The 1,126,415-nt window shown below is 38.1% G+C and overlaps 3 protein-coding genes and 1 long non-coding RNA gene across 17 annotated transcripts in view; 2 read left to right on the top strand and 2 right to left on the bottom strand.

Annotated features, from left to right (window-relative positions):
* Positions 1-90,190: 90,190 nt before the first annotated feature.
* On the top strand, positions 90,191-207,829 carry CDK13 (cyclin dependent kinase 13). Of its 2 annotated transcripts, XM_087435353.1 has the most exons (15): positions 90,191-91,401; positions 115,714-116,355; positions 122,323-122,493; positions 123,907-124,046; positions 125,851-126,021; positions 168,184-168,373; positions 169,396-169,452; positions 183,182-183,283; positions 183,380-183,457; positions 193,779-193,895; positions 194,465-194,596; positions 198,903-198,950; positions 200,445-200,650; positions 204,003-204,275; positions 204,810-207,829. In XM_087435353.1, exons 1-15 carry the CDS (start codon positions 90,191-90,193, stop codon positions 205,658-205,660), a joined length of 4,389 nt encoding a protein of 1,462 aa, XP_087291479.1. In that variant the 3' UTR covers positions 205,661-207,829. The 2 variants fall into 2 exon arrangements, with proteins under 2 accessions (XP_087291479.1, XP_004441526.2); XM_004441469.3 differs by lacking the exon at positions 198,903-198,950.
* A 33,612-nt stretch (positions 207,830-241,441) lies between these two features.
* MPLKIP (M-phase specific PLK1 interacting protein) lies at positions 241,442-243,604 on the bottom strand. Its single transcript, XM_004441467.3, has 2 exons — positions 243,027-243,604; positions 241,442-241,963 (listed from the first exon to the last, which is right to left on the bottom strand). Exons 1-2 carry the CDS (start codon positions 243,480-243,482, stop codon positions 241,763-241,765), a joined length of 657 nt encoding a protein of 218 aa, XP_004441524.2. The 5' UTR covers positions 243,483-243,604; the 3' UTR covers positions 241,442-241,762.
* Positions 243,605-243,811: 207 nt separating this feature from the next.
* Positions 243,812-994,661, top strand: SUGCT (succinyl-CoA:glutarate-CoA transferase). 10 transcript variants are annotated; one of them, XR_015553052.1, is made up of 16 exons: positions 243,812-243,943; positions 265,791-265,842; positions 266,497-266,570; positions 271,408-271,493; positions 272,116-272,166; positions 278,896-279,016; positions 330,945-331,036; positions 368,252-368,395; positions 414,043-414,138; positions 581,571-581,642; positions 588,320-588,417; positions 626,514-626,616; positions 889,005-889,068; positions 983,100-983,424; positions 989,223-989,297; positions 992,241-994,661. XR_015553052.1 is itself a non-coding variant. In XM_004441466.3 (14 exons), exons 1-14 carry the CDS (start codon positions 243,844-243,846, stop codon positions 983,261-983,263), a joined length of 1,317 nt encoding a protein of 438 aa, XP_004441523.2. In that variant the 5' UTR covers positions 243,812-243,843; the 3' UTR covers positions 983,264-984,644. The 10 variants fall into 10 exon arrangements, 7 of the variants coding, with proteins under 7 accessions (XP_004441523.2, XP_087291066.1, XP_087291003.1 ...); XR_015553125.1 differs by lacking the exons at positions 989,223-989,297; positions 992,241-994,661 and adding an exon at positions 933,319-933,417 and having other exon boundaries at positions 983,100-983,130; XR_015553150.1 differs by lacking the exons at positions 889,005-889,068; positions 983,100-983,424; positions 989,223-989,297; positions 992,241-994,661 and adding exons at positions 651,229-651,414; positions 663,140-665,382.
* A 127,456-nt stretch (positions 994,662-1,122,117) lies between these two features.
* LOC147918138 (uncharacterized) overlaps positions 1,122,118-1,126,415 on the bottom strand; it is a 6,928-nt gene continuing 2,630 nt past the window's right edge. For 2 of the 4 annotated variants that reach the window (XR_015552990.1, XR_015552999.1), the window contains exon 4: positions 1,122,118-1,126,415. This exon is cut by the window's right edge and continues 396 nt beyond it. This is a non-coding gene — a long non-coding RNA (uncharacterized LOC147918138). The other 2 variants (XR_015553007.1, XR_015553015.1) reach the window with 2 other exon arrangements.

Here is a 1,126,415-nt window from a genome sequence, read left to right as displayed (position 1 = left end):
GTTCACTCGCTCCGCTTCGGCGGCCCGGGGTTCGCAGGTTCAGATCCCAGGCGTGGACCGACCGACGCACAGCTTGTCAAGCCATGCTGTGGCAGCATCCCATATAAAGTAGAGGAAGATGGTCAGGGATGTTAGCCCAGGGCCAATCTTCCTCAGCAAAAAGAGGAGGATTGGCAACAGATGTTAGCTCAGGGCTAATCTTCCTCACACACAAAAAAAGTTTCTGTGTGACATTCTGTTTGGCATTGAATAAACCATGCAAATACCTCCTGAGTCCATATATTTTATGTTGGCATGTGAGGAAAAAAGGAACTAGGAGACTCTGCTTGAAGGAGCTCAAGATTCAAGTTGCCCCACCTCTGTACTCACTGAATCTTAGCACTGAAAGGATCTTCAGATGACAAGTCACAGGGACACGAAATGAAGTCTGCAGAGACCAGGTGGCCGGTGCAAGGTCACAACTGGAGAGGCAGGATCAGGGAATTTGGGAATTTCATTCCCAAAGAATACTTTTAGAGCAACCCGTGGTACCAGCTCCAAGAGCCTGTGGAGTTTGACTAGCAAGCCCCATCACATAGGATGTGAGTGAGGTTGCATTTTGGGAAGAATGGGGTGGTTCACTGACTCAAACCACAAAAGTAGACTAGCCTGCCTTCACCTTCATTTTGGGAGTCGACTTGCATCAAAAAGGCAACCTTCTTGAGTGGCCAATCGCACGAGTGAGGTGTGGGGGTGGAACGGCTCCTACGCCTACATATACACATCATGTCTTGCCTCTCCCTCATCCTGCCTCCAGCAAATGACACACCTGAAATCGCAGAAGGAAAATACTGTAGATCTCAGGAAAGGGATAGTAAATGAAAATAATACATGATGAAATCAGCTAAATTGTGAAACCTAAATCGCAGTTGTATTTATTCTGAGACCGAGTAACATTCATGAGCTTGTATCAACACAGGATTAAAAAAAAAAATAGAAAAAGAAAAACAAGAAAACAAGGAGCCGTCCTTTGTGGAAAGGCCAGCCCCAGCTGTACCATATCCAAGTTACCTCCCTGTTTCCTCTGCCTCACCATGTATCTGCCAAGTAGAGATGGAAACCTTCAATTCAGGACAATCAGCAACTGCTTTGTGAGTTTGCTCCTCTGCTGGGAAAGGCTTCAGCTCTGTCATTGTCCTGATGCCCCAGACAACCATTTCCCAGGAGAGAAGGCACGAACCTTCTAAGAGGTCACCACACCAAGTGGACCTTGGAAGGCCAGCCTGTGATTGTCAGGGCCTGCCCGTCTCAGCAGGGCAGCAGCGCGGCACGCTTCTACAGTGGAAATCTCTAAGCTGGGGAGCAAGTACTTTTGGTTCCCTGACAGACTGTTTATTCACTTATTCATTCATTCATCAAACTTAATTCTTAATTTTTCTCCATCTTTACTGCCTCTGTTCTGATCCAAGCAAAAAAGATGTGGTAGGCTGGAAAATGCCCCCTCAAAGATGTCTATGTCCTAACCCCCAGAACCTGTGATTATGTTATTACTTTACATGCAAAGGGGACTTTGCAAATGCGATTAAGTTAAGGATCTTGAGATGGGGGATCATCCCAAATTATCTTAGTGAACCCAGCGTAATCACAAAGATCCTCAAAAAGGGAGGCAGAAAGGTTAGATTAGAGCCAGAGAAGGAAATAGGACAACAGAAACAGAGAGCCAAGCAACGCAGGGCCACGACCCAAAGAATGCAGGCAGCCTCCTGAAGCAGGAAAAGGCAAAGAGCGGATTCTCTCCTAGAGCCTCAGAAGGAACACAGCTCTGCTGACACTTCGATTTTAGCCCCATAAAACCCACTTGGACTTCTGACCTCCAGAACTGTAATATAATACATTTGTATTGTTTTAAGTCACTGGGCACGTGGTAATTTATTACAACAGCAATGGGAAACTAGCTCACCAAGCTCACTGGGTCCCGCATGGTCTAGTCCTGACGAGTCCCCCCATCCTACACTACGCTCCTTCCCCCTTGCACTCCATGTTTCAGCACCACACTGGTGTCTTTCAGCCTTTCCTACTTCAAGGCTTAGCACATGCTCACCCCACTGCCAGGAAAGCTCCTCCTCTTTGCTCTGTGGCCAATATAGCAGACACCATTGGTTTCCTTCCCCAATCCATTCCTCCACCACCCCTCTTCCTTTCTGGCAGAGCCCAATTTTGTGCAGGAATCTACTCTCTTCTCTATGAAGACAAGCCTGAGGCCCAATCCTACCTCCAGGGAGTGAGTCACTTATGACTGGTCTAAGCAAACAGGGTGGTTCCATTCCCCTTGTCATGGATTGGATTAGGCACCATGTGATTCTAGCCACCAAGGCTTGAAGAGATGCCGGCTTCAAGGCTTCAGGGAAAGGTTTTCTGCTAAAAATAGATGCACAGGGAGTAATGGCTCCTTTTCTGTTGGTCATGCTTGTATCTGCACATAACATGTGGAGCTGTGACAGCCATCTCAGAATGAGGAGAGATGAGCTGACATGCCGATGACAGCGAGGAGGAAAATGAAGGGAACCTGGGTTCTCGATGACATTGCTGAGTTGACTAACATGGAAGTTTCCTTATTTCTGGGCATCTTACAAGGGATGATACATTTTCCTTATTATTTGAGCCAGTTGAGCTGGGGTTTCTGTTACTTGCAGCCAAAAGCATCCTAACTGATATAAATGGTTAATTCCTTCTCATCCTTCAGATTGAAGCTTAATTGTTACTTTCTCAGGGAGGACTCCCTGAGCTTCCCCATAGATCAAATCCCTGTCTATTAATTGTATATATCTCTCCTACATAACACTTAGTAGTAATTGTACTCTTATTGGCAGAAGTAATTAATATTTGTGGGCCCCCCCAGACTATAAGTTCAATGAGTTAGCAACCATGTCTGCTTTTACTCACCATCATCTCCCCCTGGCAGCACAGGGCCTAGTACAAATTAATGCCCAACAAGTATTTGTTGGAGTGAATGAGGCTAGCGCAGAGATAAAACAGCCATAGGAGGGGCCGGCCCAGTGGCATAGTGGTTAAGTGTGTGCGTTCCGCTGTTGGCGGCCTGGGTTCGGATCCTGGGCGTGCACTGATGCACCACTTGTCAGGCCATGCTGTGGCTGCATCCCATATAAAGTGGAGGAAGAGGGGCCTGGATGTTAGCCCAGGGCCAGTCTTCTTCAGCAGAAAGAGGGGGATTTGCATGAATGTTAGCTCAGGGCTGATCTGCCTCACAAAAAAAAAAAAAAAAAAGCCACAGGAGCCTTCAGACCAGAAAGAAGAGAGACAAGTTCTGTGAACAGTGTAAAACAACACAGGAAGCGCTATCAAGGTGTGAAAAAGTCCTGTGAGAAGAAAGAAGTGGGGAGTCGCCAAGTCACTAACATCCATGGAGCAGTGTTATCTATTTAACTTTTTACTAGGGAAAATTTAATCATTCATAAGAGTAGAGAGAACAGTATATTAACACACCCTCCCCCATGTACATTTCCTCCAGTTTCAATAAGTATTAACATTTTGCCACTTGTTTTCATCTCTTTCCCCAACTACATTTTTTCTCTGGAGTATTTTAAAGTAACCTCAAGAAATTATACTATTTTACCCATTAATATTTCTGTTTTGTTTTGTTTCTTTCTGAATATTTTAAGACAAATCCCAGAGAGCATGTCATTTTATCTATAAATACTTCAGCACATACTTTCAACAACTCAAGATGATTTTTGTATATAAACATAATATTTTGAGTGCCCAGCTAGCTCAGTCAGTAAAGCATGAGACTCGTATAAACATATCATCATCACACCTAACAAAATTAATAACAAGTCCTTAATATCATCTAATACCAGTCTATTCTGTTTTCTCCAAAAAAGTCTTTTTATAGTTTTTTTGTTTTCTTTTTTATAGTTGGAGTCAGGATCCAAATATGGTACCCACATTGTATTTTATTACATGTTCAAGTCTTTTCTTTTATAAATTTTTATGTTGGAATAATTTTAGATTTACAAAAAAGTTGCAAAGATTGTACAGAGAGTTCCTGTATACCCTTCTCCCACTACCCCTAATGTTAACATAACTAAGGTACACTTGTCATAACCGATAAATTAACATTGGTACAACACAATTAGTTAAACCACAGACTTTATTATATTTCACCAGTTTTCCCACTTTTTCTATTTCACAGTCCAATTCAGAATCCCATATTGAACTTAGTCTTCATGTCTCCTTAGTCTCTTCCAGTCAACGACAATTCCTAATGAAGATGAGCTGAAAGCATGTGGGCACAGGCCCTGGGACACAGCAGACACTCAATAAGTGTGACCTCTCCCCACCTTACCCTCACCAGCCACATGTCTCAATCCCACTCCTGTTCAAGGCCCACCTCATACATCCTTCCTCTTTGCAGTGGTGAGCACTGGGGATACAGAATAGTGGGTCTCGTCTTCAAAAGATATGTGGTTTATGGCCAAGGTGTGGGAAAATACACATCTTGGAGGGCAATTTGGCAGGATCTATTAAAATATAAAAGGCACCTACCTTGGGCCAGCCCCGTGGCCTAGTGGTTAACTTGGGCATGCTCCGCTTCAGTGGCCCACGTTCAGGTCCTGGGCACGGACCTACACTACTCATCAGTGGCCATGCCATGGCAGCGACCCACATACAAAGTAGAGGAATATTGGCAACAGATGTTAGCTCAGGGCAAATCTTCCTCAAGCAAAAAGAAGAAGATTGGCGACAGATATTAGTTCAGGGTCAATCTTCCTCAGCAAAAAAAAAGAAAAAAGCACATACCTTAATATTCATAAAATTCCCTTTTTCTGTATCTCCACTAGAGAACCAATAACATATGTGCCCCAAGTCATGTACAAAGGGGTTCGCTGTAGCACTGTTTAAGGTGGAACACTGAGAACCACCTAGATGTCTAGGAACAGAGGAATGGCTAAACAGAACATAACATAGTCATACAATGAAATACTCTACAGCAGTTTAAAGGAACAGACTAGAGATGTTTATCAACAGGGAGATCTCTAAAATAATCTTGAGTCAAAAGTGCATCTTGCACCATGACACAAACGTTATAACTTTTATGTAAAACTCATATGTAAAACAACACCATATACATTCCATGAGCTTGTCTATCTTGGGGAAAGTATTTTTTAAAAGATCTAGATGGATATACCTCAAATACATAATAATGGTTACCTCCGAAAGGATGGTGGAAAAGGAAAGGATTTAATCTATCTTATTTTACCATTTTAAAATGAAGACTAGGGGCTGGCCCGGTGGTGTAGTGGTTAAGGTCATGTGCTCTGCTTCGGCGGCCTGGGGTCCGCAGGTTCGGATCCCGGGTGCACACCTACGTACCACTTATCAAGCCATGCTGTGGCAGCATCCCACATAAAGTAGAGGAAGATGGGGACGGATATTAGCCCAGGGCCAGTCTTTCTCAGTAAAAAGAGGAGGATTGGCAACAGATGTTAGCTCAGGGCTAATCTTCTTCACACACAAAAAAAATGAAGAATGCATTCATGTACTACTTATATAATTGAAATAATTTTTTAAGTACGTGATTACACATATGCAAAAAAGGCCTTACATCTAGAATATATAAAGAACTTCCAAAACTCAACAGTAAAAAAAAAAATCCAATTAGAAAATGGACAAAAGACATAAACAGATGTTTCATAGACAGCAAATAAACACATGAAAAGATATTCATCATAATTAACCATTAGGGAAATGCAAATTAAAGCCACAAGATATTACTACGCACCTATTACAACTAAAAATAAAAAATTGTGATAATACCAAATGCTGGCAAGGATGTAGAGAAACTGGATCTCTTCTGCATTGCTGGTGGGAATGTAAAATGGTATAGCCACTCTGGAAAATATTTTGGCAATTTCTTACAAAATTCAGCAGTTGCACTCTTAGCCATTTATCCTAGAAAAATGAAAACTTACGTTCACACAAAAGCCTGCACACAAACATTCAAAGCATTTTTATCCATAATAACAAAATACTAGAAACAACCCAAATGTCCCTCAATGGGTGAAAAGTTGGACAAACTCTGGGACATCGTAAAATAGAATACTACTCAGCAATAAAAAGGAACAACCTGGATAGACCTGGTATTAGCTTTCTATGGCTATTGTAATAAATTGCCACAGATTTAATGGTCTAAAACAGCACAAATTTATCATCTTACAATTCTGGTATGAAGAATCCAGTATGAGGTATAAAGTCCAAAATGGGTCTCAGTGGGTTAAAATCAAGGTGTCAGTGTTTGTTCTGGAAGCTCTAAGGGGGAACCCACTTCCTTGCCCTTTCCAGATTCCTGAGGCTGCCTGCATTCCTCAGCTCACAGTCACCTTCTTCCATCTTCAAAGCCAGCAACGCTGGGCAGAGATCTTCTCACAAAGCCGTCTCTCTGTTTTTCTCTTCCCACTACCCCTTCCACTTTTAAAGACCCTTGCAGTCACACTGGCCTCACCAGGATAATCTCCCTATTTTAAAGTGAGCTTATTAGCACCTCAATTCCCATTGCTTATAACCTAATGTATTTCAGTTGTTCCAGAGTAGGACATAAACATCTTTGGGAATCCGTTATTCTGTCTACCACAGACCTCAAGTCACTCTAAAAAGGCTACATACTCACAAGAAAGTGGTGTCACTCTCACCACTTCTATTCAACATTGTATCGGAAGGTCCATCAGGGTAATTAGGCAAGAAAGTGAAATAAAAGGCATCTAGATTGGAAAGGGAGAAATAAAATTCTCTATTGATAACATGATCATCTATGTAGAAAATCCAAAAGAATCAACAAAAAAAACTCCTGAAACTGATAAGTAATTATAGCAAGGTCGCAGGATACAAGGATAATATACAAAAGTCAATCACTTTCTTATACACTGGCCATGAACAACTGGAATTCGAAATAAAAATACATTACCGGGCCAGCCTTGTGGCTTAGCGGTTAAGTGCGCATAGTCGGCTACTGGCGACCCGGGTTCGGATCCCAGGCGAGCACCGACGCACTGCTTCTCCGGCCATGCTGAGGCCGCGTCCCGCATACAGCAACTAGAAGGATGTGCATCTATGACATACAACTATCTACTGGGGCTTTGGGGGGAAAAAGGAGGAGGATTGGCAATAGATGTTAGCTCAGAGCCGGTCTTCCTCAGCAAAAAGAGGAGGATTAGCATGGATGTTAGCTCAGGGCTGATCTTCCTCACACACACACACAAAAAAACACATTACCATTTACATTAGCTCCTCCAAAAATGAAATACTTAGGTATAAATCTAACAAAATATGTACAAAATCTATATGAGGAAAACTACAAAACTCTAATGAAAGATATTGAAGAAGAACTAAATAAATGGAGAAAGATTCCATGTTCATGAATAGGAAGACTCAATATTGTCAAGAGGTCAGTTCTTCCCAACTTGATCTATAGATTCAATGCAATCCCATTCAAAGTCCCGGGAAGTTATTTTGTGGATGTCAAAAAACTGATTTGAAGGTTTATATGGAGAGGCAAAAGACTCAGAATAGCCAGCACAATATTGAAGAAGAACAAAGATGGAGGACTGACACTATCAGACCCCAAGACTTTTATAAAGCTACAGTAATCAGGATAGTGTGGTACTGGCAAGAGAATAGACAAAGAGATCAACGGAACAGAATACAAAGCCCAGAAATAGACCTACATAAATATAGTCAATTAATCTTTGACAAAGGAGTAAAGGCAATATGATGGAGGAAAGACAGTCTTTTCAACAAATGGTGCTGGAACAACTGGACATTCACATGCAAAAAAAGTGAATCTAGACACAGACCTTACACTCTTCACAATAATTAACTCAAAATGGATCATAGACCTAAATGTAAAACGCGAAACTATAAAACTCCTAGATGATAACATAGGAGAACATCTAGATGACCTTGGTTTGGTGATGACTTTTTAGATATGACACCAAACTCATGATCCATGAAAGAAAGAATTGATAAGCTGGACTTCATTAAAATTAAAAATTTCTGCTCTGTGAAAGACACCGACTGGGAGAAAATGTTTTCAAAAGATATACCTGATAAAAGACTGTTACACAAAATATGCAAAGAACTCTTAAAACTCAACAGTAAGGGGCCGGCCCAGTGGCGCAAGCAGTTAAGTGCGCGCACTCCACTGCGGCGGCCCGGGGTTCCCAGGTTTGGATCCTGGGCGCGCACCGACGCACTGCTTGGCAAGCCATGCTGTGGCAACGTCCCATATAAAGTGGAGGAAGATGGGCACGGATGTTAGCCCAGGGCCAGTCTTCCTCAGCAAAAAAAAAAAAAAAAAGAGGAAGATTGGCAGATGTTAGCACAGGGCTGATCTCCTCACAAAAAAAAAAACCTCAACAATAAGAAAATAAACAACTCAATTAAAAAATGGTCCAAAGACTTTAACAAACACCTCACCAAAGAAGATATACAGATGGCAAATAAGCAATGAAAAGACACTCCACATCATATGTCATCAAGGAAACGCAAATTCAAACAACAAGCAAATACTACTACACACCTATTAGCATGGTCAAAATCCAGAATGCTGACACCACCAAATGCTGGTGAGGATGTGGAGCAACAAGAATTCTCAAATATTGCTGGTGGGAATGTAAAGTTGTACAGCCACTTTGAAGACAGTTTGGCAGTTTCTTACAAAACTAAATATACTTTCATCATAGGATCCAGCAATCTCACCCCTTGTATTTACCCAAAGGAGTTTAAAATTTATGTTCAGAAAAAATCTGCACAAGGATGTTTATAGAAGCTTTATTCATAATTGTCAAAACTTGTAAGCAACCAAGTCATCCTTCAGTAAGTGAATGGATAAATGAACCGCAGTTCATTTATTCCACACAATGGAATATTATACAGCACTAAAAAGAAATGAGCTATCGAGCCATGAAAGGACATGGAGGAACCTTAAATACACATTACTAAGTGAAAGAACCAATCTGAAAAGGCTACATGACTATATAATTCCAACTATTTGACATTCTGGAAAAGGCAAAACCATGGAGACAGTAAAAAAAATCAGTGGTTGCTAGACGCTTGTGGGGAGGAGATGAACAGGCAGAGCACAGAGGATTTTTAGGGCAGTGAAACTACTCTGTATGTTATTATAATGGTGGATACACGTCATTATAAATTTGTCTAAACCCATAGAACGTACAACACCAAGAGTGAACCCTAGGGTAAACTATGGACTCTGGGTGGTAATAATGTGTCAACGTAAGTTTATCAGATGTAACAAACGTACTGCTCTGGTGGGGAACGTTGATAATGGAGGAGGCTATGCATGTGTGGGGACAGGAGGTATATAGGAAATCTCTGCACTTTCCTCTCAATTTTGCTGTGAATTTAAAACTGCTCTAAAAAAATAAAGTCTATTTTAAAAATGTGGGAAAAAACTCTATTTGCAGATGACATGATCTTGTATACAGAAAATCCTAAGGAATCCATTGAAAACTATTAGAACTAATAAAAAAAAATTCAGCAAGGTTGCAGAGTATAAAATCAATATACAAAAATCAGTTGTATTTCTGTACACTAGCAATGAACAATCTGAAAATGAAATTAAGAAAAATAATTTCATTTATAATGTCAAGAGAATAAAATAGTTATGAATAAATTTAACAAAAGAAGTGCAAAATGTATAATCTGAAAGCTAAAAAAATTTGTTGAAAGAAATTAAAGATGACCTAAATAAATGAAAAGACACCCTGTGTTCATGGATTGGAAGATTTAATATTGCTAGGATGGCAATACTCCCCAAAATGATCTATATATTCAAAGGAATCCTCATCAAAATCCCTGCTGATTTTTTTGCAGAAATTAACTAACTGAGTCTAAAATTCAAATGGAAATTCAAGGGATTCAGAATAGCCAACACAATCTTGGAAAGAACAAGGTCCTGATTTCAAAACTTACTACAAATCTAGAGTAGTCAAGACTGTGTGGTACTGGCATAAGAAAGACAAATAGATCAGTGACATAGAATTGAAAGCCCACAAACAAACCCTTACACTTACTCCAAATTGATTTTGGACAAGGGTGCCAAGACAATTCAATGGGAAAGAATAGTTTTTCAACAAAATGGTGATGGAACAAGTGGATATCCAAATAGGAATTAAATTGGACTCTTTCTTCATACCATACACAAAAATTAACTCAAAATGGACCACTGACCTAAACGTAAGAGCTACAACTACAAAACTCTTAGAAGAAAATACAGAAGTAAATCTTTATAACCTTAGATTAGGCAAATCCTTCTAAGCCATAACACCAAAAACACAAACAACAAAAGAAAAAAAAAAAACAGATAAATTGGACTTCATCAAAATTGAAAACTTTTGTGCTGCAAAGAATACCATCAAGAAAGCATTAAAAACAACCCCAGAATGGAAGAAAATATTTGCAATCTGATAAGGGACTTGTATCTAGATTATATGAAAGAACTCTTACAACTCAACAATAAAAAGACAAATAACCCAATTTAAAAATGGGCAAAGGGGGGCCAGCCCGGTGGTGCGAGCCGTTAAGAGCGCGCACTCCGCTGCTGCGGCCCGGGGTTTGCCGGTTCAGATCCCGGGCGTGCACCAACGCACCGCTTGGCAAGCCATGCTGTGGCGGCATCCCATATAAAGTAGAGGAAGATGGGCATAGATGTTAGCCCGGGGCCAGTTTTCCTCAGCAAAAAGAGGAGGATTGGCAGATGTTGCCTCAGGGCTGATCCTCCTCACAAAAAAAAAAAAAAAAAAAGGGCAAAGGATCCTAATAGACATTTTTCTAAAGAAGATACACCAACATTCAAAAAGCACATGAAAAGATGCTCAACATCTTTAGTCATCAGGGAAATGCAAATCAAAACCACAATGAGATCCTACCTCACACCCACTAGGATGGCTATAATCAAAAAGATATATGATAAGTATTGGTGAGGATATGGAGAAATTAGAATCCTCATATACTGCTGGTGAGTATGTAAAATAGTACAGCTATTTTGGAAAACAATTTGGCAGTTCCTGAAAAGGTTAAACATAAGAGTCATCATATGATCCAGCAATTCCACTCCTGGGTATATAGCTATTTGGGTTCTGCACCCCAGTTCCACCATGTGTGTGTGTCGGAGGGGGGGGTTCCACCCACACCATCAAGCACTGCTCCTCAACACAAGCTGGGTGTCCTACAATTCAACTCAATTCTGACACTATCTACCCGGAGATGGCATCAGATTCCGGCTTAGGCCCACAAGACTGCTCTCCACTTTAGAGGCCAAAGGCAAGCCCAGGTTGTTACCTGTGCTTCTGACCGACAGGCTACAGACTGGGGGTTCCAAAGACCCCCTCCAACTCAGGATGCCAATCACAGTGCCAGGTTATAAATCTGAGGTTCTCACATCTCCCTCCTTGGGTATGATTAATTTGCTGGAGTGGCTCACAGAACTCAGGAAACCCATTTACTCACTAGATTATGGGTTTACTACAAAACATATGAAAGGATAGGAAACAACAGCCAGATGAAGAGATACATGGGGCAAGGTCTCAAACAAAGGAGCTTCTGTCCTTGTGGAGTTTGGGGCCTAGCACAGTGGTACATGGAACTGTTCTGCTTCCCCAACCTGGAAGTTCTCCCAACTCCCTCCTTTTGGGTTTTTCTGGAGGCTTCATTACATAGGCCTGGTTGATTAAATCATTGGCCATTGGTGATTGGTTCAACCTCCAGCCCCTCTCCCCTCCCTGGAAATCAGGGGGTAGAACTGAAAGTTCCAACCCTCTATTCATGGTTGGTTCCCCTGGAAACCAGCCCCCATCCTTAGTTGCTTTCCAAAAGTTACCTCATTAACATAAACCCAGTTGTGATGGAAAGGGGCTTGTTATGAACAATAAGACACCCATTTCACCTTTATGATTCTGAAGTGATTTCAGGAACTGACAATAAGAGATCAAATATTATGACAAAAGATGCTCCCATTGCCCTTATCAATCAGGAAATTCCAAGGGTTTTGGGAGCTGTGAGCCAGGAACCACGGACAAAGACCAAATATATATGAGAAATATATTTTGGTCATCCGAATGATCAAATATATATGTCCTATAAATATAATATTGCAATAGCCAAGAGAAATGAAAATATGTGTCCACACAAATACTCACGCAAACGTTCATAGCAACATTATTCATAATAGCCAAAAAATGGAAACAATCCAAATGTCCATCAACCGAGGAATGAATAAACAAAATGTAGCATGTCTATACAACGGAATATTATTCAACAATAAAAAGGAATGAAGTACATACTGCAACACGGATGAACCTTGAAAGCATTATGCTAAGTGAAAGAAGCCAGTCACAAAAGACCACATATTGTATGATTCCATTTATATGAAATGTCCAGAATAGGCAAATTTATAGAGACACAATGTAGATTAGTGGTTGCCGAGGGCTGGTGGCTTGGGAGAAACAGGGAGCGACTGACTGCTAACAGGTATAAAGTTTCTTTGTGGGTGATGAAATGATTCTAAAATTGACTGCGGTAACAGTTGCACAACTCTTTTAATATATTAAAAACCACTGAACTGCACACTTTAAACGGATGAATTGTATGGCATATCAGTTATATATGAATAAAGCTGTTATTTAAAATAAAGATTGCATACTGTATGATTCCATTTATATATCATTCTCTACGTAGAGATGGAGAACAGATTAGTGGTTTCCAGAGAAGGGAGAGGGACGAAGACATGGGTGTGAATACAAAGAGGTAGCAGAAGGGAGTTCTTTTTCAGTGACAGCACAATTCTGTATCTTAATTGCGGTGGTGGTTACAGGAATTTCTACACGGGATCAAGCTGCGTAGAATATACACACACACAAATGAATGAAGGTTTTTAAAAAAGTGGTGAAAACTGAATAAGCCCTGTATGTCTAGAACACTGATGTGCCAGTGCCAGTTTCCTGGTTTTGATATTGTACTATACCCATATAAGATGTCACTATCGGGGGAAGGTAAGTGAAGGTTATATGAGACTCCTTGCACTAATTTTGCAGTTTCCTGTGAGCTTGTGATTATTTCAAAATAAAAATTTTAAGGTAAAATAGTATTAGAATTGTCCAAAATTAGAACACTCTCTCCCATGAAATGATGATTTCTCCATTGTTGGAGTTTAAAATAAAGGCTGGGTGACTCTGTACCTGGGATGCTAAAAAAATACGTGGTTACAGGGCTGGCAATTGGAAAGGTTTTTCTAGAGCAAAATCCAGATTTGCTGCTATACAGGCCAGAGGACCCCTTCTATATCTCCTAGGCCTGAGAGTGTGATCTGGAATTCGGAGTCTCCCAGAATTGCCTGGAAGCGCCAGGCTGCCCTCAGGGCTCCAGATGACTCAAAGCCCCTTATCTTCTAAGGCTGACTTGATAAGCTCTGTTCAGCTCTCTCTGAGCAAACCTAGCCCCAGTCACAGCCCTAGAACGCACACAATAAAGCTGGGGTGGGAGTTGGAGGAAGAGGCTCTTTCCGGACACCTCTTTGATAAGAAACAGAGCCACTTCCAGCTGCGGGAGCCATCTGAAGATAGAGACTGAGTCATATTCACTTTTGAATTACCCCTGCCTAGTGTCTTGCCCAACACAAGGGAAACGCTATTGAATGAGGATCTCTTAGAGATCCTTCTCAATCCCAGTGGGTTTCAACTCTGGCTGCACATTAGAGCTTTAAAAAATTTGGTCGATACAGTTCCACACCAGAGCAGTTAAATCGGTGTTGTTTTTGTTTTTGCTGCTTTCCTATTCATGGCATCCTCAATGTCTTCCTTACATCAGGTGCAATGATGAGTTTCTGAGCAATATTTCTTATGATAACCCCCAGTAGAGGGCAGCAGCTAGCATTCCTAAATAGGAGTCAGTTAAATGTGATGTCAACTGGATATCCAGCTTTGGGCTCATCCAAGCTTCCACCAATTTATTGCATCTCTTTTAATACATGCGCATAGCAAACAAAAGCCAAAAATACCAAAAGGTCTACAGTGAAAAGGAAGTCTACTTTCCACCCCAGCTCCCCAGAGGCCACCATTTGTACCAGTTTATGCTTCCTCCTGGACGGCGTCTCTGCAACAACGCACATGTGTATACTTATGTAGAGATGCATTTTAGAACACAGACCCATCATGAGCTTTGGTTGGTAAATGGTTCTGGGGAGAAAGATAAATTTAGGATATACTGCACTCTATCTACTCACAGTGCATATCAGCAGAGTAAAAGCTCTGAGTGCTTCTCAAACTTATTTGAACACAGAACACTTCTTTGGAGGGAGATTCTTAAAGACTTTTTCTAATACTGGCATTTTCTGACACTACATCTAGGTGAGTGCTCATGTGGCAGGGTCACGCCTGATAAATTAGCCAACATGTCTTCATTCCTGATCATTCCTGGTCCCTTGTGACCTTTCCTCTATTCAGGCATCAGCTACAGCATTCTGGGCTCACAGACCCAGAGAACGGGGGGTACAGCAATACAAAAGTGTCTGTTCTGGATTTCTGACTCTCAAACTACACCTTTGAGACAACAGAATGAGAGACAAACGTTTTGAGTCTCAAAAGTCAAAGCCCCAGCGAACTCAGGGCAGGCAGTTTATGGCAGAAATCACAGATTTGGATGAATGTAAGTGAATAATTTTTTCCTGCCTGAGGAGAGATTAAGACCTTCTGAAATGAGAAGGGAGAAAAGTGAGAAGAGAAGAGAGAGATTAGGCACTGGTGAGTGTCTCTGAGAAGGGGACTGCATCACAGAATCCCCAAGTTAGTCTGAAGATCTAAAAGCAAAAGGACCTGTGCTCACTTCCCCTTGATAACTCCACGGAGAAACTAAACCTCATGGAGAAGCCCCAAGTCCAGGACAGCACAAAGTGCACTGGTTAGAACTGGAAGTGATAGAAACTCCACAATAAGGGATTTATACCCTTAGAAATGTATTTCTCTTTAAAGTAAAAGTCCAGGTTGGCTGTCCAGGGCTGGAAATGTTCTCCATACTGCGAAAAACCCAGGCTCCTCTATGTTGTTGCTTCACCTCGTGTGGCCTGGACATCAGAGTCTCAGTTCTGGGCAGGATGGAGGAAGGGACAGAGAAAGAGCAAAGGAAACCCACATACTGTTTCCTTAGAGAGGTCAAGGAAGCTCCTGCATATTTCCATCACATTCGTTTAACCAGAAGTTAGTCATTTGATATCACGGGTTGAATTGTGTCCCTCAAAAAGACATGTTGAAGTCCTAACCCCCTGTACCTTGAATGTGACCTCATTTGGAAATAAGATCTTTGCAGATGTAATCAGGTTAAGATGAGGTCATTAAGGGTAAGCCCTAATCCAATACGACAGGTGCCCTCGTAAGAAGAGAAGAAACACAGGCACTGAGAAACACAGGGAGAAGACAGCCATGTGGCAAGGGAGGCAGAGATTGGAGCGATGCCTCTACAAGCCAAGGACCTCAAGGATTGTCAGCAAACATCAGAAACTAGAAGATGCACGAAAGGATTCCTCCCCTAGAGCCTTCAGAGAGAGAACAGTCCTGAGACTTCTTGATTTCAGACTTCTAGCCTCCAAAACTGTAAGGCAATCAATTTCTGCTGTTTTAAGCCACACAGCTTGTGGGACAATAGGGAGCCATTAAGGTTTACAAGTGGGATAATGACATAAGGAAAGTTGTATTCTAAGGAGACTGTCTAGTCATTATGCCATTACAACACTTAGCATGGGTACAGGAGCCAGCAGGGGCCAGATCACGAAGGACTTGCATGGCAGGCTTAGGAATCCTCTGAGGGTGGAAATTACCCATAATGAGATGCCCTCATTTACTATCTGAGAGGACCCTGAGTTGAGGTCATGCCTAGAGGGAAGGCCAACAGCAGACCTTTCTATCCTCCTTCAGTTCACGTGTTACATAAGCGAGCCAAAAATGGCCTCTGTGTATTGGTCCCTAGGTTATTATTTCTTCACTGTGGGCTGAGACCCATTAGCTCAAAAGCCCACCACCACAAAACTCAAATTTTAACGCATCCAGTTATTTAAAAAATAGCCCAAACAAGCAGATTTTTAGCCATTTAGAGCCTCCTTGCTTTACATACCCTGTGAGAAGTGGCTCACATCACATCCGCTCGCCACAGATAAGATAGAGCCTGGTAGTTACAAGACCCCAAGCTGCCCTTTAACCCAGCCAGTCTGCATCGTGCTGCTGAGCACCACCACCTAGATGTGTGGGAGTCCCCTCTCAGAGTCCCACAGCCCCTGGGAGTTCCCTTGCCCTCTTCCTCTTCTGGATGGTGGCCAGCTCTCTGACGGTCTTATGCTGTGAGGGACTTCCCCTCCCATGCAATCTTGTTCAAGCCCAACCTTGTTAGAGTTTGTGTGTTACCGCCTCTCGTGGTCATATCTTTTTCCTTGACCAGCCCACAAATCCCTGGAATCTCAACACCATGTCCTGTCCCATGCCCCACTTACTCTTTTCTGGGACCCAAGCCCAGGAGGGGCTGAGGAACCTCCTTGAACCCAGCCCTGTTCTTCCTGGGTGAATCCTTTGATTGAGAGTGAAGGAGAGAGAACATACTGAGAGGAGAGGTGGGATGGATACCACCAGGGGCCTGGAGGGGCAGCCTAAGGCTTCAGCCTCTAATACGGGGGAGGGGCAGTTTTCAGGATATGGTCAGGATGCCATCAAAAAAGGATACCCTCTTAGTGAAATAAGGCAGACAGAGAAAGCCAAATACTGCATGGTATCACTTACATGTCGAGTCTTAAAAAAAAAAGTCAAACTCATAGAAACAGAGAATAGAAAAGTAGTTGGCAGGAATTAGAGGGTGGAGGAATAGGGAGAGATTGGTAAAAGCGTACAAACTTTCAGCTGTAAGATAAACAAGGTCTAAGGATCTAATGTAAAACATGGTGACTATAGTTGAAAACACTGTATTGTATAATTGAAATTTGCTGAGAGAGTAGAACTTAAAAGTTCTCACCAAAAAAGACAAATCTGTGAGGTGATGGGTGTGTTAACTCGATGGGGGGAATCCTTTCATATCTATACCATATCAAATCACCACGATGTACACTTTAAATATAATACAATTTTATATGTCAATTATACCACAATAAAGCCGAAATTCAAGTGACAAAAAAGGATACATTTTTCTAGGGCTTTGTCTGGTGATGATCTCTTCACTGTGATCAGCACAACTAATCACTTTCAGAGCAGAAGCTGGGGTATAGAGTCTAGAATTCAGGTTCTAATGCAACCTAGAACACAATCTACTTGAGGACTGGAACCTTGGTGTCTTATTCATTACTGTATCCCCAGTCCATAGAACAGGCCTGGCTCATAGTTGACCCTTAACACATACTGAGAAAGGAAAGGAGGGAGGAGTCACTTCCAGGGACCCTCCCCAAGCGGGGCAGAGAGGCTGAGCCAGGTTCTATCGCCATCCGAGGAATAGCACCTCGGCCACCTGGTGCCACCCAAAAAATCCTTGACAAAGACACTCCCCACCCCCCATCCTCACCCCGACAAATGCCAGGGAGTACATGCCTGCCATGTCGGAATGTGCAGCCCGGCCTCTGTGGCTACAGACCCACATTTTTCACTGTCTGCTGGCCATCTCCAGCAGGAAGAAGTGGAGACAGCTGGCATTCAGGCTCCCTACGACTAGGCTCTAACCAACCCTCCCCTCCCCCCACGCACACCTCAGTTGAGCAGGCTTCTCTGTTTTCCAGGGTGGCATTTCCCGCCCCCACTCTCCCCAATCAGGAAAAGCCCTCCCTGCCCTCACCTCCCATTGCTGCCTGAACCCCTCAGCCCTTCCAAGCAGAATCAAAAGTCAGCGCCGGGATTCTTCAGCAAGGCTTTCCTGGCAACGCCCGCTCCTCTTCCACCCTCCCCCACCCAATAGCCACCACTCCTAGAGCAGATGGTGGTGCCAGCATTGAAACTGAATTCAGGAAGTAGGTGGGGGTGGGAAGAGAGGTGAATTTTGGGAGAACATGAGGGGAGGTGTCTGTGGGACACCCAGAGGAGAGGAAGCTGTATCTTCGCACTCCATTTTACTGCTTATCCAGCACCACTCTTCCCAACCCCTGCCCAGTGGCTCCAGCCGTTGCTCTCAGCTCTCGGCCAACTCCTCGACCCCCGCCCGGATACTGTCGACGTCACAGGATTCCCGCTAGCTTATTGGTGGATATTTACTCTCCCCTTGAGTAGGAAGAAGGGGGAGCTGTGGTCCCTGGAGACCGGGGAGGCGGTTTCCTTGGCGACTGTAAGCTAGCTGACGCCAGGGGCCCACGTGGGCCTCCTCCAGCCTGCTCTAGCAGACGGGATTCCCCAGGGCACAGGCTGCTACATCCGTTGTGCCTGGAAACCGGAAACCGGATCCTCCCTGCTCCAGCCCCGGCGCAGAAGAGAGGCGTGGCGAGGGAGGCGGGCGCCCAGCCTCCATCAGAACTGCGGGTCTGGAGGTCTCGAGCTTTGTTTTTCGCATCATGGCCTTGGATTAGTCTCTTCTTCTCTGGAATGTTTTTTTTGTTTTGTTTTTTGTTTTTATGTGGAACCGGAGAGAAGGGGCTGTCCACAGTGATCGGCAAGCAGCTTCCGCTTCTAAATGAGAGATTCTTAACCACGAGCCTGGATTCTAGACCTGGCCTTGCCTCTGGCCTCAGTTTCCTCATCTGTAAAATAAGGATGTTGAGACTTGGAATGCGGGAGTAGGAGTCCGGGGGCGTTGGAGCCCCTTTAGGCCTGTGGTTCCAAGCCTGGCATCTCTCAACTGCCAGGTGTCTTTGAGGGCTTCAAGATGAAAGGACCTGCCCCAGCTTGCACAGTTAAGAAGTGGCTGAGTCAAAACATAGGTCATTTCCAGCACTTCTAATCAGCAAGACACTGAGTGATCTTTCAGAGCCTCAGTTTCCTCATTTGTAAACTGAAGACACTGAACCCTCTTCAGTGGAGTGTCCCTAGGTGAAAAAACATAGAACAGGTGCCAAGTACATGGCACTTAATGAAAAGTCATTATAATGTCTTTAATTAATTTTTAATAAAGAAAGTGAATTATTATTAAATGTGTGTTCTGTGTCTAGTCCCCACGCTTAGCCTGTTAACCATTTCCCCCTTTGGCTAGTCTGGCTTCCTCTGCACTTCCCCTCCCTTCCCCCATTTCTGTAATTCATTTGTGGGACTCACCTTGCTTCTGTCTCATCCTGGTCACCTCACTGTCCCCTCCTTGAGGTCTATACCCCAACCTGCTGTAGAATGGAACTCTTATCTTCTAGGTTTCTCCTGTCCTCACTTTCCCCAAAGATAAGGCCACAAAACTTTGCCAGAATTAAGGGTTTTGTAGTTTTTACTATAGGAACACAATTTAGTGCAGAAAAAATAAATAATAAGGAACTAGGGGCAATTATGAAGCATAGGGAAATAGTACCAAGATGTAACATGACCCCTCTGCCGGACACTTCAATATTGGCATCCCTTTGGGTACTGGCCTAAGCTCGCTTCTCACCTCAAGTGCCATCTCTGCAGATAGTTCCCAAATCTCTGTTGCCAGCTCAGATCTCTCCTGACCTATGGACTCAACTGTGTATTGTGTAATGTCTTCATTCTTTCATTCAAGAACATGAATCTCTCCACTTCCCTGGGTAGGTCTCAGGAGGAATAAACCAGTGAAAGACAAGCCTCCACTTCTGATCTAACAGCCTGGAGGTGGGTGTGCCAGGCAGGAATCAGCCTACTCCACCAGCAGGAATGGAGGATGCTCTGAGAGAAATGAGCCCCTGAAATACACATTTTACCTGTTCTGAAGATACCGTGAGACCCACTAGACTCTATATTCCCCACCTCAGGGAAGAACTGAAATGAACCCCAGAGCAGTGAAGCCTTGGTCCAAGAGGAGTCCACATGGGAGGGCTAGAGAAAGTTTTTGATATGCTGTTTTCTCCTTTCTCACTTCTCTAGTTAATTTAGGTCTTCTGGCACCCCAGGCTCACAAAACCTTTATGAAAGAGCCAAAGGTAATGTCTTCACACTCATCTCTCATGGATCCCTTTCTCCTCAAAATGCACCTTGAAGCCTTTGCATGTGCTCTTCCCTTTGTCTAGAACACACACTGCTTCTTGTTCCAACCCTGCTGCCTACATTTTCACCAGGCTATTGCTATTTGCTACCCATCCTTCTGATCTCAGCTTAGATGTCACTTCCTCTAGGAAACCTTCCTGAACCTCAAGAATTGGCTAAGTATTATTCACAGATGTATGTCAAAGAATGTAGGAGTGAAGTGATAAAATGTCTAAGATTTGTTTTAAAATACTTGAAAGAAAGGAAGAAAAAAGAAAACAAGAATAAATTATCGAAAGTGGCCAAATTTTGATACTTATTGAAATTGGAGGATTGTTATATAAGGATTCATTGTACTATTCTAACTTTGCATATATTTGAAATTTTACCAGTTTGAAAAAAAAAGAGGAAAAGCACTTATACACATACACAAAAATCTTGGTGAAGAGGGACAAGCCAGACACAGACTCTTCCACTTTTGCCTCGGGCTAAAGCCCTGTTCTCTGTCTCATAAGTGATTAGCTAAGATTAGAACTGTTCATGCCCCTGAAATTAGCTAGACACAGAGATAAACATTTCCTGTTCAGCTGACTGACTGAGACTTCCCCGGTTGCAAAACAATCCCAACTGTAAATCCGCCACACGTATTACCTACCTACTCCCCACTACAAATGTCTAAGGCAAAACCACCCTGCCTAGACAATCTGATCTTCATATCTGAGAGGCTTTCCCTAATGCAACGGAATGAATAAAATCAATCTCCTTACTTGTCCAGATTTTGTCTTGAAAAGAATCCCTTCTACGGTTTCCACAGAATTCCTCTCCATCATCACGTCATGCTGAACTGTAATTGCCTGCCTGTCTGCCTTCCCCAGTATCAAGCATAATACCTGGCATAGAATAGATTCTCGGGCCGGCCCCGTGGCTTAGTGGTTAAGTGCACGTGCTCTGCTGCTGGCGGCCCGGGGTTCGGATCCCGGGTGCACATCGGCGCACCAATTCTCCGGCCATGCTGAGGCCACGTCCCACATACAGCAACTAGAAGGATGTGCAACTATGACATACAGCTATCTACTGGGGCTTTGGGGGAAAAATAAATAAATAATTATTTTTTTTTTAAATGAGGGGTTTAAAAAAAAAGAATAGATTCTCAATAAATATTTGTTAAATAAAAAAATGGTCAATCTGTGACTGTTCTTTCTGGTAATGACTATCTAGCAGACAGTGTTATCTTTTATTCAGGCCCTTCTAGTTTGAAGGAATGATGCATACCATATGTTTATTACAGAATGCTGATCTTTCTGTTCGCTGTAACAGGAAAATAGAATCCAACCCATTTAGAAGTTTTAGACTTTTAGTAAATGAACTGAAAAGTGAGGCCAGATCATAGCCCTGTGTTGGGTTTGCTAAAAGTTCAGTTTGAAAATGCAGTTGGTCCAGGGTGTGGCCTGGACAACGGATTCTTTTTCTTTCTCTTTCTTTCTTTCTTTCTTTCTTTCTTTCTTTCTTTCTTTCTTTCTTTCTTTCTTTCTTTCTTTCTTTCTTTCTTTCTTTCTTTCTTTCTTTCTTTCTTTCTTTCTTTCTTTCTTTCTTTCTTTCTTTCTTTCTTTCTTTCTTTCTTTCTTTCTTTCTTTCTTTCTTTCTTTCTTTCTTTCTTTCTTTCTTTCTTTCTTTCTTTCTTTCTTTCTTTCTTTCTTTCTTTCTTTCTTTCTTTCTTTCTTTCTTTCTTTCTTTCTCCCTTTCTCCCTTTCTCCCTTTCTCTCTTTCTCTCTCTCTCTCTTTCTTTCTTTCTTTCTCTCTCTGTCTCTCTCTTTCTCTCTCTCTCTCCCTCCCTCCCTCCCTCCCTCTCTCTCTCCTTCCTTCCTTCCGTCTTTCTTTCTTTTCTTTCTTTCTTTTTCTTTCTTCCTTCCTTCCTTCCTTCCTTCTTTCCTTCCTTCCTTCCTTCCTTCCTTCCTTCCTTCCTTCCTTCCTTCCTTTCTCTCTCTCTCTCTCTCTCCCCTCCCTCCCTCTCTCCCTTCCTCTCCCTCTCTCTTTCTTTCTTTCTTTCTTTCTCTCTCTTTCTTTCTTTCTCTCTTTTTTAAGGAAGATTGGTCCTGCACTAACATCTGTTGCCAATCTTCCTCTTTTTATTTTTTTTCCTCCCCAAAGCCCCAGTACATTGTTGTGTATCATAGTTGTAGAGTTGTAGCTCTTCTATATGGGACGCCGCCTCAGCATGGTTTGATGAGCAATGAATGGGTCCGCGCCCAGGATCCGAACCGGCAAACCCTGGGCTGCCAAAGCAGAACGTGTGAACTTAACCACTGTGCCACCAGGCGGGCACCTGGACAAGGGATTCTTAAAAGTTCCCCCAGTGATTCCAATGCGCAGCCAAAGTTGAGAATCGCTGTTAGATCTGAAGTGAAGCATCACTGGTGTCCCCTTCTGGCAGGCTGGTGGGAGCAGCCTCGGGAACCATGCAGTGAGTCTCTGCTTGGGTGGCATATCACTGGGATTGGCAGTCTGCCTGTCAGTGATGCCAGCAATCTCAGCGATAGCAGCCCTAGACAACCACGAACAACCCAGCATCACCAATCTTAACCGGTGGCGGGAAGCCATCTCTGGGGTGGATCAAGGTCTGACAGCTCTGATGTCATCACCAAGAAGCCTGCATGGGGGAGATTGGTCTTTAGGCAGACCACAAAAGCCGCTGAGAGAGCTGGATGATGACAAATGGGAGTAACAAGGCTTGTGCTGCCCAGTCTGATTGGTTGACAACCTCAGTTTCCTCATCTGAAAATTGGTGATAAAAATACTGCCGGCCTCATAAGTAGTGATGGGGAGTTACTGTAAATGAAGGGTTACTAAGTGGTATGTCTTAGCTACTATTATTGTTATTGTTTGGAGAGGTGAGGAAATGGGGTGTCTGTTTCAGTGGATAAAATCGGAAGATTTTTCACACACATCTCCTCCCGTACCAATGTAATCTCTTCATATGAAGGTGTTCACAGTTTACTTTGTTTTTAGTTCCTATCTCAATGAGAAAAATTGCAGTGTTTACCCTGTCACAGTACACATGAACTTCTGTTTCATAAGTTATGTAGTTTTCATGTACTAACATGCTCATATTCTGGCAAACTTCTGACCATTGCATTTTCCTCCTTTGGAACATCAGCAAGACACGGGGTTTTAAACTAGGACTTGTCATGTTGGGGAAGGCACTCTTAATACATTGGGGCATGGAGTGACGTTTGGGAGGGACCCCAGGTCTCTCTGTACCAACCAAATGCTGTGCTTATACTTGTGGCCTGACCTCCTGGTTTAGCTTATTGGAAAAAAGACACTTAGGAGACTGAAACTTTAGGGCCAGGGACAGCTGGGTGTGGCATGCCCTGTCTGAGTGAAGTCATTGGCTTATCTGTCCTGAGTAGAGAGAGACAGCGAAGGAGCCCACCTTCGCTGTTCTCCAGGGATCCTGACCTGTGCTGGGTCACGTCTGCTGTAGCACCAGAGCGCCCCCTAAGCCCCTTGGAGTGTGGACCTTCAGATCTCAAACTTGGAGCACAAATGCACCTGCTTCGTCTGCTGACACGGTTAAATGAGAATCTTCCGGCCTCACCCAGCAATCCCATTTCTTTTGCCCTCCTGAAGAAAGAAGGCCCAGGAACTGGCAACAATTTTGATCAAAAGCAACTGACACAAGGAAAAAAAATACTTCATCAGAACAAGAGAGACTGTAGACTATTTTCTAATCCTCTGGAAAATTGGACATCTTTTGAAAGGATTTGTTGTATCTGAAATCCAAATTCTGAAATTAAGTTCCTTGAACACATCAAAAGCCAGGCAGCGACATTTATTGGTGTCTTTTGTGTATTAGTCAATGATAAATGCTTTACATATGTTGAATCATTTAAATCCTCTAGACACAATTATCTTCATTTTTATTGGTCTGGAAAAGGAAACTCTTCAATTGAGGTAACATCTCCAAAGTGACATCGCTAATAAGTGGTGGTGGCTGGAACACCATTCTGGATCTGTCCACCTGGTTTGTGTTCTCAGGGGAGGCAATTCATCTGTTTATCAAAAGCTGGGCTGTCTTAATGTGAATAAAATGACTAAATGTCTTTAAAGACATGGGTTTTATTAAAAAGTTAGAAAATATATAGAAGCAAATAGAAGAACAATCATATATTGCTCTTTCCATCCAAAGTTACTACAGAAAACATGTTGGTGTTATATTTGAAAACGTCAATATATTTACCTGCTTTTGTCCTCTGAGCCTTTATGGTGAGGCTTTTTTTAGGTCTATAAATGTAGACCTAGATCATCTACAGTTGCCTGGATAGTGTCTCAGCATAGGTATGTCTCCTAAATTATTCATCTGTTCCCCTATCACCAGGTATTTAGGTTGTTTATAATTTTTGTTTATTATAAACAGTACTTCAGTGTGTCTTTGGGTGCTTTTATTATTGTTTCCTTAGGAAAAAAAAATCCTAAAAGTGAAACTGCAAGGTCAAAGGGAATGCACATGTTTTTTAAGAAACAAACTTTAGATTAAAGTATATCTTGTAAACAGAAAGTGCACAAATTATAAGTGGACAGTTTGATAAAATATCACAAAGGGAACATACTAGTGTAAATACCACCTAGATCAAGAAACAGAAAAATATGAACACCCAGAACCCCTCTCATGCCTCTTCCCAACTTTTACTGCTGTCACCTTTCCAGATGTAACCCCTCTTCTGACATTTGACATCACAGATTGATTTTGACCATCTCCTAGCTTTACAGAAATGGAGTCAGTCACACAGTGTGCACTCATTTGTGTCTGATTTCTTTCACTCAGTATTATCTTTGTGAACTTATTCATGCTGTTGAGTATAGCGGTAGCTCATTCATTTTCATTGACGCATTTTCTGGTAAATTCTTTTTTTTAAGACAGTTTTCATAATGTGCATGTGTCTTTTTTTTTTTTTGAGGAAGATTTGCCCTGTGCTAACATCTGCTGCCAATCTTCCTCTTTTTCTTTTTTCTCCCCAAAGCCCCAGTACATAGTTGTGTATCATAGTTGTAGAGTTGTAGCTCTTCAATGTGGGACCTCGCCTCAGCATGGCTTGGTGAGCGGCGAGTAGGTCCGCACCCAGGATCCAAATCCGCGAACCCCAGGCCGCCGAAGAGGAGCGTGCAAACTTAACTGCTACACCACCAGGCCTGCCCCTGGTAAATTCTAATAGGTATTGAATTTTAAAAAATGAGTACTCACATGTAACCAACACACCAGAAGCCTCTCGTTTGCCCCCACCAGTCATTACTTCCCCCAAATGTAACCTCTCTTCCAGTTTCCATCATCCTTGATTTGTTTTGCCTATTTTTGAACTTTATACATAAATAGGTCAAATGGTATGTACTCTTTGATGACTGGCTTATTTCACTTATTGTTTTGTCTATTGGATTTACCCACATTGTTGGGTGTAACAGGAGTTCATTCTTTACTGCCGTATAGTCGATCATTTTATGACTATAAAACACTTTATTTATCCATTCTACTGTTGATGGGCATTTAGATTTTATCTAATTTTTGGCTATAAGCAACAATCCTACTATGAACATTCTTGTGCGTGTCTTTTAACGTCTGGAGGGGGGCATGTCCCAGCTTCATTATTTTCCCTTTTCAGAATTTTTGGGCTATCTTTGCATGTTATTCTTACATATAGATGTACTTCCGTATCATTTGGTAAAAATCTCAGAAAAGTTAATGTTAGTATTTTGATTTGGATAGTGCAAAACATATAGGTTAATTTAATATCTTAATTTTGAGAATTCTCATTCAGTGTTCATTTATTAAAATCTTTATATCTCTTGGCAAGTTTTATAGTTTTCTTCATATCGGTTTTTACACATTTATTTTTAAGTTTATTCCTCTGTAGTTTGTATCTTTCGCTGCTTTTGTGAGTAGGATCTTCTTCCAGAGAGGTCTTTGAATGACATTGTGCAAAAGAAATAAATGAGTACTGTTTAGAAATTCAGTATCTTACAGAAATTTTACTTGTCTCTTTTGTTTGTAAACAATTATTTAGAATGTTCATAGTTGCTTAGTAACATGTCCCCTTGGCTTTTAATTTCATGGTTGTACAAAGATAACAGAATTCTGGAGAAATCCAAAACTGTGTGGTGGCATTGGAAGCTTTCCCAGTTCAGGAGTCACTGTAGAAGTTTCTCTGCAGCATGACAGGGAAGAACACCTAAAGGCTGGATCATTTCACAGGTACTTATTATGTGCAAGTACTAAGTGCTGAGGATAGAGTTGTAAACCAGACAGACGATCTTAAAAAGCATGTATATACAGAGAGGCAGTCAGCAGACAATCCAGTAAGGGCAAGAACTTTCCAGGCAGGGGAATCACATGAGGAAAAGCCCTGAGGTGGGAAGGAGCTTAGCACATTCAGAGGAAAAGATGTGTGTGGTACAGATATGGTGAGTGAGGGGTGTGTCCTGGGCTGAGTCTCCAGTCATGCGTGGGGAAGCACATACAGGATTATCTGCTGAGACGGCGTTCTTCCCACTCTGGCTGACCAGAAGAGACTCAAGGAAGTGGCCGTGGGTGTGATAGGCTGGAGGCTGGAGGTGGGTGGTCAGGTGGCCCTGGGTGAGAGGCCATGTGGTCCTGGGGAGACTGAGTTGGAGTCCCAGGTCTGCCTCCTTCTAGCTGTGTGAATGAGGGCCAGCCACCTGACTCTCCCTGGGCCCAACATTAAGCAGGACATCTCGCATTTTAGCTTCCTACCTAGTAAAGTAAAAAATATTACTGGTGAAATGACCATTTACACTTGATCTTAGCCAAAAGGCCGAGAAGCAATGAAATGACCATTTAAAGATAAATGTATGAAAATACTTTTTTAGCATCATAAATGCAGATTAACTTTCTTTTGATTTTTAGTTATATTTAATAAGCAGCAAGTTGGAACACTTCAGTTTTCGGTTTCTGCCTCGCTTAAGCGTTTAACCGTCTGTAAGTACACACATGAGAAGCTGCCTCTTAAAGGAACCCTTTTGAAATATGGGGAATCCTTTTGTCATGGGAATAACTTCCCCGTCTAATTTGATGCAGTTAGATAGTAAATGGCGAGCATTCTGTTTAATCATGTGCAAGACGGCCCAGTGGGGGAGAGGGTATGTTTATACACACAGACTTCCTTTTGTTTGCCCCTGCTGTGTCCTCTGTCCCTGTGACAGACATCCCGTCATTCCGAGCACCCCTCCTCCCAGAAAGCTGCTGTGTGGCCCAAAGGAGATAAGCGTGTGAAAATTCTTTTTAACTGAAGACTAGTCAGGGTGGGGGTACAGTTAGGTCAGGTGGCTTCCTGGTCCCTGAGCATCTGGGGAAACAGGAGATAAGGGGCACTGAGGGCTGGCCCATTGAGAAAGTAGAGGAAGTGCCAAAAATGGGGAGATAACGGAGGTAGCTGGAGGTCAAATAAGACCTTTGAAATTTAATTTTTTTCTAAGCAGAGCTGCCCACAGTTCAAAATTTGGCACTAGTTTCCATGGGAAAGTGCTGTCTGCCTCTGCCATGAGACCCCTGTCACTGTTCCCAGGCCAGCTTCTCCCTGGGCCCAGCCTAGCCAACCCAGGGCCTGAACGAGAGTGGGCCCAGGCAACCGTGTGGTTCAGAAACGGGGTGAACACGTCTCTCGGTTTGCCTGTGACACTCCCCACTTACTCCTGTTATCAAGGTGTCATTGCTAATACTGCCCCTTTCACTCTCCAAAGTGCCCCAATATGGGTGATAAATTATTTATTCTCCTTATCGAGACCCCACCTGGGGTCTGTTACCTCAAGAGTTCACAGGAGTTGCAAGCCTAGGTTTGGAGAGAAGGGTCCAAGGACACTGCTCTGGTCCCCAAAGGTAAAAGGAGTGGAGAGTGCAGGCGAGGGTCAGCCTAATATAGGAGAGACCCAGGAGGCAATGATCTGTGCTCTGGCTCACCTCCATTCCTCAGCCACCCTCGTTTGTTGAGCACCCACATTGCTGTTCCACTTACGACGAACCCAGACGCATAAAGCACGGTACACCGATGGCTACCTGTGGTGAGGAGGAAATCAAACTTTTACTCCATCTACAGAACATTTACCGACGCCCTCCTCTGGGCCAGAAACAGACATAGATACTGGGGATCCAGAAAGAATTTCAGGAGAGCGATAGATCTATAACACAGTGAGGTAAAAGCTGTGAAGTGAGTTTGAGGTGCCACAAGAGCCCAGAGCAAGAACTGGTTCACTTTTCCTGGAAAGGGGGTGGGGTGGGTACCAGGAAGGCTGTCACAAAGGAGCTATTTGAGCCTGGCTAGCAGGCAAGACAAGGTGTCAGATATCTCCATGTGGGAAGCAGGGAATTCTCAGCTTTCAAGAGCTAAACAGCCAAGATTAGAAGTGTGTGAGAGCCAGCAGCAGCAACCCGGGCAGGCGGATGAAGACGAGGAGGATGTAGTCCGTGGAGGGTGGGGCTGGCACTCTTTCCAGCCGGCCGCTTGTGCCAGGACCTGAGCTGCGGCTGGGGCTGAAGGTCAGCGGCGCCCGCCCAGATGGCCGGAGGGAGGGAAGGGGTGGGGCTGAGAACCAAGCAGGCTCTGATAAAGTTTATCTAATATCAGATAAACTTCCTGGGAAGAAGGGTGGAAATACGGACAGCCTGTGGCCATGCTGAGAAGCAGAAAAAAATAGGCAGGCCCCAAGGCGCTGTTTGTTTCTTTCTTTTAATTATTTATTTATTTTAAACTCGCTATCGTTTTTTTCGCAGGGGAAGCCTTGTCCTAAGCTAACATCTGTTGCCAATCTTCCTCCCCCCCTGCCCCCCCCCCGCAAAACCCCAGTACATAGTTGTATATAGTTAAATTCTACTTCCCCTATGTGAGCCACTACTACAGCATGGCTACAGACCGGTGGTTTGGTTCTGCACCCGTGAATGAACACGGCCAGGGGTGCTGAAGTGGAGCGTGCCAAACTTTAACCCCTAGGCCATTAGGGCTGGCTCACACTGGCTTATGTTTGAATAGAGGAAAAGGTTTAGAAACAGGCCTGCCCCAGCCCACCTCTCCAACCCCCTCCAGCCTCCAGGATTTCTCCAACTGCTGCCTACGCTCAGCAGCGTGGTGGACATCTGGACACTGGGGATGCCATTAGGTTTTAGGGTCTGGTTGAGGTAACCCGGTGGTTCTCAAGCTTCAGCATCACCTGGGAATCCTGTTAAACACAGATTCTTGGGCCCCACTCCAGAATCTCTGAGTCCATAGGCCTGGGGTGGGGCCTCCAAAGTTGCACCTGTAACACATTCCCAGTGATCTGATTGTCACGTTTTGAGAACCACTAAGGAACCCATGCCTCATCTCGATTTGGCCTGAGGCCCTGGAAAGGATGCCCAGGGCTGAGGAAAGGGCATGGGATTTGGAAGCAGGAGGCTTTGGTTGCAGTCTGGCTTGACTCCTCGGAAGTTTCCACCTCTATAGAAGGGTAATTCTGAGTCTCAGATAAGACCTTAGATATGAAAGCCCTTTGTAAACTGAGAGGTGAGATTCAATGTCAGTTATTATTGTGCTCAAACGTAGAGTTGCAAAATGTGTTTGCTTCTCCTAAAATAATTATGGCTGTGACGTAGGAACCACACCACATCAGGACCCCCTGGGATGCTTCTTATAATGCAGACTTTGTAGATCTGAATTTTGGGTTGGGGTCCATCATCACATTTACATTTCCAACACATCTGGGGTGCCTCTGGTACACTCTGAGGAGTTTGAGAACCACTCACTTACGTTGAGGAGTGAGTGGGAGATGGAAAAAGTCGTTCTTCAGTTTTCTGGTTTGCTGTTGGGCCTCTAAGATCTTCCGCCCCCCACCCCACTCCACTCTCAGTCTCCTTGCTGCCAGCCTCACTAGGAAAACCTCACTTCTCCGGAAGGCCAGGTCTCACCAGCCTCACTTTTCCAGAAGGGAACTTCTGGGTTGCCAGGCTCCCAGCTGCACGCCAGGCGCCACCTCCTGGCAACACAGTTTTGTCACTCTTTTTCCCCAGTTGTGCTAATCAGATCCTCCCACGTAAGAGTTCAGAATCTTTGTAATGTCAGAAGGAAGTGTGATTCTCTTGCATTTGAAAAGTTTTAATGTCTTTTTAAATGTCTCAACTATTTGTGATTTTGCTGTTGCAGTGTTTTGGAACTAGCTACCCCCCAAAAAAGAGGCTCAGGCATTTAGTTTGCAAAAGAAAATGCAGATCTCTTCTTCCCAGAGTGGAATCATTTCATTAAAAGTGCCACATCTCCTGCCAGGGTGTGGCTCATAACACAGCAGTCAACTGTGGTCCCTGGAGGATGTTTGAGGTGTGCACCTGTGTGAGGCTTGTGGATTCCTTCCGTGGCTCAGTTCAGCAGGGTGCAGTTTTCTGTGTTCACTTAGCATTTCCTGTAGAAGAAATCACTCATGAGCAAATGTGAAACTACCATTCTGCTCAGACAGTTCTTTAACGTATCAATTGCACTGGAACGTATTCATGTTTTCTTTTTTTTTTTTAAATAATTTTATTTATTTATTTTTCCCCCAAAGCCCCAGTAGATAGTTATATGTCACAGTTGCACATCCTTCTAGTTGCTGTATGTGGGACGCCGCCTCAGCACGGCCGGAGAAGCGGTGCGTCGGTGCGGGCCCGGGACGGAACCCGGGCCGCCAGTAGCGGAGCGCGCGCACTTAACCGCTAAGCCACGGGGCCGGCCCCTCTTTTTTCTTTCTTTTTTTTTTTTTTGTGAGGAAGATCAGCCCTGAGCTAACATCCATGCTAATCCTCCTCTTTTTGCTGAGGAAGACTGGCTCTGAGCTAACGTGGCCTCAGCATGGCGGGAGAAACAGTGCGTCGGTGCGCACCCGGGATCTGAACCCGGGCCGCCAGCAGCGGAGCGCGCGCACTTAACCGCTAAGCCACAGGGCCGGCCCCGTATTCGTGTTTTCTTATAGCAAAACTAACTGTACTGCTATAAGACTGTAAAGCAGTCATTATGAATGTGCTGATATGGAAATACCTCTAAAATAAATTGTAAAGTGAAAAAAACAAGGTGCAAAAAAGAAAAAATAAGTGCCATCTCTCAGTAGGCTGGCAGAGAAAGTGTCTGTGGATTCAGGATACCTAGTTAACAACCCGAGACTTCCTCTGAGCCTTCTGTTGAATTGTCTTCACTTTCGTCCCAGCATCCTGGAGCTGGAGGATGTATTAGAGCTGTACTTCCCAACTGTGATGTGCACACCCAGCACACAGTGATTGTTAAAAGACAAACTAAAGCATATTAACATTTTGAAGAGTTTATTTGAGCAAATATCAATTTGCATTGGGCAGTACTGAACCAAAAGTAGTTAGGAGCCCTCCACCGACAGGAACCAGGAGAAAGGTTTTTATAGAGAAGACTCAGAAGCAAAGCAAAGCAATTATTTGATTGGCTTCGGCTTGAGCGGTTGCCTTATTTGGGATAGCCCAGTTGGCTGTTTGGTCTTGAATTTCATTTTCTGGGATTCAAGTGCATTGATTCTGGCTTAGGTTTCAGTTTGTTTAATAGGCTCCCAAGGCATTAGAGCCACCTGGTCCATATTTACATTAGGGTTCACTCTTGGTGTCACACATTCTATGGGTTTTGACAAATTTATAGTGACACATATCCACCATTATAGTATCATACAGAGCAGTTCCAGTGCCCTAAAAATCCTTTGTGCTTCACCTATTTATCTCTCCCTCCTCCCTAACCCCTGGCAACCACTGATTTTTTTTTACTGTCTCCATGGTTTTGCCTGTTCCAGAATGTCATATAGTTGGAATCATACATGTAGCCTTTTCAGATTGGCTTCTTTCACTTAGCAATGTGCATTTAAGGTTCCTTCATGTCCTTTCATGGCTTGATAGCTCTTTTTAGTGCTGAAAAATATTCCATTCTCCGTATGTGCCACAGTTTATCCATTCACCTACTGAAGATTCCAGAACTTTATCATCTCCTCAAAAGGAAACCCTGTACCCATTAAGCACTCACTCCCCATTCCCTTCTCTCCCCAACCCTTGGCAAATACTAATCTACTTTTGGTCTCTATGGATTTGCCTACTGTGGACATTTAATATAAATGGAATCTCATTAATTCTTTTACCTTCCATACCCTTTAATCTTTAATTCATTTGTTTCTCATTTTCAACTTCTCCTCTTTGCTAGATCCTCAATGTTCTCCTGCTACAAATTATGATACTGTGTAAACTTTCCTTGGAGTATTTGCTTTTTAAACTCATTTTAATGTAGCAGGTGTAAGGCAAAAAGAAATATTTTGGATCATATTTCTGGGCCTGGCTGTAACAAACTCCCTGCCCCCTGTCACCTGGTTCATCCTCAGAGGCACCTGGAGTTTCAAGCATGCAGATTCCATCTGCCCACCAGGGTGTCTTTGGCATGGCTTCAAAATGTCTTTTTGTTCATGCACACTTGTGAGCACTCTGGGGCAGGCTGGTGTACAGTCAGGCCAAGCGCTGGGCACAGCATTTAGGCAAGCACTCACACTGCCCCCCTTGCCTCACCCCAGTCAAGGCCCTGCTCTGGGGTCTCCTAAAATTATGTGAGAAAATGGCTCTCTCCAGGGAGCTGGAGCCCACAGCCTGGGTCTGAAAAACACAGGTTATACCTATAAGGCCTCCCTGACTTAAATGACATGGGTTTTCACTGTTATCTTTTTAAAACTGATATCTTCAATTAATGGTCATAGCCACCAGGCAATGGTTCCAGCAAACACACACCCTCAGGCCTAGAGATGTCTAAGAACTATTCATAATTAGTGACACTGACTTTTCTCAAATGGAAGCTTTTTTAAGATGCTGTATTAGTATTCTAGGTCTATTGAAACAAACTACCATAAACTGGGTGGCTTAGAACAACAATTTATTCTCTCCCAGTTCTGGAGGCCAGAAGTCTGAAATCGAGATGTCAGTAGGGACACGCTCCCTCTGAAACCTGTAGGGGAGAACCCTTCCTTGCTTCTTCTAGCTTCTGGTGGTTGCTGGCAATCCTTGGCCTTCCTCAGCTCGCAGCTGCATCACCCCAACCTCCCCTCCGTGGTCACATGACCTTCTTCTCTCTGTGTCTGTGTCTCTGTTTCTCTGTCTCCAAATCTCCCTCTACTTATGAGGACACCAGTCATTGAATTTAGGGCCCACCCTAATCCAGTATGACATCCTCTTAACTTGATTACATCTGCAAAGACCCTATTTTCAAATAAGGTCACATTCACAGGTTACAGATGGAGATGAATTGGGGGCGGGAAGGGGCCACTAGTCAACCCAGTACAGATGTTTTCTCTACTTAATTGTATACCTCTTGGTTTTTCATTTGATTTGGACTCATTCTCTTCACCTAGCTCCAAACAAACTGGGGTCTTTCATAAGGATTTTAATGGATGATGCCAACCATTGAGCACCAATTTAAAAAGAAGAGAAAATGATATTCTTTTCCACAGGTGAATTGGCACGTCAAATTATCCATGTGCTCTGCTCCTCTACAGAAATGCACATTTGTAGGGAGCATCCTCTAGGGCTTCACCACCAATATCTACTTGTACATTTCCAAATGTAGGAGGCAGTGGTTGCCAGGGGTTAGGGAGGAGGGAGAGATAAATAGGTGAAGCACAAAGGATTTTTAGGGCACTGGAACTGCTCTGTATGATACTATAATGGTGGATATGTGTCACTATAAATTTGTCAAAACCCATAGAATGTGTGACACCAAGAGTGAACCCTAATGTAAATATGGACCAGGTGGCTCTAATGCCTTGGGAGCCTATTAAACAAACTGAAACCTAAGCCAGAATCAATGCATTTGAATCCCAGAAAATGAAATTCAAGACCAAACAGCCAACTGGGCTATCCCAAATAAGGCAACTGCTCAAGCCGAAGCCAATCAAATAATTGCTTTGCTTTGCTTCTGAGTCTTCTCTATAAAAACCTTTCTCCTGGTTCCTGTCGGTGGAGGGCTCCTAACTACTTTTGGTTCAGTACTGCCCAATGCAAATGAACTAGCTGCATTTTTCATGGAACACCATTTTTACTCTCTGAAAGAACACCTAAGAGACAAACTAGATTTATTCACACCTGAGTATTTGGCAGGCATTTCCTTGAAAATGAATGAAGTGAGCCTGCTGCTTTAAGGAAAATAACTGACAGCATTTGTTGCCAATGATAAAATTTCAGCTTTCAAGTAAAAATTATAATTTTGGAAAACTTGTACCCACCACCATGAGCTTGACAGTTTCCCAATACTTAAAGACTTTTCTGATAAGATCTATAGTCATTTTTTTTGTGTGTGTGAGGAAGATCAGCCCTGAGCTAACATCCATGCCAATCCTCCTCTTTTTTGCTGAGGAAGACTTGCCTTGGGCTAACATCCGTGCCCATCTTCCTCCACTTTATATGGGATGCTGCCACAGCATGGCCCGACAAGCAGTGCATCTGTGCACGCCCAGGATCCGAACCCGGGCCTCCAGCAGTGGAGTGCGTGCACTTAACCACTACACCACTGGGCCAGCCCCTATAGTCATATTAACAAAGGTGATTTTTTTAATATTACATAATGAAATATGTCAACTTTTCTAAGATTTGCATAACTCAGTTAATCAATATTTTCCAAATATTGGAATCAATATTTGGATCAATCCGAATATTGGATCAATGGATGATGTTAAAAACCCATGCATGGGTAAAAGTTTCATTCAAAGGGATTTTAATGTAGCAGAGTATGAAAAGTTCATTGGTATGGTTTCAAATTCCACATTGCAACTTAGGAAACTACCACTTGTCAAGTTTTGGGGTAGTATCAAAAACAGCCACAATTATCTGAAGATGCTATTAAAATATTCTTCCTCTTTCCAGCTACATAATAGTAAGGATGAACTTTCTTCAAACAGTTTAACCAGAATAACATATTGCAACAGACTGAAAGAAGCAGTAAATATGAGAATCAAAGTGTCTTCTCCTCAGCTAGGCATTAAAGAGATTTTCAAAAAATGTTAAAAATGCCATTCTTGTCACTAAATGTTTTCCTGTTTTTAAAAATAGTTATTTTTTATTAAAAAATTTTCTTTGCTTAACATGCAATGGGTTTATTATTATTGTTGTTGAGATTACTCCATGGAACTATACGGACCCCACATCCAAAATTTGGCTCAGCTGTTGAGACTGTTACACCACACATGCATCAAGAGGGCATGAAAAAATTTCTTACTTACATAATGAGACTTTCTGGGAAGAGCAAGGCAGGCTCCCAAGAAGGTCCATAAATGGCTTGAGAAAGCAGGGAGAGATGACTGGCTTGGAGTTTTATGGCAGTTAGGGGGTGGGACTGGTTGGAGTGAGGTTCCCTCAGTTGGACCAAATCTTATGTGGTTTGAACTTTCTATTGGCACCAAGGGAGGGAGCTCGTGAGCTTTCTTTTTTTTTTTTTTTTTTTTAAAGATTTTATTTATTTATTTATTTTTCCCCCCAAAGCCCCAGCAGATTGTTGTATGTCATAGCTGCACATCCTTCTAGTTGCTGTATGTGGGACGTGGCCTCAGCATGGCCGGAGAAGCGGTGCATCCGTGTGCGCCTGGGATCCGAACCCAGGCTGCCAGCAGCGGAGCACGCGCACTTAACCGCTGAGCCACGGGGCCGGCCCTCGTGAGCTTTCTTATTGCCTTCTCAGTTGTGGGGCAAGAGGGAAAGGTAAGGAGTAAAGGTTGAAAGATGTTAGCACTCAAAACAAAATATGCAGTCAGACTCATTATTAAAATTCACCCCTGATATTTGACTGATGATTGAAATATGCCCTGATTCATTTAATTGAAATTGAACTTAAAACAAAAAAGCCATTACAGTGCTCTAGGAAACCTGTATCCTGAGGGTGGTGAGGGAATTCTGTTTAATGCCTGTTCAAGAGCCCAGCATTGCCTATTTTGCAAAATGAAATGCGTGCCTTGGTTACTATCAATAATGTTTGGAACTGCAAAGATAAGAAGAGTCTTGGTGAGCCCTCATATTGTAGTTTTAGTATGTGCAGAGATGTGTGTGACTTTGGTTTATATTTTGGGTGTCTGTGAGGCAGCAGATTCCCAGAGTTCTTTATCCATAAGGATGCGACCTTGGATAGGGAATTGTTGTTGCCATTGGCTGGACCAGATGGCCGACCACTGGCAACAAATGGCCCGAGTATCTGTAAAAATGTGCAGGTGGGGCCAATTGTTGGCCAGGGGCCAGTGCTAAGGTGACTACCTGAAGTCCAGCTAATTGTGCTGACCCTTGTGTCCCATCCTTAATTAGGGATGCCTCAGTAAAGGGATGAAAAGCAGCGGCTTTCCAGTGAGCTCCATCACGTATAAGGATGGCAGTGCTGTCTGCAAAGTGTTCAAACTCCCATTGCTATTCACTCTATCCATCCCTAGGAGCTCCCCAGGTAACCAAGGGGCCTGGAGAGAGGTGACCTCCTGCAGCATGGTAGCATCTGGCAAATGCTGAGACACATGGCCCAGGGCTACTTTAAAAGGGCCTCAATCCCAGTCTCCAGGTGTTAAGCACCAATTATGGAAACTTTCAAGTTAGGTTGGTTATATCTATAACAGAGAACACAGCAAACGCAGCCCCAAGCAGCACAGTTCAAAGCGCAGGCTCCCCAGCAGGCAGCAGCACAGCTCAGAGAGCATGCTGGCCAGCAGGCAGAGGCTCAAAACACAGGCTTGGCAGCAGGCAAGAGAGCCATTTAGCAAGCCAAAGCAAGAGAAGAGAGACCCTCGGCGGTGGTTACCACCTAGACATACCGCTCATCGTGCCAATTGCTGGGTTCCTCCTGCCACCTTGGGGAGACCACAACAGCTATTAATACCAAAAATAATAAATAACTATATTTTAAAATTCTCAGTTTTAATTTCTAATGCGGTAAATATCAATAGATATATCCCACATAAACAAGAACTTTTGGGGGTCCTCTATATTTTAAGGGTATACAGAGATCCTGAGATGAAAGAGTTTGAGAATCACTGGCATATCTATTTATAAAACTGAAACAAAAGTCTCATAGAACAGTAGTTATCCTTACATCATAACTATTATACCCTGATGTTTTCTTCTCTATCCTATTCTGTTCAATCCTTTAAAAAGTGCTAGTTGTGCTCAGGAATGGTTCATCAGCCACAGCTTAAAAACCCTGAAGTACAGCATGAGGGTAGTATAATAAAATTTTCTGGGGGCCACTATTTATTTCAATTAAACATGGTTATTGTTGGAGAAAGAAGTGTCGAAGGTCACATTGCCCCTTAGGATCGTGTTCTCACTTCTAAGTAGGGCTGAGTTTACCATGAAGTTAATAAAGCTCAGGGTTTAAGGCCCCTCACTTGCACGGGGCCTCTTCTAGGGTTCTACATCTACTTTTCACGGGTAATTCGGCATTCTTTTTCTTAAAGTTGGCCACTCAATCTGCATAAGCTTCAGGCCTCACAAAACCTAGATACATGCCTGCTTCAAAACCTTTTTTTTTTTTCCCCCAGTATATAAGCTGGAATGTTTTAAAATAACACAAGTCTTGCTTTCCTAATTAGAAACAATGGTAGTAACTAGAAACAGCAGCTGTTTGCATTAGGTTCCTTTAAAGAAACCCACGAGTCAGTCATTTCGAGGAAAAGGGAGTTGACTCTAAGGATACATGTGTACTGGGACTAGAGAACCATCCGGACAAGCCTGTCCCTTTCTCCCTTAGCAGCCACACAATCTCTCACTCATGGCCTCTCTGCTTCTTTCTTGTGAGTCTGTCCACTCTGTCCTCCTCTCTTTGCAACTTGGCTTCTTCATACCCTCACCTTGCCTATGGTCCACAGTGAGCCCTTACTTAGCTCTCACAGCTAGCTGACCCGGTCTCGCCAGGCCACATCATAGGTTGCTGACCAGCCTGAGATGGGTCGCCCCTGAATGAAGTGCCCAGTAAACCACAGCTGGGGGTGTGGGAACAGGGTTGTGAGACACAAACCTTAGCCAGTCAGGCCGTAGAATCTGTGGACGTGGCCTTAGCCCTTAGCAGGGACTGCTCAGCAGGAAGCTCAGCACACATAAATTATTCTGATCGTTCAAACTTTGAGTTTTTGTTCCATATTCTTAATTAGATTTTAGTTCAATATTAACTTGGATATTTTTGAAGTGCCACTTTCAAATATGCGTGTGTGTGTGTTCCACCTCACTTTTCACTGTTTAATTTTGGAACATAAAGGAGACATTATTTTTGGTATTTTCCATTTTAAAAAACATATTTCTTTGGAGCATATTGATCTTCCAATCGCCTGCCTTTCAGATTTTTTGCTAATCCTTGGAAATTTGGTGCAAGTAAATGATTTCAAAGAAATATATGCTGCTCAGTTTTGTCTAGCTGTCACTCTAAGAGAATGGTCAAGACAAAGAATCAATAGTATCTGTAAATAGGAAGTTTAATTGTGAAATTCTTAGTTGCTGGAGAATTTGTTTAATCCTGGCCTTTAATTTGTGAAAAAGATACACAGACTCACTGTGTGAGTCAATTCCAACATGTCTCCAATTTCCTTTGTCTCTCTTTGGTGACACCCTAGGATGTGCTGTATGCCACTCCATACGATTGCTTTGTTTGTCATTGATGGCAAAATATGTCTCTCTGACTTTTTCAATCTGGAAGCAGAAGCACCACATGAAACATGTTTACAAATTGTAAGCCCTTTTGGGTAGTTGCAGGAAAGGAGGCAGGAGAAGAAGGGAAGTCATGCATAAGAAAGTCCACAACCGGCCTGGCACGATTTTATTTTATAGCTGGTCTCAGGTACAACCCCATTTTGAAGGTCAGGTAACAGAAGATGCTAAATACCACCCTTGCTCTGTAGCAGACAACACTGGAGGGCGGTGATTTTCCAAGTGGGGTCCCAGGACCAGCCTTTTCAGCATCACCTGGGAACATATGAGGAATGAACATTCTCAGGCTCCTCCCCAGACCTACTCAATTAAAAACCGTAGGGGTGGGGTCTAGCAATTGGTTTTAAAAAGCCCTCCAGGTGATTCTGATGCAGGCTAGAATTTGAGAACCACTGTTTAGAGGCTTGTGTTTCAAGGTATAAGGATATGCAACATACACACACACACAGAGTACTTGGAGCAGCATTGCCAGGATGTGTAATCCACAACATGTTACTCTCCCACTTTCAGGCCTTTATTCAGGTTATACCTCTAACTAGAATATTCTTTCTTCCTCCTGTCCAGGCCCATCTGTTGGACCTTGTCCATTTTTCAAAGCCAAACCAGTTCAAAACCTATTTTCTCTAAGAAGTTTCTCCAGATCCACCACCTCTCTGAAACGTGGTGTCTATCTTCTAAAGGGAGTCCAATGTACAACAAATTTTGGCCCTGAAGATGCTTAAAGTTAGAAGCTTGAAATATCCAGATGAAAATAATTTGGAATGAATGTAGAGGCTCTCTCCCATGATGACTACTAATTGATGCCTCTGGGTGGACCTTTCCGTTGCTTTCTATCATCAAGTCAGCCACACGCGCTCCTGCTTCGGGGTCTAATTGTTCCCTCTCCTGGAATGTGTTTACTTGAGATCGAGGTCAGAGATCAGGGGTCAGCAAACATAACCCACAGCCTATTTTTGTATGGCCTCTGAGCTAAGAATGTTTTTTACATTTTAAAATGGTTAGAAAAAAAATCAGAAGAAAAATAATATTTTGTGATACATGAAAAGTACATGGAATTCAAATTCCACTGTCCATAAATAAGGGGTTGGTGGAACACAGCCTCACCCGTTCATTTTTGTTGTCTATGGTTGCTTTCTTGCCCCAAGGGCAAAGTTGAGTAGTTGCAACACAGAGAGTATGGCCTGCAAAGCCAAAAATATTTACTGTCTGGCCCCTTACAGGAAAAGTTTGCAAACTCCTGTTCTAGATAACCTCATGTGTCACTCCCTCACTTCATTCAGGTCTCAGCTCAAATGTCACCTCATCAGAGAGGTCTTCCAGGATCACCCTACCTAAATGGAACACATGCCCGCCACCTGCCCTTTGCATGCTTATGATGCTTTATTTTTCCTCATAGCACTTATCTTCAGCAGATGTTATGTATTTATTTGTTTATTACAGGCCTCTTCTTATTAGAATCCAGCTTCATGAGATCAGAGCCTTTGTTTTGGTTCATTACTACAGCCCAGATGCTCTTAATAAACATTTAAATGAATGCATAAATAATCTCTAATAAGAATCCCTCTTAAGACATTTCCTTGTGGTTAAATTACTTTACTTCTATTTTTGGAGGGGGAAGGGGTCAATTAAGTATAGCCTCTAGACTAAATGACAGTAACAGAGAAAATTGGAGATATTGTTTGCCTTATAATATAATGAAGATACATTGTGGAATATTTCTCAATTAAAAGACCTGGAGGCAAAGCCTTCAGACATGGAGGCTATTTATCAAAGCAGTTCCTCTGGTTTGTAATGAAAACATCCAGAGTTGCCAACGGGAATCCTAGAAATTGATTCTGACCACTTGTTTTTTTTAAGAGGTTTTAGGGATTATTTTGTCCCATTCTGTTTCTGTTTTATTTCAAAATTCTTCCACATTTTAATCCAATTTTACAGACAGAATATAGGCAAAAATGGGTTCCAAGATAATTGCCGTTTACTTTGGGGTAAGGAATTTTCTGGAAAAGTAGCCAGCATCACTCAAGAGCCTCAAATGATCTTCCCATGCCTTCCCAATTCAAAGTCAGATCAGTTGCTTTTAAAGAAATAATTGATCTGCCTTTGCCTCCTTTTCCTGAGGCATGTCTTCCGTAGTTTGTCTGCACCAGACTTGTAAAGAAATGGCTTCAGGTTTACCTTTTGCTGGGTGAAGAGAGCATGTTCACTAGGAACATGCCCTCTTCCCTTCCCCACTCAAATAAAATAGAAGCATCCATCTGAAAGGACAGATTTTATCATTATATTAGGGATATTTATACGAGTGACTTCTATCTGGAAAATCTGAATTATGAGATTACACAGTTATAGTGGTTCTCTCAGGAAGATTCTATTGTCACTTTTAGGAGAACTATGACTTTCGTATTAAATTCTGAAGAATTTTTCTTGGATATCGTGGTCTAACCCCCAGAAAGTATAAGTGACTTGGCTGTGATCAACAGCTAGATTAGGACCCAGGTGTCCTGCCTCCATCTCCGAGGGCTCATTCTTTTTCCCTGCATCCTTCAACACCTCCCTAAAACACTTTCCTGCATTTTCCCCCTTTAAATCCACATGAAGGGAAAGATGCAGGCAGGCCATCACTGGATTTTCTGTGTTTAATGTTTGTCTAACTGTCGATTAAGAATGGAGAGAGAGGGGCCGGCCCGGTGGCGCAAGCGGTTAAGTGTGCGCGCTCCGCTGTGGTGGCCCGGGGTTCGCTGGTTCGGATCCCGGGTGCGCACCAACGCACTGCTTGGCAAGCCATGCTGTGGCGGCCTCCCATATAAAGTGGAGGAAGATGGGCACAGATGTTAGCCCAGGGCCGTCTTCCTCAGCAAAAAAAGAGGAGGATTGGCAGATGTTAGCACAGGGCTGACCTCCTCACAAAAAAAAAAAAAAAAAAAGAATGGAGAGAGACATTTAAATTGGATTCTTTTTTTTAGGCATTCTGGTCTCTGCTAAGTGGAAAATAAAAAGTTACTTAAGGAAAATAAAAGAGTACATTCCTACATCAAGGAATGGTAGGACTTTCTAAGGTTAACGACTAGGGGAATAAAATGTGTGTGCTTCAAAGTACACTAAGCACTTAGGTTCAGAAAATACTTTCCCAAATACTCTTTGGATCTAAAACAAGAAATCAGTTTGTCCCAATACAGATACATTTAGGAGGGTTAATGCTCCTGGCTTAAAGAAATTGCCCTGGAGACAGTGCTGAGAGCAAAACAGGACCAGCCTAAGATCTGTTATGATGGCAATTGATCATTTAGAAGTTTCACAATCAAAAGAAAAACGAACTTGAGAAGAAATGTGGAACAGTGACAAATCATCACCCTACACCGAGAGCCCTCCGGTTTTTGTGAAAGGTGAAAACTCTCTGCCATTTGAAAAGGCAGAAAAATAAACATTCTAATAATGAAAGTTCTTAAAAAAATTTTTTTTTTGAGAAACAGAGGAAAATAGCACCTAAGTTCTTTAGAAAGATCATAATTTCAGAAGACCTATGGTTTGGAACAAAAAAAACCCCCTGGGATTAAGTTTATTTACTTGTAGGGGCCGCCCCGTGGCTTAGCAGTTAAGTGCACGTGCTCCGCTACTGGTGGCCCGGGTTCGGATCCCAGGCGTGCACCGACACACCGCTTCTCTGGCCATGCTGAGGCCGCATCCCACATACAGCAACTAGAAGGATGTGCAACTATGACATATAACTATCTACTGGGGCTTCAGGGGGGAAAAACAAAAAAAGGAGGAGGATTGGCAATAGATATTAGCTCAGAGCCAGTCTTCCTCAGCAAAAAGAGGAAGATTAGCATGGACGTTAGCTCAGGGCTGATCTTCCTCACAAAAAAAAAAAAAGTTTATTTACTTGACTAACATTTAGTGAAATTATTTCAAGTATGTACATACTTTTATTTTTGAGTACATACTTTTCAAAAATAGTATAAGTATGCAATTTCCTGCTGCTACCTAGAGTTGTTGTGAGAATTGATTAAACTGAAAAACAAAACAAAATAAAACAGAGGCGGTAGATGGACCAAAATCTCTCCCTTAGAGTGGTGCTATGAATAAAAGAACAGAGATTAAAATATTTATTGCGTGAAGATGAAAAATTAGGTTGGAGTCTACCTGTGCTCTAGTTTTGATATATCTGTCTTTCTTTTGCCAACCACAGTAGGCATTTGTTGTTTTGGTTTATATGTGTATGTTGGGCATCCATTAAGGGGCGAATGTATTGGATATTGTTGTTGCTATTGCTTTCAGTCCGCTCTGTTCTGAAGAAACAGTACCCCAATTTTCTTTTGAGGAATCACCCCTCCCCTACTCTGAGCCCAGCACTTCAGGTGAACCTGAATCTACCCACGGGCTCCTAGGGAGTAGTATGTGACCTTGGCTAAGCTGGTCAGCACAGCCTGTTTCCCCTGACAACAGTATTTGGTTCAGGGAAGAACACGAAGCCCAAATCAGACCGATCAGGGCATAAAAGACTCAATTCCCAGAAATTGAGTTTATTAGTGAGTCACCTGGACCCATTCTTTCTCATCAGATGTGAATAAGAATAGAGATACTGCTACAATACATTGCTGTGGGAATGCACAATGTTACAACCTTATGGAGTGGAATTTAGCCATATCTAAAGAGGCTGACAACAGAATACAATTCATAATTCTTTTCCTATAAGAGATGTTATCAGGACAATTAGTGAAATTTGAATAAGGTCTGTAGATTAGCTGTATTATATCAAGTTTAATATCTTGATTTTGATCATTGTATTTTTTTTTTTGTGAGGAAGATCAGCCCTGAGCTAACATCCATGCTAATCCTCCTCTTTTTTTTTTTTTTTTTTGCTGAGGAAGACCGGCTCTGAGCTAACATCTATTGCCAATCCTCCTCCTTCCCCCCCACCCAAAGCCCCAGTAGATAGTTGTATGTCATAGTTGCACGTCCTTCTAGTGGTGTATACGGGACATGGCCTCAGCATGGCCAGAGAAGCGGTGCCTCGGTGCGCGCCCGGGATCCGAACCCGGGCCACCAGTAGCGGAGCGCGCGCACTTAACCGCTAAGCCACTGGGCCGGCCCTGATCATTGTATTTTGATAATTGCACTGTGGCTGATATTCTTATTTTTAGGTAATACACACTAAAGTATTTAGACATAAAGGGTCATCACATCTGAACCATCTCCCATGGTTCAGAAAAAATTATATTATACACACACACACTCACGCACACAGATAATATAAGTATAAAGTTGGGGACAAGAAAAAGAATAATAAAGCAAATGGGATAAAAAGTTAACAACCGGGGAACGTGGTTAAAGAAATATATTTGGTCTTTGTCCATGGTTCCTGGCACAGAGCTCCTAAAACCCTTGGCATTCCCTGAGTGCTAGGAGTGTCTTTTTTCATTCATAAGGAGCCCCTCTAGAGCATACCTGAGCTTATGTAATAAGGTGACTAAGGGGGGACCCCGAGACAGCCTCAGGATAAAGCTGGTCACCAGGAAGACCAAGTGATTAGAAGGTTGGAAATTTCAGCCACACCCACCAACCTCTGGGAAGTTAGAGGGGATGGATATTAAGATCTATAACAAGTCTTCAACAACAAGATTTGATGAGCTTCCAGGTTGGTGAAATCGTCCACACACTGGGAGGGTGGTGAACCCCTGTTCTGTGGGGACAGAAGCTCCTGTCCTCAGGACCCTTCCAGACTTCTTCATCTGGCCGTTCATCTGTATCCTTTATAATATCCTTTATAATAAACTGGTAAATGGAAGTAAATGTTTCTCTGAGTTCTGTGAGCCACTCTAGCAAGGTAGTTAAACTTGAGGAGGGGGTTGTGGGAATCTCCAATTTATAGCCAGTTGGTCAGAAGCACAAGTGATAACCTGGAATTGAGATTGGAGTCTGAAAAGCATGGAGCAGACTTGTAGGACTGAGCCCTTAACCTGTGGGATCTGACACTATCTCTTACGTAGATAGTGTCAGAATTGAGTGAAATTGTAGGACATCCAGCCAGTATCGCAGAATTGCTTAATGTGTGGAAAAACTACCGCACACGTGGTGTCAGAAGTGAAGTATGGTGGTAGTGTGAGAGTAAGGAGACACACAGGAAGTGAGTTTTCCTTTACAGGGGATATACAGGAATTCTTTATACTATTTTTATAACTCTTCTGTAAATCTGTAATTATGTTAAAATAAAATTTACTGAAGAAGAGAAACAAGAGGGGGAGAAGGAAGCGGCAGAGGAGGAGGAGGAAAAAGAAGAAAGTTGCTGTTGGCAGTCATCTTAAAACCAAACTGGGAACAGCTGTCTCAGAATGGAATAGACTCAGAGGAAGCAGAGCCAAGAGGTGGATCCTGGTGACTTTGTTGGAGCCCTATGTTAAGCTTTAAGTTAGCTAATCAGGGGCCAGCCCCATGGCATAGTGGTTAAGTTCAGCATGCTCTGCTTCAGCAGCCTGGGTTCATGGGTTTGGATCCAGAAGTGGGCCTACACCACTTGTCAGCCGCTGTGGCAGCGACCCACATATAAAGTAGAGGAAGATTGGCAACAGATGTTAGCTCAGAGCTAATCTTCCTCAGCAAAATAAATAAATTAGCTAATCAGCTCTACCTCTATACTTTTCAGCTTACCTGAGTCAAATAATTCCTTTTCACAAGATTTGCTTGTGAAATATGTAATAATTCACCAGATTCCAGGTGGAAGCTACTATATTTCTTTCATTCTTTTTGTTTTTGGCTGTTTGTTTTCAAACCCAAATGAATACTGAAACTACACAACAGAGTTCTAAGAAGCTACATACTTTGCTGACAAAATATAAAAAATTAGAAGGAGGAAGAAGACAGAAAGTACTTAGAGAAACACAACAATCAAGGGTTACATGGATAACTCAACAACAAAAAAAGAAATCACCTGATTCAAAAACAGGGAAAGGACCTGAATAGACATTTCTCCAAAGAAGCCATATAAATGGCCAACAGATACAAGAAAAGATGCTCAATACCACTAATCCTGAGGGAAATGCCCATCAAAACCGTAATCAGATACTACCTCATACCTATTAGGATGGCTACTGTCAAAAAAAACAAAAACAGAAAACAAAAAGTGTTGGTGAGGATGTGAAGAAATTAGAACTCTTGTGGACTGTTGGTGGGAATATAAAATGGTGCATCCACTGAAAAAAAGTATGGAAGTTCCTCAAAAAATTAAACATAGAATGACCATATAATCTACTATATACCCAAAAGAATTGAAGCAGCATCTCAAAGAGTTATCTATACACCCAAGTTCATAGTAGTATTATTTGCAATAGCCAAAAGGTGGAAGCAACCCAAGTGTCCATCGACAGATGACTATATAAACAAAATGTAGTATATATATGCAATGGAATATTGCTCAGCCTTAAAAAAAAAGGAAATTCTGACACATGCTACAACATGGATGAACCTTGAGGACATTATGCTAAGTGAAATAAGCCAGTCAAAAAAGGACAAATACTGTGTGATGCCATTTATATGAGGTACTTAGAGTAGTCAAATTCATAGTGACAGAAAGTAGAATGGTGGTTGCCAGGGACTAATGGGAGGGAAGAATGGGGAGTTATTGTTTAATAGGTATATTAAAGTTTTGCAAGATAAAAAGACTTCTGAGGATGGATGGTAGTAATGGTAGGACAACAATGGGAATAAACAATGCCATAGAACTGTACATTTAAAGAGTTGTTAAGGTGGTAAATTTTATGTAATGTGTATTTTACCACAATTAAAAAATAAAAGAGTTATGAGGACAAAGAACTTGCTGTAGGACAGACTGAAACACTTACATAGTTTGGCCAGAGGACAGCTAGAGTAAAAAAATAGATCACCTAAAGTAAGTGAAAATTTATAAACTGTGAGGAAAAATAAAATTTATTGCAAAACCCTAAGACAAATCTGTGTAGAAAATGTAGCAGAAAATCAGGAAAACTTTAACTAGAAGGGTCTTTTGACCCTGAGACTTTGGTGTTGTAAAATTATAAAGAAAGTATTACCGAATATGGATCACTAGACATGAGCCCTTTGTTATTCTAGAAGTTCTAAGAAAGATTACCTCCCCCTGACATATTCCTCCAACCTTCGCATTGATGCTTTAAATTTCAGTCTCTGAGGTTTATTATTTTGGCTTAAGGCTTTTTCCTCTATCCTAACTTTGATCCTAAGTTCCAGCACTACATTACAAAAGCCTATTAAACATTCTCCACCAGTTCTTCAAACCAGTATGTCCAAATGTATTATCTTATCTCGCTCTTGTCGATCTTACCATTTCTGTCGTCAGTCACTCTCCACTTTCTCCCAAATCTTGGAGTTAATTTTCCTTCTTCCGGCTCCCTTCCTCTCATATCCACTTGGTGATTCCGTCCTGGCATGTTTCCTTCCTGACTATCATTTTCGTCTCTTCTTTCCATCGCCACTGCCAGTACTCTTTGTCTATTTTTTCCTAGATTGCTGTAACAGAATCCAAACTGGCTCTCCTCCTCCAGCCTCTTCCTTGCCCCATAGTAGGAAGACTACACACACATCTATGGCACAAGGAAAGCAGGAAAGAAGGAAGAAAGGAAGAGAGGGAGGGAAACAATATTGGAAAAATTTCAATAACTTGAAAATAAAATCAAAAGATTCATCATGAGAAAAACATAAAAGCTAACTTCCTTAACAAATTCCATTTCTCAAACACAATCCTTGTACATGTATTTTTGCACATTTTTTTTCCAAAATTTCCTAAAGACAGTAATGGATACTTTCTAGTAGTCCAGCCAGACCATAGTCTATGAATCATTATAATTAAATAAAGCCTATAAGAATCAGTTGCAATATACAAGCACATAGTGTATTGAGTCTGAGATTTTTGGTCAAAAAAATCTCTCCAAAAATTACCAGCCTTTAGAAGACTTGTAGAGTGTCTTAAGAGGGTTATTATACAAAGATTATTGTTTAATAATAATTTTACAACTTCTGATTTAAATTTGTTCTCTGTATCACTGGACCCTTAGGTAAAACTTGAGGGAAAGGGAGTTTCAGCTCAATAGAAGAAAGAAATCAACAATAGTGTCTACAACAGAATGGGCAGCCTCAGAAGAAAGTAAGCTGCCCCTCACTGGGGGAGTCAAGCTAATACTGGATGAGTATTTGTCAGGAAATTGTAGAATAGATTTAAACATTCATTGATGGAGAGAAGTGAAGGAACTCCTTGATCAACGGTTTCTCAAACTAGCCATCAATCATCAGAATCACTTGAAGAGCGTTTTAAAATTCAGATTCCTTGGCTTCACTTGTGGAAATTCTAATTTAGTAGGTCTGTTATGGAGCTCTGGCACGTGTATCTTTACAGAAATCCTCAGAAGACTCTAATGTAAAGCCAAATTTGGCATCCACTACCCTATGTTGGTTTCTCAAACTGGAGAATACATGGTGTCCCCCTAGTATGTCCAGAGAATGCCCCCCATCCCCGGGATCTGCAGACCTCATTTTAAGACATATTGCACCTAATGTCAAAATGAAACAATCACTGCAGATTTCTGATTTTATTTTGGTAGAATTATTTTATCAGTTATAAAGATAAAACTTTTATATTTTAGTAATAATATACAACTGAAAGTTTTGTAGATTAAGTCTTTAATTTCTTGAGGTAGTGTTTGCCTAGCCTGAACACTCTTAGCTTTATTCTATATAGCTATATTCTTAATAGTGAATGTGTTCGTTGTATTTACAACTCAAGAATATAGTTGGATAAACTACTTGGAGAAACATTGTACTAGAAGTTGTCTAAAGACTCTGAGATTTAACAATCTGTTTCTGGTTTCTGGTTTGGGCTCAACTAACTCCTAAAGAAAGTTCTTAGGAAAAACATGAAGACTGGGGGTATGCGTGCAGGTGGGGGCAGAGAAGGGAGCAGGTGACGTATCAGTCCTTGAGGACAGGACCTGAGGCTTTTCAATAGCCCCTTCGCCAGGGCCTTGAGCAGGGCCTGGCATATAGCAGGCAGTCAATAGGTATTTGTTGAATGAATGAAGGAAGGAGGGGAGGACAGGCATTATGTGTGTCATAACTAGATTCTTTGTCTGTATTTGTGGCTAAGACAGCCACATAAAACGCCTATAAAAAGCCATTTTTGAGACAATCAAGGAAATTTGAATATGGTTTGAGTATCGCATGTTGTTAATTTATTGAAAATTCTATTAATATTAATTTTTTAGATGTTACTAATTTATTATTATTTTTGTTAGGTGCAATAATGGAATAATGATTATGTTTTAAAAGGTCCTTTCCAGTGAGAGACATACACTGAAGTATTTATGGGTGAAATTCATGATGTCTCATGGAATAGATGAAACAAAATTGACAAATTGTTGCTAATCATTGAAGATAAGTAGTGTGTTTACAGGAGTTTATTATAGTATAGGTGGGTGTTATTCTTTCTATTTCTGTGTATGTAACAAAAAGTAAATAGATTCTTTGCTGAGAGAATCCAGTCTTGTTGTCCTAAGGCATATGTATGTAATGAGTTAACTTCACTCCTGTGTATCCAGCATGTGACTAGTTACGTAGCATTCTGGGAAAATTGAGAAAATAGTCATTCAAAATACTCCAAGTCTTTTCTACATGGTTTCTGTGGTTCCTCGTCATTGGTTGAGAAAGTTGTAGAGAGGTCTAAAGCCTGTAATCCATAGGAGACGCCCAGCCAGGAAATGGGGAGGCACAGTCAGGGCTTAGTTGACCTCTTTGCCTCAGTTCACCCACATCTGAAATGGAGATAATAGCAGTACCCGCCTTCTAGGTGGTTGGGGTGAACCACCTCCCCTTTTTGTTGACCTGGACAATTGTTTCTGCACTGTCTGAATTTGGTGGCTTTTGACTAAGGCCAAAACAGGGGATGAGGGAAGAGAAAGCAATGGAAGAGAGACAGTTACAGGCATACTCCTCTGGATGCTTCTCACACTTCTCTGCTTCTCTCCTCCTTAGCCCCCACAGAACTAAGCCTCACCTCGTCTCCCCTTCTCTCCTGTCCCTAAAGTGCTGCACATACCTTTCAAGATTTTCTAACAATGGATAGGGAGTTGAAGGGCAGGGTTTGTAGTGGAAACTGCCGGCTAGGGCTATACAGCCCACATGGACCTGGTTTCCTATCCTGATCCCACGACTGTTTGGCTGTGTGATCTTGGGCAATTACCTAACCTCCTTAGCTTCAACTACTTCTCCTGTGAAACAAAGATGGCGTCATCCAACATGTTGTTGGGAAGACTGAATGAAGCGTTATATGTAACGTGCCTGGTGGACTGCACAGTATACAGCAGATGCTTAACAACTCAGTGGTAAGAGCAGGAAAAGGCTCCCATCGTTGCCTCCCCCACATCCCCCACCGTGGCCAGTCAGACCTCACAGGAGGATCATTTGCACCTTGGATTTTAGATGCCGATATTGGTTTCTATAAGGCGAGGTCAGGGCAGAGAAGACCCAGGGAAGGGTTGGTGTGCTACTCAAAAGAGTCCCTCCAGAAGGGCTGATGGTGGGGTTTTAAGTGAGGGAGATGAGAAGGGGAATGCTTGCAAGACAGGCAAGGGGAATTCCTAGGGCAAATGATGGGGGGGAGGTAGGGGAGAGGTACGCTCCAAGGGACATAGGTAAAACCTGAGTTACCTGTAAATATGAATATATCCTACAAATAAATAGAAGAAATTTAGATAGTGCTCACTATGTGCCGAGGATAGACCTTTACATATGTTAACTCATGTAAACCTCCCAGCAACCTACGAGGTAGGTATGATTATTATCTCCATTTTACATGCGAGTGAACTGAGGCAAACATCGATTAAGTAGGGCCGGCCCCGTGGCTTAGTGGTTAAGTGCGCACGCTCCGCTGCTGGCGGCCAGGGTTCGGATCCCAGGCGCGCACCGACGCACCGCTTCTCCGGCCATGGTGAGGCCGCGTCCCACATACAGCAACTAGCAGGATGTGCAACTGTGACATACAACTATCTGCTGAGGCTTTGGGGGAAAAAAGGAGGAGGATTGGCAGTGGATGTTAGCTCAGAGCCGGTCTTCCTCAGCAAAAAGAGGAGGATTAGCGCAGATGTTAGCTCAGGGCTGATCGTTCTCACAAAAAAAAAAAAAAAAAAGATCGATTAAGTAAGTTGCTCAAGGTGCCCCAGCTGGTAAGTGGTGGGGCTGGGCTCAGACCAGTTTGTTCTAACATCCATCCACCAAGCCGTGAAATTGATGGTGCTTCGGTGACCCTGTGTTGAGGATGGCACAAAAAGTCACATTTTGGTTGATCTTTCTTCCCCTGAAAAGTGGGTCATCCCAACATTCCCTGGTTTTCTCAGCCAGGACATCTTGAGTCTCCAGCATTTTTTTTTCTCTCAGGCTCAGTTCCTGGATCCCTCTTGGCTTGTCCATTGTCTGTTCTCAGATGGGGTCTCCTCTCTCTGTTCCAGTGTATCAGTTAGGGTTCAATCAGAGAATAAACACCACCACTAGGAGTGATATAAAATAGGGGACTTATTATAGGCACTAAATAATTTGGGGAGCTGGTTAAATGGTCTATGTACTGCTGGTCCTACAGCCTGAAGTCTGCAGGGTAGGTACTCTGGAAGTGAAGATGAAGATGGATATGAAGTGGGGGAGAGCAAGGACAAACTGGAACCCACAAGCACAAAGCTGGAACCAAAAGACACATTGGAACCAAAAGCCTCCAAATTCAAGGAAGTCGGTGTCCTATAGGAAAAGCCAGAGCCCTCCACTATGGAACTAAACTCGCACCTGGCCCAGGAGTCAGAAGCTGAAGGAGGCTCCAGCCGGGGCTGGAAGGGCAGTGAGCCCAGTGGCCGCCCACAACAACAAGATGAACCAGCAGACAAGGGCACCAGGAGCATAAGCTGCGACAGAGCCTCATGCCTGCACCAGTCTACATAGAAGGAACATGGCTGCTGTTTCACTTCTGCCTTTTAAATTCCACATCAGAGGTCTCCTCTAGCCCATGCCAACCTGGAACTATGCAGGAAAGGGAATTCTGGGAAACGTAGTTCCAGTTTAACTAAATTGCTACAATTTCAAGCCACACACCTAGGATGGGATGCCCTACTTTTGCTGGGGAAGCCCCAACATTCTTCTCTGGCTATCAAAAAGCTGAGGGGCGGGGAGTGGAAACCAACTCCTGCCCAGGGAATTTCTTGTCTTTAACATTTATTTTGTGTTTTGTTTCAAAGGTGGAATTATTCCTTGCTGCCAGTCTCTGGTCTGGACACCTGGGTGGGTCCTCTGTTTCTCTTCAGAACCATCTATACCCTCTGTCCTCAGGCCTCTTCTCCCCAGCGCTGGATTTTTATCCCAATCACAACTCAGTTATGATGGACAGAGAATCCCTGACAGTCACCAGGTATTTTGATGAGTTTGGGAAGTGACGTGAAATTTTTTTTAGAGTCTTAATTATATAAGCATCATGTTCCAAAATATATTTTTCCTTAAGTGTTGGACAGTGTCTTTTGCATATGCCATAATTACATGAAGTAACATAAATGACAGTCTACCATTCTGATCTCCAGGGTAGGTGTAGGCCCAGAGTTGCTTTTATTTAAATATTCTAACAGTTGGAAGTTGTCAAACTTGGGCCTGCAGCTGAACCACCTGTAGGGCTGATCAAGACTCTGCTGGTTCCCATCCCCAGAGTTTCTGATTCCAAAGGCCTGGGGTGGGGCCCGGGAACTTGCAGCTCTCAAGTTTCCAGGTAATGATGGTGCTGCTGGTCTGGGGGCCACATTTTGAGAACACTGGCCTTGTGGTTAAGATCACAGGCTTCTAGGCCAGACTCCATGGTTTGGGCTCCCAATTCACCATCTGTTTGCTGTGTGACCTTGGGCAAATTACTCAATATCCCCATCCCTCAGTTTCTTTATATGTAAAAAGTGGATAATAATGGCACCTACTTTGGGGGGTTATGGTAAGGATTAAATAATTAATCCACATAAAGTACAGATAGTTTATTATCCATAAAGTACTTTACCCATTAAATACTTTATCCACATAAAATACAGATCCAGCATACAGTAAATACTCAAATGTTTGCTATTATTTTAATTCAGAGTATGTTTTGTGAGTCTGATTACATAGCAAATGCATATTATAAAATATTGCAGATCCACAGCTCTTTCACACTAATAAAGCCTGAGTATAGAAGAAATCGAAGTTTTTAATTTAATCTCTCAGTAATTAGTTGTGAAATTTTCATGTCTCTTCATATTTGTCCCTTCGAATTTCTCTAATGATGATCACGGAGCTTGGAAATACCAAGCAGATGCATTAGGAAAAAAGTATTATGGTAGAAATATAGCAGATGCTAGCTCTTTTACAAAATATCATTCTAATGATATCATTCTTATGGCAAAATTTGAGTTTAACTTCCTACTTGAACAGAGGGTGGCAGCACCACACGGGAATTTTGCAGGAGTATTGCTCTGAGCCGCCTCCCCGCCCCCCTCCCGCGCGAGGCTGGCTGTTTTGCACTTTGAACTCAATTTTCTGGGTTTCAGACTCTTTCTTATCCTTGTTTAGGCTTTACACCATCAGTGGACCGTGCCCCCTTCCTGTTGGGGACTCCAGTGTCAGGTCACGGGTTAGAAAAAACTGTTTCACGTCGACTTCAAGACTAACCTGATGTGTGACTCTAAACAGGTCCCTGTGCTCCTCTGAGCCTCAGTTTCCCCTGTGTACAACGTGGTCAGTGGAATAAAGGCTCTCCAAGGTCATCAGCCCTGACAGCCCGGGGTTCCAAGTCCAGAGTCGGGCTTCTAGATGACCACAGCAGGTGGGTAGTGACTGGAGACGGGGCGAAACCAGCCGGTGCGCGGTCCCCAGCGAGTTCCCCCAGCAGGAACTCATGACTCGCCGGGCAGAGCCAGTGTGTGCCAGAGACGAACACGGCGCCTTCGGGAGCATCCTGTTTACCCGGGCCTAAGAAAGGTAAAACATTGTGTGCTAGAGTCAAACAAACCAGAGTGTATTAGGAGATCCAGTGGAAAAATCACATCAATTTTTAACATAAAACTGACGACGTCAGCGAAAACTGCATGCCTCCGAAGACTTTTTCAGGGGCCACCTGTCCACTCTCTTCTGACTTTGGAGTTACTTCACCGGAGACTGTTGCTTGGGGCAAATGGTTTCGGTGTGTGTGTGTGTGTGTGTGTGTGTGTGTGTGTGTGTGTGTGTGTGTGTGTGTGTGTGTGTGTGTGTGTGTGTGTGTGTGTGTGTGTGTGTGTGTGTGTGTGTGTGTGTGTGTGTGTGTGTGTGTGTGTGTGTCTGTGGAAGATTGGCCCTGAGCTAACATCTGTTGCCAATCCTCCTCTTTTTGCTGAGGAAGATTGGCCCTGGGCTAACATCCGCGCCCATCTTCCTCTAATTTTTTATATGTGGGATGCCTGCTACCGCATGGCTTGATAAGCGGTGCATAGGACCGCGCCAGGGATCCGGGCCTGCAAACCCTGGGCCCCCTGGGCCCCTGAAGCAGAGCGCGTGAACTTAACCACTATGCCACAGAGCCGGCCCCTGAAATGTGTTGTTTAATTGAAGCCTAACCGGTTTTGTTCAGCAGAAACTTCTGGAGAAGGATGCTCTGGCGCCCTCTGGTGCCTTATCCCTAGTAAGGCATCACCCGCCTTACAAAGGCTTGGTTTTAACCTCACACCAAATGATCCAGGTTTTGCCTTTTGAGTCCTGTTACCCTGCTTCTGGATGATTACTTTGACAGCTAACTCTGTGATCTCCCAAGTAGCAGTTATGAGATTCCGCGTTGGTTATGTGGACTTCAGGCAAGCTTAGAGCGGAAGCACTAATAAACTAACTTGATGGAACTGCCAAGTCTTTCATGTTGGCTCATTTCATAGGAAAACAACATGCCTTTGGAGAGATGGTTGTCAGCCCTAGTGGGGAGAGAGCCCGTCTGTGAGGGGCTTCACATTTCCTGCTTTTTTGGTCCTGGTAGCTGGCCCTCTGGACTCCTCCTGCCCTTTCCTCTACTCGCCCTCTCCAGCTCACACAGCATGGCTTGGGGTCCACCTCAGTTCGTGTTTAAGATCCCAATTCCTCACAGCCTGGCTCCTCTTGGGGCCCTGACATCTATCCTAGAGTCTCTGACAGTAGTGATGAGAATTAATGCATTTTACACAAGATCCCCAGGCGACTGTTAGGCAAGCCGAGATTTAGGAATTGCTTCATAGATTAGTGAGTCATCGTCATGATTCCCTCTGTCCACATAACAAGGGTCTACATTTTTGTTGCTACTTCCCCACACCACCGCCAACAGGATTGCACCTTCTTAGATCTGAGCACCAGCCAAGGTGCACAAGCGTGAACCTCCTGGCTTCTGTCCCAGGAAACATGTCACAGGGAAAATTTCCCAGCTCTTTCCTGGACCCCTTTTTTCTTCCTGATATCAGGCTAGTGTTTTTGAGGTTGCAGCAAGACTCTGCTGAACAACTTCAACTTATATCCTTAACATTAAAACAAAAATGTCAAGAATTAAGAAATTGAACTTCTAAGGTCATAAAAGCATATGTATTCTGATATATACATAGTCCCAGAATCATTTATATTTAGGCAAAATAAAAGCTACCTACCAAAACAATTATGTGGTGTTTTGGTAGCTTTGCTCAGCTGAGGCAACTTTTGTCTCTATTTGTGTCTGTCTGTCTGTCTATCTGTCTGTCTGTAGTAGGCATGGCAAGCCGTCGTGCACTTGACATCAACTGGAATAACTTGAAATTGCGTTTCTGCCATTTCTGTTAGACAGAAATAGTGAGGTCAGGGACCTGAAACCCACTCTAGGGTTCGGGGACTCAGTGTTGGAAAGGACGGTAAAGTTCAACTTCTTCCCCAGGGCAGGAACCTTTCCCCGCAGGCTCACTCAGGGGACATTATCTCAGATGCCGACTTCTGCGGTTGTCTGCTCTTGGACCTATTTCCAGGTGTACTTTTCATCTGAGAACCCAAGTGCTTCCTCGCCCAGCAACGCTCACAAAAGAGGCCGAGAACAAAATAGCCTACGAGTTCACTAACACTGGTCACTAGTGTTACGAGTGCCGGTGCTCACATCTTAGACTCTGGTGCATTGCTGTCCAACACGGTAGCCATAAGCCACATGTGGCCAAGGAGCACTTGAAATGTGGCTCATGTGGGAATGTGCTGTAAGTGTGAAACACATACCAGATTCTGGAGACATGCTAAGAATGTAAAATATCTCATTAGTAATTATATATATATTGATTGCATGTTGAAATGATAATATCATGGATATATTGGGTTAAATAAAATACATTATTAAAATTAGTTTCTCTTTATTTGAAATTTTCAAATTTGGCTACTAGGCAATTTTAAATTACATAACAAGGCTCATACCCTACTGGTCTGAACCTGTGGTATTTATCTGATGATCTCTACTGTAACTAACCTTTTGGGGTTTAACCACTTCCCTAAGCTACATGATCTGTCTGGTTCCTCCTAGTTCTTCCCCTCGTGGCCAGCCGTATCTTATTGCCTGTGGAGTTGTGTGACCCAGGACAGCTCTTGCTAGAATGCTTGAAGCTGCTCATTCCATTGCTGCATAACTCTGGCTGTTGGAAGATTCTTTCTTATCTATAAGCCAAAATATGCTTTGCTGAGGCAGCTTTCTTTGAGAATAAATGAGTCATGGTTAATGACTAGATAGTAACAAATTTATGCCATTTGTTTAACCAATTCCCTATTGCTGGTTATTTAGTCTGTTTTCAAGTTTCTAAAAATTATACTATGATAATCATCCTTACAGTTAAATCTTTATACACATATTAAATTATTTTCTTTGGATAAATTCTTACTAATATAATCTTTAAAGCTTTTGAGGGCCGGCCCTGTGGCTTGGTGGTTAAGTGCGCGCACTGCAATGCTGGTGGCCCGGGTTCGGATCCCGGGTGTGCATCGAGGCACCACTTCTCCGTCCATCCTGAGGCCGAGTCCCACATACAGCAACTAGAAGGATGTGCAGCTATGACATACAACTATCTACTGGGGCTTTGGGGGGAAAAAATAAAATAAATAAAATCTTTAAAATAAAAAAAATAAAGCTTTTGACATCAGTCTGTATTACATGAACAACATTGAATATTATAATTTTTTAAATCTTTATAATTCTTATAAAATGGTAATTTTTGTTAAAAATTTTACATTAAAATGGTTTAAAATGGTAATTTATTGTTTTCCTTTGCTTTAGTGGAATGATATTTTAACTTTCTTGGTTTATTTAGAACTTAATTTCTTCTCAAGCTTTCTCTCTTTTGATGGTAGAAATTAAACAGAATTCAAATGCTAGTTTCTATGTGTGTGTTTCCTTCTAGAGGTGTTTTATGCATTTTCCACACAAAGGTACCATACAGTACACATTTTCCCATGCCTTTCATTTTCATATTTATTCTTTTTTAAAAAAGAAAATCCTAGATGGGCTTTTTTTTTTTAACTCTCCTTAACAAATGTCACCTGTTGCCTTAGTCTTGTAATGACCACAGAACTCACACACATATAGTCAATTGATTTTCACCAAGGCAATTCAGTGGAGAAAGGATAGTCTTTTCAACAAATGGTGCTGGGACTATTGGACAAAAAGGTGAATTTAGACCCTTACATCTCGTACCACACGCACAAAATAACTCAAAATGGATATGGGTCTAAATGTAAAATAGAAACATAAAACTTGTAGAAGAAAATATAGGAGAAAATCTTTCTGGTTAGTCAAAATAAGACCAAAAATGGTCCTAGATATGACACCAAAAGCATGATCCATAAAAGAAAAAAATTGATAAATTAGACTTCATCAAAATTAAGAACTTCTCTTCAAAAGACACTGTTAAGAGAAATCAAAGATGAGACACAGACTGGAAAAAAAAATATTTGCAAATCACATTATCTGATAAAATTCTCATATCCAAATTATAAAAAGAAGTTTCAAAACTCAATAATAAAACAACCCAATAAAAAATGGGCAAAAGATTTGAAAAAACATTTCACCAAAAAAGACATTCAATGTCAAATAAACACCTGAAAAGGTGATCAACATCTTAGTCATCAGGGAAATGCAAATTATTACCACAACAAGATAGCTCTACACTTCTACCAGAATGACTAAATTTACATAGACTGACCATAGCAAGAGTTGGTGAGGATGTAGAACAACTGAAACTTTCATATGCTGCTGGTAGGTGTGTCAAATGGTACGACCACTTTGGGAAATAGTTTGGCAGTTTCTTAAAAAGTTAAACATACACCTACTATATGATCCATTCCACTCCTAGATATGTGCCTAAGAGAAATAAAAGCACATGTCCATTCAAAGACTTGTATATGAATGTGCACAGCAGCTTTATTTCTAATAACCCCAAACTGGAAACAACCCAAATGTTCATCAAGAAATGAATGGATAAACAAACTATGGTATATCTGTACAATGTAATACTACTCAGCAATAAAAAGGAATGAATTACTGATACATGCAATAACAGATGAATTTCAAAATAATTATACTGAGTAAAAGAAGCCAGATAAAAAACAATACATCCCGAATGATTCCATCCATAAAGAATTCTAGAAAATATAATCTAATCTATAGTGACAGAAAGCAGATTAGTGGTCACCTGGGGACAGGGTAAGGGAGGGGAAAGGCCAGGAAACTTTTAGGGGTGATGGATGGGTTCATTATCCTGATTGGGGTGGTGGTTTCATGGCTATACAGCTTTGTCTAAACTTACCTAGTTATACATTTCTAATTTGGACAGTATATTGTATGTCAATTATGCCTCAGTAAAACTAAAAAAAATCATATTACTTACTAAAGCACAACCAAAATCTAACGTCTCCAACACTGGAAGAACTCTTATCTCTTCTCTGTTCCCTCCTTCACTACTTCTTATAAGAGGAGCAATGACCAATCTTTTTGGGGAGATTGGAAAAATGAACATGTGTAACTGCTCCCCTTGCTTTTGGAGCAGCTTGTCTCCAGTGCTCACAATCTAACTACACTTGTGGTAAAATTCCTGGAATGAGAATTATCCCTGAAAGGAAGGGGATTTAAGTTTAATTCTGGAAGGCGATTTAAAGAGCTCAATTGTGGCTATTGATCAAGTTACATTTTTCAGTTCAACCTCATCACCAATGAAGCTGACATTCTGATCTCTATTGGTCTCATTCTTGTATCTTTCAGTTGGTTCTTAAGTGGGGAACCTTAACTTCTTAAACATCACCTTATCCTTCATCATAGACTATTGGGAAAACAGTGGCACAAAGGTGTGAATCAGTGATTTGCTCATAAATATTTAACAATCTGGTATCTGGGAGGAAAAATACCCCAAGATTTGCAGTGTTTTCCCATTTGCATGGTGTAAATATTCCCACCATGATGGATTTCAAGTTACCACTACGAAGTTTGCTAAACGCATAGTTGGGAAGAGATGCACATGATTGGCTCTTGTCAGCTGATACAAACCAGCTCCTGCACAACAGTGAGGGAACTCAATGCAGAACTTTGACTACAATCCAGTGTATGAGCTGCCGCCTAGCTAGCAGCAACGAATAATAATAATAATACCCTATGATGAAATAATGTTATGCCATTTTTTAACCATTTTCTCTAGTTAGAATACAGAATTTGGAATCAGGTTCAAATTCCTGCCAAATTAGTTAATCATTCATTCAACAAACAGGTAACACCTAAGTGCAGGGTCCTATTCTAGGTGCCAAGGATAGAGTGGTAAAGAAGATAGACAAACTCCCTGCTTCGTGAAGCTTATTAAATTCCAGTGGTGACAACAGATAATAGATAAAGACAGTAGTGACTAGTGCTATAAAGAAGAATAAAGAATGACGCAGGGTAAGAGGAAAAAGTATGATGGGTGAGTAGGGGTGGGGGATTATTGTAGATAGGGTGACTGGAAAGCCTGTCAGGGCAGTGAAATTTGAGCAGAATCAAGAGCGATAGGAGGGACTATCTATGGAGAAGAGTCGGGAAGAGAATTCTAGGTAGAGGGGATGGCAAGAGTAAAGACCCTTAGGAGAGAAGCTTCGTACAAGGCCAGAAGGCTGGTAAGTTTGTTGGTGGGAAATTGTGGAAATTCACATCTATTCTCCGTGAATTGAGTCAAGCACACAGTAAGAGTGCAGCAGAGGAGGGAGGTCTGAAATAGTTGTGTGAGAGAGTGGGAGAGTGAATCGACCAGGGAAAGGTAGGATTGCAGGGCAATGCCAAGGATCAACTTGAAGTTTGTGACCATACATTTAAATGAGAATAGTTTCCCTGGTTGTTTATTCTTTTCCAGCCACAGTGCTACTGGGTGCAGGCATAGAGAAAGTAGAGAGTTGAGTAGAGTAGGAAACTTTCCAGGGTCCCAATAGGAAACAGATGGCACATTCAAATTGTGATCATTTTAGACTGGTTCAATACAGGGACTATTTAAAAGATGATGGAAATGACCCTGTGTCAATTACAGGCCTCGAACCTTAAGAAGGTCTGTCAGCTTCTCCTTTTGCAACTTTGAGAGCCCTTGAGTCACCAGGTCCAGCTACTCTGCTGGAGAGACCACATGGAAAGATGTTGTAGAGGGGCCACAGACAGGGCGAGGCTCTGGGACCGCTTAGGGAGAGAGAGAAGTCTCACCTTCCCAGAACTCCAGCTGAGCCCAGCCTTCCTGCTGTTCCTGGCACCTAGGTGCCAGACATGAGAGTGAAGGCATCTTGGGCATTCCAGCCCCAGTCATCATGTGACTGCAGCTTTATGAGAGACTACTTGTGACACCAGCAGAAGAACCATTCAGCTGATCTTTAGTCAACTCACAGAACCACGGGAAATAATGAAATGGTGGTTGTACTAAGTCAGTAAGTTTTGTGATAGATAACTAAAACAGCCACCAGGCAGCAACCCCCCAGAGAGGGAGCCTGGGAATAAACATTTCAACCTCACTCTTCTCCCTCCCTCTGATCTCCTTGTAGGTGCTCACCATAAGTTGAATCTTGTCAGAAGCAGAAGGCAAAGGAGCCTTTGATGTTGTCTGTAAAGGTCAGACTCTCAGGGCACAGAGCAGGGGAGAGAAGAATGGAGATTGGATCTGGAGAGGCAAACAGAAGATATTCAGCAGAGACCACTCCCCTTCCCCTTTAGCGTCAACTCTAGCTCTTTGTGCAGGTGAAAATTGATTTCCCTATCACAGAAGACATTCAAAGTCCTTCCGCTTCCATATTCTCATGGGAAAATGTCCATTCAGTCATAGTCCCACCTGGAACCTAAAATATTAGCCAACACTAGCATTCTTCATATCAGATGGCTAGGATAAGCGGAAAAGGATGTGGAAAGATAATTAATTAATATAGAACATAGCTATTACCATGCCTGCTTCTTGACTGGTCATGAGGTCTAGGCAAGTGGTAATCATATCCGTTTTTTTCCATATTCACTTCATGTTTCTCTTACCCTCTGATAGCACCTCAGCTGCATGGGGTTCTTTACCTGGTAGGGTGACTCAAACCTTCCTTTCTATGGAATTTGAGTCCTTAGTGGTCTTGTATTATTCCATTGGTACAGTTTCCCACTGACTAGGACAATTGCCAAGCGAGTACTAGGAGGCACCCGTGAATCCTCTGGGCTTCAAATATAGTTCTCTGCCTTCCTTGTGTAGCAGCAACCCAATTTCTCCCTGGTAATTAGGATCAATGACCCCAGTCAGCACAGTAGCCCCAATCTCCACATTGCTCCCTTGGGCACTAGGATCTTTAAATCCAAAGAGGCCAAGGTCATAGGGATTTACATTCTTCAAGTGTAATAGTGAGGGGGATCACTCACAGCTCCAACTCTTGGTTCCCAGGCCCATGCATTCTGGCTAAGAAAAAGAAGACACTATTTATTGGTCACTGGTTAAAAGCATACCTCAATTTATAGATCATCAGCCCAACCTCACAGGGCGATGTCTCCCAGCTGGTATCAGGCCTATGCCTTCAGCAGGCCACTCAACTGTTCTATTAAACCACTACTTCTGTGCAATGGAGCATGTGGTAAGATCAGTGAAGTTCCCAAATGCTGAGTGCATTGCTCCACTTCTTTTGCCATAAAATGCAGCCCCTAGTCTTAGGCAATGTTGTGTAGGATGTGATGGTGGGGGATAAGGTGTTCCAAGAGTCCAAAAACTGGTAGAACTGGCAGAAGCACTGAGATCTTGCCACTGATTTTCCAAAAATAATCTTTCCAAGTCCCTGACAACTGAGTCAATGTCCATGTGTCGCTATCGTTCTGTACCTCAGGCTATCTCTTCTTCCACATGAAGTGGACAACTAGATACAGCAACCAGAGTTCTGCCCATAGGGAGTTCCCTTCACCATTGTCTTTCTGGGCCACACTTTGGAGGAGTGCTAGGGTAGCAGCCACCCACTTCCAGCTGGTGCTGGCATAACAGACAGAACAAATCTAGCCTGTTTTTTCCTCTATTTACTGGAGCTAGGGAACTCCTCACAGGGCACTGGTGTAGACTGAGAAAGAGACAACAAGGCAATAGGAGCGGTAGCATAGGGGTCTGTGCCACCTGCTTATGCAGTTTACTTGTGTCTTCCAGATCTGCTTATGAGGCTGGACACACCATTTCTACTTTATAAGAAATCTGCTGTGCATGTCCAATTTTGATGTTTTGGTAGAATATATAACACCCAGTTCATGATGGGCAGTTTGGGTCACAGGTGTCTGTTAGGGCTCACTAGTAACCCAGAAGCTCTTTTTTGTTTTGTTTTTAAATAGAGGATAGTTGAAGGCCTTCCAGCAGCTGAGTCCTTCCAATGAGGGACGCAGCCCATGGTGACTTCTTAGAGAGAGAGCTGGAGGAATAAATATCCTAACCTCACTCTCTTCCCTTTCTCTGATCTCCTTCTGGGTTTGCCATGGGCTGAATCCAAACAGAACCTAGAGAACAAGGAGTTCACTGATGGCTGTAGACCATATATGTCACCCTCCCAGGGCACAAAGCAGCATGGAGAAGGGTGGAGGGTGGGTCTGGAGGGGCAAATAGAAGATAATCTGCACATCAGATGAACGTAGTAGAGAGGAGGAAGGGAATTAAGAATAAAGTGAAAGATTATAACATTAAGCTGGCTAATGGGAGTGATGAGGACACGGGAAGAGGGGGAAGGCAGTGAGAAAGGTGCAGGATCCTATAACTATAGGTCCAAATGGAGGTTACAGAGCATTTAAGTGTGGATACTATAGCAAGTTGGAAAGACAGAGGGTGACGGTCAGAGAAAAGAATTGCTTAAAATAGAAATTCTGTGTGAAATATTGGTTACGGTAAGGTTTAGATAGTACTGTCCACTGAAAATTTCTGTAATGATGGAAATGTTCTATATCTGTGCTGTCCAAAACTGTAGCTATTAGCCACATGTGGCTATTGAGCACTTGAAAGGTGGCTAGTGTGACTGAGAAACTGAATTTTAATTTTACTTAATTTTAATTGATTTAAATTTAAATAGCCATGTGAGGCTAGTGGCTACTGAATTAGACAGTACAGGTCTAGAGTATGATCATATCAGCTGCTTTATGGGGGGGAGGAGTGCAATCTTGGTGCAGCAAAGAGTGATGGAAGAAAGGAAGGAGGAGAAGCAAATACATTGTGGTGAGTTACTGAGCTGGTCACAGCTTCACAAGAAAACACACCAGTTGCATGGCCACACAGGTTGTCTCTGGAGGTGCCATGTGGCACTGTTGTTTGTGGGAACAGTCCATCACTGAGAAGAAGCAAGATGCACTCATCAACTGGCTCCTTCCCATCTCCTCCCTCCCATTGTCCAAGCTTGCCCCACAGGGCATTAATTACCCCATACTTTTGGGTTGTGCAGGAAAAGCAGCACAGTGCTTCATCTAGTCTGGAAGTGGTGGGAGGAGCCAGTTGGTGGTCAGTTTCCACCTGGGTGCTGAAGCTGCTGCTTTATGAGTGGGCATGAGAGAGGTCAGGCCAAAGCCAGGCCCTCACCCTAAGGGAGTCTGAGTCAGCTGAGACGTTAGGAGATTAGAGGCCAAGGTTGGAGGAGCCCGACCTAGGAGTCTGGGGCGGTGCATCAACTCAGTATGGTGTATTGTGAGTGACCTTGGGCAAGTCACCTAAGCACTTCAAGCCTTGGTTCCCTCTTCTATACAACAGGTAACAGTACCTACCTCATACGCTGGCTCATATTATTCATATATCCTACCCAGTTATTATTATAAGAACTTTGTAACAATGTGAGGCAGCTATCATTGTTGCCATGTCACGGATATGGAAATTGAAGCTAAGAGAGATGAAACCAAAATACTTAATAAATGGCAGAGCCAGAGTTCATCTGACTCAGCCTCTTACTCTTCTTACCATATCATACTTCTCAGAGGACTGAATTTCAAAACTCTAAGAGAGAGAAAGATTCAAGCATGAAAGTGAGTTAGAAGTTATACATAGGTGCAGATATTATAAAGGGTAAAATGTGTGTCCAACAACGGGCAATTCTAAAATTTCTTAATTGATTTTATAAAGTAAAATGTGCTTTGAAACCAGTTTACAAGTATAGTTTTAGAAGTACTCCAAAAAGTGTTTGTTTTGAATTAATTTATTTCTGTTGAATCGCAGTGATCTGTTGAAGCATAAAATATAAGACCCATTCTTCTGAACAATTTTCAGGGGAATTGGTCTCATTTGCCAGGCGAGCGCAGCAGGAGGGCTGCTCTCATTGAGATCACACATGCTCGGACTTGTCAAGACCTACCTTTGTGTTTCCTCCTGCCAAGGCACAGGCTCAGCTACCAATATCTCTAATCCCTTGGATCCAGCTGCCTCTCGGACTATTAGAGCCTAAGTCACACAGCTCCCACTGACAGCAAACCTCTTTCAGACGTCAGTACCAAGGAAAAGAAAACGAGATGGAGGGATTAATTTAGCAAAGACCCTCCAGACTGCTATGAGTAAAACTCAATAATCAAAATGAACTGTGAAATGTTAATATTTTGCACTTTATGCAAATACAGAGAGAAATCAAGACTTTCTTAAAATACGGTTATTACTTTCTAAGTCTGCAAACTCTCCAAGCAAAGTGATATGAGAGTGACGTTAATGTGATGGAGGCAGACAGAGCTCTTAAAGAAGCCTGTCAGCTCCCAGAAGCACACAGCAGAAATGAGCCATTTCATAACTGAATACTTTTCCTGTTAATTGGATGGACTTCATAAGGCTATGGAAACAGAAACTGGCACCTGTTAACTGATGTTATTGCCCTGAGAAGCTAATGTTGGAAGGGATAAGAAGGTCATCCAAACGTTAGACTGAGTCAGGTGTCCTGGACACCCAGGACCTCCTCATCATGAGAGAGACAAACCGGGTTTTGTGTCTCCAAACTTACTCCCCTAGCCCTAAACAAGAAGGTGATGGCAGGGCCAAAATGTACAATGATAATCAGTATGGGCTCCTTTCATGGGGAGCTGAATGGTGGGCTACTATTGATGTAAACCCTTACATGAACTATCTCCAAGGCCATTTTTAGTGATAAGGAAGGAGAGTCTCATCTATGTTATACTCTGGGATGGTGGAATGCTATATAAACAAATTTCAAAAAAACCTTCCACCAAAAGAGATAGAAACTGCTGTCAGAGAAGAAACAAGTCTGCTTTATGTGTTTATGTTCTTGTGCCTAGAATGGTGTCTTCCATGGATACAGTAAGACTCAACAAATCTTTGTCATCGATGCTGATAGTAAAAACGGCTTGATTTAAAAAAAAAAAAAATTTGTCCTGGGCTTTCCAAAGTAATTACTGGTTTGCCTTTCACTTTCAGTGGTCAGGGGATGAAAACATGTATACTTTGACTTCACATTATCTTGTGAGGCATTAACCAGCTGTCTTTTCACAAACAGCTGTGAAAAAATGTTTCAAAACTATTGTGTCTTCTTTAGACTAATTCTCATTTCATCCCCTCTCCTTTTTCCAACATTTACAAAGATCACTTAAGGTTCTGCTCCTTGCTAGCTGTGTGACGTTGAGAAAATTATATAATTTCTTCGATCATATATTTCTATGTTTTTGAAATAGGGATGACAATAATACCTACCTCACAGGGGTGCTCCAAAAAGTAAATGAGTTATTGTCTGTGAATATCCTTGAAGGATGCTTAGCTATTCATAGGATTATTGGATTTAAAAACATGTAAAAATGATAGTTAAGTTTTACTGATGATATTTAAAATTTCTCTTTTGACTCTGATGTGAATATCAGAAGAACAAGGGAAAGAAGCTGGAAATAGTCCATATTTTGGAAAGTACTTTAGAAGAAATCAATGACATACGACCTAAAACTTTTTCTCAGATTTAGTCCAATTATATCTTTTCTAAAACATGGACAGTTTGAATTTTCTTTTGTTTTTGAGGAATTTTGTTTAAATTGAAGACTTTTATACACCTAGATTTTTCAGAGCAAATATAAAACATTATCAGGAAAAAAATCCTTCAGCACTTCTGGTTTCATCTGGATCTGAACTTATAGATTCTTATCATCTGTTTTATAATTTTTTGGAAAATGGGGCAAACGGTTTAACTTTCATGAATCTTGTCATTCTCAATTAAAATTTTGTGCAAAAACCCTCATGCAGTAAATTTCTTCTAATAATCCAGAGATGAACGGAAATCAAGTCTTTTAAAAAAATTGTCAGGCCCCGTGGCTTAGAGGTTAAGTACGTGCGCTCCAGTGCTGGCGGCCCGGGTTCGGATCCCGGTCGCGCACTGACGCACCGCTTCTCCGGCCATGCTGAGGCCACATCCCACATACAGCAACTAGAAAGATGTGCAGCTATGACATACAACTGTCTACTGGGCTTTGGGGGAAAAAATAAATAAATAAAATAAAATAAATTGTCATCAGCAATAAATATTTAGTGATTGACTATTATTTTATGCAATATACTAAGCAATGGGAATATAACTCAAGCTTCCAGGAAACTTACATTCAAGTCATTCAAATGGAAAGTTAGGAGAGTTATTATGAGTGCATTCTTCTATGAGAAAAAAATCCTCCTTCTTTGCTAGAAATTTTGTCTGTTATTTTTTTCTATTTGATTTTATATAATTCTGGTGTTAAAGTGGGACACCCCTGTGGGCAGTGGGAAGAGGGCAATTGAATGTAAAGAGATCTGGGGGTGGGGTTAAGCAGAACAGGCAGAGGTTTAATTATTCATCTGGCTTGGGATTTGTCTGTTTTATAAATGTGCTGAGAACTAAAATCATTATTTAGAAACAAAAGAAGAAACTTTCTCATTAAAACCAACTTTTATGGTTATAAGCTTACAAGTCTGCTGGTGAAATTAGAGTAGAAGAGAATGAGTGAAGAGCCAAGCTATGATGAACTATCCAATAAAATGCTGTGGAAATACCCAAAATAGTATATGTACAACCAAGCTTTAGAGGGATAGAGAAGGTCACTCCTTGAGGGAGGGCAAACCTAAATTGAACTTTCATGCATGAGTAGGAGTTAGCCATGGGAAAGAGGATTGAGAAAGGAAGGAACCATGCCCAGGAGTTCAGGTTCAAGGACCAACAAGCACCACATTTGGATTGATTGGAGAGCTGAAAGATGAGGCCAGAAAGGTGAGCAGAGATCAGATCAAGAAAGACCTTAGCTCTGTGATAAAGGCAACGGAGATCTATTAAGGGATTTTGGTTAGGGTAAGGCCTTAAAAAGATTTCCCTTTGAGTAAGGTCCCTCAGGACTAGTGTGGAGAACAGATTGAGGGATAGACTGGATATTGGTCTAGTTTTCCCTCAGTGGCTTAGATGGAAGAAAGTGACATATAAACCTGTTTCTCAAGTTTAATCCAATTTTAATTTTTTAATGTTGCTCTTAAAAGCAACTCAGAGATCTTGAGTAACTACCTAAATATATAAATTCAACTTGCAAACATCATGTAAATATATACTGCTAATGTGTTGGTAAGTTTTTATAGAAACAAGAATTGCAAGATAAGCTGGGTGTAGTTCTAGAGATGACTTTCTCCTTGTGCCGTCTCTATGGTTTGACTCCTTTGATTTATCATTTAAAATCATTAGTCATGTCAGATGTCATGAACAGTTGTATAATTTAGGATCTATACACCCTCTTGGAAGGGCACAAATACATCCATGAAACATAGACGGCACTTTCAAGGTTTTTCATAAACGATTTAAAAATGAAAAATCACCAGAATATATTCTTTTTTGTTGTTGTTGTTGAGGAAGATTCACCCTGAGCTAACATCTGTTGCCAATCTTCCTCTTTTTGCTGGAGGAAGATTGTCCCTGAGCTAACATCTGTGCCAGTCTTCCTCTGTTTCGTATGTGGGTTGCTGCCACAGCATGGCTGACAAGTGGTGTAGGTCTGTGCCTGGGATCTGAACCCGCGAACCCGGGCTGCCGAAGCAGAGTGCTCCGAACTTAACCACTATGCCATGGGGCTGGCCCCCCAGAATATATTCCTAATTTTTTAGTTTTATTGTAAAACATAACAGATTACATTACTCAGTGGTTTCTTTTTTTTTTAAGATTTTATTTATTTATTTATTTTTTCCCCCCAAAGCCCCAGTAGACAGTTGTGTGTCACAGCTGCACATCCTTCTAGTTGCTGTATGTGGGACGCAGCCTCAGCGTGGCCGGAGAAGCAGCGCGTCGGTGCGAGCCCGGGATCCGAACCCGGGTCGCCAGCAGTGGAGCGCGCTCACTCAACCACCAAGCCACGGGGCCGGCCCTACTCAGTGGTTTCATTTCCATAGTTCAAAGCATATTCAGGATTAAGGACTCTCATGATCTTCATAAAGATAAATTTCTGGAAAACATAAAAGTGTGGAAACATATACATTCTGTCTGTTCTTTCAAAGGTGCTAAGATCTATATTTCTCCAGAGAGAGGCAGTGCCTTTTGCTACTCCTTCAAACTTTTCTCAGCTCTTCTATTATTATTATTATTATTATTATATTATTATTAGTCCATTATCTATTATTTCTGCCACTTCTATTATTAGTGGCAGAAAAATTTAGTTTCTCACTTCCAGAGCAACTTCTTGGCAAGACTAATAGTAAAATGCCTACCTACCTTTCAAAATCAAATATAAAAGAACTTATAACAAAAAGCAGCAGTCATCTGCTCCACCCCCTGTACCATTATCCAGAGACAAATACTTTGAGTCATTTTCTTGCTATTTCTTAATTAATCAACTTTAGACATTTTCTTTTTACTTCCGGCTATGACAGATGAGGATTTAGCACATTTATACCACATCTCAGTTAATTCACCTCTCTTCTCATTTTTGTTAGTCATATCCTATATTTAGTTTCTCTGTTGCAGAGGTTGCAAATGGATAGCCTGGAGGCTACATCTGACTATAGATGTGTTTTGTTTGGATTGCAGTGAGTTTAAAAACAACAACAACAAACAAACCAACATTGAAAAATTTAAGATATAACATTTTAAAAAATCCGAATGTTTGGCCTCTCACAAAAAGTCAGATGGGGCATGTTTTAGTTTCCTATGGCTGCTGTAACAAACTACCACAAACTAGGTAGCAGAAAACAACAGAAATTTATTCTCTCACTGTTCTGAAGGTTAGAAGTCTGGAATCAAGGTGTTGGCAGGGCCATGCTCCCTCTGAAAGATCTAGGAAAGGATCCTTCCTTGCCTCTTCCAAGCTTCTGGTGGTTGCCAGCAATCCTTGGCGTTTCTCGGCTTGTAGCTGTATCTCTCAAATTTCTGCCTCTGTCTTCATGTGGCCTTCTTCCCTCTGTGTGTCTGTGTCTCCTTATCCAAATCTCCCCTTCTTGGAAGGACACCAGCCATTGGAAGTGCCCACCCTAATCCAGTATAACGTCCTCTTATCTAATTCTATCTGCAGAGACCCTATTTCTAAGTAAGATCACATTCTGAGGTTCCATGTAGACATAAATTTTGGGGGGACACTAACCGAGTACATAGCACACATGGCCCCTATCCCAAGAACTGACCAAAGCTGGTCAGGTGGCTGTACTCTCCAGATGGGGCAAGTACCTACTAGTATGCCAAAGTTCCCATCACATCTATGAGGTAAACACCTGCACCAATACCTGAGCCCTGTTTCTCATTTATGTTACCTGTTTGCTCTTGTAAACATCTCAGTTTGCTAAATGTGGTATTGGTTACCTTTATAACTTTTAAATAATATACCAAAAACTCCTATTTCATGTTTCATAAACTTTTGTCAATATCTCACAGCTCCCCTCCTGTTTTATAAGACCAGGATATAAGACCAGGATATTCCACTTTTTCCTTTATGTCTTCTGTTCCCTTTCCATCTCACAGATTTTATCCGCAGCACCTTAATTGTTGTTATGGGTTGAACTGTGTCCCCCCAAATTCATATGTTGAAGTCCTAATACCTAGTACTTCAGAATGTGACCTTATTTGGAGATAGGATGATTGCTGATACAATTAGTTAAGATGAGATCATACTGAAGTAGGTTGGATCCCTAATCCAATATGACTGATGTCCTTAAAAAAGGCGAAATTTGGAGACAGATATACACACAGGGAGAATGCCATCTCAAGGTGAAGGCAGAGATTAGGGTATGCAGCAGAAGCCAAGGAATGCCCAAGATTGCCAGCAAATCATGGAAGCTGGGAGAGAGGCATGGAAAAGAGTCCCTTTCATAGCTCTCAGAAGGAACCAAGCTTGCCGACACCTTGATCTTGGATTTCTAGCTTACGGAACTACAAAGACAATAAACTGAGACAATAAATTACTATTGTTTAGTACCACATTTTGTGGTACTTTGTTATAGTAGCCCTAACAAGTCAATACAATTATATATAATCAATGTTGTAGCATTCATATTCTATTCTGAAATTTTAAGTGTATCTTATGCTCAGTGGTCCTCAAATGTCTGTTGATCTTGGGTTATCCATTAATATTTAAGAGTGAGGCAATAGGCCTCTGCTTCCACTCATGAAGGGGTTACCAGTATGGGGCTTGCCATCCTGCTGTAAACAACTGGAAAACTGGACAAGATGTAAGAAATAAATGTTTGAATCCATTTCTTTTAAGCCATTGAAAGAAAGGAAGCAACAAGGTATACTTTTTGATTGTTGCAGCTTTCTCCCTGGAGCCAATTTCTGGACTATGGCATAAGGAGGAGAAATCTAAACATCACTGGGAGGGCCAGCCCCGTGGCTTGGCGGTTGGGTGCGCGCGCTCCGCTGCTGGCGACCCGGGTTCGGGTCCCGGGCGTGCACCGACGCACCGCTTCTCTGGCCGTGCTGGGGCTGTGTCCCACATGCAGCAACTGGAGGGATGTGCAGCTATGGCGTACAACTATCTACTGGGGCTTTGGGGGGAAAAAATAAATAAATAAAATCTTTAAACATCACTGGGAGATCTCACTGAGTTGATAAGAGAAAAATAAGGACTTGAGGAAGCTGAGGTGCCTGCAATTTGTAGGGCAGAATACTAAAGAGGAGGGAGGTATGCAGAGATAGAGATCCAAAAATCTGCATAGGGATTCCCTTGATTATCTGGCATAGTACTAATCTGAATCCATGTAAGGTGAAACTACACAAGGCTGGGCAAGGAATAAAAACTGGAAGCTATGAGCTAAACAAATCCTAGAGTTCACACAGGGCTAAGAGACATTTGATCTCCTACTAACCAGAGTAAAGGGAACATATGAAAAAACTGGGGCATTCTGTAGAGAACCAAGAAGTGTTATATCTTAGTAGTGGGCTAAATAAGCATTAGAATAAAAGCTACTTTAGATTTGCCCTAACAAAGCTTAAAAGTAGGCCTTGAAGTAACCAAGCTGATCTTCAAGTAACTAAATTGCTTGCCAAGCAAATTTAACATCCATTAAGAGAAGACAATAAAATTCAAATATTCAAAAATTACTAGACAAGTGAAGAAGGTGAAAATATGACCCCTAACCAGGAGAAAAATTAGCCAATATTTCTAAGGGCTGTTGTCTGTTCCAGACTCAGAAATGACAGATGTAATGGAATTAGCAGGCAAGGAATTTAAAGTAGCTATTTTAAATATGTTCAAATGTTTAAAGGAAAACAAAAATAATAAAGAAAAAAATGGAAGGTAGAAAAAAGAACCAAATGGGACTTGCGGAGGTAAAAAATAAAATATGTGAAATGAAAATTTCACTGGAAGAACTTACTAGCAGTTTAGATACTACAGATGAAAAGATCAGTGAACCTGAAGACATGGCAGTAGAAATCATCCATATTGGAAATAAAAAAGAGGAAAACACTGAAAAATAATTAATGGAGTCTCAATGACCTATAAGACAATTTCAAGGGGTCAAACATTGAGGTCCCAAAGGAGAGAAGAAAGAGGAAGAAGTGGAAAAAATATCTGAAGAAGTAATAGCCAAAAAGTTTCCAAACATAATTAAAATGTTAAAAACCACAGATCCAAGAAGATAAATGAAAGTCAAGCAAGAAAACCATTGTAAGGCACACAATAATTAAATTGCTAAGACCAGTGATAAAGAGAACACTTATAAAGTAGCCAGAAAAAAAAATTATCACAGACTTCTCACCAGAAACTAAGTCAGAAGACAAGGGAACAATGTTTTTAAAACAATAAAAGAAAAAGATTGTCAATCTAGAATTCTATACCTTAAAAAAGTATCTTGCAAAATAAAGGCAAAATAAAAACTTTCAGACAAACCAAAGCTGAGTGAATTTGTCATCAGCAGACCTGCACTACAAAAAATGTTAAACAATATTCTTCAGGCTGGAGGATGATATCAGAAAATCTTGGATCTACAGAAAGGAGTGACAGGCTTCAGAAATGATAAATGTATCAATAATTATAACAGACTTTTTACTTAATTTTAATTTCTTTTAAGGATAATTGATTGTTTAAAGCATAAGAAATAACAATGTATATTTGGGTTCTGTAATATATGTAGAATTAAAACTTGTGACAAAAACAGTATGAAGGATGGGAGGAGGAAATGGAAGTATATTGTGGTAAGGTTCTTACACTATACTTGAAGTAATATAATTTTATTTGAAGGTACATTCTGGTAGGTTAAAGGTGCAGATTGCAAGCCCTAGAGCAAACACACACATACACAAGGAATAGCTAATAAGTAAATAGTGAAGATAAAATGGAGTACATTAAATATAAATAGACTAAAGTTCAATTAAAAGGTAGGGATTGTCAAACTGGATTTTAAAAAAACCCAAATAGATGCTATATACAAGAAACTTGCTTTAAATATAAAGACACATATAGGTTAAAAGTATAGAAAAAGATATAACATGCAAACAATAACCATGAGAAAGCTGGAATGGCTTTGGTAAGAACAGACAAAGTAAACATCAGAACAAAGAATATATCAGATATAAAGAGGGACATTTCAGCATGAGAAAAAATTAGGGGGTTAAATTCATCAGGAAGACATAATTTCTAAATGTGTATGCACCTAATAACGGTATTTCAAAATACATGAAGCAAAAATTGATAGAATTAAAGGAGAAATAGAAAAATCCACAATTGCAGTTAGAGATTTCACTCAGCTCAGTAATTGATAGATTAAGTAGCAAATCTGTAAGAATATACAAGACAAAAAGCCAGATTAACCTATTGAACATTTTTTTAAATTCATGGAACCCTGGACCCAACAGTAGAAGAATACACGTTCTTTTTAACTGTAGAATAATCACTAAAATAGGCCATATATTGGACCATAAAACAAATTTCAATGAATTTAGATGTCTTGAAATCATAGTAAGAATGTTCTCTGACCATAGTGGAATTAAATTAGAAACGAGTAGCCAAAAGATATATGAGAAGAGTCTAATTATCTGGACAATCAGCACATTTGTAATTACCTTATGGGCTGAAAAAGAAATCACAAAAGAAATTAGAAAATGTATCAAACCAATTGATAATAAAACACAATATATCAAAATTTGTGGGATGTGGCTAAAGCAGGGCTTAGAGGGAAATGTGTAGCTTTAAATGCTTATATTTTTTTAAAGTTAGGTCTAAAATCAATAATCTACACTTTCTTCTTAAGAAGTTAGTAAAAGAAGAGTAAATTAAACCCAAAGTAAGTAGAAGGAAAGAAATAGTAAAGATAACAGTAGAAATCAATGAAATAGAAAATGGACAAAAATGAATAACCAAAGCTGGCTCTTTGTAAAAGACTGCTAAAAATAATAAGCAGATAAAAAAATAAAGAGAGACAGCATAAATTAAAAATTACAAGGTTGAAAGAGGGGAGATAACAACACACACTGAAGGATGATAAAGTAATACTATGAAGAACTTTATGCCAATAAATTCCACAACTCAGATGAAATGGACAAATTTCTTGAAGGACGCAAATAACCAAAATTGACATAAGGCATAATAACTATTAAAGAAATTGAATTTATAATTAAAAACCTTCCTACAAAAAAAGCTCTGGGCCTAGATGGCTTTGCTAGTCAATTCTATCAAACATTTAAGGAAAAAATAGTACAAGTTTTATAAAAACTCCTTCCAAAATTAGAGACTGAGGGGATAATTCCCCTCATTTTAAGAAACCAATGTATCCATGATACCAAAACCTGAAAAGACATCTTTAAAGAAAAGTAGTTTATAGACCAATATCCTTCATTTACTTAGATACAAAAATCCTTAACAAAATATCAGCAAGTCAAATCTAACAATATATAAAAATGATAATACATGTTGACCAAGCAGGGCTTATTCAAGGAACGCAAGGCTGGTTTACCATTTGAAGAGCAATTGATGCAATTTGCCATATTACCGACTAAAAAAGAAAAACTGTATGATAATCTCAATCAATGTATTTCACCATGTTAGTCAAATAAATGATAAAAAACACATCGTCATGTCAATAGATGCAGAAAAAGCATCGATAAAATTTGCACTCACTAATGATAAAAACACTCAGCAACCGAGGAATAAAATGGAGCTTCATCCAACTTATAAAGGATATTTGTGAAAAATATGCAAATAACATCACACCTAATAGTAAAAGACTGAATGTTTTCTGCTTAAGATTAGAAACAAGGTAAAGATCTTTGCTCTTACCGCTTCTATTCAACACTGTACTAGAGGTCCAAGCCTATTCAAAAAGACAAGAAAAGGCAACAAAAAGCAATGCAGATGGAACAGGAAGAAGTAAAACACTTTATTAGAGACAGCATGATCATATTTGTGGAAAATCCTAAAGAATCTATCAAGAACTTAATGAAACTAATATGTGAATTTAGCAAGCTAAAAAAATAGCAGGTCAATATACAAAAGTCAATTGTATTTCTAAATACTAGCAATGAACCAAAAGAAAATGATATATTAAAAAAACTTTTACACACTTTTCATGAAAATTAACTAAAAATGGATCACAGACCTAATTTTAAAATGCAAAGCTATAGAGGCCGGCCCAGTGGTATAGTGATTAAGTTCATGCACTCTGCTTTGGCGGCCCAGGGTTCATGGGTTTGGATCCTGGGCACCGACCTATGCACTGCTCATCAAGCCATGCCATGGTAGCAACCCACATACAAAATAGAGGAAGATGGGCACAGATGTTAGCTCAGGGACAATCTCTTCCTCAGCAAAAAGAGGAAGATTGGCAACAGTTGTTAGCTCAGGGCCAATTTTCCTCACCAAAAAAAAAAAAATGCAAAGCTATAAAACTTTTAGTGGAAACATAGGAAAAAATATAGATGACCATGAGTTTGATGATAAGTTTTTAAATACACCAAAAGCATGATCCATGAAAGAAAAACAATAAGTTGTACTTTATAAAAATTAAATGCATCTGTTCTGTGAAAGAGAATCAAAAGATCAGCCTCAGACAGGGAGAAAATATTTGCAAAATACATATCTGATAAAGGACTTGCATCAAAATGTATAATGAACTCTTAAAGCTCAACAATAAGAAAACAACCCAACTTTTTAAAATGGGCAACAGATATGAAGAAAACACCACATCAAAGAAGATGGCAAATAAGCATATGAAAAAATGCTCAATAGCATTTGTCATTAGGTAACTTCAAATTAAAACAATGATGAGATACCACTACATAGCTATTAGAATTGCTGAAATCCAAAAAAGCTGACAATACGTGTTGCTGATGAGGATGTGGAGAACAGGAACTTGTTCATTGCTGGTGGGAATGAAAAATGGTACAGATACTTTGGTAGTTTCTTACAAAGCTAAAAATAGTCTAAACCTAATCTTACCATATGATCCTGCAATTGCACTCCACTTACCCAACTGATCTGAAAAATTATGTCTACACAGAAACCTGCACACAAATGATTATATCAGCGTTATTCATAACCACCCCAAACTGGAAGTAACCAAGATGAAGGTAAATGGATAAGCTAACTGTGGTATATCCATACAATGGAATATTTTTCAGTGATAAAAAGAAATGAGCTATCAAGCCACAAAAAGATGTGGATGAATCTTAAATACTAAGTGAAAGACACCTGTCTGAAAAGACTAAATACTGTATAATTACAGTTACAATTACATTCTGGAGAAGGTAAAACTACAAGAATGTTAAAAAGATTAGCAATTGCCAGAGGTTTGAGGGGAGTGGGAGAGGGTTGAGTAGGGAAAGCACAGGGGACTTTTTAGGGCAGTGAAACTATTCTATATGATACTCTAATGGTGGGTACACGAATTTCATAGCAGTTTTATTCACAATAGCCCCAAACTGGAAACGATCCGAATGTCCAACCACAGGTAAATGGATAAACAATGTGGTATAGCCTTACAATGAAGAACTACTCAGCTATAAAAAGAAATAAATTACTGATACAAGCTACAACATGATGAATCTCGAAAACAGTATGCTGAGTAAAGGAAGCCAGAACCACATCCTCTATGATTCAATTCATCAGAAATTCTGGAACACGAAAACTAATCTCTAGTTAGTTGCCTGGGGCAGGATGGTGGTGGTGGTGGGCATTGATTGCAAGAGGTAGGAAGAAACTTTTTGTTTTTGTTAATGAAATATTCTTTACTTCCCTTGTGTAGTGATTATGTGCCTTATACAGGTCACTATATTATATACAAATTATACATCATAAAATTGATTTTTTAAAAAAAGGAAGCAAGAATAAGACTGACAGGATAATTCCTGTGCAAAGGAGGAGGTTTGCAATTGATAGGACTTTTTCGAGAGTATAGGTCAAGAGCTGGCTTTTATGCTGGAAGCTTCTTTCATGCCAGAATGGAGAGCTTTTCTCTGCTGTACCAACTCCTTCCTAGCACCCCTAGTTATTTCTAGGCAGTTCTTTAGAAGGGAATTCTCTCTCCCTCCCTAACCTCCACTATGACCTACCCTGGTGTAATCACCTGGCTGCCAACTACTCTGTTTCATGGTACAGATGGCAGTTGATCTGTTCCCATACACCTTCAAATCATTCTGATTCTGCCCCACTTCTCTTTCTTTCCCTCTGTAGTACTTCCTATACCCAAGCCCATAACCTCTCCCAAGTTCTGCAAATCCAAAGTTGTTAATTTCTTGCTAGAATTTTTACTTCTTGACGTGAATCCACTGATTTCATCCTAGTTGAAGGGCAATGTATTAGTTATCCATTGCTGCATAACAAATACCACAAACTTTATGGGCTCAAAACAACAAAAATGAGATGAGGACCATTGGGGATCATCTTGGAGGCTGGCTAACACAGTAAGCAAATACTTTCTTGGGTGTTTATGTCCATCTACTTCATTCTTATTCCTCAGCAATTGTTTTACCAGCCACTTGTGAAGAAAATACTAATCAATTTTTATTAGTATGATACTATGATAAACATAAATAAGAAATTTATAGTATTTTAAAATTACAATTGTGTATGCTTCTTTTTAAAAAATTAATAGAATTTATATTTTTGAGCAGTTTTAGGTTTACAGAAAAATTGAGCTGGATGTATAGAGTCCCCATAGACCTGCCACCCCCAGTTTCTTCTATTAACATCTTGCATCAGTGTGGTACATTTGGTACAATTAATGAGCCAATATGATACATTATTATTGACCAAAGTCCATAGTTTACGTTAGGGTTCACTCTTTGTGTTGTACATTCTATGGATTTTGACAAATGTATAATGACATGTGTCCACTTTTACAGTATCATACAGAACATTTTCACTGCCTTAAAAATATCCCTTGCTCCACCTATTCATCCCTCCCTTGCCCTTGAACCCCTGATCTTTTTAGTCTCCAGTTTCCCCTTTTCCAGAAAGTCATATAATTGGAACCATACAGCATGTAGTCTTTTCAAATTGGCTTCTTTCACTTAGCAATATGCACCTAAGTTTCCTCCATGTCTTTTCGTGGCTTGATAACTCAATTCTTTTTATTGCTGAGTAATATTCCATTGTTTGGATGTACCACAGTTTGTTTATCCATTCACTTATTGAAAGGCATCTTAGTTGCTTCCAAATCTTGGCAATTATTAATAAACCTGCTATAAACATTGGTGTGCAGGTTTTTGTGTGGATGCATACTTCTTTTTTATCCTTGGTTCTTCAGGTTTACACTGAACTTTTTTTTCTTAGATGGTTCATTTCTTCCATATCTGAGAAAAACCCTTCATCTTGTTTATATAAGCCTAAATTCTTTTTTTTTTTTTTTTTTAATTTTTTATTTATTTATTTTTCCCCTAAAGCCCCAGGCGATAGTTGTGTGTCATAGTTGCACATCCTTCTAGTTGCTGTACGTGGGACGCGGCCTCAGCATGGCCGGAGAAGCAGCGCGTCGGTGTGCGCCCGGGATCCGAACCCGGGCCGCCTGCATCGGAGCACACGCACTTAACCGCTAAGCCACGGGGCCGAAGCCTAAATTCTTATTAGGTTCTTAGTAAATATTAATTACCACAAAGTTTCCTCAAAACTCATATAGACATTTTAAAATTTGTTGAGTGATTTTCAGTCTTTTGGGTTTCTAGCTTCAGGACTATTTCCACAGAAAGGTAGAATTGTGTGCTATAATTGAGATTGGAGCACTACATAACTTTTGTACAATGCAACCAAAAGTATTTTAAGTTCTTTTCAGCTGATGTTTTAAATGTCTATTTTGTAATTTCTCTTTCTATCCTTAACTGAGCACTTCATTAAGTAAAAACTTCTAGCATAACTGTATCTGAATTACTGAATATTCCATTTGACTGCAAAATGAAGATAATGTTTCTTTAAAAACATCACACTCAATTCATGTGTTTTTTATTACTTTTTAAGCCATTCTAGAGGCCCTAAATACACACATGGCACCAGAGCAAGCTGCTCTGTGTGGGAACACATATTTTGCTTTCGTTCTAGACAGCTGTAGTGGACAGCTGTACTTTCTTAGCTGCTCTGTATCCAACCCTGCTTCCTGTTTGAGGGAATTCCCCCACAGTCTTGGTGAGGGGCATGCCCTCCTTTCCACTCTGGAAGTGTGAGAGGCCACACCCTGATGTTCCCTACCTCTAGCAACCTGGGCATGGGCACATGATCTGTAGCCAATGATCATTTTTCCAGAAATTTGCACCTTGACCAAATGACACAAAGACAAAGGGGTGATGAGATTTAATTCACAGCAGTGCAGAGATTATCTGGAATCCCAAAGAGCAGGGCCCTGCAACAAAGGTGATTGTGTCCTTCCCAGGCTAGTCCTGCTAACATTTTCCAGCTTCTCAGCTGTTTAGAGCTACCTGGGTCTTTACCTCTTTTTCAAGCCTGGTCTTAACAGCTTCCTGTGAATTCATGAGCACCTTACCTCCTTCCAATAAATTCCTTTTTCACTTAAGATTGTTAGAGTAGCTGTAACTTTCAGTATAAATATTTTAATTGATGAATCAGCAAAATCAATCAATCCATTCATTAATTCTTCCAGTATTCATTAAGCACCTACTATGTACTATACATTGTGCGAGACTTACGAATATGATGGTGAGTAAAGTAGACGCTGTCCCTACTATCTGGAACCTACAATCTATTGGAGGATACAGACTAGGAAAGAGATGAATGCAGTACATGCTTGACGGGGAAGGACACTATTCATTGGAAACACAAAGTAGGAGCATTTAATCCAGTCTTAATGATGGTAGGGGTGGGGGATGTCAGAGAAAGCGTTGAGTGATATCTAAATTGAGGCTTGAATATGGAAAAATTAGACCTAGCTGGGAGGTAGGAGGTGGGACGAATATTCCAAATAAAGGGAACCGTCATGCGAAAGCCCCGAGTTGAGAGAAGAACAGGACCTTCAAAGGACTGAAAAGAAGTTCCAACTGACTGAAGTGCCGAGTTTGAGCAGAGATAGAAAGATGAGTTTGGAGCGATGAGTGGGACTTGGATCACACAGAGTAATGTGTGTCCCATGAAGGTGTTAGCACTTTCTCCTATAAGCAGTTGGGAGCAACTGAAGGGTTTTAAGGCGGAGGTTTTAAGTACACAGCAGCCTGGTGCCTGGGTGCCTGGGGAAGTTGCGTAAGAAAAGAAGAGTTTGCAAATTTAGGGGTGGGAACAAAAATCTCTATTTCATGACTTCAAAATCTTTTTTTTTTAAAGTACAATGATGATGTGCTTTCCCTTGTATGTGTGGAAATGATAATACTGAGTTAAAAATTAGCAGATAGGTTTGTTGAGAATTTTTTTCTATAATGGTAATGGATATACTGAGTCATCAATATTCTACAGAGGATTCCCTATAACAGTGGTCTCCAGGCTTTTTTTCTTGTACGTCCCAAAATAATTTTGAAAGCCTATATATATCTTTGCACCTTTTTATGTTGACATTTAAGATTCTTTTCACTATAAATAGTTGCAAAGGATGCAATTTTCTGTCATATTATAGATATTAACATTTAAAAATAAAACTACTACATCACTCTTGTGTGTATCCAAGACTCTCAAATCATAGCTATTTGATACCCACTTTCTTTTAGAAAAACTACATCAACCTTCAATAGGCAGAATTTTACATTGTTCCTTTTTCTCTTCGAATTTGTATTTCCATTTTACTTCTCTCACATAATTTTATCCTAATGTAATATACTAACATTTTTGCTTTAAAGTCTTTTATTGATCACCCTATTATACATCCTGCCATAAAAATATGTATATACGTGGAAATTTATGTTAAAATTTTTCTTCTAGATCCTCATAATTTCAACTATCAGTAATACACAATTGATTAAAACAGCAAGTATATTTCATGTTTTGATTAATAATTTTTAAACATTAGTTAATGTGCCCACCATTAGTTCATGTGTCCATAGAAGAATATTACTGCTACAATGAGACTGGCTGTCTTGATTAAAAATGTCTTCCCCACACCAATGTTTTGAATTGTGGCTTGGTTTGTCTTTGTTCTTACACTTTGGCGCAATGATTTGCCATTAAGATTAGAGAACGAGTGAGAGTTGTGTCTTTGTTTTGTCAAGTGGGAGAAAGAGAACTAGCATGACACTTTGACCACAAGAACGTTCTCAGGCAGATGGATTATAGAAGTATGGAAGTTGAGGATCTGAAAACTGACTTCCTCAAAACTTTCCCAGCCTATGTAAGCCTTGGAATGTCTGAAGAGCACCAGTGAGTTTGAAAACTGTGAGTCTAATGTAAAGAGTACTGGATGGGAGACAAAATAAACCAGGCTTTTTTTTTTACAAAGTAGCAGTAGGACCTGAGACAAGACATTCGATTTGTGTAAATCTCAATTTCCATCAATAAAGTGAGTGTGGGGGGATTGACCTAATTTAAAAAAATTATTTCCAGCTCTAAAATCCCTTGATTTCCACTGGAAATTTTTAATGATGCCCCGGACACTGGGAAGAAGGCTGGGCACCAATACAGAAAGGGAAAAGGAAAGATGGATAGCATTTATGTGGTCACTGAGGACATGATAAAGGAAAAGGAAGGGATTGTGCAGATATAGATCAAGAAACACTTTTTTAAAAAAGTATTTTTATTTGTGTTTAGGATACATTTCTGGGTTAAAATCCAGTTTCATATTACCGTTTATGTGGCTGTAAATAACTCAATCTCTTTGAGCTTTACTTTTCTGGACTGTTAAGTGGGAATAATACTGTCTTCTTTGTACTTTAGGTGACGATTAAAAGACAGAAACTAAGGCTTATTTCATGTAGCATAATGTTTTCCAAGTTTGTCCATGTTGTAGCATGTATCAGAAATTTATTCCTTTTTATGGCTGAACAAATACTACATTATAGGGTTACGTCCCATTTTGTTTATCCATTCATCTGTTGATGGACATTTGGGTTGTTTCCATTTTTTGGTTATTGTGAATTATGCTGCTATAAACATTTGTGTACAAGTTTTTGCATGGAGATATGTTTTCCTATCTCGTGGGTATATGCCTAGGAGTAGAATTGCTAGGTCATATTGTAATTCTATGTTTAACATTTTGAGGAACTGCCAAACTACTTTCCAAAGTGGCTGTACCATTTTTACATTCCCACTAGCAACATCTGAGGGTTCCACTTTCTCCACATCTTTGACAAAACTTGTCTATTGATTATAGCCATCCTGGTGTTTGAAGTTGTATCTCATTGTGATTTTTACCTGAATTTCCCTAATGGCTAATGATGTTGAGTATCTTTTCATGTCCTTTTGACCATTTGTATATCTTCTGTGGAGAAATGTCTATTCAGATCCTTTAACCATTTTCAAATTGGTTTTTTAATCTTTCCACTATTGAATTGTGGATGTTCTTTATATATTCTACATACAAGTCCCTTACCTAACAAAATTTGTAAATATGTATGAGCCGTCTTTTTCACTTTCTTGATGGTGTCATTTGAAGCACAAAGCTTTTTAATTTTGATAAGTACAACTTATCTATTTTTCCTTTTGTCACTTGTGCTTTTGGTGTCTCATCTGAGGTTTTGTGTTACCTCAAAGTTGCAAATATTTATTCCTATGTTTTGCTTCTCAGAGTTTTACAGTTTTAGCTCTTGTATTAGGTCTCTGATCTGTTTTGAGTTAATTTTTGGATATAGTATGAGGTTGAGTCCAACCTCATTCTTTTGTGGCTATCCAGTTGTCCCAGTACTGTTTGTTGAAAAGACTTTTCTTCTCCATTTAATTGTCTTGGTACTCTTGTTAAAAATCATCTGACCATAATCAATTCTTAATTGCTGATTCTAATACTTTTATTGTAATGCTCTGAACACAAAATAAGATTCACATTCTGAGTTAAAAAGTTCTGGCAGAAATTATTGCCTTTGACTTATATCACCAATAGTGTATTTTAAGATTATAATGACCTTATTTATGAGAACTTTTAACACAACAAAGATGAATTGTTCATATTTGTTTATGCTTTCTCCGTCAAGTCTGTTAGTTGATGTAATTAGAAATTTAAAGTATTCTTGTTCTGTAGTTGAACTTCCAAATATTCCTGTATATCTATCTTCTAAGAGTACATAAGTATTCCTGTAAAATTAAACATTAACAAAATATTTATTCCAATAAATTATATTCTCTTTAAATTCTGACATAATTCAATGTAGTGCCTAGATTTATCTCTGTAACTAAGGAATAACTAGTACAATGTAACTGTAATGTATGTAGTTTTGTGCCAGGGTCTGAATCCTAAGTTTTTGGACCAAGCATTTCCCCAAATAATCACAAAAATTGCTCCAGGACGGGCATCAAAAATAATTTCATTGCTGGTGACAGGCCTCTGAACTGTGTCAAAGATGAGCGTGGGAGTGGCACGTCTATCACTTCAGAGTTTTACTAGTGAAGTTGATCTTAAGATTTTATTACAAATTTTGTGTTATACTTTCTTTTATTCTAGAATATGTTACTTTGTATGCATGTGTGTGTGTCCCAGGCTTCTTTAAGAACAAGGTGATGAGGGCTGGCCCAGTGGTGTAGTCGTTAAGTTCACACGCTCCACTTCAGAGGCCCTGGGGTTCGATGGTTTGGATCCTGGGTATGGACCTATGCACCGCTGATCAAGCCATGCTGTGGTAGCATCCCATATACAAAATAGAGGAAGATGGGCATGGATGTTAGCCCAGGGCCCATTTTCCTCAGCAAAAAGAGGAGGATTGGCAACGGATGTTAGCTCAAGGCCTATCTTCCTCACCAAAAAAATAAAATAAAATAAATAAAAAAGAAAAAGGTGATGAGTGTTGTGGGGATTAAAATCAAGAGCATTATTGAACTTCAACTTCCCTCCAACCAGTCTCCCTGCCCCCACACCCTTTGTATTTCGAATTCCTTTGTTAGTGAATGAAGAACTTAATCTCCAAACCCCTGGTACAAACCCCAGGGTTCTCTTTCCCTAGCTCTCCTCTTTCCTCTGCCCCCCATCCTGGGAAGGGCAGGCACCATATGGGAGAGCCCAGAATGGTGACAGATACAGAGGGAAAGGCTTCACCCTCAGGGAAAGGGATCAAGAAGTACACTGTAGTGAAGTGAGGGCCCCCATATCCTGGGGTACTAAAATGGAGTCCTGGTGCCAGAAGAAAGGATACTGGTCCCCCTGAGAAGGGAGACCCAGTAGCCTCAAAATCCTCTCATTGTGAATAGTTATGGCTTGATCATTTGCCCTTCTGATGATGATTGCAGAACCACACTTGGACCGTGTCCTTCTCAAGCCCAAGCTGCTATGCGATGTGGCTGATCTGCTGCAGTGTGGGTTTCACGCACTTATGTTGAGATGGATTCTGAGGCTATATTTAGGATGAGCAGGAAAGAGCACTGTCATTAATTAATGATATCCATCATGGAAGTGGGATGGGAGCATGAGGTCACACTGTAATATTTAGGAATTTAGTTTAGCTGTAATAAAATTGGAAAAAGCAGTGGCTTAAACATATTACCAGTTTTATATATCTTTTTTAGTCCAGGGTTGGTTTGGCAAATCCACAACATCCTCAGGTAGCCAGGCCCTTCTATCTCCCCTTCATCTAGCTATCTTTAGCATGTGCTTGCTTCTTTGTAGGCACAAGATGGCTGCTCAAACTCCAGTACTGCATTTGAGTTCCAGAAGTAAAGTAAGGGTGAAGGGCAAAAGGCACAGGTCAGCTAAATTGGCCTTCCATTTTAAGCAGCATTCTCAGAAGCTCCATCCAACAACTTCCACTTACATTTCATCGGCCAGAACTGCATAATATGGTCACATCCTTCATCTACACAGAGTGTTGAGAGATGTAGTTTTTAGCTAGGCATATTTATATTCCCAACAAAACCAGTGTTCTCTTACTTATGACCAGGGAGAATCCACATTAGGACGGCCTCTAGCAGTTTAGTCTACCATTCATGTCCTATAAATAGGTATCCTTCAGCTTTACCGAACCAGCAAGAACTCCACTGCCCCCCCGCCTCCCCCCACTCCCATGCGTGCACACACACATACACACACACACAGAAGCAGCATTGCTCTTGTGCAAAAGGTTGATAGCAAGTGTGGGCCTCTAAACCATGTAAAAGATGAACGTGATGGGCCGGCCTGGTGGTGCAACTGGTTAAGTGCGCGCTCTCCGCTGCAGTGGCCCGGGGTTCACCAGTTCGGATCCCGGGCGCGCACTGACGCACTGCTTGGCAAGCCATGCTGTGGCGGTGTCCCATATAAAGTAGAGAAAGATAGGCATGGATGTTAGCCAAGGGCCAGTCTTCCTCAGCAAAAAAAGAGGAGGATTGGCAGATATTAGCTCAGGGCCAATCTTCCTCACAAAATAAATAAATAAAAGATGAACGTGGGAGAGGCAAATCTATCACTCCAGAGTTTTGCTAGTGAAATTGGTCTTAACATTTTATCATAAATTTTGCATTATACTCTCTTTTATTCTGGAACATTACAATACTTGGCTTCAATGTAAATCTCAGGAGTGCTGATATCACTGTGAAACATCTTGTAATTCTTAAAAGACTGGACTACAAAGCTAGACAGACCTGGGTTGGGATCACAGATCCACATTTACTAGCAGTATACTTTGAGCAAGACATTCAACCTCTCTATGCCTCAGTTTCTTCATTTGTAAACTGTGGATAATAATTTTTACAGGTAGGGTGATCACATAATTTATGTCCAAACTGGGAAACTTATGTGCTGGAAAGGGGATACTACTACTAATTATGCTTGAACAAGTGGCATAAGCCAGGACCATCCCAGGCAAACCCAGGACTATGGGCACTCTACTTACAGGCTTTGTTTAGAGGATTAAGTGAGAAAATAGTATACAGCACTTAGCACAGAGCCTGACATTCAGTAAGTGCTCAGAAAATACTAGCCACTACTTGTTTTTATTACTGAATTGAAAAGTTACATTGTTTGAGCTTTGCTTTTCTCTCTTTTAACAATAACATGCTTGATATTCTTCCTTATGATGGAGAATAGTGAGCTAAAATTAAAAGAGCTTAAATTTTTCCAAGACTGAGAAAAACCCAATTGAAAGTCAACCAACCAACCTCCCTAAACGAAGAACAATGTTGAAAGACCACTGCAGAAATTCCTAGTTATGAGGACGATTCTGGAATGACAGTGCATGACCTATCTGTGAACTGTTTGTATCCGTAGAAGCATGAAGGGGAGAACCGGAATTTCAACCATTTTGTATAGCATTTCTCAAAGGTTTTGGTCTGAGAATCCCTTTACACGCTTAAAAATTTCTGAGGACCACAAAGAGCTTTCATTTATATGAGTTATATCTATTACTATTGGTTTAACATAATTGAAAGTGATTCTCATATCTGCCTTTTTATGCAATCTGTTGCAATATGTTGTTTTGGTGAAAATATATGAACAAGATATGTTGTTGGAAAAGGGAGGGAGTATTTTAATAGCCTTTTCATATAATTCTGGTTATTCTTTGATACGACACCAAAACTGCACAGCAGTTTCTTAAAGGTTAGTTGTAAAATGGCATCTGAAATCATATCTATGAACTTTTTGGACTGTTACATTAAAATCCACCAGTCTGTTTTGCACTTTAAATGAATCTTTTACTCATGATTTTGTAACGTCATCCACTAGTCATTTGGAAAATATTGGTTCACTGAATTATGCAGCTATTCCAAATGTTTACACATTTCAGAAACCTAATAGCTTAGAACATTCTAGAAAACATATGAACACACAAGAGCACATTCCATTAGCCATCAAAACGATGATATCATCACATGTCACGTTGCCTCTGGAAAACTCCACTGTACATTCATGAAAGGATGAGAGTGATAAAGACAAATCATGTCATTATCATTATGAAAATAGTTTGACTGCATTACACGATCCATTGAAAAGGTTTTAGTCTCAGGCCACAGTATAAGAACAGTTGATATGGAATGATACAACCTATTAGATAAAGAAAGCAAAAAACTTATCACCTCCTTTTTTTTTTCCAACCGGGAGACAATAAATTATAACACACAAACATGGAAATACTAAAATATAGTCCCAAGAGGCAATTTCACCTCTTGATATGAAGGCAAGCACACAAGTTTATATAAACAGATGGCTTCTAATATAAAGGTCTTTCTCATTTTTTGGAGTTTGAACCCTATTAATTATTCGTATTTCAATGCATGTGGCAAGGTATCTTTGGGGAGCTCAAAATCCTTCATTTCTTCCTCTGCCCCTCATTCTCCCTAAGATAGACTCTTTGCGGAAAGACATGGGTGGCAGAATCCCACTAATAATATTTTAGTACACCTTTTCTATGTCCAACCTGTCCTGGAAGCTATCCATTTACTATGAATCAAGTTGTCTGTGCAAGTATAGGATAGAAGGTGACATTCTCAAGTAAATTGGGTATAGATGTGAGGAACTGCTAGATAAACCTCTTATTTTGCTCTCCTTGTTCTGTTACTCCAGGTTTTGCAAAGTAGGATGATGGGGCAGCTTGATCCTATTTTTTGGAAAAAGCCATTCGCTAACAGGTCTTCAGCAGGCGGCTCGCTATAGGATCTTCCCTGAGCAATGCTGCCAAAGAGAAATTCGTTTCAGGCACCCTGCCCGTTACTTTTCTTTTCAGTTTCCCAATGCCCTTACCACTTCCTTCTGGCTGCATGGTAGGCCCCACCGCGTGGCCCACCCAGGCCTATCCTCCTGGGCCTTCCTCTGACTTCAAGATTACCTATTCCTTTGCTTCCTCCTTTATCCTTCAGCAAACACACACGCTTTGTATTCATTCTTTCAGTGAAATCTGATTTTAGCTTAGATCAGTCCAGTCTGAAAAACAGTGTTAGTGGATGTCAAGCCAATTAAAATTATTTACACTAAAGCATGAATGATGGATGGATACCAAGTGTTTAAGAACTAAGAACCAACTGATGGTCTGAACAAATAAACTTGAAAAGGGGTGACTACTTGTAGCCATTGACTGGACTGCTTAGCTTTTCTTTTCAACCATATTAAAACCCAATAAGCAATTTAGATTTTAATCTAATTATCCTAAGTGCCCAGTCTATAACTGAAAGGCAAGCCTGATAAGGCAAGCCTGATAAGGCAAGAAATGAGACGTGAGGTCGCTGAATGGTTACGTTTCACAGCCCTACAGGTTTAGATATTAAGGTGAAAGTGGGTGAAATGCCAAAAGGGCAGCCCTCATTTGAGCAAGATGTTTTGACTTCAAGGCTGCTAGTAATAATTCTGGGATTTTCAGTAGTCCCTTTGACGTTTCATGTATTCCCCAGATTAATTTAAGGCTGCTTTTTTTTAAAGTAAACTTCAGTGTTATCGAAGCTCCAGACTGTGATTCCCGTGTATTTTTAGGTTAAGATGGGGCCTCGAACTTGGGTGTACGTGAGACAGTCTAAGCTAATACCACCTCCGCCCTCTTTTGCACGGTGCCCTCTCTTCTCTCGCAGCTGTTCCAAATCCGGAGTTCGGCGGCGAGTACATGAGGGGTGACGACTCGGCCCAGAAGGCCACTAACGGCATTATTCCTGAGTCTCCTTGCTCTTGCCGTGACCTTTCAACAGGCAGGCGGTGTGACGCCTGCGAAGAGCCGGAGCCGGCATCGCACTCTGGCCGCAAGCAACAGGCACCACCGCCGTGCCATCACTACAAGAGTCTCAAGCGACGACAGTAGGCGGTGCACGAATCTCTTTTTCTTTAACCCTTCTTCACACACAGTCCCACCCTCACCGGAAGTGGAGCGGTCTCTACCTTACGCCACTTCCGGTCCGAACGCCCGTCGCTTGGCGGGAGCGAGCACGCCGGTGCGCGGCAACTTTGTTCCCGCCTCCTTTGCCCCTGACACCACTCACCTTCGGCTTTCTCGGAGCGTGACGTGCGTGCGCGTCCCCGGCCTTGCGTCAGGGCCGAGGGGAAAGGCCGAAGGAGCGAGGCGAGAAGGAGGGGTTGTGTAGGTTAGGGCCCAACCAGCAAGTCCCGTTGCCCTCCCTCCTCCTGACGAGGAGCGAGAGGGAAGGGGAGGAGCGAGCCGGGGCCGGCCGCGCACACTAGGAGCCTCCTCGTGGAGGGGGGGGGGGGAGAGCGGAGGAATAGGGCAGCTCCGCCACCTCCGCTCGCGGCGGCGAAGGAAGAAGAAAGTCAGGGCCCCTACTCACCGCCACAGACTCAGAAACGCCCCCCCCCGCCCCCATCTCCCCGGAAACAGACCCCCGCCCAGCCCCGCACACTCGCTGCCCCGACCGTGAGCCGCAGGCCGGTCGCCCCCGCCTTGCCCCGCCCCGCCGCCCGTCCCTGCGGGCCGCAGAGTGCGCGAGGCCCTAGGCCGGGAGTTGTCAGGCCCAGGCCATTTCCGAGGCGCCCGCTTGTGTCGCCGCCACCACAGAGGACGACGTCGACGCGGAGGAGGCGGCGGCGGAGGCGTGTTGTTGTTTCGCCCACTCTCCTTCCCTGAACTCGCACCCAGCGTCGGGGCGCGATGGAGTGAAGCGGCGACGAAGGTGGTACTTCCGCGTTGCGCTGCCCGAGCCGAGAGCGCGGCCGAGGCCGCTCCCCCACCCCGGGGGCACTTGGAGGACTCCGGACTCCCCCGCGGGTCAGCGCCCGGCGCATCTGGTGTTTTTGCTGCTGAGGCTAGAACGACGAGCACGACTCGGAGCTCTGCCGCCCGAATTGCTGCCTCCGTCAGGCCCGGAAGCCGCTGCGGACCCCACTGCGATCTGGAACCCAGGGACCCGAGTCCCGACCCGGATTATCGTGGCGCGGCTCCAGGCCGGCCCTTGTGCTCGGTGTCCCTCCGCCGCCGCCGTTCCCGTTTCCGGCGGGGGAGATGGCCAGGATCTGAGCCGGGAGGAGGCCGCACCCGCGCCGCGCTCTGCGGCGGGCTCTAGGCGATGCCGAGCAGCTCGGACACGGCGCTGGGGGGAGGCGGGGGCCTGAGCTGGGCGGAGAAGAAGTTGGAGGAACGCCGCAAGCGGAGGCGATTCCTGTCCCCTCAGCAGCCGCCGCTGCTGTTGCCGCTCCTGCAGCCGCAGCTCCTGCAACCGCCGCCGCCCCCGCCGCCTCTGCTCTTCCTGGCTGCTCCCGGCACGGCCGCCGCCGCAGCCGCCGCCGCCGCGGCCTCCTCCTCTTGCTTCAGCCGGGCCCCCCCTCTGGAGGTCAAGCGGCTGCCGAGAGGCAAGAGGCGCCCAGGAGGGCGGCAGAAGCGGCGCCGCGGGCCCCGCGCCGGGCAGGAGGCGGAGAAGCGTCGGGTCTTCTCGCTGCCCCAGCCGCAGCAGGACGGCGGTGGCGGTGCCAGTAGCGGCGGGGGTGTGACCCCGCTGGTGGAATACGAGGATGTGAGCTCCCAGTCCGAGCAGGGGCTGCTGCTGGGGGTGGCCAGCGCGGCAACGGCGGCGACGGCTGCCGGGGGAACGGGGGGCAGCGGCGGGAGTCCGGCCTCCTCCTCTGGCACCCAGCGGCGCGGGGAGGGGTCGGAGCGCAGGCCCCGGCGGGACCGCCGCCGCAGCAGCGGCCGCAGCAAGGAGCGGCACCGCGAGCACCGGCGGCGGGACGGGCAGCGCGGCGGCGAGGCCTCCAAGTCCCGCAGCCGCCACAGCCACAGCGGCGAGGAGCGGGCCGAGGCGGCCAAGAGCGGCAGCAGCAGCAGCAGCGGCGGCCGCCGGAAGAGCGCCTCGGCCACGTCCAGCAGCAGCAGCAGCCGCAAAGACCGAGACCCGAAGGCCCACCGGAGCCGGACTAAGTCGTCCAAGGAGCCGCCTTCGGCCTACAAGGAGCCGCCCAAGGCCTACCGGGAGGACAAGAGCGAGCCCAAGGCCTACAGGCGGCGGCAGCGGTCCCTGAGCCCGCTGGGAGGCCGGGACGACAGCCCGGTGTCCCACAGGGCCTCGCAGAGCCTGAGGAGCCGCAAATCCCCCAGCCCGGCAGGAGGTGGCAGCAGCCCCTACTCTCGGCGGCTGCCCCGCTCCCCGAGCCCCTACAGCCGCCGCCGCTCCCCCAGCTACAGCCGCCACAGTTCCTACGAGCGGGGCGGCGACGTGTCCCCCAGCCCCTACAGCAGCAGCAGTTGGCGCCGCTCCCGGAGCCCCTACAGCCCGGTGATCAGGTGAGTCCGCCGGCCTGTGCGTGCGTCTGTGGCTGTGCCGGCCAGATCCCCGGGAGGCAGGGAAAGTGGGGATTGGGTTCTCCCAAACCACCCAAGTCTACTACGGAGGTGAGAAAACCCTGCCTCAGACGGGATGCAAGGAGGGAGGGGCGTTTTTGCGTGCCTGTGGCACCTTTCAGGGGGTCGGAAGGGCAAAGCAACAGGTTCCCTAGAGCTTTGCTCCTCGCTCTGGCAGGGAAGATTCTAAGGAAGAGTTCAGAGTTTCAAACTTGTTGCATTAATATATTAACAAGTTTCTCTCGATTGCTTTTTGCTTTTCCAGCACTCTTACTTTGGGCAAACCTAGAAGTTGTTTAATTTGTCATAATTTTGGAAGCTCTCTGAAGAGGTTTCGTTGTTGGAGACTTAGGAATGGACTGCAGTTTAGGGACTGAATATTGTAAAGGAAAATCAGAATCACGTGCTGATGTCAGAGTTAGATATGGATTGTAAATGCTTCGTGTGATTAATACAGCGATGGGAAAAGCAGCCTGTCTGTAAAGTTTATTCTCTTAGTATGTGACAACAGCTTATGTGGAAGCTTATAGTTCTAAATTCTGAAGATAAGAAAGATGTCCATTTTGTGATGTTCTTGTGTGGAACAGTTTTTTACATGTCTTTCAAAGTCATAATTTTGAAAAGTAGCAAAAAATGACAAGATTGTGGTTTCTGTGTTGCTTTGTGATGACACCCAGTTGCTAATAACATAAATATAATCTAGTTGTAATCCAGTGTCACCAAGTGAGTGGTTTGGTATGTTCTTACACTATTACGCTATTTACTATTACTTTAAGTTACTATTTACGCTTACTTTAAAGTTAACTAGACCTTAACGTATCAGAATGTTTGTTCAGAAATCTTTAGAAGGTGTAACTTACTGTAGTATTGGAGTAAATCTGTTATGTAGCTGTTATGCCTTGCTTATTATATAATACTCGTAAAAAAAGTATGTGCATTGATATATACTTATCTGTTAAGCCAAGTGAATTAAAAGTACCTTTTGAGTATTTTGCAGGTTTTTATATTCCTTGAGATGTTTGGAAACTCTAGTCCTTATAGTTGAGGGTATTGCAAAGTTTGCATTGGTTGTTTTTCCTGTTGGTCTTAGTTTTCGGTAATGCCTAGCTGATGCTGAGTACCTCTAACTGTGAGTTATGTTGAATCTCAATGCAATATATGTACCTGTAAAATCAGTAGATTTCTTTGAAGTGTCGGCCTAGTAAATGTAAAGATGTGATGCAAGTAGAGATCTAGGTGTGCGTTTGCCTTTAAACCAAAACAGCTGTATAAATCTCTTCGTTCTTAAATGCTGGTTGATGCCTTGTGTAAAGACGATCAACAATGAAAACTCATTTCACTAAATTTAGCCTTTATGTCTTATAAGACCATATATTTTACTTTTAGTTAAAGTATTTTAGGTTTGCCGAGAGGTTTGCATTTTTTGCCATTGAATTTGTTTTTGATAACTGGTGGGGTTGTTTCAGGACTTTAGATAGCAATTTTAATTATAGTGCTATGTGTTTTATATATATTATGTAGTAGTGGCATGTATAATTAGGATTATTCAAATTTAGCAAATATTTATTGAGCACATATTATATGCTGGATACTGTTTTAGAGACTGGAATATAGCAGTGAAGAAAGACAAGGCCCTTGCCCTCAGGAAGCTTGCATTCTAGAGGACCATTCCTTACTGAATCTTTTCATGGTGATATATTGACCACCAGTATTTCTAAAGGGTTGGATTTGGAAGAAGCTTTAGAATATCTTGGTATTCTTGACAGCTGGCCATTTGGTGTGTGCCTGAATACACCTAGAGGTGGGAAGACATTACTTTGAGACAGCCTGTTCCATTAGATTTGGGCCTTGAGTTCTGGTCCTTGTTTACTCAGTGTTTTTAAGCAAGACCCTTGGAGACTCAGTTTCCTAAACTTCAAATACTTGCTTTTTTTTTATTATTATTATTTCAAGGATTAAATGAAAATTTGTATTTTGTAAAGTATACAAACGTTATAGAGTATAGAGAAATGTAACGTGGTTGAATTATCATTGACTTGTTAGAATTCTTCATGTTGAAACAGAAAACTGCCTCCGTGTAACTTCTACCCATTGCTTTAAGTTTAATCCTTTGGCATGATACAGAGCAAACCTGTATGCTACCTCTTTAAAATGTAAAGATAGTTGCTGTGTCTTCTGAGTCTTCTCTGGGCCAAAAAACTCATTTTTCAAAAGGTATGGTTTTTAGATTTTTTACATTACGTCTGGTTTGGCAAATGTCCTGCTTAAAATGTGGGGCCCGGAATTTACAGCTAAAATAGTTGATTGAAAGACGTAAGATTTTTAAATATAGCAAATGTATTATTACTGTTTAGGAACAATTAATTGAACTCACTTGTCTAAATTAATGCAAAAAGTTTTATTACTTTTAGACTTTACTAATTGTGGTAGGTGGCCCATGCTGTTTAGTGAATAGACTACTGTAGTGTGAGCTCCATGAAGGCAACTAGCTTGTCTTGCCCACTGTTGTATTCCTTGTGCTCAGTATCTGGCACAAGTAGACTGTTAATAACCGTTGAATGGGTAAGTGAAGGGATGATGGAGTTTAGTTTACTGACCATATGAAATATTATTGTGGGCTTGGATTACATAAGTATTTAATATAGACTCTGTGTTATGCTGTAGGAAATAACAGTGTGATCTTTTTCCAGCCCACGTAGAGCTTATAAATTAATGAATTGTCAGTGTAGATATTTTTAAGGAAATGCATACACATTCAAAATAGTATTGAAACCATGGTATGAAGATTTTTCTCAGTGTTAAAAGATCCTAGACTAAATCCTCTCCATTCTTTTAACTTCTACCTTACCTGCTCTTTGCCTTCATCTGAATCTTCAGTCCTCTATTCATGCTTTTCTTTTCATCAGTCCCTTCTTAGCTTTACTTTTTCTCCTATATAACCGGTTTACCATATTTTCTTTACTACCTGGCTATTGGAGTGTGGGAAGTCACATAGTTTTGCTGATTGGCCCTATGATAAATGTGAGGGTGTATTGCAGAGAGAGGCTGTTTAGGAAAGGGAGAGAATGGTACTGACATTTGGGTTCTACTATGTGCCAAGCATTGATAAATACTTAGTATACATTCATTGGCAAAACCCATGTGGTAGTTGGAAACTTTTCTGTTGATAGATTGGGAAATGGAAACTCTAGAAAGTTAGTGATTTGTTCCAAGGTCAGTTTGGACGCAAACTCTGGGCTGATTCTGAAGTAGATGCTCTTGATACTATGCTGTATTGAACCTCACCTGGCGTTCAAGGGAGCTGACCACCTCATGTAATGATGTTTTGCTCCAATTCAACTTCTGTTTGGGTATTTATTTACTAATTTCTGTTTCCTGGCCATCTTTGCAGCATTTTGAAAGGAGTCTTAAAAATGAATTCTTTTAGATTCTTTCAGCTCATTTTGTCTTTATTAATTTGTAGGTTTTATGAATATGAGGCAAAAAACATTTCTTGAAGACGTTAATTACCCTTAGTTATTGATGATTATTTTGCAGTGGGCTGTCTTAATCTAAAGTCACTCAAGTCAGGACAGTTACACTCAGTACAATAAATTGTTATACGTAATTGGTTCTCTCTCTGAACCTATAGAAGTTCTATTCCACCAAGAAACAGCAGAAGCCTCCATTATGGAATAATATCAAGACCCAGAGAATCTGAAGATGGATGGACACTAGGTGTAAATAAGTAAATTAATTAGTATTCACTTGCATACGATATGAGGTACCTCTGTCATGGATTACTTAGTGTTTTGTCCTAAAAACTAGTATTCAAAAATCTATAAAATGAAGACATTCCATAATAAAAAAAAAAGCTCTTATCACTCATAAAATGCTACTGATTTGATATGTACTTAATATATATAAGTTATGAGTATCCTTAGATGAATGGAATTCTTAAAATGCTTTTAAAGAGTGTCAAAAATATAGGGTTATAGAATAAATGCAGAAACACTCAGAAGGGATGGGATTTAGGTGAACTATCTTAAGTCTCCAAACCTGTAATCACTCTCTTCATTCTCAGGATGTCTTTGTGTTTTGCTCCTTCTCTGACCATACCTTACCTGACATTTACGTCTACTCAGTCTTGACCACATTTTTGTTCTAACACTAATATTTATCCCATTTCCAATTCTAGCACCTTAGTTCTGGCCCTCATTTTTAATCAGACTTCCTGTTATCATTCTTTTCTTCCCTGTTCATCCGTTCTTTTCTTCTCAATTCATTCTTTATTAGGAGAGTTTTCTTAACATCTTTGTTTGGTTGTATCACTTTCATTATATAGAGTTAAGTCCAAACTTTCTAATGCATCGTCAGGTAGTGCCTTTTATGATCTGGCCCCATTCTATCAGAATTCTATTTTTAGAAGCACTCTTATTTCTCTATATTTTTACTATTGCTGTTCTTTTAGCTTGAAATGCCTTTTTTTCTCTTCTCTGCCTCCATCTTTGCATTCAAAACCCAGCTCAAGTTCCACAGTCTTGAGACCTTTCTCCATTCATCTAGAAAAAGTTAATTCCTACAGCACTTTGCTTTATCTTTGTTACAGAACTTTAAAAATTTTTTAATATTCTAATTATTTGTCTGGCTACATTTGTGCTTTCCCTACTAGATTGTAAGTTCCTAGAGGACAGATTCCAAAGTGTATTTATTAGTGGTTGAACTAATTTAAATAGCATTTTTCTCCACAGATTAATGCACACCAACTTTTGCACAGATACCTGTTGTATCTCTAAACTTACTTCCTATTTCGGTTCACATATACTCTAGGATGGGGGAAGTGATTGTTCTAATTTATAAGGAGAAAATTTAAGAACCTCCCTCTTCTAGCTTCTACTTTACTGGGTGAGTCAAGGATGCTGGGAGTCATTTTTAGTGGGAATAGAATAAATTCAGTTCTAGTGTTTATATTTGCACTCTGTTGTACTGTTCAAGATGAGTGAGCTGTTTTTCTTGGTGAAAATTTTCCCAGCAGACTGTATGTCAAGATTTTATTTACTAACTCTGAAAAATTATAGCTATTTCTGAAAAACCAGTTAAGAATATTGCTTATATCCATATTTAAGATCCAAATTTAAGATTTTCTCTTTTTCTGTACTTTTTCTATGAATGTCACTTAAGTTTGTGTTGTTATTTTTGTTGGCTTTGTTTCGTATGTAGATATTTCTAGACTTTAAAGTGGATGTTTAAGCAAAAGTATCACCTAGAATCAGAAGTATTACTTGTTTGTGGTGATTTTTGTTCCTTGAATTTCTGCACATCTGAATTGTGGGAGAATCTTGTCTTCTTAATATATTTGGAAAATAAAATGAATGTAGATGAGAGGATAAAATCTAGGTTAAAAACTGGAATTTACATAAAATGGAAATGAAAAGGTAGTGAGAGGAACTGAAAACTAAAAGTACTTAATAGGATGCATGCCTCCCCACTTTTCTGTTACTGCATTTTTGGTTGCATAGGGGCACTTTCACTGAGATATTTTATTGACACTCCAAACTTAGTTTACCTAATATTAGTTATTTCACCTCTCTTGGAGTCATTTCTTTTTCTGATATTGCTCTTCATTATTTTTCACCTGTTTGCAAAGATGATACAGGCTCATGGTAGAAATTTCAGTTAGTACAGAAAAGTGTAAGAGGTTAAAAGTCCCCCTGAATCCAGCCACCTGAGATGATCACCCTTGACGTTTTGATGAACATTCTTCTAGACTTCTCTATGCATATATGCATAAGGACATGAGATTTTACATACATAAGAACATATTATAATGCTATTTTGTACCCTGTACTCCATAGTATATATTTTTTTATTGGCTCCTACTATTCTGTTGTATGAATATACCATAACTTGTTTGCCCAAGTCCATTTTGCTAGACTTAGTTCTTTAATTTTGTTTTTGCCATGTGTATGTATCTATTGCTAATTTTTTTCTTGTTTGCATTTGTCCCATTATCTCCTCTAGATTGGATTTACCAAGGGTAAAATTGTTGGGTCAGAAATGGTATACACATTTGTAATTTTGATACACTGTCATATTGCCCGTCAGAAGGCTTTTACCAATTTGTATTTCCCAACAGTCTGAGAGTGCCTGTTTCCTCAGTCCCATTATCACTTGGAGTTGTCAAATATCTCATTATTTTTTCATTTGCATTTCTCTACTATCTAATAAGGTTGAATTTATTTTCATCTGTTTATTGGATTTTCTAATTTCTTGATTCATCTTTCTGTTTGTTGTTTTTCTTATTAGTTTAAGAGCTCTTTGTGTATTAGAGATTTTTTTTTTTTTTGTAGCATTAGCAAGTATTTTTCATGAGTTTGTCTTTTAACCTGGTTTATGTAATGTTTTGTTTTAAGCAGGTTGTGATTTGTGCGTGTGTGCACGGTCTAAGTAGCAGTAGTTTCTCCCAGACACCGAGTGCCAAAACTTCAGTAATTCTTATCTCTTCTCCCTCCCCACTTCTAATGAATTGCTTGTTTTGTCTGTCCTTTTGCAGTGGTCTTTAGTCCACTGTCATTTAGTTAAAATTCCTTAGCTTATGTCCTTATCGTTGGGTCACCTTGCTTTTGGACTTTTTCTCTTCGAGCCCCGTCTGTTTTCTGCATTCAAATTCATCTTGAAATACCACTCTGATTCTGTCATTTTTCTATAAAACATATTTACAGAATCAAATTCTTTCTTTTTTTTTTGTGAGGAGATCAGCCTTGTGCTAACATCCGCCAGTCCTCTTCTCTTTTTGCTGAGGAAGACAGACCCTGGGCTAACATCCGTGCCCATCTTCCTCTACTTTATATGGGACGCTGCCACAGCGTGGCTTGCCAAGCAGTGCGTCGGTGTGCGCCGGGGATCGGAACCGGTGAACCCCGGGCCGCCGCAGAGGAGTGCACACACTTAACTGCTTGCGCCACCGGGCCGGCCCCCAGAATCAAATTCTTGAACTGGGCGCTTAAGATTCCCCACCCCAGGCTGACCAACACTACCCTTATTTCTTACTGTATGTGCTGATCACGATACAAACTGGACTCCTTACTATTTAAAAAACATGGAATTGTAAGCCCCTATACCCTGAGTTATGCCCTTCTCTCAACTGGCCAATCCTACTTGCCCATTCTTCTAATCACAGTTCAGGGGTCATTTTATCTATGAAACCTTCATTAATCTCATACAGAAGTGATTTCTCTTAATGCCTTTAGCATTGAGATCACTTTTATGAATATCTGTTATGTCCAGGCTTACATTAATTCGAGTTGTCTTTTTTCCCCGCCTCTTCTAGGTGTATTGGACATATTTCATTCATTCATTTTTTAAAAAATCAGTTTTATTGAGGTATAATTTACGTACAGTGTAATTCACCAGTTTTAAGTATACAATTAATGGGTTTTGACAGATAGATATACTTGTGTAACCACCACCACAATCGTGATAAAGAACATTTCCATTGTCCCAAAAGGTTCCGTGTGCCCCTTTGCAGTTCATCCCCTCCTCCTACCTGTGGTTTTTGGCACCCACTAATTCGCTTTTTGTCACATTAGTTTTACCTTTGTTGAACTTCATATAAGTAGAATTATATGGTATGTAATATTTGGTGTCTGCTGTTCAGTTAGCATGCTTTTGAGATTTGTCGATGTTGCATGCTTGAGTGGTTTGTTCCTTTTTATTGCTGAATAATATTCCATGTATGGATTATACCATAATTTGCTTATCCATTCACCTAGTTAATGAGCATTTGAGTTGTTTCCAGTTTTTGGCTTTTGGCTATTGGCTATTATGAACAAAGCTGCTGTGAACATATGAATACAGATCTTTTTTTTTATTTCTTGTGAGTAAACTAGGAGTGGGATTGCTGTGTTGTATGGTAAGTGAATGTTTGACTTTATAAGAAAATGCCAGCCTGTTTTCCAAAATGGCTGTACCATTTTGCATTCTGATCAGCAGTGTATGAGTATTCCAGTTGTTTCACATCCTCACTAAGACTTCTGTTTTTGGCAGTCTTTGATTTTAGCTGTTCTAGTGGATGTGTAGTGGTATATCATTGTGGTTTTATTTGCAATTCCCTAATGACTGATAATGGTGAACACCTTTCCATATGCTTATTTGCTCTTCTTATCTTTTGTTAAGTATCTTAAAATGTTTTGTCCCTATTCTTTATGAATTGGGTTGTTTGTCTTATGAGTTACAAGAGTTCTCTACATATTCTGGATACAAGCTCTTTATCAGATACATGTTTTGCAAATGTTTTTTCTCACCTTAACGGGAATTTCGAAGAGCACAAGTTTTAAATTTTGATGAAATCCAGTTTAGCAATTTTTTCTTTTATGATTTGTGTTTTTTGTGCCCCCCAAAAACTTTGCCTAACTCACAGTCACAAAGATTTTCTCCTTGGTTTTGTAACATACATCTTTAATTGCTCACAGTCTACCTTCATGTATAATATAACATTACAAGAGCATACTTCCATTTTCTTCTTCTCTTCTGTTGTACTATTCTTGTCATATGTTTCATTTTTACATATGTATGACTTATGTATATTATATATAGATGTGAGATTAAGAAATGAGAAAAGTCACTTATGTCTACTTTAATATATACGTTTTCAAACACTTGTCATTTCTTTCTGTAGATCCAAGTTTCAGTGTAGTATTTTCCTCTGGCCGGAGGAATGGCTTTTAATGTTTCTTATAATATAGGTCTGCTGTTCTGTCTGTCTGGAAAAGTCTCCGTTTTGAAAGATATTTTTGCTGGGTATGGAATTCTGCATGGACTTTTTTTCCCCCCTCATTTCTTGGACTCATTCCACTTCTGGCTTGCATAGTTTGGTGAGAATTTTCCTAATATATTTTTTTTTTGCTTCGGCCACTGGATTTCAAGTCCCATGAGGTTCTTTTTCAATGTTAGTGTCTTTTAAGCACCTACCACAGCATATGATAGCTAATAGACACGTAACAAATGATAGTTAAATTAATTTGTATAAGAAAATATCCAGCACCACAGAACTTAAAAAACATCTTCTTGATATTAACAGGGTCTAATATTGGCCTATGTATAAACTCATAATGACTAGAGCTAGACTAATCAAAAGTATGTGCCTTTGTGCCAATCAAGTATCAAGCCATCCCTCTACTCTCCTCACCATCTTTCCTTTTCTCTCTTCAAAAACACATCTCAGGGCATGGTTCAGTGAAACATGAAGACAGATACAGAGTTTATGCTCAGTGGACTAGAACTTGTTTGCCTGAGCAAATCTGCAAAAAGTCAGCCATGTGTCTTTTATTTTTTTAACTTTTAGTGTTGCATAAGGAACATAAAGGAAAGGAAGTATACTTTTAGAACAAACAAGGCATTTCCGATTTTTATGTTATTTTTTCTAGTTTTTAAAATAACATCTTTTTTGAGATATAATTCATGTAACATACAACTTTAAATGGTACAGTAGGTGATCTTCAGTATATTCACAGAGTAGTATACCCATCACCACTAATTTTAGAACATTTTATCACCCCAAAAAGAAACTCAGAGCCTGTTAATAGTCCCTCCCCAAGTCTCTGGCAACCACCAGTCTACTTTTTGTCTCTCTGGATTTGCCTATTCTGGACATTTCATATAAATGGAATCATGCAGTTCATGGTCTTTTGTGACGGGCTTCTTTTACTTAAGCATAATGTTTTTAAGGTTCATTCATGTTGTAGCATGTATCAGTACTTCATTCCTTTTTATGATGAAATAGTATTCCATTGTATGGATATACCACGTTTTTTTGGTCAGTTGATGGACATTTGGGTTGTTTTCACTTTTAGGGTGTTATGAATTATGCTCCTATGAACATTTGTGTATGACTTCTGCATGGAGATATGTTTTTATTTCTCTTGTGTATATGCTTAGGAATGGAATTTCTGGGTCACATGGTAATTGTATGTTTAACATTTTAAGGAACTACCAAACTGTTTTCCAAAATGGCTGCATCATTTTTATATTCTGACCAGCAATATATGAGAGCTCCAGTTTCTCCACATCCTTGACAATAGTTGTCTTTTTTATTCTAGCCATCCTACTGTTTAAAGTGGTGTCTCATTGTGCTTTTGATTTACATTTCCTTAATGACTAATGATGTTGACCTTCTTTTCATGTGTTTATTAGCCGTTTGGATATTTTTGGGAGGAAATTTATTCAAATCCTTCACCCATTTTAAAATCAAGTTGTTTTATTATTGTTGAATCTTAAGAGTTCTTTATATTCTGCGTACAAGTCACTTAATATGACTTGTGACATTTCTCCTTCTCCTAGAGAGAGGAACCCTTCAGGAGAGTCCATTTTAATTTAGGTCAGAGAAATGGAGTCTTCCCTAAGTAACTTGTTTGTAACCGCTTAGGCCATTCTAACAGTGTAACTTTGGACAAGTCATGTAATTTCTGAGTCATTGTCTGTGGACTCAAAAGAAGGAAAAAGCAGAATTCCTAGGGCCAGGTGTCAACAGGACAACCAAAAGAGTACCATCCGGTTGGCAGATCTTGTGCCTTGGGTTGGCTGGATAAATATCTAGTATAAAGGAAAAAGCAAGGACTTAGAAATTATACAGATGTGGATTTAGGTGCTAACTCGGGTGCTTTTGTAGCAGAGCAATATCAAGCAATTCATTTGCTTACCCTTTTTGAGCCCTAGTCTTTCTACTTGTAAAATGGGATGAATAATGCCTACTTAATAAAAAAACTGGAAAGAACTTAAGTATTGTGAATAGGGGAGCAGTTAAATAAATTGTGGTACAGATAGATGATTTGCAAATATTTTCTCCCATTGTATCACTTTGTTGATGTTCATTAAAGCCCAAAAGTTTTTTTTTTTTTTTTAAAGATTTTATTTATTTATTTTTCCCCCAAAGCCCCAGTAGATAGTTGTCTGTCATAGCTGCACATCCCTCCAGTTGCTGTATGTGGGACGCGGCCTCAGCATGGCCGGAGAAGCGGCGCGTCGGTGCAATCCCGGGATCCGAACCCGGGCCGCCAGCAGCGGAGCGCGCACACCCAACCGCCAAGCCACGGGGCCGGCCCAAAGCCCAAAAGTTTTTAATTTTGATGAAGTTCAGTTTTTTTCTTGTGTTGCTTGTGCTTTGGTGTCATATCTAAGAAGGCTGTGCCTAATCGAAGATCACAAAGATTGATTCCTATTTTTTCTTCTAAGAGTTTTACAGTTTTAACACTTAAATCTTGGTCTTTGATCTGTTTTGAGTTAATTTTTGTGTGTGGTGAGAGAAAGACGTCCAACTTCATTCTTTTGTGTGGATTTTCGGTAGTCCCAGCACCATTTGTTAAAAGGGCTGTTCTTTCTCCATTGAATTCTGTTGGCACCCTTGTTGAAAATCCACTGACCATAAATGTAAGGGTTTATTTCTGGACTCTCAGTTTTATTCCATTGATTTACATATCCATCCTTATGCCAGTACCATACAGTCTTGATTATTCTAACTTTGCAGTAATTTTTGAAATCAGGAAGTGTGAGTACTCCAACTTCATTCTTTTAGATCATTTTGACTTTGTTTTTTTGGGGGGGGGTCCTTTGCATTTCCACATGAATTTTAGGGTCAGCTTGCCAATTTGTGCAAAAAAGGCAGCTGGGATTTTTGTAGGGATTGCATTGAATCTGGAGATCAGTTTGGCATACAGGCATACCTCGTTTTATTGCATTTGCTCTTTTGTGCTTCCCGGATACTGCATTTTTCACAAGACTAGCAAAAAGATTATGACTTGCTGAAGGCTCAGATAATGGTTAGCATTTTTTAGCAAAAAAAATTTTTATTTAAGGTATGTACATTGTTTTTTTTAGACATAATGCTGTTGTACACTTAATAGGCTACAGTGTAGTGTAGTGTAAATATGCTACAGTATAGTGTAAATATAACATATATTTTTGGGAAACCAAAAAATTCATGTGTCTCTCTTTATTGAAATATTCACTTTATTGAGGTGGTCTAGAACCGAACCTGCAGTATCTTTGAGGTGTGCCTGTATTACCATCTTAATAATGTTAAGTTATGTAATAGACAAACATGGAATATTTTTCCATTTATTTAGGTTTTCTTTAACGTTTTCAATGGTGTTTTGAAGTTTTAAGGGTACAATCCTTGTACCACTTCTGTTTAATTTATTCCTAGGTATTCTTTTTAAGAGTGTTATAATGGAAATTGTTTTCGTAATTTCATTTTGATTGTTCATTGCTAGTGTATAGAACTACAATAGATTTTTCTGCATTGATTGTGTATCCTGCCATCTTGCTGACTTCTTTATTTGTTCTAATAGTTTTTTAATGGATTCCTTAGGATTTTCTATGTACAAGCTTATGTCATCTGCAAATAGAGGTAGTTTTACTTCTTTCTTTCCCAGTCTGGATACCTTTTATTTCTTTTTCTTGCCTATTGCAAAGGCTAGAATCTCAAGTACAGTGTTGATGAGAAATGGTGACATTGGACTTCCTTGTCTTGTTCCTCATCAGGTAGGGAAAGCATTTAGTCTTTCTCCACAAAATGATGTTAGCTGTGAATTTTTCATAAATGCCTAGTTTTATTTTTTATTAAAATTATTTCCCTCAGGGGCCGGCCCCATGGCTTAGCGGTTAAGTGCACGCGCTCTGCTACTGGCGGCCTGGGTTCGGATCCCAGGCGAACACCAACGCACCACTTCTCCGGCCATGCTGAGGCTGCGTCCCACATACCACAACTAGAAGGATGTGCAACTATGACATACAACTATCTACTGGGGCTTTGGGGAGAAAGAGGAGGAGGATTGGCAATAGATGTTAGCCCAGAGCCGGTCTTCCTCAGCAAAAAGAGGAGGATTAGCATGGATGTTAGCTCAGGACTGATCTTCCTCACACAAAAAAAAAATGTTTAGAAAAAAAAAATTATTTCCCTCAGAGTCTAATTTTTGGTGTCAAAAAAAATTCTGGGTGGCTTTGGTTGACTCTTATACACCAGCCTGTGTAATTATTCATTATTGTGCTAAGGGTGAGAAAAAGGAAATCTCCTATTTTGTAGTATGTGTGTAATGACTGGCCACACTGATTTCCTCATATGCTGTGCCTGAAGAAACATTTGAAAAATGTTTTGTTACGAAAAATGTATGCATTAATGTTGATAGCATTTTCTTTATCTGTAGTGTTACTTAAATGCTCATGATTTTCTGATTTAGGTCTTTGAAGTTAAGCAGTTGGTGTACTGGAGTAAGAATAAGTCTGTACAACCTTTTTCATTTTTATTAAGAAATTGACAGTGTTTTTTCATACTGTACAGTTTGGTTTGTAGTAATTTCGGTGGCGTTCATCCTTAAATTTTTCTGTATTTTTTTAGTTTTCTACAGTGAAATTGCTTACTTTTTAAAACCTACGCTGTCTTTGTATTTAAAACTTATATATGAAATACTTGAAACAGTACAGAGGTGTACAGAGCAAGATGTGAAAGCGATCCCTTCTGTCCTTTTCATTCCCGTTTCCTTCCAAATGTATAACCATGTAAGTAGATTGGTGTATGTCCTTTTTCTGTGTATATACTTACATACAAGCATATGTATACATAAACATAAGAATGTTATTATGCCATAAGTATTGTTTTTTACATGCTTTTTCTGTTTAGCAGCATGATTTGAAGACCTTTCCAATGGCTATGTAGAATTCCATAATGAAATTTATCAAACCATTTTAACCATCAATTGTTGGGCACTAAGCTATTGTTTCATTTTTTTTATAAATATTATAAGCACTCCTTTAAAGGATATATGTGTAATAACTTTTGACACAGAGAAATGTTTTTGTAGGATATGATCTTATAAGTGAAATTTTAGATCAAAAGCATTTGATAGATTACTATCAAATTGCTTTTTAAAAAGGCTTAGCAATTTTATATTCTTTCTGATAATTTATGTGAGTGACCATTTCTCTGAATTCTGGTGTATACTTGATATTTTCAAAATTTCTGTTTTTGCCATTCTGAGGGATGCAAATTTATTACCATCATTTTATTTTGCCTTTCTGGGAACCAGAGAGAAGGGAGCATTTAAATTCCTTTACTTGCCATTTGTATTTGTTCTGTGGCTGTATTATTTTTTTAATCAAGAAGACCCTCTAGTTATTAAAAATAAGGAATGAATATAGGTTTACGTAAGAAAAATTAGTTTGCTCGTTAAATCCCTATGGGATAATGGTTGTAGAATATTTGGTTGTTAATAAAAATAATAAGTTCGTTTCAGTGTTTATATGAAGAAGCTAATTAACTAAATATAATTCTGTCTCCTAAATTTTTTTAGTTTTAAGTAGAATTTTATCAGTGGACCCATGCCCATTAGTTAACTAGCTGGATATCTGTTACAAAAGCATTCTGCTAGTATTTGCAGGCATTCAGGGAAGTGGATAACCTGTTTTATTCATTGATTCAGTAAATATCTTTTGATCCCTTATTACACACCAGACACAGTTTTAGGTACGGGGGATATGGTGATAAGTAGGATCAGTGGTGGAGGAGAGGGGTATATATGTGCTAATTTATCTTTCTGGTGAGAGAAAGCCTTACTATGGAGTTGATAATTAAGTGGAGACCTGAATGACAAGAAAGAGCCAGCCAGGTGATGGTCTAAGCATCCCAGGAAGAGAAAACAGTATGTGCTAAGGTGTCAAGTCAGGAAGAAGCATGACCTTTTGAAGAATCAGAAAAAAAGGCTGGTGTGGCTGGAGTCTAGAGAGTGAAGGAGGGTGTAATAAAGATGAGAGGCTGTTTGGGTCTTGTGGATCACAATAAAGATTTTTATTTTGATCCTAAATGCAATGCGAAGCCATTGGAGAGTTTTAGGCAAAGACATGACATAATCCAATTTATGTCTTTTTGTTTTTGTTTTTTGGTGAGGTAGATTTACCCTGAGCTAACATCTGTTACCAATCTTCCACTTTATTTTGCTTGAGGAGGATTAGCCCTGAGCTAACATCTGTGCCAGTCTTCCTCTATTTTGTATGTGGGTCACCGCCTCAGCATGGCTGATGACTAGTGTAGGTCTGTGCCTTGGATCCAAACCCACAAACCCAGGCCACCGAAGCAGAGCGTGCTGAACTTTAACCACTATGCCATGGGGTCGCCCGCCCCCCCCCCACCCCCGCACACAATTTATGTTTTTAAAAGACAAGGCAGTGTGCAACAAATGTTATGTGATTTCAGCAAATGGGGAGGCTGCAGAGGAGATGGGACTTTAGCTTGACCCATAAAGACAGGTAAGAATTAAATAAATGGAGGGGAAGGATGTAGTATAGTGTGGTAGCAATAAATAGTGCCTGGCTTTGGATTGAAAAATGTGGTCTTGAGTATTGACTTTAACTCTTCGTGCTCCTGGCCTCTAAATAAATTTTCTTAATCTTAGTTGCCCCATCTGCTTTCTCTATACCTTGGTTGCTATGAAGAGCAAGTCAAATGAAAAAAACATTTATAAAAATACTTTGTAAACTGAGGTTCAAAGTGGTATGTTTGTGTATTCAATAAAAGACTTCCATTTGAGTGGTATAATGCTAAGGACTGTGGAGTGATGCAAAAATGAATTAGACCTGGTTTATGCTCTTCAAATAGGATATGTCTAGTAGACAATGTGGTAAATATCTAAAATACAAAGTTAAGAATGATAAAGGTCATAAGAAGGATGCACATAAGGCACTATGGGGGTTCAAAGAAAGGAGAGCTTGCTTCTTTCTTGGAGTTGGTGGTAAGGTTTTATGAAGAAGGAAGGACACTTGTATTAGGCCTTGAAAGATGGGTAGGACTTAATAAATAGGAGATGGAGGGGAAGAGGATATTCGCAGTAGGTGAATCTGTGGGAGTGAAGGCATGAAAGCATTAGGCAAATTCAGAACTTGATAAGGGTAGGTTAGGACCAGACAGATCATGTAGCACCTTAGTACTAGGCTAAGGAAAGTGAATTCTGGTCAGTAGGAATACTATCAGCAGTGTGCTTAATTCTGCAAATATTTTTTGAGCGTCTACCATTGCCAGATTTGTACTAGTTAGGGCTATGAAGATACAGTGATCTAAGTTTTGTTGGGGAAGACAGGTTATCTAATTATTATTCTAATGAGGTATGAACAAAGCATGGTAGGATCATGGGACAAGGAACATCTCCAGCTGCCTGGCATAATAAGTAAAGGCTTTGTAGAGGCATTGTAGACATTTTGCTTTAATATGAAGTATCTCTGTGCTTAGCAGATAAAAAAGGTGAAGAGAACAATGTGAGAGAAACGTTCTAAGCTTGGCACGTTATGTGTTTTGGGATGTCTGGACAAGGTCTTTGTATGTAGTGCAAGGCTATGAAGAGTTTTGGTAGAGAGATAACTGAAAGATTCAGGTGGCAGTATGAAGAGCAAATTGGAAAGGGTAGAGACTTGAGGTGGGGAACCTGGTAAGGAGACTATTGCACTGGGCCAAGTGAGAAATGATGTAAGACCTAATGTGGAGTAGTAGCTATGGGGATAAAGAGTCTGGAAAATTGGAGAGATGCTTAAGATGTAGAATTGGCAAGACTTGGAGGTCAGTTGGATATGGGAAAAGGGAGGAAAAAGGACCATGTGGAATATAGAATGACTTCTGGATTTCTGCTATTTCAGTGGATGCCATTGCCTGAGAATAGGATATGTTTAAGGAGAAAAGGAGTGGATTTGGAGAGGAAACTTAATAGTTTTAGCTGTATTGTGTTGAAGGTGCATGTTGGATAATTGGCAGGGGGAGAGTGATTTGGGGGGTAATCAATATTTAGATAATAATTTTAAGCCATACATAAGCATACATTAAGTTATTGTGGGAGAATGAGTATAGCGAAGAAGAGGAACTAAGGAGCACTGAGAAGCAGCCAGAGAAGTAAGAAAATAATCAGGAAAAAGAAGGTAGTGGAAGTGGTTAGGAAATGTTTTTAAGGGTGTTACTGTCAACATTGTCATCACAGAAACTGATATTTTTCTTTCTTTTTTTCTTCCCTTTTTTTCCCCCCAAGGGTGGGTCGTGGGTTACCTCAGTAATTTCATTGAGGATATAGGCCAGATTATAGTTTGAGGTGTATATGGGGGGGATGAGAATTTGCCTGTAATTGGAAGGAGAGTTAAAGATACAATATCAAGGTATCATCATTTGCTTGTTTTTTCTTGTTTGTTTTTAAAGATCTTAGAGACTTGAGTTATTTATTCCTTGAGAGGAAATAGCAAATGGATATCAGAGTTAAGTCACAAGTAATAGAGTAACCATAGAGGAGCTTAGCATTGTGCATCTCAAACTTTAATGGGGATCTTACTAAAATGCAGATTCTGAATCAGAAGGTCTGGGTCTGGGTCTGAGATACAGCAGTTCTGATAAGCTCCCAGGTGAGGCTGATTTGTGGGCCACACTCTTTGAAGTAAGGATCTAGAGATTATGGGATTGATAGCACTATAGAGGAGTTAGCCTTGGATTGGAAGAGGAACACTTCTACTCTGAGATCAGGGGGAATGTGAGGTGGATGGAGGTACAGATTGTTTGCAGGCAGGAGACATGCCTGATAGTCTTTGTTTTTTTTCTGCAAAATAGAAATAAAGTGGTGTTAAAAAAAGACTTTGAGAATGGTGTTGTGAGCTTGAAGAAAGTTGTGAAGGTTTGGAATAACTACTAAAAAGAGAAGGAAAGTGAGTGAATTTGGAACATGTAATCATCACTGAACGGTGACAGTTTGGTTATGGTGTCTGTAGAAATAATTGGAGCAGAGAGAAACTAGATATGAAGAGATCAGTTGTTTTTAAGATGATAAGGTAGCCTAGAGGAGAGGTAATGAGGTCTGAAATAGAATAGTGGCCTTGAGAATAGAAGAAGTGGGTGTGGTAGGCTGAATAATGGCCCCAGCAAAGATGTCCATGTGAATGTTACCTTACATGGCAAAAGGGACTTTATAGATGTGATTAAAATAGGGATCTTGAGATGGAGATATTACCCTGGATTATACAGGTTGGTCCTATGTAATCATGAGTCATTATAAAAGGAAGCAGAAGGGTCAGAGTCAGAAAAGGCCATGTGATGACAGAAGCAGAGGGAGAGAGGATATGTGGTGATAGAAGCAGAGGTTGGATTGATGCAGGACCATGAACTAAGGAATGGACAGCCTTTTGAAGCTGGAAAAGGTGAGGAAACAGATATTCCCAAGAGACTGCAGAAGGAACAAAGCTCTGTTGACATGTTGATTTTAGCCCAATGAGACTGATTTTGGACTTCTGACCTCCAGAACTGTAAGATAATAAATTTGTGTCATTTAAGCCACTAAATTTGTGGTAATTTGTTAGAGCAGCAATAGGAAACATGCAAAGAAGTATGGATGTAAGGGAATGTAGAGTTACAATCAGTTAAATGAGACAGTTGGTGGGCTGTGGTATGGGCACGAGGAAACTGGAAAGATTTCTAGCCTGGGTAACTGGGTGGAGGAGAGTGGTGAAATTAAAAATAGAGAATGGCAAGGAGCAGATGTTAGAGGAAGATATTTGCTTTGCATCTAAGTATGGATTAGATAGGGTGAATATTTGAAACAAGATGAATTTAAGAGACTGCTATAGTACTTATATAGTTAATAGAGCTGTTATGATACCAATACACGGCAAATTACATAGGAATATTTAGAGTTTTGACTGAGAAGGTAACAAAAGGGATGACTGAGAGACAGATTTTTGAAAAAGTAATACCACTTTTTATTTATATAGTGCTTTTCAGTTTGGGAAGCATTTTTTCCCCAGTTTTATTGAGATATAATTGATGAATAAAATTGTAATATATTTAAAGTGTCAATGTGATGATTTGATTTATGTATACGTTGTGAGTAGGTTCCCACAATTGAGTTAATTAACACATCCATCACCTCACATATTTACCTTTTTTTTTTTTTGGTGAGAACACTTAAGTTCTACTCTCTTAGCAAATTAATTTCACTTATACAATACAGTATTATCAACTGTAGTCACCATGCTGTACATTAAATCTTCAGACCTTGTTCATCTTATAACTGAAAGTTTGTACCCTTTTACCAACCCCTCCCCATTTCCCATACACTCTAACTGCTGGCAACTATTCTATTTTATGAGTTTGACTTTTTCTTTTTCAGATTCCACATGTAAGTGATACCATGCAGTATTTGTCTTTCTCTGGCTTATTTCACGTAGCATAATGCCTTCCACGTTCATCTGTCTAGTTGCAAATGGCAGGATTTCCTTCTTTTTTTAAGGTTGCATAATATTCCACCATTTTTATAAGCATGCGCAGGCATGTACATACATACCCTTCCCCCCACCCCACCTCCCCAGTTTTCTTTATCCTCTCATCCTGTTGATGGACACTTGGTTGTTTCCTTACCTTGGCTATTGTGAGTAGTGCTGCAGTGAACATGGAAGTACAGATATCTCTTTGAGATAGTGATTTTGTTTCCTTTGGATATATACCCGGAAGTGGAATTGCTGGATCATATGGTAGTTCTATTTTTGACTTCTAGGGGTACCTCCATACTGTTTTCCATAGTGGCTGTATCACTTTACATTCCCACCAACAGTTTACAAAGGTTCTCTTTTCTCTACATCCTTGCTAGCATTTATCATCTCCTCTTTTTTGTAATAGACATTCTAGCAGATGTGTGGTGGTATTTCATTGTGGTTTTGAATTTCATTTCCCTGGTGAGTAGTGATGATGTTGAACACCTTTTCAGATACCTATTAGCCATTTGGATGTCTTCTTTGCAAAAATGTCTATTCACATCCTCTGTCCATTTTTTAATTGGGTTTTTTTTTTTTCTATTTGAGTTGTATGAGTTCTTTGTATATTTTGGATATTAACCCCTTATCAGATATGTGGTTTGCAAATACTTTCTCCCATTCTATAGGTTGCCTTTTCATTCTGTTGATGATTTCCTTTGCTGTGCATAAGTTTTTTAGTTTGATGTAGTCCCACTTGTTTAATTTTGCTTTTGTTTCCTTTATTTTTGGTGTTAAATCCAAAAGATCATTGCCTAGACCAATGTCAAGGAGCTTACCCCGTGTTTCTGGCTATGAGTTTTACGGTTTCAGGTCTTTTGTTCAAGTCTTTAACCCATTTCGAGTTGATTTTTGTATATTATATTAGATAAGGGTCCAGTTTCATTTTTTTGCATGTGGCTATCCACTTTTCCCAGCACCATTTATTAGCGAGATTATCCTTTCCCCATTGCATATTCTTGGCTCCTTTGTTGAAAATTAATTCACCATGTACGATCGGCCCTCTGTATCCGTGAGTTTTGCATGTGGTTGGTTGAATCCGCGGATGTGAAACCCGCGGATAGGAGGGCCAACTGTATTCACTGTACTAGGCCATTTTATATAAGAGACTTGAGCATCCATGGATTTTGGTATCCGTGGGGGTTCCTGGAACCAATCCCCCACAGATACTGAGGTATGACTGGATGCATGGGTTTATTTCTGGGCTCTCCATTCTGTTCTCTTGATCTATGTCTTTGTTTTTATGCCAATACCATACTGTTCTGATTACTGTAGCTTTGTAATATAGTTTGAAATCAGGGTGTGTGATACTTCCAGCTTTGTTCTTCTTTCTCAAGATTGTTTTTGGGGTCGTTTGTGGTTGCATTTGAATTTTAGGATTGTTTTTTCTGTTTCTGTGAAAAATGTCATTGGAATTTTGATAGGGATCGCATTGAGTCTGCAAATTCCTTGGGTAGTCTGGGCATTTTGACAATATTAATTATTCTAATTCCTGAAAATGGAATATCTTTCCATTTATTATTTATCTTAAATTTTTTTCACCTCCTTGGGTAAATTTATTCCCAAGTATTTTGCTCTTTTTGATGCTGTTGTAAATGGGATTGTTTTCTTGCTTTTTCTTTCCAATAGTTTGTTGCTAATTTATAGAAACACAACTGATTGTTGTATATTGATTTTGTATTCTTCAACTTTACTGAATTTGTTTATTAGTTCTAACAGCTTTGAGTGGAGTCTTGAAGCATTTTCTATCTTTATGATCATGTCATCTGCAAGCAGAAAATTTTACTTCTTCCTTTCCAATTTTGATACCTTTTGTTTCTGTTTCTTGCTTAATTGTTCTGGCTAGGACTTGAGATACTGTGTTAAATAAGAGTGGCAAGAGTGAGCATCATTGTCTTGTTCCTGATCTTAGAGGAAAAGCTTTCAACTTTTCACTGTTGAGTATGATGTTAGCTGTAGGCTTGTCATATATGGCCTTTAGTATGTTGAGGTATGTTCTTTCTATACCCAATTTGTTTCGTTTTTATCATGAAAGGATGTTGAATTTTGTCAAATGCTTTCTCTGCATCTATGGGGATTATCATATGATTTTTATTCTTTATTTTTTTAATATGGTGTATCACTTTTATTGATTTGCATATGTTGAACCGTCTTTGCATGGGAAGCATTTTTGTACCTTTTTAGAAGGGTTATCAACAAGTTTTTGAAATGGACATAGCTTCTTTTAGCATGTGAAATAAGCAAGGTACAAGAATTAGGCTAAAAAATGTTGTGAGTAGTGGCTGCTGTATTGGACATCACATGTGTAGAACATTTCTGTCATCCCAGAAAGTTCTATTGGATAGTGCTGTTCTATATTATTTTACGTAATGAGGGATTAGATATTATTATAGTAAAATTTTTAAGAATGAGTGTTTGTTAATTAGGCAAAATTTCAGAAGATCTGGGCTCTTGGAGAGACTGTGATATAGTCGAGTGAACAATAACTATGTTCTTTCCCTAAGGAACACTAACCTAATTAACAGCACTAACCAGTTGGGTTTCAGGAAACTGGATATTTTATCCTGGTTCTGCTTTGTGTTGTATGAATTTGGGAAACCTTCTTAGAAACATAAAAAGTTCTCTTAACTTTTGAAAGAGATCCTATAACTTCTTAAAAACATTAAAAACAAACAAGAAACAGGTATTATGTGTTCGCTGCAGATTCTACAGTACAGAAATATTAGAAAAAACATTTTTAAAAAGAAGAAAAATCTTATCTATAAAACAAGGGCTTGCTATCTACTATCCATTTCAGTTCTTTTAGTAAGACATCATGAGCTTACAAGGTGGGTGATTTTAATGATTGGTGTATATGAATATTTAATGATAAGCAAGCCTTATATTAGAATGTGTTCTAAACCAGTGGTCCCATTAATCTAAAATAATGTTACATAAATACTTTGTGTAAAGTATGGGGTTTGTATGAAACACTAGCTCAATGCTGAACGCTAGTAGGCCCTGTGTACATTTTGAAATGTTTTCGAGAGAACAAGGGAGAAGTTGAATTGTATTTGCGTTTATTCTAAACCTAATCATCATTTGTTTTCATACTACAATTGTAGAATGTTTAACTTTTGCCCCATATTATATTAATGTCAGATATATACAAGTATTTCCAGTTTTTCCTTTTCTCTGCCCATTTAATTACGGGATCCTAGGAATCTCTTCGCTTCATTTACCCTCTCCCCATAACTTCCAGCAAAGCTATCTCCTTGGCAGTGTGTTAATGTATTAATTGTGTTAACTTACCTACTTTAGAGTCAAAAGATCTGAGTGTAAGACCTGGCATACAACTAGATAAGACAAGGTTCTAGAGGGAAACTGAATTCAACTCAGATGGTTTAAGAGACTTTAATGAAGGACCACAGAGATAGGGGTGGATTAAGGGAACCCACAAGGGATGCTTTCACTAGTTATAGAGGGAAGCTCAAAGGGGCAAGGGAAATATAGTGTTATTAGAGCCTGGTGAGAGCTGTGGAGAAGGGGGTGCCTGACACGGGCTGTGGTAGTAGAGGGACACAGCTTCTGTCAGAAAATGTGGCCAAGAGGAGGGAGGGAGCTAGGAAGAAATAATCCAGCCTTTTCTGCCTTTTGATCTTCTGCTAGTGACAGATATCACTGGAACCCATAAGATGCATCTGTTGAGGTCAGCCTCCTTGGGCACAGCATAGGGCTGAAGAATATTGGAGAGACAGGGTAGTGGCAGTAAGATAATAATCAGTGCAGCTATTAATGAGTATGGGATTGACTTCAGATAACATTTTAGATTCAATTTCTTGTCTGTAAACTGCAGATACTTGACTGGGGTTGATGTGGTTTTAAATGAGATATGTCAAACATGTCAAAGTACTGTCACAGTGCCTTTGTCTTGTGAGTATTTTTTTTTTAAGTTTTGCTAAGGTGTGGATTTGAAAAGCTCAGCTTTATTTCTCTTGGTGCTGTGCTGCATTTGTTTTATAGGAACTTTGATTGCCACCATACTTTTAAATATATATTAGTTTTTGTGTTTTCCGGTAATTTTTGAGAAGTGAATTGCACAGTCATTATTAAGTAATTTCCAAGATGTAGAGACTGTTTTTACTTACTGCCTAATGACAGGTTTCATCTTTTTCACTCTTGCAGTAGACAGAGCACTACTTAATTCTGAACTTACAGGTGAGGGTGCTTTTGAGATGTAGAGATTCTCTCGCTGGTTGAAGATTGGTCAGACTTCACCCTCTACTGCTGCAATTGGTGCATCCTTGTTGCCTACTTCTATTTTCTGAGATAACAGTAATGCCTTGTCACACTTTTTCCCCCTAATTCTTACAGTCCTCCCTCGGTATTCACAGGGGGTTGGTTCCAGGATCCCTGTAGATACCAAAATCTGAGTCCCTTATATGAAATGGTGTACTATTTACATACAACCGACGCATATCCTCCTGTATACTTCAAATCATCTCTAGATTACTTATAATACCTAGTACAATGTAAATGCTATGTAAACAGTTGTTATGCTGTATTGTTTAGGGAATAGTGACAAGAAAAGAAGTCTGTATGTGTATATCAGTAGAGAGAGAACCGTCGTATGTCTTCTGATCCGTGGTTGGTTGAATCTGCGGACGTGGAACCCGTGAATAGGGAGGGTCGACTGTATTTCTTCTCACAGAAATCTACTTTCATCCACCCTCACATTTGAGCCTTAGTAGGCCAGACCAAGATCAAGACAGTCAGTCTATTTTCAGAATAACTGTAGCCACCAGATAATATTCCACTTGAAAGCACTTTTTGTTTTTTAAAAATCCTCCCATAAAAACTATAGTATTATGCTTTTGAAATTAAATAAATTTCTGTTCTATTTCACAGGCTCAAGTTAGCAGTTTTGGTAAATTTCAAACTGAACTTCTCTGAATTACTGACTAAATCTTAATTATTTTCCACCAGACGGTCTGCCAAATCCCGAAGCAGAAGCCCATATTCATCTAGGCATTCAAGATCTCGTAGCAGGCACAGATTGTCTAGATCCAGAAGTCGTCATTCTAGCATTTCTCCTAGCACACTAACTCTGAAGAGTAGCTTGGCAGCTGAATTGAACAAGAATAAAAAAGCAAGAGCTGCAGAGGCAGCAAGAGCTGCAGAGGCAGCGAAAGCTGCTGAGGCCGCTGCCAAAGCTACCAAAGCCTCAAACACTTCTACACCTACCAAGGGGAACACAGAGACTGGTGCCAGCGCATCACAAACTAACCATGTGAAGGATGTGAAGAAACTTAAAACTGAGCATGCACCTTCTCCCTCAAGTGGTGGAACTTTAAAGAATGACAAGGCAAAAACAAAGCCACCTCTTCAGGTAACAAAGGTGGACAATAATTTGATTGTAGATAAAGCCACCAAGAAAGCAGTTGTAGTTGGGAAGGAGAGTAAATCTGCTGCTACAAAGGAGGAACCAGTATCTCTTAAAGAGAAAACCAAACCACTTACACCAAGCATAGGAGCCAAGGAGAAGGAGCAACATGTGGCTTTAGTGACTTCTACATTACCACCATTACCTTTGCCTCCCATGCTGCCTGAAGATAAAGATGCTGATAGGTAAGAACAAAAAATTTTGTCAATACTATTTAAAGAAAAAAAATGCAAGTTTGAAGTGAGAAATTATTTGACCCCCTCAAAAAAAAACTTTATTAAACAAAGACTGTAAGTAAATTAATTAATTCTCTTTATTATGTACGTCTTAAAATGAAGCACATTGCTTGTAAATTATAGTTGTAAAGTGACAAAATCATAGTTTATGCTAAGAATTCCAGGAAAAATTTGCAGTTGCCTTGAGGTACAATGTATATTTCAGTTTGAATTCGGGAGTTAGAAATGCCAGTATTTTCTTTAGCTTAGTATTCCTTGATGATATTGTCAGAGACAGGACATTTTATGAGCGAGTCTGCCCTAGATGGTATAAAGCATGTATGTTGGTTATTTCCAAGTTTCTACAGTGGCCTTATAAATTTATCACTTTAGATGGCTTTATGAATTTATCACTTTTTAGTCTTTTCTTGACTCTTTTAACTTTTTGCTATTAGAGATTAATTACATATTACAGAAAACCTATAATGTGGTTATGCTTTCCTTTAACATGTTTACAAATTTCTGTTGTGAATATTGGGAGTATGACTCGTTTTTTATTTGGTAAGAGTGACCGTAAAGTAAATGTAGTTCTAAGAATGTTTCTAAAATGTATGCTAGCATAGAAGCATTATGCTATCGTGTGATATCTCCATATTATAGCACTTAACCTTTTTCATTTTTATTTTTATGAAGAAATCAGAACTGTTTTCTCCCCCTACTTTCTGTCAGAAAGCAACCATATGGACAATTTTTCTATCTGACATCTTTATAGAATTTGGAAACAAGTGGATAAAAATGCCATGTGGGCAAGTCTTTCAAGTGCTCACTTTGGCTAGCATTATGGAAATTTTATAATTTGAAACAAACAAAAATTCCTGTTTTCATGCCCTCTGAGGCATCTTGTTTCTCCGGTCAAAAATGTTGCCGAGAGACCCCATCCAATTTAATTAGGTGTGTTATCCAATTATACTACTCTGTGGTATTTGCAGGTTTGACTCTTCTCTAGGGACACTAAAGGTTCAAAACAGTAGTGATTTGTGATTTTGATGAGTCCTGGAATAGGCTCTCCAGCACACAGAGAGAGAGGCATGAGTGCAGAATTGAGTCACTTCATTAGTGAGAGAATAACCGAGTTGTCAAGAATCCGGTGATTCTGGACCAGTGAGACTGGTTGTTCTCTACTTTATTCTTCATATATACTTTAGGGGTGAATTTTTACTGGTGATATTTTCAAAAACTCAGGACGTACCCATGTGAATGCTTAAAGAGGATATTCTTTGTGCATCTGTTTTTAATGAGATGGTGATGGTGGCACATTTCATACTTGGTCATTAGAAAAATTTTTTTGACCCACCTTCTTTTCTGTGTCTTCTCTCTTTTGTTTGTTGTTCTCTGCTTTTCTTTCTTTAAATGTGTTTGTATGTTTCATGGATATAGAAGTTTCTTAAGACTCTTGAGTACTGCTACTGACATATGTGGCCAAAGATTGATTCAACACCAGTTACAGTCACTCTTTTTGATGCTCCAGTTGTCTGAATTTGGCCAGTGGGAAGTCTTTGAAGCTGACTCTTTTGTCCTTTTGACATGACTCCATTTGTTTTTGAGTGCTTCCTTGCTTCCTAGCCAAATAGTATCTTTTAGGCTCACTTTGAACTTTGCTTCTCTCCCAGACCTGGAATCCATTACTCGCTGAAAATCATAAGATAGACTGTTAACTGTATGTTTTCATATAATAAATTGTTTTCTTTTTAAAAAAAATTAAGATCATACTATGCATAATATTTCTTGAGTTGTTTTTTTCATTTAATATGTTGGAGATCTTTCCATGTTGGTATCGATAGGTTCAGTATTCCTATCTAGAGGAATGGATGCATCATGCTCTTATTAACTATTCTGCTGTTGATTAATGGATACTCAGATTTATAATTGTTTGCAATTAAACTCTTCTTATATATTAATATTTTATGTGCATGTGAGCAATTTTTGTAGGATAGTTGCAAGGCCAAAGTCTGCACATTTAAAATTGATAGAAACTTCCCAGTTGTATGTTAATGAGACTGTGTACCAATTTATGCACCCAAATGTATGAAATTGTTTCAGCAACACTGAATGTTTTTAATTTTGAGTTTTTGACAAACTTTAAAATGTATAATTATTTAATTTTGCATTTTTCTGATTATTGAGATACAGCATCTTTCTGAACATTTGTTGGCTATTTTTTCCTTGTTGCTTGTTCATGTCTTATGCTGTCTTTTCCTTAAGATTATTTTCCTTTTTCTAATTGATTTGTATGTGCTCCCTGTGTTAGAGATCCTGACCTTTGCCTCTCAGAGTCTGTTGCTTTTCTTTAACATTTATTGTTTTGTTTTTGGCTGTATGGATGTTTCCCCTTTTTTTTTTTTTTTTTTGGTGAGTAAGATTGGCCCTGAGCTAACTACTCACATCTGTTGCCAATCTTCCTCTTTTTTGCTTGAGGAAAATTGTCTCTGAGCTACCATCTGTGCCAGTCTTCCTCTATTTTGTATGTGGGATGCTGCCACAGCATGGCTTGATGAGTGGTGTGTAGGTCCACGCCTAGGATGCAAACCTGCGAACCCTGGGCCACTGAAGCGAAGCGTGTGAACTTAACCACTATGCCAGGGCCGGCCCTGTGGCCTGGTGGTTAAGTGCGCGCGCTGCGATGCTGGTGGCCCGGGTTCGGATCCCGGGTGCGCATCGAGGCATCACTTCTCCGTCCATCCTGAGGCCGAGTCCCACATACAGCAACTAGAAGGATGTGCAGCTATGACGTACCACTGTCTACTGGGGCTTTGGGGGGAAAATAATAAAATCAATAAAATCTTTAAAAAATAAATAAATAAATAAAAAAAATAAAAAATAAAACCACTATGCCAGCAGGCCAGCCCCTGGATGTTTCCCATTTTATAATGTAGTTAGATATATCATTTTTCCTTTAACACTTATGAGATTATAAAGTTAAAAAAGGATTAACTCAAATTTCACAGAAATTTGTTTTTGGTTATTGTAAGAAGAAAGGCATGGTCTGATTATCTGCTCTTCCCCATCACCCTGTGGACTAATAGGTCTAGTTGTTACTAACATCGTTTATTGAATAATCCACCTCACTGATTTGTGGTGCCATATATAAAAATTCTTATAAATATTTATGTGTTTCTGGAGTCTCTTTTTTATTAACATGTCTTATTATTTCTTTGCCAGTACTTTTCTGTTTTAACTTCTTTAGATGCCTGGTATATTGGCTCTCAGACTCAAATTTATATTACAGCGGTAGGCAGGTAATGTAAAAGTGAAAGGATGGAGTAAATTACTGATTAGTAAATAGCCCTGCTTTTCAACCACAACTTCAGTGCTGCTGTACATGAATTTGGGCTCAGTGTTGCTAGAGCTTTTGATTTTTTAAAGAAGCCTGGAATCTGAATGGTTATGTAAATCTTCTGATTTAAAAATATTGACAATTCCCAGTTTTTACAAAACATTGGGTAGACAGTAATACATATTCTTTAACTTTAAGCAGCCATTGGTGTCTAGTTTGGGATCTTTTAAACAGGTAAACCATATGACATGGCAAATCCCACTTCTTTATTCTTTTTTAGAAATTTCTTGGCAGTTTTTTGCCTTTATTTTTAGACAAATTTTATAGTCAGTCAGCTTGTCAAATTGTTTTTAAAAAACTTGTTCCGGTTTTGCTTGGGACTCTGTTAAATGTAATAGGTTAAGTTGGAGACTGACAGCTTTACTGTATTACAGTTTCCCATACAGAAACATGGTTTCTTTCTGTTCATTCAGATCTAGTTTTGTGTTCATCAGTCATATCTTTTAATGTTCTTCTGTTGGTCTTGTACCCTTCTCGTTAAGGCATTTTGTTGTTTTTACTGCTGTAGTATATAGAAACATTTTTAAATCACATTTCTTGTTTGGTTGTTGCAAGTATTCAGTGAAAATATGGTGTTTTTAATTATATAATGTTATTCTTGGAAAGTGATATTTTATTTCTCTTAAGTCTGAGAGTCTTGCTGAATTTGATAGTTCATACAATGATATATTTGAATACAGTCTTTTAAATTTTAAGTTGTAAGTAAAAGTAACACTGTTAGTTTTTTTCCCCCAAAATGTTGATTTGAATCTTTAGAAAAATAAGAATTTTTGAAGCCTAATTACAAATTAGAGACTACAGTTTTCTTTTTTTTTTTTTTAAATGAGACTACAGTTTTCTAAATAAATTATTTTAAATTGGCTTATTTTCAGACAGAGTTCAAGTGGTACCTTTTCTAGAAAGAAGCTTTTACTGTCTTTCAATCTTGATTTAGCTACCACATTGCTCTGGGAATTGGTTTGTATAGTACTTTATCCTGCTGCTTACCTGACTGCCTTCCAAAAGACTGTAAGCTCCTTTCTGAGAGGAACTGTATCTTAATGTATTTGTTATTGTTTTTCTTGTTAAACTCCAATGCCTTACATAATATCTAGCACATAGAAGTGTACAATCAGTATTTGTTGAATGGAGGGACATTAAAATTGAAAAGTGGGCTGTAACTGTAACTGTAAACCAGTTTCCTTCATGTTTTCCCCGTTAAAGAACCTGCTAGTGAGTACCATGAGGTTATAAAGATAAGGCACAATTTTATTAGGATTACTGATAAATAGTTTTTATCAGATGGTATTAAAGGATCCATTTGTTGTACAATAATATTAATATTCAACATGAATAGAAGTAATAATTAAAATAAAATGATTTACATTGATAACATCATTAGCAGTTTCTGACTACAGCAGTGTAGTCTCACTAAACTTTTTCATAACTGCAACGAAAGTATGTGAAGTCCAAATTATATTATCATTATAAGATTCTCTTTCAACATGTCATATTATTAAACAGATTTTGTAATATCTGGGAGGTTTAAAGTAAGTACCAAGTTAAGATATACTTTAAAAATCAGAGCTCTTTATGTATTTATTTTTTTTATGTAGTCATAAAAAGTACAAAACTAGCTGAGCTTAAACTTTCACCTGTAATGCTAGTAAGCTAGAGCCTTAAAAAATTTTTAAAGAATCACTGTCCAATTTAGAAGAATTAACCCTGCAAAAGGGTGAAGCTAAATTAGGTGTTTGTGGTTATTTAAACAGGCAAGATAAATAGTAGGATGTAGTTTTATTTATTTCTTACAACAAACCAGTTTTTGTCTCTCCACCAGAATTAAATCAAATGCTATTACAAAACTAATGAATTTTCCTGTAAAGCGTGACTAGTTGACTTTGTTTTGTTTTTTTTGAGGAAGATTGGCCCTGAGCTAACATCTGTTGCCAGTCTTCCTCTTTCCTTTTGTCTCCCCAAAGCCCCAGTACATAGTTGTGTGTCATAGTTGAGGAGTTGTAGCTCTTCTATGTGGGATGCTGCCTCAGCATGGCGAACCCTGGGCTGCCAAAGCGGAACACACGAACTTAACCGTTATGCCACCGGACCAGCCCCTAACTTTCACTTTTAATTTATAGTTTTATAGTAATTGTATATCATTTTTTAAAATATACTATTTTTTTAGAACAGTTTTAGAATTACAGAAAAATTGCAGTAATACTACAGAGAGTCCTCATATACCCTGTACTCAGTTTCTTCATTATTAACATCTTAGTTAACTAGTATGGTACATTTGTTACAATTAATGAACCAATATTGATACATTATTAGTAACTAAAGTCCATACTTTGTTCAGATTTTCTTTTTTTATCTAATTATCATTTTTACCCCCAAATTTTGTATTTTGCAGTTGGATATAGTATATTATTTTAGCTGGAAAGTAAAGAAACTCAGTTTATTTTGCCATTGCATTCTACTTAAATGTAAGACATGGTTGCATTTTTACTTCTCCGTGAAATACATTTTTGTGTTTTGTTTATTTGTCTGACTCCTTTCTTTTTTAGCTTACGAGGAAATATTTCAGTAAAAGCAGTTAAAAAAGAAGTAGAAAAGAAACTACGATGTCTACTTGCTGATTTACCACTGCCCCCTGAGCTACCAGGCGGAGATGATCTCTCAAAGAGTCCAGAGGAAAAGAAAACAGCAACACAGTTACATAGTAAAAGGAGGCCTAAGTATGTGCTTGCTTTCTACCTGCTCTTAAATTGACCAGAGGTGATTCTGGATCATCGTAAAATCATAAAACACAAAATTAAGATATAAAATAATAAAAGTGTATTTATTCTTTCATCTTAAGTATATGAATAAATTCTATTAGAGTTTTGAAAAAAATTTTCATAATTGCCTGCATACCTATTCAAAATGACTAATAAAACCAAATTTAATTTTCCCTCACAATTTGTAATGTATTAATTTCTTGGGGTATTGTATGTGTTAAAGATAATTTTTATAATTAAGATATTTAAATAACACAGAAACACTGAAATTGGACAAGATGGAAGTCAGCATTCAGTGAGCCCAAACAAAATTAGTAATGGGCAAGCTGCTATGTTTTCCTTTGCTTTTAGCTTCCTTTGCTCCCATAACTAAAGGCATTCTTCATTTCTCAAGAGGTGGTGGAGTGGAAGAAGGTTTGAAATCTGTATCCTAAATTAGCTTCAAGTAAGTGCCTAGAGATAACTCTTTCCCTCGAAACCTGTTCATCAGTTAAGGGAGGAGAACATTGATTTCTTTTTTTACTTGTACTTAACCAAGGGGAAGTGTGAGTAAGACTGAGTTAGATCTGATTTTAGAATTGCTGTTCAGGTAGTGCCTAGTGTAAGGGTGATTTTCTAGTATGGAGTAGAAAGCTAGAAAACTTTTAAAATAGACTCTCCTTGAGTGTTGTAGCTTTATTCTTTTACTTAAGTTTCTATTACCTACCAGAATATTAAAATACTACAAAATTGCAAATCTTTTTGAAGAATGTCAAATATTTGTCATATATATATAATACACACATGTACTTAAAGTGTGGATTCCTGACAGTTGATTATATTAATACTTTTATACTCTCAGACTAAAAGTCTCAGACTAAAACACTAAAAGTGTTTCCATTTTTAAGATAATTTCATCTAGCCATAAGTCTAAATTTGTCAGTAAGCTGTATAGTTAGATTTTTGGTAATGTTCGTTATCAAATTTTTGTTTTTTGAAAGCAGATACATATATTGTAAATGAATGAAAAAGAAAACATTCTGGAGGTTGGTTAGAGAACTTTGACTCTTTGTATTAGTGTTGGTTTTATCCACTCACTGAAAAATTACATTTTATTTCTGAAGTGCTTCATACAAGCTTTAATTCTTCTCTTTCCCGGTTTAATTGTTAGTCTTCAGAAGAAGAGTCAATATGGAGAAATGATACCTTGACTTTCATGATAACTTATAATACCAAATCACAGTGTTACTTGTTCTAGATAGATGTTCACAAATATGCAAGGGTGGGGGGAAATAAAGGATATAAGATTGGGTGGAGGGTGGATATTGAGTATTAAACAGTTTATTCAATTTGCTTGATTGTATATAAAAACTTCAGAACTATATTTGATAGAATATGTGGGCCTCGCTATGGTGAAATCAAAGAAAAAGATATTGACTGGGGAAAACGCTGCGTGGATAAATTTGATATCATCGGAATTATTGGAGAAGGTACCTATGGACAAGTTTACAAGGCCAGGGATAAAGACACTGGTAAGAATGCCAAATGCTGCGGCTCTTTGGACCTGTGGAATGTGCTTAATTTGTGTTTAAACAAATTAAACACAAATTAAAAAAAAAGTTAAACTCTAAATTTCTTTTTTTTGAGGAAGCTTTGCCTTGAGCTAACATCTGTTGCCAGTCTTCCTCTTTTTTTTCTTTTTCTCCCAAAGCCCCCAGTACATAGTTGTATATCCTAGTTGTAGGTCCTTCCAGTTCCTCTGTGTGGGACACCGCCTCAGCATGGCTTGATGAGCGGTGAGGAGGTCCGCGCCCAGGATCTGAACCCCAGGCTGCCAAAGCAGAGTGCGCGAACTTAACTGCTGCGCCACCAGGCTGGCCCCTAAACTCGAATTTATCTTGCCTTTGTTTCATCTTGTTTTTTATTTTATTTTATATGTGTACTTATGTAAGATATGGGTACCTATAAGTGGGTGCATATACCTATATATTTTTTAAAGTGTTTCTTTAGTATTGTGACGTGGGATTTAGGTTTCTTTTCTTTTATGGTGAAGAAATTCTTATGTCATTAATAATCAAGGGTAAAAAGTATCTTGACCTTAATTATTAATCAGTCTTAGTGGTAACTTTTGTTGTATTAAGCCTTGTGCAAAACTTATTTTTGTCCAAAATATGTTTTTTTCTGTAGAAATTACCCTTTATTTGTAGGCCAGATTTAGCAGGTTAATCTTTCAGAACATAGGAACCTGAAAGAAAGTTTTAAAAGGCCTTGCAGCTGAGGAAAAAGTAACTCAGAGGCTCTGTATTTTACTAAATAATGCATAGAGCCAGTGTTTAATCTTTACTTATAATCCCTTGCTGAAATAAATCAATAGATTAAAATAGCATAGCTATTTGAGGCCATTTAGTATAGGGGAAACTACCTTATTAGAAACTCCTGAAGGCAATTAAAGCATATATTTATAATGATGATTCTACATTATCAAAAAGAGATTAAATTATAATTTTTTTAAAGCTGTTTAATAAAACAAGGAATCATACTACATTTTAGACTTCCATAAAAAAGAATCAAATAAGTTTTAATGATTAAAAGGATAAACATCCTTCTTTTGGAAAATTTTAAGTTCAGGATTCCTTTTTTCTCCAAAGAAGTAGAATGAACAAACCTTTATTATAGTGAATTTTTTCTTATAATAGGATTTGTGTGTGTGTGCTTTATTTAGTGTTTAGATGTTATCTGATACAAAACTCACTCCTATCTAAATTATGAGACCATTTAATGTATTGGGAAGAGCACATACTTTTGAGACAGCTAAACCAGATTTTGGATCTCAGTTTTACTACTGGGTAACTTGGCAAATTTGGGCAAGTTAATATGTCTGAGCATATTTTCTCACCTGTAAAATGTACAGAATTTTCTCATTTGTTCAGAGAGATTTTATGCATATATAAGCATATTGGGTATATTTATCCTCCCCTCTTTCACTTTTTAAACAATGGCAGTGTAATGTGTCAACTCTTCATCATCTTGCTTTTTTCATTTAGTATATCTTGGAGAGCATGAAATAACAATACATATGGACCTACCCCTTCTTTTTTAGCAGTTGCATAATATTCTACATTTTGGATAAATATTCCATAATTTATTTAACCAGAGACTTAATTTCTTGAACTATAAACAGTATAATTTGGTATGTTGGAAACTAAGATATATTTTGTGGGTTGTGATTTCAAGAGGTAGGAACATAAATTATGAATTAAAATAAATTTAAAATTAAGAAAAATGTCATTTGGTTTTGTCAGCTGGTTAACCTCATTTTATTTAATTTTCTAATAGGAGAGATGGTAGCCTTAAAAAAAGTACGTCTAGATAATGAAAAGGAAGGCTTTCCGATTACAGCAATTCGAGAAATTAAAATTCTCCGGCAGCTTACCCATCAGAGTATTATCAATATGAAGGAAATAGTGACCGACAAAGAAGATGCTTTGGATTTTAAGAAGGATAAAGGTATGTGTGCATATTTACATAACCAATTCTGTGTACTCATGATGTTGCTAACTTGCAGATTTTGTAATAGATATTGACCATTTGAGTAATTATTAGGTACATAAAAATATTGCCTTAATGTCAAACTCTATGTTTTTAGTAATTGAGAAACAGTTTATAGTAGTATTAGAATATATTTACCTTACATTTTTAATGTTATAATGCCTTAACATACAAAGAGACTTTATGGTAGGTGTATATATTATTTCTAAAAGTGTGGAGGCAAATATCTTACCTGAAGTTGCCTTTAATAAACTGTAGGAGTTTATGGTTGGCTTTTAGCAGAAAAGCTGAAAAGAAATTAGCATGCTTATTAAAATAGTTATCATAGGCCATATGATGGGTGAAAGAAAGGTTCTGCTTCCAGTAGGTTTTAGATCTTCACAGTAAGATTTTGCAACCAAGGTTGATTCCTGTATAATCTGTGGTTTTCAAAGAACAGAATTCTTTTTCAAACAGATTAAAGTAGGTATGTTCTGATAAACATGGTACTTAGCGTCCTCCTGTCCCCAGCTACACAGGTACACATACAGTCTTATTCTTCTGGAGAACACAGTGTAAAAATGATTGATATAACATATGGTAATTATATTGCCAGAGGCTGAGGGAAGAGGGAATAGGGAGTTGTATAGAGCTTCAGTTTTATAAGATGAAAAAGTTCTGGAGATTGGTCGCACAACAGTGCAATACACAACAGTTAATACTACTGAACTGTAAACTTAAAAACCGTTAAGATGGTAAATTTTATGTTATGTATATTTAACCACAATTTTTAAAAATTAAACTACATATTGAAGGGGTATATCGTATAGCTAAAAAAGGAAAAACAAACCCAGAACGGCCACACTAAGACAAATTCTAGCAAAATTATCAAAGAAGAAAGGATAATGGTACTACAGAAGCATAAGAAGCTACTTCCTATGCTGTTTGTTATGCTTTAATTCTTTGGGAAAAAGACTGTACTTTGATGCAAGTAAGAAAAGTTATATTTTTCATTATAGGAGGTGCGTAAATGGGGATTTGTTATATTACCCTCTATACTCATTTGTATGCTTGAAATATTTGATCACACATTCACAGCTATTGGCTCCCATAACTGCAAAGTTCAGAGATTAGCGCTGTCTTCAGGGCAAGCTTGAACCAGGAGCTCAGTGTTACCAGAGTCCCAATTCGTCTCTACCTTCTGCTCTGCCTCTGTGGCATCAGCTTCATCCTTGGGCTCCATACAGAAACCAGGCTTTCCCCTTATCATGACTAAATGTCTGTGGTGGTTCCCAGTTTCAAATCTTCATAACAGAGGAAGCAAGAGCATTTCTTCTAGAAGCTTCCATTCAGGTCCTGGAATTCACTCTCTCACATTGACTGAAGGTGGGTTGTCATTCCTGAAACAATTGCTATGACAAAACAGTGGGAAACAATGATTAGCTTAAACTTACCAGGACCCACCCATGGAGTTAGGAGTGGGGTCAGTCCTAATAATGGAAAAAAGAAATGGAGGTGAACAAAGGGGAAATGGATTCTCTAAGACGCCTATAGCATCTACACAGAGACCATAGTCCTGGGGGTTATTTCTCAGCTTCCCAGGCACTATCCCTCTGCTTACCTCCTTGGAACACTCAAGACATGATCAGACACATCTGGATTTGCTGTGAAAGTATATCTAGGCTCTTGATCTGCTGTATACTAACTTTCATGTGAAAAGAACAAGGTCCTTCAGAGATAGGACAACTTTCACCAAAAAATATGTAGATATAGATATGGTAGTTATTTTTTTTGGTTTTTTTTTGTTGTTGTTTTATGAGGAGGACTAGCCCTGAGCTAACATCTGATGCCAATCTTCCCCTTTTTTCTTGAGGAAGATTGGCCCTGGGCTAACATCTATGCCCATCTTCCTCTAATATGGGACACCACCACAGCATGGCTTAACAAACGGTGCGTCGGTGTGCACCCAGGATCCAAACCTGTGAACCCCAGGCCGCCACAACGGCGTGGGCGTTCTTTACCGCTGCGCCACGGGGCCGGCCCCGATATGGTAATTATTTTGCATAAAGGATGTTCTCTGGGAAGTATTCTGTATTCACTATCGAGATAATCAGAATCATCTTTTTAGTTGATGTCACTTCCATTTTCCATTATAAAGCCCATATTCCTTAGCCTGACTTTTTTTGTGTGTGTGTGAGGAAGATTGGCTCTGAGCTAACATCTGTTACCAATCCTCCTTGTTTCCCCCCACCCACCCAAAGCCCCAGTAGATAGCTGTATGTCATAGTTGCACATCCTTCTAGTTGCTGTATGTGGGAGGCGGCCTCAGCATGGCCGGAGAAGTGGTGCGTTGGTGCGTGTCCGGGATCCGAACCCGGGCTGCCAGTAGCAGAGTGCGTGCACTTAACCGCTAAGCCACAGGGCCGGCCCCTTAGCCTGACTTTTAATCTGGTTTGTTTCTTTCACCTTATTTTTCTCGTTACCACTTATTGTGTAGTAGAAAGGATACTGGTTTGACTTGGGTTAGAATGTCTGGGATTTGTGACTTAGCTTATTAGCAATGTGACCTTATTAGCAAGGCCTTTAGTCCTTCTGAGCCTGTTATTCCTTCATCCATTAAAGGGAAACATTACTTCTCTTACTGTGTAGTAAGAATTAAATTAAGATTTTCTACATGAGGGTGATGTGCAGATGTTGTTTTTCATTAACCTTGTACTTTAGTCAAATTAATATATTTGCTTTTCCTCCAACATATCCTGAACATCCTGCTTCGTAGATCTGTGGGATCACATCGCTGCCTATTTCTCCAACCCCATCTATGCTGTTTTTCTGATTGCTCACCAAGTTTCAGTCAACTTGGTCTTTTGAGTTGTCAGATGTGCCATTGTACTTTTCTGCCATAGTCTTTACACATGCTGCCTCCCTGGGCTTAAACTGCTTCACGCCACCATACACACACACACACACATACATACACACACAATTTGAAAGGCTGATTTCTCATCCTCTAGATCTTAGCCTGAATGTTGCTTTATTCATTAGTGTGGCCTTACCTGGCCAATCTTCCCACTTTCCACTGCATATAGATACACAATTTAAAAGGCCTTTTCTTCATAACTTTTTCCAGAATAATTATATTGATTTGTTATTTATTTGTTTCTCCACATGAGGATGGGAACCATACCTGTTGTATTCACTGTTATACCCCCTACCTAGATCAATGGCTAGACCACAGAAAGTACTGAATGACTAATTGCTGAATGAATAAATGAGCTCTACTTATTATATCATGTCCATTCTTGAACACTTTTTAAAAGATTACTGCCTCTGAATATATAAAGTATTCATAGTTTTTCTTTATATTTGTGGTCATAATTTATTTTCCTTACCAGATTATAAATTCCCTGAAGCCTTTGTTTTTTACTGTGTTTTATTTTGATTTCTCCACAGTGCCTCACACTGTGCTTCACAAATCATGGATTTTCGTGTATTTGCACCCTCACCATCTTCTTCCCCACCATAATCCCGTTTGTAATTGTATGAGTCATGATAAATAAGAAAGTGTTTTAGTATGTGGGAAGTTACATTTAGGTGCCAAGTATTAGTTAAATATATTACAGTATGTGAGGAAGTATAAAATTTGAAACATAATCCTTTTTCAAAATTATTGAGATATGATTCACATATATTAGTTTTACTAACATAATGATTAGATATTTGTGTTATGAAATGATCACCACAATAAATCCAGTTAACATCCATCACTGCACAGTTATAAAATTTTTTTTCCTATGATGAGAACTTGTAAGATCTCTTAGCAACTTTAAAATATACAATGCAATATTTTTAACTATAGTCACCATGCTGTATATTACGTCCCCATGACTGACTTATTTTATAACTAGAAGTTTGTACCTTTTGACCACCTTCGCCCGTTTCTACCCCCTCAACCCCCTGCCTCTGGCAACCACCAGTCTGTTCCTTATATATGAGTTTGGTTTGTTTTTGTTTTTAGATTCCACATATAAGTGAGATCATATGATACTTGTCTTTCTCTGTCTTATTTCACTTAGCATAATGCCCTCAGGGTCCGTCAATGTTGTCACAGGTGGCAAGATTTTCTCTTTCTTAAGGCTGAATAATATTCCATTGTGTATATATATACACCACATTTTCTTTATTCATTCATCCTTTGATGGACATTTAGGTTGCTTCCCTGTCTTTGCTATTGTAAATAATGCTGCAGTGAACGTGGGGGTGCATATATCTTTTTGAATTAGTATTTTTGTTTCCTTTGGATAAATACCCAGAAGTGGAATTGCTGCATCATATGGTAGTTCTATTTTTAATTTTTTGAACAACTTCCATACTGTTTTCCAGAGTGGCTGCACCAATGTGCATTTCCACCAACAAGGGTTCCCTTTTCTCCACATCCTCACCAACACTTGTTACTTTTTGTCTTTTTGATAATAGCCATTCTAACAGATGTGAGGTGACACATAATCCTTTTACAATGAAGCTGTTAATTTTGCTGGGAACCATGATAAGGCAGCATGATTTAGTGAAAAGGGAACTAGATTTAGAGTCCTTGGGTTCTAATCTTGACCATGCTAGCTGTGTGACATACTAATTGTGATTACCATGCTGGAGCAGAAAGACAGTATGGTAACTTTGATTTAATATTGTATATTAGAATTCATAAAATTTTAAAAAGTGAAATTAAATACTTAAAACAATTTAAATATGAAAATTATAAACAACACAAAAATCAAGTAAAATTACAAACTTATAAAAATATAAACACTTGCATTATTATAACATGAGCCATTGACTATTTAAGAATAGCACCATAAAAGAATATTTAAAAACTTGGCTCTACTTAAAAATGAAGAAACATTAATCACGAAAAATTGAAAATAAAATATTATTTGGTCTTTAAAAGGAAATTATTGTCCCTAAGAAAACAGGTTAAGTGGTATCATCAAGTCACAGGTGTATATTTGTGCAAAAACTTAGAGGTGCTGAAGGAGCTTTTTCTGAAATAACTGGGGAAACGGAGGGGAGATACACTAATTGCAAAATTTTTTCTTAATTCTTTCTTCATCTTCAGGCAGTCCCATCTCTTTTTACTAACTTTGAGGGGGATCTTTGAACCTTTTTTTCTGTTTTTCAATCTTTTTATTGTTAGCAAGGGGGAGTTTTTGTTTCAAAAGAAGCATTTGCTGTACCTCTAGGTCTTTAGTTTCTTCAAGTATGGAGAGAGAGTGGGATGCAGTTACTCGTATTAATTTCAGTACTCTTGTGTTCATATTTCACTGTTTATAAAGTCTTTGAACTAGAGTATGAGTTATTTTGCAAGAGAAGCTTTGTTTTATTATTTTCTTCCTCTCACTGAGGATTATGAACTTATAGAAAAATACTTTCTGAATGAGTGTAATAATATTCAATTAAAAATTTTAAGGCAGGGGGCCGGCCCGGTGGCGCAAGTGGTTAAGTGCACACGCTCCGCTGCGGTGGCCCCGGGGTTCGCCAGTTCGGATCCCGGGCGCGCACCAACGCACTGCTTGTCAAGCCATGCTGTGGCGGCATCCCATATAAAGTAGAGGAAGATGGGCACGGATGTTAGCCCAGGGCCAGTCTTCCTCAGCAAAAAAGAGGAGGATTGGCATTGGATGTTAGCTCAGGGCTGGTCCTCCTCACAAAAAAAAAAAAAAAAAAAAAATTTTAAGGCAGTTTATAATTCTCTGGGTAGAGAAGACATTTCGTTTTGCAGTTATATGCAGTACAAAATAAAAACTTCAGTCATTGATCTCCATCTCAAGATGTAAATATTTAGTATTTAGAGTTAAAAAAATCACTGAGGGGGCCGGCCCCGTGGCATAGCGGTTAAGTGCGCACACTCTGCTGCTGGTGGCCTGGGTTTGGATCCCGGGCGCGCACGGATGCACTGCTTGTCAGGCCATGCTGTGGCAGCGTCCCATATAAAGTGGAGGGAGATGGGCACAGATGTTAGCCCAGGGCCAGTCTTCCTCAGCAAAACGAGGAAGACTGGCATGGACGTTAGCTCAGGGCTGATCTTCCTCACAAAAAAAAAAAAAAAAAAAAGAAATCACTGTAATAATGGTATCATCCAACAAAAGAATATTTTGGTATTTAAAATTAACATAATATCCTGGACAACAAAAAACCAGTGTTATAATTACTATGCACAAATTAAGTTAGCTATAATACTTTCAATATTAGTATTTGCTTAATGAGGGAATTTGAGTAATCTTTTAATTTGGAATTTTCCTAAAAATCAAGAAAACAATATTCTATAGTAAATGCTGTGGCAAAGTGTCACTTATGGTCGAGGGAGGAAGCCTCAAATGTCACTTGCTCTCTAGTCTCTGATTCCCACGTGGTGCTCACTTGCCCTTGCATTGCATGTTATACACAGTTCTGTAATAGTATTTTCTATTTCAGCTTGTCATCATGTTTTCATATCTTATTCCTAATTTTATTCTTTGTATCGTAGTGTGCAGCACACAGTAGATTATCATTAAATTTTGAGTAATTGAATGAATGAAATACAGAGGTGGGAAGGTTCTGTGGAATATGTAGAATGCTCAAGGTGGATGCAATTTGGATGGGCAGAGAGGAGGGCATTTTAATTCATAACCTTCATAACTTGTTTTATGAGACAGTGAAAGATTGGCATATTCCCTGAAAAATACCCTTCTTGAAAATTACCTTCCTTATCTCATTTTATTAAAAATCTGAACTCATTCCCATAATATAGAACTGCTAGTAGCTCATAAGTTTTGTGAAGAGAGCATTATTGATTGATTCGTTCATTGTTTCATTCCACAAATGTTTATTGTGCTGGTTCTAGACCTTGGCTGGCCAATACAGTAGCCAATAGGCAAATGTGGTTATTTAAATTAATTAAAATTAGAGGCCGGCCCCATGGTTTAGTGGTTAAGTTCAGTGCACTCTGCTTCGGCTGCCAGGTTCATGGGTTCGGATCCTGGGTGTGGACCTACACCACTTGTCAGCCTTGCTGTGGTGGCGACCCACGTACAAAATAGAGGAAGATTGGCACAAATGTTAGCTCAGGGGTAATCTTCCTCAAGCAAAAAGGAAAAAAAAAAAAAAAAGGGAAGATTGGCAACAGATGTTAACTCAGGGCAAATCTTCCTTAGAAAAAAAAATTAAATAAAATTCAAAGTTCAGTTCTTTAGTTGCCTTAGCCACATTTGAAGTGCTCTGTAGTTAATGTGGCTACTGGCTACATTTTGGGTAGTGTAGTTATAGAATATTTCCATCAAATCAGCAAGTTTTATTGACTAGTGCTAGGGATATACAAAGAAAGAACATCTGGTCCCTCACTCACTCTGGTTTCTGGGAACCAGAAGGATTGGTACTTGCTAGACCTAAATCAGAGTAATATATGAATGATAAACTTATTTCTGCTCAGAAGTTTTTCCTTGTTGTTAACTCATTTAATCTATAATTATTGGAATTCCAGTTATAGGTGTTGAGTTTCAAAACAAGTGAAAGAATTTAAATAATACAGCCTGTGGAACCTACCAAATAAGCAAGAGAACTTTGCTAAGGAGTCTGTTCCTACCAACTGTAAACTGTGTCCTCTTTTTTTTCAACTTAAAAAAAAAAAAAAAGAACTTGCAGGTTATTTTATTAAAAATAAAATTTTCCAGGCTGGTCCCCGTGGCCTAGTGGTTAAGTTCGGCATGCTCTGCTTTGGTGGCGCAGAGCTACACCGCTCATTGGTGGCCATGTTGTGGTGGTGACCCACATACAAAGTAGAGGAAGATTGGGACAGATGTTAGCTCAGGGTGAATCTTCCTCAAGTGAAAAAGAGGAAGATTGGCAACAGTTAGCTCAGGGTGAATCTTCCTCAGAAGAAAATTTAAAAAAATAAAAAATAGGGGCCGGCCCTGTGGCGTAGCGGTTAAGTGCGTGCGCTCCGCTGCTGGCAGCCCGGGTTCGGATCCCAGGTGCGCACTAAGGCACCGCTTGTCAGGCCATGCTGTGGCGGTGTCCTATATAAAGGGGAAGAGGATAGGCACAGATGTTAGCCGAGGGCCAGTCTTCCTCAGCAAAAAGAGCAGGATTGGCATGGATGTTAGCTCAGTGCTGATCTTCCTCACCAAAAAAAATAAATAAATAAAAAATTAAAAAAATAAAATTTTCCTATGACAGTGGGGCCTCCAGCAGCATGTTAAGGCAGGATTAAAAGTCACTTGTAAGTTTAAGTTTTTTATATACTGGCGGCGGCCTATATTGTGTTATTCATTATCTTGTGTAAAAGATAAAACTTATAGTCTCTGTTGTGCATTTTATTTGTATCTGGAATTTTAAGTGAAATTTCCAATTAAGGTACCAGGCCAAGGATTCATAATTTTAAGATCCTATACCCTTTTTGTATAGCATTATTACTATGTAGAGTTAGTTACTTTTTTTGAGTGGGGCAGAGGAGGAGAAAGGAAAATGTTAATGTAATGCTTTCTTTACTTGATTATAAAAGTGATATTTATTGTTGTAAATTTGGAAAGTAAAAGAAAATAAAATGACCCAGATATTATCACTATCATCATTTTCTTTGCTTTTTCCCTAGTATCTCTTTTCTCACATATATCTGATTATTTATTCCTAAACTGAGGTTATGCTTCTTTCATTAATAACATGCTTTTTTGTGTGTGTGTGTGAGGAAGATTAGCCCTGAGCTAACATCTGTTGCCAATCCTCCTCTTTTTGCTGAGGAAGATTGGCCCTGGGCTAACATTCCATGCCTGTCTTCCTCTCCTTATATGGGACGCCGCCACAGCATAATAACATGCTTTTTTATTGGCATAATATGTCACTTGGATGAACCATATTTCGTTCCTCCGTTGTTGCATATTTAGGTTCTTTCAGGCATTTCACTACTATTTCCTATATTGAAATTTTACACTGGGAAATTCTAGCAACAGTTTGCACCTATTTATATACCTTTAACCAAAGCAGGGACTTTATCTGCTAGGAAAAGTCCTAACTAATTCTGAATTAGAGGTTTGGTTAGAAATGAAGTAGCGAGGGCCGGCCCGGTGGCTTAGCGGTTAAGTGAGTGCGCTCTGCTGCTGGCGGCCCGGGTTCGGATCCCGGGCGCGCACCAACACACTGCTTCTCCGGCCATGCTGAGGTCGCGTCCCACATACAGCAACTAGAAGGATGTGCAACTATGACATACAACTATCTACTGGGGCTTTGGGGGAAAAATAAATAAATAAAATTAAAAAATTAAAAAAAAAAAAAAAAAAAAAAAAAAAAGAAATGAAGTAGCGAGCAACAAAGGTCCTGTATACTGAGCAGATAATGCCATCAATCCTAGTAGTCAGTAAGTCCGTAGACAGGGGAACCAGATTTCCTTCCATTCTGAAGTCTTGATGCATAAAACTTTTTTTCACATCTGGTTATTCCCTTAAATATATTAATAGAATTAGGATTACTAGGTCAAAGGATTTGAACTTTGCAGTTTCTTGACATATATTATCAAGTTGTTTTCCAGAGAGGTTGTGCCAATTTACACTCTCAAATTTAGGACGGGAATAGAACAAACTAGGAATAGAAGGGAACTTCCTCAACCTGATAAAGGGCATCTATGAAAAACAAGGATGTCTGCTCTTGCCATTTCTATTCAGCATTGCCAGGGCAATTAGATAAGAAACTGAAATAGGTAACCAGATTGGAAAGGAAGAAGTAAAACTATCTCTAATTAGTTTGTGTGTGTGTGTGTGTATACACACACAATATAGAAAACATAGAAAATCCTATGGAATCCCCCCAAAAAACTCTTAGAACTAATAAATGAGTTCAGCAAGGTGGCAGGATGCAAGATCAATATACAAAAATCCATTGTAGTTCTGTACACTAGCAATGAACAATCCAAAGTCAAATTAAGAAAACAGTTTAATTTATAATAGCTTTAAGAAGAATAAACTATCTAGGAATACAAAGACACAAGAAGTGAAAGGTCTTGTACCTTGAAAACTACAAAACATTATTGAAAGAAATTAAAGAAGACCTAAATAAATGGAAAGACCTTCCATGTTTATTAATCAGATGACTTAATATTATTAAGATGGCCCTACTCCCCAAATTGATTTACATATTCAGTGCAGTCTCTATCAGAATCCCAGCTGGCTTCTTTTCAGAAACTGACAAGCTGATACTAAAATTCATGTGGAAATTCAGGAGAAGTAAAATAGCAAAAAAAAAAAAAAAATTAAAACAGAAGAACAAAGTTGGAAGACTCATACTTGCTGATTTCAAATCTTACTACAAAACTGGAGTGATCAAGCCTGTGTGATACTGGCTTTGGGATAAACATATAGATTAGTGGAATAGAATTGAGAGTCTAGAAACGAACTCTCACATTTATGGTCAATTGATTTTCGATGAAGATAGCAGGACAATTCAATGGAAAAGAATAGACTTTTCAACAATCAGTGCTGGGTCGAGTGAATATCCACATGCAAAAAGGAATGGAAGTGGATCCCTTCCTCACACTGTACATGATAGTTAACTCAAAATGGATCAATGACCTAAATATAAGAGCTTTAAGTAAATCTTCGTGATTTAGGATTGACCAAAGCCGCCTTCTTTTTTTTTTTTTTTTTTTTTTTTGTTAGGAGGATCAGCCCTGAGCTAACATTCGTGCTAATCCTCCTCTTTTTGCTGAGGAAGACCAGCTCTGAGCTAACATCTATTGCCAATCCTTCTCCTTTTTTTTCCCAAAGCCCCAGTAGATAGTTGTATGTCATAGTTGCATATCCTTCTAGTTGCTGTATGTGGGACGCGGCCTCGGCATGGCCGGAGAAGCGGTGCGCCAGTGTGCGCGCGGGATCTGAACCCGGGCCGCCAGTAGCGGAGAGCGTGCACTTAACCGCTAAGCCACGGAGCCGGCCCCAAAGCCTTCTTAGTTATGACACCAAAAGCAGAAATAATAAAGGAAAAGTTAGATATACTGACCATCAAAATTAAAACCTTATTATGTGCTTTAGTAGACACTACTGGGAAAGTGAAAAGACAAATCATAGAATGGGAGGAAATATTTGTAAATCATATATCTGTTAAGGGACTTGTATTTAGAATATATAAATACAATTCTTACACATAAGTAATAAAAAACCACCTACTTAAAAAGTGAGCAAAGGATCTGAATAGACATTTCTCCAAAGAAGTTACACAGATGGCCAATAAGCACATGAAAAGATGTTCAACATCTAGCATTTAGGGAAATGCAAATCAAAACCATAATGAGATACCACTTCATATACACTTTAGGATGACCACAATAAAAAAGGTTGATAATACAAGTGTTGGAGAAGATGTAGAGAGATTGGAAGACTCGTACATTGCTGGTGGAAGACTTATGCGTTACTGGTGGGATTGTAAAATGGTATAGCCACTTCGGAAAACAGTCTGGCATTTCCTTGTGTGTTACTGGTGGGATTGTAAAATGGTATAGCCACTTTGGAAAACAGTCTGGCATTTCCTCAAAATATTTAACAGAGTAACTGTGTGACCTAGAACTTCTACTTCTAGGCATATATTCAAGAGAAATAAAAACATATGTCCACACAAAAACTTCTGTGCGGAAGTTCATAGCAGGATAATTCATAATAGCCAAAAAGTGCAAACAACCCAAATGTCTATTGATTGATGAATAGATAAAATCTCGTTTATTCATACAGTGGAATGTTATTCTGCCATAAAAAGTAGTGAAGTACTTACACCAACAATTTGGATAACCTAGGTGAAATGGACAAATTCATAGAAACACACCTACCAAGAATCATGAAGAAATAGAAAATATGAACAGATCTATAACTAGTGAAGAGATGAATCTGTAGTCAGAAACTTTAACAAATAAAAGCCCAGGACCAAATGGCTTCACTGGTGAATTCTACTAGACTTTTAAAGAATTAACACCAGTCTCTCTAGACTTCCAAAAAATTGAACAGGAAGAAACACTTCCAAACTCATTCTATAAGACCAGCATTACTGTGATACCAAACCCATGCAAAGATACTACAAGAAAAAAAACTATGGACAACTATTTCTGATGAATATTTATGCAAAAATCCTTAGAAAATACTAGCAAACTGAATTCAGCAGTGTATTAAAAGGATTTACACTATGACCAAGTGAGATTTATTCTTGGCATGCAAAGATGGTTCAACATATGAAAATCAATCAATGTAATACACTGCATTAACAGAATGAAGAAAATCACACGATCATCTCAATAGATGTAGAAAAAGTATTTGACAAAGTTCAACACCCTTTCGTGATAAAAACACTTAGCAAACTAGGAATAGAAGGACATTACGTCAGTACATTAAAGGACATATATGAAAAATCCACAGCTAACATCATATTCAGTGGTGAAAGACTGAAAGCTTTCCTTCTAAAATCAGGTAGAAGACAAGGATACCTGCTTTTGTCACTTCTGTTCAGCATAGTGCTGCAAGTCCTAGTCAGAGCAGTTAAGCAAGAAAAAGAAATGAAGACATCCAAATTGGAAAGGAAGAAATAAAATTATCTCTGTTCATAGACAACATGATCATACATGTAGAAGACTCTAGAGATTCCACACAAAAAAATGTTAGACTTAATAAATGAATTCAGTAAAGTAGCAGGATACAAAACCAACATGTAAAAATCAGTTATGTTTCTATACTCTAACAGTGAAAAATCTGAAAAGGAATTGAAGTAAACAGTTCCGTTTACAATAACATCAAAGAGAATAAAATAGGAATGAATTAACCAAGGAGATGAAAGACTTCTACGCAGAAAATTACAGAACATTGCTGAAAGAAGTTAAGGAAGACACCAATAAATTAAAGACATCTGTGTTCATGGATAGACGATTCAATATTGTTAAGATGTCAGCATTATCCAAGGCTGTCTACAGATTCAGTGCAATTCCTATGAAAATCCCAACAATGATTTTTGCAGAAATAGAAAAATCCATCCTAAAATTCAAATGGAATCTCAAGGGACCCCCAAATAGCTAAAGCAATCTTGAAAGAGAAGAACACAGTTGGCGGTCTCACACTTCTTGATTTCAAAACTTACTACAAACCTGCAGTAATCGAACAGTGTATTACTGGCATAAAGACAGACATACAGAGCAATGGAACAGAATAGAGAACCCAAAATTAAACCCTCACATATATGGTCAAATGATTTTTGACAGGAGTGCTAAGACATTCATTGGGGAAAGGCAGTCTTTTCAACAACTGATGCTCAGAAAGTTGGATATCCACATGCAAAACAATGAAGTTGGACCCTTACCTAATAGCATGTACAAAAGTTAACTCAAAATGGATCAAAGACCTAAACGTAAGAGCTAAAACTATAAAACTCTTACAAGAAAACAGGGAGAAAACTTCATGGCATTGGGTTTGGCAATGGTTTCTTGGGTATGACACCAAAAGCACAGGCAACAACAACACAATAAATTGGATTACATCAAAATTAAAAATTTTTATGTATCAGACTTACACAACTGAGCAACAAAAAAACAACCCAATCAAAAAATGGGCAGAGGATATGAACAGACACCTTTCCACGGAAGATATACAGATGGCCAATAGGTACATGAAAAGATGTTCAATATCACTAATCAGGGAAATGCAAATCAAAACTACACTAAGATATGACCTTGTACTCGTTAGAATGGCTGTAATTGCCAAGACAGAAAACAGCAACTGTTGGAGAGGTTGCGGAGAAATGGGAACCCTATTTCACTGCTGGTGGGAATGCAAACTAGTGCAACCTCTATGGAGAACAGTGTGGAGATTCCTCAAAAAATTAAAAATAGAAATACCTTATGATCCAGCTATCCCACTTCTGGGTATCTGTCCAACGAACCTGAAATCAACAATCCAAAGAGGCTTATGCACCCTTATGTTTATTGCAGCATTATTCACTATAGCCAAGAAGTGGAAGCAACCCAAGTGTCCCTCGACTGATGACTGGATAAAGATGTGGTATATATATATACAATGGAATACTACTCAGTCATAAAAAAAAAGATAAAATCGTCCCATTTGCAACAACATGGATGGACCTGGAGGGTATTATGTTAAGTGAAATAAGCCAGAGAGAGAAAGACAAACACCACATGATTTCACTCATAAGTGGAAGATAAACTAACACATGGACAGAGAACTGTTTGGCATTTACCAGGGCCAAGGGGGTTAGGGGAGGGCATAAAGGGGGAAGGGATGCATTTATACAGTGACTCACAAACAATAATGTACAACTAAAATTTAAGAATATTATAAACTACTATGACATCAATAAAAAATTTTTAAAAATTTTAATGTATCAAAGGACGCGATCAACAGAGTGAAAAAGCAACCCATGATATGGGAGAAAATATTTGCTAATCGTGTCTAATAAAGGTCCATATCCAGTATATGTAAAGAACTCCTACAACTCAACAATAAAAGGGCGAAGGACTTGAATGGACGTAAGTGCGTGAAAAGATAATAAACATCACTAACCATTAGAGAAATGCAAATCAAAACCACAATGAGTTACCACTTCATACCCATTAAAATGGCTGTTATCAAAACATATAAAAACAACAGAAAATAACAAGTGATTGCAAAGATGTGGAGAAATTGGAACCCTTGCTCACTGGGAATGTACAGTGGCAAAGCTGCTGTGCGAAATTTGTTGATTCCTCAAAAAATTAAAAACAGAATTACCATGTGATCCATTTCCACTCCTGGGTATATACTCAAAAGAATTGAAAGTGGCATCTTGAAGAGATATTTGTACCCCACGTTCATTGCAGCATTATGCACAGCAGCCAAAAGGTGGAAGCAACCCAGGTGCCCTTGGATGGATGAATTGATAAGCAAAATGTGGTATATACATACAATGAAATATTCAGTCTTAAAAAGGAAGAGAAGTGTGACACATGCTACAACATGGATGAACTTTGAGGACATGAGGCTAAGTGAAATAAGCCATTTACAAAAGGACAAATATTGTCTGATTTCACTTATGTGAGGTACCTGAGGTAGTCAAATTTTTAGAGACAGAAAGTAGAATGGTGGTTATCAGGGAGTGGAGGGAGGGGAGAATGGAGAGTTATTATTTAATAGGTACAGAATTTCATTTTTGCAAGATGAAGAGAGTTCTGGAGGTGGTGACGGTTGCACAACAAAGTGCGTGAACTTAATACCACTGAACTGTACACTTAAAAATAGTTAAGATGGTAAATTTTATGTTTTATATGTTTCACCACAATTTTTAAAAGTTAAAAAAAAAGGAATGAAGTACTCATATGTGCTACAACCTGAATGATCCTTAAAAACATTATGCTAAGTAAAAGAAGCCAGTTACAAAAGACTGTATATTGTATGATTCCATTTGTGTAAGATGTCCAAAATAGGCAAATCCATAGAGATAGAAAGTAGATTGGTGGTTGCCAGAGACTTGAGGAGGGGATTGGAGATGGGGAATGACTGCTAATGGGTTCTTTTTGAGGCGATGAAAATGTTCTAAAATTCATTGTGGTGATGGTTGCACAACTCTGTGCATACATTAAAACCAATTGAATTATACACTTTAAATGGGTGAATGTATGGTATGTGAGTTAGATCTCAGTAGAGCTGTTATTGTTATTTAAGACAAAAAAATCCCCCAGCTAGCTCCCAAGAATTCTGTGTTCTGATGAAAATACTGTGTAAATTGAAAAGGATAAGAATTGGGGGGAGGGGGGAGGTCTTTTACAGAAGATGAGCCTGGACAGGTAGGTTAGGACCAAAATTGGTGCTTGACCTTAAGTATTATGCCAAGGAACCAAAATATTAACTTTTACTTTTTTCAAAACAATAGAGCAGTGCTTATTCTGTATTTCAACTGGCATTTATAGTGATTTTATTTGATTTTTGGCAATTTGATAGGTAAAAAATAATATCCTATCTTTGTAATAATTATTTTTTATTACTATAGAAATTAGTTTGCTATTAGCTGTTTATGTCCTTTGTGCATTTTTTTATTAGAATATTAGTGTTTTTCTTAACTAATTTTAAATATATTTTTTACATGGTAAGAATGTTCATCTTTTGAGCTGTTTATATAGCTGGATAGTGATTATCCAGCTATCTGGTTTCCTTGCTCTCCGTGTGTTTCTTATCTTAGTGCTCAGAAATGTTTGTTGAATTTAATTGAGGAGAAAAGTGTTTATAAAACAGACTGTAGTCTGTTCCAGAGTAACCAAATGAACCTTTCATGGTTATGAATTTTGCATAATCAGTAAAAGATATAGGAAGATGCTTTAGTAATATTCAATAAAATATAGAAAATAATGCTTTTAAAGGAAAATTAAAATCTTAATTAGGAATGACTTCCTTCTCTGGTCACAAGGAAATATAGAGTTAGCATCATGTGTTGAAATTTAGAATTTAAAGAACAGATCAGAATGTGTAGGTGCCCATCAGGAGATGATCTCCAGCAAAAGGATTGTCAGGAGTTTAAAGGAAAAGGAATCTATGGGAAAGTAGGGAAGGGGTAGTGGGAAATGGAAAAGGGGGAGTGCTTTCCCCTGTCATTATTTTCTGAGTAGCTGATCAAGAAATTTGTTCTTTTGGAGCAGATGTTATAAGGTAATAGTAATGGGAAATATGTGTAATGCTTAAGAGTTTAGTTGGAATCCTTGTGTCTTCCATCATTATACACTGTCTGCTTTCCTTATCTGGAAAGTTGGGTAATAATACCTAACTCATAGGTTTGTTGTATTAAATGAAATAATGCATGTGAAACACTTAGCCTAGAATACTGCACATAGTAAGCACACAGTAAAGTTTGCTGTTATTATAGCTTGGTGGTGGATTGATTGTGAGGGCAGAAATAGATCAATAATGTAATAATTGTTTTTAATTAAGCAGAGAGGACGGAGGTTTGGGAGAAATGAATATTTTAGTTTTAGTCCTCTAGTGAAATTTCATCATGTGGTGATCAGATGTCAGGAATGGTACTGACCCAGAAGTTAAAAAAAAGAAACTTTTTCTGAAAGCTTAGAAGTAGTCTCTAATTATTAATAGTAAAAGTTGTCAATAAGAGTGAAAAACTTGTCACTTCTGGCTAGCTGTGATTAATTGGTTAACCCAGCAGAAGTTAAGAAGTGGGCTCATTGGTTGGATCAAACCAGGCAGGGAAAAGGAAATCAGAAGAGTGAAACTCAGTAGCAGGTAATAAGACAGATGCCAGTTGCAGAAGCCATGGGTTTGAAATGGAGAGTAGAAGGGAGGAGTTAAGGAGCAGGTGATCTGACATTCAGAATACTGTGGCCATCAATAAAGAGAACGAATTCTGCAAGTTAAAATCTGCAGGGAGGAAAGGCGGGTAGTGAGAGCTGGAAGTGGCAGAGCACCGTTTAGGGCATCATCACCATTTAGGGCAGTAAACTAAAAGATAGCTGTTATGTTGCTCTTTAGGTTTTTGAGCCCTCTCTGAGGAAGCTTATAACCCATGTTTATTCGTGGTGAAAAGAGGAATGGGACAATCAGGCTAGGGGATTGTTTTACTTTTGCCGTTTAGTAGTTGTGTGATAATGGGCAAATTATTAGTGTCTCTGAGCTGAATGTGTTACAAGGAGATAATACTTTTTGGGTTATTGTGAAGCTTAAATGAGATAATATGTGAAGTATTTTCGCCTCTTCAATAGTTATCATTCTTTATGCTTACTGTAGAGTCAACCTGTATACTAGGATGTCACTCTTAATATATGTTACAGGAGAAACTTAATATAATAGTGATCTGTCATAGAATTACCACGTAAGACTTTCAGATTTCTTATTGTCGTTTGTGTGTAGAATTTTATTGAAAGTCAGATGTTAGAGTTTGGAGGGTATTATGCCAGGTGTTTTATCTTTAGAGGTGTATTATCTGATGTTTAAAAGAAAAATGAACTGTCATAAATGTTCTTTTAAACATGTAGGCACAGTTCTTCTTTATAGCTCATAAAAGATTTATTAGAAAAGGACATAAAAGATTTACTAGAAAAGGACATAAACAGGCAAGGAGAAAACAATAATTTCCTAAGTAAAAATATTCAGTTTCACTATAATAAAGGAAATATAATTTATATACGATATATTTTTTACCTATCAAAAACTGGTAGTATTTTTAAAAGAACTTTTCTCACCTGATTCATTTTAGAGTTATAAAAATAACATATCTGTTGAATTAAAACACTGGAAATGTAGAAATAAAAAGCATAAATGAGTAGAAGGGAGACGTATGCATAGATGCTCTGACATTTGGCTGACAATGAAGAGACACCAGAGGCTCCCACTTTTTCAGTTTCTTTCTAGACATTTTTTTGTGCAAAACAAGTATACACGTTATTTATTCATTTTTACAAAGTTGACATAATATGCAGTATTCTATAAAATAGACATCTTTGTGTATCATGCAGTCATTAAAAAAAACAAGTTCTGTAGTTTTGTGATTTGGATGTATTTTATTTTACTAGGCTTTCTGCTGTAGATAGATATTTAGGTTATTGGATTTTAGCTTCTATCAACAGTGCTTTACCAAACATCATCAGATGTAAATCTATGTATATTTGTTTGGGTCTTTTTGTAGGATGCATTCCTAAAAGTGGAATTGGTAGGTTAAATGATCCAGCTCTTTTTTTATGTTAATAGTTATAGCCAAATTAACTTATAAGAAAGCTTATACCAATTTACATTCTCATTAAAATTGTGTGAATGTCTATTTTACTAAAACAGTACATTATTGATTTTATATTTTGTCCATCTGATAAGAGAAATACTTTTTTTTTTCCTTTTACTTGTGAGGTTAAAGATTTTTTTCATGTTTTTGCCATTTCTTCTGTGAATTGCCTGTTCCTTTGACATTTTTTTACTAACTGGAGAGATTTATTAAAAGATAGATATTAATGCTTCATGTGTTTCACGTATCATAGATAATTTTCCCCATTTCCATTTCTTACCCTTAACTTTGTTTTTCTATGTTCTTTGTTATTCTAAATCTTGTGTGTGGTCATGTCTGTCAGTTTGGGTTGTTTGTTTGTGTTTTTTTTTGAGAGAAGATGGTTTGTCTCATACTTAGGAAAGCTCAACCCTCTGGAAAATTATAACAATGTTTTTCTGTATTTTTTTCAACTTCTATTTTAGTTTTTAAAAATATTTAGATGTCTAAATCTTTTTTTATCTTATTCTGTTCTGCCATTTTTATCCTATGTAAAGTTCTCACATGTTCTGGACTCTCCTGTTTTATTGATTCTTTTGCATATCCACATTGTTTTAATTATTGCAGCCTTATATTTCATGTTAATATCCAGTGGATAAAGGTCTCCTCCTCTCTCCCCTTTAAAAGAAAGATGTTGCTTATTTTCATGCATTTAGATGGATATGATATGTGAAAACTTATCAGTGGATATTCGACTGGAATTACCTTGAGGTTCATTTGTGGTAGGGCAAGGATTTTTTAAAAACTTGGTCAGTGTATGGGATCATAGATATATTCATGTTATGCTTGCTGGTGACAATTGGTATAACTTTCAGAGAGTATTTAAGGGTATGGTATGGTGCCTGGCACATACTAAATGCTGTTTAGTAAAAACACATAAATATTTGATGTTGATTTTCTAACAATTATTTCTTAAAATGTAATATGTCATTTAACTCAGCAGTTCTGTTTTTAGAAACATGTAAGGCAGTAATCATAACTTTACATAGATGTAGCTACGAGAATGTTATTCATAGTGTTGCTTATAATAGCAAAATGTTAGAAACAACTTAAATATCTAACAGTGGAGGATTATTGAGCAGAACTATGGCATATTATTACTGTGAAATACTGTATAGCCATTAAATTTATGTAAAAGTTCAATGATAAGGAAAATTGTTCACTGTATATATTATGAACTAGAAAAAGTTCACAAAGGAATATGAAGTTTAATCTAATTTTTGTATTAAAAATATGTTCCCAGAAGCAGAAGGAAACTTTTGGGGGTTATGGATATGTTCATTATCTCAATTGTAGCCAGTCTCACAGGCGTATACCTATGTGAAAACTACTTAAATTTGTACCTTCTAAATATGTGCAGTTTAGTAGTGTCAGTTACACATCGAAGCTGTAAAAAATTTTTGTTCTGTTAAAATGTAATGAACTTAAGGAAAACTATTGAGTTTATTGCTTTACGAGATAAAACCAATAGGATATACACATATAGAGATTTATTTTAAGGATTAGGTCTCACAATTGCGGAGGCTGGCAAGCTAGAACTTCTGGCTGGAGTTGATGTTGCTGTCTTGACTTCAGTGGTAGTCTGGAGGCAGAATTCCTTCTTCTTTAAAGGACCTCAGTCTTTTCTCTTAAGGCCTTCAACTGATTGGATAAAGCCCATCCACATTATTCAAGATAATCTGCTCTCCTCAAAGTCTACTCATTTAAATGTTAATCACATCTAAAAATACCTTGACCCAACACCTGGACTGGTTTTAACCAAGCAGCTGGGCTCTATAGCCTAGCCAAGTTGACACATAAAATTAACCATCATGCTGTATCAGAGTGATTTCAGCAGAGTAACAGAAAATCCAATTGAAATGGTTTACACCTTATGGGAATCTATTCACTTACATAAGAAGAGGTCCAGAGATAGGGCAGGCTTTAGGGTTAGTTAATTCAGTGGCTTAAGGATGTCATCAGAAACGCAAGTTAAGCCATACATAGTGTCTGTTTCATTCTTACTGTAGTATGGCTTAGAGAGGCAGTTGTTCATATCTGATAAGAGACAGCCTGGCTACTCATGGCTCTCTGAAGTCCAAGAAGGTTTCTCTCTCCGACCTCCTTAGTACCTCATAGGCCCAAATCTGCTTATGCCTGCACATTTATGAACTAGTCACCAGCAGGAGGGTTACCAAGAATCTACTTAACATAAAATGTACCCAAATTAGAATATGATAAAAAGAAAAGAAACTATGAAAAGTACCACTTCTAGAACTCAGAAGTTTGTTAGGGGGGAGGGAGATAGCTGTGTTGTACAGAGGCTGATTCCTTGGCTTTACATGAAATCTGAAGACACTAAAGTATTATGGAAGAAGATTGAGAAATACCTACTCTGCTATGCAGAGTAAAGGTTATGCATACTTTTTTCCGTTGAAGTTAGTCTCTGTCTCTAGGACAGGTGGGAATTGGCAGCCAAACCTGCTGAGTCATGAAGTTAATGGAATTATTGAACATTTTTAATTTAGATGTAGAAAGTTGCATTGATACTCTCTTTTTTAATGTTCTGATTTTAGTGTTTCATTTTAGTGAATGTAGTAATTGTTTCCTGACTGGTCCTCTATCACTGGGCTTGTTCATTAGGGTTTAAGTTCATTTCACTCTTGGGTTTTCAGGTACCAGACTTTCAATTTGGGGATTTTTGATCATTTTGGTGTATGATGGGATTTTCTAGCAAATGTTATACATTTATAAGATTTGTTCATTTTTACAGATATTTGGAGTAACAGGAATTGAATGATTTTTGTACTTCAGGAAGCTTTTTTATCGCTTGTCTCTGGCTTTAAAGGAGTTTTCTGAAAGTGAATTGGAATTTTACATTAGGTTCTAGATTTAATATAACCAATAGGCTTTCAGTTTCCATGACTTCAGATTCTTTTATCACCTCATGTTATTTCTGCAGCAGCCACTTTGCCAACCTGGATTCCCTTCATTGATACTTGTACACACCTTTACTTTTCATTTTTAAAGCCCTCCCCTCTCCCGATATATTTCAGTGCATAAGAATGGCTGTACTTGCATGCTACCCCTAAAATGTTAAGTGATTACATTTGTCCCAGGATATAATTGAGATTGACATACTTCTCACTGTATATCCACTCTTACAGCAGAAGCTCCATTAAACGATGGCAATTTAATGGAGCACTCATGATTAAACTAAATATAAGTTGCTTAAACATAACAAATATGCTTTTAAGGTGGTGACAGTATGGCTATGGGTAAAATAGGTTGTAGGTAAAGTTTTTTAAAAGCAAGGTAATTTTGAAAGATAAGATTGCTTTAAGCATATTGAAAAGTTATAAATTATAGTTTTAAATTAATTTGAAATTCCCGAAGATCAGTTCATGTGCTAGTTTTTAGAAATAATAATTTTGACTATTTTAACTTAGTTCTCTTTGAGGTAGATGAAAAATTAATTATGAAAACACCACCAAAAAGAAGAGACCCAAACATACTTTTTGAAAAATTAATTAGAAAAACTTTTAACATAGCTGAAAAATGAATTAGTATTTTATTTAATGAAAAAAAAAAACTTAGAGCAGGCCAGGCAATATCCTAAGCTCTTTACAAATATTAACTCATTTTTATTTATTTATTTATTTGTTTGTTTATTTATTTATTTGTGAGGAAGATTAGCCCTGAGCTGACATTAATTCATTTAATCCTTTTAAAAAAAATCCATGAGGAACAGAGAAGGAAATGAGATAACAGGAATAGTCAGAACCAGTCTTTGATACATATAATACCTGATATGAAAAATAGTGACTAGAAATATTCTTTTTCAAGCAAATAGTCATTTCAATTTGATTTTAATACGATGTGCAAAATCTAACTTTGATATATCACGGTATATTTGTGGGAAAATGCGTTGGAAATTCAGATATTGAGGCCAGGTACACGCATATTCCCTCCCACTCCCAGTTGTGGTAGCATTGAATGAATTTCTACTCTTTCTACTCCTATCACCTTTCCTATAGTGGATGCACATTTACTTTCCTAGCTCAGTATCACTGGTGGTGGCCTTGGAGGCCTGAAATGAGGACTGGAGACCCTGAGGTGAAGAGCCAGGAGCTCTCAAGTTTTCAGAGTTTGAAGCTTCGAGGGCCAGGGTTTTCTTTATGCCTCTTGTTGGTATAAGCACCTCTGGATATGAGGTATTTGGTTTCAGGCAGGCACGATTGTCAAACCTTTCTCTTCTGCCATTTCAGGAATTGATCTATTTCTCTCTTTATTGCTGCCACCACTCTCAGCCACAGCTTCTTGTAACATGTAATGTGCATGTATCCCTTTTTAGGTTTTCTACCACTAATACCAATGAGAAAGAGAGGAGGATAGGTTCCTTCCTTCTCTGCCAACACTCACACCCCAACCCCTACCCCCAGATATTTTTTTCTGTCTCTTCGACCTGTGGGAAATGCAGAATTATGAATGTGACCTTTGGGTAAGTAAAAATAAGCCGAAATAAGATTCCTAAATACTTTTAGAAGAAATTACTTAGCAAATATTTATTGAGTACCTATTATATTGTTCTAGGTAATGGGAATAGGCAGTAAATTATAGACAAGGTCCCTACCCTATGGTGCTTACATTATAGTGAGTAAGACTCTGGCTGTCTTGGATATTCTATCATAAGAGCTGAGGATTGGGGCTGGGCTGGGATGGGGTTAATGGAATAGGGAAAAGAAGATGTTCCTTTCTCTCTGCTCCAACTTGAACAGAATACAGGGTCAAAGGAAAGTGGAAGAATGTCCTCATCCGCCCTCAGTGATGCTATCTGGCTTGTGACTCTAATGTTATGTTAATTCACTTCCTCCTGTTAAAGCTAGAAATGTTTTCTAGCAATTACAGATGAAAGGCAAAGATGGCCACAGGAAGAAACATTTTTGCTTTCTTTGCAGCTTTCAGGCAGAAATGTTTTTTGAATTTTATATAAATGTCTTGAAAAGTTATACATTGCAAGTATTTAGTCTTTGGTTCTTTTACTTGTTTTCTCAAGTAAGGAACAATTCAATTTTTGCAGCCCTTAGTTTTACAGTCAGAACTTTTAAATCATGTCCATTAACTTCTCTTCCTTGATTATTTCTGATGTTGAATTTGAGAAAGCAGAGTTCTAATACAACTTATACTTTACTTTTGATTATACATTTTCATAAAGATATTTGGAGTTATAATTAATGATTTTTTAAGACTCTTGCCAAGAAACTCTTACCTCTTGATATTTGTCCTTCTGTCACGCCTGCCTTTAACCTTCAACCTTGGATTGATTACTTTTTTTGTGTGTCTGTGAGTAAGATCAGCCCTGAGCTAACATCCATGCCAATCCTCCTCTTTTTGCTGAGGAAGACTGGCCCTGGGCTAACATCTATGCCTATCTTCCTCCACTTTATATGGGACACCACCACAGCATGGCCTGACAAGCAGTGCATCGTTGCGCACTCGGAATCCCAACCCCGGGCCGCCAGCAGCAGAGCGTGTGCACTTAACCGCTACGCTGCGGGGCCTGATCACTTTTTTTTTTTTTCACTAAATCTGCTGGGGGAAAAATCACACAACTGTGCGAGTTATTTTCTCCTCAGATTTGTGGTCTACAGAGCTGGAACTTCAGGGCTGCTAGACAGTCTTTAGTCAGCTCCTTCCATTCTATAAAGCAGATTCCTGTTCTCTTAAGAGAAGATATTGCTTCATTCTCGACAGAGAAATTCGCACTTAGGGGATGAGAATTCACTCTCTCAACTTCTACCTTTCCATGCACTTACCTCACTGTGTAGCCATCTCACTCTTGCCTCAGAGGAAGTAGTATTTCTTCTTCCTGCTTGAAGCTGATTCTTTCAGATTCCTAGGAACTTTGTTATGTGTTATCTCTTCTATATTTTCAACTTCCTCCTTCTCCACTGGTCCTTACTTGCAGCACTGAACCTATTCAGATCTCTCCTGTCTTAAAAAAAACCAAAACATCTTTCTCTGATTTGAGTGGCTCCATTACACTGTCTTGTTCCTCTCTGTTGCCAGACCTTTTGAAAGAGTAATCAGCACTTGCTCTCTGTACTTCCTCACTTTTTCATTCAGTAATTGGTCTGCATTTTCTTACCATTTTATAAAGATAAAGTCCCAATGATCTCTTGCCAAACCCCTAGAAATTTTGTTTTTTCTTACTTTATGTGGGCAACATTTATTATGTTGACTTGCTTCTTGAATGTCTTCTTGGATTTTCTGAAAAACTCGAGTCAGATTTGCTTTCTCCCTTTCTGACTGTTGCTTCATAGCCTTAATCATTGGCCCTTTCTTTGCCTTATCCTTAAATGTTGGTGTTCCTCAGGATTATGTCCTTGGTGGTGTTTTCTTTTATTCCCAGATACTCTCATAGCTCTAAGGTTATCATCCTCATTGGCTCTATGCCATTACCTCATAAAATTATTTCTAGACCTGAGCTCCACATAGCTAACAGTATTTGCTAAATATCTCCATGTTCACATTTCACAAAGGTATCTCATACAGAGCATGCCTCTCTCCACCATCAGCTTGCTTGCTCCTAGCCCTGCTTTAAATCTCAGCTTAAATATCTTTTCCTGAATCCCCAGTTAGGTTTTGTCTTTCAGGATACCACTGCATTTTTAAGCCTATCAATTAAAGCATTATAGAACGATGATTTTATTTACTTATCTGTCTGCATGCCACCTTATTAGACTCCTGATGTCAGCAGCTCTTATTCATCTTTGTACTTATAAACAATAAACTTCTGTTGACTGTTCTGTTGAATAAAGTCTCACAAAGGTAAAATTCTAAAATAATTGATATAGTATAAGGAGTTCATATAAAATATGTAATCTAAAAAATAATTTAAATTAGGATTTGCAAATGAAAATTTGTAGTGTTTTGGTCCACATTTACCATCCCTATTCCTTGTATCTGCTTCCAGTCGTTACTCATTTATTAGCTTTGAACAAGTAGGACCTAGGTTAATACAGATCATTTCTAGAATGGATAATTGAAAGTAGATTGGTCTTTCACCTTTTTTTCCTGAAATGGTTTTTACCATTAGGAATAATCTTACTACAAGAGTTTTAAAACACATTTTTATAAATTTGTGCTAGCTATGATTTCACCTTACTTTCTTTTTTTTTTTTTTTTTTTTTAAAGATTTTATTTATTTTTCCCCCAAAGCCCCAGTACATAGTTGTCTGTCATAGCTGCACATCCTTCTAGTTGCTGTATGTGGGACGCGGCCTCAGCATGGCTGGAGGAGTGGTGCCTCGGTGCGCACCCGGGATCCGAACCCGGGCCGCCGGCAGCGGAGCGCACGCACTTAACCGCTAAGCCACGGGGCCGGCCCTCACCTTACTTTCCATAATATTTTGGTCATGTATGAAATACTATTTTGGAATTAGTAGTAAGTGGGGAATTTAGTTTCATCTCATTTAAATTGGTATGATTTTATTTTCTTGGTGTGTTCCCCTCCTTTGTACTGTATATTTTAAATAGTATAATAATATATTTTCTTCTTGCCAATTGTTTTCAATAATATCCTTTATTTTACCCAAAATATCCAAAAATATTATCATGTGAACATATAATGAAAATTATAAAATTATTGAAGTATTTTACATTTTTTTATACTAAGTCTTCAAAATTCACAGCACATGTCATCTCAGTGAGTCTAGTTGCATTTCAAGTGCTCCACAGACACTTGTGACTAATGCCTTCTGAATGGACAACATAGTCCTAGAATATAGCTTGATATTGGCCCTACTTTGGGGTAAATACTGTTTGCCATGTTTCAGTGTCTCCTACCACCAATTACCCTGCTTCGTATTTGCCTTACTTCCTATAACAGCCTTGGGCTTTTTGTTTTTGTTTTTGGGAATTCACCTTTTCTCTATTCTCAGTCTGTGTGGCTGGGGAGCTGACTCTACTTTCAGCTCCCTAGGGTCACATCACTCAGATCTGGCCAGTTAGAGCCTCAGGTTTCCTTTCCACAAGGTTGAGACTTTTCCTAAGATTTCATGTGTACATAAGGTCCTCTTACCTGTGAGATGTGAGCCTGAGAGCAAGAAAGGGGCTATTGCTGCAGCAAGCACCTTGAGACATATGGGTTCTGAGGATAGAGCCAGCACTGAGAAATGGAGAGAGGGAACCTAGACTCTTCCCATAGGATTTTGAAAGCCCTGTTTCACTCCATATCCAAAACAAAGTACTAGAATGTTTAGAAGATTGATAAATTACATTTTTTGTTCAAGTCAGTGTGCATTGGGTTGTAGAAGCAGTCCAAGTGGACTGAAACTTGGACAACAGATTTGGATTAAGGAGGTCCATCTTAAAATAGCCTGTGGTCTTAGAATACCCCAATAGCACACGATTGTTCTTGGATTGATGGGAAGTTTTCCACCAATTATAAGTCAGGTCTGATTGAGATTCCCAGGTCTCAATTGCTTGAGCTGACTTTTTGTCAAGGGTTGTTCCAGGCCTTTTGGTGGGGCAGACATTTAAGGATTCATCCTAATTTATAGTGAGCAGTAATGAATCTACTCTCTCCTCAATGAAGGGGATCAGAAATGCAAATAACACAATACTTTATTTCCCCTGGGATGTTCTCCTCATTGTGTTGTATTGCTTTGCCTATAAGTATAGAGCTTATTGTGATCAGCTTTTACTGAATTTGAAATCTCTTGTATTTTAAGGACTTTTAACTATCAATTCTTTAATACTTTTCTTTTGAAAATAAAGTTCCTCTGTAAGAAGTATAAGAGTAAAATGAGTTTACCATAATCATTGAAATAATGCAAATATATAAAAAGAGAAAAAATTAATTCCCCATTTTCTCTTGCTACTTTCTGCCCAACCCAGGGTTAACAGGCTGTTGTTACATATCTTTCAAGACTTTGTCTGTGCTCAAAAATGGAAATAGGAATAATATAAATATATATTTAAATATATATATTGAGAGAGAGAGAGAGTTAGGAAGTCAGTCAAGCAGAGACACAGACATTCCAACAGAAACACATAATTCGATAGCTCCTGAGAGAGACCAGTAGACAGGGACACGGAAAGAGAGACAAAGACAGGCACAGGAATTCTCATAGACACAGAATACTTTCACCGTCTTAAAAATCTATGTTCCAAAACTAACACACGGACAGAGAGAGTAGTTTGGTGGTTACGAGAGGGAAGGGAGTTGAGGGGTGTGCACAAGGGGTGAAGGGGTGCATTTATATGGTGACTGACAAATAATTATGTACAACTGGAATCTCACAATGTTATAAACTATTATGACATCAATAAAAAAATTAATAAATAAAAAAAAAATCCGTGTTCCGCCTATTCATTCTCACCCCTTGAAATCCTAGCAAACATTGATTCTTTTTTTACTGTCTCCATAGTTTTGCCTTTTCCATAATGGCATTATTTGGAAACATACAGCAGGTAGCCTTATCCATATTGGCTTCTTTCACTTAGTAGTATGCATTGTTTGCTCCATGGATTTTCATGGCTTCACATCTCATTTCTTTTTACTGCTGATTAATATTCCATTGTCAGAACGTACCACAGTTTGTTTATCCATTCACCTACTGAAGGACATCTGGGTTGCTTCCAAGTTTTGAGAATTATAAATAAAGCTGCTATAAACATTCATGTGCAGGTTTCTCTGTATGGATATGTTTTCAGCTCCTTTGGGTAAATACCAAGGAGCATCATTGCTGGATCATATAGTAAGAGGATGTTTGGTTTTATAAGAAACTTCCAAACTGTCTTCAGAAGTAGCTGTATCATTTTGCGTTCCCAAAAGCAACGAACAAGAGTTTCTGTTGCTCCATATCCTTACCAGCGTTTGGCATTGTCAGTGTTTTGGATTTTTGCCATTCTGATAGGTATGTGTGATATCCCATTGTTGTTTTAATTTGCCATTCCCTAATGAAATAGGATGTTGAGAATCTTTTCATGTGCTTATGTGCCATCTGTGTATTTCCTTTGGTGAGATGTCTATTCAGATCTTTTGCCCATTTTTTAATGGGGCTGTTTGTTTTTTTATTGTTGTGTTTTAAGACTTCTTTGTATATGTTGTATACTAGTCCTTTATCAGATATGTGTTTTATAAAGAGTTTCTCTCAGTCTGTGGCTTGTCTTTTCGTTCTCCTAATGATGTCTTTTGCAGAGCTGAAGTTTTTAATTTTAATGAAGTCCAACTTCTTTCACAAGAACACCATTTCTTCTTTCACACATTGTGACTTTGTTCTTGTATCTAAAAAGTCATTGTCAAACTCAAGGTCACCATTATTTTCTCCTATGTTATCTTCTAGGAGTTTTGTAGTTTTGCCTTTTAGCCTTAGGTCTATGATCCATTTTGGGTTATTTTTTGTGAAGCCTGTAAAGTCTGTATCTAGATCCTTTTTTTTTTTTTTTTTTTAAGTATGTCTGTTGATATCTACTTGTTCCAGCAGCATTTGTTTAAGACTGTCCTTTTTCCGTTGAAGTGCCTTTGCTCTGTCGTTGATCAGTTGACTGTTTTTTAAGGGTCTGTATCTGGGCTTTCTGTTCTGTTCCATTGATCTACTTGCCTATTCTTTTGCTAATACTACATTATATTGATTATTGTAGCTTTATAGTAAGTCTCTAAGTCAGATAGTGTCAGTCCTCTAACTTGATTCTCCTTCAGTATGTGTTGGCTATTCTAGGTCTTTTTCCTCTCCATATGAACTTTTGAATCAGTTTGTTGATATCTACAAAATAACTTGCTTGGATTTTGATTGGGATTGCATTAAATCTATAGATCTGGATGGGAAGAACTGACATCTTGACACTATTGAGCCTTCCTGTCCATGTATATGGAATATCTCCATTGATTTAGACCTTTGGTTTCTTTCAAAGGAGCTTTTTAATTTTTCTCATATAAATCTTGTACATATTTTGTTAGGTTTGTACCTAATAATTAAAATTTTTTTATTTTGCTACTGAAGTAAATGGTATAACATTTGTAATTTCAAATTCCAATTGTTCATTGCTGGTGTATAAGAAAGCAATTAACTTTTGTATGTTAACTTTGTATCTTGCAGCCTGTTATAATTGCTTATTAGTTCCAGGGCTTTTCTGGTTGACTTTTTGGGTTTTTCTACAAAGACATTTTATTTGTCTTTGTAGAAAAGACAAATATTTGTCTTTATTTGTATTTGCTTCCTAATCCATATACCTTTTATTTCCTTTTCTTGTCTTGCTGCATTAGCTAGCAAGTACAAGTACATCTTACACTACAATGATGAAAAGAAGTGGTGAGAGGGGATATCCTTGGCTTGTTCTTGATATTAGTGGAAGATCTCTGGCCATTAAGTATGATGTTAGCTGCAAGTTTTCGTAGATATTCTTTATCAAGCTGAGGAAGTTCTCCTCTATGCCTAATTTGCTGAGTTTTGTTTTTTTTAAATCATGAATGGGTGCTGGATTTTGTCAAATGCTTTTTTCTGCATCTATTGTTATGATCATATGGTTTTTCTTTGTTTGCCTGTTGATATCATGGGTTACATTAAGTTATTTTTGAATGGTGAACCAGCCTTGCATAGCTGGAATAAATCTCACTTGGTCATGGTATATAATTATTTTTATACATTGTTTGAATCAATTTGCTTATATTTTATTTAGGATTTTTACATCTTACGCTCATGAAAGATACTAGTGTGTAGTTCTCCTTTCTTTTAACCTCTTTGGTCTTGGTATTAGAGTAATGCTGGCCTCATAGAATGAGTGAGGAAGTAGTCTGTCGTCTTGTATTTTCTTGAAGAGATTGTAGAAAATTGGTATAATTTCTTCTTTAAATTTTTGGTAGAATTCACTAATAAACCCATCTGGGCCTAGTGCTTTCTGTTTTAGAAGGTTATTAATTATTGATTCATTTTCTTTAATAGATATAGGCCTATTCAACTGATCTATTTCTCCTTGTGTGAGTTTTGGTAGATTGTGTCTTTCAAGGTATTGGTCCATTGCATCTAGATTATCAAATTTGTAGGCATAGAGTTGTTCATATATTCCTTTACTATCCTTTTAATGTTTTGGAGAGCAAGAGTGAAGTCCCCTCTTTCATTTCTCATATTAATAATTTGCACCTTTTCTCTTTTTTTCCTTAGTTAACCTGACTAGAAGTTTACCAATTTTATTGATCTTTTCAAAGAATCGGCTTTTAGTTTTTTTGATTTTTCTTTTTGTTTTCAATTTCCTTGATTTCTGTTCTAATCTTTATTATTCTTCTTCTTCAGCTTACTTTGACTTTAATTTGCTCCTTTTCTAGTTTCCTAAGGTGGGTGCCTATGTTATTGATTTTAGATGTTTTTTTCTAATACATGCATTCAGTGCTCTACACTTTCTCTCTAAGCAATAACTTTGCTGTATCCCACGTATTTTGAAGTTGTGTTTTCATTTTAATTTACTTCAGAAATTTAAAAATTTATTTTTAGATTTCTTCTTTAATCCATGCGTTATTTAGAAATTTTGTTTTTTTTAAATTCTAAGTATTTTGAGGTTTTCCAGCTATCATTCTGTTATTGATTTTTAGTTTAATTACATTGTGGTCTGATAGCATCCTTAGTATGATTTCTATTCTTTTAAATTTGTTTAAGTGTGTTTTATGGCCCTGAACATTGTCTATGTTGGTGAACATTTCATGTGAGGTTGAGAAGACAACGTATTCTGCTATTGTTGGATGAAGTCTTCTATAGACATCGATTAGATGAGTTGATTGATGGTGCTGTTCAATTCAAATATGTCCTTACTGATTTTCTTCCTGTTGTATCTCTCAGTTAATGTTAGAGGGGTCTGAAGTCTCCACCTATAATAGTGAATTTATTTATTTGTCTGTGCAGTTCTATCAGTTTTTTCTTGAGATATTTTGACGCTCTATGTTAAGAGGGTACACATTAAAGATTATTATGTCTTTTTGGAGAATTAACCCCCTTATCATTATGTAATGCCCCTCGTTATGCCTGATAACTTTCCTTACTTTTAAGTCTGCTCCAACTGAAATTAATATAGTTACTCCTGCTTTCTTTTGATTACTGTTAACATGGTATATCTGTCTCAATTCTTTTAATCTGTCTGTCTTTATATTTAAAGTGGATTTCTTGTAGACAACATATAGTTAGGTCTTGTTTTTTAATCCACTCTGTGTGCTTTAATTGATATATTTAGACCATTGGTATTTAAGGTGATTATTGGTATAGTTGGGTTAATAATATCTACTGTATTTCTTATGTTTTCTGTTCATTGCCCTTGTCTCTTTTTTTTTGTCCACTCTTTTTTCTGCCTTCTCTCGTCTTAATTAAGCTTTTTGTGTGATTCCGTTTTTTCTGCTTTCTTAGCATATCGACTATGCTTCTTTTTAAAATTTTCTTTAGTGGTTGCCCTTGTGATTGCAGTATACATTTATAATTTATCCAAGTCCTCTTTAAAATTATATTACTTTATAGGTAGTATAGGTACCTCAAAACAGAGTATTCCCATTTCCTTCGTCCCATCCCATATAAGATTGTTATTCATTTCACTTATCCACAAGCTGTAGTCACTGAATACATTATTGCTTTTATTATTTTGAACTGACTGTTAACTGTTAGATCAATTAATAGTAAGAAAAATAAAGATTTTATTTTATCTTCATTTATTCTTTTCTGATGTTCTTCCTTTATGTCAATCTGAGTTTCTTTCCTGTATCACTTTCCTTCTTTCTGAATAATTTCTTTGACCTTTGGCAAGACAGATCTACTGGTAACAAATTTCTTCAATTTTTGTTTGTTTGAGGCTGTTTTTATTTTTCCTTCACTTTTGAAGGATAATTTTGCTGTGGGTATGGAATTTGGGGTTGCTGGGTTTTTTCTTTCAACATTTTAAATACTTCATTCTGCTCTTTTCTTGCTTGTATGGTTTCTGAGGAGAAATATGATATAATTTTTCATTTTGCTGTTGTATAGGTAAGGTATTATTTCCTGTGGCTTCTATCAAGATTTTCTTTTCATCTTTGATTTTCAGCAGTTTGAATGTGACATACCTAGGTGTAGATGTTTTGATATTTATCCTCAGTGTTCTTAGAGTTTCCTGGATTTGTGGTTTGGTATTTATCATTAATTTGGGGGTAATTTCAGTCATTATTACTTGAAATATTTTTTCTGTTCCTTTCTCTCGCTTTTCTGTTTCTAGTATTCCTGTTACAACACCTTTTGTAATTGTCCCACATTTTTTGAGTATTCTGTCTTTTTCGTTTTTCTTTTCTTTGCGTTTCAGTTTTGGAAGTTCCTATTGACATACCTTCAGGTTCACTGATTCTTTGCTCAGCCATGTCCGGTGTATAGAGGAACCCATCAAAGGCATTCTTTATTTCTGTTACAGTGTTTTTGATTTCTAGCTTTTTTCTTTTGATTCTTTCTTAGAATTTTCATTTCTCAGCTTACAGCAACCATTTGTTCTTATGTGTGGTCTACTTTTTTCATTAGAGCCCTTAGAATATTAATCATAGTTATTTAAAATTCCTGGTATGATCATTCCAATTTCTCTGCTATATCTGACTCTGATGCTTGCTTTTTCTCTTCAGGCTATGTTTTAGCGTACCTTGTAATTTTTTGTTGAAAGCTGGACATGATGTATTGGATAAAGGGAACTGAGGTAAATAGGCCTTTAGTGTATGGTTTTATGTTTATCTGGCTAGCACTTATGCTGTGCTTACTGTTTGCTGAAACTATGTCAGAGGGTAAGATTTCCTTCCCTGTTGTCCTTTAGTTTCCCTGGAGACTTTTTCTTAAATAAGGTCTGAGATGTGCAGTTCTTTCAGTTGTATGCCCCTGTTAGTGTACAGGAGCCCTATTTATATGATGGTAAGTTATGGTGGGAAGAGAAATGTTCTGTAGTTCTATAATTTGGTCTCAGTTTTTTAGTGAGCCTGTATCACTTGGGCTGTGTCCTTCAGACATATTTCTCAATTTTCTTACTTTTTCCTCTTAAATGAGACAGGTATGCTAAAGGATGCTGGAGTTGAGTGTTTCCTTGCCCTAAGGCAAAGACTAGAGTGTTCTGGAGTTGGATATTCCTTTCTGCCAGGTTAGTAAGGCTCCTGTAGAACCCCAGTCCGTTAGCCTCTGGTAAAATAGTTTCTCTTGAGGGCAGGCCTTGTTGAGAACAAAATGCTCTGGGTCTGTTTCATCACCACTACTTTTCCCCTCCACTTACTGGAAACACAGTATGATTTTTCTCTGATCCTCAGCGTGCTAACCTGATAGGGTTCCTGATGGTAAAACTTGCAAAAGTGTGGGGGCCTCTCTAAGACTGGGTCCCCTGGAGTTTTTAACTCGCAGACTCCTTCACACTGAGCCTCCAGCAATTTGTCAATTACAGTTTAGGCTTTCCTACCCTGGTAATGGTTCCTGTGGAGATTTCTGCTTCTGGGCTTCTGCTCTGGTGAGTTCTGATCTGTATCTGCCTTTCTCTCACCAATTTTTGGGTGCATGGTTTGCTATGACCTCAATTCTCTGATAGATCTCTGTTGATTTTCAGTTTGATTTTCAGTTTGTTTTGCTGTTTTCCTGTTGTGAGAATGGGTGTGCCAACTTCCAAACTCCTTACTTGTCAGACTGGAAACTGGAAGTCCTTGGTGCTAATTGTTTTTTTACTTTGTATTTTACTTTTCTTATTAAAGAATAGAACAAATGTCTAGATGATAAAGCTTTCTTTTACATAATTGTATAAAATGCCACAGTGTAGATATACCAGATTTATTCAACCATTTCTCTCGATGGGCACTCAGTTTTTCCCACCTTTTTTCCATTAAAAACAATACTGCTAGAAATGTCGTTATATGTGTATACTTGCACACTGGTGCTATTATTTCCTTTGGTTTACTTCCAAACATCAAAAGATAGTTGTATTTTTAATTAATAGATAGTCAAATTACTTCGGCAAAACACTGTAGCAATGTGAGTTTCCTTTCATTTGGACATCACTGGATATTGTCAGTCTGATAGGTAAAAATGGTATCTCATTGTTTCTTTGATTAGTACTTTCCTGATTACTAGTGAAGTTTGGAGCATCTTAGATGTGTTTACCATTTTGATTTCTTGTGTGCATTCTTTATTTGTGACATTACCATTTCTTTCAGTTGAGTTATTTATTTTTTCCTTATCAATTTGTATATTAGACACAGTTGTTAATATATTTAAAAGTTATTATTTCTGTTGTAGAAAAGTCAGAAAATGGCAGCATAAGAAGAAAGTAAAACTCACCCATCTGCTCACACAGAGATAAAACTGCTCTTAGAATTTGATTTTGGACATTTTTCTAAGCATATGTATTTATATAAGTTCCTACCAAAATGAAATTTCACTTGGCGTGCTATATTATAAAAAATATTATTTCATATGATTTTATTAATGTTTACATACAATGTAGGAAAAAATATCAAGCAGTATAAGACGCTTTTTTAAAATGCAGGTCATGACCTACTAAATTGATTTCATGACCCACGGTTTGAAAACATTGCCTTAAATATATAACTTTGATAAAAATAAAAACCAAATTTAAAATATGGGAACAATAAATAGATCCCTTAATTCAAGATAATGCAAAAGCTTCCTAAAATTTTTATTTATTTAGTTTTGTTTCAGACATTTAAAAAATCGTTATTACTGAAATACTCAGACATACTTAAAAGTAGAGAAGATAGTATGATGAACCCCAGTGTCTTTCCTCATCCTTCACATTTAGCAATTATCACATTTTGCTAATCTTGTTTCATTTATCGTTCCCTACTTGTTTTTATTTTGCTGGATTATTTTTAACTGAATCCCAGGCATCATATTGTAAACATAAACACTTGATTATCTGTCTATAATTGGTAATGAAATTGTGGTTATGTAAAAAGAAAAATGACAAGAAAGAGGCCTTAAACCTAACAAAATTGGCAATAACTATATCATCTAACAGTCCATATTTATATTTATCCCGTTGTCTCCAAAATATTTTTTATGGTTGCTTTCTTTTAATCTGGATGCGAATAGGATCTGCACGTTGTATGTGGTTAATTATTATCTTAAGTCTCTTATAATCTATAGTATCTCCTCTTGCCTTTTAAAAATTTCATTCCATTTATTTATTGAAGAATAGGCAGCATTTTGGATTTGGCCAAATGCTTCCTTTTGGTGTTAACTTGTTCTTCTATCCTTCGTATTTCCTATAAATGGTAAATTAGATCTAGATGCTTATTTAGGTGTGAGTTCAGTTGTTTGGCAGTTGCACTTCAGAGGTAATGCTGGGAACTGTTATATCTTGAGGTTTCTGTGGGCAGAGATTTGGGAGCCTCTTGGCTGAGCAGTTTTGGCTCTGGCTCTCTCTTGAGATTACAGTGAGGTGTTACTGAGATTGTAGTTACTAGAAGACTTGACCAGGGTTGGAGAATCTACTTCCAAGGTGGCTTTCTCACATGGCTGGCAAGTTGTAGTTTCACGATTGGTGGGAGGTCTCAGTTCTTCTTCACATGGGCTTTTCCACAGAGTTTCTTGACTATCCTGACAGCTTGGTGGCTGGCTACTCCGAGGGCAAATGATCGAAGAAAGTAAGATGGAAGCTGCAGTGTCTTTATGACCTAGCCTTGGTAGTCAGTGACATCATCACTTCTGCAGTATTCTTTTGGTCACACAGACCATCCTTGAATCATTGTGGGAGGACATGGATACCAGGAGATGAGAATCACTGGGGGACATCTTGGAGGCTGGTTACCAGCCTTTATGTCTTTTTGATCTTATACTTGTCTTTTTTTTATGCTAAAAGTCTTGGTTCCTAAGGTATTAACATAGTTTATCCTACAATATACATACATATGTAATAATTTCAAGATAATAATGCTAATACTAGTTACTAAGAAGACTGCTGAATCCAGTTTAAGATTTCTTAGTGGTTCTTTTTGTCCTTAGAATATACCCCATTAGGGATATATACTCAAAATACTGTAGCATAGACAGTTTATGCAGCCAGTTTGATACACATTTAGATTCATCTGTTTCCAATTTTTTAGGCATTGCTTGTTTACCCTTTTTGGTTTAATGATGTATTTTAATCATGTAAAACATTTACATGGTTCCAGACTCAAAGCTACCAGACTCAAAGCTATAAAACCGGGCACATTCAGAATAATCTCATTTCCATTCCTCCTTTTCCTGTTCTCTCCCCTTACTCATGGGCAACTGTTTTTTTTTTTTTTTTTTAAGTATTTAGTTCATTCTTTCAGCTTTTTTTCTTACATATTCGCCCTAAAAGGTAGCATATTAATAAGTGCTCTCCTGTGCCTGGTTCTTTTCATTTAATCATATATCTTGAAGATTACTCCACAGCCAGTAGAGATTGTCCTCATCCCTTTTTGTGGCTACCTAGTACTCCGTTGTGTGGATGTACCACAGTTTATTCAGTCAGTCTCCTACTGATAGACGTTTGCCTTGTTTTCTGTCTTTTGCTATTAGAAACAATGTTGCATTGAATAGCCCTGTGCCTACATCATCTTGTATTTTTGTCAGTGAATTTTTGGGGTAGGTTTCTAGAATTGGGATTCTTAGGTCCAAGGGAAATGCTAAATGTGATTAAGCTAGATATTGCCAAATTCCTAGCATTGTTTGAGAGTGTTCCTCACAGCTTTGCCAATAGAGTCTGGTTGTGATACTTTTTGTATTGTTGTCAGTTTGTTGTGGTGGTGAAGTTTTAGTTTGAGAAATAAATTTTTATTATTAAGCAGCTTTCCATTGGTTTAAGGGCAATTTGCTGCTGCCTTTTCTTTTCTTTTCAAGTTATCTTCTTTTGTCCACTTTTCTGTAGGTGGTTAAATCTTTTTCTTTTCAGTTTAGAGAGACCTTTTATAATGGATACTAATCATTTATCTGGAATATAAGTTGCAGATGAAAGTTTTCCAGATTGCTATATTCTTCTAAATTTGCTTGCAGTGTTTTTAGCCATGCAGTAGATTTTTATTTTTACATAGTCACGTGATCAGTCTTTCCCCCTTATTGCTTCTTGGTTTGATGCTTAGGAAAGTTTTCCCTACTCTGATGTTATTAAGGAATTCACATTTTTTTTAAAAAATACTTTCATGGTTTTATTTTTTATAGTTTTCATGGATTTTATTTTATTTTTAGAACTGGTTCTTTTGCTTTTTATGCTGTTATTTATTGTGAGGAACAGATCAGTTTTATCTGTTTCTATCTGGCTATTCAGTTGTCCCAATATTGCTAATTAATAAGTCCGTCTTCCCCTACTGAATTGATATGCCATCGTTATCAGTTACTAAAGTTCTATATATACTTGGGTATATTTCTGGATTTCTGTTTTATTTCATGTTCACTTACCAGTTATCACACTTTTTAATTATAGAAATTTATACTGTCTTAGATATATCTGGAAGAGCCTAGTGCCCATCTCCCTTTTCTCTTTTAGGTGTGTTCATTGCTATTCTTACTTAGTTGTTTTTCTATGTGAATATAACATAAACTTGTCTGTAGGAAAAAAATAAGATATTTTAAAAAATTGAGCGTGTTTACTTTGTAAATTAAAAAAAAATTTTTTTTTATTTATTTTTTCCCCCAAAGCCGCAGTAGATAGTTGTCTGTCATAGCTGCACATCCTTCTAGTTGCTGTATGTGGGACGGGGCCTCAGCATGGCCGGAGAAGTGGTGCGTCGGTATGCGCCTGGGATCCGAACCCCGGCCGCCAGGAGTGGAGTGCGAGCACTTAACCACTAAGCCACGGGGCTGGCCCTAATTTGTAAATTAACTTAGGGAAAATTGACATCTTTGTCATGTTGAGCCTTCCTATCTAAGAATGTATCCATTTGTTCGTATAGTTTTCTGCCTTGTAAGGAGGTTTTATAGTTTATCTCTGAAGGATTTTGCACATTTCTTAAATTTTTAAAAAATTTAATTAATTAATTTCTTAATATAAATGGAGTCTTCCATTTTATCTTTTAACTGGTTATCATTTAACTTTTAACTTTAACTTTTGATGATTACTATACGTTTTATTTCTGTTTTTCTGAATTGTTACTGTTTTTAATAATTTTTCATTGAATGTTTATCTTTTCAGAGACCAAAAAAATCATGTCATCTGCATATAGAGATAGTTTTAGCTCTCCTATTTCAATTCTTATACCTCTAATTCGGTAATGTCTTATAGACATAGGATGCAAGCCATTATATATTAATTTAAAATCATCTGTTAGCCTCATTAAAAAAAAACCAGTCTCTTAATTTTAGTATGATTTATTTAACCCAATATATCGAATAGGTCATTTCAGTGTATAATCAATATAACAAATTGTTGAGATAGTCTGTATTCTTTTTGTAGTTGTTGTTCTAAGTCTTTGAAATCTAGTGTATGTTTTACACTTCCAGCGCATTTAGACTAGCCACATTTCACGTGTTCAATAGCTGCATGGGGCTAGTAGCAACTGTTTTGGATTGTGTAACTCTGAATGCTTTCTCTCATCTTACTGTGTTGCTTAGTACCATCTAAGATAGTGAGATAGATGTACCAGACACACAGTATCTGATAATCTACTTACTTTTAACTCAACATCAGCAATACATTTCCACATCAATATTATACCTCTATGATATTTTTCAAAGTGCATGGTATGGTTTAGACGTACCATAATAAAATAGATGTTTTTTTGTTTTTTTGCTTAATGTCTTTTAAATATTTTTATTATTACCTTGCTTTTAGTGAACATACTTATATCTAAATCTTTGCAGTCTTTTATTTCCTTATGCTAAATATTTATAAACGCAATTGCTATGTAAAAGGGTACGTAAAAGATGCATATTGCCAAATTATATTTTGTAAGTGTACCAGTTTATTACTGGCACTTTATAACTGTCTGTTTACTTCACACCTTTGTTAATACTATGTACTGTCTTTCTTTTGATCTTTTCCTTTATTTAAAAGTGACATATTGTTGCTTTGATTTATATATTTTGATTAATAGTGAGACTAAATATTTTTTCATGTCTTTTTTTTTTGACATAAGCATTCTTTTGCATATTGACAGTTCATTTTATTTATCATTTTCTGTCATGGGATTGGTCTTTTTTTGTACTGATTTGTAAGACTTTGTTTTTTATTAAGGATGTTAGTCTATGTGTTACAAATATATTTCCCCAGGTTGTCATTTGCCTTTTACCTTTATTTCATATCATTTTCCTATGTGCATGATTCTAAATTTTTATTTAGTGTAATCTGTCAGTATTTTATGAATTTTGTCTTTGGCAAAACTCCCCATCTCCCAATGGGGTTACACATTTGTCCCAATACCATTTTGCCTCTTTTTTTCTTCGCTGACTTAAAATGGATGTTTTCATAATTATAAGATATGTATATTTGGGATTTGTTTTCTGGTGTCTGTTATTTTACACTGTTCTTTCTGTCTCTATAGAATGATAGGTCGTGTTAATTTCTGGTAGGGCAAATATTTATTTTCAGAAATGTTTTGGCTAGTTCTCTGATTTTTGTTTTTTTCAAGGTAAATTTTAGAATTATTTTGTTAAGTGTCCCCTCAGCAAAAGAGAACAAATCATTGGTCCTTTTATTAAAATTGCTTTAAAATACAGAATTTTACAATTTGATATTTCGTAGTGAATTTGTATAATTCTCCTTAAAGTTTACTCCTAGTCATTTGTAGTATTTTTTTTTTTTTTTTGAGGAAGATTAGCCCGGAGCTAACATCTGATGCCAATCCTCCTCTTTTTGCTGAGGAAGATTGCCCCTGGGCTAACATCTGTGCCCATCTTCCTCTACTTTATATGGGACGCTGCCACAGCATGGCTTGACAAGTGGTGCATCGGTGCACGCCCGGGACCTGAACCTGTGAACTCCGGGCCGCCAAAGCAGAGTGCGAGCACTTAACTGCTATGCCACCGGGCCGGCCCTTAGTATTTTTTTTTTTTTCTATTGTGGAATCATTGAAATTTTATTTTCTAATGAATTGTTTCTGGCATATATCAAGTTTTTTGCTTTTTTTATATGATTTCCTTTTGGATTTTCCAGGAGGATATTCATCTTATCTACCAATAATTGTGTTTTTTGTCTCTTTCAATATTTACATTTTGTCTTTAATTTTACTTACTGAGAAAAGTTAGTAATAATGAACGTTTTTGTCTAATGTACAACACCTTGCATTTTACTACTAAATATGACATTGGTTGTTGGTTTCAGAGAGGTACCATTATAAACTTTTAAAAAGAATTCTTCTATTGCAAATTTACTATGAGATCTTTGCTCTGTTTTTAATTAGGAACTGATTGTGAACTTTCTTCAGATACCTTTTTTGACATATTAATAGTTTTTTTGCTTGTTAGATAGATTTGTGTGTGTGTGTGTGTGTGAGGAAGATTAGCCCTGAGCTGACATCTGTTGCCAATCCTCCTCTTTTTTGCTGAGGAAGATTGGCCCTAGGCTAACATCCGTGCCCATCTTCCTCTACTTTATATGGGACACCGCCACAGCATGGCTTGACAAGTGGTGCAGCAGTCCGCGCCCGGGGTCCAAACCTGAGAAACCTAGGCCGCTGAAGCAGAGCGTGCAAACTTAACTGCTGCGCCACCAGGCCGGCCCCAGATGTGTTGAATTTTATTAGCTTTTCCATTCTTGAATTGCTGAGTTAAATTCTGCTTGATTGGGATATTTCTTGATGTGGCTGTGGATTCAATTTGTGTAAATTTTATTTAAGACTTTTGAATCTCTGGTAAGTATGATTGTGTATGTGCAATGTGCTATTTTGGTAGCAGGATTAAGCTGATTTTATAAAATAAAGTTGTAATTTGTATGGTTTCAAATGCTCTGGAGCTGTATAAACAGAATTAAATTATATGTTTATTGAAGGCTTAATAGAAGTCATCTAAAGTCCAACTGGGCTCAGACTCTTTTTTATTAAAAGCAATTCTTTTAACATCTTTAAATTTTCTTTGATGAACTATACTGATTTTATTCAGCTTCTGCTGAGAAACAGTGTGTTTGATATGTAAAACATTTAAGAATTTATTTTACATTAATCACACCCAGAAACTATGCAATGTGGAAATCAGCAAGGTTGATTTTATATCATAACAGTTTTCTTTAGGAGAAGAAAATTAGATTAGATGTTCCCTTGGGATGCATTTATTGGTATTAAATTTAGAGAGAAAGATGAATGTTATTATAGTGAAAAACTAGCATTTCTTTTCAAGGATTAATTTTCTTCCCAGCTTTTTATTTTTAAAACTTTTGAATTTATAGAAAAGTTGTAAGAATAAAAGACTTTAATGTATTAATTATTCTTGTTCTTAGGTGCATTTTATCTGGTATTTGAATATATGGACCATGATTTGATGGGACTACTGGAATCAGGCTTGGTTCATTTTAATGAAAATCACATAAAGTCATTTATGAGACAGCTCATGGAAGGTCTGGATTATTGTCACAAGAAGAACTTTTTGCATAGAGACATTAAATGTTCAAATATTCTTCTAAATAACAGGTATGATATGAGTTTGATATATATGTTTAAAATGAATGTTATATAATGTATACGTTGATTCTGTTAAAAGGATTTAAAATTTAGTTATTTCATTGCTCAGACTGTTTTAACGTAATCAACAATTTCACAGCTTGGGCTGTATCTGAAGTTGTGTTAAATATACTTGAGTTAATTAACTTCCAATAATAGTTCGTATTGTACATAAAATAATACTTAGTTGACTTGCTAAGTTTGGTATTCTTCCAAATAATGTGAACGCGTCTTCTTATAATAATGTGATTTCAGCTTTAGGTTAAGAGTAGATTTTAGAATTTTTTTTAAATTCAGAATTCTTTTAAAAGCAGTCATCACAGTTTTAAAGTGAACTTTTTTTGCAGTGTGTATATTCGCGCGCACACATACACATCTGCCACACACACATACATACATACATATTTAAAGTTAAATATTTTACTAACAGCATAACCTGAACTCTTATAATTTTATTGTAATTGGTACTATTTGTTAGTTTAAGTGTGATATACCTGGTCCTGATTTTAGTTAGTAGAAAGTATTCTATACACCTAGCCCCTCTGAGAACTGGAAAATTAAACATAAATTTAAAATGATGTAATTTAGTTCTTGAACATTATTGAATTGAACAAGTAGTTTATCTTATTACTAAGTAGTAGAAATTACCTCATTTTGTTTTATTTCCATTAAAGTGTACTTTTCTAAATAGGAACTGAATAGTACTGAAATATTGTAAACTAGTACTATAATAATAGTAGTAGTAAAAATAATAATAGTACTAGTATAATAATAATGATAGCTGAAATTATCCAAAACAAAATAATTGTTTATCTTATCTTGTGCGTTTTATCTACTTGCCTTTCCTTGTAGGACCTTGGGTACTGCAGTGTGATCAAAGTTAAAGTTTATATAAATGTATTTTTAATTGGTTCTAGGAATAGATTATGAATGTTTATGATCAGTTCAGAGTAGACTAATACCTTTTGTTCATTTCATCTTCCTTCCACCAGAGGGCAGATAAAACTTGCAGATTTTGGACTTGCTCGATTATATAGCTCAGAAGAAAGGTAAGAGGACTTTCAAATATTGTAGACAGTAGCTATACTAAGTTTTAGAAGCTATACTAAGAATACTTTATTGACAGTTTATTTTTTTTCACAAAAGAGAAGTTTACGTTTCATGGTTAAAAACATGAAATAATGAAATTTTATACCATATTGGGTTGACTAATGTAATTACAAAGTTTTATACATTTATCTCAATTTAAAAATAATTAATTTTTTAACACTTAAAGGTAAATAAAATTTCTTTAATAATGTGCCATTTAAAATGTGACTTAAGTGAACTTATGAATTTTTTAAAAATTCATACTTCAATTTCTAATGCAGATCTAGACATTAAGATGTTTATAATTTTTGTGTTTAGTGAAAGACCTTACTATATGCTTTTCATATTGCATGTTTAAATTTGTAAACTTTATCTTGATTATTATTTTGGACTTCTTTTTTTGTAACTATAGTTGTATCTACAGTTGTTTTTGTTTGTTTTTTAACTCCCTCAAACCTTTTATTTAAACAAGCTTGTGAGGAAGTTCAGTGTATAACTTCTCCATGTGGAGCTTCTTTGGCTAAGGTTGAGTTGTGTATCCTACTTAGCTCCTTTTGTGCCTGGTGGTAGTGAAATATGATTAGAACTAATATGGGATTTCAAAATAAAATATTTTTGTGAAGTTGATTTTCTATAAATAAACTATGGAATTAACTAAGTTGAGTAAAGCTCTAGTTTAGCCCATTCCTTTCCTGTTAGACAGCATTGATTCTTTATTTTCAGATGTAATAGATATATATTTAATTTTGAAATTCTTTATGTATAGCAATTCTGTAATTTCTTAGTGTAACCATAATTTAATATAATGAAATCTCTGTTAATTGGAATTCTTAGAAATAGGGCTTTACTTTCATTGAGCTTTTGCCAGTTTCTGGTTAGTTGAAAAAAATCTTCTTTTGTTAGAATTTTTGAGTGAAAAATCTGTTGATTTTTGAATCTTGCAGTGCCTGTTACATTCTGAAAATTATTTTCTTTGTTTAGTGTTTAGAAGTTTTTAAATGTATGTTTTGGATCCATTAGAGTTCCATGAAACACCTCAGAAACTGTGGTCAGGGGCTGGCCCTGTGGCCTAGCGGTTAGGTTTGCAGCACTCTGCTTTGGCAGCCCAGGTTTGGTTCCTGGGCACGAACCTACACCACTTGTTGGCGGCCATGCTGTGGCAGCAACCCACATACAAAATAGAGGAAGATTGGTGCAGATGTTAGCTCAGGGCAACTCTGAGCAAAAAAAAACAAACTGGTATGGATGGGTTATTATGGAGACGGCTCCAGTCCCCTGTACCTACTTCAGCCAGAGCTTTTCTGATTTTGTTTTACTTACTACAAACAATTCTAATTAATATTTTTATATTTTAATTAATATTTATTTTAATTAATATTTTCACAAATGCTTGTATGGTTTTTTTAAGTTTAAAACTCTTCTAGAGCTTAAAAGCTATAATTTTCATTTTACATTTGAGGAAACTGAGAAGTAGAAAGGGTTGAATGACTTTAGAGATCAAAAAATATTTGTTGGCAGAGTCAAGACTATATAGTTCAAGGTTTCCAACTTCCATTTTTTTATTCTTTTCACCATATATAATAGTGCCTCTTGGTAGAAATTGAAGGAAACATAAATTGGTCCAAATGTCTACTTAATCCAAAACTTTGCTTGAAATACATTTTTTGAATGATTAGATTTCAGTGACAGTTCTTTAGGCGGAAATTCTGCTTAATTAAGGATTCTGTTTAGCTGGTTAATTGAGATTTCACTGTAGTTAGATCATATTTTCTTTTTTTTTTTTTAGTAATTTTATTTATTTATTTTTTCCCCCAAAGCCCCAGCAGATAGTTGTAGGTCATTGCTGCACATCCTTCTAGTTGCTGTATGTGGGACGCGGCCTCAGCATGGCCGGAGACGTGGTGCGGCGGTGCGCGCCCAGGATCGAACCCGGGCCGCCAGCAGCGGAGCGCGCGCACTTAACCGCTAAGCCACGGGGCCGGTTTTCTTAATACAAGTTTGTGTCTGTCATAGTTGAATATAAATCCCTCTCCTTTTTTGTTTCTCATGGGCACTTCTCCCCACCGTGTGAAATACAGAGAATCTGAGGAGAGAGGAGAGGGAGAATTCAAAGGCCACCACTAGGAGAGCATGACCAAGTTTGTGTTATAAGGCTCTGGGCAAGAAAAGGCAGCAGAGAGAGGTTGTTGTTGTTGTCAATGTTGGGTGTTTTTACCTCGGGAAGAGGGAGAGGATAATAGGCTAGTGGCAAAAGGGAAGAAAGGAAAAGTGATGTTAACCAGAAATGGAAATGAGCCACAGGAAAACAAAAGGTCATTACGATGACCATATCCCAAATATTGGTTCTGAAATTAGAAAAGAAAAGCGTCCACTATGGTTTCTGACAACTAGGGAGAAACACTAAGGGAAACAAGACAATGAGTTTCCTGTAATTTATTTAGATGTAGTGATGATAATAGAACAACAGCAAGAACTAATTTTTATTGAGTATTTATTATGTGCCAAGCACTGTGCTGAGTGTTTTACAAGTATTACTATCTCATAGTTGTATAACAACTCTATGCATAAGTACTATTATTATACCCATTTTACAGATTTGAAAATGATGCCCATAGAGGTTAAATAACTTGCCCAAGCTAATAGGTGACAGAAGACTTCTAAGATCATGCTCTTAACCACCATGCTGTAATTGCTCTCTACATTGAGATTTGCCTAGAAGACATAATTTCCACATAGAAGTCAGATATTTACTAAATATATGGTATTTCCCATTTAATTATTTTCTATAGCCTCATTTTATATATATTTGCAAAGAAGAAAAGAATTGTCCAGTATAGTATTCCTAGTCTTAAGTGGCCTGAATGGAGGTATTTCCAGCAATGGGGACACTGCTTAAGCAAAATCCCCTTGACTCCTTGTGGCATCTTTTTATGTGCAATTTTACCTCATCTACTAGACAACCTGCTCCTTGTGGGCTGGATTTACAAACACATGGCCCAGGTTCAAGTCAATTTACAGTTTGCATGAACTTGGACAAGTTACTTAATCTCTCTACACCTTAGTTTCCTTATGTGTAAATGGGGATAATATCATAACTATTACAAAATTCCTTCACTGTACTTTGCTCACAGAAGACATTCAGTAAATAATATCCTGTGCTTGTTGCTGTTAATAAACTACTGATGGTTGGTTGAATATCCTTGTGATGAGAGGCTAGTTTCTCCCTGATGTGTTTGCTCTTAGTCCACAGTATTGTTGTACTTTTTGACATTTGATTTTAGCCATATATTGGGATTTAGAATAAAAATATTACTCTCGATAATCTACTGTAATATTGTATATAGGATGAGGTGCATCAGTTCTTATTTTAAAAGGATATTTTTGTTGAAATTTGTTGTTTGGGGTTTTTTTTAAGGCAACTTTATTTCTTTTTTTATTTTTTGATCCCCTTCACCCATTTCTCCCACCCCTGGCAACTACCATTCTGTTCTCTGTATCTTTGTGTTTGTTTGGTTTTTTTTTTAGATTCAACATATAAGAGAGATCATGCAGTATTTTTCTTTCTCTGTCTGACTTATTTCACTTATCATAATAAAAAAAAATCCTTTCTTGTTTTCATGTTAGATTTCAGTGGAGATGCAGAACAGCTGAATTACCATTTTCCATCTCATTCTTTTTATGCAGATATTTCCTCACATTGGAATAGATATGTTCCAGAAAAACTGACTGTAGAGCCAAATTTTATAGATCAAATTCCATTTTTCCATTGATTTCTCCTTTTAAAATGGAATGCTGGGTTTCATTGGAGTGCCAGGGGTGTGATACGTTTACTGAGCCATGGTCCCGATTGCCCTGCTGAACTGATAGAGAAATTTTGAGTTTAGAGAATTATTTATTTATTTATTTATTTTTCCCCCAAAGCCCCAGTAGATAGTTGTATGTCATAGTTGCACATCTTTCTAGTTGCTGTATGTGGGACGCGGCCTCAGCATGGCCGGAGAAGCGATGTGTCAGTGCACGCCCGGGATCCAAACCCGGGCCGCCAGCATCGGAGTGCGAGCACTTAACCGCTAGGCCACGGGGCCGGCCCTAGAGAATTAGAAAATTTAAAATCCCATAACTTTGCATCTTCAGTTAATATATACCGAATTTTTCTGCTTAATTAAATTTGTAAGATAAAACTTGGTGTATCATTTTGTTTCATAAGCAAATATCCTATCCTTCAGGAGTTTATGTACCTCTTTATTTATTTATTTTTTTGTGTGAGGACGATCAGCCGTGAGCTAACATCCGATGCCAATCCTCTTCTTTTTGCCAAGGAAAATTGGCCCTGGGCTAACATCTGTGCCCATCTTCCTCCACTTTATATGGGATGCTGCCACAGTATGTCTTGACAGGCGGTGTGTCAGTGCGTGCCCGGGATCCGAACCTGCGAACCCTCGGGCCGCCGAAGCGGAGCACACGCACTTAACCGCTTTGCCACCAGGCCGGCCCCTATGTACTCCTTTAAAACTTCTCTTTTTCAGATTCTAGTAATTCCAATTTTTTAAATTCAGAGATGTAGGCTTAATTTAGTGGAGTGATTTTAAGATACATATATTGTTCCAGCAAATTTTAATAACACACATCTAATAACACATTCCTAATATTCTAAATTCTGCCTTTAGCAGACTTACTGTATTGTCCCAAATTTTGGATATTTCTTGAAATAAACATATAGCAAATGATTTTTCATTCATATTTCTTTGTTGTTATAAGCAGAAAGAAAGGTAAGGCTTTTTACCATAATATACCTATCCAAATGTTAAGTCATTTTGAAGTATTTTATAAGTAATTAGCTATTATAGATAGCATAACTGAAGTGTTCAAGAAATTACTGCAAAATTTTTTGTTTCAAAATAGCGCAGATTTCAGCTTATCACTGTAATACCACATCTCTCTCACTCATTTGATTTTGGATATCTTTTTTGAATTTGAGGAAAACTAGATAGAGTTACAGCTTGTGCATAGGAATTGAACATTGAGGGTGTATGACCAATATGGATCTCCTCTGTCATGTGTGCTATCATAGAAAAAAGGAAAACCACTGGGTTAAAATTAGGGGGAATATGATTCCTTTAAACTTGAAGAATCATTTTCTTATTTTGAACATTAGTATTTATACTGTGTCCCATTTGGCATTGAGAAATATAGAACTTTAGAGCAAAAGTTTTTGCCACATTTCTACATCACCTCTTCATTTTTTCAGTAGCTATTTTAAGTCTAACTTTTCCTGAGACTTTAGCCACGAAGATATATCTTCTTCTGAGTTTTTATTTTACCAAGTCATTGCTCCAATGCTTTTCCAAATGACAGAGGATCTTTTTTTCTTTATGTGACTACCCCTTATGAAAAAATGTGTTTTCCGTATAAGTTGAAATTAATTGCATTTTCTAGAGAAGAAACTATAACTTAGCACGTGTACTTTTTTTTTTTTTTTTTTTTTTTTGGTTAGGAAGATTAGCCCTGAGCTAACATCCATCCCCATCTTCCTCTACTTTATATGTGGGATACCTGTCACAGCATGGCTCGATAGGCAGTATGTATGTCCGTGCCCGGGATCCGAACCTGCGAACCCTGGGTCGCTGAAGCGGAGTGGGAGAACTTAACCACTACACTACCAGGCTGGCCCCAACATGTTTACTTTTTTAATACAAGGAACGTAAAACCCATAGGCCTGAATCAGGAAACTTTGGCTCTAATCCTGACGTTGCCAGTTAACCAGTTGTGGAATCTTGGGCAAGTCACTTAATCTCCCTAATCTCATTATTCTTACCTTTAAGATGAAGGATTTAAAATCTCTAAAATCTTTACTTATTGCATATTGAAAAACATGTCTTTCATGGTTCTAAAAAAGTTGCTGTGATCAAAATATTTCTTAAACAACATTTTTGAAAGTAATATCTCCATCTAGTGGCTTTTCATAAAATTGCCATTAAAAACAAAACTAAATTTTCCCAAAGCTATATAGCTGTTAATGAGAGCGAAAGAGAGAATTACCTCTTGCTACTTGTTCAAGGACTAGATGAAATTATATTCAGGGTTAAAATTGCCTCCTTAACGCTGGTCTTATTACTTGTGTTCTTATCTTTTCAGTCAGGGTAGAATTGTAGTCATTTTAAAGACAGGGATCGTATTTAATTTTATTTATTTATTTATTTATTTTTTGTGAAGAAGATCAGCCCTGAGCTAACATCCATGCCAATCCTCCTCTTTTTGCTGAGGAAGACTGGCTCTGGGCTAACATCTGTGCCCATCTTCCTCCACTTAATGTGGGATGCCGCCACAGCATGGCCTGACAAGCGGTGTGTCCGGTGCGTGCCCGGGATCTGAACCCAGGCCGCCAGCAGCGGACCACGTGCACTTAACTGCTATGCCATGGGGCCAGCCCCAGGGATCGTATTTTAAATTTTGCCTTTTATATGCCTTAAAACAAAAAACACATTCACAGTAAATGCTTGATTAATTCTGATCCAGAAGAAGATCATCTTGATCTGGAGGACCCTCCTAAAATAAGATTAGTGCAGGGAGCTTTGGATTCTAGGCAATACAGAGGATCTTCTGGGAGACCCTGGACAATATTGGAACTGTGGTAATAAGAAGGTCACTAGTAACATATGAATAACAATAAGTAATGTGACTAAACAAGCTTCAGGAATAGAAATCTCATTTAGATCACTAACTTAACAAGATGAAGATTAAATTGTACTTCCTTTGGCCCCAATGGAGTAGCTTACACTTTTTGAGCATGTAAAATGGGAAAGGCAATTTAATTCTTTAGGGTACGGTGTTCCCCCTCCTTAGATAGGGGGAATGTCATCCATTCCCTTAATGATGAAGACTTACAAATCTAAATTTCAAGTCTTGATCTTTCTTCTCATCTCTAAACTTATGTGTTTAGTGGACATCTCCACCTAGATGATCTAGGTACCTTAAATTAAACATATTGTTACAAAACCTGTCTTCACATTCCCCAGAAAAGAGTCTTGTTCCTTTTCTTTTATACCCTGTTTTAGTTAAGGGTATCCAGTCACTCTGACATACAGATATGTCTCATATAGACCATAGAATTTTATTGGTTTTCCTGCCTCTGGTCTTTCTTACTATTTTTTTTTTCTGCCTTTCATATCATCTATCATCCCCTGCCCCCAGATGATAACAATGTTGAACTATTTGCAGTTCCCTAAACAAGTGAGCTCTTGAATCTACACAGGTTCTTTCGTTTCTTATGGAATTGTACTTCCCACTAGCTCAGTCTGACAGAGTTGGTTTTTTTCTCCAGTATGCAGTTTGGGCATTACCTCATTTGAAATCTGCCGCAAAACTCACAGGTAACGTTGAGCACATCTTCTTTTATGTGTCCAGAGTACATTATTCATTATTTTATGTAGTACTTAAGGTGTACTATTATAATTTATAGCTGTATTTACCACCAGACTTTAAGGCTCTAAACAACTACAACCATGGTTTGTTGGTTGGCTGTTTGATTTGGTCCAACCATCTGTTACTCCTTAGTTGGTACAGTGCCTAGCTCAGAGTTTTGATACATATTTGTTGTTGATAAAGAAAGGAACAAACTTAACGAGCATTTGTGCATGGTACTTTATTATATATAGTCCCCTTTCACAAGAATTATTTTAAGGGAAAGCAGTCCTCTGATACGGGTAGTGAAAGTGTCATTATTCTTATGCACATTTTAAAGATAAACTGAAGTTTGGAAAATTTAAGTGTATTTCCAAGATCACACAGTTAGTAAGTAGTAGAGCTAAGAATTAAACTTGGATCTTTTGACAGAAAGGCTGTTTATTTTCGTTATACTGGAGTGCTTCCCTGGTAAGACTGTGGGATCCAACCTTGATTTATCTGAAAGTATCTTCCAGGTGGAGAGCTCTAGGGGCCTTGAAAGTCTGATTTGGAGGTACCATTAGGCTGATGGCAGTTTTTTTAGTGTTCTTTTGTAGCAAATAGTCTGCTGAATGTCACTGTCTCTGCTCTCTTGCCCTTCAAATATTTTTTGTTTTTTTTGCCAAATGATGTATGCTCATTTAGTCTTCCAGCAGGTTAGCAAGTTGTGTGATATTTTCATTTCTGAATCTCCCTTAAAGCTCCTTAAATATCTAATGAGAAGTCTGTAAATGAGAAATATTTGGATAGCATCAAATATTTAAAATTATCTGATTTCACATGAAAGTTTTATTTACAAGTCTGATGACTTGACATTTTAATGTGTTTTTAACCACATTAAGATAGATGGTTTAAAAAAAAGGAAGTTTTTTTTTTTTTTTAGGTGTTTCTTCCCTAGCAGACGAAGAAATAGTATCTGCTTTCTTTTCAAAAACTGTTAATGAGGTTTACAGATGAAGATATCCAGTAGAAATTGAAATTCAGAATATTTAACATTAAGACCACTATTTCTAGATCTTTACAAAGTTTATTTTCTAGCCATCCAAGAGTAACACCTTATTGGAATTACTATCTTATTTTTCTAATTTAATGGCAGAAGGATTTTGTGTGTGTGTGTGTTTTGCTGGGTTATGGAATTTATTGCTTGGAGTTTTAACTTGAATTATGGGAGTGAATTGAGGTGGTTCATTTTCTAGTTTTAGAATTTTCCTTTTTAAAGTGTATTAATGTATTCTATAACACCTAAGAACCTGACTATATGTTTTTCAGCCCTGTTTATTTTTCAATAAGAGTGAATTTGTTTTTTTTGAAAAGATTGGGTAGACATCTCTCAAGAATATAATTTTTTTTCATCCGTGAAAGAAAAAATAAAGCATTATACGTGTGGTGTCACATCAGTCTACATTTTCTCTTTGTGATCTAAACAGGACTCTTTAGGATATTGACAGTGGGTAACCAAACCTAATAGACCAAGTTCGAAATGTTCATTTTTGGGGATTCTGGATTTTTATTTATTTGTCTAACTTTGAATGACCTATTTTCATATTACAACAGTACTTTAGTTTTCTTGGGATTTAAATGTCCTAGTTTCAAAACACAGTTTCAATGCCTTTTACTTTTGTTTTTACGTTTGCAAACACAGCATCCTAATCATAACATGGAATATTTTCTTGATAATACTATAAATGATTATTGAATTGGCTGATTCAAAATTGAGCTTATTCTCTGCTAACTCCACCTACCTTGGAATTTGCTTTTATGATTAAAGTCCTTCTGTCCGTGTACTTTCTCAATGTTTGCTTCTTTCTCATTAAACACTAAGATGGAAAGTGGGACATGGCCCCTATTTTGCAAAAATTTTGAATAAATCATCACAAGTTTTTCCTTGACTTTAATAAAACAATCATTTTCATTGTCTTTTGTCAAATTTAATTTGTAAAAGTGTATTAAAAACTAGTTTATGAAAAGCTTATTTAAAGTATTTATTGAAAACATAATTATAGCACCACTGTCTTCTTGAAGGTTTTCTAACCATCTCTGTTCTCTCCTTGGCTTATCTTCTTGCCCTAGAAAATGAGCACTTGCTCAGCTTTCTTAGGGAACTGATGGTTTGTTGTGATTGGAGCAAGAACCAAGTGATAAAGAATGTTATAGGCTTTGTGTGGATATTCTCTAAGAGGCAGCAAAAGACAGACCAAGACCAAGTCCCTGGTCTCATTTACATGGTGATGAGAGAAGGTAGACAATGAACCTGTGGGGTAGAGGAAAGAATTTAAAATACTAAATGCTACGAAGGAAATAAAATAGTGACTGTAGAGTCGCTATGGGCATGGGGGTGGCTGCTGGGGTAATTTTAGCTACGGCAGTTAGAATAGACCTCTTTGAGGAAGTAAAATTGAGCTAAGACCTGAGTGATGAGAAAAGGATAACTTAATGAAGACCTACGCAAAGAACATTCCAAGTAGAAGGAACTTAACAACTGCAAAGCCTGGGAACAGACTTGGAAAGTTTAAGGACCAAAAGGTTGCCCAGTGTAAAAACAGAGGGTGAGATACTCGGGATTACGTTCTTATCAGCTGAGGTACAATTTATTTTATTTACCTTATTTTTTTTAGTTGCAGTGGGAAATCGCTGAACAGTTTAAGCAAGTAGGTGATATGATCTGGTTTTATGCTTAAAAAAACTTTAAAAAGTGGAGGAGGGAGACTGGGGTGGAGGCAAGGAAACTAGTTGAGAGACTGTTGTAGTAGTACCAGTGGAAAGACAATAGGGGCTCAGATTTCCTTGAAATTGTGGGAAATGGTTACATGTAGGTTCTGTTTTGGATGTAGAGTTGACAGAATTTGTTGACAGATTAGATGTGAAATTTGAAGGAAGGGGAATCGAGAATAACTCCTGGATTTTTGACCTCAGAAGCTAGGTCGGTGTTAAAAATAGGTCCCAAATTTCTTTTGTAGGTTTGGTAGGTGTTTGTGCAGTAGATTCTGAAGGAGACATGGCATTTGTGCTTGTGATGAGTTTAGTTAGCTGAAGGCTCTCCATGTTTTTCTCAAAAATATAAGTTATAGTCTAAAAGAAATAAGGGCAGACTTTATTATATGTGTTGTTGGAAAAATGAAGCATTTTAGAGCTAGTTTAAGTATTTCCTTTTACGTATATGATTCTTTTTTCATTTCTTAGAAGAGTTTTTAACAAAGTTAGCAACTCTGGTTTGTATATTTTAACTGGGATTATCCAGAACCCTCAAATACTTCAAGGGCCTAGGATCTTGCTCTGAGCTCTACTTTGCCTTTTATCTATCTAGACCAGGTAGCTGGCTGAGCTGCCTGCCAATTTGGGGACACACTCATGGCAGTGCTTGGTTTGTTGGGGATACTGTGCTGCTTATCAGGCCCTAAGGTAGGGAAGACCATAACCATATCTTACCTCCCCTGATTGCCCCAGTCTTGTGAATTCCTGGGATTATCTAGGGGCAGAGTGTTGGAATCTTATCACTGAGCAGATAGAAAGTCTTTGATCTCTACTCTGTTGATATTTCAGTGACTGTAAAGAAAAATGTCGAGATGGTACTTTGTTTTATAAAAAGTATATATCAAACTGAATATTTATTCACTTCACAAATGAAAGAATTTCCACAATTTTGAGATTGTATTAGTGTTTTAAAATTGAACTTTCTGGGTCAAATTTTACAGTTGAATGTTTTTTCTCAGTCTTTACCTAGTTCTTTATTTTTCTTCTGACAGAAACTAAGCATTTGGAAATATTTGGAAAAGCTATTAATTAGCATACGTTATATATTTTTGCTATACATTTAGAAGTATGTTTCATCTAGTTTTGTTTAATCATTTTTGAAAATTTGCTAAATATTTTCACTTCTGAATTTGATAAGTTAATAAAAAATTAAACTAGTCTAATTTTAACTGCTGAAGGTGACTGTCTTCCAGATGTTGCCTAGAACTTGATATATAGTGTATAAAATAATAATCTTTTATTTAAATATTCCTTTTTCAATAAAATTTAGTAACTTTAATTTGTGTAATTTCTCCACATAATAAAAAACAAATAATGCTTTTATTTTTTTAAATATATTTAAAAATATTTCTAAACATAAAAAGATTAAAAATTATTTACAGCTAGATTTATATTAATTTAAACATTTTCTTGAGACTGTAGATATCTAGTTGTACTTTAGTAACAAGACCATAGGTCTCATATGCTTATAGAACCTTGGAATGTTTTAGAAAACTGGTCATCCTAATTTTCACAGACTTTTTTCTCCCACCCAGCTAATTCACGTATGTCACCTAAAGTTGTGGGGCCATATATGTTAAGGTGTCTGCCCTATGCCCAGCATTGTTCTGGGCTTTGTATGTGGGGTTCATAATAAAGAATGGTCTCTGGGGTCTTGTGACTTTCTGGGAAGATAGAAAACATAAAATAGAGAGTTCAATACAGTGGTAAGTATGATATAAATTTAAGACTGTGAAAATCTATTGTAAGTAGAGATCAGATTTTATGGAAATGAGTCTTTCACTGTCTTGAAGGAGGTATAGGATTTGAATGAGAGAAAGAAAAGGAACTTCAAGTTTAAAAGGAGTTAAGACATAAAGAGGTGAACATATTTTTAAAGAATAATTAAGTCCAGCTTAGTTAGAATATCTAAGAGTTTAAAAGATCTCACTAATGTGAAGATAAGTGATGTCAGTAAAGAAATAAAAATCATTAAGAAAAGTAATTATGGGGGCCGGCCCAGTGGCGTAGTGGTTAAGTGCGAGCGCTCCGCTGTTCGGATCCCCGGCGCACACCGACGCACTGCTTGTCAGGCCATGCTGTGGCGGTGTCCCATGTAAAGTGGAGGAAGATGGGCACAGATGTTAGCCCAGGGCCAGTCTTCCTCAGCAAAAAGAGGAGGATTGGCAGATGTTAGCTCAGGGCTGGGCTTCCTCACAAAAAAAAAAAAAGAAAGAAAAGGTAATTATGTCAGAAGAATTTAATCCTAATTTGTTATTGAAAATATACATCTTAGACTATGCTCCTTATTTTCACAATGTATACCAAGGGTCAATTAGCCTTTTTTCCTGGGTTTGGCACACTGTTAACTATAATCCTATCTGTGGTAATACTGTGATGCCCAGATCCATGGCTTATAGTACAAGTGTTTAAATTATTTGGAGAAGTTTGGCAGCAGAGCAGATCAGACTGTTGAGGTCTTACACTACCAGGAACTGCAGACCTCCAGTTGGCAAGAGGGAATTGCTTTATAAATTATATGCTCCTTTTCCTTCTTCCCAAAACTGGTCCAGGTCCACACCAACCTCAGGTAAATGGGTTTGGAATACAGCCTTCCTGGGAAATTTCCTGTAATATAGCCTTTGAGTCCTTGTGTTTTAGAGGATATCTGGAAAGAAAGAGAGGTTTAAAACTGTAGACCTACTTATCACCCTGAAGTACACCCTAACCACAAATCAGTCAAAGAGCCACCTCTAACTTCTTAGAATCCTTTTTATTCATGTGAATCAGCTAGAACATGATCATTCTCTGAGGACTGAAAACACTTTGCCAGAGAATTTGTACTGTGATGGTCAAACTTGTCCTTAATACAATTTACTAGATAATCTCTTCTATGGCAAATAAAGAGGTAGCAGTATGTATATGTCCTCTTTGTTAGAAGGTGACAAAGGAATCATCTGATAAAGTATACCTGTTGCTAGTGGTTTTTGCAGCTTAGACCTCAACTACTACAGTCTACATTTCTATACTTTATATTCACATACTAAAGTGGGTTGAAATCAATTAAATGTTGCCAAAGATATGCCCAGTTGAAAACTTTTGTTAGGGTGGTTGCAATTTGAACTACATCTTGCTACACATTAATAATTTGCCAGATTTGGTCAAAATCAACTCCCTTTAAATCAGTTAATCCCTTCAAAAGTTATTATGGAAAGGAAAACAGTACTGAACAGTATAGTTGATAAAGACCTTTCTTTGATTAAATTACGGTTAAAACCAGCCAACTCCTTTTTATTTTTATATGTTAAGGGCATTTTTCAGTTAATCACGCTCTCACATGTATTTTATGATCATATATTAGATGTCATAGCATGTCTGTGTTTAGTTAGGCAGATGAAAGTGGTTTTTTAGTTAGGATTGTAGGATCACTTTGATTAGCCAAAATAATATTTTCCAAGAAGATCTCTCTTATTCTAACAGGTACTAACTCTAAAGAGTATTTTCTGTGTTTTTTAGTCGGCCATATACTAACAAGGTCATCACTTTATGGTACCGTCCGCCTGAACTGCTGTTGGGAGAAGAACGATATACACCAGCTATTGATGTATGGAGCTGTGGGTAAGATAGGCTTATTGACTGGTTTAATTTACTTGAAACTTTTGTTAGTGAAGTAAAATCATATCATTTAGTAATGATGGGTATTTTTTCCGTTAGATGTATCCTTGGTGAACTCTTCACTAAAAAACCTATATTTCAAGCAAATCAGGAACTTGCACAACTAGAATTAATAAGGTAAGCTTATGATTGTAGTATTTGCTGGGCAAGGGGTAGTTGGTCTATGTCATACTCCACAGGAAATTTAAAATATTTTGAGCTTGTGTTTTCAGGAGAACAGCATGTTTCTCTTGAAGGCTAGTGATTGCTGAATGGAGGAGAAACTAGAATGCAGGCATTTTGGTACTTGATCTAGTAGAATTAAGGATCTTCAAGTCCCTAGATCTTTTGTGATTAAATCAAAGGGCTTGAGACCCAAAAGGTAAGACTGAGAAAGAAGAGTAAATACAGAGGAAGAGAGAATGAATGGTAGATAGTTTTTTTTTTAAGTGTGGAAGAATAGAAGAATTAATATCTTGGGATTTTGAAAAGAAATACTCTATTTTATTTACATATATGCATACACTTTTTAAAATTATTTTACTGGGGTCACATTGGCTCACAGCTATGCATACGTGTTTATATGTATCTAGATATGTATGTTTACACAACGAAATATATGCACATACCCACTAGCATGGGTCTTCATTATTTGGAGCCTATCATAGGACCTAGGTCATGAGGAGTTATTCATACATGTTAGTCACCTTTCTCTTCATCTAATGTTTTAAAATAAATTTGTTTTTTTTTTTTAAAAAGAGCTCTGGTTTTCATATAATAATGTTAATTTGCAACTTGTAAGATTTGCATGAGTGTTTCAAAATATGGATGAGAGCTTTTAGGAAAGATATTGGTATGAGGCACGGATACCAATGTAATATGAACCTTACTCGATTAATTGATGCTCTCCACTGCTTCGGTAAATAATACTAGCTTGATAACGTGGCAAGCTGAGTGTTGGTAGCCAGTAGACTGCTGCTCTCTAGTAAGACTATGTATTTATCCCCTCAGTTGAAGAGTAGGATGACCAAGAGGTAGTTGTTTACAATTTTTTATGCTAATTTTTTATTATTTCATATGTTGTTTAATTAAATATAGACATATGCATGCTTTGCAAAGACTTAACAAAGGTGCTTTCAAATTAGGGGTGGGAAAGTAACGATAAGAAAGAAAAGTCATAAAAATTTACAATTTAGCCCTCAAATTGCTTTAAATCCTTGATGATATGTTATGGATGTGGTTTGTGCAAGAAGTCATTCTCTGTTCAAAAAAAAGGCCTTGGCCCTGTGTCAGAAGATTGGAGAATAAATGTACATTTATAAATTTTCAGTAAAAATAAAATGTTTAAATTATGTATCTGTGTATCTTTTTTTTTTAATGATACCCTCTAAACCATTTTTTCAGTTAACCAACTGTTGGTCTTGACTAGATTGGATACTAGGGTTTCTATCAATGATAAGTTAGCATTTATTGAGTTTATACCTGATGTAAGCATTGTTCTAAGAATTTCACCTGAATTAACTTCATAATTAGGTTAAGCTTCATAAAACCCTGTGTCTTCTTTTTATAGTGAAGAAAACTGAAAGGTAAAGAATTTGTCCAGGATCATACAACTAGCAAGTGGCAAAATCAAGATTTAAATCTAGACAGTTTTACCTTAGTATCTAAACTTTAACCAATTCTCAGTACTGTGTAGGAAATAAAACTTCCTGGAACTTTTTACGAAGTCACTATGACACAAACACCAGTTATTGACAGAGATAGCATGAAAACTTTCCACAGAATATTAATCCAAAAATTCTAAAGGAGAGATTAGCCAACAATATCTAGCTTTGCGTTAAAAATTTAACTTGCAGAGTCAAGTAATGTTCATCCCAAAAATACAATTATGTTTCAGTTTTAGGAAATATATTATTATAATTTATCATTTTAATAGAAGTAAAATAATGTTTATCTTGATAGGTGTTAAATAGGCATTGCTAGAAATATAAACTCCTAGCTAAATAAGTGTAGAAGGATATTTCTTTAACTTCATAAAAACGTGTATCACGGGGCCGGACCAGTGGTGCAAGCGGTTAAGTGCGCGTGCTCCGCTGCGGTGGCCCGGGGTTCGCCAGTTCGGGGCTTGCGCGCGCACTGATGCTCCGATGCACCGCTTGTTAAGCCATGCTGTGGCGGCGTCCCATATAAAGTAGAGGAAGATGGGCACAGATCTTAGCCCAGGGCCAGTCTTCCTCAGCAAAAAAGAGAAGGATTGGCCTTGGATGTTAGCTCAGGGCTGGTCCTCCTCACCAAAAGGAAAAAAAAATATATGTATCACAATCTAACAGCCTGAATAATATTTAGTGGTGGAATACTAGAAGAAATAAAGACAAGAATGAGAAAAAATTGTCTTCTAGTATCATTATTTAAGAGTATTTTAGAAGTACCAACCAGTTAACTAGTAGTGTTAGAAGAGTGAACCAGTAAGAGGTATAAATAGTGGAAAGATGAAGGCAGTATTATCATAATTCGTATATGATAACATTGCATACATGCATGCAACATACAAGGGAATCACCTGAGACACCTTAAATAAAAAGTTTGGTGAAATGATAAGTATTAAGGAAATGTATTGTGTGTATATACTCACACACACATATGCATATGTATATACTCACACAATATACTAATATACATTATGTACTAATACATATATACTAAAAGCAATAGCTTTTTAAAATATGAACCATTAATAACTAGTTAGCAACATAGGAGGGAGAAAAGATGCCTTTACAAAAACCACCACTATTGACTGACAAATAATAATGTACAACTGGAATCTCACAATGTTATAAACTATTATGACATCAAAAAAAATTAAAACCCAAAAAACAACCACTATATATACCCCAGGAATATTGAAAACTGTAATGTCTCACTTAAAATTGTAAAGAAGATTTGAATAACTGTTGGAGAGGCATATCTCGTTTTTGGCTATTGGAAACCTTAATTTTTTTTAGATGGTAATTCATCCTTTATTAATCATTATAGTCCTAATGAGACTTTTCAAAAGACATTTTTTGAAATGGTGATTGATTTTAATGTTTATCTGGAGGGATAAACATGAAAATAACCAGGAAAATTCTTAAAAAGAGGGAAAATTTGGCATATGTTAAAACAAAATTATAGTAACTAAAACCATTTTGTACTGGCACAAGATACATAGATGAATCAGTGGAATTACATGGGAAGTCCAGAAATAAAGCAAGTTTATATGGACCCTAGAATATAATACAGAAGACACTTCAAATCAGGGGGATTAACTGAGCAGTATTTATTGACTGCTGGTTGTGTGCCAGTTACTAGGTAGTGAGGATACAATGGTGAGTAGGAGTTGTATCCCCAGTGCCTAGCAACTAGCACTCAACTTTTTCTACTTTCTAGTTGGGGTAGACAGACAAAACAAACAAATTAATAAACAAAATATATCAGGTGGTGATATGTGCATGGGGATAGAAAATGATAGGAGGTAGTATTGTTTATAGAGTCAGGGAAGGTCTCTCCCATAAGGTTATCATTTGAGCAAAGATCTGAATGAAGTGAGGAAACAAACAGCAAAGTAGAAAGATCCTGAGGCATGAGTGTCCTTGGGTTACTTATGAACATGTTAAGTCAGTTAATGAACCATATGGGAAAAGAGAGAAAGCTCAGGCCATCCACGTAGAGGCATAGTGTAAAGTTATTAAAAAGGAAATTGTCGATCTGGAGATATTGATGTGAAAAAGCAACATAGTTACATGAAAAAAGCAGTTTTTTCAAGAGAAGGCTATGTTTGGTTTGATCCGATTTAGGTAAAACAGACACATGAAAAGAGTCTGAAATTATTAATCTGAACGTGGACTTGTGAGAGGGCTAGGGAGGGGACTATTTTACTTTCTAGTTTATATATTTCAGAATGTTTTTTTTTGGTAGATAATACATCCATTATTTATAATAATTTAAAAATACGCTTCAACTTTGATTCTATAATGTTAATTATTTTTAAAACATGAAGAAAAAAAGGAAGTTTCTGATACAAGAAACAAATCTCCCTGATTTGAAGGGGGCAGCAGAGTATATGGAAAGGGGTGGGCTTTGGAATCTTACAGACCTGGGTTCTAATTCCAGCTCAGCTGCTTCCTGCTCTTGTGACTTAGGGTAAGTTCCGTAATATTCTGAGTTTGTTTCTTCACAAGTAAAACAGGACTGATAATATACTTAAGGTTGTAAGAATTAAATAAATGTACTTGTCCTAATGCATAGTTCTCCCCCACATCTTATTTGCAGTAATGCTGGGATGTTTCCCTAATCGAAAGCCTCAGCAATGATGAGATTTAGGGTCGCCATTGTACAAATACATGTAAACTGATCAAGGGTGAGAATACTAATCAGAATCTGTCTTAAAGAGCTTTACACCACAGAGGTCAAGTTATTTGTACTTTGCCTTGTTCCAGAAAGTATTTTAGGCAGATTTAAAAGAGTTTTGGAGGCCGGCTCCGTGGCTTAGCGGTTAAGTGCGCGTGCTCTGATGCTGGCGGCCCGGGTTCGGATCCCGGGCGCGCCCCGAGGCACCACTTCTCTGTCCAACGCGAGGCCGAGTCCCACGTACAGCAACTAGAAGGATGTGAACCTATGACATGCAGCTATCTACTGGGGCTTTGGGGGGAAAAAAATGAATAAATAAAATCTTTAAAAGAGTTTTGGGATAGAAGTATAGTGTAGGTTAAAAAGTGATGGCAAAAGAGAGTGAGAAAAATAGGTGGGGATAAAATGGGATGAATGAGGGCAAAAATGTTTTTACACGAGAGTGACACTTAAGCCTTCCAGCAGCCAGAAAAAGAACCTTTATATCACACAATGTGCATTGCTTATGAAATAAAAAACACTTATGATCATGGAAGAAATTAAAAGTAGATCAGAATGAAAAGAATCCTGCTGCTCTCTATCCAACACCCCCCCCCACACACACACACACACACAACGCCTCAGGCCTAGATGGTCACACAAGTGAAATTTTAAAAGCTTTAAAGGCACAGGCTTTGATTGTTTCAGAATATAGGAAAAGAAGGAAAGTTCCCATGTTTTTTAAAATGAAGCAAGTATACCTTCATAATAGCATAAAAAATTCTGTAGACTTGTTCTTCTTAATCTCTTTGGTCTCAGAACTTCTTTACACTGTGAAAAACTTTACACTGTGAAAAATTATGAAAGATCCCAGGAGCTTTTGTTTATTAGTTTTATCTTGATATTTACCATATTAGAAATTAAAACTGAGAAATTAAAAATATTTATTAATTCATTTTAAAACAATATGTTAACATTTTTAATTATACAATAAATGTTGGTGAAATGAGTAGCATTGTTTTACATTTTTATGTATCTTTTAATGTCTGGCTTAATAAAGTAACATCTGGATCTTATCTGTGATACGCTGTTTTCAATAGTCTTTTCAGATAATTGTGCTTATTCTTCTTTGAAACTGCAGTAAATAAGTGGTAATTTTTTATAGATTAGTTATAATGTGCAATCTGAAACCATATGAAGGAATATTTTGTACTATAATATATTGAAATCCATTGATCGGTTTTGCACTCTGGATGGATCTTTTACCTGTGATGATTTTGTAACATTTTATATTGGTCAATTAGAAAATATTGGATTGATGAACCGAGCAGAGCTTCCAAGTGTAACATTTCATTATATAATATTTATTATCACCACTAATCTCAACAGAAAAACCTTTAGGTATTTATTGTAAAGCTGTCAAGTTCATGGTGTAAATATAAGTTTTCTAGTATTCTGTTTTCTCCTGGAAGCTCAAATTTTATAATCGACAGTAAATACTGCAGTTGTCTTCTGTGAAGTAACAAGCTGACTTTGTTCATATTTGAGAAAATGTCTGGCAGATACGCAAGTCTGAAATGACCATAGTTGTTCTTGCAGGTAAAAATGGTGGTCCATGAATAAAGCAACTACTTCAGCTTGCAACTCAGATAAATAATTGCACGAGTGTTTCTCAAGATAACTATCAGACTTTGTTGTGCAGCAGAAGTATTTTATGAGTATTTGCTATTTCATCACTAAGAATATTAAAAAGATGTACCTTCATGTGTTAGGATTTAATAACAATAATTTTACTGCTTCAACAAGTACATTCTCTTTCTCTCTCTCTCTCTCTCTCTTTTTTTTTTTTTTTTTGGTGAGGAAGACTGGCCCTGGGCTAACGTCTTTTGCCAGTCTTCCTCTTTTTGTTGAGGAAGATTGGCCCTGAGCTAACAGCTGTGCCCATCTTCCTCTATTTTGTATATGGGACACTGTCACAGCATGGCTTGATGTGTGGTGCATCAGTCCGCACCCGAGATTCAGTCTCCGAACCCCGGGCCGCTGAATTGGAGCGTGCAAACTTAACCTCTACGCCACCGGGCCAGCCCGAACAATAAGAAGTACATTCTTAAATGAAATTGCCCCCCACCCCCTCTGATTGTGTGGTAGCAAAGAGTACTTACTGCTAATAGTTGGGTGCCACTGCATTGAATCATGCTAAAGTGTCAGTAGTTTTACCCACCATTGCCTTTGTACCATCAGTGCAAAGTCAACATATTGAAAAAGGCAAATAATGTCTTAGTAATACCTTTGATCTGCCAGACCCCCAAAGAGTCTAGGGGACACCAGGGTCTTTGGACCCCATTTTTGAGAACTGCTGCTATATAGCAATCTCACATATGAATATTGATGCAAAACATCTAAATTAACAAGTAGAATATAGCATTACACTAAAATAGTAGTACTTTTACTAGGAGGTATTCCTCTTTTGAATGTAAGGATGAATATATATTAGGAAATCTCTTAATATAATTCATGACATTAGTAGGCCAGGGAAGAAAATGCAGATGATGATTATAATAAAGTTTCTGCAATTCAAACTGATAAAACTATCCTTTTAAAATTTAGAAGCCAGAAAAATAAAACTCATAGTAAAAAGGAATAAAAATGAACGCTTTCTTAACAGAATTATATGTGTAAATTGGTGTGTCTGTGTCTGTGAATATCTTTATCTGTTGTGTTTCTCAAACCAGAAGTCATCATCCTTCCCAGTGGTAAAGAATGAAAGTACTTCCATTAAAATCAGAAACAAAACAAAATTACCCAGTATTGTGTAGCACCATTATCATTTTAACATTTTTGGAAATTGCCACATAATGTAACATACCAAAATGATAAAGAGATATGCAGGGCTGGCCCCATGGCTTAGCGGTTGAGTGCACGTGCTCCGCTACTGGCGGCCCGGGTTCGGATCCCACTTCTCTGGCCATGCTGAGGTCGCGTCCCACGTACAGCAACTAGAAGGATGTGCAATTATGACATACAACTATCTACTGGGGCTTTGGGGGAAAAAAAAAAGGAGGAGGATTGGCAATAGATGTTAGCTCAGAGCCGGTCTTCCTCAGCAAAAAGATTAGCACAGATGTTAGCTCAGGGCTGATCTTGCTCACAAAAAAAAAAGATATGCACATCAAAAAAACATATATATGAATCTGATTATAGGTGATATGGTTGTAAACCTGGAAAGCCTCAAAGAAACAACTACTAAAACTGTTATGAACCATAGAATCTCAGGTGGTTACCTAAAATTTTGTATGTCAAATTTTGAACCATTCCTATAACAAAACTTTCCTAGTTACTGCTTAGGAAATTTATAATAGGCATATGAACACATTGAAAAAAGCAAAAAATAAAACCCATAAAAAAATACAAGATCTAATTGAATAAATATATATAAAAAAGAAATATAAAATTGAGCATTTCTGGGATAGAAATATTAAATTTTGTAAAGATAGCAATCTTTTCTAAGTTAATTTATAAATTCAGAGCAGTAGTTGAATCCCAGTAGGGTTCTCGTACTTTTGGAGGACGACAGTATTGATTCTACGTTTCATCTGTAAGAAGATTCTGGGAAGTCAAAGAATGGGTAGATGGAGGAGTTTGTCCTGTCGGCCTTATAAAAAATATAAAGCTACCATATGGTATTGACACCAGAGTAGATATATCAGTAGATCAGAATAGATCCCAAAATAGACCTGAGATATTTGGGGATTTAGTATATGATGCATTTCAAGACATCTTTGGTACATGATTTTGGTATAGCTGGCTAGCCATCAGGCACAGATTTTGCTGATAACGCAGTTATCAACAATTGCTGTCATGTCTGTTTTCCTAGTTTCTAGTTAACTTTCCCTGCCTCAGAATGTCTATTCCATCCTGTATGCTGCTACCAATTAGATAACTTCACTACTCATGTCTTTTCACAACATGTATAATAAAATAATTGAAACTTTTAGCTAAGAGGTAATGAAATTCATTATAAGGCATTTAATGGGCCAGATGGAAGCTCATTCACTTTCACAGCTTCAAAGTAAAATTAATCTCCATTTTACAGAAGAAGAAACAGATTCTTACGCAGTGTGCAATTTGACGAATATCATATACAGGATTCAGTTCTGAAGTTTGTTTTCAAAGTCTTTTCATTGTAGTTAGGCAAACTGCCTCTTAAAACTGTATTGTGTGACCCCGGTCTGTGCCTCCTGCTAAACCTCCCTGAGCCCTAAATTCTATCTATATTGGTTTCCTCAGTCTTCCTCCCAAATGCCTACACTTTGCTACTTCCACACCTTTGCGTGTGCTCTTCTCTTTGCCAGTAACATATTTCTTTTATTCCCTTTCCCACCTGCCTGTTATTTACTTAATCTTAGAGTTATAGCCAAAATTCTGCACCCTTCCCTAACTTGAGTCCATTTTCTTGTATTTCTGCAGTTGAAAGTATCCTTCATTTCCTTCATTCCAATATACTTTATACTTCAGTTATAATACACATCAGTCTGCCTGGGATTAATTAATTATGTTTATGTAGTTACTTGGGAAAGTATACAAAAGTGAGGGACATGGTTCCTGAATGATAATTTAGTAAAAGAAACAGACATATAAACAACTAAAATACAAAGCAGGATGAAATAGTGTCAAAAGAAACAGCATGCAACAAGTGACCATTCTGAGTAACACTGGGGATACAGAAGAACTCGTTGAATAGATTACTTTTGATCTAAATCTTGAGTAATGAAAAGGATTCAGCTAGGTAGAATATGGGGAGAAGGAATATGAGGGTAGACATGGAGGAGTGGTTGTTCTGTGGGGAGAGATGAACTGGGAGATGAGACTAGGAAGGCAGTTTGGGAGCAGATCATAGAAAGCCATGCTCCCAAGTTTTGCCCTTTTTCCTATGAAAGCCACTATATTTTTGAGGAGGTTGTGAAAACCGGGTTGTAAGGAAGAAGAGACTGGAATGTACAAGGAATAAGGTCTTAATACCTTTTAAAAGGCTTGGGTTAAAAAATATCCTAAAATATATTGAAACAAACACAATTTCAGTGACATACAGCTTAAAAAACGTGAGAGGTTGTCTCATTAAATGTATGTTTCTGAGGTGGCATTCTAAAGCTCAGCTAAAGAGTGTCTGGCAACTGTAGTCCTCACGTGCTTAGACACACCAGTGCATGCATTTACATTTATGTGTGTATAGAATATTTTTACTTTTAGTCAGTGATGCATGGACCTTTTCTTTTTACATATGAAGAGCAGCTGATAATTTTATATACAGTGTACATTTATCCTTGAGATTTGATATACTCAAGTTAAGCATCTTTAACCAATTTTTCATCTGTATATTACCAAAATCAGTTAGTTTGCAAGTGTTTACCAGCTGGAGTTACCTATTTTGTTATAGCATTTCTTCTACAAATTGCCATAACAAGCACTTACTAATTAATACAAAAATACTGAGGGTTTTCAAGGTATAGATAAGCAGAGAGTAAAGCAGTTAAAATTTCTAAATACCTTGAAATCAGTGGCACTAAAATTGAAGAACTTGTATGTTTCAAGAATGTTACTTTTAGGGTCCTCCTGTTGATAAAATTCAGCAGCAGTCTTTACAAGTACAGTTACCTTCCTGAGTGTAGGAAAACCATTCCTGCTATTATTGCAAACTTCCTTATATTCATGAGAAGAGGTGTACAGATACAACCAGAGAAAGATGTATACTAAACTCTAGTTCCTTAATTTATTGGCATAAAATTTTTTCTGTTGGTTCAAAATATGGTCAACATATTTTGAGTGTTACTTGTGTTTTAAGATTTAATTTTGCAAATATGAAGACTCTCTTTGGGGGTGTTTGGAGAGTTAGAAGCATCCACCGAAAGTAAGTTGATTTCTTAAAACAAGTAATTAAGTTGGGATGACTAAAATATTTAATGAAACTTCTTATACATTGTATCAGAACTTCAACTTTTGTGTATTTAAAAATGAATTTATGTTTTGTATAGCAGTAGTATGTATTATTTTTTCTATGTAGTTTATAGTGATGTTCTTCTTTTTGTGTATTATTTAGCCGTATATGTGGGAGTCCATGTCCTGCAGTGTGGCCTGATGTAATCAAACTACCGTATTTCAACACCATGAAACCAAAGAAGCAATATCGTCGAAAGTTAAGAGAAGAATTTGTTTTGTAAGAAGGGGATGCTTAAATATCTATATTGCATTGAATTTTTTTTTTTTGCGCTATTTCTTGTGAATTCTAAATGTCACTCTATATTGACCCAAGGTAGACCTATCACAATTCTTCTATATCATTTAATTTTGAATTTCCCTTTGTTACATGCAAATTACCATTTCACCATTATTAGGGAATAAGTAATTTGGGGTTGGGTGTTTGATTTGGTGCTTACGTGAAAGAACTTTAATAATATCATTTTAAATTTTAATGAAACAGCTTTCAAATTCAGCTCAGATTTTTATTTTGTTGTAGGAGACTATTCTATTCAGTTCTTAATTTATGTTACAGCAGCAAATTGCCCATTGAGTAATAAAATACACTGTTGTTTGCCAAATTCCAAATTATTTAGAATAATAGTTACAAAATTATGTGAAAATATTTCTTCAAAGTAGAATTTGGAATTTATTGGAATAAAGTATTGCGAACGTGTTATAAAATGCTGATATTTAAAATAAGCTTCTAAAGAAACCTTAAACTTGTGTCAAAGAACATGTATGACTCTTGTAATCCTCTCATGCCAGTATTCCTGCAGCTGCACTAGACTTGTTTGATTACATGCTCGCCTTGGATCCTAGTAAGCGCTGCACTGCAGAACAGGCTCTTCAGTGCGAGTTCCTACGAGATGTGGAACCTTCAAAAATGCCTCCACCAGAGTAAGTGACTTTTTGTTATATTAGATCCCATGTAGGCAGAATCTGGACAGTTTTAATAACATCTCTATATAACAAAAAGAAGTTTTTCCATGATTAGTTAATTCAAAAGAAATAGAATAAATAAAAAGAAATAGAATAGCAGTAGTACACATAATTTTTACATCTAGAATGCAGAACCTTTTAATGTTCAGCTAACCATAGAATTAGCAAAAACAGCCTTCCTCTAGGTAATTTTATTAATGTATTTCAACTCTAAGAAAATATTACTGCTGCTGCTATTATTCTAGTACTACTTCTACCACTGCTACCTCTTATGCTACTGCTAGTTGCTATAGCTAAAATTTTGAGTGCTGTGCTAAGCATTTTTCACGTATTACATTAATCTTTGTAATTCTATCAGGTGGGTATTATTATTATCATCACCATTTTATAGAGGAGGAAGCAGGCTCAAAGAGGTTAAGAAACTTGCCCAAGAATACAAATGTAGTCAAGGGTGGAGCCAGCTCTCACATTCAAGTTAATCCAATATGAAAGAGAAGTTCTGAAATACTCCTTAGCATACTACACAATAGAAAATCCTTGTCATTGAATATAAAAGCTCGTATAGAATGAATTTATTGTCTGATGGGGGAAAATGCATAGAGCTTGGGAGTCAGAATAGCTAGGTTTTTGACCCTTCACTCCTTTGTGGCTCCTGTAATTTCTCTAGAATTGATTTGGGGAAAGGAGAGGGAATAAAGCAGTCTGTTTGGTTCTCCTTGATAGGATCTAAAAACCTTGTAGGAATTTTCTTAGTAATTTTAAAAATGATAATGAGCATCATAAAAGCAAGCCTATCCCTATAGTAATAAAATGTTTCCATATAATACAATTAGCCTATTGTGAATGAACAGACATGGGCTTTGGAGTTCACATCCTGGCTCTTCCGCTTATCGCTTAGATTGGGCATATTATATATCTATGAGGTAGGTCATCATATTCAGGCCAACTGATAAGTTCCTTTATAGCCTGTTGTTTTTTATTTCTTTTTTTGGATGAAGAATTCATTCAGAGCTCACACATTTCATTTAGTTGTCATGTCTCTTCAGTCTTTAATCACTAAGGGGGCTTTTATGACATTGACATTTTTGAAGAGTCCAAGCTAGCTGTTTTGTAAAACATTCTACAGTCTGGCTTTGTTTGCTTTCAGAATTAGAGTAACTTTTTTTTTTTGGTAAGAACACTGCCTAGGTAGTGATGTGTGCTTCCTGCTGTATTATATCAAGAGGAATATAGTGACATTTTTCTCCCATTATTTGTAATACTAAGTTGATCTCTTGGTTTAAGTGGTCCACATGAAAGAATTCTGGTAAAACTGTATCGAGCACATTTTCAATTGATACCTAAACTTTTTAAAACAAGAGTTCAACTAGTTGCAAAAGATGTAGTTTTCAGTGTATCATAAATGTTGACACTTTTAAATGGAGCAGTTACATTACTCTTGTAAATGTATCCAGTGGAATCAGAATATCTTAGCATTTTGATATTCACCAACATTCACTTTAGAAAATGTATGAACAAACTCTTCAACAATGGGACATTGTTCTTTTTTCATCTTGAACTTATTTTGCTTCTTCAGGTTTGTTTTTTTGTTTTTGTTTTTTTTTTTTTTAAGATTTATTTATTTATTTTCCCCCCAAAGCCCCAGTAGATAGTTGTATGTCATAGCTGCACATCCTTCTAGTTGCTGTATGTGGGACGTGGCCTCAGCATGGCCGGAGAAGCGGCGCTTGGGTGCACGCCCGGGAGCCGAACCCGGGCTGCCAGCATTGGAGAGCGCGCACTTAACCGCTAAGCCACGGGGCCGGCCCCGCTTCTTCAGGTTTTTAATGTAACATATTTATGTTTGAAAGTATTTTATTGATTACCCTGTTGTATTTCTTTAAAACAATTATTTGTATATAAATGGAAATTTAATTTAAAAAAATTTCCTCTGACAAGAAAGCTCTTTTTTCTTGATTAAATTATCATTGCGAATATTAGTCGTACATATTTCAGTTTAAAAAAGAAAGAAAAAAATTAGTAAATTTTGTTGGAAATGCAACCTAATGAGATAGATAGGGCTGAGATTTTTTTTCCCTAAGTAATTTGCACAGCTATTGATGAATATTACTTACTCTAGAATGAGACATAATTCCACATTAATCGTAATTTTATTTTTTATTTTTATAAGTACCTCTTATAAATAAGCTTTTGAGAATGCATGGAGTTTTGTCATAGTTATAGGACTTCTTTGAACTCCTTCCGCATCATGTCTTAAAAATCACATAGTGATCTGTCATCAAAATTATTTTAATGACCTTTCAGATGTCAACTTAAGATTCTTCCTCCTTTAATTTTTTTGACAGTGAAGAATTGGAAACCACATGACTTGCAGAAAGATTTTTTATCTAATCATTAATCATTTATTTTTTCAAATTTTGATAAAATAAACCAAAGAAACTTTACCAATACTTATTAAATGACTTCTTCTTATAGCTGTTACTTTTTCTTTTATTAACACTTGTTTGATTCAATATACTTAGAAAAAGTTAGGAAGTCAACTATTTCAGTGCTACTTTGCCAATCCATTTGTTAAATTGTGTTTCTTATTACATTTTTAAAATATATGTTTTTGTCAAAACCTTGGAACTATAGATGTGTCCCATTCTGTTTATGGAAAATGTCTACCACATAACCTAATGGGAACCACTGTCCATATTGTCAAACACATCATCTAAATTCACTTAATTTTTATCAGAACACACCTGATTGCATTTTTCCATTAAAAATAAACATGTTAATACACATTTTGGTGAACATTATGTAAACCAGTAATAAATTATGGGATATGTCTTGTTAGATACATTACTAAAGCAATCAGGTCAAAATTATAATGATATTGATGTAATATTTAAATAAAAAGTTATATAAACAACATAACATCTCTCATTTTGTAATATGTAATGGGTAGTTAAAATTATAAATTATTTATGAGGTAAGGAGTATGAAGAAAGGCTTGCTATTCCTTTGGGAAATAATGTGTATGTATTAAACTCATGATCAGTTTTTTAGGAATAATCAAATGAGAGTGAGGTATAAAAAAAATAAAAAGTAACAATTATATTAGATGCTCTGTCAAACTTTTCTGATGTATTTAATGAAAAGAAAAAAGTATACATTGCTAAAAAAGTGAATTAGACTGGCAGCCTTTAATTTTATTTTTTCCTAACAGCAAGTAAAAAGCATTAAACAATTCATAAAATACGATCAATTATAATTGGAATAAATATTTCATAATATGATTTGATAAAAATAGTTTTAAACTACTTTATCAAATTATGATAAATGGTATCAAACGTGCATATACTGCCTACTATGTGAAAGGCACTGTCCAAGCGCTTACATATGTTAACATACAGTATTACCTTTACCCCATAAGGTAGATTGTATATATATATTTTTTTTTGCTGAGGAAGATTCGCCCTGAGCTAACAGATGTTGCCAATCTTCCTCTTTTTGCTTGAGGAGGATTCGCCCTGAGCTAACATCTACGCAGTCTTCCTCTATTTTGTATGTGGGGCGCTGCCAGAGCATAGCCACCGACGAGTGGTATAGGTCTTGCCCAGGCTCTGACCCACAAACCCGGGCCGCCAAAGCAGAGCGTGCCAAACTTAAACACTAGGCCATGGGGCTGGCCCCAGTAGATTGTATTTTTAATCCCATTTTTAAAGATAAGGAAACAGAGGCACAGAGATCAAGTTGCTTGCCTGTTGAGACACAGTAAGTAAGTGGCTGAGCCAGTATTTGAACCTTCAGAAAAGCACATGAAAATTGGGTGATCCTGGAAAACATTCCTGGTGCATCTGAGAGTCAGCGTCACTAACCTATACCATTATACCTATTTGTTGGGTAATATTTGTCTTTCTTAGAGATGAGTGTTGAGATCATCCATAAAGAATCTCCTACCTTTAAATTGTGGCAGGGAACAAGAGCTCTTTTTAGTGGATTTCTTTGCTTTACTCTCATGGAACTCTCCCACAAGAGCAGTGCATTCCCTGAACATCAGGATGGAAGAGGTGAAATCACTTCAGTTACCCCACTCTGCAGTACTGCAGTATATCTGAATTCAGAATATCCCAACAGAGGCTAAGCCCACACATCTCACTCACACACACACACACACACACACTCTCACACAGAGAAAGGAAAGTCTTTGGTGGGTTTATGATGCCTTAAAGGTTCCCAGGATAAATATTTCAAACTGTCCCTTTGTTTGTTACTCCAGGAGGTTTTTACACGCTGAGGCAATGCACCATAGTAAGATGGCTGAGAGGTATGCCTTTGTTTTGTTTTTGGACCTCAGGTGCATAGACTTGGTTTAATCATAATCCTTGTGTCACTCATCATTGGTCCATGCATGGCTCTCTTTTTTTTCTTTTAGTTACTTAATTTAATTAGTTATTTTAAATGATGTTAATAAGCAGCCATGAACCTACCAAATAAAAGCTACAACCTTGAAAATAACCTACTTTAATCATATCATATCCTCTCCTCCACCACGACCTATCCCCTTGCCTTTCTCCACCTGAGGTAATCATCATCCCTGTTTTCTTTTGTATATACTTTTTGTTGCCATCTATATGTACTCATAAAAAGTTATATTTTAAAATTTTAGTTGTTTTTAAATATATAAAAGGGTGTCATGCTGTATGTAATCTTTTGGGAATGACCTTTTTAACTTTTATTATATTATATTGCTAAGATTCGACCATATTGTTGCATATGCCTTTATTTTATAACATTAGATCAGAGGAATTGTGAAAGAGGAGGTGTGAAAGAACTTGCTGAACGTGCAGGCCATTCTCAAAGACCAGTTTTAGAAAAGAGGACATATGGATATGGAAATTCTTTTAAAACAATTCCAAGTATACCCCCATAAAAGTCTTCATGTATTCCTAGAGGTAAACATAGCCAGTTTGACGACTACAGCTATCTGTCACCAGGTTGGGGCTGCTTAAGGGAATTTGTAGATATTCTGGGCAAGTTTATTAACCTTTCCAAGCCTCAATTTTCTCTTCTTTAAAATAGATATAATAGTACCTTCCCACTGGATTTTTCATTAGGGTAAGGAGAAAACATGTATAAATCAAATATTTATGTTTTTCTTTAAGCAAAAGTTATTCTGCAGTTTTATGAAATTACATTAAGGTAGAATTGTGGGTAATTTTGATAGTTGCTAGTTATTCAGAACTCTGTTGATGAGTAATGAGCCTGGATTACATATTTTTGAAACTCCTCTGTAGCATCAGTTTAATTTTAGAGCATTTGATTATAAAAGCAAATAAGAGGGTATTAAAAAGTAAAAAGCTTACTAGAAAGTTTTTCACAGATGTTATGTCCTAGCCTATACTACTTTTTAATCCTGTGTCTATAGTTTCTGCAAATGGCATATTTTTTGCCCTTTTTTTCATATCCTATTCAGTGTATGATATACTGTGATAGAATTGGCTTTAAAAGATTACACCAAGGATAATACTAACCTACTTTTATGAACGTATATTCTTCATTAATAGTTTTAACAAATGATTACTTGTTGCTTATTCAGAAGCTGCAGAAAAATAGTCTGTCTATAAAGGTGAAGCCCTGAAGGAGGTGGGGCATCAAGGATGATTTTTATTGAAGTTTACAAAGCTTATGTATGAAGTCTTCAAGAACAACTTGCAGGAGAGTGGGGTGGCAGCTTTGGTGCCATGTAGTAAATATTAACATTTTTTTGTTGCTGTCAAAAAATGTCATTGACAAACAATTTAATACTGTTTATTTTCAGCCTTCCTTTATGGCAAGATTGTCATGAGTTATGGAGTAAAAAACGAAGAAGGCAGAAGCAGATGGGCATGACTGATGATGTTTCCACAATTAAAGCCCCCAGAAAGGACTTGTCTCTGGGCTTGGATGACAGCAGAACCAACACACCACAGGGTGTGCTGCCGTCTTCACAACTGAAATCTCAGGGCAACTCGAATGTAGCACCTGGTCAGTAACGCTTCCGTGGCTTGGTTTTCCTCACGTTGTTTTGTGGCTAGCGTTGATTATATTGTTCTAGTGTTGAAGCATTTTGTGGCTAAAAGTCGAACATTAAGGTTTATTCACTGAACTTGATGTTTCCTTGTTATTTGTTTGTGTGCCAGTACAGGCGTTTTACTGCCACTGACACCACAATATTAAGCAATTTCAAGGTAAGATTAACTTATAAAGAAAGCATCAAATTACATATGATTAGTGATTGGTCAGATTTTTCTATTTCCTTTTCCCCCTAGAGCAGGAGTCAGTAGGTCTTTTACTAACACTGTTCTCAGAGAACCTCAGCATTCAGTGTCTGTGGATGCTTAAAGAATAGGAAGATATAGGAAAACAGCCAAAAAGTATAAGAGGAGCTCTTTCATACTGTTTATAATGTCCTCAGATCACTCTTAATATAATATAATTCCCATTATATTATAGAATCTCAAAGATTGGAATCTAATACTGTGCCAAAAATGACTTGAAGTATGATAAAGAAGGGTAGCTTTGGGAAACTTAAATTTCTTCCTCTGACTGTAAGAGTAAGCTTCTTCATAAGAACTCAGCTTCTTTAATGTTGTCAGAAGTGCTGTTAAACTCATTCTCTCATTTAGTTAACCACTTTTTAAAAAATGGGATCCACTCCCTCATTTTAATGGGATCCACTCCCTCATTTTACCTGAAGAATCCAGAAAGCATTCAAATTTAGCTTAATTTTTTTTATGAAGACAGAGACTGATATGAAAAAATATGTGTGTTTGTGGAGGTGTGATCTATTAAACATGAAAAAGTAGCCTAGCACTTATTAAGAGATGGGTAAATATTGATCAGTTGATTAAAACAGGTCTGTGAGTTAGATTGAACTTTTGGTGGTTGAGTATAAATATATGGTAGATAAGCTGAGAAAGCTTGAGAAAGATTACCATTAATGCTTTTCCATGTAGTCTACGAGTTTATACTTGGCCTTGGTCAGACTACATTAAAGTGCTGATACATGTTACTTTAAAAAACAAAAGCAGGGGCCGGCCCCCCTGGCTTAGCGGTCGAGTGCGCATGCTCCGCTACTGGCGGCCCAGGTTCGGATCCCGGGCGCGCACTGATGCACCACTTCTCCGGCCATGCTGAGGCCGCGTCCCACATACAGCAACTAGAAGGATGTGCAGCTATGAGATACAACTATCTACTGGGGCTTTGGGGGAAAAATAAATAAATAAAAATTAAAAAAAAAAAAAAGCAATTGTTATTTGTTGTTCAATATTATTCAGAGTTTCTTGGAATACTGAATTCCCTTTATACATGAAAATATTTGATTTACATAGCTTTGGAGAACACTTCTGCTGTATACAATGAGGGCTAGCTATATCAAGTTCAATGTTATTTCTCTTCATGTTAAAAACATGTAAAATTTGGAGAAAGGCAGAAGAGAAGCAACAGGAAGTTTTCGTAGTTTGTATTTATGTTACATGTTTTATGTACTATCTACTACTGAAAAAGGATTTGAGATTGCAGTAATAGAAAATTTGGATGGTGGTCAGGTGTCCCAGGCGCCCCTTGTCATATTCCTTAACAAGACTATCACGTCTTTATTTCTACTCCTCTTCATGGAACTGACATCCTTGTTCCACCAGCAAACCTAGTGGAATAGAGGGTAGCTATTTCACTCTGTTTTAGCTGGTAAAAAATGAATTGCCCTTTCTGAGCTCATTTTGTTATTATTTCTTAGCTCTAACCTATTTAACAACCCTATTGATGGTTGAGAGCTTCCTTTTATTTTTTGTTTTCCTTTTTTTTGGTAACTGTTACTATTAGGAAGTGAGAATTTTGGTTTTTTGAAATAGGAATGAATCCTCTTTGCTCTGTTTTCTTCATCATCAGTGTCTTGAAATAAGAAAATGCCCCTCGTGGAGAGGAGACACCATAGTTAAAGAATAACTTCTCTGAGCTCACTCAGAGACTGCCTCTGCTAATAGAGAAATGAAAGGGAAAATGAGAAAAACTGACTCTTGGGGTGTAGTAAACAAGCTTGGATCCTTATTAATGTCTGCAGGTTACAAGAAGAACTTGCAAAAGTTTGTTTTGAATTAATCTAAAAATAATATTAGGAAATAATAAAAAGTATCTCAAAATATATAAGGAGAAAAGATAAAAAGATAGCATTAATCATCAGCGTTTCATCTTCTTGGGGTTTCTCTTCTATTAGTCTGTCATATGCGGTTATGAAAATTGCTTTTCAGTGTCTATACTATCTCTTAACATATATAGTATTGTATGCATTTAAGCCTCGTTGTTATATATGACTCAGATAAGCTTGCACAAGAGCCTGTGTAATCTGTCACAAGTCTAAACTGAAAATTGGAAAAAGAAAAACAACTGACTCTGTTGTACTGGTGATGAGTTAATACCATCTTATATGCACATTGTAAGCATGCTTCTGTAGGAGTTCCTAACTTACCCAAAGTGACTTAACTTAAAAAAAAGTAACTAAAATACATTTTATCAAAGAGTCTACAACATCCTAGTTTGAATTTACTGCAAAGGTAAAGTTAGGTTCTTAGATAATAAGCATTATTTCAGATAAGCAATACAGTGAGTAGTTAAGAGCTGAGACTCTGGAATCAGAATACCTGGGTTCAGATCTCATCTCTGCCACTTACAGAGTTTGTGACCTTGGGCAAGTTATTTAGTCTCCCTGGATGTCAGTTTCTTCTTCAGCAAAAAAAAATGGGGCTAATAATAGAGCTATGCCTTATAAGGTTGTTGTGAGGAATAAAGGAAATAAAATATTTAGAAAGTACCTGACACTGTAGCTGTCATCATCATCTATTTCCCATTCATAGGTGATATTTCCTGATTATATCTATAGTATGGGGTTCTAGTGGTAGTCTTGATTTTCCTTTTAAAGTATTTACCCCTAAAAATAATTTATTCAAAATGGACTGCAAGTCTTTTTCTTTTTTGTTTAAATTTATGTGCAGTTACGTCTTAAATGTACATGAAATTGAACTAGACTGAGATTCCCTTTTCACAGTATTTCTTAAACACTGAGCCACAAATGTGCATTTTAATAGGGTAATACAGAGCCATTTTGGGGGGCAGAGGAGAGCTCTGAATTATGAATTCTGATTAATACAGATTTTGTCTTTAGTAACAACAGGCCCTGGACAACAATTAAACCACAGTGAATTGGCAATTCTACTAAACCTACTACAATCTAAAACAAGTGTTAATATGGCTGATTTTGTCCAAGTGTCGAACATTAAGGTAAACTCTGAGACTCAGCAGCAGCTAAATAAAATAAACCTTCCTGCTGGAATTTTGGTAACAGGTGAAAAACAGACGGATCCATCAACACCGCAACAGGAGTCTTCGAAACCATTGGGAGGAATTCAGCCTTCTTCTCAGAGCATCCAGCCTAAAGTGGAGACTGATGCTACCCAGGCGGCTGTGCAGAGTGCATTTGCAGTTCTGTTGACTCAGTTAATAAAGGCTCAGCAGTCAAAGCAGAAAGACGTGCTACTAGAAGAGAGGGAGAATGGATCGGGACACGAAGCATCATTACAACTCAGGCCACCTCCAGAACCTAGCACTCCGGTATCGGGTGAGTGTGCAGATAGCAGACCACTAACACGGCTGTGTTCACACTGTTTTCTTGCTATCCATGATTATCTATAATGTGTACTGTTCAGTGGCGTTGCTAGGTGTCCTGAAAATTTTCAGGTCACTAGTTATAGGTTGGTTTCTTTGTTTATCCACGTGTGATATAACTCATTATGGATGCCATAGATTTTTTCACGTAAACGTATCGCTAAGAAATAATCTTTTACTCCAACTAAAACAGGATGATTGACCAAGGCAGAAACTTTATGTATACAGTAGCTTTTGTTCTTCAAGCAATAAATAGGTATATGTGACATACCTTTGAAAAGTCAAATACAATAAAGTTTTTCAGTCACCATAGACTTAAATGGTAGCAGGTAATATTAGTACTTATATACCTCTTCCCTTTTTTTTTTTGGCCAGAGATGGAACTTCTAATGATCTTTAGGACCACCCATAGGAAACATCAACTATTTTGAACATTTAGTTTTCCATGGTAACTTTTGACTCTCTTTTTTTGCTTTGTTTCACTTAGGGCAAGATGACCTCATTCAGCACCAAGATATGAGGATATTGGAGCTCACACCAGAACCAGACCGGCCTCGTATTCTGCCTCCTGATCAACGACCTCCTGAACCACCTGAACCACCACCAGTCACCGAAGAAGATCTGGATTATCGGACAGAAAACCAGCATGTACCCACCACTAGTTCTTCGTTAACTGACCCTCATGCCGGAGTGAAAGCAGCGCTGTTACAGCTTCTTGCTCAGCATCAGCCCCAGGAGGATCCCAAAAGAGAAGGCGGTATTGATTACCAAGTAGGAGACACTTATGTACCCACTTCAGACTACAAGGACAATTTTGGATCTTCTTCTTTCTCTTCTGGTCCTTATGTTAGCAATGATGGTCTAGGAGGTAGCTCCGCTCCACCATTGGAACGACGTAGCTTCATTGGAAACTCAGATATTCAGTCTTTGGATAACTACAGTACTACTTCATCTCATTCTGGTGGTCCACCTCAGCCTTCTGCCTTTTCCGAGTCATTTCCTAGTTCAGTAGCTGGATATGGAGACATTTACCTCAATACTGGTCCCATGTTGTTTAGTGGAGACAAGGACCATAGATTTGAATATAGCCATGGCCCCATTGCAGTCCTGGCAAACAGCAGTGACCCTTCCACAGGGCCAGAGAGTACTCATCCTTTGCCAGCAAAGATGCACAACTATAACTATGGTGGTAACTTACAGGAAAACCCGGGTGGCCCCGGCCTCATGCATGGACAAACCTGGACTTCTCCTGCCCAAGGACCTGGATATTCACAAGGATACAGGGGACACATTAGCACATCAACTGGCAGAGGTCGAGGCAGAGGGTTACCATACTGAGTATCTGTTTTTCCTCAGGCACATCATTTTTATCTGGAAAGACTTTTCTAGCTGCAATTTAAGGCAGCAGTCCAAGAGACTTGAATAATATTAATTCAACAACAGCTTTATTTTTATGTGGAAAAGGGTCTTGCATACAATAGTTTAAAAAAAAGACAAAAAAACCTTTGCTTAAATTCATGCTGTTCTAAAAACTAGATCTATTAATTGTACATCTTCACAAATTCTAGTTAACAATTTTATTTTGTATTCTTGCAGTTTTAAGTGGATGCTAATCTTAGGGACATAAAAGTCTTTTATGGCCCTCTGCAGATCTTCTGAACTATGCACATTTGTGCTTTTTTTGTAAGTTTGGACCAACTTTTATGTAACAACCAACCAACTCCTCCCCCCTCCAGTTTTACAACAATCAGAAAGGGCACTGATTTATTTGGTATTTTTCTTTTTACAAAGCTACCTTTAGTCAAAGGTCACTGTCAGTCTTTGCACCTGCTTTCAGTGTTATTGTGAAAGGTGTACTTTGTGCTCATTTCAGAAAATAAAACACAACCTTTCTCTTGATGCAACAGTTTTATAAAAAAAAATGGTCAACGTTATTTTTGTTTTATTTTGCAGATTATCATAGCCTAGCAAAATGCATTCAAATGAAATAGTGGGTTTTATATGAAAATTATGGGTGGGCTGGGGAGGGGTAAGTAAGTGCCTTAACAGGTAAGCTTAAGGTCTGAAAAAGTAGTTAACCTTTACACCCATTTGTCTTCTAAAGGGAATCAATGCATTGTATTGAAGAGGCAGGGAGCTCTCACATGTTTAGGGGCTGCCTGTTCAGTTCCTATTAGATCCATTCCCTCTGCCATCACACTTTCTCCTTTTCTGCCTGTCTTTGGGCTCTGTTACCTTCCACTACCACCTTCTCTTGATAGAGGAGAACAAAGAAAGGGAGTAGAACTGCAATCAGTACCTTTTGTTACTTCCGAGAAGTTCTAAAAAGTTTTGTCATTTAAATGGTTGAAAGTAAGAGCTAAATGAGAATTTTAGAGTACCATTTTCTTTCAGGCTGCCATATTGTCCCTGTTTCCTTTTGCCATGCATAATTGGAGGGCAGTAGCATAGAAGCAAGGCATAATAACAGAATTTACATAAATCTATTGAAGTTCATGGGGAGAGAGGTGGCAAACACCATATTTCAAGTTATACAGTTGCCATTTTAAGAAAAAATTAACTCTGTTCACTTTACTTGTTAACCAGAAACATTGCCTAGATTGAATTTATTGAAGCAAAAAGAAAAAGTAGTGAGAAGAAACCCTCTTTTCCTTCCCTCACCTTCTGTGAGATTTGTTATGACTTCTGCCAGACTTAGAGCAACTTTAGTTCATTGTAACATTTTTTCTTTTATTAGAAGCAACAAAGAAGGATGGGCTAGCCCTTATTTAAACTGTCATGGTGTCAAGTCTAACTGTTCATGAGCGCACACACACAATTACAATAATTCTAGAAAGGAACCAAAGGTAAATAACCAGTGTTTCCATTATCACTAACTGCAAAAATAGACTCTGGAAATGAGAGTTGTGCCAATTAACCATTTGTTTTAATTGTTCTCCTGGTAACTTATTTTTTGATTGGAATCTCAAAATTGGAACAACTATTATAGAGTGGAAATTGCTCCAGTTCTAAAGTCAGTCTTTTAACCTTGTGCCCTCTTATCTGACTTGTGAACCTTCATTTCAAAACAGTATATGGGAAACATTCTAGTTTGGGGACAGTAAGGGTATTTTAAAGTGGATAATTTACCATTTTACTGCTATAAAATGAGTTGATGTCAGTTGACTGTTTTATTTTTTGATGGAATTTTTTTCTTGTTGGGGAGAAATGAATGAAAGAAAAAATTATTTTGCTTTTATTTGAATGTTGAGTACTAACAACTTATAATAAAAACTACATTGCAGGAAGTGAAGAAATATTTTGAAATTTAGCAAAATAGCTACAGTATTCAAGTATCTGAAATTTTAATATGGTGAGTCTTAGAGCTATAAGTGACAGTATCTAAGTTATTCTTAATAGTCACACTTGATAATTCTGCTGACTATAGCAGCTAACCTAAAATTGAAGATATTTATGTGACATGAATAGCCTGTGTTTTAAAAATTAAATATTTTATATAAAATTGAACTGTGTTTGGATAGTTTTTCCAATTAAACACTTCAGTTATATATTTATGTTGGGAGAGTGGCTGGGAGGACAGGGAAATTGTTGCTTGAAATTGAAAATTTGAACTACAGCTTCTAATATTACCCTAAGACAGCTTTGATGTGAGACACCAGTTTTTTATGTACCACTTAGCAAAAATGTTGCCAGTTAACCACAACACAATGCTAAGATGCATCCATTGTAAGATAATTCCAAAATTTAGAGATATTATTATATGAAAGAATTTGTCTTAAAATTGATGAATATGGTAGTAAAAATCTTAATGCATCCTTCCCTACCATTTAATACTTTAGTGGATTTGGATTAATAAAATGAGAAACGACTAATTCTGTAGGTTATAATAACTGCAGTAATCACTGAGTATTCTTAAGTGCAATCTAAGGAACATAAAATATTGCTAAAGTTTTTGGGGAATAAACAGGTAAGTCAGATTGCAAATAAGAAGATGAAAATAGAAAAGATTGACCTACCAAAAGAAGAAAATATTTATTATCTCCCTTGTGAAATTCCCTTTTGTATTTTCTGACACAGCAAGTTTTTCTGCATGCAACTTAGTGTATTTCCCAAGTCTTCAATCCGTTATTTGCTGGAGAGTTGCAATCACCCATGAAATTTTAAAAGACTCACTTGAAGGGGTTTATTGATTAAAATAGTTTGTGAAATGTGAATTAAGACAATGCTTTAGCTGGGATTCAGAGCTTCATTCTGTCAGTCAGTATATATTCAGTGCCTCGCAAGTGCCAGGTACTATTTTAGTACTTGAGACACATCAATAACATGAAAGGCATTAAATCATACTTGTAGTGGGCTGACAGTGAGCAAGAAGATTTAAAAAGTGTCTGGAAGAGCTAGTGGTGTTGGCTACTCTCAGCTGTATCCAAATTACATTTAAGTGAATGTGAGAAATGAAAAATGTGAGTGTCTGTAAAATTTTACTGTCAAATTTGAATAGAGAAAGTTCTGGAAAGAACTAGAACAACTGGAAACGGGATGAAAACAAATTTTAAGTTGCATGTCGCCGGTTTGCAATAGGCTGATTTGTAGGAAATAGAAAGATTTCTTGAGAAAAATGGAAGGTAAATGGGTTAAATGCTTCTAATACAAAGATTTCTTGAGAAAAATGGAAGGTAAATGGGTTAAATGCTTCTAAACTAACACTGGTACTTCTGAGGTCAAGTTTTGCTATATTTGCTGTGATCTTAACCCAATTTTAGGTGATTTTTCACTTTTTTTAAAAGTGAAGTTGAAATAAAAGTTTTGAATAAGAACTACTGATTTCCTGGGATGCTGGTTTTGATATTTTTAAAGTCTGAACAGGATGTTCCAATAATCTAAAATCATCTAGTCCATCGCCTCACTTTAACAGCTAAGAAAAATGAGACTTTAGAGATGGATTGCCAGTGCTTGTTTCTCTAAGCCATATCTAAATTCTGAAGTAAATACGTAACTTTTTATAAGAAAATTGACTGTTAAAATACTTATCAGTGTGATAGTAAAATAAAATAACTTTAGAACACTGAACAACTAGTTTAACACAGATGGCTTAAAAAAGTCAATGATTCAGAAAAAATAGGGAAATAAACTAAAAATTTTAGAAAACGTATTTAATTAGGAGCCTTTAGAGACTGTTTGTTTCATATATGGATAGTCTTTAAAAAGGAGTTTCCTCGTTTTTTTAAGGACAACAGTGTAAATATCTAACAATTAGGTAATAAGACTGGATCTTTCATTAAAATATTTTCTGTTTGTAGGAGGAAGATTGATAGCAGGCCTGCAAACATTGCTTTTAAATTCTTTCAAGGTTTTATAATGTCAAGTGGTTTTATAAGGGGAGCAATAGTCTGTCATTTACCAAAGGCCTCTCTAGATAATCCCGTAAACTGTTTTTAGTTTAATTAGAAATAAAAGCTATTAAGAACTAACAAGCTATCAAGAGATCCAATTGAAGATGGGGAAAACAAAATTTTTATCATAATGGAAAGAACTTGCCCTTTGAATTATGAAGACTAACAAATTTTGTGGATCTTACTCCTTTTACCATATCAAATGTCCCATTAAAAAAGAATTTTCTAGTTCTGATTGCATTCAAAATTTAAGTCTCTGTAGTGAATCGCCCTTTAAATTTTTTTCACAAGTTAATTCGTTGTAAAGGTGTACTTTTTTGCAAGAACTTTTAGTAAAGTCTTGTAACTGTTGAATGTATTTAATATAAGCCATTTGTTTAACAACAACAACAAAAGGCTGTATTTGATAGTCTGTAAATAAACTGTCATAAGAATTCCAGGCCATTTTTAGCCTTGTTTTCTTCTTTCTTATATCCAGAACAGACTCTTAGAGATAAAGACGACCTCTTGTTATCCACTGTGCCATGTTTTACTGACAAAGCTTAACACCTGGAACCCTTATTTTTTCCTTTTTATATTTGTACATATTTGAAAATGTAGGAACACATCCAGAGGTAACCACCATTAATACTTTGCCTTTGATGATGTATATGAATGCATTCATATTTTTTTCTTAAAATATTTTTCTTAAAATTTTTTTCTTAAAATAATGGGATTATACTGCCCATAGCTTTTGAATTAGATTTTTTTATGTAATAATATATTATGAACATCCTTCTGTCAGTAATTAAATTCTACCTTTTTTTTAATTGTTGTAAATAGTTCCTTGATAGAAGAACCATAATTTAACAATTCCTTATTACTAGACACAAAATATTTCTAACTTTTCTATTATAAATAACGAGATGGAACACTACATAAATATATGTATACATACATACAGACATACATAATTTCTTTGGAATTGCTGGTCTAAAGAGTGCACTTCTGGGGCCGGCCCCCCATGGCGTAGCGGTTAAGTGCGCGCACTCTGCTGCTGGCTGCCTGGGTCTGGATCCTGGGCGCGCACCGACGCACCACTTGTCAGGCCATGCTGTGGCAGTGTCTCATATAAAGTGGAGGAAGATGGGCACAGGTGTTAGCCCAGGGCCGGTCTTCCTCAGCAAAAAGAGGAGGATTGGCAGATGTTAGCTCAGGGCTGATCTTCCCCACACACACACACAAAAGTGCACTTCTAAGCTTTTGCTATAACCAAATTGCCCTCAGGAAAGTTTTGCAAGTTGTACATTCCTATTGCTTTCCCTTTTCATTTAACTATGTTGGGTATTTACAATTTTTAAATCTTTGCCAGTTTGACAGGTGATAAATCATCTTGTTTTAATTCATATTTCTTTGATTACTAGTGAAATTCAGTATTATGTCATGTTAGCCAGGTGTCTTGTTATTGACTTCGTATGATGAATTATTAGGTATTTATCTCTGTTGCTTTGAAGAGCTCTTTATATAAGGAAAGATAGCACTTGTAAACTATAATCTTAAAAGTACTGTATGTTGTGTACTGACGTAGAAAAATTTAATAATTGTGTGTAGTCAAGTCTCTTCATCTTTTCCTTATGGTTTCTCCTTAGAAAAGCTTTCTCTACTCCAAGATTATTTTAATTTTCACATAAATTTTATTTTACTTCTCTGGCTTTTCTTTTCATTCTAAACCATTCTAGAATTTATCTTGTTAGATATTGTGAGGTAAAGATCCAACTTTACTCCTTTTCTGAATGTCTATACTCATTATGCCAACAGCATTTGTTAAACAGTCCATCCTATCCCTAGTTTTAAAATACCAACTACGTCTTATTTGGGTCTGTTTCTGGGCTTTGAGTTATGTTCCACCCCTGATCTTTCTCTTCTGGTTACAAGTACTACACTTGTATTATATCTTTATAAACTAGGCATCTCTCATTGTAGTCTTTTTTTAATCACTGTATTTTCAATTCCTAGAACAATGTGTAGCACATAGCAGACAATGATATTTGTTGTAGGATAGAACTTAATTTAATTGTCCCTTTTTCCAAGTTTTCTATTCCTGCCTGTTTATTTTTCCATGTGACTTTCAGAATCATTTTGATCACTTCCCCCAAGTATCCTGTTAGGATTTTAACTGGAAACATGCTAAGGGTTTAAATTCACTTAGGGGAGCCGGCCTGGTGGCTTAGCAGTTGGGTGCACGCGCTCTGCTACTGGCGGCCCGGGTTCAGATCCCAGGCGCACACTGACGCACGGCTTCTCTGGCCATGTTGAGGCAGCATCCCACATACAGCAACTAGAAGGTTGTGCAACTATGACATAGAGCTATCTACTGGGGCTTTGGGGGAAAAAAAAAAAAAAGGAGGAGGATTGGCAATAGATCTTAGCTCAGAGCCGGTCTTCCTCAGCAAAAAGAGGAGGATTGGCATGGATGTTAGCTCAGGGCTGATCTTCCTCACAAAAAATTTTTAAAAATTCACTTAGGGGGTCTTTCCATTGAGAGCATAGTAGAATTTTTTTTTTTTTTTTTTGCATGTCCTCAGTAAAAGTTCCAAAGTTTTTTTACTATAATTCTGATATGTTGGTTTTTAGAAATGAACTCTTGTTGCTTTTAGAAATGGACTCTTCATATTAATATAAGTATTGTAATATTTTAAACTAGTCATTATAGGAAAGCTGTCATTTTTTTTTTTAACTGGCCACATTACTTGTCTATTGTCATTTCTAATAGTTTTCAGTTGATTGAATAAGATAATGGGCATTCTTGTTTCTGATTTTATGGATCTCTAATTTTTAATTTCACTCAAGTATAATTTAAACTATAGATTAGAAATAGAATATTATGTTAAGAAGAATTTTTATTCATCAAGCCGTTAGGATCACATGTTAAATTTTCTTTCAAATGCTTTTCCAGTATCTACCAATATGTTTATATGGATTTTCTCCTTTGATCTATTGATGATGGACACTAATTGTATTACTAGAATCTAATATTGAGCCATTCATTATAAATGCTGCTGTATTCTATTGACTAACCTTTTATTTAGGATTTTGTGTTTGTTCATAAGAGATAAGTCTCATTTTGATAGCTTTGCAGAATAAACTGGAAAACTATCTCATGTTTTATTTGATTTAGAATAGTTTATATGCCCTGAGAATTACCTGTTTATTGAAGTTGATGCTGTTTTATATATATCCAGATAAACCTGACTCTTTTCTTGAAGTGAATTCTTCCACAAGTTTCCTATTTCCTCATGTGTTCTTGCTCTGTCAGGATTCTGTTTCTTGAAGAAATCTTGGTGATTTTCCTTTTTCTCAAAATTCATCATATAGTCCACCTTATATTTAAAATGTTCATATAGTTACACTTAATTATCTCAGTGTTTTCAGTATATATATCATCTATTATTACATATCCTTTTTGTGTCTTTTCTTTTTTCCTTGATTAGACAAGCTTGCATTTGCCCCATTCTACCTCCATCCTCTCTCACCACCAGAGAATAGTAATCTTTCTTTTCTAATTTATTTTGGCATTTTGACTTTGATTACTTTCTTCTACTTCCCTTATTTATTCCTATCTCTTGAGTTGAATAATTGATCCATTTATTTTTCTTTGTGCCAATTCTAAAAGAAACCACTTGAATGTTAAGAATTTTCCTCTGATTATTTCTTTGATTCCAACCCATATGTTAAGAATGTTGTATTTTCATGATGGCTGCAAATTTGATTGCTTGTTTGATTAGGGATTATTTAGGATAGCGTGTTTCAATTTCCAAGTGATTGGATATATTTTATTTTTTAGTTTAGTTTTTTTGTTAATAACTTATAGTTTCTATTACATAGAGTCAGTGTATGTAGTCTGCTTTTGGAAATTTATTAAGGATTTCTTTTTAGCCTGCTAAGCGAACAAATTTTGTAAATATTTCCTGGTTGCTAGGATGGGTATGTCCTTTGGTACAATTTGTCATATAACCATTAAATCAATATTATTAAACACTGGTGAGATTCTTTACATCTTTACTTATCTCTCAAGTAGTGAGAAATGTAAGATAAATTCTTATACTGCTATTAAGTATTTTTCCTTATGTATCCACTCTTTTTTGCTTTATGTATTCAGTGCTATATTCAGCACACACAGGTTCATAACTACTTAATCTTTGTCCCATTTATTCAAGTTTTTTTAACATTTTGAATTCTGCTAGGTCAAATTTTAATATTACCACAATTATTTGGTACTCTGTCAGTTTATTTTAGACTCTCTGCTTGCCCTCGCCCCACCCCCCTTTTTTCTTTAATGCTGCCTTGCTGGCTTTGCTTTTAATCTTTTACTAAACTGATTTTCTTTTTCTCTTTTAAAAAAATTTGTATTTTGGGACCTTTTGTTGATTTGTAATGTATACAGACTGTTTTCTATTTGGCTTTAAATATTTCAAAGACATATTAAGCCTATTTCTTGAACAATAACTTCAGGAATAAAAGAGTTGCTATAGACTGTCTCGTATATAAAATAAAATTTGCACACGTTCCCTTTATTCTAACGCTCTACTTCTTCCCCCCTCCCTTCCTCCCCCTTCTAAAATTCAGGATTTTAGACCCATTTAAAAAAAAATGATGGTTCAGTTCTGTTATATAACTATTATAATCATTTTCAAAACTTAATGCCACAAATATACTTGGAGTAATGTTAGACGCCTTCATTTTAAGATCAAGAATGGACATGAATGCTCAGTATTAGTTTAATATTTGATATTCAGCATTTTGTGGCAGGTCTTTGTTAGGCAGTTAAGAAAGAGGTGAAGAGGGAGGGAGAAAAGAAGAGAAATAGAAAAAATAGAAGGTTTGGAAAGGAAGAAAAAAATGTTAATGTCAGATTATATATGACTGTCTACATAGAATACACAAAAGAATCTACAAAAACTTATTAGCATTAATAGATTTGAGCAAGTTGCTAGAAACTTTTATATAGAAGAACAAAGGGCCAAAAATAGCTAAGATAATTTTGAAAAAAAAAATTTGGACTTGCTCTACCAGATATTAAGATTTCTGGGACAATTGGTTATGCACAGGTAAAAAAGTCAAGAAGAGGCAAATGTTGAAAATACACATTTTCATGGGTCTGAATGACAAAAATTAAAAATACTGTGGAAGGGAAAATGTACTTTGACCTATCAATTCCATTTCTGGGAGTCTGTTATTCAGAAATAATGCATGTAGGTTATACATCAGTATTTATAGAATAAGTGTAAATATCTTAAATATCTGTAGGAGAATACTTAAATACTATTATGGATAGAAGTATAGTATGACTCCATTTGATTAAAGAAGTGCATAGAAAAAGAATTTGAAAACTCCAACTTGTTGTGGGTTATCATAGAGCATAGTGGTTTTAAAAAGCAGGCTTATAAGCCAGGACCAAATCCTGGCTTTACTGTTATTAATCTTTATAACCTTAGACAAGTTATTGAAACCGATTCTCAGTTTTTATGTTTGTGAAATGGGTGCAATACCTAAAGTTTTAAGGATTAAGTAACTTAATAGTGCCTGGTAGTATAATAAGTGCTTCATGAATATTTGCTCTTGTTATTGAGAGAGAGATTGGGTGGCAGTAGTGAAGGGGAAATTTTGCTTCTTCGTTGATGCTTTTTAAAAATTTTTAATTAAAAATATATTTTTGTAATAAATTTTAGGTTGGAAGGTATTGGTTTCAGTCAACAAATGACAATATTCACCCTTGAGACTTTCCACAGAATATAAAAATTTGAACTTTCTTCTGTCTAGTTCCATCTTAAACATCTGAAAGAAGTGATTAATGGAGAATGGTCTAAAGTATATGTAATCCATCAATTCTTTTTCTTCTAAACACTAGAGTTTATTATCTTCAATTCAGAGAAACGATTTATTTCTTTGTCTCCATCGAAAGAGATAAGAATAAGCTAATTCTACATTTGTTATAAGGAAATGGTATAAGTCTTCTAGCATTGGAATCATTCACTTTGAAAATTTAAGACTCCATCAAGTGCTCAGATTGGCTCTCTCAGGGCATACTTGAACACAAAAGTTTCAGCCTTGGGTGGGCAACAGAATCACATGTTAAGCTTTATTTTTAATTTCATTTTTAAAATTTTACGTAAGTATAACATGTATACGTTAAAGTAATATTAACTGCACTTAATGAATTTTTATATATGTTTACACCCACGTAACCACTACCCAGATCAAGATAGAGCACATTTCTATCACTCTGTAAGATGATGCACTTTCCCAATCAGTAGCCCTAGAAGGAACTAATATTCTAACTTCTAACACCTTTAATTAGTTTTGCCCTTTCTTAAGCTTCATATTAAGGGAACTAGATAGTATATGCTCTTATTGACAGTTTTGTTTCAATAAATTCGATGTTAGATGAAATAGACAACTTACGACTGACAGAAGAAATCTAGTCTTACATCTATGAAAGGAATTAAATCTATAATTAAATTTTTTTTCCACAAAAAACAAAACAACTTCAGGCTCAGAATATTTCACTAATGAAATCTTCCAAACACTTATGGAAAAAGTAATAATTTTACACAAACTCTTAGATTAGAGAAAGAAGGAATATGTTCCAACTCATTGTATGAGTTCAGCATTACCCTGATATCAAAACCTGACATGGACTTTACAAAAAAATTACAAGCCAATATCTCTTATTAATATTCTTAACACATTAGAAAATTCAGAGATTTAAAAAAAAAAAAAAAAGATGATATATCATGACAAAGTGGGTTTTACTCCAGGAATGCAAGGTTGGGTTAACATTTAGAAATCAATGTAATTTACCACATTCACCTAATAGAGGAGAAAAACCATAACATCATCTCAATAAATGCAGAAAGTATAAGATGAAATATCCATTTATGATCAAAGTTCTCAGCGGACTAGAAATAGAAGAGAACTTCCTTAATTTGATTAAGGTATCTATATAAAACCTACAGCTAACATAAAACCTACAGCTAACATTCCCCACATAGTGGGGAAAGATTGAACACTTTCTCCTTGAGGTCCAGACAAGACATGGGGGTTTACTATCATTGCTTCTTGTCAATATTTTACTAAATAGGTAAAGATTGGAAAGGAAGAAATAAATCTGTCTTTATTCGCAGATGACATGATTGTGTACCTAAGAAATACAAAAGGATCTACAAACAATAAGTTAATTTAGCAGGGAAACTGAACAAAAGATCACGTTACAAAAATCAATTGTATTTATATATACCAGCACAGTTGGAAAATGAAATGCACTAAATGTCATTTACATTATCCTTAAAAAATCAAATACTTAGGGATAAATCCTACAAAAGATGTACTTCTATAATAAAAACTACAAAACATTGCTGAGAGAAGTTAAAGAAGACCTGAAATGAGAGAGAGAGAGAGAGAGAGAGAGAGTGAGAAAGCTAGCTCATGGATAAATATACTAAGGTTATAGATTGGAAGCCTCGTTATTATGAAAAGTCTACTCATGTTGGGCTACCTATAGATTCAATACAATCTCAATCAGAAACCCAGCAGGTTTGTGTGTGTGTGTGTGTATGCATGTGTGCATGTAAATTGACATTAAAATTTATGTGCAAATGCAAAGGAACTAGTATAGCCAAGGCAACCTTGAAGAACAAAGTTGAAGAACTTATTCTACTACATTTCAATGCTTAACGTAAAGTAACAGTTATTAAGATAGTGTGGTATTGGCACAAAGATAAACACAGACCAACTGAATAGAATACAAGCTGTTGGAAGAAGTCATCAAGAGGATGTAACTGCTGGTTGACCCTTGAGATGGACCTGGTCAACTGGGGGCTCCTCACCTCCTCCCCTGTCCTTGGAATTACGTTCTGCCAACTCTTCCCACAGTGGGAGCCATTTCAAGGACACAGCCTTGAGAGAAGAATGTGTTGTTGAGGTCATCTGGTCAGTATACATGACTGAACCCAGTTAAGGCTTCTATATACACTTTTTTTTTTTTTTGGTGAGGAAGATCAGCCCTGAGCTAACATCCATGCCAATCCTCCTCTTTTTGCTGAGGAAGACCAGCCCTGGGCTAACATCTGTGCCCATCTTCCTCCACTTTATATGGGACACCGCCACACAGCATGGCCTGACAAGCGGTGCGTCAGGGCATGCCCGGGATGAGAACCTGGGCCGCCAGCAGCGGAGCGTGAGCACTTAACCACTACGCCACGGGGCTGGCCCCTATATAAACTTTTAAGATCCTAGCAAGCAGGTATGGAAATCTACTCATCTTGTGGCTGTTCAAGACAAGCCTTGTTATGTAAATTCTCTTGCTTATTAAAACTGCCGCCTACCAATCTAGAGTGGTCTGCCTCTTTCTTCGGTTTCTCCTTGCCCTCCATGTATGGTGGTCAGTTTCAGATTTCACCTGGGAAGCTCCTGAGGTTTCAAACCAACACAAGTCTAGAAATAGACTCCCACATACACTTTCACCTTCATGTAATTCAGTGGAGATAAAGTAACCTTTTCAATAAATGTTGCTGGAGTAATTGGTATCTACGTGGGGAGAAAAATGAAGCTTAAGCTAGATATTGGGATAATTTGTGGTAGACCATAGGCCTAAATGCGAAAGGTAAAAAAGCAAAGCTTGTAGAAAAAAATAGATTTTTTTATGACTTTGAACAAAACACAAAAGCACTAACACTGCTTTATTAAATTTAGGAATAAGTTTATGTATCCTTGTTGTTATTCTAAGTAGTATCCTCAGCTTAAACTAGACCTTCAGAATATTTGAATACTTCCACCAATATCTTGATTGTAGAATTGCTTTAACTAACATTTTACTGTTAAGCTCTCAGCATTTTTATCAAAGGACACTATAGGAAACACTCATAAAATTATTACTGCATTTGCTGTAGATGATTCTGTTTTTTTTGTTTTTGTTTTTGAGGAAAATTAGCCCTAAGCTAACATCCATCGCCAATCCTCCTCTTTTTGCTGAGGAAAATTGGCCCTGGGCTAACATCTGTGCCCATCTTCCTCCACTTTATATGTGGGATGCTACCACAGCATGGCTTGATAAGTGGCGTGTAGGTCTGCGCCCAGGATCTGAACCCGCAGACCCTGGGCAGCTGAAGCGGATTGCACCAATTTAGCCGCTACGCCAATGGGCTGGCCCCCTATAGATGATTCTTTAACCAAAACTTTGGTGTTTGCTGTGGGTTAGGCATTGTTCTAAGCTCTTTATAAACACTGACATATTTAATCCTAATAACTCTTGTGAGGTAGATACCATTCATAACTATATTTTGCAGAAGAGGATACTGGTAAATAGACATTAAACAAATTGCTCACAGCCACATAGTCAGTTATACGCAGGGTTGGGATTTAAACACAGCCATAACAAAATACCACAGGCTGGGTGGCTTAAACCTAAACAGAAATTTATTTCTCACAGTTCTGGAGGCTGGAATTCTCCAATAACAGTCCAGCAGGGTTTGGTTTCTGGTGAGAGCTCTTGTCTGGCTTGCAGTTGACCACGTTCCTGCTGCGTCCTCACATGGCCTTTCCTCTGAGTGCATGCAGAGAGAGAGCTCTCTGGTGTCTCTTCCTACAAGGACACTATTTCTGTTGGATCAGGGCCCCACTCTAATGACCTCACTTAACCTTAATTCCTTCCTTACTCCATACATAGCTACACTGGGGGTTAGGTCTTCAGTACATGAATTTGAGGTGGGACACAATCATTCAGTCCATAACAATCGGTCTGGCTCCAGAGTCCACACAGAGCTGCTTATTTTAAGGCTCACGTGGAAATTTTCGTTAAGAAATTGGTGCAAGGAGAGATAAGCAGACTGAGCACACTCTCCCCAAAAATGTGTGTATGTATTTATGACAATTCAATAATAATATTGGAACACAGGCTTCTGGGTCTAGAAGTTTTTAGAAATTCTTGGAAGATAGAAAGCAAATAAAGTTGGAGAAACTAGAATAGGAAACAACTAAAAACATAGGATGAAACTACCACACAGTGAAAAACTCTAGAGAAATTCCAAGCTCAGAGCTACTAAATACAGATGATCCTTCTTATGCCAGTATAATTAGTGCAGCAAAAAACTACTTAAGAGAATCCACTTACAATGGGGTGGGGAGGGAATTCCATAACAGAGCAAAAGGTTTGGTGGATACTTGATCTTTAATGATTATGAAAGCTACGAAAACAAATTTATTAAATTTATAGTTAACAAAATTCTGGTTATAATTGCAACTGTGCTAATTGTTATTTTTTTTAATTTTTTGGTGAGGAAGATCAGCCCTGAGCTAACATCCCTTGCCAATCCTCCTCTTTTTGCTGAGGAAGATAGGCCCTGGGCTAACATCCGTGCCCATCTTCCTCTACTTTATATGGGACGCTGCCACAGCATGGCTTGACAAGTGGTGCATCGGTTCGCGCCCAGGACCCAGATCTGTGAACCCTGGGCCCACGAAGCAGAGCACACAAACTTAACCGCTACAACGCCGGTGTGCTAATTGTTAAAAGGATACCAATTAAATCAACCTTTTGTCTTTTTTGGTATATTTCTGATGAAACTGTGATAACACAATAAGACACCTTTCATTCTATATTTTATTTTTGTAAACTAGTCATCCTTCTGACCTTCTTTTTAACGATATCTAGCCTTGAGGCAATTTGAAACAACAGCCTTGGTTAGGAAGGAATGATTCATAATCCTATAGTTCTGAGAAAGGTGTAACAAAGTTTATCTTTTTTTTCCTCAGTCTTATCTCTTACTATGTTTCCCACTTCCTGGGGCAGAAAATTCAGCTTTTCAACCCTCAAGGCCTTGACTTGGATTGCAGGTCATAGCTAGAAAGGAATTCTGCTTTCAGATAGGCCACCTTAAACCAGATGCATCTCTTTCTTGTAGGTCACAAGAAATAGCCAACATATTCCAACGTCCTGATTTTTTTTTCCTACCATTTTCCTTAATACCACATTTCTGTAGGTACACCATTAGTGTCCCAAGGTATAAGGTAAAAATTTAGCCAAATACAAGGGTCATCTGAACCTGGAATAGTGGAAATCATTTTGCCCAATTCTCTACTCCTTCACCTTGACTATTCCACATTTTAGGATTTGCTGTTTGAAGCACCCCAACTTCCTTTAACCACACTGTGTATCAGTTCAGCGTGTTTTGGCTACGAGTAACAGAAAATCCAGCTCAAAGTCTCATAAGCAATAACGACATTTATTTTCTCACATAAATCCAGAAAAAGTTAGGCTTCAGACATGGTACATCAGCACTCTAGATTTACTTCTTTGTAGTTCTCGTCTGTCTTTCTCTGTGCGTTGGTTTCATCTTCAGCATAGTAGCAAGACTGTTGTGGCTCTTCCAGGTATCACAGTCAAACAAAACTCTCTAGAGCAAGAAGGATCATCTCTAAGAAGTACATCTCATTAGGCAGAATTTAGCTATATACATGTTGCCAAATCAATCACCAAAAAGAGGAATGGAATTACCAGGACTGACTTGGACCTGGGTCAAAGGAATGTTGGAGAGTCACCTACAATTATTATCAAGCATTCATTTAAAAAAAAAAAGGCTGATGAAAGTAAGAATCAGAGTTCTTGGATGTTCAAAACATAATTATAAACAAACAAAAAAGTAGATGGACTGTAAAATAGAATATCCACGGCTGAAGATCAAATTAGTGAGCCTGAATATCAAGCTGAGAGAGGATGGAGATGATCCTCCCTAAAATTTACCACTAAAAATTTATTTATTTATTTATTCATTCATTTATTTATTTATTTTATTTTATTTTTTTGTGAGGAAGATTAGCCCTGAGCTAACATCTGATGCCAATCCTCTTCTGTTTTGCTGAGGAACATTGGCCTTGGGCTAACATCCATGCCCATCTTCCTCTACTTTTTATGGGATACCACCATAGCATGGCTTGACAAGTGGTGCAACAGTGCGCACTGGGGATCGGAACCTGTGAACCGCAGGCTGCCACAGCAGAGCACACACACTTAACCGCTATGCCACCAGGCTGGCCCCATCACTAAAAATTTAAATGAAGAAAAGTATAAAAGGAAAATTGAGAAATGGAGGATAGATCTAGATATCCCACTATTCATATGATAGGAGTTCCAAAAGGAGAGAACAGAGAGAATGTAGAGGAAGAAAAAAACAAAGAAATATTAGAAGAAAATTTCCCAGAGTTGAAAGAGACATAAGTCTTCTAATTGAAGAGGTCTATGGAACACAAGCAAGATATATGATAAAAGATTCACACTTGAAATATGTCAAAGTAGTATCTCAGAATTTTACATTTTGTTAAAACTTGAGATTTATTTATATTGGGGAAATAACAAAACAGATTGTCTACAGAAGAAAGAGAGTCAGGCTGGCATCAGACCCCCACCATTAACACTGGATGCTAAAAGTTTCTGCAAAGTCTAAGGGAAATAATTTTGACCTTAGAAAACCATACTCAGTGTGTTAAGGTATCGTTGTCTTCCCTTGGGCTTCTTGCTTTGACTGAAACCTGGCTCTTCCCTGAGGACACTGATTGCCCTGCAGCCTTCTCAAGCGATGGCTACTTTCTCTCCCTTGTACCACCGTACTTCCTGTATTAATTGCTAGAGCTGCCAAAGCTGCCTTCTTGCTGTGTCCTCACGTGGTCTTTCCTCTGTGTGCATGCATGTGTTATGTTTGTGTGTCCAAATTTCCTCTTATAAGCACATTGGTCATATTGGATTAGGGCCCACGCTAATGGCCTCGTTTTAACTTAATTACCTCTTTAAAAATCTTATCTCCAAATATAGTTACATTCTGAGGCACTGAGGGTTAGGACTTCGACATATGAATTTTGATGGGACACAATTCAGCCCATAACATCCCCATCCTCACTTTCAGTTGATGACTTTGTTACCTATGTCATAGATAAACAAATAAAAGAAATTCGAAAGTTCCTATCACATCACCTCCACCTTTCACTAACCACCTCCATTTCATTAACTTCTTTCCTGTTACTGTGGATATACTATCTGTATTCCTAGAAAATCCCTTCTTGCCAAAGAACTTCCCTCCAGCTCTCCTCCCTCTCCTGCATTACCATTGTTTTCCCATATAAGCTCAAAGGGGGCCAGAGTTGTTTTGTTTTGTTCTTCTCTACCCCCAGCATCTAGAACTGTCTCTGGCACATCATACAAGCTCAATATTTAATGAAAAAATACTGATTTTATATATAATATAAAAATATATAACATAAAATAAATTTATATTAGATATATTATAAATATATCCTTTTAGTATATATAATATAAAGGGATGCACTAGAAGGGAAACCCTTTACTGGAAGTAGAATTATAACAGTCTATCAAGTAAGGGAGTAAAATGGAACAAAGTTAAGTCAATCAGTCCAAGGAAGGCAGAACACTTCATAAGAACAAGTAAGTTGCTAAGGAGAGGCAGTCATCTGAAGGAAAAAGCCTCCTGAAAGCTCATCTCAGATATGGTCATATTATAATGACAAGAGATTCAGAGGAGAACCATGCTTATCAAAAACCCACTTTACTGCTAAGATAGGGGGGTTTTGCTATTCTTTACAATTAGGGTATGTTGTAAGAATATGGTGACCACTGTATGTTTTCATTTCTCTCCCATCCTAATGGAAGTTTCTTTTTTTTCCTCTTTCTCTCTCTTCCTTCTTTCCTCCCTCCCTCCCTCTCTCTTTCCTTTCTTCCTTCCTCCCTCCCTCCTTCCTCCCTCCCTCCCTCCTTCCTTCCTCCCTCCCTTCCATCCTTCCTTCTACTCTTCCTCTATCTCCTCCTTGTTGTTGTCTTCCTCCTTTCAATTGTAATTACTGTTTTCTTTCTACCATTGCATATTGAGTATGGTGCAATTGGTTGTGTGTGTAATTTAGCCATAGTTTACTATAAGGAGCTGTAATATATCTAGACCTGCAAAGAGAAACACAAATCATTCAGAGCTTTTTTTTTTGTGAGGAAGATCAGCCCTGAGCTAACATCCGCTGCCAATCCCCTTCTTTTTGCTGAGGAAGATCTGCCCTGTGCTAACATCTGTGTCCATCTTCCTCTACTTTATGTGGGACGCCTGCCACAGCATGGCTTGATAAGTGATGTGTAGGTCCACGCCAGGATCTGAACCTTCGAACCCTGGGCCGCTGAAGCGGAGCACATGAACTTAACCGCTACGCCCCCAGGCCAGCCCCCAGAGCTTTTTTTGAACTTCAGTATGAATGAATAATGAGACCTTGAGTTATCTCTATAAGGAGGTGTGTTTTATCATATATGTTAGTTACATTTTATCAGGTGTGACTAGTTTAAAAAGTGTATGTATGCCACATGCAATGTGAAATCCTGGATTGGATCCTGGAACAGAAAAAATTCATTAATGGAAAGACTGATGAAATCCAAATAAAGTTTGTAGTTTAGTTTTAGTTTAGTATTCTTAGTTTTGACAAATGAACTGTGGTTATGTAAGATGTTAATACCAGGGAAAGTTGTGCGAAGGCTATACAGGAACTCTATCTTTGCAACTTTTCTGTAAAACTAACATTCAAAATATAAAGTGAAAACAAAACAAACCTACGAAAAACAGCGTATGTAAATAAGAAGGCTGTATTTGGAGACTGGGCTGCCAGGAGGTGGAATGTCTTTCCTTACTTAGCACTCATTTCCCCTCTGTCAATAACATTTTGCTTTCTATTGGGAAAATATGTATCCCTCTACTCTCAGTCTTTGTGGTTCAGTGGCAGGGCCACTACTGATTCTTCCTCTGCCTCTATGGATGGAAAGTGGCCCAGGCTTGACCGACTGATCAACACCACGTTATCTTGGTCATAGTCACAGATTCAGGGATGAACATGTGACTCAATCAGTACCAGTGAGACTCAATTCCAAGACTCTTATGAAACTATCAAGAAGCTAGAATCTCTCCTTTCCACTAAGGTTTCTAAGAGAAGTTGTATCAGCCTTATCGTCATCACGAAGTAAGAGTCTCCTGGAAAATGGGAGCAAGACAGGAAAGAGCAGAACAAACAACAAGAGCAAACCCAAGAACTGATAGCTCATTATCTAAGCTTATCTAAGCTCCTCTATCCAGCCAGGCCCTGGACTTGGTCAATAAAGTACATTTGCTGTATAAGTCAACTTAAGTTGGGTTTTCTGAACCTTGCAACTTGAAGGAATTCAGACTAGTACAAAAATTTCTAACTGTAGTGGGGTAAGGCAAAACTCTTCATCTAGTATGATACCATTTTTTAAAAAAGTATTTGTTTATGCATATAAAATGTTTGGAAAGATTTAATTTGTTAACTGGATTGGGGTTACAAGAGATTTTCACATTCTGCTTTACGCAATTCTGAATTGTTTCACTTTCTCATTAGGAACATACATTATTTCTGTCAGCGTAAGTAGCAAACATTAAACAGAACTGCCGTCTTAGGAAGTATCTATGATAAAGAAAACAAAAACAGTTGAAACCTTATTTATTTTAATTTGCTTTGTTCAATTAGTCAGATGATTTAGTCATTTCAAGTCATAGACTGAGACCCTAAGTTGTTTTTTTTTTTTTTTTTTGGTGAGGAAGATTGGTCCTGAGCTAACATCTGTTGCCAATCTTCCTCTTTTTGCTTGAGGAAGATTGTCCCTGAGATAACATCTGTGCCAATCTTCCTCTGTTTTATATGTGGGATGCTGCCACAGAATGGCTTGATGAGTGGTGTGTAGGTCTGTGCCCGGGATCCAAACCAGCGAACCCTGGGCTGCTGAAGCAGAGCATGTGAACTTAACCACTATGTCACCGGGCCAGCCCCTCCTAAAGTTTTTTGTAATTAATGAATAATGCCATATAGCTGAAAGTGATAAACATTTTGCTCATGACAGTATACAGAATTTTTCACAAAAGATAGGCATGAAAATGTGTGGCTTTTGAGAGAAAACTCTGGCAATGTACAAACCTATTTTATTTTGTAATATCTTTTTCCTAGAGCTTTGAATTTTGTCCAATTCACTTTCTAGGGTTGTGAATTTAAAATGATTACAGCGGGCCGGCCCCATGGCTTAGCGGTTGAGTGCGTGCACTCCGCTGCTGGCGGCCCGGGTTCGGATCCCGGGTGCGCACCGATGCACCGCTTCTCCAGCCCTGCTGAGGCCGTGTCCCGCATACAGCAGCTAGAAGGATGTGCAGCTATGACATGCAACTGTCTACTGGGGCTTTGGGGGGGAAAAATAAATAAATAAAATCTTTTAAAAAAAAAAAATAAAAAAAATAAAATGATTACAGCATAGTGCCATAGTTTGAGATGAAATCTTTCATTGTTTTAAATTCAGGATTCACGATATAATATTATCCTTAACAGGAATCTCATCACATATTCTATAGGCTCATGTAGTGATGTTAATTACACTGAAGAAAAAATCATCACAATCATCCATTCCCAATAAATTTTGTTGAACTACAAAATTGGTCCTAACGTAGAATATGAGCCTACAATGATAATTCCTTTATATCTACATAGTATGGGAATGTTTAGGAAAATTACTCAATAGATTCCAATCCTAACTTAAAAAGGGACATTTCCACCAAGAGAGATTCCTGACTTCGCATTTACTAAGGGTCACTGTGTGCACATTTCTCTGCTAATCACTCAGAACAAAGGTAAAAAACTGGTGACCCAGGGTTGAAATTCAGCTTATAGGTGGTTTTGTTTGACTCACAGTGTTCAAACAATTAAAAAATTAGTTTAAAACTGGGAGACTTTGTGTAAAAAAAGTCTAGATTTCTGGGAGTCATTTGAAAAATGGGAAAATCCGGCAACACTACACTTCTGCATTGGGCATTAAGTTAGTACAAATTTACAAAGTGACTAATCTCTTAGCCTCTGTCACATGTGAAAACAACACATGTCACACATGAAGTGGTTCCTCCTCTTGCCCCTGCAGTCCTCTCTAGTAGCTGAATGTTGAAGATGCTTCAATAACTTATAACTCACTGCTTTACAGGAAGCATTAGAGATTCTGACTGTCAAAGGATTAATAACAATTTAAAAGACCAAAGGGACAGGTAATATGCAGTATTTATTTAAACATTGCTTTTGCATCATCAAATTACAGATCTAATATGTTTAAGGCCACTTGATAAACTCAAAACGAAACAAATGAAAAGCATGCTGATACTTTCTTGTGGTGAAAGCTTACCCTAATTATAAAGTAAATAAGAGGAAATGAAATTTGAGTGCCAGAGTCATAAAACCCAACCAAAAATATTTATCCCAGGTGATATGCTCATCTAAAGAAAAATAAAACTCTGACAGTTTCCTTTGACTCCTGTTATTCTAGCCTCATAAGCATTGGGTTTTGATGTTATTATGAGTCTTAACTATCAAAAAAGTAGTGACCTGTCAGGATTTGGATTATCTGTGTGGTCCAGACATTCATTGATACCTTATGCTGAAGTAATGCAAGTTGGTCTGTATGTAACACTTTCAGTCTCACAGGACAGCCCTCTGTTCTCTTACCATTCCTCATTCCCCATTACAAAAACTAAGAGGGATTTCCAGATAAGAGCTAAACTTTTACTTTTAACATCTCTATGGATTGTATGATACATTTAACCAATCAGGGTTCAAGATATGAGACAAAACTCACTATTAATATTAAGTGGGAAGAGTTTAATATAGACATTTAGGTTCTTATAAAACCATTGGGAAGCCTGAAGGAACAGGATCTAGGTTGGGCCTCCTGGAATGCTCTCCAAACAACTTAGAAGTGGTCTGCTACTATAGGGGGATTACTGCATTGAGGCCAGGCTAGAACTGGAGACACTACCACCAGCAACATTGTCTAGACAACAGGAAGACAACAGCATCCAGGGACTAGGGAATTATATCAAGAAGCTGGAGACACCTAGGAAGCTGACAGATGAACACTGGATCTTCTCAGGAAAACTACAATCTTCCTAACCAGTGGTGACAGCCAGAATCCACAGTGAAGATGGCCTCTGACTCACTTTTTTGTCCCTGAGCTAACATCTGTGCCGATCTTCCTCTATTTTGTATGAGGGACGCTGCCATAGCATGGCTTGATGAGTGGTGTGCAGGTCTGCGCCCAGAATCCAAACCCATGAACTCTGGGCTGCCGAAGCGGAGGGCATGAACTTAAATCACTACACCACCGGGCTGGCCCCCTCTGACTCAACTTTGCTTCTCAAATCTTGGGCAAATGCATCTAATTGGCAAAACTGAATTTATACTCAGAACCCTGGGTGCAAAGGAGTCAGGGCATTTAAAAAAAAAAATCTTGCGGCTGGCTGGGTGGCCGTAGTGGTTAAGTTCGCACACTCTGCTTCGGCGGCCCAGGGTTCACAGGTTCGGATGCCGGGTGTGGACCTAAGCACCACTTATCAAGCCATGCTGTGGCAGGCGTCCCACATATAAAGTAGAGAAAGATGGGGCACAGATGTTAGCCCAGGGCCAATCTTCCTCAGCAAAAGGAGGAAGATTGGCAACAGATGTCAGCTCAGGGCTAATCTTCCTCGCCAAAACAAACAAACAAACAAACAAACAAAAAAACCCTTCTAGTCTTTCCAAATAGAAGGAAAGTGAAATGAAAGTTAAGGGACAATTAAAGTATTTACTATATACATAGTTTTTAATTTAATTTGTGTTGAATGATTTTTATAAATGTATATTTAAAAGTATACAGAATTAAAGTGTGACAGTGACAATTCAATTCTAGGCATTGGCATACAGAAACATTTAACACAGATTATACATAAGGTAATAGGACTGAGAGAAAAACAAAGAAGGAATGATACTTTCCCTCACACAGAGATCAGCTGTAGGACTAATATCTTCAACCTTCTTATGCCTGGAACCCATCCATTTCCAACTCCACTGTTACTATCTTAATGCAATGCATAACCATCTCTGACCCTATTTCAGTGGTTTACTAAATGGTGTTTGGGAATCTACCCTATCAGAACTCTCTATTTTGTTTTCCACATGAAGCCATAGTAAAGTTTTTTTTTTTTCCTTTTTTTAATTAATAGACTTTATTTTTCTGAGCAGTTTAGGTTTACATAAAAATGAGCAGAAAATACAGTGTGTTCCCATATACCCTCTCATCCTCCTCCTACTCCCAGTTTCCCCTACTAGTAACATCTTGCATTAGTGTGGTACATTTGTTATAACTGATGAGCAATTATTGATACATTATTAACTAAAGTGATAGATTAGAGTTCACTCTTTGTGTTGTACAGTCTATGAGTTTGGGCAAATGTATAATGACATGTATCCACCATTAGAGTGTCATACAGAATAGTTTTACTGCCCTAAAAGTCCCCTGTGCTCCACCTAGTCATCACTTCTTCCCCCCATCAACCCCTCCCAACTCCTAGCAATCGCTTGTCTTTTTACTGTCTCCATAGTTTTGCCTTTTCCAGAATGTCACATCCTTGGAATGATACAGTGTGTAGCCTTTTCAGATTGGCTTCTTTCACTTAGCAATATGCTTTTAAGTTTCTTCATGACTTAATAACACATTTCTTTTTATTGCTGAATAACATTCCATTGTATGGATGTACCAGTTTGTTTATCCATTTACCTATTGAAGGACACGTGGTTGCTTCCAAGTTTTGGCAATTATGAATAAAGCTGTTATAAACATTTGTGTGCAGGTTTTCGTGTGGATGTAAATTTTCACCTCATTTGGGGAAAAACAAAGGAGTGTGATTGCTGGATCACTTGGTACGAGTCTGTTTAGTTTTGTAAGAAACTGCCAAACTGTCTTCCAAAGTGGATGTACCATTTTGCACTCCTGCAGCATTGAGTCAGAGTTCATGTTGCTCCACATCCCTGACAGCATTTGGTGTTGTCAGTGTTTTGGATTTTAGCCATTGTCAGTGTTTTGAATTTTAGCCGTTGGATTTAACCATTTTAAAAATGGCATCTCATTGTTTTGCAAATATTTTCTCCCATCGGTGGCTTGTGTTTTCATTCTCCTAACAGTGTCTTTTTCAGAGCAGAAGTTTCAGTTTTCATGAAGTTCAACCTATTAATTTTTTCTTTTATGGATCATGCTTTTAGTGTTGTATCTAAAAAAGTCATCTCCAAATCCAAAGTCACCTAGATTTTCTCCTATATTATCTCCTTTTATAGGTTTTTGTGTTTTACATTTAGGTCTATGATTGATTTTGAGCTAATTTTTGTGAAAAGTATAAGGTTTGTTCACTTTTTTTGCATGTGGATGTCCAGTTGTTCCAGCACCATTTGTTGAAAGACTATCCTTTCTCCATTGAATTGCCTTTGCTCCTTTGTCAAAGATCAGTTGACTATATTTGTGCAGGTCTATTTCTGGTGTCTGTATTCTGTTCCAATGACCTCGTTGGCTATTCTTTCACCAATACCATACTATCTTGATTACTGTAGCTTTATAGTAAGTCTTGAAGTCCAGTGGTGTCAGTCCTCCAACTATGCTCTTCTCCTTCAATATGGTGTTGGCTATTTTGGGTCTTTTGCCTTTACAATTAAAGTTAAGAATCAATTTGTCAATATTCACAAAATAACTTCCTGGGATTTTGAATGGGATTGCATTGAATCTATAAATCAAGTTGGTAGGAACTGATATCTTGAAAGTATTGAGTCTTTCTATCCATTACGTGGAATATCTCCATTTATTTAAAATATTTTGATTTCTTCTCCCAGTTTTGTAGCTTTCCTCGTAGAGATTTTGTACATATTTTGTTAGCTTTATACGTTTTTTTCTTCTTGTGGTGCTAATGTAAGTGTTATTGGGTTTTTAAGTTAAAATTCCAATTGTTCATTGCTGCTATTATATAGAAAAGCAATAGACTTTCGTAATTAGTTTTGTATACTTGAAACTTTCTGTAATTATTTATTAGTTCCAGGATTTTTTTGGGGGTTCTTTGTGATTCTCTACATAGACAATCATGTCATGTGCAAATAGAGTTTAATTTCTTTCTTCCCAAACTACCTTTTATTTCCTTTTCTTGGGACTTCCAGTACAATGTTGAAAAGCAGTGGTGAGAGGGGACATCCGTGCCTTGTCCCTGATCTTGGAGGGAAAGCATTTAGTTTCTCACTATTTAGTATGATACAACTGTAGGGTTTTTTGTAGATGTTCTTTCTCAAGTGAGAAAGTTCCTTTCTATTCCTAGTTTCCTGAGAGTTTTGATCATGAATGACTGCTGGATTTTGTCAAATACTTTTTCTACATGTCCTAATAAGATCATATGATTTTTCTTCTTTAGCCTGTTAACGTGATGGATTACGTTAACTGATTCTTTTTTTTTTTTTTTAAGATTTTATTTATTTATTTTCTTTCCCCCAAAGCCCCAGTAGATAGTTGTATGTCATAGCTGCACATCCTTCTAGTTGCTGTATGTGGGACATGGCCTCAGCATGGCCGGAGAAGTGGTGCATCGGTGCGCGCCCGGGATCCGAACCCAGGCCGCCAGCAGCGGACCGCACGCACTTAACCGTTAAGCCACGGGGCCGGCCCAACATTAACTGATTCTTGAATGTTGAACCAGCCTTGCATATTTGGAATCCCACTTGTTCATAGTATATAACTCTTTTAATACATTGTTGGATTCAACTTTTTAATATTTTGCTTGGGATTTTTGCATGTATGTTCACGAGAGATATCGGTGTGCAGTATTCCTATCTTGTAATATCTTTGTCTGGTTTTGGTATTAGGGTGATTCTGGCATTATAGGTGAGTTAGGTCAGAGCAAAATTTTTTTTGTGTGTGAGGAAGATTAGCCCTGAACTAACACCCGTTGCCAATCCTCCTCTTTTTGCTGAGGAAGATTGGCCCTGGGCTAACATACGTGCCCATCTTCCTCTACTTTTTATATATGGGATGCCTGCCACAGCATGGCCTAATAAGCGGTGCGTAGGTCCGTGCCTGGGATCCGAATCTGCAAACCCCAGGCCGCCGAAGCGGAGTGCATGAACTTAACCACTACGCCACTGAGCAAGCCCCCAGAGTAAATTTTTGATTACAAAATATTTCAAAGAAATGAGAAAAATTTAAAAAAGTATGTTTACCTCATAGCCAGCCTTAATAAATCTTAATATTTTCCAAATTTAGATAGCTTGTAACACACACTCACCCATCCATCCACCCAAATTCATTTGAAGCGTATTTCTCTCCCCACCCTCCATCCCAAAATAATTACTATTATGGGTAGCATTTGTTACTTTCATTCATATTTCTTTTTACTACTTCTTTACATTTATACATCTATAAATAATACAAAGCATTGTTTTGCAGGCTTTTAACTTTTATGTAAAGAATATCACATAAGGTTTTTTTAGCTTTTCTTTGCACAAAATTATTTTGGATTTATTAATATTGTGTCATGTAGCTCTAATTAATTTGACTGTTGAATTCTATTAAATTGTGCAAATATAAAACTTATTTATCCTTTCTCCTGTGGATGGTCATCTAGATTATTGCCAATCTTTTGATCTTGCGAACATTATTGCAAAGAACATTCCTGAATATATCTCTGCACAAGTACAAGTGCAAGTATTCTCTAGGTTATATATTGTAGAATAAAATAATTCATGTTGTGTCTTAATTCTCTAATTTATTTTATTTGCAAAAATAATTTCTGCAAGGAGGCTTTCAGGTCTTTTATTCAGTAAGAGGATTAACCAAATTTTTTTAATGCTGAGTTAGTTATAAAAACAATGAGGTCATGGGAGCAGGTTATAAAAAGTTCGTGAGCAAATTCAATCTACTATCATAACTCTAACAAACCTAAATTTTATGCAGAAATATTTTTAATAGTTTACTTTTCTATAACCTCACATCGACAGGTAACAATCCTTGGAGGACAATATTAAATACAAATCTAATATTATAGGAATGTCTTTGTCCTTCTGAGTAAACAAACACTTAAGTACATTTAACCTACATTTTATGGTAACTGCTATGTTAATATATGCTAACCTTTAAAAAATCTTTCTAAACATATTTGCATTCCCCAAAGTATTTTTGACAGTCTTAGAAAGCTTTCCTGTTATATCCTGTTCTGACTTGTGGCTAATGTTTTCAGCTACAATTTTAGTCAAGTTTGAATTACACTAATTGGGGTTTATAATAATTTTATTTCACAATACCTAGACGAGGATTTCCTGGGTTTCAGGGTATTCAACGTCTTCAGCTTGCTGTATTGCCAAATGCTCTCCAAAGTGGTTCTACTCTACTCCCATGAGCACTTGTGTAGGATGCTTGGTAACTTCACCAACACTTTGTGTTGCCAGACTTTTTATCATTTTGATGAGTGTGATGTGCTAGCTCATTGTGACTTCAAATTATATTTTTATGATTACTAGGGAGCCATATGCTTATTGTCCATTTGGGTTTTCTCTTCTATAATTGTCTGTCTTGACTCATTGGGCTGCTTGCTTTTCTCATTGATTTGTAGGAATTCTTTACATATTCTAGATATAATTTCCTAGTTATGTGTGCTGTAAATATCCTATGTTTTAACTTTATGATGCCATTTGTTGTTTTTAATTTTAATACAAATTCGTCAAACTTTTATGTGCCTCTGGTATCTTCTCTAAGAAATTCTTACCTATTAGAAGTTCATAAAAAGCGTTGCCTACATTTCCTTTAAAAATTTTTTTTAGTTGTTTTCACATTTGGATCTTTATTCTGATCAGAATTTGGCTTTTGAATGGTGTGAGGTAGGGATCTACTTTTATTTTTTTCATAAGCATAAACAATTGAGTTATTACCACTTATCTGTCCTTTCCCACTGATTTTTAGTGCTATCTATCTTAAACATATATCAAGTTTTTATATATGCGTGTTTCTGAGGTCTCTATTTTTGTTTCATTAGTCTTTTCTGCACCAATCACAGTCATTAGTTTTACAACTAATGACTAATTTTACAAGTTTTTTTAATCTGGTAGAGCAAGTCTGCTTATATTTTTTTTCATCACCATTTTTATGACTAATCTTGACTCTTTCCTCTTCCATATAAATATTGAACTTATTTTGCAAGATTCACAAAAATTGTTTTGAGATTTTTATTGGCATGGATTGCATTTATAGGTTACTTTAGGGAGAATGGGCATATTTACAATATTGTATCTTTTCACCCATGAATAATATCTTTCTCTCCATTTAGTCATGCTTTTTAAAAAACCCTTCAAAAATGCTTTGTAATTTTTTATTTATTGCACAAGATTTATTGCAGCTTGCTATGGAGGGGAGGGCAGTTCCATCTATTGCCTTTTTTGACTGGTGTGTAGGAATGCTACAACTGTATACTGTTCTTGGATCCAGAACACTAGTTCAAAAAAGTTTGCCTCTTTTGGAGTTGCATACAGACAATAATATTATCTGCAAATATGATCAATTTCTTTTCACTCTTTACAACTGTCATACCTCAGACCTCTTCCTTTCTCACTTCTCAAGGATTTTTGTGTATTCAGTTTAAAGCAATGCTTTGTTTTTATTTACTGAATTATTAGTAGAGATCCTCTTCTTTAACCAATTAATAAGGTGTATTATAGAAATAAACTTCCAGATGCTGAACCATCATTGCAATCCTGAGATAAACCCTGTTAGTTTTTTTTCTTTTTTTTTTTTTTGATAATTGCTGAATTGTGGTATCTTATTTAGGGCTTCTGGCAACTATGGTCATAAGTAAAATGATCTACAATTTCCATTTATAGGGTCCTTGGCCAAGTTTGAGATAAAGTTAATATCAAGGGTGTAAGATGTGTTGGATACTTTTTTTAGTAGACGTTTTTATAATACAGGAATTATGTATTCCATAAGGCTTGATAAGTCTGGTGTTATTTGTGGGGAGAATGATTATCAACTCAATATTTAACAGTTATTGGTTTATTGTGCCTTTCTACTGAGTCAATATTGATAATGTATATTTCTAAAAAAACTACTTACTTCATCTGTTTTCAAATACTTTGGCATAGAGTTGGTCATATTGGGTCTGTGTGACTTTCAAAGGCTTTATCAGTAGTAATATAATTTCTTCATCTTAATCCTCAGTATACCAGAAAAAAGTTATCATTTGTCATCTAGGTCCAATGGACGCTTACAATTTTTAAAAATATTTTATTTAGCAAAATGAGAATAAAGATACAGTTAGAAATAACTTTATTAGAAATTTGAATAAGAATGTAATCACAGCAAACCCGAATTCTTATTCAATGGTTTCCTTATTTTGAAGGTATTTAATATGAGATGGGTAATGTATCTTGAATGCAACTAGATGTTCATCAACTGTCACGAGAACATACTCATGAATCTTGATCCAGATTTCAAATATATCTCTAAGGAGCTCTAGTTTATTACTTCTGGTTCTTTTTCACTTGCATCTTCAAAATGCAATATAGTTAAAACTTTGACATCATATTTTTGTTGAAGAGAGGATGGCCATCTTCCTTGCTTTATAATTGCAAAACATTTTCACTTTTAGATTTATAAACACCAATTAGAATGGTCAATCCAATTGATTTTACACTTTTACATTATTTCATTTCAGTCACCTTTGAACATTAACCTGCTTTTAGCATTTGTCTACTTACAAGCCTTATCATGTAAATTCTGATGCACAAACACAAAAGATGTTCCTGTGACAAAGTATTGTTTGATGAAATCCTTCCTTTTGGATGACTAACTGGATGAGAATATCATATTTCCTTTTGTCCTTAGAAATATATTCACTCATTGATTCTTGAATTTGAGAAAATGTTTCCAGGATATTGTCATTTGAAAATTTAGTCTGACATTTCAGACTTGTCTGATAATCATGAAACATCTGTTAATTTTCTTTTCTTTGCCATTATGAATGAAAAACAAAAAATGCCAAATTCCAGTTGAGCCCAATGAAAGCTTAAAAAATGTTTACATAGATTGTATCTCTACACTTCTTTTATACCTTCTTGAAAGATGATGCAGTACTTGGGGCAATGCAATCAGAAAACTGAAGGATGATGCAATAGTGATGATTTTACTATTTCATTATTCTTCTAAGTGATTCCATCACTATTTTCTTACTGTATTTTTTTTAGCATAGTTCCTGATGTTACACCAAAGGTCAATATATTTTTATTTTTCCTTTTGTCTTTTTCTATCCTTCATCAATCTTTGTCTACTTTAGTTTATCCAAAGAATAGACTTTGCTTTTGTTGACATTCTCTATAGTTGGTCTTCTGTTTCACCGACTTTTTCTTGTATTTTTTGAGGGAGGAAATATTTTGTTTTTAAATTTATTGAACATTTTGGTCATAAAACATGATCTGCACATCAATCAAATCTCTGAAATTTGCACTTTGTGATTTACATTTATAAAAATTTATTATATATTGTGTGTACTTAAAAATAATATGTATATATTATATATAATCTCTATTTTGTGTACCATTTCTCTATATCCTTACAAATTCTACATCTGTTGGATATATACATGTCTGGTAGAGATATCCTAAACTCCCCACTGTGATTGTGAATTTGAATCTTTTGATAACTCTTTATTTCAGATATATCTTTTCTAAACCAGCAAATAGATTGATTCCATTTTTCCAATCCAATCTGATAATCTGTTTTTTTAAAAGGAAACTTTACTCCTTTTAGATTCATTGTGATTACTGAAATACTTGGACTTACTACTGTTATTTTCACTTTTACTTTTTTTCTCCCTTCCCCGAGTTCTTTTGGATTTTGCATTTACTAAATTCCCTTTTCTCCTTCCTCTGCTTGTTGGAGATCTTTAAAACTTTTGGTCATATATTCTATAAAATAATTTTGAAAAGTGATATACCCTTTTATACATTTCCAAGTCAATATAAAAATATTTTTATATGTTTCAAAAATTGCACAGGAAGTCATTTTTGTAATATTGATATTTTAAGCTAAATCCATTACATGATTAAGATATCTAAATATCATAGCAATTTGATATCCATCATCACTCTTTAAAATAGTTGTAGGAAATTTTACACTATTTTATTCCCAACTGATATTTCCATTATACCCCATGTAATTTTATCTCATTGTATACAGTGTAATGTTTGAAAGTCTAACTGACACCCTATCATACATCTGTTTCTCAAAATGTATGAAAAAAATATTGATTGAAATAAAAAAATTTCCGTAAATTAAAAAAAAAAATCCATTTCCAATGACTATAAACCTCCAAGTGTTGAAGACTGTCTGGATTATCATTAGTATTCAAATGATAAAAACAACACAAATATATCAATTTTAATAAATTATTAAAAACACAAAACCAAGTTTTATTAAAAATGTATCTCTTAATGAGATGGACGATGCTATATTTTTCTATATTCATGGGTAAATATTGCTAATTGCTAGAATGAGTCAACATCAATTTTATTACTATTTTTAAAGTACAGATAAAAATGCTGAGAAAACTCATTCACATTTATAAGTAAAAAGTGATAGAAAGAATTTTGTTATAGCGACACCATTCAATTCTCAGACTCCTTTTAAGATATATGCCAAAAATTATAAACTGACCTATCATCAAATTATTTTACCATTATTTGACGATTTAAGTTTTCTTCAATTGTGTTGAAAGCAAAGAATTGGAAATGACCCTCATTGAACACCTTGTTGTTCAAGCCATTTTCCTTCTCAATTCCTTGGAAAGTGAACCAAAGGGCTTTACCAAGACTTATCTACAACTCTTTCACTTAAGAGTCATCTTGCTTACGGAGCTTAAAATTAAGATAAAATTGAGTCAAAATACCCCTCGTAAAGTTAGAAATTGCACAGATTTCTTGAGAATAATTATACATAGACTAGAAATTTTACTTTATCTTTGAAAAACAATTATGGTTTTTTACAGAATTAGAACATAATATAAATCTCTGAGAAGGAAGAAATAATCCTATTTAAGTAAAGCTAATTTTCTAAAGTTAAATGCACTATGTCCTAGACTACATTTTGGGGACATTTACTTCTATACCTATAGGTAAGTATATGTTTTGCTTTTTTTTTCTTTAAATTTTCATTTATTTATTTATGTTTCCCTCCCCAAAGCCCCCGTACATAGTTGTATATTCTAGTTGTAGGTCCTTCCAGTTCTATGTGAGCCACAGAATAGTTACTGATGAGTGGTGTGGTTCCACACCCGGGAACCGAACCCAGGCTGCCGAAGCAGGGAGCATGGAACTTTAACCACCAGGCCATCAGGGCTGGCTCTGTTTTGCTTTTAAGAGTATTGTTTATGGTATTTCATCAAACTAAGACATACATTTTAACACCTCTGAAATTGGAACGCATCTTATAATTTATGGCATATCAGTTCAGTTGGCAGTGCTTTTACTAAGTGGTACGTAATGGTGAATCATATAATAATAAGTGTCCTCGATTAGATGAAAAATTAGACTTTGGAAATTAAGAGCAAAAAGAAGATAAGATATTGAGACACTAGTAAGTTCAGGGCTTAAACAAGGTATAATGATGACTATTATGTGTCATATTTACAATAAAATCCACAATATATTTCTGCTAATTTAAACCCAAATACATCATAGGAATGAAAAAAGCAGAGAAATAGCTGAGTGTCAATAAGTAGGAGATTTGGGCCAGGTAAAAAATTAGTAAGCATTTACAGAATCCAGTAATGAACTGGCAAAGGTTAATAAAAATGTTTCTCCTAAGAATATGAAAAATGCTCTGGAAAATATAAAACCATGAACTTACCTCTGAAATATGATCTTCTAAGTTGCAGATGTAATGTTAATATGTCAGAAATAAACATGGAACTTTTAACTTCTTTCTCCTTGAAATCATGCAAATTATGCTACTGAGACAGGTTTGAGACACATTCATCAGGCTCTTTATCATTACTGAGAATGGTGAAAACAGTTTGCTTGACAGCAGATTCACCAAAACCCATCATGCTTTTATATCAATCCTGAATTTTCTAAGATAGATGAGGCAAGCAACCTTATCATTTGCTTGTTGCCTAAAAATAAAGTGCCTTTCCCTTCATATTATGTTCTTGTTCTCTCTGCTTTACTTTCACTCAATTCACCCACAGGAAAAATGGTTTTTTGAAGTCAGGAGACAAAAAAAGGCAAGGTCATTAAACAAAACCTCATCACATTATCTCCCTACTTGACAACACATCTGAATTCTGAACATCTCCACATGGGCCAATATAACCCATTTCTAAGACCACACTTCACCCACAATGAAAATACATTAAATTCCACCATAATTCCTCCAATAGGGCAGTCAGAAAAGTCAGCTCAGGTTCAAAGGGAAGGGACATGACTCCACATCTTAATGGGGTAGTGGCAGGTTCTGGAAGAGAATGTGGGACCTGAAATATTGTTGGGGTCGTTTTTGGAAAATACAACCTGCCGTAGGTTTCTTTCGTAAAGTGGGAGAAGGGTGATTGCGAAAAGGCAGAAGGGAAAAAGGAGAACTGGCATAATCCACTGAACATGGAAATATTCTCTAGGCAGATCAATTTTAACAAAGAGTATATATGAGAATTGAGGATGTGGAATCTCTTAAAGCTATCTATGCCTGCATTTCCCTTGGAAAGCTGAATACTCCCGGGAGTATGCATACCCTTGTTTGAAGACCCAGCTATAGATTATACTTTCATTTTTTAAATTATCTGAATATTTAAGATGCATACTTAACTAAAAATTTTCCTATTTAGCATTTTTATGGAGGTAAAAATGTGTATTCTGAAACACTAAAAAAAATAATTTTTCATTTTAAAGAATGACCAATTCCTTTCACTCAGCTAAAAAAAAATAGGCTAATAATAGAAACAAACCAAATTATCAATGTCCCAAGAACTTTGATAACTGAATATACTACCAACTAGAGCAAAACAGCAATGCACCTTTCCTGAGGACAAAAAATGTTTCTTTTAAGAAAGTCAGAAAAGGTCAGATCTCTGGATGTAGATGTTGGTAGTTTGGTAAGAAAGAAATTTTACATTTAGTTGTTTAACATTACACTTATAAAGTACATAGTGAAATAAAATGCACATCAACCATTAGAACAGTTACAATTTGAAGGTCTTCCAAATATGAAGTGACTACATTGGCACAAAACCATTCCTGACTTCCTTTTTCATCTTTGTCAATAACCCAATGATCTCTAAGAGATGGTTTAATAACGACTTCCAAATGCCATTTCCTAAAGATATTCCTTACCTATGAAGTTCAATAAAAGGTGTACAAAAGTATCCTACTTGCTCTAATTTTCATCATACATCACGACCTCAAATCATCTGGAAAGACAGGATATTAGGGAATAAAGACATTTCCTTTAAAACAGTGGGGGAAATTAATTTACTATCCCTTTTATATACAGGAGATAAGGCAGAGCAATAGTTATAATCAGAATGTCTGCATTTATTCACCAAATACTTATTCAGCACCTACTATTTTCCAGGCATCATTCTAAGAGCTGAGGATATAGGGGTGAATGAGAAAGCAACAGCTACCATTTATTGAGTGCTTACTATGTGCCAGGCTCTGGCCTAAGAGTTGCATGTGTATAAACCCATTTAATCCTCAAACACAATACCTCTATGACATGGGTACCATTAATTTCATTTTACATATGAGAAAATTGAGGCATAGAGAAGTTAAATAACTCATCAGCTAGTAACTGATAGAAATAGTCCTGGCTCTCATAGGAGCTTCTATTAATCTAAAATCCTTCGCTTCTCATTTTCTTCTTTGCCTCTGTGAAAAACCTAATGAGCAGAGAGAACTGGGTATGGCTAAAATAAGTGGTGTGACCATTTCAGATGTTTCTTTCTGGGAATATTTAAACAAAATCTTAACTAGCTCTATCTTCATCATATATTATGAGCTCAAAATATCTAAAAAGCCTGCACGTTATAAGACGATTTTGTTTAAACAGTCAGGGGAAAAAAATCCCTTCATATTTTTATATTACTCTAGGTATACATATATTGTAGCATCCCTTTCTTTGGAAAACTGCTTCTCTAATCCAGGTAGGCGTGGTGGGGCTGAAGATTATTGGATCATGGGACCCCTGAAGATCATAGGGGCAGTCCATGGTTCAAGCTAATTAGGCCTCACTGCCTTGGTCATAGTTATTGGTTCAGGACTACAGAAACATGATCTAAACATGGCAAATCTGTCTTTCCTGGGATTGATGTTCTCCTCCAATGGAAGTGATTTGAGACTGCTGGTAGCCATCTTCCTTGGCCTCAAGAGAAAAATGACTCCACAATACCGAGAGATGTAGAGAAATTCAGATACAGGACACTTTTATCTAGGTACGCAAGAAATAGGTCTATCCTTGCCCGCTGCAGTTAAATAAGTCTAAAGGTACAAATACCCTTTTTTACTTAAGCTTAAATAGGTTTCTGTGATTTCCAATCAAGTTTCAACGCATTTTTACAAAAGCATTACATAAAATGTGCATGAAGAACAATGGTTATAATGAATATGAATGGAATTCTCTTTTATTTTCTTCCTTCACCCCTCTTTCTCTATGAACAAATATAGAACTGCCTACAGTTCAAAGGATGGTTTATCTATTTCATTTTCAAAATGGGTATGCAAAATATGTACCTATGAATTCTAAGTGATTACAAAGCATTATTTTAATAATTCTACTTTAGCATATGACAACACCACAATATAGCTAGAAAGACAAAATGTTTTATTTTAAAACATTGAAAAAACATTAAAAGACAAATGTCCATTATATAACCAAGAATGTTAAATATTTGGAAACGGTAAATCTTCTAAAATGTGGCAGGCACTTCCAGAGAGCTTAATATTGCAAATTATCCTACCATATGTCTTCCCTAATACCAACAATACTTGATATGACAAAAAATACCACGAAGACCCAACTAATCATTCAAAGTCACCATCTTAGGGTTCAACTTAATTACACAAGTAAGTTTTGTCCATGATGTTCCTGACACATGAAGGTTCCAGTTGAATTTCAGAAATGTTAACAAAAGTATCTTCCTTTTTTGCCTGAGAATGTTTGAGTATTGCTGTATTGTTGGTTAATATCCACTACAGATACTGGTTCTAGGCCAGCCCAAGGGTCTTCAAGCATTGAAGGCTTGAAATAACTTTCCAACTCATTAGACATTCTTTTTTCTCTACCACGCCCTGATCCAAATGGTGTAGATGTCCTTGGAGAACCCTTTAGAAAAAAAATCATCAGTTAAAAAAACGTTTAGTAGAGATAATCGGTACTTTTTTAAGAAAGCTACTGGGGATCACAATGCTAGTTAAAAGTTGGGTCTTGAACTCAGATATGTTCAACTGCAAAGTCCATGCTTCCTTTAATCTAGTGTTTTGGTTTGTAAAAAGTATGTAAACCAACATGATATATTCATTTATTAATAATTTCACGCCCACTGTCACCTCAGTACTTTTGGATTTCTAATATAATAACTTTGCAGAACTATCACCTGATGACGAAATAAGAAATTAATTGTATTTCGATTTTTCCTCAAAATTTCAATCTTTTTTTCAGAGGAAAATTAAAACTTTTTTTTTTAACCCTACAGCTTCAAAATTTCTAGAATCTTTCCATCTCATTGTAAACTCTATCTCCCTAGCTCCAGACTCAAAGGGGCTGGGGTTGGTTTAGCATAAGGGAAGTTAGAAATCACGCAAGTTTTAAACCACAGAAATCCTACACACACCAGAAATGCTCCCTCTGTCTCCTGCATTCACTCTCACTGAGCAGAACGAGCAACTTCCACTATCCACCGATTTTCCGCTGAGACGACTTGGAGCAGAAGCCAGCGTAGTTCGAAAAAAAGCCACACCGCCCCCACTAAAAAAAGGTGCCAGCAGTAAGAAGATGGCACCGGTCTTTAACCCTATAACCGAGATGAATTCAATGCTGACTCATTTGCTTTTTTCCCCCTCGGAGACTGGGGGTCAGAATAATTTACTGAGACGAACCGGCAAAGCCCCTGGCAGAGGAGAGAGAATTAGGGAAATCCGTGTAGGAGGAGCAGTGGACTGGTTAAACGCAGGAGGGCTCTAGAAACAGAAAATACGGCTCTGCTACTTTTTAGGGTCATCTAAAGAGAGTTACTTAACTTCTCCAAGCCTCAGTTTATTCATCTGCAAAACGGGGCTAACAATAGTATCTCACCTCACAGAGGATTAAACAAAATAATCCACGGAAAGGGATTATTAGTACCATGCCTGCCATACAGTAAGAGCTCGGCAAACGCTGGCTATATTACCTGGGGGTGGGTCTGCTGCTGCCCTGGGGAGTAGCCGAATTGCTGCTGGGACCCCGCGGGGGACTTGGAGTAGGAGCCAGGGTAGCCGCCAGGGGACGGAGACCCGAACCGGCCCCCCGGGAAGCTGCCGCCGTGTCGCGGAGACTGGCTGCTTCCGTAGGGCCTAGACCGAGGCCCGTACGGCGGCGTGTGGTGCGGACTCCCGTACCCGTCCCGAGGGGAGGGCGGCCGCGGTCCGCCTCCGCCCGGGGCGCCCCGGAAGCTGCTCCCGCTACCCCAACCTCCTACACCCGGGACGGGGTAAGGAGGAGTCGGGGGTCGAAAATTCTGTCGGTGCATATCGAGAGACGAAAATGAAGACCTCACTGCCACCTTCTCCCGCCGGAACTGTTCCGACCAACCCTTCAGAGAATTGGTGGTCCTTTTCCATAACAGTCCTCCGGCCGCCAGAGCCATACAGCACGTTGGTTCCGGCCTCGCAAAGGTTCCGCCAGGGGCAGCCGGATAAGTGGGTTATTGAATTGGGTGGAGATTGAAAAGATTTAAGTGAAGGAAGGAGGAAGAAAAAGGATAAAGGAAAGGGCGAATACGCGACCCAACAATGACCTTTGCAGTCTCGCGGTCTTTGGTTGGGACAGACTGACTAAACCCCTGCCCCACGGGTGACGCGGGCCTGGAGCACTCATCGCGGCCCGGCCCCTCCCGTCTGGCGCGGGGCGGGGCCTGGGGTGTCCGCGGGCGCCCCCGGTGGCTGCGGCTCGCGCGCCTGCTGCGTTCTCGCCTCACGCGGGGAGCGAGGATATCTGAGAGGCGCGCGATGCTGGCGACGCTGGCGAGGGTCGCGGCTCTGCGGAGAACCGGCCTTCTCTCCTGCCGGGGCGGCGGGCGGGGGTTGTGGAGTGGCCACCCGCAGTCAGGTACCCTCCCAGACTCGGTCCGGGCGGCGAAGGGGACCCCAGCCCCAGGCTCGCCCTCAGGCAGCGCCCCGAGGAGAGCGCCCGCGCTTTCCTGAAGTGTGTGCTGCCCCCGCAGCCCGCCCTGTGGCCTTTCCCGCCCCCCGGGCCCTCGCTCCGTGGCCGCGCGGCTACTTCGGCCCGCTCTCCGGCCGCCCCGGCGTCACCCTGCCCGGCCGGGGGCCGGAGGCCGAGAGCTCGCCGCTGCGGCTCCGGCCCCTGCGCGGTCATCCTGGCGGACGCCTCGCCTCTCTCCCTGCTGCTGCCCTCTCGTCGCCAAGTTTAATAGCTTAAAAAATGTACCCCCAGCCGAATCTCAGAAAGGATTTCAGACTGCATCTTTAAGTAAATTGGGAGAGAGGCTGTGCTGACGAAATTCCGGACTTTACTCCCTTGTTCTTGTTGAATGGAAGCGGGTAAGGGAGGTGCTTAGGAAGCAGATACTGATTTTCAAAAAGAGCAAAATTTGGCCAAAGCCTTAAAATCTTGATTGTTTCACCGACTTTTAGTGATAAAGAAAAATGTGATAATTCAAGGCTGACACCTGATGTATAATAAAACACGCCTTTGTACCAGACACCTGCCCCAGAATTTTATTTAGAATTTGAAATTTAGATTTACTGCAGTTTTATAGAACTTTCTTTACTCCCTCAGAATTTGGGAATGGTAGTCCACTGAGTCTTGAGATGAGGTTGTAGGAAACAGAATCTTTTAAAGAACTTTGGGACTCATTAAATCATAGACTAACGGGTAGCCTGGACCTGTGCTCTTCAGCCTATACACCTTGCAGCTGCCTCTCCTCACGGTGTCTCTGACGTGTTCTGTGACATGCCTAGCTGAGGAGTGTGATGTCTTCTTAGCTGCCATCCTCCTGGATGAATGGAGATATAAACGCAGTTTTCTTGTTGTTGATTCTGAGAGAATTCGGTTCACCAAATTTCTCCTTAAGAAGCAAGTTGTAGAATCAATCAAGGCGGGATAGTACCCTCAAGGCTTTGTGATGCAATTAAGGCCTTAGGACCCCAGATTATCCACTTGATTATATGCTTCTGTCCTGGCCAAAAACTCACCTTTCTGCATGTTGTCTTTGGTGCTTAGCTTAATGCCGGGTAATTGGGCACTCACATATTTACTGAATGAATGAATAGGTCACATCATATTGATCAGTGCCTCTCACCTGTCATACTTTTTATATCATCAACCAATCTACTTTTCTGGGGGGGAGGGAGTGGAAAAATGAGGGTGGTGAGGACCAAAACTACCTTTATTAATTTTTTTATGAATGGCAAATGATTTGCAGAATTGAGTAAAATACTGTAAGTTGTCTTTTTACTTGGCTTACACTTCTAAAATGCTTTTCCCTATCGTGATATCTTCCTATTTTCTACACATATGAACTTGCATTAGAAATGGGGGAGGGAAAGAAATACAGTGGAAAGTTTTGATTGATTGATTATGCATGACATTGTGCCTTTCATCACATTTGCTGGTATATATGAAGACTGAGGGAGAGTTAATTCTTAATAATTAAATGAAAACTCCAGATTCCACTTGGATCGCTTCTGAGAATAGGTCACTTGCTTTTTTATGTATGAGAAATTGGCCAAGAGAAGTTAACTGACTTGCTTAAGTTAAGTTCACGTAGCAAGCAGAGATGGGACCAGAACTCAGGCTTCTTGAATCCCAGGCAATTGTTTTTTTTCCCTAAGTAAACAAATGTGAATTGACAGTCAGTCTGTTCTTTAAAAAATGCAATAGACAAAGACGCATGCAAAATTTTGAAAATGGTACTGTGTAGCATATTACTTCACATTTAGAAGTTAGTAGTTATAACCTTAATATAGAATTTTTATAAATGTAGCTAGAATCTTCCCAGGTGTTAGCCTGGGAATTGCAGTTTGGCTGCCTGAACTGTTGGGTCTGAGATCTCCAGGCATCTATTTGTATTGAATATATTTGTGCGGTGGTGAGTTCAGGGGAAGAAAGATGAGGGGAAGGGGAGAAAGTTCCATGTTGGGTTACCTGGAGGTAGTAAAGTGAACTGGGATGATGAATATGAGAGTATGGTGGCTGCCCCAGGAGCTAAGTCTGAGTCCTCTGGAGAGAAAAGGACACTTCTTATTTTTGTGAGCAACAGAGGTATGGTTCCCGCAAAAACAAAATTGCAGTTCTGTTTAGGGAGGACCACCATTAGAAAACAGGATCCTGGATAGGGCAGTTCTTTCATGGAAGACACTATTAGTGGCTAGGTGCTGTCCTCAAGTGGCATTGTATACTGACATCAACAGACAGAACATCAAAGAACTTTCTGAGTACCCATGAGCTATGTGGGGGGCCCTGGAAATAATTGGTTAACTTTGTGTTGGTGTGTGTTTTACAAGTTTTACATTAGTGCAGGTAGAAGTACCAAGCCAAGGAAGTTTAAGTGTAAATGTAAATGAGACGTTATCTGTTTCCATAAGACTGAGGATCTTTATTTAGGTTACTTAAGATTTTTTGGTGTTTCTTTTTTCAGTGGATTTCAAATTTTTTTTTAATAGAGGCTTATCTTCCAACAACCATACTTGGAAGTCCAAAATATGAGAGCAGATGGGCTGTGTTTGAAGCAGGAATTGGGGTCCCAGAGCCCTGCTCACTCTGTACCCCTACTTTAACTGTCCCCCTAAAAAAGAGGCTTCTGGGACACCTGTGAGGAATTCCCAGGGCACTTCAGAAAGCGTTTGAAAGTCAATATTTTAGGAGCTGTCAGGTATTAACGTGTGCTGCAAATATAAATACTTTGGTTAGTTTTACTGTAAATTATTAAGAAGTGAATATTTTCATGTTTCTGAATGGTCAGGGCTTTCAAAGCCAAGAAAACTAAAACCTTGGTCAAAGGTCAGGCCTTGGAAGTTAAAAGATGACTAAATAGATTGTTAGAGAACTCCCAGGAAGTTTATGTTTCTATTTCCAAGGGGTATAAAACTCAGAGCCTTGGAGACATTCCTGAGATTGAGATTGTAAACCCAGTGAAGTTTATCTTCCCCCGCTGGAGATATTTATATACATTCCAAAGGGTGAGAAATCAGGGAGCGTCCCCTTTTCTTCCCAAGGAGAATTTGCTTACATTAGGGAGATTAGTTTTTTCTGCCTTTTTCAGGGGAAGGTTTCTGCCTTTTTCAGGGGAAGGTGGCAGCTAGGCAGAAATTTATACTATATAAATTTCCAGATTCATAATTTTGGGGACATTTCCTGTGGTTTAACCCCTGTATGTGCAGGCCTAACCAACTGACTGTCATTACAACACCTGTGGCATATTAGGTGTGGGAAAAATGGTGCATTTCTTGATGTAAGTAATAATAACTCTGCCCTCTGCTCCAGAAACCTCATGTTTACTCTCAGGCTAAAAATGAATAAATACAGGGTGGGCCCCATGGCTTAGCAGTTAAGTGCGCGCGCTCCGCTACTGGCGGCCCGGGTTCAGATCCCGGGTGCGCACCGACGCACTGCTTCTCCGGCCGTGCTGAGGCCTCGTCCCACATGCAGCAACTAGAAGGATGTGCAACTGTGACGTACAACTATCTGCTGGGGCTTTGGGGAAAAAAAAAGAGGAGGATTGGCAATAGATATTAGCTCAGAGCCAGTCTTCCTCAGCAAAAAGAGGAAGATTAGCATGGATGTTAGCTCAGGGCTGATCTTCCTCACACACACACACACACAAAAATAAAATAAAAATAAAAATGAATAAATACAGATATTAAAAACATATATTTTTGATGTAAAACACTTCTGAGGAGAATGTATTTAATAATTTCTACGTATAGAAATATTTATATGTATACTTAGAGCATAAGCTTTACCCTAATATTTCCTGAAACTTTTCAGATTATCTCAGTTTTCCTTATAGAGGTCCTATTATTAGCTTTTCATGTCAAAGACTGCCAATAGTAGAAAAGTAAATGCATCTCTCGGATGTGGTTAGCTCACTCATTGATAGGGTTAGTCCTGCACTGAATACAGTAGACCACTTAACTATCACTTAAGTACTCATTGATAAAGCAAGAATTAGAAGTAACTTGTTTTTGAGAGTCTCTTGAGAGCCAAACGTTACTGTTAATGATCTTTTCAATTCTGAGCTTGTATCCATTGTCCATGATAGTGAAGCACAGGTGAAACATTTTATACATATTTCTTTCTTTCTTTTTTTTTTTTGTGAGATCAGCCCTGTGCTAACATCTGTCAATCCTCCTCTTTTTTTTTTTTTTTTTTTTTTTGCTGAGGAAGACTGGCTCTGGGCTAATATCTATTGCCAATCCTCCTCCTTTTTTTCCCCATCTTCCTCCACTTTATATGGGACGCCGCCACAGCATGGCCTGACAAGCGGTGCATTGGTGTGTGCCCGGGATCCGAACCGGCAAACCCCGGGCCGCCGCAGTGGAGTGCACACACTTAACCGCTTGCGCCACCGGGCCGGCCCCAACATATTTATTTCTTATAGACTAATATTCTTCACCCAGGTATAACACAAGTGTTAATGCATTAACTCACACTTATAAAAGTTTTCATTGAAAATGATAAATTGCTAACAAAATACTTTGATATGAAGAAAAATGTAAGAGGATATGAATATTGTGTTCCAGACACAAATTTTTGTTTTAAAATGAGTAAATAAAATTTTAATGTCACTAGAATTTTTATCTTTGTATTTTTCCAATTATAAAAACAATACGTACTTTTTGTAGAAAACCTGAAATGTTTCGAAAAATAGAAAGCAAGAAAAAAATATTAATCTCTTATCCAAGAAGCAACTACTTAATATTTAAATAGAAAAAATAAACCTCAGATAGTGTAAATCTTTAAATAGGAAAATAAAAGCTTGTTAAATGGGAAAACCAATTATACATGAGTGTTTATGTAATCTGGGGTTGGAAAAACATGGTACCTGTGCAGAAAAAGAGTTAACATACCAGGCCTGAGGCTGCTAACTTTAGAAGGATGTTCTTACAAGTTTGGCTGTTGGTTGGCATTTGAGAACTTGGCACTCAAACTGCTTCTTAATTAATCAAGGTGCCTGGATGGTTTGTACAATAAGTGCGATTTATGCTGAGTCTTTTCTTCTGGGAGTCTGGAATTTTGGTACGTGGTAAGCGGAGAGTGCCTATGTGAATAGCCCTCAGTAAAAACCTTGGATTCTGAGTCTGTAATAGACTTTCCTAAGCAGAAACATTGCACTTGTTACTGTATTTTTTGTTGCTGGAGAAAGAAGCATGCTTGGTGTGGTCCCTCATGGGAGAGAGAGAACGTAAGAAGCCTGTGCATGGATTTTTCCAAACTCTGTCTTTTTTTTTTCCCTTGCTGATCCTGTTATATATCATGTTGCTGTGATAAACCTTAGTCATGAGTACAACTATATGCTGAGTCCTGTGAATCCTGGTAGCAAATCACTGAAAACGTGGGTAGTCTTGAGAAATCCTGAAACAATACCAAACTCAGAAAGCAAAAGAAATGATTTTTTTGAAAGTAAAATTCCAAAACAATTCATAAAAGCAAACAGCAGAGAGGGAAAAATAACTTTTACTACATATGACTGATAAAAGGTTAATATTCTTACTACATAAAGAATTCATACACATCAATAAGGAAAAGATAAATGTGTCTGTAGAAATATGGGCCAACAACAAGAATAGGTAATTTATAAGAGAAGATATGAAAAAAGAGCAGATATGAAAAACAGTGTTTAATTTCAGAGTCATTAAATAAATGAAAATTAAAATGACAGTGACATGCAAATTTTGAACTGTCAAATTTGCAGCAAACAAGTAAACAAAACCCCCACAAAACCAAGAGATCATATTCAGGGTTATGGAAGATGGTGTAGAACAACATTTTCATACACTTATGGTGCTAGTATATGTTAATACTGCCTTTCTGGTGGACAATTTGATAATATGTATTAAAAGTTTTAAAGAGTTTGTAACATGAACATGGCTAAGCCACCTTAAGACCTGCCTCTGTCCTTGGAAACATGTTCCTTGTTTTCCCTTCTCTATCCCCCAATAAAAGCCTTAAAGAATAATGTTTATCTTTACTACTTGAAGAGAAGTCTCTAGTGGGTTAAATAGCCCTTCACTCAGAAAGCATCCTAGACATTTCTCCTGCTCTTCAGAATTACCCATTGGAAGCTGTTAAAAACAAATCAAATTATAAAACATATTCTTTCTCACGTATATATCCATCCCACACACTACTTCCAGGTTGCCCCTTCCGTCCTTTCCCCTCACCCTTGCCTTCCCTTCTATTCTTCCTAGGTAAATATCTGCAATGTTCTGTAAAATAGGGCTCAGTATCTTTTTTGTGTCAAAAAAAGGTTCATTGCATTCACAATCTAACACTGCAACATCCACCAACCCCCCCACACCTTTTCTTATTTGCTGTGATAATTATAATTCCCCTTAAGTACCTATGACATCAGCCTAGAGTGGGAGCTTTTTTGCCACTTGTCCCCTGGAAGGGATGCCTTTTCTAATTTGTGCAAAGGTCTTGCCTTTGGTCAGTCTTCTCCCAGAGGAGAGTCACAGCACCAACATTGAGAAGCTCAAGGGGCCTCTTGGGTTTGTGAGCACTCATATTAGTAATTTGTGACTATCATTTGCTACACCAGTTCCTGGTTCAACACCTTCTGATCTTCTAAGTACTTAACTTCAGGATGGCTCATTAAAGAGCCATGAACACCAAAGGAGAAGTTTTTTCCTTTGGCTTGCTGACTTTTGGTTATGAATTCCACAACTATAAATTGATTTATAAAGTCTATAAATTGGTACTGTTTTCTACCTTTCCACATACCAATCTATAGTACTGGTCTGTCTCCTAAATAACTTTTGAAAGTCAATCCCTTGCATATATTATGTTGTTGTTTGAAAATTTTTTGATCACTTTAGTAAATTTTATAATATGAACTAAGGTGGGAGTAAGATCTGGGGTGTGTGAGGAATATGCTTTCCTTTTGCCTAGTGGGAAAAGGCTTATCATGAAACGTTTATTTGTAGACTAATTCAACTTTAGGAAGGAATTCATATGGAAGTTGAAGACCTGGAAATTGATTTCTTTAAAATGATTCATGTATCTCTTAGGAAAGTCTTCACATATCTCAGTTTGAAGACTTTTGCTAAAGGAACAGTAAAACAGTCTACCTGTGAAATGGACTTCCCAGCTGTTGACTTTTATGCTATGAAATTGCTTAGAGGCTACCATTTCTCTACCTCCAATGCTTGGCATCTTTATTGGTCATGATAGGCTAGGTTGTGCTACGGTACTAATTAGCCCACAATCTCAGTGGCTTAATACAAACAATAAAAACATCTTTCTTGCACATATAGCTTCACTATTTGAAACTTGTAGCCTCCAAGGTCACTGCAGTGGGAGAATAGAGGCCTGGAGGATTTCATGGGATGTTTTAAGGGCCAGGCCTGGAATTGACTTATATTACTTCTGCTTATGTTTCATTAGTCAGAATCCAGGCATTTAGCCCCAGCCTAACTGCAAGAGAAGCTGGGAAATGTAGAAGAGCAGAGGGATTTGGGATTAGCACTGACTTGTACTTTGATTCTGGCATGCTTTACCCATAACTCAAAAGGCGTTTTTCTGGTCTTTTTGCACAGTTCTTCCTGTAAATTTTTCAAGTTTTCATTACAATAGTAGCATCCAACAGTTCTAAAACCTGTTTGATTGCTAATCCCACAGTAATAGCCAAGTTCTTGCAGGGGAAGGGCAATTCTTAAGAAATTGGGTGTCAACATAAGGTGAAGTATAAATTATTATCTATATAACTATTGTTCTCTAGTTGTCTCTAAATGGTATAATTGCCTCGTAACTTGAGCATCATTCCACACTACCTTTTTACAGTTCAAAAATTTTAATTTCCATGGAATATCTTCCAGTGGATACTAATTTTCCAAGTACCCTAAACTCCTAAAATTACCTGCCAAACTATGCAGTTAGGAGTAGGCTTCTAACGTGTGCTAGAAGTAAAACATCCTGCTAACTGGTCTAAAGAAAGCTTCAGCAGACTAAGAGAGCATGCTTTGAAGAGATGTCCATCTTCTGCTTTTTCACAACTGAGTTCTGACAGTTAAATTCTCTGCAAAATATCAAATTAAAATATCCTTTTGGTGTATATCACATGTCACATGTTCTCTTTGATATTGATATTTGATAAGTTTGTTTTATAACTTGGCCTTTTTTTTTTTTTTTTTAATGTCTCAGTAGATGTCTAATACGATGGGGAGCGATGCCATGATTGCTGTCATGCAGATGCGCCACTTGTGGTAGGCATCTGTCAGTTATCTCCACTCTGGTGCTGCTCAAGTTTATTTGTGTCCTGGAAACCTTAGGGCTAAATACCAAGGGAGTCCTAGAAGCAGCTCTGGCAAGCACAAAATTGATGGCAGCTTCTTTATAATTATACTTCTTTGCATGGCTGCTCAGCTGCATCAGTATAATAGCTTTCCATGCTAGACGCCAAATAAGATAGAGCGATATACAAGCTGCTCAGTATATCTCAGCAAATCACGTTACAATTGATGCCCTTTCCAACTGTTTTCCCCCCTGTAATCACCCCTGACTCCCATCCAACCTATTCTGGTCTTTCACAAATAGGCAAAATATGGCTGTAGATATCCTTTTTAAGTATAGAGTATTGAGAATCATATTTGTTTCTGTTCCTTAAAATAATCATGTGTTTTTTTTTTCTTGTTTTCAAATCTGGATTAAGTTATTTATTAATAGGTGGTGTGACTGTATAGTACATATACGATGATTATGATAACAATTGTAAATTTTTAGTGAACATTTACTATATGTGAGGAAGTGTACTAAGTAAGCACTTTACATACAACATTTCATTTAATTCTTGCAAACTCTGTGATATAGGTGTTTTGAATGACGAAATTGGAGCTCAGAGAAGTGAAGTTACCCCGCCCAAGGTCTAGTAAGAAGTGGAACAGGGGATTAAATCCAGTCATTCACCAAAGTTCATGCTGTTAACTCTTTAAAATCCATTCGTTGATTTTTGACTTAAATGTGGTCTTTTTTTTTTTTTTTTTTTTTAAAGATTTTATTTATTCATTTTTTTCCCCCCAAAGCCCCAGTAGACAGTTGTATGTCGTAGGTTCACATCCTTCTAGTTGCTGTACGTGGGACCCGGCCCCGCGCTGGACGGAGAAGCGGTGCCCTGGGGCGCGCCCGGGATCCGAACCCGGGCCGCCAGCATCAGAGCGCACGCCCTTAACCGCTAAGCCACGGAGCCAGCCCTTAAATGTGGTCTTGAAGTCCTTTCTGGGTATCTTCTCAGATAATAAAAGTAAAATTCTATTGCCTGATGTTAAATGAATTCAGTTTAAATGTTTTTGCTTCATTAAACAAAATTTTACAAATTTATTATCATTGTGAGATGGCATTGGTAGTAAAATATAGACTTCTCTTAATAGATTTGTAATGAAATGAGATTTATGGGATGAAGAGACCCCCTGACTATATTTCCTGCATCATTTGAATTAAAACAGGGGCCCTAAAAGAGATCTGAATGCAGAAGACCAGTACTTTTGGAGTCTTACCTAATGTAAAGAATTGTCCATTCATTCCTAATGATGTCAAAATAGCTTTTCATATTTGAGGGCTTTTTCTGTTGTTTTTTCTCTAAAACATTTTGTTTTTGCTCTCATTTTGTTTGTTCTTTATGTCTTCATTTTATACTTTGTCTTTTTTTGCTGATTATACGAAAATATATAACTTAGCCAGTGAAGATTCTGAATAAATTCTTTCCCCAAGATTTAATCCCTGATAAAATTTTATGCATGCTCCTACAACTACCAACATATATTATTAATGTTATTATATATTTACAAAAAAAAGGATCATATTATACATTCTATTCTACAACTTGATTTTATTTTTTAACCTAGAAATATATCTTAGTCAACTTTCCATGTCAGGATATGTAAATCTGTCTGATTTTTCTTAATATCTGCATGATGTTCTGTTGTATGGATGTGCCAGTGCTTATTTAACATTTCACCTGTTGGTGGATTTTTGCATTGTTTTTAGTATTTTGCTTCCATATTAAAAACAGTGGGACAATTTACAATAGAAGATATATGAAGTGCCAGTCATTATGTGAAAAGATGTTGTCATCATTAGTCATTGGGGAAATCCAAATTAAAACCACAATGAGAAACATACTCATTAGAATGACTAACGTTAAAAAGATGAACAATTCCTAGAGTTGAGAGGATATGGAGCATCTAGAACTCTCATTGCAGCATCTCATTGGAGATTCATTTCTAACTCTCATTGGAAATCTGTTTGGCAGTTTCTTAGAAAGTTAAACATACACTTACCATATTACTCAGTCATTCCGCTAGGAATTTACTCAAGAGAAATGGAAACATGTCCACACAACACTTGTACACAGGTGTTCACAGCAGCTTGATTCACTGTAACCTAAAATGGAACCAACTCAATGTCCATCAGCAGCTGAATGGATAAACACACGTGGTATATCCATATAGTAGAATAATACTCATAAAAACGCAGCAACATGGATGAATCTCAAAATCATTATGCTAAATGAGAGAAGCCAGACATAAAAGAGTACATACTATATGCTTTCATTAATATAAAATTCTAGAAAATGAAAACTAAATTATAGTGACAGAAAGCAGATCAATGGTTGCCTGAGGCTGGAAATGGAGGAAGAGGTAGTTTGCAAATGGCAGGAGGAAACTTGCAGGTGATGGAAAGTTCTGTTTCTTGATTGTAGAGGTAACTTCACAAGTGCATACATCTGCCAAAACTCATTTAATTGTAAAATTTATTATGTGTAAATTATTTTGCAACAAAGTTGATTAAAAAACATCTAAAGTACAGCAGATAAGTAAAACAAAAAAGTTCTGCAATGAACATTTTTATACACACTTTTGAAATGTTTCTGTGAATTAAATTCCACCAACAGGAAAACTTAGTTAAAGGATATTAACATTTTAAATTTTTGTGGAAAGTGTTAAATTGCTCTCTTATTACGTTATTACTGATTTGCATTTCACAATATATGAAAGTGCCCATTTCACCACAACCTTGCCGGTATTGGATATATATCTTAGATATAATCTTTCATTAGAAATGCTTGCCAATCTAGTGAGAAAAAAATTCTTGTTATAAATTTCATCTTTTTAGTTGTAAATGAAATTGCTATGAACATCTTTTGCTGTGCATACTGGAAATTTTTATCTGTTAATTGACTGTTCATGTGCTTTTCCTATTTTTCCATTGGGCTTTGTTTCTCTCTTACTGATTTGTAAGAGTTCTTTATATGTTGTGGAAACTTTTTGTCTTTTATTTTTATTGGAAATGTTTTTATGCTTCCAGCCTGTCATTTATCTTTTAACTTTATTCATGGTATCTTTCAATGTACTGAGTATAAAATTGTATATAGTCACAACTATCAAGCTTGATGATGTTTTAATTTCAGTGTTTTGGGCCGGCCCTGTGGCTTGGTGGTTAAGTGCACGCGCTGCGATGCTGGTGGCCCGGGTTCGGATCCCGGGTGTGCATCGAGGCACCACTTCTCCGTCCATCCTGAGGCCGAGTCCCACATACAGCAACTAGAAGGATGTGCAGCTATGACATACAACTATCTACTGGGGCTTTGGGGGGAAAAAATAAAATAAATAAAATCTTTAATTTCAGTGTTTTTTTTGGACTAGAGAAGAGCTTTCCTCAGCCAAAAATATATTTTCTTTCGTCTTTTTCTATTTTTTTTTTTTTTTGTGAGGACAATTAGCCCTGAGCTAACATCTGTTGCCAATCCTCTTTTTTGCTGATGAAGATTGGCCCTGGGCTAACATCCGTGCCCATCTTCCTCTACTTTATATGGGACGCCACTTCAGCATGGCTTGATGAGCTGTGCTTAAGTCCACGCTTGGGATCCGAACCTGTAAACCGTGGGCTGCCGAAGGGGAGCGTGTTAACTTAACCACTACACCACTGGGCTGGCCCCTTTTTCTAGTATTTTACTGGTATCATTTATTTTAAATTTTATTCATATTTAGATCTTGGAACTTAGTAGGATCAGGTGTAGATCACACTTCTTATTTTCTACATGGATAATCAGTTTTCCCAGTACTGTTTCTTAAATACTTCATCATTTTTCCATTCATTTGAGATTTCTTCTTCATTATGTAAGAATTTTTCATTTCTGTATATGACTTGCTCTGCTCTTTGATTGATTCATCTGTTTTACGTTAATATCAAATTTTAAAAATTACTGTATGTTTTATTACCTTGTAGACTAAATATCCTTCTCCCCCCTTCATTATTTTCTGGGCTGTTCTTGATCATATACTTATTCAGATGAATTTTAGAATCAATCTATCAAGTCTCCTTTCCCTTTCCTTCCCGTGTGCACACCCCCCTCCCCCCCCATAGGTGCATTTTGATGTTAATGACATTCAATTTTGTTTGAAGGCTTCCCAGGACTGGTCAAGGGCTTCTTGCGGAGCTAGCACTAATCTTTCTCTTGCCTGTTTCATACAGTTAATTCTTGTTATTTGCAGTAGTTATGTTCTATAAACTGTGAACACTGAATCAGCAAATACTGAACCATTGCTCCTAGGGGAAATATAGGATTAGGCTCCTGGAAGTCTTTGATCACACATTTTGTCAACCCATTAATATACATAACCTTGTTTTATGTGTATTTCTGTTTAAAGACACCTTATATAATATGTATTGTTAATTTATTAACATTGAACACATGGCCAATAGCACTATAACTTATAAAGTTATAGTCATGCCTGAATGAACCTTACCTAACACACATATTTACTCCATAAGGCACGTCGTAGCCTTCTTGAGCTTAGAAACACTACACGACACTTCAGCACTACTCTTGGGGGCCATTTTAAGTAGTAAAATTACCAACGAAAAGCACAAAAATGTGACACTAAGTGTACCACAAAAATGACACTTGCTTAACAGCGTGAGACCTGAGACAAGAAGGCCTTGTTTGACCTCAGCTGGGAATGTGTGCATCAGGTGACTCAAACTTTTCTGCATTCTGTGCATGTCCCAGAATGACTGTGAAAGCTCTGCAAGTACAGTCTTAGGCCACATACCGACGTTTCAGTCAATGACGGACCACATACACAATGGTGGTCCCATAAGAATAGTACCATGTAGCTGAGGTATGTAGTAGGCTATACAGTCTAGGTTTATGTAAGTACACTCGATGATGTTCGAACAAAGACAAAATCACCTAAGGAGGCATTTCTCAGAACATATCCATGTCAAGCAATGCATGACTATATTGATTTTGAGGTTACAAATAAATATTAGTGAGTAGTTGAATTCGAAATATGGACTTTGTGAATAATGAGAATAGGCTATAATTTCTCTGTGATGTTGCTGTTGTGTGTTGTGTGTGCAAACAGTGAGTCAGGAAAAGCTTCAGTGTGGCAATATTTATTAAAACATTACAGGGGGCTGTACTGCAGAAGATATGCCAGATGATACTTCACCCTGTTACTCATGAATTTAATATAAAATAATTTATAATTTAATTTTAAATTTTTTAAACTCAAAGTTTATATACTTTAGTTCTACAAGGTAAATTCTGAAAAATAGTAATCTTGCGTGCCTCTTTGCCCTTTCCCTTTTCCCAGAGACAACAAATTTCAATTCTTTTAGCTGTTTCTTTTAGTTTTTACCTCCAGATCTCTACATCATATGATTATAATGCTACTTCTTGATTTTTTTTATTTTTAGGAATTGTCTGTAGTGATAAAGGTTAGCTTTTTTCCACCACCATTCCAACAAATACACATACATTTTCCATCCTCCCAAACCATAAATTTTGCTAGATCAATATTCACTATTTATATTGTTATGATTATACAATTATTCATACTCTGATTACATTGCTGCTCTTATACACCTTTTGTTTTCCCTTGTGTTAATATTTGTCTTTATTTGCTTTCTCAATATCTGTTCTTACTGTATCATAAGTATAAATCTCTCAACTATTGTATTAGTATCTTCTTTACTGTCATCCTGAGGATTCCTTTTCACCCCTCTCCTCCTTGGATCCCCCCTTTTCTGGACCCCATATCTTTTTTTTTTTGGTATGGTTCCATTTATATGAAATGTCCAGAATAGGCAAATCCATACAAACAGAAAGTAGATGAGAGTGGTTGCCAGGGGCTGGGGAAAGGGGGGAAAGGTAGACTCCATATATTCTTGTTTCTTGTTCAACTTTTTCGTAAAACATATCCTCTAGAAGTAATTTTCTCAAGAAAGGTTGCATGGGAGGTAAAGTTTTCAAAAACTTGCATGATTGAAAATATTTTCTTTTTTCTACTCTTACACATGACTCATAGCTTAACTGGGTTTAGAATTTAAAAGAGGAATAATTTCTCCTCTCAAAATTTTAAAATTATTGCTTATTTTTGTTTTAGTTTCCAGTATTTTTGTTGAGAAGTTCACTGCCATTCTAATAGCCACTCTTTTGTTCTTTTTTTCTCCCTAGAAAATTTTAAGATCGTTTGTCATAGAAAAAAATCTCAGTGTTCCAGATTACAGTGATGTGTCTCTTTAAAATCCATTATGCTGGGCATGCAGAGGCCCCATTCAATCTGGAAATTCATGCCCTTCAGTTCTGGGAAATTTTTCTGAATTATTTTTGTTAATGTTCTTCTCTCTTCTGTTTTTGCTGTTCACTCTTTGAGAAACCTGTGTTATTGGAATTCCTGCACTGATCCTTTATTTCTCCTCCCTTTTCTCCATTTCCCACTTTTACTTTGTCTTTTTGTTCTACTTTCTAGGTGATTTTCTTGTCTCTATTGTTCTACCCTTCTTTTGCATTCCTGTTCTACTATCATTTTTCTTATGTTCCAAGACCATATTTTTATTCTCTCAATTTTTTTTTACATATCTTGTTTTGTTTTATGCATGCAAAATCTTCACTTTTCTGAGAAGATCAATGATAATTTTTTTATGGAGGTAAAATTTGCATCCAGTAAAATTCTCTCTTTGGTTTAGAGTCTGTGAGTTTGGACAAACATACAGAGTCATGTAACCATCACCAAAATTAAGATATAGACACTTCCCTCACCCCTCATTGTAATCATTGCCTCTCTTCATCCCCAGTCTCTGTCAACCCTGATCTGTTTTCTATCTCTATTAGTTCGCCTTTTTCAGAACATCATATCAGTGTAATCATAATGATAGTTTTTTAAAAAATTCTTCTTCCTGCTTTATCTCTGTTTCCTCTGAGTTTCTTTTTCATGTTTGTTTTGGTCTCTCTCTTTCCTGATAGAGGCTTTCCCCATATTTTGCTGATTTTAGCTGTTCTCCTGTATGATAAGAGTTGGGCATTAAAAAGCTGATTGGAGGGGCCGGCCCGGTGGCGCAGGCAGTTAAGTGCACGTGCTCTGCTGTGGCGGCCTGGGTTTCGCCAGTTCGGATCCCGGGTGCGCACCGACGCACTGCTTGGCAAGCCGTGCTGTGGCGGCATCCCATAAAAGTGGAGGAAGATGGGCACGGATGTTAGCCCAGGGCCAGTCTTCCTCAGGAAAAAAATAAAAAGAAGAGGATTGGCAGATGTTAGCACAGGGCTGATCTCCTCACACACACACACACAAAAAGCTGATTGGAGACTGTATACATGGGTGGAGCTTTGTTATGGGCTGAATTGTGTCCCCTCAAATTCATATGTTGAAGTCCTAACCCCCAGTACCTCAGAATGTGACTGTTTTGGAGATAGGGCCTTTAAAGAGTTAAGTTTAAATGAGGCTGTTAGGGTTGGCCCTAATCCAATCTGACTGGTGTTCTAAGAAGAAGAAGAGATTAGGACACACAGAGAGAGACACCAGGAATATAGTGCACAGAAGAATGACCATGTGAAGAGGCAGCAAGAAGGTGGTCATCTACAAGCCAAGGAGAGAGGCCTCAGGAGAAACCAAACCTGTCAATACCTTGATATTGGACTTCTAGCCTCTAGAACTGTGAGAAAGTAATTTCTGTTGTCTAAGACACTCAGCCTGGCATTTTGTTGTGGCTGCCTTAGCAAACTAAAACAGGCTTCTTGACTGGTGAGTTTCAATATAAGGTGATATAGCTGGACCTTTATATATGGAGTACTCCTATCAGTGTCTTTAGTTATGTTCTCTTGGATTGGTAAAATTCTTCCTCAAAGAATTTTCTAATAAGGTTATTTGACAAGGAAGCTAGAGAAGAAAGGGATTCGGCTTATCAATAGTGAAGAAGAGGTGGAATAGCTGTTTTGGGAAGAGATGGATTAAGCAATAGGTTGTTGGGTAGCAAAGAGTTTGGAGTTAGGCAACTTGATTTTGTAGAGGACAAGACTCACTGGCCTCCCTTCATCAGCTTGACAGTTATGTGGCAGTATGTTCAGTGACTAGAATTGTAAGGGTGCTTGAAGCAATGGTGTGTACACTTATTAAGAGAACCCAATTAAGAATGGGCAAAAGATTTGAACAGATGTTTTATAATAAAAGATATAGAAATGACCAATAAGTACATGAAAAAGTGCTTAACATCACTTGCCATCAGGGAAATACAAATCAAAACCACAGTGAGTGTGTTAACTAGTCTCCAAGATGGGCTGCAATGACTCCTACTCCTGATACTCACACCCTTGTGTAGTGTCCTCGCACACTGCATCAGGGTTGGTCTATGTGTCTAATAGCATATGGCAGAAGTTATGATATGTCACTTTGAGATTAGGTTATAAAAAAACTGCAGCATCCATCTTGGGCACCAAGAAACCCTACTCATAATATTGCTCCAATGGGGACTACATAATATTTTTTACAGTGTTCCACTATGGCAACCTATTAATACGTTGTGGCAAAATGTGAGGAATGACCTTTTATGTCTTTTTTCTCTCTCTTTTCCTTTCCCTCCTTCCTTTACTTCCACAAACATTTATTGAGCTCTTACGACATATCAGGTGCTAATATTTGATGTTGGAAATACAGAATGAAAGTCTCTTTTCTCAGCAGTTTATCGTGTGGTTGAGACTAAATAGTTAGTTACAGTTCAGGTAAATGCTATTGATAGAGACATGCTCAGGATGCTGTGGTACATGGAATACTTTCCAAGGAAGACTGAGTTATGAAAAATGGAAGGACTTGTCTAGGTGAGGAAGAGCAGAAGATTATTCCAGGCAGAGAAAAGAGCATGTGCAAAGGCCCAGAAATATGAGGTATTTTAAAGAAGTATGGCCAGTAAGACATTCCTTTTTTTGTAGATGGAAATTGAAAAGGTGGACAGGAGTGAGGCCATGAATAATAGCCTCATTTGCTATTTTAGGAAGAACAATAGACTATAAACTCCATGAGAGAGAGGACCATAAATAAGTGGGTGAATGAACTAGAGAGTGACATAATGGGCTCTTCATTTTGGAAGATTACTCTGGAAGCAGTGTTGTGAATGGATTGGTGGGGACAGGGGTTAGGCAGAAATAGGTTAAGATGCCTTTGTAGGCATTTGGGACAGAAAATGAAGGTCTGAACTGAGGCAGTACCAGGGAACTGGGGAGGAACAAAGGAGGAGATACAACAGAAAATTGATGGCTGATTGAATATGGGGAGTGAAGAAGAAGACATGTCCAGGAATGTCTCTAAATTCTATCTTGGAGTGCTTGGTGATGGCATTATCTGAGATAGGCAAGAGAGGAATAAGCAATAGATAGGTAGGGGGCCAGCCCCATGGCGTAGCGGTTAAGTGGGCGTGCTCCGCTGCTGGCGGCCCGGGTTTGGATCCCGGCGTGCACCGATGCACCGCTTGTCAGGCTATGCTGTGGCAGCGTCCCATATAAAGTGGAGGAAGATGGGCACGGATGTTAGCCCAGGGCCAGTCTTCCTCAGCAAAAAGAGGAGGATTGGCATGGATGTTAGCTCAGAGCTGATCTTCATCACACATACACAAAAAAGATAGGTAGAAAAGATAGGACTGATTTGCATTTTGAAAGGTAACTCTGGCAGCATAATGGAAAATTTTTTGAAGAGAACCAAGATTGTAGACTGGCAGATGAGTTAGGAGATTGTTGGAGTAATTCAGTTGAGAGTTAATGGTGACCTGAACTATGATGGTGGCAATGGGGATGGGAGAAGAGAAGCGAGTCAGGAGATATTGTTGCGAAAGAATATGCAGTAAGTGGTTCGTTATTAAATTTGAGGGGTGACAGAAGAGAGAGGAGACAAGGATTTTACTTGGGTTTTTAACTTGGGTTACTGAGAGGGTAGGAATACCATTTACTGAATTAAGGAACACAAGGGCAAGTTTTGGGGGAAGATAGAAATACTACTGACAATAGATGACATTTATTCAGCACCATGGCTAAATGCTTATAAGGCATTGTTTCATTTAATTTTTTAACAACCCTCTGAATTAGGTACCAGTATTATCCTACTTTACAGGTGACAAAATGAAGGTGGAACAAGGTCACAAGTTAGTAAATAGAGTAACAATTTGAACCTAGGGATACTTCTCTTAATCATTGCAGTAGTTGTACATCTCAGTTTGCCCCAGTAGACCATGGAGTCCTTGAGGAGATATCATGCCTCTTGTCACTGTATCTTCATAGAATGATTAGCACATAGTAGGAACAAAGGTTATGTAACAGGAGCTTTTGCTCATGTCCAGCCTCCCACACCTGTTCTCTTCTCTGCCTCAGCACCTACTCAAATGTGGAACCCAGCCTTTGTTTGATTTTCCCCAGAACTATTCACACAAGGCGCTTGTGTTTATGCCAGGGTTTACTGAATCAGTTTGGTGACTTTGGAGGGGTACCATATACAACTTAAAACCTAATATTAACTATTTCTGTTATTTAAAAAAGTTCTTTAGCTATCTCGCTGATGGAAATTTTTCTCTGGTAATTTTTCTCCTGCCATTGTTGCTCAGCTTCCTCTCCCTCTTGGCCTAATTTTCCTTTCCATTCTAGCTGCTAAGCTTACCTGTACCCTCAAATTCCCATTGATTTTTTTGGCGGAGCATTTTCACTGTGTCTTTGTTTAACTGTCTCTTTTTTCACCCTATTCAAGCCCTGTCCAGGTGAGAGAACAATTAGCTACCTGATTTTGAGGATTCTGGTCTCTTTTAATGATCTTAGTCAGTTTGGGCTGCTATAACAGAATATCACAGACTGGGTAACTTATAAACAACAGACATTTGTTTCTCAGTTCTGGAGGCTGGAAGTCTGAGATCAGAGTGCCAGCATGGTTAGGTTCTGGTGAGGTTCTCTTCTGGGTTGAGAACTGCCAACTTCTTGCTGTGTCCTCACATGGAGGAAAGTGGGCAAAGGGGCTCTCCAGGGTCCCTTTTATTAGGGCACTAATCCCATTCATGAGAGCTCTACCCTCATGACCTAATTACCTCTCAAAGGTCTCACCTCCTAATACCACCACATTGGGGGTTAGGATTTTAACATATGGATTTGGGGGGCGGGAAACAAACGTCAGTCCATTGCATTGATCATACTAATTACCAAGTATATGGATTCCTCCCTCTTTCTCTCCCTCCCAGAGTGGTCCTTCAATTAATTCTTGGTGAGTGCCTACTCTGTGCCAACCACTGTTCTAGGCATGGGATGCAAGACAGACAAGTCCTGCCTTCCTTGAGATTACATTCTAGTGGGAAAGACAGTAATAAAATAAACAAACATATAATGTAATGTGAGGTAATGATAAGTGTTATAAAGAAAAATAAAGCAGATATAGAGATTCAGAGGGGTGCTGTTTTAGATACGATGATCAGGCAAGGTCTCTCTGAGAGTGATATCTGAGCAGAAATTTGAATAAAGTGAGCAAGACATGCAAATATGTGGAGGAAAAGAGTTCCAGGTCTAGGGAATAGTAAGTGCCCTATCACATCTTGGGTTCTCCAGAAAGCAGATGTTGGGATAGAGTTAGAAGGGCAAAGGATTTATTGGAGAATAACACCTGTGAAAGAGAAAGGAAAGAAGTAGACTGAGCAGAGGAGCCATCAGACTGCATGCTGACCTGTCACATTCTTTGCCAGCCCAGTGGGGAGTTCCAGAGCCAATACCTTTAAGGAGGACTGATAGAACATTCCGTTCTGGGTAGGGGAAATGACCAGGCCTTCCTACCCCAACTCTGCTCAGTCATTGGACCAGGGTTTACCCTGAGAATAGTATGCTCTCAGCTGAGGAAAGCTGAGGTGGACCTTGACAAAGCTAAGGAGAGGAAGGGATTAATAGGCAGAGCACATAGGATTTTAGGGCATTGAAATATTCTGTATGATATTATAATGGTGGATATATGTCATTATGCATTTGTCCAAACCCATAAAATATACAACACCAAGAGTGAACCCTAGTGTAAACTATGGACTTTGAGTGATAGTGATGTGTTAATGTAGATTCTTCCATTATAACAAATGTTAACACTTGAGCGAGGGATGTCGAAAGTGGGGGAGGTTGTGTATGTGTGAAAGAAAGGGGTACATGGGAATTCTGTGTACTTTCTGCTCAATTTTGCTATGAATTTAAAACTGCTCTAAAAAATGTCTATTTTTTTAAAAAAGTATTGAACCAGTAGTTCATCATTTTTCCCCATAAATTCAGCTTGATTTCAGTCATTATGATCTAAACTTTGTAAGCCATTTGGCTAGAATTTGACTTTGTGATTTAATGTTGATGTTAAATATTTTTAGTAAATTATTGATATAATTATCAACTTGTCCACTTATTTTTATAGCTGATGGATGAAAAGAAAAAGGAAATACACTTAGGATTATAAATTGTTTAATAAACTTTTTAAATTCATTATTTTCTCCCTGTCTTAAATGTGGAACAAATATGCAGAGGTCTTTGTTGTTATTTTTTTGTTGTTAATATTTTGTTGTTGTTTAGTTCACTTTTTATTTATTTATTTTTGGTGAGGGAGATTGGCCATGAGCTAATATCCGTTGCCAGTCTTCCTCTTTTTGCTGAGGAAGATTGGCCCTGAGCTAACATCTGTGCCCATCTTCCTCTACTTTATGTATGGGACGCTGCCACAGCATGGTTTGATGAGTGGTGCATAGGTCCGTGCCCAGGATCTGAACCTGCTAACCCCTGGCCGCCGAAACAGAGACACGAACTTAACCACTACACCACCGGGCCGGCCCCTATTTATTTATTTTTTTAAGACGTTATTTTTTTAGAGCAGTTTTAGGTTCACAGCAAAACCGAGGAAGATACAGAGATTTCCCACGTATCCCCTGTTCCCACACATGCATAACCTCCCGCATTATCAATACCCCTCACCAGAGGGTACGTTTATTACAATTGATGAACCTTCATTGACACATCATAATCACCTGTCCATAGTTTACATTAGGGTTCACTCTTGGTGTTGTACATTCTATGGGTTTAGACAAATGTATAATGACGTGTATCCATCATTATAGTATCATACAGAGTATTTTGAGTGCCCTAAAAATCCTCTGTGCTCAGCCTATACATCCCTTCCCCCTCCTACTTTTTATTTTTCATTAGACAAACTATCTTAAGCTTAGCTGTGGACTTTATTAATTGGGAATAATCTGGTATTAGAGGCTTTAAGTTTTACAGATTGACTTAATTGGATCAGGTCAAGGTTTCTGTGTTACATATAAAGCAGAAATATTGTGAAGGAAAAAATATTTTTTGGTAGTAATAGAGATTACTTAAAACAGAATATGAAGAATTCTCTATTCTTCCTCCTGAAAATTAGTAGTCGGTACTCTTCAAATATTTTCTGTGTTTTGCCAGATGCTGACAATATGAAGCCGTTGGAGGGTGTAAAAATTCTGGATCTAACGAGGTTTGTATTGGTTTATCTGTGTTTTGGAGTTTTTTCCTTCTCTCAAAAAACATGCATTTATTTTTTGGATTACAAGAGGATGCTTATATGCTTATTATCAAAATTTTGGAAAGAAAAAAAAGAAAAATTCCTGTAATTTCATCATTCTAAAAGACAAGTAGTGTAATATTTATGCATTTCTTTCTAATCTGCATGTTTAGATATATTTTTTAAAAACAAGATTGGAACCTATTGAAATTACACTTTTACACACATTTAAAACATAATGTTATGTTTTGAATATGTTCCCATGTCATTCAAAATTCAACAAAAATATAAGATGATATTTTCTTATAGAATTGTCACATAATTATTTAGTCATCCCCCAATATTTCACTATTATAAATTAGGCTTCTTGTACAAAAATCTCTGCCTCAGGAAATCTTTTGATTTTTTTCCTTAGAATAAAATTCTCGAAGTAGAATTATTGCATCACAGGGAATATACTTTTTAAAGCTCTTGGTACATGTGGCTAAATCACTTTTTTGAACAGTTTTAGCAATTTTAATTCTTGCTAGCATTTTATGACTTTGTCTATGTTGATGGACTATTAAGAAAAGAATTAATATAAAAATCTTCAAGTTGGTAATTTATTTATCACTGTTAACATTGTAGAGTACTGGCGGGACCTTTTGCTACTATGAATTTAGGAGATCTTGGAGCAGAAGTTATAAAAGTGGAAAGACCAGGTAAAGCTAATGTTCCCTTTATAATTTTTTATTTATTTATTTATTTATTTTTTTTCCCTCAAAGCCCCAGTAGATAGTTGTATGTCATAGTTGCATATCCTTCTAGTTGCTGTATGTGGGATGCGGCCTCAGCATGGCCGGAGAAGCGGTGTGTGGGTGCGCGCCCAGGATCCGAACCCGGGCCGCCAGCAGTGGAGCGCTCGCGCTTAACCGCTAAGCCACCGGGCTGGCCCGCTAATGCTCCCTTTAAAACATAAAAACAAGCTAATAAATATTTTTAATAGTTATTTAAATATCCATGTACCTGTATGTGGGATGGGGAGAGAATTGAAATGAAATGATTATTTTCTCTTCTCCATTCCTTATTTTCCTCTGAAGCTATACTAATGATCTCTTTTTACTCTTTTTAGGTGCCAAGGGCTGAGGCTTAAGCCAAGTCCTTCACATGCACCTGAAAGCCTCTGGTAGAAACTGAGATGCCGCATGTAATTACAGTGATGCTAATAACACTTATCATAGTGCCAGCCACAGGTCTGAGCACTTTGCCTATGTTACTTAGTTTAATCTTTACAGTGACCTTATGGGTTGATATTATTATCCCTCAATTATAAACGAGAAGACAGAGACACCGAGAGATAAAGCAGTTTGTTCAAGGTCACACAGCTAATAAGGAATCTCCAGGCCCTCAGCTCTGATCCTGACCCTCCTTAGCCCCACACTGAGATTAGAGTGGGCCTGGACACACTCCCTCACTGTGGGATGAAGGGAGGTAAGGACAAGGGAGGGTAAAAGGGAAGAAGTAGGACACAGAGGAAGGAGAGAAGGGAAAGGAACCAAAGTCCTTCAAAAAGGAACCCAATTACTCCAACCTGTCATTCTTTTCTATTTCTAATAAAATCAACATTTTCCCATTTTATAATTTTAAAGATTTTGAGGGAAAAACAGCTAAGTTAAAATCAATTCTTCGTTTTTATGTTTTTCATCTGACATCTTTCCCATTTTTTCTTCCCTCTTTATTCACCAAATAAACCTATTCTGTGTACACAATTCTCACTTTGGTTTGGTGCCTTCTTAGCTTTTGGAGTTTAATGCATGCCTTTATTGATAACGTTGCTTAGCAAAGTGTCATGTTATGTGCCCTTTCTCTCCAACAAGTACTTAAAGGGCAGAGTCCATGTCTCTACGTCCTCTGCATCATCCTATGAACAGCTTGTTTTGGAAGGTTTCAGAAATTAGCATTATTATTTATTCTTCAATATCTGATGCTTATGGGTCTGGAACAGAATTTTCAAATCAATGAAAATGGTCTAGCCTTGAATAGTGTGCATGTATCTATTTGACTCAAGAGACTAGTTTATAATTACATCAACTTATTAATTTACCATAAATAATTGAACACTGTAAACTAGAATACTTGACCTGGAAGATTCGACTTTCTGCTAAATAGATCTTAGGACCCAAAGCAGGGAGCAGAAGATTCTCCAATCAGCATGGGGAATATTATATATTATTATACTATATTTATCTGATCCTGTGTTTATCTGCTCCAGGTGATAGAAGAGCCTGGCCAATCCTGCTTTCAAGAGATAATGCCTCAATTATCCAGTCAGTGATGTTTATCACTTTTGGTCATTGCTGGATACATGCTGAATAATGTTCACTTTCTAGCTGAACATCTTTTTTTTCTTTCTAGGTTCCGTAAACCTTCTAATTTCCACATTGCTATCCAATTTCAATGCCACAGCACTTTCTAATTTCAACCGTTGGGTATTCCATTCCTAGATAAAGCATCCCATCTAATTTTTCTTGCTATTTCAGTTAATCACGAGGCCAAATATTTGTATTTACATTAATTTTAGGAATCATTATTCCCTATTTACTTAGGCCTATTTCTCCTTTGTACTTTTTCGTTTCCATGGTGGAAGACATCTTCCTTTGTCTAGGCCTTTATGATGTCCCATAGCCATACACTTGGTATCAAGCTTTGTTCCTAGCAGGTGTTCATTGCTCTTTTTCTGATTGATTGCTCTCTTTCCCTTATAAGCTTGCCTATATTATTATTGCCCAATATATTTTAGTGTTCATATTGTATATTTAATTGTTTTGGCAGTATTTCAAATTTCAGTAGAGAACCGGTCTCTTTTCATGTCCACTTCTCCAGTTCTTTAATTAAATAAAATTTCGTTGTAGTTTTCTGACTTAGATTATTCTTATTTGTGTAATCAAAGAGCATATCAAGCTTAAGTGTATTTTTTCTTCTTTTTTTAGAGTTAGTGAATGGAAACTATATACTTGCAGGGCCAGGCAGGTAACCTAAATGAGTGAAATGGACTGGGGGGCAGGCAGCAAATGATGCTGCTGATACTCTAGGATTGTCCCCAGTAGGCAGGGATATTGGTCTTTTGTTTACTGCTGTGTCTGCCTTGCATAGAGCAGTGTCCGTGACATAGTAGGCACCCAGTAAATAGTTGCTGAATGAATGAATGTATTGAAATATCATTTAAGAAGGCAATCTGAATTTTTATATGAGATCTTCAGATTTTGAAATCATGGCACCTAGTTAGAAACTTTAAATTGTGTCTGGGTCAAATAAAACATGTCTCTCAAACTGCCAGTTTTACCAGTTTGTGACCTTTAACCTTTATTTCCTGTCATGTGCCTTCAGCCCTGATCCTTCTGCCTCTCTAAAACCCTGGTTGTATACCAGGGGCAGGTGGGAGGGGAAAGCCGAGTAGGCCTCCAATTTAGATTTTTGACGTTAACTTCACCTGAGAGATGAATGTAAACATTTAAAATAAAATATCTAATTTTAGCCTTATCTTGGCAATTCTTCATTTTAAAAAATGTTTTTACTGTATTGGGAGCTTCAAAAAATGGAAGTGGCTGTACTTTCTCTCGACTCTAAGAGGTCCTCCTGATCCTGAAGATCCAGATTCACGCGTACATTTTCCATGAAGCCTCTAACTGGTTTATTACTGAGGGGTTGCCTTTGTGGGCTCTTGTGGTTCATTTTTTTCTCCTGATGTTTTGAGCATGTCATTCCGTTTGATACTTACCGTTTGCTGTTTTGTATTGTTGTTGATTCATCTCTAGTTGGAACTAATGCTTCTTTTCTCCTCTGCCCTGGGTCCTCTGTTTCTCTTGTGATTTTTTTTTTTTTTTTTTTTTAATAAATGAATCTATTCTTTAGCCTCTGTTTTATTTTCCAAAAGGCTGTGTCTATTTTTCTTGATCAGTTTTAGTGGGTAAAGTCTAATGGGCTACTAGATTAATTACATCATTTAAATAAGATTAGAATTTAAAGTTTAACTCATATTCACAAATTCTCTCTTTGTGGGGGGAAAGTGATAAATACTTTAACTGTAATTACTTATATAGTGATTAGTTTCTTATATCAATATTTAATCAGAACTTATGTCATAAAATTCTTAATTTAAGTGATGCTATTTTGTGTCACTTAATTGTTGATTCATTTTCTGAGTTCTATCTATGTTGTTTGCCAGTACTTTTTGTGCAAAGAAGACTTTTTTTCTATAACTCTAAGGTGCTGTCTTTGAATCAAACACAAAAAAATTCCAGAATCACTTGAAGTAGATGTCTAGAATAAAATACTCTATTTTTTGATGGTTTTAAACTTTAAAGCAAAACCTAGGTGATTAAAACTGTATTCTAAAGCAGTATTTTAAATTAACAGAATTTGCTATTCAGTAACTTATTTTGCCTTTTCTGATTTGCTGTTGCTACAGAAATTTTTTTTTTTCAGTGAAGAAGATTAGCCCTGAGCTAAGATCTGTTGCCAATCCTCCTCTTTTTGCTGAGGAAAATTGGCCCCAGGCTAACATCCGTGCCCATCTTCCTCTACTTTATATGTGGGACGCCTGCCACAGCATGGTTTGATAAGCAGTACGTAGGTCTGTGCCTGGGATCTGAACCTGCGAACCTCAGGCTGCCAAGCTGAGAGCGTGAACTTAACCACTACGCCCCCGGGCCGGCCCCCAGAAATTTTTTTTTTTTTTTCTGTGAGGAAGATCAGCCTTGAGCTAACATCCATGCCAATCCTCCTCTTTTTGCTGAGGAAGACTGGCTCTGAGCTAACATCTATTGCAAATCCTCCGCCTTTTTTTTTTCCCCTTTTTCTCCCCAAAGCCCCAGTAGATAGTTGTATGTTATAGTTCCACATCCTGCTAGTTGCTGTATGTGGGATGCCGCCTCAGCTTGGCCCCACAAGTGGTGGGTCAGTGTGTGCCCAGGATCCGAACCCAGGCCGCCAGTAGCGGAGCGCATGCACCCAACCGCCAAGCCATGGGCCTGGGCCCCCCAGAAAATTTTTTTTATAAGATTTATTTATTTATCATTGTGCTATACCTAGCCTCAGATACCATTTTATCATAAAGACTTACTTATCATTATTCTGGCTTAAATAATATTTAACAAAAATCTTTTGCAGACTCAACATTTTCTTTGCCCATTTAATGCCAAGAAACACAGGAAGTGCAGACTGACTTGCTTTTCAAAAACTGACAGTGATTTTTTTCCCCTTAAATTTGCAATTTATTAAATTTTAAGACTGCCAGTAGGATATTTCCTTCTGGATTTTGACTTTCAGGGATGGAGTTTAGTGAAAGAGTATGTGGAAGGATTTAGTGATTCACATGAACAGGTAGAGTTTGGACAGTCCTAACAAGCTCCTGTGGCCCCCTTTGGGTTGCTAATTCCACTGAATTGAGCTGATCTTGTTCAGACACCTGTGAATGTGTATGATGAGTGAGCCTGTTGGTTTGAAATGTCTCATGATGTTTCAAAGTTAAAGATTAATAGCTCAAACTATTATTTCCAGGAGCTGGTGATGATACACGAACTTGGAGGCCACCTTTTGTGGGGACGGAAAGTATTTATTTTCTCAGTGTTAACCGAAATAAAAAAGTAAGAATATTGTTCCTTTTTTTGCTTTCTTTGTGTAATTCTCTTGTCATAACAAAACTTTTGATATCATCCTGGCTTGTTTGTTTGTACCTTTTTTTGTAGATATGACTAATATTTCGAATAAGGTGAAATTTATTCATTCACCAGTTACCAAATAGAAGCAATAGAGCTTTTTACTAGAGTCCTCCTTTGCTACTAACTTAAAACATTTTGAGAATTTATAATGGTTTATAATGGAAATAATTTTATTAAAGAGAGGAATCACTTGATTCTTTACATTTGTTATTCTTTTGGAGATTGCTAATTGCCTAACACTTGGTATTTTTATTTGAAAAATTTTTACTATAATCTTTGCTGTCGTCCTAACGTATAAAAATTGCAAATAAAATCAGTAAAGACGATTTATTTTTTTTAAAATTTTTATTTATTGCAGTAACATTGGTTTATAACATTGTATAAATTTCAGGTGTACATCAGTAAAGATGATTTAAATGTTTCTTCATGAGGAAAATACATTTGCTTTAAGAGGAGAATCTATGTTATGAATCGCTCCGTTGTTGAACTGTCAGTAATAAGAAAAACATTTATGATACTATTTTAATATATATATTTTAATTTTTAGAGTATAGCTGTTAATATCAAGGATCCAAAAGGTGTGAAAATCATCAAAGAGGTACAGTATGCTCTGTGGACTGCATCTTACCACCTGGGTTGTAATTAGAGCTTTGAACATCAGAATGAAAGTGTTTTAAAATTTTATTTCATTGACAATCTGTAATTTTGCTGTAAATGCCATTTAAGAATTTAAATTTACCTTTCTAATAAGTATAATATGCTTTATAATTTCTTGTATATTGAGTGTCATGTTTCTCCACACTGTGAGAGTATTCAGTTATAGTCTAGCTACTATTGACTGAGTCCCTACTCTGCATCAGATCTTAGGCTTGGCCACTTTATCTATATTATCTTCTCAAATCCTCAGAATTTGTCTTGTAAATGAGATATTAGAATCTTCACTTTCACAGGAAGGAAATGAGTCTCATGGGGCTTAAGTGGTGCTCCAACGATCACATAGCTAGTAAAGGGAAAAGCTGGAATTTGAACCCTGGGTCACATCACTGGAGAGCCCAAGGTTTTTTAACGCTTATTCAGATGACCAATATGTCCAGACCTGAACTCAGCATCCTTCCTTGAGGGGCAGGATTGCATAATGGTTTGGAGCATACCCTAGCGTTCCACTCGTGGAATTAAAATCCTGCCTTCTCTACCTACTAGCTACGTGACTTCAGGCAGGTTACTTAACTGCTTTATGCCTCAATGTCCTTATCAGTAAAATGAGGATAATAATAGTACCTACTTCTTAGGGTTGTTAGAATTGAGTTAATACATGTAAAATGTGTAGAAGAGTGCCTGCCCATAGTCAGCACGCATTAAGCATTGCCTATTATTATTATTGTTCCTGACGCACATGAAGTTGGATTCATCACATGAGATAAAACTTGTTTGCCATTCTTGTTAAAGTTTAAAATCTAATCTAATGGATATAAGTCTACTTGATTAGGGAATGAAATCCCAAAATTTGTTTTATTCCAAAGCATCAGCTTTAACATCATTGCTCTGCTGCTACTTTCCTTATCTATCTGGCCGATTAGAAGGTAATTTCTTTTAATTATTAAGATCAAGATCAGTGACCATCCACTTTGGTTCTATTGGATCAATCCAGCAAATTCGGAATTTTTGTATACTAGATACATTTTGAACCCAAAGCTTGATATTGTCCTGATCTTACTGTCCTGTTTTCCTACATCTTTTCTATAGTATAACTTAGGTTTGTTTGTTTTTGTTTTCTTTGTTCAGTTGAAACTTAGTTTGATTTTTCTAAATTGTTCTGCATTGTTGTTGTCCTGCTCTGTTTTCCTACAGTGGCTGCCCTTACCTTGGACCCGACTCCCATTGTCTTCATTCTCAGGCCTTTCTTTTTATTTTCTTCTCAGTAGTTATTTTTTTAATCTAGGAGATTGTTCTTTCCTTAATTCTTCTCTTTCTGTTCTGTGTTTCTCAGTTCCATCTTCAGTGTTCACAGTTCCTGCTTCTTTGCTTCCATTTCAGAACATTCTGATATTTTATCCTGAATAGTCAAAGTTTCAGGTTTGATTTAACAAATACTTTACAGTTTCACTACGGCTTCTCAGTGGGGCAGTGTCGGGTGAAATTCATAACTCTTGCTCTAAGACGTCAATGTACATTTGAATATTTTAGGCCTACAGGTATAATTCTGACCAAAATAAATGAATTGCTGGGACTTCCTTTTCTTTCTCCTTGGATCCTGCCAGTGCCCTCCACCAGATTGTAACAATTTAAAATTAAGTTTCATTATGGGTTTGATTTCTCTTCATGTCTGATTGATAACAATAAAGTACATTTTAACTCATATTAAACTTAAATAGATTGTCTGGGGACATTATTCATGTCTATGGCTTTTAGTTAGTTATATCATTCATAAGTTATGTATCTTACTGCCTAGAGGAAAAATTATTTTTTGCTTAGTCTTTTTGTTCTTTCTGACATGAATTTCTCTTTTGGCCTTAAGAGTAGCAAAACAACCTCTGTATTCAGACCTTGGTGGCTATGATTGCTAATATAACGAGTCTAGTTTATAGAAACGGTTCCAAAGTATTATACAAAGCAATCAGCTGGATACGTGAGAGCTCCAAAAAGTATGACTCCTTTGTCAACGAGGCTAACCGAAAACAGGTTGTATAAAAAACAAAACTCTGCTTAGAAAAACTTTGTGGAGCCTGGTATGTTTATGGCATTATGATCTGATAACTTTCTAATGCATCTTCTATATTTGAAATAATTCTGTATGTCAGTTAGTTGACAGTCACAATATCCAAATTGTGTGCACATGTTATGGTTCACAGAGCAGTGTCATAGGTTGTATTTTCCTCTGACATTTTATTATGAAAAATTTAAACATACAGAGAAGTTGAAAGAATACTATAATGAATTGTCATTTACCCTATGCCTAGATGCAACAATTTTAACATTTTGCTGTATTTGCTTACATATGTATACGTGTGTATGTGTGTGTGTTTTTGAACTCTTTGAAAGTAAGTGGAAGATATGAAACTTTGCTTGTAAATCCCTCAGAATACATTTCCTATGAGTAAGGACATTCTTTGACGTAAATTGAAAAAATTACTCTGATTTCTTCACTCATAAATGTGGTTAAATTATTATCATCACTTTCCCCTCTATTTCTGATCTTGCTCATCCAGTCTGTTCCTAAATTATATTTAATGAAGAGAACTCAGAATTAGGTACTCTATATTTCAGATTGATTTTATTTCTTATTTACTCTGTGACTGGAAGGAAGATTGTTTTTTTCCCATTCAGAAAGAAAAAGATGGTGGGTTCTCTCACTCATACAAAACTGTGCTTGTTTTTTATTCTGGGAAAGATTCTAGAAAAGATTATTAGGTGATTTGTGAGCACCTAAACGAGGAAGAGGTGATCATCAGTAAAACTGGGAACAAGTCGTTTTTTTCTCACTTTATTTCCTGGTAGATTATTGTAGCAGGGCAATGCAGTAAACATTTGGTCTCCACTAAAACAATTGACTTGTATAATACTTGTAGATAGTGTGGAGATCAATATAACTCAGAGGAAGTTTTATGACAACTCTGATTTCAGCACTGTTCTGATTAGAATTTTAATGAATGACTTAGCTAAAGCTGTAGAGAACATGCATGATCTTGAATTGTGTGAGTATCCTGAAACAGAGAGGGAAAGAGAATATGTTCGATGACAGACTCACAAAGAATCACTAATAAGTGGCTTGTACATATTTATTTAAAATAAATATTTATAAAGTGGAGAAAAGAATAATTTTTGCCCTACATACTTTTCCAGGAATATTTTATCAATAAATATCATAATGCATACACGTTGAATTCTTGGGTAATCATAAAATACTACTGGGCGTCTTTATCAGTAGAAGTCCTTAGCTCTTAAACTCAGCTTTTCCATGTTTTTCTTATAACGTTGTAGAGCCCGACTACATGGTATTCTGAGCACAGCTCTTTTTAGTTAAAAAATTTTTTCTTTCTTGTTACACAGGTAATGGGCAAAAAGATTGATATTTTAGAGTATCATATCAAATTTCTTTATGCCTTTGTATACTCAGTTTTTCCCAAAAAACATGAAATAATACCATGTATATTGTTTTTTAATGTGCTTTTTTCACTACTTAAAACATTGAGGAGGCTGGCCCCGGGGCCAAGTGGTTCAAGTTCCGCATGCTCCGCTTTGGTGGCCCAGGTTCACGGGTTCGGATCCCAGGCAGGGACCTACTCTACTCATCAGCCATGTTGTGGAGGCATCCTACATACAAATAGAGGAAGATTGGCACAGATGTTAGCTCAGGGCTAATCTACCTCAAGCAAAAAAAGAGGAATATTGCCAGTGGACGTTAGCTCAGGGTGACTGTTCCTCGCCAAAAAAAAAAAAAAAAAAAAAAATTGAATACTTTCCTATTAGCATAACTTATTCATTATATTTATTTTCTTGTCTTATTGAAACAGTGAATTTGTTTGTAGTCCATCTGGATACTTTATGTGGATTGAGATGTGAGCTATGATTCCATAGAAGTCTAAAAATACAAATACTCTACATAGTTAAAAAATTTTTTTTTGTTGTGATAAAGTATATGTAACATAAAAATTTCAATTTTAACCATTTTTAAGTGTACAATTCAGTGGCATTAATTACATTTACGTATTGTTGCACAGCCATCACTGCTGATTCCAAAATGTTTCATCATCGCAGACAGAAACTCTGTTTCCATTAAGCAATAACTCTCCACTTCCCTCTCCCCTAAACCCTGATAATCTCTAATCTACTTTCTGTTTCTATGAATTTGCCTATTCTGGATATTTCATATAAATGAAATCATACAATATTTGTCTTTTGCATCTGGTTAATTTCACTTAATGTAATGTTTTCAAGGTTCATCCATGTTGTAGCATGTATCTGAATGTCATTCCTTTTTATGGCTGAATAATATTCTACTTTATGGATGGATTTATTTGTCTGTTGATGGACACTTGGGTTGTTTCCACCTTTTAGATATTGTGAATAAATGCTGCTATTAACATTTGCATACAAGTATCTGTTTGAGTTCCTGTTTTCATTTCTTTTGGGTGTATACCTAGTATACCAGCATTGCTGGGTCATATGGTAACTCTTTTTTTTTTTTTTTTTTTGTGAGGAAGATCAACTCTGAGCTAGCATCCATGCCAATCCTCTTTTTGCTGAGGAAGACTGGCCCTGGGCTAACATCCGTGCCCATCTTCCTCTCAATTTTATTTTTTATTTTTTTACTGAGGAAGATTGGCCCTGGGCTAACATCTGTGCCTATCTCCTCTACTTTATGTGGGACGCCGCCACAGCATGGCTTGAGAAGCGGTGTGTCAGTGCATGCCCAGGATCTGAACCCGTGAACCCCGGGCCGCCGAAGTGGAGCGCGTGCCCTTAACTGCTGTACCACCGGGCCAGCCCCTGGGTCATATGGTAATTCTATGGTTAACTTTTTGAGGCACCCACACAGGATTTTTTAAATTTAAAAATAATTTATTAAATGTCATTTGCGTAAGGTACTTTATTGTGCACCATGCAGAATACATGCAGTGAGAGGTGACCAATGTGGAAGCCTAGTTGTGTTTGATGTAGTTTATTTTCTTTAGTGCCTGCAGGAGTGCCTTGTAAGTAGTAAATAGAGGCTTAGAAAAATTTGTGGAATAAATTGAAGTGTAACTGTAGCTTTGTGTTTTATTTAATACTAACATCTGCCCTTCCTTCAAACCCCCAAGCAATACTTGGTAGAATCATTAACAAATAAATGCATCTTTATTGGGACTCTGCCTGGAACATACTGCATGCAGTTGCCCATGTGAGAAGTAGCTCAAATGTTAATTGGTGCCTGAAATTTGGAAAGGATGTCTATATGGCTTGAGATTTGGGGCATATACTTAAACCTTTCTGTCTCTGTCCTATATCTTAATATATTTATCATTCCTCTCTTGACAGGTGGTCCTCTGGGCCTCTGGTGCTTCTATTTCAGGAGCTCTGGAGAATAACTTATTTCCTTGAGAAGTCTCCTAAGATTTCCCCCACTTCCCCTAATTTTGTTAAGTCAGAAAATTCCATATATACACTCCAAATTTGGTGACACAATATCAGACAGGCACTCAATTTATTTACGTGTTTCCATCTAACACTTATGTTAATTTAACCTTTTCCATTTAGAGCAAAGGTTGGCAAACTATGGGGGCCAAATCAGGTTTGTTTTTATATGACCCGTGGACTAAAAGTGGATTTTACATTTTTAAAGATTATAAACAAAAATAAAGAAGAATATGTGATAGACAACGGATGTGGCCTGCAGAGGCTAAAATATATACTATTTTATCTTTTATGGAAAAAGTTTGCCCACCTCTGATCTGGAGTCTTATTCTGTTACATTAGTTTATGTGTGTGAATAAATCTAAACCTAAGTCAACATGGCAATTAAAACTTTGTTGAATAATTATTAAGGACTTGGATATGTTCAAGAATTACTGTAATTAATTTTTCTGGATGACCTAGTATAATTTTTGTGATGACTTTAAAAAAGACTTTAAAAGATATGTAGTCACAATTGAAATTTTGAAAAGAATTTTGATAGTAAGGTTTATAATGGTTCATTGTCCTCTAATTCCTGTAGCAGTCATCTTGGAATAAAAATCTGGGTCTTGTTTCTGACAGCTACTGATTCAGTGGGTTATAGTTTAAAATTTTTCTTTTTAAAAAACTGATTCATTAAGTACATTTAAAACTCTTTGGAAAGAAAGCATCTAAAAAGTATGAAAACATTTCAGAATCATGTTTACATGTCTGAGCACTTATATGTGCATGTTGCAATGAGGAATATTGCATAATAAGGATGGAGAGTAGTAAAGACATTGTATTTAGTTTTTTGTAAAGGGTTTAAAAGATGTTTTTCATATATTTTATATACTTATATTCTAATTTTTCTACCTAAACTTCTGAGAATGTTTTTGGACCATGTAACCTAGCAGTTTCTTACATTTAACATAAGCAGAATCCATTTAATACCATCGTATTTACTGAAAATTTTAATAGTCATTATTTTACTGACAGTAATACCTCAAGGAGTTGACTAGAACCTTTATGTTTATCTAATTCTACTTTGTAATTCTGTTTTTCCTGTCATTCTTCTGGACTGTTACAAAGTGAGGATCAATTGTGTTTACTGAAATTAGAATTCTATCATGTGGGGATTTGTTGAAAGTTTGGAAGTCCCTTAAGAAGTCTGACTCATCTTCGTCTCTTCCTTCAGCTTGCAGCTGTTTGTGATGTATTTGTGGAAAACTATGTCCCTGGCAAACTGTCTGCAGTGGGCCTGGGATATGAAGATATAGACAAGATTGCTCCTCACATCATCTATTGTTCCATAACAGGTATTTGAACCCCACTCCTTTGTCAATGAGTAGGTTTTCCAATTTCTGCGTTTCTTTGTTTATATAAGAAACCTCTTGGGGCCGGCCTGGTGGCTCAGTGGTTGGGTGCACGTGCTCCGCTACTGGCAGCCCGGGTTCGGATCCTGGGCTCGCACCCACACACTGCTTGTCCGGCCATGCTGAGGCGGCGTCCCACATACAGCAACTAGAAGGATGTGCAACTATGATGTACAACTATCTACTGAGGCTTTGGGGAAAAAAAGGAGGAGGATTGGCAATAGATGTTAGCTCAGAGCCAGTCTTCCTCAGCAAAAAGAGGAGGATTAGCACTGATGTTAGCTCAGGGCTGATCTTCCTCACAAAAAAAAAAAAAAAAAAGAAACCTCTTGCTAGTGTTGGTTTTCTTGAAGTGATTTTGGTCTCCCTCTCCCGGCCCCGCAAGCCATTTTAGGTTGCTGAAAATTAACCACTAAAGAACATTAACTCAGATGAACATTTCTCGTATATTTATTGGCTATTTGTATTTCTTCTGTGAATTGTATGCCTGTAGTTTTTGCCAGTTTTTCTATTGATATTTTACAAACATTGACAAAGTACTGTTATTAACTCATATATAGAATTATAGGTGAAATATTAAAAGATAACACAGGAACTCTACATATTCCTTCAGTATGTTCAAAAGTGCTAAGCCAAGTGAAGGAAAAGAGTGCTAGAAAGTCTTCCAGATTGTTCAGCTCTTGCTGGTGACCTCGTGTGTGTGTGTCTGTGTGTGTGTGTGTGTGTGTGTGTGTGTCTTTAGGCCAAAGAGGAAAAAAGTCATTATTTATTTTCACATATTTTATAAGCACTTAACTATTAATTAGGGATGCAATATAGAAAAGTGACTCTTAAAATTGTAAGTTACATTAATAGCTTTTGTCAGAAAAATTCATAATATTTTCAGCCTTTATTCATTCATCCACCAAATATTTACTGCAGACCTATGATCTGCCAGGCAGTATTCTAAGGTTCTGGATACAGCAGTGAATAACACATATTTAGGCTCTCAAGGAGATTTACATTCTAGGTTAGGAAGATAGACAGTAAATAAATAAACACATTCTTTTGTTTCTTGTTTTTGTAATTGAGTCCAGTAGTGAGAAGGGTTAAAGAGAGAAATAAAGTAGAGCAAGGCAGATGGGGTGAGGAGGAGCTATTTTATATGGGGAGGTGAGAGAAGTCTTCATTGATACGGTGACATTTGAGCAGAGACCTGAATGAAGTAAAGGAATGAATCATATAGATATTGGCGAAGAGAGTTTTAGGCAGCGGAACAGCAAGTACAAAGAACTTGAGGCAAGAAGGTGCTGGGCATGTTTGAGGACCAGCAAGGATGGCTGAAGCAGAGTGAGCAAAGGGGCATGGAACAGAAAGAAAATCAAGAGATGTTGGTTAGCAACATCATAAAGGGCTTGTGGGTTACTCTTAAGGAATTTCACTTTTACTTTGAGTAAGATTGTAAGCTAATGGAATGTTTTGAGCCGGGGAATGACATGATCTGACATATTTTTAAAAGGATCACTCTTGCTCCTGTGTTGAGAATAGACTGTAGACAACAAGGGTGAAGGTAGAAGAACAGTTATGAAGTTACTGAGATATTCCAGGATCCAGATGGTGGTGGCTTGGATTAGAGTAGTAGGGCTGGAGATAGTTGAAGAATGAGAGGATCCTGAATGTTTTCAAGATGAAGTTGATAAGATTTGCAGATGTGAGTATCACAGAAAGACTAGAGTTAAGGATGACTCAAAGGTTTTGGCCTGAGCAATTAGGAGAATGTAATTGCTATTTACAGAGTTGAACAAGACTGTGGAAAGAAGTTTTGGTAGGGAAAATGTCAAGAGTTCAGTTCTAGACATGTCTAGCTTGAGATGCTTATTAGATATCCAAGTGGAGACATAGGGTAAGGGATTGGATCTAAGAGTCAGGAGTTCTGGGGAGACGTAAAATTTGATAGTTATGAGCAAATAGATAATATTTGAAACCTGGTTGAGATCATTTAGAGAGTGAGTGTGTATTAGAAAGGAGAATCTGAGAGGCTGAGCCTGATGCACTATAATGACTAAATGTTTGGGAAATGATGAGGGCACATTGAAGGGGATTGTGAAGGAATTGTCAACGAGGTGGGAGGAGAAGCTCCTGGAAGCCAAGTGAAGAAAGTGTTTATTTTCATGGACATTTTAAGCTTAAAAGTATAGGCAGGGGCCGGTCCCATGGCTTAGCGGTTAAGTGCGTGCGCTCTGCTGCTGGCGCCCCGGGTTCGGATCCCGGGCGCGCACCGACGCACCGCTTCGCCGGCCATGCTGAGGCCGCGTCCCACATACAGCAACTGGAAGGATGTGCAACTATGACATACAACTATCTGCTGGGGTTTTGGGGGAAAAAATAAATTAAAAAAAAAAAAGTTAATCTCATAAAAAAAAAAGTATAGGCAGTTTAAGCAGAAAGGCATAAAGCATATATGGACCTGAGTTACTTGGCGTTCCTAAATTCACCACACTCTCTCTCACTTCAGAGCCTTTCCACATGATGTTCCCATTTTTGGAAAACTATTCCCCTACCACACCTGGTTACTTTCTCTTTGTCCTTCAGATCTCAGCTTGGGTGCCATTGCTTTTGTGCGGACTTTCTTGATCCCTGAAGATTGGGCTGGGTGTTCTCGATCATATTTTGCATTTGCCTCTTTACTAGCTTTTCTCCACCACTATCCTGCAGGCTTTTTCTATTCCCAGTTCCACACACAGGAGACTCAGCAGGAGTTTCTTGAATCAATGAATAAATAATCAGAACTTGACTAAAGAGCTTTGAATAGCTGCAATTTTTTTCTGCATTCCACTTTTCAGAGATAAGGGTAAGTGGTAAATATTATGTTTGTATTTTCCAAAGAAACTTTCAGAAGATAGCCTGGGGTTAGTGCATAGATTGGTCTAATCTGTAGTTTCTTTATCCATAGCACTATACAATGATCATTGCTTTAAGGAAAAGAACCTGTACCATGAAGTAAATATTCAATTACTGTCATGAGGTCACTATACCTTAAGTTTCTTTCCTAAGGCAGGAAGGGAACTAGTACATTTGAAAAAGATTTTAGGGCCGGCCCCGTGGCTAAGCGGTGAAGTGCACGCGCTCCACTTCTGGCGGCCCGGGTTCGGATCCCGGGCGCGCACCCACGCACCGCTTCTCCAGCCATGCTGAGGCCGCGTCCCACATACAGCAACTAGGATGTGCAACTATGACATACAACTATCTACTGGGGCTTTGGGGAAAAAAAAAAGGAGGAGGATTGGCAATAGATGTTAGCTCAGAGCCGGTCTTCCTCAGCAAAAAGAGGAGGATTAGCATGGATGTTAGCTCAGGGCTGATCTTCCTCACAAAAAAAAAAAAAAAGAAAAAGATATTATAAAGGAACTAAGCAAAAACTTTACTCCTTATATTTTAGTAGTTTATCTTAAAATAGATATCTGAAAATCTTGTTTTACTGTAAAAGCCACAAAAATATACCTTAAAAATATTTATTATTCCTAAGATAATAATAACCAAAATACTCTTTTATCTCTGCATTCAGGTTAATTGAGATATTGTAATGACTATGACATATTTCTTTAGTATAAATAGTGCTTTTTACAGTGTAATTATCTTTATGGTAGTATTTTCATATACAGTAAGCTGTAACTGCAATGTTTGGCTGATTGTTATTATCTTAGATAGGATGAAGAACCCAGTGATCATTAACTTCTCTACTGAATCAACATGAGAGACAGGTTCTGTACATCATAGACAACTCTTTGCCACTAGATCTGACTCTTTTTTAGATGTACTATTTTATAGATCTGTAATTACACTTTCATTTTTGTGTTTATTTATCAATATTTGTATATGTGAGAGAGAGGGAGAAATTTTTCCTTAGAATCTTATAATCCAATGGAAATTTTGATGTCTAAAATATTAAAATATTATCTTCTGAATTACTTATTATGTAAAAATGCTACATAACTAACAAATGCAAAATCTTATATGACAATAAGTATTTATTTCTCATGTCTGTGGGTTGGCTGGGATTCAGCTGATCTATATTGGTTAGGTTTGGCTCCAGGTTGCAGGCTGGGGCCTGGTCTGCTTTGCCTGTCTCTTATACTCCTTGGACCAGTGGCTACCAAATGCATGTTCTCCTCATAGTGAAAGGCAAGTGCACAAGAGAACAAGCCCTATCTTACAAGCATGTTTAAAGCCTATGCTCACATCACATCTGCTAGTATTTCTTTGGTCAAAGCAGGTCACATGGGCAAACCCAATACCAATGGGTAGAGAAATATATTCTGCCCTAGTGGTGGGAACTACAAAGTCACATGGCAAAGGGCATGGATTCCGAGAAGGGTGAAGATTGGGAATACTGCATTTTGTCACATCACTCAGCCAAGTAAAATGCTAATCCACTTGGGAAGCCTCTCACTTCCCAAAGTTTCCCATCTATAACTAACAATGGTTAGAGTCAAAAAATCTTCTGGGCCATGCTTGTGATTGGAGAATCTCTAAGTTTTCTTCCAGTTCTCAGATCTTGTATTAATATTTTAGTGCAACAAAACGCCTTGGAGATAGATTATATAATTCAGTACTTCTCAGCTAGGGGAAGAATGGGAGTATCATATGCTTTTCAATTATATGGATGGAGGAATAAGGAGGTGATGGGGAGAGGCAATGTGTAATCTGAAAATCACCTCTCGTAGTTCTATAATCCTCTACATCCCCACTTTCTGACAATCATTAGGAAAACATCGATACAGTTCATTCTCCTTTATTTTCTGATAAGGAAACAGGTCCAGAATGGCTAAGGGATCTAAGGTCACACAGCTATTTAATGGCAGACAGGTTTGAAAACTCAGGCTTCCTGACATAATATTAAGAGCCTCTGTGCTTTCCATTCTTAGACATATATCATTGTTAAGTGATGACAGGGATTTTGTGATTACAAGACACTGAACAGCTCTACTTGTGAATAATATATTTTTGCTATTCTCTTTCATTTGTTGTTAATATATTTGCATTGGTGGAAGTCATGAACAAATTTGCTCACCAGAGAGTCTAAATTTCAACAGATTCTTTTGGAAACAAAGGTCATTTATGAGTCATGAGTTTGTCTCTATATAATGCACGGGCCATCTCTTTTTTAGAAGTTTGATATTCTCGGTAATCACTGTTTGTTTTTTATTTTTTAATAAGACTGATTAGGTCACTCTAAAGTTGCACATGTTATGATTGGGATTGTAGACTTTCCTGATGTTTCCCAGTGGTATTGCTGTCTTGTCAGTGCTGTCCAGCCCAAATAGTCTGTTCTCACTCACTTGTTGGCCTTATTGCTGATGAGAGTAATCTTAGAATGGTTGGGAGATTTGCTTTAATGCACTCTGACAGTTGTGTGGTTGAAATTGCCTCAGTCTGTGAAATCTGGTCTGCAGGACAGAAGTGCTAGACTGATCACAAGGGAGGAAGGATCTGACTGTTTTTCTTAGTATGGTCTTCTTGTCATTCCAGAGGAAGCTGAGTATGAACATTAGGGGGCAGTGTTGAAAAAGCTATAATTCACTAAGAATTACTTTTTGAGAAAACTGCAGTTTCCTGTGTACCAGTGGGTAGAGAGAATCTTTGAAATGTCATATTTATATTTTTTAAGAAGTTTTTTTTTAAGTGACCATTCTCTACCTCTCTATACTTTTGGAAGTATAATGATATTTTTCTTAACAATGTAATTTTAAGTTGTAACTTCTTTCTTTTGTGTCTTCTGAGCCTGTTGTTAATTATAAAAATTTAGCAGTAAGAATGCTCTCTACCACATTTAAAAATATTTATTTTTTTCTTCTTGTTAACTTCATTACTCTCTTTATAGAAGGATGAATATTACATTACATTATTGACTAGACTAATTTTGTGGTAGGAACGTTGTGTATGTTTACCTTTAATAAAATTTCCTTATTTTTTTTTTTTTTTAAGGAAAGGGATTTCCAAAGTGCCTTTTGATTTTTGTGAATTCTCCAATGGCATTTTCTTAATCTCTGTCCTTGTATGAACAGATTGCAGGGTCTGACTTGGGGATAGGGCCTCATGAGGGACCTCAGAACTCAATTCAGAGAGAATATTCCAGAGACTTAGATCCACTCTTTAGGTGTTTTTTTGTTTTTTTTTTTTTTGTGAGGAAGATCAACCCTGAGCTAACATCCATGCTAATCCTCCTCTTTTTGCTGAGGAAGACCGGCTCGGAGCTAACATCTATGCCAATCCTCCTCCTTTGTTTTTTTCCCCCCAAAGCCCCAGCAGACAGTTGTACGTCACAGCTGCACATCCCTCCAGCCGCTGCATGTGGGACTTGGGCCCCAGCATGGCCAGAAAAGCGGTGCGTCGGTGCGCGCCGGGATCCGAACCCGGGCGCAGCGGAGCGTGTGTACCCAACCGCTAAGCCACGGGGCGGCCCACTCTCTTTAGTTTTAAATAGAAAAAGCTTGAGAGCTCTACTTATGAAATGGAGGAATAGCATATGTAAAAACAAAGGGACAAGAATAGTCAAGACAGTTTTAACTAACCATAATAATAAGATAGTGTAATATTAGAGAAAGAAATAGATCAATGGAACAGAATAGAGAGCTCAGAAATATTCTGGCACATATATGGAAACGTGTGTTTTTGGGGGCTTATACTACAGATCATTAAAGGATGGTATATACAGTAATTGATGGTAGCACAATTGGTTATCTTCGTGGAGAAAGATAAAATTGAACTTCGAGTTTATTCTTTACAGTAAAATAATGTGCCGGGTGGACTTAAACTCTAAAGATAAAAAGGAAAACTTTAAAACTTTGAGAAACCGATATAGGAAAATGTCTTTATGATCTTAGGGCAGGGAAGAATTTTGTAGACTATATATAAAAAGTACAAACTACAAAAAAAAAATTGATCAACTTGACTACTTATTAAAATGAGAAACTTTTGTGCCATAAGAAAGCAAGAAGACAAGTCATAGACACTTGCAAGATAAATGACAATTAATAACCAGAATATATAAAATATTCCTTCAAATCAAATAAAAAAAAAAGACAATTCAACAGAAAAATGGGCAAGCTCCAGAAAAGGAAACCTGAATGGCCAGTAAAAAGTTACTCAGCCTCAATAGTCCTTAGGCGAATGTAAATTAAAACAAAAATAATATTCCATTTCACACCTAGGAGACTGACAAGTTAAAAGTCTGACAATACCAAGTGTGGATGAAGCAGGGAAACTCTTGAACATTGCTGGAGCACTGTAAATTTGTATTCGTGTTGGAAAGCAATTTGGCAAGCCCTTTTGTACGCAAGTCTATCCTGTGACCTACAGCTTCCCTTCCAGGTATCCTTATAGAAACTCTCGAACACGTGCATGAGGAGACATGAAGAAGAATGTTCATAGCAGCATTGTTTGTAATAGCAACATGTGAAGATATTAAGTATACTTCAACAGGAAAATGGGTAAATGTGTAGTATAATAGGATATTATTAAGCAATGGAAAGAGTGAACTAGAAATGTATAAAATCAATGTAGATTAATTTTACAAATATAGTATTCAGTGAAGAAAGCAAGTTACAAAAGATGATATACAGAATATTATTTTTATAGCATTAAAATCATACAAAATATTATATATATTTTTAATATTTCAGTCATATGTGGTTAAAATATAAAGACATGCATGGTAATGAAAAATACTAAATTCAAGAGAATAATTACCCTTGGGGAGTGGGGAGGGAGGGATATGGGACAGGGAAGGGATATGCACAGAACTTCAACTATATTTGCCAAATAAGCTGACTGGCTGGTACATGAATATTTGTTATATTATTCTGTATCCTCTTTTATGTTTGAAATAACAACAACAAAAGATTCAGAAATACCCAAAGAATTCCCTTCCTTCCTTCCTTCCCTCCTTCTTTCCCTTTGTACCCCCACCCCCTACTCCAACACATATTTCTTGAGCTCCTGTATATTCCTGGCTGTGTTGAGTGTATAGAGTGAACAACACAGACATGGTTCCTTCCTTTAAGGAGCTTGCAGCCTAGTGTCAGAGACATTTTATGAACAAGTTAAAACATATGGTATGGCATGTACTAACAAATTGTGCTGTTATGAAAGAATCAAACAAGGTACTATGATAGAGATTAATAGAGGAGGGGATGCATACTGTAAATGGGAGGGTCAGGGAAGGCTTTCTGGGGAGGTAAAATTTAATAGACCTAAAGTCTGAGAAGGAGCCAGCCGTGCAAAAAGCAAGGGGAGGAGTGATTCAGGCAGAGAGAACACCATGTGCAAAGGCCCTGAGGTAGGAAAGATCTAGATACCTTTAAAGACCAAAGAGAAAGCCAATGTGCCTGGAATACCAAAAACTGGGAGCAAACTGCTTGAGAAGACGCTGCATAGGTGTGTAAATGCCATGGCATGCTGGAAGGGGTTTAAGCAGTAGAGGGGTATGATCCAAATTACATTAAAAATAATCTTTAAAAGAGGTAGGACTCAAATGCTGATTGACTCAGTGAAGAATTTTATTATAAGCATTTGACTTTGAAATAAGGTTCATATTTCAGAGAGTAGCTATTAAGATAAAATTTCTTTGGATTACTAAAGGCCCCATAGTGTTTCAGAGTCAACAGCAGAGAATGATGAGCCCAAATGGATATGGCACATTATCTGGCAACTGCATCCAACATTCATATCATGGCAACGACAATACAAAACAAAACACTACTGCAGTCAGATTCCTGTGGAGTGAGTTAGTCTGTGTATATATATATTCTCATCATTTTCTGCATATCTACCACATAACCACACCTTTTAAAAAATGAATAATTAGAAGTCTGCCTGCACTGTAAATCCATAAATTTTTTTTTTTTGTGAAGAAGATCAGCCCTGAGCTAACATCCATGCTAATCCTCCTTTTCTTTTTTGCTGAGGAAGACCGGCTCTGAGCTAACATCGGTTGCCACTCCTCCTCCTTTTTTCCCCCAAAACCCCAGTAGATAGTTGTATGTCATAGTTGCACATCCTTCTAGTTGCTGTGTGTGGGACATGGCCTCAGCATGGCCGGAGAAGCAGTGCGTTGGTGCGCGCCCGGGATCCGCACCTGGGCCGCCAGTAGTGGCGCGCGCGCACTTAACTGCTAAGCCACCGGGCCGGCCCCCATAAAAATTTTGAAGTGGAGAAAAAGAAAGACGGAAGGCAAGGAAGGATGGAAGGAGGGAAGAAGGCAAGCAGGAAGGAAGGAAAGAAGGAGGAGAAAGAATCAGAATTAAGTCAAATGGAATAACAATGGGCAAGTTTTTTTTTAACCTCTAAAAACAGTAATCCAGGTTAGTTCACATGATATGCCCATGACATTAAGCATCATTTTTAAATTGAATAAATAATAAATATGGATATGACATTAAAAGGGGTCCTCATAGTCAAAATAATCAGAAACTACACGTCTAAATTATGAGTGTCTCTGTTGTACCCTCTTCTATCAGGAAATATTTTTTTCCCTAAAATTTCAGTGTTGTGGCCATCTGACCAACTTTATAGTCAGTAATTTCTAGCAAAAGTGTGGTTTGACATATTTACCATTTCATACCAAACTCATTATTTAAACAAATAATGACACCATCTCTGCAGGGGAAGAGAAATTTAGCACATAAATACAAGATTTCAAAACACAGACCATAAAGCTAGGGACTGAGATTATATTTCGTCTGTAGGTGTGGACTCACTCCAGAAAGTGACTTTATGCCTTCATTTTATCCCCCAAGGGCATAACTTTTTTTTTTTTTAATAGTATATATATATTTTTTATTGATGTTTTAATGGTTTCTAACATTGTCAAATTTTGGGTTGTACATTTTTGTTTGTCCATCACCATATATATGACTCCCTTCACCCCTTGTGCCCACCCCCCACCCCCACTGCCCCTGGTAACCACAGTCCAGTTTTCTCTGTCCATGTGTTGGTTTATATTCCACATATGAGTGAGATCATACAGTGTTTGTCTTTCTCTTTCTGGCTTATTTCACTTAACATAATACCCTCCAGGTCCATCCATGTTGTTGCAAGTGGGACGATTTTGTCTTTTTTTATGGCTGAGTAGTATTCCATTGTATATATATACCACATTTTCTTAATCCAGTCATCAGTTGAGGGACACTTAGGTTGCTTCCACTTCTTGGCTATAGTGAATAATGCTGCAATGAACATAGGGGTGCATAAGCCTCTTTGGATTGTTGATGTCAGGTTCATTGGATAGATTCCCAGTAGTGGGATGGCTGGATCATAGGGCATCTCTATTTTTAATTCTTTGAGGAATCTCCATAACCTTTTTATATTTAGATATTTCTTTTTACCTTTACACATATAACAGATGTGTTATACAAGTTGGACTCAGTGGAGTATAAACAGAAACTTTATTCTTTCCTGCTCTACCTCTGCAAGCCTGTACTCTTGACTCATTTTCCTTGCTCATGGATAAAATCCCAGGCAAGTCCTATAGATTTCTTTTTCCAGTTATTTCATTTTGAATATTAAAAATTCCAGTCCAATCTAAAATCAAAACTTTAGACTCTTGTACGATTTATGACTTTTCCCTTTCCCCGACTTGGGGCTGCCTTCTTGGAAGCCTGAAGAGAGAGAGACAGAGACAGAGAGTGTGTGTGTGTGTGTGTGTGTGTGTGTGTGTGTGTGTTGGAAGAGGATAGGCAGTTTCTTCATTCTTCTGTGATCCATCTCTTCCCTATTGTTAGCTTCTGTTTGTGATTCCTTCAGAATCAGGTCCTCTTAGGGAAGGGAAGGGAGTTAACGAGTGCAGAAAAGCTAGTACTAGGCTGGTGTAGCTGGAATCCTGTATTGGAGCCTTCCGTGTGCCTGAAGCTCAGGTGGTGGTTCTTTGTCTTATGGGGAGCCTTGTAGGCTCTTCAGAGACCTCAGACTATAATCCTCCCCCTTCAGCCCCTCGCTTTTTGTGGTCTTCTGTACAGTCTCTGTGTTTGGGTCACCTTGTCCTATAGGCAGCCCTCATGGGTAGAATTCCTTTTATTTATTTATTTATTTATTTATTTTTTCCCCCCAAAGCCCCAGTAGATAGTTGTATGTCATAGCTGCACATCCTTCTAGTTGCTGTGCGTGGGATGCGGCCTCAGCATGGCTGGAGAAGCGGTGCGCCGGTGCGCGCCCGGGATCCGAACCCGGGCCGCCAGCAGCGGAGTGCGCACACCCAACTGCTAAGCCACGGGGCCGGCCCTAGAATTCCTTTTAAAATGAACTAGTTCTGCTCTCTTGATAGTCCACGTGGCCCAATGGGAAAATGCCTCCTTCCTCTTCCTTACCATTGGCGGGAGTGCAGTTTACTCCCAAATCTGTTAGTTCTGCTGCCTTTAACTAACATAACCATGACTTCTTGCTTTTGGCATTTTTTAGGCCCATGCCAAGTGCTTAGGTAATTTCACATTCCCAGAACACAGGCCAAGATCTTAGATGCTTTTCTTGAAGTGTCCCTCATGTGGTTTGAAGTAAATGGCATACAGCTGCCCTCCCTATGGCAGGGTGAAATGCACAGCACGCTGACAACTTTTTCTAAGGAAATCCTTGCTAACGGTCTTCTTTACCTTCCCACCTTTTCTCCGATACCCTCAAATGGATGATAAGCTAAGGGCAGCAAAACTGGTTTCATAATCTTTTAGCATGACCCGCATTGGTATTTGGCACTTATGCCATTCTTTTTGAGTTTGAAGCCTCAGCTGAAACTGAGACAAGAAAGTCCCATTTGAACATTCTTTAACTCAAATTTCATTGAAGAAATATATATTTCAGGTAGTAAAGAATAACATTAAGTGGAGCAAAGCTGAGGTATCTGTCTTCAAAGTTTTTAAGTATGAAAAGATAATATTTAATAAGATAAAAATGACTAATTTCATATACATTTTCCATTATTTAAACACAAATAAAAAGGTCAGTTTTTCCATATAGATAATTTCTAAATTATGTTTTCTGATAGCAAATACCTCTTTAAAGCTGATATTGAGTTGTTACTGGGTAGAAGGAACATTATGATAGTTTTCCTTGGGAACTCTTTATGAAACTGTGGGATTAAGTAAATCTACTGGACTGGAACATGGGAATGATTCCCCATTATGTTAAAAGAGACAAAAATTGCTCTTCTTAAAAGAGCTCTGCTAGGTGTAATTATGTATATGCAGTGAGTACCATCTCATGACACAGTTTTGTACATAAATGTATGTTTGACCTATTCCAGTTCCCAAATACTTTTATTATTCTTATACTGTTAATTGATAAAAGAGAAATCCAACACTTGAAAAGGAAGTTGAGCTGTTTTCTCAATGCTTCAAGATTTCTGAAGCAAAGAGCCTGGGCCTAGAAATATGGTGTAAATCTAGAATCAGTTGGTTTCACCTTTGGTCTCTGATTTCTAATATATGGATATAATAGTTCCCAATTTAAAGAATCTCTTGGGGACCAGAGACCAGCAAGAGGGAAAAAAATGACAATGTTTGTTAATGTCAGAGCAGTACTTATTTCAAAACCTTCACAAATCGAATGTTTCATTGATTGTGCCAGATAATCATGCCAAGACTTAGCCACTATCCAAAAACCCTGTCATCAGAACTGAATTGTTTCCCCCTATGGTAATAGGCCTGGGAAATAAATCCATAAATTTAAAGAAACAATACTAGATAAGAAGAAATATTATACTTAACAGGATAAAAAATAAATGTTAGATAAAATTTAGATGACATTTATTTCAAAAATGCTAGTGATTTTTTCCATTCTTTAGATGGCCTTCCAAGCCAGCACTAATGCAATGCTACAACTTTCAGCCCTTCATTTGAATTATAGTATCTTTAATCACAAAGGTCAAAAGTATGTGGATTAAGTAATAGTCATGTACCCTGAAAGATCAGGGATCTTGGTAGAATATCAGATTGTAGAATCAGTGAATCTGATTTGTAAAGAACATAAAACCCACAAAAGTTTATCAAATGAAAATATCAAAGTTTAAAAGTTTTGGCATACGTATTTGGTTATAAGAAAAACTAGTCAAACAAACAACCTGATTAAAAAATGGGCAAAGGACTTGATAGACATTTCTCCAAAGAGGATGTACAAATGCCAATGAGCACGTGAAAAGATGCTCAACGTAACTAATCATGAGGGAAATGCAAATCAAAACTACAATGAGATACCACCTCATACCCATTAGGTGGCTGTTATCAAAAAAACAAAAGATAAGCATTGGTGAGAATGTGGAGAAATTGGAACCCTTGTGCACTATTGGTGACAATGTAAAATGGTAGAAGCCACGATAGAGTTTCCTAAAAAAATTGAACAGAATATCCAAAAGAACTGAAAGCAGGGACTTGAACAGATATTTGCACACCTATGATCATAGCAGCGGTGTCCGAAATAACCAAAGTTGGAACCAACCCAAATGTCCGTGAATGGGTGAATGGATAAATAAAATGTGGTATATACATGCAATGGGATATTATTAAGCTGTAAAAAGGAAGGAAATTCTGACACATGCTACAACATGGATGAACCTTGAAGACATTATGCTAAGTGAAATAAGGGAATCATAAAAGGACAAATACTACATGATTCCATTTATGTGAGGTACCTAGAGTAGTCAAATTCATAGAGACAGAAAATAGAATGATGGTTGTTAAGAGTTTGGGGGAGGGGAAAATGAGGAGTTATTGCTTAATGAATACAGAGTTTCAGTTTGGGAAGATTAAAAAGTTTTGAAGATGGATGGTGGTGATGGTTACACAACAATGTAAATGCCACTGCACTGTATACTTAAAACTGGTTAAAATGGTAAATTTTATGTTATGTATACTTTATCACAATTAAAAAATTAAAATTAAAAAATAAAAGAAAAAAATTTAAAAAGTGAAAAAAAAAAGACTAGTTTAAACTATAAGATATACTATGGAAGAAATTCCTATTACTATTTTACAACCATAAGAAAATCTTGTTTTACTGCGTCTTGGATAGTGATCTACAAATTTGAATCTTTGATGACTATGTATTGAATATGTAGAGTACTCCTTTGTTCAAGAATAAATTGATTCTTGTGGGTATAAATTAGAAGCCCTTTATTTCGAGGATTTAGTCTTATTTCTTTTCAATCTGATGGAATTAGCACATATATATTGGCATATAGTTGTCATTTACTTAATATTGGCCAATATTCCATTTTTTGTTCAAAATCATATTCCATATACTAATTTTACATCTTTAGATTCTTGTTGCTATTCACTGTGTATTTGTCATTCTGTTGTAAATAATTTATCATTCCTAACATTGTCTGGGAAATACCCAAAAGATTGAGGAAAGGGAATTTAAATGAATACTTTCTGAAGAGCAGATTTGCCTGTTAGGATAAATTGTTAAAATCATGAGAGGTCTAAGAATTGCTGATTTTACTTCAAAATAAAGATATTATAATTATTTTAAAATTTGCAGTCTGAGAAATGAAATTTTATGGTCTCAAGTATTTCTACGAAGGCACATTTCCCCTACTCCAGATAGAAATTTCAGTCATGTTTCTTGCAGCTCACCAAGGAAAGCCAATGGAAAGAAATGGGGACATCCTTCACCTTAGTTAGATACACCTAGAATCTTATTCATTCTGTTGCCATCCTTGTATTTGGAATCCTCTAATCTTCTTCCCCCACGATACCTTGGGTCCTTGCCTCCCACACACCCTCAGTTCTCTTTCTAACCCAGCATATGGATTCAGTGATTCCACTAATCTGTACATGTTCATGTCCACAAAAATATTCTCATTTAGGGGGCCGGCCTGGTGGCGCAAACAGTTAAGTGCGTGCACGCTCTGCTGCGACAAGCCAGGGGTTCGCCGGTGCGGATCCCGGGCGTGCACTGACGCACCACTTGTCAAGCCATGCTGTGGTGGCGTCCCATATAAAGTAGAGGAAGATGGGCATGGATATTAGCCCAGGGCCAGTCTTCCTCAGCAAAAAAAAAGAGGAGGATTGGCAGATGTTAGCTCAGGGCCGATCTTCCTCACACACACAAAAAAATATTCTCATTTAGATCTTTTACCCGTCAGTGTTTGGTTGAAGGTGCACAGCATCATTTACCAGCAACAAAGTCCTCAGTCTTTATCCTCAGTATTTCTATGGGTCTTTCACTTCTTTGAGAGGGATTCTATATGCCTCTGCCCTCTAATCCTTCTGCCATTTCAGATCTGATCTGACATTTGGACTTGAACTATTTATTACATCTGGAGGCCATGGGGATTACCAGACATAAGCTATTTGGTCCCTTATTTTGACTATCTTGAGTCATGCAGTATCTGAAACAACCAAAGCTAATGTGAAAAGCATAGAGCAAGGGACAATGTGGCCCAAACACTTCTCAGATGAAGGTAGTGGGGAAAAGAGGGACAAGCCACAGGAGGAATCTCAGATGGTGAGATATAGGTGTGGAGAGGCAATATGTTAAAATATATTTCCCTCTCATGCCCTTGCACCTTTCCCACCACCACAGTCCTCAGCATTTCATTGGATTCCTTGCAGTTCTCCAATTTATGTAGAGCAGGGGCCTGGAAGAGCCTGTGGGCCAAATTTCACCAGCTGTCTCTTTTTAAAAATAAAGTTTTATTGGAACACAACCGTTCCCATTTGTATACATATTGTCAATGGCTACTTTTGCCTTGCAGTAGCAGAGTTGAGTAGTTGCAACGGAGACCCCCAAACCCTGCAAAGCCTAAAATATTTACTCTCTGGCACTTTACAGAAAAAGTTTGTAGGCCCCAGATCGGGAGTATTTGATATTCATGGCCTGAAGGCAGGGATGATAATACTAGATGGAGAGAAAAAAAGTACTTTATTTGTTCCCTTTTGAGTCTAGGCTCTGAAGATACTTCGATAGAAAATGCATTATTATGTAAAAGCCAGAAATCTGAGTCTTATGCCTGCATTCCCAAGAATGAAAATAATTCTCCACAATGAAAATAATTACAGAAGTAGTGAGAAATGGAATCAGGAAAAAATTTACATTTGGTTTGGCTATATAACAAATATCTAACATTTATTGGGTGTTTACTATGTGTTAGGTACTGTGCTAAGCATTTATTATATATTATCTCATAATACATAATTGGCAAAATTTATATATAGGCACATATTGTAATTATGATAACAATTGCTTATCAATTATAAAAAATATGCAGCTTAATTGAAAGCTCTCTACAAGGATTTATGAGACTTGTAGTATTATAGTGCCATGTGACTTTAGGGGAAGTCGTTACACTGATCTGAGCCTAAATGTCCTCATCTCTAAAATGGGAATAAATCTGCCCTGCTTACCTCATAGGCTATAGTGAGTCTGAGATGTAATTCATAAAAGTTCTTTCAAAACTGTGAATTATTCCATAGATATTGAAGATATTAAGTCATTAAATATGTTTCACATTGTGTTATGTAAATTTTATATTGGGTATAATACCAGTCATACCTGGAACTCTTTCACGAGACTACATAATAGAGAGCAGAGGCTCAGTAATCAGAGAACCTGGATTGAAGTCCCAGTTCTACCATTATCAGTTGTGTAACTGATACCAAACCAAAGTCAGTTCACTTCTTGGTGAGTTGAAATCAAAGCCTTAACCATAAGTATTTGTCACACAAAGTACAATTTAGTTGCAGCAAATAAGGAGACTAGGGGAATCACTTCCAAAGTCATGGCTCCCTGAGCAAAGGAAAGCAGGTGCCTTTTATTTTTGGTAGGGGAATGAATGTTCAAAAGGGAAGTTTCATCATCACATGTAGAGGTGGGTATAAGCTCGCACAGGTGTAGTTTGAAAACATGCTTTCACAGACATCGCATGTTATGCTAATAAGGCTTAAGCTCCTCCTGGGGCGGAGATCTTAACATTAAAATGAACCAAAGGTAACTATGGGACAGTTTTCGAAGTGCATTGCTGCTGTCGTTGGGTTTGGACTGGTTCAGGGCAGTTGGTGATTGTATCTCTTAACGGAACTGAAAAACAACTCTGAGAAACAGTTAAGTGCTTCCGAAACCTCCTTTGAGTTACTTGGGGCAGTTAGTCAGTGATATAACTTTGGTCAGGTTATTTAATCTCTTTCAACTTCTTTTCTGGCTATAAAATGGGAATAGTGGTGCTGGTGCCTCCCCCTACAATGTCATTGTTAGGATTAAATAAGAGTGCAAATGGAATCTATAAAAGTGATGCAATCATAACATGCGATATTATTCTCGTACCTTGAGTCTTCTACTCTCCTTCCTCTGCAGTACTCCAGACATTTGCCTTCCACGTGCCCTCAGCCCCAGCACATGTACAGTGATACTCAAAGCAGAGAGGACACTGCTCTTGAGCAACCATTTCTCAGAGCAGAGACTGTGAACTAAATGTTAATCCTCATGTTCTAATGTTTCCCATGTTCTCTGGCTCAATGCTGCTTTCTGTGCTCACTTCATTGGATGTTGTATTAAAGTGCAGTTATTTTTGCTTTGTAATCTGAGCCAAAATTTAAAAAAAAAACAGAAATGGAGGAACGTTTTGTAAGTTAAAAAAAGGAAGAATTTGTGGAACCTATACTGACATGATAGAGTAGCTGTCCATTTAAAAAATGTTTATTGACACAGATACTTTGATGAGTACCAGGACCATAAAGATTAATAAGATGTGGGCAGCCAGCAACCCCTGGGGAAGGAGACAGTTTCATATGGAACCAGATAGTCACAAATCAGTTTAAGGAATGGGCACAAGTGCTATGGAGCACAGATTAGGAGTTGACTGACTGCGTGGTGGTGGTGGGGTGCAAGGGAAGTCTTAACGGAGGAGATAATAGTTAATTGGCTTTTGAAATATGATTAGTTTTTTTCCAGGCAGAAAAATAGAGGGAAAATACATTTTAAAACTGAATATTCAGTACTTCATTTATTGTTTTTTTTTTTTTTTAATTTTTATTTATTTATTTCCCCCAGAGCCCCAGTAGATAGTTGTATGTCATAGCTGCACATCCTTCTAGTTGCTGTATGTGGGATGCGGCCTCAGCATGGCCGGAGAAGTGGTGTGTTGGTGCACGCCCGGGATCTGAACCCAGGCCGCCAGCAGCAGAGCACACGCACATAACTGCTAAGCTACAGGGCCGGCCCGAAAATACATTTTAGACAGTGGGATCGGTTAGGCAAAGGAGTTGAGGCACAAACGACATGGCGTGTTCAAAGAGCAGTGCAGAGTCCTATGTGGATAAAATGTGATGATGAGGCTTGAAAAGTAGGTGAAGACACACAGAATGTCTTTATATGCCAGACTTATGAGCTTGGCCTCCATCCTGTTATCAGTAGGAAATCATCAAAGATTTTAAGCAAGGAAATGTCATGCTCAAATCCATTTTTGGAAGATAATTAACTGCAGGTGGAGAACTGCATTTAACAAGAGAATATCCTGACAGCAGTAGACCAGTTATAGTTATATTAAAATAGTGTTGGGGAGAAACAGTGAGTCTAAATAAAGTGAAAGGAGGTAGAGTGGAGGGATAAATTAAAGAAAGGTTTGGCATCTGAATTGAGTGACCAAAAGAAAGAAAAAAGGAATTGAGATGATTTCAAGTCTACCTCTAGCCATTAGAGAAGCATCTGGGGATCTGGGAGAAATGAAAATAAGCTCAATATTCGGGGACATAGGAGGAGAGAATTTCAAGAGGAAGGTAAAATCATCAGTGTCAGATACTGTGCAGAGGACATTTCTGTCCTTGTACTCCCCTAGCCCCTTTTATACTATCTTGATTTTAACATTTATAAGATATGTTCATCCCTTTAAATATGCATGCATGGATGCATGCATCCACCCATCCATTTATTCATTCAGCAAGTAAGTATTGCATCTACTCCAAGCCAAGCATTGTAATGTAATTATTTAACTATCTTTCTTCTTCCCTCAAGTATGAGTCTGTGATCACCTTGATAGCAGTACTATCTCCTTTTTCTTTGTAATTCCCAATATTAGCATGATGTCTGTAATGTAGTAGTTGCTCAACAAATGTTCATTGAGTTAATTATTGAGCCAAATAGGATATAGACTGGAAAAAGAAACCATTAAATTAGACAATTAAGAGGTTATTGTTAATCCTGCAACAACAATTCACTAGAATGCTGGGAGAAGAAGCCAAATTATAAGGATGTTTAGGAATGAATGGGAGGTGATAAAATAGAACTAGTGAGCTGTCAATTCTTCAAGAATTTTTAGGTTAAAGGAGAGATGAGAGTTTGGATGGCAGCTTCCAGAGAATAGAGAATTGAGAAGGCTTTGATAATATATGTTTTCTGGAATGCAAAAATTATATCAATATTATATAAAATTTTAGAGAATGGCTAGTGCAGCATTTAAACTATACACAAGTTTTTTAAAAAGTCAGCCTTTTGCTCTGCTATATAGAAAGGCAGATAACTTTGCTGACTGCCCTCTAAATTGATGCTGTCCACTTTTTGCTGAATTCTTCAGGTCACTTATCAATCCTTTCCCTTCTTTAGCTAAGTCCTTATCAAATTCAAGGCAAGTGCTTTTCATATTTTCTCTTATCTCCTTAAGTAGCGTTCCTCCAGGTTCTCCCCAATTTTATATTTCAAATTTAGCAGGTGTCTTTGCTATCAAATGGCAATTTACATATTGTATTAGTCAAGGTTCTCCAGGGAAACAGAATCAATAGGATATATCGATGTATAAGAGGAGATTTATTATAGGAATTGACTCATATGGTTATGTGGGCTGAGGAGTCCCACGACCTACCATCTTCAAGCTGGAGATCCAGGAAAGCCAGTGTCGTAATTCAGTCTTAGTTCAAAGGCCTAAGTATGGGGGTGTGGGACAATGGTATAAATTCCAGTTTGAGTCTGAAAGTTCCAGGACCAGCAGCACTGATGTCTGAGGGCAGGAAAAGATGGATGTCTCCACTCAAGTGAGAGAGAGAGAGAGAGAGAGAGAGAGAGAGAAAGAGAGAATTTGTTCTTACTCCACTATTTTTAATTCAGGCCCTCAACAGATTGGATGGTGCTCATCCACATTGGTGAGAGCAGTTGTCTTTACAGTCTACTGATTCGAATGCTAATCTCTTCCTGAGCCACCCTCACAGACACACCCAGAAATGATGTTTTATCAGCTATCTGGACATCCCTTAGCCCAGTCAAGTTGACATAAATTCACCATAACACTTGTGTTTCCTCGGTTTCAAGAATCTCTATCTTAACTAATAATAGCTTATATTTATTGAGTTTATGTGATCAAAGCTTTACACGCATTACCTCATTTAGTCCTCATAAGAATTAATACAGTAATACTGTTCATCCTTATTTTTAGTAATGAAACTAAAGCCTAGAGTCTTGTCCAAAATCACAAGTCTGGTGCCAAGACTTAATCCTTAACAATGATGATAAATTATCTGAACTTTTTATAGAAAACTGCTATAATACACAACTCCAAAATGTCAATGACTTTATATAATAGAAGGGGCTTTGCTCCATGCAGTCAATCAGGTCCAGCCTTTTTAACCATTATATGATAAATTCGAAAAACCAAAGTAAAATTTTCTTTGAAAACCATAAGTGAGGGCAAGGGGGTTAGGAAAGGCCCCATAGGTGAGGGAACATTTGAGCAATGGTCTGAAGGAAGTGAGGGAATGAATTATATAAACTCATATCTAGAAAAAGAGCATTCTAAGCCGAGATTAGTAAGTGCAAAAGTCCTCAGGTAGAAGTGAGCTTGCCTTGTTCAGGGAACATTGAGGAGTAAATATAGCTGGAGTGGAGTGAGTGAGAGGGAAATTAGCAGAAGATTAGGTTAGACAGGTAGTTGGGGACCAGATCCCATAGGGCCTTGTGGGCAGTTTTGAGGACTTTGGCTTTTGCTATGAGTGAGATGGCAAGCCCATGGGGATTTTTGAGCAGAGGAGTGATATAACCTGATCTATGTTTTGAAAGTGTTGCAAGGAGACCAATTCAGAGAGTGCTGCATATGAAAGGCTGGTGATGCCTTGAACCAGGAAGATAGTGGTGGAGTAGTGGAGTGAGAGGTGATCAGATTCTGAACATATTTTTAAGTTAGAACTGCTGGAATTGGCTGAAAGATTGGATGTGGGATACAAGAGAAAGAGATATCAAGGATGACTCCAAAGTTTTTTGCCTGAACAGCTGGAAGGATACTATATTGGTTAGGGTAGGTAAACTGCTCTAATAAACAAGTGCCAAATTTCAATGACTTAACTTAATAATAGTTTATTTCTTTCTTATGTTGCAGATAGTATGAGTCAGAGGGGCTTTGTGCTACGTAATTATTCCGGGACCTAGGCCCTTTCATTTAGTGGCACAGCTATTGCCTAGAGCATTTGAGTCCTGCATCAGATCCTCTGAAACTAGCTGTCAGATGAAGAAATAAAGGGAGTGTGTGGAGGATTGCATGTTAGAAGTGAGGAGGATCACTCTAAACTGAAGCAAGATAAATTGGAAGAAATCCTTATCTAGGCACATCATAGTGAAATAACAGAAAATCAAAGGCAAAGTGAAAATATTAACAGTAGCTAAAAGGAGAGGGGAAGACAGATTATTTTCAAAGGAATGAAAGTTGTCTGACAACTGACTTCTTAATAGCAACATTGGAAGCTAGAAAATAGTGGACAAATATCTTTATCAAGGTGCTGAAATAAGATAACTGTCAATTAAGAATTCTCTAACCATGAAAACATTCTTCAAAAAGGATGAAGACAAAGATGTCTTAAAACAACAGTGATATACTGAGAGAATTCATTCTTCAGGTAGAAGGAAAATGAATCTAGATGGGTAAATAAAATAAACTATATAAAGCATAATATAATGTGGTATTAAAAAAATATATTTATATATATGTGGCCAGCCCTGGTGGTCTAGTGGTTAAGATTCAGCGCTCTCACTGCCACAGCCCGGGTTTGTTTCCTGGTCAGGGAACCACACTGCCTGTCTGTTGGTTGTCATACTGTGGTGGCTGTGTGTTGCTGAATCAGAAAATTATGTCAATGATATTTCAAATAGCAGCAGGGTCACCCAGGGTGGATAGATTTCAGCACAGCTTCCAGACTAAGACAGACTAGGAAGGAGGACCTAGCCATCCACTTCCAAAAAAATTGGCTGTGAAAACCCTATCAATAGCTGTGGAGCACTGTCTGATACAGCCTGATACAGCCTTGGAAGGCGAGAGGAAAGGATGTGCAAAAAGACTGGGCAGGATTCTGTTCTGTTGTACACAGGGTTGCTGTACACAGGATCACTAGGAGTCAGAATTGACTTGAGGGCACTAACAAAATACACATATATATATTTTAATACGTAATGTATTTAATGCACACACACATGACAACAATAGCAAGTAAGTCAAGAGTGGGTAAAAGGATTTTAATGTCTCTGCATTGTCCAGGAGGAGGATAGAGGTAAAGATTAGATAGGTTGATAATTTCATGGATGTATACTTTATTTTCTAGGCTAATAACTAGAAAAACAGAAAAGAGAGCATAACTTCTAAACTAATGCAAGGGATAAAGAATGATAACAGAGCCAGCCCTGATGGCCTAGCAGTTAAAATTCGGCGCTCACTGCTTTGGCAGGCTGGGTTCACTTCCCGGTCACAGAACCATACCGCTCGTCTGTCAGTTGCCATGCTGTGGTGGTGGCTCACAAAGAAGAACTAGAACAACTTACAACTAGGATATACAACCACGTACTGGGGGGCTTTGGCGAGCAAAAACAAAAACAAAAAGAATGATAAATATGCAACCAATCCAAAAGAAGTTAAGAAAGGAGAGACAAAGAAACATAGAACAATTGGAACAAATATAAAAGACCTTAGAAAATGACAGAGGAATTAAACCCAAATATGTCACACAATTACTTTAAATATAAAAGTCTTAAAATTCCCAGTTAATAAGAAATATTGTCAGACTAGATTAAAAAAAACACAATCCAACTAAATGTTATTTATGAGACACTTCTAAAACAAAGTAATTCAGAAAAGTTGAGAAAAAAAGATGAAAAATTATATAGCATGTAAATATTAACCAAAAGAAAGCTGGTGAAGCTCTATTAATACTAAACAATAGACTTGAAAGCAGAAAGCATTATTAAACAAAATAAGGGATACTTGATAATGATTCATTCATTTAAGTTTATCAGAAGTTTGATAGTTCTATAGATATATGCCCCAAATAATATGAGTTCATAATATATAAAACATAAATTGACAAAACTATAAGGAAAAATATGTAAATTCAGTTATAGTTGAAGATTTTAATACATTTTTCTCAGTAATTGATAGGACAAATCGAACAAAAAAATCATGAAAGACTGGAATATTTGGATAATACAAGTAATGGTCTTGACCTATTGGAAGGAAACCTTCAAAATTTTAGTGCAAAATGATATTTAACGTGAATTTCATATCCAGACAAATTAAGTGTGAGAGTAGAATAAAGATTTTCAGGCATGTAAGTTTTATTCAAATTCAAAAGTTTTACTTCCTTTGCATATTTTCTCAGGAAACCACTGAAGGATGTTTTGTAACAAAATAAGGGAATAATAATAATAGTAAGGATAATATTCATAATAAAGAAGACCTGGGAGCTAGGAAACAAAGGATTCGACAGAGGAGAGAGGTGAAGGAAAGCCCTAATGACAAGTTGTGCAGCAGGCCTAGAGAGTTTGGACAAGAGGACACAGGACTCCAGGAGGTTGTCTTCAACTGTAAAAAGAATGGAACTAAGAGATTACCTGATGTGTTTGGTCATCATATTGGAAATTCAGTTCTTTTCATTGGAAAGGTAGGGGGAAGACTTAGGGATAGGCACATATAAAGCAAAGAACACCAAGAAGTGAGGAAAAGAAAGATAACGTGGCTCAGAAGTGGACAATATTTTTATAGTCATAACAATATAAATACTGACCAAAATTTGTGATATAACTATATCTGGGAAGTGATTTAAGATAGCAAAATCCACATCTTCCATAGTAGAAAGCTAATATTTAATATCTGAAGTTGAAATTCAAGAAACAGTAATATGTGTATCATTTAAAAGTATTAAGGTAAATATACTAGAAGAAACAGCTAAAAGGGTTGGAAGTGATTGTCTTTGGGTAGTGGGATTTGAACATAGGAAAGTGTGACTGTGGTTTTCTGTTACAAGTCTTATAGTACTATTTAATTTAATAAACTAAGTATGTGTATTACTTATATGAAATAAAAATTGTGTTAGAGCAAACATGAGGTTAGCAATGTGGCGTTATTGACATCTGCATTAAATGTCTATCTCTCAAGCACTTATTGCTGGAATTGGAGTCTACACTGTGTGGGATAATACTAGCAATTATTGTACACATTAAATATTTAGGCACTGTTGATTACTTTACATGTATTAATCGATGAATCTTTACAACAGCCCCATAAGGTAACTTCTGTTATCATTCATAATTTTTGAGCATGAGAACTGAGGCCCAAAGAGGTTAAGTTGCTCATCCAGGATTGCTTTGCTAGTAGCAGTAGAGCCAGATTTTGAACCAGAGAGTCTTACCCAGTCTTGCCTTGATCATTACATACTCTCTGTTGTTTGTTTTCCTGTGAGGAAATGAAGCTTAACGAGGTGAGTTACATGCCTGTACTCTAGACCTTTGTCCAAGCTAATCTCACTTGAATTGTATTTAATAGAAATTCCTAAACTTTAGACATTTAGAGGGCACAGATGCAGGTTTTCCCCATTTTTATATTTCCATGGTTATTTCGGTTGGAATTGGGAGAGAGAATTCTGATGCCTGAGCTCACTATCTTTGACTGGAAACCCATTGGAAATTTTTAAATAGGGTTGTGATCTGTACCTTTTTGTGTTTCAGAACTGTGGACTGGGAGCAGGGAGTTGGAGTTCTGGTAATATTTTTCATTTCACCCTGGGTGAAATGAAAACTGAGAGTTAGAGTAGAAAGACTGTATAGAGAGGAGGGAATATGTATATATATGAGATAATTCTGAGGTAAAATTGATAGGTCTTTATGATGTGGGGAATGAGGTAAAGGACTGAGAAAGATCCCCAAAATTTCTAGCATGGGCAGATATTTTAGGGTCTATCAAAATTAGTGATGTCTGCTTTTTTCTGGGCCATATAATGCTTTGATTTTTTTTTTCTTTTTGCTGAGGAAGATTGGTCCTGGGCTAACATCCGTGCCCATCTTCCTCTACTTTATATATGAGATGCCTGCCACAGCATGGCTTGATAAGCAGTGTGTAGGTCTGCACTGGGGATCCACCGGGACCGTAGGTCTGCACCTACAAACTCTGGGCTGCCGAATTGGAGTGTGTGAACTTAACCATGACGCCACTGGGGTGGCCCCAATGCTTTGATATTTTTAATCACAATGATGCAAAAGTTTTAGGAAACCAACAAACAATGACTAGTCAAAGAGTTTTGTGTGTCATTTATTTCTTATCAAGTGCCAATAATATTTAGAGATTCCTGAGGGTTTGAAACTTCTATGTTATGAATGGTTCTGGGTTTTAGAACTGATGTTTCTCCATTACGAAGTAGAAGTAGATGACTGCAGGCCGGCCCCGTGGCTTAGTGGTTAAGTGAGTGTGCTCTGCTGCTGGCGGCCCGGGTTGGGATCCCTGGTGTGCACCGACGCACAGCTTCTCCGGCCACACTGAGGCTGCGTCCCACATACAGCAACTAGAAGGATGCGCAACTATGATGTACAACTATCTACTGGGGCTTTGGGGGAAAGAAAAAAAAAAAAAGGAGGAGGATTGGCAATAGATGTTAGCTCAGGGCTGATCTTCCTCACAAAAAAAAAAAAGACAAAGAAAAAGAAGTAGATACTGCAACTCATAGCCCAGAACTTTTAGGAAATATCTGGCTATATTTCCCTTATGTGAGACAGAGATTATAAATCAAAAATGAAGCTTACTTGTAGCTTTCATCCACAGGAAAGCATGTTCTACTTTCTTGTTTTGGGAAACAAAAGTGTTCTAAAAAGATTTTTTCATTTTGTCTTGGTGAAGATGCACAGATAGCTTACAAAGCTTACAAGAAAGCATGAAGGGACGTGTCAGGCTAAATTTGCTTAAGAAGAGTGTTGTAATTTATTTGTACCCTCTTTATGTAAGAAGGAAAAAAGGATTACAAGGCAGCCAGGAGGTTTGGGCCATAGGTAAGGATGTTCCTGGTGGAGTGTTCTTTTCCACTCTGACTATCCACTTGGATGCTGGTATTGCCTCTCTCTCAATATTTGATTGGATGGCAAATTGTTTACAGAATCCGTGTCTGAATTTAGCAGAGGTTTGCTGCACTGAGGATTTTAGTCTTTTGTTTTAACTGCCTGATACTATAATTAAGCTAGGGCAACAGATACCATGTGAAGGCTACCCCTCTCCTCTGCCAACTGCCCCACCATGAATTGCTTCCAGAATTATTCTTGTCTCCACTCTTGCTTACAGTGCTTTTCCTTAGGTATCAAAATATCCCAGCATGCTGTGCACATCTACCAATCCTCATCCAGTTTTTCCTCTGTTGTGCACTAGGAATTTGTAGTCTCTGAATGGCCGTAAAAACAGAAAGGTGAATGAAGCTGATGGACCCAAATTCTGATTTTGGAAAGCTGTCTATTGTTTTTTACATGCAGTTGATGGATTCTAGAATTAATGACTATGCCAGGGTACTCTTGGAAAATCTTGCCTTTGTTGGCAGAGATGTTTGGCCACTTGCCATGTGATAATCCTTCTGGAAAAAGATGGGCTTGAAAAACTGTCACTAGTGTTCCTCAAGTTTGTTATGCCTGGTTAGGGACTTCCATTCCAAGAGGACAATTTACATAATTTAAAAGAAAGGATGAAAGCAAGAGATGCTCTGCAAAATTATTTTATTTTACTCTTCAGGGAAGTATGCACGTGTACTACTTTGTAGTAGTAATGTTTCTATTAAAGAATAGAGGAAGCCTGGCTCCCAGTGCTCCAAATGAGAAAGAAAAAAGGGTTGTAATTGGATGTCATCATGATCAATCATCTCAGTTAGAAAAGACAGATCCCCTTGTCTCCTTATGAGGTAGTGGCCAGGCATTATCCTTGGAGATTTTCCATGGATGAACCCCTCCCCATGATGGTGGTAGGGGTGGTAACTCTGCTATTTGGATGTTTAAAAGAAACATCAAACAGACACAATAAAACAAAAATAAAAACAATGAAAAGTTCTTTATCAGCAAAGGACTGAAAAACTAGTGCAGTAGTACCTTAATGTAGAAATTATTATTTTGTGTGTGTGTGTGTGAGGAAGATCAGCCCTGTGCTAACATCTGCCAATCTTCCTCTTTTTTTTTTTGGCTGAGGAAGACTGGCCCTGGGCTAACACCTGTGCCCATCTTCCACCACTTTATATGGGACACTGCCACAGCATGGCTTGCCAAGCAGTGCGTCGGTGCGCGCCGGGATCGGAACCGGCAAAGCCCGGGCCACTCCGAGCAGCAGAGCGCTCGAACTTAACCGCTTGTGCCACCTGGCCGGCCCCTTAATGTAGAAATTAAAAGGAACCTTGTTAAAAAAATCCCTTTGACCCAACTTTTTTCCTTAGAATTCTAAATCCTTTGTTCACTGCCTTATAAAAAGTATCAATTAATTAATTAGGACCTTGTAAAGATAAGCAAGTTTATACTAATCTCTGGCTGGTTTTCCTTAGAATAAAAGCATGTGGAAGAAAAATCTGAAGGTGGCCTGTATGATTCTGGTTCAGAATAAGACACATATGACTTATCATTCAAGAATATGCTTCTTAATCCTTTGCCCCAGTGATGCTTTTAGTGGAAATTCTCCACTAAACATGGTGTGTTATGTTATTTTCCCTTTAAAGTTTTTTTTCTTTTTGTTTTTTTTTTTTCCAGTTTTGGTCTTTATTCTATCTCTCCATAGGTATTTTGATGGGATGTTGAGAGAAAGCATATTGGCATGGCTGGCTGCTGCCACGTTAACCCAGAAGTTAGAAAAGCCACTTTTGATACATTCCCTGATACAGGCATACCTCTGAGATATTCTGAGTTTGCTTCCAGATCACTACAATAAAGTGAATATTGAGTAAAGCGAGTCACACAAATTTTTTGGTTTTCTAGTGCATGTAAAATTTATGTTTACATTATATTGTGGTCTATTAAGTGTACAATAGTATTATGTCTAAAAGAACAATGTACATACCTTAATTAAAAAATACTTTATTGCTAATAAATGCTAACCATCATCTGAGCCTTCAGCAAGTTGTAATCTTTTTGTTGGGGGAGGGTCTGGCCTTGAGGTTGATGGCTGCTGACTGATCAGTGTGGTGGTTGCTGAAGGTTGGGAGCTGTGACAATTTCTTAAAATAAGATGACAATGAATTTTGCTGCATCATTTGACTCTTTCACAAACAGTTTCTCTGTAGCATGTGGCGCTGTTTGATAGTATTTTATCCATAGAGGAACTGCTTTCAAAATTGGAGTCAATCCTCTCAAACCCTGCCACTGTTTTAAACTAAGTTTATGTCATATTTCAAATCCTTTGTTTTCATTTCAAAAATCTTTACAGCATCTTCACCAGGAGTAGATTCCATCTCAAGAAGCACTTTCTTTGCTCATCCATAAGAAGCAACTCCTCATCTGTTAGTGTTTTATTATGAAATTTCAGCAATTTAGTTACATCTTCAAGCTCCACTTCTAACTCTAGTTCTCTTGCTATTTTCACCACATCTGCAGTTACTTCTTCCACTGAAGTCTTGAACCCCTCAAAATCATCCACAGGGGTTGGAATTAACTTCTTGTTATTGTTGATATTTTGACCTCTTCCCACGAATCACGAATGTTCTTAATGGCATCTAGAATGGTGAATCCTTTCCAGAAGGTTTTCAATTTACTTTGCTCAGATCTGTCAGAGGAATCACTATCTATGGCAGCTATAGCCTTATGAAATTTATTTCTTAAATAATAAGACATGAAAGTTGAAATTACTCCTTGATTCATAACCTGTGGAATGGATGTGTGTTAGCAGGCATGAAAACGACATTACAACAGTGCATCTCCAGCAGAGCTCTTTCTGACCAGGTGCATGCCAATGAGCAGTAATATTCTTTTCTGAGCTGTAGGTCTCAATGGTGTGCTTAAAATATTTAGTAAACCATGTTGTAAACAGATGTGCTGTCAACCAGGCTTTGTTGTTCCATTTATAGAACACAGGCAGAGTAGATTTAGTGTAATTCTTAAGGGCCTTAGGATTTTCAGAATGGTAAATGAGTATTGGCTTCAACTTAAAGTCACCAGGTGCATTAGCCCCTAACAAGAGAGTCAGACTGTCCTTTGAAGCTTTGAAGCCAGGCATTGACCTCTCCTCTCTATGCAAGTCCTAGATGGCATCTTCTTCCAGTATAAGGCTGTTTCATCGACATTGAAAATCTTTTGTTGAGTGTAACTGCGTTCATTAATGATCTCAGCTAGATCTTCTGGAGAACTTGATGCAGCTTCTACATCAGCACTTGCTGCTTCACTTTACGCTTTTATGTTATGGAGATGGCTTCTTTCCGTAAACCTCATGAACCAAACTCTGCTAGTTTTAGACTTTTTGTCTGCAGCTTCCTCACCCCTCTCAGCCTTCACAGAACTGAAGAGAGTTCGAGACTTGCTCTGGATTAGGTTTTGGCTTAACGGAATGTTGTGGTTGTTTTGATCTTCTATCCAGACCACTGTAACTTTCTCCATATCAGCAATAAGGCTGTTTTGCTTTCTTATCATTGATGTGTTCACTGGAGTAGCACTTTTAATTTTTCCTTTGCATTCACAACCTGGCTAATTGTTTAGCACAAGAGGACTAGCTTTCAGCCTGTCTCAGCTCTTGACATGCCTTCCTCACTAAGCTTAATCACTTCTAGCTTTTGATTTAAAGTGAGAGACGTGTGACTCTTCCTTTCACTTGAACACTTAGAGGCCATTGTAGGGTTATTAATTGGCCTAATTTCAATATTGTTGTGTCTCAGGGAATAGGGAGGCCCAAGGAGAGGGAGAGAGATGGGGGAACAGCTGGTTGGTGGAGCCGTCAGAACACACACAACATTTATCAATTAAGTTTGCCATCTTATATGGGCGTGGTTTGTTTTGCCCCCAAACAATTACAATAACATCAAAGATCACTGATCACAGATTACCATAACAAATGTAATAATAATGAAAAAGTTTGAAATATTACGAGAATTACCAAAATGTGAGACAGAGATATGAAGTGAGCAAATGCTGTTGGAAAAGTGGTGCCGGGTTGCCACAAACCTTCAATTTGTAAAAAATGCACTATCTGCGAAGTGCAACAAAACTAGGGATGCCTGTATTTCATCTGGCTCTAATGATATTCCCAGAGTGTTCCAGATATTTATTTACATCTGGTGCAAAGTTAGTATTAATTAAAAACATAAAGCTGGCTTTGGAACTTGACTACATCAGGAGGAAACTTGGTATTGGTTCATGACTTTGTGATAAGTCTGTTACCAAGTACTTTCAGGCTATCAGACCATCGGGCCAAGTGATAGTCCCTGAGTGATGGTGGAGGAACGTCCTGCTTAATCTAAGTTGCATGTGGAGATGACGAAATCTGAAAGTCTCTAGTAACTTTATCAAGCCCATTTAACTTAGGGCTGCAAAAGAAACTACTCTTTATGCAATAGTTTCTCATATAATATGGAAAGTTTTCTATTCGTGGCGCAATTCCATCAGTAAATAGAAATATCCATTCTTTACAAAATAATGCCAGCCTCACCTTAGTTTCTTATTCTAGCATGGTAAATTCTAAGTTATTTATTTTTGGATTAGCCACAGAAAAATTTTGAGCCTGAGGTCACTCCCCATGACACAAAATGTTTTGAATCATCTTCCTTTGCCTTTGTTCAGATTGTTGAAAGCAAATGTAAATTCATCTTATTATTAGTTTAGCTTAAACAATGAGGAAGATAAGTTTATTGAAATATAACCACATTTTTGTATTGAAGATACACTAACTAGGTAATTTTCGTTTTATTTTTTTGGAGTCAGTGTCTCCAGTATCAGTGGAGATCTCAAAGATATGAATATGGTTATATCTCCTCTTGACATTTGCCATGCACTTAGATAAAAAAGCAATTTTCATTTAATATTGGGAAATATACTTTGTAATTATCATTTATTAGAGATCTAATTATGAAATAAACCAGATATTTACATTATCTATATTTTTTAATTAAAAAAGCTTTTACTGCTCTTTTGTTAATCATAAAGGTGATAAGTGTTCATTTTGGAAAACTTTGAAAAGAGAGGCCTGTAAAAAAGAAAGTAAGTATGAGTTATAATGCCACCACTCTGAGATAACTATGTAAGATTTTGGTGCATTTCCATAATCACTTTTAAATTAAAAAAATTTTAATCAAACATTTATAGTTTCAAAAGAAATAGTTCTACAAGATTTATAATCTCAAGCCAAAGGAAATGGCCTTCAATGGGACCTCTGGGAGGATTTGGTTTTTGTTCCCTAGAGGTTGGTAGATAAGTGGATTGATGTGTGATTCATGCCTGAGATATTTAGAGAGCCAGAGGATGTCTGGAGGGCTGTGGTTTGGGTAGCTACCGCAGTCCTTCCAATATTTCCTGTGGATCAGGGTGAGAAAGAGAAAAACATTGTGTGGTGGTGTACAGATGATGCCTGGGGCTGAGGAAGGACTCATAAGTGATCAGCTGGAAAAGAGATAGATTCACCAGTGTAAAGAGACCCTGGAGGTGAGAGATCTTCACTGATGGGGTGGGGGAGGTCTTGGAAGAACCCATTCAAGTGCCCCATGTGACAAGTAAGTTTTAAACCCCTGCCACGCCCAGAGAGCAAAAACACTAGATCACAATAATAGTACCAATTAAGACCTTCCCTGCTGACCATACCTCTTCTCCTTGTCCTCCACCATCCTCCAGCCTATGTCCAAGCATGGCGGCATTAGAAATTGCACTTAGCAAATGAGGAGTTACATGGAGTTGGGTTTTGTCACTGTTGGACACTAACAGTTTTTGTTAAGTGCTACTGGTTTTCTTGAAAATAATGTTTACACATAGTAGATATTTGTCAGATCAATATTAGTGGAATAAAAGTTTGTAACTAATTTACTACAAATGAAATGACTATCCAAGTTCCTACTCTGGGTTTGAGCACTGTAGTGAGTGTTCTTTTCCTTCCTCAAGTTTTGCTTTAAGGCACTGGACTTGGTGAATGGCTTTAATTAGCTTGTCCTGAGCTCTTTGTAGCTTTAGTCTTGTGTCTTCAAGTGATACTCTCATTGCAGCCTTAGGGAATAGTCCAGGAACATTGATAAGGAGAATAGTGTGATATAGTTTTTTAAAGTTGTTGAAACTTTTCTTCAAATGTTTTACACAGAAGCCTAACGCAGATTAAGGTGGAACTGCTCAGATTAAAGCAGGGCAAGGAGAGATGGGCGTGGTCCCGTATAGACTGGTTGAAATATGGGCTCTGCCACTTACTACTTTTGTGACTTTGGACAATTTACTTAACATTTCCAAGTGCAATTTCCTCATCTGCAAATTGTAGGGTTATTGTAAGGATTAAATGAAATAATGTATGTGAAGTGCTTGGGGTTTAGAAAGTATTCAGGAAATGTGCGCTATGCCTCCTTAGCCACTACTGCCTCCTTCTCCTTTTCTTCCTCTTCCTTCTTCCTAAAGCATAGGGGCAAGTTAAATGGTTTTCAGTTTCATGTTAGAACTCATTACTTGTAGTCTATTGTTCCATGGATGTGGATATACAAATACTTTTGCTTTATCCTTCTTTCTTGCCTCTACCTGTCTCTCTCTCTCTCTCTCTCATCATCATCTATATCCTCTATCTAATCTATCTATACTTTTTATGAACCATGTAAGAGTAAGTTACAGACATGTGATGCCCCTTTATCCCTAAAGTTTTCTGTTTGTATTTCATAAAAAACGTGGAATTCTGTTATGTAACCAGAGTACAATTACCAAAATCAGGAAATTAACATTGAAACAATACTATTATGTAATTTACAGACCTTATTGGTAATTTGTTGATTGTCTCAGTAATGTCCTTCACTGCAAAAGAAAACCCAAAATCTGCATTGCATTCAATTGTCATGTCTCATTAGCCTCCTTTACTCTGGGTCTTTCTTTGTAGTTCTTGGGTCTTTCTTTGTAGTCCATGGCATTGACATTTTTGAAAAGTGCAGGTCAATTATTTAGCAGAATGTCTCTCAATTTGGATTTGTCTGATGTTTCCTAATGAATAGTTTCAAGTTAAGTACTTTTGACAGTTACTCCACAGAAGCGATGCTGAGTTCTTCTCATGCATCATATCAGGAGGCTGTTGATTAGCATTACCAGCAATGTAACTTTGATCATTGGGTTAAGGTGGTGTCTGCTAGGTTTCTCCAGTGTAAAGTTATTGTTTTACCCTTTATAGTTATAAGGATGTATTGTGAGGGAGGGATATACTTTGAGACTATGTAAATATTCTGGTACTTGCTCAAGCTATCATCCACTATTTTTATCATATATGGATGATTCTTGCCTGACTTTAATAGTGATTTTCTAATTCCACCATTCCTTCTACATCTATTAGTTGACCTTTTACTACAAGGGACGGCTTTCCCTTTCCTTTATTTATTTATTTCAATGTGGACTCTTGTATTCATATTTTCTTCAATCAATTACAATCCTTTATTATCATTATTTATTTTGATGATCAGATTGTCCCAGATTTGGCCAGTGGGAAATCCTTCAGGACACCATATGTGCTCATAACTGCAAACTTTTTTTTTTAAATTAATTAATTAATTAATTATTTTTGTGAGGAAGATCAGCCCTGAGCTAACATGCCTGCTAATCCTCCTCTTTTTGCTGAAGAAGACGGGCTCTGAGCTAACATCTATTGCCAATCCTCCTCCTTTTTTTTCCCCAAAGCCCCAGTAGATAGTTGTATGTCATGGTTGCACATCCTTCTAGTTGCTGTATGTGGGATGTGGCCTGAGCATGGCCGGAGAAGTGGTGTGTCGGTGCGCGCCCGGGATCCGAACCCAGGCCACCAGTAGTGGAGCGAGCGCAGTTAACCACTAAGCCACGGGGCCAGCCCACTGCAAACTTATTAAACCTCCTATTGGTTTATTCTACAAGTGATTATTTAAACCAGTGCCGTTACATGTTATACCCTTCCTCCCGATTTCGTGTTATTTCTCTGCTTTTGGATTTGGTGTCAATATGTGTATTTGCTTATGTAGGAAGCAGTTACCGAGGAGTCTGCATTTTTGGAAAGACTTTAATTATTCACAGCTTTGGGCAGCTCAAAGATTACTGGATTTTATTTGAAATCTTCCTTACTTGGGTTGCTTTTACTCTTTTGTTTCATTGATCTCTATTAAATAAAGATGTAGACTGTACTTAATTGAGTATTTTTCTCTTGGCAGTGGAGAAAGGCTAAAGGTGATTCCTGTTAATTTGTTACTCAGTTGAGTTATTCATTTATCTGGGTTTGATTTCAGATGATGTTTAGTCTCTGTAAAGAGGTCAGTACTGGACATTTTTGTGTTCTTTGCCTAAAATGTCCTTTCACAGGCTGACGTAGTGCTGCTATTTGGAGTGTGGGAATCTAGCTATAGGGAATTAGTTTTATGTGAGAGTCTGGCTGGATTTTTATTTTCTTTTCTACTCATAGAATGTGTTTTATATTTCTGTCATTTAAAATTTGATTTTGCTCCTGAAAATGAAAAATATGTAACAATTGTAATTCTCTTTATTCTTTAATGATTTTATAAGGCATTTGTCAGAACGTGAGCTGCATTCATCTTGTAGAAAATGTTAACTCTTGGGATATAGATTAAACTGTTGATATAGTTTCTTGTGAATAGAGTCCATGAAAATATATTTGAATTCTTAATTTGAGGGCCAATTCTGTAATTTATTTTCATTATATATCAGTGTGGTTGATAATAGTGTTTTCCCTCCCTACTTGAATAAGTCTTCTGGGATTTAGGATAATCAATGTGTGTGTGTTTATGTACATGATTGTGGGTGTAGTTAAAGTCACTTTTAGCAGGATGCATTAGCATGATCATCAAAGCCTTTACCATTGTAGATTCCATTTGGATGATGATAGTTTTGAAGACTTTTTATTTCTTTTACATAAAAAACACAGTGTATTTTATAGGCAAGATGACATCTTGATATTCAATTACCTCTAACTCCTGTCAATCCTGTAAAAACATTTATTTTGATAGTTTATGTGAAGAAAATCGTAGATATGCATGAAATAGTATAAAATACAAAAATGTGCACCAATCAGGTAACAAAAGTTTATTAAGTTCCTACTGTCTGTTTAGTGTTATGCTAACTAGTTGGAGAAAATGAAACATATGTCTAAGAAACAATTGTCAAGCAAGATATAGTTTTATATATTAGCATCATCAAATTGGATATCATAAAATAAAGTGGTAAATCTGTGATAAAGATATCATCAGTGTAAACATTTTTTTTGCTTACTATGCTTTTGCTGTATCGCAGAATACTGCTTAACTTATAAATTAATTTACTTTTTCTGACTAGGAACATGTACTTAGTACTATATATCAGATGTTGTAGGTGCTGTACAATTAATCAACCAATTTTGCTGCCTTTCTCTGATAGAGATTGAGGGATCTAATTTCAAAAGTTATGAGGTAGCAACCCATGTTAATCACATTTTTGGTCTTCAAACAACATATGAAGTGTTGATACTCATGGAAATATTTTGTAGAAGTTGTTACATAGCGATGAGTGTCAACACTTCAGTAATTACTTATAGAATCCCAGTAGCTGTGTGACCTTGGATAAGGCATAATTTCTCAAAACCTTATTCTTCTCAATAGTAGTTAAGATAAGATAATAAAATTTTCCTCATGTAGTTCTGTGACACTTCAATGAGATAACACATGCAAGGCACCAACACAGTTCCTGGAACATAGGAAATGCTCTATACATGTTAAATATTATTATTATTACCCTAAATTACCTATTCATTGACTTTGTGGAGTCCTTGGATTAAGTTTTGGTTGTTTAGCGGGTTTGCAGGGAGGTCTCTTGCTATATTGAAATTTGCAGGAATCTTACTGGAATCCTGCTGAGGTATGTAACCTTGCATGTAAAAAGGTACATATCTTACAGGTTAGAAATGCTGTATCTGTACCCTAAGGGAAAAAGAAGAAAAACCAGCAAAATGAGGTATGACTGTGAGAATCTAAATTTTCATGCATATGACAGAAGAACAAACCCTATTAAATGGAAAGTATGATTGTGGGAAAACTTTCAAAGTAATAGGAAGGTTTTTCACAATGCCAAAAAGTTGAATGAAAAGCCATAAGAATGTGAAACTTTGGCCCATTCACTGAACACATCTCATTTAGTTGTCACAGTGGAGGGAAGAGGCATGATAAGGGAAATGTCCACAAAACAAAGCACACAAATCACAAAAACCAAAAACACTTCCTAGAGACCTGGCTCTTGAATTTGTTTCTGAATTAATCCTATAAAGTAGAAAGTGGCTGAGAAGATTCTTCAGAATAGAATACAACTCTCCTATTCAGATGAGGGAGAACCAGATCGGGGAACTGAAAACTTGAGTGTAAAATCTAGTTTTGCTATTGACTGGCTTTATGACTTCAGACAAGTCACTTAACCTCTCTGGACCTCATTTTTCTCATCTGTGAAGCAAGAACTTTTGCTCCAGACTGATTCAGCTCTAATATTCCTTGCTATACTTTTAGACTTACAAAATGAAATTTGCATGTCATTCTTAAATTTATTTATTTTTTGACGTTTTATTGTGGAAAATGTTAAAGTTACATAAAAGTAAAGAGAATAGTGTAATGGCTCTTGAGGTACATATTACCCAGCTCAATAATGATCAATTTATGGTCAATCTTATTTTGTCTACAAACCCACCTCTTCTCCCTCCCCTGATTATTTAAAAGCAAATCTAAGCCTTCATATCTTTTCATTTCTAAATATTTCAGAATATATCTAAAAGAAAAGGACTGTTTTTAAGCATAAACACCGAAAGTCATCACATGTAAATATAAAAATAACTATAATTCCTTAATATCATCAAACATTCAGTTAGTGTTTAGATTTTCCCAATTCTCTCTTTCTTTTTTTTTTGTTTTTTTTAAAGATTTTATTTATTTTATTTTTTTCCCCCAAAGCCCCAGTAGATAGTTGTATGTCATAGCTGCACATCCTTCTAGTTGCTGTATGTGGGACTCGGCCTCAGGATGGACGGAGAAGTGGTGCCTCGATGCACACCCGGGATCCGAACCCGGGCCACCAGCATTGCAGCGCGCGCACTTAACCACCAAGCCACAGGGCCGGCCCTCTCTTTCTTTTTATAGTTTGTTAATTTGAACTGGAAACCAAATGAAATCCAATCATTGCAACTGATTGATATGTCTCTCAAATCTCCTTTAATTTATAGTTCCTCCTTAGTCACTTTTTTTCTTGCAATTTATTTGTTTAGAAACCAGTTTATTTGTCCTGTTGTGTAGTTGGAATTTTGCTGATTACATTCCCATGTTGTTTAGTTTTTGTTGTTGTTGTTCTTTATAAATTGACATATCCATAGGCTTGCTCAGATTTTGGTTTGATTTCTTTTTGTCAAGAATATTTCACAGAAAGTGGTGTCTGGTTCCACTAGGAGGCACATAAGTGCTGGCTATCCCTCTTTTTGTGATGTTAGCCACCATTGATGATGATTGCCTAGATCTATTAATTCATTAGGAGTTAACAAAATAATGATGTCCTAATTCTGTTATTCCTTCTTCATCTATTGGTTGGAAGACTTCTATAAAGGGAATATTTCCCTCATCAACTATTTGATTAACCTGAGGTTTAGTTCATTTAGTAAAGGTCGGGTAGATGCGAATTCTTTCCATTTACCAATTTTCTTAATAATGAATTGATTCCCTAGTATTCTTATTCCCTAGTATCCTCTAAAGTTGACTGATGATTTACAAAAAATATCATTATGAACTCACAGAATTTAACATATTTAATGTGTTTCAGTCCATTGCAGCTATTATCCTTATTGATACTCAAAATGGTCTCATCTGTGGCCAGTGGCGGCCTTTTCGAGTTGGCTTCTGCATCCTTTTGACATGACCAATAGTCTTTGATAGCTTCCTTGATTTCTGGAATAAGAAGATATTCCAGGCACATTTTGTACATTTCTTGCCCTATTCTGGAATCAACCATTTCCCCAAGGAATCTTAATTTCTTTTAGTGGGAAATGGTATTTAAAACGACAGTCTGGATACTAGGGATGCTCATTGCTACTAGGTTAGTCTTTGCTTCTAAGCCTTTTCAGTGGACAGAGAAGAAAATAAATATTTAAAAAAAATCAAATGCATTATGAGTTCATAATCCATAATTTTAATTCAGAAACAATATACACACCAGAAAAGGAGCAGAGAAAGAAAGTTCAGATGTTTACATACATTTTGAAGGATTGCATATTTATTATAAAATATTTTATTGCCTTCTGTTCTCCTTTCAGGTAGACAATCTATTGTTGGAATTTCTGTAGCTGCTGGAATAGTAGTATTAGCTATCTAGCTAGTAGCCATGATATTAACTTTAAACATACTCCTGTTTTGGTTTTAAATTCATTACCAGGATAGATCCTAGTCCTCTTTGAAACATCTTCTTTCTTGCCCACAATAGCCCATCATTCACAGGTCTTTATCTTAAAGAGGATTATGTTTACCAGGCAGATGGGGAAGCAGGTGTCACAAGTAAAATGGCATGTACAGAGGCCCAGAGGAATGAAAGAGCCTTGTGTATTTGGAGAACAGCTATACTATGAGTTTTTTCAAGGGGTGACAGGAGATAAGACACATGGAGTGGTTAGGGGCCAGGTCACAAAGGACTCAGTATGTCATACTAAAGAATTATTATTTTTATCCTGTAGGTAATTTTATAAGAATTTAATAAGGGAAATGACTTAATCAGAATTACATATTCAAAAGGTCTTTGTAGCCATGTGAAGAATAAACTGAGGTAGGGGACCAGTATGTAAGCTATTGCAGGGCATAAAGGTTTAGATGGATTTAAGAGTTATTTGGCAGATCAAATAATAAGGAATTAGTGATCAGTCAGATATGGACAGGGAGTGAAAGAAAAGAGTTCAGGATGACTCTTAGGGTTCTGGATTGTGCAAATGTGTAGGTAATGCTTCATTCAGTGAAACAGTGAATGTAGGAGAAGGAGCAGTCTGGGTTGGTGGCTTATGAGTGTGACTGAGGTGGGATGATGAGTTCTGTTTAGAGCATCTTCAGTTTAAGGTACCTTGGATTTTTTGGTGGAGATGTCCATACACATACAAACAAACATCTTTATGGTTAAGGACCCAGGACTTGGGTTAAAATCCTAGCTCTGCTACTTCCTATCTGTGTAACCTTGGACAAGTCACCTAACCTTTCTAAGCCTCGGTTTTTATAGTTATAAGAAAGGAATAATGGAGGGGCTGGCCCGGTGATGTAGTGGTTAAGTTCACATGCTCCGCTTCGGTGGCCCAGGGTTTGCAGGTTCAGATCCTGGGTGTGGACCTATGCACTGCTTATCAAGCCATGCTGTGGCAGGCATCCCACATATAAAGTAGAGGAAGATGGGCTTGGATGTTAGCCCAGGGCCAATCTTCCTCAGTAAAAAAAAAAAAGGAGGAAGATTGGCAACAGATGTTAGCTCAGGGCTAATCTTCCTCACCAAAAAAAAAAAAAAAGGGGTAATGGTACCTAACTCATAGGGGTTTTCTGTGAGTTAAATGATCTAATGGATAAAAATCTAACAACATGCCTAATATACAATAACACAATAAATATTGTCATCATTATTCTAGGTATGGGTGTTGCTAGTATCTTGTTTGGGGCCATGGTATGGATGAGATTCGTTAGAGAGAACAGAGAATAAGAAGAGAGGGGGCCAAATATGGACTATTAGGAAATGTCAGCAGTTGAATCTGGGAAATTTAGTTGCCTGGACCTTCCCACTTTGTCCTCTGCTCCAAACAGGTTATTTCAGGTGTTACTGGAGGAAGTACAGTATAATGTTTGTCTTATAGCCAAAGACTAAGTGTTAAGTTAGATAAGTATTAAGTACGTAAGTGTTATTCTGTTTCCCAAGCTTATTTATTCACATTCATTCATTTATTCAATATACATTTACTGAGATACCAGCAGACATTATTCTAGGTGCTGAAGATTTCTCAGAGAACAGACACCTAGGTCACAGCTCTCATGGTGCTTACATCCTAGAGAAGAGACAAGTATTCATCAAAGAAATAAAAATATCACATAGTGATAAGTGCTTTAGAGAGAATGAAAATATGATAAAATGCTAGAGAGTTCCTAGGAGTCTACTTTAGGTTGAGCGGTCAGGGAAGGCCTCTTTGAGGAGGATATATTTAAGATCACATAATCAGTAGTAGCCAGCCACGTGAAGATTGGAGGGAAGAACATTCTAGGTGGTGCAAAGACCTCAGGGTGGAAATAAGCTGTGAGTGTATTCAGAGAACAGTAAGAAGGCCAGTGGGACTCAAGGCAGAGGGCGGTGGGAAAATTGATGACATTAGGCCAGAGAGCAGGCAGCGACCAAACCATGAAAGGCTCTTAGCCAGGATAAGGAGTTTGGATTTACTCCAGGTGACTTGGACAGCCCCCAGAAAGCTTTAGGCAGGAAAGCAGTGCACTCTCATTTACATTTTAGAAAGATCACTGTGATCGCAAGAGGCAAGCAGTAGGTAGGGAGACCAGAAACAGGAGGCTAATGAAATAGTCTAGGTGAGACATACTTTATTTTGTTCTCTGTTCTCCTTTTATTGTTGGGCCAAAGTCTCATCCCAAAGCTCTTGGTTGCTTGGAAGCCTCAAAGCTGTCCTTGAACTGATCCCTGTCAAGAGAGCTGTCCTGATCTTTGAGGTGCTGTCAGCCTGGAGCAGATAGATACAAGCAGTGATGACCTACTGAGGGTCCTTAAGCTGCCTCTTAACTAGGGGTGCATGAATGGGGTTCTAAGATTATAAGCACATATTCAATTACTTTCTTCTGGGTAGCATTCATAACTTCTCAGTTTGTCAAAGGGACCTTTGACCTCCAAAAAGTTGACCTTTGATAGACGGCATGTTGAGCACTGTGGGAGGTGTTATAGGCGTTACAGAAAACTAAAGCACCAGTGAGAGCTCTTGCTTTCTAAGAGCTCACAAGTTAAGGAGAAAAGGAAAACACAAAGTTAGACACAGTTAAGAAGAAAAATGAGTGAAACCAGGGCTGGCAAGTCGATCATCTGGTATTCAGGGCAAATGTTAAAGATAAGAAATCTTTTCCCTTTAGCTTCCTTCCCTCGCATTTTTACTTACGAGTCTGGAAATGCAAGTTTCGCCTTATAGTCAATGTTCATAAAAGCCACAAGATGGCGAGGTTGCTCCTTAAAATAAATGTGAGTAAGTAACAGAGGGTGGTGGTGGTGAGACAGAGTGAGAGAGAAAGAGAATGAGGGGTGTTTCTCTCTGATTTTCCATAACCTTCTTAATTTTCCTTTCCCCCTTACTTAAATATAACATAGAACTAACATGCTTAAATTTTTCCTCTTTAATTTGGATTTTGATCATAGTTATTTTTGGAATTGTAAAGCTGAAAATAAAATTAAAAAGAACTGTCTGTATCCCATGTTTGCTATTTTTCAGCTTTGTATTAAATTATTAATAAATAATTCAATCTTCACATTCCCACAGAGTAATCTTTACAGAATACCATTTTGATAATGTCAGTTCCCTGCTTTAAAATTTTCTATTTATTGTCATAAATATTTGTTGATAGTGCTGGTAGTCAGTATTCAAATAGCTAATGTAAGTGTAAGGTGAAAAGGTAGAATAATTTTTGACCCATATTACAAAAAAATATGTATATTTTATTATTGTTAGCTTCTTTTCTAAAATAACTGCAAGTTTCCAAGTTCAAAAACTTTCAATTTTAATGAGTTATTAAACAACATAATTGCAATGCTTAGAATATTTATTCTCATCATCTCAGCACACCTCAAGGCAGTTTTCATTATTCTCAATATTTTGTGGAAAGGGCAAACTACTATGTTATTAGTATATTAATTAATGCATATTATTAACAGTATATTTAGCTCTCAATGTAAAATATAGTTTGCTTATGCTGTCTTATCAGATTGAATCCTCATAATAAATCTGTGAGATAAATGTGAATATTGTGGACACTGAGGCTCAGAGAGATTAAATGAATTGTCAATGATTTAGTAGTTGGCAGAGCTATAATTTTAATCCAGATTTTTTCAATCCTAAAACTCATCCTCTTATTCACTATGCCATACTGTCTCCACGAGAGTAACTATTTATATTTCTTTTTAATAGAAATACTTGAAAGTTGTAATTTAAAGTAATTAGGATATTTGTGCCTCCCCTGTGTTGTAAGCTGAACAAGAGAATTTGTATCACAAGGCAAGTGTTATGGTGCACTTTTATTTAGCAAGCTGTTTGTTTTTCTGAGCATGTTTTCCTACAGGCCTTTATTTAGAAGACTCCATTTAGAGTTGTGCTGATGGTGAGGGGCCCCTATTTGTCCCATTTGAGGATTTGGGTTCCTGGCCAGAAGCCTGAGCACCTGATTCTCCCTACCTAGAGCAGACTGAAACTTACTTCTTTCTCTTGACTTTCTTTTCAGATAACAGGTGGTTCGCTAGCACACAGTGTTCTGTGCTTATGGTGGAGCTTCTCTCTGCTCCTGGAGGCCTGTTTTATGCTGGGGATACCAGTAGTTTAAAAACCATTGTGTTCAAGACTGGAAGCATGGTCTGGGGTGTCCTTTAGCTGTAACCTTGCTGTCCTGGAATATAAATTCACTCCTAAACTTTGGCATTAATTTCTATATTTCTGCATAGGGAATGTAGAGTTATACTTTATTTCCCTTTTTGTTTCCTCCATATCCCATTTTTAGTTTTCTAAAGATTTAAAAATTAATAGTTCAGAATTTACAAGTTTTGTTTTTGAAATTGGGAGACAAACATGACAGAGCCTAGAATTTTATTTGGCTGTTTTTTTACCTGAATCAAGACATTTTGGTATTTTTAAAAATAGTTGTACTTTTTCTTCATACAACAATTTTAATTGAAACAAGTATAATGAGTATGAATATACTGGAAAGAAAAATTGGCTATGAATGAATAATTATTGACGTTGGTTGATGGATTTATTATATGATTTGCTCTACCTTTATTTCTGTGAAATTTTCCACAAATAAACATAAAGGAGAGACATGTTGTGACATCTTTTGTGCCATCAATAATGGTAAATGTAGTTTAATCTTGAACTATTTTAATTTATTAATACTAAGTGACAATTTTATCTGGGGACCTTTTTTTACATACTTAGCATTTCTTTTCTTTCATTTCTCCCCCCCTAGACTTATTGAGGAATAATTGACAAATAAAATTGTATATATTTAAAGTGTACAATGTGATTTTTTGATATACATATATATTGTGAAATGATTACCACAATCAAATTAATTAACATTTCCATCACCTCACATAGTTAACTCTTTGTGTTTTTTTTTTGGTGGTGAGAATGCTTAAGATCTACTCTCAGCAAATTTCAAGTATATGATATCGTATTATTAACTATAGTTGCCATGCTGTGCATTAGATCCTCAGATCTTATTCATCTTATAACTGAAAGTTTGTGCTCTTTGACCAGCATTTCCCTAGCCCCTGGTAAGCACCATTCTACTCTCTGTTTCTATGAGATTGGCTTTTTTTTTTTTTTTTCCAGATTCCACGTATAAGTGATGCCATACAGTATGTGTCTTTCTCTGTTTGGTTTATTTCACTTAGCATAATGCCCTCCAAGTTCATCCATGTTTTTGCAAATGGCAGGATTTCCTTCTTTTTAATGGCTTAATAATATTCCATTATATACACATATAAAACATTTTCTATATCCATTCACATATTTTTTTTTTTAAAGATTTTATTTATTTATTTTTTCCCCCCAAAGCCCCAGTAGATAGTTTTATGTCATAGCTGCACATCCTTCCAGTTGCTGTATGTGGGATGCGGCCCCAGCATGGCCGGAGAAGCGGTGGGCGCCGGGGATCCGAACCCGGGCTGCCAGCAGCGGAGCGCGTGCACTTAACCGCTAAGCCATGACGCCGGCCCTCCATTCACATATTGACAGACACTTAAGTTGTTTCCATATCTTTGTTATTGTGAATAATGCTGCAATGAACATGGGAGGGCAGACATCTTTTTGAGATATTGATTTCATTTAATTTTGATATATACCCAGAAATAAGATTGCTGGATCATATGGTAGTTCTATTTTTAATTTTTAGAGGAACTTCCATACTGTTTTCCATAATAGCTGTACCAATTTACATTCCCACCAACAATGCTCAAGAGTTTCTTTTTTTCTACAACCTTGCCAACATTTGTTATTTCTTGTTTTTGATAATACATCTTAACAGGTGTGTGGTGATATCTCATTGTGGTTTTGATTTGCATTTCCCTGAGGATTAGTGAAGTTGAGTACCTTTTCATGTACCTATTGGCCTTTTATATGTCTTCTTTGGAAAAATGTCTATTCAGATCCTTTGCCCATTTTTTAATCAGATTATTTATTTTTTTACTATTGTGTGGTATGAGTTCCTTATATATTTTAGATATTAACCCTTTATCAGATGTCTTGTTTGCAAATATTTCCTCCCATTCTGTAGGTTAGCTTTTCATTTTGTTGATTCAACTGTTTAGTTTGATGTAGTCCCACTTGTCAACTTTGCTTTTGTTGCCTTTGCTTTTGGTGTCATATCCAAGAAATCATTGTCAAGGCCAATGTGGAGAAGATCTCTCCCTATGTTTTCTTCTAGGAGTTTTAAATTTTAGATATTACATTTAAGTCTTTAATGCATTTTGAGTTGATTTTTGTGTATGGTGTAAGATAGGGATCCAGTTTCATTCTTTTGCATGTGAATATCTGGTTTTCTCAACAGCATTTATTGAAGAGACTATCCATTCCCCATTGTGTGTTCTTGGTGCTCTTGTCAAGAATTGGTTGACCATGTATACATAGTTTTATTTCTGGGCTCTCTATTCTGTTCCATTGGTCTATGTGTCTGTTTTTATGCCAGTACCACATACTGTTTTGATTACTGTAGCTTTGTAATGTATTTTGAATCAGGAAGTGTGATGTCTCCTTATTCCTAATAATAGCTTTGGTTATTTGGGGTCTTTTGTGGTTCGATATGACTTTTAGGATTATTTTTCTATTTCTGTAAAGAGTACCATTGGGAGTTTGTTGGAGATTGCATTAAATTTGTAGATCGCTTGGGGTAGTATGGACAATTTGACAATGTTAATTAGTCCAATCCCAGAGCATGGGATAGCTTTCCATTTATTTGTGTCGTCTTCAGTTTCTTTCATCAGTGTCTTATAGTTTTCAGTGTACAGGTCTTTCATCTCCTTGATTAATATATTCTTAAGTATTTTATTGTTTTTAGTACTATTGTAAATAGGATTGGTTTCTTAATTTCTCTGTCAGATAGTTCATTGTTAGTGTATGGAAATGCAACTCACTTTTGTATGTTGCTTTTGTATTCTGAAACTTCACTGAATTTATTTTTTAGTTCTAACAATTTTTGGGGGTAGTGTTTAGGATTTTCTATATATAATATTAAGTCATCTGAAAACATAGACAGTTTTACTTCTTTTTTTTCAGATTTGGATGGCTTTTATTTCTTTTTCTTGCCTAATTGCTCTGGCTAGGACTTCCAATACTATGTTGAATAAAAGTGGCAAGAGTGGACATCCTTATCTGTTTCCTGATCTTAGAGGAAAAACTTTCAGCTTTTCACTGTTGAGTATGATGTTAGCTGTGGGCTTGTCATATATGGCCTTTATTATGTTGAAGTACGTTCTCTCTATACCCATTTTGTTGGGAGTTTTTATCATGAATGGATGTTGAATTTTGTGACATGCTTTTTCTTTGTCTATTGAGATGATCGTAGATTTTTATCCATTTTGTTAATGTGGTATATCACATTGATTGATTTGTGGATATTGAACCATTCTTGCATCCCTGGAATAAATCCCACTTGATCATGATGTACGATCTTTTAAATGCACTGTTGAATTTGATTTGCTGATATTTTGTTGAAGATTTTTGCATCTATGCTCATCAGGGATATTGGCCTATAGTTTCCTTGTAGTGTCTTTGTCAGGTTTTGGTATCATGATAATGCTGGCTTCCTAAAATGAGTTTGGAAGTGTTCCCTCCTCTTCTATTTTTTTGGAAGAGTTTGAGAAGGATTGGTATTAATTGTTCTTTAAGTATTTGTTAGAATTCACCAAAGAAGTCATCTGGTCCTGGACTTTTGTTTGTTGGGAGATTTTGGATTACTGATTCAGTCTCCTCACTAGTAACCACTCTGTTCAGATTTCTATTTCTTCATGATTCAGTTTTGGTAGGTTGTATGTTTCTAGGAATTTATGCATTTCTTCGAGATTGTTCAGTTTGTTGGTATATAATTGTTCATAGTAGTCTCTTATGATCCTTCATATTTCTGTGTTATCACTTGTAACATCTCCTCTTTTATTTCTGATTTTATTTATTTGAGTCCTCTTTTCTTTTTTCTTGGTGAGTCTAGCTAAAGGTTTGTCAATTTTGTTTATCTTTTCAAAAAACTCCTCTAGTTTCATTGATCTTTTCTAGTGTTTTTTAAGTCTCTATTTCACTTATTTCTGCTGTGATCTTTGTTGTTTTCTTCCTTCTGCTAACTTTGAGTTTTGTTTGTTGTTCTTTTTCTGATTCCTTGAAGTGTAAAGTTAGGTTGTTTATTTGAGATTTTTCTTGTTTCTTGATATAGGACTGTATCACTGTGAACTTCCCCTTTAGAACTGCTTTTGCTGCATCACATAAGTGTGGTATGTTGTATTTCCATTTTCATTTGTCTAAAGGTATTTTTTTGATATCTGTTTTGATTTCTTTTTTGATCCATTGATTGTTTAGTAGCATGTTGTTTACTCTCCACATGTTTATGAATTTTCCAGTTTTCTTCTTGTAATTGATTTCTAGGTTCATACCATTATGGTCAGAAAAGATGCTTGATATGATTTCAGTTTTCCTAAATTTATTAAGACTTGTTTTGTGGCCTAACATACGATTTATCCTGAAGAATGTTCCATGTGTGCTTGAGAAGAATGTGTATTTTGATGCTGTTGGATGGAATATTGTGTAAATGTCTGTTAAATATGCTGGTTTAATCTGTAGTTTAAGTCCAATATTTTCCTTATTGATTTTCTGTCCGGATGATCTATCCATTGTTGAAAGTGGGATATTGAAGTCCTCTACTGTTATTGTATTGCTCTCTATTTCTCCCTCCAGGTCTATTAATATTTATTTTATATATTTAAGTGCTCCTATGTTGGATGCATAAATATTTACAAGTGTTATATCCTCTTGTTGCATTGCCCCCTTTATCATTATATAATGACCTTCTTTGTCTCTTATTATAGTCTTTGTCTTAAAGTCTATTTTATTTAATATAAATATAGCTACCCCTGTTTTCTTTTGGTTTCCGTTTGCATGGAATATCTTTTTCCATTCCTTTACTTTCAGTCTGTGTCCTTAAAGCTGAAGTGAGTCTCTTGTAGGTGGCATATAGTTGAGTCTTGTTTGTTTTATTGATTCAACCACTCTATGTCTTTTGATTGGAGAATTTAGTCCATTTACATTTAAAATAATTTTGATAGGTATGGACTTACTATTGCCATTTTGTTAATTCTTTTCTGGTTGTTTTGTAATTTCTTTGTTCCTTTCTTTCTCTCTTGTTTTCTTACTTTGTGATTTGATGATTTTCTATAGTGGTATGCTTCTTTCTCTTTATCTTTCGTGTATCTACTATAGGTTTTGCTTTGTATTACCATGAGGCTTACGTAAAACATCTTAGTTATAACAGTCTATTTTAAGCTGATAACAGTCTAACTTTAAATGTATACAAAAGTTCTACATTTTTGCACCCCTCCAACATTTTATGTTTTTGATATCACACTTTACATCTTTTTTATATTATGTATCCATTAACAAATTATTATAGTTATAGGTAGTCTTAATACTTTTGTCTTTTACCCTTTATACTAGAGTTATAAGTGATTTACCCACCACTGTTATAATATTAGAGTATTCTGATTTTAATCATATATTTACCTTTACCAGTGAGTTTTATATTATCATATGTTTTAATGTTGTTAATTAACATCCTTTTGTTTCAGCTTGAAGAACTCCCTTTAACATATCTTATAAGGCAAGTCTAGTGGTGATAAACTCCTTCAGCTTTTACTTTTCTGCAAAACTTTTTATCTCTCTTTCAATTCTGAAGGAAAATTTTTTTTGGTAGAGTATTCTTAGCTGGCAGTTTTTTTTTTTCTTTCAGCACTTTGAATATCTCATCCCACGCCCTTCTGGCCTGCAAAGTTATTGTAAAATCCACTGATAGTCTTATGAGTGTTCCCTTGTACGTAACAAGTTGCTTTTCTCTTGCTGCTTTTAAGGTTCTCTCTTTGTCTTTAACTTTTGACAGTTCAATTATAATGTGAATCTCTTTAGATTCATCGTATTTGGTACTCTTTTGGCTGCCTGGATCTGATGTCTGTTTTTTTCCGCAGGTTAGGGAATTTTTTAGCCATTATTTCTTTGAATAAACTTTTGCCCCTTTCTCCCTCTCTCTTCTTCTGGGGCCCCTAAAATGCATCTATTGGTCCATTTGATGGTGTCTCATAAGTCCTTTAAGCTATCTTTATCTTTTTCAGTCTTTTTTCTTTTTGCTCCTCTGATTGTTATCTCTGTTTCATTAAGACTGGATTCTGGAGATTTATCCTGTTTTTTTTGTTTGGAACATATTACCATGTTTTTTCATTTTCCTTGAATCCCTATGTTGGTTTTTGTGCATTAGCTAAAACAACCACCTCACCTAGTCTGGGCAGCCTCATCTTGTGTGGAAGATGAATCTCGTTAATCAGTCCAGCCTGAGCTCCTGGTTGCCTCTGAAACCTTTGTGATTATCCAAGCTACTGTCTTTGTTCTTCGTGCCTCCCAGTTGTTGAGGGTATGAGAAGACCCATCAATGTTCCAAAGGGGACAATTGTAGTCAGCATCTAGACGCAGGCTGATTAAAAGCTGGACCCTCAGGCAAAAGCTGAGAAAGTAGGCAGTCTTATGCCTTCTAGGGAGAAACTGAGAGATGGGCATTTTTGCATTCTCTTTCTGCACTGAGCCTGGGTGTATAGCTTTGCGGGGTGGGAGGTGCTCTTTAGCACATTAAAAAACTGCTTGTTTGTTTGCTATAGTCCTGTGGACTCATGAATCCAAGCCCCATTGGCAATCAGAGCCAGGTGATCTGAGGTCCCATCCCTCAGGCAGTAGCTGCAAAAGTTGGGGCACCAGATGTGTAGAAGCTCCTTCCAGAGAGATGCTGGTGACCTGGTTTTATTGTTGGAGCAAGCTAAAGGGAGAAAGTAGGGAAAGTGCCCACTGGTTCTTTTGGGTTCCAGATAGGATTGCAGTCAGCACCTAGATGTGTGTTAATTAGTGTCTGGACCCTAAGGTAGCAGCTTACAAAGTATGCAGTCAAACCTTTTCCAAGAAAAGACTGGGAGATAAACATTTTTGCCTGCTCCTTTTGAGCTGAGCCCTGGGGGGATAGCTGTGGTTAGTGCTTGTGTGCATGTCAACAACAACTTTGTTTGCTATAGTCTTGTGGGACCCATGAATGCAAGCTCTGCTGGCTATCAGAGCTAGGTGTTTTGGGGGCCTGTCCCTTGGGTAGGAGCCTTAAAAGTTGGGGTGCTAGGTGTATCATCCAAACTGTTTGCTCCTCAGGGAGAAGCTGGGAGTTTGGGGTTGCATCCCAATTGTATGGCACTGTGCCTAGAGTGGGGTTTATGGTGAGAATGTGTCTCAGCGTTTTCTACCAATTTCTGTGTGGATATTTTCTCTGTTGCCCAATGTGTAGGAATCATTCAGCTAGCTTCTAGATTTCTCTCAGTGGGAATTGCTCTGTGTGTAGCTGTACATTCAGTGTGTCTATGGGAGGAGGAAAATGGCCTCCTATGTCACCATTTTGGTTAAAAACAAAATAGAAAAAAACTTCTTTAGTTTCTTTATTAATTTCCCTTTTATAGATTGTTTTTTAAAAAATAATCAGTTGTATATAACAAGTATTCATTCAAGAAATGTTATTGAATTCTATTCTAGATGCTGGTGATACAGCAGTGAATTGAAAAAAAAAAAATCTTGGGAGCATACATTTTAGTAGGGAGGAGACAAAATAAATCAATAAAAAACTATGTTATATATCTTATGGTGATAAAGGTTATAAAGACAGATATAATTGGCTAACATGATTAAGAGTGAGAAGTGAGTGTTCTCTTTTATAAAAGTTCTTCAGGGTGGTCTCTGGTTAGGAGACATTTGTGTGCAGACTTGGAGGATGCGAGAGAGTGAGGTATGTGGATATATGGAGTGAAATGGAGAGAGGGTGTTACAGGGGGCTGGAGAAGCAAGCAACGGCCCTGAGACACCCCTGTCTTAATATTTCTAAAGAAGAATATGCAGGGAATTGCAGCAAATCACTGACGGGTATGGAAGGCTCTTTGGCCACTCTTTGGCTGGTACATGGTATTTGGAGACAGATTCATGTAGCTCCTGATATAACCTTTATTATTCAACAGTAAGCACCAGGACTGAAGAGAGCAGGAGAAAATATTTCTTGTGTTCTTTTAATATTTGCTGATGGCAAAAAAAAAATAACTTTGCCTTCTCTTTGTAATCTTAAAAAGCATTGTTAGGAGATGTAATCATTTTATTTATGTTCAAATTTTTCATCATCATTTATATTCTTTGCATACTTGAGAAAATATGTAAATAGAACCTAGGGAGACATTGTTTTGTTTTACTTTGTATATTGTTTTGTATAGAGCAAGAGTGGCAAATACTTATTGGAGTCTGGAAGGCAAGTTAAATGAGTGAATCAGGTTAAGGCATAAAGGAGTAAGGAGTGGTGGAGACTGGCAAATTGGAGAATTTATGCCTTGTCTAAAGGGCAGAGCTGTTACTTAACTCTGATTGTTGCCATGTGAGAAAGTGGGCCTAGTTTTGAATTTATTTTCTGATTTTTTAAGAAAAACCAGAAATTTGCATTTATGTTCTATCCTGATTTTTTTTTTTTTTTTTAAAGATTTTATTTATTTATTTTTTCCCCCCAAAGCCCCAGTAGATAGTTGTGTGTCACAGCTGCACATCCTATTCTAGTTGCTGTATGTGGGACACGGCCTCAGCATGGCCGGAGAAGCAGCGCGCCGGTGGGAGCCCGGGATCCGAACTCGGGTCGCCAGCAGTGGAGCGCGCTCACTTAACCACCAAGCCACGGGGCCGGCCCTATCCTGATTTTTAAATGTTGGAAACTAAATAAAAATATTTCAAAATACTCTTCAGGCCAGGCGAAACATTCATGTAGGTGGGATTGAGCCCACAAGTCACAAGTTTGCAACCTTCTGGAGTATAACACCGTAATTAATTTTTACTGCCTCCTTCAAGGGATAGTATAGCTCTAGTAGTAACAAAATGCTGCAAGATTTCTGGATACAGATGGTTTTAACACACCATTGTACTATTGCTATCCCTGTGTGGTGCTGAATATGTCTATTCTTATTGTTTTAGGGTATGGTCAGACAGGTCCACTGTCTCGGCGAGCTGGTTATGATGCTGTTGCCTCTGCTGTTTCTGGTCTGATGCATATCACAGGGCCTGAGGTAGGTATCTTTCTTCAGGATATTCATGATTTCTTCCTCTATGTATTCCAAGGAGATTTTCATCTTTATTAACCCATGAGCTTAAACCTGAGTTAATTTTAGAAAGAAATCAGGGAAAGTGAATGACTTATTAAAAATGGAAGTGTTCATTACAAACGTACTCAAGACTAAATATAAATATGGCCCCATGGAAAAGAACAAACTTTTTAGTAAGAGGCAATAGATTAAGCAGTGAACACATTTTCTGTGTGTATTATATTATTCAAGCTTAATATAGGCACTTTTGTGTGACTTAGAAATATTCCTTCTGTGAATAGAATGGCTGACTAGACTAGTCTGCAGATGTCTGTTTCTACCAGAGTGCCTTTGATGGCCTGTGTAAATAGTGGAGGGTTTCTTTTTTGTTCAGGAACATTATAAGTGGTTATGCCTCAGGTTTAGTTGTGTCTGATTGTTATTTGCATTAGATTCTGACAGTGAAAGAATTATTTGATGCTATAATAATCCTTCTCCATTGATGATAGGTTAGGAAGTTCCTAAAAAGTATATAGATGATCAAAATGTGGTTGGTTAGATCAAAGATTCTTAGAAAATGGACTCGGGGAAAACAATAAGAATAGCGTTAAATTAAAAAAAAAGTGTGAAAGCCTAGTAAATAAAAATACTAAAAGACATCCATTTCCAAAACAAATTATATTGGTAAGTTTAAAAAACCTTTTCTAGTAGGTGTTCCTTCAGTTAATTTTTCAGGAAATGTTGCTGCAGTGTTGGGATAAACTAAAGCAGAGTGGCCTCAAGTCTTTTTTTTTACAGTCTTTACTCTTTTTATTAATTTGAAAGCAGGTGTTGAGATTTCAGTGACTTGAAATATAAGGTCTTTTGTACTTTGTTGTTTCATTTTCACAAGTTTTAGAAAAAATGGGTTGTGGTCTTTCCTTAAAATATTCAAGGGCACTGGTTTTCTTTCCATCTATGGAAAGAATGGAACATGGATATATCTCTCTTTGCTGTATCCCACAGAAGTTCTTATATGTACAAGACATTATTGTAAGTGGTTTTATTTAAGAGCACTGAGCTCAATTGTGAATATGTGAAAAGATCTGGGACTTTTAAATTTGTATATTCAAATGTTAAAATGAATTAACTCAAAAACAACTGAGGTGAAGGATTACTGTAGCTGCTTTAGTATGCTGTACTGTACTCTGACAGGGATAACTATACAGTGTCTGCTCAACCTTATCATTTATTAGTCAGTAACTTTCTCGTGTTCTACTCGGCGATTTTTGTTCTAGCTAAGCAAATAACAACAACATTGACTGAGGGCTTACTATGTGCCAAGCATTATTTTATATACTTCACATAAATTAAATAAAGTTAACTCCCGTATACTATATTTCTTTCACATGGACACATCTCTCATTTAATTCACGGATCCAATGTATGGTTATTGCACGTACTCCCTCTGTATTCTAGGAACTATGGCAGGTACTGGGGATTATTACTCAGGCAACAGGGTAGGCATAGTCCTTAAGTGGGGAAAATAAACATTAACAGAAAATAAACACTGAATACAAATAAAAAGAGCTCTGAAGATGAGTACAAGATGCTATTAACATATATAACAATGTGCCTCAGTCTCTTATAGTACTTCCAAGGATCTCTGCAAAATGTGGTTTGAGAGCAAAGGATGAAAGCATATTGAAGAGAATCAGGCCATGCTAGGAGTCTCCCTTAAAGGAGTTTTTTCCCCTGTTATCAGCAATATATTATAATTTCCTAAGCCTCTCAGCAGAGTTTCCACAAGAGGGATCACTTCTGAAAGCCTTGGCTATTCTTTAAAATTAGCCAATGCATACGCTCTATTGCCAGTTACATCATGTTGCATATGAACTTTTATCTACCTGCACAGTTGTGCATTTGTGCTGTAGCATAACACCATGTTGTCAGATGACTGGTTGGAGCCCAGGCTTCTCTATCAAGGAGGCTTCACCACATCACCCTACGTAGTGCAGCCTATCATTGTCAGGATGGTTGGTTAGGGAAGGTTTCTCCGAGGACCAGATATTTAAGGTGGGATGCAATTAGGCATTAACCTGGTGACTAGAGGGCAACACCATGCATGACGTCTAAATGTTGGAGAGTCTGGTAGGTCTGAGGAGCCAAAAGAAGTCCAGTGTCACTGGATTATTGTGAGATAGCAAAGAAGGGGAAAAATGAGGTTGGGTTGGGCCGGCCCCGTGGCTTAGCGGTTAAGTGCGTGCGCTCCACTACTGGTGGCCCGGGTTCGTATCCCAGGCACACACCGACGCACCGCTTGTCCGGCCATGCTGAGGCTACATTCCACGTACAGCAACTAGAAGGATGTGCAACTACGACATACAACTATCTACTGGGGCTTTGGGGGAAAAAAAGGAGGAGGATTGGCAATAGATGTTAGCTCAGAGCCGGTCTTCCTCAGCAAAAAGAGGAGGATTAGCATGGATGTTAGCTCAGGGCTGATCTTCCTCACAAAAAAAAAAAAAAATGAGGTTGGAGAGGCAGGGAGTGGTGGCTGAACTTATTGTTTATGGACTTATACTACTTAATAGTTTGATGAGAAGAGAAGTTACATTATCATATATACACATTTTTAGTGATGATCTAATATATTTCTGCTTGGAAAATGAGTGATGTTCCCAAAGAATAGACTGATATTATGGTGAAAAAACTCAAAATGCATGTTTTTTCTATTATGGAGTAATAATGCCATTTTTATCCCAAAAGCCATCACCTAAATGTATAATGTAGAATAAAATTTATGAAAGCAGGCTTTATAATTTAAGCAAACTAGTTACAGCTGACTTTCACTAAATCTAAATCTAGCCTTTTAGGTATGCTGTGGTGTTGTCAGATAAGATTCATATTTGATTACGAAGAAAAAGAGAACCGATACTGAGTACCTACACCGTGCTACACCCATGCTTGATGTTTTCCATATGCTATTATATGTTTTCACCCTCACATTGACCCTTCCAGGTAGATATTGATAAATTCTGTAACTGAAGCTTAAAGGCTTAGATAACTTGTCCAGAGTGCCCAGGTATGTAAAGTGCTAAAGCCAGACTTTGAACCCAGATCTGTTTTACTCCTTACAGCCTGTACTATACCCACTCTCCATGCTGCCTGAAGAATGAATCCTGATTTTTATTGTATTTGCATCTTGCTTGTGCATGCTATTGATATGATATGTTACAGTGTAGTGCATGGACCATTTGGTGTGGAAAGAAAGCACTCAGCTAAGAGTCTGGAGGCCTGGCTCTATCTAATTCTCTCCTATGTAATGTTTACTGGCTACCTAAAATGGGCCCCAAGAAAATATAAGCCTCATAAGACAATGATCTTTGCTTGGTCACTGCTGTATCTCTATGCCTAGAGCAGAGCCTGGCACTTAGTAAGCACTGAATAAACATATGCCAAATGAATGAATAAATGAATACCTGGCACTGTGCTATGTGAACATATTATATAGCTTCTCTGTGTTTCAGTGACGTGCATCTGGAAGTGATGCTTACACACTTCCTGTTCAAGATATTGTAAAGAGCAAATAAAATGTCTTTTATAAAATAAAATATAAATAATAAAATAATAATAAATAAAACAATATACTATAAAATAATAAAATAAATAAAATAATAAAATTAAAAACTTGTGTATAATATAAGGCAGTGCAAGTAAGAATCAGCAGTTGCTTTGTATATCTGCAGATTCCTCAGCTCTACCCTCAGGGATACTGATTTATGGGTATAGCCAACAAATATGCATATTGAATGGTGGCCCCAAGCTTCTGACAGAGATGCTTTGTGGATCACACTTGGAAAAATTATGAGAGGCGTTATTATTAAAAACCCCTTTGCAGTGGAAATAGACAGCAGATACTCTTTCATAGACTCTGACAGAAATTAATGACTTATTAAAGTTTATATATTATGTTTAAATTATAATCTTGTGCTTCAAACAAAATCATATTCCCTTGTTTTTTTTCATGTTTATGGCCTTATGCTAACCAGTTATTACTCAAAAGGGACATCTATCTATCTATGTATCTATCTATCTATCTATCTATCTATCTATCTATCTATCTATCTATCTATCTTTTTTTAATGCATAGGTGATATGAAGCTGAGATTGGGAATGAAATCAATGAGTATGAGATTCTGGAAAGTAAATAACTCAAATATATGTAATACATGTTCTAAGTAATAATTCACCTGTAAATTATGGTCCATTTAAACATCAAGAATTATATTGATCAACCAATGAAAAAAGATGTATTGACTATATGTGTATAGTATTGTATTAGATACCATAAGGAATTTAATAAGTTATTCTATAAGTAACAATTTAGTTGACTAGATTAGATATATACTCATGAAAAAATTAGAAAATAATAGAAAACTGCATAAAATTAAGTAGAACGTTATGTTCTACTTAATAGATAGAGGATCTCTAACTTTTTCTTGAGGATAAACAACCCTTGAAAGCCCTTGAGTTTTATGATCCTAGAGGCCTGGGGTTGGGGAATGTGTGTGTGTGTGTGTCTACGTATGTGACATTGACAATGAAGTAAGTTCTTTGCAAGCAGCTGAGAGGGGCAGATGTGTGAGGGCGAGTTGGTTTAGTGGTAGTTGTCAGCGGTTTTTGTGAGAACTTCCAGTGTAGGGACAGATTCTCATTCAACTTTATGTCCTAGTGCCCAGTACAAGAAATGCTCTTCAAATGTTTTTAAAAAAATTAAGTTAATAAAATCTTCAAAATGTAATTTGTGGCTTATATGGAATCTGTTGGAGAGAACTTACTATAACTTAAAGAAGTAAGATATAAATGTGGTTTGGGGTAGGACTTCAAGGAAGTGGTGGGGGCCGGCCCCGTGGCTTAGCGGTTAAGTGCGCGCGCTCCGCTGCTGGCGGCCCGGGTTCGATCCTGGGCGCGCACCGCCGCACCGCTTCTCTGGCCATGCTGAGGCCGCGTCCCACATACGGCAACTGGAAGGATGTGCAGCTATGACCTACAACTATCTGCTGGGGCTTTGGGGGAAAAAATAAATAAATAAAATTATTAAAAAAAAAAAAAAAAAAAAAAAAAAAAGGAAGTGGTGGGATTTGAGTTGAATGGTACATGGAAAGATGAATGTCTCAAATGGATTGAGACATTCCTAGTGGAGATGGCAGAGTGAACAAAGACAGGAAAGCAGGAAGGAATTAAGTATACCTAGGAAAAAGCAATAGACCAGTTATGGAAGAGCTGAGAGTTAAGGTTTCAGAGTAGTGGGGGAAAGTTGGTTGGGGCCGTACTTTGGAAAGTCTTCAAGGTCAAGTAAAGAAGTTGGGATGTTGTTTGCTCATGGTGAACCTAGGGATGTTTTTCAGAAGGGGAGTGACACGATGAAAGCTGTGCTTCATAAGATTAGTTTGGCCCATATGTGCAGGATGGATTAAATCAAGTTTACAAGCAATGCTTCTTAGATATTTATCTCCCCTTTTAAAAACTAAGGAAACACAAATAATTAAAAACAGAGAAAATGCTCTTACATTGCTGTCCAAAGACACTGTATTATATTTAGTTTATATTTTATTTTGAAGAGATGATGCATTCACATAATATTAAATCTACAAGAAACGTAAGTATGTTGACTGTATAATTTATTATACAAACCAGGACTCTCTTAAGAGTGAAAGAAGGCTCTCTATATAACAAATTGGGGAATAAACCAGGTTTGTCTTTGTCACCCTATATCTAACAGTCTACAATGTAAATCTCCTTTCCTCTGTCCCCACCCCACCTTCTTCTTCTCAGAGACAATCAATGCTATCACTTATCTTTTGCATCCTTTCAGAGATATTCTATTAAAAAGCAAGCAAATAGTCTTCCCCATCTTTAAAAAAACACAGTTGGTAGTATACTTTCTCAATATTTTTTAAAATCCCATAAAAAATGAGGTAGAATTTGTATGCAATAAAGTGAAAAATCTTAAGGTATAGTTCAATGATGTTTTACAAATATATACACCTAGGTAAACATCACTCAGTTCAAGATATAGCATATTTCTATCACCCTAGAAAGTTCCCTCATACCTCTTCCCAAGCTATACCACCTCCTCCTAGAGGAAATCACTATTTTGACTTCTAGTACTATAGACTACTTTTACCTATTCTTGAACTTCTATAAACAGAATCCTATAGTATGTATTTTTTAATGTCTGGCTTCTTTTGCTCAACTTAATGTTTTTGAGGTTCATTCAGTTGTTGTGTGTATCAGTGGTGTGTTTTTATTGCTGTGTAGTATTCCGTTGTGTGAATATACCACAGTTTATCCATTGTGCTGTTAATGAACATTTGAGGTGTTTTTAGTTTTGGCTATTATGGATAAAACTCCTATGAACATTCTTTTGAATGTCTTTTGTTGGACATACACACTCATTTCTCTTGGGTGAATACCTAGGAGTGGAACACATGGGTCACAGGTTAGATGTCATTTAGCTTTAGTATACTGCCAGTTTTACAAAATGGTACCAGTTTTTACTCTACCAACAATGTACAAGAGTTTTAATTATCTTCACCAACTCTTGACAATGCTAGTCTTTTTAATTTTAGTCATTTTCGTGGGTGCAGTAGTATCTCATTGTGATTTGAATTTGCATTTTCCTGATGAGTAATGATGTACTTTTTTTTCACATGCTTAGTTTCCATTTGGATGTCTTTATGAACTATATGTTTGAGTCTTCCCTGTTGTTTTTATTGGAGTATTAGTCTTTTTCTCATTGATTTATAGGATTTCTTTCTCTATTCTGGGTAGAAGTATTTGTCAGACATATGTATTGCTGATATGTTCTTCGAGTCTATGGCTTGCTTTTTCACTATCGTAATGATTTTTTTTTTTTTTTTGTAAGGAAGATCAGCCCTGAGCTAACATCCATGCCAATCTTCCTCTTCTTTTTTGCTGAGGAAGACTGGCCCTGAGCTAACATCTGTGCCCATCTTCTTCCACTTTATGTGGGATGCCGCCACAGCGTGGCCTGACAAGCAGTGCGTTGGTGTGTGCGCGGGATCCAAACCCGGGCCGCCAGCAGCGGAGTGCGCGCACTTAACCGCCACGCCACGGGGCCGACCCCAGATAATGATTTTTTTTTTGATGAGCAGTTTTTAATTTTGTTTGTCAGATTAATCAATCTTTTCTTTTATAGTTAGTGTCTTTTATGTCCTGTTTAAGAAATCTTTGCCTGCCCTTAACTCATGAAGATTTTCTTCTAAAAGCGTTATAGTTTTAGTTTTCACATTTAAGGTTACATAAACTAAATGTTTTACATTGTATTTTATTTTGCTTCATATATCTTGGAGCTTATTCTGTATCAGTACACTTGCTCTTATTGTGTCTATATCTATGGATGTACCATAATTTATTTAACCAGCCTCTTCTTGATAAGCATTTAGTTTCTTTTCATTATTTTGCTATTACCATAAGACTACAGGCAATATTCTTGCACCTATGTTATTTCTCACATGTGTAATTTTTTCTTTTGGAAAAATCCCTAGAAGAGGAATGCTGTCTCAAAGGATTTGCTCATTTGTACCTTTGACAGATGTTGATATTCCATGAGATTGAACCAGTTTACACTTCTATTAGCAATGTCTGAGAATAAGGACCTATTTTAAATTTGAAATATTTATGTAAATAAAACAACTAGAGTTGTGGCCATTTCTAACACACACACGTGTACACACACACACACTTTTTTTTTTTTTGTTTTTTGGTAAGGAAGATTGGCCCTGAGCTAACATCTGTGCCCATCTCCCTCCACTTTGTACATGAGAGGCCGCCAAAGCGTGGCTTGATGAGTGGTGCATAGCTCTGTGCCCAGGATCCGAACCCGCAAACCTGGGGCTGCTGAAGCGGAGCTCACGAACTCAACCACTATGCCACTGGGCCAGCCCCACATTCCTTTTCTTAATTCTACTATATTTGATCATTGGTTAAAATATATGTTCCCCAACATATTATTATTTTTTTTTGTAATTTTATTTATTTATTTTTTATTTTTTATTTTTTTTTTAATTTATGTTTATTGCAGTAACATTGGTGTATAACATTGTAAAAATTTCAGGTGTACATCATTGTACTTCTATTTCTGCATAGATTACATCACGTTCACCACCAAAATACTAATTACAACCCATCACCACACACATGTACCGAATTATCCCTTTCACCCTCCTCCCTCCCCCCTTCCCCTCTGGTAACCACCAATCCAACCTCTGTCCCTATGTGTTTGTTTATTGTTGTTATTATCTACTACTTAATGAAGGAAATCATACGGTATTTGACCTTCTCCCTCTGACTTATTTCACTTTGCATTATACCCTCAATGTCCATCCATGATGTCACAAATGGCTGGATTTCATCATTTCTTATGGCTGAGTAGTATTCCATCGTGTATATATACCACATCTTCTTTATCCATTCGTCCCTTGATGGGCACTTAGGTTGCTTCCAAGTCTTGGCTATTGTGAATAACGTTGCAATGAACACATGGGTGCATGTACCTTTACAAATTGGTGTTTTCAAGTTCTTTGGATAAATACCCAGCAGTGGGATGGCTGGATCATATGGTAGTTCTATCCTTGATTTTTTGAGGAATCTCCATACTGTATTCCATAGTGGCTGCACCAGTTTGCACTTCCACCAGCAGTGTATGAGAGTTCCCTTCTCTCCACATCCTCTCCAACACATGTTGTTTCCTGTCTTGTTAATTATAGCCATTCTGACGGGCGTGAGGTGATATCTCATTATAGTTTTGATTTGCATTTCCCTGATAGTTAATGATTTTCCCAACATATTATTTTTTATATCTCTAGTGCCTAGTGAAGAACTTCATGCTCATTAAATATTACAGGGATTATGAGTTCTTAGGCATATCAAGCATATTTTCTCTTTTATGACATATCAGGATAATATCTTTCCTTGTTCTTAGTCTTATTTATTTATTATAAATATTAATATATTAATAAGAGAGATTAAAAAGTCTAGATTAAATAATCAACTTTCCCTTAATTCATGCAGCTTTCTAGGATGATACTGCTTAAACATAGCTGACCATTGATTAGTCAGAGTTAATGGTGAAATAACTTGGTCCGTTTTATTTATATTTTATTTTATTTTACTTTTAAAAGTAATTATTTTTATAAATGATATATACTTTTTATAGAAAGTTAAGCAATGCAGAAAATAAAAGGAGAAGAAAACAACAAATTATCCTAAATCTCACCACTCAGAAGTTACTAGTACTAATATTTGGTGAACAACACTCCAGATATCTGTTTATGCTTATATGTGGACATATTCAGATAGCATGATAAATAGAAATAATTTTATATGAATGAGATCATAATATTCTTGTTAATTTAAAGCAAGTAAGTGTTAAATTTATTTGAACTTGAGAGCAACAAAGAATGAAGTGAAATGGAAGGTATTGCTCAAATTTAGCTAAAGGTTTCTTCTTTACAAATATAATTGTTCCTAACAGATCCTTTTGTGATTGCGACAAGAGAATGTGAAAACATTTAAGACAGTGGGGTCATTTCATGCTTCTTTAACTACTTTCATGTTCAATTTTAAATGTTATGTATGGATTTCATGCTATAAGAATTATTTAGCATTCTTACATTTCTTCCCTCTACTTTCCTTCCTTCGCTTCCCAATTGTTGCTGATTAAGTACTTTTACTTATTCAAAGTTTACTTAGGAATCATACTTAACTACTTTTACTTAGTAAGTACTTAAGTACTTTTACTTTAAGTACTTGGGTACTTTTTCTTACCCTAACCCTAATACTAACTGTAGTCAAGTTCCATAACATTTAAATTCTATACTGCCACAATAATTTTCCCAACTTGCAGTTGCCTAAGGTACAGGAATAGAAGTGAGGTGAGGTTGAAGAAAGGTGTGGTAGGAGGCAAAGACTTGCAGGGCTGAATGGAATCTTTACTGGGGATTAAGGTTGCCCTTTTTCCGAAACTCGATCCCAGTGACTATCGTTAACACTACTGATATTTATTATTGAATCTTATTTGATATTTCAGCTATTATTCCATAGAATTTATATCACAATGTAGTTCTACTTTGTTTTTCTCACATTTCACCCCTCAACGGAAGGAAACTCAAAAAATGACAGAGTCATCTATGAAATTTATATAAGAGTGCAAAAATCCTCAGAGTCCTCCAGAATGTCTTTTCTTTTCTTTCTTTCTTTTTTTTTTTTGAGGAAGATCAGCCCTGAGCTAACATTCGTGCTAATCCTCCTCTTTTTGCTGAGGAAGACCAGCTCTGAGCTAACATCTATTGCCAATCTTCCTCCTTTTTTTTTTCCCCCAAAGCCCAAGTAGATAGTTGTATGTCGTAGTTGCACATCCTTCTGGTTGCTGTATGTGGGACGCGGCCTCAGCATGGCCGGAGAAGCGGTGCGTTGGTGCACGCCCGGGATCCGAACCTGGGCCGCCAGCAGCGGAGCGTGCACACTTAACTGCTAAGCCACGGGGCCAGCCCCAGAACGTCTTTTCTAAAGTAGGGTTCCAGTAAGAGACTTCACACACATGCATGTGTGCACATACACACACAATCCCAGTTTTTCAAGAAATAAATTATATTTCTTTTGGGAGGAAAAGCCCCCCCATTTGAGATAAGTTTCTCCTTTCAGAGAAAGTATTTCATTTTTGCAGGATTATGTCTTATTCTGAATTATCTAATGTTTGCTAAAAATTTCTTTATTCTGTAAAATGTCATGCAATTTCCTGTAGTTTAAGATGCTGATTTTATTCTCTATCACTATGTTTCTTTTCTATAATTTAAATGCCTTGAAAATGTACCTGTTCTTTTTTCTATAAAATTCCTTTTTCAAGGAATTTGTTTAATGATTCATTTATGTTTAATGATTCATTAGTTTTTGTATGATAAAAATAAAATATTTGCTTTAAACTTTGAAAGAGAATAGTAATAGAAATGCTCTTCAGTTTGAACTCATCCGTAAATTGAAAAGAATGGTAGCAGGAGAGCTGATTTATTTTTGGTTGGCTCCATGAAATACTTAAAAAATACCAGGCTGATTGTATGTTTACAATCTGTAGGTTTGCATCTTTTCTCTTATTTTCAATCTCATTTTCCCCTGATGTTTTCTTTTGATCATCACAGTATTAGAAGATTTTCTCATCTAAAAAATTGTATGTTGGGATTACATGGACTAAGGAATGAGGATGCATGTGTTTTCCCCTTTTTGGGGTGAGGAAGGCTCAGCACCTATGTCTGGTTGGGAATGCAGATTCTTAATGGTCAACAGTCCTTGTTATAGAGGCTGTTATTGTTACCATCTTTCTAAACTATCTAGTAAATGCGGGCCGGCCCCGTGGCTTGGCGGTTAAGTGCGCGCACTGTGCTGCCGGCGGCCCGGGTTCGGATCCCGGGTGCGCACCGACGCACTGCTCCTCTGGCCATGCTGAGGCCGCGTCCCACATACGGCAACTAGAAGGATGTGCAGCTATGACAGACAACTATCTGCTGGGGCTTTGGGGGAAAAATAAATAAATAAAATCTTTAAACTATCTAGTAAATGCAATCAGAATTAGAATAAATTATTTTTATTTAGCATTTTATTTAACCAATTTATTTCTTTACGTTGATTCTCTTGATATTGTCAGTATCATTTTGAGCTGTGTCCATTCTTGTTGCACATTGCAGAGCAAGAAGATTATTATAGTTCATCTATATATAGCACTGGTACGCCTGGAACTGTAATACTGAGATGGTTTATAAGCACCAAAAATGTCAGAGAAATGTCAACAAATTGGAAACATTCCAAAGAAATGTTAAAAAAAAATCCTTTTTTTAAAATCAAGAGGAAAGACTAAAGGAAATATAAACTGTTTACTTAAATGTTGTAGGACAAAAAGGACATTTAAGTATGTGTAAATATCAGTATAGACCCCTATAAAGGGAGTATAGATTGAGATCATTCTTTTGCATAACATGGGTAATATTTACTTCTCTCAAATTCCTCTCAATTGGAGGATGTTCATTCTTGGCTATTGTACCTTGTGCAAACTCCAGAGTAGGGATGGTGTCACAGGCTTCTTGCTCTCCATCCCAACATCTAGTCTGTGATTCTACAACCTTATGCCAACACTCATTCCACTTCTAAAATCTATGCACAGACTCTCTCTTTCCCACCCTCATAGCTTCAAACATCCTAGGCTTGTCTTCTTTTTAAGTCCAGTTTTCTTTTTAAGTCCAATTCCTGTCATTATCTTGAGCAGTTTTAACATCTTCATTGATGACCTCCTTAATGCCTTCGTTGATGGTCTCAGGAATCAGAAAACCTGAGTTTGAACTTTTGTTCTGTCATTCAATGTAACATTAGACAAGTTGTCTAATTTCAGTTTCCTCCTCTGTAAAACAGGGAAAATTTTTTTTTTTTTTGTGAGGAAGATTGGCCTTGACCTAACATCTGGTGCCAATCTTCCTCTTTTTGCTGGAGGAAGACTGTCCCTGAGCTAACATCTGTGCCAATCTTCCTCTATTTTATATGTGAGACGCCACCACAGCATGGCTTAATGAGCGGTGTGTATGTCTGCACCCAGGATCCGAACCTGCAAACCCCGGGCCACCAAAGTGGAGCACGTGAACTTAACCACTAAGCCACTGGGCTGGCCCCGGGAAAATACATTTTTTAGACGGTAGTTGTAAAGTTGTGAAGTGATGGTAGGAGCATCACATAAATTATATGTAAAACCATGCTGTAGTCATGTTCAAATGCCTGTTGTATAGTTATCTTTACTCTTTTGTTGTTGTTGTTTAGTGGTGTCCAGTGGCTTCTGACTCCTAGCGACCCTGTGTACAGCAGAGTGGAACCCTGCCCCGTCTTTTTGCGCCATCCTCTCAACTCGGTGCTATATCAGACAGCAGCTCTGCTGCTATTCATAGAGAAATTCATGGCTAATTTTTTGGAAGTGGGTGGCCAGTTCCTTCTTCCTAGTCTGTCTAGTCTGGAAGCTCCACTGAACCCTGTCTACCATGGGTGACCCTGCTGGTTTTTGAAATACTAGTAGCATAGCTTTGCATCACAGCACCATGCAGACACCACAGTATGACAACCAATGGATGGGTGCTGTGGTTCCCTGACCAGGAACAAACCCTGGGCTGTGGCGATAAGAGTGGCAAATCTTAACCACTAGACCACCAGGGCTGGCTATCTTTACTCAGTGACAGTTATTTGATCAACTCATATGACCACATTTTATATTTTGTGTTATATGTGAAAATTCCATTTTGAAATCTATTCTCTGATTGTATAATCTATATCACAAATTCCTTGACCTTATTAATTCCTTTAATCTTTCTTTTAAACCTATGCTCCTATTCACTAAGTCATTCACCTCCCTTCTACTTCACTTCCCCTGCTACTGTCCATAACACAGAAGAAGTAGGATGATGGTCTCTTCACTATGTCATTTCTGAGCTTGAGGTATCCTATGCTCTAGCAATGGTTTTCATCTGGGGGTAGTAGTCCCCACCCCCACTCCAGGGGAGTTTTAAGATGATGCTTAGGTTGTTATTGACATTTAGTGCTTGGGGTAGGGATGAGTAAACATCCTTACAGTATGGGACAGGCTCATGAATCTAAAATTCTCCCTCCATAATGCCAATAGTGCCCCTAATGAGAGCACTACTGGATATGCAGGACTTTTGTTCATCCTTTATGACCTAGTTCCTTTCTTAGCTTTCTTAGGCAAAATCTGCCACTTCTTTCTCTATGCTCCTATATAATTTTCATTATGCTGCTAATTGCATATCTGTCTATCTCTGTCTTTGGAATATAAGTGACTTAATTCAGGGAGAGTGTCTTGGGACACTTGCTTTTGTATCCCTAGAGTATAACATAGACCCACTACAGAGTTGGTGTTCATTGAATATTTGTTACATATGAATTTAGAATCTTTAATTGTTCCAGGAAGGATTCAACTTCAGTTTCATAATAAGAAGTTGATACATGGTAGCAACAGCTACGGCATTTGAGATTCCTTTTGGAGTTGTTTAAGGGACATACTTAAAAATAAAAAGAGGATCTTTTCTATTGGGTAGAATACTTCATATAAACCTCATACTCACAAAATGTGAATAGAAAATTTTTGGGTAGTGACTGGAAAAATCTAGTAAAAATATTTGAAAAAATGTTCAGTTTTAGGTAAAGATTAAAAAAGTTTGAATAAGTTTCTTTCTAATAATTTTGCCTTATAAATCTTATGAAGGAAAGAAACTCCCCCTCCATTTTTTTTTTTCTATATCAGTAAATGGTTACTTTTGAGAGTGTTGTGTTCATTTTGAGTCATCATCCTTTGAAAAACGTTTTATAATCAGAGAAGATCCTGAGAAGAATGGCCAAAATTATCCTAGGGATATAAAGTAGTTTCTTCAAGGAAAGTCTGTAGTGACTGGATTTGTTTGCCATAGATAAGGCAAAGAAATTATTTGATTTCTGTTTTTATCTATTATTTTTGGAGAATATGGAACAGTTATTTTTATTGTTCGTAGAGCAATGAATTAGAGAAAAGAAGCTCACAGCAGAAAAGAGGTTTAGTTAGCTGAATGAAGAGCTTTTTGACCATTAGAGTATTGAGCCCTGCAGTGGATAAAGAAACAGGTCATATAGTATCTGTTAGCATGTGGGGTGGGAAGATCCTGGGCGTTGGGACAGTCCTGGCTTGAAATCTCAGCCCCCTTTAACATCTCTGAGCCTTGTTTTTTTATTTGTAAAAATGAGAATACTAACACATATCCTGAAAAATGTACTCAGATTAAATGAGATAAGGTGTAGGGCAAACACCAGGGAAATAATACTAGTTCTTTTTCCCTTTCAGGTGCATGCCTGGCGTGTACTAGATGCTTTCTAACTGTTCTCTTTCCTCTGGAGATCTTTAAGGAGAGAGGGAAAAGCATCTCTTCTGGATGATTTAGAAATTTACCTGCCTACAGGCAGGAAGTTGGACCAAATGACGCTTTGAGAGCTTTTTACAGCTTTAGGAATCTTTATTTACTGTTTTATTTTGGAAACTAGGTAATAAAATAACTTTTTTTTTAGTTCTTTTGTGGGAAAGATTGATCAGTCAAGGATGTAGTGTTTAATTCATACTGTAATTCTACATAGTAAAGAGAAAGATGCAGAGTGTCTTGAATTACTGTTTGAACCATAGAGAATTTTGATGGAAACTTAATGAGAGCTTAAATTCTGAGTTAGCATCTTCCCTGGGAGATTGGACTCCAGGGCAAATCACAATGTGCACTCTGCACTCCAGCATTTTTATCTAAGTAAAATCAGGGTACAGTGACTATAAAGGAGATGCTTAAAGGAGTCCCTAAAGGCAACATGCAGCTTATTTCCATTGAGGAAATAAAGGGAAATAAGGTTTAGCTCAGTTCATCTTAGTTAAGAAGCACATCCTTCTCACACATTGTTACCTCCTGGACTGGCTGTCAAGCACCATAACCCTGTTTAGTTATAACTGAGAAATAGTTTCCATATTAACTTTTGAGAAAATAGTTTAATTTTCTGCCTTTCATTACATGTTCAAGGAGGAGGAGACACGTGCACTTTTGGCATAAAAAGTTCTAAAATATTAGGAACAATAATATTTAAGTTTGTGTAAAAGCAATACTTTTCAGTAGAGTCAAATGCGCTTTTACTCATCTCTAGAAGTAGTGTTCCTTTTTATATATTGACGATAAACAAGTGCAAAAGTACTAAATACTTGGCCTGCAGTCATAGTCACTGGAAAAGAACTTTGAACTTATAATAATAAAGCTCACATTTGTGTTAGTAAATCGTAATTCCTGTCCTGAGGCATAAGAGATGTTGAGGAACTTTTCACTATAGAGCTATAGGATGCAATCCTACAAGACTTTCAGAAGCTGATTGAATTAAGGATTTTCAGGTTTAGGAGCACTGATACCGATTTTGTGCTGTACCAGAAGTCTTTAGAATTGCCTAGAGAACTCTAAATAATACATCAATTCCCTTGTCTTAGGCCTAATGAAACAGAAACTTGGGATGGTGTTACTTGTATACCTGTATTCTTGAAAAGCCTTCTGAGTGATTCTGATGATCCATCTGGTTTTGGAATCACTGGTCTAAGTAATGAGATACTATTAATGCTTTGTGAAAGAAGAGCATGTAATTTCTGTTTCATTCCTCAATCCATTGCGTCCTGGCTTTCATAGCCACCTCACCAATGAAATTGCTCTTGTGAGGGTTACCGATGACCTCTTAATGGAAACTACAGTGGATACTTTTCCTTTCTTATCTCACTTTTGTGACAGTAGACAGTGTTGGCTATCCCTCATTGATGCTCTTTTTCTTCTTGTCTTCTATGGTATCAGTCTTCCCTGGGTTTCTTCCTACATATCTGTTCTCTCCTTCTCAGTCTCCTTCATGGCCTCCTCTTCCTCAGCCTGCTTTTTAAATGATGATTGTGCCCAGAATTCTGTGCTTTGACCTCATCTATTCTTTTCACTTTTTTGTGCTGTCTAATACTGCAGCCATCAGTCACATGTGGCTATTAAGCATTTGAAATGGGGCTCGTTTAAATTGAGATGTGCTGTAAGTGTAAAATATACATTGGATTTCAAAGACCTATGAAAAAAGTCATGTAAAATTTCTCATTAATAATTTTTGAAAATTGATTACGTGTTGAAATGATAATATTTTAGATATTTAGATTAAATAAAATATATTATTAAAATTAATTATACCTTTTCCTTTTACTTTATTTAGTGTGACTACTAAAATTTTTAGTTTGCTCACATTATATTTCTATTGGATAGCACTGTTGAGTATATTCTTCCTAGATAATATTTCAAACCTACTGTGGGTTTTTTTTTTTTATAATTTTATTTATTTATTTATTTTTTCCCCCAAAGCCCCAGTAGATAGTTGTATGTCATAGCTGCACATCCTTCTAGTTGCTGTATGTGGGACGCGGCCTCAGCATGGCCGGAGAAGCGGTGCGTCGGTGCGTGCCTGGGATCCGAACCCGGGCCGCCAGCAGCAGAGCGCGCGCACTTAACTGCTAAGCCACAGGGCTGGCCCCCTACCGTGGTTTTAACTATCATATGTAATGTTTTGGCTCTCAAATTTGTATCTTCTACCCTGTTCTTTCTTTCTTGGGTTCTAGGTTTGCATATTCAACTCTTGACTGGATACACTATAAGCCCCTTAAACTGAACAAACAAAAAAAGAAATTTATCAAATTTACTTCTCTTTCCCTTTATCCTATCTCAATTGAACAATTAACCCAAACCCAGAAACCTAAACTTATATCCAAACATTTACTAAGTCTGATTGGTTCTATGTTCTAACCCTTGTTACTGTTTTTTCATTCTTTTTATTCCTACTGCTGTTGACTTACTTTGGCCCCTATCTTTCACATGAATAATTACGATAATTTCCTACTTGGTTCCCTGCCTCGAATTTCAAACCTTATGATTCTTACTCCTATCTAATCTACAAAGTGATAATTTTAATTTATAATTAATAAAACTGACCTTGACACTTCTTTTCTGGAAATCCTTAAATTATTTCCTATCATAGTTAGGAAAACAAATAAACAAATCAACTTAACCTCGTTAAATGTGATATCAGGACTTTATGATTTGTCTTTGGTTCTGTCCAGCCTCATTTCCTATCATTCCCTCACATTCATTCTTTGCTTCAGTCATCCAAACTACTTGCAAACTAGTCTCCAAAATTATAAATTCATTTTTAATATATTTTTATTTTTATTTTATTTATTTTTTTGGTGAGGAAGATTAGCCCTGAGCTAACATCCATTGCCAGTCGTCTTCTTTTTGCCGAGGAAGATTGGGCCTGGGCTAACATTCATGTATTTTCCTCTACTTTATATGTGGGACGCCTACCCACAGCATGGCTTGATAAGTGGTGCGTAGGTCCGCACCCGGGATCCGAACCTGCGAACCCCGGGCCGCTGAAGCGGAGTGCATGAACTTAACAACTATGCCACCAGGCCGGCCCCTTAATATATTTTTAACGAGTCATAGACTTCTTTGAGAATTTGATGAAGGCTATTGAACCTCTCTAGAAAATTAACACAGAATTTTTGCATATAGTTTCAGAGGGATATTGGACCACCTAAAAGTGGGGCGAGAACTTCAGTTTATATCCTTTTGTTTCTGAGGTATTCCTTCTACATGGTATGCTAGTTTTCTTTTTGGTCAATTGTAAACCTTGATCTCTATTTTGCTAACAATTATTGTGCAACAAATTACCCTGAAACTTAGTGATTTAAAACAAGAACAGTCATTTTATTAACTCATAATTTCCATGGGTCAGGAGTTTGGGAAGGGCTCAGCTGGATGCTTCTGGCTTGGGATTTCTCAGGCAATTGCAGTCAAAGGAGGAACAGTGGGGGCTGGAGACTGTTGTGGATGCCAGTCATCTCTCCATGTAATCTCAGGGCTTCTCCGTGTGGTCACTCTGCATGGGCTGGATTGTGCTTCCTTGCAGAATGTGGCCTCAGGGCAGTCAGACCGTTTATGTGAGGGCTCAGGGCTCTACTAACACAAATGCTCCAGTAAATAAGGCAACGTCACCATTATATATGTTTTATGACGTAGTCGTGGAAGTCATGCTCTAACTCTTCTGCAGCATTTTATTTGTAACAAGCATGTCACAAGCTCACCCAGACTCAAGGAGAAAGGAATTAGACTCTACCTCTTGATGGGGGGAGTGGCAAGCTATGGGAGGGCCTGTGGAATGGGAGAAGTTCCAGCCATCTCTGGAAAATACAATCTGCCACAGTCTCTCAACAGGCTGCGATGCTACACAATGAGCAGGTGGGATTTAGGCACAAATTTTTCCACTTTGTGGAGAAATCTTTAGAAACAGTGGAGTTTGTGTAACTTTAATTGATCTTTTCTTGGCTTTGTCTGTGGTAAAAATTGGTTATGGACTAAGCTTTATGATCTCAATATAAATCTTCTTTACTATTAGTGTCTGAACCTAATTACCAAATAAAGAATCAGGATGAACGGGACATAGCAGATTTCTCTTGGCACATTAGGTAGCAATTTTGAGCAGGTAAAAAGGATATGTTTTCACCATTTTTTCCTGACCTTTTTAAGCCTTTGTCTTAACGGTTTGATAATCCATTTGGATAAAACGAATGCATTCTCACAGAGAGCAGAAAGATAAATGTTCTCCTATGTGACAATGGCTTATTATCGTGCACCAAGATTCGCCTTAATAGGCAGGGCCACTGGTTCTATCTAATTTTTGACGTAACTAAATAAGACTAAAATATTTTTTATTTTTATTTTTTTTACCAGATGATCTCCTGCTTCTATTTGGCTTATCTAGCAACTCCATGCATGTGGTCACCACAGCTACCTAGAGTGTTTCTATCCAGTTTATCTTGGAGGGTTCAGGAAGAATTGTACTGGATAACTTGGAACACTGATGTAGAAATATTTTTCTATCAAAAGTAATTACATTCAGAGTCTATAGTGTAGGTCTTTGAGATATCATTTACTGATGGAAAAATGAAAATTAAATGAAATAGGTAAAATCATAGACTAGGAAAAGTCCTCAAGAGTTCATCTGTTTTGTTTCTTCTAGGTATAGCTTACCTAAATCGTACCAGATATGGACAATTCCTGACTAAGGTCTGGAGTAAAGGTCTGGATCACCCTTCTGGAATATATAAGACTGAGTTCAGAGGAGGCCTGTAAAATATAGGATTGATTATATGCGGATCTTAGTGGGTATGAATGTTGTTTTGTCTTAGAAGTTAGAGACATTGACTTTTAGATTTGTTTTTGCTTCTCTCTGATCCATTAGCACAGAAAGCTATAGCACAGAAACTATATCTAGGAAACTTTTTCTTGAACAACATGGAAAGAAATAAAATAATTTTTCAAATTATTTCTTAGGCCATCCCTTAAAATATCGCAATTCCCCAGCCATCCATTCCATTTTCTCCCACTCTTACCCCATTTAAACTCAGGAGGACAGCCAGGCTGGATGATATTTTCGGCATCTCACTGTGGGAGCTAACTCAAAATGATTTAGATGGTATTTAATTACTGGACAAGAAAATAGTATGACTGGTTGGTTAATGCATCTTTGAAAATTTGTAGTTATGTCTGCTTTTTAATTTAGTGGCCTCCCAATGAATGTATTCTTCCAGTTATTTTCTGAAAAATGTTTTGGTTTACATTTTTCAGAGTGATAAAACTATGTTTCTCTGTAGGTGCGTTAGGTTGCTTGCCATTCACTTGAATTTCATAGAACAAACCATCCCATATTAGGACCGATCATTTCTTAATTGCAGTTGTAGAAAGGACAAATCAACTCACACATTTAAAAGTTTTGCTCTTTAGTGATTATATGAAAAGGAAAGATGATGAATACTGGAATTATAATAAAATAATATATGGAAGCAAGATGCTAGTGAAAAGAACAAGCTTTGGGGTCAGAATTCCTGAGTTTTAGTTCTAGTTGGACCATTTGCTCTCTGTAACTTTGACAAGTTAATTTATCATCTAAATCTTTCTTTTATAATCTGTAAAATGGGGATAACATTGGTATTTATAGAATTATTGTTGAAAGTTAAATGTAATAGCGTATGTTAAAGCACTTTGAAAAGCATGAAGTTGTACATAACGTATGGACATGCATAAGACCTGAAGCAAAGCTTTGTCCTGGTTTACTAAATGCAAAATACTTAAGAATCCAAACCTGGTCCTGAAGAGTTAAGGAAGGCAATTGAATCCAGCAATGTGTTAGAGGGAGTGGATTCAGGGTCACTTGATTTGGGGTCTCATCTGACTTAGCTGATAAAGGATTGTAACATCTTACAATAGTATTTACTTAACATAACTTTTCCTCAGTTCCTCATCTATAACAAGGATTGCTTACTTCTAAGAGTTGTATAAAGAGTTAGTTAGATACTGCTTTTAAAGTGCTCTATAGAATGTTATATTTTATAAGTCTTATACCTCCAAGGTGTACCTTTAATGTTTGGAAGGGCAGAAAGTTTTGATTTATTGTTAGAAAGAAATGCGTAATATTAGGTAAGCAAGCATTTACATGAGATCCAGAGAATGGCACAAATCAGTTTGTTAGATTTTCTCATGAGTTGCCTATCTGATGTGGCAAGTTCATCATGAGGAAAGACTCTCTGGTCTTCTCTCCCCCATCCTCTCAAGTCTTTCTTTTTCTTCCCTCCTTCTGGCATCCCATTTTGTCATGTTGTTGGCTTCTGACTTGTACTTTGTTGAGGTTGAGATGGAGGTGTATGGGTGAGGGATGGGTTGGGACTTTAAGTCTTTCAGGATGTGATGAAGAAAAATGATCTTCCTGTTCTAGTCTCTGGATGAAATATCTGAAGACCTTTCTCTTGTCAGTATTATCCAACACTAATAGCTTAAGTTTGGTGCATTACAGTGCTAACACTCTTTTCTCCATCTTATCAGGGATCTGTTTGACAGTAAGTAGCAGAGACTGATCTCATAACAAATGTACTCTTTCTTGCTTCTCTACCTTCACTGATAAGGGGACTTAACTACAGGATCCTTTCAAGTCTTAAAAGGATGTGATTTAGGTTGGAGGACTCCATAGTGTCACTGAGGCACATGGGGGGGTTGTGATGAGAGATTTTGTTATGCCTATTTATAGGTGAGAAAGTAAAAGCACCTTGAAGTAGAATCTACAACCTTGAGTTCTGTGTTTTAGCTGTCAAATGGAATTTCCCTTATAACGTTACTTTGTGAAAATTTATATGTGAATGTCGCTATAAGCATATTTTTAGCACCAATGAGTGGTTTGAGTAGATTGTGTATTTGAAACAGAAGGTTCAGATGCTGTGTAGTTCCAGAGTCTATGCTCATGAGGTGTGAAGACAGTGACTGTGGTGACTCTGTTCTTGTGCACCAAAACCCTTATTTGATCTGAATATACCATTTTTTGTTCTCCATGCTGCCCTTTGTACTTCTGCTAAAGATACTTTTTATACTATTTAGGGCTGCAAGTCATACTTATGGTGGTTTTCATAATCAAAATATCACCTTCATATTAAGAAACTTAATTTCCTGTTGATTTTTTCCCAAATTGATTTCATTTTTAATCTCTCCTCACCCAATCAATAATCAAAGTATATGAATTCAAATTTCTAAGCATCTTTTGAGTCCATCCATCTCCTCTTCTCTTTTGCTGATTGAGGTTCTCATCTTGTCTCTCTCTCCTGAACTGTTGCCAAATCTTATTGATGGATCTCCTAATGCCACACCAAGTATCGTATAAAAAGTCACATTTTTGCAGCCTTTTGCATTCATAGAGTGCTTTTATACACCTTTTCTTATTTAATTCTCATACCAACTGATGAGGTAGATTTTATCATTACCTGCATTTGACAACTGAGAAAAAGGTTACGCAGTTGGTAAATAGTGGAAGAATTCATATTTCAGAAGATAGATCATTAAAAAATTCATGTGCCCTATGGTAAAAACAAAATTTTCTGTAGATTACATTAGTATAACGAATGACTCAGTGTGAAATAAAAATATGACCTAGAGACATGGATACATTTTAGGATAATTTTTTATTTTGGAAATGAAGCGAACTACTTAAAAAAAAGTTTTAACATTTTTGTTGTTTTTTGAAGTAATTAGGCTGAGTAATATAACTAAAGAGAAAAATGCTTGGTGACTTTTCAAATTCATGCCTCTTTATTGAACATCTGCCAGAATTGATTTAAAGTTTTTTTATACTTTTTAACAAGATAAGATTTTGAATAACAACTTAGAAAAACACATACTTTTTCTTTCTCTCTTCCTCCTTTCTTTTCTTTCTTTTTAAAAATCTGTTTCACTTGGCAGACTCTGAAAGTAGTGAGAATAGGTATGGAGAAATGAATGAAAGTGTTAAACAGTCTTAAATTGTGTCTGGGAAATAATCTTTTTAAATTCTTAATTTATAATGTAGGAGATTGTGATGTACAGGAAACGAGAACACCTTTACGGGTAGCTGCTTGTTTTTTTTCTCCTTCTCTAGATTGCATTATTTTCTAAAAATAGAAACCACTAAAACATTTATGCCATTTCAAAACTGTCAAATTTTATTTTTTAATTCAGGTTTTACTTTTCAACTTTTTAATTTTGAAAGTTTTATACTTATCGAAAAGTTGCAAAAATAGTACAGAAATTTTCCTATACCCTTCACCCTGTGACATTTCTGCCGTTTCAAAATTGTCATATTTTATTTTTTAAAGAAATAACTCAGGTTCTGCTTTTCAAGTTTTAAATTTTGAAACAGCTTTATGCTTATAGAAAAGTTGCAAAAATAGTATAGAAAGTTCCTATACCCTTCATTCAGTTTCTTCTAATGTTAACGCTTTACAAGACCATAGTGCAATGATCAAAATTAAGAAGTAAACACTGGTACGATGCTATTAACTAAAGTCCACACTTTATTCAGATTTCACTACTTTTTCCACTAATGTTCAGGTTTTAGTTTTAATGAGTTTTTGAATACATGAATGAATGGAGGATGAGAAAGTATAAGAAAAGAACATTGAGCCAGTGAGAGTGGAGAAATACACAGTGAATATGGAAAGTGAGTAAAAGTGAAGACTCAATAATTTTATATTATACTTTGTCCTCTCACTATAACTGAGTCTTAAGTCTTAAGTAGAATCTTCCTTTTCTTGTGCCTTTGTTGGTGAGAGGCATACTTGTTTTAGTTTTACAGGAAAATCATCACAAATTGTTCTTGTGAAAGAGTTACGTAAATTTATTAAAAGAACTAAATAAATTTAAAACAGTTTCTGAATGGTCATAAAAAAATAAAAATCATTCTACTGTTAATTTCTAGAAAAATTTAGTTAAAATATAAATATTACTTGATTTCTAAAAGTCTACATATCATTTTAAATCTACTTCTTCCAATAAATTATGATGAAATTTTAGGGCAGATTGTTTAACAATGTCAGTGAATTACCCATTTTTCCTCAAATATATTTTTACTAAGGATTCTGAGTGATGGATTGTTATACCCATTGACGTAAAGAGGTAGTACCATTCCATTTATCCCAGATTTGAGGAGAAGGGACACACTGTTTTGTATCGTCATGGCAGTAGGGCTCCACTGGAGCTCTAGATGTGGAATGGAGGTTTCCTACCTTGAATCTGCACAGCCCATTCTCTGATTCTGTCTGGTTGTACCCAGGAACATGTAGTCACTTCACAGCCACAATGTGGTTCTCTGTGGGGTTTCCTGCTCACTAAATGGTAATTTATTTTCACTTCCTTATTCCTCTGGCATGCTGACAACACTTAGATGACAGGAATATGACTATGAGGGATTTCTAAAGTATTAACATAGTCACCCCTGGATTGTACTAGAAAATGAATAGTATGTCTCCTTTAGTTATTGCTGCCAAACAGCCTTGAATGAAATGTAACTTCTAGAGTTTCCACTAAAGGCATATTCTTTAGTAGATCTTTAAAAATATTTTTTTTTTTTTTTTTTTAAAGATTTTATTTATTCAGTTTTTTCCCCCCAAAGCCCCAGTAGATAGTTGTATGTCATAGGTTCACATCCTTCTAGTTGCTGTACGTGGGACTCGGCCTCACGTTGGACGGAGAAGCGGTGCCTCGGGGCGCTCCCGGGATCCGAACCCGGGCCGCCAGCATCAGAGCGCGCACACTTAACCGCTAAGCCACGGAGCCGGCCCCTAAAAATATTTTTTATATTTAGTTTTATTTTTACTTATTTCTATTTTTCTGCTTTGTTTAATTACCAGCATTATAATGGTATTTAAAAAAATAAAACAGCTTTATAGAGATATAATTCGTTTACTATACAATTCATCCATTTAGTGTACAATTCAATGGTTTTTATTATACTCACAGAGTTGTGCAAGCATCACCACAATTAGTTTTAGAATATTTTCATCACCCCAAAAAGAAACCCCAGGCTGATTAGCAGCACTCCCTATTCCTACTTCCTCCTAGCCCCTGGTTCTACTTTTTGTCTATATGGATTTGTCTATTCTGGACTTTTCATAAAAGTAGCGTCATATAATATGTGGCCTTTTGTGACTGGCTTCTCTCACTTAGCATAATGTTTTCAAAGTTTTTTCATGTTTTAGCATGTATCAGTGCTTCATTTCTTTTCGTTGCCTAAAATATTCCATTGTATGGCTATACCACACTTTATACATTTTATCAGTTGATGAACATTTGGGTTACTTCCACTCTTAGGTTGTTTCTGCTATGAAAATTTGTGTATAAGCTTTGTGAGGACATATGTTTTCACTCTCTTGAGTATATACCTAGAAGTGGAATTTCTGGGTCATATGGTAACTCTGTGTTTAAGTTTTTGAGGAACTCCCAGACTTGTTTTCCACAGTGACTGCACCATTTTACAATCCCACTAGCAGTGTTTAAGAGTTTTGATTTTTCCACATCCTTGCTAACACTTAATTATTTCTCTTTTTCATGATAGCCATTCTAGTGGGTGTGATGTGGTTTTTATTTGCATTTCTCTAATGAATAATGATGTTGAGCATCTTTCAATGTGCTTATTGGTCATTTGTCTATCTTCTTTGGAGAAATGTGTATTTAAACCCTCTGCTCATTTTTAAATTCGGTTGTCTTTTTATCATTGAGTTGTAAGCTCACTGTGGTTTTCATTTGCATTTCTCTGATGGCTAATGATGTTGAGCATCTTTTCCTGGGCTTAATGACCATTTGTAGATCTACTTTGGAAAAATGTCTATTCAGATTCTTTGCCTATTTAAAAAAAATGGGTCGTCTTCTTATTATTGAGTTATAAATGTTGTTTATAAATTTTGGTTATAAGTTCCCTATTAGATATGTGATTTGCAAAAATTTTCTCCCATTTTTTTGGTTGTCTGTTCATTTTTGTGATAGTTTCCTTTGAAACACACATTTTTAATTTTAATGATGTCTCATTTATCTATTTTTTCTTTTCTTGCTCTATTTCATGTCATATTTAAGAAATCATTGCCACATTAAAGATCAGGAGGGTTTACTCCTATATTTTCTTCTGTTTTATAGTATTAGCTCTTATGTTTAGGTCTGTGGACCCATTTAGAGGAAATTTGTATATGTAGTGTGAGGAGGGGTCCAACTTCATTCTTTTGCATTCTTTTTACCATTTTTTGAAAAGATTGTTCTTTCCCCATTGATTTATCTTGGTATGCTTGTCAAAAACGAATTGAAAGTAAATCTGAGAATTTCCGTTGTCTGTATATCTGCCTTATGCCAATACCCTGCGTTGTCTTGTTTATAGTACCTTTGTAGTAAGTTTTGAAATTGGGAAATATGAGTCTTCCAACTTTGTTCTTCTTTTTCTAGATTGTTTTGGCTATTGTTTGTCCCAGAAATTTGCATGTGAATTTTAGAATCAGATTTTATTTCTGCAAAAAAAGGCACCTAGGATTTTGGTAGGTGAAATTGCACTGAATCTGTAGATCAATTTAGGGAGTATTGCCATATTAACAATATTAAGTGTTTTGATTCGTAACAGTGGGATGTCCTTCCATTTATGTAGGTCTTCTTTAATGTCTTTCAACAATATTTTATAGTTTTCAGAGTATAGGCTTGCACTTCTTTTGTTAAATTTATTCCTGAGTATTTTATTCTTTTTGATGCTATTGTAAATGGAATTGCTTCTTAATTTCATTTTTGGTTTGTTTATTGTTACTGTGTAGAAATACAATTGTTTTTTGTATGTTGCCTTGTGTCTTGCAAACTTGTTGAACTAATATATTAGTTATAGTAGTTTTTTAGTGGATTCCTTAGGAATTTCTATATACAAAATTATGTCATCTGCAAATATAATTTTACTTTTTTCTTTCCAGTCTAGATTTCTTTTATTTCTTTTTCTCCCCTAATTGCACTGACTAAAACTTCCAGTATAATGTCGAACTGAAGTGATGAGGACAGACATTCTTGTTTTGTTCCTGATATTAGGGGGAAAGCATTCAGTCTTTCACCTTTAACTATGATGTTAGTTAAAATCCTTTTCATATATTGGTGGATTCAGTTTGCTATTAGTTTGTTGAGGATTTTTTTGTCTTCACATTCATAAGAGATATTGAGGTGTAATTTTATTTTCTTTTGATGCCTTTGTGTGACTTGACCTCAGTATATTACTGGCTTCATAGAATGAGTTGAGAAGTAGTCTCTCCTCTTTCAGTTGTTGGAAGCATTTGTAAAGAATTAGCATTAATTCTTCTTTAAATACTTGGTCGAATTCATCAGTGAAGCTTTTTTCTGTTTGAAGCTTTGTGATTACTAATTCAGTTTCTTGAATTGTCATATGTCTATTCAGTTTTTCTATTTATTCTTTAGTCAGTTTAAGTAGTTTGTGCCTTTTTAGGAATTTATCTGTTTCATCTAGATTATCTAATTTGTTGGCATACAATTATTCATTGTATTCCCTTATAATCCTTTTTATTTCTGTAAGGTCATTAATGATGTTCCTTCTTTCCTTCCTGATTTTAGTAATTGAATCTTCTCTTTTTATTTTCTTGGAAAGGTTAGGTAAAGGTTTGTCAGTTTTGTAAAGGTAAAGGTTTGATCTCTTCAAATAGCCAACTTTTTGTTTTGTTGATTTTCTCTATTGGACTTCTATTCTCTAGAATTCTCTTCTATTCTCTATTCATTATTTTCTGCGCTAGTCTGTATTATTTCCTTCCTTTTGCTTGCTTTGGGTTTAGTTTGCTTTTCTTTTTCCAGTGTTTTATGGTGGAAGGCTAGGTTATTGATTTGAGATCTTTCTTCTTTTTTAATATAGGTATTTACAGCTTTAAATTTTCCTCAAATACTGCTTTAGCTGCATTCCATAAATTTTGGTATATTGTGCCTTTATTTTCATTCATCTTGAAGTATTTTCTAATTTATTATGTAACTCATTGGTGTTTTGGGAGTATGTTGTTTACTGTCCACATATTTTTGAATTTCCCAAATATGCCTCTGTTATTGATTCTAATTTTATTCCAGTGTGATCTGAGAACATATTTTGTGCAGACTTATTCCTTTAAAGTTTATTTTAGGTTGTTTTATGACCTAGGATATGGTCTGTCTTAGAAAATGTTCCATGTGCACTTACAAATGTGCACTTTGTTATGGTTGGATGCAGTGTTTTATAGATATCTCTTAGGTATACTTGGTTTATGGTGTTGTTTAAGTCTTTTTTTTTTGATCATCTCTCTAGGCGTTCTATTCACTATTCATATTTGAAGATTGAAGTCTCCTAATATTATTCCTGAAGTGTCTGTTTCTCCCTTCAAATCTGTCACTTTTTGGCTTTTTGTATTTTGGCATCTCTATTGTTGGGTGCGTATGTGCTTATAATTGTTATATCTTCCCGATGCATTGACCTCGTTTTCATTATAAAATCTATCTTTTTCTCTAACAACATTTTTTGTTTTCAAGTCTATTTTGTCTGATGTTAATATAGCCACTTCAGCATTCTTATGGCTGCTCTTTGCATGATATATCTTTCCCCATGCTTTCATCTTCAGCCTATTTGTATCTTTGAATCTAAAGTGTTAACAAGCCACTTTCAGTTAGTGTTTCACTGAAATTATTTGGCACAAATGCTCATTTTTAACAGTGACAATATTGTCTCTAATGTATGAGTGACAATGTTTCTTTTATTTTATTTTTTAATTTTGTATTTATTGCAGTAACATTGGTTTATAACATTGTATAAATTTCAGGTGTACATCATTATACTTCTTTTTCTGCATAGATTACATCATGTTCACCACCCAAATACTAATTACAACCCATCACCACACACATGTGCCGAATTATCCCTTTTGCCCTCCCGCCTCCCCCCTTCCCCTCTGGTAACCACCAATCCAATCTCTGTCTTTATGTGTCTGTTTATTGTTGTTATTATCTACTACTTAATGAAGGAAATCATTCGGTATTTGACCTTCTCCCTCTGACTTATTTTGCTTTGCATAATACCCTCAATGTCCATCCACGTTGTCACAAATCGCTGGATTTCATCGTTTCTTATGGCTAAGTAGTATTCCATTGTGTATATATACCACATCTTCTTTATTCATTCGTCCCTTGATGGGCACTTAGGTTGCTTCCAAGTCTTGGCTATTGTGAATAACGCTGCAGTGAACACAGGGGTGCATGTATCTTTATGCAATGGTGTTTTCAAGTTCTTTGGATAAATACCCAGCAGTGGAATAGCTGGGTCATATGGTAGTTCTATCCTTGATTTTTTGAGGAATCTCCATACTGTTTTCCATAGTGGCTGCACCAGTTTGCACTGCCCCCAGCAGTGTATGAGAGTTCCCTTCTCTCCACATCCTCTCCAACACATGTTGTTTCCTGTCTTGTTAATTATAGCCATTCTGATGTGTGTGTGGTGATATCTCATTGTAGTTTTGATTTGCATTTCCCTGATAGTTAATGATTTTGAACATCTTTTCATGTGTCTGTTGGCCATCTGTATATCTTCTTTGGAGAAATGTCTGTTCCCATTTGTTTATTTTTTCTATTGTTTCTCTTTCCTGGTCAGACATGGTGCTTGAAAATATGTTGCTAAGACCGATGTCGAAGAGCATACTGCCTATGTTTTCTTCTAGAAGTTTCACAGTTTCAGGTCTTACATTCAAGTCTTTAATCCATTTGGAGTTAATTTTTGTGTATGGTGTAAGGTAAGGGTCTACTTTCATTTATTTGCACGAGGCTATCCAGTTTTCCCAACACCATTTGTTGAAGAGACATTCTTTTCTCCATTGTATGTTCTTGGCTCCTTTGTCAAAGATTAGCTGTCCATAGATGTGTGGGTTTATTTCTGGGCTTTTGATTCTATTCCATTGATCTGTGTGTCTGTTTTTGTGCCAGTACCATGCTGTTTTGGTTACTATAGCTTTGTAGTATATTTTGAAATCAGGGAGTGTGATACCTCCAGCTTTGTTCTTTTTTCTCAGGATTCCTTTACCTATTTGGAGTCTTTTGTTGTTCCATATAAATTTTAGGATTCTTTGTTCTATTTCTGTGAAAAATGTTGTTGGAACTTTGATAGGGATTGCATTGAATCTATAGATTGCTTTAGGAAGTATGGACATCTTAACTATGTTAATTCTTCCAATCCAAGAGCACGGAATATCTTTTCATTTCTTTCTGTCTTCTTCAATTTCTTTCAGCAATGTTTTATAGTTTTCTGTGTACAGCTCTTTCACGTCTTTGGTTAAGTTTATTCCTAGGTATTTTATTCTTTTTGTTGCAATTGTAAATGGGATGGTATTCTTAATTTCTCTTTCTGCTACTTCATTGTTAGTGTATAGAAATGCAACTGAATTTTGTATGTTGATTTTGTATCCTGCAACTTTACCATATTCGTTTATTACTTCTAAAAGTTTTCTGGTGGATTCTTTAGGGTTTTCTATATATAAAATCATGTCATCTGCAAATAGTGACAGTTTCACTTCTTCCTTTCCAATTTGGATCCCTTTTATTTCTTTCTCTTGTCTGATTGCTCTGGCTAGGACTTCCAGTACTATGTTAAATAGGAGTGGTGACAGTGGGCATCCTTGTCTGGTTCCTGTTCTTAGAGGGATAGCTTTCAGTTTTTCACCATTGAGGATGATATTAGCTGTGGGTTTCTCATATATGGTCTTTATTATGTTGAGGTACTTTCCTTCTATACCCATTTTATTCAGAGTTTTTATCATAAATGGATGCTGTATCTTGTCAAATGCTTTCTCTGCATCTATTGAGATGATCATGTGATTTTTATTCTTCATTTTATTAATGTGGTGTATCACGTTGATTGATTTGTGAATGTTAAACCATCCCTGCATACCTGGAATAAATCCCACTTGATCATGGTGTATAATCTTTTTAACGTATTGTTGTATGCGATTTGCTAGTATTTTGTTGAGGATTTTTGCATCGATGTTCATCAGTGATATTGGCCTGTAATTTTCCTTTTTTGTGTTGTCCTTGTCTGGTTTTGGTATCAGGGTCATGTCGGCTTCGTAGAATGAGTTAGGGAGCTTCCCCCCCTCCTCAATTTTTTGGAAGAGTTTGAGAACGATAGGTATTAAGTCTTCTTTGAATGTTTGGTAGAATGCAGCAGGGAAGCCATCTGGTCCTGGACTTTTTTTTGGGGGGAGGTTTTTGATTTCTGTTTTGATCTCCTTACTGGTGATTGGTCTATTCAAATTCTCTACTTCTTCTTGATCCAGTTTTGGAAGGTTGTATGATTCTAAGAATTTATCCATTTCTTCCAGATTGTCGAATTGGTTGGCATATAGCTTTTCATAGTATTCTCTTATAATCTTTTGTATTTCTCAGGTGTCTGTTGTAATTTCTCCTCTTTTATTTCTGATTTTACTTATTAGTGCCTTCTCTCTTTTTTTCTTGGTGATTCTAGCTAAAGGTTTGTCAATTTTGTTGATCTTTTCAAAGAACCAGCTCTTGGTTTTATTAATTTTTTCTATTGTTTTTTTGGTCTCTATTTCATTTATTTCTGCTCTGATTTTTATTATTTCCTTTCTTCTACTGATTTTGGGCTTTGTTTGTTCTTCTTTTTCCAGTTCCTTTAGGTGCATTGTTAGATTGTTTATTTCAGATTTTTCTTGTTTATTGATATAGGCCTGTATTGCTATAAACTTCCCTCTTAGAACCGCTTTTGCTGTATCCCTTAAATTCTGGCATGTCGTATTTTCATTTTCATTTGTCTCCAGGTATTTTTTGATTTCTTCTTTGGTTTCTTCGTTGACCCAGTCATTTTTCAGTAGCATTTTGTTTAATCTCCACGTATTTGTGGCTTTTCTGATTTTCTTCCTATAGTTGATTCCTAGTTTCATACCGTTGTGGTCAGAAAAGATACTTGGTATTATTTCAGTCTTGTTAAATTTATGGAGACTTGTTTTGTCGCCTCATATGTGATCAATCCTGGAGAATGTTCCATGCGCATTTGAAAAGAACGTGTATTCTTCGTTTTTTGGATGGAATGCTCTGTATATATCTACTAGGTCCATCTGTTCTAGTGTGTCATTTAAGGCCAATGTTTCCTTATTAATCATCTGTTTGGATGATCTATCCATTGATGTAAGTGGAGTGTTAAAGTCCCCTACCATTATTGTGTTACTGTCTATTTCTGTTTTTATGTCTGTTAATAATTGCTTTATATATTTAGGTGCACCTACATTGGGTGCGTAGATATTTACAAGTGTTATATCCTCTTGTTGGATTGTTCCCTTGATCATTATGTAATGCCCTTCTTTGTCTCTTTTTACAGTTTTTGTTTTAAAGTCTATTTTGTCTGATATGAGTACTGCTACCCCAGCTTTCTTTTCATTGCCATTTGCGTGGAGTATCTTTTTCCATCCCTTCACTTTCAGTTTGTGAGTGTCTTTAGGTCTGAAGTGTGTCTCTTGTATGCAGTATATATATGGGTCTTGTTTTTTTATCCATTCAGCCACCCTATGCCTTTTAATTGGAGCATTTAGTGCCTTGACATTTAAAGTAGCTATTGATAAGTATGTACTTACTGCCATTTTTTAAGTTTTTTTTTTTTTTCTCAGTGTTTTAGTAGTCCTTCTCTGTTCCTTTCTTCTTCTATACAGAATTGATGGTCTCTTTAGTTTGACCTCTGTCTGAAAGCTCTACTCTTTAACTCCCCTCCTCCCTCCTTTTATGTTTTTGATATCATATCTAACCTCTTTTTTGTGCGTTTGTATCCATTACGTTCTTATCGTGGAAATAGATAATTTTTCCTATTTGTGGTCTTCTCTTTTTCCCTTAAATCATTTTACATCCCTTTAACATTTCTTGTAGCACTGGTTTCTTGGTGACAAACTCCTTTAATTTTTGCTTGTCTTGGAAATTTTTGATTTCTCCTTCCATTTTGAATGATAACCTTGCTGGGTAGAGTATTCTTGACTGTACGTTTTTTCCTTTTAGCACTTTAAATATATCGTGCTACTCTCTTCTAGCCTGTCAGGTTTCTGCTGAGAAGTCAGCTGATAGCCTTATGGGGTTTCCTTTGTATGTAACTTGACTTTCTCTTGTGGCTTTTAGGATTCTCTCTTTATCTTTAATTCTGGACATTTTGATTATGATGTGTCTTGGTGTGGGCCTCTTTGGGTTCATCTTGTTTGGGGCTCTCTGTACTTCCTGTACCTGGATGTCTGTTTCCTTCCTTAGGTCAGGGAAGTTTTCATCTGTTATTTCTTGAAATTAGATTTTCTGCCCCTTTGTCTAGCTCTTCTCCTTCCAGGACACCTATAACACGGATGTTAGTGTGCTTGATGTTGTCCCAGAGGTCCCTTAGACTGTCCTCGCTCTTTTTAATTCTTTTCTCTTTTACCTGTTCAGCTTGGGTAATTTCTTCTAGTCTTTCGTCCAGCTCACAGATCCGTTCTTCTGTATCCTCTACTCTGCTTTTGAGTCCCTCTAATGAATTTTTCATTTCCAGTATTGTATTCTTCATTTCTGATTGTTTCTTTTTTATATCTTCCATTTCTTTGTTGACATTCTCACTGAGTTCATCTATTCTTCTCCCTAGATCAGTGAGCATCCTTAACACTCTTTGTTTGAACTCTTTGTCAGGTAGGTTGCTCATTTCTGTTTCACTTAGTTCCTTTTCTGGGGTTTTGTCTTGTTCCCTTACTTGGAATGTATTCCTTTGCCTCCTCATTTTGCCTCTTTCCGTGTTCTTGTGTCTACGTATTAGGTAGGTCAGCTACGTCTCCTGCTCTTGGATAGGTGACCTATGTAAGTGATGGCTTAGGAGGCCTGCAGTGTGCTTCCCTCAGTTCTCAATGTTCCAGGGGTGACCCGTATGTGGGCTACGTGTGTCCTTCTGTTGTGGCCTGTTTGCTCTCCCTGTAGGTGCCCAGGGAGGCCGAGTTATGCTCCTGGCCAGCTGTTGTAATGCTCAGCTGCTTGTAGTTGTTGTGGGCCCTTCAGTCTCTTTATCAGGTGTGGGGAGCCCCAGCAAAGTTGGCTGCAAGTTCTAATACCACATTTGTGTTGCAGTATTTCTTTTAAGTGAGTAGGCCCCCAGTGTGGCAGGTTGTTAGGCTCAGGGCCTTACAATTGCTATAAGCCTCCAGCCTTTAGGTCTCTTTTCAGCTCTCTGAGGATTGCAGCTAGGTGGGGCTGGCCTCAGGCTCGGGAGCACCCAATTGTTTCAGGCTTTGGGAGGTGGAGCAAACCTCTTATGTTGGTCTTTGAGAAGCACAAGTCTTCTGCAGCTGACAAGCCCTGCTGCCCACAGGTCCACACACACAGTCAACACATTCCTGCCCCGTGTGCATGCCCCAACCTCCGAAGTGGACCCGGTCTCTCCATGGCAGGAACCCCACACACTCCATCACAACCCCACACTCTCCACCCGCATCTTGTGCATGTCCTGCCCTGCTGAAGTCGGCTCAGTTGCCAGGCAGCAGAAAATCCAGTCACCAATCTATCGAGGCCCACACATTGCCTGAGGGCTTGTTCTTGGGTGGGGCCAGTGTCTAGGGTGGGCTGCTCGCCCTGGCTGAGCTGGATTAAATCCTTGCTCTAGTGGGTGGGGCAGACCTGGGCTAGCAGGCCTCAGGGAGAACTCCAATGGCGTCTGTGTCAGCGCGCCCACACCAGGGCAAAACAATGGCTGCCGCCAAGGTCCCAGTCCCTGAAGAGGTCTCACCTCTCCTCAAGATGCACTCAGGGCCTATTAGGTGAGTCTCTTTTCACCACAGCACTGTGCACCTTTCTTTCTGGTGATTTTAGGTTGCTTTCTGAAACGGGTGAGTTTGTGTGTGGGCCCTTTAAGAGCCAGTTTTAATTTCTTTGTGAACTGGGTTTTCTGGGGGTATTCCCCAATGTTTTAGTAGCAGGCAACGTCAGATATTATGCCACTCGTCTCGATTGTGCTGGGTCCACAAAATGCGCCCAGCGGGAGCGCTCCCCGGCTCAGGGCCCCCCTCCTCCAGGGTGTTGCGTATCTGTGGGCTATGTTTAATGTTCCTGCATCGCACATTATTATTCTCGATAATGTAATGATGATTTTAGAATATTAATCATGCATAGTCTCCCTTTTTCAGAAAATTTTATAATATAAAAGATTTATTGTCTTATTTATTCCTATTGATCTGAGAAGTATAGCAGATAAAATATGACTATATTCATATTATAGTGAGGAGGACATATCTATAAACTTAAGTTTGAACTTGTCTCTGACTTTTAATTCATTAAATAATCTTAAATCTCAATGACAAAATTAATTTTTTTTTTTTGGTGAGGAAGATCTGGCCTGAGCTAACATCCCTTGCCAATCTTCCTCTTTTTGCTGAGGAGGATTGGCCCTGAGCTAACATCCGTGCCCATCTTCCTCTATTTTTTATATGGGATGCCGCCACAGCATGGCTTGATGAGTGGTGCGTAGGTCCGTGCCCAAGATTCGAACCTGCAAATCCTGGGCTGCCGAAGCCAAGCATGAGAACTTAACCATTACACCACTGGGCGGGCCTCGACGAAATTAATTTTAAGTTTACTGATTCAAGCCGTTACATTACAAGTTTTGCCAATAGTAATAGTTAGAAGGCTGCCAGAAGTTTCCAATTTGAAATTGTGTTGAAAAGCAGGGAAAAATGTTTAGTTACTACATAGTCTCACTTACTTGCTTTTTAACATTATTTAGCTTTCTTGTAAGATGATTAACATAGCTTATGTATGTGCTGCAGAAAAGGAAAAATTAGCTTCTGAAGATGATTATACAGCAGCTGGAATGAATGAATAAGGAAGTGAATGAGTGAATGCATCAATAAGATGAAATGTGAAATGTAGTTCTTTTAAGTATTCTGTGCAATGAAAGCCTTAGGAGAATTCAAGATAATGAAAAATAGGAACTGTCTGATACAACAATGCCTGCTAATAATGTTGATGATAATTGGATAGCTAACTTTTATAGGGTACTTATTGTTTGCTCAGCACTGTTCTAATATCTTTACGTATTAGATATTAAGGATTGGATTGTCAAAGGGGACTGACATGAATTGGAGCTGTTAATCAGTATCAATATTTACTCGTAATTTCAAGGTGTAAGCCATCAAAAAGCACAGGAAAAGCAGAGAGGGCCGGCCCCGTGGCTTGGCGGTTGAGTGCGCTGCGCTCTGCTGCTGGTGGCCCGGGTTCGGAACCCCGGGCACGCACCGACGCACCGCTTCTCCGGCCATGCTGAGGCCGCGTCCCACATACAGCGACTAGAAGAATGTGAAACTATGACCTACAACTATCTACTGGGGCTTTGGGGGGGGGGGGGAAGCACAGGAAAAGCAGAGAGACGTCCCAGACGTTGAGAGAGGCCCCCAGAGCCTTTCTGCTCACAATAGACAAAACTCTCAATTCCAGAGCAGTAGATAAGATCTCTGATGAAGTACGTGGATCACCTCATATAACAGGGAAAATTACGGGCTGTGAAACATCTCCATTTTATATCCAGATAGTGGCACAGCTCATGCCCCATGTCCTATAAATGTATAGATTCTAGGTTTGTTTACCCTAGTAATTCTAAACCAGGAATATCCTGCTAAAAGCCTTCTATGTATAAGTACTCTTTTTTTTTTAAAGCAAATACCGTAGTTATTAGTAATATTTATTATCATGCTTATAAGGAGATTAGACCAGGTCTTCTGCCTTCTTCTTACCTGAGAGAGCCTCCTAACCAACAGGAAAAAAAAAAAAACTGCTTTAACTCTTTCTTTTCCAACAGATTAACTCATTTAAATTCAAATTCAATTATTTACTTTTTTTGTACCAACAAGGTAAAATATATTAAGAAGGAACTTCAGACATGTTTTTAAAAATCTTTTATTTCATTTGGTTTGGTTTAGTTTTGTTGGTAGGAGGTGGAATGAGAAATATGGTAAATGTACAGTTAATATAAATATATTCTCACCACCAAGAGATATCCACAATAGCAATTCCTTGTATTTCTTTCATGTGTGTTTGTGTATGTGCATGTCATATACAATTCTTTCTTATATTTGACCTCAGAATATTTGAGAAATAATATGATAGTTTTAATTTTCAATTTTCTCTGTTTTTCTCAACCCAACCCTCAAATCAGGATGGAGATCCAGTTCGTCCAGGAGTGGCCATGACTGATCTTGCCACTGGCCTATATGCATATGGAGCCATTATGGCTGGATTGATACAAAGATATAAAACTGGAAAAGGACTCTTCATTGATTGTAACCTACTGTCATCTCAGGTACCAATCCAAATAACGTTTTATATATTGGTGTGAAAACATGTATCTGGGTTATGCTCTTTCATATCAAATCCTATGGTTGGTTGTGCAAAAAACAAAACAAACCAAAACAACAGAAAAACTACAAACGACAGCAGCAAATGCTGTGCTGTTTTGGTGTACTAAATTGTTATCATATTAAAATAAATGGACTCTGAAGATTTTGTCATGTTATAGACATGGCTGTTGAACCAGAATTTTAAAGATTGTTTTTATTAGAATAGGTCTATTACTACTTCTGAGACAAGAGTACAGATGTTTCTATTTTCTTGTCACGTGAGCTCTGTAACTTCTTTTTACCAGAGTTAGTATCTTCATCTTTTGTATGCTATGAACTCTTTGGATAGTCTGGTGAAGTCTGTGGACCTTTCTTCAGAATTATTTTTTTAAATGCATAAAATGAGATACTTAGGATTACAAAGGAAGCCAATTATTTTGAAATGTAGTTATTTCAATGTAAAAACCAATTTTGTTTTATAATAACATATATGATTTTTTACTAATACTTTAAACCACAAGATCTATCAGTGGGTCCAATAACTATTGCAATTTTGAGGTAGTATTGAGCATAAATGATATCTACAATAACTATCAGATGATATGAAAATATGTATAATATTGATTGATGATCAAATCATAGGTCCTGCTAATGCTCCTGTGGCTTGTTGCCTACATTCATAATTGAAGAAAATGCTAAATTTTAGTTAAGAGCTTGATGAAAATAAAGATATAATTTTTTTCCATTCAAATTAATTAGTTCCCAGAATTCTTTCCATAGACTTCAGATTAATAACGCCTGGTTTAGACAGTTATCAATTATGTTATGCTGAATACTAAACTGGTCTAATGAAAGGGTTAACTCACTCCCAAATTAACATTTTGCTTCCTTTTTACTGGATCAGACCCAGATGCTGTACCATATGTGGACGTTGATTCTGAATAGATAATTTTTCAGAGATAGAAAAAAAGAAAATATCTAATCTGTGCAAGGAGACATTTTAGTGTGGGAAAAATTACTTTATAGACAGAGACCTCAGTTGGGAATTTCAGATTTAAATGGCATACATGGGAAAATAATAAACTTAGAACACTACTTGGGAGAATTTTTTCTCTTAGAGAAAATTAAGGAGGTGTTCAGGGGTAAAAAAACATCAATATGGTTGAAGGTGAAATACTACATATGGGTTTTCAACCCTAGCTTTGAGTCACAGTCAGAATTTTAATGGTTATATAAAAGGGTAAAAGAACTCTCTCCAAATGAATGATCTAGCTCCTTAACAGAGAAACAAAGATGTTAGTTATGGGAAGAAGCTGAAAGTCTTTTCTACTCTTCCCTGATTTTATAGCTGTAAGGAACTTGAGGTAGGTTAAGTGACTGGCTAAAAGTTGTACATCCAACAAGTATGGAAACCATGAAGGTTTCATGGATGTGTGACCTGTGCAGTCAGAGGGGGCCCTAGGCTTAGTTTAAAAGCTCTGCTGTCACTGCTTTGAAATGCTTCATAATTTTTTTACAAGAGGCCCTACATTTTTCATTTTGCACTAGTACTCACAAATTATGTAGGTGGTCCTGGATTTGGGATCCACTTAGGTCTCCTGATCTCTACCTAGACTGCTTTACTTACAATATGTCAATGATTAATTAATTAGCTTTGGAAAAAATTCTCTTTTAGAGTATTATAGACTTTAATGTCTTCTGGCACTCAACACAGTAATTCACAATGTGAAGGTGTGTGGTTCCCTGGGGTTGGGGGCGGAAGTGGGTGGAATCACTGGTAGGGCTGTTTCAAAGTGAGGGATACAGTAAGTGCAAACTCATGCATACATACACACATACATACATTCCAGCCATTTTGGGTGTGTGTCTATATTTATTGTTCTTGTTGCTCCTTGAGATGGTAAGTTCTGTGAGTGCAGGAATAATGTTTGTTCTTGCTTATAGTGGTATCCTCAAAGCCCAGCCCAGTATTTGTCAAATGGCAGGCTCTCCCAATCTCTTGAGATCAATTGGAGAACCACTGTTCCAATGGGTATGTTTCATAGCCCTTATGTTTGCTAGGGAAAGTTAGAAAAAGGTAGAAAACCATTGACTTAGGATAAGTACTTGATAAAAACAACTAATGATGAGATGATTTGCTTTTGGCAAATATGGTAGCAGTGATTTAGCCTATTGTGTCGTAGCTAATCTAGTCAAAGTTTGCTAAAATTATAGTGTAGTTAAGACTCATTAACTGCTTTTTTTAAATTTAGGTATAATTGACATATAACATATATTGGTTTCAGGTGTACAACATAATGATTCAATATTTGTATGTATTGTGAAATGCTCACCACAATAAGTCTAGTTATCTGTCACCATGCATAATTACAAATTTCTTTTTCTTGCAGTGAGAACTTTTAAGATCTACTCTCTTAGCAACTTTCAAACATGCAATACAGTATTAATAATTATAGTCACCATGCTATACATTACATCCCCATGACTTATTTATTTTATAACTGGAAGTTTGTACCTTTTGACCCCCTTCACCCATTTTGCTCACCCTCCCATCCCCTTCCTCTGGCAACCACCAATCTGTTCTCTGAATCTATCAGCTCAGTATTTTTTTAATTAATTTTTTTTTTTTTTTAGATTCCACACGTAAGTGAGATCATGTGGTATTTTTCTTTCTCTGTTGGACTTATTTCACTTAGCATAATGCCCTCCAGGTCCATCCATGTTGTCACAAATGGCAAGATTTCCTTCTTTTTTATGGCTAAATAATATTCCTCTGTCTGTGTACGTTTTTTTTTATCCATTCATCCATCGATGGACACTTAGGTTGTTTCTGTATCTTGGCTATTGTCATTAACTACCTTTTTAACAATAAAAATCTATTTTGCCTTGTTATAGAGCTATGCACTTTCACATCTACTATTTTATATGATCTTAATAATAATCACTTGAGGTAGGTAGATAAAACAGGAACTTTTATTCCCATTTTGCTTATAAGGAAACTGAGTTTAAGAGAGGTTGACCTGCTTGAGCAGCAGAGTCACAGCAAGACCTCTAGTTTCTGACATCCAGACTGGTTCTCTTTCCCTCCTTCATGAAGGAAAAAAGCTTTGGCACTGAGGGACAGGCAACCTCCAGCTTTCCTGTGGTGAAGCTCCAGGGGAGAAGGCAAATTGAGTAAGATGCAGAGGAAGCACAAGAGCACTCAATGACAAGGAAACACATAGTAAGACCTCCCCTCCCCACTCCCTGCACAAGTATGCCAAGAGCCACAGTAAGATAGTGCAGCAAAGTGGGCTCTTATGGATCATTATCTAATCATGTTTAGACCCAGTGAGTGAAAACTATCATGGAATTTAACCTGACAGACAAGCGTTTCTGTTGAAATAAGAGAATTTTGAGAAAAATAGGATTTGAAGTCATGGGATGACTGGACTTTTTTGTTTCAGCTCTAGTCAACTGAGCACTCACTGTGTCCCAGGCTAGCTTGAACACAGCTGTTCAAGTTTCAGTAGTAGAGTCAGCCAAGTCATATGGGAGAGTTGGAGGTGATATATAGTTCTCCGTGGTCCTCTAAGAGGGTTGTAGAACCTGGTTGGGCCAAGATTGTTAAAGGCCTCATATATGTCATGCTTAGGAATCTGGATTTTAACTTCTCAAGGCTTCTGTTTCTCTATCTATAAATTCTGTTAGATGATGGTCTTTTCAATCAAAGACTAGGTCTCTATGGATACTTGCTACAGTTGCCACATTCAGAATAGCCTCTGAGCTGTGAACAGTGTTAGAGAGTTTCAAAGGGCAGTGGTATGTATTAAAATTGATGCTGAAGCCTACCTGAAGTGCAGGGCAATGTGTGAATAGGAACATTTTCATTTTCTGGACCCACTGCAGCCCAAGCTCTGTTTTTCTCTGATTCTTTGCCTCTACTCTATTCCTTGTCTCTGGACTCTCTCTGTTCTTTTCATGTGAGCTTCACTAGCCTTGGGCATCTCTTTTCTCTGTTTGTCTTTTCCTCACTTGTCTTTCTTTACTTTCCTGTTTTCATTCCTGTTCTGTGCTCCCTGCCTTTCTCTTTGTCTCTCCGTTTTTCTCCATCCTTCTTTATGTGTTGCTCAAGTTGTAGCAGTTTTGGTTCCAGATCTTACATCCTTTTACCATACCACTCAGGGAAGTTTCAGAATCTTTTAGTAGTTCCCGTGGAAGAAAAAGGACGTTTCCTCTCCTAGAAGTCCCAGAAAACAAGCCCATATATTTCACTGGGTTAAGTGACCATTCCTGAACCGTTTAACGAGGCCTGAAAGATAGAATATGCTGATTGGCTTAAGCCCCTCCTGGTACTAGGGATGGGGTTAACTCCATGCAAACCATACAGCTGTGACTGGGGAGAGGTGATCTCCCCAAAGAATGGTGTGATTATTTCTTGGCCCAGGAAGGGGAAATGAATGTTCGGGAGCCAATCAACAAATGTTCACTATCATTTGGTTGAACAAATGTTGGTTGAACGAATGTTCAACCAGCACTAACATGCTGGGTTGTTTTGAGAATCTAATGCAATAAAGGATGTGGAGAATTCTTTGTAAATTAGAAAGTACTCTACTGATGACTAACATTAATGTTATTAAGTTATTGAAAAAATATTTCACAGTGTTTTAGAAATGTGCTGAGATTAAAAAGGCGGTTGTTGACATAATTATTTTATTATAATTATTATAAATTTTCATAATGGAGAAATCTTGACTAACTTCACTTAGTCTTTCAATTTAAGGTAACATTTATAGATTCTAGATCCAAAAACCAAATCATGAAATGATTAAAATCTCCTTCATGTAAATGGAAAATGCTATTTCTGGATACTTTTCAAAGTAGCATAATAGGAAACTTCACCTTTTTTTAATGTATTCATTTTCTTTTTTTATATAAATGTTCACGTGCATTAAGCAGATGACATTTGAACTTAATTTCAGCTGCCTAGAAAATGACTGTGATTTCATGCAGTGGTAAAAAACATACTTTTCTACTCATTTTGATTGCATTACATAGGATGACAAATGAATGATTGTAACATTCAATATCCCTTGCTAAAAGTGAAATTCTGTACTCCCTCTCTTAAAAGTGATCTAGTGTACAATAGACAAATTACACTTGATTTGAATAGTAGCTAATTATTAACTCAGAGATGATTGCCTCAACCACAACAAAACCATTTCATTGTAGAGACATGACAGTTGCCGGGATGTGGTTTGTAGTGGGCACCAAATTTTTTGTAGTTTCAAGGCTATAAACTTTTAACCCTGTCATAAAATTCTTTGATTTTTTTTAGTCTTAATATGATTTAAAGTTGTCAACTGAAGATTGTCTAACGTCAGCATCTAAATAGTATTCTTTAGATGATATTGGTAAATAACAAGGAAGTGGGTTTGGATGTGGTTCCAATTATTCTGTTGCTCTTATTCTTCTATTGTGGCTTACAGAAATATCTTTTTGGAAGTTTTAATATCCTTCCTGTACTTAATTGCAACCAGGCTCCCCTAATCACCACTACAATGAGTTAGTTTTTTAGCACCAAACTTCCATAATTATTTTCACATATGGAATGTTTTGGCATTTTTGATGTCACCATTCTTTCTCCACATTTGTATATTGTTCATATTTGGAGTAGATAAAATTTCAGCTGTCATTATTGTAGCACATTTTTATGGATAAACTTTTGTATCTCAAACAAGTATAGTAATCTGACATTCATCATCTTTTTGTGTCTTTAGATATACCTGTGTTTCTGCTTTTTTTATTCTGTAACTTTTTTTTACGATTTTATTGAGGTATATTTAAAAATTTACCCTATTTCAAGTGACAATTTAATAATTTTTAGTAAATTCAGTGAGTTATATAAGCATCGTCATAAATCAGGTTTTGAAATAACTACTCATATGGTCACCTCTGGTCTGGGTCTTACATGAGGCTAGAATGGCTCAGTTTTGAGTGGAGAGGGATGTATGGCTGGGCTGACTCAGAAGAATTCAGGGCCCATTATGATTTCTGTGGTCTAGAAAATTTTGCCTTTGTGGGTTCTTTCCTCTATAAGAATATTAAGAATTACAACTGCACTGGTATAAAGATAAATATAATATAATTCATTATGTGTTTATTATTATTTCATTCATTTTTTCTTCTCATTTTAAAAGAAATTAAAATTAAAACATTTTTGTGTACCTCTAAAGTATTGTGGACCTTTGGCACTATGCCTAATCATTAAATCAGCTCTGGAAGAATTAGCTTGAGAATAGTCCCTAAATGTGCCAAATCTGTGAGGAAAGACAATCGAGTACCCAGAAAGGAAGTTGAGATTATGCTGCAGGGTGTGTAGAGGATGGAAAGGTAGACAGGCAGCAATCTATGACTAAGGAAGTTGAGAGAATGGAGTAGGGAAAGAAAAAAAGAGGACAATATCAGAAAATTCAAGAAATCACGGAACTGTGAGTGTGCATTCGAACCTATCTTTTTTGAGATGCCTAATGCATTCCTGCCTAGAAGGCCCCTGTCAGCCTAACAATCCTTCGTTACTTGTGGCCAATTTTTAATCCTTCTTTAACTAGCATTCTCCCTAAGGCCTCCCATTGCTCTATTACAGTTCAGGGGATACAAATGGATATTAACATTTATCTAATATTAAGATGAGTAATTAGGAAGGTGAAGACACACCAAAAAATGAAAAATCCAATGACTTCAAAGAAAACTTCAAAGAATTTTAGGTAATCTATTATTTTATGTTATTATTTTATACTAAGGGTTGGATTGAAGGCAAGTTGACTGCAATACAAAACATGGTTCACTGTTCTTTTAAAGAAGATTCAGTGAAATGCAAGTGTATTGGAAGAATACTCTGGTTTTGTATGACTGAAATTCTTAGTTGTATTCATGAGCATTGCATATTTTTTTTTATAATATGAGCCACAGTGAGGGAAACTAGGGCTTTTAACTTGTAATAATCAATATTTACTAGTGGAAGAATATCTCAAAGAAGAAAAGAAGAAAACAAGAAGACAAGTTTCATTGTGATCTAATTTAATTCTCTTATTAGATACTTTAAAACAATTTGGTACTTTCAAAATGTCCTGAAAAATAGAAACGTAATTAAGATCAAAATATGAAAGGAATAGGAGGAGAAAGATTCACTGGTGTTGACAAATAGTCCTTCAATTTAGATTTTGTGCTTGCAGTATCTTGTAGAATAATGAATTTAATTGGCTGTTCCTAAAGGTGGGTTTAACAGTATTAGAATCACCTATATTCTCTACTACTAGAGTTATAACAATTTGTTTTCGTTGCTAAGTTAATTGATTCCACTTTTATCTTTGTACTTTCTAGGGTCGGAAAATTTTATGTAGAATAAAATGTAGTAATCAAATCCTTCTGTGTTGGCTAATTAATGGTGGCTCTTTACTTGCCATAGTTATGGGCCAACTGATTCCTACTAGAACATGTCTATTTGGCCCCAACTATTATGCCATCATTGCAGCTAAAAAATAAGTAAGCCACCAGCATCAAGCATGGTGGCTGAGATTTAATTTCTAGGAAAATCACTTTAGTTCTTCACAGAATGTATATGAGGTACAATGTTGAGTCATTTTTAAATTTTTTGTAGCCTAGAGCCATTATGTACCAGCAATATATAATATGATCTTGATTAGCTGGAGTGCCCAGCAATTTGGATATTCTGGTTGATTTCATTTTCTAGATGACTAGGGGCTAAAAGGAAACTACTTTGGTTTCCATCATTTTCATAGAAAATGTTCTAAAATGCTTAAATTTACTTTTCTATTTTGGTAAATGTCATATATTAAGTATATTTTAACCTTAAAGATTATTATTCTGATCTCAATTTTTTTAAATCTATTGATATTCACTTTAGGGACTAAGAAATTAAGTCAAATCTGTACTGAGTTCATCCATCCATCCATCCATCCATCCATATCTGTTCCTTATCTATTATATGCCAGAGTTTTCAATAAATGATAAATAAGCCAGCGAGTTTCCTGCCCCATTGAATTTACATTGTAGTTGGAGATATAGGAAATAAACAAGTAGTAAGTGATAAATTCACAGAAGGAAAAAACAGTTTGATAACGATAACAGGGACACTTCTGTTAGCCAGGGCAAGATTATTCCACATAGAGGGAACAATAAATGCAAAGGCCTGAAGCAGGACAAAACTTGTCATGTTCTAGGAACTGACAAAAGGCTGCTGTGACTGAAAGACATCCCCTAGAAGTTGACATTGGCACTAAATCTGGCCATTTATCAATACTCATCTGAAGAATAAACATGGGATGTGACATTTAAACAATAATTCACTATTCTATAGTTAGTAGGCCTAGTAGAAGTTAGGAGTCAGCAACAGACTCTTCTTTCTTGGGGGAAGGAATTTCTTGGCACGGTACTAGGTCAAGCTTGTAGAGCAAGAGTTGAGTTCTGGTGCTCTTTTGGTAGAGTGATAGTGAAAGCAACACAGGACTGCAAACAGCTTTAATCTCTTCTGCCTCTTGGGCTGACTGGAGACCTATTGAGAAGGTTGAGATGGGTTCTGGGGAAAGAGTGCTGTGATTATTAACAATGTCTGCCAAGGTGCAACATTGGGAGAGTGCTATAAATTTGCTGACCTTGGAGTAGATGCTGCATTATATAGGCTGTTTATATTCTCCAAAGTTGAGTTATTGAGAGTGACTTTAATAATATAGTAAAGCTCATATAGCATTTACTTTATACTAGACACTGTTGTAAGCACATTGCATATATTAACTAATTTTATTTCTTCAATAGCTCTATTATTCCCATTTTATTGAGGAGGAAGCAGAGGCACAGAATAATAATGTAACTTGCCCTGTGTCACACAGCCAGTAAGTAGCAGAGCTGAGACCTGAACTCAGTCTGGATCCAAAGACTGCTATGCTTCTACTCTCCATAAGAGTATAAGGCCCTTCCAGTATTCATTCATTTATTTGTTCACTTAAATATTTATTGAGTGCCTAGTGCCAGGAATGCTGTTATTCCTGACGATGTTATAGCGAGTAAGGATGTCTGGGGAATATGTTTTAGCTCTTAAGAAGGGTATACAAAGATAACACATCTTGTTTTTTGGGAGAATGATTTATAAGTAATGCTATCAGCACTGAGCAATAGAACTTAATGTGATGATTGTGTATCTTGCAACCTTGCTGGGCTCATTTTTTTAGTTCTCAGAGTATTTTAGTGGAGCCTATAGAATTTTCCACATACAAAATTATGTCATCTCTGAATAGAGATAGTTTTACTTCTTCCTTTCCAACATGAATGCCTAATTGTCCTGGGTAGAAAGAACCCCAGTACAATGTTGAATAGAAGTGGAAAGAGCAAACCTTCTTTTTTTTTTATTTCAGGGCAAAACATTTAGTTTTTCACCAGTATGTGTGATGTTAGCTTTGGTTTTTTCATTGATGCTCTTTATCAGGTTGAGGAAGTTCCCTTTATTCCTGGTTTGCTGAATGGTTTTATCATGAAAGGGTGTTGGATTTTGGCAAATGCTATTTCTGCAACTATTGAGCTATTATTTGGTTTGTGTCACTTATCCCATTAATATGCTGTTTGATTATTGATTGATTAACATTGATTAACAATTGACATTGATTTTTGTATATTGAACCAATTTTGCAAATCCTGGGAAAAATCTCTCTTAGTCATGTTGTATAATTCTTTGTGTATGTTGCTATATTCAGTTTGCTAGTATCTTGCTGAGGTTTTGGGGGTATATGTTCAAAAAGGGGAATTGGTGTGTAGTTTTCTTTTCCTGTGATATTTTTCTCAGTTTTTGGTGTCAGAGTAATACTCACCTCATAGAATGAGTTGTTCCCTCCTCTCCTAGTTTTTGGAAGGGTTTGTGAAGAATTGATATTAATTCTTCTTTAATTGTTTGGTAGAATTCATCAGTGAAACTAAAAAACCCTGGGATTTTTATTTGTTTTTTTGTACGTTTTGTGATTACAAATTCAATCTTTCTGCTTTTTATATGTCTACTCAGTTTTTCTATTTATTATTTACTCAGTTTCTGTAATTTGTGTCTTTTTTTTTTTGGTGAGGAAGACTAGTGCTGAGCTAACATCCATGCCCATCTTCCTCTACTTTATATGGGATGCCACCACAGCGTCGCTAGACGAGCAGTGCGTCAGTGCACACCCAGGACCCGAACCTGCAAACCCTGGGCTGCCGAAGCAGAGTGTGCTCACTTAACCTCTGCACCACCTGGCCAGCCCCTATAATTTGTATCTTTACAGGAATTTGTCCATTTCATTTAGCTTATTTAATTTATTGGCATATGCTTGTTCATTGTATTCTCATATAATCCTTTTTATTTCTGTAAGTTCAGTAGAGATGTTCCCTCTTTTACTCCTGATTTTAGTAACTTGAGTCTTCTTTCTCTCTCTCTTTTTTTTTTTTGGTCAGTCTCACTTAAGGTTTGTTAATTTTGTTGATTTTTTTCAACAAACCAACTTTGGATTTCATTGGTTTTATACATTCTATTTCATTTATTTCCACTCTTGTTTTTATTATTTCCTTCCTTTTGCTAGTTTTGGGTTTAGTTTGCTCTTCTTTGTTTGGTGTCTTAAGGCGGGATATTAGGTTATTGGTTTGAGGTCTTTTTCTTTTTCAGTATAGGCATTTTCAGCTATAAATTTCCCTCTGAGAACTGTTTTAGCTTCAACTCATAAGTTTTAGCATGTTATGTTTTTGTTTTCAGTCATCTCAAATTATTTTCTAATTTCCTTTGTGATTTCTTCTTTCATCCATTGGTTTTTAAGAATGTGTGGCTTAATTTCCACCTGTTTGCAAATTTCCTAAATATCTTTCTGTTATTAATGTCTCACTTATGTCCATTGTAGGTGGAGAATATTCTTTGTGTAGTTTCAGTCCTTTTCAATTTACTGAGGCTGTTTTTTGGCTTAATATATGGTCTTTCTTGGTGGATGTTCCAGGTGTGCCTGAGAAGAATGTGTTTTCTGCTGTTGTTGTGAAGCATTATATAGATGATTGTTAGGTCCAGTTGGTTTATATGGTAATGTTATGTTTAACATTTTCAGGAACTGTCAAATTTTTTTTCCAGAACAGCTTCACTATTTTACAGTCCCATTAGCAATTTATGAAGTTTCCAATTTCTCCACATCCTTGCTAACACTTGCTATTCTCTATCAATTTTACTTTAGCTAGTATAGTGGGTGTGAAGTGATTTTGATTTGCATTTTTGCATGTCAAGTCTTCTCTTTCTTTGTTGATTTTCTGCCTAATTTTTCCATCTATTTAAAGTAGGGTATTTAACTCTCCATCCATTATTGTTGGATTATCTTTTTCTTCCTTCAATTCTTTCAGTTTTTCTGCATGTCTTTGGTGCACTGTTCTTAGGTACATGTATGTTTATAATTGTTCTGTCCTCATGATAAATTGACTGTTTTATCATTATAAAATGTACCAATTTGCTTCTAGTAACGATTTTTGTCTTAAAGTCTACTTTGTCTGATATTTGTATGTACTCCATCTGTTTTTTGGTTACCATTTTCATGATGTATTATTTGCTAGGGCTGCCATAACAAAGTACCATAAACTGAGTGGTTTAAACAACAGAGATTTCTTTTCTCACAATTCTGGAGGGGTGAACTCTGAGATCATGGTGTTGTCAGATTTTTTCTGAGGGCCATGAAGGAAGGATCTGTTCCAGGACTCTCTCCTTGGCTTGTAGATGGCCATTTTCTGTTTGTGTTTTCACATTGTCTTCCTCTGCACATGTCTAAGTCCAAATTTTCTCTTCTTATAAGAACACCAGTCATATTGGATTAAGACACATCCTAATGAACTCATTTTAACTTAATTACCTCTTCAAAGACTTTATCTCCAAATATTGTCACATTCTGAGGTACTGAGGTTAGGAGTTCAAAATATGAATTTTTGGGAAGACACAATTTAGCCCATAATGTATAGTATACCTTTTTCCATCTTTTTACTTTTGATCTCTTTGTATCTTTGAATCTAAAGCATATCTCATATAGACAGAATATAGTTGGATCAATTTTTTTATCCATTTTCCCAATCTCTGCTTTTTTTTTTTGGTGAGGAAGATTGGCCCTGAGCTAACATCTATTGCCAATCTTCCTCTTTTTGCTTGAGGAAGATTGTTGCTGAGCTAACATCTGTGCCAGTCTTCCTCTATTTTGTATGTGGGACACTGCCACAGCATGGATTGTTGAGTGGTGTGTAGGTCCGTGCCTGGGATCCGAACCTGCAAACCCCGGGCCACTGAAGCAGAGCACGTGAACTTAACCACTATGCCACCAGGCCGGCCACTCTGCTTCTTTTTTAATTTGCTGTTTTGCTGTTGTTTTCTATTCTCTGTTTCCTCCATTACTGCCTTTTTTTTTTGTTAAATAGATAATTTTTAATGTACTAGTTGAATCCCATTTATTTTTATTTTTATTTTTTTTTTTTAAATTTTTTGTTTATTGCAGTAACATTGGTTTATAACATTGTAAAAATTTCAGGTGTACATCATTGTACTTCTATTTCTGCATGGACTACATCATGTTCACCACCAAAATACTAATTACAACCCATCACCACACACATGTACCGAATTATCCCTTTCACCCTCCTCCCTCCCCCCTTCCCCTCTGGTAACCACCAATCCAATCTCTGTCCCTATGTGTTTGTTTATTGTTGTTATTATCTACTACTTAATGAAGGAAATCATACGGTATTTGACCTTCTCCCTCTGACTTATTTCACTTTGCATTATACCCTCAATGTCCATCCATGTTGTCACAAATGGCTGGATTTCTGCTTTCTTATGGCTGAGTAGTATTCCATTGTGTATATATACCACAGCTTCTTTATCCATTCGTCCCTTGATGGGCACTTAGGTTGCTTCCAAGTCTTGGCTATCGTGAATAAGGCTGCAATGAACACAGGGGTGCATGTACCTTTGCAAATTGGTGTTTTCAAGTTCTTTGGATAAATACCCAACAGTGGAATAGCTGGATCATATGGTAGTTCTATCGTTGATTTTTTGAGGAATCTCCATACTGTTTTCCATAGTGGCTACACCAGTTTGCACTCCCACCAGCAGTGTATGAGAGTTCCCTTCTCTCCACAACCTCTCCAACACATGTTGTTTCTTGTCTTGTTAATTATAGCCATTCTGACAGGCGTGAGGTGATATCTCATTGTAGTTTTGATTTGCATTTCCCTGATAGTTAGTGATTTTGAACATCTTTTCATGTGTCTGTTGGCCATCTGTATATCTTCTTTGGAGAAATGTCTGTTCAGGTCTTTTGCCCATTTTTTAATTGGGTTGGTAGTTTTTGTTGTTGAGATGCATGAGTTCTTTATATATTTTGGAGATTAAGCCCTTATCAGATGTATGGTTTGCAAATATCTTCTCCCAATTGTTAGGTTGTCTTTTCGTTTTGTTGATGGTTTCCTTTGCTGTGCAGAAGCTTTTTAGTTTGATGTAGTCCCATTTGTTTATTTTTTCTATTGTTTCTCTTGCCTGGTCAGATGTGGTGTTTGAAAAGATGTTGCTAAGACTGATGTGGAAGAGCGTACTGCCTATGTTTTCTTCTAGAAGTTTCACAGTTTCAGGTCTTACATTCAAGTCTTTAATCCATTTGGAGTTAATTTTTGTGTATGGTGTAAGGTAAGGGTCTACTTTCATTTTTTTGCATGTGGCTATCCAGTTTTCCCAACACCATTTGTTGAAGAGACTTTCTTTTCCCCATTGTATGTTCTTGGCTCCTTTGTCGAAGATTAGCTGTCCATAGATGTGTGGGTTTATTTCTGGGCTTTCGATTCTATTCCATTGATCTGTGTGTCTGTTTTTGTGCCAGTACCATGCTGTTTTGGTTACTATAGCTTTGTAGTATATTTTGAAATCAGGGAGTGTGATACCTCCAGCTTTGTTCTTTTTTCTCAGGATTCCTTTAGCTATTCAGGGTCTTCTGCTGTTCCATATAAATTTTAGGATTCTTTGTTCTATTTCTGTGAAAAATGTTGTTGGAACTTTGATAGGGATTGCATTGAATCTATAGATGGCTTTAGGAAGTATGGACATCTTAACTATGTTAATTCTTCCAATCCAAGAGCACGGAATATCTTTCCATTTCTTTGTGTCCTCTTCAATTTCTTTCAGCAATGTTTTATAGTTTTCGGTGTACAGATCTTTCACCTCTTTGGTTAAGTTTATTCCTAGGTATTTTATTCTTTTTGTTGCAATTGTAAATGGGATGGTATTCTTAATTTCTCTTTCTGCTACTTACGTTGTTAGTGTACAGAAATGCAACTGATTTTTGTATGTTGATTTTGTATCCTGCAACTTTACCATAGTTGTTTATTACTTCTAAAAGTTTTCTGGTGGATTCTTTAGGGTTTTCTATATATAAAATCATGTCATCTGCAAATAGTGACAGTTTCACTTCTTCCTTTCCAATTTGGATCCCTTTTATTTCTTTCTCTTGCCTGATTGCTCTGGCTAGGACTTCCAATACTATGTTAAATAGGAGTGGTGACAGTGGGCATCCTTGTCTGGTTCCTGTTCTTAGAGGGATAGCTTTCAGTTTTTCACCATTGAGGATGATATTAGCTGTGGGTTTCTCATATATGGTCTTTATTATGTTGAGGTACTTTCCTTCTATACCCATTTTATTCAGAGTTTTTATCATAAATGGATGCTGGATCTTGTCAAATGCTTTCTCTGCATCTATTGAGATGATCATGTGATTTTTATTCTTCATTTTATTAATGTGGTGTATTACGTTGATTGATTTGCGAATGTTAAACCATCCCTGCATACCTGGCATAAATCCCACTTGATCATGGTGTATAATCTTTTTAACGTATTGTTGTATGCGATTTGCTAGTATTTTGTTGAGGATTTTCGCATCGATGTTCATCAGTGATATTGGCCTGTAATTTTCTTTTTTTGTGTTGTCCTTGTCTGGTTTTGGTATCAGGGTAATGTCAGCTTCAGAGAATGAGTTAGGAGCTTCCCCCTCCTCAATTGTTTGGAAGAGTTTGAGAAGGATAGGTATTAACTCTTCTTTGAATGTTTGGTAGAATTCACCAGGGAAGCCATCTGGTCCTGGACTTTTATTTTTGGGGAGGTTTTTGATTACTGTTTCGATCTCCTTACTGGTGATTGGTCTATTCAAATTCTCTACTTCTTCTTGATCCAGTTTTGGAAAGTTGTATGATTCTAAGAATTTATCCATTTCTTCCAGATTGTCGAATTGGTTGGCATATAGTTTTTCATAGTATTCTCTTATAATCTTTTGTATTTCTGAGGTGTCTGTTGTAACCTCTCCTCTTTCATTTCTGATTTTACTTATTTGTGCCTTCTCTTTTTTTCTTGGTGTGTCTAGCTAAAGGTTTGTCAATTTTGTTTATCTTTTCAAAGAACCAGCTCTTGGTTTTATTAATTTTTTCTATTGTTTTTTTGGTCTCTATTTCATTTATTTCTGCTCTGATTTTTATTATTTCCCTTCTTCTACTGATTTTGGGCTTTGTTTGTTCTTCTTTTTCCAGTTCCTTTAGGTGCATTGTTAGATTGTTTATTTGAGATTTTTCTTGTTTGTTGAGATAGGCCTGTATTGCTATAAACTTCCCTCTTAGAACCGCTTTGCTGTATCCCATAAATTCTGGCATGTCGTATTTTCATTTTCATTTGTCTCCAGGTATTTTTTGATTTCTTCTTTGATTTCTTCGTTAACCCAATCGTTGTTCAGTAGCATTTTGTTTAATCTCCATGTATTTGTGGCTTTTCTGATTTTCTTCCTATAGTTGATTTCTAGTTTCATACCATTGTGGTCAGAAAAGATGGTTGGTATTATTTCAATCTTCTTAAATTTATGGAGACTTGTTTTGTGGCCTAATATGTGATCAATCCTGGAGAATGTTCCATGTGCATTTGAAAAGAACGTGTATTCTTCGGTTTTTGGATGGAATGCTCTGTATATATCTACTAGGTCCGTCTGTTCTAGTGTGTCGTTTAAGGCCAATGTTTCCTTATTGATCTTCTGTTTGGATGATCTATCCGTTGGTGTAAGTGGAGTGTTAAAGTCCCCTACTATTATTGTGTTACTGTCTATTTCTGTTTTTATGTCTGTTAATAATTGCTTTATATATTTAGGTGCACCTACATTGGAGTGCGTAGATATTTGCAAGAGTGATACCCTCTTGTTGGATTGTTCCCTTGATCATTATGTAATGCCCTTCTGTGTCTCGTTTTACAGTTTTTGTTTTAAAGTCTATTTTGTCTGATATGAGTACTGCTACCCCTGCTTTCTTTTCATTGCCATTTATGGAGTATCTTTTTCCATCCCTTCACTTTCAGTTTGTGAGTGTCTTTAGGTCTGAAGTGGGTCTCTTGTATGCAGCATATATATGGGTCTTGTTTTTTTATCCAGTCAGGCACCCTATGCCTTTTAATTGGAGCATTGAGCCCATTGACGCGTTTAAAGTAGTTATTGATAAGTATGTACTTACTGCCATTTTTAAACTTTTTTTTTTTTCCCTCAGTGTTTTAGTAGTCCTTCTCTGTTCCTTACTTCTTCTATACAGAATTGATGGTCACTTTAGTTTGACCTCTGTCTGAAAGCTGTACTCTTTAACTACCCTCCTCCCTCCTTTTGTTTTTGATATCATATCCAACTTCTTTTTGTGCATTTGTATCCATTACGTTCTAATCGTGGAAATAGATAATTTTTCCTATTTGTGGTCTTCTCTTTTCCCCTTAAATCAGTCCCTTTAACATTTCTTGTAACACTGGTTTCTTGGTGACAAACTCCTTTAATTTTTGCTTGTCTGGGAAATTTTTGATCTCTCCTTCCATTTTGAACGATAACCTTGCTGGGTAGAGTATTCTTGGCTGTAAGTTTTTTCCTTTTAGCACTTTAAATATATCGTGCCATTCTCTTCTAGCCTGTAAGGTTTCTGCTGAGAAGTCAGCTGATAGCCTTATGGGGTTTCCTTTGTATGTAACTTGACATTCTCTTGTGGCTTTTAGGATTCTCTCTTTATCTTTAATTCTGGACATTTTGATTATGATGTGTCTTGGTGTGGTCCTCTTTGGGTTTATCTTGTTTGGGGCTCTCTGTGCCTCCTGTACCTGGATGTCTGTTTCCTTCCTTAGGTTAGGGAAGTTTTCATCTATTATTTCTTGAAATAAATTCTCTGCCCCCTTGTCTCGCTCTTCTCCTTCCGGGACACCTATAACACGGATGTTAGTGCGCTTGATGTTGTCCCAGAGGTCCCTTAGACTGTCCTCACTCTTTTTAATTCTTTTCTCTTTACCTGTTCACCTTGGGTAATTTCTTCTAGTCTTTCTTCCAGCTCACAGATCCGTTCTTCTGTATCCTCTACTCTGCTTTTGAGTCCCTCTAATGAATTTTTCATTTCCAGTATTGTATTCTTCATTTCTGATTGGTTCTTTTTATATCTTCCATTTCTTTGTTGACATTCTCACTGAGTTCATCTATTCTTCTCCCCAGATCAGTTAGCATCCTTAACACTCTTAGTTTGAACTCTCTGTCGGGTAGGTTGCTCATTTCTGTTTCACTTAGTTCCTTTTCTCGGGTTTTGTCCTGTTCCCTTACTTGGGATGTATTCTTTGCCTCCTCATTTTGCCTCTTTCCCTGTGCTTGTGTCTATGTATTAGGTAGGTCAGCTACGTCTCCTGCTCTTGGATAGGTGACCTTATGTAAGTGATGGCTTAGGAGGCTTCCAGTGTGCTTCCCTCAGTTCTCAATGTTCCAGGGGTGGCCCCTATGTGGGCTACGTGTGTGCTTCTATTGTGGCCTGTTAGCTCTCCCTATAGGCGGCCAGGGAGGCTGAGTTATGCTCCTGGCCAGCTGTTGTAATGCTCAGCTGCTTGTAGTTGTTGTGGGCCCTTCAGTCTCTTTATCAGGTGTGAGGAGCCCCAGCACAGTTGGCTGCAAGTTCTAATACCACATCTGTGTTGCAGTATTTATTTTAAGTGAGTAGGCCCCCAGCGTGGCAGGTTGTTAGGCTCAGGGCCTTAGAATTGCTGTAAACCTCTAGCCTATTAGGTCTCTTGTCAGCTCTCTGAGGATTGCAGCTGGGTGGGGCTGGCCTCAGGCACAGGAGCACCCAATTGTTTCAGGCTTTGGAAGGTGGGGCAAACCTCCTATGTGGGTCTTTGAGAAGCACAAGTCTTCTGCAGCTGACAAGCCCTGCCGCCCACAGGTCCACACACACAGTCAACACAGTCCTGCCCCGTGTGAGCGCCCTGACCTCCCCAAGCAGACCCAGTCTCTCCACGGCGGGAGCCCCACACACTCTGCCACCACCCCACACTCTCCACACGCTCCTTGTGTACACCCTGCCCCGCTCAAGTCAGCTCAGTTGCCAGGCTGCAGAAAATCCAGTCACCAATCTATGCAGGCCCACACGTTGCCTGAGGGTTTGTTGTTAGGTGGGGCCAGTCTCTAGGGTGGGCTGCCTGCCCTGGCTGAGCTGGATTAAATCGGTGCTCTAGCGGGTGGAGCAGACCCTGGGCTAGCAGGTCTCAGGGAGAACTCCAATGGTGTCTGTGTCAGCACGCTCACACCAGGCCACAGCAATGGCCGCCGCCAATGTCCCAGTCCCTGGAGAGGTCTCACCCCTCACCGAGATGCACTCAGGGCCTATTAGGTGAGTCTCTTGTCACCAAAGTAGTGTGCACCTTTCTTTCTGGTGATTTTAGGATGCTTTCTGGAACGGGTGAGTTTGTGCGCGGGCCCTTTAAGAGCCAGTTTTAGTTTCTTTGTGAGCCGGGTTTTCTGGGGATGCTACCCAGTGCTTTAGTAGCAGCAAAGTCAGATATTATGCTGCTGGTCTCGATTGTGCTGGGTCCACACAATGCCCACAGCGGGGGCGCTCCCGGCTCAGGGCCCCGCGCCTCCAGGGAGGCTGCGTACCTGTGAGCTGCTCCCGGCGGCCGTGAAGCTGGCGGCTTGTGAAGGCGGCATTTTTCCTCTCCGGAAGGGAGTCTCTGCCTCTTCCACCCCAGTTAGGATTGTCCGTTGTTGCAGGAGTTCCTCTTATCCAGTTTTCAGCTCTGTCTCAGGGGTAATTTTTCCACAAGTAGTTGTAAATTGGCTGTGTCCACGGGAGGAGGTGAGTTCAGAGTCTGCCTACGCCGCCATCTTGACTCCCTCTAGAATCCCATTTATATATATATAAATTTTTTTAGTTATTTTTTAGTGTTGTCCTGGGAGTTACAATTAGCATCTTAATCTATAACAATCTAATTTAGATTAATACCAACTTGATTTGAATATTATGTAAAAACTTTGCTCCTATAAAGCAAAAGTTGTTCTCTCCCCTCTTTGCACTGTTATTGTCATACAAATTACATCTTTATATGCTCATCTACACAGATTTACCACTATAGCTCTATTCAGTTCTCTTTTAAATCAGGTAGGAGAAGAAAAGATTTATAAACAAAGTACATTTATACTGTATTTTATACTTACTTATTTTAGTTAGCTTTACTGGTGCTCTTTGTTTCTATGTGTGGATTTGTGTTACTGTTTAGTGTTTTTTTCATTTCAGCCTGAAGGGCTTCCTTTGGAATTTCTTGTGGGATAGGTTTGCTAGCAACAAATTCTTTCATTTTTTGTTAATCTAGGAATTTTTAAAGTTCTCTTTTGTTTTTGAAGAATAGTTTTGCAAGATATAGAATTCTTGGTTGACATTTGTCCCCCTCCCCACAGCACTTTGAATATGTTATCCCATTGCTGTCTGGGATAAATCTATGATTTTTAGTGAGAAATCAGATGTTAATCTATTGAGAATCTGTTATGTGTAATGAGTTACTTCTCTCTTGCTACTGTCAAGATTCTCTCTTTGTCTCTGTCTTTCAACAGTTTGTTTCTGTTGTGCCTTGATTTGGATCTTTTTTAATTTATCCTGCTTGGAATTCATTGAGCTCTTCTTAGATGTGTAGATTAATGTTTTTCGTCAAATTTGGGAAGGTTTTGGCCATTACTTCTTCAAATATTTATTATTGTCCTTTTATTCTCCCCTCTCCTCTAAGCCTCCAGTCTCATAGTCATTCTCACACTTGCCATTAATTCTTTTTTTTTTTTTTTTTGTGAGGAAGATCAGCCCTGAGCTAACATCTATGCCAGTCCTCCTCTTTTTGCTGAGGAAGACTGGCCCTGAGCTAACATCCATACCGATCTTCCTCCATTTTATGTGGGATGCCGCCACAGCATGGCCTGACAAGCGGTGCGTAGGTGTGAGCCTGGTATCTGAACCCCGGGCTGCCAGCAGCGGAGTGCACGTACCTAACTGCTATGCCACGGAGCCGGCCCTGCCATTAATTCTTTAGAATGTGTTCTTTCCATTCTTTGTATGGCTGATTTAAAGTCTTTGTCTAGTAAGTACAACACCTGGGCTTCCTCAGAGATGGTTTCTATTGGTTTTCTTTTTTTTCTCTATGCATGGCTGTACTTTCCTGTTTCTTTGCATGTCTCATAATTTTTTTTTTGTTGAAAACTGGATATTTTAAATAACAGAATGTAGAAACTCTGGAGTTCAGATTTCTCCCCTGCCCAAGGGTTTATTATTGTTGCTATTTGTTGTTGTTTTTTTGTTTAGTGGCTTTTTGAATGAATTCTATAAAGTCTTTATTCTTTGTCTTGTGTAGCCTCTGACATTGGTGTTAAGTTAGCTTAGTGGTCAGCTGCTGATTAGACAGAGAACCAACACATCTCCCAGCCTTTGTTGAGACACTGTGTATGTTGGATCAAAGCTTACAACTCTACCTTAGCCTTTACTTTTTGCTTGTGCAAAACCTCAAGATGAGCTTTAGGTGAAAGATTAGACTTTCTCAGGTCATTCCTGTGCATGCACACAGCTCTGAATATGCATGTGGCCTTCTCGATTCCCAGGAATATGTTTTAGCTTTTCAATATTCCCTATGGACATCTCTTTACCCAGTGTTTTCTTTTAAGTTTTTGGTCAGCGTCTTGTTTGCTTCAGTTGGAATTGCCACCTCAGCCAGCTGTGATGTTAAACAGTTGCTGCTGATTATTTTTGACAGATGTCCTCAGGATATGGCTTTTTGTACTGAGTAAACTCTGAGACAAGACAGGACAAATAAAGCAAAAGTTAAAATGGGGCTTTTTCAGGGCACTGTCAGACAGGTTAAATAGTGACAGTGCTCTGGTGATGGGGCTTTTTTGTAAGCTTCAAAGTCATTCTGCTCACTCTGTGGCTGCTAGGTTGCTGGTATTCATAGCTATCTTACTGTGAAGGTTTCATTCATACTGTGAAACTGTTGGTTTTCAGAGCTACCTTGGAGTAGGGTAGAGGTGGCTGGTAATATGGCAAGTTAAGATATCATAAAGCTTGCTGTTCTTACTTAAATTCAGTCATTTTTCTTGAATAAACACTCATTAGTTGTTCCAAGGCTTTGGTTAATTTCTAGAGTTCTGAAAAAGTTGATTATGAGAATTTTGCCAGTATTCTGATTGCTTTTATGGCAGAGGTCCTTATTCCACCTTTTTTGTAAGTTGTATTAATCAGGGTTCTCCAGAAAAACAGAACCAACAGAAAAATATTATATATATGTGTGTGTGTGTATATATGTATATAGGAAATATATATACGATATAGGAATCCTATATCGTATATATATGATATAGGAAACCTGATGGTATAATTCAGACTGAGTCTGAGAACCAGGAGCACCAGTGTCCAAGGGCAGGAGACGATGGATGCCCCAGCTCAGGCAGAGAGCAAATTTGCTCTTCCTCCACCTTTTTGTTCTATTCAGGCCCTTACGGGATCGGATGATGCCCACTTGGATTGGTGAGGGCAATTTTCATTTACTCTTTATTCAAATGCTAATTTATTCTGGAAACACCCTCACAGACACATTCAGAAATAATATTTTACCAGGGATCTGGGCATCCCTTAATTCAGTCAAGTTGACATATGAAATTAACCATCACAGAACTGCTTCCTCCCTACATATGTAATTAAAATTTTTCTAATAGCCACATTAAAAAAACTAAAAAGGAACAAATGAAATTAATTTTAATTTAACAAAATATATTTCATTTAACAAAATATACTCAAAAGATTTTCATTTCAAAATGTAAAATTCATAATGAGATATTTTACATTTTTCTCTGTACTAAGTCTTTCACATTTGATATGTACTTTATACTTATAGCACATCTTAGTTTGGAATATCCTCGTCAAGGGCTCAATAGTCACATGTGGCTTAGAACACAGAAGAACGGATAGATGTGTTGAAATTCCAGTATTTCCTTTTTTCCTTCCCCATTTGTGTTGAAATGAAAAGTAATGTTTAACCACGATTATGTCCTCTCTCTACTCCTTCCCTATTACTACCTGGGATAGAAGGAATAATGGCTCTGAAAGAAGGCAATGTCTTTATCCCCTGTGAATATGTTATCTTATGTGGTAAAAGGAATATTGTAGATGTGATTAAGTTAAGGCTGTTGAGATGGGGAGATTATTCTGGATTATCTGAGTGAGCCCAGTGTAATTACAAGGGTCCTTATAAGAGGGAGGCAGGAAGATCAGAGACAGTAGTTTGAGATAGGAAATGGTAGCAAGAAGTTGGAGTGATGCAAGGAAAGGGGCCATGAGCCTAGTGAATGCAGATTGCCTTCAGACGCTGGATGGGGCAAGGAAACAGATTCTCACCTGAGGGCCTCCAGAAGGAACCTTGCTGACACCTTGACTTGAGCCCAGTGAGAGTGATTTTAGACTTCTGACCTCCAATACTCTAAGATAATACATTTGTGTTGTTTTAAGTCTCTATATTTGGGGTAATCTGTAACAGCAGCAATAGGAAACGAATTCACCATCTTAGCTGGCAGAAGTGGCTATTGAAAGCTCTGGTTTTATATATAAATTTTTGTTAATGTTAAAGACTGCATGTTCTGTACAAGTGAGGGTCCATATCAATTTGATTCGAGCTTTACATCACTGATTAAGGTACTCATTTTAATTTTAGCAATTTTATATTTTAGATGGATTTTCATATGGGCAGAGGACTAAAACATTGCTGAGAGACAATTGCTAGAAATTTCAGGGTAGCTGTAGAATCCATATATTTATCTTTAAAATTCCAAAAACACTGTGTCTTCTTGGTGGGATAGTTTGTTTTCAGTTCAATCAATTCTTCCTGAAACTGAACCACACTTATCCTAAGTTGGTAATACAGACACATTCCGAGGTTTTCTCTAAAGGAAGCTGCAGAAACTTAAAGCATAATTTGAAATCATGTAAATCATTCAGTCTTTTCTGAAATGATGACTTCCTTTCCACCAAATAGCTCTGTAATTGTTTTATATTTTTGATTCTATTGAATTCAAGCCAGGCCGCAATAGTAAAATGAGTACATTCTCCTTTTGCCTTCTGTTCAATCCTTAGGCCCAGTTTCAGTCTGAAATTTGCACTTCTTTGAGTAAAGACATGCTTTTTAAATTCTGTGACTGTAATTTCAGGTCCACTGTGTTCATATATGCTGTCTCAAGTTTAATAATGTGTCATCTTATAAGCTACTGAGAGAAAATCAAGTCTTTTAACTACAGAAGCCTGCTTGACTTGAGAAAGCAGCTCACTGAATTATTTTATTTCTCTAACATTGGTACCTTATTGAAAATTTAGTTTGTTTTAATACACATTCTACTTTAGTATCTTCTAAATATCTCCAATCTGTTGCAGAATCATTTGTAAGAGTATAAAAAATGTACAATATTGGTCACTTCCTCCAACATATTATGTAATAAAACTGATTTGCAATATTTATTTATTTATTTATTTATTTTATTTATTTTTTCCCCCAAAGCCCCAGTAGACAGTTGTATGTTGTAGTTGCACATCCTTCTAGTTGCTGTATGTGGGACGCGGCCTCAGCATGGCCGGAGAAGTGGTGCGTCGGTGTGCGCCCGGGATCCGAACCCGGGCCGCCAGCAGCAGAGCACACGCACTTAACCGCTAAGCCACGGGGCCAGCCCTGCAATATTTAGAGTATAAGTTTTATGTCAACGAAGGCTAGACTTAATAAGTTTCCTTGTTTGATTCAAATAAATTGTTGGAAACCTTTTTTCCCCTTTTTTGTATGTGGTAATGAGGATTTTTCCATGTTTAAACCATACTTAACATTTTTTTCTTATGGCAGCTTGTTATTAGGTTTTATTTGTTGCCACCCTGACTAACTGGGTATTAAACATTTGTTGTTGTTGTTATTGTTAAAATCTCAAGTTGATTATGCCTTGACACCCGAGAACACTGAATTTGGCTCTGTACTGCACCTTGAGCCTTTATAACCAGTGCTCAAACTTGGCTGCACTTTGGAATCACCTGGGAAGTTTCAAAAACTGCTGCCTGTGTCCCACCCCCAGAGATTCTGGTTTAATTGGTAGGCGGCATGGCCTGGGCATTGGGATTTTTTTAAAGTTCTCCAGATGATTTTAATGTGCAGCAAAGTTTGAGAACTGCTGTTCCATAAAATGATTCCCAAACTTATGATATTTGAAAATTATCAGGGAGCTTTTTATTAAAAAAAAAAAAATTTTTTTAAAAGCAGTTTTAGGTTTACAACAAAATTGAAAGGAAGATACAGAGATTTCTCATACACCCCCTGCCCCACATATGAATAGCATACCCCATTATCAACATCACTCCCCAGAATGGTACATTTTTTACCAAGGATTCTTTACCAAAGTCCATAGTTTAACTTAGGGTTCACTCTTGGTGTTGTACATTCTGTGGGTTTGGATAAAAGTATAATGACATATCCAATATCCAAAAGTATAATGACATATACCATCATTATAATATCATACAGAGAATTTTCCCCGCCGTAAAAATCCTCAGTGCTTGCCTATTCATTTCTCGCCTCCTCCACCCCTGTCAACCTTGATCTTTTTTTTTTTTTTTTTTTTTTTTTGTGAGGAATATCAGCCCTGAGCTAACATCCATGCCATCCTCCTCTTTTTGCTGAGGAAGACCGGCCCTGAGCTAACATCTATTGCCAATCTTCCTCCTTTTTTCCCCTTTTTCTCCCTAAAGCCCCACTAGATAGTTGTATGTTGTAGTTGCACATCCTGCTAGTTGCTGTACGTGGGATGCCGCCTCAGCATGGCCGGACAAGCGGTGCATCAGTGGGCGCCCGGGATCCGAACCCGGGCCACCAGTAGCGGAGTGCGTGCACTTAACTGCTAAGCCACGGGGCTGGCCCCAACCTTTGATCTTTTTATTGTCTCCATAGTATTGCCTTTTCCAGAATGTCATGTGGTTGGCATCATACAGTATGTTGTCTTTCAGATTGACTTCTATCACTTAGAAGTATGCATTTAAGATTCCTCCGTGTGTTTTTATGGCTTGATAGCTCATTTCTTTTTAGTTCTGGGTAATATTCCATTGTCTGGATGTACCACAGTTTTGGTAGTTATGAATTACCAAAGTTTTCAGAAAGAAAATCACATTAAAAGAACTCACTAAAGAATCTTTCTTGGATTCCTTCCAGCACTTATATAATCATTTTGTCTTAGTGGTATAATTAGCTATAATATAATGATTTTCAGTGAAAATTAAACTTTAGAATTCAGTTGTCATTATGTAAAAAAATTCTCTGTATGAGAATTTTTAAAAAGTAATCTATTTAGGCCTATAGATAAGTTTTGCCTTGTATGATGCTTTCCCAGCTCCCCTCCCCAGGTCTCTCATCTACCACATGCCTAAATGATGCATGTTTCCTTCTGGAGGTTCCAAGATGAGGGAACTACCCACAATTTGCTTTGCTGTTTGGAGCAGTGTTTCAGCCCTCCTCATTGACTGCTTCTGAACTCCATAATCCATGAACTGAAAGGTTATATTAGGAAGCACTGAAGTACCCTATATGGTGACAATATTATGTCTTCACTGGGAGACTGAGATGCTATTAATAAATAGTTTGAATGATTTCTTGGGGAAAATGAAGTACTCTGGTAAATTATCAGCAACCCCTCTTACTCCTCAAGTTAATAGTTTGGGTTGATCTTATCAAAGTCATATGTTTACAAGAAACAGTGCAGGCAAATTTAAATGTAAGGGTAATTTGGCAAAAATTATACTAAAATAAAATATAGGTTATTACTAATGTTAGTTTTTTTTTTTATGTGAAAATTCTGGGTTAGTTACAGAAAAGATTACAGGAACTAGCAAGAGAGATGTGTGCGTGATTCACCTAATTTATCACTGGATGGCACTATGGGCTCATAAACTGCACTAGAAATAGGATCTCTTGGGTGGTTAAAATATTGTGCTCCCATCTTTCTGGAGAAGGCATTTTATATTCATTTCTAATGTTTGTAATTACAATCGTTACCTGTTGCCAAGTACACATTAAAATTTATGTTGTGTTTATTAGGTAGAACATTTTAATCTGCATTCAAAATATATTTTTTTCCCTATAAGATAAAACCACAGTTTTTTTTTTTTTTTTTTTTGAACTTAATTTTAGGCTTATTGTTGAATTAACTTCTTTCCATTTGGTAACCTTCCTATTCAGGCCTATGGGGTAGTGGTTAGAAACATGGACTCTCAAGCCATACTGCTGAGATTTAAATCCTCAATATGCTACTAAGTAGCTGAGGCCCTTGGACAAGTCGTGAAATGGCTCTGTGCCTTAGTTTCCTCATTCATCAAATGGGGATAGTAACAGTGTTTGCCTCCTAGGACTGCTACGAGGACTGAAATGAGTTTATCTATGGAAAGTGCTTGCAGCAGTGCCCATTACATTGTAAGCACTAAATAAGTAAGTGTTAGCTTTTATTGTTATATTATTATTATTGCCATTGTCTCCACCTTAGTTTCTCCTTTTTTGGTTCCCTTTCCTTTGACTCCTTTTCAGCACGCTCTCACCTAATTACATTTCTTAACTCTGCATGTACTGACATAGGAGCATGTTCGTTTCAGCAGAGACTAATATTTTACCAAAAGCCTTTACTTTTGATGAAGTCTTGTAATTATTTAGAATATAAACATTAAAAAGTAAAAGTCTTACTTTTTTACCTCTTTTTTTTTTAAGTTGAGGGAATATGCATGTTAAAATGCCTCAACCAAAATTAAGAATGCTGATGACATATTGCTTATTGTAAATATGCACGTGAGGCCTGTGGAGCTGGTGCTTAGACCAGGCCGAGAACTGAGAGAACGTTGTAAGTCCAGGAAGTACTTTGCTAGTCAGCTGCAGTACAAACCTCAACCTTTTGAGTAAAAGTAGTCTGGCTCAATTTGAGTTCTTTTACTAAAAGAACTCGTTTACTCTTGAGGTAACTGAGGTCCAAGCCTTCAGCATTAAATCAATGAAAATCAATACACTGAAACAAAGCTCGATATAAATTAGTGCAGCTAGTACACATTATTGAATATAGGTAAAACTCTTGTTTTTTTTTCTGGGTTTTGTTTTTTGTTTTTGGTACTATCAAAAAACTCCTCTTGCCTTTAGCTGGATCATTTCCTGAGCTTTTCCATGTACACTTGAGAATGTCCCATGTACGTGGGAGTCTGTTGAAAATCAGAGGCAAAAATTTTTTCAAAATGATCCATAATAACATTATTTGGATTATACCCTAGCCCCAAATTTACATTAAGAGCAATCTAAAAGGACATATGACAGTTGCTTTTCTCCTTCTCTTTTTAAAACATGTTCTCTTTCTCTCGTGTTACCTCAAAACATGCTTCATGTCCTTTCTTTGTTCTCCCCCCCACCCTTCTTTCTTTCCTTCCTTCCTGTTTCTTTCTCTCTTTTTTTTTGTGAGGAAGATCAGCCCTGAGCTAACATCCATGCCAATCCTCTTTTTGCTGAGGAAGACCGGCCCTGAGCTAACATCTATTGCCAATCCTCCTCCTTTTTTTTTTTTTTTTCCCTTTTTCTCCCCAAAGCCCCAGTAGATAGTTGTATGTCATAGTTGCACATCCTTCTAGTTGCTGTATGTGGGACGCCGCCTCAGCATGGCCGGACAAGCGGTGCGTCGGTGCGCACCCGGGATCCAAACCTGGGCTGCCAGTAGCAGAGCGTGTGCACTTAACTGCTAAGCCACGGGGCCGGCCCCGCTTCCTGTTTCTTTAATCTCCTTGTTTTTTTGCTACAGTAAAATTGACCTTATTATAATTTTTGGGCTAGGTTAGAATTCTAACTACTTGTTATTTTTGAGCATCTTGAAAAAAAGAAAGGACTAGTAACCATGCTACAGTAGGTCTGAGACTGAAAACAAATTTAGTGGGAAGTAGAAGGGGGAAGATAGAATTTTAAAAGTGGTTCATTGAAGTAGAGACTCCTGACAAATGCTCATATTGCCCCTTCCTTATGGTGGTAGTGATTACTGCTAGGACAGTATCCAGAAATACGAAACCCATTGATAGGACCTGTTTTAGGATGTTCCATTGCTCTGTGTTCTTTCCCAAATTTTGTCCTCTGTCTTTGTTCTTGGGACCTTGGAAGTGGTTTCTGGAAAATGCTTTTCTTTTAGGGGTAGGACTATCATACCCATATCACAAGGGAAGAGAATGATAAATGAAAGTGTTATTGTCTTTGAAAGCACAGACCTATGTATTAGGCAGGCTAAGCAACTGCTGTCTGTGTATGAACCCACGTAATGTGACATGAAAGGGAATTTTTCTGACCACCATCATATCTGGTTTCATGTTCAGACATTCTTATTGATAGAGTCATTTAATCAGAGGTTTGTCTTGTGTAGGAATTTTTCTGCCCAAGTTTTCAAGATTTCCATCAAATATCCATATAAGGTCTGCAGACAAAACAAGCCTTCATAGTTTTGAGAAGCAATGATGATTTTCTTCCCTAGAAATAAAAATTCTCAGTTTTTCATATTTTGCTCCTTAAGAATACACAAATAATATTCTTAACTTTAAAAAAATATCCATTTTTGCTAACTACTCAGTTTATGACTTGAAATCTGTTACAATGTTCTTTTTTGCTTAAATAACAAGAGTTAGAAAAGGGAGAAAAAGGAATCTAAAAATGGTATTTCAATTTGTCCAACCGTGTTGACTTTAAGTCTGGTCTTTATTTGTTTTTAATTATCAAGCAAGCACAGTGGCTTGGCTATTTTTCTTTGTTATCATCTAAGAGTTTTTTGAATAGAGTATGACTGTAAACTAGGAGTTGTAAAATCAAATGCTTAAATATGCCAGGGAGGTAATTAAAATGAATGAACTGAGCCAGACAAAAAAACAATAGGGAATAGTGGTGAATGTGGACTAAAGAGTCCACATCCTATCTGAGGGCATAGATACTACTCATTCCAGCCAGTTGCTGCCACGTGACATTGTGGTCCCAAGTGTAGAGTGTACTTGTAAATGTTTAACTAGCTTTCTTAAAGAAAAAAAAAAAAGCTGTGATTTGCAGCATTTGCCAATTCTCATGGTATAAATATTCCAATAGCTAATTTCAAGTCTCCAATGTGATTGTCACTGAACATGTTTGGAAAAGATATTAACAGTTGGCTCTTATGAGCCAGAATAAGCCAGCTCCACCACACCACTAGTCCAGTGTAGCCAGATTTGCAATTTTTGAAGCAGGAAATCTGAATTTTTACATAAAACTTTTTGATTTTTGAAATACTACGTAGGCCAAACAAAACACATTAATGAACTCAATCATGCTCATGAGCTGCCAATTTATAACCTCTGGAGGTAAGCTGATAATACTTGTCTTAGAAATCTTATTAGAAATCATTTTTTGGTACTTTATAGTCAAACTGCAGATGTTTAATCAATGGTTCCCCTGGCATTTTTCTGAACCAACAGTGTTTTAATATTTGTAAAAGTTTAAAAAATTGCAGTTTAGAAATTCTTCTTTGATTAATAAATACAATCAATATACTTGGAATTTCTAAAGCTGATTAACCTAGTTTGCCATCTGTGGGCGTTGCTTTTCTTAGATGGATTATTTTTATCAGTGAAACATGGAAAACACCAACCTAATTCATAGAAATTACTAAACTGTTGTAAAGTATAACCCTATGTTAGCTGTTTGATCTGTATTCACTTGGCTGTGTTTTTGTAAATGATAATTTTTCATTATTCTTACCTTTGAGTATTTTCAAAGCACTTTTACAATGTTATTCTGAAGTCATACAAACAGGGCTGTGAGGAGGCTGGTGATGGTTTGCAAACTTCACTCAGGGTTCAGGACTTTGTAGGGAGGGGCTAAGCAGAGACGGGGCCTCAGACCTGTTGACTCAGGATCCAAATTTTTTCCACCAAACTGCTGAGGATGTCGAAAAGATTCAAAGACTATACCCTCTTCAAAACTGTCTAGCCCTCCAATTGTGGTTAAGGAGTAGGTGGAGGATGTGGCTAAGAGAGTGATCATTGTCTGATGAATATGAGAATTGACACAACAAAGCAGAGCGGGTCCTTAAGGGTTCTATCATATTACAGTCTTCTAGCATATAAAAACATATTTGTGGATATGTTAGAATGCAGATCATATGCAAATGTGCCGAATTAGGGACATATGAGAATGTGGATATATGATACAGTGTATCATCAAAGGCTGATTATGTCAGTGTACCTTTGAGGTCTCTTAGAGGTGATGTTGAAAAATCCAAACACGTCTGTAATTTGCAGCTAAGATCTTAAAAGCCATCCAGCTTGTGCTGTGTGGCCTGTTGACGAGTTCTGACTGTGATATATGTTAGTGAGGTTCTAAAATCAGTTTCCTTGGTTTTAATCTCTGGTGAGATGTATTAGTAAGAAAAGAAGAGAGATTGGCTAGGTGTTTGCATGTATAGTGGAGTATTCTCATTGTTTTTGTTCCTGTGAATTAGTAAATTAGTAAAGATGGCCATAATGGGGCAGTTTTATTTGCCAAAAGCATTTTGTGTAGTTTGGTGGGGAGTGGCGGCGGGGAATTGCAAAAAGAATATGCTTGTCATGCAAACTCAACTTTGAGCTAAGTCCCCTAGGCCTGCTTCCAATCAGATTGCTGCCCCTAAACTCCGTTACTGGGCTTTAGCATTTTAATGTGTGTCTTCTCACTAGACATTATGATCCATGAGGGCAGAGAATCCATCTCTTCTCACCGTTATATTCCCAGCACCTAGCACACTGCCTGAGCAAAGTAGTCACTCAATAATGCTGAACAAAAAAATGAAATGTAAATACAAGATTTTTTAAAACTTTCAAATGAAACAGAATTAGTATATAAAAATATAGAATGTGGGGGGCTGGCCCCGTGGCATAGTGGTAAAGTGCGCATGTTCCGCTACTGGTGGCCAGGGTTTGGATCCTGGGCGTGCACTGACGCACCGCTTGTCAGGCCACGCTGTGGCGGCGTCCCATATAAAGTGGAGGAAGATGGGCACAGATGTTAGCCCAGGGCCAGTCTTCCTTAGCAAAAAGAGGAGGATTGGCATGGATGTTAGCTCAGGGCTGATCTTCCTCACACACAAAATATACACACACACACACACACACACACACACACATATATAATATGTTTTTTCTCTCTTGGTGTTCGTAGAGTTGTTTTTTTCATCACTGAGTGGGTTTTTGTTAATTAACATGGCAGTCCTTGGCACTGTGTACTTGTATTCATTGCATGAATTTTTGCTTGAAGTGTAATAACATAACACATATTTTATCTGCTGAATCATTTGGTCACTGACATCATGATTTCTTGTCCTAATCCAAAACTGGCTTTGCGCCTTTCCCCAGAACTCCTGTGAGGTCACTCTAAGAAGAGTCACCACTAAAGAACTTAATTAGGTACTGCATTCTGGTGAGTCTCACCCGTTATTCTGGGAACCATTCCACAGAAGCTCAGGAGAGCAGTGTGACACGGCCAGACAAAAATCATCATTAGATTCACCTTTATATTCTTGGATTTTAGTTAGTAAGAATGATCAGATGTAGGCAGAGTGTCTAAGCTAACTTATTTTGTTCTCATGTCGGGGCTTGGTTTATCAGCTGTTGTCATATGCATGGTTGTTTTATATAGTTCTGCGACTTAAAGGTTCTAAGGAAATGACTCGATTATAAAAACTTTCTCCCATGAACTTGGGAAAATGCCTGCAATTCCACTAAGAGAGATTCATTCCTTTAGCTCTAAGGCTTTTGGGTCTTCATTAATTTTCTATTAAAGTCTGTATACCCGGGAAAAGGTAACATCATGAACAATCGTCACTTGACACCATTTTTGGTGATTTGGCTATGCATTCCAGCTATTGTTCTATTTCTTTCCTCCTTTCACTGCCAAAGTTAATATATTATTTGTATTTGAGGTTTCTGCTTCCTGCCTACTTTTCTTAACATTTTGCGTTACAACATCCACTCCAATTCCTCTACTGATGTTGCCTTTAAAGGCTAATTTCCTTTTGATAAGTCCAAGATTCTCACTCTCATCCTCCTTGACCTCCCTTGGCTGTTTAACGTACATTCACATTATTCCTTCCAACACGCTCCTTCTTTGGCCTCCAGATGCCACACCTTTCTGTTATTCTTCCTACCTTTACAACCTATTTTTTTTTGTATCCTCCTTGGTTGATTTGGGTGCCTTGCCCTTGTCCTCTACTTTCCCTCTAATTACTCAGCCTGGTCATCCACTTCAATGGCTTCAGGCTTGTATTAGTTTTCTACTGCCACGTAATAAATTAACACAAATGTAACGTATAATAACACAAAGTTATTATCTCATAGTTTTCATGGGTGGAGTCCAGGAAAGGCTGGATCCTCTCCTCAGGTCTTAAAAGACTGTAATCAAGGTGTCTACTGGACTGCAGTTCTCACTTGGGGCTAAGAGTCCTTCCTCAAATTCATTCAGGTTGTTGGCAGAATACAGTGTCTGTGGCTGTGGAGCTCTTGGAGGCTGTGTCTTCAAGGCCAGCAGGAAAATGGCTTTCTGAGTTTACCTTTTAAAGGTTCTTCTGATTAGATCAGGCCCACCCAACACAGTCTCCTTTTTTTTTGAAAAAAAATTATTTTATTGAGGTCATATTTCTTATAACATCGTGTAAATTTCAGATGTACATTATTATATATTAGTTTCTGTATAGACTGCATTGTGTTCACCACCAATAATCTAGTTTTTGTCCGTTACCATACATATGTGCCCCTTTACCCCTTTTGCCCTCCCCCCATTCCCTTCCCTTCTGGTAACCACTAATCTATTCTCCTTATCCATGTGTTTATCTTCCACATATGAGTGAAATCATACAGTGTTTGTCTTTCTCTGTCTGGCCTATTTCGCTTAGCATAATACCCTCGAGGTCCATCCATGTTGTCACAAATGGCACAATTTTGTCTCTTTTTATCGCTGAGCAGTATTCAATTGTGTGTGTATATATATATATATATTTATATTTATATCACATCTTCTTTATTCATTCATCCATTCATCCATTGATGGGCATTTGGGTAGCTTCCACGTCTTGGCTATTGTGAATAATACTGTGATGAACATAGGGATGCATAAATCTCTTTGAATTCTTGATTTCATGTTCTTTGGATAAATACCCAGTAGTGGGATAGCTGGATTATATGGTATTTCTATTTTTAATTTTTTGAGAAATCTCCATACTGTTTTTCACAGTGGCTGTACCAGTTTGCGTTCCCACCAGCAGTGTATGAGGATTCCCTTTTCTCCACAACTTCTCCAACATTTGTTATTTCTTGTCTTGTTAATTATAGCCATTCTGATGAGTGTAAGGTGAAATCTCATTGTAGTTTTGATTTGCATTTCCCTTCATGTGCCTCTTCACCATCTGTATATCTTCTTTGGAAAAATGTCTATTCATATTCTCTGCCCATTTTTTGAATGGGTTGTTTGTTTTTTTGTTGTTGAGTTGTATGGGTTCTTTATATATTTTGGAAATTAACCTCTTATCGGATATATGATTTGCAAATATTCTCTCCCAGTTGGTGGGTTGTCTTTTCATTTTGTTCATGGTTTCTTTTGTCTTGCAGAAGCTTTTTAGTCTGATATAGTCCTATTTGTTTATTTTTTCTTTTGTTTCCCTTGCCTGAGTAGACATGGTATTCGAAAAGATACTGCTAAGACTGATGTCAAAGAGTGTACTGCCTATATTTTCTTCTAGGAGTTTCATGGTTTCAGGTCTTGCATTCCAGTCTTTAATCCATTTTGAGTTAAGTTTTGTGTATGGTGTAAGATAATGGTCTAGTTTCATTCTTTTGCACATGGCTGTCCAGTTTATTTATTGAAGAGACTTTCCTTTCTCCATTGTATGTTCTTGGCTCCTTTGTCGAAGATTAGCTGTCCACACAATCTCCCTTTGAGTAACTCACAGTCAACTGATTATTAACCTAATCATGGGAGTGGCAGCCCATCAGAATGGTAAGGGATTACACAGAGTGCATTCACCAGCAGATGGGAATTTTGGTGGCCATCTTGGAATCCTGCCCCCCACAAGCCGCTATGTGGATGGTCACCGAACATCCATGGCTGTCTCTTGTCATCATCCAGGCTCCAACAGCTGGATTTGCAACTAGCCATGGGTATCTTCACTTGGACATCCTAACTACACCTTTAAATCAACATATGCCCTACCATAAAAACAAAAAAACAAAAAACCCAGCATGTTTCTTCACCAAGAAAGCCATTTCTGTAAGTAAATTCACGTTCCTTTTATGGTTGTACCCTAAAACTATTGGAGCTCTCTTTGTACCTTCTTTTCTATTCCTTACAATCTGTTGCCAGGTTATGTTATTCTTTCCTTTAAAGTCTCTCAGATTTGTTATTTCTTCTCTTCTCACGGTAGCCACATCTTAGAGACACCTATGCAAGGTGGCCTGTCTATTTGCAAGGAAGGTGAACAGTCTGAGGAATGCCTATTATGTACTATATTCTATATCTGCGTAGTATTGTGCTACCTCCGCTTTTTAAGTGGATAATATGTTATTGAATGGTGTTGAAGAAACAGTGAGAAAAGGTCACTAGATCATAAAGGCAGAGGTAATCAAAACTAGAGGAAAAATGTGACAAAGAGAGAACTGGAGAAGGTGCCCTGAACTAGCATAACTAAACGAAGTGTATGACACTCTTCCCAGAATGAACCACAACTTTCTGTAGAAGAAACAGAATCTTGGGTGCCTTGGGACAATGAAGGAGATCTAAGGGGTCAGTGGGAGTCAGGCTTTATTCAATTTCTTAGCCTCAGAACTGCCTAGTGCTCACCTGTAGAACCTGTTCATCCCTCCGTTACAGAGTCAACCCACCCCCTTTCCTAGACCAATTCTGACTTAAGGGAAGAGTAGTTTTTTCATCTCTCTCCCATCCATGAATCTTTAGCATCATCATGTACTCACTTTTAGCCCAATGAAATGTTGACCCCTGAAGATTCCCTTGTTGTTCCCTAAGCCACCTTTGTTGCTTTTCCCACCCTGACTGTGAGGCCTCAGTCCCTGACATTGCTCTCTAACTAGCCTCTTTGTTTACCCAGTGGTATATGGACTTGTGGACTTGCTCTGTGTGACTTCAGTGGGAAGAGCCAGTATTTAGAGGGAGAAAGAGGCAAATTTCAGCCTGTTTTTCTCATTCTACGAAGATGCCTTGTACTATTCTGCTTTTCTGTGAGGATTTCATCCACTATCCTCTTTTTTACCTGAAGTATTTCCCCTTCTTTATTAAGATTCTCCTCCCTTATTAGAGGAAACCTGTATCATTCATTCACTTTGTCACTAGTTTAACTAAAAATTACTGAGTGCCTATGTCTCAGGTAGTGTTCCTGCTGCTGGGGAGAGAACTGCAGACAAATCAGACAAGTTCTGTCCCTCCTGAAGCTTCTATTCTAATGGACAGAGAGACAGAAGAGGAAATGACTCCAGCTGAGTGAGTTAGGGAAGACCTCACTGAGAGATGACATTTTTAACCATAACCTCTTCACTTGTACTTTCTTTCTTATCTTCTTCCATCTTGCTTAAGACTCCACACCTTCAGTTATTCTTTTTTCTTGCATATTTAAATGAACTTCGGGTTTTTTTAATCCTCAAAAACAAAACCTTTATCTTCCTGCTCACTTGCTTGAGCTACTGTCCAGTCTCTCTCCTCCCTCTACACAAGCCGCTAAAACACTCTTGCGGCTCCCACAATCTTTTCATTCATTCTTTAATACCCTTTAATCTGTCCTTTGTCCCTATTCCTTTATTGATATAGCATCTTAATGATCATTTATGATCTCCTGGTCATCAAATCTAATGCCTTATTTCAGTTTTTATTTCCATTTATTAATTAATTCATTCAAAAAGACCCAATACTTTTCCATTTCTGTTGTGACTTTGCCCACAATATTTCTTTCATGTGGAAGGCCCTTTTCCTTGCTTTTGCATAACTAAATTCACATTATTAAAGCATCAGCTCAAATGTCACTTTTTATCCCTACTTGATTTTTTTTAAAAAGTCTCTTGTGGCACTGATGATTTCTATTTTGAATTATAGATTTTAACCTTCTCGAGAGATGAAACTCTGTTTTATTGATGTTGGGATCTCCCACCATACCTGACAGAGTACTTTGCATATAATAAGTGTTTATTAAATATCTGCTAAATACATGAAGAAGGCAATAAACAAAAGTAACTTTCATTTCATTTTTAGAACTTCTTTTTAAAACTAGTGTTGCAAAACAATGGATTATTTTATTCTAAAGACGGACATAGTTTAAAGAACTAAGTTATTTAAAATGTAAAACCGTATTTGAAGATGTTTGAAACTGAAGACATGCTACCACAAGGATAAATAAGCAAATCACGTTATTAAATGTTACTTTTCTACATTTCCACATACTCATCACGTTTTTTTTTAGTTGTTCATAACTACTTTTTGAGTCAAATGATTGACTGGATCAGTGGTTCATGGTAAGAAATATGCTTGAAGTATTATCCTAAACATGCTTTTGAAATTCTGTCTCTCTTTGCTGTCTGGTCTTACCTTCTGGCATTTGATATTCAGTTTCCTCATATGTCTGATTTTGATTCAGATGCATTGGCAAAATTATTTTGAGTATAATGCAAATATGTTTTTCTTTTGAGTTCAGTTTAAAAATAAACATCAATATGATTTGACTATCATTAGTAATAATTTAGAGGAATGTGAAATGTGTGTGTTCCTTTCGTTAAGTTAAAAAATTGCCATGAAGAGAAGGATTTGATAATATGGTTTTTCTTTCCTAAGTAAATAAAAGTAGAGATTTTAACATTATATAACAGCTCTACTGGTTTTTCATTGTTTACCGGTAAAATGTTTATAGGTTGAAGTTTATTTCTAATTACATTGCAATAGAAGCCCAGAATAGTTGTAGCAAAGCAAAAAACTTTGAATGAATATTAAGTATTGTGTAATAATTAAAGTTAAATTTATCTGTAGAGGTTTACCTAATTGGGAAGGATGCTTAGTCACTGTTTTTTCATCACCAGGTTGGATGGTCTAATAAAACTTTTCCAGGATCAAGGCATTCAGAAATTTTAAGGAGTCTGATTCTGTAATTTAGTGTAGAATGCCAGAATCCAGACTAGCTGAGTTCAGGTTCTGACTTGTCCATTTACTAGGTATATAACCTTGGGCAGATTACTAAACTGCTCTGTTCCTCAGTTTCTTCATTTGTAAAATGGGTTCATTATAGCACCTCTCTCATACAGTTATTGTGACGATTAAGTGAGATAATTCACATAAAATGCTTAGAACAGTATGCAATAAGTGCTTAATAAATATTAGTGTTTATCATTAGTAAATACTGGGAACTTACAATGATAAATGTAATACGAATAGGTAGAATTCTTATTCTTCTTTGAATATGAGATACCCAAAATACCTTCTCTACTCCTGAATGTTTTTCCTCCTTTGCTCTAGTGGTTCTGGAGGGATCAGTTTACCTTAGGGTGTGAGGGACAAAGTGAAGCTGATTAAATTGCATAGGAAGTTTGACATGCCAAGTAATGGTATCAGGATCTCAAAAGCTCTTTCTGGTGTGAGAAGAAATTTCCCTTCTTGAAAGATGTATTTTCTATGAATGCTAGCCCCTCCATTTCTCTTTTAACATATTTTTCCTGGAAAATGTTTTATAGTTAATAAACAAGTGAAGTTGAGCAGAAGAACATGAAGAGAATTAGTGACTCAGTTAATAATGTGCTTTCTAAGCAAATGCAGAGGGCAACTGAGTGCTCTTAGAGGGCTTCCAGTCCACTCCAGTGATTTGGGGGCCTTGCAGGGAATGTAAAATGTGAAGCCAAGGATATAACCTAGGGTAAGACATGAAGTCAAGCAACTAGGGTGAGACGGGCTAGGAGCAGAGAGGTTGAACAGAGAGGAGGCAGTGGAGTAGGGATGGCTTAGAGAGTAAAGTGACCTGAGTGTGAGTCATAGTTTGCGTTCACCAACTGTGAGATCTAGACCAGATAGATCTCCATGGTCTTAGTTTTCTCATCTGTAAAATAGAAGTTGTAATACTGACCTCATGTGAGATAATTTGGTTTCATTTATTGCCCCTTTATACTCCATATAACAGCCAGGTGATCCAATTATATAAATCAATGGCTTTCCATGACACTTAGGGTAATATCCCAGATCCTTACCTAGGCCTACGTGGACTCATGATCTGGCCCTTGCATACCTCCCTGACCTCACCTGGAGCTACTCTCTCTCTTACTACATTCCAGCTACAGTGACCTTCTTTTTGTTCCTAAATATAGTACTCTTTCTACCACAATAAAGTCTTTTAATTGATTGATCTTGTTGCCTAGAAAGACTTCCCCTAGATTTTCATGTGCCTTCTCCAGGTCTCAGATTAAATGTGACATTTTCAAAGAGGCCTTTACTAACCTGCTAGTCTAGAAGAGTCCTCTCTGTGATTCTGTTTTATTTTCTTTATATCACTATTATTTCTTGATATTTTCCTGTTTGTTTATGTCTGAATGTACCTTACACTACAATATAAGCTTCATGAGAGTATGACCATATTTGTCTTGTTTACTGCTCTATCCGCTGTGCCTAAAACAGTTCCTGGCGCATAGTAAGTGTGATATCAAGATTTTTGAATAAATGAGTGAATGAATGAAGTGCTACCTGACACTGAAATAAATATTGGTTGCCTTTCTTTACCCTGTGACTCCTCTTCTTTTTATGCTTTCCTGTAAGACTGGAGAGGGACATGTAAAGATGAGCCTGGAGCATCTTGTAGTGCCACAAAGGAAGGAAGAAGTGCTAGAAACAAAAAAACTCACAATGACGGGGAGTATGTCAAAAGGACATAGGAACCCACTGAAAGAACTCTCAATGGCCAAATCTGGAATGATTTGAGCAACAAAATAAGGTAGTATTGGATTATAACGCAAAGTATAAAATAAATATCCAAAAGTCTGTGCTGGTATAAATAAATGATTGAACAAATAAATAAGTAGGGGAGAAGAGATAAATCTCCTGTGCCAAATTCTAAATAATTTATATAAACATTTTGCCCTCAAGGAGGAGGAGCATAACTCCCCACCCCTTAAGAGTGGGTTGCGCATGGTGACTTCCTTCCAAAGAGTACAGTGTGGAAAGGGAGAGGAGAAAAAGAGTACTTTTACAGTGGAGAAACCTGATAAACACCACCTCAGCCAGGTGATCAAGGCCAGCACCAACAGTGAGAAATCATGTTGACAGTATGCACCTTTGATATGATGTGTTGAAAATGGTGCTTTACTTTTGTGGTCTTCTTTCCAAAAACCCATAACCCCAGTCTAATTGTGAGGAAAACAAAAAAAAAATCCCAGTTGAGGAACATTCTACAGAATACCTGATCACTACTCTTCAAAATTGTCAAGGTCATCAAAAACAAGGAAAGTATGATATACTGTTATAGCCAAGAGAAGCCTCAGGAGGCAACAACTAAATATAATGTGATAAGTTCTCTGGATGGGATCCTGGAACAGAAAAAGGACATTAAGTAAAAACTAAGGAAATCTAAACATATGGACTTTAATAACAATGAATCTATATTGATTTAATTGAAAATATGTATCACAGTAATGTAAGATGTTAATAATAGGGGAACGGGGTGTGGAATATATGGGAACTCTCTGTACTACCTTGTTATTTTTTCTATAGCTGTAAAACTGTTCTAAAATAAAAAGGTTTTTTTTTTTTTTTCCTGAGGCAGATTCACCCTGAGCTAACATCTGTGCCAATCTTCCTCTGTTTTGTATGTGGGTCACCGCCACAGCAGGGCTGCCGATGAGTAGTGTAGGTCTATGCCTGGGAACTGAACCTGGGCCGCCCCAGCGGAGCACACCAAACTTAACCACCAGGCCACAGGCCGGCCCCTAAATAATTTTTTAAAAAGAGCTGTAAACAGTTTCCCACATGATGCTGTATTCTTCTGTTGCATCATTTTAAGTCCCTACTGCATCTTCTATTATATATGGATATCATAGTTTATTTAACCTACCCTCTATTTTTGGATATTTAAATTGGTGCTAGTAGTTTGTATCTACATCATTGACTATGCCTGTGATTAGAGGAAGGGCTGTTTTTGACATGGAGACTTATCTTCTTTTGTTTTATATTGTTTCTGATTTCATCTCTCTATTTTTCCCATTGGGAGATGACTTTAAGTACTTTCCATATGTTGATGATTTCAGCCCAATTGTTTGTCTTGGAGGTGTTTCCAATTCACTGTATTCCAAGGTGGACTCTTATTTTCTTCCCCCTTCAACTTGTTCCTCTCTCTGACTTCATTGTTTCTGTTAATGACTTTGTAGCTTGCCCAGATATTCAGCCAGAAACCTGGAAGTTACGTTTGGCTCCTTCTTCTCCCTCACCATTCTATCTGCCATCCTCTTCCCATACATCTTTCACATGTTCTGTCCATTCAGTCCCTAGAATATATCTTACTCCACTAATTTTTCCATTTCCACTGCCACCAACCTAGTCGGAGCTATCATCAGCTTATGCCTGGATGCTTGCAATATCCATAACTGGTCCTTTTCTCTCTTGCCTCTTTTCAGTTCATTCCTTGAATTTAATTGCAAATGCAGTGGGAAGCCCTATGAGTTTTAAGTAGAAGGATGATATGATATGATTTGTGACTTTAAAGTGATCATTCTGAAAGATGTGCAAAGAATGACTCCTTACCATTATCTGGAAGGGCTGGCATGATCTGGCCTCTGTCAACCTCTCCAGTTTCATTTCCTGTCTCTTTCTTGCTATGCTTCAGTTACATTGGTCTACTTTCAGCATTTTTTTCCCCCCGTATGCCAATCTTTTTCCTACCTTAGGGCTTTCACACGTGTTATTCTCTTTGTTTTTCAAGTTCTCCGCCATCTCCTCTCCCCTTGGCAGTTCCTATAACTGTTTATTTAGTTACCTTCTCTGCTATTCTTAAGTCCAAATGGGGCAGGACTACATCTTTTCGTTTACTTATGTATACCCAGTACCTATCATAATGGCTTACACAAAGCAGCACTCAGTATTTGGTGAATAAATAAACAACTAGTAATTACTGTTTTTGTTCACGCGTTAAAAAACATGCAAGCTCTATGTTAGGTGCTATGAGAATATGCAAAGGGTTGGTAATACACAATTATAACCCTGAAATAGTTCCCAATTTAAAAGGAGGAAAAGGATAAGATATGAATAATATTGTAGCATGGAAGAAGGCACTGTAGTTGGTGTAAAGTTCTTCCACTAGCCTACTATGTGACATCAGATGAGTTATTTCCCTTCTCTCTTCCTTTACTTATCCATCTTTAATATTAAGAGGTTTGACTAGTCTTTCCTAGGGCTTTGGTTCTCAAATCTGGTGTGCAATTAATGGTGCATTAGTTAAATTATTTTTTTCCAGGCTCTATCCCTGGAGAGTCTGATTCAGTGGGTCTGGGGTGGTGTCCAGGAATTCCCAGGTGATTGGGATATACAGCCAGGTGTAGGAACTATTGATCTAGGCTTTTCTAGGTTTTCCATCTTATAATTCTAACTGTAGTATAAGGCAAACTGAAGTTGCAGCAGGAGCTGGACAAATTAAGGTATTCTATTATTCATATGCAGGGAAAATATTTTTTTACTTGGGTGATGGGGGGCACTTGATGGAAATGGTGATGTTGAAATGGACTTTGAAGAATGGATGGAGATATGGGTAGGTGCAGAAGTGAGGTATGATTGGTGTTCAGTCAGGCTTAGTTGAAGGCCAGAATATATGCAAGTGAGCAGGAGGGAAAAAATTACCGGTTTTGATGCAATGGACCATAGTTCTACTCTCGTTTTCCCCATTTTACCTGTCATATTTGGTTGTCCTTTTGGAGATGAAATCTGATTGTATGATTGCAGCTTGAACTTCATTTGGTAGAAGTGAAACATGTGGTGACAGACACCATGGAGCTGCTTTGAGAAATAATTGGGCATATTCTTCCTCAAGCCTTTTGGGGCTGTGAGATCTACTTTGAGATCTACTTTGACCACCCCATTGGTTTTCTGGTTAGACACAAAGAATATCAGGACCCACTGTGTTATCTAAAATAATAGTTTTGCTATCAGAATGATTATTATTAAAACAAAGTTGGCTTTTTTGTTTAGATGAAACCATATAAAGGCAACATTCTGAGTAAATTATATAGCGTCCACATGATGAAATAATGAGCCTAAGTTTAGGGGATGAAAGTAATGATCTAATGCAATATTTAGAATGGATATACAGTATGTAGTTATTAACCTAAAAGTCACATCCTGCATTCTTTTGATTTGTGGAAAATTTGTCATTAATTGCCAGGAAACCTCTGATTTTTTTATACATAATCACGTCATAGCTGTTGACTGCCTCCCCCTTCTCCTGTTTTATAATACATCTTTGTAAATAGTAGATTACTTTCAGATTAGCAATGCCCCTTTTAAACATTGGGTTGCTAAGTTTAGCCCTGTTGCTTTCTTTTTTTAAAAATAGAATTCTTTTTTCCGCCAACTTTGCCTCTGAGTAGTTACTGACAAATCACACTTTGTTTTTGGATGGCAACTGGCTTAAAATCTTATTTAACCTTTCTGCCCAGTGGGAGCTTGCTAGTTCTGAAATCCTTTTGTTTTCATGAGTTACCATTGTGTGGAAGAAATGGATATGGTATTTCATTTACAAACAGTCTGCGAGATGAGTTTTGACCCTTCATTCAAACTCATTCTAAATGGGGCTACTTTTATTAAATCATTGTGAAAGAGAGCTTATCAAGGCAAGGCCAGAAACACAGAAGTCAAAATTGAGAAGAAAGAATAAGGTAGTGGGCAAGAGATGAGGCAGCTAGGCTGATCTCCAGCCTAGAATCCAGCCTGTGTCTACCTTGGCAACCATCTCAGATCCATCTAGGATTTACGGGTTGACCTGTGATCATCCAGTCAGCCCACTACCTAATGCAGCCCTTGCTGATCTTGGTCTACTGACTATCAGTTGACTTTGAAATTAGAAAAGTGAAAACATGAAGCCTCTTGTGATTGTTTGCTTGCAGAAAATTACCTTTATTAATGTGAATTCTTGCCCTCTAGTAGCACCAGAGCTCCTTAGAGAATGACTTCCATCAGAACTTATTTGAAAGGAACAAAAAACCCCTCTCAACATAGCTAGATCATAGAAGGACCTTTTTTATAGAAAAATCTCAGGCTTGAGAAAATGTCTCCAATTTCAGGAAGAGCCTTCATGGGAAAATGACTATTGCATCCCTGGTATCTTTCTATCTACCAGACTGTTAAGAAGAACAATAGAGTCAGAAGTGTAGACCTTGGAAGCAAATTTAAGATCATTTACTATTTTGCAAATGGTATCCTGTGTTCACGTTGCCTAGGATGGCATTGTACGCCTGCCTCTACTTCACCAGAGCACCCAGGATATTATCTGCTTACACATTAGGATTTCAGTATTATTTGGTTTGATATGGGAGTTCTTTTTTTAAAAAAAACATTTGAAAACCATTGGTTTAGGTCATATGCCCAAGATTTTATAGAGTATGTATCTGAAGGTCAAAGAAGTTAAATTATATACTTATGGTAGTACAGCTACTTAGAGGTTGATAGACGTTAGAAACCATGAATGTGGACTTCTCAACCAGTGCATTTTTACTACAAAATGTTGATTTGATTTTCCATTTTGAAAGACACAGAAGTTGTATGTGAAATGGTGATTAGCACTAGGCAGCCCCAGGCAGCCCTGGAATGCTCCATGATTCAAATGCCCAAGACCAGATGGAGGTCCAGAAGTGGATGACTCAAAGTTTATTAATTTTGCCACCTGGGCAGTACAGCCGAACCAGCTGCCATAAGGCAGTTTCAATTTCAACAGAGCAGTAAATGAACATAAAAGTTAGTGTAAATCCCAAGAATAGAGTAAAGGAGAATGGTTGCTGCTGCAGGGAGATTCACACAGGCTGAACCCTATTGATAGCCCTTGTAGGAGGCATGGCTGCCATGCCAGGTAGAGGGCAATAACAAATTGTGGCACCAAGCCCTGAAAAATCACCCTTTGAGTTGTTCCAGGAGCCAATCTCTATTTGGGATATGTTCGACCTGGCTTGGTAGATTCCCAATCACATTTGATGATCTAGAATGGGAAAAGCAAGCCCATGCTATATCATTATTATGTTATGAGGCCAGAAGCTTTTTTTCTGGAAACTATAGAAAGTTGTTGTTAGGTCACTTTCTTTCCATAGTTTTGGGCCCTTGGAGGCATGGGTATTCATTGGAACATAAGCTTCCTGTGGCAAGAAATCAAGTCATTATCCTCATGTTATCATCATATGGAGTTGAATTATTGTAGGTTTTCAAGATCTGTGTATGAAATGCTGCAAGAGTCAGAGGTTGACCCTACAGTTTTAGATGACCCTTTTAATAGATCTATTGTTTTTCAAAACTGAAAGAAGTATAATAATGAGAATATGGCCCTAGGACCAAACTGAGAGAGGTACAGTAATTTTTGTTTAAATGAGAATGATACACTAATGAATAAAAAAAAGTCAAATAATTTTGATCCTCTGTGTAAGAATGCTTTGATCAGCAAGTAACAGAAAACTTGACTAAACTGACTTAAACAAAATAGAGGTTTATTATTATTATTTTTTCGTGTAATGAGAAGTTTAGAGGAATGTGGATCCTGACTTGGGTTCACTTGCTCAGTGATGACATGAGCTCTTTTTGTGTCCCTTTGATGGAAAGAAAAAAGGTAAAGGAATGTGTAATTGCTAATGTATTTTGCTATGGCTTTGATGTTAAAGGCTGGAGTGAGGTTCCATCTGCTGGGTCAACCTCTGCCTTCAGATGATCGTTTTAGGAGCTGAATGTTTTTGTGTTTGTTTTTCTCAGTTGACAGTTACTCAGTACTTAGCCTCATGCAATAATGTAATACTGCTCTTCCTTTCTTTGTATGAGGAAAGTGTCGATGCGTGCATATTTTCTAACCAAACCAGATAGTTTTCTGTCTCTTTTTTTCCTTCTACAATTTCACATGAAGTGAAATCAAATGAGAACTTTTATATTATAACCTTCTGTTTGTGAGTGTAGATAAACTAGCTTTTTTTTTTTTCCTGGTAGGTGGCATGTTTGACCCAGGTAGCGGCTAATTATCTTATTCACCAAAAGGAAGCAAAACGTTGGGGCACAGCTCATGGCAGTATTGTTCCTTACCAGGTAAGAATACAGCAATATAGGGTTGGGCTACTATAATCTGCAGTTTTGTATGATATGAGTTTGGGAAATTATTTCTTTTAAAAAAAAATCTTTCAGGGTATTCTGTTATATGTCTTTGTCTGACTATAACAAGGTTCTGTTGTTCACTTTAAATTCTGTTTTGCACATTTCTTCATCAGAAGATTAGTAACAGGACACTTAAATGGATCAAAGGAATTTGCTGAATGTGAGTGACTTTTGGACTCATATGATGGTTTTCTTTTTTCTTTTTCACCCAAAAGAGGCACTGATTGTAGCCATTTTATAAAGCATGGTTTGTTCATCATGTCAATTATGAACAAAATGTTACCTTCCCCCGCTGACAATAATATTCTCACAGGGTTTGATTAAAATGAAAATTTGCGTGTGAGGGATCTTCAGTTGTTGAGCAAAGCAGATGGTTCAGGAACTTCTGTTCTTTATTAAATGTCTAACCTTGTCCTTAGAAATTCTTGACTTTGGCTAGTGTGAATGAATATGTCAAGGGACTGTGATCTTTCAAAAATAAAAATAAAAACAAAAACAAAAACTCTAACTCTTCTTCCAAATCCCTAAACTTTGCTTAGCCCAGTTGCATCATATCTCATTGTACTTAATAATGTCTTTGCTACATCTTCTGTACTGTGTTGTGAGTTTAAGAGTAGAGATATCTTTTTCATCATTGTATCACTTCTCACCTCCAGTAGAAGCACATGCTAGATATATATAAATATCTATTGAATAAAGGAGTACATTTTACTGTAGTTATTTCAATGCTAGTGCTCTTGACAGAAGACATAAAAGTCAGCATTTTCCATTTGCCAGGAAATCTATCAACACTGTTAATCATCCTTTTAGTTTTAAGAACATTATTTCCTTGGGAAAAACTAGTTTCATTTCCACTTTTTTAATACAAATTTGAGGAAAGCAGTGATCCAATGTGAATCTAGAATTCTTCTCTATTTCTATTTATGATCCCTTTACGCCTGAGGCATTACTATGGTTTTTCTGTGGTACCTACTGTTTTTTAACACATTTAGTTAATCTTTTGGCATAATTGCAGTTGTGGAGACATTTTCTTTAGTGCCTCTCCTCTTTTCTCCAGCAGTGGTTTTATGATTACCATTAGTGACATTTTGCTTCCCTACTTTTTACCCCTTTGTGGCTGATCCTACACTTCTAGCCAGACCAGATAAAAAATCTGGTACCTAGATTGGATAGATGAACTCCAACTCTGATCTCTTGCCTCTTTGTTGAATATTCTTTCAGATCCTGCTGCCTTTGACAGGAGAGTGCTGTGATTTCAATTCTTTTCTTCTACTCCACCCCACACCCTCTCCATCAAACTTGCTCTGGCCAAGGGGTCTCATCAACTAATTTATACTCATCTTTGATCATGGAAATCCCTCTCAAGGGCATTTTAACAGAGGACAATGTTGGAACCCATGGGAATTTATCTCAAATAATGGAAGTCCAGTCTTCAGTTTTTGATGATTACAGATAAAGCATTTGTGAGTTGGAAAGCTTGATAGTGTAATTCCAAATCATATCACATAGGGAAGTGTTCACTAAGTTCTAGTATAATGTTTGTAGTTTATTTTTTGCTTATTTATTTATTTATTTTTTGTGAGGGAGATCAGCCCTGAGCTAACATCTGCCAATCCTCCTCTTTTTGCTGGGGAAGACTGGCCCTGGGCTAATATCCGTGCCCATCTTCCTCCACTTTATATGGGACACCGCCACAGCATGGCTTGACAAGCGGTGCGTTGGTGCGTGCCCGGGATCCGAACCGGCGAACTCCGGGCCACCTCAGTGGAGCGCGCGCACTTAACCGCTTGCGCCACTGGGCTGGCCCCTGCTTATTTTTTAAATCAAATGTCTTTTAAAAATATTTTGTGTAGACCTCAGCTATCCCTCCTGGGTGTTTGTACCTAGAGCTCTGGCATCTTGGGTGTGCTCTCAATTATTTTACTGAGGTGAAAAGAAATTTAGAATCTTTAGCTTTTATTATGGTAGGTAAAAGATATGGGAGACTGTGTGAGTGTGTGTGTGTGTCTATTCTTTGAAGATGGAAATGTACTTTTTCTGCTTGAATTGTCCCAGTCCCATAAAATGGATACTGTGCTTATTTGATCTAGTTGATTGCATCTTTATTATCTATAAGAAATAAGAGAAGATTACTAGGGTCTTTCCTCAGGAGCGCAGAATAATGTGTTTCCTCTTGGTGGAGAACTGGTTCAGCACTGTGATTAAGGAACAAATGCAAATTTAGCTTGAATGAAAGTAGCATAACCAAGATGGGTCCTAGATATGTTTATAAACCCTGGTCTGCTTTCAATTTTCAAAATAGATTTGGGAAATATGTTTATGGGTGAATGCCAGGATAATTATAATTCAGTTTTCTATAATAATTACAGCTTTGCATCTAATTTGAGTTGTCTCAGTTTTGAGCTGAAAGTCTATAATGGAAGACCCTGATGGTCTCAGGAATTAGTTAAGGTGCCTAGCTCACTCTCCTCAATTCTTGTTGAATCCTGTCTGAAAGAGCATAGACCTTGAATGCATGGAATGTAAATTTCTGGAAAGTAGTGATCCTTGATTCGTGGGTTATTATATATACATGCAATTCTTAACTTCTCAGGTTGATTATCCACTTATCTTTCCTCCCTATTCTTTGGATGCCAACTTTTTGAGAATAAGTAAGCTAAACAAAAGTGGAAAGAATTGAGAGAATCATTTGGCTACTTGTTGAACATATTGGTGCATCATACTTTTCTGAGAATTCAGATTTTTAAAAAGAATTTTTAGACTTCAGTGCTTCTTTTGTTCCCATTCCACTTTGCCCCTGAGAAGCACCTAGCCCAAGGTTATTAATAATTACATAATGTTCATGTTAATATTTTTAATGCATTGGTATTATTTTAATGTTTTTCAACCCTTGAAACAATTATATTTATAAAGACAGGAGGTTTTTAGGGATGGGAGAGGAGAGTGCAGAGAAAGCAGTTAGTCAGTCTTCAAAAAGAATACATTTTATTATGTAACATAGTTATCAGTGGTGCCAGTACCCTTTAGATATATGACTAACATGGTAATCCCCCTAATTTCATAGCCTGTGTATATTCAAAACTCTTTCCCAAATGTCTTCAACATCCTGGGAGCCTATATTTGCATGTTCTCCTCTGCTTTCTGGGCCCACGACCCACACTGACCTCTACCTCTCTCAAATATCGTAGAAGATCCGTTCACAAATACACTCATGAGGATGGGAGGCTATACTGAATATTTTGAAGAAAAATGGAGTTTTTTATAGATGAAACTTGCACAATCTCTCACAGGAGGCCTCACCTTTCTTACCATATCCTTTGGCTGCTCCTGGGGAGTTTCACTGTCCTAAATAACCTAAGAATCTCCCCATATTTTGTTCCTTTCTCTCCCTTCTTTTTGGCTTCTCTTCTTTTCAAGAGCAATGAATTCCTCTAGTCTTATACAGAGTTATTACACTCTCTAGTGTAGGCACAGATCTTTGGGTCGCTACCTGAATACTATTTTCTGTTTATATAAGAGTTCCTTCTTAAGGGGCGTGCTGGTGTGTAGATCCAATAGAAGCCTACTAAGCTCTCTCTGTGCTCCTGATCTCTCCCAGTCCATACTACTTGCAGCAAGACTTGAGGGAGCTCACAGAGTTCCATGTGCTCCTTCAGCTACAGTGTTGCCCCCATGATCAGTATAAACTGCCCAAGAGACCAGTCTGGAGAATGAGACTACAACCACAACTATCTGCTTCCCTTAAAAGATTACCAGAACTAATCTCATCATTCCTTACACATTTGCCTCAGTCACCACCAGGACTGTAAGCTTTCCCGGCCATCTATTATCACCTGGGCATTTATTCCCATATGGCTCTGTCCATCTCTTCTTTTGATCCAGTCATTTCTTTTGTCATCAATCTTGGTGGCTCTAAATCCACATACAGGAGCCATGCCACAGCCTATCCTCTCATTTCTTTAACCTCCCATCCCATCACTTTTAATGATCTTTTCTTGTTTTCACATGGCTCCCACTCAAGTATTTCTAAAACTTTAACACGCATATAAATTATTTAGAACTTTTGTTAAGATGTAGATTCTGATTCCAGGTGATGTTGATGCTGCACTATGAGTAGTAAGTTTCTAGACCTAGACTTTATTATTATTGATGACTACACCATCTCCTTTGTCCTAAACTGGCAAAATCCCACTGCCTATTAGATTTATATTCCATCTATTCCATGTCTATACCCAAGCAGTGGATATGGCTAGAAGAAAAAATAACTACCCTTTTGACTATCTCACTTTTCTCTCTCAAGAGGTCCCTCAGCTTTACCCAGCAATCCTGCCACACTTACCTACGTATTTATTTTCTGTCTTTGAGATGACTATTGCACCTCTTCTCTCTCCTCAAATCTTCCCCCCTCCATCCTTAGCCAAAGACTTTGCCTCTTATTTCACTAAAAATGGATGTAATCAGAAGAGAACTACTTTGTCTTTTCTCTACTGTACCTCCCCAACTCCTACATGTGTACCCACATATAGTTCACTTCATTTCCTGCTATCACAATGAATGAACTGTCCCTTTCCACATTTTACCTACCTAAAGGCATTGCTCCTGCAATGTCTCCTCTGTCACCTGTATTATCCAGCAGTGCACAAACATATGATTACATCCTTTGCCTTAAAAAAACCCATCCACCCTCCTTGGACCCTCAGGGCATGTCTTTTTGTATTTCCCATCCCATTTCTCCATGCTCTTATATTACAAAACTCCTCAGAAGAGTTTTGGGTGGTGTCTGTTGGAAGGAAGCACTACACCACCTATTCTACAATGCCATTTGTGCCTCACAGGCAAAGAGATTTTACAGCACTCTGAGGCCTCAGGAGTTTGGGTGCTGTGGAATAGTCAAGGGAAGTTGGCTTTATGAGCAGTTCATTAGTAAGAATACTCTTTTTATGCTTTTTCTTGAGCCTTTCAAATGTAGGGCCTTCAAAGGGAATTTTTCCTTTAAGTGGCTTGATAATTGTCATGGTGATTTCTTTTAAACTTTTTTTTTCTTTCCTGGAGTAGCTTCTAATGCAAAAGTTTGAAGAAAACAATTATTCAGACGATTAAATAAAATCATGGCTCCCTTTCTTCACTTTGGGCTCATTTAAGTAAGGAGTGGAGCAGGAAGCTGTGCTATGTTTTTTCTGGTAGGACATTATACTGTATATTTAATTTGGCACAAGCAGAGACTCAGACAGGCAGTAAATTCCAAGTTTGAAGAGATGCAGCACTTTGCTATCATTCCTTAGAAAACGTCAAAATGCTGTTAAATCATAGCGGATTAGGTAACCTTGGGAATCTTTTTTTTTAACCCATGTTAAGGATTTTTTTAAATGTCAAAATGTAAACAATATACATCTGTCTCTTTTGTTTTGTTTTACCATTGTCACACTGAGGCACTCACTAAAGTTTGAGAGTACAATTTAAACAGGCACATGATTGTATGGCATATTTAATTTAATTGATGCATTGATAATAACAGTAATAATAATCATGCTGGCTTGAGCATGATTGAACACATATGATGTAACTGGGATATATATATATCCATATATATCCATATCCATATATTCTCATTTTATATTGATGAAAGGGAGACCTAGAGAGATAAAGCAACTTTTCTATGGCCATAGCTAGAAAGTTGAAGAGCCTGGATTGAAACCATGGTTTTAAGATTTCAAAACTTGTTTCCTTTCTCGCTATATACAAGCTAGTAGTTCTTTTGGTGCTTGACACATTGTGGATGCCCGTCTTTTCATTTCTTTTGCAGCTGGTAGAATTCTTCTAATCGTTTCCGTCATCTCTTTGACAAATGACCTACTTATTATGATTCCAGAAGGTACCGACCTAATAAGTCAACTTGTTATAGAAGTATATTTGAATTCTGAGCTATGGGGTAATTGTAGGTTTCACTCTACCGTGTTTTCAATTCATGCTTTCAAATGACTCTTGATAAAGCGATTACACTACAATTTCTTGAGCCCCCTATAGAGTAAGCACTGTTTTAGTTCCTGAAGCCTTCCAGATGAGGAAGAACTAGGCCCTTGGTTTCAGGAACTCAGAGGCAATATAGCAGGCACAGCTGGGAGAGCTTGAGCTTCGGAGTCATACAGACCTGGGCTCATAACTTGGCTCTGCCACTTATTGGCTATGAAATCTTGGACAAGTCTTTTAATATCCCTAGTGTTAGTTGCTTCCTCTGCAAAAAGGTGATAATGATAGTTGTTTCCATGTTTACTGAAGGAATTAAATGAGATAGTGTGTGCTAAGTGTTTTGTGCAGTACCTGACTCTAGTAAGCGTTCAATAAAAGATGGCTCCTATTATTATTTCTGTAGTTAAACTAGTGATTATAACTTTGTAAAATAGTTTCTAGGAAGCTATGAAATAGTGTCTATGAAAACTATCCATGGCAGCTTAGGAACAGAGTAAATAAAGATACATAGCTGAATTTCTTTCTTAATGAAATTTCTACTTTAATTTTTTTTGAAGATGAAAAGGAGAGCAATACACTATACTTTTCTGTTTTAAAAAACTGTTCTCAGTTCTTTTTCAGAAATTGTAGTATTGAGCCATTGCCCAAATGTACCATTATTGAAAGAAATACAGTGTCAGGAGAATCATATATAGCAACACCACTCAATTGTCACAGGGAATAAGGATGCTAGTTTACTGAAGTGTCTATTTAATTGAGATTTAGTATAAATTCATACCTAACAAAATAAAACATGACAAAAACGATTTTCAGAAGTAATCTCTGAGAAGCCCACAACGTGGGAACCAATCTCTATAAAAGATACATACCCACCCTTTTGAGAGCCAAAAATTGTGGAGATTTCTCCCTTGTTTTAAAAAGTGAGAGAACTACAGAATATTTTAAACATCTGTTCTTATTACCTTAAGATTGCAACGAACTTTGATAATGTTTACCTAGTAAAAAATACCTGGAGATTTATTGGGGACAAAAGTGCAGGTGATGGCAAATACATTAGATTACATCTCAGAGGTTTCTACAAACTTTTGGATTACTTAGCACTGACAAGTTAGAATATTTCAAGTCATTTTTTTTTTTTTTTTTTTTTTTGTGGTAAATTAAAGCATGAATTGTCTGAATTTCCCCAGCCCCTTTTGTTCTAAAAGTTTTGGCCAGGTAGCTTTTGAATATTTGTTTTAAAGCTTATGTGTGCCTTGATCTTTATGAATTTGGGATTCTTGTTAAAACAAAACAAAATCTTTTATTTGAAGATCCTGGTTACTTTGAAACCTATTGGCCAGGACTTTGCCATAGTCCTAAGTATATAAGTAATTCGGCAGTCCCACAGGCAAATAAAATTAGGGCAGATATGCCAGCTACTGGTATAATATCTGCCACCCTCTGGGCTTCTCCTTAGAAAAGGTTCAGCCTTTAAAATAAATGCCTAAATTTAAAATAAGTTGGGCAATATGATGTTTAAGGAGAGCATATTGCACAAAGAATAAACATACTTATCACTGTTCAAAAACTATTGTGATTTTTAAAAATCAGAATTGCCTCCAGTTGACAAATATGGTCTTTTTAATGTGTTTCACTAAGAGGTAAAATAGAAAGAGGCACAAGGAAAGGCAAGGTATCTTAAGGAATAAATCCAGAATTCCTTTATGATCTTATCAGCTTCTCTTGCATTCTCAATATACATGCAGAACTGATGGGATTGTATGCTGTTTATGCTTATCCGATTTGGCTAAAATTATCCAAAAGAATTGAATGCCATTTTGAATATTCAGTTAAATAAGAATATTAATAGTCATTACCCTTAATAATATTATATTAAAAATAATTATAATTATCATTAGAGGTAACATTTATTGAATGCTTACTATGTGTTGGTTATTAACTTCTTTTTTTTTTTTTTAAAGATTTTATTTATTCATTTTTTTCCCCCCAAAGCCCCAGTAGACAGTTGTATGTCATAGGTTCACATCCTTCTAGTTGCTGTACGTGGGACCCGGCCTCGCGTTGGACGGAGAAGTGGTGCCTTGGGGCGTGCCCGGGATCCGAACCCGGGCCGCCAGCATCAGAGCGCACGCACTTAACCGCTAAGCCACGGAGCCGGCCCTGTTATTAACTTCTTTACATATATTAATTCAATCCTCACAACAACCCTGTGAAATAGGTATAGCTATTGTCTTCACTTTCAGATGAGGAAACTGAGGCATAGAGAGGTTAGGTAACTAACTTGCCCAAGGTCACATGTAAGTGGTATAGCTGGGCTTCTAAACAAGGCAGGGGGACTATACTATATAGGCAGATGATGCAATGCTACTCACTTAAACTGGATTCTTTGGTTTCATTTTCTATCTTCATTCCACTTTTGAGGAAGAATTATGTGACATTTTCCTCTACATAATTTCCCCTTTAGGACTGCCAAGAGCAATTGAAGAGGTATAAACAATTCTGTTGTTTACTTATTACAGAGATCTTTAATTAAGACTTAAAAGTAAATTTCCTTCAGGAAATCAGGTTGTACATCTTTTGAATAAATCCTTTGATTGCATATGTTAAAACTGTATTTGAATCGTAATTAAGTCAAGTTGTAGTGAAACAGCTATCTGTAGCTCCATCTATGTAATGAGAACAGTACTGTCCTTGAGCAATATAGGAGCTTGGGATGGTTTTAGCTAGCGTGAGACTCATAGTTTCTGGTTTTCAAACTGTATTTCTGTGAGATTGGTAGGCTGGGGTGTGAGTTGGAGTGGGAAGGAGTATTTGGGGGCATAAGGAGGAATATTCAGGGGCATTGGGTAGGGGGCAGCCTGGGGAGAAATCAAGTGGGCAGATCTCCAAGTACTCCAATTCCATTTCAACCAGAACAGCTCCACTTTTTAGTCTGTTTGTTTGAAATAGGGCTTCCGCTGCTTAAAAATGATTATTTGTCCTGGAGCAATTGACTTTACTGAAGGATTCTTCTGGACTAGAAAGTGGGTTTTGTACGTTTGTGTGTGTGTTTGGGAAAAGAAAACCTGATTTTCCTCAAAGTTGATGGCTCCTAGAACTGTGACCCAGAACCAAAGAAAGGGTTCTTATCTAGCTGAGAAGGAGGCCTTGGCAAGAGGAGTTTGTGTGGGGCCTGGCAGAGCTCCTCTGTGGACAAGCACACATGTTACTTTACAGCTAGGAGTCTGGCTTGGTGGCTCTGCATGGAGGTCAAGGCTCTTTGGCTCAGGTAAATCACATAGGACTGGATTCTGGAAATGGTTGGATTTGGATATATTTACACATCCTGTTCTGTTCTTAGGGGTGTCCAGGGCAAATACTGTTGAAATTCTGAGTAGGTGTGCTCAGCATTTAGACAATACCCTGATGGCTCCCTGTTCAGGTACAGGTTACCTGGGGGAAAAAGAACAGAGTTCTGACATGGTACAAATTACTATTATAAGTCAATATTGGGCAAATAAATAACAATAAAAGAAAATCTGTAAGATGTTAAGTTCTGAAGTGAACCTATATTGGAGACTAATCATGCCCACGTATACGTATGGCTCTTTTTCTTCTTAGTTGTGTTTCTGGCATTTAGGAAAAGGAGTACTGGTGCAGGGACTCTGCTCAGACAGGAGATGGGAAGTGTGCATGCTGAGTGGGGCTAGTTAATTTTTTTAAACTCATGTTAATAATTTCTTTGACCTAATTTTAACCTGGAAATGATTCTCAAGTGTCCTTTCCCTGTTTTCTTTCCTGAGGGTAAAAGCAGGTGTGAAATGCTCTAGGTCCTCACCACTCTAAGTGGTCCATGGAGCAGCAGTATCGGCATCACCTGGAAGCTTGTTGGAAATAATAGATTCTAGTTTATTCTACTGAACCAGAATCTGCATTTTAACAAGATACTTAGATGGTTCATTTTCACATTAGATTTTGAGAAGCCCTGTTCTAAAGTACATGTGAAATCCTTTTGGTCATTGTATTATGAATCCACTAGATGTCACTCTTGTAACCTGGTAATGGGATGGTGTTTTTCAACGGGGACTTGGAAGAATCCGTGAACATGATCACATTATTAGGTGATTTCCTCCCCACTCTTAGAGCTACTGATATACACGGTGATTATTTAAGGTAAAACTACCTTTCTCTCTGGTTCAAAGTCCTGGAGAGAGATTCCTGGGAATGATTTTCATTTTGTTGAATTAGCACTCTCTCTTTCCCTCCTTTAAGCACCCTGTTGCTTGGGTTAGTTCTGTCATTATATAACCTTAGCACAGAATATGCTGCAGATGCTCTGACTGACTGGCACACTGTGAGAATGGCATCCTGGGCTGCTCAGCACAGTGACACAGAATAAATGTACAGGTTTGATCTCTGTAGAAATGATTGAGAGCAGAAAGGAAGCAAGGCTATATCCTGAAATTAGCATCAACCTCTATGTGATTGTTGAAGGAAGTGCAGACCTTTCTGAATTCTTGGGGTGTCCCAAGGGTGGTTTTACAAAGAAGATCGAGTCTACTTCTGCTTACAGAGAAATGTCCCAAGTGTAATCCTGTAGGGCGTTAGTTTCAACCATGAGGATGAATATAAGGGGCATTTATAGCTAAAGTATTAGGAAAGACAGGTGAAAAGGTTAAGGACTATACTTTAGAATATCCAATTTTTTTGCCGGATGCCCAGCTTGAGAAAAGTTAGTTCTTGAAATAAATCAACCTCTTGCAAAACTCTCTTCCCTCTGAGTCTGATGTGGTTTTTCCTCTGTTTCAGTTAACAAGGGTAGCAAACAAGTCATAAAGTATCAGGTGTGTGTGTGTGCTTGAGTGTGTTTTGTGAGTTATGTATTTCTTCTTCTTGGTGTGTGGGAGGGGCATTTAATTTATACTATCATTAAATGAAAGAAAAATGTTTAATTTGATTTAAGTAAAGTAAATATTATTGATATGAAAGCAATATGGCTTTAGCTTAAATATAATTTTTTTTGTTCAAAATAATTAAGGTGGCCATAGTATTTATTTCTAAGCTTTAGACTCCTTTTTGCAACATAATTTATTATGATGTGATTCCTGATGACCAGGAGCAGAGCTAATTTTCAAGCATTTTACTGAAAATCAGTTTCATTTTTTAAAGCAGTATCTAAATTCTGAGAAACAAACCTAAAGTGCTCCTTCCCATTCCTAGCCATGGTCTAAATTTCTGATTCTGCAGTGATAGGATTTACACCACCATCCCCTTTATTGTTGAATTTCCTTCCCTCTTTTCTTTTTAACTGCTGCTGCTGGGACTCTGGATGCTACTAGATATAGAAACATACTTAGATATATTATTTAAAAACATGGGCTTTGGAGTCAGACAGACCTTGGGCAAATTGCTTCATTTCACTGGACCTGAGTTTCTTCATTTGTAAAATAGGGATAATACTACCTGCCTCATGGGTGGTGGTGATGCTTTAGCAAGACAGTGCACATAAAAGATGTGGCGTCGAGTTAGGCACATGGTGCGTGTTTGGTGGATGCAGCTCTTATCACCGTTATTCCCCCATCTCACGGACCCCAGGCCTATGGCAGGAGCTCCTGTTCCTATACTTTTTTCTCTTCCAGAGTACAGCTGCAAGTCAGAGTCTTCCTCTTCCTCTGCCTGGCAAATGTGTGTGATGAGGACGTGGGTTGATGGGGAGCAGATCAGTAGCATAGTAGAGTGGTAGGGAGGATATTGATCCTAGAACTGCAACAAGGAGAGAAGTTCTCCTTACAACCCACATCGGAATTCTTAATGAAAATTTCCCTCAGTGTTATAAAATAGTGATCAAGTTCATAGAACTGTTAGCGCTGTTAGTGTTGTCAGTACAGCCATAGCTCAGGCTGGCACATGATCCTATTCACCAATTTAAACATTATTTCTAAAGAGAAACAAACTCGGAGGCGCAAACTGCCAAATCCCAAGTGAATTTTTGCAACATACATTCCAGATTGCCTGCTCTTTATTATCTTTACTGCTTTGGAATGACGTTTTTGGTTTAGAGAGGACCTCTAGGCTTTGAATAGCTGTAACTCATACCTTGGGATCATTGGAACATTACCTGGTTAGCAGCAGCTTCAGAAAAGTACTGTGAGGAAGTCCGAAGAGATCTTTCACCCTGAAAACATCCTTATAAGAGTCTTTACATTTCCATCATAAGCAGCCCTATGGTTTCATTTGATAATATTCTGTTGAAGAAGAACAATGGAGATGTTGCTGTAACAGCAACTGTGTTAGTATGCTGCCTCAAATGGAAGAGGATATAAAATATTAAAGAGTGGTGAGCACTATGTGTCTTAAAAATATAGTCATTTTTCTTGCTAGACTTTTGGAATCTGCATTGGATTTTTTGTTTTTATATAGTTAATTTTTATATATATTTTTGGTAATTTTTTAAAATGCATTCTCAAAAAACCTTAAAGGGGGTATGGATCATTCTTTTTTTCTTACCATATCATTCTTGTTTCCATTGCAAGGAGTCAAGTCAGTAAGTTCAGTTCTAGTTCAAAGAAGCTGGGGGGTAGGGAACAAAACTTATAATGGTGTTACTGTGTAGATTGCAAAAGAATCTGAGGTTTGTTCAGCAAATATAATGGTGCATTGAGGTGTTGTGTTAATGTGGGAGGCCAGAAAATGGGCTCTGTGTGTAGCGAATCTGTTAAGTGGCAGTTGAGAGTTTAACCTAAAAATTGGGAGAAAGTTGATAAGTGTAAAGGAAGCATGAGACCCAATTTGACACAGACCTTGCTAGAGTGATGGTGGTGGGGTATGGAGGGAGGAGTAAAAGGAGAAGGGGATTCTGTGGTGTGTTGGATGAAGATGGGGATGGCAAAGTTATCCATCTATAAAAACAGAAAATCAACAATTTTGTAGAAAAGCAAAGCTCCAAGTATTTTTTTTTTTTTTTTGAGGAAGGTCAGCCCTGAGCTAACATCTGATGCCAATCCTCCTCTTTTTGCCTAGGAAGATTGGCCCTGGGCTAACATCTGTGCCCATCTTCCTCTACTTTATATGGGACGCTGCCACAGCATGGCTCCACAAGCGGTGCGTCGGTACACGCCCGGGATCCAAACCTGTGAACCCCAGGCCGCCGAGGCAGGTCGTGTGCACTTAACCACTGCGCCACAGGTCCAGCCCCAAAGCTCCAAGTATTTAAATGCATATTGGATGTATAAACTCTAGAAGTGTAGGAAAGAGTGGATAGAATGATTGGTAGCAAGTAAGGATCCTGATAACATTTTCTTTTCTCAGGCTTGGTAGAAGGCGAAAACTGGTAGAAACTAGTGAAAACTGATATTGCAGGATACTACAGGAATGTTAGGGATGGATGAACTGATGGGATTATAATATTTTATATACAGAAATGATGAAAATAGAATAAGTATAATAAAAACAATAAACTAAAATGTACAGAATAATGCTAGACAAATAAATTCTCTGTGGATGAGAAATTCATGCCCAGTAATAAGAATATGTTTAGGGACACTGTGAGTCAGTGGCTCTTAAACTCTTTTTTTTTTTGCTCATAATTCCTTTGAGAAACTGATGAAAACAATAAAATCCTTTCTCAGAAAAGTACACATACCCACATACAAGCATGATTTTGCCTATGATTTCAGGAGCTTCTCAGACCTCCTGGAACTCATCACTGGACCCTAGGTTAAGATTTCCCACCCAAGACCAATTGAATACAATAAGGATAGTGAAATTATATTAATAATAATGGAAATTAGACCAAATAGTAGTTATGAGGGAAATCATACCCTGAGACTGAAAGATCTCACACAAATGTCTTCTTTATAGGGCAAGAAAGTTTTAGAATTAAGGAAGGAATGGAATTATACTGGACTTGGACCTAAGATTAGACACCGATTGGTACAGGAAATTATCTGTGACTACTGTAGTAATGCTCACAACTCAGTTACATTCAACCTTCTGAAGGGGAGTGAAAGACAAAAAAAAATCTTGTCACATTATGACTCAGTTTTAAAGAATGGAACTATGATCAAATCAACATGTGCATTAAGTTAAAATGAGAGTAATATTTTAAAAAGTCTGTAACTTATAGGAAACCTGGAAATGCTTTAAATACATTAGTGGAAGGGCAGGAAAGTATGTCACATACCAAAGATTAGGAGCTCATATAAAAACTTTTGCATCCATCTCATGAAATAAAAGAAGCAAAAGTAGGGGGAAAAAGTAGGCAAAAGATTGTTCAAGTGAGAACAGGGAAGGCCTCCCAGTGTGACAGGTCAGGTGTAAATAAGAAGCCAGTCAGACGGTAAAGGAATTCAAGAAACAGCACAAAAAGGACTGCAATCCAGAAATAAAAGCTTTTTTGTACATGAAAGGCAGAGGGTCAACTGGAGAATCAATGGGACTGCTTGATGATCAGGGTGCAAAAGATGTGCTCATGGGAAGAAAGGAGATCTAGGGGCTCAATGAATTCTTTGCTTTGGTCTTTGTTGAAACATAGAAATTTCCACTGTCATCATGTCTTTTGAAGCCAAGAGGCAAGAGATGTATTAGATCAAATAGTGGTAAGGGAACAGGATGTTCTCCCTGATTGGCATGCTGGGTATAAGCAAATTGCTGAAACTTTATGGCATCCATTATAGGTCTGAAGAAACTCATGGAAATAAAGTGACCAAAATGTGAAATAAGTTATTGCACTTACTCTTGGCTATTAGTGAATTCCACTCTTGTTTCCATTCTAATGAGGAGACCTTACCATCTATTGACTCTTTCATATTGGTGGACTCCAAAAGTTGTAGAATCATTGACTACTTAGTATAATAAATGAAGAAAAGTATTCTGTTTTCTATAACATGCTTAAATTGTTTGAAGAGGTAAATAAACACCAGGAAAAAAACAATAAATGTCATTTGTTTAGACTTTAGAGGAGTCAGTTACAAAGTTTCACAACAAAGCTATTCCAAATTGTGTTACCATGGTATTAGGAGGAAAATTTTCTCACACATAGGTATTAATAGAGAAAACAAAAAGTAGGATGTGTGAGCCTGCTGTTGATGGAGACATGTAAACAGTGAGGCCCCTCCAGGGATTTCTGCTGGACCTCTTTATTAAACATGGTTATAGATAATCTGGAAGGGTAAGTACACAAATTTCTGAGGATGCAGGACTAAGCTCTTTTGGCTAGTGAAATTACAAATCAATGGGAATAAGCTTTTGAAGGATCGTATAAGTGGACAAGAAAGTGACAGGGAGGCTCTAGTACTGTGAGAAGTGCTACCTACTTAGAGAAAAAGAAACCAGACTAAACTTATAAAATTGTGGGCTCTGAATTATTTAGAAACCTGCTTTCATTTGGGAACCAGGAAAGGAATTTGGAGTCATTGTAGTTGCATCCTTCTGAACAGGCCAGCAGAATGTCAGAAGGTTCTGAAAACAAAGATACACTTGAAGCAAAACCATTGTGCCTGTGCATTCTTTTGGTTTTGATTGTCATATCTCAAAAAGGGATATGAGAAAGACCTGGTTTCAAATCCTGACTCAATCCTCAGAGGATTGTTAGGAGAACCAAATTAAATATATGTGCAATTGCTTAGTACAGTGGTCCATGGCAGGTATTGAAAGCAGAGTCGCAGAGCAGACATGATGAAATTAGGCTATCCTAGTTGGAAGAAATCATTCAGTCTCTCACCTGGTACAGGAAAGTCCATACCAGATGCTGATGCAACTTCTCTCTAACTCAGCTACAAGGAACTCACTTCTTATGAGGGAGACAATTTAATTTTTGAACAGCTCTAATTGTCACTAAGGACTTTATACTTAGTAGAAAGCTACCTTTCTGTAATTTATAGAATGACAGAATAACAGAGAAGAAGGGAGACCTGAGAGATCACTCAGACAAAACCTCCTACTGTATGGATGAGGACGAGGAATATAAATGTGAAATCAAATCGCAGGAAAGCAAATGAGGGACAAATGACCAATTTGTAAACACTGATTTTTCAACAGAGATATCAATCATAAGGTTCCCTACACACAAACTTACACACCTCTTTTTAGATAATAGTTACTAGATGTTGTTTAACTCAGAGTGGTGTGGTCTGTGGAAATTGTGTAGAGAACTTGGCATTCCATTTTCGAGTCTATGAAAAAAATGTCTGGGAAACCTGTTACTCATATTGACACTTTCCGATCCCAGAATATTAGAAGTTAATAGAAGATCCCAGTATCTTAACAGTTGGTCTCCCTCACCCTTGAAGGAATCTAGTCTGAAACATCTCGCTGTTTTTAGAAGTGTGGCGTATAAGAAGCTTTCTGTGTGAAAACATTTGTTGATCAACATCATTGCTTGCTTATTTGTTTATTTATTTGATAAATCTCAAGGCTAAGCTATGGAGTAAGTTCCGTAGTTATACCACAATACACACATCTCCATCAGCCTTTCACTCTCAGGTTTATCTCACAATTTTATCCTAATGCGTCTGTTCATTCCTGAGATGATGATTATTATAGTTATCTGAAATTACCATTAGCTCATTAACTCACAGCTATTATAATTACTTGCATAATGTCAATAAATTTGTGTACTAATAATTCATGATATTCATCTGTAATAATTACCAGCATGCCATCTCACAGAATGTGCTGGCCAAAGTTAGGGAGCAAATTAGACAGACTTCGGACTTAAATCCAGATCTTTCCAAAGCTGAGGAATCAGAAACCCCTTTGAAACTATGCCAGGTTTTTCGGTCAGGGACTCTTTCAGAAAAAAAGGAAAAGGAACCATAGATGCCTATATAGATAATGACATTTCACAAAACTCTATCAAGAGCAAAATCTCTTGGATTGATCCTCAAAGTTGAAAATATTTTTTTCCTTCCCACCACCCTGGCCCCTCTTTCCCTATAAACATTTCTATTAGTAGAAAGTGTTATCTCCTTTTCCTCCCTGCGTTCCATGCAAACCTTAGCCCAGTTCCCAGGAGGTCGACTAGTGGATACTCAACATGCTTATATTAGGCCCTTAGGCAACTGTGGTGGCTCCAGCTGGTGAGATACATTCTGGCTCAATGATTGCATTTTATTTTCTTTCTGACTTCCTAAAACTTGGGAAATTACCAATTTAAATTGCCAGCTTGGGATGTGTTTCCATCTACATGAGTTCATAAAACATTGCTTCATTGATATTTCTGTTTGCATTTCTGTGTGTTTATTTTATCTTTCTATTTGTAAGGCCCCTAATATCCAGGCCCATTTTGACTTTCCATTGTTTAGCATTCATTACCAACTTTTAGCGCTGATCCTACCCTCAGGCTGATTTATTTCATTTTCTGTATTGCAGCTGTCAGTCCTTTAGAACAAGGGTTGGCAAACTATGGCCCACAGGCCGAATCCTGTCTGCACCTGATTTGATGTGACCCATGAGCTAAGGATAGTTTTTACATTTTTAAATGATTAAAAAAAAATGAAGAATAATATTTTGTAACACATGAAGATTATGTGAAATTTAAATTTCAGTGTTCATAAATAAAGTTTTATTGAAACCCAGTCCTGCTCATTTGATTGTATGTTATCTATGGCTGCTGTGGTGCTACAACAGAAAAGTTGCGACAGAGACTGTATGGCCTGTAAAGCTGAAAATATTTGTAATGAGTCCTTCACAGAAAAGTTTGCTGACTCTTGCTTTCCAGTGTCTCCAGAGACCCAATCAGCATCACTCTGTATTCCCTCTTGGGCTTTTTCCTCTCTCCGAGTTCCAGCTTGAATTCCACTTCTGTCATGACCTTCAAAAGTTTCTCTTTCCTCTTTACCTAGCACATACTAGCGTTTGATGGATTGCATAGTTCTCTAATAGTTTTACATGTATTGTTTGTCTTCTTTTATTTTTGGTAAATGTAATCTTTTTGAAGGCAGGAACCTTATATACCTTATACCTTGTATATATAATGTGTTTAACAACATAGCACTCAGCCAAGGATTAGGCACATGGTACTTGGCTCTTACTAGGTATTTGCTGAATTTAATTAAATTTAAGTGGAATCCTCCAGAGTTCATATAAGGAGCCACAGTGGGGAAGACAGGATTTTGATATACAAATAATTTATGTGATTACCGCTTTAGTTGTGGTTTGTACAGAGAACTGTGGGAGCCTAGAAGAGCAAGTAACCAGAGAAGTCAGAAAAACCTTCACATAGGAAATGAAATTTGATCTAAATCTTGAAGGCTGAGTAGCAGTTTGCTAGGTGAAGAAGGGAGAATGGGGAGAAGAGGGCTTGGGCATTATAAGCCTGTGTGTGCACAAGGCATAGATGGAAGAGTGTATCCAAGGTGACCTCTCATTCCTTTTCCTCCCCTGAGAGGGATGAACACTATCCTAAATCTGGTATTATCAATATCATGAGTACTTTTATGTTTGTATTACATGCGTGTGTATCTTTTTTTTTGTGTGTGAGGAATATTAGCCCTGAGCTAACGTCTGATGCCAATCCTCCTCTTTTTGCTGAGGAAGATTGGCCCTGGGCTAACATCTGTTCCCATCTTCCTCCACTTTATATGGGACGCCACCACAGCGTGGCTTGACAAGCAGTGCATCGGTGCGCGCCTGGGATCCAAACCTGTGAACTCCTGGCCGCCGAAGTGGAGCGTGCGCCCTTAACCGCCACACCACTGGGCCGGCCCCATGTCTGTTTGTATCGTTAAACAATATACAGTACTGTTTTCGATGTTTTTAAACTCTATATAAATAGTATCACACTGATACATCATTCTGAAAATTGCCTTTTTTTAAACCTCATTTTTATGAGTTTTATTTATGTTAATACGTATAGTTCTAATACATTGATTTTTCATGCCCTACATTATTCCATTCTTTCAGTGTGGCACAATTGGTTTACCATTCGGCTGTTGAAAGATTTCCATTTTTTACTTTTACAACATGGCTTTGAGCATTCCTGTACATTTTTTGTTTTTTGGTTCATATGTCTGAAATTCTCTGAAATCTATACCTAATAGTAGAAATGCTAGGTCATAGATATGTGTCTCTTTGCCTGATATTACAAGAAAATGAATTATATAGATTTTCTAATATCACATCATCTTTGCATTTCTGGGATAACCAATTGGTCATAATGTATTGTTTTTACACTTTTATAGGTTTATTTTTCTAGGGGTTTATATAGGACTTTTACATGTACTGGCCCAGAACTTTCTTTTCTCATATTGTGCTTGTTTGGTTTTGGTTTTTATCTTGTTATGAAAGTCTCATAAATGGAGATTGGGAATATTCATTCCTGTTCTGTTCTCTAGAAGATTAGAATTATCTATATATTAAAAGTTTGGTAGAAACAATCTGTTAGACCATATGAGCCTAGAGGTTTTTGAATGGATAGATTTTAAATTACAGACTTGTTTTTTGTAAGGTTAAAGATCTGTATGGGGGGCTGGCCTGGTGGCTTAGCGGTTAAGCGCGCGTGCTCCACTACTGGCGGCCCGGGTTCGGATCCCGAGCGCGCACCGACGCACCACTTCTCCAGCCATGCTGAGGCCGCGTCCCACATACAGCAACTAGAAGATGTGCAGCTGTGACATACAACTACCTACTGGGGCTTTGGGGAAAAAAACGGAGGAGGATTGGCAATAGATGTTAGCTCAGAGCCAGTCTTCCTCAGCAAAAAAGAGGAGGATTAGCACGGATGTTACCTCAGGGCTGATCTTCCTCACAAAAAAAAAAAAAAAAGATCTATATGGGCTTTCTGTTTCAAGTCAAGTTTCTTGAGTTATATTTTTCCTAGAGCTTTTCACTTGTTATTTAAGTATTCTAATTAAAGTTAAGTGTATTCTCCCATAATTAAAAAGAAAAATTCTGTTATACCCATTGTTTTCTTTTTCCATTTCTAATGTGGAGAAAAGAATGATACGGTAGTGGATAAAAGCACAGACTGTGTAGTCGGATTGTCTAGGTTTGAATCCCGGTTCCTCAATTTTCTGTTTATATGGTGGTGAGAAAGTTGTATAACTTCTCTGTGCATCAGATCCTCAGCTGTAAACAATGATGGTAAAATAGCATCTACCTCATAGGCTGTACTTAGAATTTTATAAATTTTTAGTTATATGTTGTAGACCTTTTAATAACTTAATGTTAAATTTTTTACAGACAATAAAAATTATATGCATATAAAGAAGAAAAATTAGCTGAAATCTACCATCCAAGAGATAGTATAACTACTACTAAATTTGTATACCTTCTTTTCCAGTCAGTTCTTTCTCTTTTTCATGTGTGTGCGTGCATGTGTTTGTGTATATATAGGTATCTGTGTGTTTATTTGTATGCCCATGTTTGGAGAGATATATATACATAATACATATATGCACATATATACATATATATGTGTATGTGTATATCTCCAATTTTTCTTTGTCCTGTGCATCTGCAATATCGTTATGGATCCCTCAAAAACGTGATTTTTAATGTCATGTGGGTTAAAAATGATGCTGTGATGAATAGACATGTATATAACTCTATCAAAGATTTTTAGAAAAAGAAAGAAATTAATCAGAAATTACCCAATTGATTTTCCTAAAGTTTGTATGAAGTTGGTTATTGTATTTGATTATTGTCACTTCTATCATTAAAAAGCATCAGTGGCACATCTTTATCACTTGAATTTAAATGTTAACTCCTTAACATGTCATAGAAGGGATCTGTCTTCTGCTTATCTTTCTTATTTCAATTCTTAGTATGCTGTCACTCTCTCTCTAGCCATCGTCAGCATTGCTGTTTCTGACTGTGCCATACTCTAGCTCAACCCTAGAGGTTGACATGCTCTGCTTCCTCTGCCTACACTGCTATTTTTCTATTGGTTATTGGCTAGTGAGTTTATTTGCATTTTTTGTTCAGTAAACCATTTGTGGAGTTAATCTCTTTCTTATTGATATGTAAAACTTTTCATATGTTGAAGATATTAATCTTTTGATATATAGCTATAATATTTTTTTATGTTATTTGCATGTGAATTTTATATCTGGTGGTTTTATTTATGTAAAATATTTTGATTTTTAAAAATGAAATCAAATTCATCAATCTTTAAGAAATTTCTTTAAAAAAATTTAAGATTTAAATTTTTGGAGTAATTATTTTTTCTTATTACTTTATAAAAGTAAATTTTGTTTTCCCGTTTTTTGAATTTTAAATTCATCTGCAATTTATTTTGCTATGTAATATGAAGTACACTTTAACAGTTTTTTCTCTCAGTAATATAATAATTATTCCAGAATATTTCACTAAACAATCCATTTTTGTCCACTGTTTAGAGTGTTAATTTTGTCATATATTAAATTTACATATGTTGGTATTTTTCTGAACACCTGTTCTGTTTATTTTACTGATATCTCCTCTCAAGCCTCTGTCACACTGTATAATATGCTCTAATATTCTGTGGTGAACATCTGCCCTCGCTTTTCCTTGTCATCATTTACTTAAATATTTTTGTTGGTGATTTCTTTCAAAATAGGTAAAATTATTTTTTTCAAGTTGAAAAATCCCTTTGAAGTTTTATTAGGAATTGCATTAAATATATAAATTGTTTGGCAAGAATTCTCTCTTTCACTTACTGATCAATATAATAGATTTCTTAATATTGAGTTATTAAAATATTTCTGGGACTAATTGTCCTCAACTGTAATTTATTTTTCTTTTTAAATGCTGCTGATCTAATTTGGTAGTATTGTACTTAAAATTTTTACACCTAGTTTTCTAAGTGTGTTGAGTCATTAATTTTCTTTATTGTGTTTTAGGGTGTAGTATGAGGGCAATGCTGGATTTTGTGTTCAAATTAGGCAGTTTTCCCATTCTATTAAGCTTAAGCTTCTTTTTTATTATTGAAATATAATTGATATATAACATTGTTTAAGGTGTTTAAGGTGTACAATGTGTTGATTTGATACATTTATATATTGCAATATGATTACCACTATACCTTAGCTAACACCTCAATCACATCACATAATTATCATTTCTTTTTTGTGGTTAGAACATTTAAGAGCTAGTCCCTTAGCAACTTTGAAACTGAACTTCTTTATGTAATAGGAGAAGAATCTTTTCTTTGAATATTTGATAAAAAACTTTTCTAAAAACTATCTGGTTCGAGAGCCTTTTCCTGGGGGGTAATTTCTAGTTTGTAATGGTTGTCTATTCAGCTATTCAGCTTAATTTCTGATCATTGCTCTACATTGTATATTTTCTCATACTTTTATTAACCACATCTATTTGTCACCAGGTCTCCTTTCTAATTTTGCTTGTTTGATTATTGAGACTCTTGTTCTTACTTCAATTAACTCAAGTTTAGTTTTGGTTTTTTAAAAAAGAATCTCATCTTTGATTTATCAAAATGGTGGTTTCTTTTTCTTGAAGTTGAAATTTGCAGCAGGATATTTTTAGGTTGATCTTCATTTACTAATTTTTTTAGTCTTTTTAATTTACAAACATGTCTTTTTTTCAATTTCATTCTTGTTCCTTTTCTTCTTTCTGGAAGAACTTTTCAGGTTTGTCCTCCACATAAATCACTCCAATTTCTGCAGTGCTGAATTTTGCTCTTTTTGCTTGTAATACATTTGTGTCATAGTATTCTTACATACCTCTGTTGTAATATCTTTTGACCTTTCAGCTAGTGCTGTTGTCTCATAATCTCATGTTTTATCTTATATTTCAGGAAGATATTTCTTTGCGTTTTACTGAGTGGATAAAGCAGCTGTTGTCTGTAATTTACTTCTTTTCCCCACATAAATGGTATTGAAATTCTTGTCTTTTCATGTATCTGGAGAGTTATGTTCTCTTTCTTTTATGTCGTAGAATATTTTGTAGGTCCTCTCCATCCCTGTTCTGTATAATATTCTCTGAAAGAGTTCTCATGTCTATTGCCTGGTGTTTGCCGGCAAACAAAGTAGGTGGCTTCGCTTCTCTTTAGTACTCATCACTATCTGGTTGCTGTTCAATGTGCTTCTTTTAAGTCTTAATGTGAAATACTCATTGATATAGATTTAGATTCAGAAGGCATTACTTGAATGGCAGTCTCATCAGGGGAACTATGTCTCTTCACTTTTTTTTTCCTGGTACATTTGATTTAACTTTGCTCCAATGAGTAGCTTTCCTTGCGTGATGTTGTAATGGTCCTTCCTTCCAAGTACCAATTGGGTCTACTGTCTGGAATATTTGAGTCTAGCCCTTGTCATTCCATCTTCTGCTTGATGTTGTCGGTGCATGAATTCTGGGGCCTTCTCCCGGAGCCCTGCTTCCAAATATTGGTGATTCTCAGTTGTGAAATGGAGGCCGTGCCACTTACTTTCTACCTATTGTATCATCATCTCATTCCTCTAACAAGGTCTTATATTTTTGTCAACGTTGTTTTTTAGTTGTGTGAGTTATCAGTGGACCCCTGGTAATTTCATGTATTTTGGCTCATTTAGAATATATCTTGCAGAAAATCGTCAACATTTCTGTTCTGGTATCTTTTATTTTAGTTCTTTTCTTCTTTTTAAAATAATTTAAAATAATTTCTTATATGTGTATAAATAAATATATCCATTAAATGGAGATCTAGGAGAGTAATGGATAATAACTTTTCATATCAGCTTCTTATGTTGCACATTGTTTAAAAAAATCTTTGCTTATTTGATAGGTGAATCATACTCATTATTGTTTTATTTTCATATGTTATATTATTAATGATTTTAAATGTTTTTTCTCACTTAGTAAATGTATAATGAGTTGTCTATTTATGTTCTTTGTCTGTTGTGGTATAAGTCTTCTTATGAGCTTTTTGCAGACTGACAATATTGTGCCCATCTTGTAGTTGTTGTGACTACTCTTTCCCAGTTTGTCTTTTAATTTTATTTCTGTTTTTAATGTATAAAATGCTATGTTTAGGTATTACATTTAGTAGTTTTTCTTTTGTGACCTCTTTTACTGTTTTTATGCTTAAAAAGTATTTTCCATCCTGAAATATGACCATAATTCATTTCTTTTGGTCAAATTTTATGATTCCACAGTAAAATATTTATATATGTTTATTTTCCTCCATTTTAAAAAATGAATAAAGTGTGTTCCTATTTTCTTGAATGGATTATTAGATTTATTTTTGGATTTATTATAACATACTAATAATAGTGTGATTGTATTCTTTTTCACTACCCTTCCAAGATTCTTCAAACCTTTATAAGCATTATCTCATTAATTCACACAACACCCTTGTGGGTTAGGTAATAACTAACCCACTCTGATGTGTGATCAGGGTTCCACATGCTGTTTTTAGAAAATCTCTAGAATAAATAAGCCTTAATTTTTTTTTTTTTAAAGCACCATTCTTTTTTTTTTTAAAAATATATATTTTTTAAATTTTATTTATTTCCCCCGCCAAAGCCCCAGTAGATAGTTGTATGTCATAGTTGCACATCCTTCTAGTTGCTGCATGTGGGACGTGGCCTCAGCGTGGCCAGGGAAGCGGTGTGTCGGTGTGCGCCCGGGATCCGAACCCGGGCCGCCAGCAGCAGAGCACACGCACATAACCGCTAAGCCACAGGGCCGGCCCAGGCTTAATTTTGTTAACAAAACATTTGTGAGCAGTCTTGAATGACTAGCTGACATCACATTTAGAGTTTGGGATAAAAACATAGTTCTATTTAATGGCAGCTTTGCCAACTTATCTTTTGTTTTCTGACTTCATTTTTTAGTCTATGGAAAATTTGCTACTCTTGTACATCTTTCTTAAATGACATAAGGTGGATTATGATGGAAGAAATGGAGATCTTTAATTTTTGATCAGTGGTTTTTGATCTTGGCTTCACCTTAGAATCATCTGAGAAGCTTTTTGAAAAATATTAATGCTCAAATTTCACCCACAGAAATTACTGTGGTGGCACTAGGCATTAAGACTTTAAAAAAATCTCCGCAGGTGATTTTAATGCACAGCCAGAGTAGAAAACCATTATTTAACATCAGTGGTCTCACAGTGTGGTCCCTAGACTTGTGCATCACCTGGGAACTTGTTCGAAATGTAAATTATCAGGCCACATCCCAGGTCTATTGAATCAGAAACTCGGGGCATAGGGCCTAGCAATCTGTATTTTTTTTTTAACTTTTTGTTGAGATAATTGTAGATTTATATGCAATTGGAAGAAATAATACAGAGATCCAATTTACCAGTTTTACGTTTATTCGTGTGTGTGTGTATTTAGTTCTATGCAATTTTATCATATGTGTACTGCCACCACGGTCAAGATACAACCAGATATAATAAGAAACTGTGTTTTCCCAGGTGACTCTAATGCAGCTAAGGTTTGATAATCACTTTTAAAATGAAACTAGAAGAGCAGAACAGTTTTTTCATAAGAATTTATCAAGTATTCAAAGTGTGCTAACAATCCAGCACTATAGGTCTCACCTGGGAGCTTGATAGAAATGCAGAATCTCAGCCCTAATGAATCAGAGTCTGCACTGTAACAAGATCCCCAGGTAATTTGTGTACACGTTGAAATTGAAGGGTACCTGATGAATAGGTTGGAAAATAAAACCCTCAAACAGAAAACAAAAAAACCAAATCAGTTTTCTGAAGTTAGTTCAGATATTTATTCTTATAGTAAATAACTCTTATAGTAAAGATAATTTCTCCTGTAGTAAAGATAAAATCAGTTTTTAAGCAAAATTAGTATCAGTTTTTCTGCTTTTATGTCTTAGTCATTTTGCGATTCATTATACTATTAGTTTTGTCTGATACAATTGGACTTTTTTTTTACCATACACGATGTAAAACTTGAGATTTTCTACTAATTAGTCTTAATATTATAACATCTTAAGTACAAGAAATATGAAAACTATCATCACCTTCATCAATATTAAACATGAATGTGTCTGAACCCTTTTTTACCCATCTCTTTTTTTTTACTTTACTGATTTACTTCTGATAAAATTGGACATTCTAGATTTGTCTGAGGCTGCTGTTGCAACTCTTTTGATGACTATCAATATTTTCTGCTTTCATTTTTATGACATTTGTTTTGAGAGTCTGAGAAAGAATTTTAAGGAAAAAGTGCTGTATTGGGGAAAACAAATAAGACCAGGGGATAGCCCCATTAGTAGTTAGATAGATTTCTTTTTTTCAATTGAAGTATAATTGGGATACAAAAATTCTGTTAGTTTCAGGTGTACATCATAGTGATTCAATATTTATGCATTACGAAATGATCATGATAAGTCTAGTTACCATTTGTCACTATACAAAGTTATTACAATATTATTAGTTATTACAAAGTTATTACAATAATCTGTTTCTGTTTTGTTTTGTTTGTTCCTTTGTTTTGTTTTTTAGATTCCACGTGTAAGTGAAATTATACAGTATTTGTGTTTCTCTTTTTTTTTTTTTAATTTTTTGTTTATTGCAGTAACATGGGTTTATAACATTGTAAAAATTTCAGGTGTACATCATTGTACTTCAATTTCTGCATGGACTACATCATGTTCACCACCAAAATACTAATTACAACCCATCGCCACACACATGTACCGAATTATCCCTTTCACCCTCCTCCCTCCCCCCTTCCCCTCTGGTAACCACCAATCCAATCTCTGTCCCTATGTGTTTGTTTATTGTTGTTATTATCTACTACTTAATGAAGGAAATCATACGGTATTTGACCTTCTCCCTCTGACTTATTTCACTTTGCATTATACCCTCAATGTCCATCCATGTTGTCACAAATGACTGGATTTCATCGTTTCTTATGGCTGAGTAGTATTCCATTGTGTATATATACCACATCTTCTTTATCCATTCATCCCTTGATGGGCACTTAGGTTGCTTCCAAGTCTTAGCTATTGTGAATAACGCTGCAATGAACACAGGGGTGCATGTACCTTTGCAAATTGGTGTTTTCAAGTTCTTTGGATAAATACCCAACAGTGGAATAGCTGGATCATATGGTAGTTCTATCCTTGATTTTTTGAGGAATCTCCATACTGTTTTCCATAGTGGCTGCACCAGTTTGCACTCCCACCAGCAGTGTATGAGAGTTCCCTTTTCTCCACATCCTCTCCAACACATATTGTTTCCTGTCTTGTTAATTATAGCCATTCTGCCGGGCGTGAGGTGATATCTCATTGTAGTTTTGATTTGCATTTCCCTGATAGTTAGTGATTTTGAACATCTTTTCATGTGTCTGTTGGCCATCTGTATATCTTCTTTGGAGAAATGTCTGTTCAGGTCTTTTGCCCATTTTTTAATTGGGTTGGTAGTTTTTTTGTTGTTGAGATGCATGAGTTCTTTATATATTTTGGAGATTAAGCCCTTATCAGATGTGTGGTTTGCAAATATCTTCTCCCAATTGTTAGGTTGTCTTTTCGTTTTGTTGATGGTTTCCTTTGCTGTGCAGAAGCTTTTTAGTTTGATGTAGTCCCATTTGTTTATTTTTTCTATTTTTTGCCTTGCCGAGTCAGACATGGTACTTGAAAATATACTGCTAAGACCGATGTTGAAGAGCTCACTGCCTTTGTTTTCTTCCAGAAGTTTCGTGGTTTCAGATCTTACCTTCAAGTCTTTAATCCACTTGGAGTTAATTTTTGTGTATGGTGTAAGATAGTGGTCTACTTTCATTCTTTTGCATGTTGCTGTCCAGTTTTCCCAACACCATTTATTGAAGAGATTTTCTTTTCTGCATTGAATTTTCTTGCCTCCCTTGTCGAAAATTAGCTGTCCACAGATGTGTGGGTTTATTTCTGGGCTCTCAACTCTGTTCCATTGATCTGTGTGTCTGTTTCTGTGCCAGTACCATGCTGTTTGGGTTACTATAGCTTTGTAGTATATTTTGAAATCAGGGAGTATGATACCCCAGATTTGTTCTTTTTTCTCAGGATTCCTTTGGCTATTCAACATCTTTTGTTATTCCATATAAATTTTAGGATTCTTTGTTCTATTTCTGTGAAAAATGTTGTTGGAACTTCGATAGGGATTGCATTGAATCTGTAGATTGCTTTAGGAAGTATGAACATTTTAACTACGTTAATTCTTCCAGTCTAAGAGCATGGAATATCTTTCCATTTCTTTGTGTCTTCTTCAATTTCTTTCAACATTTTATAGTTTTCAGTGTACAGATCTTTCACCTCTTTGGTTAAGTTTATTCCTAGGTATTTTATTCTTTTTGTTGCAATTGTAAGTGGGATGTATTCTTAATTTCTCTTTCTGTTACTTCATTGTTAGTGTTTAGAAATGAACCTGATTTTTCTATGTTGATTTTGTATCCTGCAACTTTACTGTGTTTGTTTATTATTTCTAAAAGTTTTTTGGTGGATTCTTTATGGTTTTCTATATATAAAATCATGTTGTCTGCAAATAGTGACAGTTTCACTTCTTCCTTTCCAATTTAGATCCTTTTTATTTCTTTTTCTTATCTGATTGCTCTGGCTATACTATGTTCCAATACTACGTTAAATAAGAGTGGTGAAAGTGGGCATCCTTGTCTGGTTCCTGTTCTTGGAGGGATAGCTTCCAGTTTTTCTCCATTGAGAATGATATTAGCTGTGGGTTTCTCATATATGGCCTTTATTATGTTGAGGTACTTTCCTTCTATACCCATGTTATTCAGAGTTTTTATCATAAATGGATGCTGTATCTTGTCAAATGCTTTCTCTGCATCTATTGAGATGATCATGTGATTTTTATTCTTCACTTTATTAATGTGGTGTATCACGTTGATTGATTTGCAAATGTTAAACCATCCCTGCATCCCTGGAATAAATCCCACTTGAACATGATGTATGATCTTTTTTTGTGTGTGTGTGAGGAGATCAGCCCTGTGCTAACATCTGCCAATCCTCCTCTTTTTTTGCTGAGGAAGACTGACCCTGGGCTAACATCCATGCCCATCTTCCTCCACTCTGTATGGGATGCCGCCACAGCATGGCTTGACAAGATGTGCGTCGGTGCGCGCCCGGGATCCGAACCGGTGAAACCCGGGCTGCTGCAGCGGAGGGCGCGCACTTAACTGCTTGTGCTACCGGGCCGGCCCCGTGGTGTATGATGTTTTAATGTATTGTTGTAATCAATTTGTTAATATTTTGTTGAGGAGTTTTGCATAAATGTTCATCAGTGATATTGGCCTGTCATTTTCTTTCTTTGTGTTGTACTTGTCTGGTTTTGGTATCAGAATAACGTTGGCTTCGTAGAATGAGTTAGGAAGCTTCCCCTTCTCTTCAATTTTTTGGAAGAGTTTGAGAAGGATAGCTGTTAAGTCTTCTTTGAATGCTTGGTAGAATTCACCAGGGAAGCCGTCTGGTCCTGGACTTTTATTTTTGGGGAAGTTTTTGATTACTGTTTCTATATCCTTACTGATGATTGGTCTATTCAAATTCTCTATTTATTCTTGATCCAGTTTTGGAAGGTTGTATGATTCTAAGAATTTATCTCTTTCTTCTAGATGATCCAATTTGTTGGCATATAGCTTTTCGTAGTATTCTCTTATAATCTTTTGTAATTCTGAGGTGTCTCTTGTAATTTCTCCTTTTTCATTTCTGATTTTACTTATTTGAGCCTTCTCTCTTTTTTTCTTGGTGAGTCTAACTAAAAGTTTGTCAATTTTGTTTATCTTTTCAGAGAGCCACCTCTTGGTTTCATTAATTTTTTTTCTACTGTTTTTTAAGTCTCTGTTTCATTTATTTCTGCTCTATTTTTATTATTTCCTTCCTTATACTGATTTTGGGCTTTGTTTGTTCTTTTTTTCCGTTTCTTTTAGGTGCGCTTACATCGTTTATTTGAGATTTTTCTTCTTTGTTGAGGTAGGTTCATATTGCTATAAACTTCTCTCTTAGACCTGCTTTTGCTGTATCCCATAAATTTTGGGATGTTGTATTTTCATTTTAATTTGTCTCCAGGTATTTTCTGATTTCTCCTTTGATTTCTTCATTGACCCAATCATTGTTCAGTAGCATTTTGTTTAATCTCCACATATTTGTGGCTTTTCTGATTTTCTTCCTGTAGTTGATTTCTAGTTTCATAGCATTGTCGTCAAAAAAAGATGCTTTATATTATTTCAATCTTCTTAAATTTATTGAGACTTGTTTTGTGGCCTCATGTGTGATCTATCCTGGAGAATGTTCCATGTGCATTTGAAAAGAATGTGTATTCTGCAGTTTTTGGATGGAATGTTCTGTACGTATCTACTAAGTACATCTGGTCTAGTGTGTCGTTTAAGGCCACTGTTTCCTTACTGATCATCTGTTTGGATGATCTATCCATTGGTGTAAGTGGAGTGTTAAAGTCTCCTACTATTATTGTGTTACTGTCTATTTCTCCTTTTATGTCTGTTAATAATTGCTTTATATATTTAGGTGCTCCTATGTTGGGTTCATAGATATTTACAAGTGTTATATCCTCTTGTTGGATTGTTCCCTTTATCATTTGTGTAGTGCCCTTCTTTGTCTCTTGTTACAGTTTTTGTTTTAAAGTCTATTTTGTCTGATATAAGTATTGCTACCCCCGTTATCTTTTCATTGCGATTTGCATGGAGTATCTTTTTCCATCCCTTCACTTTCAGTTTGTGAGTATCTTTAGGTCTGAAGTGTGTCTCTTATTTGTAGCATATATATGGGTCTTTTTTTTTTTTTTTTTCCAATCAGCTACCCTATGCCTTTTGATTGGAGCATTTAGTGCCTTGACATTTAAAGTAGCTATTGATAAGTATGTACTTATTGCCATTTTGTTACTGTTTTTCTGAGTGTTTTAGTAGTTTTTCTCTGTTCCTTTCTTCTTCTCTTGCTCTCTTCCCTTTTGGTTTGATGGATTTCCTTAGTATTATGTTTGGGTTCCTTTCTCTTAATTTTTTGTGTATTTATTATAAGTTTCTGGTTTGTCATTACCATGAGGTTCATATATAATAACCCATGTATAATAACAATCTGTAGTAACTTGATGGTCTTTTTAGTTTGACCTCTTTCTAAAAGCTCTACTCTTTTACTCCCCTCCTCCCACATTTTGTGTTTTTAATATCATATCTAACCTCTTTTTGAGTCTGTGTGTATGCATTACCCTCTTATCATGGAAATAGGTAATTTTAGTACTTTTGTCTTTTGACCTTCGTATTATCTTTATAGGTGGTTGATCCTTCTACCTTTACTGTATTTTTTCCTTTACCAGTGATTTTCTTGCTTTTTTTAATGATAATTTTCTTATTCTTATTTGTGATCTTCACTTTCCCACTTAAATAAATCACTTTAGCATTTCTTGTAAGACTGGTTCATTGGTGATAAACTCTTTTAATTTTTGCTTGTCTGGGAAACTCTTTATCTTCCTTCCATTCTGAATGATAACCTTGCTGGGTAGAGAATTTTTGGCTGTAGGTTTTTTCCTTTCATCACTTGAAATATATCCTGCCGCTCCCTTCTAGCCTGTAGGTTTTCTGTTGAGAAGTCATCTGATAGCCTTGTGGGCTTTCCTTTGCGTGTAACGTGTTACCTTTCTCTTGCCGCTTTTAGGATTCTCTCTTTATCTTTAATTGTTGACATTTTAATTATGATGTGTCTTGGTGTGGGTCTCTTTGGGTTTATCTTGTTTGGTGCTCTCTGTGCTTCCTGTACCTGGATGTCTGTTTCCTTCCTTAGTTTAGGAAAGTTTTCAGCTACTATTTCTTCAAATAGATTTTCTGCCCCTTTGTCTCTCTTTTCTCCTTCTGGTACACCTATAATATGAATGTTAGTGCACTTGATCTTGTCCCAGACGTTCCTTAGACTGTTCTCATTCTTTTAAATTCTTTTTTCTTTTATCTGTTCAGCTTGGGTGATTTCCTCTAATCTTTTGTCCAGCTCGCTGATCTGTTCTTCTGTGTTATCTACTCTGCTATTGAGTCCCTCTAGTGAATTTTTCATTTCCAGTATTGTATTCTTCATTTCTGATTGGTTCTTTTTCATATTTTCCAATTCTTTGTTGATGTTCTCACTGAGTTCATCCATTCTTCTCCCAAGATCAGTTAGCATCCTTATGACTTTTTGTTTGAGCTCTTTTTCAGGTAGCTTGTTTATTTCTGTTTCATTTAGTTCGTTTTCTGGGGTTTTGTCCTGTTCCCTTACTTAGAATGCATTCCTTTGCCTCCTCATTTTGCCTCTTTCTCTGTGCTTATATCTAGGTATTAGGTGGGTCAGCTACGTCTTCTGATCTTGGAGACGTGACCTTATGTAAGATATGCCTTATGATGCCCAGCAGTGTGCTTCTGTCTCATCACCAATTCCAAATGTTCCAGGAGTAACCCCTGTGTAGGCTACATGTGCCCTTCTGTCGTGGCAGGATTGCTCTTGCTGCAGGTGCCCAGGGAGGCTAGGCTGTCCCCCTGGCCAGCTGGTTGTAATGCTCAGCTGCGTGTTGCTGCTATGGAGCCGTCAGTCACTTTATCAGGAGTGAAGTACCCCAGCACAGTTGGCTACAAGGTCTAATAGCACATTCCTGTTGCAGTTTTTCTGTTAAGTGAGTAGGTTCCCAGCATGGTTGGTTGCTAGGCTCAGGGGCTTACAATTGCTGTAGGCTTCTGGCCTGCAAGGCTCTTGGCAGCTCTCTCAGGATTGCAGCTGAGTGGGTCTGGTCCCAGGCATGAGAGCACCCGATTGTTTCAGGCTTTGGAAGGTGGGGCTGATCCCCTATGTGGCTGTTTGAAAAGCACAAGTCTTCTGCAGCTGACAAGCCCCACCACCCACAGGGCCACACACACCGTCAACACAGTCCTGCCCCATGCACGTGCCCCAATTCTCTGACGTGGACTCTTTCGTCCCGTTGCAGAGGCCCTACACACTTCACCAACGCCCCACACAGTCCACCCACTCTTTGCGCATGCCGTGCCCTGCAGAGGCAAACCCACTCATCCAGCTGCAGAGGATCCAGGCACCCACCCTATGCAGGCCTCTGAGGTCCCTGAGGGCTTGCTCTTGGGTGGCCAGTCCCTACGGTGGGCTGCCTGCCCTTGCTGAGCTGGATTAAATTGGTGCTCTAGTGGGTGGGGAGACCCTGGGCTAACAGGCCAGGGGAATAACTCCAATGGTGTCTGTCAGCATGTATGTCAGCATGCCTGACACAATAATGGTCACAATAATGGCTGCTGCCAATGTCTCAGTCCCTGGAGAGGTCTCACCTCTCACTGAGATGCACCCAGAGCCTATCATGTGAGTCTGTTTTCACCAAAGGATTGTGCACCTTTCTTTCTGGTGATTTTATGTTGTTTTCCAAAACAGGTGAATTTGTGCATGGGCTCTTTAAGAGTTGGCGTTCTTCGGGCTGGCCCCGTGGCTTAGTGGTTAAGTGTGTGTGCTCTGCTACTGGCAGCCCGGGTTCAGATCTGAGCGTGCACCGACGCACCGCTGGTCCGGCCATGCTGAGGTGGCGTCCCACATACAGCAACTAGAAGGATGTGCAACTACGACATACAACTAGCTACTGGGGCTTTGGGGAGAGAAAGGGAAAAAAAAAAAAGGAGGAAGATTGGCGATAGATGTTAGCTCAGGGCCAGTCTTCCTCAGCAAAAAGAGGAGGATTGGCATGGATGTTAGCTCAGGGCTGATCTTCCTCACATACAAAAAAAAGAGTTGGCTTTTTTCCCCTTATGTCTGATAGCTTTTCTGGGGGTATTCCCTGTTGTTGTTAGTAGCCAGCAAAGCCAGATATTATGACACTTGTCTCAATTATGCTGAGTCCAAAAGATGATTATAGCAGTAACGCTCCCCTACTCAGGTCCCCCACTCCTCCAGGGAAGGCTGTGTACCTTAGGATTGCTCCTGGCCAGCCATGAAGCACTGTGGCTCATGAAGGTGGCTTTTTTTTTCTCTCCAGAAAGGAATTTCTGTCTCTCTCACCTCAATCAGGACTGTCCCTTGTTGCGGGAGTTCTTTTTATCCAGTTTTCAGCTCTATCAGGGGTAATTGTTCCACGAGTAGTTGTAAATTTGTTGTGTCCATGGGAGGAGGTGAGTTCAGAGTCTGCCTAAGCTGCCATCTTGATGCCAACCTCTCTTCCCTTGTGGTTTGATGGTTTTCTTTAGTGTTGTGTTTGTGTCCCTTTATCTTTATTTTTTGTATATCTATTGTAGGTTTTTTATTTGTGGTTACCATGAGGTTAATATATATTGACCAAGGTACATAGCAATATGTTTTAAGATGATAATCACTTAAGTTTGAATGCATTCCAAAAGCATTACATTTTTACTCCCCCTTCCCCTTTTTTATGTTTTTGATGTCATATTTTACATCTTTTTATTTTGTGTACCCCTTAAATACTTATTGTAGTTACAGTTGATTTTACTACTTTTGTCTTTTAACCTTTATACTAGTTTTTTAGTTCAGGGTGTCTTGGTGGGCCTGCTGGACTTGGAGTGGGTGCGGGCTGGGGGAGTCCCGAGGTATGCCGTGTTCAGGGCACTTTGGAGGGCCGGCTGGAGCTGGTGTAGGCTGCGGCCGAGGGCGCACTGGGGTGGCCTTAGCATCCTGGCTAGAGCATCTGGACTGACGCACTGCTTGTTGTGCCATGCTGTGGCGGCATCCCATGTAAAGTGGAGGGAGATGAGCATAGATGTTAGCTCAGGGCCAATCTTCCTTGGCAAAAAAAGAGGAGGATCGGCATCGGATGTTAGCTCAAGGCTGATCTTCCTCACACACACACACAAAAAGTCTCATTCTTGACCCTGAGCTTAAAAATCGCAGTAAAACTTTACCATTGTTAACCCATAGTATTGCTTTGTGGTAGAGTGAGTCAGTATATTCAGCTTCTATTTCTGAGAAAACTTCATGGGAATAACAAAGGTTAAGGCTATCAGAGCAAATGAAGATCACCATTAACACTACCAGTTTAATGTCACATGATAGATTCAAATATTTTCCTCAGTGTACCTGCTAATGAATAATACAATGAATAACTATAGGCTTTAGACACCCTACATTTTACAAGCTTTGTAAATTTGTCCAACTAAATCTCTTCTTGTTCCACATGTAATTTTTACTACTCTTAGTCGTAACACGTCTTAGCACATTCCACTTAAGTTGTACTGAATTAGTGTTTTTTCAAATTCTTTGGAAATATTCTTGCTTGTAGCTGTTCCATGCAGCCTATTCATAGAGGCTAATTCTTCATTCACTTTAAAATCCACATTGACTTCTTGTATAAAGAACAACTGAGCAATATCCATAACATCTGTCAACTCATCTAAGCCAAGGAAAACCACTCAAAATAATTTGCTTCATTTTTAAATTGACGATATTGCTCCCAATGTCTTCCACTCTTTGAACAACTGTTCTTACCAAAAGACTAATAGTCTTAAACAAGCTTATTTTCTCTGGACACATTGCTTCAGCTGTTGCAATCAAACACAACTTAATTAACTTACCATTGGTAAATGGCTTTCCTTGCTCGGCTAACAAATGAGCCACTGAGAAACTCACTTTGGTTGCAGTCTCATTTTAATTTTTAGTTTTTACTTTTGTGAAGAAATTCTGCTGTGATGAAATATTCTGTTTTAAATTTGGTAATTTTCTGACCATTGCTTTTCCTGTGAGTTGGGAATATTGTGATGAGTGCTTAATCTGGCATATTTAATATTCTTTTAGTGTGGATGTAATGTCATTGAATAATAAACAAACTGCTTTGTCACCTAATCCAATAACAACATAGTCCATCTTCTAGTGTGTGCTAAAACTATGGCACACTTTTCCTCTTTTGACATGATTGATATGCATGGGTAATAAAAAAAATTTTGGTAAAAAAAATTGTGACATTTGAAATGCTCTTGAGTTATAACTGCAGCACTGGGATTTGCAGTGCACCAAGCAGGTGTACAAAGCAAAGAGAGTGAGAGTGCCAATGTGGTCTCTCACAACCACTCAACTTTTGTAGTGCAAAAGCAGCCATAGATGTGAACAGATGAGCGTGGCTGTGTTCTAATAAAATTTTATTTATGGACACTGATATTTGAATTTCATATGATTTTTATCTATCATGAAATATTTTTATTTTTTAAAGCCATTTAAATATGTAAAGCTAATTCTTAGTTTGTGAATCATATAAAAACGGGAAGCAGGTTGGAATTTGCCTGCAAGCCATTGTTTGCTGATTCCTCCTACTGAGAATCACTGATCTATGATAATCAGTAGAATCTCAGAGATGCTGAAAAATACAGACATCTGGGTCGTGCTTTAAGACTTGGCATCCAAAGTTAGAAAATCTTGGCTATCTTGTTTTCCATCAAATCCCCAGCATACAGGTGCTCAGTAAGTATTTTTTGAGTAAGTAAATGATAGACAATTCCTGGCATATAACAAGCCTATAAAGGTCTGTTGGATGAATGAAATGAATGAATGATTTACTATATATCTTACACAATATATGGGATTCTAAAAATAGTGAAATTAAATGAATGGTTTAGGGGAAGGATCATTTACGAGTAGGAAGAGCCTGAGCTCACCTCCTTCCTCCTATGGACACACCAAAAACTACAATTACTTAGAGAACAGCTATCTCTGAGAAGGACCTGCAGACTAGCAGAACAGATTATTGAGAAGGGTAGCAGGGGCAGAGTTGCAGTCTAGTCAGGACCCACAACACTGGCACGACAGCCCACAAGTGGGAGGGATACCACAACCGCAAAGGGCCTCCCTGAGGAGTGAGGGATTCAAGCTCCACATCAGGATCTTCAGCCCAGGAAACCTGCATGGTGAGGATGAGCTCTCATAATGTCTGGCTTTGAAAACCAGTGGGGCTTATACCCAGGAAAGCCAGAGTGCTATAGGAAACTGAAAATCCTCTCTTAAAGGGTGCATGCACAAACTCACCTACTCCCAGTCCCAGGGCATAGGCAGCAGTTTGACAGCGCCTGTGTCATATGTGAAGGAGATTCATTGACTAATTTTAGAGTGTTTGTCAGAGGGGCAGGTATCTGTCGGAACTTTCTCTGGGAATGGAAGCGCTGGTGGGTGCCATCTTTTTTTACTCTCCTACCTAGCTGGCCCAGCGCTGGTGGGCACCATTTCTGACACTCTCCATCTACCTTGCTAACACGAGTCACCCGACCTGGGCATTCCCCTGCGGACCAGCCCCCATCAATCTGCCCCTTCCAGCCGGTTCCCCTCCAAAGTGGCTCCCACCCTGAAGTGGCTCCCACCCCACCACACCCAGTGGGCAGAATCAGCTGCGTACAGCACCCCTCCAAAGTAACTCCTGTCCAAGGAGACCTGGCACACCTGGTGGGAGGCTTCAGCTGAGACCAGCACTCCTCCAAAGTCGCTACCAAGTGGCCACACCCAATGGGCAGCCATGGTTGGGTCTGGCACCCCTCAAAAAGGCTCCCACCCCGCTGCACCCAGAGGGTGGCCTCAGCTGGTCTGGCTCTCCTCTAAAGGGGCTCTTGCCCCACCACACCAGGTGGACCTCCTCACATGTGACTGGCGTTCCCCCAAAGTGGCTCCCATCCCAGGGGGCCAGACTCACACACTAAAGCACCCACAGTAGTTGCGGCCAAGCCTCACAGCCAGCTGCATCTGAGGCCTACTCCACCCAGTAGTGCACCACAGCTGTCGCAGATGTTTGTTGCAGCCAGCCATGTTGGAGGTGAGACCTGCACACCAGTGTGCCTGCAGCAGTTGTAGATGGACCTCTCAGCCAGGCTGGGGACCAGCCTACCCACCAGCATGCACACAGCTGTTGCAGCTGGGCCTCACAGACAGCAATGCTGAGAGCCAGCCCCACATACCAGCTTGTCCGCAGCAGTTGCAGCCAGGCCTCATAGTCAGCTCACCTGGGGGCCAGTCCCACCCACCAGCATACCGTTGCAGCCCAGCCACAACAGGAGGGCGCACAGAGCCCACACAGGAGAAACCCCTGAAGCACTGGGCTCTGATGACCAGGAACGATAGCACTACTGGACCCCACAGGACACCTTCTACATAAGGCCACTACTTCAAGACTGGAAGTTGTAGCTGATCTACCTAATACATAGACACAAACACAGAGAGTTAGGCAAAATGAGGAGACAGAGGAATGTGTTCCAAAAGAACGAACAAGACAAAAATCTCAGAAAAAGAACTAAGTGAAACGGAGGTAAGCAATCTACCAGATAAAGAGTTCAATGTAATGGTCATAAAGATGCTCACCAAACTCAGGAGAAGAATGGATGAACACTGAAAACGTCAATAAAGAGTTTGAAAATATAAAAAAGAAGCGATCAGAGCTGAAGAATACAATAACTGAAATGAAAGACACACTAGAGGCAATCAACAGCAGATTCGATGATACAGAAGACAGATCAGTGATCTGGAAGACAGGGCAGTGAATCACCTGATCAGAATAGCAAAAAGAAAAAAGAATTTGAAAAATGAGGACAGTTAAAAGGCCCTCTTAGGCAATATCAAGCATTCTAACATTCACATTATAGGTGTCCCAGAAGGAGAAGAGAGAGAGAAGGAACAGAAAACTTATTTGAAGAAATAATCTCTGACAACTTCCCTAACCTGGTGAAGGAAACAGACATCTAAGTTCAGGAAGCACAGCGCGTCCCACTAAGACAGGCCTGAACAGAAATAGAACAAGACACATTATAAATAAATGTCAAAAGTTAAAGAGATAATCTTAAAAGCAGCAAGGGAAAAACAAATAGTTACATATGAGAACACTCCCATAAGACTGTTGGCTGATTTTTCAGCAGAAAATTTGCAGGCCAGAAGGGAGTGTCACAATATATTCAAAGTACTACAAGGAGAAAACTTGCAACCAATAATACTCGACCCAGCAAGGTTATCATTCAGATTGAAGGAGAGATGAAGAGTTTCTCAGACAAGCTAAAGCTAAAGGAGTTCATCACCATTATCTGGCCTTACAAGAAATGTCAAAGGGACTTCTTTAAATGGAAAAGAAAAGACCATAACTAGAAATAAGAAAATTATGAAATAAAATCAAACTGGTAAAGGCAAACATATAGTAAACATGGTGGATCAGCTGCCTATATAGCTAGTATGAAAGTTAAAAGTCGTAGAAAATCATCTATGTCTATAATAATTAGTTAAAGAATACAGAAAATAAAAACATGTAAAATATGTCAAAAATATAAAACATGGGGAGGGGGAATAGAACATGCTCAAACGTAAGTGATCATTAACTTAAAATAGAGTGCTGTATATACATAGGTTGTTATCTGTGAACCTCATGGTAACCACAAACGAAAAACCTATAACAGATGCACAAAAAGTAAAGAAAAAGGAATACAAACATAGTATTTAAAAAGTCATCAAATCACAAGGGAAGAGACCGTGAGAAGAAGCAAGGAACAGAAAAACACTACAAAAACAACCAGAAAACAAATAACAAAATGGCAAAAAGTATATACCTATCAATTACTTTAAATGTAAATGGACTAAATGCTCCAATCAAAAGACATAGGGTGCCTGAATGGATAAAAAAAAAAAAGACCCATCTATATGCTGCCTAAAAAAGACTCACTACAGATCCAAAGACACACACGGACTAAAAATGAAGGGATGGAAAAAGATATTCCATGCAAATGGAAATGAAAAGCAGGCTGTGGTAGCAGTACTTATATCAGACAAAATAGACTTCAAAACAAAGATTGTAGCAAGAGACAAAAAAGGGCATTACATAATGATAAAGGGATCAATCCAATAAGAGGATATAACACTTGTAAATATCTATGCATCCAATATAGGAGTGCGTAAATACACAAAGCATATATTAGCAGACATAAAGGGGTAAATGGACAGTAATACAATATTAGTAAGGGACTTTAACACCCTACTTATATCAATGGATAGATCATCTAACAGAAAATCAGTTGGGAAACATTGGCCTTAAACGACACATTAGACCAGGTGGACTTAATAGATATATACAGAACATTCCATCTCAAAACTGGAAAATACACATTCTTTTCAAGTACACATGGATCATTTTCCAGGATAGATCACATGGTAGACCACAAAACAAGTCTCAATAAATTTAAGAAGATTGAAATCATATCAAGTATTTTTTGTCCACAGTGTTATGAAACTAGAAATCAATTACAAGAAGAAAACTGGAAAAAACATAAACACATGGCGGCTAAACAACATGCTACTAAACAACCAGTGGGTCAATGAAAAAAGTGAATGAAAGAGGAAATCAAAAAATACCTTAAGACAAATGAAAATGAAAATAAAATGTTCCAAAATCTGTGGGATGCAGCAAAAGCAGTTCTAAGAAGGAAGTTCATAGCAATAAATTCCTACCTCAGGAAACAGTAAAAATCTGAAATAACCAATCTAACTTTACATCTAAAGGAACTAGAAAAAGAACAAAGCCCAAAGTTAGTGGAAGAAAGGAAATAATAAATATCAGAGTGAAAATAAATGAAATAGAGACTGAAAAAACAGTAGAAAGGATCAATGAAACTAAGAGCTGATTCTTTGAAAAGATAAACAAAATTGATAAACCTTTAGTGAGACTCATCAAGAAAGAGAGAGGGCCCAAATAAATAAAATCAGAGATGAAAGAGAAGTTACAACCAACACCACAGAAATACAAAGGATCATAAGAGATTACTAAGAACAGTTATATCCCAACAATATTGCACAACCTAGAAGAAATGGATAAATTCCTAGAAACATACACTCTCCCAAGACTGAATAAGAAGAAATAGAAAATCTGAACAAACTGATTACTAGTAATGAAATTGAATCAGTAATAAAAAAACTCCCAACAAACGAAAGTCAAGGACCAGGTGGCTTCACAGGTAAATTCTAACAAACATTTAAAGTAGAGTTAATACCTATCCTTCTTAAACTGTTCCAAAAAATTGAAGATGAAGGAATGCTTCCAAATTCTTTCTGTGAAGCCAGCATTACCCTGATGTTAAAATCAGACAGTGACACCACCACAACAAAAAAATCATAGGCTAATATCCCTGCTGAACATAAATGCAAAAATCCTCAACAAAATATTCGCAAACTGTGTTCAACAATACATTAAAAGGATTATACACCATGATCTAATAGGATTTATTCCTGGGATGCCAAGATGGTTCCATATCTGCAAGTCCATCGATGTGATATACCACATTAACAAAATGAAGGATAGAAATCATATGGTCACCTCAATAGATTCAGAAAAGGCATTTGACAAAATTCTACATCCATTTATGATAAAAATTCTGAACAAAGTGGGTATAGAAGGAACATACCTCAATGTAATAAAGGCCGTATATGACAAACCCACAGCTAACATACTCAGTGGTGAAAACTGAAAGCTTTTCTTCTAAGATCAGGAAGAAGACAAGGATGGCCACTCTCACCGCTTTTATTTAACACAGTATTTGAAATCCTTGCCGCAGCAATCAGACAAAAAAAAGAAAGAAAAAAGAAAAACAAAAGAAAGAAAAGGCATCCAAATTGGAAATGAGGAAGTAAAACTGTCACTCTTTGCAGACGACATGATACTATCTGTCCAAAAAGATAGGATCCTAAAAGAAAATCCTAAAGACTCCATGAAAAAACTGTAAAATTTAATAAATGAATTCAGTAGAGTTGCAGTATACAAAATCAATATACAGGAATCTGTTGCATTTTTTTTTTTTTTTTTATAATTTTATTTATTTTTCCCCCAAAGCCCCAGTAGATAGTTGTATGTCACAGTTGCACATCCTTCTAGTTGCTGTATGTGGGACGCGGCCTCAGCATGGCCAGAGAAGCGGTGCATCAGTGTGCGCCCAGGATCCGAACCCGGGCCGCCAGCAGCGGAGCGCGCGCACTTAACCACTAAGCCACGGGGCCAGCCCTGCATTTTTATACACTAAGAATAAACTATCAGAAAGACAAACTAAGAAAACAATCCCATGTACAATTGTATCAAAAAGAATAAAATACCTAGGAATAAACCTAACTAAAGAGTTGAATGACCTGTACTCTGAAAACTATAAACTACTGATGAAAAATAAATGGAAAGATGTACCATGCTCATGGATTGGAAGAATTAATATTATTAAAATGTCTATACTAGGCAAAGTAATCTACAGATTCAGTGCAATCCCTATCAAAATACTAACGGCATTTTTCACAGAACTAGAACAAATAATCCTAAAATTTGTATGGAACAATAAAAGATCCTGAATAGCCAAAACAATCTTGAGAAAGAAGAACAAAGCTGGAGGTATCATGCTTTCTGATTTCAAACTATGCTACAAAGCTATAGTAATCAAAACAATATGGTACTGGCACAACAACGGACACATAGATCAATAAACAGAATAGAGACCGGAAACAAGCTCCTCTTTATATGGTCAATTAATCTATGACAAAGGAGGCAAGAATATACAATGGGGAAAAGACAGTCTCTGCAAAGATGATGTTAGGGAAACTGAACAGCTACATGTACTGGACAATTTTCTTATACTATATACAAAAATAAATTAAAAATGGATTAAAGGCGTAAATGTAAGACCTAAAACTACAAAACTAGAAGAAAACATAGGTGGTAAACTCTTTGACATTGGTCATAGCAATATTTTTTTGGACTGGTCTCCTCACGCAAGGGCAACAGAAGCAAAAACCAACAAATGGGACTACATTAAACTAAAAAGTTTTTGCACAGCAAAGGAAACCATCAACAAAATGAAAGGCAACCTACTGAATGGGAGAAGATATTTGCAAATAATATATCTGATAAGGGGTTAATATCCAAAATACAAAGAACTCATACAACTCAATGTCAAAAAACCAAACAATCCGATTAAAAAATGGGCCAAAGACCTGAATAGACATTTTTCCAAAGAAGACTAACAGATGGCCAAGAGACACATGAAAAGATGCTCAACATTACTAATAATCAGGAAAATGCAAATCAAAACTACAATAAGATATCAACTCACACCCCTCAGAATGGCTATTATTAAAAAGACAACAAATAATAAGTGTTGGTGAGGATATGGAGAAAAGGGAACACTTGTGCATTGTTGGTAGGAATGTAAATTGGTGCAGCCACTATGCAAATCAGTATGGAGCGTCTTCAAAAAATTAAAAATAGAACGACTATACGATCCAGCAATTCCAATTCTGGGTATTTATCCAAAGAAAACAAAAACACTAATTTGAAAAGATACATGCACCCTTATATGTTCATTGCAGCGTTATTTGCGGTAGCCAAGATATGGAAGTAACCTAAATGTCCATCTATAAATGATTGGATAAAGAAGAGGTGGTATATATATATTTGTATATACATACACACAATGGAATATTACTCATCCATAAGAAAGAATGAAATCTTACCATTTGTGACAACGTGGTTGGACCTAGAGGGTATTATGTTAAGTGAAATAAGTCAGACAGAGAAAGACAAATACTGTATGATTCCACTTATATGTGGAATCTAAAAAACAAAACAAAAGAACAAAGAAACAAAACAGAAACAAACTCATAGATATAATGAACAAACTGGTGATCGCCAGAGGGGAGAGGTATGGAGGGAATGGGTGAAATAGGTGAAGGGATCAAGCGGTACAAACTTCCGGTTATAAAATAAATAAGTCACAGGGATGTAATGTACAGCATAGGGAATACAGTCAATAATATTGTAATAACTTTGTATGTTGACAAATGGTTACTAGACTTACCGTGGTGATCACTTCATAATGTATATAAACGTCTGATCACTATGAGGTACAACTGAAATTAACATAATATTGTATATCAACTATACTTCAGTTTTAAAAAGTTCATCGGCAGAATCGTGGGGGAAACCTGAATAAGATTGCTGGATTCAGTAATAGTGCTGCATCAATGCAAATTCCCTGATTTGAGCATCATAATGTATCTATGCAAGATACTACCACTGAGGAAGCAGATGAGAACTCTCTGTACTATTTTTGTAACTTTAAGTCCAAAGTCATTTCAAATTAAAAAGTTAAAAATATTAATAAAATAAAATGAATTATTTAATCTTAGGTTAAAAATAGAGAGAGGCTAACTCTGAGAAGCATGAAGAAACGTTTAGTCCCTGGGAGTCATTTTGGCCAGGTTACTAATTTAAGTAATAATAACTGGAAAGCATATTATTTTGGGTAATTCAGGTGTGAGAGAGGTGTAGCAGACAAACAAAGCACTCTGTAGGCTATTTCAATAAGACTCTTTACTGTTAGATTTTATAATTAAAAATTCCTTAAAAAAAAGATATGCAGGGGCCGGCCCAGTGGTGTAGTGGTTAAGTTCCCCGGACTCCACTTGGCGGCCCAGGGCTCACGGGTTCGAATCCTGGGTGTGGACCTACACACCACTCGTCAAGCCATGTGTGGTGCCGTCCCACATACAAAATAGAGGCAGATGGGCACAGATGTTAGCTCAGGGCTAATCTTCCTCAGCAAAACAAAACAAAACAAAAAGAGATATGCAGAAAAAATGAAAGAGTTTTCAACAAGGAAAGAATTTCAAGCCAAAAAAACTAGTAGCTAATAGCATTTTCCAGGAGGATGAAGTCAGTGTTAGTGTATTTTAACTATTTAGTATGTTAGACTGAATAAAGTCCCTCCTCCCTGATTAATGTGTACTTTCAGGAATGTGGTTTGTATCTAGGATATGGGTAACTGCGGAACATATGACTGTTAAAAGGCACATTTACACGACAAGGTACACTACAAAGGTATATTTTCAAACTCATTTAGATTGCACGCAAATAAGGACCTTTCCATCATCACCTTTGGCATGGAACTGTGTTTCATGGATATGCACTATTTTATCAGCTCAGAGACATTTCTCACTCCAGCAGCCTTAACTGTGTGTTCTGTCACTTACTAGAGCAAGATTGGATGTGACATGGCAATGTAAGTACAAGTTTCATGTTTTTCTTTTTTCTTTTTCCTGCTTATAAGGGTATCCTGGAGAAGGGTGTCATACTGGCTTTTAAACATCCTGTGTTGTTGTAGGCAAGGTGCTTACCCTTCCCAAGTCTTGGTTTCTTCCTCTGAGAAGTTGTAATATGATCTACTTCAGAGCTTGATTGTGGAGATTAAATGAGACAGTTATGTGTCAACTGCTAGGCACAGTGCTTGGAGAATAGTAATGGTAGCTATTATTTATTTTAAATGACATTTAATACTTGAATATTTCTTAATTTAAGATGACTAGGTTGCTGTTGACACTGCATAATACAAGCTTATTATGGACAGAGTTAATAGTATCTACTTACAAATGCTGGATGAATGAACTACAGCCTTTTAATATTCACAGGATAGCCCATGGATCTGCTGTGCATGTGTGTGCAAGACTTTTTTTTAACTACTATTTTTCTTGTCTTCTAACTCTGCTTGAAGAGAGTTAATGCAAATTTCATTAATGAGATTTATAAGAAGGAATACAAGGGCTATATTCTTTAATTCATGTGTTCATTCATTGTTTATTTCAACAAATACTGAGCACTTACTGTGCCAAGCCCTGGGTGACAGTGAAGAGTAAGACATTGCCTGCTCCTAAGGAGCTCACTTGTAGCTGGGGAGACAATCAAGTTAGTGATTGATGCAGAGTAAGTGTATGGTGATGTGGGCGTGAACAGAAGGGGCACCTAGCCTGGTTAGAGTTAGGTTAGTTCTAGTCTAGAGACTAGAGAAGATTTCCCAGAAAAAGGAAATCTCTGCTGAAGCCAGGTGAAGTAGTGAAGAGGGGATTGGACTAGCACCAGAGGGAGTAGTGAAATCATCTGGAGAAGTTTTTAAGGGCTTTGTGAACCATGTTATGAAGTGGAAACACTACCCTAAAGGTAGGAGGGAGCCTCTGAAATGTTTTAAGTACATGAAAATGTTTGTGTTTAGAAATAAAATTCTGGTAGTAGTGCAGAATAAGTGAAGATTGTGGGCAACGAGACCAATTAAGAGTCTGTTGCAGTACTCCAGGAGAGAGGAAATGGTGGTTATGGGGATGGAGAGAAAGTAAACAGATTCAAGATCTGTTAAAGAGTTAGAATTGATATTACTTGGTTAATAATTGAGGATGTGGATGTGAAAAATGGAGGATTAAATCATAATTCTCAACTTTTTTACTTCAGCTATTGTGTGAATGTTAGTGCCATTCACTGAGATGGGAAATGTGAGAGGAACAGCAGGTTTTTGTCTGGAGAAATGGGAAATGATGAGTTCTTTTTTAGACATATTGATTTTTTTAGTGCTTAGGGGACCTTCAAATGGAGATCCCCCTAAATGTCTGCAATTTAGGAAAGGTATTCTAGCATGTGTTCAGTTTTCCAGTAGGCAGTCTAATCAGGTTTTTGGGTTACCAACAAAGCACAGGCACCTCACCCCCCAAAAAAGAGAGACAAAATTTAAAAAATCTAGAAAGAAGTGATTTAAACTTGAAAATATTTTGTGTCAATTTAAGAAGTAAAATTTTATTTTGTGGTTTAGTGTTGTTATTATTTTGAATGAGGAAGGCAGTGGGAACTAGAGACAGATTTGGGCGTCATTGGCATAAAGATGACAATTAAAGTGACTGAATGGATGAGAATTTTCAGGGAGGGAACGAAGAATAATTTTCTTTCCTGACTGCACATTGGAATCACTCAGGGAACTTTAAAAAAATCCTCATGCCTGAAAACTATTCCCAGAGATTCTGACTTAATTGCTCTAGGGTGACCTGGGGCAAGGTTTGAGAAGCACTGGTCCAGAGTGAGAAGAGATCTCAGCAAAGAATATGGGGGATCACAACATTTAAGGATCAGGTCAGAGTGGAAAGTAAGACAGTTAGGTTGCCATGGAGTTCAAGGAAACAAAACCCTTTAGGAGCATCAGGTATAGCTGTGTCCTACGTGCTTGATTCAGATAATTGAGAAGTTCAAAAACCTAAAAACCAGCCAACCGTCGTAATCCTCTAAAGTCTCCTTCACTACCAACTAAAGTATCCCTCCTGGGATATATAAGAATGAAAATGACTGCTATGGTTAAGTCTGTATGCTAGAGAAAGGAGCTTGAGAAAGGAATTCTGGCCTCAGTATGTATATATATGTGTGTGTGTGGTTATCTTTCTCTATTGTAGTACTATATAGCTGTTAAATATTAATGATGATTATATCTAATATAGGAGGAAAGTGGAAGCTTAAGTCTGGAAGCAATCATGTTTTTTTAATTGAGATGTAATTCATATACTATAAAATTCATCTTTTTGAAATGTACAATTCAGTGTTTTTTAGTGTATTCACAAGGTTATTCAACTATCACTACTATCTAATTTCAGAAAAAAATGTGGTTTTGACCTATGTGATAGGATAAGAATTTGCTTTTAGTAATTCTACTTGTAAAGTATAATTTAATCTAATAGTATATGAAAACAGTTCTAGTTTTAAAAATTACAAAGAAAAATCCAAAAAAAGAAAAAAAAAATGCAAACTCAACCCGTTTAAAAAACTGCTGGCACTGAGATATTTACTGAAAGTATATCATCTTGCTAATCAACACCAAAAAACATTCTTATTAAAAAAGAGTGTTATTTTACTTCCATACAGTGAAAACTAGCATTTCTTGCCAAAAATAAATATAATGGAAATGAATAATATAAGATTTAACTAAGGAAAACATATTTATCCTCAATATCTGTCAAATCTCTTCTCTTATGTCCACTTACCTCCATCAATGCTGCCCCCACCCTGGTCCCTCTTCTCTCTCTTAGAATACTACAGATTCTCATTTTTATTTCCCTGCTTCCATTCTTGCCTCCCAAAGGTTAAAGACCCAATTCCTTTCTTGGCCTTCCTGTCTTGCAGTATCTCTCCTTGCTTCCCTGCCCATCCTCATCTCCCACCATTCTCCTCCTTGACTGCACTCCAGGTAAACTGCCTGCTTTCATTTCCTCAGAGGAGTCACTCCTCTTTCAGCCTCTAAGGCTTTGTTCCTGCCATTTTTCCAACTCTCCACCTTCTCTGTTTACCTAGTAAACTCCTACTTATCCTTCAGATTTTGTCTTTAATCTCACTTCCTCATGAAGTCTTCCCTGACTACACTTCCATGCTTCCTGCTCTTCCCTACTGAGGTCAAGTCTCCCATTATAAAACTTTAGTGTGTATGTGTGTGTTTATTTTTGTGACTGTTTGTTTGATGTTCATTATCTGTCTCAATATATCATAAATTCAATAAGAGCAAGGACTGGATCTGTTTTGCTTATTCTTGTGTTCCCCACACATAGCACATTGTCTGGCACATTGTAGGTTCTCAGTACATATATTCTTGAAAAAAATGAATGAATGAGTAAGTGAATGCATCCATTGTCCTTGATTGGTCATATTCTGAATTCCATATTCTTTCTTGTCCTATCCAGACTGGAATCTTTATCTTACACTGAGGCTGATATGATGATTGCAGAGAGTTGTCATCTTTTGTCTGCAATTGCCTAAAGTTCAGACTTAAGTACAGAGTATCTTCATTGGCTACATATCTATAGCTGAAGCTAATATTGATTCTAATTTACCAGTACTCAGAACTAGGCAGTCACAAAATTGAAGGAAGCTCATTTTCCCATAATGTCCTGATCCCCCATCTTGGCTGATTTTCAAAATCATCTGGAGACCTTTTCAAAATGCAAATTCCTGGACTTTAGCCTTACTGAATTAGAAATTTCAGGTGGGGCCTGGGTTTCTGTGGTTTTAGGAAGTTCTCCAGGTGGTTTACATCCAATGAGATCAGTGCTGGACTGCAGAGTGGCGTTTGGGAACCAATACTCCAGAAAACTTGGCAAAATGCTTGTAGTAACTGTCTTCCTTCTTTTTTTGGAGGTGGAGTGGAGGATGGGGAGGGAGTAGAGTATTATTATATATTTCTCTGGCTTTTGTGGGAAGAAAACAGCTTCTAAGTTGAGTTCTTCCTGAAGAAACTAGCTCCCTATAACAATTTCTCTATCGTTTCTTCCCTTTTCACACTATCAGATATTCTGTTCTAACCCTGAATTCTCATGTCCGTATTGTAGCAGCTTGGTATGTAACTGTTTAACAATTTTATATACATTTGTGTTTGGCCATTCATAGAATGTTACAATGGGCTGTTGACCTTAAACAAATAGACAGTCAGTTATTTCTCTAGCAAAAATGGGTTTATTCAGGATCAGCAAATAATTGCAATTTGGGGTCTGCAACCATGGCAAGCCACGTGCGTCCCCCAGCAGCAAGGGGAAAGGAAACTCTTTTATAGAGGAAAAAAGGAAATTGGGAAGGCTATTGTAAACAAAGAGTTTGAGGTGTAGTGGCTTTTCATTGGCTGAGGTGTGACCGTCTCTCATTGGCTGAGATTTTTGCTGATCAAGAAAAGGAGGTCTTTCTTCTTCCTGTTGGGCTCTGCTATTGACATAGGCCATGAGAGCCCCTGCTTTTAGCCTCCTGACTCCAATTTAATGAGCTTTCTGTTTATTAATTTGACCTTTCCCCTATTGATCAAGATCTTTCTCTGAAAGCATCACTGACCAAGAGTTAGATTTTTCTGCTTTCAGCAGCTTTTTGTCCCTCGATGCCAGGAAGGACATTTCCTCGGTATCATATTGGAGGGAAAGTGCACGGATTGGAAACCCATTGAGGCTACATTTGAGTAACAAGGAGGGGTAGACGGGAAAACTCTCAGGCGTTTTTCTTTCTGAAGTCCATGTGTTATCAAGATCATAGGCATTGGGATCACCTGAAGCATTACATCATCATCAAAGTTTAGGCAGACAAAATTCCGACAGACCTGGTCTGAACGTCTTGAGAAAGCTGTCTCATCAGATATTGTCTGCTTCAATTCCAGGACATCTTTACTTTCAGGTCACCAGATGATGTGCAGGTCCAGTCAGGGTTTGGTGCTTTCTTTAGGTGTGTCATGTGAATTAAAGAGTCTATTCCCTGGAGTTTTGTGGCACAAGGGTTAGTTAGCAGTGCCTGGTAGGGGCCTTTCCAATGAGGTTGAAGAGAGCCCTTCTGGAGGTGTCTTTTCCAATATATGAAATCTCCAGGTTGCAAAGTGTGATGCTTAAGATCTTTGTCTTCCTGGAGCACGCTGTGAGAAGATTGCTCTACCAAAATGTGGTTATTTTTAATAAAAGCCATTAGGCTTTTGTAATATTGGAGTATATCTCTTTTATCAGCTGTGGGTTGAAAGAGGCAGGAGCCAAATGTACTGGGTATCCTGTGACTATCTCAAAGTGTGAGAGTTTATGAGTTCCAAAGGGGGTGGATTTGAGATTTAGAAGGACCAATGGCAAAGCTTTTGGCCAATGTATTTTGAGGGTTTCCACAAATTTTGCCAGTTGATTCTTAATAATGCCTTTAGTGCATTTGAATAAACCAGAGGATTGAGGGTGGTAAGTACAGTGGAAGTGCAAAATTGGCCAAACAGTGCAGACTTGTCAAAGTACCAGACCAGTAAAATGACCGGTAAAATGGGATCCTTGATCTCTATGAAGTTTGAGAGGAGTTCTCCAGGTAGGGATAATCTTTTCCAACAGGACTTTAGCCACAAAAGAGACAGTAGCCTGTCTGCAAGGACAGGCTTCAGCCCAGTGAGAAAACATAGAAACCCTGACTGAAACTTATTTATATCCGTGAGATGGAGGAAGTTGTATGAAATCCATTTGCCAATCCTTGAATGGTCGTTAGGCAGTTTAAAATGTCTGGAAGCAGTACAAACAGGCTTCCCTTCCCTTGCCACTTGTATTTTGGACAAGTGGGACAGGTGAGGTAAGCACTTTTTGCAGCCTTGTCGATATTTCCCCACCAATATTGATTCATGAATGCCATCGTTTTGTCAGTAGACTGATGGTTTGATGCATGTACAGTGGTTATGAGTAAGCATTTTAGAGTCTCAGACAGAGCTGGGTTGTCATTTGGTCTGAACCAAAGCTTTCTCTTTTTATCAAACCAACAATTGTTGAATTTCCAACATCTTGTTTTTCTTTTTCTGAGGCTAATTGTTGGGCTTTTCTAGTCAGTTTTTCTAAGTTATCAGTTGAGGAAATATCCCTTTGGACCATGACAGAGGCTTGGCTTTGTGGGTTCCTTTGGGATATATCAGCAAGGTGATTTCCTTTAGTTTCCAGAGAGTCAAGTTTAGAAAGCCCTGGGATCTTAATAATAGCTAAAACAGCAAGTAAAAGTATAATATCCAATAATTCCTCAACATAAGGGCCATTTTTAATTTTGTTTCTTCTGGAAGTAAGGAAGCTACGTGGCTTCTGCAACATTCCAAAATTATAAGCTAATCTGAAAGCATATATACTATCAGTATAAATATTGGCAGTTTTGCCCTTGGCTAAAGTACAAGCCTGAGTAAGAGCCTGTTGGGCCAAAGTAGCCATAGGTAAAGGTGCTGCCTCAACGATACCAAAAGGAGTTACAATAGCACACCCAGCACAATATTTGCCATTGTCACCTTTTAAATAAGAATCATCAGTAAACTGTGAGAAGTCAGCATTATCCAAAGGAGTTTTCCTGTAGATCATCACGGGGAGTTAGGAGGTGATCTGTCAGTGTTAAGCAGTCTTGAGGGACTTCGTCAGTAATGGAGGGGTGAAGAGTAGCAGGATTATGTGAGGAGCAGTTAACAAAAGGATTTCATAGGAGGTGAGGCGGCTGGCTGAAATATGTTGAGTGTGATGAGAATTCAGGAAGACTTCTACTGCGTGAGGTGCAATAATGGTTAAAGGGGGTCCCACAACAGTTTTCTTGGTGGCCTTAACCAAAAGGGCAGTGGTAGTAATGGCTCTAAGGCAAGGGGGCTATCACCGTGCCACAGGGTCCAGTTGCTGGCTATAATAACTTATAGGTTAATGGTGGTACTCGTGTTTTTGGGTGAGTACTCCGAGGGCATTCCCTTCCTTTTCATCTACAAAGAGGAAAAAGGAAATGTGATAGCTGAGATGTCCTAGGGCAGATGGGTTCATCAAACTGTGCTGTAAGGCCTCAAAGGCTATGTCATCCTATTCTTCCCATAAAATTGGGTTGAGGTTGTTGTTCTTTAGTAAAACATACAGAGGTTTGGCCATCAGAGAGAAATTTGGAATCCAATTTCAGTGATAACAAACTAGCTTGAGAAAACCTCACAGTTGGCTTTTAGTTTTGAGTTTTGGAAAACTTGGGACACTATGAAGCCTATCTGGATCTTGGTGTAGCCCTTATTCTGATATCAGATGCCTAAAGATTGAACCTGGGTTTGGGAAAACTGCAATTTTTCCTTGGTGACCTTATGTCCCTTTAGGGCTAAAAGCTTTAGCAAGTGGATGCTGTCTTCCTGTGAGGAGACTTGAGAGGGATCCAAAGAAGCAAATCATCCACACATTGCAACAAAGTGGAACCCCTAGGGAACTTTATATTATCTAGATCAGCCTTCAGGATTTGTGAAAAATAAGAAGGGCTCTCAGTGAAACTCTGAGGCATTACTGTCTAGGTGAGTTGTTTTCCTTTCCAAATGAATGCAAAGAGGTATTGACTAGCTTCATCAACTAAATGCTAAATGCTAAAGAATGCACTGCGTAAATCAATTACCATAAAGAATTTGCTTCCAGTGGAAATGGATGTTAGTAGTGTACGATGGTTAGGAACAACAGGGTGTCAAGGGATAGCGATGTTGTTTATTGCTTGGAGGTCCTGGACAAATCTCCACTGTTGGTCCTTGGTTTTTCTCACAAGATAAGTTAGAGTATTACAGGGACTAGCACAAAGGATAATGAGGCCTTGAGCCTTATAATCTTCTTTTATGGGCTTTATACCTTGAAGGGCTTTTTTACTTGTAGGGTATTGATTAATTCTTGGGAGAGGTTTTGAGACATCTATTTGAATCTTGATGGGATGTACACTGTGAATTTTACCAATATCAGTTAAAGATTTTGATCACTAGGAGGGTGGTAGCTGATTTAATAGGGACAAATGATAAGTGTTTCCAGAATCGGCTCTAGTACCATCAGAGATGGAGCAAATAAAAGATGTCACAGGGTCATTTAATTCACCTCTTTGACTGTTTTGATGGCTACATCAAATTCTAGAATCATTTCTTCATTTTAGGAGAAAGATATTCCAGCATGATACTTTTCTAAGAAGTCGCAGTCTAATAAATGAATAGGGGCAGAGGAACTAAGAAGAAAATGCGGGTGTGTCTAGCAAAGGGCCTAAATAGAAGGGAATAGTTTCAGAGACGGGAAGCTTTTGAGGTTTACTAGAAATCCCCACTATTTGAACTGTTTTGGTACTCCAAGACAGGGGCTGCTTTATAGTAGTGGTGATGAGCACTGAGAGTGTGGCTATGGTGTCAGAACAGAAAGAGATTCATCTCCAGTTGTTTCTCCAAGCCAATTAAGAGGGAGGACTAGGAAGAGCCTCTGAAGTTCCTTGGAGCCCCATGACTGAGGATTTGGAGGACGTTGGAAAGGCTGATTAGAGGGCTGAAGGCTCTTGAAGCGCTTAAATTTTGTGACAATCTCTTTTCCTATGTCTTGGCTCTTTGCAATAATAACAGAAACTAATAGGCTTTTGGTTTTGTTTAGGGGCAATCATTTGCTGGAGTTGAAGATTGAGAATTTTTTTGGTCGTTATTTTATGCGATTCATCTACAGTGTGAGAGAGAGAGTTTGCCATATTAACTAAATCTAGAGTGGACAGAATTTCCGGTTCCATCCTGGTCCTTTTTACTAGAAGGGAAAGGTCCTGGTTCAGCCCATAATAAAAGTAGAGTTAAAAGCTACCTGGGTCGAATCAACATCTGGAAGAAGACCAGAATTTTCTTTATAAACAGTCTGAAGTGGATTGCAATAGTCATGAACAGGTTCATCAGGTTTTTATACGCAAGCCTGAATTTTGTTCCAATCAACAGGCCTTGGGAAAGCCCTGGGAATTGCCTGATGAAGTTGTCTAGGGATTGCCCAATCCTGATCATACGGCAGGTCAGTGGGTTTGTCTCCTGGTTGTAATTCTAGAGACCTTTCAGGATTTTCACAATTAGCAGTTTTCATCTAATACTGGGCCTGACCTTCACTGACAAGCATATGAACTAGCTGATATAAGTCAGAGAAACGAGGTTGATAAGATTGAATGATTATATTAAATTCCTCAGCAAATCTGTGAGGATCTTCGGCTACTTTGGGAAAATCTTTGACTATGGCTCTCAGTTCAGCTTTCGTCTAGGCAATATAAGAAATTAAGGGTTTAGCCTTTGGATCCTCAGAAGTTTTAATTTTAAAGAGATAGGTTCTGATAGGTTCAGAGGAAGAGGGAGTGGGGAGAGGTTCAGGGGAAAGTGGAAGTTCAGGGAGAGTGTTAGTATGGGGTAAATGACAGTATGGAGGAAGTGTAGGTGGTATAGAAAGGAAAGAGGAAGATGGCACCAGTGGTGGAGCCTAAGCAAAAGAAGCCAGGGAAGAGAAACAAGATGGCACCAGAGGACAGAAAAATGAGGCTTCCAAAGCCATTTTATCTTTCTTTAATCATTTGTTTCCCTCAGTTAATCCTAAAATTTTATTTTGCAAAGAGACAATTTTAGACTCCTGATAATGTTTGGAAGCCTCAAAATACCAATAAAAATACGTGTTCCATTCCGTTTTGGAAATTGCAGAGCTATGGTTGTCCAACTGGTTTTTAAAAAAGTAAGTTTGGGGAATTTAGAAGTTCCCCATAATGGCCATTGATATTCTGAATTCCTTTTGGTTAAATCAGTCCATTTAGTTAGAAATGCACATGAGGATTGACTGTGGTTTTTGAACATAAAATTGGCCAGGGTCCCTGTGGTGGGGGTACCCTCAAAATATTTAGATAACTGGGATCCCATTTCTTAGAGGTTTTTCTCCAGAGCAAAAGAATAATTCTCAAGTGCCTAAACAGCTCAAACAGCTTAAATAGCTTGCAACTCAAACAGTTTGAACAGCTCAAACAGCCTGCAGGCTTAATACCAGCGGGTCCCAACAGAATAGTTCAGTTTCATTAAGGTGGACCAAGTGTCCAATCAACACAGTTCCAAGGAACAATGCAGTTCTGAAGAACAGTCTGGTTCCCAAGGGAATTGGACCGAAGGTTCATCAACGCAGTTCCAAGGGACAGTCTGCTCCCAAGGGAGTCAGACCAAAGGCTGGACAACGCAGTTCCAGTGACCAGTCCAAAAGTTGGACCGAAGGCTAACCAGTTCCATGTATGGGAACAGTCCGGTTCCAAAAGGAATCGGACAGAAGAATAGCGCAGTTCAAAAAAACAGCCTGATTCAAAGAGTCAGGCTGAAGTGCCACCCGAGTACTAGTAGACAAATAAGGCCTTAACCAGAAAAGCACGAAGCCTTAAAATAGAGCTTGAATAAAGCCTGGAGAGCCTCAAACGCAAAGGGGGCAGAAGCTTGGATCCAGGAGGAAAGACTTACGCTCCAACTCCAGGGTCAGCTAGAAAAGCAGTGAGCTCAATGGGCTCTTTTGTGGGTACTGCACCTGTTTGCTCACCAGCCTTGGAGTCGTCGGGGGATCCTCTCTAGATCCCCATATGGACAACCAAAATGTTGACCTTAAACAAATAGACAGCCAGTTATTTATCCAGCAAAAATGGGTTTATTCGGGATCAGCAAAGAATTGCAATTTGGGATCTGCCACCATGGTGAGCCACGTGCAAGTCCCCCAGCAGCAAGGAAGGAGAAACTTTAATAAGGAGGGAAGAGAAAGTTGGAAGGGCTATTGTAATCAAAGAGTTTGAAGTGTAGTGGCTTTTCATTGACTGAGTTGTGACAATCTCTCATTGGCTGAGCTTCTTGCTGATCAAGAAGAGGAAGTCTTTCTTCTTCCTTTTGGTCTCTACTATCAATGTAGGGTGTGAGAACTCCCCCTTGAGATGAAGTAGGGCCATGCCAAGGAGTGACTGTAGCAGCTCTGGTCCCTAAGAAGGGCGATGGGGCAGGCATTAGTCCCAATCGAATTATTTGAGAGGCATAGAAAAGTTGAATCCAATCTAGGTTTAATATATGAGATTCCAATTATCTTGAGCAGGAAATGGCAGTAGATGGAGGAGGAGTATTGGATGGAGGCCACAGGGAATCAGGTGGGCCTGAGGATTATGATCTCAAGGATCAGTGGCAATAGACCATAGGCTTCTGTGGATTGTGTGAGTATTTATATTGAGAAAGGAGGAAAGTGGTGGAAAGGAGGAAGTTGATGACATCTAGCAGCATTTCAGAGAGATGGCTGGATTAAGTGAGGTCCATGGCCAGGCTGTAGTCCCAGTGAGGAACTGGAGTATGATACTGGATAGGTGACAGAAATTCAGTTCAGGGACACATGGTTCATGCAATACATGGTGGTGTTTGTGCAACACATGGTATTGCAGCTAAATTGGGAGTGAGGAAGGTGAAACACCCTGGGCACATTGGATCCTGGATGTAGGGCAGTATGTAAATATCTGACACTACCTACTAGTGGCAATGGAACTTCTGATCTACTGCCAGGGTTGGTTCTCACTGGTACTCCAGAGCTGAATGGTAGAAAGCTATCTCTTCACATCTGCCTCCCTTTCCCTTCAGCTTAATTAGTAAAGAACACTTAAAAGAGATAGGTAGAAAGGAAGGAAGAAAATAAGAACAGCTTTTGCAAAAGCCAGGGAGGGATCAGTTTTAAGGAAGAACCAATTTCCTGTCTTTGGTACTTTCTCTGAATTCTTTACTTTGGTTACTAAATTGCCCAAACTAAAGCTTTTTGGTAAATCTTGAATTCTCTTCTTTGACTTCCCCTATCCTTACATGGTATTGATTCTACCTCCTAAATATCTCTGGAATCTCTCTCTCCTCTCCTATCCTTAGCTGTTCTCTCTGCCTTCATGCATTCCTTGCACCACTGCCTCCTCAAAGTTTTCTTTCTGTTTTGAAAATCTGAGTGTCACCATCTAGCTCAGAAGGCTTAGTAATCCCTACTGACAAATAAGATAAATATTGATTGAATATTTCTTAGTATTTCTAAATACAGTTGGTCCTCATTATTCACAGACTCTGTATTGTGAATTTTCCTGCTTGCTAAAATTTATTTGTAACCCCAAATCAATACTCACATGCTTTCATGGTCATCTGCAGCATTGTACAGAGCAGCAGTCACCTGTCACACATGTTCCCAGATGAGGCCAGACAAGGCAATGCTCTGCCTTCGTGTTTCAGCTTTCACACTGTAAACTAGTGTCCTTTTAGTGGTCTATTTGGTACTACAGTTTTCACATTTTTATGCTTTTCTTCTGATTTTGCTGTTTAAAATGGACCCCAAGTGCAGAGCTGAAGTGCTGTCTATGTTTGTAAGTGTAAGGAGGCTGTAACTTACTTTGCAAAGAAAGTGCAGGTATTAGACAAGCTTCATTCACGCATGAGTTAGAGTGCTGTTGGCTGTGAGTTCAGTGTTGATGAATCAATCATATATATTAAATAAGGTGTCTTTAGACAGAAACACACGTGAAACAAGGCTATGTATTGATAAGTTGATGAAAATGTTGTGACCAGAGGCTCCCAGGAACCCAACTTGTATTTCATCTAGGATGAAATACCTAGGGGAACCTAGGGGAACAGTTCAGTATTTGCTAATTTAGTGCTTGCTGTGACTTTATAGAATATAACTGCTGAAAATAACAAGAATTAACTGTATATCGGCTCAATTCTTACACATATGCTGCTGTTATCCCTGTTTTAAAAATGCGGAAACCGAAGCTTGAGGAAGTTAAGTAATTTCCCCAGGGTCAAGTGAGCCGTGTACCTGGAACTAGAACTCAGGACAGTTTGACACCAAAGTTCATGCTCCTAACCATTAAGCTTGGTGGTCTAAAAGGCTAGCATGGCAGGTGAGCTCCCTTACTATCTGGCCCCAACTCCCTTCTAGATTCTCTTCTCCCCTGCAACCCTCTCTGTAGCAGAGTGCCTATGCTACAGCCGTACAGGACAAATGTAATCTACTGAAATTGCCATCATCTGTCAGGCCTCTGCTTTTGGCCATCCTATTTTCTTTGCATATCTTACTTTCTTCTTATTCTAGGTAAATTCAAACTTACTATTGCTGCATTTCAGTGCTAACTTTAAAAAGTATATCAGCATGGAAGAAAATAAAGTAGGTTACAAAATCATGTACAGAGTGCTGCTCCTGGCATCTGTATGGCATGGTGGTGATGATTAACTCATGAGATATCTCTGAGGGGAGAATTGAGTTTTCAGGGTAGATTTTTGGGACTCTGAGCTCTAGCTGCACCTCCCTACACACAAATTCTCCTAACTCTGCCCAACCTGGAGAATCAGGAGTGGTTTCCACCCAAGAGGGATAATTGCTGAGCCCCTCTATATGAAGTTGGTTGTTTTATATGTAGCTGGGGCCACAGGAAGAACCACACCTAGGGATCTTCACTTGCAGGGGTTCTTTTCACTATGCTTAGGATGAGTATGGAGGGTAAAATGTGAGAGAGAGAGGGGCAGAGAGAGAGAGAAGGAGGAGGAGGAGGGAGAAGAGGAGAAGGGGAAGGGGAAGGGATAGGAAAGGGTAAGTGTGGTTATCTTGGTTTTAAGATTCAGGGTCATTTGTATTTTTTTCTTTTGCTTCTCAGTGTTTTCTAATGATTTCTACAATTTACATATATTCATATATATATATATATTCAGAAAAAATGCCAGAGGATTCATTCTGACCAGGTTCTTGGCTGTGACTTATCCATTTTGCATTCTCTGTCTCTGTCTCTCTGTCTCTTTTAGTTACTTGAAAACACTTTATTGCTGTTTATCACAAGGGCTCAGTAAATGTTGATTGGTTACTTTCAGTGGCTACAGAAGTTAAGTACAGTACAGGGTGAACCAGGAACTCTTTTTTGTGCTCTGCTTTCAGTGCTTGTTTGTTTGAGTTGTTATTTTGATTTCTCCTACAGCTGGTGAGCACATAGACAGGAAGTGGTGATGCCAGGTGAGGGAAGGGTTGGAAAGGTTACTGCACAACAGAAAATCAGTTACTCACTGTTGGGAATGCAGCTGCGGAGTCAGATTAAGGCAAAGCATGATTTCCTGTGCATTTCAAGTTCCTAAAAGTAATTTAAAAAATGAGAGACAACAAGTTCATTATAATTTGTTTTCTTTACTCCTGCTAACTGAGTAGGTTTGGGAACTTGCCAAAATATTACACATTGTTTAAAAATATTACAAAGAAATCTCAGCCATGCACCAGAGAGTCATTGAATTTAATATTTTTAGAAGATATTTTCAGTATTTAAAGACTTGCGATACTGTTTCCTTAGTGTATTAGTTGTCACTCTTCAGTCAGAGGTAACCTTCAATATTGTGCTGATATTTGAAAAGATTACTTAAAAACTTTCATTTCATTTCCTGAGGTATAGGAAGAAGAGAACCTTCTGATTTTCTCTTCCCTAATTTAAAAATCATGTTCATAGGAAATTCTTCATAATTCTTTTAAATAAACAGGAAATGTAATTATTTTGCTTGGGGTGTGTGTTAAAAATAGTATAGGTTGAGGAGTATAGTGTGGTGTTTTTTGCTTTTTTTTTTAATAAGCATTATGCAACACATGCTTTAATGAGACCTGGGGTCATGTGTGTGTTTCTGACATGGTCTTACTGTCTTGAGGCTTTTTCAACAAGTTTTGTTTTGAATTTTATTTTTTTGATGCTCTTGCTGTTTTCTTACAAGTCCAGTAATGGAATAAGAGTTGAAGAGCTGACAGATTCACGTGGAGACAGTCTTTGTAACATCATTTGTCAGGTGTCTGTCTCTTTCTTATTTGTCATGTGGAATTTTGAAGACTGACTGAGGCAATTACAAAATGTACTGCAGAGCTTAGACTCTGTGTCTTTAATCAATTAATGTTCACAAAACACTTTGCAGTTGATGAATAAAGCTGGCTGTTGAAAAATACTGAATGGTTAACTCTTTTTATATTTTTCTCTTATTTACACACCAAATGCATTAATCTGATTTTTTAAAAAATTGTGCCATGGATGCTCTTAAGCACTTTTTCCTTTTGAGCTCTTTATACATTATTTATCATTTGTATAGGGATATGTTCCATGGTTTTGCTTCTTCTGATTTTCGTGGTAAATATATAGTCCTGGCTATAGATTTTTTTCTCAGCTGGAAAACTCCATTCAAATGTTGTTTTAATTTTTAGGAGAATTAATTTTTTTATGTCTGTGGATAATCCTGTAAAATTATTTAGACAAATAAACCATATATCTGTATAAACTTTGAAAGAGAAACCTAAAGATCACAGAGAATGCTTTCTAAGAGAACAGACTATTCCATGAAGAATGCTTATTTATAAGAAAAGGCATTATTTGTCTAAAACATAAGAACAAATGAGACCATAGGAGCAGGTACATTCTTGATCAAATAATTGCAAAAGATTCAATGCAAGTAACCTAGATATACTGTTCTCTAAGAATTCATAATCTTAAATCCATATTGATTTTTCATAAAAAGAAGTTGAATACAAATATACACGGACAAAGGATTGTTAGGTTGAAGAGCCAACTCTAAGAATCAAGATTTATACTGTATATAAAAATCATATCATGTGGTTTAATTGTATGTCACAGCAGTAATTACTACTAGACAATTTCACAGAATTCATGGGTGAAAATTACTACCAGTGAAGCCCAAAGGAGTAAAACTGTGATAGTATAAATTCCCTAGATGATGTAATTTAAAGTTAAAGTTAGAAAGCTATATTTTTTTCTCCTTTTACTTGTATGGAGAAGTTAAATGATTATAGAAATAATAGGCATTTAATTCTGTGGTTTTCCGCTTAGCTATAATAGAATAAGATTTATATCAAATTTAGCTCAGTGAAAATTAACCCTAAGCTTTGTAGATTTTATCCCTGAAAAGCATTATGAGATTTTAAAATGACTTTTAAGTTAATAATACCCTCATAATTTGAGGATATTCATTTTGACATGTGGGAATTTTCAATGGGAGAATATGTATTCTTGAAGAAGGAATATAATGCAAGGAAGTCCTTAAATTCAAATTAGGAAGATACTGAGTGTCTGTGAACTTCATTCTGCCTATATACGTGTATCTCTGATTGTCCTTGATATTGGAAGTTGAATGCAAGTTTATTTTTGTAACTAACAGCAGAGATAAACAGGTAATTTATCTATGATTGACTCATTCTGTTTGTGGCAAATCAATTTTAGAAAGTATTTTCAGGGGTTTTGACAATATAACTCAGTTTTAATAGAAATGAGTCAATGACAGGAGTAATGGAAATCTGTGAGAATGTTTCAAATATTCTGTAGGTAAAAAGTATATGCAAGTTGAATTCATTATCATGAAGAGGTCGCACAGGTAGGTACAAAACCTACCATAATTTTTCCTTATGTCTACAATTTATTGGCATATATAACTAGGACCCCTTCTGTATCTGGTCAAATACAAAAATGTTTTGGTTAATCTTTTTTTATTTTTTTGCCGTGAAATAAGACTTGAAGTTCTTAGTGAAGCAACTGAGTTACATGGCACCATACTTAGAGATGCACAAAACTACTATATAAACCTATAAGACAAAATATCAGTGTCAGGCACTTTGCTGGGTAAGTGCTTATATAGGATTGAGAAAGGAGGAATATTAATCTAGCACTTGAACAAGAGCTGTTTCTGGCATGAAGATGAGGATAATGAGCAATTACAGTTTGAATTAATGTTTGTATGGTGCTTTTTGTATGTATTTTCTGATTTAACTTTCAAACTGACACTGTGAGGTAGGTATTATTACTTTTATGGTACAGGTGAGGAAATTGAGGTTCAGGGATATTAATTGTCTTAAATCATAGATGAGCAAATGGATCTAACTCAAGCCTTTTGGCTGCATATTCTTTACTTTCTCTTTCCATCAGCTGGAGACAGAGGCAAAGAATTAATCCAAATTAAGGGAATCAGCACAAAATTTATGGGAGAAGCAGTGCTTTAAAGCCTTTAAAGGAAAGGCAAAATCTAGACGTGTGAAAGTAGGGATGTCACAAACTGAACGAGTGGCCCATGGACTGAATTCAGCCTGCAGATGAGTTTGGTATGACTAGCCAGGTGTTTTTAAAAAGTCTAAACTTGAATGCCTTATGTAGAAAAAGCGTTTTCTAGTTTTCTCAGTCTCTACTACTCTGTATTATTCCCATCTGACTGCACTCACTTATATCTGCTTGGCCTGTGATGTTCTTTGAATATGCAGTCCTGAGCTGAATGAATCACAGGAGCAAGAACATGGAGGAAAACATGAGGGTGAGCATAGAGAGCAATTTCATCTGGCCTGTGCATAGGTTTTCATCAAGTGGACTACGGTGGAGATTTGTTAGGGACCAGATTATGAATGCTGTCTGTCCCTCTTCATCCCCCAACTCTACTACCTCTTCCACGAAATCTGGGTTGGATGGGTTGGCCACAATCCAACTGAGTAGGATTAAAGATTGTGATCTATGGGGCTGAGTCCTTGGAAGGGAGGTCCTGAAATTTCAGGCTTAATTGAGATAGTGCTCTCTTAGGAGAGCACTAATGCAGACAGGGTCACAAAGCTAAGTCTTTTGAGCTTGGAGAAGGAATCATGGTGCAGTTGTAGGGTAAGTAAGGAAAGGTCCTGAGTATTGCTGTGAACAGTGGCTGATGTTAGCAGTACACTTTTATTGGACAATGGAAGTATAGTGTTTTGTTGATAAATTTTCTTTTAAGGGTCAGGGGGAGAGTAAAAAGGTGCAGTTTTTTTGGGTTATGTATAAGATTGTTTCCTGAGATACCAAATTAAGACAAGTCCCTTTACACTTTGGGGAAGGGGTTGCTTCTTTTCTTCCAGTGGACTTTTGAGTCTGTGGAGGAGAGACGAGGTTATGAGAAATTACCCATCTATATCCCTATCTATCTCTATCTGTATATCTGAATTTTGAAATCATGGGCTTGTTTTCCTCCCAGGCCCTTTTCACATGCCTTATTTCCTGCCTGTAATGTTCTTCTCTCACTCTTAATAGAGCTGATTTATTTTTTATCCTTTAGATTCTTTATCAGCACAACTAGCCCTCCTTTGAGAGACTGTCTCTGACCACCCTATAAAAAAAGTAAGTTTCTTCCACTTTTATCTTGTTCTTTAGTCCTTTGTTAATTTTCACTATAGCATTCATCAATTTATAATTATTTTGTCTATTTACATGTTTGTAGTAATATGCCCTAATGGTAATGTACCCTATAGTACCCTCAAGGAATGTGAATTCTGTGAGAGCAGGGACTATGAATTCAGAATCTAGTTCCATGACAGAATTAATGCTCAAATATTTGTGAATGAATGTATAAATGGTTGGAATACAATAGAAGAAAAAAAATACCATGGGTATTGATAAGAGAGTGTACCATAGATTCCCATTGCCAGATGGAGGGTGTAGAAGATGTTTTCCTAATGTGTATTATAACAGAAATTCAATGTGTAGTAGCAATAGGGAACCATATATATACATTTCATCATATATATATGAGATGAAAATTTCATACTGCTAAAGTAGAACATTGATTATTTCTTTTAAAAAATTATATAATTAATACATTTTGAAGGTAAAAAGTTTAAATGACAGAAAAGGCTGTAAAGGAAAAGTAAAACTTTTCCTTTTTCCTATTTCATCAGTGTTAATACATTCTTATATATCTTTTTAGAAATTTTATATATGTATATATCTACTATTGATCTATTTATCTTTCTGTAGCTAGTTAACTAGTTATCTACCTGTTATTTAAGCCATTGTAATTGTAATATTAATATGGTTATGCTATTTGTAATTTTTATTTAATGTATCTTGGACATCTTTTCAAGTCAACACATAAAGATACAATCCTTTAGCATTTTTTTTTTTTTTTTGGTGAGGAAGATTGGCCCTGGGCTAACATCTATGCCCATCCTCCTCTACTTTATATGGATGCTGCCACAGCATGGCTTGACAAGTGGTGCATCAGTGCGCACCTGGGATCTGAACCTGCGAACCCTGGGCCGCTGAAGTGGAGTGCGTGCACTTAACCACTATGACACCAGGCCGGCCCCTAGCAATTTTTTTAGAGCAGGTCTGCTGGCTACAGATTCTCTTAGTTTCCATTTATCTAAGAATGTCATTATTTCATCTTCATTCCTGAAGGGTATTTTCACTAGATATAGAATTCTGGGTTATAGTTCTTTTCTTTCAACATGTTAAAAATGTTGTGCCAATTCCTCCTGGCCTTCATGGTTTCTAATAAGAGATCCATAGTCATTTGAATTATTATTCCCTTATAGGTAATGCATCATTTTTCTTTGGCTGCTTTCAAGATTTTTTCCTTTTCTTTAGTTTTCAACTGTTTCATTATGGTGTGTCTGGGTGTGGATTTCTTTGGATTTATCCTATTTGGAATTTATTTACCTTCTTCAGTCTGTGTTTATGTCTTTCGCCAAACTTGGAAAGTTTTCAGCCATTATTTATTAAAAAGTTTTTTTAGCACTGACCCTTTTCCCTCTTTTTCTGGGACTCTCGTGATATGAATGTTAGAACTTTTGTTATTGTCTCACAGATTTCTGTTCATTTTTTTTCAATCTTTTTTCCTCTCTCTTGTTTAGATTAGATAATTTCTATTGATCTATATTCAAGTTCACTGACTCTTTCCTCTGTCATCTACATTCTGCTATTGGGTCCCTCAGTGAATTTTTATTTTGGTTATTGTATTTTTCAGTTCTAAAATTTCATATATATATATTTTTTGTTGATATTTTCTATTTTAATATTTGTTTCAAGAGTGTTATCATTTGAGCATTTTTATAATAGGGGCTTCAAAGACTTTGTTAGATAATTTTAATATATGTGCCTTTTCATCCTTGGTGTATGTTGAATGTTTTTCTGTGTGAGTTGAGATTGTTGTGGCTCTTCATATGCTGAGTAATTTTGAATTTTATCCTGGATATTTTGAATATAATGTTATAGGACTCTGAGTCTTGTTTAAATCTTGTTGATATTTTTGTTTTAGCAGACATTTGTCCTGGTTAGGTTCAGGCCATAATTTCAAACTGCCTTCTGTTGGCCAGGGTTCTAATGGCAGTTCAGTTTTAAAGTCTTTGCAGAGATATTTGAATCTGTCCTGCATTTGCACTACTCATTGGTCAATCTGGGACGTATGCTGAGGTCTCTGTTAGCTCAATTTTCAAAGTCTTTGATATACTAATGAAGGTCAGATCCACAGGTAGGTAGAGGGTGAGCCCAGGAGTTCATAAATAATTTTATAGGGTCACTTTCTAGACCTCTTTCCTTTCCACTACCCTTCCAGTTCTTTCTGGTTCCCTGGGCTCTTATTTATGGTCCTCAGATCAGAAACTGTCTGTGTCTCCAATTTCACTGCCTCTGGGGCCAAGTGGTGCAAGGGCCAATTGAGAGAGAGGAAATAAAAGCAAGGAGTTTAGTCTTACACCGTTCGAGTTCCACCAAACAGAGAAAAAGTTTTCCTTTCCTTATAGTTTTGGCTCCTACTTTCATGTTGCTGTCTACTTTCACTTCCACCACTTTCCCTCTCACCTGCCTTTGGCAATATTCCTCTTGACTAGGGCATAAGAGAATTAAAAAAAAAAAAAAAAAAGAAGAGAAAACAAATCCATGCAGAAGTTCCCCATGCTTTTTGAGCATTAGGAATTCTCCCTTTTCTGCTCCTTGAACTAGAGGTTTACTCCTGGATCTCTCTAGGCACCACAGCACTCACTTTTAGGTTTTAGGCTATATTGAGTTCAGACCAGGAGGTATTGGAGGAAAACAAAATGACAAACTCACTGCCAGTTTGGTAATACTTTACAGTCTGGTGTTGTTTCCTGATCTGCCTGCTGATATTTACTTTTCAGAGTCGACTAGCTGCACCATGCATTCTGTCCAGGTTTTATAGTTGCATTCATTGGGAGAGAAAGGTTGGCCAGTGTTTACTTCACCTTATCAGGAGCTGGAACTTCATCGTATTCTTCAATGTTTATAATTATCTATTAATTATGCAATGTTTTACTCTCAATTTGTTTTCTTAGTTCTTCTTACTCCCTTATCATTTTGTTTAGCTTTCCTATCATCTTCCCTCTCATCTCTTTGTTTTATAGGTTTCACACTCTCTTTACTTTTTTCAAGAGAGTGAAATATTTGCTCTGGGAAAATTTTTTATGATATATCTTCTTCCAGAACAGATTCTTCATCTTTCTTCAGTCTCTAGCTTGTACTTTTCTAGCTTTTTTTTTAAAGCAGTGATTTTGCATCAATGCCATATAATTTCTTTTAATTTTATAAAGCTTTGACATGAGATGTTGTGTGTCAGCTTTCTATTTTCTCAAATATAGTGTGACTGGATTCCCCTTAACTTCTTTTCTCACTTTATGTGGGTCCTGTTGGTGTCTTCTTGTCATGATTTATGGTTAAGGATGAAATGTTAATGGCTTATATTTGACCTCTTTTCTGTTTTCTGTGAGTATAGAGAGGGGAGAAATGTGATAGGACTGAAAGCTACTTTGAAGCTGTGCCTTGGCACAGTTGGTGTATTTAGTTTGTACTGTTGTGTTCTTTTTTGCTAAAATCCATGAATATTTAGGGAGCACATGGAATTCCTGAGGAAGTTACCCTCAAGTTTTTAATTCTTCCCTTATTCATAGTGAACTTCTTATACTATTCTCTTATAGAGAAAATCAGCATTACATTTTCGTTTCCTAATATTCTCTTTCCTCCCTAGAAGCTATTTCCAGACTCTTCCATCTGAAAGACAGAAAAGATATTTTCTAAACATATATATATATATTTTCTGTGTGTGAGGGAAGATCAGCCCTGAGCTAACATCTTCCAATCCTCCTCTTTTTGCTGAGGAAGACTGGCCCTGAGCTAACATCTGTGCCCATCTTCCTCCACTTTATATAGGATGCTGCCACAGCATGGCTTGACAAGCGGTGCGTTGGTGTGCACCCGGGATCCAAACTGGCGAACCCCGGGCTGCCACAGCGGAGCGCGTGCACTTAACCGCTTGTGTCACCTGGCTGGCCCCCTAAACATATTTTTTAAATAGATATTTTCTAGTATACCATTTTAATTCCTTCCTCTTAAAAAAAAAAGCTATATTCTTTTGAGTTATTTTCTCAGTGGTTGCCCAGAGGGTTACAATTAATATTTTAACTTATAAAAATCTAGTTAAGGGGCCGGCCTGGTTGCCCTTAACAAGCAGTTAAGTGCATGCACTCTGCTGCGGCGGTCCGGGGTTCGCCAGTTTGGATCCTGGGCGTGCACTGACGCACCACTTGGCAAGCCACGCTGTGGCAGTGTCCCATATAAAGTGGAGGAAGATGAGCATGGATGTTAGCCCACGGCCAGTCTTTCTCAGCAAAAAGAGGAGGATTGGCGGATGTTAGCTCAGGGCTGATCTTCCTCACAAAAAAACAAAAAAATCTAGTTAATATGAATACCAACTTAATTTCAATATTATACAAAAACTTTGTTCCTACAGTGCCATTCTCTCCTCCATCCTTTGTGCTGTGGTTATCATACAAATTGTATCTTTATAATTGTATGTCCATCAACACAGACTTATTATTATTGCCTTATGCAGACATCTTTTAAACCAGATAGGAGGAAAAAATATTTAAAAACAAAGATATGTTTATACTGTCTTTTATATTTACCCATGTAGTTGCCTTACTGGTATTCTTTATTTCTTCATATGAATTTGAGTAACTGTCTCATGTACTTTCATTTCAGTCTGAAAAATTCTCTTTAGTATTTCCTGTAGGGCAGGTTTGCTTGCAATGAATTCTCTCAATTTTTATCTTAATTTGTCCTTCATATTTGAAGGATAGCTTTGCTGGATATAGGATTCTTGGTTGACACTTTTTTTTCTTTCAGCGCTTTCAACAGGTCATACCACTATCTTCTGGCCACGATGGTTTCTTGTGAGATATCAGCTGTTAATCTTATTGAGGTTCTCTTCTATGTGATGAGTCTCTTCTCTCTTGCTGCTTTCAACATTCTCTCTTTGTCTTTTAGTTGTTTGACTATGACGTGTCCAAGTGTGAATCTCTTTTAGTTTATCCAACTTGGAGTTCATTGAGCTTCTTGGATGTGTGGGGTTTTTTTTCCCTTTTTCATCAAATATGGGACGTTTTTGGCTATTAATTTCTTAAATATTGTTTTTGCCCCTTTCTCTCCCTCTCTCTCCCCCCACCTCTCCCAACCTCTTCTCTCCTCCCTTCCTTTTTCCTCTCCTCTCTGCTCCTTTCATCTCCTCTCTTTTTGGTACTTCCATTATGCATATGTTGGTACATTTAATTGTGTTCCACAAGTCTCTGAGGGTCTTTTCATTGTCTTTCATTCTTTATTTCTGCTACTCAGACTGGCTAATCTTAATTGACCTATTTTCATGTTTACTGATTCTTTCTTCTGTCAGCTCAAATCTGCTATTGAGGTCTTCTAGTGAACTTTTAATTTACTTTCTTGTATTTTTCAACTCCAGAATTTCACCTGGTTCTTTCTATAATTTCTTTTACAATCTCTATCTCTTTTTCTATCTCTTTATTGATATTCTTTATTTGGTGAGATATTATTTTCATACTTTTCTTTAGTTCTTAAGACATGGTTTCCTTTAATTCTTTGAAGATATTAAATAGCTTATTTAAAGTTTTTGTAGTGGGCTGAATGGTGGCTTCGAAGATATGTTCATATCCTAATCCTTGGTGCCTGCCTTATATGGCAAATGAATAACTATTACCTTATGTGGCCAAAGATGGGATTAAGCTAAGGATCTTGAGAGGTGGAGATTATTTTGGATTATCTAGTTATAATCTGGGTGGGTTATCTTAATGTAATCACATGCATTTTTATAAGAGATAGAAAGAGAGAGTTTTGAGATATATGGAAGAGAAGAAAGTGATATGGAGATAGAGACAGAGATTGATGTGATGCGGCCTCAAGCCAAGGAATGCCAGCAACCACTATAAGGTGAAAGGGAGAAAAATAGGAATCTTCCCTAGAGCTTCTGGAGGGAACATGGCCCTGCCAGCACCTTGATTTCAGACTTCCTGGTTCCAGAACTATGAGAGAATAAATTTCTCTTGTTTTAAGCCACCAAGTTTATGATAATTTGTTATGGCAGCTCTAGGAAACTAATGTAGGCTTTGTCTAGAAAGTCCAATATCTGGCCTTCCTCAAGGGTAGTTTCTGTTGACTGCTATTTTTCTTTTATATGGCCCATAATTTGTTTCTTTGCATATCTCATATTTTTGTTGTTGTTGAAAATTGCACATTTTAAATAATATTATGTGGCAACTCTAGAAATCAGATTATCCCCCCTCTCCAGGGTTTATTGTTGTTGTTTGCCCAGTGATTTTTTTCTGAACGAAATCAGTAAAATCTGTATTCTTTGTTGTGTGTAACCACTGACATCTCTTCTCAGTTATCTTAGTGGTCAGCCAGTGATTAGACAGAGATTTACTTAAGTCCCTGGAACCAGTAAGTCTCCAAGTCTCTTCTGAGGGGCTCTGTGTGAGTGCTGAGGCATGTCTTTCACATTCAGACAGGCAGTTGATAACTCCGCCTTAGTCTTTGCTTCCTGCATGCACAGAGCCTCAAGGTCAGTCAGAGATGAGAATTTAAGGCTTTCTCAGGTCTTTTCTGAGCATATGCACAGTCCTGAACATGCAAACAGCTCCAAATGTGTGAATGGGCCTTCTAGATTCACAGGAATATTTTGAAGCTTTTCAAAGCTCCTTATGGACATTTCATTCTGCAGATTTCCCTTGATAAGCTTTTTGCTTATTCTGTTGTTTGCTCTCACTGTTATCCACTGTGTCAGTCAGCAGCCATGTTAAACAATTGACAAATGGCCCCAGGGTGAAGGTTGTTCACACTGGGGAAGCTCTGAGTCAGGTCAAATAAAGAGAAGCCTTGCAAATGAGGTCTTCCAGATAGGTTAAATAGTGACTATTCTCTGTAAGTGGGGCTTTGAAGGAGTTCCAACCCCCTTCTGTATCCTCTACTGGCTGCTAGTCTGCTAGTTTTCACCGTGATTGCAGACTGTTGATTTTCAAGGCTACTGTGGAGCTAGGGATAGGGGGATAGGAATAGGTCAAGTTAAAATGTCATAAAGCTCACTCTTCTTACTGTTTAGCTGTTTTCTGAAATAAATGCTCTCCAGATTGCTGCAAGCCTTTGATTAATTTCCAGAGTTCTGAAAAAGTTATTGACTATTTTTTCCAGTGTTCTTATTGTTTCATGAAAGAGAGGTACTTACTCTGCCATTTTTGCTGATGTCACTCCAACGTGTGGCTTTTGGGTAAAGTGTTATTAAAGGATGGAGGGGAGAGGACTTCACAATAGGATATGCTATGTCTTTGCCTCATGACTTCAGTATAGTTTTAGCCTTATTTCTTTTTTTTCCCTTCCAATTTTGTAAATTCTTGTGTTTTTTTGTTTTTTTTTTTGAGATGGTGAAGAATGTGCAGTGTGCCTCCTAACCAGGGAATACCCAAATGGCAAGTCCTCTGAGTCACTGCTTGCTGTGTTTAACATTTACCTCTGAAAGGACAAGATGCTCTACTTTGGAGTGGCATTATTTGCCTTTCTTTTAGGTTATAGCTCATCCCCTAGATTCTACTTCCTTCCTAATTGGGGGATATCAGTAAGAATTTTCTAGATTCATTTTTTCCTATCTCCACAATGCTTCTTGACAGTCATGAAAGGAGGTGGGGTTGGTATCAGAAACCTTCAGTCTCTTGTCTCTGGATGGCACTTATCAAAATTTGTGGTAGAAACTGCTGTCTTCCTTTGTTTGATTGCTGCCAATATATATTGATTCTTTTTCATTTTTGTATTTATTTTGTTAGGTTTGGGGGTAGAGATTTTGTGGTTCTGTTTTTTCTCTTTACTGTCTTTTCCTGAAATGATACAGAACAATTTAGTTTCAAATACATAGTAAATGTCCATCAAATGATAACTTTGGTTTTTTAAAAAAAAAAACAAGCATAGTAGCCCTTTCTTTCTGGCTGTAATTAGTAAGGCCAGTTGCTTTCTGTGATCATACCTAGTTTGTTCTACTGAAACCATGCCATCTAAAGTATGATGTGTTAATATGTATTCGCAATAGGTGGAGAACAGTAGAAACTATTGAGAAGAATGAGAGAATCCATTTTCTTTTATCTCTTTAGATTCATCAAGAGTCATATGATTCTTCAAGAGTCTACTTGGTTCTTATAATAGTATTATGCTGCAGGTCTGTATGATGCTGAATATGCCAGGCTATATAATATATATGTAATAGAAATAGTAGCAATAGTAGTAGTAACATTAGTAGTAGTAATAGTAGTAATTATAAGAAACTTTTAATAATATGTACGTTGTAATTTTTGCTCATTTGTACAGGAATATTATAACTCAGTTCTATTATTTAGTTTTTTTTGCCAAAGTCTTATAATACTTTGTTCTTTTGTTCACATGGGTAAAATGTTAACATATGATTATACAACCTTCACAATTTTATGTTATTTTAAACTCCAATTATTTTAAAAAGTGTCTACAAAGCATTACCTGTTTGATTTAAAAAAAACGACAGAAAGTGACATCAGCATCATGGTGGAGTGAGTTGTTCCTTTTGTCTCTCCTCTCTAAGTTACAACTAAATGGACATTCATTAACCAACCGAGGATTCCCTGCACAACACAACAGGACATCCATGCAGCCATACATCTGAAGGTGGGTGGACTAGATCCCCAGGAAGCAGTGGAACTAAAGGAAAGATGCCTCCCACTCCCTGGCAGCAGAAATCCAGGTTGCAGGTCCTCACACAGCAGCTGGCATGACTGTGAGTAGAGGTGGGAGCAGCTCAGCCCATGGGGGAATGCTTTCGAAATGGTAGCCTGGCCCATGGGAGCACCCATCTTTTGTGTCAGCCCTGCCCATAGGAACGCTGCCCATTGAGTGGTGGAAGCTCAGCCCACACCAAGACACCCTGCCCACCAAGCACAGCAGCTTGGTAACCTGAGTGAGAGTGCAGCACCAGCCCCCCACGAGCATGACCCACCCACTAAGCGTAGCGCCCAGCTACATGAGCTTGACCCACCTGTGGAGTACAGCATCTGGCTGTGACCTGCCTGCCCAGCACAGAGGCCCCCTCCTGGGTGAGTGCAACCCACCGAGCAGCTGCAGCTTGACTGACACAACTACCAGCAGATGGGGCAGGATCAGAAAACACAGCTCCTGCCACCCTCCCCAGCAGTGGCAGGTGGAACCTGATATTACCACAAATGTGCAGGCAGAGGATCAATTCATCAAATACCATGAAAAACTATAGTAACGCTTCAGAGCAGAAGGAAAATGACACGTCTCCAGAAACCAATCCTGAAGTCACAGAGGATTAGAATCTAAATAACAGAGAATTCAAAACAGTTGTCCTAAAGAAACTCAACAAGTTACAAGAAAACACAAAAAGACAGTCATTGAGCTCAGGAATAAAATTAATGAGCAGAAGGAATACTTCACCAAAGCAATTGAGACCCTTAAAAAAAACTATACAGAAATTCTGGATATGAAGAACACAATCCATGAGGTAAAAAATAACGTAGAAACCATCAAAAATAGGGCAGACATTATGGAGGACAAAATTAGTGAATTAGAAGATAGAAATATAGAAATGCTTCAGGTGGAGGAGGAGAGAGAACTAAGATTAAAAAAAAATGAAGAAATTTTTTGAGAAATATCCAACTCAATTACGAAAGGTAACATAAGGATTATAGGTATTCTAGAAGGAGAAGAAAGGGAGAAAACCTGTTCAAAGAAACAAGAGCGGAGAACTTCCCAAACTTGGGGAAGGAACTGAACTTACAACTACATGAAGCCAATAGAACTCCTAATTACATCAATGCAAAAAGACCTTCTCCAAGGCTTATAATATTAAAACTGTCAAAAGTCAATGACAAAGAAAAAGTATTAAGGGAAGCAATGCAGAAGAAAATAACCTGCTAAATAACCCCTATCAGGCTTTCAGTGGATTTCTCAGCAGAAAGTTTAAAGGCTAGGAGAGAATGGAATGATATACTCAAAATACTGAAAGAGAAAAACTTTCAGCCAAGAATACTCTATCCAGTGAAATTATCCTTCAAATATGATGGAGAAATAAAAGCTTTCCAAGGTAAACAAAAGCTGAGGGAATTCATCACCTGCCTTACAAGAAATGATGAAGGAAGCCCTCCTACCTAAAACAAAAAGGCAAAGGTTTACAAAGCTTTGATCAAGGAGATAAATAGACAAAATCAGAAAATTGCAACTCTCTATCAGAATAGGTTGGCAAACACTTAGTAACATAAAAGTTAAAGGGAAGGAAAGCATCAAAAATAACTATAAACATTTAAATTCAGTCACAAACTCAAAACACAGAAAAGAATAATTTGTGACAACAATATCTCAGAAGAGGAAGAGGAAAATGATGGAACTTCTTTAGGATAATTGAGATAAGAGGCTATCAGAAAATGGACTGTGTCATCTATGAGACCTGTTATACAAACCTCATGATAACCACTAAACAAAAAACAAGAGAGGAGTTACAAATCATAAATAAAGAGAAAACTGAGAACACCTTCACAGAAAATCACCAAACTGAAATGGCAGTCAGAAATACAAAGGAAGAGAAACAAGGGAAATACAGAATAACCAGAAAAAAAGGGAGAAAATGGCAGTATTAAGCCCTCATATATCAATAGTCACTCTAAATGTAAATGGATTGAATTCTCCAATCAAAAGACACAGAGTAGCTGGATGGATTCAAAAACAAGAACCAGCAATATGCTGCCTCCAGGAAACACATCTTAGCTCTAAAGACAAACAGGCTCTGAGTGAAGGGATGGAAGATGATACTCCAAGCAAATGGCAAGCAAAAGAAAGTAGGCATAGCCATACTTATATCAGACAAAGCAGACTTCAAGATAAAAAAGATAATGAGAGACAAAGAGGGGCAGTACATAATGATAGAAAGGACACTCCACCAAGAGGACATAACACTTATAAATATATATGTACCTAACACAGGAGCATCAAAGTATATAAGACAATTATTAATAGACCTAAAGGGAGAAATTGACAGCAACACAATAATAGGAGGGAACCTCACCACCCCACTTACATCAATGGATAGATCATCCAGACAGAGAGTCAATAGGGAAACAGTGGCCTTAAACGAAACACTAGACCAGATGGACTTAATAGATAAATATAGGACATTCCATCAAAAACCAGCATAATGCACATTCTTCTCAAGTGCACATGGAACATTCTCAAAGATAGACCATGTGTGGAAATTAGGCAAGCTTCAATAAATTTAAGAAAATTGAAATAATATCAAGCATATTTCTGACCAAAATGCTATGAAACTAGAAATCAAGTACAAGAAAAAAGCTTGGAAGATCACAAATATGTGGAGACTAAACAATATGCTACTGAACAACCATTGGATCAATGAAGAAATCAAAGGAGAAATAAAAAATACCTGGAGGCAAATGAAAATGAAAAAATAACATACCAACTCTTATACGAAAAAGCAAAAGCAGTACTAAGAGGGAAATTTTTAGCACTACAGGCCCACCTCAACAAACAAGAAAAATCTCAAATAGGTAATCTTGAACTATACCTAATAGAACTAGAAAAAGAAGAACAAACAAAGCCCAATTTGTGCAGAAGGAGGGAAATAATAAAAATCACAGCAAAAATACAAGACTTGGAAGCAACCTAAGTGCCCATCAAGGGACGAATGGATAAAGAAGATGTGGTATATATACACAATGGAATACTACTCAGCCAGAAGAAACGATGAAATCCAGCCATTTGTGACAACATGGATGGACATTGAGGGTATCATGCAAAGTGAAATAAGTCAGAGGGAGAAGGTCAAATACCGTATGATTTCCTTCATTAAGTAGTAGATAATAACAACAATAAACAAACACATAGGGACAGAGATTGGATTGGTGGTTACCAGAGGGGAAGGGGGGAGGGAAGAGGGTGAAAGGGATAATTGGTACACGTGTGTGGTGATGGGTTGTAATTAGTATTTTGGTGGTGAACATGATGTAATCTATGCAGAAATAGAAGTATAATGATGTACACCTGAAATTTTTACAATGTTATAAACCAATGTTACTGCAATAAACAAAAAATTTAAAAAAAAATCAGAGCAAAAATAAATGAAATAGTGACTAAAAAAATAACACTAAAAGATCGTTCTTTGAGAACATAAACTAGACAAACCCTTAGCCAAACTTCCTAAGGGAAAAAGAGAGAAGGCTCAAATAAATAAAATTAAAAATGAAAGAGGGGAAATTATAGCGTATACCACAGAAATACAAAGGATTATAAAAGAATATTGTGAAGAACTACATGACAACAAATTGGATAACCTAGAAGAAATGGATAATTTTTTAGAATCATACAACCTCCTAAAACTGAATCAAGAAGAAATAGAGAAGAAAGGAACAGAGAAGGACTACTAAAACGCTGAGAAAAAAAAAAAAAAAGTTAAGAAATGGCAGTAAGTACATACTTATCAATAGCTACTTTAAACGTCAGTGGACTAAATGCTCCAATTAAAAGGCATAGGGTGGCTGACTGGATAAAAAAACGAGACCCATATATATGCTGCATACAAGAGACACACTTCAGACCTAAGGACACTCACAAACTGAAAGTGAAGGGATGGAAAAAGATACTCCACACAAATGGCAATGAAAAGAAAGCTGGGGTAGAGGTACTCATATCAGACAAAATAGACTTTAAAACAAAAACTGTAAAAAGAGACAAAGAAGGGCATTACATAATGATCAAGGGAACAATCCAACAAGAGGATATAACACTTGTAAATATCTATGCACCCAATGTAGGTGCACCTAAATATATAAAGCAATTATTAACAGACATAAAAACAGAAATAGACAGTAACACAATAATAGTAGGGGACTTTAACACTCCACTTACACCAACGGATAGATCATCCAAACAGTAGATCAATAAGGAAACATTGGCCTTAAACGACACACTAGAACAGATGGACCTAGTAGATATATACAGAGCATTCCATCCAAAAACCGAAGAATACACGTTCTTTTCAAATGCACATGGAACATTCTCCAGGATTGATCACATATTAGGCCACAAAACAAGTCTCCATAAATTTAAGAAGATTCAAATAATACCAAGCATCTTTTCTGACCACAGCGGTATGAAACTAGAAATCAACTATAGGAAGAGAATCAGAAAAGCCACAAATACGTGGAGATTAAACAAAATGCTACTGAACAACGACTGGGTTAATGAAGAAATCAAAGAAGAAATCAAAAAATACCTGGAGACAAATGAAAATGAAAATATGACATGCCAGAATTTAAGGGATACAGCAAAAGCGTTTCTAAGAGGGAAGTTTATAGCGATAACAGGCCTATCTCAACAAACAAGAATTATCTCAAATAAACAATCTAACAATGCACCTAAGGGAACTGGAAAAAGAAGAACAAACCAAGCCCCAAATCAGTAGAAGAAGAGAAATAATAAAAATCAGAGCAGAAATAAATGAAATAGAGACCAAAAAAACAATAGAAAAAATTAATAAAACCAAGAGCTGGTTCTTTGAAAAGATAAACAAAATTGACAAACCCTTAGCTAGACTCACCAAGAAAAAAAGAGAGAAGGCACAAATAAGTAAAATCAGAAATGAAAGAGGAAAAATTACAACAGACACCTCAGAAATACAAAAGATTATAAGAGAATACTATGAAAAGCTATATGCCAACCAGTTTGACAATCTGGGAGAAATGGATAAATTCTTAGAATCATACAACCTTCCAAAACTGGATCAAGAAGAAGTAGAGAATTTGAATAGACCAATCACCAGTAAGGGGATCGAAACAGTAATCAAAAACGTCCCCAAAAATAAAAGTCCAGGACCAGACGGCTTCCCTGGTGAATTCTACCAAACATTCAAAGAAGACTTAATACCTATCCTTCTCAAACTCTTCCAAAAAATTGAGGAGGGGGGGAAGCTCCCTAACTCATTCTATGAAGCTGACATTACCCTGATACCAAAACCAGACAAGGACAACACAAAAAAAGAAAATTATAGGCCAATAACACTGATGAACATCGATGCAAAAACCCTCAACAAAATACTAGCAAATTGCACACAACAATACGTTAAAAAGATTACACACCACGATCAAGTGGGATTTATTCCAGGTATGCAGGGATGGTTCAACATTCGCAAATCAATCAACGTGATACACCACATTAATGAAATGAAGAATAAAAATCACATGATCATCTCAATAGATGCAGAGAAAGCATTTGACAAGATACAGCATCCATTTATGATAAAAACTCTGAATAAAATGGGTATAGAAGGAAAGTACCTCAACATAATAAAGACCATATATGAGAAACCCACAGCTAATATCATCCTCAATGGTGAAAAACTGAAAGCTATCCCTCTAAGAACAGGAACCAGACAAGGATGCCCACTGTCACCACTCCTATTTAACATAGTACTGGAAGTCCTAGCCAGAGCAATCAGGCAAGAGAAAGAAATAAAAGGGATCCAAATTGGAAAGGAAGAAGTGAAACTGTCACTGTTTGCAGATGACGTGATTTTATATATAGAAAACCCTAAAGAATCCACCAGAAAACTTTTAGAAGTAATAAACGAATATGGTAAAGTTGCAGGATACAAAATCAACATACAAAAATCAGTTGCATTTCTGTACACTAACAACGAAGTAGCAGAAAGAGAAATTAAGAATACCATCCCATTTACAATTGCAACAAAAAGAATAAAATACCTAGGAATAAACTTAACCAAAGAGGTGAAAGATCTGTACACCGAAAACTATAAAACATTGCTGAAAGAAATTGAAGAAGACACAATGAAATGGAAAGATATTCCGTGCTCTTGGATTGAAAGAATTAACATAGTTAAGCTGTCCATACTTCCTAAAGCCATCTATAGATTCAATGCAATCCCTATCAAAGTTCCAACAACATTTTTCACAGAAATAGAACAAAAAATTCTAAAATTTATATGGAACAACAAAAGACCCCGAATAGCTAAAGGAATCCTGAGAAAAAAGAACAAAGCTGGAGTTATCACACTCCCTGATTTCAAAATATACTACAAAGCTATAGTAACCAAAACAGCATGCTACTGGCACAAAAACAGACACACAGATCAAGGGAATAGAATCAAAAGCCCAGAAATAAACCTACACATCTATGGACAGCTAATCTTTGACAAAGGGGCCAAGAACATACAATGGAGAAAAGAAAGTCTCTTCAACAAATGGTGTGGGGAAAACTGGATAGCCATATGCAAAATAATGAAAGTAGACCCTTACCTTACACCATACACAAAAATTAACTCCAAATGGATTAAAGACTTGAATGTAAGACCTGAAACTGTGAAACTTCTAGAAGAAAACATAGGCAGTACGCTCTTCGACATCGGTCTGAGCAACATCTTTTCAAACACCACGTCTGACTGGGCAAGAGAAACAATAGAAAAAATAAACAAATGGGACTCCATCAAACTAAAAAGCTTCTGCACAGCAAAGGAAACCATCAACAAAACGGAAAGACAACCTGACAATTGGGAGAAGATATTTGCAAACCATACATCTGATAAGGGCTTAATCTCCAAAATATATAAAGAACTCATGCATCTCAACAACAAAAAAACTACCAATCCAATTAAAAAATGGGCAAAAGAGCTGAACAGACATTTCTCCAAAGAAGATATACAGATGGCCAACAGACACATGAAAAGATGTTCAAAATCACTATCAGGGAAATGCAAATCAAAACTACAATGAGATATCACCTCACGCCCGGCAGAATGGCTATAATTAACAAGACAGGAAACAATATGTGTTGGAGAGGATGTGGAGAGAAGGGAACTCTCATACACTGCTGGTGGGAGTGCAAACTGGTGCAGCCACTATGAAAAACTGTATGGACATTCCTCAAAAAATCAAGGATAGAACTACCATATGATCCAGCTATTCCACTGTTGGGTATTTATCCAAAGAACTTGAAAACATCAATTTGTAAAGGTACATGTACCCCTGTGTTAATTGCAGCATTATTCACACTAGCCAAGACTTGGAAGCAACCTAAGTGCCCATCAAGGGACGAATAGATAAAGAAGATGTGGTATATATACACAATGGAATACTACTCAGCCAGAAGAAACGATGAAATCCAGTCATTTGTGACAACATGGATGGACACTGAGGGTATCATGCAAAGTGAAATAAGTCAGAGGGAGAAGGTCAAATACCTTATGATTTCCTTCATTAAGTAGTAGATAATAGCAACAATAAACAAACACATAGGAACAGAGATTGGATTGGTGGTTACCAGAGGGGAAGGGGGGAGGGAGGAGGGTGAAAGGGATAATTGGGTACATGTGTGTGGTGATGGGTTGTAATTAGTATTTTGGTGGTGAACATGATGTAATCTATGCAGAAATAGATGTATAATGATGTACACCTGAAATTTTTACAATGTTATAAACCAATGTTACTGCAATAAACAAAAAATTAAAAAAAAAAAAAAAGAAGAAGAAGAAATAGAGAATCTGAGTAGACCAATCACAAGTAAAGAGATTGAAACAGCAATCACAAACCTCCCAAAAAGCAAAAGTCCAGGATGAGATGGCTTCTCTGGGGAATTCTACCAAACATTCAAAGAAGATTTAATACCTATCCTTCTCGATATTTGCAAACTATATATCTGATAAGGGGTTAATATCCAAAATATAAAGAGAGCTCGTACATCTCAACGACAAAAAGCTAACAACCCAATTAAAAAATGGGTTAATATCCAAAATGTATAAAGAACTCACAAATCTCAAACACAAAAAAACTAACAACCCAATTGAAAAATGAGAAAAAGATCTGAAGAGACATTTTTCCAAAGAAGATATACAGATGGCTGCCAGGTGCATGAAAATATATTCAACATCACTAATTATTAGGGAATTGCAAATTAAAACGACAATGAGATATCACCTCAAACACGTCAGAATGGCTGTAATTAACGGACAATAAATAACAAGTGTTGGAGAGGATGTGGAGAAAAGGGAACCCTCATACACTGCTGGTGAGAGTGCAAACTGGTGCAGCCACTATGGAAAACAGTATGGACATTCCACAAAAAATTAAGAATAGAACTACCATATGATCCAGCTATTCCACTGCTGGGTATTTATGCAAAGAACATGAAAACACGAATGCATAAAGATATATGCACCCCTATCTTCATTGTGGCATTAATCACGATAGCCAAGACTTGGAAACAACCTAATTGCCCATCAAGGGACAAATAGGTAAAGAAGATGTAGTGTATATACACAAAGGAATACTACTCAGCCTTTAAAAATGATCAAATCTTGCCATTTGTGACAACATGGATAGACCTTGAGGGTATTCTGCTAAGCAAAATAAGTCAGAGGGAGAAAGTCAGATACTGTATGATCTCACTCATAAATATAATATAAAGACAACAACAACAACAACAACAACAAACACATAGACACAGAGATTAGATTGGTGGTTACCATAGGGGATAGGGGAAGGGAGGAGGGCAAAAGAAGTGACTACCACATGTGTATGGTGCTAGATGGTAATTAGTCCTTCGGTGGCGAACATGATGTAATCTACACAGAAATCGAAATATAATGATATACACCTGAAATTTATATAATGTTATAAACTGATGTTACCTCAATCAAAAAAGAAATAAAATAATGATACCTATCCTTCTGAAACTATTCTGATGAACTAAAGAAGGCGAGACGCTTCCTGATGCATTCGAGGAGGCCAACATCACCCTGATACCAAAACTAGACAAGGACAACACAAAGAAGGAAAATTACAGCCAATATCACTGAATAACATAGATATAACAATCCTCAACAAAATATTAGCAAACTGAATACAGCAATACATTAAAAATATCATAAACCATGATCAAGGTGGTTTATATCAGGGACACAGGGATGGTTCAACATCCACTAATCAATCCATGTGATGCACCACATTAACAAAATGAGGAATAAAAAACTCATGATCATCTCCATTGACACAGAGAAAGCATTTAACAAGATCCAACACCCATTTATGATGAAAACTCGCAATAACATGGGTATAGAAGGGAAGTACCTCAAAATAATAAAGGCCATATATGACAAACCCTCAGCCAACATCATACTCAATGGGGAAAAAGTGAAAGCCATCCCTCTGAGAACAGGAACAAGACAAGGCTGCCCGCTCTTGCCACTCTTACTCAACATAGTACTACAGGTTGTGGCCAGAGCAATTAGACAAGAAAAAGAAATAAAAGGTATCCAAAATGGAAAGGAAGCAGTAAAACTCTCACTGTTTGCTGATGACATGGTGCTATATATTGAAAACCCTAAAGAATCCACCAGAAAACTCTTACAAATAATCAACAACTACAGCAAAATTGCAGGGTACAAAATCAACTTACAAAAATCAGTTGCATTTCTATGCACTAATAATGAACTAGCAGAAAGAGAAATCAAGAATACAAGCCCATGTACAATCGCAACAAAAAGAATAAAATATCTAGGAATAAATTTAACCAAGGAGGTGAAAGACCTATACAATCAAAATTATAAGACACTGTTGAAAGAAATCGAAGACAGAAAGAAATGGAAAGATATTCCATGTTCATGGATTGGAAGAATAAATATAGGTAAAATGTCCATACTATCTAAAGATTCAATGCAATCCTAATCAGAATCCCAATGACATTCTTCACGGAAATAGAAAAACGAATCCTACAATTCATATGGGGCAACAAAAGACCCCGAATAGCTAAAGCAATCCTGACGAAAAAAGAACAAAGCTGGAGGCATCACCATCCCTGACTTCGAAATATACTACAAAGCTATAGTAATCAAAACAGCGTGGTACTGGTACAAAAGCAGACACACAGATCAATGGAATGGAATTGAAAGCTCAGAAATGAAACCACACATCTATGGACAGCTAATCTTTGACAAAGGAGCTAAGAACACACAAGGGAGAAAGGAAAGTCTCTTCAATAAGTGGTGTTGGGAAAACTGGACAGCCACATGCAAAAGAATGAAAGTAGACCATTATCTTTCGCCATACACAAAAATTAACTCATAATGGATCAAAGCCTTGAAGGTAAGACCTGAAACCATATAAGAAACTCCTATAAGAAAATATAGGCAGTACACTCTTTGACATCAGTCTTACAAGGATCTTTTCAAATACCATGTCTACTTGGACAAGGGAAACAAAAGAAAAAATAAACAAGTGGGACTTCGTCAGACTAAAGAGCTTCTGCAAGGTAAAGAAAACCAGGAACAAAACGAAAAGACAACCCACCAACTGGGAGAAAATACTTACAAATCATATATCCAATAAGGGGTTAATCTCCAAAACATATAAAGAACTCATACACCTCAACAACAAAAAAAACAACCAAGACGATCAAAAAATGGGCAGAGGATATGAACAGACATTTTTCCAAAAAGGATACACAGATGGCCAATAGGCACATGAAAATATGTTAAACATCTCTAATCATCAGGGAAATGCAAATCAAAACTACAATAAGATATCACCGTACACCCGTGAGAATGGCTATAATCACCAAGACAAAAAATAACAAATGTTGGAGAGGATGTGGAGAAAAGGGAACCCTCATACACTGCCAATAGGAATTCAAACTGGTGCAGCCTCTGTGGAAAACTGTATGGTGATTTCTCAAAATATTTACAATAGAAATACCTTATGTTCCAGCTATCCCACTACTGGGTATTTATCCAAAGACCTTGAAATCAACAATACAACGACATTTATGCACCCCTATGTTCGTTGCAGCGTTATTCACAATAGCGAAGACATGGAAGCAATCCAAGTGCCCATCACTTAATGAATGAATAAAGAAGATGTGGTGTATGTATACAATGGAATGTTACTCAGCCATAAAAAAGACAAAATTGTCCCATTTACAACAACATGGATGGACTGGGAGATTATGATGTTAAGCAGAACAAGCCAGACAGAGAAAGACAAACACTTTATGATTTCACTCACGTGTGGAAGATGAACAGACATATGGATAAGGAGCACGGATTAGTGGTTCCCGGATGGGTAACCACTGGTGGTTTCTGGTGGTTCAGAAAAAATAACATTCAGTAATTTCCAAATCATTGTGATAAGATTATTTCCATGTCTCCGGAGACACCCTAGAGCCAATGGTGTTGGGCTAGTCTGGATGTGATGCAACTCGATACATTAATAAGGAATATTATCACATATCACATCATTCCCCTCCCCTATTTCCCCCACTCTATCAAGAATCCTAACCATTAAAAAATTACAAACAAACAGATAACACCAAAATCTCATCAAACCAAATAACTACATAACATTTGGAAAAATGTCAGTTTTGGTTAAGTAACCACATGATGAGTGGTCTTTTTTCATGTCAATCATTTTTGCTTATATTTATTTTATCTATTTTTATGGAACATTTATTTTAGGAGTTGATGAATTTCACTTTTTCATCCAACACACCATGCCAAGAACTGGAATAAATGTAGTTCTTACCATCAAGGGAGGTGTGTCTTTCTGTATAACTAGAAATTTCTTGAGTGTGATAATTGACATATGGATTCTTACTTAATAGTGCTGTTTTTATTTTTCAAAAAACACCTAAGATATTTGAAAATATAAGCAGTGCTCTTTAGCGCATTTATTTTTATATGTCCCTGTGTAGCCTGTTTTAAGAGTTTTATTGGCATGTGGTCTTTCTGATAGACTGAATAAGTTTTTCAGGATCTTGCATAATCTAGTGACTCTCAGAATTATGTTGTCAGGAATAGAATTTGATTGCTTGTAGGTTTACTCTTCACGCATTTATACATGTGATTAAAAAAGTAAACAGGTATTTTAAGGTGGAAGTGAACTTAGATCACCTTATATCATCCTTTGAGAGAACATCACTCTCAAGGATTTGGCACTTCCACTCCACTTTACTGGATGGGAAGAGGTTATGGTTCACCAGTCTTAGTCAATTTCTCCTTTTTATGGAAACGAATACTCACCAAGTGTACAGAAAGTAGCATGTGAAAGAAGATATAAAGCTTTGGTTTTGTGGTCTAAGATCATACCTTTAACTCATAATTACAGTGCTAACTATAATGGTGTAAGTGGGCTTAGGAATAAAACGTTATAGCTTATTAAATCAAACACATTTATGTTAATTCAAATATATTCATGAGATAAAGAAACCAGTAACTTTTAAATGTTTATCTCAAGTGTAAGCATTTTAAATTTTATTTTCTACTGCTTTGATTAGCTTTATCATTATGATGTTTTAGTTTTTACCTTATTATACACATCAAAGATTTGCAGTATATAAGATGATTTCATTGATATTTTATTTACTAAATCATTAGATCTGTTTAATTTCTATTTGTTGATTTACAAAATCAAGTATTAAATTGTGGCTATTTACAAAGAAACATTCTTGATTTTTCTCTGCTTATACTAGGAGGGCTTACTTTCTACATCATAAAAAGAATCTCTAAATTGGCATTTTTACTCAACTAATGATACAAGAAAACATATGTGATGAATTATTTTATAGACAAGTTTCTTTTAAATAGAGAAAGAAAAGTAGAAATAAAAATAGCAGAGAGCTGAAATAAAACAAAAGAGAAAATTTAAATGAAATTGCATGCTTAGAAGTAAGTCTATCTGAGACCATATTCTTTGAATATATAAACTTGGATGAAACAACAAGGTAGATGCTTTGAAAACTATGTTAACTGTTTGAAGTTGTGATCACCTAGCTTTGTCCATCATCTTTGGAAAGTGTTTAAATGGTGAAACATATATGATTATATACATTACAAAGAGAAGTACTGAGAAAATGTTTCTGCTTTGTAAAATCTCATTCATTTTATTGAATATACAGGAAATAAGTAGAGATAGATTTTAATTAAATAATCACAGTAATAAATAAAAATTATAAGTGTGATAAGTCCTGCAAAGTGGAGATTTATGGTGCTTTAAGAGCATTATGTGGAGGGATTTGATGTAGTCTGGTCATCAGAGAAATTTCTCTGTGGAAGTGATGATGAGTTGAGCTCTGAAGAAAGACTGAGAGTTACTAGGCAGAGGGTAAGGGGAATTGTGTTTCCTTTGCTTGGAATTATCAACATATTTGTACTATATAATATGTTTACATATTAGTAATGGCCTGGGAGATCAGCTCTACTTCATCTTTTTTGAGATGAGGGACCTAGAATCCATGGAAGTTAAGTAAATTGACTAAGTTTTATAGCTAGCTAGTGAGAAAAACTGAACTAGGATTTATGATTTATAATTAATGCCATTTTCATTAAGCCGGGTTTAAGACATAAGAATAACAGAACAAAATGCACTTGACTTTTATTCATTCATTTATTCCCTCAACTTATATTTATAAAGCACCACTGTGTAGAAGACCCTGTGTGAAAGATACATAAGTGAATGATATGTGATATTTCCCTTTAGGGAGCTTGCTATTTGGTAGGGAACATAAAATGATATCTGAATTTATGGAGTAAAGTTATATATTTCAACAGAGAAATGTAGATAAAATGTGGAAATTGAGATGAGGAAGTGATTATGTCTGTTTGGAATGAGTTTGTGAAGCCTTCCTGGGGGAAATGATAATTGAACTAGCTCAGACATGGAAATGAAGGGCATTTGGTGCAAAATAAATTTCATGATCAAAGGCAAGAAAGTTGTTAGGGCTTCAGTAGGTAGTTCTCTTTAGATGACACTAAAATGGGTGACGGGAGGGATATTGGGAAATAAATTTGGAATGAATTGAAGCTTAATTGTGGACAAAAACTATAGATAAAGGAGAGCCATTATTAAAAAGGGGCATAAACTAATAGCCCCTGTTGGTCAATGCTAAGTGCATTGGGTAGAAGATAAAGACAGGTTGAATGTGTAGGTTGTGGTGTGCTGGGGATACAAAGATGAATATGTGAAATTTAGAGATAGAATAAGTGTGATGTATGGAACATGGAGAAGGCCAGGTGTGAGAGTTTTATGCCTAGGTTGGGGAGCTAGCCATTAGTTCTTCTTAAGTTTGGAAAGGCTTTGTAGACAGGTGGGGTTTTAGTTGCTGTTAATCTCTGCTCTTGTTTTGTCTCCTTAGACCATAGGTTATCTACAAGTCAATCATGATGCTCCAGTTGACAATGAAGTCTTACTGAGCCAGGTGCCACCACAATGCTATGCTTCCCTTAGCTCACAAGGCTGCCCTGGCTCCTTTAATCATTCATTTAACAAAGGATTATTGAGAGCCTACTATGTGCCAGGCACTGTGCTGAGGTGTTGAGACTAGTGGTAAATAAAGATAGATGCTTTTCCTTTTCTTAAGGGTCTCATAGTCTGGCAGGGAAGACATGATAAACTAGTAATTAAAATAAGGTGTGATTAGTATTAATGATAGGGTAAGGGTCCTGGGTAAGTGGAAGATAAAGCCAGGATTCTTTTCAATGATCATGACATTTCAAGGAAATTGAAAATAGTCCTATTAGTTCATATTTTAATTGTCCCTGATAGAGTCCTTGATGGCTTCTAGGAATAATCCATATTAATTCCAAAATGTATGAAATCTCTCCATTGTGTGAGGGGTGATGAGAGAAGGACGACTCGTGGTTGGGAGCATGGGCTTTGAGTCCAACAGTCCTGGTTGGAATTCAGTCAGTACTTATTTGCTGGGTGACTTGTATAAGCTACTTAGTGTCACTGCCCTCAGTTTCTTCAACTGTAAAATGGGAAAAATTATATCTGCCTCTGAGTGAGACTTAAGTGAGAAGAATATTTAAAACACATTGCCTTGTGTGTAGTAAGTGTTCAATGAGTGATATCTTTTTAAAAATATATAGTGCTTGTTAGAGAGTGGCATTTGACTAGTGTCTTATTCTGCATGTAAGATTTTGACCCTGTCTCCACTGATCATTGTCCTTGGGCAAGAAATCTGAACTTGTGCTACTTCTCCCATATACAAAAGGGATCATCTTGCCTCTTTCTTCATTTTTAGCAAAGAGGAATAGAGATTAATTACACCATATAATGTTTTTTTCACTTTTAGAGAAGGTGCTACATAAATAGTGTCTTATTCTTTTCCTCAAATTTATTTTTCTACAAAAGTTGGAAATACGTCTCTTCCTAATTCAGTTTTTTTAAGTGCGTGTAGCTGTTTACTTAGCTTTTAAGGTGATGTGTGAACATTTCTCATGAAACCGATAATTTGTGTCACTTATGTAGCATTGCCAAAGTCCTTTCTTGCCAATCTTCTTGTGATATGTAACAATTGCTAGGTGGATGGATGCATATACAGATGCTTAACCAGATTTTATCAATTATAAATAAAATAGCTTAAAAATAAAACTTTAAAAATATAATCCCTGCTGCCCTTTTCACCAAAAAGTCAAAATAAAGAAATATAGGGTGTTTTCTTAGGGACAGAAGGATGGCTTGCTTTTTTCATCATTGTGCTAGGACGCAGATGCAATCTGCATCTTCAGAACCATTACAGTACAAAATACGATGCATCCTCAGAAGTGTGCAGAAGACAGAACAAGAGCTGATCACGCCTTCAGAAAGCCTCCGACACTACACTAAATGAAATATCTATAGGGCGTATCAGTCTTCTCAACAAGCTCCCTTGAGTAAGAAATACTGCATTACTTATTTCTTTTAAGTCAACCTAAATCCAACTCTGAGTTCCCATCCCACCAGCTTGAAGGGAATTCAATCTCAGTCATAACAGGACTCTCTCTCTCACTCACAAAGTTGTGGAGCCGAGGGGGTGTTGCACAGAACAGTGTTCAAGGGCGATTATTGGTCTTTTAGTCCAAGTTAGTTTTCTCTTTGATGCCTACTGTCCATCAGTTTCTCTACAGAGTGTACTGGCATTTTGAGTGGAACAGTTCTTCTGGTGTAGGACTGTCCTGTACATTGTAGGATTTTTTTTAGCATCCATGACTCTCATTCATGGTGACAACTAAAAAAAGCCTTTCCTCCCTTTCTGAAGCCCCTTAGCTGAGCCCCCTAATGTACCTACTTTTATCTCCCCAGCCAATCCCTTGGAATCTGATGGTTTGAGGCTATTGTGTCACCCGGTATGTGGGGACCTATTGGGCCCAGGTGCTCTGAAAGGAGTCTTGTATGGCCTCTTTGCTGTCATTTCCTATGGAGACCCAACCTCTTTCCTGAAACTCTGCAAGGGAGAAGCTGTGGGTCCCTTTACTTGAGGTCCCATAGACCTCTAAGCCCTTCTTTTTTTTTTTTTTTTGCGAGGAAGATCAGCCCTGAGCTAACATCCGTGCTAATCCCCCTCTTTTTTTGCTGAGGAAGACCGGCTCTGTGCTAACATCCATTGCCTAATCCTCCTCCTTTTTTTCCCCCAAAGGCCCAGTAGATAGTTGTACGTCATAGTTGCACATCCTTCTAGTTGCTGTATGTGGGACGCGACCTCAGCATGACCGGAGAAGCGGTGTGTCGGTGCGCACCCGGGATCCGAACCCGGGCCGCCAGTAGCAGAGCATGCGCACTTAACCCCCAAGCCACGGGGCCGGCCCTAAGCCCTTCTTTAAGTTTGGGGCAATCTTTTTCTTCCTCTTGCTCTTGTGTCACACCTTTTCCCACCTTTATCCTCTACTCTCACATTAAATGCAATAGCTTCTTTTTGTCTCCATTGCACAAGGCTTTTGGAAAACTATAGCAAGGAAGGGAGGTTCTTTTCAGGCCACTTCTGCTTTAGCCCTGTTGCCTACCCTGGAGCAAGAGAGTGCAGAAGGTCTGGCCATCTTCTCAGGAGGCAGAGGTGGAGTATAAGAAGATAACATAGAAAATGTAAACTCCTAAATGTCATTTCACTCTCTTGGGTCATTCAACAGCAGAAAATCAAAAAGCTAACTAATATCTTAATAAATTATCCCACCACATACCCAAACATAGATTTTGTATCATATTTCCTTCAAAAATGAATGTTCCTGCCCTACTTCTATGGTCTGATGTCTTTACCACAGGGAATCAGAGCTCTGTAACTTGGGAAAATGGGACGCATGACTATTGGTAATGCTGAGGCAAAGGCAGGGAATAATTTGACATGGTTGAGCGCTGTGCTCACTTTTTTCTATTGGGGTTCTTCAACCGAGCAACAGAACACAGAAAACTATTTGAGCTACTATTTTTCTCAATTCTCCTGTGGAGGGTACTTTCTAGTTTAATAAGAGAGAAGTTAATTTGTTCCATTCAATGGATGCCTTAGGGCATTAGCATTTATTTCCCTTGCTGAACCCCCTGGAATGGTTAGTTCTAATCCCTGTTTATCTGGTCCTGTTGTCCTGTGAAATAATCAGAACTGTGGTTTACAGATGGCTTCTCATACGTTAAAGAAGGATGATAATAGTACCTACCCCATGGAGCTGTTAAAGGATTAAAGGAATTAATATGCAAAGTGTCTAGACCACTGCCTGGCACTCAGTAAGTGCTGTGTAAGGGGATAATGTTAATGTGTCCAGGCACTATGCTAAGTACTTTACATCTTTGTGCACTCTCATTTATGCTCCCTAGACCTTTCTGAGATAGATATTATTATCCCCACTACACAGAGGAGGAATATGAGGCTTAAAGAGGTTTTTACTTGCCCAAGGAAACACAGCCTGTGAGTGGATGAGCTGAAATTGGTTGCAAGTACAGAAAGAAGTATCCTCACCCCAAATGTGGGTGGAGAGGGGCTTGGGCTTATCTAATTGTAAAAGCTTCCACCAGTATTGTGCTGAGTTTTGTCCCCATTAAATGCCTCCACACTGCTTTTGACTGAAAGTGGAAAAATGATGTAGAAATTTAATCAAAATTATAACAATGTTAAGACTGAAAAAAATGAATCTGGTTAAGTCTGTTGAGTGCAGAGTTTACACCTGGAATATATTTGTTTGGTCCTCTTTATACGTTAATGAAAAATATACTGTAGTTACAAGGCATTTAATGAAGCAGGCTAGTGGGCTCTTTGGTAACAGCTTGCATCTTATTTTCCTTAAGGTAATGAACAGGCTTATAATATAATGAGAGAATTTTGGTTTTGGAATTGAACTCAAAATTTTAATACAAATCACTGGAAAAATACAATTCAGAACATTTTAACATTTTTTAAATTAGCAGATGTTCTTGTAGAACTTTACATTTTATATTTTCACATCATCATGCTCTGAAGAAAAGTAAAAGCAGGATCTCCTATTATTTTGTGTGTGGTTAATTTATAATGATTTAGTATAAGGATCCATTTTTTCCCCCAAATACTAAGATCCATGGTTCTTAGTATTCATATTTTTACCAATTAAGAACTTTAAAAATATGTTTGACATATTCATTTATTGTGAGAAAAACTGCTGCTCCCCTATTTTTTCATTGGCAAGTCATTGTCAGACTTTTCTTCTTGTTATTGTTTTAATATGTATCAAGATAATTTCTTTTTGTAAGGAAGAGATATTTGCGAACACTAAAAAGACTAACTTAAGTAGATAAAATATCAAAATATTTTGCAAAGATTCCTTTGCAAACAACTAAAATTCTAATTTATTGGGTTCTTACTCTGTGCCAGTTTATATCCTAAGCATTTTGTCTCACTAATTCTTAATTACAAAGCAGTAATGTGAATATTATCCCCATTTTAAACATGAAGAGGCTGTGGAATTAAAGAGAGTGTATGATTTTTTTCAGGTAAGAATGTTGACAAGTGGTGGAGCAGTAGTTTGAATCCAAATCTTTGTCATTAGCCAGTTCTCTTAACTACTGCATTATGATATAAGTAATATAGAAATGCACAAGCTATTATGGACATACAAAGGTGGACACTTAACCAAACCTGGGAGACTTGAGTCTTAAAGTATATGAATCAGCTAAAGGTGTTCCTGAAGCGGGTAGGGGGATTAGGGGGGAGAAGAAACGAATTCCAGGTAGAGGGTTCTGCAAATAAGGGATCCTATTGCTGTTACTTGCAGTATACTAAGAGTAAGTGAGATGGGGGATGATGTCAGAGAGGTAAAGTACAAATTTTGGAGAATCTATGTTGAAGAGGTTAAGTATGATCTTATACGATAGAAGGACACTGGTAGGTTTCAGTCATATAACTGACGTGGTTATATTTGTGTTTTAGGTAAATCACTCTTGAATGGGTGAGGAGATGGTTTTAGCAGACAAAACTGGAGGTAGGGAGATTAGTTTCAGTCTTCCATGTGAAAGATGATGAAGATTTTAGATTAGGTCAGTGATAGTGGGGGATCTATTTGAGATGTATTTAAGATATAAATTTGTAGGATCTAATGATTCTTAGCTCTGAGTGATGAAAGAGATAAAGGGGTAAACAGTAAGTACCAGAATCCCAGCCTATGTAATGGGTGGCTTGTAGAGTCACCACTTAAGACAGAGAAACACAGGAAGAGGGGCAGGCAGAGGATAAAATGAGTTCAGTTTGGGGCATGTTGGGTTTGGTACAGCCAAGTGGTAACAGTCAACAGAAATTGACTGTATGAGTCTGACATTCTGGGCAGGGATTTGAGGTGGAGACAGGCTTAGGAATTACAAGCATTTACGGAAGGTTCAATTATTAGAGTGACCAAGATCATGGTACAAGTGAGAATAGTGGGCTGCAGATGGACTACTGGGGTACCCGGGTTGGGCGAAGAAAGGGGAGCCTACCATGGAGAAAGAACAAAAATAATCCAAGATATGATGAACCAGTAGTGTGTAGTATCAGAGAAACAGAATTTCAGAAAAATGATAAAGTGTGTAATGCTTTAGAGTAGTGGTATAAGGATTGAAAAATGTCCACTAAATTAGGCAATGGAGATAACTGGTGATTTTGCAAGAAGAGATCTAGTAGGATGGTGTTGACAGAAACTATGACACGTTGGGTTTAGAAGTAAATGTTAGGTTGAGAATTAAGATGACAAGTTAGGAATTCGCTTTCAAGTATTTTGGTTGATAAAATGAGAAGATTGAGTAAGTAGCTAAAGGTGGATTTTTCTTCTCTCTTTTTTTAATATATATATTTTTTTATTGAGGTCATCTTAGTTTATAACATCGTGAAAATTCAATTGTACATTATTATTTCTCAGTCAACAAATAAATGTGCCCCTTCACCCCTTCCCCAACCCCCTTACCCTCTGGCAACCACTAAACTGTTCTCTTTGACCATGTGTTAGTTTGTCTTCCACATATGAGTGAAATCATACAGTGTTTGTCTTTCTCTGTCTGGCTTAGTTCGCTTAACATAATACCCTCAAGGTCCATCCATGTTTTTGTGAATGGGACCTTTTTGTCGTTTTTTATGGCTGAGTAGTATTCCATTGTATATATATGCCACATATTCTTTATCCATTCATCAGTTGATGGGCACTTGGATGGCTTCCACTTCTTGGCTATAGTGAATAATGCTGCAGTGAACATAGGGGTGCATAAATGTCTTTGTATTGTTGATTTCAAGGTCTTTGGGTAAATACCCAGTAGTGGGATAACCGGATCCTATGGTATTTCTATTTTTAGTTTTTTGAGAAATTTCCATACTGTTTTGGCTGCAGCAGTTTGAATTCCTATCGGCAGTGTATGAGGGTTCCCTTTTCTCCACATCCTCTCCAACATTTGTTATTTTTTGTCTTGGTGATTATAGCCATTCTCACGGGTGTACGGTGATATCTTATTGTAGTTTTGATTTGCATTTCCCTGATGATTAGAGATGTTTAACATATTTTCATGTGCCTATTGGCCATCTGTATATCCTTTTTGGAAAAATGTCTGTTCATATCCTCTGCCCATTTTTTGATCGTCTTGGTTGTTTTTTTTGTTGTTGAGGTGTATGAGTTCTTTATATGTTTTAGAGATTAACCCCTTATTGGATATATGATTTGTAAGTATTTTCTCCCAGTTGGTGGGTTGTCTTTTCGTTTTGTTCCTGGTTTTCTTTACCTTGCAGAAGCTCTTTAGTCTGACGAAGTCCCACTTGTTTATTTTTTCTTTTGTTTCCCTTGTCCAAGTAGACATGGTATTTGAAAAGATCCTTGTAAGACTGATGTCAAAGAGTGTACTGCCTATATTTTCTTATAGGAGTTTCTTATATGGTTTCAGGTCTTACCTTCAAGGCTTTGATCCATTATGAGTTAATTTTTGTGTATGGCGAAAGATAATGGTCTACTTTCATTCTTTTGCATGTGGCTGTCCAGTTTTCCCAACACCACTTATTGAAGAGACTTTCCTTTCTCCCTTGTGTGTTCTTAGCTCCTTTGTCAAAGATTAGCTGTCCATAGATGTGTGGTTTCATTTCTGAGCTTTCAATTCCATTCCATTGATCTGTGTGTCTGCTTTTGTACCAGTACCATGCTGTTTTGATTACTATAGCTTTGTAGTATATTTCGAAGTCAGGGATGGTGATGCCTCCAGCTTTGTTCTTTTTTCGTCAGGATTGCTTTAGCTATTCGGGGTCTTTTGTTGCCCCATATGAATTGTAGGATTCGTTTTTCTATTTCCGTGAAGAATGTCATTGGGATTCTGATTGGGATTGCGTTGAATCTTTAGATAGTATGGACATTTTACCTATACTTATTCTTCCAATCCCTGAACATGGAGTATCTTTCCATTTCTTTATATCTTCTTCGATTTCTTTCAACAGTGTCTTATAGTTTTCATTGTATAGGTCTTTCACCTCCTTGGTTAAATTTATTCCTAGATATTTTATTCTTTTTGTTGCGATTGTACATGGGCTTGTATTCTTGATTTCTCTTTCTGCTAGTTCATTATTAGTGCATAGAAATGCAACTGATTTTTGTAAGTTGATTTTGTACCCTGCAATTTTGCTGTAGTTGTTGATTATTTGTAAGAGTTTTCTGGTGGATTCTTTAGGGTTTTCAATATATAGCACCATGTCATCAGCAAACAGTGAGAGTTTTACTGCTTCCTTTCCATTTTGGATACCTTTTATTTCTTTTTCTTGTCTAATTGCTCTGGCCACAACCTGTAGTACTATGTTGAGTAAGAGTGGCAAGAGCGGGCAGCCTTGTCTTGTTCCTGTTCTCAGAGGGATGGCTTTCACTTTTTCCCCATTGAGTATGATGTTGGCTGAGGGTTTGTCGTATATGGCCTTTATTATTTTGAGGTACTTTCCTTCTATACCCATGTTATTGAGAATTTTTATCATAAGTGGATGTTGGATCTTGTAGAATGTGTTAAGAAGTGTTCCGTCTTCCTCAATTTTCTGGAATAATTTGAGAAGTACAGGTATTTAAATCTTCTTTGAATGTTTGCTAGGATTCTCCAGAGAAGCCATCTCGTCCTGGACCTTTGTTTTTTGGCGGGTTTTTGATTGCTGTTTCAATCTCTTTACTTGTGATTGGTCTCTTCAGGTTCTCTATTTCATCTTGGTTCAGTTTTGGGAGGTTGTATGAGTCTCAGAATTTATTTATTTCTTCTAGATTGTCCAATTTGTTGACATATAGTTTTTCATAGTATTCTCTTATAATCCTTTGTATTTCTGTGGTATCCATTGTAATTTCTCCTCTTTCATTTCTAATTTTATTATTTTGAGCCTTGTCTCTTTTTTTCTTAGTGAGTCTGGCTATGGGTTTGTCAATTTTGTTTATCTTCTCAAAGAACCAGCTCTTTGTTTCATTGATCCTTTCTACTGTTTTTTTTTTTTGTTGTTGTTGTTGTTGTTTCAATTTCATTTATTTCTGCTCTGATTTTTATTATTTCTCTCCTTCTGCTGACTTTGGGATTTGTTTGGTCTTCTTTTTATAATTCTATTAGGTGTATTTTAAGATTGCCTATTTGACACCTTTCCTGTTTGTTAAGGTGAGCCTGTATTGCTATGAATTTCCCCTTTAGGACAGCTTTTGCTGCATCCCATATGAGGTCTTATGGTGTATTTTCATTCTCATTTTTATCCAAATATTTTTTGATTTCTCTTTTTTGTTTTTTTTTTAAATAATTTTATTTATTTATTTATTCCCCCAAAGCCCCAGTAGATATTTGTATGTCATAGCTGCACCTCCTTCCAGCTGCTGCATGTGGGACACGGCCTCAGCATGGCCGGAGAAGCGGTGCCTCGGTGCGCGCCCGGGACCGAACCCAGGCCGCCAGCAGTGGAGCCAGCACACCCAACCGCTAAGCCACGGGGCCGGCCCTTGATTTCTCTCTTAATTTTTTCAGTGATCCATTGGTTGTTCAGTAGCATGTTGTGTAGTCTCCACATATTTGTCACTTTCCTAGCTTTTTTCTTGTAGTTGATTTCTAGTTTCATAACTATGGTTGGAAAAGGTGCTTGATATGATTTCAGTCTTCTTAAATTTATTGAGGCTTGCCTTGTTTCTCAAAATATGGTCTATCCTTGAGAATGTTCCTTGTGCACTTGAGAAGAATGTGTATTCTGCTGTTTTTGGATGGAGTGTTCTCTATATATTTCTATTAAGTCCATCTGGTTTAGTTTTTCATTTAAATCCACTATTTCCTTGTTGACTTCTGTCTGGATGATCTATCCATTGATGTAAGTGGGGTATCAAGGTCCCCTACTATTATTGCCTTGTTGTTAGTATCTCCTTTTAGGTTTGTTAATAGTTGCTTTATGTACTTTGGTGTTCCTATGTTGGGTGCATATATATTTATAATTGATATATCTTCTTGGTGGAGTGTCCCTTTTATTATATACTGTGCCTCTTTGTCTCTCATTGCCTGCTTTGTCTTGAAGTCTACTTTGTCTGCTATAGATATGGCAACACCTGCTTTCTTTTGTTTGCCATTTGCTTTGAGTATCATCTTCCATCCCTTCACTCTGAGCCTGTGTTTTTAGAGCTGAGATGTGTTTCCTGGAGGCAGCATATTGTTGGGTCTTGTTTTTTAATCCATCCTGCCAGTCTGCGTCTTTTTTTATTTTTTGAGGAAGATTGGCCCTGTGCTAACATCTTTTGTCAGTATTCCTCCTTTTTTCTTTTTTTTTCTCCCCAAAGCCCCCGTACATTGTTGCATATCATAGTTGTAGAGTTGTAGCTCTTCTTTATTGGATGCTGCCTTCGCATGGCTTGATGAGCGGTCAGTAGGTCTGCACCCGGGATCCGACCCCGCAAACCCTGGGCCGCCGAAGCAGAACGTGCGAACTTAACCACCACGCCACCAGGCTGGCCTCCTAAGTCTTTTGATTGGAGAATTCAATACATCTACATTTAGAGTGATTATTCATATACGAGGGCTTAATGCTGCCATTTCATTGCTCCTTTTCTGGTTCTTCTGCATTTTCCTCATTTTTTGTCCCATGTATTTTGGACTACCAATTCAATTTGGTAGTTCTCTCTGATGGTTTTCTTAGTTTTCTCTTTATTTATCATTTGTGTCTCTGTTCTGATTATTTCTTTAGTGGTTACCATGAGGTTTGTATAAAAAATCTCATAGATGAGATAGTCCATTTTCTGATAGCTTCTTATTTCCTTAGACCAAGCCAATTCCATCCCATTCCTCTTCCCCTTCTAAGTTATTATTATTAGAACTTTTTCAATTTTTGCTGTGAGTTTGTGGTTAAAATGATGACGTTATATTTATTTTTGAAGTTTTCATTCCCTTTATCTTTAATTTTATTAAGCGTCTGCTAACCTGTTCTGATAGAGAGTTGCAATTTTCTGATTTTGTCGACATATTTATCTCCTTGCTCAAGGCTTTGTAACCCCTTTCTTTCTTTTTTCAGGTATGAGGGCCTTCTTGAGCATTTGTTGTGGGGGGGTCTTGTGGTGATGAACTCCCTTAGCTTTTGTTTATCTTGGTAAGTTTTTATTTCTCCGTCATATCTGAAGGAAATTTTCACTGGATAGAGTATTCTTGGCTGAAAGTTTTTGTTTTTGAGGATTTTGAGTATTATCATTCCACTCTCTCCTAGCCTATAAGGTTTCTGCTGAGAAATCTGCTGGAAGCCTGGTAGGTGTTCCTTTGTAAGTTATTTTCTTCTGCTTTGCTGCCCTTAATACTTTTTCTTTTTCATTGACTTTTGCCAGGTTTCCTACTATATGCCTTGGAGAAGGTCGTTTTACATTGATATAGTTAGGAGTTCTAAGAGCTTCTTTCTCTTGTATTTTCAGTTCCTTCCCCAGGTTTGGGAAGTTCTCAGCTATTATTTCTTTGAACAAGCTCTCTGCTCCATTCTCCTTCTCTTCTCCCTCTGGAATAGCCATAATCCTTATGTTGCATTTCCTAATTGAGTTGGATATTTCTCAGAATATTTCTTCATTTCTTTTTAGTCTTAGTTCTCTCTCCTCTTCTGTATGAAATATCTCTGTATTTCTGTCCTCCAGATTGCTGATTCTCTCCTCCATAATATCAACTCTTTTATTCAGTGAGTCCAGATTTTTCTTTATCTCATCCATTGTGTTTTTCATTTCCAACATTTCTGATTGGTTTTTTTTTATAGTTTCAATCTCTTTTGTGAAGAAGTTACTGACTTCATTGAACTATCTGTATTTTCTTATAACTCATTGAGTTTTTTTATGATAGCTACTTTGAATTCTCTGTCATTTACATTATAAATTTCTGTGCCTTCAGGATTGATCTCTGAGTGCTTGTTATTTTCCTTCTGGTCTGGAGTATTAATATATTTTTTCATACTGTTTGACGGCATGTATTTGTGCCTCTGCTTAATGATAGTATCTAATTGCAGCTTCCTCCTGCTGCCACTGGGTGGGGGTCAAGAGCTGTGTATTCTGAGCCTGCCGTGATCCGCAGCTCACTTGCTCATGGCTGCTGCTTTTCTAACATATGCAGGGGTGCTCTGGCCAACCGGCTGAGCTGGAGTGCCGGGCAGGAGGAGGGGTACTTTCTTTCACCTGTGCAATCCTGGGGCCTTCTTGCTCTACCCTCGCTATCTGCTCTCCTGGGGTGCTGGCTTGATGAAGACACCCCCACAATAGCTTAGTCACCTCTGTGTGGGGCTTTCCCACAGGCTGTGATGAAACTTGGAGAGCAAAGGTGTTTCCATGGAGGGTTCTCCTTCCCCCCTCTCCTCTCAGAGCTCCTTGCATTCCCGGGGTCACTGCCATTTGAGAGGGAGAGGAGATCCTCTTACCTCCTCTAAGATATGAAAAATGTCCTTTTTTGTGTCTTAGAGGGGAGAGTCAAAGGGAAGCACTCACTCCACCATGATGTTGACATCACTCTCCTTTTCTGCTTTTTCTTTGTGGAGGGGAGGGACTAGAATTTAACAGGTTTCTTGGTTGTGGGAACGGCGACCACTGAGAGGGAGAGGTTGAAGATATAGGAGGAGGTATGACCAATGTGTGCAGGTCCCAGATGAGACCCATGGGCTGGAGTAAAGAGCCATGGACTTGACATGTGTCTACAGGGCTGTTGCTTTCCTGAAAAATGGGTGTATGGGTAGATCACTTATAGGTCATGTGTGTTAGACAGTCCAGTGATAATAAAGCTTCTGGTTTCAGCCAACTGGAAGGAGAAGGAAGCAATGACAATTCTTGAAAATGAATGTGATGAGAAATGTAGAGAATAGTGAAGTTTTATACTAGTTTTGAAGTGCTGGAGTTGAAAACAACAACAAAAAGCCCCCAAAGAATTGTGCTAGTGATTGTGTCTTAGTTCCTAGTGAAAACAATGTAGATGGTTGTTCAGGAACAATGTGTGAATAGTTGAAGACCTGGACTGTAAGCTTTGACTTTGGTGACTTTGTCTATAGATCTTGAGACATGGATAAGATGGGGGTATTTCCTTTAGACCAATGGTTTTCAAGCCTGGCTGCTGATAGGAGTCACTTGGAGAGCTTTTAAAGGTACTGATGCCAGGGTCACTCCTTGAGATCCCGGATTGACTGATTTTGTGTGATACACGGTCCTCAATGTTTTTAAAATTTCCCCAGGTGATTTGACTATGCAGCCAAGGTTGAGAACCACTGCTATAGACCAGTGGTTAGGAAAGGTTTTCTGTAAAAGGCTACATACTAAATATTTTAGGTTCTGTGGCCTGTACAGTCTCTGTTGCAACTCTGCTGCAACTACTCAACTCTGTTACAGCACAAAAGGAGCCACAGATAATGCATAAATAAATGAGCATGGCTGTGTTCCAATACAATTTTCTTATGGGCACTGAAATGTGAATTTCGTATAATTTTCAAATGTCACAAAAAATTTTTTTGTTTTGATTTTTCCCCCAACCATTTAAAAATGTAAAGACCATTCTTATCTCACGGGCCATATAGGCGTGGGCTGCAGTTCGCAGGCCTCTGCTTTAGACCTTTGCTGTTTAAAGTGTGGTCCTGAACTAGCAACATTGGCATCACCTGGGAGGTAGTTAGAAATGCAGAATTTGAGCCTCAACCCATCTCTACTGAATCAAAATCAGCATTTTAACAAGATTCTCAAGTAATTTGTATGCAAATTCAAATTTGGGAATTATTAATCTGCTCTAGGGCATGCTACCCCCATTCCCACCCAGCTCAGAAAACGGAGGAGCCTCCTTGTTCCCCCGTCTCAGTGACCTTTTAATGAAAGCTGTAGAGCATTTAAGGAGAACTCTGTGGTAAGAGGCTGTCATTCAGGTGTTCTGAATTGCTTAACAATTCAGATAGTCTGGCTTTAGGTTTTAGAAATACTAATGGATAGTTAACATTCTGTTATGAAAATGAGGAGTTTAATTTATATTCTAGCACATATAGAGAATCTGTCTTCATAGAGAACAGGCGTACTATGGTTCTTGGAGGCAGGGCCAAAATTTTCTTTAAGAAACACCTTAAGTTTGTTCTATAGGCTCTACCAAGGACTTTTTTGAGTTTCCAGAGAACTACAGCCAAGAGCATGTAAGAGGCGATCTTAGCCTAGCTTTGTGAGAGGAAAACCAAGGAAGTCATGAAAGAATATTAAATGTCTAAAAACTAACTTATACACTCGGAGTGAGCCTGTTACTGAAAGAAGTGATACCCACCTTTTTTTGCACAGATTCAAAATTGAATTATTTAGCAAATAATACTTACTTGCGAGTCATTTTTCAGGTAAATGGGAAAGTATATTAAAGTGGGATTCAAAACACCATATTACTACTCTGACTTGGGGAAGCCAATTTAACTTTTTTTTGAACTTTGCTTTTTTAATCTGTAAAATGAGAATAATGTTTTTTGGACCAATTTTCTTTCTAGAATTATTCTAAAGATTAAATATATGGGAATATACCCTGAAAAGTACTAACCAATATTCGGATGTAGATTGAACCATGCTATTGTTTGTTTATAAGAGCTAGACTAAGACTGTGTGTTTGTGTTTTGACAAAACAACTGTTAGGACTGTCTAAAATAGTCCTCAAGCTGAAAAGAAGTGTTTGTTCTATAAGAAAGAAACAATTTCTCTTTAGCCTCAGTTATTACACTTTAGCAGATTTACTTCCCGTTTGACTCTGATAAGAATAAGATTAATAATGGAACTGTAGCAAGACTAAAATGTTAATTCTCCCAGGATGTGGAGAAACCACATGCATATAAACGTGTTTAACATCAATTTCCCATGTTATTTACTTTGGCAAATTTCCTTTTAAACTCAGATATATGTGTAGATTCAGACACCTGTTGAAGAGAGTATTAAACATGGACTTATTTTGGTCGTTCATCTTTTTTATATTACCTCATTCAACCTCTCTTGTAAAATACAAACTGTCACTTCTTTCTTTAAGCAATTATTGGACAAGGACAAAACGATCATAGACTCTTAAACTTTTACGCTATCTTTATATGACCAGAAAGGAATGACCCCTTCTGTCATTCTCATAAGAGCTACATTCCCTTTCAACAAGTTTGATCTTGTAAAAATTTTAAAATATGAATACTAACCTGGTATTAAAAAATAATATAAAGCTGATTGACCTTAACACAAGAGGCATTAATGTCATGCCACTTTTAAGAATTGAAAGCTCTAATGATTGATTACTGAAATGGTTAAAAATGTGTGTAGAGTGGTCTTTTCCAGCCATATCTCCCAGTACACTTCTGTGATGTATACATTATGCTTCAGCCAAACCAGACAGTTTCTCAAAGGAGCATGCATTTTTCTGTGGTTTGAGCTTTGCTTGTAATATTCTCTATATTTAGAAAGCCCTCTAGCCACCTTTTATTGACAGAATCCCATCCATCCTTCAAAGCTCAGCTCACAAGATCCCTCGTTCACATATCCTTCCTGATCCTGCCAACTGTGTGTGATATTTTATCTCCGTTGAGCCCTCAAAGCACTTTGTGTGTACCTCTCTTATGGCGCTTAGCTCATTCTGCCTTATGTTTTAGTTATTTGTGACCTTGACTTCTTTCCTCTGCTAGGCAGCTGGAGAGCAGGGACTATGTCTTCTTTATTCTTGAAACTCTTGAAATTTAATGCTCCTATTTCCTCAAGAAGATCATTCTTGAGACTAAAGATAGACTGGTCAGAAAAGGGACAGATTATATCAAGCATAAGTTTCTTTTGTCTTTTGGATAATGTTGATCAAAGGGGAACATATTATATTTAATAAGGGAATTGTATCTACGTTAGAAGTAGAAATACAATATGTTAAGTAGGTGAATGAAGAGGCATGTAGAGACTGTAGAGAAATCCATGAGATAATGAGGAGGAGACAGAAGAATGTTGGCATTCTTGAGATCACAATGATGAAGTAACTTGAAAGCTCAGTTGGAGTGTGTAACTGATGCTGTTTTGCTGTCCCACTCCATATCACTTCCATCTACTTCTGAGTTCTCCTGCAGTGTGGTAGACAGTTCTTGTAGTCACTGATGGCTTCCCACCTCAAGCATTGTGTCTCTCTGATTCTCTGCCTGTGGGCTTACTTCCACCTCATAGGTGCTTGCTTAACCCACACAGGGCAGGTCAGAAATGCCAGGGAGTTCATGTCCCCATGGGCAGTCCTCAACCAGTGAGGAATGACATTCGGTGGTTAAATATTCCACCTTCTCTGTTCCTTGATGAGACAATTCTGAGGTATATTGTATATGATTTGCCAGAAAAGCCCTAGTGGGTTTGAGTCTCAGTTGGCCACAGTGGTGATCTGATCATTAACGTATTCTTTATTGGCTTTTCTCCCTTCCTGATCTCACTTTTATTTCTCCCTAACTTGTGCTTCCTGGGATCACATAACAAATAAGTTCTTTTGGGTTAGCCTATCCTAAGACATTCTGACCAAGTAGAGCTGAGGTCTTAGCAAAGAATAAATTACTTTAATTATAAGGTCCAATCTTCATATTAATAATGTTATAATAACAGTAGCCACAGATAAAATAGGCATAGAGTAATCAGAGTGGGAAAAATGTAGTTTAGTTAGCATCATTTTGGTGAAGGATTTTTGGAGAGGTCTGGGAAGAATTTGTGCAATGAACAAAGGATGGACATATAAAGGGATGATCTTGGGTTGTGGATAAAAGTAATTGTATTGAGCCTTCATGCTTGAAAATGTAATGTGTACTACATGCTTTTCATATCTCCTGATGAATTTGGCCGTAATCAATATAAATAAAATAAATGTTTTATATATCTACATTGCACAAATCTGCCACGTTTGATTGCATTCCACTGCATTGCAATCTGGAAAGTGAATCTAGAAGGAGTATAACAGATGAATCTACCTTGTCACCCTTTTACATTGGTGAAGAGGTTTACAGAGGACTCACTTTGATGCATCAGTAATGAATTTGAAAATAATTTTCACCACATTACATTTATTTCTCACATATGGTCGGATAATATTTCTATACACTGATTTATATGTTGTTATTTTACCTATTAAAGTTAGATTTAGAATCAGTCTTCAGGGAAGAAAAAAACAGCAGCAAAAGAATTCAAAAGTCTAGCCCTTGAGGGGATTTAAGGTATAAAAGAATATATGAGGAAAAATTAGAACTCTTAGGTCTTAATCCAAACTGGCTTTAGCCAAAAAGAGAATTTATTATTTCATGTAACTGAATGATCCAGGGATAGAACTATTCTCAAACCAGCTTGATTAATGGCTTATTGTCACTAGGATCATTTTTAGGCCTAACACCTAATGCGGTAGTTCTATTCTCAGACTGTATGGGGGACCCCAGAAGCTTGAGGGTCTCTTTACCACAATAAAAGATAGTATAGCAGAAAAGAGATGTCATACTTAAATTCAAGAATTGGACCTCATTGGCCTGATCAGGTCATATGTCCATCTCCAAACAGAGGCCAGGATAATGAAATGAGCACATTAGCTTATTTTACTTTCCACTTTCCAATCTGTATGTCATCAGTTTATTCTTCTTGATTTATTGCTTTGGCTAGGACCTCTGGTACAATGCTGAATAGAAAGGTAAGAGCAGGCATCCTAGCTTTTTCCTGATATTAGAGAAAAATAGTTTAGTGTTTCACCATAAAGTATGATGTTAGTTGTAGGTTTTTCATAGATTTCATCTATCAGCTTGAGGAAGTCCCCTTCTATTCTTAGTTTGCTGAGAATTTTTTTTTTAAATCATGAATTGGTGTTGAATTTTATTAAATGCTTTTTCTGTACCAGTTGAGATGATTATATAAAATTTCTTCTTTATTCTATTAATATGTGAATTATGTTAATGAATTTCATCTTAATTCCTGGCATAAACTCTACAAGGTCATGATGTAGTGGATACATTTTATAAGCTTCTGAATTCAATTTGTGTGTGTGTCTTTAATTTTTATGTTCATGTTCTTGAATGATATTGGTTTATTATAGTATTTTTTGTAATATCTTTGTCTGGTTTTGGTATCAGGGTAATTCTGGCCTCATAAAATGAGTTGGGAAGTATTCTGTTTTCCTATATTTTCTGGAAGAGTTTGTGTAGGAAGAGTAATTTATTTTAATTCATGATCTTGCTCTGATTCTCAAGAGGTAGAGTCAGTTTTACCTAAATGCATGAATTGACAATGGGAGAGGGATGATTCCCCTGAAAAAAATTGAAGTGCTGTTGACACAAGAAAGAAGAATGGTAGCTGGATGGCAGATACAACAAATGCCCATTATGCAAAATAAGGCAGAACAAGGCTTCTTTTCACCAAGACTAGATAAGATTCCCTTGGTTGGTAGGAGAGATGGAGGGGGGTGGAATGAAGAGATAGGGCTCTTAATGAGGGATCATGAATAGGAAGAGTTAATATCTAGATGTTGCCCAGCACCAACTCTCATGGGAATCTCTTGGGAGCCAACTTTAGTCTCCATCTGAGCAGAAGTTATTAATGCATTGCCTGTGGCAAGGGAGTGGATGAATTCCTCTTCTAATTGGCATTTGGTAAGGATCTAACCCCCTGCCAACATTCTTCTATTGGCTCTCAGCTGGTATGATATGATACGTTTCTGTGCCTCTACATTTTGCTTACTTCCTACTCTACTTACTTAAGTAGCAACCCACCTATCAGTGTCCTTGGATACTCATACCCCACTTCAACGCAATCTCCAGAGATAAAGGGTAATAACCTGTACCCCGGAGGAGTGGTTGGGATGTGAGAGAGGGCAAAGCTTCCTGCGCCTGCACTTGAATGGTTTTGAACAGAGCCAGATGGAACTCTCCAATATAGGTAATCATCAAAAAGGCAACCTAGGGCCGGCCCGGTGGCTTAGCGGTTGAGTGCGCGGGCTCCGCTACTGGCGGCCCGTGTTCGGATCCCGGATGCGAACCAACGCACCGCTTCTCCGGCCATGCTGAGGCCGCGTCCCACATACAGCAACTAGAAGGATGTGCAACTATGACCATACAACTATGTACTGGGGCTTTGGGGAAGAAAAAAAGGAGGAGGATTGGCAAGACGTTAGCTCAGGGCCGGTCTTCCTCAGCAAAAAGAGGAGGATTAGCATGGATGTTAGCTCAGGGCTGATTTCCCTCACAAAAAAAAAAAAAAAAAAAAGCAGCCTAATTCATTCTTTTGAAGTTGCTAAAATGCTTTTGTTTTACACCCTTCTTTCATCTTGAATATTAATCTTTAGCCGTGATTTACTCCTTTCTTGTCAATCCTGAATTATTCTTCTCAACTTCTGAGATTAAGGGAAGATAACTGGCTGATTCTTTTTCCTTCTGGACTAGCTTATATTTCACAAAGCCTCGGATATATATTTTAAAAATTACAGTGTCTGGTTTTAAAAAGGAGAATTTTTCCCTCATTACCAGCTGGTAAAAGAAAAATCTATGTGGGCTTTGATTACACTAAATCTAAGAAATCATTGTATGACAATATAGGATACAGTAGTGCCTTGCTCAATTCACTTAAACATCTGTGCCAGTCTTCCTCTATTTTGTATATGGGTCACCGCCACAGCATGGCTGACAAGTGGTGTAGGTCTGTGCCCAGGATCCAAACCCGTGAACCTGGGCCACTGAAGCAGAGTGCGCCAAACTTAACCAATATGCCATGGGGCCAGCCCTCACTTAAACTTTTTAAAGTGTCTGTTAAGCACTAGGTAGCATCAGGGCTAGACTTGGAGATGATTTAGACAAAGGCTCTGCCTCCAAGTGCTCTACAATTCTGTAAAGTGGAAGCGGTGGGCACCGAGGGGTGGACAAGGAAACACAGAAGTACAATAGAATGTGTGAGGCTGCTGATTTATTAACTCATCCGGAACACTGTCAGAGGCAAGCAGAGAATGCTCAATTAAACTTGTGAAAGTTCTAGAAAGGTAAGTTAAGGACTCTCTATTCTCTGGAGTTTGTACTTCCAAGTCTGCAGGCTGGGAGTTGGCCATTCAGTTAGTCTGAGTGATTAAGCCCTAGGAAAAGGGACTCATAACTGACCAAATTCTGATTTTAGCTAGAAACTAGTTTACTAACTGAAAATAGCAAAGCCTTCTTCCTAGAAGGGAAGTTTGTATAAGAACAGAAATAACAAGAGCTATAAATCAAGACTGGAAAGTAACTTTGTGAATATATAGTACTTTAATAAAGAAGGATCCTTAAGGAAAAGCCTATCCCTACTGTTAGATAACTCCAGTTTAGTTAGGGCTCCTCTCTCCTTAACTGTGATCTCGCTTTTTTCTGGTATTCTTTCAAAAATGCTGCAAGATACTCCCTTTAATATTTTTGGTTGCAACAACTGTTTTTAACCAAACATTCCAAATTGCTTCATGAAAAACACATTTAGTGAGCACTCATAACAACAACAGCTAATATTTATTGAGCAGGTAATATGTGCCAGGTAATACTCTAAATGTGTTATGTGGATTATCTTCTTTACCTCTTACGCCCTCTCTATAAAATAAGTATTATTATCCCCCCCCTTTTTTTTCGAATGAAGAAACTGAGGCATGTGAAGTTAAGTATTTTACCCAAGGTCACACAGCTAGGAAGGGTGGTTCCAGAATGTGTGCTGTTCAGCGTACTGTGAGTCTGCCTCAGTCCTTCTTTTGAGCTGGTTGAGACATTAGAGATGATTTGGTATAATCTGTTTTCATTTTTAAGATGAGTGACTAGAGAAGGTTATGGGAGCTCAGTTTATGGCTGACGTGGGAAACAAGATGCCAGCTCTTATTGTGCTTTCTGATGTCCTATGGCCTGGAAATTAACTGCTTCAACTAAGAAGGGCAACTTGTGTTATAAGAAGCAAACATTTTCTTTTTATAAACTTCCATGGAATAGAATTGATGCTAAGATAGAAAAATAAAGCCCAGTAACAATGTACTAATGCAAAGATAGTGAAATTTTTGTTTTGCCGATATTGTTTATTCACACCTACTTTCTGTTCTTTCTTTAAAATCCACTTTTGAAAATATATCTGGTTTTTCTGTTTTTGAACTAAATATGTTGGGATGGGAATCCATATATGTAGTTTATTAAGAGCTATATTAAATGGTTCTGGTAATAAAATTGCTATCTCTCTCCTCTCAGCTTTTAGAAAGTCCTCTCTCATTGCTTCATCCTGATCGGGTAGGATCCGCCCTTTTTAGGGTGAGAGGAAGTTCAGTCTCTAAACAGCTTAAGCTTTGGACTCCCCAGAGCAAGCACTGCCAACTTGCTGATTTATGTGTGGTTTGAGTGATGAGGACTACTGTCTTCCATGGATTTAGGTGAGAACACCAGGGACTTTTTACTGGAAACCTCATGTTGCACTTCACTTAATTTCCAATAGGTTAGAGGCAGCCCGATACCGGATTGTACGCATAGAGGCATTATCTGGTCTCCATATCTGTGTTATGTTTTAAGCTGTAGCGTTATTCCTCATGGCCTATGTTCATTCTTACATGTTTTTTTCCATTCTCCTTTGGGAAGTAGATGACTAAAAACTATATGTTAAACACAATAATTTTCCTTTTGCTGTCATTTTCCATAATAAAGGTTTTGTACAAAAATGCAAGTGCTTTTGCTGCTGACTTGGCACAAAAATGAGGAAGAATATAAGCCAAACAGTATAAAAATCCTTCTGTCACTAAATAAAGAGTCCCATGCAAGTTTTTTTCACTAATAAATAAAACAAGACTTGTCATGCTGAATGAAGGTGGGTAGTGTTTTATCCACCACACACTTGAATATGGTACAATTTATTTATCTTGTAACAAAAATTGTGGTAACAGGTTGCTAGAGGGATTGCAAGCCTAAAGGGACAGAAGAATAGCATTTGCAAAGAAGGAATAATAACTATATTTTTAACTGTTAGTGTTTTGGGCAAAAGGGGAAAGTTACCTAGGCATAAAAATGGAGGAGCTGTTCTGAAATTCAGGAGGTGTGTTTACATGGCCCAAATAGGTCGCTATGACCTGAACACAGGTCAGAGTAGCTAAAACATTTAAGCTCTGTCTGAGGAGGCCCTTGTCTTGGGTTCTGATGTGCTTAGATGATTCATAACTTATTTCTACTCAGTTTCTTCCTAGGAGAATGCAACTAATTTGATACAGTTTGATGGCGAGCATGTTTTCATATTTTCTTTGTCTATGTGGCAAACAGGTTGAGTTTACAGTGTGAACATGCCCTTTTAATCTCTCTGAAGATTAATTTTGGAAGGAGCATCTATTCCTGGGGATTCTTTTTGACTGGTTTGCTGGCTGATGAAATGTAATCAATCTAGATGGAACCATCATTCCAGTCTTGGCCACTTGTTTTCTTTTGTGGGTTTTTGTTTTAAGGTTTTAGCAACACAGGAAAAAGAGATAAGGCAGGGATCAGGAGAAAACTGCACCGGCTTCGTTCAGGGATCAAACACAGAGTGCATGGGTACAGGTCACCTAAGGACTGAGGCCGACACAGGAGCACTGCTCTGTGCAGTGGGAGGCCCCTGCCTGAATCTCAGGAAGCTCTACTTCTGACTGGGTGACCGTGGGCAAGTTGCAAATTTCACTGAGCTTGAGTTTTCTCATCAGAGAGATGAAGAATTAGAGCTGATGAAGTACCTTGCAGAGTTACTGTTCCACGATTCTGAGTAAAAGAGGGAAATTGACGTTGGTCTTACTCATTAGGAACCTAGGCAAGGCCCCTGACACCTTGCACAAGGTGAGTACCATGGTGGTGACCTCTGTTGTCCTTTATCTTCCTTAGTCTGAGGAAGACATTCCTTCAGAGAGGTCTCTAGTGTCATTTGTTGCTCCATCTTTGCACATAGAGGAGATTCTGATGTTCTGGCATTTTGGTAACGTACCTTCTTGTAGAGAAAATTGCTTTTCAGGCCCACAGAGGCTCTTCACTATGATCCCATGTTCTGCCAGGTCTGTACTGCTGATGGAAATGTGCCTTAGCAGTGCTGGGACTAAGTGGTTCCTATTCCTAATTCTGGTGTCTTTATGGAATTAGCTGGGCTTTAGCCTCAAACACCACAGCAAAGCTCTCTGATAGGCCAAGCTGGGATATGTGGTTTAATTTCTAGGCCTCTTCATCACCTAAAACCCAAACCTAAACTTCACCACCTTCCTGCAAAATGCATAGGAAATTAGAGAGATGAGAGTCCCCCAGCATATCCCCCAGACTAACAGAAGAGTTTAAATAGCCAGCCCTCCTCCTGTGCTGTTTAGACAAGGCTGTGGCATCAGTTTATTGGTATCTAGTCATATGGCTGGAAGGAGTAAGAGAGTCCCAGTGATGAGGATACAGTGACCTCACCCCTGGTCATACCCCAGTGACCTCACTGACAACCCACTCAATGTTTTATGCTGTTTTTAAAGTAATAGGAGATACAGGTGTGATAGGAGATGTGTTATATGAACATGGACTTCAATTTCTCCATTCCCATAATAAGGATAATGTCTTTTCCTTTTCCATTATCATTGAGATAATATGTTTCCTGCTTTAAAATTAGCATTTGAATATGTAATGTTTTAATTATTACAAAGCACATTTACTTTGCTTCTTATAATATCAGTGTTTCTCTTAATATAGAACATATTTTATAAAATTAGCATTTTTAACAAGCAGGAAGTGTCCCTTTCAATTTATGAAATTCTATAATGCTATCACAGCAGATTTTAATTGTGATGCCATTAGGAAAGTAAAGTGGTTGATTTAGGTGGACTAGAAAGCTAATGTGATTAGGGTTTGTTGAGTTCATAGTTAATTTATACGAATCTCTTTTGTTCAGAAAGTTATAACTTAGTCATGAAAATATAGCTCAGGGATAAATATGCCAAAAATCTGTCCTAGTCTTTTAAGAAGTTTTTAAAAGAGTAAATAATATTGTGAAATATACTGGTTTTTTTAGGTGCTCATTCATATGCCATGACAGCTTAGAGAATTCTGAATTTTTATAGTGATCATTTGGCTTGGGAGTAGAAACAAAGAGTCCCTCTCTTTTTATTTGCTGTTTTTGCTGAGCTTTAAATTATAGGTATGGACAGAAAACTGGGAAATACAATGATAGTCTAGGTTCTTGGCTTAAAACAAACGTTGCAATGAAGTTTACCTTACAAAAATAAAACTTTACATTTTTTGAAAAAAAAAAAACAACAAAGAGAGCTTTAAGGGCTTCTTTTGAAAGACTGCAACAAAGAAAACAAAATGTGAAGGAAAATGAGAATTTGAATGCACAAGCTTATAGAAGAACACTTGCAGTTTACCTCGTTGTCATAAGATAAAATTTTGCTGTTGACATCTCTGTTGATTCAAGACAATTTTTTTCCTGACTTACTTGGCTCTCTGAATAAAAATGTAATAAATGTAGCTATGTGATATTTCAAGAGCTGAATGAAATGGTTTTTAAAGTTTAAGAACTATTCCAGTTATTTTGTTTTATTAAAACAATAAAAGTCTGAAAGCATTTGTCAGAATATTATCTGAAATTAAGGTAAACATTCATTTAATCATATATCTTTTAAGTCAATGGAGACATAAAATATTGTGTACTAAAACCGTGACAAAAATTAAAAAATAAAATGAATGTCATTCTTTATCATCTGCTATATTTTTTAAGTGGTCCAATTTAAGTCATACAAGGATAGAAATAGTTAGCTTTAGGACTTAAGATCATGCCAAAATCAGAATTACAAAGTTATATTGACCTTGATTTGTAAGTACTGAAGAATGAACAATGTTGACAGTGCTTTGATTCTGATCTTGCCTCATTCAGTTTTGGCAATCCTTAGCAAAAGGATTTGGCAAGTCTAAGGTTTTAGAAGGCTTTTTAAGGAATATAGGTAATAGGAGTACCCTTTTTCACGCCACTCCCCAATTTATTTCTCAATGCACACAGAAGATTTGGCAACGTAGACTAGAAGAGCATTTTCACTTATGTTTCTTCTAAACTAGACTCTATTAGTTTAAAACAGGACACATTCTCTGAAATAAGAGCCATCTGATTCATTCCCTAGTGAGACTGGAATAGTTTTCTGTTACCATTAACTCACTAACCTACCCCTGAGTTCAGATGTTTTCTTTAGTCTTGTTTTACCTGTTTCCCTTGGAAAGATATTAATGGTTTGTTGATTCTGATGCCAGCAATCTTTTCCAAGTCATTCAAACCAAATGTACTTTTCTGTAATCTTTTGATAGTCATTATGTAAAAACATCTAGAAGGTGAATTAAAAGTAATGCCTTTCTTTTTTAAATGACAGTATTCCTACGGCAGGCCTTAAACTTGAAAGTGACTTTCATTATATTACAAAGTTTCATTCATTACAAAGTTACTTTCATTATCTCCTTTCTTTTAAATGACAGATGCTCCTCATTGTCAATGTATAATGGGTGTACTTGCAAATTCTATTTATCGTATATGTTGGAGCCACTATTGAGAACATATTGTTTAGTGATTTTTCTAGAGATGCTCAGAAAAACTAGTCACTTTTTAAAAAATATTTTCATTCCAGAAACCACATTAGAAACAGGCTCATGCAAACTGAGAAGGTTGACTTTGATTATTACTGTCAGGGTGCCTCTCCTGCCTACCTGCAGAAGGTGACTCCCTGAACATCTTTCTGACTTAGTTCTTCACTATAGGAATTCTCACCAAGTCCTACTTCTCCAAGGCAGTAACACAGTTCTCTAAGATGATTTTTCACCCTTGTGTCTTTCACACTTTACCTGGGTTACAGTTTGTTACTGAAGCAATTTTTTTCCTCATTTGCCTTTCACTGTGGAGAAAATCTCAAATTTATAGAATTGAAACTACATATTTTTCTTTTCTAATTACAAATTTAATTGAATCCATACTATTAAAATAACATTTATGAGGTTTTTCTACTTACAACATTAAAACGTTCTCAATGTTAGAAATGTGGAGAGCTCAGGAAAATACCACAATGCTAAGGAAAAACAAAACAAACTGAAACAAAACAAAATAGACATCATTTGTAATTTTACTGCATAAGTACAGTTCATATTTTTATGTAGGTCCTTCAAATAGTTATACCATTACCTCATAACCACTTATTAACAATTTCTCAATGATATGAACTTATTTTATGAAGATAAAATAAGTTTTATTCACACAGGCCCACATGGTTCTGGACTTTATGTTCTGTTTCATTGTCTCTTGTCACCTCAGTTAAACTCTATTATCATTATTTTAGCTTTATAACAAGTTTAGACATCAATTTTTATAGGCTCTCTAGCATTCTTCTTCTTAAGTATTTTCTTGCCTATTATTATCTGTGTATACTTTCAGAGAAATTTTTGCACCAAAATGTCAAATTAAAACAGCCTTTCAGATTCTTGTTGGAATTGCCTTAAATATAACAATTAACTTGGTGAGAATTGACCTGTTAACCACAATCGAGTCTTCTCATCCAGAAACATGGCACTAGTCAATTCTTATAGTATGCCCCTCAGCTAAGTTTTATAGATTTCTTCACTTTCTTTCTTGTCTATTCCTAGATATTTTGCAAGTTTTGGGAGCTATAGTGGGTAGGATCTTTTCCCATTGTGTTTTCAACTGGTGACTGCTTATGTTACATTTGGCTCTTTACTGGCTACATCACCAAAATCTTTTATTATTTCTAATTAGTTCTAATTCAGATCTTGGGGTGTATTATAGCCTTCTCCTATTTTATCTAATAATTTTTAATTATTCTTTTTTATTCACTTTAATATTTTTTCTCCTGAATTACATGATATTTGTTTCTATCTTTGACATCATTTTATTTGTTTGGTAGAACTTTGTCCGTAAATGAAGGCAACAGAGAGACATGATAGCACTGCAGGCGCAAAGAGAGTATATCACCCATGTCTGAGCAGCAATGTGATTAAAATTACGTGCTCTGGAGCCAGACTGCCTGGGTTTGCTCATGGCTGTGCCACTTATTACCTGTATGCCCTTAGGCAAGTTGATTAAGCAGTTTGTACCTTGGTTTTCTCATCTATAAAATGGGGATGTTTTGAAGATTTAAATGAGTAATTAGATGTAAAATGCCTGTGATAGTGCCTAGAGCATACTAAGCACTATATAAGTATTTGCTATTATGGTTGTTATTCTTATATTTATTTTAAACTTTTTGGAATAATTTTGATTTAGATATGTCTTTTAAAATGTAGTTTTTTCTTTGAATGCTTATTTGTATATTACTGATATATTTGGTTCTACTTCTGACATATGTGATTTGAATTTATAAAAATCTTTTCTGCTGTTCCCCATATTTTGTGTCTTTTGAAACCTTGCTGTATTGCTTTTTTGTTCTTTCTAATAATTTTGAGGGTATACATTTGCTTTAATTTTTACTAAAGATTATTTTTGTGTTAAAAAAATTACTTGAAAATGTATTTTCTAATTACCCACATTATCCAAACCATAGTGATTGTATCTCTTGATGTGAGTCAAAGGAATTTACAACCTTTTACTTTCTTCCTCCTACAACTTCCATATTTCTGTTTGCATATTTTGTTATTTTTGATTTGTTACTACTTAAATTATTTTTAACTCAGGAATCTTTTCTTTCAATAATTATTATGCTGCCTTATTCTATCTTGTATTCATATTTTAGCAGCTATTTGGATATAATTCTGAAATTAAGTGGTGGCAATATTCATGCCCATTTCTCTCATAGCACAATTTGCATATTCATGAGTTTTTTCTCTTACTTAACTTCTCCATGACTGAAGTATGCCTCCAAGCATTTTACTTTTCCTCCAGTATACGAGTGGTATATTTTATAAGCCCTTACATATCTGATAATATATTTCTGTTGTCTTTACAAGTGAGTGACAATTTGTCTGGATGTAGAATTCTTGAGAAGCAAAGTTTCCCTATTAAAAAATACATATTTTATTCTATATTTAATATAGATCTGGGCCAATCATCTGCATTTTTTTTTTTAAAGACTATTTCTTTATCTTTGAAAAACATGCATCACCATTTGTCTAGGTTTAATTGGTTATGTCCTGTATAGGGTGAAGCTTTTTGGTCAGCAGATTTAGATTTTTATTCAGCTCAGTAATTTTGTTACAGAAAATTCTGATTAAGCTAAAAGAACATAGACTGAGCAAAATGGCTCCTCTTACTCCTCTGTAACCCACTGATATAAGCCAACAAATCAGGCATTTAAAAAAAGAAGTCTGTTGAGTTTTGATGGACAAAAAGTGTCAGGGCATTCTTCCTGCCCCATTTATCCCAACCCCACCCACTTTTCCTAACCCTGTTCAAGTGCTCAAATGCTCTTCCTCTGGTTGGGCATTATTGTTGGCAAGTATGATGTAAATGATTTCTTGTTCAAAAATGGAAGTCAAAGGGCACCAGTAGGGTTTCATATCTGATCATTCCTTTTATAGTATTCCCAACTCACAAATTCTTGTCCGTTAGACCAGAGACTCTGTTAGTGGTCCAGAGTCCTCATGACTATCACGTCCGAAGCCATTCTTCTCTCATTGGTTTATTTTCTCCTAAGTTTGACTCACAGATAGAGTGCTTAATTCTTATTGGTGCATCTACTTTATCTTGTAAGAAGACAAAGTTTAATCAAGAACTAACCTTTTTAATGACCAAATGTGCTGACCAAGACAAAGTTCTTATTACTGCTCAGAGTAATTGTAGTTTGTAAAACTAGCTCATGCTTATTCTTTCTTCATTCTTCCAAGATAAGATTAAACAAGAACAATAACAACTACTGTTCTTTTAAGGGAAGTTTCTTATGCAATATTAGATTTTTTGTCTCATTTGTTTAGATTTCTTTTTTAATAAAATACATTATTTATGTGTTGAATCTCCATTTTATATTTTCTATAATTTTTATCATTTTTTGACTATTTTAATATTTTTGTCCCTTTCTTCTTCAATCTTGGCTAGGTTTATAGTTTGTTCTCCACATGACTTGTTAGATTTTCTGCAGTTTAGATTCTGACCTTTACAAGTTTTAGTGCAATTTTAAGTTCTACTAAGGCATTCTCTCTCTCCTCCCTACATTCTTTTAGTGAGTTTGTCAATTTTCTTTTTCTATAAGTGTTTTTTCTTAGTTCATCTTTACTCTTTTTGTTTGGAAATTCCATAGTGTTTTCTTTAATTTCCTTGAGAACATAAATAAATGCTTTCTAGAATTTAACTTATGTTTTCTGCCATGTTTACATTAAAAATACGCTCTTTACCTGTTATATGCTGTATTTATTTCCTTTTTAGGGCATATCTTTATGGGTATCGTTTCATCTTTATATTTATACATTTCTAAATGAAAAGGATTTATTCTGACCGTGTATTTGCCAAAAAATAGCATGGATGGATTCTTTTGGGGTTCCATCAACACTCTCATGTTTGATGTTAGGATCCTTCCCTAAGATCTACAGTTGAATGGCTGTATGGGATAAATATATATTAGCAACCCAGTAATCTGGAAGAATTTGGAGACATGAGACATTCAAGCTGGGAAATTTCCTCTCTGCTCGGTTTATTCTTTGTACATGAGGAAACTGTTGGTTTGTGGGCCAGCTTTCCATAGCTAGTTTCTTTTCTTCCTGGCTTCCCAGCAAAATACTCTTTGGCTATGTCTGACCTCCTTTCTGGAGCTCCTGCCTGCTGTTTCAGGCAAAAACCTGACTTCAGTGGGAGAATCAGATTCCTAACTCACTTCATCCAACAAAATAAATTCCAGATGGATTAAAGATTTACATGTAAAAAATTAAAACTTTATGAGTACTCGAAGAAAATACAAGAAAACGTTTATAAACTCTGGGTGGCAATGTACGTTTTAAGTCCAAAACAAGGACAAATTAGATTACTGATAGATTTCACTGTTTAAAAATGTATAACATCTGTATGTGAGAAAGCTCACTGCATACACACTATTATATGGTAAATAAAAATATTTATAACATGATTTGATGGTCAAGGAGTGAGTTCTTATGTGTAAAGAATTTTTGCAAACCAATAAGGAAAATATGAAAATCCTGATAGAAAAATGAGCAACATTAAGAGATAATTCATAAAAAAGAAAATACAACTGGCCAATAAGAATATGAGAAAACTCTTTCCATGTCATCACTAATCAAATAAATGTAAATCACAGCAATGAATTACAATTTTCTTTATTATATTGATTAATGTAAGGAAAAGCTAATAATACTTATCCAGTACATCATGGAAATTTCTCTTTCCAAGACTTCATTCTTTTGAATAGTTGCGTAATATTTCATAGCTTGGATGTAACATAATTTATTCTCCTATTGATGGACAATATGTTTCTATTTTTTTTGCCACTATAATAAATGCTGCAATAAATATTCTTTTAAATATGAATAAACTATGGCTATTATATCTACAGGATAGATTATCAGGAGTGGGATTGCTATAACTAAGGGAATGAAGAAACAATTCATATTTTTACCAACAGTATATGAAAATGCTATTGTCCTACCTCTAATTTTCTCTAATACTGGGTATTATCACCCTTTAAAATTTTAGCCAACCTAATGCATAAGAAATTGAATAGCAATTCTGTTTTAATATTTAATATTGGATATTTGCATTTCCTATTCATATTATATTTTTGCTCATTTTAATGTTTTTCTTATCAATATGTAGAAACTCTTCATATTAATGCTATTTTCCCAATCTATTTTTCATCTTTGACTATGTTTTTGTTTTTTATCCAAATATGTCTCTTTTTTCTTCTGGAACTTTTGAGTTTTCTACCTTTTATTAAAAAAGCCTTGATTAAAAGATCTCCTCAACATTTATTTTCCTAAATTTTATTCTATTTTTGTTTTTTGTTTACATTTTTATCTTTATTCTATATGAAATATATTTCTTTATATAATGGGAAGTAATGTTCAACTTAATTTACTTACAGGTGAATAGCTAGTTTTGACCATTTTGAATAAATAATTTTTTTGTTACTAAAAGAAAATTCTGTCTCTGTCATACTAAATTCTTATATATATTGGAACCTACTACTGAATTTCTTCCATTCCATTGAATTATTTGTTTATTTCTTGTTTGATTATGATGATGTTACTGTAAGTTTCGGTAGATAGTTGGCAAGTCCTCAACTTACTATTGTTGTCATATTTTTTCTCTTAGACATTTATTCTTCCACGTGAATATTAAAATCATTTAAACCTAATTCAAAATAATTATAATTCTTACTAGATTGCTTTCAAAGTATATACTTTTTGGAAGATATATATTTGTAATATTTTGGCATCAAATCTTCCTTTCCAAGGGCATAGTTTGCCTGTCTACTTGTTCAAATCTTATTTTGTATCTAAGAATAAAATTTTATACCTGCATAGATTTTTTTCCACTATTGTGAATAGCAGTTTTTTTTCCTATTTTAATTTCTGAATGGTGTTTGTAGACATAAAATGTTGGTTTTGCATGTAACATATCTGGTCACCTTATCAAATTACCTTATTAATTATAGTAGCTTTATTTTTAGAGTGTTTCGAGTTTTCTAGGTATAAAATATATGTCTATAAATATAATTTTGTATCATCTACTATTTATGCCAATTATTTTATTTTCTTCATGCGCTAGAACCTCAAAACCCAATTTTGGATAACCATGGTGGTAAAGAGTCATTCTGATCTTAATGATGTTTGTCTTTTTATATAGTCTTTACTGTATATATTTCCTTCCAATCTTACTTGGAGCTCTTATTAGAAATTTCTGCTGAGTTTTATTAGGTGACTTTTAGTTCCATTTATAGAATATAAATTTTTCTTTATGTTTTGAATGCAGTGAATTTGTTATATTTCTTGGTTGTCTGTGGCTTCCTGAAATAAATCCTGACATAACAATGGAAATTCATACAGATTAATGATTTAAATTTAAAAAAGCAAATAAATGTTTTATTCAGCAAAAAATACAATCATTTTTTTTTAATCTTTGAAGGTTTGGTGCAGTAGTAGAAATCAAAAACAAGTGTATTAGCAAGTTGAGCTATTGATTTATAAAATACTTTAGTGCAGAATAAGTTTAAAAAAGAAGAAAATGCTAGGTAAAATTATTTGCAGGCATCATGACCTGTATTATATAATGAGCTTTTATGGATTGAAAAGCAAAACATCAATAGAAATAGATTCAATTTGATAACATTTTATTGACATTATCTACGCACATATTCACAAGTGAAATTGGACTATGATTTTCTGTTTTTAAACTCAGCTTTTGCTAGTTTAAAGTTTAAAAAATGAGTTAGGAAGCTTTCCATCTTTTACTGTAATCTGGAATAATTTAAGCAACATTAGAATTATGAGCCCGTTAAAACTTCGAAAGAGTTCAGCTGTAAATCTGTCTGGGCGTAGTGCCTTTAAAAAATGATTATTACTATATATATATTTTTTGGTGAGGAAGATTGGCCCTGAGCTAACATCTGTTGCCAATCTGCCTCTTTTTGCTTGAGGAAGATTGTCACTGAGCTAACATCTGTGCCAATCTTCCTCTATTTTGTATATGGGACACCACTACAGCATGGCTTGATGAGCGGTGTGTTGGTCTGTTCCCGGGATCCGAACCCCTGAACCCCTGGCTCCTGAAGTGGAGCACACAAACTTAACCACTAGGCCACTGGGCTGGCCCCCCCAAAAGGATTATTTTTTAATCATGATAATTTAATTACCTTGATAATCCTCATTATAAAGTGGTTTGTTCATTTTTTTCTACCTCTTTCATTAGTTTTGGTAATTTGTATTTTTCCAGAAAATTATCCATTTATGCTAGGCTTTCAAATATGTTGTCGTAGAGTTGCATATAATATTTTCATAATTTTTTCTAATTTCCTCTCTATTATGTCTTTATTTTCATTTCTTCATGCCTACTTTAACTATTTATCTTTTAATCTTGATCAGACCTGTGAGAATTTATGTATTTTATTGGTCTTAGCAGAGTCAATTTTTGATTTTTTTCTATCACATATTTCAGCTTTTTCCTTTGTTAATTTTTACATTCTACTTTGTTGTGGCTTATTTTGTGGCTTATTTTAAAATATTTAAAATATATACTTCTTTCCATTATTTTTGGTTTTTATTTTTTAATAATGATATTTAGAGCTATACATTTTACTATAAGTAAGACTTTATCTGTATCTCAAAGGTTTTGACATGAAGTAGTTTCTCTTTTTCATTGTCTTGTAGATAATTAGTCATTACAGTTTTCATTTATTTTTTGATCTAGGAATTATTTAGGAAAATATTTATCAATTTCCAAAGAGGTTTATTCTTATAAACTTTTATTGTGTTTTTCTAGTTTATTGGTTTATAGTCAGAAGATGTGATCCACACAATTTGTCAGGTTTTGAATTTGTGAAGCATTTTTTTGTGTTCAAGTATATGATTTATTTTTAAAAAAGGTTCTATGGACATTAGGAAACAAAATGCATGTGCTCTATTTATAGTACTATGTGAAATTGTATTTTATGTATTTATATAAATTGTTGTTTGCTGATTATAGTATTCAATTTTTCTATTGATTATATTATTCAATTTTTCTATGTGCTTGCATATTTTTAGTGTACTAGCTCTATGGTATTTTGAAAGATATGTACTAATTTCTCTCTCTAAGATTGTGTTATCAGTTTCTCCTTGCGCTGCTGTTAGCTTTTGCTTTATTTACTTTGCTTTGTTTATTTTACTTATAAGTTGTTTTACTTTGTTTTTTAACATCCTCATTATTTAAGTTATATGTTTTTGAAATTAAATCTTCCTCATAAACCATGTTTTGTATTATTGCATAATGCCTTTCTTTGTCATGTTTAATACTTTTAAATTCTGCCTTGTCAAATATTAATATTTCTACTCCTGCTTTATTTTTGTTTGCACTTGAATTGTAGTTGTTTTGTTTTTTCTTTTAATTTCAGTCTTTTCTTTTTCTATCAATTTTGAAAAGTATAAACATACTCTTGAGTGTTATTTTTAATCCAATCTATTGTATTCGTCTTAATGGAGGTATCCAGCCCACTCACCTAGTTTTCCAACTAATTTGATTTCATTCTTTCCCCTTTACTTTATGATTTACTTGTTCTTCTAATTCCTTTTCCTTATTTTTGTTGATTTAATGAAATTACTATTCACCTTCTCCTGCCTTGTTTTTCACTTGCTAATTTGGAAGTTCTTTATTCATTAGTAGTTATCTTACTATTCCTAACACTCATAAGCAAACATATTTCTTTAGTATTGTATCAAAAGAGGCTGCTTACTCTATCCCACCAAGATTATCTGTTCCCTCCTTATAGTCATACTGATCTTCGCTCTGCGCCCCCTCTCCCAAGTTGCTGACTCCTGGGACTCCCTTATCTAGTCTCTATTTATATAATTTTATCATTCGAAAGTGTTATATAAATAGAATCATACAGTATGTTACTTTTGGAATTGGCTTTTTTTACTTAGCATAATTCCCTGGAGATTCCTTCAAGTTATTATATCTACCAATACTTCATTCCTTTTTATTTCTGAGTACTTTCCATGGTGTTAGTATACCACTATATTTTTATCCATTCACCAGTTGAAGGACATCTGGGTTATCTCCAGTTTTTGGCTATTATGAATAAAGCTGCTAAGAACATTCATATACAGATCTCCGTGTGAACCTAAGCGTTCATTTCTCTGGAATCAGTGTCCAGGAGTGTACTTGTTAGGTCATATGGTCATTACATGGTTAGTTTTATAAGAAATGGCCCAACTACTTCCCAGAGTGACTGTATCATTTTACATTCCCACGAGTAATGCATGAGTGATCCAGTTTCCCTGCCTATTTCCCAGCATTTGGTCCAATCACTATTTTTTATTTTAGCCATTCTGATACATATGTAGAGATATGTCTTTGTGGTTTAATTTGCATTTCTATAGTTCCTAATGATGTTGAACATCTTTTCATATGCTGATTTGCCATATGTAGATCTTCTTTAGTGAAGTGTCTCTTCATGACATTTACCCATTCTCTCTTTGGATTGTTACAATTTTTTCACTGTTGAGTTTTGAGAGTTTTCATATATTCTACTGCTTTACATATTCTTTATATGTTATACTAATCATTTATCAGATATGTGGTTTGCAAATATTGTCTCCCACTTTGTAGTTTGTCTTTTCATTCTTAACAGGGTCTTTCTTAGAGCAAAAGCTTTTAATTTTGATGAGGTCCAATTTATCAATTTTTTTTAATAGATTGTGATGTTGGTGTCAAGTCTAAGAACTCTTTGCCTAGCCCTAGAGCCTGAAAGTTTTATTCTATGTTCTTTCTACAAGTTTTGTAGTTTTATGTTTTACATTTAAGTCCATGATCCATTTTGAGTTAATTTTTATGTAAAGTTTGAGGTTCATTTTTTTTTTTAACCTATGGATGTCTAATTGTACCACACATTTTGTTGAAAGAGCTATTGTTCCTCCATTGAATTGTTTTTGTACCTTTTTCAAAAGTTGGTTGAGTTCGCAAGGTCCACTTCAGTGGCCAGGGTTCACAGGTTCGGATCCTGGGTGTGGGCCTATGCACTGCACATCAAGCCACACTGTGGCGGCATCACATATATAAAATAGAAGAAAATGGGCACGGATGTTAGCTGAGGGCCAATCTTCCTCACTACAAAGAAACAAAGTCGGTTGAATGTGTTTATGGGGATCTATTTCTTGGTTCTGTATTCTGTGTCATTGATACATGTATGTATTCCTCTGCCAATACAACTCTGCGTCTATGTACTTTTGTAATTCAGCAGTTATGTTTTTTATGTGTAGAAAATCTTATTAATGTTACAACTGAATCACTTTTACTCCTCTTATTATATTTATTTGTTTTAAAAGTTGTCATCTGCCTCTTCTAGCAGTTTTATTTCACTAGGACTTGTCTGTTCTTGTGTTTTGCTTGGTCTTATGCCTCGTAACTTATTCCTTCTTGGATGCTTTATTGTTCTTCTTTGTCTGTTCATGACTCTGTTCACTTTCAGTGGTCAAGTCAAGTGTTAAGATCACAGTGGATACGAGCATGGTTGTAGGGAGGAGGTCAGCATTGTACTAGCCAGCAAGCTGTCAGTCTGCTCTGATGAAGCTCTGCGATGACACCTTTCTTGGCTCCCAGGTCTCCCTGGGAGCTGGTCAGCTTGACCAGCTTGACCATTCTGGCTGTCTCTCTGCCCTGGAGAAGTAATTGAATAGGTGTTGAGGAGAAATGGGCGTCAGTAATACTTGTTTAGGTCATTACTTTCTGATAAAAGGTTTTGGAATATGGTTGCAAATTCTTTAAAGTCCAGGTCTCTGTATTACTTATTTCAATTCAGTAAACCTTTACTGAGTGATTATTTTGGGCCAAAAGCTTTCCTAGGAGCTGCGTATGACAGATAAGGCCTGAAAAGAACTAGCATTGTAGGAGACAAGAAAGAGCAGTAGAATAATAAAAATGAAGTGTGATAAATGCTATGATAGAGATGTACTAGTATGAATAATCAGGTAATGAAGTCCTGACATAAAAATGGAAATTCATACAGATTAATGATTTAAATTTAAAAAAGCAAATAAATGTTTTATTCAGCAAAAAATACAATAATTTTTTTTTAATCTTTGGAGGTTTGGTGCAGTAGTAGAAATCAAAAACAAGTGTATTAGCAAGTTGAGCTATTGATTTATAAAATACTTTAGTGCAGAATAAGTTTAAAAAAGAAGAAAATGCTAGGTAAAATTATTTGCAGTCATCATGACCTGTATTATATAATGAGCTTTTATGGATTGAAAAGCAAAACGTCAATAGAAAAATGATCAAAGAACACAATTTACGTTAATAACAATGCAACCTATACATAAATATAGATCGGCTATTTCACCCTTCTAGTGATTAATGTGACCGAAAACAAAAGTTTTAATTTTTCTAACTCTTAAATTCATAAAAAGTAGATAATACTTGATGTTATAGTGAAATTAAATACTTTTGCATTGCGTTGGCCTATATAAATGGGTAATCTACTTTCAGAAAACTATGAGCAATGCCTTTCATGAAACACATAAGTGATCATACACTTTGGCTTATAATTCCCACTTCGCAATTTTTTCCTGAGGAATTTTATTTATGGTAACAACTAATAATAAACCTAATACCTAATAGGAGAATGGTATCTTGAATTATGATGTGTCAACTTGATGGAATGTTAAATAGCCGTTGAAATTTGTGAAGACTGTAGTTACATTATCTCATTTGTCTCTGTGCTATGGCAACCACTGTATAAACATAAATACATAAATCTCTATCTATCTGTCATCTCTGGATGATGAGTGGAAGAGGTTATGGAAAATGTTTATCAGTTTTGCTTTGGGGTTATGGGATTTGTTCCCTTTCAGATTACTCTTAAATGTTCATTCCATAAGAACATTTTTGCAGTTTGGTCATCTGTATTAATTTTGGCAAATGAGAGTGTCTGTGTGATTTTGTGTTTTGAACCAATATTTCTCTACAATTTTCTGAAGAAATTTTGAAGGAGAAGAATTTTGGTAGGTTATTCTGCAAACAGTAAATGAAGAAGCATAATACTTAGTGATAATAATTGTCTGAGGTGGTAGACAGAATTATGAGATAATCCTCAATGATCCATGCCATTGTATAGTTCCCTCCCCTAGAATACAGGTGAAACTTAGGACTTGCTTCTCACCCATAGAATATGACAATAGTGATGGATAGTCACTGCTATGATTATGTTACATTATACGACTCTGTCTTAGTAGACTGGGGTGAGAGACATTCTCCTGATGGCTGTGAAGAAACAAATATCCATGCTGTGAACTTCTTTTGTAGATGGGTGGCCTCTAGCAGCTGAGGGCCTCAATCCTATGACCACAAGGAAATGAATCAACAAATTAAGGGAGCTTGGAAGGGGATCCTTCTTTAGTCAGGCCTCCAGTAGGAACACAGCCTGGCTGACAACTTGATTTCAGCCTTTGAGACCCTGAGCAGAGAACTCAGCTAAGCTGTGCCCAAATGTGCCATACATAAACTGTGAAATAGTGAGTAGGTGTTGTTTCAAGCCGGTAAGTTTATGGTAATTTATTGTGCAGCATAGAAAATTAATACATCTGATAAGCATTATATATTTCGTATGAGCCTCAGGCTTCATGTGATATCAACTGGTTTAAGACAAATATGTATTTTTTTGTGTGAATATAACCCCAAATTTGTGTATTTCTTTTGATGTTTAAATAGGAGAAATCTTCCTTTTATGTTTTTGAATTTTACATTTCTGTGAAATAGTTTTTTTCTTAATTCTGAAATAGTTGTAGTAATTATCCAATAGACACTATGTCAGAAGTCACTGTGTTTTTGATTGCAAGCAGAGAGCCACTCAGTTAAAGGAGGTTTGTTGTGAGGATTCACAAGTTGGAAATCTGCGGAACTGTCTTCTCTGGGAACTGGTCTCTCTGGCCTCTCTGCCTCTCCTTGGATGGTGCTGTGATCTCCACTGATTAGCTTCCTTACCAGCTACTTAATATTGTTTTTGCTTCATTATTTTGGGGTTCATATATTATTGCCTTGCCATGTTCCTGACTCACTTTCATAGCATATTTTTACTACCAGCTTCACATTTAAATGACCCAGTCTCTCCTTTTCCCAACATCAAGCCTTTAGGAGATAATTAGATTAAACGAGCTCAAAGCTTTGGTCAGGAATAGGCCACTGGCTGGCCTTTGGATGAGCTGCCACTTATTAGGTGCCATTGTCTGACTCCCACCAATTATGGCAAGAGAGGGATCCTGTGGTAGAGGACTAGGCCACTTAGGGTGCAGAGGTTATAGGCAGTCAGATTATCGTAAGTGAGGTATGGTCTGGATAGGCAGTGACAGCATTATTTGTATAATCTGTCTGTTACCAAGAGGTTCTTTAAATGAAGAACATAATAATCTTTTTTAGGTTTCTCTGTGAAAAACAGAGGGTGACATTTTTCCATTTGCCCTCTGAATGTTGGACAACTTACTTCTGAGATAGTGAAAAGAAATTAAAATGCCTTATTAAGCATTGGAATCCGTAAACTAATACATTTCTAATTAGAATTTTAATATTCATCAGGATCCTGAAATGATGCTTTATTCTTTTCCTTACTCCTTGCCTACAGTAGAGTGCTGTAAATATATTTGGAAGTTATTAAGGCAAGAGATATAATTTTAAAGAAGAACATGAGTGTAAAGTATGTTAACTAAGTTTTTTGGTGTAATGAGATGCAGCAGAATCATAAAGGAATGTGTTCATTTATGGAGCAATGAGTTCCTGTTGCATGGAACAAAAGGCAAAGTTCATGTTTACGTATTGTAAATGGGTATTGTAAATGCATAGTTCTTCATGGGTTTTATTGATTGAATTTCTTTGGCTGATGACAAAGGTACTAAAAAGTAGTGCAAAGAGAGATCTGATAGTGGGAATTCAATTTTTTTTCTTTTGCTTAATTAACCACATCCACTTCTGTATATTGCTAGCCAACTCTAAACCTAGAGAGAATCCCCAATATACTCGTAAATTACTTGATTCATTACTAAAAGGGAAAAAGTAATTTTGGCTTGAATTAGAAGGAAAAGTAGGAGAGTTATAATTTAGTCAGTAAAAAGCTACTTTCCTCCAATTTTTTTCTGGCCAGAAAGATATACTAAGTTCAGTTTGTACTTTTGGGAGCTCTCTCTTCATATTTCTCATCTGATATCTGTGGGAAGAATTGAGGAATTGATTCAAGAGCTTGGATATCTCTTTGTAAATTTACAATCCAAGTCCAGTGATGAGAAGGCCCACTGCCAAGAGGCATATCTAGATGGAAGGGGTAGAGAGACTGAGATCTTGGTAGAAAGTCTATCTAGTCATTGACTTTGGTGGTTGCTTTGGGCAGGTAGCCTGATCTGCTTCATTGTTTAATCTGCAACAACATCACAAGAAGTGTTAATGAAAGAGCTGTATTCTTCAATGCTTCTGCCATGCCAGTCACTGTATTGATGAGTTTCCATGTATTGTCTCATATACTTCTTGCAGTAGTCCTGTGAGGTAGATGTTATCTGCATTTTGCAGAAGTGGATAAGGCCCAAGGATGTTATGTAGCTGGTAAATTGCAGAAACGGGAGCCTGTGTGCCTAAATTCTACACTGGACTTCCTTTCTCTGTGACTGGTTATAGTTTTAGGAGGGAGAACAGAAAATCTGAATCAGCATCTAGTGTGTGTTAAGTACCATGGCAGAGATGTGGAAGACTGCCGTGGGAGTACATAGACTGTAGGGAGATCAGAGAACTTGAGGAAAATCAGATGCTAAGGTGAATTTTGAAGCATAAGAATGATTTGATAAATGAAGAAGGGGGGGAAGGACGTTCTGGTGACAAGGAATAGCATTCTGTGAAGTTATGTGGGTGGGCAACTCTATGGGGTGTATTGCTGCTACTAACTACAGTGAAAGTTTCTTGAGAGTAGTGATGGGAAACGAAGGTATAGAAGTAGGCAGGAGTCAAATCAGATTATGTAAATTGCTTTTTCCAAAGATTATGTCTGCATGTTTCATTGGAAGTTTCTAAGTGCTATTGTTACCACACAAAATTGGGGTTCTCTGCCCGATAAGCATAAACAAGCCAATTAGTTACAGCATCAGCCTTTGGGAAAAGAGATCAGCTTTATTCTGTGTGATGGATCTGCAGGGAGAACAGGGGGCGTGTGCTCTCACAATTCAGGATTTGTGGTGAAATTTAAGAGGTTAGGGAGAACAGGCTGGTACGTGGAAATGCTGGTGGGACAGGTTTTGATTAGTGGGCTTCATACATTTATGGTAAGGTTTTAAACATTTATGACCAGGTTCTTAACATTTGTGATGAGGTTCTAAACTTTTTAATGAGGTGGGGAAGAAATTTTAGCACTGGACCTTCCTGAATGAGGGACCCCTCGCTTCTGGTAAGAGTCCAGCTTTCAAGTTCTGGTTGTGTCCCGAGCCTCAAGTTCTGTGGGAAGGAGGATCTTTGGTTCTGTGGTTATTTCAGGTCAAGATTTCTTCTTTTGTGCATGCCTGGCTCCATGACTTTGCAGATTTTCTGAAAGGCAATTCTTAATCACCATTGATAAGAGACGGGGTCAGTTGAACTTGTCCTGGAGGGCCTGCGGTTACACTATGGGAGAGATTCTCTTACTGGCTCCTTGTGCTGCTATGATTTGCATCTCATTTCCATGGACATAACCCTACTCAGCATCTTACTTTCGCTTGCCTGGACTACTGTACAAGCCTCACGTTCTCCCCTCTTTTTTCTAATATATACTTACTTGAACCTGGAAGCAGAGCCTTGATCAGGTCTCTTCCCTGCTCACAAACTTATACAAACTTTCTAAAGTTTATTGATTAAAATCCAGCTTCCTTAATATGGAAGCTATTAAGGCTCCAACTTGTTTTTCCAACTGCATTTTCAGTATTTACTTTACCTAACCTATGTTCTTACCAAATGCATTTGCTCAGTTCCCTCCCTGTGCTCTTTCATGGAGTGCCCTTTTTTACCTTCTCACATCTTTGGATCTGCAAAGTCTATCTTGTTCAGCCAGGTAGAGAGCTGTAATAGATGCTTCTTAACCCATTCCTGAGACCTCTGGTACCCTTCAAAGATCTTTCAGAGCTACCCTTTGCAGCTCTGTGGATTTTTCTAGCATCTATTTTCCATTTCCATCTAATTTTCTGAGTTTCCATTTTATTGTGAAGTTCCTGAAGATCTGTTGTCTGCCTTTTCCTTTGTTTTCTCCTCAATACCTCACTTCTTGCATCATCAACATTTGTGCTGAGAGGCCTTAGGGCAAGTGACACCCTACCCTCTGTCCTGACCAGACCTGCTCCAGGATACTTCAATGGAATCTCGGCTCAGCATTCCTCCTGCTCTCCAGTCTGGAAGGATGATTGCCCCTAATTCCATGAGCCGGTTAATTTGTTTTGTCATCTATTTCTTCGACAAATATTTACTGATTACCTACTGTGTGACAGGCGCTGGAGACATAGTAGTGAGCCAAACACTAGGCATGACCTCTGCTTTCTTAGGAGGTCAGGAAATGCTTCCTTGGGAATTCCCCAAGGCTGATACTTGTCACATCCCTAAAACTATGCACTAATCTGAGCTGTGGCTCATCCACAGAAAATGGCACAGTCCTTCTGATCTATCAGCCTGGAGCCTTTATCTTGCCCCAGCTCTCACCCTTAGATTTTAAAATATTGATGATGTTTGGTGATCTTGTGTCTAACATTTGAATTCCAATATCTGTCACTTGTAACATTTGCTCCCAGATCAAGACCAGGTGTAGGTGACCCAAGGAACTGTTTGTACCTTTTTTTGATCCCTGGACGTCTGTGGAACACAATTAAAATGGATTTAAATGCTTCTAAATTAGTCTTAAACTTATAATATACATGAAATGTGGTGGGAGCAGGTGGGAGGTAGAAATGTTATGTGGTTCTGTGTTTATGTTGGTAGTATTTAGAATGGGGTGTAACTAAATTTTCAATAAATAAAATATTGGCTAACGTTTTTGAGTGGTTAATATGTGGTAGGCACTGTGCTAAAAGTTATAATATATGTTATTTCATTTAATCCTTTGGAAAAACCGTCAACATATCTTGCACTGAATCATGTATAAACACTTTCTTGGGCTTTTTATAATTTGGCCTCTACCTTCTTGTCCAGACTCATTGCCCACTATCTTTGAACTCTTTGTGACACCTAAATATATTTCTGGCTATTTTGTGTGCTGTGTTGGCGTATTTTTCTTCCTCCACCTAGAACACCTTCTTTTCTTTTCACATCAAAATCCTGCACTTGGAATTGTTACCCCTTCAAGACACTCCAGTCAGTCTGTATTGGACGTGGTCTTTGGCACTTTCCTCAAGTGCAGTAGAGGCTCAGTGAATATTTGTTGAATTAAACATCCGGTGCTTTGGGTAGCTTTGCTAATTTATCTCATTTAAACTAAGCAAATGTTTAATAGCCAAGTAATTAATATGATTTGAGATGGTTTGCTGCTCTTGATCCCAGCCATCTTAAAGAATTAACCAGCTGTCAAAACAACATTGTCTCTAAAACATATAATCACTAAGAATCACTAGTACTTCATTTTGAGAAATTTTCATGATTTAAGAATAGTTCCAGGAATTCTAGTTTATAGTTGTTTGCCCCAGTAGGTGCTCAATTTTTTGAATGAATGGATCCTATGAGATTGGTACTATTATTTTTATCAGATTAAAAATGGGATGTCTGAAGCACAGAGTGGTTAGATAGCTTGCCTGGGTCACACAAAGTAGCCAACAGCAGAGCTGACACCTTTACCTATGTGTCTTTGATGGCTGCCCCATATTCCCAACTCTGTCAACAGTTATCAGAGGTATAATTTTAAGTGGAGTATCATTTCACGTTTAATTCCATATTACTCTTTGGCATTCCACCCTTCTAGGAATACCTGGACTCCCAAATACTGTGACTAGTGACTATAGAAAAATATTAATGTTACTGCTGATGCATGTCATATCTAGTAAGAAAGTACATGTCAAAGTGTCTGAAATCACGGGTTATTTTATAGAAAAAGATAGGACTAACTTTATTTGGCAACAAACTTCCAAAATATGTTTATAAATCAAAAGCTTTTAACTTTCCTTTACAGTACCTGTTCCTCAAAATAATTGAAAAAAATCTTCTTCCAAATGGTGAACAGTTGCTTTTATTTTCTTTTCACTTTTTAAAAATGTTACTTACTAATAACACATGCCAGATTTCACTTAATTGCATTTTTATGGTCTAGTCATTAACCTACTGAAAAAAAGTAGCTTAAATGGAAACACTGACATAAACCTCATTACACTGGCTCCAATGTGTTGCTATCATAAAGTATCTATCTTCTATATGTGTATGTTTTCATAGGATACTATTGAAAAGGTAATGGAAAATTAATGTTGCAATGGAGAATTTGATTCTGTGTATATATTTTTAAACACTTTAGCACAGTGTATGTTTACAACATCAAGGGGATTATTTGGAATTAAAGTTTATCATAAACTTTATGATATTTAAAACATATTTTACAACTGGCCATATATTATTTCTGCTCCCCATTTTCAAGTTTTTCTCATTTCGTTGACAAAATATTTGTATGTGTCTCTCTTGGGGCTGAACAGTTTACTTATACTCAATTTTCAGTAAGAAAAATAGTCACAGGATTTCAAAGTGATCAATTACACTTTCCCACATAAATTTTCTTTTTTTGACATTTAAATTTTGAAGCATGCTCTGCCATGGTGGGATAGCGTGTCAGTGGTAGAAATTTCAGATTCAGTTGAATCTGAAATACTCATTTAAAAGATATTATCATCATCATCATATCATCATCATCACCATCATCATCTTTGGCCTCACTGATATGGGCAGAGAAACTTGCCTAAATAGTTTTCATAAGGAAAGGAAGCAAGGTGTGGGGAATTGAAGCAATTGAGATGGTGACACGAATGGGAATATGTGCAAGCCAGGGAGGTAATTTCCTTTCCACATACTTGATGTATGTGTAGATGTGTGGAAAATAGTAAAGGTGGAAGAATTTCATGATTTATTTGAAATTCTATAATAATTGCCTTATCAATCAAATCATCCTGCATATCAGTTTGTGAAACTTGAGAAGAAATGAGTACTTTTCCTCTAGACCTAAAGCTTCTACCACATTGTAGGTGCTTTGCAGGAAGGGGTTTGAGAGCATTGATCTTTTTCAACTATGTAGCTCTGGACAAGTTACTTAACTTCTCTATGCTTCAATTTCCATACCTGCAAATGGAGATAATAGTAGTGTCTAGCTGATAAAGTTGTTGGGAGGCTTAAAAGCATTATTACATAATAGGAATTCAATAAATTTTACTACTATTATTATTTAAATAGTGAGCAGATTTATTTTAAGTTATTTTGAGGCAGAATGGCAGAGCAGAGCTTAACAGACTTGGGTTCTCATCTTGGTTTCTTATTTAATGATGTTCAGCTAAGCTACTGTATTCTCGGAGCCTGATTTTCTTATGAGTAAAGTGGGGTAATAATATACGTTTTGCAGGCTTGTTGGAAGAACAACATTATGTATGTAAATTACCAACCGTGGAGTCAGACCCAATAGTGAGTGCTCAGTGAATGGAAGCCGTTAATAATTATGTACAAAAAACACAGTAATAATTAGACTGAGTGCCTAAGGACACTATGTCTTTAAAAAATAGCATTACTTTATTCAACAACATAAAGAACAAAGGTCAGTGTTCTCAGAAACTCACGTAGTTGAACATTACCTCTCAGCCAAAAGAAATATATTAGAGTAAGTGGTTGTAAATGCTATGTTCTATTTATACATGATGAGGGTGTTGTGAACCCTGGAGCCACATTTTAAATATCATGTGTGTGAGGGCTTTCTTGTTTCTTACCTTATAAAATGTCCTCATTTTAAATGTCTCTAAGTGCATGTAAACATGTATAAAATAGCCCCAAACATTTATAATAAAATAAGCAAGATCTTCTAGACCAGACCGTTTTCTTTCTTTTTAACTGTTTTATTACAGTCCTCCTATCAGGATTTCATGTTTGATCCTAAAATCACAGAATTTAATAGCTGGAAGGGACCAGTCCAACACTCTAAATTTATAAGTGAGGAAACTGTGACCTGACAAGTTTAAGTGATTTGCCTAAGGCCATATAGTAAGTTAGTGGCAGAATTCTGGTCTCTTGTCTCCAAGCCAGAACATTTAGGGAAGAGAAATGACAATTGGATCTAGAGAAAATTAAGCTCTTATAACTTAGGAGAGGTGGTGTTGGGGTCCTACAAAGTGACCCTCAGCATACATATGTATGACAAACAGCATATAGCTGAAAGAAAAGATTAGGTGAGGCAGGTGCTGGGGACCCTTACCTGATGGCAGAGGCTGGCCCTTGTGAAATTAGCTGGTTGGAGCCAGACACCATTTATAAAGGATATTGCAATCTCAGGTATGTTCAGGTAACAGTTATCTAAGGACATCAGGTTGAAAGAGAAAGGCAAGAACCAGTAGGTACCAAGTAGTGGGGTAGTAGATTCAAAGTCAGAAAAGCAATGGCACCTTAGCTCCAGGGAGGCTCCTATAATTAATAGCTTGAGGAAGTTGCTTATCTTTCAGTGCTTTGTTTTCCTCAACAGTAAATTTATAATAATGCCTATATCTTATGTTCGTGCTGATAGTCAAATAAGGTAAATCACAAAATGAATTTAGCTTATGTCTGGCATGTATAGTAACCACTTAGTAAATAATAGCTATCACTATAATTCCAAGTGATGAGTCTCTTCATGGTGGGAGATCTGTTACAGGGAGATAAATCCTATCCCTTGAGAAAGTACTTTGAGAACCTACTAGGTTCTCAGAGTCCTAGCAAAATCACCTACAATTTAGAATAACATTCTAGTCTGAACAGATAAAAGGTGTACTTAGTAGGGAAATTGAGGCAGAAACTTCTTCCCTGAGCTGACCAACAAGGTGGATATTTAGTATTCTTAGGTATTGCAGCATAGGGCATATTATGCTTTCCAGTATATACGATTGAGCTGGATAACTCTCAGACTCAAGAGGCTCTGAGTCTAAGACAAATTTTAGTGACTTTATCCAGACTAGACTCAAAGATCACTGGTGGACTTCCCTCCTAGACTCTTTTAGAAAGATGACTTTTAAGTAACATCAAGTTAATATTTATTAGCCACTTTAAAACTTACTGGTAGCCAGTAACATCTTCTTTTAGGTATGGCATTTTCTAAAGATTTTTTTTTTTTTGCTGCTGCTCCAAAATGAGTTTTTAACTGCTATGATGACTGTCTACAATTGTATTTAAGGTTTATATTCTAAAATCTCCCTCCAGGTTTCAGTAAGACCATATAAAAATCCATTGGAATCTCAAAAAACTGAGCAGCAAATTTGTCCCCACCGCAAATTTCTGATGTATTCCAAGAGACATGAAAAAAAATATATATATGTTTTTTAGCTCTTCAAATAGCTTAATTTCTGTCTTTTGATAATGGGGTTTCATGGGACATCTGTGCAACCTGAAGCAGCTTGAGTGAGTAAATCATGTGAACATGACATATGCCAAACCAGTGCATTAAAGATTAATAGAATGGACATAAATAAATCCACAAATAGTAAGAAACATTTATTTGTACATTTCTTATCACTTTAGGTCTTCCCAGATTCTTCTTGGAACATAGACATAAGCACTGAAAAGTAAAGCCAAAATACAACCATAAAAAGAAAATGTTGAAATAAAATGAGACAGAAGATATTTTGTTTTTATTAGCCTTCTCATGTCTCCCTTTATCCACAAGATAATAAGCTTTTACACTAGACTTCTTGAGTGCATATTATTCATATTTGTATTCTCAGTGCCTAATATTGTACCCAGAAGAATATATATAGGTGCACAATAAAATATGTATTGAATGAATGAATAATGATGGCTTGACTAAATCTTCTGGGACAGGAAATAGCCTATTAAATCTGGAGAACTTTTGGATGTTTTGTGGTATGTGCTGATTACTCTCTTAGTTCTCTTAGAGAACCTTTATGTTTGATCAAATAAAATAATATTTATGAAAATTCTTTGTAAATTTTAATATGCTCTGCCAAAAGTAGGCTGGCAATAGTTTGAATTATTACTTTCAGAACCTGAAAAGACCACACCTTCTGAGTAAGGACCAAGGTCTCAGAGTAAGGAAAATACTGAAATAGACAAACTCTAACAAAGGCTAAAGCCAATCCTTGATAAGATCAAGGTGATCTTTCAGGCAATTCAACTTGCCTGCCAGAACAAAGCTTAACATAAACATCCTGGAATTTTATAGGAACTTAACATAATCCAGAACCTTTGCAATATATACTTTATAATTTTTAACACACAATTGAAAATTTGTAGACATGTGAAAAAGTTGGCAAAAATGACTGATAAGGAAGAGAGAAAATTATCAATGGAGGCAGATGCAGACATGATTCAGATATTGGATTTAATAGGCAAGATCATCAAAAATAATCATGATTAATATGGTAAAAAATAGTGGAAAGATGAACAAAATGATGATAAAAGATAGGATATTTCAACAGAAATATAAAATGAATTATAAAGACATTAAAGAATCCAAAATATATTGGAAACTAGAATCCATTAGATGGATTAACCACTGATTCTACACAGCAAGACAGAATTAGTGGAGGAGGAAGTCAAGATGGTGGCGTAGGCAGACTCTGAACTCACCTCCTCCAGCGGACACAGCCAATTTACAACTACTCGTGGAAAAATTACCCCTGAGACAGAACTGAAAACTGGATAAGAGGAACTCCTGCAACAACGGACAATTCTAAATGAGGTAGAAGAGGCAGAAACTCCCTTCTGGAGAGGAAAAACACCGCCTTGACAAGCCGCAGTGCCTCACGGCCGCCCTGGAGCAGCCCACAGGTACGCAGCCTCCCTGGAGGAGTGGGGCCCTGAGCTGGGGAGTGTCCCCGCTGTGGGCATTTTGTGGACCCAGCACAATGGAGATGAGTGGCATAATATGTGACTTTGCCTGCTACTAAAACATTGGGGAGTACCTCCAGAAAAGCTGGTTCACAAAGAAATTAAAACCGGCTCTTAAAGGGCCCACAAGCAAATTCAACCTGTTTCAGAAAGCAACCTAAAATCACCAAAAAGAAAGGTGCACAGTGCTGTGTTGAAAAGAGACTCACCTAATAGGCCCTGAGTGCATCTCGGTGAGAGGTGAGAACTCTCCAGACACTGGGACATTGGCGGCGGCCATTGTTGTGGCCTGGTGTGGGCGTGCTGACACAGATACCATTGGAGTTCTCCCTGAGGCTTGCTAGCCCAGGGTCTGCCCCACCCGCTAGAGCACCGATTTAATCTAGATCAGCCAGGGCAGGCAGCCCACCCTAGAGACTGGCCCCACCCAACAACAAGCCCTCAGGCAACTTGTGGGCCTGCACAGATTGATGACTGGATTCTCTGTTGCCTGGCAACAGAGGCGACTTCAGCAGGGCAGGGTGTGCACAAGGAGTGGGTGGAGAGTGTGGGGTGGTGGTGGTGTGTGTGAGGCGCCCACGGTGGAGAGAGTGAGTCGGCTTCGGGAGGTCAGGGCGTGCACACGGGGCAGGACTGTGTTGACGGTGTGTGTGGACCTGTGGGCGGCAGGGCTTGTCAGCTGCAGAAGACTTGTGCTTCTCAAAGACCCACATAGGGGGTTTGCCCCACCTTCCAAAGCCTGAAACAATTGGGTGGTCCCGTGCCTGAGGCCAGCCCCACCCAGCTGCAATCCTCAGAGAGCTAACAAGAGACCTAAAGGCTGGAGGCTTATAGCAAGTGGGCCCTGAGCCTAACAACCTGCCACGCTGGGAGCCTACTCACTTAAAAGAAATACTGCAACACAAATGTGGTATTAGAACTTGCAGCCAACTGTGCTGGGGCTCCCCACACCTGATAAAGAGACTGAAGGGCCCACAACAACTACAAGCAGCTGAGCATTACAACAGCTGGCCAGGAGCATAACTCGGCCTCCCTGGGCGCCTACAGGGAGAGCAAACAGGCCACAACAGAAGGACACATGTAGCCCACATAGGGGTCACCCCTGGAACATTGAGAACTGAGGGAAGCACACAGCAGGCCTCCTAAGCCATCACTTACATAAGGTCACCTATCCAAGAGCAGGAGACGTAGCTGACCTACCTAATACGTAGACACAAGCACAGGGAAAGAGGCAAAATGAGGAGGCAAAGGAATACATTCCAAGTAAGGGAACAGGACAAAACCCCAGAAAAGGAACTAAGTGAAACAGAAATGAGCAACCTACCCGACAGAGAGTTCAAACAAAGAGTGTTAAGGATGCTCACTGATCTGGGGAGAAGAATAGATGAACTCAGTGAGAATGCCAACAAAGAAATGGAAGTTATAAAAAAGAACCAATCAGAAATGAAGAATACAATACTGGAAATGAAAAATTTACTAGAGGGACTCAAAAGCAGAGTAGAGGATACAAAAGAACGGATCTGCGAGCTGGACGAAAGACTAGAAGAAATTACCCAAGCTGAACAGGTAAAAGAGAAAAGAATTAAAAAGAGTGAGGACAGTCTAAGGGACCTCTGGGACAACATCTAGCACACTAACATCCATGTTATAGGTGTCCAAGAAGGAGAAGAGTGAGACAAAGGGGCAGAGAATCTATTTCAGGAAATAATAGATGAAAACTTGCCTAACCTAAGGAAGGAAAAGACATCCAGGTACAGGAATCACAGAGAGCCCCAAACAAGATAAACCCAAAGAGGCCCACACCAAGACACATCATAATCAAAATGTCCAGAATTAAAGATAAAGAGAGAATCCTAAAAGCTGCAAGATAAAGTCACGTTACATGCAAAGGAAACCCCATAAGGCTATCAGCTGACTTCTCAGCAGAAATCTGACAGGCTAGAAGAGAGTGGCACGATATATTTAAAGTGCTAAAAGGAAAAAACTTACAGCCAAGAATACTCTACCCAGCAAGGTTATCATTCAAAATGGAAGGACAGATCAAAAATTTCCCAGACAAGCAAAAATTAAAGGAGTTTGTCACCAAGAAACTAGTGCTACAAGAAATGTTAAAGGGACTGATTTAAGGGGAAAAGAGAAGACTACAAAAAGGAAAAATTATCTATTTCCATGATAAGAGGGTAATGGATACAAATGCACAAGAAAGAGGTTAGATAGGATATCAAACATATAAAAGGAGGGAGGAGGGGAGTTAAAGAGTAGAGCTTTCAGACAGCGGTCAAACTAAAGAGACCATCAATTCTGTACAGAAGAAGAAAGGAACAGAGAAGGACTACTAAAACACTGAGAAATAAAAAAAGTTAAAAAATGGCAGTAAGTACATACTTATCAATAGCTACTTTAAACGTCAATGGACTAAATGCTCCAATTAAAAGGCATAGGGTGGCTGATTGGATAAAAAAACAAGACCCATATATATGCTGCATAGAAGAGACACACTTCAGACTTAAAGACACTCACAAACTGAAAGTGAAGGGATGGAAAAAGATACACCATGCAAATGGCAATGAAAAGAAAGCTGGGGTAGCACTACTCATATCAGACAGAATAGACTTTAAAACATCAACTGTAAAAAGAGACAAAGAAGGACATTACATAGTGATCAAGGGAACAATGCAACAAGAGGATATAACACTTGTAAATATCTACGCACCCAATGTAGGTGCACCTAAATATATAAAGCAATTATTAACAGACATAAAAACAGAAATAGACAGTAACACAATAATAATAGGGGACTTTAACACTCACACCAATGGATAGATCATCCAAACAGAAATTAATAAGGAAACACTGGTCTTAAATAACACACTAGTACAGATGGACCTAGTAGATATATACAGAGCATTCCATGCAAAAACCAAAGAATACCCGTTCTTTTCAAATACACATGGAACATTCTCCAGGATTGATCACATATTGGGCCACAAAATAAGTCTCCATAAATTTAAGAAGATTGAAATAATACCAAGCATCTTTTCTGACCACTACGGTATGAAACTAGAAATCAACTATAGGAAGAAAATCAGAAGAGCCACAAATTAATGGAGATTAAACAAAGTGCTACTGAACAACGACTGGGTCAATGAAGAAACCAAAGAAGAAATCAAAAAAGACCTGGAGACAAATGAAAATGAAAATACGACTTGCCAGAATTTATGTGATACAGCAAAAGCGGTTCTAAGAGGGAAGTTTATAGCAATACAGGCCTATCTCAACAAACAAGAAATATCTGAAATAAACAATCTAACAATGCACCTAAAGGAACTGGAAAAAGAAGAACAAACCAAGCCCAAAATCAGTAAAAGAAGGGAAATAATAAAAATCTCAGCAGAAACAAATGAAATAGAGACCAAGAAAAACAACAGAAAAAATTACTAAAACCAAGAGCTGGTTCTTTCAAAAAAATCAACAAAATTGACAAACCTTTAGCTAGACTCACCAAGAAAAAAAGAGAGAAGGCACAAATAAGTAAAATCAGAAATGAAAGAGGAGAAATTACAACAGACACCTCAGAAATACAAAAGATTATAAGAGAATACTATGAAAAGCTATATGAGAACTAATTCGACAATCTGGAAGAAATGATAAATTCTTAGAATCATACAACCTTCCAAAACTGAAACAAGAAGAAGTAGAGAATTTGAATAGACCAATCACCAGTAAGGGGATCAAAACAGTAATCAAAAACCTCCCCATAAATAAAAGTCCAGGACCAGACGGCTTCCCTGGTGAATTCTACCAAACATTCAAAGAAGACTTAATACCTATCCTTCTCAAATTCTTCCAAAAAATTGAGGAGGGGAGAGGAAGCTCCCTAACTCATTCTATGAAGCTGACATTACCCTGATACCAAAACCAGACAAGGACAACACAAAAAAGGAAAACTATAGGCCAATATCACTGATGAACCTCAATGCAAAAATCCTCAACAAAATACTAGCAAATCGCAGACAACAATACGTTAAAAAGATTATACACCAGGATCAAGTGGGATTTATTCCAGGTATGCAGGGATGGTTCAACATTCGCAAATCAATCAACGTGATACACCACATTAATAAAATGAAGAATATTCTTGGCTCCTTTGTCAAAGATTAGCTGTCCATAGATGTGTGGGTTTATTTCTGGGCTTTCAATTCTATTCCATTGATCTGTGTGTCTGTTTTTGTGCCAGTACCATGCTGTTTTGGTTACTATAGCTTTGTAGTATATTTTGAAATCAGGGAGTGTGATACCTCCAGCTTTGTTCTTTTTTCTCAGGATTCCTTTACCTATTCGGGGTCTTTTGTTGTTCCATATAAATTTTAGAATTCTTTGTTCTATTTCTGTGAAAAATGTTGTTGGAACTTTGATAGGGATTGCATTGAATCTATAGATGGCTTTAGGAAGTATGGACAGCTTAACTATGTTAATTCTTCCAATCCAAGAGCACGGAATATCTTTCCATTTCTTTGTGTCTTCTTCAGTTTCTTTCAGCAATGTTTTATAGTTTTCGGTGTACAGATCTCTCACCTCTTTGGTTAAGTTTATTCCTAGGTATTTTATTCTTTTTGTTGCAATTGTAAATGGGATGGTATTCTTAATTTCTCTTTCTGCTACTTCGTTGTTAGTGTACAGAAATGCAACTGATTTTTGTATGTTGATTTTGTATCCTGCAACTTTACCATATTCATTTATTACTTCTAAAAGTTTTCTGGTGGATTCTTTAGGGTTTTCTATATATAAAATCATGTCATCTGCAAATAGTGACAGTTTCACTTCTTCCTTTCCAATTTGGATCCCTTTTATTTCTTTCTCTTGCCTGATTGCTCTGGCTAGGACTTGCAATACTATGTTAAATAGGAGTGGTGACAGTGGGCATCCTTGTCTGGTTCCTGTTCTTAGAGGGATAGCTTTCAGTTTTTCACCATTGAGGATGATATTAGCTGTGGGTTTCTCATATATGGTCTTTATTATGTTGAGGTACTTTCCTTCTATACCCATTTTATTCAGAGTTTTTATCATAAATGGATGCTGTATCTTGTCAAATGCTTTCTCTGCATCTATTGAGATGATCATGTGATTTTTGTTCTTCATTTTATTAATGTGGTGTATCACGTTGATTGATTTGCGAATGTTAAACCATCTCTGCATACCTGGAATGAATCCCACTTGATCATGGTGTATAATCTTTTTAACGTATTGTTGTATGCGATTTGCTAGTATTTTGTTTTGGATTTTCGCATCGATGTTCATCAGTGATATTGGCCTGTAATTTTCTTTTTTTGTGTTGTCCTTGTCTGGTTTTGGTATCAGGGTAATGTCGGCTTCGTAGAATGAGTTAGGGAGCTTCCCCCCCCCCTCAATTTTTTGGAAGAGTTTGAAAAGGATAAGTATTAAGTCTTCTTTGAATGTTTGGTAGAATTCCCCAGGGAAGCCGTCTGGTCCTGGACTTTTATTTTTGGGGAGGTTTTTGATTACTGTTTCGATCTCCTTACTGGTGATTGGTCTAGTCTAATTCTCTACTTCTTCTTGATCCAGTTTTGGAAGGTTGTATGATTCTAAGAATTTATCCATTTCTTCCAGATTGTCGAATTGGTTGGCATATAGCTTTTCATAGTATTCTCTTATAATCGTTTGTATTTCTGAGGTGTCTGTTGTAACCTCTCCTCTTTCATTTCTGATTTTACTTATTTCTGCCTTCTCTCTTTTTTTCTGGGTGAGTCTAGCTAAAGGTTTGTCTATTTTGTTGATCTTTTCAAAGAACCAGCTCTTGGTTTTATTAATTTTTTCTATTGTTTTTTTGGTCTCTATTTCATTTATTTCTGCTCTGATTTTTATTATTTCCCTTCTTCTACTGATTTTGGGCTTTGTTTATTCTTATTTTTCCAATTCCTTTAGGTGCATTGTTAGATTGTTTATTTGAGATTTTTCTTGTTTGTTGAGATAGGCCCGTATCGCTATAAACTTCCATACAATGGGGAAAAGAAAGTCTCTTCAACAAATGGTGTTGGGAAAACTGGACAGCCACATGCAAAAACATGAAAGTAGACCCTTACATTACACCATGCACAAAAATTAACTCCAAATGGATTAAAGACTTGAATGTAAGACCTGAAACTGTGAAACTTCTAGAAGAAAACATAGGCAGTATGCTCTTCGACATCGGTCTGAGCAACATCTTTTCAAACACCACGTCTGACCGGGCAAGAGAAACAATAGAAAAAATAAACAAATGGGACTACATCAAACTAAAAAGCTTCTGCACAGCAAAGGAAACCATCAACAAAATGAAAAGACAACCTAACAATTGGGAGAAGATATTTGCAAACCATACATCTGATAAGGGCTTAATCTCCAAAATATATAAAGAACTCATGCATCTCAACAACAAAAAAACTACCAACCCAATTAAAAAATGGGCAAAAGACCTGAACAGACATTTCTCCAAAGAAGATATACAGATGGCCAACAGACACATGAAAAGATGTTCAAAATCACTAACTATCAGGGAAATGCAAATCAAAACTACAATGAGATATCACCTCACGCCCGTCAGAATGGCTATAATTAACAAGACAGGAAACAACGTGTGTTGGAGAGGATGTGGAGAGAAGGGAACTCTCATACACTGCTGGTGGGAGTGCAAACTGGTGCAGCCACTATGGAAAACAGTATGGAGATTCCTCAAAAAATCCAGGATAGAACTACCATATGATCCAGCTATTCCACTGTTGGGTATTTATCCAAAGAACTTGAAAACACCAATTTGCAAAGGTACATGCACCCCTGTGTTCATTGCAGCGTTATTCACAATAGCCAAGACTTGGAAGCAACCTAAGTGCCCATCAAGGGACGAATGGATAAAGAAGCTGTGGTATATATACACAATGGAATACTACTCAGCCATAAGAAACGATGCTATTCAGGCATTTGTGACAACATGGATGGACATTGAGGGTATAATGCAAAGTGAAATAAGTCAGAGGGAGAAGGTCAAATACCTTATGATTTCCTTCATTAAGTAGTAGATAATAACAACAATAAAGAAACACATAGGGACAGAGATTGGATTGGTGGTTACCAGAGGGGAAGGGGGGAGGGAGGAGGGTGAAAGGGATAATTCAGTACAAGTGTGGTGATGGGTTGTAATTGGTATTTTGGTGGTGAACATGATGTAGTCCACGCAGAAATTGAAGTATAATGATGTAAACCTGAAATTTTTACAATGTTATAAACCAATGTTATTGCAATAAAGAAAAAATTTATATAAAAAAATAAAAAATAAAAAATAAAATAAAATAAAATGAAGAATAAAAATCACATGATCATCTCAATAGATGCAGAGAAAGCATTTGACAAGATACCGCATCCATTTATGATAAAAACTCTGAATAAAATGGGTATAGAAGGAAAGTACCTCAACATAATAAAGACCATATATGAGAAACCCACAACTAATATCATCCTCAATGGTGAAAAACTGAAAGCTATCCCTCTAAGAACAGGAACCAGACAAGGATGCCCACTGTCACCACTCCTAGTTAACATAGTACTGGAAGTCCTAGCCAGAGCAATCAGGCAAGAGAAAGAAATAAAAGGGATCCAAATTGGAAAGGAAGAAGTGAAACTGTCACTATTTGCAGATGACATGATTTTATATATAGAAAACCCTAAAGAATCCACCAGAAAACTTTTAGAAGTAATAAACGAATATGGTAAAGTTGCAGGATACAAAATCAACATACAAAAATCAGTTGCATTTCTGTACACTAACAACGAAGTAGCAGAAAGAGAAATTAAGAATACCATCCCATTTACAATTGCAACAAAAAGAATAAAATACCTAGGAATAAACTTAACCAAAGAGGTGAGAGATCTGTACACCGAAAACTATAAAACATTTCTGAAAGAAATTGAAGAAGACACAAAGAAATGGAAAGATATTCCGTGCTCTTGGATTGGAAGAATTAACATAGTTAAGCTGTCCATACTTCCTAAAGCCATCTATAGATTCAATGCAATCCCTATCAAAGTTCCAACAACATTTTTCACAGAAATAGAACAAAGAATTCTAAAATTTATATGGAACAACAAAAGACCCCGAATAGGTAAAGGAATCCTGAGAAAAAAGAACAAAGCTGGAGGTATCACACTCCCTGATTTCAAAATATACTACAAAGCTATAGTAACCAAAACAGCATGGTACTGGCACAAAAACAGACACACAGATCAATGGAATAGAATCGAAAGCCCAGAAATAAACCCACACATCTATGGACAGCTAATCTTTGACAAAGGAGCCAAGAACATACAATGGAGAAAAGAAAGTCTCTTCAACAAATGGTGTTGGGAAAAGTGGATAGCCTCGTGCAAATAAATGAAAGTAGATCCTTACCTTACACCATACACAAAAATTAACTCCAAATGGATTAAAGACTTGAATGTAAGACCTGAAACTGTGAAACTTCTAGAAGAAAACATATGCAGTACGCTCTTCGACATCGGTCTGAGCAACATATTTTCAAGCACCATGTCTGACCGGGCAAGAGAAACAATACAAAAAATAAACAAATGGGACTCCATCAAACTAAAAAGCTTCTGCACAGCAAAGGAAACCATCAACAAAACAAAAAGACAACCTAACAATTGGGAGAAGATATTTGCAAACCATACATCTGATAAGGGCTTAATCTCCAAAATATATCAAGTACTCATGCATCTCAACAACAAGAAAACTAACAACCCAATTAAAAAATGGGCAAAAGACCTGAACAGACATTTCTCCAAAGAAGTTATACAGAAGGCCAACAGACACATGAAAAGATGTTCAAAATCTTTAACTGTCAGGGAAATGCAAATCAAAACTTCAATGAGATATCACCTCACGCCCGGCAGAATGGCTATAATTAACAAGACAGGAAACAACATATGTTGGAGAGGATGTGGAGAGTAGGGAACTCTCATACACTGGTGGTGGGAGTGCGAACTGGTGCAGCCACTATGGAAAACTGTATGGAGATTCCTCAAAAAATCAAGGATAGAACTACCTCATGATCCAGCTATTCCACTGCTGGGTATTTATCCAAAGAACTTGAAAACACCAATGCATAAAGATACATGCACCCCTGTGTTCATTGCAGCATTATTCACAATAGCCAAGACTTGGAAGCAACCTAAGTGCCCATCAAGGGACGAATGGATAAAGAAGATGTGGTATATATACACAATGGAATACTACTCATCCATAAGAAACGATGAAATCCAGCCATTTGCGACAACATGTATGGGCGCTGAGCATATTATGCAAAGCGAAATAAGTCAGAGGGAGAAGGTCAAATACCTTATGATTTCCTTCATTAAGTAGTAGACAATAACAACAAACACACACACATAGGGACAGAGATTGGATTGGTGGTTACCAGATGGGAAAAGGGGAGGGCGAAAGGGGTAATTTAGCACATGTGTGTGGTGATGGGTTGTAATTAGTATTTGGGTGGTGAACCTGATGTAATTTATGCAGAAAAAGAAGTATAATGATGTACACCTGAAATTTATACAATGTTATAAACCAATGTTACTACAATAAAAAATTAAAAAAAAAACGAAAGACAGAATTGGTGAATTCACAGACAAGTCACTAAAAAATATCCAAATTGAAGTTCAAGATAGAAAAATGAATGGGAAGAAAAGAATGTAAGCAGAACAATGTATAAGATACGTATAGACCATGCTCAGAAGCTTGAACATGTGTAATATCATCAATGTTTTGTAGTTTTCTGTATACATGTGTTTCACCTCCTTAGTTATTCCTAGGTATTTTATTCTTTTTGATGCTATTGTAAATAAGATTGTTTTCCTAATTTTCTTTTCAGATAGGTTATTGGTAGTATATTGAAACACAATTAATTTTTGTATGTTGATGTGGTAACCTGCAAGTTGATTGAATTTGTTTAGTAATTCGAACAGTTTTTGTATGGAGTTTTTAGGATTTTCTTCATATAAGATCTCATCATCTGCAAATAGGGACAATTTTACTTTTTCTTTTCTGATTTAGATACCTTTTAAAATTCTTTTTCTTGCCTAATTGTTGTGGCTAGCATGTCCATTCCTATGTTGAACAGAAGTTGTGAGAGTGGGCATCCTTGACTTCTTCTTGATCTTAGAGGAAAACTTTCACTGTTAAGAATGTTGTTAGCTGTGGGCTGTTCATATATAGCTTTTATTATGTTAAGGTCATTTCATTGTATTCTGAGTTTGTTGAGACTTTTTATCATGAAAGTGTGTTGAATTTGTCAAATGCTTTTTCTGCATCGGTTGAGATTATCGTCTGACTTTTATCCTTCATTCTATTAATGTGGTGTATCACATTTATTGATTCTCATATGTTTAACCATCCTTGCATCCCAGCGGTAAATCCCACTTGCTCATTGTGTATGACTCTTTTAACCTGCTGTTGAATTCAGTTTGTAAGTATTTTGTTGAGGATTTTTGCATTTCATTCATCAAGGATATTGGCCTGTCCTTTTCTTTTCTGGTGGTGTCTTTGTCCGGCTTAGTATCAGGGTAATGTTGGCTTCATAAAACGAGTTTGGAAGTATTTTCTTCTCTTCAATTTTTTGTAAGTGTTTGAGAAGGAATGACATTAGTTCTTCTTCAGATGTTTGAGAGAACTCACCAATGAAGCAATCTGATCCTGGGCTTTCTTGTGAGATTTTTGATTATTGATTCAATACTCATGGTAGTTATAGGTCTCTTCCGACTTTCTGTTTCTTTCGTGATTTAGTCTTGGTAGTTCGTATGTTTCTAGGAATTTATAGACTTCTTCTAGGTTATCTATTTTCTTTGTGTATAATTGTTCATAGTAGTCTCTTTTGATACTTTTTATTTCTAAGGCATCCTTTATAATATCCCTTCTTTCATTTTTGATGTCATTATTTGAATCTTTCATTTTTTTCTTAGTTATTCCAGCCAGTGGTTTGTCAATTTTTTCCTTTCAAAAAAAGCAACTTAGTTTCATTGATTTTTTTCTATCGTTTCTACTTCCTATATCATTTATTTCTGCTCTAATCTTTGTTATTTCCTTCCTTCTGCTAACTTTGGGCTTAGCTTTTCCTTTTTTTCCCTACATTATTGAAGTGTAAAATTACGTTGTTTATTTGAGATCTTTCTTCTTTTTTAATGTAGGCATTTACACTGTGAACATTTCTCTTATTACTGCTTTTACTACATCCCATAAGATTTGTTATGTTGTGTTTTCGTTTATTTCAAGTATTTTCTAATTTTGTTTTTGATTTTTCCTTTGACCCAATGGCTAAGAGTGTGTTGTTTAATTTACACCTCTTTGTGTATTTTCCAGTTTCAATTGTGTTATTGATTTCTAGTTTCATTACATTGTGAAGTCATACTTCATATGATTTAAATCTTTTAAAATTTGTTAATACTAATGTGACTTAACGTGATTCTATCCTGGAGAATGTTCCATGTGTGTTTGAGAAGAATATGTATTCTGCTGTTGTTGGATGGAATGTTCTGTGTATGTCTGTTAGGTACATTTCGTTTATAGTGTTGTTCAAGTCCTCTGATTTCTTACTGATCATCTGTCTGGATGTTCTACCCATTATTGAAAATGGGGGTATTGAAATTTCCTACTATTATTGTGTTGCTGTCTATTTGTTCCTTCAGTTTTGTCAATGTTTGCTTCATTTATTTGGGTGCTCTGATGTTAGGTGCACGTACGTTTATAAGTTTGGTATCTTCCTGGTGAATTGAGTCTTTCATCATTATATAATATCCTTCTTTATCTCTTGTGACACTTTTTGATTTAAAGTCTATTTTGTCTGATACAAGTATATCTCTTCTGGTTACCATTTGTGTGGAATATCTTTTCCATCCTTTCATTTTCAGCCTATGTGTGTACCTAAATCTGTACAGTCTTGTAGACAGTATATAGTTGGATCTTGTTTTATTATTTATTCAGCCACTCTATATCCTTGATTAGGAGGGTTTAATCTATTTTAATTTAAAGTAATTAGTGTTAGGGAAGGACTTGCTATTGTCATTTTATTAATTGTTTTTTGTTTTGTAGCTTTTTTGTACTTTTCTTTTTCTCTTCCTTCATGCTTTCTTAATTTTTTTGTAATGACATATATTGATTTCTTTCTTATTTTATATCATGTATCTTCTATTGGCATTTTCTTGGTGGTTACTGTGACGCTTACATGCAACATCTTATGTTATAATAATATATTTTAAGCAGGTAAGTTCTTAACTTCAATCACACACAAAAACACTACTCTTACTTTACCATCCACACTTTATGTTCTTGATGTCATAAATCATGTCTTTCCACATTAAACAATATGGATTTAGTTTTGGATAAACAATATGTTTATCCATTAACATATTTTTACAGTTTGCATTATTTTATATACTTTAGTCTTTTAACTTCTATGCCAGTGTTAAAAGTGACTTATGCACCACTGTTAAAGTATTACAGTATTCTTTATTTGTCAGTGTATTTACTTTTATTAGCAAGCTTCTTTCATATGCTTTCTTATTTCTTATTGCTGTCTGGTATCCTTTTGTTTCAATTTGAAGGATTCCCTTTATAGTTTCTTATAAGGCAGGTCTACTGGTGGTAAACTTCCGCAGCTTTTGTTTATCTGGGAAAGTCTTTATTTCTCCTTTATTTTGAAGGACACTTTTGCTGGATATAGTATTCTTGGTTGACAGTTCTTTTCTCTCAGCACTTTGAATATATCATCCCATTCCCTTCTGGTCTGCAAAGCTTCTGCTAAGAAATCTGCTCATAGTTTTATGGGGGCCCCTTTGTGTGTGATGAGTTGCTTTTCTTTCGCTGCTTTCAAATTCTCTCTCTTTGCCTTTTGACATTTTGATTATAATGTGTCTTGGTGTGGACTTTGAGTTCATTCTCGTGGCATTTTTTTTTGGGCTTCTTGAATCTGGATGTTGATTCCTTTCCCCAGATTTGGGAAGTTTTTAGCCAGCATTTCTTCCAATAAGCTTTCTGCCCCTTTATCTCTCTAATCTCCTTCTGGGACTCCCATATTTGTATTTTTGTCTGCTTGGTTGTATCTCAGAAGTCCCTTATACTTTCTTCATTTTTTTTCTCTTTGCTTCTCTGACTGGATAATTTAAAATGACCTGTCTTTGAGTTCACTGATTCTTTCTTCTGTCTGTCAAGTCTGTTGTTGCACCTCTCTTGTGAATTTTTCAATTTAGTTATTGTATTCTTCAGCTCCAAAATTTCTGCTGCGTTATTCTTTATATTTTTTATCTTTTTGTTGATATTCTCACTTTGTTCAGACATAGTTTCCCTGAACTCATTGAGCATCTTTATGATGATTATTTAGAATTCGCTGTCAGGTAGTTTATATATATCCATTTATTTGCGGTTGTTTTTCAGAGATTAATTTTGTTGTTTGATGGAGCCATGTTTCCTTGTTTCTTCATGTGCCTTATAACTGTGTGTTGGGATCCCTGATTTTGAAAAAATAGCCATTATTCTCAGTGTTTATGGGCTGGCTTCATACAGGGAAAGACCTTTACCAGTCAGCCTGGCTAGAGATTCTTGGGGTCTCTCAAACTTTTTTGGTGGATGTGTCTTCTCTGGACAGGTGAGTGGAAATTTACAATTAGATTTGCCAGTTTCTTTTGTCAGGAGCTCATAAATCTCTCACTCCCTCTGGTGTCTGTCTGCAGTACTGCAGGTTCTCTAGAAGTGTGGCAAATTCCTAGCTCTCTTTTCGTCTCAGTGGCCCCCAGACATCTAGTGTGTGTTCTCTCACCTCCATGGTCTGAGGCTGGAGAGACAGAAACCAGTCCCTTGAGCAGCCCCTTGAGGAGCCAGAATATTGGATGCAACACTTCACTCTTCTCTTCTTCCTTTGAGTGAGAGGCCACTTCACTGTATTGGCCTCTGTGTGTTGTACTGTGGATCCTCTGGATTAGTAGCATGCTACCCAGCTCTCTTTTGCTCTCAGTGTCCCGCAGGCACGTAGAGTATGCTGTGTACTATAAGTGGTCTGAAATAGGTGAGACAGAAACCAGTCCCTTGGGCAGCCCCCTAAAAATCTGGAACATTATATGCATACTCCAATTGTTTCCCTCTCTAGGGAGGAGCCAGGAGTTGTGGGTTTTCTCCCACTTTTTTCACAGTGAGCCAGGGAGGTGGACTAGGGTGAGTGAGTGTGTGCTGGTCCAAACCCTTGCCTTTGTTCTCAGCAGCTCACTACCTAACACTCTGTCCCATTAGCACTTAGATTCAGGCAAGACAGACACCAGTCTCTCAGGCAGCCCCTCAAGAAGTCTGTACATTAAACATACACTTCAGTTTTCTCTTTCCCTTCCCAGGGAGAAGCCAGGAGCTGAGAGTTTTCTCACAATAATGCTGCACTGAGCCCCGGGGAGGGACTATGGCAAATATGTGCCACAATTTTTCTATTGGCTTTGATGCAGCTGGTTTCACACTCACCTGGGGTGCAGGATCCTCTTAACTATTTTTTGGATTTTTCACAAGAGAATTGGTCTATGTATTCTTATTGAATCAGTGTCTCTGTTGGGGGAAGGAAGGTGTGGGCTTCCTGTTCTGCCATCTTGCTGAAATCACCCCACATCAGATTCTCTCTTGAAGAGAGGTCTTAGTGGTTCATCCCCATTGCTGCCTTAGTCATCGTCGTCGTCGTCATCATCATCATCATCATCATCATCATCATCATCATCATTATTTTACAAATCAGTGTTTTCTTAGATTCAGTCATATATATATATTATTTCATTTTCTCACCATTTCCTTATGTATCTCAGTCCTTCCAGGTTCAATTTCTTTCTTTCTAAAGCATATTATTTAGTTGAAATTTCTTTGGTGAGGAACTGGTGGTGATACACTCTCTCAGATTTATTAGTTTTAAAATGACTTTATTTCAGGATCATTCTTTAAGAATATTTTATTTTATTTTCAAAATTTGTGTTTCTTTTTTTAAATTTTTTGTTTATTGCAGTAACATTGGTTTATAACATTGTATAAATTTGAGGTGTACATCATTATACTTCTATTTCTGCACAGATTACATCATGTTCACCACCCAAATACTAATTACAACCCATCACCACACACATGTGCTGAATTATCCCTTTCGCACTCCTCCCTCCCCCCTTCCCCTCTGGTAACCACCAATCCAATCTCTGTCTCTATGTGTCTGTTTATTGTTGTTATTATCTACTACTTAATGAAGGAAATCATACAATATTTGACCTTCTCCCTCTGACTTATTTCACTTTGCATAATACCCTCAATGTCCATTCATGTTGTCACAGATGGCTGGATTTCATCGTTTCTTATGGATGAGTAGTATTCCATTGTGTATATATACCACATCTTCTTTATCCGTTCGTCCCTCGATGGGCACTTAGGTTGCTTCCAAGTCTTAGCTATTGTGAATAACGCTGCAATGCACACGGGGGTGCATGTATCTTTATGCATTGGTGTTTTCAAGTTCTTTGGATAAATACCCAGCAGTGGAATAGCTGGATCATATGGTAGTTCTATCCTTGATTTTTTGAGGAATCTCCATACTGTATTCCATAGTGGCTGCACCAGTTTGCACTCCCACCAGCAGTGTATGAGAGTTCCTTTCTCTCCACATCCTCTCCAACATATGTTGTTTCCTGTCTTGTTAATTATAGCCATTCTGCCGGGCGTGAGGTGATATCTCATTGAAGTTTTGATTTGCATTTCCCTGATAGTTAATGATTTTGAACATCTTTTCATGTGTCTGTTGGCCATCTGTATATCTTCTTTGGAGAAATGTCTGTTCTGGTCCTTTGCCCATTTTTTAATTGGGTTGGTGTTTTTATGTTGTTGAGATGCATGAGTTCTTTATATATTTTGGAGATTAAGCCCTTATTAGATGTATGGTTTGCAAATATCTTCTCCCAATTGTTAGGTTGTCCTTTCATTTTGTTGATGGTTTCCTTTGCTGTGCAGAAGCTTTTTAGTTTGATGGAGTCCCATGATCTATCTATTGGTGTAAGTGGAGTCTTAAAGTCCCCTACTATTATTGTGTTACTGTGTATTTCTGTTTTTATGTCTGTTAATAATTGCTTTATATATTTAGGTGCACCTACATTGGGTGCGTAGATATTTACAAGTGTTATATCATCTTGTTGCATTGTTCCCTTGATCACTATGTAATGCCCTTCGTTGTCTCTTTTTACAGAATTGTTTTAAAGTCTATTTTGTCTGATATGAGTACTGCTACCCCAGCTTTCTTTTCATTGCCATTTGCATGGTGTATCTTTTTCCATCCCTTCACTTTCAGTTTGTGAGTGTTTTTAGGTCTGAAGTGCATCTCTTCTTTGCAGCATATATATGGTTCTTGTTTTTTTATCCAATAGCCACCCTATGCCTTTTAATTGGAGCATTTAGTCCATTGATGTTTAAAGTAGCTATTGATAAGTATGTACTTATTACCATTTTTTAACTTTTTTTTTCTCACTGTTTTAGTAGTCCTTCTCTGTTCCTTTCTTCTTCTGTACAGAATTGATGGTCTCTTCAGTTTGACCTGTGTGAAAGCTCTACTCTTTAACTCCCCTCCTCCCTCCTTTTATGTTTTTGATATCCTATCTAACCTCTTTTTTGTGCATTTGTATCCATTACCCTCTTATCATGGAAATAGATAATTTTTCCTATTTGTGGTCTTCTCTTTTCCCCTTAAATCAGTTCCTTCAACATTTCTTCTAGCACTGGTTTCTTGGTGACAAACTCCTTTAATTTTTGCTTGTCTGGGAAATTTTTGATCTCTCCTTCCATTTTGAATGATAACCTTGCTGGGTAGAGTATTCTTGACTGTAAGTTTTTTCCTTTTAGCACTTTAAATATATCATGCCATTCTCTTCTAGCCTGTAAGGTTTCTGCTGAGAAGTCAGCTGATAGCCTTATGGGGTTTCTTTTGTATGTAACTTGACTTTGTCTTGCGCTTTTAGGATTCTCTCTTTATCTTTAATTCTGGACATTTTGATTATGATGTGTCTTGGTGTGGGCCTCTTTGGGTTTATCTTGTTTGGGGCTGTCTGTGCTTCCTGTACCTGGATGTCTGTTTCCTTCCTTAGGTTAGGCAAGTTTTCATCTATTATTTCCTGAAATAGATTCTCTGCCCCTTTGTCTTACTCTTCTCCTTCTTGGACACCTATAACATGGATGTTAGTGTACTAGATGTTGTCCCAGAGGTCCCTTAGACTGTCCTCGCTCTTTCAAATTCTTTTCTCTTTTACCTGTTCAGCTTGGGTAATTTCTTCTAGTCTTTCGTCCAGCTCACAGATCTGTTTTTCTGTATCCTCTACTCTGCTTTTGAGTCCCTCTAGTGAATTTATCATTTCCATTATTGTATTCTTCATTTCTGATTGGTTCTTTTTTATATCTTCCATTTCTTTGTTGACATTCTCACTGAGTTCATCTATTCTTCTCTCCAGATCGGTGAGCATCCTTACCACTCTTTGTTTGAACTGTCTGTCGGGTAGGTTGCTCATTTCTGTTTCACTTAGTTCCTTTTCTGGGGTTTTATCCTGTTCCCTTACTTTGAATGTATTCCTTTGCCTCCTCATTTTGCCTCTTTCCCTGTGCTCGTGTCTACGTATTAGCTAAGTCAGCTACATCTCCTGCTCTTGGATAGGTGACTTTATGTAAGTGATGGCTTAGGAGGCCTGCAGTGTGCTTTCCTCAGTTGTCAATGTTCCAGGGGTGACCCCTATGTGGGCTACCTGTGTCCTTCTGTTGTGGCCTGTTTGCTCTCCCTGTAGGCGCCCAGGGAGGCCGAGTTATGCTCCTGGCCAGCTGTTGTAATGCTCAGCTGCTTGTAGTTGTTGTGAGCCCTTCAGTCTCTTAATCATGTGTTGGGAGCCCCAGCACAGTTGGCTGCAAGTTCTAATACCACATTTGTGTTGCAGTATTTCTTTTAAGTGAGTAGGCTCCCAGCGTGGCAGGTTGTTAGGCTCAGGGCCCACTTGCTATAAGCCTCCAGCCTTTAGGTCTCTTGTCAGCTCTCTGAGGATTGCAGCTGGGTGGGGCTGGCCTCAGGCACGGGACCACCCAATTGTTTCAGGCTTTGGAAGGTGGGGCAAACCCCCTATGTGGGTCTTTGAGAAGCACAAGTCTTCTGCAGCTGACAAGCCCTGCTGCCCACAGGTCCACACACGCCGTCAACACAGTCCTGCCCCGTGTGAACAGCCCGACCTCCCGAAGCAGACCCACTCTCTCCACAGCCGGAGCCCCACACACTCCACCACTGCCCCACACTCTCCACCCGCTCCTTATGCACGCCCTGCCCCACTGAATTCGGCTCAGTTGCCAGGCTGCAGAGAATCTAGTCACCAATCTATTGAGGCCCAGAAGTTGCCTGAGGGCTTGTTGCAGGGTGGGGCCAGTCTCTAGCGTGGGCTGCCTGCCTTGGCTGAGCTGGATTGAATCGGTGCTCTAGCGGGTGGAGGAGACCCTGGGCTAGCAGGCCTCAGGGAGAACTCCAATGGCGTCTGTGTCAGCACACCCACACCAGGCCACAACAATGGCCGCTGCCAATGTCCCAGTCCCTGGAGAAGTCTCACCTCTCACTGCAGTGCCCTCAGGCCCTATCAGGTGAGTCTCTTTTCACCAACGCACTGTGCACCTTTCTTTCTGGTGATTTTAGGTTGCTTTCTAAAACAGGTGAGTTTGTGCGTGGGCCCTTTAAGCGCCGGTTTTAATTTCTTTGTGAACCAGCTTTTCTGGGGGTATTCCCCAATGTTTTAGTAGCAGGCAAATTCAGATATTATGCCACTCATCTTGATTGTGCTGGGTCCACAAAATGCCCACAGCAGGGGCGCTCCCCGGCTTAGGGCCCCGCTCCTCCAGGGAGGCTGCATACCTTTGGGCTGCTCCCTGCGGCGGTGAAGCCGGCACCTTGTGAAGGCGGCGTTTTTCTTCTCCAGAAGGGAGTTTCTGCCTCTTCCACCTCAAATAGGATTGTCCGTTGTTGCAGGAGTTCCTCTTATCCAGTTACCAGTTCTGTCTCAGGGGTAATTTTTCCATGAGTAATTGTAAATTGGCTGTGTCTGCGGCAGGAGGTGAGTTCAGAGTCTACCTACGCCGCCATCTTGACTTCGCTCCTCCAAGAATATTTTAGTTAAATATAAAATTCTATGTTGACAGTTAGTATATCTCAGCATTATCACCTGACTTCTATAATTGCTGTTGAGGTTTCTACTGCCAGTCTTAATGAAATTCTTACAGGTAATCTATCCTTCCTGTTTGGCTGATGTTCACATCTTTACTTTGTCTTTGATACTCTTCAGTTTTACTATGGTTTATCAAATTATGCATTTCTTTTTATTTGTCTCCCTTGGGATTCGTTGAGTTTACAGAGTTTATCATTTCTGTATATTTTCGAGCATCATCCTTTTATTTATTGCATTTCCTCCATTCTTTCTGTTTTCTTCATATATAACTCCAATTGGATATTTTAATCTCCTTGTCTCTTAATATCACTTTTATACTTTTGATCTCTTCTTCTTTCTGCTAAATTGTAGCTAATTTTTAAAAATCTCTATTCCAGGCTACAATTTTCCTTTTAGCTTTCTAATAAACTCTGTAACCTGTCCATTGAGTTTTAAATTTCAATTATATTTTTATTTTCAAAACCTGTATCTTGTTCTTTTAAAAATGTTCATTTGTTTTGAGAGGAACACATTTTTCTCTTATCTTTGAACCGATCCCTCATTTTTAAAAACATTTTAGCCATCTTATTTTATATTCTATATCTGAAAACACCATTATTTGAAGATCTTATCATTCTAATTCTGCTCCTTATTGTTTCTGCCAACTCCTGCTCATGGTAGTTTATTTCCTTGTATATTGTATAATGTTGGATTCTGGGCTCAAAGACACTTGGGGTATCTCAGTGCAAATCCCCTTCAATTTAGGTTCAGAGTGTCCTTCTAAACAGGATTTGTATTTACTTCTTGTATAACACCCCAAGGCAATAGAAAGCAAGGACTAATTTTTTGTTTATTTTTTGTCTTTTGCTATCTAGACTCTACAGATAAACTTGAACCTCTTTAAGGAAAGGCCATGATTAGGATTATTTAGGGGAGCCTTTTTCTCCCCCTCCTTTTCTTGTGAGTGGGTCTTTCTCATTTACACTTTCACTGGTAGAATATCCCTTTATATGTCCTAGCTTTATGTGGGTGTTCCCTGGGTGCAGTTTCCCAACTTGTCCCAGTCTTGCTTTAGAGGGTAGTTAATTAGTTCTATTTTGATTACTGACTTTCAAGAATTTAGTATAAGAGCTTGGAGTGGGTCAGTGTTACAAAGAGAATTCCTATAGAAGTCACAGTTGAATCTCTGGGAGTGAATGAGGTCACAGAGTCAAAGGATAAGGAGAAGAAGGAGAGGTCAGTAGAGGAGAAAAGCTCAGGAAATCTCACAGACAAGAAGGAATTGGAATTGGAAGGAAGTAAGATTATGTAGTTTCTCCCCAGGGTAAAACAGGAGAGGCTAGTTATCAGGGGCAGGGAGATCAAGAAAGGTGAGGACTTCACGCCCGTCAGAATGGCTATAATTAACAAGACAGGAAACAACATGTGTTGGAGAGGTTGTGGAGAGAAGGGAACTCTCATACACTGCTGGTGGGAGTGCAAACTGGTGCAGCCACTATGGAAAACAGTATGGAGATTCCTCAAAAAATCAACGATAGAACTACCTCATGATCCAGCTATTCCACTGTTGGGTATTTATCCAAAGAACTTGAAAACACCAATTTGCAAAGGTACATGCACCCCTGTGTTCATTGCAGCCTTATTCACAATAGCCAAGACTTGGAAGCAACCTAAGTGCCCATCAAGGGACGAATGGATAAAAAAGCTGTGGTATATATACACAATGGAATACTACTCAGCCATAAGAAACGATGAAATCCAGCCATTTGTGACAACATGGATGGACATTTAGGCCATGATGCAAAGTGAAATAAGTCAGAGGGAGAAGGTCAAACCGTATGATTTCCTTCAGTAAGTAGTAGATAATAACAACAATAAACAAACACATAGGGACAGAGATGGGAGTGGTGGTTACCAGGGGGGAAGGGGGGAGGGAGGAGGGTGAAAGGGATAATTGGGTACATGTGTGTGGTGATGGGTTGTAATTAGTATTTTGGTGGTGAACATGATGTAATCTATGCAGAAATAGAGGTACAATGATGTACACCTGAAATTTTTACAATGTTATAAACCAATGTTACTGCAATAAACAAAAAATTAAAAAAAAAAAAAAAAAAAAAGAAATGTGAGGACTTTGAAGAAAAAATATCGTGATTAAGATGTCATGTGAGAATAGTTTGGGTGGAGTGCTGGGATGGTAGCCATATTACAAGGAGGCAAGGAAGGAATGAATGGATAATAGGGAAATGGAAGCAGGAGGGACTACTATCTGAGAAGCACAATAATTTATTTTATATAGTTAGATAATTAAAACTGAATTTTAATTTAGCAACACATGGAGAGAAGTTCCTAAAGAACTTAAACTATTTGGTCTTTGCAAATGTCATTCTCTGTTCAGAATACTTGATTAACAAGATTTCTTGTTCATTTAAAAAAAAAACCTATCTAAATAATTAACTATCATGTTAAAAAAATTAAGCTTATTGTATGGAAAATATGGATTAAGGTAAAATAAGTCACAACAGTTTTCTTTTGGCCTTTAGCCAAAGCCTTTATTTAGGGACTCTCATAAAATTGCAAACATAGTTTATCCTTTAGAAGGTAATATTAAATCACACTTTAAAGAAGTCAGCTAACTTGTGACACTAATGCTGGAGAAAATGAAAGATCACATTCTATAGATTCTTCTGGCTGTCGGCAGGGTCCTTGCTCCTGTATAGGTCTGCTAGGTTACCTGACCCTTTTTGAACTGTTCTATGGAACACTCTTCTGAGAGAAGAATTAATTGGTATGCTTTCAAAAAAGAGTTTCATGTTCAAACTAATTTGTGAAACTCCTTTAAAAAAATTCTAGGGTTCTCGTTGAAGATTCATAAATTCACTAGCACATTAAGGGTTTTGAAAAGTAGAGTGGAAAAAAAAGCTGTTGAACTTGCATTTCTCAAACTTACTTGAGTGAAGAAAAGGTTTGTATGTGTGTGTGTGTTTGTGCGTGTGTCTGTGTGTGAATACACGTGTGCGTGTGGTGCTGAGAGAGAAAGAGAGAGGGAAGATTGTTATCAACACTTTATGGAACAGTGTTTTGTAGAACTAGTTTGGGAAATGCTAGAGTTTAAAATCTCTAGTAAAAAGTCATTTTCAAATAAGTATAAGGTCCTCCTATATGTCAGGCCCTGTGCTAGGCAAATAGAGAATGAGCCCATAAGATATAGACCCAGCCTTCTTGTTCACTGCTTCACCAAAACTCCACTATGCAAGAAAGCTCGAGTTATGTGTTGGCCCTGAATTTGCATCATATAGAACAGTTTAGGAAATCCATGATTAAGTCTCTTTTGGTTCTAACAAACAGAAATGCAGTCAAACTGGTAAATAGGGATGGGAGTGGATAAGGGGGAGGTTATTGTAAGGCTATGGAAGATTTTGCAGAAACAGGAGTGTAGTTCAGTGTCATGAGAATCAGGATGCCATCAGACATGCTGCAGTTGCTTAGTCTGTGTCTGTTTCCTTTGTGTAGTCTGGTATTTTGTCTCAGTTTTAGTCTTTCTGAGGCTTTCTTACTTACTTAACCCTAATATGGCTATCAGGCCCACTTCCACATGACCTCTTGAATTCTCAAGCTAATGTAGTTGATTCCTGCTCAGTAAATCTATTGGTTGGCTTGAGAGTGGTATCCACACTCTTCTAGTCAACCAGGGATGAAGAATGGTGGGTCACATGGTGTATAGAGCTGCTTCTTCAGGGAGGTTTGGGGTGGAGTAGAAATTAAACATATTTGATGTAATTGACAAGAAGAATTGTGTTTGAGGAGACAGGCAATGATAAATTACTTCCAGCACATTCTGTTATTATGCATAAAAATTCTTAATTAGTTTCTGCCTTTATTTACAGAGCATGAATCCTAGAGGAACTAAAAGATAACAATTATTCAAACAGATAAGTAAACTCTAAAATAAAACAAAATCTCCTGCTACCCTTGACCTTTTAGCTAATAAGACCTGTTAATGTTGGCAGGGGGGGCATAAAAATACCAAATATCTTCTCTTAAGTGGTTATGGAGATGAGAAAAGAATTCTTGCTTTCTTCACCTTCTGACCTACTGGAAGGACTTACTGAAATTCTTTTCAGGTTGTTTTGGAAGAATTCTTCTAATGGCTCTGCTGTTAAGTTACTTTGGAAGGGACAACTTCCTAGTTGGTCTAAATTGTGAAGCAAAAGAATCTTGCATAACACTGCCATGACCTCAGTCATGGTGTATGTGCCCATGTGAGTTTAACTCTTGTGTGACCAGTGATTGAAACAGGAATGTACAGAGTAATATTCAGACTGCATCTTGTTTTTTCTTGTGAATATTTCATGAAATGGAAATGGTTGAGGTACATTTTGAGACCTCAGTCCCCTAGCTATTCAACATGACTCCCTCTGTTGAACGAGCCTGGGTCCATTTTTCCCCGGCTTCTTATTCCATACACATAAAGGATCTGTTGACCCTTCCATTGACAGATTCAGGCTTGACTCAGTATCCAGATTCATGAAGACTTGAGACAAGAAGTAACTAGTCCATGCTTAACTCTAATAATTTTGTCTTCTGATTATTAGTTTTCCAAGGAGAGAATTCATTGATCATTTAGTCTTCAAGAATTCGGGCTTCTAATATAATTCTTTCTCATTATATTGTAGCAATTCATCTTTCTGGTATCTATCTTAACCTCACATGCATGTTAGATGGCCTGAGTTAGGCTCCCAGGTCCTGATCACCCGGGAGAAGGAATGAGTCCTTAAAGAACCAGTCCAGACCCTGGAATATGGCAATCTCAACAAGCTGCTCGCAGCCTACCACCTTTTCCATCACTTTCCTCAGTGAGAAATGTCTATAAATATTTAAGATGGAGACTTCTAAGCTTTTTCTGACCCTGGAGTTGACTTGTTTTAGCTACTTGGTTATCCCCTGAGGACTATATCTTACCTGCTTCTGTGAGTTAGCATGGCCTTCCCATAAGTGCTCATTCTCCACTGAGTAAGCTGAGTAGCCATTAATGCTTCTCATGGTCTTTGGGCCAAGCCCACAGATGTTTTGAGAATCTGTTATACTTTAGATTCCAAGCCTCTATAGAGGAACCGCTTTTATATTTGGAGGGAAAATAAATTTTATTTCCAGTTCATGTCCAATTACTTTGTAGTAGCTATCTGAGTGTTTCCTGGAAAGAATACTAAAGCTGATCCTGTATGCTTCAAGAGAGAGAGCCAGAGTTACATAGCAACATCTGCCATGGGTACTGGATTGGGGTGATGGTGATAGAATTGGTGGTTGGAGGTGGTAGCAGTATGAATGGATCCTTGATAGTCCAACATAGGTCCAACCTAGCCTATGACTAGATGCTAGGGGGAGATAAAGGAAGAGATCTTCCAGAGAACAAAATGGCCTCTGAAAATGGGAGGGATGTCTTGCGAATGGGCTAAATTTTGACCATGGTAAGAAGAATGAGAAGTACTTAATTAGAGAGACTGAGTCCCTTATTGTTCCAACTACAGGACACATCTGGAACTCCTACTGGAATTATATTCTCCATCTCCCCTTGAACTTGTCTTCACCCTTAAACTTAGGCAATCATCTGCAAGGAAGGAAGTTTTTTTGCGGGACTTGATTCTTAGTGTGTTTGTCATTCTCAGTGGGTCCTCATCTTTCGGTCCTTGACACTCCTCACCTCTTCTACTTCATGCTTCCCAGTTTTGCCACCAAGCCTTTTGTATAGTGTCTAATATTTCTGAAATTGCCCAGTTTGCTGTGATCCAGCACTAATATATTGGCCTTTATTTAACAAAATGTATTAAGCTCCTATTATGCCAGATATTTTCCTAGATGCTAGGTATAACTGCAGTAGGTTAGCATGTTGGGCTCTAAGTTATTCTTATCTGGCAGCCAGACTCCCATGCTCACCAGAGGTCACTTTCATTGCTTCATATGCCTTTGTTCAAAGGCTTGGGCTTCTGCTTTTGCTTATATTCTCTAAGCTTATTTAGTTAACTGCCTCGTTCCTGTCCCTCCACTCTTTGCCTTGTTTCCACAATTCCTCATATGGGAATTTGGAGGCAAGTCTCTGAGCCTCATTCCTATAACTGGGACCTTGCAGCCTCTGCCTATACATCTCAGGGGCAACTACCTACTATATGACTTTCAAGAATTATTTTATCAACGTTCTCACCCCATTTCCTTTCCATACCCTTATACTTTATCTTGCTGACTGCTTTCCTGAAGTATGCTTATTCAAACCTTCCATATTCTGCTGTGAGCTGGGCCTGTATGCCAATGCCTCTTTAGGCCTGGTGGGCAGGTCTAATGTCAGGGCCTCCCCTAATCCTAGTCTTACTGTGTATGCTTTATCATTGATAAATCTTGAGATATGATAAAATTAAGATATGTTTAAAAAACTTTGTTGGCTATCCACTCTGTAATCCACTTTGGAATATTTTTATTGTAACTATAGTTACTATCCTCTTCTAGCTGATCCTTTGCTTGAAGGTGAAATGTTGTGGTAACAGCTTGAGTAAAGTTCTGGTCTATGAATGCTTTTAACTACTCTGAAATAAACGTAGGCTCTTTGTCAGAAATGTTATTTTCATGTATATTACATAACTAATATGCAACTGTGATTGTTGTAACATGTTTGAGATAAAATGAAGAACACTTAAAAATGCTTAACATGGTCAAGAAATTTTTACCTTGTAGTGCTCCTTAAAAATCGATATGGACTCTTGACCAGAATTTTTTGGTTACTTTCCATTAAATAGTAAGTGTTTTTGGCGGCCTACTCCAAATAATCTGGCTTAAGATTCTTTGTAATATAATCAATTCGGGATCATCAAAACCAGTTTCTGTTACATACTTTCCAGGAAAGATAACTCCCTGTGCCATTTTACGTTGTGTCCAAGATACACGATGATTGCTTTCTTGAGTAACACACGCTTTCCTCACAAAGGACTTCTTTTATAAGAAAATAACGTCCATTGACAATTTGTGAAGAATATAAAAAATTTAAGACAGTTTCCATTTCCTTCCTTGCCATTGCCTCCATACCCAGTATCAGAAACTGAGTGATTGAAAATCCTAGATATGTTTGATTTGAAATGAGATTAAATTGTTTGAATAACTTCAAGAATATCTTTGAACATTCAAACTTCCTATGGAATTGGCAAATCCGTATTGGCCTGGCTCCGGGGTGGCAGGAAATCAGTACCTAATATTGCTTTCAAGTCTATTCTAGAATTCAAAGCAAGGGCTTGTATTTAGAAATGGGTCCTCAAAAATGGCTTATTACCTATGAAAAAATGTGCAGACAAAGCCAAATAGGTAGTAGATGAAATTAGAGACTCCTGGGCTCATTTACCACTGTTGCACAGTTCCATCCCGTAGATGACACTGTTCTTGAGTTGTAAGCAGTTTGTGCCTCACTGCCATCTGGCTCAGCCAGCAAAAGCACCATAAGGTGAGCTGAACTGTTGGTGATAGGAAATAGTGCTCTATATTTGTCATGCTGTACTAACACGGGCTCAAAGTCAGCAGCTGTTTGACATTCCAGAAAACATTCTCATGGCAGTGAGTTAAACTTCTTGGAATGTCTTTTTCCAGTGGATGATGAAGTCATTTAGCAATGGTTACCTTTTGTGGAAGAAAATCTTGTTAAAAGTGAAATAGCTCTGGGAGGGCTTCAAGTTTGTGCTCTTGTTTTTGAAGTAGACACGCTAACAATTGTACATACTTTATTTAGACCAGAGAAAATAATGATGTATTGATATGGTAGCTTAAGAGGGTGACACAGGAAGTTCCAGTTTTACTTTTTTCTTTTTTTTATTTGATCATCTGATATATAGAGTTGATACAGAAGTTCTAGAGGTCCTTCGGTGGTTTTATCTTTAGTGAGCTCAATAATTAGTATGTTATCAAACCAGGTTAGCATGCCTGGAAGCTCAGAAAGCAGAGTATCTGGGAAGCAATAGAAACTTCCAAGAGCAGTGGGAATTCCAGAATGACCCTGTTATTTCTCTGCCTTCACATCTGCTCAATATTCTCTACTCCTGTATCTTACATCTCCACCCCTCGGTCTCTCAGGTGTGGTCACATTTAACATCTGAAACTGCTCTAACTAGAGGGTTTAAATTCTGAACGCCCATGCCCTCTTGTCTTTACATGTGTCCCGATTTGCTCATAAGTTGTGCAGTTTCCTTGGGACATGTAATCACTTCACCCATCAATATTTTCTCAGTCTGAAAAATACCTTCCTCTCCAAGAGAGGAGGTTTATCATGACTAGAATGTGAAGAAAACCATGCGATTTCTGTGTGGTCTCCCTATCAGTGAAACTTGTCACCCTTGAATAAGCACAACTCATAGTAAGAAGCATTCCGCCCCCCGCCCAGGAATCATAAAATCTGGTCTCCTATGAGGAAAGGCTTAGTTTTGGCCTTGTCCTTTTAAAACTATAGACACTTGCCCCTGCTGCCCCCTCCCCCATCATTTCATGCAGAAGCAATTGTTTCTTTCCTCCCGAGGCTTGAATTCCTTATAAGAGTAACATCCCAGCCATGAGTGTTTGCAGCCCAATTCAATGCTTTTGATTTGAGTTCTCCTTGTGATGGAAAGCCTGCTAGTGGTGTCTGTGCATGGCATGTTGTCACTTATCTTGCCTGGTATGGAGAGAGAGGCAACCAAGGGAATGAGGAGGAGGGAGAGAGGAGGGGTTTACAGAGTAGATGAGGGCCCAGGAGCCAGGATCTAAGGGCTTAAAATACCCTAGGGAGTTCCTTTTAGGTAGGACCTAGTATATTAGTAATTATTTAATGATAATGATATTTACTGAGTCCCTACCTCCTATCAGCAACTATCTTATGCACCTTACACTCTGGCTCTTACCTCACACTGAAACTGCTTCACTTCAATAATCACTGAATGAAGCATTTTACATTCTGACCATCCATAGTCTCTTGTTCTTCCACCTTCCATGTTCATCTGTTTCCAGTATGACTTTTCTTTGACTTCATCAGGATTTCTTATCCACTGACACCTCTCCCTTTGCCCTATCCATAACCTCCTCCTATCTTCACCACCTTCTTCCATATTCAGATGGTCCATGGCTCATCTCTCAATAACATTCTGGCTAGTTTTCTAATTTTCCTACACCTGTATCTTTCTGTCATATCCATCTGACAAAACCCTAGTGAATGCAAATATCCATTTACTCTATCTCTGTAACTGAGAGATGATGGAGAATATCGTTCAACTGGGCTCTCACCACATCAGTATTCCAATTATGTTTATCTGGTCACTCTGCTCTCCCACTCTCTTCAGTGATACATCAGAACTTCTCCACTCTTTTCAGTTTTCCAGTCTCACATCTCCCAACTCTACTTTCAGTTGATGAACTCACCCCTTATTTCACAAGAAAGTAGAAGCATCCAGTGGGAACTTCCTCAGCTTCCCACCACCAAACCAACATGCGGACCTGCATCTGCATCCATGCTCTTCCTGTGTTCTCAGTCCTTTACTTATTCTTCTCCTTTAGAGCTAAACTTCTGAAACAGATGTTTGCATGTGCTCTCTTCATTTCCTTACCTGTTACTCAGTCCTTGATCCACGTCAAACTGCATTCTGTCCACATAATGACCCCAGAACGGCATTTGCTGAAGCAATGAAAGACCACCTTGTGGGCATTCTTCAGTCCTCATCTTACTCTCTGGTTAACTCTCCCTGGACTTCCAGTGAAGGTGTCCTTCAGACTCAGCCCTTGGCTCCTGTTTTTCCCCTACTCTACAGTCTGAACTTTCTTCCTAAATGACTTCATCCATTTGATAGCTTCAGTTATAGATTACAAGCAAGTGACTCCCAAGTTTTATCGACAGTTCAGACTTTCATCTGGTCTCCGAGTTGTACTCATTTCGAATTTCCACTGGAGTATCACAGAAGCTCCTCAGAAACCTAAACATCATCCACAACACCTTTCTCTCCCTCAGCCTTCAACTCTCAAACATCATTTTCAAGTCATTACCAACTCCAGTAGATTTTACCACCTAAATATTTCTTGAAACTATTTTCTTCCATCTCTGTTGTCAGAGCCCTAGTCTAATACATCATCATCTTTTTAAAATTAAACTTTAAAAAAATTTTTGAGATAATTGTAGACTCACATGTGTTTTAAAAAATAATAGAGATAGATCCTGTGTACCCTTTACCCAGTTTCCATTGGTAACATCTTGCAAAACTATAGTACAATTATCAGAACCAGGATATTGACATTGATATTGTCAAGATAGAGAACATTATCATCACTGCATGGATGCTTCCTGCTGTCCTTTTTTAAAAAAAAAATTTTATTTTTTAGAGCAGTTTTAGGTTTAGAACAGAAGGTACAGAGATTTTCCATACACCTCCTCCCTCTACACATGCATAGCCTCCCCCATTATCAACATCCCCCCCCAGAGTTACATTTGTTACAATTGATATACCTACACTGACACATTATAATCATCCAAAGTGCTTAGTTTACGTTAGGGTTCATACTTGGTGTTTGTATTCAACAGGTTTAGACAAATGTATAATGACATTTACCCGCCATTATAGTATCATACACAGTATTTTCACTGCCCTAAAAATCCTCTGTGCTCTGCCTTGTAACCTTCCCTCCCCCAACCCCTGTCAACCACTGATCTTTTTGCTGTCTCCATAGTTTTACCTTTTCCAGAATGTCATATAGTTGGAATCATACAGTATGTAGGCTTTTCAGATTGGCTTCTTTCACTTAGTAATATGCATTTAGGGTTCTTCCATGTCTTTTCATGGCTTAATAGCTCATTCCTTTTTAGTGCTGAATAATATTCCATTGCCTGGATGTATCACAGTTTATTATGCCTTCACCTACTGAAGGACATCTTATCACACAGTCAGTTGGCCACACACTTAGTGTTTTCTTCTGACACGCTTTCTCATATTTGATAATATGGATAGGCTGAGAATTTTCCAAATCTTTAATTTCTGCTTCCCTTTTGCTTAACAATTCTGTCTTTTAGTTATTTCTTTTTTCATGTTGTGCTATAAGCAGTCAGAAGGAGCCAAGTCGTACCTTCAACATTTTGCTTAGAAATAGCTTCAGCTAAATATCCAGTTTCGTCACTTGCATGTTCTACCTTCCATGAAACACCACAACATGAACACAATTCAGCCAAGTTCTTTGCCACTTTATAACAAGGATTGCCTTTCCTCCAGTTTCCTTCCAATAACATGTTTCTTATTTCTATCTGAGACCTCATCAAAATGGCCTTTACTGTCCATATTTCTACCAACATTCTGTTTAGGATTACTTAGGTATTCTCCAAGAAGATTGAGCCTATCTCTACAGCTCTTTCCTTTCCGAGCTTTCAACAGAATTTTCCTTAACAGTCCATTCACAGCAATGTAGACTTTTTCTAGCATGTGCCTCAGACCTCTTCCAGCCTCTACCCATTAACTAGTTCTAAAACTGCTTACACATTTTTAGGTATTTGTTACAGTAGAACCTCACTTCTCAGTGACAATTTTTTATCTGTTCAGCCTACTATAACAGAATACCATAGACTGGGTGGCTTAAACAACAAACATTTCTTTCTCACAGTTCTCAAGGCTGGGAAGTCCAAGATCAAGGTGCTGGCAGACTCAGTGTCTGGTGAGAACCTACTTCCTGGTTCATAGATGGCTGTGTTCTTGCTCCTAATACCGTGGCACTGGGGTTAGGATTTCAACATATAAATTTTGTGGGGATGTAAACATTTACTCTTCAGCACAGTAGTATTTTTTTAAAAAGTTCTTATGTAAAATATACTTATTAAATAAACACTGTAACAACAATAACAGGGAACAAGTATTTTAAAGAACTCATACTCTTACCTTCATCCTTACAAATCTATTTGGTGATCTTTAGTCTAATTATGTTCTAGGGACTCAGCTACTATTCAGTCTTCACTTTCCTATGATCATTAACTAGTTATCTCTGTTTAAAATTTTAAAAATTTTATATTGGTAAAGATGTATTTCATGGTATGGTTCAGGCTTAAGGAAGAAAGGCATTACTTCATTAATTAAAAGGAAATGAGCACACTCAAAAATGTAAACTTGTTGACATGTCACTGATCCAAAATTTTGAAAACTTTTCTTCGCATTATACTTGGCAATACACATTGTTACTTCACATTACTTATCCACTCCCCAACTCACCCTTTTCCTGCAAAAAAAAGCAAGCAAACAAACAGCCTGTAGGCATGATCCTATACGTAGGCAGAAGAAAAAGATCTATAGAAAGGAAGAGATTAAGGATGATTGAGCAGGGTTCTGAAGATTGTGAGTGAAGGTACACCAAGATCAGCACAGGAGTAAGCCCTGCCAAGGAGGATAGAAGACATTTTTCCCAGAGGCCAGAGTAAGTGAAGAAAAAGTAGGTGAAGATACAGAGCAATTTTTACATAGAAAGGAAGGACACTAAAGGAACTCATTTACTTAAGGAAAGCGGAATGAGGCCTTCTGAGGGTGAAGTTTGATTCCTCCAACCAGCACTGTGATCAAATGTGGAGAAGAGAGTGCTGAAAAGTTCTCCAGAGGGGCTAGGACTATGGAGGTGGGAGTATCAGTTACTTATACTTCTGTTGCTGCCCAAATGAATGTTTATCCTAAAAGGGACAGATATTTTGAGGTACATAAAGCTACATGGGGTCCAGAGATCCAGATGTGTCAATTTTCACTTAGTAAAAAGTAAAAATTGCCTAAAACTTTACCTCTGAGGTCTTCAAAGACAAAATGTAGCTCTGTCAGTTCACTCATCCTCCTGCCCTCCCTCCCAAGCCTCCCATGATATTTCTCTCCTTCCTTCCTCTCTCCCTCCCTCCCTCAGTTCCTTCCTTCCTTCCTCCCTCTCGCAGTTCCTTCCTTCCTTCCTTCCTTCCTTCCTTCTTTCCTTCCTTCCTTCCTCCCTCCCTCCCTCCCTTCTTCCTTCCTTCCATCTACTTATTCTTCTTATACTTTGAAGAAAACAATAAGGCCTCTTGCTCTTTGCCCTAGAAGGAAAAATGGAAACAAACAAAACATAAAACTTTGGGAAAATCCAACATTTTATTTTATTTTTTTTGTGAGGAAGATCAGCCCTGAGCTAACATCCATGCTAATCCTCTTTTTTGCTGAGGAAGAACGGCTCTGAGCTAACATCTATTGCCAATCCTCCTCCTTTTTTTTCCCCACAGCCCCAGTAGATAGTCGTATGTCATAGTTGCACATCCTTCTAGTTGCTGTATGTGGGACGCGGCCTCAGCATGGCTGGAGAAGCGGTGCGTCGGTGTGTGCCCGGGATCCGAACCCGGGCCGCCAGTAGCGGAGCACGCGCACTTAACCGCTAAGCCACGGGGCCGGCCTGGGAAAAATCCAACATTAATCCATACTATAATGAACACAGAATTTCATGTTATGAGTTATAATGAAACTCCAGTATTTTCTTTATTTTTCTAAGTCACCTCCTACCTCCATGTTATAACAGCTAGTGGAAGAGCCAGAAAATGCTTTGAAAATCCCAAATGCAAACAAGTATGCAAATATAAGAGAAAAAGCAGACTAATTAGTTGATACTGATTTAATGATATAGCTTTAGAGCAAGCTTTCTGTATAGAAATTTTAGAAATTAAAGCCACAGCTTTTGAGGTATTCTCAATGTATAAAATTATATATTTACGTATGTATTTATTTATTTTAGGCTTTTAAAACCAAGGATGGATATCTTGTAGTTGGAGCAGGAAATAACCAACAGTTTGCTACTGTGTGCAAGGTAATCTGTAATCATTGGGATGGGTGAATGATATATGCAACAACTTATTTTGTACAAAGCCAGGAAAGTTCAACTTTGTTCAGAACAATGTTGCTAAATCTATAAACAACTCAAGACCCCTTGTATTTAGTACTTAAAATACGCCGTTTTCATACTTACAAATACTAAGAACAAGGTCTGAATTAGCACTCTGTATTTTTTTTGTTGTTGGGATATCTGGCTATATTTTGAAATGAAGAATCATAGTAGCCTCAAGTATCCTAAAACATGGCCTGTCTACCAGTCCAAACACAAGGGGAACGAAAACAATTCATTTTAAAGGTATTTTTAACACTAGGATGTTTTTCTTTTCTCTTTTCTTTTCTTTTTCTTTTTTTTCTTTTCCTTTCCCTTCTTTTCTTTCTTTTTTTTTTTTTTCTCTTTCTCTCTCTCTCTTTTTGTTTTTTAACAACATGAGATCTAATTAGGGCCAAATACAGTTACTCTACTACTAAATTTTTTGTATTTACCACTAGGAAATTAAATTTTTTTTTCACATTAGCCTTTGTTCAATGAGTACCTTTCTGCAAAATCCATTTTTTTTGTGAGGAAGATCAGCCCTGAGCTAACATCCATGCCCATCTTCCTCCACTTTATGTGGGACGCCACCACAGCATGGCCTGACAAGTGGTGCATCGGTGCGCGCCCGGGATCTGAATCCGGGCCCCCAGCAGCGAAGCGCGCGCACTTAACCACTACACCACAGGGCCGGCCCCATCAAAATCCAGTTTATAAGGTTTTAGCAATTAAGGTTATATTAAAAAATGTTGCTCCTCAATAAGGCCTTAAAAAAAGGCCTTGGAATCACTTAAAAATAATTTTATGTTGAAGATATTCTAAATTTTTAACATTGCTTAGGTTTTTCTTTTTATTTGATGCTTTTACTTACTATTTATCTAGACTTTTGGTCTTTTGTTTTTATTTGAGGCTTTACGTTTCAGTTTGCTTTTTCCATTTCTAATCCCAGGAATATAATCTAGTTGTTAAAAAATATATTTAAGTTTTTATTTTTATTTTTCTTGCAGGTAGGGAAAGGCCTCACCTACTGAGGATTTTTTTCTGATTGGGAGAGGTTCATATTTTTTTGTACTAACCATACCACCATGAGTTTTCAGTTTTATTAAAGATGCCTGCGAATTCCTCAGAGGAACCTTATTTATTGCAGTTAACTTATTATGTACAAAAATTATTTATTACTGTGCCTCTTTTGTACGAGAGGTTAACGAGCAGAGCTAAAAACCACAGCAAAGGGGTGGGAAGTCCCACGGAGAAGGTGACAAATGGAGATGGTTCTGATTGCAGGAAGGGCTGGAACATCTGAGGTGGGAAGGAAGGGAGCTTTTATAATGGTGACTCTGAGTAAGTGTAGAGAAATTGATTCAAACATTTGATCTGGGATCAAAGAATCTTTATTATGAACGGTCAATGTTAAAAATATGAAACATACGGAAGCTGTTGCCTGTGAAGTCATTTGCCTACTCGAGCTGCAGAGATGTAAAAGCCAGTTCATTGCTATAAATGAGTACAGATTTTCTTCCTGGGCCATATGTTTTGGAGTTTTCTCTCTCCAGAAAGGGGGTGAGGGTGGGGGGAGAAATTACTGGTTGACTTATTCTTCACTGTTGAAAATAACTGTACTGAATTCTTTTTATTTTTGATTCATTACTGCTGATCAATTTGAAACTTTTGAACTTCCTCATAAATATCCATAAGAACATTTTTTGAAAAAGACTTTTATTTGAAAGCAGACTATTTGCTGTAAGTTTTAGTACGAAAATATGACTTATTGTTATGGTGTGTTATGACACATTTGATAGGGCCTTGGAGAATGGCATAGTTGACCTTCTCTTTTCCATATGTGAATTAGGAATGATAATCCTTGTTATGAGCCATTAAGACAATGTCTATAAAGCTCTTTGAAATCCTCAGAAGAAAAGTTTTATGTGTATAGGATTTTAATGTTATTTACATCATTTACTAGGCATTTTGAGAAAACATTGCAATCTGATTGACTTTTTCAACCTTCATAATTATATCCTTACATGTAAACTTGTCCTAGAAACCTTTTCACCTAAGAAAAATCATGTTTCCTTGTTTTGATCCAAGTTTCTCCCCACTCTCATACATACAGTAGTGAGTGTCTTCTAAGTATTTTTTATTCAGATTTATCTATTACTGAGGAGCTTGTCATTCAAACTGGCCTTATGGAAGATGAGGTACCCAGTTTTTGACAGTGAGCCCATCAAAATTGTTCTTCTGCCAAGTAAGGTCCATCATGAAAGACAGGGCAACTCTGCCTCCTGAGGAGAAATATAGCAGTATTGTCTGTGATGAATGAGTAGAATTTACTTAGGCCTAATCTCTTTCCAAAATAGAATTTGATATACTGTTTGACTAATGCTTCTTGGGGAGGGGTCCTATTAGGGACAATATTTATTGTCAGGGATTAGAGTGAGAGCAAGAGCTTTGAGTTCAAGTCTTGGAGTTCAGAAAATCTTCCTGCATATAAAGTGAACCTTTGGCTTATAACAAATCCTATTTTATGTCCCTTAACATGATACAGAAGAGTAGGGAACATGAGCATATGTAAGCTATTTTAAGCTGATTGATGCCAACACTAATGGGTATTCCTATTTGAAGTACATTGACGTCCATTTAAAAGTCACTTAGACTGAAAGTTTCTTTCATTGGAGGCATTGGTTCTCAACTTTAGCATGCATAGGAAATCTCCTTGAGCCCCATTCCCCAAAATTTTGACTTAGTATGTCTGAAGTGGGGCACAGGAAACTTCAAGTTTAATAAGCATTATAGTTGATTTTGGAGCAGGTGGTCTGAGGATATTATAGCATAATTCTAAGGCACGTTGTGAGTCTTGAAACCCGTCAGGTGACCTCTGGTAAGGTACTTAATCTTTGCTATGCATCTGTGTCCTCATGATAAAATGAAGATTATAATACACGACTATACTAATATATAACTTCTGGGGCTTTTTAAGAGTTAGATTAGATAAGTAAAATACTCAGTCCAGTCCTGGGTCACGGTATGTACTTAATAAATGGCCTCTATAGAAATTAGTGTGGGGATTCTGTTTCTGGGTGAGATTCTGTTTCTGGTTTCTCCCTATCTCTTCCACCTAACACAATGATAAAATCTGGGCAGAATGCACAGAGCATCTATAAGATGATTCTGAAAAGTAAGTTGTAGCAGGAGAATTGAGGAAGAACACCAGAATTTTAAGTACCTCTAAACTGGGAGTAAGTTTACCAGTTTTTCCCTCCAGTTATTCCTTTACGTGAACACAGTGGAGCCTGAAACCTGCAAGTGGGCACCAGGGAACAGAGCTGAGCTCCAGGAGACGCCCTTCATTCTTGGCACGAGGAGCAGGAAAGTGAGCTCTGATGTCCGAGAGAGCGTGGAAATCCTCTGTTTTTTCCTCTTCTCCATTTCCTTGTGCCCTAGCCTCCCAAAATCCTGTAGTGGCAGCAGCAGATGAGCAGAAGCCAAAACTCTGAGGAAGGAGAACTTTCCTCTTCATCTCTGAGCTGTGATCCTGAAAGAGAGGGGTGAATCCTTGTTGCTTTTTTCTCCGTCCTCCAGCTGCTTGGCCTCTGCCTGAAAGTATGCTGGGGAGTGGGGTAACTAAAGGGGAGCCCCAGGGAACTAGAAAGAGATTGCAGAAAGGGAAGAGCTTGAAAAATGATCCTTGAAGTTGTTTGTGAACCCATGTTCACCCCTGAGCTGCACATACACTGACCTGATCCTAATCAACACACCAAAGATGCTGAGAACTGAGTGAACAAATAGACAACTGTCCAGGTGGCAGCATGACCATTAAGTAGGGCACATGTGGGACAGATCTGAATAGCACTGCAAAGTCTCTGGAAACTGAACCAGCACTAGAACCAAAGCACACAGAAGGTGGGTTGGGACTTGCAGCCTGGACCTAACTAGGTCAACTGCTTGCTAAAACAATAACAACAAAAATTTTCTGTAGGATTTAAACAAGACCCAGAGGTTCATAACATAATATTCAAAATGTCTAGGATACAATCCAAAATTACTCAGCATATGAAGAACTAGAACTTGCATGAGAAAAGACATGAGAAAAGACAATCAATAAATGCCAATGCCAAAATGACACAGATGTCGGAATTAACTCACAAAGACTTTAAAACAGCTATTATAAAAATGCTCCAACAAGCATCACAGACACTGTTGAAATAAATGGAAAAGTAGAAATGTCCAGCAAAGAAATAGAAGATATGAAGAAGAACCAAATGGAAATTTTTGAACTGAAAAATACAACAACCAAATACAAAAACACCTCTCTGGATGAGCTCAATAGCACAACAGAGATGCCACAGCAAACAGGGCACTTGAAGATAGATAAATAGAAATTATTCAGTATGAACAAAAGAGAGAAAAAAAAATAGTTCCCTCCCCCAAAATAAAAGAATTAAGAACAGATCTTCAGGGACCTGTGGAACAATAACAAAAAGTCTAACATTTATGTCATTGTAATCTCAGAAGGAGTGGAGAAAGAGTACATGATGAAAAAATATTTGAAGAAATAATGGGTGAAAACTTCCCAAATTTGGTGAAAGATAAAAACCTACAAATTTAATAATTTCAGCAAACCCCAAGTAGGATAAACCCAAATAAATCCATGCCTAGACATATCAAAACTTTACTGCTGAAATCTACAGACCAAGAAAAAATTTTGATCACACCCAGAGAAAAATGATGTATTACCTATGGGGGAACTCGGACTCAGTTGTCTGCGGATTTCTTGTCAGAATTTGCACAGCACAGAGCAAAGTGGCACAATATGTTTAAAGGGCTGAAAGGAAAGAATTGTCAACCCAGAATTTGATATCCAGTAGAAATATACTTAAGAAATGAAAGTTAGATAGTCTCCCTTCCTTCCTCCCTCCCTCTTTCCCATCCTTCTTAGTAAACACATGGTTTATTATTTATTTTGAGGAAAATAGTACCTAGTTGGAATACTTCACATTTATTTAGTGCTTAATATGTGAAGCACATTCACTGATATTGTTTCATTTTGTCCTGGGCAACACTCTTTTTGAAGAACCTAAAGAATGGTTATGATCATGGCATTTGAAGCAGTCTCTGTACAAACATTTTGAATGGTGGCCTGGGTGAAAACAGAAGGATAATTACTTTGACCCACTGTTTCACACCAACTCTCAAAGAGAAAAGAGATCCAATAAGTCAGATGCAGAAAAGGACACGTGAGGGCGTTCCAGTTACCATTGAGTGCGATCACTGAGTAGTTTTTTAATGTAGATTCTAGTGTATTCTGGGTGAGGCCAGATTTATAAATTTAACCTGTGATTTAGTGAAGGCACTTGCTTTTTCTTGAAATGACTTATTCACTCTTAGGGAGGAAGGGTGGATTTCAATTCCTGGACAAGCCTTGAGGCCAATTTTGGGATCAGGTGTGGTGACAGGGAGGTTTTTAGAAAAAGCACTGTATATGGTGTCACTTTTTAAAATCTGGGAGAGTAATGCTGTCTTTATTATTCCTAAAGGAAATGAATAAGTGAAACATGTGAGAGAGAAATCACACCACTGAGATGCTCTCTTTGCTCCAGGGAATCTTCTCCACTTCTCTCTTCTTTCTAAGATGATTAATGGATTGGTTTTATTTAAACTGTGGGAAACAAATGAAACCATTAAATGTTTATATTTAAAGCAAATACATTAGTAGAGGTAGTGAAGCTTTCTGTAGGCCACATGGCCCACCCCCAGCCCATAAATGCTCCTTCTGACTTTCCAACACAACTGCCAAACACTGCCTCCACACATTCTTTTATAACTTCTTTTCCATTCCAAATCCACTTGGTACGTTCATTACGGTCTTGTTAAAATTGCACGATGTCCAAAAGGGACTTGCAAGATAGATTTTCCCTTTATTGAGGAGGAGCAAAAGAGGAAGGATATAAAAGCATTTCTGTTTGTTATTCCTTCAGGGAGAGATATTAAAGAAAAATAGTGACACTTCTGAAGGAAGAATATCTTTTAATTTGACATTGTTTTAATGGTGAGCATTTGGGGCAAATGTATATGCTTTCCCGTTATTTTAGCAACTTGTACAACATCCTGGATAGGACTACTGGGACAGATAATATTATTTTATTTACATGTGGAACAAATAAGTGAATATACCTACAAGATATATGTTGATTATGAGCTTCATATAAGTGCAGACATGCACTTACGATATTGGTTCTCAGAATTAGGTCAGTTGTATCTGATTTTGTATTTCTCTCTCTACTCTCTCTAGGTTAAGACTTATTGTGAGAATCTGATAACTCTTTTCCTATGTTCTTATGTATGGGTACAAGACATTATGGGGGTCTTATAACTCTTTTCTGTGCTTCCATATGTAGGCATATGCTTAAATGTAGTAAAAACTTCTTATAAATGACAAACCCAGTCACCAGCATGACCCATCCTAATTGCACGATCCTTCCCTCTATATCTCATTGTTGAGAAGTTTAAAGACAAAAAAGGAATGGTTTCAGGGGGGAATGGTGGGCCCTGAACACTGGCACCCACAGGCGAGTATAGGAAAAACTTGTGAATTAGACTTTAAAATTATTTTTCCCTTTTAGATCTTGAATTTGCCTGAACTGATTGATGACTCCAAGTATAAAACTAACCACCTTCGGGTACAGAATAGAAAAGAGCTTATTAAAATACTATCTGCACGGTAAGTTTGGATCTACTATTTGTACGTTTAAGGATTAATATGTAATTCTCTTCCATTTCACAAAATTCATTAGTGGAAAGATATTTTTATTAAAAAAATTTTTTATTGAATAAATTTGACATGTAACATTGTATAAGTTTAAGGAGTATAGTGTGTTACTTTGATACATTTATATATTGTAATATGATTGCCAATGTAGGGATATTTATCACATTACATATAGTACAATATTATTGTCTATATGCATTATACTGTGCATTAGATTTCTATGGCTTATTTACTACTTGTTACAAGTTTGTACCTTTAAACACCATCACTGTTATCCCACCTCCCCCATCCCCTGGTAACCACTATTTTACTCTCCCTTTTTTACAGGTGTAACTTTTTTAGGTTCCATATATAAGTGATATCATACAGTACTTGTCTTTCTCTGTCTGACTTATTCTGCTTAGCATAATGCTGAAAGTGATCCATGTTGTCACAAATGGGAGCATATCCTCCTTTTTCATGGCTGAATAATATTCCATTATGTATATGTACCACATCTTTTTTATCCATTCATCTGTTGATGGGAATTTGGGTTGTTTCCATATCTTTGTTATTGTGAATAATGCTGTGATAAACATGAGAGTGTATATATCTTGTCGAAATCCTGTTTTCATTTCCTTCGGGTACATAGCCAGAAGTGGAATTGCTAATTGGATTGTATGGTAGAGCTATTTTTAATTTTTTGAGGAACTTGCATATTGTTTTCCATAGTGGTTGGACAAATTTACATTCCCACCAACAGTGCACAAGGGTTCCTTTTCCTCCACATCCTTGCCAGTAGTTGTTATCTCGTCTTCTTGATGATAGCCATTCTAACAGGTGTGAGGTGATATCTCATTGTAGTTTTGATTTGTATTTCCCTGATGATTAGTGATATTGAGTGCCTTTTCAAGTACCTCTTGGCCATTTGTATGTTTTCTTTGGAAAACCGTCTTTTCAGTTCCTCTGCCCATTTTATAATCAGACTGTTTTGGTTTTTTGCTATTGAGTTGTATGAGTTCTTTATATATTTTGGATATTGACCCCTTATTCAATGGATGATTTTCAAATATTTTTTTCCATTCACGAGGTTGCCTTTTCATTTTGTTGTTTGTTTCTTTTGCTGTTCAGAAGCTTTTGAGTTTGATGTAGTTCCATTTGTTGATTTTTGCTTTTGTTGTTTGTGCTCTTGGCATCATATTAAAAAAAATTATTGCCAAGACCCATCTTGATGAGCTTCATCCCTACATTTTCTTCCAGGTGTTTAATGGTATTAGGTCTCATGTTTAAGTCTTTGACCCTATCTCACACCACTCACAAAAATTAACTCAAAAGATATTTTAAAGCTGTGTTTTTTCTTGGAAGGCATTTTATATGTCTTAGTAAGTACTGTCAAAACAATGATATATGGGCCGGCCCCATGGCTTACCGGTTAAGTGCTCGCGCTCCTCTGCTGGCGCCCCGGGTTCGGATCCCAGGCGCGCACCGACGCACCACTTCTCCGGCCATGCTGAGGCCGCGTCCCACATACAGCAACTAGAAGGATGTGCAGCTATGATGTACAACTATCTACTGGGGCTTTAAGGGGAAAAAAATAAATAAAATCTTTAAAAAAAAAAAAAACAATGATATAAATAAAAAAGTCACAGTGACTTGAATGAAGTTGCTTTTCTATGGCTTGTAAGTGTTTGGGTTTAGTCTATCATAAATACCACTACAACAATAATAATAACAATAATAATTTAAAATTATTTTTTACCTTTCCTGTATTAAATGCTCTGTATACATGATCTCATTTAACCCTTACAATCATCCTATGGGTAAGTTCTATTATTCCCATTTTACAGATAAAGAAACTGAGACAAAGAGAGGTTAAGTCAAGAGTTTGTTGGCTTTTCTGAGCCCCTCCTATGAAGTTTGTCATGATGATGTTTTGAAAATGCCAGATTCAGTTATGGGTCATAAAAGATTAATGTTAATCAATTAGAATATTTGATTTCCAAATTATTCCATTCATGTCAAATTATGCTTTTGTTAAAGCCGCTACCAATTTTTCAAGTTTGCCTCAGAAAAAGATCATAATTCTTACTCTTTCCTATCAGTTTCACTTTTGTTTACATCTAAAGTTCTCAAGCTATAGACATAGGCTTTGTGGTTTTTGCAGATCTAACTGCCCACATGAGTTGTTCTTCACTATGGAACATTTGCTCTCATCATGCCAATAAATTAAGCACTTTTGTTCAAATACCATATCTTGTCCTTTGAAAAGGCCCTTGTGTTTCTATGTAGTATATATCAAAGTTCTTAGAAAATAAAATTCTGCTAATGTTATTTTTATTTCTGTCCTCTTTGTATTTGGGGATCTCTACATGAGTCAACATTCATTACCTGTTTGCTCTTTCCTGGATTTTAAGCAGTTCTCTACGCTGCCTGTATCTCCTCCATGTGCCAAATGCTCTTCAATCAATGGGGGCTCTGTGTGTTAAACTGATATGTAGAGAATAGGGGAACAGGAATTGTGCTCCCCTTTCCTGGTCATTAGTTAAATATAACTCTGGTTCTACCACAAAGCCCGAGAGCACTCAGTCATTAACCTTTCTTCACATGAGAATTGGCCATTTATTTCTGCTTTTTGCCTCTTTGCCTCTCCAGCAGTTTTTAATTCATTTAATTCATTGATATGACTTTTTCCTTTCACACCATGGTTACCAAGTTTCAATAATAGGCACTTGTGAGAACCTTATCAAAAGCTCTTTGATAGTCTAAATAAATCATATCCATGCTGTGAGAAGATGGGACCCAGGAAAAATACAAAACCTTGGCAGATACAAGTGTTGTCTTGTTATTTAGTTGCCAACACTTTTATAACTTCAAGAACCACAAAGTTAAGTTATTGGTTTCCTATGTCCTAAAACTTTTATTTCTTGATAAATTCTGTTACAGAATTCTGGGGTGGAAAGACTTTTTAGCAGCATCTGTAACAGATTAATTTCTACTTTTTTCTCTTTGGGGTGAATTAAATAATCTGTCACCTTCTTCTCTCTATTCTTATATCCACAGAAGTTGGAATTTCAGCATTTTGGATCCCGTAAGGTTCTTATGTCTTTGTTCAGACTTAATAAGGAATAAGGAATCAAACTACAAGGAAGAGGCTAGAGAGTAGTCTTAAGAGAGGAAATTTGATAGGGGAGGTCACATCCTCGTAGGTCCTGGTGTTGAAACACAGACCACAGAGAGAGCCCTTGTTGTTCGGAGGCCAGGTTTCATGCTCTCTTTTGCTAGTGTGTTGACATTTTTTGGTGCTGTCTTGTGGTAGGCAGTTTTTGAATCTTTTCCAGTTCAAGTCTCTTTTCCTCCATGGTGGATCAAACAGTGGTGACCAGGGAAGATTAGGATATGATTCAGTCCCATTTATAACCCTGTCATTTGTTTTGTTGAACAAATGTTACTGGATTCATCAGTATGTTCAGTGCTCGGCTTTCAGAAATCTCTGAGTGTTTTAAAATGTATTATTTTCACTATATGATTCTATGTTTTTCCAATATTCAGAATGTTTAGTGTCTCTGTTAATTATAGGATTAAATCTGGTCTTTCTGTCTGACATGATGGTCTTCCACAATCTGACATGACCTTTCCTTTTCATCTTTTCTCAATATAAAGCCCCTGCTCAAGCCACACACTCCCATATGGTTTTGCTTGTTCTCTCTCTGTAATGCTTCCCAGACTTACCATTACTCTGCAAAATAGTCATGCTTCAAGGTCAGTTCTAGAGCTTCATGAAACCATCCTCAAATGTCTCCATTGGGTTCCCAGTCAGAAGACAGCAACCTTAGGAAAGAAGGTATCCTTTTGGTGCCTTGGATCCAGCCTATCAGTTATCAAACACAAACAGAACCAATGTTAGTTGTTGTTGGGAATGATATTGTTAAAGGTCTGCTCAATACATTGTTCCTTTCATTTCATAGTCATCTCCGAACTTGTAAATCACTTTAAGTTTGTTTCCTAATACCATAGCCACATTAGCTCCCAACCAAAAAGAAGGCAGGGGGAAAGGAAGGAGAGGAACCATCATTTATTAGATGCCAAGTACTTACCAGATAAGTATTATTATTATTCCCATTTTACAGATGAAAATTCTCAAGTGTAGGGAGGTTAGTCTCAAGGTCACACACATAGTGAATAGTTGGAAATGGGATTCAAAAGGTTGTACCTTTTCCATATATCTGTATTGCCTCCCTGAAGTGGCACATGAAATATTATTGTGTCCTTGTTTGTTTATTCACTCAATAGACATTTATTGAGCACTGGGGATAGAGAAGTGAATGAAACAGACAAAGTAATTTGGTGAAAAACAATGCAGGGAAGGGAAATGAGGAGTGCCAGAAGGTGAGTGTGAGGCTGGCTATTTCGTTTAGGCTGTCAGGGAGGGCCTCTCTGATAAAGTGACATTTGAGCAGAGTCCTGAGGGAGATGAGAGAGGGAGGCCAGCAGATATGTGGGGGAAGCTTTCTAGGCAGCAGGTGCATGATGGGGAGTTTAAGGAGCGGCAAAGAGGACAGCGTGCCTGGAACTCAGGGAGCAAGAGGAGGAGTCGGGGGAGGTGGGTGTAGAGAAAGAGCTGGGTGGGGGTGGGGGTGCAGCGGTGGGTGCAGAGAGAGGGCGGGGCGAGGCGGGTGCAGAGAGAGGCCGGGGAGGCGGGTGCAGAGAGAGGGTGGGGGGCGGGCGGGTGCAGAGAGAGGCCGGGGGAGGCGGGTGCAGAGAGAGGTCGGAGAGGCAGGTGCAGAGAGAGAGGTCAGGAGGCGGGTGCAGAGAGAGAGGTCAGGGGAGGCGGGTGCAGAGAGAGAGGTCAGGAGGCGGGTGCAGAGAGAGAGAGTGGGGAGGCGGGTGCAGAGAGAGAGTGGGGGCAGGGGGTGCAGAGAGGGTGGGCGGAGGCGCGTGCAGAGAGAGGGTGGGGGAGGCGGGTGCAGAGAGAGAGAGTGAGGAGAGGCAGGTGCAGAGAGTGGGGGCAGGGGGGTCCAGAGAGAGAGTGGGAGGCGGCGGCTGCAGAGAGAGAGAGTGGGGGGAGGTGGCAGGCAAATCATATTGTAAAAGATATGATAGACTTTATGATAAAGTAGTTTCTTAAACTTGTGAAATAAAGGAATTTTTTTCATCATAAAATGAGTTTGCTTATCAACAACTTCTATTCTGTATTTAACCTGAAGAGATGTCTTTTTTTCCCCCAGTTTTATTGAGATATAATCGACATAGAACATTGTTTTAGTTTAAGGTGTACAACATAATTCATGTATATATTGTGAAATGATTACCATAATAAGTTTAGTTAACACCCATCACATCACATAGTTGCAAATTTTTTTTGGTGATGAGAACTTTTAAGACCTACTTTCTTAGCAATCTTCAAATATACAATAGAGTATTGTTAACTATAGTCATCATGGTGTACATTACATCTCCTTCACATATTCATCTTATAACTGTAAGTTTTTACCTTTTAAGCACCTTTATCCATTTCCCCCACCCTGAAGAGACATCTTGAAGGGAATACTCTACCTGGTAGAATTCAGTTTTCTAGCAATTTAGAGTCAGCAAAATCTCCTTCCTCACCTGAAGAGACTTGAGGGACTCAAGGGTTTCAATGGCATATGCTTCTCATTCATTCATTCTCTCACTCATTTATTCAACTTATATTTATTGAAAACCTACTGTGTGCCAGTGACCATTTTGAGCACTAGGAATACAGCGTTAAAAAAACAGGCAAAAGTCCCTGCCTTCTTGGACTTTCATTAGAGTAACCCTTGCAGACTTTCTAGAAGACTTTTATTTGGGTTGTTTTTTTTAATAACTCTTCCATGAAAACATTTGTTTTGATATGCCTAAGAAGTTAGTTTTCCATATTTTTCAGATAACCTTTTTTAAAATTTTGCTTTACAAAAGTATAGCAGCTACAGGCTGTGCCTATTAATAATTTGTTGTCTTTTTTTGAGCACGTTGATATACATGCTACAAATTTTTTTTACTGTGGTTTTCCAGTCTTATAGTAAAAGCATATTTCTGGTAACAGTAGCTACATTACCATGTGAGTATACCATGTTTTTGTGTGTTGTCTGTTATTAAATATTATATCATAGGTACTTTCCCTTAATGCTCATAGATACTTTCCTTGGCCTTTATTTTATTTTAGAAAATCTTTAAAATATGTAAAAATGTAGAGGGATTTGTGAGAGTGAGAGAATTTGCACTGTAGACAACTTTAAAAACAAACTCTAGGGGGCTGGCCCAGTGGCGTAGTCGTTAAGTTTGTGCCCTCCACTTTGGCAGCTGAGGGTTCATGGGTTTGGATCCCAGGCGCAGACCTACATACCACTCATTAAGCCATGCTGTGGCAGTGTCCCACATACAAAATAGAGGGAGTTGGGCACAGATGTTAGCTTAGGGACAATATTCCTCAAGCAAAATAGGAAGATTAGCAACAAATGTTAGCTCAGGGCCAAACTTCCTCACCGGAAAGAAAAAAAAAAAACAAAAACCAAACTCTAAGAATGATGGACTCATGCTGTTTATTTAAAAAAAACCTCTCACCCTTTTCACCCAACTTGATATACAAAAGTGAAAACAGAAGCATTTACGGATTTTTACATAGTCTCTTTTCCTAAATATACATAAAGTTTTCCTTTTGTGTTTCAAATTTTTCCTTCCAAAGTATTTTCCCTGAGTAATTTGATTAATTTCCTGACTAATTTTCCAAGGTAACTTTCCTGCCCATGGTAAGCATTCATTTCAATTTTTTAATCAGGTGATTCTCTTTGCATTCTCCTGTGAAATTCATAGACTTTTTAAAAAATGCCTACAGAAATGTCAGTCACTTACCTCGCTCTTCTGTTATTCTTGCTAAATCCAGTTTTATGCTGCTCGCTGAGAGCAGTCAGGCTCGTTCAGGAAGGCAGCTGCATGTTTTTGTCATCAGCTGAGTTTTCCACAGCCAGCACACACACAGTTCCCCTCAAGTGCTCTCAGGTGTTACTATTCCCTACCATGGCTGTGAGCAAATTTTTTTCTTTTTTTTAATTTAAGGTGAAAGACTTTCCCCTTGAGCTTTCCATTTTATCCAGGGTGTTGCAGAAAGTCTGTTTACCCAGCTGCTAAGATGGAAAACTAGGCAAAGCTAAAGCATGTTAAAAGTCCCCAGCTAAAACATGGAAGAGGAGATATAATAGAGACCAATCCAGTGCCTGTTCAAACAGACCCCTTTTTTGCAATGCTAATGAGCAACAGACTCCTAAACTTGTGCCACTTACACACTGGATCAGCATTTTTGCAATAGTTAGCACCACAAGAGATAGACTGAAGATCATGACGTGTGTTGAGACTAAGAGAAGGATAAAAATGAGCTATTTGTAGTTGGGGAGAAATAATAGGAAGACGTGAAATGAGGATGAAGGAAAGAGAAATGATGGAGAAAATAGAAAAACAATTCATTTTATTCCTTCCCCTTCCTCTCTTCACCAACATTATTGGCCACTAACTCTGTGCCCTGATCCTGCAGATACAGAGATGAAAGATGAAGTCTGAGCTCTGGAAGAGCTCATGGTCTAATTAGGAAAATAAACTAGTAAAGCAATGATTTAAATAGTATGTGTGAAGTGCAATGGTAAACATATGCACAGGCTACTGGGAGCAGAGAAGGGGCAACTACCTCGATCTGGGTAAGTCAGGGAAGGCTTCCTGGAGATGATACCACCTGTGGTGGGTCTTGAAGGACACATAGAATTCGACAGGTGAAGAAAAAAGATAGTTTAAAGGAAGAAATATCGAACTGAGTGTAATTTTATAGGGAGAAAAAAAATCATAGGTGAAGAAAAAAAGTAGCTTGGAAAGAAACTGATGACAGCTTTTAAATTGCTTTTTGAGAGAAGGCATTCCTAAAAAGTTGGTTACACTAAGTTGTCATAAATACAACTAACAGCATTAGATAAATTTACCTTTTAAAGTACTGTGGCAATTCCTTTAGTAACATAAATTATTTTTGGTTTTGAAAGATCTGCTTTTTCGTAAATTAAGTTTCTGATGATATAATTGAATTTTTTATTTCCAGAGTTTAGTCTATTAAAATACTGTGAAATTAAATGCCCTAGTTCAGGGCCTTCTAGACAGAGGTGCTAAATAAATATTTGTTGAATTGAATCAAAGGGTTATTCAAGAGCTTCATCTAATCTGATAATTTCCAAAATTTGGTGTCAAATTATTTTTAACAGACTGTGTAGAATATTGGAGAGTTGGACCTGGAACATTTTTTGCCTGTTGATGGAGACATTGTAACTTCAAAGTTACCTAAATATAATGTTAATTTTTAAAAACTGACGTCTTGGTACCATCAGGTAAATTTGGTCATTCCACTTGCCTGTGTAGGTCTTTCAGGGACTCTCCACAGCTTTGAGGATAAAGTTTAAACTATTTACCTTAACACATGTAATTGCACCTCCCATCCTATCACCTTAGAACCACTAGCAACTCCTCATAATGTGGCCTGGTCTTTTAATTCTCCGTGTCTTCCCACATGCTCATTGCTTTTCTCTAAAATGATGAAGCATCGTTGTGCCACTGGCTGCTACTGCCAGTTCTTTAAAATGAGCACAAGTATCAGGAGCTTTTTCTGCCTCACTTGTCTATTGTAACCAGCCCCTCCTATGCTGCTGCATCAGAGCATCTATTGCACTCAGCTGTCATCAATCCTTTACCTCTTTTCCTCCTTGACAGTAAATTTCTTAAGGCAGAGCCTATGTCTTTTTTTTGACAATTTTTTAAGAGCAGGTTTAGTTTCACAGCAAAACTGAGAGGAAAGTACAGAGTTCCCATATACCCTCTGCCTTCACACCTGCATGGCCTCCCCACTCTCAACATCCCCCACCAGAGTAGTACATTTGGTGGTGAATGTATGAACTAATGAGGGGCAGAGCTATCCAAATTTGGCAGAACTGGCCAAAGGAAAAAAAGGGAAGATCCCCAATGTCAGGTCAAAATGAAGAGGAGAGCAGTGGTAGCCAGAAATGAGAACTTTGTTTAGCTAACCGAGAAGGCCTGTAGTATGATCACAGAATGTCAAAAGGTCTGAATTTGAAACCAGAGTCTACCATTGACCAACTCACTCTGTGGTCTTGAGCAAGTCCCCTGATTGCTCTGAGCCTCAGGTTTTCATATATAAGATGCACATAACAATATCTATGTCAGAGAGAGAATTAAAAAAGAGAAATCAGCTAACTGGAGTTAACTTCCACAATTTTTATGTAATAAAGTGCTATTTAACTGTCAATCAAATCCTGATTAGGATAAGTAGTAGTATTGTACTGATTTAATTCTAGCAAAAGTAAAGCATGACATTCTAGTTGGCCTGTATGGCCTAGTTGCAGCTAAATAAATGATTTCTGTTCAACTCTTTTGAAAAATTAAAAATAGCTCACAAGACTTAGGATTACATTTAACTTTGTACAACATTCTTAAGAAAGGCTATTAATAGTGCTTAGTTTTTTTAAACCAAAAGTGGACCTTAATAGCTCATATTCTGTTCCTTTTCAAGAGACACTTGTTTCTCAGTTTGGCCAGTGGAGTTGGAACTTTTGAACACTCCACTTAAGTTATTCTTTGCATTTGTGGCTGTACCCTCATAAAGAATGAAACACTTTTGTGTGTTCCTTAGTTACTATGCAATGTTAATAGCCTCTATGAAAAGCTTCAGCGAGGGCCTTTGAACTAAGTAAAATATATCCACGAGCTTTCCTGTGTAATTTTTATGGTTAAGTTTTAACGGGTATCTTTGGCCTTCCTGAAAGCTATTGACTTTACTTTTCTGTTACATAACATCTATAATATCCTTAATTTTTTATTATTAGTAGAAAATAAATCTGCCTCATATTTAATCTCTAACAACTGTCTGTCTCTTGCCCCTTCCCCTTTCCACCTTTCTTAAATTTCGATTTCAGTCCTCCCTCTTGCCTTCCTTCCCCGGCCACTTCTTCCTGTCATATCTTTCACAGTTTGAACTGTTTTAAAATTAAATAGTAAATGGATAAACTTCCTAGTTGAGTTTTACTTATTTGCATGAAGGCTTCATTGAACAAGCGGTTTGTTTAGAGAACAGGCAGGATTTTATCAGTGGCCACCTATATGATATAATTCAGAAGAGCTGGAAGGAACCTCTATTCCATGGAATATAACCCTTCCTCACAGTTTCCTGATTTCAGAGATTCTGTAATTATAGATTCTTTTTTTTGGCTTAAAAGTTTGCCCACTCCTAAGCTTCAAACAGCACAGGGAGAGTTAAAGCATGGACTCTTCTTCCTTAGTGTAAATAAGTTTTCTCAGACCTTTTCCTCAGACTAGATTTTAATGTGGAGAAATCATCAAAGCACTGGCTGCCTAAGGTGGGTGAAGAGCGGAGTGAAAGGCTGAGGGCAGTCAGGAGCCTCAGGGATTAAGTTCCCCTTATTGACACTTTTGCCAGGGCTGGGAGGCTATGGAAGTTTCTTTTAACTCTGATTAACTCCTCCCCTCTCTAAACCTGGCAGCCATAGACTCTCCCATGTCTACATATTTTTAATATACATGGAGAAACTTATTGTTTTCTCCCTCTGAAACTTTTTTGTTGGTCTAATATTCTCTTTCCCAAACGATCACATTTTAAAATCTCCTCTGCCAGCCTTTTTCTGACTTCTATTAGTATCTTATGAGGCTACATTTCATGTGATTTATATATATCCTCAACTACATATTTAGTTTATTGTAACCTCCCCCCAACCTTTCCTAATGCTTTGAATCATATCATTGTAGGTTTATCTGGCATCCACTACAGAGGGCTGATTTGGATAAATGGGTCTGACGTTTGGTGAGGGTCACATTTGTTTTCTTATGCATTCCATGGCAGCTCTGCCATTATCAGTTAATAGATGGTCCCTTGTAAAATGTCTATATTTTATGTGGTACATTTTCTGAATGTTGGTTATTTGGAGATAGATTTAAGTGGCTATGTGTTGTTACTATAAAATCAGCCTGGAGGGAAAAAGAATGAAAGAAACACAGCTCTGGAATGCATCCTCTTGGCTTACAGAATGCAAAGGAAACCACTGCAACTCCAAACAAGCTCCTCATGACCAGGGCTTTTTCCACCCTGTTAAGAGAATTCTTTGTGACTGAGAATCAAATGATGTCTTTAAGTGAGTCAGGATGGAATGGAATGTCATCCCACTCCTTCTCCCCCTGATCAATTTTTTTTTCCAAAAGGGCTATAAACCATTCCACGCTGCCTTTTAGTAGAAAGAATTAGGTGATAGTGGTGGGATATTTATAGGTAAGTGTAGGGGGGGATGGTGGTGGTGGGAGGGAGTCCAGTAAACTCTGTTTCCTTGGATAAAACATTTAATACCCTCATTTCTCCATTGGAACTTAATGTATATTTTTAGATTTATAGAATGTTAGAGTTCTAAACACTTGGGGAGCTGGATAGAACTTTGGATATCAGTGAACTTAACCCCTTCCTAAGTGTAAGAACTTAGAACTTAGCTTCATGGCCAGAGACTCCTTAAAATCTGGTGGGAGACTCCACAAAGCCAACTCTAAAGGTCTTCCTATTGGGAGGGTGTGGGTGCAGCTCTCCAGCTTTTCTTGCTGACCTTGTTTTGCTCTTCACTTTTGAACTGGGTAGAGAATGTGGAGTTTGCCTCAGTCTCCCGACACTGTGGTTTGCTCCTCAGATTTCCAGACTCATTCCTGCCCTGCCTAATTTCCTGCCTGCCTTTGGCTCAGACTGAGCTCTGTTCTGCAACTATTTTGCCCCGACTTGGGTTCTATTCTCATCTCCTCTTAGCTTTGGCTTTCCAGCGTAGGCCTTCCTTGAGTCTTTGATCTTACATCAACTGATGTTTCTAGTAAGCTGACTCCACCTCTCTTCTAGTGCTGACAGCTGACATCCCTGCTGAGTCTTGATTTCTACCAGCTGTCCAGCATCTTGGAACTTTCCCTAGTGACCAGCTGCTCCTGTCTTCACCTGGACAATCCACAGTAGTTTTGGCAAAGCTACTCACTGCTTCCAGTGCCAGACTGGACCTACCTTAGTTCTAGTTTAACATGTTTTTCCCAATACTGCACATCTCATTGGTGAGGTTCAAATTGAAATCTACTGATTATCAGTGCCTTTTCATGGAATAATTGCTTATTTCCCTTTTCTCTAACTATAAATTTTATGTTTAGAATAATAATCCTGGTTAGGAAAAGAAAATAAGTGTACATTCTGCACCCCCTACACACGCACATGCATACTTCTGTGTTCATATATATATGAATCTCTGTGTATATATTCACAACTTTTAATCTCTCAATTTATAAATTTACATTTTCCTTTCTTGATGATTTTTCTTTCCTCTATTGTGAATTGTTTTTCTTTTCTCATTTGCTAACTTTGGAAAAGGAAAAATCCAGACATTGGAATGTCTGAGTTTATTTAAGTCTCAGTACTCTGTTCAATTTAATGAAGGGAAACAAAAAAGGAAAATCAGAATGCTGGCCTGGATCTTCATGGCTCTGGGATTGGCCCTTTTGGGTGGCCATTGTTGTATACTGTATTTGGAAAATAAGAGTAATTGATGGTTCCAAGTTATTTTTAAACACATCAAAATAGAGAAATATATTCTAAAATATAGAAATTTGGAACTATGAGAAAGTTAGAGAGAAATGTTAAGAAACATAATTGTTTCATAATAATTTACCTTGCCATTTTTTAAAATAGATCCAGAAAAGAGGACTTATTTGGTATATCTGATGAGATAGAAGCAGTAGGTATATGTCACACTGCATACCCTGCTAACAGAGAGCATGTATTCTTTTCTAGTGTCTGTGGAACATTTACAAACACTGACTGCAGGCTAGGTTACAAAGAAAATGTTAGAAAGCTCCAAAAAAGGAAAACTAACTACAATGAAATATTCTAGAAATTAGTAACAAATTTAAATGTACAGCATAGATATAACTATAAAACACTGCTGAAAGTAAAAAAATATAAAATGGGCTGAAAATTTTAAAATCTTAACTATTGTCGTATGGTAAACCATCCTAAAACTTATTGGTTTAAAATGGGTCAGCAAACTTTTTCTATAAAGGGCTAGACAGTAAATATTTTAGGCTTTGCAGACTAAATGGTCTCCATCACAGATAATTAACTTTACCATTGTAGGGAGATAGCAACCATAGACAATACTTAAGTGAGTGAGCGTGACTATGTTCCAACAGAACTTTATTTATGGACACTGAAATTTGAATTTCATACAGTTCTCATGTGTTATGAGATACTCTTTTTATTTCTTTCAACCATTTAAAGATGTAAAATCCATTTTTAGAGTGAGGGTTGTAGAAAAACAGATGGACAAAATGTTGGCCATGGGCCATGGTTTTTGAGCCCCTGTTTTGAAACAATGATTCATAATTTTTCATGATTCTGAGGGTTGGCTGGGTGGTATTGCTGGATTTTTGGGGGCCCACTTATGTGGTTGCTTTCAGCTAGAGGGTTATCTGGGATGGAAAATCCTGGATGGCCTCACTCACATGTCTGGTTGGTGATGGCTCTTGGCTACATGGAGTGTCTTGGTTCTCTTCCTCCTCTTTTTCATCCTTCAGGCTATAGAGGCTTTCTTAACTGGTGGTCTGTGAACACTTGTTCAAAGGGCAAAGGCAGAAGCTCCAAGGACTCTTGAGATCCGGGCTCTAGAACTTGCACAGTGTCTCTTCCATCACATTTTATTAGTCAAAACGAGTCACAAGGCCAGCCCAGATTCAAACTGAAGACAAATAGTTTATTTGTTTTTTTTAGAGAATTTCTTACACCTTAATATGCTATTGTATATCATGAATCTCTACGGAGAAATCTAGCAAGCAGTGATTTCCAAACTTATGTGACCAGAGAAACTTTCTTTTCTCCTTCCTACTCCACTAGCCCCAATTCCTGTTAACACATAAAGAGAAGCTAGTGTGCCTTGGAGCACAGTTTGGGAAATCAGAGTATATAATCTAATATACCAGCCCTGGTGGTCTAGTGGTTAAGATTTGGCACTCTCACCGCCATGGCCAGGGTTCATTTCCCAGTCAGGGAACCGTACCACCCATCTGTCAGTTGTCATACTGTGGTGGCTATGTGTTGCTGTGATGCTGAAAGCTATGGCACTGGTATTTCAAATACCAGCAGGGTCACCCATGGTGAACAGGTTTCAGTGGAGCTTCCAGACTAAGATAGACTAGGAAGAAGGACCTGGCCACTCACTTAGGAAAAAATTGGCTATGAAAACCCTATGAATAATGGCGGAGCACTGTCTGATATAGCGCCAGAAGACGACAGGATGGTGCAAAAAGACCAGGCAGGGTTCCACTCTGCTGTACACAGGGTTGCTAGGAGCTGGAATTGATTCAACAGCACTAACAAAAAAAATCTAATATAATTTAGGAAAATAGATACTAAATTAATATGAGATAGAATATAATAATATATCAAAAGAATAGAGCACTGCAATTAAGCAGAGCTTATCTCAAGTATTAAAATTATAGGAAATCTAGCACTTGAACTTGCATAAGAGTTTGACTTTTACTATTATATTGCACTAGAGTGGAGTTATGTAGTTCTTGAACTAAACTGGATAATTTTAATACTAGAACAAAAGAACTATGCATTCATTTCCTAAGACAGATTGGAAAGGCTATGGGGTCTTCCTAAGATTTTATCCAGGGTTTGGGAAATACTAAATCTAGAGAGTGGGTTGGAAGTTGGCAGAGAGAATAAAGTCCATCTCTGAATGCACACTAACAAGTACAGGTTGTTGACTAAAATGATTATCTTTGTTAGACTAAAAAAAGAAAGTACTAAAAAACGATACTGCATATAATATTAAAATAATAATACTTTCAAGAAAAATTTACAACTAAGAGAGTTAAGCATGTGACCAAATACAAAACCAATGTACAGAAAACGGTAGTTTCCTATATAATGTAATGAAGGAGAGATTCCATGCATGGTAAACAGCAGCAACATCAAATACAAAATACCTAGGGACAACGGTAACAAGATATCTATGGGACTTACAAGAAAAAAACTATAAAAATTTCTTGGCTAGGAAGACAATGTTGTAAAGATGTCCATTTTTCTTATTATTAATAGTTTAACAAAATTCCAAACACTATTTCAACAGGGTTATTTTTGGAATTTAACAAATTCTAAAGTTTATCTTCAAGAATAAATAGACTAAATGAATTTTTTAAAAAGTATTGGAGATGACAATTCCTACCATATATTAGAACAATTCTAATGTTAAAACACCATAAATAAATTGAAAAAAATAACAAAATGGGGAAAATATTTCCAACAATAACTACAGATAATGGTAGTTATTTTACAAAGAGAACAGTCAAATAGATCAGAAAAAAACTCACAACAATCTCAGTAGATTAACTTGAAGAAATAATTCATAAAAGCTGAAATCCTAATGGCAAATAAATATGTGAAAAAGTATTTATTCTTACTAGTAATTAAATATATGCAAATAAAAAGACAAATGTTTTTTCTCTTTTAAATCATTCAGATATTTATTAAATATAAATAATAATTAATGTTGCCTAATGTGTAGTAAGACATAGGTTCAGATTCTACGGGGAGAAAGCAATTGGTCAATAGACATATAGAGCCTTAAATTGTCCATTCTTAGTGACCCAATCATTTGATTTCGAAATACTCATCCTTGATGTCCTAGTAAATCTCTTTTGAGGAATCAAGATAAAGATGTCTGCACAGTTGTTCACAATAATGAAACACTGCAGAGCACATAAACATCCAGCATTAGGGAAATAAGTAAATACTGACTTTGAAATATTGTTCATTTATCTCAAGTTAAATTTACTGATAATTTTTCACAGGAAGAGAAATTCTTATTATATAATATTAATTTTAAAAGGCAAAATTATAAACTATATTAACAACAGCATCAAGAAGGAATGGCGGGGCCTGCCTGGTGGCGCAAGTGGTTAAGTATGTGCGCTCTGCTGCGGCGGCCCAGGGTTCGCGGGTTCGGATCCCGGGCACGCACCGACGCACTGCTTGTTGAGCCATGCTGTAGCGGCGGCCCATATAAAGTACAGGAAGATGGGCACGGATGTTAGCTCAGGGCCAATCTTCCTCAGCAAAAAAAGAGGAGGGTTGGTATCAGATGTTAGCTCAGGGCTGATCTTCCTCACAAAAAAAAAAAAGGAATGGCACCAAAAGAGGAAGTATAGCTAAATATTAACTGTGGTTGTCTATGGACAGAATTATAAGCAGTATTTGTTTTCACATCCTTATGTTTTTCTCTGTTTTCCAAATTTTCTAATGTGAATATCTTTGTAATCAATAAATTGATAAAACTAACAAATAACTTTGCCATATACACCCATTTTTAAGAGAGCAAACATTATTCCAGAAATAACCAAAAAACAAAAAACTCTGTGCTCTGACCTAGTTGGTAAACATACCAGCAATTTTATTATAAGCTTTTGGTCACTGAAGGCCAAGAATAGCACAGAACATAGAGGTGAAAATAAAGGTAAGTGTTTAATGCTATTTAAGGAAATGGCTTCTGTCGTTAGTTTATGTTCTTAATTTCACTTGGTGTGAATATCAAAATCAAAATATCTTTAACATTTTTCTAACTTTTATGTTTCTCTGGATAAAAGCTAAATTTGTATGGTCATGTCCTATAAATTCTACTTGTTTTCAGGTTTAGTTTTTTTCCCTTTTAAATTTGTTGAGAAAGTTGTGTATTTTCCTTGCTTTGACTTATGGGAGGGAAAGTGTAAACTTGGTAAGAGGGAAAGGACCATGTCTTTCGTTTGTATGCTACAAAACTTTTAATTCTTCAGTGGAAGAGAGAATGTTTTGATGAAACACAGTCCACCAATGAATTCTGACATAAGTAGCAGAATCTACTAACAATTTATGCATGGTTTTTTTGGTTGTTTATTGTATTGTTCAATAAAACTTACATACTTATTTTAACAGTAACCATATGAAGCATCTAAAGCAACATGTACATGCAAAAGCTGTATATTTGATAAATGTCAATAATTTTATGGTAGTTGGTTACCTTATTTTTTCTAAATATATCATGTTATCTATGCAACAATACCTCTTGAATGTGACATTTGCTTATTAAAATATTATTTCTCAGTGTAATAAAAGAGCTAAAAAGTAAGATTACATTTTGGATAGCTTCATAAGTAGTCTTTGTTTTTCACATTCCCAAGATATTTGTTAAGTCTGAATTGTTCATTCTATAAGATAACAGTACCCTAGCATTACTGACTTATCAGTAGCACTTTTTACTGCCTCCTAAAAGTACTCCTGGAACTAGAAAAGTATGACTGTGATCTACAAACTCAGTAACAAATGGTCGCATGATTTAATCAAGGAGAGGAAATGGTTTTCCGATTTGCCAGCCCAGTTTGATTTATATTTCTAACTACCAATAATTCCCTTTGAGCATATCCAAAAAGAAAATAAATTAAGGAACTCACTCCTCTCAGAAATATTCTTGAGAATGAGCTAGTTTTATAATTTGGTACTGGGAGTCCATGGGTGGGTGATGGGATGGGCAAAGACCTAAATTTTACTTGAGTTATAGTGATTAAGTTAAAAATTCCTGTCTTATATTCCTCTCCCATTATTTTGCCATTTTCTCTTCCCTTTCTTTCTCAGTTACTATCGGGTTTGGTTGGTGGCCTGGAGGAATTCATCTAGCCCCTTTTATTTTCTCCCAAGTTGTGCTCTAGTTTAGCTCATAAAATGCAACAATCAAAGAATGTATAATTAATGCCAGAGCTATCTAAGGTATGGTTAAAAAGATAAATTATTTAAATTCTTAAAGTAATTAAATTAAGTAATTACTTAATTACTTTAAGTTAGTAGAAGATTTAAGAATGATTCAGAAACAGAATAGGGTAGTATCTTAGTTTGAGTTTCCCCAAAAGCAGACCCTGATAATTTATTAGGGAAATGATCTCAAGAAAACCAAATAAACAAGACGGGAAGTGAAGCAGAGAAGGGTGCATTGATGAGCAGGTTGCCATTATGGGCAGCTGGGGCTCAGTCATGCTAGGGGCACTGAAAACTGTGTGGAACCTACTTTAGATCACCTCACCAGAGGATGGGGATGTTGGGGCATTTATCCACCAGCTCCTATCTCTCAGTGTTTAAGAGTTTCCCCTGGAGGCACAGCCCAGCAAACTCCCATGATGTTGGAGAAAGCCCACATACAAAGAAGAGGAACAGGCATTTGAGATGGGAAGCTGTCAGCAGGCTAGAGCTGTCTATAGCTGCAGCAGAGCTCATGTTGGTCAAGGGCACATGGAAATAGAACAAAAAATCTTAGAATTTCTATGGAATAACAAAAGACCCCAAATTGCCAGAGTAATCCTGAGAAAAAAGAGCAAAGCTGGAGGCAGCACACTCCCTGATTTCGAAGTACGCTACAAAGCTGTAGTAATCAAAATAGCATGGTGATGGCAGAAAAACAGGCATACAGATCAGTGGAACAAAACTTGAGAGCCCAGAAATAAGCCCACATGTTTACGGACAGCTAATTTTTGATAAAGGAGCCAAGAACATACAATGGAGGAAGGAAAGTCTCTTCAATAAATGGTGTTGAGAAAACTGGACAGCCATATGCAAAAGAATAAAAGTAGACCACTATCTTATACCATACACAAAAATTAATTAAATATGGATTAAAGACTTGAATGTAAGACCTGAAACCATAAAACTCCTAGAAGAAAACATAGGCAGTACACTCGGACATCGATCTTAGCAGTATCTTTTTGAATATATCTCCTCAGGCAAGGGAAGCAAAAGAAAAAATAAACAAATGGGACTACCTCAAACTAAAAAGCTTCTGCATGGCAAGAGAAACCATCAACAAAATGAAAAGACAACCTACCAATTGGGAGAAGACGTTTGCAAATCATATATCTGATAAGGGGTTAATATCCAAAATATACAAAGAACTCATACAACTCAACAACAAAAAACCAGACAACCCAACTAAAAAATGGGCAGATGATCTGAACAGACATTTTTCCAAAGAAGATATACAGATAGCCAACAGGCACATGAGAAGATGTTCAACATCACTAATTATTAGGGAAATGCAAATCAAAACCGCAGTGAGATATCACCTCATACCCATCAGAATGGCTAGTGTTAAAAAGACAAGTAATAAAAAGTGTTCTAGAGGATGTGGAGAAAAGGGAACACTTGTATACTGCTGGTGGAAATGTGAATTGGTACAGCTACAATGGAAAACAGTATGGAGATTCCTCAAAAAATTAAAAATAGAACTACCATATGATCCAGCTATTCCACTTGTGAGTATTTATCCAAAAAACATGAAAACACTAATTCAAAAATATATATGCACACCTATCTTCGTTGCAGCATTATTCACAATAGCTAAGACTTGGTAACAACCTAAGTGCCCATCAATGGATGAATGGATAAAGAAGAAGTGGTATATATAGACAATGGAATACTACTCAGCCGTAAAAAGGATGAAATCTTGCCATTCACAGCAACATGGATGGACCTTGAGGGTATTATGCTAAGTGAAATAAGTCAGATGAAGAAAGCCAAATATCATATGATTTCACTGATCTATGGAAGATAGAAAACAATAATAACAACAACAAACAAACACATAGATACAGGGAACAAATTACCAGATTACAAGGTTACCAGAGGGGAAGTGGGGTGGGGTGAAGGGGAAAGGTGGAAAGGGGCACCTGTGTACGGTGATGGATGGCAACTAGAATTTTGGTGGTGAACATGATATAGTCTATACAGAAGTCGAAATATAATGATGTACACTTGAATTTATATAATGTTTTAAACCAATGTTACTTCAGTAAAAAACAAAAGGCACATGGGATGGAGCATCTACAGCCTCTGTAACTCTTGGTGTCAGAGGACAAGAAAGGCTGAATAGAATCATGGTTAACATAAGCTGAAGCTCAAATTAGACTGATCAGCTTTCAACCTTTGTCCTGTCCTATTAGATGTAAGATATTAGTCAAACTGTGTGACTTCTGTGTTTCAGATTTTTTCATCTGTAAATTGGGGATAATAATAATAATCCTTACCTATAGAATTGTTGAGAGAATTAAATGAGTGAATATGGTAGAGGTAAAGCTCTCAGCAGAGTGCCTGCTATATGGCAAACACCTAATAAGTATTACTTGTTGTAGGGATCAAGCTGGGCAGCAGTATAGTGGTGTGGTAGTCAGTTTGCTTTGGGTGACAGAGTTCTGTTGATGAAGTCTAAGTTTTTACTCTTATTTGGAGCTATGTGGCATGTTGACTCACATTAAATAACCACAAAAACGCCTTTTTTTTTTTTTTTAAACCCTGGCTGCTACTAAGTCTTATTTCTCTTTGTACATTTATTATTTTTGGACCTTAATAAATTTTTTACTAATTTTGTTTAAAACAAAATTGGTTCTGTTTAAAGCAACTTGATTGCTGTCTCTACCAGCTTCTTGTTATACACAAATCTGACCAACGTGACATCATCCTAGTCCTCATTTAGGTTCAACAACAGAAACTACCCTATTACCTAAGACTGAAACTGAACTCTCTGGGTGTATCTTAGACTGGCTTCAGATTCACACAATTATGTCCTTATGGAAACTACATTTTTCCATCTTATCCACAAAGATATTTTCAATGACCTGGTTAGTAGCATTGATGAAATCCAGGAACACTTTGTCCATAGTATTTCCCTCACGTACCTGTTTAGAACCCAATCAAAAAGGAAAATGAGATTGGCTTGGTATTATTTGCCTCTAAGAAAATGATATTGGCTACTAATTCTTTCTACTTCCTTTTCTAAGTATTAAAAAGTTACTTTAAAGCCTTTCATTCAGCAAATATATTGACCTCCCACTGTACCATGCATCACTTTGAGTTCCAGGGTTACTTTTCCAAGATTCAGCATCAAATGAACAAAACGCAGTTTCCTCCTATTAAAAAATGGGCACTAATATTGCGTCCTTGCAAAGTTGTTTCTATGATTTAGTGAGATAATGTATGAAAGCACTAGCACAGTTCCAGAGTGGAGAAGCTGCTCAATATTTTAGTTTTCTTTCTCACTTGCCAGAGAGAGTAAACCTAAATAATTCATCAATCCATGGATTGATTGATCCATTCATCCATTCATCCATATATGCATATGTTCAACCACCTTTTATTGCTCACCTCCTCATTTATTGAGGTGATATAGCATGGGGAGAGGGTGGGAAAAGCATGGACTCTGGAAGTCATACTATCTGTGTTCTAATCCTGGCTCTATCTCTTACTGACTGTGTGACTTCTCTGTGCTTCAGGCTCCTCATCTATCAAATGGAGACAATAATAGTATTTATGTTATAGAGCTGTTATGAGTATTAAATATGTAATCTATGTAAAGTGCTTAAGACAGTGTCTGGCACATAGTATATGCCATAGAAATGTCAGCTATCAAATGTAAGGCTACAGCAGGGAATAAGCAGACTCGTTTTCTGCCCTATGGTACTTACAGTTAAGGGGGATCCCCATATTCTCTATGAAGCTGTGAGACTACTTTAATAATCTTGGTTTTTTTTTTTAAGGACTTGAAAAATTTTGCAGAAAAAAATAATATAATGAACATTTAGTTCTATTTATATCTTGCCAAATTGTTTTTGGAGTTTTGTTAATGTATATATGTAATTAGATATAATTATATGCACATACAATTGTGAGTTCTGTTTTTGCATTTGCTAAAGTATTTTTGTGTATATTGTACAAAGTATTTAGTGTATATTGGCTATATGTTTACTTTAAATTGCTTGTGTACTAACTTATATAAATATTCTATAGCATACAAAGGCATTTTACGGTTTTCTAGGCATTTAGGGTATTTTTACTTTTTTACTGCTATTAGAAGCTTTTGATTTGACTATCACTGTGCAAATGGGATCATTTAAACTGAATGAACGGATTTATAGTTCTTATTACTTTTTAACAGATTGTTTTCAAGAATATATATATTTTTTTTAATAATTTTATTTATTTATTTTTCCCCAAAGCCCCAGTAGATAGTTGTATGTCATAGCTGCACATCCTTCTAGTCACTGTATGTGGGACGCGGCCTCAGCATGGCCGGAGAAGCGGCGAGTCGGTGCGCGCCTGGGATTCGAACCCAGGCTGCCAGCGGCGGAGCACGCGCACCCAACCGCCAAGCCACGGGGCCGGCCCTGTTTTCAAGAATATTTGAGACAATTTGTAGCACCTCAATAATGTGTAACCGTTCATTTTTTCTCTCCCCCCCCCCCCCAAAGCCCCAGCAGATAGTTGCATGTCATAGCTGCACATCCTTCTAGCCGCTGCATGTGGGACGCGGCCCCAGCATGACCGGACAAGCGGTGCGTCGGTGCGCGCCCAGGATCCGAACCCGGGCCGCCAGCAGCGGAGCGCGCGCACTTAACCGCTAAGCCATGGGGCCGGCCCTACTTTTTCTCTTGTTGTAGTATATAATGATACCTCAAATCATCTAACTTACATTTCTTAAATTATATGTGGGGCTGAGTACATTTCTCTGTGATGATTTATTTTTATCTTTTCCCTTTGAATAAAATATTTTTCTTCACTGATGAGTAGGCTATGAATTGTTTAAATTCTTTATATGTGCCATATTGAGGAATAGCTAAAGGATGTATGGTTTTTAGCTTACAGAAGAGAGGACTTGGTGGAAGGGCATGAGTGTTGTTTTAAGATATTAAAGGAGACTCCTCAGGACTCAACAGGGATCAATGGGAGGAAGTTTCCAGAGGCATATTCGAGGGTGAATGTGAATGGTTGGGTTGTGTTCTAATGTTTGCGGCATTGGTTCTCACCTGGAAGGAATCTTGGAATCTCCATGAGGGAAAGGAGACTAGTGTGGGTAGGGCTGGGGAGGATGGAGAAAGAGCAGAAAGATTGGGAAACTGGAATTCTTATTTACAGATTTCCAAATATGAGGTGAGTTGCTTCTGAAGTGCTGTCTTCCCTGGCAGAGCACGTCCTTTACTGTATACCTGCAAACACAGGTTGGATGACCACTCTTCTGGCTTTCAAGGGTTGGAGGAAGTTGCCAGTAAAATTCATTCCATCTCTGGGATTCTTTGAAATAAAAAAATAACATTTTATAGCCTATAATTTTTTTTCTTTATGCCATTTTCATGTTAGTGCATTGTGTACATTAACAAAATATGGTTCCCTTTCTTAAGACTATTTATTCATGGAAGACACCAGATGAGAAAATGGGTAAATTTGTGAAGCCGTAGATTTTTATACCTCATTTGAAAATTTCCTTTATTTAGTGAGTTTAAATTAAATTTAGTAGAGAAATATTAAAAAGAGGGTTTTGAAGCAGGAAACTTAAGGAGGAGTCACAGGCTTGCATTTCATGGTGTGTTGCTTTTCATTACTATATATTTGGATTTAGATTATGTTCGATATGATGCTAAATGTGGGCTAAATGTGTATTTTAAGTGACTAGAAGACATGGACCTCATAACTCACTAGAGTGATACCTTTTAACCCAGTGCAAGACTGGAAGCAAATAATGAAAAGATGTCTGTTGGTCAGGAGATAAAAAGTTTAGCTTGGCCAGGAAAAAGAATGAAAACTGAATTATAAATGAGTGTCTTTTGAGTTCAAAATGACACTTGACTAGCAAGTCTTCTAAGGCAGCGTCTCCAAATTTCTTGAAAATAATACTCTTGAACTTCTTGGAAGGTGGTAGTGGCAGTGGTAGCATAGTTTTTCGATCTTCCCAAATCTCCACATAAAAACAGACAATATAAATTACAAATTAATATAAAAAGAACCTTTACACATTAATGAGAAAAAGGAAAGCCTAATAGAAAATTGTCCAAAGAATATAATCAGGCATTTTACAGAACAAGATATACACATAACCAAAAGCATTAGTAATTAATGAGATGCCTTTTTCTTTTGCCTACCAAATAGAGAAAAATCAAATCAAATGTTAAAAATGGTCATACCTAGTTTCTGTGAGCGAAACTGCTTATTCAATGCATTTGACAACATTTATTCTTCTCACTGAGACCTTTTAGGTCATCCTATTAAAAGGTGCGACTCCTCATGGAAGGGGTTTATTTTCTGCTTTATTTTTCTTCATAGCACTTCCACAAATAATATGGATTTTACTTATTTATCCCCCCCTCTAGGCAAGCTCTATGGAGATGAGGATGTTCATCTGTTTTGTCCACTGCTGTAACTCTAGACAGTGCCTAGCACTTAGTAGGAACTTGACAAATACTTATTCAATGAACAAATATAAAAATATTTTAAAATTATGCACATTTAAAGGATTTCCATTTCTAAGAACAGATCCTAAGAAAATAAGATCATGTATAGAAATCTAGCTGCAAGAATGTTTATTGAAGCAATATTCACATACCTTGGGAAAATAGAACATAAATATCCAAATGCCATAATAGGTAACTATTTCTTGACATAGATGTATGCTTGCCAAATTTTAGGTGGTTACAAACATTGTGATCCATTCATCAATCGGTGGACACTTGGGTTGCTTCCAGGTTTTAGCTATTGTGAATAACGCTGTCATGAACATGGGTGTACAAATTATCTCTTTGAGACTCTGCTTTCAATTCTTTTGGGTATATGTTCAGAATTGGAATTGTGGGGTCATATGGTAATTCTATTTTTAATTTTTTGAGGAGCCTTTGTACTGTTTTCCAGGTGGCTGTACCATTTTACATTCCCACCAACAATGCAAAAAAGTTCCAATTTCTCCACATCCTCACCAACACTTGTTTTCTGTTTTTTTGATAGTAGCCATCCTAATGGGTGTGAGGTGGTATCCCATTGTAGTTTTGATTTGTATTTCCCTAATGATTAGTGATGTTAAGCATCTTTTCATGTGTTTTGGAGCAATGTCTATTCAAGTCCTTTGCCCATTTTGAATCAAGTTTTTTGTTGTTGTTGAGTTTTTGGAGTTCTCTGTATATTCTGGATATTAATCCCTTATCAGATATATAAATTGCAAATATTTTCTCCCATTCTGTGCGTTACCTTTTCACTCTATGAATAGTGTCTTTTGATGTACAGATTTTTAAAATCTTCGTGAAGTCCAATTTGTCTATTTTTTCTTTTGTTATCTGTGCATTTGGTGTCATATCCCAGAAATCATTGCCAAACCAATGTTGTGAAGCTATTGTCCTATGTTTTCTTCTAAGAGTTTTATTGTTTTAGGTCTTACGTTTAGGTCCTTGGTCCATTTGAGTTAATTTTTGTATATGGTGTTAGGTAAGAGTCCAACTTTATTCTTTTGCATGTGGATATATAGTTTCCCCAGCACCTTTTGTTGAAAAAACTGTCTTTTCCCTCATTGAATGGTCTTGGCACCCTTGTCAAAAATCATCTGACTGTAAATGTGAGGGTTTATTTCTGGGCTCTCTATTATTCCATTAGTCTATATGTCTGTCTTTATGCCAATACTACACTGTTTTGATTACTGTAGCTTTGTAGTAAGTTTTGAAATCAGTAAGTGTGAGCCCTCAGTTTTGTTCTTCTTTTTCAGAATTGTTTTGGCTATTTGGGGTCCCTTGAGATTTCATATGCGTTTTAGAATGGGTTTTTCCATTTCTGCAAAAAACAGCATTGGGATTTCAATAGGAATTACACTGAATCTGTAGATGGCTTTGAGTAATATTGACATTTTAACAATATTAAGTCTTCCAATCTGTGAACATGGGACATGTTTTCATTTATTTATGTCTTCTTTAATTTCTTTCAGCAATATTTTGTAATTTTTAGTCAGCCTTAAAAAGAAAGGAAATTCTGCAATATGCTACAATATGGATGAACCTTGAAGATGTTATGCTAAATAAATTAAGTCAGTCACAAAAAGACAAATACTATATGATTCCACTTATAAGAGGTGCTTAGAGTAGTCAAGGCGCCAGCCCAGTGGCATAGCAGTTAAGTTCGCACACTCTGCTTTGGTGGCCTGGGGTTCGCAGGTTTGGATCCTGGGCGTGGACTGACGCACTGCTTGTCAAGCCATGCTGTGGCAGCGTCCCATATAAAGTAGAGGAAGATGGGCATGGGTGTTAGCCCAGGGTCAATCTTCCTCAGCAAAAAAGAGGAGAATTGGCAACAGATGTTAGCTCAGGGCTAACACACAAAAAAACCATAGAGACATAAAATGTAATGGTGGTTGCCAGGGGCCAGGGGAGGGGAAGAATGGGGAGTTATTGTTTGATAAATATAGAGTTTTAGTTTTATAAGATGAAAAGACTTATGGGAATGGATGGTGGTGATGGCTGCACCACAATGTGAATGTGTTTAATACCACTCAACTGTACACTTAAAAATAGTTAAGATGATAAATTTTAAATGTGCATTTTAACACACTAAAAAGGGAAATAAAACCCATTGTGATCACATTTAAATGTTTGAAAATATATATGCATACAAAAATGCTAAAGGATATGTATAAACCAAAATTATTTCTGTGTGGTAAGGTCATAGTTGATTTTATTTTTTTGTGTGTGCCTGTTAATATTTAAATATATTTTTCTACAACAATTAGATATTGCTTTACTCGTAGTTCTTCACAAAGAGATCTTGATTCAAGAGCCTTATTTTTTAGTATGAGGAGCCGTGGTGTGAGGTATTACTGGACCTTGGCAATGTGGGCAACTTTCCCATAGCATGTTTGCAATGATGCTGCTTGGACTATATGGACAGTCACAGCGGTGCTGGTCAGGTCAAACCCACACTTCATTTAAAATCTGTACAAAATAGAATATGTTTCTGAACTGTGAATGATCATTATGTATGGACCAGAATTATTAATGTGGTAATAATTAGTGTGAGTCTTAAGACATAGTGGCTGCTCAGCCTGGTAAGTGTCTCAATGTGTTTAAGAGCAAGTTGTATGGAAAGTCCTGGGTGACCCTGACCTAGAAGGCAGTGAGTGACTGGATTCTCTGGATGGACTTTGTCTTTTGTGTGGCCTGTGAATTAACATGCAGACAAGCTAGAGAGCTAGTGAATGCTAGGGGAGAAAAGAGGATAACTTTAACCATAATTTATCAGTAATATGTAGAAATAAATTCCTAAGAGGAAATAGGTCTGAGGAAATTACAGGAAATATTAAATCTGTGATTCTGTTTACGGTAGAAATGCCGACCAACAAATTCCAGCTGTTTCTCTGTGGGTTATAGAAGTGTCACAGGCCTGTTTATAGTTAATGCATTGTAGACTCTAGCCTGGATCTGATGAAATCCCATTGATTTGGTTTGGGTTGACTCAGATTTGTCCTAAGAGACATTTCCTATAGGCACTGCATTTATGGAATGTAGCCCTGTACCAAATTTTTGTTTCCAAAACTTCTATTCTAGTTTCTTCCCCCTCCCTGCCAACAGTTTGCCTCCCCAGAAATGTTAGTGTAGTTTTATTTATTTAGCATTTAGGTAGCACTTACGTGTACCATGCACTGTTCTAAACACCTTTAAAGTATTAATTCATTTAATTCCTCATGACAAGCTTATGAGCTAGATACTACTTTTTAAACCAGTATGAAAACAAAAACCTTAAAGGACAAGAATCATAATTGTCTACATTTAGATTAATAACTTCTGTATGAAAAGTAAATAAAGCTAAAAGACAAGCTATAGTCTAGAAGAAGAAATTTGAAATGCATATAACTGATAAAGGATTTGTATCTAGACTATGCAAATATTCTTATAAATCAGTAAGAAAAGAAAAGCAGTTCAGGGGCCGGCCCTGTGGCTTAGCGGTTAAGTGCGCGTGCTCCGCCACTGGTGGCTCGGGTTCGAACCCCGGGCGCGCACCGACTCGCCACTTCTCCGGCCATGCTGAGGCTGCGTCCCACATACAGCAACTAGAAGGCTGTGCAACTGTGACATACAACTATCTACTGGGGCTTTGTGGTAAAAAAATAAAAATTAAAAAAAAAAAAAGCAGTTCAACTGAGAAATGGACAAAAGATATGAAGAAGAAAGAAAGAAAAGGAAAAAAAAAGTCTAATAGCCTTTAGGCTTATGAAAAGATGTTTAATTTCTCCAGTTGTGAGAAATGCAACTTAAAGTAACCATGAGATACCATTCCAACTCTATCAGATTGGCAAAACTTGAGTCTGACAATAAGAAAAGTTGGTGAGAATATGGAGCATAGTAGAAGCAGAAATTGTCATCAAGCACTTTGGAGAACAATTTGGCAAAATCTAATACAGCTAATGATGTGCCTGCTTTATGACTCAGCAATTCTACTTATCAATATATACCTTAGGGAGTCAATCTTATTTGAATAAACAGAGAAATGCATAAGGTTCCATTGAAGCATTGTGTGTAGTAGTAAGAAACTGGAAACAGCAGACCATTAGTAGTAGGAGAAAAGATAAATTGTGGAATATTTACACAGGAATGTGTCCAGTGGATAAAATGAATGAGCCAAATCTGTATATATGAATATGGATATATCTTGAAAATAAAATGTCCAATAAGAAAAGCAAGTTGCAGCATAAAGTTTAAAAACACACAATATGATACTTTATATTGCTTATAGATTAATCCAAAGACACACACCTATGTGATAGAAATACAGTAACATGAACAGAGAGATGCATGCGAACTTTAGGATGGTGGTTACTTCTGAGGAGAAGGAAAAAGGGAATAAGATCGAGGAGAGGTACAAAAGAGGCTTCACCTGTGTTTGTAACATTTTGATCCTTAAAGATATGATGGAAATAAGCTATGGTGCTAACATTTTAACAATGTGGGTGGGTGAGGGGACATAAGTATTTATATTATTTTATTTTGTATAGTTTTTTATACCTACAGTTTTTGGCATGTTTGAAATATTTCACAAGAGTAAAATAAAAAATAAATTTAATAATTTAAAAACTAACTCTAGTGGATAATATTCCTGAATTTTCTTTTGAAAATCTTTGTGAAGCATTGCTATGATAATGAGATAAACTCTTCCAAAAACTTTTATATTATGTGGACAGCATGTCTTTCCAACGTTATATTCAGTTCTTACTGGCTTACGGTGTAATGTATTTTGCAATTCTCCATTGTTTTTGTTAAGTCTCTGCAAGATATTTGCTTTCTAGGTTTTTCACAAAATTATTTGCAGTTGAAAGGCACAGCATTCTGGAGCTAGTCTTCTGTATATCAGGAAGGTTGTGTGTTAAGAGATCTTTCTCTCCACTATCCTATAGAGACACCCTCATGGTCTAAAAGAGAAATCCACGACTGTAGTTATATTTCTTTGTGTAAGGGGATAGAACTAATGTGTGCAAATGTAAAAAGATTATGGGTTTTGGGTATACAAATATCGATACTTATTTTCAGGACACTGTAGTTGGCATATCAGCAACTCTACCATAGAGATTACAGTATAGCTACAAGACAGGTATACATCTTTACTTATGCATAAATATATGAAATTTTTTTGCAAAGTGATTCATATTTTCAATTATATGAGCATGTCATTGTGTGAATTGAAGAATGCTTTTGTAACATGAAGTCATATTCTAATATGTTAGTATGTTACATCTGGATTTTCATATAAAACTTCTCTGAAAAGACAACTATCTAGACCCCGAAAATAACCTACATTTTTGGAGTTCTGAAGTTTTATATCGGAAAAATGGTTGAGAGGATCAGAGATTTCGAGTCTTATCACAGAGTCTCCATATATAGTTCATCCGTAAATACTTTTCTGTTCTGACCCAAAAGTGGGGAAAAATTCATGAAACTGAGAGGGACATGATTTCACTTTTGCCACAAGCTTTGTCCTATTCTCTGTTCAAGGACCTCTGAAAATTATGGAAGAAAGTGTCTTTGAGCATCTCACAAAGTGTAGCAGGAGATAAGGGTAAAGGAAACCTTTTATTTGCTCCAAGTTGCTGCCATTGACTTTTTTTTTTTTTTTTTAAAGATTTTATTTATTCAGTTTTTTCCCCCCCAAAGCCCCAGTAGATAGTTGTATGTCATAGGTTCACATCCTTCTAGTTGCTGTACGTGGGACTCGGCCTCGCGTTGGACGGAGAAGCGGTGCCTCGGGGCGCTCCCGGGATCCGAACCCGGGCCGCCAGCATCAGAGCGCGCGCACTTAACCGCTAAGCCACAGAGCCGGCCCTGCCATTGACTTTTAAGTCACCAGATTTTGTCTAGGGGCACCTGGGGGCCTCTTAGGGAGATGAGCCCCATCCAGATATGGACACAGCATGACCCCCAGCAGGCATTCTCTTTCATTCTTGGCAGGAACTAAGACTTTGGACTTAGTCTTAACCATTAGGATGAGACAAAAAGATAAGATGGGCCTCTCCACAAGCTATATTTATGGTACCTCTTTAAATTGCCTCAGCTATGCTGGTTGTTAGCCTGCTTTATTATTCCCTGCCTAGCTTGAAATCTCTGCATAGTCACTCCATACCAAGGGATTTTCAAGTGTAATGAAGACCGATCCCCTAGAAGCTCTAGTACAAACACTGATATTTTCTAGAAACAGAAACAAACAATAATGAAGTGACATATGAATACATTTTAGGAGTCCCAGAAACTTAGACTTTCTATCTTTAAAAATTTTTTAATATATTTTTTTTGTTGAGGTATAATTGACATATAACATTGTATTAGTTTTAGGTGTACAACATAGTGATTTGATATATATATGCTTACACTTTTATAACCATAAAATATCTGAGAGATGATCAACAATAAACAAGACCTGCTATATAAATTGTTAAAATTCCCTCTTTGGATTTGCAATTATAGACTTATTTTATTATTGTATTTATTTTTATTATAAGTGACACTACTACTAAGTAAATACCATTTATTGGATACTTACTATGTGCTAGCTGCTACACTAAGCAATTTAACTAATTATTACTTATAATAATGAGAAAATTGGAGCTCAGAGAAGTTAAACAGCTTATCCATGGTCACAAAGCTGGGTGAGATTAGGATTAAACGTCAGTCTTATCTTTTCAATAAATTTTACTTATTGATTTATTTGTTGATTTTCTTTTATAAATGGCAGCAGTATATAGTGAGATGAGTTCTGAATGCAGAGATTTGAGTGTGACTGCCAATTATGCTTCAATTTTTTCATCTTCAAAATAAGGATACTTTGTCCTTTCTCATAGAATTCTTGAAAGGATCAGATTGGAAAATGGTGGCCAATATGAGACATTATGGGACCATAGGGTTGATCAATGGTCAGTGGGAAAGAAGTCAGGAATAGATGGAGCCCAGGTAACGCACTCAGTACAGAGTTAACCTCCCTCTCCCCACCAACTCCTGGGGGCAAACAGTAGCTCAATTGCCAATGGCCTAAGGGTGGCACCATGTACTAGATTTGATTGGGTTGATGCTGACTTCTCTCAGGTCTACCCTATTGAATGAGCATAGAGAAAGACCAGTTCAAGACCCCCTCAGCTGATAGATTTGAGCCTTCTGATCCATACACTTCCCTATCGTACTTCTCTATGACTTAGTTTCCTTAATCATGAGAGTCATAAAACTCACTTTATAGGATTATGAGGACTGGAAATAATATATGCAAAATATCTCTTGTGGTGCCTACTATATAAAAGGCTCTCAGTTAACAGTAGCACCAAGATACTGGACTTGAAGTACTCCTTTTTAAGCCCCCTGTGGGACTGGTCTTCAGCAGCACATCACTCACAGAGTTTTGTCTGGTCTGCTCTCCTGGACTTTGCTGCCCAGAGTCAAACAGTGGAAAGTGGTGGTGAACACATGGGCTTTGGACCCAGGATAGACTTCCAGCTTGGCTACTTAATGTTGATATGACTTAAAAAGGTTATTTAAACTCTCTAAACCTTAGTTTGCTTATCTTTAAAATGAGCATAATTATGGTACCTATCTCACAGAATTATTGTGAGAATTAAATAAAATAATGCATGTAACATATTAGCACAGAGCCTTGTACTTGGTAAATGTTTAATAAATGGTTGCTTTGATTTGAAAAATTGTGAATGTTATTAACTGATATTTTTGTTAAGGTCATATAGGTAAGAGGTGCCTGGGCTGTGACTCAAATCCAAATCTATCCATATCTCTTGCATTTTCTGTCATAGCACACTTCCTGTGTTTGAATACTTCCAGTAACCAGACTGCCAGCGTGTTCCCTATTACAAAAAATATTTTTAATATACATAATATGATGATTTTGTAGGATCATAGAAAACAATAGACGATTTTTAAGGTCCCTTGAATTCCTGAGATCTTATGGTTCTCTGGATAACATAAGCAGTCCCTAAATTGAAACATTATGTTTTAAGCATTTGTTTGTAAGTTAGTTGTTGAGAACGTGAAATTTATTTTCCATAAGACATACTTTTATGCAGAATTTAGAGATCAGTGTAGAAGAAGAAGGAAGAAGAGATGCTGTGATATTACATTTAAACCTAAGAGCCTCAAATTGTATTCCTTCTCCCAATATCAGTGTCTAAATAAACCTGGTCTCAGCAAGGCTTTAGAAGAAAATAATTCACCCCACTAATTCAAACTAATGTGATTGAAACCCTCTTATTCTTCCCAGATAATCATATATTCATTCATTCAGCAAATATTGAGTGCCAACTATGTTCTAAGTTATGGGGAGATAACAGTCAAGAAAGAGTATGTTTCTCTAGTGTGAGAGAAGATAGTAATCCTAGGGAAGGAGATAGTTGGACAGATTTGAGACATATCTAAAATTCAAGATTTATTGAGAAGAGGAAGATTGGAGGCAATAAGTTTTTAATCAACTATTGTCATAGTCCAAGTGTGAAGAATCAATGGCCTGAACTGTGATAGTAACAGTGGGAAGAGAGGAATAAAACTTAACTTTTGAAAAGTTAAGGACTATGGGACAATTAGGTATAAGTTATAAGAAGTGATGAAAAGAAAGAGTTCCAGATTTAGCCAAGGGTGTAAGTTCAGGCAAGGGAGGAATATGAGGTTTATGGGGGAAATGGAAATCTTAGTCATCCATGAGCATGTTGTGTTTATGGGGATGATAGTGCATCTGAGTGGAAATATTCCATGCTAACTAGGAAAAGGGAACTTGGGGAAAGTCAAGGCTAGAAATCTGGATTCGGGTGCCATCTGCAGAGAGATGATAGGATTACTCAGATCAGTAAAAGAGAACAAAGAATATTGGGACTAGAAGAAAAAGATAAAAGAATTAATAAAAGAAACAGAAATGACCAAAGAGGTATTAAAAATCCAAGAAGGTATAGAATCATAGGACCTAAAGATAGGATAGTCAACAGCGCCAAACACTGCACAGAGAGCGGGTAGGATGAGGATTATGAAAAGAATATTGGATTTGACAGGTGGTCACTGGAGACCCTTGGAGATTGAGTAAGGAAAGAGATTGGTGACCAAGTCAGATTTCAGAGGCTCAAGCAGTAATGATAGATTGGAAACAGATGAATAGGATAGTAACAAAAAGGGGTAAGAATGTCAAGAAAACTTTTTTTTTCAAATAGAAACTTCTTTATCATTGACAATAATATGGGAGATATTGATAGAGAGGCAGATTTAAGATGCATCAGAGGAAAAGAGTATGTTGCCTCTTGTCAAGTTTCTTTGTTTTTAGTTGCATATATATCCTTACATTCTTTCTATGAATGCTGATTATGTCAGTCCCCTGCTGAAAGACCTCTCTGGGTTCCTCATTGCCAGCAGAAATTGAATATCCTTGGCTTAGCAGACAAGATGCCTTGCACTCTGGTTTTAACCTCCCTTTCTCATTTCATCTTTTGCCACTCAGGGGACAGAAGATTTCAGATTCTTTCCAGGTTGGGTCTTTGTACACATTGCTCTCTCTGCCTGGAAGATCTTTCTTCCCATCTTTCACATGGAAAATTCTAACATCCTTCAACACCTGGCTCAAATGTCACCTTGATTTTGAACGGTTTCCTGACTCACCAGGTCCAGTTCAAGTCTCCCTCTTTGGTGCTTCAACTGTAAGCTGTCCATTCATATTTTTGTCTCAGCTTCTGCACTATAATTCATCAATTTCCATAGCTATGTTCTCCATTAGACAGTATGGTCTCTGAATACAGGGATTGTCTTTTTTATTGTTGTAATCCCCATGGCTGGTACAAAACAAACTCTTGCTAAAAGCATCAGGAATGAATGAATGAGTATTAACATAAGGATATATATCTTGAGGTATATAGGATAGAAGTGAAGATGCATCTTAGTGCTGAGTGAAATAAGCCAGAGACAGAAATACAAATACTGCATGATCTCACTTATGTGTGGAATCTAAAAAAAGTCAGACTTATAGAACCAGAGTATAGAACGGTGGTTCCCAGGGGTTAGGGTGTGGGGGAAATGAGGAGATATTGTTCAAAGGATACAAACTTTCAGTTTTAAGATTAATAGGTTCTGAGAATCTAATATACAGCCTGCTGATTATAGATAGGTAATACCATGTTGTATACTTAAAATTTGCTGAGAGTAAATCTTGTGTTCTCACCACACACACAAAAAATGGTAACTATGAGGTGATGAATGTGTTAATTAACTTTATTATGGTAATCATGTTACAATGTATACATGTATTAAATCATCACATTGCACTCCTTTAAAAATTATGTTGTACACACAAAATATATATGATTTTTGTCAATCATACCTCAAAAAAGTTGGGGGAAAACAAGCTATGTGAATTTGAGCAAGTTAATTTCTCCAAACCTGAGTTTCCTATTGGTCATATGAGGATAATACTTACCTTATAATGTGCTTGTGAGGATAAAATCTACAAAATATACACCAGACAATTTAATGACCAGCATATAATTATCATCAATGTTACAATTATTTCCAACTCCTGCAGTCATGGCCTGGATCTCTTATTAGTTTCTCTCTGGTGTTGGATTAGGCTGCAACTTTAATCCATTCTGTAAAGAGGAGAGGTTTTTGCTTGTTTTTTAAGTTAAATTTTGATGTTAAGGAATTTAAACTCAAGTCCATCTTTATGCAGCAGTGTTTCATCTACCTAAATGATGCTATCTGATTAACAATACCCATTCCAGCATCAAGTGAATTCAACAAAAATCTAGACTTAAATATATGGGTTGATTTAGTAAGTTCACATTTAAGTCTGAATTGTTTTGTGAGTCTCCGAGTAACTTTCCAGAGGAGGCTGTAGCTTCGAAGCTGACTAAGCCGGCTCTAGGGACATCCTTCTTGTCTTATCTTCAGGATTGTGTTGCCCTGAGTGATTTAGATCAGCTCCTTCTATTTTTTTTTAGCAGAATTTTTGTGGTTAATAAAAACATGTGCTTACAGCTTTTTGCATAGGTAAAGGAAAAGATTCCACATCAGATTTAGATCAAGAGATAGATTTTCAGAAGAAAATGATGGATGTGTCCTCTGGGAGCAGCGGAATGCAGTGATGTTCTGTCTCTGACTGACTGAGTTTAAGGCATTTATGAACACTTCCACGCCCACACCCACGCAGATACACAAACAGTGGTCACTGCTGCAGCTCCAGACGCTGCCTCTCCCCACTCTCGTTTCCAAAGTGCATCCGTTGTTGTCCATAACATGAAATAAATCCCTCTCTTTTGCCCAGTGGTGAAAAGCTTATATAAATACTAAAACTTCAACTATTCCCCTGAGTTTTCTTTTGGCGAGCCTGCAGCTATAGGTTTGTTTGGATATTGACATGCATTTTCTGTGCAGATCTTTCAGGACACTTGGGTGAATCCAGTGGTGATAAATTCACTTGTCTTGAAAATCTATCAGACTATTATAACACTCTGTTTATGAAAACTTAAATAATTGACACCCGGATTGAAAAGGCTCCAGGTTCAAAGTATCTCTTTTATTCTTTCAGCACATATCATTCTGGGAATATCTATCTATCTATGTATCTATCTATGTATCTATCATCTATCTATCTATCTGTCTATCTGTCTATCTATATACCTTAGGAAATCTTGGCCAAGAGATGACTTTAACAGTCATTGGAAAGAAAACATGGATGTGAAGACTCGATTAATGCAAGACATTTAACTTTGCATCGTGGTGTTTCCATGAAAGAATATTTTCCGATATTTAGAAATGAGGTATTTTATCGTGTATAAGTAGAGATAGTTAACATTACTGAGCTGTAATTAAAATGTATAATGAAAAATATTTATTCATCATAATGGAGAGAAAAGGGAAGGCATTGTATTTAAAGACAATAATGAATGCCTGGTATATAATAGGCACTCTCTAGGTGGTTGTAGAATAAGTGGATGTGAGTAGGATTAATTATATTCCTAGTGAAATGTAATACTACCTTAATTAAAAACTTTTACCATATTTTTATGTAAAAATTTATATGATTGAACATTATTGTTTATATAGTAGTCTGTTAGAGAATACATTAATTCAAATTTCCTCTGTTTTTTTCTTTTTATCTATTAGATGACAGTTGGAGAACTGTCCTCAAAATATTGACACTGTTTTACACTTTTTTTAATGGTAAAAGAAATGAATTTCTCTAGTATAATTTCCCATGGAATCTGCAGATATGAGATTAATTCTAGCTATGTATAAGAGAGTTGAATAGAATTCCATGAATACTAAGTATTTCTACTATATTTCCAATAGTCTTTCCATATTAGTGAAGCATTTTACTTGCTGCCAATAATCTACTTTAGTTAATGAATTTTAAAAATCTCTTTTCACCTAGTTTATGACTTATCTAAAAATAGTTTGCTACTTAACAATTAGCAATTCTAAAATTCTTCATATATTACAAACTATGATTGTTAAGTTGTCTTTAAGAATCCCAGATTTTGTTTCTGTGTTCACTGTCTTAACAGAGAAGAAATATAAAACAGTAAATCTCATTAGTGAATTAGATCCCCTTTCCTCAAGACCTAATAGAGAAAATAAAGTAAGTCAAATAAGCTTTTATGTCTGCGAAGTCCAATTTTAAATTATACTAAAAAGAAAACAGGAGTAAAGGACTTGGATGAATTTGAGTGTTGTTGACTAAACTGAGATATCAGTCTTTACATGTCTAGATTTTTTCTGATTAGTAAACCACAATACAAATAAATAAGTACCTAAGGCTGTTTTTAAAAGGCCAATGGTTTGTAGCTTTTAATTCTGATGTACTTTAATGTAATGGAGGTAAAATGTACAGTTTTCTTTTAAAACAACTACGTTGATTTATTTTTTGTTTTGAGGAATAATTTAGTACATCAGTGTCTACCTTAACCTGATATACTATGCCTGAGACTTAAAAAACACTTTGCACAATGACATCATGCTCAAAATTGGAATGATATTATTATTATATTCATAAAGTGCTCAATACCACATTTGTAACTCAATTAATACCATTTTCCACATAATCTCTCTTCTCCAAGGGACTCTCTGTCAAAAAGTACATAGGTACAGAAATGGGAGGAATTATGTCTCTAATGGTAGATTTTCAAACAATGGGAGCTGGGTGGATATTCTTAGCACTACAGAGCAATTCAAGTCCTTTCATATAGGCAACAGTCTCTCAAAACTAGGAGCAAAGAAAGTCTAAAAAACATATTTTTGTTATTATTGGTTGCTTTGAAAGAGGGCCACATGAGAAAAAAAGTTGTGTTACATTCTTTAGAGTCTAAAAATGCATGCTTGGGGCCGACCCAGTGGCGCAAGCGGTTAAGTGCGTGCGCTCCGCTGCAGCGGCCTGGGGTTCACCAGTGCGGATCCCGGGCGCGCACCAACGCACTGCTTGGCAAGCCATGCTATGGCGGCGTCCCGTATAAAGTGGAGGAAGATGGGCAGGGATGTTAGCCCAGGGCCAGTCTTCCTCAGCAAAAAAAGAGGAGGATTGGCAGATGTTAGCACAGGGCTGATCTCCTCACACACACACACAAAAATAAATAAAAATGCATGCTTTTTTGGTCTGTTTCTAGGTTTGAAGAAGAAATGACCAGTAAGTGGTTATACCTCTTTGAAGGCAGTGGGGTCCCGTATGGCCCAATCAACAACATGAAGAATGTATTTGCAGAACCCCAGGTTTGTTTTTTGGAGTTTTTAATACATTGTGGTTAAAAACACAAGAATTTGCCTCCCTTTTCTATCCAGATTGATTCATATAAATGTACTTTAGCTGTTGGTCTTGAGCTTAAGTCACATAATGTTTTTTTTACTGTTGCGTTAAACTGTGGGTCTGAAATAAAAAGAATTAGAATTTAGAACTGGCTGTCTACAATCATACTTTCATGTCTATCAGATCTAACATATTTCTTCAGCAGCTTCTTCTTAAAGTTTCCAAGGTCAGAACATTTGTTTTTCCTGAAAAATAGAAATATAGACAATTTAGAGGGCGAGGTCAGGCACTCAGAGATCATTCTCTGTAGAAAGAAATTTGAGAACTTTCACAGTGGTAGTCCACCTCTCATCATATGGCTATCTTAAAATGTATAAAGCAGGTCATAGTTAATTCTGCAAATGAGAGATTTCTATATACTTTGATTAATTTGCATTATTCATGAAGAATAACTTGTACTTGAATAGAGATTTGTGCTGTACATTGCTTACTGGCTCCTTCTCGGGGCACAGGATAAGGATCACCTGAAAAAACATTTCTTCTGTAATGTTGTTCAAATGATTATTTTTAGATGATGTCAATATAATAAGTTGTGATTTTTATTACTTTAATCACTATCACTGCAAGCAATTTACCATTTTTCAGATTTACATATTAATCCCCCAAAGTACAGGAACTCCATTTTTCTGTGAAGCTTTCACTATGATTATTCACATATCTTGTCAGTTTCCAGTATTTCAGAATTATAGGGTTTTTAAAATTCTTTTTATTTATATGGTAGCAGATTTTTTCTTTGAAATGAATTATTGAAAATGGAATACACATTTTTAAGGGAGGAAAACTTTGTTGAAAATTGACCTAACTCTTTAACTTTGATACCTTTGTCTTACGTGAATATTTTTTTAAAAGAGAATTGAAATGCATTTAATTCAATGGTTATGATATTTACTGGAGGAAAAAAAAAGTGAATGAATTTAAGAATTCTACTTTGTGCTATTTTTCTGCCGAGATTGTGAGTATGGCAAAGTTTTGTTCATAATAAAACAATGGTCAATAAGTATTTGATGAGGGGGCCCACTTGATACATACTGAGTTTATGTGAAAGGGTCCCCCCATCATCAGTGGATTAATGCCTGGTGATTCCTTGCCATGGGGAGCAGTGTATACACACTCTGAATGTGGTAGACTAAAGGGCTAGTCTTCTCACTTAATAACTTTGAATGAGGCCAAACTTTGCCTTTAAGCTGCTGTGGGGGAATGAGTGGGTTTTACCATTACTTCCCTGCTTCAAAGTGGTACTGAGGTGTGTAGGACTTCACGTTTAACTCAATTTGAGGACACATTTCTCTAGAGATAATTCCTGAGAGTTTTTCCATCGCCATTTCTGTTGCCCCACCTGTGTTTCATCAGAGGTAAAGGCACCAAAGGAAAGAATATTATTTAAAAATCATTAGATGTATTCTAATGTTACCTGTTTTTCAGGCTTTGATGAACAAGGATCCAAGGTCCTAACACTCTTAAAATTGTTCCCTTTATGGGCTAGTTCAGATTGAACATAGGATAATTAGGAATTTCATTCCCAAATTTCCCTTGTAGTTCAGTTTAATTACTTTAATCTTTGTATCTCAACTCTTTTGGACCTGCAAGAAATTTCTGTTATTGGTCTATGGCATATTTTAAGTACTTAGCCCATTTTCCAAATGGAAAAAATTGATATTACCTAAGCCAGGATACCAACTTTTCCTACTAACCCAAAAGTCTGAAAACTGCCTTCTTACCCTCCAAAATGTAGATTCTAAATTGTTACAATTCTAACATCAAAAATTCTTAATCAGGGCCCGGCCCGGTGCCACAAGCGGTTAAGTGCGCTCACTCTGCTGCGGCGGCCCCAGGTTCATGGGTTCGGATCCCGGACGCGCACCGACGCACTCCTTTCAAGCCATGCTGTGGCGGCGTCCCATATAAAGTAGAGGAAGATAGGCACGGATGTTAGCTCAGGGCCAATCTTCCTCACAAAAAGAAAAAAAAATTTCTTAATCATACAGTGATAGTTATTGACCATTGTAGCCTAGTTACAAGCGTAGAGTTGGTCTCTTTTATATATAATTTCATTCTTCATTGGAATTTAAATAGCAAAATGTACATGTAAAATTTATATGGATTTTTAGAAAGACTACAAAGCAATGTAGTACTATTACATTTTAAAAATGAGCAAAGATGACTATGGCAATTGTAAGGAGGACTGTTCCATACAAGAGGTAAGGGCACCATCTTTCCCCTATGGTTGGAAGTGTTTGGTTCTTTTAGAAAGAATCCCATAAAATTTGAATTTTGAAAGGAATATAGAATGTGGAAAAATCAGAGTGTTTTAAAAAATTAGTGTAAATTATTTTTAAAAATACCTTTAAATTATTAAAAAAAAGAACAACCTTCAGGTGACATCTAAAAAATGACTACTTAGAAAGTTCATTCAAGAAACCTTTATTGTACTTACTATGTACCAGATGCTAGGGATTTAGCATGAATTTAGTAATTCTCTTCCCTCATGAAAAATAAATTCAAAATTGACTTAAATAGCAGGTACAAATAAAAATTTGTTGATGCATGAATCAGCAAATGAGTGAGTTGACTCTGCAAGGTATTGGTTTTCCCAATGATCAAGTGGCTACTGTGCATCCCTGAGTGGGGCTGGCAACCTCTATTTGTAGGGCTGGCTGGACATTCTTTGGTTGGAAAACTCAGGGGACTAAGCATAACATGATAGTTAAGACCATGGAGTCAAAATTGTTGGGCAGTTTTATAAACTTTCTAGGTTTCAGTTTCCTCAGTGGTAAAGTGGTGAAATAGGATCTTTTCTCTATATTGTTGTGTGTTAAATGCAGTAATGTTTATTACAGGCATATAGTAGGGATTGCCAGATGGTAAATGCTCATTGAACGGTAGTAGCTCTGTTAATAATGGTGCCCTTTTTGGTTATATTTTTGTTGAAAAACACCTTCTTTTACTTACCTTTGTTTAGTGGATAGAGGCAAATCCAGTGTAGCTTCAGGAATGGGGATCATTAGCTTACATATAAAGCTCTAACTAATATCTTTTTAAGAAAATGCATTTGCAAGCTCTGTGCCAAGAACTTCTCAACCCTTCATTGTTTCTGATTACTGCAAATCCTTTTATTTTTCATTTTCTGTAAAAGTATGATTTCCGTTTAAGGTGTCCTCCCTTGTTTTTCCCCTGATGAGCTGTGGAGTTTCTTGGCCCTGGGTACAGGGAAGAGGCCACTTCTGTTCCAATGTGGGACTGCACCGCTGGCGCCTGTGGCCCGATTCTCCATGTGCGCCCTGCCAGCACAGCTGCTAGTTCAACTGAAAATTGATTTGGGTGAAGTACAAGGCCTGGAATATGGCACAGGAAATGAGACTTTGGTGAAGTGAAAAGGGGTATGTCTAATCAAAAAAAAAACAGGATCAGAAGCATCAAAGAGCAGGAGAGAATTTTCTGTGGGCCTACTTATCAAGTGGACCATTTACATTTCATCTGGGGTTTGAACTTGGTAGATAACTAAAATTTACTTAATGGTAGAGACTATTTCTCACCTAAATAATTTCATCATAGTTTCATGTTCCAAGAAAACTTTATTTTTTTACTCAGCCGAAACAACAGATGATTTTTTTTCTTGGATGGATGCAAGTTGTCTACCTTTTATCCTCTGATTATATGCTGCAGACCTTTGCACAGTTAACATGATCCTACTGGCATCCACTGTTACGTCCATCAAGAATACTATGGGAGGTTTTTGCCTGTATTTACTGATAGCTCTGAGAAATTTTGATCCAAAACCCTTTTAGTGATAGTTTTATTGTTTTTCTCCCTCACTGATAAATAATCTGTGAAAACCTCTGTGCATTATAGAAGTATAATATAGATTATCTGCATATAGATTTTAATTGTCATTTTTCCAAGCGCTTTCTTAAAATATCTTCTTTTAATCAGGCCAAGATTGTGCAGTACATTAAAGGAATTCTTAAAAAGTTTAAAAAACTTACTAGATGACCTCAGTATGGTCCTATTTAACATACCCTTGGGAACATGTGCATGAAATACCTTGTGGTTTGAAGTTTTCCAACTCAAACAAACTTAAAAGAAAATGCAGCTTTTGATAGAAACTATTCAAATTCCTGCAAAAATAGGTATGTATCTCACCACTGAGAGCATTTAAAAGCATCTTTGTCTATCATGAGAGGCAAAAGAGAATGTGTTATCCTGCTTTCTCTATTTTGCTTAAGATTGTATATTTGGCGATTCTAGTGTATCACCATCTCTGAATGAACTACTCAATTAAAAAAACATATATATAGGAATGACTGAACCTCTGATTAATGTTTTTCTTTCTTCTCGATGCCATGACATGTGGGTGGGGAAGAGAGGGCAAAGGGTGTCACAAAACTGGTGTTATTTAATAGAATCTTCACATTTGTACCACACAAGTCGAATCCATCAGGTGTAAGACATCACTCTGAAGCATCACTTCTGAGAACTATTGGGAGGGAAATATCAGAACTGAAACATCACAGCTGGCCCTGATTTTAACTGGGGCCAAACACCTGCAGGCTCTAAAAGGATACCAAAACAGAACCCCACCCTGTGGCAGCAAGCCATCTCTTAACAACCCTTCCTTAACTTTGCATCACCATCAAAATTAATTTAACATTTTCTACAGAAACTTTATTCTTCCTGTCCCAGAAGGCCATTACGACTCATTTTGCAAACCTTTCGTATGGGATAAGTATGTCATAGAAACAAACAGAGTGAAGTATTGAAATATTTGATAGCTTAAAATTATCTGTTTTCATATCATTATTTGAGGAAGCCTGTGAAGTTGGAAGTTTTATTAATCTCTAGGCTAACTCATATTCTCTAAGTGATTTTGTTTTAGCACACTTTGGCAAAATATCTGAGCATCTGGAAAAAAAAAAGCCTTCAATATTTGTATAGTAAGCCTCAGAAGCGCCCCAAAATACAGACCTGTTTTTCAAGTTCTTTCTACCATACACACACATGTGAGCACACACACACTATTGATGCATTTTAAAGATCGCCTTTTGAATTACATTAGTTAATATTTATTGAAATACAGTTGCATAGCCCAGGGAGGATTATACAAGTCAAGCAAAATTATATCCTTGTCTCTAATACTACTGGGAAGTTCATACATACAGTGCTCCCTGCAACTGGAAAACAGTTGATAAAGATTTGAGGTAAAATAGTATGGAAATAATTCCTAGTACACAAAGGAGACAAAAAAATGAATTTTATGTATATCTCTGAATATACATGACACAGAAGATAAACAAATTCAGATATATTATGTGTATTTGTTTTATGACACCTGGGTATAATATTTTCAATTTTCGAAGAAATAATGTATTTTAGACTTAAGTGATTAAATGAAATAAAAACTGAAATTTTAAGGCTTCAATTTTATATTAAAATATAAAGTATAAAGCAATAATATCTAATTTTATTTTGTTGAGTTGAGAACAATCTTAATGCAATACACTGTGTGTGTTATTATGTAAGAGAAAATCCATTGAAATGTCAAATAATAATGAAAGACAGTATAACATTACTACATTTTATGTTCTTTTTTTTCTAAGTACTTAAGAAATTTGGATGCACCAATTTCTTTGAACTGTCACACTTATATATATTTAGATTTCTAACTGGAATGCCTGAGACATTATGTGATTGACATTGATGGAAATAAGACTGTAGAATTTATGTTAAAAAAAAAGCTCCTCCTTTACATTTGATTTTTTCATGAAAATGTGAAAGGCATGGTTCAGAGCAAAGGAGACCGTAATCACATTTCATTCAGTCAGTCATTTGCTCATTCATTCAGCAAATAGTAGTTGATGGCCTGCCATATATATATATATATATATATATATATATATATATAGTCTTGTATTAGTTATTTGGCAAGGGGAGGGGATGATGGAAAACAGTGACTCAATAGGATAAAGATGAAGCTATTAAACATTTAAGAAGGTTGTACACTCCAGTTCAAGGTAGAAAGTATCCAGTGTCACAGAAGAGTTACACATAAATGTTCTGGGTATTTTTAGTAGCAAGAAATAGTAGGCATAAAGCATCATGAGATTTTCCTATTTAATAAATGAACAACAGCTTAAAATCTGACTAAGAGTTGCCAAATTTCTTAATCAAAAAACACCAAAGAACTCTTTATCCTTTTAAATACTTTTTATAACTAGTTTATCATATTACTAATCAATTCCTTTTCAATGATTAAGAGGAATTTAATTGAGGGTTTCAACTTTTACTATTCAGTGATTTTGAAATTATTTGTGACCTGAGAACATTCAAAGATTTCTTGTTTTTTGTTTTTGTTTTTGTGTGTGTGTGTGTGAAGTTACTCTGTCTGTCTGTCTGTCTGTCTGTGTTTCTCTTCTCTCTCACAGCTTGTTCATCAAGCTCCACATATCTCGTATCTCAGAGTGGAGATACGTAGTATAATCATTGGCTTTTACCAAGCTTTGAACTTTCAAACCAAAGACATAATTTATTTTTTTAATAGGTAAAAAATAAAAATCAAGAAATGGTAATCTCAGGGAAGTGCAATCAAAACCACAATGAGGAACCTCCATACTGTTTTCCATAGTGGCTGTACCAGTTTACATTCCTACCAACAGTAGAACAAAGGTTCCCTTTTCTCCACATCCTCACTGGCATTTGTAATCTCCTGTCTTTTTGATAATAGACATCCTAACAGGTATGAAGTGATATCTCATTGTGGTTTTGATTTGCATTTCCCTGATAATTAGTGATGTCAAGCACCTTTTCATGTACTTATTGGCCATTTGTATGTTTTTTTTTCCCGCAAAATATCTATTCATCTTCTTTGCCCATTTTTAAATAGAAATATAGATTAAATAATTTGAATTTTATCAATACAAATGAACAGTGTATTGCCTTTATCATGATTTTGAGGAATGACATGGAAAGTGTTCATTGATAAAGGTGAAAAAAAGCAGCATAAAATTATATAAGTTGTATGATCTCAATTTTGTAAAAATATATTATTTTAAAACAATCATATATTACTTCTGTAATCAGAAAAAAAGGTTAAAATATTCCCATAGCTTAAATAGTTTCCTAAGTGGAAATTTGAAATGAATTCTAGTTATTTTTGAACACTTAAAACAGATGCCAATACTGAATATTATTATTTCACAGATTTATTCAAATGAAAATATTTCATATTATCATTTTATTGTAATTATTTACATACATTAAAAAAGCATTCTAGGGCCGGCTCCGGTGGCCTAGTGGTTAAGTGTGGTGTGCTCCACTTTGGTGGCCTGGGTTTGATTCCCAGGCATGGACCTACACCACTCATCTGTCAATGGCTGTGTTGTGGTGGCAGCTCACATACAAAAAGAGGAAGATTGGCAACAGATGTTAGCTCAGGGCAATCTTCCTCAGGGGGGGAAAAGAAGCATTCTAGTTGTATTATTGGTAGTATTGAACATGAGCAATGATTGACAGAAACTGAGCACCATTGATATTTTAAGAACTTCTAAAATGATTAACAATGAAGGAGGAATAGATACAAAATAGTGTATTCAGAGCCCAAAGGGAAGTTGCAATTGAGTTCTACATTCTTTGAGAATTCAGCAGTTAAAAATAGACCTGAAATTTTGCAATTTATCTCTTATTTTTGTCACTTGTGCTTTAGGTGTCGTACTAAGAAACCCATTTCCTAGTGTAAGGGCATAGATATTATCTTCTAAGAGTTTTATAATTTTTAAGTCTTACATTCAGGTCTATTATCCATTTTGAGTTTGTGTGTGTGTGTGTGTGTGCAGGAGCACATTGTGTGAGGTAGAGAGTTCTACTTCATTATTTTGCATATGGATGTATCTCATTGTCCCAGCATAATTTGTTGAAAAGACTACTCTTTTCCCATTGAATTTTCTTGACACTCTTGTTCAAAATCAATTGACCATTAATATAAGGGTTGATTTCAGAACTTTGATTATTTATGAATGTCTTGTTTAATTTCCACATTTGTATGTATTTCTCAAACTTTCTAATGTTGATTTCTAATTTCATTCAATGTGTTTTAAAAATGTATTTTGTGTGATTTCAGTTGCTTCAAATTTGTTGAGGCTTATATTATGTCTTAGCATAGGATCTATTCTTCAGAATGTTCCATGAGTTATTAAGAATGTGTATTCTGTTGGAGTATTCTATAGATGTCTGTTAGGTCTCTTATGTTTATACCATTGTTTAACTCTTGTATTTCCTTGTGGATCTTCTGCCAAGTCATCATATCCATTATTGAAAGTTGGATGTTGAAGTCTCCAACCATTATTGTTGAATCGTCTCTCTCTCCTTTCAGTCAGTTTTGCTTCATGTATTTTTGGGCTCTGTTGTTGCATGCATATATGCTTATCACCATTATATTTTCCTGACAGATTTTCCCTTTTGTCATCATGAAGTCTCTCTTTTTATTTCTAGTAACATTTTTTGTTATAATATCTATTTTCTGATATCAGTATAGCCACCTCATTCTCTTTTGATTGTTGTTTGCATTGTACATCTTTTTCCATCCTTTTATTTTCAACCTATTTGCATATTAGAATCTAAATTATCTCTTACATAGACAGTATATAGTTGGATCCTGTTTTTTTTTTAATCCAATCTGAAAATATCTGCCTTTTGATTGAATTTTTTAAGCCATTTACACTCAGTGTTATTATTGATGTTGTTGGATTTACATCTGACATTTCGATTTTTGTTTTCTATGTGTCTCGTGTCATTTTTTATTCCTCTGTTCCTCCTTCATTGCCTTCTTTTGCATGAAGTGGATATTTTCTAGTATAATATTTTAATTCCTGTAATGATTTTTAATGATGTTTTGAGTTATTTTCTTATTGGTTTATCTAGCGTCTATAATATACATCTTAACTTATCATAATTGACTCGTTTTATTCTGACGTAATTAGCATGAAATGTGGAAACTTTACTCCTGTATAGCTCCTTTTACATATATATGTATATTTATATATATATATGTATAACATCCATGTATATTACAGATTCAGCAATAAGCTGTTATAATTACTACTATGTATAATATGTTATATAATAAATCTTTCAAGGAAGCTGATAAAAGAAATGAGAGCCAGTCTACATTTATAGACTTTCTTATTAATCTTATTTACGCTATCTTGTTCTCTTAATTTCTTCCTATGGGTTGGGTTATAGATTTGAGTTAAATCTGATGTCCTTCCCTTACTCCAATACAGCTTTTTGCTCTTATTCACCTCTCTTGTGCTGTAATTGTCAAATATATTACATTTCTATATAGGCCTGACAGTCCACTTATATACATATGGTTTATTGGAATAGCTTTTTAAATCACTCAAGAGAAGAAATATGTAATTATATTGTTTTTTACAATTGCCTACATAATTATATTACTGGCACTCTTTTTGTGTGTCTGTGTGTGGATTCATTGTACTATATGGTATCACTTACTTTCAGCCTAAAGAATTTTCTTTGGTATTCATTATAAGTCTGCTACCAACAAATTCTCTCAATTTTCGTTTATTTGGTTTGATGTTTAGTTTGTCTTCATTTGTGAAAGATAGTTTTGCTGGGAACAATATTCTTGTTTGATAGTTTTTTAATTTGAGCACTTTTAATATGTTGCTCCACTTCCGTCTGACTTCCATGGTGTCTGATGAGATGTTATATGTCAATCTTATTGGATTCCCTTGCATGTGATATCATTTTTGTTTTATTACTTTCAGAATTTCCTCTTCGTTTTTGAACATTTTGAGTATGATGTGTCTGGGTGTGTGTGGATCTCTTTACATTTATCCTACTTAGAGTTCATTCAGCTTCTTAGGTATATAGATTAATATTTTTAATGAAATTTGCAGAGTTTTCAGCCATTATTTCTTTGCTGTTTTTTATCCCTTTCTCGTATCTCCTTCTGGGACTCCCATTGTGTGTATGTTGTTGCACTTAATGGTGTCTCCTGTTTCCCAGAGGCTCTGTTGCTTTTTCTGCATTCTTTTTTCTCTCTGTTCTTCAGATTGCATGATTTCTATTGAGTTATCTCTAAATTTGCTCATTCTTTCATTTACCAATTTGAATCTATGGTTAAGCCTATCTAGTGAATTGTGTGTGGGGGTGTGTGTGTGTGTGTGTGTGTGAGGAAGATTAGCCCTGAGCTAACATCTATTGCCAATCCTTCTCTTTTTGGTGAGGAAGATTGACCCTGGGCTAACATCTGTGCCCATCTTCCCCTACTTTATATGGGACGCTGCCACAGCATGGCTTGACAAGCAGTGTGTTGCTGTGCACCTGGGATCTGAACCTGCAAACCCTGGGCTGCTGAAGTGGCGTGCACGAACTTAACCACTACGCCACCGGGCCAGCCCCTCTAGTGAATTTTTCTTTTCAGTTATTGTACTTTTTAACTTCAGAATTTCCATTTGGTTCCTTTTAATAATTTGAATATTTCCATCTCTTTATTGATATCTCTTTGATGAGATGTCCTCATATCTTGCTTTAATTCATTAAGCATGGTTTCCTTTTGTTCTTTTAACATATTTGTAATAGCTGCTTTGAAATTTTTTTCTGCTAAGTTCACCATCTGGACCTTTTCAAAGGCAGTTTCTATAGCTGGCTTTTTCTTTCTGTGTATTGGTCACACTTTACTGTTTCTTTGCATGTCTCATAACTTTTTGTTGATATCTGGACATTTTAGATCCCCCCAACCCCAAGGGTTGTTTTGTTTGTTGTTAGTAAGTCAAACAACAGTGATTTGGCTGCCAAGTCACCAATTCTGTGAAGTCTATTTTTCCTGTAATGCACAGCTTCTGATGTCTCAGCTCAGATTGTTTCCATTGGTTTTTATCTTTTACCTAGGCGTAACTCCTGGGTCAGCATAAGCCACTTATTGGCTAAAGGTTTTTCTTAGCCAGTTAGAGTTTTATTCTTTATAGTTGGATGTGTGTGTGACTTAGAGCCTGCTATCACAGTTTAGGGAGTTTAATTTTTTTTTTTTTGGCCCCACTTTCAGCCAGGGACTAGTAGCTTGGGGATTCCCTCTTTGATTGCTTCTGAGAGAGCACAATCTTGGGCCTGCACACAGTGGCCCAGACTTCCAGGGATAAGTGTGATTTTATTTTTAAGCATCGTTTCTTAGGCATTGCCCCTGGGTCAGAGTAGCTTACTATTATAAAGTCAGTGTTTGGTCGGAGGTTGTTTGAGCCCCCATGCCAGTGAGGCTTCTGCATGTTGATGGGTCAGTTTGCAGCTCAGTGAATGCTTTCAGGTATGCCCCTACATCTGGCTCTGATTACTCCTAGTGGGGGCAGTGTAGAACATGTGCACCCCCTCCGTGACATACAGTGTTGACTGTGATCCCAGGAGGGCTCTTCCTGAAGGTCTCTTTCCCTAGTTCCCTCTATTAAATTTCTGGTTTATTTCCTGTTTGACTTGTATCCTGGAGCTACCAGTTTTCTCTTAATTGCTTTACGCCAAGATCTCTATTGTTTTTGACAACCTCGTTAGGTCATTAGGCGTGGAGTTTTCCATTCTCTTTTCCAAATGAAGTCAGTCCCTTCAGGTAGAGCTAGGGAGATCTTCATCCTTATGACCTACTATGTCCTCTTGGCTATTCCTGCCTGGAATATAGCTTCTGCAGTACAGGCTAAGGGGAGTCAGAAACACAGAAGCCTGTCCCTCATGGATAAAACCATAGTCCCAGAGTAAGAGCAGGGCAGAGAGGAAGCTCCTATCATCTTAACCCCACCTGCTTGGAGTAGAGTGCCTGGGTTAAAGCTTTCATAACGTGGAGCTATGGAGCTTGGTGGTGGTACTGGTAGGGAATGTCAGTGGAGTGAGCTGTGGCTCAGATGCCACAGACTCTCACTGTTCTTTCTGAGCTTGAGTAGATTTTCTTGAGTGAATGTTTCTTTATTTGTTATATGCTCTTACAATAATTTTCAGGGACTTTAGATGATTTTTTAAAAATGATTTTCACCATGTAAATTGCTCTTTTGCTGGAAAAGGGCCTGCTGAGCAACTTGCTAAATTTCTTTTACTTTCTGCTTGGTGCTCACCCTCTTTCCGGTTAGACTTGCACCCTTAAGAAGGTCTGTGCCCTGCTGGGGTTCTTAGTCTCCTTGTCCTTAACCTGCCAGGTTTGGTCTCCCATTTATTGCTTTTGGAACCCTACTTCTGAAAGACAAATTTAAAAGTTTTATGGTAGTGTTCTTAGAGTGGTCCCTGAAAGAATACCTGGGTCAGTATCATCCAGGGACCTTGTTAAAATTCATATTTCTGGGTCTAGGAAAGCCCACTGATTTTTAATGTCTTTGGACGAGGTTTAGGAATTGGCATATGTAGATTTCCCATAATTATTCTGGTACAAAGTGTATTTTGAGAACCATTACAGGGGATAGTAGAAGATTAAGTTGGAAGTATAGCTTTGGTCCTAATTGTGAAGCACCTCAAATATTACTCTAAAGGATTTGGATTTTCCCCATGGGCTAAGTATTGGAAACAAAAATGGCATTAGGTTTTTGTCAGTGGGACCCAGAGTGACTTTAGGAAAAAAAAAATTCTCATCCTTTTATCAGTCTATATTTCCTCTCCCTTCTTTGCCTCTGTCTCCCCACCAGCCCACCATTACCTCATCTACCCTTCCTATCAAAGATCTTAATGCATCACTTTCTGTTTCTTTCTCTTTCAGATAAAAACTTAAAAGAGTATTTCAGTGATTCAAATGAATTTTTAAACCAGGTCATGAGTGTAGGGAGTTATTTTTAATATCATTGCCTCTCTTACCTATTACTTGCACTACCTTCCTTTCACAGCAGAAGAGAAAGGGACAATAACTTTGTGCCAAAATTCTGAAATATTATCAACCCCTCAAATTCTGAAAGGTTGTTAGCCTAATATAGGCAATGATAAAAAAGTGAAGACTTTCCTAACAAGGCCATATGTATCAAGAAATTCATTTATGGGAAATATTAATTTGGATGCAGAGTGCAAGATGACTTGAGGGGTGCTTTTAAAACCATAGGAAAGAAGATCTTGTAGAAAGCTTTTGTCATAGATCAATTAGAAGATTATATTGCTGAAGGGTTAGTCTAGGCATTAGGTGTAAAAGGCCTATACTAAGATGATAGTAGTGGGTCTAGGAAATAAGAGATATAAGCTGCATTAAAAAGAAATGATTGGACTCAGTGGCTACTTAAGTATTGGGAACACTACAAGTTAGAGCCAAAGATACCATAAGTGTCTAGTATCCAGAATATATAAGAAACTCCTACAACTTAACAATAAAAAGACAAATAACCCAGTTAAAAATGGACAAAGGATTTGAATAGACATTTGTCCAAATAAGATACACAAATGGCCAATAAGCACATGAAAAGATGCTCAGCATCATAAGTTATTAGAGAAATATAAATCAAAACCACAATGTGATACAAATAGGATGACTATAATGAAAAAGACAAACAATAACAAATGTTGTTGTGTATATAGATGTATTAGATATATTGGATATATTGGAGTATATAGATGTATTCCTCACACACTGCTGGTGGGAATGTAAAATGGTGCAGCAGCTTTTGAAAACAGTTGGGCAGTTCCTCAAAATGTTAAGCATGGAGTTATCATATGACTCAGCAATTCCACTCCTAAGTTTAAGAATTGAAAACGTGTGTTCACACAAAAATGTGTCCACATATGTTCATAGAAACTTTATTCATAATAGCTAAAAAGTTGGAAACAACCCAAATTTTCATCGGCTGAAGAATGGATAATCAAAGTGTAGTATATCCATACAATGGAGTATTATTCATCCATAAAAAGGTATAAAGTACTGATATATGCTACAACATGAATGGCCCTTGAAAACATTATGCTAAGTGAAAGGAGCTAGACATAAAAGGCCACCTATTGTATAACTCCATTCGTATGAAATGTCCAGAATAGGTAAAACCACAGAGATAGAAGGTAGATTAGTGGTTTCCAGGGGCTGAGGGAAGCAGGGGACATGGGGAGTGGTTGCTAATGAATATGGGGTTTCTTTTTGGGGTGATGAAAATATTCTGGAATTAGATAGTGATGATGGCTGCACAACGTTGAGAATGTATTTAAAGTCACTGAATTGTGCACTTTAAAAGGATGAATTTTATGGTATATACATTATATCTCAAAACAAAAACAAAAAAGATAACAGAAATTCATCATCAAAGAACAGAAATTAGAGTGTTGGGAGGGTTTAATTTGATGTATGTAGAAGAGCATAGAGAATAGGCTGAGTTAGGTCTTGAGTTTTAGAAAAGAACAGGACATCTCATGTACTCCCTTAAAATCTGGTTCCTTTGTGTTTATTGGTATTTGTATCCCCAATTCCAGGCACACTGCAAACCTACAATGTAGTTGTAAACAGCATGAATACAATAGCCATACATCCTTGAAAATGTGGTATTACATTTTGTTTTTGACTATATCTTTTTGTATAGTATTCTAGTAATTACTGTGTGCCTTACAATGTACCTCTTTAACTTTCCATAATCTACTTAGAATCAATATTTCACTATTTCAAATGAAATATAGAAACTTTACCATGACATATACGTCCCTTTACCCCCTACCTTTGTGTTATATTTGTCTTATATATTACATCTACCTACAGTGAAAACCCCATCAGACAATATTATAATGTTTGCTTTTAACCATAAAATACATTTTAAAGATCTCAAGAGGAGAATAGTCTATTATATTTACAAAGATATTTACTATTTCTGTTGCTCTTCCTTCATTCCTGATGTTTCCAGTTTCCTTCTAGCATGATTTCTTTTCTGTATGAAGAGCTTTCTTTTAAAAATTCCTTTACAGTTGGTGAGCTGGATAAAATTCCCTTAGTTTTCCTTCATCTAAATATTTCACCTTCCTTCCTGAAGGACGTTTCCACTCAGTATAGAATTCTTGGTTGACAGTTCTTTTCTTTACACACCTTATATGTTGTGTCATTGCTTGCTGGCCTCGGTGTCTCTGATGAGAAATCCATAATCATTTAAATTGCTGTTTCCTTATTGGTAACATGTCATTGTTTTACTGCCTGCTCTCAATTTTTTTTTTTAATCTTCAGTTTTAGCGGTTTGTTATGATATGTCTGGGCATAGATTTCTCTGGCTTTATCCTATTTGAGGTTTACTGAGCTTCTGGAATCTTTAGGTTTATGTTTTTCCCAAGGTTAGGAAGTTTTTGGCCATTATTTCTTCAAATATTTTTATTGCATTGCACACTTTCTCTTCTACTTCTGGAACGCCAATGATACGAATGTTAGACCTTTTGTTATTGTCCCACAGATCTCTGTGACCTTGTTCATTTTTATTCAGTCTCCCCTCCCAGATGTTCACATCAGATTGTTTCTGGTGATTTATCATCAACGTCTCTTGGTCATTTAAAGGTGATTGGGTTCAGGCCACAAGTTCTGATTAGCTGTCTGTGGGCCGTGGTTCTAATGTCAGTTCGATTTTCTAACTTTTGTGGAGCTATCTGAACCCTGTACTGTGTGTGCACCACCTAATAGCCAGTTTGGGATCTAGATGGTGTTGTATCTGTTAGTTCAGTTCTCAAAGTATGGTTTGTTGAATTTGATATATGCATATGCCCAGGAGTTCATAGCAATTTTATGTAGTCATATTCCCAGATTCCTCTCTCATGATCTCCTTGGTAATTTCTGGTTTCCTGGGGTGCCTTTTTTTGGTCCTCTAGCCGGAATGCTTTGGCTTTAGTTACCCTATTCTCCTGTGTACTTCCACAACTGCAGCTGTCTTTGGGGTCAGGTGGCAGCAGGACAGAGAGAGAAAAAGAGCAATCAAATTTGAGTCCACCCTTTTGAAACTGCAGTTCTGTTAAACTTAGAGGAACATTTCCTTTTCTTAAGATTTTGGCTTTTGTTAGCTCCCATTGCCTCTGCTTGTCAAAGCTGCTGCTACCATTGTCACCACAAGGTTGTCTGAGAGCTTACAGGAGGGGAATGCATAAAAGAAACAGGAAAAAAACTGGAATTTCCACACTCTCTTTGAGTGTTATGCATTCCCTTTCCCATTCCTTGAGCCAGAACGAAAAGGCTTCTCCTGGAGCTTTCTCTGTCTGCATCTGTCTTAGTCCGTTTGGGCTGCCGTAACAAAAATATCATAGACTGGGAGGCTAATAAACAAGAGAAATTTATTTGTTGCACTTCTGGATGCTGGGAAACCCAAGAACAAGGTGCCGGCATACATATTTGGTATCTGGTGAGGACTTCCTTCCTGGTTCATAGACAGCTAGTTTCCCGCTGTGTCCTCTCCTGGTTGAACGAGTGACGGAGCTCTCTGAGGTCTCTTTTATATGGGTGTTAATCCCATTCATGAGGGCTCCAAACTTATGACCTAATCACCTCCTCAAGACTCCACCTCCAAATACCATCATACTGGGGGACTAGGTCTCAACATATGAATTTTGGGGGGAGGGCACAAACATTCAGTCTATAGCAGCATCCTCATGCTCACTTGATTTTCTGTGTGACGAGTTCAGACCTGGGGATACAGCATCAAAAAATTGGTAAACTTACTGCTTGTATCTTGGTATTTGAATTCTGTCCTCCTCCAATCCATCTCCTGCTATTTACTTTTGAATCCTCCAATAGCCACCCCACGTATTCTGTCCAAGTTTTATAGCCAAATTCAGTAGGAGACAGTATAGAGCACACTTACTGCTCCATAATACCCAGAAACTGAATGTTACAACTTTAAAGCAAAAATTTCTTACTATTTTTAGAAAAGTTTCTAGATCATTTTCCCTGAAGAGAATCTTGACATGGTTAAGTTGAAATGCTCAAAATGCTCAAAAAGTTCATCTACTTTGCAAGTACTTGTTCATGCAAATTAGAATATTCCTGAAATATGTGATCAAAACAAAATATAGAGATAAACTGAATGAAAATGTTAATAAATAACTGGAAGTACAATATAAAACTTCAATTTGTATATTCATTGTAGGGTAGGTAAATTTTACAGTTTTGAACATTTGTATTAATATATTTATACTAATACACTATTGCTTTGAATGCTTTATATATTGGGGTTTTGTTTACTTTTTTATTAAAATAAAGTGTTTCCTGCTAAAAGGAAAGAAAATTTTCTGACCTATAGGAATGAATGGTTAGCTTGTCCTTAAACTACTTTCCTTAAATATCAATTTTCTATGTCAGGCATTTGTTAGTTACGTAGCACTTTCAGCATTCTCTGGCAAGTGCAATATTTGGAAGCATGAGGGAAAACAGAATTTTCAGAAACAGGAGTAAGGTATCAGAGCCTGCAATGGTCAAGGAAACTTACTAAGCAAAAAAATTTTTTTAAGAGTTGATTTTCTTGTTTCTGAGCAGTGCTAAATCATTCATCCAATTTTTTATGGCAAATATAATATAAGTCTGGAACATCTGTGATGCCCGTAAGGGAGGAAGGGCTCACAAAATGATGGGAACATGGCAGAAGTACAAAGGAGCCAACTTCAAAGAGTTCACGATAGCCAAAGTGAAACAATTTGAATAACAAAATAAATATGCTATATGTATAGAAATAGATTATAATCCACAGAATAAAATAAATATCAATGAGTCCATACTAAAATACATAAATAGTTGAATCAATAAATGTTGAAGAATGGAAATAGCTCTTCAGATTATGGAATTTCAATTAATAAACATAGGAGGAATGAGGGAAATAGAAAATTACCCATAGGTAAACATAACAGTAATAATGGTTTCAGGAAAGAACTATTGATGGATGTGAAAAGTATGATGAAAAAGAGGATATTTGTGTCATCTCAAAGTATCTCTCCTCCTTCTTAGTTACAAAGGAAAAAGTAATCACTTTACAGTGGGGGAATCTTACTGACACCAGCTTAACCAAGTGATCAAAGTTAGTGTCAACAGTAATAAGATCAATGTTATGAACCCTTTGATATGGTGCCTAATATTACTTTCTTGCCCCAAATGCATAACTTTAATCTAATTTTGGGAAAATAGCTGACCAACTCAAATTGAGAGACATTCTCTAAAATAGCTGACCAGTACTCTTCAAAAGTGTCAAGATCATGCAGGACAAAGACTGAGAAACTGTCCCAGATTGGAGAATGCTAAAAAGACATGGTAATTATATGCAGTGTGGGATCCTAGATTGCATCCTGGTCCAGAGAAAAGGACATTAATGTGATACTTGTCAAAATTCAAACAAGGTCTTTAAATTAGTTAATAATATTGTATCAATTTAAATTTTTTGGTTTTGATAATTTTACTATGGTTAGGTAAGATGTTAATAGTAGAAGCTGGGTGAGGAGTATATGAGAACTGTACTTTGCAACTTTTCTGTCAGTCTGAAATTATTTCTAAATAAAAAGTAAAACATAAAACACAAAAATTCATTTCAAATACCTCATATTGTATAAATGTAAAGACAAAGATCCTTGCATTTTTTAAAAAACATTTAAAATGTAAAGTGGCAAAGGGAGAGTCCTCTATAGAATATGCAAAACAAAATTTCAAATTTATTGCCTGTCTCTCAGATTTCCATCATTTAAAACGATGCTTATCAAAATATCAGAGGACTCTTATATGCCATTGCTTTTGTTTTCTCACATTTCAAATTGACTCATCATAATAATTCTCCCTTTGCTGTTCCAAGGACATGAAACACTGAGTAGTATGAAATCTGAACTATTATTAATATGCCTACATCATAGTTGAGATTTTATTTTTGATGCCTGAGGACCACTAAGAGAGCCATACACTCAATCAAATGTTCAGATCTTCTCCACACAATTGTAGTTGATCCCTTGTCAAGAATTTAAATGAAAGATAATTTAAATTCATTTTTCTTTACAAAACAGATTTTTGCTAATTTATAAAATGTAATTAAAATGTTACCAGAATGCAGTAAGTCTTGGAAATACTTCTCTACAGATTCTCATTTTGCAAAATAGATATGTCTCATTTAACTTTTATGAAAAATGGTTAAATTTTCAAAATTGGCTTCAGATTCTATCCAATTTCTTAGTGGTACACTGACGTGTCAATGCTAGTTGTTAGCCCTTCTGTATCATCAGACAGCGGTTCTTTAACAGGATGGGCATTAGAGTTACCTGGGGAACTTTTCCAAAATATAGATCCTGAAGCTCCAGCAACAGGGATTCTGATAAATGATTAATGGCCGTTTGTATGTTTACTTGGATAAATGTCTATTCAAATCTTTTGCTCATTTTTAATTGGGTTATTTGTCTAATGAGTTATAAGAGTTCTTTAGATCTTCTGGATATAAGTCCCTAATCAAGTTTATGATTGGCAAGTATTTTCTTCCATTCTGTGTGTTTTTTGTTTGTTTGTTTGTTTTCTCGATGGTGTTCTTTGAAGCACAAACATTTTTTGTTCCTTTTTTTTTGGTGAAGAAGATTGGCCCTGGGCTAACATCTGTTGCCAATCTTCCTCTTTTTGCTTGAGGAAGATGGTCCCTGAGCTAACATCTGTGCCAGTCTTCCTCTACTTTGTATATGGGATGCCGCTGCAGCATGGCTTGATCAGCAGTGTGCAGGTCCGCGCCCGGGATCTGAACCCACAAACCACGGTCTGCTGAAGTGGAGCGTGTAAACTTAACTGCTATGCCATGGGCCAGCCACAAAGCACAAACATTTTTAATTTTGATGAAGTCCCATTTATCTATTTTTTCTTTTGTTGCTTGTGTTGTTGGTGTCGTATCCAAGAAAACATTACCTAGTCCAAAGACATAAAGAGGGCCGGCCCCGTGGCTTGGTGGTTAAGTGAGCGCGCTCCACTGCTGGCGACCCGAGTTTGGATCCCGGGCTCCCACCGGCGCGCTGCTTCTCCGGCCATGCTGAGGCCGCGTCCCACATACAGCAACTAGAAGGATGTGCAGCTATGACACACAACTATCTACTGGGGCTTTGGGGGGAAAAAATAAATAAATAAAATCTTTAAAAAAAAAAAAAAAAAGAAAACAAAGACATAAAGATTTTTTTTGTTTTTTGGTGAGGAAGATTAGCCCTGGGCTAACATCTATTGCCAATCCTCCTCTTTTTGGGGAGGAAGATTGGCCCTGGGATAACATCTGTGCCCATCTTCCTCTATTTTATATGTGGGACACCTGCCACAGCATGGCTTGATAAGCAGTGTGTAGGTCCACGCCTGGGATCCGAACCTTTGAACCCTGGACCACCAAAGCAGAGCATGCGAACTTAAGCTCTACGCCACTGGGTCAGCCCTGTAAAGATTTTTGATTATGTTTTCTTCTAAAAATTTTATAGTTTTACCTTTTACATTTAGGTCTCTGATCCATTTTGAGTTAATTTTTGCACACAGTGCAGGTAGGAGTCTAACTTTTCTTTTGCGTATGGATAAGCAGTGGTGCAGCACCACTTGTTAAAAGACTGTTCTTTCCTCCATTGAATTTTCTGGCACCCTTGTTGAGAAACGTGAGGGTTTATTTTTGTTCCATTGATCTATATGTCTGTCCTTTTGCCAGTACCACACTGTCTTGATTACTGTAGCTTTCTCATGAGTTTTGAAATGAAGAAGTGTGAGTACCCCAACTTTATTCATCTTTTTCAAGATTATTTTGGCTTTTCCAGGTCCCTTGCAGTTCCATATGAATTTTAGGAGTATCTTGTCAATTTTTACTAAGAAGTCAGTTAGAATTTTGATGTGAATTATTTTGAATCTGCAGATCAATTTGATAGTATTGCCTTTTTAGTAATATTAAGTCTTTTGATCCATGAAGTATGTCTTTCCATTTACTTAAACTTATTTAATTTATTTCAAAAAGATTTTGTAGTTTTCAGTGTAAAGGTCTTGCATTTCTTTGGTCGATTTTATATGTGTATTTTATTCTTTTTGATGTATATTGTAAGTGGAATTGATTTCTTAATTCACTTTTGTATTTTTTTTTGCTGAGGAAGATTCATCCTGAGCTAACATCTGCCGTCAATCTTCCTCTTTTTGTATGTGAGCCTCCATCACAGCATGACCACTGACAGATGAGTAGTGTAGCTCCGCGCCCAGGAACTGAACCTGGGCTGCCAAAGCGGAGTGCACCGAACTTAACCACTAGGCCACTAGGGCTGGCCCTCACTTTTGTATTTTTAATTACTATTGCATAGAAATAAAATTGTTTTTGTGTATTAATCTTATATCCTTCAATCTTTATGAACTCATTTATTAGTTCTTATAGCATTTTTTGGGGGGTGAGGGATGTGGATGCCCTAAGGTTTTCTATATACAAGATCATGTCATCTTCCTATCCAATTTGGATGGCTTTCATTTCAATTTTTTGCCTGATTTTCTTGGCTAGAACCTCCATTACAATGTGGAATAGAAGTAGCAAGGGCAGACAGCCTTCTCTGGTTCCTGATCTAAGGGACAAAGTATTCAATCTTTTACCATTAAGTGTGATGTTTGCTGTGGTCTTTTCATAGATGACTTTTATCAGGAGGAGGAAGTTACTTTGAATTTGCTGTTTGTTGAATGCTTTTATCAAAAAGACATGTTGGTTTTCTGTATCTATTGAAATTATTAGTGTTCTTTGTCCTTTTTTAGGTATGGTGTGTTACATTAATTCATTTTCAGATCTCAAACCAAATTTGCATTCCTGGGATAAATCATACTTATGGTGTATAATCCTTTTTATATGTTGCTCTGTTTGGTTTGCTAGTATTTTGTTGAGGATTTTTTTGGCCTATATTTATAAAAGATATTGGTCTGTAGTTTTCTTGTAAAGTCTTGTCTGGTTTTGGTTTCAGGGTAATACTGGCCTCATAAAATGAATTGATAACTCATATAAAGAGTTGGCTTCATATATGCATATGTATAATTGTTTTTTAAAATCAGTTAAGAGAAGAAAAAAGGAGAAATATGCATATATTATGTCTTTTATATTTCCATATTTGTCTTTAATGGTGCTCGTTATGTTTTTCATGTCGACTGGAAGAATTTCCTTTAATATGTTTTGGAACCAGGTCTGTTAGCAACAAATTCTCTCAGTTTTTGTTTATCTGGGAATGTCTTTAGTTCATGTACATTTTTGAAAGATAATTTAGCTGCATGAAAGATTCTTGATTGACAGTTTTTTCTTTCAAAACTTTCAATATGTCATCCGGTCTACATTGTTTCTGATGAGAAGTCAGCTGCCGATCTTATTGGTGTTACCTTTTTTGTTCCAAGTTGCTATTCTCTTGCTGATTTCAAGATTTTCTCTTTGTCTTTGGTTTTCAACATTTTAGTTAGGATGTTTCTGGGTGTGGATCTCTTTACATTTATCCCCCTTGGAACTTATTGAGCTTCTTGGATGTGTAGATTAATGTTTTCACCAAATTTGGGAAATTTTTAGCTGTTATTTATTTGTATTTCGTGCTCCTTTCTTTCTCACCTCTTCCCTGGTACTCTCATTATGCCTATGTTGGTGCACTTAATGGTATCACATTTTTCTCTGAGTCTCTTTATTTTTTTCATTTTTTTCCTCTCTGCTTTTCAGATTGCATAATCTCTATTAATCTATCTTCAAGTTCACTTATTCTTTCTTTTCCCAGTTTAAATTTACTTTTTAGCCCCTGTAGTGAATATTCATTTCAGTTATTGTGCTATTCAACTACAGAATTTTTATTTCATTCACTTAAAATAGTTTCTTTCCCTTTATTGATATTCTCTATTTGACAAGAAATTTTCATCATTCTTTCCTATAATTCATTAAGCATGGTTTCCTTTAGTTTTCTGAACATATTTATAAGGCTATTTTGAAGTCTTTACCCACCAAGTGTGATACCTGGATACTCTCACAAGTGGTTTCTGTTGCCTACTCTTTTTCTCGTGTATGGGTCACATTTTCTTGGTTTTTTTTTTTGCATGTCTTGATTTTTGTTGAAAACTGGACATTTTAGATAATGTATTGTGGCAACGTTGGATATTGAGTCTTCCATTACCCCTCTTCAATACTTGTAGTTAGTTTCTTGTTTATTTGTTTCATGACTTTTCTGGACTGATATAGTGAAGTCTTTCCCCCAACAGTTTGAAGCCTCTAATGTTTCCATTCAGATTGTGTAGCCTCAGGCATGTGTAGAGCCAGCCTGGGATTACACTGGTTTTAACAGAGCTCACTTTGACATTCCCCAATCCCTCTGTTAAATTGTCTGACTCTGTTGATGTCGTATTCAGCTGTTAGGTTCTATTAATTGCCAGATTATTTCTGTATTGTTTTAAGCAATGACCTTAAGCATAAATAGCTCCACAGTCTGATCCAATTAAATTGGCCCCCCTTTGTAGGGATAGTTTTATGAGGCCAGTCTTTGTGGTTTGTTCTGACCCCAGGAGGGATCTACTTAGCTTTCCCTTTCCCTAGTTCTCTCTGGTAAATAAGCTGGCCTCCAGTTTACTCTTTTTGCTTTTATGTAGCTACTCACCTCCTATTAATTGCTTACCAGCAAAATCCCCATTGTTTTTGAGAGCATTTCTTAGTCATGAACTTCCCCATACTCTTTCAAAATATAGTCAGTTCTTTTAGGAAAGCTCTTGAGCTTTCTGTTCTTATTGCCTCCCTCTCTCTCTGGGAAAATCTCTGAGGCACTGCTCTAGAGCTATAGGCAGGGACAGTGGTGGCTTCTCTTAGAGTGACACCTCTGCTTTATGAGCAGGACACTGGGTGAGAGTGGTAGCTTCTGGTCTTGTTGGCTTGCCTTTCCCAGCATGGAAGCTCTGTCCTATGAGTCAGAGCTGGATGGAAGAAGACAACCCTAGAGCTCTAACTGTTCTTGCCTGAAATAGAAACTCTGAATACTGACCTAGGGGGGTGGAGGCAGAGATGAGAAATGCTGTTGGCCTGTACCTTCTGGAGAGATACTGTAGCCCTTGACTGGGAGCTAGGTGGCTAGAGAGCCCTGTATTCTTGGAAGCACCAACCCAGAGTAGAGCTTCTATCCTGCTGATCTCAGGGGTTAAGAGAGTGGGGTTGGGGAAGGAGTGTGTTGTGGTTCAAGTGCCACAGACTTCTGCTGTTCTTACAGAGATTTAGTAGATTTTATTGAATGAATATTTCTTCCTTTGCTGTATGCCCTTAGGATAATTTACAGAAACTTTAAATGGTTGTTTTAAATAACAGTTGTCACCAGCTATGGTTGTTTCATTGGGGAGTGGATCTGTGGAGCTCCTCAGGTTATCATTCTGCCAGTTGCCACCCCAACCTCCCTACCCCCACACCAGGTAAATTTTAAGTGCATTTTGCTATGTGAGAGAAGCCAGACACAAAAGACTACATATTATATAATTCCATTTATATAACATTCTGAGAAAAGACGAAAATGTAGAGTCCGAAAACAGATTAGTGGTTGACAGTGATTAAGAGTGGGGGTAGACTGGAGGAGGAAGTCAAGATGGCGGCATAGACAGATTCTGAACTCACCACCTCCTCCCGCAGACACAGCCAATTTACAGCTACTCGTGGAAAAATTACACGAGACAGAACTGAAAACTGGGTAAGAGGAACTCCTGCAACAACGGACAATCCTGACTGAGGTAGAAGAGGCAGAAACTCCCTTCTGGAGAGAAAAAACGCCACCTTCACAAGCCGCCAGCTTCACGGCCACCCGGGAGCAGCCCAAAGGTACTCAGCCCTCCTTGGAGGCGCGGGGCCTTGAGCCAGGGAGTGGCCCCGCTGTGGGCAATTTGTGGACCCAGCACAATCGAGATGAGTGGCATAATATCTGACTTTGCCTGCTACTAAAACATTGGGGAATACCCCCAGAAAAGCTGGTTCACAAAGAAATTAAAACCAGCTCTTAAAGGGCCCATGCACAAACTCACCCGTTTTAGAAAGCAACCTAAAATCACCAGAAAGAAAGGTGCACAGTGCTTTGGTGAAAAGAGACTCACCTAATAGGCCCTGTGTGCATCTTGGTGAGAGGTGAGACCTCTTCAGGGACTGGGACATTGGCGGCAGCCATTGTTATGGCCTGGTGTGGGCATGCGGACACAGACGCCATTAGAGTTCCCCCTGGGGCCTGCTAGCCCAGGTCTGCCCCACCCGCTAGAGCACCAAATAAATCCAGCTGAGCCAAGGCAGGCAGCCCACCCTAGAGTCTGGCCCAACCCAACAACAAGCTCTCAGGCAACTTGTGGGCCTGCATAGATTGGTGATTGGATTCTCTGCAACCTGGCAACTGAGCCGACTTCAGTGGGGCAGGGCGTGCACAAGTAGCGGGTGGAGAGTGTGGGGTGGTGGTGGAGTGTGTGGGGCTCCGGCCGTGGAGAGACTGGGTCCACTTCGGGAAGTCGGGGCGCGCACACGGGACAGGGCTGTGTTGACTGTGTGTGGACCTGTGGGTGGCAGGGCTTGTCAGCTGCAGAAGACTTGTGCTTCTCAAAGACCCACATAGGGGGTTTGCCCCACCTTCCAAAGCCTGAAACAATTGGGTGATCCCGTGCCTGAGGCCAGTCCCACCCAGCTGCAATCCTCAGAGAGCTGACAAGAGACCTAAAGGCTGGAGGCTTATGGCAACTGTAAGGCCCTGAGCCTAACAACCTGCCACGCTGGGAGCCTACTCACTTAAAAGAAATACTGCAACACAAATGTGGTATTAGAACTTGCAGCCAACTGTGCTGGGGGTCCGCACACATGATAAAGAGACTGAAGGGCCCACAACAACTACAAGCAGCTGAGCATTACAACAGCTGGCCAGGAGCATAACTCGGCCTCCCTAGGTGCCTACAGGGAGAGCAAACAGGCCACAACAGAAGGACACAGGTAGCCCACATAGGGGTCACCCCTGGAACATTGAGAACTGAGGGAAGCACACTGCAGGCCTTCTAAGCCATCACTTACATAAGGTCACCTATCCAAGAGCACAAGATTTAGCTGACCTACCTAATACGTAGGCACAAGAACAGGGAAAGAGGCAAAATAGGGAGCAAAGGAATACATTCCAAGTAAGGGAACAGGACAAAACCCCAGAAAAGGAACTAAGTGAAACAGAAATGAGCAACCTACCCGACAGACAGTTCAAACATAGAGTGTTAAGGATGCTCACTGATCTGGGGAGAAGAACAGATGAACTCAGTGAGAATGTCAACAAAGAAATGGGAGATATAAAAAAGAACCAATCAGAAATGAAGAATACAATATTGGAAATGAAAAATTCACTAGAGGGACTCAAAAGCAGAGTAGAGGATACAGAAGAACGGATCTGTGAGCTGGACGAAAGAATAGAAGAAATTACCCCAGCTGAACAGGTAAAAGAGAAAAGAATTAAAAAGAATGAGAACAGTCTAAGGGACCTCTGGGACAACATCAAACGCACTAACATCCGTGTTATAGGTGTCCCGGAAGGAGAAGAGTGAGACAAAGGGGCAGAGAATCTATTTCAGGAAATAATAGATGAAAACTTGCCTAACCTAAGGAAGGAAACCGACATGCAGGTACAGGAAGCACAGACAGCCCCAAACAAGATAAACCCAAAGAGGCCCACACCAAGACACATCATAATCAAAATGCCCAGAATTAAAGATAAAGAGAGAATCTTAAGAGCTGCAAGTGAGAGTCAAGTTACATACAAAGGAAACCCCATAAGGCTATCAGCTGACTTCTCAGCAGAAACCTTACAGGCTAGAAGAGAATTGCACGATATATTTAAAGTGCTAAAAGGAAAAAACTTACAGCCAAGAATACTCTACCCAGCAAGGTTATCATTCAAAATGGAAGGAGAGATCAAAAATTTCCCAGACAAGCAAAAATTAAAGGAGTTTGTCACCAAGAAACCAGTGCTAGAAGAAATGTTGAAGGGACTGATTTAAGGGGAAGAGAGAAGACCACAAATAGGAAAAATTATCTATTTCCATGATAAGAGGGTAATGGATACAAATGCACAAAAAAGAGGTTAGCTAGGATATCAAAAACATAAAAGGAGGGAGGAGTGGAGTTAAAGAGTAGAGCTTTCAGATAGAGATCAAACTAAAGAGACCATCAATTCTGTATAGAAGAAGAAAGGAACAGAGAAGGACTACTAAAACACCGAGAAAAAACAAAGTTAAAAAATGGCAGTAAGTACATACTTATCAATAGCTACTTTAAACGTCAATGGACTAAATGCTCCAATTAAAAGGCATAGGGTGGCTGATTGGATAAAAAAACAAGACCCCTATATATGCTGCATAGAAGAGACACACTTCAGACCTAAAGACACTCACAAACTGAAAGTTGAGGGATGGAAAAAGATACTCCATGCAAATGGCAATGAAAAGAAAGCTGGGGTAGCAGTACTCATGTCAGACAAAATAGACTTTAAAACAACAACTGTAAAAAGAGACAAAGAAGGGCATTACATAATGATCAAAGGAACAATCCAACAAGAGGATATAACACTTGTAAATATCTACGCACCCAATGTAGGTGCACCTAAATATATAAAGCAATTATTAACGGACATAAAAACAGAAATACACAATAACACAATAATAGTAGGGGACTTTAACACTCCAATTACACCAATGGATGGATCATCCAAACAGAAGATCAATAAGGAAACATTAGCCTTTAATGACACACTAGAACAGATGGACCTAGTAGATATATACAGAGCATTCCATCCAAAAACCGAAGAATACACGTTCTTTTCAAAAGCACATGGAAAATTCTCCAGGATTGATCACACATTAGGCCACAAAACAGGTCTCCATAAATTTAAGAATATTGAAATAATACCAAGCATCTTTTCTGACCACTACGGTATGAAACTAGAAATCAACTATAGGAAGAAAATCAGAAAAGCCACAAATTCATGGAGATTAAACAAAATGCTACTGAACAACGACTGGGTCAACGAAGAAATCAAAGAAGAAACAAAAAAGACCTGGAGACTAATGAAAATGAAAATATGACATGCCAGAATGTATGGGATACAGCAAAAGCGGTTATAAGAGGGAAGTTTATAGCAATACGGTCCTATCTCAACAAACAAGAAAAATCTCAAATAAACCATCTAACAATGCACCTAAAGGAACTGGAAAAAGAAGAACAAACCAAGCCCAAAATCAGTAGAAGAAGGGAAATAATAAAAATCAGAGCAGAAATAAATGAAATAGAGACCAAAAAAACAATAGAAAAAATTAATAAAACCAAGAGCCAGTTCTTTGAAAAGATAAACAAAATTGACAAACCCTTAGCTAGACTCACCAAGAAAAAAAGAGAGAAGGCACAAATAACTAAAATCAGAAATGAAAGAGGAAAAATTACAACAGACACCTCAGAAATTCAAAAGATTATAAGAGAATACCATGAAAAGCTATATGCCAACCAGTTTGGCAATCTGGGAGAAATGGATAAATTCTTAGAATCATACAATCTTCCAAAACTGGATCAAGAAGAAGTAGAGAATTTGAATAGACCAATCACCAGTAAGGCGATCGAAACAGTAATCAAAAACGTCCCCAAAAATAAAAGTCCAGGACCAGACGGCTTCCCTAGTGAATTCTACCAAACATTCAAAGAAGACTTAATACCTATCCTTCTCAAACTCTTCCAAGAAATTGAGGAGCGGGGGAAGCTCCCTAACTCATTCTGTGAAGCTGACATTACCCTGATACCAAAACCAGACAAGGACAACACAAAAAAAGAAAACTATAGGCCAATAACACTGATGAACATCGATGCAAAAACCCTCAACAAAATACTAGCAAATCGCACACAACAATACGTTAAAAAGATTATACACCACGATCAAGTGGGATTTATTCCAGGTATGCAGGGATGGTTCAACATTCGCAAATCAATCAACGTGATACACCACATTAATGAAATGAAGAATAAAAATCACATGATCATCTCAATAGATGCAGAGAAAGCATTTGACAAGATCCAGCATCCATTTATGATAAAAACTCTGAATAAAATGGGTATAGAAGGAAAGTACCTCAACATAATAAAGACCATATATGAGAAACCCACAGCTAATATCATCCTCAATGGTGAAAAACTGAAAGCTGCCCCTTTAAGAACAGGAACCAGACAAGGATGCCCACTGTCACCACTCCTATTTAACATAGTACTGGAAGTCTTAGCCAGAGCAATCAGGCAAGAGAAAGAAAGAAAAGGGATCCAAATTGGAAAGGAAGAAGTGGAACTGTCACTATTTGCAGATGACATGATTTTATATACAAAAAACCCTAAAGAATCCACCAGAAAACATTTAGAAGTAATAAACGAATATGGTAATGTTGCAGGATACAAAATCAACATACAAAATTCAGTTGCATTTCTATACACTAACAACGAAGTAGCAGAAAGAGAAATTAAGAATACCATCCCATTTACAATTGCAACAAAAAGAATAAAATACCTAGGAATAAACTTAACCAAAGAGGTGAAAGAGCTGTACTATAAAACTATAAAACATTGCCGAAATAAATTGAAGAAGACATAAAGACATGGAAAGATATTCTGTGCTCTTGGATTGCAAGAATTAACATAGTTAAGATGTCCATACTTCCTAAAGCAATCTATAGATTCAATGCAATCCCTATCAAAGTTCCAACAACATTTTTCACAGAAATAGAACAAAGAATCCTAAAATTTATATGGGACAACAAAAGACCCCGAATAGGAAAAGGAATCCTGAGAAAAAAGAACAAAGCTGGAGGTATCACACTTCCTGATTTCAAAATATACTGCAAAGCTATAGTAACCAAAACAGCATGGTACTGGTACAAAAACAGACACACAGATCAATGGAATAAAATTGAAAGCCCAGAAATAAATCCACACACCTATGGACAGCAAATCTTTGACAAAGGAGCCAAGAACATACAATGGAGAAATGAAAGTCTCTTCAACAAATGGTGTTGGGAAAACTGGATAGCCACAAGCAAAAAAATGAAAGTAGACCCTTACCTTACACCACACACAAAAATTAACTCCAAATGCATTAAAGACTTGAATGCAAGACCTGAAACTATGAAACTTCTAGAAGAAAACATAGGCAGTACGCTCTTCGACATCGGTCTTAGCAACGTATTTTCAAGCACCATGTCTGACCGGGCAAGAGAAACAATAGAAAAAATAAACAAATGGGACTACATCAAACTAAAAAGCTTCTGCACACCCAAGGAAACCATCAACAAATCAAAAAGACAACCTAAGAATTGGGAGAAGATATTTGCAAACCATACATCTGATAAGGGCTTAATCTCCAAAATATATAAAGAACTCATGCGTCTCAACATCAAAAAAACTAACAACCCAATTAAAAAATGGGCAAAACACCTGAACAGACATTTCTCCAAAAAAGATATACAGATGGCCAACAGACACATGAAAAGATGTTCAAAATCATTAACTGTCAGGGAAATGAAAATCAAAACTACAATGAGATATCACCTCACTCCCGTCAGAATGGGTATAATTAACAAGACAGGAAAGAACATGTGTTGGAGAGGATGTGGAGAGAAGGGAACTCTCATACACTGCTGGTGGGAGTGCAAACTGGTGCAGCCACTATGGAAAACCGTATGGAGATTCCTCAAAACATCAAGGATAGAACTACCATATGATCCAGCTATTCCACTGCTGGGTATTTATCCAAAGAACTTCAAAACACCGTTGCATAAAGATACATGCACCCCTGTGTTCATTGCAGCGTTATTCACAATAGCCAAGACTTGGAAGCAACCTAAGTGCCCATCAAGGAACGAATGGATAAAGAAGATGTGGTATATATACACAATGGAATACTACTCAGCCATAAGAAATGATGAAATCCAGCCATTTGTGACAACATGGATGGACATTGAGGGTATTATGCTAAGTGAAATAAGTCAGAGGGAGAAGGTCAAATACTGTATGATTTCCTTCATTAAGTAGTAGATAATAACAACAATAAACAAACACATAGAGACAGAGATTGGATTGGTGATTACCATAGGGGAAGGGGGGAGGGAGAAGGGCGAAAGGGATAATTCGGCACATGTGTGGTGATGGGTTGTAATTAGTATTTGGGTGGTGAACATGATGTAATCTATGTAGAAATAGAAGTATAATGATGTACACCTCAAATTTATACAATGTTATAAACCAATGTTACTGCAATAAACAAAAAATTCAAAAAAAATAAAAGTGTGGGGGCAGACTCATTATAAAGGGGCAGCACAAGGGAATTTTGGGAGTAATTGAACTGTTCTATATGGTACTATGGTAGTAGATACAAAACTCAGTGCATTTGTCAAAAGCCACACAACTCAATACTATAAAGAGTATGTAAATTGATAAAAAATCAACCAGGATACCACGAAAACCCAAGGTGCAATCTAGACTGTGACAGATGAATGACAAAACTACACTGAAAGGGATAGGGAAGAAACGAGCTGACCAAAGTCACTTTGGAAAACAGTTTTTTGACTGGATACTGTAAGACTAAATACAAAAATTACCCCACACAAACAATGCACTTTAGTTGATAAATTTGTTTTTCAAATGGGCATGGTATAGCAATTCTGAAACTACGTGTATACTATGGTTGAAAAAATAAGTAAATATATTGTAGATAGTGAAAGCCAGGTTTCTTATGTTGTCAAAAAGGTTATAAATAAAGTAGGAATAATAGAATGAACCCTGTGGTGCTGGATTGGAATCATAGACATCAATATCAACCCAGGAGTTCTTTTAAAAATATTTGCAGATACATAGACAGAAATAAATATAGATTGTGTGTATGCATGAATTAGTATTCATACATATGATGTCCTAGAAGCATTGATTCCTCAGTGGTCATGAACATATTTAACTCCTAGGTCTTGCTTTCTAAATATCATTTTCCTATTAAAAGTATCAGAGCTTCTTGGAGTAATAGTTGATTCCAGGGCTTGTGCAATACAATTCAAGATCAAGTTGGACATCTGGTGATGCCAGAAGATAAGGAAGTGCTAAAAACAAAGTATGGGGACATATCAAAAGGATATAGGAACTAACCTGAAAGAACTCCCAATGGCCAAAGTTAGAACAAATTGAATAACTAATTATCTGAATAACAGCAAAAAACCCAAAATTATTTGAATTGCAACTCAAATAATAAAATAAATATCCATTTGTTTGTACTGACATAATAAATGATTAAATAAATGGGAGATAAGGGACAAGTCTTCTTACAGAGGTATTCTAGTTAATAAATGTAGAAGCAAGAAGGAAATAGAAAATCACCATTAGAACATCACAGTAATAATTATTGTAGGCAAAATTCACCAGTGAATGCTTAAATTACTGGATGAATGTTTAATGAGAAAGAGAGTATTTGCAATACATCACCATCTTCCCCCCAAATACTTATTAATTACAATAGGACTAATAATAACTTTATAGCAGAGAAAACTGTCAGACACACTTTATAGTCCTGGTAACACCAGCAATAATAATAATAATAATAATAATGATAATTCAGTAATTCTGAATTAGATCCTGGTATAGGAAAAGGACATTAGTAGAAAAGCTGGTGAAATCTGGGTAAAGTGTATAGTTTAGTTAATAAAGTCTATAGTTAATGATATAGCATTCTACAAATATTAGTTTTTTATCTTTGACAGTTATACCATGGTTATGTAAGACACTAACATTAGGAGAAGCTAGGTAAAGAGTACATAGGAACTCATTAGAACTATTTTTTCAACTCGTTTGTATGTCTGAAATTATTTCAAAATAAATAATTTAAACAAAAAATACAATGAAACAACACTGTAAGAGATGTGACAAGATGCTATATGTACAGTAGTTACAAAAAATTATTTGTGCTGAGAATAGGAAAAGGTTGAGAAAATCCTGACAATATGTCCGAATTAAATCTCTGAAATAAATTGCCAGAAGAGTAGAATTCATAATAAAAAGTATTGTAATGGGGCCAATTCATAAAAGATAAGACAAGCTATTGATAAATCTTATTCCTTATGGTAGCAAACAAATAGACAAAGCTTATTTTTGCTTAATAATCAATACAAGTAGATTTTCCTTCCAGTAGGGGAACCTTATATTACCAAGACAGATTCAGGGTGAATTTGATGAAACTCTAATGCAGAATTAGATAATTTATAAAGGTGTCCAACAAATTTCAGCTTTGTTGAAAAGCTCATTTAACTACTCATTAATCCCAGGTACTAAGTAGATGACAGTTACCAATAGCATGTGACTCTGTTATACTGTATGATGCTTTGCAATTTGGACTAACTTTAAAAAGAGGAAGCTGAGTAGCTTCTAATTTTAAAGTTTAGAAGACTAGGGGAATAAACAATGAGAAATTGGCTTAATACAGACAGAAAGAATAAGCAAAAGGAGATAATATGGAATTTTTATATTGAGCTAGAAGAAAAAGAAAAGTCCAAATAAGGGTTGACACCCAATTGGTATTTAGGGGATAATAATAGCAACTTTCCTAGATGTATAGAATAAAATGAAAATACTAAAAGACACATGATATCCTTACAATACTAGAATATCCATAATTGTCAACAGACAGCATTGAATATAATTAGAAAGGCTGGAAATGAGACAGATTGAAGAAATTCTGGTGGCTATTAAAGTTAAACTTTCTAGGGGCTTTCATGGTTTAGAAGAAATTTGGGTGAGAGAATTTGGGTTTCAGTCCTTTAATCTTGAGTTAAGTCTACCCTTTGTGAACCTCAGCTTCATGATTTGTGACATGGTGATAATATTGATCTCCTAAGTTTATAATGAGATCAAATGAAATAATGGATATGAAAGGACTTTGGTAAAATATTAGTCATTATATTTTTTAAGAAAATGTTACGAAACACTTAAACAACTAAGACTCTTTCAAGTCATTTGCTAAGTAGGAAGAAGAAGAGAACAAATTCTTAGCCTGGACAAACCAAATTCGAGGTGAGGGATTTGCCACCCGTCTGTGCTCTCACTCCTGTAATACTTCTAGTTAGTGGACAAAAGTTTCCCAGGTAAAATAACGAGAATCAGGGGTTTGATTTTCCCCTTATTATTGGCAGCATATTCACACGCCATTGCAGAGCTGCTGAAGGAGGTGTTTGCTGTTGCAATGTGGACAGCAGTGGAGAGGATGGAAAAGTTTAAAAGGGATATGTTCTCTTGTATTTATTTTTCAGATCGATGGGTATAATTTCTAGTATTTTGGTGCTAAAATAAGATTTCAACTTAAAAGTAGTAAATAATTTTGTTGCAAGAGTGGCTAAAGGATATAAAATAACTAGAATTGTCATGCACTGAGGAATACGGTTGAAAAACTAGATTATGGAAAATATGATAAAAGTAAAACTGGGAGTGGTCAGGTTAGAAGAAAAATCTCGTTTCACTTGGTCTACATTTAAATGGAGTCCATGTGAATTTATTGTTGCAGAGTTGAAGATCAAGAAGTATTGCCATTACTAATTCAACTATTTAATTTCAAGGCCTTGCTTCTCTTGTTTTTACTCTTCTTTCCTCCTACCCTCCCTTCCTCCTTTCCTTTCTCCCTTCTCTTTCCTTACCAGGCAAGCACATGACTTTTGGAATCAGAGAGAGAGCTGTCTCTGTCACTGGTTGTGTGATCTTGAACAAGTCACTTATCTCTAAACCTTGGCTTCCTTTTTTGTAGAATGGTCACTGTAATACTGGCAGTCATAGGGTTGTTGTGATGATTAAATGAGGTCACATAAATATTGCTTAGCAGAGTATCTGGTACATAATAAGGCCTCAATCAATGTAAAAGCTATTATTATAATTACTGTTATCGTCACTGTTAATTACTATTTTTTGAGTGTCTCCTATGTACCACTCACTGTTGCTAGGTGAGTTCACGTATCTTTTAATAATCCTTGTAGTTCTATAAGTAGATATTATAAATTCCCCGTTATTGGGGAACGTGGAGAATAGATTGGACTTAATATTCGTTTGCTTTGGCATCCAGTCTTTGCATACTTCTTTCACACATAACATTAACATTACCTTCCTTAACAGTACCTTCACCCCTTCCACCCCTCTCTGTTTTGGTCACACGTTTCTAGTCTTCTTTTTATTGCCACCCACCATCTATCATCTCCTTGTCTTTTGGCTATGTCTATCCTGCCAATCTCCTTGCAGGACCCATTGGAATTTGGCCGCTATTTCCATTTCTCAATTGAAACTGCTCTTTTAAAGGTGAAAAATGACTTCCTGTTAGTCCATTTTTTACCTCATACCTTGGTCTACTCAACTCTTTATGGCATTGACCTCGGTGAAGAGCCTCACCTTTAAAAACTCTTTTTTTTTTTTTTAGCTTTATTGATAGTGTAATCATGCTTTTTCTCTGTTTCAGTTTCCTTTTCTGGTTCCTGTTCTTCTTCCTTCTTTTAGACATGCTATAGAATAGCGGAAGATGTGTAGGCTAGAATCAAACAGATTGGGGATGGAGTTCTTGCTCTTCTAGTTTCTATTCTGTAACTTGGAGCAAGTTACTGAACTTCCCTAAAATTGCCAAACCTCTCTAGGCTTCAATTGCCCTACTTGTAAGCTACTCCTCCCCTCTGAATAGAATGTGACGATATTTGTGTCCCATGTTCATGCTCATTAAAGGCTCTCAATAATCAGGCAGACAAAATGACACATTTTTTATGGATGTCAGTCAGCCTCTTTTCTCAGCCGTCCCAGTACCTGCTCAATGGGTCCATGTACAAAGTAGCCATGGTGTAGGGATAGAGGCTATGGATGGGCTCAACAACACAGACTTCTCTTTACCAAAACTGACTTGGCTGCTGCTACTGCTTAGTGCCAACGGTAGAGACCAATACTGAGCCAACGATATGGCTCCATTTTCTAGGGGCATCACTCAGCCACTTAGTGGCAGGTAGATTATGTTGGACCCCTTCCGTCATAGAGGCGGTTACATTGATCCACCCTGGAATTGACATGTAATCCTGAAATAGATTTGCCTTCCCTGCGCATAATGCTTTTGCCAGCACCACCATCCATGGACTCACAGAATGCATTATCCATTATGAAGATGTTCTGCACAACATTGATTCTGATCAAGGAACTTATTTCACAAAGAAAATGTGTGTCACTGGGCTTATGCTTATGAAATTAACTTGTCTTACCGCGTATCTCATCACCCTGAAGCAACTTTTCTGATAGACAGATGGAATGGAGACAACACCCTGGAAGTATGGAGTTTTCTCTTACAGGATGCAGTATATGCTTTGAATCAGAGTCCCATTATAGATAGCACTATAAAACTATAGTGCTCCTCTGGTCAAAATACATGGGTCTGGAAATCAAGGAGTTAGGAATGGCTCCTCTGATTGTAATATCTAATAACTCATTCTCAGAATTTTTGCTTGTCTCTCCACAACTTTAGGCTCTTCTGGAGTGACAGTCTTGTTTCCTAAGGAAAGAATGCCTCTACTAGGTGATGCAGTAATGATTCATTGACTTGGAAGATGAGAATGGAAGATGGAAGATGAGACCACCACTTGACTATTTTGGGATTCTCGTGCCACTGGAGCAATAGGCAACAAAGGTGGTTATTGCTGGCTAGGGTGATTGATCCTTATTACTAAGGGAAAATAGACTCGGTGCTACACAATGGAGGCAGGGAAGACTGTTGTCTGAAACCCAAGGCATTCTCTTGGGAGACCCTTAGTACTTTCATGTCCAATAGTAAAAGTTGATGGGAAACTACATCCACCAAACAGAATTCAGACACTTCAGGAAGGAAAGCTTGGGATACCTCACCAGATAAAAACACTGACCTGCTGAAGTCTTGGCTGAGGGCAGAGGAAACTTGGAATAGTGAAAGAAGGAAATTATAGACATCAGTGAGAGCCTCATGACCAGTTGCATAAAAAAAGACTGTAGCAGCTATGTATATTTTCTTCTTTGCTTGTTTGTTATGTTTGTATGAATATACATAAGTATTTGTATAAATTAGCTTTCTTCTACTACTTCCTCTTTCTTTTTCTTATTTGATAGCTTTTTAGAAATTAATTTTTTATTTAGTACTAGGTAAAAGAAAATTCAAATGGGACTGTGACTGAATTTGGGGAGCAACATTGAACAGGATTGTTGAGATATTGTCTCTAGTCATTTTGAAGAGAGGCTGTCTTTGTTTGTACTAAGAATAGTTGCATCTTGTTAAGTGGAAACATAGAGTTGTGTTGTTTATGAAAGCATATACATGGATCTGAGTCATCAGGGGGGTGGACAAGTTACTAGGTTGTTTCTCAGCTGCATATCCACCTTTCTATATTCTGCTTTGTGATGTTGGAACTGCAATTCTAAACCACATTTCTGCTTTGCCATCTGACTTCCTGTTTGGATTTTACACAGAGGAGGCACTAGAGGGAGTCAGCAAGGTGGGCAGAGGAAGAAAAGACTGTCTGTCCTATTTTTTGCTTTCTTCCCATGGACTCCAGTCCCTTTGTGGTTCCTATCGTCATAGTTCCAGCAACGCTTCTTCACCCTGGCAGCAGCACTGCTTTCATGTGGCAGCAGCTGATCAAGTTTGAAGTTTTCCAACACGTAGAATTAACTTCAAAATGGCCTATCTCAGAGAAACCAGCTCAAACTGGCCTGCACCTTCTCCTCAGAGATTTGTTTTAGCTCCACAGCTCTTTCCTCTAAGGTTTTAAGTTTCATAAATCTAATATTTTCTATTGTTTCCCCTAGTCCTAGGAGTGGTAACTGCTTCCTGTAGTTGCTACCATTGTAATACCTTAGAGTTCTCTTTTTATCCTTTCAGTTACCTAGCTAACAACTTGAGTAAAGAATTATTTTTCTTAGAATATTTCTGAAAAGAGAAATGATGTGATTTCTGTGTCCTAACTTGACTCTGACTGATACTGCAAGTCTCAGAAAAACAATTTAATTTGGAGAAAATTTTGTGTAGGAAATATAAAATGCATCACAAAGGAAAACATCTCATAAATATTTGAAATTTTCCATCAAGGGAGTAACTAAACTGAGTTGTCCATTCTCTTTTTACTTTTGGCTGATGAGTAGACCTACTTGCAGTTGCTATAGGAATAACCCCCAAATTATAAGCTAAAAAGTGGTCTTCCAATTTGCATATTTACAAATCATTTTCTGTCTCTGCTGTCAAGGGGTTCACACTACTGTCGTAGATGAGGCTGTAAGCACCTGTGGGCAATGCCAGCAATTCTCTTCCCCAACAGTAAATTCCCCTATAGTTTATTTATTAAATCCCATCTCACACATTTTTCCTACTTTCTAAAAAATTTAGAATTCAGTATCTACTACATAAACTATATTTTATGCATAAGTGCTCAATGATGTCTTATAACTAATGTCTGCCAAACTGTTAAGTGAAGCTGACAATGAAATACAGCAAGTGAATGTCCCTTTTCATTCCCATCTTAATAATAAATAATAAATAAAATTATCTCTAGAATTAAGAAAGACATGAGGAATGTCCTAGTAGCAAAGACTATTTAGGATAAAGTTGTAAGTTTTATTTCTTTCAATCAATAATATTAAACCTCCAAAATCACTTTTATGTAACAAGCAGACATCTAGAACATCTACAGATTTCTAAAGTGAGAATATTAGCATATATAATGAAATTATGCATAATTAAAAAGAATCAGAAAGTCTTATATCTTGACATTTAATATCTATGTTAAGAATTGTAATTTGTATGTATTTCCTCCACTGGAAGGACTGTGATCTTAAAGGCAAGAGGATATTTTAGTATTTTTATAACTAATACAGTGTCTGATTGTATTAGTTTTGTATTATTGCTAAAACAGATTTCCACATAATGGGTTAAAACAATACAAACTTATTATCTTATAATTCTGGAGGTCTGAATTCTGAAATAGGTCTCACTTGGCTAAAGTCAAGATGTCTGCAGAGTTACGTTCTTATTGGAGGCTCTGGGGGAGAATCCATTTCCTTGCTTTTTCCGGCTTCTAGATACTGCTCATATTCCTTGGCTCATGGCACCCTTCTCTCTTTAAAGCCAGAAATGGCCAGTTGAGTCTTTCTTATACTATATCACTTTGAAACTGACTCTCCAGCCTCTCTTGTTCTCTTATAAGGACCCTTGTGATTGCATTGGGCCCACCCAGATTATCCAGGATAATCTCTCCATCTCAAGCTCATTGTTACACTTGGAAAGTCCCTTTTGCTATATAAAATGACACATTCACAGGTTCTGGGGATTAGGATGTGGACATTTTTGAGGGGTCATTATTCTGCATACTACAGTGGTTTATAGCACAGAACAAATATCGTTGGCTCAATGGACACAATAAAGTGGCACTTTGTACCTAAAAGTAGGGACAAAAAGTTTCTATGTAAATATTTATTATGCAATCCTTAAGGGTATTGTGCAGTGGTAGGCAGTGCATTGGTCAGCATTATTTTTAAAGAATTATTTTAATTTTTAAAAAATCATTAATAACTTATTTGTATATTGTATATTAATTATTAATTATTTAAATAAATATCTATTTTTAAGGAATGCACAGTGGTATACGAGAATAACAAACTTCTTTAGATGGTGCATATGTGACTTGAAATGTTTAACTGATACACATAGTAAGACAATGAAGATCTTCATATTTGTCTTGGCTTACTTGTGCAAGTATTTCTAGAATAAATTCCTTGAAGCATTATTTCTGGTTGAGCAGGTAAGCACAATTTAAATTTTAGTAAAAACTACCAAAATCCTTCTCAAAAGGCTGGTCTAATTTATACTCCAATCAAAACTGAATGGAGGGCCGGCCCCGTGGCTTGGTGGTTAAGTGAGCGAGCTCCACTGCTGGCGACCCGGGTTCGGATCCCGGGCTCGCACCGACACGCTGCTTCTCCGGCCATGCTGAGGCCGCGTCCCACATACAGCAACTAGAAGGATGTGCAGCTATGACACACAACTATCTACTGGGGCTTTGGGGGGAAAAAATAAATAAATAAAATCTTTAAAAAAAAAAAAAACTGAATGGAGAATGCTTGTTTTCCCACACCATCGCCAATACTACATATCATCAGTCTTTGTACATTTCACTAATCTGATTGGCAGAAAGAGATGGGATTTGCATCTCACAAACACTAGCACTTTCATTTCCTAGATTAAAAGTGAGAATCAGAATTTTTTATGTCTACTTGTCTTAGCTGTTAACATCCTTTGCCTATTTTTTGATTAGATTTTAAGAAATTTTTACTTTTGTATATTATGGTTTTAACCCCTTTTCTATTTATAAACAGTAAACTTTTCCCCCAGTGTTGCTTGCCTTTTAACTTTATTTATACTTTTTTTGTTTTGTTTTTTTGCCAAACAGAACATTTCAGTTTTTGATGTAGTTAAATAAATCAGTTTTTGTCCTTTAAAAATGAAAGGAAATGGCACCTGGGCTTTGTGTCTTGCATAAGAAGACCTACCCTCCCAAAGTTATTAAAGTAGTCATATTCATTTTTCATTTGATGCTTTTATAGCTTTGTTTTTAGCTCTTAAGTCAAGAATTTTTGTCTATGATATAAGACTATAGCATAGTGTTTTTTTTTTTTTTTTAACCAGGTGAACCAATGCCATTTATTGCTGTAGTCTTCCTTTTCCTACTGGTTTGAAATATTACCATTATCATGATAAATTTCACATATGCATGGATCTTTTCCTGGATTCTCTATTCTGTTTACTGTCCAGCCTATATATCCCTGGATTAGTTTCTTGCTGATTTTTAATTACTCTATTTACATAGTATGTTAAGCCAAATTTCCTCTTTTTAGAAAATGTTCTTGCTCATTTCATGAATCTATTTTACATAGATTTTAGAATAGCATGAGGAATTTTCTTTAATTTATAGACAGATTTGGGGGCAAATTTACACTTCTACAATATTGAATCTTCCCATCCAGGAGCATAGTTTTTCTCTAGGATGTAAGGCTTATTTTATGTCTTTAGTAAGGTTGACAGTTTTTCCAAAAATATGTTTTGCACATTTACTTTATCTTTATTCTTAGTTATTATATGAGTAGTATTTGAATTCTGAATGAATCTTTATGGATTTCATCATCTAATTTGTGATTGCTCACATAAGATAGCTACTGATTTTATATGTTGGTATTATTTCCATCTGGCTTAGTAAACTCATATTTGTTTTTCCAACTGTCTAAATGTTTTGCTGGACATCATATTGTTGGTAAAGAATGTTACTTTTGTTTCTTCCAGTACATGCTTGGTTCCTTATGTCTTTTTCTTATCTTAGTATATTTGCTAAGACCTACTTTTTGTCCTTTTACTATACTCTGGGAGATTTCTTATGACCTTCCAAATCAGTAATTAAATCTTTATCCACATCCATATCCATCTTAGTATTTACTCATCTGTTGATTTATTTCAGCCACAGTGTTTTTAATTTCCAAAAATATTGATTATTTTTCTCCTCCGCTTTCTATTCTTTCTTCTCTTCCTCTTCTTTCTTTTTATTCTGAACAGTGTTTTTTAAAACAGTGCAATATTTTCTTTAGACTTGTTGATTATAATAATTATAATCCTTTTAAAAGTTCTTTGTATTTCTTTCAGAAATTCTTAGGAATTAGTTCTATTTGGACCATTTTTATCACTCTGTGGGTTTCCCTTAAATGTTAGTGATTCTTGTTAGTTTTTTAATGGTTATGTTTGAAGGATTCAGTTGAATACTTTTGGTAGTTGGATGGTTATTTCCTAAGGAAAAATAGGAATTCCTATTCCTTCAGCAATCAATTGGTCAAATCCCAGGAAGCTTGGCTCTACTGATAGTTTGGTAGAGAGAGGAAGGAGGGTGTCTGCTTCACCTCAAGACTGTGAGCCTCTGGAGCAGAAGCCCTCTTCCTTTATAAATGTGTTTATCTTTGGCATCTAGAATAGCACTAGCTTAATATTTAATTCAAATGCTGCTATATAGGTTAGCCAAAGACCAATGTTAAACTTTTAGACACTTATTATTTTCTCCTAAGAGTTTTAAATTCAATATAGCAGAATAATGAAATTGGAAGCACTGATCTATAATTAAATCCTGGATAGTAAACAGGCTTTAATTTATTTTCTGCTTTAATGCCTATTCTCACTTTGGCACTTTACATCTATTATCTCCTGTCTGAAGCTGGGAGAGGGATGAAGAAGAGTTGCTGGAACATTCATGACATGTTTTGGAGACAGTGAATATAGAACTGTGATTCAAGTTTAGGATTCACATAAGGAAACAGTTGGAGATAAAGTTAGAGCCAAGCTGTGAAGATGTTTATATTTATGTTTAAGGAGTTTGGACTTTACCCTGTCAGTAATGAAGTATTTTTGATGGGTGTTGAGCAAGGAAGCATCATGATAAAAGTGGTTTTATTTGACAGTGGTCTCCGTGATAAATATAAGGATGAAGGAGATTAAGAGACCATTGCAGTAATCTAGGAGGAGACAATACAGGCCTGAGATAGAGAAGAGGCAGTTGGAATAGAAAGAAAGTGACATAGCGGATTCTGAACAAGATAATTTTAGGCTTTGGTGATTTCTCGGATGAGAGAGTGAAGAAAGAGGAATGCTCAAGAAGATATCAAGGTTTCAAGCCTGGGTTACTGGAAAAGAAGGGGATAAAAAAGAGACTGCTATTTATTTCCTGATTTTAGTTGTCTTTTAAACACTTTGACACAATCACTTTTTATATCTTGAACTCTTTTGTATTTTCTATCTACCAACACTAAGAATATCCATTGATTACATAAAGCTGTGGGGACGGGAGGAGAGATGGAAAAGACAGTGTTGGAGCTATGTGCTGGTCAGACTTGAGGACAATCTAGTTGCAGTATCTGCCATCTTACTTTTCACTAAAACTACTAGTGCATCTGGCTACCTGGACTCATTCCAGCTCCCATTCTGGACCATAATGAAGGATATCAGAATGGAACCGATTCAAGAAGTTGATTCACGAAAAAATTAGACCTTGACCTGTTCACCTTTTCAAGAGAAATTTCAAAATTTTACGAAGATTTTTACCAGTAAAGTTGCTTTAAAGGTGCATGAAAATCCTCTTATGAGGCTGCCTATTGTTTATGCCTCTGTTGCTATTGATAGATGTACATTCAAGAAACTCACTCTTCTCGTAATAGCACTGTCTTTTCTTAGTAAATTAGTTTCACTGTGCCTTGTCTAGCTAATGAGTTGCATGGACGTAGTAGTTATAGGGTTGCTGTAAAGGTGAACATAAGTAATATGTCATGAAGAGTGCTTTGCTCATAGTAAGCCCTCAATAACTGTTAACTGTTATTACTATTAGGATTCACAGACTGAAGAACGACATCTCGACTTTTTACTGATCATGTTGTGATGTTTAAGGCAGTGGATCTTAAACATTAGTGTGCATTAAGATAATCTTTAGGGTTTATTAAAACACAGATTGCCTGCCTCATCCCCAGAGTTTTTGATTCCATTGGTCTTATGTGGGGCCTGATAGCTTGTATCTCTAAGGAGTTCCCAAATGTGGTTGATGCTGCTGGTTGGGGACTAAACTTTAAGAACCAGTGGTTTGGAGGTGGGAAAAGGGGAATGAGATTTGTATTTATAATTGAGTCAGTTACTTTTGAGTTAGGAATTCCGTTCTCTTCTGGTTGTACGTTCTGAACCCTAGTCTGCTGTGTTCTTTGTTTTCTAAAGCAGCAGAAGCCAGTCAGCAGGTGACAAATTTCATTACTCTACTTTCTTTGAGTTTTCCCAGGGATTACTAAGTATTCCACTGTTAGTGCTGGCACTTTTCTGTTATTTTAAGGATTTGTTGGTTTTTCCAAGGTGGTTTTCCCTTGATGCCAGAAGATGTGAATAGGAACATTATGGTGATGCTTGGGTCTATCTTCATATTTGATAAACTGCGGAATTCATATTTTTCATTTAATATTAATTTTAATCTCTGCTTTTCTTTCTCATATCTTTTTTAATTCTCATTTAGTTAGTCAGAGTTACAAATGGCATCACTTATAAACATACTTATTGTAAGTACAGCAATGTGGCTTTCGACATCTCTGTAATGAAAGTTTAAACTACTTGGAACTCTAGCTTACATTCTTTTAGGTCTTTATGATCTAAATATTCTTTTCCATGGTGCCAAAAAGGTTCTGTGTGATCATCTAAAGTTTGAAATTCTTTTTCAAATCAAAGGCACTGCCAAGCTCAGAAGCAACTGTGTGAAGAAAATGTGTGGAAACACCAGTCATTACAGGTTGGTTTATAAAAAGAGTTGCAGATTGATAGGTCTTTGAAAAATGTTTGGTGACACAAAACTCTTTCAATCAGTTCCAAATCTGGCAACTCTCTTGTTGCATTAGACTTTCTTTCCTTCACTTTTCTTCTCTCTCTAACAGAGACAGACACATCCCTTTTCCTGCATCCCATTTTAGATGACTGATGGAAAAGTAAACACCAAATATGAGCATGTGGGGATGGTTTATTTCTTTTTACATTGACTAGAAGGCAGTGTTGAAAGGGAGACACTGCTGTCATTTCACAATGTAGGAAATTTAGAAAAGGTGTTAGAGCTGTTTTAAATAATTTCTATTTTTGGATTATGCCATTCATGAGGGTATGTAGTCTCCTTTATAGAAGGAATTTGTTTAAAGTATATCTAGGATCTCTTGGTGACAAATAAACAATGTGTTCAAAAGAAAGCCCTGTAATTTTTTCATTAGATGATTCATGTTTAAAAATGTCAAATGATAGAAATGAAAGACCCAATGATGGGGTCATTTGAAACATATGGTTCTGGGAATTATTATGCATGCCAATTCTAAATATGGAATCACAGTCCCTTTTTTGTCCTTATAAAGATAGTAGAGTCTTTTGTGCTTAGTTCTTTTCTTTTTACATCTTAAATTCAGTGCCCTCACATTTTCTTTACCTGTGAGGCAGCACAGCATAGGAATTAGATGTGAAGACTATGGAGTGAGTGTGCCTGGGTTCAAATTCTGACTTTACTACTTATTCATTGAGTGATATTGAGAAAGCTATTAGCCTTTCTGTGCCTTCATTTCCTAATTAGTAAAATCAAGGTAATGAATATACTTACCTTGAAAGATTGCAGTGAAGATTAAATGAAATAATACATATAATGCCTTTAGAACAATTCTTGGCATATAATGAGCATATACAATCAATATTAGCTTTTATTATTTACTTTGATTGGACTTCCTGATTTGATCGATTACTTCCCCCAGAGAGGGAAGATTATGACAACTTCAGTGTTAATTGCTATTTAGGATATCATTTGGGAGTGGTTCAGACTTAAAATGGCTTAAATATTATAAATTCAGACCCATCTTTATTAAAATTGAATATATGACATTTTAGTCATGAGTTGTATTTCTGTATATTAGAAACTATTATCTATTACAGTAATTTCCCCATATATTAACAATGGAAAATTCTCTTAGGCCTATAAATTTTGCATTCTTTGTTTAGTGAGAGAGGATCTATGATCTTTATTTCTGTTCTATTTTTTCTGATGAATGAAAAGTTTGTACAAAAAAGGGTAATTTGTTAATTAAATTGAAACGCTTAAGAATGGCTCAAGTTAAATATAACATCATAGAAATGAGTTCCTCTGAACTGTATATGTGGACTTGTGATGCACATTGAGGATATTTTGGAGATATTACAATAATGTATCTAGATCCCTTGTAATCCCAAGTTCCTGCTTGTTCCTTGAGTCTTCCAACACATTAAATCAATAACATCTGTTACTTCTTGGGGAGGACAGACCCAGTTGAGAACAACAGAGTCATCATTTGGCTTAGAACTTTCAAATAGAATTTGTAACATCTATAGCAAGATGATAGTCTTAAAGCAAGCACCTTTTGTTTGCAAAAGCCATTCTTTTTTGAGAAAGAAAAAAAGAGGTGTGTATCTTATGATTTTCTTATAAACCAGAACTTGGAATGGAGATCATGGAGCAAAACAGAGCAGAGAAGAGCACATGTCAGAACATACAGAAAGTTCCCACAACATGAGAAAGAGTGAATCTCATAGTACTAGCAAGAATCACTGAAAGAGGTCAAGAAAGCTGACAGAATACCTTTGCTTCTCCAGCCTGCCATCTTAAGGTAGGATCTTGAAACTGGGAGAGAAGTAAAATATTAATAGGTTTGTCTGAATTCGAGAACATTGAAAGTTGATACTCCCATTTACTTGGGAAAAGCCTGAGGAGGTTGCAGACCCTTTGTCATGGCAAAATGTCCAACATGACATTGGAGTAGTGGAGGACCAATGGCTAACAGAGGAGGCTAAGGCTACCTGGGCAGAGTCCTGCATACTGCACTGTGCTGTAGAACAGGCAACTGAAGGCTTCTTCTTCCCCATATCCTCTCCACTCTCCCCATTCTGGGAGGACCAGTGGACCAGAGGGCCGGGTAATAGAGGATGCAGAATGTGGGGATCTCACTGCCAGGCACAATGGCAAGTTCCATGGTCTCATGAACAGTGGGTGCAAGCCTGACACCATAAAGAACCAGGCCAGAGAAATCAGTGTCACTAGCAGAAGATTCCCAGTAGACTGGGCAGATTGCAGGTCATCTCAGCAGAAGCCAGTGAGAACCCAGAGGATGAAGGAGCCAGATGCTCCTTTTCACACAGACAACACCATCTTGGGAAGAAGGAAGAGGAAAAACAAAGTTTTCCTTTTAATTGTCAAGTTAAAAGGTTTTTTGTTTGTTTGTTTTGCCATCAGTAAGAATGAGGTCTATAAGGAAAACAATATCAGTGATAGAAAGTAAAGTGAGTTGTAGAATATAAATTTCACCCCATTACAGAAATTGTTAGTTAAGATATTCATTGTATGTTCAAAAGTATATGAAAGGTCGAGTTTTCCAAGGTCTGGAAATAAATGAAGCTCATTCAGCCCCACTGTACACCACATGCCCCCAGAGTCCCAGTGTCTGGAGATTTTTAACCTAATTGCTCACCTGACTCCAATTTCTCTCCTTTAAATGCTATCCTGTATATTTCTGCCCACATAATCATCTGCCTACAGTCTGCCTCTTTTGTCAAGTAGTTCCTTAATTCAAGAACTTCGGTGACGTGTTTGTTTATACCGAGAAGTACTGTGATTCACTCTTCAGGTTTATTTGTTTCTTGCTTTCTTGCTATTTTTTGTTCCTTTTGAACAGTTCTAATTATAACTTATAGCAAGTTGAGAGTAGTTTGTTCTGTAATTTTTAGCTACAGAAAATGACTATTTGGAATCAGTTTTCTTTCTATGCTTTTACTGTTGTTTGAAACATAATATATACTTTTTGGCCATGAAGATATAATTGTTTTAATAAAGAATCAAGCTGACAAACAGCAGGAAGAATATATAACCCTTCAAATACTACTGCTAAGCAATTGAATTCAATGACCACACTGAAACTGGAGAAAAGCATGCTTACAAATTAGCTTTGTGGTATATTGAAGTCTTATATGTCCGTTTGCCGTTTTCATGGGATTTGTAAGCTCAAAGACCTTGATGCTAACTTAATACAAAGAAGAAAAAATATTTTTGACAGAGTGTGCTGACCATACATGGGATTCATTTGGTGATATTTTTTATAAAACATATCTTAAGACCACTAGCAGTTGTTGTTGAGAAGTTTAAATCACAAAAATGAAGTGATATCATGGTGAGCATAGGGTCCATCATCTCTAAGGGTTTACATTTACATTTACATTTCAGATTCAGCTAATCTAAACTGAAACCATATTATATCACAAATAACTAAGCCCAATGCTTTTGTGTATGTCATGCATTCATTTAATCATTCATCCAGTTTTGTTTTTTTTCCTAAAAACATGGGTTGGGCATGTGCTAGGTACACATGGTGAGATGGAAGAGATAAAAGGCACTCAAGGAATGTGGGGTGTGGTCAGGGATAAACAGGTAAGTATTAGGATAAAGATTTGTACAGGTTGACCTTGGAACCTAGAGGAGGGGCCACTTCAACTTGGAGGTGGTCAGGAAAGAGTTCCTTGAGTGTTGTTGAATTGATCCATATTAACAAAGTAAACAGAGGAAGAAGACTTTCAAAACAAAGGGGAAGAATGATGGTGACACCTTTAGAGGACGTCAGGAAGTTTGGTGTGACCAGAACATAAGATGCATGTTGAGAAAGTGGCTAGATATAAGGATTGAAAAGTAGAGTGGAGGGCCGGCTCCGTGGCTTAGCGGTTAAGTGCGCGCGCTCTGATGCTGGCGGCCCGGGTTCGGATCCCGGGAGCGCCCGGAGGCACCACTTCTCCGTCCAACGTGAGGCCGAGTCCCACATACAGCAACTAGAAGGATGTGAACCTATGACATACAGCTATCTACTGGGGCTTTGGGGGGAAAAAAACTGAATAAATAAAAAAAAAAAAAATCTAAAAAAAAAAAAAAAAAAAAAAAAATAGAGTGGAAGCCAGATTATGAACTATCTAATTTAAGTCTCACAAGAACTCCGTCAGGTAGGTAGTGTCAGACCTGTTTAACAGATGAGGAAAATACTTGGGGAGCTTCAACAACTTGCCTGTGGCCACACAGTAGGCAGCAGAGTTGGGTCTTCTGACCCAAAACCCAGCGCTCATTTCACTGCCACAACACAGGAGTTATTGGATTTTTTAGTCTCTTATGCTGCTTTTGTTTTTAAAAATGTGATCAGTTAATAAAAGGTGAGAAAATATAGAATTAGAATTGCTTATGGTTGTGAACAATGCTATTTAGATAATTAAACTACTCAAAAATGTAATAATAATAATAATCACAGTTCTTGCTCTTATTGTAATAGGCAGGACATTCCTATCCGCCTCCACAGCCTAATCCTTACAGTTTGTATTGAGCATGAGAAATGTTAAAAATATGCTTCTACCATGTGTGTGGGACAGTCTTTAGTTCAGTCCTTTCGAATATCCACCTGTCCAGAAGCCTGGGAGATGAGATCAGATAGCTGAGGGAATGGCCTAAGGGATGGGGCAGACTGGAAGAGTGGTCTCATGTCAATTTTTATATGAAGTTGGCCAAAATCATTGCGTGATTTATTCAGCAAAAAGGATCCAACACCACCGAATGGTTTGATGTCTTAGAGTGACTTTACAATGGCAGAAACATTAAAAGAATTTATTTTAGAACCCTTAAAACAAAGTGAAACAAGACAAAACAAAATTTAGCCATGTCTTATGCTCCTTTGGGGACCACAGAGGGAAAATAATCTTTTTTAAGGGAAAAAAATGATTACCTCAGTCCCATTCTCCCTAGGTGATGTCCAATGTTAGGCTTTAGCCAGGTATACGTGTGTATATAATTCCTCTGGAATGGAAGGAGGGAACCTATAGGATTCCTTATATTCTTAAAAGGACCCAATAAATCATGAAAGAAGAAGAAACATTTCAAGTGTGGCACCCCAAACAGAGTGTGTGTGTCTGTATTTGTATGTGTTTGTGAGTGGCCTCAGATTAATTTTATTCTGTAATGTTGAATTCTCCAAAGTTTATTCTCAGTAAGCATGCAAAAGGTTTTACAAGACATTTCATGTTAACGTTTGACAAAAAAAGTGTTTTATTAACATTGAGAGGACTTTCATAAAGTAACATACTGATTCCATTATGTCATACAAACAATAGTATCAACATTATGTTCCACAATAATAAAGCTTTTGGACCAATAAATTAATGTTTAATACGTGAATTATAAATACAATATTTTAATTATGATGAAGTTAAATCAATGCTACTTTATCACTCTCTCAGTTCATGTGAATGAACAGAACTGTTTTTTAAAACTTTTAACAGGCTACTAAATCTCTCGATAAACCTCCCTTCTACCCCAAAAATGTTTTCAGATAATTCAGAATATATCATAAGTTGCTGTAATAACTGTACAAGCTAAAGTAATATACCATGTAATAGCCATGAAATGCAAGGAGCATTATTATGAAGTTTGTATTAAATAAACAAAGAGCCAGAGGGTGTAAAGGTGATTCAACCATAAAAAATTTAATTTTCTGTTGATCAATAAAATGAAAATCTGGGAGTCATGTTTGCATCATCTATAAAATGTTTGCACATCTTCAATTGTTTCTTTTAAGAGTTTATTTCTTTTAAGAGAAGCTCTAAGGTTTCTTTTCTTTTGCTGAAATTATTGGCCTGAAAATGTAAATTTAAGTTGAATAATATTGCATCCAATCTAAGCAATACATATTTTAGAATAGTAATTAAATATGAATATTTATCTTTTTGTGAGAGCTATGGAGAAATATATAAATAAACGAGCCATAATCTTGTCTTCTCTGAGAAGAAGGTTTTGTTGATTTTTATTCATTGGGAGAATATTTTTGGATATCCTTTCTGCTCTTTTGCAAATGTATTTTGAAATTTAGCTGACCACTTCTACTTTTTTTTTTTTTTTTTGTGAGGAAGATCAGCCTTGAGCTAACATCCATACTAATCCTTCTCTTTTTGCTGAGGAAGACCGGCTCTGAGCTAACATCTGTTGCCAATCCTCCTCCTTTTTTTTTTTTTCCCCTAAAGCCCTAGTAGATAGTTGTATGTCATAGTCGCACATCCTTCTACTTGTTGTGTATGTGGGATGCGGCCTCAGCATGGCTGGAGAAGCGGTGCGTCGGTGCGCACCCGGGATCCGAACCCAGGCCGCCAGTAGCGGAGCACACGCACTTAACCGCTAAGCCATGGGGCTGGCCCAAACCACTTCTACTTTTGAAGGTAAAGAAAATATCTATAATTTTATGTTTAACTTCTTTAAACAGAATTCTTACAACTTAGTTTATGATAAATTTTAAATCAAATATAAATTCAGATTTGAAAAAATTATGACCAGATCCCTTAATTTACCAGCTACCTATTTGTTTCATTGACAAATCAGTTTCTACAACATTCAGTGTTTTAATAACCTTTGGAAACATTTCAATCCCCCTAATAATGCACTATGATGCAAGTCCAGCATGTTTTTAAAAATTATGTAGCTTCTTACACATTATTAATCTCTATTTGTTGATATTTTGAAAAATGGCGTCTTTTTGCAGATGCATACAAAGAATTAACAGTATTAAGGGCAGTTTGCAGTTCTTTAAATGCCATTTCCTCTGAAAACTATATCACTTCTAAACCCAAAGGATGTATATGACAGAGTATATAACTTAAGTTTTGCAGCAAAATGTCTACATGTGTTAATGGCATGATATTAGGTCTGGCTTAAATTTTTAGGAAGATTATTTGAATTGGTGCAATTAAAAAAAAGAAACCAATAGGAGATTATCTCACTATTCTCCACAATCTCTCTTGAAGATAGTTTCTGATGTCACCTGCATGTATCTTACACAAATAGATTCTGTTTTTGTGGTGTACTACCTGTTGTCACATCTGATATTATTGAATAAAACTGAAGGACATAAATCTCATTAACAGTATTCAGTAAGAATTTGATCTTTGTTATACCAATGATTTCATATTGAATTTGGGCTTACAGTATTTGTAAGAAATCATTAATTCTTGAGTTAAAATGATTGTCTTTCATTCTGATTTCCAATAATTTCCAAAAACCTTTAGTCACAGTTGAAAAATTACTTATGCCATCTTAATAGTAAACATATTTTCAAGAAATAAGATGTTTTAAACCATAAATTTCACCTACTTTCTGTTTTTTTAACATATTTTTATAATTTATTGGCAACAGTTGATCACAAAGGGATTCACTCCAAAACAGCAATGATTTTAAATATACTTATTTGTATGTTTTATGAATGTTTTCAGTGTTTTGTGAGTGACTCTTCTCTATTGATTAAATTTTTGATAGCAGAGCAAATTTGTATCCATTTAAGTATAATATCCCAATTTTCATTTATCTAAATATTAAGAGAGCCAGCTTTAGTGGTCCAATGGTTAAGATTTGGTGCTCTCACCACTGAGGTCCCGGTTTGTTTCCCAGTCAGGGAACTATATCACCCGTCTGTTGGTTGTCATACTGTGGCACCTGCATGTTGCTGTGATGTTGAAAGCTATGCCACCGGTGTTTCAAATACCAACAGGGTCACCCATAGTGGACAAGTTTCAGTGGAGCTTCCAGATTAAGACAGATTAAGAAGAAGGACTTCTCCACCTACTTCTGAAAAAATTGGCCATGAAAACCTAGGAACAGCAGAGGAGCATTGTCTGATACAGCGCTGGAAGGTGAGAGGATGGAGCAGAAAGACCAGGCAGGGTTCCGCTGTGCTGTACAGGGGGTCATTAGGAGTGAGAATCCACTCAATAGCACTAACAAAAATATTGAGATTCTTTAAAATATATTTTGTCTTAAAATTTTTATAACTTAGAGATAAATTTTTGCACATAATATCACTTATTTTTATGAATTTTGCACCGTGTGCAGAATCTAGGCTTAAAACAGCACTGTTCTCTATGAATATATTGATGCAATATCTACACTAACAAAATACTCAGTTGTTTCACCCTATTGCCATTAGCACCATGGCTTGACTTCCCCATTTTTTGTGAAACATGATAACACAGACTTTAATTTTAAGATTATTGCCAAGTAACTAAAATTAATAAGAACCCCAAATCATTGACCAAATATTGAATTATTGGAGGAGATAAGTTTGCAAAGTTGTACAAGTGCTGACAAGTGTTGTTTGTGTAGAGAGACTTCTATGGAATGGGAGAGGCAGAGCCCTAGTAGAATAGGTTTAAGTGTTCATAGGCAGAGGAAACCAGTTGGATTAATCTTGCCAGAAGCTTGGCTGTAGTTGGAAGGTCAAAAGGATAAAGAGAGATATTGGATCAAGGATGGGAGAGACTCGCACACTTCAGAGAAGGCACTAACAACAAGGAGGAAGAGGTTACATATTCTAGAGGAAGAAGGAGCATACCAAATGGAATAAGATGTTAAACGTGAAAGAAATGGGAAATGATACATTTGGAACCTAGAAGAAAGGGTACCTTATGCTCTGGGACTGGCAGAAAGAAGGAGGAGGGGAGTGGATTGAAGATGAAGGGACAGGAAGTAGAGGGGCTTCATGCTTTGTTCATTTTCTCAATTAAGTAGGAGGCAAAATTATTTGTGAATGGTAAGAGGACAAGGCAAGGCAATTATGAAGGGTATGAGAATGGAAAACTTTGGAATGGCTGTTCTCAGAATTGGAAGTAATCTAGCCAACAAGGGCCAGGCAAGTAGTTAGCTGTGCGATGCTGAGACCCATTAATTTAACAAGCCTTTTCTGAAGGCGTGCTACAGGTTAAGTACTTGGTTAGGCTCTGGGGATACAGAGATGCAAGACCTGGTCCTGGTCCCCAAGGAGTTGACAGACATGTAAATCATTAGTTACCATGTGGGTGCTGCTATGGGAGCTGAGAGGAGGGACGTCTTTTTCAGCCTGGGGAGAAGAGAGAAGCTGATAAATTTTTCTTAAAGGAGAGCTTCTTAGACTCTTTAATGTGCCTGGTTAGCTTTACTTCATGCATTTCAAACAAGATTATCTAGTTTTCAAGTTAATTAGCAGCAGAAAATTCTAAAAGTCTAAGTTACGCACTAAATGACAATTGACAAAACAATAGGAAATAAACCATAAAACCTAAAAAAAAATGAGCACTAACATCTTAGTCAGACTCTTTCAGTTGTTGGTGACCAAAATCCAGTTCAAAGAGGATTAAAGAAAAAAAATGAAGCTATAGATTCACAACATTAGAAAAGTCTGAGAGTCACTCCTGGTTTCAGCATTTGGGGGTTCAAATAATTTTATTAGGTTTCCGTCTTCCTACAGTTTTTGAGAAAGGAACTTCTTTACTCCAACAGTTTTACACTATAGCACCTATAAGCTGTATATTTCCCTTTTGGAAGTAAAAGTTTCCCTTTTGCCAAAGCAATGTGGCAGACCCATAAGCCCCAGGTACAGGAAAGCTGCATTCTCTATCAAGTCTGGCCACTGAATCTGCTGGGAAATTTTTGTCTTACCTTTACAGTAACAACAATAACAAAATGCTATTATTCATATTTTCGTTACTACAAAATCTACAATTAAAGCTTATCATGATTTTTTTCTATGGATTAATTGAGTGTGTTTTCAGCATTATGCATTAATTCTGAAAGCTTCGTCTTTATTAACAAGGTAGCCGCTAATTACTTCAATGTAATACTGAATACATAACCATGTGCAACTCTGGTGTTTACAGTGAGTGATTTAAACAGTAGAAAACGGAAATATACATTAGAATCTTAGATGTAGACGTAGACTAAATCATATGTGCTTGTTTGAGAAGGAATTTTTGTGATTATATAGATCTGAATAGGTAGAGCGTTATAAAACCCTCATTGTGGGGTCCCATTAACATTCAGATGTACTGGTCTTTTACCAGAGATCTTGAAGACTTTGAATTTAATATAATCTAAATGACTATTAAACACTTTTCCTAATAGTATTTAATATATATAGGAAACAGATAGTGAAAATTTAATATTCCTAAAGAGATTACAAAAATTCAAAACACAGTAGCATAAGGCTAATTTTGGACTATTTAACTACAATATGAGCAAGAGAATTTCTATTTGGGGAAGTTTAGAAAATAATGTATATATGTTTTATAGAATTAATCACTATGATTCATTTTCGTGTTCCCTATTGCATATATTTGAATTTCTTTACTCCTTTTTTTGTTATTGTTAGAATAATGACCAAGGATATCTATAAAACATATTGTTTCCTTTACCTGATTTATTTTAACCCCTTTACAATCTCAATGGCCTTCACCTGTAGGTGATCACTTTAACATTATTACTGATGTTGCTCTTGTAATAAGTCATGTAGGAAAATACATTTATGGTGAAGCACACCATACTGTGTTTTGGTAGTTCAACTTTATTACTATGATTAATGACAATGATAACTATTATTTTTTGCATCATTTAGCATTGATATTTTTTGACATAGGAAACCATCACCACAAGCAAGGTAATGAACATATTCATCTATTTAGCATTAATAATTTTTAATGCTTGGATTTTGAAGCTATGTTTGAGAGCAGTTTGAAGGATGCAAACATCAGGATTATTACTGATTACCAAATAGATGTCCTGGTATGGAAACTATGAAACAATATAAAAAGTTGAATTTAAAGTTTGTGCACAGCCTTCAGTAGAAAATGAAGGCTTATGACTTGGTCTTTGCAGTCAAAATATCCTTTCCCCTCCTTCTGAAAATATACTTAACCAGATAAGGTTGCAGTTATGGTCACCAAATTTTTTATTAGAGCAGGGCATTCTGCCCTCTAAGTTTCTGGTCAGAGGTTGAAGCTATGGAAAACAAAATAAGCACCATTGTTACATAAGTACTGCATGTAGACAAGGTATGTTTAGCTTTAAAGGTAGTTTAGAATGTTGAAGATTAGAATATGAAAACTAATAGTCTGGGCAATGTTTTCAAAAAATGCTTTTCAACAAAACCAAAGCAAAGATTAAGGATTAGTGCTGACAATACAAAGGAATGATAAGAGCGAGATTAAAGTTTCACCAGAGACGTTTTCTTGAGTAAAGACTGAACACGTAAGACCCCTGGCACTAGAGTGGGTGTGCAGATGAAGAGACTGAATGAGATGCCTTGATACTGCCCAGGGGCAGGAGGAAGAAGACACCCATGTAAAAGATGGCTCTCCTTTAAAAGGCTCTAAAGTGAAGCCCAAAACTCACTCCTCCCTAGTCATTGAGGTTGTTCTGTTTCTTTCTTTATTTTTAACTTCCTCACTCAAGCAGATTAAAGAGCAAATGGGAAAACCTAGGCAAAGAAAAATATGTGTAGGAATACTAAAGTATGTCTGGGAAGAGGTGAGAACACAAAATACATGCTATGTAGTCCAGTATATTCAGAAGTGACCTCAAATTTGCTTCTGAGATTTCTAGCAGCCAGCAAAAGTAAAAGGAAACTAGATCAGTTACAAGCATCACGATATTCATAAGATTAAAATTAACAGTTGTTCTAGAGAAGCAAAATTCTTCCCTAGCACCAGAGACACATTTCTCCTGTTAATCCTTAGAGAGTTAGGGAAATGGTGGTTCTTTTTCTTTTGTCTCAAACGTCAGGCAGACTCTTTTGATTTTCAAAGTACTAAATAAAAGTTGGACATCTCTCAATGATAAGGTAAAAGGTAAAACATTTTTGCCAACATTATTTCATCCCTAGAAATCTGCTTCTGAGATTTTGAATCATGTTATTGTTTTTAGCACTGACAAAATGCCAGTAATAACCAAGGTGCTGTCAAACTTTGGAAATCAATGATATTAATGTGTTTTGTTTTGCAAGTTGCAAAGAGCTTTCACATTCATTATCACATCAAATTTTTACAGTGTCTCTGTGAGTAGATGATATTATCCTAATTGACAGTGGTCTGCATACAGGTTTGAGGTCAAGGGACTTGCTTGTGCTCACGCAGCAAAGAAGTCGTAATAGCTGAGACTCAAATTAGAACCAAATCTTTCTTTTTAAAAATAGTATATATTTTTTTCACTACAGAAAATACAATTCACTTTGGCAAGGAAAACCTCCCACTTAATCATTTATCATAGGTATAGACATTTGTTTCCAATACTTATTTCACATATTAGCAGCATATGTACTTTCGCCTCTTGCTTTAATGTTGATAATGTGGAATAGGTTGGAGAAATAATAGGCATAATAAAATAGCTACCATTTATAAAGTTCTATACCATTATTTCACTTGCTTATTACAATAGCTCTATAAGGTCAGTATCATTGTCCGCATTTGCAGATGAGGAAACTGATGTCAGAAGGAATAAATTACAGTCATGCATCGCTTAACCACGGGGATACATTCTGAGCAATGTGTCATTAGGTGATTGCATCATTGTGTGAACACCATAGAGTATACTTACACAAACCTAAATGGTATAGCTCACTACACACCTAGGCTATATGGTATTAATCTTACGGGACCACCGTTTTGTGTGCAATTCGTCATTGACCGAAATATCATGATGCGGCGTGTGACTGTATTAACATAGTCTCTGGTATGTGGCAGAGTCAAAATTCTAACCAGATCTGTTCAACTCCAAAGACTTCATTCTTGATCACCACACTGTGTGGCTTGGCAGCTTTCATGATATATATCAAACAATTGTTCATGATGGTAGAGTTAATTAAGCGTGAGAACATTGTTGCTCTGTCCTTATCAGGAAAGTTACAGAAAGTATAGTGTACTGTACTGACTACTGGGTAAATGCCTATTTACTCTCTAGGGCATATTAATGTTGGTAAACAGGGCAATTTTCTTAACCAATCTCCTTACCTGTATTTAAGAGCAGGGCTTTGGGAGTTGCCAAGGTGAAGCTGCCAGCCTAATTTCCATTAGGTCCTTAAAGTAAGTAATGAAGAGAATGTACTTGCACATCTGACCAAGGGGGACTGATTGTACATATCACAGTAGAATCTCCACTTTAGAATTCAACACATTAGGACCTTCTTCCTGCCCTTCACTATGGTGTTTGAGGTAGTAAAGGGGTGCTGCCATTTTCAGTTCAACTGGCCAAGGGAAATAATGGTTTTAGCAAGAGGAGGGTGAACCATATCCAACTTATTTTAGAATATAAAGCACTTATTTTTCTCTGTAAGTGTTCCTATCCACTCATACTCACATGCTTTCAATTTATCTTTGTGTCCATGTTTTATGCCTCTCCTCAGGTGCCATGGTAGGCACTGTAGTGAGTGCAAACAAGAGCAAAAAAAAAAAAAAAGTCCTTACCTTAAAGTAATCTATGATCTTGCAGAGAGTGAAGAGGAAAAACAAATATTTTAGTTAAAAAACCTCCAGGCTTTGTAAGCAAAATGCCCAAGAAAATTGAACCATGAAGATTAAAAGTATTAGTAAGCAGAGAGATGCAAATGAAAACAATGATGAGATGTAGGTTTATACTGAATAAAGTGTCAAGAATTTGAAGGCTGGATAGAACAAAGTGTTGGCAGAGATGTGAAGATGTAGGGGCCAACATGCACCTCTGCAGAGAGTGCGTACTGGTATAGACATTCTGGAGAATGCTTTGGCATTACTTAGTCAACAAGCTTACCTATTCCTGTGACCCTGAAATTCTTCTCTTTGGTGCATATCTCAATAAAATTCCCAAACAGGTCCCTAAGGGGTCACGTATGAAGACATTCATATCTGGTGGCCAGGAGTTCCTTGTCAAAAGTGTGGGCAAAATGTGGGCAGGGTACATCATGGAGTATTATACAGCAATTAGAAATACCCAGAGCAACATGGAAGGATTGCAAAACAGCATGGAGCAATAAAAGCAGTAGAATGAACTCTATCACAGTACCCATTTAAATAAATTAACGTGCATGCATAAAAACAGTGCATGTTTTCCAAGAATACTTATTAATAGAAAGTATTTAATATATATTAAATATATTAGAATGGCTTCCTACGGGAAGAGGAGAATGGGGATTGGGAACAAAAGAGAAAATAAATATAACACAGGGATTATCCATGAACCAATGATTATAATGTGCCATTAAATGAGTAGTATGTCTACTTCCTCTACAGCAGAAAAACAAAAATCATGGAGATTCAAGGTGGTAAGAGGTCACGACTTGAAGAGTTTAGGAAATACTTCATAGAGGAGGTGGCATTTGAACTGTGACTTGAAGGATGGGTAAAATTTTGCACTGAGATTGGAGAGGATGGGAAGCTGGTATAGGTAGGAAATATTGGGATGTATGAAGAGAGCCTTCCAGGGAAAAGGGTCAGGACCAGCAAATGCTTGGCAATACAGTAACAAGGGGGACAAGTTAAGTGAGGAGAGAAGGGTTCACTTTGGTACACATGGGGTGACGTAATGATAGCTAACATTTAGCACTAAGTGTCAGGCTCTGTGCTGAGTCCTTTATGAACCTTATCTAATTAATCCTGACACCCATCATCATTATCATCATGCACTTTACAGATGGGAGACTGTGTCTCAAAGAGGTAAATAACTTTCCAGCCACACATCCTGTAAGTGCTGGAGTCATGACGAAAAGCCAGGCATATCTTACTCCAAAACCCATGCCCTTAACCCCCATGCTAGAATCTCTATTCCTCTGTCAGTGTAGATGCAGAGGAGCCTGGTAGTGAAGTGGTTAAAGTAGTCAAAACTCAGCCCTATGCTATGTATGGCTTTAATTATCCTTTACTACTGATTAGTTTGATAGCAAAAGGATATTCGAGAAGGAAGCTGCCCATATTATAAAGGCCTGCCTATATTATAAAGGCCTTTCTGCTCATATGTCTCTCATTGAAATGATGGAGGGGCTCTGCCAACATCAAGCTAAATAAGGAGAAAACATTTATAAGCATCCTTTTAACCCTGTTAGAGCTATGCATTCTGAAATCCCTTCAAGTAACAAATGGGTAAGAACAAAAGGGGCAAAAATGGCCTTTCAACTACAAAGACTGAGGTTTAAGCTTTCGAGAACCTCATTTATCATGCTGCCTGTTAAACTCCAAGCTTCTGTGTAGTTAAAGATGAGAGAAATGGCCACATCTAAAAGGTAGAGTTCTGAGTCTCAGCATATTGAACTGGAATGTAGGACATATCATTCTGGTCAATATAGGAATAGACTTTGGTTTGTTAGAAATGAATAGCCAGCTAATGACTATGACTGGTCCCGTGTTTTGGAAAATGACATTTGCAACATGAGAAACGGTTAAGTATAGGAGCCCACCAATGGAAAACAAAAGCCAAAATGTTTAGAAAGGGCTTTTAGTGATAGACCCATGTGAACTGAAGTTTCAACAGGTTATTTTTTATTTATGCCTTCCTCTTTCTTGCATCTGTACCCATTTCTCAAATTCTTCCCTTGCTGTTTACACATCAAAACATCTGGGGTTGGGCTTCCAGCACCTGCTGTAGAAAGCAGAGATTTTCCTGCTGAAAGCATGCTTCTAAATGGCAAAATTTATATTAATATTCCTTATTTAGTTCAAAAAGAATATGTTTTAAAATCTGGTTCTAAACAAATGTCCAACTTAAAAAACAGTAAGAACAAAATAATTTTAACAAAAGAAATACCCAAACCTGAAGATCTTGATAAAAGAATAAAACAAATGAAGAATTCAACATACAGAGTGAAAACAGACTCTTCATAGTTTAGACCTGGAAGACTCTACAGTACATCTGTTTAACATCTTGCAGTTTGAAGAACTCTGCCTTGAAAAACCTTCTGTACCAATGACACACAGAATAAAAGGTTATGTTATGACTTTCAGATGGAAACCTGCAAAAGTTTATCTGCTGGACTGGACCGTTAACTCTTGCTACTTCTGATTCCAACTGTTAAAAAGATTCTTCATGTGTGAATTATAATTAACTTTTTAAGTTTACATCAGAAACACCAGAAAGAATTTTTGCTTGGAGAGAGTGAACATGCTGTGGAATAAATAGAATGTTTTAGTTGTGATGTCCAAATGGAACTAAAATCCCCCCAATAGGAATTTTATAGAGTACATTTTAATAATAAACATATATGCCTATATATTGGATTGGGAACAAAAGTACCATATTTGAAATATGAGCATGTTACAAAACCTCCATCACTGGCAACATTCATTGAAAGCTTTGTTGACAGAACAGGAGTTATTTGCTTCCAAGTATGGGTACAGAAAAATGCCCTCATATTGATGTGGCAAAAATCATACTTGGTAAGGAAGTACTGTAGTTTGGAATAAAGGAGTAGAAAAATTAGAAATGCCTTTTGAGATCAGTTTGCCACCAGAATTGCATTGTCTTTGCCTGCAATTTATTTGGCTCTGGGGGGAAAAATAAAGAAGAGCAGTTTCTATACACACCGGGTTCTCCTGTGTTGAGCTGTCATGTGGATGCGCATTTTCTTGATCTGGAGGAAAGAGACACTTCCTTCTTCCCCAACCACACAGGAGGCTTGCTGCCAGCCTCTTGTGTGCCCCCAGCATCCAGCAGACACATCTCAGAAATGCTATTTGAAGCTCACCGTGCAGTGCAGTGAGTGGGTGTGTGAGCAAAGGAGAGATATCATTTCCTTCAGAGACATACACACCCTCTGACCCAGACGAAGGAAGAATCTGCTGTGCAACGGGCTTGCTGCAAGGGCTTTTCCATGTGCATTTTATTATGCTGAAGCTAACCGTGGTGACAAGTTACACATTAAATAGCTATCTGTCTTTTCTGAAATTTCACATTCTCCTCTTTGTAGGGAAAGTGATGTAATACTCTACTGCTTGTGTAAACAATATCATTTAATTAGAGGGTGTCCATTTTCCCTTGCATACCGTGAAAGCTACATTCTTCTCACTCAGATGCCATCATGGACTTGGTTACCTAGTGATTACCTGTGTTCTTGGGGACAGTGAGGTGCATATACTGACACTGTTAGTAGCCAGGAGTTTTCACAGAGGAAATAAGTTTAGTATACTGTTATTAATTTGGTTTAGAAAATAGCTGCAGAGTACTCAGATGAATAAGACATAGTAGAACACATGGTCTTCGTTATTCAATAACTCTCCCTCTGCAAAGGAAACATGGTCTATTTCCCATTTGAGAAGGAGCTTACAGCAAACTAGTAAATATGGAAAGAGGGCTACACATGTACTATAATTTTATTGAATAGTTCTCCTCATGCACTTATACAGTCTTCCCCCACCCCAAAACACTCACACAACATGTCCACGTAGATGTATTCCCAGCTGGTATTAGCATAATCATTACCACATTATAAACAAGCCTGTGGAAAAATAGCCTGAGAGATTTAGATGGCTTCTTTTATAAATGAAGGCAGGTGGGGATGGAGAACCAGATATTTTTGGAACAAATTCTTCTTTTTCTCCCTCTTTAGAGATAATAGGTTATAGCTCATAAACCTCAATTAATAGCATGGACTGAGGAGGAAAGTTGAAAGGAGTCATGACATATTCTGTATTCTTGGATAAAAGTCAGTAAAGGTTTCCCATGGAGCCCCTCCACTGGAAGAAGTCCTCATTTGATGATGGAAATGTTAAGCCTCTCTTTTTTCTTTCCTATTGGAGCACAAGTGGAATACTTTTCTTCTGGTTTAATATAGTTCCTGTTGGTCAAGGTCTCTGGCTCTTTCTTTCTTTCTCTATTGTACTTTTTCTTGGAGTTGACTAGATGAGAAATCCAGATTTAATAGCTAATTCCAAGTTTACTGCCAAGACCAGAAATAAAATATGATGTAAAATATGGCCTTACCTGAAAGCTTCAGGACATTAAATGCTGTTAGATCAAGGTTTAGTTGTAAAAAGAACAAGACAAAGGAAGGAAAAGAATTTTATGAAGTAAGAGCCGGTCCATTTGTCCAGGTTCTATGAGATCAGAGAACAGGCTGAAAAGAGATTTAGTGTGCTGTCCTTTTTTCTTTCTTTTTTTCTATTGATTTTTACAGGCATACAGAGAATAACTAAGTGTGCTAGCCACAGAAGAATCATGGGTGTGTCCTTTTAAACTTCTGACTCAGGAAATACCCAGAGAACTATACGATTGAGATGAAGATGGCATTGAATGTGGGTGAGGAAATACATTCTCTGTGGGCTTATTATATCTTTTATGGCCTAGTAATTTGTTTGTAAGATTGCCTTAATTTGATCAGATGGGCTTAGCCACATGTATCTATAAAACCAGAATCATATATGATGTGGATCATATGAATTTCAACATCCAAGAAGGTAATCTTCAAGTCCAGTACTCAAGTGTCTCTCAACTTTGACATGAGATTTTTATTTGGAATAAAGTTAACAAGGCTCTTTCCTCCTAGACTGGCTTTGACTCTGGTATGGGTGACCATTATGTATAGCAGATCTAGGGGAAGGGAATGCACACCTATCAAACTGGCATGGCTGTCTGGTCTACTGGAACCTCACTTAACCCCTGTGCAATATCTTCACATTGCATCAAGTGCTGAAGTTACTTAATGTTTCATTATAAATAAATTGTCTTATATGAAATGTGTTATTCTCATAAATTAACTTTTTCCGTGATTAAGAGAATTAGATTAAAACAGACCTATTTTGAAGTAATGTGCCTATTTTTCCATTATATGTTTGCAAAGTTAATGAAGTAATTGATATTGCAAGGACTTTGCCAAAAGGCAGGGCATTTCCAGGCCTTCCAATTAAACCATGATGTCCAAAGGGCATGCTTAACGTATTATTTATTGAGCACTGATGGAACATTCAGTGTGGTATAAGAACAAAGTTAAGCCAATATATTCACAGTTTGAATAAAAGCATCTAAGTATTATTTCCTATTGATAATAGAATCTTCGATTTATAGAACAGAAAAGGACCTTGGAGGATTTCTGGTCTAAACAACTCATTTTATAGATAAAGAATCAGAGGTTTAGAGAAGGGAAATGACTGACTTGCTCTGGGGCATAATAGCTCAGCTGGAATTAGAACTCAGTCCTGTTGATTCTCTGAGCACCATAAACTGCCCTTTGCCAGTGGCTCTATCCCAGGCCATCCCTTCATCCTCTTTGCCCAATTTTTGCAGCTTCTTTCTGGGTGGATTCTTAGCCTCTGGCCTCCCCCAACTCTAGTCCATCCTGTACACCACTATAAAATTAACCTTCTTTAGACGTATTTCTTATCAAGAATCCCTTCTGTATTAGTCAAGGTTCTCCAGGGTTCTCATATATGTAATTAGCTCACATGATTGTGGAAGCTAAGAAGTCTTAAGGTCTGTAATAGGCAAGCTGGAAACCCAGGAAAGCCAGTGGTGTAGTTCTGGTCTGAGTCTGAAGGCCTGAGAACCAGGAGAGCCAATGGTGTAAGTAAGTTCTAGTCCGAGGGCGGGAGACCAATGTTGCAGCTCAAACAGTTAGACAGGCGAAGTTCCCACTTACTCAGCCTTTTTGTTCTATTCAGGTATTCAGTTGATTGGATGAGAGCCATCCACATTAGGGAGGCTGATCTGCTTTATTCAGTCTATGGATTCAAATATTATTATCATCCAAAAACATCCCCATAGACAAACTCAAATTAAAATCTTCGACCAAATATCTGGGCACCTTGTGGCCCAGTAAAGTTGATGCATAAAATTAACCATCATACCTTCCTTAAGAAGTTATAAGGGCTGTGTCTTCTTTTTTTCTTTTTAGTAGAGCATTTCATTCATTTCAGAACTCTTTCATGGACTTAACCTTATTGGATCTTCTCTTGGACAGAGAGAAGAGAAGGAAATGCCGACTTTGAGTGCCAGATTGCTCTGAGGTACAAAGAAAATCTGTCAGTGTTTGTTTTTCTTACTATAAAAGAAATACATGTTTATCATAAAAAATGCAGATAATAGAGATAAGCAAAAGAAAGAAATAAATGTTTTCCTTAATTCAAGGATCAGAGATAACCTCTCTTTATAGCTTTTTAGACTTTTATGTGTTTAATTAGTTTTATCAAATATTATACATAATACTCATTGTGATATATTATCCTTTTACGTTCACACACACATATACCTATGAAAGGATTGTTTTTTGTTGTTTTTTTGGTGAGGAAGATTCGCCCTCAGCTAACATCTGTTGGCAATCTTCCTCTTTTTTGACTTGAGGAAGATTAGCCTTGAGCTAATATCTATGCCAGTCTTCCTCTATTTTGTATGTGGGACGCCTCCACAGCATGGCTGATGGGTGGAGTAGGTCCGCGCCCAGGAACTGAACCTGCGAACCCGGGCCGCTGAAGCAGAGCACGCCAAACTTTAACCACTTGGCCATGGGGCCAGCCCCGAAAGGATTGTTTTTAAACATTTCATAGTATTTGCCATAATTTTTTAACTAATTCAGTATTAGGTACCAAGAGTATTTCCATTTTATGCTGAGATACAACTTTGTACATGTAGCTTTGCACATGTCTAATTATTCTTTTAAAAAAGACTTGTAGGTGAATTTTTATTTTCCTTATCACATCAACTCAACTATTTTGCCTCATTTTCACCTTCTAATACTATGTTTTCTACAGCTCTAAAATAGATCTAATTTAGTGACCTCAGTTTTATAGTCGTATATTCTTTACTTTTTCACATGTATTAATTTTAGTCCTCCAAATAAGCTATCAGCTTCTTGAAGGGAATAATCATATTTTATGTTTTTGTGTATAGATATAATCAAATATAAAGTGATTTGACTTGTTAGTAAACTTACTGTGGGTTGTTAGACTATTTTCAGTTCAATAGTCTAAAACCTAAAGAAATTATGTTGTATAGTTTCTATCAACTTTGAAAATTTATAGCTCACAGGACAATTTAAATATAAATAGTAAGTTTCTCAATCTTTCCATCAATTGACACCTATTATTGAGCACTTTGTGTAGATTATTGCAATGGTCATGTTTGAGAGTACAATGATGTACAAGAGACACTATTTCTACATGTAAACATATAGTTACCAATCCAGGTCATATATGATAGATACCAAATCATTTTGGGCACTCTTGTGCTTGCCCTGGTGTGAAGTTCTGTGACGAAATTGTTCCATTTAATTAATGACATAGATGCTGCCCTTTGTGAATATGACATTCACTTTCACTTTATTGCTTGGACTTTTATGGAATATTTAGTCTGATAATCTAGCTTTCTATAGACTTGATTAATGAATTATGGATAGAAAATATTATTGCATTCTAAAAGAACTAAAATATTATTGCAAATTCTAAAAATTCTAAAATATTGCATTCTAGAACTCTTTTTTTGTAATAACTAAGAACAAACACCTATAAGCCTCGGAATGGTCACTAAATTTAAATTGAGTATGAAATTAGAGTAAGCATTAAAGAAATACAAGCATCTGGCTGAAATTTTGTTTAGGAGGAAAACATGAAGATAAGACGGTGTACCTCTGCCTGAGGAATTTACTATCCAGTTGGAAATTTGCACACTCACAACTCTCTAGTATGTCAGTTTTCAATGGTGATGCAATTATGCATTAACATAATACAATTAGAATATATAGGCAAGAACAATTATTGTGGCTGAGAGGATTGAGGAAAGATTCATTGAGAAAAAGACGTTTGTGTACGGCCTTGAAAGATAAGTAGGATTTTGGTGTGAGTTGTGGAAAGTGAATTATAAGTGTGGGGGTAGCATTAAGAGGCAGTATGAGCATCTGGACATACATATTTGTTCCTAGAATGTTGAAGAGTCTAGTGTAGTGGAAAAAAAGGATGAGGGAGGAGGAAAGTGGTAGAAGATAAAACTGGAAAAGTAGATTGGCATCTGATTCTGAGAAACATTCAATACTATCCTAAGCAGTTCAGAATTCATTCTATAGGTACTGGAAGGCAACTAGGAGAGCAAGGATTTTAAGCAAGGATGGTATGATTGGCTTAATCTCTTAGGATAATTACTCTGACTTTGTCACAAAAGATAGATGGCAAGGGCTAGAGTTGGGAGTATTTACAAACAATAGTTCAGGATGACTATCCACAATCATAAATTTTATTTCTAGTAGTGGCTCTACCACTTCATGAAGAGACACACTGAGTGAATTTAAACCCTCCTGGATTTTATCTGTGACTTTGGGTCTTCCAGTGTTTTATGGGATATCAATGTCTTATATCTTTTCTTCTGCTGTTGGTTGTATTTCTTCTTATAAAGAGGGAGTGTTTGTGTTGTATGTGTTACTAGTGGTACTAAGTATTCCTGATATCTAACAGTCTATATCTCATCTTCTCTTGAATACCTAGTCTTTTACGAGGTTACATTTGCTTCTGGAGACAGATTCTGCTCTCTTGCACCTCTTTTCTTCTCAGACAGGAAGGCAGCAGCAGAGGCAGATCCGATCAAGGACTGTTTATTCCTGCTTGGGTGGAGGACAGCTATTGTTGCCTCACATTTGTTATAATAACAATATCCTTACAGGGGTCTTATCCTGAGACTCATAACCAACAAAGATTTATTTGAGAACTATGTAATTATACACTATGGAGAAAACATTGACTGAATTTACTAAATAACTATTTGAACATTACAAATGCAAATATGCTAATATACTTTTCCTTGGCCCCCAATTTCAATTCACTTAGAATGTCTCCCTAGCTAGAATAGTCATCGTTCTTTTCCTTTTCCCTGTTACTCTCATACTCACTTTTGCTGTCTTGCAAGGTGCTCTAGATGTTTTGCGAGTTCACATACATTTTACCTTTTTTTCCTCAGGACCCGTTTACTATATTACTAGAGCCCTCCTGATCTGGCTAGAGAGTCTTATTGTAGCACTTTCCCTTCTTCTTGCTTTCTCTTTTACTCATTTTGCCTCTTTCATTTTCTTGTCTCTTCTGCAGTTTTTTCCTCCTGAGACAGCCTGCTCCATCCTTTCATCAGGCTGCAGTGTCGGGTGTCTTTGCAATGACTTGTTGCTCAGAGGCCCTCATAAGCTTCTCTCAGGCCCTCTGCATTCAAGTGGGCATGCTCTTTGGCTAATGGGTACTCCTAGGACCCTTTCTTGATTGTCCTCTTGGGCGACTTTCGTTTTCATGGATTATGTACAACTTTCTTGCTCTCCTATTCCCCACTCCACACAGCACCCCCCTCTCCCCACCCTCCAGCCCCCTTTGGTTAAATCCTTAGTGAGAGTTCTGGCCTTTGCATTGAAAAGCTGCTGTCTGGTATAAAAGACAGCTCTACTGAATACAAAGTTCTGTTTATTTTCCCTCAGATTATCCTATCTCTTTGGACGGAAAGAACTGACATCCAGGCTGAATGCTACCAGGAATATTATCACCTCTATAAACACATTCAACCTATACTCACATATAGCTTTAAAACATATTTAAGCTATCTCTCATAACATTTGTAAACAGAGAAGTAGTTTAGTTAAATCGTGAGGAAGTATACAATCTAAAATAGACAGAGAAATAAGTATATATTGTGTGAAGTCATAATAATAAATATTGACAATTCAGACTGAAGTATATTCATTCATTCACTGAACATGCACCAATGGAACACCATATGTGCTAAGTTACGTGGATGAGAGGCAGTAGAAGACTTACTGTCTGTCTACAAGAAGTAACGGTCTAGTTGGAGAGACAGACATAAATACAGATGATTACAGTGTGGTAGGATGAGTGCCATGATACAGACATGTAAAAATAATCTTGAGAACACAGATAACAGGGTAAATGATTCTGACCCAGCCCAGGAAACTGCTCCATGGTCGGGTAGCAGTGCTCGGTCAGCCGGCCTGGGGACGACAGAAAGACTAGAATATATGAGCGTTCACAGGCCAGCATCACACCTGGTTTACAAGCTATGAGAGGCCACTTTCAGGTCAATTATAGAGTTTATCAGAATCATTAAACTTGAGCTACGTGGTCTTGGAGAGCTTTCTCAAACTTTAAGGATCCACATTGTCTAGAGAACAAAAAGCATCTATGAGGTGCTTGAGAATGGTTCTTGAGAGGTCATAGGTTGCTGTTTCCCATGTCACACTGACACTTTCCCTTAACAGCATGATAGCAAAGCAGGAACATCTGTTTCTGTGTGGCTGTCTTATGAATACATTGAATGGGACGGGTAGTGGTTTAGCGCAGCCTGTGACTTGTAAGGAATTTCATATGGAGAAAATTCTACTCTGTGGTTCTGAAATTAGGCAAAAGAGGAAGTTGCTTTTATTACTGTGGCATTACTCTGCCCTTGATTCCTCTTTCTTTTTCTAATTTGTAACCATTTCCTGACTGACGTTCACGTTGCATGCTTTTTCATAAGTTACCCGATGCTTAAATCAGTTAACGGCCGGGGCTGCACTTAGTGAGTCTGGAGCCGAGTCCCTGCACCTGGACTCACACTACTAATAGATTGCACAGGGCCTGGTGATGCCTGCGAGGCATTCAACCTCTGTGTTCAAACCTGTGTTCATCCGTCACGATCACCATGCGCTAGGGGTTTGCCTGGCTTGCTCCTTTCATTTTCTTTGTCAGCATGACTAAGATCAAAGTGCCAGAAGGATACATAAGTGATAACCTAGAGCTTTGCCAAAACACAGAGGCCACTATCTGGGCAATGTCTTCCATCACACTTTCTCCAAAGGCATGGAAGGAAAAGGGCAAATTATGTTTAAGTATAGCCCTTCTCACACGGACACTTCCAACCACCCCCCTCGCTTCGTTTTCTGAACCCATCGTAGTTGTATTAATCAGTTGGTTCAGGGATTTGAGATTTCCTGACCTAATCATAGGATTTGGGAAATACTGATTTCTGTTTATATGAACCTGTGGCTGTGATTGCAAACTTTGTACCTGGTTGAACTCACATCTGTCATTCAAGGTCAGGATTTGAGTTGGTTCTGGCTGTTTTCCTGAAGAGTGTGGATAAATTATCTCTGCTTGTGTTGTGAGCAGAAGATAATTTACTTCCAGAATGCATTTTGTTTAAAACAGTATTGACAAACAATCTTCATAATGGCAATGATAGTTTATGGAAGTAGTCGGACAGGTAATAATTACCTTTGGGCTTGTGTTCCAGATTTAAAAAAAACACCTTGCAGTGTTTCTGAGTTTACTTTTGTGACGCTATACTTCCTCTCTTCAAAATGAATAGTGGTGCCTTAAAAAGGAGAGATGAATTGTGGGTAGGGCTGCAAGTTAGGGAATAACTGAGAATTAACTAAGAGGAATAATTCTTTTAGAAAAATAACATTAAGATAACACAAAAGGTCTTTATTTAGTTAGCAAAATGTATATGATTGTTCTCTAGATTGATGTTGTCTCTGAGATCCTAGAGAATAACCTGGAAAGTCGAAGTTGAATGATGCAGCCCTTGTTTAATGCCATTGTAAATGCTTAATGTTTTCTTTATCACGATGATTATGTTTTATAATAACAGATGATAATTCTTCCATGGATTTCCAGAAATCACAGCTAGTCCATGTGATTACCCATTCCTTTTTGAAACCAAATATCTACATATTTGTCTATATCTATAGATATATAGCTATATATATCTACACACACACACCCACATAGACTGACATATCATTAACTGATAGTGGGAAGCCAAAGTGTAGACACTTCCCGTACCACTATCACCTTTACTAAGCTGCCACCTTAGTGTGTGTTTGCGTGTACACGTGCGCATGTGTGCATCTTTAGTGCTGTCAGCTATGCTGTATTTCAAATGTTCTGCTTTCTTTCCGAGAAAATATTGGTATGTTTTGGAAATACTGAGAATGCTCCTAATCAGAGTAACCCCCATACCAGCTGGTGGAGCAGCATTGCTCCGGGACTCAGACAACTCCGATTAGATCTTCATAGTGGACTCTTGTTGAATTTGATACTTAACTTTTCTGAGTCTCATGGTTCTCACCTGTAAAATGGTGATAATAATGACTGCCACAAAGGATTTTTAAGAGGATTAAATTAAGAGAGATAATGTGTGAAGAGACATTGCTTCGTGCTTTGAACTCTGCCTCTGGAGTAGGCAAGTGTGGATTTGGATCCTGGCTTTGCTACTTAAAAGCTGTGTAACCTCGGGCAATTCATTTAATTCTCTGTGTCTCAGTGATAAATGATATAAGGCATGAAAAGAGTGTAGTGCCTGGGATATAGTAAGCACTCAATAAATAGTTTATATTATTATTAAATTATAAAAACTATGCAGATGTTAACTTTTTTATGATGAGCCAATAAGAAGACAATGTCTAACTCTGAGGGTGGGTGGTTTCTTTAAACTTATCCTAACAACAGATCTGGAGAGTTTAGTGACATGTCACTTAGCAGTTTGTTGATTTATAACCTGTCAACTTTGTGAGGGAATGAGTGTGTTTGTAGGTTCAAGCTAAAAGTGTGATCACATGCATTTGTCTTAAAGACACCTGGACTCATTTAGCTTGTCCATGTCTCAGAACCTTCTATGGTAAATACGAGAGTTAAACAGCTTCTTTATGGTTGCAGTTTCTCTGTCCTGTGTTTTGCTGGGTGGATAATTTTAATGACTGTTGTTTTGAGGCTAAGACTGAATTTTCTGTTTCAGCTAAAAAAATCAGACTTTTGCAGAAGTGGTGTTTAACAATTTATTGATATCTACAGTCTATACAAAAATGTTCCTTTGTCGTTCCTTAGCCAAATATTTGTCAGTTTTATCTTTAGAATTTCTTGTGTATTTTTCTACCTTTCCACAGTTCTACTTCTGAGTTCTACTTTCTTTTCTCTCTGATTTGTTTTGCATACCTTGCCAGGGACACTTGTCTAAGCTCAGGCTCTGTTTATTTCACTTCCAGGCCTAATGGTTCCTCATCCTGACCTAGGATGCCTGTCCCCAAAATTAGGTTTCCATGACTCCTTTCTGTATATCCTGTCCCATTAAACTATGCTACTCTTTCATAAAGCATAGTTTTATATATTGTATATCCATGGTCACTATTAAACCATTTTTCTGTAGGAATTATCTATAATTCTTCTGTACAGTATTCTATACAGTGTTTGATATATGATTTCAAATGATGATGGTGTTGCCTGTCCTTATCCTCTGTTGGCATAAATGGTTAGGCTGTGATTTTCTGAGGCAATGTGGGTATTTGTGAGCCCCTGGAGCTGGCCCAGTCCCCAAGGAAGGAGGAAGAATTAGAACTTCCAAGAGATGGATGGGGAGGATGGCCCCATGATGGTCCAGGCCCTCCTCTCTAATCAATGAAATCATTTCTTTCTGTCATTTTTTCTCAGTAAATGGGCGTTATGGAACTCTGCATCACCTGAGTGTCAGCTTGTTGGTCACAAAAGGCTGCTCTCCAGCGTGGCTGTCTCTTCATCTAGTGCAAGCTCCATTTTCATACCTTGCTGTTATTCATTCCAGAGAGAGAGTGGAGAGTGTGGTGCTGGGCAGGAGGCAGGGTCACAGGTGAACTAGTGCACGTGCAGCTCAGCTGAGCATTCGCTGGGTGTAGTCCAGGTAGAACAGTATCTGTCCAACTTGAGCGTGCATCAGGGTCGCCTGCAGGGCTGGTTACAACAGACTGCTGGACCCCATCCCTGAGTATCTGATTCAGTAGGTCTGAGGTGGGGCCTGAGATTTTGCATTTCTAACACCTTTTGGAGAACTTACTATATTAGGAAGAACAATGTTGCTGTGCGCTACCTGATTATGAAAGTGCTCTGTACCATCATACCTCTGTGTGGCTGCTCATGTAGTTTGATTGATCTTGAAGGCTTTCCATAAATCTTGCCATTTGTAACACCCAGGTCAAATGCTACCTCTTCAGTGATCTTTTATGATTCCCTCTGTCAGGGCATATAATAGTTGTTGTCTCTTCTTTCCAATTTCTCAGCAATTTGTTTCCCCCTCTTATGGTATTTATCACCATCTAGTCTATATAAAGTGTACGTGTCTTGGCTTTGCTACCAACATATAAACTCTTTGAAGGCAAATGTGTTAGTTCCATTTATCTTGCTTCTTCAAGTGATCAGTTACAGAGCCTTACACACAATAGGTTCTTTTGGTGCTCTACCTAGATCCCCTTGAATCCACTTTACCACCTCTGTGTATCCATCCTCCAGCTTCTGCACACTTTGTTCCTACGAACTTGAACTTGTAACTTTCTTCAGAGGGCTAAGCTTGAACTACTAGAGCCACTTCACTCAGACACATGGAGAGCTGGAATTATCTGGAAGTTTACATCCTCAGCAGAGTGACCTGCAGCTAGTCACTGGTGCAGCAGTACAGAAGCCCAGCTCCCTTGCTTTGAGGTGGACGCACACACTCCATAGCTCTCAAAGGATCGGGCTGAGGCAGGGACCTCACTGAAATCAAACCCTTGTTTGGCTTCTTCTCCTTCCCTATCCTGCTTTCCTTACTCTCTTAACAGATTTTTTCTGGGAGTACTTTCTTAATAAATCACTTGCACACGAATTTGTCTCAGGTCCTGCTTCTGGGGAACTGGCAGGAGTTGTGTAAATGCTTGTTGAATGAGTGAGTGTTTGAAAGGAGTATAGCGTCATAGTTAGGAGCACAGACTCTGGAGCCAGCCTGCCTGGGTTTAAATCCCAGATCTACCACTCCCCAACTGTGTGACCGTGGGCAAGTTATTTAACTCTTTGTGCTTTAGTTTCCTTATCCATAAAATGGAGTTAAAATAGTACTTTATTGGGTTGTTATGAGGATTAAATAGATTAATACTTGTGAAGCACTTAGAATGGTTCCTGGCATAAAGTAAATACTAGTTCAGTGTTTGTGAAAACAAATTAAAAATTAAATGCATTGAAAGAAATTGAAGAAGGCATAAGTAAATGAAAAGACATACTGTGTTCATTAATCGGAAGACAGTATTATTAAGATGAAAACACTACGCAACGTGATCTACAGATTGAGTGCAATCCCTATCAAAATAACAATAGCATTTTTTGCAGAAATAGAAAACTCATCCTAAAAGGACTCTGAATAGCCAAAATAATCTTGAAAAAGAAGAACAAAGTTGGAGGACTCACACTTCCCAATCTCAAAATTTGCTGCAAAGCTATAGTAGTCAAAACAGTGTGGTGAAGGCAGGACATATAGACCAAAGAAATAGAATAGAGAGCTAGGAAATAAAGCCTCACGTATGTGATCAATTGATTTTTGACAAAGGTACCAAGACCATTCAATGAGGAAAGGACAGTCTTTTCAACACAAGTGCTGGATATCCACATGCAAAAGCATGAAATTGGACCCTTACCTTTTACTATATACAAAAATTAACTCAAAATGGATCAAAATCCTAAATGTAAGAGCTAAAACTATAAAACTCTTAGAAGAAAACATAGGAGAAAATCTTCATAACTTTGGCAATGATTTCTTGGATATGATACCAAAAGCACAGTCAACAAAAGAAAAGATGAAAGGGACTTCACTTAAAAATTAAAAACTTTTAGACGTCAAAAAAAACACTATCAAAAGAGTGAAAAGACAACCTATAGCATGGGAGAACATATTTGAAAATCATATATCTGATAAGGGGTTAATATCCAGAATATATAAAGAACTCCCACAACTCAACAACAAACAACCCACAAAAAAATGGGCAAAGGATGCGAATAGACATTTCTCCAAAAAAGATATACAAATGGTCAATAAGCAGAGGAAAAGATGCTCAACATCATTAGTCATTAGGGAAATGTAAATCAAAACCACAATGAGATACCACTTCCCATCCATTAGGATGGCTATTGTAAACAGACAAACAAAACAGAAAATAGCAAGTATTGGCGAATGCGTCAAGACATTGGAATGCACAATGTAGGAATATAAAATGGTGCAGCTGCTGTGGAAAACAGTATAGTAGTTTTTCAAAAACTTAAACATAGAATTACCGTATGATCCAGTAATTCTACTCCTAGGTATATACCCCAAAGAATTAAAAGCAAACACTCAAATAGATACTTTTGCACCAATGATTGTAGCAGCGTTATTCTCAGTAGCCAAAAGGTATAAACAACCCAAGTGTCCATCAACAGATGAATGTATGAACAAAATGTTGTATATGATGAAATACTATTCAGGTGTAAAAAGGAATGAAATTCTGATACGTGCTACAATGTGGATGAATTTTGAAAACATTACGTTAAGTGAAATAAGCCAGACACAAAAGAACAAATATTATATGATTACACTTATATGAGATACCTAGAATAGGCAAATTCATAGAGACAGAAAGTAGAATAGAGGTTACCAGGGGCTGAAGGGAAGGAAAATGAGGAGTTACTGTTTAATGGGTTCAAAGTTTCTGTTTAGGATGATAAAAAGTTTTGGAAATAGGGGCGATGGTTGTACAACATTGTGGATGTACTTAATGCAATTTTATACTTAAAAATAGTTAAAATGGTAAATTTTACGTTATCTATATTTTACCAGGGTAAAAACAATGCATTAATTCTAGTCTTTCATTTTGCTATTCCTATTCTGTCTCTGGGACTTTGATGTCTGTCTCACTGTTTCTTTTCTTTCTCATGAAAGAAATACATGTGAGTTGTCTATGGGCATTTAAACAAAGTGTCTGAATAGCTGTGAAGTTTTAAACATCTAATTAAAGCGGAGAAACAAAAAACGCTTTGGATAAACATGAATAAATAAGGGAATAATTAGATTATTTGAAAATTCTTTCAGTTTAGTCAGAATTTGCAATAACCCCATGAGTGCAGTAAGTCCAGTTTAATTATTGATGCCATAAAGCAGTCTGAGCCTAGAGTTTTCTTCAGCTTTACTGTTTATGATTTTATAAAAGCTGCCCATATGGGTCCACTTGGTTCAGGCTCATAGGCAAATTGGTCTTCATCCAGATGTTCCATCTTCTTACGTATCACACCTCTCCATAGAGCTGAAATGTTCCCCTGAAGAGAAACTTTTAAAAATCCCACAAACTCTAATTTAGATTTGGCAATCACTGTGCTGTGGTGTTTGAGTGTTTTAGACTTAGCAATAAATAATGTTTTAAAACTGTGTCTTGTGTCTTAGTTGCTGTGCTCTGATTTTAATGTATAGGCAAAAGCCCTAGCCATAAATTAAATTTGATAGAGTCGCTCATTGGTTAAGATTGCCCTTCCCACTCCATTGTCTCAGATTCTCCTCATTTCTATCATAAATAGTGAAATGAAGTGAAAGAAGGAAGGAGGACAGAGGGTGCATTTGTTTATGAGACAGTGTTTCTCAAGGAATCAGTTGACAAGTTTGACTAATCTCCATGGCATTAACGCTGACATGTTTTTGCCTTTGCTTCTCATACTTTTACATCTTGATCTTAAGACTTTTTGGTTTTCATTTGGGCAGTCCAGTGTTGGGGGTCTGTGGGACAGAGGACCGACTCATTCAAATATGTGTTATTTTATATCAAAGTTTATCAAAAGGAATACAATAGGAACAAAAGGCCAAATTCCATTTAACAACAACTTTCCAAACTTCAGCCAGTCTCACACTTATTTCAAATGAAACTACATTAAGTTCTTTCTGGAGCAAAAGAAGGCATAAAGAGACAAAACAATAATATGTCAAGCTATTTAATAGAAAAAGTTTTGGTCTTTGGATATGTAATAGTGTATTTTAATCTTTGCTACTTGGATTCAAATCAGCTCCTCTTCTGTTGTTGGTCTAGTGTTCTTAGGTGAAAGGGTAGTTTGCTATAAATTATCCTGTTTAAAATGTCTTAATGTTACTGGTAAATGTGTTCTTAGAGAGTGTAAGTATAATATATCTCCCCATCCTTTGTGCATGAAGTTAACTATGACAAGAGGTGAGTGGCCTTGAGTATATAGCTAGCTTGACTATGTAAGTGCTTAGTCAATACCCACTGGCTGAAAATCTGAGCATTTGGAAAGTGACACACACACGCACGTGCACACATATATATACATGCACACATAATACATACATACATAAATGTATATTTATATATACATTCTCCCCACTTTTTGGATGAAAGGAATGGCATGGCCAATGGACAGAGAAACAGAAAAAGGAGTGGCCACAGGGCAGAGGGTAGCATTGAGGTGTAACTTGTGAGACTAGTTTCTTAGGCTTACTTGCTCTTTTCACACAAGGCAGAGAATCATTCTCATACAGAGTTAATAGTATCAGAGCATCCTCCCTTATAGCAAGCACAGAACTCCTGGAAGGTCTCTTAGGAGTGATATGGCAAGTTAAGTGGAAATCCTATACCCCAAGGATCTTAGATTCCTGAGTAGAGATTATACTGATAGAGACAAATTGGTTATTTCCACCCAACCCTCCAAACCTCACTGTTTGGCTTTGTATTGAAAACTGAAAGTAAACCTTTATTCATTTACCTTCACTGCAAAATTTGCATGGTGGAAGTTTGTTGCAGTGAGTCCCTAGTGGGAAATTACTAGAACTAGCATGACTAGGAATATTTATTTTCAAATGGATTTCTAAATTGACCTTGATAGTTTTCAATGTTTCTTAATTAGTGTTTGCAAATCTGCTGATTTTACGAAAAATCTGTTTCTTGCTGTATTAGAGTATAGCGTCACAACAAAATTAGCATTCCATATGTTGTTTTGTTAAGCATACTTGGTGACTTTCTTTAAAATCCCTTGGGAAATGTTTTGAAAGTTGTTGAAACAAATATGCAACACTTGAAATTAAATGATGATTATCACCACATTGTTCTTTCTTTAAAGTATTGCCTGTGTTTGGACTCAGTTAGGAATGCTATCATTGAACACATACCCGTCAGAAATTACTCATGAATGGGTAAGATTTAGACACAAGCCTTTTTACCTAGGTAAGTAAAGCAGCTTGCCTCAAAATTCTAGCAAGGCCGTGATGCCAGGATGAAGTACATCTACTTTACCAAAGGTCGAAGGGGCCAAAACCGTCTATAAAAGCCTTTATTAGAGTTTTCTCTTCTCTAAATGGAATGAGAACATTCAGCTTCCTTTTCTCAAAATCTCCTTCAAAACTCTTAAATATAAGCAAAAGGATATATTTCATCTGAAATTGGAGACCTGGGTTGCCTACCACTGGTAGTACTAATTATTAACATTTAATCATTTATTGAAACTGAGATTTGGAAACAGTTGTCATATCTGTATTTTCATTTCAGACTTAAAATTTAGTCAAAGAACATATCAGACATCTACTATGTGCCAGGCATTCTGCTGGAGGCTGAAGTTACTGACAGGAATAAGACTCAGTGGCATCAATAGCTCTGCTTTGAGGGCATCATAGGGAAATAATGAGGAGCACACCAGGGCTGGGAGAGGTGCTCCGGGAAGATTTTATAGAGGAGTAGATGCTTAAGCTTAAAAGGGGAATGCAAGTTTACCAGGTAGCAATGGCAGTAAAGAACATTCTAGGATGAGCGACTGACCTATATTAGGCACTGAGGTGTAAAAGGTCGCAGGATGTTGGTGTGGTGGTAATTCCTTCATTGTGACTGAAGCATAGGGTTCAGAATGGGCCCTGGGGGGCAATGTATTTGGGAAGGTAGGTAGGTGTGTTTTCTGCTATGCTGAGGAGTCTGGACTTCATCTTGTAGGATATGGAGAGACTTTGAACATTTTTAAGAAATGACAGAAATTGATCAATGTTGTATGAGGAGAAGGTGAAGAGACTGGAGACATCAGTATTAATTAGGAAGCTCTCTTAATAGTCTTGGAGAGGATAGTGAGTCATAACAGTGGGAATTAAAAGGCTCTCCTTTTCAGGTCTGAGTGATATTTAGGAAGAAGAACCAATTTCACTTTAAGGAATGAAAGTCAGAGAGAAGGAGTCATGATGAACTCCAAAGTTTGTGGTGTGCTAACTGGGTAGATCGCAGCATCATTCACTGTTAAGAAATATAGTGGTTTTTGAGAGGAAGAAAACAAGTTCTGTTTTGGACATGTTGAATTTGAGGTTAGAGTGGACCGTATTGGAAGTATGGATCTTTGCCTTGGCTCTGATAGCGAAGCATTTCCTGCCCCTCTCTTAGTGGCTTAAGGTTTTACTTCCTGTGAGAGAAGGGTCCAGGGAAGTGAGCAGAGTTTAATGCTTGTTCCCTAGAAGCAGCTCACTAGCACTTGCGTGCATGTGCCACGGAGGGGCTCTCTCAAGTTTCCTGTCCTGTTCTCATTCTTTCTCATTAGCACTGGGTGGATACCCGTGGGGAAGAGCTTGCTAGGAAGTGCAGACTCCTCTTTTATCTATGGCTTCCGGTTATTCTGTCATCTATCCCATCCTCAGACTTTAAGATTTTGTTAAAATTTTAGCTGTTTTCTTCTTAGCTGCGTTTATGGCCGTCACCTCTTCCTCCCATGCTCTGCTGAAGGTAAAATAGTTCCCGTGTCCTTTCTCTCCTCAGACAGTTTTATTAATTCTTTGGAATTTGGTTCCCCTGGTTGCCTTGCTACTTTAGCTCTAGGATGTGCTTAAGAAAAGTCTTTGCTTGTAAAATATTTGGCTTTTTCTCATTGTTAGGGTAAGAACTCCTTGTGGCTTTCTACATTCTAAGGAAGCAGTACTCCCTCCATAGAATCAATTTTGATAATTAAACAGCTGGCAATTACTTTAGAACATGACTTGAAAGGCAGACTTGTGGACTGTGCTGGCAGGTAGGTAGAGCAAATAAAAAGGGGTCCCTCAAGGATACACAAGGGAGAAACTTGGAGGTATCAGTCCTCAAAAATTCTCATCAGGAACCTGGGTACCTTTGATAGCCTCTTCTAGATTGTTGATCAAATCAGAACTGTTTCTATGAGACTACCTTTACCTACTGTCTTTCTTACCCCTCAGCACCTTGAAGACATCACCTTGCAACTGAGGATAAATAAAGCAAAAAGCAAAACCAAACCAAACTGTGGAGTGTCCCTAAACCTCTAACAATTCAATGTGGACTCATTGGTTTGGAAACTCAGACTACGACAATTAAAAACCTAACCATAAGAAACGATGAAATCCAGCCATTTGTGACAACATGGATGGACATTGAGGGTATAATGCAAAGTGAAATAAGTCAGAGGGAGAAGGTCAAATACCGTAGGATTTCCTTCATTAAGTAGTAGATAATAACAACAATAAACAAACACATGGAGACAGAGATTGGATTGGTGGTTACCAGAGGGGAAGGGGGAAGGGAGGAGGGTGAAAGGGATAATTCGGTACATGTGTGTGGTGATGGGTTGTAATTAGTATTTTGGTGGTGAACATGATGTAATCTATGCAGAAATAGAAGTATAATGATGTACACCTGAAATTTTTACAATGTTATAAACCAACGTTACCGCAATAAAGAAAAAATTAAAAAAAAAAAAATCTTTAACTAAAAAAAAAAACAAAAAAAAAACCTAACCAAGCCAAGATGAAAGTAGAGGAGGGGCTAGTTGGATACAGGGGTAGTATTTTTCTTCTGTGAGTTAGATAGGGGGTGAAGGGTGGGGTAGTCAGCGAACTTTTTCTGTAAAGGGCCAGCCAGGTTGTAAATATTTTAGGCTTTGCAGGCCTTACAGTCTCTGTTGCAATCATTCTGTTGCAGCTTAACTGTCATTGTAGAGCAAAAGGAGCTATAGACAATATAAGAACAAACTGGTGTGGCTGTCTTCCAGTAAAACTTTATTTACAAAAACAGGTGGCAGCTGGGTTTGATCCAGGGCTGCAGTTTGCTAGCCCCTGAGTTATAGGATTGATACAGAAAATAGAGCATACTACATCTCCATTTTGGCCATATGGCAATCTACCTCACGGATTTTTGCAAAGAAACTCATTGAACCCAGGCCTCATCTGATTTAATGAATCAGAATATTTGCCTATGAGACATGGATCTTACTCTGTGCTATAAATGACATTTAAAAGCAGTAACAAATGTCCACTGCATGGTCAGCCCAAGTCATATATATATATATATATATATATATATAACTGGAAGGAAACATACCAAAATATTAATATTTCTTATATCTGATTTGTCGAATTGTGTGCAATTTACTCATTGAAAATATGCAAAATCTCAAAAAATAAACCTGCATAACTTTTATAATGAACCAAAATTATTTTTAAATAAAAGAATACTAATATATGTATGATAATGGAAAGGAATGCACTTGAAATTGTTTTATATAAGAATTAATTTCAATTTATTGTTTACTTTAAGTCATGAATCATAATCTCAATTTCTTTTCCTGCTAGATATATATCCATTCCTTTAGACTACCATTTAACATCTTGAGAAGGAAGATAATTGCATAATGTAAAAAAGTCTTAATATTACTAATCCTGGGCCAATAGTTCTTATTAACATGGCCTCCCATAGGAGAGGCTGGGCCTAACTTCCTGTACCCAAGGATGGAAGGAATAAGATCTCCCTATGGTCAATTTTCCTTCCTTATAGTGAACTGGACACTCCAAGAGATATATTTATTAATTCAGAGAAGCCTTTTGGTATCCCGAGAATGAAGACAACTTTCCAACCCCCAAAAGGCCCAATATTAGTCTGGTCTAGATAAAAAGCCCTTGCTAACTATGTTCTCTTAGAAGTAGAACTATATCCAACTTCCTGTACCCTGTGAAGAATGATAATCCAGGACAGATAACCAATCCCTTCAGCTAGAAAAACTGGATTCTGTAGAAGTATGGTGGCCACTGGAAATATGTTGTAGATTTGGGCAGGTATCATTATGAGGCCTATGCTTTGGGCAGTCGAAAAATAGGCAGAATTCATCATTGTCTTCCCACATCACCTTTTAGTAGCATTCTCCCAATTCTTTATTTTTACTCATCTGCTCTTAAGAATCTAATATACAACTCTTGTTTCCTAGATCTCTTTTTATCAGACACTTATGAAACCTGCTTTCTGCTTATAGCTGCATTGGGCAGAATCTGTTAGTCAACTAATTCATGAACCACATCGATAACTTAAGTAACTAAATTGTGATACTGCTCAGGTGTATTCTGCAGTGTAAAAGGAACATGGTTTTGATTAAAGCAATAAAGGTCTAATGGTGGATAAGTTTTTATTGGGCCATAGGTCGTCACTGTCATGTATTTAATCGTCCTTTCTTTCATTCAGTAAATCTTTATTGAACATCTATTACATGCTAGGCACTGTTTGAAGTATTGTGTTCAGGATTTCATGGTACTGCTTTAGGTAGAAGCTGATGTGACCTGTCCTAGTCATTGGACACCATGATCATTATGCCCTTTCTCTGCTCAGACCCTCCAATGGCTTTCTGTCACAATCAGCAGGATTTTCAAGGTTGTACATGATCTGGCCCAGTTAACTCTCTCACCTTATTTCCTATCTCTGTCCAGCTTTGTCACTCTCCTCCAGCCTCACTGACCTCCTTGATGTTCCTCAAGCAAACTCAGCAAGCTGATGCTTCAGGATTCTTGTATTGCTGCCTGTCTGTATGTAATACTCTTTCTACAGACATCCGTGGAGCTTACTCCCTCATTTTATTCAGGGCTCTGCTCAAATGTCACCTCAACAGAGAGCTGTACCTGACATTATTCTCTCTTCCCTGTCCTTGCTTCATTTTCTTCGTAGCAATCGTCAACACCTGACGTGTGTGTGTGTGTGTGTTTGTGGCCTTTCTCTCCACTAGATTATACTCCATAAAGTCAGGTACTTTTTTTTTGTTCATGGTTATATTCCTAGCACCTAGAACAGAGCCTGGCTATAATATGTATTAAATGAATATCTGTAGATTGTTGAATGACTCTGCTTCAGTTGAAGCATCTACAATTCAGTCTTCTTAATCTTGGATTCGTGTCTCTTGCCCAGCACATAATCAACTAAACAAAGAAGGAATAGCATTACTACACTGAAAAAATTTGTTAAGGGAATTCAGTCATAAGTAGTCCCAGTTACTTACCAAAGATACAACTAATATTAGATCCACAAGTTCCTTTCCTAGAGCCCTGTTTTCAGGACATTTGGCCATTGTGACTTTGGTTTGGCTCTGCTGTTATTTTTACATGGTGTTAATGTGTTCCTGACATATTTCAGAGACCAGGCTTGTCATTTACTTTGAGGGACCCCATGAATTTCTCTCTTACACTTTTGAAATGAAATTTCAGAATTGAATCAAATTTATTGTTTCAATCAAAATGGATTTGATTTACAGATGTCTGATCCCTTAAAAACAGATCTAAAAAAAGAAAGCTTCCATCAACTTCAGTTCTTGTTTTCTTGTCTCCTCCAAATGAGAACTAAGGACTTTCTATAAGACATTTTCAATATGACTTTATTGTGTTAAAAACATCAGTGCATGTTAAACTAAGTACATTATATTTGCTTATATTTTAAGGTTCGTTTCATCAGGGAAGTAGTGGAATCTACTAGCAAGTTGTGTATGCCTTTTCAGAATGTGATTATTGCTCATAAAAGTGGTTTTAATTGAAAATTTTATGTCGTGAATAGCCTATAGCGATCTTAGATCCGCATACCTATATTTACGTGTCTATAATTTATTTTTTAAGATTCCCTATACAACACTATTTTGAAATTACTAAAGGGATTTTCTTTCTTTTTTTGCTATCCATCTGGGTAACTTAAAAAAAATATTACTGTTAAGTTCAACTGTTGGCACCGTTGCAGGCAACTAAAAGCTTAAGAAAATTATTCCCCCGCCTGTCCCCCCCAAAGCCACATCTAAAAAGGTCACAAAAGGAAACACACAATTCAAATAATCTCCCTGCTGTATCTGAGATTAACTTTGACACAGATGTTTTAACTTACAGTTTGATCTGGCGTAATATATACATTTAACAAAATCCTGTTTTGTATTGCTTCTATAAACACTGAAGTCTGATAAAAGTGTATTGATTTTTCTGCTATTTAAGAGCTTTTGAACTAGTGCTTAAAGCGGGTTTTCTCTAAGGCCTAAATTAACTCTTTCAGCTTTTGACTATGGTTTCTGTGTAGGGGTGTATATATGCATACAAGTATGTGTTTGTTTATCCTTGAAATGGATTAGAATGGCAAACCATTTTGTGGTCTGCAATATTTTGCTTGCTGGGGATAATCATTAGACTTTGTTCTTGATTTTTTTCTTAGAAGATGAAATGATTCAACACTGTTCATTACTGCTCATTTCCTAACCACACCATAATCATTATAGGCCCAGATATTATCTGAAAAGTTACTGAAAATATTAATGCAACATGAATAGAGTTTTCCTCCTGCACTCTGGGCATTAAAATATGGACGTCATACTTCCTGCTCCTGGTCCTCAAGCCTTTTGTCCAACTGACCTTAACATGAGAGCCCTCAAGGAAGTGACTCAGGGAACATCAATCAGGTTTAAGTCTGTCTTGCTTTCAAAGTCATTCTCACCCTTTCTTCTTCCTTGGCCAACATTCTAACATACCACAAAGTCAGCTTCTCACCTTGTGCAGGAGCACAGCAGCCACCACAACTGCGGGTAGCCTTCTCCAAATTATTTGTATCTTCAGACCAGAATTGTGACCTTGGTAACTCCTGGGGAAAAAGATATCCCCAAATTTAAAATATCAAAAGAAATGTCAAACTTAGCAACACTACAACCTTTTGAAGCTATAGAGCTTAGTGGAAACTCTTATGATGGTATAAAAAGATAGGTTCTGAGTTAGACAAAACACTAGCTAATGTGAGGGCTTACTGGACTTTGTTATTTACAAAAGATCTTCACAAGAATGATTCCATTTGAACCTCGATATAACTTTCTGAACTAGGTGTTTTAGATATCTCCACTTTGGAAATGATGACAGTCTCTGAGAGAGGACAAGTGGTAGAGTCAAGAACTTAAATCTTGCATTTCTTTTATTTCACCAGGCAGAAAAGCCATGTCTCTTGGGATATAATGGATAAGCAGTATTTAATTCAGTGGAAAGTTAGTCAAATGGCTATTTTGTGATGTTGGACCACATCTCTTAATTTTTAAATTCATCATCTGGGTGCACAGTAAGCATAACGTATAATAGTGATAAGAATATTTATCTACTTATCAATTATACACACACACACACACACACACACACCCCCCTCAAGGTCAGGTGACAAAAGCAAATGCAGAACCAAAGACTAACCTATAAGGTGTTTTGTAAAGGATTCTCTCCTTACCTTAAAGATTTTTCTTGGGGCCGGCCCGGTAGCGTAGTGGGTAAGTGCGCATGCTTCCTGCCGGCCCAGGGTTCGGATCCCAGGCACGCACTGACGCACTGCTTGTCAAGCCATGCTGTGGCGGCATCCCATATAAAGTAGAGGAAGATGGGCACGGATGTTAGCCCAGGGCCAATCTTCCTCAGCAAAAAGAGGAGGATTGGCATTGGATGTTAGCTCCGGGCTGATATTCCTCACAAAAAAGAAAAAAAAAAAGATTTTTCTTGAACAAAACTTATAGAAAATTAAAATCTATTTCAGTGATTTCCATAAAAGCCACTTTAAAGAGAATTTGCTTCTCAGCTCCCAGAGGTTGGCTGCTTCACTGGGACAGAGCTTCCAAATCCACTCAGGCCAGAGAGCAGCCATTGCCAGCTACATCACATTTGCAGAGTGTAAACTTGATGCCTGGCTTGTCAAGACATTGGCCAGAAAATGGCATTGTAGTTTTGCTATGGCTCTTGGGAAACCCAGGACGTATTCTCAGGTAAAGTTATTACTTATTGACATCAAGATTATAGAAGTGTTTTACATGTGTTTATGGAGATTTTCTTTAACTTGCATTTTATAAAAGGAAAATATCTTCCTTTAGCAGAAAACACCTAATAACTTGAGGATTCTGTCAGCAACGGTAAAAGGCAAGAGAGTAGTGTAATTCTGGAGGATGTGGATTTAAATGTTGGCTCTGCTATTTACTAGCTGTGTGATCTTGGGTAAGTTAGTTTTCTCTTTGAACTTTGGTTCTTCTCATCTGCAAAACATAAATAGTAACATCTACCTTGAAAGGTTGTTTGAAAGATTGTAGAGAATATATGTATTGGCCCAAGATGACTTTTAAAAAATCAGGTATTTAATTTATGTGGGGAATGGGACTTTAGATCATGAAAAGCCTCATAACAGGACACATATACTTCGAAAGACCTGTAATTCCATTACCTGAAATACCAAACAAGGGAGATGAGATTTAGGGCGCAGGAAATTTAGATTGTAAGAAGCAGCAGACTCTTAGGAGACACTAAGCCCCTCCTTTCCTCCAGTGGTTGCTGAACCTTTGGCAAAGGCACTGTTCACCTGATTAGTATTGTGCAAAATGTCATCTTTTTGCTCAATATTTCTTCCCATGTGTATTTGACTTATATCTGCTCATTTTATCCACCAAGCTTGCTTTTATTATCTTCAGCTCTGTAGAGCCAGCACATCTCTGCAGGAACAAGCTGAATCTGATTCTGCTTCTCACATCACTGACAGAACTGTCAGCTTCATTTCCATCACAAAATCTTGGTAGCTGTTAAGGGTGTCAGAACTCAATGTTTCCCATTCCAGGTTGAATTGGCACAGCTGGGGCAGGGAGGAAACTTCTTTAGACTTGTGAATTGAGCAACTTGGACTGACAAATTACTGAGAAGATACAAATGTGGGTTTGAATTTCTACTGTAAAATCTCAACTATCTGAACGCCGAAGGATCAAAAAAAGTGAACTTTGAATTAATTTATTGATAGCTGAGAGTTACATTAATCAGACTATCTGATCCCTTTGACCTGTGGTCTATTCTGAACATAAAATTGCATTAAAAACCTTTTAATATCTTATTAAACCTCCAAGCCTAACCTAAATGATAAAGTTGATATTGTTTTTCATTTACTTAATTGGAAAAATTAATAAGCAGAAATTTATACAGTTATTCTCCCACCAAAGTATGAAGTATGGTATCCCGGAGTGGATGATGTGTAGCTTGTTTCTGTAACAATGAAGTCTGCGTAGCTACATTGTTGTCAAACCTTGCTTTCACAGTAAGGAAAATGTGAATTTCAAGAGAAATTACTATATTGGGGTAGTTCAGTGGTGATTGTATCGCGTTTCAGAAAATAAGAATTTTTCCAGTTACCTGAAGTTGCTACTGCTTTTATTTTTAAGGTTGACTCATTTTAAACATTTTTGGTGGACATGTATATATTTCACTCTTTGCTTTTTAGCTTGAATATACTAAAGATAGATCTTTCTGAAAGACACAGGGTTAACATTATAGATATTTATTCTTCCATTTATTTATTCAACAAATATTTGCTGAGTGCCCATCCAGTGACAGTTACTGTATAAACTGAGTCTTAAAGACAGAGAACGTAGCCATGTGAAGAATGGGGAGAAAGAGTTCCAAGCAGAGAGAACAGCGTGAGCAAAGTCTTGAGGTGGGAAAGAAGTTGACAAGTTTGCAGAACTGAAGAGGAGTGTGGTTAGAGCTTAGTGAGGGAGGAGTAGACTGGAACAGGAGACTGAAACAGATGGACTGGAAAGCAGGTAAACCTTGAGGGGATGTTAATGTGCGTAGAGCGGTTGCCAGCAAATGAAATGTCACCAGGATGCTGTATATTTTGTGATATGTGTGATGTGTTTATTTTGTGATGTTTCTGATGTTTTTTTCTCTAGTTTCTTCCTTTATTATTGTTAATTCTTCGATTTTGCAGCAATTGCTTCTGATTCTAGTAACTTTATCTACTTTTCTTTCTAATTTGCTTTCCATTGGGTTGAAGAATCAGATAACCAAACTAATTAGAATTATATCTATAGTGAGAGTGAAAAAGCCAGAAACTGGGGGCAGAGACAGTTTTCTCTGGGCAAAATCTATAAGCTTTTATCAATGGACCACTTTACTTCTAGACCTCAGTTTCATCATCTATAAAAGCAGGCTAATGATCAAAACACCATGTAAGTGCCCTTTCAGTCTGTAATTTGACCTACAATGGTTTTGTAAAAGATCTTTAAAAATTAATTGTATTTTATTGTGCTTTCCATAGTTAAGCTTACCATATCTTAATTATCTGACAGTGTTATTTACTTCTTTAAATAACAGCATCCCCAATGCATTAACATTGATTAAGAGAAACTAAAAAATTAAAGTGTTGAGAATCACTGTCTAAATGAAGATCAATATTTAATTATACATCATCTATCCTATTATATTTTTCTTCATCTGACTACAGAATTCATTGTGAGAAAATGTGAACTCAAGTGAAAATTACAGTTTTAGGTTCCATGTCTAATGAGTTCTGCATTTTGGAAATGTACGTAATCATTTTCCTATTCCAAAGTTCTAGACTCTAAACTCTTCGTACACTGGAGTACACAGTTGTGCATGGGCACACAACTATTAACTCTTTGAGGGGAGAAGCTGTCTCTTCTATTTTCATATTAACTGCAGCATTTGCCACAGTATTTTCAGCAAAATAGATGCTCAAGAAAATGTTTATTGAATGAGTGCATAAATGAATAAACTCTGCTTGGATCTGCTTGCTTAAGCCTTTGCTAAATGCATCGGGAGTCATCGCTCAGCTGCTTTTCTTACTTCAGAAAAGCTTTTGTTCAGCACCAGTTTCTTTTTTTTTTTTTTGTGAGGAGATCAGCCCTGAGCTAACATCCGCCAATCCTCCTCTTTTTTTGCTGAGGAAGACTGGCCCCGGGCTAACATCCGTGCCCATCTTCCTCCACTTTATATGGGACGCCGCCACAGCATGGCTTGCCAAGCAGAGCGTCGGTGCGCGTCCAGGATCCGAACTGGCGAACCCCGGGCCGCCGCAGCGGAGAGCGCGCACTTAACCGCTTGCGCCACCAGGCCGGCCCCAGCACCAGTTTCTTAAACAAAGTGTTAATGTATGGTATTCTAGAATTCTCTGGGACTGTGTAGGAATGTGTAAGACAGTCTTCAACTGTCTCAGGAGAAAAGGGTTAGTAAGCAACACTTACATAGAAATAAAATAGTTTCAGACAGTGGTCAACCTCAGCAAAGTATTTGCAAAATAGCAATCAAGTGACTTTTCTGCTTTGCTTTTGGGTTCAGAAGCTGTCCACTTACCTCCAGACTTCCCTCCTGGCTAATTTTAGGGGAGGGATGAGTAGAAGGCAGGGTGCTGGACAAGTGCTGACAGCTATCCTGAATGTGGCATCTTATTTCCTCCAGGCCCAGGTCTGTTTAGCATTACACAGTGCTTAGCTTTTGTCAGGATGTGGTCAGTCTTTGTTGGAAGGCATATGAGAAATCGGCTTTCCAAGAGGAAAGCTCCCGAAAATTTACACCGTGCATGCAATTTTTAGTGTAGAAAATTGCCTGTAAAAATTCAGAGGGGAAAAAGAAAATTTATTGGTTTGGCAGCAGGGAAAATATTTCTTTTGTCTCCCCAAAGAAAAAACTTCATAGGGCTTATAGTCTATATTTGAAAAGAGATAAATTCATTCCTAGAAATGTTTTGGGATCACTGGCTCTCAAATGGCTTGGGGTCCATTCATCAATGGTCAGATGATTCTGGAGAGCTTTGTGGGGGTCAAGGAAGGAAAGGTGAAGAGCTGGGTGGAGGGCCTTGTAAGGATGGCGGGTACACTGTGATACAACAATCCTTGAAGATCATGAAGAAGTAGTGGAAATTATTTATTGAATTAATCTGTGCCTCACCTTAATGGGGATTATCTTTAGTTTAAAGAGCGGTGGTGGAAAAAGGCATCCTGGGGAAAAACCTTTAACACTTCTGGAAAAAATTTATGATTTTAGTCTTATCATGTTACTTTGGTGTTTAAAGTATTAACTCTTCCTTAAGAATAAGCAGCTAAATTGATGATGTGTGAGGTCCCTGCTGGCCTTAAATTTCAGTGATGCTGTGATTAATGAAGAACAAAGGTGTGTCTGAGAAAGACCTGGCATGTCTCCTTATTTCTAAATCAAATGGTGTTATTGGTAGCATCCGTTGTGGCATCAAACTTGTGTGGAACAAGAGGAGACATGATATAAGTCATGTGGGTAGGTGATTCATCTTGATGAAGAGACCTGTCCACTGTGTTGCTTGGCGAGTGGGCTGAGAAACCCCGGGACTGAGGAAGGAGATTAGAGAAACAAAAACGCATCCCTTTACAATGTGTGAGCACAAGCGTTCACTTTTTGTTTCAACTTGAGCCGTGACCTCTCAAAACTGCTTGCTCAGCCTTTCTTAATACCAGAGCAACTTAAAAACAAATCACGTGTTTTACCAAAAATGCATAAAGCAGCTCCTCTGGGCCCCTGGCTTTGACAGGATTTGTTCTGAAATGGTCCTGTGTCATACAGCCTATACAGCAAATAAGTTACTTTTATAACAGAAGAATCAGAAAAGATTTTCCAGAGTCCAGCTGTGGATCTTTAGATTGTTGTCATGTTACTCAAAACAGAACAACTGTTAGAATCAAAGCCAAAGATGTCCTTGAATCATTTGGTATCAGGGCACTAACGAGCTCTGAAGACATGTCAAATTCCTTTCCTTCCCTCTCTCTCTCTCCTTCCACCTTAACCAAGTGTGACTTAATCCAGTTATTTTTCCCCTAAGTAATAAGCTGCAACACACACACGCACACACTTACATACATATGTATACATACATGCGTAAAGTTTATGTGTATATATTTTTTTTGTATTGTGCAGTGAGTTTTCAAAAACAGTAGTTTTTAAATAAAAGCTAGATAATTTACTGATCTGTTTTATTAATAGGTAGGTAAAAGTGGAGCTTCAATTTTCATTGTATCCTAGGGATTTTAGAGATGACAGATACCTTAATGATCTGCTAAGCCAACTCTCAGTTTTCAGAGATGAGAAAACTGAGGCTCAGAGTTTGAAGAGATTTACCCAAGATCACACAGGTAGAACCAGACTTGAACCAGGCCATTGAACTCCTGGTGCTCTTTCCTCTTGAGCACATGATTTGAGAGCTTTATTAATATTTCTTACTTCCCCCATTTTTCTCTACTTAAAATTGTCTGTTATATATGGGCTAGTTTTATTCACCTATGATGTTTCCTTTTTCTTGTTTTTCATGGCGAATTTATGAAATTATATTACTCAGAAATCATATGTTATGTGAGCCCATATAATTTCTGTCTGTCTGGTATGCTTACTGCTCCCTCCCTTTTCCTCTCACCCCATCTGTCTGATGAACTCCCACTTATAACCAAGGCTCAAGTCCTCTGTGAGTCTCTGTGCAAAGTAAAACCTTCCCTGAACAATCCCCTCCCCTCACCCCAGAAGGTTGTCCTTTCTATGTATTCTAGCAACACTTTGTGCATGTGACTATAAGCACTTTTTACATTGTGTTTTATTAATTAATTTATTTATTCACTCACTTATCTCTCTCTCTTTTTTTTTTGTGAGGAAGATCAGCCCTGAGCTAACATCCATGCCAATCCTCCTCTTTTTGCTGAGGAGGACCGGCTCTGAGCTAACATCTATTGCCAATCCTCCTCCTTTTTTTCACATTTTCTCCCCAAAGCCCCAGTAGATAGTTGTATGTTATAGTTGCTCATCCTGCTAGTTGCTGTATGTGGGAGGCCTCCTCAGCATGGCCGGACAAGCGGTGCGTTGGTGTGCGCCGGGATCCGATCCCGGGCCGCCAGTAGTGGAGCACGCACACCCAACCACTAAGCTACGGGGCCGGCCCCCCACTTATCTCTTTTTGTCCCCAGTTCTATAATATAGAAAATAGAATTCTTTATAAAACAAACATCTAAATAATTTAAATGCTTTTTAACCTTTATTTCTAGTTTTTTTCCTGAACATATATATCTTCTGGAAGGGGGTCTTATTAGTTCAATCTCCCCATAGATTGTTGGTGAACCAGTTTTTACTTTCAATTAACTGACATTTATTGAGCATTTAGTATTATAACTAATCATAGGAGTTGCTCCTGCAGACATCATCCCATTAAATCCTCACAACAATCCCGGGGATTTAAGTTGTCATACCCAATGTATAGATATGAAAACTGAATCACAGAGAGTACACAGCTCGCCCAAGGTCTGTTGAGTGGCTGAATCTAAAATTCAAAATCAATGATTGGAATCAATGTTCAAGACTTTTTCCCCTATTACATCCATTCTTATCTTATTAAGTACTTTCTTCAGTATGCCTACACTTCAACAAGATATAAGAATGGCAGGCAGGGGGGAAGTTGGGAGAAGTTTTGGGGTAAATTCTTTGGATCATCTGCCTCATATATATATATATATATATATATATATATATATATATATATATATATATATATACACACACACACACACATGTGTTCAAAAGTCACCACCACCAATATGAAAAACGTTTAAACTCTTATACTTTTGAAAGCAGGGACTAAGCCTCCATCAATCTTTTGTTTGTTACTGTGTCTTTATATTTTTGTTTATAACTTGTCTGATTTAACTTCTTATCACCAATACTTTTTTTTTTACTAGGAACGAGTTCAGTATTGCAACCACCGGAAGATAGATCTTAATTATCTAAGGATAGCGGAGAAGAGAAGATGACACTTAAATTACGAGGTTTAAATGTAGAAGAAGTTGTCTAGTAGCTTCCTCCCACTAAATTGTTTCTTGGAATTTAATCAATTCCAACAACTGATTCCAATGTTCTAATCAATATCAAACATAAACTTTACTTTTTTTTCATCTTTTAAACTCAGAAGTCCTATTGGTTCTTTAAGTGGCCAAGTATAGAATGGTAAAGAGGAAGAGAAGTTAAAAATCTCTTAGGTTTCTTCAAATTGAATTACCTGTACCTGAATAGTTATGAGTTATGTGTAATGCTTGTCCCGGTTTGTGAAAACTAGGCAATATTGCTGAGCTGTGACAAATCAGTCTATTATAATTCACTGTTGCTTATATTTGGCATTTATCAATTAGTATTGAATAGTGAAAGATGGGACCTTTTATTACATAAAGATAAAAAATAAGGCTCATAAGCTTAGTTTCTGAACAACTCAGCTCTAGTGGCAGAGCAGGGATGTGTTTAAAAGAATTAAAAGTCATGATAAGTGTTTATCTGTTGGTAGAGCAGCAGCTTTAAGGTTGAATGTTAGCTGCAGTTTTACAGCTTTTGGTTGTTAACTCTAGTTTGTCTTCTGCATTGCAGCTGTCAAATGAGGGAGGCAGGTTTTGATAAGGCAGCGGGGATCTGCCTTTGCAGAGAAAAGGGTCTGCCCTCACCAGAGGAAAATGCTTCTTAGATATGGTTTGCTTCGAAGCTATTTCATCCCACCAAAAGGATAAAGAGTCTCCAGTCTGTTGAGAGCAAAGAATATGTGAGTCAGGGAGATCAGAAGTTTCTCGGAGACCTGAGCATTATTGCAGACCTAGTATATGAAAGTTAGAATGAGGTCATAGGGGAAGGCTGTTCAAAATATCTACTGGTCAGTGTAGTCCAGGTTGGCAGCAGGGCGAGAAGGAAAGAGTTGCAAGTGTTGTTCTTAATTTTTTTAGAAAAAGGCTTGGCTGAGTTTTGTTAGAGCTGTTGCTTTAGACTTTTGACTTTTAGAGAGATTTCTCAGACCAGTTGTGTTACTGGGTCCTCAGAGAAGCGGACAGTAAGATGAGACTGAACTTGAAAGGATTCTAGTAGAGGAAACCTGTGAGAGAAAATGGAGAGGGAGCTAGGAAAGGCTGGGAGAGCTGTCCAAACTCCATGCAAGTTTACCCTGAGTGAAGGAAAGAGAGAAGGAAGATCAGATAGAAATGTTAATTCTAATATCTGGGTCATTTCCATTATTTATTTTTTTCTCTTGCAAATGGTATATTTTCCTAAGTTTTTTTGGAGGAGCATGTTGAGTAAATTTGGATTGTTTTCTGGTGATTGTGAATGATCTGTTGTAGAGACTCTGTATTTTGATATACTCCCCTGAGGAGTGCTGGTTTTGAAAAACAGGCACTTAAGGGGCCAGCCCGGTGGCGCAGCAGTTAAGTGCGCATGCTCCGCTGCAGCGGCCCAGGGTTCTCAGGTTTGGATCCCGGGCACGCACTGACGCACTGCTGGTCAAGCCATGCTGTGGTGGCGTCCCATATAAAGTAGAGGAAGATGGGCACAGATGTTAGCCCAGGGCCAATCTTCCTCAACAGAAAGAGGAGGATTGGCATCAGATGTTAGCTCAGAGCTGATCTTCCTCACAAAAAAACAGAAAAACTAGGCACTTAATTTTGCTAGACTCAAACTGCAAACTCTCGCTGCTTTGTACCTCAAATCTTGGTTCAGTTCTTATTAGCCTTAGCTGTCAGTGCTACATGCACAGTTCAGAGGTTAGCCACAGTTGGGGCAGAGTTTATTGACGCCACCTTTCTGGCTCTCTCTTTTTTGGGATTCCCTCTTCACTTTCCAGTACCTACAGTTTCCTTGAGTTCTGGCCTCTGGTTCTTCAGGCCAGTAAGACTGTAAGTTTTCTACAGCAGTTTTATCCTCCTCTCATGGATCTGACCATTTTTTACTTATTTGCTTCTGTTTTTTGCTTTAAATATTTAGTTGTATTGTGGTTTTGTATGTCCAGATTCATGATGGGTATTTATATATTTTTAAAAATCGCTTATGCCTTATTATTATTTATCTCTTTACCCTTTAAGTGTTTTGTCCTCAAATTTCACCTTATTTTTGATATTAATATTGGTACTTCTACTTTCTTTTTATTTGCATTTGCCTATCTCTTCTCATTTATTTATATTAAATGTTTATTTCTTCATTTTAATTTTTAAAAGTCTAATCTGTCAATCTCTTTTTAAATGGGAGAATCATGGCCATGCTCATTTATTTGACCACCCATATACTTAGGAGTTTTCTTTCCATTTTATTTTACATTTAATATTTATTTCCTTCTTTTTACTTTTTTAAAAATTTGTCCTAATTTTCTGAAGTTATAATTTAGTTACTTTATTCTTTTTGCTAAATTAGTTTTCTGTTCCATTAATGGTTATCTTTACTTTCTAGTACTCATAATTTTATACATATTTCTCTGTTATCACATGGAGTAAAGATATCAAAGTTTCCTTTACCAGCATACTCTGTTCTTCCAGGAAGATGAATGAAACCTATAGAAGACCTTTACTATCTATGCCTCTCTCCCCATATCCTTACCCCAAACTCTTAGGTTGTACTGAGATAATGTAATATTTTAAGTTCTGGGGTTTATTAAAATTTCTCTTATGGTATATGTCTTTTATCTCAGGAGTCCTTGTTTAGCATGTATTTTATATGTTTCTAGACAGTCTGTCAGTGTATCATTATCCATAGATTTAATTATATGTATTTAACATATGTACATATGTATAAAGACATGTGTGTGTGTTTATTTCTCATTAATGTTTCCTCCTTTCTTCTCTTGAGGCTTCTGTTCATATCTATTGTTTCAATATTTGAGTATTTTCTTTAGTTAGATATATGGGTCATTTGTTACCTGAATATTTGCATATCTAAACATATGGGTTTTTTTTTTTTAAGCCTAATAATGAGTGGATGTTCTTTGGTTTGCAGTTTTTTTACTTTACTTTAGATAATCTATAGGTATTATTTTACTGTCTTCTAACTTCCGTGTAGGAAAAAGGAAAAGTCTGACCCTTATCTGATTCTTTTTTCTTTTTGTAAAGAAGTTATTCTTTCAATCTGGAATATTCTAAGATTTTGTTTTTAAATCCTTGGATTTAAAGAATTTTTTTTTTTTTTTTTTTTTTATCATATGTGCCTAAATGTATTCTATCATCAATTCCGTTTAAAACTCTGTGGGCTCTTTCAAGTCTTTGTTTCTCTTAGAGGACTTTTTGTTTGTTTAATAATTATTTTTCCTTTATTAGTTCCTCCTCACCCCCTGGGATTTCCATTGTTGAGATATTAGGGCCCCTGGATTTATCTTTAGGTGACATTTTTCTCTCATGATTTCCATCTCTTTGCATGTTTTCTCTTTGATTTTCTAAGCTACTAGTTTAACTCTTGACAGAGACCAACTTCTCCTTCAGTTTATATAACAGATTTTTTAGTGTAAAGATTATGGTGGTTTTTGGGTTTTGTTTTTTAAATCCTCCGGTTATGGTGCCACACATGGTTGTGGTTGGGGGAATGGTAGAGGGTGCATTGTCTCTGACCTCAATGCAGCAACAGGCAGGTGGCTAGTTTCATGTCCAGACACCAGAAAGCCTCTCTGTTCCCTGGTTTCCACACCACCTGCCAGCCTCAGTGGGAGAGCACTCAGCTCTATTCAGTATTCTTCAGTATCTTGGGCTCCAAGGATACCAGTAGACCCAGATTTTCAGAACCAAGACCAGAGAGTCTCTTTGGTTGGTCGCCAGGGAAGCAAAAGGGTCCAAAGGGGAGCAGTCCCTTTCATGTATCTATAGTATGACATTCCCAGGTCCTGCTTGACTACCTGCTGGCCTCACCACTTGCTTGGTTCAAGACAAATGCTTGGGAGTGGAGTTGGGAATGCAGGGGAAGAGAGATGATTAAGCCACCCCATTTCCAGTACTAAGGTAGCCTTGATGGCAGGACGGAGCACTTGTCAGTTTTTAATTCTTTCATGGGAATGTAACAAGTATGCATTTTTTTATTCTGAATAGTTTTTTTTTTTTTTTGGTCATTATGTTAACAAGGTATTCTATTCTTAGGAGTATCACAGCAGTCTGAGCCTTATGCTGATTTTTTTTTTCTTCTAATTGTTTAAAAACTATAAACATTTGTTTTATTGCTTGGGCAAAATATGTGTTTCCACTGGCTTACATGCTCACAAAATCCTAAGAAAATTTAATATTCTTCCTATAGTAGAGGCATTATTAGAAGATATCCTGGTGAGTTTATTCATTTATTTATCACTTCATTTTTCATTCATTTATCTTTTCCTTTATTCGTATATTCATTTTTCTAACCAGTGTCTACTTCTCTAACCTCATCTAGACTATAGACACAGAGTTCTCTTTTGCTCTAACACACTGGTTCTCAAACTTTAGCCTACATCAGAATCATATAGAGGCCCTGTTAAAACACGGATTGCTGGGACCCACCCTATAGTTTCTAATTCAGTAGGACCATTCTTTGAAAACCGCTTGTCTAACTAGGGTCATCAACCATCCTAGTTTGCCAGGGACAGCTCCAGTTTTAGCACTAAAAGTCCTATGTCCCTGCAAACCCCTCAGTCCCGGGCAAACCAGGATGACTGATCACTCCATCACACTTAGTTGTACCTTGGAATCATCTGAGAAGTTTTCAAAACTACTGGTGCTTGGCATTCCCTGTCCCAGAGTGTTTATTTAATGGGTTTGGGGTATGGTAATGGCATCTTGATGTTTAAAAGCTCTCTAGGTGATTCTAATCAGAGACTTATTAACCATTGCTCTAATTACAAGCCTCATTCCCATAGGAAAGCTTTAGTGTTAGCTATTTCTTTGCCTGGAATGTTCCTCCTCTTCAGTGGTTCTCATTCTTGGCTGTCCATTAGAATCAGCTGGAGAACATTTAAACGATACCAATGCCCAGGCCCCACCACCTAAGCCCTGTGAAATCAGTCTCTGATTCCTTAACTCTCCAAATGGCTCTCATGGGCAGCCATGACTGAGAAACAGTGTGATCTTCTCATGGCCAGCTCCAGTTATTCAGTGAAAAAGACCCATACTGTCCACTCAGTTTAAGTTAGCTCCTTAACCCTTCACCCTGACACTTTCTAATAGCACTTATCACCTTCTGATATTTTCTTCTTTATTTAATTCTCTATTTATTTATTTTCTGCTTCCTCCCCCCAAATAGGATGTAAGCTCCATGAAAGCAAGAGGTTTGTCTTGTTTATCACTGTATCCCCAGATCAGAACAATATCTAGAATGTGTAAGCACTCAGTAAATATTAATTCATGCCTGCAGTGTGCTAAGCACTTTGTTAGGCCCCAGGGACAATACAATCATGAACAACAACAATAATGGCAACAACAGACAAAAAAAAGTAGTGCTCCCTGCCTTTATAGAACTCACAATCTAAAGTATTACTTCTCTTTTCTTAAAGCATATTATATTATTCTATTAGAACCTCAAAAAAGTGAATGGCTAAGCAAAAAAAGGGGAAACCTTTCATCACTTAAAGACTGCCACTAGCATCTCATCTTTTCGTTGTGGTTTCCAGCAACACATTTACAGAGTTAAATGGATTCAATGAGTTATAGAAACTGAAATGACATTTCAACCCTGCCTAATAACAACCTGAGCCATGGTTTCAGGGCTCTGTGATTTCTTCTGTCTTCCTTTGCAGCTTAGTGCTATTGAGGAGCTGTGAGACAGTACAGCTTCCTCCCCCACACAGCAGGTCCTTGGTGGGATCCTCCTGGTGGTCCAAGACCAGAGCCGAGCCTTCCTGCTGTGGTTGGGCTGCAGGAAGTACTCTGCAGTCCCTCAGTTCAGCCAGACAGACACATGAAAGGGCCCAAGAACACACACAGAGAAAACACATAAACAAGTGCACACTCATCTATTTTTATGGAAACAGACTAAATGGTGTGGGGGTGCTTTAGCACATGGAGTGTCTAGATTCTAGAGGGCTTAGTCAGGATACAGTGACTAAATGTCGACGGCAGAGATTTCAATGAAGGGGGAACTCAGTTGAGGAGATCAGGACTAGAGCATGGCAGGCACACTGAATACATTTGCATAGTCTAGGAGACTTCAGCTACACACCTCATGTGAAGCCAAAGCAAGTAGTCCCTTTACTGATCTTAGGGAGTCCTGCCTGAGCTGCAGCAGGATGGTTTAGGGATTAGGTAGAGTCAGAATTTCCTCATGCTGTCTTTTCTTCTGGGATAATTCTCCTATCAGGTCAGGTTTATTATGGGATAAATGGGGTAATTTTAAAGCAACTTATTCAGCCGTTTGAAACAATCTGCAAAGCCAGTGTAGACATTCTTAGCTTTGACTAGCTTATCTAGATTTATTATGTCTTTAATTATTAGGCGATTGGAAAAGCTTAATCTAGAACTTTGTTTTTGCAAGGCAAATTTGTGGAGAGAAATCCATTAGTTGATTGATACATGAATGTGAACAAGGTAAGTTTTTCCATAGAGTATACATAATTGTATATATATTATATATGTATATATCTGTCTGTCTGTCTAAATGAGATGACAAACTCTTGGTTTGCCAAAAGGTAGTGCCTATTCTACTTAGAAAATATGTCCCATAAGCATTTAAAATATTTTTTGCTTTTAGTGAAGAAAGTTTAACAAAAGTGCTAGAAGACTTGTAGCTTGTGCAGGCATAACATCTACCTAGTTACATTGTCTTTTAAATTGCTGTGTGGGCCCAATACCCAAGCCACTCTGTCAAAGGCCAAACTGGAACGCCAGAACATCCTAGGTGGTGTATCTAGCACTGCTCTGCACTTTGTTTAGAGCTCAAGTAAGAAAGCAGCCCACATGACTCCACTAGCAAAGGCATTCAAATGTGGTGGGTCAGGAGGAAGGCACATGACATTTCTTGACTAATGTGTAATTTTAGATTTGTGTGAAAATGTACTTGCTCTAGCAAAGGATGATGCAATTGTTTTATGATACTGTATTTTATTTCTTTAAATAGCTTCATAAAAAAACCTGTTGTCTGTTTTACTGTTAAGAAGAAGGACAGCAACTTGTTTTAGTTTTCACTGTATTCTCAGAGAAAGATATGGAAATTATTCTTTTCCCCTAAAATATGATAATTGTGGAGGAAGTCTAAAAAAAGGACTACTTTATTTTTGTTTCAAAATTGTGATTTTATCCCACACATTCAATACTCTACCTCCCAAATGATGTGTATGTATGTGTGTATAATCTTTTTCCTGATATATATCAGGTAAAAGACTGTATTTGCACAGAAAGTAAGAAATAGGAACACCCACAGGCTAGAATTTTTGAATAATTTTTGCGAGATGTAGTACAAATAGCACCTAATTTAGGGAGATTCTGCTCAGCCTGCGATCTACAGCAGGGGAAGGAAAAGTCCACCTGAAAAGTAAGCAGAGAAAATCTCAGAGAGTGCCAAGTCACCTCCATGTTTGTAAAGACTAGTCTATGCAACTAGTATAGAATGTCCCTCCTCCTGGGTGACAACTCTGGGAAAACAAAACTTCAGGAAACATCTTCCTTCTTTACATTTTGGTACTGAAAATGTTGAACAGGGACACACACAATCTCACAGAACCTGTTGCAAATTCCAATCCTGGACAAACATACACTACTCTTCATAAGGATAACCAGGGAAAAGTCACGAGGAGAGATTGCTTCCAGAAACAATACTGGAATATAAAAACATCCTCATTTTCCTCACCTGGAAAAGAGAGTCAACACAGACTACAAACTGCACCTATAATCGGGTCTGAAAATGGAGTCATCCCCTTCAGAATGGCCTCACTGGCAGGATTGTGAAGGTTACTCTTCACTGACATAATCCATATGTTATTTCCCAGTTGAGGACATATTAACAAATTGCATAGTGTCTTTAGCGTCGCTCAACAATGATGTACTTGAATTCTGTTATTACACCTCACAACCAGAACTAAAGTGTAGTCACTATTTGTCGCTAAACAATTTTAATCAAGGCGTAGGGTCTTAAGAGTGTTTTTCATTAATAAAAGTGCTGTAAAAATAATTAATAACTTGGGTATTTGATAATCCTGTTTTTGTGGGCACTAGTTTTTACCTGTCCTAAATGTATACTTGGCCTAAACTTTGAGATAGAATTCATTTATACTGTTCTAACAAAGGACTTTTATTGAAGGCCTGCTCCTCCTCTGCCGGTTACTGCTGCAAACACAATCATTAGGTTGCAAGGTGAGAGCAACTGCTCAGGAGTCAGATGACTCCAGCTTTCTCTAGTCACTTTGCCTCATTTTCCTCATCTATACATTCGGGAAACTAATAGTAGTTTCCACACTGGGCAAGCCCTTAGCTCCATGCCTATCACAGAGCACCTGCCTAGTATATATTAGTTCTATATCCATAAAGGTTAGGAAAATAATGGCTTAATAATGTCAATATATGGCGTTGTCTATAATAATAATGTTGATATTCTTAATATTTCCTGATATTGTCTTTTTCTTCCACAAAAAGCCTTAGGTTAGCTCTATTTTATATACACATATACCTTCCTTAAAAACTAAACCAACACAATAACAAAAAAACTGACTCACTGAAAATACGATTATTGAACAAAAAATTGGCAGTTCAATAACTTGCTTTACAACGTTAATACCCTTAAATAGCAATTAACTGCTTGTCTGAAGCTTTTGAAAACAACAAATTTATTGAATGGCTCCCCATTACATCAGTAAAGGAAAATATAATTAAAAATTTAAAACTGAGTGAAGAGCAAAGATGAAAAATAGCCTTTGAATTACTGTCATAAAACAATAGAAGTCTGAACTTTAATGGTTAATTTCAAGTGAAAGAAATTTTTTTCTTGAGTATAAAAGGAGATAGATTTTTTGCACTCTAGAAACTCTTCCATCCTGCATGGATAGATTTTTTCCTTGGTTCTTCTAATAAATACATTTTGGCATTATATATTTATCGTAAAGTGATGATTGAAAATCAAATATCCTTGCCATTGATAACTCAAAAGTATATCTTCCAAAATATATCTTCCCTGGAATTGTCTGATGATCTTTAGTGACATTGGGTCAATGATTTTACCTTCACAACCAGACAATTAAGCTTAAAATCAATTCTTAAACAAATCAAAAAGAATGTTTCCAAATTAAACCAATGGCTCTTTTGGTATCTGCAGCATGCTTTATTTTCTACCACATATGTGCAAATTGGCAAAGTACTTCTGGGCTATAATAATTCTGATGGCTTGGAGCCAATATTTTACCATCACTGAATGAGTCTGGAGCCCATCTACCCCGAGTCTTTGGATAAAGACAAAACTCCATCCTGCCGTGCACCTGGTCAGTTGTGCAATGCTGACCAATGAACAGCTGCTAACAATAAGGGTATTGTGCTTATGTAACACAGTTCAGGATCTGATGGTTAGTCTCTTGATAAATGGTGAAACACTGGGGAATTTTCTCTTGCCAGGATGCCTGCTTCATGGAAAATACTGTCTCTATGTTGAACTGTACACTTAAATCTTCTCCCTATATGAGTTGGTGGACTTGGGTTCTAGAAGATCACATTAGCCTTCCCAGTTGGTTTTGAGGGGGTTAAGGCTCTCTCAGCCAGGAAATGCCCATACAATCTTGGCAGCAAATGTAATTTTAGGAACTGTTTTCTGTAGACTTGTTTTACCATGTTAACAAAAGTCTGTATTATGTTTCTTCTCATTGATGTGGGTGTGTCCTTGTGTGTGTATTCAAGAGAGGCTTCTGTTTGTTGAGTGATCTTCATGCAAACATCTTGGAGCGCTTTACTAAAGAATTTTAAAAATTAAACCAAACAGGATATGAAACTGTGCTGCCAAACAAGTAAGTCTTTAGGCATGATTTAAATTTAGTTAATGACATAAAGAGCTAAATCTGTGAAAGGAAGCAAGTTCCTTGGATCAGAGAAAAAGAAGCAGAAAACAGATACTCATATTTTGTGTAAGTCTTCCTTTGAGTGGCTCCAAAAATGTTCTTTTAGAAGTGCAGTTGGAAAACCCCAGGCTAAGTGAGCTCCAAGGAACAGTATTTTAGGGAAAAAGACCAGATAATAGCTCCCATGTGCATGGTGATCTACAGATTACAAAGTGTTTTCCCAGCCATTATCTCATTTGATTGTCACAGTGCCCCATCAAAGTAGTTAAGAAATGTGTTATCCCATTTTACAGATGAATAAACTGATGACAGGAGAAATTAAGGGATTAAACTAAGATCACTCAGCTGGAAAGTGATAGAGCTAGGATTCGAATATGAATCTTGATCTAACTCTAGTGTGCTATTGACAGTACCATGAGTCTGTGGCAAATCATTTACACTGAATACTTTTCTCCTGCCATTATGATTCTCTATCTTTGAGGTAGTAGTAATGATTCTGGCTTCCCAGGATGCCTTGGCATTCTGCTCCTTCTCGGGAGTAACTCCTTTTATTTATTTACTTATTTTTTTCCCCAAAGCCCCAGTAGATAGTTGTATGTCATAGCTGCACATTCTTCTAGTTGCTGTATGTGGGACGCGGCCTCAGCATGGCCGGAGAAGTGGTGCGTCGGTGCGTGCCCGGGATCCGAACCCTGGGCCGCCAGCAGCGGAGCGCGCGCACTTAACCGCTAAGCCATGGCGCCGGCCCCTCGGGAGTAACTCCTGACATTCTTGTGTAAGTGGGAAATTAGAAAACAAGGGTCTTCTCACGCAAGTGTGTTGCAAATGATAATGTCATGGCTTAATCCTTTCTCAACACTTAAACTGACTTGGACCGTTTACCTTTCAAGTCACCCTCCAGTGGTTCCCAGAATCCTCTCCCAGTAAATGCGACTGGAATGATTGGGACATCAGCTCCTGTGGTTGTAGGTAGCTTCTCATGGTTAAAAGACTGTAGTGGGGAAAATGGGGAATTCTTAATGAACTTTCTGTCTATTGCTGACTCGGACCAAGTGTGGTTATTCTAGAACCTCTGAAGATTCTATGAGCATTGTGGTTTCAGATAGTGAGTCACAACCTCATACCCGAAGGGTGGGTGATGTAGTATTTGGATTGATTCTTGAGACACATTGTCTCTTTAAGGCAGATCATTCCAAAGTGACTGTGCTACTGCTGTCAAGTTTTGTTGTTGTAATTGTTTTGCCTTTTCCTCTAAAAACACATTTGATTTCTCGTCCAAGGTTTGGACTTTAAAAAGTTTACATTTTCTTTGAGACTCCTTAGCTTCACACAAAGCTTGGAAGAACACTGTTTTGTGACTGTGTAGATCTTTTGGCAAAACACGTATGGTGGAACCCAACAACAAGCAATGCAACTATGTCTCTGTAACCAGCTTCTTGACCAGGTCACTCAAGCCAAATAAAAGCCCAAATAAGACAACAGAAAAATGGAGGGACACCATTAGGGCAGGTAGGGCCTTGCAGAAAGCCAGTAAACCTAAGGATGTTACTTTTTACCATACATTTCAATATAGTTTTTGTAGATTTTTACCTTTGTGCTTAATTTAAAAATATTAATATAAATATTTCAGCTATCTTGCCTTTAGCCAATAAATACAACCTATTCAAAAGATTTATATGACTTCCATATGTCATTTGAGCATTTGACACAGGAAGACAAACCATCCCAGGTGGAACTATCAGGGACAAGAAATTAGCTAGAATAGTATTTCCAAACTGGCTGCATTCCCCAGTCTGGCCTCCTATATGGGCACGCATTCTCTCATCCTCCAGTCTCTCTGGTGATGAGTTATTTCTGGCTGCATTGTCCTAACCTTTGGACACTGCCTTCCTCCTTGAGCTTGTGTTTATCTCAGTATCACTTTGATTGCCTGTTCTCTATTTATCTATCAATATTTTTTCAACTTGACTTGGCTTTGCTTCTTAGCCCCCACCTCTGGATTTGTTCTACACCTACTTTTGCCAATCTGTGCTTAGTTTGATCTGCTTTGAGCATCTGTTTTTGAATCCTTATCACATGACATGTCATCCTCTGTTACACATCTCTCTGTATTTATTCCTATTCCTGATCATTTGTTTCTCCCATGTCTCAGTGTGTTAGTTATGACCCTCTGTATCTAGCACTGAGCTTAATGCTCTGGAAGGAATATAAAAAATTATAAGATAAGGTTCTGCCCACTTTTCTACCTACTTGGAACATTCCTTTTCATATATGTCCTAAACTTTTAATGACCTGTTTCTTTACCAGCCAGACCTTGGTAATCATTTCTCCTTTTAAATTCCTTTAGCATTTATTGTACGGGTAGCTCAGGATCACCTAAAGATGTTGTATCATTGCTTAAGGTTTATATTGTCATAAGCTCTTAGAAGGCAGGTCTTCAGATCCTCAGTCCTTGGCAGAGTGTCTTGCACAGAATAGATGCTCAGTCAATGTCTGCTAATTATTAGTTTTGTGTGGAATATAAGACTATGTGCACAAAAAAATTGAGAATACGACCGTATCATGTAACCCAGTTCTACATGGAACCATTTAGTTTTAGGTATAGTGTTATCCAATAGAAATCTCTATGATGATTGAAATATTCTTTATTTTCATTGCCTAATATGGCAGCCACTAGCCACATTTTCCTGTTGAGTAGTTGAAATGTGGCTACTGTGACTGAGGAACTGGATTTCAATTTTATCTATTTACTTTTATTTTTATTTATTTATTTATTTATTTATTTATTTATTTTGGTGAGGAAGATCAGCCCTGAGCTAACATCTGCTGCCAATCCTCCTCTTTTTTCTGTGGAAGATTGGCCCTGCGATAACATCTGTGCCCATCTGCCTCTACTTTGTATGGGACGCTGCTACAGCATGGCTCGACAAGCAGTGCGTCTGTGCACGCCCGGGATCTGAACCAGCGAACCCCGGACCGCCACAGTGGAGGGCGTGCACTTAACCGCTTGCGCCACCTGGCCGGCCCCCTGAATTTCAATTTTATTTAACTGTGATTAAAACTAAGAAGCCACATGTGGGTAGTGGCTGCCAGATTGGATAATGCATGCTACAAGAAGTGAAGAATGGAAACATAAATGTGGACTATGAGTTAGGAAAGTCCTCATGGAGGAAGATGAATTTGGGTCTTGAAGATGGGAAGCAGGAAGAAAGGGTGGTATATTTTAGGTAAAGGGATATAGCGGAAGCTCTGAGGTAATTGAAGATGTTATGTTTGGGATCAGTTTGAAGACTTGAAGTACAGCAGAGTTTGAGAACTAGAGACAATAGCAACAATAACAGCAGCCATTTTCGATACTACAAATCACAAATCACATACTAATTTAATCTTCACAATAGTACTATGACTCAGGAAATATAAGTAATTACTCAAGGATACAAGTTAATATATGGCTGACCTGGGGTTTGAACTAAAATCTGTCTAGCTCAAAAACCTAAGCTCTTAACCACCATACTATATTGTCTTATGCTCTGATATGTTAAGGAAGACTTACAAGTAGAAAATAGCCCAAATGTCCTTCATCTGGTAAATGGGTAAACAAATAATAGAATATATCCAACCAATGGAATACTACTTAGCAATATAAAAAGTAACAGAACTATAAATAAATGTAACAACATGGGTGAATCTCAAATGCATCACACTACGTGAAAGAAGCCAGATGTAAAAGGCTACATATTGTGATTCCATTTGTATGACTTTCTAGAATAGGTAAAATTATAGGGACAAAAAACAGATCAGTGCCTTCTAGGAGCTAGGGGTGAAGGGTAGGGATTGACTACAGAGGAACAAGAGAATTTTGAGGAGTGATGAAAATATTCTATATTTTGATTGTAGTGGTGTAACCACATGATTATGCATGTGTCAAAACTCACAGAACTGTGAACTAAAAAGACTGAATTTTACTCTATGTAAATGCACTTCAATAAAATTGACTGAAAAACAAAGACAGACAAGTAGATCCAAGTTTATTTTCACAAAGGCAGGTAGGAGTATGGTTAGTTATTCTAACTCAGGCTATTTTGACAAATAAATAATTCTAAATTTTTTATGTCTAAACATATCTTCATATTTATGATATCTATACACGTATAACAGAAAAATGATGTAGGAATTGAAGACTCTTAAAAGAGACGTGTGTGTGTGTGTGTGTGTGTGTGTCTAAAGCAGTTAACTTTGTATTTAACATGAGTTGACGCAGTAAATGTTTATTCAACTTGGTGTTTATTTGCCATTGGCATGGGAAAGAGGGCTGAGGTGGAAGAGGAAGAGATATTTTAATTAAACCTGAATGGTAAGATGTCATATGATTTATCCCATTTTCCTTTTATTTTGTTTAAGTGAAAAATAACTACCATATGAGGTCGTCAGCCCCTTTGAAAGCTTGCTTTAAAATTTCCCAATACATAATGAAATTCTTATTTTTACAATCAACCACTTATATGAGACAATAGTACAATCGATATTTTTTTGCATATACTGATTTCCTCTTTTTGTATTTCCAAGAAAATGTCATGCAGAATTAATTATCTAAAAGGCTTTCATGACTTTGTCTTCACTCATTTTGTTGTGTTTTCATAAAACCATAGATTCATACAATTTTTAGGCAGAGAGGATGTCAAAATATTGTCCGGCCCAGTCTGTTGTCTATGAGAAGATAAGGGGTTATCTCTGTTTTATAATTGAAGAGGTGACATACAGAGTAGTTAAATAACTTTCCCATGGTCCCATTCTAATTCTTAGGGTTTTATTCTTAAAGAGTGATTAATCTTAATAAAGAACTATAAACAAGATTAATTAATGGTTATGATTTAAGCATTTGTCTTGGTTTTCTGCTTTAAGCATTTCTCCAGGTTCAAGCTGTATCAACATCATATGTAATAATACTTCAATGATTCTCGTTAATCTTAAAAATAGTCTTATTAGGGAAAGTATCAATTACAGGATATGTTATTCTTTGAATAGATTGCATTTACTAATGTAGAATTTGAGGTAATGAATGTGAAAACACTTTGCTGGCTATAAAGCACTGAACAAATGTAATTTTTTTTTTTTTTGTTTTATCTTTCAGTCATTTAATTGCCGTTTTTCCTAGAATCTTGAGTAGTATAATGCATACATTTGCAGAGAAAACTGATATCTGACAGTTTTTGGGAGCTAGGAAATAATTCTGTTGTGGGACAAATGAATATTTAATTAAATATATACATCTATATATAACAAAGTTTCAACGTGTCATCTAATTCAAATAATCTAAATAAAATTGCTTTTCTGAACTGATGCAACACTAGTAATTGGTGTCATAATGATTTGTTACTCTGTTTGGTAATGTCAGCATTACTTAAAAATATACATATATGTGTGTTTGTGTGTGTGTGTGTGTATTCTTAAGACTGTAATCCTTGGCAATATTTTCATATTTACCCCTGTTAAAAAGAAACAACAGGCCCAAAATGGAGTCACTTATGCTGAGCCCCAGCAAAACTTAATACCTAACCTAATTGCAGTTTCAGCTTCTTTCGGGAGTAGGATTTTAAACCAACCGGTCTGGAATTCCCTGATCCACACTAGTGAAGTAATCTGCCTCATAAGACCCACTGCCTTCCCCTAAGGGAAGGTGACTGCCTGAAATAATCTACTCTTTTAACTTCTTTGTTAAACTTTTTTTAACTTCTGCCTATAAAAACCTTCCATTTTGTACAACTCCTCAAAGCTCCCATTTGCTGGATGGGATGCTGCCCAATTCATGAATCAGTGAATAAAGCCAATTAGATCTTTAAATTTACTCCCATTGAATTTTTGTTCTTTGATACCCGCTTTATTCTTCTTCCTGTAATTTCACTTTAAAGACAGAGGAGAGAGAGATTAGATATAAATAGGGTCAGAGAACTTACTGAATCTTAATTGTGTTAAGGCAATGTTAATATCTCCATAAATATATTTCTTTCAACAGTTAATGAAAACTTAAAACCAAAGAACAAAATGGTAACTTTGTTGATTTTGTGATTTTTTTTTTTAGATCTTCTAATATACTTAAAGCATTTTGGATATATTCTTTTAACTTTTTTTTTAATCCATTTCTAATTATTTCTTTTCACAAAATATAGAAAAACTGCAAAAGGATAGAATTTTTTAGCCATATGGTAAGAGGTATCAAACTTACATTGGAAGACAACTCTTTGGTAATATTAAAGAACAGAGTTAAATACTTGTTGAAAAGTTGGGGTAGATTTTCATTAAGGTCACTTTCACTCTTGTGAATTGCTAGTCACCATAATCATGGGCTGGACCAGTTTAGTTATTAATAACTGATGGCCCATAAGATAGGAATTTGGTCCCATTGTCTCCCTCATTCCCTTGTGGCAGAGATTCAGATAATGATGGCTGTTGCTCCTGGATTTGCAGACTACAAGAAGAGAAGGCCTGCAATCACTGGTTGTCTGGAAGAAGTGGTACGTCATCTCACCTTTAGTGTCTGAGTCTGGGAGCCCCGGGCAGAGGGACGGTGGGCAGAGAGCTTGCAGTAGAGGGCTAACGGGAATAAGAAGGTAAAGAAAGGTGGTGAGGGCCTTTGCACACTCTAAAACTCGAGGTTGCTAATCTAAGGAGATGCATATGAAATGGGGGACTGTGTGACATTTGGAAGAAGTGTAGTCAACTTAGAAGCAAAGTAGTGTCTGGGGGCTTTTCAGTTTGATTCTAGATTCTATATTTGGGTTCTCCCCAGGTTCTGCTGAGGAGGCACTTACCTTGAGTTAGGCAACATTTTGAATATGATTTGACTGAGATATTTTGATGTGTACCAAAAACAACAAGGAAGTAGTAATTCAATATTTTTTTCCCGTTACCAGTGAAGTAAGGATGGTCTTCAACTCATTACTGTTCCTCATCTCTAGGTCTCGGGAATGGTGACTGAAGTTCAGCAATGTCTGTTGCACACATTTCTCAGTTACAAACGGTGATTTTTCCATTTTGACACGTTTGCATCAAAAAGCTATCTAAAGAGTTAAGTGAAATATCCTGTTTGGAATTAAGGTCACAAATAAGAGCCAGGTGATCAGTCTAGATCAGTGCCTATGAGAAAAGGCATAGTTCTGGGCCAGATTCTAAGTGACTGAGTGACAGAAAGAGGATAAGACAAAGATTGTGAAGGACATGGCCAGATAAGAAGGCAGGAGGCTCATGGGACTGTTAGGAATTCAGGTCCATAAGGCTGAAGTGGCCTTGGAATACAGACCAGGGAAGGAGCTGAATGACCCAGCCTTGCCCTGCCCTAGGCCTAGAGTTCCTGCGATCCTAGCAGGAGCCCATCTTCCTTTTTCTTGGTTTGACTATTTCTCTCCCCTGACTCTCCACAACCACCCCCTCTCGGTTGGCCGGCAACCAGCATCAGAGAGGTAGAAACAAAGTGGCTTATCCCTGGATGTTGATTTCAGGGCCAGTAGGCAGATTTTGATGGTGATGAGAGAATGGGCATTGACAAAGGGGAACAAGCAGAGTTGTTGCCCCCAAGAGTCTGCCCTGTCTGAGTAGTCATGGATAAGAAAGCTTGGGAACACTATTCTAAAACAGTAGTAAACAGTCTTAAAGAGGACATTTTTGAGTTTTGTGTGTGTATGTGTTTTGTTTTTTTTTAAATCTCAGTACTATTTTTTCAAATAAAATGTTATGTAAAATCCCAATGTATTGTCATCTCTACCAGGTCACCTCTACCATAGTTATAAAATATGATCACACTTCCATTTCATAACCAATTATTATGGCAGGAGCCTCCACTTGCCAAATTGCAGAGAATTAGCCTATCTCAAAATGTTCTCGAATAATTTAATTATCCCACTTGGGCAAGTTACTTAACCTCAAGCTTCAGTTTCCTCCTCTGTAAAATGCGGATAATATCTACCTCATAGAATTTGGATGAGGGTTAAATGAGTAAATAATTGTAAAGCACTTAGCACTTGGCACATATAATGCTGTATAAGTGTTAGATTTTTATTATTTTTCCTGTTTCTGCCTCGTATATGCGTTAAGAATAAGCACCTCCTTCTCCCCTGTCCCCTGTTTCTAGCTCAGACTCTTCAAATTATCAAATGGTTGCCTTGGGAGAGCATGCTGGACTTGGTGTCTTCTCCCAGTGACAATGATTGCCACTCCATACTTTGGTTTCCAAAGAAGGACACTGTACTGCCTTTCTCCAAATGTGGATGCAGATCTTTAGCTAAATCACCACAGTCCATCAGAGCCTATTAGAGCACACTTTGTATGAGACATACATATGATTTAGGGATAAAAGAGGGAGAATACAACACAGGGCACGACTCTTGATAGCAGCACAAATCCAGATCCAGCCCAGACTCTTTTTAGTCCAGCTACTGTTTCTCTCAGCCTCCCCCATGTGGCTGGGGTGGGCCCATCCTCCACCACCGAAACCACGCCAGGCTGGGAATCTGGGCCAAATCTTGGCCCTGGATTTACCTGTGCTAACTCGCTCAGGGTTATTCACAGTGAGGACAGCTGTCCCGTCTGGGGAAACTCTTTCTCTTTTCACAGGATTACAGTCAGGTCCTGTGTGGCACCAACAAAGAAATTATAAGTAGGCCATCATTGGCGCATTACCCAAATCCTACATTTATACACAGTCAATATAAAATAAAACAAAGCACAGAAGCTTTAGTTGAAGTAGAGTGAGCAACCCAAAGCCTCGTCTACTTGGGCATCCCCAGCCCACCTCAACAACCCCTCAGGCCACTCTGCTAGTTTTAGAATTAAGATCACATCTTTAAAGCATCTTTTCTCGTAGGAGTAGTTTATTGACAGTCTTTTTCTGCATCATCATTGAATCATTTTCATTTTAGATTAGCCACTGGCATTGATGATGAAAACAGAAAGAATTTTTGTCAGACATCAGGAAAAGAAAAGTTCTCCATATACTTGATATTCTAAGGAAGAAACCAAAAAATTTAAAGCTTATAATGTGCCAGGTGATTTTAAATATATTATATATTATCTGCCACAACTCTGTGATGAAACTATTATCCTCCATATTACAGTTGATGAAAATGGGCGCCTAGAAAAGGTGAAGTTATTTGGCCTAGGTCATAATGCTATAAAGTGATGGCTCTGTATGACGCTAAAGGCTGCATTCTTTCCATTCCCCTTTCCCATCTGTAGAGGCTTCAGGAAATGTATTGTACTTCTTTAATTTCTGCTATAATATATTATTATGATCCATTAATGCTGTGAACAGAGAAGCAAGTAGAGTAGAGCCTGTGAACCTTGAAAAGCATTTCATAGAAAATTGGGAGCAGTTAATTGTCAAGTTGAAGTTGATAAGACTGACAAACATTTTAAAGACAGAGGACAAGTCCTCATGTTAATTCTTGGACAGGGGCATGGAGAAAGAGAAACTTCAGGAACTTTCAGCAACTCTCTTCATGTTGTGTATCTCAATGGGTTACTAGATACACCCCTCCTTTTCCTTTCTTTTTCTTTTTCTTTTTTTTGCCATAAAAAGAATACAATAAATTTTCAGTGTTAAATTAGGAACAAGCTACAGCTGTATAACCACTCTCTTCTTCAAAATCACTCAGCTATCACAGCTCATTAGAGGTCAAATGTGATAACCAGTATATAGGGATGGTCTTTCATAACAAAGGTTAAAACATAACATAGACTATTTACACCTGTGAGCTGGGAAGGCTTTAGAATGTGTACCAATAGTTAATAGCCTATGATCTTAAACTTAGTAGCTTAAAAAATTTATGTTCATCAAAAGCGGTTTCTGGTACCTTTCCCTTACCTAAAGTTGATGGAAATAATGTCCTCTTTAATTGGAAGGAAAAGCTTTTAAATTAACACTAAATCTTGGACATGTTGAAGAGCAAATAGTCACATTCCCATGTAGTGTGAAATCTTAAGTTTATTCAGAACATGGCTGACCTGTTTATAAGCTAAGGTTATTTTCAGACCAAAGAATCCTGCAGATGTCTCATCTGGGAGGACTTATGAGCTGTGTGACTTACTTTATTGTTATTGTTAATAATAAAACAAACTGTTCAATTTAGAAATCATTCTTATCCTTTTCATTGCTTTTTGCACATTTCCTTCGTAGCTTTAAAAGGATCCTTTGTATTTTAATAGTTTACTCATGCCTTCCAATAAAAATAGCTTAAAAAGTTAAACTACAATAGGCATTGGGAGTACACCATGTCCTTGGAAGCCACGTTGGTACTACTGATATTAAAAGGACCGTAGAGGCACAGACAAAATTCTACAATTGTTTTGTGAATGTATAGAGAGTATTTTGGTAATAATGCATGTTGCTGCTGCAGTGTAAATTTTCGTATTTGTTTAGGAAATTAGACTCTTTAAATATGCTCAAATTTTTCTAAGTCAAATATCTAGGAAGTCAAAAGAGAACCCTTTAAGGCCCTGTGAGCTAGGCAAGAAAACATAAGGCCATGAATGGGCCACACTAACAGGTTTGACTTTACATATCTTTTAATACTTGAGCATGTGTTTCTTTGCACTCTGGAGGTCCAGTAGTTGGGGATGGATGAAGATCTTCTTTCACCTTTATATTTAGGTATTAAAGTGTTCATTTGCCTCTCATATTCCTTGCCTCCTCTATCACTTGTCTTTTGTATTACCTCCCTTTAGGGGCTCATATACCAGTACGTTTAACAGATTAATGAAAGTCTTAGTAATTTTCATAGTATGTTTGTCCATACCTGTATTACCACATTTTATTATTTAGAACCAAGTGATTTTGATCACTGCTGATGAATAGATTATAAGATTCGTGAGATCAAGGATCATGCATTTTTTTCCCTTAATCTCTACATTACCATTGTAGCCAACTGCCTGTATCCAGTGGATGTTAAATGAATATTTGATAATTGCATGAAGTAATGTTATCCATTTCTATATAGAAAAACTCAAGCACTTGAACTTATGAGACTCTTCAAAGTTAAACAGCAAATAGGTAAAAGATGAGGAACTGGATCTCATATCTTTTTGCTATTTTAATCAATCTTCCATCAGATTCTGTTTCCTTTAGGAGGAAATTCTTAATTTATAAAAATATGATTGCTAATAGTTGAATGAATTTTTCCCAACATAGTTGTCAAACAAGGAACAGGGCTGTCCTGGCTTCCTAAGCAAAAGTTCTTAAAGATGTAATTGTGCAGTGATTGTGCCAGTTCAGGTTCAAATAGGTTTTTCTAGAATTTTTCAGACTGGATACAGAGACTCTCATAACATCTCTGAACAAAGTGCATTTTATTTATTTAAACTAAATCAACAGGAAACCCTATTTCAGTAAAATAGGCTTCAATTTATTGTCACAAATGTGATCTACTTTACAAGCTTGGGGTACAAATAAGGTCATGTGGTAGTCATCAGGGCTGTTTACGAAATATTTCCAGCTTTCCGCCTTCTGGCAACATGGTAGGATTACACTTCCTGGCTTTCTTATAGTGGGATGGGACTATGTGACTAGATCTGGCCAAAGTGTTGTGAACAGAGGGTGTATGTCATTTCCAGGCCAGAGCATTTAATATCCGGTCTGAGATCCTACAGAGCTCTCGTTGTCTTTGGCATGGTGGACTGGTAAATGCTTGAAATGGTGGCTTCTCTGTCAGCCCAGATACCTGAGTGATTAAAAGGAGCAGAATCCACTACTGACCCAAAGTTGTCACATAACATGGGAGAATGGGTCTTTGTTATTTTAAGCTGTTGAGATTCGGGGTTGTTGTTGTTGTAGCATTATCTAGCCTATCTTGACTGATATAGGTAATATTTCTCTTATTTTTCCAGCTAATCTTTGGAACACTCACATATTATCATCTGCCCTCTCCATCAATTTGTCCCCCCAAAAATCCCATGTTTTATTTTATCGAAAAGGTTGGAAAAAAGATTGAAAAGTCTTATCAATCCACTACTGCCTTTTCTTCATCTCTGCCACATAGTGTGCTCATGGTTTCTCACAGACAAGTGTTTTTTTTCCCCACTAGAGTTATAATACCCTTGCCAGTCCAGATCTCTGCATAGGTCTAAGAAGTGCCAAATGCCAAGATATCAGCCATTTAAATTCACACTTACATCCTTAGCCACTGCCCACAGTGCAGCAGTGTGAAAGAGTAACTGGAACGCAGCACACCTCTCTCCTAAGTGCTGTGCCATGGCAGGTCCTCTCTGGGTACCTGATTCCCTAGCCTGTCAATAGACCATAGTTAGAGCCATGATTCATCAGACAGATTCTAATAATCTTGGCCACTAAATGGGAAGAAATCAATGGCTCGATCCTTGCTCAGGAATACAGATACATACACAATTAATTCTAATATTTCAACATGTCATATTATTATTATGGAGACAGAAGCACTTGTGAAAGGTAAATGGAAAGAGGCTCCAGAGAAGTGATAATTGATTTGAATCTCAAAGTATATGATTTTTTTTCCTAGTAGAAAACTGGAGAGAGGTACTATAGGAAGAGGGACTGTTCATGTAGACATGAAAGTATTAAGGAAATAGTGAATCCAGAGTGGTTGGAGCAGGTGGGGATCTCATGAGACATACATCCGGAAAAGGAGGTTGTTGGGATGCAAGGCAGATGAGAAGCAACTGTAAGATATTATTTTGGAAAATCAGATGGTAAAGAAGATACTATAAGATAGTAACATTGACCAGTGAATGACAACCATCATCCCAAACACGGCATCTTTGTTTACAGGGTGACAATTTCCAAACCTCTCCCATGTGATAACATGACTTCTAGAATTGAGAATGTCCACTTTAAACTGAGTTGGAGAGAGAGAGCAATGTTGGGCTTTCAAAATACTGACAAAGGAATAGTGATTCCTAATGAGATCATCTCCAAGACCATATCCTTTTCCACCCACGATTTGAAATGATGGTGACTGTAGAATTGGAATTGTACAGGAAACCTAAACGTGGCTCACCTTCCTCTTCACTTCCTGCTGAATAAATGCTATCTCTTGTTCCCGCTGCCCATTTCATATGCCACAGGAAGCAGCTCTGCTTTGTGGTCAGACACAAGAGAGGGTGGTTGAAACCAACACTTGAAGCAAAGCCTCAGAAGCTGGTGCTTGAGATTCGCTTGCCACTGGTTGTTATCCTTGCCACAGGATACCACAGGGTTGAGGGAGTTTTCTGAGAAGTTTGTGGGTAGCTTGTGCATTCTGATTAATTAGGAAATTAGATTGTTGGCTATAAATTGGAGAGTTAGGAATGTCTTTATTTAAAGTTGAGGAAATGAAGCGTGGGAGTTTAGATGAGAATTATGCTTTTTACATCAAATTGCAGTGGCTTACTTGCTTTTGCTTTGGGGGTCATATTAACTTCAGCACCAAAGCTGGTCCCTCAGACGGCTCTTCAGTCCTCCTAAGGATGGCTTTATTTGACAAGATTTCCTGTATGTGCATGATTCTGAGTAATGTAGTAACCTTACTGATCACAAGTCTCCTTTTTCTTCCCCCAAACTGCCCTTCTGATTTTCTTCTTGAAAACTCTCTTACTCCTTCTAGAGACAAACTTAAAATTCAATTGTTTTTTATTTCTAAACCAAGTTTCCCTAGGCTTACCAGCTTGTGGATAATACATAATAAATTGTAGTATCATCTCTTCTCACTAGTATAATTCCAGGTATTAGTCCCACTCTTTAGTAACCTTTCTTATTTTCCCCACTGTAGCTCCCAACCCCCTTGCTGGGGTCCAAATTCCAGGAAGTCAGTTAGGGGCAGTGTCTTATGTGGCTGCCAGGGCCGACTATAGGAATACTGGTGTCTGCATCAAAAGAGCTGGCACCAAGAGCTCTTCCAGCTCCTTCAAAGTGCCCATGTGGTGCTGGGATCTCTGCATATCTCATTGTGGGGAAGCTACACTGAGTTCCACACAAATGAGGAGAAAGCCTCTCTTCCTCTTTGCAGTTATATTCTGGCTACTGGGCCCTGGAGCAACATTCCTGTGCCCATCAAGGAAAGCACTCCATCAGCTTTGCCTGCAGTCATTCTTTCTGTGCAGGACACGCACCTGCAATAGACTACAGACTTTTCTGCCTGTCACAGTCTCTGCCTAGATGTGTATGCAAAACCATTTTATTATTCATTTTCAGGAACTCGCACCCCCCGGCCCCCGAACAAACAAAAGCAAAAAATTCCAATAATAGAAGCATAAAAGCCAGAGTTCACATCCACCCATTCATCAGTTGTGCGTGAACCCCAATTTAGACTCAAGCTGGATCCCTGCCTGTCTAAGAAAAGTTATTTCATGAAAATCTTTTTTAAACCAAACTGAAGAGGATGTGCTGAAAATCCCTCCACCAGAATCTAACACATCATTGTTGCTAGATGAATGGGTTATCAAGGTTGACTGTCACCACATTATTTGTAGAATGTCATCCAAGGTATTAATTTTGTAAATGTCACAAGTCTTCTGAGAGAACCTCTGTGCATCAACTTAATCTCCAGGGCTTTCACATCAGTTTAGGGGATGAAGTTGTAAAATCCCTGTTCCTTTTTCTCTGGTGGGAGACACAGAAGACTTAGTACTTGACTTCTTGTGTGATTTGAAAAATCAAGCCTCAAATACTTTGGGGGAAAATGGAATTCATTAAAATCAGAGTAAGCCAATTTTCTCTTCTTAGTCAAGAGGACATAAAAATTCAAAATTTCTAAAGAATCAAGGTAGAGATATTTTTCCTCATAAATTTTGTGGATTAGATTCAATTGAATAAGCATTCATCACAAGTAAAGGAAGTAGATAATGTCCATGGGGTGAGGCTGGTGCTCAGAATTCTCTAATTATATTTGGTTTTGTTTTTGTTTTTAAGCTGTCTTTACTTTGATATGGGTAGACTTAAGTACATTTTTAGATTCCTATGTTCAATACTCTGTTCCAATATTTTTTGGTTGAAAGTCACATGTACCACTGTCATTCTAATATAGCAACATAAATGGAATTCTATGAATTTGATGCCAATTCTAGAAAGAAAGAGAAGAAAGGGGATATGTCTTTTAGGTCACATATTTACATGAAATTCAGAACTGTTCATGGTGGTAGGGAAACTAACACATCCTAGCCATGTGTAGGGTCCTGCACATAGGTGATACAAAAGAAAGCAAATAGCTTCCAGGGTAATAATTGTACAAATCAGAAATATGTAGTGTTTGACATCTGGATATACACTCTAAAAAGTCCTTTTTATTAAAGTTTATCTTATGTCTTGTTATGTTGACATGAAGTGCCAAGCTTATTTGATCAGGAACCAAAGGGAAAGATTGTGGGTTTGAGGGCACCAGGTCCCATAACCCGGACCATAACCACCAAGCACATATGTCTTTGCCACAAATCCATGTGGTGCTAGTGAAATGGATTTCTGAGTGATAAAATAATATTGATTAGAAGCATTTTCTGAAGATTTTGAGTCTGTTAAGGAAATAATTACATGAACCACACAATACCCTGGCTTCATGTTGTGGTTCGTTATCACAAAATTCCATGATATGGAGTATCACAGTAACCTCACTCTTCTCCCTTCTAGTGTTGGATGACAGCAGCTCTGCTGTAGAAAGCCCAAGCCTGTAAAATATAACACAAAATAAGATCTAAACATTCAAATGGCCAAATTCAAAGTGTATTTAAAAATCCAGAGTTGCCCTTTGCCTGAAAGTTTTCATTTTAAAGCATCTAGCATATGCAATTAGAAACAGTTCCTTTGGCCTCTTATAGACATACTATTTCCATTTTGTACTGAAACTAAAATGTTAATTTATGTCATTATTTTGAGGACCTCTTCATATAAGAATACTTAGGATTTTAAACATGGTTTCACATTAAATAATCTCAGCTCAACTGCTGAGTAAAATAGATTTCCTCTCTTCCCGAACTTGTCTGCCATAATATAGGATTAGACTGTAGGTCTACCCTCAAGCTATGGCTTTATACTTACTCCAGGTATGGGGAAAAACAAACAAACAAACCCAAAAATCTGAGTTACTGAGGCAGTAGGGAGTCATAGTGGCCTCATGAGAACCTACTAGAACTGTTTCTTTCTCTTCTTGGATCTTCCATTCTTCTTGTCATCTACCCCAATTATTGCTAGTTGCACTCTCTCTCCCTTCTATGGGATTAGCAATCCTATCCTAGTACATTGTTTATAGTAGCCCCAGCATTCTTCACAACAGAACGATGCCCTTAGGATTTGCCCACTTGCTTCCTGGAAATGGTAGGAATCTCCCTAACTATTTGGTGGCTGCTTTTCAGACCTGCAGTAATGATGGAATTTTAGAGCAAGTGGGCTGACATAGCCATTTTAAACATAAATAGGTCTGAGCGAACAGAACTCTCACCTGAGCTCTGGGGAACTTAAATTCTAGGAGAAATTAGATAAACTTTTCGCTTATAATTACTCTCTAATTTGGTGCTGATGTGTTTTTAGAATATCCAGCCTCTTATTTTTAGGAGAGATACACCTTGAGAATATAGAAAAAAAATGTTGATTCACATTTGATTTTCCTAAATTCAAGCTACATGTTTATGCTTGGAAAATTGGGTGTTATAGACTAAAAGGGCTTAGATACATATATTACAAATGTGTAATTTGTAATAAAGTGATTTCATTGGTATTTTTATTTGCACAAGATGACCTGTAAAAAAAGTGTTTTCCTCTCTACTTAATTTGAAATAGTCTGTGAATTTCTAGAAGACAGAGATTGCATTTTATTAATTTCAGAGTTCCCAACGGAGTTTAGTACAAGGGTTTCAGCATAGTAGCCGCTCATAAGTATATTTGTGAAAATAAATTAAGTTCCTATATGATAAATGATACTTTTATAATTGGAACATTATAAAGTACATGTCAGGTCACTTGAGATTTTGTTCCAAGTTTAGGTGGTTCTAGGCTTTGTGGTCTGCATAAATGGTGGCCCTTAGGGTTGTGCTAGGCATGGGCCCTGGGGTCTAGGGTAAGGCAAGTGGACTAGAAATGAAAGAAACTCCCCATTCTTATTTGGTATGTTCTGTTTTTCAAAAATAAATTCATGATCTTGCTATGCCTTATCATAATTAGTGAGCACTAATGCATAAGCTTGCCCCACTATCTTCTATGTCTAGAGTGATCTTCCCAACATGCAAATGTGATCATGTCACTTCCTGTTTAAAATTCTTCAATGGCTTCTTGTGGCATCAGGATAAAATCATACCCCTTAGCACGATTTACAACCATCCTTCACTACTCCCCAGCTCCCTACTCTGCTACAGCCAGAAGCATCCACAGCCTTCCAGTAATCATTCCCATTCTGCTTCTAGACCCTTGCACAGGAGGGGAGAGAGGTGCCTCAATGTGGGGGTAAAATTCCACACAGACGTCTCATCTCTGCTTGAGGTGTATTTTGAAGGAAAGAGACAATATTTTGTGTGCTCTTTCTGAGTGTTAACAAGAGGCTCTTGCCGTCTCCTCCCTCTCAACAGGTTTTGGAGTTAGCAGAGCAGACAGACAATCTCCCCTTAGGACTATGGTGTTCCTTTGCTCTCCTCAAATAAAGCATAGAGAGGGAACAGGTAGAGTTCCTTCAGAGTTACACGAATCTGTTCTGTTATTTTTTGTTTTGCCTTTCCAGATCAATAGCCCTTACTCTCAAATCAGACAACAGAAGAATCTGTCATTAGAATGTGAGAGGATGTCTTATTTTTTCTCTTCTTCTACTCGTTATATCTCATAAACTATAAATACATGTTTAGGGGAAGGAGTTTACCCCCTTCAGCTTTATAATAGCCTGATGACCTCAGTGTTACACTCCCAATACCTAAAATATCTAAACTAAATCATTAAGAACAGAAAATCATTTTCCTTCAAGTTGGTTGGAGGGGCATTTTGAAAGCCTCCACTTCTGTTACCTTATTCACTCTTAGGAGGAAGGAATCAGAATGTATGATATAACCAGTTTAGGATGCTTTTTTGTAGCTGTAATGCTAAGTAGGAGTGAGTTAAAGTTTCCTTTTCAAAGAAATTATTACACTCCTAAGTGAACAGCCTTCCCTTTGCCCTCTCCCCATTTGCCCCAAGACTGGCGTGCCTGAGATCTGGAAGCTCACTAACACCTCATTGTGAGTGGAAAGAACAGAACAGAGCGCCAGGGAGCAGGCGAGGACAGGAGGTCAGCGCACTGACACGGATTCAGAGGTTTTGGTTTGTTGAAAACTTCACCCCAGCTCCGCCAGTTTAGTTGACCTGTCTTGCACGGTATTGGGGGCTGTGCGCCCTCTGCTGGGCAGAGCAACACATGCGGCCTCCCCACAGCACCTGGCCTAAAGAATTTTAAGCTTTTGCTAACACAGGGGCAGATATTCTTCTCAGGGGTGATGCTCTGCTAGTGTAAGATGATGGTCATGAAAACAGACTTGAGTTGTTTAGGGTAATATTAAGTCTAATCTGAACAAACAAACAAGAATTCATTTTATGATCTACCCCCGTCAACCTCATACTCACCCATTTCCTCTCTTGCTGAATGAGGCTTTAATCTTGTTCTAAAGGCATTCAATTCAATGGCACAATACACCAAAGTCTATGTCTTTGTGTTCAAAATAAATGGAATCACAAGAAGAATCACCTACTAGCTCATACTTTCTATTTAACATATGTCACATTCTGGGGGGAGTGGAAGATTTTGGCATATTTTAATCCTTTTCCTTGTGTTTAACATAGCTCTTTCTAAGATTAATGTTCCAGTTTCAGGACTTAAAATTTTATTTGAATTTCATGCATTCATTTATTTTTTTTTAGTCATTCAGCAAACATTAATGGGCACATACCAGGCATTGTATAGAGTTGTGTGGAGCACTAAGAGATGGAGGAGAAAAGAGATACCTAGAATCTTGAGAAGCTTGGTCTAGAGGGAGACTTTTAGACTTGCAACATAAAAAGGCATTAATAAAGAAAGAGACAAGTTGTTTGGGAAACACAGAGGTCGGAATAACAATACTACAAAGGGGCAGAAGTTAGGATATATTCCATAAGGTGGGAGAGGTAAGTATTGAGAGATGTTTGTGTGTTTACCAGGTAGACAAAGTGGGGCATGGCAGATAGTAGAGCATAGAGAGAAGACATGGTATGGGTGTGTCTCAAGAAAGGCAGGGTCTTTCAAGAGCCTGGAGTCCAAGAAGTGGCAAGTGGAGAGAGGTGAGGCTAGAGTGGTAGTTTAAAGCCAGCTTGTGAGGGGTCTTATCTAGCATGCTAGATTGTATCTAACTGGAGATGGGAAGTCATGGAAAGACTGTACTCAGGAGAGTGTAATGACTGATTTTACTTTAGAAATATCTCAGGAAGGTAGAGGATGGATAGAGGGTAGGGGAATGTCAAAATATCTACAGGAGGCTACTTAAGAAACTCTTGGAGTTGAAAAAAGAATAAGAGTGGGGATCCTGGAAAAAAAAATTAACTGAAAAACTGCTTAGGAGCTGGAAACTTGTTGGATGTGAAAGATGAGGAAGATGGAAGAATGAAGGAAGATGACGATGATACTAGGGTGAGCAGAAAAGGGTTTGGGGTAGCAATAATGACTTTCACTTTGGGCGTGTTGAATTTGAGGTGACTGCATGTAAGGATATCAACTAAATAGATGGAAACATGGGTCCTGAACTCAGAGAGAGGAAATGGCTAAGGGGGTAGATTTGGGATTCACCAGCTGTAGTCTGAGGAATCAGTAAGAGTGTCCAGGAAGAGACTCTGTGTGGAAAGAGGAGGAGAGGCAAAAATGAAGTGCCTCATGCTTCACTTTTACTTAGTAGAGTAAGGTGACAGTTTTATTACCTGCTTTTTAAATATTAAACATTGTCAAGGATGTGGATTTGGGTGACATTTTATCTTAATGAGAAACCTATCTAAAAGTAAGTTTTTAAAAAGAAAATTTATGCTCCTACATGATCAAGTCTTCATTATGGAGTCTGTTAGCTCTAGCATCTTGGATTTAATGTTAATGTATGTTTTTACAAAGTCATATTAAATCAGAAATGACTTAAAATATAAACTCTCAGTGAACTTGATCTATTCAAGTGAAAGCCAGGATTAAGTTATATACATGATAAAGCATCAGATTGAATTCTTTTTTGGGTGGGCTTTGGAATGGGAAAGTGGAAAAAGATCTAATTTGTTCTGATCTCAAGGGGGAATCAACATTCATTTTTATCTATATTCATATGCATAACTAGTTCTGAAAAATGCCTAGAATTCTAACCTCTTAAGGAGGAGGCAGGAATAGATAAGGAAACTGCACAGTAAATTTAGGTAGCACTGCAGGCTGTATCTTATGCCTCTTTAGAGATTCATAATTGACATTGTTACGTTAAAGGCTCTGAGAAGTTCTCCAGGAAAGAAAAAACTGATTTTGTTCCCAGTCTTATTTGATGATCAACCCAATATTTCCCAGAGTTTGAATAATGGTACTTAAAAGGTTTTCTTTATAACTAAGTGGAGCAATGTGGGATTTCAAACTATTAACCACAAAGCTCAGTTCCGTTAGCAAACATTTATTGATTCCTTTATATTTATAGGCATTGTGTTAGGTACTAATGGTACAAAGATTATTCATAAAATAACAATAACAATAATGATAGTAGCTAAAATTTGTTGAGTGCTTACCAGGTGCTAGGAAATTTGCTAAGTATTTTACATATACCATCTCATTTAATCTTCTCAACCCTGTGAGGGAAGTAAGTACTATTTCCCATTTTAGAGATGAGGAAATTAAGGCTCAGAGAGGTGAAGTGATTATCCTAAGGTCATGGACCTAGTGAATTACAGAACTGGGATTCAAATGTAGTTTCTGTCTAATCCCACTGCTCACATTCTTAACTACCACAGCACTGTTCTTGGAGAATTTATAGCCTAAATAATGTCCATAAATATTCCCAAGATGGACTTCCGATATTTTGACTTGAGAATCTCCAACTTGTGATGTCTAATGTTAGCCCCTGATGTTCTGCATTACCCAGAAAAGTCTTCCTCAGTTAACAACCAGGGTACCCCTTTCTCTCTGAAGCTGAAGCTCTTGGTATCAAACAGTCCTTTGCTGGGATGTAGTATCTTGTTTCTTCCACATTACACAATGCAGCATATATGAAGTAGATCAGGACATAGCTAATTTACCACTTTCCTCTATGGTTCCTGAATGTTCCTTTTTCATTTTTTTTAAGTGGGAAAAATGAGCACTATATTTAAAATCTTCTTTATACACTTTAGGCAATACTTAAACATTTAACTCTTAGTAATTTGTGTTTTTAATGGAATAGGGTTTTCCTTTTGGGTCGTTTTCATAGAGTAACTTTGGTTGTCTAAACAGACTCTGAAATACGTTGAGGATTATGGTTTCAACACATGTAAGCCTAGGGCCAAAGTATGAGTAACACATGATATTTTGTTACATTTCGTGAACAAACCACTGTTTTGTGGTATAATACAAAACATAACTAAGTAGTTTAGATCACTATCAGGCATTACAAGGTTAGGTTTTCAATTTACATGATTACTCAAAGCTCATTAGAAGTATATTCTCTAGCTCTAGGGAATGCAGCCTAGAAAATTGTGGTTTCCCTTGTGAAAATGGTATATTTTTAGTCCATTTATTATGTTTTTAGTTTATCTCAATTATATCCCTTTGTACTTTTAGTACAATAGTTGAATTCACAAATAAACTTACAAAGTCTAGTTACCAACGAGCCAAAAAGGATTAAAAAAAAAAAAAAAAGAAAAGAAAGAAAAGAAATTATTTTTATTTATTATTAACTTAAGCTCTGTCTTCAGAATGTCATAGACTTTCTATCAATGAAACCACTATTACAAATTGTTTTCCCTAGATCGTACCAACTGTGATGTGGAGGAAAAGCTCTAAGTTGTAGTTGTGGCTCTGATATGCACTAGAAAGCCAGTTTGACCTTGATTTTTTGGCTTCCTCACTTAGAAAATGGACCTACTATCATGCCCCTGCTACGTGAAAGTTCTTTTGAGGTATATTAGGAATAACTTGAACTTTGTGATTATGTATATGTGGGGTCATATTCTCTTGTGGCTCTGTGATCTTGAGCGAATTATCTAATCTCTTTGAGGCTTAGTTTCCTGATCTGTAAAACAATGATAATAATAGTGTCTACCTGATAGAATTATTGTGGGGATTAAATTAGATAATGTATATAAGTACCAGAGACCAGGGTGGGATACAGGGTAGTTTCTCACTGCATGTTAAATTCTGTCCCTTTTTCTTTACTATATATATATTATCATCATTTTATTATTTCACACACTTTCTTAACTTTATTTTATTTATATATGAATACTTATAAAATTACACTTAAAACATTTAACAAATAACATGAAAACAACAACTGTTGATTGTGATTATATGTATCTGATACCTGAATAATTAGGCCTAATTTGATCCAGCACATTTACTGAGCTTTTGCTGTGTGCAATACATTGGACTAACTAATGAGAACTGATCTCTTTCTGAATTCTTGATAAATCCACATTAACAGGGCATTTTGTTTTGTTTATTTCTGTTTTATTTTTAGCAAAATAAGAATGCATTATTGGCAGTATAAGGGCCATTACTTGGTAATAATCCATTTCCTTGGTTTAACATAGAAACATTGACCATATTTTTAAAACTGAAATATCGTCTGTAGAGACCTTCCTTCTGGAGAGAAAAGAGGCCTTTCTAGGGGAAAGGGCAGCAAGATCTTGCTCTGAACGAGACATGTATGAAACATTTATGCAACATTAACCTCTGAGTCTTAAGTAGACACATATTCATTGAAATAGTCTTACCTGTAATTTTGGAATAATCATTTAAATTTGGCTGTATGTCTGCAATCCCTCTAATTAAATTCTTGGAGACATTTTCTTTTCTTGCTTTGGCCATCAGGAAGCTTAAAACTGAATCTGTGGCCCAATTATATTCACCTTGTGAAACTTTAGCTTGGATCTTACTTTTCTTGGTCCTGATTTTTATAATTTGTCTTTTATTAGTGATCTCATAAACTTTGTTGAGTAAGGGGGAGTAATAATATAATTAATTAATTAAATAATCTAGTTAAACCTTTTGTTGGAAGAGATCTAGTTCCTAAATGAGCCAGACATTTCACTTGTAATGGGGTAAGAAAAACATGGGTCAACTGACATCTCCTCAGCTCGTTTTTGGAAAATGCATTCGTTTTGGCAAACCCCAAGTTGAGCGTGTGGAAATGGGGTATTCTTAGAAGAGACTAGCAAATTCTCATGATTCTGGACTGCCCTTGGGATCAGAGTGCTGGTTTGAACAATAATCCTGATTTTTAACAGCTTATTATGTGTGGCTCCACTTTGGGCCAAAGAGATTTATTCATGCTTATGACTTCAAATTCCGTCATGAACCTTCCAGTTGCCCCATGTCAGTTTAAGATTAATTATTGTAATTCTCCAAGTAACTGAGTGTGTGTCATAGTTTCCATCTGGATCGACACTCCTCCTCTGATCCAGAACCTGGGGCTCAGGAGGCTGGGGAAGGAAGCGGACTTTGGGGAAGGACATGCATTTTAGACAATCCCCCTGAGCACACTTGGTTCTGGTGCAAGGCCTTGACTTCCCACTGTTAACAGTACAAGTGGGCGCTTTCATGTATACTTGCTGTGCATTTCCTGGCTCTCTCATACATTTTTATAGTCAGGGTACTTCAGACTTAGTAATAAAACTCCAGAATGACCGTATGCTTTGAGGTATAATTACTTTTCCAACATTGAAAATGGAAAGGCTATTAGGCTGTGAATCTGTAAACAATCAGTCATTCCCTTGTTCAATTAACACAAGTTAGCATAATTCATCAGTAAATTCAGTTTTCTTTAGAATGCCGTTTATATCCCCATGCTGTATCATGATGGTTAGTAATGATTTAGTAAAAATAATACCCTAGGAAGTTTTCCATTTTAGATCACCGATGGTGAGATGTGATAGAAAGAAGACCAAAACATACTGGCTGTTCTTTCACAACTTTAGGAAATAGAGTTATTGGACCTTCATGTGGAGTGCTGGTTTTGTTTGTAGGACAAATGCTGTCCTACGTCACATGTGCCTTATTGTTTTACTTTGGGCAACAATTCTATGAGGAAAAAAATCACAAGATATGCTGAGTTGTGTAGTTGAATTGCACAGTAGTAGTAGTGGTGGTGATGGTAACAAAGCTACTACTAATAACTAGCTTTTTTTGATTATCTGCCAAGCTTTTTTCTAACTCCATTACATATTCATCTCATTTAAACCTCCTAATCCTAGAAGGCAAACATTATTATTATCTCCACCTTGCAGCTCTCGAAGGCCAGGCATTTTTATTGTCTGCATTTTACAGGTGAAGAAGCTGAGGTACGGACAGGGTATGACGCTTACCCAAGGCCACACAGCTACTCAGTGGTAAAGCCCATCTTCTGATCTGGATGGCGTGCATGCAGATCTGCTGCTTTACACCATCAGAGGGCTGCCTCCCTCATGATTTTTATTGTTAATATTTTATAAATTTATATTGCATTAAAGCATTGCTAGAAACCTAGATTATCTCCCTCTTTTAATAATATGCCATTGATTTGTAGCAGCATCCCTATGATGCTGTTATGATGATGATTATGATGAAATTGTGTTATGGAGTTTAAATGTATGTGCATGATGTGTCTGATAGCTAACGTTGATAGGCTGTGTCAGGCATTGGTCAAAGTTCTTTACATGCATGAAAACATTTAATTCTATTATTTAGGTAGCATTAAGGATAATAACAGTATCTACTTCATAGAATTAAATCTATTAGTACATGCAAAGTGTTTGGGTGCATGGCACATAGTGGGTGCTCAGTAAATGCTGGTTATTGTTATCCTGATGTTACAGATGAGGAAACTGAGGCATCAGTGAGGTTGAACACTTGCTCACAGGCACACAGCGGTTTAGAGGCAGAGCAGGACTTTTAACCAGGCAGTCATGTTATAGAGCCCACACTCAACCACCACACAGCAGGAAAACGCGGGACATTTACGAATTACACTTTTGTTTTCACTTGCTTTGATTGCCAAACAGAACTGAAGCTTTTGTTTTACTTATGAAAAGCAGCATGGTATTGGGATTAAGAGGATGGGATCTGGAGTCAGCCTGCCTAGATTAGAATAGCATCTCCATTCCTTGATTGCTGTGCAACCTAGGGGAATTCACTTAAACTTTCTGTGCTTTGGGTTTCTTGTCTATAGAATGGGGATAATTATATCTCACAGGGTTGCTGTGAGGATTAAATGAGAAAAACCTATCTAAAGCTGTTAGTATAGTACCCGGCATATAGTAGCATTCAAATAAGATTGGCTAACATTATTATGGTTATTGGAAATAAAATTACTCTTGCATTTCAAAGTATACTTTGAATTTTAAAGTCACAGATTAAATTCTGGGAGCCAAATTCAGTGAATACTCGCGTAAAATATACCAGACTCCCTCTGAAAGTCTTTTTGTGTGAACCATCTTACAATGAAAGTCAGAGTGTAGGCTTTATAGGGAACACAATGAGGCTGCTTATACAGCTGGAGTAGCTAGTAGGGGCACTGGATGAAAATGCCAGAATGATCCACATTGCTACATTTATTTGGACACTTAGAAACTGTGTTTAGGCAGTTTATTCTCTGGTTATGAGGGGAGTCAGATTTTGCTTAGCCCCATCATGACTGTTTTCTAGACCTGGGATAAATTGAGAAGAGAGAGACAGAGCATACACAATGACTTCTTGACATCGTGCCTTCCTCATCTTTGATTCTTTTATTCTTGGAAGATAAGCTAAGTGGTGTAGCCTCCTTGCAACTGGCAACAGCTACATTTGCTGTTCCCTCCCAGTCTTATCATGCACCTGGTATTTTTAAATAGCACAGTAGTGAATGCTTTGTGTTCTAGTTTTAATTTTATTAATTTTTAAAGTTGTTTTTGTTGAGTTTTGAGTATCTTGTCTGTGCTAATCCATATGCCTAAGATTTTTACAGTCTCTGCTCTCTGAAAGCCTAGTTTTCTTCGGGGAATAACTCTGGGAAGGGGCGAAAAAGATAAAGAAAACAACATGAACAAACCCAAGGCGGTATTTGTTTCAAAACTCATGCTATTATCCAGTTGACTTTGAGGGATGTTGCTTCATTTTTCTTGCTTTCCCTTAATTTTGTTGAGTTCTGCATTTTAGAAGATGACACGTTCCCATGTGCCTACAGCCTACTTCTCTAGTCTGTTCTATACAACAACAGTTCAGAGGATGTTAATAGATACTCTGCTAAAAACGTGTACTATTTTGCATTAGTTTAGGGAGCACTGGCTTATGCAATACAACCAGGCTTCTTTTCTGCTGGACTTTGCAAAGCCTTTACTAACCCAGTGTATGCCTCAGTCTGCAAGAGGAGACTATCACAAGTTGTGTTTGTTTAACTGTAGCATCTTTGTTTCTTGCAACATCTTAGAGTTAGTGTTTGAGGGCCATGCTTTGGGAAATGCTAGTTAATACGGTAGTCATTTTTATAGATGGAAATAGTTAGTGAAAGGTGCCACAGCTTAATGATAATTGTGCTATTTGTTTTTTTTTTTGGTGAGGAACATTAGCCCTGAGCTAACATCTGTTGCCAATCTTTCTGTTTGCTGAGGAAGATTGGCCCTGAGCTAATGTCTGTGCCCATATTCCTCTATTTTTTTTTTTTTTTGTAAGGAAGATCAGCTCTGAGCTAACATCCATTGCCAATCCTTCCCTTTTTGCTGAGGAAGACTGGCCTTGGGCTAACATCCCTGCCCATCTTCCTCTACTTTATATGGGGTGCTACCACAGCATGGCTTGACAAGCAGTGTGTTGGTCCGCGCCTGGGACCCGAACCTGTGAACCCCGGGCTGCTGAAGTAGAGTGCGCGAACTTAACGGCTACTCCACTGGGCCAGCCCCCATCTTCCTCTATTTTATGTGGGACCCCTGCCACAGCATGGCTTGATAAGCAGCGCGTAGGTCTGTGCCCAGGATCCGAACCCACAAACCCTGGGCCGCCTGTTATGAGAGGTTCGGGGGATTCGATTGGAGACGTAAAAGAAACTTTTCACTTCAAACTAAATGGACTGAAGGTATCTTTTATTATATAGAGGATAGTAAAGGTGATAGTCCGCAAATAGATCCAAATAGGTCAATTATTAAGAGAGAAAAACATCAGCTCGACTGGAAAGGGAAAACATCCACATTGACTGAGGGGAAATGACACAAATCAACCGGAAAGAGAAACACCAGGTTGACCAAAAAGAGAACACATCAAATCCATTATTCACAACAAATCGGTTACTTCACAACAAATCAATTACAACATCCACGCGCCACTGCCAGAAGAGTCCTTTCAATCAACACAGCTAGGCGGGAATCACACGTCCTGGGCAAGGTGTCCTTTCCACAGATGGAACTCTCACCAGGCCTGGGTTTCCAGCAGTTTTTTGTGGCATCGATAATTCCCAGAGCAAGGAGTTACAGAGCTTTTACAGAGCAAGCATTCTGTGTTCCCAGGCACAAATGGTTATCAGTGGCATAGGTGCACTGAGTCTCCTGGCTATTGTCCCAGCCTGGCAGTTGTGTACATGCATTGTTTACCCTGGTTATCATCCCAACCCGGCACAGATGGGCAGTCTGCCCTAGGCTGCAGCGCCCGAAGAGCCTTGAAATTTTTACACATTGCAACTATCTCCGTGGGAAAAGGGCCAGTTCCCACCTCGCGGAAAGCGGCTTTTACATTTCTTTTTGTGCTGGTGGCTGTAGGTCAATGGAGCGGCCAAACATGGCTGTACTCATGTCAAGACACTGCCAAAGCAGAGCACGCGATCTTAAGCACTATGCCACTGGGCCCTGTGCTGTTATTTTTTAAAGATTAAATAGACACCATACCATGGCTTATTAAAAACACAAAAATTGTGAATTCAGAATTTACTATAGTGTTTTTCTTTTGTATCAAACTTAAGAAAAAAAAGAAATTGACCAAAAGAATTTATTTAAAAATACACTCTAATTCTGTACTGATCCTGAATCCACCACAAATTTAATCTGATAGTATACATATTCTATCTAGAGTCAGATTGTTAAAAGATACCTAGGGGACAACGAGCTCCTCAATCATCAATGATGTTGTTGTTGCTCTTCTTTTTCTTTTTCTTCTTTCCTTTTTTATAAATATAAGACAGTACAATGTAGATTAATAAATTATTGATAATTTTGTATAATAGAGACTAAAACAAAGATATTTATGGACATCCCCAACTACCCAGAAAACCATTTTTCTAAAACTTCCCAGTCCCAGTATAGTAAATGAGATGATTTATTGTGGTGATATTTTAATTCATGCCTTTTAATTCTTAGGTGGGAAGAAATTTGATTTTTGCTCTCAAGAAATGGGTTTTCTAGAATACTTGACAGAAAATCAGAAGATCTTGGTGATCTTGTTAAATTCAGACCCCAATAAGCACCATGCCTGATACAGAGCAGGTATCCAACACATGTTTGTGGAGTGAACTTTATCTGCCTGTGCTTTGACTTCTCATCTGTTAAAAGAAAAGGTTGGGCAGAATTCGTGTCCTCGTAGGTTCCTTAAACCACAGAAATGTGGGTTCTGTGGTACTATGTAGTTCTTAGATTGTTTAGGGAACACGTAAGGGTCATTTGGGAGCAAATACAAACAACTTTGGCTTGCTGTATGTAATAATATGACCAAGTATAAACTTTATTTTAAAAATTGAGTCTTCCTCCCAACTTCAGCTTTATCCTATTGATTGTACATGACATACTTTCAAATGTGAAGAGTGATCCCCCTTCTCTGCACAGAAAGTAAAGCAAATTGTTACTGCTGGTGGTATAGAAGAGTTTACTCTCAATCTTCAAAGTCACCCACACCATTTAAAATGTTTAATATCATTAATGCTTAATTAATGCACTTAACACTTGGAAACGTGAGCAGTTTATTTTCCCTTTGAGGAATCAAAACTGATTCTAGGATCACTATCTAAAATGTCAAAAATGTAATAAATATATGATTGGAGAAAGCAGTTAACATTTATTGAATGCCTATTATGTGCCAGATACTGTACAATATGTTTATATATTTACATATGCTATATATTTTTTTAGGGAAACCTAAGAACTAGGTATGAGAAAATAGTTTTGAGAAAATCAACGCTAAACTTCAAGTGATTTGTGCAAAATTCGAGCTAGTAAATAATGGAATAGAAATATAAACTTATCTTCAGAGACGAAGAAAAATATCTCAGGAATAAGTAGTCCATGTCAAGTATGTGGTGGACTATGTAACTATGGGATGAGTAGGAAGAGGAAAGAAGGTGGCAGTGGTCCCTGAGCAAGAGTCTTCAGTAGAAGTGGGGCGTGACCCCCCTTTCCACCTTGTACTCTGAGGGTGGCTGAAAGCCTCAGGTGGCGTTCCATTCTGAATGGTGTGGGCTTGGGGACAACACAATTAGTAGGATATTTTTATTTGATTAATGTTGGTTGTCATGGCAAAGTGTAGATTTTTCATTTGCGTATAAATGAACCCAGATAGTCAGTAAATGTTTCCACCTCAAATATGAAAAAGACATCTTTTGTGGATTAAAAGTCAGGAATAGTTAGGACTTTTTTCATACCACGCTACAAGGTAAATGAATACTGTGTCTTTTTTTTTTAACTCATATTTTATTTTTCAACCTTTTTTTCTTCTTGTTTAATATTTGAAAAAAAATTCCAAAGACATTTGCCCATACTTCTCACTATTTTGAAGAAATCATTCCTAAAGACTGGAATTACATCTTTAAAAGATGGATGAACACCATTTTAATGTCTAATAGAACACCTTTGTCATACAGGGGCTTAATAAATACTCTTAGATGATCAAGGTTAGATGAAAGCATGGAGAGGTCATCTAGTCCTGGGCTTTGAATAAGATCTCCTCCAAGGTTTCTATCAAGCTTGAAGCTTTATACTTTTATTCTAACTGAAGTTTGTCCATGAAATGTGTGCTTTTGACATATTTTTTAAAGAAGTTTTAATTCTCACGGTAAAAGAGCTCAAATGTCCAGTAAAATTCTAATATAGATCACCTGGTTAGATTTTTTTTTTTAATTATGACCTGCTCTTTAAGGAAAAAAGAAACTTAGCTACTTTAAAAAAGTCACTTAGATCCTCACTAAGGATACTATATATAAAAATAACTCAGTAGTATTAATTAAAGAGTTAAATTTTAAAATCTTGGAAGACTTAAGACAAAATATCTCAGAAATTCCGTAAACTTCAGATTTTGCCTATAAATTGATTCTAAATATTGAAAACCAATAACTACATACATATTTTTCAGTGGAGAACCATGACTATATTTTCTTCTTGATGGTTTCAGTGACATGCCACCTGTGCTATCCAAAAAGTCAAATAAATTCTTATTTCTACATTGTACAAAATCATGTCTTACTTAACGTTTTTCATATTTACTCCATCAGACTATCTCAAATAATATTTTTCTTTCTGTTTTTAGTTGCCTTTCTTTTATATACATGAGAGAAAAAATATATTTCTACTTCACTATAACTCTGCTCCTTAATCACATTGTGTATTTCTTGTAATCCTTTTCATTCTTTTTCTAGAAGGCATTCTTTTTGGAGATTTCCTGTTTCAATTTTGAATGATTGTTTTCTTTTTTTTTTTAATTTTTTGTTTATTGCAGTAACATTGGTTTATAACATTGTATAAATTTCAGGTGTACATCCTTATACTTCTATTTCTGCATAGATTACATCATGTTCACCACCCAAATACTAATTACAACCCATCACCACACACATGTGCCGAATTACCCCTTTTGCCCTCCTCCCTCCCCCCCTCCCCTCTGGTAACCACCAATCCAATCTCTGTCTCTATGTGTTTGTTTATTGTTGTTATTATCTACTACTTAATGAAGGAAATCATACGGTATTTGACCTTCTCCCTCTGACTTCTTTCACTTTGCATAATACTCTCAATGTCCATCCATGTTGTCACAAATGGCTGGATTGCATCATTTCTTATGGCTGAGTAGTATTCCATTGTGTATATGTACCACATCTTCTTTATCCATTCGTCCCTTGATGGGCACTTAGGTTGCTTCCAAGTCTTGGCTATTGTGAATAACGCTGCAATGAACACAGGGGTGCATGTATCTTTATGCAATGGTGTTTTCAAGTTCTTTGGATAAATACCCAGCAATGGAATAGCTGGATCATATGGTAGTTCTATCCTTGATTTTTTGAGGAATCTCCATACTGTTTTCCATAGTGGCTGCACCAGTTTGCACTCCCACCAGCAGTGTATGAGAGTTCCCTTCTCTCCACATCCTCTCCAACACATGTTGTTTCCTCTCTTGTTAATTATAGCCATTCTGACGGGCGTGAGGTGATATCTCATTGTAGTTTTAATTTACATTTCCCTGATAGTTAATGATTTTAAACATCTTTTCATGTGTCTGTTGGCCATTTGTATATCTTCTTTGGAGAAATGTCTGTTCAGGTCTTTTGCCCATTTTTTAATTGGGTTGTTAGTTTTTTTGTTGTTGAGATGCATGAGTTCTTTATATATTTTGGAGATTAAGCCCTTATCAGATGTATGGTTTGCAAATATCTTCTCCCAATTGTTAGGTTGTCTTTTCGTTTTGTTGATGGTTTCCTTTGTTGTGCAGAAGCTTTTTAGTTTGATGTAGTCCCATTTGTTTATTTTTTCTATTGTTTCTCTTGCCCGGTCAGACGTGGTGCTTGAAAATATGTTGCTAAGACCAGTGTCGAAGAGCGTACTGCCTATGTTTTCTTCTAGAAGTTTCATAGTTTCAGGTCTTACATTCAAGTCTTTAATCCATTTGGAGTTAATTTTTGTGTATGGTGTAAGGTAAAGGTCTACTTTCATTTTTTTGCATGTGGCTTTGACTGATTGTTTTCTAGGGCTGTTGCAAAGCTAACATCCCAAGAATTATTTTCAAGGAACTCTTGAGTTAGTTTCAACATTATATACCATCTTTTTTGGTCTTTTCATTTCTATTTTGTTGGAGTACTACTTGACATCTCTACTTGGATCGTCTAATAAACATCTCAAATTTAATTGATCTTCGCACTAGACCTGCTCCACCCAGTCTTCTTCATCTTTGTTATTGGAACTCCATCCTTCCAGTTGCTCAGGCCAAAAATCTTGACACCACACTTGACTCTTTCTCTCACACTCTACGTCTAATCCAACAGGAAATGCTGTAGTTTTACTTCCAAAATATATCAGAATCTAAGCCAGACCTCTGCTGTAACCATGTGCATCGTTGAAGTGATAGCCATACTGCTGTCTCAGAACAGTACATGACCAAATGACTTTATTATCATTAACAATGTGAAACACTTAAGAGGCGACATCCAGGCCATAGCATGTTTGATACATTCTATTTTGAACATTAAATTTTTCTCCCTCAAAGACCCTTGATGGCATTTGGTAGCTATTTTCCAGTAATTTAGGGACTGTCAAATAGATGGAAATGGTAATAAGTAATTTTTGGGGTTCATATTATCTATTATTTTTACAGAAACTTACAGTTTATAAAGCACTTTACACAATTATCACATTTGATCTTCATAATTTTTCTAGGTAGCTATTTTTATCACTGTTTTTACAGATGAAGAAACTGACTCTCCGAATCTAAACGATTTGACCTAACTTTGCTAATGCTGATGACCTCAGAATTTGAATCTGATTTTTCTGTTTTTAAATCTTATACTCTTTCTGTTGCTTTTCTTCTGTCTTCTAGGAGATATCAGTAGTTTGAACTTATAGACAGATATTCTCATTGAACAGAGATGTACAGTCTCATAGTTAGCACTGTCCAACACTGGACTGTGCCCCAGAGACGGCAGGTTTTCTATCAGTGGTGGTGTTTAGGTGGAGGCAGATGTGCCCTCCTTGGCCACCGTCACCACCTCTTCCACCCTGGCTGAGATACCATGGGAATCCCACAGTGGTTAGGTGGCTCTTGGGGGTGCCTTCCACATATCCCTTCAGAGATGAGATTCTGTTATTTATAAAAGCCCATGGGCATGTCTCCTTCTGTAAGAACCTGTACCTCAGAGATACTGCTGATCCTCTTGAATTTTTATTTTAATAGAGCTACTTTTTATTAAATTATCGAAACTACTAAATTTTTATTAAATTATTGAAACTGCTAAATTATTAGTCATGACTACTTCTGCTTTGTGTATTAATTCTTTAATATTTAATATTTGTATTATTGTCTTCATCCTATAGTAAGCCAGTATATTTAAAATGAAAACTCAAGAAATTTCCTGACAAATAGTTGGAAAATATGTTCTGTATTTCATGTTGCCAAGTGATATTCATCTATTAATTTTTCTTGTTTTTTCTTCATTCAGAGTACTTAAACATTTTATATTAAAACCTAGATGAAGCAAATAATTTCTGACAATTTTATGATTTATTGTGTTGTGTGTTTGCCTGTCTTTATACATTAATAATAAATGGCCTTTCCACTAGGTTTATGATTTTTGTTTTGAAGTGTTTAACATATATAAGAACATATTTTCATGATAGAGTTTTTAAAATCTGATATAGAAGGAAGATTTATTTCAGTTTTATGATCATACATAAAGTAATTCTTACCTTTTATCTCATAGGTTTTGTCAGCCAAGCAAAGCCTTTAAAAAATTCCTTTCCCTCAAATTCATTTGTGATGTATCACCAGGCTAACGATTGGTTTGAAAGTAAATGTTGGAGACTTGCCTTTTCATCTACTCTTCTCTCTTCTTTTTGGGCAAAGACACTTATGGATGACTTAGGCTCGTCTTTCAAAATGTAGATATGCTTTCCTCCTTTCCCTTTCATTGGTGGTCATGAGGTAGACAGGTATTGTAGACACTGGCTTGATTTATAACTTTTGTCCTAGGAGATGAACATTAGAGTGTTTTGGAAAGTAACCAAGCAAGGACATTTGAATGATTTTAGCGCAATGTGGTGTACAGATGAAAGAAGGAAATCAAAAAAAAACCTGGGTGTTAAGTTGAGGACTAGGTAATATGACATCTCTTTATTGGATTATAACATTTGGTTTTGAAAAAACTCTTAAGTAGAGAAAAGCTAGGCCCCATGTCAAGAGTGCTATTTTTCATTACTAGACTTATCACACTTTATATTACGTTTCTTTGCTCTATTACTTCTAATTTAGCTTTCAAAGTTGTCCGCAAAGAGTTTTCACTTTTGATTCTGACTTTACACAGTAACAACAGGATAATTTGGTGGCTTTCCTCTGTATTTTACCTTTGCAATTAATGAGGAAAGAAGCTGATTTCTACAAATTGTTTGGTACTGCCAAGATGGAGACATAGCCAGTGTTTAATTTCCATATTCATCTGGTCACAGGAATGCTGCAGTGGATGAAGAGTCTGCTTTTCGAATGAGGCTGGCCTAGATTCAAGCCAGGTTGCGCTGGGGCTGGGGCCCTAGTTGACAAGATGTGATTGTACGTCTTTTTTCTCAACTCCATGTTCAGTGACATCACCTTGGTGGCTTGAAATCCCTTGCTAGGAGTATTTACACCATGGGAATCAGCAAATATTACAAATCGGAACTCTCCCCTGACCTCAAAGAGCTGGTTGGTAAACGTTTAACAGCACAACACTGGTTCATGCACACCTAATTTCTGTGACTTTGCTCAAGATATTTAACCTCTCTAATCTTCATTTTCCACCTCGGTAAAATGTGGGAGCTAGTACCTACTTCACAAACTTTTTGAAAAAAATTAAGTGAGATAACATAGATGACAACACTTAAAATAGCATTTGGTGAATGGCTGTAATAATAATGATAGTGATAAAAATAATCCTTTCAAACACAAATAGCTTGCTAGTGTGAATTTACAGGACTGCTGTACTCACTGTTAGCTAGGTAGTGAGAGGAACGAGGTTGCAAAACACTGGGAGAAACTCCTACTTTTAAGTGGACATTGTCTTGGTGAGCTCTTTCTCTTATCAGACATTTAACTTTTTTGGTTTAATTGAGCATCTATTTTCAGTACGTATCATATGGCAAACCACTATGGTGAGTAGTCTGTTTTGTATTTTGCAGCCTGTGTCCTTTTGCTACTTCTGAAACAGTGAGTAAAACAGTTCTAGAAGTAAGCACCACCAATTTATCATCTGTTTTCATTCATTCTATCTTCTAAGACATTTCTTATTATATTTATTTATATTTATATATGTAATATATATTTTATATATTTATTTTTATTATATTTATTGTTGTATCAAGTTGAGGAATAAATGGGAAGTAAGAAATTGAAGATACATAATGAGGTCAGCAATTACAGCCCAGAGAATGCAACGTAAGAACACTGTGAACTAGGGAGCTTTTCCGTGTTTGTTATTTTGGTTTTTCCTGTCTTTGTCCTTGAAATGATCAGTGATAAAAATGGGCCAGTGTAGATACTCTTAGAGTCAGCTGGAGATGCTGAGCTGCATTTTGCTCTTTGGCTTGTAGCTTGAGAGGATGGAGTCTCAAGGGTAGAGTGGGTGGAAGTAGCTACCTAAGGAGAAGGAACTAGGTTCAGTCTCTGGGGCACTTGCCTCTAAGTCAAAGGAGGACCAGGGAGGCTGGTCTGCTACAGTGAGTTTTCCTCACATATGGAGCAGTTGGAGAAATCTAGTGATAAAAGGAAGAGGGGTGTTTTGAGGAGAGGGTAACAGGCAAGAGAAACTCAGAGATGCAGGACTTGAAGTCAAATGATGGAACTTTCTGTCTTAATAGAGACCATCTGGTCATCTTATCTTTAAAGCAGTGATTTCTCAGACATTTTTCATCTTATATCAAGATGACCATATGTCCCAGATATCCTAGGATGGGCCAAATTTCAAATATTTTTGCCATTGCTCGACCATTGGCCCCAAATCAGGATTGGAAAATATGATCACTATTCTTACACCCCCTCTCCCAAGTTCTGTTGCTTTTTTTTTTTAAAGATTTTATTTATTCATTTTTTTCCCCCCAAAGCCCCAGTAGATAGTTGTATGTCATAGGTTCACATCCTTCTAGTTGCTGTACGTGGGACTCGGCCTCGCGTTGGACGGAGAAGTGGTGCCTTGGGGCGTGCCCGGGATCCGAACCCGGGCCGCCAGCATCAGAGCGCGCACACTTAACCGCTAAGCCACAGAGCCGGCCCATCTGTTGCTTTTATCACGTGTAGTTTCTAGGTAGTTAACAGCATCATTAAGCGGCTGTCCAAAGCAGTGTTTTCCAAACCTTATTGTGTATCAGAATCATCTGGGACATTCGTTAAAATACTGGTTCCTGTGGCACCTGCTCCACTCCTGCAGCCCCCAAAGTTCAGATTCATTAGGTTCTGGAAGATATTCTGCTATCTATATTTTTAACAAGTGTCCCATGTGATCATGAGGCAGCTGGCTCATGGACAGGTTGTTGGAAACCAATGGGCCAATCAATGCCATTCACATCTTCCTCTAAGCATCGCAAAGCCTCTTACAACAGGGCTTCACGTATGAGGGTTCTTTGACTTATGGAGATCTTTGAACTCCTGAAATTTTAATATTACATTTGTGAATATGGGTCCATAGGAATTCCCTGGGAGAGGACTATAGCTTTAATTGAGTTCTCAAAGGAGTTAATAGTCAAGAAAGTTTACAAACTCAGGCTTAAAGGCCAAGAATACAAAGAGATCATCCAAAACATGGAAGGTACTTTTTTCAATGACCTTAGACTTAGCTGCCCTCATGGTGTTTTGTTTTGTTTTGTTTTTTCATCTTCTCAGAGCTAATTACTGATCTAATAGGAGTCTCTTTTCTGGATTTAAGGAGAACACACATACACATACCCCTATACACACACATCAATGACTTATTCTAAAACAATGACTCTTCTCTGACAAGTATTTTCAATTTTGTTATCCAATAACGTTTAATAGGGGTGTGTGTGTGTGTGTGTGTGTGTTTCTGTGTGTGTCTGTGTGTTTGAAGGATGATGGTTTATTGGGGGGATGATCTGATCACCTAATTTAGCCTCCCTATTTCCTCAGCCACCTTCCCCTCCTTGCCCTCCAGCTTTTCCTGTGTATCCACCAAAACAGGTTCTGGATCTGTGATCCAGTGAAATCCTGTCTGTTTTAAACCATGGGGTTAATATTCTCCAGCTGTGTTGCTTCAGCTCTAGGGAGACTTTTTCCTTGACAAGCATTTGTGGTTTACGGAGCCAAGCAATAGATTGGAAACTTTAGGGCTGTGAGTTCTAACTCTGGGTCTGCCCTGACACAGTGTGTGACCTTGGGCAATTCATTTGATCTCTTTCCAAAGTCTCTGATGCTTGATAACAGGATTTTCTAGAAATCTCCCTGCCAATAAAGGCACATGGAACCACTCCTTGGTTTCACCAGGGAAAGCTACACTTCATTATCCTTCGGGCTTTTAACTCTCTTTCTCTATTTGCCCATCTCTCCATGCCAGGGACTCCAGAGTCTCACTGTGGCTGTTTTCCCAAGTTTTCTTTCCCTTACTTTTCTTTCTAAAAATGCATCAGCAATGCTACTCTATTTCAGCCCTCCCCAAGATTCCAAACTTTGTCCCCAAATACATACCCCACAAAACTAAATTGGCCAGGGTGCTTTGGAACAGTATGAATTGTGCAGAACTAGACTCTGCCCTGGATTTCACATGGCTACTGTAAATAGAAGAGAGCTCAATTTCTCTCTCATTCTGCGTTCTACAAAGTACAATTTATTGTTTTATGAGCATCTACAAATCATTTTTATACTCCCTCTACTTTTTAACATCTCCTTTTATAGAAAATGATTAAGTTAATAAATTTTATTAAAAGAAATACAATTCCCCAATTTTTTTTTTTGTAGAAAATATGCACTATTTCAGCTTTTGGACTTTGTTAGAAGGTCATTTACTCAGATAATATGTGTCTTTTAAGTTTTGGGAACACACACATACATATCCCAGTGTGTAATCAAGAATTTTGTGGGGTGCCATAGGAGAAAATTATGTTTTGTAATGAACTTTTAGATTTCTGATAATTGCTGGTTCCTTATTTTAGAATAAGGCTGTAGCAGCAGAGTTGTGAATATTTCTTTCTTACTAATATTTTCTTCTGCCTTCAGCCTCAAGATACCATGTTCTTCTGGGCATTAGGTTTTGATATTTTAGTCATTTTATTTCTGTTAATGATAATTAAGAGAAATACTACTTGGGCCAAAATACTAGGAAGAGTCGGAATGTGGTTCATAGTAAATCCATCAAATGGACTTAAACAGTTAGTGGAGGAACTTTAGTCATGTGTTATAAGTCAGACACCCTGTTGCTTGGAGTGATGTCGGTGGTTAACCTTCTGGGATGGAGAACCTTCCTTCTGATGGTGCCTCCCTCACTCTCCTCTCTGTCTGAGGCTGCTGTAGAGTCCTCCACCCCTGGTGTGTCTCCCCACTAGCTTCTTTTTGCTGTGGACCATCCTCTCCTCTCTCTCCACCAAGACCTCTTTTGGGTAATTGCCAACCTGGAAATTGTTTGATAATCTGATATCTGCCTATTATGTGCAAAGAACGTAACAGTAATAGTTAATTTATTGTTTACCCTGTGCTAGCACTTTTTATAATACTTGACATGTGATTTTTCATTTAATCTTCACAATAATTCTGTGAGATCTCTTATATACCCACTGTATTTATGAAGAACAAATGACTGTTAAGGTAATTTGTCTAGACTCATACAATGAGTAAAGGCAACCTGATTTGAAACCTTGAGTACCTTAATGATATACTCCACTTTTGAAAAATAGGCAGATGCACCTTTATATGTGGTTTTAAAACTGTGATGGTTACCCCAGTCACAAGTAGAGCTGCTCAAGGGGTAAGAAGAAAGTGGGGAGTAGAGGGAGCAAGTAGATAGGGCTTTGTCTCTCCCCTCCTTCTCCTCCCTTTCTCTCTCTCCCTCCCTCCACACACACACCACACATGTGCACACACACCCGAAGCTGAGCAGACAGTCTTTTATCTGTTTTCACACTGGACTTCCAAGTCATGTTTCATTTGAAGAAAGAGTTTCTCCGTAAAAAACAAACAAGCTTTGAAAATGACTGCTTTCTACAATCTCACTTATCATAGTGCATTCTTATCTTTTCCCCCCTGATCTGGAAATGCTAATGTAACTCAGATGTTAGCTGAGGTCATCCTTGTCTATGAGGTCACCCTGCCCTTTGAGATTTAAATAAAATTGTCTCAATCCCCCATTTCATATCTCCTGGAAGGTTCCAATGCCATCTCCCATATTTCTGCACATTCTCGAACCTATTCTCATGGCAGACTTTTTCTGGCAAACTCTTGACCTCACTGCATCTTACCTCCCACAGCTGCCTTTTTCTCTGTGTTCTACCTCCATACTGACCTCCAGGGGAACTCAATCCTTTTTCCTTAACTTGCACCCCTTCTTCATCCCCAATTCACTCCCACAAGGAGCTGTTCCATAATGAAGACCTGCAGGCAACAGGAGAGGGTTTATATCCCAACAAAACATTTATAGAATATTAGGCAATCTTATTCTTAAGTGTTTTTAAGCCACTTTGCCACCAGGAGCTTCTTACTGATTGCGTTCCTCTGCCACACCAGGTCCAGGCCCTCTCCCTCTCAGTTCCTCCTCTTCCCTCCCCCTCCCTCCCACCCCACTCTCCTCCTTCCCCTTCTCCCTCAATTCAGAATCCTTCTGCATTTCTTCAGCTAGGCTTTGTTTGCTTCCTCCTTCTTAACCATGTCTCCCAGAATCTTGCCTTTTCTACCCTGAGCAACTTATTAGGGTGTTTTTCTAAATGAAGACAGTTTTCTCTCCAGGAGAAACTGTGGCGCACGTTATTGAGATGAGTTTCCCCCCAGCTACACGAGCAGTCTAGCTCTACTGGAGGAATACGACCAGGCGGATTAGCAAGCCCAGAGCAGAGGCTAACTTCAACCCCTGCTGGAGACAGTCAGAGGCCTATGTGAAGGGTCGATGCAATTTGTCTTTTTCCTTGACAGTTAGTATTAAGAGTGATAAATGCCATTTATTAAGCTTATCGTCAGGCACTATGCTAAGCAATTCATATTTTTTACTTAATTGAAATTTCACACTCCATGAAGTACATATTTGTATTTTCTTTTAACTCATGAGAAAAGTTAAGTAACCTGCTCAAAAGTCACAGAGTTGGAAAGTAGTGCAGCCTGCTTTGGGCCCTGCACTGACATTCTGTGCTCTTAATACAGTACTATGCTGTTCAACCACCTAGTGGTTAAAAGAATACTTCTTCTCCTAAATGTTCCAGTTCACCTTCTGGCATCCCTTGCTCCCCTGGGGAAGTGCCTCAGACTCCATGTCATTTTCCTGCCTCTTGAGAGATTCTCATAGAATTTGAGGGATGCAACTATTTTCAGCTCCCTTCTGGGAATATGTTCTTTTTCTAGTATACAGCAAAGAACTGAGCTTAATCTGCAAGTCGTGTTAACTGTATATTTAGATATCTGTATTTCTAAATGAAATGTGCTGAGTAAACATTCTTTTAAAAAAATTTTTTTTTTAACAATAATGAGAGAGCTTGTGGGGAAAGGGCCCAGACAGTCACTAAATGCTGGTTCCACATCTTCTTGTGTGTCCTGTGGCAAGTTGCTTATCTTTCCCTAGCCTCCATTTCTAGATAAGATGCACAATAATACCTACTTCCCTAACCATAGCTCTTGGAACTCAGAAAATGCTCAATAAGTATTCATTTCTTTCCCTTTATATTTTTAGTTGGAATTCTTACATCAGCATATTTACTCAGTATTTGTTCAAAATATCAAGTGGTTTCAACATTGGAAGTGGAAGGAAGGTCATATGGTGAATACATTCTATTTTTCCAGTTTTCCTTAACTTTTTATATGCGTTTTCCTTATAAAGAAATAAAAACAGAGGTATTTTTAAACACCAACAGGAAGAGGCTTGCTATCCAGCTCCTACTTCTGGTGAAGATTGAAAGGCATGTAGACAAAAAGGGAAGGTGGATTCAAGACCCATGAGATAAAACTCCCCTCCAGGGCTTGATCACAGGACAGCTCTCTCCACGTGTGAAGGAGTTTAGTACGGTTTTCAGATCTTCAAATTGAAACATGTGGCTTGTGTTCATTTGCATATAGCCAGTAAACTGACTTTGGAACTTTGGATTTTTTTGTTACCAACATTTACTATATAAAGTGATTTTTTATCCAAATTTACTGTGAATGTTTTGTTATTTAAATGGGCTCATTCAAAGGCAAGGTGCTCAGGACAGCTAGGCTGGGTGATTAACCCAGTGCAATGATTAGACAAATATCTTGTCTCCATAACCATAAATACAAAATGGCTACACTGTACTTGTCTAGAACCACTGATTAGGCAGATATGATTCAATCATCAGATATGTCATTTAACTTCTCCCTAAATTGGTGGTTCCTGTCAGGTGAGATGTCTACAGCAGGCCCTCTGACTAGGGCTGAGGCACACACAAGGATTCTGTCCTTGTGAACGGAGAGATCTCGCCTGACAGCAAATCCTGCTCCTTGTTAACATCAGTGACTGCAAGCTGAAAGGAAATGTGTGTCCAAGGTAAAGTGATCTTTCTCCTTTCAGGTTCTAAATTATTTCTGAAAGGGAGTAGTAGTAAAAACTTTGAAATTTACTCTCTGTTTAAGCATACTTATTGTACGGCATTGGTTCTCAAACCTCGCTACCCATCGTGATTGCCAGATTCCTAGGTGCCACCCCTCATAGGTTCTAATTGAGTTAACTTGGGATGGCAGCTAAGAATCTTGACTTTTCAAAGGCTGCTTCTTGAGTATTTCTGTACACATAGTGCCTGTCTTTCAAATAGCTACATTACAACCAGTACATTACAAATAGCTGTTTCTGCTCCTTTTCTACCTCTGAAATATCTATGTCTTTCCATCTTCTCCTTCCCCCTCCACCTCAATCCCATGTTGTTTCTTCATAGACAGTTGTTTTGTAAATTTCCTTGGGTTTATATGGGCTCTGAAGTAGAGGAAGGAGTTCAAACAATGGTAATTAGCATAGATAACTCTTATGCAAGGATCTCAGTAAGTCTGATTTGCCTGAGCAGTGACTGGACCCCTGTCCAAAGCTATATTTACTCTACTTAACTCTGTTGGTCAGAAAGTGTTCTATTGCAGAGAGCAGAAATCAATTACAGCTAATTTAAGTAGATAAAGATTTCATACAGGGGATCAGGTACTTCAAAATTGTTGGAAGAACTGGAATAGATGGCTGACCTCCCAGAGATAAGCTCCCAGAACCTTTCTGCTGTGCTCAATCAGGAAAGTCGCCACCATCTCTATAGGAAGCTGATGATAAGGAAGCTATTGCTACCAGAGTTCAGCTTCCTCTGCTGCCCTCAGGAAAGTAACAGTAGCTGCTAAGCCAGGAAGAACCTAATTCAGGAACCACGCAGTCTCTAGCAGAAAGTGGGGTGCTCCACATTCTGCTTCTTTCTCCGTGTGACCCACTATTTGAAATCAAAATTTCATGTAAGTTCATCTGATTGGTGGAAACTAAGTCTTGCCTGAAACTCTAGTTACAGGAGTATCTTGGATTTTTTTCCCCAAAATGTTAACTCTCCAGTCTCTTGCTATCTAGAAGGGAGCTAGAATAGATCTTAGACCAATACATTCTCAGCATCCACTAATTCCCTTGTAGGTTGAATGTTTTCACTTCATTTTATTACATTTTCAGAAGTGTGATAATTTAGAAGTTAATTTGGGTCCTAGAATTCTGTGACTACTTTATTATAGTCATTGTTTCTGTGAGAGGAAAAAACCGTTTCCAAGATCAAAGAACGTTCTTATCAATATGTTTTTAGGTTGAAGCTCTTGGTAATATGGAGACTGCCTCTTTAGAGAAGCTATGTCGTTACATATATGTATATGCATATGTATAGGTGTCTGTATATATGTGTGTTCTAGTAGGACAATTGATCTTGAAATAGTACATATGCTATAATTATTATTGAGGTTCACAATGATCAGTTGAAAGCTCTGCCAGGTTCTGAAGTGCCATAATAATTATAATTGATAACATTTATTGAACTGTTACTTTGTACCAGGAATCAAACTATATGTGCTCTTATATTTAATTCTTACAATTCTATGAGTTGAGTAGCATTATTATCATCCCATTTTACCAAAATGGAAACTGAAACTAAGAGAGAATGAGTAACTTGCCCAAGATCCATAGCTGTAAGTGGCACAGCCAAGACTTGAATCTAGGATTCAAATCATCCAACAAAATTAATATTAGTGTAGGTATTTTATTTTAATCTAATATCAGATGTTATAATTTGCTCTTTCTCTCTTTCTTCCTCTTTGCTGGTATATGTGCATGTGTGTGAGTTCAGTTTTAGACATGTCAAGATTGAGGTCCTATGGGGCTTTCTTTTATCTTCTCATCTTTGTTTAGGGTGAAATTTAAGACAAAAAGTTTATTCATCTACAGCTCCAAAAGAAATACTAACCCATGTTTGTCCAATTAATAAGCAGGAAAGGAGAATGTGTAGGTTCACAGCTCATCAAAAACTAGAACACTCTTGTAATACTTCACAATTTGGTGGTCAGAAACTCAAATGAGCCATCTGGGCACTAACTAAGCAAAGACCATGTTATTGAGGTACCTTCTTACTTGGCTGAGAATTCTGTTATAACTTGGCCATTAGCCAGTTTCAGGAATTGCTTTCTAGCTGTCATGTAAAAGTGGAATGATCAATTCGTGCTCTCACCCATGCAAATCTTAGCCTACATAAGACCTGTGTGCATTTCTGCACCCCCTCCTCAGAGGTTCTGATTCTGTACTACTCACTGAAACCTATTTTCACTGAGGCCACTTATGACCCTTCTAGTTGTCATATCCAACAGCATTTTGCACTCTTGACTACTTGTCCTTTCTAAATTCTATCCTCCTGAGACTTCTAGAAACGTACACTCTCTCTTAGTTTTCCTTTTGCCCCTTTGTCTTCCTTCTCAGGTACCTCCTTAAAAGTTCCTCTTGCTTTGTCTGTCCCTAAAACTTAGATATTTATCAGGGTCCTGTGTTTGGCCTTTTGGGTTCAACGGGGAGCTCTTGGTAACGCTTAGTACTTCCGACTCCTAACTTCATCCCCAAGGAAGAAGGGTGATTAAGTGGGATCAAGGGCAATGACATTTATTAGATCCAGATGCAGGGGATTCTCTCTCTCTCTCTCGATTGTTATCCTTATACGGTCCCTCTCTTCCTCCCATGAAACTGGGAGTAATATGGATTTGGGGCCATTACTGCCAGAGAAATACCTTATCCTGAGAGTACCTTGGCGCCTGGATTAGACAGTCTGTATTCTAGACCATGGGAAAAACCCTTGCTGTGTCCTCTTGTTTACCCCAGTTTGTCTCTCATTTGACACAGTTTTCCTTGACACTGGAGTGGTCAGATACAGAGAACTAGGACTTGTGTTTCAGTTTAGGGCAAATGGACCAAGCAGCCTTCTCAGCTTACTTTAAGTGTTGTAGAAGCTTTATACCCACCTCTAGTATTAGAACATGGATGGTCCAGTCTCACTCATGAAGGGACTTTCTATAGTGGTGAAGGTACAGTGGTGAAGTATTCCAGTGGTAAAGCATACACTTTGACCTGGTCTTAGTTCTTGACCTCTAAGCATATATTTCCTTGGGGATATGTGATGGGAGTTTGAGGGTAATGGGTAGAGCTTGGGAATTCTGTGGCAAGACAAAGTTTAGGATTCTGGTTTCTTTCTTTTTTTTTGTGAGGAAGATCAGCCCTGAGCTAACATCCATGCTAATCCTCCTCTTTTTGCTGAGCAAGACCGTCTCTGAGCTAACATCTATTGTCAATCCTCCTCCTTTTGTCCCCCCCGCCCCGCCAAAGCCCCAGTAGATAGTTGTACGTCATAGTTGCACATCCTTCTAGTTGCTGTATGTGGGACACGGCCTCAGCATGGCCGGAGAAGCGGTGCCTCAGTGTGCGCCCGGGATCCGAACCTGGGCCGCCAGTAGTGGAGCGCGCGCACTTAACTGCTAAGCCACGGGGCCGGCCCAGGATTCTGGTTTCTGAATATCTCTTAATAGATTTCCATCATAGTTATAACTTACAGGACCTAATTCTCATTCTACATATCCTTCTTTTGCTTCTAAATAGAACTCAGCTACCACATATATGCCAGCTTTTCCAATATTCTTGTCTTCAGTCCAATCGTCTCTACTATCTGCCGGACATATATAGTCATCTCTCATCTGGAAATTCTTCCTTGGATGCCCCACAAGATCTCAAATATGTCCCAAACTAAACTGATAATCTTTCCTTCTCTCACTCCCTGAATCTGCCCTTCCTCCTCTATCTCAACAATTACAGGCACTCAAGTCAGAAACAAAGAGGTCATGCTTGACCTAGCTTTCTCTTAGCTGCCACATTCGACCTGTTAAATTACACAGAGAGAACTTTTAAAGTAGCTTCCTTGAATCTGCCCTCTCTTCTTCGCTCTCACTGCCACTGCCTTATTTAGGCCTTCATCATTTCTCACATGTTTTATAACAACAGCATCCTAAGAGGTCTCCCCACTTCCAATCACCCCCTTACAGCCTCCAGGTATAATGGAATGGAATCACTTGCTTTCAATTTTTCAGAACAAAACCCAGAGCCCTCATCTTGCTCCTCTGTGATCAGCTCTGTCCTCTCGCTGCCTGTGCTGTGTTCAAACTGAATGGCATCTGGTCCCAGAGTCTGTGCCCTCCATCCTTTTCCTAGGGATTGCCAGCTCACTGCTCTCTCTGCTCCAGGTGTCCTCACCTGGAGGATGCTGCTTGGGAGCCACTTCCTCTTTTCTTCTCGGCCCCTCTTCTTGGGGCTTGTTCCTTCCATATAACCACTTAGCACCTTTTGCTTCACTCTATTATAGTACTTGCCTCATCATATTATAATTTTCAATTTACTTATCTGTTTACTCATCTTCTACTAAACTGTGATCTCCATAAGATCAGGAGCTAGATCTTTTTCATCTTTGCATAAGCCTAACCAATCACACAGCCTGACACTTACTAAGCAAAATTTATGTTTAAATCAGTGAATGATATGTTTATCCAGAAAGAAAGAACCTGCGTGCTACCCTTCAGGACCTGTAAGATCTAAACAATTTAGCCAATCATTTGAAATCAGAGAGTCACTCATATAGAGAGTAAGTAGTAACCGAAGGGCAGAGAGAAGATTCTCTCTTCCTGAGGGTCGTTAGAATGGTCAGAGAGACCTTTTAGGATAGCCTTAAAGTAGACTCTGAATTTGCCAGACAGATAAGAGGCAGAGAGACTTTCAAGCTACAGGTATGTTTGTGGACCTCCAGTAATCCTCTGTGGCTGGAATAGGGGGCAGGAGTGTGGCAGGAGGAGGGGGTCGATTCTGAAAGACCTTGAATGGGAAAGTATGTTGTCCAAAGTCACATAGTCTGTTAGTAACTGAGTTGAGAATCAAATTATTTTATTTGAGAATGAGCCAGGAAAGTTATTGTTCAGAATTAATGATTAGACTTAAAGACTGCTTCATCTCTCAGATTATGAAATGTCAATCTTGTGAATCTGTATGATATATTTTATCCAAAAATAAAATTACATGTAAAATATCAAGGGGGGAAAATATTCCCGACCTTTTAAAAGATCTGCCAATCCACAAGTGGAGCTCCATGTTGTGAACTGCAGAGTTAGAAGGAGAAGCTGCAGAGTTTGAGAAGAAAGGTCCCTAAGTTTTTGAAGCCAGTTTCAGTGGGGGAAATAAAAACCCAGCACTTGAGGAGAGAAAGGTTTCAGGGGTAGCCTGCCTATACTCCTCCTGACTTTTGACTTTCTGCTTCTTGATTTAAACCTAAGCTTAGGCATAGAACACCCCTTACCTCCTCCTCAACTAGCCAGATCAGTCCTACACTTTGTGGTGCCGACACTTCCTCCACCCCCTTCCTCTGTGCTGTCAGGAAACCGCTTCTCTGTCAGCAGCTCCCTCACTTCCTCTGCTATTCCCCTTCTCTCCTCCAGGGGCCGTTCCTTAGCCCAAACTTGGAGTCCTCTAACACTAGCTACAGATCAAGTCACAAGGCAGAAGGAAGCCCCTTGTTGGGTCTCAGGAAGGGGAAATAGATCTTTTTTTTTCCTATATCTACTGCTTCTTAGTTCACACTATAAAATACCTGCTCTGTATTCACAGCTGCTTGACCCAATATCTGAGAACCAAGATACTGTTTCTTAGGAAAGAATAACCACAAAACAAGGATAAGCAGAAACTAGAAATAGTAGACCTCTTATTGTAATATCATTTGTGGTAGAAAGATTTTGCCTGTGCACAATTGTAATATTGGCACTTGGGTGCTGTCTTTCTCTTGTTCTCATTTCCTATCTTAAATGGAGAAGAGGGCTCTTGTGACATGAACATGGTAAATGTTAGAAAAACAAAGACAAAAAGGAACTTTTCTTTGAGTACCTACTCTATGCCAAGAACTTTCTGAATCCTCATGACAGAAAGATAGTAAGATATACGTTCTGTCCCCAAAGAGCTCTCAGTTCAGTAGAGAAGGTAAATCTATAACAAATACTTGAAAAGTTGTATAATAAAGTACACACAATGTTCTGAGCTAACAGAATGGGAATTGATTAACTGTTTGGTGTGTGTGTTTGTGTGTGTGTGTGTCTGTCTGTCTACCTGTGAAAGAGAGAGAGAATTTCATTTATTTCATATGAAAATCCTATGAGACTTATTCATATCTCTGTTTTGTAGATTAGAAAATTGAGGCTTAGAGTGGTTGTGTAATTTGACCCAGGTCATCTAGGAAGTGGTTAACTTGACATCCACACCTAAATCTGTCTGACTCCAAAGTCCAAAGTAGTTTCATTTCACTCCACTGCTTCCTGTCTCCATAACCCTGTGTTCTAGAATGATAGGAAAGAACCACTGGGTGAAAACAGGAAATGGTGTTTGTTATCATGAGCACTCTATTGTAACATAGATGCGTTATGCAACTTTACTTTGAATGATTTTAAATTTCTCTCAGCATTATTTCTATGTAACGAGAAACCCTTTAGCCTTCAACATATACTCCTGATTTATGTTTAATAATACCTTTTCTTCCTAACTTTGGCTATATGTGTGTGATTATGGATTTTGAATATAATATGCATCCCGGACAAGAGTTAAGATTAACCATGTGATATTTGTTGTCCCTGTCACAAGCTGTTTAGATTTAGTTTACAAATTCAGCATTCAAGAGGTTGTTTTTACTCATCAAAGAAAATAAATCAGTGGTTGCCCTATAAGTTGGCAAAAGAGCCCTTTTGTGATCTGAGACACTGTGCCTGAATTGGATCTGGATAACTGTGGTGGGGATGAAACGATTAGTTCTCAGACTATTTTTTTTTTTTTTTGTAGTCAGGAAGGTAATAGATTTATTGGATCAGATCCTTTATGTGGATGTCCATCTTTCCTGAGACATAAGACCAATTCCGTCTCAAAAGCCTGGGTAGTATATGACAAACATAGTGAGAAGACCACTGTGTTGAGATTCCCTTGATCATAGACTGGCCTCTCTCTCTTCTCTAGGAAAATAGAGGTCTACCTTATTGCAACAAGGATTTGAACTTTCTATTTTGAGAAACTGGAGTCATCCCCCACATTTGCACCCACCTTTGGCTTCTAACCCAGCTTGGTTTTTGAAGTTACTGGATTCTTTCTTTGGACTCTGACGTTACTCCCTACAGATGCTCCCAGGCCTACAGCCCTTTCTGTTTTACTGGAATGCCAGCTCCATGGAAGCAGGACTTCATTTACCACAGTATCTCTGTTGCCTAGAATAGTGCCTTGCCCATATTGTGCCTCTCATAAATGTGGGGCATAATATGTGGAGTGAATTTGGTACTACTAGACACTCAGGATGACCCATTCTTGCCTGAGATTATTTTCCTCCTGGGATAGAAGTCCTGCTCCTTCTCGGCCCTATATCAGCATCATAGTGAAATCTTTTTGTTTTCAGGGGTTTTTTTTCCAGTTTTATTGAGATATGATTGACACATAACATTGTGTAAGTTTAAAGTGTACAACATATTGATTTGATGCATGTAATTACCACAAAAAGTTTAGTTAATATCCATTACCTCACATAGTTACAGTTTTTTTCCTTGTGATGAGAACTTTTATGATGTACTCTCCCAGCAATTTTCAAATATACAATACAGTATATATTACCTATAGTCATCATGCTGACATCATTATACCCCCAGAACTTATTTATCTTATAGCTGGAAGTTTGTACCTTTTGACCCCCTGCACCCAGTTCCCATACCTCCCACCCCCCAGCCTCTGGTAACCACAGATCTGATCTCTGTTTCAATAGGTTTGGTTTTTTTTAGATTCCACATATAAGTGAAATCGTACAAGATTTGTCTTTCTCTGTCTGATTTATTTCACTTAGCATAATTCCCTCAAGGTCTATCCATATTGTCACTAAAGGCAGGAATTCCTTCTTTTCTCTGGCTAAATAATATTCCATTGTGTATATATACCACATCTTCTTTATCCATTCATCCATCAATGGTTACTTAGGTTGTTTCCATCTCTTGACTATTGTTAAGTAATGCTGCAGTCAACATAGGGGTGCAGATATCTTTTTGCGTTAGTGATTTCGTTTCCTTTGGATATATACCCAGAAGTGGAATTGCTGGATCATGTGGTAGTTCTATTTCTAATTTTTTGAGGAAACTCTATACTGTTTTCCATAGTGGTGGCACCAATTTACATGCCCACCAGCAGTGGACAAGGGTTCCCTTTTCTCCACATCCTCACTGGCATCTGTTGTCTCTTTTCTTTTTTGGTAATAGCCATCCTAACAGGTGTGAGGTGACACCTCATTACGGTTTTGATTTGCATTTCCCTAATAATTAGTGGTGTTGAGTACTTTTTCATGTACCTGTTGGCCGTGTGAATATCTTCTTCAGAAAAATATCTATTACTGAAGTCTTGATATACTCTTTTGCTTGCCTTTTGCTGGAAGATGAGAATTATGCCCTATTATATTGGGCCTGGCATAAAGCTTATGGCTAGTAAATGCCAGACATTCTCCCTTGAATCTTGTACCTCTGAGTCTCCTCTTAAGCATTCTGTGATTGCCATGGATGTTGCTGTTCAGGCATCTCTCCTTCTGCACTTCACTTTCCATTTCCTAGTCAACCTCATTCAGCATGAAGATAAACTAGGTAGACATGAAAAAGGAATATGGAACCACCCCACCAATTCCTTTCTTCTGACTTCTTGCTCTTCTATGCCTGAGCAAGAAGAAAAAGAATAAGTTACATAGCTGTTTCTATAAGATTGTGTAAAATCATATTCATTCATTCAAAAAACATTTGAGTGTTAATTATCTATCAGTCACACAAATTTTTGAAAATATCATTTATTTTTCTCTGCATCTTCAAAAAAGAGAAGATTTAGAATCTCCTATTTAGAAATATTAAACAACAATGACCAGTTTACAATTCCCTTGAAATTTAAGGACAATAGTATTTCTAAATGCCACTCAGGTTACCTTTAGTAACCTGCATATTTCGTAAGTCTGGGTACAGACAACGTTATAAAGAGAGTTTTCTTTAGCTAATTAAGAAAAAATGTATCTCTAGGAGAATATCTTCAAAAACCATGACAGAGAGAGAGAAACAAAGAGAAACTGAGTTAGAAGGGTTTCATCACATATCGTAAAACAACTATATTATAAATGTTATAAAATCAGCTAGAGGAGGAATTGTGTGTCTTGCATGTTCTTTGTATCCGCCGGTGAAAGTACTCAGTAATTTTGTCTCTGAGTTCCCGTACAGACATTTTTTGTAAAATCAGAAATCAAAAGTGTCTGTATTGGTTTTTTCTTTTAAATCTATTTAATATTTAATATCAAGGATTGAAAGAGCATCTTTCCTTTTTTAAATAAAAGAAACTTTCTATAAATGATGCATCCCATTTGCAGAGACGGACCTCTTTGCAGAAAGACAGGCTGACCCTGAAATGGGCTGACTCAGCTCAGGGTTTTTGAACATATTAAAGTTTGTCTGCAATGAAGTGACATGTAGACAAGTGTTTATGTGAATTCTATTGTCAGTGTGTACGTCAAGTCATCTGCACCTTCAGCCAGGAAAATGATACCTTTAGCAGGTGCTTGGTGCAAATCAGGCAATCAGACTTGTCTTTGAAAATTAAAAGACTAAAGAACCGGTTCTCACTTGACCAGGAGCTAGTTTATGCCATGAATCTAAAGCAAAATTCAGTATTTCAAAAGATTTAAAGGCTTCTAAACAGAGTTCTGGAGATCTGAAAAAGGTTTATTTCCCAAGTAAGATATGTAATATGTATGATTTTCTGCATATCTTCTGCTTTTGCATAAATATGAGCATACACGTAAAAGTTGTATTCTTTTGGTAGTACTAGCACTGAATCAAATACTTGTCAGACCCCTGTATTACCTAGAACACTTGCTTCCTAGTACTATTTTCAGCTCTTTATTAAAGGAAATATATCATTTTATGCAGTGGTAGACTTACTTTACCTTCTCTTCATCATGATAAAGATGAACTTCATGAAAACTATAGGGATTTTCATGCAAAATTGAGACAAAGAAAGGAATTACTTTTACTCTATTTTTTCTTCTGTAGTCAAAGATGGCAGAGTGGGCACACATAGGTGTACCTCACCATCCATTTGGAACATAGAAAATTGAAAAACAAAAGAACTTTTTTAAAAAAAATATAGAGTTTCACTAATAAAGCAGAATTTAAAATAAAAATCTCTGATGGACAAAAACAGAATAAAAATCCACATGGCGAGCACGAGCTGAAGTACCCAGGGCACTGAAATTGGAAAGTGGAGTCAAGCCCGGTAGTCTCAGCCCCATAAGGTACTAAATGTACCCACCTTGGTGAGTCACAGGGGCCCATGCCCTCTGTGATGTCAGGGGCTGTGTTAGAAATGACCTGGCAAGGAGAGGAAGTAGAGCCACTTGCTCATTCCAGTGGATTTTCCAATGATGCCTCCATTTGCTACCACAGCAACTGGAACTGTGGGCACCCCCATCAGGCAAGATCCCAAACTTCTAGTATGAGACCTAGTTCTGAGCTGTAGACTCTTGGGTCAGGCTGAAGCAATCATGAAACTGCCTACTACATGGAGGTGAGTTTAGGAAGAGATAAAAACAAAGAAATAAAACAAAATTTTCTTGGCAAGAAGAGCTCACAAGCCCAAATTTAAGAACACGTGTGGAATTCAAGACTATGAAAAAAGCCAGAATACTCAACAAGTAGGAGGAATTATACTTGAGGAATTGGAAATAATCAAGCATTTTTCAAATTATTTCGATAAAATTATTTTATAAATATTTGAAAGGATAAAAAAGGGACTAGTATCTAAATTAAACAGTGATAGGAGACTGTAAATAAAAATCAAAATTTTTGCAACTAGTATGGATAAATGCAGCTAAGAACTCAATAGACCCATCAAGGGACGAATGGATAAAGAAGCTGTGGTATATATACACAATGGAATACTACTCAGCCATAAGAAACGATGAAATCCAGCCATTTGTGACAACATGGATGGACATTGAGGGTATAATGCAAAGTGAAATAAGTCAGAGGGAGAAGGTCAAATACCGTATGATTTCCTTCATTAAGTAGTAGATAATAACAACAATAAACAAACACATAGGGACAGAGATTGGATTGGTGGTTACCAGAAGGGAAGCGGGGAGGGAGGAGGGTGAAAGGGATAATTCGGTACATGTGTGTGGTGATGGGTTGTAATTAGTATTTTGGTGGTGAACATGATGTAATCTCTGTAGAAATAGAAGTACAATGATGTACACCTGAAATTTTTACAATGTTATAAACCAATGTTACTGCAATAAACAAAAAAATAAATAAATAAATAAATAATTTAAAAAAAAAGAAAAAATAATAAAATAAAATAAAATAAACATCAAAAAAAAAAAGAACTCAATAGAAATCTTGCAAATAAATTTTTCATATAAATTAAAAATTGAAAAAAATACCCTAACAAAGAGGATAAATAATATGTTGGACACAGTTGAAGCAACAGTTAATGAAATGGAAAACAGAACTGAGTAAATTGCACAGAATGTTAAGAAAGAACGAGATGAAAACTATGAAAAGGAAGAGTCAGATATATTTCTGATAGGAATTCCAGAAGGATAGAATCAAGAAAAGACAAAATACAACAGATGATAGCGATTAAGAATTTTCTAGAACTGAAGAAATCCATGAATTCTCAGCCAGAAAAAGCACAGAATGCCAGTCAGGTTAAATTAACACAAAACAAGAAAAATCTGCTTGTAAACACATTTTACTGAAGCTTTAAATTAAGGTAATATTTTGAAACATTCATTTTCTTCTTTTCATCCTGTTGTTGCCAGGTCAGAGTCTGTTTACATTATTATCTCTCTTTCTGCCACCGAGATCACCTATTAAGCTATTTTTATCACCAATATTTATTAAGTGAAGGTACAAGTGATTAAAATAGCCAAAATCATGAATTTTGTTTTCTTACTGAGGAGAAACACTTTGGTTTTGCCAGTGGAATAGACGTGTTTTCTCACATAATTGGTTTTACGTGTATCCATCAATAATATTAATATATCTAATATCTGAGTAAGTATTTTCTAATTTCCTCCCAAGGTATGAATATTACTAGCTATTGTGTAGTACTCAGGTATCACTAGTTGATTCTAGACTGTTGATTCCTTCTTGCCTTAACTTGGGTCTAAGTTATTATGCACTTATTTAATTGAATATTCCAAAGCCATTTTGTCTCCAAGGTTGCCTGGAGTGGGTTTCTGATTTTTTTGATTGATCTAGTTTATGGGATACATAGAAGGTTGATATTCAGCTGATATACACTTATGTGATATACTGGCCAGCATTCACCCTGATTGGTTGGTATTCCAATTATCTATTGCTGCATAAAAAACTACCTCAAAATTTAGTGACGTAAAATGATTACAACATTTGTCTTGCTCATGAATCTGAAATTTGGGGAGGGCTTGATAAGACCAGTTTGTCTCTGTTTCACTCAGTGTCAGCTGGGGTGGCTCCAAAGCTGAGGGCTGGAATTATCTAAAGGCTCGCTCTGGCGGTTGAAGCTGGCTATTGGCTGGGACCTCAGCTGGGGCTGGGGCCAGAATACCTACACTTGACCTTTCCGTGTGGCTTGGCTTCCTCAGAGTATGGTGGCTGGATTCCCAAGGTGAGAGACAGAGAGGAAGCCAGGTGGAAGCTGTATTGTCTTTGTGACCTATACTTGAAGTCATCCAGGGCCACTTTTACCTCATTCTATTTATTAGAAGTGAGTCACTAAGGCAGACTCATATTCAAGGGAAGAGAAATTAGATGCAGCTTTTGATGAGCAGGAGTATCAAAGAATTACAGACATTAAAACCACTATAGTCTTTATATGATTACATAGAATAGGCAAATTCATAGAGACACAAAATAAAGTAGAGGTTACCAGGAGCTTGAGGGAGAGGGGAATGGGGAGTTATTGTTTAATGGGTACAGAGTTTCTTTTTGGAATGATGAAAAAGTTCTGCAAGTGGATAGTGGCAATGGTTGCACAACATTGTGAATGTGCTTAATGCCACCGAATTGTACACTTAAAATGGTTAAAAAGGTAAATTTTATGTTATGTATATTTTGCCACAATAGAAAAAAGAAAACATAGTCTGCACCCATTCTAATTAATCAGTGCCTGACTATTTGGTCTTAGAATATTTTAAATAGTCCTTCTGGATACATGTATGTCCCAAAAGTATTCGTGAAAGGTGTGGACTCCTAACTCCTCCCTGTCCTGGCAGTGATTTCACAAAGGTAAAGGCAAATATTACTAATGAAAGGAGTGATGACTTTTTCTAGCTATGTGCTCCTGGGGCTATAAGGCCTAGAAAAGTTTGGAATAAGCTATTTCCAATTTTATTTGGTGCGCAACCCAACAGGGGAGCTACTTTTAATATGTGGGGATGACTGATGAAACTCACGTTTTCCAGGTATGTTTGATGAACTTGTAATTTTGTTTCACTCCAGGGAATACTCACTAAAAGGAAAGTTATAATGGAGATTTTCAACTTCTAAACCTAGCTTCCTCTTTCTATTCATCAAGGGCAGGAAAAGCCAAATATCCTCAATGACTCGCAGAGCTACATGGGGACTTGGTGAGAATGTGTTAAGACTGACCACCTAGTGAGCAGCAGGCCCAGAACATTTGTAGTCTTGTCACACCGGGCACCTCCACTGAAACATCTGAATTCAGTATCTAGCATCAAGGAGAAGTGTGGCTGAAACACGGAAACCAGCTTCTCTGAAAGGTAGACGTGTTTAACAGTGAACAGGGAGCACACAATCCCAGTTCACTGGGATCATTTTGTGTGGCGCCAGACCCCAGGCCACTCCCATGAATAGAAATGTCTTTCTGGTATATTTGTTGTTAATTATTTAACATCAGACCTTAGTCAGCAAACTATCACAGCACGTGGCTCACTAGCCTTAGAAAACTGGCTGTCCCCTTTTCAGTGTGATGGTCCTTCGCTAGGAATGCCTCTTTGTGTTACCACTAATTGAGGACCCCAACAAGTGTTCTAATATATTTAGCTCTATGGTTTCTTAGTTTTAAAACAGTGATAACATCCCCATGCTAACTTATTGATTATTATGCTAAAAACATGAAATGTACTCCCTTGAGAATGTAATTTGGCTGTTTCCTTTCTTTAAAAGGAAAAGTGTAGTAGAAGCAAAATTTAACACAATCAGCCAACGTGGAAGGAAAGCTTTGGGCTCAGTTTCGTAGTGTTTCTCCTTCTGACTTTTATGGGATATATGGAAGTATTTGATAGCATTATTGTTATGTATGTGGTGATACTGCTTGAATTTTTCAGAAAATGCTGTGGGGTAAGTACTTGCACATGTGTGGTAAATTTTATCAGACCTACTCATGACTTCAGATAATATGCCATAAAAAAGCTTATGTGGGGGCCAGCCCCTTGGTGTAGTGGTGAGGTTTGTGCACTTGGATTCGGTGGCCTGGGGTTTGCAGGTTCAGATTCCGGGTGTGGACCTACACACTGCTCATCAAACCATGCTGTGGTGGTGTCCCACATACAAAATAGAGGAAGATTGGCACAGATGTTAGCTGAGGGACAATCTTCCTCAAGCAAAAAAAAAAGAAAAAAGCTCATGTGGGTCCCTGTTTCAGTAGTTTATGTCTATTGAACAGTAATTTACCTTAAAAGTAAGGGTCAGCTGCCTTTAGAAGGCAAAGTTGGGGCCGGCCCGGTGGCACAAGCAGTTAAGTGTGCGCGCTCCACTGCAGCAGCCTGGGGTTCGCAGCTTCTGATCCCGGGCACACACCGACGCACCGCTTGGCAACCCATGTTCTGGCGGCGTCCCATATAAAGTGGAGGAAGGTAGGCATAGATGTTAGCCCAGGGCCAGTCTTCCTCAGCAAAAAAAGAGGAGGATTGGCAGATGTTAGCACAGGGATGATCATCCTCACACACACACACACACAAAAGGCAAAGTTACTAGCCATTGTCTGTTGTAGGGTACGTTGTTAAGTGCAGATAAGTGCTTACTACTAGTTAAGTGAAATTTTGGAGTGGTTTATTTAAAAAAAATAAATTAGAGCAGATTCAGGGTTTTCCCTTTAGTAATATTACTCTCACTTGCATTCTGAAATGCTTTCTTGATGGAAGAGAGTAGGCGAGACTATGACTGGATTACTCGCATGTGATCACCCATCATCTGCATATTGAAGAATTTTGGTTAATTTGGCACTTTGTGTTAATCTTGGCACTTTGCTTGTGTCTGCTTTTGAAAAATCTCAAGACCAAGATGACTGAGCACATGTCGCCCAGTGGTGAAAGCTGCATTAGGACTACTTCTAGAAAAGTTCTTTCTTTTTTTCTTAGGCTGAGGAAAGGACCTAGTACCCGAGAATGATATGAATGTGTCCTCTTTGCCTTTGGGAGTTGTTCAATCCTAGTACGCAAGGTGCTGTAGAGGTCAGTAACGGTGGAGGGGAGAGTGTGTGTGCACTAGGAGCAGGATGGAGTAGAGATGCAGTGCCTATGATGTAAAAGACCCTTGGGGAAGTGCGAGGGAGATAAAAGGGTTATGGCTGAGTGACGGGAGAGGAGTAATGAATTCCTTCAGAGATATAGGTAGGACAAGTGCTAGAGAAGAGGGCATTATTAAAACTTGAAATCCAAGGAAAGAAAAGTCGATTATTCTTTTCTTTGCATTTAAGAGCCCTTCTAGCACCTCTCATATTATTCTATCTGGCCCTGCTGAAATCACAGTCAACCGAAGAAAACTGATTGGATGATATCCTATTTAAATAGAAATATCAAGATATCAAGATTGAATTAAGTAAACAGTGGGATGACTTAAAGTTTGGGGAATGAATGTGATTACTCAGCAGGTATTTTTCTTTAGCCTTTTCTGCAGTCTACAGAATTTGTACCATTTGGCAGGCCCGGCTTGTGTTCCCTAGCATGCTATACTGCCTGTTAATAACCCAAATTTTACTTATTAGTGCTCGTCATATGTCTGTCTTTCTGGCTAGATTGCAGACTGTGAGGGCAGGACCAGGTATACCCCATTAACCACTACATTCCCAGAACAGTGTTTGGCGAAGAGTCAGTGCTAACTAAATGTTGGCGAAAGAGGAAGCATAATATAGAGAAAAGAGCACAGCATCTCAAAGCAAATGAACCTGAATTCGAATTCTAGTTGTATCATTTACTTAGCAGATCTCTGACGTGAGCCAGTCACATTAATTACTCTGATATTCAGTTTCTTGGCCTGTAAAATGAGGGTAATATATACTTTATAAAAATGTTGTAAGAATTAAACAGAATGTTTGTAAAGGACTTCATTCAGTTTCTGGCTCTTCGTAGGTGGTCAATAAATGCTTTTCATTATTTGTAACAATACTAAAGTCATCTTTCTCTGGTTCTTGCTTGATTGGTTAGAGGAGACCACTACAGTGAAAAAGCGATGAAGAGTCAGCATCACTGTGTTTGACTGCTTACTTGAGAATGTGTAAATTCTCCTTAAGATGCTTGCTAGAAACTCTTCATTTCAGAAGAACATAAAACAATGCTTGCACCTTCTTAATGAACCCTTCCTTCAAACTTCTGGGGGCTGTCTTTTTACATTAAACCTAGCAAGTCAGAAAATCAAACAATGAAACCCAAAAAGCTAAAACTAACCATGGGAACTGAAATAAATATTTACATATGGCTTCCATAAGCATAATATATGTTTATACCTGTAGTATGTTTTGATTTGTGTATCCTACCACCTCAAGATGTAAGCTTCTAGCAGCTGGGATCCTTATCCCAGACATATTTTGTTTGCTCTTTATTGTATCTAATGACTATCAGAGTCCACCAATAAATATACTAGACTTAGTGGAGATACATGCATGGCTAATTCAGCAAGCATTCTTATCTAAAATTTTGTGTTTTTGCTTGGCTGCTGTGTCAGTAGACTTGAAGACTACAGCTGTCCTGAGAGGCTATCTATAAAAGTGCAGGTGTTCAGCATTAGCAAATAGTTCTTATTATATGGATCGACTTTTGGCAGCTAGTAACGATGTTTCCTGAGATTGAAAAATGATTTTCTACCTTAAACAGTGGTTTCACATTACTGGAATGCAGAATTAAAAAAAAAAAAAAAAAAGAAAACCCACACAAAATTCCTCTCATCAAGTAGTACTGAAACTGTTTTTGTTAGTTGTATACATTTCATGATTTGTATATTTTATAGTAGAATGTAAGCCTTTATTTTTAACTATTGTGGTTAGGTTTAGGTCCTTTGCCAAATGAAGCAGACTATGAAGTATTAGGAAGGGTCATGCATCCTGGGGTTCTGTTCCTGGTAAAGGGGACCAGGGCCTGGCTAGATGCCAAGGAAGGACGTGGGGCTGGAGATGTTTTCAAAGCTTTAAAAATATTAGAGCATTTTTGTGTTCTACTGTTGGAGACCTGTTTTTGCATCATCACTTATTAGCAGATTGCTTTTTATCCCCATTTACATGGAGTTCAAATGCCCTTTATGATGGAACTCTTCCCCTTCCTGTACCTTAACCTGGAGGTCACGACTGGGCAGAATTTGAGGACCTTGTTTAAAATGATTTATGAGAAGTCGAGAAATCCTCTGTCTGCAATCCTTCTGTTTCCTATATACATACCTATTGATTAAGCCAGAGGATGAGCTCTGTGGCTTGGTATCTGTTAACTTCTAGGTCAAAAATACAAGATTAAGAATGTAAAGTACAGGGCAGAGACATTTTCCTTTTGTAGTATTGTAGAAAAAAATACAAAGATCATTTGCAGAGGGTTAATGAAGCTCGTGTCTAATATTAGAGCTCTTCACCCCCTGCTTGGGAGTTTGCTGAGGTAACAGAGAAATCAGTTTAGCTAAGTAAATAAATGACAACACGGTGCTGTTGGGTGGGGTAGTGTTGGGGGACTATAATTGAATTGATCTTAAGGAAGGCCGGTTCTGTTAAATAAATAATTTTCCTTACTTTGGCGACACATCACTGACATTTGGAATCTTTACAAGGCAGGTAAGCCTTGATATCGGGGAAAACCAAACAAACCAATGTCAATTATCCGAACTAAGCTCTACTTTAGCAGACTTGAGTTACGGCCCATGGCAGGAGAATTCAGAAATGTTTCATGTGTAAAGGTTTCCCCTTTATCATCTTACCTTCTCTCTCCTTCAGGTCTTTGCAGCAGAGTGCATTTCAGGTTTTTGTTCAACATATGAAAGGCTCAGTTTCAAAGGCTTGGGTTTTCACATCCATGTCGATATTACAGATTGAAATGTGACACGGGTACCTGGCTGCATACTTTCTTTAAACCTGAGCCAGGAATACTGCAAAATGTGAGGGGAGGCACTCTTTCATCTCACACTTTAAAGTGAAAGGTTTGTTGATGTAACCCAATTTCCAGTCTGCAGAGGTCACCATGTAATGTAGTGCAATGATGATAAGCCCATCAATCCTGTTTGATGTTCGAATTTCCCTTCCCCTGGTTTTTCCCCCACTTTGTTTTGTAAAGTAAGTTTAGTAATAGTGATATTCTGGCTTGCCAACATGTGATGATATGATTTCCCCTGACACTCACAGAGTGGCTTTTTAAACTGGGCATGTGCTTTGCGGGGGTTATACCCTGGATATAATTATGAAAGGGATAATAGAAATAAGTATGTTCTTACATACTTTTGCTAATGTTCTTGGGAAGGGTAAGGGATCAACAGAGATACTAAACTCTGGTTCCTGGCTCTCCTGTGACCTCTGACAGTAGTGAAAGTTGTTCTGTGTTATAAGCATTCAGCAATTGATATGAAATCAGTTGGTGGTCTCAGTGCAGTCTCTGTATGATGTGGGTGTGTGGGCATGAACTGAGAGTAGAGGGAAGGAGGGGAATGAATAGGAACCAGGGTTAGGGAGAGGGAGGGCATGAGATAATGCCCGTGACATGCTCAGTCGCTCTTGGTAGAACATATGTAACCTAAAACGAAAGGCCACACCATTGTTTCTGGTCTGTGTCCTAAGTTAAGAAGTAGAATCTGAGATGAACAGAGACCAAAGCTTGTTACTGGAATACTGGACAGTTCAAGTTGGTTGGGGATCATGCTAGTGAAATACAGGGTGAAACATATAAAAGAGCCAATATTTGGCCATTTGTGATTTGTAAAAATACATGATTCTATGTTTTCATTTCATTTGATTTCATATAATTCTACCTAATTCTGTCTTCAATAGCTGATCAAGTTTTATCTTTCTGGTGTAGAAAACACTCCCTTAGCCACCCCTTTCTCAGGGAAGGCCAAGGTTATAATGAGGGCAGTAGGTTCTGACTAGCAGCTGCCTATTATGACAAACATCTGTTATCTTTTCTTTTCTTTTTTTTGGTGAGGAAGATCAGCCCTGAACTAACATCTGCTGCCAGTCCTCCTCCCTTTGCTTGAGGAGTATGGTCTCTGAGCCAACATCTGTGCCAATCCTCCTCTACTTCACATATGGGATGCCATCACAGTGTGGCTTGATGAGCACTGTGTAGGTCTGTGCCTAGGATCCAAACCCGCGAACCCCCAGCCAGCCGCTGAAGCAGAGTGTGCGAACTTAACCACTATGCCAGCGGGCTGGCCCCTGACAGACATCTGTTATCTTTGTTGACTGGTCCCTTCTGGAAAGGAGAGACAGAAGGACCCATTATTCAAATTATAGTGTTGGAGGTCACCTTGGAAGCTCCATTAGTTTATCCTTTTTCCTCCAGTTGAACCATCCTGATAATAATGATTTACCCTTCTGTAAAGATCTGTATTAGCGGCAATGGCAGTAAAGGGATTCACAGCCCTTCTTGGTGATACTTTTCAGTATGAACTCCCCGACTAGGTACAGCCTCCTCTAAGACCTGTGGACATTACTAGATGGGGGTGTATAGCAGCAGAAAAAGAAATGAGACCAGTATTAATAGGGGTCCCTTCCCAGTGAGTCAAAACTCCCTGTGTTGCTCTCAAGCCCTTGTCAAGGTAAGGGATCCATGATGGATTCTAGTAGTCCTTTCTCCACCATTGACTCAGCTGCACAATTTGGGCAGTCACCTAACTTCTCTAGGTAGCATTTTTCCAGTGTAGTAGGACCATTTCAGAGGTTTAGAAACTATATGTGTGAAGTCCTAGGGTTCCTCTGAGTGCCTTTGGGTGGCTGCTGAGGAGGGAGGGGCGTCCTCATGGGTTGAGCCTGGGCTTTCCACACCTCTTATCTTTTGTTCCTTTCAGCTCTGTCTTTTGTGTTTTATATTTGAAGAATGAGTTCAACAACTAAAACAAAAAAACTCGAAGACCGCTGGACCAAATGATCTTTAGGTCTTCTTCTAACTCACTGAGAAATTAGAATTTTTCCTCTAAATATCAAAGTGTACAGTCTGACAGTATATGCCAGTACAATGCAAGGAGAACTTCCTTTTACAGGCATCTCTATCGAGGCCCATAAAATAAAAACATCTGTCCTTCTGGAAATACTGGGAAGGGAGGAAACTTTCAACCTTCCTTCCAGCCCCCTCCCAAAGGAAAGGGGCCTTAATCGATTGCCTAATTGGGGAAAAGTAACTGACTTTGTGTGGCTCAGCCCCCTGTGGGTTTTCTTTCTGTCAGCCCAGTTTGCCTATAGGCAGGGCATGTTCTTTCCTCCTTGTGGTAATTAGAGAGGGCAGGCTGTGCCTCTGCCTCAAGGAAAACCTGCCCTTGGGGATGGGTGTGCTGAAGTGGGGAGCCTGATTGTGACCTCAGGTACTGGCCACATTCTCTGATCCAGCTTTACTAGTAATAAAGCTGATAGATTGATCCCTATGTGACTCCGGCATCCATTTCTCAGTAAGTTCTGAAACTGTAGGAATGGGGAGAGATGGAGGAAGTTTCTTTGGAGAAACTCCAACAAACTAAGTCTTTATCCCTTGGCTGTTAATTCTTGATTTCCCCAGTATAGAGAACATTCCCTCTCCCAATCAGTCTCTTGACCTTTATAACAGTGCCTTCCGTGTCTAGACTAAGAACCTGTCCTCTCACATGTCTCTTCCCTCCTCACTGCCTGTCTTGTCCTAGGCTATGCCCATAACTGGTGTGCAATGATGGCCCATTGGATTAATGATCCTCTCTCATTACTGATCACACTCTTCTGTCCTGGTACGTTGCTTTTCCTTGCATTGCCTTTGCAGTTCAATTTAATTTAGAGCCCTGTGAACTACCATAGGTGGATCTGGTTTTCACAAGAAAGCTATCATCTTTTTTTTTTTTTAACTTCCTATAGCCATGGTCATTGATTTCAAGAAACCACACAGGGAGTTCAGCCCCAGTTGACAAGAGCAGTCGGCTCAACTACAGTGTTCTGTGCTCAGACATGCCCAAGCATTTAATCTCAGGATCCTTTCCTCTGTTCCCTCATGAGCAGAAGTGCCTGCCAGTTGCAGGCTGTCAGGGAACCGTGCAGCCTGTATGAAGTTTGCAGCTCCAGAAGGAAGCCCCTGTCATTCCTTTGTCTCTTTATGTCTCTATTGGGCAAACTCCATGTGGCACTTGCCCTCACAACAACTTGCCCTCCTCAGACTGGTTCATGGTGTCCCCCAGAGTCCCTGTGTGGTTCCTTGCTCATCTCTGCACCTGATTCCAGTGGGAGGGTGGATCTTATGCCTTTCCTCAACTGCATGGCTGCTGTGTTTCTGTCTCAACTTTTCTCCAGTGCTTACAGCATGATAAATTTCAAAATGCTTCTCCTGCCCTTCCCCTCTTCCTGCACCCTGCTAGTGAAATATGCTCCAGCTGACTGAGTCAGTGGAGGCAGAGCTTTTAATTCATTCGAGCAGATGTTTGTCAACATTGCTCTGAAAAGCAGGTGCTGCTGTTCTGCACTGTCATGTGCTATGGCCTGCTTAGGACAGCACATACCTTAGTGTAGGAGGACACTGAACTGCCTGTGGCTCCCACACAGACTGCATCTCAACTCTGTGCTTTCCCTCCTATTGGCTGCTCTGCCTGAGATGTCCTCCCCACCCTCAGAGAGTAGGACAACCAGACCAGGGAGGCACTGATCTAGAGGGCAACTGAGAAGATAGTCCTAGAAGAACTCTGGGGCCTTCTACTGTTGGCTGTGGCTCTCTTCTCTCTCCTGGGTTTGTGTGTGGTGTGGGAGGGCCAGCTATGTGCAAAGGGCCAGAGACTAAGTGGACATGAAAGAAATGCTATCAGGGTTGCTTTTCTTTTATACTCCTCAATTCATACAACATGAGTAAACACCTATTCAATGGAACACAAAGAAGGCTACCTATCCCACGATTCCCTCCTCCCCCCCGAAACACTATGGTTTATCTTCCATGGAGAGACACTGCCTTTCCATCAAAACTCCTTTAAAATAGAAGTGCCTGGTAGAGCACAGGCTCATGGTCCAGCACAGGCTGGACTCAGATCAGAGGAAGCAGATCGTGGGTCTTGCAGCTTGGCGGGGGATATCCAGGTCATTTCATTCTGGATGTCACAAAGTGAAACCCAGAGAGATCCAAGGGTAGACCTCAGACTACTGCAAGGTCTCCACCTTGGTGAGGAGGAGTGGATGGGAGGTCAGTCCCTCAGCCAACCAAGCTGGCGTGCAGGCCAAGGCCAGTCAAAGTGGGAACTGCCTCAACGATCTGGGCAGTTCTGACACTGACCAACTTCCACATTTTAATCTTGAGCTCAGACTCCACATCTCAGTTCCAGATGGGTGTATCCAAATGCCTCCTTTCATCTTCATTCGGATACTAGATGTCCAGATATTTCAAATATAACGTTTGAAAAACTGAACTGTCATCATCTCCATTTCCAAATCCACCGCCACCATCCCCTCAACAGGATTTTCTCCAGGTCTAGCCTCCTCTTAATCAACAGCCCTACCATCCAGCCATTTGCTCAGGCAAGGATCCTGGCAATGACCCTTGGTGCCTTCCTCTTCCCCATACACAATGTAGTAGCAGGGTCTATCATTTCTTTCCCAACATTAAACTCAAATGCCTCCAATTCTCTGCCTCCACACTAGTTCAAGGCCCCATTATGCTTCACTTGGAACCCTTCATAGCTTCCTTACTAGTCTCTCCATTTCCACTCCTTTCTATTTTCTATCTATTTTCCAGAAAGCAAGCAATCTTATAAAAATATAATTTGAATAACTGTTGTTCTTTTGCTTAAAACCCATCAGTGCCTTCTCAATGCAGTTAAAACAGAATGAAAATGTATTTTTTGCTATGTCCTACAAGACCAAGCTCTGCAAGTTTGGCCTCTGTTTAGCTAACCCATGTCTCTCCTCCCTCCCCTGCACCACTACACTGGCTTCATTTCTATTTTTTGAATTTATCTAGTACTTTTCTGGTCATGCAGTATTCCCTCACCTGAGCCACTCTTCCCCTTCTCTGTGCCTAGCCCATTCCTCTCATCTTTGAGGTTTTCTATTATTTGTCACTTCCTCCAAGAGGCCTTCCCTGACTACCCAATCTAACTAGGTCACCTCTTCCTGTTTTTCTCCATCTTTGCACCCTATTTATTATGTATCAAGTGCTTGCAATTCTTTTTTTATTTTATCAAGTGCTTGCTCAAATCAGAGGTGACTCCCATCTCAAGTTGTTGTTGTTAGTGCTGTGGAGTTGATTCCGACAGCTGGTGACCCTGTGTACAGCAGAGCGGAACCTGCCCGGTCTTTTTGCACCATCCTTTCACTTTCTGGCACTGTATCAGACAGTGCTCTACTATTATTCATAGGATTTTCATGGCCAATTTTTTTCGGAAGTGGGCAGCCAGGTCCTTCTTCTTAGTCTGTCTTAGTCTGGAGCCTCTGCTGAAATCTGTCCACCATGGATGATCCTGCCGGTATTTGAAATACAGGGGACATAGCTTTCAGCATCACAGCAACATGCAGCCACCACAGAATGACAACCAATAGACAGGTGGTGTGGTTCCCTGACCAAGAAACAAACCTGTGCCATAGCGGTGAGAGTGCCAAATGTTAACCAATAGACCATGAGGGCTGGCTCCCATCTCAAGACCAAGACTAATTCTTTGACTCTTATTCTTTACTCAGTATTAACATGTTATATATTGATTATCTATTGTGGTGTAACAAATTATCCCAACACTTAGCAGCTTAAAACAACAAACATTTATTATCTCAACGTTTTTGTTTCAGGAATCTGGGCATGGCTTAACTGGGTACCTCTGGCTCAAGGTCTTTCACAAGACTGCAATCGACCTGTTGGTTGGGGCTGCATTCTTATCTGAAGGCTCAACTAGGGGGGTGGATTTGTTGGTAGGGTTCATTTCCTCATAAGTTGTTGGACTGAAGGCCTCAGTTCCTCACAGGCTCTTGGCTGGAGGCCTCTCTCAGTTCCTTGACATGTGAGCCTCTCAATTGAGCAGATTACAACATGGCAGGAGGAGTCAGGGTGAGGGAGAGAATGAGAGTGCCCAAGACAGAAGCCACAGTCTTTTTGTAACCTAATTTTGGAAGTATCATTCTGTTACCTCTGCTACATTCTATTTGTGAGAAAGAGATAACTAAATTCAATCCACACTCAAGGAAAGGGGATTACACAAGCGTAAGAATACTAGGAGATGGGGATCATTGGAGGCCCTCTTAGAGGCTGCTTACCACATCTTGTTTTATCTCTCTGCTTATGAGATAACATTTTTAAATCATGCTTCTGAGCAAGTTTTGAATCCCCTGAGATCTTTTAGAGGAAGCTGACACTGAGGGTTTGGACTGCTGAGCATATGCTTCTGGGAGAAATCTTCTGTTTCCTCTTATAATCTTTTTTAGGCAGAATTAATTAGCAGGGATTACCTGGATGTGTTTTAACCAAATTTCAGCAATAAATTAGATGTTCCTCCATTGTCATTTGGTTTTTAATGTTGCCAAAGATATTACTAAGAGTGATCGAAATTCGTTGCTTTATATTCCTGAACTTGGTGATTTTTTTCACTTAATTTTGTACTTTAAAAGTGATATCAGGGCTGGCCCCATGGCCTGGTAGTTAAGTTTAGCGTGCTCCACTTTGGTGGCCCAGGTTCACTTCCCCGGTGTGGACCCACACCACTCGTCAGCAGCCATGCTGTGGCGGCGACCTACATACAAAGTAGAGGAAGATTGGCAACAGATGTTAGCTCAGGGCATATCTTCCTCAAGCAAAAAGAGGAAGATTGGCAACAGATGTTAGCTCAGGAGGAATCTTCCTCAGCAAAAAAAAAAAAAAAAAAAAATTATCAAGATGTGCCTAGGCATGCATTTTTTCATTTGTTTTCCTGTGAACTATAAGCTGGCAACCATTGTAATCTGCTTACACAGGTCTGTCTTCATCTCAAGGAAACATTTTTCTCCTATATCTTTGATTGTTGCTATTTTTCTTTCATTTCTTTCTTTTCTTCAGAAACACCTTTCAGCCTTAACTTAGCTTTATGATTTTGATCATCTGTAGCTCTCATTTCCTTCTTCCTGCTTATTTTTTTCTTTGTTCTGAGAAAGCTTCTATGCCCACCACCACAGGATTGATTTGAGTTTTTGTGTCATTGATTCTGCCGTACTTTCAATGACTATTTTAGAGATTTTAATTCTAATAATGTGATTTTAGTGTCCTTGCAATTCTTTTTTCATTTTAGCATCACCCTTTAAATTTCATCCTTTTACTTTTTCATTTCAGCCTGTCATTTCCTTAAGATTATTTGTTCCTATTCAGAGTTGCCTTGTCTTCTTGTCTTTCGTTGAGGAAGCCAAACATTTTCTTGAAATTCTTCTCAGTCCTGAAACAGATAATGTTACAAAGTGTGTTATTCTCCCCTATTACCTGAATGCTACTTTTTCTTTCTTTTTCTTCAGATTATTTTCTCCTTGTTGGTTTTCTTTTTACTCATCTTCAAACAAGGGTCCAGACTCTTATTTTTCAATAAACAAGACAACTAGATTGTCCTCACTGTGCTCTGAGACTGAATTGCTTTCTTAGTTGTGCACATCGAGGATAGGTTTATGTATTTGTCTCCCATTTCATAACAGGCTTAAATTATAGTTTATCTCTACTCTATTGAAGGAACAACTTGCTTCTTCTCTTACTTATTTCTCTAGTTTGATGAATTCATAAAATATATGAAAAACTATAAGATTTGTGATCCCAGCGTTGTGTCTATACCTGTGTTCCAAAATGTACTGTTCTACCTCTAGGATCCTTTCCCCCCATATTTACTACCAAATGGCTTTCTGGTTTTCAGTCTCTGGCTGAAATAGAGTATTGGAGCAATGTTAGGGAGATAAGTGTACTTCAGTCCAGCTCCACCTATTTTTTCGTTACTGCCCATTTTCCTAAATTTGGACCTTGTCTGTTGATATTGGTTTTAGGTGTATTTTACGCTTTCTGTGTCTTCATGGATATTTTAACAAGAAGTTGGGGGAATTGCACTGGTGGCTGCTACCAAACATTGTTTGGACGAAAAATCTATATTGATATGATAACATTCGCCCTCTCCAATCTGTTTGTTGTAATTCTGCTTACAGATCTTTGTAAAAGGCCTAGATTATGTCACCCCCGCCCATTCTTAAAGCCCCTGAATGTCCTTCCTATCCAAACTCCTTATCATGGAATATTTGATCTTCTTCAAAATCTTGTGTCTGCCTAAATCTCCAGCCTCATCCCTTGCACTGTATTCGAACCCTCTGTGCTTTGACTAGTCATGTTCCCTCTGCCTGTTATGTCCTTTCCTTCCAGTTTGTCTTGAAAATGCTTGTTCAAGACTCAGCTCCAGCTTCATCTCCATGAAGAGGAGACTTGATAATTCCATTTTTGTGTCTCTATTGGGCCCCACGCATGAGTTGGTCTTAGTGCTTCTATCTTTTTATCACTTTTACTTGACAATGTCTGGGCAGAGGAGGTTTCTAGTTTACCTCTGTAACCTCAGAACCTGGTACCTGCCTGGTACATATTAAATGCATTAAAAAATGGTTGCTAATTCAAAGAGAACTTGAATGTACAAGTACCTTTTCTCTTGCTCCTAGTAAAACAAGAAGAGTGATAAATGTGGAGGCTAGTTCCTCTCTTTAGTTCCTGTTATCTCTTAAAGATTTACAACCCAATTCTTGAGGTTTTGTTATTGTTGCTTTTGATCAAAATTTAAACCTCCTATCCTGTAAAAATAAATCATAAACTGTACTGTGACTTCATTGTCCATTACCTCCACTCTGGGACAGTTGGGTACATCAACCTTCCTATTGGAAGCAGTGGCTTAGGATGGTAGCTCACTCTTGAATGGACATCCTCTCAATGTATTTAGAAAGCTGAATTCAGTCACCCTACCTCCTTTTCTCTCCCTTTTGGTTCCCACTCCCCTCCTTTCCAGGAGTGTTTATGGTTTAAACAACCAGAATGATCCAGTCAGCTGCATGGAGTCCTAATGCTGGCCTAGATAGGCTGTAAATCTCTGAGGAAACCATTTACCCCTTTAGGTGTCTCCCCTTTAACTTCTGAAAACAGGTTCGCCTGGTTCACTGGGTTGTTTCACATGAAATCCGTCTATTAAGTAGCAGAAAAGTAATGTTGTTTTTCCCTTCCTGAATGCTAAAATTAGTTTCTGTGGAAATGATTTAGTTGTTGCTAACAGTATGAGGGACTCCTGTGTGACAAAGTAGCAAGTACACATCAGCTGTTAAGAAACAAAGATCTTGCTTTCCTACTGGAGACATATGGTTAAAACCACAACAACAACAATTATAAAAAATACCAAAAGGATATTTTGCACACACAAAAAAAATTCAAGAGAACTAGTTTTAAGTAATATATCACTGACTTTTCCTTGAAGTATCAATCTCATAAACACTGAATAGCATTGATCTGATTTTTAAAAATTTGGTGTTAAATTAAGATACTAGTTACTTTAGCAACAGGGAGATGGATAGACCAGGGAGTGAGAAGTAGTCTTTTGCTGTTGTCATGTCACTTATAAGAATGAAAAGTATAAGAAGAGCTCAGGCAAAAAAAAAAAAAAATCATTTCTAATTGCAGTGCAACCCACAAGCTTGCACATCCTATAAGGAGAAAGCTCCTTGTTAGCTGCCAAAATCTGCCATCCAATCTGTCTGGTAGTTGATTTCGTTATTACATTTTGATGTGCCCTCGACAAGCTTTAGCACACAAAAACTCAACACCTCCTCCTGAACCCCTCCAGTACCAGAAAGATCATGGAGGGCTGACAAAGGCCTGTGCTTGGCTTTTTATTATTTAAATAGCTGGAATGTTTATAAGCAGGACAGAGTGTAAGGAGAGCAAATGCTCTGCCACATCAAGTGGCTCCCTTGTCTTGCATGTCATTTAAATATCGACTCTATCTCCTGCTGTACTTTGTGCTTCACACACACAAAGACCCCAACTCAATTCCTGAAAACTGTCCTTAGGGGTTTAAAATGTGGACAAGCAACTCTCTTTTCTTTTGATAATTCTGATGAATTGTTCCACCACATTGGGTCTGTAGCATCTGGTGTTTTTGCAATCATCTTTAGATGTCACCCTGATCTCCTTGGTCTGAGCAACAGCCCTTGGTCACTCTCAGTCCCCTAACCCATCCTCACAGATTTACTCCTGCACCCTGACCTGAGTGGGGAAAATAGAAAGAATTCAATATTACTATTAATTTCATGAAATATATTATAAACCTCAGAAAAACTTAAGGGAAAGGCAATAAAAACAACCAATGCCACAGTGCTTTTGCAAATATAATTATATCCTCCTTCTCTTTTCCATTCACTGGTGTTAATGTGATATAAATGTTCTGGCTGAGTTTCACGTGGAAGATCATAACCTGCTTCTCAGGAGTAAAACGTTGCTTTCAACATTATTCTGGGCTACACTAGACTTCTTCAATACAAAGCAGAATTCTCTCCTACACTCTGGGCAAAATATTAGTTTGCAAACTTGTCCATTGGTAACCCTGAGTGTTAGAAAGAGATGAGTTACAAAGGTGATCATAGACTCTGGTCCAGGATGTGCTCTAATCCCAGGGCCTGTGATTGTCCTGATTTTGGTGAATCAAGATGTTTATAATATGCTACTATGGACTGTTTTGGGTGGGGCTGGTGGAGGGGGGCAGTGGTGAAATCATAAAGGTACAATTTGCTGCAATCATAAAAATATGTGTCAAGAGATGTTTCATGAATGCCTTTAACTACAAGACAAATTTTCTGAGATATCCAAAGGAGAATACTTTCAAATCCATGTATATATTTAATTTCTTCTATCCTCTTGTGCTAGCTACATTACTGACATTTTAGGTTGTAGGGTACATACAGCTTCCTATCTCATTGTATTTGCCAAAAATATATTGCTTTTAGAAAAATAAGTTAACAAAGAATAGAGGGAAGAGAGAAAGGGAGAGTTGAGAGAGTTAACATTTGTGGAATACTTTCTATAGCCACACAGTCTCATAGTTGTTAGGTGTTTTACATATGCTATATAATTTAATATAATAATCAGAACATAGATCTCTTCAAGATAAGAATTATTCCCATTTCCCAGATAAGGAAAAGATAAAGAAAGATGAAGTAACATTCCCAAAGTCACAGAGATAGTAAATTAAAATCTAGGTCAGTCTGATGCCAAAGCCATGTTTCTTCTCACAGCATCTTCTCTTTTTTTAAAGAGACAAGATGTCCAAACACCGAGATATGACCCTAACACACAAAAACCCCTAGGCAAAACGTGCACCCCAAAGCAACATTCAAAATTTATCTTAGTTGATCAACAATTTAGAGAAAGTACTTATGGATATAGCACTAATGATTTTGGTTGAAATAAGAAGCAAATATATTCAGGAGCTAGAGGTGGCTTGTTTGCATTTGAGATTCGCAGGAATTCCTAGGTTACTCTTTCTTGTTTTGAAAATGTAATTCAACGAACTGTCCTAAGAAAACTCTTCCTTCTGTTCCACAGATAACCAATTCCAGATGTGAAACTGCTTCCCTACAATAATTGCTTAGTGTTTTCCTTTGACTGGTTTGACCTTTCTTAAAACCAACTCCCCTCTCAAACTCATTTAGATGCTAGTTTCCAGACTGAAATCAAATTTGGACCCTAAAATGAGGACTGTCTGCAAACTGAAAATTCTGATTTAATTTACATACTGCTCTCGAAACATTAGAAGTTGAAGGGAAGGAAGGAATGATGATCTCCCAAGGACCGAAGATCCAAACCCACTCTGGTGTGTTCCTGTGGCTTAGCCCCTCTTCCAGGCGAGACCCTCAACTGGGGCTTTCTTGGCTTGGAGTCATTTTGCTGCAGTTAACATTTAGTTCACACATCATTAGGTGAAGCCCCAGTTACAGAGATACACTGCTCTTGTCATAGCAGAAGTATGCTGCATGCACCTGCAGTTTGAAGTTTTTGTTGAGGGAATAGACTAAAATGAAGGAAAAGATTGAAACCATTTGCTTTTTTTGTGACTCCACCTGCTGTAGTATATTTTTGTTGGACGGGATGACTAGAGGTGTGTTTATGGCTTTAGGGAAAGGATACATTAGGGGTTACATGGTGTTAAGGCTATTTTTTTCTTTAAAGCTATAAATCAAATTTCCTTGAAAACAGTTATATGTATATAACTTTTATAGATTTTGTGTATGTATATATGTATGTATTATACCTTTTTTTCCTTTTGGTGAGTCAGAAAGGAATAATTTCCTTTTGTTGTTGTCAGCCCAGGAATAATTTGCTCGTGGTAGTAGTGTGTCAATACCGTATCTGTGCTGTATTTGACACTGACAACAAGGTCAAAATAAAAAGTAGCCTACCATCCTTAGAAACTTACTGTTATCAGATTCTGCTTTAAGTGTCTTTCAGGAGAGCATATTCTCTATAAAGGGTTCAGTTAGGCCCTGCTGCATTTAATTAGTAACCTCAGGAAGTAGATTTCATAATCCCCATTTTCCAGATGAAGAACCTAAGGTCAAAGAAGTTAAGTGACCTGCGAAGCTCTTGTAGCTGTTAAGTGATAGAGCTGGGATGAGACACTCGGTCTATCAACAACAAATCCCGTCATCTACTGCACAATAGCACTACTGTTAAAAGCTCTAAAGCCCCAAATGACAGTCAAACACATTGTCCTTCTGTTAATATGTAGCAAGTCTTTAGGTAACCCATCCATTTCTATCTATGATTTCTAGGTACTCCTTCCATGTGGCGTTTCGATTATTAACCTCTGAATATTTACAAGTCAGAATGACTATGTGAAGTATAATCTCTACATTGAAGAGTCTCAACTCATTGAGATGGAAACCCATCCCCACCCCCTTTCGAACTCTTGATATCATACTGGGACAACTCCATAAATTTCCAGTTATTTTAATATTACGTCTAATATTAGTCTAATCACATACTCAGTTTAAAGCCCTCTCTTTTTCCTACCAGAGGCTAGACTTCTCCCTTAGAGTAAAGGGGTGTGTGGCCTGGCTCTGACTGACCTTCTTCCCATCCTCTTCAAGACTTAGATACTTATCTGTTGAAGTCAGGGAAGAGGACTAGCAGAGGCAGTTATCTTCCTTATTTTCTCAGCTTTATTGAGGTATAACTGAAAAATAAAATTGTATTATATTTAAAGTGTACCACGTGGTGATTTGATATATGTATATGTTGTGAAAGGATTCCCACCACTCAGTTAATTCACATATCCGCCACCTCACATATTTACCTCTTTTCTCACTTGGCTTTGGGTGAGGGGCACCACCATCTTCTCCTCCTCCTTAGATACACTGTACTACTCATGAAGCCAACAGCTCACCTCTCGCTTCTTCTTAGTCCTCTTCTTACAGGAGCCAGGGAAGGGGGTGTGGGGTAATGGTTGGTGGGTAGTAGGAACACTACAGTTAGTAATTTTTTTTTTTTTTTGAGGAAGATCAGCCCTGAGCTAACATCCACTGCCAATCCTCCTCTTTTTGCTGAGGAAGACTGGCCCTGGGCTAACATCCGTGCCCATCTTCCTCCACTTTACCTGGGATGCCTCCACAGCACAGCTTGACAAGCGATGTGCCAGTCTGTGCCCGGGATCCGAACCTGTGAACCCCTGGCCTCCGAAGCGGAGCGGACGAACCCAACCGCCATGCCACTGGGCTGGCCACCACAATTAGTAATTTTTTAAAGAGGTCTCTGTCTCCAATTATGAGACACACGATAGATGTGTCTATCTATATTGGTTAAAGTAATTTTAGCTGCTGTAATAAATAAAGTCTGAAATTTTAGTGGCTTATTCAACATAGGTTCATATTGTTCTCACATAAAATCTTCTAACCAGGACAGTTGCTCTGTGTAGTCATTCAGGCTGAGAGATGCCCTGCCATTTCAATATGAGGCCTGCAATGTCACCTTGACCTTGACGTCCAGCCAGTGAAAGGGGTAAGACAGGAAACACAGGAAGTGTTTGTGGGCCAGGCCTGAAGTGGCATTCATCACTCCTATTTGCATTTCATTGACCAGAACTTAGTCACACCTAATTCATGCCTCCCCCTAATTTCACAGCGTAGGGATGAGGGGAGGTGGCTGGGAAATGTAGTCCCTGGTTGGGAAGCTGCTTCTCATTCTGCACTAAGAAAGGAGAGTATGAATCTGTGGTAGACAGCTAGCCATCACTGTTGTAGGATGGCATTCACAAGTGTAACGTGGCATACATGTGAAACATGACATACATGAGGAGAGCACAGCCAAGTGCTCTAGAAGCGAGCCCCTCCCTGCAGGGATTTACCACATTCCCTGGGCTTTAATGCTTAAGCAGCCACAAGGACTCCCTGAGCATACCAGTTACTGACTGCACACGCTCAAGACTAGTCCCATCAGTCCTCACATCCTGAGTTGCCTTCAGAGCACCCCACCTCCCACTTCTCCTACTGCTTTGTAACCACCTCAGTCAGTACCTATTTCCACTCTCCACTCCCTCACTCTCCAAACTTTCCCATTGTAGTCTCTCATCATCGACTTCCCTACAGCCCCAAACTTTTCTTGGAAAGTTCCCTTCACTTTCTTGCTCTAGCTACAACCCAACCTGGCTCTCCCCTGAGAATGCTGCCTCTGCCATAGTCCTCTTGAATGATAACTGTGTTATCTTCCTACTCCAGATATCTCAGGGGAAGGCCAGGTAGGTATCACTTTCTCTATTTCTGCTTCTAAATTGTCTTTCCTTCTACTATCTTTGACATACATATCATCAGACTTTGTTACCCTTAACCTTCCCTGTTGTCATCTCTTGTCCTCCTGGCCTCTCTTGTCTATTGAAAATGTCAGCCTTTGGGTCATTGTCTCACTCTTGACCACTTTTCCTTTCATTATTAGCAATTTCCACATCCAAGCAGATAATTCAAACAATACCCAGGCTCCTTGGTTCTCTGATGTCTTTGGCTTTGGTGATCTTCTCTACCACCACATGTTGACAGCTCACTCAGGCAATAATATCTTACTTAGATGTTGTAATCACTGATAGTTGTGCCACCTCAGAAAATTTGATTTGATAAAAACAATCCAGAAGACCATCACTTCCTGTATTTTTAACTCACTCACTCTGGTTCTCTCTTTCAAAGAACTCTGCCACTGATCTTTAGCAGTGTCTCTTTTCAGCTGTTCATCATTCTCCTTGTGTCCTCACGTCTCTGCCTACTGGCCTTGATTCTATTGCCAAGCACTATAACCTTCCTTGCAATCTCATGTTCCTTGCTTCTCTGTCCTTTTATTGTACTGTACTGGCAAAACCTCAAGTCTGGCTAAATCCAACTATCTACTTATGCCACACCTGTAACTGTGCAGCTGAACATTGCTAGTGAAAAAACATACAACTTCACTGATTGGACTCACTTCAAATTTATGACCAGAAATCTCAAATGGGCAGTAGACTTGGTTCCCATTGATAGAAAACAGGAAGATTTTAGTAGTTTAAGTGACATTAATAAAAATTTCGGCATAATGTCCAAATGATTGCCAAACATTAGTGTAATAGTGTACCTCTGTACTGCAGTTAAGAATTACTGCCCTCTTTCATGAAGATAAATAAAGAACTGGTCCATATGATTGCCTTTATTTGTTTAATTTTTAATTAATGATAATTCTTTTAGGAATATATTTTTTTATTTTTCTTGCTTATTAATGTAATACGTATTTCAAAAACTGGAAATTTGTGAAAAAAAGTTATGTAAAAGTATTACTCACTTTTAAAGCCATCAAGAGAAAATTATTTATGACTTTTTGGTGTAATATTTATATGTGTTTGGTTACTTAAAGGTTCCTCCCCCCAGTCTCTCTTGGAGGTCCTCTGTAAGCAGGGTGGTCTCTTGTACATGTGTTCTTAAATTAATCCATGCCGTAGCCATAGCCAGTAACCCATTTCCAGCACTCTGCCCACCAGCTTGTTATCCCTCAGTTAGTTTCAAGGACATTCATCTTGGAATAGGAGGCCTTCAATTCCATTCAGTCTTATGCATAAGAAACATATCAGGCAGAACCTTGCTATATTCAAAGTGTGATCCATGGACTAGCAGTATTGGCACCACTTGGAGGTTTGTTAGAATTATAAATTATCAATCCCCATGTGTTTTGGGTTGAATTATGTCTCAGCAAAGTTCATAAAAGTCTTAACCCCCAGTACTTCAGAATGTGACATTATTTGGAAATAGGGTCTTTACAGGTAATCAAGTTGAAATGAGGTCATTAGGGTAGGTCCTAATCCAATATGACTGGCGTCTTTATAAAAAGGGGAAATTTGGATACAGGGAGACATGCATAGAGGGAAGATGCCATCTACAAGCCGAATAGAGAGGCCTGGAACAGATCCTTCCCTCACAGCCCTCAGAAGAAATCAACCCTGCCAACACCTTGATTTTGGTCTTCTAGACTCCAGAATTTTGAGTAAATTTCTTTTGTTTAAACCACCCAGCTTGTGGTACTTTGTTACAGTAGCCCTAGCAAACTGATACCCACTGTAGAGCTATGAATCAGAATCTGCATTTTAACAAAATCATCAAGTGATTTTTATGCATGTTAAACTTTGGAAACGTGGAGTTAGAGTTCTTTCAAGGGCAAGTAAGGAAAAACCTAACTCAAATAGTCATCAACAATAAAGAGGATTGATCGCAGTGGCTCTCAACACTGGAGTTGTGTTAGAATCACCTGGAAAGCTTCTAAAAAATACAAATGCCAGGGACCTAGCTCAGAACACTTAAATAAGGCTCCTTGGGATGAGTGGGTTCTGGATGTCAGTAAGCTTCCCAGAAGAATCTAATGGGCAGTCAGGAATGAAAACTAATGGTTTATTGACTTAAAAAACTGAAAAGTCCTGCAGAGCGTGGGCCCTGAGTATGGTGAATTAGGGCTTTGACTTTGATTCTCTGCTCTCCATATGTTTGTTTTGTCTTCAGATGACTTCCTTCAGGGTCACAGAGCTGCTGCTGGCAGCAATCATGCTTCCTTAGTCACCTCCAGAGGAGAAGCAGGGTGCTTTGCTTTAGTCTGTCTGTGCCAACTTAGTACATTGCTTGTTCCTGAACTACAACTAAGGCCCGGGGATCACTAGGTGCTGAAAGGTTTGAGCTTGGTTGAAGTGCCTTTTCCCCAATCAATAGTGATAATGAGGGCAGAGAGGCAACTCTAATTGGCTCAGACCAAAGGAGGCTAACTTCTGAAGCTAAAGATGAGGTTGTTCTTCTCCAAACTGCTGGGCTTTTACAGAGTGGAACAAGGTTATAGAAAATCGCTTATTTTTAATTCAATCCATTTTAATGTTCCATGTGCCAAGAAAACATAAATATAATAAATAGCGAGGGAGGAAGGGAGGAAGGGAAGGAGGGAGGGAGAGAGGAAGGAAAGGAGGAAGAAAGGGAGGTAGGAAGGAAGGGAGGAACGGAAGGACGCGGGGAGGGAGGAAGGAGGGAGGTAGGAAGGAAAGAAGGAAGGAAGGAAGGAAGGAAGGAAGGGGCTCTGCTGAAGCAGAGTTAAATAAAGCCAGCCAAAACAGAAGGTTTAAATAAGATCCAGAGTCTCATAACATACTACTCAAGTTGTGCATGTTTCAATCACTCACCATACCAAGAACTAGGAATATTTCAAATTTCATGAAAAAAGACAATCAGTAGATGCCAAAACTGAGATGGCAGAGATGCTAGAGTTATCTTACAAATATTTTAAAGCAGCTATATTTAAAATGCTTGAACTAGCAATTATGAATATGCTTGAAACAAATGAAAAAATAGAAAGTCTAAGCAAAGAAATACCAAGTCTCAGCAAAGAAATAGAAGATATAAAAAAGAACCAAATGGACATTTTAGAACTGAAAAATACAACCACCAAAAAAAAAGCCCAAACTTAACAGATTCAACAGCAGAGTGGAGAGGACAGAGAAAAGAATCAGTAGATTTTAAAACAGAACAATAGAAATTATTTCATATGAACAATAGAAAGAAAATGGACTGGAAAAGAATGAACAGAACCTCAGGGACCTGTGGGATCTAACACTCTTGTTAGTGGTGTCCTGGAAGAACAGAATAAAAAGAATGGGACTGAAAAAGTACGGGAAGAAATAATGACTAAAAACTTCCCAAATTTTGCAAGAGACATAAATGTAGAGATGCAAGAGACATAAATGTAGAAATTCAAGAAGCTGAGAAAATTCAGAAGAAAAATCCAAAGAAATCCATGCCAAACACACATCATAATTCTGAAAACTAAAGACACAGAAAAAGTCTTGAAAGCAACCAGAGAAAAATGACACCTTACCTATAGAGGAAAAACAATTCAAATGTTAGCAAATTTCTCATCAGAAATCATGGAAGCCAAGAAAGAAGCGGCACAATATTTTTTAAGTGCTGAAAGAAAACAATTGTCAACCCAGAATCCTGTAAACAACAAAAATATCCTTCAGGAATGAAAGGAAAATGAAGACATTCTCAAATGAAAGAAAACTAAGAGAATTTGTCACTAGCAGACCTACCCTAAAAGAATGGCTAAAGAAAACTCTCTAAATAGAAAGAAAAGGATAAAAGAAGGAATCTTGGAACATAAGGAAAGAAGAAAGAAAGAACATGTTGAATAAAAATGTGGGTAAATACAATAAACTTTCCTTCCCCTCTTGAATTTTCTAAATTATGTTTGAAGTTTGAAGCAAAAATTCAGGCGCTGCCTGATGTAGTTCTAAATGTACATAGAGGAACTATTTGATAAAATTATAAACAAGAGAGGATAAAAAGATGTAAAGAGAGGTAAGGTTTCTACACTTCATTTAAACTGGTAAAATGACAATGCCAGTGGATGGTTATAAAATATGTATATATAATGTAATATCCAGAGCAATATTAAAAAGCTATACAAAGAGATACAGTTCAAAAACACTATACCTAAACCACAATAGAATTTTTAAAAATATTCAAGTAGCCTACAAGAAGGCAGGAAAAAAAAGAGAGAGAGAAAGAGAAAACACAAAATAAAATGGTAGACTTAAGTCCTAAAATATAAAAAATTACATTATAAGTAAATGATCTAACTATACCAAATAAAAGATAAAGATTAGCAGAGTGGGTTAAAAAAACATGCCTCATTTATATGCTACAAGAAGGTCACGTCCAATATAGTGAAATTGGTAGATTGAAAGTAAAAGGATGGAAAAAGATATATCTTGAAAACATTAATCAAAAGAGAGAAGGAGCCACTATATTAATATCCAATAAAGTAGACTTCAGAGCAAAGCTAATTATTAGGGCAGAGGTGGATATTATATAATGACAAAAGGGGAAATACACCAAGAGGAGATAGCACATTCTAAATGTGTGTGCAGCAGACAACAGAGTACAAAATATGTGAATCAAAACTGATAGAACTAAAAAGAGAAATACTCAAACCCATAGTTATAGTTGGAGATTTCAACACTCTTTTCTCAACAATCAGTAGAACAAGGGGACAAAAAAATCAGCAAATAAATAGAAGAACTAAATAACACCGTCAATCAATATGATGTAACTGACATCCAACAACAGCAAAATATGTATTTTTTCTGTATGTTCACAGAACATATAACAATATAGACCATTCCCTGGGCCACAAGAAAAACCTTAACAAATTTAAAAGAATTGAAATCATAGAGTGTGCTCTCTGACCACAATGGAATTAAACTAGAAATCAATAGCAGAAAGATAATATGAAAATCTCCAAACACTGGGAAACTAAACAATGTGCTTATAAATAATCCATGGATAAAAGAGGAAGTCTCAAGGGAAGTTAAAAAAAATAATTGAACTGAATGAACATGAAAATACAACATATCAAAATTTGCAGGACACAGCTAAAGCAGTGCTGAGAGGGAAATTTTTAGCACTAAATGCAAACATCAGAAAAGAGGATGGCTGGCTCCATGGCTTAGCGGTTAAGTGCACGCGCTCCGCTAGTGGTGGCCCGGGGTTCGGATCCTGGGCATGCACCTATGCACCACTTCTCTGGCCATGCTGAGGCCGCTTCCCACATACAGCAACTAGAAGGATGTGCAACTATGACATACAACTATCTACTTGGGCTTTGGGGGAAAAAATATAAAACCTTTAAAAAAAAAAAAAGAAAAGAGGAAAAGTCTCACGTCAATAAGCTAAGCTCCCACCTCAAGAATTTAAAAAAGAAGAGCAAAATAAAACAGGTGCAAACAGAAGGAAAGAATTAATAAAGATAAGAGCAGAAATCAATGAAATTAAAAATAGAAAAGCCAATAGAGAAAATCAATGAAACTAAGAGCTGATACTTTGAAATGATTGATAAAATTGACAAACCTACAAAAATGGACAAAGATAAAAAGAAAGAAGACAGAAATGACCAATATCAGAAATGAAACAGAGGGTATTACTACAGACCCTGGAGACATCAAAAGGATAATAAAGGGATACTATGAATGACTATATGCACATAAATTTGACAACTTAGATGGAATGGACCACTTCTTCAATAAACACAGACTACCACAACTCACCCAATATGAAATAATTAAATTAAATAATCAAATATATAAGTTGAATAGCCCTATAACTATTAATGAAATTGAAGTCATAGTGTTAAAACTCCCCCAAGGAAATGTTTAAATAAGAATTAACACAAATCCTACACAATCTCTTCCAGAAATTACATGATAGAACACATCCCACTTCATTTTATGGTGCTAGTATTACGCTGATACCAAAACCAGACAAGACAGTACGGAAAAGAATACTACAGACCAATATCCCTCATGAATATAGAAATAAAAATCCTTAACAAAATATTAGTAAATAGTATTCAGCAATACGTAAAAATAATTATCCACTATGACAAAATGGGGTTTGTTCCAAAGATGCAGGGTACAATATTTGGGAATTTATGCTTGTCTGTGTCTTGCTGGGATTTTGATAGGAACTGTGTGAAACCTGTATATCAATTTGGGGATAATTGACATGATTCCTATGTTGTCTTCCAATCCATGGATTACCATAGATCCACCATATTAACAGCCTAAAGAAGAACAATCACATGATCATATCAATCAACAAAGAAAAAGCACTTGACAAAAATTTGAAACCCATTTGTGATAAAACTCTCAGAAAAATAGGAATACCAACTTGATAAAGAGCATCCGCAAAGTTCTGGAAGTTCTAGCCACTGCATTAAGGCAACAAAAGGAAATAAAAGGCATACAGATTGAAAAGGAAGAAAATAATGTGGTCTTTGTTTGCAGATAGCGTAATTGACTACATAGAAAATCGTCAGAAATCTAGGGAAAACTCCTAGAATGATGAGTTTAGCAAGGTAGCAGGATGCTCATTAACCATATCAAAATCAATTGTATTTACATATACTGACAATGAACCTATGTTCACCAAAATTAAAAATATGGTACCATTGACAATCTCTCAAAAATAAAAATGAAATACTTAAGTGTAAATCTAACAAGACATGTATAGGACTTGTATGCTAAAACTTCAAAAAGCTGATGGAGGAAATCAAAGGAGATTTAAGTAAATGGAGAGACATGCCATGTCCATGGATTGGAAGACTCAACATAGGAAAGATGTCACTTGTCTCAATATTGATATATAGGTTTAATGCAGTTCCTATCAAAATTCCAGCAAGATACAGACAAGCTTATTCTAAATTTTATATAGAAAGGTACAGGATACAGATGAGATAAAACAATTTTGAAATAGAATAAAGTGCAAGAAATTAGTCTACTTAATTTAAAGCCTTATTATATAGCTATAATAATCAAGACTGTGTGGAATTGGAGGACAGATAGGCACTTAGATCAATGCAAGGGAAGAGAAAACCCAGAAATAGACTCACACAAATATGCCCAACTGATTTTTAACAAAGGTGCGAAAGACATTTAATAGAAGAAAGATTGCCTTTGCAACAAATAGTGCTGGGGAAATTGGACATCCATAGTCAAAAAACAAACAACAAAATAAACCTAAGTCTAAGTTTCACACCTTATATAAAAATTAACTCAAAATTTATCACAGACTTAAATGTAAAACATGAAACTATAAAACTTTTAGGAAAAAACAGGAAAAAATCTTTGAGATCTAGGACTAGACAAAGAGTTCTTAGATTTGACACCAAAGCACAGTCCATAAAAGGAGGAAATGGTAAATTGAATTTCGTCAAAATGAAGAACTTTTCTCTGTTAAGTATCCTGTTAAGAGGATGAAAAGACAAGCTACACAATGGGAGAAAATATTTGCAATCTACATATCTAACAAAGGATTAGGACTCCTACTTAAAAAAATAACTTTCTCAATACCATAATAAAAAAAATCTGATTAGAAATTGGGCAAAAGACGTGAACAGATATTTCATCTAAGATGATATATAAATGAAATAGAAAGATCTTCAGCATCTTTAGCCATTAAGGGAATGCAAATTAAAACCACAATGCTATATCACTACTCACTTATCAGGATGAAAAATAGTGACAATGCCAAATGCTGGTGAGGACACGGAGAAACTGGATCACTTATACCTTGCTGGTATAAATATAAAGTGGTATGGCTACTCTGGAAAACAGTTTGGCAGTTTCTTAAAAACTAAATATGCAACCACCATATGACCCAGTAATTGTACTCCTTGACATTCATCCCAGATAAATGAAAAGTTATATTCATACAAAATTCTGTACATGAATGTTTATAGCATCTTTATTCTTTTTATTTATTTATTTTTTTTGCTGAGGAAGACTGGCCCTGAGCTAACATCTGTTGCCAATCTTCCTCTTCTTTTGCTTGAGGAAGATTAGCCCTGAGATAACATCTGTGCCAATCTTCCTCTATTTTGTATGTGGGTTGCCCCAGTATCGCTGATGAGTGTTGTAGGTCTGTGCCCAGGATCTGCACTCATGAACCCAGGCTGCCGAAGTGGAGCATGTCAAACTTGACTGCTATACTACCCTATAGGAGCTTTATTCTTAATAGCCAAAAACTGGAAACAACCCAAAGGTGAATGGATAAACAAACTATGGTACATTCATACCATGGAATATTACTCAGCAATAAAAAGGAATGAACTATTAAAACATAGGTGAAAAGCTTCATGACATTGGATTGGCAATGATGTCTTGGATATGACAAAAAAACCACAAGCAACAAAGGCAAAAATAGACAAATGGGAGTACACCAAACTTAACTTCTGACAGCAAAGAAAACAATCAACATAGTGAAAAGGCAACTTATGGAATGAGAGAAAATATTTGCAAATCATATATCTGATAAGGGGATAATATCTAGAATTTATAAAGAACTCCTACAACTCAACAACAACCAAATGACTGGATTAAAAAATGGGCACTGGACTTGAATAGACATTTCTGCAAAGAAGACATACAAATGGCCAATGCACATATGAAAAGATGCTCAACATTATTAATCACCAGGGAAATACAAATCAAAACCACAATCACTATCACCTCACACCCATTACAATGGGCACTATCAAAAGCCAGAAAATAATAAGTTTTGTCAAGGTTGTAGAGAAATTGGGACCTGTGTACACTATTGGTAGGAATGTAAAATAGTGCAGCTGCTGTGGAAAACAATATGAAGGTTCATCCAAAAATAGAAAATAATCCAGCAATCCCACTTCTGGGTATATATTCTAAAGACCTCAAAACAAGATCTTGAAGAGATATTTATACATACATGTTTATTGCAACATTATTCACAATAGCCAAGAGGTGGAAGCAGCCTAAATGTCCATCCACAGATGAATGGATAAAGAAAATGTAGTATTTGGTCATTCCTCAGGATCCATGGGGGATTAATTCTAGGACTCCCATGGATACCAAAATCCGAGGATGCTCAAGTCCATTGTGTAAAATGGCATGGTGTTTGCATATAACCTTTGCACATCCTCCCATATACTTTAAATCATCTCTAGATTACTTATAATACCTAATACAATGTAAATGCTGTGTAAATAGTTGTTATACTGTATTATTTAGGGAATAATGACAATTTTTACAAGTCTGTATATATTCAGGACAGAGGCAGCCATCATAGGCCTTCTGCTTCCAGGTTGGTTGAATGTGCAGATGCAGAACCTGAGGATATGGAGGGCTGACTGTATACATACATTGGAATACTATTTAGCCTTTAAAAAGAAGGAAATTCTGTCATATGCTACAACATGGGTGAATCTTAAGGACATTATGCTAAATGAAATAAGCCAGTTGCACACAAAAGTATACTGTATAATTCCACTTGTATGACGTATCTAAAGTAGTCAAACTCTTAGAACCTGAAAGTAAAATGGTGGTTGCCGGGGCTAGGGGCAGGGGGAAAAGGGAAGTTGTTGTTCAGTGGTTACAGAGTTTTAGTTTTGCAAGGTGTAAAAGTTCTCCTAGCCATTTGTTGCACAACAATGTATATATAGTTAACTTTACTGTACTGTACACTTAAAAGTGGTTGAGATGGTAAATTTTATGTATTTTTCCCACAATTTAAAAAAAAAGCCACAAATTATTGATACATGCAATAACTTGTATGGATTGCCAGGGAATTATGCGGAATGAAAAAAGCCAATCCCAGAAGTTTACATGTTATATGATTCCTTTTAAATATACATTCTTGAAATGAGAAAATTATAGACATGGAGACTAGTGTTGCCAGGGATTAAGGAGGAGGTGGGGGCAGGAAGGAGGTGGTATCAAAGGGAAATATGAGGGATCCTTGTGGTTATGGAAATGTGGTGATGGAATGGATCTTGACTGTATCAATGTCAGTATACTGGTTGTGATATTGTACTATAGTTTTGCAAGATGCTACTATCAGGGGAAATTGGATAAAGGGTACCTAGGATCTCTCTGTATTATTTCTTACAGCTGCGTGTGAATCTACAATGATCTCAAAATCAAAATTTTAATAAAAATAAACTTTTTTGAGGTATAATTTACATACAATAAAATTCAATTTTTATGTGTACAATTTGATGGTTTTGACAAAGGTATTTACCTGTGTAACCACCACTACAATCAAGATATAGAACTTTTTCATCGCCCCAAAAAGTTCCCTCATGCCCCTTTATTGGCCTTCTTCACCCACCCCAATCTTGACAACTGCTGACCTGCTTTCTGTCACTTAAAATTACTTTGTCTTTTGTAAATTTCAGTATTTGTTTTTAAACTACATATTTATATCCCTGTTCAGATCAATATTTATTTTTCTGATCTATTCAGATCAATAGCATTTTCTTCAATAACTAACCACTGGTTTTGTTCCATTTATCCTCATTTCTTCTCTTAAAAATTCTATTCTTTGTTAGATTAAAATTTGGAATCTCTGGGGGCTGGGCGGGTGACATAGTGGTTAAGTGCGTGTACTCTGCTTCAGCAGCCCAGGGGTCGCAGGTTCGGATCCTGGGCGCACAGCGATGCACCGCTTGTCAAGCCATGCTGTGGTGGCGTCCCATATAAAGTAGAGGAAGATGGGCACGGATGTTAGCCCAGGGCCAATCATCCTCAGCAAAAACAGGAGGATTGGCACCGGATGTTCGCTCAGGGCTAATCTTCCTCACACACACAAGAAAAAATTTGGAATCTCTGTCCCTCATATGTTATCTTCTTTCTCACATTTTCATTTCTTTGTTTCTTTCCTCTCTGTGATGAGAATGCTTCTCATCTTTGTCTCCTAAATCACTGATTTGATTTTTTGTAGAGTGACCATGTTTTTTTACTGACATCAACATAGATTCTAATACTGCTGTGTGCTTAAATATGTCTTGAAAACTACCTGTGGACACTGCTGCTCATGTTGCTGTCCTAATTCCAACCTCCCATGGCCTTTTACAATTTAGTTTCTTGGATGCTAGTCTATCTCTGCCAGCACTCCCCCGGAACCACTGAGTCACTTCCTCTGTTTAAACCTTGCATCAAAGCTCTTATTTCCTTTTTTATTTATGAATGAAATTCTCAGGGAGGAGTTTTGTGATTTTATTTTTTTAAGGGCACTGTGTAAAGCTGAAGAGCATTATATAACCACCCATAAAATGTCTTGACTGAAGTACAAATACAAATGCAGGATACACAATTCATAAACTTCTTTTATAGTCACCTATCACTTAATAAATATAAAGGAATTCACTGCAGTACATTTTTTCATGTTGTTTTTGTTAAACCAATCTTTGAGACAAAATAACCTGTGCTTTGGAGCCAATTTATGTTTCATGGCCAAAAACTATATAAATTTTGAATTTATTTATGCTATTGGAGATAAATAATTCCTCCCCCAATTTCACAAGTTTTTGCTACCTTAAAAGATACAACAGATATCTAGAAACCTCGTGTACTCCCCAAACTCATTTTCTGCCAAAGTCACTTAACAACAAAAAACCACCACGACAACAACAATAAAACCAGTCACAGATTTTAAACATTCAAAAGTTCTACTAAAATGAAGATGGAGAGGAAGAGTAGTTAAAGATTAAACTATATTATTAAGGAAAGAAATGTAAAAGCCTTAAAATATGAGACTGTTCTTTCTTTTTTTGAAAGGACAAGTTTGTCATTAAAGTACTAAATGATATTTCTTCCTGGAAACAGTGAATTTTCTATAAGGAGGGTCTGCATGCAATGGATACTTTTACCACAGGATATAGTCTGTGGAAACTTCATGTACCTTGTAGCACAAGCTCGCTGTTGCAGCTTATTGCCTAATCTGACACTTTACTTCCAAGAAAAACAGCTGGTTAGTGCTGCCTAAGGCAGAAGGAGAAGTCCTTTGAAGGACAGGCAGGGCCTTTCCATTCAAATGGCATCATATTCACATTCCATGACATACCCTTTTCTACCTCTCTATTGAAATACTCATGAAGACATAGGAAAAGACAGACAGTTATGAAAACCAGAGACTATCGTGAACCATTTGATAGCCACAGAGGAATTCCATCAACCGCAGAAGGAAAGAAGCTGGATGAAGACCCAAAATTGTGGCCTCTGCATGTATGCTTTAACTTCTAAAAAAGCATAGCTTCATCCAACGGGAAATAAAAATTTAAAATAAATAAAAAATAAGCTAGGAAATTAAAAAAAAATGACTATAGTTAAAAAATAGGTAAGGGGAGATCCAGACAAGTTGAATTTTTTTTTAAGGGGCAAGCAGTTGATGTAGGGATACTCTTCAAGAAATGTTTAGGTACATAGCAGTATTAGAATCTACAGTAGCCCCCCTTATCCGTGGGGAATACTTTCCAAGACCCCAGTGGGTGCCTGAAACCATGGATAATACCAAACCCTATATATACCATGTTTTTTTTCTGTACATACATACCTGTGATAAAGTTTAACTTATAAATTAGTCACAGTAAGAGATTAACAATAACTAATAATAAAATAGAACAATTATAACAGTATACTGTAATAAAAGTTACTGTAGTTCTTAGCAATCTCAGCATACGATAGAAGCACTTTCTCTGTGGCATATCCAAATTGCCAGCATCATTACTCTTGCGCTTTTGGGCCATTATTATGTAAAATGACGGTTGCTTGAACACAAGGACTGCAATACCAGGACAGTCGATTTGATAACTGAGAGGGCTGCTAAGTGACTAAGGGGCGGGTAGCATATGCAGCGTGGTTAGCTGGACAATGGGTTGACTCGCATCCCAGGTGAGACGGAGCAGGATGGCATGAGATTTCATCATGCTACTCAAAATGTAATTTAAAATTTATGAGTTGTTTATTTCTGGAATTTTTTATTTAATATTTTCGGACCACAGTTGGCCGTGAGTAACTGAAACCATGAAAAGCGAAACTGCGGATAAGGATAGACTACTGTATATTGGTGATAGAAAAGAACTACAGAAAATCAAATCAGGGATTTAGTAGACAAAGAGGAGAGGTTCTCTCATCCATGGAGTAGAAGGTGGAGATGGGGTGCTAAATATTAGGAAAGCAATTTTTGATTGAATCTAGTCTACTTAGAGAGTGGAAGAAAATGACAGAGGACATGAATTAGGCTGACATAACTCTAAAGTTGGAAAGGGATCTGTTCTATTAGGTAATTATATTTAATTGTATATATATATATAAAATATTCTAGTGTATAATTACATGTTATTTGTATAAAATATACATTGCCTACATGCACACACATTCACATGTATAGAAAATGTGGTGTATTTTACAAGGAGAATGAGTAGTTAAATGTGCAAGTTTAGTTAGACCAGGCACCTGGGTTCTTTGCTGTATCTGTGAAACTACCAGAATGTTGTCTATAATTTCATAAGTGTGGGTAGCACTCAGTGTGCCAATGAAGTTTTACTTTGATAATATGGTGCTAGTTGTAATATAAATTAATGGATGGAAGACAGTTTCACTTTTGTTCCTTAGAAATTGTTCACACTTTAGAATGTGTTGTGTCTTGACCAATTTTGATATAAATGAACATGCAAACATTTTTCAAAGAATGAATGAATTTGAACATATATTGAACACTGGGAGCACAATGGTGAAAATTATTTAGGTAGTCAAGCTAAGAGGGAGACAAAGACAAAATGGTGAGAACTGAAATTTTATAGAAGCACAAGGTGCTTCAGAGGTGATGTCTAAGCTGAAAGACATGTGGGAGTTAGCCAGGCTGAAAGACTCAGAGAAAGTGCTCTAGGCAGAGGGGGCATTGGCTGCAGAAGCCTGGGTCTGAAAAAGCAACGGGAAGTGGGAGAAATCCAGTATGAATGGGACATGAAATGAGCAGTAAGAGTTAGGAAGAGGTGTCAAAATAGAGGGGAATGCTGCGAGTTGAGGCTGGGGAGCAAGTAAGGGGTTAGTGACACAGAACTCAAAAGCGTCCCATCAAGGAGTTTTGACTTAATTCTTTAAACGACAGTGTATAAACAGGAACAAGTATAGACTTGAGAAAGACATCTGTGGCTGTAGTCAGACTGGTGGAGAGCCAGGGAGACCAGTGAGGAGGTGGAGGCCAGTCACATCAGGGAAGTAGTCAACACTGAGGAGTATTCACAATATATAACAGTAAGAAAGCATTGGGAGGCATTACAGCATAATGTGAGTGAAAGCTCTAGAGCCACACAAGGCTGGGCTTACTGTGTAAGCATCCTCAGTTTTCTCATTTGGCAAAGGGACTGTTAAAACTTATCTTGTGGAGTTGTTGTGAAGATTAGATAAAATAATGCATATAATGTGCTTGAAAACGTAGTACAGGATTGATATATGGTTACTATTACCTTTCTAATAATTGTTATTTTATCATAGGACAAAAAGTGAAATATATTTCATGAGATCTTATGCCTGCCAATTTTTATTTCCCATTGGGCCAAATGGGAGAAGTATATATCAGAATCTACAAAAAGTTTACTTGATTGTTGTTTATCAAAGCAGAGGAAAGACAAAAGGAAAAAAATCCCTCATGTTTTGAAGTTGCCTATTTAGTTTCACACAAAAATTGTTATAGGAAACCAAACATACAAACCCAAAGCCTTCACAATGACTACTCAGTGTGTGTGTGTGTTGTGTAAAAAAGTTCCTACTCTTTGACATGCCATGCCCTAAAGTGCCCACGGAAGTCACTCACCTCCCATGAGTCTAAATATTCTGAGACGTGTAAAAACAGTGTGCATGAAAAAATAACTTGTCACAACAGTTTTTGTACACTTTCCCCTAACACTACACCCTTTTTTCAGTATGTAGTCTGCATCCCAACAGGCAACAGTAAAAACAAATGCGTCATCACTGCATAACCAAGGTAATCCTATTTCCAAACAGGAATAGTTGGAACTTCATAGTCTGGTGTCCAATCTCTTCCCCTCAGTCAATTCTACATTTTAGGGTCTGCTATTTAAAGCACCCCTTCTTGGTTCCAAAATCTGCAGCAATTAGGAATGCTGTCAGCTGCAAGTAATAGAAACCCCAGCTAACAGTGGTATAAAAATAGGGTTTATTTTAATTACTTACCAAGGTGGTAAGATGTAGCCAGCACTAGTTCACCTAGCCAACACTGTTATCAGGAACCTCAGCTCTCTCCTGTTTACTCCACAATCCTGTACTGTTAGTTTTTCATCCTCTTGACTGCTCCATCCCAGCTATAAGATAGCTAGCTGCCTCAGCTTTACATCATTATGTTCAAAGCAGAACAGAGGGGAGGGAGCTGTGTGAGTGAACTTTCCTTTTGTAAGAAAGCTCCCTTAGTAGACTCCCCCTTACATCTCATTGGTCAGAACGGATTCCGTGGCCACTTCTAGCTACAAGGGAGGCTAATACAAAAATCAGTATCCTGCTTTTTAAAATCTCTATAGTAGGAGACAGTCAAAAGAGAATGGAATTGAAAATGCTGGTGGGTTAGCAGCTATGTTAGTTATTTATTGCTATATAACAAATTAGCCCAAAATATAGTGACTTTAAATAAAATAAATGGTTTATTATCTTTCACAGTTTCTGTAGATCAGGATTCAGGAACAACTTAGATGGGTGGTTTTGCCTTGAAGTCTCTCATGAGTTTGTAGTCACTTGTTGGCCTCAGCTGCAGTCATCTGAAGGCTTGACTCAGGCTGCATGGTCTGCTTCCAAGGCGGCCCTCAGACATGGCTGGCAAACTGGTGCTGGCTATTGGTGGTAGGCTTTAGTTCTTCTCCAGTAAGCCTCTCCAGAGGGCATGGTGACTGGCTTCCCTCAGAACAAGAGATTCAAGAGATCAAAGCAGAAGCTGTAATATCTTTTATGACCTACTCTCAGAGTTCATGCACCATTACTTCTGTAGCATTCTATTGATCATGCAGGTCAGCCCTGTACAACACGGGAGGAGACCACACAAGCACGTGAATACTTTTAGAAGGCAAAGATCATTGGTTGCCATCTTGGAGACTGGCTATCACAGCAGCAAAGACCTAAGGTACTGCTCCTGTTTTATCTCCTGCCTTACAGTGTTTTGTTGGCCGCCATGGTGACATTTTTACAGCTTTCTATGCTACCTATCCATGAGCAGGAATGATGAATGTGTGAAGTAAAGAAGAGACTTGCTATAGAGTTACATTTAGTTGTCAAGAAATAATTATCCATACCTTCTCACTTTACCAGAAAAATCCCTCTGAACTACCAGTCACCAAAAGAGAGAAGACAATCCACAAATAGGTCATGAATGGCAACTCCTACTTTTCCTTCCTAAGTACATTTGTGGAAAAAAAGCCAGACATCACTGGGTGATTTTTTTTTTTTTTTTTTTTTTTTTTTTTTTTTAAAGATTTTATTTATTTTATTTTTTCCCCCCAAAGCCCCAGTGGATAGTTGTATGTCGTAGCTGCACATCCTTCTAGTTGCTGTATGCGGGACTCGGCTTCAGGATGAACGGAGAAGTGGTGCCTCGATGCGCACCCGGGATCCGAACCCGGGCCACCAGCATCGCAGCGCGCGCACTTAACCACCAAGCCACGGGGCCGGCCCCACTGGGTGATTTTTAACAAAATCATAGGAAAAATTTCACTACAATAACTTAGAGTGAGTAGTGTAAATTATTTTTCCAGGGATGGTCTGCTTATATGGTGTATCTATATGAGACACAGGGGCAAGGAATTTTGACATTTTGAATAGTTTTGGGTTTTAAGACAGATATTTTTTCTTACATGAAGAAAATATAGGTAATTCGATCCAATTAACCCCACACTGTAACCAATTTGGTTTACTTGCCCCAGGTTTTTAGAAAGGTCCCTTGACCACTGTTGCAAAAGGACCTTAGCCAGTTTGGTTATTCATTATTTTTAGGTTCTTCCTGGTTGATTTTGGTAGCTGCCTATAGTTCCAGACAGTGGTGACCAACAATTCTTCAAATCAGAGGCTGGACTCAAGACTTCTTCAGAGAGCCCAGGCCACCATTTTGAAGGGTTCAGGCTATTGGGCTTACTAGAGTCTTTAAACCTCATTTATGTGAAGGTAGAAAGGCCTCTACAATATTTCTATTATGTATCTTGCCACTAATTTCACTGATTAAAGAATATTTCTAATATCCCTTATGCTAATGAATGAAGTCCCTGGTGTCTATCAGATTTGAAGATAGCTGAAGACTGTCTTGTGATAGCTGTATCTGGAGTTGGCCTTTTGATTAAGATTTTTCCCGTGCTAGCTCACCACCCCTGTAGTGTGTACTCCTGATTAGCGCAGATGACCAGCCTAAGGATGTAGATGAAAACTAACACACGTGGAAATATCACCTGTCCGTGCTGGAGTATTTTAAAGAAAGTTACAATTTCGTAACAACCACTCATTGGAAAGCTGGACAAGGTTACATACCACCACATGCAACTGTCCTTTGTTATACCACTCTGTTCAGTGATGTCAAGGTCCTTGATTAATGAGTAGTGCCCTAGGCAACTTTTTCTGCTTTGCTCCTGTTTTGATGGTTTGGCCTTTGTTTTGGTGGCTGGAAGCGGAGAACACTTTGGCATGGACAACAGAAGATAATTAGTTGATAAAATAGTGATAACATTGGAAACTTTATGATAAAAATGCCCAGATGTTAGGGTAGAGTCCTGAGTCCAAGGCCAAACCACTCACGAATTAAAATTTAATTTTCCTTGTTAAACTTCCCCTCCCCTTTTCAAATCTCATTTACTATCTTGTGATTGATCCCCTCATACTCACTCCAGTATTCTCCCATGATGGGAATTTCATATCCAGTCTAGACAATGCTTTGACTTAAAGCCACCTGCCATACCATAGCATTTTGTGCTGTTATAGAAAGATATACTATTTCATTTTTAAGCCAGTATTGCTAATATGTGTCCCTCCATCCTAAATTAAAGGGTTAGAAAAAAAAATGTAATGTCACATTTTAGATCTTTCAGCTTTTTAAGGAGCAAGTCTACATGAGGTCATGTCTTAATCATCACAGAAAGTTTATTTTTACAGGGGAATGCAATCCTTTTCCTAGGGCAGAATAGAGAGGAAGGATTTACTGTCAAAATAACCTAAATAAATAGAGTTAATTTTTTGGGGGGGGTTGGTAATAGATGGATTTGGTTCTTTAAAAAATTAAAGTCAGCTGTTTAACACCTGCAAAAGATTCAAGATATATTCAATAAGTGTTAACTTTTTAAAAGGAGAAAAAAATCAGCAAACAGAAAAAAATTTCTTAGTACAGTAAATGCTAGCATCTGAGACTCTCTGGCTTATTCATGAGTGTTACTTAGAAGTCTGTCTGAGGCTCATTAGGCCATTTAAAATCACAGGTCTATCCATATGTAGACCAAATGTTTAAGAAAGGTTTGCACACCCACAAAAGAAGTAAAAGAAAAATAAAAGGCCTAACAGTTTTGCCTTGAAAGTCCCAGGATACATTCTATTGTCAAAAGTAATTATATTCCCCACCCTCACCCAGAGATGTAACTACTCCTTGTTTCATGAGGTTTATAGGGGGAAAAAATCCCATATTTCACGCAAAGTCCTGACTTGGGGGAAATTTTGACATTTATAATTGGGAATCATGTCTCCCATTCTGTATTTTCTATGTTCTCTTTGATTATGGTGACCACAGTTCCTAGATGCAAATCTGGGATGCGTGGCCAGGGTAGCCATGGTCATTGTACCTGGGGGTGACGATCTACTTAAGTAGTAGTACAGTAAGTGAGGTTCTAGGGGCAATAATGAGTAACGAGATGAAGCACCATGTCCAATTTACTACCATAACCCATCCCACATAGGGTAACATTACACTTACATTACGAAAGTCCATGCATTTTCTTTAAACTTAAGCAAAACCTTAAATGTCCTCAACTTTCCTCTAGCAAAGGACAACTGAAGACTTCCTATGGGACATTAACGTCAAAACATCTTGATCCCCCTCTGTAAATACACCTCAGGTACTGGGGACCTTGAGGAGATTACATAGAAACCCGAGGCAACAGAAAAAAAGCTCCTTTTACTCTCCCTGGGAGGAGGGAGGGAAGTTAGTATTTTGTTTGTTTTGACCTAGCTTGAAAACAGTCTTTATTCTTTGTTCATTTTGCAAATATGGAGTTATATTCATCTTATTTTTTGAAAACGAAGAGTCAGTGTGTAGTGTGAAAATTGAAAGGGTCAATTTTATTTTATTCTAATAGAACAATTTCTGTTCTTGTTCTTCTTTCAACATGTTTTGGATCTTGTAGCATGTCAGTAGTGAAAATAGGATTTTTTTGTATTTTTTCTTTGTCAATTTACTTTCCTTGCTTTATATCAATAATTTATTCTTTTAAAATTTACTCTAGATGATTTTCTGCTTAAAAAAAAAACCTAGACTCTTTCTGTGAATAGAATTGTAATAAAAGCAATTTTCCAATTATTCCATGTAGATTCCAAAAGGCCTTGATGTTCTAGTTAAAAAGACATTATGAAAAGATGCTCAACATCACTAATCATCAGAGAAATGCAAATCAAAACCACAATGAGATATCACCTCACACTTGTTAGAATGGCTATCATCAAGAAGACAAGAAATAACAAGTGTTGGCAAAGATGTGGAGAAAAGGAAACCCTTGTGCACTGTTGGTGGGAATGTAAATTGGTTCAGCCACTACGGAAAGCTGGAGGTTTCTCAAAAAATTAAAAATGAACTACCATATGATTCAGCAATCCCACTTCTGGGTATATACACAAAGGAAATGAAAAGAGATGTCTGCCCTCCCATGTTTATTGCAGCTTTATTTACAAGAGCCAAGATATGGGGGATATATATTTATATATTTACATAATGGAATATTATTCAGCCATGAGAAAAAAGGAAAAATTGTCGTTTATGATAACATGGATGGACCTTGAGGGCATTCTGCTAAGTGAGATATCAGAGAAAAACAGATACTGTATGATCTCACTTGTATGTAGAATCTAAAAAAGCTAAATTTGTAGAAATAGAGAGTAGAATGGTGGTTGCCAGGGGCTAGAGGGTGGGGGAACTGGGGAGAAATGGGTCAAAGGGTACAAACTTACAGTTAGAAGATGAAAGAGTTTTGGAATCTAATGCACAGCGTTGTGATTATAGTCAAGAATACCGTAGTGCATACTTCAAAGTTGCTAAGAGACTAGGTCTTAAATGTTCTCCTCACACAGAAAAGAAATGATAATTATGTGACATGGTGGAGGTGTTAGCTAACTATACAGTGGTAATCATATTGCAATATGTTAACGTATCAAAGCAACATGTTGTGCACCTTAAACTTATATAATGTTATATGTCAATTATAGCTTAATTTTAAAAAAGTTTCCCACATTAAAAAAGAAAAGAAAAAGAAAAGCGATCAGAGCCATTTTTCTCATTTGCTGCTGTCAGGTTGAAGCAAAGGGCAGTTTGCACCTTTAGTTAAACTTGAGCGCTGAAACTTCCACTCATGCTGCTGCAGAGATGGCTGTTGGAGCAGGTCAGTTTTTCCATACTCTCACCTGTGCTCAAGACTACCTCCTTCTTTTTGCAGGGCTTACTCATGAAGTCAGATCCTGTGCTTTTATCTCAGATGTTTACAAATATATATGTTCCGTCATAAATACACCTCACTGGCTTGGATGCATTTGATAGGAATGGCGCTTATAGAAGAATGTGAAATAAATTTAGATGTTTAAAATTCCCTTTCCTGCTGTGGGAACCTTCAGACCTCTTGGCCATGCTCAAAACTATTGATCAGTGTATGATTTGTAGGTGGGTCCTTCATTGCTTGACTTGCAGCTGACCCTTGTCAATTATATTGAAAAGGTAATCTCTCTGGTGAATTTTTATTTTATGTATTTATCAAGCCTGTTAAGTGTCCACATTCGCTGTCAGACATTGTCACTTAAGTTCTCTCATCAATGGTAACTGCATGAGTTGGTTTAGGAGGTGGCAAGTCTGTATTTTAGTTTTCTATTGTTGCCATAACAAATTACCACAAACATAATGGCTTAAAAGAATGCAAATGTATTATCTAACAATTTTGTAGGTCAGAAGTCTGACATGAGTCTCACCAGGCTAAAATCAAGACGTCAGCAGGATACATTTCTCTGTGGAGACTTTACGGGACAGTCCATTTCCTTCCTCATTTGGGTTGCTGGCAGAATTCAGTTCCTTGTGGTTGTAGGATGGAGGTCCCCATTTTCTTTCTGATTATCAGTTCTACAGGCTGCTGCCTTCCTTGGCTCATAGACCCCCTTCCTCTGTCTTCAAAGCCCAACAAGGGCAGGTTGAGCCCTTCTCATGTTGCATCTCTCTTGCTGCAGCCAGGAAAGGTTCTCCACTTCTAAGGCCTCATGTGATTAAATTGGACCGCCAGATAATTCAAGAAACCTCCCCATATCAACGTTTGTAACCTTAATTTTATCTACACTTTTCCCATGTAAGGTAACATCACAGGTTCAAGGGATTAGGGCATGGCATCTTCAGGGACCCATTATTCTGCCTACCACACGGTCTCTGTGTGGCTAGAGGAATAGAGATGCAAAGAAGCATCACATTTTACTTGGGGTCCAGTTCTGAGACTCTACCCCATCCTTTTAAAATCCTTCCTTGTAACTTTTAAAAATCATCAAAGTAATATGTGTACCTGGTTTGAAGAAATAAGTAGTACTCATGAGATTAAAATGAAAAGCTGTATCTGCTTGCTCCACTCATCTCCTCTCTAGATTCTTGTTTTCTGAAAACTTTTAAAGTTGTTTCTTCTGCTAATTACCTCCATATTTATAAATAACAAAATGCTGCTGTTTCCTAATATTTTGGCATTTTAGACATTATGTGTTTATTCTGTTCTACGGACAATGAGGATTATCCTCACAACCTGTTTCTCCCCCATCCCTTTCCAACATAATTTGTTACTGTTTTGGGTTAAATCAGTAGCGAGTGTTTATATTATTTTGAGTATTTAAATATTTGTCACAATTGAGACACATAGTATTTTATGAGTATATTTTGTTTTTTTCTGAATTTAACAATTGCTTTTATTTATCTATTCTTTAGTTTTCTAGTTTTGTAGTTTTGTAGTAGTGATTCATATCTAAATTCTCCAATGGAGCTGTAAAACTCCACTATAAGATAAAAAAATATCGAGTTATCTATCAGTTAGTATTTCCCTAAAGACATCCCGCCAGAGCCTTTTATCCTGTTGCTCTGACTTGGATTGATTTTCTATAGTCCTGCTGTTCAAATGTCTTCTTGAAGCTTCCCTTCATTATCAACTCAGAGCTATTATCTAGAATCCCGTCTTCCTGTTGGAAAAAGACACATAGGACATAATTTTATTGAGACTTTATATGTCAGAAAAGCTTTTTATTTTATTTTAACCTTTGATTGACATTTGGTTGGATGCCACTTTTTGTCTTCCATCTTTCAGAGTTGCTGTTGAGATGCCTAATGCCATTCCAATTCTTCATCTTTCTGATTGCATTTTTTTTTTTCCTCTCTAGAAATTTTCAGAATAATCATTTTATACCTGGTGGCTGAATATTTATTAGTGATATGTCTTAGTGCAAATCTTTTATCATTCATTATGCTAATTGGATATTTATAGACTCATTCAATCTGGACATTTTCTTGTATTATATCTTTGATAATTTCCTAACCATAGCTTAATCTGTTCTTCCTTTCTAGATAGATCATCTTAGTTTTCTCTCCTGTTTTCTTTGTCTTTTAGTTCTAAAATTGTACTTTATAACTCATCTATTGAATCTTCTGCTCCCTTATTTTCTTGTTCTCTGAATGAGAGAGCATCCTGGTTTTTCTTTTTTTTAATGGATGCAGTGTCTTATCTGAGTAAATGTGTTATAGTAGATTTACACTTTTCTTTTAGTCCCTGTTTGCCTCTTTCCATTGTTTTCCTTTTTTTGCTTAACTTTGTCTCTGCTTTCATTTTGAGGCAATATCATGTAGAGATTAGAAGCATGGGATCTGTATCCAAATTGAACGATTGTGAAACTGGCCTTCCTACTTCGTAGTTCGTGACCTTGACTAAGTTACTTAGTCCTTATGTGCCTCAGTTTCCTTACTGAAAAATGAGAATAATAATGGTACTTACCTTATAAAGTTGTTATGATGATTAAATAAATTTACAAGTATATGTGTAAAACATTACTATGTGTAAAGGATTAAATGAATTAATTTGTGTAAAAAATTAAAATGTGCTTGGAATGATGTTTGGCACAGAGAAAGACAGCATTGGCTATCTATTAATATTGAACAGTATGACACTAAAAAGCTGACTGGAAGCTTGTATGCGTGGGCAAGGCTTGTTGACTGGTAGCTTCTTGAATATAGGCTGATAAGGCGGCTTTTTCATTGGAGGACCCAAAACATCAGCATCTACAGATCTATTCCCTTGGTCTGTTCAGTTCTCTACAGAGAATTCCTACAAATCTCTGCTTGTGGGGTTTGAGCCTCGTTGTCTGTGTTCTAGGAGTCAAGTGGGGGAAGGAGGCTAGGGAATCTCATGATTGCCATGCAGATTTTTACTTAATTGTCTAGTTTCCTGAATGAAATATCACTTTTGTCCTCAGCTATGGATGGTGTTCAACCTTTCCAGAAAGTTTTGGGAGGGGCAGTCAACAGTCAGTTATCTACAAATGCTCTTGTTTTCAGCTTTACTCAGCACCCCCACCTTTCTGAGGTGGCTTGTGCCTCCAGTTCCAGGATTTTTCAGCTTAAACTGGCTGGTTTCTCACTGCCCCCCCCACCTCCAATCCACAGTTTCAGCTTTGTCCCATCTCTAATGCATCCGCTGCATTTTCAGCTAACAAAATGTTGCTACCATCTTTCATCTTCTGTCATTTCCTCTCCTTTTCTCTTTGTCTTTTTTGTTCTATCCTTTAAATAAGTTCCTTTACTGTCATTTTCGTAGAGAATTAGGAGGGAATAATAATAAACATTTGTGTTCAACCTACCATGTCTAATCGTCCCTCTCCAAGCAAGGTCTAGCTCCATTAGCAGAGGAGGAGGGATGGGGAAGCAGAGATCTGACATCCATGGACACTTGTTGGTTGTGAGCAGGTATTCTTGTTTCTGATTCTGTCTTATTTTTCCTGACACTGGTAGACTCTGCTGATGTAGTGGTTGTGATTTCTTGTGATGACTTTCGCCTTTACTCCATTTCCCTCTCAGAGTGGCAGATTAATTTCCCTTTAGCTGTCCCAGCAGTGGATGATGCCCCAATCCCTTTACTGCCTGCAGTGCCTCCTAGCCTTTTCTGGTGGACTCTTGGCAGCTCCAGAGCTTGCACACCTCCTCTAACCTCTGTGTTATTTCTTGAGGAGCTCAGGAACAACTGAATTCCTCTTCCACACCCTCAGAGTTCCCTGGGGAACTGGAATGGCTGTGCCCACACTTTTTTCTTCTCACAAACACTGTACTGTACTACAAATACTTCCTGCTCTGTTGACGTGGGCTGCTGCAATAGACCTCCCTCTTTCGGTAATCTCTAGATGAGAAGCAAGCACTAGCCTCTACTTTCAATTATTTTTACCCGCACATACCTCACAAGATTTATGTCAAGCCCCTTAGGAACTCTCTCGTGAAGATCCTCTGAGGGCATTCCCAGAGGCTCTAACAGGTTCTACAAGTCAGCAAATCTCAAGCAGAAGAGAGGTGGCTATATTTGAAAATGGTGAAGATAAGTTATTTTTGTACATCTCTTTTGTGTGTATTTGGAATTATAGGCCCAGAAATGTTCTTTTGTCCATCAACTTATTTACCAAGGAAGTGGTTTTGTAATATGGAGCTATTCATCCTTCAATAAAATTTATTGAACAATCAAGATGTTAAGACTTAACCTGGAAGGTGTGATAGAAATGTAAACTCTTAGTAGTATTCTTACTGCTATGGTGAGTAAATACTAGTGCTATGTAAGTAAAGACATTTGGACTCCCATGGCACAATGAATCTTGGTTCAATAGACTGAACCTTCTTGCTTATGTCCATGTTGCAATAGATGGCATTAGATACTCAATCTCCATCTCTTACCAAAATTCCAGCTGGATCTGCAGGGTCCAAGATGGTCTCTGTAGCCAGAGATCTGAAGTGAGATGCTTCAAGACCCGCTAGCCATTGTGCTTCTGAGTTCCCATTTGCCCCAAGAAATAAAAAAAAAAAAACAGGTGTTGTTCCCAGTCATTGGAATAGTCGCTATGGCACTTTTAGCTGTCTTGAAATTATATTTGTTCCCAAGATACCATTAATAATAAAAAAGTAAAAACAAGTCCAAAGTCCCAAAGCAGTTGTATCTAAATAATAGATTATCATCAAACCAGTAAAATGTGTATAATATTTAAGAGGAGTTAATAAGATACCAAATTTCTAGCACATTTTGATCACAATTTTAGTAAAAGCAACAAGCAAAATAAAAAAGTTTGGGAGGAAATATACTCAAATGTTAGTACTAATTGTATGTGGGAATAAAATTATAGATAACTTTTCCCCTTTTTAAAAAATTTTCTACATTTTCCAAATTTCCTGTAGTGAAATTTTATTCTTTTTGAGTTAAAAAATAATTTATATATAATTTATATTTAATATATATTATCATATAATAATTTATATGATAGAAATAACTTTAAATTAAATTAAAATTGGCATCTTTGTGGGTGAGATTAAGTATTTAGAGTCTATACTCACATTTTAAAGAAACTTTAGAAGGAGGAAACGTTCTAAAGTTCCACTATGAAATTCTGAAATGAAATGGCTTTATTTAAAGGCTAACTTATAGGACTGTGGAGGACTCCTCCCTGTATAGTTTGTCAATGAGGGAAGGAAAGGAAGAAACTTATTTAATTCCATGAGGCAAAGACCCAACTTTACATTTCTTTGAAAATTTATCATAAGCAAGACACCCTCAGAAAGCCACATATTGGGCCGGCCCTGTGGCTTAGCAGTTAAGTGCGCGCGCTCTGCTGCTGGCGGTCCGGGTTCGGATCCCGGGTGCACACCGACGCACCGCTTCTCCAGCTGTGCTGAGGCCGTGTCCCACATACAGCAACTAGAAGGATGTGCAACTATGACATACAGCTATCTACTGGGGCTTTGGGGGAAAAAAAAACGAGGATTGGCAATAGATGTTAGCTCAGAGCCGGTCTTCCTCAGCAAAAAGAGGAGGATTAGCATGGATGTTAGCTCAGGGCTGATCTTCCTTACAAAAAAAAAAAAAAGAAAGCCACGTATTGATTGATATGTATTCCAATTCTCACCACTTGGAGTTTTTCCCTCTATGTTTACTCATTTTAAGCTTATCAATTAATTGAAAAAGCAGACTTCACTGGAGCAGACATCTCACTGTTTTAGAAAAGATTTAAGTGTCCAGTTGATGGCAAGTGATGAGCCCCCAAGTTCTGGGCAAAATAAAAATTATGGGAAGGCAGGATCTTTTATCTTTCTACATCTGAATTTCAAAAAATCATAGATTTCTAAGCAAAGAGAAAGCAGCATAGTTTGTTTAGAATGTCATTCTCAAAGGATAAGGAAGATTATTCTGAGTAATTTCCTAATGAGAGAATTTAATAACCTTAATGGAATAACTATACTCTCAGATTTCAGATGGAGCCTTTCTGCTACAGCCTGCTGGCCTTCCATAAAGACAAAACTTTCCCTTGATCCAGAGTCCCTTGCTTCTCCCTGTGTGAAAGGCATCTTATAGGAAAGGCAGGAAATCTTCCGTGGAATCCTGGTATGGATGAGATGAATCCATGGCAGAAGGCTCATTTCTTATAAATTGACCAAGTCTGTTTGTTGCAACTCAATTCTCGTAGCAAACTCCACTGGGCATTTGTCATTTAACTGAGTAGCTGGGGGTGGGGTGGATGGACTGGAAGTGGGGAAGTGGGTGGGGAATTGGATGGGGGAGAGGGATACAGAATGAATGATGAGGATTAGCTGTGCATATTCTTTTACTCAGGGTTCTCTCTTCCTTAATTCTGATCTACCCCTGTGGATTTTCCATGTTTAAGCAGTAAGTAGCCACTGTAAATTACCACTTAATGGGATCACTTCCTCATGTCAGAAACCTAAAGTGTTCCAACAGAAAGGGAAATTAATATTTTGCTTTTACTTTCTGAGGATTGATGCATATGGTCACCATACTCCAAAGAGTTTCAAATTCATATTTAGATAAATGGATTTGTTCTCTTATGCATTTGGAATAACAACAAAAAAGAATCTTCATATTTGAGCCCTTATTGTTGAGTCAAACAAACGATGCCAAAAACATGTGGAGTTTGGGACACAGGCCAAGATGGTAAACATAATGATTATAGTTTGGTTGTCTCTGACTATTGCCCTAAAGCTCTTTTTAAAACTTGTTTTTACAGTATCATTATATGTATGAACAAGAACATTTTTGTGATGTGAGTTGACTTCTGTTCAAAAGAGAGTTTAAAATGAGAAAATGTTTTAGACTTTAGACTATCCAGTCACCTTTAGATGTATTCTATAAATCAAATATTATCTTTCTTAAGTGCTAACTTCTTCCCCATGGCTAATTAAGTTATATATTAATTATTGAAAAGCTACGTTTTCATAGGTCTTGCTGTAAGTCACGTTAATGGACTAGTAAGAGAGATTCATCCATATAAACATATAAGCTGGACTTTAGGCGGATCTAAAGATTGTGACTGAAAGTCATTGACAAGGTCTGTTTCTCCTCCAGTGGCAAAGGCAAGAGTCCATCAAAACCAAATATACTTGGGCCTTTTGCATTTGGCTCTCCAACTTATCCTCTTGGAGGCAGAAGAGGAGGACGTAAGGAAAACTAAGGTTGGGGCTCCCAACTGTTGGAGAACTAAGCATCTAAAATAATGAAGATGGAGTCTATTGGAACAGGGGGAAAATGAGGCTAAATGAAGGCTTGGAGTGATCTGGACCTCTTCTTGAAGATGCAAGAAACCATTTTTGTGTTTAAGGCCAATCACTAATGTCTCATGCTAAGATAAAATATATATGAGACTATGTTAGACTCCAGAAAACTGATTAATTTATGTGAAAGATTTTTTTTTTTTTTTTTTGGTCTCTAGGACTGAAATAAGACCAGAGGTTTCCTCCTCACAGCCAGATCATAATCAGAAGCCATGCTGTTTCCTCACAGCCATAGTGGTCTGGAAAGAGTCAAAATCAGCATGATCCATAATTCTTCCCAGAAGGCAGGCCCAGCTTTCTGGAGAGTGTGGAATCAAAATGACCATGTTAGAAATATTAAAAAATTTTTTGGAGAGAAACCAAGATAGCCTGCTATATCCACTCCATAATGGTAACGACTTTGTCAGTGGGGCCAGAAATCATTAGAGTCCATCAGCTTACGCATCCTGTATTCATCTCCATACTGAAGACTACCTTGATATCAGGTTTATGGTATTCCAGTCAAATGGATGTCTCCCTCTATTAGACTCTGCTTGAAGAGACTCTCCTGAAACATGTTATTATAATTCTCCTTTATCCAAACTTCAACAGCTACATTTCTATGTTCTAAGAAAAAGAAATGGCATGGTGGTGGGGGCGGGGCATATAAAGAGTAGAAAATGTGTGCAAGGTTCAAGAGACACACAGAAATTTATTAAATGTGCACCAGGTAGCAAAAATGTTTATATCCCTTTCTTATTTAATTCTTAGAACAACACTGTCTATTTCATAGAGGAAGAAACAGTTTCACAGAGGTCTCGTCCATGGTCACATAGCTAGGAGGGGGTAGAACCGGAATTTGAACATAGTTCTCTGCTATCAAAAATTATACTCTTTCTCACTACACTACCTCTGCCTCACCTATCTTAGTCATCCTTTAATGGTTTGTCTTAATAAACCCTATTGAGTGTCTTTTATATCTCAAGACTGTACTAGGTGCTGAATGAAGAAAGATTATGATACAGTGTTAGTGCTATGGAATTATGAGAAATTGAGGAATGCAAACAAGCTATTAATTTTGCCTTACTGGAGACACAGATGTTCATGTGGTCTAGGAAAACTGCAGTGAAGGCGTGGCATTTAAGTCTTCCTCTTTGAGTAGAGGTAGGAGTTTGCCAGGTTAAGAGAGCAAAGGGGTGGGGGATAGGATAGGGAAAAGAAGAAGCTATTTCAGGTCTAGCAAGTAAGAACAACAAAAGAAAAAATTTGAAAGTTTGAGAGTCTTGATTTTATGGACTTTCACAGTATAGTCACTGAAAATGCAAAGGCTCTCTTAATTTGAACTAAGAGAATGGGAGCCTTCATTGAGGGGAAACTGGATGACAAAAATGGAACTGTAAAATTTGTTGATTGGGTGGATACACTACCATGCTGAACACTTTCGGTAACCCAAGAACAATTCATAGAGCCTGGCTTCCTGGAGGGCAGGGATAGTGGTAGAAGAGAGGGCTCCAGAAGGAAAACAGGTGCCTATAGGGCTAAGGCACCAATGCTAACCTTCATTTTAAAATTCTCCAAGAATCTTCTAAGCCTCTTTTCCTTACCAAGAAGTCAGGTGAAACTGACTCACAGTCAACAAGATTCTACCCATGAGAGACTCAGTTGTGATGAGAGGTGCACGTTCTTGAGAAGTTTATTGGGGAAGGGGAAGGAGAATGGCTTTCAGATATTCATGCTTTGTGCTAAATGTCGAGAAAGTGACCTGGTTAAATTGAGGGAAGAAGAGTTTTTTTTTTTATTGAAGCATAATTGATATACAGTATCCTATTAGTTTCAGGTGTACATCACAGTGATTCGATATTTATATACATTAAGAAGAGTTTTGATAAGGGTCATCTTTGTCATCATACCCCTTTGCCCCTACTGTAAGTGCTTTGGGGAGAGGAAAGGAGTGGTGGATGCCCTCTGGAGTGTTATGGAGAGCTACTTCCTGAACTAAGAATGTTCCTAAGCTTTTCCCTAGCAGCTGTCATCTCTTTTAGTGGGAAAGACCAATTCTCCCTCTTCATAGTCGTTTCCCCAACTACCTCACATAGGGAGTGGTGAGGAGCTTGGGCTTTGGCCTGAAAGAAACGTTGCTTCAAGTACTGGATCCACCGCTTATGGCCTTTCTGACCTTGAGCAAGTTAAATTACCCATCAAATCCTCACTTTCCTCATCTGTGAGATGAGAATGATGGATATTACTTACCTCACAAGGTCTGTGTGAAGATGAAATTAGATAAAGGGAGGAAGAATCGGTGGAACACTTATAATGTATCAGGCACTGTTTTTTCAAACTGCTTCACATGCATTCACTCATTTAATTTTTAAAACGATGACCTTATAAGGCAGGTACCATTATTATCCCCATTTAACAGATGAGGAAGCCAAGGGCCAGAAGTTTCCCAAAGTCACACAACAAGTATCAGAACTTGGATTTGAACCCAGCCCTTTGGGCTTCAGAGGTTTGGGCACATTTGCTGGAAGATATAATCATGGGATAAAGATTAGCCAGCTAAAGAAAGCCTAGCTTTTTACTAGAGCCTGATGTTCAGCATATTCCTCAGTATTAGAATTTTGAAACCCTCACCTTACCTTGAGGTCACTTTAACTGACATTTACTTCTTCACAAATCCCAGTTACATGTATGCAGTTAAAATATTCACTCTTTCCATGATCTGGAAAGTTATAAGGAGTGGCACTCCTTTCAATCACTATTTTAAAACAATTTCATTCCAACCTGTGGAATATAGCAGTTAGCACATCAAGCCCTCACAAAAACATTGTCCTGCCATGTTCTCACCATACTTTTTGAAAACATTCCCACAGCTCAGACAAATTAAAGATGTCGGTATCCATTGTATAATCAACATGTATCTGGATATTTCTTGGGGTGCGTATTCACATAAGTTCAAGTCTATTCTGGTTTTATCAGCTGTTGTCCTCAAAAGGGATCTCCAGGTGTTGTAAAAATTAAAATCTTGATTTTGAATGGCTGCCATTTTTGTTTTCCATTTTGAAAGTTTCTGTCAAAGGCCCCAAGTGTGAAGGAGGAAGATTGCCTTTAGTCCAAAACCTACCACCTTGTTTCCATGCTTGAAAAAGCTGACATGGAGAAAGTTCAGTGAGAATGTCAGGTCTGCTCTAACATATTTATCACGGTTTGCAAAGCGTGTGATCAGGCTCTTGGCAAAACCCTGAGGAGGGGAACTTCTCCAGCTGTAGCTGTAGCCTGCCATCCCTCTCTTGCACTTGGCACTTAAAGAATCGATCCTTGGCTTGTTTGCATCTCAGAGTCAGGCTGAAATAAGCTTCATTCTCAATGTAGGGCTTTTCAGTTTTGTCTCTAGTATTTCCTTTGCAATAGAAATTTTATTAACATTCATAAATAAAGTTTTCCACATACTGTCATCTATCTCTTGTCCACCTAACTTATCCCAGATTTTCTGGGGATTGTCTGAAAATGATTCACATTGTTAGTGAACAGTTTCCACATTGTCCTTGCTGGTCTCTAAATAGAAGCTTGCCCTTAGTTAGGTCAGGGAGAAAGATATGAATGTGTCCTCTTTTGCTCTTATTAAACAAACAAACCAAAGAAGACATAAAACAATTCTTGCCATCAGTGGCCAGATCTTTCCTTTTAGAAGATATCACTGCCTAGGAAATGGTGCTGGATTTCCTGATGTAAAATTATTACCTTGCCTCATGATGCAGCAGGATGAATCTGGACCACATGCCTAGAGACGTTTTGGGGGATTACATGGCCCAACGCTACTGGGTCATCTGGTCAGTTCTAGGGATTTTGGCTTGAAAATCAGAAACATTTGTGCTGACCTCCCCTTTGTTTTATGGTGTAAGTCTTGATTTCAGGAGAGACCGAGGTCAGCACTGGACATGAGATGAGTACTTACCGAGGTGTGACTGAGGGGGATTCGAGTTACCATCAGCTTCCAAATAGCCCACACAAAATTGCCCTAGTTAAGAACCACTGCATTAAGGAGATGATGAAACTAAGGCCTGGAGAGGTTGAGTAGCTTTCCTAAGGTCACGCAGCTAGGAAGTGACAGAGATAGGACTGCAAAGCTTTTATGAGTACAAAGTGCTTGTCTACTACCCTATACTGCTACTCCATCCAACCATCCTCTTCTTTTCCCTTTTCTGTGTGATATCTTATATCTAATGGACATTCGCTTAGTATACTGTGTGTGCATACTTGCATGCACCCATGTCCGGCAAACATCTGTTAATATTTCAAAGCGCTCTTAAACTAACTTTGCATTAATCCTTAGACACCATCAAACAGGAATGGTGGAAAAGGAAACTTACACTTGTGTCATTACAGTAGCTGTCTCTGAGCCATTAGGTGCGTTTAAGTGGAGGTCTGAGGTCGGAGGTATGGGTATGTGTTCAAACTAGGAGTCCCTGTTGCAGGCAACCCCTCATTTCCTAGTGAGACTCAAGTTATCACTGCCCAGGCTATATCTTGTGTTTAGGGTAAGTAGACTATCCCAGTCCCCAAGGAGTAAATTAAATAATGTGAAAAGGCTTCTTACCCATGCACTGTTGTGAAGTAGACATGACACCTAGAGCCATAAGTAACCAATTGTATCTTTTGTTTTTTTTTCCCATCCAGTAGTCATTATTAAAACCTCTGAACTCCAAGTTTCAGCCTCTTGTCTGAAGCAATTGAGACTCCAGGAAGGTGTGAGAATGTTAATAGATTTAATGTTGTGTTTCATTCACTCCTGATTATTGACATCAATCATGCTTAGCAACATTTTCTTCATTGCTTCATAAATATGCAAATATTTATTATGATGGGGGAAAACACTACTGTTCACAGTGACGGCAGCTGAAGAAATGACAATAAACATGAGAGATTAACAGGACTCGGGAGAGGAAGCAGTTCAGGAATGGTAAACCAGGGTCTGTAGAATGTTAACTCAACTGTCATCCAAAGAACAGTTTAACATCAGAGACATGCAAAAGGACATTGTGTAGCAGAAAACAACTGAGGGGAGTTTTAGATTATCGTGTGTAATTAACATTTGCATAAATATTCACACCAGGGTACTTTGCAGATAGTAGTAGCAGATATCCAAAACACACTCAAACGTAGCTAAAAGGCTCAAAAAAATTGTATATTCATGTACTCATTTAAGATCTGGCCCAAAACTCATCTCCATGGCTGAATCTTCCCCAGTCTCCCCTACAAAGAATAGTTGGCATTTCACTCAGACCTGTCTGACTCTTCCCTGTTTGTAAATCTGTTACTCCTCTAGACTCTAGACCTCTCTAGACCCTTGGCTTACCTGGTTGTTGCTTCCACAGTGCTTAGTGAAATGCATGTATGTAGTAGATGATCAGTAGATGATGGCAGAATGAATAAAGATTGGTCAAGGCAAGAATTACATGGTTCAGTTTCATTTAAATAACTGGTAACCGGCACCAGGCACTGTGTTAGGCACTGAGGAACAGAAACGTCTCAAAGAATTTTGGCCTTTTCTTCCCAGTGGTCTGAGGTGAAGGATATAACGGTACCTTATTGCAGTCAATTCATTCAATTAGTCAGTCGGTCAACAAGTTTGTTCCTCAGTGCTCACAATGTGCCAGACATTTGTTGGACTTCTGAGGACACAAAGCAGAGACGTTAACTATGTGATGAATTACTATCTGATGTCATAGATGCTGTGCTTGATATACATCCAGGATTTTTGGAAAACAGAGAGGAAGGGATGCTAACCCAGCCTGGTGGAGTTAGTAAAGACTTCCCAGGTTTTGTGAGCTGAGTCTTGAAGGATAAGCGGGAGTTACTCAGGTGGGCATTTGAGGCAAGGTACCACATGAGCAAGTCTTGGAGATGCAGAGAGCTGTGAGGGAAAGCCTGTCAGTCATCGGCATGGCTGGGGCAGAATGGCAGTGGCTTAGAGGCCACTGGGGAGGGAAAAGCACTGTCCATCAGATGAGTATCACAGGTTCAGGTGGCTTGAACCGAGACTATTAGAGATGCTAGGGAGGAGGAGGCAGGAGGAGGTAGCCGGGGCAGAACTTAGTGGCTCAAAGTGTAAACTGAAAAGGCTGAGGCTATGGGATGGGCTTCCCCTTGATCTGAGTCTCAGGAATCTTCAAGGATGGAATGCAGATGCCTTAGCATGTGTCCACTTGTAACTGGAGTATAAGCTCAGGGCTGAGAGGGGCTCCTCCTCACGTGGTCAGCATCAAAGAGAAAGAAGTGATTTCATTCTGTTATTGGCGTGGAAAGTTCACAGATGCTTTGAGTTACACATTTCAGGATATCAACATAATCTTTTTAAATAACTTACTCTTTTTTTCTTGGACTTTTACTTTGATTTGAAAGTCTAGTTTGTCTAATTGGTTGCTAAGATTGGCCTTAGCATTCAGTTAGGGTTGAAGCATTACATTTTACTATCCAAATAATTGTCGAGTTAAAAATACTTCCAACAGTTTATGATTCATACTTTTCAACTCAGATGAGAAAAACCAAGGTGGGTGACTATAGATGCCCACGATTAGGCTGAAGTGCCACTGATTTCTTAATGTGATTTCTAGCCTGCTGGGAAGGCTCCCTGACACTCCCAAGACATCCCAGACTTTCAGGCTCTGCCTGAAATTAGAGCCACATCTATTTAGATTCAGGTTTATTACCCATAGTGATGTATAACATTTTAAGTTTCCATCAATCATTCAGGTTATGTGTTTGAAAGATCTGGGAGTAGGTTTTGATAGGTGGGAGTCAAGGTTGAGAACAAGAGGTTACAGGGTGGTGGATGCACAGAATTCACCTGTTTTGCAATTGTATCAGATCGATTCAGTTTAGTTCAGTTTGCCAAATACTTGCAGAGCACATGCTGTATGCAAGATACAGTGCCATGTCCTCAGGCCTCACATGCTCCTTGCCCTTGGAGAGGTTTCTAACCTTTAGTAACTCTAAGATAAGTGTACAAATAACTGAGATGACAGCTCATCAGTGATGAGATCAGCTGCTTAGGGGTGCAGAAGGTGGAGAGTGAGTAGGTATGTGGGTGCAGGTAGGAGGGGTGGCAACTTGGAGAGACAGGGAGATCAGGCCACGCTGCAGTGGACGCTGAGTGAGAAGGCCATGTGTGACAACAGCTCTGCCAATATAGAAATGTGACCTTTGGCAAGTTATGCAGACCTCAGAGTTGGCTTGCCATCTGTAAATTAGGGATGACAAAGTCTCCCGTTCTCACTCAGAGGTTTGTTATGAAGGTCAAATGAGTTACTTAATATTAAAGAACTTGAAAGATGTAAAGGGTGCTTAAATGCTCCTCATTATTTAATTGTTAGCAGAATCAGGATTGGAACCCAGGCTATTTGATTTAACCCCTGAACCGCTAAACTCTGTGAGCCTTTCTAAAACTTTTTTTCCCCTTTTCACTATAATTTGCTTTATTGGAGAAATCTTGGTGTTTGCTGTAGGCAGCTGCATGTCTCTTGATTTATAGAGGAGGGTGGAACAAGGACAAGGAAGAAGATGACATTGATGAGTGTGGGTGGAAAATTCTAAATTTTATGAGTCGAATACAATTCCTGGGACTCTGAAGATGCTTAGAACCTCTTGGAAGCATGCATTACACGCTGCGTTTTAAATTGCACAGTACACGCATTAGCTATGTGGGGCTGCTCTCAGATCTCCAGGCCTGTCTTAGGACTGGAGACTCTTAAAGCATTTAGGAGAACTTAGCTTTTTCTTAAGAGATGAGTCTTTCAGGCCTTGCCCGTGTGGAATCTTACATTGTAGGATTTAAGTGACCATGAAATGAGAGACCTAAGCACTGACTCTATTCAGGGAGTCCATCATGGGAAGTCTCCCCCATATACTATTGTTTAAGTAACTTGGAAAGATGAAGGAAACAGGCCAAGCATGCTGTCCTAGTATTATGAACAATTTTCCATTTGTTCTGCTTCAAATCAATTATTCACATTTTTGTTGTGACTGAAAATTGACAGATGTCAGAGGGAATGCTCCATGACTTACCCTTGTCCTGGAATTCAAATGAAAGAAGCATATTTATTGACTATGTTGATGGTTTTATATCTAAGTTATGACCCCTGTTCAAATCAATTCTTCTCCTGACTTCAGACAGCAAGAATTCAGATAGCAAGTGATACTTTCTGAGCAGGTGGTACATTTTGTTAGAGACCACTAGGAGGTGCATGATACAAAAAGAAGCTAGTGATTCTTGTTTAACTTCTTAAATATATCTATAATGGGAGCATGAGAGGACTAGATACCACGTACAGTCACTCGCTGAGGAAAAGAACCACCCAGAAACCAAACGAAACCTCATATCCCTTCTGAGGAACTTCCCGTAGCAAACTCAGTCTGAAAATTACAAGCAAGGGTTGGGGTTGAGAGGGAACCTTCTCTTCCCTTCTTTGGTTTGGTTGGTAGCGGTCCAGCTAAAACCCTGGCTTCTTTTATCATTCTTTCCTTTTAGAGTTTCTTCAGGAAAGCCCCAGGCCTCTGAGGCTGGCTTCCACCCCCATCATAGATTTTAAATGTGAGCACAGGAAACGGTTTGTTCAGCTTCGTCATTTTATGACACCGTTGCCCACTCCCCCACCCACACACCCTCATTTGGTGCCTCTTGAAAAGTTCTGCCAACATTAAGCAACAATCTTTTAATGTGGCTTTGGCTGAACTTGTTCTCTAGGAAGTGAGTGTGACAGGGCACCCCTATCTCAGTCACCCCAGCCACTTCTGAAAGCTGAGCTCCTCCACCACTCAGTGTTTGGAGCCCCTGAGGGCATGGGCCATGTGTGTACAGTTCTGGGTGGCCTGAGGGCACAAAGCTGCCTCAGCAAGGCATGCAGGCTTCTCCTAAGACCAACACTGTACTTTTCAGAGGTAGCTGCTACCTGCCTTTTGAAAGACAGGTGTCCTGAGAAACACTGATTATACGCTGGCTATATGCGTAGTATTTTCCAGATGATCATCTGGAAAATGACAGAATTTATTTAAGGAAATAGAGAAATATATAGGGATCAAAGGAATTGTTCAAATTCCACAAGCCACTTGGGCACTAATAGGAGGTGAATTTCCAGATCTCCTTTCTACCAAATTTCATCTCATGAGCTGCATTTGGTAGCTGTGTATTTTCACTGTTGAGAATCTCTAGAACAATTCTAAAAATGTGACATGCTCTGCCGTCTCGATTTCTTAAAACTCTACTGAGAAGCTCTGTGAAGTAGGAAAGTGGGGGCTTCCCCTACCTTTCAATTGAGGAAACTGAGTTGTAGAAGGAGTTTATGTGTGGCCTGGAGCCAGACAGCGAGTTAACGGGAGAGATATTCTAAAAACTCAGCCTCAGTTCGGAGTCCCTGGTGTACCCCTGGGCCACGGTGGGACCCTTTGCGAACACAGGCTTGCCAAGGTGAAGCAATAGAAATGCGTAAGAAACTCAAAGATTAGTGTGAGATCCACCTGGGTTATTATGTCATTTCACTCTCATCAGCCCTTTCTGTAAACCCAGCCAAGGACTAGCTTCCCAAAATAACCTTCCCCACCACCAAAAGCCTGAGCATGCTGCTGGAGGCAGGGCAATTTGAATGCAGCCAGGTCTTCCTACGATTGTGCAGATGACGATAGAGGGATGATTATCAATGACCAGATTTCTTTTGCATCTTACTTTGTACTGGTTGGCAGGCTGCTAGAATAAGTTTAGAAGAAATTTAAAATCCAGTTTCTAACCTTTCATTCTGTTGAGATATTTTTCCTAATGTGAAAGAAACTTGGAACTGTTTCAGATGAGAGAAATAGTAGAGTGGAAAACACACATTTTCATGTGACTTTTTCTGTAAAAACATTAAAGTCAATAAAACCAAGTTAAATCATTATTCATTACCTTTAAGAAACACAAATTCCCTTCTCGGCTTCTTGGACTATGGGCACCTGTCTGCCTTTTCCTCCCCTGTGTGCTCAGCAATGCTGTTTGGAGCATATGGTATTGGTACATTAGATTCCTGTGTATTTTAAAGGTACTGAGTCCACCTCACTTTAACTCTCTCTGCCTTAGGAGTCAGCCTACTGCAGAGCTACTTTCAGTTTCATAGTGATCTATCAACATGAGTCTACACCACGTTTTTGGGGTTGAGAGAACTGTGGAACAAGGTGTTCTTGTTAATGCCCTGTGAGCACCAGTGTAGGATTTCCAGCTCAATAAAAGATCCCTGAAATGTGTTTTCTGGGCTAGTTTCTTATCCTGTCGGGCCCTCACCAGAGCTAAACATGCGATTCTTTTACAGTCAAAAACCATGCTACCCTCAAATCAACCCACTTGGTGTGCAAGAAGATATCGACTGGAGGTGGTTCTGTTCTGTCTGCGTAACAGAGCCACCCTACTATTCCTGCCCCCTTTTTCATCCCAAGGAAAAGCATCTAAGTAATATCCACATAGAACATTATAACAGCAAAAATATGCACTGCGTGTGTGTGTGTACACATACCAGTGTTAGCCTGCTTTCTCTATGGGTGTTGGTTGATACCTGGGCCCAGTTGACATGGTTCTTTCAAGTAGTTTTGCCTGGAGAGCTCAGAACAGGGGAGGTCTGCATTAGCCCATAGCATTCCCTCAGAATGTGTTTTTGTTGTTGTTGTTGTTGTTTGTGAGGAAGATCAGCCCTGAGCTAACATCTGCCAATCCTCCTCTTTTTGCTGAGGAAGACTGGCCCTGGACTAACATCTGTGCCTATCTTCCTCCATTTATATGGATCCCGCCACAGCATGGCTTGCCAAGCGGTGCGTCGGTCGGTGCGCGCCCGGGATCCAAACCTGCAAACCCCGGGCCGCCGCAGCGGAGCGCGCGCACTTAACAGTTTGCACCACCAGGCCGGCCCCCAGAATGTGTTTTTTGATCTCCTCCTCCCACTTTGCCCTATCTCTCTATAGATACTCAATTTTTTTTTGGAGATTGGAAGGATTGGAGGTTCTATCTTTCAGAGTAGACTTCCTGAAAAGTGATACACTCCTTTCACAGTGTGGGAAAAGAGATCCAGTAAAGCTTGATCACTTGCCCAAAGTCACACTGAATAGTGATTTTACGAGTATTCCGTTCTTGGCTGTAAGAGCTAGCGATAAAGCAAATAGTATTCCTCTTCCTTGGTACCAGGGTAACTGATACTCGGATTTCCATACTCATAATCCCATTCATATACACAAGAGCTTCTCAAACTGAAAAATGGACTATCTCTGCCTTTTTCAAGCATTGTTCCAGATTTGGGGGAAAACGATCTGAAGTTACAGACCACTGTGCTAATTGTTTTGAGTGGTTGCCAAATAGTGGCAACGTGTGTTCCCTGTATTCTGTAAGCCTCCATCTATTTGGGGAGACAGATCTCTAAAGCATCTTAAGGAGCACAGACAGCAATGTGTGCTCCCGCACAGAGTGTGGCCTAGTTATAGGAGTGGCTGATTTGCCCAAATAAGACTTGTATGGTGAGTACTCCTTTCTGGAACACTGACAAGAATTGGGAAGAAAAAAGTAAAGCCTGTCAGGAGTCAACAGGTTGTCCAAAAGCCAATGCTAGAAAAAAGTGGAGCTTCACAGAGCCTTGTTGGGAATCTTAGTTTAGACATGAAGCTTAGAGTGTGAGCCAGAGGCTTTCATCACTCTGGAAACTTGTAGCTTTTGATTCAGAAGAACTGGTTTTGAGATTAGGTCGTACAACTTGCTGGCTGTGTGATCTTGAGCAAGTCTCTGACTTCTCGGTGTTAGCTTCTCTTCTCTAAATGGAGGTAGTAAGCCCGACAAGGCTACTGTGAGGATTAACATGGGAGAATGCAGATGATGACACTGGATACTGGCACAGGAGCACTCTTACAAATATCTCATTACCTAATTACAGTGGACTAGAAGCACCTCATTAGAAGGGAGGTGGGATGAATAGCCGCAGAGGTAGACATGTTGAAAAGGGCAAGGAGTTCTGGCTCACAGGGGACCACAAGTGTAGAGGTCACTTAAGGTAACACGGATCATCAGCTGTCAGGATAAATGTTAGGGCCTGACTGAGCATCAGGAGATCACTGTATCAGGGCAGTCTGTCCAGATTCGTCAAGGATGAGTTTACCCCAGCCAGATCCTGAATAGCTGAGAGCCTGGCATCACAGAAGGATTTATCCTTTTTGTATTGAATTGTAGTAATTATAACAACAACAACTAACTCAGCTAATACTGTATGTGTTTCTATGTGTCAGATACTATTCTAAGGACTTTACATGGTATTAACTCATTTAATCCTCAGCAACAGCTCACTGAGGAAGGCACCACTATTATCCCTGTTTCACAGATGGTCAAGTTGAAGCCCAGTCAGGGGAACTTTCTCAGTGTCACACAGCTCTCAAGTGATAGAGCCATGATTTTAACCCAAATGGTCTGCCTCCGGAGTCCACACTTTTAACCACTATATACATGATATTAAATCAATACTTCTAAACTCATTTGTCACATATGCAGAAAACATCTGAATATTTGCCTTTCAATTTTGTACTTTTGGACAATCAGAAATTTTCCATTTTTATATGGTTAAATTTATCAATTTTTAAAAAATTGATTCTTCCTTGCCTATACCGAGTTCAGCTATTCACTTTTACTTCTTCTGTTTATAATTACATTTAAATTTTATTTTGACTTTTTATTTTGAGATAATTATAGGTTCGTAGAAGGTCGCAAAAATAGTACAGAGAAGTCCTGTGTACCCTTCACTCAGTTTCCGCCAATGGTTACATCTGACATAATTAGAGTACACTAGCAAAATCAGGAAGCTGACATTGGTACAATGTGTATGCATCATTCTATGCCATTTTATCACATGTGTGGATTCGTGTAGTGATCACTGTAATCAAGATAGATACACAGCTATTCGATCACCACGAAGATCTTTATGCTTTCATTTTTCTTCAAAATTTTTTGGTTCATCTGGAATTTATTTTGGTGTTATTGGGAAGTAGGGACTCTCTCTTCTAATTGCAATTGCTCAGCACCGTTTATTTTACAAATCATCATTTGACACTAATTAGAAATTCCACTCTTCTGTTCCAGCACTACATGATTACAAACCCCAGATCTTTCAGAGTTCAGAGCCATTGTTCCTTCCAATTCACTACATTACCTCCTAAAATTTGGGTCAAGGCAGAAGCAGAATTTGATTTTTATGCCATCAGAAAAAACAGAGCTTACATCAGGGTTTTGGGCCACTTAACTGTGCTATTGTGAAATTACTGCCTTTTTTTTGCCTTGAAATTTATCCCTGGGTCTGATTGGGACAGTGGGGAGGGCTGAACCATCTGCTGTACCCACTGGTGCCTCCTTTCCAGGGCACCATATCTCAGCAACTCAGAGGACTAGGCATGAGTTCAGAGTCACAGAACTCTAGGTTCCATCACTTTTTTAATTTCCTTAATTTTTCTTCAGCCTCAGTTTCCTCATCTGTAAAAAGAAAAAAATTATATCTACCTCAGAGGGTCATGATTTTTATGAGAATTAAATGAGGTAATGTGTTTACTTATTTTTTACATGTAATTATTTTTTATTGAGGTATAATTGACATACAGCATTAGTTTCAGGTGTACAACACAATGATCCAATATTTGTATGTATTGCAAAATGATCACAATAAGTCTGGTTAATATCCATCACCATACATAGTTGCAGGATTTTTCTCTTCTTGTGATGAGAACTCTTAAGATCTACTCTCTTAGCATCTTCCAAATATGAAATAAAGTATTATTAATTGTAGTCACCATGCTGTAAATTATTTCCCCATGACTTTATAACTGGAATTTTGTACCTTTTGACTCCCTTCACACATTTCACCCACCCCTACCACCAATCTGTTCTCTGTATGTATGAGTTCAGTTTTGTTTTTTTTTAGGTTTCACATATAAGTGAGATCATACAGTATTTGTCTTTCTCTGTCTGACTTATTTCACTTAGCACAATGCCCTCAAGGTCCATCCAGATTGTCACAAATGGCAAGATTTCATTCTTTTTTATGGCTAAATAATATTCCATTGTATATATACACCACATTTTCTTTATCCATTCATCTGTTGATGGACACTTAGGTTGTTTCCATGTCTTGCCTATTGTAAGTAATACTACAATCAACATGGGGGTGTGGTTCTCTCTTCAGGATAGTGATTTCATTTCCTTTCGATATATACCCAGAAGTGAGATTGCTGGATCATATGGTGGTTCTATTTTTAATTTTTCAAGGAACCTCCATACTGTTTTCCATAGTGGCTGCACCAATTTATATTCCCACCAACCGTGCACAAGGGTTCCCTTTTCTCCACATCCTCGCCAACACTTGTTATTTCTTGTCTTTTTGAGAATAGCCATTCTAACAGGTGTGAAGTGATATCTCTTTGTGGGTTTGATTTGCGTTTTCCTGATGATTAGTGATGTTGAGTATCTTTTCATGTACATGTTGGACATTTGTATGTCTTCTTTGGAAAGCTGTCTATTCAGATCCTCTGCTCATTTTTTAATTGGGTGGTTTGTGTTTTTGCTATTGCGTTGTATGAGTTCTTTATATATTTTGGATGTTAACCCCTTATCCAGTGTATTATTTGCAAATATTTTCTTCCCATTCAGTAGGTTGCCTTTTCATTTTGCTGATGATTTCCTTTGCTATGCATAAGATTTTTAGTTTGATCTAGTCCCACTTGTTTATTTTTGCTTTTGTTGCCTTTAAACGTATAGCCTAGGAAGGGCTCAACATAGTCTAGTATTTTTATTATCATTATCGTTTCTACTAATGTATTATTTCCTTTATTTATGGTAAACATATTTTTATTTTTTGTATTGGTATGGGCCTCCAATAATGATGGTATTTCTTATTCCGTCTTGAGAAATCAGTATGATAGAATCTTAGAAGTGAGGAAATTTGATCATTTTAAGATTTGAGTATGAAGTTGATAATCAATGTCTTAGTTCGTTTAGGCTGCTATAACAAAATACCATAAACTGGGTGGCTTATAAACAACAGAAATTATTTTTCACAGTTCTGGAAGCTAGGAAGTCCAAGATCAAGGTGCCACCAGATTTCGTGTCTGGTGAGGACACACTTTTTTGTTCATAGACTGCCATCTTTTCACTATGTCCTCACAGAGCAGAAGGGGAGACTTCTTTGGGGCATCTTTTATAAGAGCACTGATCCATTCATGAGGGCTCTACCCTCATGTCCTAATCATTTCCCGAATGCCCCACCTCCAAAGACTATCATATTGGGGATTAGGTTTCAACATATGAATTTTGGGGGGACACAAATATTTGGCCTATAGCAATCAGTAAGTGGAAACATCTACTTTCTTCTCTGGGTGGTGTTTCACGGCAGTGGCTTCTTCTATTGACAGTACATCCATTCAGCAAATTTGTAGAGTCTGCTCTTGCATAGGGACAACTAGCCTGGCTCCCAGGACTACCCATAGTGGACAGCTGTCTCTAGGGACCTTGCTAGGTCTTAATCTAGAGAAAACCACAGCATTGTCACCAGATAGCATTGTCACCAGATAGCTTTGCATGATAACTTTGTGTTGAGGAAACTAGGCTGCATAACCCAGCTACCCCCTCTTCTTCCTCCTGTGGACACAGCCCCATAGACCCTCACTTAGGTCAGATAAGCAGTCCTAGTCCTTAAGGGACTCGTTAACAAAAGTTTTGGCCATGACACAGCTCTGACAACTAGAGAACTACTCACCCTCATGGTCCACCTTCATCCTGGAACACAAGAGCACCACTGTGTTAGCATGTCTCAACAGCAGCCTTGGGTACCCTGTAATTTCCCAAGGTGGAACTGTTTTGAACTAAACTCTAATAGTGACTCAGATTACGTGAATCCATATCTAACACTAAAGGAAGAATCTGCCTTTAAATGAGGGGTATAGATTTGAAGTCCCAGTGTAAGCTATGAAAATACTGCAACAGCTACTATTTAAAAAAAGGAGCAGCGGTTTGGGAAAAGGAGAAAATGTCTTTACTCTTTTCTCTGCTTCATTCTCATTTTGTTTTGAGAGGTGTTTTGTATGTGTATATATGAGTGTTTTGTTTGTTACTATAAAACACAAGAATGATGCTGTGATTATCATTTCCTAAAGAGGCACTTCGGCAGGAAATTGGGCTGCAAGAAAGGAAAAGTGTGTATCTTCCTGAAGGAAGTGCTTGTATAAAGCTAAATCTGGGAAACAAATCATGGGAAGGTATAAATAAACTTCTGGCCCTTTGCATTTTGAATGGTGAGATGGTACCTTTGGTCCCAAGGAAAGCAATTTCTTGTTGGACATGATCCTTAAGGCATGTGAAAGATTCAGGTTTAATTTTAAAACCAGCACCTTCATCCTTCCCATTTTCCCTAAACCACCTGACCACAGGCGCATACTCCACAACCACCAACATTGGGAAACTTACAAATGGGAAAATTGAATTCCACTTGGAAAAGGGGTATTAGAAATCTCCATGGATTTAAACCTTAAATATTGTTTCTAAGTAATCTCTGGTGGGTTTTTGTTCCTTTTGAAAGAATTGACTTCCTATGTTAAAACTTGCTAGGGTTATAAATTGTAATTGACATCTTTTTTCGTGCATTTAAAAACTTACTGACAATAAAATTTTACCAAAGAATAAAATCTATTTTATTGGGAGCAAAAAATGAGGTAGAAATTTTTAGTTTTTAGATCGATGATATCAAATGTCTTCTTTTATGGTATTGTTTAATAACATATTTATGCACTTTGAATAAAATGAAATGGAAATAAATTCTTCCTTATATTGTGGCTTTACAAAATAGAACTTGTTCTCAGTGAAGCATCCCAGATCTCCACAATACCATATAAAACTACAGGAAGCAAGGAGCTGTTTCTTGAAATATAATAGTACTAGTGTCAACGTAGGGCACCAGGATTGAAACAGCCTCCTGGGTACTCTGTGCTATAATGATGTCCCCCTAACTCAGTCTGGAGGTCTGAGACTCAATGCCTCCATAAATCTTTCCTTCCCATTCCCAGTTGTGATAAAGCAAAGAGAGAAGGAGAGTTTCATAGAGTGTGCACATCTTGCAGAGCCATTCAGAGCTCTCATTGGATTAAAGAAGTAAATGTATAGGTAAGTAAACTTTTCTGAAAACCGTTAGTCTTCATCTCATTCTTGCCTCATCTATTGCAATATCCTCTTATCTATGGTCTCTGATTCTCTTGCCCTTCTCTCTACAGTCTCTTCTCTATAAGGATAGACTTGTAAAACATAAGTCCAATCATCATGCCACCACCTCCTCAGAACCTCTGAGGGCTTTCCATCACATCTTGTTTGCACTCTGACCTTTAAGCCCCTACACGGTCAGGGCCCTGGCCACCTCCTGAACTCATCTGCTGCCACTGTCTCCCTCACTAACTAAGCCTCCACCCAGGGTCTTTACACTTGCTGCTTCTTCTGTCTAGAACAATCTAGATCTTCCCATGACTTTCCTTTCTGCATTTAATGTCTGCTCAGATATCACCTCCTCAGTGAGCTCCCTGCCCCCACCCTGAGTTAGCCCTCTGTATGCCCTTTCCCTGCTTTACTTTCCTTCATAATATTTCTTCCTCTTTGATATCAGATTACACGTATTCATCTGTTTGTTGCCTGTCTCCCTCACCAGGATGGAAGCTCCTTGAGGGTAGAGACTTTGCCTGTAGAGTTTACTATGGAAGCTCCAGTGCCTGGCACATATGTTTATTCAACATAAACATTTGTTGAATGAATTGTTTTATGTTAGTGAATGTGATTACCTGCTCTTCTTAGGACTTCTTGTCCTTTCTCTTCATATAGTTGAATACATGTAAAACTGTACAGTGTGGTTCTCTCAGTCACTACCAGGGATTGTCATGACATACACATTTTAGAACTTGAATGGTCAATAGTGATCATCTGGTCCTTTGTTTTTACTGTGCTGAAACACAGGGTATAGTCTGATACACTGTTTTTTTTGTGCCCCTCTACCACTTTTGCCCACTGCCCCACCCCCTTCCTCTCTGGTAACCACTAATCTGTTCTCTTTATCCATGTGTTTATCTTCCACATATGAGTGGTTTTTTTATTTGAGGATATACTTTTGAGAAGACTCCTATGGGTATTCTCATCTTTGGGAACTTCTTTCCTCACCGAACAATAACTACTCTCACCCATCATTGCTCTAAGAAAAGCTTTGCAATCATTTATAATCATTACAACTATTAATAAAGTCTTTGTCTGGTTCCCTAGAAGCAGCACAAGAGAAAGGGATTTAGGTGCACTGATTTGATGACAGAGTAGTCTTTAGGAAAAACCTGTAAGAGAGTGAGGAGAGCAAGATAGGGAAGGAGAAAGAGTCCCCAAGGAAGTGGTCTTAAATGAAGTCCAGCCTTGTCCTGACACACAGGGCTCACAGGGCAGAGCTGTCCTGCCCTTCAAGGGCTCTAGGCTTGAATACCTTATGTCAGTCAGTCACTGACTGCCCTAAGTGGATGCTGGATGGGTGGCTTCCAAAGGCATCCCTACTCATTCTGTCAGTCAAGGATAAGTCACTGGAGAAGGTCACAGGAGTAAACCCTCAGCCGTATTATTCAAAGCAGCCAAAAGATGGGTGCACTGGCTGGTCAATGGGATCTAAATGAGTGGGCACCAACAGCGTCTACTACAAATGGTTTCTCAGTAATGGCTACTCGCTATAGGTTTATAGTAGTTCTCAAATTTCAGTGTGCATCAGAATCACTTGGAGGACTACTTAAAATACATATTGCTGGGCCCCACTCCCAGAATTTCTAACACAGATCTGGAGCAGGTCTCAAAGATTTATTCTAAGTTCCCAGGTGGTGCTGAAGCTAGTCGGGGGGGAGGGAACGACTTTGCGAACCACTAGGGTGTATCATACTAAAGATTTCCTTGAAGTCATTCTCAGACAAAAGTGACACAAATCTTACTCCAACAGGCGTAGGAAGTAATATAGATCTAATTTAATGAAATTTTCTTGAAGAAGGGGAAGGGGTGTCTGTACACTACACCACATTTAGCAAACTTTCTAAGAAATAACTTTTAGATAATGACCCTCTTTTCAAAGTTTCACTCCTCATTGTAGCTACCACATCTCCTTGGGTTATAAAACATTCTCTGCGTGTAGCTATAAGGTGAGCCACTTCTTTCCCATTCCAGAAAGTGTTGTAAAATGCAAGACAGAAATACATCACTACAAATATAACCTCGGATTTGCTTTTATTTACATAGAAACAAGCCATTTGTAAATTTTTATTCTATAGATCTTAGGAACAAATTATTTGTGATCCATCTCACAGTTTATGGAAAGAATACAGATCCAGTCCTGGCCTCTGTTTTATAGATGAGTAAGGGGCACCGAGAGGGATAAGGCTTTTAATGTTTTACTCCAGAGTCCTTATCTCTGGAGGTTTTCTTACACCTCATTCCTCCTCCAGTTTTCTTCCACTCCATTCCTCCTCCATCCTCATTCCTCTAGATCTTGATAAAAGGGATGTTTTTAAGGATTAGGGTGTGTGTGTGTTTGTGTGTGTGCATGTGTGTGTGTGTAAGAGAGAGAAAGAGATTGAGGGAAATTTCTAAAATCATGCCTAAGGAAAAAGAGATGAGAAAAACTTTCTATTCACATTAAGAACTAGTCCAGGAAAAAAAAAAGTGCTAAAGCTAGATCATTCCATTTGAGTGGAGAAACCTAGCAAATAACCATCAACTTATTGAACAATCAGTCCCAGTGCTCAACGGAGGATTTATTATTGTTTGATTATTTTTTTCCCTGGGGTCTTAATTTAAGAAAATTTCCTTTAGAAGTTTTTATTTGAAAAGATGTCTTCTAAAATAAATTCAAGGTTTGCCTATAGTTTCTCTGTGTTCAGAGCATGGATTGCAGCCTGGAAGGTGTTAGAAGATGAGTTCTTGCCAGTGGAATGGGGTAAAGAAAGGAATAGGAAATAATTTGTGGTTGTGGAGTAGGCTGATGTTCACTTAGCTTAGGATCACTGTTTAACAAGGTCAATGAAACTTCTAACGCAGAGATTAGCAATCCAAATACCTACTAGGCCCAGTCAGGACAAGTTGTTAGGCAAAGGCCAAAGGGTGTAAGAAATGCAGAATGGAGACACTGGTGACCTGGAGAGGGTTGCACACTTCCTCTTTGGGGGCAACTCAGACTCAGCCCCTGTGTTTAGAAGAGAAGCTGGAAATCAGGATTTTGTTATGAAATCTTATAATTGAGCCACAAGTTTGCAACGTTTATACTAAACTCTCCCATGCCCCTTCCTCTTTTCCTATTCAGTCCCCCTCACCAAACTCCATTCCCCCAACCTTTTGAAACCTGAACACTACTGCTCATGTGCCTCACTGCCTCCTGTGGAATCCTAGCCCTAACTCTTTGAGCCACGCACTTGAATTCATACTGTTTTGTGAATTCTGTTTTTATTTGAACGTTTGAATCATTGTTAAAATGTCTCTGTGTGTCCCAACTAGATTGTAAGCTTGTGAAATTTTTGAGCATAATATCCAGTCTCATGGCTTTGTTTTCCCTGAAGTGGCTCATACCTTGACAGGGAAGAGCAGGATTGCTGGCCGCACTTAGGTAGCACTTGCCATATGGCAGAGGCTTTGTGTCCTTACTCTCATTACCATGACCCTGTGAGGCCCACATTAAAGGTGAGGAAACTGAGGCTAACCAAGCCTGCCTGACTGACAAGGTGGCCCAGTCATGAGGGGAGGAGCTGGTGCTTGAAACTGACTTTGACTTTGTTGCCATTTACAATATTGTCTTAGTCAGTTGGATGGTTTAAACAGCAGACATTTATTTCTCACAGTTCTGGAGGCTGGAAGTCCAAGATCAAGGTGCTGGCAGATCCGATGTCTGGTGAGGCCCACTTCTTGGTTTGCAGATGGCTGTCTTCTCATTGTATCCTTACATGGCGGAGAGCAGACAGAGGAAGCAAGCTCTCTTGTGTCTCTTCTTATAAGGACACTAATTCCATTCATGAGGGCTTTACCTTCATGACCTAATTACCTCCCAAAAGGCCTCACCTCCTAATACTATCACATTGGGGGTTAGGTTTTCAACATGTGAATCTTGGGGGGACACAGACATTCAGTCTATAACAATTATATAGACTATAGCTACTTTGCTTGGTAAATAAGAATTTAAATGGTGAATCAATGATTGAGTATTCAAATTATTTTATACCGATTGCTAGACAATCATCTTGTAACTTTTAGGATATGCTATTTGTTAAAGAGGGAATACTAACAATGAAGGAGGTTAGTGAGGTCTGATCAAAAATATCACCTACCTCCCTCTAGCCACAAGTAATTTTATAGGAACAGATCGCTATATTTTCCAGCCAAATCAAGCATACTGTGTTTCATCCAGCAGAACTGAAAAGCAGTATATATCTCACATTATATAGTACAAGTAATTTGATTTTTTCTCCATAATTTGTTGTAGGATGTTGTACAAACCTTCCATAGCATAATGCAGTGTGGAAGGGAAACTACCAATTGCCTCCTTAAAGAAAAGAGAGTTTAGGATCATCTAAAACTTGGTTTGAGTGTGCAACTCTTACTTATAAAGAAATGTGGGCCATATAAACTGGAAGTATATTTGTTTCTTTTCTTATATTTATCAGAACTATTAGTTATATGCTATCCTTGCAAAAAAGGATGTTAAATCAAACATTTCCACATTTAGCTTCTGAATCTGCCTCAGAGAAGGATGGAGTCTCTGACCTGGGTGGCAGGTCCCCTGTGGGGTCCTTGGTATATGAAGGCCTCACATCTTCTTAGAGTTAAACTTAGAAACAGATTTCAGAGGATGCTGCCACACCTTTATTCTTTTTAAACGCTTAGGTTTTCCTGCTGCTGGATCTTGGGACGATCCCATAACTTTTTCAGCGATCCGATAATAAAAAGTCTCCCACATCACTTTAATCACAAGATTCATCTAAAATGTAATTCATATGCCAATTACAGTGGAATAATAAAATCTCTGAACTTATTTTAGAAGGAAAGCTCCTAGTTCCTCCCCAGCCCTGGCTCACTTCAATTCAGAATGGGGGTGCATGGTTGGCTTCTGTTCCGTTTTCTCATCTGTCATTTGTCCCTCACACCTCACTCCAACCAGCTGCCAAGAGAGGGACTCAAGGAGAGTAGGGCAGAAAAAGCCTCACCTGACTGGTGTTGGGTGATCTGGTGTAGACCTCTCTGGGCTTGGAGACTGCTCAAAGCTGCCCCTCTCATGATATGCTTTCATGAATTACTCTCAGAGTCTCCCACTCAGAAAATCTGACTGCAGGTCTCTTGGCTGAGAATGTGCCTGTCCTGCACCTGGCCTGTTAGCATTTCCTCAGCCCCAGCCTCTGAACCCTGTAGGTATGATAAACCTCCAATCTTTTCTTAGTTATCTTATTCAAGCCTCTCTTATTAAGCTTGAGGAAGGGAAGATTCTTACATGGCCAGAGAGTGTTATTACAATAAATGCCACCATTCTCCAACATTTTCATACTCAAAAGATGGATGTTGAGTTAAGGGTTGCAAAACCAATTATCACCACCTCCTTACAAGTCCTACAAAGGTGGTCCTGAACCACAGCCACCTGTTATTTTGTGTTTGACCTTTGGGCCTTAACCAAAACAGAGGTGAAAGTAATTCTATTTTAATATCCTGTTAACACATGTAAATCCTCCTTTGGACTTAGGCATCTAGCAGCGGTCAATTTGAGTATTTGTCTGGGAAGTGTCAGTTGTGTATAGAATTGTTTGAATTATTCTTTCAAACAATTACTCCTTCAAACTCCAGCTCCCACATTCTGCAACTGTACCCCCACGCCACCCCCTTGCATCCTGCTTTACATTTTTCTTCATATTCTCTTCTCCCTTTTGGAAAAAAAGGCATTTTGACCACATCAGGGGACATCATTTGGCATCCACCTCCCTTTTGCCATGTAGAAAACTATCCAAAGTTAGCAAATAAAGAAATATTTTAAACTTTATGTTACTTTCCATGGTGATATTATTTAGCTAACATTAATTATTGAAAACAGAACAAAACAAAAAACAAAAGAAACACAACTACTCACTTCCCCCCCCTAAAAAAAACGTCAAAAGATTTCCTGAGATTTCTCGTATACTGAGTTGAGTCTGCTGAGCTATGGTTCTGCTGTAGTTTCTGTTTAATCTCCCAGTTTTGCCTGAAGCCATGAAGTCAACCTCAGAGCAGAGCCTCTCTCCAGCCCTTACTCCCAAAATGAAAACCATGTGCTTGTGTGGGTTTCCTTTGTTTTTCTTTTTAATGTTCTTCTCCATTATTTAATGAAACTATTTAGTAATGCATAGGTCTTAAATAATAGGGTTCACATTGGCTGTTATCAATTAAGTCACATTAACACAAACACTTGTTCTCAGAAGCAAATTTAACTCTGGACATGTTTAAAGCCAATTGTAACACCCTGGAGGAAGCTAGAGACTCTGAATTTTTATGAGTCAAACCATACAGGACAATACATAAAAATAATACGCATATGAAATACTTAATGCTTACATAGCTCCCATCCATCCTTCCTCCTTTCACGAAGGCAATTTATCAATCTAAACTCCCACCCTGGATAGTGTTACTTCTGACCCTGCTTTAATGGTAGAAAAATCTAATTCACTCTGGAGTTATATCACATTCCAGATATCACGATGCAAATCACAGGTCTGTACACAGAATGAGTTGTGAAGATGTCTCCTCCTTCCACCTGCCAAGAGTTAAGAGTGTTTGGAAAAGAAGAATTGCAAGAGTATGACTTGGATTATGAAAATCATACTTTTAATTCTACTGAAACAATATTTTTTAAAAATAAAATCTCAATTGTTTTTAAAACCAGCCAATCTAGTACAGATAGGTCATTCTTGAGTATTTATTCATTCTATTTGTGTAACAAAGAATGAATGATTCATGGCCACTGCAGCAAACACAACAGAGGTGTTGATGTGAGGGGTGGGATGGGGAAATTTTGCCGCTGTGATCTACTCTGCACAATTGCAAAGAACATCTGGCTTGCTTTTGCTGCCTTCCTAAAGCCCCTTCTCCTGTTTGTTGGTATCCCCTCTCCTGCCTGTTAGGAACCCAGTGTCTTTAACTGCAAAATGAAAGGAATGTCACCCTATGGCATGCACCATCCATGAACTCTCCTCGTTGCCCACAAAACAAACAAACAAGCAAAAATGCGCAACTCTCATTCCCCAGTGAGGATGCTCTCAATAGGAAAGCAAATGTACTGAAGTAATTGACAGTGGGATGTGATTGGTTCTCCACTGAGCTCGAGATTTGTATATATCCAACTGTGAGCTAGGAATGTCCACTAGGATATGGCCACCTACAGCAGCTCAAACTCAACGTGTCAAAAACTGAGTTCATCTTTGCCCCTCCTTCTGTGTTTTCTCTCTCATTGAAGGGGCACAAACATGTTATCAAGCATACAAGCTACTAAATAGATAATCTGCCCCGACTTCTCCATGTCCCTACCCCTCCATACTCAATCAGTTGTCAAGTCCTAATTCCACCTCCTCACTGTATCTTCTATCTGATTCTTTTTCAGTTTCCCCAGACTTGTCGTTTGGCATTCTCACTGTAATTTTGATGCCCGAGCCCAGGTCTGCTTGCAGCTTCCTCAACCAAACATGCTGTTGGTACAGACCCCATACGCATGTTAAGATGTTCCCAGCCCCCCCATATCTCCTCTCTGCATCTTCACATTCCTCTGATTCTCCAGATACTGCTTCCATGTAGTTTTTCTGTCCTCCTCCCTTCCTCTTGGACCGTTGTTTACTTATTTGTTCTTCTGTTGTTCTCCTAGTGTACGTTGGTACACTAAGATTGGATTTTATAGCACTTTTTATTGACATATCTTTTTTCCCCACTGGCTGGTTCTCTGAGGGCAGAAACATTTTCATACCCATCTGCCTGTCGTTAGTGATAGGCACAAAATAGCTGCTCATCAAGTGTTAGTTGAGTGCACTGACTGGATGTGGGCATTTTAAAAGATGAACTTGTGAACTCAGTTACTGAGCTGGGTAGAGGATGTGTTCCTGATTTTAGCATGTTGCCCTGGTGTGCTCTCAATAAATTCCTGTGGAGTTTTGTTGAGTACTGAAAGCAGAGACTTTACAGCTCTGCACAGTAATCCCTCCTCCCTGATTCCAGCTGGCCAGAAGAATGGTCACCAGCAGTGAGGAGTACTAGTTTTTAGTTTTCTGGGTCCTATTATATAGTATGTGCCCGAAGCAGTGATAAGTCAGGGAGCCCAAATGGCTGATGGGCATTTCACCCCTGAAACGAGAATCCCTTCAGAAGCCCTAAACCATGACTTCACAACATTAACTTAGGCCAAAGTCTACAAATTGTTTCTATAAATTTCATTAATCAATCAGTGAAAATCTATTAAATACTTGTGTGTTTAAGACACTGAAAAAATAGGGATTACTGATGTTGAAATAGAATAAGCTCATATGATATATGAGCAAAAAAGAATTAGTCAATAAATATTTTTAGGGTAATTGGCTAATTTATTTGTGAAAAAGTAATTTCAAGTTTATTAAAGATTTAAATGTAGGGCCGGCCCCGTGGCTTAGCGGTTAAGTGCGCGCGCTCCGCTGCTGGCGGCCCGGGTTCGGATCCCGGGCGCGCACCGACGCACCGCTTCTCCGGCCATGCTGAGGCCGCGTCCCGCATACAGCAACTAGAAGGATGTGCAACTATGACATACAACTATCTACTGGGGCTTTGGGGGAAACATAAATAAATAAAATTATTAAAAAAAAAAAAAAAAAAAAAAAGATTTAAATGTAAAATATAATAATAGGAGGAAACAGAGGTGAATATTACATAAATTTAGAGAACTCATGAGCACAATGGTTAAAGAATAGACTATTTGACTATTTATAAAAACTGGAATCTTCCATGTATCCATTAAACACAGACACACTTATAAAGGCAAATACCATATTTTATGGCATTTAAGACATTCATTATATGATGCAACACTGTATTATAAGTATCACTAAGAAAGGGAAAAATAACAAACCATCAGTAAAACTATGATATGCTATCAGCTATAAAATGTGACTTAATTTTAAGAATGTTAAAGTGTGGAGGAAAATGGGCCTCTTGAAATCAAGGAAGTATGATAGCAAACTAGAAAAAACAACATGACAGAAAAATGTCATCTACTCACCTCTAGTGGGAATATAACTTAGTACAATCTTTTTGGATGCAATTTAGCAGTTATGTACCAAAGTTTTTAAAATATGCATCTTTTTGACCCACAAATTCTACTGTTTGGAATTCATGCTGAGGAAATAATCAAGAATGTGTAGGAAGATTAAGCTACATATTTGCTCATTGCCATAATATTTATAAAACCAAAACATTGGAATAATTTAAGTGCTCAGAAATCAGTGATTAGTTAAATTATAGCATATCAATATCAGGACATTGTCTTCAGTCATTAAAAATTATGCTGTAGATGATGATTAATTGGCATGGGAAGATCTTCACTGCATGTTTTGATTCCATTTCTCCAAGAAAATAGATATACAGATATGAATATATAGGAAAAAAAAGCCAGAACTAAATTTATATTAGACATGGTTACTGAGGGTGGTGTCATAATGAAAATTTTTTTTTCTTCTTTTTTATTCATATCTTTCAGTTTTTTAAAAAAATGTAATCTGGGTCCGGCCCCGTGGCTTAGCAGTTAAGTGCGCGCGCTCTGCTGCTGGCCGCTTGGGTTTGGATCCTGGGCGCGCACCGACACACTGCTTCTCCGGGCATGCTGAGGCCGCGTCCCACATACAGCAACTAGAAGGCTGTGCAACTATGACGTACAACTATCTACTGGGGTTTTGGGGGAAAAAAAAAAGACAAGGAGGAGGATTGGCAATACATATTAGCTCAGAGCTGGTCTTCCTCAGCAAAAAGAGGAGGATTAGCATGGATGTTAGCTCAGGGCTGATCTTCCTCACACACACACAAAAATGTAATCTATAATAGCACAATAATGAAAAGTTATTTTCTATTTAAAATGAAAGTCATGCCTTTACTAGTCTTGCCTTTAAAAGATTATTTGACATATTAAAAGGAGAATACAAATGAAAATTATTGAAATAAAAATATAAACTGTGCCCATGATTTTGGTCATTTGTGTAAAATTATATGTCATGCAAAGTAATGAGCACTCTAGTCTAAAAACTAGTTTTGCCGTGTTTTATTGCTACTTTGATTAATAACAAGTCAAGTTCCTATTTGTGACTATGTGCATATTTAGACTCCAACCCCTGCACCCCAATCCAACAAAATCTTTTGAAAAATTTCAGAAACAATTCTTGAGAAGTAACCAGGCACTTAAAAATTAGCAAGTATTCAGTGTAACCTGACCTTGAGTGTCACATTTTAACATCTGTTTTTCATGTTGTGATACTTATTTGAGATCTGGTATTATTAAGTAATGAGGAAAATATCTGACTGTTACCATAGGTAACAGGGCAGTAACTTGAGGCCGATGGATGGATCAGCATGCTTTGTCCGTATAATGTAATTCAAATAAAGTTGTAACGTTATGGCTATAGCCTTCATCCGTCAAGCGTGTATACATTTTTTTTCCTCTGATAAATGAACTGCTAGGCTTTCTGACTGGTTAATAATAGTCCAGTAAAAAGGGAGAGAAACAGCTTTTAGCCTTCCATTTAAAATTGCTCTCAGCAGTTTGGAGATTTAGGTATACACGGAAACATTTTTAAGTGATTCTGCAGTGGCATTTTTTTTTTTTCAGTGAAAGAACTTTGAGTGTTTAAATAATACTTATTGAAATGGATTCCACATACTTGTGTCTGAGCCAGTGTCCACACTATTGCCACAAACTCTGGGAACAAGTTCTTGTATTAGAGACTACAAAAATATTTATTAATAGCCTTTCTTTCCAAAGACTATATAATATAAAGTTAAAAAAAACCTCACAGATACGCAAGGAGATCACTTTAAAAAGGTGATTGAGTATAGTTCCTTCAGCTATTAAGGTGGATCTGGAGATTTCCTATGCAGCATTCCTAAAATGCAAATTTTATCAGGTTATTTCATGTTTAAACTTTTTAGTATCTCTTCATTGTCCTTAGGATAAAGTCCAGGCCCCCTAACATAGCTTACAAAGCCATACATGACCTGGCACTTGCCAGCCTCCATAAGCTCATCTTTCCCTACTGACCCCTTCCTACTCTACCTTGCACCAGGCAGCACTTCCTTTAGGACGTTGACTATACTTTCTGGTATATGGGCATTTGCTCATGCTATTCTTTCTGAAATTGTCTGGCCATTCTTTCTCTTCCCTGTTCTTCAGTCCTCTGTATCCCAATCTATGTCTCATTTTGTTCCAGACTCTTTACTTCATCTCTTATTTAGTATTATTATTTTTATCATTTAACTCTTCTGCTGTTCTAGCTGTCTGGTGTTCACATTAGGTCAGTTTCTCCATTCCTACTCTGATCTCCCTCAGGAGCTTTTGGTTCCACATGTTCTTCCCACTTTGATCCTTTTGGCAACGTACCCAGCTGTAGCCAGCCCTGAAGAGCCATGTGTCAGGGGGCCTCAAAATGTGTGGGACCTCTACAGCCACCAATTCAAGAACTGCAAAGCTGAAAACTGGGTCAGGCAAAGAGTTACCAAAGCCCACAACAGAAAACTCACATGCAGAATGAGGTTGAGAACTGGATGAACACAGAGGGAGAATTGGGATAAAGATGGGCAAGATGAGGCAAGAGGCAGTAAAGCTGTAGGAAATAGAAGGGCATAGAGCACTAGTGCAAGGACATGGCAAGCCCAGATGAAACATCCTAGGGAGCACTTGGTTATCACACAAGGCACATGCAATTCCGGTGTGACAATCGTAAATTTAGATTCTAGTCTCTCCACTGTTACATGTGACCCTGCGCAAGTCATTTAATCTCATGTGATTTTGGAATCATGTGACTTGGTTAAGCCACAAACTCTTTGGGCCTGAGTATTCTCTATCAACTGAGCCATCTGGGTTGGATCTGTATTTGTTAAAGTTTGGCACAGAAATATCCAGAGGTACAAGGGGATATGGCAGGGGTTCACAAAGCTGTTGGATAAAAATGTCACAGCTTCTTGGAGAAATAGTTATGTAATGGAGCAATATTAAACATCAGTTTTTTAATCCATAGAAAAATGGATATGCTGGGGAGTCAAATGCAAAATGTGAATACAGTTTTAGCATAAAGCATGAGATTACAAAGAAATTTTATCCATGGTGAGGCCTCTGTAGGCTTTTCTCTCAAATCTCTGAGGAATCCCTGTTCACTCCTTTCCTACTATTTGGAGCCTTTCAGTGGACATATGTGAGAAGCAGAGACTACAGTATTACTCAGGCTCCTTACAGCTAAAACAACAAGTTTTTTTAAAAAATAAAAAGATTTGTGTAGTGTTGTAAATATGAACTTTGTTAATAGTAATATTCTGCTTCTTTTAAATAAGTAAAATAATAACCTTAATTGACCAAATACCACTCATCTATGTCATATTTTTGCTTCTTGAATGTATATATCTTGTAGTAAAACCCATCTTTTACATATCATCTTTGAAATAGGACAAGAAGCTACATGCTATTCTGACAACATGAAGGAAGCTCTACCATATGTTACATAAAAGATTTTAAACCAGACCTTATATTTTCTCTCTGTCTTTCTGGGTTCTCCCTGGATTTATTACAGTAGGATTTTTTTTTCCTGGTCTTTTAGAACTCGAGCTTCCAAAAGTACAGCTAAGGTTAATTTTCCCAAATACTCACACGACGAGCCTGGTGACTCGTTGGGGCTTTTGATGTGCCCACTACAGGGACTTGTTTGTGCAAGACCCTCAAGTAGGCAGGTTCTGGAGCCAGGCTGTAGCAGCTCTCTTCACTCTGAGCATGTGTTGATGGATTAAAGCAGAACCCAAACAGTCACTACCTGTCAGTTGCTGTGTAAATGAGAACCCCTTGATTAAAAAAAGGTGAATGGTAAATCTTGGTGCTAGGAGGTAACAAGCCAGATTAGCACAAAACAGAGCTCCCATTTCATCCGATGCCTCATTCAAGTGATGCTCATTCAAGTTGCATTTTTTCATTTTCATCTCCTGAAAGGTAGTACGGACTTTCTTTACTGAGTGTTATATTTAAGCTCTTTGAATAGCTTGCCGTCTGCAACAGGGGTGGCAGATAAGGAATGCTGTCGGTACATCGCACTGTGAGACATAATGGTGAAATGCTGCAATGCATGGCATTTTATTTGGGACCACAATTTAATAAATGATGGACTATCTCAAGGTCAGATCTAGTCCAGATCAGTCACTACCATCTGTCACCAAGCTACAGCCAACTGGCAGCTGGTTGATGGCCATTATGAAATCCATTAGTAATTTCGGTTCATTTCTTAATTAATAGACATACTTATGCACAGAACATTCCATAATTGACCATTTTCTTAAGTGGCTTCATTCCGTTCCTATAACCTGGATGTTCTTTGCCTCTGAGGAACGTCTTCTGGTTTGCAGTTGCTGTAGTGGGAATAAAGTTTCTTGTATCCCTGTTTATGCATATGTGTACAATCTGTGAAGGGATGGTAGGTCCTGAAATTTTGTTTTACATAGCTTGAGTAAAAAATATGATTCCCAGTGAGACTTCTAGAATTGGAAAGATTTCAAGACTGCCATTTCATAAGGATTTTAGGGCTGCATATATATTCTGGTCCCAGATGAAGGCAGGTCTTGTAGAAGCCTATGACCAAGAAAACCTATCCATTTAAATACGAAGAAAGCTGGCCAGTGTTTGGGGCCATTTTCCCAGTCAGTTTTAATTTTATCTGAATGATTCCATCCACCACAAATTGACAGAGTAGAGACCTTCCTCTTTTTGGGTTGCCAACAAGCACATTTTGCTACCAATAAATTCTCCTAAATAATAAGCACAATGAATAACACCAATTGGGAAAAAAACATTAAACATAAAAAAGGCTGACAGCTGTGGAAACAAAACAAGCGTGTAGCTCTTCAATTTAAAGAGACCTAGCTCCCTCTTATATTATAATGTAAGAGAGTCCCTTGGTAGACTCATATTTTTGCTCTATTTTTGTATAATAAATACACATATAATCAAGTGAAAATAGACCTTGGTGCAGTGCTCAGCCATTCCCATGCTGTGACGATATAGCTCATTTAAATGCTCCTTGGGAATGTTGGCTCCTTCAATGAGAAAACAGTCAGTTTTAGACCAAATATAGTCAATTCCAAAAAGCAGTCAAACCAGTTGCATGAAAATGTATTTTTCACTTCTTCACTGGTTGTTTTGGAATCACATCGACACACACAGAAGATGGAATGAGCATTCTAAAACCATAATGTTTATCTACTCTAGATATAGTGGCCCTCAAGGATCTCTGATGAATCTGCCTTTTCTTAAGATGTTTGAGGTCCTCCAAACTGGACCTTTTAGAGGCGGGATCAGAGGGGGCGCTCTGTGGATCTGATCAGTTGGAGTACGGACGCTGTGAAGATCTCGGGCTGGAGTGGTGGCAGAGGGCCAAAGAGTGTTCTGTTCCCTACTACCCCGTGCACAGAATTTTCACCCCTTGGGCAGCTGATGAGTCTGGAATGCAGGCTATGTATAATCTTCCTACCAAGGCAAGTTTCTCCTTACAAGGAATTAACTTCAGGAGAAAATTAAGTCAGATTCAAGGGCTGACCCTTTATTTTGTACATAAACCTTGATGATGGCTCCATTTCAGCAAGTAGCATTAGAGGAGACAACTGTGCACAGGATGTCACTCTCAGGGACTAACCACATAGAGCCACTTCTTCCTGTATTGGCAGTCAATGAATGCGGGCAAGACTTAGTGATTTATTCATTGATTCCTTCATGTGATGAACAAGACAAATAGAAAGTTAAGGAAAAATCGAATCCAACTCTTTATGCTGTTTTCAACCTACTAAAACTCATGGGCACAGGCGTGAGAACAATGAACCAGAGCACAAGTCTGAATTGAATGTGTAAAATTCCTGGCAGATGAGTGCAGACACAGACAGCTAGTGTCTGTTTCTGAGGGGTTTTGGTGTTAGCCTTGCTTAAACCAGTGGTGATTAGGTTTCCACAGAGCAAAACACAACAACCAAAAATCCTCTTAGCATTGTTAAAGCCTTCTCAAGGACCCAAAACAAATTCCTGAAAGGTCCAACTTTACATCTATCATTCAGGAAACTGGTCAAAACAGATAATTTAATCCTCTTTCTTAGAAAGTCAACATTTTGAAGTTTATTGGCTCAGAGAAGAAAGAATTATGAAAATCATAATAATGTTCATTTTAATATCTTGAACAGGAGCCGGCCTGGTGCCATAGTTCTTGCGCTTCACTTCGGTGGCCCAGGGTTTGCGGGTTCAGATCCCAGACGTGGACCTGCACACCGCTCATCAAGCCATGCTGTGGTGGCAACCCATATACAAAATAGCATAAGAATGGCACAAATGTGAGCTCAGGGACAATCTTCCTCAAGGAAAAAAAAAAAGAGAAAGATGGGCAACAGATGTTAGCTCAGGGCCAATCTTCCTCACCAAAAAAAAAAAAGTCTTGTACACTTTACGAAACTGTTGCTTGTTCGTGATCTATTGTGCCAATGAAGACAGAGAAAAGTAGGTGTTCCCAGAAGATGCTTGGCTTCTAGTTCCAAAAAGCTCACATGTGGAAGTCTACATTTATTTGACTGCGTCCATTCAGACAAATAATGTAGTAACTAGTTTTCCTTCTATTGGAAAAAGATGTATTTCTCAAGTAACGTTGCCAAAATTCTAGTCTGCTGAGTCCCCTGTATTTAAATGTTGCCAGAAATTAGAAAAGTTATAGGGAATAAGTGAAGAGTTCCCACTAAATTACATTATAATATAAATCTTGCACAAAGGTAGTTTTTGAAGAAGTGTAGCCAAATATTATCTTCTATGAGTTTTATTCTTAAAGGTTTATATTTCTTCAAAGACATGGAGTGTAAATAAATAAATCATCAGGTTTAGAAACACATTACTAGAAAATAGGTATGGGTTGGTAACACTACCTCAGGGACGTGTCCAAAAAAGATGGCTGACTGATACATTATTAATCATCATGAGTGTGTAAAAGAGATTTCCTCTTAGTTTGAACATAGAAGCAATCGGTAACTAATTCCTGAATACATGAAAGAGTACAATACATTTCTGTAGAACGTTCAATACAAATATATTTCTTCCCTAAGCTGAATTACCACATTCCTACTTCACTTTTCCTACCACTTCTTTTCAATGTGCTCCTTTGAAGTGAAGTAACTCCCCTTTTTTTGGTCAATAAAATGTCCATGTAACACACTGAGGTGATATCCTTCAATCTGATGCTTATTTTTCAACTGTATAAATCATAAACAACCTGTGTACTCTCAAGTAACGTTGCCATCTGAAATGAATCTACCAATTGTGCTACATAAGTGATTTGTTCTGAGATCAGCTTGCTTGGGGTCCAAATACAGAAAGCAAACTGGCAGAGTTTTCTGTGAACTTTTCGTAGGACTATTGAAAGCTCTAGCTAACTAAAATAATAAAATGCTTCTGAAGCACTGTGTGAAAATTGGGGGTCATACCGCTTCATAAGCACATCAGGTACATTTCCATGATGCTGGACCTTGGACCCTCACCTAGCACGCCGATAAAGCAGGATCGATTTTAGCAGGAGGTAGATGGGCTGGAATCTTGGTTTCACCACTTCTTTGGGACTTTTGAAAATAACTTAACTTCTCTGAGCTTAAGTTCCCTTCATAGTTGACACAGGTCTGAAAGGAGATGATGGCCTGCCTGTGAGTGGCACAGTGCCAGCCAGTAGTGGTGTTAGCGATATTCATGTCCTTCTCTCTGTCTTTCCCCTTCCCAGTAGGCATAGGGGCTGCTGCTATCTCTTTTCTTTCTGCTTTTCTCTGCAGAAAGATACAAAAAGCACAGATACCTCAACTGACTGCTGGGCAGTAACCATTTACCCTCTGGGATGTCCTGTCTCCTTAAAGTCACAGTTCTCTGAAAGAGCACGAGGTTTGTTTTGATTTAACAAGAACAGTTTCTGATACTAGTTCTTGGACCCCTACTTCTGATTTTGACTTTCAATTAAATCACAAAACCAAAGGAAATCTCTGACTAATTTGATATTTAAGACTAATTTTTTTGGTGAAAAAAACTAAACTATGACTTTCCAGGAAACACTGGAGTTACTTATCTTACATACTACATCTCATTAATTCAGACACATAGCAAAGATATTGAGCCCTTGACCACTACACACGGTAATTGTCTACTTGCTATTTGTATTTTAATGACAGGGGCTCTTACTCTCTGCCATCCTCAGGACCTACCACTTAATAGACACTCAGCAACTGTTGGTGAATCAACAATGGATCAATATTTACGTATTTCCTGACTATTTCCTAAAAGGTTTCAAGGCAGTTTGTAATAAAACACATGTGAAACAGAGCAATAAAATTAAGATAAGAAAAAGACCAGACACCATGTGAAGAAAATGAGAAGATATTTATGTCAAGAGCCAGGGCCTGGATGAGATCACTTGAGCACTAGACTTAACTCTAAATTGCGGCAAAAAATGAACACGTGGTCAACTAGATTGTTCTCTTAATCTGAGAAAACAAAACATACGAGGGGGATTTCTTCACATGAGGGCACTAGCAAGTGGGGGCACATTGCAGATGACAATTGCCACATCTGACCCTGTTTGCGTTTTTCTGGCATACTAGATCATTCTCCTCTCCTATTGAGAAGATTGAGGCTGAATGCAATGGCCTAGAATCTGAGATCCAAGTGCACCAACTGGTTTACTGACCTCTCCTCTAAAGTCAGTACAATGCAATTTGAATATGTATCATATATGTAATATATGCTTATTATGTATATGATATACAGAATGTACATATAAATATGTATATATGACTTATATATGTATATTTATCTCATATGCATGAAAGCCAAATTTCTATTAAAATCAACTCTATATCCTTTGTTTAAAAAAAAGACAAATTGAAAACAGATAGAAATTATTTTATTTAAGGTTTGAGAAAAAGGAAAATCCTTTTAAACATCTATTCGCCACCATAAAAGGAGCCTTTGGCTGCATTTGCCTGTAGCCCATTTTTATAGCCATGTAAAAACTCTACAAGGACTCAAAACAGTTGAGAGAAGTGCTTGACTTGAGCAGTGCCTTCTCAGATGGGAGCTGTTGTGGAGCTCCTTCCAGTTCCTGTTCTCCACTTCCCGTTGCAGCCTGGCCTCGCTTTCCCTTCCCAGGATGTATGCATCCAGTGCTCTTCTCATGCAGTTATATAGAGTCTTCCCACTTGAGGTGAGGTGTGTTTTGGCAGCATCCACATCACCTGAGAGCTTGTTGGAAATGCAATCTCGGATATGAAACCTCCTAAACCAGCTCTCTAGAGGATTTTATGCATGCTAGAGTTTGAAGCACTGATATAGAAGATGCTTAATTTTGAATGAATGAATGAATACGTAAATGAATGAAAAATATGAGACCTTCTTTCTTTAGAGTATTCTTTCATAAATACGTATTATCTGAAACTATCTTAAGATCATAATATTCAAATGATACAGTGCATTTTCTGTCCTGGTAGAGAACGACCAGCTTAGAATCCTCAACCGTTTTTAATCTTTTAAGCTTATGAGTTCCTACTTGCTTACTTTTTTTTAAATGTGATCTTATTTTTTTTACTAATTTTAATTGAAATATTTTGACATATAACACTGTGTAAGTTTAAGATGTACAACATGTTGATTTGATACATTTGTATATTGTAATATGATTGCCGTTATAGCCTTATAGCATTAGCCAACACCTCTATCATGTCACATAATAATTATCATTTTTTGAGTGTGTGTGGTGGGAATATTTAAGATCTAATCTCTTCGATTTTTCTTTGTAAAAGTGTTTCATTCCAGATAAAACCCTACCTATTAAGTAGGGTTAAGGGTCACATTAAGGGTCGTAGAAGACACTGGGCAGTAGAGACCTCTACTTGTCTTTCCCACAGCCTTTCCTAGCCTTCTCATTTTTTTTTTTCTTTTCTCTTTCTTTTAACTATTGGAATTCACCAGAACTTTCTGTCCTACCGCTTGGTTCATATGCTCCCTCCTAGAGATAATCTCTTGAATTCTATAATTAGTTGTTTATACCTACCTTAAAATCCTGTTTCTCAGCAGACTTAACCAGGTCTCTAGTTCCCAGAATTGCTGTGCCCTGGATGAAAGTCCCAGTCTCTTTCTATGAAGAAATTGGATTTTTCACTATTTCTTCTGCCTTAAACCCTGTGATAGTCTTGATTTGTGAAGATGAATTTTTTAGATAAGGAACCCACCAGAGGGAGTAAGAAGAGTATAGAACTTTATACAGATGGGCTGCAAGCAGTTCCTGGTGAACAATAATAGATAAATTTATAATCAGGAAGGCAGTAACTAGAAGACAGCGTAGAATGGGGGTTGGCAGCTTTGGTTCTGGCACCAGGCAGTCCCAATTCAGATCACAGCTCTGTCATTTAAACTGGCTGAGTGACCTTGACAAATTCCATAGACTCTCTGAACCTCAGTATCTTTGTTTGTAAAATGGGGCTAATACAAAATAAAAGGAAATAATCAATACAAAATTCTTTTGCACGCAGTAAGCACTCATTAAACATTGGCAATTATTACCTAATATTTACTAATCTGTATGCCCCAGGCAGTAAATTCTTTCTTAGATGTCTGTAAAGGTCAACATCTTCTATTCCAGCATAATAAATCCTGGAGAGAGATTGCGTTTGGAGTGGGGTGAAAGAAAAGCTGAGGCCCCACAGCAGTGCAGTAATCTACCAGCCAAGTGGCCGGGTGTTTATTTTGGAGGACATTGGCAATGGGTTTGCTCCCTACCACCATAAGGGGGCACACTGTAAATGACTACTCAGGTGCTGCTTGGAATAGGTTTTCATGCGAGGAACAAGCTTGATCATCAGGAGAGGGGTTAGTGCTTATAGCCAAAGGGCGGTGCACTAAGAAAACAAAGAATGATATATAAACAAGGCACAACACTTGCGTGGCAGGTGAAAGATGAATGGGATACTTAAGCAAGGCTCTCGAGACAGCAGTGTGTGTGATTGAAAGGCTGCACTGACTATGTATATTGTGTTTGGAGAAACAGGTGAGGCCCCATGGGCTGTCAAATACTGGATAATATATTAGCAGGAATGGTATCGTGTTATCGTTAGTGACTCCTTTGCTCACTGTTAGCTAAGGCAGTAACTTTTTCTCTATACGAGGATTTCGTGACCTTGGAGATTTCCTTTTTGCCTTCCACAAGTATACTTTTCCATGCTATATGCAAAGATGTCATGATTTGTTTAGTAGAAAATCTATTATTGTTGCCCCCTGGAAGTTATTTAGCTTATCCAAGAGATAGGAATTCATTTTTGCATTTCTCAGTCACAGTTGTTGATTCCCTAGTCTTGGTGGATATAAAGCTGCAACATTTTGAAAACTATTTCCTAAGCACCCTTCTTCATCTTTGGCAACAGAATCTAGTCCACTGGACCATTCTCCTCTTTCATAAGCACTTTTCATTTAGTTGAGTCTCAAGGACCTTTATAGTCTTTTTTTTAAATCATATACCCATACTTATTGACAAATGTAGACTATACCACTGAAAACATTCAGCTATGCCGTTTGTATCTGATAGCTGTGCTGAGGCTCAGTAGGAAATACCATTTCCTTCCCTCTAGGCACGGTTTCTTCCAAATTAGCCATCCTGTTCAGATTAGAACTGAGTTTTTCAAACTTTGATTCTTGACAAACAATGTCGCTATCAATTTAATACATACTCTTTGTCTAGTTCTGAATGCATGAGTCATAAAGATGAAATGTGTAGTTACTATAGGCAGAGAGAGAATTTTGCGTAACCTAGTAATGTTGTGGTTCTAGATATCCTTGTACGGAATAAGTGAGGTATGTTTCCTTTCATTCTTTTTTTCCCTTAATATTTGGGATTATCTGTTTGTACGAATTTGTATCCTGCATTTTAATTTAGCAAATTTCCTGTTTTGTTAAAACAACTTCGTGAACATAATTTTAATATCCCACCACAGTTCATTCATATATTTGTGTTATTATTTATTTGTTATTCTATTTTTGGACTTTTAGGTCATTACCAATTTGATAATGCTACAAATATGCTGAGAAGAAAAATTTATTTATAAGGCTTTTTTCTTTTTAAAATTTCTTTTAAAAATTATTTCTTTAGAACAGAGTCACAGAATTAGGATTACTTGGTAAAGTTCTTAATATATGTATATATACATATATATATACATATAGACTAAATCTTTTTCAAAAAGATATTTAAATGTGTCCCCTTTTACCCTTGAAAGATACATTCTTATTTAAGAATATACATTATTACAAAGGTTGTAAATAAAAATATGGTGTTTCATTGTTGTTTTAGGCCTATAGTGTCTTATTTCTTGACTTTGTTTAACTAGGATGTCTTTTCTCCAATTAAGTATATTTGCTTAGGACTAAATTGGAGATTAAGAAGAAGAGGAGTTTCCTGAAAGCCCCACCTATGAGGAAAAAGGGCTTTACAACTTCTTTGAATATATTATTTTTACTTTATGTAAGTAATATATGAGACCTCAGACTAGCTCTTTCACTAGAATTCTATTCTATAGGTTCAGTTTGTGGGGTTGTTACACGAGGGAGACTTCATGATGAAGAAGGCCTTATATAACAAAATAATAACAATAATCACAGCTAAATTTATTTAATGCTTACTGTGTGCCAAAAGCCCTGTTCAGGGGCTTTATAAATAGCTTGTATAATCATCCCAATAACCTTTGAAGCAGGTACTATTAGAATTACCATTTACAGATTATTAAACTAATTTAGGAGAGATACTTGCCAAGCATTGAGCAATTGGCAAGCAGAAGAGCTAGAATTTTAACATAGAAAGTCTGACTCCAGAGCCTATATCCTTGGTGACTATGCTATGACTTTCTCTTTTGATAGGATCCAAAGTGGAGTTCATTCATACTACATTTTGGTCTGTGATACCTAATACTATTTACTCCAAGTCAAATCAGAATTATTGAGCACTTGCTATATGCCAAATAGTGGATAAGCACATCAACATATTGATTTTTTTTTTTTTTTTTGAGGGAGATCAGCCCTGAGCTAACATCCATGCTAATCCTCCTCTTTTTGCTGAGGAAGACTGGCTCTGAGATAACGTCTATTGCCAATCCTCCTCCTTTTTTTCCCCAAAGCCCCAGTAGATAGTTACATGTCATAGCTGCACATCCTTCTAGTTGCTGTATGTGGAACACGGCCTCAGCATGGCTGGAGAAGCGGTGCGTCGGTGCGCGCCCTGGATCCGAACCCAGGCCGCCAGTAGCGGAGCACGCGCACTTAACCGCTAAGCCGTGGGGCCAGCTTGACGTTGATTTTTTAAATCAACACTGTAACACGTATCTATACCAGGTACTGTGAAAGAGGGCAGGGATATGGTATAAAAGTAGTAAGCCTGGTCTCTTCCCTCAGGGACTCTATGTCCACAGAAGATTAGAAACCAGTGTGATAAATGGATTAGAAGGAAAGGACTAGAATGGAAATAGGGACCACTGAAGTTGTTCTAGGCTGGCCAAATAAGACTTGACAAAAGTCTGGCCATTGAAGTAGAGTCTGATAAGATACATGTTTGTAAAGAAGATATTGGAGTTGTGTGTTGGGGTTGGAAGCATATTAAAAGTCAAGGATGGGCCGGGCCCAGTGGCTTAGCGGTTAAATGCGCGCGCTCCGCTGCTGGCGGCCTGGGTTCGGATCCCGGGCGGGCCCCCGAGGCACCACTTCTCCGGCCACACTGAGGCCGTGTCCCACATACAGCAACTGGAAGGATGTGCAACTACGACATACAACTATCTGCTGGGGCTTTGGGGGACAAAAAGGAGGAGGATTGGCAATAGATGTTAGCTCAGAGCCAGTCTTCCTCAGCAAAAAGAGGAGGATTAGCACAGATGTTAGCTCAGGGCTGATCTTCTTCACACACACACAAAAAGTCAAGGATATTTGAAAGACTGTGCTATTTAGGAATCTACAAGTGTTTGCTATTTCATTTGGGTGAGTTGAGACTGGAACAGTAGTCCAGGGCAAGAGTGTGAGGGTTTTTTGTCGATGCTAGAGTTTGGACTTTAACCTATAGACCAGAAGTCACAGCTCAAATACATACAGGCGCCAGGCAGATAAGGCCAATGAGAGAATCAGACTGGGTCACCAGCAGTAGTCAGTGGTGGAGACTATGAATAACAGGAAACCATGTGCCACAGCTAAGGGCAAAAGCTGCCTCTCAGCTCATCTAGGTTAGATCCAGAGTTTCCAGACCCTTTAGTTTTTCACAAAAATTCATAAATCCAGATTTATATGGGAAAACTCTACATTTTTAATCTTGGCAATTAAGATAAAAAAGGATGATGATGATAAAATATTGAGCAAGCCTGAGAAAGCTGCTTGGGTGTACCCTCTGCTAATACAGAGGGGGCCTGGAAGAACACAAAGCAGGAGAATAGCTTGGTCAGATTTGAACTTAAGAGAATCATTTCAGATGATTGAAATTGTTGATGATGGATGAGGCCGGTGGTATGAGACCGGTTAGGAAACTGTTTAGTTGTCCAGGCAAGTGGTTCTGAGGTCTTGACCTGTGGTTGTCTCCATAATGAAGGAGTGAAGGGGCATATTTGAGAAGTGGTAGAAAGTGATAGGACTTGGTAATGAATTTAATTTGGTTAGAGGCAATGTGGCAAGTTGTGAGAAAGAGGGAAAAGTCAAGGAGGTTTCCTAGTTGGGAGACATGGGGGCTGAGTGGATGGGAATTCAGAAGGAACGTATTTGAGGTAGGGTGACAATGAATTTTATTTAGACACTAGTGAGCGTGAGAGTCTCTTGGGTTATTCAGGTGAAAATATTTTAACTCATCTAATTCTCTTTTTTTGGGGTTTTTTTTTTTCAATTCTTTTTTTTTTTTTTTTGAGGAAGATTGGCCCTGCGCTAACATCTGTTGCCAATCTTCCTCTTTTTCTTTTTTCTCCCCAAAGCCCTGGTACATAATTGTATATCATAGTTGTCGAGTTGTAGCTCTTCTATGTGAGACGCCACCTCAGCATGGTTTGATGAGCAGTGAGTAGGTCCGTGCCCAAGATCCGAACCAGTGAACCCTGGGCCACCGAAGAGGAATGCTTGAACTTAACCACTACGCCACTGGGCCTGCCCCTCATCTAATTCTCTTAACAAGACTATGAGGTAGATCATATTAGCCCAATTTTTAACAGTGCAGAAGTCGAAGTCCAGAGTAGTTAAAAAAACTTTGCCCAACCCCTCTCGTCTGGTGAGTTGCAGAATTGAGATTGGTAAGTGTTCCTTCTACAGTCAATACGGCTTTCAGATAAGACCAAGATCTTTTGAAATACCTGTCAAATATTCCTCGTCTCCTTACTTTAGTTTCTGAGTAGTCTTATGTTATAGGGAAATATAGAACATTCACAAATCACATCTTCATACCTTAAGGAAAAACTTGAACAAGTCAATATTTGGGAGTCAGCAGAAAATAACTGTGTTCTATAAATGTACCAAAATAATGAGGTTAATACACATCTTCATTTATGTGGTGCACATCCCCCATGAAGCACCAACCTGTACTTGGGCTCAGGGAACTTGCGTAAACAAATCACTGATGTGGAAGAAATAAAAATTTGATGTGAAAACAGTATTTTGTTTTAAATTTCTACCAGGTTATTGAAAATAACAAAGCCAATTTCAAAAGAGCACAAAAATAGGATTAAAAAATAATATTGCTTCATTAAACTAATTTCAATAAAATACCATCTAGTTGATTGAAGCATAGTTGGATGCTGCTCAAAATATTCCTGTCTCCATTATGTAGAAACACTGAAGCTCATTTGGATTTACAAGAGTGGGCAAGACTTTTTTTTTGTGGGGGGCTTATTTGTTTAGGTAGGGGTGCATGGACTCAACCGAGAATTCTAGCTCATGAGGTTTTATCTGGATGTAACTCAAGAGCTAGATACAGTGTATTCTAGGGCCACTGTAACAGATTATCGCAGAATGGATGGCTTAAAACAACAGATGTTTATTCTCTCACGGTCTGAAAGCCAGAAGTCCAAAATCAAGGTGTCAGTGGCTCTCTCCATCTGACAGCTCTAGGGGAGGATCTTGCCAGCTTCTGGTAGCTCCAGGTGTTCCTTGGCTTGTGGCCACTTCACTCCATTTTTAGCCTCTCTGATCACACTGCCACCTCCTTTTCCGTGTGTTGGTGTTATCTCCTCCTGCCTCTCTCTTATAAGGACACTTGTGATGGCATTTAGGGCCCACCTGGATAATCCAAGGTAATCTCCCCATTTAAAAATCTTTAATTTAATCACATCTCCAAAGACTCTTTTTTCCAAATAAGGTAACTTATACAAGGTCCAGACATTAGGACTTGATATCTTTGGGTGGCCATCACTCAACCCTACTACATACAGTATAAGGTTTGATTCGAGGACTAGGCTAAACAAGATGTGTATTTGACCATAGGGCTCAGCTCTAAGAAAAGTCTTCATTGTGGGCAGAAGAAAAAGGTCCAAATCAGAGTCGTGGTGTCAAGTCTCAGGTCCAGAAAATAAAGCATGGTTATAAATAGGAAGACAGCTAGAATTTAGAAGACAGTGTTTCCCATGATACTCAGATTAAGCAAACCAGAGGCAAGAACCACTGTTCTGGCTGCTCCATTGAGATGTAGCAGTGCCATGAATACCCAGGCTGAAAAATGTGTCTGTAAGTCAGGTTGATAACATGTGATTGAGATTCTGAGCCGCTGGATGCAGAAAGTCAGCTGGGAAAAGGAATGTGTCTGAAGGGGGGCTCATGCCTAACTCTCCACTGCGTTCTTGTCTCTGTTTTGGTTTCTACATATTACCATCCCTACCCCTCCACCTTACACTCCAACTAATTCAAGCCAAAATTGTGTATATATGACTCAGCCCTTTGTTGCTGATAAAATCTCTTGGCATATCCAAGAGGTTTATCAGTGACCCTGTTCACATTTATCAATATTATCTCCCCCACCCCGAGTCATGCAGACTCCTTGCTACAATAGTTCTCCTTATCTCTTGCCCTAGAGCCAACACTCATCTGCCTGCAACAAGCAAGGTATTTCCCCACCAACACCAATTCCCTTGAAAACCAAACCAAAATGTAAAATGAAAACACAGAATTTATTGAATTTTAGAACCATTCCGTTAGTGCTTCTGTCTTAGAAACATGCCAATTATCATAATGGTTCTGTCCTTTTTTGAACCTGAGCAAATTTTGTGAATGATGAATCAGGTGCAAGGAGGATGTGGTATGCGGTGTCCCCAGGACTGTCGCTGGATTGCCTGTTGGGCGGTTATGGTTCTCTAGAATGGCTGAGATAAAGTAAACAAATGATATTGCTTCCTTATGGTAGAGGACTGTGTAATCATCACGTTTATCAGCTAGCGTTCTGCTTTGTGGCTGTTCACATACCATGTGTGCCACAACATCATTTCCTCTGTGGTTTCCTGATGCTGAAAATCTTTCCTGGTTAAACTTATACTGTATCAAGAGTGATAACAAGTCTTAAACATATTTGGCATGCATGACTTTATTAAAGAAGAGATTGTTAAGGAAGCAGATTTTGATGTTTTGTTCCATCCTGCTGTCTTTCATATTCCTATGGACTTACTAAGGGAAAGCTTTGCTACGCCAAATAAGGAGATGCCTTATTGTAATTAGATCCCAAAGGAGATTTAATCTCAATAGAGTTTACAACACACTACCATCCAGGAGACATAAAGGAAGCCCTTAATAAAATATTACTTGCATCTTACTATACCCAAGCTTCTAGGTGGCACTCAAACCAACAGAAGAAATGACAAATTGCTAATGATAATCATTTGGAATATTTGGTATCCCCATTGATTCTTTCTCCTTATGTCTGTGTTGCACCCAGGTCAGGAACACTAGAATCTTATTATAGTGGGAAGTGGCACTGAATACTTAAGAGACAGCATAATATGTCTTAATAATGTGTCATAATGTAGGCTCTGCCATCACAGACATGCGTATGCCACTTTTTCCCTCTATTTGTGGTGTTTGTCAAGTCATTTTACCTCCCCAAGTCTGCTTCTTCATTTATAAAATGGAGATGATAACACCGATTTCACTGCGCTTCTGGATGGAAAAATTGAGCCAGGACGTGCAAATTGCCCCATCTGTGGTAGGCAGGTGCTATTCTCTCACACTCACCCCTGCCCTTTCTTTACACTCATGCTGGATAGACTGTCTAACCCTGACATGTCACTTAGAAGACTGCCCATTCAGAGTCCACATATTTTTTTTGTCATGCTATATGTTTATCCAACTGACTTTTTTCCTTCTCACACTCTTTTGCTACTTTGGTGCCTGAAAGGGTAGAGTGGTTGGCAGTGATTCACATTTAAGTGATGATTTCTTGATCAACAAATGAACATTAATAAGAAAAATGTCTACTGCCTTCGCTTCTGAATAGGATCAAGAACTATTTCATTAAATAAAGTAAATCAGGTTATGCATCTTAGACTAGACACTCAAATCTTTGCTTAGCATCGTTAGAGTCTCTGGGGATAAGAAGACTAAATCCAGTAAGAAAGATGATACATTTACAACCCCATGACCTGTTACTAGAACTAATCAAAACTCACAGTTTTCCCACTGGAAAATTGGAAAATTCCTAAGAATGAAGGAATTATTTGGTTCTTGCTAAGTGAAGACAACACACACAGTCACTCTGCTGACCACCTCTTGGAATGGTTCCTTTCACAGGGCTTTGCAGGCCCCTGTGCTGGAGGGGAAAGAATGCTTTCTCAACTTTCACCCAAGTTTGTAGCAACTGGTTCTGGGATAATTTCATTAAAGGCCTCAATACCAAGGAGGATTGAGTTAAAGATGTAAGTCTGGACTTCTAATATCCTGACTTTAAAGTTCATAAATCACCTTTATATTTCACTGGATTCTATTGTATTTCCTCTTTCATTTAACAGTTGTTATTTTTCTTATTCCCTGGGCTAATTAATCTTGAGAAAGTTTGGAGCACCAAAGTAAGCCTGAAACACGTAGCTTAGAGAGGACACAATGACATCCTGAGGACCTCTGTTTCTGTCGATATGGAGGACAATGTGACCAGGGAATCCTGCTGGTACAAAAGTCATTAGAAAACATGCATGCAGAGAAGCGTGCACTGGAACCAGCACTGGCTAATACCTATGGGCTTAGAACTTGGACTTGATGAACCATGAGAAATGGGATAGGACAAAAATCCTGAAGCACACACTAGATAGGAGGTTGGACTTCAGAATAAAATTTGGACATCCAAAAGTCAGCGTTCTCAGTGGGTGAACTAGGTGAAAAACAAAACAAAACAAATAAATGTAAAAGCCTAAACTGAAGACTGAAGAGAGGAGCAGTGGTTATTCTGGCCTGTCTTGACTTTGCCTCTTGCCGGAAAGATACAAAGAGAAAATCTCTCATGAAATGTCCTAGCCACAAATCTACTGTCCTGCATATAGGGCAGGACTGAATTCTACTTGGGGGCCCAAAAATCTATAGGCATAAAATTTAATTGAATGTGGTCCCATTTTGGTGGTGCCCCTGAGCACTTGGAAGAAGCAAATACAAATCGTCTCTGGATAAGGCACAATTGCACAATAGCCAAATTAAATAGTAGATTAGACACAGCATAAGGGATGACTCATGATCTGGTATGTAGTTATGAATAAACTAATTAGAATTCAACCCAGAGACACAGAGAGCAAATATAAGAGATCCAGAGACATATAGAGTGATCAAGTCTAATACTTAGCTAATATATGTCTAATATATATCTAATTGGAGTTCCAGGAGAAGCTGGAGAGAATAGGTAGAGGCAATATTTGATCATGGTTGGGAATTTCCTGAACTTTTGAAGACATAATTCCTTGGATTTTTGAAGTATTAAAGACAAAATAGATTACATAAAAATTAAATAGACTACGGGCCGGCCCCGTGGCTTAGCGGTTAAGTGTGCGCGCTCCGCTACTGGCGGCCTGGGTTCGGATCCCGGGCGCACACCGACGCACCGCTTCTCCGGCCATGCTGAGGCCGCATCCCACATACAGCAACTAGAAGGCTGTGCAACTATGACATACAACCAGCTACTGGGGCTTTGGGGGAAAAAAATAAATAAATAAAAAAAAATTAAATAGATTAAATAAAAAGCAAATGAAGCCTAACCAAAGACGTAGAGAGGATTTTTAAATCAGCCAGAGGAAAGAAAAAAAAATACAGATCATGTACAAAGAAATAACATTAGACCTGTGGCTGACTTCTTGAGAGCAATGATGAAAACCACAAGACGATAGAATAATATCATCAATGTGCCAACAGAAAATAACTGTCAGCTTAAATATGTGTAACCAGTACAGCTATCTTTCAGAATGGGGGCAAAAGCAAGTAAATTCTTAGAAGATAAAAACCAAGACTATAAATAGATGACTAAGAAAATTCTAAAGATCATCCTATAGAAGAGGGAATACAACCAATGAAGTAATGCCTATGAAAAAAACAGGTGAGCAAAAAATATGGTAAACATGTAGTAAGCTAAAAAATATTGACTTTGAAAAACAATATTGATAATATCTAATTTTTGAATTAAAAAAGAGAACCAAAATATTGAATAACAATAGCATATAATTGTTGTTCCCAAGCTATGTACTGAGGCACCCACAGCATCCCAATGAACACCCAGGGGCATCAAAATATATTAAAATTTTCCCAGAAAACACAGCAACATCTGTTGGACACAGCGTGGAATGCCAGCTCAAGGCAGTTCACAATTTCAACATTGAATCACACTACGTTACTTTTGATTACATCATTTCTTTATGAAACTGGCTTTTCAGATGTATGTTTCTGTGAAAAAAAAAAAAACAAGTACCAAGAGAAAATCCATATGAAACAAGAAATAAGGGTGGAAGGATACAATTTGATTCCAATATTTGAGAAGTGGTGCAGTGCCTAACAAGAGCACATATGCTGTGAGAAAGTAATCGTGGTTATTGAGAATGAAATAAAATTATTATTTTTCTTTCAATTTATGTCTAGTACGTTTTGCAAACAGCACTAAGTTATTAGGACATAAATACATATAAGTTGTTTTGACCTAATTACTTAATATACAAAACAAAAGATTCTCCTTTTTGCCTAGGGGCACCATGAAAAAATTACTGAGACACTAATATTGGGAACCAAGAAAGTTTGAGAACACCTGGCACGTAAATTGGCATGGGGATAATTGGATAGATATCGACCAGATTTCTATTTTGTTAAGTATGCATGTTAAAATATTTAGAGGAAAACAATAGTAAGAATATAAAGGTGTATCTTCCAAACTAGTAAATGTGGGAAAAATTGAATGTGAGAAAACAATTTCAGTCAATCTCAAACAAGGCAAGATGGGATTGTTTTTTTATAGTGAGACAAAAAGGAAGGCACTAAATAAGATGCTAGAAATGAATTCAAACATTTTAATAATCTCAATTCATGTGAATGCGCTAAATCCTCCAGTTAAAAGACAAAGATAAAATAGGATAAATCTTGTGATTTTCTGTTTTCAAGAGACACACCTAAAACTTAGAAAGGTTGACTGTATAGGCACAAAATGACATGTGAAAAAATTACAAACCAAAATTAAGCTCGTGTAACTGTAGTAATGTTAGACGTGACAGACTTTAAAACAAAATGCATTACTACACAAATCACCATATAATAATAAAAATTTTAGTTCACCAGAAAGATATAATAATTTGGAAATTGATAAGTAATGAAAAATTTTATGACAACTTAGTGGAGTGGTAAAATTCCTAGAACATATATATTATTGAAACTAACTCAAGAAAAAAGAGAAAATCTGAATTGCCCTATATCAATTAAAAGAAGAAATTGATAATTAAAAACCTTCTTACCAGTTCCAGACAATTTGTAGAAGAGTTTCCACCAGGCATTAAAGGACTATATAATACCACTCTTTTCCTAATTTTTTCACAAAATAGGAAAAGAAGGATTACTCTAGCTCACTTTATGAAGTAAAGTTGCTCTTGGTACTAAAATTAAAGGCAATACAAGGAAGGAAAATTGCAGGCCAATCTCATTCATGAAAATAGATACAAGAAAATTTTAAACAAAACATTAGCAAACAGAACTCAAAAATTAGTTTGTTCTTGAAATGTAAGGTTGGTTCAATATTAGAAAATTAATTCCTCATGTCAACAGATTAATAGAGAAAAAATATATGATCCTTTTAATAAATGGATGAAAAGAATTTGATAACAGTCAGCATCTATGATAAAGTTCTCAACAAACTAGAAATAAATTCCTTAACTTAATAAAGTGTGACAACAATACCTTGGTGTAAACACAATGATGAAACATTAAGTGCATTTTCTTTAAAATTGGGAACAAGATAAAAATTTTTTCAATTTATTGGTAGTCCTAACCAGCAGTATAATATAAAAAAACAAAATAAAAGTATAAGAATTGGAAAGAAAAAACAAAACTATAATTACTCAGAGATGATATAATTAGTTTTATAGAAAACCCAAGAGAATCCACAAATGAGTCATTAACAAGAGTGTTTGCCAGATATAAAATCAAAATTTTAAAGTTAATTTCATTTCTATATGCTAGCAATAAACAGAAACTTTTATTGAAAAAAAAGATCCATTTTACCTTAGCAACTAAAATGGACTGCTTTTGTTAGGGGTAAATCTAATGAAAAATGTGCAAAGCCTTTATGAAAAATGCTAAAACTTTATAAAAATATTAAAAATGACAAATTTATTTAAGTGAATGTTATATGTAAATAAATTATAAAGTAATTTATAAATTAAATGTTTAATGAGTAGTAAGATAATATTGTAAGGATATTATTTCTGCCAAATAGGGTTTTCCTGAACTTGACAGGCTGACTTGGAAATTTATAGACAAGAGTAAGGGGCCAAGAACCCCTGAAGACAAAGGACAAGGCAGGAGCGGGGCAGGGATCTTGACGAATGAAACACTGATGCTTATGATAAAGCTGTGGTGATTTAGTCAGTATGGTATTGGCCATGTAGACTATAAGACCCATAGGACAGAACAAATTGCCCAGAAACAACCCCAACTTGTATAGAAATGATCTACAACAAAGCTAGTATTGCAGATTCGTGAGGAAAGACTGCTCAAAAATTGTTCCAGGGGAAAAAATGAAATCAAATCCCCTTTCACATTATACACAAAATTCAATTCCAGTTTTTCAAAAAACAAAATATGGAAGACCAAATTTAAAAAAATTAAAACTTTTTGTTTTGAGATAATTGTAGAGTAATTGTAAGAAATGAGTAATTGTAAGAAATAATACAGAGAGATCCCATGTACCCTTTCCACAAAGGTGACATCTTGCAAAACTATCTTACAAAGCACAACCAGGATGTTGACATTGATACAGTCAAGATACAGAACATTCCATCACAAGAATCCCTCTTGTCCTTTAACAGCCACACCCACCTCCCTCTCCTCCACTCCCATCTCTCCTCTAACCTCTACCACTAATCTGTTCTCTATTTCTGGAATTTTATCATTTCGAAAATGTTATGTAAGAGACAGATAGATATTGGATTGGTGGTTACCAGAGGGGAAGGGGGGAGGGAGGAGGGTGAAAGGGATAATTCGGCACATGTGTGTGGTGATGGGTTGTAATTAGTATTTGGGTGGTGAACGTGATGTAATCTATGCAGAAACAGAAGTATAATGATGTACACCTGAAATTTATACAATGTTATAAACCAATGTTACTGCAATAACAACAAAAAAAAAAGGTTATGTAAATGGAATCATATGCAATGTAACCTTTGGGGATTGGCTTTTTTCACTCGGCATAATTCCCCCAAGATTCACCCAGGTTGTTTGTGAATCAACTTTGTTCCTTTTTATTACCTAGGAGTATTCCATAAAATGGATGTACCACAGTTGGCTTAACAATTCCTGGTTTGGAGGACATCTGTGTTGTTTCCAATTTTTAACTATTACAAATAAAGCTGCTATGAACATTCATGTGCCGGTTTTTGTATGAACATAACCTCTTGTTTATCTGGGATAAATGCTCAGGAGTGCAATGCCTGGGTCGTATGCAGCTGCCTGTTTAGTTTTTTAGGAAACTGCCAAACTGTTTTCCAGAGTGGCTGCCATTTTACATTCTCACCAGACATGGATGAGTGATTCATGTTGTCTTTGCTGGTATTTGATGTCACTTTTTAAAAGTTTTAAAATTTTAGGTTTTAAAAATTTTAAGTTTTAAAAGTTTAAAAATTTTAGCCATTGTGATAGAATTTTAGCCATTCTGATAGATGTATAGTAATATTTCATTGTGCCTTTAATCTGTCTCCCAAGGGTTAATGATATTGAACATGTTTTTATGTGCTTATTTGCCATCTGTATATTCTCTTTAGTGAAATGTCTGTTTATATCTTTTGCCTATTTTCTAATTAGATTTTTTGCTTTTTTTTGCTATTAAGTTGTAAGAGTTCTTTTTATATATATAGAGTCCTTTGTCAGATACATTGCTTGCAAATATTTCTCCCAGTCTGTAGCTTTTTTCCTCCCCTTAACATGATCTTTTGCAGAGCAATTCCAAAGATTTTTCCTAAGATTTTAATAGTTTTAAATTATACATTGAAGTCACATGGTCCATCTTAAGTTAATTTTTATATAAGATATGAGATTTAGGTTGAGGTTCTTTTTTTTTTTCCTCCAGTTGTTTTAGACCCATTTGTTAAAGAAGCTATCCTTCCTCCATTACCTTTACATCTTTGTCAGGAATTATTTGGGCATACTCATGTGGATATATTTCTGAGTTCTCTATTCTATTCCATTGATTTATCTGTCTATCCCTCTGCCAATACCATACTCTTTTAGCAGCTATATAGTTTATAGCAGCTATATGGTATACCTTAATATCAGGTAGACTGATTCTCTTTCACTTTATTCTTATTTTCAAGATTGTTTAAGCTATACTGAGACCTGTGTCTTTCCAAATAAATTTTAGAATAAGCTTTTTTATGTCTACAAAGAAATTTGCTAGGATTTTGGTAAGAATTGCATTAAACCTATAGATAAATTTGAGGAGATTGACATCTTTACTATGTTGTCTTCAAATCTGAGAACATGGTATGCTGCTGCATTTATTTAGGTATCTTTGATTTCTTTCATCAGCAAATAAGTGAGAAATAAAGCCATAATATTTTCAATTTATGTTCCAATGAACAGTTCATAACCAGAATATGTAAAGAAATCTGTGAATCAATAAGCAAAAAATAATTAAACCAATAGAAAAATATACAAATGACTTGAACAAGCATTTTGTCAAAGAAGAAATATAAATACTATTAAGCAGGGAAAATATACTCAACCTCATTGGTAACCAAGGAAATGCAAGTTAAAGCTTCAATAAGATACGATTTCACAGTGATTAGATTGGCAAAACCTAAAAATTTTGATAATATCAAGTTTTTCTAAGGATGTAAAGCAAGTGAAAAATAATATTCACTACTGGGGAGAATGGTTGGTAAACCACTTAGAAAAATAATTTGCAGTTCCCTAACAAGTTGAAGATACATGTGTCCTACATCTTAGCTATTCTAGCTCTAGGTATACGTATATCCTAGAGAAACTGTTGCACAAAGAGATGGGTTAATAGCAGCATTGCTTGTCATAGTAAAATAACTGGAAATAATGAAGAGCAGGGTGGATTAATAAATTACGATACATTTATATAAAATGGTATACTTTACATTAATGGCCATAACTGTCCCATGGCCATAAGCTCCAAAAGGGGTGAATCTCACAAACAATGCTAAGAGAAAAAGCAAGTCAGAGAAGAATATATACACATGATTTCATTAATAAAAATGTTATAAATGGGTGAAAGCAAGCACTAAAGTGTTATAGATATACACATATGGAGTACAAGTATGAAAAACAAGGTAAGGAAATGATTTAAAAAATTCAGAAAAGTGATCATTTGGGGATGGAGGCGTGAGAGATTGGAGCAAACTTGGGGCTTTAAACATTTTGGAAATGTTCTATTTCTTAAGCTGGATGTTGGGTACATGGGTGTTCATTTTATTAGTACTCATTAAACTATAAATATATGTTATAATACCTCTTTAAGTGATTAATATTCATATTTTTTAATTAGAAAAAAGAGTTATTACCCCTTTTTTACTGAGGAGGGTTCTGAGCCTCAGAACACTTAAGTGCCTTGCCCAAGGTCATCCGCTGGGTCTGTCCCCTTCAAAATCTGAGCTAGGCTGGGACCAAAATCCTTCCTCTTTTCACAGCCTTTGTATCTGTGGTAGCCAGAATATCCTTGGCTACCTAAAAGGAGCAGTTCAGTTTATTAACTAATTGGGCCTCATAGTGCCAAGCAATCTGTTTGGCTAATTTTCTTTCCCCAATGAATTGACTAATTTGTTTTACAGAATTGACCACATCAGCTAGTTATTTTAATAGTAAATCAAATTATCCTCGTCTATTTTTTTCTTTTGCTAAATATCCAACTGGCTAAGAGTTTAGGGTCAGACGCACATAAATTATAATCCAAGGTCAGCCACTTATTAATTGTGAACATTGGGCAGGTATTTAACCTCATCAGGCCTCCATCACTTTATCAGTGGAAAAGCAGATGATAGTAATTCCTATCTGGTCTAGTTAATGAGAGGATTAAATGGAGACAACTCTTTAGCTCCTAACACAATGCCTGACCCTTAAGGAGTTTTGTTGAGCAATAGCTGCTCTTCTTATATTTCTCATTGTAATTGTTAACCTAATGTTTTATTTCAATATCATCTTTGTTCTATGACTTTTACTGACCTCCTTGACCTACATCATTCAGCTTCTTTCTAAGGTAGAGAGTTACTTACTTGCTTACTCATTGGATATTGCTTCTTCATTGTGGAGCTTAAACTGTGTTATAAAAATTGGCTCAGGTCTCTTATTCCCTAACCTCTCTTTCAGTTATAGGCACTTTGAATGCAAGTACATTCATCATTCATCTTTTTACTGCCAGCCCCTTCATATCAGCTAGTATATAGGTGCTCTATGATGTTTGTTAAATTAAATAAATAGGTTATGTCTCTATTCATAGTTAATGGATAGACAAAATCTCTTTTGTGCATCATTGTTAGTGTCATTGAAGGTATTACATTGATTTTTGATACGGTCTTTACACATATCATTTGTATACATCATTTAATGCCAGCACTCTATCAATCTCTTTTCATTTGAATATGACTTACTGCTTCTAATCTTGACCCAGATCTCTTGTTTTCCGTAGAGATTTTCACTGCCTATATAGTGGGTATCCATTTTTACTTTTTTTGCATTTTTTTCTTGCTAGTGCTATATTACAGACTTTTTCTGCCATTGCCTCCATAGGACTTTATAAAAAGACTTTCTTACTTTCACTTAAACTTTTATTTCCCACATCACTTTAAGGTATACATTTTACTCTTTCTCCTCATCATTAATACATTATCATTTGACTCTGTCATTAGGCTGTCAATCTGTTAAACTCTTGAAGAAGAAAGAGAGACCTTATTTTAAATAGGCCTGATACTTTGCTAAAGAGGTTGTGCACTGTCTACAATTCTATTCTTGTCAAGAGTAGGCTTTTGAAATTTCAAGAGGAAATGAATTTTAGAAGAGCTACCAAACCATGAAAGACCTAAGGAGGATAAAATAAGTAAAAGAAGGACAAAATCCACTACAAAGTTCTGGGGAAGATCCCTTGCTTTATTTTAAAATAACTAAATATGCAACAAAGTATATCCTGAATGGCCAGACTGAGCGTCTAGGCATAAAATTTCCTTAAGGGAAAATGGTAGTTGAAAGTCCCTAAGCTAAGGTCTCCATTCCATTGTTAGTGGTTAGAAAATGAAATACTTTAAATTTAAATTTCTAGGTTAAGGTAATAGAGCTTGGGGTGCTAAGCCTGGATCAGAAAAGGAAAACGGAACGTTTAGTCGCCGTTCCCAGAGAAACGTCATACAAATGGTCATGAGTGGCAGTTCCTCCATTTCCAATGAACTTGGGATAAGACAGTATGTCTGAAGTGCAGCAGGAGGGATTTATGTTAAAATTCAGTCAGACTGCCTACGTTCTGAGATTCTTGAATATGTTATTAAGCAGAGCAGGCCCTGCCCCAGAGACAAGGCTGGAGAGTTTTCCAAGATTCCAAGTCATCAGGCAAGGTTTCCAGGGACAACACTGCCACAGCCTCAGTTGTTCTCTGAGATAACCTGACCTGATTCACGAAGAAATCCTATGGAATTTTATGGACTTCAGACTTTACATAAAAATGTGGTTGGCAAACAAGCAGGGGAATAAGTCAGTTCTTTCTGAAGATGGGGGCTCAGACTAGCCCGTTTGCTTCAGAATTGTACAAATACTACAGCAAATGAGAAATTGCAGTTAACTTCCTTTGCCAAACCTAAGAAGAATTTATATCTCTGCTTAAAACCGAACAATTTTCAATGCAAAGGAATTGATACAGTTAGAGAAGAAAGTTTCATGTTGGGAATATCATCTATAGACAGCAATGGGGGCAGGGCTGAAGGAAGTACACTCCTTAAGCTGCTTCCATGAATAACTTCCATCAACTGCTAGCTTTTGCTTCACAAAACTTTGACGTATGTCCCTTGACCTTTACCAACTACCCTTTCACGTTTGACACTTAACGTTTGCTACATGATTAAAATGCAGCGTTAATTAATTTCAACACTATCAGTTAAGTTATATTTAGCTAAGAACACTCACTTTTGTCTTTTGTGAGTAGCACTGCAGTGTTATTACAAAGAGGTAGTCAGGAGGGCAACAGAGATACGAGAAGAGAATGATTCAGTGTGCAGATAATTGTTTCGAGTGAAATTTAGCTCGATATTTTTGTTCCTGTCCTCAGTAGAACTGAGATTTAGCACCTCGTGTTGGCATTTAGCCCCCACCCCCACATAGGAGGAGGCTGTGCTGGGCGGGTGCTGAGAATGAGCCACACCAGAACTAAATTATAGCACAGTTCTAACACTGGCAAGAATTTTCCCTGGCCAGCTCTTGGGTGCAAAGCTGGTGATTCCAGAAGAGAGGCAAGGCATCCCTAGAAAGGATCTCCATATGGTGTGGCATCACCTTCAATGAGGGGGGTTGACATAGTTGTTTAAAGAGCATTGCCCCAAAAATGGTGACCATTCTTAAAGAAAGCAGTGGGAGCCAGAATATTTAGCCGTAGCTGAGTTATATTTCTAACCTTAAAAAGTCACCTGTGAGGTTGTATTACTGATGGTTTATTCCATAGTGTAACCAAAAAGCTCCCTGGAAACGGATAAAACCCAAGAAATTTGACCTCTTTCCCTAAGTTTTCCAAGTGAGAAAACATTTTTGTCCGTTTGTTTATTCCATGCTCTTCTGCAGAAAATATTATGATAAGGATATGGATATGAAAATTTTACTTTTACCTGAAGTTCAAAATACTATAGAACTATAACAACTGCTACTCTTTATGATGTTAGCATGAAATTGTGGTCCATAGGTTTACTGTGCCACTGAAATTCTTCTGTCCTTTAGATCCATGTACAGAACAGGAAGAGAGAAGCTTTCCATTTGGTAGATAGTGCAGGTGAAACACAATTCATCTGTAAGTTGCCCATATATGTCTCACTGAAGATCCAGTAATAGCCATAGTAATTTAATTCTTGGGGTTCTTTGAGACAGTGTACCCATGTAGCCTCCAGTTGTTAAAAACCAAACAGAAGAAAACAACTTTGTAGCATTTTCCTTTGTGTATGACAGAGCATTTTTGCCTCTAGTAATTCAACTTCTATGTTCTAGAATCTAGTTCCATGCCCTCATCTCATCCTCTATTTACAGTTGGAGGACACTTGATCTCTGGCAGATTTTGTTCTCCTACCCACCCCATAGGAAAAACTACAGCCTCTATATGCCAAGGATTTATCTAGCTCTTTTTAGTAGTTAAGCAGTTCAGCATCAAGTCACTAGTTGAGTACTGATAGAATGTCCCTGTCCTGGTAACTGGCCTTGAGTCTCAACCCTTTGGTCAAGTCTACCTTGTGTTCTTGATGGGACACCAAATACCCATCTTGGTACCAGTGCATGGGAACCCAATCAGCCCTCTAAGATGGGTTCTCTGGCTTTTTTTCCTAGTGGGCTCCCCAACCCTGCTCTCCACTGACACCAGGATAGTGGAGTCCTAGTTCTGAAACCTAGTCTTATGATTAAGGTCTTACTACCACTGAAAACATCTCTGGTTTCAATCTCTCGCTCAGTCCTCTGACCTGGGCCTACTCTGGGCTCCCTGTCAGCTGGCTCTGCACGTTGCTTATCACAGAAGTCCTGAATCTGTCCACTTTCAGCAGTCGCTGGGCCTTCTGGATACTCTGAGTCACCTTTCAAACTGGACTGACTCCCCATACCTTTCACTGAATAAATTGCCAGGAGCACATGTGCCACCTTAGTTGTCTCCTCTGCTCCAGGTCCTGGTTCCTCCTATCCTGTCCTTCTGTAGTTGATCTTGACCAAGTCCTGCTATAAGGTAAAGAAGGAAGAGGCTGAACTTTAATATTTAGAGGATCAAACATAGATGAAAGAGGGGCAATCATACCCTATATTTAGGAGCCAATAACATTTTTAAGTGTGGGAAGACTTTATAAAAATATGGTTTGCTAGTCCTTGAGTCTTCTAATTCTTTTTGCCTTCACTTGGTTTAATATAAGATGGAAAAAATTTTATCTCAAATATTTACTTTCAAATTAAAATTTAGAACATCTCTGTGTTTTGCAATATCTTTCTTCAATGGACAGAATAGATGGCTTTCCATATCCTTTGAGATTGGAGATAATTTTATTTTATAAATTATTTTTCTCTCTGTTTTTACATTTTAAGGTGTTGCACAATGGCCTCGTTATGGAGATGAAACATCCAACCTTGGGGAAGATATCAGTACCAGGTTTGAAAATTTTTGTTCTTTTTCTTAACACCTTTCTTTATTAATTATTCCCTGTGCTGATCACTGCAGGTAGCTGATGATCCCCCAAACAACTTCTCAAGACATTACCCAAACTTCTCATTTTAGGTAAAAGGAAAACAGTATGATCACACCAGCATTCACGTATGCTGAGACTACAGGATTGTGTTTTTGCTCTAACGAATGTCCAATTGCCTCGGTGACAAAAAATACTCGTATTACCTAACTCCATTTTGTGTAATTATATACTCACAAAAGTTGTTGGCAATTATGTAATTGCCAACAGATAGATAAAGATAAATATGACAAATATAAAATTACTCATAGTTCATATAAGAATGAGAAAGAAAGCCAGCCATGATAGAGATGGTGTCCAAGGAAGGCTACTGACTGCTCAGGCCAGGGCATTTTCTTTCTAAACTGTGGTTGAGGGTATTGATCTCAGCTTTATAGATCAAGAATCTAAATGTTTTCAGTAAACCCAGAATATATTGAATTTTTGTAAGTTGGCTCATACCAGACAAACTCACCAAAGACATTTTGGCCTAAGCCAAAATACTAACTTTTTCACTTCCAGAGAGAGTTCTCTTTCCAGTAGCCAGAATCTTAATGCCTACTCTCAGAGCATCCAAACTGTAGTGAGAGCTTATCATCAACATATTACCCCCCACAGACTTCACTTCGCTGTTGATCGTAATATTACTATTCCTCAGATCTGTTATCTCTACTCTGGGCATTGCTGGAAAAACACTCTACATTCTTGTTCATTGTTCCTGTTTGTTCAGTGTCCCATTTTCTAGACTTACACATCCCTTCTTTGTAAGGGATGTCCCCACTGGAAACCTCATGAATGCTGTAGAAATAACTCAGATTCTCCTACGATGCCTCGGTGAGGGGGATCTGCCAAAACTGGAGATGCAGGTGGAGTTAAAAGTGATTTTATGCTACACTGTTTTCTAGTTAGCCAGTGGAGACACAATTTTGAATTCATTAAATATAATTCTATAGATTTACATGTATATCTGCATCTTCACATTTACAGTAAAAATCCTTGTTACTATTACTTAAAACTACTTATTTATATTTCCTTTGTTATTAATGAATTCTTGTGACCAGTACTGAATTCTCTATGAGTTGCACTAATTTGCCTGAGGCATTTTATATCTTAGTCATTGCTAGAAACTTGTCTTTTGAAGAACAATATTTATTGCAATATTTTTGTGCCTTTTTTAGAGATGTGTAAATCCACAGCATTCCCTCAGATTCTCAGATTAGAGCTCCTGTATAGGAGGCTGCTAATTGCTTAATACCTTAAAGGTTCTGGTCAACCAATGTTGAATATACTATGAACAGGGATGGGAAATTATTTACCTCTTCAAAATTCCTTTTTGCTACTTAAATAATTATTGTAAGCATTATTATAAGCATAAAAATAATATTTTTAATCCTTACCAATATTAAAATAAAGTAATATGATATAAACTATCTCCTTTATTAATTTATATCTATTGCAACATACTCTCTTTTCATATCATTTCCCACCACCTCCAATCTATAGTAAGTAATTAAGAAAGAAATTTCATTTGTGTATGTACATGTCATAGTTACAGCATGCAAACTAGTTAATGCTCATGAATTATCTCTAAATATGACTTGTAGTTATGCTAGTACTATCATTATTTAATATATTGTTCATTAAACTGTTCTCTCATTTAAGCTTTAAAGGAAGAGAGAGACTAAGAAAATCAATTATTAATGGATGTATAAATGAGAAAATGCATCATCTCTCTCTTTGCCAAACTTAAATATTCTGGGTTCTAAGAGTCCCCAATGAGGGGAGTCGTCATTAGTTTTAGCTCACCACTACTTTAGTGAAAGAAGTGTCAGCGTGGTGGACACACTGTACTAATTTGCTCATAATTAACTAATGTAACCTGATTGAGTGCCAAAACCTCAAACACACACCTACCCACACCCACACTCACACACAACTAAACTCACTAAACCTACTGTGTTCCATACGCCATATGAAGCTCTGGTGATAAGGCTGTACCCAGGACAGGCCCAATCACTCATGGACCTTACAGTTTGCCAGAGAATTTATTGTTATTCCAAACAATAAATATGGAAGAGTGGGATGAGGGTTTCCATGGAGAACCAGAGGCTACAGCAGATGATCTGGGAGCACACACCAGGGAGACCTCACCTAGTGTGTGGGATCAGGACAGGTTTCCCTGAGAAGTGAAATATAAACAGACATGTGAACAATGACCAGTTGTCAGCTGGGCAGAACTGGTATGTGCCGAGGGAGCAGTGAGGAGGCGCTGAGTGCTGGCACACTGGAAGAGCTGAGAAAGGGCTCACATGGAGGAAGGGCGAGGAGTTGGGGCAAGCTCACAGTTACCCTGGAGAGGTAGTCAGAGGTTGGAAGAATACAACCTAAAATACAGCTAATGACCAAATTAAAAACAAATCAAAATTTAAGGGAGATTTTTGCTGAGGTCTTTGAGATCTCTTCTCTCTGGGGGTGAAGGTGGGACTTGGAAGAGGAGCTTGGGTAGGAACCTCAAACCTGGTTTGGCAGATGGTCTCACTGATTGCTTTTAGGGGGAATTTCTAAATTGTTTCTAACTCGGTTGTAGATTTTTGTAAAACTCATATTGTCCTAAAGTTTTAACTATGAAATTGATAAAAATTTGTGTTTTTGTTAGTTACTGAAATGAAAAGATACATTAAAGTTCATACCACAACATTTCTTCAACAAGAGATTGGCCATTATATGAGCATTACCTTATTTGTGACTTTAGTAGAAAGATCCTACATTAGTTATCACATTTCAAATGACTGCCAGGTTCCACTGAGCCATTAGCCATTTGCATCTTCTTCTTGTAATACTGCCGGCCATTGGCTTTGTAGCCAGAGTGGAACATGCTGTCCTTCCGTGTACCGTGTAGGTGCCAAAACAGCCTTGGTACTGAGTTCCAAACTTCAAAGGATGTCACTGAAATAGAGTTTGACGTGTAGCTCTAAAGTTTCTCACCATAACCTTTTTCAGATACTTCCCTGTGAATGAATGTGTATTGTGGTTATATGATTCCAGCAGCACTTCTGGGAAGTGTTTTAGTGGTGAATGTGTCAGCGTTGTGAAAGAGAAGCAGTCTTCTGTGCATGTGAAGTGATTTTAAATTGAATTGTCCTTGCCTGCTGGTCCTCAGATCTGTGTTTTCCAGAAAGCAGCTCTAAGATCTTTTAAATAAAACTTTTCTTAATTCTTTTCCCCATGGTATTTTAATATTCATATTTGGAACCTGCAGCAATTTTCAGCTAGTGGGTCTTGGATGCAGAAGAACAGTTACCACTGTGAATTAATGTAGCTCAAACCACATTATTAGAATATTGATGTTTGGATTTTATAGTGAAGTTTTTAAAAGTTGAATGTACTTCTTTATTTGATTATCTAACATACTGTATTTCGAAATGTTTTGCAAAATCTTTCATAAGTAATGATCTACAACGCCTTTCTTTTGTAAGCTCCTGGAGGGCAAAAATGCTGTCATTTTAAATCTAACCTGCACTCTCTACGCCAGCTAAGTACTTAATAGACATTTATTGGATGATGATTAGAATAAAAAACTATTAGATGAAAAATAATTTAAAATATGATTTATGACATTTTTAAGCAGTATGCATTTTTTTATGAACAGACTAGCTACCCGTGGAAGCTATCTAAAAAAGATTTATTTACTTCTTTAGTTTGTTTCCAGTGTGAAGTACATACATTAAATGGAGTGACCACCTAGTCTCTTGCATGGTTACAAATCTTCCTCTTCTCTGCAACACGAGCCTTCACCTTGCCCTTTTACTTTTAGCTCTTTTCTTCCCTTTAGATAGAAAATTAGATAATGTTTCTGAAATCACATATCCTTGAAGAGCATTTAAGTTTCTATAATGGATAACAGCAATTGGGAAAGCTGTCATAAATCTCACTAGGGAAAAAGAAAAATTAAGAGGAACTAAAGTTTCAGCTTAGATCCCTCCATAAAGTTTAAATATGTTGGTCCTCATAAGGAATTCTAAATAAAACCAATCTGATAGTGAAAGTTGAGATAAGTTATTTCTTCCAGGTAGAAAAATCTTTCAGATGACAACAGGAAGTGTGTGTAAAGTTTTCATGTTGTGTATAGTGCATAATCTGTCTTCTAGAAAGAGCATACTCCTTCAGGGACCAGGTTAAGCTGTAAAAAGAGGAAAGAGATGAAAGCAAGGTTCTACAGTCTGTCAACAGAATGAGAGAAAGCTGGCAGGGAAGTGAGTTTTCAAATAGCTTAGCCATGGTACTTCCCAAAGTCCTCAATTATTTTTAACTTTATTAAACTCTTAACCCATGGCAATGCACTGAGAGTTAAATAAATCAGTGTATTCTCAGATGATTTGACACTGAGTGCCTGCAGCCTTCTCTGGAAGTCCCATTACAGTGAGACGGGATCATAGACATTGTTACCATTTAGTCAGAAATGAATAGCACAGTGACTTCCCCTCCTAGGAGAGCAGGGAGAAACAGAGCAGGAGTGAATCGCACCCCCAGGAATGTCTTTCCATCAGGAACCCGAGAACCCCTAGGAGCCAAGTTACTGTCGCTGATATGACTTAGGGATCTCCATCAATTATGCTTATCTCTGCCATGAGGAAGAAATATTTTGTGAGACCTGGGCTTTCATGCTTAGGGAATTCATGTTCTGTTAGATGGGACTGGGAAAGTGGCCAATAACTCAGTTATTCCTCTTTAACATGTCCTCAACAACCTAGATGCTAAGATAAGTGGGTCTGTCTAACAGACAGGAAAGTCTAGTTGCAAAACAGTTCTAAGTTTTCAGTGAAGTTTTGGGGTGCAGAGTAAGTTTTCACTGTTAGAAAGAGATATTTAGGCTAAAGAATTTTCCTGGGCATATATTTAATTGGACTTATACATTGTTTGGGATGTTTTCTCAATTATCACTATGCAGAATGATCCTTGAGGTTAGAGGTGTGTTTGAAATCATCTGAGTGGACCACTGAATGTTGAACCAGGCCTAGAAATCAAAACAAAATAAAAACAAAACTAAAAAGCCACAGAAACAGTGGAAAGCTCAATGATAATAAAGTATTTTTTGTTTTTTTTGCCTTGGAAGGTGGATCAGAAATTTTCTGGGATCAATTCTTTTATCTTTCTTTTCTTTTTTTTTTTTGGTGAGGAAGATTAGCCCTGAGCTAACATCTATTGCCAATCCTCCTCTTTTTGCTGAGGAAGATTGGCCCTGGGCTAACATCTGTGCCCATCTTCCTCTTCTTTATATGTGGGACGCCTGCTGCAGCATGGCTTCATAGGCAGTGCATATGTCCGTGCCCGGGATCCGAAACTGAGAACCCAGGGCTGCCGAAGTGGAGTGCACAAACTTAACCACTATGCCACCGGGCCAGCCCCTGAAATCAATTCTTGAGTCCTTGCTGTATTAGCCACAGCCAACTTTCATAGGGTACTTGGAGAAGTCTTTTTCTGGATCAAATTTAAGTACTGACTTTGTCATGGATCTTTAGAGAATAAATTAATTAAACGTAATTTGGCATATAAACTGGCTGGAGAAGTAAAGTCAGATACCATGTTATAGCTAAATACAAAAATTTAAAAATTATCTTCCAGTTTGGATTTCCACGTAGTGGAGTTAACATGGATAATTAAGAAGTGACATTGTCTTTGCCTCCAAGTGGTCTTCAGCCTGTAGTGAGTTGCTTGACTTCATTGCCAGGTTTATTCATGGCTGGAGAAGGAGTCATTTTAGTCCTCTGTGAAAGAGGAATGGTTTCGCTCTCCTCTAGCATTACCAGGTAGGGGCTCTTGGGTTCATGAAGAGATGATAATTGGAGGCCCCGGTCCAGCAGCGTAGTGGTTAAGTTCACGCGCTTCTCTTCAGCAGCCAGGGATTTGCTGGTTTGGATCCCAGGGCAGACCTACACACCACCCAACAAGTCATGCTGTGGGGACATCCCACATACAAAATAGAGGAAGATTGGTATGGATGTTAGCTCGGGACAATCTTCCTCAAGCAAAAAGAGGAAGATTGGCAACAGATGTTAGCCCAGGGCCAGTCTTCCTCACCGAAAAGAAAAAGAAAAGAGATGACAATTGGACTGAATCTCATAGAAAAATTGTTTTCCTTAAATATAATTCCTTGAGATGTTAAGATATACTCCTGTTAAGAAGACTTAGCCAGAGACTATCAGTGGAGCAAGCCATCTTTTTATTTAAAAGGATTATAGTTTAGTTTTGGTTAGGCACACAATGTTATGTTGATATTAATGAGAATAGGTAGAGGTGAAGAAATGGTGGTAAAGGAGTTTGTCACCCTACAAAAACAGAAACAAATTTAAGAGGCAAAGGGTATAGTTGGGATCAAAGAATTGCAATTCGGGGAGCAAAGATTCAGGTAGAAACCCAAATAGCGTCCTGCATACAGGAGAGGGGCTCAGGGTTTTCATGGGAAAAAGGAGGAAGCTGAGGTAAGATGTTTTTAGGGAGAGTTCATTGGTGCTGACAAGTTAAACCACTCTTGGCTCTGCATGATTGGTTACTGATTCTATCTTCAGGTAGAAAGTCCATAATCATCAGTCTTGTGATTAGGATGTCTATTTTCCTGCTGACTTCTCAAACAATTGCTACTAAAGCAATTGTGATTTTGGCCCTGTCGAAATGTTTGGCCCAGTCTGAGGTTCCAGACAGCAAGGCAGTTTCTCTGGAAAAGCAGCTCTGACTCTACTAAAATGACTCCACTAGAGTCAATTTTCACATCTGGGTTCATCCTTTGAGTAAGATTAGGGCACCACATAGATGAGGAGGGAAGAGAGACCTTGAAGTGCTTCCCCAGCGTGTCCTTCATCCAAACATCATGTAAGTCACAGCAGCTGTGTGAGTGGGTGACCCATTAGTCTAACCTACTCACAACCCTGTGTCTTTTGAAACTGTTCCTGTGAACCCTGTACTCCAGGTTATGGCAAGAAGCCGTATGCTTTTCAAACAATTAAGCAAAAATCTAATTTTAATTAAATTAAAAATGAAAAAAAGTTAATACAAGACATTTTGGGGATTTGAGGAGAGTATGTGGTGAAATAAAAGTACCAACAAGATGCTACAGCCACAAAAAGCTAGAGAAACACTACCCCACATTGATTTAAAGAATATCCACAACACAGTCCACCGCCCATAAACTCCTCAAAATCTGAACCTGCTTTCTCTTTGTTGCTACACCTTCAAGATGGTGTGTGACCTTAAGTAACTCACTTTACGTTTTAGTGCCTTGTCTTCGTGTTCTAATGAGATCCATCTTTTCATTCTTTCAATTTAAAGGAAAAATGCAATTCACTCTACTGCATATAAACATATTTTGTGAATAGATTTTAATGGCATTGTTGCTGTTGAACATTCAAATTTGAAACAAGGGAATGTAAGCAAACATTTGTGGAGCACTTCTCTGTATATGGTGTATATATAAGCCCTTTATATAACACAATTTGTTTAATCTCTAGGACAATTCAGTAAGCCATACATCAGTATGTCCGTTTTACAGATGAGAAAATTGAAACTTGCTGGGTGTTGGAACGCCAATTGGTGCTACAATTCAAACCCAGACCTGGGTATCTCTGAAATCTGTCCTCTTCCCCTATTTACTACTGTCTCCCAAAGTTGAGCCAGAAAGGAAAGTTGAGCCAACTATTGAGTTTTTTACCTTACAACTTTAGTCTCTAATTTAAAGGCTGCTTAATGTAGTATTTTGAATGTTTTGTTGAAAGATCAGCTTGGAAGTTTATTTAAAGAATGTTTAAATTTCAAGAATTTGAACTTAGATTGAGCCTACCTCCTTTGGGGATTAAGTTAGTCTTTTACAAAGTCTATAATTGTGTTTCTATGAAAAGAAAAGTCATCAGAAAATGCATTGTTAGGCTGTTTTGATATTCTCAAGAGCATATAAGTGTAAATGCACCAAAACATGTGGATTACATTTCCCTCAGGTTGCACTGTTTTCACACATTAACAGAAAAGCAGTTTGAAGGGAGAAAAAGAATTATTTGGGATATATATGCAGATTTCAATCATCAAAAGATTTAAAATGTTAAGTTGCCACCTCAACCTACTTGGATTTCTCAACTTCCAGTGATCTTCCCATGGCCCTGGTGCTATGTGGGCCAATTTCCTCTTGCTCACTGGTGGCTGATTCTGTTTTAAAGTTAGAGCCTGATTCCCTTTGAGCAACATTAACTAAACTGCAAACGATGTTGTGTTGGTGTAAAAAAGTTAAGGTGATTTTTTTTCAAGTTAGTGGTTGATACTATAACCAGAGTAAGAATTTAAAAATTAATTAGTGACAAATTCTGTATGATTCCACTTAGATAAAGTACCTAGAGTGGTCAGATTCACAGAGACAGAAAGTAGAAGGATGGTTGCCAGGGGCTGGGGAGGAAGGAATGGGGAGTTAGTGTTTAATGGGTACAGAGTCTCAATTGGGGAAGATGCAAAAGTTCTGGAGATGGGTGGTAGTGATGGTTGCACAACAATGTGAATGTACTTAATGCCACAGAACTGTACATTTAAGAAAGATTAAAATGATACATTTTATGTTATATATATTTTATCACAATAAAAATATGATTACTAGAAAAGAATGTTAACTTCTATGTTGTTTTCCTGTGTACATGTGGTATACATGTGTGGTGTGCATACACAACATGGTAGTGTAGAGTGCGTGTAGGCTTAGTCAGTGAGACCTGAGTGCAAAACCTGGCTCTGGAATTTATAGTTGGAGATAATAGACTCCTTCCTAATCTGTCTCAGTGGCATATGTCTTATCTGTAATATGAAGATCAAATACTTCACTGTGACTTTTAATAATCAAATAATAATATGTACCAAGTGCTCAGCACATAGGAGTAAGTGGAAGCACATTGTAGATAATTAATAAACTCAACAATATCTACAGTAGCAACAACTCTTGGGGGAAAATACAACTAGCCACGTTATTAGCTATTTTTCAAACATAAAAATTGGAATATCATGCATATTTCTCAAGAAATACAGTAAAACAAATCATTCTTTTGTTTAACAAACATTTATCTAGTATCTACTCTGTGCCAAGTGCTGGCTGACAAAGAGCTCAGTCTAATGGAGCATTTGACGGTAACCAATCAAATGAGATGCAGTGGGGTCAGGGAAGCCCTTGGACTGTAGCTGCCTAATGTGAGTGTTTGGCCAAACCAGCCCCTTTGTCTGGTTTCCAAGTAGGAGCTCTTTGATAAGTGTGTTATGCATAAAGTAAGTGGAGACCATGCAGTATGACAGCATCCTCCAAAAACAGCATTGTCTCTCAGAGATCCTGAAGGTGAAAATAATAATTCAGTGATCACAGATGAGAATGCAACAGCTCATTAAGGGAAAATTAGAGAAGGACCATGATACAGTGCAGCATTTCCAAAATAGACTCTGTAGATCCTACAGTTTCTTGAAGTCCTAATGGCTGTCCCACCAAGAAATGACTCTGTGGTCAAACAACTTTGGGAAACCTGCATTAAACAGAGGTCAATAAATTTTCTTTACCTTGACATTTCTCAGAACTATGAACATTTTAAGACATGTTTGGGTCTCTAAGGGGGAGATCCTGAGTGCCATGTTTCCTTAAGCTATTTGACAGTGGAGGCTTTTTTCCCCCAGAGCTCTTATTAAGCTCTTATTAACCATGGAAAAGCGTTCTGTGGGTCACCCCACTGGGAACATGTGTCCCTTGGAGCCACATGGGACAGGTTGTAATGGTCATTGATTGCAGAAATTGGCTAGTTTACACTAAGAAAGAGAGTGGAAGCCAAACAAGAAAACTGACCATCTTCTAAGGGTTAGAATTTTCTCTTGTTTCTTAGCTCAAGTGAGCAAGGGTCCTGAGGAATATTAGAAGGAGTTTTTATTTTTTCTATGAGGGTTGAACACCCACAAACACTGGACAGGAGAAAGTCAGCCAGGAGCATGGCCATGGGGGTGTCTGGGGGTCTGAGTGGCTGAAGTGGTGGTGGTGGGGTGCTTTCATTCCAAGCTCGCTCAGCCCCCACCAGTGAGAGCTTCATTCTACAACGAAAGGCATTAATAATGGAAATGGATTGAGGGTAACACCAAAGTGCAGATCAGACATAGCTCACATGGTGATGCTCTTGCACTAGAAGCAAAACTATCCTGGGATCTAAAGAAATCACTTAAGAAGAAAACACTTTCCCTTCACTGAGCCTCAGTAAAGCAGCATTAGGAAAATTCTGCACAATTGTTCATACTCTGGCTTAGAAAATGGAGCTGATTAAGTGGAAGGAAATTTTTTAAATGTGACAAAGATGATGAGGTGATTAAGGGGTAGGATTTAAGTAGCAAGATGTGGAGAATTTAAGATGTATGACTGAGTAGCGATGACAGTAGGTTATATGATAACTGCCTATAAATACCCAATTAATTGCCTAATGTGGCAAACGAGAAGAAACAGGCTTTAAGCACCAAAAGGGAAACTTGAATTGAAATCTATTAGGGAAATAGTTTTTACCAGTAAGGGTGAGTCGACTGCCATCGCACTGGAAGTCAGTTGAGTTATTTGGGTAAAGACTCAGGATGATACTTTTCTTTCTTATAATATCCTAGTGCCAACAAAGTTTTTTTCTTTAAAAAGGATGCATACATTTTCATGTTTCTTAGGAGCAGAAATTGAACAATAGAGAAAAATATTTAATTTGCTAGATTGTGAACTGGCAACATCTCTTAGGGTTGCTTCAAGCCTCTAGACATGTTTTTTCTTAAGCTGAATTATAGTAACATCCTTGGTGGTAAGAATCATAAAAAATCTGTGCATTGTGTTACACTGTGTGTGGAGATACGCCTTGTAATGTAATTCATAATAAGGATAGTTACTATAGGGAGCACTTGATAAAACTAGCTAACACTTAGTGTGTGTGATTATGCATGAAGTGCCTTACATATATAGCCTCTATTCATCATATCAACACTCGAAGGGAGACATGAGTATCCCCATTTTACAGATGAGCAAACTGAGCCTCAGAAAAATTAAATAACGTGACCAAGGTCACACAACCAGTAAGTTGCAGACCCAGAATTTGCATTCAGTTCTGAGTTACTCAAAAATCTATGCTCTTCTATTGCAATGCTATGCTGCCTCCTGAAGGCATTTTTGATCATCGCTTTTATAAACTTTAGACCAATGGCTTGGTGTATATGAAGCACTCCTGAGAGTGAAATGGTTTGCTCATGTTTGAGAGTGTGTGGTCACTAAGAGTGTTGCCCGCACTTAACCCGGATAATGCTGTGGCATGGCTTAAGCAAACAGCTTGCCCAGGGTTGCTCAGGGAATGAACAAGGCGGGGCTAGAAGAAAGGGCAGTTGGCTCTGGCTCCCTGAGCATTCGGAGCTGGTGTATGGAGGAGCTCTGTCAGATCTCAGAAGCAGCATCCAGATTTGATTATAACTTCTCTTTGCGGTCTTTGAAGCTTTTTGTTATTTATTCCCTAGCCTCACGAAGTTCAGATCTATTTTCACATAAACAGAAATGATTCCTCCTTTCTGAGCACTTCATTGTTGGTGGCATTGTGGAATGTCCCAGGAAGGGGGAAATGGGGCCAATTATAAAGGAGAAATTCCTCTTTGGCTTGCATGTTTATATGAAAATGCCAAAGCCACCAGCTGTTACAATAGCATGCCTCCGATAAAGCCCTCTTTCCCAACTGTCCTACAACCTAACATACAGCAGGGGGAGATAATTCCAGTCGACTTGATTAGAAGATGGAAAAAAAAAAAAAAATTCCCCCCAAAGTGTCATCCTGCATTCATGAGTTTTACAGGAAATTTAGGAAATGTGCCCTTTGCTATACTTTTTATTTCCGTTAGAAGTTCCCATATCACAAGCATGGAAATGACAACTCAAATTCTAACCATTCTCTACTAAATACCTTACCTCAGCTTACCACTGAAGAGTGTTTTCCTTGAGTAGACAGAAAGTAGATTGAAAAAAAATTAATTTCACATTCCTATTTATAGGACATTTGAGACAAACAGCCCATCAGTGTTACTGTGACCTCATCCGCCTTTTTTAGCCATCAGGACCGACTGCTTATGTCTTTTACATTCATGGAATGCATTTCAAATCTAAGGAATTCAGTTCCATAGCAGGACCTTAGCAGAGATGATATATATCATCTTGTTTAGCTATCTTTATAATGCTTTCTTCTTTTCTTAAAAAAAAAAGTATAAATGGTATATTAGTACTGATGGAAAAACCAGATCTGACAGGAAGGTAAAAAAATAGAAGTTACTTAAACAATTCTTCTGAAATCATTCAAGAGAGTAGGGTAGAGTAGACTCTAAAAACAATATAATCCTGAAGATTATATTTTTTAAATGAAGTTTAATAGGAGCTGTTTTCCGTATTGAACTGATAAGGCGTCTTCCCTGTGGTCACTCCCAGTAGAGGTAACACCAGGCCTATTTCCTCCCTCTGCCACCTGGTGTCCAAGGTGAGCTGTCAATTTCCTGGATACAAGCAAGATTGCAGTGGGACTCACGCCCAGCTTTCCAAAACAGGCCGTAGGCTGGAGCAGCATGCCCTTTCTGAGGAGAGAGCTTCTCCCTGGTGGTGCTGGAGGCTCATCTTTCTCTATTATTCCAATTTTAGAGGTTCTTTATGTTTTTTGGTAGCTCAAGTTAGAATCCAAATGGCACCATAGTCTTTCTTAGTCTCCTTTGCCCATGAATAGCAATAGGGCCCCTAAGTCCTCAGAAAGTGTCGGTGACAGCTTACTCCATATTTGACATTTTAGATCCAACAATAGTTTTTATTAGTTAACTTTCCTTCATTTGCAGTGACTTACAGACTGACAGTTTCCTTTCTGGCTTATTTTTCTACATCTCTAATTGTGAAATTTTCCAGTAAGACAAAAAAAAAAAAAAAAAGAGCTGTCATTTAAACACATTCGGTCTTAAATAAAGTTAAATCTATAGGAACTCCAAAGCAGAGGTTGCCATTTCAGTTGGAATAACAAGATATCCTCTATGGAACTGGATTCTTTTCATTAAAAAAAAGAGAAACAAACTTTGCTTGAAGATGCTTCTTGGGCTCTTTGCAGTCAGTCATCCCGAACTCCCCGCCTGGGATCCACAGAGCCCCATACAGATGCTCTCAGGGCCAGGCCATTTTAAAACAGACAACAAAAACTGTGGGTTTCCCCTGAAATAAAAAATAACCAGCTTACTTTTAGGCCTCCATATCATCTATTTGAGTGCTTGAGCCAAAAGGAAAATTAACTGTTTAGAAGCAGAGGTGTCCAAACCAATATAAAAAGCAAACTTGACCCCTCCTTATCATTTGTTTCCTTTGTTTTTATTTAAAAGGGCATAGGAAGTAATAACAAAGACGACTAAAGAAAGGCAAATAAAGGGGGAAACACAGGAATTTATAAGTGGAAAAAATAGAAGGGATACATGTATTTGAACAGTTTCTGAACTGGTCTCAATCTTGCACTCCAGGCAACCAGTGCGCCTTCTCTTCTACGCAAGGAAATCCTCTGACCACACGGCCTCTTCCTGTGCTTTTCTTGGATATCAAGCATCACCCTCTAAGTTTTCAGCCATGTATTTTCTTTGGATGGCTCTTCTTTACCCTTATTAAATACTCACATATAAGAAAGGAAATGTCAACATTTAACCTTTGGTGTGAGGTGGGACAAGGAAAAAGATTATTTCACGGTGTTCTTCTATTTAAACACAATGGAATTCTGTTACAATATAACTTTTTATTCTTGCATTCCAATATAATATGGTTGAAACTATGACACCCCCCAAAAAAGTGTAGAAAAAGCAATACATATTATCCATTCAAATCCTGGTGTCAATCCTGGTGTTACAGCAAAATTCAACCTTCTATCCTTGTAAATGGGCATTATGCCTATTGGGTTTTTTCTCTTCCAAATTTAAATTCCTACAAATTTTAATGTTAATTTATTTTTGTTTTCTAGTAAAAAATGTAAATCTTAATATGTTAGTGAGAATTAAGCCTTTGAAACAAATATTTTTTCCCTACAACACTCTATGAGGATAAATATAGACAACTGCTGGATAATTTGAAAATCAGCCAGTTTTAGACTTGAGCAGATATACTTATTTTTAATATGAGCAGCCCAATCCTATCCTCCTGGCCTATATTTGCAATTTGAGGTGTACATGTGTTTATGTGACATATTTTAAAATGCTGCATCAAATATTTTACGTACTATATAACTGTAAGTTATTGCTGTTATATATGTGACATCCACTTTGCATCATGGGAAATTTAGTGACGTTGGATGGAGGCAATGGATTGGACCTAGTAGTGTAAGCATGAAAACCAGAGTTCATACTTAAGGAGACCTTATTTTAATGATGATTATTATATAACAGCAATAGCTCTACATCTAATGCAAGAAATGTTTGGATATGTATTGTCTGGCTAATTTACTGATTAGGTGCTTTTGAAAATGTTCCAGTGACTTAAGACCTTTAAGTCTGTATTTTGCAAAGAAAGAGAAAAGTTTATCTAAACCACAACACTAAAAACAAATAGACTAGTAGGAATCGACCTCCTCATTTTTTTCTTTTTAATAATATAGGTGGTCTCTTCATAGAATTTTATAATAAAAAGTATAATATTAATTCCTGTACTTGGAGAAAAAAAAAACCTCCTTATATACTTCTAGATACAAAAGGTATGCCTATAGAATGTAAATCATGTGATATAAAAGAAAACTGTGTGGTATTCCTAAGGCTTAGGTCTCCAAAACCTATCTTAATGGGGCAGTTTTCAAAACACCATTGATCCCTGGGTCTTATGTGAAACCACAGAGGAGAGTGGCAGGGTTGGTTACGCTAGCAAGACAGAGCAGCCCCATGATGTGAGAACTTGGAACTGGACGGGGACACGGGTATGAGTCAGAGGGATGGCAGACCCACCTATGGGTCTTCCCTCCTGCCTATGGGAAATGGAGAGAATGTCAACCTACCAGGTAAGGCCTGGTAACTGGTAAACACGGTGTCATAGTTACCAAGAGGTGGCAAGGTGCCCTGACAGGCAGTGGACAAAACGCACAAGCAGAGATGGTAGATTCGAGGAACCTTACAGAATCCCAGCAAATAGTATGCAATGGACCTCAGGTAAATCCTTCTGCACAGCCACAGGGCTGGTATTTAGGAGAAGTCAAGTCCTGGTAAAAGAAAAAAAAAAAGGCTAGAGCAAGATGGAATCATTGATTTTCACATATCCTAGAAGAACAAGGCTGCCTGAATGGTTTTAGGGACAGAATTGAGCCCCAGGGAAGAAGGCAGAAGCTACTTTTCAAAACTTGAGCAAAAGGCAAGAATTGATTTCAGGGCAAAGTTGAGCAAGTGCCTGGGCTTGCAGCACACAGTGAGGACTGGACCGGCTCTGCATCTTCTAAGCACAGTCCCCAGGATCACAGGCTCTGCAGAATTCAGGGAGGAGTGTCAAAGGGCAGAAAGCCAACCAGAATATCACCCAGAGAACGTTTCCAGCTCAAGTCTTGGGCTTTTTCTTCTCTGTTCAGCAGGTGAGAGTCAAGAGGCAGTGGCCTCAAGCTGCTTAATGACCTGTTTCTCAGAACTTTGCACAGCTTCAGCGGAAGAGGCAGTAACTGCTCCTCGAGGGATCATGGCAGTCAGTCTGCAGGAAACTGAGACTGTTTCTCATGCTCTGGACAACTTCCCAGGAGTTTCCTGGGGTCCTCAATGGTCCTATGGACTCTCCATCTCTATGAAGGATTTCAGTGTGATGTTTCAACTTCCCTAGGCCACTTTGGGAGTCACCTTTTGACCAGGGGACAAAACCACCCAGGAATCTGTTTAGTTTATTGAGACAGCTAGATGCCAACAACCAATATGTTTTAAAGAGCCCACAGACCCACTCTATCTTTCTATCACCATTTCTAGGAAGCAGGTATGTTCAACATGACCCAGACCAAATGGTGCTTTTTAAAAGAATGTTTGCTATGAAGACCATGCTGGATGCTTAAAACCTGGGCTTTATTGTTAGTTCGTTTACTTTCAAATAATATGGTGTTTGCCATATTGTCCTCCACATGCTCTCATGTTATGGTTGATGCTGCTGGTGACACATTCATAATACATCTCATATATTTATGCCATTCTTTTTCTATGGAAACATCTAATCAGGCATCCAAACGAACATCAGCACCCTGCCCTGTCAGACTGCTGCACAGCATACCTGATGGGGGAGGTGTGTGTGACAAATTGTTCTTGAAGGAGAGAGCAACCAGCAGAATGAGGACCTTGAAATCATGTCCTGCCCTAGGCGTATTTATTAGGAGAAGTCTTAGATACAATGGTTAACTTAGCAAGGGATATGCCTTCGGAGGACAGAGCTAGAATGAACAGATGTTATAGAGAAGGGAATTGGGCTCAAAATAAGGACCAATATTTTTACACGTGGAGCAGTGAAGGAAAAGAAGCAGGGGTTGTTGACCTTCCTGGTGAGATAGTGAATGTCAAGTAACTGTAGAGTTCAGTCAAAGTAGACAGTGAGTGGGCACTTAGCAGGAATGTTATGTTTAAGTGTAGAGTAGGAAATTGACTTCAGTGGCTTTTAAAGTGAGTGACTGAGCTAGAATCAAAATTCAAATTTGCCATTTCATAATCTGGAATTTTTGCCTGATTCCCTGCTGTGGTAGGCTGAACAACATTCCCCAAATATGCCCATGTCCTGATCCCTGGAATGTGTGAATGTTACCTTATATGGCAAAAGGGACTTTGCAGATATGATTTAGTTAAGGATCTCTAGTTAGGGAGATTATCCTGGGTATAATCACAATAGTTTTATAAGAGGGACGCAGGAAGGGTCAGAGTCAGAAGAGAAGATGTGATGATGGAAGCAGAAATTGGAGTGATGTGCTTTGAAGATGGAGGAAGGGGCCACAAGCCAAGGAATGTAGGCAGACATTAGAAGCTGAAAAAACAAAGAAACGGATTCTCCTCTAGAGCCTCCAGAGGAATATAGCTCTGCCAACACCTTGACGTTAGCCTACTGAGGTCCATTTTAGACTTTTGACCTCCACAACTGTAAGAAAATAAATTTGGATTGTTTAAAGCCACTAATTTTGAGATTTTTTGTTACAATGGCAATAGAAAACTAATACACTAGCCTTCCTCTAAACTCAGTCTGGAATTTTATTTGAGCTCTAAACAAGCTAGCAAAGGCCAAAAGTTTACATACCAGAGGAGGAAATAGAACTATCTCCCTTCCCTCCCCCAACGCTAGTTGTAGATTCTTGGATTGAGCCTGTATGTAGTCTCTCCTTTCTAATGAAACTTTTCCTTCTTAATTTACATATGTGCTGGAATGACTTCTTTGCATTTCTAATTGAATCCACTCTTCTTAGCATAGCATACGAGCCTCTTGATTATCAAGCTTGCCACTCTCCCATCTATTTCCTCCCTGAATCCCTCTCATGCTGAACCTGTCAAGTTTCTTGAAAGCACCATGCTATTTGCCTCTGTTATTTTGCACATCTTGTTTTCCCTGTAGTGAGTGGCTTTTATTTTCTGTTTTGCCTAGATGACGTCTACTCAGCTGCATCAGGATTGTTTATCTGTAACAGAGACCTCAAATAACATGGTCTTAAGTAGAGGTTTAATTCTCTCTCCCCTAATGGTTCAGAAGTGGTCAGTTCAGCACTTGTGTGGCATCTCTGCTCTGGGATATCTGCAGGAAATCAGGCGCCTTCTAGCTCATTGCTCTGGCACCTCTGGAGTATGGTCTCTCTGTTCATAGAACAAAATGGTGTTTAGAGCTCCAGCCATCACATCTATGTTCCAGACAGAGGGATGGAGGAAAGCACAAAGAGGAAAATGAGCAAAGAGCACTCCCAGCGATGTTTCTGGGAAGGTTTCTGACAGCTATCATTATACCTCTACTCACATATATTAACAAGTACTTAGTCACTTGGAAAGAGTCTAGGAAGTGTAGTTTTATCCTGGGGATGAGGGGTGGCATTTGCCTTACTAAAAACAAGATGGCCTATTTCTGTGGAAGAAGAGAAGGGATATTAATGGACAACAAACCATATCTGTCCCATCATCATTTAAGAGTCAAACTATATGGTTCCTGCTCTGGGAAGACGTTCCTCACCCCTGACTGTGTTAGTTGTGCCTCCTCTGTGCTCCCAAACATTCTGTGAATACCTTTCCTGACTGTGTCGAATGCCTTTATAACCTTGGCTGGCTCTCGTACTGGACTGTAAGCAATTTGAGGCAGGAGCTCTGTTTTTATCACTGTATTACCAAGCACAGTAGCTATTAAAGTTTATTTATATTGAATGAATGAACGAGTTAACCTTGAAAAGTTTCCAGATGCCAGTGTCCCAGAAATTTTGAGATTTGAAAAGATGTTTTAATATAATGTGTACTGTATTTTGTGCTCTTAAAATAGTTTTGTAGAAATTGCTAGGAAATTAATAGGGGGTATATCCAAATATACAGCAAATGTAGCTGTGTGTGTGTGTATATTTTATGATTTAAAAAGTTAGAATTCTGCACATAACAAGACATACTTAGATTCCCTCCCCACTCCCACCCCACCTTTCCCTGTAAAGATAGTTTAGAAAAATGTAATCAAGGGAAGTTTATGTTAGTTTAATCCGTTAAAATGCAGCAGATTGCATGTGGACCACAATCTGTATCAGTGCAACCAAATTATGTAGGTGACTGTAACACTGTGACGTTAAGAGATAGACTAATAAATCTATTGAGTAAAAATCTACTGATAAATAAAAATCCACAATGTCATTTTTGGCAATTTTTCTTCTGATATGCCTCTTTTCTGTAATATATTTTAATAGTGCTATGAGATTATCAGTACTGGAAAGGTAAGTACTGTGGTCTGGAGAAATCCAGAATACTACTGAACTCTTTAATTTCAAGCAACTAATTTTACCCTAGTAAGGTTAATTTAAGAATAGATGGGAGAATAAAAGGGTAATTATTATTTTCAATATGTAGGTCTTCATTTTTCTTAAGGTTACTCTTTTGGTAAGTAACAGATATTTATCATCCACTGAAGAAATAAAATACATAAGACTTAGGTCGAAATATAATTTTTAAAAAAGACACACTACTTGCTCTTAAAAGCTTCTAATCTGGGGCCAGCCCAGTGGTGTAGTGGTTAAGTTCACACGCTCTGCTTCAGTGGCCGGAGGTTTGCAAGTTCGCACCCCAGGTGCAGATTTACACACACAGCCATGCTGTGGTGGTGTCCCACATACAAAATAGAGAAAGATTGACAGAGACGTTAGCTCAGCGGCAGTCTTCCTCAAGCAAAAAGAGGAAGGTTGGCAACGGCTGTTAGATCAGGGCCAATCTTCCTCACCAAAAAAAGGAAAACTTGTAATCTAATAGGGAAGGATTATATTAAAAATTGTAATGTGTGACAGTAGCTATCAACTGAGGTTAACTGAGTGAATGAATGAATGACCATAAGAATTGAGGAGACCATTTCTTTAGGATATTCTATGGAATATTTTCATGAATTACCTGTTCATATTTTTCTATCACCTTCTACCTCAAGAATTATTAGAGGACAATTAATTAGCAAAGTGTTTTTCACCTTGCTCCTTAAAACTAGGGTGACCATATGTCACAGTTTGCCTGGCACTGTCTTGATCTATGCCTGATGTTCTAGCACAGTTATTAATAATGCTCCTCTCACTTCCTGAAGGAGTCAGCCAATTTATAGCCTGCTCCTCCATCCTCAGCAGTGTCTACTTTCCTTCACTTCTCCCTTCTTCCTCATTTTCCACACCAAAAGCACCTAGGAGGAAAGAGGGCAACTTATTCTCCTCCAAAGCTCAGTTTCTGGCTACAGTCCCCATATTCCTGTTACCACCTGCTGAATATAAGCCCATACTCAAGTCTTGCAGATTGTTTCACGTTCCTGTGGTTTATAGATAAAAGCCTTTATTCTTTGGAGGTGAACATATTTCTGGTTTTTAAAAAAACATAAGATTTCCATGTTTGAGCTCACAAGCATTTCTTTAAGTTACGATTAGATGATCCAGCACAGACCATATGAGCTTTCTCAAATTCAATAATTTGATCTACTGCAATTAATTTAGCTTTTGGTATTTAAAAATATTTTTTTCTGAGGGGATGAGTTGTTCTACAGAGGTGAATATACTGTATAGATTGATCAATTAATTGATTGATAGATGACCAGACTTATCCTTCTAAGTGATAATCGTTTTGAAATGTTTTTCTTATTTGATGGAATTTTGTAAAATAACTTAAATACCTTCCTGACTTTCTTAATTAATGTAGATTGAATAAAATAAAACTTTTTCTGTTTTTATAATTATTAGGAATGTTAATTTTTTAACTATATAAGAAGTGATGTCCTCCTGGACTATTGAGGTATATGGGGTTGTCTTTTTTCTATAATTTTTGAATTATATGTATCTTTTTTATGTCAAATTGTTCTCAGTTTATTGCCTCTATTACTCCCTTTTCTCACTTACGATTTGTTTCTTCTCATCTTCTGTAGGCTCAAAAACAACATCAGTATAGAGATTAGAATTGTTAATAAAATCAAGGTAAATTTGCTTTAAATGATTTGCAACTCCAATGGGGAAAATCTGTGGGTTTTTATGACATCACTTTTGGCTGCACAGATACTTTTTTGCTTGCTTTTTGTCTGTGTTCCGAGTAGTTGAGTTTGTAGAATAGTTGACCTCCAGATAAGTAAAGTGTTTTCGTAATTCCATTTGAAAATTAGTGTGGAAAATTAAGGTGTGCACCCCTATGGAGAAAGTTGAGGTCAAGTAATTCATTCCTGAAGCTGTGCAGTCGTAAAGATTCACATACCGGGCTCAGAACTAGTATTAACCAATCAAATTGCTCCCAGAGGGGTGCTCGCTTCCTAGGTCAACTCTTAAAACACTCCACATAGCCATTTTAGGTTTCCAAATACTTGCTGGTGAATGGACAGAGAAACAGGAAATCAGAGTGAAAATGGATGCTATAAATCTGTTTTGTACAGAAATGTGTTGAACAATGTTTAGTGAGGGCAAATGCACTACCTCAGATTTTAGAATTCCACAATATTGCCTAATTCATCTGAGAAACTAAATCTTTCTTTTGTCCCTAATTTAAGACTCACCAAAATTGTGTAAAGCTTATGGTTATTTCAGAGTTTTGGAAGTTAGTCTTCCTTCCTTTTTATCAGGAGCTATAAAACAATCCTTCTACAAGTCACAGGGAAGATAAGCAACTCTATAAAGTAAATTTAACTTATCTAGTGAAAGCCTCAAAGTTATTATTGCCAAAAGAATGCCTTCAAAAGTAGCAAGCAAACTAAAACTAAAAGATTTTCTCTAATTTACATAAAAGAGAGCTCAATAAGTATAACAATATAGATGTATCTATTGTTTTCCTTTTTGGAATACCTGTTAAAAATTGACCCTGAGAAGTTTCCAGACACCAGTGTCCTGGGAAATTAATCTGTCACCTTCTCATTACTCACTGTGGAGATTGGGAGACTGCTGACTGTGTGGATTTTCGCTACATTTTGGCTTTTAGATGCTCACGTAGACCTGTAGGCCAAGACGCTGTCGTCTTGCCCGAATACAATTACATTTCCTAACCAAATTGTTTCTGGTGCTGATAGTATTTGTGTAGGGATTAGAAAGCCTTGAAAAGACTTCTGGATTTTGATTTTATGTTAGCTTTTTCCACAAGTTTCATATTTTCAATCTAACCCAAATACTGCAACTGTGAAATATAATGACTAAGGGATTTTGGCAAAAAACACAAATTTGTTCTGACCATCAAGATATAAAGGATCTTGAGGTTTCTTGACTACTAGTGTTCTCCCATTACTAACATTTAGGGGAAAAGGGGGGAAAAGTTATTAAAATAATTCACATCTTTTTAATTGTGAAACAACAACAAAAACCTGTGCATGGACCAAATGCTTTTTTATTGGATAATGTATATTTCACAGTAGTATTTAATATTTATTTTTGGTAACTGCCATACCATGCAATTTCAACTGTGGTACTTCTGGGGTTTGTTTCTGCACAGAAGAGATGCCAAAACCAAACAAATCAAAAAAACAAAAACAGAAAAAAACGTATTTGAGAGCCACAAGAGTTGCCTGAATCTCTCTGAAGGTTTTGAAAAATAAACCTACTTTACCATCTGTAACCCTTAGTGTGGCTTGTACTAAAAGGAGGTGGTCTTAATAGCCAGCACATGCTAATAAATTCTGCTCATAATGAGTGGGGTGTCCGTGGTTCATTTACATACCCTGACTTACAAGTAGATGCATTTTATTTCGGGATTCAGCCACTGACTTATACCTGAGGTCTTTGGCAGGACGTGGAGTCCCAGTTTCTCTTCTGGAACAGTAAACACCCACAAGCATTCTCAGTTAACAGTACTAAGAAGTGTGCCTGTAAGGTCATAGTTACTATTCATTGAGTGCTAACTCCATGGCAGACACTGGGTCAGCTGCCTAACATACACTATTCTAAAATATTTTTTTATCTTGCAAGGTAGATACTATTTTCTCTGTTTTACAGATTAGAAAAACAAGGTTCAGCTCGATTAAGGACATGTTTAAGGTCACACAGCTGGTGAGAGGCAGGACAGTGTTCCAACGGATGTGAGTCTGATTCTAAAATCATTGCGCCCTACCACTCCTTTGCTTTACTTCTTCAGGGCAGAGAATCTAGTCTGATTTTAGACGGATGCACTTTATGCCTTTTGGAGGGCAAACCCAAGATATTAAACTGTCTCTGGCTTAAAGTGTAAAGGGAATGGGTTATTTCTGTACTTTATCTCCTCTCATGGAGGTATAAATAAGTCAATATAGATGCAGTCTTCCAAATTCCTTTAAAGAAGCAGCAACATAAAATCAAGTCAGCATATAATGTCAGAGGGAGGTACTCGATACATATTTTGAACACAGATGAGGCTTTCAGAAATGGTGCAGCTTCTGGAATTGTTACTGTTTTTCTTTTCCTGTTTCCAAACCTTCTGTTCTAAAGAATCTATTTGATTGAGATATATTGTCCTTCAATGTCAGCTAATCTCCTGACCATTGCCATGAGCCCTGCCCATCGTGAACCTTTACCAATCTCCTGCTGGTCACTGTTGCAGTTTACAGGGAGGTGCACAGCGGTTGCCTGGATCCTGCCACTGGGAAAGTCAGGTGGGGTCTTCGGGTGCCTGAGGGCTAAAACCAGTCAGCTCCAAATCAGCTCTTTTATTTTTTATGCCCGGAACCTGCTATTGATTCACTTTGGAGCCTTTGAATCAAGTTTTATCTTTCCACTAAGCCTCAGTTTCTCAACTATCAAAATAAGGAAAAAAGAAAAAAAGCACATTGTTCTGAAGGGAGAAGCCAGCCATATTTAGATTGAAAGGGTTTTTGAGTTTTTTTAGGATTCAAGCCCAAGTTTATTACCTCATTACTTTTTTTTTTTTCATTTTTATGGTTATTTCTCTGATTGGCATGTGGTTCTTTCACATCATGAGAAAAATCCTACTTCTTGGATTTGAGTTTTCATATTCTTCTGGAAGTTTCAGTTATTAATTAGTTGCTATTACTTTTTCATAACCTAGAGGCAACAAGTTTTATATCAATGTTATGTTCTATATATTATTTTAGTTTTAAATGTCAACACCTGTATCTGAAAGGAATATTTGAAGCTGAATAGTTTTGTGCTAGGCTCAAAAATGCAGTGCACTAAGTCAAACATTTGCTCGTACATTAAATGTGTAAACTAAAGTTGGCCAGTACCTAGCATGCTGGCTCTTTTCCCTCCCGTGCCTGTGGCAGACATTGCTGATCAATCCCGGGCTCTTCCCCACCAAGCGTGGAGGCCACTTGGCTTTAAACACCTTCTTGGCACAGGGCTCAAGCAATCATGTGGAGTTGGCGTGCAGGATAAAATCAATTTGCCATCCATGGAACAATGCCCCATGTAATAAACACCATGACAAACAAAGATTTTTCTCCTCAGGGAGCACTTTGAAACCTTAAGGAAAGATATTTTGTAGTGGAGGAGTGAGCCATGGAGAAAGAAGGCCCTGAAATTCTTATAAGATCTATAATGGTGTAATGGGGATCTCATCTATGAAAAAAATGTTTTGTGAAGAAATGAAGTTTTGAGTTAAAAATCCCACTACCAGAAGCAGGGATGAGAGAGAATTTGCTTCTCTTCTGTAGATAGATTTTTATTATACTTAATCGGGAGAGATTGCTCAGATTTATGTTTACCAAACACTGACGGAACTCATATCCTTGTGCCAGGACCCAGATGTTAGTTTCTAGAGCTAGTTCCTACTTACTTTTTCTCCTGAGCTTGAACACAAAGGTGCATTGTGGAGGTATGCATCAGATGGGGCATTCTTATCTTTTCCTTGAACGTCAGGATAAACTCTTTGCAGTAAGTGGTGAGGTAATGCATGTCTGTTAATTAAGTGTTAGAGTAAAAAGACATCAGAAACAAATTGAATGGCCATATTCCTGTTTATGTTTCCTTGGTGGGATTTCTTTTTTTTTTTATCAGTTCTATTTGTTTTTGTCATCTTTTAATCTAATTGTGAGTAGTATTAAATTTCAGTGATACTTCATATTAATTTTGGAGAAAGAGTAATCAAATTGCTTGAAGTACTCTAATCGACCAGGAGCTGCACTAGGGGGCACCCTTTTCCAGGAGTCCTGGCATTGCTGTGGGTCTGGGGAGAGCTGTGTGTGTTTGGGGCTGGACTACACAACGGTTGGACTACCCCAGAGGTCTTTAATCATTTCTTTGGGGGCCTTTGTTCTCAAGGCTCTTTTGGTTACAAGAAACAGACATGCACTTAAATTGTCTCACGTGAAGGAGGATTTATCGAAAGTTTGTGCATGGGAGAAGCTGAATGACCAGCTTCAGCAAGGGCAGAAGCTGAGCTGTACCGCCCTCGCATCTGTGTCTCTCTGAATCATAGCGCCCTGCCTCACAGTCCTCTGCTTTCCCACCTGTCTTCCTCTGTCCGTTCATAGTCACTCTCCCTTCATAAATCCAGCAGACCCTTGGCCTATATGGCCACCCCAGCTCTGCCTACCACTACGTATTAGATGCAGTAGCCGCAGCTAACTGGCTCAGTGGCTTAGCTTCCCAGTTCTAAATCCACAGAGAGGACTTGGGCACAGCTTATCTTTCCAAGCCAACTTATTGACCATAATGTCACCTAGACTGAGGCCCAGGGATTAGCTGCCCTTGAGTGGGGCCCTGTTGGTTTAATCAGCTACGGCCAGAGGTTGCAGAATCAGACTGTACACATCGCAGTGTCTTCTACAGCCTCTTCAGCAGACCTGTGCTTCCAGCCTCCTGGGAGGTACGAGAATGTAATTACCACACCTGGAATTAGGATCATGAGAACCAACTGAAGACTGTAACAATGCAGTAGGCACTTCCAAATCTCACTCCAGAGCTGACAATAAGTTTAAAGTTGTGTTTAGAAGTTTAACTATGACATTTAGCCCATATGAAATTTCATCCGTCTTCACATTTTTTTTTTTTCTGGCTGAGGTAGAATCATTTCAGAAGCACTCATTTTTCCTATAATTATCACCATTGGCTTATTTCATAATTTAATGATCTAGGAATGTTCTCTGTCACCCAAAAGTGAGGTGAGACTACAAAGAAAGGACTCTAATTCTGCTCGCACTCTAAGTGATCAGAAAATAATCAGTGTGGATCATAGGCTCAGAGGTAAAGGAAGCTTATGCTTTTCTTACCCTGACCTTTTCAATTAATGAAACATGATGTTAGTAGTAACATGGGGTCACACCTGAGAGCCTTGAAGTGAAATTTGTTTGTAGAAACATATTTGTGTTATAGGTAAGATGAGGCTGAGTGTCTTTGGGATGAGGGGGAGATTTTCCACTCCACTGTTATTTCCTGGATGGCCTTTACCAAGTAAAATCAAGCCATGATTAGAGGCCATTTATCCAGCCATTTCAACTTCCTTCTGGCCTCCTAAGGAATGTTAGCATGGACCTTGCCCAACACTCTCACCCCCCAGCCTTGCAAAGAGGCGGTAAGTGGTGTTCTGAGCAGTGACCTTGGAGAAACAGATCAGGCAGGATCGCTTAGCGGTCTGATTTCCCGCTGGGTCTTGCTTGTTCTGTCTCTGTTTATGTCCTTGCCCTTGAAAAAGTCTCCCAACCTCTTTCCCCATCTCAGTTTCCTCATCTGCAAAATGGGAATCCATCCCCCTCGATGACCTTTAAGGACCGTTGTGAAGTTTGCTTATTAATGATGCTAAGAATGCTTGGAACTTGTAAATATTTCCTAAGAAGAGCTGGTATCTTTCCTCTTGCTATAAGATTGGAGGAAGTATGCAGCATCTCTTCTGTTCATCTGTAATTTAGTCAGCTTGTGTACAGACTGCATTGCATTAAACGCTGAACTCCGATCCTAGTGTTTAAACATATTAAATACAAAATATGAGTAGTATAAATTGTGTGAAACACTTTGGTCTCCTACTTGGAGGCCTAACAAGATTTCTATGCAGGGTCACCACAAACATTATACAGACACTGCTAAGAGTAAGTGGAAGTCTTTTAGACGGTGGCTGGAAAATAGTCTTACAGCAAAAGTAGTAGAGGCCCATCACTGGGGGATTTATAAGTGGGCCAAGGAAAATTGAGGGGAACCAGTCTGCACTGCTCATGGGTGGGCAAGGACTAGAGGTATTTGTTTATTTTATTTGCACATTAACTTTTATAATGCTATTCCTCTAAAGAGCACAAAAAAGCTTTACAGATAACAGACTCCAAGTTTTAAACTCTTCATTCCCTCAACAGCTTTGTAGGGGTTTGCTGCCATAATTAATCAAAAAGAACATGCACCTATTTCTCCCTTTAGGAAAATAAAGCTTTAAGACAAGGTGGTTTTCCATTAGTGTTTGGGGATAGAGGACACCACCACATGTCTTTTATTGCTTAGATCTCGGTTCTGGGTTTTCATTAATAAAAAATACAACAGGCTTCACATGATGGATATGTCAGTAGGAGCGTGCTGCCATAGGGGAACTATGGCGAAGCCAGTGAGGATGATTCTCATCTTTCATTGTTGAATTGCAGCTCTAATGGTTTTCGTTATCCACAGATTCTTTAAATTATGCCTTTTTCTTTCTTGCTTTTTCCAGAAGTGGTAATTTCTTGCTCTTCTCTGCTGTTATGTTCGTGTAGTGACTCGCAGCCTCTATATCGTTACAATTGTATTTCTCCAAAGTCACATTGGATATGAATTGGGCACTGAGTGAATGTTTGTCCTAAAAGAAACGTGGAGCTCTCTGACCTTTTCCATTTTACATCACGCTGTTTTGTCCTGGCCTGTGTATTTTTATTTTACTATAATAACCTGAAGTCTTTAATATTTTCCTCTGGGGCAAAGCCCAAGAAGGAAAGGATCTCTGTGAATAGTGGTAGAAACTGTTGACAAGGAAAGTTTGAAAATGACCATGTTTTGTTGCAGTTTTCAAAAACCATCAGCTGACACAGAGAAGCCTCAGCAGTTATACATATCGGCGGATCCCTCGGTCCTCTGAGAGGAAGGAGAGATTTATGGAATCCACAGGGGCTAGGGCCACATAACCCAGTTTGAGCTTAGAAGGCACTAGTTCCTTAATGCCAAGTAAATTTTGGAAATGATTCTCCTTTGCTGACAGTACCCTCATTACTGATTGTGTAGAGTAATTTATCAGGCATTTCTTAAAATAAACCGTTCATTTATACTAATAGGACTTGGCAGGAAGAAAAAATTGGCAGGACTTGGAGTTCCTAGTGTGGGTTTTTTTCTCTCCTTTTTTTTTTTTTATTTTCTTGTCTTTAAAAAATTTAAAAACACCAACGTTGAAAAGTTTTATATGTCTTGAGGAAACAGTTTTTAGGGGCCAGCTTGAAGTTCATTAAAGCATAAAAAATTGCATTATAAATCTTCAAAGTGGAAGAAAGGAAATATTTCCAATGGTGAAGTTCACCAAAAGAAAAAATAAGTACAATGTCACTGATTTTATCTTTCCGCATTCTTCAAGCACTGGGTTCCTTATATTGATGACTTTGTTGCTTACTGTTGGTATCACATGGGCTTTTTGCAGGGAGCTCGTTTCACTTTTTCTTCTCCAAGTACCATTATAATCTCCGTCTCCTTGAAGTCTGTATCAGCTAGCTGTTTCTCTTTAGTTATGCACATAATGTATCAGTGTTGTTTATAAATACCAGAGACAGTTATTCTCAAGGCTTTCTGATTATCTGCATATTCTTAGCCTTGGGCCTCTGACAATGCATTTCCATCTTACATTCCCTTGGAATTAAAAGGACATCACCAGGATTGATAACCTTTTCTTCTGAATAAAATGATAGCCATGTAAATCATAATAAAACATAAGTAACAACTGAATCTTCAGGCTCAGGAAAAATGTTGCAGCCCTTCACCAGCACTAGGGATTAGCAAGGCCTGGGAGTCAAACTCTGACAAAATGCTCTAGTATAGGAGATATATACATATACATTTGCACATGTATATACATATTACTTAGACGTAGACATATTACATATACATATACCATATACTTATTCATATACACACACACATATATATATTTTTAATAATGGAATGTATATGTTACAGCATGTGTTGAGGTTTAGGCATGCCTGTAGGTTGTGTGACTTCAGACTGAACAGAAAGAATAAATGTTGTTTTCTGAGGATGAATGGCATTCTTAAAAATTCGGGGGTCTATTGATGGTTGAATCAAACTAGAGAGGGTAATATGGGCCAAGTGGAACTTACAGTAATTGGTTAGCAAGTGTTTTCCTACCGCTGAATTAGCAACTCTGCCAGCTCACGGGCAAGACAACTTCCTTAGCTGACTTTTAAACATATAATGGTAGTTACCTCTTTGCTTTCATCTTCTTTCCTATCAAGACGTTAAAGCTTGTTATTTGTCTAAAACTCAACTTTTAGATAGTTTTGTAATATTCAAGCTTTTGTATAATTGATAGAATGAGGTTTATACCTCCAAAAAAATGTCTGGAACGAAATACATCAAAATATTAATAATAATGTTATGATGTTAAGAATAATAATTCTTTCTGGGTGGTAAGAGTATGGGTAATTTTTACTTTATTTTCTTTAATATTTTTTATAAATTTACTATATTACTTTAATATTTAGAAAAAATATTTCCAGAAAAACAAGGGAAAAAGGCATATATCTTATTTTTCAGAGGAACAATATAAATAAGTAGAATTTTATTTTTCCTGGAAAGTTTAAAGTATGTTCATTATTTTTTTTCTCAGTATGCATGTTCAGCACTTTATATAGTCATATTATATCCTATATACCCTTATTGTTATTTTTTATAACCATACTTTTTAAATGTGCATGACCAATTCATCAGTAACTTCTCATTCTCTAGTTTCTTCATACTTTTATTGTCAACACAAGTATTTTTGCTTTGTTTCCTTTCTCTTCACTTTCAGACTGTCTATTAAGACTTGTATACAAAAATTTTGTGATATCATCATCAGTTCATTTTGAATACTGTCTGTGGTCTATGATATAAAGAGGTTAGGTAGTAAATGCATGGGCTTTGTAAGTTTCCTTCTTTTCCTGACCAAAGGTTTCAAACAAAATCTTGAGTGGAACTGCTCCTACAGCCACCAAATTTTGATCTTTGCCTTAATTCTAAGCTGAAGGACTGTCTAGAACAGTTTGAGGGCAGCATGTATTTGGCACACAGATTCACTGAGTCTGAAAATAATAAGAGAATCCAGAAAAAAATTCACTGCTGTCAAGGTTGAAAGTGGTGCCATGGGCCTCATTCCTTGTCCCTTTTCAGATTAAATCCATCTCATGAAATTGCCATATGCTTGTTTAGTGAAAGCAGCAGGAGAATGAAGAACACAGATATTTCATGATGAAGATTCTAATTATCGCAGTAGCTTGGGATGTCCAAGGAACTCAGGAAATTTTATTATCCTCCTCTATTTAACCTTTCTAATCGCAGGTCGCCTTTTCCTTCCCTACTCCCCCTTTGTGGGAAGAGGAATCAGAGTCGACAGGAGTGAGTGAGGAGGTAACTTCTCATGTGTAACTCCTCCTACATGAGTGCTGTGTGGTTATGATGCTGTGGTAAGATATTGGGGTTGAGTTGATTCTGTGCTGAGGCAAGTTCATCTTAAGCGTGGCTTTCTTCCTGGTATCAACGATTAGTCAGACCTGCAGCCAGAAATTGTAATAGAACTTGTGTCTTTTGTCAAAAACTCTGGGTGGGGACAACATTCTAAAGCTTGCCATGTGGAGGCCAGCTGGTGCTAGATAGAGGACATGATGTTACCTTGCTGGTGGAGTTATTTCAGTCCTTGAGATCTAGAGGGTAGCCAGTCCTTTTTAAGGGAATTCCATGTAGAATGAGATAGAACTTTCAAGCCCACAGGCCAACTAGCTTTGGCAGGGTCAGAAGGCTTTTCCTAATTAGCTTGCCTGTGTATATAATATTCTTTTTATTTTCTTTTTGTTCTTCTTTAATATTTAGTAGAGAAACTTTTCCGAAAGTTTCAGCCAATTTCAGCTGAAACTAGTGAACAAAACCAATTGGTTCATGTTTGTTTCAGGGCACTAAAGGGAGAAGCAGTAAGGGGCTCCCTGGAGGGGGAGTAAGAATCAGAAGTGAGAACACAGAAATGGAGGAGAAACTCAGGAAGAGAGACCTGGGGGTGTTCAGATGCCCCTTCCCAGCAGTACATTCTCTGACCAGTGCTAAGCTCTGAAGGTCCCTGACTAGGTCTTATTAAAGGAAATAGCCCCTTGGTGAATTATTAAGAAAACACACCATTATTGATATGGATATGACTGAATGCTTATATATTTAGCCTGGGATGCTAGATTGGCTCTCACCTCCGAACTTCTCAGAGATTTTTCAGTTATTCAACCTGGATTGCTATGATTTACTCACAGAGAATGTTTTAGGCCCTGATAAAATGGATTCACTTTGTGTAAATTCACATAAAACTAATTTGCACCAAAAAGCCAGTTAGATCCTGAGCTCATAAAAGGCAATAGTATCTTTATCATTTTTGATTCTTCAGTGCTGAGCATGGGTGTATGACTCAATCAATGCTTGTTGAATGAATATGTATTAAATTAGTGTGTGGGAAAAGCCTTTTATAATGTCTGGATACTTCTATCCTTGCCTATAGTACCTTCTTCTTAGTCTAAAAGCCTAGTATGGCAAGTTGGTATTCACCAGATGGTTTGAGCCTGGTTTCAGAGCAAATAGAAGCGGATAGTTTAGAGCAGTTGTGGAGGGGAGGGAAATCTCAGCACTTGGTGAAAATGACTTTTGCTCCCCTCATCAGTGTATCTTTGTAGTTATCTGAGACTTAAGCTCCTCTGATGGTGTCTCCCTTGGACGGGGCTAACAGCATTCTTTACATTCTCGTTTTCAGTGTTTCAAGTGGACCATTCAGAGCTGCTTAGGTCATCCTCTTCTCATGGCTATTTCTAACACTTTGATATCATTAAAATCCTACATTACTGGGGATTACATTCAGAGGACTAGACTTACTTGCTTCTGGGAGGAACTCTCTTAGACTAATCCCTCACTAATACCCTGTGAACTCCTGATCTCTTGGGCCAGAGAATGCCCCTTCTTTGACCTCTGTCTAGTTCATCTTTTCTGTAAGAAGAACTGGGGAAGAAAATAAATTTAAAACAATTATAAGCGCTATGCTAAAATGACTTAAAAATCTCTTGATAATGGTTGAACAGCATTATTAGACATGATTAGCATAGATGCAGGTGTTACCTACACTGCAGTCAAGTGGAAAGGATGTTGAACTGAGTTAGAATCTGGCTTTTCTGCTTATGTGTTTAGTTATGTTGACCAAGTCAATTAATCACACTAAGCCTCCATTTTCTCACTATAAAATAAATGAAACTTTACTGTCAGAAATAAATAATATTAACATCTATCTATCTATAGAATTCCATAAACGCAAGGTCATATTGCACATAACGTCTTGATAGCAAAATATTCTTGTAGAGACAATTATAAGGTGACATTTACATTTCTAGTCATGGTCAATAACTAGATGGTTTTAGTCTATCAATCCCTGCCACCACCATTCTCCCCTAGACCTCTTGACGTTTATAAATTTTGCATGTTCTGCATAAATTCTATCAACTGAAAATTGCCTCTTAAAGTGAACCCAAATGTATACAGAATTGATATCAACCGTGTCTTATATAAGGAAGCATAAACTGCTGGATTGTCCAATTCTGAGATGAGGGCTGTTCTCAGGTTCAGTTCGTCTGACTACCTGTTTTTAACTAATTCTTTAGGGGCAGGAACCATTAAATTAGCTCAATGAAATGAGTTCTGACCATCTGGAGTCTTCCTGTATCTAGTAACTCAACCCTTACAGTAGCTTCAGATATGCCAGTCTCACAAATCCCTTTAAAAGAAGCTTATTCCTAGTTAGACAGTAGAAATTTGATGTTGAGATTTCCTTGCAGCCAATTGGTAACCAAGAACTTGAGGCAGATCCAAGAAAAGCCTCCAAAGCTTGGTCACGAGAGCTGGGAGCTGGCAATGCGTCTATAAGCACTTTTCCTTTTACTTGCAGCACACAGCACCATTTCTGAAGTAGCAAATGAAGAAAAAAGGAGTCAAGGCATTAAAAAATTGCATGCAGTATCCTCTAAACTGGCCACTGCATTACAATATAGCAAAATCATTAATTAGGCTTGTTTGTAATTTAGTTCAAAAAAAAATAACCTTAGCTTAATTAATGCCTTGAATCACCCTATAGAAGGTTAATAAGTGAAATATTGACGAAGGCTGATAGTAAACACAAAACACAAAATTCTCCTATGTTCTGAAATTTGAGCATATCTCAGACAAGCATAACAGCAAAAATATACTGAGACCACAGTTCAAGAAGTAAAAGATTACAGTGAATAATAGAAAAATTAAGATGGCCACTATTAATGAATTTGCAGTGATTATTTTCAGTAGTATGTGTTATGGAGTGTTCTTATTTTCATGTATTCAGCAACATTTTTGATTAACAAGAGAAAATTATCTCAGCTGTGAGGTTGGTCTTATCAGAAGTTATTTGGCTTAACCTGGCAATTATGTTTGATTTTAATTATGTTAATGAAAGGTACAGATATTCATAGACTAGAAATTAAAACAGGATTCATTAGCAGAAACAATTCCAAATATTTTTACTTATTATATTGTTGCATATCATTCAAATACGTGAAAGAGCCATGCCAAACAATTCTCTATGGAAATAACCAAGAGGAAAATATAATTAATTCTATAATAAAAGAAAAAACAAACTGAGATATACATGGCTAAGGTGTACACAGGAGTAGCATTCAAAATACTTAATGGCTAAGCTTGGGCCCTCACCAAAAATGATAGAATGCTAGCCTTGGCATCAGAGCAATACCACTGAAGGTGCATCCTGACCAGATGTTAGCTCTTTATATTTTGTATCGTTAGAAATTTCAGTCAGATTCCAGAGAGGGCACAGGGTATAGAGGACAGCAGTTATTTAGTAATTAATATATCAATATTTTAGTAACCGGTATGGATGTACCAATGCACACAAGCTGAATATCAGCTGTGGGAAATACTAATAATCCATTAGTAAACACTTGATTCATTTCCCGTTACACAAACATAAACTTTACAAATGGAATCTGTCTCGACTGTGGCCTTCACTTTCAGAATTAATTTGTAAGCCCAAGGCAGGTACAAAAGAAGAGAATACCACATACAACGCTGTATAAAAACACTCATGAGATATCTGAGATTTCCATTTCCGGTAATGGGAAGACTAGCATGTAGCACACGAACTCTCCCAGAGACCTATCCACTCCTTCACTTTCCCCCACTTAGAACAGTACCATTTTTTGAGGCACAGCATAGAGACCCACCAGAAAGTGGTGACTTAGAGCTTGCGCCCATTTTGCTGGGTTTGGGTTTAGGGTTAATTAAGGCAGCCAGGAATTAAGGGGCCAAGATCTCAGAGAAAAGTGGATATTAGAGATAAACATAAGAAGACTCTGAAAGATAGAGAGAATAAGACAAACCAGCTAGGGATCTTGAGACCCAGGGATTGACGTGGCAGTGAGTTCCCTGGGGTTTCTTTTTTCCTCATATATCCCAATTTGGAGGTTGGAGAAGCTGGTAACCAAGAAATTCTAAGACCAAAAAAAAAAAAACCCCCAAGAAAACCTTGTTCTCTCTTGCCAAAGGAGCAAACTATAATGACAAAAGACTTTTAGACAATAACCTCCCTTCTTCACTCAAACACCACAGGAAAAAACTGCAGCCCCACTCTTGTCTCTGTCAGCAAAGACAGAGTGGGGACCCTAGATGGTTGCCCTTGCCCAGCTGAGATGAGAGCCTCCCCCAACACACACCCACGTTAAGGTGGGGAGAGAAAGCCAGGTGGGGAGCCTGGACTTTTCCTTTCTGCCTGGCAGTATAGAGGACGACCCTCATGGTGAAAATGGAGACCCTTGGGGAGAATAGACTTTTAATCCCACCCCCACCCAGTGGTAACAAGGCACTCCTCCCCATCCATGCTGCGGTGGTGTCAGAGGAGGCTGAGTGGAAAGCCTGAACTTTCATCATCTTCCAGTAATGGCAAACCACCCACTCCACCTGCTGTGTCAGTGGAAGACATGCTGGTAGGAGTAACCAGGCACTCCTCTCCCTATGAGCCAGGTTGGTATCAGCAGAGGAGAAGTGGGGATACTGAACTCCTCCCCCTGCCCAGCAGTATTGAGGAGTACCCCCACCATCACCACAGGGTGTCAGTGGAGGCTAAGTGGGGAACCTGGGCTTCCACCACCACCTTGCAGTAATAAGGCAGCACTCCCTTTCCCCTGCTAGCACAGAGTCAGAGGAGTCTTGCTAACGCCAATTTAAATAAGGTATAGAGTCTCATAATACTCAAGATGTCTGGGATGCATTTGAAAATCATTATTCATACCTAGAATCAGGAAAATCTCAACTTGAATAAGAAAGGACAATCAACAGATGTCAACACTGAGAATGCACAGATATTGGAATTATATGACAAAGATTTTAAAGCAGCCATCATAAAAATGCTTCAACAAGCAGTTACAAATACACTTGAAACGAAGGAAAAAGTAGAAAATCTTAGCGATGAAATAGAGTGTCTGTGCAAAGAAACAGAACATATAAAGAGGACCATATGGAAATGATAGAACATGTTGAGCCTATAAAGTTTTCATTCTCTTCAGATGAATCTCTCTGTGGGCTGGGGCATACATTTAAAGTTCAGACATTTCTCAAGTCTGTCTCAGCTTTTACTTTCCACTTGGTCCTCTCATGTCTCCCCCTCGTCATGATGGTTCAAGTAGGGCTGTTACCACTTCTCTCGGTCAATGAGGAAACGTGAGTCTATTATATTCTCCTGGCCAAAGAGTTTAGTTCAGGGTTAGGCACATAACCAGATCAAGATAATCAGAGAAAATTCTGGAATTCTTGCTGAAATTATTGGGAAAGATATCTCTTTTTCAGCTAGATTTGCTCAACTGTTAGAATGTAAGCACAAGCTCTTGGTTGTCATACCACTTGGTGGGAGCCTGCTTGCGGTGAGCCAAGAGACCAGAAAGAAGACATGATGAGAATGTTAGGGTCCTGGTGACATGGTTTGATCACCTGGATCTACCTGGACTTTGTTGCGTTAGGTTTTTAGTTAGGTCACTTACTTCTTATAGGGCTCCAAGAAATAGAGATTTCTAAAGAGAAAAAGCCTATTTTATGTTATAATTGTATGGATTAAAATATAGAAAGAAGCTACTTTTTATTATGTACTTATTTTGTTTTCAAGGCACTGTTCCAGGTTTTGTACTCATTAACTCATCTAACCCTCATAAAACCCAGTGTGGTGAGTATGATTTCCATATTTAACAAATGAATAAAGAAGAAGGCCTGAAAAGATTAGGAAATGTGTTCAAGTTCCCTTGACTGGTAAATGTCAGAGGTAAAATTCAAGGTCTGACATGGCTGATCCCAAAGACTGCCTTTGAATTAAATTTATCTGTACATATATGAGGAAGATAAAATGTATTACAAATAATAATTTCTCCATCACTGAATTTTCACTGCTGTAGTACAGCTTTTAGATATGTACTAGTATGACAAACCAAATACTTACTAGTGAGAGTTAAGCAAAACAGTGAGTAAAAACATTCTCTGATTTTTAATTATGACATACAACATACAAAGAGGAAAATTTTATTAAAATATCTTTTCTCTGAAGGCCTAATTCAGATTTAAAGAATGGTTCCAATGGATAATTAAATAACAGAATGGGCTATAGAAATTATTTACAGGCAAATAAAATTAATTTCAATGCAATAGTGAAATAATTCAAGAATATTATGTCACCACATGTTTACTTATGTGCACATAATCATTTAAACTCTGATCACTTTAACCTTGGAAAAATAGAAATTTGAGGTATTACTGATTTTTTTTAAGAAACACTTTAACCTATAGAGTGATGAATAAATATTTGAGTGTGATCTGTTTGGGATATACTATTGTATTCTGTCCTTAGACAATGACTGATGTTCATTACTTCCATCTGTAAGCAATGAGTTAAATTGCTTTTTTGATGCAGTCCTTTTATTTGCTAGTCAAAGAATATTACCAATGATTGAAAGGATTTATAAAATGAGGTGGCCGAGATTTGTTCTTATTTGCTTCCAGCTGAAAGCATAATACACTTAATGCTTCCAGGATATGGAGGAGCTAACAGATGTCAAAAGAGCAGAGAAAGCTATTTTACTAAGAACGTTCAAAAGCCAAACAAAAATCTTTTCTTTTACAAAATTCATAAACTTTATTCATCAGACATTAATTATATTTGACAGAAAATGCATTGGCTGTTTATATAAAATGTATCTTTTTCCTTTTCAATTAAGAAAATAAAAGTTGTTATGATAAAGGTAAGACCACGGGATTAAAATTAGTGGAACATAAGTTTGTCTTCATCAAATAACCATTACTGTAAACTGTGTCTTTGTAACTCTTTACTGTCTATACAATGTAGACAAATAATTTTGCTTAAAGATGGAAACAACATAATTAAAAATCAGAGAATGTTTTTACTCACTGTTTTGCTTAACCAGTTTTCTAACTGATCTGAGTTTCTAGGAACTGCCATTTAATGCTGGATATCTTATCTGTAGATTTACTTTAGTGTCCGGAGGTCTATAAGACTTGCTAACTAGGTCAACTTGGTATGCTTGAAAGAATAACCATAATTTTGCGTGTTAGAATTTTGAGAGCAAGATAGTAGTTTGAAGGAATAAATTAGTTAATTCTGTTTCCATAGGTCCCATGTAAACAAATAGTAGAATGTTGGCAAGTTTTTGCCATCAAGGCCAATGTTTAATAAAGGCAGGAAGGAATAAAAAATGGAAATATTATTTCTGGATTTACATTTTGTCTTACCTCCATCCAAATTCTTACTGTTAAAACAATCCAAAAATATATTTAAGATCTTACCTGGGCTGCCACCGTGCTCTTATAAACATTTTACTTTAATGAATTGGTTTGTTTCTGACAGATGCTCCCTTTGGAGTTAATCAAGAATACTATGAACGCAGCAACTATTTGGCCTTACACACTTCTATCTTATTTCCTTCTTTTGTTGGCCTAGCCTTTCTTTTTTTCTGGGGAAACTCCTCCCACACACATGGAGATCATAAGTGACCATTTTGATGCTGCCCCTCTGGTCATATTTGATTGGTCAAGGGTTGACCTAAGATGGATAAATATGAGGCATCACCAGAGAAATTTTGCAATTATAATGGAAGAAAGAGTTCCTATCTGGTGATTGGAGCTGTAATGATTTAGTTTTTTTAAAAAGTCACATTAAATCTATACATCTGTCTTAAGACACATCTTGACTTTGAAAAATATGAACATGTGTCTTAGAATAGAAAGGAACAGTGTATATTTAAAAAGTTTTAATCTGAAGCAGGCCTAGGGTGGTTAGCTAAAGAGTTTTACAGAGGCAGTGTCATCTGTGCACATCCCAGTCCCATCCAAGTACTGTCAGCCCCATCATCAAGAGGCTCCTGAGGCAGGCAACCTCGTCCACAGGGCTGGCTGCTGTCAATAGACTTGCATATTCTAGTCTCTTGAAAGGGATTGAAAACCATCCCTTTGGTGGGAAGGATATTTCAAGGCATCTTCAATTTATCAAATGCCCCTTGTTCTGATTCTTCATTCACCAGCAACCTATTAATTCTGGAGAAGAAAATATGCAGATGGAATATACTGGACTTAATGTAGCTATCTGGTCCATGTGATAGTGGTTGCTGATGCAAATCATTAAAATCTCTTCTTATAATTATGTTTCCATGTAGTTGACTATAGGTGGAGAAGGGGCCAATCCTGGAAACATGAGTATTTGTGCTTCACATGACAGCTATATACATTAAGGAGTGGCATTCTGGTATCTATTTCAGTCTTAAAGGCAGTTTGATTTTGACTATATCAGCTTTCATGGGACTGAGAGCTGATAAGAACCAGGTTCTTGGTCTTTGAAGCACAAGGCTAGGTCTAGCTGGAATTCCCTTAGACCAATAGTTCCCAAACCTGTCATTGTATCAAAATCACCTAGAGCTTTTTTAAAGTACAGCTTCCTGTACTTGAGATGCTGATTCAGTAGATCAGGTATAGGCCAGCTATTCACATATTTATAAACACTACCCAGATGGTTCTAATGCATAGCTGTGTTTGGGAATCACTGCTTTAGACTCTATCTCCATACGACATTCAGATATGCCTTCTTTTATCTAATTTTTTTAAAGCCATAATTAGATTTAGTGAGTTGCTAGATTTGCCTGCATTATACTCATAAATTCAGCCCTAGAGGAAATTTCTGATTGAGTAACCATAACACACATTTCTGAGTTTGTAGAAGAGGTGTGTGTTTAGGGGGAATAGCATCAAAAATGGGGAGTGGCAGTGGCACCTTTGATGTGGTAAATAGGCAGCCAAGCTCCCTATTCCCTTCCCTAGAGACTTCAGTTCATAAATGATTGGTGATGGCTCTACCCTTAGCATTAATGATGTCCTTTCTCTAGTTAGTCATTTAATTGGTCAGTTTCTGATCCTTTTACCTTGTTTTCATAATTATAAAATATTAATGAGGCCATTTGCACTGACTAGTAACATCCGTACCTCTGGCTTTATTATTATTTTTTTTGGTGAGAAAGATTGTCCCTGAGCTAACATCTGTGGCCATCTTCCTCTATTTTGTATGTGGGTCACTGCCACCCCATGGTTGGATGAGTGGTATAGGTCTGTGCCCAGGATCTGAACCTGTGAACCTGGGCCGCTGAAGCAGAGTGTGTGAACTTAACCACTACGCCACTGGGCCAGCCCCTCTGGCTTCATTTTTGCTGTTGAGATGTCAGCTGTCCATCCAATTGTGTTCCTTTGTAAATAGTCTTTTGTCTTTCTGTATTGCTCAATTTAAACTTTTCTCTTGAACTTTTTTTTTTTTTTCAATTTTGCTGAGATGTGTCTGAGTATGGATTTATTGAAATTTTTTATTATCTTACTTGGAATTCATTAGGCTTCCTGAATCTGAGAAGTCATGTCTTGCATCAATTCTGAAAAATTCTTTGAATATTAACTCTCTTTTCTCCTTCTGGAACTTCAATAAGATGTGTCTTAAACCTTACCACTTTATCTTTCATGTCTTTTAACTTCTCTTTCATATATTTCAACTCTTTTTTCCTTCTATTGCATGCTGAGTAGTATCTTCAGTTCTGTTTTGCAATTGGCTAAATGCTTCTTCAGTTGTGTCTAATGCAATGTTTAATCTTTCCATTGAGTTTTTAATTTATTGATTTTATTTTTCACTTCTAGAAGCTATATTTTCAAATATTTCTAATTATTCTTATAGATTTTGTTTCTTTCTTATAACTTTGGTTTCTGTTTTTATTTCTTTAAACATATTTATGTACTACATCTGATAATCTAATATCTGAAATATTTGAATATCTGATTCTTTGCTTGCTTGTTTATTTTGCTCTGTCTAGTTCATGGTGATTTATTTCCAGGTATGTCTTGTTATATGTGTTATGTTCATTGGAACTTTATCTGTCAGAATCCTTTGAGGCCTAGATTGAGAGCACATTCCTTTGTGTTGGCTTCTGGTAGACATCTATGACACTTCAAACTTAAGGACTCTTTAAACTACATTTCACCTTATAGTTTTTGCGGCCAACAAAGTGATATGAATTCAAGCTCCAAACCTGCATGAGGACTGATTCGTGGTCATACATTCTCAAGGAAATTATTTTATTAATCTTCGGCAGAACCGGAGTGAGACATAGAATTTTTCTTGCCATTGTGCCATGTGAGGTGGATTTTATTTCTAGTTTATCATTTCACTGAGGTTATAACACTTTGGAGGGTCTCAGCTTTATGGGGGGGTTTCAAATATGACTTCTCCCCTTGTACAACCCTTAGACTACATCTTCTGTTCTCCATGTAGTCATTTATACCACAGCTGTAAGTCAGTAAGCTTTGGTAGATGCTCTTAGGGCAGCTGCTGGCTTCAGAACCTAATTAACTTTTTATGATTTTCTCTGTCTGTTGGGTCCTCCCCACCTTCCCCCACCCCTTGGCACTACCCAAGGATTTCTTTTAATTTCTTTTTAACTTAGCCATACATTTAAAATATTTAAAAAATATATCCTAACATTTTTAAATGTCTTGAGTCAAGAGGGTTTTTCATGATAGTTAATCCACCATATTTCCATAAACAGAAGTTCCATGTTCATTTTAAAATTTAATTAAGAAAAAAGAAATTTCCCTCTCTAATTCTCATTTCATGCCACAAACATTTTGAGCAATCAAGAAATACAAAAGTTTACAGGACTCTTAATATACATCTTTTCCAGTATGCTCATTTTTTTTCCTGAAGAGTAAATGTATATCTAGAAGAACACTTCCCTAAGTGCGTTCTGTGGAACACTAATATGTAGTTATATGGTCAAATAACCTTAGGAAACACTGGGTTAAACTAAGCTACAAATTTCCTTATTGAAGAAATTGTGTGGTGTGTAAATGTTTGTGCATCTTTGCGAGTCTGATAACTCATAGGACAGCTGCTCTTCCCTGAGGTGCACTTGAGGAAAGCTGGCATAGAGGTAAAAATGACTTCCCTAAGACCACAGAGGTAGTTAGTAGCAGAGCCAAGGCTAGAACCCAGTTCTTATAACTCTCTCCTCCTCTTTATCATCACAATGAAACATTTTAGTAATCGCTACTTGTGGAACTATTTCCAATAGTACCCCATCCTCAAATTGAAATGCATTTGGAGCCCGTCTTCTTTCACCAAGTGAAAGTTGGCTTCTCTCCCCCAAACAACTAACTAGGAATGCTCCAGAAGTTCTTCAGGGAAAATAAAGTAGAAAAGCAGGGGTTCCAGATCTTGACCTGAAGTAGAAAATGGATGATTTCATAGGGCTTCAATCCAAATCACTGCAGAGATATAGTAATCTTGTCTGATTTGTAAGAGGGTGTGTGCTCCCCTGAAAATCATAGTTTTTAGTTGGCAGGAAACAAACTCCCAAGAACAAGTTGTGACAGAAAACTTTTTTAAAAACTACTTTTGGATTTCAACCAGCAGAATGTGCACAGTTTCTGACTGTTAGTGTATTCTTCCCCCTATTACCCAGAAAATGGACTGTGGGAACTTGGGAAGGTGAAGTGCAATGTTATTTACATTTTTATGCCAAAACATTATGAAGTGAAATAGTCAAACATGCTGAGTGAGTGCAGCATATAAAAATTAATAGGAACATTTTGAATATGTAATATTTTACTTGAAACAATATAAATGAAGAGGGTTCTGTCGAGGTACTTTTTTTTGACCTCTCTTAAATGTTTCTTTTTTTTTTTTTTTTAACACTCTCTGTTGTTTATAATAACCCCTTTGGATCCTAGACCTAACAGTTCTTTCTTTTCAGAATTTTCTTTTCTCTGTTTGTCTGTGTTCAATAAATACTTTTCAGGGAAAAAAACACAGTGTGTTGAGTCCACTAAATTCTCAGTTAACGATGTCTAATAGCATTGAAACAGGAGAGCAAGGGTGAGTATTGGGTTTGGAATCCAAGTGTTGGTGTCCCATTTAGTCATTAATCCATGAAAACAAGTGGATATATACAAAGATATTCAAAGGAAATGACAACATTATAGATATTTTAAGGAGAGAACTTCTAACTGAAGGCTAAGGGGTGACCTAAGCATTTCTGAGATGGTGGTTTTTAAGATGGCAACTTGGTAGAATTTGCACTAACAGGAAGCATATTATGGAGAATTTATGATAATGTGAAAATGGAAGAGAAAGAGAAGAAACATTGAATTTTTACTCTCTGTAAGGTACCAGGTTAAGTACTGGACACATATTGTTGTATTATTATGTTCGTCCCACAAAAGCTAGGAGGCAGCTTCTATTATCATCCCTATTTTATAGACGAGGTGTAGAGAGCTAACAAGCTAAAGGAACATGTTTAAGATCCCACATCATGAATGGCAGTTGAGGAATTTGAATCCAATTTTTTTCTGACATCATACGCCTGGTCTTAATTACTAAAGTATATTACCTCCTACAGCAAGTGTGGCTATGGGTTGTATCTTTTTTTTTATATCTTTGCCATTTTGGAGAAAAGATTTGACTTTATGCAATGAATCTAAACCATTGAAAATCTGGAGCCAACTGTAACCCCAGCAGTTTGGGCATGAGGCAAGTGCTGAAAAGAGAGGATGACGGTGAGTGGAGATCAGAATAAATGAGCCTATGGCTGGTCTCCGAGGACAAGTTGGGGGCAACCTGGAAGCTGACTGTCCAAAGAGCAAGGCAGCATAGAGTCAGAGTTGACTGGAATATGAAAAACGGAGGGAGTGGATCAGGACATTTCTGAAAAAGCATTCTCTAGTGGTCGTGACCAAGTTTCCTCAATCTGTAGCCTATAGTGCATACCAAGGGGGCTCATTTAAGTCTTGTGATAACTTTTCATAAATCTAATAGGTTAGAGAGGAGAGGAGGTGATGCACAGTTTAATTCCATGCATTTTAGATTAGTGTTTATGAAGTAGCACAACATGAACTGATATTTTTAGCTATAAAACTGACCTTTAATATCAGTATTTAACTTAAAGTACACAACATTTCGTAGTTATGGTAATAGTCAAGTTGAAATACCTGCCTTATTTTCTCACAAGATGACTGCATATTGGGAAGGTCCTTATAAACCATTTTTTCCTTTGGAAAATATGACTACTCTCTTCAGTTTAGTTATTTCAGTTTTCTAATTCAAGATCTCTCAGACTACACTGATTATCTATCACGTGAAATTCCTTCCTGCTCTTGTATTACCCTCTGAATTATTGGCCCCATTAGTCACTGTACCTGGAAACTTCACAGTCATCCCTAAGCTGCTTCTTCTCTCTCATCCTCCACATCTTTCTGGTCAACAAAACCCTCAGTTACAAGTCATATATACCTCTCAAATTTATCCCTTCCTAACTTCCCCATTGTGTCTATCTCATAGGCCAATGGGCTTTCTCATGTCCAGTTATTGGGTCAGGCACTGATTCTCAGCCTGGTTTCTTGTTGTCAAGCATATGGGATCACATGATCAAAAGCATGGAAGCCAAAAGAAACGGCCAGGGGCTGCTTTGCTTAGAAGAGGTAATGCAAGTAGAGGTACTTTTAGGATTTTGGGCCTCTCAATATAAGATTCATACCCTTTATGGCCTTTGCATACAGGTCAGAATTCAAATTCCATAGCCTGGAATATAAAGACTTCACAACTCAGGCCCCATCCACCTTCCCTGCCAGTCCTGCCCCACTCCCAAACTCATGCCCTATGCATTAGCCACTGAGACATATTTGCAGGATTATGCAGCTGCATGGTTTCGTGCTATTTCCACTGCCTAAAGTACACACCCCCGTCATGTCCACCAGGAGAGCTCTAATCCTTCCTTCAGAATTCAAGCATCAGCAACTCTGATGGAATCCCCAGCCACAAACAGATTCTCCAACCTGCTGGACACCCCTGTACAGGTACGTTTTCTAACATTTATCAAACTGTATTACAATGATAATTTGCTATTATGTCTTCCCCTCTACCAAGTAACTTTCTTGAGTATAAACTCATTTGATTTAACTTTTATCCCCAGCCCCTTGCCTAAGGTCTGGATCAATAAATGCATATGTTGAATGAATGATTGTGCTAAGATTAGTTAATTATGACAAAGAAATGACTCTGGCCTCTTTGACACAAATTCTGTTGTTTTCTATGGTGCACTTCTTTTTGTGAGACACTTTGAGACTTGTATAGGTGAATAAATACAAATAAAAGAAAAAGATGTGTTTAGGATTGCTGAGTTAGAACACGAATATATTGAAAAGATATAGGAAATGTTTTTAAGTTAACAGCAGCAAAAGATAAAGTCAGAATTCATTGCTTGCTGACATAGCTTGAATCAAAATAAGAAGTGAATTTTAACCCATTTTAGCAAATAATATATCCTAGTGCTAGTGGGTAGTATTTCAAAGTATATTGGTGTCTTGGATTTTAAATAAAAATATCTGTTTTCTTTAATGCTATGAGGTTCAAATACCACCACTTATTTTCTCTGTCTGTGTCCTTCATGCCTTGTGCATGCTGCTTAACCTCTCTGAGCATCATAATCCTTACCTTGAAGTGTAGGAAGTGATACCCATTTGACAGAATTATCATAAGGAATCCAAGGAAGTAAAATACCTAAGATTCTGAAATATTGACTGACATAGTTAGCACTTATTAATAAATATTGATTTCTTTCTCTTTTGTTTTTTTTTAAAAATCATGTTTTTTAGATGGACTTTACCCCAAAATGTTAGGTTCCCAAATACAGAATAACTTGTCATTCCTTATTGCGAGGCAAACTATCCTACACCGTTGTAAATCCCTGGAGATCTTTGCTTTAGGAAGATTGCAGTAGATTCCATGGATGAATAGCTTTACTCTGTTGACAGCCAACACTGTGGGCTGAGGAAGCCCCCACCTTGGGCAAAGGGACTCCTGTGAGGCAGAATGAATCCTGGGCTCAAACACATCTCCAATCACATCTCAAAAGCCCTGAAAGACCCCAGAGCCCCTGTTCTTATCAAAGGAACCTGGAGCCAGCCCCTCCTTTTTGTGCACCACAGGGCCCTTTGGATTCCCTAGAATTGGACCTTTTATTTATCTGATCACTCACACCAAAACTTTTTTATAAACTGACATCAAAGTTATTGCAAAATTTTGATAGCTTTGCTTAGGAATAGTATGCTACTTTTGATCCTTCTAAAGAGAGTGTATTAAAAATATCCTGTGTGTTTTATTTGAAAAATTGACAGAAGTATGTTTTTTTAAAGAAAATTACCCAAACAACCAGAAGAAAAGACAGAGTAAAGGGATAGACAAGGGTTGGTTGGTTGATGGTTGACATGTGAAACCCTTTACCATTCGTAAAATATTTAGGTTATTTGAGCTAAGGAGGAAATTGCTAAGGATTAGGTTTATAGCACTTGACCACGTCTCAGAAATGCTACTCTGTAAAACTTGTCAAAGACAAAAAAAAAAGAAAGCAATCCCGTTAGAAAACCTGGGCTTTTGCATCCTGTCATTTATTACATTTGTCAGTTGAAGCAGTAAGGATTATGGTGGTAGATTTATTAATTTTTCAGAAAACCTGGCATGGAGAAGCCTTACCCTTGGCACTAGCCTGGAAAATGCAGTGAAGGAAGTTTGTGAAACAAGCAGAATCCTGAATACCTGCCGTGAAAAAGTCATTACCATAGCAAACCTGTCACACATGAAGCCAAGTAACAAATTTCAGAAGGGCTCTCTTCCTGAAAATCAACAAGGTTTTATTCAGAATCTTTTTACATAAAGGAAAATTCTTTCTTAGCACAAGTGCTATAGTGGCTGCAGTCACTGTGGGCCTGGAAAATGACATTATGCCCCAGGCAAAAATTTGTTTTCATTTCTAACATTCAAGGGTCATTGTCATGAATGTCCAAAGATTCATTCTTGCCTACCCAGCCAAAAGCAGGACTGACTCCTTTCTCTTCACATCACTATGGGGGCTGCAGCGCTCAGGATCCTCTCAGTGATATTCCCGGCCTTGGACGATGGGGTTGGCCTTCTCTGAGGATGGCTGTGGTCTGGGGGCAGGCTGGGGAGTTGTACTTATGGCCTTTTAAGGTCTTTGCTGTTCATACTGGATACCACAGAAACCAAGGTTTCTATTTTTCTCTGCTCCTGCTCACCGTAGATCCAAGTTTCTCAATTTCTTTATTTTCTACCCAGGAAGGTGTACAGGGTATACAGAGGGTTCTATATTGTGTACAGAACTTGAAGCTACAGCATCCTAAATTTACAGTGCCCACAATTATAGAGTGTTGTTTACTATATTTCAGGCATTATTTTAAGCACTTTACGAATATTAACTACTTGAATCATATAGTGCTCACACTGGCCCATGAGGTAGGCGCTATTATTACCGCTATTTGAGGAATGAAAAAACTGAGACAGAGACAGTCAGGCAGCTTGGCTAAGGTCACAAAACCAGTACGTGGGGGCTGGCTCTGTGTTCACCCACCTTGCTATGCTGATCAGAGGAGTCCCGCAGGGGTGGCTGACAGTGTGTTTCGTGTGAACCAGATCAACTTGTCCACACGGGGCAGTTACTCCATTCTGAGTACAGACAGATGAAAAGGGGAGGACAATGCATGTATGGAAGGGGATAAATATTAAAAGTTTGTGACTGGTCTCCTGGTTAGAGCCAAAAGGATTAAAACCTTTGGTTCTACTACTTTACCATGCCTACACATCACCTGAGGCATTTATTAATTTTGCCTCCACCCGCATAAATTTCTGATCCAGCAAGTCTTGGGGCATGGGATCTACATTAATGTTTGCACTCCTAGACATTTCAGAGCATCTGGAGGGTGTCTGAGAAGTATTTCTTCAGAGATTTGTGCCTGGTACCCACAGACTTGGGGTTATTTCAAGGAGGATGGAAAGCTGCTAAAATTTTATCCTAAACAGCTTCCCTATCTTGTGGATGTGTCCTAGATAAGAAACTTCGTAGAACTGAGATTCACTTCATGGACAGGTTTCACTTGGGCAAAGAAGAAGGGGTTTGGAGAAGCTGGCAATAGTGAGATAGTCTAAGATCTTAACCGTGAAAATGAAGGCTTGATTATTTTGAGGAGAGGATGCCCCTTCTTCTGGGAGGTACAGCAGATGGCAGTGTACTCCACTGAGGAAGTAAGTTTAGAAATGAAAGCTTGTGGGACATTTCAAATTGGGCTGAACTTTGAACTCATATCTAAGTACCTTGGACATAGGAATGAGGAAAACAACTGCAAGCTATTATATAATATATGGTTTATCAGATGTGCCTCAGGCTCCTGTGGGCCAGGATGGATACAACTGAAAATGCCCTCACAAGTTTACTAGATGAAGATTTGACGCCATAGACCAGCCAATATTGCTCTTTTGAAAAAGAAAAAAATCTGTATATAATCTTGCATCCCTTCTAGCAAATGTTAGTTATGGCCACAGAGAAACCCAATCATTAAAGTGGAAAAAAAAAAACCCAAAAAAACAGAAACTATTTCCTATGACATAAATTTAAAGAACAGACTTACTTTTTTTTTCCCCCTTGACTAGAAACAGTGAATTGAAGTGGAGTAAAATTAAGCTAAATAAGAGGAAACAGTGAAATTTTGTACACTGTGGAATAGTCTCGCTGGGAACATTTTGGAAGCCCCATCACTTAGTCATTTCAAACTAGACCAGACAAATGACTTGAAGTTATGCTGTGAAAAGCAGGGCTGTAGAGAATGAATGAATGAATGTTTTCCTCTATCCCCAATGGAAATTTCCTCAGTGGTGTGAGCATTCATACATACACACACACTCCCATCACTTACCTTCAAATTATCTCCTTTCTGACTTTTCAATTTTATCATCACCAAAATAGCATTTTAAAACCTCGAAAGCCTCTCTCCATTGCTAGGTCTCTGTTTACTGTCTATTTTGATCCCTCTTTTCCTTCCTTATGGACAAGGTTTTCTGTTCAGACTATAAAATCCTTACAAATTCCCCTTGGCCATCTTTGAAGCCTTGTAAACACCTTCCCCGGTCAGTCCTAATGATTGCAAGAGTGAGCAGTAGAGCTTCCTCTCTGAGACTCAATGGGGAAGAAAGAGGATAACCTAATTCCCATCAAATGAAGGTATACAGAAGCTGTACATTTCGTCAGGCTCATTTAAAATACCCAACCAGAAAACCACCAAGCATTCCTTCCACCCCTTGAGTAACACATACTTTTCATGGATAGCTGGTAGAAATCACAATATTGAAAAGCCAATTTCTTGCAAACTTGGAGCTGAAAGTGGGAATATTAAGTATAACCATCCCCCTTCTTTCCTATTTTTCAGAGTTTAGCCCATTTTGCACCAGAAGACATAACAATGACTGGATTTTATTTACTTTTTTTGTTCCATTTTGTGTTTGCTACAATAAAAAAATTTGAATGAAATGTAAAGATTACATACAATTTTCCATTTAAACATACTAACTTTTATTCCGTGATTATGGGAAATTAGGAATTGGTTACATGTTTCTTTAAAAAAGATATTTACCGGGGCCGGCCCAGTGGCGTAGCGGTTAAGTGCGCGCGCTCCGCTTCGGCGGCCTGGGGTTTGCAGGTTCGGATCCCGGGCGCGCGCTGATGCACCGTTTGTCAAGCCATGCTGTGGCGGTGTCCCATATAAAGTGGAGGAAGATGGGCACGGATGTTAGCCCAGGGCCAGTCTTCCTCAGCAAAAAGAGGAGGATTGGCAGATGTTAGCACAGGGCTGATCTTCCTCACCAAAACATACATACATACATACATACATACATAAATAAATAAAAAATAAAAAAGATATTCACCCATTCCAGGTAGTTGACCATAATGAGATAGAATAGAATATCAATTTTAATTTTCAATTGTAATTTTTTTAGAAGAGAAAACTTTTGTATTGTACTTGATTCCTCTTCTCCTTGCTGCTCATGATCAAGATCAAGCAAGATTCTCCACCCCGCCTTGTGACATGTAACAGTAAAATAAAATAATAATGATAGATAACCAATTTAGTGAGTACTTAAAAGTATGTAAGGCCTTGCACGAAGTCCTTCATAGATATTGTTCCATTTTATTCTCCCAATAGCTCTAAAATGTTCCCATTTTACTGATGGAAGACTGATCTTAAAGAGGTTCCACTATGCCTAAAATGATACAACTAGTATGTAGCAGAACCAGGAATTCAAGCCAATTTCTTCTGACTCCAAATCCTGTTTTTTAACTACCTGCCATGTGCCTCAGAAAGATGCATTTTCATTAAAATCTTAAGGAAATCATTGTATTTCCTGTGGTCCTCTCTTCCCTCCCATTGAATCTTCTTATTCTATCCTCATGAAGAAAACAAGAGTCCATCTTCCAAAATAACATTTTTGAACCATTAAAAATAGTAGACATTCGGGCCAGCGCGGTGTTGTAGTGGTTAAGTTTGCGCACTCCGCTTTGTCAGCCCGGGGTATGTGGGTTCAGATCCCGGGCATGGACCTACACACTGCTCATCAAGCCGTTCTGTGGCAGCATCCCATATGCAAAATAGAGGAAGATTGGCACAGATGTTAGCTCAGGGACGATCTTCCTCAAGCAAAAAGAGGAAGATTGGCAACAGATGTTAGCTCAGGGCCAATCTTCCTCACCAAAAAAAAACAAAAAATAGTAGACACGATTATTATTAATTTTGCCAGCTATTAAAATACTCACACAAATAATCTGATTATGCAGGTAGGGACAGATTCTTTGGATAACCTAAAGAAATCAAGCAGTGATTTCTAAAGAAAATCATATAGTAAGTTGAAAACAATTTTTAGCACATTCCTGTAATTGTATTTGGTATTTTTTCAAATGCTAGTTTTACTCAAGAGTATAAAGTACATTCTTATAATCCATAGTGGGAAGGATAGTGCATTGATTACATTTGCTTTTGGAAGAGGAGGGAAAGTGATTTATATTACTTTTTCTACCTAGTCATCTAGAAAGATCAACTTCACCACACGAAGTTTATTCACTTTCCACACGAAAAGCAGCACATCATAGTAGGGTCACTAAATGGAACATGGGATTTGAGACAATAGTATTTTATTCATTGTTTCAAAGATGCTGATAATAATCATCTAGGAATTGATGATTTCCCTGCAAAGAAGAGTGTGTAGATCTCATCCTGCCTTCCAAAAGCTTACAAATTTTGGCAGCATTAGACACTTTGTGCATAAATATAACATTGGACATATAAAACTAGAGACGAGATGCTTACCAAAAATGGAAGCAAATGCTTAATTGAACAATAAAGTATTAATATATTTGTTTTATTTTCTCCACTCCAATTTGAATGCAAGCTCCATGAGGGCAGAGGCTTAGTATTTCTTACTTAATTGTTATCTCTCCAGCACCTAGAAAAATACCTGGCACCTTATAGATGCTTAATAAGTATTTCCTAGATAATGTGAACTTTAAGAGAAGGAATCAAGGGCATACTGCACCTCTTCCCGCATCTATTTCTATATCTATGAGGGGGAAGAGTGGGATTGTCTACCTTCTTCTTCTTAAGAGTATCACTGTCCAGGCCATTGCCCTTCTCAGACAAAAAACACTCTTTCAGTGTAATCAACGTTGTGGATGATTCAAGGACTGAATATCTTAAGTGAAAGCATCTGTTAGAAAACGTGATAAGGTTCTCAAGGACAAAGTCCTTGGCATTTATAGGTTCTGAATGATGCCCAGCTTCTCACGGGTAAACACCAAGCCCTAAATTGCTGTAATAAAAGATCAGTGCCATTGTCTTAGAAGTGCAGTGTTTCTCCCAGCTTCAGTGCAGAAAACAAATGTTGGCACCGTGGGACTGATTCTGCACCCATGTGGAATAATTTAATTCCATTAATAATGCTAGAAACATTAAGAAAACATTTTTAGGGGAAAAAAGGCAGAATATGGGGGCAGGCAAAACCAGTCTTTTTCATCTGAACTCCAGGATCCATTTGTTTTCCATTGTTTGCTGTACTTGTTCTGGATCTGTTTTCACTTTTATTTGTGGTCACCTTCGATATGTCTACACGAAAGCACACATCAGAAGTAAAACGACTCTGTCTTTTTATAGTATGACTTCAGACACTTGGACAGTTTCACCGGCTCCTGGATCACTTTTCCCATACCTGCTTGAAGCTGCTAGTTAATATACTGCAAAGGAAAAAGGCATTGTCTTTAAAGGCACAGGAATCCAAGCCACTGAGCTAGATTCTGGGCCCAAACCCTGCCTTTAGATCCTCCTCCATAGCCCCCCAGAAGAATTCTACCCCTCAGAAATTCTTATGTAATTTTCGTTGACTACAGTGGGACTCATCCGGGTGTGTCCAAGGGCAGAATCCGCTGGCTGCATGTAACATACTGTTTGGGTGGGGGCACAAAGCCAAAAAAGCATTGTTTACTATTTATATGGACCTTCACCAATTTCTGGACGCCAGAAGAGATGAACTCATTACTTCTGAATAACTCATTCATCAAAACAGAGATGAACATTTTTCTTCCTTGGGTTTAGTTAGAAAGAAAATCATTTGCTGGTTCACTGTCTAGAAGCCAAAATATGTTGGAGGTTCACCACTTCAACCCAAGCTGACAACCTCCAAGCTCACAACACCTTAAAGCAAGATGACTTGCTTTTATGTAGAGAGGCATATGTGCAAGCCACTGTGGCCTTGAGGGTCTGACAAAGACCCTGAGACTGACTTGAACCTTCTTGAAGCTTTCCTGCAAAGTTCAAGTTCTTGTAAACCATTTAAGGAGCAATCACTTTGGTATCATTCAGACATGAATCCAGCCTAGGAAACTGTTAATGCTTCCACTTTCAGGAATCAATATTTCTTCATGTAGTTGACTTGATGGCAGTTGTCATTTGTTTTATGTCCTTATGAAAAGAGCACATCTTTCTTGGGGGTACTTTTTAATAGAAAAATGCTAATGCTTTGCTTTTGAACATATTAAATGGTACCATGTGTATTATCAAGCTATTGTAGTAGCATAAAATGAGAGTGTTGCTCTGACTTGGTCCAAAATCATTGCATGTGTGTAAAATATCATCTAAGGAGCCTTAGAGACAAACACCAGAAATGGAGAGCAGTGAGAAGAAAAGGCTCCTTGAAGTAGTGCATGCATCTTGGAAAGCACTTGAGGGACCTCCTGAGAAGCAATGGGTAGATACTCTTCCAAACCCGCAACCATCAAGCATCCAAGTGAAAACCATTAAGTTAATGAGCTCTTTTGTCTGTAAAAGAAAACTAAAAGCTTAAAGAAATTTCAAGTTTATAGTACCTAGGGCTAGGTATTCTGGCCTAAATTCTTGCTTTTAATAAGGGAGATGTCTAAACCCTACAGTATTGATGGGGTTTTGTTCTCAAAGGGTTCCAGGTGGTCCTGTATAGCCAATTTGAGGGTTTCATCGAACTCCTAGTCAAGATTTGAGGATGTTCAACCCCAAATCCACTCTGGTTTGAATCTATTGTATCCTTTTCATGCTTCTATGACGTGAAGAGTAACTTCCTCATGAGAATTCGTTGAACACTGAGATTCTGTTCGAGACGGGCTTAGCCTTCTCTCCTCAACCATCATTATTGTAACCTCCCTCTTCAACCTGATTTTCCTCTCTTTGCTAGTCTTTGTTACTCTTTTCTCTCAATTTTATAAAATTATGGAAATTATGGTGGTTCTGATTAATTTTGCTGTCTTATACCCATCCTTGGGGAGATTTTATCCTAATTGTGTTCTTCCCTCCCCTTTTTTTGTTTTGTTAGGAAAAATATCGTTATGAATGTTTATCTTGACATCAGGTTCTGATTTCCATAGATTTGAATTCAGAGTGGCTCCACCACTTAACCAAGTTGCTTAAACTAGAGCTTCACAACATTTTTAATGTCATGGAATAAATTAAAAATGATAATCTTTGTACAAATGCTGGGATAAGAACCCTGGAGTAAACAAATGGGACTGCTTGAGGTAGAAGCCAGAGAGTCTGGCTCAGTGCCCTAAGGGGTGAGACGATCTCTATCTCAGAAGACTCATAACATATTCTCTACACAGTGCCGTGGCGTAGCAGTGGGCAGTCTCTGGCTTCAACTCTTGATATATCAGTTTCTTCATCTATAAAGATGCTAATTAGTAATGGTAGTAGTAGAAGCAGTGGTAGTTTAGCAGTAGTTGCAGTAACTTGTATAATCTCACAAGTTGGAGAGAATCACTGACAAACCATAGGCCAATTCTATTCACATTTTCAGAGAATAATTATATTATTTGATGCCTATTGTTATAGAATAGGAAACCTTGACATGAAGCCTCACATGATAGATCTTTAATAAACCAAGGCCAGTGAGGAGGGGGAATCTAGAGAGCAGGTTGCCAAGGCAGGTAGAGTCTGGAGGAAATTACTCAATTTCTCAGCAGAAACAAGCAAACTGCCCAAAGACCAGATGATAAAACTAAAACTTAAGTCAATAAGCTTAGTCATAAAAGAGGACTATGGCCCTTGAGGAAGAGTCTATAGGAGGGAGCTGGACAGCCAGACAGAAGCTCAATAACATGATGAGGCTAACTTGGGGGTAGTTTGAGTTATGATGGAAGAGTCATCTGGTTACACTGGATGGGTCCCTAGGCCACTTCATCCTTAACCTGTTTGCCTGCAAGAGAAGCACTGGCATATATGAGGGCAGCCCAGGGGCTTAGCCGTGGGTTCCAGGCCTGAGAGAGCTGCTTGATTCCAAGGTGCATCTGAAGGACTCCTCTCTTGAGACTGTCCCCGGCCTCACCTACAGGTAGAGGACATCAGATATCCAGCAGCAGAGGCCTGGACAGTCTTAATGAGTGGGAATGGCCATCTGGAAAACTAAGAAGCCTTAGATTTGTAAGAACTGTATTCAGCCAAGTCTGGATTATGTACACTATATGCTTGGGCACTGTCTCCTCCCTCACGGCCTGAACTGTCTCCTTCCAGCCATGCTCCCTGAGGACATTGGCTCCGTTCCCCAAGCCTTACTCTTCTGCAGTTTCACAAAGCCTACTTGTTTTAAATTCTTTGCCCTTCCGTTGTCCAAGCCTAATAGGGAAGTCAGTCAGCTGTGGGTTGGGATAAGTAGCTAGTGGTGAGGAAGAACATTCCTCCAAGGGCCTTTTGATCTTTAAGAGGCTATAAGTGTCCCAATTCCCTGCTTTTATGCAAAAATATCTCTTGTATGTGTCATTCAAACAGACTGTTTTCCTTCCCGTGAATGTAATTGTTGTCTCTTGGAGATTTTATAAGAAACAGAATGCACACCATCCCGAAATCAGGCAGAGGAGGAGAGCATATGACTTGATTTGCTCACCTCCCAGACTTGTCTTTCTTATGCATTGCTCTCTGGCTTCTAGAGTCACATATTTCCATGGCAAGGCGAGATGCCCTGAAGTAATTTATTCCTGGTCCTCACTCTGTCCCTAACCAACTCTGTGACCTTGGACAAGCTGTTTCATGCCTTTGGGCCTCAGTTCTCCTATCTGTAAACTTAGCAAATTGGACTTTATAAAGTAAACTTGATAGGCGGTGTGTTATTGCTGTTGAAAACATGATTTTGAAGTTGAATGCACCTGATTTTAAATCCTGGTTCTGTTACCTTGCAAAGGTGACCCAACTACATCAGAGACTCAGTTTCCTTATCTATAAACAAGGCTGTTATAAGTTTTATTTAAGATAATGCTTGTAAAGTGATTAACAATGCCTGAATATTATAAGTGCTAAATAAATTTTAGCTCTTATTATTTTTTCCATCTATAATTTTTCTTCTAGGTGTAAATTTTATATAAATCTATTATTCTTTACCATGTATGCTAATACTCTTTTCCATTAGTGTGGGCAAATTAAAATAGGCAATGGTGACAGTATATTTTATTCTACAGACAGAAGTACATGTGTGTGTTACGTGTATTCTCTCTCTTCCCCCCCTTCTCTCTCTCTCGCTCACACACGCACACACACAGAGACAAAACGAAAAAGTAACTGGATTTCCTATGCTCAGTAGAATCTAGGATAAACTGAGTTAAAGAGATATCACACCAGCATTTGGTTCCTCAAGCTCTTTCACAGATCCTTCCCTTGGAGTCAATGGTTCCTGAAGACAACAGGTTAAGTTTTAAAGCTGAGGATGTTGTTAAGTCATTCTTCAGCAACCCCACTGTGTACAGAAGTAAAGGTCCTCTCTAATGTAGAATGAACAGAATCCTGATGAGTGAGGTCATTACAATTCTGCAGTATTAGCTATGGCCAGTAACCTCAGAGCCACGGTCTGGTTTGGTAGGGGCACACAAATAAGTCAAATAAGCGCTGCATGTAAGTCTTGTAAAGGAGTCTGAGAAGGGGATGGGAGTGGAGTGAGGGAGAAGTATTTGCCTCTAGTGTCTTTTGAGAAGAGAGGTTCTTTTGAGAGGAGAGGTTTGGAGATTATGAACCAACACCTCTGTTATTCAACATTGCATTTCCCATTCTTAATTGAGTGGGTTTTGATGCAATTAGGAGGCTGGAGCTTCTTTGTTTTTGTGTATAGCACAGGCAAGTCTGACTTTTCATTTATTTATTATCTATTCAAAAAACATTGATATCTACCTGTAGTTTACCAGCATTGTGCTAGGTGGTAGAAGTACAAATGTGACTAAAACTGGATTTCTACCCACAAGAAACTTGCAGTCTTGGAGGAGACAGATGAGGAAATCAGCACTCTGAGTACAGTGAGTTGGTGCTATAAAAGAGGTATACAGAAGGTACAGTGGGAACACAGAGGAGGAACACCGAAATCACTGGGGAGGTGGGAGACCCGAATAAGGCAGCAATAGAGGAGGGGAGTAGTGAAGATATATTGGAGAGAAATTAAAACATGGAGTAGGTGAGATTAAAGAGCCTGGACTTAGAATCAGTTTGCTGGCTGGGGCTGTTAGGATAACAATGGTATCATCCATTGATGGAAGGATACAAGACAAAATAATGCTGACTTTGATTTTAACCACGTGGAATTTGAGGTCTTGTGGGACATGCCACAAGCCACGAAGATAAGGTATTCAGCAAATAATTGTCATTAGGATTTAAATGAGGTTGAAGCCAGGAGTACTTTTTCAAAGAGAGAGTATATAGACTTAAGAAAATTAGATCACAGTATGCCCAAGGAACACCCATTTCTAAGGGTTGAGATGAGGAAATAGAGATGGTGGAGAAGAAAGAAAAGGAATAGCCATGCAAATAGGAGGAATACCAACAAGAGGTGTATCACATCAGCCAAGAGAGAAAACTTCTGGAAGGAGATGGTGATCAGCAGTGTCAAATATCACAGATATAAGATAATGATTGCTGGGTTTCTCTAATACTTATGCAGGCTTTTTGCTAGCAAAGAATATGTTCATTCTTCTTAAGCAATAGTGGCTTTATTATAAGTACACATTCAGAAAATGAAGTAGACAGGAACCCTATTCATGCAACCAGGTTTTGGGAGACTAGGAACTACAGAAAAGTCAGGTCTTGTAGAGTATGGAATACAGTTCAGAAACTAGAAGTTTGTTTAAGATACAACACAACTCTTGCAATCAGGATATCTTGTTGCCTCCTGAAGGTACTATGGGAACACAGAGCAGGCTCCATGATCCCTCTTCAGGCTGCCTGCCATCAACCTAACTCTTTGTTTCTCTATGGAGATTTGCATGCTTTGACTCCACTACCATATTACTATCTCTAACCAGCCTTTCAAGGAGAGAATCCAATCGGTCTAGTTTATCCCCATGTTTGTAATTAGAGAGAGATCTCGTAGTCTAGAGAATGTTAGTCCTCGGGTCACTTGTATACCCTCACTCCCTGGGGTCCAGTCAGCTGTAGCCAGGGAGGCAAAGTAATATGGCACCCAGAACATGACTACTTCTTCGTAAAGAACCACCGAGGACTACGTTCCTCAACAAGGGGCGGTGGCCCTGAAAGATACTTCCTGTTTTTTTTAATTTATTTTTCCCCCCAAAGCCCCAGTAGATTGTTGTATGTCATAGCTGCACCTCATTCTAGTTGCTGTATGTGGGACGCGGCCTCAGCATGGCCGGAGAAGCGGTGCGTCGGTGCGCGCCCGGGATCCGAACCCGGGCCGCCAGCAGCGGAGCGCGGGCACTTAACCGCTAAGCCACCGGGCCAGCCCGATACTTCCTGTTTTAAAGCTTATTCTTTAGTACCATGGACACTGGTAATGTGGAAGGAAGTATTGGCGTACCGGGAGGAGTAGCTCCACTGAAGCAGTGGAGCCGGAGTTTGAATTTTAGTAGATTGAGGAGTAAATGAGAAATAAGCTAGTAGAGACAGGGAATATAGATGAGTCTTCATGGAAAGGAAGATAGGAGGTACAGTACCAGAACTAATAGGACATATGCTTCCAAGATAATATTGTCCTTTAAGATAGCAGATACTTCTGCCTAATTATATAGTAATAGAAAACATAGAGTAGAGAGAAGCAAACAGTGCATATGCAGGGGAAAAGATGATTGGAAGGGATCCTGGCAGAGCACCATCATTCACTTTATCCATATTTACACTTATCAGTGGACTCCCCTATCTAAGGCAGCCTTATATTGTTGGGAGTGGAGAAATTCTGAAAGAGATATGAAGGAGTAAAATGAAAGTGAGAGTGTTAAAGAAATGGAGAAATACCCTGTGAGGGGGCAGCTAGAAAGACCAATGGGAATAGGAAAAAAAGAAGAGTGGGATGGTCAGAGAAAGTGAAGAATCAGTAGGCAGGAGTTTGACCAAATATTCCCAGGGGTCAGGTTACGGGTCCTCTTGGATGTTCTGATGACTCTAAGGGTTGCGTTTATTTCTCTGGCTGCAAGGAGAAAGAAAAGCAGGCCTTGGTTGTAATGTCTCTCGTAACTCACTACCATAGCAGGCAAGTCCCCAGATGTTCTAGAGCTTCTTATTTCACATCAATAAATATGTACTGCCGTTATATCACCCTAGTGATGACTTTTACCATACATCCTGTCTGAATTTCTTGGAACAATCCTTTTAAAAAATTTTAATACCAGAAATAATCCCAGTGGATAAGCCAATTAGGTCTTAAAAATAGAACCTTTGTTAAAAAGCCATTACAATTTCTCTTCTGGTGTTGGGCTCTGTCATTGACAAATTGCCCCCAGGCTCCTCTCTTAACGTCTTAGGTTAAGACTGTCTCTAGTACATACATATACCAGAAGCACTAAGATTTTTTTCATTTAAAAATAGATCCAAAGGCAAACATATTTCAAGTGGATTTCGTACTATGGGGATTTCAAAAACTAACACTACAGAATGAAGGTAGAAACTGTAGTTTTACACTTGTACTTAGCAAATGTAATTTCTACTCTCATAGTTTTCCATTTCCTCCTCCAAACTCTACTATACTGCTCACATGAGTTGTAAGGGGCAGATTTTGTAAGTATTTGAGACCTCTATTTTCTCTTTGAGAGGAAAATGGGCCTCTTACAGGTTTTCCTTCCCTTTTCTTTCTCTTCCTCCTTCTCTTTTTTCCTTATCTTCCTCCTCCTTCTTCTTTTTCTTTTGAGAGAAGGGAAAAAGAAAGAGAAGTTATTTCAAGGGGAATTAAAAGGTGGTATTTATACTTAAAATATCATTTCCTTTAAGTGTCAGATCTGGGATTCAAATAACTATGGACTCAGGGAAGAGCTAGGCAGCTGTCCTAGTGCCACAAAACTGCCCTAATTCCTCTTGACAGAGACAAAGCTGGTTTGTTTCCTGGTTTATGATCTTATCACTAAATAATAGCCAACATTTATTGAGCACCTAGTAGGTAGCAAATATTGAGGATAAAAAAGGAGTAAGCATCAGTCCCTTTCCCGAAAGCTCACACTACCGTAGTGATCACTGGGTAGTCGCTAGATTAATGCACCATTCAGGGGAGGGGGAAGTTAGAAAGAGAGAAAACGACAGTGAGCAGTGGGTGAGAAATTTCTTCTTCTTATTCAGGCTCATGACAAGTAGCGAGCTATATCCTTAACTTCACTCTGCAACTGGAGAGAGCAAAATATATTCCTTGCTCAAAAAACTGTTCACTAAGGAAAGAACTTTGCCTATAGCTGTGAAGCTGATTGATGTCCTTAAAGCCCAAGGAGTCTTTGCTGACAGGCCTGCTTGTCATTTCACAACTGAAAAGGGGGTATAAAGATAAAGGTTTGTGTGTGTGTGTTTGTGTGTGTTGGGGAGGCAGAGACAAAGGAAGGGGTGAAACATCAGGTAGGGAAACAGAAGAAGCACTTGTGCAGAAAAAGTAGTTTTCCTAATTTTTATCTTAAGATGATGGCTATGGGTGAGGCAGGAAATGAGCAATACAGAGAATATCCATGATATAATATGGTGTACATTAGTGGGGGTAAGTAATGCTGGCTGCTACAACAAGCAAACCCTACATTTCAAATACTTATTTCTTGTTCACCCCATCACCACTATGGTCATTGGGGAGAAGACACCATCTCATGGAATCTTTCAGGAACCCAGCTCTTTCTATCTTGTAAGGCCACCATCTTCAAAATGTGGTCCCAAGTTTACTGCAAAAGGAGCAGAGAGACATTAGAGATTGTGCAGGAGGAGGGAGAGCTGTGGTCAGGCCTGGAAGTGGCAGACAAAACTCTTGCTTGCATTCCACTGGATAGAATTCAGATTCATGGCCCAAAAATAATTGCAAAAGAAACTTGGAAATGTAGTCTTCCTGTATACTCTGAAGGAAAATAAATTGTTTTTGATGAACGTGTGTCATTGTCTCTGACATGTGGTAGTACTTTCATCAAGCTAAAATTGACAGTCATAAGAGTCCTAAAAAGCGTACAACAAGTGAGGTCTCACTCTTGTTGGACACTGGCTGCCTTGTTTTTAGCATTACTTAGAAAAGCTAGAATCTATATACTTATTATTTATATTTCTCTATGGCTTGAGTAAAGAGCATTTTTAAGGTTTTAAATTTTCTGAGGAAACCTAACTTGAAGTGCATGGCATAGGCTAAAGATTTTCCTTTCTTTTCTTCCTTCTTTCCTTCCTTCTTTCCTTCCTTCCTTCCTTTCTATTAGATATAATCAGCATGTCACTTCCACTCAAAACAGGAAAAAAAGAGAAACCCGACTTTTTAAAAATACAAACGTAAGGGAAAAATGGAGGATGGAATCGAATGTGTGTCCACCCTGAAGGAGATACTCCTTCCCAGCTCTGACTGTCCAAGTTGCCTCAGTTCATTAAGTAGACTAGGCAGGTGCCCATCCTGCCCAGCTGTCTGTGGTCAAACAGACAACCTTCCCAGTTAGAGGAGCCATCTTCTTGGATTAAGGTTACATAGGTACTTGCAATCCACCATGGCGTAGGAAGCTGCCTTCAGTTTTAGCATTGCTGTAGAGATAACTAAATGACTAAAAATTAGTCATTTTTAGTAGAAAAAATAAGGAAAAATAAATCACTCAAAAGTTCCCATATTATGTATATGTATTTCCTTTTTTTCCCTAAAAGTTTGTTTTATTAAGTGCTACAGACAATAGAATTAAGGAGACTTAAGTTCAAAATGTAAAACCATAATAATCCAAACACTGTATATTTTCAAATCTTCAGGTTGCACAGCTAGTTGTCTTTTTCAGTTTTAAATGGTAGTTGCTAAAGCATACCATCAAGGATTGCTTTTAGCAAAAATAACAGCTGGGATTGAAATTAATTGAAAATGAGTATAATATATAACAGGTACATATACATGAGGTAAAGTAATTCCTGGCATCCTCCAACTGATACACTATCTTAAAGTTTAGGGCAAAGCATTTAGTATTCAGGAAAATTACACATAAGATTGTATTTTATGGTTTTCTTTACGTGGGAGTGTATGAACCAGCGTTACACATATGCTATACACCTGTAAGACCCAGCATTATGCAAGTAACCAGGGAATATCCACCACACCAGAAAGAAGCCTGCACAATGAATCAGGCACAGAACAGCTGGTGGAGAAATCAGATGGAGAGTCGAGGTAATCTGTGGACGGTATTCAAGTTCACTAGAAACATTTTGCAAGCGTTGGGTGAAGAAGCTAGACCTCTGGGCCTCACAAGCAAAGCCCAGGCCTGCTGCAAGATAGAGAAATGGTTTTCAGAAAGTGCACAGCTCACAACAAAGAATTACCATTTAAACGTATGTGGGGAATGTTGTTCATTCTGGCCTGGGTTGTTTTTGAATCACCCACAAGGCATCAGTCTTCAGAAGAATTGGCCCCCAGTTTCTAGAGTTTGGCCTCTTGGGTGCCCTGTCTTTCCACTACTAGCAACAAGTGCATCACTAGAGAAAGAAAGGGTATTTCTTTTAAGTATTAAGTATGTGCTGAGCAGGAAAGAGCCTTCACCTCTCCCTTAAGGCACAGAATAAGAGCACTGTGCTGAGTAGCTGAGAAAAGAAATGTTTGAGGTTTGGGAAAGTGGGATGCAAGTTTGCTTTCCCTCGCCCCTGAATCCACTAGATTTTCCTATCCTTTTTTTCTTTTGGCACTTTTCACTTAAAATCTTTGTGTTGTGAATGATTAAACCAAAAAAAAAGATGAACTATAAAGAATCCCCCCTCATGCAAACAAAGGAAGACACTCGGTGAGCTTGGGCCACAGAGGAAAGGAGGGTTGGGCAGGGAAAGGAAAGCATAGGAAAGAAAAACACAGACTCTGGTGCGAACTTGGAGTGCAGGGTCAAATGAAAACCCACATTGCAAATGGCAAAGGATCAAATGTGAGAGGGAGTGTGGGTGGAAGGTGCTGTCTTGCTCAGAGATGTTCTGCTCTGGAGACATTCAGCAGGACTCAGGCACCTGCTGCTTTAAGACCAGAGCCTCGGGAAAGGGGAGAGAAGCCCTAAGGGGCAGTGGCTCAGGGAGGAAGGAGGGAGCAAAGAGGAGGTCAGAGGCAAGGGACATACTAAGCTGCCCACATTTAGAGGCTGAAGTGTTGCTTTTCTGCTAACCAGCTTCAAGCTGATTCGCATTTGGGGCCTCCAGGCTATTCTGTAGTCAACTGAAATGTTTGACTTAAATTCAGTGAACGTTTAGGCAGAGGAGGCTTGGATCTGTTATTAACCTCAAGGATCATTCCTCCTCCAGGGTGTGTTCTGGCCTGATCCTCCCCTCCCCGTTGTGGCGATGGGGTGGGGGGTTGGGGGGTGAGACAGGAGCTGTGAGGCTTTGCCCGCCCTCAGGGTGGTCTTCACCATCCAACTCTCCTTCAGTCCTAAGCAAGGCTGGCAAAAGGGAAAAAGCCGCAAGAACTTAAACTTCACAAAAGCAACAGCAACAAAACTTCCCCGCGTCGTGGAAAGCAGCCAGCTGCAGAGGGGCCTGCTGGCCTGTCCCACTTGTCGGGGACCAGTCTTGTCCTCTAGCTTAAGCTCCACGATGACATTGGTCAAATTGCCACTTTGAAATTCATGCCTGGATCCTTATGTGGAATGTGCCCTCTGTCTACCCTCATCTCTTTGGAGCTTAAATCCAAACACTGCCTGTTCTGTTAGGACTCTGAAATAAAAATAAACCGGATAATTGGAATATGAGAGCAGGAAAATAACAGTAACCAGCAAGTATAGCTTCTATGTTCACTTTTACTTTGCTTATAGAAGTGAATGTGTTTGTCAATTGACTAAGAAAAGGAGGCTGCCCAGGGTTATAAACTCCCTGGAGTGAGGGCTCTGTCACCCACTTTATGGCTCTTGTCAGAGATTAAGCAGTGGAAAGATTGGGTAGTATAGGACTAGAAGGAACTGTAGGGTCCCTTCCTGGTCTGAGTGTCTGTGAAGGTCGCGTTTAATATTGCTACAACCTTGAGTGAGCCTCCCCTTCTCCTGCAGTAGCTGCAGAGTTAAGGAGGGATGAAAAAGAGGAAAGGAGGGAGAAAGGACGCTGAGAGCTGGGTTCTCTAGATGAGCTCGATAAAGTCTCTGGGAATGAAAGAAGGGGTGGTGTGGAGGGGGCAAGACTTGGTTGTATTTGAAATGAACATTGCAAAGTGACGAAATGTTCACAAATTATAAATTTGGGTGGAGTGTTAGTTATTTTATTTTCAGAATTCAGTATGTTTGAAATGTTTCATAATTTTTCAGTTAAAAGAAAACAGAAGCAATAACCAAAAGAAACATACAGACTTTTAGTTAGACAGGGCCCCTCTGCCAAAGGACAGGCCTTCTCTGTTTCCGCCGATGGAGGGTGTCCCTCCTGAGCTTTAAATGCTTCCCAGGTCAGGTTGGGGTTCAGTCCTCTTCCCTTTTCTCTATTCGTGCTTCCCCGGCCACCAAGTCTAGTCCTGCGCCTGTCAGACCATCGCCCTGCCAAGGCCTCCAGAAGGTCTGTCCCAGGCCCACGCCCTTCCCCGCACTCCAGGGCCTGCCTGCCTTCTCCACACAGACACCCAAAGGGTATATCAAACTCAACCTGCTCAAAGAGAGCCCTGAATCCCCCAAACTATTTCTCCCACAGTTAATTCCCCATCACAGTAAATAGCACCACCTTTAGAGTGAAGACAACAGCAATTTGATTTTTTTCTCAGTTCCCTTCTTTCTGTCCCTCTCCACAATCAACCCATCAGCAAATCTTATTGGCTCTATCTTCAAAATGCACATTCCATCAGAACACACCTCAGCCTCCAATGTTGCTGCCCTGGCCCCAGCACCGTGGTCTCTGGCCTGCATTGCCGACTGCAGTCATCTCCCAGTGCTTGCCAGCTTCCACCTTTGAGGCACTACAGTCTCTTCTCCATGTGGCTTCTTTAAAATCTTCCCAGGGCTTCCCTGTGCTCAGAACTAAGTAGAAAGTCCTTTCAGTGGTCTGCAGGATGCACATCAATGGGCCACTAGTGCCCTCCAATGCCTGTCCTACCCTGCTCCCTCCACCACAGTCACAGCTACCTTCTGCTCTTTCTCCATCAGGCCCACGCAGGCCCGAGTGGCCTGACCTTTAGCCTTGCTCTTCCCTCTGCCTGGACGCCTCTTTCTCTGTGTAATTTTATGGCTCTCTCCTCTCTCTTCATTCTGCTCAGATTTCGTCTTCTCAGAGAGATGTCCCTGACTGCCTCAGCGAACATAACAGCCCTATCACTTTCTTTCCCCTTGCCTGGATTCATTTTTCTAGAACAGTGCCTGGCCCATAGTGGGCACTCAACACACATTTGTTGAAATATTGAATTAATACTACTACTTGAGCACCAGCTAGTTGCAGGCATTCACATGTACATTAATTCATTTACTACCCACAAAAGTCCTCTGAGGAAGTTATGTCCAAACAGCACAGATGACTGAAGCTCTGTCAAAAGAGTGTGCACCGGCTCTCATTGCTGCCATTTCTGGGAGTGGGATTCAAACCTGTTCCTTTTCCTTCTAATCTTCCCCCTATACCACAGTACATCTCTCAAAGGAGGAAAACCAGGAAAAGCAGCATTCAGCTGTCTGCTATATGCTGTCAGGGATTGGGCTGGTCACATTTACAGAATTATTTTGATCTTCACAAGCATTCTGAGAAGTAAATACTATCTCCATTTTAGAGACAAGACAACTGAACTTTCTGAGAGGTTAAATATTTAGCTTAAAATCATCATTTCTACCCAGTGACAGAATGTACCCCAGGCCTGCCTCATCCACAGCCTGTGCTTGCCTAAAAATTCAATTTAATTCCCGTAAAAGGCCTTCGTCCCTGTAGCCTGTCAACAGCACAGGCTTACCAATCATTGCTGTCTGGTGAATGATTCCAACTCTGTCTTCTTTCTTCCCCTCACTCCCTCCTTCTGCTGCTGGGACCTTTCCCCAGAAATTTCACCTTCTACTCATTGCTTATGCCTGCTGTGGTCTCAGAGGAGCAATAGTTTTCCTGGGCCACCCAGAAGTTGGACGTGAGAAAACAGGTTAGGTCGAAGAGAGAGAGTGGGAGAACAGCCAGTGCTGGAAGACAAACGGTGCCCAACTTGCAAATGGGTTTGTTTGCTAGAATTTCTTTGGAGTGCTGTCATATGGAACTTGAAACACATTTCCCCATAGAAACAATAGTATCAATGATGGATAGGGTCCTGGGGTCATCTATGAAGCCCTGCATAATGTCAGTGTCTAACCAAGATACTGCTAGATACTCCTAGAATTATTGAACCTCGCTAGCAAGTCAGCATCAGTCACATGGATTCTGTGGGAAAATAGGATTTTGAGTTCCAAGTGGAGACACCAAGAACACTTCTGTCCACATTATTCACTCATGCTCCTCTCTCTGCGTGAGATTCTCCTTACCATGCCCCCAACCCCAGCTGGAATTCAGCAGGGCTGGTTGTCGACCTTGAGCAGTGGAAGGGACTGAGTACTGAAGGAGTGAGGGGTAAAGGCTCTGAGAGCAAAAGAGGACTCCCAGAGTAGGGGTCCCCTGCCAGGGCAAGAACATGGGCTTAGAACCTGTATATAGTAATGCCTCCAGCTTCAGGGCCCAGCACATGTTGGGGGGCTCTTCTGTGATGTGATGTAGTGACCTGAGCAGGCTGAGTAATAACACAACATGACCAGTGTGGAGGCAGTCACCATTCAGGGGGAAAACATATGCAGATGTGTGGCTAGTTCCTGTGCGTTTCCTGCATCTTTGGAGAGTACTGATGAAGTAGGTGGCAGTGCAGTCATGAAAAGTACCCAGAGCAAGAATCAGAAGGCCCTAGTCCTTGCTCTGCTTCCTTAACTGGGGACTCTAGGCAACACTTAGCCTTTCAGAGCCTTAGTTTACTTTCATGTTAAGTGGGAGAAATAATAATTACCCTCCACTCCACAGGGTCGTGGCGAGCATCTATTGTGAAATGATCATGGAAACACTTCCTATCGCATTCAATGCTATATTAGTATTATACTTAGCATTACACAATAGGCCACATGTTCTCCAAAAATTAATATTCTTTGGTGTTCTGGCACCAAACAGCTAAGAGAGGGATATATACAAACTTCCGTCTATCCACTATGGGTTTTCTTAGCACTCCTAGCAACAGAGAATTATCTAAAGAGGAAGATTTCAGCCCAGACACCCACTTTGTCCCAGGCCTTCTCCATTTCCGGCCACTCCTACTTCTGGTCCTCCACCGACTCAGACCACGCAACATAGCATTCCTCTTGGCTGCATTCTCTCCCTTTAGAAGAATCCAACTTTTCAGTAGCTCATTTTTTCTTTGTTATCCTGTTAGAGAAGAATCTAATAAATAATCCTATTTTTAAACCTCCTAATAATAATCAAATAGATCACATTTTAGTTGCAGATTCCGGGAGAAAAAAAAATCTTCATCCAAACTCCAAGTGTAGGAATGTTGAGCTGAAATGTGTTGTATTTCAAGACCCTGCATGTAATAAGAAACGTTAACAAACCAAAGAGGGCTCCCTATTTAGAAAGCATATTTTTTTCCTACCTGCTGAATTATTTCTCGCCAGTTTGAGACATAACGTTCCTATGTGGAACATAAACACTGACTTGATTGACTCCTTTAAAATGACTGTTTTCTATAGGGGAAGTCAACCTATTTAGTGCTTTGCCATTTCAACATGTATTCATAAACTTATTAGTTAATTTGTCAGATTCGCTGTTTTAAAGTCCCAGACTGTATCGTGTCTTTGAAAACCGAAGTCATGGACACAAAATATTTTCAAATTGGAGGGACATTTAAAAAATTATGTCCTGCAATGTTTCTCTAGAACGTTGCCTTTCAGGATCTTGGCACGTGCTACATCATTGCTGTATAGCCACCTGCTTTAAGAGCAGATGCTGCAAGTTTTCCTCTAAATGTCTCTGCACTGAATGAGTCAATAAGAGATTTGGTTCTAAAACATCCCAGCTGGACAGTAGTGAAGGCAGCATTTATAATGCTGAGTTCTCCTCTCCTACAGTCAGTTCAAATAGTTTTCTACAAGAAGTGCATTTGGTGGAGGACTGTGGGAAATACCAAACTCGTTAGAATTCAGTTAAGCAGGACCTCACCTTTATTATTGCTTGAAAATCAATAGAATCATTAGAAATTCTTCTCATCATTGCTTTCATATAAAATGCTAGAGTTCCCCACCGTGGGGTGCCAAGACTCTAAGTGCATCCTCAGTTCTCCAGGGCTGATGAGTTTCCTTTTGTGTTTTGAAAGCCTCCCTAGTCATCTTAAACTTAAAAATTTCAGCATCTGCTTTTAGCTTTTTAGGAAAGGTGAAGTATGTTCTAGGAAATTCAATAAAAATCTAAATCACCAGGTATGTCTTTGTGAGTAAAACAGAGAAGCATGGACTGAATACTATAGTTGGACTGGCTTGAGAATGGTTTTATCCAAACTCTGATGATTATTGGGCTGGGGGTGAATGGTCATGAGAGTTTTCCAAGGACATACCCTTAATCCCTATTGTCAACATTTTTATCAGTTACATCGGGAAAGATGAAGGAGGCTGCACATTTGCATCTGATGCAAAACCAACGGTGTTAATGAACTTGCCACCTGAAGTATTCAAAAGTATGCTGCTCGTCCACTTCATAGACATTGTTAGAATTAGGATACAAACATTGAAATTAGCTGGAGCAATGGGCCAAATTAACTAGATTGCAGGGTTTTATTTGACTGAAAGTCATTGCAAATAATCTTATTGGTGGGTTTACTAAAAGACACCTTGTGATTTTAGTCTGTAAAAATAGAAATATAATGTCTAGAATAAGGGAAAAGATAAATCCTTTATACTCTGAGCACCTGAAACATGCACTTAATTTTGGCACAACTGTTATTTGATTAGAGATGAGAGAAATTGGAATCCAGATTGATATCCAGCAGTAGACAGCCAGAATGACGAAAGACCTAAAGCCATAGAATAGTTTCAAAGAGCAGAAATGTTTCTTTTAACCTGAAAAAGAATGAAGAAAATAATAGTTATTTGATATAGAAAAGGATGGTCAAAAATAGACTGGACAACCAGAAAGATTCAAGCATATGATAGGTGTTTTGACATGACAATCTCAGGGTCCTTTCCAACCCTGCTCTGCCAGGAGGCCCTGGGTATGTTTCTGTGGAGGTGCCATTTTGTAAAATTGTGTCCTTTTTAAATAAAAGAATGTTTTGAAACTTTGCAGTATTTTCCTTAATCATCTAGATTGGGGCTGCCCAGTACTTTATTGAGATAATGGAAAAGTTGTCTGCACTGTCCAATATGATAGCCACTAGCTGCATGTGGCTACTGAGCACTGGAAATTTGCTAGTCCAACTGAAGAACTGGATTTTAATTTTATTTAACACTAATTTTAATTTAAATACCCACATGGGACTGGTGGTTATGGTACTGGGCAGTGCAGGTCAAAATATTGCCTTTCTTTTCCATTTCACCTTGCTAACAGCTTTGGAATTTGTTTTTTTTGTTTTTGTTTTTGGCTCTTCCAGATTCACCTAAAAGCTTAAAAGCAAATGAATAAAAGAATTAAAGTTTAATTTCTAGATTATTAAATATACAACTATTTTTTTTAGATTCCTTCTAGCTATTTCCTAAGTTCCATATCCAAGTTTTTCAAATTTCTTCTTATCAAATGACGTCTGCTTTAGAGCACCTTCCCCCCATTTCTTTCATGTTGAAACATTGATTGCAGAAATTCAGTTCTGCTAGTGCCCTCCTTCTGACAGCACCCATATTCTATTGCCAGGTCTCCAGAAACAGTGTGTTCCAGAAAGGACCTGCATTTGCTGCCGCCAATCCGTATAAACATTAAATGACGTAGTAGGCAATCCCCCAAGGCTTGCCAACAACTTGGCAGGAGAACATATTTGATGGTTGTATTGTATATTCTTATTTGGTTTCAAAGCCTTAAAAAAGATAAACATCATTTTGGATTTGAAGCAAGGTGTATTCTTTGTTTGATGTAAATCTTCATTAACCTATTATTAAGCCTCCTGCTTCAGGAAAATCCTTCTCTATGCCTCAATTTCAAGATCCGTCCAGTTAGGTTAGGGAAATATGCAGTATTTTCTATTTGGAAGAAATCGTTAGTATCTTCCATTTTCTTGAGATGAGGTATTAGGCATGAAATGATTTGTAGAAAAAAGTGAAAAGCATTAATCAAAGGTAAAGTATCGCTTTTGTTTGTTTTTATTGCCTTTTTATAGCTTTTTAAAAACTTTTTATTTTGAGATAACTGTAGATTTATATACACTTGTAAGAAATAATTCCTTCACTAGTTTTCCCCTATGATAACACCTTGCATAACTATAATGCAATATCACAGACAGGAAATTAACATTAATACAATCCACTGATCTTATTCAGATTTCTCCAGTTTTATGTGACTTATTTGTGTGTGTTTAATTCTATGCAATTTTTCACACTGTAGATTCATGTGAATACCAGAATGGCCAATGTACAGAACAGTTCCATCACAAGGATTCCTCATACTACTTTTATAGGCACTGCCACTTCCCACCCTCTCACCTTCTGTAATCCTAATCCTTATCAACCACTAATGTTCTCCATGTCTGTAATTTTGTCATTTCAAGAATGTTATATAAATGGATTCATACAGTATGTAACTTTTGATTTTGGCTTTTTTCATTCAGCATAATTTCCTTGAGATCCATCCAAGTTGTAGCTTCTATCAAAGGTTCATTCATTTTATTGCTGAATAGTAGTCCATGGAACAACATTTAACTATTTGCCTTTTGAAGGACATTTGGGTCGTTTCCAGCTTTTGCTATTACAAATAAAGCTGCTATGAACATTTGTGAATATAGTTCTGGGTAAGCGTCAATTTTCATTTCTCTGGGATAAATGTCGAGGAGTATAATTGCTGGATCACTTGATAAATGCATGAACAATTTTGAAAGAAACCACCATATATAGTAATATTTTACATTTCCAAAAGCACTGTGTGAGTGATCTGATCTCTCTGCATCATCACCAGGATTTGTTGCTATCACTATTCTTTGAGTCATTCTGATGTGGTTTTAATTTATATTTTCCTGATAGCTAATAATACTGAACATCTTCACATGTGCTTATTAGCCACCTGTATATTTTCTTCAGTGAAATGTCTGTTCATGTCTTTTGCTCATTTTCTAATTGGATTGTTTGGTATTTCCTGTTTTTTACTTTGTCAGACATGTGGTTCGCAAATATTTCTCCAAGTCTATAGTTTGTCTTTTCATCCTATTAACATGGCTTTTCACAGAAAAAAAAGTTTTAAATTTTGATGCAGTCCAATTTATCAATTTTTCCTTTTAGGGATCTTGCTTTTGGTGTCAATTCTAGGAACTATTCACCCACTTGTAGGTCCCAAAGGTATGTCTCCTAGGTTTTTATTCTCAGTTTACTAGTTTTACATTTTACATTTATTTCCGTGATCCATTTTGAGTTAATTTTTTTTGTAGGATGTGTGACTTAGGTTGAGTTAGGTTGCATACGGATGGTTGGTTTCTCCAGAACCATTTGTTGAAAAGGCTGTCTTTCCTCTGTTTGATTGATTTTGCCCCTTTGTCAAACATCAGTGGGGCATATTTGTGTGGGTCTCTTTCTGAAGATTCTATATTCCATTGATTGTTGTTTCTGACTCTCCACTGATACTACAGTGTCTTCATTACTGTACCTACATAGTAATACTTAACACTGGGTAGAGTGATTCCTCTCACTTTATTCTTCTTGTTCAAAATTGTTTTAGATATTCTAGATACTGTACCTTTACATATAAAATTTAGAATAAACATGTCTGTGTCTACCAACACACACACACACTCACTGTCTACCAACACACACACACACTCACACACTCACACACACACACACACACACACGTTCTTGGATTTTGATAGGAATTGCATGGAACATATTTATCAATTTGAGGAGAATTGACATTTTTACCATATTGAGTCTTCTATTCATGAACATAGTCTCTCCATTTATTTAGATTTTCTACAGTTTCTTTCATCAGCATTTTGTAATTTTCAACATACTTATTCTATATAAGCTTTATTAAGTTTATACCTATTTCATTTTCTTTGGAGCAATTGGAAATAGTATTGTGTTTGTAATTCCAGTTTCCACATTTTCCTCATTAGTTTATAGAAATGTGATTACTTTTTTATAATTATCTTGTATCCTGCAACCTTGCTGGCATTACTTCTAGCAAGTCAACTTTGTTAGAAGATGTTTGTTTGTTTGTAGATTACTTGGGATATTTTTACATAGACAACCATATCATCTGCAAAGAGGGACATTTTAATTTCTTTCTTTCTAACTCATATGCCTTTTATTTCTTTTTCTTGCCTTATTATAGTGTCTACAACTTACAGTACTTTGTTGAATAAGAGTGGTTAGAGGAGACCTCCTTGCTTTGTTCCTAATCTTAGAAGAAAGTAGTCAATCTTTACCATTAAGTATGATAGCAACTGTTGGATTTCGTGAATTTTTTTTATCAAGTTGAGGAAGTGCCCTCTATTCCTACTTTGCTGAGAGTTTTTTTTCACAAATGGGTGTTGGAATTTCCCTAATGCTTTTTCCAAATCAATTGATATGATCATATGATTTTTCTGCTTTAGCCTATTGATATGGTGGATTGAATTAACTGATTTTTCATGTTGAACCAGCTTTGCATAACTGGAATAAATCCCACTTTGTCATGGTGTATACTTTTTTTTTAACACATTCAATTTGCTAATATGTTGAGGATTTTTAGATTAAAGTTCATGAGAGATATTGATCTCTAGTTTTCTTTTTGTGTACTATCTTTATTTCGTTTTGGGATCAGAGTAATACTAATCTCATAAAGTGAGTTAGAAAGTGTCCCTCACTCTTCTATATTCTGGAAGTAATTATGTAAACTTGGTGATTATTCTTCTTTAAATATTTGGTAAAATTCTCCAGTGAAACCATCTGAGCCTGGAAATTTCTTTTCTGGAAGATTTAAAATTTGAATTCAATTTCTTTAATGATTACAGGACTATTCAAATTGTCTGTTTAATCTTTTTGGTACTGTGTGGTTTCTGAGAAATTGATCCATTTTCTAAATTGTTGAATTTATGAGTAAATTAACTTATTATCCATTCAATGGCTGCCAGATCTGTAGTGATAGCTCTTGTTTCACTCTTGATATTTGTGATTTGTGTCTTCTTTATTTTTATTTTTGTCAGTCTTGGTAGAGGTGTATCAATATTATTGATTTTTTTAAAGACTCAACTTTTTGTTTTATTAATTCTATTTTCTTATTTTCAGTGTTATTGATGTCCAGTCATGTATTTATCAATACCTTCCTTCTGCTTGCTTGGACTTATCTTTTTCTTATTTTTCTAGTTTCTTGTGGTAGAAACTTAGGTTAGTGATTTAAGAATTTTCTTCTTCTCTAATGTAAGGATTTAATGCTATATATTTTCCTCACAACTCGGCTTTAACTGTGTCCCACATATTTTGGTAAGTTATATTTTCATTTTCATTCAGTTGTGAATTCAGTTGTAATTTTTTTTTTCTTTTGAGACTTCTTGTGACCCATGCATTATTTAGAAACATGTTGTTTAATTTCCAAGTGTTTGGAGATATTCGTCTTGTCTTCCTGTTATTGATTTCTAGTTTAATTCCATCAGGGTCAGAGAACATACTGTGTATTATTTTGTTGTGGTCACCCTGCAAGATGGACTGACACCCAACATTTAGTTCAGATGTTGAGACTTATGATGACAAACACACATCAAGAGGGCACGAAAGCTTTCTTACATAATGAGACTTTCTGAGGAGAGCTGGGTGGTTTCCAAACAGGTCAGAAAATGGCGTGGGAGAGTAGGGAAAGGAGACTGGCTTGGGGGTTTGTTATGGGCTGAATTGTATCCCCTACATGCCAAATTAATATTTGAAGTCTTAACCCCCACTACCTCAAAATGTGACTATATTTAGAGATAGTCTTTAAAGAGGTAATTAAGTTGAAATGAGGGCTTTAGGATTGGCCCTAATCCAATATGGCTGATGTCCTTATAAGAAGAGGAAATTAGGACAAATACATAGAGAAGACCAAGTGAAGATACAGGGAGAAGATGGCCATCTACATGTCAAGGAGGAGATCTCAGAAGAGTTCAACCATGCCAACACCTTGATCTTGGACTTCTAGCCTCCATAACTGTGAGAAAATAAATTTCTGTTGTTTAAGCTGGACTTTCCCACAGGCATCAAAGGAGGTGGCACCCAAACTTTCTTTTTAGTTTACCCAGAAGGAGAGAAGAAGGACAAGTAAGAGTAGTGAGGCTCAAATACTGTCAGCAAACATCAAAAATGGAGTCAGACTCTATTACAGATTTTCATTTTTAAAAATTTTTTGAGATTTGTTGTATGGCCCAGAATATAGTCAATTTAGGTGAATTTTACATAGGCACTTAAAAAAAAAAGTATAGTCTGCTGTTGTTGGATGGAATGTTCTATGTATGTTGATATAGGTACATTGGTTGATTGAATTGTTCAGTTCTTCTATATCCTTGCTGATCTTCTGTCTAGTAGTTCTATCAATTTCTGAGAGTGAGATGTTGAAGTCTCCAAGTAATTGTGTATTTGTCCATTTCTCTTTTCAGTGCTATCAGTTTTTGCTTCATGTAATAGCATGAAGCTCTATTGTTTGGTGTGTACACATTTAGAATTGTTATGTATTTCTGTTGAATTGATCCTTTCATCATTGTGTAATATCCCTTTTTGTCTCTAGTAATTTTCTTTGCTCTAAAGTTTACTTTATCTGATATTAATATGGCCACCTGCTTTTCTTTTAATGAATGTTGCATGATATATCTTTTTCCAAACTTTTACTTTCAACTTACCTCTGTCATTAAATTTGAAATGAGTTTCTTATAGTCAATATAATTTTTAATCTTTGTTACTAATCTCTGTCTTTTAATTGGTGCATTTAGACCATTAGCATTTAAGTAATTAGGGATATGTTACAGCTTAAGAATGCCATTTTATTATTTGTTTTCTGTTTGTTTTCTCTGTTTCTCTTTTCTTGTCTTCCTGTGAGTTACTTGAACATTTTCAGAATCCATTTGCATTTATTTATAGTGTCTCTGAGTGTATCTCTCTGTAGAGTTTTTTGGTTTTTTTTTTTTTTTACTGATTTCTCTAGGCATTATGTTATAAATACATAACTCATCATGGTCTACTGGTGTTGACATTTTACCAGTTCAAGTGAGGTATAGAGACCTTAGCTCCATCTAAGTCATTTTATCCTTCCCTTATATAATATAATTGTCCTAAATATTTCTACTACATACATTGAGAACCACATCAGAGGGTGTTATAATTTTTGATTCAATCATCAAATGTGATTTTAAAAACTTAAACAAGAAGGGTAGTCTATTATATTTACCCTTATTTTTACTCATTCTAATATCCTTCTTTCCTTTCTGAAGCTCAAAGTCTTCTTCTGCTATCATTTCCTTTCTGTTTAGAGAATTTCCTTTAGCAATTTTTTAAGGAGAGATTTGCTATCAACAAATTCTTTTAGCTTTCCTTCTTCTGAGAATGTCGATTTCCTCTTCATTCCTGAAGGATATTTTTGCCAGATATAGAATTCACAGCTAACAGTTCTTTCTTTTAGTAATTAAAAAAGTGCCACTTCCTTTTGTCCTCCATGGTTTCTGATGAGAAATCCCCTCTCTTTCGAAATGTTTTTCCCCGCTAGGTAAGGTGCTGTTTTTCTCTGACTGATTTTAAGGTTTTTTTTTTTTTTGTCTTTTGTTTTCAGAAGTTTAATTATGATGTGTCTTGGCATAGATTTCTATGGGTTTATCCTATTTGGAGTTCGTTCAGATTTTTACAACAGTATATTTATGTCTTTCACCAAATTTGGGAAGTTTTTGGCAATTATTTAACTAAATATTTTTTTTAAAGTCCCACTCTTTCCTTCTCTTCTTCTAAGGCTCCAATGATAGAAATGTTAGCTCTTTTGTTATTGTCCTGATTCTCTCTTCAATTTTTTTTCAGTCTATTTTCTCTCTGTTGTTATATTCGTAAATTCCGTTAATTTGTCCTCATGTTCACTGACTCTATCCTCTGTCATCTCCACTGTGCTGTTGAGCCCAACAGTAAGTTTTTAATTTTGGTTATTGTATTTTTCAGTTCTACAATTTCCATTTGGTACTTTTTAATAACTTCCATTTTTTGCTGAGAGTCTATATTTTTTCATTTGTTTCAAAAAAATCCATAATTACTTATGAAGCATTTTTATGATGACTGCTTAATAATCCTTGTCAAATAATTCCAACATCTGATTTATCTTGGCGTTGGCATCTGTTGATTGTCATTTCTCATTCAAGTTGTGGTTTTCCTGCTTATTGTTATGATAAGTGGTTTTCAATTGTATCCAGGACATTTTGTATATTATGTTATGAGATTGTATATCCCATTGAATCTTCTGTTTTTTAAGCAGGGAATCTCCCTGTTGAGGTGTAGCATGAAGGCCAGGTGGGTCTGTGTGGTCAGATACAGACCATACAGGGTCTGTATGGGCTCCTCAACCCCACTCAACTCACTGCTAGATTTCCATGACACTATCCTGGCAGGGTAATTAGAGTACCATCTGCTTCATTGGATGGAGAATGAGCCATCTGCTCCCCTCTTGGTCCTGCTGACCCCACAGGACTGGAAAGTCAGAGTGTTGCTGCCTGCTTCTATGGGATTGGGATGGGAGTGGTAGGGTAGAAGGTCATCTCTTGGCTTGGCCCCACTGGGACCACCAGGCAGTGGTGGTAGAGGGGTCTCCCATTCATGTTTGTCCAGAGTATGGCAGGTATTGACAAAAAGATTTACATTTCAGGTAGACCACCCTTTTCCTAGTCCTTTGGCTAGGAGGAAAAGGCTGTTCTTGACATTTATTTAGTCTGTATCTGTTTGTGGTTTTGGGTTGGAAGCTTCTGTAGTACCCTGTCCAGGATGTATGGGAGGCAACAAGGAAACCCAGAAAACTCTCCTCCGTGTTGTTTCTCAAGTCCCAAGATCCCTTGGCAGACACCTTCTTATTTCCACTTCTCAGAATTTTCCTATGATTTTTGTTGCCTTATGTACAGAGTTTTTTAGTTGCAAAAGGGAGGACTTGGGAGAAATGGAGCCACTTCATCTTGTCCAGAACTGGAAGTCCAAGGTATTGCTTTTAGTGTAATGTTTTTTTTATGATTTCATCTTCCATTTCTTAATGGTAAAATAAATAGCCTGCCTTCAGAAAGAGTCTCTCTGCACAGATTTCAGACTAGATCCTGGTCTGAGCATGTGTTTGAATCACTGCTGGTCATCATGAAGCGGAAACTCAATTCTCACAGCCCCTGCCCCTCAGACCCTGCAGTGTGAATTATAATGAGAAGAATGAGAACAACTAACAATTCTCAAGCACTTAATATGTGCCAGGTTCCGGGTTAAGTACTTGACAGGCATTTTCTCATTTAATCCTCCAAACTAGCCCAAGAACAAGATACTGTTGTCACTCTCGTGTTCTAGATGAGGACATAGAGGCTAAAAGAGGCTAAGAGATTTGACACCAAATCCACATACCTAGAGAGTGGTATGACTTTTCCAACTTAATGATTCAAAAAACTTCTGATATGCTTATGCAAATTCAGATAACAAGCCCTACTCCCAAACACTCTGATTTAGTAGGTGTAAGGTCAGGCCCAGCAGTATTCAATTTTGACTTGGCAAGCTGGAAAATTGAGGTGGGAAGCCATTTATTCACACTTTGACCAATGCCTAAGGCACTGAGTCATCTCTCTTGTTTTTGGTAATTGTGGTTCTCACCAATGAAGGAAGGTTTTAAAGAAAATCTCTTCCTTTTAAAGAAAACAGGAATTTGGGGATGCTTCTCTCTTCTGGGTTTTGCCCAAAAGGATGTTCAGGACTTTCTAACATGCTCTGTGTGGTTTACTGCACATTCAGTGTCATACCACTGGGCAGGGAAATCAAAGACCCTCCAAAGTGGCCACTTGGATGTTTCTGGAATGTTCTATTTATAGGAAACAGAATTGTGGTTATCCTTAAAATATATGTCATGTATTTGGATGTTTTTGGATTTATAACACTCTTTTTATAGTGTGTCAACTACCAACTCCTTTTATAGTGTACAAAAATAGTTACCTCACGTAAATAGTTTTGTACCTGTTCAAGTAATTTTAAGGTACAAAAACTTTAAGAGAAAGTTTAATCCAGAGAGAACTCTTAACTTATAACCCATTATTGTTATAATATTTAGACTTTTTCTTTCACAAGATTCAAAATGTCATGTGGAAAATTCATTAGAGTATTTCTTATTTACTTATTTATTTATTTTTGTTAATAAGAAAACACATTTGATAACACATTTGATAAATTATCCCTTATCACTGCTTATCAAGGACTGTCTTACTCTTTATAATCTATAAAACATTATCTGGAACCAGATCTTCTGGTTTTATGGACCTTGTGAACTTAGAGACCTAAGAATAGTAATATTTTAAATTTGATTCTCATCAATTTGGAATATATGATTATTTTGATGTTTAGATTATCGTTTTGAGATTTATCTTTGTGCTATCTTGTTAAAAAAATTCCCTGAAAAATTTATTGGCTTAATTATGATTATACAGGAAATGTTTCAACTGCTCTTAAAAATAAGCATGTCCAAACACAGAATGAGTATCCTTTGTAGGCAAAGGATTGATTTACTAACTATAATCCACTTGTGTATATTATTAAGTAGGTTTTCTTATGGATTTGCAAGACATCTCTGGTCTAGTTTCATTTATTTTTAAAAATGATGTTTCATATTTTTTATTTGCTTAAGCTGGATTATTACTCAGGCAAAATTAATGAAGTTCCAATGCGGAAAGAATGTCTTCCCACTCAGCATGGACTGAGGACATCCTAACACATTTCATAGACCATGGCCAACGCTACCCTTAGTGGAAGAAGAAAACCAAGTTTGTGTCCTTGGAAACTGTGCAAAGAGCTCTATGTGGGGAGAGAATATTACTCACGCATTTAATTAATGTATGGAAAAGTAAATGACCATCTTCAAATTTATAATGAAACTGTGAAAATGAAAACAACACTTCAGATATTCAGTAGTTGTTAGCCCTTTTCACTTTGTGTTAAATACTTTTAAATAATTCAAAAGATATTATGAAAGAATAACCACAAAATTAGTGTGCAAGAGAGTCAGGAGGGTATTTTGTAAGCACTAATCTAAATAGTTAATAAGAAGGATGTGGGAAAAAGGAAGAAACAATAAATAAGAAAATGTTTGTATACCACAATAGACATGTTTTTTTTTTATTATTATTATTATTATGTGAAATTTACAACACCCACTAGCAAAGAGAAACATAAGAAACAAAATTAAATTAATGCACAATCATAAAATTATAGTCTCATATAAATAAAAACCGAGACTTATGTTTTCCAAATAGAAAAAGAAATAGTCAGTAAAAATCCAAAAGAACTTGTGTCCTTCCAGGAAGGAATAATAACTATTTTTTTTTTAAGTCTGACAATGTTTTCCTGAGCTATTTTACATTGTTCATAGAGTCCTGAATAGTATTGTCATAATAAAAAATTAACTTCTAAACAAATTAAATTAAGGTAAAATTTGGTATCATTGTACCAACACCCAGGTGGTAAAACTTTCCTTTGTGTGAATAGTAAAATTACCTTTTACTGTCTTATTTCCAAAAATATAGGGGTCCTTACATTCACTTAACAAATATTTATTGAGGATCCCAGTTTACTGGCTTTTGGACATACAGTGCAAACAAAACAGGTATGATTCCTGCCCTCATGGAGCTTAAAAATTCTCCTGAACTCCTGTTTTTATCCAACCTATAAAGTGAATCTCAACACTCAACAATTTCACACAGCTGTTGGAATGTTTCATCTTTGGAATATTGCAGGTGTCTGTCCTCATGTGTGGCATCAGTGCAAGTTGCACAATTGGATAAACCAGATGCAGTGAGAACAAACATTGCATTTAACACTTTTCTATTTACATGTGACTATTTTGGTTTATAGTCAATAATAGTGCTTCACCTTGCTTTTGGGTCTGTTTGTTAGGATTTATTTTGCTAGAATCTTGAGGTCTGAGAGTATGAACACTTTGAGTTTCATTGTTTTAGAAATCTGAGAACTGAATTCAAAGCTCAGTTGAGTTAAACCATTCATTCATTCATTCGTTCATTCACATTCAGCAAATATTTGTTGAGGAAAACAGACAAAGCTCCCTGCCATTGTAAAGCTTACATTCTAGCAGAGGGAGACAGACAAAGAACAGTAGACATACATGAAAAGTACTATGGAAGAAAGAAAATGTAGAACAGTAGGGGAGACTGGAAGTGGCAGGGTCAGAATGGCAGGTTGAAATATTAAATGTGTAGTTAATTAGGGTAGATCTCATTAAGCAAAGACTTGAGGGATTTGAGAGAACAATCTGCATAGATATCAGAAGAAAGAATGTTCCAAGCAGAGAGAACAGCTGGAACAAAGCCCCTAAGGATGAGCATGCCTGGTGAGGAACAAGAAGGCCAAGCAAGGCTGAAGCAAAGTGAGTAAGAGGGAGAAGGCAGGAGGGGAAGTCACAGGGGTGGGGTAGTAGGGAGGTGGGTGGATTAGGTAGAATCTCAGAGCCCATTGTCAAGAGTGAAACAGGGAAAGCTTGCAGAATTTCAAGCAGAGGAGTGACGTGATCTGACATTTTTTTTTAAAGGGTGACTCCAGCTGCCTTGTTGAGAATATATTGCAGGGTAGCCTGCAGACAGAGACACCGGACAAGAGGTTCTCACAGAAATCCAAGCAAGAGGTGATGGTGGCTAGGACTAGGCTGGTTGTAAAAAGTGGTTGGATTCTGTATGAATTTTGAAGGTAGAGCTGATAGAATTTGCTGATAATTTGAATATGGAGTGTGAGAGAAAGAGAAGAGTCAAGATGGCTCCATTTAGAAACCTGGCGCAAAATATACTAATTTGCAAGCCTTAACATCTGTTTGCTTCTCTATTTCACATATTTCTAGTGGCCTTGTTTCCTAATCTAGGAATCTAGTTAGGTCTTTTTTTTGTCTAATTCTTTCAGTTGTTTATTGAACATTCACCACATAGTAGGTGCTCTGGAGGATGCAAGATGAGCAACACATTAATTCTGGTCTCAAAAAAAGATCAAAAGAGGTGATACCATTAAAAATTGTGATATACTGTAGGGGAGAAGCAGATCAAACGTTATAGAGAGTCAGAAAAGAGAGGTGTTCATTTGGACTGTGAGAAAAAGGAAAGGCTGGACATCAAGTAACCCTGAAGAGAGCTTTAAGAATAATGTGGGCTTGAGGATTGCCAAGCTGAAATGCGTTCCAGGTGGGCACTGGGACCCACACAGCATCAGGTCCAGGGGAGGATGAGTGCAGTTTGGCTGGAGGGAACAGCTGGAGAAAAAGCTTGGACAAGTTGTCCTCCTATTTCAGACTGCTTTGGACCAAGGTGGTGGCAGCAAAGATCAGAGTGCAGGTATGTGTGAGAGACATTTCAGAGAGAGGACTACTGGGATAGCAAGGTGTCAAAGGCAAGGCTGAGGATTAGGTGCTGTTTTTGAGAGGATGCTGATGCCAAAACAGAAACAGAGGCATAGAAGGAAGGACCTTCTCCTAAAATCTTTCCATCTGGACCACAGAGGCAAAGTAAAAGGGAAAAACTAAGATTGATTCTGTGACAAATAATGAACACATCCCCATTTTCCCAGCAGCAGGTTTGGGGACCTAGTTTTCTTGATCCTCTATTTGCTTGGGCTATGATTGTGATTTGTGTGATCTCAGAGACTCTTGGAAAAGAAAAGAAGAAGACAGTAGATGTAAGGCTGATCTCTTTAAGATGGAGGAGACTAAGATGTGCAGAATAAATTGATTATATTACAAAGACTTTCAAAGGTTTACAGAAGAACTTTTCAAAACTCGTTTGAGGTAAGAGCCACAAATAACCACCTGCTCCAGCTCTGTTCAGTTCCTCCTCTCAAAACTGAATCGAAATACAATCTGGCTTCTCTGACTGGAAACTTCTTCTGGTATTTTCCTTAATGGAGCACAGAGGCAGAGGAGGTGAGGAGAAGGTCGCTACTTTGAAGGTCTATGAAGCTTAAAATGTTCTGGCTACAGACTCCAGCTGAACCAATTTTGTTTTCCATGGTGAAGTCTAACCAAACAAAGTCTTGAGAATGTGCCCAAGGAGCTTGTATTGAATATTTGCATTTTAGAAGGTAAAGAAGCAGGAGAATTGATTATTTTGGCAAAGAGCACATTGTCAGCAAGGTGTTTCTTCACCCTTCCTAGCGTTCTCAGAAGTGTTGAAAATAGTTAGAAGCAAACACAAATGTTGGAAAGAAGAGTTCAGGGGAGAGATTCTTGCAGCTGACATTTTTCAGAGACCTCAGCCGAAAGTTTGGGAAGCACACTTTGAGGAGAGATGGCATGTTTGCGAATGAATATGAATAGCATTTCCTTATGGACCATATATTTTCCAGCAGGAAATGGATAATCTACTATGACACTTCAGTGGGTTGGAACAAGTTAGATAAATCAAATACAAGTTTCCTAGTTTCTTTTTCAAATGAAAGATAAATGCCTTAATGGATTAGCAATCATGAAATATATAAGTATTTATAATACAGTGCTGCTTTATAAAACCATCTGCCAAAGAATGGTATTTATTCAGCCACTGATATGAGAACAGATTTTTTTCCACATTATGCAGGGAGGAAATACATCCTAGTGTTAACAAGCATGTTTGTTAACAAACAAAGTTAACAACTTTGTATTGATCCAGCCCAAGTTCTAAGAAAATTCTTTAATTGACTGGCTGTGTAATTTTGATAATGTTACTTAACCCCACTTTCTTTGTTGATAAAATGGTACAATAATAATCATACTTTTTAAAGTCATTTAGTCTATCAAACAAGGTAATACATGGAAAACATTCCGACCAAATGCCTAACACATGTAAGTACTCAATAAATAATAGCTGTTATCATCATTCCACTGGTCAAAATTGGCCTCACACACAATGAGTTTCAAAGTATTTGGAACATTTGAACTGAATGCTTTTAAAGGAATGCTGAGGGACTAGGTTAATGAGTCTTTCCTCTGGTCCAGGCAAATAGGTCTCTGTATTAAAATTGAGACATATAATCGGTCTCCATAGGCTAGGTTATGCTGTAGTAACAAACAATTCCCAAATAACATTGGCTTAAAATAACACGCATATATTACTTGCTCATACTACATGTCTATCTCGGGTTGAAAGGGCCCCAGGCTCGTGGAGCAATCATCTCATACACTGCCAAATTGTCATACCAGAGAGACCTAGAGGGTCTTAAATCAGTAACTGAGTATTCAGGCCTGGAGGTAGCATACACATCCCTCCCATTCATAGTTTGTTGGCTGATCACATGGCCTTCCCCAACATCAAAAGGGTCAGGACATATAACACTACCATGTTTCCAGAAGGTGGAAATTGGAAATTTGATGGACAACACTGATGACTACCACAAGGCCACAGACAGTTAAAAATATACTTTTATCTTAGTTAAAAATATACTTTTATCCTATAGATAATGGCACTTGAGGCACTCTTTATTGAGTTACAAAATAATAAATTAAAGTTTGTTACAGCAGTAGTGATAAATGGTGCCTCTGAACTCTGGGTGAGACTGGAGTGACCCATCCAAATTGGTGGTACAAACCACATGCTGCTTTGCGTTTCTGAGATGCCTGACCACTATGCAGTACCATAGATCCAGTTCTTTGGTTAAAGATGTCCAAAGCCATTTTTATTCTCTATGGCTTTTTTCCACCATTCCATACTAGTTTAAATGGTTTTATCTGTTTTCATCTCACATCTAATGGGTTTAATGTGTTCTAACTGTATGGCTCCATTTGGCGCCTTGGATGCTATGGCTGAGAGGCACCATATAAAAAATATTGTTATTGTTATGATGATGAGTTCAAGCACTGGAGGGGAAATTGTGAAATAACTTAGTACTGGAGCTATCATTATTTTCAACAAAATGAAGTTTGGCTTCTTATTGCACTAGTAAGCCTTGAAGATTAAATGGTGTCTACAGCATGTATCTTAGCAATGGGCCAAAGAAGTCAAAATAAAAACGTTTGATATAGCATTTCCTATATTATAAAACAGATGTTTGCTTTTAAGTGTTCTTGATATTTTTAAAAGTTGACACCCATATCAGACATTAAAAAAAACAACAAATGAAAAGACTTACACACTTAGTTTTAATTTTATTCATTCTTGCTGCCATTGTGATCAGACAGACCAGCTATATTAATTAATTTAACCCTTAGTGTTGATCATGTGCCAGTTAGCTGTGATGTTGAGCAATAGGTTGTTTCATTGCTTTAGAAATGCATCATCAAGATGGGAGGTGCATGGAGTTCTGGAAAAAAAAGGACTATTTAGGTCCCTTCCCTAGTGATGATATGATACTATGTTGTCATTACTTGAATATTCATTATGGTTTCCCACATCTTTCTGGCTACCTCTGTTTCCTGCAACTGTTTACATTATTAAGTTGGTCTGGATTATAGAAATGTAGCTTGAATTCTGTATATAGTTAGAGTAGCTTGGGATGTCTGCATAGATTGGGTAGATTCCCTTTTCAGCCTAAGAGAATCATGGAAGGTTTCTAAAAGGAGATGAGACAAAATAGTCAGGGACTTGTTACTAAAGGGCCTCAAACCACAGATGGAAAACACTACAGGGCTAGTCTGAGGAATTCTCTGGCAAACCAAGAACTGGGCCCTCCCTGTGCCTTGAACCAGATAAACTTTCCACAGAGAACACAGTAAAGGCTTCATTCCTTTTGGGGTGGGTAGAGAGGAAGGCTTTGGAGAGCATCGCCTGACTCAGAAACATGAGAAATTGGAATATATTGATGGTGCTGTGATTCCAGGACTTTCTACAGGGAAATACGTGCCATATGACAAATTAATTTGAAGAGACGAGGTAGTAATGAGTACACATTACATAAGAAATTCTGTAGAACTGTGATCTAAAAAGACGGAGAGAACAGACTGGTCAGAAGATGAATACTGAATCTGTCCTTGGCATGTTCTACTCCACAACTCCCGAGTTCAGTTTTAAACTTGGATAATTCTCTCTTCTTTTGCTGCCTTCCTTTCACTGGGCAGCAGTGTGGCCCATTGGCAAAGATTCGGGATTTGGAGTAAGAGTGTCTGGGTGTGAATCCTGGCTCTGCGCCTTACTGGCTCTGTGACTCTGAGGAAGTGACTTCCCCTCTATATCTCTCAGTTTCCCCCATTTGTAAAATGGGGATGAAAATAGTAACTTCTGGCCTTATCCTAAGGGTGAAAAATCAAATGTGTAAAGCAAATATAATAGTGTCTGGCACATAGTAAGTATTTGTTACGTGAGTAAAATAAGTCCCATGCTTTCAAAGTTCCTTTTAGTATAACTAGTTAAAATTCAAGAGGGTATAAAATTAATTTCTGGTGTGTGTTTGGATGCTGTTGGAGACAATAAGTATGTACTTATCAGATGTGTGACTTGGGTAACCATCTAACCTCCATTAGCCTCCCTTTTCTTGCCTGTAGGAAGAGGAAACTGTCTCAGGGGGTTGTAATGAGGAATAAACAAAATAAACATTTGAAAACTGGTTGTTATGTAATACGTGCTTAAGAAATGGTGACTACTTCTTCCCCTTTCCCTTTATTTTAAATAATCTTATCCTCGACTGTTAAGGATTTTTAAAAGTTAAAACTTTTATCCCCCACTTGCTGTCAACAAATCTAAAATGCAGCTACCTTGTCCATGTTCTGAGAAGTCTAGATTGGAAATTAGCAGGTGACCAAGACTCTGCTCGAGGACTGGAGGTTGCTAAGGTGAGCACTGCTGCAGAGAAGGAAAGATCACGACAGCGGCCAGCATGTATTGAGCACTCACTGTGTGCCTGATACTGTTCTAAGGAGTTTTTTTAAATCTTCACCACTTTATATGGTAGGTACCACTATCATCCCCATTTTACAGAGAAAGAGACTGAGGCTCAGGTGATTAAGTAAATTACCTGAGGAGATACAGTCAATAGAGGGCAGCTCCAGGATGTGAACCTAGACACTCTGGTTTCAGAACCCACTCTTAACCACCTTGCTATATCATTTCTGGAAAGCAGTGACCATGAAGTCAGCAGATCTATACCTGCATCTGTTGTATGCTCTTGTGCATATTATCTAACCTCTCTGAGCTCCGTGTTCCTCTTTTGTGATATAGGAATAAAATACATTAGTAAATGCAAAACCTATCTAAGGTTGTTATGAGGATTGAATTAGATGACCTAGCCCCAGGCCTTACATACAGGAAGGACTCCCTAAGTACTAGTTTCACATGTTATCAGGTATGACTTAGAGACTGTGATAGGATTCTTCCTCATCTACCTTTGTGTTTTGTCAGCCTCCAGCTCTTGAACTCTAGCTTCCCTGGTGTTTATAAGTTCAGCCTTCCAGGAATGGGCATATGCAGAAGTTGAAACAAAAGGCATTGTCACTTTCCTAGGGGCTGGCCCAGTGGTGTAGTGGTTAAGTTTGCATGCTCCGCTTTGGCAACCCAGTGTTCACAGGTTCAGATCCCTGGCGCAGACCTATGCACTGCTTATCAAGCCATGCTGTGGCAGCGTCCCATATAAAGTAGAGGAAGATGGGTATGGATGTTATCCTAAGGCCAATCTTCCTCAGCAAAAAGAGGAGGATTGGCAACAGATGTTAGCTCAGGGCTAACCTTCCTCACCAAAAAAAAAAAAAGGCATTGTCACTTTCCTAGAATCATACAGAGTGTCCCTCAGGGAACCACGTTTACATACAGTCCTCACTTAGAGATAGGTATAGCCTACAAACCACACCACCCAACTCCCTTCCTTGTGAGGGACGAAGGAGACTCAGGGCTTTGACCACCAACCCTTAGACGAGGTAGGTCCATGGCAAGGACAGCCCTTGGGGTTCCAGGTTTGGTACCAGTCGATGTGCTAGAAATTGCTGTGGTGTGCATTTGTTTCAGGGTTTTCCAGTTTGATTGCCTTTGTGAAGGCAGAGGAAAAACACCCTACCTTAGTTTATCCCGAAGTGGCTATGCCTCTGTCTAAGAGAACTCTGGGCTTCTTTCTCTGCCTCTTTGTGTGGGGCACAAAATTCACAGTTCTTTCAAAATTAAAACTGCTCTTATTTCTACCCTCAAGTCAATAGAGATTTGTCTAAGGCCAAGAATATGGGATCTCTTTTAAAGAAATGAATTTATCTCCAAAATTATGAGCTATAGAGATTAATTTTTCATTCTTTTAATTTGCTTCTTGTGGACACAAAACATTTTTGATGCAATGGATTTTGATATAGAGCATAGATAGTAGAGAAAAGGCTACCTAAACAACTTCTTTAAAACCTCAGCATCAGGGATGTTGGAATAAATACAATTGCCTTGAAAATATTTTGTTTTGGAATAAGGACATTTAGATGGTAAATGACTTCTCAATTTTATATATCTTGGCCAAAACTCTTCCATGAATTCCAGACTTGCATAGGTAAAGGCCCACTGACATCTCTCCTTGGATATCTCTTGGGCACCTCAAACAGCATGTCCAAAAAAGTATTTGACTTCCACTTCCACCCAACTTTGTCCATGTAATCTATTCAGTCTTCCCCATCTGGTAAATGGCCCCACTGGTTGTTCAACCCAGAAACACAGGATTCTCCTTGATCCTTCTCTTTCCCTCCCCAACTACCTTGGCCCATGTAATCCATCAGCAAGCCCTCTCATTCTATCACCAGAATAGCTCTCAAACACATCCACTTTTCTCAAACTCTACAGGCACCATCCTAGTCCAGACCACCATCATCTCTTCTGATCTATCCATAACAACCTCTGATCTTGTCTCATCATATTCTCTGCCTGGCAACAAGAGTATTCTGTCGTAAGTCTTGTCACTGCTCTTAAAGCTCCAGTGGCTTCCCACTGAACTCAGAATAAGATCCAACTTCACTACTATAGCCTCTAAATCCCTGTGCATTCTCGTCTCTGTCTCTCCCTCCAACTTCATCTAGAACCTCTCTTCACCCACAAAATTATGTTCCAGACCCACACTGGATCTTTTTTTAGTTCTTTGAACATCAAGCCTGTTCATGCTGCCTGGAATCTTCTTTCCTCCACTAGTTGGATTGATAGCTCAGTTTAAGGCTCAGCTTAAGGATCACCTACTCAGTTTGGCCTCATTGCACAGCCCATTTAGAATAGTTCTCACCACCACCACGGCTCCTCCCCTCTGTGCCTACAATATTGTCCTCTTTTCAGCTAGATTTTCAACAGTTTAATAATTTCTAACAAATTTTAACTATTTATTTATTTGTTTACTTATTTGTTTATTGTCTGTATTCCAAATCAGAATATAAATTCCATGAGAGTAGGGTCCGGGTATGTTTTGTTTAGTAATATATATCTAGATCACACAGCCCAGATCTTGACACAAGGATAGATACTCAAAAATTAAATTTAGAATATATTAGTGGATAAATGAATTCATTTAAATGACATAAACAGTATTTATTCAAATGTCTTTAATTGTTAACAATCATTAGTTCAACAAATTTCTATTGAATGACAGAGCATGGATCATGGAGTCTGACATATAGGAGATCTTGTCCTCATTCTATCACTTACTTAGCTGGGTAACCTTAGACAAACTAACTAGCCCTTTAAAAGGCCTCAGTTTTCTCATCTGTAAAATGAGAGTTATAATGGTCTCTGTTTTATAAGTTGAAAAGTCCAATGAGATAATGCAAATAAAAAGCATAGTCTACAATCATCGCAAGTGTTTAAGAAAGGATACTTGCCATTGTCTTCATTTTGTAGGACCTTGAAAGGCATTGAGGGCCCATTAGCAAACCCAATTGGCATTTTCCTGCCCCTATAGGGGATGCAGACAACTAAATAAACAATTTAATGCACTATGCTAAGTGCCCTTATAGAGGATGCACAGGTAATATGTGTTACTTGAATGTTTTTGGCATCAAGGTCAAATGGATTTTCTTTGTTTATATTCCATCAATTACTTAAAATCTTGCCACATTGTAATTTGCATCATTTTTGGATCTTGATTTTCTTGTGCAAATTTTGTTTTTTCTAGAGTTTCTAATTATTTTTTCCTTACATAAAGTAATTTTATCTCATTATTAAATTTTTCCAGCCTTTCAGTTATACTAATTATACAATTAAGGCTCTTTTTGTCTCCTTAGACTCCCCTTTTGAAGACGTATGTCCTCCTCCATCTCTACCTTGTAGACTCTCCAGGTCCAAGCTGTCATCCTGGGACCTTACTTCCCTGCACTCCTTGGTTTGTCCTCACTGTGTAGCAAAATTTTCTTCTTCTTTCATTTACTCCAATGTTTTACTGGCGTGAGCTTCAAGAAACTTACTTACTAAACTTATTTAATCTTTGAAAGTTTGAAAATGCTTCATTTTGATTAATCATTTGACTGGATATACAATTCTAGGTTTAATGTCATTTCATGTAGAAATTTGAAAGCAAACTTCACTTTTTTCTAGTTTCTATTAGAAACTAGTGAGACTAGTCTACATTGAGATATTCAGTTCTTCTGCTTTCAGTCCTACCTCTGTACAAGATCTGTCTCTCTCATAACCACTGATTTTTTTTTTTTCTTTTTGTGAGGAAGATCAGCCCTGAGCTAACATCCATGCCAATCCTCCTCTTTTTTTGCTGAGGAAGACCGGCCCTGAGCTAACATCTATTGCCAATCCTCCTCCCTTTTTTTTTTTTTTCCTTTTGCTCCCCAAAGCCTCAGTAGGTAGTTGTATGTCATAGTTGCACATCTTTCTAGTTGCTGTATGTGGGACGCGGCCTCAGCATGGCCGGACAAGCTGTGCGTTGGTGCACGCCCGGGATCCGAACCCGGGCTGCCAGTAGCGGAGAGCACACACTTAATAGCTAAGCCACGGGGCCGGCCCCTCATAACCACTGATTTTAAGATCAGAGGCTCTTGTGGGGTGAAATGGATCAATTGGCATCTACTTCCTCTTAGTCTCCATATAGAATATTCTGGGCTTCAACTTTCTCTACTTTCACCCATAAACATGATCCCATCCATGTCATTCTTAAATTTCTTAAAATATATCTTTCATAGTGATGCTCCCTCCCAATCTTTTCACTCATATGAAGTTTTATGTTTGTTTGTTTAACTTCTATACTTTTATTTCAGGGGTGTTTCAGGAGAGAGTGAAGGCAATGTATATGTTCAAAGCTCCAAAATATACAACTTGAAATTACTGTATAGTTTGCCATCATTTAGATATACTGTAATTTATCTAACCAGTGCCCAAGTTTTGGACATTTTTTCCTAACTTTTTTCAATGTTATAGCTATTTAACCTCTTTATCTGGAAGGAAGAGGTCGGAGATAAGCCTATGGGGGCAATACATGAGGGAATGAATTGCTAGACACCTAAGCCTAACAAGGTAACCTGTGGAAGCTAAGAGCAGATGGAAAAGATTTTTTTTTAAAAAGTACAAAATCCCACACGAAGAACCCTCACATCCTATAAGTTAGACAGCCATGTGAGAAGGAGAGAGGTATTAAGGATATTAAGTAGATCTGGAAATTTGCATAGATCCTTGCCTATAAAATTTGTTGACATTCCTGATAACGTCCATAGAAAAAATTTTAAAGCAGGATTTCTCTATCTAAGTGTGTGGACACTTTTAAAAATCCTGATATTTAGTTGACAAATTTCCTTCCAGAAGGATTATACCAATTTATATCTCACCAGTCACCAACCTCTTAAAAACAAACCAAAATAGCCACAAAATTTGCTAGTTTTAGAACAAAATTATATCTTATTATTATCTTCATAGGCATTTCTTTGATTACTACTGATATTGAATATTGCCCATATTATATTACTCAAATGCTCAAACCAATCATTGATAGGTGTTGTCAACCTCATTTTAGACTGAGGCTCAGGGACTTTAAGAATTCTCAAGATCACACAGCTTGCAAGTGTTCGAAAGCATATGTGAACATAGACGTTACTTTGCCAAAAAGTAATTTAAGAACGTGTGACTTATCTGCTCATCTTTTTTTAATGGAAGATCAGATTATTCATCTTTCTGGACCTTAGACATAAATAATTATGTCAAACATGTTTTACTTCTTGAAACAAATGTATTTAAGAACCCTTTATTCTTTTTGTGTAAAGACTGGGAGAGGTGTCCCTGGTACGTAGGATTGTTGCACAACGTTGCAAAAACAGGTGATTTCAATTGACTCAAGAGAACTTAGCTTTGTCTGGAATCTGGATATCACTGTATTTGTCCCATGGCATACATATATATATATAATATTTTTATATAATATATTTTATATTACATAATATATATTATAATATAATATAGTATATAGATTTTATATTTTCAAGTAACAGCAAATTTTCATCTTTTAATAAACCACATGGCAAAACAATACTTTATTTAAGAAATGTGTAAGAAATTACAATTTGAAGATTGCCAAATACAGTATATATACATATATTGTGCTTTGATCTTAAATTACATGGACAAACCCCAGCTTCAAAATCTTTCTAAAATCAATCATATGCAAAATACCTGGTTTTTGAGGGGGCATATGGAAAAGTATATACAATTTCTTGAACTGTGATATGGCTTATTTAATAACATGTATTTATTTAGAGAAGCATATGCTTTCCAAATATACGATATTTTTCAGATGTCTTTATCCTAGCAAGTCTAAAAAATTGCCCAGTAATACCATTCTACCAACCTAAATTCTTTAAGATTTTTTGTGCAAAGTGTTAAATATCCTTCATCCTAAACTGGTAGCATAGTCTTCAGATCTGGAAACTGCCAGGAAAGTATGGTGAATAGTGGGAGTGACACAGTTGAACTGCCCTTTAGTATGGCTGAACCTGAAGAATTCCCTCATACCATCACTGCATGGAGGTTAAAAGTCCAGATTCTTAGTACTAATATGTGCTACAATGTGGATGAATCTCACAAACATTATGCTAAGTGAAAGAAGCCAGACACAAAAGGTACATATTGTATGATTCCATTTATATGCAATATCCAGAATAAATAAATCCATAGAGACAAAGTAGGTTAGTGGTTGCCAGGGTTTGGGGAAAGGGGGGAGTTGAAAAAAACTATTTAATGGATAGAGGGTTTTACTTTGGAGTGATGGAAATGTTTTGGAACTAGGTAGAGGAGGTGGTTGCACAGCATTGCAAATGTACTAAATGCCACTGAATTACCCACTTCAAAATGGTTAATTTTATGTTATGTGAATTTCACCTCAACAAATTATTAGTTTTTTAAAAGTCCAAGTTCTTGAACCCAACAGACATGGACTTGGAAACTGACTCTCACTTCCTAGTTGTGTGACGTTGGGCAAGTTGTTGTAATTTCCTAACCTGAACCCTAACTCTAGCCCTTTTGCCTTAAACCTCCTTTACCTTCGATGTCCATACAGTTGGGAGGACTGTTTGAGATGATGAACGTGAAGCCTTTAGCACAGTGACTGACACATAAGTTCTTAGGAAATGGTAGCTACTACTGCTACTACTACTAGCAGCAGCGGCCATAGGAGGAGTAGTAGCTATGTTCCAACCCAGATTCTTGGTATATTCGAGTGACCCAGTTGGAAGTCTCCCTTCAGGTAATTCAGTTAGAACAAATCACATGACATTGACTTCAGGCATGTATTCCCTCAGTGGAGTCCTTCTTTTGAAAGACAAGTTTTAGATCAAAACTTGTTAATTAATGTCAAAATGGAACCGAGTCTGGGAGAGCAATGAGTAGAGATCACATCCCTAAAACATCAAATTATCAGCTTTCTCAGGAGAGTAGTGGACCCTGCCTCCCAGTGTGTGCTCCTTAACTGAAAAGGGACCAACTGTGAAAAAACAGTCATGCCCCGGGGCATTTAAATGGAAGAGTGAGAAGAAAAAATGAATTTCACTGAGCTTCAGGGAAAGACAACTTTGGACATCAGTTGGCAGTTGCCGTGTATCTGTAGTGGATGGTATGTGTCAGACAGAGGTGCAGCTCGGTTTTAGAAGGTCTCTGTCCTCCATCTCCATCAACAATGGCATCTACAACAGTACTTGCTATTAATAGAATTCTCCAAAGAGCTCAAAGCACATTTGTTGCTTTACTGACTGACGTTCTGTTACCCACATATGCTTTGGTTTTATTTATTCTTCCCATGGGCTCCCCACATCAAGAGGAGGCTGGAACAATTTTTAAGAGATAGAAATGCACTGTTTTGTAGTCTTCTTGTGACTATCTAATTTGTTTTCCTGAAGCCTAATCAAATAAGATGTAAAGGACAGCCAACATAAATACCATTTATTTAATCAGGCAACAAAGGTAAAATCTGTTGAAATAACATGTTCCCCAGTGTAGGTCCAGCTTGTCTATGGAAGAGTGGAAAGTAAGAAGAGGCTGCTAAGGTCAAGAAAAGTGCATGGCCTTCAATGTGAGACTGTTCAAATGGACTTGAATTTGCATCCTGGTGCTATTAATTATTAGCCATGTGACCTTAAGCAAAACCTTAGCTTTTTGGGCTTTAGTGTCCTTATGTGAAGAATGGAGATAATAAAATCCACGTTCAACAGTTGTTGAAAGTATTGCGTGAGTTACTTTGTTTACAGTGGCTCAGTGCTCAGCAAAGAGCTGGCAATAAATGTCCTTTTCCCCTTGCACTAGGAGCTTCAAGAGAGATGCTGTGACAGCTTTTGTCATCATAATAGCCAGCAGGTTTTGTGTATTATTGTGGGTTAGGGAATGCTTACTTAGTGCTTTCGGTCCATTATCTCATTTAAATCCTTACATCAAGACTATGTGGTAAACATTATCATATTCAGCTTAATTGCAGAACATGAGGCTCAGAGAAGTAAAGTAATTTGTCCAAGATGGCTCTGCTAGAAGGTATCAGAGCTGATACCCAAACCCGAGTCTCCCTGGCAATGAAGTTTGCACACATAACTTTTTCTACCACCAAAAGGCTTCAACCATAGTCTGGCTGAGGTTTAGTTGATCTGCAGTCTGTTGAACTAGATCTTAGAACTATATGGTAGACACTGAATAGTAAACTTTTGGGGTTACCTTCATCTGGGGTCAGATTTCCAGCTTCAGAAAGACACTGTGTCCCTGTGGTTATTGTTTTCTTGGACCCAGAGAGTCTACTCAGTTGAGTGACCTACCCCCAAGAGTCTTTGAGACAGGACTGGCAGCTTCTGAAGAGGCCTGGCACACCCCAGGCACATACATGCAGCCCCCTAGATGGTGGTGGGCAGGTCAGATGACCACTGCACAGTTGGATGAAACTGAGTCAAGAAAAGCCACACGTGAAAAAACACTTCTTTCCAAAATGATGGTGCATCTGAAAAGGTGTAACTGGCAGTGATATTCTTGCTGTTCATTGAAAACCCCCCAGGCTGCTTGGGTAATTAACTTCCTAAGGTTAGTCATTAACAGGCTTCCTGCTTTCCTCCTCCTTTGACAGGCCCAGCTGTGAGATACAGTAAGTTCAAGATGTCAGAGGCCAGGCCGCCTCCCCTGCTTGGGCAGCACACGACGCACATCCTGAAGGAGGTCCTCAGATACGATGACAGGGCCATCGGGGAGCTGCTTGGCACTGGAGTGGTGATCCAACATGAAGCCGAGTGACAAAGGAAAAATGTTCTTTCTCAAAACCACAATCTGAATGCACTTTACTGGCAACAGCAATTGTCTTTCTGGACCCTTCTTCCCATTTCTGGTGCCTGCCTCAGAGAAGAAGAGTTAAAGTAATTCCAGATTTCCTGCCTGGCGCCTCCAGAATGGCTCAGGTATCAATGAATCTAGTGCCTTCTAAATGTACCCCACCTTTTATTCCTTACCATTTTTTCCCCCAGATAATAGATTAATTGTGGATTTGTAGGATTTTTTCATAAGGATTTTTTTTTCTGGAAAAAATACATTCCTCATTCTAATTGCATTAATAGCCTAAACGTTTGCCCCTCCAGCCCACGCACGTCTGAAAAAGAGCAGATCTCTTGACATTCTCTACTTGCACATAAAGTCCTCATTTAAACTTTTGTTAGGAAGTCAAAGCAATAAGCAGAATGACAGTCTCAGTGATTGATTTTAAACAGAATAACTTAATTTTGAGCTCACGAACCCTTTGTTAACCTATAATTTAAACCATGGACTGTGCTGATGTCCATTATAAAACTGAGCTCCATTCTCTCCCATGGGGGTAAATATTTGCTTTATGTTGTATTTCTCTGATTATTTCATGATCTGTGGCAGAAAATCAATTTCTACCAATACATTTTGGGTTGTAGGTATCTATCAGCATTTGAGGGCAAAGAATGGTTCTTTAATTGTTACCTTATTTTGAGCCAAGTGCAAATGCAACAGGTTCTTAAATGAATGTCAGATGACTAACTAGGTATTAAATAATGTATAAATAATAACGAACAGAAGAATGAAAGGAAAACATTTCTTTGTAATCTGAGTATCCTCTAAAGAAGAATATATCATGCCGTAGTATTAAGTATTTACATTTAAGTATTTGTCAGTGAAGTATAGAAAACATCTTCTGTCCAGAAGGTAGTAACTGTTTTGTATATGTGTTCCAGAATAAATTGTCACTCAGATTGTCAATCACCCAAACCCCAGTACAGACCAAGGAATCAGATGACCCCACGATCAATATCCTGATATGCTCTCAATTCACGGTGGTTAGGCACGCATATTTTAAAGCCATGTCATTACATACCAAGTGGTAATTGGAAATTAAATTACAGATGTTCATCTTTCAAACTGTGATTTGGAGCTAGTTTTCTTTTCGTGTTCTTTTTTATTGGAATGAGTTGAGCCATTTATTCATGCTGTAAGCCCCAATATGTTTCTAGAATCAAGGATTCCAAATAAATAGGAAATTTGTCTTCTCACAAGACCTCATGGGACTTTTAAGAAGAATGCCTACTAATTCTTGAAACAGTTATTGTCCTCCCCACTCTTCTTTTTGTGGACGCCTTATTCCATTAGTTAGAATTTCATCATACAAGGGTCATTTGATGCCTTCTACAGTATTTTTCCTCCAATAGCTAATTCATAGATATATATTTGGAGACATTCACTTTAGACCAGACATCTAAATGAAATTCTTCCATGTATATACAAATAGTAATGAAAATGGTAAAAGGGTGGATGACAGAGAATTGGCAAAACCATGTATCTTGAAAGAGAGATCTACCATTTCTCCTACTGACCAAGTAGATACCTTGAAATACAAATTACTTGGTTACTGAGCAGTAACCCTAAATATCTGGGTAGCCATATGTAGGAGGATACTGATCATTCAGAGAGTCACAAAATGCCTCTAAAACTTTGAAATCAATCAAGACTGCCGTCTTCATACATAGCAGAGTCACCACTGGAGACCATCTCCAGTGTAATCGTGTATGTAGCTATCCAGATTTCCACCTACACACTCAAAATGATCCAAGAGAACTTTGAACCTGTTCATCACACAACAGAAAGCATTTAATCTACTGATTTAGTGAGGGAAATGATTTAGAATATATTTCAAGTTCAGATACATAATTAGTCCTGAAAGAAACATTGTGCTTGCTAAAATTTCTAGCAATATGCCCCAGATCAAGTTATGCTTATAAACAAATGTGCTGTTTTAATTATGAAGGCCTATTATCTTACACATTCCCAAAGCTGAACGCACTACTAAGACATGATATGCTCAAGTTCAGTTTGTGTCAAGGCCTGCCTAGGTTGTCCTAGAAAATTCTTTGAAACTTAGTGGGTTAATTATTATGGAATTGAGGGTGTGTCCACAAGCAATTAGGCATCCTTCCCTTGATTTGTTCTTAAACTTTTTGCTGCCATGATTTTCTGGTTAATCAAGCATGATATTTTCCAACATACAGTCTGATACGCTGAATGTTTCCCTAAGAAGAGAAATGAACATTGACCAATTTTCTGTAACTTCCCCCGGTTACTTAGTGTTCTTTTGTCTTTGATCCACCTACTAGGAGTTAGAAGTACAATCATGATTTTAAAAAACAAAGAAGGACTCACATTGCCTATTTCATACTAGGTCATTAGGCTACCTAACCTAGAGACCCCCACAATGGGGGGCTTTTGCATGAAGACTTCAAGACCCCTGCTTTCAACCTTCTTCAGGGAAATTCACACCCACTCATATCTCACCTGAAAATGATATTTCCCCAGTGACTCTTTTGTCCTGTGGTGTTGGCATGTTATCTACTTGAAAAGCTTTATAGATGTGAGTCTTGCTTGTCACTCTCCCACATGGCTCAATGCTGCCTTTATCCATAGGACTCATTCTCCAGATAGTGTGCCTAAAGGCTCTGAGAAGGAATGCCAGCCCCGAGCTGAACAGACTGTCCAGATCTTCTGCCTCTCCTCTCACTCCTCATCCCCCATATCCTGACCCTGAGCTATTCATTTTCAAACTCATTCCCCAACATTATGAGATTCTTCTTGCATTTCTTTTTTTTTTTTTAAATTTTTTGTTTATTGCAGTAACATTGGTTTATAACATTGTAAAAATTTCAGGTGTACATCATTGTACTTCTATTTCTGCATAGATTACATCATGTTCACCACCAAAATACTAATTACAACCCATCACCACACACATGTACCCAATTATCCCTTTCACCCTCCTCCCTCCCCCCTTCCCCTCTGGTAACCACCAATCCAATCTCTGTCCCTATGTGTTTGTTTATTGTTGTTATTATCTACTACTTAATGAAGGAAATCATACGGTATTTGACCTTCTCCCTCTGACTTATTTCACTTTGCATCATGCCCTCAATGTCCATCCGTGTTGTCACAAATGGCTAGATTTCATCGTTTCTTATGGCTGAGTAGTATTCCATTGTGTATATATACCACAGCTTTTTTATCCATTCGTCCCTTGATGGGCACTTAGGTTGCTTCCAAGTCTTGGCTATCGTGAATAAGGCTGCAGTGAACACAGGGGTGCATGTACCTTTGCAAATTGGTGTTTTCAAGTTCTTTGGATAAATACCCAACAGTGGAATAGCTGGATCATATGGTAGTTCTATTGTTGATTTTTTGAGGAATCTCCATACTGTTTTCCATAGTGGCTGCACCAGTTTGCACTCCCACCAGCAGTGTATGAGAGTTCCCTTCTCTCCACAACCTCTCCAACACATGTTGTTTCCTGTCTTGTTAATTATAGCCATTCTGACGGGCGTGAGGTGATATCTCATTGTAGTTTTGATTTGCATTTCCCTGATAGTTAGTGATTTTGAACATCTTTTCATGTGTCTGTTGGCCATCTGTATATCTTCTTTGGAGAAATGTCTGTTCAGGTCTTTTGCCCATTTTTTAATTGGGTTGGTAGTTTTTTTGTTGTTGAGATGCATGAGTTCTTTATATATTTTGGATATTAAACCCTTATCAGATGTATGGTTTGCAAATATCTTCTCCCAATTGTTAGGTTGTCTTTTCGTTTTGTTGATGGTTTCCTTTGCTGTGCAGAAGCTTTTTAGTTTGATGTAGTCCCATTTGTTTATTTTTTCTATTGTTTCTCTTGCCCGGTCAGATGTGGTGTTTGAAAAGATGTTGCTAAGACTGATGTCGAAGAGCGTACTGCCTATGTTTTCTTCTAGAACCTTCACAGTTTCAGGTCTTACATTCAAGTCTTTAATCCATTTGGAGTTAATTTTTGTGTATGGTGTAAGGTAAGAGTCTACTTTCATTTTTTTGCATATGGCTATCCAGTTTTCCCAACACCATTTGTTGAAGAGACTTTCTTTTCCCCATTGTATGTTCTTGGCTCCTTTGTCAAAGATTAGCTGTCCATAGATGTGTGGGTTTATTTCTGGGCTTTCGATTCTATTCCATTGATCTGTGTGTCTGTTTTTGTGCCAGTACCATGCTGTTTTGGTTACTATAGCTTTGTAGTATATTTTGAAATCAGGGAGTGTGATACCTCCAGCTTTGTTCTTTTTTCTCAGGATTCCTTTAGCTATTCGGGGTCTTTTGTTGTTCCATATAAATTTTAGGATTCTTTGTTCTATTTCTGTGAAAAATGTTGTTGGAACTTTGATAGGGATTGCATTGAATCTATAGATGGCTTTAGGAAGTATGGACATCTTAACTATGTTAATTCTTCCAATCCAAGAGCACGGAATATCTTTCCATTTCTTTGTGTCTTCTTCAATTTCTTTCAGAAATGTTTTATAGTTTTCGGTGTACAGATCTTTCACCTCTTTGGTTAAGTTTATTCCTAGGTATTTTATTCTTTTTGTTGCAATTGTAAATGGGATGGTATTCTTAATTTCTCTTTCTGCTACTTCGTTGTTAGTGTACAGAAATCTTCTTGCATTTCTTCTACTCATGGGAGACTATCTGCTCTAGTGACCCTTAGAGTTGATGAGATTCTTGAGACACGATGTGCCTGAAAAAAATGGTTGTTAACCTTGATTGTAGTATTGATGATCCTTAGGAGGCCAGAGTATCAAGCTCACGTCTTTTCTCTCTCAATTTTGTGGTACTAGTGCTGGTACAATTATTGTTTGATAAGGAGGATGAAAATGTTCAGAAAAAAGGTACCTATTTCCATTCCAACAACAGCTAACAGAAAACAAAAACACATCACAGAGGCTCTTATATTGAGGTGTAGAAGTTTTCTCAGACGTCAGGGTAAAATTGTATTTCTTCTTACAATCTTAGTATAGCAATACCAGGGTTAAGTGTTTTATAAATTACTACTCTCATAAGATGCTTAAATAGTTTCTCTGTATAGAAACACTAAGCTATCTTCTGGGCACAAATGGTTCTGAACTTTCACACCAGGCTGGCTCTATGTGGGGCAGGTTTATGTGGTGGAATTAGTGGGGTATAAGTAACCCCAATAGACATATTTCTCCCAACACCCATTCAAAACCATGTCTTCGAGGATCACTCTAGGAAGTTAAAGTGTTACAGACAAATGAATGCAAATACTTGGCGCTCATACATTTATTCCACACACTAGGGGGAGAAGTACAAAAAAGGAGAGTTTTGAAGGACTGAGAGTTGGAATAGGTAAATTTGATTAGCAAGAAAGGAAAAGAGAGACCAGACAGACCCGAGGGCACATTTGCTCTGAAGACTCTGGCGAGCCCATAGCAGTATGAGCCCAGCCCGATGTGTAGATGCAAAGAGGGAAAGGCAGGCACTGGAAGGAGCTCAAACATTACCCAGAAAACAGATTTTACCCACCGCAAAATTTTTTTTGAGAGGTAGCTCTTTTTTCCCATTCCTTAAGACCTTAACATTAAAGGGACTGCCCAGCTCCCGGCCCCTGTGCAACATTCTTAATAAGAGGCTGTGACAGGCAGAATAACGGCCCTCCAAAGACGCCCGTGTCCTAATTCTCAGAACCTATGAACATGTTTTCTTACATGGCAAGAGGGAACTAAGGTTACTAATCAGCTGACCTTAAAATAAGGTGAGTATCCTAGATTATCCTGGTGGGCCCAGTATAGTCGCAGGGTTCCTTTAAGTGTGGAAGAGTCAATGTCAGAGTGATGTGATGTGGGAAAGACTTTACCGTCCACAGTAAAAATGGACTTTTCCTTAGAACCTCCAGAAGGACCACAGGCCTGCTTGATTTTAGCCCAGGGAGATCTATTTTGGACGTCTGATCTCCAGAACTGTAAGTAATAAATTTTTGTTGTTTTAAGCCCCTAAATTTGTGATATTTTGTTGCAGCACCAGTAGGAAACTAATACAGAGGCTACTCTGCCCTTTGTTTTAAAGTCTAAAGTGACAGGAAAATCACTACTTTGCACAGTGGCCGGTTGTCATCTCCTTGTAATTCCATTTTTTTTCTCTCTCTGTTTTTCTGCTTACTTCCTTTCCTACTTTTCTCTTTTTCCAGTCTTTGAACCTTCTCCTCTTCCTCTCTTTTTCTGTGGCAATAATCTTTTTCCTCCTTCTCATTTGTCTTCCTCCTCCCCCTCTTCCTCCTCATCTCCCGCTCTCTGCATAGACACACACAGACAGTTACGTATCTGTGTTGCACAAGCATGGGTACCAAAACCTGTGACTGATCTTCAGAAAAATAGGACTTGCTCAGTAATTTGGGAGATCACTAGTGGTAATTCTGGTCGTGACTTCACCTCCACAAGCAAATTTGAATTAATCTCTGGATATGGTGGTTCTTAAATAACTGGCTGCTCCTTCTTCTCCCTCGAAACTCAGGGAAAGAAATGAAGGAGTGTCCCAGATGCCACTCTGGGCTGGTGGAGCCCTAGGGCTTACTACCTCTCTGTCACTGCCTCCAGTTCTAAGAAATAAACTAAAGTAAATAAAATATAGTCCAGAGCAGAGTCTAGACTCTGTGAAGGCCTGGGCCTTGCTGCCGTAGTTATTGAGCCTTCATGAGAGGAAGGAGAGGGAGGGCATGAGGGCCCATGGTTTTGCTCCACCTCTAGGCCTTGGCCTTTGTTTCTTGTTCTTTCTTAGAAATGGCAGCTTACTTGGCCTTCAGGGGGTGATTAGTAGTGTGTCCCTAGCTATTTTAGTCAAACGGCCTCCAGAAGGATGGTGCCTTCTCCTCTGCCTTGGTTTTGCCATCTATTAAACAGGGTAAGTGGATCCTCACGGCTCCCTTTGCTGCTTCTTTCAACAGGATGGAAAACACTTTGACACATCCCTCCTTTTTCCTCTCCCCTTTCTCTTTCTTTGCAAATTAACCACATGATGGTCTGTTCAATTCAGGTTGGTTTCTTTGGCTCCTGACCACATAGATTGGAGGAACAATGCTTTCCTGCTCCTCATCCTGTCACCCGCACCCTTTCCTCTCACCCAGAACTTTCGCACAAGTGCTCACCACGAAGCAAGACACTCAACTTCGGAACACACAACTGAGATGTTGAGAGGAAAGAAATTAATGTAAAACTTCCACAGGAAAATATCATTCTTTTCACTCCTTTACCTCTTTGTGAACACTAAAGACAAATTTGGATTTCCATAGTACCTCTTGGTATGAGATGTGGCAACATGTGTAACACACATTCACCCTCACAGTCTTGGACTTATGTTTTTAGATTTTACAAACAATTTCCTGGCTATTCTTGATAGAAGCTCTGAAATATACTAATAATGGATACTATTGTGTTCTTTCTTTGGAGAGGATCAAGAAAATTGTAGCGTCCGTTTTGAGTAGCCTGTTAAAGAATTCCTATTTCTGGAGGCAGAAAAGTGCACTATATTTTCCTGTCTAGGATTACCCTTATGTAGAGCTAAGCATGCTTGCAGTGGCAATGACACAGACAAGAAGTTAAGACAGAAATGCAAGGACCCAGGTCACCTCTGGAAATAGTGCCCAGTGACCTAGGACTCTGAGAATCTTCTCAGCCTGACTTGCTGTGTGGTGCAATGGGAAAGGTCTGAGGAACAGCAAGCTGAAGTGTCTTATTCTTACAAACATGGCGAAGGTGGAAATATCCAATCATTAGGTCTTCCACCCCTGGGCCCATGTTTCCCATCTTCTGAATCCCAAACATTCTGTCTGGTTACTTTGTGGGAAAACCTAAGTGAAAGGATGTGGGCCCAGTATGCAGACAGAAGTGGTACTCAGGACTCGCTAAGTCAATCAGTTAGCTGAACTCACCGACCGAACAATGGAGAGATGATAGTGATCAGAACTCGATGTTTTACGCAGCTACTCCCATATGACCCAGGTCGCATGAGGTGAAATGAGTAGCTTGGTGGGTATCTGTGTAGGTGCATTTCTGGGGGAAGGTTTATTAACTCAGCAGAGTGAGCACTCAGATCTAGAACAGGCCCAGTTCGGGGAGGAAGAGGACTCTGCCAGTAGTCAAAGTTATTACCTTTAATTTCCTATGCCAAATGGAAAGAGATTTACTCTACTCATCCCTGTGAAATAAGAACTCTTATTATATATATTTTGTTCTCTCTCTTAGGACACATAATAGATACAGGTCAGCAATGCTGGCAGATCTTTTCATGAGTTCTGTGACTGGGGTTAAATTTGATGCTAAATAATAATAATAACAATAATTATAACAAACATCTATTAAGTTCTTACATGTACAGCACTGTTGCAAGTACATTTACATGTACTAAGTCACTTAATACATGTGCCTGGGAAGGCCTGATGGATGTTCTGCCTGAAGAGGGCGTCATGTCAGTGTGGGCACACTCACATGTCCTCTACTCTACTGTCTTCAGTGTGACTGAGTGATACCCTGCCATTATTAACATGAACACTGCCCTCAGATTGTGTCCCTAAACCTCATGGGCACTAGGACTTTTGGGATCTTCACAGGGATAAAGGGCAAGACATGTCGGGGCCAAAAGAAAGACCCTAATCCAATCATTTCAACCTTTGCAAATGCTCTAGAAATAACAGAGTTCCCAAGAGGATCAGTTTAGCTCCAACACTGTCAGCAAAACTCGCAAGAAAGTCTCCTCAGGCTGCCATCTCAGGAAGATATTATATTTTTTCATCTAACAGTCCTAAGGGTATATACTTGTACTAAATAGGACCTTAAAGTGTTCTCCCCACCCCAGCATATTTTTCTGTGTGTAAATTACAGATACAAACTGCCACTTCTGGTTCTTTTTAAAGGTTAAATGGAGTCCTAAGTTGCTGATGAAGTAAGTCAAAAGCAGCTCTCCCAAAGACCACTGCTGAGAAAAATGAGAGAACCTTGAGCACTTGGATTTAACCACATAGGGGAGCATCATTTAGTGCACTAGAGGACAGCCAGCACGCTAAGGAAACCTGAGGGACAATGCACTGGGAGAGGCAATCCACTGTAAATGAACTACAGCTTGCCAAAGACACTGAAAAGATGTTGGAAAATGAGTGGAAAATGGACGCCCATTTCCAATTAAATTTCAGATTCTCCTTGGACAAATGAAAGAAATATGAGAGATGTCTAGAATGATATCTATGACTCCAGCAGGAGTTGAAAATTATATTAGTAGGAAAATATTCATTGTGTAAAAACCTACTCTATAAGCAAATTCAATGAAAAATGTAATCTCCCCAGGTGAGATGATAACAGCAGCAGTGAACCATACAGATAACTTCTTTTGGTTTGTTTGGAACATTTTCAAAGTATTAGAGTGAAGAGGAGAGGGAAGTACATTTCTGTGTTTGTCTGTTAACCCATGCATGAAACTTTTTTGGTTTTTTGGGGGTTTTTTTTCCTGAGAAAGATTCACCCTCAGCTAACATCTGTTGCCAATCTTCTTGTGTTTGCTGAGGAAGATTTTCCCTGAGCTAACATCTGTTGCCAATCTCCCTCTTTTTTTTTGTATGTGGGCTGCTGCTACACCATGTCCACTGACAGACAAGTGGTGTAGGTCTGCACCCAGGAACTGAACCTGGGCCACTGAAGCGGAGCTCGCTAAACTTAACAACTAGGCCACTGGGGCTGGCCCAAATGAAACTTTTTCTGATAGCCACAGTTGGAAGTGATTTCTGCATCTTGTTTGCTAACTCAGTCCTCTGTATTTATCTGACCATAACAGTTATCACACATGGAGTTATAATTACTGGTCACCAATTACTCTCTCCCATTAAACTATCATATCCTTGTGGGTATCATAGTCACTGTTGTATCTCCAGTGATTATTATGATGCCTACTCTGTAGGAGATCCACAATAAGTATCTGTTGAATAGACATTCTCTCACCCACCAGATTACAGGTTCTATGAGAGAGGTACTGATAATATTCATTTTTTTATTACTCATAGTACCTGTAATAAATAGTCTTCAAAGATGGTCACCATCAATTCCTCCTTACCTATATGCACATGTCTCTCTTCCCATCAAGAGATGCACTTTATTTCCCTTTCCCTGGAATCTGAGCTGCGCTGGTGGCTTGCTTTTATTTTTTCTAACTTCTTATTTTAAGTAATTTTAGATTTACAAAAAATTACAAAAATAGAACATAAAATTCCCATATACTCTCTGCCCAGTTTCCACTAATGTTAACATTTTATATAACCAATGTACAATTATCTAAGCTAGAAAATTAACATTGATACAATACCATTAATTAATCTATTCAAATTTCATCAATTGTCTCACTTTGGTAGGCAGAATTCTAAAATAGTCCCCAAGATTTCCAGCCCCCTGATGTACACATACTTCCTCCCAGTTATTCAGTCAAACACTAACCTAAGGGCTGCTATGGAAAGATTTTGCAGTTGTAATTAAGTTCCAAAATCAGTTGACTTGAAGATAGGACAATTATCTGGGTGGGCATAACCTAATCGCATGAATCCTTTAAATCTGGATCTAGAGGTCAAAGACATTAGCCCAGAGATTTGAAGCACAAAGGAGATTTGACATGAGAGAACTTTCCAAAAGTGACTCCCTTTGACCAACGGAATGTGGTAGAAGTGATACTGTGATAATTGTAGACCAAGCCTTGAAGAGGTTAGCATCTTCCTCTTCTGCTCTTGGAAATCAACCACCATGAAAGAAGTCTGACTACTATCCTCTGAGGAAGTCCATGACCACTGTTCGGAGAGAGAGGGGCCACTTGGAGGAGCACAAAGACATCAGACATGTGAGTGAAGGTTTCTTGGACCTCTAGCTCACCTCTGCAACCAAGTGAATACGACTAAGTGAGAGACCCCAGCCACTGCCACATGGGGCAGAAGAACTGCCCAGCTGAACCTCTCCCAAATTTCTGACCCACATAAATTGATGTTTTAATCTCCTGTTTTGAGGTGGTTTGTCACATAACAATACATAAGTAAACATCTAACTCAGAAAAGAATCTCAATAAATATTTGATAAAGGTAGTTTGATGAATAGTTTTCATGGAATCTTGGCTGATTGAAATAGGAAATAATATACTATGGTTTAATAATTATCTTTTCTGTTGAAAGAGGGCAACTAAAAACCTGCTTTTCTTGAAAGTTCTTCTAAAATGCATTAGCCTACTATTGTCACTTAAGGAACAGAATATGTTGAATTATTTTCATGATGTGGTGCCTCAGGGTCATCATTCCGACCAGATGCAAATCTCTTCCCTTTCTCAGGTGAAACTGAGGACACTTAAGATTAGAAATCGTCATGTTTCCGATCTGGGAAGAGGTTAAACTTAGGAAAGTTTTAAGTTACTGAGAGATTTCCATGGCAGGCAGCCTCTAAGATGGCCCCAGTGAGGCTCACCCCTGCTTTACACCTTTGTGCTGTCCCTTCCCACCTTGTACCAAGGTTGTTCTGTGGACATAGCATGTAACAGAGGTGATGGTATATCACTTTTGAGATTAGGTTATGAAAAACTGAAGCTTCTGTTTTCTTTCTCTCTATCTCTATCTCTCATTCTCTCTCTCTCTCATTGCTCACTCTGGGGGGAGCTAATTGCCAAGGAGCAAGCAGCCCTAGGTAGAGGCCCACATGACAAGGAATTGAAGCCTCTGGCCAACAGCTGATGAGGAATTGAGGCCTGCCAGCCTGCCAAGAACCGCATGAGTGAGTTTGGAAGCAGATTCTCCAGACTCACTAGAGCCTGGAGATGACTGTAGCCCCCGCCAACAGTTTATGAACATCTCAGAATCATGCAGCTAAGCCACTCCCAGATTTCTGACCCTCAGAAACTGTGTGAAATAATAAATATTTGTTGTTTTAGCTTTATTTTTAATAGATTAGGTTAGCCTTAGTTTGGGGCAATTTGTTGCACAGCAATAGATAACTAATATAGTTCCCTATTAGATCATGGCAAAAAGTCATTTTTAATATATGACTTTCAGTTTTGACCTTTGATGTAAATTTCACCAATTATCTCCGCTTTAAGTGTGATACACCTATACAGCCTTGTGTGGAGGCATTAGGAAGAAGAAGGAGCAGTGTTGCCTGCTGTGTGTTAACCTCTTTGGGGGAGTTCAAGGTAGAAATTACAGCAGTAATCACAGAGTGGGTATAGGGGTGTGGCAGGTGGAACACAAATGAGGAACTTCCAAAAGGATCCCTCAGAATGGTCTCCGCATTCACAGTGTGTTCTAGACGCAGTGGTTCTCAAGGAGGAGAGAAGCAATTTTTTCCCCATGGGACATTTGACAATGTCTAGAGACATCTTTGGCTCTCATAACTGGGGCAGCAGGGGGGACAGTTTGCTACTGGCATCTAGTGAGTAGAGGCCAGGGATGCTGATAGACATGAACAACGCACAGGACAGCCCCACAACAAAGAATTTTTCAGCCTAAAATGTCGATAGTGCTGCTGTTGAGAAATGCTATTCTAGAGGAAGTTGATCCTTGAGACAGAAGAGCAGGTGCCTGACTGGTCACTTCTCTGTCCTTTTTTAATATTATATAAGCTAAAAGGAGGAGGGAGATGGGCTTACTGAGGTATAATATGATCCCCAGAGAAAGCTTACAAATGTTGTTTCATTGGGGTTTTTTTGGTGTGGAAATGTGAAATCTTTGTTTTGACTTCTTGAGACAAGTGTGTTTCTAAAGTGGAGGGAGCAAAACATTCTAGTTAAAGGAGGGAACTTGTTAGTTGTTTTTCACAGTTGCAGTTAGTTACATTAAGGGCATAAATCAAATTGCTGGAAAAATTTTAGTCCTTAATATAATCAGAGAACTGTAACATGCCCAAGGGACACTGGCCAGGCCACATTCCTCTTCGGGCCATAGTTTACTCTGTAGACTAAGGGGCTTTGATGAGATAACTTCTCATATTCTTATATCAAGTTCTTCCATTCTATGATTCTTTCATTTAGGGTCATACTATAGATGCACAGAAAATGCCATAAGTATAGAGAAGAGTGATGGACAGGTTTGAACAATACTATTTAATGGAGGAATCAGGAGTACCCCCTTTGGGTAACTGGTGATCCAGAACTGTGGGGAAGTAGAGTGTTTACAAAGTTAACAAATACGAAGTGGGATAATCCACACATTCCTTGGTACATCTTCCTATCTCTTTGATGTATGCACTCTGCAGGTGTCTCCTCTGGAGAAGACTTGAGGTGTGATTGAGGCTGAAGTGTTCAGCATGAGAAGGGTCTCAGTCAGGGCTAGCGGATCGGATCTCAGTTGCAGCCTCAGCAGAACCCCGCTGACCCCTTGATCAGCCAGGCCCAGTAATAGTCCCCCACACCCTTGACAACCTGCAGATCTGGATGTCATAGGGTCTTCTCTACAATGTGGAACTTTTGAGAGAACCTGAGGGCACAAAAAGGAAACAATGTGGGAAACAATCAGCATTTGCAATTCTGTCCAGTTTTCTCTGACAGGTTAAAGTGAGAACCAAAAATCTCACCAACAAGCTTCCCATTGGGAAAAGCTACGTCACCTAAGGAAATGATATTTCAAAGAACTGAATGGAAAAAGGACATTTAAAGGTCATAAGATAGAATTTAAGCCTAGATGATGACTTTTTCTTGGCCCTAATTTTCAACTCTATAGACCTAAGCAAGTTACACCTAGAAGATATGCAAAAGAAAGGGCATCTAGCAATCAGACTTCTGTACCAGTTTGTTGATTTTCTTCAACTATCAGACCATGGCCAGGCTCCCAGATCCACCCATTCCTTTCCACATCCACAGTCACCATTGTAACCCACGCCCTTCTTGCTGCCTTTCCTTCTGCCCTTCTGCCATTCTTGTCCTTCCTTTCAAACCCAGTTTAAAAAGTTGCCTGTCTAGTAAACCTTTTTAAGATTCATTACAGTCCATTCTGATTATAACTGATTACTTCTTTACCCTGCTCCATACTTATGCCTGACTTTATTTTGCCATCAACAGGATTGTTGAAGATCTTGTGTTTGTTAAGCTTTGGGCGGATAGAGAGGATTAGGACAAGGTGCTCAACATCAAGGAACTGGAAATCGAGCTGGAAAGGCAAGACACTTATATAAACTTAATGCAGAGTAACTTATGGGATTATGTGAGAAATGCCAGTGGTATTGTAGTTCAGAGTAGGGGATAATCTCTGTAATGTGGTGTCTTTAGGAAAGTAATTGTGTAGGAAACAAACCTTCATCTTCAAAGAAGAGTGAGACTTAAATAAGCGAAGGCAGGTAGAGTATTATATGCAGAGGTGAGCAAGCCATGGAGGCAGGAAAGCCATGACATATTTGGAAATAGAGATCTTGAGTAAACAAATTTAGTTAAAGAGAGCATGTGAATAGCAAAAGGGGGGCTGCTATACTGGCAATACATTGGAAGACTGGAGAGGAGCAGATTTCAGAGGGTAGTTAGAAACCTTGAAAGTCAAGAGGGTAATTTTTCTGTGGGCACTGGGATGCCATTGTAGATTTCCCAACAAGGAAGTGACTTGCCCAATGCTGTACTTTGAGAAGAGGGCCCTGGTAGTGGTGATCAAGTATACTGGAGTGCACAAGGACCGGAGCCAAACAACTGACTGCCATATCTGCCCATGAGTCAGTAAGGGCCTGGACCAGAGATATGGTCATATATGTTGCTTTATACATTTTGTTCCAAATATCTATGTTGTATTAGCTTAACCAGACTATAAATGCCTTGTAAACCAGGAATATTTTTCCCTAGTTTTACAGCACGTCCCCTTCTTGCCTATACAGTGCTCAGGATTAAGTGCTTGCTTGTGGGTAAATGTTATTGTTATTATTACTCTATCCATTTTTATCTGGTCTAGCTGCTCCAAATGGGTTATAAGCACACAGCACTGTGTGGGCAATCATGTAAGAATTTGTGATATACAATATATTTTCTATGTAATATATTCTCTAGGGTCAAGGGTGCAGAGCCACTTAGAGCAGATCTATCGTATTCAAGCTGTGACTTCTGAGGGTTGTGTTGGAAGACGGAGCCTTGAGAAGCCACTGCCAACTTTTAGGCTCTAGAAACTTACTACCTCATCAGGCTTCAAGACTAATCCTTCTCTGGAAGAAGATATATTTATACAAGGTCATGGTAGTGGTTACATTTAGCACATGGGAGAAATTGACGCTAAGTCTGAAAAACTCTGAGGCCATCTGTCTGTCTGCTGCATGAAAAGTGTTAGTCCCTATTACAGATTTAGGCTGAGCCCATATGCCAGTCTGCACAACAGTGCTGCCGTTAATTATGAGATTCTCCCTGGTCAGTTTAGTCATGGCCAATTAAAAAGGCTGTAGAAATTTCCTCAGACCCTGAATTCTAGGTTGCCTTGCGCTACTATTTAACACTTTACTGTCCACATGCTTTATTTCCAAGATATAATGGAAGAGTCTTAAGGATAGAGTTCGTGTCTTCTACCTCTTTTGTATTCTGCTAAGCACCTGGCACAAAACAGGGTCATGAGTTAGTGCCCAGTGAATAGTAGTTGAATTGGTCTGTTGAGAAAGCTTGCTCACTAGAAAGCTGGAGGACCAGCTATTCTGTTCAACTCATTCTTCACTAGTGAAGATGCACACCTGGTTTTAGTCTGAAAGGCTTGAAGACATGCTAGCAGTAGTTCTACGTGGCCTAAAGTTTAAAAAGTGCCAGAAAGAAAGATGCAACTGGGACAGCGCCCTGCTGTTCAGTTCTACCCGTGGCCTTGATGAAGCCATCTCTCGCACCTTTGGCCAATTCCTATAACTGACCATTTCACCTTCCCTTCCCCAGCATAGATGGAGCCCCAGAATCCTTCTTAAGCACCACTTTAGACAGCCACTAGAAATAGATCTAAAGTGACACAAAAAATAAAATCTATTTGCCATTTCAAGACTTTTGAAGTGTTAGCCAGTTGCATCTTTGCAAAAACTTCCTGTAAGACTGTAAGGGCAACATAATGAGGACAATAATGCTAATAAGAGGTAACCTTTGCTGGGTGTTTAAATGATCTTCCCCTACATCCATTTCTCCTCCAAAGACAAGTCTGTGCCCATCGTGGTGATCCTATTCTACTTGCAGTGATAATTTTAGAATGGGCTTGTGATCCAGTTCTGGCCAATAGGATGAGAGAAGTATACTGGAAAGCTGGAAAGTTTGCCTTGCCCTTTCTTATTTAATATGAACGGAAATAATGTGGTCCTGGTTGCCATAGGAAGCCAAAATGTGACCAGGAGAGGAAGCAGCGTTGGAACAAATCAGTGCCAAGAACAGCATATGAGAGAGGGAAAGAACCTAGGTTTTTGACAATCCATCAAGTTCTCAATCATTTTGTGCTGGAAGCCTGCTATTCTGGATTCCAGCCTATATGAAATACCCATTTCCTTATTGTCTTATCCAGTTCGAGTTACTGTTTTTGATGTTTGCAGCCACAATACCTCTGGGTGGGGGAATATCCTAACTTTACAGATACTATCTCATTTATCCTCATAGTGACTCCATAAGGTTGACACTATTTTCATCCCTATTTCTCAGGGGAGGAAACTGAGCGTTAGATTGCTTAAGTAACTTTCCTAAGGTCCCTTATGCATTGGAGCTGTCTCTGTACTCAGGAACCCACACTCTTAAACATTGTGCTAGAGTGAAGCTGTCTGTCAGTTTATTCCATGGGGAAAACTAAGAAGAAGAATGCTAGGAAATGTCCAGGCTGGGCATGTTGAAGTTTCTAGAAAGTCTTTTTAACACATTAAAGGAAAGGGGATTACGTGTCTGTACCAAGTTGAAGACATAACTAAGGAGCTAATGCCACTCGTGACTTAGAAGTCTATGAAAAGTGTTTAATTTGGCTTCTTTTCTTCTAGCAGGCTGGAGCTATAGTTTAGAAGGAAGGAAAGCTTTACCACCATAAATCAGAGGTTCCTCTCCAAACTCGACATAGGTTGTCTCAGGCCCATGGAAGGTGGAGTTGGTGCCCTGGGACGGTGGGTTAGCAAATCATTATGCTGAACTAGTTTGTGTGCGTGTGTCTCAACCAGGGCTGCCACACATGACTAATGCTGCTCAGTGTCACAGTTCCTACTGTGAGTGGACACTGTAACCGCTGCTCCTGGAGGGGCCTGTACAGCCTGGAGCCATTCCAGGATTCCACATTGTCAGCCTTCTAATTTCCCCTGGGATGAGCTATTCCTTTTTTTTTTGACAGTACCCTTCCCCAGAATTCATAAAAGCTTTTCTCTTGTTCAGTATATACATGGATCTCCCCCCTTCCCTTTTTTACTTAGAGCCTGGATGGAGTTCAAAAACGTTTAAAGTTGAGGTCTATTTATGATTTTTTTGAAGGCATATCTTCCTTTTGTGTATTGATCTCTTTGACCTGCTTGAAGCTTCCTTTGGCCAAACGATGTTCTCAGATGAACAAAGATTCTCTTGAATTATGGCTTGTAATCAAAACTTCAGATGATCTTTAGATAAAATGTAATAAACAATTTAGCAAGAGCTTCCTAAGAATATCTTTCATGTTGTACCCAAATGTGTATCTGTGTCTGCATGTGTTTACTGGAAATTATATGTGATTTCAAAGTTTATCATTGGATACTTTCCCCCAAATCATTATCAAGTGGATTCTAAGCACTTTATTGAGCATTTTTAGACATAGACTGTGTGAAAGTAATTTTGACATATTTTGTGGATGTACTGCAGGCAGTAATGTGTGTGTACTCAGTAAGTGGGCCGGGGGGGCTGTAAGTAAAGTTTTACTCAATATGTAAACCTTTTCTTTTTACAAAAATTTGAACCATAAATCTCATCCAAAAACCACAAACTCTCAAAACTAAAATGACAGGAACTTCTCTAGGGAACTGACTTCACTGCGAGAGAACTTTAGATTTTTTTTTTTTTTAATTGATGTTTTAATGGTTTCTAACATTGTGAAATTTTGGGTTGTACATTTTTGTTTGTCCATCACCATATATATGACTCCCTTCACCCCTTGTGCCCACCCCCCACCCCCACTGCCCCTGGTAACCACAGTCCAGTTTTCTCTGTCCATGTGTTGGTTTTTATTCCACATATGAGTGAGATCATACAGTGTTTGTCTTTCTCTTTCTGGCTTATTTCACTTAACATAATATGCTCCAGGCCCATCCATGTTGTTGCAAATGGGACGATTTTGTCTTCTTTTATGGCTGAGTAGTATTCCATTGTATATATATACCACATTTTCTTAATCCAATCGTCAGTCGAGGGACACTTAGGTTGCTTCCACTTCTTGGCTATGGTGAATAATGCTGCAATGAACATAGGGGTGCATAAGCCTCTTTGGATTGTTGATTTCAGGTTCGTTGGATAGATTCCCAGTAGTGGGATGGCTGGATCATAGGGCATCTCTATTTTTAATTCTTTGAGGAATCTCTATACCGTTTTCCATAGAGGCTGGACCAATTTGCATTCCCACCAGCTGTGTATGAGGGTTCCTGTTTCTCCACATCCTCTCCAACATTTGTTGTTTTTTGTCTTGGTGATTATAGCCATTCTAATGGGCGTGAGGTGGTATCTTAGTGTTGTTTTGATTTGCATTTCCCTGATGATTAGTGATGTTGAGCATCTTTTCATGTGCCTATTGGCCATCTGTATATTTTCCTTGGAGAAGTGTCTCTTCATTTCCTCTGCCCATTTTTTGATCGGGTTGTTTGTTTTTTTGTTGTTCAATTGTGTGAGTTCTTTATATATTATGGAGATCAACCCCTTGTCAGATGTATGTTTTGCCAATATTCTCTCCCAGCTGGTTGGTTGTCTGTTCATCTTGATTCTGGTTTCATTTGCCTTATAAAAGCTCTTTAATCTGATAAAGTCCCACTTGTTTATTTTTTCTTTAGTTTCCCTAGTCTGGGTAGGCATGTCATCCGAAAAGATTCCTTTAAAACCAATGTCAAACAGTGTGTTGCCTATATTTTCTTCTATGAGTTTTATAGTTTCAGGTCTCACCTTCAGGTCTTTGATCCATTTTGAGTTAATTTTGGTGAATGGCGATAGCACATGGTCCACTTTCATTCTTTTGCATGTGGCTGTCCAGTTTTCCCAACACCATTTATTGAAGAGACTTTCCTTTCTCCATTGCATGTTCTTAGCACCTTTGTCGAAAATTACCTGCCCGTACATGTGTGGTTTTATTTCTAGGCTTTCAATTCTGTTCCATTGATCTGTGTGTCTGTTTTTGTACCAGTACCATGCTGTTTTGATTACTATTGCTTTGTAGTATGTTTTGAAGTCAGGGATTGTGATGCCTCCTGCTTTGTTCTTTTTCTTTAGGATTTCTTTAGCTATTCGGGGTCTTTTGTTGCCCCATATAAATTTTAGTATTCTTTTTTCTATTTCTGTGAAGAATGTCATTGGGATTCTGATTGGGATTGCATTGAATCTGTAGATTGCTTTAGGTAATATAGACATTTTAACTATGTTTATTCTTCCAATCCACGTGCATGGGATATCTTTCCATTTCTTTATGTCATCATGGATTTCTTTCAATAATGTCTTGTAGTTCTCATTGTATAGGTCCTTCACCTCCTTGGTAAGATTTATTCCTAGGTATTTTATTCTTTTGATGCAATTGTAAATGGTATTATCTTTTTGAGCTCTCTTTCTGTTAGTTCATTATTAGCATACAGAAATGCAACTGATTTTTGTAGATTGATTTTGTACCCTGCAACTTTGCTGTAGTTGTTGATTGTTTCTAATAGTTTTCCAACAGATTCTTTAGGGTTTTCTATATATACAATCATGTCATCTGCAAATAGTGAGAGTTTCACTTCTTTGTTACCTATTTGGATTCCTTTTATTCCTTTTTCTTGCCTAATTGCTCTGGCCAAAACCTCCAGTACTATGTTGAACAGGAGTGGTGAGAGTGGGCAGCCCTGCCTCGTTCCTGTTCTCAGAGGAATGGCTTTCAGTCTTTCCCCGTTGAGTATGATGTTGGCTGTGGGTTTGTCATATATGGCCTTTATTATGTTGAGGTACTTTCCTTCTATTCCCATTTTATTTAGAGTTTTTATCATAAATGGATGTTGTATCTTGTCAAATGCCTTCTCTGCGTCTATTGAGATGATCATGTGGTTTTTATTCTTTGTTTTGTTGATGTGATGTATCACGTTGATTGATTTGCGGATGTTGAACCATCCCTGCGTCCCTGGTATAAATCCCACTTGATCATGATGTATAATCTTTTTAATGTATTGTTGTATTCAGTTTGCCAATATTTTGTTGAGGATTTTTGCATCAATGTTCATCAGTGATATTGGCCTGTAATTTTCTTTCTTTGTATTGTCTTTGTCTGGTTTTGGTATCAGGGTGATGTTGGCCTCGTAGAATGATTTAGGAAGTGTTCCATCTTCCTCTATTTTTTGGAATAGTTTGAGAAGGATGGGTATTAAATCTTCTTTGAATGTTTGGTAAAATTCACTAGAGAAGCCATCTGGTCCTGGACTTTTATTTTTTGGGAGGTTTTTGATTACTGTTTCAATCTCTTTACTTGTTATTGGTCTATTCAGATTCTCCATTTCTTCTTGGTTCAATTTTGGGAGGTTGTATAAGTCTAAGAATTTATCCATTTCTTCTAGATTGTCCAATTTGTTGGCATATAATTTCTCATAGTATTCTCTTATAATCCTCTGTATTTCCATGGTATCCATTGTAATTTCTCCTCTTTCATTTCTAATTTTATTTACAGTTGTTTTTTTTTTTTTTTTTTTAATTTATTTTTTTCCCCAAAGCCCCAGTAGATAGTTGTATGTCATAGTTGCACAGCCTTCTAGTTGCTGTATGTGGGACGCGGCCTCAGCATGGCCGGAGAACCAGTGCGTTGGTGCGCGCCCGGGATCCGAACCCGGGCCGCCAGCAGCGGAGCGCATGCACTTAACCGCTAAGCCACGGGGCCGGCCCTTCTAATTTTATTTACTTGAGCCTTTTCTCTTTTTTTCTTAGTAAGCCTGGCTAAGGGTTTGTTGATTTTGTTTATCTTCTCGAAGAACCAACTCTTTGTTTCATTAATCCTTTCTACTGTTTTTTTGGTCTCAATTTCACTTATTTCTGCTCTGATTTTTATTATTTCTCTCCTTCTGCTGGCTTTGGGCTTTGTTTGTTCTTCTTTTTCTAGTTCTGTTAGGTGTAATTTAAGGTTGCCTATTAGGGCTTTTTCTTGTTTGTTAAGGTGGGCTTGTATCGCTATGAGTTTCCCTCTCAGGACCGCTTTTGCTGCATCCCATATGGTTTGATATGGCATGTTATCATTTTCGTTTGTTTCCAGATAGTTTTTGATTTCTCCTTTAATTTCATCAATGATCCATTGGTTGTTCAGTAGCATGTTGTTTAATCTCCACATTTTTGTCACTTTTCCAGTTTTTTTTTCATGGTTCATTTCCAGTTTCATAGCCTTGTGGTCTGAAAAGATGCTTGTTATGATTTCAATCTTCTTAAATTTATTGAGGCTTGCTTTGTTTCCCAACATATGGTCTATCCTAGAGAATGTTCCATGTGCGCTTGAGAAGAATGTGTAGTCAGCTGCTTTGGGATGGAGTGCTCTGTATATGTCTACTAGGTCCATCTCGTCCAGTTTTTCATTTAAGTCTACTATTTCTTTATTAACTTTTTGTCTGGATGATCTATCCATTGCTGTAAGTGGGGTGTTAAGATCCCCTACTATTATTGTGTTGTTGTTGATTTCTCCTTTTAGGTTTGTTAATAGTTGCTTTATGTACATTGGTGCTCCTATGTTGGGTGCATATATATTTATAAGTGATATGTCTTCTTGATGGAGTGTCCCTTTTATCATTATATATTTCCCTTCTTTGTCTTTCTTAACCTGTTTTATCTTGAAGTCTGCTTTGTCTGATATGAGTATGGCAACACCTGCTTTCTTTTGTTTGCCATTAGCTTGGAGTATTGTCTTCCATCCTTTCACTCTGAGCCTCTGCTTGTCTTTAGTGCTAAGATGTGTTTCCTGAAGGCAGCATATTGTTGGGTCTTGCTTTTTAATCCATCCTGTCACTCTGTATCTTTTGATTGGAGAGTTCAATCCATTTACATTTAGGGTAATTATTGATATATGAGGGCTTAATGTTGCTGTTTTGTCACTTATTTTCTGGTTCTTTTGCATTTCCTTTGTTTCTTGTCCCATTTGTTTTGGACTGCCAATTCAGTTTGGTTGTTCTGTCTTATGACTCTTCTAGTTTTCTCTTTGTTTATCATATGTGGTTTTGCTTTGATTATTTGTTTAGTGGTTACCTTGAGGTTTGGGCAAAAAATCTTGTGTATGAGATAGTCCATTATCTGATGGCCTCCTATTTCCTTATACTAAGTCACTTCAGTCACTTTCCTCTTCCCCTTCTAAGTTGTTCTTGTTATACCTTATTCTATCTTGTGTTGTGGCTGTGTGTTTACAGTGATGAGGTTAAATTTATTTTTGGTGAATTTCTTCCTTTGATCTTTGAATTTAGTATTTAAGTGGTTGCTAACCTGTTCCGGTAAAGATCTACTATTTTTCTGAGTTTGTCTACCTACTTTTCTCCTTCCTCCAAGCTTTGTGTTCCCTTTCTCTTCTTTTTTTCAGGCCTGAGGGCCTTCTTGAGTATTTCTTGTAGTGGGGTCTCATGGCCATGAACTCCCTTAGCTTTTGTTTATCTGGGAGAGTTACTATTTCTCCATCATATTTGAAGGATATTTTTGCTGGATAGAGTATTCTTGGCTGAAAGTTTTTGTCTTTCAGTATTTTGAATATATCATTCCAGTCTCTTCTAGCCTGTAAAGTTTCTGTTGAGAAATCCGCTGAGAGCCTGATGGGAGTTCCTTTGTAATGTTATTTTTGTTTTTGTCTAGCTGCCCTTAATATTGTTTCTTTGTCATTGACCCTGGCTAGCCTTACCACTAGGTGTCGTGGTGAAGGCCTTTGTCTGTTAATATATATAGGTGTCCTGTTGGCTTCGCTTACTGGTATTTCCTGCTCCTTCCCCAGATTTGGGAAATTCTCAGCTATTATTTCCTTGAATAGGCTCTCTGTTCCTCTTTCCCTCTCCTCTCCCTCAGGAATACCTATAATTCTTATGTTACATTTTCTAATAGAGTCAGATATTTCTCGGAATCTTTCTTCATTTCTTTTTAGTCTTAGTTCTCTCTCCTCTTCCATCTGGAGTATATCTGTATTCCTATCCTCTAAAGTACTAATTCTTTCCTCCATATTGTCAGCTCTGTTCTTTAAAGATTCCAGATTCTCCTTTATCTCCTCCATTGTGTTCTTCATCTCCATCAGCACTGATTGGTTTTTCTTTATGATTTCAATCTCTTTTGTGAAGAAACTCCTAATCTCATTGAATTGTTTGTCTGTGTTGTCTCGTATTTCGTTGAGTGTTTTTATGATAGCTATTTTGAAATCTCTGTCATTTAGTTTATGGATTTCTGTGTCTTCGAGGTTGATTTCTGGGTGCTTGTCATTTTGTTTCTGGTCTGGTGATTTCATATATTTTTGCATTGTGGTTCCTGTGTTGGTTTTGTTTTTCCTCATCCTGGAAATCTCTGGTTGCAATTTCCACCTGCCGCCACTGTCTGGTGGTAAAGGGCTGTGTAGTCTAAGCCCCCTGCGCTCTGCCCCGGTTTTTCTGCTGCGATCCACAGTTTTGTTTTTTTTTCCCCGCTGTGATCCACGGGTCCAGTCATTTGATCAGGTCTGCCGCGGATCGCTTGGTCTGGTCTGTCGCAGATCACTTGCTCTGGTCTGCCGCAGATCGCTAGGTCTGGTCTGGTCGGTTGAGCTGCAGAGTCTGGTTTGCGGGGAGGGGGGAGCTCTCTCTTTTGCCCTCTGGGTCCCTGACGTGGGAGGCTTCTCATTTGCCCCTCTTTATCCGTTCTCTGGGGTGCTCAGATGTTGATGGTAGCCCTGTGGCTCCTCTGAGTCCTCTGTGCGGGAGTTTCCCACTGGCTGAGAGAGTCCGAAGAGCCACGGTTTCCCCGCCGAGGGCTGCCCCTCCCCCCTCTCTGGGAGCCGCGCTGACCGGGATCGCTGATCTGATGGGGAGGGAGAGGAGTTCTCCTTACCTCTCCCCACTTCCTCCGGGGACCCAGCACGTTCCGCTCTCAGATGTGCGGCAGTGTGGATCCCTCCGCTCTAGCTTTTCACTGTCTGGGATTCCGTTGTTGGTCTGTGACTGTTGCTTTTGTTGTATCTTGTCGGAGGAAGAGTTCACGGGAAAGCTCACTTCGCCATGATGCTCTAGATTTTTTTTTTGAACCTTAACCTTTCTACACCAAGTGCTGACAATTAGTATAGAGACTAGACTTGGAGATTTTCAGTTCTAGAACTAAAAGCCTGGCAGAGTTATCAGATACTTGAGGATTTACCTCTTATGATGCTGAGTCTTCTTTGGCTTTACATTTCTAAAATATGCTCATCACATTAAATTGTTTTTGCACATGTGTGTGTCATATATTCTGAAAATACCTGGTGACAGAACCAGACATGGTGAAAACACTGAAGATCTAAACAGAGCTCGGGTCTGCACCGTCCTCTCAGATGAATGGCTCTCCCACCCTCCTCTCAGCACTCAGGTTTATTCCTCTTCTGTGGCTCCTAATTCTTCCTTCACCTTCCCAGGGATGCCACGTGTCCTATTTCTCTCTCTTTTCTGGTGGGGCCTACATTATCTTCTTTTATCTTTTCTTCTTTGTTTGGATGGGACAGAGTGGGGGTTGGGATTGAATTTAATTTCTTCCTTTCTTTATCTCCAGTTTTTCCTTTTTTCAATAGAATCTGATTCTTGTTTTCTGGATGCTATCTTGTTTCGAGTCTCTCTGAGAATGTTAATTCAAATTTTTCCTTTTTAAAAAAATATTATCCTCTGTTTCCTAATTATTTCTCTTTTCTCTGGGTCGTTCTTCCTGTTTATCTCTGTCATGCTGCAGGTTTTCTCTAGTTGTGTGGTGACCCTCAGTCGTCCATTCACACGTGTGAATGGAGCGATGGTGGCCTGGCTGGTGTTCCCCTGTGGGCAGGGCTAGTTGTCTGGTAGGCCTCACTTTAGGGTGAACATGCGGGGAGCTGACCATTACATTAAAATGCCAGATTTTGGAGTGCTTTGCTCTTGGACATCAGTGCCCACGTTCACTGTCCTGGCTTTCCCCAGGCAGGCTTTGTTTTGTTTTGTTTAAAAAGAAAGGAAGCCTGCTATTTTTCATCTAGAAGGTAAATGCTTTCTTGGCATCGTTCTGTGTGTAGGTGTGTGGATGGAAGGATGGCATAAAGCCAGCTGTTGCTTATACAGACTTCCCCTTACACACCTTGTTGTCAGCTCTGTGCTGTGCTCTACAGGGCAGATCAACACTCTTTTCAAGACTACTCTCCCCACCTGCCATCCCCCACCACACACATGCACACCACACACATACACAACACACACAAGACACACACACTTGACAATGAAGCTTACTTATCCTTACTTTCTAAATTACCACTAATGCAAACACTTTATATCGTCCAGAAATTTTGGAATTTTCTACTGGTGACTCCCATCATGTCCTGTCTGACATTGTTTGTTAATGTCTTTTAATTCATTTGCTATGATTTAAAAATTATTTATAAGAAAAATTTTAAAACATACGTAAAACATAAAATGAGAGATAACAGTATGATTAACCAATGTGTACTCATCATCCAGTTTTAACAATTGTTGATGTTTTATGAACATTTTATCCATCCCCTTACATTTTTTTCTTGGAATATTCAAAAGAAAATCCAGACATGTCATTTGACCAGTAAATATCTCAGTATACATTTCTAACTGAGAAATACATGCATATATGAGGATTCTCAAACCTAACAAAATTAATAACTCCTTAATATTGCATAATACACAAATATTATCCAAATTATTTCAATTATCCCAACCCAAAGTGACGTTTTGTAATTTGAATTGAGATCCAATCATGGACCACAGCATGTCTTCAATGGTTACATTTCTTAAATTTCTTTTATTCTGTAACAGTTCCTCTTTGTGTGTGTGTGTGTGTGCTTTGTATTAGATTTACCAGCTTTGCTGTGGTAACAAATGACCCCCAAATTTCAATGGCTGTTTCAAAAAAGGTTAAAAGTTTTTATTTCTGGCTTGCGTTGCAGTTTGGCAGTGGCTCAGACTCTTTCCATGTGTCTTCTTATTCTGGGACCTAGGCTTTTTCTGTCAGGATGTTCTTGTGGCAGAAGTAAAAGGGCGACAAAGCTGGACATGGATGACCGGCAAAGTGTGCTTGGACTTGGCGTAGTCCCTTTTACTCACTTGCCATTGGTCAGAGCAAATCATGAGGCCCAGCCAACATCAGTGGGGCAGGAATGTATACAGTTCCTCCAGGATAGTGGTCAGCCAAAAGGCAGTAGGCACAAATGTATGATCCTCTGGTGAATGCATAACCCTTCCTCTTACAAGAAAGAGGAATGAATCATTGGGCAATAATAAAATCCACTGCACATGCCTTTGATCTATTAGAGAAATTAGGACATTTGTCCTGTAGACTACCCCACATTTGAATTTGGCTGATTGCTTCCTCATGGTATTGTTTGATTTATTTTTTTGTGTTCTGGAAACTGATATTTAAATCTAGAGGATTGATTAGATTTGGGTTCGATTTTTTTTTTTTTTTTTTTAGCCTAGTACTTCATAGATACTCTTCATATGTACTTCCTGTTGACTACCTCTGAAGCCATGATACAGTTGACTAACCTACTTTTACTAATGCTAAGTTTGATCACTGGGCTCAGGTGGTATCAGCCTGATCCTTCCATTAAAAAGTTCCCCCTCGGGGCCAGCCCGGTGGCACAAGCGGTTAAGTGCGCACGTTCAGCTGCGGCGGCCCGGGGTTCGCCGGTTCGGATCCCAGGTGCGCACCGACGCACCGCTTGTTAAGCCATGCTGTGGCGGCGTCCCATATAAAGTGGAGGAAGATGGGCATGGATGTTAGCCCAGGGCCAGTCTTCCTCAGCAAGAAAGAGGAGGATTGGCATTGGATGTTAGCTCAGGGCTGGTCCTCCTCACAACAACAACAAAAAAAAGTTCCCCCTCAACTTTTCATCTTATGGTTTCAGCACGCGTTCATGATTATTGCCTAGATCCATTGTTTCATTAGTGACTGCAAAATGATGATGTTTTTTCCTAATTCAATCCATCTTTATTTATTAGGTAAGAATAATAAAAATTTATGATCAAACAACCATATTGAATCATAGCTACTGTATTTATTTTATATTTTGGGGTCTGAGTAAAATTTCATTTGAAAAAATTTTATTAACAACAGTTTAGGAATCATTGAGCCAGAGGATCTCTTGGGTAACTTCCAGCTCCAATGGTTTATGATTCAGTGACCTGTGCTAAAATGTTTCATGACAGGACAAGAAGTACAGCTGGTAGAAGTTCCATTGTGAGCATACAAAGGTAACCAGTTAGATTCTCCCTCTGGCCTAGAGGAGATTGCATTGTGATGAAGTCACGGAGGGTCCCCTGGGCAGCAGCTTCTTGTAAGGTGGAGGGAGAATGATCCTCAAGCCTTCAGTCCTTGGAAGCCATGCAGAATGATTATTATGCCAAGTTGTAACAGTTTACGTACCTCACACCAATGTAGGATATAAAACTGGGATTACAAAGTGTAATGAACATAATCTCTACCCATCTTCTCCCCGCATCCTCCACTATGGCACCTGTAGTTTCCTCTAAAGTACACTGTGACTACCCTCATGTTTTATGGGATAACATCCTCTCTCATGTTCTCAGAAACATGGGGGCATCCATCATTAACCTCTGCTCATGACCCATCACCAAAAGCCTTGCTGCATTAAAGCCATAACCTGACACTACTGAAGAACACAGCTCTGCTATATTCTCGGAACTCCCTGATGTGCTGCTCTGAAGTGGGAAGAATTCCTCTCCTCCATATTTATGTTCCATCTCATTCATGAATAGAAAAGCAATTCTCTTGGGCAACCAATGATTTACAGAGATTTGGGTGAAATAGCCCTCTTCAGATGAACCCACTGTTTCCTCTCTTGTGATTCAGGCACACGTTTACGGGGCTTAGGAGAATGGATCATCTGAATGACAGCTACTTTATTGCATATCAAATGCTCCTTCTTTTGCTTTGGCTGGGACATGCAGGTGGCCCCATGTCCTGATATAAAAGAGGACATTGTTGGGCCCTTTCTTAACATGAGAGTTGCAATGACTCTAGTCAGGCCAAGCAAAGCAGCAGGCTGGGAGATAACCTCAGATCTCTTTTCCATTTCTCAAGGGCAGTGACATCCTTCCCCGTGTGGAAGTTGACATTGGCTTCTACCACTTAGGGTGGTCCTAGAGAGAGTCAAGATGGAACCTTGTTGATAGAAGGATTGTGTATATTCTGAGGTCCTCGCTCTCACCTCAGGGAAAGCTGACTGCAGAAGGAGCAGAGGGCAAACTGAATGGGAAGCCTTAGGAAGTGGCATAGTCTAAGGCAACAGTAAGGGCTAGCAGAGAAAAAATGCACACGTAAAAGCCAACAGAGAGAGAGGGTCTCTTGGTTTGCTAAGTAAATCAACACTGGCTCTAATTGTTGTCTAAATCTCTGAGAAAGTTTCCTTTTCTCACACCTTTATTTCTAAGCTTTCTTTTAGACAAAGTCTTGGAAGCTATAAAATGTCCTTATGGAGATGGAAGCAGTTCACTAGACCTGCCACAAACAGGAAGGTCTCCCATTACCCTCCAGACATCAGGATGATCCATCAGGCTGAAAATTATGGAGAGAAAATTCATTAACTTATAAAGGTTATGAAATATCAAAAACTAAAGTTTAAGTTCTTAAAGTCTGGCCAGTATAAACAATTTTGTATAAGGCTCTATTTACTCCTATTCAGAAGCAGTTAAAATGACCCAGTTGTTCTGTGGATCATGGGGCCCTGGGATCTATCATCTACTGATTGGATTTCTTTATGATCAGGTTATAGAGAGGACCATCTTAACCTCCTTAGCCACTTCCTCTGGGACAAATTTATCCTCTTTTCTCCTATGGAAGGCAATACCCAGTGATCACTGTAGAATTTATACTATTTGTAGCACACATCAAGGGCATGTGTCTGTGTGTGTCTGAGCAAGTTCTCAAGATCCTAGTATCATTAACAGAAGAAGGGCACAGATGTGCTCACTATTAGAACATACAATATGGGTCTTAGAGTGATGCTTACGCTACATGCATGTGAAGTCTGCTTCCCATTGAATTTGGGTTAAAGTTGACTTAAAAACAGTAAAGATGCTACAGGTGAACATTGGCCTTTTTGAAATTGTATAATTTTAGTTGCTTGAACAAAACAATAAAGTAAGTCATTGATTTCCTGGTCCAATTTTAAAGAGGAGAAAAAAGGGTGATCAGAATTGGTGTTTTATCAGGTGAAACTAGATTCATCTTATTTCATTAATTCTAGAATCAGTCATTTGTCCTTGGCTATTTCTTAGAATAACTGCCTGTGGTTAGGAGGCTCAAAAAATGGGAGCCACACTTCCCTGTCTATTCTCCACACCCCTAGTGTGTGTGGATCGGCTTGCTTTCCTTCTTCACTGCACAGAGCTCTCTCCCCGCCCGAGCCCTGGGCTCTGACAACAGAGTGCCTAGTGTTTGACAGAGAATGATCCTCACAGTTCACTCTCCGATTCCCCTCCTCATGGCTCAGTTGTCCTGCCAAAGTGAAAGCAAGAGATGACACTAAGACAATCAGAACTTGGTGTTCCCAACTTAAGGTTGTGTGGTCAGTTCACCAGGCTTCACTAGACTTTTTCTTATTTTAAATAATACATGCTTGTTAATTAGATATTAGTCCAGATCCTGAGCTGAGAGAGGTGAAGTGCTTTCCCATGTGTATTTGGAATCAAAAGCAGCAGGCCTGTGGTGGTTTGGGACTCTGGCCCCAGTAATTCAGCTGCTATTTACTCTTATAGTCAACTCCCTGTGTGACTCTGAGGACCTTGAGGGTCAGAGGATGTGGAAGCAGCAATTCCGCTGGGACTCAGTCTCTTTTATTTGATCTGTAGTTAGCATTACCTAGAAGTTAATACCATGGGCCCTGGAGTTCCACAGCCTTAAGGTTACATCTTTGTTCTGACATATATTCTGTACGAACTTAGGCAAGTTTCTGAACCTCTCTGTGTCAGTTTCATCTATAAAATAGGGATAATATATCTATTTATCTCATAGGATTGTCATGAGGATTAAGTGAGATAATGCATGTAAAATGCTTTGGACAGAGTAAGGTCTCCTTAAAAGTTAGCTGGATATTGTTATAAATAGTATAAAATAGGCCTTCTAGAAGTTAAGGGTGGGACTTCCCGGGATGTACTTTACCTGCTTTAATGTTTCAAAATGCAAATGCCTTGAGTGTACTTCACAGCATGCAGTATGTTTAACTTCCTGTGTGTTGTACTATAAGCAAGTGAGATGGCTCTGCCTCAGTCCTGACAGAACAGACAGACCTTGTCTACCCACTTCAGGGAGTGTCCTGCTGAGCCGGCACCTGGCTGTGGGGCAGGATGCACAACTGCAGATGGGGTCTCCAGTCAGTTCAGTTTCCAGGAGCTTAAATAACAGAAAGGTTCTGCAGCAGCAAGTTTGTTCCAGAAAGAGGAATACTATGACGATGGCTCATAAAATCCGACTGGGCTTTCCTTTCACATTCTCTCTTATAACCCTAGTGAAAAAAAATCCAACTGTCAAGGAATCCCTACCCTAAGCAAGATTTATGCTCAGCTTTCCTGACATTTGGTCCTTTTACTGGGATCAGGCTCATTCCAAGAGGTTTACGCTTGAAGAGACCACTGGAAAACTTTCCAAGCCAGCAACAGGAGACTGCTACCTGGCCAATCGTCTGTTCAGTTACTGGCATAGGCCAAGAAAAGGCTTAGGAACCTTCAACAGACTGTTTATCTCCCTGACAGGATCTGCATCAACATGAACTCTTTGTGGTTCATGATTGAAAATGATATTCTAGGCTTCCCGACTCATCTGTATTTCCCTTGCCTATAACCTTTTGGTGAGGGAACAAATGCTTTGGGGTTCTTGGAGAGATGGGCCTTCCCTTTGGCTGTGCGCCCTGAGCTCAGTGGATGGCCGAGGCTGGCAGATGCCCCTTGGCTTGGTTCAATCCTCACGTGTTAAGATTTGGCCCACATCTCCTGCTGTGCTAGATGTTGGGGAGCTTTTGTGAAAGGAATTATTTTTTCCTGAATTTTTAAAGCAGAGGTCACAATGACCTGCTGAGAGTGCAAGAATGGCTGTAGCAATTTAGAGCAAAGAAAAACGGCAACCACCTCTTGCTTCATAGAAATGGACAAGGGAGTGAGGGCACCAAGGGAGAAGAAGGATAATCAGTTATTCTGAAGAGTGCTATGGAGTCACTGAATGTAGGAGTGAGTAGAAGGAGACGTTGGGGATGGGAGAGACATGGAGTAGGACTGGTCTTTGCTTTAGAGTTTGTTTCTTAATGAACTCTTCTGCCCCAAAGAGAATTTTCCATCTGGCACAGTGGTTGAGAGCACAGCTTTGTGTTACATATACTTGGGTGAGAATTCCAGCTCTGTCACTTATAAGATATATACCCTGGTCAGGTTGCCTGACCTCTCTAAATGTTGGTCTCCTCATTATTAAAGATAACAAATCCTGCTCTATAAGTAAGTTAAATTAAAAGTAAATATAAAGCACCTAGAATGGTACCTGCCAAATAATTCAGTGGCATTAAAGAGTTGGTGGTGATGGTAGTGGTGGTGGTGGTGGAGGTGGTAGGAGTGACGATGTTGAGGTGGTGGTAATGATGGCAGTACAAGTGGGAAAAGGGGCAGTAGTACATGTAGCTCTAGCTTTTTCACAGTATGATTCAGTGGTCCTCCAAGGGTGCCATAGCAGATGTACAGCTTGGAGAGAAACCAAAGTTTGTTGACCTCACCCCTCTACTGCCTTCTCCAAAGTACATTTTCTACCATTTCTGCCTGCTTTTAATGGAATCAGACTGACAAATTAAAAAAATAAGAAGTCAATATTCCTGACTCCTCACCTGAGCTCCTCAGAGACCTGGCAGTGAAGACTTCCTAAAAGCCGTGGTTGGAGACTGGCTTTTGAGTCTTCCTCTCTGGGGACCCCTGTTCGCCTTCCAGGATCCCTAGCCAGAAAGGCCAGGTGGTTTTCCATGCCATCAGACTGAGGTCAGATTCAACCTCAGTCCTCCAAGGGAAAGGTACCATTTCCTTTCGCCAATCCCCCAGAGCCAACCTTCATCCTGTGATTGGACTTCTCCCAGAGTGACTCATCTACCCAGAGTCTGGCCTTGTGCTGACCCCTGACGTCTTCCTGAGACAGGGTGAGACCTGCTGGGAGGAAAGGCAATCATTATATCATCCCTAAACCGAGGCCACATAAACACTTCCCTTCTCTAATGAATGGGCTCCAAAGGGCAGGCTGACTTGTCTTGGTGTGGCCCTCCCAGGCCAAGGGTGTGGATGAGAATTTAAGCTAATGTTGGTCTTAGGAACATTTAGATATCAATTTCCTGACTTTTTCACATTATAACAGAATGTTAATGCTGTTGTAGAAGGACCTTCACCTTTTTTCCGTTTAAAAGGCTTTACAGAAGCAGAATAAGAAATTAGCCTATTAATGGTGCATTGTCCAAAAAGTGTCAGTGTATCATATGCTGGGGAGGCCTAGGATATATGAAGATGAGTCTCAAGGGACGTGGGAGAGACAGGCATGCTTGTAAATGAGGCAAAATAGTGCAACAGCTAACATAATGCATGGTAGAGTTGGACAGAGGTGGGCTTGAATTGTGACTGTGGACATGCTACTTCATTTTCTAAGCCTCAGTTTCCCCATAGGTTAAATGGGGAGATTGATGGTGCCTACCTCATAGGTGCCATATTAGATATATTAGATAAATAGGGCTTGTAAACTGCTCAGCACTATGCCTGGTGCAGAGCTGATGCTCAATCCATGGTAGGATGTGGTAGGGGCTGTTAGTAGGGGATAAGCCCCATGCCTTGGAGCCCTGAGGAGTGAATACTAAGCTCCAGTTGGAATGAACACCTGGATTTAGGATATTTGAGAGCAGCATTTGGTTTAGGCTTTGAAGAAGAGTGTGATTTCTGCAGTGGCTGATGAAGTGGCATGGATAGAAAATGAACACAGGGTTGTGAAAGGAAAATTTGTCAGACAATAGGGGGTTTAGTGGAGCAGAGTGCAGGGTATGTGGGGAGAGCAGTGAATGGAAAAATGAACTGGGCTAACACGTTGGTGGGCTTGACTAACATACTAAGAAAGTCTTCCAGAATGGGAGGCTTCCATAGTGGTCCATTCTCTCAATCTTGCTACCTAGCCAACTCCCAGAACTATTAACCCAAGAGGCAAGGGAATTCAGAGATACCCATATTGGTCTGCAGTGGGCATCCCAGCATATTCCAGGCTTGTGTCCACCACTGGAATTCAGACCTACTGATAGGTCTGAACTATTGGAGAGGGAGGCCCAGAAAAGTTTATTTATATGAGAAATTGGGATGCCACCAGGGAAAATAACCATTTCAAGAAATTGACTCCTGGTCAAAGCCTTCAGCTTGAGACAGTAGGAGTGATTCTGAATCCATGGCATCTCTTACTTTAGTCTCCCATGGACCTACACCAGAGTCCTATGTCCGATGAAAGTCCTGTAAACAGGAAACGGGAGATAGTTCTAGGCCAATGGAATAGCACCTGCAAGGACCTCGAGGTGGGAAAGAGGAACAATGTGTCTGGGGCATAACCAGTGGCTGGGAGAATGGCATGGGATGAACTTGAAGAGCTAGGCAAAGGCCAGATAATAAGCAGCCCAAGTCCTGGAGAAGAGTTTGAATTTAATTCTATGCGTAACGGGGGGTTACCGGGGGGATTAAGCAGCTGAGTGACATGATCTGACTTTCAAGTTAGAAAGACCACACTTGGGTGGAGAACATGTTGGGTGGAAGGGGGACTGGGACCTGGGAACCAGTTAGGAAGCCACTGCGGTGGTCGGAGCAAAGGTGGTGATGGTCTAGATTGCTGCGCGGGCAGTGGTGGGGTCGTGGAGACAAGTCTAGATTCAAATTTATTTTAGCTATAGAGCCACAGAGCTCAATAATGGATGACAAGAGTAGTGAAGACAGAGAAGGTGGAATCAAGAAAATCTGTTAAGTTTCTGGCTTCAGCTACCAGGCCGAGAGTGGAACTGTTGACTGAAACGGAATATACAGGGATGAGGAACTTCTTTGGCAGGGAGAGTCAAAGGTTCTGTTTTTGAGAAATTCAAACGGAGCCTCAGGGAGGCATTTGTTTATCCAAGACCTTTTGGTGTCCCAGGAGTGGTGTAGGCTAGAGACACAAAGGTGGGAGAGCAGAGCCTCCCGAGACAGAGGAAAGGGACAGGGCTCTCGGACTAACCTCCAGCACCTCCAAAGTTTGGTGTTTGGGAGGAGGAGGCAGAGTCAGCAAAGGACACTGAAAAGAAGTGGCCAGTGAGTTTGATGAAAGGCAAGGGAGTGTGGCATCTGCAAGTGGGGAGTGGAGAGCGCTCTCTCTCAGACAAGGCAGGCCGCTCGGCAGGGTCAGATGCCACTACAGTGCTCACTGTGGCAGGCATGGCGCTAAGCATTCTACACATAGCATCTTATGTGATCCCTAAAGTGGCAGAGCTGGAATTGAAAACCAGGTCTGTCTGATTCCAAAGCCGATGCCCTTTCTACTACACTATGGTTCTTAGACATCAGTGTCCTCATTTTGCAGATAAAGAACTGAGTGCCAGAGCATAGGCGGCTACACAGACAAGGAGGCACTCACGTGGGCCTGCAACCCGCTGCTTATCGCTTCTAAATCCATGTCTCTTCACCCACAGCAGGCTTCCTCTCCTGCTTTGCTTCCAACACAGCCTGAGACACAGGAGGAATATGTGGAAATGGCTCTTCATGAAGACCTAACCACAAAAGTAGAGATACACCCAACATCAGGATTCCAACAGTTTTTAAAGAATCTAAATAAGCTTGATTTTCATATGAAGCAACAATGAATGACATTCTTAGCCTGTGCTTTAAAGCAAGGACATAGGTTTTTTGAAAACTGTATTACAGAATATCTAAGGCAAGGTGCACTTCGGAGACGGCAGCCAGGAACATCTAAGTGGGGACCCCAAGGTGGTTTGGGTTCACCTGCGTGTTCTCAGACCTTGGTGGGGAGAATTTATGGCTGACCACAGACAGGCACTGCTCACTGCCTCAGCTGGGGCCAGGGAGGGCCAGGTGGGAGGAGGGTGACAAGCAGCAAGCCTGAGCAGAGCCCCGGTGCCCCGCCCCAAGTGTGGACTGGAGGGGGGTGCTCAGATGCTTCTGGGGTGCGGCAGCATCCACTTCTGTTTCTGGAACCCCAGCTGTGGCTGCTACTCCGCGGCCAGTCTGCTGCAACCCTCCCTGAGCTGTCAGAGTGAGTTAGGCTGAGACAAACAGCCTGTGGCCTGATGCCGCTTGATTGTGTTTTATTTGACTGATTTTATTTTGGCACACAGGCGGCAGGAAAATGCAGACGCGGTGGAGCTTGACTGTGACGGATGGAGCGGGGGGATCCAGGAGTTAAGCTGTGCCCTGAGGCAGGTCGATGGGCCAAGCTGGCAGTGTGGATCCCAGCCAATGGGAACATAGGTCCTGGTGGGTAGGCAGGTCAGCTGGCCACTGTGGCTCCAGGGAGACATCTGGAAAGTGGGGGCACCAATCTGGGCTAGCAGTCTGGAAGCACATGCCCTACAGTGCTCCCTGGGAGGACAGCTACTTTCAAAACTTAAGAGCTGTGTATTCTGTGGGCCAGCACCCTAAGGGGAGGCGAGGGGCCTTGGAGCACTGCTGACTTTGGAGTGGGCCGGGAGACAGGACCCAGGGAAGCTCATGCCTTATCTTTGAGCACCCAAATCCCAACAAGACTGGTTCCCAGGGGCCTTTGCACTGCTGACTATGCGTCTTCTCTGTCTTCAGAATCAGGAACAGAGCACATGGTCAGGCCCTCACACTGCAGTCCACTCCCTGAGGGCCTGCGAGTGGATTCTCCTCGCAGACCAGGGTCCTTTGCCATGGATTTCCACATGTGCGGAAAGTAAATCCTCCATCACCGACATCTCCTCCAACCAAACAGTAAATGAACTAACCTCCTTGCACTATATTATTGCCTGCTGGCCCCAGTCCTATTTCACTGGGCCCTTTCCCAGCAAAACTCCAGGCCCCTCTATCACAATTTTCCACACAGCGACTAAAATGGAAATTAGGTCATACCCTCCACTTGCATCCAACCCTCCCATGGCTTCCCATTACAGTTAGAGAAATCCTAACCCTCCCACCCGGCTCTGACCCCACCAACTTTCCTGACCTCCTCTCCTGCTTCTCTGCCCTGCCTGCAATGCGCTTCCTCAGATCCTGTCCCAGCCACTCACCTTTCACATCTCTGCTCAGAGGTTACCTGCCCGAAGGGTCCTGGCCACAGGCTCTGTACAAAGTAGCCCCACACTCACCTTGTTTTCTGCAGAACACCTGTGACTACAGGATGTGTGTGTCTGTGTTTATGTCCCTTTTCTCCTGGAGACTGCAGCCTCCGTGAGCACAGTCACCTTGCGTCTCCCCCTGAACACTGACAGCGTGCCTGGCACAGAAGAGTTGCTCAATAAATGCTTACTCAATCATTGAGTGACTAAGCGGTCCCTGTGGTTGCCATATGGAGAATGATGGGAAGATAGGGGAGCAGCCAGAGAATAAGTAAAGTAAAGCTTCCAGAGCACAGGCCCTTAAGTGCTATGTGAACATATTCAGATTTTACCTTCTAGGAGGTGGGCGAGTCCCAGATGGGCTTTAACCAGCTCAGGGACAGGATCAAATTGGTGTCATAGAATGATCACTCCAGTGGCTGGGAAGAGTTACATCTCCTAGAAGCAGAGAGATCCCATGGGGGGGCCATGGCAGGGGGCCACCAAGAGCCTTCAGTGAGAGATAGGGCCTCCAGCTGAGCCTGAAGGGTTTCCAGGGCAGGAAGAAAGGAAAGGTATTGGGAGTGGGGAGTGGAGGGCCAGAGAACAAACTTAGTGAGGTCTCCAGGGGCCATGAGATGGTTCATTGGTGAGGAGTGGAGAGTTCCTATACAGCAGGGGCAGTCAAACTTTTTAACTAAATGAAGAAGCTTTTCTTCAAACAAAATCATACTCAGAGCTTCCACAATAAGTCAGATAAAAGAGGAGTGGCTCTCCCTGGGGCTGGGGAAGCAGCCCAAAGCCCAGCCCTGCCCCATCCACTGAGTCACCACTTCTGCTCCTCCTGACAGCGGCCTCCATGCCACTCCTGCAGAACCCCCAGCACTCTGAGGGGCATGGCCAGGACTTCTGATGGGGGAAGAGTGGGAGTTAGAGCCCCCTGGTGTGCCTCGCCCTGCTTCTCGCCTTGGCTGACATGTGCAGGGGGCAACTGTTGACCTTCTTCCTGCAAACAGACGGGAACCCCTAGCGGCTTTCCCTCCTCCCCACTGACCTGCCCAGACCGGACAGAGGTTCCTGCAGGGCCCTTCGTTCACCTCCACCCCCTCTTTGGCACCTCTGTTACTATAAATACACCCTGTGAAGGTAATTACATGATGGAATAGAAGTGGTTCCAAAGCCTGCTGGCTCCCGGCTATTGTGTCGGCAGTAACCTCCGAGAAGCACATAAAAGACAAGCGACTCAGGAGGTAGTGCACATGCTAAAAGGAAAGCAAGAACAAGGGAAAAATACAACAACAAACAAAACCCATGAGTATTCCCAGGAGAAAGAAAAGGCTCCAAAAAGGTAACTCAGTCCCTTGAGCACACAATATGGTTTTTATAAACTTCTACGACTCCCTTCTACTTTTTTTTCACCATTTCACCCCCACAATACACTTTTTTCCTAAGGAAATTAAACACAAAACACCTACTGTATATTTAATTTAAAGAGGGGGGAAAAAAATAACAGAAACCCTCTCAATGTTGAAATGTCATTAAGGAGGGTGACGCAAAGCTGAGAGGCCAGGAAATTGAGTCTTTAACCCGCCACTCCTCCCTGACGCACCTCCTGTGCACCATTACACATGGCTCTGCTCCAAGTAGTAACCAAACTTGATTCTAAAGACAGAGAGGCAGCCTAGTCAGGGAGGAGCTTCCACATCAGCGGCCTGGGGGCTGAGGCTGCCCGCCAGGTCTAGAGGTCACAGTAGCACAGGGACCACAGCCTCCTTCATTATGGGGGCTGCCACCAGCCCTCCGTGGGGAAGCGTTGGAAAGAGGCCACACAGGACAGCCTGTGCTTTCCTGCTCTGGAAAGTTGGCTTGTGTTTCTCTTTCAATACCGTCCCTGTCTCTGCTTGTGTCAAATCATGCTGTCCTTCAAGGCCCAGGGTAAGCACTATGGTCTCCGTGAAGCCATCTCCAAGCCCCCGGCTTTTTCTTCCTCTGGCTCCTCTCTGCCCCCGTGCAGATTTGTAGTTTAGATTTTGACACCTGGGTTCACGGCAACGTTTCACCATGTCGGCCAGATTGCTAAACCTCTTTTTTTTTTTTTTTGTGAGGAAGATCAGCCCTAAGCTAACATCCATGCTAATCCTCCTCTTTTTGCTGAGGAAGACCGGCTCTGAGCTAACATCTATTGCCAATCCTCCTCCTTTTTTTTTTTTCCCCAAAGCCCCAGTAGATAGTTGTACATCATAGTTGCACATCCTTCTAGTTGCTGTATGTGGGACGCGGCCTCAGCACGGCCGGAGAAGCGGTGCGTCGGTGCGCGCCCGGGATCTGAACCCGGGCCGCCAGTAGCGGAGCGCGCGCACTTAACCGCTAAGCCACGGGGCCGGCCCGCTAAACCTCTTTACGTTTCCTTGTCTGTAGGATGAGCTAGTTGTGAAGATTAGGTGAGATTGTGGCTGTGAAACACTTATCATGGGGCCTGGGCCATGGTAAGTCTCAATCCGCTTTGCCTATTTTTTCAGCCAGTTAAATCTGCATGCGTTCCTCCCTGGTCCAGGCATTCTGTGAGGGACTGGGGGGACAGAAATGAACACGACAAGTCAGCTCTGACTTGATGGGCTCACAGTCTCTTGGAGAGGCTTCTCATTTATTTGCATTTCTTTCATGGTACCAGTCACCTCTCTTCCTTATACTGTGATTGTTTCTATTTACTATCCCCTCTCTCATTCCAAAAGGGTTGGGCTTATCGCTTCCATTTTCAGGTAAGAAAATTAAGGCCCCTGAGGATTAAGTAGCTTTTGAAGGTTCCCGTATGAGGAAAAGGTAGAGCTGGGATCAGCCCACTTAGAGTTTGGATCTTTGCAAACATCAGGTGGTGCAGGACTATTGACGAGTGTGCATTTGGTTACCATCATATTTGAAATTAGAGTTAATAATGTTACTTTATCTTTTCATTATCCCTGGGTTTCAGTAATTCATTTTCATAGTAAAGGAGAGATTTTGGTTTTCATGAATAAAATGCTAAGTTTTCCTACATGTCTGGCCTTATGTGCACCATGCTGGAGGTTACTGTGGCCGGTCGTTTTGTTCATCTGTAACTGAGAAGAGGAAGTGACTGATCCAAGCTCACACTGGGCATCGGCCATGGGTCGGTGCCAGCACCCAGCCTCCTGCCCAGCTTTGAGGGCATCAGGCCTGAGAGGAGGCGTCCTCTTCCCGGGGTGGTGAGACCTCCAGGCTGCTCTTTATCCTTCAGCGGTGTTGCTGGGAAAACCTAGCTCAGAATCAGCTCCGCAGCTGGTTAACCTGCACACTCCTAGACCCAGCATGGGCTTTCTGTGTCAGGCCCTGAGGGGAGGTGGGAATCCTCACACTGAACCAGTCCCCTGGTGTTCCCGGGCACCAGGAAGAACAGCAGCTTTCTCTGGGGGAAAGTGGCCTTTGTGAACCATGCTGCCCAGCCTCATGCCAGTGGTGTCTCTCACTCACTACCACCTTCTCCAAAGACGTTCACTTAGTCATTCAACTACTATTACTTAAACTATGACTGTGGGCATAACAGATGTGAAAGAAAACTAGTTTTCATCTCTGTTGATCTCCAGAGGTAATTCCACAGATCTGGCCGGCTAAAATAGTACCGCTTGTTTCGTTATCAAAGGTACAGTCCAGGCCCAGGCCTGGGCTAGGTGGGTGCCAATGGACACTGAGAAGAATGCTGAAGAAATATAAGGGTCTTTGTCCATGGAGAGCACAGGAGAGTCACGGGAAACTACCTGTGTTCAAGAAACCACGCAGCAGCCTAGAAGCTGGGCTTCCACAGAGAGCTAAAGGGACTCAGAGCAGTGAGAACTGCCAGGCTGGAGTGAGGGGGCCTCACAGGAAAAATAGCACCTCATTTATTTTTCACTGATGGAGTGATTGATCTGTACATTATTTCTCCTTGAAAGACTTTAGGTGGTTTTCAAAAGCACATGCCATTCAAAAAATGAGACAAATGAGGGCACATATACATACATATATATATAAAATACAGGGATTCTATTTGGCCCATTGAGCATAAAGAAATGAGCAAGTTTGAATGGATGTGTGTGTGTTGCAGAGTTGGGAGTGGGGGAGGAAGTCCTGACTCTAAGCTTTGCTGTTTTAGGTGTTTCATCTTATGATTTGGCTTCAGGAACATTTAAGTCCATTACAGGGCAAATATTCCAGATGACTTCCAGCTCTTACATGGATTCTAAGCAGAACTTGGTTGCAAAGAATTAGGAGAATAACCCAGGGACCTTAGTAACCAATGGCTGGGGAGGTGACTAGTGAGGAAGTGACTGGGGGAGGTGGCTAGCCAGGAAGAAGGCAATGACTCTCTGGGCTGGTCCTAAGTCTCCTGCCTTTCATCCAGATCCTCTAGTCTTCTCTTTAGCCAGAGAAAGCTGTCCTTACTGTTTGTTTCAACCATTTGGTAATTTCCCTGGAGCCTGGCCCCTATCCCTTCATCTCAGGAGGATAACTATTTAATTCCATGAATCTTCATAACACACACTGTTTAGCAACCATTGCCTTAGAGTACTAGACAGTGCAGTTGGTGTGCCTCCATTTAGAAGGTCATCCCTGAGGCGTTCTGGAAGCTCAGGGCCTGCTGAATGGGGCTTCCAATCTGCCTTGATTTATGGCCATCTTCAGACAGAGGATCACAGAGCACTCTGCAGGTCCACATTAACTGTGTGGTTTTCTTGGCCCATATATATCCAGCAAAGGATGCCAGGCAATAAATCAGAAAGCAGCACTGAGAAATAAGCACAAAGGAGCAAGGGAGATGAAGAATATATTTGGTTTCTTTTTTTATTTTTTGTGAGGAAGATCAGCCTTGAGCTAACATCCATGCCAATCCTCCTCTTTTTGCTGAGGAAGACCAGCACTGAGCTAAAATCCATGCCGACCTTTCTCTGTTTTATGTGGGACACCACCACAGCATGGCCTGACAAGCAGTGTGTCGGTGCGCGCCCGGGATTCAAACCCGGGCCATCAGCAGCAGAGTGCATGCACTTAACCACTATGCCATGGGGCCGGCCTAGAATATATTTGGTTTCTTTTTTGTGTGTGTGTGTGAGGAAGATCAGCCCTGAGCTAACATCCGTGCTAATCCTCCTCTTTTTGCTGAGGAACACCAGCTCTGAGCTAACATCTATTGCCAATCCTCCTCCTTTTTTTTCCCCAAAGCCCCAGTAGATAGTTGTATGTCATAGTCGCACATCCTTCTAGTTGCTGTATGTGGGACGTGGCCTCAGCATGGCCAGAGAAGCGGTGCGTCGGTGCGTGCCCAGGATCCGAACCCGGGCCATCAGTACCAGAGCGCCCGCACTTAACCGCTAAGCCAAGGGGCCGGCCCTATTTGGTTTCTGATGGGAATAAGTTAGATTACAGTCTTAAAAAATTGCAGAAATGCTAAATGTGAAGAGTTGGATTTTTTTGTATTAAGACTTGATTTTTTTTTAGAGCTGTTATAGGTTCATAGCAAAGTTGAGGGGAAGGTACAGAGATTTCCCATATATCCCTGCCCCGACACATGTACAGCCTCCCCCACTGTCAACATCCTGCACCAGAGGGTACATTTGTTAAAAGTGATAACCCTACATTGACACATCAAATCACCCAAAGTCCATAGTTTACGTTATGGTTCACTCTTGTACAGTCTATGGGTTTGGACAAATTTATAATGACATATATCCATCATTATGGGATTATACTGAGTATTTTCACTTCCCAGAAATCCTCTGTGCTCTACCTATTCACCCTCCTCTCCGCCCCAACCCCTGGCAACCACTGATCTTTTTACCGTCTCCACAGTTTTGCCTTCTCCAGATAGTTGTAATGATACAGTAAGTAGCCTTTTCATATTTGGTTTCTTTCACTTAATAATATGCATTTAAGTTTCCTCCATGTCTTTTATGGCTTGATAGCTCATTTCTTTTTAGTACTGAATAATGTCCATTGTCTGGATATACCAGTTTATTCATTCACCTACTAAAGGAAGACATCTTGGTTACTTCTAAGTTTTGGCTATTATGAACAAAATGTTGGCTATTTTTAAAATTATAGAATCTCAGAGCCAATGTCATGATGTAGTAGGGATTCACTGGTCATTTTGTACAGTGATGCCAAACATAAGGAGTATGGTAATGCATATCAAGCCAATTCCAGCAGATGGTAGTAGAGAAGTAAAGAGAGCTTGGGCTAAAAGGAAATATCATTATCCTGCCCCATCAGGATTTATTGAAGTGCTCACATGCGCCCAGGACTCTGTAGCACAAACAGAAGGCATGAACTCCCCTTCAACTCTAACAGCCAGGGTTTACCATTTGGGAGTGGTTCTGTAAAGAATAAGAATCTGTGTTTTCCTTCAAAGTAACAGAGACCGTGAGATGAGTGTTAGGCCAGGTTTTCCTGCAAATCCAGGCAATGTGGACAAACTTGTGGCCAAAACAATATGTTTATGTTTAATAAACTTTTCCTTTTTCAAAAAAGATGAAACTAGAGAATTAATAAAAAAGTGTGTTGTTTATCTATGAAGTCATCTCCTTATATTTCTTTAGAATAATTTAACTCTGATAAAATCTCAATTTAAATGATATTTTCAAGTTGGCTTCCAGGACCTGTGTGAGTCTCTCTTTATCTCTGTAAGTGTAATCAAGGACCCTGACTGAAAGAAAGGTACTCCTGTATCCAGTTCTTCTCTGGCCTCAACTTTGTGGAAGGGTAGAGAACCAGTGGCTCCAAGATATATTCTCTAGATCAAAAATCAAAACTGTTCGAGCTAGAAAAGACCTCAGAAAATGTGTTTCATCTCTTCTTGTTGCGCAGGAGGATCCAAGCTCAGAAAGATAAAATTATTTTCCCAAGTTCAAGTCTCCTGACTCCAAATCAAGGTACTTTCTGTCATCCTGTGGTCTGGGCTGTTGGCAAAGCCAAGGTAGGGCAGCCATTTTGTTTAGTCAAACTCTTCTCCTCTGAAGGGCTGTGCAGCTGTATCTGGGGTGAGAACTAAATCTAAGTGGGGTTCAGCCAGAACAGGTGTCATCTGAGAGACAGTTCTTAATGAAGTGGACCCCACATCCACATCATCCCCTAGACAGAGAATTGTGGAATATAACTAGGAGACAGAGTTGAGAAAGAGAGAAGAAAGCTCCAGGGGAGAGGAAGAGAAGGAGAGTGGGCTCTGTGAGACCATAATTACTCAGACTCTGGTCTGTTGAGCCAGAGGGTCAATATAAGAACTTCCTCGGATACCTTTGGGAGCCCCTACAATAGAATACAGAACTGATGCCAAGTCACTTCTGGCCCTGAGGTCACTTCTGATACATCCCACCTTTTAGTTATATTTCCTGCACCTCAGAATGAATAAAAATAACCTTCTCCTTACTTGGCTAAACCTTCCTTTAGCAATCCCTGAAAAAAAGAGAAGTGTTCTTTTGTCACATACAAGGTGAGGGGTGGCACACTAGACTTTCAATGGGAACGGTTTTTAGCATGAAATGACCTCTATCTCTAACCTTCATTTCCAAATGTTGCCCCACATTCTTTTGCCAAAAAGAAAGACTGGTGTTGTTCAAGGGACTTGAGGGTCTTGAAGGGTGCCTCTGTATCCCCAATAAGAATGAGAATGACGTTGAGTCATCTGGTTAACAACCATGAATCCATCAACATTTGATATATTTGGACATTGAACATCACAAGAAAGATGAACTTCTCTATGGGCAATATCAGAAGGCCGTAGCCCAAGCTTTGGCCCAGCTTACATCATGCATACCATCCTTTGTGGCCAGCCAACCATCCTTGGCCTCTCTGTTTTCACCAGCAATCATTATGACTTTATTATAGCCCCTTTCAGCAAGTCATGAATTTTTACAGCCAAATTACAAGTCTGTTTACAGTTAAGTGGCAGCAAGAACTTTTAAAGCAAGTACTGTAGATATTTTTACGACTGAGTTTGCACCATCAGATACACACAAAGTATATAGGCAAGACCCAGAATGCTAGTGAGACTGTTTAGGGTTCAACTAAATAGAGTAAATAAAGGGGCTTTGTATTTGCCCGATGGAGGCTGGTCCCCATCAGGCCAAGGCTTGGATTCCATTGCGAAACCATGAGGTCTTTGTATATACACCAGTGATGGGTTGATCCTATAGTTTAAGGGACAAAATTTGCTTGATTAACTGTACTAAAATTAGGATAATTACACTGCAATTTTGAAAAATTATTTGCTATTGTATGATTCCACTTATACAAGGTACATAGAATAGTCAAATTCATACAGACAGAAAGCAGGATGGTGGTTGCCAGGGGTTGGGGGGAAGGGTGAATAAGGAGTTATTGTTTAAGGGGTATAGAGTTTCAGTTTGGGAAGATGAAAAAATTCTGGAGAAGGATGGTGGTGATGGTTGCACAACAATGCTAATGTCACTGAACTATACACTTAAAAATGGTTAAAATGATAAATTTTATGTTATGTGTATTTTACCATAGTAAAAAATTACCTGGAAGCTGAAGACATATATTATTGTCTTCAGGTACAGGATAAGGGTTTAGGATTAAAGAAATGATCTATCTATCTATCTATCTATCTATCTATTGTCTATCTATCTATCCATCTATCATCTCAACCCCTTTCTCGAAACACATATTTAACTTCCTATTCTGTTCTATTGAGATCTCTAGCTGACATCTGGGGTTAGTATAAGATTATCAAAACATTTTAGCTTTATCATTTCAGCCAGGTTTGCCTGTTTGCCTGAGTAACAGTGGATGATGGTATTTTTTTAATTTTTATTTTATTTTTCAATCTTCAATATTTTTTATTATTAAACAAAAATAATAATAACCATAAGTAAACTTGAACTTAGTTTTAAAGTTTATGATTAAACAAATGTAGTTAAAGTAGAACTAAGCAATGTTAAATGATATATATATATTTAGAGATATAATTGTTTAATAAAAAAGGTGATTCTAGCTTTATGATTTTATGTAATATATATATATTTTTCAGCAAACCTAGTGGAAAGACAAAGGTAAAAACAAAAATAGACATATTTAGAAGGACTAAATATTTTAACTATGAATATAAACAATTTCAAATATTAAAAAAACACATAATACACATTATCTTAGAAACTAATTTGAAAAATACCAAAATTAAAATTTTAGGCGTACATATATTCTCACACTTTTCCCCCAAAATGTTAAACATTAAACAGAAAACAATATGGAAAAAATTGAAGACATTCAAAGACAAGCATTTTTCTGTACTAACTCTTGTACTGATAACTGAAGTGTAACTTTCCAATAAACTTCAGACTCACAAGTATTTCCCTCCTTGACATCTCCATTTTAGTGATTCATTGGCATTCTGAATATAACGTCCCCAAAACTGAACTCTTGATTTCTACCCTGCAAATCTATTCCTCTGCCAGTCTCCAGTATCTTTTATTTTTTATTTTTTTGCTGAGAAGGTCTCGCCCTGAGCTAACATCTGTTGCCAGTCTTCCTCTTTTTTTACGTGAGCCACTGCCACAGCATGGCCACTGACAGACAAGTGGCATAAGTCCGTGCCTGGGAACGGAACCCAGGCCACCAAAGTAGGGCATGCCCAACTTAACACTAGGCCACTGGAGCTGGCCCTCCAGTATCTTTTAAATGAGACACTTAAAACCCATCTGTGGTAGACTGAATGATGGCCTCCCAAAGTTGTCCACATCCTATCCCTGGGATCTGTGAGTATATATCTTACATGGCAAAAGGGACCTTGCAGATTATTTTCTGGGCATATGGGAAAAGACAATATGAAGTAGAAGAGGATAAAAATACATGAAGAGGAACAGAAGGAGATATGGAGGGAAAAACAGAAGAGTGAGGACAAGAGACAGAGATAGAGAAAAGAGAGAGAAAGACAAAGAGAAAAAAATGACTGAGCATCTGGGCTGGACCTCTTAGTAATATGAGCCAATGCATTCCCTTATTTTGCTTATGAAAGTTTGAGATGGACTCTCTCACAGGACTCTAAAAACAGAGTCAAGTAAAGAATTGGTTTTTGGATGTGGGGAGTTTAAAGTCATAGACCCATTGGAGGTATGATAATGCAAGTGATGATTACACCATACTCAGGTAAGAATTTTTATTCTTTTATGAATAGTAGTCCAGAACCAGATAAATGGTTGTATATTTCACCTTAGGACTTAGGCCAGATATTTAAATATTGTGATTTGTTGACTATTTTTCTGGCTTCCAGTAAGAAAGAGATAAGTTTCAGTCCAAGTTTGCTCATCTCAAAGCAAAAATGAGACTTTACATTTTGTAAAGGGGTCCTTTCAGCCCATGAATTGCTGTGTATGAATAGCAATACAATTTCAAAATAAAATAAATAACATAATAAAAATCCCTACTGTGTGCTAAAAATAAAGCTCGGCATGACAGAGAAGGATAAAAAAGGGTAGAGATAAATTTTAGATCTGTATCGGTTAGCTTTTTTTTTTCAGCTTTATTGAGATATAACTTACATATTGTGTAAGTTTAAGGTACACAACGTGTTGATTTGATAAACAAATACCTTGTGAAATGATTACCAGAGTAAGGTTAGTTAACACATCTATCACCTCATGTAATTACAATTTTGTGTGTGTGATAACATTTACGATCTACTTTCTTAGTAACTTTCAAGTATATAATACAGTATTATTAACTAGAGTCACCACACTGTACATTAGATTCCCAGAACTTACTCATTTTATAACTGGAAATTTTTATCCTTCCACCAGCCTCTCCACATTTCCCCCACCTACCAGCACCTGGCAAACACCATTCTATTCTCTTTTTCTTTGAGTTTGGCTTTTTTTTTTACGATTCCACATAGAAGTGAGATCATACAGTATTTGTCTTTCTCAGTCTGACTTATTTCGTTTGACATAATGCCCTCAAAGTCCCGGACGTGGCATTTTTGTATAATAAATAGTTTCATCATTTTCAACTAAAGTCTCTGTAAAATGGCGAATTCATGGAGTGAGAAGTTCATTTATGAAGAAATTTCTGATAGGATAATGATTACCAAATATTTTCTGTGGTGGAATCCCTCATAGATATTTGAGAACCTTAATAAATATGGACACAAAAAGTATAAACTATTAGTACTGAATAAAATCCTTTTACTTTAATCACCTGGGTCTTAAGGATGACTTACTCACTACTTCCAAACAAAAAGAAACCCCCAGTTATGAGAAGACAATTCCTGAAACTATGTGTATCTGAGGAGAGATTTCCTTGTTGATTTAAAACATTCTCAGCTTTTGACTATAATTTGAAGAATTCACATTTTCTCATACAAGCAGAAGGCAAGTAAATATTAATGAGAAGAGATGGTAAAAGGAAATAGAGCAAGCTTAACTAATATTGATTACCATATTTATAATTTTTTTGGCTTAAAAAACAGAAATTTATTCACTCCCAGTTCAGACTCTTACTCACTACACTACCTCTCCTTAATATAATCCCCCTCCATTTTCTGCATTTCCCTCTAGACTGTAAATTCCATAATGGCCGACCATCTGTTTCTCTACTCACTACTGTGCACCCGGGGTCTGGTCCACTTCCTGGTATTGAATAGGTTCCTTTTTTTTTTATTGTGGTAAAATATACATAAGCTTTTAACCATTTTTATATGTACATTTTAGTGGCATTAAGCACATTCACATTGTTGTGCAACCATCGCTACATCCCTCTCCAGGACTGTTTTCATCTTCCCAAACTGAAAGTCCATACCCTTAAATGACAACTCCCCATTCCTCTCTCCCTCCAGCTTCTGGAAAGTAACATTCTGCTTTCTGTCTCTATGAATTTGACTAATTTAGGTACCTCATATAAATGGGATCTTAGAGTGTTTTCCATTTTGACAGGCTTCTTTCATCCAGTACAGTGTCTTCAGGGTTCATCCATGTTATAACATGTGTCAGAATTTCCTTCCTTTTTAAAGCTGAGCAATATTCGAGTGTAAGCACATACCACAGTTTGCTTATCCAAGTGTCAATGAACACTTGGGTTACTTTCGCCTTTTGGCTACTGTGAATTATGTTGCTGTGAACTTGGATGCACAAATATCTATTAGAGTTCTTGCTTTCAATTTTTTCAGGTGTACACTCAGAGTGGAAGTGCTGGATCATATGATAATTCTATGTTTAATTTTTTGAGGAACTGCCATATTGTTTTCCACAGTGGCTGCACCATTTTACATTCCCACCAGCAGTGCATGAGAGTTCCAACTTCCCCAAATATTCACCCACACTTGCTATTTTCTGTTTTGTTTGAAAATAGCCATTCTAAAGGGCATGAAGTGATATCTCATTGTGGTTTTGATTTGCATTTCCCTGATGACTAGAGATGTTGAGCATCTTTTTGTAACCCTTTTGGCTATCTGTGTATCTTCTTTGGAAAAATATTTATTTGAGTTATTTGCCCATTTTTAAATCGGGTTGTTTGTGTTTTTATTGTTAAGATGTAGAAGTTCTTTTTATATTCTGGCTATGAGTCGCTTATCAGGAACGTGATCTGCAAATATTTTCTCCCATTTCGTGGGTTACCTTTTCACTCTGTTGATAGTGTCCTCTGATGTACAAAAGATTTTAATTTTGATGAAGTCCAATTGATCTGTTTTTTCTTTTGTTTCCTGTACTTTTGGTGTCATATCCAAGAAATTATTGCCAAATTCAATGTCGTGAAGCTTTTTCCTTATGTTTTCTTCTAAGAGTTTTATAGTTTTAGCTCTTATCTTTAGGTTTCTGTGCAATTTGTTTTTAATATGATCAATAGAGAAGGTATAATTTCTGGAAAGGCTTAAAAAGTAATGAGACGTGGTGGGCTGAATTAATGAAAATAAACATTGCCCTCATTTCGGAAGACTTCTAACGAATGCTTGCTCCTCCCTCTCATTCACTTTTCAAGCCTTTTTATCATTTAGTTTCACTTGCAGAAGTTTCTCTTGTCATCCCGTACTAAGTCCATTCAGCCAACCCATCAAAACACAAGTCCTGTTAATGCTCCATGAAGAAGACAAGAAGTTGATGAAACTTCTCCCTACCAATATCCTCCGTAGGCTTGAAGGAAGAGTATGTTTGCTGGGAGAATAAACTTTAAAGAATGTCCTCCTGCTGAGAGAGTTAGAGTTGCATATAGCCCGGCAATGAGTGGATCTGGGTGCAAAAAATTATGTACTCCACCAGGAAGGTGTAATTTCTTGGCTCTTGAGGGGACAAAAAACTGATTGACCAGCAGGTGAGGCTAAGACAGCAAACTCTTTGACTGGTTAGCACCTTGAGAGTATCTATGGATTATGCCTTGTGTGAAATACAGATAGTGAAGAAATTGGCTTATATAACTATCTGAATCTATATGTCATTTATGCTTAACCTGGTATATTGCTCTAAAGTTCTTATTTATTTCTTTTCTTTCTTAAAAACTCAGATTCCATAAATGGAAAAATTCTGTCCTATACAGCTCACATATGATAACCATCAACTATATCAGAAGCACTAGGGAAGTTTATTTAGTAATATAGATCCTGGTCCCTGCCCTGGAATTACACAATAGAATTCTGGGGAGTGGTTTTCAAGAATCTATAGCAATTCTGATGTCCTGTTCAGTTTGTGAACCAGGGTCCTCACTATGCCAGGACATCTGTCACTCACTTGATTTGATTAAAAATAAATCACATTGTCTGTTGGATATTAGCAGGTGTCTAAATCTGAATTTCTCCACAGATCCTCCAAAACCATACAGGTTAAAAAGAAATATAAATAAAATCATCCACATCCCACACTTAACAGTATTCTATAAGACTGAGATTACTACAGATTTCAATTTGTGTATAAGAGGGAAAGAAACATCCCAAACTAGAAGAGCTGGCTCCAAAGCCCGCACTAGCATTGAGAGTCAGGTGAACACTACACAGGAAAGAGGAGAGGGCAGTGATGGCTAGTGTTGGTGGTTGTATTAGTTTCCTAGGGTTTCTGTAAGAAATTACCACAAACTAGATGGCTTAAAGCAACACAAATTTGTTTTCTCACAATCCTGGAAGCTAGAAGTCTGAAATCAAAGTGTCAGCTGGTTTGGTTCCTTCTGGAGGCCCTGAGGGAGAATCTGTTCCATGCCTCTCTCCTAGCTTCTGGTGGTTGCCAGCAGTCCTCGATGTTCTGTAGCCTGTAGCTTCATCACTCCAATCTCTGGCTTCATGGTCACATGCTCTTTTTCTCCTTGTCATTACATGACCTTCTTCCTTCTGTGTGTGTCTGTTTCTCTCTGTCTCCAAATCCCCCCCTCATTATAAGGACACCAATCATGGGATTTAATCCAGCATAACGTCATCTTAACTTGATTATATCTGCAAAGACCCTGTTTTCAAATACAGTCACATTCACAGGATCTGGATGGACATGAATTTGGGGGGGACATTATTCAACCAAATATAGTGGTATTACATGGATAAAGTCACCCTGAGGTGGGGGTCCCACCCTGAGCGAGGAAATACTGAGGACAGGTCTGAGATCTGGTAAATGGGACTACTGGCTATTGAGGAAATTAAAGAAGGAAAGTGGCATGAGAACTGGAGAGAGCAGACATGGTCAGCTTTGGAAAGCCCCACCTCTGGGCGAGATGGGCAACTTGGAGGGGGAGGAGCCTTCAGAGATTTAGTAGTAAAAAGGTGAAAAGTAAGGGCACTATAGAAATACAAGAGAAGGGCCAGCCCCAGTGGCCTAGTTGTTAAGTTTGGCACTCTCCACTTCAGCGGCCCGGGTTTGGTTCCTGCCTTGTCAGTGGCCATGCTGTGACAGTGGCTCACATACAAAATAGAGGGAGACTGGCAATGGATATCAGCTCAGGGCGAATCTTCCTCAGCCAAAAAAGAAAAGAAATACAAGAGAACCATAGTTCAGAAGACACGTTACCCCTCTTACACCTTCCAAAAGTGCCACCTACTGAGAAGACTGCACTTCACCTCCCATCCTAAGAGGGGCTTCTTGAACTAAGAAGCCTAGGGAGCCATTCCTGCCTAAACAGGATCTCCTATTATTGCTGATGTAGAAAATACAAGACATTTCAAAGCAAATAGAAAATGCCAGGCAACACGTGAATGCAGTTACTGTTAAGAAGTAAATGTAAAAAGAAACTAAACATTTCAGTTGGTAAAAAACTTTGTCCCCAAATAAAATCACAAAGCAGAAGAAAAGTGTAATACCCTAACCTTACTTAACCATCTGTGAATGAGCATTTGTAGAAATGAGGAAAAACTCCTTGAAACAGAAATTGAAAAACTCAGAACAAAAAAGGACAAAAATCAGAATGATGTGAAAGGAAAAGAAACCAAGCTCAGGAAAGAAATGGAAGAAAAAGATAAAATCAACTCAGAAATAAAAATGAAATTACAAGGCATCCTAGGGAGAATAGATTTGGCTGAAAATATAATAAGGGGCATCAAGTGGGGGAAGGAAAAGAGCTAGGAGAATGAAAACAATTAAAAAGTAAGTAAAAAGAATCCGAGAGCCATGTGGCAAACGTAAGAGACAGGTAAAGAAGAGCTAGAATCACATAGTTGAAGTCCCTGAAGAAGAACAAAACAAGGATAAGAAATAATAATAAAAGTATAATTCAAGAAAACTTTCCAGAAATAAAGACCTGAATCTACAGATGGGAAGAACCTATCATACGTCTCAGAAATTATGGAATAGTCAACTCTGAGACATATACTAATAAAGCTATTATGCTGTAAAGATAAATTTAAAAGTCCTCTGGGACTTAAAGCAATTAAGAAAACAACAACAAAGAAAATTAAGTTTGGCATCAAATGTCTCAACAAGAAACAAGACCACAGTGGAGAACATTTTCAAGAAACTCAAGAATGTGATCCAACCAAGCTATCCTTCAACAGCTCTGAACACGCAAAATTAGGCCATCCTGTGCTCCAAGCCCTTCCTGAAGGCTTCATCCAAATCAGAGATGACTGGGCAACCTTTGAAAAAAAGACAAACAGTGAGCCTTGGCTATGTTTACTTGTAGATCTAAGATTAAAATAAATGCAGGGACAAGGCTGGAAAAATAGTGCAATTTTTTTATTGCTCTGACAAAGTATAGTAACACAATAAAAAACTGGGAGAAGGGAGAGAAGAGAAAATAGAAAAAGCACATTGATTGCTGCATAAGAAATAGGTGGGAACCAAATTTTAAAAAACGCTATACAATTCAGTTGACAAATCAAATACATAAAATTTCCCTGGAGAGGGAGCTATTCCTTTAAGTATTAGTGGTCTCACAAAGACTCAAAATGGTTCTCTTTTTCCATCATGAAGGTGCTGTTGCCAGGAGTCATGGGCTTACCTGGATGCTGGATGTTTCTTTGTTCCCATAATAGGATGGGGCTTGAGTTCGGGGTAGGAAGATGGAAGTAGGGATCTATTCCTCAGGAGCAATATTTGTCCTAAGTATGAGAGTGTGTGTGTGTGTGAGAGTGTGTGTATAGACCTGTGAGAGTGGGGACTGGGCATTCCTGGCTTCTGCGCTCCTTCCTGAGCACATTAATGATTAAACACTTTCTTAGCTCAGAAATGCAGTATCTACATCCTGACTTAGCCCACCTACTATTGTGTTACATGTCGCATCCAAGGACAGGAATCAACCTCACTGAGATGAAGTTCTATAAGGGGTGGCGCTTAATCTAGCTTTTACCTCCCTGGGCTCTGAATTCCTGACTCTTAGGGCCCATGAAGAACAGGTGTAGTAATACTAGTTTAACATAGCCAACACTTATTACGTTATCATTCTATGTCAGGTGTTACGCTTGTAAAGCCGTGCCTAAATGTAGTTAACATTTAACTCATTATTTTTATATGCTTTGCCTCATCTAATGCTCACAAAAAGACCCTATGAAGTCAGCATTATTACTCTTCCCATTTCATAGCTGAAAAAGCTGAAACTGGGATGAAGTATATTACATTGCCCAACGTCACGTGGCTGGTAGGTCGCAGGAAGAACTTGAATTCAGATTTGTTTAACATCACAGCCCAGTCTCTTAACCGTGATGTTATTACTGGATGGGATCTTTGACTCGGAATTGTGTAAAGAGGAGGAGAGCGTGTTGACAATGCCTGAAACACACTGCATATTACAGCTATAATCTAGATAAAAGCCTGACATCATCCTCTCCAAAATTGAAATAGTAAAACAAGAAAAGTTTAATTTATTATCTTATGAGGGAGAGTCAAGCCTTACATTGTCATTCTTTTTTTTTTTTTTTGTGAGGAAGATCAGCCCTGAGCTAACATCCACCAATCCTCCTCTTTTTGCTGAGGAAGACTGGCCCTGGGCTAAGATCCGCCGATCTTCCTCCATTTTATGTGGGACGCCGCCACAGCATGGCCTGACACGCGGTGCGTCGGTGCGTGCCCGGAATCTGAACCCGGGCCGCCAGCAGCAGAGCGTGTGCACTTAACCACTACGCCACGGGGCCGGCCCCTACATTGTCATTCTTAACACTAGTAAATAGAGGTCTAGTTTCATTACTTTATATTTTCAAAATGTTCAAAAGTAACTTTTCTTTGTAAGATATGTATACAAATCTATAAGAAAAAGACTCAGGCTCAACCTCAACCTAATAGAAACATGGGAAAGGCATCCCCAGAAAAGTCGCTTAAAAAATATGGACCATAAGTTGGTTAAGTAAATTTTGGAAGACCCCTACAATTAAATACCAAGTGGCTGTTAAAACACAGTGGACTATTTGTAGCTGTAGAAAGCCACAATGAATTATTAAAGAAAGAAGAATTTACAACCTAATAGGGGTTTTATTGAGTTGTACATTTATATGTGCACTTTTCTGTATATATTTTATGTTTACATTTTTTAAATTACTATGGATGGTATGGTTCCATTTTTGAAGACTATACATGGATACATCATATACAGAAGAAAATCTTTGCAATGGAATACCACAAAATACCCACAAAACTGTCTCTGGGTGGTCATTTATGGGGTTTTTTTGGTCTTTCTTCTCATGTGCTTTTTCTAAAATGAACGTGCACTGCAACTGCAAGCATAGTAATAAAATTTTATTAAGTAAAAGAGTGGAGACCCAATCATCTGTTGTGGCAGAAATACAGCCTTAGCCACGTCCAAAGTCAACAGTTCCTCCTCAGGTCACCTGGGCCGGAGCTCCGCCAAGGGCGGGCTGAGGTCTGGGAAGCAGTAGATCACTTGGGAGCAACGCCGCCGGACACTCGATGTTTGGTTTCCGAGTGTGACTTGTACAAACAGCGTGTGCCTCCATCTGCCTCTTTGACTTACTAACCTGCAGTGCAGCAGCAAGTCACCCCAGGTTCACTCAGCTCCTGCTCACGGGCCGTGGGCCAGTGCTCAGTCACTGAATGTTGTTTTATTTTATGACAGCCAGAGCTGGTCACTGGATGCAATGAAACATGAAGACAACTGAGGTGGCTGCTGATCTTCCTTGCGACATCACAAGGAGGAGAGTGGGAGAGGGAAATCTATCCTTAAACATCATAGTTCTCCTCCACTAACGGTTGCGTTCACTTGGCTTTTCTTTCTGTATAACTTCATCTGGAATTCTCTTTTCTCCTTGTTACCTGCTTCCAGATATTTCATGAGAGATTTCAACTAGGCCTCTTGTCTGGTTATTCTGGCACCTTCCAGACAGGCTGGCTCCAAGGTTATGAGGTAGTTTGGACTCATCTAGTGGCTTTATCAGGAAGGTTTTCAAAAGAGTGAATTTGTCTGTATGAAATTCCTACAGGGTGGCGGCTTTCAGAGCCAACGTGTCTGAGTCTAAAAACAGCAACTTGGTTAGACAGGGGTCCACCCAAGGGCGTCTTCCAGGTACGTGCTCGCATTACCAGCCGACTACTTGAGTCGGGGTTCAACCGGGGAACTCACTTTTCATTTTCCTTGTTGGAAGCTAGTGACAAGAGGGAGAGCATCCAGAGTTGGAAAATTTCAATCCAATCCAGCTGCTCCTGCATTAACCTGGATGTAGGGGTTTGGGTTTTTGGGGTTTTTTTTTTTTTTTTTTTTTTTGGTGTTCAACATGGAAAGTGCTTTTCCAAGACCTATCAGCCCACAAGGGAGGAATCTGTAAAGGGCCAATTGAATAGATGAAGCATCTGAGACAGGAAGCAATCAAAGGCTTACCCAGAAATGTATATCAAGCTGTAGGTGGAAGATTAAGACCAAGGATGATGAATGTTAGGTCAAAATATGAGAAAGATGGCAAAATGCCCAGTCTGAGGAGATTAACTTTTAATGGAGGGTAGAAAGAATTATAAACCTAGGTTGGTACTTTGCACAAAATAGTCAACTTATCATGTATTGCGTTTAAGAGATGTTGAGATGCCTGCCTATTGATGCCTGTAAAAATATGAACCATTTTTATAATGAGATATAAACTTGAGAGTTGATCCATATTTATAAAGTGTTGTTGAAATGCAAACTGAGAGGGGACATAATGGTGTTTAGAAGTGATGGGAAGTAAGGATGCCTATCTATGTACCTAATATTCACCAAGGATTTTAGTGCCCTGACTAATGCCATTGTTTTGGTGAATTTGGCAGATACAATCAGCCTTTGTTGTATTTGACTTCCCATTTTGCTCATTTGCTCTTCTACCTCTTGATACCATGGGATTATGGTAATCCCATGTTTCATTTCTTGGAGAGCAGAAAGCATACTTTCTTTATCTCTCTATTTCCAATACCCAATATAGCCCATAACATACAATAGATCCCAAACCAAATACATTCACTAATTTGGCATTTATTTAATGGTTGAACTTTACATGTAGAAACTATGGTAGGCCCTGGGAAAAGTCAAAATGCCTTTACAGAGAAATTGGTAGTGTTTTGTTTGTTTGGTTTTTTCATAATAAAGATCATGCTCATGGTGGATTGTGATTTAGGGAAAGAAGGAGGAGATTCTGATAATAGATGCTAAAGGTAAGTCTGGGGTTCATTATGGTTTATCATTGTGCTCCCTTCCCCTTCCCAACCCCTTCCCTGTGACCATGGCTAATAGGCATAACTTCCATTCTTCCTGAACACTCCCCTCAATGTAGCCAGGGTAACTCTCTTGCTTCAGGATATTGCTTAGGGATGGGGAAAGACCAGAAGACCAAAGAGGATTAAACTACAGACAAAGCAAGACACAGCAAAACAAGCAAACAAACAATACAACACACCAAAAACTTTAATGAAGTCCTAGGTTATTTAGATGCTGTGATTGCTTTTTGACAATACTCTTCTAAACTTTGAGTACTGTTGAAACTCAATGGCATTATTTTAAAATCTATTTGTGAGCTGCTACAAGAACAATTGTACAGTGGTTGTTAATAACACTTTAAGTTCTTTAATTACCACTAATACAATAAGTTAAATACAAGAAGCAATTAATGATAGTAGTTAGTAAATAATAAGTGTTAGCTGAACCTGTGCCTACTGATTTTCTGGAAGACAGTAAATGAAAGAAAAGCAAGTTCACCGAAATCAAGCAAACATTGGCCCTAGCACCATCCACTTCCTTTTCCCCCCCTTCCTCCTTTCTCTCATACTCTTTCTTCCTCCTTTGATCCATTTATTCATTTATTTAACAAATATTCATTAAACCACCTTAATGTGCCTGGCACTGGCCTGAGATCACGATGATAAACAAAATAATCAAATTTCCTGCTTTCTTTGCTGGTTAACTGTGACTGGGCTACTAATGAGTGGTGCTTCCTGTTGAGAAATAAAATAGATTCTCAAGAATTATCCAAGGAAGCTAAATGACTGAATCCACATCTTTTTTCTAATGCAAATCTTTGTTAAAGTAGGGTCTCTCAACCTTGGCAACGATGACATTTAGGGCTGGGTAATTCTTTGTTGTAAGGGGCTGTCCTATGCATGGTGGGATGTTTAGCAGCATTCCTGGCCTCTACCAACTAGATGCCAGTAGCACTACCAAGTTGTGACAACCAGAAATATCTGGGGACATTGCCAAATGTCAAGAAAAATCATGTTTAGTTAAGAACCACTAGTATAAAGGAACCATGAAAAGGAGTTTTCTTGGTGTTGTTTCTCACATCCCTCTGTTCAGGGACAGACACTGAAGGAATTATACTATGAACTCAGCAGGAGGGAGAGTGTGGTGTATGTGTGTGTAAGTGCACAGGTGTCAGCTAATTATATATAGAGATAGATGGAAATGTCAACAATTAAAATTTTTTTTTGTTTTTTTTTTTCATTGCGGTAACATTGGTTTATAACATTGTATAAATTTCAGGTGTACATCATTATACTTCTATTTCTGCATAGAGTACATCATGTTCACCACCCAAATACTAATTACGATCCATCACAACACACATGTGCCTACTCATCCCTTTTGCCCTCCCTGTTCCCCCCTTCCTCTCTGGTAACCACCAATCCAATCTGTCTTTATATGTTTGTTTGTTGTTGTTTTTACCTTCTACAATTTAAATTTAAGGTCTACTGGTGTTTTGTCCTAAACACTGTTCCCCAAGGTCTTGCATTTCAAAGAAACAATATTGGCTTTTATTTTACTTATTTCCAGCAGTGGATTTATTGAGAAATAAAGAATACATCAGTTAAACTTACTGTGACAGCTTGCTTTTTTTTTTTTCTTGAAGACCTAGGCCATACATATTACCCTCAAAAGTCTTAATTCAATGTTTACAAAGCTATCTTCCTATTAGTTTTAGATTGGCCAAATTTATGATGCATTAGACCTGTATTTTATGTGTTATTTGTAAATTCTTGCCCATTTTATGGAACTGGGATCATAATTTTACTAATTCAAATGATTTTGGAGGTTTATGGTTGTATCTTGCTTGCATGACATATTGTTGGTTATAGCTGTGATTTATTTGCTGCTGAGTCCTTGGTCAGGAACACAACTCCCAATTATCCAACCAATTATCACGTTGTTGCATGGGAAAACTTCAGCAGCTGAAACTGTTGACTGACTATAATCAAAAAGAGCAGCTTAGTATCAGATAAAATAAAACTAAAATTTGGTGTTGCTGACAATCGCTCATGTTCACAAGGCCAGAACTAAGTAACTCCATCTATCGTGGACTTCTATTGTGCAGTTTCCCATGCTGGATGGGGCCATGCTTGTAGCTTTTACTGTCAAGGTGGCCAATTGGTTAGAACTGTTCTGAACAATTTCCAAATTAAAAATAATTGCTTTGTTACTACATGATACAGGAATCTGGGTTGTGAAAGACTACACATTTAGCCAATTAAGCATATCCAAAAAAAGCTGACTTCACCATACTGCAAGGTGGAGTTCACTATTTAGTTTTCACAACAGAATGATACTTTACTTTCAGTTAACTTGTACTCTATTGATATTTAATAATGCTGTGTAGACAATTAATGCACTGGTCAAAGAGCACACCCCAGATCTGCTCCAGCCCTGCCAACCCCTACTGTACTTCCTGACTTCTGAATTGCTGGACTATAAGACGCAGTGAGTCTACTTTTAAAGGACACACCACTGAGGGTGGGCTGAGGAAATGGAGAAACACTACCATTTGCCCTAGGCCACATGCACATTTGATTCTATAACACATCCTGATTTCAGAAATGTTAGAGTGAGAGAAAAGGTACATCTTAGAACCAAGAACATCACACCATCCCCCAAGTCTCTATTAGCCCACCCAAAGGAAACATACAATCTAAATAAAAACAGTATCCTTACTCTGTAAATGCAAGCTTGAAGATAATTTCCCTTGTCCCACATTCCAACCAGATTTCTGGTTTTAGAAAGAAATTCTGGAGCATCTACTGCAGAAATGTCTCAATAAGCTATTACCAAAATAATGCTGCATGACAATCTCAAAGCATTTGTTCTCTCACTCACAGTTCTGCAAGCCTACTGTGCCTGATCTAGGATGGGCTTATCTAGGTGGCTTGGTTTCCGGCTATGGGTTGGATTCAGGTCTGCTGTATGTGTGTTCATTCTGGGACCCAGCCGAAGGGGCAGCTCTGTGTGCAGCATGCTCTTCTCATGGGTGATTACCAAAGCACAAGAGCCAAGTAAAAATGCGCAAGCTCATGTAAGACCTCTTCATGTCATGTCCACTAACATTCCATCAGCTATAGAAAATCATATGGCCAAGCTGAGCATCAATGGGTCAGGAAAACAAACTTCACCCTCACAGGAAAGGGAGAAAAATAAACATTTGCTGATCTGTATTCCAAACTATCACACACACACAAAAATATGGCATTTGAAAAAGAGACTAAAAGAGCAGTTTAAATTTTTTTATTTATTTATTTTTTTCCCCCAAAGCCCCAGTAGATAGTTGTATGTCATAGCTGCACATCCTTCTAGTTGCTGTATGTGGGACGCGGCCTCAGCATGGCCGGAGAAGCGGTGCATCGGTGCGCGCCGGGGATCCGAGCCCGGGCCGCCAGCAGCGGAGCGCGCGCACTTAACCGCTAAGCCACGAGGCCAGCCCTAAAAGAGCAGTTAAATAGAATTTTGGGGGGTTGTTTTTTTTTTAAAACCTTTTCAATTTTCATTTCTAACGTCCTGGTTTTTTTTGTTTTTTTGAGGAAGATTGGCCCTGAGCTAACACCTATTGCCAATCTTCCTCCTTTTTTCCTTTTTTCTCTCCAAATCCCCAGTAGATAGTTTATGTCACAGTTGTACGTCCTTCTAGTTCTTCTACGTGGGATGCCACCTCAGCATAGCTTGATGAGCGGTGCGTAGGTGCACTACTAGGATCGGAACCCGCAAACCCCAGGCCAGTGAAGCAGAGCACGCGAACTTAACCGCTGCGCCACCGGGCCGGCCCCGCTTATTTTTTTAGCTTGTTCTTGAGTTAGCCCAGGCAACATTGCTTCTTGTACATAATCCAGTTTCTGTCTAGAAATTCTCCTTTCTCCCTCTTTCAGTCCTGAATATCTGGGTAGGGTTCCACCCTCATCCCAAGTGTGTAGCATGTGACCCAAAGAGCAAGTTGCCTTCCCTTTGTCATAGTGACTAGTGCATCTGAGGACAAGGCTGTAATGCTGGGACACGGACTCTCAGGGTTTTTTAAGTCACATGTAAAGCCATGTTTACTTCTGGACTCCTAAGTTTTGTGAGTCAATTAATGTCTATACTTGATACCTCATATTTAGGAACTTAACCACAGATAGGATCGTGACTCACACATAAATCATTACCAGGAGTAGGGTATGGTAAGTAAAGACCCTAAAATATGAAAATGCCAAGCTGAGGAAGTAGAGTGAAAAGCACTGAGAATTCCTTATTCACAGCTAAAGTCAGTGAGCCCAGCTACCCAGTAGCGTAGCTGTATCTTAACCTGCTGTATCTTGGACCTTAGACCACATGCCTACAGATGCTGCTGCATTAGGGAATTTGGTAGAAGAAATTCAGGATATTGGAACACATGAAGCACTTTTTGTGGCCTTTTAAAAGAGACAGTAAAGGTTCTACCAGATTAGATAAGCATATGTTGAAGCCAGCACATTTGAAATCAGAGAGGAAGGAAAGTATAATTTTGCTGCAAGATGCCCTTTTGCATGAGACCTGTAGCATAAGAAAGTTGAGAATTGGGTAATCTGGATCTTTTCAGGATTGGAAAAATTTATTCTCTACCCCAATCAAAAGCGCAAACCAAATCAGGAAAGTAGGAACCATATCAGTAGATATCATTAGAATATGATATTATTTTCATATCACTGCCAAGCACGTCCTGTTATACGTTTCCTACGTGACAAAGAGGATGATTTACCTACAGTGTTAAGACACATGTGGTTGCCTCCTGAGTGTCAGTTGAGTTTTCCTGCCTCAACTATTGTTTCAAATTGCTCTGAGGCAGTGCAAGATGAAGGTTACTGAAGGAAGGACTTAAGGGATGGACAGAGTACCTATCCTATTGCTGAGAAACAGAAATTTTTAGGCTGGATTCCAATTTAACGGACCATGACCCAACAAGACCTCTCGCTTTGGATACTAGTCTATGGAGTTCTGTTTGGAACTAGATAAAACCCGAAACATTTCTAAAGGAGGAGCCAAAACAAATGTCTATGAATGTTTAGTGTCTAAGAAAGCCCTCAGACCTGAGAAATGTCAACAGAAAAATGGGCTAATATGGCGGCATTTTCCACAATGCCATTCTAACATATGAAGAAGACAATGGATCAGGAAGATTCTACCAAAGAGCAGAAAAATTGGCCACAAAGGCAAAAAACAGGAGCCATTCTCAGAGAGAAGAACTTGTTTTAGAGACATTTCCTTCTGTCAGAACTTAAAGCCATTCTCCAGGGTGAAATGCAAAGAATCCACTGAATGAGACCAGAATCCTGGAAGGAGATGACTGGAATAAAAGGATGGAGGAAGAACAGAGAGGAGAGAGAATGTACTCCTTGATGCCCATCTCAGCTTCAAAAATATTTGTTTATGCCTGAAATTCCATTCTTAGTGGTTCATTCCTTGGTATTAAAACACCCAACAAGCCAGAGTCCCTTGGAGTCTGAATTCACTTAACTGTTGGGGTTTTCTGGAATTTTTGTCTTTTCCGTCTCTTCATTTCTGAAAGAGCTCATTGAATCACATGCCTTTACCCACCTTTTAGGTACAGATGACTCACACATTTATTTCTATAACCATGACCTCTCATCAAGTGCCACACTCATATGCCCAATCCTACCATGTCCACCCGGATGTCCCACAGGCACTTTACTCTTACACTCTTGCACTCTGCCTAACACTCTCATTTCCCTCAAAATAAGCTTTCTCCCATATTCTCCACGTTATTTGTTGGTGCCATCATCCACCCAGTCAGGCTTCGTTTTTGTTGTTGTTGATTGGCTGGTTGGCTGGTTTGGTTTCTTCCTTCTCTTCCATCATTCTTGCCCTGATCTGCAAGAAAATCATCACCCCAAGTTGTTAATTGGCAAATCTTCTGTTTGGTTTCAGGATGTCCCTGGATCCCCAGCTGGAAGAGAAGGGATGGCCTGTTTTTTAGATGTTGTCAGAGACAGAAGGAGAAATAGTGTAAGAGGATGTGGCCAAGAGGTAAATGGAAGATAAGCAGTTTTGTTTTAAATACTCAATACCTTTGTGTTCTGAAAGCCTTGGAAGGAACTTAAAAAAAAAGAAAAAGAAACGCCAAACTTGTTCATTTGGATGGTAACTGAGTTGCAGTCCTGTTGCTGTGATGAGCACCCGTACTCCAAGCCCCCTCTGAGGAAGGAGCCCCAGGCCGGAAGTGGATAGATTGGCGTTGACTCCCAGGGTCCTTGCTCCTGGGTCCAGTGACCTTGGGTCCAGCCTCTGTGCCCATGTCTCCCATCACAGGTTGGGCAATATTAGCACCTTCCTGCATTTGCCAGTGCTCTAGAGATGTGGATGGAAATGCACTAACACAAACAGAAAATATTAATGTTGTAAGACTGACTTCAGCAGGTGCTGGCAAGGTAAAATTTTTATTTTTGTTTATATTTCACAGGAGGAGATATTGTTAGGTATAGTGGTGGGTAAATTTCCACATGGATTACAGGAACCTCCTATAAACAAGGAGGCACTGGTCCCTGAACCTCATGTTTTCAAAGTTCAAAGTTGTTAAAATCCATTTGAGTGGAAATGTCCTGGTCAAGGGAACTTACAAGGTCTAAAATAGAATCTCCTTGGAGCTAGAGAGAGGTAGGCTAGGTATACCCTTCTATTGAAGTGGGTCGTCCAAGTGAACACTGGTTCTGAGGTGTGACAGGGCTCTAACCAGCCCCCTGGGGAAGGTTCAAGGTCTAGAGGAGAAGAGGTGGCACTGGAAGACCAATGTGGGCAGGAACTCTCACCTCCATGAACTGCTGCCGTACCCAGGTAAGCAGCTAGACTTTCTCCAGCGGCAGAGTGGCCAGTCAGGAGCAGCAGGAGCAGATGCCTCTGCATTTCCAGCCAGCATCTGCTGCAGAGGCCTTTGTCTGGTTCCAAGGCTACAAGCTTCTGGGAGTGGTGGTCGTATCCTCTTGCCTCACAAAGGCCCCAGCTGAAAAATGAGATTGTCCACTGCGCTTTGCGGGAGTGTGTGTGTGTGTGTGTGTGTGTGTGTGAGATTATCATGTGAGGGAAGCCTCTAGACTGGAGAAAAGGACAGCCTCACAATATGGAGATGACAACCTCAGCCATTTATCTAGAACATTAAAATCATATATTACTGTCTTTCTCTAGGTTCTCACTCCAACCTAGAGAAGTTATCTCTATCCATAATAATAATACAAATCATATTAGAGCTGGGTAATTTGCAGATTCAAAGCAATCTCAAGATATTCCTATATTAGCTCAGGTATGTTAAAAGGAAAGAAATCTTGTCGTCACCTGAATTGTTTCCTCATGGTTATCCATACCTATGAGGGGAGACGCTTGATTTTTATGCCAGAGATTAGAGGGGTGAGGGGCTCTTTGATGAATACGGTTAGCATTTCTCTGAATTGGACTGTACATCTCCCAGGGACTCCTTTTGGGCTTAGTGAAATGATTGCCACATACCCCAGAGTTTCTGTAGAATTGACCACAGGGAAGAGACCATCCCACCTGGCCTCCCTGGTGGAGGAGGCACCAGCACCCCAGAGTGCTGATTTCAGGAAACTCTTCAGCCATTTTACTGTTACTGTTAAGACCTGGGCACTTCTGAAGAAAGCACCTTCATTCTCCATCGGATGGCTCTTGCAACCCATCTCAGATTTCACACCTGAGAGTCAGAGGCTGACTCAAGGGGCAGGGTTCCTGGTCCTTGCCAAGGAGCCTGAGACAGCAGCCTCTGGCAAAACCAAAATCAAATGCATGCTTGAAAGGAAGCAACAAAACACAGACTTTCCTTACTGGGCCTACAAGTCCACCGTGACCGTCTCTTCTCTGGAAAGAATCCACCTGTATATTTCATTTCATCCAAAAATGAGCAGGATAGAGGCCTCGTGAACATTGGGTTAATAAATAGAAAGGTGCCCTTGACCCTTGCCTCAAGCTGGAATTAGCAACTTTCAGATAACAGGGAGTGCAGTTTACCTTGCAGCAAATGCCACAAGTAGCTGACTTGTCCCAGACAGGTTTCTTCGTAGGCGTCTACCTTTTCCCTCTGTGCCCCAGTGGTATTTACGGCTCTTTGGCTGCTTTACACAGGCGTTGGCAACATGAATAATTACCAGTGGGAGATCTGACCCCGAGCTGTCTTGAAAGTGCCCAGCTCTTGGCTACTGGACAGGCCTGGGGTAGCCACTTTGGTGCAAGGCCATTCTATAAGTGCTCCTGGCAAAGTTAGAAAGCTGAGGTGGAGTTGGGAGATAGATGTCATGGTGAGCACATTCAAGATTCAGTGGAGCCTCTATACAATAGGAGTTTGAGGAAAGTCTTTAGCTTTTAAGCATGTAGAAGGAAAAGAAAGAGATAAGTAATGTTTCATTCAGGATGTGCATCCTTTGGGGCTTTCATCTAGGAACTCTTGACACCTAGTCCCCTGCCTGGTTTTAAAAACATGGTAGTTGCTTGGCAAAAACTGACTGTCAGAGGATATCATAGAATTCTCTGCCCTGTATGTTGAAGATATTACATGCAGGAAATATTTGGTCTGGAAAGTGCCCTTTGAGAATCAGAAAATCAAGATCATTAAGCAGTATTGACTAGAATTTTAACTCAAACAGTGATTTTAGTCTGGTCATTGGTAATAATTAACCAAGTTTTTGCACCATACATTCATTCATTTATTCAGAGCACATATACATATAAAGTACTTAGAGTTATCATTCAATAAATGATAATCACTGGTGCAAATGCAACATGTGCTTTTGCCTTAACCCAAAAAGGTGAAAAATAGTTGTCATAATTTCTAGCTTGAGAAAAAGATCCCTCAGATCTTTGTCCTCAGAGATCCTCAGAGGGATCCCACAGGTCCCTCAATTTGCCCTTTTCCTAGGTGCAAGCATCGATTGGTCAAGGTTCTTCTTTGGGACCACCAATCTCTTCTCTAAATCTGCAGTTTTCTCCAGTCCAACATCATTGCCTACATCCTTGGCAAAAAATCTGGCATTTGGTGTTGCAGATCCTATTCTGAGTTATCTTCTCAGCTACTCTGAGTCCTTGTCACTCTTCTAGTCTTTACTCCTTCAACATCAATCAAGTCATTCTTGAGGCTACGAATCTTGAACTCCCTGAATGGAGCCTTTTTCCTGCCAGTGATAAACTTCCTCATTTGGCCTTCAATTAAGATGGCCTCGTTCTTTTAGTTTTCCATGTTTAAACCCTATGGGAAAATACTCTAGGACTGGATTGGAGGAGTAGTCCATCAGCCATCAGCCTGGGCCCAAGGACCTCAGCTCTCTGCTTTACCTAGCTAAGTACCCATTACAGGGCACACTTCAACAGCGAAGACCAACTCTGGGGCAAGAATACACAGCATTGCATCAACACATCCACATGCCCAAGAAATTCATAATCTATTATGTGTCATCAATACTTCAGTAAAGTCAAGGTAAACTTTCTTCACTCACAGACTCCAAGATGCTTTCATATTGTTACGTGCAGCTATAGCACACTTATTTTTACTTCTATATAGTATTCTATTGTTAGCGTAATTTATTTACCCTTTCTCCAGTCACATGGATATTATGCTGCAATGAAGATTCTTACACATGGCTCCCAGTGTACCACATGTATCTTTCTCCAAGTTTAGTGTATACACCCAGAATTTTTTATGCTGTTTCTAGAAGGAAGAAAGCTGTAGCAGGCCACAGCTTGCAAAGCTTAATTAATTATTTCTCTGGGTTATAAGAATGAGCCCTTGACGTTCCTTCAGAATAATTTTACTTTCTCTTGAGTGAATCCTGACTTTTACTCTTATTGGAGCTTCTTTTACTTCTGATAGTAGCCAAATGTTAACATTCACACTGAGAATGATTTCTTATCTTATAAGATAAGACTGCATGGTATTCCTCCATTTAAAGAACATGGTTTCTGCATGATTTCTTCAATATGAATAGCATCAGGGAAAGAAATGAGTCTTGTCTGACATGGTCTTTAATATATTTAATAAAATGCAATCACAATGTATTTATCTCCCTCAGTTACCCACATATATGATATCTTCCCAGAGATAACTATTGTGACACTATTGTGCTTTCAACTTTTTTGTGATATTAGCACCATTTGTTGTTACCATTCTCTATTCTGCAAAGCCCCTCAGATAGGGCTCAACAAATGCAATTATCAGCAAGGAACAGCTCTTTGGGGCTTATTCTTTGCATGAGTCTGGAGAACTCCCAATTCAGAGTGGAGAAGAGGAAGTAGATGAAATAGAGATCAAGATAAAGAAACTGGTGGGGCCAGCCTGTGGCCTAGTGGCTGAGTTCAGTGCGCTCCACTTCAGTGGCCTGGGTTTGTGGGTTTGGATCCCAGGTACAGACCTATACCACTCATCAGCAATGCTGTGGTGGTGACCCACATGTAAAGTGGAGGAAGCCTGGCACAGATGCTAGCCCAGGGCTAATCTTCCTCAAGCAAAAAAAGGGGAGGATTGGCAACAGATGTTAGCTCAGTGCTAATCTTCCTCAGCAAAATAAATAAATAAATAAAAATAAGGAAACTGGACAGCTTCTCATCCCCTCCAAAATGGCATCTTCACAGTGCAACTTTGGTGCTTTTTCTGATGCACAGAATTCATGGACCTTCAGCAAAGTCATGATCAAAAATCACACTCAAGCCTAACAAATTAAACTTTGATGGATTGTTATTTTAAATTTCCCACTCTACTGCTCATTCTGCTAATTGAGAACTAACTACTAATGCTGAGTAAATACTATTTAACACAGTTCGATACTTCCTCAACAGGACCATGCATGTTATTCAATATTTCAATAGTAATGGGAAACTTGGGCCTTATACTTCTTAGCTTATAACGGAAAACAGAGAGGAGCTCTTGAGAATGAGTAACGTTGTCTTTGTCTTAGACTCTTTGTTTGGTGTTACTCAGCCAAACACCCACAACATTCCTTCCCTCAGGGAGAAACGGGCTCTTCACAGATATCAGATCAGGTGATTTCCTAAAATTGTTGATGGAAACCAGAAGGGTGCTAAAGAACACAAGTGAAAACTTGAGATAAAGGTAACCAGAGAGTTTCTAGATTCAAGTGGTTTGTTTTGCATTATGGACTGAAAGTTTGTGTCCTCCCCAAACCTCCAATGTGATGGCATTTGGAGATGGGGACTTTGGGAGGTAATTAGGGTCAGATGAGTTCATGAGGGTGGGCCTTCATGATGAGATTAGTGTCCTTATATGAAGAGACACTGGACAGCTTGCTGGTGTTCTCTCTGCCATGTGAGGACACAGTGAGAAAGTGACTATCTACAAGCTGAGAAGAGAGCTCTCACCAGGAGCTGAATCAGCCAGCATCTTGATCTTGGGATTCCCAGCCTCTAGAACTGTGAGAAACAAATTTCTGTTGTTTAAGCCACACAGTCTATTGTATTTTGTTATGGCAGCCTGAGCGGACTGTTACGCTTTGGTTTGTTTTTCAGTCTTTCTGTCAAAACCAAATGTTATTTTGAGTTCAATTTCAAGTGGTGAAGACTGATTCATCTTAATAGAGCTGTTGGGACTCTTGTAAACATGAATGTCTCTAGAGTATCTGAAAGTGTAATTGTTTAGCCATTGCCAATGAGGAGATCTTGTGCAAACTCTCTATGTGGGAAACATATTTTGTGACAGAAAAATAGTGTACCGAAATACAATTAATTTTTATATATTGATCATCTGTCTTGCAACCTTGCTGATCTTGTTTATTGGCACTAGTCCTTTTTTTTTGTGGATTCCCTAGAATTTCTATACAAAAGATTGTATCATATGCAAATAGAAATAGTTTTATTTCTTCCTTTTCAGTCTACATGTCTTTTATTTATTTCACTTGTCTAACTTCCTTGGCTAGAACCTGCAGTACAACGGTGAGTAGAAGTGGTGGAAGCAGACATTCTTTCTTGATCTTGAGATTAGCAGGAAAGCTTTCAGTCTTTCCTAATTAAGTATGACGTTAACTGTGGTTTCTTCATAGATGCCATTTATCAGGGCAAGGAAGTTCACTTCTATTCTTAGTCTGTTGAGTAATTTTTTTTATCATGATAGGTGTTGGATTTTGTCAAATGCTTTTTCTGCTTCTATTGAAAGATGATCATACATTTTTTGTCCTTTATTTTATTCATGTGATACAATACATGGAATAATTTTTGTATGTTGAAATAACCTTGCACTCCTGGGATAAATTCCACTTGGTCATGGTGTATAATTCTTCCCACACATTGCTGGATTTGGGTTATTAATATTTTCTTTAAGATTTTTGAGTATATTTACAAAGGAAACTGGTGTGTAGTTTTCTTTTCTTGTGATGTCTGTCTGATTTTGGAATCAGGGTAATGCTAACCTCATAGAATGAGTTAGTAAATGTTCCCTTGTCCTCTATTTTTTTCAAAGAGTTTGTGAAATATCAGTATTAATTCTTTAAATTTTTGGTAGAATTCACCACTAAAGTGATTTGGACCTGGGCTTTTCTTTGTGGGAAGTTTTTATTACTAATTTAATCTCTTAACTTTTTATAAGTCTAATCAGATTTTCTATTTCTTCTTGACTCAGTTTTGGTAGTTTGCTTTTTTCTAGGAATTTGTTTATTTCATCCATGTTATATAAAATGTTGGCATATAATTGTTTATAGGGTTCCTTTAAAATCCTCTTTTATTTCTCTAAGGTCAGTAGTAACATCCCCTCTTTCACTCCTAATTTTAGTAATTTGAGTCTTCTCTTTTATTATTGGTCAGTCTATAAAGGTTTATTATGTTTGGTGATCTTTTAAAATAACCAATTTTTGGTTTTGTTGGTTTTTTCTATTCTCCTATTCTCTATTTCATTTATTTAGGTTGTAATTTTTATTATTTTCTTCCCCCTTCCTGCTTTGATTTAGTTTGCTTTTCTTTTTCTAGTTTCTTAAGATGGAAAGTTAGGTTATTGATTTGAGATTTTCTTCTTTTGTAATATATGTAGTTAGAGCTATAAATTTCCTTCTATATACTGCTTTAGCTACATCTCATATTTTGATATGTTATACTTTTGTTTTCATTCACCTTGAAGTATTTTCTAATTTCCTGTTTTCTTCTTCAACTCATTGATTGTTTAAGATTGTGCTGTTTTATTTCCACATATTTTTAAGTTTCCCATATTTTATTGTTATTGATTTCTAATTTCATTTCACTGTATGGAATGTTAATCTTTTGTATGATTTCAGTCTTTTTAACTTTTTTGAGACTACTTTTATGGCCTAACATAATCTATCATGGAGAGTTTTCTATGTACACTTGAGAATAACATGTATTTTGCTTTTGTTAGGTGGAGTCTATAGATGTTTGTTAGGTCTACTCAGTTTATAGCATCATTGAAATCGTCTATTTCCTCATTATTCTTCTTTGCAGTTGTTCTAACCATTAATGAAAGTGTTGTTATAGTCTCCAACCATTATTGTTGAATTTCATATTTTTCCCTTTAGTTCTGTCAGCTTTTGCTTCATGTATTCTGGGGCTCTGAAGTTAGGTGCATATGTGTTTATAATTTTATGTTTTCTTGATAAGTTGACCCTTTTATCATTATAAAATTTCATTCTTTGTCAAGAGACAATTGTTGTCTTAAAAGTCTATTTTGCCTATTAGTATATCCATTCTAGCTCTCCTTTGGTGATGGTTTGACCAGTATGTCTTTTTCCATCCTTTTATGTTCAGCCAATTTGTGTCATAAATCTAAAGTGTGTCTTGTAGATAGTGTATAGTTGGATTTTTTTCTTTTTCAAATCTTTGCTGTTTCATTGAAGTGACTAATCCATTTACATGTAATGTAATTGCTGATAAGGTATAATTTATATCTGCCATTTTGCTTTTTGTTTTTTATACATTTTATATTTTTTTGGTTCCTCTGTTTCTCCAATAATGCCTTCTTTAGTGTTAAATATTTTCTAGCATGCCAATTTAATCCCCTTGTAATTTCTTTTACTATTTTTTTGAGTTATTGACTTAGTGGTTCTGCAGGGGATTACAATTAACACTTTAATTTATAAAAATCTCATTTGAATAAATACCAACTAATTTAAATAGTGTACAAAAATTTTCCTCCTTTCCCCCCTCCTTTGTGCTATTATTTTCATAAAATTAAAATTTTATACATCATATGCCCACTAATAAAAACTTATAATTATAGCTTTATGCAATTTTCTTTAAAATCATAAAGGAGAAAAAAAGTGTTATAAATAAAAAATACATTTGTGCTATCTTTTATATTCTCCTATGTGCTTATCTTTACTAGTGCTCTTTATTTCTTCATGTGGATTTGACTTACTCTCTAGCGTTCTTTTATTTCTTTCTATTTAGTATTACTTATGGGGCAGGTTTGCTAGTGACAGATTCAGTTTTGTTTGTCTGGGGGATGTCTTCACTTCTTCTTTAATCTTATTTTGAAGAACAGAGTTACTAGATGTAGAATTCTTGGTTGACAATCATTTAGTTTCTGTACTTTCAATATGTTATCCCAATATCTTCCACTCTCCATGGTTTCTGTTGGGAAATCATCTATTAATATTATTGATGATCCCTTATATGTGTATGTTGCTTTTCTCTTGCTGCTTTCAAGATTCTCTCTTTGTCTTTGGCTTTTGACAGTTTGATTATAATGTGTCTTGGTCTGAATCTCTTTGAGTTTGTCCTACTTGGAATTTGTTGAGCTATTTGGATGTGTAAATTAATATTTTTCATCAAATTAAGAAAGTTTTCATACATCATATCTTCAAATATTCTTTCTGCCCCTTTCTCTCTCTCCTCTCCTTCTGAGACTCTCATACATACGTTGATACTCTTGATGGTATCCTACAGGTCTCCGAGACTCTATTCATTTTTCTTTATTCTTTTTTCTTTCTGTTCCTCAGATTTGATATCTCAACTAGCCCATCTTTAAGTTTGCTAATTCTTCCTTCTGCCAGCTCAAATCTGTTGCTGCTCCCCTCTAGTAAACTTTTCCTTTCAGTTTTTGTACTTTTCAACTCCAGGATTTCTATTTGGTTCTTTTTATAATTTCTATATCCATTGATATTCTATAATTGATGAGACATCATTCTCACACATTCCTTTATTTCTTTAGACATGGTTTCCTTTATTTCTTTAGATATGATTTTCTTTAGTTTTTTGGACATATTTAAATTATCTGTTTTAAAGTCTTTTTCTAGTAAATCCAATGTCTGGGCTTCCTCAGGCACAAGTTCCATTGACTGCTTTTGTTCCTATGTATGGCCCATATTTTCTTATTTCTTTGCATGCCTTATAATTTTTTGTTGAAAACAGGAATTTTTAAATAATATAATGTAGCAACTCTGGAAATCAGATTCTACCTCCTCCACAGAATTTGTTATTGCTGGTTTTTGTTAGGAAAGTCACAAAATGACTTTCCTAAACTAATTACATGAAGTCTGTATTCTTTTTCATGTGTGGCCACTGAATTCTCTGCTCAATTAGCTTAGCAGTCCACTAATTATTGGAAAGAGATTTCCTTAAATGGCTGTTTCCCAGTCTTTGCCAAGGGCTCTCTGTATGTATTGAGGGATATTGTCAATGCTCAAGTAGGCAATTTACAACTCTGCATTAGCCTTCACTTATTGCTTATGCAGAGTGTCAAGTTCAGTCAGCAGTTTCTTGGCAAAGTCATAAAGAATAGCAGCAGGAATCCCTGAGTTTTTATCCTATCCACTATGCAACAGGACAGCCTCTTCTGCCTTAGCTGGTGAAGACTACATTGTCATTTTGGAGACTGCAAAGAAATAACTACTGCTCTCTCATTCTGTGTTTGGCAAAACACAGGCATACCCTTAGGCTTGTTGCTTCTAAAAAGAAACCCCATGGATGTCTTGGAGGTTCTCCTCATGTACTGTGACATTGTACAAGTAGCTGAATGCCCAAGAGAAAATAGTTTTTACAGTTTAATTATCTATTTGTTATACTCATGGCATTCCTTCTATGCATGAAAACACCAGCACATCTATCTCTTTAAATAATTGCCACCCACGATCATGTTCCAAGGTAGTTGCAAGATAGATCACTAAAGCAACATTTAATGTATACTTTCTCCATCACGCCATGATTTGTGTTACTTGCACTAGAATGTAACCCACAAACAGATTTAGCATCAAATCTGGCAATAACCCTGCTCCCCCAGAAACCTTTGATGTGACATTGCCCAATTGCCATTAGATGATGGCAATTAGATTCTGAGCCCTTTGTAAAGTAGAAAAAAACAACTACCCACAAAAGGGCAAAGCACCTCGTTTGCACTCTCTGATTTAAAGATTGTTTCTCATAGTGGTCTCTGTAATTTCTTTGGAAGCTGGGACTTGAAATATATAGATCTTGTGTTTATGTCCGTCTTTTGTTCCCATACACGTTTATTCTTGCAGTAGCCATTGTACATAAATGACATCAGTATTTGCAAGGAGAGTCCCATTAATGCCATTAGAAGGATGCTCCATTTTTTCTTCCACGTCCAGACAATGACTTTTGAAACCAGAGAACGTCTCGCACAATGCATAAGCATTCCAGATGCTATAAGTACTTTCAAATGCCCATGAATCTAAAAGATGTTGGAAATTCAGAGGCCTGAATTTTAGTGGTACTAAAAATATATTTTTAAAGACAAACATTACAAATATAGCACATCAATTTGGAGAAGTTTGGAGTGTCTTTTTCCATTTGTTCTTCTTGCGATCTTTCTCATGCCTCTAGATATTTTCTCCTTTTTTTAATAGTCTTCTGTATTACATGTCATTTATGTTTCTTTTAATGTATCCTAGCATACCAGCACATTACTTCTCTTCCAGACTTTAATGCATCAATCCACAAAAACGTAGGTGTGTTTCAGGAGTGTTCAACAGCAATCATATACTTATATCACTGGTGATAGGACAACTCATCTGAGTAGGCAGATCTGAAAAGTACTAACTTAACCATAAGGATGTTTGAAGTTGAATGTTTATTCTTAGAATATTGGGATACTCTCTTAAGAAGGGAAGAAAGTACTGTGTATACACAGATATTAGGAATTAACACTATAATGGTTTAATATAACTGGATGTGAATCCTCCCTCCCCCATATCAGGTCACTTTAAATTACACAGTCGATTCAAAATATTTAGAAATACTTGAGTAATATTAAATGGTTTCAAACTGGAGTAAAGTTTACCCGTTAACTGCTCTTTGAAAGTTGAACTTCTTGGCTACACATGGATGCTCTCCCAGTGAAGGCTCTTGAGGCAGATGGGTTCATACATAGCACTCCACCCTGTTCTCCAAAGAAGGTGAGGGAGGGTGACCAAAGACTTCCTCACTGAGGACTCCATGATACCTCCAGGATTCTGTCATCTGTTTCTTGCTCTTCTCCTTTGTTGTCAGTCATCACACGCCCTGGCCTTGACTTCTTCTAGGATGGATTTCATCTCCTACCTTTTATTGCTGAAGAGGGAGGAGAGAACTCAGAAAACCCTAGCTCTTCTGTAGTTGCTTCAAATGCAATCAAATCCTAAGATAGAATAGAGGTAGGGTACTTGCTGTCCCCTTGCCTTAAGTGGATAGTTGGTGTTTCCAGATCTTTCAGATTGAGTGTTATCCAGTTCAATAGACCCTCCTCCCCAAGAATCCCTAGCCGCTACTGTGAGGATTCCTTCAAAGAGAAATTACACACAACAACAGCAATGAACTCAAGAAAATAGTGATTTTTGCCTAGGCAGGCAGCACACTTGCATTACTAGTGAGGACTCCTAAGTTGAAAAGTCCATCATCAATGTCATGAAAATAGTATGCAATTCAATGGGAAATAGGTGGGTGATTTTGCCCTTCCTGGGCTGATCACACAATGGCTCCAGGTTGACTTTTGATAAGGAACACAGCAGAGTTCAATGTGCTTGTTAGATAGACGTGTCATGGATCAGCTCCTGGAAAGTTTTCTACCCTAATCGGCACCACCCTGTTTATTTTCAAATCTATGTATTGCTCTTTTAGGCAGGTTTCCAGGTGGATCATCTGGATGTGAGTGTATTTCCAGCTCCCTCCCCTTATAATAATGGCAAAGAAGAAGCTGAGTAAACCCAAGTGACTGTATTTTAAGTATCAACTGAACCTTTTCTAGGAATTTCACATAAACAAGGAAACATCGCTGTGCTGTCCTAGCCTGTGCTTTCATAAGTTCTCTCTTCCAAGTTATACCATTTCAAAATACCTAATTATTAATTATTTGAATTTATCCCACATGTATGTATTATGCTTATTTTATTTTCAAGTATTTTGGTTTTTGTAACCAGAAGTAAGAGGCATTTTTGGCAGATGTAAAAGTATTGTTGGCTACTCAAGTGGAGACTGTCACCAAGTTCCCCAGCCCACTGATCAAGAACATGTCCTATCCCAAATCAGCTTCCTAATGAGACAGAGACGTCTTTCGTTGATTTTTACTCTTCCCAATGCAACTAATGCATTGTCTGCTTGGATATTAGACTCCAATTAGATAGCTTTTTAACATCAATTTTTTCCTCTGCTTTTAGGAATGAAAATAGTTGTCTCTGGAAACCTCAACAGCAGGACATGCTTTCATGCCTTACCTGGAGCCAATTTGTACTGGGAAGAATGTTTCTGTGTTGTTCTCCTTACGGAGAGCTGTGTTAAAGTAAATGGAATAATTTTTTCCAAATTTATTTGCATACAAAATTTAATCATGTTAAATGGCACTCTATGGGACAAATATGGGGAAATAGTACTTACATATATCAATATCTTACTAAGCTTATTCTGGTTATATACAATCATCAGTGTGTACTTGCTCTCTTCATTCTTTCTGGCAGGGAAAACTCATCTAGATGATCTAGAAGCAGTTCCAAATTATCAGGATAGAAGTCAAAAATAAGAGAGGTCAAACACAGCAACGTTTTATGCTGTTCAATATTTTAATCCTTTGAAAAGATGTCAAATGCAAGTTTAGACTGTACATTTGCATGAAGCTGACTTACTCATCTATTCTGATTAGGAACGTCATTAGGAGGGATATCCTGGACTTGTCAAAAGCAACTGTTTTTCCTTCACTTTAACCCTTGAAATGATATCTCCCAGCTCACTGAATGCCAAATTGAATAAGAGGTATCACGGGTTTTCGGAAAGATTTTCATATTCTGCATAGCATTTCTTGTTATCTTGAAGTCACTGAAATATCATATTAACTTTCTTTTAAGAAAGACTTCTCTATTCATTTCCTATCAACAAATCATTCATAAGTTGAAAAAGATTTGTCTCACTATGTTTGAATAAACATGAATCTTGCCTATCTAGTTCTTGGTTGGGCAGGTCTCTTTGGGTGTAAAGAAAGCCCTCTTTAGGTCAAAAGGACAGTATATAAAGGGAAACAGAAAGGAATTCGCTAAAATTTAAACAATATTAAACATCATATTACATCCTAAAAACAGAGGTACACCTGATCTTTGTGGGGACTTCAGGGTTGACTGTACTGATCAGTAAGAGGGTAGGCTCTGAGACCAAGATTCTGGAGAGGGGTTCAGGAAAGCACAGTCCAGGCAAGTGCCTCAAATGTCAGAGGCACTTGGCTCACTCTGGTTTGGACCCAGTCACACCATGTCACAAGCTCACATTATGAAAACAGCCGGTGGTAGTATGCAGCACTGAGTAGTATGCTTTGCCCCCCCAGAACTGTTCCAAACTCAATCTATGTGACTCCATGGGAATGATCCTAGCTGGGTAGGCCCCAAGTATATGCTCTCCTCCATTTGCAGAAGGTACATACTCAATTCTTTGTTTGCTGGAAATAACTTCCTATGAGGAGTTGTGTCTGTATTTACCTCAGGGTCTAACTCTGTGGGGAGGTGGGAGATCTATTGATGAAGAGTGTCACAGCTGCTCACCTGTAGCTTGGTTGTGACAGACCCACATGTTGTGGTTGAGTTTCTCTTGTCTAGGATAATGGATGCACTTTCAACCACTTCATCACACCATGGACCTTCCACAGCCCCACTGAAAAGGCAATATTAAACTGTCTGTTGTGCAGCCTCAACAAAAGAGTCGGCTAAAGATTAAGGACTCCATTCATGCCTCCATTCCAGCTGGACTGACAGAAAGCTTTATACTTGGGCTTAAAAATTGCCTAAATTAGGTTGTGTTTTAATGTTGTGCTCTTGATTTTTAAGCAGGACTTTGTGTGGCATCCTTGCCTGCACAACTCCAGTTGAGTACACTGTGTATGACATCACTCAGTGTTTCCTGTATGAGGCCCCATCAGTGTGATTTCCTTGAACAATTAATACAAGAAAAATACATTTGCTCCCCTGAGGAACTGGTATGTTTCTTCTTATCTAATAACAAGAACTGCATAACAGACCATATCTCGTTTTTTTGCTTTGGCTGCCAGGGGCCTTAGAGCCAAATTTAACTATGTTTGCAACTACGTAAGCCCATTTTGCCTGTATCTTTGCATTTTTTAATCATCCTCTCTTCTTTTCTTTCTTTTTTCCTTTCTTGATTAATTCATTTGTTTTAGTCTTACTCTCATCAACTACTCTGAGAAAAGAGGGAGAGTATAAATTAATAATAATTAAAAATGTTTTATAATTTTCAAAATAAAGATTGTTTCACTTCAGAATTATTGGCCGATTTCTAATAATTCTATGAATCATATTACTTGAGTTTCATATGGTGTTTCTTTTAAAGTATTATATATTCTCACTAAAACAAATGAAACAAAATAAAAAATATTTTTGTGTTTTGGTTGATTTAGGTTTCAAGAATTTGTCAATTCTACTTCTGAAAGATAAATTAGACCCTTTTGAAAAAACTGATGTAGAATCAGACAATCTATGTGGCTACTATCAGAGACTGAATCCTTTATTCTAAAATGGAAAATAAAAAATAAAAGTTATTTATATGGGCTGAAACTCACTAATTTGCAGATACCATGACTGAAAGAAGACAGTTGGTTAAAAATCCAAAAAACTAGAAGAATTTAGTCACGGTAATGGCCTAGTTTCAAAGCCAGGACAGGACAGGGGTTTTTTCCCCATTGTCACTCCCTTCTTTTCTGTCCCACTACACTCTTACTCAGGACACACTTTTTTTAACTGGTCAGAAAATAGAGAACTGAGTTGCTATTTGCACAGAACATCAAGCCTATGCAAAAAGAAGTGGGCAATATTAGTAAGACAAAGTTTTACTGGTGCATTTTAATTCTGAAGAACCTAAAGCTACTTCCAAGGATGAAAAGGACCGTCTAGGTTTGACAGAACTTTTACAGGTGGTGAAACTAAACGGGACAACTGGTTGGGAGCCCGGTATCTGGGGGGAGGGAAGCAGGATACAAAGACTGTGAACGGAGACCAGGAGAGAGAGAACTTGTGAAGAGGACTCTGCATTGGTGGAAAAATTGAAAACAAACTAATAAGCAAATCTGTTTTGCATCACTCTCTGGACATACATTAGTGATCATATGATAGCAATATTTTCTTTCTGGTAATGGATTGTCCTCTTGTGCCTCTTCAGAAGTTAAGGACTTTATTAAGGAGTGATTAAAATCTTGACTTAAAGATACAGCAATAGACTGCCATGTTGGAAAAAGATTCACGATTTGGGTGAAAGAGCTTCTGAAAGAATAACTGGAGACTAAACATATGAAACTGTTCTAGAGGCTGTTTCAACCAGTCCAGAGATGTTTAACTTAACTCCTTGTCTGTTATCAAATGGATATACTTGTAGATCCATCAGACTTAATATTTCTTCCCTTCTTCCATCTTTTGAAAAATTTAATGCTTACCATCACATGACCCTGGACGTGACCAAGCACATCCTTCTCTGAGCTCAATGTCTGTAAAGCACAACTTAGGGTTTACTCAGGTGATCTGTTCTGTTGCCCAGATGGGGTGAGAACTGACAAGCTGTGCACTCTCTCTCCATTACCGCAGAGTCTCGTGCTGCCGGATAGCTGCTTCTTCTGTGTGGACCAAAGCATAGTCTCACCAGTGTGGAAAAGGTGCCGCCAGGCTTCCAGAGGCAGGGATGTTATCCTTGTCACAGCTGGAAAAGCGCAAGTTGAGATTGGATCATGAAGTGTTTTTGTAAGTCACCAAATTCATGTGTAAGTAATGAGAGATCACAGAATCTCCGTTTAATGACTAAGACAAGCACAGAACCCCTCAGTACGGAGTGCATTTCATAGGAAACTGATAACCAGATCCTCCCACACCCAAGCAATTAAAATAAAATAACCTCCTCCCCATTTCCCAATCTCACACACTTCCACCCTCAATCAAAATGAAGTTGACGATGTACTTGTATAAATTCTGGCTAGGCAGCTTTGATTGTCCTTTCCCAAATTATGGGAATTTCTGGAAATAAAACACAGTAATTTCTTATATCAAAATACATGCAATAACCACAAAAAGCCACTCCCACACTATTTCTTCCCTGATATAGAGCCTAAGACTGAAATCAAGTGAAGAAAACCTGGACACAATGCATATTTCTAATCTGTGGAGCATAATTTTAATAATAAGTGATATTTAATAGGTTTCTATGTAACTCACCCATTTTTCTTTCCTTCTTTCATGAACCTAAGAAAATTTCCAAATGAAAAACATACTCATTCTATGAACAATAGACCTGATAAAGATTGGAACAAATCCCTCTTTTTTTCCATATCTTTGAGTCTTATTTATATGCTTTTGTGAAACTAGAAAGAATAAAATAGGGTGAGACAATCTACATGTCTCTGAAATATTTATGAAATAAGCCCTTTTTGACGTAAACAAGTTATTTACAAGACCCATAGAACAGGTCACAAACTGAACCATTCTCTTCATCTGCCCATAACTTTGAATTGAATGATGGAACTGCATTTGCTGAGTCAGCTCTGAGGAGAGCTGCTTCAAGCTCAGCCTCATTCTACTGTCAGGGCTAAACCCACACCTGGGGTGGCACGGCCAGTCACCGTCAGTTGATTATGCTACCTCTGTACATGTAATTCGGTGGGTGGTTCTAGCTCTGGGGAGCTGAGAAACTGAAGCAGTGCAGTGTCCATACATTATTAGTTTCCAATCTCATTGAGACCAGGGTGCAGAGGTCGGGGGTGCGGGTCCTGAGGCCGGAAGAGACATCAAATAACAGAACAAAGTTCTCCATGGCCTGTGGGAGGAGAAGTCATGCTGATCCTGAGACACGAGACTGGGCTGGCTAAGGGTATAGAGAGGATTCAGGACTCCATGTTTGCTAAGCCAAGATGGAGTAATCAAAAGCAGGCGGAGAAAAAGAGTTCTCTGAAGCAAAGCCTCAAGCAACAAGAAGGCTGTTGCTCCATCTCTGGAGGGTGCAGGACATGGGTTGACTCCTACCCCGAGTGCTGCCCATACCTGACAGACCTAAGGGAGTCTCAAGCCCTCCTCAGGAGCCCCTGTAGCGTGAGTGTTCAGAGGGCCTCCTTGTAGCCGAGTGGATCCTGGGCAACCCCCAGAGACCCAGTCCCTTCCAGCAGCCCTTCGGTCATGCTTTCATTACAGCTCCTGCCCCAACCAGCTGAGTGAGGCCAGCTCAAGGAGCTGTGGGTGTCAGGAGGAGAAAGGACTTTCAATGACAAGGCAGGTTTGTCCTGGTCCTGATGTTAAGAGATAGCTCTGTAAACTCCACTGCTGCTGGTTGTCCCAGAGCCTCTCTTGGCAAAAATCTTCCCATTAGAAATAGCTTCAAGTCCTATCATGTCACAGCATCTGTCTTGATGTTTCAAAACTTTCAGGAAACACTATGTTATGCCCTGCTTAAGAGATCATGCTGAAGAAACAAAGAATATTTCAAACTTACATTTGGTCCATCTTTTAAAGTTCTATCCCAAGTGAAACATTTTAAATGGAATATAGGAACCTGATGTCCAGTTTCAGGCCCTTATCTTATTAGATCAGTCATTGTGTCTAAAAGCTTTTGTTTTCCACATCTGCTTTGATTTGCCCAAGTTAACATTTGTTTCTGTCCTTGAATGTTTTTAGTAATAAATTATAGAAAAGGCTTAAAGTATCTTAGTATGCTCAGTTCCATAAGATAATCTTATAAAGCATATTACACTGTTACGGCATTAGTTTTTCCTGTTGGCTTTTCTCCTAGGGATGTTGACATTCCCAAGGTGTTCTCCCTCCCATGGCAGCAGAGAGGGGCTGCTCTGTGTCAGTCAGAAACCAATATTTCCAAAGCAACATTCTTTGCAGGTAGGAATCACCCAATTTATTCCTTTCTGGGCAGCAAAATAATGATGACAACGTATTCAGAGTCCATCAGGAGGGGATTTTAACTTAGAACTTTTCAGAACCAAGATTTGTTGAGCATGTTTGAACTCAAACTCTGAAGTTTTAACTGTCTTTTTTTTGGTTTATGTATAGGTACTCTCTTTTGTGCCAGGTATAGGACTAGATGTTGATAATATAAATATAAATAAGATATGGTTTCTGCTCTCAAAGAGCTCACAAGCCAATAGGAGAGAAATGTATGAAACAAATAAAAGCAAAGGATGAATTTGCATATGATCTAGTTGGGACTCCAAGGAGGGAATTCAACTTGGGGAGGCAGTTACGACACATTTCCCAGAGGAGCTGAATCTTGAAACAAGCATTTGCCTGACAGGGTGGGGATGGGGCATTCCGTAAAGAAGGGGGAAGAAATCAAAAGAAATGAGTCAGGACAGCAGGGCAAGGAGGACAAGAGAAGCGTGGTGAGGCCAGCAGGAGCAAATTATGGTGAGCCTCATCCGCCAGGCCATTTTGTCAGTATATTTGAGAGGCACTGAAACATCTGAGGCAAAACAGTGACATGCTCTGATTTGTGTTTTTTTTTTAAAAAATCATGTGACAGCATAGTTCCAGAGGAGCTAGACACATGTGAAATGGAGATGAGAGAGGCCAGTTTAAAGATTATCGCACTTTCCAGGAAAATGGTGAGGAGGACCTGGATTCAGGCCAGAGCAGTGAGATGAGCTGGAAGGGATGTACCTAAGAAATTTAAAAGGGATATATGTAGACATGAGTCAGTAAGATTGAGGGCTGATTCTCAGACTTCATGGATGTATTATGGTATAATTCATAGAGGTGACAGATTGTTTTTTTTATTTCGGCTTTATTGAGGTATAATTGACATATAAAATAGTAAGATATTTAAAGAGTGCATCATGGTGATTTGATATATGTATACATTGTGAAAGGATTCCTCCCATCTAGTTAATTAACAGATCCATCACCTTACATATTTATCTATTTATTTTTTTTGGTAAGAACATTTAAGTTCTACTCAGCAAATTTCAGCTATACAGTACAGTGTTATCAACTATAATCATGTTTTACATTAGATCCTCAGATATTATTCATCTTATAGCTGAAAGTTTGTACCATTTACCAACTCTCCCTATTTCCCTAGCCCTTGATAACCACTTTTCTACTCTTCGTTTCTATGAATTTGATTTCTATTTTTTTTTTTTTTTAGATTCTACAAAGAGGTGATACCACACAGCATTTATTTTTCTCTGTCTGGATGATTTCACTTAGCATAATGCCCTCAAGGTCCAGCCATGTTGTTCCAAATATATATATATATATATATATATATATATATATATATATATATATATATACACACACACACACACATATCTCACATCTTCTTTATCTCTTCATCAGTTGATGAACACAGGTCGTTTCCATATCTTAGCTATTGTGAATAATGCTGCAATAAACATCAAAACTTGTGCACAGTAAAGGAAACCATCAAGAAAATGAAAAGGCAACCCTCAGAATGGGAGAAAATACTTGCCAATCATATATCTGATAAGAGGTTACTATTCAAAATATATAAAGAACAAATATAACTCAATAGCAAAAAAAACAAACAATCAATTTAAAAAATGGGCAGAGGAACTGAATAGACAGTTTTCCAAAGAAGACATACAAATGACCAACCGGTACATGAAAAGGTGCTCAACATCATTAATCATCAGGGAAATGCAAATCAAAACCACAATGAGATATCACCTCACACCTGTTAGAATGGCTATCATGAAAGGGACAAGAGATAAGTGTTGGCAAGAATGTGGAGAAAAGGGAACCCTTGGGCACTGCTGGTGAGAATGTAAATTGGTGCAGTCACTATGGAAAACAATATGAAAATTCCTCAAAAAGTTAAAAAATAGAACTACCATATGATCCAGCAATCTCACTTCTGGGTGTAAACCCAAAGGAAATAAGAACAGGATATTGAAGAGATACCTGCACGCCCATGTTCATTGCAACACTATTCATGATAGCTAAGACAAATTGTCTTAATATCCATTAAAACACTAGGTGTATTTAGTATCTCAGATTCTTTTTCAAATATTATGATTTCATTATTCATGTTCACTATAGGAAAGAGGAGACCAGACAAATGAGAAAAGAAATAAATAAAACTCATTTCTAAGTCTACCACCTAGAGAAAGATTCAGTTGACATTTTTTTGGTATAGAATCATCTAGAAATTTTATGTGTATATGCCTTGAAATATCTATGTGTTTATATAAAGGCGGATCTTCTATACACATTTCTTTGTTACCTGCTTTTTTCACTCAAAAATATATTGTTATATTATTTCCATGTCAATAAATATGCATCCTGAAGTCATTTTAAATCTCCACATCATTCTTTGTGTACATGCCATAATTAATCTAATCAATTTCTCTTCAAAAGCCATTTAGCTTCATTATTTTTACTGAACTATGCTGTCTTAAGTGTCAGGTTTGGGATTTGATTTTACCCTACTTGCCAGCTCAGAGGTAAGGCTGTTACTGTGTTGTGGATGCTGGCAGAAGACACAAGACTCCTGGGTCAGAGACAAGGGACATTATCCCCTATAGCACAACAGGCAGCAGGAGCATCAGCCTGTGTGGTTCCGCTGACCCCACAAATCCCACAGCAGTGATTCCATGGGCCCAGATGGGTGCGGGGCACGCAGTGAGTTTGCATTGCAGCTGAGGAATACTGAGCTTAGAGAAACTACTTCATGTAGGCAGTAAGCAAGCTTGCTCTTTGCCCCAGAAGGAGGCGTTACCTCATCCTTCAAGCACAAGCCTGGGAAATGTCCTGGGTAGAGTGGTAAGGTTGTTGCATTCTTGGCATACCCAGCAAGATGTGTAGGAGCACAAGAGATCCACGGACTATGTCCCAACAATAAGCCTCCTTAAATATTTAAAAAGCATCCACATTTTTAAATATCCTTAGGATAAATTCAAAGGAATGAAATTACTCAACCAAAGAGTTTGCACTGCTGTATACTTTCTGTATGTGTTACCAAATTACCTTCTAGAAACTTATTCTTGCAGGTTTGCTTCCTCAACTGTGTTCTGTAAAATGACTATTTCCACTCACTTGCTAGCCCAGGAATGATTTCCCTCATCTGAGTACTCAGGCCCACGTTGGTGTTTTCCACTTTTCCAAGGGTATGTCTCATTTGTATTAACAGGGAGGGTGTATTAGCAAAGCCATTTCCTGAGTGGTGTCAAGCTGAAGATAGATCACTTGCCCCAGGTTGGTAGCAACAGGAATGCTAACATATGCAACAGCATTGCCTTTCCCTTCTGCAGCAGGTCAAGTCTCTTCCTATTTGTGAGGCCCAGGCCTCTGTTTTGTCATTTGATCGAACACTATGGACAGGTGCTATGTTGTGTCTATGTGCTTGTAGGTGAATTTAAATGAAATTCAAGGCATTCTGAAAAAAAGAAATAATTCTTTGGATTGCTTTTGTCAAATAATAAAATTATTTGACATGTCTCATTGAAAACAGATGTGGAAATATGCAATTCTTACTTTTTTACTATCCTTCCCTGGGGGCTCTTGGCTTATGCCAATCTGAATTTTGATGTTGAAAGTTTCAGTGTCTCTCTTTTCCAGGTGTGTTGTTTTAATATATAGGAAAACTTTGGAAGAGGGCCTTTGAGCAGTAGCTAACACTGTTGAAAGCAAGACCGAGCCATTAGAGAGCTAAACAGGGAGGAAAGGTTCGCCCCTGGATCAAGGCCTCCCATGGGATAGGACTCTGGTGCATGCACCCTGGTAGTGGCTGGAGCCAATGGTTTTAGTCATGGGAAATTCTGTTTTCATCACAGATTCTTCCTATGACTTTGGCGTATTCATTTCTTTTTGGTTTCGTCTTCTAAGTGAGAATGAAAATATCTGACCCTGACCTCAACTAGAGATTCACCTGAAAAGTCCTTATTTTTTACTTTTGTGTGTGAGGCCCAACTATGGATCCCCAGGCAGCATCCCACTATGACTGGGCAGGAGGGAATCCAATCACCTTTGAGATGACTTGTCAAACGTGCCCGAGTGGCATTTCACCCTGACTGGTCCTAAACCAAACCTCTCAAATCTCTTCCTGGGGAAGCCCAAATGTTAGGTGAATAAAAATAATCAGATTATGGGGGCTGGCCCGGTGGCGCAAGCGGTTAAGTGCGTGTGCTCCGCTGCGGTGGCCTGGGGTTCGCCGGTTTGGATCCCGGGCAAACACCAACTCACCACTTGTCAAGCCATGCTGTGGCGGCATCCCATATAAAGTAGAGGAAGATGGGCATGGATGTTAGCCCAGGGCCAGTCTTTCTCAGCAAAAAAAGAGGAGGATTGGCAGATGTTAGCTCAGGGCCTATCTTCCTCACAAAAAAAAAAAAAAAATCAGATTATGTAAGCTCAAATTTTTGTTCGTAGCTATGCTGAGCTATTTTTCCATTTTTCGTGAAACTTACACAGATCCTAACTATCCAGATACTCATCCAACTTTATAGGAAGTATTTGCTGAATTGTCTGCCTTGAGATCTACATTAAAGTTCTTTGAAAGCAGATAAATCATATTTACCATGGTGTCTATGCACCTGGCATTACTATTGGTGGTCAATAAACATTTGTTGCATGAGGAATGAATGAATGAATGAATGAGAAATAAGTGGAATCTAAACTGACCATAGAGTCTGGTCAGTTTTTCAGATCATTCCACATTTCTTCTAGCTGTGCAATAAGCTTCGTTACCCAAGGTTTTCTATACATCTCCCTTCAAATAACCTAAAGAAGCCTGACTAGGATAACTTCATCCAGTTCCAGTCTGTACAGGATGAAAGATTTAGAAGTGGGGATTTCAAGGATCCTTCTTGTACGTACAGTGTGTTCCTCTGGATCTCTATATGTGGACGGCTTCCTTGGGCCCCATGTCACAATTGAGATGTTCAAATCATTTAAGTCAGTTTCAGAATGCTCAAATGGAGTGAAAAGATTCTATTAGTTCTAAATACAAGAAGCTGCCTCTTCTGTTTGCAAATATCAGAATACCCATCTCACAGGGGCTTCAACCAATAGTTGCGTTTTCCTTTCTATTTATGTTACAAAGTCTAGAGATAGGCCATCCTGGGCTTATATCATGGTCTTTTAGCTCTGTAGACTTTTCTTTTTAACGTTTTCCAGATGGCTTCTGTCCCTCCAGGCATAACATCTGCTTTCCAGTCAGCAAGAAATGGGACGGGCGTGTCTTTGTCTTTTTATTTTGGAACCCATAATTGAGCACAGGGATTTGTGCCTAAATCTCCTTGGCCAGAACTACATTGTATAGCCACCCTTAGATGCAAGGATGAGAGGAAGGCAAGGAAGAACTTGATTGTGTGTTGAATGAACCAAACTCCCATATCTTCCACACTATCTTAAGTAAGAAGAGGAAGATTTTGGAGAATCCCAAACAAGAATTGGAGAGGTGAAAATAAGAGTAGCTTCTGAGAGTTCAGCAACTCCTTTCACAGCCCGTCCTTAACTAAGCTCTGTGGAGGTCTAAATGTGTGTCACCTTGTTCCAATCTGAATGGCCAACCCAGGATCAGGAGTCTCTCCCACGCTATGTGAATCAGTCTGACCAGGGGCCTGCTGGCTGAGAGTCAGAGTTGGATGGTTCATATGTGGGAGTCACCCACTCATGGCCATTCTCAGAGAAGAGGGGTCATTTTGAGTCAGGGAGCCTTTAGATGGGTCTTCCTAACCTTGAGGGGGTGAGTGGGAATGACAGGAAGATTCTTCTAGGATTGCCTCTTGCTCCCCTCAGTAGCCTCGAGATGTGTTTTTGGAGACATTGGAGAACAGAGCTTTGGTCTTAGCATCCAAAGGTGGCCTTGAATCCTGGCTCTGGGCTATGACTTTGGGCAAATCATTCCTTAGACCTCCATTATCTCATCTGTGAAGTAAGAATAGAAATATCCATGGATTAAGTGAGAAAATGATACAAGCACACTCTGACAGGTCTGAAGCCTTGTGTACATAAGAGGTGTTGCTATGATTTTTAGAACAGTGCCAAGCTGTTACTACCTTTCCTGGTCATTGATCTGCTGAACACAGGTCATTAATATTTACAAGAAGCATCTTCTTTCCTACAATGCATCCTTTGATTTTTTTCCAGGCCTTCTGTCACCTCTTGCCAGCCATGTTCTCGTTCACGAGGGCTTGAAGAGAGATATGTATGTGTATGGGGCACATGTCTGCTAGAACCAGGAGCTGTGTCTCATGATCCCATTTGTAGTGGATAAGAATAAAGAAGGCAGGGCAGGGCTGGCCCGGTGGCACAAGCGGTTAAGTGCGCGCATTCCGCTGTGGCGGCCTGGGGTTCGCCAGTACGGATCCCGGGCGCGCACCGATGCACTGCTTGTCAAGCCATGCTATGGCGGCGTCCCATATAAAGTGGAGGAAGATGGGCACGGATGTTAGCCCAGGGCCAGTCTTCCTCAGCAAAAAGAGGAGGATTGGCAGATGTTAGCTCAGGGCAGATCTTCCTCACAAAAAAAAAAAAAAGAAGGCAAAACCTGATTTCCCCTGCTCATTGGAGATCACGTAGAACCCAAAGAGTTAATGTAACATTCAAATGAGCTGCACACTAGAATCTTTAACAGGCTGTCCAACGAGATAGTCCCTTGACCATACCACATTTAATGAGGTAATGGTCCCACATGTATCCTCTTCTCCTTGGTCAAAGGTGCACAAAATATAAATAAATGATCAGGTTACAGAATGAACTCTGTATGACCAATTTTGGTTCAAATAAAGGCCTTCTCCTACCCTGCAGTTCCCTGGCGATAAATCTTTCAGCAACAGGTTGATCCCTCTCAGAAACAGACTGTCTAGCAATGTTTTCACCTTCTGCACTTGTCAGGATGGAGTGAGTGCGAGGTGGAGGCCCGAACACACATGCAACCGCAGACTAACGACCTTGAATGGATTTTCTCTTTCAAGGGCCTTTTGGTGGATACTCTGGCTGCTGCTGGGAGGGAGAGAAAAGGGAACAGGTTGCAACGTCAATAATAATAGCAAATGCAATAGAACAGCTGCAAAAGGGAGCTGCTGATCTGACTTCCGGAGTATGCTAGCTACAAGAGCTACAGAGTATGCTAGGACAGAGTTCTTACTACTAAAAACAACGGCAATGTCATTTACAATTTCTCCATCCTCTTAGTTTTCCCTTGGGGTAGACTGCTTAAAGTCTGTCATGAGTCTTTGCAAATTCATAAAGCAACTTGTATGTGCTGTCTCATTTTACCTAGGGTGCTCTGTATTCCATGGGAAAAGGAATAAGAAGGAATTAGGGCTTCAGCATATCTCAAGGTATTTGGTGACAAGTTGCAAGGGGTTGATGGGGGGAGGGGCAAACTTATGAAGCTGCTACTCTGACGGGAAACGGAAACCACTCCCTCCCATGGGAATGTTGTTTTGGATAAACACCTTTCAGAGGTGGTCAGAGGATAAGAAAATAGGACAAGGTTATCCTCCTTTGTCTTGTTTCTCTGGTTCCCTTGCTGTTTGCTTTTCTCTCCAAATTAATTAGGGCCAAACTGCACTAAAGTGACCAGTGCATCCCCACTTAGACAGACATTATCTAAGTGCCACCAACTCCTGCTCTTGAGGGAGGCTTTAGTGTTGGATCTGGCTGATGTCCTTCTGTGATCCAAAGGAGGCTGCCTCTTGTGGCCTGATGGGCCAGCCACTTGACCCTTAAACCACAGCCACCCTGGGCCTGAGACTCAAGTTCTTCTGGTCACCACTGGCTTTAGTCTGACTCCCTTAAGTTATTGACAGGGTCCTGGATAGCCTCTACTGTGTCTTTGTGTGAATTACCAAAAGCTCCCTGCTCTTGGCAGACCAACTGGAAAGCGTCCCTCTGTGGACCGAAGCAGTGAGCCAGGGCACACAGCTGGCACGTGGCGTGCAGGCTAGTCCTCAGTCCCCAGTTGCACCCCTCCACCCAGCACATGGATACATGCTGTGGAGTTGGTTGGTGGCGACACTTTTCATCTTTCTCTTTGCCTCTGGCCAAAGTGTCACAGAGAAGTAGGCCACAGGGCGAGTGAGCCAGTGCTCATTCTCCACGCCCCTTGACTCCTGTGTCAGGCAACTGCAACATCCCAGCATGGACAGGGACAGCTTGGCTCTTGCCACAGAGACTTTCAATTCATTCGTTCACTCAGCAAATACTTATCAAACACCTCCGAAATGCCAGGCACGTGTAAGGTGCTGGGGCATCGAGGAGACACCACGACAGACATGGTCCCAGTGCTCATGGGCCTTATGGTCTAAGTGGGAAACAGGCAAAAACATGGCAATGGACAAAGTAATTTCAAAATGTATGAGTGCTAAGGAAGGTACGGCTGGGTGCTGAGAGAGAAAGTTAACAGTGAAGCAGGGAGTAGGACTTGGGTTGGGGTATTTGCGATGAGACCAGAAGGATAAGACTAACCCAAATCAAGAGGATGAAGGATTCCATCTGAAAAAAAACTCAGTATGTATCAAGACTTTGAGGCAGAAAAGGACAGACATGCTCTGGGAACCGAGGGAAGATCAATGTGGAGGGAACAAAGCTAGAAAAGGAGAGAAGGCATGAGATGAGGTTATTGAAATATGCAGATCATTGCAGGCCAGGTTGAGGCTCTTCAACTGTATTCTTCATGTGGTGAGAGGGATTGAAGGGCTTTCAGCAGGACAATGATGTGATGTGGTTTGGGATTTATGAAGACTGCTTGGCTGACAGCTTTAGTTGCTGTAAGTTGTGCTGTCTGCCTTGCTTAGCCCAAAGTGAACCTCCCTGATTGGGAGTAGGTGTAAGGGTGGTGCACTCCACACATTCAGGGTCCCTTGTCCCCCATGCCTTTTCCATTATGGCTCTTTGCCTGTGTCTCCACAAAATTCTAAACCCCACATCTGCAAGGGACTTTCTTCACTTGATTTTCCCCTTAGCATTTTCCATTTTCAAGCCCCAAGACATCCACAAGCAAACATCTTTGGGACTTTTTCCCACTCGTATGAAAGAAATGTGGTTCCTGTCACTCTACTCTATTACCAATCACTAACTCTTTACCAAGATTCAAACCTGGCCCTGAACTACCTGTGAACTTGACATATCATATGTGTTAATCTAAAGACCAGAAATGCTGCTGCAAAATACTTTACCTTTATGTATGTACTAAATACATATTTGTGTTTTCTCCAAGTGCTCCTTCTTACCAGACCACAGAAGGTCAGTGCACAGTGGTCTGATGAGCTGCTTAGAGTGTGCGTCATTGATGGGTCCTCCTGGAGACACCACAGCCGTGCAGGCCCCTCGGGGGCTAGGCTGCATCTGATGGAACTTCATTTCAACAAAAGTGTTGGTGACATGGTCAAGTGATGTAGAAATGAGAGATTCAGGTGCTCCTTCCCTTGGTAGCCTGACTACACAGCTTCATGAGGGGAGGGTTGGGGAAAATTTTTGTCCCACCACTCAGAGACATTTTAAGAAGGAAGAATAAATCCATGCACCTGGAACCTTCAATCAAGTCACACTTTTCTCTTTCCATTGGTGTAAGGGGAATGTGGGAGACTGCAGCCACTATGGAAAACAGTATGGAGATTTCTCAAAAAATTAAAAATAGAAATACCATATGATCCAACTATTCCACTTCTGGGTATTTATTCAAAGAACATGAAAACACTAATTCAAAAAGATATATGCATCACTGTAGCCTTATTCACAATAGCCAAGACTTGGAAGCAACCTAAGTGCCCATCTATAGATGAATGGATAAAGAAGATGTGGTATATATACACAATGGAATACTACTCAGCTATAAAAAAGATGACATTGTGCCATTTGCAACAACATGGATGGACCTTGAGGGTATTATGCTAAGCAAAATATGTCAGACAGAGAAAGACAAATACCATATGATTTCACTCATATCTGGAAGATAAACAAACAAACAAAAACACATAGATAAGGAGAATAAATTGGTGGTTACCAGAGAGGAACAGGCTGGGGGGAGGGCAAAAGAGTTAAAGTGGCACATATGTGACAGATGGAAACTAGACTTCTGGTGGTGAATGCAATGTAGTCTGTACAGAAGCCAAAATATAATGATGTACACCTGAAATTTACACAGTGTTATAAACCAATACGACCTCAATAAAATAATTAAAAAAAAAAAAAAAGAAATGACACAAAGTTTGCTCTCTAGAGATCTTTTGGGAAAAAAGGACTACTGAAATTTAGTGTAGTTGGTTAAGAGAAAGGCGTCAAATTAGACTTTGGGGTTCAAATCCCAACACCACCATTTCCTAAGTATGTGTCTTAGTCAGCTTGGGCAGCCACAACAAAATACCATAGACTGGGTGGTAATTTATGGGAAACACAGAAATTAATTTCTCACAGTTCTGGAGACTGAAAGTCTGAGATCAGGGTGCAAGCATGGTTGGGTTCTGGTGAGGGCTCTCTTCCTGGTTCACAGATGGTGGCCTTCTCATGGTGTCCTCACATGGGAAAGAGAGACAGAACACAATCTGGTGTCTCTTCTTATAAGGGCACTATATAAGGGCACTAATCCCATCATGAGGGCCCTACCCTCAGGACCTCATCTACCTCCAATTACCTACCAAAGGCCCCATCTCCAAATACCATCATGTTGTGGTTTAGGGTTCTAACACATGAAATTTTGGGGAACACAATCATTCAGTCCATAGCATTCTGCCTCTAGCCCCTCAAAAAATGTCCTTCTTACATGCAAAATATATTCACTCCACTTTAATAGCCCCAAAAGTCTTAACTCATTTCAGCATCAATTCTAAAATCTAATGTCCAAAGTATCATCCAAACATCATCTAAATCAGATATGGGTGAGACTCAAGATACAATTCATCTTAAGGCAAAATTCTTCTCCAGTGTAAACCCATGAAACTGGACAAGTTATTTGTTTCCAAAATACAATGGTAAGACAGGCAGAAGACAAGACACTCTCATTTCAAAAGGGAGAATTCAGAAGGAAGGAAGTGGGGATGGGTCCCAAGTAAGTTCAAAACCTAGCAAGGCAAATTCTATTGGATTTTAAGGCTGGAGGATAATCCTCTTTGGTTTGACGCTTTGCCCTCCAGGCTCACTGAGGTGGCAGCTTCACCTCCATGGTTCAGCGGAGTGGCCCTGTCCATGTGGCTCTCTGAGATGGCCCCACTGGGTGGCAGACCTGAACTTTAAAATTGAGATAGAGGCAGCCTTGACCTCCAGGTCTGTGCACTTTGGGCCTGCGGTGAGAGTGGCGGCAGCTGTGACGATCTCTGAATTGCCTTTGGAGTACTTCTCTTTTCTTGAAAGATAGCACAAGTTTGCAGCCCAATAGCTCTATAGTCCTGTCCTGTGAAATCCAAGAAGTCTAACAGCCTTCCTTCATTCTGTCCTGCCTTCTCTGTCCCCTTTAGTTCAAACTGGCATTGTCTCTGCTAGTATAATCTCATTCCTATTCCTGCCTTCTGATGAGATGGCTGATTAAATTCATGCGTGACATCCACAATCTCTTATTGTTACCGCACAAAGGGCAAGATCTGGTTGCTGCGAGACAAAAGCCAATCGTCAAGAGGCAAGATGGTGGAAAAGAAAGGGCAGTTTATTACAGCTTGCTAGCAAGGGGGAAGATAGCCAACTAATGTCCAAAGAACCATCTTACAGAACAAAGACTACAACCCAGTTATATAGAGTGCTGGTCTCCGAGTGGGGGAGGCATCTGGTCCCAGGGTGGGGGCATCCATCTGATTACTGGGTGGAGGCATCTGGTCTTGGGGTGGGGGCATCCATCTGGTCTTAGTCCCTGGCAGTCTTTTGTTTTACTTGATATGGATCAGAGACTGGAGCAACACCCCATGCCCTGATCTTTCAGTTGTCATTGATGATGGCTATCAGCATAGACTCTCTGCCCAGGGGTCATCACATTCCTAAGGAACTCAAAAGAACAAAGTTATCAACTTATAGCAGCTTGGAGGGGCCATGAAATCCAAAGTTAGTCAGAGGTCATTCTAAGTTACAATATGGTTTCTTTCCTACAATATGGCTTCCCTTATGTCAACCTTGTATTGAGCCGGTATCATTATCAAATGGTTATTCACCCAAACTCTTAGTGTTCTCTTCAGAACAAGCTTTCTCATTTTTTTCATTATGGCTGAGAATTTTCCAAAACTTCAAGTTCTGGTTCCTTTTTGCTTAACAATTGTTTCTTCAACTTACCTCTCTCTTCTCACATTTTACTTTAAGCAGTAAGGAGAAACCAAGCCATTCCAACACTTTGCTTAGAAATTTCCTCCGCTAAATATCCAGTTTCATCACTTGCAAGTTCTACCTTCCACAAAACACTAGAACATGAACACAATTTAGCCAAGTTCTTTGCTACTTTATAACAAGGATCACCTTTCCTCCAGTTTGCAATAATGTGTTCCTCATTTCCGTCTGAGGTCTCACCATAATCACCCTTAATGTCCATATTTCTAGCACACACCTAAAAACTCTTCCAGCCTCTATCCATTCTCGAGTTCCAAAGCTTCTTCTACATGTTAGGTATTTGTTACAGCAACACTGCACTTCTCAGTACCAAAATCTGTCTTAGTTTGCTCAGGTGGCCATAACAAAACACCATAGACTGGGCGGCTTAAAGAACAAAAATTAATTTCTCACAGTTCTGGAGGCTGGAAGTCCCAAGATCTACAGTCAGCAATCTGGAGACCCAGGAGAAGTGAGCCAATGGTGGAAGGTCCAGTCTGAGTCCAAAGGCCTGAGAACCAGGAAAGTCAAAGGTGTAAGTTCTAGTCCAAAGCCGGGAGAAGACCAACAACCCAGCTCAGCTGTCAGGCAGACAAAGTTCCCTCTTACTAGCCTTTTTGTTCTATTCAGGTCTTCAGTTGATTGGATGAGGCCCACACATAGTAGGGAGGGCAATCTGATTTACTCAGTCTACCAATTCAAAGATTAATCTCATCCAGAAATACCCTCACAGACACACCCAGAATAATGTTTGACCAAATGTCCGGGTGACTTGTGACCCAGTCAAGTTGACGAAAGATTAACCATCACAATATGTGATGCCCAAGATTCTCATCCTCTCTGTCTATCAGTTTCTTCATCTGTAAAATGGGGATAATAATAAAACCAACCTCATAGAGTTGCTTTGAAGAGCAAACTTTTTAATGCACATAAAGCACTTAGCCGTGTCTGGCCCACAGTGAAGGCTCAATACATGATGGCCATTATTATTATCACTGGATTGTACACATCACCAGATAACAAGTCCACCTTGAAAATTAGAATTTTCATAAATGACTTTAATTCACCCCTGATTATTCATAATCCTGTAATGTCAGGTGTCTTAGTCTCAAGCATATTATCCTAGGACAATATGACCTGGCATTGTACCTACTGAAACTCAAAAACCTTACTGGATTCTTCTGCAATATGAGAAATGCCACCTGCATTAGAAGCACCTTTGAACTTGGTAAAAATATACATCTCAGGCTCCACACAAAAAGCACTATAGTAGCACTTATTGGACAAGAGGCCCAGAGACCTGCATTTTGAATGAGAGCTTCTGATAGTTCTGATGTACACTAAATGTGGAAAACCACTGCCATAATGGAACTCGGCACAGGCTATTGATTCATTACTTCTCTCCCTATGTTTTAATAAATTTATTTGTATGTGCTTTAATGTTATTGTCCCATTAGAGTTTCTGTTAGCATTTTATCCCTCTTGTGTTCTTCTAGTTGTATATCATATTCCTTTAGGGTGGGGTTCAGGGCCGTTCTCTGATTTGGTTGATGCTTGTGGTTCCACGGCCTCTTCACCCCCAGCTTTTTTACTGCTACTGAACACATCATCCCCTTGCTACCCTCAAGCATAACAAACAATCCTGCCCACTCCTGCCTGATTTATCCTGTATTGTATTACCTTCCCCCCTCCCTTTCTTGGTGATTTAAGGAGCTGTTTTTATTGTCTCTAGAGCCAACACATCTGTGATATATTTCCCTCCAACTTAAAAACATTGGAAAATCACTGGTTACTTAGCACAAAGTCATGCTTGCACTAGATGACCATTTCTTTTGTAACTGGCTCTCACTTAGTGACACTGAATTTTCTGGGCTTCTGCTCTCCGACTCTCTCTTGCTGCCATTTAGGTCAAGCCCTTAAACTCAGAATCAACAAAGATGCCTCTTAGCCTTGGTTTGTGAATATAATTGCTTAATCTTGTGAATTAAAGTAAACTTTGTGGTTTATCCACAGTTTCCCATTTTTGTAGACTACATTTTCTCCATGAACACAGAAAATTAAGCCATGGTTATAATGGAGGAGGTGATACAGCCCCAACTGTGTTAGCAATGGACTGTGAATAGATCGGAAAGTATTGGTCTGCCTCTGTTAGAATTATATCTATAATGAGTGTCTTCTTGCTAGTCATAAATAATAGAAATCAAGTTTATTTAACCTAAACAAATAAGGAATTTTCTGGAGGATATCAGCGAGCTCCCAGAAACGTCAGGCTCAGAGCACATGTAGGAGCCCAGGGAGCCTGTAGAGCTGGATCCTCTTACAGAACACAGGAGCAGCAGGAGCCTGGTAACGGCCCTGGGTGGTGCCCTTGCAGCCAGTCACTTCCAGATCCAGGGCCCCAGGCAGAGGTTTTGATTGGCCAAGTTCAACCAGGGGTCCACTCTCCCACTGACAGGGACCCTCCTCTTAGAACTTCCATAGTGGAAGGTGAGCCTTTCTCCTCTCCCAGGGTTCCTCCCAAATACTAAGATTTGGACGTTGTGCAGCCTCAAATGACAAAAGTCCACCCCAAACATGATTCACCTCTCTTTTTCTGCTGCATAATAATATCTATCAGTTATGGAGGACTCCTATCTTTCAGGCACTGGGCTAAATGCTCCATATGTAGAATCTCTAATCCTTACCACATCCTCTCAAAAAGACAGCAGTATGTATGTTTACAATTGAAGAAACTGAGCCTCGAAAAGGTTAACTAACTTGCCTATGGCCATACAGGTGATAAGTGATGGATCCAGGCTTATTTGACCCCAGAACTGATGGCCTGTCCACTCTATCACACTGCTGCGTCTATGTATTATCTTCACCTGAATTTTTCCCCTGTATCCCAAATGGGTTAAGCAAATAGGACTTGTTTCTTAGCTATTATATCCATGTCTGAATAATAAAGAGTATTGACAAAATTATCCCTAAGGCTCCTCCCATCTGGGTCATTCTGTTTTTATAACTATATTCTAATGGCTACCATTTTTATAACTTTATTTATTTAATTTTTTCCCCCAAAGCCCCAGTAGATAGTTCTATGTCATAGTTGCACATCCTTCCAGCCACTGCATGTGGGACATGGCCCCAGCACGGCTGGAGAAGCGGTGCGTCAGTGCACGCCCGGGATCCGAACCCGGGCCGCCAGCAGCGGAGCGCGCGCACCCAACCACCAAGCCACCGGGCCGGCCCAATGGCTACCATTTTTAAATGGCATTGATTATATAACTGCAGAGCAGATTTAGAAGATGTTGGTGGAACCATTATCACTATCAAGTGTGATTCTGTTTTCTTTGGTCTCATGCAGCCTTTCCTGTAAGTCAGGTCCCTGAAATCTGTCTGGAAACTAAATGCAGGCCTGTATCCTTGCGGAAGTGGCTGCCAAACATACAGTTCCTGCAGTCTGGTTGGTGACATGCTAATCACCCTTTGTTCTTCTAGATGAATACAACTCAGCAGAGACTCAAAGGAACATTTTCAAAGGAGAAAGTATGTGTTCACCATTTTTATGTGGACAAAGTGAGGGTGGTTATTCAAGTAATCACTCCTGATATTTTCTTGGGCATATGTGGTTTTAACTAGAAACTAAAAGCCACTTGGACACTTTTGCAGAACCATATCCCTGGCTTTGGTCTGGAACTCCTGTGTGAAACTGCAACAAGCGCCAGGGCATTAAAAGGCATAAGCTCTGGGTGTGCTCCATCTTTACAAGGAGCAGTTTGTGATTCATTTATTCAATTGTGCTGTAAATGGACATTTATGGAGTACCTGCTCGGGGCTAGGGATTGTATCAGTGTTGAGCTTTTACTTAGAAAAAAGACAAAGTCTTCAGCATGGGGATAGGGGATAGACATTAAAACATAATGAAAATACAGGGTGATGGAAATGTCATGTTATGAATGCCTGGAGAATGTACTAGAAGAACACAGAGAAAGGGAACGACTAGATGTTGAAAGTGAAAAAAAAAATCTCAGAAGAATTTACATTTGAGTGGAGTTGTGACGAAAACAATTTTACCTGGAAGACAAAGGGGAAGGTATCTGAAGGCTGAAGGACAAAAGACCACAAGTTTCAGGACATATGAAGTTCAGGGTCATTATGAGTTACATAGGAGAAGAGTAAAAAAGAGTGAAAGGAGAATTTACAGAGGAGCTAAAATAGGCCATCATCTGAATAGTCACATATATCATTCAAAGGTGCTTGGGTTATGTTAATAGGGAACCATTGAAGGTTTTCACACAGAGAGTGATATGATCAGATTGTATTTTAGAAAGATCACTCTGTTAATAGAAGGACGGATTAGAGCAAGAAGGGGAAATGAGCCCTTAGAGATAGTCAGATCACAGGTACAATTTTACCATTTTGGTAAGCATTTATGGAAGAGTGAGAAGACTCATCATTTTCCATAGTCTCTTTAAAACTATGAAAGCCATGAGGATCTGATATAAAAATGTGTGGTATTTTCATTAGGAAATAATTACAGTGCTTAATTTCTTTTACTGGCCTGAAACCTTAAAAAAAAAAAAAAAAGACAGTAAGCCAGTACTTGACTGTTTATAACATAAATCTTCTATAACATGAGACAAATTTTGTCCTCTTATCCATAAAATGATTACCGACAAAATCTTTAATTATGGTGAGTTAATAAGTTATGAAAGGATACTTATTATTTGAAAGCTTTCACACCAGTTGTCTAGCCACTGAAAATGCTTATTTAACATTCAATGTTATATTTAAGAACTACTTTCAAACATTTATCATTGGGCTAGATCAGAAGATGTGAATGTGGACTGCTTTAAGTCATGTCAAGATGAATAAGTGTTTTAGCAAGCTGTTCTATTTCTAATACGAGCTAGTAAAAAAACAATGAGCAAGTCTCCAGTGTTAAGATGGGAAAATATGAAAACCATCCCCACTTACTCCACTCATCACCATGGTTTCATCATCTATTACACAGTAAAACAAACATAGCCACTGACTATAACCCTTAATGAGCATATGTGACTCTGATAATATTTATCGAGTTTATTTGTTTGAGGCCAACTGAAATGAAAAGAAAACAGTGCAGCATTGGGTCATTAGTATCTTGTGACGTGTGCTGTAATTCTAAGGAAAACATTAGTAGCTTATTTTTAGCAAGTACCTTCATCCACTGAAGCGATAATGACCCAAGGAATAATCCCTGGGATGGAAAACAGAAATTCCCAGAATTAAACTTTCTTGCTCATCTGTTCTATGGTCACAGGAAATCTATCAGCACCGTCATTTCTCATCAACATCAAGAAATGTTTTACATCAGACTATTATGCAATTCTCCCCAACTAGACTGCCTTTCACCTTCATCTCTGCTAAGTCAAGTTCCTCCCAGCCAAAAGAAATAAAAAAGTCACCTCCTCCAGAGAGCCTCTCTTTACCTGCAAACATTAGCACTTGTACCTTATATTTTCACTCACATAATCTGTTTATTCTATGTTCTTTCCTTTATTCAAAAATGCTATTAAAAAAACTCATACAGAAATGACAGGAGTAAGACATTGTTCTAGACTCCATGGTGATGGTGTGTGAGGGAGATCACAGATAGATGAAGAAGGTACAGTTTCTTCCCTACAGGGGTACCAAACCCAGCAGGAGAGATAAGGCAGATGAATAGGGTCAAAAAGTGGCCCTTAATATCATTTCACCCCAGAGGCTGAGAGGGATGTGGCCCTCTGCCACCAAGCCTGGGACTCACTGACCGACAAGACTGTGTGGACATGATGAGGCGGCCACGATCCAGGCTGGTGGGGTGGAAGCAGAGGAGGGGACAAGGGGTGATCTGAAAACCATCAGGATGCACTGGTGATGCAGAGCAGTGTCACTGGGATAGAACAGAGGTGGGTTAAACTGTGAGATCTTCTGTATGTGTGATTTTAATGAGTTACATAATCATTTTGAATCTCATAAGATTAGTGTTATCATTAAATGAGATATTCTAAGAAAACATTATATTGTCCAGCTTATAAATTCTCAATAGAAGGCATTTATTGCTCTTGTTGCTATTATTTGATGCTTCTCAGAGGCTGTGCCCCACACCCCTTTCCTCCAGTGGAGAATCAGTGTTTTAAACTGTGAAATGTCTCCCCAAAGAAGCACAGTATATGTTGGGAGTTCATAATAAAAGTAATTCTGACCTTGGAGGAGGGGATCAGAGAAGGCTTCATGCAAGAGGTGCCATTACAGCCGGTTTGCAAGGGTCACTTATGATTTTGAGGAAGCAGTAATGAAGGAGACAGACCATCCAACTATGAGCCAAATGATAAATGGAGAGCATTTACACATTTCTTTCTTGATGTTCCAACATGAATTCCAGGCATTTGTTGGATATTCCCACCAGAAATGGTAAGCTTCTCAGAGCAAGAACCATGATTTTACATTTTATTTATTATCCCCACAGAGAAGCCAATAGAAGTAAAATAAATACTTTTGTTGACGATCTGGGGCCTATGTGGAAGTCATTCTTTTAACTGAGAGGTTGATTGATACACTGTGAAAACTCTTTCTCTCTCTCTCTCAAAAAGAGAAAAGGAAGCTTGGAGAAAGCTGGGGTGGATCTAGGGAGTAGGACGCAGCCCTCTCATTTCTAAATAGTTTCATTTGTGTGAGCTCCCATCTATACTCCCCAAAGAGCATGGTATATGTAATAGAATCATGGTACTTCAGGTTTATTCATCTTTTGTAATTCCTTATTCATTAGTAAATTCTTTGATTTTATTTGTAAAATTTCCAACATGTTTCCAGCTATGCAAAGAGACAACTAGGTGAAGATGTTTAGTTTGAATGTGTGCAGAAGTATTCAAGGCCAAAAGCACCCATGGAACCATGGGTGGGAATAAAAGCTTATGGTGAGGGCAACTTCAAGGGAAAGGAAGGTGGGCTTATTGCCTCATCCCCCTCCCCACGAGATCTCCATCTGGTGCTACCACGTTCTAGGTTTCATTTTTCTTAAGGAAGATGTAGTTTCCCTGAAAGGATCTTTTGTAGAATGGCATAAGCTACTGAGATAATAATACTACAAGGCAGTGCTTCAAAAAAATTAATTATATACAATGCTGTCGAACTGTATAGGTCCTAAAATGTGGATACTGATGTTGAGGATGATAATGATGCTAAAGAAAAAAGGATATGTTTAAAAATGTTTTAAATATGTATTCCACAAGTAATATATGTTTATTATAGAGAAAAACCAAAATATTGAGATAAGCATCAAGAATAAAATAAAAATCTCCCATAACCCTATTATTCTTAGCATTCTTTTATATATCCTGTTTTATACATAAATAATTTTTTAAAAAGACATAGAAGAATGCTGAAAATCCTGTTTTGTGACTTGACTTTTTTCAGTGAATATATGACCCTGTCCATAAATATATTGTTAGTACAGTCTTAATTTTTGTAGAGGTTTTTGGTTTCCTCCTCAGAATGGATTTCCTCCTCAGGAGAATATATATTTTCACTTTACCTATTGTAACCTGATTGGCTAGGAGTAGGGTGCGGCAGGGGGAATTCACTTCTTCCTGTTTAGCCACGAGATTGAGTGGAAAGACTCCACCCACAGATCCAGGAGTGCCCCCAAATTGTTTTTGTTTTTTGGGTTTTTTTTTGTGAGGAAGATCAGCCCTGAGCTAACATCCATGCCAATCCTCCTCTTTTTGCTGAGGAAGACTGGCCCTGAGCTAACATCTATTGCCAATCTTCCTCCTTTTTTTCCCTTTTTCTCCCCAAAGCCCCAGTAGATAGTTGTATGTCATAGTTGTACATCCTTCTAGTTGCTGTATGTGGGACACCGCCTCAGCATGGCCGGACAAGCGGTGCGTCGGTGTGCTTGTCCAGTAGCAGAGTGTGCGCACTTAACGGCTAAGCCACGGGGCCGGCCCCCCAAATTGTTTTAAATCTGTCAGTGTTTTCATCTTCAGCCCCTGTGATCATTACAAGTATAGGAATGAAACAATTTGTGCCAAAGAGTGATAACAGATCCCAGAAATAGCAGATAGAAGAACGTTTCTCTCTCTGGATGGTGTTTGAAGTTGTGAAGTTTGAAGTTCCCTCAGCCATTCCGTGACCGCAGAGGGGAAGCCCTGAGCTGCCAGAGGAATGCTTCCTCTTGTGGGCCTACAGGATGGGTAAGCACTGCTTTTTCCTGTTCTGAAAAGGCTTCCTCTGGAAAGACTGAGCCATAGAGGCCTTGTATGGAAGAGTTCTGGTTATAATGGGAAGAGATTTGGCTTTGGAGTGAGCCAAACCTGGATTCAAATCCCAGGGGCAGTCACACTTGATGGCAGTTTTACCCCAGGTGAATTACTCTTCTCTTTGCACCTCAGTTTCAGTGCCTGAAAAGTGGGGAAAGAAAACATATCTACAAGTTGTGAAAATTCAAGGAGTAGACTCAAGAGCAAGAGTGTTGTGAGATTTGGGTGTTGTGAGAGAGACAGACAGACGTAGACAAAGATACAGGGGAGGAAGGAGAGAGAGAGGGAGACAGAGGGGATGGATTCGGAGTCGGGCCACGACTCTCTCCACATGCAGCCTCATGGGAAATCAGTTCTCTGGCACAGGCTTCCCAAACTCAAAAGTGCATATGCATTACCTAGGGATCTTGTTAAAATGCACATCCTGATTAAAGAGGTCTTGAATGAGGCCTGAGTTTCTGTGTTTGGTAATACTGATCTGCTGGTGTGCAGACCACTTGGGTAGCAAGGTTCTAGATCACAAATGAAGATAGACCACATCACCCTTGTTTTTATTCCCTAGAAGCCCTCCCTACTACCCATTAAGTGGCACTGGATGTGTTCAGTGTTGTGTGAGCTGTGTTTTCTCACTACACAGAGGAAAAAGCTTAGTTATGGCAGGTGAAGGCTATGTCCCATCACTTTTACTTATCCTGTGTAGCTTAACTGGAAACTCTTCAACAAATGGAGCTGAACTCATAAATTAGAAAGCATTGGTGGAATCATGACCAAGGCCTGGGTGGAGGGCTTCTAGGGAGGGAAGGTGGGAAGTGAAAGGCTCTCAGTGTCACAAATTCTCACCATGTTCACATCTCATTGCACAGGAAACAGCTTCATCTGCAGTTTCCTTCATGAATCCAAGGAGATCAAATTACTTCTTAGGCAGAAGGTAGGTAAGAGGTGACTTGTTTCCCATTGGCAAGAATTTTACACGTGGCCAGAATCCAATCCCAAGGTTCTACACATTTGAGATGTACTTGAAGAGCAACAGATTCAGAGTCAGAAGATCTGGATGTCACTCAGCACTCTGAAACTACTTGCTCAGGTCCTTTGACAAGCTACTCTACCTCCCTGAGACTCAGATTTTCCATCTGTAAAATGGAGATTAGCAGATTGTGCAAGCTTTCTAACAACCCTATTATGAGGAACAAGTAAGAAAATATATGAAAGAACTTTGAAAAACAAATAAAACATTGTACAATTGTAAAGGATTATAGGGACAAGAGTTCTAAGGCAGCTTAGCTACCCAATTGCCCAAATGTAAAATTATGTCTAAGACTCCAAAACCCTTAATATACCTGAGGAAGGGGCACAGCAGAGAGAAAGGTGTGCAGGCTGCTTAGGAAATCTATCGTGCACTATGTTGTTCCACATGGTGTGGTCACCCCTGCTCCCAAGGTCAGGGTCTGCTGGTTGCTGGTCAGGACAGGGTCAGCCAAAACAAGACTCCAAATGGTGAAATGGATGGCCTCCTGCAGGTGTGCAGTGTGTACATAGCCTGAAAGTAGAGAGATCTCCTTTAATAAAGCACATTTGAATAAGATGACGGAGTTTAGTTTCTTCCATATTGTTGATACTAGAATGAGAATACTCCAAAAATCCAATGTAAGGAGGAAAAAGAACAAAGAAAATATCCACACCCCTCCTCTCCCAAAGAGTTACACCCACACTGGAAGCCTGCCAGCTTCCCAATATTATTCTTTTTTAACTCCTTGATCTGAATTAACAAATCCCATGCCCTTATTTTGAAGAGATTGGAACACACGCTCTGGATAGGTTTCTTGATGTTTTTGGAAGAAGCAGGAATGACTCAGAAACTACCTGGCATACAAAGCAGGAGATCTGGCACCTGGCCAGAGGAGGGCACAGAAGGTAGGCATTGCTCATAAACTCTTCTTGTGTCTTAGTTCACATGGTCCAATAATCAGAAGATGTTCCCTTATACTTTAACAGCAGTATGATTCTGATAGGTAATGAAACTGAGGATACTGGAAGTGAAGGGTTCACTTACGCATCTCCAGGGCTGGGAATAGAAACAACGAGAAAGTCAAAGAATCAACTCTGTGTGCCCAAAGAATGACTCCATTTAGCTGTTGGATTCTTCCTAAATGCTATCTTCTAGGTGTATCTTTCCCTGACATACAATAAGCAAATTAACACCCACTCTGGGACATACGTGCACATTACAACCCCCTTACCTCCTGTATCAGCACTTGGCATTCTATATATTTACTTTTTTAAAAAATCTTTTTTCAGTTTTCTCTCTTTCACCACCACAATGAAAGTTCCATGAAAGTATGGTTTTCTTGTTTACTGTTACATCCCCAGCACCTAGCAGGGCCTGAAAATAAAGGGTTCTCAATAAATATCTCTGGGGGCCAGCCCCACGGGGTAGTGATTAAGTTCGGCGTGCTCCGCTTCCCCAGCCTGGGTTCGCAGGCTAATCTTCCTCAAGCAAAGACATAAATGAATATCTCTGAATGAATGATGCCCTGGTATCAATGTTCCTGAACACTTCCCTCACCTTATACTTTTAGATTCTTCTTGTGCTTTTTTCTCATTCTTCTTACTTCCTTCAATATTTTCCTTAGTCTATTTCCCTATCATCATCACTATAATCATCACATAAAATTATTTGCATTTCTATTCATGGAGAATTTGGAAACCTATGCCCCTCCTTGGCACCAGCCTCCTGGCAATATACCCATTGGGCACAGGAGGGACTGACAATCGCAGTTCCAGTTAAACATTTCCCAACCTCCTTCAGGCAGGTTGCTTCCTCTGTAAAATTCACTTCTCAGGGTAGGTTTCTCTATAGGTCATTTATGAAAAGGGACTAGGTTAGTTAGATAAAAAGAAAGTCATTGGGGCCGGCCCGGTGGTGTAATAGTTAAGTTTGCGTGCTCTGCTTTGGCGGCCCAGGGTTTGCGGATTCAGATCTTGGGCACAGAACGATGTACTGCTTACCAAGCCATGCTGTGGCAGGTGTCCCACATATAAAGTAGAGAAAGATGGGCACGGATATTAGTCCCGGGCCAATCTTCCCCAGCAAAAAGGGGAGGATTGGCAATGGATGTTAACTCAGGGCTAATCTTCCTCACCAAAAAAAAAAAAAAAAAAAAGGCGTAAAATCACTTTGCTGATGATACCATACATCAGGGGCAAATGGTATGCTGATATTCTCACTCCCCGAATTGCATAGTGATTTCTAAGTGGCAAGAAACATGTTCCTCTAGTGTGAGCAATTTTGTCACAGGCAGGAAAACATTTTTAGAAAATGTCTGACATATAGTAAGCACTCAGAATTTTTGGAGTGAATGCATGGATAAAATCCCCCTGGATGCTTCATTTCTCTCTCCCATGTTGGTGGCTGGAATATGGGGATTTGTGGTAGAGTTAACTACATGTCCACACTATTTTTTCTCTGAAGCCCAGCTGTCCCTGTGTAGCCTCTGTCTTCCTGTACATAAAGCATTCCCTGTGCATCTGGAGACTCAGAGACAGTACCCCGCCAGTCTGCACGTGAATTTGCAGTGCTCGGCTTCTGCACCTGTGGCTGAGCGATCTGGAATATATTTGCATTTCCCAGTCACACTTGGAGCAGTGAGATTTGACCTTTAGAAAGCAGTGGTTTGTTGAGAGCCTGTTCTTAGCTCTTTTTAAATCATGTACAGATTGCAAGGGCTGGACACTTCTGCCTACTGAAGGCTGAAGGAATGTGTCTTGAAGCCAAGTCTAGACAGAATTCCAAGGCAGGGGGTCAGTGGGACGGGGAAATCACCACAGGGTGCATGCCAACTTTCTGTCCTGCAATTTTTACCATTTTGTGTTTCTGGATTCTAGCCAACGTGGGAGGGCTTTCGTGCCAAGAATGACCATAACAACTGGGTTGGGGTTTCCACTGGAGGTTAATTTAAATGTTCTACCTTCCTTCAGCTCCTCATTTAGAGTGTGTTATGTTTCCTGAGGCAGCCCCAAGATTGTCCAGGCCTCTGGTTTACTGAGGGAAGGAGCATGGGGAGGCCAAGCTATTCTCCATCATGTCTCAGTTTATAGCCACCTGTAATCAATCATCAGATGAATGGAGATTTACAAAACAATTGAATTAGGAAAGTACTAATCCCAACTGTCAATGTGATGAGTAAAATACAGAATGAAAGTGAAGGAGACAGGCAAGATCTTTCCGCTTCACTTTCTGCAGATGCCCAATCCAACTTAACAACTCAAGGCTGAGGCATCCCTGAGCCACACAGCTGGCACCCCATTGAAAGCTGGTACCTCAAACCCTCATGTGGTTCATGGCCTTTATCTTAAACTGCCTGTCCCCACCCCTATCAAATTCCATGTCCTGAGGGCAACGTTCTCCCAGCATCTGACTTTTCTTATTTAAAGTCTACTCTTTCTCTCTCTCCCTTATCCCACACATCCAATTAACCCTGAAGTCCTGCTGATTTTACTTTCTCTCCACTCATATCCACCCCCATTGCACTGGTGCCAGTCCTGGTCCTACCACCTTTCACCTGGACCACTGCAGTAGTCTTCTGCTCACCCTCCTATAACCATGATCTCCACTCCAGCCCCACTCTTAGCCCCATTGTCCAGACTGCAATCAGCACCATGGATCTACCATATGGATCTGACCTTGCTCTTTCCTATCTAACATTCTAATCTTTGATCACACCAGACAGTTTATGGTCTACCAGACACCACCCTCCATATACACCCCCGTTGTATCATGACTTTGTGGCTTTGCCCTTGCTTTGCCCACTTCCTGGGCATTTCTAATTTGCTTCACTAACATTTACTTCTCAAGACTTGGATAAGTTTGTATGTTCTAGAAGTCTTCTCAAATGCATCACCTTGAGACAAATATCCTTTCTCACTCTGCTCATAACTTCTCATGTAATTTTGAAATTATTTGATGACATCTCTTCCCAAAACTCTCAGCTCCTAGTGAGTAAGATTGTACTTACAATACCTGGTCCTTCGGTCGGCCCCGTGGCTTAGCGGTTAAGTGCGCACGCTCCACTACTGGCGGCCCGGGTTCGATCCTGGACGCGCACCGACACACCGCTTCTCTGGCCATGCTGAGGCTGCGTCCCACATACAGCAACTAGAAGGATGTGCAACTACGACATACAACTATCTACTGGGGCTTTGGCGGTGGGGGGGGGGAAGGAGGAGGATTGGCAACAGATGTTAGCTCAGAGCAGGTCTTCCTCAGCAAAAAAAAAAAAATAAAGAGTTACTATCCTTGTGACAAGTAGGGTGTGGCTCTAAAAAAAAAAAAAAAATACCTGGCCCAATACCTGGAATACAATAGGTACTCAAGAAATCTTTGTCAAATAGGAATGATTAGCTTCACTTTCTCCTCAAATCAGTTTTCTTGGCATTGATCCCTTGACTTGGCTTTATTCCCTGTCTAGACAATGGTTTGCACTGTTCCTCTGGTGATGCTTCCCCTGGTGTCTTGGTGAACAACTCCTCCACTACTGGCCAACTACTCCTAGGGGTTCTCTCAGTCATCCTGGGATCCAGCCCTGACATCTCTCAGTGGCCTCTCTGCAGTTCTAAGAAGTTTTTTCAATGAAGATTTAATTCCCAAATGACTTTGAAACTAGGTCTGGTTGGTTGAGTATCTAATTACTATTAAATTAAAAAGTCATCCCAGAACAAAGACAGAGAAGAATGTAGGGTTACATGGAAGAGGTCACAACTGTATAGCACCCTATAGGTACAAAGGGTTGGTCATCTTACTTGCAAACGTTAGTAGACCCAGTACCCAGTTGGTACTAAATTAGCGTTTTTTCTGAATTATGGCTGCATATCAGCATCACCCAGGGAGCTTTTAGAAAGGCTGATGCCCAGGTACAATCCCAAAGATTCTGATTTAATGGTCCAAGTAGAGCCTGAGTATTGGTATCTTCTAGAAAGCCTTCTAATGACTTTTTGAGCATCCAGGATTGAGAAGGATTGTTCTACAAGGAGCTTCTCCCCATCAGGTTCTTCTCAGCCAGAGCAAGTCTTGTCCATTGTGCCTCTAGTGACAGTGGACTTCACGAAAGCTTAAGTGATCTCTCTTTAGCATGGCTTCAAATGACTCTTCAACTTGAAATTTCACTACGAAAGGAATTTTTTGAAAAGAAAAAAAAAAAAAACACTACACAAGGAGCACATTTATGTTTTCGTAACAGTTAATTTAAGCCCTAGACGGGCATGTGTAAACATACACTCAATGCAAATACAACACATTATGAGCACACCTCCACAGACTGTGGAATGACAGGCACTGCTGGGCTGGGACCTGCTGAAGTGACACACTTGTAACTTTATCTCAGGTCTGGGGAAAGCCTGGAGACTGGGCTTCGTAAACTTAGGCTGGAGGACACCTTCTATGGTCAGAGGGCTGCCTGAAAGACAAACTCTCCCATTGCTCACAGCTTGTTTTTGTCTTTTTAAAGCATTCTTCCTGTTTTCCTGCAATAAGAACAACTATCACTGAGGCGATTCAAGGGTACATCAACCGTTGGTACTATAACCTAAACTTTAAAAAATTTTTCATTTTTCAGCTATTTCATGCCTGCTATGTTGGAGTCACAAGTTCAAAAACTCTGTGCTTCCATTTCTTTTGGTCCTTCAAGAACATCCACCTTGAGAAGGAAGTAGGCTAGCAGAGGTCAAGTGAAGGTGTTTGATACTCGCTACATATTCGTGTAGGAGACTGTCGATTATAGGACTTAGTGATTATAAAGCATTTAGAATAGTGCTTTGCACCCAGTTAGCCCTATGTAAGCGTTTGTTAAACAGAAACAAAATTAATGCAGTGCAAAGCTGCTATTTTTGCTTCCCTATGTCACTTAATTTGGGTTTCATTTGGCCTTCCTCAATCAATGAAATTCTAATGGGACCGGAAATCCTGAAGCCCCCTTCCTCAATCTTTTCTGTAGAGAGCACAGCTTCCAGCAGCAGGGCCATAGTATGACTTTCATGGGTGCCTTTCTAGCATCTTTGCCTTCATCGACGCTTGCCTCCATAAAAAAAAAAAAATTACATTTTATGACTGCTTTAGTATAAAGACAAATATAATACAAGCTAGTTTCATTATTATTATGTTAATCTTTTTCTTCTGATTAAAAAAAAGTATTAAAACATTTTTGTGGGCCCCTAAAAGTATCCTGGGCCCTCGGCACTGCGCCTCATAGATTAGTTGGCCCTGTCCAGTAGTCCCATAATAGAGGCCTCATTTTGCCAGTTCTTTTCCCCTCCAGGGCAAGATGGGAGTGTTTTGTTTTGTTTTTGAGATTTGGGAAAAGGCAGATTTCATAGAGAAATTGTAAGTCAAATTCAAAACAACTCAACAAGTTCTTATTAAGTACCACTATGTTTCTGTGTGCATATGTATTTCTCATTATACTTCTCACACACACACACAACCAATCGGTCTCTGATGGAAGGAGTTTGCAATCTGGTTGACATGTCCATAATTTATCCATATCCCAAATGTTTTCCTCTGAAGAGCCAGACATTAAACGGAACTCTAGTCCTAAGCTATGTAATTATGGTTCTTTGATTGTGCACAACCAAGTTAGACTCTGGCTAACTTAGCTCAAAAAAAAAAAAAAAAAAAAAAGGAATTTGAGGGAAAGTTACTGGAGAACTCTCAGAATTAAGGAACAGCTTCATTATCGTTTTTCTTAAAGACGCTATGCTATATTGCGTTTTGTAAGCCAGGATGAGAAATTTGGACTTAATTACAATGTGAAAGGAAGCCATCTGATGAACTTAAAGGAGAGAAGCGGTGTGATCTGATTTATATTTTCAGATAATGCCTCTGGCTGCTGTGTGGTGAGTGGGTTATAGATGTGTGGGATGGGATCAGAACAGTAAGTTAGGAGACACATTTCAGGGGCCAAGTGAGAAATGGTGGGACTCTTGCTAGTGGGAAATGTCCACATGGAGAGGAGTGGACAGAGGTGAAACATATTTTTAAGGTTAAGGAAGGGAAATTGTCGTCAAAGTCTCCTCCTTAGAGGTTCCTTGGTTTTTGGCTTCTAGGCTTTTGACACAACCAACTAGGTGAACAGTCATGCTACTTACTGAGAAGAAAACAATAACTGGACAAGGAACATGCTGAGGATGATATCAGAATTATTGTGCGGCAGTTTGTGGTACCTATTATATATCTGTTACCGAACCAAGTGGGCTCGCCTCCTGGTGAGTTAAATTTAAGACTCTACACCAGTGGAAGTGGTCTCACAAAGTAAAGTGTATTTGCAGCAAAGAGGAGGCCATGAGAAATCATTTCCAAAGTCATGGCATCCCCGAACAAAGGGAAAGAGGAACTTTTATTTGGTTAGGCAATGAATATTGAAAGGGGAGAGCCGGGTACACTGCAGATTATGGTAATGCAGCTTAATCTCCTCTTGAAGAGATCTTCACATTAAAAATAAGGTAAGGTCATGGGCGCAGCTCTTGTAGGGAGGCTTGGTTAGCTTCAGGGTGGCTACTGGTTGTCTCCTTAACATAACAACAGGTAAACACTTCCAAACCCACCCTTGAGTTCCCCAGGGCACTAGTCGGTGACATATCCACATGGAAATCGCAAGCAAGTCAGGAGTAGGAATCGGAGTCTGGATTTCAGGGAAAGGACAGCTCTGGGGATATCTCTTTTCAACTTTTATATAGGTGATATTTAAAGTAATGGGTCTGGATGAACTTTCTAAGCTAACGACGCAGATAGAGAAGAGAAGGGGGCTTGGATGGAGCTCTTGGGTGGGCGCTTCAACATTTAAAGATGAATCAGAGGACGGCAGGTGAGGGGGGAGTGAATGAAGGAGAGTGTGGTGTCCCAGATTCAGAGAAGACCCATTAAATCCTGCTGAGAAGTAAAGCGAGGAGAGAGAAGCCACCAATGCATTTGGTGGCATGGAGGTCCTGGGTGACCTTGACAAAGGCAGACTCAAGGGTATGGTGGAAATAGAAGGCTTATTGGAATAAGTTGGTTTTCCTCATTCTACCCAGAACAATGGGGAACAGAGAATGGGGTGTTAACTGGAGGGGGTGTAGCCACAGGCAGAATATTTTAAGGTCGTGTGTTTGTATGCTGATGGCAGTGATCCAGTAGAGGGAGAATCTGATGATTTAGCAAAGACAGGAGCCAAGTCTTTGAAAAGACAAGAGGGCATGAGATCCAGGTGTGTAATTGGAACAGTTGCCATTTGATGAGAGTGGGAACTTCATCCCTTATCAAAAGACAGAGGGCAGAGAACAGGTAGGTCAGCAAACACGGTGAGGGAGAGATGAAAAAGGTCCTGGCTAATTGCTTGTTTTCTCAATAATAAGGCAAGTTCATTGGCTGAGGGTGAGAGTGGTCATGATGTAGAGGATATGAGGATAGAAGGGCAGGAGACGGTTATTTGGGGGAATCTAAAAGTGAACATGAAAGGGAAATACATGGGGTGCCTGGCGCTGTTGAGTGTCCACTTGAGATTTATGGACATGAAATTTACGAGACCAGTCAATATAGTGGGGTTTTTGTCCAGAAATGTTTAGCTCCACTTGGGCAGGAGCTGAGGCTGCTAAATTAATAATAATACTAGTGGCATACGTTGAACAGTTACTATGTGTCAGACACTTTTCAAAACACTTTACAGGTGCTTACTTTATCTTGTATATGTTATTATTATATTGCTATTATTATAAGTGAGGAACCTGAAGCACAGAGAGGTTAAGTAATTTGTTAAAGGTCACACAGCAAGTAAGGATTTAAAAATCCTAGCAATTATACTCAAAAGACCACATAATTTGCACCTCATAGTGTTATTTCTAGGAAAAACAAGCCAATGATATAAAATGCATCTAGCACAGTGCTCTGCCCATAGGAAACATTCAATGAATTTTAGTGAATATGAATAGCAGCATTTAGAGAATTATATTATCTACTCCATAGAATTTTTGTAAAGTTTAGAAAAGCTGACGTGTGGATTCTGAGTCTAGCGCCTGGAACTTATAAATGTCAGTGAACTTCTGCTCTGTCCTCCCCCACCAAGGTAGGTAATAATCTGACATTTCAATCCTTAGTTATTTGATTACTGAGAACTGTGTTGCCAAGGGAGGCCACTAGATGGCGCCACCAAAGAGCCAGCCTGTTCCATTTACCTTCAGATCTTTAAGTCAAATACAGGTGGGCCAGCAGAAGCTGGACCTTGACAACCAAAAGAAGAGTTGTCATAAATAAATAAATGGATAGAAAGTGGGATAGAGTTGCATTTAAAGCATATATTTGGGCAAGCAAATAAAACAGAGTATGTATATCCAAAGAGACTGTTATTTGATAGGCAGGCAACAAGGGCCAATGCAAATTTCTTGTGCTTGCAAGCCAAAAAAGACAGAAATCTTGCCTACTTTCTCAAAACCAAGCTATACTCCAAAACTGTTAACTCTATGGGTCAGACAAAATTTCAAACAGTGGCACGGAGATATACATCTTTCCTTGGAGTGCCTCCAGCACAGGTAATGGAGATGCTGAGCTGTAACTCAGTCTGTGTTCCTGCCCCCACCTTCTGCCCAGCCCAACCTATAATTTGATAGCTATTTCTCTAGCTGCCAGCTCCATTCAAGGTCAACGAATGAAAACACCTAGTGTTCCAAGGAACATTGCCTCATAAGGAGACTATTCCAGGTATCCTCCTTTGTGCAACACCTACATTCCAGTCATTCCTCCCTGAATGGCAACAGTCAGCCACAGAAACTGCACAGCGTGCTTTTCTTATCTTTATTTCCCTCTGAGCAGTGATGTAACGTGATTGAAATCTCTGCCTGTTTATTGTATCATTACCAATAGCTCTATGACTCTATGGTATTCTGGAAAAGGCATAGATAGAATTAAAATATAAGTAAAAAGCCCTACCCCACCACGTTATCGTGGCCTTTGGATATATTTTCCAAGTTCCACCTTCCCCATCCCTGGCCATTGTCATGTCTTTCTATTGTTTCCTGGATCGCCCCACTGAGGCCATATGTATCTGCTTGTAGTCAGTGCAACAGAGCTCCCCAAACACAGATTCCCATGAAAACTGAACAAAAGAGGAGGGAGAGGCAGAGCATGTTAAATGTCTCATTAGGCCTTCTGTCTGATTCTCATTAGATTCGCTGACTGCTTCTCATTAGGCCCATTGCCTCAACTTCTTTCAGGCCCTGAATATGTAGGCCAGTGCTTATTGTCATGGTTGGTCGAGAAGATCCATTTCATTTATTCATAAATTAAATGTGGCTTCTGAAAACTCCCAGGCAATTTCTTTTGGCAAAGTTAAGACAGGCTTATTGTTGTTATTTTTCGAGCAATCCTAAGTAGAATGGGCAGAAGAAATAATTTAAAAGACCCAGCACGAAAACTTCAAACCGTGCTGCAGAATTGGGGCACTGAGAGAGAACTGTTTCAGCCAGGAGGCCAGCCTGATGTATGTGCAGACATCAGCAAGGGGTGACGTCATGGGCAAAGTCACAAATACCATGGGGTTTAGAAAGTAATCGTGGCGGATCTAACAAGATGCCCAGCGGGCAGGGTATGGAAGAGGATAGCTGTCAGGGCACATCAGTGAGCTGCAACTCCTGTCTTCCCTGCCCCCTGGGGACATTTGCCCAGTGTGTTGAATTAAGAGCCAGATAATAACACGGAAAAGTCACCATACAGTTCAATATTCAACAAATTATATATCACTTATATCTCAAGATTCTTGTGGACTCAAGATGGTTTTGAGAGTCATCTGGTACCTAAAATCAGAGAAGTGGTACTCACAAGGAATTACTTTTTTTTTTTCCTGGACAGTAAAGTTCGAAGGAGGAGATTTGGTAACCTTTAGAAAGCAAATGTTTTCCCTTCAACTGAATGTGTGATCTGGGTTTGATATATATAGAATCAGACTTTCCAAGAAAAACATTTGTGAAATTAAATATCAATATAAGATTTGACACCTTCCCCCTGCCCCAAGTCCCCACCCAGAGGGGAGAGAAGAGGTGCCTCCATATGAGGCCTCCTCCGTGAGGAAGTGAGGCGGGTATTCCCCAAGGAAGGAGGAGGTGATGACTCACTGAGGAGGCAGCGGGTGTGGTCCCTTTCAGACATGCTCCAGCTGCTCCATAAGCTGGAGAGACATGGTCACTTCTCCTTTGTAGGTTTTGCCCGAGTTCGCAATGTCCCCTTTTTGAGATAGAGCTGGAATCATGTTTTTATCCTGTGCTATATGAGGAATTTCTGTCTTGGCACATGACCATACCAATGAAATTACATTTTTTTAAGGTTATTGCCTTTGTATCAGGCTGTGTGGTCAGTCTTAAAAGGAACTATATGGAGATTGGAGAATAGAACTTGCTGGTATGAAAGGATATGGTCATTCCAAAGATGATTCTATCTAAGTTTCTTTTTTTTTTCCCCTCCTCCATATTGACTTCTAAGCAAGTTTCAGCATCCTTGGTGAGCTGCCCTCATCCTTTTGTGAGTACTCTCACTTTGGAGGACTCGACCTCTGAGCATTCTAGAAAATATGTATCCCAGACTGCAATGCTCATTCATAACATTCCCAAACAAAAGATATTTTTCTTCCCATTGGCTCATGGAGTACACCGTTTTATGAAGCCTTTCTAAGATGGCAGGTCTCTGTGCATTAATTTCTGAAAGAGACATTCTTATTGGTGCCTGTGGGCCATGATTGTGGGGATGACATAAAAATTTTGGCTCTGAAGCTCTATGAAAAAGCCCAGTTCAGAGACAGGCTGGAACAATGGTCTGAAAATGATCTTGGCCTTTCAAGTGCTTTATCCTATCCAAAGTTCCAGTGCGAGAACCTGATCTCCCACAAAGTATTTCTTTTATTGCCAACCACAGAGAATCACTGACAAAACTAATTAAAGAATTTGAACCTCATTCTGTCTTTCGTTAGCTGACCCTCAACCAGGGGCTGGACTGGAAACAAAGACGCTCTGAGCCAACAAGATATAGAATGTGAGGCTCTCACCAGGGTAAAGAGGGCTGCACACTCTCATTCTCCTCTTTGAAAGAGCTACTTGAGCACAAAATACCTCACCGTTTTTTTTACTTTTTACAATGGAAAAAGCGTTGGGTTGCCATCAGAAATAATGAAGTTTGAAGTTCCTGAAAGTTGTTCATTTATTGGACTCGACTTTCTATCCTTTCCTTGAATTCCAGAAGCCAGGTCAAGACAGTGAATTCTCATGGAAAATTAAACACTTTTGCAAAGGTGCTTAAAGAAATATGCTTGTTTCAGGTTTCAGACTCTCAAAGGGATGATGGTCATTGATTTCCAGGCTTAAGACAATGATAGACTTCCAGATATGAATGGACTTATGTGGAATTCGGTCAGTCTACCTGAAAGGCCTCCTGCCATAAAGTACTTGGTCTCATCCTGGATATTCGCCCTTCTCATTCCTTATTTTTCCCTACATTTTAAGATTGCAGTCATTACTAGTTTGGCAGTCATAGTAATGATCACATGGAATGACATTTATTGATAGAATATCTTGGCTGATTGAAGAATAAGTATTTTAAGATTGTGAAATGATTTCTGAAAGTTACATAATTATCCACTGAAGTGAAGGGATCTACAATATTATAACGTATATCTTTATTAGGTTGTTATACAGCTGACATAAATTTATATATGAGGGGCCTCAAGGAGATGCCTAGAAAAAAATTCTCATTTTATTGATATGGAAAAATAGTAGGCTTAGAGATTCATAATTTATTTTTAAAATTAAAGACCAGAAACACAAATGCTGTTTCACTTTAAAATGTATTTCCTTTCTGTTTTAACATTGGTAACAATAAAACAAAGGTTTTGGTGCAAGAGTCAGCATATGAAAATAAAGGTGGGTTCTCCTTTCTCGCGTTTTACACTAGTGTTACCCTACTGATCAGTCTGCACAATCCTGTTTGATCAACTGAGATTTTCCTCATTGAACAGGCTTTTCCCAAAGCATTTTACATCAAGCCAAGGCCTCCTTAATCCAGAGAAAAGCTAAGTATATACAAGAGTGGCTAAATATAAACAAGGGTAGACTCAAGCCTGTGCTCAGAATGGGAGCTCATGCACTCCTCTCTGAATCTGGCTGGAGTATTGTTCCTGCTGTGTGCACGCCTTAGGATATCACCCAGGGAACCGGATGCAATGCTTTGGCACGTCATCTAATCCCCTCCCTCCGGAGACCTAGTCGTCAATGCCAGATAGATTTTCTTGCAAATAACCAAATACTTGACTTTGAACTTTTGGTGAAAGATTTAATGTGGGGTGATCAATGAGTGAAACTACATTATGCAATCCAAGAAATATGCAAAAAGTAAGAAAAAGAAAAAGAAAATGAACATTCTTGGATTATTTGACCATGAGAGCACGAAAATCGCTTTAAGTAAAGGCTTCTCCAACAATGGAATCTTGAAGAAATCACAACTGAGATCCAAAGAAAAATGAAATAGTCGTATGTTATTTTTTTAAATCTCTGTGTTCATTTATGCTATGTAGAATCCACTATTTTCTCTTCTCTTAACAAAATCTTGGGTGTATTCCATAACTTCCTGGTCACATTTGGTAATTAAAACTTAGTGTGGCTTAATTTAAACCCTTAATTGCATATCCAATTTACAGCTAGAGCTGTGACTCTGGCTGCTTACAAAGAGGGTGGGGGCAAGATCTGGCTCTGGATCAACACTATCCTCTCCCTCCTCTAGACCCAGCTCCTCAGGAGCCTGAAGGAGGGCTAGAGGACTCAGCGAAATCCTTCCTTAAAAGGGTTGGGAGGGAAGTACCTCTGGGCATTGTTTGGATTCTTCCTGGTTCCATCTACTACCAGTAGTTTCCACAGAGGTGGCGTACATGTGTTTTTAAACTTTCCCCACCCTCCCCAACACAGCCTTGTCTGCTATTAGCCCTGTGTGGACATCCCAGATCTTGACTCAGTGGCTACTGGAGGAATCCCATGGCTCTAGCACCTTGATTAATGTCTGGGCTCCTTCAGGAGGAACCAATGAAAGGCTGGGGTCCCCTTTCCCATCATCCAAGCATGGAAAAAAGCTAGGTGGGCTGGGGATTACCCTGCCCTTCCCAGGAATTTCTGCCACAGTTCCTCCAAGTTCTAATACTCAGGCCTTCAGAAATCTCTAGGCTGAAAGAGGGCCACAGATTGCATATTCCTGTATGCCCGTGCTACACCTCATGGCTACACATTAAGCTCTGCCAAGGGCTTTGGCACCCATTCTTCCATTGAGACATCTTGAGGCAGGGTCTGCCAGTTTTGGAAGCTCAGGAGGCCTCCAGTTGGAGAATGAGATGCCAGTTTCCCTTTATTGCAAGTACCTCAGGCATTATAAATGACTCGCCTGGAGCCCTTTCACCTTGTTTCGGGAGACAGAACACACTCTTCCCTATTCTTTGGTTAGGGGTAAGAATAGACTGGTACACATGCACTGCAATTCCCACAAGGCCCTTACTCAGCACCTCTCCTACTATCTTCCCTAGACTGGGGAGGGCCTGGTAGGATAGTGCTTGGTGGCAGTGACACCATCCTGCTGCTGCTTCTCAGTTGCCCTGAGTGGTAGGGTCTGGTCCTAATTCATGATGGCTTCTTGATGGGTCTTCTTAGAATATGAAGGAACGTATCTTTATTTCCAGTGATATTAAATATCCTGTTATACTAGCGAAAAATGGACATGACTTTAAAGTGACTTATTTGGGAAAAATTTGGTTCTAAAAAATGTAATTTATGTGGTAAGCAATGGGCAATTAAATGAAAGGTTACATTTCACCCAGCCTATTTTAATTATTCATTCCCAAAATGATTTTGATACTTAGTGCTCAAAGAATAAGCTTTTTCTTCATGAAAATTCAAGGAAGGAGACTGAACTGAGCTTACCTTCCCAAATTATAGGCATAGTGCCACAGGACAGATAAAGTTAGAGTCATGGAGCATATGTTGTATCACATGCCCACTTGCTTAGAATCCTCTTGTGAATTTGGCTAGTAACTTAAAGCCTAAAAATCTTTGCACCCATCCATGTCTCCATCCTTCCTTCCATATATCCTTCCTTCTATCCATTCCTCTGTCCATCTCAGTGTCCTGACTGTTATCTATTAAAGTGTTATAACACAATGTTTTATTATGTAGTCCAAAAGTCATTTGCACCAGAATCATCTGGAGTATGCATTTTTAACATGTACCCCAAGTGAATCTAATTAAAGTTTGAGAAACTTATGAGAAAGTAAACTTTGTGAAACTCTGGGCTATACTGAAGACTACAGAAGGGCACCACCTCACCAATGAAATCAGTGGTCAATCTCCTCAGTGATATTTTCTCAGGCATGACTGGCCTCATGAAGAACCTTCCCTTGAAACATGTTCAACATGTTTTATTCATATACAAACTTTGATGTTCATGTCTAAATCAAGTGATTCTACAAGTGTTTGCTTAGTACATGGGAGGTTTTTTAAAGTGCATCCAGAGGGAGAGTTCAAAAGTAAGCTGACTCCCTGCCCTATAGCCTCATACTACCCAATAGTAAGCACTTCTTTGCCATTTGAAATTATTGTTTGTTTATTGCTCATTATCCACTTTCTCAAGCCTGAATGTAAACTCTGATATTAAGAACCTTGCCTGCTTGTTCACTGTGATCTCCAGCACCTGGATTAGCACTCAACACGTAAGCAGCATGCAGTTTATGACTCTAACAAGCCACATAAATATACTTGAGTAAAACACAAATTTTGCCAAAACAATCGGAAGGCATTGAAGTGAACTAGGGATCACAGTGGATTGAAGAATGGATGGGATTAATTTTGGAAATATTCCCAGAAGTATCGATCTTGAGCTGAAATCTGAAAAGCCTTCTGAAAGGTGTAGAGAATGGAAGGCAGGAACTTGCCCCTCCACTACAGACCAGTTCAGACCGAGGCCTTGAGGCAGAAATTGAGAAAAGGGTTTTGAAAAATAAGAAGTCCAGCTTAGCTGGAGCAGAGGGACCCTGGAGAGAAGCAACAAATGAGAGGGGCACGAGGGTGGGGTAGGTGGAGAAGAGCTGGAATCAATGGTCAGAAGTTTATATTTGGTCCAGATGGTAATAGGAAGCCACTGGAGGGCCATGTTTACACATTTTCAAAATCCAATTAGGATACCACATGTTTTTACGGTTTAATCACCCATTTTGGACCCATTAAATAAATTAGTTGAAAGAGAAAAACAAAGGAAAAAAAAATAAAATGATGTGTCATTTGATAGCATTAGGAAATCATGGGATAAATGTGTGAAACTGGAATGTTTGACCTGGAACCAAATTAATCCAAATTTGGTCTTGATGACTGAATTTCGAACTGAACCAGGTCCACGCTGATGTTTAAAAATATCAACAGTTAAGAAAATACAAAAGAAATGATGGTGGTTTGAGTGAATAACAGGCACCTCTCTCCCTTTGAATGGCTTAGATATTCGCTTACTGAGGGCAGAAGGCAAGGCCAGCTGATTTCTCATGCTCTATTCCAAGCTCTAGATTCTAACAGTTCTATATGAACACTGGTTGATACACATGAGGAGGAAACAGCTGTTTCAGTGGAATTCCCTCTGGAGAGGAAGGAAGTCCAGCCATCCAGATGGGATCAGACAAAGAGATGAGGATAGGAGAGAAAGCAAGGCACTGAGAAGACAGGGAAACCAATAGGCCTAGGATTTGGTGTGGCACCTACTCTCCGTCCTTTCCTCAGCCTTAGCTACAAATTAGAACACACAGAAAACAGAGTGTAGTGACAAAACAAAAGTGGTAAGGTGAAGAGAAATGCTGTTTTCTTGGGAGAATGTGATAATCTTTATTGTCTTGTGCTAGGATAATTTTATTTTTTAGAATCCCATGACTCAAAGTGTGGTTCCCCAACTAAGGCATGCACAACCCCTGGGGACTTCTTAGAAATATGCAAACTTAGACCCTACCCCAGACTTACTATAGAAGAATCTGCACTTTAACAATATTTCCCAAGTGATTCACAAGCACATTCAAGTTTGAGAAGCACTGTTAGAAGATTTGAAGCAAACTAGATAAGATAAAATTAGAGGTGAGAAAAGTGAGAGAATTGTAATCCCATGGGACAGAAAACAGTGTAAGTAGTCCCTCCATGCCCCTGCCAATTGAACCTGGATAAGTTACAAGAATTGCTACAGACCCACCCACATATATCCAGCCATGGAGACTCAGATTCACAGCTGTACATTTGTGTACACAAATAGACGACCTGGGAATGCACTGGTGGGAGAATTTCTGCTGTTCCAATCTCAAATCAGCTTGTTTTTTTCTTTAAAATGTGACTTTGGAGCTACTGTCTTTTCCCTGAATTACACCCAGTTCCTTTCATCAATTATGTTTTATGTTTTTTCCCTGTTTCACTCCATATTTCACTCTTGTATCTTTCTTGAGTGCAGCCCCAGGTCAACCAATAACTGAGGAAGCCAAATCAAGATAGAACTATAAATGTTTGCCATTCAGCTGGAAAAATGATGATTCCCCAGCTTCTCGAGTGTGGAAATTTCCCGGAACCAGCCTCTTTCCAGGGCCTAGGGTCCCTCCCTCATTAGTTCCAGTGAACTTTCCCCCACTCTAAGTATTTACTTTTACTGCTCCTGAGGTTCCAGACTTGATTAGCTCACACTCTACAGTGCTTCTTCCCATCACCTCTCAAACTCCTTATTGCCTTTCTTTGCAGTTTTTTAGTCTCTGTAAAGGGCTGTGCACTCTAATGACTGAGGGCAGTGGTTCACATCTGACAGATCTGGGGTCAACACAGCTCCACTACTCTGTGATCCTGGTTAAGCTACTCAGTCTCTAGGAGCTGTGGTTTCTTTACCTGTAAAATAGAAATAATAATACCAGCTGCATAGAAATTGTCTGTCATTATCAAAGAGACAGTGTTACCTAAAGTTGTCAGCACTGCACCTGCACATAGCATGTGCTCAAAAAATGATGAATAGCAGCTATCTGGGGACTTCAATGATAAATTCATTAGATAATATTGACTTATAGAAATATTAGTATATCAAAAGGCCTCATTTATATTGTGATTACTTCCATTTTCTCTAGACAGGGCTGTCCTAAGATTCATGTAGGTTTTAGGTGAGAAGATTGCCACCCATCCGTTCAATTACTCTAACCTTATATCCAGAGAAACTGAAAGAAAAATGAAAATAAAGCAGAAGAATGCAAGGTCAGGAAATGCATCATGATCAAGCTATGGGTGTACTATTTGACTCTCAGGACCTATGACGAAAATTCTAAATGAAAGGCAAAAGAGCTTGACCTTGGTTAAGTGTTTTCACATTCAGAACTCTTGTAAATTTCTGTGTAAGTGAATTACATGGTTGCCTGCACAATAACACCACCTGCAAGTCAACATTGATAATCCAAGTAAAGAACCTCTGATAAAATCTTGTTTTGTTACTTTTTTTAACTTAGAAGATGTTTATGTGTTTGCAGCAAGTTTTGTCTCATGCAGTCTACTGTGCTGTTTCAGAACAATGATAAATACCAATGGCATTTCACTTCAAACTGCAGAAGTAATGCATGATTTCTGCTCCTTTGGCTGACCAGTCATTTATCACAGGTCATTTACATAGAGCTGGATGGCTTGGTAAACTAATCACTAAGCTCTTTCATGTGGTACTGTGTTCTTTTTAGTACATCATGTGAAATTCGTTTGATGATTTCAGTTCCTTCTCCTGGGATCCATAACCCAGTTCATAGATGAACCAAAAACAATTTGGCTGAACCCACCAGCCTGGGTCCACATCAGGGGACAGTTGTGTCTTAATGTTGGATTGATTGATAGCCAGTGAGTCAGTTCTGACTTCTGAGAAGGAAGCTTTGGCTGAGGATATAGATAAAAATATAGTAATTTTAAAAACTAGTATACGTGTGGTCATTTATCTGTGCATTGTGCATAGGTGTATAGATGTATATATGTTGTACATGCATATATGTGTGTGTGTTTTAGCAGGGCAGAATATCTAGATGTATACATGTATATATGTTGTATATGCATATATGTGTGTGTGTGTGTGATTTAGGAGGGCAGAATGTCTATTCTGACAGAATTTCAAGTAGCTACTTAATAAAGTTTTGTTTGTGACATATTTTCATTGCCTTTTTTTAAAAAAAGAAACATTAACTTTAGATTGTTTTCACTAATGTATTTATCTTCCTAATATCTCACAACAATATTTCTGGTCTCACACGCTCTTCTAAAACTTTGCTACTCTTTCATCAAAAGGTAAAAATCCCCTCTCCTTGAAATTGTGTAGGGCCTTTGTGACTGCCCCAATGAATAAAATGTTGCAGATGTGAGGCTCTGTGACTTCTGAGGCTAGGCCATAAAGAGTATACAACTTCTCTCTCTCTCTCTCTCTCTCTCTCTCTCAATCTCCACATATGCCTTGGGAACCCTGAACTGACACGTAAGAAGTGCATGTAAGTGAAACCGCCATGCTCGAGGCATCCTGGGGAGAAAACACATTGCAAAGAGAGAGATGTTTGAGAAACCCAGGTGGCCCAGCCCCCAACTGCTTGAGTCTTCCCAGCCCAGGAAGTAAACATGCATGTGGCTGAGGGACCTTTCTGGTGATTCCAGTCTCCCCTTTCATGCTGCCCTAACCAATGCCAAGTGGAACCAGCATTCGAGCCATCCAGCTGATATGGAGTAATCCAGTGGAGCAGAGATAAGCTGTCCCCACCAAACCCTGCCCAAATTGCAGATTTTCGAGCAAAATAAATGTTATTGTTTTAAGTTTCTACATTTTGGAGGGTTTTATTACACAGTAACAGACAACTGGAACATACATCATGTGAAATTAGCTTTATGGGGAATATTTCATGTGGGGAACCATAACCCAATCAAAGACAAACCAAAATATTTGACTGAAGCCACCAACCTGGGTTCACACGGTGGGAGAGTTGTAACTTGATGTCGATTCAGTGACAGTCAGGCAGTCAGTTTTGGCTTCTGAGATGAGACTTTGCTTGCAGAAGCAGATGATACGATTTTTTTAAGTGTGTGTAACACATTTACCAATGTTGATTTCCTTGTTTTAATACTGAACTATAGTTACATAAGATGAACCCACTGGGGCAAACTGAACGGAGGGTACGTGGGACCTCTGTACTATCTTTGCAGCTGCATGTGAATCTAATTATTTCAAAAAAATGTTTAGGGGCCGGCCCTGTGGCGCAAGTGGTTAAGTGCGCCCGCTCCGCTTTGTCGGCCCAGTGTTCGCAGGTTCAGATCCCGGGCGCGCAACGACGCACCGCTTGGTAAGCCATGCTGTGGCGGCATCCCATATAAAGTAGAGGAAGATGGGCACAGATGTTAGCTCAGGGCCACTCTTCCTCAAGAAAAAAGGGGAGGATTGGCATCAAATGTTAGCTCAGGGCTAGTCCTTCACACACACACACACACACAGAAATGTTTAAAGTGACTATATGTGAGTATGTGAGAGAGTGTGTGTGTGTGTGTGTATGTGTATGGCTGTGGGGAATGGACTGATTTGGTATGGCAAATATTCTGACGGAACTTCCAGCGACTTTTTAGTAAAAGTTTCATCATTAACATGTATTATCTTTTTTTAATGAAAAGAACATCAATTCAGATATTTTCATTAATTCTTTTATCCCCCTAGTCTCAAGTTGAATTTAAGAAGTGAAAAGGAGCCTTTTACTTTCATCTTTTCAGTCAATTAGCACAATTTTCATACTGGAAAACCATAATAAATATTGATAAAAGAGATCTGAAAACTGTAAAAGAATCCCAGCCTCTCCCACTGAGTTCCAGTTTTTTCGAGGGTACTGGGGATGTGATTGCCAGGCTGGAGCTGATGATCACTGAAGGGGAAAGCTACCAAATTTGACAATAATCCTAGGAATCAGTTTGAATTGATTACTTACAAGATGGTTTTTTAAACAAGAGAAAATGAAAGTAGTGAGAATTGCACAGCAACAGAGGATTCCTAAGAAAATTTTTACTAAACTTTCTGAATTACCTTTTTATTGTTATTAGATTTATTTTACTGATAGATCAAGGAATCTGGTAGATATAATACACTGACACAGCATCTAAATGAACAGGATGGAGAAGTTGGGAATGATCAAATGAAAGTGTATAGCATATGATTAGTCCATGCTGGGAATCCATTCATTTCCCAATAACGTACTGAGAATTGTGATCTTTTTAAAACAAAAAGAGAACTATTATTTCAGGAAGAACTTCTTTAATTAAGAGAGAGAGACAATTGTAGGCAGGAGATACTGATGTGAATCATTGACAATGGAAAGACTTTTTCTCCCCAAGAGTCTGATGGTCACTGAACGATTCAGGAGTGAAATGAGGAACAATGACACAGAGCTGGAGCTCAAATAAGAAGCTCTCATCTCTGGGGCCGCCCGGTGGCGCAGCGGTTAAGTGCGTGTGCTCCGCTGCGGTGGCCCAGCGTTCGCAGGTTCGGATCCCGGGCGCGCACCAACACACCACTTTCTAAGCCATGCTGTGGCGGCATCCCATATAAAGTAGTGGAAGATGGGTACGGATGTTAGCCCAGGGCCAGTCTTCTTCAAGCAAAAAGGGGAGGATTGGCATCGGATGTTAGCTCAGGGCTAGTCCTCCTCACGAAAAAAAAAAAAAAAAAGCTCTCATCTCAGAAAGAAGACTGATAAATTCATATTGGACTGAATAGAGGAGTTTTACTTTGCATTCATTTGATGGTGTATGTGTGTATATGTGTGTGTGCACAGGCTAATTTTAAGCAGTTGATTCAGTGAGATAAATTAGTGTAGCCTAACACTGAAAGTGGTTGTGACCAGAGATTTTCAAGCTTGGCTGATCATTACCTCCTGTAACTTCTTTAAAATGTAGATTTCAACCCCTAGTCCAGACCTTATGAATCGGAATCTTTGAAAGTAGAGTCCTAAATTGTATATTTTTAAGTGATCCCCAGATGATTCTTAATATCACCCAGGTTTGGAGAAGTAGGTAGAAATGAATAGATGTTTTGTTTTTTCATTCTTCAAGTGACACTGGCATCAGGCCATTTCTACTCAACTGCATTCATGCAAGACTGTCCATGGGAGGTTCCTGGTGGAGCCTTTCAGACAATGAACTCCCTGAGACATGGCAGATCCAATGTGAACTCTCCACAGTGTGAGAAAACAAATTTAGAGAGATTTTATTTCTAGATTTGTCTGTTTTAACCCAAGAACCCATTAACATATATCCCCAAAATATCTTTGCTGCTTTCTCCCTTGGATGCCAACGGTTCACCACACAAATTTCCCCAGCTTGGGCATTGTGTGTATGTGTGCGTGGAAGTAGGAGTAGGGATGCACCAAGACGGACACACTGGGGAAAGATCCCTCATCAGCCTGGTTTCTGCATTCAGTTACAACAGTGAATTCCAAATGGTTTTGAAGGTCTGGTGTTTCAGGCAGGTCCTCCAGGCTGGAAGACTTGTTAAAAGGAATGGGTACTCAGAAAATTGGTTTTCCCTATTCTGAGAGCCCTGGCCTATTTCTGAAAACACCTTGACTGGCCAAATTGACAAAGGCATAAAGGTTCTTACACAAAAAAGAATTCTTCTCAATCTTGTGACCAGCATAGAATTTTACCCTGATAATCTCTGTATCATTCAGGGAAGGTTAACTTCCAACCTTACAACTCCCAAACCTCAGTGGTTTAACATAAAAAAGGTTAACTTCTCATTCACATCACAGTGCACTGCAAGCCACCCTGCTCCACAGGGTCATTCAGGGACCCAGGATCCTTCCTTCTAGCTGTTCTGCAATTTCCTAGGGTCTCAGGCTCCTCCACTGGAGTCTTTGCATTAGACTAGCTAGTGAGGAATGAGAAAATAATGTGAAAAATCCATGAGAGGTTCATTAGCCAGAACCCAGTTTCATGGCCTAAGTACAAGGGAGGCTAAGAAATGTAGTCTAGCTATGTGCTTAGGTAAAAATAGAAAGAGGTTTTGGTGAACACATAGTAGTCTTTGCCACCATCTCTTTGGCTGCTTTAAAGATATGATGTGATGAGAATGGCACTTTATCTCTGTGGTTTTCCTCCCCCAATCCCATAACCCCTGTCTAATCATGAGAAAAAAATCACACAAATCCCAATTGAGGGATATTCTACAAAATGTCTAGCCAGTACTCCTCAAAGCTGTCAAAGTTACCAAAAACAAGAAAAGTCTGAGGAAATGTCATAGCCAAGGGGAGCCCAAGGAGATATGCAAGTAAATGTAATGTGATACCCTAGATGGAATCCTAAAACAGAAAAAGGACATTAAGTAGAAACTAAGGATATTTGTATATAGTATGGACTCTGGTTAACAATAATGTATCAATATTGGTTCAGTAATTATGATAAATGTACCATACTAGCGTAAGATGCTAATAATAGTGGAAATTGGGTCTGGGACACATGGGAACTCTCTATATTATCTTTACAATTTTTCTATAAATCTGACACTGTTTTAAAATAAAAAGTTTGTTCAAAATTTTTTTTAAAAGTGAGTGCCAAGAAACCCCACTATTCCTGCTTTCCCACCATAGCCATGGAAAACCACTTTGTCTACTTAGAAATTACTATGCTGGTCTTCCCCTTACACTAATTTTTTTCTTTTATATCTGTTCCCTCTACCTTGCCTCACCTCAAAGTGATCATTTCTCAAGAACAATTCTTATATCATCTTTTTAATATCATGCTTCATGTTCCTCTAAGAACATGGACCAAAACAAGATGCTAAATAATGCAAAAAATAAAAGTTATTACATCCCTCTGTTAAAACATACATACATGTCCTTAGACACGCATGCACATACACAGACACACACACAGACACACACACAAGATCCAGGGAGCTTCTTACCTGGTTTTCACTGGGGTCACTACTTTTAGACTTTTCATTTCATGAAGTCTATTATTAACATCAATAACTTATACAAAAACTTATTTTCATTATATTTTGCCCCTTTTCCATGTCATCCCAAAATGTTTTGTACAGAGTCTGTCAATATATTTGAAAATTTCACCAAATGGTAATAGAGTAGAACTTCAGAGGAATATTAATCCAGGAAGATTTCTCAATTTTTTAAAAAAATCTTTTTCTTTTCCCATTTAAAAACTCTCTCATGGTCAGATTAGTTTGGGAAATATGGTATTCCATAACACAATTCTGGAGACCTTTATAGGCACGCAGAAGAGTCTAAGAACTCCCACAATAAATAAATTTATCTCATTTGGTTTAATCCAAAATTACCCAAACTTCTTTGACCTGGAGCCTTTTGTTTTGTTTTGTTTTGTTTTCATTTTTCTTTTTCCATTTCTTGCCTATTACCCATTAACTTCTTGTGGAACTAGTGATTCTTCAAATACATTTTAGATAATGTTACACTGAAAAGTGCTAAATTAAATAATTTTTAGCTTCCTTCACGTATTCATAGGGAAGAGAAAAGAAGAACGAACATATTTTTTTTCAGTCTTATTTTCAAAAATTAGGCACTCATTTTGAAATTAGAACAAAAAAGTTTGACTACTTCTTTCTACCTGTGTGCTTTGGTAAGTTATCCTATCTGAGTCTTGGTTTATATATTTTATAAAAATAGGCTAATAATAACCCCTGTTTGGGGAGTTTATTGAGTAGATTAAATGACAAACTTAGCCTGTATAATTATCCCTCTTCCTGGCTGGTGGAGAGCAGTGCAAAATATCTGGGTAACCTGGCAGCTCAGTATTGACTAAACAATCTAAACTTGATGACTTTCATTAAATCAAGAACTCCAATCTTAGACAAGAAGCAGTGAGATTGGTTCTTGGAAGTCAACAAGTGAAAGCCCAGGAAGGAAAGCAAGTTAGGAAGTGGGACAAGGGAGGTGGGTGCAGATGGGGATTTATGACAGCACAGCCACACACCTTAGTACCATCCTCAGAGCTGACATTTATTGATCACTGACTATGTGCTGAGCGCTGTGGTAAGCACTTTACACTCATTAGCTTATCTAAGGTTCACAATACCCGTGAGACATGCCCTCTGATGATCCCCATTTTACAAATGAGAGTGGGTAAGAAACTTGTTCTTGGTTAGTAAGTGGCAATGCCATGATTCAAATTCAGATCATCAGACTCCAGAGCCCAATCTCTTACCACAATATGATCTGGGAATCATCTCTGTCAACCTACGTTTTTTATTAGGCTGAAATGGTGACAGCTCTCTATTGTTCTCTTCTCATCTCTCCCTCCTTTTCTCTTTCCATCTGTTAGGCTGCCCAAGTACCTTTTCCAGGAGGAGTCATGACACTGGCATGTCCCCACCTAAACCTATACTTCTGATCAAGGCAGAAGGTAAGGCCTTTCCATACACAACATAACATCTCTTCATGTCTCCAAGTGTGGTTACCTAGGAATAGCTCTCATTTGCCAGCAGCATCTACCTTACAAACAACTCAGTCTATTCTCACCTACAGCCTCTGCTACCAGCTGCTGTCTACCATTGGAGGGTACCCAGCCACCCTCCGCTATTGCCACCATACCACTGGGGAAACACAAGACACTGAAGTGGAGGAAGGTTCTGTGAAAATTAAAGAGCAGTTGCCAGGCTAGAACCCGAGGACAAGCCCTACCACCATGTCTAGTGTTGTTTCTAGGGGACAAAATATCCCCACAGTCCAAACATCCACAAAGATGTATCTTGGGAAAGGTGGTTTGCTATCCAAAGGCCTCATATGAGAGCGTTTTCCTTATTGAAGTCACTCAATTTAATTTTTGCTCCTTAGTTTTATTAGCTCTTCAGGGAAATAAATTTTTGCAATTTATTATTCATTTTTATTTTTATTGTTCAGTAAGTGCATTCAACGTGGACATATGTTAACTAATCTTAGAGACTGATGCACATATAAAACAAAATGGAAATATATTGTTTTATATTGAAAAATGCAACAGTCAGCAGGACACCACATTACATCCAGGATGGACTTGCGAAGGTAGAGCCCATGGATTCCTATCTCCCTGACTCAACTGATTTTGATTCATACTTTTTCCTTTTGTTTTTCTTTTAAGTTCAAATTTGCTTTTTTTCTAATTACAAAAACATGGTAGAAGAATCTAAGAAACATAATAGTAAAAAAAAAATGAAGAAGAAAATAATGATCTCTTGTAATCCCATCATCTAGCAATAACCCTGGTTAACATCTTCCAGACATTTTAATATGTATACTTACATGTATAAGCCAGATGTCAACTAGGTCTCTCTGCTCCTTATTATCTAGATAAGATGCCTTGGTCCTTCATTTCATTGCTTTCCTCAACATTTTGGCAACTTCCCAGGATCTCACGTTCTAACGATCACTTGTGACTCTGACTTCCTGCTTCTCCTGAATTCCATTCTCCACTCTTCAGCCTACAGCTGTTCCTTTATTTTGCTTTGGCCATAGACCCAAATGTGGAAATCAGGTTCTTTCCTTGATTCAATAGTAACAACAAATCATCCATACAAGGATTTTTCAATGCGTAGCTGATTTCACTTCAGGATGTGAAAACCATTACACTTAAATAGTTGACATTTTTTCCTTAGAATTCTTTGGTCTTTAATCCTTGTTACTCAGCCAGGCACTCTCTTCTCTCTTCTCATTCTGTTTTTGCTTTCTCCCTCTCACAAGGAGAAATCATATTCTTCACTTTTTTTTTCTTGTAAAGCAATTTACATGTCTAAAGGCCTTGACCACAAACTTAACTTCAGAAATTTCCTTTCTATACACAAAGTCTCCCCCAAAGCTTTGATATCGTCATTACCAAAGGGGCTCGAGTTATTGGATAAGCACCATTTACATTCCTATGTGTGGCATGCAGTTTCCACTGAGATATAGAGATGCAATACATGGTAAACACAAAAGGCGTTGAAAACAAGACATTTCACAAGGTAGGAATTTCAAAGGAGATGTTAAAAATTTAGTTTCATAGTTCTTAGGCCCCTCCCTCACATCAAGGATATAAAAGGGACAAGAAAAGAGGTTAGGAAAAGTTTTAGGAAGATTTCAATACACAGCTGTCAGTGGACTGCAAGAATCCCTATCCCAACCAGAAAAAGATGGAGAGTAGGATTCTTTCCATTTTACATCAAGTTCTTGGTTAAAAGAGAGAAGATTCAAGGACTACTTAAAATTGATTTGAATATATTCTCCCCAGCTGGGGAGACATAGTAGATTGATGTCCGACTTCTGTTTAGAAAATTTAAAAGCCAAGATGAGCTAGAGGCACTAAGCTGGGCCTGCCTGCCCTCAGTGAAAAGGAACGTGGATGTTTCCTGTGGAGTGGATGTGGCCCCATGTCAGGGCAGAGCTCGTTGGACCATCTTCAGTGCAGCCCAAGAGGATTTCCTGGGGGGGCCACGGGACTCACAGACAAGAGTCTCTGTCTACTGGGCACTGTGAGGAGGGTAACTAGTGGGAAGGAACACATGACAAAGTCATGGTAAGTGCAATCAAATGAGCCCAGTTGGGGGGCCTCCAGAAAGGCCAGCAAAGGGTCTACCAGGTGAGAGAGGTTGGCACCTCTCATTATAGAAACAGTCAAAAAACTTTCCTGCTCCTTTGCCTCTCCCTTCCCCCACTGGAACCCTGAAAAGGTCAGAAACCACAGTTCGAAAAATGGGAAAATATGGGAAAATGGGGAAAGATGAGCAAACAGAGCAGGGAATGAGGAACGAAAAACCACCAGCCCTTCCAGACCTTTCTCCAGCAGAGGGCCCAAGTTTAGAAAATTACAGAAGTTTTCTCTTAAAACAAGTTCTAAGTTTTGAAAATTACAGGCCAAGAATGATGTAAGAACCAAAACAAAACATGGGGCTCCCAAAGTTTCCATCTAGAGGAATTCCTCCTACCTAATAAAGTCTGAAGAAGCAGTGGAAGACAAGAATCAAGATGCTAACTGATGAACCTACCTGTGTTGTATTCACTATTCTGTAACATTATTTTGCAATTATTAACAATTCCAAATAACTGTTAACAATTATTAATTCTTTAATCAATGTCATTGAACTTTGGTTTTTTTAATTTTTCCGTATAAAAACACTGATATGATTACTTCATATATCCTTAAGTATTTCTTTAGGACAACTGTGAGGTTGCTAGATCAAGGTTTCGAGTCATGACTAAAACTTTAGCAATGAATTGTCAAATCTGCACCAATTTACAGATCATTTGCGTATGCCCTTGTCATAGATACATTAGAACCTTCAGTTCTACCACCTTAAAGTGACTTTGCTCTCCTGACCCTGATCCCCTGCGGGTTGATTTATAATGTAACTCTCAAAGGACAAAATTATTTCCCAGTTCTTGAGGTGGTGCTTCACTGTTGCTATGCTTATGAATGCATTTCAGAAATCCAGCCTGTTCATATATTAGCAGCTGCCTTTATGTTGTTTTTATAGTTTTTATGATTACAAGATAGAACTGAAAATGTACCATTTTTTGTATATCCAGGATAGATTACTATACTTGGATTGGGAAAACAAAATTAGCAGATCGAATTTTCCAACCTCATGTTTTCCTTCTGAGAAAGATGCAACTGCTTCTCCTGACCTCACAAACTCAGCTAAAGCTGTAATTAGGGCTGATACAGTAAATACAGCTTCTGACTGAAGGGGTATTGTCAGTAACAGCTCTGGTCTTGAATGGTGCAAGGAACAGGACTGCTATAGGGTTTCTGGGGCTTTGGCTATAGGGAAAACAAGACACATTTTAAAAAATCTTAAGAAATATTTCAAAACAGGATTTCAATGAGCAGTAAGTCCCTCTGTCTATATTTGGCTATGAAGTATCTTCCCATGAAGTATAATTCCTAGTTGGCTGTCACTTGTCATTTTCCTTGTGTTTAATATTCACCAACATAAAGGTCCTATTTTGCCAATTCCCAGCACTTAATTTTCATTCTCATTCATGTTATCATTTCTCTTAGAGTGAAAATAACACTAATTGTCAAGGGGATTGAATGAATTGTAAATAACAAATGTTATCTTACTCCCTGGAACTTATCTCATGCTATGTTATGGATTTACCAGGTCCCACAAAGCATCATATATATGAGCCTTAAAGGGGAAAAGTCTCCATACTAGTATATGAAAAAATTCCTAAATTCCAGAAGGGTGAATGAACAGATGGATACTTTTGGAACATGTGTGTGTGTCATTTTGTTTTACATTTCCTTGGCTCTGCAAGAGAATGCATTTTCTACAAAGTATGGTAGCTGAAGTGAGGGATAATATTAAACTAAACCTGGAAACAAGAAACGAGAAGTAAATAGTTTAGCAAAAATGCATTTCCATATGTTAATTTTGAGAAGTTTCTTTATTGAAACACAGATTTAAAACAATGTGGCCACAGACTAAGACACAAAAGGTAAATAGTGACTGATGTAATGGAGAATATTTTTCTTACTTGGAGGTGTAGATGCAATTCTAACACATTCATATATGTATTTCCAGGTTTTATTCATTAACAAAATTCAATGTTTCAATAAACTTCCATAAAAGTAATTATAGATTGGCTATTTTTCCCTGTGAGTGGTGATTTCTTACACAGAAAGTAAAGCACTGAATGGTTCTAGCAATGTGGAACACTGAACTATTACACCTCTTGCCACAACATAAAAATTCCGGATAAGTTATAATAACACTGCAGTTTATAAAATATATCTGAGGGGGAAAATAAATAAAGGTAATCCCCAGTTGCCAGAAATGAAGAGTGAACTCCTGGCCAGCACAGAGCTAACTTAGCAGCAGCCTGACATGGTGGTGGAGTAATTCAGATTTAGATAGGTGTCCTACAATTTATGGGCTAAAGTACTAACGCTCACATATTGACAGGAAATGTGGACTTTGGCCCCATGAGGCATGGTGCTTGAACTGAGATTGGCAGTGAACACTAGACAGGCTACCCTCTCTATGAAAAGACCCTCATAGAAAAACCACTATGACCAACTTGGCAAGCCACAAGAAGCTCTCTCTGCCCAGGGCTTGAGGAAGAGTAGAAAAAGAAACAAACAAGTCTCTAGCCTGCCACACACACAGGGTGACAATCAAATTTACACTACCAGCTAGTGAAGAATCTTAACTCAAAAACTAGCAGGAAATCTGGTTTCAGACAGTGAAATCCTTGGGTACCTTGAAAAAACAAAACCACTAGGGATTCAGAGCAAAAGGGACTTACAGAGAAAAAAGAGATTCCCTTTATTTATTTATTTTTCCCTCAGATATGTTTTAAAAACTGTCCTGTTGTTATAGTTTATCCAACTTTTTGCATGTTTGTCGCTGGAGGTGAGTATCCAATAGTTCAGTTCTACATGTTTCTAGAATCAGAAAATGAGTTACTTTCTATGTAAGAAATTTCCATTCAGGAAATAAAATGCCAATCTGAAAAATGTCAAGGAAAGGTTGCAAGAACAACATTGCAAATAATGTAATTATCTGCCACAAGGGAAAGTCAACAGATACTGTCAATAGGAGAATTAATGCCTCCCCCTGAAAGAACCAGAAGTAATAAAACAATCTAAAAGAAACCAGAAAACAAGATTATCTAAAATTATTAGATATTTTATTTAAAAGGAATAGAAAATGATGAAAAGCAAGACACTGTGTAAAAGAACAATCTAATTAAACAAAAGAACTAAATTGAGCTTCATTTCTACAAAGAAAAAAATTATAACTAAAAATTCAAAGGATAGACTAAATGCCACGTTAAACATAATAGAAGAGAGAATCAACAAACAAAAATATAAAATCTCAAAATTACCTGGAATGTAGCACCGGGAATTACCTGAAATGTGAAAGAGAAGTTAAGCAATATGCAGGATAGATTTAGGCAGTCTAAAATACATCAAATTAAATTTTCAGGAAGAAAAAAATAGAGTGAAAAGAGAGAGGCAACATTCAAAAAGATACTGGGCAGAGAATTTTCCAGAATTGGTTAGAGACATCAATTCTCAGATGTAGGAAGCCCAAGAAATCCTAAGCAGGATAGATTAAAACAAAATCCTCACCTAGACACAGTGCAGTGGAACTATGGAACACCAAAGACAAGAAGAAGGTCCTAAGAACAGCTAAAAAAAGGTATTTTAAATAAAAGAATGATAATTAGACTGATAATGAACTTAGTACTAAAAATAGAAATCTGAAGACAATGGAATAATATCTTCAAAGTGCTAAACAACTTATATTGAAAACAATTGTCAGTGTAGGATTCTATATGTAGTTAGACTTCTATTTAAGAGAGAGGGCAAAATAAAGACAGTTTCAGACAATGAGTGGTAGATATTTCTTAAAGATGCTTGATGAAAGAACTACTTAAAAGTGTAATCAAATGAGAAGAAAATTAACCCTGGAATGAGGAGTAGGATGCAAAAAGTAGTGGTGAGCAAATGATTGTTAAAATGGGGGATAAGTCTAAAGAGCATCGGCTATTAAAAATATTTTTAAAAACTAATAAAATAAAAGCCAAGTAGGGCCGGCCCCATGGCATAGCGGTTAAGTGCGAGCGCTCCACTGCTGGTGGCCCGGGTTTGGATCCCAGGCGCACACCGATGCACCACTCGTCAGGCCATGCTGTGGCGGCACCCCACATAAAGTGGAGGAAGATGGGCACAGATGTTAGTTCAGGGCCAAGTCTTCCTGAGCAAAAAGAGGAGGATTGGCACGGATGTTAGCTCAGGGCTGATCTTCCTCACAAAAAGATAAAAAAAAAAAAAAAAAAAAAAAAAAAAGGTAAAGTAAATAGAAAACACAAATTACTCCAAATATCAGTATTCATAGTAAATATAAGTAAACATCAATTAATACAGTCTCTTGAATTTAACTTTAACAATTCAAATATCTTGTCATAGCAGTTATTAACGCTCTTTACTAAATGGTTGGTGGTCTAATGGTTAAGATTCGGCACTCTCACTGCTGCAGCCCAGGTTCATTCTTCAGTCAGCGAACCACACCACCCATCTGTCAGTTGTCATCCTGTGACAGCTGCATGTTGCTGTGATGCTGAAAGCTATGTCACTGGTATTTCAAATTCTAACAGGGTCACCCATGGCGGACAGGTTTCAGCAGAGCTTCCAGACTAACACAGACTAGGAAGAAGGACCTGGCCACCCACTTCCAAAAATATGGCCATGAAAATTCCAAGAATAGCAGTGGAGCATTGTCTGATCTAGTGCCAGAAGGTGAGAGGATGGCGCAAAATGACCAGGTAGGGTTCAGCTCTGCTGTACACAGGATCACCAGGAGTCAGAATCCACTCAACAGCACTAACAACAAAAATGGTTCTTATTCTCATTCTGGACTCACGGTTTGGATTTCACTTGCCTGCCCCCTAGGAGTGAGGTGATGACCAACTTTTGACCAATTTTGCATAAGCTGAAGTGATGTGTGCCACATTGGGGTGGAAATGTTAACATCTAGTGTGTGATATATCAAGTTTTCCCTTTTTTCTGCTACAACCATTAGCAATGCTGCAGAGAGTAGCTGCTCTGAACCCCAGGGTAAGAATAAAGTAGGGCAGAGCTCCCCATGGAGCCTTGACAGACATGCGGCTCAACAGAGAAATAAACCCTTGTTGTTTTAAGCTGCTGAAATGTTAGCGCTATTTATTACAACAGCATAACATAGACCATTCTCACTGATATATACAAGAGATATGTGTAAAACATAAAGAAAAATACTTTGAAAGTAAAGAGATGAGAAAAGAGATACAGGAAAGTACTAATCGAAAGAAAACCAGCATATTAATATTAATATTAGGCAAAATAATCTTTAAGACAACAAAGAATTATTAAGGGTAAATAAATAAAAAACATATTTTTATATAAGAATAAAAGCAACAGTATGAATCTTTATCCATCTAACATCACAGCCCCAAAATATATGAAGTCAAAATGGACAGAATTACAAGAAGAGATGGACAAATGCACAATAGTAAGCCAACTGCTGCAATCCATTTCCCTTTGCCAGGCGATGGTGGATGGCTGTGACTGGGTAATGGCATGTAGAGAACAATCCCTAGCAGGGCTTCTGGGAAAGGATTTTCTTCCCTAATAAAAAGCAGGGAATGCCTTTCAAGCCACCAGTCCTCTTTCTGTCTTTGAATGAGATTTTCTGAAAAAGTGATGGTTGAAGTAACAGCAGCCATTTTCCTTCAGATTTCTTATTATATGATATTTTATAAAACCCCACTTTTTGTGCCAGTGTTAATTGCAGCCCAAAGCATCTGAACAATACAAAGGTGAACTTGCCTTTTTAGGTATCAATAATCATGATCAAGCTATGGCAATTAAAACAGCATGGTATTAGTGAAGGAACAGACAAACTGACCAATGGAAGACAACATACGGATATGTGAACTGGATGTATGACAGAAGTGGTATACACGTAAGTGGAGACAGAATGTACTGTTAAAGAAATGATTCTGAGAAAACTCCATTTGGAAAAATATAAAGTTAGCATCTTACCTCATGCTATATAGAAAATGACATTCAAGGAGGATTAAAGACAATAAATATGGAGAGCAAAAATTAAAAATATTTAGAAGAATATACTGGAATATGTTAAATTTTATGTTATGTGTTAAATTTTATGTTATGTGTATCTTACCACAATTTAAAAAAAATTACATATGCTTATGGACAAAGACAATAATCAATACAAAATTATGAAGTTAAGTTTAGAAAAAGAATATATTAGAGAGTATCTTTATAAACTTGGATTAGAGAAGGATTCCCTAAACAAGACACACAAACCACAAACACTAAAAACAAAAGAATGATAAATTTAAGTACATTAAAATTAAATTCTTCTGTATATACAAAAGGCAATACAAAGTGAAAAAGCAAACCACAGACCAGGAGAAGATATTTGCTATACTTATAACCAACAAAGAATCCATATCCAGTATGTATAAAGAACTCTCTCATAGAAATAAAAGAAAAACAATCTAATTTCTTTAAAAAATGGCAAAGGGTATTAAATAAGTGCTTAGCAGAAGAAAAAACCCTAATGGCCAATAAATATATGGAAAGACCCTTGATCTCGTCAGTGACAGGGAAACGAAGTTAGATCAGCAAAGAAATGTCTCTTCACACCCCTCAGTTATGTCTCATCATCGTAAGTGTGGGAAAGGAGTGGGATTTGGGGACTCGCAGAGACTGATGTGGGGTATAAATAAGTATGGCCCCTGAAAGGATATTGCCAAGCTGCTCCCAACTTGCAGATGTGCAGACTCTATAACCCAGGTACATATCCTTGACAAATGTACCCACATGCACAAGGACCCAAACACCAGGATCTTCACTGCACACTGTCTACAATAACAAAACAAAATCAGAGAGAAATAGAAAGACTCATGCATGAGGCATGAATAAATTATCCTATATGCCTATAGGGGCTTACTAAACAGCAGTTAAAATAAATATCCTACATCTACATGTATCAAATGGATATATTCTGAAAGTGTTGAGGGTAAAAAAAACAAGTTGTGAACGTACTACATAATTCTGATAAATTAAAAAGAAAAATAAAATAATACCATACATTTACTTAAGTGTCAAAACATAAAACCATTGATGGGAGTTATAAAAACTTCAAGATTGTGGTTAATCCTAGGGTAAAAGCAAAAGGAGTATATATAGAGCATTTCAAATATATCTGTAGTGTTTCTTTCTTAAAACAAAGAGACGGATCTGAAAGAAATGTGGCAAAATGCCAACATTTATTAAATCTGTTTAGATATACTTGGATATCTGTATGTTATGTGTAAAATGTAATTATTTTGCATGTTTGAAATATAATTAATGTATAAATATTTTTAACTAAAACATGAATAATAAGTTATAAAACAAAGTTAAATAAAATGAGTTATGAATAAAGGTGAAAAAATTTTAAATATCATGGTTAGAAGGAAGACATCCATTCTGTTTCAGAATGGAAAGAAGAAAAAGGAAGATGTATTAGGTCTCTGCCCTAAGTCCCTTGAGCTGTGTGCCCACAGCTTTCGAAAATCTCTTTGCCGAGTTATCAAAGACTCAGGTGCAGCTGAGCTCAGGGGCTCTGAACAGGTTTGCACTTGTAAGTTTGGGAGCAGGTGGAAGTGGTGGAGGGGTAGACTCCAGGAGGGCTGACCTCCAAGCAGGCCAGGCTCCCTCTTATAATATCCATACAGGGATGCTCTTGCTTTCGGTTTAAAGGCCTCAAGAAGCGAGTAAGCTCCAGTGTCTGTGTGCTGCTGCTGTCAACTTGGTCAGACATTCCCTCCTGGCCAGGGCTGGCATCACCGGCCCACAACCTGCACAGTCACACATGGCCTGGCACTCAGAAGTGCCCTGTGCTTGGTTTGATGCTCTGCTGTTGCTGTCTTGACAAGAAACCCTTCATTTTCCTTTTGCCCTAGATCCATCATATCATGCAGCCAGTCCCGCTCACAGCAACAACAGAGTAGCAGTGGCCCCCTGTTAAAAAGGGTATATTCCTCTGTCCTCACCTGGTCACCACTGGGCCCAACACTTAAATAGAATATCCTATTTACATTACTTTCCAGCACCCTGCAGGCATCTACATTGGCTGCCTCTATTTTACAGCTGTGATCTCTCAGATCCACCTACGTGGCACTCAAGAGTTCCTGGAGAAAAGGTACCCTCCGGCCATGGAGCTCTGGGAAACTTTAGGTGTCCAGGGCAGAAAGCCTCATTCATCTTGATATTGACATCTTGGTACTAATTCTACTAATATTCAATGAAACCAACAGCAATAACTTAAAGTAAAAGTGCAATGAGAAATGCAGTTAAGGTATCTCAGAAATGATTATTTAGGTTGTATTCAGGTAAACGCAATCTAAGTGTATTTACACTGTATTAACATATACACCTAGGCAGAAAGTCTTGTACGGTCTTTATCCATATCAAAGGCACCTACCTAATGTAGGCTTTCATAGATGCTGGTTATCTGATTCTCAGTTTTTACACTTAAAAAAATGTTAAAAAAAATCAATATTATTTCTAGAACCCAGTCAGAGATGGTTAATTCATGCATTCACTTTTGGAAGCTGAAGCAATTCTGGAAAATGAAATTCAGGTCTTCCACCTAGGACTTTAAGGGCTGGTCCTCTAAAATCTCCAGGCCTCATCCTGTGTCACTGCCTTCCACAAACTTCTTGGGAAATTTCAAGGCAAGAGTCCAAAGGAAAGAATTGCTTTGGGCACCGTGAGTAGAGGCACCAACCCTGGACAGAAGATGTTGTCCAGGATAGGGCTGGGGATAGGCCAAGGGCTTTGGCTACTCCTGTCCCCGGTGGCTCTGTGGTGTCTATGACCAGAGAAATGGAAATCCTACCATGTCGCTGACTAGGTTTGAAGCTTATATTATATTAGGGTAAGGGAGGAAATCCTCTTTTAAAAGACTCATTAATTCCTGGATATACATAACATTCTGTGGTGTGAGAAGCATGCTTGGAATGGAAGAGACAGATATGCAGGAAGTTTGTACATCCATTTTACACATACTACAATCTGTGGTTATGAGAGAATCAAAGGTATTCAGGGCAATGACATTCTCATTCATGGCATTCCACTTGGCTCCTGAGGAATATAAACCATTGTCTCCAGTGGAAAAGTCTCAAGCTCCCACTGGGAAAACATTAGGAGAAAATAGACATAACAGGGACATATTTGATCTTTTAATGTCATTTAAAGACCACAAAGAGTCTGTGATATAAAAGACTCAAATTCCTCTTTGGTCTACTTAAGCTGAGTGGTCACCACATTATCACAACATGCTGGGGCTTGAAGAATCCAAAACACTGCAGCTGTCATCTTGAGCTGCCATGGCTTCTGCCTCTGTGCAAGTCACTTAACCTCTCTAAGTCTCACTTTCCTCATCTGTAAAATGGGGGGGAGACTGGGATCTTCTTTTTAAGGTTTTGGGGATTGGGTGAGATGATGCATGAAAAATGCTTAGCGCAGTATCCAGCTCTCGGGAAGCCCTTGGTGGATGATAAGGATTATTAACACCAGTTGCAGGTGTTCAGGCAGGGCTTCTGGTGTCTGGACCCTATCTCCTGTCCCTAAATTCAGTGCAGAGGGTACCTGTGTTACAGCAATAGACCTAGAAGCCAAGAGAAAGGAGATATCCTTTAGTTCTTCTGAGGCTGAGACCCTGGATACATGGGGAAAACTAGAATGGAAAAAAAGGGTCAGAGTAGGTCTAAGAAAGGCCTCAAGAAATAAAAGCATTAGGATTTTATGTTTCTGTTGAACACTAAATAATCCTGAGGACTAAAGGCATCATTCTGAGTTACTAACGTGGAAAGCAATATACCTAAGATTCAGCTTTCCAGCTGTGGAGACAGGCAACCGCATGTACTCTGGTTGGGTACTTTGGCACATCCCTTTACCTCTGTAAGCCCAGGTCTCCTGACCTGTAAAATTGGGATATCAGTCTTGCCTCCTTTGTGGGCTTGTTGAAGTGTTGAATGTTCAGCCCTCAGTAGTGTTAGCTAGTATTCTATTTAATATGTCCCCAGAGAAGAGCTATGTTTAGAGGACAAAGTGGCACCACAAATAGTATTTTTGGCATGTCTTTCAGACAACGGATCAAAGGTGTAGCATTTCTGAATGTTTGCAGCCCAGCTTAGACAGTCCTTGTCTTGCTCTCCTCCCTTGGCATCCCCAGTATGGTGGAAGCCCTTGTGAGGACTTCTCAGCCAGCCAGCCTACATGCGGTGTGATGACCTGAAAATTCAGTCATCTGAAGACTCTCTGACGTGGGCATGAGTCACCTCACTCTAAATGTTACACTTTACAAAGACAGTGCTACTTGTTTGCACAGCAGTGGGGCCTTGGCTATACAGGATTATGTCTCCTTGAAAATTCCTAGTCATATATTAGTCAGACCACCTCCAAATCAGACTGGAGAGCTTACCTCTAGATTTTGCATGAAACTTACAGAACCTCCGGATAAGTAGTGTTAGGCCATATCCCTCCATCTGTGTGGCTGGGGCCAGGTGCATGACTGAATGGATGGATCTCCATGAAACAGTCCCCTCTGCCCTGGGAAGGCCCTGCTTCTGCCAGGTCCACCACGAGCATGTGAAACTCTCATGTCTTCCTTCCAGGGAAAATTTATGCCAGAGACTTTTTTAAAATAGACTTTATTTTTCAGAACAGTTGTATGTTTTCAGAAAAATTGCACCAAAAGTACAGAGAGTTCCTGTATACTCTCTCTCTCCACTCCGTTTCTCCTAATATTAACATGTTGCATTAGTGTGGTACATTTGTTATAACTGATGAACAATACTGATACACTATTAATAACTAAAGTCCATAGATAACGTTAGGGTTCACTCTTGGTGTTGTGCGTCTACGGGTCTTGACAAGTGCATAAGGTCACATATCCACCATTACAGTATCATACAGAATAGTTTCATTGCCCTAAAAATCCTCTGTTCTCTGCCCATCATCCCTCTCCCTAACCCCTAACAACTAACTGATATTCTTACTATCTCTATAGTTTTGCCTTTTCCAGAATGTCATATATGTTAGAATCATATAGAATGTAGCCTTTTCAGATTGGCTTCTTTCACTTAGTAATATGCATTTAACATTGTTCCATGTCTTTTCGTGGCTTAATAGCTCATTTCTTTTCATTGCTGAATAATGCTCCACTGTATGGATGTACCACAGTTTAGCCACTCACCTATTAAAAGGACACCTTGGTTGCTACCAATTTTTGCCTATTATGAATAAAGCTGCTATAAACATTCAAATGGAGGTTTCCGTGTGGATGTAAGTTTTATGTGGACTATTTTTTCATTATTATTAAGATCTTTAGATTGATTCTAGGTCTTCTGCTTCACTTGGTTTTACTTAGTACACAAAATGGCATTTTCATTTTAAAGCCTTTCTTATCAGGTGGAGTGGTGAAGTGGGAAACACGGGCTTTCATCCTTTAGGAGTTCATTTAACCTTTCTGAACTTTGGTTTACTCATCCACTGGAGGAGTGGTAATATAAAGGCTGGAAAATACGTGTGAAGATGATGGTCACCTAGTAAGAAATGGCCAATAAATATCTTTATTTCCTTGCACTCTTTATTCTTTTCTCTCATCTCTCCCTTCATCGTTTCCTGCTAAAAATTTCAGAAAAGTAGATTTCCAGATGATCTTCTGCTTGAATTTTCACACATTTTAATTCAGTATTTGATGATTTTCAATATCACCCTGATTTCTGTCGTTGATCGATCACACATTATAAATCCTGAATGTATGCTGACATCTCTGTTTGGGATCTGCACTTAAGATGAAAAGAGAAACTTGGTTAATTCCAGGGTGAATCTTCATTGGCTGGAAGTAGACAGTTGCTTACTGAGTTGTGGGAGGGGCCCAAGGGTGGCCAGTGCAGGGAAATGGAGGACAGCAGTGAGGAAGTGCTGAAGTGCTCACTCAAAGTTGAGGATTTATTAGTGCATCACAGATCATGCAGTAGGTTCTATGCTAACAGTTTATGCCAAATCTTGATGGCTCAGTGACATGGCTTTAGATGTCACAGGTCAGTGAGCACACTAGCAGTATGGTCTTGTCTCTCTGATTCATAAATTTTGGAAGCTGTGTCTACACAGTACCCACCACAGGATACTGAAAAATAAAATCATCTGTTCTCCACCCTGTTGCTTAACCAAATAAGAGGAAAACCATTCAGAATGGAGTTATGTGAACTGATTGATAAAAGGTGGTAAAAACAGTCCTTTTGAGACAGGCTCCCAGAATTGAGAGAGATTACAAGGTGATCTTCTGTGACCCTCTGTGACTTCTGCTTCAAGCCCTTCACTGGCTCCCTGTGCTGTCCCAACAAGGTCATGATGATCTAACCATTGCCTACCTATCCCCCAATTGCTTTTCCTTATTTCAGTCTATATTTCAGACATTCTGAATTTTAAAAGTTTTCAGAAGGCCAATATTCTTCCCCCAGGAATGCTGGCATTTCTCCTAGAATAGCCCACCCATTCATCTCCATTACTCTCATTTTTTACTACTCTCTGAGAAGCCTTCGTAACCCCACAATGGGTTGGATGCCCCACCATATTGTGTGCCCCCATTGCATCATTTACTTTCCTTATCATGATACTCCTCTCTCTGTATTGTACTTACCTGTACACGTGTCTCCCTCCCTCTACTGGAATGCCAGCTCCATGAGAGCAGAAGTTGGCTTCACTCCATCATGCCCATAGGGTGGGGCCTTGTGCCTGACACCACATAGGGTCTCAACAAATGAATGAATGAATGAATGGATCTGCAATTAGACTCAAGAAGCTTG

This window comes from Ceratotherium simum, chromosome 1 (assembly GCF_057802395.1).
Source record: "Ceratotherium simum simum isolate JZ-2026a chromosome 1, ASM5780239v1, whole genome shotgun sequence".
NCBI classification, from domain to species: domain Eukaryota; kingdom Metazoa; phylum Chordata; class Mammalia; order Perissodactyla; family Rhinocerotidae; genus Ceratotherium; species Ceratotherium simum.
Note: the sequence above shows the minus strand (reverse complement) of the source record. Positions and strands in the feature narration are given on the sequence as shown.

Coding starts and splice junctions, on each gene's coding strand:
- CDK13 (XM_087435353.1), top strand. CDS start 90,191: ATGCCGAGCAGCTCGGACACGGCGCTGGGGGGAGGCGGGGGCCTGAGC. Junction 169,453..183,181: donor TTATATAGCTCAGAAGAAAG/GTAAGAGGACTT, acceptor TGTGTTTTTTAG/TCGGCCATATACTAACAAGG. Junction 183,458..193,778: donor GCACAACTAGAATTAATAAG/GTAAGCTTATGA, acceptor TGTATTATTTAG/CCGTATATGTGGGAGTCCAT.
- MPLKIP (XM_004441467.3), bottom strand. CDS start 243,482: ATGGCTCTGGCGGCCGGAGGACTGTTATGGAAAAGGACCACCAATTCT. Junction 241,964..243,026: donor AGCAGCAGACCCACCCCCAG/GTAATATAGCCA, acceptor TTTTTTCTAAAG/GGTTCTCCAAGGACATCTAC.
- SUGCT (XM_004441466.3), top strand. CDS start 243,844: ATGCTGGCGACGCTGGCGAGGGTCGCGGCTCTGCGGAGAACCGGCCTT. Junction 414,139..581,570: donor GCAGTATTGTTCCTTACCAG/GTAAGAATACAG, acceptor TATTTATTTTAG/GCTTTTAAAACCAAGGATGG. Junction 889,069..983,099: donor GGGGAAGATATCAGTACCAG/GTTTGAAAATTT, acceptor CTCCTTTGACAG/GCCCAGCTGTGAGATACAGT.